The 1,153,433-nt window shown below is 41.8% G+C and overlaps 4 protein-coding genes and 2 long non-coding RNA genes across 33 annotated transcripts; 3 read left to right on the top strand and 3 right to left on the bottom strand.

Annotated features, from left to right (window-relative positions):
- Window positions 1-12,437: 12,437 nt before the first annotated feature.
- On the bottom strand, window positions 12,438-96,158 carry fhdc1 (FH2 domain containing 1). Its single transcript, XM_069923130.1, is given in 13 exon segments — window positions 12,438-16,852; window positions 18,241-18,405; window positions 28,993-29,110; window positions 32,934-33,004; window positions 33,357-33,464; window positions 33,564-33,634; window positions 35,581-35,681; window positions 35,775-35,860; window positions 39,559-39,661; window positions 76,362-76,423; window positions 87,466-87,930; window positions 87,933-88,010; window positions 96,024-96,158. Coding segments are annotated over 13 exon segments (3,900 nt in total). The 3' UTR covers window positions 12,438-14,515.
- A 98,450-nt stretch (window positions 96,159-194,608) lies between these two features.
- On the bottom strand, window positions 194,609-648,248 carry arfip1 (ADP-ribosylation factor interacting protein 1 (arfaptin 1)). Of its 18 annotated transcripts, XM_069926464.1 has the most exons (13): window positions 647,768-648,248; window positions 619,097-619,166; window positions 552,384-552,489; window positions 477,660-477,896; window positions 466,561-466,707; window positions 333,382-333,483; window positions 260,617-260,725; window positions 246,561-246,656; window positions 234,429-234,541; window positions 227,053-227,274; window positions 217,011-217,168; window positions 210,343-210,517; window positions 194,609-196,093 (listed from the first exon to the last, which is right to left on the bottom strand). In XM_069926464.1, exons 1-13 carry the CDS (start codon window positions 647,805-647,807, stop codon window positions 195,938-195,940), a joined length of 1,731 nt encoding a protein of 576 aa, XP_069782565.1. In that variant the 5' UTR covers window positions 647,808-648,248; the 3' UTR covers window positions 194,609-195,937. The 18 variants fall into 18 exon arrangements, with proteins under 18 accessions (XP_069782565.1, XP_069782574.1, XP_069782573.1 ...); XM_069926473.1 differs by lacking the exons at window positions 466,561-466,707; window positions 552,384-552,489; window positions 619,097-619,166; window positions 647,768-648,248 and adding exons at window positions 261,525-261,554; window positions 300,948-300,993; window positions 303,262-303,330 and having other exon boundaries at window positions 477,660-477,749; XM_069926472.1 differs by lacking the exons at window positions 466,561-466,707; window positions 477,660-477,896; window positions 552,384-552,489; window positions 619,097-619,166; window positions 647,768-648,248 and adding exons at window positions 261,525-261,554; window positions 300,948-300,993; window positions 303,262-303,330; window positions 381,705-381,785.
- tmem154 (transmembrane protein 154) lies at window positions 437,198-528,856 on the top strand. Of its 6 annotated transcripts, none has more exons than XM_069926484.1 (6): window positions 437,198-437,323; window positions 457,352-457,786; window positions 464,764-464,800; window positions 475,043-475,128; window positions 475,510-475,557; window positions 528,655-528,856. In XM_069926484.1, the coding sequence occupies exons 1-5, from the start codon at window positions 437,242-437,244 to the stop codon at window positions 475,548-475,550; spliced, it is 681 nt and encodes a 226-aa protein (XP_069782585.1). In that variant the 5' UTR covers window positions 437,198-437,241; the 3' UTR covers window positions 475,551-475,557; window positions 528,655-528,856. The 6 variants fall into 6 exon arrangements, with proteins under 6 accessions (XP_069782585.1, XP_069782590.1, XP_069782588.1 ...); XM_069926489.1 differs by lacking the exon at window positions 528,655-528,856 and adding an exon at window positions 509,320-509,462; XM_069926487.1 differs by lacking the exon at window positions 528,655-528,856 and adding an exon at window positions 494,327-494,565.
- A 114-nt stretch (window positions 648,249-648,362) lies between the features above and the next one.
- fbxw7 (F-box and WD repeat domain containing 7) lies at window positions 648,363-991,846 on the top strand. Of its 6 annotated transcripts, none has more exons than XM_069926459.1 (13): window positions 648,363-648,943; window positions 698,798-698,903; window positions 821,539-822,033; window positions 956,460-956,542; window positions 960,927-961,068; window positions 973,816-973,950; window positions 974,305-974,428; window positions 974,611-974,747; window positions 975,497-975,610; window positions 976,843-977,024; window positions 977,206-977,431; window positions 987,376-987,586; window positions 990,039-991,846. In XM_069926459.1, exons 2-13 carry the CDS (start codon window positions 698,841-698,843, stop codon window positions 990,305-990,307), a joined length of 2,181 nt encoding a protein of 726 aa, XP_069782560.1. In that variant the 5' UTR covers window positions 648,363-648,943; window positions 698,798-698,840; the 3' UTR covers window positions 990,308-991,846. The 6 variants fall into 6 exon arrangements, with proteins under 6 accessions (XP_069782560.1, XP_069782558.1, XP_069782559.1 ...); XM_069926457.1 differs by having other exon boundaries at window positions 975,494-975,610; XM_069926458.1 differs by having other exon boundaries at window positions 960,924-961,068.
- Window positions 873,966-914,205, bottom strand: LOC138758080 (uncharacterized). Its single transcript, XR_011354131.1, has 4 exons — window positions 914,088-914,205; window positions 880,008-880,094; window positions 874,570-874,638; window positions 873,966-874,467 (listed from the first exon to the last, which is right to left on the bottom strand). It is a non-coding gene; the product is annotated as an uncharacterized lncRNA (long non-coding RNA).
- Window positions 991,847-1,140,080: 148,234 nt separating the features above from the next.
- On the top strand, window positions 1,140,081-1,140,959 carry LOC138758077 (uncharacterized). The gene is made up of 2 exons (XR_011354129.1): window positions 1,140,081-1,140,170; window positions 1,140,722-1,140,959. It is a non-coding gene; the product is annotated as an uncharacterized lncRNA (long non-coding RNA).
- Window positions 1,140,960-1,153,433: the final 12,474 nt, after the last annotated feature.

Genomic DNA, 1,153,433 nt, shown 5'->3' with positions numbered 1-1,153,433 from the left:
GGACTGGTTCATGATGGATTTCTTTTATTTAAAGTTACGTAAGCAAGTTTATGGTTTGCAAGAATCACCACAGAGAGACACAATACATGTGTGATTTTGGGCCAAAGACAATTTGGGAGTTTTCAACAAAAGGTGAAGAAGACGGACCAAGTGCAGTGCCCAAGCCAACAATGTATGAACAGTCATACCACCTGTCAGAAGTAGAACACAAAAGTCTGCAGACACTGTAATTGAAGTAAAAATACAATGCTGGAGAAACTCAGCAGGTCAAACAGTGTCCTTTATATAGCAAGGATAAAGTATACATGACCAACGTTTCGAGCTTGAGCCCTTCATCAAGGTATGGCATCCAACAGATGTTGAAATCTGAAGCTAAAACAAAATGTGCTGGATAAACTCAACAAGTCAAGCAGCATCAGTCCAAAGAGAAAAAAGACAGTATGGGTTTTCAAACCTTTGTGAAAAATAGGAATGAGAGAGATGGAAATTAACTTGGAAAATTAATTTGTAACTCTCCCTTTCCCAGTTCTGATAAAGGATCATAGACACAAAACATTGATATTTCCCCTTCCCATGGATTCCTTGCTTACATTTTTAAATGTTAAATTTAGACATACAGCACTGTAACAGGAGTCAGTGCTGTCCAATTTACACCCCATTAACCTACACTCTGGTACGTTTTTGAAGGGTGGGAGGAAACTGGAGCCCCCGAAGAAAACCCACACAGATTCGGGGAGAACTTACAAACTCTTTACGGAGAGCGCAGGATTTGAACTCCAATCATGATTGCTGGCGCTCTAAAGGCATTGTGCTAACCACTACGCCAACCGTGTTGCCCTGGCTAATTGGTTAATTATCCATGTAAATATATTAGAATCCAATTAACTTTTTCAACAAAGGTCTTCCAGAGTTGTAATCTCAGGAGGATTTCTGCCCATGCCACATGCTAATGAGGGAAGAATAGGAAGATGGTGCATGGTTAAGGAGCTGGTCCAGGAGGGAGGGGTTCAGATATATGGATCATTGTGGCCTCTTCCAGGGCAGATGGGAGCTGTAGAAGGGCAGGATATAGCTATATGGAAGGGAAACTTTCCTTTGCAGGGAGGTTCACTGGTGCTAGTTGGGAGGGCTTAAACTAGAATGGTGGGGAGTGTGAGAAGGGTATGATGGGAACCAGAGCAGCAAGTGGAGGAGTTGAAGGGATGGCAGATGTTAGTGGCAAGTAAGTTTGAAAGGAAGTACGGAAATTACACAGAGTATTGTTACGGAGTCCAGAGGACCCCAAAAACCAGCAGCAATAGATAAACACCACAACACAGGGTTACTCAAACAAAAGTAGTTTTTAATTATATTTGAACAAGAAAACAGAATTAGACTTTAAATTATTACTTAACCTACTTAATTCCCCCTCTAATACTAAGCGTAAATGTGTGTACTGTATATTTAAGATTGGAAAAGTTCTTTGGATCAGTTCAATCTCACTGGTTGCAGGCAATTCTTGTACTGTGCACAAAAGTTAGCATTAACAAAGGTCACCAGTTTTTGGTGCTTAACAGACAAATGATTACCACTCAGGAGGGTTCTTGCTGATTTTCAGAGAGAGATTCCTTTTCCAGGACATCTGCAGCTGACTCCTTCTCAATCAGTCTTGCTGACAAAACTTTCCCCCTTCAGGGTTCTCCAGATGATCCTCTTTCTTTCAAGTCATCTTTCAGACCACCAGTCTTCTCCTTTGACCAGGCAGCCTTCCAAAGTTTGCCAGCTTGTCCCTCTGGAACTGATTTCTGTCTCTCTTCTCTCTGTTTCACATCCTCCCTTTTTGAGAGCAAAACTGTTCTCCTCTCCCTGCAAAGATTACATGCTCTCCCAGGCAAGCTGCTGTCAATACTTTGTTGCCTCCTACAAAAAGCATTCTGCAAAAGTCCTGCAAATATTCTGTGTTTTAAAATTTGTGTGTGCAAGCTGCTCTAACAATTCCTCCCAAACCACCTCTAAATACTCTGTCACAGTATCTACCCCAAAAGAAAGACGTGTAGCAGTGGTTTTAGATGCAGAAAAGGCATTTGATAAAGTAGAATGGGACTTTCTTTTTGAGATAGTTGTTATAAATTGATCCAAGAGCAAGAGTAGTGACAAATGGAATTGTGTCTGATTATATTAAATGAACAAGATCAACAAGACAAGGTTGTCCATTATCGCCTGCTCTTTTTGTATTAGCAATTGAACCATTAGCTGAATTAATTAGAACATATTTATATTAAGGGTATTAAAATAGGGGCTAACAAACATAAAATTAGTTTATTTGCAGATGATGTAATTGTTTACTTGATAGACCTGGAAAATTTGCTTGGTAAATTACATATGCAATTAGAACAATATGCAGCAATTTCTGTATATAAAGTTAATTGGAAAAAAATGTGAAATCAGGCCATTGACTTTTGGTGATTATACCCAAGGTAGTCAAAATACGAAATTTAAATAGCTTGACTCAGACAGGACTCCGGGTTGCAAAAAAGAGCTCGTAGAGCATTACAAAGAGCATAAGAGGCCATGGTGTCCTTGGTGAATTTAAATTTCGAGGCATTTTTATACATATTAAAACAAGAGAATGACCATGATAAGGAGAGGACCACTCCAGGACAAAGGAGGTTATTTATGCTTGGAGTCAGAGGAAGTGAATGAGATTCAAGATTCCTTTATGCCATGTACATGCCTCCTGCCTGTCATAAGACACACAAAGAGTCTCCATTAGTGTCACCCAGTGCCCTTCCATTAAGAGAAAGAGAAGCAAAAGATAATGCCTTCAGAGTCATTGAGTGACTGTGGATTCATCTCCAGCACTCCAGCAGCCTCTGTTAGATGTGGATTGTGGAGGACATGCAACCTCCCTATGTGAAACCTACTTGGAGGTCTCATCACCTGCAAATCAAGGTTGGACTCAGCTCACCTACTAATGCACTCCTGACCTATTGGCTCATTTGAATGATTCAGCATCATCATTGTCCAGACGCCCAGCTCAGTACAATATAAACTCAAACACCTGCGACAGTTTGCCCTCTCTGCTCCCTGGTCCTGACAATAAATACTACTCTATGCCAGATTGCTTAATTGTGGACATTTCTGGTGGAGTCGTTAGTAAGATGTGCACTACACTTAGAATGGGACTGTAGTATTGTTTAGCAGTACTTACCATTGAGCCTACGATCACCTCCCCCCCACCCGTTGGTACAGGGAACCTGGAGGATGCGTTTAAGTCCCTATCTTATTCGAGTATGTTAGTAATCGTATATTACTTAATACTGATCCGCACCCCGAGGTACAGGGATCGGGAGCGTCTGCTGAAGTCCCCATCTGTGAAGAGTGTACACATGTGGGAGAGTGTGGTTGGGTAATCAGCCACTGGTATCGAGGACCCTTGTGCTCAACGTGCCTCCTTACACCATTATAGTTTTTGTGTCATCCCATATAAAAGATAGGTGGCCACAGGTATCAAAGTCCAGCCTGGATCCGATGTGAATGCCTATTATAGTTATTAAGTAGTTTGAGTGATTAAGAAGTTTGTCGTCTTCTGATTCCTGTGTGTAAAATAATGTTAACTTTCATTGCGGCACTTGTGTCTAGACTCATCTCTCTGTGAACCCACTGAACCTGATTTAATCCCAACACAATTGGTGCTGTGAGCAAGGTTCAATGAGTTTTGGCTGGACACATGGAGTTACTAAACAATGTAGGAGATCGTATTAACGGGTGTGTATGTGTGGGTGTCCTGTCAGGTGCATATATTATCATGCACCTGCTCATGAACGGAGGTGGCAGGACACAACCCACAAATTGTCGGGGAACCTCAGGGTCAGAATAAAAAAATTCCTGGTTGAACTGATGATTTCCAAGGGTTCAGCTGTTTAGCACCTTGGTTGCAGATTACGCCATGCTGGTCGATTGGGTCACCACGTGGCATCCTTCCTTGAGAAATCAGGATTTCCCGAGACCAAGGGAGTCAGGGAGGTGGCCTTTGACTTAAGATGTCTCTCTCCTGAAACACCAACACAAATTTGCAGGGGCATTAGGGCCAACAGGATGCACAGAAAGATGGGGAGATAGAATTCCTCCAGCATCACTTTGTGCAGTACAGGTGGCAGTGCAGATGCCCGTGTGACTGGGCAACCAAGAAAGTCACGGAGGAAGCTTCCAAGCTGATTAAAATAAAGCAGCTGCAAGCAGCTCGCTGATGTGGCTGGCATCTTGACCCACTCAAAGTCCAAGCTATTATGCAGTGGAGGGAAGGGGTCATCAGATGGTTGGAGGAAGGGTATGAGTGGATGGATGGTGATGACCATGTCCTACAACATATGTCCTCCCCTCTGTACGCTCGAGCCTTTGCAAGCCTGACCAGTAACCATGCACTCCCAGGTCTGCCAACCCGCCAAAATAGTGAGGTAGCAGAAGATGGGGGGGGGGGGGGGGAAATCTCAGGTCAGTACGCATGCAATCACTGTAAATTACAGAGCCCCGGTACTACTCTGCCAAGGAGCTAACCAGGCAAACATGTAGCCATGCCGCTGAGGGGCAATGTCTGCCCCTCTCATCAGGGAGTGACCTGGGCAGTCTGTCTGATGTCGGTGGTTGGGAAGATATTAGAGTCGATCCTCAAGGATGAGGTGATGAAATACCTAGAGATGCATGACAGGATAGGTCTAAGTCAGCATGGTTTTTTTTGATAAGGTGCTGCATATTAGGCTGCTAAATAAGATGAGGGTCCATGGAATTACAGGGAAGTTATTAAACTGGATAGAAAAATGGCTGATAGGCAGGAAGGAAAAGGGTTGAAATTAAGGGTTCCCGTTCTGGATGGCTGCCTGTAACTAATGGTGTTCCGCAGGAGTCTGTATTGGGGTCCGCTGTTGTTTACAATTTATATTAATGATTTGGATTGTGGTATGAATGCTTTTGTGGCCAAATTTGCGGATGACACCAAGATAGGTGGCGGAGTAGGAAGTGTAGTAGAAACTGTAAAGTTGCAGAAGGATATAGACAGATTAGAAGACTGGGCAAAATTATGGCAGATGAGATTTAACATAGAGAAATGTACAGTTGTACATTTTGGCAGTGGAAATAAACAGGCAGAATATTATTTGGATGGGGTGAAAATTTAGACCTCGGATGTGCAAATGGGCCTGGGTGTCCTCGTGCCGGGAAACCTAGAAGTGAATGACCAGGTGAAATTGGTAGGGAAGAAAGCGAATGCTATGTTGGCATTCATTTCAAGAGGAATAGTGTACAAGAGTAAAGAGGTGTTGATGAGGCTCTATGGGGCACTGGTGAGACCCCATTTGGAGTACTGTGTGCAGTTTTGGGCCCCCTATCTTAGAAAGGATGTGATGTTGTTGGAGAGGGTGCAGAGGAGATTTACTAGGATGATTCCAGAATGTAAGGGCTAACATATGAGGAGCGTTTGGCAGCTCTTGGGTTGTACTCATTGGAGCAAAGGAGAATGAGAGGCGATCTCATAGAGGCTTTTGATATTTTGAAAGGTTTATATAAGGTGAATGTGGGTAAGATGTTTCCCTTGGTGGTTGAATTGAGGACAATGGGTCATAGTCTGAAAATTAGAGGTTATCCATATAAAACAGAGATTAGGAAGGATTTCTTTAGCCAGAGGGTGGTGGATCTCTGGAACTCACTGCTGCACACAGCAGTGGAAGGCAGATAACTGGGAGTATTTAAACAAGAAATAGACAAGTATCTCATTAGTGAGGGAATCAAGGGATATGGGGAAAACTCCAGAAATTGGTACTAGTGTAGAGTAGCTTAGTATAGATTTACGGAACAGACTCGATAGGCCTAGTGGCCTGCTTCTGTTCCTTTGTCTTGTGGTCTTGTGAGTGATAGAGGATTGGCAATGGTTTGCAGGTGTTGCCAGTAGGGTTATGCAGCAGTGAGTTCCAGAGATCCACCACCCTCTGGCTCAAGAAATTCTTCCTAATCTTAGTACAAATGTACATATTATAACCATCTTACTACAATTCTATAAAAAAATAGAAGTAATAATGCATGAAAAGTACTGATTATTTAGGAATCTGATTGCAGCAGGTAAAAAGCTGTCCTTGTGCCAATGAGTCGTCATCTTTAGGCTTCTGTACCTTGTTTGCCAATGTTAGCAGGGTAAAGAGGGCATGGCCTGTGTGTTGGGGGTCTTTGAGGATAGAGGCTGATGTAGCTGTCCTCGATGGAGGGAAGTCTAGTGCCTGTGATGTCGCATGTGAGTTAACAATCCCCTGGAATTTATTCTTGTCCTGAGAGTTGGCGCCTCCATGCCAGGCAGTGATGCAACCAGCCAGAATGCTCTACACAATATACCTGTAATAGTTTACCAGAGTCTTCGGTGACATTCCGTATCTCCTCAGACACCTCACAAAGTATAGCTGCTGGTGGACTTTCTTTGTGATTGCCCCAATGTGGAGGCTCCAGGACAGATCTCGGAGATGTTGACACCCAGGAATTTGAAGCTCTTGACCCTCTCCACCACTGAGGTCTGGGTCGTATTCCCTTGACTTCCTCCTGAAGTCCACAATCATTTCTTGGGTTTTGCTGATGTTGAGCACAAGGTTGTTTTTGTTACACCATTCAACGAGCTGATCTGTCTCCCTCCTGTACACTTCCTCACTGTGGTGTCATCGGCAAACTTGTAGATAGCATTAGAATTGTGCCTAGGCACACAGTCAGTGGTGTATAATGAGTAGAGCAGTGGGCTAAGCATGCATCCTTGAGGTGTGCCTGTGTTGATAATCAGAGGAGGCGACATTGTTTCCATTTTGTACTGACTGTGGTCTTCTGATGAGAAAGTCAAGGATCCAGTGGCAGGGGTGGGGGGTGGGGGTGGTACAGAGATCTAGAGTTTGTAGCTTCTTGACCAGCACTGAGGGAATCGTTGTATTGAAGGCTGAACTATCGTTGATGAAGAGCAGCCACATGTTTGAATTGTTATTTTTGAGGTGATCCAAAGCTGAGTGGAGAGCCAGCGATATTGACAATAGGCGAATTGCAGCAAATCCAGATCTTTGCTTAGGTATATGTTAATTCTGGCCATGACCAGTCTCTTAAAGTATTTCATCACAGTAGAAGTTAGTGGTACTGGGTGATAGTCATTGAGGCAGCTCACAATACTCTTCTTGGGTACCAGGATGATTGATGCCCTCTTGAAGCAGGTAGGAACCTCTGACTGCAGCAATGAGAAGTTCAAAATGTCCGTGAACACTCCAGCTAGTTGGTTGGTGCAGATTTTCAGTATCTTTCCAAGTACACCATCAGGGCCTGTCATCTTGCAGCATTACTTGTGTTTTCAGCAAACTCTTTAGATTCCTCCACAGTATTTGACCATCCTCCAATTCTGACGGTGTAGGATCTTGGATTGACTTTCTCCAGAACAGTGGCCTTCTTGTCTCTGAGTCTCACTGTGTCTTGTTGTGCCTGTGGCCCTAAGTTTCTTGCTGAATTGTCATAACCTTTCTGAAGACTACTGTTGAACCTTACCCTTACTTATAAGCTGATAAATGTTTTTGTTCTCCCTCTCGTCGTGAGAGCTTTTATTCATGCTGCAAGTGCCTGAAAAGAACTGACAGTAACTGACAAATTGTTCAGGTCTTTTACTTACTGTGGATGTTGCAGATTCTCCAGTACATTTGTGTATTGCACTCACCCCAGCATCTGCAGATTTTCTGCAGACATACAAATGTGCAGGGAACAGAGGGATATACATCATATAAAACAGTGTTTTAGTTTAATTTGGACTTCATATTTGGTGCAGACACTTGGGTTGAATGAACTACTGCTGCGCTAAACTGCTTGAGAAAAATATTAATAAATTCTAATGTTAAAATGCCAACTAAAAGTGCACAGCACCACGTGCATTGTATTATCCACATTCTTGCTGCATTGTAAATGCCCAGTTTCTCAATCTATTCATCCAGCACATTCATGACTTGGTGATGCAGAATTACCAGATTTTCTATACAAGTGGATTTATTTTTATTAATTCTCCAACATTCTCTTTAGATGTTACACAGTAGAATAATAATAACAGTGAACCTGGTCAGTTTAAAGTCAGCTCAGGGAACAATTAAGTTTCAAGGGAATGTGGGAAATAAAACTGGGTGAGTTGAAAGGAAGTCCTGGGACAGAGGCCCAGGTGAATTTAAATGGAGTATCAAACTGAAGCTTCAATACGTGATGAGCACACAGACTGAGGCCCCTGTGTAAAAGGAAGCTGAGATGTTTCCATGTTGGGGAATTGAGAACGACTGGAAACTGTTTTAGACTAAGGAGTTCGCCTTGTAGGATAGAGATGAGGAATTGAACTTGGCCTCAACTCTGGAGCCATAGAACAATTACAGCATAGAAATAGGCCACCGGCCCCTCAAGTCTGTTCCAAACCACTTTTTCTTGTCTAGTCCCACTGACTTGCACTCAGTCCATAGCCCTCCATACCTCTCCCAGCCATATACCTGTCCAAATTTCCCTTAAATGTTAAAATCGAGCCCTTAACTGCCACTTCAGCTGGAAGCTCGTTCCACACTTCCGCCTCTCTGTGTGAAGTTCCCCTTAAACTTTTCTCATTTCACCCTTAACCCATGCCCCTTGTTTGAATCTTACCCACCCTCAATGAAAAAAGCCTATTTACATTTACTCTGCCTATCCCCCCCCCCCACCACATAATTTTAAATACCTCTATCAAATCACCCCTCATTCTTCTAGTCCAGGGAATAAAGTCCTAACCTGTTTAACCTTTCCCTGTAAATCAGTCCCTGAAGTCCAGGCAACATCCTAGTAAATGTGTGATTAAAACTGCACACAATACTCTAAAATTGGCCTCACCAATGTCTTATACAACTTTAACATAACTTCCCAACTCCTGTACTCAATACTTTGATTTATGAAGGCCAATATGCCAAAACCCTATCCACTTGTGCCACCACTTTCAGGGAATTATGTATCTGTATTCCCAGAGTTCTACCTCACTCCTCAGTGCCCTACAGTTTACTTTGTATGTCCTTTCTTGGTTTGTCACATCTCATACTTGGCTACATTAAATTCCATTTGCCATTTTCCCACCCACTTTACCAAACTGATTTAGATCCCTCTGCAAGCCTTGAAAACCTTCTTTACTGTCCAATCTTAGTATCATCTGCAAAGTTACTAATCCAATTTACCACATTATCATCCAGATCATTGATAAATATGACAAACAACAATCCAGTACCAATCCCTGAGGCACACCTCTAATCACAGACCTCCAATGTGAGAAGCAATCATCCACCACTACTCTCTGGCTTCTCACATCCAGGCGTTGTGAATCCAGTTCACTACTTCACCATAAATACCTAGTGTCTGAACCTTCCTGACTAACTCCCATGTAGGACCTTGTCAAAGGACTTACTAAAGACCATGTAGACAAATTCACAGCCTTTCCTTCACCAACTTTCCTGGTAACCTCCTTGAAAAACTCTATAAGATTGGTTAAACATAATCTACCATGCATAAAGTCCCTGGCTATTGTAAGGTAAAACATCATGAGATGGGAATGTGTAGGGAGTTACCCTGTACAGGGCAGTAACAAGAAGGGGAGGTGTCCTTGTACTCCTGTTAGGTAAAACATCATGAGATGGGAATGCACAGGGCTGTAACAAGATGTAAATGCATCCTTGTACTTACAAGATAAGAGAGACATTGATGGATTGAGAGGCAGGAAGCTAGCAGGGAAAGGATAGCAACAGTTTTAGTCATTGGACAAGTAATGATATGATGATGTTCTAAGCATGTATCCAAGGGTATAAAAAATCACCATTTTGCTGATAACGGCAGAATGCATTCTCCGACTAACTTTGTTAGTCGCAAGTGTTACAATCCGGTAATAAAGAACAAAGAACCCTGATTTCGACTCAGCCTGGTGTTTGTCTCACTCATTCATGAACAAAGCAGACCTAACACTATCCAAATAATTGTATAATGACATCAGGCTCACTAGCCTACAATTTCCAGGGTTAATTTTGAAGCCTTTTTTTAAACAATGGAACAACGCAAACTACCCTCCAATCCTCCAGCACCTCACCCATGAATAAGGATATTTTAAATATTTCCGTCAGAGTCCCTACGATTTCTACACCAGCCTCCCTCAAGGTCAGAGGGAATATCTTGTCAGGCCCTGAGGATTTATCCACCATTATTCACTTTAAGACAGCAAGCACTTCCTCTTTTTTAATCTGTATAGCATACCACTTTAAGTATTCCCTATGCCATAAGTGCTCTGTGATTAGTAAGGGATTGCTTTATGGTAGTATATGGGTGGAAAGAAAAAGTTTGAAAACCAGTGTTTTAATCGTACCTAATTGACTCATTATGTGCAGGGTTTCATAATTCCAAAGGAAATGGCCCAATGATAATTTTTCTCAAGCAAAGTATTTCAGAAACAATTGGGTCTGGAGCAGTGATTCTCAACCTTCCCACTCACATACCGCCTTAAGCAATCCCTTACTAATCATAGAGCACTGATGAAATAGAGATTACTTAAAGTGGTATGTGAATGGAAAGAAAAAGGTTGAGAACCACTGTTGTATAGGTTCCATGACCTCACTGCTTGTTTTCCTTACTTCCCACAACTGTTCCCATTTCCTGAGTGAATAGTGAAGAAATAAAACCATTTAAGATCTCCCCCATCTCTTTTGGCTCCATACAAAGCCGACCACTCTGATCTTCAAGGGGACCAATTTTGTCCCTTACAATCCTTTTGTTTTTAATATACCTATAGAAATCCTTAGGATTTTCCTTCTACTTGCCCATCTGTTCCCTGTAATTACAGACTTCCAAATAGACAAAAAAATTAAACATGTAGAATATTTGAAAGATTAAAAGATGTTTTGAAGAGCAGAGCACATTAAGGGAGTTAGGTCCTATCATGCTAATTATATGCCCATCTTCCCATCACTCCTCATCTTGCATCCATTTGCTCAGTCCTCTGTTTAACCCCGATGTAATCTATTAATTCTATTCAGAAATTGTATTAAAAAAATAAGCACAATTCCAATTTGGAATAGTGCCATCACAGATCTCCCTTTGGTGTCCTATGATGCCAAACTTCAATATTTTCCAGGGGAAATCATTTCCCAATTTTGCATACCACTAGGCCCAATTTTGATCTTGGTCTCCAATCATGATGAAGCTTTATCAGGAAAGGATAAAACAAAAAATGGTACTTACCTAAGTGCTTTGAATGACTGGTAATAAAACACATCAAATTCCACCCTCCAATGACATTGGACCTGGTTCAGTTTGCCTACTGTCCAAACCAGTCCATAGATGATACTATAGCCTTGAACCTCCACTCCATTGTGAACCTCAGAGGCTGGTGGATAAAATTTTCTCTCTGGGACTCAACTCCCCTCTTTGCAACTGGATCCTGGACTTCTTGACTGAAAGTCTGGGTTGGTAGCAAAGCCTCAAGTCCCAACATGCTGAGCTCTGACACACCTCAAGGCTGTGTGCTCAGCCCACTACCATTAATGCTGCTCACAACCTCACTGCCAGATTAAGTTCGAACCAAATCATCAAGTTTGCAGATAATACAATTGTAGTTGGCCTCATCGGCAACAATGAGTTGACTTACAGAGAGGAGGTTGGAAGGCTTGTAAAATGGTGCTAAAACAACCTGAATCTGAAAGTGGATAAGATGACGACAGTGGACTTCAGGAGGATGAAGATCATTCTCCACTACACATCAATAGTTCCATCGTGAAGAGAGTGGAGAGCACAAAGTACTTTGGTGTGTATTTAAAAGGCATCTTATCTTGGACCCACAAGACTTCCACATTAGTGCCTACACTTCCTAAGGAGACATAGGAGGGAAAGGATATCAGCCCCCATCTTGATAACCTTTTAGAGGGGCACAATTTAGAGTGTCCTGCCTGCTACATCATTGTGCAGAATAGAAGCTGCAAGCATCAAACCAGGTCAGAATGGAGAATCCATCAAAATGGCCAAGAAGATCAATGGAGCCTCTCTTTTCTCTTCTGAAGACATTTAGCTGGAACATTGCTTAAATAGGGCTCACAGAATTATATAAGACTCTTTCCATCAACTCCCCTCTTTGCAACTGGATCCTGGACTTCTTGACTGTAAGTCTGGGTTGGTAACATATGACTATCAAGAAGGTACAGGAGCATCAAAATCAGGACTGCCAAGCTGGGATATAGCTGTGAGATTCATGAACGGTATCCTGTAAACAAGTTAATAATCCCAAGATATGTTTGCATATATTTATATGAATTATTATTATATACTGTTTATATGTGTGCACTGAGGTCTGGAGAAAGGTTGTTTTAATCGGGTTGCACATGTATAGTCAGATGACAAAATAACTTGAATTTGAGAAGACAACACAATCACTATTTAATAAGACAGAACTGACTTTTAATACTTGACTGAACAGAAGTTATGTAGAACGTGCAAATACTACAACACCTCATTTCAATTTACAGAGATACATCATTTTTGTTTACAAATTCAAAGTAATCTTAAAATTTGAAATGACCATTGAGCCATTACAGTTTAATACATGTTGGGTTCAGATGTGGATACAAAGGTAAATAAAAGCAGCCACCGTTAATATGCAACACAATGCCATAGAGAGGGAGTAATAGGCAAGGGATGAATGAACAAAGAAACTAAATTCACATCCTCCAATCCAAATGAGCAAAAGCATGAAATTTATGAAGACCAAAAAAAAGACAGTTAAATTGACCTGTGCATATTCTTCAGGATGAAAATCATTTTTTGTCATATTATACCAAACTTGACCACAATTCAGGATGCATGGTCACATCCCATGCTATTTCAAACAAAAAGAGACTAGAATTCCTTAAACTGCCAACAGTGGGGGGAAAAAAAAACATTAATCTTACATAAATGGGGACGGCTTCAAAAGGCTGGAGCCACTCAGTCTTGCCCACATTCAGAGTAGCCCATTTCACAAGCAGTATGTGTATCTCTTGAGATATAATCTCAGATCTAATTTAAGTATCTCCTGGAGAGAAATCAGGGTATAATACAAGCTCCATTAAAAAAAATTACAGATGAGAGCAGGAAATGTCCTATACATTGTTGCTGGGATAGGCCCAACAAAAGCAGTTCAGGACAAATGAGCAGCTTTTAGTAAAAAGACAACTGCTGAAGAAAACAGTGCATCATCCCAATATACAAACCAGTACACTGTTAAATATATGAACTCATTAAGTATAAAGTGTGCTGTGGTTTCATGCTCAAAATTGACCAGCCAACATTTGACAACAAATTAATTATTATTATTATTTCAGAGTAAATAACTCAACAACAGTGTTTTGTACTCAGAGAACTTCTCCAACATATGGGCTAATTTCAACTGTTGGAAGTTTTGTGTCATTTTATTGCTACGTCGGCTGTCAGAAAATGGAACAGGGCTGCACACAGTGGTCCCTCCAAATCTCAAGTTCCAATCTCTTGCTGGCCATATATCCATAGTGAGCCCTGCTGAAAGGACTGAACACTAGAGTAGTTATTCCATCCATGAAGTTTAACTCATGTATGCCAATACTGTACAGATTATGATATGCACTTTGCATTATACACATTATTCATATCACAATACAAAAAATAAATTATTGTGCTGCAACTATGTAATCAAGTGGAAACTTCAACCCACTCATTCGTTCGTTAGTTTCTCTATACATTTCTATTCCTTAGCACCAGTCCTTTCCTCCCTTAAAAAGTAGCAGCCCACCATGACTATAAATATTCATCTGCTAAAAATTTGAATGCTTAATATTGACATTTTAAAAAGGTACATTCAGCCACTGCAAAGAGATATAAAGCTGGCTTAGCTTTTTGACATGTTCATGTAATAGATCAAAATCTATTATAGAGAAGCAGCACACTTAACTCAATCCTGAAAAAAAAACATGGACTGGTACATCTTCCTGAGGAATTAGCAATCGCATTGCCCCTAAACAAATGCTTGCTGAGTTGTTCTGGTTCAGCACCAACTGAATATGTCATTTTCAATTTTGATTATCATTTCCCCATGGATTTCAACCTCTGCCTCCTGGTGTCATGCTAAACAGGATAAGGCTGACTCATTTCTATGCACTTCAAATAATTTGTGACTAAATGGCAGGAGGCACGCTTCTAAAAGGCAGAGCTAGTACTGGCAATTTTCTTCTCCACTTCCTGGATGGTTCACAAAAGGTGGCTAAATCGCTGCTCGCTCACACGTGCACCTTGAGCATTCGTCAATGCTGGAAGTCAAACTCTAAGCTCTCTGATGAAAGGAGTATTAACATTCCAGCAGGTGAGACCCATCAGGTTTGACTCAATGCAGAACAGCCTTACACACCAATGAAAAGTTGACCTGCAGGCACACAAGGGGAGAGCTTCCTTTCAGGAAAGTCTACTAAGCTTTTAACTTGCTAACCTACACAAAAAAAACAGCATTTCACTTCCATTTAAATGCCCTTTCTGAAGATTTCTTGCTTTTAATGGAATCTGTGACTGTAAGGTGTTTCTTTTCTGTTGATTTTAGGGAAGTATTGTTGCCTGTATAAGTGGACTGAAATTTGTATGTTGGAACCTTACTCTCCTCTTCTGTCTTGCTCCCTAGTTTTGGGGTAGTCGCCCTTTTAACGTCAGAATTTTCACTATTCTTTGGATGATTTATTCCAATGTACTTGGCCACAGTTTGCCTTTGTGAAGAGGATCTGTTGAGATTTGGTGCCTTGGTGGTCTGCTGAGGTGTGCTGGGAACCGGTCTGGAGTCTGTCCTCTGGCGTCGAGAGGAAGAGGCCACAGTATTTCTGGCAAAGCTGGGAGTATTAATTGGCATGGCTATACTATTTCTTTCCATGGTATCTGTTACTCCAACTGTATTTGTGCTGGGCTTGGGGAGGCCTCTTGTAACTGAGCGACAGATCTTACTGCTTTCATCAGGCTTTGGCTTAGAGATATTTTGAACTGGCTTAGCGCTAGGTTTTCTGAGGGAGTCTTTACGCTTTGTAATACCATGAGATGAATTACCCAAAGCAACTGTCTCTTTTGTAGCCTTTTGTTCTGCCACTAGTATACTGGATCTACAAGGAGTCTTTGACCAGCTGTCTCGCCAATTTGACCCAAAGGCTTTTTGTGCATGTTTTGGTTCATCACTGCTCAATGCTTTTGCTTCTGGTCTTTTGACACTATTTGATCTTCTGCCTGACTTTGATATTGGCAAAACCCTTCTTATTTCTTCATAATTAGAGCAGTTTGTTTTACTTGAAGATTTAGGAGAAACTGTATTGCTCAAACAATGCAAAGTTGTTTTTGGAGTGGGCAATACTTTTCCTCTAACTGTACTTGGCTGCTTTAAACTAGAAGTTTGCCTTGCTTCCTTTGGTAAGTTAATTTTTTCAGCGACTGCCTCAAGATCATTTTCAATGGTTGTATTTTTGGTGATGGGAATGGGAGGATTATCCAATTTCATGTCTGCCAAATTGCTACATCCTTCTATCAGACCCCTTTTAGGGCCTGCAAATTTCTCTTGAGATTCTTCATGGATTTTGTGGCAGGTAGTTTTTACTGAACACTTCTCTGAGGCTTCAGAACAATTTTCATCACCTGTGTATCCCAAAACAAAAAACATGGTTCTGCTCTCATTTGAAACAAAATGATCAGGTTTTGTTATCGCATCCGAACTCTGGATAGATACTTCAGTGCTATTTACATTTATTTTCTGTGATGATGACAGAGTACCTATGATGCAGTCAGATTCATCATCTCTAAGTTTCTTTGAGGCTAGTTGAGAAGAAAATGCACTAGAATCAGACGAAGTCTGAATGCCTACACTAGTACCGGATATCAGGGGGCTCAAATGTGAATCAGAAGTCTGCAGACTCTCATATGTTCCGGCTGTCTGCACACTCACATCTGAACTTGGAGTCTTCAAACTCACATCAGTACTGGGTGTCTGCACATCCACATCTGTACTTGGACTCTGCGCATTCACATCTGTACTGAGTGTCTGCAAACCCACATCAGAAGAAGTCTCCAAACTCAAGTCTTCAGTATATTCCAGGTCTGTTAATGTAACATCATCACAAGTCATCATTTGGCTAGAGTCAGCTACTTTAAAATTGGAACAACTGAAAATCTGTAAACCTTCTGTAAGCTCAAGTTGCTGTTTGGAGGCAATCATCTGGTTTAAGTTTGTGAAGCCCCTATCCTTTACTATATTCTCATTGTTATTGTAGGCATCTTGTCCATTCTGACCAATTTCACTTTCAGTCTTCGTGATACTGAAGCTCTCTGCATTCCTAGTAGTGCAAGGCTCATCTGAGACTGTGCAGAGATTGCTGTTTTTTATAGTCGAGTCATGAACAGATCCCTGATTGGAGTCAAAACAGACACTATCCAAGATCCCATCTCGAGTTTCTGACACCTCTTGCCAAGCTGCTCTCTGCCTTGAGCAACGTGCAATGGAACGAGGGATACTATTTGATTTAGCTTGTTCAGCTGTACTAGCAGCTTGCAAAAATGACAATAAACGGCTGTCAATAGCAGTGCCTTCGGATGATCGTAAGCATCTGCTTCTAGTTCTCTTTGGCCCACTGGGATTCTGAAGTCTCAGATGAGTGGAAGCTAGGTCATGTAGTCCATCGTTAATGAGTAGTTTCACATCATTTTCGCTACTACTCCTTCCAAAAACACTTCGTTCACCAGCTGCCCATGAATGCCTTTTCTCTTCCAATTCCTTTAGCCTCTGTTGTTGGCGAAGTTCTTGAATTTCTCTGTCTCTGTTTTCCTATGGGTTACAGAGATTTAGGTTTTTCAGTAATTCATTAGAATAGTTTAATGACAATTTCTCTTCAACAAACACCCAACTTACAGACACCCCATAGAAATGAATAAGGGTTTTGGTGACCTGTGCTTTTGATTTGCTGGCTGCTACAGGGCTGCAGGCATCTTTTGCCAGGTAGAAACAGGGCATTTTCTCATGCCTTCTCTCCCTATCGCCTCCATCTGAGCCACAATAATCAAGGACTGGGTTGAGCTGAGCAGAGCTGTGAACACTGAGAAGTCTCCCTGGCTCACTCACGAAGATGGTGGGGCCATGTGGTAGTCCCTATTCCAGTGCCTGCTCGCTCTCCTATCACAGCAGTTTCTTGATCTGCTCCCACACACTTCTGACTCCAGAGTAGTTAGGTTAGAAACTGCTGTGATGTCACATCCTGAGACTTCCTGCAGTCCGAGTTCCATTAAATTAAAATGCAAAATCCAGCATCAACTAAAATCAACTTATGATACTTAATGTATTATTTTGGTATGAATATATAACACAAAATTTCTATCCCATTTGATACTCTTCGTAAATATATTGCACCATTATATTTCAGAAGAATATCAGAGAACTCTTTCTAACCATAGAATTATATTTCAGAGAAATACTGTGCGCAGAAAATTCAATTATTTTTCTTATGATAATTTGCTTTTGACAAACATTTTCCATCTTCTGGAGAAGATGTTGATATTTGCTATATTATCTGTCTCTAGAACCCAATACTTTTAAGAATTTTGGACATGATAACCATTTATGGGTATGGGTTTGATGGGCTGAATGGTATTTGTCTGTGTTATCGATACAAATTTGAGTTATTGATTAGCACCAGGACTGGAAAAGCTGCATGGAGTTAAACAAAAAAATCTGCAAATGCAGAAGTCGAGTGCAATTACACAGTCATTCTGGAGAAACTCAGCAGCATCCATATCCAGGCCCAAAACATTCATTACCCTTTACCTCTTATGGATGTTGCATAACCTGCTGAGTTTCTACAGCATATTTGTATATTGAAAAAGTTGCTCAATTTCTCTCCTCTGCAGCAATGCCAATTAAACACCTGGTGTGCCCTGCTTGAGAAAACGCAGTTAATGCAGAGCAAGGGTATGAGACAGTGCATTCCATTGAATCATCATCCTAACAATTTAGTAAACTGAGGTTGCTTTTCAGGAGGTCTAATACTGCATTTATAGTGCCTTATTTTGAGAATTGCTTCAAATTTTACATTGATGAGTGATCAGTAAATATAATCATCTACATTCAGTGACAGTGAGGCTATCAAAAATTCCCCATTTCAAAATGGTCCACAAAACAGCTGTTATTTGGTATGTCAGAGCAATTGTGTGCCTACTTACCTTGACAGCTTTTTTGAATCTGTCACAAAAGTCTTGAAAAATTTTGAAGCATTCTTCAAGTTTCATTGTTTCTTTATCCTCACAGAAGAAGTCTATGAGGGTATTGGCTTCCCTCAGCAATTGCATCTGCTCTTCCTCTAATTTCTCCACTTCTCTCAAAGCTTGCTACAGTGTAAGATATATAGTACATCAGCAAACATCAGCATGCAATCGACATCAAAGAACATTGTGCCTTTATTTTCAATAATTATACGCCACAAAAAAAATGCAATAAGATATTACAATACACTAATCCAGTTTCTAATTTTCTGAGCTATTGTAGTGGCCCGCTCCTCAGGCCAACACAGGAAATGGCCGTTGAACACAGCAACTGGCAAAATATTGTGTGGTCTGAAACTCCCATTTCCATAGGCCGCTGGTAGAACAGTAAAACTGCCCAATTGGAGCCCGGGCATCTGAGGTAACCAGTCGGCAGCTGGCCAGTTCAAGCCACGCTCCGGTGGTGACATGGCCAACCTGACTATAAAAGGCAGAGCTACCACTGAATAAACTAGGTGTTGGATATACTCTTCTGGTGTGTGTGTGTGTGTGTCTTTCTTCTCCTGCGGATTCAAGCTACAGTTTTAGGGCTATAACCAAGAGCTATAGCCCAGCAGTAGTCGTAGCGACCTCACTAGTGGTGACCCTGATTGGTCCAAACAATGCTTTAGACCCGAAGATGGAAAAGCAACCTGAAATCAACACCATAGCATTGAAGCTGCCCGGCTTCTGGACATCACAACCATGGGTATGGTTCCAGCAAGCCGAGGCGCAGTTCGCCATTTGACGGATCTCACCGATGACATGCACTACTACCAAGTGGTCAGCACCCTCGATCAGGACTCCGGAGCCCATATCATTGAATTCCTCTAGCAGCCCCTGGAACAAGGAAGGTATGTGGCCATCAAAGAGCTGTTAACCTGCACTTTCGGGCTCTCAAAGCACGAGCGCACTGCCTGACTGTTACATATGAATGGTTTGAGGACCAAGGCCTCTTCTGCCATCATTAGCGACATGCCAACGATGGCCACACCTCCTGCCTGCTGTTCCAGCAGATCTTCATGGAAAGGCTGCCCAAGGACATCTGGCTGCTCATCGTGGAGGAAGACTTTGATGACTCCAGGAAGGTGGCTGCCCGAGCAGACCTGCTATGGGCAGCGAAGAAGGATACTTGCACTTTGCTCGAGCAGGTTACAGCAATGTGTCATCAGCGCACAGCCAGGAAGACCACCGACCGACCACCCGAAAGCCACACCCCACCTGTGAGCAGTACTGTTTCTATCATTGACATTGGGATTCAGAGGCCCCTTGATGCCGCTCCCCCTGCTTGTTGCAGGGAAACGCCCAGGCCGGCCATCAATAATGGCTGCGACGTCCAGCCAACTGCATAGCCTGCTACACATTCAAGACTACCTGTCGGGCTGATATTTCTTGGTGGACACTGGGGCACAATACAGCATCATTCCCTTAACCAGCCTGGAGGCCCGCCTCGGCAAAATGGGCTAGGAGCTCTGAGCAGCAAATAACTCCAACATCTGAACATTTGACACCTGCACCATTCCCCTACATTTCGGGGAAGTGTACAGTGGCGGCCGTGCAACAACCATTACTGGGTGCAGATTTCCTGTGGGCCAACTCACTCCAGATGGATATCAAGGGGCGCCGGCTAGTGCACGCCAGACATTTCACTCACTCTTGGTCAAGGGCACTGAACTCACCTGCACTCAGTGCATACTGCTGACAACGAATTCGCTCAGGTCCTAGCAGAACTCCCCTCCATCACCACACCTCACTTCCATTCGGCAGAACCCAAACATGAGTGAGGCATTAAATCGTTATAGATGGCCCTCCCCTCCATGCTAAGGTGCAACATCCCCCCCGAGAAAATCAACCTAGCCAGGGACAAGTTCCAAAAGATGGAGGAACTTGGCATTGTGCAGTTCTCCAATAGTTCTTGGGCTTCCTCTCTCCACATGGTCCCCAAGGCAGTGGGTAGTTGGAGGCCATGTGGAGACTACCGCCGCTTCAATGAGGTCACCATACCGACAGATATCCCATGCCCCATATCCAAGACTTCACTGCTAACTTGCAAGGGGCACAGATATTCTCAAAGGTGAACCTCATCAGGGGCTATCACCAGATCCCGGTGCACCTCAAAGACATCCCAAAAACCACCATCATAACCCCCTTTGTATTGTTTGAATTTCTCCACACTCCCTTCAGGTTAAAAAACGTGGCTCAGACTTTCCAGAGGCTGATGGATGCAGTGGGCCGGGATCTGCCTTCGTCTACCTCAACGACATTTTAATCGCCAGCCACACCCACACTGCTCACTTAAAACAATTGTTCTCCAGGCTGAGCGATTTTGGCCGAACCATCAACCCAGCCAAGTGCCAGTTTGGCCGACAGACTATTGACTTATTGGGCCATTGTATCAATAAACATCGAGCCAGACCATTACCCACTAAGGTGGATGCTATTTGCAGGTCTGTTCTACTTTTATCACCTGCAACATCGCACATCATGAGCCCACTCTTTCCCCTCATGGCAGGACCCAGTAAAAACACACAATAGACCCAGGAGGTGACCGAAGCCTTCCAGGTCACCAAAAACACTGTAGCCAATACCACCCTCCTCGTGCACCCGCGGACAGATGCCTCCAGCACAGAGATCAGGATGTATTTGAGCAACTTGTTAATGGACAATGGCAACTGCTGGCCTTTTGCAGTAAATACCTCAGGCCACCAGAGCTCAAGTACAGTGCCTTTGATAGAGAACTGTTAGCCTTATACCTGGCAATTTGGCATTTTGGTTACCTCATGGAGGGCAGGAAGTTCAAAATTTACATGGACCACAAACCCCTTACCATTGCCTTCAGAAAGGTGTCAGATCCATGGTCAGCCAGGCAACAGCGGCACCTGTCCTACATTTCCAAATTTACAATGGACATTGAACACAGCCGGCAAATCCAGTGTGGTGGTCGATGCCCTATCCCTTCGGGCTATCTTTGCAGTTCACGATTCTATCCGTGGCATCAACTATGTGGCCCTGGCTGATGCGCAGCAAGCAGACCCTGATATTCCGATGTACTGGCTCACCGGCTTACAACTGGAGGACATCCAGGTCGCTTCCAGCAATCGCACACTGCTCTGCAACACCTTGACGGGTAAACCTTGCCCTGTCATTCTGGCTGCATGGAAGAGATGGGTTTTTGACTCTGTCCACAACTTGGCTCACCCCGCCATCAGGACAACAGTCAAAATGGTGGCGAACAAGTATGTCTGGCGCGGCCTCTGCAAGGGGTTGCCCTGTGGGCCAGCACTTGTACTCAGTGCCAGTCATCCAAATTCCAGACTCATATCAAGCTCCACCACAGGAATTTGAGCCAGCACATCACCGCTTCAGCCACATGCACAATGGCATTGTGGGGCCCCTACCTGTATCTAAAGGTGCATGCTACCTTCTCACAATGGTCAACCGGATGGCCAGAGCTGGTGCCACTATCAGAGGCTTCCACAAAAGCATTCGCATGGGCTTTACTCAACATTTGGGCCGCGTGTTTCAGGGTCCCCAAACACCTTACATCAGAAAGGGGGGCCCAATTCACTTCCAGTCTGTAGACTGCACGTCCTGGGACCACAGCGTATCACCTGCAAGCCAACGGGTTGGTGGAGAGGTTCCACAGACACCTTAAGGCAGCCTTAATGGCACAGACCTACCTTATCTGACCTATCTGGGCCAAAGCACTCCTTTGGGTCCTGTTAGGCATCGTACCGCACCTAAGGAGGACCTCGAGGTGTCCTCTACTGAGTTAGTCTATGGGGCACCCCTAGTTATAACAGGCAAATTCATGATGGCCTCTGAGGACTTGGGAGAGACCCTGGCAACCACATTGTCCCGACTACGTAAGCATTTAGGCACCTTATGCCTATAGCCAAGAGCTAAAATCTAGCTGTAGCCGTCGTGACCTTGCTGTACTATAATATTTTTGAAAGCTTCTATAAAAGTAGTGATTTTGTTTTACTACTCTATAGTAATTTAGGTTTAAGGAGCATGTTACATTAAAAGATAGCTAAGAACTGCTGTCGAGATAAAAGAACATTACAGTAGAGTACAGCCCTTCATCCCTCCATATTGTGCAGACCTATATAAATATTCTCAACAATCTAAAATACCTACCCTTACCTCACACTCTATAACTCTATTTTTCCTGCATCCATGTGCCTGCCTAAGAGTCTTCTAAATATCCCTGTTGTACTCAGCCTCCCCTGCCACGCACTATTTTACACCAAGTATAAAAAACTTACTCCTGACATCTTCCTCTGGTGTTTATTACTCTCGTCCCAGGAAAAGGTGCTGGCTGTCCACCCTATCTATGCCTCCCATAATCTTGTAGATCTCCATTCAGTTACCTCTCACCCTTCTTCGATCCAAAGAGAAAAGCCCTACCTCTGCTAATCTTGCCTCATAAGACATATTCTCCAATCTAGGCAACAGCCCCCGATTAAGTTCAAGAATCACGAGGTAATGTTGCAGCACTGTAAAACTCTGGTTAGACTTCACTTGGAATATTGTGTTCAGTTCTAGTTGCCTCATTACAGGAAAGATGCAGAAGCTATGGAAAGAGCGCAGAGGATTGGAGAACATGTCTTGCCTGGCATAATCCTCCATTTTTCTTTCATCTTTGTGCCTATCTAAGGATCGTTTATATATCCCATTTGTACCAGCTTCTACCACGACCTCCAACAATTCATTTCAGACACATAAATAACCTATCTCTGAAATTCCCCTAAACTTTCCTCCACAAACAGATCACCTCTGATATTCATCTGTTGCCTTGGGAAAAAGTTGCTGGCAGTCCACCCTACCTCTGTCTCTCAAAATCTTATACACCTTGATTAAGTCGCCTATCATCCTCCAAAGAGAAAAGATCTAGCTTGCTTAACCTTTCAATATCAGACATGTTTTGCACCCCCTCTAAAACTTCCACATCCTTATTATAATGGGGTGACCAGAATTGAACACAATACTCCAAGTATGGTATAACCATTTTTATAGATATGCAACATTATCTTGTAGCTTAAACTCAATCTCCTGACTATTGAAGGCCAGCACACAACACTCCTTCTTAACTATTTTAACAACTTATGCTGCAACCTTGAGGGATCTATGGACTTGAACTCCAAGATTCCTCTGTTCTCAACTGTAATGGATCTGTGTTATTAATATTTAGGTTAATGTTAGGCTATATTTCATGTAAAAATGTCTTAGTAAAGTTAGTTCTGTGTGGTTACAGAATCACACACCAGTCACAGCACATTTACAGAGAACCACTGCTCTCAGAGAGAAAGTTCATTCTCGAAGTCGACGTGTCTGGAAAGCAGAGCCTTTATGGAACTGAAATGTTGTTAATTGAAAATCAAGGGCTACACGTGGTTTCTTAAAAGCATTTTTTTTTGGTATATGCAACATTATGATCACATGTGCCTAGACTTTGTGGAATCAAAAAAACTACTTAACCAGGGTGAGGTCAAATGTTGTTATGGATATGAGATTTTGCTGTTGTGTATTTGGGCTTACACACCAGCTAGCTGTTCAGTATTCTTTATTACTCCAAAAACTAAAATGGTTCCCCCAGTACATTGTATTATATTTCCCTGCCGAAGTTAACGTGATAACATCCATCACACCCCCACAGTGTTAAACCTTAACACTCTTTCCCTCCCCCCACCCCTCATGTAACTGTGAAGTTAAATTACTAAGGGACTGCCAACAAATACACATGGCATCCCACTAACATGGAGTAAATATAAGTGAATAGATTATAGTGTGTGCTGAGGTGGATACACATATTAATAATGTTCCCTTATGTTACATAGTCTTTCAATCATTCTTGGGGTTGTCTCTTCCTTTTAGACTGCCGAAGGACAGGTGGATCATGTCGTTGGGGTCTTCTCTGGGACTTGGGCTTTCCCTGGGCTTTTGGCCTTCGGTGTTTTTCCTGGGTTCTTGACTGTGACCGGTGGGGAAGACTGTAAGGCTAAACTTTGCTCTTGTCCCTCTGGAAATGGGCTTTGCTGTCATCCTTCTGGAGCAGGGCTTGCTAATGTTGGGGTCCATCCCCAATGGGTAGTGTTTTTTGGATGGATGTAAACCAGGGAATGTCATTTAGGTCCACGTTTATGGGTACAGGGTCTTCATCTATATCATAACCTGTGGATGTATCATAACCCGTGGATGTAGCTTTGGGGTCATCCACTGCTCTTATCTGATCGGTGACTTTTCCTAGTTTTGGTACCAACCAGCACCAGGACCCCTTTTACCCAAGATTCTTTGATTTCTCGAAAACCTCGTACCAAAACTTGCTCATCCACCTACAGTGATCTGGTGGGTCTGATAGGTTAGTTTGGCGATGCAGATTGTTGTACGATAAGGCTGATGTTTTGGGGTACTATTGAAAGTACTGTACAGTGCACAAATTCCATCTAAACACCAGTTCTGCTGGCGTCTGCTGGGTTGTATTCCAACAGAAAATCTGTGATTTTGTGATCCCATGTTGCGTTTTGCTCTTTCTTGGCTTTCATGCCTCTTTTTAGGGTTCGCACAAAGCATTCAGCTTCCACATTGGTGCTTGGGTGAAATGGTGCTGAATAGATGTGCCGAATGTTACTACCGCGTACAAGTGTTTTGAAACTGCCTGATGTGAACCGGGGCCCATTATCCGAGTCCATTTCTACTGGCAACCCATATGTCACGAAGATGTCTCGCAGTTTTACGCTGGTCATTTCTGTCATACTTTTTCCTCAATTTTTGTACCACTGGCCATTTTGTGTGTGCATCTACCACAATCAAGAAGATCCCCCCCACCCCACCCCTCCATAAAGGATCCGGCAAAACTGAAATGAAATTCTGTGCCACGGTCCTGATGGCCATTTCCATGGGTTTGCTTTGGCCATGGGAGCTTTTGGTTGCAGCTCCTGGCAGGTACTACATCTCCTCACGGTTTGTTCTATGTCCATGTCAAGGGCGGGCCACCATACATGCATCCGTGCTAAGGCTTTCATTCTTAGCATTCTTGGATGATTCTGATGAAGGTCTGCTAGGATGGTTGCTTGCCATTTGGCGGGGATAATTGATCGTAATCCCCCTAGTAGACATCCTTCTTTGATCAACAGTTCACATTGTTGTTGATAGTATGATTTTAGTTCAGCTGCGATGGTTTCAGTCTCAGGCCATCCATTCAAGGTGAGGTTAAGGACTTTTGATAAGGTGGTCTCCTCTCGTATTTCCCTGCTGATTACTTTGGCTGTTATTGGTAAGTGATTGATTTGTTCTTGATTTATGACGGTGGCTTCCGCCATCGATTTGATTATCTTATCTTTTAATCCTGCCTCAGACAGTGGTAAGCGAGTTAGCACATCGGCATGATTGCTTTGGGCCGCTGGCTTATGTTTTATGTCAAAATCATATGCAGCAAGTAATGTGGCCCACCTCTGGATCCTGGTTGCAGCCTAGTACTGGTGTACCTTTCTTTGGGCCTAGGATTAGACTGAGTAGGGCATTTAGATCTGATGTGTCCCTCTTGGTCACACAGATGGAATCTGGATTTCTTGAAGAAACAATTGTCAATGCTGTGGTTGCTTTTCCTGTAGTGAAAACATTCTTGGCAGGAAACTTTACCCACCATCATTGAAGTGCCATGGCTGAGGTCCACGTTTCTTCTAGCTGCCTTGGCTCCCAAGGCTGATTCTAAGACTACGGTGAGGGTTATCTCCCCTTTTCCGAGTGCCCTCGTAGCTCAGTATGCTAAGCCCAGAACTAAATGATCTCTTAATGCTTGGTTTAGGAAATCTCCAACATTACAGTGTCGTGATAAGGATCGTAGCTCAGCCAGGAATTAATTCACCGATCCCCATGGTTTTTCATTTCTGCCATAAAACTTTTGTCTTTCTGCCACAACTGGTGGTCTTGGGCTCAGATGTGTCCCCAGGACTTCACATAGTTGAGTATACGCTCTGGTAGTTGGTAGATCTGGGGCTATCAGCGTCTTTAATAATTTGAAAATCTTGCTCCCTACTATGCCTAGAAACAGGGCGCATTTACGATTGTGGGGAATGTCTATGATATCATTAACATGATAGAGGTGATCAAGTCTCTCCACTTAATCAAACCAATCTTCATTTTCTGCAATGAATGCTTCATATTGTGTGTTAGCCATCCTGAGGCAGTCTGTCTTTGTTCTCTGTGGCTGAGCTGTTTGCTTGGATATTCGTCTTTCCTCACCAGCAATGCATTTAGTGGTGTGTCTTTTCTGTCGGTGAGGTTCAAATTTATCCTCATCGCCAGTGTGTTGTGTTATTGGGGTTACAAAGGGTCCCACGCACCAGCTAGCTGTTCAGTATTCTTTATTACTCCAAAAAAAAACTAAAATGGTTCCCCCAGTACATTGTATTATATATTCCCCTGCCCAAGTTAACGTGATCACATCAGTCATACGTGACGAATGATGTCACACCCCCAGTGTTAACCCTTAATGCTTGCAGAAATGAAACATCACTGTGGCGATGTCACGTCACATGATGTCAGAGGACTATATACTGAAGGCAGAGAGACATTTTGAATCAGATGAAACACTTGTCATTCTAGAAAGACAAGACTAGGGCAGTAATCTCTAGAAAAAGAGGGAGACGCTGATCTGAAATGTATCATCCTTATTATAGGAGACACACAACTTAAGTGGCTATAAAAGGAGTAAAACCACTTCCGACTGCAATTTTAAGAAGAGAGGCAACCTCATTTGTGCCCAGAAGGTGACCACTCCTGTTTGCAGAATATCTTTCTGAAAGAAAGCTCATCAAGAGATCTGAAAATATGATGTTTAAAAGTGCTTCATAATTACTTCTGAACTGCTATTTAAAAGGGATCCTTAAAGTTCAACAAGGTGTTTGAAAATTGACTTTAAAATTGACTTTTTTCAGAATCAATCCTTTCAAATGGTTTTGGACTTTAAGACTCATACACACACATTTGCATATAATAGGGTTAAGTTTAGGGTTAAGGATAGACACAAGTAAGGAATGTTATTTTAATAATAGTTTAATAAAAACTATTTTGAATTTTCCATTGTCTGGTGAATTTTCCTTTGCTGTTTCTTTGTTAGTACTAATAAGACTTTTATTAGTTTGTAACATCACACTGCTAAAAATCATATCGTTAACCATGTATTCTGCCTTCAAGTTTGAGCTTCTAAAGTGCATTGCTTTACACAATTGAGCTCTATCTGCATTTCTCCATTAAGCTCTGCAACCTGTCTATATATCGTTGCAGCTTGCAACAACCTTCTAAATTATCCACACCTCCAAACTTCATCACATCTACAAACATATTGACCCACCCTCCACTTCTTTGTCTAAATCATTTATATAAATCACAAAGGGAAGGGGTCCCAGAACAGATCCCTGCAAAACACACTCGCCCCCAACCTCCAGTCCATCTACTACCATCTTCTGTGTGCAAGCCAATCGGAATCCACGTAGCCAGGTTTGCATGAATCCTATGTCTCTTAACTTTCAGGATGTACCTAACATGGGGAACTTCAAACATCTTACTGAAAAGCTTACACACTGCATCTACAACCCTACCTTTATCAATTCCTTTGGTCACCTCATCGAAAAATTCAATTAGGCTTATGACACACAACCTGCCCCTCACACAGCCACTGTGTCTATCCCTAATAATTATGAGCTATAGAAGATTCAAGGATTATGGAATATAGGGGTGGGTTGGGGATAATGAAAGACCCTTGTGACTGCTCCTGTCCTAATTTATATAATTTCATAAGAGTTGCTTTTTCAGATCATAAACTTTTCATCCTCATTTCAGGTATGGAAGCTATAGAAATCCTACAAGATGGTCAAAAACCTTCCAGTTCCATATCATTGTAAGTTTATTACCACGTTTGAATTTTACGGGTATTTCTTCCTTGGACAAGATCTATCTTCCTGCTGCTAGCAGAAACAGAATTCAAATGCAAATGAATCAAACTCTACAAGAGATACTTTCAATAGCAGTTTCGTACTCAAAATCTGTTCCTGTATTTGGCACTGATGCTAAATATCACTGATCTATCTTTATGCAAGAATTTTCTTGCTCTGTTATTGACATAACAAAATTGGATTTTAATCATGTTACTTAATTTTGAATAAAGTCCAATCTTTATAGCATAATAATTATTTTCTTTTTGCTCTCTTTCAAAAATTCTGAACAGATATTTAATACTATAATTAAGTCAGAACCAGGAATGCTCTTTGTTTAGGCATTGAATATAGATTTATTACACAAGGGAAGACTGCCACAAGTCTTCAATGTACACAGAAATTGTATGTTATTTAATCTCCCCAGTTGTGGGTTAAATTCTGCACTCAAGAACAAAACTTTGATTATTCTTTATAGATTCAAACAAAGCCCATGAAAAACATTGGACATTTGAGAGAGGCACAATGTGAAGAGATTAAGATTACCACTAGACCAACAGTCAGACTTGCATTTGTTAATCTTTCTAGCCTGAGCTATCCACGGCAGAGGCTTTGAGTTCCATGTTCTTTTTAAATTAAAAGCAGTCATAGGATATGTTCCAAGACCAGAATAATTAAACCCTGCTCTACCTTATTGTCATTTGACCATGGACAAGTGATCTTTTAGATCCTGACTCACCTGAATGAAATCCTCCATTTGATGTAGTAATTCGATGTCTTGCTTTAAATGTTCTTGCATCCACTTTGTTCTACTGACAAGTGAATGTAGGTCAGCATTAATGCTATCAACTGACAATCTGTAAGGAAAAAATATATTTAAAACATGCCTGAATTTCCCATTGAAAGTGGAAGATACTGTTACTTACACTGGCTTGTGTCATGAAAATTCTCAATGCACAATGGATCAATAAACGAATGCAACATTGCAAAGGAAAAGAACAATTATTTCATAAACATGTCCATGTGAATGAATAACTTGCTTGACCACAGCTAGCAGTAATTATGAAAATGAACACATCCAGGTTTATTTTTATTAAAAAGCAAGAATGGAAAAATTTTAAAAAATTATTAATTTAATGGTAGCAGCAGCTATGAAGGATCCACTCTACTCAGGGCATGCTCTGATCTCGCTACTGCCATCAGGAAAGAGGTATAGATGATACAAGACTCCTATAACAAGGGTCAAGAAGAGTTGCTACCCCTCTACCATCAGACTCATAAGCAACAGACACGATCAGAACTCATTTAAGGATTGTATTTTGCATGTTATTTATTACTGAATATTTTTATTTTTTGTTTATTTGCAGTCAATGTGTTTACATGTCTTTCTTTGTTTACATTTCTCTCTTTTGCATATCTATCTTATTCTTGAGTACAGTTTACACTACTGATAAGTAGATATTCTGCCTGGCCCACAGGGGAAAAAAAAGAATAGTAGGGTATATATCATGTATGCCCTCTGACAAGAACTTAACCTTGAGACTGCAGATGCTGGAATCTGAAGTTAAATACAGTCAATTGGAGAAACTTAGCTGGTCAAGAAGCATCAGTGGTATAAAAATTGATCAATCTTTTGAGCCAAAACCTCACTCAGTTCCTCCAGCTAATTGTGTGAAGGCAAATAATATTTTAAATTTTTGGTCTACTCTGTTTTGGTCCTCCATTTTTAAAAAAATATGTTTTGAACGTGACTTGCCTTCTTGAACTGGTGCAGACATGCTCTGAAGGAAGCCCACAATGCTGTGATGTAGGGAGGAATAAGCATTGATAGAACAGTGATATATATTCCCAGGTAAGGAGAGCATGCACTTTCGTGAGGAACCTGCAGGTGGTGGTATCCTCATGCATCTCCTAGTGATGAAGGTTGCAGATTTAGGAACAGCTCAGAAAAAGAACCAGTGCATTTTGTACATGGCACATGCAGTGAGATGGAGGTGAAGACAACGTCTTTAGGTTAATGGATGGGAACAAATGAAATCAAGTGAAGTGCTTTATTCTAAATGGTGTTCAGTTTCTTCAGTATTGCTGGAAGTGAACTAATCCAGAAAAGAAGAGTATTCCATTGAGATCCTGACTTGCATCTTGCAGATGGGGTTTTGGGGGAAATCGCTCACTCACCACAGGATACACAGCCTCTGACATACTCCTGTTGTCTTAGTATTTATGTAGCTAGCCCCAGCACTTCAATGATGATGGATGGAAACACCACTGAACATTAAGGGTAGGTTGTCATACCCAGTGGGGAATCATAATGACATGCGACAGAAAGATCACTTGCCACCTATCAGCTCATGTCTTGTTGCATGCAAGCTCATGCAGATTTAATTTCTGAGGATTTATGAATGAAATTAAATATTCACTCAATCAGTACTTCAGGTTGAAAATGGTCCAGTCTTGTCTTTTGCAATCGTGTGCTGAGTCCTTTCATCACTGAAATTGGCTATTCTAGGAGCCTTCTCTCCTTGTTTGCTGTGTAATTGTCCATCACCATTCATAACTTAGAATACCCATTGTGCTGTGATCAGATCCATTACTAATGAGATCACCTGACTGCTCATCTCTCTTGCTGCTTCACACAAATGTAATCTCCTTTTAGCTTTGTCAGGTTGGAACCTATTTGTAGATATATCTGAGGTTGCTCTGGCCATGCCCTTCTACACTTTCAGTGAATCTCGCTAGTGTTGACAGAGCATGGGTGAAGATACAGATCATGAAAAAAAAACTGCAGATGTTGGAAATATGAAATAAAACAAAACTTGCTGGAAAACCTCAGCAGGTCAGGCAGCATCATTTCTAACAAAATCCGTTCATTCAAACTAAGAAGCTGCAGGAATTGTAACACCTCTTATACCTCTTCTACTCTCATGATCCAAGGACCCCGCCAGTCCTTCCAGGAGAAGCAATGATTCCCTTGCTCTTGTATTCTAGCACACTGCATTTGGTATTCACAATGTGGCCTCCTCCACATTGAAGAAACCAAATCTAGGTTGGGAGATATCTATGTGCAAATTAACTCAGAGAGCAGGCATGGCAATTGTACATTAATAAATAATCACATGTGCGGGTCTAATGTTACAATAAATCAAGGAGGACATAGTGTTTCAAAATCAAAGTGCAGGGCATAGAGAAAAGTACCATTAAACGGCAACATCTTTAACTAGTAGAAGATCCATTTAAGAGTCTGATAACAGCAGGAAAAAAAACTGTCCTTGAATCAAGCTCATGCACCTTCTGCCCAGTGGAGCCAGGCAGAAGTGAGGGTGAGAGTTTTTTAATATATTAGTAGCTTCCCCAAGACAGTAGGATGTACAGGTAGCATTTATGCAGAAGAGGCTGTTTTGTGTGATGGCCTGAGTTATGTTCATAATTTTCACCAGTTTTTGGTATATTGAGCAGAACAGTTCCCATACCAAGTTGGGTAAAATACTTTATATTGTGCATCTATAAAGTTGATAAGAGACTTCAGGGACATGTTGGATTTCTTCAGTTGTAGTGTCATCTTGGTAATTTCAGATTATATAACATCTCATAGATGCCCAATTTGTCTAACCCATTTAGCTTTAATACATTGCACACAATTCAATGGAGGATGTCTTCAGTTTGAAGATGGGACTTCTTAGCAAAAATTATGCAATGAACATTCCTTCTAATACTGTCATATATAAATACATCAGATTAATGAGAACAAAAAGGTGTTCCTTTGATGACTACCTACCACAGATATAATTAGTGATGCCTTTAAGGATTTGATCGGTGCAATTCATTCTTGTTTAACTGAACAATTATGAGACAATAGAAAGGTGATGAAAACTCATCCACATTTGGAGTCAACTTGGGCCAGAATGAGTAAGGATTTCTTGCACTGAAGGACAGTGAACTAGGTAAGTTTTAAGATTAAAGATCATCATCCTTCAACATTACATCAGATACAGGACATTATAAAATAGAATGGAAGATTCTAGAATTATAATGTGTATCTTTCAGCATCTGAAAACTGAAATATCTACCTTATAAACCTATGTTGTTCCCAACTCAATCAGCAGATCAGGGATCACAAAATATGTACTTACTTATATTTTTATTATAAGATTTATTATGATCTATAAATAAAATGTTCAAAAAAACAGATCAGGGATTGAATGTGCAAGCCATTTTTTGGCAACACTTCACATAGTGCATTGCCCACAATGCTGAGAGCTTATCTTGCACTGAGTTGCTCAGATCCATGCTTGCAGTTTCCAGCACAAATATTCAGGTAATAACAAAGCTAAGCAACACTAATGTTTAGATAGTAGACTACAGGTACGTGATGGAAACAAAAAGATAATGACAAACACAAACATCCCATTAAACTCAGCTGCAGGTGGGGTTTGGTTATGGATTATGTGGAAAATGTGTTTGAACCAAGTTTTAGGTGTGCCTTCCAAAATTTGTTTTCGGAAAATAACTTTTCTACATTCCACTAAATATTCTAGAGACATGTGTATAATTTGATGATTGTTTCCAGTTGTGGCTGCCAAATTTGATTTCCTACATACGATTTCTATTGTGGAAAGAGTAGAAAGTTGTGGACTAAGAGGCGAGAAAGGAGAAGACACAAGTAGAATATAATTGTATTACCTGGCTGCCTCCTGAACATGATTTAACTTCTCAGGAAAAGCTGAAAGAGTTGCATCCTTCTTCTGTGCTTCCTGTTTTCAAAAAGCAATAATTGTTATTGGTGTGTTCCCTTTTATATGAATAATTGTTAAAAAAACACAACAAATAACATTTCATCATCATTTGTGTAGTTAAAAGATTTTGTTATTTGAAAATACTCAATGTGCTGAAAGAAAAATGAATTAAATTCTTCTGGAAATGGTAGTGCATCTTATATCAGCCAAAAATTTTCCAAATTTCATATTTTTTAAAATGGAAAATTATCTATTTTTGAACCAATTTCAGAAACTGATTCCAGATAAATAAAAATATATTCAAATGTCAGATAAATCACGAAATGACAATTAAAAGCATTTAGAGGAAGAAATACATCTAAATACAAACCAAAACCACAAAGTGTAGCAAGTTCATTCCTGGCTTGTTTGCCTTTGTGTCTGCAAGTTTCAACAATGAAGATAGTTTGAACCCCACAGCATTTCCTGCATAACCTCCCTGTTGAGAAATGGGAAGAGACTATCAATGAAGAAGAAAGACAACAAAAGCTTTGTGGTTTCAACAACAACAAAAGCGAAAGCAGTAGAAATCACTTACAGCATTCATGATGTTGCCTGCCTGTAGAACCAAATGTAAAATTGCATGCAGTTCCTCACAGGTCATCAGTTCTGCAAAATGGTCATATGTTCAAAGTTTAGTTGGGCTCAAATAAAGTCTATGAAAAGCATCAAGAGAAGGCATTGAGAACTGTGCAAGTGAATAAACTGTTATTCAACTACATGGACCCAAACCCTTGAATAGATGCCCACTTTCATGCCTTCTACCCTCCACTTCTTAAAACAATGATACCTCTGTTGGGTTTGGTTCTTGGGTACCTTCCTTGAATGAACATTCAATATGTGTGACTAAAAAGTGTTTGATGGCAGTCTAAGTAGTGAATATAATCAACACAGGTGAACCCAAGACCTCAGTGATGGACAAACATGTTCTGATTTCCTCAAACTCACACATGCACTTACAAACTCTCACAAACACACATGCAGACACTCAGTTTCAGTGAGGTCCAATAAATCAAAGCAAGGCCCAGAAATGTATGGAAGACCTGAGTTTGATTGTGATGACTAACTTGGAGCCAGGCCTATACCATGCAATGGAACAAATATAATCTGTCATGTAAGAACATTAGAAACAGAAACAAAGACACCTGCTCTGCCACCAATAAAATCACTATGTACCTTATAGTGTCACTCTCCCGCACAACCCCATATTCTTTGATTCCCTTAATATCTAAAAATCTATTTATATCTCTTAAGTACACTTAGTGATTGAGCTTCCATTGCCCTTGATGATAAAGAAGTTAAAAAATTTACTATTCTCAGTGTGAAGAAATTTCTCCTCATCTCAGTTCTGAATAGAAAACCTTTTCCTTAAGACTGTAAACCATTATTTTGGATATCCAAGCCCCATCTACTCTGTCATGTCCAATAAGAATATTGTGCATTTCATTTCTCAGAGAGTACAGATCCAACCTGCTTAACATATTCAACAAACCTGACCTGTCATCCTAGGAATAAACCTGGTGAACCTTTGCTGCACCCCTCTTATAAAAAGACTAGACTTGCACAAGATACCATATTTGACAGCACCCCTTACACCCCCCCCAACAAAAAAAATTGCCTCAAAAACGACCCCAGGTCCTATATGCAAAGGTAACATTTTAGTGCCGCCATTTTGCAAGATGGCATCAGGAGGAAAGCGTTCAAACTACTCACCCGTGCTTTCCAGAGTTGCTGCCGCTCACTTCATCAGTAAGAAGGCTTGTTCTCTCCCTCCTTCCTGCTCTCTCACTCTCTCCCACAGTGCTTTGAGGGAGGCCACCTGCCCCCGCACCTCGTACAATTTGCTCAGAGGTCCCGTCACTTGCTCTCTCCCACAGTGCTTTGAGGGAAGGCTCAGGCTGCTCGCTCACTGCCACCTGCCCCCGCACCTCGTACAATTTGCTCAGGAATCCCGTCACTTGCTCTCTCCCACAGTATATTGAGAGGAGCGCTGGGCCTCAATGATCGTTGATTGTCGAGGCCCAGCGTTCCCCTTTAAGCATTGTGGGAGAGAGTCAGCGATGTGAGGGAGGGAGCGAGTGAGTGACGGGACCCCCAAGTAAAATGAATGAAGTAAATACACCAACAAATTTTTCCTGAAATGTCACACTAAAAGTGGGGTGGGGGAAACACCTATATACCGGTAGGTCTTATATGCTGTCAAATACGGTATTTCAGATGCATTATCAGCAGAGTTGTATATATTTGGAGCAGGGCATCACTATCCTCGCACTCAAATCTTCTTACAATAATAATAGCCAAGCAAGATATTAGTTGACCTCCCAAGTTCTCTGAACACCAGCACTAATCAATGAAAAGATACTCCACTTTCCATTTTTTATCCAAAACACGTCTTCACATTTTTCAAGACTGCTTTTCCTGGGTCGTGTCTTTGCCAATTAACTGTTACTGCCTGAAACCCCTCTATATCATCTTTATAGCTCAAAAGGCTGCTCAGCAGAAGTATCTAGCCAGTTGTCAACCAAGTAGTCAGCGCACCGCACTTTTATAATCACCTTTTGTAGCTGTTTGCATTGTTTTCATTTCCTTGTATAATGTGAAGCAGGCAGGAGTAAACTCTTCTTTAAGAATCATTGCTTCCATCCGAAGAGCATAGCTGCAAACCAACAAAATTGTTTCAAACAATAGATCAAGACTGCCACCATTTTATTTTTACTATGAAGAAATATGCATTACACTGCTACTTTACCAGGGTACTTGTATCAGCAGGACCATGAATGAATCTGCCAACGACAATTTGCTTACATCTCCTTTGAAGGCTTGTAATTTCTTTACCTGCAGGGAGATATTATTTAATTAGCAACAATTTTCAACCTATTTTTGTTTAAAATTACAAAGGAGAAAAAGTAAATAATTTTCCTTCCTGCTAACTTGGAGTAATCACAAGACAAGACCAATATGGGTCATTTGAAAACTAATAACTGTAGATTTAAATTATTTTAATTTATAGTAATGGAAACAAGTCGGAACTGTGTAGTACTGAATTTGGTGCAAGGCATAGAGTGATAATTTCCTAGAAACAGTTGGTTTTCATTTCAGGAGTATTAAAGGATGTGGGCAAGAACAACACTTATGCATGAACTAGAATCTTCCAGTTCTCTTGATTCTGGAATTGTTTCTTATATTATAAAATTCTGTCCATCATGGTTTTAATAAAAAAAAAGAGAGAGAAACTGGAAAAAGAATAGTTACTCTATCAACCGCTGTCAGGCAATTACTAAAACCTATAAAGACAGGGTGATTGTGCACATTGTAAATCTTCAGTGGATCAGAAAGGGATTTATATAGTGAGCATGGATTTGTAAAGTTGGTAGTTGGTCATTACTACATTTTTTGAAATGTCTCAAGTGTCGGGCAGGAAATTATTTATTTATATGGATTTCAAAAAGCATCTACTAAACTTTCTAATGAGAGACTATAGAGTAGTCATGGGATTTTTAATCTCCTTGAACAGAAGAAAGGGTGCAGGGACAATTGTGAGGTGTTCTAATTGGTGAAATGGAAGGATCTTCTTTGCAGGATCAAGTATTCACCAGATTTATTATCAGGATATTTTGCAGACTCGGTTATATAAATTTCAATCAAATGATTCAAAGACTAAGGCACTGTAAGCAATATAGATCAATGCAACAAAAATATCTATTAAACTGAGCAAAATTGTGAAAGGTGGCTGCAAAGCTGTCACTTGAGGTGCACCATTTTCAAGATACTGAACAGGTTCTGAGGCAAGAAAAATTCTACAGGTGGTGCAAATGTCATGTGAATGAGGGTAGTACCAATATCTTGACAAGAACTTTCAATAAAGGGCAAGAAAGAATGGAAACAATGAGTAATGAGGTTGTAAGTGTATCTGGATATAATGGTGAATGATTCAAAACAAACACAAATTCAACTGAGGGTGGACTGTGTAAGAACTTGGGAACTAGACATGTAAATTAAATATTGCTTGTGTAAAATAGGGTTATGGAACACCTGGCTGCAGAGAATTGATTCACAAAGATTTCATTCAACATCAGAAGGGTAGACTACCCTCTTACATTGAGCTAGGAGAGACAAACTGGGAAAGAATTAAAGAAAATTGTGGGTAAAAATTCCTGAGTATGTCAGAATTCACCACAAATAGGGTGGTCTTGTGTGGGCTGAATATTGATGAAGATGAAGTCCTGAAGCTAGGCTAAAAGATAGATGTGAAAGGAGATTAACTGTATAAATGATCCATGTCTATATTTACGGAAGTTACCTGTATCAGCAATAGTTGTGCAAGTATGGTTGCAATGTGGTTAATTTCCTGGTCTATTAATATGATGTGCAGTCTATCGAATGCTAGAGATAAGAATTCAAATCTCATCAAGGAAGCTGGTAAATCCAAATAATTAAATACATTTGCAATTTTAAGAATTATTTATGCTGATTGAAACTACAGGATTGTGAACAAAGCCTATTTGGTTCTCTAATTTATTTCAGGGTCATTTGGGAAGCAGTGAGGGTTTAAGCTAGCTTGGCAAGTGGACAGGAACCTGATAGGAGAGACAAAAGATGGAAGAAACAAAGATGGAAGTGGAAGATTGGAATGTACAAGCAAAATAGATAGGCAAGTAGAAATACAAAGACAAGTAGAAATAGGCAAGAGGCCCACTCCCTGAAGATCTACAATTTATTCCCTTGCAAGCTCATCTACTTCCTTTCAATTGCTTCTACCAGTTACCTGCACAATGACATATTTTACAGTACAGTTGATGTACCTTCATCTTTCTGGGAGGTGGGAGAAAAATGGCCATACCTGGCAGAAATCTGTAAGGTCACAGGGAGAATGTACAAACTCCACATGGAGTGCAGCCAGGGTCAGGGCTGAATCTAGGTCTCCGGAGCTGCAAGGCAGTAGCACTCTCTACTGCAGGGGTGTCAAACTCAAATTCACGGAGGGCCAAAATTAAAAACTTGGACTAAGTCGAGGGCCGAACTAAATATTTATTGAAAATTTTCAACAACATCTGCATGTTTTCTCTTCTTTCAACATATGTAATGTTAAACTTTAGGATATAACTTTAGGAGGATAATGTTACAGGTCAGGAGTAGGTAGCTCAAGTTCACCCTTTGCTTGACCTGAGGGAAACCTATTTGGTCCCTGTGGAGATGTAGTCAGCATTCACAGGCTGTGTCCATTTTGGCCTGCATCAGGACTCAGCATTTCCTGCTCACTCCTCAGGCTCTAGGCCTCTATTCACCCTCGACCCACCATCCCTCTACCTGACCAGTCCTTTACCCAACCTCTACTCACCCCTCACTCCACTCGCTCTGCCTCTACCCACCCCATCCTACACACGCCCCTCTACTGCCTCTCCCCTCAACCTGTTCCTCCCTCTACCCGTCTCTCACCCTCTAATCACCCCTCCCCTACTCGCCCTGCCCCTCCCCTTTTACCTCTTCCCTATCCACCCCTCCTTCTACTCATCCCTCCCTCTAACTGCCCCTCGCACCACCATAACTTCCCCTGCCCATTACTCCTCACCCACACCCTCTGCCCACCTCTGCTTACCCACCCACTCAGGCCCAGCGCGCTGCCGATCAGCCTTTGCGGACAGCCACCATCTCTCTCTTCACGTGCATGGCCGAATCAGCCGTCCCTGGGGTCCGCGCGGGTGCAAGCGCTGAAGGCCGTGGCGACTGGGAGAAGTGCACTCGCGCTGTGGAAGGGCCGTCCGGTGCCAGTCACGCGGGGCTCGCGCTGCCCGGGGGCCGTGCGCAGCCTGCCATGCCCGTCGCGCCGAAAGGAAATCACAGGCGCTCGCCAATCCACCGCACCACTTGACAGGTGGGAGAAGTGACTGGTTGTGCGGGGAGCCTTCCAACCGGCTGATGACATCGACAGACTTCTCGTGTTACAATTTCTCGTGTTACAATGGGGAAGGATATGCAATGAAGGGGGAGGATGGTGGGGGTGACATTACCAAGAAACAGCATCGGCTCTCACTGCAGGGCGGGCCACCTCTAATACATTTTTGAAATGATCTTGCGGGCCAAATATAATTATATCGCGGGCCAAAGTTTGACATGTGTGCTCTACTGTGTCACCATTTTGAATCCATAAATCTGGGAGCATTTACTCCAGAGGGAGCAGGAAAGCAATGTTCAGGACTCCAAATGTGGAAGTGATTTTACAAACAATTCTCATCTATTTGTCACTATTCAAATTTGTTGAACATTTAACTTACGATTGAAATACAGAAAATATGCAGTCAGTGTTTCTATTAAATGTGCATATTGGGCATTAGGAATGCTCTGTTCAGAAAGGCAGACGAGGTACAAGAACTAGGTAAATATCAGAGCGTCTGGGGATGGAAACACAAGTTGCAGCACCAGGTAAAATGAATGCTTAATTATTTTCCTGGACTATCGCATATTCTGGAACCAACTAATCATCAGATCCATTCTCTAAATGAGATAGTAGAAGAGCTATTTCTGACAAGTCTCACCTCTTCTGCCTCTGGCAATATTTTGAGAAGCTCACGCAGTTTTTCAGATCCATAAGCCTCACTCCTTGCATTCTGAAGATCTTCAATGATGCATTGATTTGACCTTTAAAAATGCACAGCGAAACAAAAAAATTAACACTTTGTTGATGTATATTTATTAAAACAGTTCAACAGAATGATATCATCCCATATTTCTAGATAATTTGACATTATCAAATTTTGTCCTCTAACAGTGAAAATTATCCCTCGGGATGATAAACTTGCATCTGTTAAGTTCATTTGGGCTCTGTATCACCTCAGGAAAGATCTGCAAATACAGTTCACTCATTTTAGCAGTGATCCTGGTGGAAGTGATGAATTGTCAAAAAAACAAGCTTATTTTGGCTTTTCATCATTGTATAAAGTATGCGTTGAAGCAGGAACATATTGCAACATACAAATATATTTCGGACACTTACAATGTGCATCATGAGAATGGAGGTCATAGATATTTTTCCACAACTTGTGTTCAATTTCTAAAACTTTCCAATAACACTACTGCTATTGATGATTGTACCTTTGACTTTCATTACAGGTAATGTTTCAACAAAGGTAACACATCTTAGAAAATATATGTAATCCAGCTTCAAAATACAAGCAAAAAATAATTATTTAAGATGCAAAAGATAAGTAAAGATATTCAACAAAGTATTTAAATTGGACACGATTCTAAAACTTTCTGGAATTATTCTTCATCGATGCACTGGGTGCGACTTAATCCATGCTAACTCACTGATGGTTATAAACATTAGAGTCAAAGCAAGTTAAAACAGGTTTTCCCCGAAGTTTAAAACAAAAGTAGCTCCAGATTGGGAGGGGGAGGGGAAAAGAAAGACAATTACTTTGAAGAATGCAGAGAGACTGGCGCCATCTGCTAGTCACAGTGGCTGAAGTGAAAGGAAATTCATCTGACAATATCTATCAGCTTAAAAAATTATTAGTTGTAGTGTCTGAGGAATTGCTTCACATTCCAATCTCCCATCAGCAAACACTTGGCTTGATTTTAATTTAAAAAACATCACAAGAATTTATCATTCTAAGACATTTTTTTTCAAATTCTCCAATTTTCTTTGTTTTGAACATGGTACATTTCTAACTCCATCTGTCTAATCAGGCTACAACTGGTTAACTAGTCAACACCTCATCCCTATACCACTGAATTCTCAGAGGAAAAACAGTCTCTCTTTGGGGTTCAGATTAGATTTTGAACTGGTGTGTGTGCTCATACTCCGAAATAAGGGTGGGCAGAAAGATTATACAAACATAAATACAAACTCTTACTCAAAAACCATTTTGGAGATGTTTGCTTCACTCGTTCCCCCCACCCCCCCCCCACCCCAGGGGTTATTCTATTTACCATTGCTGTGGCAACTTGACCAGCAGACACAAAAACTTAACTTATAATAGGGAAAAAGCAGGCCATCCAGGTTCAATGCAATTACAGAAACTCCCCAGCCTCATAGGGCTATTCTGACAAGCACAAATGTTTAAAGTTGCTTGGCTCAGGTTTTCTGTCTGAGATCAGACATGGAACGTTAACTATTAAAGAAGGGTTCAATAACAAATTTTTCTCAAAATAGCATTTTCTTCCCCTTTATAAATCAAATTTAACACGAGTCAGCAATGCTGTTTATTTTTTAACCTGCCAGTAAGAGAAAATTCATGTCGTAGAGAGGTTTAAAAATGATTTTTCATTTACATTTTCAAAATTAAACAGATAAAAACTCATCAATTATATGGAGCCTCAGCAAACAACCAGAAGAATGGCCGAAGTAATATGCATCTCTCTATTTCTCAGGAATGCTTGCCTCACATTCAATAGAATAATTTACAAAATATCAAAATAAAACTAGGTTTATGAATCACAATATTCCAATTAGATCTTTTTGTCCCTTTTGCCTTAATCAAAATACAGTTTCATGGATGTCAACAATATTCCGCAGTTCTCAGTCCCTGGTGATTCCCCCCAGTGAAAATTAAGGAACGAGCTGCCAACCTGGTGGAACTGTGGGAGTGGAGGAAGACGGAACTCAACTCAGGACTAAAAGTCCCACTTCGAGAAACAACACGTTTCCCAACTTTCAAAGAATGCATGTGTTCAGAATTGGTTAACAAAGCTCGACCTTTTATTTTTGGAGCAAAGAAGGATGAGAGAGACTTAGATGTCTCCAAGATCATGTGAGCATGGACAATCAGTGCATTTTTCTTGAGGTGAGAGTAGCAAATACCAGAAGAAATTTTTACAGGGTTATGGGAGAAAAGTTTAGAAGAGACATCATGATTATTTATTTATTTACAGAGAGTTGTGGCCACCTGGAATGCAGGGCCAGGGGTGGTGGTGGAATCTAGTACAATAGGGACATTTAAAAGACTCTTAGACAGGCATGTAGATGCAAAAAAAAGGGTTGTGGGCGTGGGAAAGGTTTAGATTGGTTTATATAGGTCGGCACACTATCATGGGCCATTGGGCCTGTAGCATGCTATGATGTTTTATGTTCCATAGTAAGATGCCAGCACTCAGCAAGAATGAGCAGAGATTTACAATGAACATATAGCTATCATTATTGTAGGACATCCCAGTTACAGATGTTCCAGAAGAATGGGAAAATTTAATTTGAAACAAAAATTCCTGGGATTCTGGAACTTGTGATTTGCTACGATCCAATGAAAATCACAACATTATTTGTCCATGATTCCCTCGGAATAAAACTGCTTCCAGCATATCAGGAGTCTTTATGCTTCTTTCACTGACAGTTGAAAGTTATTGTTTTTTTAAAAAATTCCACTCTCATAAATTTAATGTTTAGTCAAAAAGCTAACATTGCCCATATTAGGAGTACTTGCAGAAAACATGTTGCAAATAGTAAAATTTCCCTGCTAAATTATTGCATGAAAAATATTCCACAAGCAAAAACATTTTCAATATAATGTTCATATTACAGAATATCTGCAATATTTACATTATTGTGAGCTGGAATAGGTTTAGCACCAAGTCCCAGAACTGACAATCTTTGCTAATTTCTCCCAGGGAAGTTTAACTTACCTGTCTCCATAGACCAGAAATTGTCTCAGCTGTGCCTAGTTTTAGATACAAAGATCAGCAGAGGATGAATTAAATGCAGCAGTGTCTCATTCCTGAGTGAAAATGTTTTATAATGATCTGGTTGAGTTTCAACCAGCCCAACAGGCCATGGAAACTGAGGCAACTGACCATGTACAAATAAAGGGGGCTTCACCTTCTGCAAAACGGATTGTGGAAGAACCTGATTGGTGGGTTCATTTCTGCATGTGGACTCTTGGCAATGTGTCTAGTTGTTTTTAGGAGCACATTTCCTTTCCTATCAGTGATATTTTAGTTCTTCCGCGACACTGTGCCTCTTGAGCCAATATGGACGAGGAGCAGGACTATCAGCAAGAAAGACTGCAAGGAGCACAAAGAGACAAAAAGGATGAGAGAAACCCAGACGTGCGGGAATAATTTTGTACACAGGTCTTCTTGCAATCAGTTTCCAGGACCAGAATGTAGCTTCATCAAGGAGTCCAAGAGTGAAATATGTCACCTGTTGCAACAAGAAATGGAACCAGCAGCATAATGGGGACTTTTAGCACTATGTGAGGGTAGGGATGGAATTGTGACCCTTAGTTTCAAAGTCTTTAAGTCACCAGCCTCCAACATATGACACCATCAACATTAATCAAGTAGCATCAAGATAAACAAGATCTTTTACTGAGGTAATGCAACAATAAGGGCTCTAGCATTGATGCAAATTGTTGTTTTCACATAAGTCTATATGACAAACAGGCTTCCATGCACATTAATTGAGACTCTTGTACAAAAATCATTGGGGAAGTATTTGCAATGCATTGTTTACTCTGGTTTCCAACAATTTCTCTGCCATTATTTCCATGTACAAATAACATCACCGAGTAAATTTTGAATAATGCAAGAAGAGTGGTTAGGATTGTATGACCTTGTGTTTTCAGCATGACTCATGGCTTTTTTGACATTTGCAGATGAATTCACTGATTTTATTATCTTGCTACTGATATCTGTGCAATGGGCTTCAAGTTTCCTGGTTATTGTTCTTCTTCCTTTCTTGAACACCAGTGTTTGGTTTACTATCTTCTAATTTGTGGAAAAAAAATTTAAAATCAGGGTAAATTTTTGTGGGGGAAAAACTTAAAATCAGGATATTTTTAATTTAATTTCAATTTAGAGATACTGTAAAAGGCCCTTCCAGCCCACAAGTCTGTGCTGCCCAAATACACCCATGTGATCCCATTTAGCTTTGGAATGTGGGAAGAAACCAGAGCCAGGAGGAAACTCACATGGATATGGGCAGAATGTTCAAACTTCCTGCAGACAGTTACCAATTCAAGCCCAGGACACTGGCGCTGCAATAATGTTGCATTAACTGCTACACTAACCATGTTTCCCACATGCTGGAAGATCCAAACCAATACTTTCACCATTTTCTCTTAAGATTCAAGAGAGTAGAGTTCAACTGCATTTAGTTCCATTAATTTCTCCAGTATTATTCTTCATTCCTTGTTATTTCTCCCTTTGATCACATGGGTTTCCCTGGGGCATTCCAGTTTCCTCTCTCATCCTAAAAGTATAAATTGAATGGTAACTGTAAATTACCCACAAGTGTAGGTGTCTCAGAATCAGAGTTCCATTCATGTGAGAGAGAGAGAGAGAGAACGAGAAAATATACTGAAGGGGAGTAAGTGGGAAACGAGATTGCTCTAAAGGCCAGCATCTTTGAAGTGTTGAATGGGTCCCTTCAAAGTCTTTTGAGAATATGAACGGCACACTTTAGCTTCAGATAATGCAGCTGTCTCACAGCTCTACTGACCTGTTCCATCATTCTATCCAAGTGGTCCAGGGAGTAATAGACTTGAACACTGATCCGGCAACATGCTTTGGAATCACAGTGCAGAAGTCACATCATTGAATAAATTTGAAATAAAAAAACAAAGGAGTGTCAGTAACCATAAGACTCTTGCCAAGACCTCCTACTGTCTTACCTGACCTGATTAAATTCTTCCCTAAAGTATTGTTTAATGTTTCATTCATTTCTACATTCTGCGCTATATTCATTGTTTCTGGCTCTGTCGGCATGTATGCGAAACCTCACCTCTTTCACATATATATTAAAGATTTTACTTGTTATTTTAAAAATGCCTTTTAGTAACGTAGACTCATATTTTCACTCTGTGAAGTTCTGGGTGATCATTTGCTATTTCTAAAACATTCAGAATTACTTTTCATTTTATAAACTCAACTTCAATTTAATATTAACTTAGCACAATTGGATCACTTTCACCAGTTTTTTCTTCAAAACATTAACAAAATGCACCTGTGCTTTGAATTCAAAATTAATTCTCTAAATGCTTAATTCTCTACTTTTTACCCCCTCCATAAATCTTCGTCCGCGAAGCCAAGCCAAAGATTTATGTTCAAAATCTTTTCAGCTACTATACCTACATAAGTTGCTTTGTTCAGATTTAACTTCAGATTTGACTAACACAAAACCAAAATGTTGTTGTTTCTGGAAAATGAAATTAGCCAGAAAATGTTGGAAATACTTGGGTCAGCCAGCACCTGTACAGTAAGCTAACGTTTCTTATCAACAATCCAAGCTCAAATGGAAGGATTCTACATTTTTGCTTTGGACATAATTGTATTGAACCAAACCACCTCCCTTCCAAGTGATGACTTGGACCTTCATTTCCGATGGCAAATCATTCACTCTTAATAATAACATTCTAAGTTATGATAGGTTTCTGTAGAAGTGTCTGTAATACAAGATAATAAATTTTAAAATAGACTAATCCTCATCAGTTAAAAATAGGTAGAAGCACATAATTTTCTTTGCATTTTAAGATTAATCTGTTATAGTGACAATTTAGCCAGGGAAAGCTCAAGCCACTTTAATGAAACCCCTGTTCCTGAAATTTCTTCACGAGTTTCCACATTTTTAAATACTTTAATACAATTAATAAACAATTAGTACACAATATATATTAATGTATACATGGTGTATAATAAAAAACTCTCTATCCCACCCCTTAATCAATAAACCCTCCCTCTTTTCATACCCCTTACCTAAAACCACCCCTAAACTACCACCCATCTACCTCCTCAAAAAGAAGAAAAAATGTAAACTACATTAATATAGATAACTGTCGTGGACTGAGGTACTTCCACCACACCGAGAAGAAGTATTCAAAATTTTAAACCCATATAATCAAATAAGGTCTCCAAACTTTCTGTTAGAAAAGATAATTATCTTGTAAATTATATGTTTTTATTTTCCCCAGTGGTATACAAGATCTCAATTCTGTATGCCATCGATATAAATTCAACTCTATATCATTTTTCCAAGTAATCGCAATACATTTTCTCTACTGATAATGCTAATCTCAAAAATGCTATTTGAAATTTATTTAATCTTACTTCCAAACAAATCTTTTTAATATTATTTAGCAAAAATATTGATGGATCCATTGGAAGTTTAACTTTAAGAATATTTTGTAAAAGTTCCTTAAAACATATCCAAAAGGGTTTAATCTTTACACAAAGCCATATAGAATATGGCTAAAATTCAAGGGGGAGACGGCGGCCCCGGCCTCGGTCGAGTGAGGCAGGCGGAGGCCCCGGTCCGGGCAGGGAGTGGGAGGCGGCGGCCCCAGTCCGGGCACAGGGAGAGCAGCAGCGGCCCCGGCCCCGGTCCGGGCAAAGGGTAGGTGGCGGCGGCCCCGATCCGGGCAGGAGCAAGGGGGAGACGGCGGCCCCGGCCTCGGTCGAGTGAGGCAGGCGGAGGCCCCGATCCGGGCAGAGAGTGGGAGGCGGCGGCCCCAGTCCAGGCACAGGGTGAGCTGCGGCGGCCTCGGCCCCGGTCCGGGCAGTATGGACCAACCTAGGAGGGGAGGCAGGCCCCTCCAGCCCGGGTAAGAAACCTGCATAGGAGAAGGCCACTCCGATATAAAACCTACGACCCAAGGACCTCGCTGCCACGTCCCAGCTTGCTTGGCCACGGCACACGAACCATGGGTGTAAAGGGTGGGGCCAGTACTGCGCACACTGCACTCCACCAAAAGCTCCTTTGCGCAGGCCCGAGGACAGGTCCACGTCCTCCCCCTCCACGTCCTCCCCCTCCACGTCCTCCCCCTCCACGTCCTCCCCCTCCACGTCCTCCCCCTCCACGTCCTCCCCCTCCACGTCCTCCCCCTCCACGTCCTCCCCCTCCACGTCCTCCCCCTCCACGTCCTCCCCCTCCACGTCCTCCCCCTCCACGTCCTCCCCCTCCACGTCCTCCCCCTCCACGTCCTCCCCCTCCACGTCCTCCCCCTCCACGTCCTCCCCCTCCACGTCCTCCCCCTCCACGTCCTCCCCCTCCACGTCCTCCCCCTCCACGTCCTCCCCCTCCACGTCCTCCCCCTCCACGTCCTCCCCCTCCACGTCCTCCCCCTCCACGTCCTCCCCCTCCACGTCCTCCCCCTCCACGTCCTCCCCCTCAAAAGATGGTCACAAATTCAAGCTAGCATGCTGGAACATCAGAACCATGCTAGACAAGGCTGACAGCCACCGACCTGAACGTCGGTCTGCCCGCATCGCACATGAACTCCTCAGACTTGACATCGACATAGCCGCTCTCAGTGAAGTCCGCCTGGCAGATGTAGGCAGCCTCCAAGAACGCGGCGCGGGCTACACACTCTACTGGTCTGGCAAGCCTTCGGATGAACGACGCCTATCTGGTGTAGGCTTCATGGTCAAGAGCTTCATTGCCTCCAAACTCGAAAACCTTCCGACAGGTCTCTCGGACCGAATCATGTCCATGCGACTCCCCCTTCAAAACAAGCATCGCATCACCCTCATCAGTGTCTATGCTCCAACCCTCCAGGCGGAACCAGCAGAAAAGGACAAGTTCTACACCGACCTGCACAACCTCATCCAACGCACCCCTACAGCCGACAAGGTTGTCATCCTGGGCGACTTCAACGCTCGTGTCGGCAAAGACTCAGAAACCTGGCCAGGAATCCTGGGCAAGCATGGCGTCGGCAAGTGCAACGACAATGGGCACCTCCTGTTGGAGCTCTGCGCAGAACAGCGGCTTGTCATTACAAACACCCTTTTTCAGCAGAGGGACAGCCTTAAGACCACCTGGATGCATCCCCGATCCAAACACTGGCACCTCCTGGACTACATCCTGGTGCGAGAAAGTGACAAACGAGATGTGCTCCACACCAGGGTCATGCCTAGCGCGGAATGCCACACTGACCACCGGCTGGTTCGCTGCAAGCTCAACCTTCACTTCAAGCCAAAGCCCAGGAACAGTAAAGCCCCCAGAAAGAGGTTCAATGTTGGAAACCTGCAGTCAGACGAAGCGAGAGGAAACTTCCAGGCAAACCTCAAAGCAAAGCTCGACGATGCAACTCGCCTCACGGACCCGTCCCCTGAAACCCTCTGGGATCAGTTGAAGACTACCATACTGCAATCCACTGAAGAGGTACTGGGCTTCTCCTCCAGGAAAAACAAGGACTGGTTTGACGAAAACAGCCAGGAAATCCAGGAGCTGCTGGCAAAGAAGCGAGCTGCCCACCAGGCTCACCTTACAAAGCCGTCCTGTCCAGAGAAGAAACAAGCCTTCCGTCGCGCATGCAGCCATCTTCAGCGCAAACTCCGGGAGATCCAAAATGAGTGGTGGACTAGCCTCACCAAACGAACCCAGCTCAGCGCGGACATTGGCGACTTCAGGGGTTTCTACGAGGCTCTAAAGGCTGTGTACGGCCCCTCACCCCAAGTCCAAAGCCCGCTGCGCAGCTCAGACGGCAAAGTCCTCCTCAGCGACAAGATCTCCATCCTCAACCGATGGTCAGAACACTTCCAATCTCTTTTCAGTGCCAACCGCTCAGTCCAAGATTCTGCCCTGCTCCAGCTCCCTCAACAGCCCCTAAGGCTAGAGCTGGATGAGGTCCTCACCCTGGATGAGACATATAAGGCAATCGAACAACTGAAAAGTGGCAAAGCAGCAGGTATGGATGGAATCCCCCCAGAGGTCTGGAAGGCTGGCGGCAAAACTCTGCATGCCAAACTGCATGAGTTTTTCAAGCTTTGTTGGGACCAAGGAAAACTGCCTCAGGATCTTCGTGATGCCACCATCATCACCCTGTACAAAAACAAAGGCGAGAAATCAGACTGCTCAAACTACAGGGGAATCACGTTGCTCTCCATTGCAGGCAAAATCTTCGCTAAGATTTTACTAAATAGAATAATACCTAGTGTCGCCGAGAATATTCTCCCAGAATCACAGTGCGGCTTTCGCGCAAACAGAGGAACTACTGACATGGTCTTTGCCCTCAGACAGCTCCGAGAAAAGTGCAGAGAACAAAACAAAAGACTCTACATCACCTTTGTTGACCTCACCAAAGCCTTCGACACCGTGAGCAGGAAAGGGCTTTGGCAAATACTAGAGCGCATCGGATGTCCCCCAAAGTTCCTCAACATGATTATCCAACTGCACGAAAACCAACAAGGTCGGGTCAGATACAGCAATGAGCTCTCTGAACCCTTCTCCATTAACAATGGCGTGAAGCAAGGCTGTGTTCTCGCACCAACCCTCTTTTCAATCTTCTTCAGCATGATGCTGAACCAAGTCATGAAAGACCCCAACAATGAAGACGCTGTTTACATCCGGTACTGCACGGATGGCAGTCTCTTCAATCTGAGGCGCCGGCAAGCTCACACCAAGACACAAGAGAAACTTGTCCGTGAACTACTCTTTGCAGACGATGCCGCTTTAGTTGCCCATTCAGAGCCAGCTCTTCAGCGCTTGACGTCCTGCTTTGCGGAAACTGCCAAAATGTTTGGCCTGGAAGTCAGTCTGAAGAAAACTGAGGTCCTCCATCAGCCAGCTCCCCACCATGACTACCAGCCCCCCCACATCTCCATCGGGCACACAAAACTCATAACGGTCAACCAGTTTACCTATCTCGGCTGCACCATTTCATCAGATGCAAGGATCGACAATGAGATAGACAACAGACTCGCCAAGGCAAATAGCGCCTTTGGAAGACTACACAAAAGAGTCTGGAAAAACAACCAACTGAAAAACCTCACAAAGATAAGCGTATACAGAGCCGTTGTCATACCCACACTCCTGTTCGGCTCCGAATCATGGGTCCTCTACCGGCATCACCTACGGCTCCTAGAACGCTTCCACCAGCGTTGTCTCCGCTCCATCCTCAACATCCATTGGAGCGCTTTCATCCTTAACGTCGAAGTACTCGAGATGGCAGAGGTCGACAGCATCGAGTCCACGCTGCTAAAGATCCAGCTGCGCTGGATGGGTCACGTCTCCAGAATGGAGGACCATCGCCTTCCCAAGATTGTGTTATATGGCGAGCTCTCCACTGGCCACGGTGACAGAGGTGCACCAAAGAAAAGGTACAAGGACTGCCTAAAGAAATCTCTTGGTGCCTGCCACATTGACCACCGCCAGTGGGCTGATAACACCTCAAACCGTGCATCTTGGCGCCTCACAGTTTGGCAGGCAGCAACCTCCTTTGAAGAAGACCGCAGAGCCCACCTCACTGACAAAGGAGGAAAAACCCAACACCCAACCCCAACCAACCAATTTTCCCCTGCAGCCGCTGCAACCGTGTCTGCCTGTCCCGCATCGGACTTGTCAGCCACAAACGAGCCTGCAGCTGACGTGGACTTTTACCCCCTCCATAAATCTTCGTCCGCGAAGCCAAGCCAAAGAATAGAATGTAAAAACGTTCCTACTTCTTTCTGACATCTAAAACATAAATCTGTGGAAAGTAAATTATCTCTCTTTAATTTCTCAGGAGTTAAATATCATTTGTATATAAATTTATAATAATCTAATCTGTATCTTACATTCACAATTTTTGTCATACTATCTTTATTCAAATTTCTCCAATCCCAAATCTTTTCCCCATTTTAACTTAGATTTTTGTAAATCTGACATTTTATTCTGCAATAATGCATACATTTCAGATACAATTTTTTTTTCTATTTTCCATAATTAAAATTTCAAAATTAGTCTGTCTGGGCAACTTCAGTATTCCAAAATTGATCCAATAACAAAGCTCTAACTTGATAATAACAAAAGAGTATTTGATAGTATTTCATATTTTTCCCTTCATTCTTTGAAAAGAAATAAAATAACCTGCTTCATAGCAATCTTGTACTTTTAATTCCTTTTTGATCCCATATTTTCAAAAGTTGATTATTAACTATAAAGGGAAAAAGTTTATTCTGATACGGAGGTGTCTTCATAGAAACTTTACCACATGTACCTATTTATTCATTTATCCTATTCCATATTTCCATCAAATGTATCAAAATTTGTAAATTATTTTTACATAACAACTTCAAATTTCATTTCTATATAAATTGATCCCTCTTGTTCTCATTAATTCAATATCTGCCCATACCAATCAACTTTCTATATCAAACATTCTATCAATAAACTTTAATTATGCCGCATTATAATAATTTTGAAAATTCAGAAGTTGTAAGCCTCCTAATTCATATTTCCAAGTTAATTTTTGTAAAGACACTCTTGCCATTTTGTCTTTCCATAAAAAAACTTCCTAACTATAAAATTAAAACTTTAAAAAAATTCTGAGGAACTTTACAGGGAATAGACTGAAAAATATATTGTAATCTAGGGTAAAATATTCATTTTGATAGCATTAACTCTACTTGATAAATGTTATCGGTAGATCTTTCCATCAATTAAATCATTCTTAATTTTATAAATTAAAGGTAAATAATTTAATTGATATAAATGATTTAAAAAAAATCAACTTTAATACCTAAATATTTGATTTGATCTGTCCATTTAAATTTATCAATATTCTTACAAGAATTATAATCATCCTCAATCAATGGTGGCATAATTTAACCTTTTTCCCCAATTAATTTTATAACCAAATATTTCTCTATATTGTTTCAATCTGTCATATAAAAATCTCAAAGATTCTTTTGATTCTGTCAAATAAATCAAAATATCATTGGCAAACAGATTAATTTTGAATTCATCAGATTTCACTTTAATACCTTTAATATTACTATCTTGCCTTATTAATTGAGCCAATGGTTCAGTAGACAATGCAAACAATGCCGATGACAAAGGACAACTCTCTCTAGTTGATCTCTCCAATATAAATGGCTATGATATCTGCCTATTCGTCAGTACTCTAGCCATCGGATTTTTATATATTGCCTTAATCCTACTAATAAATATTGTCCAAATTTAAATTTTTCCAATACTTTAAATAAAAAATCCCCATTCCACTCTATCAAATGCTTTTTCAGCATCTAGTGATAAGACCATTGGTCAGTTGGATTTCTCCTGCGAAATATTTATCAGACTAATTAACTGTGCAATATTATCAGCCGAATAATGATTTTTAACAAATCCATCTTGATTTATATGAATCAAGGAAGGTAAATAACTTGCCAATCTATTACCTAGAGCCTTCGTTACAATTTTATAATCAACATTTAACAAAGCTATAGATCTATAAGAACTTGCTTTCAAGGGGTCTCTATCTTTAAGAATAACTGTAATATAGGTCTATAAGAACTTGCTTTCAAGGGGTCTCCATCTTTAAGAATAACTGTAATAATAAAGCTTGAGAAAAAGAATCCAATAAAGAATAAATTTCCATAGCTTAAGAACCTCAATCAATAAAGGTATTAATATATCTTGAAATTTCTCATAAAATTCAGCCATAAACACATCTTCATCTGGAGATTTTCCATTAGGCATTGATTTAAGTGCTTCTATAATTTCCTCATGAGTAAAAGGGGTTTCCAATTCTTTACTTTCTTTATTAGTTAAAGAAAGCAATTGAAGATTTTAAAAAGTATCTATCTTAACTTGATCTTTCACAGCCTCAGAATATACACATTTTTATAAAATTCCTTAAATACATAATTTATCTCTTGAGGTTTATATATAATATCCAAATCTTTTCTAATAGCATTTATCATTTTTGAGACTTGTTCTGATTTTAATTTCCAAGCAAAAACTTTGAGCCCTTCCCTCAATTTGTAATACTTTTGTTTAGTTCTTTGCAATAATTTTTCAAATTTATGTCTGTAATGAATTATACTGTATTCTTTTATTAATCAATTATATCTTTTTAACCTCTGTTGAATTCTGTTGTAATCTTTTTCTAAGAATTCTATTTCCCTTTCTAATTTATTTACTTCAGCTAAATATTGTTTCTTAATTTTAGAGGTACAACTAATAATTTGTCCTCTTAAATATGCTTTCAAAGCATCCCATAATATAAACTTACTTTTGACAGAATTTATATTTATTTTCAAAAATTGCTGTATTTGATCCCTCAAAATTACAAAACTCAACATTTTTTAATAAAGAATTAAATAAAAGAGAATGATCTGATAAAATTCTAGTTTTAAACTCAGCAGATACTGCCTGATGTTGTAATTGTGCCGATAACAAAAATAAATATTCTAGAATAAGAATCAGATCGAAATGAATAAAAAATCTTAGTTTCCTCCATATATCAATCAAATTCATTTCTTTCATTAAAGTTGATACTTTTTTTTGCAATTTTAGTTATAGTTACTGTTTTCAGAGATTATCTAACAATGGATCCAAACGACAAATAAAATCACCTCCAATCATATCTTTTTCATATGCCTGTGACAAATTAAGAAAGGAATCTTGTATAAATTGTTCATCATCCACATTAGGTGCATAAATGATTATAAGAACCCAAGATTCCGAATGAATTTTACAATTTACAATAAAGGTCCTACCAACTGATTCAATGATGGATTCCAATTTAAATGACAGTTTCTTATTTATCAAAATGGCAACTCCTCTTGCTTTGGAATTAAAAGACGAAGCAACAACTTGACCAACCCAATCGCTTTTCAATTTATGATGTTCTTTTTCAGTGAAATGAGTTTCTTGTAAAAAAGCATATCTACTTTCAATTTTTTAATACAAGCCAACACTCGTTTCCTTTTAAATCAGGTTGTTGAGCCCATTAACATTAAATGTTGCAAATTTTAAATTAGACATCTTATTTATTTGTATCTTAAGACCTCTCTACCCAGTATAAGAAAAGAAAAAGAACACCATTTCCCCTCCCCCCAAAAAATACTGTACCACAGTATTACCTCCCTCTACAGCACGGGAAGTGACCAACGACTTTGGAAGGAGAAGTAAAAAAATACCACCCCTCCCAAACAGAACAATATTAAAAGACAGTAATTAAAACAATTCAAGTATGGTAAGCTTCTTCCAAATCTCTACTGACTTGATCAATATCAATTACAGCTGATTTACACCATTCCACTTCTTGCATTCCATTCTTCTTGCCTTCTTGTGCTGGTTGCAGCTTTTAAGAAGAATATTCTTGACTTCTTTGCTTTTTATTAGCTAGCAAATAATTAGCAAATACCAGTGCCTTGGCTTCATCGCTAAAAAACTGGGTTTGACACTCTCCATAAAAAACTATTAACACAGCTGGATATCTAAAGGCAAACTTATAACTTTTCTTCCACAAAACTGCTTTAGCTGGATTAAACGTTTCCTGGCGTTTGATAATAACTTGGCTTAAGTCTGCATAAAACTCTATTATTCTTAACCACCAGGGACCCTGATGCTTTCTCGCATTTTGAACTGCTAAACGCAGAATCATTTCTTTATCTTGGTAATGCAAACATCTAATTAAAATAAAGCATGGCAGTTGACCAGGAAGGGTTTTTTTCCCTAATTGCTCTATAAGCTCTAACTAACTCCAAACCATTCAGAAAATACTTCATTTTCCACATTCTTGGTTCTGGTGTGGATACTGCACACCAGAGATCTGCTTCCACTACAATGCGGTTGTCTTTAACTGCAGCAACATCGAAAAACCTGATTCAAAACAAGAAGTGGCTGTGAAGGCCAGGATCTTCTGAAGACACTCCTTTGCAATGTTGCGGTAACTATCTGTCAATTTTGGCCAAAACTCACAGACGAAGTCTCAACCACATTTCTGTACCCAGAATCATTTTGAATGTCAATGAATTCATCTTGCAGATCATCACACACTTCTAAATCTGTCTTTGTGTAGAGGTCTGATAGGAACTGTGACTGAGTGATAAGCCACTTGTATTGAGAGATGGCCAGATGATCTCACTGACCTCAGTGGCAGAATCCTCACCACCCCACCTAAGGTCACCCAGGAGGAACAAGACATGATCTCAGACCCACCCTGACCTCTGAGTTGTGAAGTCTCTATGCCCCATGTGGAACAAGCTGTGGCCCACAAATGGACCATGGGCCACTGGTTGGGAACGACTGGTTTGGATGAATTAAAAGATCATCTTGTATTGATTGAAGAGTTGAAAGGTGCAGTCTTTCCCCATTATTATGAATCAGTCAACAACACTTGATAACTTTCTTTTAATCCTTGCTCCTACTGGGATATTAATAATCAGAATTTGTTTGTCATCTCCAATATTCCAACAAAAAAAATCTGCAGTTTTAAAATAGCTTGGCTGTGAAGAATTCTAGGTAATTAAGGATATGATTGACATTGAATTGACTTAAGCTCATTTATGACCTGGATATACCATTGGGCTACGGGATAGTGAGGAGGTGTCAGAGATAGCTCTGGTAAGCATCTTCCAGGATTCTAGCTTTCTTACAATATACTTAAACTATCTATGAGGTTCTCAGTTTAGGATGCATTCGAACTTCTAGTAATTGCATTGCAGAATCAGAATTTCTTGTCACGAGCAAGTCATGAAATTCAAGATAGCATTGGAATTGTGCCTGGCCACACAGTCACGGGTGTATAATGAGTAGAGCAGTGGGCTAAGCACATATCCTTGGGGTGAGCCTGTGTTGATAATCAGTGGTTTCATATTGACTGCGGTCTACTGATGAGAAAGTCAAGGATCCAGTTGCAGGGTGTACAGAGGCCTACAGTTTGTTGCTTCTTGACCAGCACTGAGGGAGTAATGGTATTAAAGGCTGACCTGTAGTTGATGAAGAGAAGCCATATGTACAAATTGCTGCTTTCAAGGTGATCCTTGAAATGTTATTTTTGAGGTGTTGCCTTGTAGATTAGCCATCAATCTGGAAATTACTCTGCTCACCCAATGGGAAGCCAGATCCTGTGCCATCTCTACCAAAAGAATTAGCTCCAGTGTTTTGGATAATATCGTTAGTAAATCATACAGTCCAGTCATTATCATACTGTTGAGCATATACTGGCGAATAAGTTTCTTCCATTTCTTCAATAATTACACTTCAAAACTAATTTATAGGCTCCAGAGTATACTAAGGCATCCCGATTCTAAAGTTAAAGGCTTTAGTCATTCCTATTTGGCGAGGTGATAAAAAGAGTAAACGCCTATGGAGTTTCAATGCATCACAGATATTTCATCTATATTCAGTGGCAGAAGGAAAAGCAGTTGTGACTGGAGGTTGCTTTCACTAAGATTCTGCAGGACTTTATCTACAATCTATATAGAACATAAAAATCTACCGGGCTACAATGTCTGCATCAAATACGATGCCCAAATTAAACTAAAATGTGCATGTAACTTATCCCTTTATCCTCTACACTTACACAAATCTATTTAGTATGTGATGTTTACCCTGGGGAAAAGATTCTGCTGTCTATTTATGCCTTCATAATTTTAAAAAACCCTATCAGGTCTCCCTCAGTACAGAAAAAAGAACCAATGTTTGTCCAACCTCTCCCCATACCCTAGAGTCCAGGCAACGACCTGGTAAGTCTCTTCCATAGCTTCCACATCCTTCCTGTAAATGGGCAACCAGAATTGCACACAATACTCCAAGTGTGGCCTGCCTAAAGTTTTGTATAGAGTAGAATGTCTTTCTTATACTTAATGCCCCATCCAATGAAGGTAAATATATTATACAATGTAGTGGCCTGCGCCTTGAAATGGCCATCGAATGTGGCTGAAAAGCCCGTTTCTATGGGCCGCCAGCAGAGCGGAGAAACTGGCCAATCACGGTGCTTTGGACCTGAAGATGGAAGAGCAACCTGCAATCAACGCCGTAGCGTTGAAGCTGCCTGGCTTCTGGACGCCACAACCATGGTTGTGGTTCCAGCAAGCTGAGGCACAGTTCGCCATTCAACAAATCTCCGCTGATGACATGCACTACTACCACAGGGTCAGCACCCTCGATCAGGACACCACAGCCTGCGTCATCAACTTCCTCCAGCAGTCCCTGGAACAAGGAGGGTTGTGGCCATCAAAGAGGTTAACTTGCACGTTTTGACTCTCAAAGTGAGAGAGCGCTACCCGACTGTTGTATATCGATGGTTTTGGGTGGGGGGGGGAAGGGCCCTTACCACTCTCATGAGTGACATGCTCGCTCTCAATGATGGCCACACCTCCTGCCCACTGTTCCAGCAGATCTTCCTGGAGAGGCTGTCTGAGGACATCCGGCTGCTCATACTTCGATGACCCCAGGAAGGTGGCTGCCCGAGCAGACCGGCAGTGGGTGGCAAATAGGGACGCTTGTGCTTCGCTCAAGCAGGTGACAGCACCACGTCATCAGTGCCTGGCTAGGAAGACCACTGATTGACTGTCTGTCCATCCAACCGACCATCTGAACTCCACGCCCCACTGATGAGCAGGACTGTTTCTATCATCGATGGTGGGTTCCAAGCCCCCTCGATGCCGCTCCCCCTGTATATTCTAGGGAAACACCCAGGCTGGCCATCGTTAATGGCTGTGATGATCAGCCAACTGCATAGCCTGCTACACATTCAAGACTCCCTGTTGGGCTGACATTTCTTGGTGAGTTCTGGGGCACAATACAGTGTAATTCCCTTGACCAGCCTGGAAGCCCGCTGCAGCAAAGTGGGCCAGAAGCTCCGAACGGCAAACAACTCCAACATCTGAATATTTGACACCTGCACCATTCCCCTGTGCTTTGGGGTCAGACAATTCACTTGGAAATTTACGGTGGCAGCCGTGCAACAACCATTACTGGGTGCAGATTTCCTGTGGGCCAACTCACACCTGGTGGATATTAAGGGGCGCCGGCTGGTGCACGCCCAGTCATTCTTAGTGAAGGGCACTGAACTCACCAGCCCCCATCTGCACTCAGTGAGTACTGCCAACAACGAATTTATTCGGGTCCTAGCAGAATTCCCCTCCATCACTAAGCCTCACTTCCATTCGGCAGAACCCAAACATGGATGAGGCACCAAAGTGTTAGAGGGCCCTCCCCTCCATGCCAGGGCGCGACATCTTCCCCCTGAGAAACTCAATCTAGCCAGGGATGAGTTCAAGAAGATGGAGGAAATTGACATTGTGTGGCGCTCCGTTAGTACTTGGGCATCCCCTCTCCACACGGTCCCCAAGACAGCGGGTAGTTGGAGGCCATCTGGAGACTATCGCCGCCTCAACAAGGCCACCATACTGGACAGATATCCCATGCCCCATATCCAAGACTTCACCACCAATCCTTAAGGGGCACAGATATTCTCAAAGGTGAACCTCTTTAGGGGCCATCACCAGATCCTTGTACACCTCAAAGATATCCCAAAAACCAGCATCATAATCCTGTTTGGATTGTTTGAATTTCACCACACACCCTTCAGGTTAAAAAACATGGCTCAGGCTGATGGATGCAGTGGGCTGGGATTTGCATTTTGCCTTCGTCTACCTCGACGACATTTTAATCACCAGCTACACCCACACTGAGCACACTGCCCACTTAAAACAATTATTCTCCAGGCTGAGCGATTTCAGCCTAACCATCAACCCAGCCAAGTGCCAATTTGGCCAACAGACTATTGACTTCCTGGACCATCGTATCGACCAACATGGAGCCAGACCTTTACTCACTAAGGTGGATGCTATTTGCTCTTTTCCCATCCCATCAACGGTGAAGGAACTACAAGAGTTTGCAGGTCTTGTCAACTTTTATCACCGTTTCATACCTGCAGCATCTAGCATCATGAGCCCACTCTTTCCCCTCATGGCAGGACCCAGTAAAAACATACAATGGACTCAGGAAATGACTGAGGCCTTCCAGGCCACTAAAAACACCCTAGCCAATGCCACCCTCCTCGTGCACCTGCGGACAGACACCCTGACCACCCTCATGACAGACGTCTTCAGCACAGCGGTCAGGAGTGTACTTGAGCAACTGGTGAATGGACAATGGGAACCGCTGGCCTTTTTCAGTTAACGCCTCAGGCCACCACAGCTCAAGTGCAGTGCCTTTGATAGAGGACGGTTCGCCTTATACCTGGCAATTTGGCACTTATGTCACTTCCTCAAGAACAGGAAATTCAAAATTTACACAGACCACAAACCCCTTACCTTCACCTTCAGTAAGGTGTCAGATCCATGGTCAGCCAGGTAACCGTGGCATCTGTCCTACATTTCCGAATTTACAATGGTAATTAAACACATAGCTAACAAATGCAACGTGGTGGCCAACGCCCTATCCTATCAGGCTATCTTGGTAGTGCACAACTTTATCCCTGGCATCAACTACAAGGCCGTCTAATGTCCAAATGGTGGTGAACAAGTATGTCTGGCATGGCCTCCTCAAAGAGGTCACCCTGTGGGCTAGAACTTGTACTTAGTGCCAGTCATCCAAAATCCAGACTCATATCAAAGCTCCACCACAGACATTTAAGCCAGCACAATGCCACTTCAGGCACGTGCACATTGACATTGTGGGGCCCCTACCTATATCCAGAGGCGCACGTTACCTTCTCACAATGGTCGACCGGATGACCAGTTGGCCAGAGGCGGTGCCACTGTCAGAGGCTTCCAAAGAAGCATGCGCACAGGCTTTACTCAACACTTGGGTAGCGCATTTCAGGGTCCCTGATCACCTTACATCGGACGGGGGGGCCCAATTCACTTCCAGTCTGTGAACTGCCTTAGCTCATGGCCTGGGACACAGCTCCACCACACGATGGCATATCACTGACAGGCCAGTAGGTTGGTGGAGAGGTTCTTAAGGCAGCCTTAATGGCACGGCTTACCAGATCTAACTGGGCCGACGAACTCCCTTGGGACCTGTTAGGCATCCGCACCGCACTCAAGGTGGACTTCACAGCATTCTCTGCCGAGTGAGTCTATGGCACGTCCCTAGTGACACTGGGCAAATTTGTAACAGCCCGAGAACTTAGGGGAGCCCCTGCCGACCACATTGTCCCAACTACGCGAGCACCTAGGCACCCTCGTCCTAGCTAAACCCAGACCCCACAGCCAACCTTACATGTAGGTCCCAAAGAACTTTACTGACTGTAAATACGTGTTTGTTCGGTGCAGGGCTCAGCAGCCACCTCTACAGTGGCCTTACGAGGGGCCATACTGTGTCCTCAGACACAACAGCTCCACCTGTGTTTTGGACATTGGCAGCAGGGAAGAGACTTTCACACTCAACCAGTTGAAACCGGCCAACTTGGACTTTGACCACCCCATCACTCATCCAAACCAACAGCGCAGGGTTCGGCCTCCTAAAAACAGTGTCCCAATCACCTGTTGGGGGGGGGGGGAGAAGGGGAGTCATGTAGTGGCCCACTCTTCAGGCCGACACAGGAAATGGCCATTAAACGTGGAGACCAGCAAAACATCGTGCGGCTGTCCATAGGTCGCCAGCGGAGTGGTGAAACTGGTCAATCACTGCCAGTGGATCACAGGGGGCCCAATTGGGGCCTGAGCATCTGAGGTAACCAATAGGCAGCCGGCCTGCTCAAGCCAAGTCCTGGTGGTGATGCGGCTGAGCTGACTATAAAAGGCAGAGCTGCCACTGAATAAACTCAATGTCAAATACACTCTACTGGTGTGTGTGTCTTTCTTCTCCTGTGGATTCGAGCTATAACCGAGAGCTATAACCAAGGTGTAGCCGTAGCAACCTCACTATAACCCCTTCTTTATCACCCCATTTATTTGCTTGGCCACTTTCAGAGGGCTATGGACCTGGACCCAGATCCCACTGCACATCAATGCTGTTAACCATTAACTGTATTAACATTCCCCTTACATTTGACTTCCCAACACCTCACAGTTGGCCAGATTAAACTTCATCTGCTATTTACTTCCCATATGATAACTGATTTGTATCCTGTTGTATTCTTAAATAATTGTCAACAATTCCATCAATTTTTGTCATCTGTAAATTTACAATTCCATCCAACTACTTTTTATCCAAGTTATTTATACTCTATACACATATCAAACAGCAGTTCCAACTTTGATCTCAGCAGAACACAACAGTTATGGTCGTCAAACCCAAGGAACAGAGATTTAAAGTCAATGGTAGAAAGATTAGAGGGAAAATATTTTTGTCCAGAGGCAGATACATTCACATTTCAACAATACATAAATGTGCCCTTTTTCACCCAATGGGCTGAATGGCCCATTTCCAAGTAAAATTTATTTGACATGAAGATATAATACCTTTATCAGCTCTTGTTCCCTGTTCAAGGTGATCAGATGAAGCTTAGATACGTACCCTGAGATAGGAGTATTTTCACTGAGTCAAGATGGTGATTTCCCCTCAGTGCCCGTGTTGTGTATCTAAATAGATTGCCGGGAAAGTTTGAAGTTGAAGTTACAGAGTCAGCTCAGGGCCGTATGTTCCAAAAAAAAATTAAGTTTCCATGGTTTTATTTTGACAAAATAAAATTTGAAGTGAAACACTTGCAGATGTTCCAGAACTGCAAAAGGTCAGAGACTTGCAGTAAAAATTGGGACATACTGAAACAAATATCTTTGTCCTTTTCTGTGCATTTTGTTTGCTGACGGAAATTAATATATTTTGGGCATATCTACTGATGCTTCTTAATCCTTTGCTAACAACTTTTTAAGAGAAAGACATGGCAGTCTTCCACGAGAGGAAATTAAGCAGTTGGTTCGGAATTAATTTGCTCATTCAACTGGAATTAAGGGGCATGGCAAGATGGCGTAGAGTCCAGACGTGTAATCTCGACCTCTCTGGCCAGACTTTTAAGTACCTGTTTTTTAACTCTTTGTTTTCAAGTTTAAACTTTTTTATATTTTAGTTTAAAGTATCAAGGAATTATTATGGCCACTAATGGTAAAAAGATTAAACCTCAAGTGCAGAAGAAGTTACATTTTCGAAGTGCTGAAGATTTGGGGCCTAGACGACTTGATACAGCCTCAGGCTTAATCTCTTCAGTGTCTAAACCTCAAAGATTGCCTGTGGGAGTTGAAAAAAAAGTCTATTACTCACCAAGTGAAGGATGGCACTGGAATTACCCATTCTCTGGAAGAAAAAATGCACCAGGAAACACTTCAATCTGAAGAAATCGCTTTTCTTCGTGATTTCATGAAATAACAACGAGATGCGGGGGGAGACCAGCCGCGACCCCCTGAGGAAGCCGGGGTGCCATTGCTGGGAGTCCAGACCCGCAGTAAAACTTTTAAAATGCCTTCTGTTGAGCTGCAGCAGGAGCTGCAGTTACCTTGTTCTGCCACTACGTCAGATAGAGCAGGGCTGAGCTTTTCTGAACTACAGTGCATGCAACTAAATGATATTGTTCAAGCTGTTATAAAACCTTTGGCATCTCAAATGAATGAAATGGCTCAAATGAATGCTGGTATAAGTTCAGAATTAAATATGGTTAAGACACATGTGGGTGCATCTTATGAAGAATTTAAAAAATTTCAGACTGCTTTTTAGACTGTAAACAACAAGTGGCTTCTAACACAGAAAAAGTGCTGAAGGTTGAAAAATCAGTCATAGAATTGGGAGAACGCGAGAAGGAGCGAGAGAGGAAAATAGACTACTTGGAGAATCAAAGCAGAAGGAATAATGTGAAAATTGTTGGTTTGCCAGAAGGTGTAGAAGTACAAGACCCTCTTCGTTTCTTTAAAGACTGGATCCCGCAAGTATTAGGGCAAGATTTTTTTTCTGGGGGATTGGTACTGGAAAGAGCCCATAGAGCTCTAAGAAGAAGACCCTCAGCTGGTCAACCATCGAGACCGGTAATAATTCGATGTTTGAATTATTTGGACAGAGAAGCAATACTTCGACTAGCAGTGCAGAATGCGAGACAACGACAAACTCCGTTATTGATTCAGAATAGCAGAGTTTTCTTTTACCCTGATTTGAGTCAAGAGGTCATTCAATGTCGACGTCCATTTAATCCAGTTAAAGAAGTTTTGTGGCGTAAAGGTTATAAGTCTACTTTTCGCTACTCTGCAGTGTTGAAGGTGTTTTATGGAGACTATCATTTTCAGTTTTTTGAAAATAATCATGAAGCAATGATTTTTGCTGATTCATTGCCAGATATAAGAGGACAAAGACGTAGTCCATCATTACCCCCTAAAGAAAAATCTGGTTGTTCTGGAAACGGAAGAAATGGCAGAAATGGGAAAAACGGGAATGGAAAGAGTCCAACTTCTTCTGAAGTGGGATCTTCGAGATTGGAATCTCTTGGATGAAAAGAAGAACTTTCTTTTTCTTACTCTTTTTTTTTGTTATTATGATATTTTGATGTTATTGATTGTTTGGCTGGGGAGGGAGAGATTTGCTCTAAGTTCTTTACTAGTCATCAGCCACTGGTAGGTGACCCACACCCAATTTTTGCTTAGGGGATTACTACCTTTTGGTAGTTTTTTTTTTGGAGGGGGGTTTCTTTTTTTTCTTTATTTTTTTTAATTTTCATTTTAGTTCATTTTTAATTTGTGATTTTTTTTCCTATTGGAGGGCCTATATTCGTTGATTTGAATTTTCATAGAAAGATATTATTGGTATTTAGTAATAATAGGAGATATGTCAAAGTTGAGGTTTGCTACTTTTAATGTTCGAGGATTAAACAGTCCGATTAAGCGTAAGCAAGTCTTGGCATATATTAAGAAAATGAAAATTGATATTGCTTTTTTACAAGAAACACATTTGAATGTGAAGGAAAGTATGAAATTAAAGAGGGACTGGGTTGTGCATGTATATTCTTCCTCATTTAATTCTAGGGCTAAATGTGTAGCAATTTTGATACATAAAAATGTATCTTTTGAATTACAATCAATGGAGGAAAAGGCAGGATGTATTCTTAAATTGAATTGTAAGATTTTTAGTGAATTTTGGACTTTACTTAATATTTATGCCCAAAATGCAGATGAAATATTTTTTTCAGATGCATTTTTACGTTTGGGTCAGGCTTATGATAATATTTTAGTTGGTGGTGATTTTAATTGTGTTTTGGAACCTTTATTAGATAAATCTCCGAAGAAAGTTAAGAAATCCAAGATGGCAGTTCAGGTTCAAGCGTTGATGAAAGATCTTAATTTAGTAGATATTTGGAGACGTCTTAATCCGACAGAGAAAGATTTCTCCTTTTATTCATCTAGACATGAATCGTTTTCATGGATTGACTTCTTTTTAATATCGCCACATTTACAAGGGAAAATACAACAAGCGAAATATAAAAGTAGGGTGATTTCAGATCATTCTTTGTTATATTTTACATATGAAACTTCTGAGAAAATCCAAGTGGCCTATCGTTGGAGGTGTAATACAACGTTGTTAAAAAATATGGAATTTATTGATTTTTTGAAAAAACAAATTATTTTTTTTAAAGAAAATTCTAATTCTGTTCAAAGTAAGTTTGTATTATGGGATTCTATGAAAGCCTATTTGAGAGGACAAATAATTAGTTATACTTCTAAAATAAAAAAGAATCGATTAAATCAGTTTTCAATTAGAGAAACAGACTGATGAGTTAGAAAAGGAATTTCAGAAAGATGCTACAGAAGATCAGAAAATAGAATTATCTAGGTTGAAATTGGATTTTAATACTTTGCAATCTTATCAATTTGAATGTGTGATTAATAGGACTAAACAACGGTATTATGAATGGGGAGAGAAAGCACATAAGGTACTAGCGTGGCAATTAAAGAAAGAACAGATTTTGAGGACTATTAATCCTGTTAGACGGAATTCCCTTATTACTTATAAACCTCGTGAGATTAATGATGAATTTTACTCATTTTATAAAAAATTATATACATCTGAAGGAAAACAAGAAACTGGATCGATTGATCTTTTTTTAAAAATCACAGTTGAATTTACCGATATTAGAGGATGCAGATATACAGGAGTTAGAAGAACCATTTACTGATTCGGAAATTAAAATGGCTATGCTGGAAATGCCGAACGGTAAATCGCCTGGTGATGATGAATTTTCGGTTGAATTTTATAAATTTTTTTATGATGATTTATCTACAGTGTTTGGGGATGTATTACATCAAGTTGGAGAACATTATGAATTACCTGAGTCTTGTTCTAGTGCTTTAATTACAGTAATAACAAAAAAAGATAGAGATCCTTTGAAAGTATCTTCATATAGTCCAATTTCGTTGTTAAATGTAGATTATAAAATAATAGCTAAAATATTAGCAAATAGATTGGCTAAATTTTTACCTAAGTTGATTCATATGGATCAAACAGGTTTTATAAAGAATAGATATGCTTCAGATAAAATTTTGCGCATGATTAGTTTGATTAATAGATTTCGACAATCTTCAGATCATCCGATGGTGATATCTCTAGATGTAGAAAAGGCATTTGATAGAGTTGAATGGAACTTTTTGTTTAAAGTTTTGGAGAAATTCAAGTTTGGTCCTTTTTTATTAGTTGGATTAGGGCTCTATATAGTAAACCGGTAGCAAGAGTATTGACGAATGGTTTGATTTCGGAACCCTTTAAGCTAACTCGATCAACTCGTCAAGGTTGTCCTTTATCACTGGTTTTGTTTGCGTTAGTGATTAAACCTTTAGCATAATTGATAAGACAAAATACACAGATACAAGGTATGAAAGTTTTAGATGAGGAGTATAAAATTAATTTATTTGCTGATGATGTATTGGTGTATTTAATAAACCCAGCTCAGTCACTTTTGCACTTGAAGGAGTGTTTAATACAATATGGATGTCTTTCTGGATATGAAGTTAATTGGGAAAAAAGTGAAATATTACCAGTAAGTGAAGGAGATTATTCAGTTTATAAGAATATTATTCATTTGAAATGGACTGATCGAATTAAATATTTGGGTATAATTTTGAATGTTAATTATCAATCTTTATACAAATTAAATTATGTTCCGTTAATGAAAAAAATTAAAACTGATTTGTTCAAATGGAAAGATTTACCTATTAATTTAATGGGTAGGATAAATACAATTAAGATGAATATCTTTCCGCGTATACAATATTTGTTTCAATCTATTCCGTATTTACTTGATAATATTTTTTTTTCGAGATTTGAATAAAATAGTTAGGGAGTTTTTATGGAGAGGTAAATTTTTGAGAGTAGCTTTGAATAAATTAACTTGGAAATATGAGTTAGGGGGATTACATTTACCACATTTTCAAAATTATTATGAAGCAGCCTAACTTAAATTTATTAGTTCATTGATGGATTTATTACAGCCTCCTAGTTAGGCCAAAATTGAGATGGCAAGTATTTCTGAATTTGAAATATATCAATTTTTGTTTAGATGGAATATAAATTTGTTACAACAATATAATGCGCCTATACTAAAACATTTAATGAAGTTATGGATAAAGAAAAATAAAATGACAGGCTCTCGGGGTAAATTATCGGCTTTGACTTCGTTGTATAATAATCAACTTATTCCTTTTTCAATACATAATCGAAGTTTATTCCATTGGAGATTTGAAGGTGTAAAAAATTTGGGAGATTGTTTTAAAGAGGGTAAATTTTTATCTTTTAATCAGATGAGGGAAGGTTTTGGTATTGATAAGAATTCTTTGTTTCTATATTATCAAATTCGATCTTTGGTAAGATGTATGTTTGGTAGAGATATGATTTTACCTGAAATGACTAAATTTGAGATTTTTCTTATGAAGGTACCAGAGAAGGGTTATATTTCATCTATGTATCAAATATTACAGGATGGTATGGATAAAAAGGGTTGGGATAGACCTAAAAGTAAATGGGAAGTGGATACTGGTTTTATTTTTTCCGAAGATGATTGGTTAGATATCTGTTATGATAGTGTAACTAGATTCATAAATGCTCGTTATGCAATGATTAACTATAATTTTTTACATCAATTATATTTAACACCTGAAAAATAAAAAAAGTATGGTTTTCATGAATCAGATTTGTGTTTTAAATGTGGTGATACGGTTGTAACTTTTTTTCATGCCGTTTGGTCATGTATACGTATACAATTTTTTTGGAAGAAAATTCATTTGTTTTCAGAATATCTGCATAAGATTAAAATCATTGTAGATCCTACAGTATTTTTATTGGGTAGTTTGCAACCTTTGAAAGGCTTGGGATTAGATAAGTTTCAGCTTGCTTTTGTATATTTAGCTTTATCCGTAGTGAAAAAATGTATTGCAAAGATACAAATATGATTGATATTAATAGATGGCATGAGATGAAACATTGTTTAATAATGGAAAAATTACATATGTTTCGTGTGATAATTATAATTTTTTTATTAACAAGTGGTCGTTATATTCAGAATATTTACATTTCAATTTACATTGATTAGATCTTAATATGTATATTTAAATTTTCTTTAATATTTTTTCTTTTTTCTTTCTTTATGGCTCTCCTTAGGAGAGTTGGCTGAAGGGGGGGGTTTCTTTTCTTTTCTCTTTTTTTATATATAAAAAATAACGTTCATGTTTAAAGTTAATTGTTGTATATGTCATATATTATTGTTTTTTGAACGAATAAATAAAGTTTAAAAAAAACTGGAATTAATTCAACACTGAATTCAGCTGAAATCACTGGGAAAGGGTGCGTCTGACAGAAACTTAAACTGTAAGAGGCAGGCCAAGTGCCTCACAAATTATCGTAGGTGTTTAAAACAACGATATTAAACTGCTCTTGACCAGTCTTCTGCTCAGTCATATTTTTAATCTTACCTTCTGGCAAAAGCAAAGAACAGATGGCTTCAAAGCTTAAATTAATCTAAGAAATTCAAAGGTCAATAGAAACAATAATGTCTATAGAAATTACACAAGCAGTAAATACAAATAATTTAAAAATATGTCAGTTTATTCTGATTTAGGATCCAGAAATATCTGTGCAAACACATTGCTCAACTCTATACCATGGTTACTGCTATTGGGTGAAAAGCATGAAATGAGCACCAGTGCTCGTACCAAGGGCAGAATCTTGCTGATACTGCTCCCAGAGTTCTGCTGACAAAGTAAACTGAGTTAATTAGTGTCCAAGTTAAACAAAAATAGAGAAACAAAAATAGCAGCAGTTATATCAAACTGCACTCACCCCAAAAGCATAATATTTATACAGTACAATTTCAATTATCCAAAATGGTCGGGATCAAGACTATGTCAGAATAACCTTTTTTTTTCTCCCCAGAGAAATGGCCTTTTTTTAAAAAAACAGCCTAGTTGCAACAACAAGTCATTTGTATCAATGTTTAAACAACAACAAAGAAAGGCTTTTTAAACATTAAAATAATATTTAATTTTCTCACCAAACAAATGTTGGCTGCAATGCTGCCACAAATCACCGAGACCAACCAACCGCCGTCATCAATCCCCAGGAAGGCTTCCACGGCAGGTGGAACACTCCCTGGTCACTGGAGTTTCTGACTCCCGACTCCGAATCCCTCCCCAAGCCTACCACATGGTAGTAGGCAGAGGGGAGGGTTCAGTGCTGGGAGCTCCATTATGCCGAGGAGAGGGAAAGAAGGAAAGAAGAAGAGAGGGAGGGAAGGGATGAGGAAGGGAGAGGATGCCACTGAGCCCAAGGTCCTGCCCCTGCTTGGGAGGTGCTCTCCTTGAGGATGCTGAGACAGGAATTCTTCTGATCACTTGTGTCTGGGAGAGAAGTGGTACACAGTTTGAGAAGGAGAGTTGGAGAGAAAAGTCAATAGGGGAAGGTAAAGAAGAACTGGAAAGAGAGAGGGGAGGGAGTTACCTGAAACAAGAATAATTGTCATTCTAAATTCATGTAAAGTGATTTTTTTTCCCCCAATTTGTAAGGTCAGTTCAGCTCTGAAAACAATTCAGATAAATGACAATTTCTAATCATTTCAGATATCTTCATTTATCTGAATTTTTTTTTTAAATTAGGATTTTTGAGAATCCAATTTTGGATAATCAGCATTGTACTGTATTTACAGATATATTTTCTTTACTTTTAAAAAAATTATACAATTATTTTTGCTGTCATATGTAAGGATGGTCGCAAGTCACATAGGTTATAAAGAGGGAACTACCTTTAATACAACTTTTTACAAATAGACATTGTTAGATTTCACAAAGTACTCAAGCTCGACTGTCAGCTCTCACCAAAGTATCCACTATTTGTGGAAAATGTACATTTATCATCAATTCTCTATTCTGGAGCATGGTCATGATAGAAACCCGGCGAACAATGCAACCTTCTGGTCTCTGCTGATCCACAAGAGGCTGAGTGAATGTTAATGATTTTTTTCCCTTCAATAATCTCTTCCACCTCCTTTCCCAAATCTCAGAGGAGTTCTGGATCTCTGTATTTGGGTACTGCAGTTGCTAGTAAACCAGCATTAAAATGAATATGGTTCCCGATATTTCAGCTTCCTCCCCAATCTCCTGTGAATTATTACATGGCTCTGGAGATATTGACAGCTTAAAAACACATGTTGTTCATGTGGACATTTTGTGTGTATTAACCCAAAATACCACAGCCAAGCCATTCACCTGATGTCCACATCGAATAAGGGTAGAGGAGAGAAATGGATAGACATTACGATGGCGATGCTTCAATCCTCCGCACCTCTCCAACCTTGTCCTACTTTACAGCCTAGTTTAGCCTATTAACTATGCCCTTCTTGTAAACAGCTAATAAGATAATAATTCATAACATTTAAAATAATGCACAATTTGCATGATACAATTATTACATACTAAAGATAAGTTCAGCCAGAGAAGTGCACAGTTCATAGAGTGCAAGACGTCTTAAAAATGAGCTCACAGTTGAGAAACCTGCCAGAATTTGTTATCTTGGCATGCAAAGAGCCTAAAGGATAAATTTTCAAGGTACCCACTATTTGTGGAGAAGGTATCTTGTTTCCTGTAACAGACATTTTTAAACCTTTGAACGAAGCTTTACAATTTGTATTTCATCATCAACAATTCTCTATTCTTGAGCCCAGAGCATGATCATGTTAGAAATCGGGTGAGCAATACCTCCAATGGAATTACTGCAAACAGCTTCAACAGACAAGGAATTGGCAAAATGAAATAAATTGCAAGCAAATGAAGTGCCTTTATATTTAGGCAAACAACATGGTAACAGGCCTTTCGCCTCACGAGCTCATATTGCCCAATTACACATTTTGAATGGAGGGAGGAAACAGGAACACTTGGAGGAAACCTATGAGGATACATGGAGAACGTACAAACTCTTTGCAGACAGCGCCAAATTCGAACCTCATTCCATTCCCTTTCTTTCCCCATTTTATGACCGTCTACTGAATTGCAAGTGGACCTTCTGAATCAAAGGCATGACCACGACCATTGCTACAGAATTCACATGATTAGCAGCCCAAGTGATCATTCCATTTTTGTTTAACTTCAGCCTCGGTTAAGCAGATTTACATTTTAATTGACAAGTGGGAAAAAAAAACAGGAATTAGTTACCATTGTAGAGATGAGACTCGCAGTCATTGGTTATGCAATGAAAAAATCTATTGCACAGCTGCTATGCAAATTAATCAAAATCCCATGGCAACTAACCTAATGAGACTCATATACATGATCTCAAATAAATTGTATTTATTGCATTCTGGTAAACTGGATTAATACTAAAAGATTAACAAAATTAAACATCGAGCTGCACATTTTAGTGTACTTTTGCTGGTTGACAAGACACTAATTTTCTTTAAATGCTTATTTAGGATAAATACTAGCTGAGCTATTGCAGGATATTTGTGCCCATACTCAAAATGGGAATATATCACAAATTATTTTTAATTAATTGGGAAAAAATGTCTGACTCTGTATTTTTCATAATCAAGTCTCTGCTGCATCATTTTCTTCTCACCATTTTAGTTCAGATAAATGATCCTGGAAACAGTAACCAGTAATAGTACATAGGAGATCCTTCATGTCTTAATACCTTCAGTCAAAAGAATTACAATAGCAAATTTACACCTTTTAGCAAGCATCTATTAAATGGCAAATATACTGTAATGGCATAGATATTCAAAGGATTGGGAGATTCTGAATATGTTTAGAAGGCAAAAGACCACCAATCACTCAACAACATGATATATTTACTACCAACAAATCCAAACATTACATATTTTTGTGTGGTTATTTGTTGCAGTTAATTAAGCTATAGAGTCAAAAGCAACCTGGGATATGCTCACTAAAAATATGCAGCTCATGAATTGGGCCCTTGAGTCCCAGGTTTCTTTTAATAACATTAACACACAAGCCTGAATATTGGCCAGAGACATTATTAGTTCTTTAGAGCAGCTTTGCTGATATTAGCATTCTCTTGAAATCTGCACTGAAGTAAGGAACATGGTAAGTTCATGAAAACCCCTGACAAGAGCAATGATCTATAGTCTGGAGAGCCATGAGGTAAGAATATATAATTCGAGAAACGTTGCTTATAAAGCACCAAGCTATTGTTTTAAAGCCTACTTCTTACGGGGTAAGGGGTGGGGGGAATAAATTGGAATTATGGATGACAAGTACAATATTGTGGATGATTATTTGAAATCAAATTCCTATTTACTTTTGGAATTTAGGCCTGATTTTTGTTATTTACTTGTTTGTTAGGCAAGACCAGCATTAATTTTCCATCCTAAATGACCTTGCAAAGTTGATGGTGAATTGAAAGATTGGAAATAGACTACACTATTCCTAAGAAAGTATAAACAAGACAATGAATGCATTCATTCAATGCCAGGAAAAGTCACCGATTATAATGAAAAATTATTCATCATCCCACTGACTCAGTGGAATTTCTTGTTTATTTTTATTGAGTGACAACATTGTTTGACGGGTTTAATGTATCTTATATTCTGAACTTTAAATAAATGGGAGGGAAGGAGGGAAGGGGGGGAGAAAATGACACTGTATATATTTAAGAAAGAAAATGTATGTATCTTGATCAATATGGTTTATAGTGTGAAAAATAAAAAATTTAAAAAAAAATATCCTTGAAAGTTAAGGCAGTGGAGTTAACGCATCCATCCTTGCAGTTTAAACATTACTGCACAATCTGCATTGTGTTATCAATATTGAACCATTTGCAGTGGCCATGACTGAAGGAACTGGTCACCTCTTAAGTTCTTTCATCATAAACGAGTCATAAATGAAGCACTGGGGATTGTGAAAAATTACAAACCCAGGAATAATTGTCGGGCAGGACCGAAAGATTACAGGATTCTTTCTTGGTCACTAAACAGACCAGAAGCACCAAAAAAGTGAAGCTGAAAGACAATGATTTCAGTTTAAATCTCTTCTAAGATTCTCTGTGCAGACTCTCCTTGTGCTTTGACAGTTTGATTAATAACTAATGTCTAAAGTAACATTGGATATTGAATCCCAAACAGGAAAGACATGTTGTAACAACTAAATTCAAATGCACTGCAGATGACTATATGGAGAATTTTATTTTCACCCTATGGCTGCAAGTTTTTCAGTCATGGCAAGTACGGTAACATGATGTAACTAAGATTTCACGGCAGAACTTAATCTAGTGGTCTAGATCACTGGATTTGACAAACCTCCATTTTTGTTCTGAGAGTTTCTTTTAACTTTGAATAAAAGGAAATTTGGAACCACAATATAACTTACACTTCTTGTTTGGCTCATATGCTTTAATTTCTTTCCATCATTCCCAGCAATCACTGTGCCTTGTATATAATGTTCAGTAGAAGTTTCTAATACACAGTCCATTAATTGCACCAAAGTTTTAATTATTTCTTTTAGATTATAGCCTTTATTCTTCCTATTTCTTTGTTTCTCCTCCATAGTATTGGCTCAAAGAGCATGGGATGAAGTATGACATTTTGAGTGCACTGAATCAAGTTATTTTTAATGCCAAGCCTAATTTCCAGTGGATCAGGATTCATGCCTTTAAAGTAGCATGAACTTGTTGTGCAGGAATTTCATCAGACAGAATTTTCAGTGCATGCATTCATTTATATGGCAACTTTCATATCTTGGGAACAGAATAAAATGGATTTTTAGAATGTCATCTCTATGGTGAGGCATGAAACTCTTGCTCATTTATGCAGTTTGTAGCAACTTACTGTGCAAGTTGCAAATACTAGAGCGCATCGGATGCCCCCCAAAGTTCCTCAACATGGTTATCCAACTGCACAAAAACCAACAAGGTCGGGTCAGATACAGCAATGAGCTCTCTGAACCCTTCTCCATTAACAATGGCGTGAAGCAAGGCTGCGTTCTCGCACCAACCCTCTTTTCAATCTTCTTCAGCATGATGCTGAACCAAGCCATGAAAGACCTCAACAATGAAGATGCTGTTTACATCCGGTACAGCACAGATGGCAGTCTCTTCAATCTGAGGCGCCTGCAAGCTCACACCAAGACACAAGAGCAACTTGTCCGTGAACTACTCTTTGCAGACGATGCCGCTTTAGTTGCCCATTCAGAGCCAGCTCTTTAGCGCTTGACGTCTTGTTTTGCGGAAACTGCCAAAATGTTTGGCTTGGAAGTCAGCCTGAAGAAAACTGAGGTCCTCCATCAGCCAGCTCCCCACCATGACTACCAGACCCCCACATCTCCATCGGGCACACAAAACTCAAAACGGTCAACCAGTTTACCTATCTCGGCTGCACCATTTCATCAGATGCAAGGATCGACAACGAGATAGACAACAGACTCGCCAAGGCAAATAGCGCCTTTGGAAGACTACACAAAAGAAATCTCTTGGTGCCTGCCACATTGATCACCGCCAGTGGGCTGATATCGCCTCAAACCGTGCATCTTGGCGCCTCACAGTTCGGCGGGCAGCAACCTCTTTTGAAGAAGACCGCAGAGCCCACCTCACTGACAAAAGACAAAGGAGGAAAAACTCAACACCCAACCCCAACCAACCAATTTTCCCCTGCAGCCGCTGCAACCGTGTCTGCCTGTCCCGCATCGGACTTGTCAGCCACAAACGAGCCTGCAGCTGACGTGGACATTTACCCCCTCCATAAATCTTCGTCCGCGAAGCCAAGCCAAAGAAGATTATTTTATTAAATGTTCCTTATCATAATTTGATTATTTTGGCAGGGGTGCTCTGGGGGTTTTCTATCCGATACTCAATTCTTTATAATTTATTTGCTGGTGACTATTTGTTTAGTGGAAGGTGTTAGGAAAAAAAAATTAATCTTTTTTTCTTTTTCCTTTTGTTTTTATTTATTTTTTCTCTACAACTAGAAGAGATTGGTCTCTTTAGGTAATCCGAGTGTATATCTCAATATTAGAATACAAGGTGAAATTCTCATAAGGATTTTTCACTTTTTTCGAGAATTATATAAGACAATGTATAACTTTTAAAAAGTTGCTTTAGGGGCGGTTACACAAACTAAGGCACTGGGGGGCACAGTTAGCATAGCAGTTGGCGCAATGCTGTTACAGCGCCAGAAGCCAGGGTTCAAATGCCATGCTGTCTGTAAGGAATTTGTACATTCTCCCCATGTCTGCATGGGGTTTCCCCAGGGGCTCCAGATTCCTTCCACCCTTCAAAACGTACCGGAAGCTGTAGGTTTATTGGGTGTAATTAGGCAGCATGGACCAGAAGGGCCTGTTACCGTGCTGTATGTCGCTTCTGCTCAACTTTGAAATATTTCCACAGAATCTTTTGTGTATATCTGGGAGACAACTTTGTGGGCTGAAGGGCCTGCATTGTGCAGCAAGTTTTCTGCATTCTACAATAGGATCTGGGTGTAACATCCCACTTGAAAAACAGTTCCACCAATAATGCTCAAGAGTTCTATCCTGAAGTTCTGCAATGCACTTAGTCTAGATGCAATGGCACAGCCCATTTTCAATCTAGACCTTGGATGCTGATTGAGTGCAATTTGTATGTTTTACTTTTGAATTGTTTCAGAAATATTCCAATGTTCATGTTTCTTTTTGGATTTAAAATATTGATCTGTGCAAAAGGAATAAAACAAGTTGGAACAAACAATATGAACATTTAACTATTATTGTATGGGTCTACCTTGGGTGTTCAGATTTCCTCTCACATCCAACCGGCATGCTTATATATTGCTCCAAATTGCCCATTAGATAGGTGAAGGACTGAAGAATTGAGGTGGAATTAATAAGCAGAAGAGAGAAAACAGGTCACAGAGAAATAAGTGAAGGAATGGAACTCTGAGAGCTCACATGTGGCTCAATGCCCACCTTCTATGCCATATGAAATCTGAAGAAATATCATTACCTCTTTGGCCAACCATATTGTTGGTTGATTTTAAGGAACATCTTACAGGAGCCTGTTGGAGCATCAGAGATTTAAAGAAGGAATTTGAGAACTTGATTTTGTGTCAGGTGAAAGCAAAGCAAATAAAAAGCAGGCATAAGTAGAATGTTGGATTTGGGGGAGTACAGGTCTTAGGCTAGAGCATCTTATAGACACAAAAAGGAATGATGCCTTGAAGGACTTTGGACACAAGGATAAGAATTTTAACCTGGAGCCTTTACCAAACCAGCAATTAATGAGGCCAGTGATCAAATGAGAGCAAAGATCCAAGGCTCTTTCAGTTGCTTGTTTGTATGGAATAAATGGATGACACAGGTTCACTGTAGAAAACAGACCTCCTGGGTAAATACTATGGAGGAGAAACAAAGAAATAGGAAGAATAAAGGCTATAATCTAAAAGAAATAATTAAAACTTTGGTGCAATTAATGGACTGTGTATTGGAAACTTCTACTGAACATTATATTCAAGGCACAGTGATTGCTGGGAATGATGGAAAGAAATTAAAGCATATGAGCCAAACAAGAAGTGTAAGTTATATTGTGGTTCCAAATGTCCTTTTATTCAAAGTTAAAAGAAGCTCTCAGAACAAAAATGGAGATTTGTCAAATCTATTCCAGTGATCCAGACCACTAGATTAAGTTCTGCCATGAAATCTTAGTTACATCATGTTACCGTACTTGCCACGACTGAAAAACTTGCAGCCATAGGGTGAAAATAAGATTCTCCATATAGTCATCTGCAGAGCATTTGAATTTAGCACAATACTGAAGGTGACCAGTGTTTAGAAACTGGCAATTGTACCTGCTCCAGGTAAGGCAAGGTATTTGCAGGTGACTATTTGTCCATTGAGAATGAATTGACTGATATGATGGAAAAGGATGATAAATCCAGATGCAACTGGTGAAGATATTTAATGTCTACAGGGAACATTTCTGAAGTCTTTTTACATAAATCTAGGTGCTAAAATTTAAATATTGCCATGGGGAATGTTATTGAGGCTCTATTTTTGTCAGATTATCTCCACAATCTGATTTATTTTAGCGAATGTCCCAGCTGTCTTCAAAATTATTGGTAAATGCAAAACAGAAATAGGATTCTTTCTTCTAGTACATACCTCCAAAAAATTAAGCAAACTATTTAGTCTGTCCTGCATCAGGACTTGGTGTCAAAATAAGCAGCCACAGATTACCAAGGTTCCTAACTTTGCCAAAGCTTATGATATAGTAGAATAAGTAACAAATTTTAGTGGTTTAGAAGTGTCATACCTTTTGAATTGTTTCAGAAATATTCCAATATTCATGCTTCTTTTTGCATCTAAAATACTGATCTGTTCAAAAAGGAATAAAACCAGTCAGAACAAACAAAATGGACATTCAAATACTGTATTGTTGTACAAGGACACTATTTACCAACAGCAGAGACAATGTAGAGGATTCACTGGCTCAATTACACAATTACGATGCAACAGGTTAAAGGATTTGAAATTGTGCAATGTGACTATAACATAATTACGCCTAAGTTAGCACAAAACTTAAAGTAGGTCAGTGCATGCAGTTGGATACAAAATCAGATTTAATTATTTCTTGTCTTTGAGATTTTTTTTAACCTTAAAAAATGTTCAGTCCATTTTCCTTCCTGCATTTACTTTTCTTACAAAACTATGCATATATATTTGGTAAAAATATAATGCATTAAAAACAAAATACGGAAAAACCTCTGGCATCCGACACCTATGAGGATTGGTTCATGCCAGATAAGTGTATTTTCTAGTTGCTTGAGACTTTCTCTTACAATGCTTAACTAATACAACTGCATTAAGAATAAACCATTTAGACAAAAATACGACACTGCACATACACTGAACAAGCTTCACTTACATGCATATATAAACCTTAAAGCATTTTATTTTATTTTCAGTCACATTCTTTGCTGCATTTCTAGGTTCCTCCCCCTCTAAGGAGTCGCCTGGAAGATGAACAATAACATCATAGATAATTAATCCCCCTCCCCAACTAAGTTTACGGATAAAGCCTCTGACTGGGGCGACTCTTGCTACCAGCTCTTCATCCTGGGCAATGCCTTTGATGTTTCACACAATTTTATTCAAACAGGTGCTATGAGCAAAGCACGTCAAGGCACTCCGCTGGCTGAATATTTGCTCCTATCTTTACCAAAGGTTTGTGTTACTTCAGAGAACATTTACTTCTACAGTTTTAAACTTACTTATTTTTTAACCTATTATTTTATTCTAATTTATTTTCCTCAATTTTTTTTTTAAACCGGTTGCTTGAGGCCTCCGGTTGCTTGCATTCCAGATACCAGGGTTTTACTGTATATGCAAAAAAAATTCCACAACCTATAAACAGAAACACAGAAAGATGCATTTTTTTTTTCCATTGGGGCAAGATGTAAATTAGTTATTTTAAAATATTTGACACATTCTTTTCCTGTTCCCGAGGAGGCTGGGATTTGCGATCTCGAAAATTATAGATCTAGGAGACCATTTAAAAATAATGTTTTTCCACAGGACAGAGGCATATATTTATTTGTTTAATGTTTCCTCGTACTCATTCAATGCAAGCTTGACATTCAAGAAGAAAGCAGCTGAGCATGCTTTCTTTACAAATCTAAACAGTTTGCTGAATAATCGTTATGAAACAGCATTTATAGAGCCACTGAGAACAATCTTAGCACCTACAGAAAATAAGCAAGCCATTGATTAAACACTTCTACAAATTAAATGGATTCACTAGCAATATTAATAGTAATATTTTCCAAAGTCTATGCTCATCATAATCCTCCATCCTCCTTCAACAGTAAATAAATCTACTTGAAAAAGCAATCAATCAATGCCTCCACTAAAACAGCAAGAACCTGCATGAGCATGTAAATGTTTGCCATTAATATGAGTAGGTGATATCCAATTCAATATTGTTTTCTGGAAAAATAACATCGCAATGGGTTGTTGTAAAAATCAAAGAAGTCACTGAAATAGAATACATGGTAAAAAAAAAATTCTTGAGAAGAACTAATTTCCAGTTACAACTTGTGGGAATGACCCTGTGTAATGCAAATTAACTACATCACAATCTTAGGCGGCGAAATAAAAAAAAATTGGAATGGTGAGTTAAACCCTTTTTCCACTGGCACCGTGTCCCAGGAATTAACTGGAAAAGGAACACTGTCCGAATGCCGGCATGAAATGACGCAATTTCATGCCAGGGATTAACCACCTCTACCCCTACTCACATCCCCGTCGTTTGCTGATGCTGGCCTGCTGATAAAACCAGTGGAAAAGGGATAGCAGAAAGTCACCAGTTTCCATTTGAAAGCAGAACACTCCAATTCCTGGGGATGAGCTGTGTCAGGTGAAAAAGCAATTAGTGTCCAAGTTAAGGGTGGCCCAGTGGGCTTCCTATCCCAGGACACTGCACAGCCAATTAACTGGGATGCCAGTGGAAAAGGGGCTTTAGATATTTTATTTAAAAATCTGTGGAAGTGGCTCAAGATGTTCTCTATCCAATTCTAGCTCCAAAATCATAAATACACTTTGTTGCCCTGCATGAAATTACTGGTTTGAAATTGGATGTACTTTTGCTCACTTTCCCACATAATTCTACAGGGAATGGGAAAGAATCTTCAAAGAAACCAAATATTTATACTAGATCTCTAGGCATTCTGTTACCAGTCAAGACAGGACATCTTGAAATTCCCTCAATTTCCATGATCCCATTCTATTTAATTTCAGGACAACCAGCAATATTTTGTAATGAGTAGCATAACAAAACTATAGCAGAGATAATTCAAATTTTTCTAACACAAGTTATTTCATTATTTTTAGGTCTCTTATTCTGCACCATTTAGTCAGCCAATATATTGCTTTTTTACGTTCCCCAATGTTACCCCAGTCTGTAGCAGTCCAACAGTAAGCCAGTCAACCCTCCTTTCTTCACAAATCAGACAAGTAATCCTAAATGATAATTTCATCCAAAAGGTCAAAGCAATGTGGAACTCTCAGAGCAATATTCTATCAAATAAATAGATACATTAATAAAATTCAATAATGCTCTCAACTTTTCCATTTTCAATAGGGGTTGGCTCAGTAAACTTCTGCATTTCCTGACAATGATTGCTGTTTCCTATATTTACCTGCTTGGGCACACATAATGGGGCAACCTTGAGAATCATAATATACCAACCAGGTCAAGAGTACAATGTGATAATCATTTTAACACAAGGCTCATTTTGTTTACAGATGTAAAATGTGTGCACACTCAGTGCAGCTTGGTGAACAAATGGCTGCATTGGATACTGTAAATATTCATTCTTTTCATCTTGCTCTATTTTTGTTCAGGTTGACATTTATTCTCCCAGCTTGACATCTGGGCACTGAATTTTTTCCCCTTGTGCAAACTGCAGCCCGGTAGCATTTTCTTCATTCACATTCTATCCCTTTGCCACTTATATTCTCATTCACATTTGTCTACTCCTGCTCTCTCCAATTTCACAAATCCAGAGAACTTGAAGAAAGCTCGCCAGTGGCTATACTTTGAGTTGTTTGAGGAGATTCGGTCTGTCACCGAAAATTCACAAAAACTTCTACAGGTGGACCGTGGAGAGCATTCTGGCTGGTTGCATCACTGTCTGGTGTGGAGGCACCAAATCTCGGCCCGCAACATCACAGGCACCAGACTTCACTCCATCGAAGACATCTACATGAGGCGGTGTCTTAAAAAAGCAGCCTCTATCCTCAAAGATCCCCACCACCCAGGCCACGCCCTCTTCACTCTGCTACCATTGGGGAAAAAGGTACAGGAGTCTAAAGATGAGCACTTAGCAGCACAAGGACAGTTTCTTCCCCATTGCCATCAAATTCCTGAATAATCAATGAACTAAAGACAGCACCTTACTTTTCTGCACTACTATTTTCACTTTTTTTTTTAAATAATAATTTTGTAAGATGGTTATAATACGAATTTTGAACTACGAAGCTGCCGCAAAACACTGAATTTCATGACTTGTTCGTGACAATAAATTCTGATTCTGACAGGTAACCAGACACTTGGGGTGTATTACAGACCACCAAATGGGCCAAGAAAATTAGAGGAACAAATTTGTAGGGAGATAATGTATATGCGTGAAAATCATAAGGTAGTGATCATGGGAGATTTTAACTTCCCACACATTGATTGGGATACCCATATGGTTAGAGGGCTGGATGGGCTGGAGTTCGTTAAATGTGTTCAAGATTGTTTTCTAAATCAGTTAGTAGAAGAACCGACTCGGGACGGTGTAATACTGGATCTCCTATTAGGGAACGAGCTAGGTCAGGTAGCGGACATTAATGTTTGAGAACCAATTGGGTCTAGTGATCATAATTCTGTTAGTTTTAGGGTAGTTTTAGGGAAGAGCAAGGAGAGGCCTAAAGTTGAGGTTCTGGATTGGAAAAGAGCAAATTTCGAAGGAATAAGGAGGGATTTGGGGAGTATTGAGTGGGACAGGATATTTTCAGGTAAGGATGTAAATGAAAAATGGAGGATATTCAAAAGAGAAATTTTGAGGGTACAGAGTAGTTATGTCCCAGTGTGGATCAAAGGAAAGGCTGGAAGTCATAGGGAGGCTTGGTTTTCGAGGAATATTGGAAATTTGGTTAGGAGAAAAAGGGAGGTGTACAAGAGGTATAAAGAGCAGGGAGCTGAGAAGTTGAAGGAGGACTACAAGGAGTGTAGAAGGAATCTTAAGAAAGAAATTAGAAAGGCCAAAAAAAGGCATGAAGAGGCTTTGGCTGACAGAGTAAAAATAAATCCAAAGGGCTTCTATAAGTACATTAAAAGTAAAAGATTAGTGAGAGATAAAATTGGACCCCTTGTAGATAGCAAGGGTAGGCTGAGTGAGAAGTCTGAGGAAATGGGGGAAATTTTGAATGATTTCTTTGCTAGGGAAAAAAAAATGTTGAACCAGTTGAAGTAAAGAAAAATAGTGGGGAGGTCATGAAGCATATAAGGATAACCGAGGAGGTAGTGATGGCTGTGTTAAAAAAGATAAAGGTGGATAAATCTCCCGGACCGGAAAAAATATTCCCTAGGACACTCAGGGAGGCTAGTGGACAGTTAGTGATTAACAGAGATATTTAGGATGTCTCTGGCCACGGGGGTGGTGCCAAAGGATTGGAGGGTGGCGCATGTGGTTCCTCTGTTTGAGAAAGGGTCCAAATGCAAACCTAGGAATTATAGGCCTGTAAGTCTGTGGTGGGAAAGTTGATGAAAAGTGTTCTGAGGGATGCTATTTACAAATTTTTGGAGGTACAGGGATTGATAGGGAGTAATCAGCATGGTTTTGTCAGGGGTAGATCATGCTTGACAAACCTGATTGAGTTCTTCAAGGGGGTTACAAAAAAGGTTGATCAAGGGAAAGCTGTGGATGTTGTCTATTTGGACTTTAGTAAAGCTTTTGACAAAGTTCCCCACAGGAGATTAGGAAAAAAGGTGGAGGCATTAGGTATAAATAAAGAGGTAGTGAAATGGATTCAGCAGTGGTTGGATGGGAGGTGTCAGAGAATAGTGGTAGAAAATTGTTTGTCCAATTGGAGGCCGATGATTAGTGGAGTTCCTCAGGGTTCGGTCCTGGGTCCACTATTATTTGTTATATATATTAACGATCTGGATGAAGGGGTGGAGAATTGGATAAGCAAGTTTGCGGATGACACAAAGATTGGTGGTGTTGTGGACAGTGAGGTAGATTACCGTAGATTAAAAGGTGATTTAGGAAGGCTGGAGGTGTAGGCTGAGAAATGGCTGATGGAATTTAATACAGATAAATGTGAGGTGCTACATTTTGGAAAGGCAAATTTAAATAGGCCATATACATTGAATGGTAGACAATTGAGGAGTGCAGAGCAACAAAGGGATTTAGGAGTGATGGTAAATAGTACCCTCAAGGCTGATACTCAGGTAGATGGTATGGTGAAGAAGGCATTTGGAATGTTGGCCTTCATAAATCGGAGTATTGAATTCAAGAGTAGGGAGGTTATGATGAAATTGTACAAGGCATTGGTGAGGCCAAATTTGGAGTACTGTGTACAGTTTTGGTCACCAAATTATAGGAAAGATATAAACAAAATAGAGAGAGTGCAGAGAAGGTTCACGAGAATGTTGATAGGATTTCAGGGTCTGAGTTACAGGGAAAGGTTGTGCAAACTGGGGCTTTTTTCTCTGGAGCGTAGAAGATTGAGAGGGGACTTGATAGAGGTGTTTAAGATTTTAAAAGGGACAGACAGAGTAAATGTGGATAGGCTTTTTCAATTAAGAAAGGGGGAGATTCAAACTAGAGGACATGGTTTAAGATTGAAGGGGGAAAATTATAAGGGGAACATAAGGGGAAATTTCTTTACGCAGAGGGTGGTGGGGATGTGGAATGAGCTTCCGGCAGACGTGGTCGAGGCGGGATCATTGGTTACATTTAAGGAAAGACTGGATCGTTACATGGATAGGAGGGGACTAGAGGGGTATGGACCAGGTGCTGGTCAGTGGGACTAGGAGGTTGGGGATTTGCTATGGCATGGACTAGTAGGGCCGAACTGGCCTGTTCTGTGCTGTAAGTGGTTATATGGTTATAACATTACAAATATTGGAATTGTGTCAAGCCTGTTAAAAACCAGGCCAATGTAGGTCATTGTTGAGAAGTGTAGCTGGTGCAAGGGTTAGAAAAATAGGTTTATTATGTTACTGATGGTATACTCTACAGCCAATTCAGTAATTTCAAACCAATTCCATCAATGCTTGTAACATGAGCTTCAAGCTGAAGGTTACATTTCAAGTGGTTAAAACAAATGATATAGTAGAAACTGTTCTTTTTAGAAAAGCATTAAAACTCACTAATGTTGAAAAATTAGCTGAATAGACTTGGTTAATAACTTTTGCATCAGTTTTAGCATTTTCCTACTCTTTAAGCTTGCCAAAGTAGTCACTAATGCTTTTTGCACTGCCCTTTTGATCTGGGACATTTGCTCCTTTTTAAACAGAACACCTGCTGTCGAAAGAGCACCATGACAGAATTTGGTGGGTGGGGGTCATTTCAGTTCCGGTTTTTTTCCCAGCAGCAGACCTAGTAACGCCAACTGTGGAAAAGGTGCTTCTGATATTCTGGGTCCAATTCGGGTAAGGGTGTGTAATTTTTTTTAGTGTTATTACAGATAAGCATTTACATGTGAGTAGGACAACAGGAAAAATCTTTTTAACAATAATACTGCTGTACCGCTCTCTCCCAGCAGCCTGCTGCCCCACTTTCTGTTGCTGTGGGCTGCTCATGGAGAGGGACAAGGACAATCAGAAAGTGTGGCTGGGTCCAGCACCAACCCAGCAAGGTATCATTCCCAGTACATCATTGATTTGACACTAGGTCTGCCAGAGTGAGCTGCAATTATACAGCAAAGGTAAAAGGCAGAGTCAATCTAGCTGACAGTGAGTAGCTCACTAGGAAGGCACTTGGGGTTGAGGCCATCTTGGATGTCTAAGCATGCTCCCATAAATGTTGAAGTCCGAAATGAGCTGGTGCTCAAATTGTGATGCATCCTCTACTAGACTCACCGTTTTGTTAGGTGGGTGAAGCACTGATGTGTTGCTGGGGCGAATGAAACATGATTTGATTCACAAGTATGCAATTCATTGTTTTGACAGGACAGATGTGGCGTGGCTGTTGCTCTTTGAACACTGGCTTGATCATTTGTGAATAAGATTAAAAAGTGTGTATCAAAGGGTACTGAATCTAGAACTCTACAGAAGGAGGGTGTGAATGCATTCAAGACAGATCTTCAAATATTAAAGGAGAGGAGATTAGTGTTAGGGATAAAAAGACCAGCCCCACACTGATCCCACTGCCCCACTCTCAGCTGTCCCCAGGTGTCTCTAGTCACCTTGTGGTGTGAGCAAGCTGGTCTTGGGTTAGTCCACCACCAGCCCCCAATGACAGACAGCGGTGATTCGTAAGGGATTACTCAAGGTGGTATGTGTGTGGAAAGAAAAAGTTTGAAATCCATTGCTATCGAACAATACTTGCAGTAGATTTTCCCACCTCTTTTATACATTGTGCGCATATGTTTTATTAAATTTTGCACACATTTTTCCATGCACTTTTATATATTGTGTGCATATGTCTTATTAGATTGTGTGTGTGTTTTATTCTGCTCTAATTTTCCCACACTCTTCTATTAATTGTGTTAATAAAAGTAACGTTTCATTACAAACCTTTGTGTTCAGACTCTTCTCTCATTATTCTGACATTTTCTCAACACAACAATGGCCAGTGCGGGGACCAACAGCATTACTCACCATTATCACCCTAATTTCAACCTTGCGTACAAAACTAGGGGAATATTTTTGAGCCATCTTTTGGGGGGGGGGGGGGGGGGAAAGTGGGTCTAACATGCCGTCAAATACAGTATGTTAAACATGACACTAGATGCCGATGAGTTACACGTCCCGCCTCTTTTGCTTGTGGAATGCTGGCTTGCTGTTTAAAAAGATGCACTGACCCAGGAAAGTGCCAGCTTTGTACGTTTCAGTATAAATGACCAAAATCATTTATCCTTACGTAAATATCACAGAATTTCTGTGTAAAAAAAACATAACTGATTGATAGGACAGTTAAGGGACTTCCTCTTCACTTTATACTTGCACTGCAAGTTTTACATTGTCTTTCTTGCTCAGTTCCTCTATGAAAATTAGGAATTCAAAGCTGGCAACCTGGGAGTTCACAACTGAATCAGACCACAGTATGTTAGAATGTAATGAAAGGAATCCATTATAATTATCTGACCACCCAATGGTATTTTCATATTTTTTTAATGATACATTTTCACACTGTTCCTACACAGCTTCTTCACACATGGGCAGCAGGGTTACAGACTAAGCAGCTGGATGGCCATACTTTATTTCCACCCCTAGATTTTAACCTGATTAACTTTAATCACCACAAAACATGGAGTACCACAAGTTTTCAATAGTCACATGGAGCTATCCATGCTGCACACCTACACATGCTCATCAAATCTTTCTGTTACACTGATGACATCAGTGCTGCCTTCTGCACCTTGCTGCCAACATCCACTCTGACCTCAAATTCACTTGGTCCATCTCTGGCAATACTCTCCCCTTTCTCTATCTGTTTGCATTTCAGGAGACAAATTATCCACAAGTATCTTTGATAAATCAATGAACGCTGAGTTATCTTGACTACATTCTCTTCCCACCCCATCACCTCTAATGGTTCTATACCTTTCTCTCAATTCCTCCATTTCTACCATATCTACCCCAAAGATAAGGCCTTCCATTCCAGGACATTTGAGATGTCCTCCTTCAGAAATCGTGGCTTCTCCTCTACTACCATTAACTCAGCCCTCATCCACATTGCCTCTACTTACTTCACATCTGACCTGCACCTTTCCCATCAGATGCAACAAGGACAGGATTTTCCTCCTGCCCCCCCATCAAGCTCTGCATCCAACGTATCAATCTCTCCAATTTCCAGCACATTCAACATGATTCCACCACTAGACACATCTTCTCCTCCCCTCTCCACTTTCTGAAGGGACTGCTCTCTCTGCAACTCCCTCATCCACTCAATCATCCCCTTGGTATCTAGTCCTGTGACCACAAGAAGTGCTGCACTTAAGCCTCCTCCCTCATCACAATTCAGGGTCCCAAAAAGTCCTTCCATGTGAAGTAACACTTCACCTGTGAATCTATAGGGATCATTTGCTACAATCACTACCTCTTCTACATCGGGAAGACTGGATGCTGACTTGCTTTGTTGAACACCTTTGCTTTATCCGCTACATCAACAAGGAGCCACCACTTCAATTCCACTCCCCATTGTCAAGTTAAGACCACCCATGAATTGGAGGACAACATCTTTTCTTCATTCTCGGCATTCTCCAACCAGTCAGCATCAATATTGACCGCCAATTTCCGTTAACTCCCTTCCTCGGTCTCTCTCTTTCCCTACCCCTTTCTTCTAACTCCCTACCCCTTCCCTTCCTTCTCCTCCTCTCAGAGAGATACCCTTCTTACCCCTCTCCCATTTTCACCTCAGCCTCTCTCTCTTCTACCCTCCCACCAGTATCCACCAATTATCTCTTACCTGTTAGCCCATGTTCCTCTCCCTTCTCCTTTCCCCCACCCCCTGACCTTTTTATTCAGTCTGCCTGATTTTCAGCACTCCAAAAGAAGGGCTCAGGCCCAAAACATCAATGGTCTTTTACTTTCTCTGGATACTACGTGACCTGCTGAGTTTGTCCAGCACTTTCATGTACTGCATAAGACCCCAACATCTACTGATTTTCTTGTTTACCTCTGTTAGGTTAGTTCTCCCACTAACCAAATCTGCCAAGTATATTGGTTGTTTTTTTTTTAAATAACAGAATTTGGTCTCAATTACTGGCAACCCTCAGATTCTTGGGCAATGTTTTGGGGGGGGAAAAAAACACCCGCTCACAAATCACAATCTCTGAATGTTACCTTCACACTAATGCTATTAAAATGCCATTAAAGCTTATTGATATTATATTAATTTTATAAATTTTTCCTTGCATGATCACAAAGCATCAAGTAAATGGCTTTACATCAAGAGGGGATTGTTTAGAAGAAATCACACCAAAAACCGAAGCACATAATGGAACATTCAAGTCTGACAGTTCATCTATGAAGGGAAGAAGAAATCACACCAAAAACCGAAGCACATAATGGAACATTCAAGTCTGACAGTTCATCTATGAAGGGAGATGGGAACTCTCAACAAAGAGGCAAATGACATCAAGACACAAGGATCAGAAGTTACTTCAGACAAAAAGACTGATTAAGACCTTCAAGAAATGGCCTTGTTTATTTGTTGATAGCAATATTTAAAAGAATAAGTAGTTATATTAATCAGTAGGTTTTCCAATAATGTTTTATCAATTGTATTGTATCTCATAACATGCAGTTTAATAGTTTCCTTTCTGTAATGCTCCAGTTTTGGGGTGCTGGTTGATCTCTACAATCCAATAGAGATATTGTTTCATTGATGATGCTTGTCCTTGGTTGAGAACTGATTCTACAATTGTACTGTAATTAGTAAAGATAAATGGTTCCTGATTAAATTTGAAGAAAAAATTTTTTTAAAAAAAGGGATTGTTTTATCAAAAGCACAATTTTAAATAATAAAATTAAATGGTAATAACCTTTACTTTTGCCTTGGATTATGTTTATAAACCACTGGAGATGGAACAAAAGAGAAAACCTTCAGAATCAGAAGTTAAAATGCTGTCACCAAGCAACTAACGAGAATAATGTAAACTTTGTGATAAAATCTAGAAGATTGATATTTTGATTTTACCTCTTTGCTGATGCTTTTAAGTGAAGATCTTGAATTTGCTGTACCAGACTTAACTTTAACCTCATCTTGCTGCCCAAATAGCTCTTCAATAGTCCTAGTATCGATCCTGTATGAGTGTTTCTTTGCGCTAATTGTCCAAATATTTGTTTTTCCACGAATATGCTCCTCAGGGATGGTTTTCCAGAAGAAGCTGCGAATTCGTTTCTGATCACCAGCTCGGGAACCTGGTGGTGGAAAGGGTGGAGGGAGTCCTGGTGGTGGTGGTGGTGGAGGAGGAGGAGGAGGAGGAGGAGGAGGAGGCGGAGGCGGAGGCGGAGGAGGAGGCCCTGGGAGTGAAGTTGATGGTGTTTGTGCTTCGGGGATTAAACCAGAGACTGATGGAGAACTTGCATTCTCTTTGTCATTGACAAATGACAGGCAACTCATCACTTGCATTGTAATCCAAGAGAAGAAAAAATAACTCTCTGCTTTTTCTTCCCCGTTGTAAGGACTTTAAAGGCTGGGGCTAATTCACAGTCATTGTTCCAAGATTTGCCAATAAACTCCTCTCATTCACGGGTTTTTCCTGCATACAATCCATTGAAGAACATAATGTCCCAGAATAATCGCGTTTTAATCATGGTTCATCCAAAGGACCAGAATCTGTTAATCAAAAAAAAAATCTTTGTGTTAGATAATTAGATAATTAATAACAATACAAGTGTTTCTATCTCCTAAAAAATCTGATTATCTCTTCACCATGTCAACTGTAAGAGTCATTTTTTGGGGGTGAGTAGGGATTAAATTTTGAAAAAAATAAAAACAGAATGCTGAAGAACTCAGAAGGTCAAACAGTTTACTTATTGAACAAAGATAAAGATACATAACAAACATAGCAGGCTTGAGAATTGGTCCTGTATCTTTACGATATAAAGGACACTGTTTGACCTGCTGAGTTTTTCCAGCACTGTGTTTTTACTTCAATCACAGTGTCTGCAGTCTTCTGTGTTTTACTCAGGGATTAAATATTGACCAGAACTTCCATGCAATACCAAAAAAAAGAGTATTTGAAATTAAAAAATGTGGGAGACACTCAGCAGGTTTGGAAGCATCTGTTGAATTTTAATTTCAAAATCCTCCCACAGATGCTGCTTACCTGTTAGGTGGGTGTTAGCACTTTCTGCCTTGAATTCAGATATGCAACAGGGTCAAAGCTATACAGCAAAGAAGTAAGGCCTTCAGCCCAACATCATGTTTCTACTTGAGCTGATCTCATTTGCCTGGTTTACCCCTCTAAACCTTTCCTATCCATGTACCCATCTTATAAATGCAGTGATTTTACCAACCACAACAGCTCATTACAAACATCCACCACCATGTTTATGGAACAAGTGCCTCTCAGATCCCCTTTCCCCTCTCATCTGAAGTCTATGCCTTCTAACTTTTGACTGGCCCATCCAGGGAAAAAGATGCTGATCATTCACCTTATCAATGCCCCTCACAATTTTATATGCCTTGATAACATCACCCTTCGACCAAGGACGGAAAAATTCCAGCCTCTCTTCAGAACTCAAACTCTCCAGTAACATCTTTGTGAATATTTTCTGCAGCCTTTCCAGTTCAATGACATTCTTTCTACAGCTGGCTGACCAGACTGCTCAGACTCCAGTGTGATCTCAACAACAGCTTGTACAACTGTAACATAGCTTCCAAATTCCTGTACTAAATGTCCTTACTGATGAAGTCAAAGATATCAAACATCTTCTTCATTACCCTGATTGCCTGTGATGCCACTTTCAGGGAAGTGTGTATCCCAGTTCTACAATACTCTCCTTGGCCTTACTACTGATTGTTTCAACCCTGTGCTGAGTTAATTTACTAGAATGCAACACCTCACATTTGTCAAATTTGAACTCCATCTGCCACACCCTGACTCACGTTCCCAGTCGATCGAGGTCCTGTTGTGATTTTGGATAACCTTCTTTGCTGTCCATTGCACCACAATGTTTACTGTCATTCCAAAACTTACTAACAATATTAACTCTTAATACAAACAAAAGGAATGCAGCACTGATCCCTTCAGCACACTACCAATCACAGGCCTCCAATCTGAAAACAACTCACTGCTACCACTTCCACCAATTTTGAATCCAATCAACTAATACTGGATCTCTCGTGATCTGATATTTTTTGGAAATTTGACAAAAGCCTTACTGAAGTCCATGTAGACAACAACCATTGTCTTGCTCTCATAAATCTTCTTTACCACCTTTTCAATAAACTCATATTTGTGAGACATGATTTTCCATGGTGTCCATCCCGGATTAGTCCTTAATTTTTAAAAACTGCTTGAAGCTATGCTCAAGTTTCAATCTGCAACATTTTTCCTATATCAACAATAAAATGCAAAATACGATCAACATCAAAATTGTATTTTCAAGATTGCCCCTTGTTTCTTTCAGGGATGGTGCCTCCTTTACTTTCAAATACAATATTTGAAATAGCTTGATATCTCACCTGTGGCTTTTTTCTATTAGGCAGTCTGAAAGGAGACTGCAATTGGGCAGTTCACTCTGGGCTTTCTGGAATGTAATCCAGTTTGCACATCTATGTCAATTCGGCACCAAGCAGAATTAGTTGGAAAGCATTTAATATTAGGCAATGAGTAATTTGCCTTAAATTGTAACATTTTCCCCCAACTTTCATCAAATTTACATCTGCTAACTTGGTACAGAACAAGGATCATTTTAAGTACATTTTACTTAACCCAGGTTTAGCATCGAACTGCTTGACAAGTTAGAGCTCCAAATCATTGGTTTTTGTAATCTCGTGAACACTTTTTGTTCATCAAGCACTTTTACTAAAATGTGAGATTGATAATTTCAAAATTAGCAAACAACAAATATTTCTGGCAAGATGAACCTGTTCTTGAAGAGAATGAAAAAAGGTATAAATGTTATATGGTATATGTTATATTGTGCATGCCTATTCTCATTCATCTCACAAACAACTCTTAATTGCTTACATGAAAAATGATCAGTCTCTTTTAATTACAAGAACAATGGTCTTTGTGGCAGGCGAAGCCACATGTTCCCACATGATTTATTTAATTGACAAAAGGTTATAAACAGAGAAATAGGTTTAGGTACAGGAACTGTAGAAAAGACATTATTCAAGAGATAATGATATTAGATTACTAAAGCATTTTTTCAAATAAAGGCTGGCATCTGGAGTATGGATGTGAAAAGACAAGACTTATTTACTCAAGGATGAATTCAAAGTTTTAATAAAGTATAAATAAATCAAGCAAGTTTTATCATTTGTTTGAGTTCAGAATATAGTGATGGAGATGTAGAAATTCTTCGTCCCTTGCTTAAGATTGTTCGTCATCTTTAGAAGTGGCATACATCCAAGCGCTGGGATAATTCCTCCCAACTAGCACTCACTGTTTCCTAATCCTGCAATCATTTCCTGTTCATTCCTTGGGATTTATCCTGAAATCCCAAAGCTCAGAGTTTACTGCATTGACCATACATATAAAGTTTCATAAATACCCTTTTAAGTGCAGGTTTCTCAGCATCATCGAGTTACCACGGACTTTTTCTCACATAAAATCACTGAAGTTGCTTAGAGAGAAACTTTCCATTTCCAAAAACAAAAATTGGTGCTAAATCTTGTACTGCATATGATCTTCGTTTACTCCTAATAATCAATTTCATTATTTTATTCACATTAGAAATTAATAATACAAGCAACATGTCCTCTTGTTTTCAATCCTCTGATCTGAATGGTGTCTGGGGACTTTCTAAAATGATTGACAGATTTCAACAGATACTACTTAGTCAACCAATGACAATTTCAGGATGGGAACACTTGCCTTGGGAAAGGTCAAGAGAGGAGCTACAAAAGGGATTCTGAGCTTTATAAACCTCCACAATTGACAGAATCTTGGTCTATTCACTTTAAAATAGTGTGTGTACAGAAGCAACCTGAAGGAAGCCCATAAATACTTTTAAAGATCAGAGAGCATCCTTAGAGTATCTGAAATATGTTGCAACTAGATGCTTTTAAAGACAAATTATTTGTTTCCTGTCAGTCAGTCAGAGAATGCATCATAGAAGGTGAGAGTTGTGCAGTTAACAATTAAATTTACAGCCACAAAAAGGAAGTTATCCAATTCACCAGATCTTCACCAACCAGAATTACTGAAACCAGGTATGGAAGATAAGATTAACCAATGGCCCCGCAGGTTTCAGAAATTCCAATTTCAGAAAATATACTCAGATTCTAAGTCAATATTAGTAGGTGGTGACGAAAGCTCATAATCCCCTTTGTAACTCCAATCTTGACTTTTCCAAGGTAACATTATTTCCTACTTTGAGGATGAGGGCAAAGATGCAAGTCTTCATCCAAGAGCTTTTTTTTAATCATGTTGATATGGTCTTCAGACATCACCCTTTCAGATTTAACAAATTCTAGAACAAATAGTTTTTGGTGAAGTGTTTCTTCGGTTGGTCTACTAATCATCTTGAATCAATTCCCAAGTTATTAACCTCTCTGCCAGGAGACACAGTCTGTTTCTGCTCCACTTGTCCAGGTCTTGCAAAATTGTACACATTTCAATGTAATATCTGATGGTAAAGTAAACTATAACTTGCTCATCTATTCATTACTAAAATTCTCCAGCCCTTGCAACATCTTCACAAATCTCTTCCACATCCTCTGGTGCCTTCTTGCCCCATGTGGTCATCACAAGTTATCCAGCTGTGGTCACACTAGAGCTTAAAACAGTTTTACCATGATCTACCTCCCTGCATTTGTATTTTATGCCTTAGTCAATAAATATCCTCCTATACTTTATCTAGTCATCCTATTTTCTTTTTAAAAATAATTATTTCCAGCACAACAGAAGTTGATTCTGGCCACCTAAACCCATGCTGCCCAATTACACCCAAATTAACTACAACCACACACATTTTGGAGGGTGGAAGGAAACCGGAGCACCCGGGGAAATCCACAGACATAAGGAGAATGTACAAATTCCTTAGACGACATTGAATTCATACCTGGGTCACTGCTGCTGTATAAACATTACACTAACCACTACACTAACCGTGCTAACCTGTTACCTTTTGGTATTGCGGCAATGAACTCCAAGATCTAGACGCTTCATAATATCTATGTATTTGTTTTTCTTGTTTGCTTTTTCCCAAAAGCCTCACCTCACACTTCCAGCTTATAATTTTCTTTTTGATAATTTGCAGTTTTGCTGTTATCCACAAGCTTCCTTAAACATAAAGTCTATGAAACGTCTACAAGATATTCCACTAAAAGCTAAAGGCCTAATACTGAACTATTAATTCCACTGCATAAAGGACATTAAAACTCCCACTGATAATTTCCCTTTGATCTTGGTCCTTTACAGCTGATTGTGGGGCTGAAAATTCATCACTAAGATCTATGCAGATGATATTAAATGCATCATCCTCATAGGCCCTCCTTACCTACTCAAGTTAAAAAAAAGGCAGGCGTTAGTTAAGTATGAATTTCCCTTAACGTTCCCTTATTGTCCATATGAAATACTTCCAATCATTTGGCCATGAATGATGCCAGATTAACTGTTTAACTCTACTTTGATATATTTTCTTATAACAGTATAGGCCAGTTAGCCCACAAGTTTAGAGTGGCTCTTGGAGAATTCCCATCAGTCTTATTTCTACACTCAATTTCTGCACAGACTTTCCCTCTACCCCGCCCTCTATTATCCTGCTTTCCCAACTTGGGAAACGTAAGCCCCTTTCACACTGTTCAGTGCCCCGGGATAGGAATGGGGGGTCTGGCTTTTCACACTTGACCACTCCTAACTGGGACACTGAACACTTTCACACTTACAAGGAGCCATCCCCAGAGTTAGAACTGTTCTACCTTCTACTGGTGATGTCATGATGCATCGAGTAATGGTGAACCTGCCCTAAATCCTGATCAATATATTATGATCTTATATTTGACAAAAATTAATCATGCATAATTATAACATAATTAAGCTTTATGTACAGCATAGTATGAGCCCTTCAGCCCCTGTTGTTGTTGCGCTGACCTTCATAAGAGACTGTGGGAAAGTGCAAGTAATAAATAGTAATAGCGGACAATTTTTAAACAGGGTAGAAAAGTTGGTATGCTATAGCACTCAATTTATACTGTGACAAATTATGTTGTATTTTATATTGTATATAGATATGTTTTAAAGGAGATCAATTGTGGCATGTTTTTAGTGTAGGTCACATACAAACACTTCAAAACAAATCTCACTTTAAAGGCCAATTGGCATTTGATTCCTGGGATCACTTGCAAGTGCGAAAGGGGCTATTGTCACCAATTCACCAACCGCCAATTCTTTGAGATATAGGAATTGGGAACACCAATCGGAAACCCATGTGGTCACATGGAGAATGTGCAAAGCCCACGAAAACACCACCCTGGTAGAGAAGTACCAGACCAACAGTCATTAAGTCTTTTCACCATATGTTGTAGAAGTAAGGGTCTTTCTAGATTAGATTGCCAATGATTAATACATCAAATATATAAACATATTAATTAATCAAAATATTAATACAGCTTGGTTAATGCTTATGCTGGGTTAGTGGGAGATAAATAAAGACAGTGATATGTGTTGCCTGGCAATGACATAGGACAGAGAGAGGCTCTGGAATGTGTGTTTCCCATATCCTGGCTGATAATTCCAACAGTTTAATTTCTCTCTGGAATCATGTGATTTACAGGAATTAGGGGAATCGAAGCTAAAAATACCTTAGAAGATGGGAACACATCTGAGTGATTGGTCCACATTATGGTGTATCATGTAGATGGACATCGCATAAATTAATGCTGAATGGATAATGCTTGCTTCCTAGGAGGTGGCAGTTTCAAGTCCACGCTGCTGAAGATCCAGCTGCGCTGGGTGGGTCACGTCTCCAGAATGGAGGACCATCGCCTTCCCAAGATCGTGTTATATGGCGAGCTCTCCACTGGCCACCGTGACAGAGGTGCACCAAAGAAGAGGTACAAGGACTGCCTAAAGAAATCTCTTGGTTCCTGCCACATTGACCACCGCCAGTGGGCTGATATCGCCTCCAACCGTGCATCTTGGCGCCTCACAGTTCGGCGGGCAGCAACCTCCTTTAAAGAAGACCGCAGAGCCCACCTCACTGACAAAAGGCAAAGGAGGAAAAACCCAACACCCAACCCCAACCAACCAATTTTCCCCTGCAACCGCTGCAACCGTGTCTGCCTGTCCCGCATCGGACTTGTCAGCCACAAACGAGCCTGCAGCTGACGTGGACATTTACCCCCTCCATAAATCTTCGTCCGCGAAGCCAAGCCAAAGAATGTCAGACAGTGTTGAAAAATTTAAACCCATGCATTTTTATGTTTGGGGAGCTCCTTAATCCCCAATGGAGGTGAACTAATAAAGGGAATTGGCTGAAGTAAAGTCTGAGTCCTTCATTCCTCAGGAGAGTAAAATGCTGATTGGGACCCCACCCCATAACCTGGATGAGGATCAACACCAATGCTCCACAATGTCTGCACTCAAAGTGGTTTGGAAAATAATGGTCAAGGCATCAGCTCCATCTTTCCATGCCTCTTTCCATGCAAGGGAGGTTTAAATGGTATTACCACAAAGGAAAAGATTACAATGTTGTCAAAAAAGAGATAAGTATGAGAACTGGGAAAATTTCAGAATTCAGCAAAGGAGCACCAGGAAATTGATAAGGAAAAACAGAAAAATGGGAGTCACCCAGCAAGAAACCAACACTGTAAGGGCTTGTGAAAATATGTGAAAAGGAAAAGATTAGCGAAGATTAATGCAGATCCATTATTGAGTAAAGGGGGGAAATTATCTTTGGAAGGAGCAAATGACAAAGAAATTAAATTATTTTGGGTCTATCATTACAGAAAATCTAGAAACAATGCAAGTAGAAGCCCAGAGTAAATGAGGAACTGATAAACATTAACATTAATTAAAAGTATGAGAACAATTAATGGGATTAAATTTGTATCATACTTTTAAATAATGCTAATAGCTATCCACTGGGATAAAAGAGGAATTGTGATGGTACGCCATTAGGCAGGTGAACCGGCCCCGCTTGTCACGCACTGGCGGGGCAGCCGGTCAAATGGCGCCGTCGGGGGTTTCCACCCGACCTCAGCACCAGGCTCAGAAGCCCGTGCTTGGGGACCCACGTGACGCCCCGGTGACGTCGGGGCCCCCCAGCGCGATTCTCAGCCAGGTCCGGGCTGGGAGTATAAGACCAGCCAGGCAGCCTGCAACAAATCAGTTTTTGCTCACTGAACTCAACCCGTCTGGTTGTGCGATCCTTCAGTTAGCAGTGTAGCCGCCGCTACAATTGGTGACCCCGACAGGTTCAAACGTCTTTGAACACAACGTGAATGACCCTTCGATCAACACTATAGCCATCAAGCTTCCTGACTTCTGGGTTCAGGAGCCAGAGACCTCATTCAGCCACGCAGAGGTTCAGTTTCATCTCCGCCAGATTTCATGGGATTCGACCAAGTTTTACCATGTGGTCTCCGCTCTGGATCAGGTCACTGCGAAATGAGTGCTGCACCTTGTTCAGCACCCACCCGTGGAAGATATTTACGGGACCATCAAGCGGGTACTCACCGGCTCTCTCGGCCTCTCCAGGCACCAGCATGCTGGTCGGATGCTATGCCTCGACGCCTTAGGGGACAGAACTCCAATTGAGTTGATGGACGAGATGCTCACGATCATGGGCGATCATACCAACTGCCCACTCTTCGAGCACATCTTCCTCAACCATATGCCTTAAGTCATCCAGCCGTTACTGTCCCAAGAGAGCTTTGCTCAAAAGGCTCAGGAGCTATGGCTCGAACGATTCCCGGAGGATTCAGCAGTCCAGCAGTCCAGCAGGTTATGAATCACGGGCATGATCACACCAAGCCTTCCTCTAGCACTGCGGTGGAACACCCAGCCCCTGCAAAGGCCTCAAAGAGCATAGCCAGAAGCAAGTCATCCACTTCAGGCCTCTGCTTCTTCCACCAGCGCTGGGGAGCCAAGGCTCAGAAGTGTCGTCAGCCTTGCTCATTCCAGGGAAATGAGCAGGCCGGCCATTGTTAATGACTGCGGCGGCTGGCCAAGAACACAGCCTTCTCTACCTGCAGGATTCAGTCAGCGGCCGGCAGTTCCTCGTCGACATCAGAGCCCAGATCATTGTCATCCCGGCCACAGCCATCGAGTCCCGGAACCGGCCTCGAGGACCTCCACGCCGTGCCGCCAATTCGATGGAGATCTGAATGTATGGAGACAAGACCGTTCACTTCCAGATCGTCCAGCAGAAGTTCTCATGGAGATTCACCGTTTCGTCCATTCCAAACGCCATCCTGGGTGTCGACTTCTTCCTCGCACACGAACTCCTGGTCGACATTCGAAATAGGCGACTGGTAGATGCCCGTACCTTCTAATCCGTTCATATCAATGTCTCCCACACAGAGCAGCTGCAGATGGCCATGGACAGCATGCCCAAGGATGAGTTTCAGCGTATCCTTGACGAAATCCCATCCTTCCTCAAGCCACAGTTCTCCGCCGCCTAACCACCCCATGGGGCGTTTCATTACATCCCCACCCAAGGCCCGCCAGTCCACGCCAAGGCACTCCGGCTCCCGCTGGATAAGCTCCAGATACCGAAGGAAGAGTTCTCGCATCTGCAGAAGCTGGGGATCATTCAACGCTCCGACAGTCCTTGGCGCTCCTGAGGAGATTATCGATGGCTTAACAATGCAACGGTACCTGATCGTTACCCGATCCCTCACATCCAGGACTTTACGGCCAACCTGCATGGCACGAGGGTATTTTCCAAGGTCGACCTGGTCTACGGATATCACCAAATCCTGGTGCACCCAGAGGACATACCCAAAACGGCATTCATCACCCCCTTCAGCTTGTTTGAGTTCCTACGCATGCCGTTCAGGTTCAAGAACGCCACCCAGACCTTCCAGTGTCTTATGGACACAATGGGCAAGGATTTGAATTTCATATTCCTTTACCTGGATGACATCCTTGTCACCAGCAGAGACCGGGCACATCACAAGTCTAATCTGCACACCCTCTTCTCCAGACTGGCCGACTTCGGCCTAACGATCAATCCGGCCAAGTGCCAGTTCGGGAAAGAGTCCATGCAGTTCCTGCGCCATACCATCACGGCCGAAGGAGTCACATCTGCTACTATGAAGGTCGCTGTAATCACAAACCGACCACAAACTCCTCACTCCGGCACTCGCTATGGCAAGAGATCCCCGGTCGGCCCGCCAACAGCGTCACCTCTCCTTCGTGTCGGAGTTCACCACCGACATTCGGCACAAGGCGGGTAAAGACAACATGGTCGCTGACACACTCTCATGACTGGCCATTTGCGCGCTGACACCCAGCCTTGACTTCGACTAGCTTGCCCGGGACAAGAAGTCCGACAAGGAGACGTGGGCCTTCAGGACTGCCTTCACCGGCCTGCGGTTCCAGGACCTCTCAACTCCTCACGGTGAGGGCACCATCCTGTGAGATATCACCATGGGCACCAGTGGTTCCCCAGCAGTTGCGCAGGCAAGTCTTCCACCATATCCATGACCTTTCCCACCCTTCCATCAGAACATTTCATCTGGCACAGGCTTCGGAAGCAGATTTGCGGACTGGGCCAGAACCTGCACCCATTGCCAGCTTTCCAAGGTACACAGGCACACCCGAGCGCCCGTACAAGATTTTGAACACGTCCAGGAATGGTTCAGCCACATCGTTGGACCCTTGCCCGTTTCCCGAGGTAACAGTTACCTTTTCACAATGGTAGACCACACCACTCATTGGCCCGAGGTGATCCCGATGCCAGATGCCTCCACAGACGCCTGCTCCCGAGCGCTTTTGAACGATTGGATTGCCTGGTTCGGTATTCCAAACCACCTCACCAGTGATCGGGGCACCCAGTTCACCTCTGCGCTCTGGGCACAGCTTGCCAACAGGCTGAAAATCGAGTTACATCACACCACGGCCTATCACCCGCAGGCCAATGGGCTAGTCGAGCGATTGCACCGCTACCTTAAGTCGGCACTTATAGCCCGCCTCACCGGCCCCGACTGGGTGGAGGAGCTTTGGGTGTTCCTGGGCATCAGCTCGACACCCAAAGAAGACCTACAGGCATCATCAGCCAAGCTGGTCTACAATGCACCGCTAGCCCTACCCAGTGAGTTCGTCAACGCACCTCACAACCCCCAGCAGTCACCGCATGGTCTACTTCCCTGCCTCTGGGCCCAGTTGGACTCCTTCACACCCCCACCACCGCCCAGACATGGCACACAGGCCTCTCGCATCCCCAACGAGCTGTACTCCGCAGAGTACGTTTTTAATCAGGTGGGGCCCGTACTGCACCTCGACAAAGACCATATGAAGGGCCATACAAAGTCGTCCAGCGTTCAGGATCCACTTTCACACTGGACATCGGTGGTAAGAGGGAACTGTTTACAGTGGACAGGTCAAAGCCAGCCCACCTCAATCCGAACCAAGAAGCGAGGCTGCCCGGCAAAAAAGGACATTGGCTCCAGTTCTGGGGGGGGGGGTAGTGACTGTGTGGCGGTACGCCATTTAGGCAGGCGAACCGGCCCCGCTTGTCATGCACGCGGCAGGGCAGCCGGCCAAAATGGTGCCGTCAGGGGTTTCCTCCCGACCTCGGCACCGGGCTCAGAAGCCTGTGCTTGGGGACCCACGTGACGCCCCAGTGACGTCGGGGCCCCCCAGCGCAGTTCTCAGCCAGGTCCGGGCTGGGAGTATAAGACCAGCCAAGCAGCCTGCAATAAATCAGTTTTTGCTCACTGAACTCAACCCGTTTGATTGAGCGATCTTTCAGTTAGCAAGTGTAGTTGCCGCTACAGAATCTTCATAAGCACCATCAAATCCAGCTAGCCTTGAACTAAAAGCCTATTTTCTACCCTAAAAAGAAAGGGAGGGGGAAGGCAGGATTGTAGAGATAAAAATCAGATTAGCTATGATCTTACTAAATGGCAGGAGAAAAGGCAATTCTCATGCTAACAATCAGATGAATGATAAGATATTCTGTGCTCACAAGTTAATTTTTTTTCTGAATACCAAACGGATCATACAAAAGAATGTGATAGTCAAAATCAATACCTAACACCTGTTACCTTGCTGTATGTCTGTGGCAGCTGCTTTGCTGGAGAATAAAAATAATGGAACTTGGAAGGTGGAAATGGGTAAATCAAAAAGGCTATCATCCTGAGGGAACAGCAGATTTCTGTCCTTTCAATCTTCTGCCTGAGTAATGTGCTGTCAAGGGTGAAATGATTACTGCTGACTAAATATTGAAGTCACACTCATGAGGTTGCAACACAACTTATGTGTGGCTTTGCTAAAATTTCATAGGAGTGTTGTAATCCTAAATCCTGATCTCAGCACCAGTTGTCCAAATTAGAGTAAAATTTCAATAATCCAGAAATCCTGATAGTTTATAATCTGGCTCACTCATTAATAAAGGGATCCAAGCAAGTCTATTCTGGTCTCGTCCACCATTTGCAGTGGTGCTGAACACAAATGATTGCTGCATAAAGACTATTTGCAAAATAAACAATATCTTTTTCCACTCAAAAATTCACTAGGTTCTGTTTCCTGCACTTGCTTCATTTTCACTAATCACTTGAAATTGTGCAATACTGCTGTGTTTTTGCATTGGGGTATTAACAGGAGTAACGCCCAATTGTCTGGAAAATCTGTTAATCTGGAAAAGTCTCAGGCATGGCAGATTATTGGAGTCTTTCTGTGGTAAATAGATATTTTAAAAAGTTCCTTATTTTCAATAGTTTTGAACTTCACAGAACTTGTACAAAAATTTCCACCTCTTCAATTGCTCCTGGTGCTGCAGTACTGAAAAATAAATTAATTTATGCTGTTTCCATCACCACATATTATTTGAATGTGCCTTTCTGTATTTAACCCCATTAACCCTATTTATACCAGGGCATTTACATGACACAGTTCCTCCTGATCTCACATTTGATGGCACTCCATTTAGACTCAATTTGTTTTTACTTGTTCAGGAAACATTTCAAATAAGGGAACAAATATTTAAAGTGGTTCAATTTTATGTGCTGAAGTTATTTTGAAATATATCCCTCGTCCTACTTTCTTTTACCATTTCCTTACCCTGTTAAATTTCACCCATGTAAAGTTAGAGTACCATCTCTTGAATCTACGCTTTCCCAACTCGGATCTTTTTAACCTAATCTCTGTGATTGAGGAACAAATAAATTACATTTCTCCAAGCATTGGTTTTTATAGCTTTCTTAATCGAATAAATCAAGAAACCATGCACCACATCTTAACTCAACACTGGCTTCGGAAAACACAAACAATATTATATCTCATGGGTTGAAGTTTCTCCATTAATATAGTGTGGGATGAATGGAAAAGGACTTTCTGATATCTGTAACACAAACATCTGTTCATTGGCAAAACATTTCAACAACATTAAACCACAAGATGAAATCATCTTCTCCAAATAGAGATGATAGGAGGCAGATTGACTGTTTGGTGATACTCACCAACATGGGAATGCGAAGAGCAGACCTTGCAGTGATTACCAGCTTGCAATAGCCTCCATCAAGCCAAAATGATCAGCACAGGTATATGCACAAGGGACATGAATGTTAGGAATGTTGACGTTAAATTTCACTGAAAGATGGAAGCCTGTCATTTTGCACTAAAAATCCATTTGATGAAGAGGACAGGAATGCAGAGCAGAAGATTAACAAAGTAGAAATTACCTGTAGACAGAACAGTGAAGCCTGCTGGGGACTGGACTACACCGTATCCATGGAGCATCACATAAACCAGCCAAGCCCTTTACAAGAAGGATGTAGAAACAAAATATCAGGAACTGTGCAGCCATTTGACCATATCAGGTCAAATACCTTTTAAGAGTGTATAATAAACACTGTGAAAATATCCTGGCAACACAAGCTGGTGATCAAGAAATCATCCATAAAATTTCACAGCCCATCAAGGGCAAATACCAAAACAATAAATATACACTCAAGTCATCACTTACTGACAAAAGTAAAAGGACATGAGACGCATTTGGCAGATGCCATCGGAGAATCACTGATCAAGCATCCAAAGAGAAAGCACACCATGCAGGCAGATGAACACAACACCAATAGACACCCAAAGGAAGAGATCAACAAATACGTTAAATCTTGAAAAGGATTAGCTGCTGGCAGGAGTGTCTTGAATGTAGAATTTTGCAAAGGTAAATCCTTTACTGGAACCCGAATTCTGCCTGGAGTGGATTCCTCCCTAGTCCATTTCCTTGCATTTGGCATGCTTCAGGTCCTAACCAGTCACACTCAAAAATCGGAGCACATTTGCAAGAGAACAGACAATGGTGACCTGGCTATTTCTGAAGAACAGTGCTTCTGAATTTTGGCAGGAATAAATAGATGGTGTTTGCTGCGCATATACACCTGCATGCATATGATGTCATCACACCTGGCACGATGATGTCATGATGCTGCAGGGAACCATATTAGATTTGTGTCAAACAATGAACAAAGCATCACATTTCTGTGTGCAGTGTATTTCCAAACCTAGAATGCATAACAGATTGGCGACAAGGATTGAAACAAACCTCTTCTATGCTCCAGTGTTGGAAAACACAAGATTATCCTCAGGGAGGACCCCACAAACTCAGACGTAGAGAACAAAGAAAAGATTTAAAATGGCAGAGGCATAGTTTGGAAAATTCGTGACAGATAACTGGTATGACTATGTACCCAGATTTGATCATCACTGTCTTGCCCATATTATTACTGAGACTGAGCCTTTGAATCGAAAATGATCGCTGTTTCTAAGGCAAACGGGAAAGAAGACATTTCAACTGATAAAATCTCTGATAGCACCCGAAAGACCAGGAAAATAATTTTATGCTATAAAAGTTGTGTGCTATTATAGGGGCACATCTAAATTCAAAACTGCCTATTATGGCAAAAAAGACAAAGATTTTATTACAGAAAACAGAACAGGTGAGTCAGTAAGGAAATTTTAGCTGAATTATGTAAACTGTCATGACACTGTGAGTTTGGTGAATTCTTAAACAAAGCATTAAGAGACTGATTAGTAATGGATTTAACAGACCACAATGCCAGACAGCAATTACAAAGCAAAAAAGAGGTAACATTCATAAGATACATTCTTGAGTTTCAATATGGCCGATAATAACTTGGACATCTGCCAAAGCGAACCACTAATGGCGGGAAAATTTTCAGAAAAAGCAACCACAATCCTGATAATAGTTATTTCAGAAGATCTTGATGTCACCTATGTGATAGAGAGGGGTGCATCAGAGCCAAGTGACCAAGAAACAAAAGGTAAAAAGGATAAAAAGGACCAAAATACAAAAAGTATCCCAACTGAGTAAGAATGGTGAAGGAGAAAGATGAAAGCCCCAGATAAGGCCAAGCCAAAACTGGAACCAGTACTTAAGAAGTACCAGACAGTTTTCAAAAAAGGGCTGGGAAAAATCCAAGGAGTCCAGGCAAAATTACACCTGAAATCAGGAGTTGAACCCAAGTTTTATAAGCCCAGAATGGTATTGTTTGCAATAAAAGGAAAGATTAAATTGGAATTTAACAGATTAGGAAAAGAAGGAATACTGGAAAGAATCCAATGCAGTGATTGGGCAGCTCCCATCATGCCAGGGTGAAAAGCCAACGAAGAAATCCAGATTTGTGGTGATTACTAGGTCACCATTAACTCGGCCTTGAACAGGGGAAAGAAATTCACAAAGCTGGATTTATTATAAGCATGCCAACAAATAGAATTGGATGAAGACTCAAAGAAATATTTGGCAATCAATGCTCACATGGGGTTATTCACTTAAAGTGAATGTCATACAGAATATTTCAAGTGTCCATCGACAAATTATTACATGGCATTAATGTAGGATGTTTCTGTATGGGAATGGGTGCCAAGAAGGGAAGGGGAAGGCAAGACGGAGGGGGAGAGGAGTGGAGGGGTATTGGGAGATTTTTTTTTCTTTTTTAGGCTTGTTGGTTTTAGCTTTTTTAGTTCTATGTTGAAGGCCTATGGAAGAGAAATTGGACACAAGTATCAAGGGAAGAGAAGGAAACAATGGAAAGGTCTTGGGGTAATGGATAAAAGAGTCAAATTCATGAGTTTTAATGTAAATGGGATGATCAAGAATCTTGAAACATCTTAAAAAAAATGCAGGCTGACATAGGCTTTTTGCAGAAGACCCATCATACAAAACAAGAACATAAAGTTAAAGAGGGGATGGGCGGGCCAGGTGGTGATGTTCTCCTTCAACTCCAGAACCAGGGGAGTGACCATCTTGATAGGGAGGTGGCTACTGGCCTGGCGGGGAGGTTTGTGCTGATGCATTGTCAAATATACTCAGAACCCTGGAGACTCATGAATATATATGCCGCAAATTTATACAAGATATATTCTTGAAAGTAACCAAAGGATGTGAGAATGTCTTGATTGGAGGGGATTTTAATTTTTGTCTGGATCCAGTCATGGATAAATCGGCAAAGAAGGTAACAAGGGCCAGGGCGGCTAAGCCACCATGGCCTTTATGAAGGAGCTATATCTCATAGATGTCTGGAGGAGGCTGAATCCGAGTAAGGGATTACTCCTTTTACTCGAGACAATATAATTCCTATACCAGAATTAATTTATTTTTGGTGTCAGCCCAATTGGAGGGTAGGATATTGGAAACCGAGTACACAGCGCGGCTTTGTCAGATCATTCACCTCTGACAGTATCTATTATAATGCCAGATAAGCAGGCCTCAGTGTATAGATGGCACCTGAATACGTCATTGTTAGGAATACTGGAATTTTGTAGCTTTGTTAAAGCTCAGATTGATTTGTTCTGTGAGACAAACTGCCCCTCTACTAAGGATAACTTCCTAATATGGGACACATTGAAGGCTTATTTAAGGAGCCAAATAATTAGATATACCAAGAGCATTAGAAAGAAGCACATGAAGAAGAATAATGATTTGGAACAGGAAATAGCCCAATTGGAAAAGGAATCCCAAAGATCTGGCACAGAAGAGAAATACAGGAACTTGGTGAATAAAAAGCTCAAGTATAATATGCTTCAAACATACAAGACCAAAAGGTTAATTTTAAGATCTAGACAGCAGAATTATGAGCTGGGGGAAGAGGGACCACAAAGTCTTGTCCTTGAGGAGGAGGCCTCAAGAACAATCAATGTGATCCAAATGGGGGAAGGCAAGATCTCATACAAAGGAAATAAATAATAAAGTTTTATAAAGAATTATATAAATCTGAATCAGGGGGAGATCCTACCAAAATAGATTATTTCTTGCTCCCATTGGAACTACTAAATTTAGGACAGGAGGAACAAGAGTGGCTGAATGCCCCTTTCACCAAAGATGAGAAAGCATGGACTCTGAGCTTTTTGCAGCCTGGCAAGTTGCCGGGGTAGGATAGTTTCCCTGTCGAATTTTATAAAGAGTTCAAAGATCTCTTAATGCCTCTTCTTATTAAGGTGAAGGATTAGGCGGCGGAACTTCCCCCTCGCAACTCACAATTTCACGGGCTAAACTTCAGGCTCTCCGACAGCCAGGATCCGCTAGCGGGGCGTTGAGTCGAGAGCCGGTGAGCTCAAGTGGAGCCAGTGTGAGCTCGGGATTGACAAGCTCAGACGAGGATGCCGAGGGGGCTGGCCGGGACAGCGATGACCATAATGTAGAAGACCATCGAATCAGAGACATGGGTCTGCGGGATGGTAGCAATGGCAGCAGCCGATAGAGTGAGGGACAAAGCCACGAGGCCAGGAGAGGTCAGAAGGCCAGACTGCTACAGAAAAGGGAGGAGGGGGGCACGGAGCCCTCCATAAGAGACATTCTACAGATTCTGGCCCAAATGGAAGGCAGGTTGGAGAAGGTAGTGGACAGAAAGGCCAGAGACACATCAGAAAATTTAGACAGGATGGAGGGGGCTGGAAAAGATGCATACAGTCAATAATGAGAATGGAATATATGTAAATTTGAATACGAATCATGGCACTAACAATGTATATGGCTGTGCAAGCTTGTGTGAAAATATAAATAAAATATTAAAAAACCTATCAACACAAAACAACCATGTTGATGCTTTATCTCGCTTACCTCTACTGGAATCTGAACAGAAAGACAAAATAATTAAATGGATAGCGGAGAATACAGCTATTAATCAAGAATAACTTCACTGCTTAACCGTTACAGTGAAGATGATCAGCAAAGTACGGAAAGAAGCTACACTATCAAAAGTCCTATATTTCACATTAAATGGAAGGCCCAAGGCCAAAGCTACCTCTGAATAACTAAAACCTTATAATACGCGATGCCATAAGGTATCAATTGAAGAAGATTGATTATTGTGGGGGACCAGGACAATCATTAAAATGGCAAAATGGCAGATAGCCAGGGATGGTTCGGATGAAAGCATTAGCACCTAGACATGTCTGGTGGCCCTCAATAGGCATTAATATTGAACAGATGGTAATTTGTCAAGATATGCCACCCAAAGCTCCTCAAGCTGAAGGTAAATGGCCATCACGACCTTGGCACAGGATTGACATTTATTCTGCTGGTCCTTTGATGGGAGAAAACTTCCTCAATGTTGTCGATGGAAACTCTAAATAGCCAGTGGTATCACACATGAGAAAAACAACAACAGACCAGACAATTGAAAGATTACGAAGTATATTTGCATTATATGGATTACCTATTGAACTGGCTTCCAATAACAGTCCAGAGTTTGTGTCGGAGGCTTTTAAGGTATCCCTACGCAATAACATTATATGACACATCTTGTCAGCACCCTACCATCCAAGCACTAACGGGGAAGCAGAATGTTTTATACAGACTTTCAAAAAGGCCAAGAAAACAAAGAAACTCCTCAACATATCATGGAGTCACAATATCAGAGATTTCCTGTTAGGATATACGCCAAACTCTACCACCAAATGAACACCAGCTGAATTGATTTTGGACATAACTTAAGAACAAAGCTTTCCACAGTACATCTGAACATTGGCCTTTGCATAGAACAACCCACATCTCCAAGTAAATCTACCAGGTCTCTAGAAATGGGAGAGCAAGTACTGAGACAATAGGGAGCCGTGAGTGAGAGGGGTTATTCTTAAAAAAAAACTAAGTCCCTTTTCTTGTTCTTTTTTGGTGGGAACTAAAATACAGAAAGGCACATCAATCAGTTGAGAGTGGTGGATGATCCTTTAGTCATGCCCACTGAACACAATCCAAATGAAATTCCACATGAGATTCCCTGGGCTCATTACACTGTTGACGTTCCAAAATATCTTCGAGAAGGGAGGCCCCTTCTCAACTGTGCAGTCCTATGGCTCAACAGAGCAGTCCTACACAATGCCCTGTTCAATGTCTGAATGGGGTTCGCCAAAGACAAATTTCACAATCCTTGCCATCAACCAAGGTACTACCCCAAAAGGCAAAGAATCCAGAGAAGTTGCAAAGTTTCCAGATGGATTCTACCCCTCTGAAAGATCTAAAGGGGAAAAACGTCCCCCAGAACGTCTGAAGGACTATTTAGTGACTTGGCAGTTTATCATTTCATACCTACATTATAGTGTAACTGTAATCCTCACCATTAGTGTAGGGGCACTACAAAGTTATCGTAGTTTGGTACAAGTGCTGTCTATATGTTACTTTCACAAAGCATTTATTTTGTTGGGGTGGGGGGGGAAGTATTATGTACCATATATACGCTTGCATGTGTATGACATCATCCAACCGGGCGTCACTCATATATAATGTGTGCTGAGGGAACCATATTAGATTTGTATTAAACAATGAATAAAGCATCACATCTCCCTGTGCAGTGTATTTCTAAACCTAGAATACATAAGTGTGGTTTAAATATCCAATCCACTTGTTGCATCTTCTTCCACCTGTTCCAGGACCCTGGATTGTTATGGTCAATGAACATCAATGTTCATCAGGAGTCTCTCTGTTAAAGTCCTTAACAGTTCTAACTGGAATAATGTGGAAAATTGAGAACCCTCCCCTCACCTTATTGAAATACCAATTTCTAACAGACATAACAGGCAGGCATCCAAGCCAAGTTATGTTCAGTCTGTAGAGTTTCAGGAAATGCAGGGGCAGTGCAACAAGCACAGGCCTGACTGCTCTTCATCTCCTTTTTTCTTTTCTACACATCAGGACAATGGTGGGGCTCAAGAGGGGTGACAGCAAGGCTGAATCTATGCTTCAATTACATTTATTTCCACCAAATTACTTGATCAGGAATTACTCAAAGTGTGTTTGTACATGGAAGGTCAAATTTGACCAATCTTGTTGAATTTTTTTTGAAGAGGTGACTGGGAATGTTGATGAAGGGAAAGCAGTGGACGTTGTCCATATGGACTTCAGTAAGGCCTTCGATAAGGTCCGAATGGAATGTTAGTTAGGAAGGTTCAAGCGCTAGGTATTAACTTTGAGATAGTCAAATGGATTCAATAGTGGCTGGAAGGGAGATGCCAGACAGTCGTCATGGATAACTGTTTGTCAGGCTGGAGGCCAGAACAAGTGGTGTGCCTCAGGGTTCTTCTGTATTGGGTCCTTTGCTGTTTGTCATTTACATTAATGATCTGGATGATGGGGTGGTAAATTGGATTTGTAAATATGCGGATGATACTAAAATAGGTGGAATTGTGGATAATGAAGAAGGTTTACAAAGACTGCAAAAGAATTTGGACTGCTTAGAAGAGTGGGCTTAAAGATGGCAGATGCTGAGAAATGTGAAGTGCTTCATTTTGGAAGGAATAATCAAAACAGGACATATGTAGTAAATGGGAGGGCATTGAAGAATTCAGTGGAGCAGAAAGATCTAGGAATAACGGTTCATCGTTCCCTGAAGGTAGAATCTCGTGTGGATAGGGTGAAGAAGTCTTTTAGTATGCTAGTATTTATAAATCAAAGCAGAGAAAACAGGAGTTGAGACTGTTCAAGGCATTGGTGAGGCCAAATTTGGAATACTGTTCTGGTCACCGAATTATAGGGAGGATATTAACAAGACAGAGAGAGTGCAGAGATTTACGAAAATTTCAGAATCTAGATTACAAAGAAATATCGAGCAGTTTAGGTCTTTATTCTTTGGAGCGTAGAAGGTTGAGGGGGGATTTGATAGAGGTATTTAAGATTATGAGGGGGATAGATAGAGTTGATGCGGATAGGCATTTTTCCTTAAGAATAGGAGAGACTGAGACAAGAGGTCACGAGTTAAAGGGCAAAATTTTTAGAAGTAACATGAGTGATGGCTGTGTGGAATGAGCTTCCGGGAGAAGTAGTGGCGGCAAGCTCCATTTTGTAATTTAAGGAAAAATTGGATAGATATATGGATGGGAGGGGAATGAGGGATTATGGGCAAGAAGCAGGTAGGTGGGACTAGAAGAGAGTACTTGGTTCGGTGCAGATGAAAAGGGATGAGATAGCCTGTTTCTGTGCTATAATTCTTATATGGTTATAAAATAATTTTTTTTTTTTTTTTTTTTTAATTTTTTATTTTTCACACCATAAATCACAATAGCCATGATATACACTTTTTCTTTTCCACACATTTACAGTGACTTTTTCTCCCTCCCCCCTCCCTCCTCCCAAGCCACCCCCCCATCCCCCCCCCCCTCATCCATTTTAGTTATACAATCTAGGTTGCATTAATTCAGTTAGACAATGTTGTCATTCAACAAAAATACACCAGAAATTCTACTGAGTCCATTCTTTTCTTTTCTTCTCCTTCCATCAACTTAGGTAATGTTTGTTCCCGGTAGGTTTTCGCTATTGTATTTAATGTAAGGCTCCCATACTTGTTCGAATATTTCAATATTATTTCTTAAACTATATGTTATTTTTTCTAATGGAATACATTTATTCATTTCTATATACCATTGTTGTATTTTCAAATTATCTTCCAATTTCCAGGTTGACATAATACATTTTTTTGCTACAGCTAGGGCTATCTTAACAAATCTTTTTTGTGCATCCTCCAAGTCAATTCCAAATTCTTTATTTTTTATGTTACTTAGGAGAAAGATCTCTGGATTCTTTGGTATATTGTTTTCTGTTATTTTATTTAATATCTGATTGAGATCATCCCAAAATTTTTCTACTCTCTCACATGTCCAGATTGCATGAATTGTTGTTCCCCTTTCTTTTTTACATCGAAAACATCTATCAGATACTGTTGGGTCCCATTTATTTAACTTTTGCGGTGTAATGTATAGTCTGTGTAACCAATTATATTGTATCATACGCAGCCTCGTATTTATTGTATTTCTCATCGTTCCAGAGCATAACTTCTCCCATGTTTCCTTTTTTATCTTTATATTTAAATCTTGTTCCCATTTTTGTTTAGTTTTACCATTTGTTTCCTCATTTTCCTTTTCTTGCAGTTTAATATACATATTTTTTATAAATCTTTTGATTAACATTGTATCTGTAATCACATATTCAAGGTTACTTCCCTCTGGTAAACTCAAGTTGCTTCCTAATTTATCTTTCAAGTAGGATCTCAGTTGGTAATATGCCAGCGCTGTATCTCCCGTTATATTGTACTTATCTCTCATTTGTTCAAAGGATAAGAATCTACTTCCTGAAAAACAATTTTCTATTCTTTTAATCCCTTTTTTTTCCCATTTTCTAAAGGCAAGGTTGTCTATTGTAAAAGGGAGTAGCTTATTTTGCGTCAATATTAGTTTTGGTATTTGGTAATTTATTTTATTTCTTTCTACATGAATCTTCTTCCATATATTGAGGAGATGGTGTAATACTGGAGAAGTTCTATGTTGTACCAATTTTTCGTCCCATTTATATAATATGTGTTCAGGTATCTTTTCCCCTATTTTATCTAATTCTAGTCTCGTCCAGTCTGGTTTTTCCCTTGTTTGATAAAAATCTGATAGGTACCTTAATTGTGCGGCTCTATAATAATTTTTGAAGTTTGGCAATTGTAAGCCTCCTTGTTTATACCATTCTGTTAATTTGTCTAGTGCTATCCTCGGTTTCCCCCCTCTCCATAAAAATCTCCTTATTATTTTCTTTAACTCTTTGAAGAATTTTTCTGTCAGTTGTATTGGCAATGCCTGAAATAAGTATAGTATCCTTGGAAAAATGTTCATTTTAATACAGTTTATCCTTCCTATCAGTGTTAGTGGTAGCTCTTTCCAATGCTCTAAATCGTCCTGTAATTTTTTCATTAGTGGATTGTAATTGAGTTTATATAATTGGCCTAGATTTTTGTTTATTTGCACACCTAGGTATCTTATTGCCTGCGTTTGCCATCTGAATGGGGATTCCTCCTTAAATTTTGAGAAATCCGCGTTATTCATAGGCATTGCTTCACTTTTATTTACGTTTATCTTGTATCCCGACACTTCTCCATATTCCTTCAATTTCTTATATAGTTCTTTTATTGATAGTTCTGGTTCTGTTAAGTACACTATCACATCATCCGCAAACAGACTGATTTTATATTCCCTGTCTTTTATTTTTATTCCTTTTATATTATTATCTCTTCTTATCGATTCTGCTAGTGGTTCTATAGCTAGCACAAACAATAATGGTGATAGTGGGCATCCCTGCCGCGTTGACCTGCTTAAGTTAAATTGCTTTGATACATGTCCATTTACTGTCACTTTCGCTAACGGTCCCTTATATAATGCTTTAATCCAATTAATATACTTCTCCGGTAAACTGAATTTTTGCAATACTTTGAACAAGTAATTCCATTCTACTCTGTCGAAGGCCTTCTCTGCGTCTAAAGCAACTGCTACTGCCGGTGCTTTATTTCCTTCTACTGCATGAATTAAGTTAATAAATTTACAAATATTGTCTGTTGTGCGTCTTTTTTTGATAAATCCAGTTTGGTCTAAATTTACCATTTTCGGTACCTGTTCTGCTAATCTGTTCGCTAATAGTTTAGCTATTATCTTATAATCTGTGTTTAGCAGAGATATTGGTCTATATGACGCTGGTGAGAGTGGATCTTTCCCTTGTTTTAGTATCACTGTAATTATTGCTGTTTTACATGAATCTGGTAAGTTTTGTGTCTCATCAATCTGGTTGATTACATCCAGGAGGGGCGGTATTATTAGGTCTTTAAATGTTTTGTAGAATTCTATTGGGAGTCCATCCTCTCCTGGTGTCTTATTATTTGGTAAATTTTTTATTATCTCTTGTATTTCTACTGTTCCAAATGGTTCTGTTAATTTATTTTGTTCCTCTATTTGTAGTTTTGGTAGTTCAATTTTAGTCAAAAATTCATCTATTTTCCCTTCTTTCCCTTCGTTTTCGGTTCGGTATAATTGTTCATAGAATTCTCTGAAGTTTTCCTTAATTTCTTTTGGATTATATGTAATTTGTTTGTCTTTTTTCCTTGTTGCCAATACCATTTTCTTAGTTTGCTCTGTCTTAAGCTGCCATGCTAGGATTTTGTGTGTTTTTTCCCCTAGTTCATAATATTTCTGTTTTGTCTTCATTATATTCTTCTCCACCTTATATGTTTGTAATGTTTCATATTTTATTTTTTTATCCGCCAATTCTCTTCTTTTGGTTGTATCTTCCTTTATTGCTAATTTTTTTTCTATGTTTATTATTTCCCTTTCCAACTGCTCTGTTTCCTGATTATAGTCCTTCTTCATCTTGGTTGCATAACTTATTATTTGCCCTCTAATGAATGCTTTCATTGCGTCCCATAGTATAAACTTATCTTCCACTGATTCCGTATTTACTTCAAAGTACATTTTTAATTGTTTTTCAATAAATTCTCTAAAATCCTGTCTTTTAAGTAGCATGGGGTTTAATCTCCATCTATACATTCTTGGAGGGATGTCTTCTAGCTCTATTGCCAATAACAGGGGTGAGTGGTCCGATAATAGTCTAGCTTTATATTCCGTTTTCCTAACTCTCCCTTGTATGTGGGCTGATAACAGGAATAGGTCTATCCTTGAGTATGTTTTATGTCTAGTCGAGTAGTATGAGTATTCCTTTTCTTTTGGGTTTTGTTTCCTCCATATGTCCACAAGTTTCATTTCTTGCATTGATTTAATTATAAATTTGGTTACTTTGTTCTTCCTGTTAATTTTTTTCCCCGTTTTATCCATATTTGGATCCAAATTCAGATTGAAATCCCCTCCTATTAGTATGTTCCCTTGCGTATTAGCTACCTTCAAAAAGATATCTTGCATAAACTTTTGATCTTCTTCGTTAGGTGAATATATATTAAGTAGATTCCAAAGCTCTGAATATATCTGACATTTTATCATAACATATCTCCCTGCTGGATCTATTATTTCCTCTTCTATTTTAAATGGCACATTTTTGCTAATTAATATAGCCACTCCTCTTGCTTTTGAATTATACGATGCTGCTGTTACATGTCCTACCCAATCTCTCTTTAATTTCTTGTGCTCCAATTCAGTTAAATGTGTTTCTTGGACAAATGCTATATCTATTTTTTCCTTTTTCAGTAAATTTAGTAGTTTCTTCCTTTTAATTTGGTTATGTATTCCATTAATATTTAGAGTCATATAGTTCAGCGTAGCCATTTTATATTTTGTTTATCTTCTCTTTCCGTTTTTCCATCATTACCTTTCCTCCTTTTCCATTTCTGTTTTCTTATTTTCAACTCTTTACCAGACAACATTCCTACAACATCCAACATTTTCCTTATTCTCCTATTTCTATCTTCTTTATCCCCAATCTCCCCTTCCCCTCCTGAGTTGCCCTTTATCCCTTGTCGGACAACCACATCTCCCCTCTCCATTTGGATTTGCGAATCCACTCGCAAGCGTCAACTGATTTTGCAGTGACCGCTCTTTTCCCCCCACCCAGCCCCCCCCAGAAAAGATTTCGTTTTTTATATGTCACAAAGGTCACTCTTTTAGTTCCCTCCTTATTCTCTCTATTCCATTACCTTCCCTTATTAATTCTTGTCTATACTCTCTATGTTTTCCTCTAATTACAGATACTTTCACATATGCCCATTGTCTCTATTCACTCTTATACCTCTTTACCCGCATACATATCAATCGTGGTCATTTTTACCCTCCTTACCCGTCTTCATCCCTCAGTCTATTTTTGTCTTTACCCACATACATATCAATCGTGATAATCTTTGCTCTCATTACCCGTCTTCATCCCTCAGTCTATTTTTGTAATTGTTCTGCAAATTTTCGTGCTTCTTCTGGATCCGAGAATAGTCTGTTTTGTTGTCCTGGAATAAATATTTTCAATACCGCAGGATGCTTCAGTGTAAATTTATATCCTTTCTTCCATAAAATCGCTTTTGCTGCATTGAACTCTTTTCTCTTCTTTAGGAGTTCAAAGCTTATATCTGGATAAATGAAGATTTTTTGCCCTTTATACTCCAGTGGTTTGTTGCCCTCTCTTACTTTTTCCATTGTCTTCTCCAGTACCTTTTCTCTTGTAGTATATCTTAGGAATTTTACTACAATAGATCTTGGTTTTTGTTGTGGTTGTGGTTTAGGGGCCAATGCTCTATGTGCCCTTTCTATTTCCATTTCTTGCTGTAGTTCTGGACATCCTAGGGCCTTAGGGATCCATTCTTTTATAAACTCCCTCATATTCTTGCCTTCTACATCTTCCTTAAGGCCCACTATCTTTATGTTATTTCTTCTGTTATAATTTTCCATTATATCTATTTTTTGGGCTAGTAATTCTTGTGTCTCTTTAGTTTTTTTATTAGATTCCTCCAATTTCTTTTTTAAGTCTTCTACCTCCATTTCTGCTGCTATTGCCCGTTCTTCCATCTTGTCCATTTTTTTCCCCATTTCTGTTAAGGTCATATCCATTTTATTTATTTTCTTTTCTGTGTTGTTTATTCTTCTTCTTAAATCATTGAATTCCTGTGTTTGCCATTCTTTAAATGACTCCATGTATCCTTTAACAAGAGCAAGTACCTCCTTTACCTTGCCTATCTTTTCTTCTTCTATTTCCCTGTACTCTTCCTCTTCCTCTTCTTCTTCCTCTAGGTTGACCATCTGTTGTTTCTTTGCTGCCCTTTCCTCCTCTTCTTTCTTGTTTCTATTGTCTTCTGTGGTCTCTTCTTGCTGCAGGTGTTCTGCAGCTGTCGTTGCCGGCTGTGGAGATCGACTCCCCAGCTGGTCCCCCCTCCCGTCGGTGTGTTTTTTTTCATGCGCGGTTGCGCACTTTTACTCGGCTCTGTGAGCCATTGTTGTAGTTCTCTTTCTTCCGACCTGAGGTAGTGGGGTCTTCTCTCCACAGCGGGCCTCTTCGGACAGGTAAGGCCTTCACCTTTTTCCTCCGTTGTCTTCTCTTCCTCTCTTCTTTCCGTTGATTTTGATTTTTCTCCTTTTGTCTCCATCTTCTTTCCACCTTTATATTCACTTTTCTTTAACTTGTATTTCTGTGCCTTTGTATTTTCTCTTGTTTTTCCCGACTTTTCTGGAGAGGGCTGGAGTTCACCGTCCGGCCACTACTCCATCACGTGACTCCCCTTATAAAATAATTTTCATGTGTTATAGACAATAGCATAAGCACTCTGTGCAATCATGAGAATAAAACTTTTGGTTACTCCAATTCTATAATCCTTACAGGGATACGATTCCACAAGATCAAGCTATTCTGCATTTTCAAAGTTGTTTTCATTAGCACGATGGTACAGTGTGGTCCATGCTGGCCCACTGTTTTCATCTCTATCCTAGGTACTGGTGACTTTCATTGTAAACCCAAGAGCAATCAGCTTACATCAAGAAATAACATCTGGGTCCATTCTCAATTGCTCAGATGCTTTCCAGATAAATTTGCATGATGATACTTACCTGATCAGCAATTATTGAAAAATAAAAGATTTGATAATAGTTTCAACCATTCAAATATACAAATGGGATTAATTTAATTGTACATGACCTTTCGTAGCAAATTATTGCACTTGCACTAGCTGTAGTTTCTCACTTCTTCATGATCAGCGTTGAATCCAGAGTAGAGACTAGCCCCTTTCGCACTAGCAAGTGATCCCAGGAATTAACTGCCAATCAGCCTTTAAAGTATCTAGCAAAATCAGATCAACGCAGGCATCAGATGATGTCATCTAACACCGGGGATTGACGGCCTCGACCCCTAGTACAATCCCCAGCATCTGCAGATGCCAGCGTTGCAATCAGGCAAGTATGAAAAGACTCATTGCATTGTGGGATTGAAATGACCCAAGTTTTTGCATGAATGCAGGCAGGAATGTAAAGGAAGAAAAGATTAAAATGAAGTATGCCACGGGAAAGTTGCTGTGGGAGAGAGGAAATAAATAGCAATAGTGGACAATTTTTAAACAGCATTGTAAAATTAGTAGCGCTATAGCGCACCATGTATAAAGATCACAAGAAAAAGCAATGACAGACCTCACTTCCCAGAAAGCCATGCAGCAGAAGAACCCCTCCACGAATGCTCTGTGCATGCAGCTGGGCATACAGCCCTTTCTCTGCTGCATGGCATTCTGGGAGGGCTGGTCCACCATTGCTTTTTCCTCAAAGGTTCTTATAAATTGTACACAATAGTACTACCAACTTTCCCACATTCTATAAATTGTGCACTATAGGGCTACCAACTTTCCCATCCTGTTTAAAGATTGTCCGATATTGCTATTTATTCCTAGCACTTTCCCTTATAAAAGTTTATATAGGTTGGCACAACAACAAGAGGCTGAAGGGCTCACACTGTGCTGTAAATAAAGCTTAATTATGTTATAATTAGGCATGATTAATTATGTCAAAAAATATAAGATCATAATCAGGATTTAGGGCAGGTCCACCATCACTCGATGTGACATGACATCACCGGTAGAAGGTAGAACAGTCCTAACCCCGGGGATGGCTCCTTGCAAGTGTGAAAGCGTTCAGTGTCCAAGTTAGGAGTGATCAATGTGAAAAGCCAAATTCCCATTCCTATCCCAGGACAGTGAACAGTCAATTTAGTGGAATACAAATGTGAAAATGGATTTTATCTTTACTGAGGCAGAGGGCTGATGAATGAAAGACAGATACACAGCACCACTTCACAATAATCTCAACTGCATCTAAATATCAAGGTCAGAATGAAGTTAACAATGGAATCATGGTGGGGTGGGGGGGACAGAGGGGTAAAGAAGGCTAGAATTATTTACGGATTGAGAGTCTGGATGAAGGAAGAACTAATGCAGATTTCCTGCATACCAGTCTGTTAAACTACAGCAGTGGGGGGGTTTGTTATTAAGCCATAGCAATCACAAGAACACCGCTGTTAGAGAATGCAGTACTCTATCACCAAAGGTCAGGATAAGCACTTAAATATAAATAATATGGAAGTAAGAATTAAGTAGGTATCTGCTTAAGATGGCATGAGCATACGTCTGATGAGGGACACACTTATCATTTTTCAGGATTTCACAAATGTCATGTGGTAATTTTGTGCAATGCATGTAAAGAACTGTTCTGTTGACCTGAAACTCTACTTTACCAGGATCAACTTGACAGGGTCAATAAGTACAAAACAATTCTCAGATGATGCATTTAGATCAGTACCCTGGAGACAATGGAAGATGGTTTGACAGTTGTGATTATATTCTGGTGATTCAACAAAATTGAACTCCTCACAGATTCTTGTCTAATTAAGGTGAAGGAATAATATTTTGCCTGAAAACTGACACTGGAGACCTGTTCTGAAAAACAGACCTTCACTAATAGCTGAGAAGCTGTCATGAGAGTGCTGTCAGGTAGGTGTAACATATTACATGCGGATAAATGGCTTTGTTGGAGATAAACCACACTAATTTCATCTGTTGATCTAACTTCATCCAGAAATGCAAATACACATTGCATCCTCCACCTCCAAAAACCAACACCCTCATCCTTTCCCTTGCCTCAACATTTCCCCTCCAAATCTTGATCAAAAGGCAGCAAGCCCAACAAAGGACCTCACTCTTTATTATTAATGTTGGTAGCATCAATATGGGTCATGATGTCAAGGAGTTCACTTACAGAATGCTCTCACTCCCTCAAGCAAATTCTTTAACCCTGGCCTCAGTAAGGCAATATACTATCTTAAAAGTACGGCTGCAGAAGCAGAACACCTGTCTGTTCACTAAAATGAAAAAAAAATGACAGCGCTGCCAGAACTACTGTACCAACAGCTGGTACAGACCCACGGGGAATGAGGGAGCAGGGATGCAGCACTCCCACAGGGTCCAGCCCACCAGTCGACTGCCATCAGCTCTGCATGGGCTTTGAACGGCCCGTTGAGGGAGCCGATGGTGGTTTTAGTTGAAATCCCGTGACTGCTGGGTCTACGCCCAAGATGGCGATGCCTATTACTCAGTAGGGGGAAGATCACGCCCTGTTTGAGAAGAAGAAGCAGAGGAGATGATCTGCGGGGAGGGTGACCATGGTGGTGGACTGGTGAGGGTCTCTGCGGCTGAGGGACCAGTGCAAGCAGTGGGATGCTGGCAACTTGAGGCGAGCAACCCACAGAAGCTGTGGGCCGCTGGAGACTGACTCGAACTAGCTGAAGGGGTACAGAGTAGGATGCAAGGAGGTGCCAAGGGCACTGAAGGGTTCCCAACTCTATCGGCAGTTCGGATCTGGAGCTTGGGTTACTAATGGTTTAGACTAGGCTCTGTGTAGCTGCGGAAGCGCTGGAGGTGAATCTATGGATATGCGGTGACTTTGGGCGGGGGGGGGGGGGGTGATGACTCTCTTTTGCTTCTCTCTCTGCAAGTCTGACTATAAGCTTATACAATTCCTGCCGGTGGCGAATCTGCCGCCTTGCAGCAGGCAAAACAAAATTTCATGTCATATGAAGCTGTTTTATTTCAATGATAATAAATTGAATCTTGATTTTGAAATTATAGCATCCCTTATTTTGAGTTTCCGCCCCCCACCCCACCAACTCTCTCAACCACTGAGCCATCCATGGTGATATGTTCTTGGCTATGCTGTCTGCTCTACAAGAAGCCTCCTCTTGCATCAACATTCATAACTAAAATTAGATTAAGGACAATGTGATTTCAGATTCTCCTGAACTACCTGCCTGTTATTATTGTCCTTCTGACAGATACCCAGATCCTATCTATAAACACTCGCTACCAAAACTTGATATCAATATATCATTCACAAATGTGCAATCAACTGCTGCCCACATACAGAGCACCTACATCTAATAACACTTTCTGAGCTATCAACATCACATTGACCACATCTAACAATGACATCACACTAGTTCTACAATCGGAGTGAAAGGGGAAAAAACGACACAACGAGTGAATTTGGCCATAATCAAGCAACAAACTATGCAAGGAGGTTATAATTTTGTCATGGATGGGATATATTATCTGCCAAATTTTAGCACCTCCTCTCAGAATAGCACGTATTTTTATAATCTAGTGATAAATGCACAGCTTTCCTGCTACCAAACAGATCATTCCAAGTGTTAATCACTCTGAATAAGTTCCACTAAATTTAGATACTGAATAATAAGCTACTTTATTTTCCTGTATCTATTTTCAACTTCATTTGCCACTAATTTACCTACCTAACACAGTGAATAAGATCATGGAACTGAGTCACAGGGTTAAAAAAAAACCACAGTTCACCTGTGCTGGACTACAAAATGGTAACCCAGAGCAGCCTCACACATTGCCTGAACATTAAAAACTTGTGGACTATGCTGACCATGACAGACTCTTAGGCTTCACTGTCTTCAATACCCTCAATATGGGCCAAATCTCTTCAACAAGAGAACTAAAATACTTCAGTAAAATTTAACTGTATTACTTGAGGTTTAAGTACAAGGCTCAAACTTTAAAGGGTCAATCGAACAGTTATGCAAATAAAGCCAACAAGATGCTTGCAAATTAATTGAATAGCTTGGCCCCTCCTTTAAATACCAGGGAAACAGTGTCTATACTCTGTGGCTATTGTAAATGTGAGTGAGGGTGGAGTTTAAAGGATGAACAATGAATGGTCTATTCCATGAACAATGGTAATTGTAACAGGATTACTTGTACCACAATTTCTCCCAAGAGTCAACTATACCCACAGTTATTCTTCAGCATTTTATTTTCCACCCATAGCATTTTGATCATTTCATTTTTAGTTTTAACTGGGATCTGGGACTGAGACACATACTGCCTCATTGTATTGGGCCAGTATGGGAAAGCAATGTTTTCCACATGAAAGACTATTTTCTGTTTTTTGGTATTCCTCATTAAGAATCTTATCGGTCCAGCGCACACCACTCGAGTCCAGAATTGCCAGCACCCAAACATGTCAATGTTCACTCTGATACTTAAAAATCTTGCCGACACAAGTTTTACCATTTCCTTACAACTCTCAAAATACTGGACTAAAATTAATTTAAAAAGTTTCATTTCTGAAATCCATCATGCTGTTAACATTATTAGTGATCGACCCACTTATTTAAAACTCAGAGATATTGCTTGAGGGGCCTATATTCTTTGGTTGGCATTTCAGCATAAAAAATTGTGATATTGCATAAAAATAATTTATACCAAAGAATAACCAATGACCATACTACTTTAGTTTTGAACAATAAATGTTAAAGTAAAAAAACCAATCAATCTTTGGGAAGAAAAACCTAAAAAGTGAGCAAAAGCAGTAAAATTGCCATGTTAAACGAGACACGATTCCACATTTATTGTTATAAACCCACCCTTATTCATTGTGCGCATAAAAGCGGCACAACTAACAATTTTCTCTTGTTTAAAGAAAACCTAATACATATAATAAACTTCTAAGAAAAACAGCTGCTCTTTTAAAAAAGCACCCAGGAATGCACAAGGTATTGATGCTTTGTAATCTATCTGGCCAGATCTAGCTAACTTCCTCAAAATTACTGGCATCATAGTGTCCACTTCCTCACTCGCCTCTTTGTGCATGAAATAATTTGACCCATAGGAGCTAAGCCTCCTCCTATGTCACTCATTGCACTGTGAACAGGGATTCACTGGCCTATATACTCAAAGGAGCTAGAATATCTCAATAGAATCTTCAGTCTTTTGCAATGTAAACAAATTGTGGCTGTAACCTTTCCCAGCATTTAAAAGCTACATGGGCTATGTGGGTGGTCTACTGAACACCTTTTGTGATGGTGAGATATCCTTCTTGTAAAGGTGGTGCTGCACACAGGTCTTCCAACAATCTCTGCCCACACAGATTTAATACCATATTCTGTAATTTGCCATAAACTACTTGAGATCCATTGGCCTTTTTTACAACAATGCAGTCGATTTTAAAACAACACTACAAACTAATTATTTGCCTTTGTGGCTTTTAATTTAATAGCTCCAGGTTTCTTCTTCTCTGCTCTCATCACTTTGCATCCACAACAAATGCTGTTTTGCCATTTCCCAACCCAATTCTGCAGTCTATTTGGGACCGTGTTACTTACAGCAACAATTAAAAGTAAACAAGTTTCCTGCACTGCTATTTAGCATCTGCCACCACGTACAGCCATTGCCCTAAAAAATTCTACCCTTTTCCATCATAAGATCCAAACCTCCCACCTCCAGCCGTACTTGGCTGAAATCTTCATAAACATCCTCTTTACTTGACTTTCTCAAGATTATGATTTGTCAAGTGTAATTTTTCTCCCCCCCATCACAAAAAGGCTCAATTTACATTTCTCGAGGAGTTCATTCATAATTCTTCAGGATCATCCATGATATCTTATTCAGTTATTAGACTCGTCAACAACATTCTGATTTTAAAAAAACACAGGAAATCTACAACTTTGTGAGCTCAATCCAGCTCGATTGTGGAAATTTCAGCAGGAAAAAAGGCACCTTATTTGCAGATTAAACAAGGACTAATGCACCTTCATCAAAATCAACGTATTTCCCTGCATTTCGAAAGTATGCCATTGGCTGATAAGTTGCCTTCGCTATCTTTCATGTCCTGACGTTGTTTATGGTTGCTTATGGTGCGATATAAATTCCTGTTCTTTGACTCCTTTGTTCTCTTTGCAGGTTTCTAGTTATTCCTGTTATTGTACAAACGGATCCCTCGTGTTATGATTTGCATACATTGCATTTGAAAGGCACTTCTCCACAATTTGTCTCTCTAGTGTTATTTTTCCATCCAGTTCCATTAAAAATATTAGCCAGGCACTTAAAATAGAAAAGCATTTCAAAAGAGGAAGGTAGCAAAAGAAGATTCAAACCACTGTTGATGATGTTGAGATCACCAAATGCCCTATTTCCTCAAAGACTGACTTTCTAATCTTAAGAACCTTGGTCTCCAATAAAGGTGGTGAAATTCGTGGCATCGATTATTTTAGAAAAGGAACATAACTGACGTGAGGCTCAGATTCCTGATCAGACTGAAGTATCATTATTTACCCGAAAAGGCCCAGAAAAGGGGGGGGGGGGGGGGGGGTAACACAAAATAGAAACTCATGACGTTTTCCCACAAAAGGTAAACCTATTAAAGCGTCACTGTAATTTTAATGCAATACTTACGAACCAACACAAACAAAATGTTTAAATAATATAATCAACTTTTTTAAAAAAGTGCTTAAGCCTTCGAACAGCATATGGGAGAGAGAAGTGTCCCTTGTGGATATCTATCTAGGACAAGTTTGGGTTCTGCCAAATTTAGAGTGTTTCAGGGCTGCAGAACCAATAAATTTAAACAAAAGCCTGTGTCTCAACCGCAGTGCGGAGCATAAACTTGTAATTCATTACCTTCCTGCATCCCCCTCCCATCACTTTTCAATCCGCTTCGGAAACGTTACAAAAATTAAACAAGCGCCGTTGTTTCTATTTGAAACGCCGAGACCCTTGACTAATTCCCTCGATTGCACTTTAAACGGGATCCAAAGATCAAAGAGCGCGCATCGTGCAGTCTGGAGGGCGGGCAGCTCTCATTCGTTCACTGCAACTTGGGCTGGTGGAAGCTTCGGCTATTGCCTGCTTCTTTTTAGCGACCGTGAATGAGAAATCCGATCTCCAGAGAGAGAGAGAGAGAAATAGCAAGCGACGCCGGACTCCTTAGCAGCCGTATCTATGCTGAGTCTGGCTGCACCCCATTCCCTCTGCTGCCTCTGTTTGACAGAGGGTGATCTCAGTCCCAAACAGCAGCCTTTTGTCCCCACTGAGAGATGAAAAAGAAAGTGACACACAGACAGGAATCGTGTCTCTCTCCCCCACCCCGTCGCCCTACTACCTGCGAGCTCGCCTCATTCCGAGCGAGAAGTCTCCCCGGGTAGACAGGCAGCCTTTCTTTCCAAGGAAGGACGAGCGAGGCAGCAAGTCCCCGACAGCCGCCCAGGATCAATACATCACTGCGGGAGCTGGGTGGTGGTGAATGCATGCAGTGTGCCGCATTCAACGGAAAGCACCGGCGTGGCGAAGCCCCCCCCCCCCCCCACCTACCTTCACCCCCCAAGCTAGCACACACTCCTCGCGTTATTGGTACCTTGATGCTCCTTCCCAAGAATTCACAACTCAAAAGCATGCCCCAGAAGTGGGGGGGGGGGGGGAGGTCACTTCATCGCCGGGTTTTCCTCTCTCTCTCTCTCGCTGCTGATCCTGCGGCCATAGTGCCTCGTTTGCTTTGAGGTGAATGAAGGGAGGTGGGGGTTGCGATCGGCGGCAAACCTGCTGCTCCTGGAGACCAAGACCCGCATCTCCCGGGGGCACAGGGTCCGGAGAAATCCACACACACGCAACCCCCCTCCCCCTCAGTACCTAGATCATCTTTGCTAAAAAAAACCCCCACCCACACCAAGCATGGACGTGCACGCGTGATTGAACCGGAGAGACCATTGCACAAGTGCGGTGAAAAGAGCCCCTGAACTAATTTAATTATCTCTGAAACAACCGGTTGCACGGCAGATCTGCACAAAGTCTTTCGGTGATGTCGGGCTGCATCAGATTTCTCCTCTCGCGCACTTGCCTACCTTTTGCATTCGCCCGGCTCCGACCGGGGTGCCAGGCGAGGACGGACGGAGGGGCTGCGTCTCCCCGCCTCCCCTCCACTCCACTCCACCCAACGCCGCCCGGTGCAACTGCCGAACTCCGGCTCCGGCCTCCGGGGACTGCGCGTGCGCGCCAGCCCTCCGCCAGGTGACCGCCGCCCGCGGCCAGCGTTTCTGCTCTCATCCGGCGGCGAGGGTTTGTCATCAAAGAAAATCTCAGTCTCTCTCTCACATCCTCTGTAAAAGTATCACCTGACTGCTCTAAAGAAATGGAGAGGTATGCAAATTGCTGACAAAATATTATATCTCACAAATGACATGATATTTTGACGATCAATTAAAACTTGTACCATCTAACTGCTAATCCGTGGCGCAGATACTCTGTTTGCCCAGTGTTTACAATATTTGCCCTTGGTGCATGTTCATTGAACTTGGTTCGCAAACCGACCTCAAAGAATTGACTTCCTTATTGGAATTAATCTGTGGAATAATGTATCTGGGTAATTCACTTGACGCAAATGCAAATGCATTGGACTAATGTAGTCCCAAAGCTCTTGTGTCAAGAGCCACATCCACCAGATTACCAGGAAGCAAATAATGCTGCTTTAAATGTTTTCCATCTAATTTGTGTATAAATAATATCAAGGTCACTATTTTAAATATGAATTCGGCAGAATGCATTCAAGGGAACGACAATCTTCGGGAAGTGCAGCATATGTTTGGTGGGCGGGGGAGGGGGGGGGTCTCTGAATAATACGCAAGTGTCTCTTGTGTAACATCACATTGATATCAATCTCATCTTAATTACTGGACACAATTGTTACAGAAACTTGCAGTGTCCGCCATAGTTATTTCTGGCTTCAGTTAGATTCGTTAATAAATGCTAGATCTTTTGTTAAACCCATCAGAGAATTTCTGGTCTAAAATGTGTTCAAGTATTTGGATGAACACAATGTATAAAGCGGCGCGCTTAAAGATAAAACAAAGTTATCAACAACCTGCAAATCATAAATCTAAATATTGCAATCTTTTGCAAATTAGTATGAAAGATTCAGAATGGCATTATGTGAAGAAATCATTTTCCCCTGTGAAATATGGAGCCCATATTTAGAAATTGTTGGTATTAAAATTTAAAAGAATCTTGAGCATACCCTTTCTCTTATAGGTCTATATATATATATATACACACACACACATATATATATATATACTATATATAAATATTTAAAAGTATTGAAAAGTGAAGTACTCCAGTGGTTGTCCCTCTTTCTTTTATTTCGTTTGGGGGGGGGGGGTGGGGTAATTTATAGGTTTTTTCTTTCTTTTGTATTTTTTAACTTTTTTCTTTTTTGTAAAACACCACTTGTATTTGGATTAAGTTTGAAATATTGTGATATGTTTGTTAGTGATTATATATTAAATAAAATATAAAAAAGAAATTGTTTCCTTGTGCCTTTATTTTTTTATAAATCAGGAAAAGTAGAACAAAATGTGACACCCTATTCAGGACAAAAACTAATTAAAAACAGAACATACTGGAAAAATTTAGTCGGTCAAGCAGCATCTGTGGAAGGAGGAACAGTTAATGTTTTGGTTCAAAGACCAATCATCACAACTGAGTTTAAGTTGCAGAGGAGAGTAAAGAAAGGGAATATTGGTGATAGGGTAAGAAGCGAGCATTGCCATGCAGATAGGTTGTCAAGGTCATTTGACAGCAGTTGGAGAGTGACAATATGGAAAAAAAAGTGTAAAAAGATCCACAGCACTTCACTCCCAGCCTGAAGTTCATGTAAACTATGTTGACTTACATAAGATCTTTGACAAGGTCCCACCTGGAAGACTTCCGTAAAGTTAAGAGCTCAAGGGATCCAAGCCAAGTTGGTAAATTTGATTCAAAGTTGGCTTGTGAAGAGATTATACAGGAAGGATGGCAGAAATTATGCTTATGGTTGGAAGTTCGCAACCAGTGGTGTTCACGGGGATTTGTGCTGGACCCCTGCTTTCACTATACATAATAATGCTTTAGGCATGAATGTGAGGTATACTGAGCAGATTTGCAGATGACATTAAATTTATGGTGTCACAGTTAGAACATTATTGATCTGCTGCTAAATTTAGCAAAGCAATAGCAAATGGAATTTAATCCCACTAAGTGCATTATGATGGATTTTTGGAGATCCAATAAGGAGAAGACATAGGCCATAAATGATAGTGCCCTAGGAGCACTGAAAAATAAAGGGACCTTGGTGTGCAAGTCTACATACGCCGAAAGGTGCCAGCACATGTCATTACATTGGTAAAGAATGGATGCTAGCCTGCATTAGAATAAAAGAGCATGGAGCTCTGGTACAACCTTATAAAACTTTAGTTCAGCCACATTTAGAGTAATGTGTACAGTTCTGAATGCCACACTTTCAGAGGTATGTGAATGTACTGGAGAGGGTGCACCAGGATATAACCTGGGATAGAAATGTTCAGATATGTGGTTTACTCTCCTTGCAGAGAAGGGATCTGAGGAAATCTTTTTCTCCTTGATGGCGGTTAGAATTTAAAAAGCACTGCCTTTACGAGAAGGTACAATCACAACATTTAAAAAGTATTTGAATAAGCGCTTGAATCACCATGACATAGAAAGCCAAGGACCAAATGCAGGTAATCAGCATGATTGGATACTTGATGGGTAGGATGGGGAGACGAGCCTGTTTTTATGTTGTCTGATTCTAAATCCCATCAACATTTGACTGGTATAAAGTAGTCCTGGTAAAACCAAACTTAACAGGCATGAAAGAAAAACATGGTTATGATAGATGAAGGTCAATTATCTCAGCCCCAGGATCCCAGGATAGGTGTATCCATGGCAAATAAAATTTGCACTACAGAAGTGCCAGGCAATGTCCATCCTGAACCAGAAAGAGTCTAAGCATATACCCTTGACATTTAATACCATGACCTCCACTATCATGTGATAGCTACATGCACAAGTTAAGTTCTGGATATGCCATGGCAAATTACTCACCTCCTTACTCTCTAAAGCAGTTTCACCATCTACATTACTCTCCAATTGCCTGGAATCCTGCCACACTGAAGAAGCTTGACATTATTCAGGATGAAGCAGCTGGGTTGATTGGCACCCCACTCACCACTTTAAATATTCATTCTTTGCACCAGCATCACATTGTGACTGCAGTGTGTACTAACAACCACATTCACTGCAATTAATCCAACAGCACCTTCCAAACTTGTAAAGTATGACCTCCAATACCAAAAAGGACAAGGAAGTGGTTGTGCAGGAACACTGCTACCTGTAGGCTCCTGATGGCACACAATATCTTGGCTTTGCAAATACATTGCTATTTTTTTTCATCATTGCTGGATTGAAGTCCTGAAACTCCCTTCCCAGCAGCATTGTGTGAGGGCAGTGAGGGATGGGCAGTATTAATAAATTAAAACAAAAATATTTCCTGGCTCATACAGGATGACATTTAGATGGATCATCAGTTCTCACATTTCTAAAACAGTCTGTGTGGGAAGTAAGGCCCAGAAGCTGATGAGTCAAGCCTCACAATGTTTGCTTTGAGTTCAAGAGTGTGCTTTAACTCTTTCCAAAAAAGAGTTGGAATAAATCATGGTGTCATTTGAATTTTATAATAAAAATGACGCATTAATCTGAATTTGTTTGCCCACCGATAACCAGAGTAGATGGCAGGCAAACTTGTAAACTAAAACTGCAATGATTTCCACCACTGCAAAACACAATGTGAAAATGTCATTACAGATGATCTGAGAAAGAGAACAGGATGGTTGCAGGTGATTGTCAGAAGTCCCACAACTCCATCCTTCCAGAGGCTCACTTTATAAATGTATTATTTTTGTGAATAGCTATAAAAGTTAGGAATTTTCATGGATTGTAAACAAGAAAATCTGCAAATGCTGAGGTTCAGTGCAGTACACAAATGTACTGGAGATACTCAAAAGGGCACACAGCATCCATAGTAAGGAAAAGGCAGTTGACGTTGGGGGCTGAACCCTTCTTCAGGTGTGCCAAAAAATCAGGCAGACACCTGAATAAAAAGTTAGGGAAGGGGAAAGGGCAGGAGCACAGGCTAATAAGAGATCATAGGTGACAGTAGCTGGGCGGGTAGGGTTACGGTAGAGAAGTGAAAGAGGCTTTAATATTGATTTTTCCAATTTCTGTTGAATCCTCCCACAGTCTGTCTTTCTCTACCCCTCTCTACCTTTCTCCAGCTCCCCATCCATCCTTCCTTCTATCAGAGAGCTCTCAGCCCTCTCCCCATCACGTGTCAGCTTTCTCTTTTACCCTACCACTTGAAAAAAATCAACCTGCATTCTGTTTCTTCCTTTAAGCCAATTTCCTGTCTAAGCTTATAGAGACCCTTTAGTTTCATGATCCTCAATTTTGCTAACCCATCATAGTGTGGTATTTTATCAAATACATTGTGGAAAAATCCATGTAGATGACATTTTCTATATCTCTTCTTGTCTTCTTGTTCACTCGTTAACAATTTAATGTTCCATATTCAACATAATTTGCCTTTAAGATATTACTGCTGGCTTTCCTTTATTGACTCTTAACTTGTACAACTTCTCATAATTATTGTTCTAAACGCTTCTTTACTGACCGCCTGAAAATTATTCCCATTTTTGAACAAAGGCATACAACAAAGAAATTTTCATTTTCCAGTCCTCTTACACTTTCCCTGTATCTCGGGAGGGTTATGGATTTATGTCAAGCTTTTTGAAACTTTGTCTGCACCTCTCTCACCAACCACAAATTAAAACACAAACTGAACCTGACCTAATTGCAGCCAATCTGAATCTGACCTGAGCCTGAGTTTTCTTTTCCATATCTGGTTCAACAATTATGGTAAATACAGTATAACAATTTCAAATATCTTATTCCCTTTTTCAAGAACAAAATGCCAAGTGGATATGAATGCAGATATTCTATAAGAGAAAGTACCCAACATAGACACAATGCATATGGTCAAGTCCCATCAGACATCGATCAAGCAGCTAAGGTCTAATCCCATTTTTGCTTTCATGTAGCCAACCTTTCCAGTGCTATTTTCCAATATTGCTTTTAATTTCATCTATCATTTCTATGTCAAATGATTTACTGAGACTTTTTTTTTTACAGTATCCTGTTCTTTCTATAGATCAATATAAAGTACATAGAACACTACAGCACAGAAAACAGGTCATCCAAACCTTCTAGTCTGTGCCGAAACATCAATCTACTAGTTCCACTGACCTGCACCCATTCCATAACCCTCCAGACCTCTCCCATCCATGTATCTATCCAATTTATTCTTAAAACTTAAGAGTGATCTGCATTTACCATGTCAGATGACAGCTCGTTCCACACTCCCACCACTCTCTGATCATCTCTCCTAAACTAAGTGGAAAGAACCTACTCGCATTTATTCTGTCTATACCCCTCATAATTTTGTAAACCTCATCAAATCTTCCTTCATTCTAAAATGCTCCAAGGAATAAAGCCCTAACCTGTTTATCTTTCCCTGTAACTCAACTCCTGAAGACCAGGCAACGTCCTAGTAAATCTTCTCTGCACTCTTTCAATCTTCCTGTAGTTAGGTGACCAGAACTGCACACAATACTCCAAATTTGGCCTCACCAATATCTTATACAACATCACCATAATATCTATACTCAATAGTACCTATACTCAATACCTATACTCAATAGTTTGATTTATAAAGACAAAGATGCCAAAAGCTTTCTTTACAACCATGTCTATCTGTGACGCCATTTTCAGGGAATTATTTATCTGTATTCCCAGATTGCTTTGTTCCTCTGCACTATGCAGTGCCCTACCATTTACTGTGCATGTCCTACCTTGGTTTGTCCTTCCAAAATGCAACACCACATACTTATCTGCATTAAATTCCACCTGCCATTCTCTGGCCCTTTTTTCCAATTGGTCCAGATCCCTCTGCAAGCTTTGAAAGCCTTCTTCATTGTCCACAACGCCTCCTATCTTAGTGTCATCAGCAAACTTTATGATCTAATATACCACATTATCATCCAGATCATTGATATAGACAACGAACAACATTGATCCCAGCACCAATCCCTGAGGCACACCACTAATGACAGGCCTCCAGTCTAAGAAGTAATTATCCACCATCACTCTCTGACTTCTCCCATTCAGCCAATTTTGAATCCAGTTTTCAACTTCTCCATGGATACCTAGTGTCTGAACCTTCTGAACTAATCTCCCATGTGGGACCTTGTCAAAGGCCTTACTAAAGTCCATGTAGACAACATCCACAGCCTTCCCTTCATCTCTTCTTCTTTGGCTTGGCTTCGCAGACGAAGATTTATGGAGGGGGTAAATGTCCACGTCAGCTGCAGGCTCGTTTGTGGCTGACAAGTTCGATGCGGGACAGGCAGACACGGTTGCAGCGGTTGCAGGGGAAAATTGGTTGGTTGGGGTTGGGTGTTGGGTTTTTCCTCCTTTGTCTTTTGTCAGTGAGGTGGGCTCTGCGGTCTTCTTCAAAGGAGGTTGCTGCCCACCGAACTGTGAGGCGCCAAGATGTATGGTTTGAGGTGATATCAGCCCACTGGTGGTGGTCAATATGGCAGGCACCAAGAGATTTCTTTAGGCAGTCCTTGTACCTCTTCTTTGGTGCACCTCTGTCACGGTGGCCAGTGGTGAGCTCGCCATATAACACGATCTTGGGAAGGCGATGGTCCTCCATTCTGGAGACGTGACCCACCCAGTGCAGTTGGATCTTCAGCAGCGTGGATTCGATGCTGTTGGCCTCTGCCATCTCGAGTACTTGTACAGAGCCGTTGTCATACCCACACTCCTGTTCGGCTCCGAATCATGGGTCCTCTACCGGCATCACCTACGGCTCATAGAACGCTTCCACCAGCGTTGTCTCCGCTCCATCCTCAACATTCATTGGAGCGCCTTCATCCCTTCATCTATTTTCTTGGTAACCTCCTTGAAAAACTCTATAAGAGATTTGTTAAACATGACCTACCATGCCAGGCTATGTTTTTACACTGTATCAAGAAAGAAAATTTGAAATCCTGAAGGAGCTGTTACCTGACAGTTGATGAATTGGAGAATGCTGAATTTGAGATTATTCACTTTTATCAATGAAAAATTAAAGCTATTTACAGCTGCAAATATGAAGTTTGATTTATTTGGATGAATAAGATACAATTCAGAATATTAAGGCTTCTCTTGGGAGGTGATATGCTTTGAGATTGGGAAATATTAGAAGCTGGGAAATGTCACCAACAATTATTATTCAAATAAAAGTTTCTCGGGAGCTCACGTCTCTTCTCTCTTTAATAATCTTTTTTTGTTTTTCTTGCTGAACCTTCATTTCGGCTTCTTGAATTAGTTGCTGATTCTTCATTTCAGTTTCTTGATTTCTCTCATTACTTCTGTATTTCACAACACATTCTGATAACCCAAAGAATGTAGAACAATCTCACTGGGGTTAGTGTAAACACCATGAATGTGTAAAACACTTATCTTTTGTTTCTCCAGCACCCATTCTAGTATCTTCTTTTCATCTGTGAGGTCTAAAGACTCGAGTTTGGTTCCTTGGTGAGACCCGTAAATTTCCACAAGATTGTCAAAGTTGGTGGTTAAAACCAGAGACCCATATTCCATCAGCCTCAAAACCAATTGCAAGAGGTGCTTTCCGACATTATTCATCTTGGATTCAAGGGCATCAAATACCTCAAGCAAACAGTCCTTGAAGAAACTCAAATGAACATTACTGATGCGTGGTGTAATTTAGTAATGTAGTAATGTAGATTTTAGTAATAGGTTGATTTAAATAACCAGTCTTTATTTTAATCTGCACTTAGCGAATGAAACCTTTTTTGTCCAGGACTGTTTCCACGATTCTTCTCAATAACCAAGAATTTCATGCTGCAGAATCATCCGTGATAATTACGATGTCTCCACATACAAAATAGTATTTAGCTTTAGACCATTTCTGTCTTTCTTGTAATAGTGAAAGATATTCTTAATCAGCCTTTGGCTGTCTAAATACTTGTAAATCTGATCTCTCAGAATACCCTCCAATAATTTACCTACTACTGACATCAGGCTTAGTGGCCTGTAATTTCCTGGTTTTCTCTTGGAGCCTTTTTTAAACAACAGAACAACATGAGCTACCCTCCAATCCTCCAGCCCCTCACCTGTGGCTAAGGACATTTTGACTATTTCTGCCAGGGCCCCTGCAATTTCTACACTAGTCTCCCTCAAGATCTGAGGGAATATCATGTCAGGCCCAGGGATTTATCTACCTTTATTCGCTGTAAGGCAGCAAGCACCTCCTCCACTTTAATCTCTGTATGTTCCATGACATTACTACTTGTTTCCTTTCCTTCCTTATACACTATGCCAGTTTCCTGAGTAAATACTGATGCAAAAAATTGTTTTAAGATCTCCTCCATCTGGTGAGGGTCCACGACCTATCAGCTCCCCACCATGATTACCAGCCCCCCCCACATCTCCATCGGGCACACAAAACTCAAAACGGTCAACCAGTTTACCTATCTCGGCTGCACCATTTCATCAGATGCAAGGATCGACAATGAGATAGACAACAGACTCGCCAAGGCAAATAGCGCCTTTGGAAGACTACACAAAAGAGTCTGGAAAAACAACCAACTGAAAAACCTCACAAAGATAAGCGTATACAGAGCCGTTGTCATACCCACACTCCTGTTCGGCTCCGAATCATGGGTCCTCTACCGGCACCACCTACGGCTCCTAGAACGCTTCCACCAGCGTTGTCTCCGCTCCATCCTCAACATCCATTGGAGCGCTTTCATCCCTAACGTCGAAGTACTCGAGATGGCAGAGGTCGACAGCATCGAGTCCACGCTGCTGAAGATCCAGCTGCGCTGGATGGGTCACGTCTCCAGAATGGAGGACCATCGCCTTCCCAAGATCGTGTTATATGGCGAGCTCTCCACTGGCCACGGTGACAGAGGTGCACCAAAGAAAAGGTACAAGGACTGCCTAAAGAAATCTCTTGGTGCCTGCCACATTGACCACCGCCAGTGGGCTGATAACGCCTCAAACCGTGCATCTTGGCGCCTCACAGTTTGGCGGGCAGCAACCTCCTTTGAAGAAGACCGCAGAGCCCACCTCACTGACAAAAGGCAAAGGAGGAAAAACCCAACACCCAACCCCAACCAACCAATTTTCCCCTGCAACCGCTGCAATCGTGTCTGCCTGTCCCGCATCGGACTTGTCAGCCACAAATGAGCCTGCAGCTGACGTGGACATTACCCCTCCATAAATCTTTGTCCGCGAAGCCAAGCCAAAGAGAGAAAGAGATCCTTTTAACATACTTGTAGAAACCCTTCGGGTTTACCTTCACATTATTTGCCAAAGCAACCGCATGTCTTCTTTTTGCCTTTCTGATTTCCTTCTTAAGTATTTTCTTATATTTTCTATGCTCTTCTAGTATCTCATATCCTCCTTGTTGCTTTTACCTGCTATACACCTCTCTCTTCTTCTTAACCAAATTATCAATATCCCTTGAAAACCAAGGTTCCTTATGCCTGTTAACTTTGCCTTTAATCCTGACAGGAACATGCAAACTCTGCACTCTCCAAATTTTGCTCTTGAAGGCTTTCCACTTACTGAACACATCCTTGCCAGAAAGCAACTTATCCCAATCTACTCTTCCTAAATCCTTTCTCATTTCCACAAAATTGGCCTTTCTCCAATTTAGAATTTTAACTTGATGATCAGATCTATCCTTATCCTTAATTAACTTGAAACTAATGACTTTATTTAACCCAAAATGTTTGCCTGACCTGAATGGTTCCTAATAGGAGATCCTCTCTCATTGGTACCTCTATATATTGATTTAGAAAACTTTCTTGAACACATTTGACAAACCATCCAGCCGTTTTACAGTATGGGAGTCCCAGTCAAATATGTGGAAAGTTAAAATCTACTATCACAACTTTCTGTTTATTACATCGGTCTGCTATATCTACAGATTTGTACTTCCAATTCTCTCTGACTATTGGGCAGTCTATAATAGAATCCTATCAATGTGGGCGTTATTTCCCATTCCTCAGGTCCACCCACATGGCCTCTATAAATAAGCCCTCTGGACTGTCCTGTTTAAGCACAGCTGTGATATTTTCCCTGACTAGCAATGCCACTCCTTACCCTTTCATCCCTCCCCCTCTATTGCAACAGAACTCCAGAACATTGAGCTGCCAGTCCTGCCCCTCCTGCAACCAAGTCTCACTAATAGCAATAATGTCGTAATCACACATGCCAATCCATGCCCTAAGCTCACCTGCCTTTCCAACAACATTCATTGTATTAAAATAAATGCACCCAAGAACATTTCTATCATGTACAAACCTTTGATTTCTGTCTATACACGCAGACCTCTCATGATTTTATTCATATTTGCTTTACTATCTGCTCTAACACTCTGGTTCCCATTCCCCTACAAATCTAGTTTAAACCCCCTGGAGCAGCATTAGCAAATCTACCCACAAGGATGTTAGTCTCCTTCCAGTTCAGATGGAAACTATCCCTTCGGAAAAGGTCCCACCTTCCCTGGAATGGAGCCCAATTGTCCAGAAACATGAAGCCCTCCCTCCTGCACCGTCTCTTTAACCACATATTTACCTGCATTAACTTCCTATTTCTAGCCTCACTAGCACATGGCATGGGTAGCACTCCTGAAATTGTAACCCTGGAGGTCCTGTCCCTCAACTTTGCACCAAACTCCCTAAAGCCTCTTTGCAGGACCTCCTCACCCTTCCTATCCATGTCATTGGTCCCTCTATGGACCACGACATCTGGCTGTTCACCCTCCCTCCTGTTAATATTGAGAACTCGGTCCGAGATATTGTCGATGCACATTTAATATCACTGCTATTCCTTCTGCCTCTGCACATATTTAACCTTCTTTATTCCTAATTAGCCCCACCAGTTTTCTTGTTGCATATAATTTGCATTGATTTTTAAATTCCCCTTTATGTTAACTGCTATTCTTTCATCACACTGTCTCCTTGCTTGAATTGTTACCTCTCCTCATAATTTTCTATATTCTAGTTGATTCTCACTGTAGTTAATCATTTGACATGTGTTCATTTTATGGCTATATTTGCCTTTTTTGTTATATGAGTGAAATCTGGCATTGGTCTTCTTACCATTGCCCTATTTGGAAATGAATTTAGCCTGAACTTATAACAGTTTTCTGACTGATATTTGAGTCCACTTTCTCTGGTTGGAGCCCTCCCACAATTTAGAAGTTCTTCTTTAGTTTTCTCTTTGGTTCTCTCCACTATTTTTCTAATTCCAATGATCGGATGATTACTGCTCTGTGAGTGTTCTCCCACTCACATGGTCATGTTCCATGATATTAAAATCTCCTTCTTTGTTGAGCTTGAAACTCAGAGATCCAGATTAAGTCTGAATGCACTTTAAAAAAAAATTATAAATTTAAAACCACAAAAATTCAGATGCATTATTATAAATCAACTTCTAATACTAATACATTACATAGTATATAAGAAATAGAAAAAGATAGAGAATTAAGAAACCTCCCCCTCCCCCACTAACTCCTACTAAAAAGAAAAAGTATAGGTCAAAAGATTCACAACAGGAGTACTCCATATTATAAAACTTCTAATAATAAAGAGACTTTTAGGAGAAAAGGAATGTCTGAGTTTCATTTAAATATTCATATTTGTAAATATGGGCATCATATTTTCCAAAATATATAGTATTTCTCTCTTAAGATGTAATTTTTTCAAGTGTTAAAAAACTTAATACTTCTGCATGCCATCTTTGCATTCTCAAATCTGTATCTGATTTAGCAGTACATTTCATAGCTATTGCTAAGCAATTTGTACAAATTTCACTTGAGACATATTCAATTTTAATTTAGGTTCAATTTCTTTAATGTCCCCGAATAAAAATAACATTGAATCCAGTGAGAATTTAACCCTTGTTATTCTTTCTAAAAATTACTTATTTCCATCTTAAAAGGTTTAACCTTTGGACATTGCCAAGTAGAATGTAAAAATTACCACATCTAAAACATAAATCCGAAAAGGTATGGTTCAATTTATTTAATTTTTGAGGTGTCAAATATAACTGTTGTATAAAATTATATTGTACCAATCTCACATTTATTTCACTTTTCACACTTTCTCTGCACAACTCAATCCAACTATGCTCATCTTTTTTCCTGTTCAAATCTATCTCCCAACTTTGTCTTGATTTATAAACACCTACTTTCCAGGCTTTCCTTTGTAACAAATTATACTTTACCGAAATAAATTTATTTAAATCTCCACTAACACGCTATTGTTATGCAGGTGGTGACGTCGGTTGATGGGGCGAATGGCGGGAACGCCAACAGTATAAAAGCTGGGCCTCAGCCCCAATAAGAGAGCTATTCCTCGCTATATCCATATGCATCTTTCTTTGAATAGCACGCGGCTACAATTGAACATAACCAAAAAAATTCAAAACCCTTTCCTCTAAAAAAGGCTAAAAATTAACGTTTATAAATTCAAGTGGCATAGTCTTAGAGTGGGACAACACAATACCAGAATTCCATATTAACACTAAACCTTAAGGTTATAGTAGTAGTCCATGAATGATCCCCAATTCATTTGGAATTTAATATTTGAATCATTGATTGTATATCTAATTTTTTCCAAATTTAAACAAGACATAATGTCCTTTAGTCATTGTGCATGTGTAGTATTATCTTTCCATTTAATCAAAATTATTAATCAAAATTTCTCGTCTGGCCATCAACAGAGTATTGAATTGAAGTTAGTAAAAAATAATTTTCTTGAGATGTTCCAAAAAGAGCAATTAAAGAGCTAGGTTCCAATTTTAAATTGAGGATTATACAATCCTTTACTTGATATTGGTGAAACCAAACGCAGGCGGTGTCCCAAAACTGGCTTGGAAACCAAGGAATGATGTGCTCTGTCAAGCTTAGGCTTAGTGGAAAGTCTCTTCTTTGGCTTGGCTTCGCGGACGAAGATTTATGGAGGGGGTAAAAAGTCCACGTCAGCTGCAGGCTCGTTTGTGGCTGACAAGTCCGATGCGGGACAGGCAGACACGATTGCAGCGGTTGCAAAGGAAAATTGGTTGGTTGGGGTTGGGTGTTGGGTTTTTCCTCCTTTGCCTTTTGTCAGTGAGGTGGGCTCTGCGGTTTTCTTCAAAGGAGGTTGCTGCCCGCCAAACTGTGAGGCGCCAAGATGCACGGTTTGAGGCGTTATCAGCCCACTGGCGGTGGTCAATGTGGCAGGCACCAAGAGATTTCTTTAGGCAGTCCTTGTACCTTTTCTTTGGTGCACCTATGTCACGGTGGCCAGTGGAGAGCTCGCCATATAACACGATCTTGGGAAGGCGATGGTCCTCCATTCTGGAGACATGACCCATCCAGCGCAGCTGGATCTTCAGCAGCGTGGACTCGATGCTGTCGACCTCTGCCATCTCGAGTACTTCGACGTTAGGGGTGTAAGCGCTCCAATGGATGTTGAGGATGGAGCGGAGACAACGCTGGTGGAAGCATTCTAGGAGCCGTAGGTGGTGCCGGTAGAGGACCCATGATTCGGAGCCGAACAGGAGTGTGGGTATGACAACGGCTCTGTATACGCTTATCTTTGTGAGGTTTTTCAGTTGGTTGTTTTTCCAGACTCTTTTGTGTAGTCTTCCAAAGGCGCTATTTGCCTTGGCGAGTCTGTTGTCTATCTCATTGTCGATCCTTGCATCTGATGAAATGGTGCAGCCGAGATAGGTAAACTTGTTGACCGTTTTGAGTTTTGTGTGCCCGATGGAGATGTGGGGGGGCTGGTAGTCATGGTGGGGAGCTGGCTGATGGAGGACCTCAGTTTTCTTCAGGCTGACTTCCAGGCCAAACATTTTGGCAGTTTCTGCAAAGCAGGACGTCAAGCGCTGAAGAGCTGGCTCTGAATGGGCAACTAAAGCGGCATCATCTGCAAAGAGTAGTTCACGGACAAGTTTCTCTTGTGTCTTGGTGTGAGCTTGCAGGCGCCTCGGATTGAAGAGACTGCCATCCGTGCGGTACCGGATGTAAACAGCGTCTTCATTGTTGGGGTCTTTCATGGTTTGGTTCAGCATCATGCTGAAGAAGATTGAAAAGAAGGTTGGTGCGAGAACACAGCCTTGCTTCACGCCATTGTTAATGGAGAAGGGTTCAGAGAGCTCATTGCTGTATCTGACCCGACCTTGTTGGTTTTCGTGCAGTTGGATAATCATGTTGAGGAACTTTGGGGGGCATCCGATGCGCTCTAGTATTTGCCAAAGCCCTTTCCTGCTCACGGTGTCGAAGGCTTTGGTGAGGTCAACAAAGGTGATGTAGAGTCCTTTGTTTTGTTCTCTGCACTTTTCTTGGAGCTGTCTGAGGGCAAAGACCATGTCAGTGGTTCCTCTGTTTGCGCGAAAGCCGCACTGTGATTCTGGGAGAATATTCTCGGCGACACTAGGTATTATTCTATTTAGTAGAATCCTAGCGAAGATTTTGCGTGCAATGGAGAGCAGCGTGATTCCCCTGTAGTTTGAGCAGTCTGATTTCTCGCCTTTGTTTTTGTACAGGGTGATGATGGTGGCATCACGAAGATCCTGAGGCAGTTTACCTTGGTCCCAACAAAGCTTGAAAAACTCATGCAGTTTGGCATGCAGAGTTTTGCCGCCAGCCTTCCAGACTTCTGGGGGGATTCCATCCATACCTGCTGCTTTGCCACTTTTCAGTTGTTCAATTGCCTTATATGTCTCATCCAGGGTGGGAACCTCATCCAGCTCTAGCCTTAGGGGCTGTTGAGGGAGCTGGAGCAGGGCGGAATCTTGGACTGAACGGTTGGCACTGAAAAGAGATTGGAAGTGTTCTGACCATCGGTTGAGGATGGAGATCTTGTCGCTGAGGAGGACTTTGCCGTCTGAGCTGCGCAGCGGGCTTTGGACTTGGGGTGAGGGGCCGTACACAGCCTTTAGAGCCTCGTAGAAACCCCTGAAGTCGCCAATGTCCGCGCTGAGCTGGGTTCGTTTGGCGAGGCTAGTCCACCACTCATTTTGGATCTCCCGGAGTTTGCGCTGAAGATGGCTGCATGCGCGACGGAAGGCTTGTTTCTTCTCTGGACAGGACGGCTTTGTAAGGTGAGCCTGGTGGGCAGCTCGCTTCTTTGCCAGCAGCTCCTGGATTTCCTGGCTGTTTTCGTCAAACCAGTCCTTGTTTTTCCTGGAGGAGAAGCCCAGTACCTCTTCAGTGGATTGCAGTATGGTAGTCTTCAACTGATCCCAGAGGGTTTCAGGGGACGGGTCCGTGAGGCGGGTTGCAACGTCGAGCTTTGCTTTGAGGTTTGCCTGGAAGTTTCCTCTCGCTTCGTCTGACTGCAGGTTTCCAACATTGAACCTCTTTCTGGGGGCTTTATTGTTCCTGGGCTTTGGCTTGAAGTGAAGGTTGAGCTTGCAGCGAACCAGCCGGTGGTCAGTGTGGCATTCCGCGCTAGGAACTCCTTTCCAAAAGTAGATCTGAAAAGAAGTTAGTTATCTGGCTTGTTCCTACACCTTCTGCTAAGCCCAAGATTTGTATATTTTGATGTCTGCTTCTGGTCTCCAAAACAACCACTTTTGAAGCTAATTTGAAATTAATTGTTGGCAAAAAGTTCAGAACAAAAAACCTCTAATTTGTTGACAAGATCATTAATTGTATCTAAGCCTTCCTCCACAGATCCCAGGCACTCATCAAATGCTGATCTTGACTGTAAAACCTTTACAAGTGCAGATTTAATTTCCCATTGACTCTCTTTTACCATATTTCCCCCCGTGTGTCTGTTCAGAAGGTCAGAAATGGAGTCTGCATGGTTATCTCTTCCTCCTTTTTGCTGTTCTTTTGCAATAATATGTTAATAAAAGGGCAAAGTATTTTTGGTTGAAAAGTTCAAGGTGAATGAATGGAAAAAGTTTAAAAAAGTATAAGAGTACCTAACTACTGCTGTTTTTCCAGACAGTAGGCAGCCGGAAATCCACCAGTTTACTCATTACAGTTTCTATATATACATACAGTCATTGTAATTGCCCTGTAATTCTTGTAGGCTCCCTTACTCTGCTGCTTCTTTCTCTATTACTACCCAATTTGTCCACTCCTTTGGCTATTTTATTCTCCACTTCATATTGTTCCATTTTGCTGCTCCCCATTCCCTGCAGATTGAGATTAAACCATTCCTGAACGTGTGATCCTCCCTGCTGTAACAGTAGTTCCAGCCCTATTGAATTCTGTTGAAAACATAAGACTAAAATGTGCAGTAGTGTGTTCTAAGGGCATTTAAACAAAGTTCGAGATAGAAGAACATAAAAAAGTTTTGCAAAACACAATAACTTCAATTCTGAGGATTACAGAACAGAATTGCAACACTGCCCAGAAATCAGTTGTGGATTCTTATAATTGTCAGCTTGTGGCCCAGCAAGTGTGATCTTTGCAGCCAGCTCTTAACAGAGCGTGCTTAACAAAGCAAGCAACATTACACAATTGATGAAGGAATGAATGGTGTTGCAATGATGGCGGGGTGCTGTGACGTAGATGGGAGAGTGCTCCCGAGAAGTCAAAGTGACCTTGATAAGCTAGTGAAGATAAATGCCTGCAGGAGCAAATTCTTTGTGCATTTGTGGTGTGGTGGTGGAGGTTGGTGTGGGGAGAGTGGTAGTGATGGTGAACCTCGAGGTTGAGGATTAGAACTTGGAGCTCCTAGAACACTTCTCTAAAAGGAGATGAGTGCAGTTGAGGAATGCATACACGTATTTCATTAGAACATAGTAAGAAAACATTTGGCCCATGAATCTATGCTAGCTGCCAAAGTCATCCCATGGTTTCTATTCCCAAACTCATTTCCCTGTATCTGATTTTCCCTCACATGCCCATATACTCCCATTGATTCTCCAAGAACTCTCCAACACCAGGGATAATTTTCAGCAATCAATTATTCTACCAACCAGCTCATCTTTGAGCTGTGGGAGGAGCAGTAGCACTGGGGGAAATCCACCGGAGAATGTGCAATCTCCAGGCAGACAATGCAGGAGGTCAAGATCAAACCTTAGCTGCTGGAGCTCTGAGTCTGTGCCAGGTATATAGATTCTCCAGCTCCCTCATTAGGATTAGAACTCACATTTTCGGATTGCCTCTGCATTATTAGTTCAGTAACATAAGCCATTATATTCCGGCTTGCTGCCTTTCGAAAGCTGCATTTTTGGTGGACTCCTGCTTCGTGCACAAGTCTGGATTTCAATCATATATTATCACCGAACTCAGTGAGAAGGACAGATTGAATTTCACCCCCTTCAAATCAATGACAGTATATCTGAAATATTCAGAGAGCCACTAAAACCTTTTGCTTCTCAAAGCAGTGAGGTACTTTGCACATTGTGCGGGTGTTGGTGTCATGTGGAGGAGTTCGATGCTGGAAACGCATGCTAATGCAAATGAAAATCCTCTGAAAGTCAGGAAATTTCTTACAGCTTTAAAGCTTCCCACGTCCTTTTTTGGTATTTTGGTTATCCAGTTGAGGTTTATACCCTATTTGTTCTTAAAAATCCTGGGAGCTCTAGGATTCCACCTCCTCCTACTCTCCCCACATCACGTGACCCCAGTGACCCCCTCCTTCCAAAAAAGTGGCTTCCCCTTGTCCTTACCTACCACCCAACCAGTCTTCACATCCAACACATTACCCTCTGTAATTTCTGCCACCTGCAACATGATCCCACCACCAGACACATCTTCCCCTTTCCTCCCATCTCTGCCTTTTTCTGTGACCCCCCCTCGACTACTCATCCCTTCCCATTAATCGCCCCCCTTGGCACTTCCCCTGCGGCCGCAGGAAGTACCACACTTGCGCCCACACCTCCTCTTCACCACCATTTGGTGGCCCAAACAGATCTTTCAAGTGAAGAAATACTTCATTTGACCTGCTGAATTTCTCCAACATTGCATTTTTACTTCAACTACGGAGTCTGCAGACTTTCGTGTTTAACTACCTGAAATGTTAACTTGGTTTCTCGCATCACACATTTCGTGTGCCCTTTACTTCTAGTAATTTCTGTTCACGTTTCATTTCGGAGTAGTTTTCATATATTTGATGAAAAATTTTTTTTAAATTACATGGCAACTCGGTGCTGAATTTTATATACACAGAATATTTTGAAAAATATTAAGACTTAGAATTTATCTTCACTTGTTTTGTAAATATATTTATAAAATATATTTTTAAAATATCTAATTGAATGATACAATGTTGGATTTTTTTTACTTCCTATTATTTCATCTAATAGCAAGTTGTGAGTTTCAATTTGATGCGCCAAGGTGATGTCCTGGTGATGCACGTTGCAAGAATGATCACAACAGCTATATTTTGCTTCTAGTATTTTCATATATATAATGGTGATGTATTTTCTTTCACAAAGAGGGTTTTTAAACTGCCATGGGCAGGGGATTATAGATTGCATTGCAAGTATAGTAGAATGGGGCAGGAGATTAGTTGAATGTTGATTCATGTATCATTTCCTCATGCAATCAACTCCTGTTTCAAACAGGAAATCAGGGAAGACTTAGAAATGTCTTAGCAACTTATTAAATATTATTTTAAAATTAGAGATACAGTATGATAACCAACACTTCTTGCACCACCCAAATATGCCCATGTAACCATCTAATCTGCTAATGTTTCTCTTTGGAACATGGGAAGGAAACTGGAGCAGCCAGAAGAAACCCACGTAGACACAGGGAGAATGTAGAAACCCCTAGAGACAGTGGCAGATTCAAACCCAGGTCGCTGGTGCTGGAATAGAATAGTCCTAACCACTACACTAAGTGTGCTGCCCTAAATATACTGGCTTCAATTTTTTTTGTTAATGGCAAGATACGGTGACCCCCACAAGTCTGAGCTAGAGTGGAAGTCATTGGGGTAATTCTCCTTCCCATTACTCCTGGGAGAACTGTAAATGACCTCACACAGATTTGTGCATTCTCTACATCGCAGAGACCATTCGCAGGCTGGGAGATTGCTTTGTTCTGCACCTCCTCTCCATCCGCACCACAGTGACCTCTCAGTGGCCAACCACTTCAATTCTGGGTCACACCCCCATGCTCACATGTCTGTCAATGGCCTTATGTACTGTCCCATCCTGATTACCCACAGATTGGAGAAACAACACTTTATTTTCCATCTGGGCAGCCTCCAGACTTCACTGCTTTCCATTAAATCTATTGGCCTTCTCTTCCCCCTCCCCATTTCTTGACTTTCCAGTTCTTTCACCTACAGTCCTGCCTTTCCACTCCCTCCCCTTCAGGGCAGTCCACTCCCTCCCCTTCAGGGCAGTCCCCTCCCTCCCTTCTCTACCTATCATCCCCTGCCCTGCCACCCCTTCCCCCTCCTACTGTTTTATTCTGACGCTCACCAGCATTTTCTCAGACTTTGATGAAGGGCTCAAGCCTGAAATGTTGGTTATCTACCTCTGTCTTTGCTAAGTCTCTTCAGCATTGTGTGTTTTTAATTCATCCACGGTGTCCACAGAATTCTGTGTTTTACCTCACAGAGATAATATGTGTTACATAACTATCCACCACTCACACCACATTACTGGAAAAGTAATCACTGTGGCTTCAATGATGAGTAGTGTTCTTCTTCATGCACAGATATTGTTTACTGACTATTTGCTGCACTTCCTGTCTATCCCTTAAACTCATTGGTTGAGACATATTTGCTTATTTCAGTTAAATGAATGCCTTTACAAATGGGTGTAAGGCATTTCTTCATTGAAGTGAGAAAATTCCCTCTCATCCACAATAAAATTGAAAAGGAAACTTCTGGCCCTCCACAGGCACAGAACAAATCTGAATGCAGAAGTAAAGGAGTGGTAAAGATAGAGGAGTGGGGAACGTGTAAAATGAGTTAGTGGCCTTGAAATATTATAATATTGACCAATTGTTTCAAATGTTGATAATAAATTGTTTCAATGCAGATGTTGCCAGATAATTTGGTTTCCCAGCAGCTTCCAGCAGCAGTTTGTCTCTCAATTTAAAGCCATTCTAAATAAATGTTGATTTATGCAATATAAGATCTTACACAAATTCAGCACCTTTACTTTGACAGTTTAAATTCCAGTATTGTAGACAAAGGTACTTGATCACAGGATCAGAATATCATTGATGAGCTATGAAATTTAAATGCTGTGCCTGAATTTGAACATCAAATGCTGGCTATCGTCTCTCCCAGATGAGTTAACACATGGAAATGCACAAATCAGCAGTGAATCAAAGCCAAGATAACGTACCCTGGACAAATAGAGACCCCCGAGCCACTGGACTTCTAGCATGTCACCTGAATGGAGATGGTGGAGAGGAAATAGTAGATTAGATATTGAGCTGATGATGGAAAAGACAAAGAAGATCAAAACAAAGGTACTGTTGTCCCTCCAAGGTCATCAGAGAGGAGACCATACCATAAGGCTTGTGAATGAGACCCCAGGGAAATCAGATTCATTACAAGCAAATCGGAATTGTCACAGAAATAAAACAGTTCTTTAGGAGCAGGGCAGCCCTTTTATACATCCTTAACAGAAGTAGATTCATCTTTAACTGCAGATTTGGAGGGCCTGCTCATCAGAAGCCCCTTTTAACACTTGCGTCCCACTAAATTGGCCGTTCAGTGTCCCAGGCTAGGAATGGGGGTTTGGCTTTTCACACTTGTCCACTCCAAACTGGGACACTGAATGCTTTCACACTTGCAAGGAGTCATCCCCGGGGTTAGGACTGTTCTACCTTCTACTGATGACGTCATGACGCATCGAGTGAAGGTGGACCTGCCCTAAATCCTGATCAATATATTATGATCTTATATTTGAATAAAATTAATCATGCCTAATTGTAACATAATTGTTGGGCACTATAAGTTGCCCTAATAATTACAATGGCAAAGACTGAGGGGAACGATGGGCTTTATTGCACAGAAGACTTGAGCTGGTCCAGATCCAAACTAAGGAAGTGCAGGGAAGGGAAAGGTGGCCCGACCTTTATGGCCTGGGTTCCAGGAGAGGAGTCCAGGTAAGAGTGACATCAGGGGGCAGGCCAGCCCAAGCCAATTAGCATATACAATCCATACCATTTCATTCACCTCCTCTTTTTTTAAACAGAATCCCCCTTTTTTTTTACACAACGAGAGGGGAGAGGGAAGGAAGAGAGAGGAAAAAAATTGCTAGAGGTTTAGCCGCACCAGCCACTTCCTCCTTCTACGGGACCGTTGGGGGGCAGGCGTGTCCGAGCTCTGCTGTTTGGCGGGGGGGAGAGCGGTCCTGGGGGGGCAGGGAAGGGAACAGTCTGGATCAGGGTAATGATTGCAGGCTCCCGGGTGGAAGGGGGGTTCGATGTCTCCCAGAGGACCAACTCCTGGAGAGGAGAGCCGTGTGGCTTAGTCTCCAATTTTGCACTCCCTTGTGGGGTGGTCTGCACCGTGGGATAGACAGTTGCAGCCAGGGCAGTTTCGGGATCCCTGGCCCTCGCCAGGTCTCAGATAGGCACAGGGTACCTCACAAATGTGTATTGCGGGTTGACATGTAGGAGGTGTACCGCTTCCACCAGTGGATCCGTCTTATGGCCCCTCACATGTCTCTGTAGCAGGACCAGCCAACCAAGGAGGAATGGAGGTACCATTCGCCAATCTCCTAGGGAAAGCAAACAAACGTTCATGCGGGGTAATGTTAGTCACGGTGCATGGGAGCAATTAGATGGTGTGAAGCACTTTAGGCAAAACGTCCTGCCAGCAGGACACTGGCATGTTTTCGGATCTAAGGGCCAGGAGCACCGCCTTCCAGACGGTGGCGTTCTCCCTTTCCACCTGTCCATTACCTCTGGTGGTCCTGCTGGTGGCTATGCCTCTGGCCAGGAAGTACTGTTGCAGTTTCTCACTCATGAATGTGGACCCTCGATCACTGTGGATGTACTCGGGGTACCCGAACAGGGTGAAGATACTGCGCAGTGCCTTGATTACCATCGTCAAGGTCATATCCGGGCAGGGAATAGCAAAGGGGAACCTGGAGAACTCGTCCACCACCGTCAAGAAGTATTCATTCCTATTTGTAGTGGGTAGGGGGCCCTTGAAATTGACACTGAACCATTCAAAAGGACGAGTGGCCTTGATGAGATGTGCCTTCTTGGGCCGGTAGAACTGCAGCTTACATTCAGCGCAGATCTGGCAGCGTCTGGTCGTGGATCGGACGTCCTCAACGGAGTACGGAAGGTCCTGAGTCTTGATGAAGTGGTATAAACTTGTAACTCTGGGGTGGCACAGACTGTCATGGAGTGTCTGGAGACGGTCAAGATGCGCGCTGGCGCACGTCCCCCGGAATAGGGCATCTGGGGGATCATTGAGTTTACCTGGTCAATACAAGATGTCATAATTATAGGTGAAGAGTTCGATCCTCCACCTAAGAATCTTGTCATTCTTGATTTTATCCCGCCGCCTCAACAATCACTTGGGCCTCCTTCTCGACCGAGGAGTGATGTACTTCAGAACCATGCAGGGTGCGGGAGAAAAAAGCTGCTGGCCTGCCTGCCTGGTTAAGTATGGTGGCCAGTGCGAAATGGGATGGACTCATCCACGGGATGCATCGTGGCCTTTGCGATGTCTCCTCGGATCTGGTAGAATGCAGCTTGGGCTTCTGCTGATAACGGGAAAATTGTGGACTTAATGAGGGGGTGGGCTTTATCGGCGTAATTGGACACCCATTGTGCATAATAGGAAAACAGCCCCAGGCATCTTTTCAGCGTCTTTAGGGTGTTTGGGACTGGGAGCTCCATAAGGGGTCGGATGCGGTTGGGGTCCAGGGCAATGATACCATGCACTATGACACAACTGAAAAGGGCCAGATGGTCTGTGTTGAACACACACTTGCTTTATTGTATGTCAAGTTGAGAGACTTGGCTGTACATAAGAACTTGGCGAAATTAGCGTCGTGGTCCCGTTGGTCGTGGCCGCAGGTGGTGACATTGTGAGGGTATGGGAACGCCGCCATCAGTTTATGCTCCTCCACCATCCGATCCATGACCCTCTGAAAAGCAGAGACACCATTAGTAACACCAAAGGGCACCCGCAGGAAGTGAAAAAGTCTGCCATCGGTCTCAAAACCCATGTAGAGTGGGTTGCTCAGGCGAAGGGGGAGTTGATGGTAGGCCGACTTGAGGTCAGTGGTCGAGAAAATTCTGTATTGTGCGATCTTATTCACCAAGTCGGCTATCCGGGATATGGGATACGCATCCAACTGGGTGAAGCAGTTGATGGTTCGGCTATAGTCAAGCGCCATCCGGGGCTTGCCTGCCCCTCTGACCATGAGGACCTGCACCATCCAGGGTTTGGAGCTAGGGTCTATAATCCCCTCTGCCAAGAGTTGCTGAACCTCGGCCTGGATGAACACCATATCTTCAATGCTATAGTGTCTACTTTTTGGGGTGATTGGTTTACAGTCCGGGGTGAGGTTTGCAAATAGTGATGGAGGGGCCACTTGCAGGGTGGTGAGGCTACAGGATGGTGCTGCTACAGGATGGTGCTGAAGGCTGGGTGCTCAGTTGGGGGGTGGGTCCGTGAGCTGCGGGTTGTAAATGGTGAACGGAGGTTGGGGGCCTCCCAGAATGCCATCGTCACACTCCTAAACTGACTCTGGAAGTCGAGGTCCAGGAGGATCGGCGCACAGAACTGGGGCATGACCAACAACAAGAAGTCATTATAACAATCCTCCCTACCGTCAGAGATGCCACACAGTGCCCCTGGATACAAGTCCGCTGGTCTTTTGTCGCCATCGACACGGACTTGGTCATCGGCCAAATGGGGATCGAGAGTCTACGGGCAACTGCGGGTGGGGGGGGGGGGGAGGTGATAAAACTTTCGGTACTGCCACTATCGAAGAGGCAGTTTGATTTGTGCCCATTCTCCTCGATCTGCATCATAGAGTTCGTGATCGGATGAGGGCTGGCTTGGACCAAGGTGATCGATGCCAGGATGGGTGCGTTGTCTTCGTCCAATGCCCAAGATCGCGGCTGCCATGTTGACCACACTGCCAAAGCTGGTGGAGAAGGCGGAAGTGACATCGTCAGGGGCGGACGTTATGTCGCCGGTGAGAGTTGCTGCTGCACAGACGATGGCGGCGAGAGGGGGTAAAACGGCGTTGCACGCAGCCGGCACCAGAAGCTCCTCAGCCATACACATTGTGTTGCTCTGAGATGGGGCTCTGGACCTACAAGTACGTTGGTAGTAGCCCTTTTTCCCACAGCCCGAGCAAGTAGCTCCTTTCGCGGGGAAGAGACGTTGCGGATGTCTTACCTGCCCGCAGAAGTTGCACCCTGACAATCCCGGTGTTACTGCAGCTGCAGTCGGGTCGGCCGTCCATGACGCCGACTCCCAGGATAGCAGACCTCATGGTGGCACGTACTGGGTAGGCCCACTTCTGCCCGCAATCAACTCCGCGTGGCACTGGATCAAGTCTAAGGTTCTGGCCAGTTGGATTGCCTGTTTCAGAGGGAGTTGATCCTCTTCGAGGAGACATCGTCGGATATAATCTGACCTCAACGCCGACATGCAAGTGTCCCGGACCAGGTCTTCTATGCACTGGGCCCCCAGCACAGGGACCATGGGGTTCCCCAAACAGTCTTTTTCCAGTGTGATCAGGGCTCGAACGAATGCTTCAACCAACTCACCAGGCTGCTGTTTTCTGGACGCCAGATGGTAACGGGAGCACATCTCATTGATCTTGGACTTGTATAGCGCCCGTAGCTCAGCCATTGCCTCTGTGTAGGTCATGCAGCTTCTGATGGTCTGGAAAGCTCTCTGGCCGACTCTTGCCTAAAGGATTTCCAGCCTCTTGTCGTCTGAATCGACCACTCCAGCAGCAGCCTCCAGGAAGTTGTTGAAGCAGTTGACCCACTGCTCGAATAGTTCCGATGCACCCGGAACTTGGGGATCCACCTCTAGCCAATCGGGGCACAGCAACTTCTCCATTACCGGAGATGTTAAAATTTCTGTGCAATAAATTATTGGGCTCTACCAGTTGCCCCAATAATCACAAGGACAAAGGCTAAGGGGAACGATAGGCTTTATTGCACAGAAGACTTGAGCTGGCCCAGATCCAAACTAGGGAAGTGCAGGGAAGGGAAAGGTGGCCCGAACTTTATGACCTGGGGCCCAGGGGTGGTCCAGGTAAGAGTGACATCAGGGGGCGGGCCAGCCTGAGCCAATTAGCATATACAATCCATACCATTACAATAATTAAGCTTTATGTACAGCACAGTATGAGCCCTTCAGCCCCTGTTGTTGTTGTTGAGCTGACCTATATAAACTTTTATAAGGGACTGTGGGAAAGTGCTTGCAATAAATAGCAATATAGACAATTTTTAAACAGGCTGAGAAAGTTGGTAGTGCATTTATGCTCAATTTATATAGTTTGGGAAAGTTGGTAGCACTATCGTGTACGATTTATAAAGACCACGGGTAAAAGCCAGAATTCTCTGTGGCAGAGAAAGAGCTGTATGGAAGGGTTTCTCAGCCACACGGCATTCTGGGAAGTCAAGTCCGCCACCCCATGATCTTTATAAAGTGCGCTATAGTACTACCAACTTTCCCACACTGTTTAAAAATTGTCCACTATTGCAATTGTAATGGATTATATATTTGGGAGATAATTGGTAAAATTAGTGTAGCTTATGTACATACACACATTTTAAAACAGATCTTATTTGAAATACTGAAGAAAGCATATTCAGTGGACTTTACAGAAACTATGGAGAATGCTATGCACATTTCACAAGTAGGTGCTAATTGAAATGATGTCATAAACTGAATAGACCATTGTTTTAGACTGGAGACACTCTGGCTGTTTGTAAGCATCTTTAGTGCTCACAGAAAGGTCACTCCTGGGTTTTGTTTACCTAAAGCAACAGATGGGAGCAGAAGGATAACTCCTGTTGTTTCCTGAAGAAGATGGGGTTTTTGTGGCAAGTGAGAGAGTCACATAGGTTTTCTAGCAGTCTCAGTTGGGGGGGGGGGGAGAGAGAGAGAGAGAGAGAGAGAGAGAGAGAGATTCTCAGCTAGTGTGTGTGACATTGAAAGCAGCTGAACAGTGCAAGCCAGGAAGCTTGTTGGAACTGAAGAAAACCTCCAGAGTGGCGGATGTCTGGAAGTGCTATCTGTCTGATGTTTCTCTTGGAATAAGGGGAACAGAAAGGAACTCTGTGATAGCCTGAAAGAAAGAGGTTATCATCTGGAGAACCCTGATGGGGCAAGTTTAATCAGCAAGACATTGAGGTGACTAATGGTACCTCAGTTGTGGAAATCCTAGAACAACAAATCACTCTCTGCTGAACCCTACGAGAACCTTCCTGAGCATTAAACATTTACCTTTTGAGCACCAAAGCCTGGTGAACTTTATACATGTTAAATTCTGTGCACAGTATAAGAATTGCCTACAACCAGAGAACTTGGAAGAAGGAGAAGTGAGATTGAACTGTGAACCAAAGAACTTTTCTTAAATTTACACACACATCATACACATGTGCCTAGAATTAGAATAAGAACTAGAATTAGTTAAGTAAATAGAGATAAGTTAAAGTTTGATTCTGTTTTCATGTTTAAAGATAATTAAAAACAACCTTTGTTTAAGTAACTACTTGTCTTGGTGAATGTCAATTGCTGCTGGGTTTTGGGGTCCTTTGGGCTCGTAACACTATTTATTGCTATTTATTTCCTCTCTCTCTCCCCCGCTATGACTTTCCCACAGCAAAGTTTATACTTCATTTTAATCTTTTCTTCCTTTACATTCTTACACTCATGCAAAAACTTAGGTAATTTCAATCCCACAATGCAATTTTATGTTTTACACTTCCCTGATTGCAATGCTGGCATCTACATTTGCTGGGGATTGTACTAGGGGGTCAAGGCTGTCAATTCCCGCCACACTCAGCAACAGTTATGTTGGATTCTGTTGAGGGAGATGACCACAGGCACCAGGTCAATGGCAATGAGCCTGGCAGAGTGGTGCAAAAGAAAAGGAAAAGGAGAAATGCCGTAGTTATTGGGGACTCCATTGTCAGGGGTACGGACAGGAGGTTCTGTGAACCAGATAAGTATACCCGCATGGTGTGCTGCCTCCCTGGTGCAAGGGTACGAGATTTCACAAATCGGATCCAAAATATTCTGAGAGGAGAGGGAGAGCAGCCTGATGTCTTGGTACATGTGGGTACAAACAACATTGACAAGAAAAGGGAGGAGGTAATGAAAAGGGATTACAGTGAGCTGGGACGAAAGCTGAAAGACAGGAATGCCAGGGTGGTGATCTCGGGATTACTACCTGTTCCAAATGCAAATGATGAAAAGAATGTAAGGATAAGGAAAATGAACGTGTGGCTGAGGTGCTGGTTTACAAGGCAAGGATTTGGCTTCTTGGATCATTGGGATCTCTTTTGGGGAAGGCATGATCTTTACAAGAGGGACAGGTTGCACCTAAATCCAAAAGGTGTCAACATTTTGGCAAGTATGTTTGGTACAGCAGTGGGGCAAGGTTTAAACTAATTTGGCAGGGGTATGGGAACCAGAGTGATAGGAAAAAGGGTAGGGAAGATAAAGTAATGGCCAGGAAAAGTAATGTTGGGAGGAGAAAGTAAAAAATCAGATGGTGCAGTGAGTTTTCGGGTCAATGATAGTGCTGAGAATATTACAAAGAAAAATAGTGGACAGAAAAATCAAAAGAAAAGGTTACAGAAGTCACTAGATATTAAAAGGACAAAGAGCATAAGGGCACTTTATCTGAATGCCCACAGTATTAGAAATAAGGTTAGTGAACTTGAGGCGCAAATTGGTGCCTATGATTGGGTAGCCATCACGGAAATATGGCTACAAGGTGACCCTAAATGGGAATTAAACTTTCAAGGGTATCAGGTGGTGCAAAGAGATAGACAGGATGGTAAGGGAGGTGGAGTTGCACTCTTAATCAAAGATGAGCTCCAGGCAGTAGTGAGGAATGATACAAGATCTAAAGAGCATAATGTTGAGTCCATTTGGGTAGAGATAAAGAATAACAAAGGGAAAAAATTATTGGTGGGTGTAATCTATCGCCCACCAAATAACAATAGTTTAGTGGCACAGGAAATAAATAGAGAGATAATGATACAGCAGTAGTCATGGGGGACTTTAACTTCCACATAGATTGGGAAAACCAAGTTGGTCGTGGGAGTCTGGAAGAGGACTTCATAGAATGCATCCGCGATAGCTTTCTTGAGCAGCATGTTAAGGAACCCACAAGAGAAAATGCTCTCCTGGATCTAGTGTTGTGCAATGAGATAGGTAGAGTAAATGATGTAATAGTCAGAGACCATCTGGGAAATAACGATCATGGTATGATTGAATTTCTCATTCAGATGGAAGGGGAAATAGTTAGATCTAAAACTAATATATTATGCTTAAACAGGGGTGACTACCATAGGATGAGGGAGGAATTGGACAGAGTGGACTGGGAGCACAGGCTCATTGATGAAACAGTTGAGGAACAGTGGAAGATTTTCAAAGAAATATTTTGTAATGCTCAACAAAAATATATTCCGGTCAGGAAAAAGGGCAGCAAGGGAGGGAAAAATCAACTGTGGTTAACAAAGGAAATGAAGGAGAGTATAAAATTGAAGGCGCAGGTGTACAAAGCTGCAAAGAGCAGTGGGAAACTGGAAGATTGGGAAAACTTTAAGAGACGACGAGGGGTTACAAAGCGGGTAATAAGAGATGGGAAAAAGGATTATGAAAGTAAATTGGGAAAAAATATAAAAACAGAAAGCAAAAAAATTTATAAATATATAAAACGGAAGAGGGTGGCCAGAGTTAACATAAGACCCTTGGAGGATGAGAAAAGAAAATTGGTAGCAAAAAATGAGGAAATGGCCAAGGCATTAAACAAATATTTTGTGTCAGTCTTCACAGAGGAAGACACGTCCAGCATGCCCAAGTGCGGAGTTAAGGATGCGAATGTTGGGGAGGGCCTTGATAAAATAGTTGTTACAAAGGAAGTAGTGATGGAGAAACTAATGGGACTAAAGCCAGACAAATCACCTGGTCCTCATGATATGCATCCAAGGGTTCTGAAGGAAATGGCAGAAGTTATAGTTGATGCATTGGTGGTCATATACCAAAATTCCTTGGATTCTGGGCAGGTCCCGGCAGACTGGAAGACAGCAAATGTCATGCCACTTTTTAAAAAGGGATGTAGGCAGAAGACTGGAAATTATCGGCCAATTAGCTTGACGTCTGTAGTTGGAAAAATGCTTGAAGCCGTCATTAAAGATGAAATAGTGAAACTTTTGGAACGTAAGGTTTCAATCAGGCAGACGCAGCATGGTTTTAGAAAGGGAAGAGCTTGTTTGACAAACTTGTTAGAATTCTTTGAGGATATAATGGGTGCGGTGGATAGAGGGGAACAGGTTGATGTTGTATATTTGGATTTCCAGAAAGCGTTTGATAAGGTGCCGCACAAGAGACTTCTCAGTAAGTTACAGGAAAGTGGAGTCCGGGGAAGTATATTGGCCTTGATTGAAAATTGGTTGTCTGACAGGAGGCAGAGAGTTGGGATAAATGGGAGTTTTTCAGGTTGGCAGAGAGTGGTAAGTGGGGTGCCACAGGGGTCAGTGTTAGGCCCACAACTGTTCATCATTTACATTGATGACTTGGAGGAGGGGACAAAATGTGGTGTAGCCAAGTTTGCGGATGACACCAAATTGAGTGGAAGAGCAAATTGTGATGAGGATGTGGAGAGTCTGCAGAGGGATATAGTTAAGCTGGATGAGTGGGCAAAGCTCTGGCAGATGGAGTACAATGTTAGTAAGTGTGAGGTTATCCACTTTGGCAAGAAAAATAAATGAGCTGAATATTATTTAAAGGGTGAAAAACTACAGCATGCTGTTGTGCAGAGGGACTTGGGAGTGCTTGTGCATGAATCGCAAAAAGTTAGGTTGCAGGTGCAGCAGGTTATTAAGAAGGCAAATGGAATGTTGGACTTCATCGCTCGAGGAATTGAATTCAGGAGTAGGGCGGTAATGTTGCAACTGTATAAGGTACTGGTGAGACTGCACCTGGACTACTGTGTCCAGTTCTGGTCTCCATATTTGAGGAAGGATATACTGGCTTTGGAGACGGTCCAGAGGAGGTTTACTAGGTTGATCCCTGGGATGAAGGGGTTGACTTATGATGAAAGATTAAATCGTCTAGGATTGTATTTGCTCGAGTTCAGAAGAATGAGAGGAGATCTTATAGAAACATATAGGATTATGAAGGGTATGGATAGGATAGATGTAGGAAGGTTTTTTGAGCTGGCCGGGGAAATTAAAACGAGAGGACACAGTCTCAAGATTCAGGGAAGTAGATTTAGCTCAGAGATGAGGAAAAATAGTTTTTCCCAGAGAGTAGTGAATGTTTGGAATTCTCTAACCAGGGAAGTGGTTGAGGCTGCCTCATTAAACATATTTAAAATTCGGTTAGATCAATTTTTACATGATAGAGGAATTTGGGGATATGGGGAGTTAGGTCATAAATTAGATCAGCCATGATCGTATTGAATGGCAGAGCAGGGTCGATGGGCCATTTTTGACCTACTCCTGCTCCTACTTCCTATGATCCTATGTTCCTATGTGAGATGATATCATCTGACGCCAGCGATGAGCTGATTTTAAGGCACTTTAAAGGCTGATTGGCAGTTAATTCCTGGGATAACTTGCAAGTGTGAAAGGGGCGAGAGATAGGAGTACTTATAGAATCCAGGAATTCACCTGAGGGAACAGTTCCTAAATGAGGAAGGGCAACACTACAAAATGCTCACAGATGGGAAGAGCTGCTGAGCTCTCCAGAGGCAGACTGGAAACAGTGGAGGCCAACAGAAAATCACAATACAAAAGAGGAAAAAAAGTCAAATTTAATTGTCATCTGATTGCACAAATACAACCTGACAAAATAGCATTCTCTGGTTCTTGATGCAAAACATGCAGACACACAACCAAACATAGCACAGATGCAGCCAAACAATGCATATGCAGGATAAGTATTCATCTATACAAATAAATAAATAAATGTTGCTTTGTAAATATGAGAGTCTCAGATGGTTAATGTGAGCCGTTCCTTTGGTTGTTCAGCATTAACACTGCCCATGGGAAGAAGCTGTTCTCAACATGGTGGTGCTGGTTCTGATACTCCTGGATCCCTTCCCCAATGGGAGCAATTAAAAGATGCTGTGTACGGGTGAAAGGTGTCCTCATTGATTTTGTGCACCCTCTTCAGATCCTGGAAAATCACATAGATGGGGGGAGGGAGACTCCAGTGATCCTCCCTGCCACTCTTGTGCATCTGTGGATTGACCTCCAATCCATTTCTCTGCAACAGCCATAGCACACTGTGATGCAGCTGGCCAGGATGTTCTCACAGAAACATAGAAGATAGGAGCAGGAGTAGGTCATTCGACCCTTTGAGCCTGCTCCGCCATTCAACGAGATCATGGCATATATGTTGGCTGGCTGCCTTGCCCACTTCAGTCTTCTCAGGAAATGCAGTCGTTGTTGTACCTTCCAGACAAGTGAGGAGATGTTGTATGTCCATGATAGGTCAGTAGTTAAGTGAACACCAAGGAACTTCTGCACTCTTTCATCTGGAGTTGTTGATGTGTAGTGGAGGGTGGATTTCCTGCTGAAGTCCACGATCATCTCCTTCATTTAGTCCATGTTGAGACTCAGGTTGTTACTCTTGCACAATATCACAAGATTTTTCACCTCTTCTCTGTCATGTGACTTGTTGTTGCTGATAAGGCCGACTACTGTTGAGTCACCTGCAAACTTAATGACTCTGTTGGAGCTGGATTTGGTGATGCAGTCATGGGTCAGAAATGTGAATAAGAGCAGGCTGAGCACATGGACCTGAGCTACACCAGTCCTCAGTGTGGCAGTTCTTGATGTTCTGCTCAGATAGTCTGTGGTCTTTCTGTTAGGAAGTCCAGAATCCAACTGCAGAGAGGGTTGTTGTGTCCTAGTGAGGATGGCTTCTCCACCACCCTATTAAATATCAAGCTGAAGGTGATGAACACATGGCGGTTGTCATTGAGGCCTGTTATTGTCACCCTCTTGGGTACCAGGATAATGGTGGCTGTCTTGAACCCTGTGGGAACAATGGACTGCTGCAGTGAGGTGTTGAAGATGTCCGTGAAGACTTCCGTCAATTGATTTGTGTAGTCATTCAGTACCCAACCAGATATGTTGTCTGGTCCCACCGCTTTGTGTGGGTTCACTTTGGATAGGATTCTCCTCACCTCGGTTGCAGAATTACAGGGGGCCTGTTCATCAGGGAAACACAGAGCTTTCTTCAGTGTCACCCTGTCCTTTTCATCCAACCGTGCATAGATGATGTTCAGTCTGTCCAGAAGGGAGGCACCATTGCCTTTAACTCGCAAGATTGATGTGATCTATTATAATCTTGATCTCTTGCCATATGCGCCTCATGTCGCTGATGTCCCACAGTTGTGGATCTTCTGTGCATACCCCCGCTTTGCCTTCTGGATAGCATGGGAGAGTTTAACCCTGGATGATCTTAGTGCAGTCCTTTACCCTGCATTGAAGACAGCATCACGAGCTCTGAGAAGGACCCAGACTCTGCATCCAACCATGGTTTCTGGTTAGTTCTGATTGTGAAGCATTTGATCTCAGTGGCATCCTCAATGCACTTGTTAATATAGCCAATCACTAAGCTCGTAAATTCCTCGATGTTTACATGACCGTTGTAAGTGGCCGCCTCCCTGAAACAGCTCCAATCCATGGTCTCAAAGCAGATTTGCAGCGCTGTTATGCCCTCCCACACCCCCCCCCCCCCACCCCAATCTCCCTGCAAACTGACCTAGTTTACTTTGCCAGTGGTCTGTATGCTGGGATTAGCAGGAGAGATAACCCAGGTGAGGGCGAAATGCAGCATTGAAAGCACACCAGGGACGTTGGTGTACATCCGATCTTGGGTTTTCTCTCCTCTGGGGTGAAGTTGACGTGCTGTTGAAACCATGATAAGACCATTTTCAGGATGGTGTGATTGAAGTCGCCAGCATCAATCAAAGCCCTGTCAGGGTGGGCCATCTGTGCTTTGCAGATGGCACTGTAAAGCTCCTTCATGACTTCACCTTCCTTAGCCGAAGATGGAGCATAGACTGCATCAATCAGCATGGCTGAGAATTCCCTGGGCAGTTAGAAGGCTCTACATTTCACCAGAAGGTACTATATCTCCTGGAAAATGTAATTAAGGTGGCATCATATTAAGTTAAGGTGGACTATGTGAGTTATACATGATCAGATTCAGTGTACCATCTGAGTACAATTCCCTAGAAATTGTGCCGTTCTTCTGCATAAATCATGAGAAAGAAAATGCTTTGCACTCCTCTTAAAGCATTTGCATTCATTAATTTCTCATTGAAGCCCCACCCTTTGTAAAATTGGCATTTCATAATGCTGATTCATCCTGGGTGCCATTTAGTATTGTATTTTGCCCATCTAATGATATTACCATGGACACAGCAGCCATTAATTATTTACTGACTGAAAGTGGATTGCAAACTATGACCTTTAGTTTTAGCTCTCAATAAAACATGATGATGAAGTAATGAATCATGAGTGATTTCAAGCACCTTAGGAATTTCAGCAAAGATTATGCACTTGAGGATTTCACTGAGCTGAAGACATATTGGTCTTTGGAGAAACAGCAGAGGAGCTGAGTTAGACCATAAGCAGAAGGTGGGAGCCTAGGTGAACATGAGCCAGGAGAAACAAATGTATTGAAGGAGCAAAAGTTGAAGTTCAGGATGGAGAAAGTAATCTTCATGGGTCATTGATTGCAGAGAGAGTCTGAAGCTTGATTCAGCCAAAGTTAAACAGAGGAGGAGATGTCCAAAACTTTCTGCAGTTCGTCAGCTATATTTTTTTTTTTAAATTTTTATTTTTCACACTATAAACCACATTGATCAAGATACATACATTTTCCTTTTCAAATATATACAGTGTCGTTTTCTCCCCCCCCCCTCTCCTCCCATCCCACCCTCCCTACCTCCCCTCCCATTCATTTAAAGTTCAGAATCTAAGATACATTAAACCCGTCAAACAATGTTGTCACTCAATAAAAATAAACAAGAAATTCCACTGAGTCAATTCTTTTCATTCCCTTCTCCTTCTGACATTTTAGGTGGTGATGTCCCCGGTAGGTTTTCTCTATTGTGTTTCATGTTTGGCTCCCATATTTGTTCAAATATTGTAATATTATTTCTTAAGTTATATGTTATTTTTTTCTAATGGAATACATTTATTCATTTCTATATACCATTGTTGTATTCTCAAGTTATCTTCTAATTTCCAGGCTGACATAATACATTTTTTTGCTACAGCTAGGGCTATCCTAACAAATCTTTTTTGTGCACCATTCAAATCAAGTCCAAATTCTTTGTTTTTTATGTTACTTAGGAGGAAGATCTCTGGGTTTTTTGGTATATTGCTTTTTGTGATTTTATTTAATATCTGGTTTAGATCTTCCCAAAATTTTTTCACTTTCTCGCATGTCCAGATTGCATGAATTGTTATTCCCATTTCCTTTTTACAGCGAAAACATCTGTCAGATACTGTTGGGTCCCATTTATTTAACTTTTGAGGTGTAATATATAGCCTGCGTATCCAGTTATATTGTATAATACGTAACCTCGTATTTATTGTATTTCTCATAGTTCCAGTTCGTCAGCTATCTGAGCAAGTTCCTGTCCCATCTGAATAAGATAGCTGACCCATGCACACTGTTTGCAAATAAGCAAGGCATCAAAGTAGCTACTCATGAGCACAAATTAAGAAGGTTCTCACAGATGAACTTGTGTTGAGATACTTCAATAGAAGCAACAGCAAATGTTAGAGTTCCCCCTGTGTCTGCCCCTCAGATACATCCAACTGTCTTACTCATTGTTACTTGTTTATGAAAGGTCAATGTAACCAGGTCTGAAGGACATATAGAGATTGCACAAATTTAAAAGCAGGTACATGCTGTGGTTTAGAGGGAGAATGTTCACAAATACATGTGTGGGAGATGATCATAGAACTTTGCAGCACGATACAGGCACTTTGGCGCACAACGTGCTGACCTATATAAACCTACTCAACAAATTAACCTTCCCAACATCACACCCATAATCCTCTATTTGTCTTCCATCCATGCGTCTAAGAGTTTTTTCAAATGTTCTTATTGTACTAGCCTCCACTACCAGCCCTGGCAATGCATTCCAGGCACTCACTACTCTATGTGTAAAATTCTTACTCCTGTCTTGACATCTCCCCTAAACTTTCCTCCCCTCTCCTTGCACAGATGTCCTCTACTATTTGCTATTCTTGTCTGTTCACTCTATCAATGCTCCTTATAATCTATTAAGTCAACTCTCCTCCTTCTCCACTCCAATGAGAAAACTCCTAGTTTTGTCAACCTTGCCTCATAAGACATGTTCTCCAATCCAACCATCATTGTGGTAAATCTCCTCTGCACCCTTTTGATAGCTTCTCCATCGTTCCTGTAATGAGGTGACCAGAACTGAACACAATATTCCAAGTATGGTCTCATCAGAGTTTTATAGAGCTGCAACATTACCTCAAGACTGTTGAACTAAATCCCCCACATCAGTCTTCTTAACTACCTTATCAACCTGCACAGCAACCTTGAGGGATCTACGGATTTGGATTCCATGGACCTTCTGTTCTTCCAGACTGTTAAGTATCCTACCATTAGCCATGTACTCAGCCTTCAAGTTTGACCCTCCAAAATGTATCACTTCACATTTCTCCAGATTGAACTCTATTTGCCATTTTTTCTGCCCAACTCTGCAACCTGTTTATATCCAGTTGTAACTTATGACAACCTTCAACAAAGTCCACAACAAGTCTAACCTTTGTGCCATCTGCAAATTTACTGACCCATCCCTCTACTTCTTTTTCCAGATCATTTATAGAAATCAAAAAGAGTAGGGGGTCCTAGGACAGATCCCTGGACAACTCCTCTAGTCACTGACCTCTAGCCAGAATATGTTCCATCTACTACTATACTCTGCTTTCTGCATTTCTTCAATTCTGAATCCACACAGCCAAGGTTCCATGGATCCCATGCCTCATGACTTTCTGACTGAATCAGCCATGGGAGACCTTGTCATATGCTTTACTAAAATCCATATACCTATCTACTGCCCGACCTTCATCAATTTCTTTTGCTACTTACTCAAAATAACTCAGTTAGGCTCATGAAGTATGACCCTATCCCTCATAAAGCTATGGTGACTATCTCCGAGAAGATTATTACTTCTCTAAATGCTCAGGATTTCTGTCCCGAAGAATCATCTCCAATAGTTTTCCCACCACTGATGTAAGACTCACTGGTCTATAATTCACAGGATTCTCCCTATTAATTCTTTTTAAACAAGGGGACTGCATTTGCCATTCTCCAATCCTCCAGGACCTCCTGTGGTCAGTAAGGATGCAGATATCATTGCCAATGCCCTAGCAAACTCTTTCCTCGCTTCCTGCAGTAACCTGGGGTACATCTCATCCAGTCCTGGGGACGTAACATTCCTAATGTTTTTAAGAAGGTCCAGCACTTTTTCTTTCTTAACCTCAACATGCTCCAGCACATAGGCTTGTTCTATTCTGTCCTCACATTGACGAAAATCCCTCTCACTGGTGAACATTGAAGCCAAGGATTCATTTAGGACCTCCCCAAACTCGTCTGCCTCCAGGTATGTGTAGCCTCCTTTATCCTTAAGTGGCCTTACCTATCCTCCTGTTCTTCATGTATGCATAGAACACCTTGGGGATTTCCTTAATCCAACTTGCCAAGGTCTTCTCATGTCCCTTCCGGCTCTCCAGATTCCTTTTTCAAATTTGTTTCTGGCTTCCTTATGATCCTCGTGAGTCCTTCCTGACTTTTGCTTTCTAAACCTTCTGTGGGCTTCCTTATTCCTCTAAACTAGTTGCTTCACCTCTTTTGTCAACTATGGTTCCCTTATCCTACCATCTTTTTTCTGTCTCAGTGGGATAAGCCTATCCTGAACCCCTTGCATGTGGTCCCTAAACATCTTTCACATTACTTCTGTGCTCTTCCCCAATCTATCCTCAGTTTACTCTTCCTAGTTCCTGCCTCATCCCATTATTATTAGCCCTCCCCAATTAAATACTTTCCTATTCTGTCTGCTTTTATCCTTGTTCATAGCAATGCTAAAGGTCAGGGAGTGTGGTGACTTTCACCGAAATGTTCCCCCACTGAGTGATCTGTCACCTGACCAAGCTCATTACCCAGTGCTAGATCCAGTATGGTCTCTCTTCTAGCTGGATTTTCCACATACTGTATCAGGAATCCTTCTTAGACACAAATGACAAATTTTTCCTCCATCTTTCCCTCTTGCAGTAAGGAGGTGTTAGTCAATATTAAGGAAGTTGAAATCTTACATAACAACAACCTTGTAATTTCTGCACCATTCTAAAATCTGCATACTTATCTACCTCTCAGTGTTGAGTGCTCTTTAGGGGCCTATCGACTACTCTCAATACAGTGATGTTCCCTTCCGGTTTCTGACTTCCACCCACACTGACTCAGTAGACAATCCCTTCACAACCTTTCCTTTTGCAGCTGTGATACTATCCTTGACCAGTAATACTACTCCCCCTCCCTTCTTTTACTTCCTGTCCTATTCCATTTAAAACCATCTAAACCCCACTACCTGCATCAGCCATTGCTGTCCTTACGTCAGCCAAGTTTCTGTAGCAGCCAAAAAATTGTAATTCCACGTATTGATCCATGCTCCAAGTTCATCTCCCTTATTCCTAATATTTCTTGCATTGAAATAGACACATTTCAAACCCTCCAACTGACTACATTTATGTCCCCTCCCCGCCTCTCCTTCTTCTCAAACTCACAACACATTGTATCAACATTTACACCATCAGCTCTATTCTCAAGCCTCTCATTTTGGTTCTCATCCCCCTCCCTAATAGCTCTAGCAAACCGGCCCACCAGAAGATCCACAAATCTGAACCTCTGACCCCTGCACCAACTCCTCAGTTTTTCAGCTTCCTTCCCAACTTCCATATTTGCTCCTCAAGACCTCATCTATTTTCCTGTCCTGCCATCATGGACGACACCTGAGCTGCTCACCCTCCTTCAGCATGGCGTCGACTTGATCTGAGATATCCCTGATCCTGGCACATGGGAGGCAACATACAATCCAGGAGTCTTGATCTTGTGAACAGAAGCTCCTATCTGTTACCCTAACTATCAAATCCCCAATCACTACATCTCTCCTCTTCTACCCCCTTCCCTTCTGAAATCGAAGGGACACCGTCTGTGCTGGAGACCTGATCACTATGACTTGTAAAATCACAGAAATGCTGGAGGAACTCAGCAGGTCTCACAGTGCATGTTAGAGGTAAAGACATATAACCCACATTTCAGGCCTGATCCTTTCTTCAAGGTATTGACGCTGTTGAGATCTCCTGTTCCTCCAGTGTTTCTGTTTCTACTATAATCACAACATCTGCAGACTTTCATGTTTCACTACGACTTGTCCCTGGTAGACTGTCCCTCTCAACAGTATCTTGTTGAGGGGAATGATCACATAGGTGCTCTGCACTGCCTGCCCATTCTCCTTCCCACTCCTAAGTGACCCAGCTACCTACCTCTTGCCTCTTGGGCATGACTCTCTGCTTATAGCTTCTGTCTGTCACCCCCTCTGCCTCATGAATGATCTGGAGTTCATCCAGCTCTTTCCTTAACACGATCCATAAGGATCTGCAGCTGGATGCACCTCTTGCAGGTGCAGTCGTCAGGGACAGTTGTGCTGTCCCAGATTTCCCACATCTTTCAATTGAAGCATACCACTGCCCTGCCTGCCATCTCCACTACCCACTCTAGGTTACTATGAAAAAGTTTTGCCTGACCTTACCTGTAATACATCCTCAGCCTTTGCTCACCGAAACCTTTTGAGCCAAAGCCTTTTACTTTCCACACCTATGCTGGAATCGGACATTACGGCACTTGCATTTTGGCACCAGATGTTTTGGCAAAAAAAAGCAAGACTCTTGTAGCCCTTTGGACATTTTGACATCCACAGTTCTGTTCCGGATATTTTGGTGCTTGCATTTAGTGACGGACATGACATTTAATTTATTATAGTTTTAATTAAATATAGTGAATATAAAATGAATAATTTATTATAATTTTAATTAGGGTTAGGGTTAACTCTAACTACCATCTCTCCACTATAACATCTCCATACTCCTCTCTCTGTGGTAACATCTCCACATTCCTCTCACCATCGTAACATCACTGCACTCCTCTCACTCCACAGTTACATCTACGGACTCCTCTCACCCCACAGTTACATCTACGCACTCCTCTCACCCCACAGTTACATCTACGCACTCCTCTCACCGTGGCAACATCACCACACTCCCCTCTCCCCACGGTAATATCTCTGCACTCTCTCCGCGGTAACATCTCCACACTCCACGCTCCCCGCGGTAACATCTCCACACTCTATTCACCCTGCAGTAACATCCACCTCCGTTAGTGCCAAAATGTCATGTGCCAAACTGTCCTATCCTGTCTGCTCCACTCCTTTTACTTGCTGCTGGCTCTATCTATTTGCATCACAGACTCCAACCAATCACTGAGGTTCTTGCTCCACTTCTATTTAAACACCCCTGAAGCAAAGCACAGCTTCCAACACTCACCATTCGCTGTGTTCTTGCTTCTATTTAAACGCATGGTGATCACTCACCATTCAAGAGCATTGATGTTATGTCACTCCTATAAACTCCAAATAATTTGAAAATAATTCTTGTCAGGATAAAAGAGAAATCTGAAGGGGACCATCTCTTTAGTCTGTTTTGAACAAGAACATAATGGTTTATCATCATACTCATTAGTACAGTGCACATATAAATGAACCAAAATTCTTACTATCTGCAGCCATACACAAATGTAACAGTAAAAATGACTGTAAATTACCACAATGTGCCGACTGAAAATAAATAATAAATCAGAATCAGTAGCAGAATTTGTTGTCATGAACATCACAAAATGTGTCATTTTGCGGCAGCATTACTGGGCAAATAAATGACATTTCAAAATCTCATCTTAAACTGGTACCGGTACTAGACATCCTTGCTCTGTAAACAATCTCTCGATCCAATTGATGTTCCACATGATTTTAAAAAAACTCACCGAGGCCACTTTCAGTCTCTTACATTCCAATGAGAATGAACCCATCTTAACCAATCTCCCTTCATAGCCACAGCCCTCTAATCCAGGCAATTCCCCAAAGAATCTCCTCCTCACCCTCTGTATTGATACTGCATCCTTCCTGCAGAGCTGCCACCAGAACTTTACACAGTACAAGTGTAGCCCATGTTATGGGTTGGGGGGGGGGGTGTAGTTTTATTTTAGGAAGGCCATCCATATTGTGAGCTTCCATAACATTATCTGCATGTGTATCAAGAAATGCAAGTTGTATGATTTGGCACAGACTAGAAGGGCTGAAGGGCCTGTTCTAAGCTAGTGTTCTATAATTCTATTTCGGCAGTGGCTTATAAGCTGAATTTTCATTTCCTGAATTGGGGTTTGCCTGTACTCCAGGTTGGATCTAACTAATGCTGTGTACAACTGTAATGTGGATCTTGAAACCATGCCACTTAGCCCACTCATGAAGCCAAAGATGTAGCAATGTGATTATTTCAACACCCCATCTCAGATTCTTCAGGTGCTAACCTTGGTACTTTCTAAATGTAAGGAGTGCTTCTTTTTGCCTCTATCATTTTTTTTTTTAAAGAGAATGAGTTCCTGTTCTCCACTTCTCTTGGGCAAATAACATTTTCTTAAATCTCATCTGGTCCTGTTAACCCAAACTGATATGTTGCTTCTGGATCCTGGGAGAAAGGTGAGCCACCAGCTTCCTGAACATCTCTAGATCCACCCTCAGGAAATTCTTGAAGGACCTCACATCCCCTTCTTCCAGGTGTTTCATCAGCTTCTCGTACCAGCCATGATGTTGCTGTTGTAGGAGCCACTCACGTACCCACATTGTCTTTGACTTCCTGACACCCTTTCTGGCCCTATCCGTAGTCCTGGCCTTTGCCTTGTTCACAGCCAGAGCTATCAGCACGAGGTCCAAGGCCTCCTTCTGCTCATCCTCCAGGTAGGGATCCTGCTCCAACATCATAACAGCCTCATTGCAGATGTCCATGGTGAGAGTTCTTGACTGTCTGATGTCTGAAAAGCAAATGATAGATCTAGTTGTAGATCTAAGTATATATAGACAGGGAGAAGTCACGGCGACATCTCCACAACCTTGCGGAGACCCATGGTGACCTATTGGCGACTGCCGGAGACGTTGCGGAGACATTACAGCAACTGCCGGAGACATCATGGAGACGTCGCCACAACTGAGAAGACGTCTCGGAGATGTCGCCGCGACTGCTGGAGACATCATGGTGACGTCCCCACGACTTCTGGGCAAATTGGTTGTCACCTTATCTGGAGACGTCTCAGACGTTGCCCTGGCGTCACCTTGGTGAGAGCGCAAGGCATTTTTTTGTCTCCTGAGTTGCTGCGACTGATCATTCGCGGCAGTTGTGGTGACGTCTCTGCCAATGAGATAGGCCCTTTAGTAAGAAAGAAAGTAGAACTCACCTGTATTTCTACAGGACCTTACAAATGCTTAATTATATCCTCAAATCACATCACCTATTTTTCCTTATTCCTTGATGAAGGACCCAGTCCTGAAACATTAGTTACCCTTTACTTCCTATGGGTACTGAATGACTGCTGTGTTTCTCCAGAACATTTGTGCATTGCACAATGCCTGTGATAGAAGTGAGACCTCTGTCTAATTTGGATCATATCCCAGCATAATCCACAGATTTATTCCTTATTTTCTTCATGTGATTTTATTTGACACTTGCTATTCCAATTGATTGCTATTTATAAATCAGAGTTGTTTTCACTTGCTTCCATTAAGAGTACAGATGGCATATGAATAATCTTTCTTGATCAGCCTCTGTTTACACTTGCAATGCTGTTTAACAGGCAGCAAGTAAAGAATTATGACCCATGTGTTGAACCTCTGTGCGAGCATGGAGAGTTGAAGCAAATGGTGTCAGGCCTACTCCTGTGCTCACTAAACTTCTCAAATGAAGTCATTAAGTGATAACAAGGAGTGATTAATCCTGGTCAATATTGTCTGTTCTACCTCAGTGGTCTGAGATCAAACTACCTATTAAAATGCTGTTCTGGCTGAACCTTGACCTAGCCAAATTTTTAATTTTTTTTAAATTAAATCCCTTCCACCCTTAGACAACCTGATCCATTCCTTCAGCAGCTGCATGAACTGTTCAAAAAGTAACTTTAGTATTTTGTGCACTGAATCCACAGCCGGTGATCTTATTGGAAATAATGTTTGTTTTAATTTCAACCAACATTTTTAACCCGTTAAGTGGAATAATGATGACAGACCACATGGAAACATGCCTGCTTGACTCTGTTCTTTTGGTGGTGAATTTTGCTCCTGCCTATTGACAAGCCAGACCCAAGGCAAGGTTTAAACTGTTGGTAATATTAATGAGGATTATGTTGTAATCCACAGGACTACATGAGTGGCAGATAGGATCACTGGAGTCCTTTCACCCTCCCCCAAATCAATATGATATATCAGATCTATTGTCTGAAGAGGGTGTGCAAAATCATTGAGGACCCCTTCCACCCAACTTCTTCCTACAGGCAGTGAGAATGCTGAATGACCAAAGGAACGGCTCACACTAACCAACCAAGTCTCTTATTTGTAGAAAAAAAAATTATTTATTTTTATAGATGTATTACTTGTCCTGCATATGTATTGTTTGTCTGCATGTGTGTTGTGTCTGGTTGTGTGTCTGCATTTTTTGCACTAAGGACCAGAGAACACTGTTTCATTGGGTTGTACTTGTACAATCAGATGACAATAAACTTGGCATCCACTTCAACCGATGATGCATTGCTCCTTTTTTTATGAATGTCACTTAGATCTCAGGGGACTTCAGTTCCTAACAGATTGATGGATCAAGATCATGATACATCAAGCCACACATTTGACCTAATCACATAATGAATGCAAACCTTTGCCAATAAGCTCGTCCCTTTAGCTCAGTGTTACTTCAGCCAGGACCATTCACTGTTAATTCTGACCTCAGCCATGAATGGAAGGGAGGAGGTGAACAGTTAGAAGATGAGGAGATTTACAGACTGCAGTTGATATGGATGTGACATTTTGGGAAGTAGGGGATGGCTGGAAGAGGTGTGGGGCCAGAGGAATCTGCTAAATGGGAGATGTTCTGTGAGCCAGAAACTGATCTGATATTAAAGAACATGGCAGTAGTTGTTGGAATCCGAGTTCCAGGATTTTCCTCAGTAAACTGTCTTCAACTAAGTGTCATTTATGTCTTTATAAAGGCAGGGGCTTTGTTTTACTGATGATTCAGCTCCATCTCAAATAATGACACAGGTCAGGGAACCCAAAACAGTCACTGGAGAGCAGGAGGCAAGAACATAGTAGACATTGGATCTGTGAACTTTTACAGGAAATGCTGAAAAGACTAGTCAGAACATCTGTTGGGAGAGAAACATAATTAGCTTCCAGTTTGTCCATCAGAAACATTATACAACTCATCTTTTTTAGGCAGCTCTATGAGATCAAGGATGTCTTGGTTCCACTCAGCTCTAGGTGTTCTGTGATGGTGGATGTCACCAAAGTAGTACTTACAGTATCTGGTACAGATGGAGCACATTGTGTGTGCAGCAAACAGCATCTGTACATTGTAGCACAATGGTTGCAATTGTAACTGTCCTTGCTTCTGAAGTGGAAGTGACATTGACTGAATGGTTTCCATTGAACCTGTAGAGGGGCTCCACACCAGCAAGAAGCTGGTAAAACATGGCAAGAAACACTGTGGCAAACATTGGGGTGACACTGCAGCCTTGCTTGACACCAGTGTACTGACGTTGGATCTGCTCTGGATCCATTGGTTAAGATCATTAGCTTGTGTGTCCTCAATAATCTCTGCAAGTAGCTGAATGTTTGATAAATACTCTGCAGAACCTCTGATTGATGGAGTCAAAGGCTTTAGAGAGGACAATGAAGACTTAACTTACAAATGCTGACGGTCTCTCTGTCTCTTTTGGAGCTAACATGCATTTCACTCAGCCTCAACGGATGGAATCCACCCTGTGATTCAGAGAGCTGCTCCTCAGTCACTGAGAGGAATGGCTGAAGGTGATTCTGCATGGTGGACACCATAGTTTGCAAAAAGATGGTCAAGACAACATTATCTGGGGTTCATTATCTGACCCTTCTTCCTAGATGTGTGAGATAAGGTTGTGCATATGTAACTGAGGTTTCTCTCCACTGAGCTTTAGGTCTTCAGCAGGTGCACAAACTGTTCCAAAGGCCTTTTTGTTTATAGTTGGTAAATGGTCTTTTTCATTTCTCATCAATTAAAGCTAGTTACGCGGCTGGATGGACAGTTTGATTGAAGTGGACGAGGTCAGAATCACAGCCGAGGAGAAATTTTCCACTTTTTTCATTTGTGGGCGCTGACTGCCTCTCTGTACTCGGTAAGTTCACCTCCACTCTTGGCCATCAGTTGGGTGGATCATTGGGTGTTTGATTAGTGACTCATGACATGTATGGCCTCCTCAGCTCTGTCAAGACCAACAACTCAACACAGTGAATGCATTAGCACCTTTCTCCTGGCAAAGTCAGCAGGCAGGGATTGTGTGGTAAGTCATCACATCCAATTTCCCCTCTATTCACATACTCTCCTGACTTACCCCACTGTTGGCATTTCTCTACTCCGACTGGATTATCAGATGGGTATTCCTTACCAACCATCAACATAAGAACAAAGCAGGACCATTGTAAACAGACAAGCAAAGTAATTTTGCTAGAACTGCCAGCATTGCGGAAGAAAAATAAAATAAATTGCTGTTCCCAGTACAGGTATTTCAAACACAAGTAGGAGATGTGTGGAAATAGCACTGGATGGATTTAATAAGCAGATAGGTCGTAGTGGTGGGTGGGATGCTGTCCAGAGTTTGGAAACCCCTCTCTCTGTGTGAACAGAATAATGAAGATTATACTTACGCTGAATAAACATTTATGCAGTCTGAAATGTCCTCCATCAGCCAGCCCCCCCACACATCTCCATCGGGCACACAAAACTCAAAACGGTCAACCAGTTTACCTATCTCGGCTGCACCATTTCATCGGATGCAAGGATCGACAACGAGATAGACAACAGACTCGCCAAGGCAAATAGCGCCTTTGGAAGACTACACAAAAGAGTCTGGAAAAACAACCAACTGAAAAACCTCACAAAGAATAGCGTATACAGAGCCGTTGTCATACCCACACTCCTGTTTGGCTCCGAATCATGGGTCCTCTACCGGCATCACCTACGGCTCCTAGAACGCTTCCACCAGCGTTGTCTCCGTTTCATCCTCAACATTCATTGGAATGACTTCATCACCAACATTGAAGTACTCGAGATGGCAGAGGCCGACAGCATCGAATCCATGCTGCTGAAGTGCTGAAGATCCAACTGCGCTGGGTAGGTCACGTCTCCAGAATGGAGGACCATCGCCTTCCCAAGATCGTGTTATATGGTGAGCTCTCCACTGGCCACCGAGACAGAGGTGCACCAAAGAAGAGGTACAAGGACTGCCTAAAGAAATTTCTTGGTGCCTGCCACATTGACCACCACCAGTGGGTTGATATCGCCTCAAACCGTGCATCTTGGCGCCTCACAGTTCGGCGGGCAGCAACCTCCTTTGAAGAAGACCGCAGAGCCCACCTCACTGACAAAAGACAAAGGAGGAAAAACCCAACACCCAACCTCAACCCACCAATTTTCCCCTGCAACCGCTGCAACCGTGTCTGCCTGTCCCGCATCGGATTTGTCAGCCACAAACGAGCCTGCAGCTGACGTGGACATTACCCCTCCATAAATCTTCATCCGCGAAGCCAAGCCAAAGGAATAAACATTCATGCAGTCTGAAATGTTTTAGTTCAAAACATTAGTCTGTATAATTAAAAAGCAATTTGTTTCTGCTTTTACAAGAATTGCTGGCATCTAACTGATAATCTCCTCAAAGTACATTGACAAATACCCAGAAGCTCGAGGAACAAGCAGTCAGGAGAGGAGGTCTGATATCTCTCTTTTCTTCTATTCAGATGTTCATCAGGAAGAAAGTACATATGACCTAAGAATGAGGTAAAACAACAAATCTTATATCTTGCTGGGTTCCTAAATGTGCCTCATGTTTCCTAGTAAGCTGGCTATGATCTTTTGGTCTTGGAAAGAAGGTATTTAACATTGGCTCAGCTGATGGTTTATCTTATCCATTTAAACAATTGAGAGATATCCTAGTGTTCTTTACAAAACTGATTGTACCACTCATGGGTTGGTCAATCAATTGTTTTGGATGAATGAAGTGAACTTAGTATTTGCTTAAGTATGTTCATATTTTGTCTTTTATTAATTAGCTTCCAGTTATTTATTATTGAAGTTCTGCAAAATATAGGATATATAGAGAGACCGAATATACTATCACATATTCTAAAACCACAAAAAAGTCTTCTCTTCTATTGTTTGTCAAGTGCAAGGGAAATTAAACGCTTTTAATTCAAGCACACAGAGTAGATACTAAATGGATCCAGGTCAGCTACAGCATAGAAAAATGAAGAGTGCATCATAGGAGAGGCAATCTTACCTGGTTACCTGTTAAGGAGTCCTAACATCTTCGCTAACTCCTCCTAGAGTCATACCACATGGAAACAGACCCTTTTGACCAACTTGCCCGTGATGCAAAACTTCTTCAGCCAGAGGGAGATGTATCTGTGGAATGTGTTGCCACGGACAGTTGCCAGTGGATACATTTAAAGCAGAGGTTGATAGGTTCTTGATTAGTAAGGGTGTCAAAGGTTATGGGGAGCAGGCAGGAGAATAGGGCTAAAAAAATTTAGCTGTGATCCGAATAGCAGAGCAGACTCGATAGGCCAAATGGCCTATTTCTGCTCCTCTACCTTATGGTCTTATGGGCTGGCCCTTCCTGCTTCTTGCATTTAGTCCAGGGTTAATACTAGGTAAGAGGCCCAATTGGCAGCCCTGGTGATAAATCAGTAGTCTGCCGGAAGAGATTTGTCCATCCTCCTACTGCTGGTAAGGGATAATGTGCAAGAGTGGACTTCTGCATATATTGGTAAACATGCTGCTCCAAGTTAGAACATGCACACGCAAGATGCCATGTTGAAACAGAACACCACCCGGGGTAGATAAAGAACCAACACCTGCACTTATATGTTTCTGTCCCACTGTTTTTGGCTCCACATAATCCTCATTAATATTACCAACAGTTGAAACCAACACACAACTGATGAGGAGATTCAGGTCTCCCATCGCCACTGAACGTCAATCTCAAAATCTCAGCTGAAGTTGATAGGGGAGATTATGAAATACAGTACATTGCTTTACCTAAGTGAATTTGGCTTAGATATATTTAGTAATTAAGAACATTTAGGCCCCCGCAATTCTGCAAGGATAAATGTCTCGAGATTATAGGAACAAGATTTTGATGTGGCATTTTTGCTAAACCATTAAGAAAGTGTTTTATAAAATGTTCAAATTTGTCAAAATGTGGAAGCCTCAAGATTCAGGGATAGTAGTGATCTCATTTATGATGAGATTTATGATAAACAGAATAGGCAAGTAATGCTAGTGTGTATAGTCACTCGGTTCAGTACAAAGATCATCTGCTGCATCTCAACAGCTGCATAACCAGACACTATTTCCAAAACGTTTGGTATGTTTATTTTTAATCAAATCAATGAAATGTCCCATATGGCCCTGACAGTAACAGTGTGGAAAACATTGCATTACTTGATGCAATTACATTCATTTTCTTTTTTTTACCCACTTTGGCAAAAATATTACAATATGAAAATTAATTATAGTAAGGCTTAATTTTTTAGCTAAGGACATCCTTGGGGTCTTGAGAGTCCTTTACCTTGAGTTGACTGTATCCTAAAAGTTAACCTATAGCAAGAAGTTTTGAAATAGTGAGGGAAAAAAGATGTTAAAAAAACTATTCATTGGAAGAAAGTGACTTCCTCACTTATTATTTCAAGCACAACAGGGGTAGATCACACCAGTCCAATTTCTGAAAGCTACTTAAAAGAAAAATAGCAATAATCTTGGAGTTGTTGGAGCAACAATTTAGTAAATGCATTGCCTTTAATCCAGATGCTGCAATTGATCTATGAGAGATGGTACAGATTAGCAGAGATGTCCAGGAAAGAGAGTAACAAAGATACATTTTAGTTTTGAAGTTAGGAGGGCAGCAAGAAGAAGCAAGTTTATCAGCTTGGGAATAGAGAAGGATTGATGTAGCTGAGGGCGAGGTTCAGTGGGAGAACCATGATGCGCAGCATCTGCTGATAGAGAGGCATGATGGAAATAGATTTCAGATTTATTGCCAGAGAACATACATGACATCACATGCAACCCTATGATTCCTTTTTCCTGCGAACATGGCAGAATTAGCTCTAATAGATTTGGGTAGACCTTGAAGAATGGAAGGGAAAGCCAAGTAGGATGTAGTGGGGAGCTGCTCTAATGTTTGTGTGAATAGAGATTTATGTAGGCAGGAAGCAGGGATTGTAAAACTTAGATCCAGAGGTAACATGATAGCGTTGATAAGCCAGGATATGGACTTTAAAATGTAACAATGGTAGTGCGCAATTCTACTTCTCCATTACCACCAGGAGCATTAATAATATTTTTTTCTTTGACCTCCGTCAGTTGTGGTCGACCATGAGTCGACCTCTGGTCGTCACTGTGGACTGGCCTCTCCAGTCGATAGTTTGATGCCAGCAGCATCACAGTAGTTGCCATGCTGGTGCTGGGTACAGCAGTCAGCTGCCTTCGGGACTCCGACTGGATTTTTCCTCAGGGTTTACTCTCAAAGCCTTTCCCGTGAGTGGGTATAGTCACAAGGCAGCGGAGGTTTGAAATCAGAGTTTTCCCTCTTCTAGATGAGTTACCATCTGTGGTTAATTAGCCCCATCTACTCGGAGCAACTGGTTTCAAGGCGCCAGTGGCCCTTCTCCTGTGAGTGAGAACAGCTCCACCAGATATAAGAACTATGCTACACATGAAGGCCAGGAGTTGGACTTGGTTGTCAGAGACTGTTTGAATTGCATGCCATGAACAGCATTTGTGCAGCTCTCCCCCACTACCACTCTTCTGGTATGTCAACCTTTAGAGCTAACAATATAAAATTGACAACATTTGATGGTTCTTCCACATCAAAAGATTTCTTTCATTACTTTTTAAATTTGTAAATTTAGACATACAGCATGGTGACAAGCCATTTTGGCCTATGAGTCTGTGCCACCCAATTACAGATAATTAATCTACAACCCCTGGTACATGTCAAATGGTGGGAGAAAACCAGAGCTCCCAGAGGAAACCCACGCAGTCACGGGGAGAATGTACAAACTCTTTATAGACAGCGTGGGATTCAAACCCCAGTCCCAATCACTGGTGCTGTAACAGCGTTGCACTAACTGCTTCGGTAACCATTTCACACTATAATCTTCCCGAAAGTGGAAAAGGGTCCCACCTCATACCTTCCAAAACATCTACTGCTATTTATGACTATTTTATAAAGAAAAATAAACCAAGCCATAACCACTTCTCTTCTCCCTCCCCCTCTCTCATCAGCCAGGCACATCTGTGGAGCAAAATACAACCTGTCATGAAATTGATACATCCAACTAGTAATGGCATGTAATATTTTCCTGGGGGGGGGGGGTTTCAAAGGTAGACATGGCTAATTTTAATTTGAACATTGTAATGATAACATTAAGTGCACTGACCCATCTACCTGAATATAAGCCAATCTGTTTTTCATGCCATTTTGATTTGGCATAGCCTAACTGCACTACATTTTCTGCAGAGACATTGCTAGGTGGGCAGTCCGCTCCGACTGATATGTAAGGGCTTATCCACATATGCTAAACATTCACCCAGCCAAAGATAGATCTTGGTTCATGTAGAGATTTCATCACATCCAAATGTGGAGTTTTAAAGGGTGGTTTGCAATGGTTAATGCAGCCAATTCATAATCATGGCCACATGAAATTTCCACACATCTACTGATTGTGTTAATTTCAGCACCCGTGGGTCCAGAAATACCCAGAGAAAATAGCCATTTTCTGTGGTGTGGTGGGGGTTGGAGAGGGGCAGGTAGGACACTTTCATGGCTTCTTCATTGAAGTTCCTTTAAACATTTCAGAGGTACCATGCAAATGTTGATTTGCTATATCATCTATCTCATTTGTTTGCTTCAGAATTTGATCTGGTTACATTCAATCTGGAGTTAAACTACTTTCCACCTCTACATTTTATATAATTTAACTGGATTATAAATAATAGCTTCTTCCAATGTGCTCTTAGAAGAGCAGACAAAAAAATAGAGGTCATTTACAATACCCATGTGTGTGAACCTTTTAGATGGACCCTTTCAGTGGCAACTCTTTGCGTGCATCTCCAAAAGGAACTATTAAATAGTCCCATTTAGAATACAATAGGTGGAATCCATAGTCATACCAGATTATACCAGAAAGCAACATTTTGATAAGATGGTTTAAAAAAAAAATCTATTGATCTTTAGAAAAGGCAAAATCCGGACCACAGACGATCCAAGCAACCGATGCAAGGATCCTTTCAGATGGATTATGCAAAAGTGGGGGATGTGGGGAAGGGGTGGGATTTCAAGTAAAACAAACTCTGGGCCCAGAGGCCTCCACTCCCTACCATCTTCCTTTTTAATGTACAGTCTTTGGACCAACCCCGAGCTAGATTACAGCAGCAGAGGGACATCAGGGATTGCTGTGTAATATGTTTCAAGGGACACAGGGCTGCAGCTTCCACTACAAGGACCGAACACTGGCATCAGGTAAAGGCAGAGGTGATGGCATTTGCTTCATCATCAACTCATCATAGGGCCCAAACATAATGGTTATGTCTCAGTCCTACTTCCCCGATCTGGAATATCTGGTGATCAAGTGTCGTCCATTCTACCTGTCGTGGGAGTTTTTCATCATCATCCTGGTGGCAGTGTACATTCCACCCCAGGCTAACATCAGGGTGGCACTGGAGGGGCTGACCATTGTAATCAGTAGCTACAACAGCACACCCTGATGCCTTCCCAATCATTGTAGGGAATTTAAACTGGACCAGCTTAAAAAAGTCTCTGACAAACTACCATCTACAGATGACCTGTGCATTAGATGAGCCAACGTACTTGACCACTGTTACATCACCATCAAGAATGCCTACTGAACCATCCAACATCCAGACTTTGGCAAGTCTGGTCACCTGGCTGTACTTCTACTCCTGGCGTACAAGCAGAGACTGAGATTCACAGCATCAGTGGTGAAGACAGTGAAGGTACAGTCGAAGAGGAGGGAGGAGTGCCTGCAAGACTGCTTTGAATCGGTGGATTGAAACATATTCAAGCAGTCATCTTCAGATTTAAATTAATATGTCACAGTTGATACTGACTTCATCAGGACATGCTGACACATATTGAGAGTACCCTAATAAAAAGCCATAGATGAACCAAATGATTTGCAGCCTATTGAGGGCTAGATCTGTGATCCAGATCTCTATACGACTGATAAAAGGCTGTCTTAACAACAAAAAAAGCAATTCTGAGTGAAGTTAGAAACAGAATCAGATGCTCGCAAACTATGGCAGGGCTTGCAGGGCATTACATCCTACAAGATGAAACCTAACATCATAAATGGCTGTAATGCTTCACTTCCCAATGAAGTGAACACCCTTTATACTCTCTTTGAAATGAATTCAACACACATTGTGCGTATTGGTGACAATGTCTCCTCCTCACTGACAATCAACACAGGCACACCTTAAGGATGTGTGCTTAGCCCACTGCTCTACTCTCTCTACGCCCATATCTGTGTGGCCAGGCACTATTCAAATGCTATCTGCAAATTTGCCAATGACATCTCTGGCACAATCACTGATAGCAATGAGGAAGTGTGTAGGAGTGAGATAGGTCAACTAGTTGAGTAGTGTCACTAAAACAAAGGAATTGATTGTGAACTTCAGGAAGGGGAAGTCAGGAGAACACAAACCAGTCCTCAACAAAAGGTCAACAGTGGAGAGGGTGAGAAACTTTTGATTCCTGAGTGTCAACATCTCTGAAGATCTATCCTGGGACTATCACGTTGATGCAATTGTGAAGAAGTCTCGCCAGCACCTCTATTTCATTAGGAGTTTGAGAAGATTCAGTATGTCACCAAAGACTCTTGCATTATTTCTATAGGCGTACTGTGGAGAGCATTCTTACTAGTTGCACCACTGTTTGGTATGGATGTGCCATTGCACAGGACAGGAAAAGGCTCCAGATGGTTGTGAACCTGGCCAGTGATATCATGAGCATGAGTCTTACCTCCATTAATGACATATTTCAGAGATGGTGTGTCAAGAAAGCAACATCTATCATCAAGGTCCCTCACCACCCAGGCGATGCCCTTTTCTCACTGCTACCATCAGGAAGGAGATACAGGAACCTGAAGACGCACACCAAACATTACAAAAACAACTTCCCCTCTGCCATGAGATTTCTGAATGGACTTTTTCTCTTTTTTGCACTTTGTTCTGCATCATACTGCTGCCACCAGACAACAATTTTCATGACATGTTCATGACAATAAACCTGATTCTGATTACTGCATGTATAGCCAGCCCACTACATCAGGCAAGTAAAGACAAGTAAAAAAAGAAATAACAGGAGCAAATATGCAAGAGCTTCTCCACAGTTCCCAGAAATGTGGAGAACTCAGAGGAATTGTTAAAAGACACACAAGAGTTTGTTGAAGTCAGAAACTTCTGATTGCACTCTTTTACAATAAATCCTGTGCTGCATTTGACACCCCATTTTATCAGGTTCATCCAAATAAGAATTGACCTTCCATCATGTGAGTACTGAAATTTTGTTCAAAATATTTCTTGATTTTCTGATGGCAGCACCTGAAGTCCATCAAACTCACAGTAGGGAGGGTACTTTGACAAAAAGTGTGTAGTGTTTAGAATTTATGCCTCAAGAATAAATTAAGGACAAAACACCTGATATTTTTCAGAAGACAAATTATAAACTACCATGTATTGGAACTTAATGTACAATCACTAATATATTCACACTTCCAAAATCATGGCCCATTTTTACCAGCAGAATATTTCTTCTCCAAAGTCATATAAACAAAGTTCCAGGTTGATGCGCAGGACTCCATTCAAGGATTATGGCCAAAATTGCTATAGTTCAATTTCTCACTACCTTTGAAGAGGGCAACCACCCCACTGGCCAGACTCCCTGCATCGTCTGCTGCCTCTGCTATGCCTCATTACCGTTTGCCCACCTGTCTCACATTGGAGATGTGGATCTGGAGCTCGTGCGGCTGATGAATCGAACAGGAGTCTGTGCAGCTTGGACACTGAAGGCTTCCTGATGATGTTGGAGATATGGATGTGGAGCTCGGGCGGCTGTTGAATCGAACAGGTATCTGTGGATCTGGAGCTCGGGCGGAGAATACACCAAACAGGATTCTGTGCAGCTTGGGCACTGAAGGCTTCCTGATCACATTGGAGATGTGGATCTGGAGCTCGTGCGGCTGATGAATCGAACAGGAGTCTGTGGAGCTTGGGCACTAAAGGCTACTTTCCTTCCTTTACCTCCTCCAAGGTCTATTGCTGCCTCCTTACCCTCTATACTAACTCATTTCCTGCCTCCATCTCCATCACCCCCAATCTAACCTTTCTGTTCATCGCCTGTAATCTCTTGAAAATAACTGGTCAGGGCTTGTGTCTGAATAATCCAATAAAAACAACCTGAGGGATTGCCTAGCTTACAGTTAAGTCCACCAAGAGGGTTAGGCTCCTGAATAAAAAAGTAGGAAAGGGGAGGGGGGCAAAGAGGTGGGAAGAGAAGAGTCTAACAGGTAGGTCACAGGTGGGAGGGTAGAATATAAAAAAATCTCAGAAGTGATAGAGGAGAGGATAGGCCATTGGCCACAGTAGGAGACTAGCAAGGAGCTCAGCAGTTGGTGTGTGGTCAGGGGACTCGCACAGGCTGCTGGTTGCAGGATACCGGCTCATAGGATCTAGGTATCGGACCCGGGATTCGGTGGGTGCAGAGAGCAAGAAGCTGAAGGCTTCCTGATCATGTTGGAGATTTGGATCTGGAGCTCGGGTGGCGAATACACCGAACAGAATTTGTGCAGCTTGGGCAGTGAAAGCTTCCTGATCATGTTGGAGATGTGGATCTGGACCTCGGGCGGCTGATGAATCAAACAGGAGTCTGTGCAGCTTGGACACTGAAGGCTTCCTGATGATGTTGGAGATATGGATGTGGAGCTCGGGCGGCTGTTGAATCGAACAGGTATCTGTGGATCTGGAGCTCGGGCGGAGAATACACCAAACAGGATTCTGTGCAGCTTGGGCACTGAAGGCTTCCTGATCACATTGGAGATGTGGATCTGGAGCTCGTGCGGCTGATGAATCGAACAGGAGTCTGTGGAGCTTGGGCACTAAAGGCTTCCTGATCATCTTGGAGATGTGGATCTGGAGCTCGGGCGGAGAATACACCGAACAGGATTCTGTGCAGCTTGGGCACTGAAGGCTTCCTGATCACGTTGGAGATGTGGATCTGGAGCTCGGGCAGCTGATGAATCGAACAGGGGTCTGTGCAGCTTGGGCACTGAAGGCTTCCTGATCACGTTGGAGATGTGGATCTGGAGCTCAGGCAGCTGATGAATCAAACAGGAGTCTGTGCAGCTTGGGCACTGAAGGCTTCCTGATCATGTTGGAGATGTGGATCTTGAGCTCGGGCAGCTGATGAATCGAACAGGAGTCTGTGCAGCTGCAGAGGTTGTGGGAGCTGGAGCTGAACCCATGAACACTCATTCATTCTGAAGAGACTCTCTTTTGCTTAACTGGGTGACACAAATGGCTGCCTTACTGCAGGCAGAGGCAATTTTGTGTAATATTACATGTTCTGTGTGATTAAATGACAATACTGAAATCTCAAATCTGTCTCCTTTCCTCCAGTTCCCCACCCCTACCCTCTTCCCCATCAGCTCACTTTTTTTCTCTTCTATCCTCCCAAATGTATCCATCTGTGACCTCTTACCTGTTAACCTGTGGTCCCCCTACTCTGCTCTTTCCTGTTCCCCACCATTTTATTCAGGAGCGGGCCTGTTTTTACTCCTATCTCAATGAAGCTTGATTACTCTCTTCTTGCTAAGGATGCTACATCGCCTGCTGAGTTTCTACCTTTCCCTGTTCTATTGAAACATTATTTACCTAAAACATAACATTGTTCCTTTTTCCACAGATGCTGCCTGACCTGGCATTGAAAGTTAATTCTACAGTAAACCTTGGTCTTCTATCCCATAGAACAGAAATCTTGACAGTCCAGCACCTGCCTCATGGGTGCTAATTTCCATGCTTCCTCAGATTCAGCAGGACCCTGGTCACATACTTAATTCAACTCTCTGGGGCACTCATATTCTTTAAATTCACCAAAATGCTGGAGGAACTCAGCTGGTCTTTTAATTTTCTATAAGAGACAAAGATACATTGCTGACGTTTCAGGCCTGAGCCGTTCTTCAAAGGCTAAGCCAGAAGCAGGAAATCTCAGAAGTCTCAGAATTCAAACAAATGGGCGGTGGGGGGCGGGGGGGGGGGGGGGGGGTGGGGGTGGGGGAGAGGAATCCAGACCAACAAAAGGTGTTAATTGGATATCATATGAGGAAGTAAAAATTTTTCATGTTTGTGTGAAAGGAGGCAGAATGGAGAGAGAGAGAGAGATGGGGAAAGGCGATGCAGGATTAAAGTTGGGGGGGGGGGGTAGTTCAACCTAAGCCAGAGAAGTCAATATTAATGCCATCCAGTTGGAGGGGACCCAGTCGAAGATGAGGCTTTCCTCCAATTTAAACTCACCAGGCCCCAGTTTTCATATTCTCCTGGATCAGTTTTCCACACTCTCTTTTTGCACAGGTTTCGGCACTACCTTTAAATTTACTGGATTGAAAATGTTATTATACCATTGTGAAACAAAACAACCAATTAAAGCCGCATTAACAGAAATAACTTCCTGTAGCCTGGCACCATTAATACCTGGATCAGTAGGGTTTAACCATATTTTTAAAAAAATATCCAGTTTCCCCATTCATGCCTGGTCTGGTGGTAAAAGAGTTAAAGGAAAGAAAAATGAATGCCAGAATCTTGAGAAATGTGGAAGTATAGAGAAATCTTGGAATTTATGCCATCTACTTAACAGTAGTTGGTTAGGTCAGCATGTGATTATTGCAGTTTGTTTACATTTCTTTACATGTGTAGTTTCTTCGCACTACCAATAAGTGGTAATTCTGCCTGTCCTGTAAGGAAAAAGAATCTCAGGGTTGTATGTGATATCATGTATGAATTCTGACAATAAATTTGAAATCTGAATCTGTCCTGAGTTAAAACTCAAAAGCTAGATGCTTCTTTTATTAGTCAAGGCTGAGAACTGCAGGGAGGTTACATTCTACTGGACCATAGAATGAACTAGAAGACAAAATTAAGACTCAATGGACCGAATAGTCCGTGTCAGAGACTTTCTGAAATTCCATAATTTTATCCAAGAAAGCATTTAAAATTCAAATTGTTGTGCCTCAGTTTTCAGTTGCAATGCACAAAACCAGAACAAAGCAAAAATATCAGCTGTTGATGGAACATTCCAGTGTAATTCCAAACCCCACACTTCTGCTACTCTTGTGAAATTTGTGATACATTGGACAGTGCTGAAGGTCATCTACAATTACAAGATCCAGATGAACTGGGGAAGTGGAACAAGGTATGGCAGATGGAATTCCACTTGGATTTGCATTTTGCTAGGTTACATTTTTTCAGGATTTACATAGTGAATTTCAAGTCTTTGGCGAGTGTTGTAGAACAGAAATGAGGGAGTACAGGTACATAGTTTGAGGAGAGTAGTAATACAGGTAGAGAAGGTGGTGAAGAAGGCATTTTGGCACACTTGGCTTCATCGGTACAGGAGCATGGGCTTCATGTTATAACTGTACAAGGCAATGATGGGACTAAATGTAGAGTATTGTGCCCGTTTTGGTCACTCAGCTGTAGGAAAGTTATCATTAAGCTGAAAAAGCTGCAGTGAACATCAACAAGAGCATTACAGGGACGAGTGGGCTTGAATAACAAGGAGAGGCTGGGACTTTTTACCCTGGAGCGTTGCAGGCTAAAGGAGGACCTTATATAAAATTATGAAGGGGATAGGTAAGGTAAATAGTCAGTCTTTTTCCCACGGTTGAAGAATCAAAAACTAGAGGTGAAAGGCAAAAGATTTTAAGGGTCCTGTGGGGTGCCTTGTTCACACAAGATGGTGGTGGGTATATGGAATGAGTTGTCTGAAGAAATGGGGACAATTGTAAAATTCATGACATTTGGTCAGGAACATTAATAGGAAATGTTTTGAGGTATATGTGCTGAATGCAGGGACGTGGACAAGTTGGGCCAAAGGGCTTGTTTGTATGCTGTAGAACTGCATAACTCTGCAGTACACAACACATTCTGCCTCAGTGCTCTGCAGCAAAACCTTCCATCTTCTAACACTCCATATCCCTCAAAAGATCTTCAGATTGGTGACCAGAAGTTTAATTTCCCTAACTGCTGCATCTAAACTCAGCCTAATTTTAAAATACATCTTCATTTGCCTTCGCTGCTTTTCTGCTAGCTTCTCAGATTTCCCTTGTTAATCCTGGTTTCTCATCCCTGTGATTTTGGCACTTGCTGCAATTCTTTGGCTTGTTTGAATTAAATTTCACCTACCATATTAAAACATAGAACATTACAGCACAGGACAGGCCCTTCGGCCCTTGATGTTGTGCCAACCCATATCTTTGGCTTGGCTTCGCGGACGAAGATTTATGGAGGGGGTAAAAGTCTACGTCAGCTGCAGGCTCGTTTGTGGCTGACAAGTCCGATGCGGGACAGGCAGACACGATTGCAGCGGCTGCAGGGGAAAATTGGTGGGTTGGGGTTGGGTTTTTCCTCCTTTGCCTTTTGTCAGTGAGGTGGGCAATAGCCACACAAAATTACACATATTTGTGAATTAATGAACAAAAAAATGGAAATGTTTCCTAATCCTGGTTGGACTTCATGTTCAGCACAAGTTTGTGGGCTGAAGGACCTGTTTCTGCATTGCACTGTTCTATGTTCTTATTTATACAACTAAGAACGTAATTGGTATTTTTATGGTTTTATGAACCTACCCACATAATTATGTATTTGTGATTGTTCCACCCCCCACCAACCACCTCTCCACCACCCCCCCCCCACCCCACCCGGACACTCGCATTCTCCAGTTGCATTTGCCAGCAAACCTGCCTTTATCACTACTTTATTTTGCAGCCCTTCATCCCATTTACCCAAACTTTTAGCTTGTTTTTTAAATATACGTTTCAGTGCTGCACTAGTTAATTAGAAATCAACATGACCCTACAATGGTACCTGGGGAATAATTTTCTCTCATCCAAGCAATGCACATTAGGAATGATCAACGAGCTTTGCAGAGAAAATCAAAAGTTGCAGCCGTTGAACTATTTATCAGAACACCCACGCTGTGGATGGATGTAAACTTGAGCTTTCTGTCGCCAACTATTTTAACTGCCTCAACCATTCCTGCAGCAACGTGCATGTCCTTGGCCTCAGCCACTGACAAGGCAAGGCCAAAATTAAACTTCAGGAACAACACACCATATTCCTCCACAGACTGGGAGATCATTTCGTGGAGCACCTTCGCTTTGACTCGTGCGATAACAGGGACATCCCCATAGCCAGACGTTTCAATTCTGTACACCGGTTCCACATCAACGTTTGTCCATGGCCCATGCACTGCCAAAACGAGGCTATCTGCAAATTGGAGGAACAACAACCTATATTCAATCTCGGCACTCTCCAACCAGATGGCATTAACATCGACCTTTCTGGTTTCTGTTAGACCTCTCCCCGCCTCTTTCCCTATCCATGTCTCCTTTCCTCCATCTCCCCACCCACTTCCCTCTCAGGTGAACCCCCCCCCTCTATCACTTCTCCGATTTTTCTCTTCTGCCCTCCCACCCATAAACATAATGATGGAGCTGCTGCAATGGCAGCACTGCCACTGTGTGTACCCAGGAGAGTGAAGACAGCACTGCTCCGAAGAGTTCAACCTCCTGGTCTCAGTACTGGTTTTCAAAAGTACTTTAAATGCCGATGGCATTTTTAAGAAAAATCCTGAAATTGCGGAGGTCTTTGTCTAAGACGGTGGCGCCTGTGCTGCCAGCAGCCACAAAAGGTTGTAGTCTCTGGACGAGCAGTGGACTGGCATAAGGCACCAGAAGCGGGGAGAATACCCCCCTCCCCACATTGAGAAGAAGCAAAGGAGACAACCTACAGGATGGTATCCATAGCAGTGGACCAGCAAGAGGCTCAGCAGCAGAAAGACCCACACAGGCTTCAGGCGTCTTGGAGTCAGGTGTCCTACTTGGGGTGCAGGAGACTGGCTGATGGGAATGAGGTATTGGTGCCTGAAATTTAATAGGGTGCTGAGGGCCAAAAGGGCTCCTTTTTTATTAAACTTTATTTATTTGAAGAATCATTAATAGTAATACAGACTACATTTCATAAAGAGAATTTTTTATGAATATAAGAAAAAAAAGAGAAAAAAAAATATTGAATCAAATCCCCACCCCCCCTCCCACCCCATCAGCCAGCTCTCCTAAGAAGAGCTAAAAATATATAAACAGAAACTAGAAGTATATAATAAATCAAAATATATCTAAATGCATATATTCCAAATATGGTAATCACTTATTAACAAAAAAATAGTTATCATGCAGATTATATGTAATTTTTCCCATAACAATACAAGCTTTCAATTCATTATGCTATCGCATTATATTAATCACTATTATCTTTCCATGTACTTGCTACACATTTTCGAGCTACAGATATTGCTAAATATATAAATGCAATTTGAAATTTATCCAAACCTAATCCCTTTAAAGGAATCATATAACCCATTAAAAAAATAGATGGATCTAATGGTAACTCAAAATTATATAATTTTTCCAAACTTAACTTAATTTCATCCCAACATGGTTGTACATGCACACGAGACCAAACAGCATGTAAAAAAGTTCCAGTACATTTCTTTCTTTGGCTTGGCTTCGCGGACAAAGATTTATGGAGGGGTAAATGTCCACATCAGCTGCAGGCTCGTTTGTGGCTGACAAGTCCGATGCGGGACAGGCAGACACGGTTGCAGTGGTTGCAAGGGAAAATTGGTTGGTTGGGGTTGGGTGTTGGGTTTTTCCTCCTTTGTCTTTTGTCAGTGAGGTGGGCTCTGCGGTCTTCTTCAAAGGAGGTTGCTGCCCGCCGAACTGTGAGGCGCCAAGATGCACTGTTTGAGGCGATATCAGCCCACTGGCGGTGGTCAATGTGGCAGGCACCAAGAGATTTCTTTAGGCAGTCCTTGTACCTCTTCTTTGGTGCACCTCTGTCACGGTAGGCAGTGGAGAGCTCGCCATATAACACGATCTTGGGATGGTGATGGTCCTCCATTCTGGAGACATGACCTACCCAGCGCAGTTGGATCTTCAGCAGCGTGGATTCGATGCTGTCGGCCTCTGCCATCTCGAGTACTTCGATGTTGGAGATGAAGTTGCTCCAATGAATGTTGAGGATGGAGCGGAGACAACGCTGGTGGAAGCGTTCTAGGAGCCGTAGGTGATGCCGGTAGAGGACCCATGATTCGGAGCCGAACAGGAGTGTGGGTATGACAACGGCTCTGTATACACTAATCTTTGTGAGGTTTGTCAGTTGGTTGTTTTTCCAGACTCTTTTGTGTAGTCTTCCAAAGGCGCTATTTGCCTTGGTGAGTCTGTTGTCTATCTCGTTGTCGATCCTTGCATCCGATGAAATGGTGCAGCTGAGATAGGTAAACTGGTTGACCGTTTTGTGTTTTGTGTGCCCGATGGAGATGTGGGGGGGCTGGTAGTCATGGTGGGGAGCTGGCTGATGGAGGACCTCAGTTTTCTTCAGGCTGACTTCCAGGCCAAACATTTTGGCAGTTTCCGCAAAATAGGACATCAAGCGCTGAAGAGTTGGCTCTGAATGGGCAACTAAAGCGGCATCATTTGCAAAGAGTAGTTCACGGACAAGTTGCTCTTGTGTCTTGGTGTGAGCTTGCAGGCGCCTCAGATTGAAGAGACTGCCATCTGTGCGATACCGGATGTAAACAACGTCTTCATTGTTGAGGTCTTTCATGGCTTGTTTCAGCATCATGCTGAAGATTGAAAAGAGGGTTGGTGCGAGAACCCAGCCTTGCTTCACGCCATTGTTAATGGAGAAGGGTTCAGAGAGCTCATTGCTGTTTCTGACCCGACCTTGTTGGTTTTCATGCAGTTGGATAACCATGTTGATGAACTTAGGGAAAAGCTTTGGTGAGGTCAACAAAGGTGATGTAGAGTCCTTTGTTTTGTTCTCTGCACTTTTCTTGGAGCTGTCTGAGGGCAAAGACCATGTCAGTAGTTCCTCTGTTTGCGCAAAAGCCGCACTGTGATTCTGGGAGAAAATTTTCTGTGACACTAGGTATTATTCTATTTAGGAGAATCCTAGCGAAGATTTTGCGTGATTCCCCTGTAGTTTGAGCAGTCTGATTTCTCGCCTTTGTTTTTATACAGGGTGATGATGATGGCATCACGAAGGTCCTGAGGCAGCTTTCCTTGGTCCCAGCAGAGCTTGAAAAACTCATGCAGTTTGGCATGCAGAGTTTTGCCACCAGCCTTCCAGACCTCTGTGGGGGGGGGGGGGGTGGGGGGGGGAGATTCCATCCATACTTGCTGCTTTGCCACTTTTCAGTTGTTCAATTGCCTTATATGTCTCTTCCCTGGTGAGCACATACACCACATCTAAAACAAGAATCCGAATGACTAAAACCATATTTTTTCAATTTCTCTGGGGTTAAATACAACTGATGTAGAAAATTATAATTAACCATTCCAAGCCACACATTCGTCAATTTAGTAACACTATCATGACACGTATCTGCCCAATAATCTTCAGGAAAAACAAAAGCTAAATCATATTCCCATTTCAGTGAAGGAAATATGTGACACCAGCCCAACCTTCGTAGTTGATCCTGAACTGGGGAACAAGCCACTCAATTAGTTGTACATACCATTATTGTTGTGTTCAATCAAGCACAAGATTATACTGTGGAGATTTGAGGCAGCAGCTTGCTCCAACCTTTTGGACCATTGGCAACCAACTTTAATTTAAATTGTGGGTCACAGAACCTGAGAGTTCACCAACAATCAGAGCTTACCTGCATAAATCTTCTTTATTAAACAGAAGTACATTGTTGATCACATTTCTGTTCCCCGCACAATTTGCACCCAAGGATTATGCAACGGTGGTCATATTTCTTGCCTCCTCTTTCCTGATGTTTTCAGATAATCATAGGCACACACTTAATCTGCTTTAAGTTGGCCACCATTTCTGAACAAATCTTTTTCTGCAGTTATATCTACATTGTGCTGGATATTAAAATATCATTTCATTTTACAACTGAAATTTCTCTTCTTTGCCCTCAATTAGCAGGCTCCCATGTGGTATCCCCAGCTGCCTCTCCATGCATATGTTGTTACGTCTCTTTAATATACATTGTCCTTGGTGATTCCACTTTGATGCAATACTGCATTCACCAATTACACGGACATAATAGTGTTTTAAACATCACACAAGAATGTAAAGACTGCGAACCAACTTTTGGACTGTGATATTCACATGAAGGAACATTTCAGCACTCATTACACAGGGTTTTCAATGCAAGACAAACTAATAAATGGGGGAGTAGGTAGCAAGTTTGCGGATGATACAAAGATTGGTGGTGTTGTGGACAGTGAGGAAGATTACCGTAGATTAAAAGGTGATTTAGGAAGGTTGGAGGCGTGGGCTGAGAAATGGCTGATGGAATTTAATACAGGTAAGTGTGAGGTGTTCCATTTTGGAAGGGCAATAGGTCATATGCATTAAATGGTAGGCTATTGCGATGTGGAGAGCAACAAAGGGATTTAGGAGTGATGGTAAATAGTACCCTCAAATCCTAATTCAGGATTTTTTTTCCCAAATGTAGTTTTGGGACATTAAAGGGATTTTCACCCACTGTCAGGGAGTGTCTTGGATATACTGCATTAACAGGTAAGTAGATAACTACAGAGGAATGCTGCGTACAGAAACTTTAAAAAAACCTGTCTGAAACAATCCACAAAGTCAGACAGCATCCACAAAATGAGAGTAAAAACACAATGCTGGAGAAACTCAGCAGGTCAAATAATATACTTTATACAGCAAAGATAAAAGATACAGAACCAACATTTTGGGTTTGAACCCTTCAAAAAGGTATGGAAAAATGTCAGCAGGCATCCAAACAAAATGTGGAGGGAGGAGCACTGTCCCAAAGGCAGGAGATAAAAGGTAGATAGGGGAGGGAGGGATGGCTCAATGAATAGAGATGGATGGGGGTGGAGAGTTGAGGGAAAGAAAACAGAGGGAAGGGAAGGAGAATGGAGAGAAGGTTAGTAGAAACCAGAGAAGTTGACATTAATGCCATCCACCTGGAGAGTGGACAGACAGAAATCAGGTGTTGTTCTTCCAATTTACGGTGGTCTTGGTGGGATAGTACAAGGCCATGGACAAACATGTGAGTGTGAGAATGGAAATGGTGGGTCACTGGGAGATCCCGGTCAGTGATGTGGACAGAGTGAAGGTGCTCTGCGAACTGATCTCCCAGTCTGCACCCAGTCTCTCATGTAGAGAAAGCCGCAAAGGGAGCACTGGATGCAGAGGACCACTTCCATGGATACACAAGTAAGGTGTTGCTTCACTTGAAAGGCTCCACCAAGGGAAAGACAGATTTAACATTTCAGATCAATGATCTTTCATCAAAACCAATGCAAAGGACAGGAGTGATTGAAAAGGAAAAGCCTGCAACAGGATGGAAGGTAAGCAAGAAAAAAAAATTACAAAATTATGTTGAACAATGAAAGCAGGCAGTAATGGATCAAATTAAGGCACAATGTGGTCAGTTCAGAGAAGTGTAAACTGAAGCAGCAACACCAAAAAACCAGAAAAGGAAAAAAAATGTTTTATATTTTGGAATGTAATGTCCAACCACAGAAAGCTGTCAAGGGCAGTTCTTTAGATATATTCGGACCTGTACAAAAGGGACGGACTCCACTTGAACTGGAAAGGGACCAATGTGCTGGCAAGCAGATTTGCTAGAGCAGTGGGGGAAGGTTTAAACTAGTTTGGCAGGGGAGTGGGGAACAGAGTGTGAGAGCAGCGTCAAGGGAGCATGGCCACCTGATAATAACGATAACAAAGGTAGGATGGAGATTAGGGTAAAAGGTAGAAAAGAGAATATAGGTGAGGGTCATTCTCTGAAATGCATATATTTTAATGCAAGAAGCATAGTGAACAAGGTAGATGAGCTTAGAGCATGGACAGATACTTGGGGTCATGATATTGTGGCAATTAGTGAGACCTGGCTACAGGAGGGGCAGGACTGGCAACTTAATATTCCAGGATACATTTGTTTAAGATGTGATAGATGAGGGGGTAAAAAAGGGGGAGGAGTTGCTCTGCTTGTTAAGGAGGACATTACTGCCGAGAGGTGGCAGGATGGTCTGGAGGGATCGTCCAGTGAGGCTGTTTGGGTGGAATTGAGGGGTGAAGGAGGCATGAGGGTGCTAATAGGGGCGTATTACAGACCACCAAATGGGCCAAGAAAATTAGAGGAACAAATTTGTAGGGAGATAATGTATATGTGTGAGAATCATAAGGTAGTGATCATGGGAGATTTTAACTTCCCTCACATGGATTGGGATACCCATATAGTTAGAGGGCTGGATGGGCTAGAGTTCATTAAATGTGTTCAAGATTGTTTTCTAAATCAATTAGTAGAAGAACCGACTCGGGACGGTGTAATACTGGATCTCCTGTTAGGGAACGAGCTAGGTCAGGTATTGGATATTAATGTTGGAGAACAAATTGGGTCTAGTGATCATAACTCTGTTAGTTTTAGGGTAGTTTTAGGGAAGAGCAAGGAGGGGCCTAAAGTTGAGGCTCTGGATTGGAGAAGAGAAAATTTCGAAGGAATAAGAAGGGATTTGGGGAGTATTGAGTGGGACAGGTTATTTTCAGGTAAGGATGTAAATGAAAAATGGAGGATATTCAAAAAAGAAATTTTGAGGGTACAGAGTAGATATGTCCCAGTGAGGATCAAAGGAAAGGCTGGAAGTCATAGGGAGGCTTGGTTTTCGAGGAATATTGGAAATTTGGTTAGGAGAAAAAGGAAGGTGTACAAAAGGTATAAAGAGCAGGGAGCTGAGAAGTTGAAGGAGGACTACAAGGAGTGTAGAAGGAATCTTAAGAAAGAAATTAGAAAGGCCAAAAAAAGGCAAGAAGAGGCTTTGGCAGACAGAGTAAAAATAAATCCAAAGGGTTTCGAAAAGTACATTAAAAGTAAAAGATTAGTGAGAGATAAAATTGGACCCCTTGTAGATAGCGAGGGTAGGCTGAGTGAGAAGTCAGAGGAAATGGGGGAAATTTTGAATGATTTCTTTTGCCTCGGTATTCACTAGGGAAAAAATATTGAACCAGTTGAAGTAAAGAAAAATAGTGGGGAGGTCATGAAGCATATAAGGATAACAGAGGAGGTAGTGATGGCTGTGTTGAAAAAGATAAAGGTGGATAAATCTTCGGGACCGGACAAAATATTCCCAAGGACACTCAGGGAGGCTTGTGGACAGGTAGTGGGGCGATTAACAGAGATATTTAGGATGTCACTGGCCAAATTTGATGGAAAGTGTTCTGAGGGATGGTATTTACAAATATTTGGAGGTACAGGGATTGATAGGGAGTAATCAGCTTGGTTTTGTCAGGGGTAGATCATGCTTGACAAACCTGATTGAGTTTTTCGAGGGGGTTACAAAAAGGTTGATGAAGGGAAAGCTGTGGATGTTGTCTATTTTGACTTTAGTAAAGCTTTTGACAAAGTTCCCCACAGGAGGTTAGGAAAAAAGGTGGAGGCATTACGTATAAATAAGGAGGTAGTGAAATGGATTCAGCAATGGTTGGATGGGAGGTGTCAGAGAGTAATCGTGGAAAATTGTTTGTCCAATTGGAGGCCGGTGACTAGTGGAGTTCCTCAAGGATCGGTCCTGCGTCCACTATTGTTTGTTATATATATTAATGATCTGGAAGTAGGGGTGGAGAATTGGATAAGCAAGTTTGCAGATGATACAAAGATTGGTGGTGTTGTGGACAGTGAGGAAGATTACCGTAGATTAAAAGGTGATTTAGGAAGGGTGGAGGTGTGGGCTGAGAAATGGTTGATGGAATTTAATACAGTTAGGTGTGAGGTGTTACATTTTGGAAAGGCAAATCTAAATGGGTCATATGCATTAAATGGTAGGCTATTGAGATGTGCAGAGCAACAAAGGGATTTAGGAGTGATGGTAAATAGTACCCTCAAGGCTGACACTCAGGTAGATGGTGTGGTGAAGAAGGCATTTGGAATGTTGGCCTTCATAAATCGGAGTATTGAATTCAAGAGTAGGGAGGTTGTATAAGGCATTGGTGAGGCCAAATTTGGAGTACTGTGTACAGTTTTGGTCACCAAATTATAGGAAAGATATAAACAAAATAGAGAGTGCAGAAAAGGTTCGCGAGAATGTTGACAGGATTTCAAGGTTTGAGTTACAGGGAAAGGTTGTGCAGACTAGGGCTTTTTTTCTCTGGAGCGTCGAAGATTGAGGGGGGTTTTGATAGAGGTGTTTAAGATTTTAAAAGGGACAGACAGAGTAAATGTGGATAGGCTTTTTCAATTAAGAGTGAGGGAGATTCAAACTAGAGGGCATGGTTTAAGATTGAAGGGGGAAAATTATAAGGGGAACATGAGGGGAAATTTCTTTACGCAAAGGGTGGTAGGGATGTGGAATGAGCTTCCGGCAGACGTGGTTGAGGCAGGATCATTGGTTACATTTAAGGATAGACTGGATAGTTACATGGAGAGGAGAGGACTGGAGGGGTATGGACCGGGTGCTGGTCAGTGGAACTAGGAGGGTGGGGATTTGTTATGGCATGGACTAACATAACATAACATAACAATTTACAGCACGGAAACAGGCCATTAGGCTCTTCTAGTCCGCACCGAACCAAACACCCCTCTCTAGTCCCACCTCCCTGCACAATGCCCATAACCCTCCATCTTCTTCTCATCCATATACCTGTCCAACCTTTTCTTAAATAATACAATTGACTCCGCCGCCACTATTTCTCCCGGAAGCTCATTCCACACGTCTACCACTCTCTGAGTAAAGAAGTTCCCCCTCATGTTACCTCTAATCCTCTGCCCCTTAATTCTTAACTCATGTCCTCTTGTTTTAATCTTTCCTCCTCTTAACGGAAATAGTCTATCCACATCCACTCTGTCTATCCCTTTCATAATCTTAAATACTTCTATCAAATCCCCTCTCAACCTTCCACGCTCCAAAGAATAAAGACCTAATCTGTCCAATCTCTCCCTATACTCTAGATGCTTAAACCCAGGTAACATTCTGGTAAACCTTCTCTGCACTCTCTCCACTCTGTTTATATCCTTCCTAGAATTAGGCGACCAGCACTGCACACAGAACTCCAAATTAGGCCGCACCAACGTCTTATACAATCTCAACATCACCTCCCAACTCCTATATTCCATGCAATGATTGATAAAGGCCAGCATACTAAAAGCCTTCTTCACCACCCTATTCACGTGAGTTTCTACCTTCAGGGAACGATGTACCGTTACTCCTAAATCTTTCTGCTCTTCTGTATTCATCAATGCTCTCCCATTTACCACGTATGTCCTGTTCTGATTCTTCTTACCAAAATGAAGCACCTCACACTTATCAGCATTAAATTCCATCTGCCATTTTTCAGCCCACTTTTCTAAGCAGCCCAAATCCCTCTGCAATCCTTGAAAACCTTCTTCATTATCCACTATTCCACCTATCTTAGTATCGTCTGCATATTTACTAATCCAATTTACCACCCCATCATCTAGATCATTAATGTATATAACGAACAACAATGGGCCCAATACAGATCCTTGAGGCACACCACTGGTCACCGGCCTCCAACCTGACAGACAATTATCCACTACCACTCTCTGGCCTCTCCCTTTCAGCCAATGTTCAATCCATTTGACTATCTCAAAATTTATACCTAAAGACTGCACCTTCTTAACTAACCTTCCATGTGGTACCTTATCGAAGGCCTTACTGAAGTCCATATAGACAACATCCACTGCGCTACCCTCATCCACATTCCTAGTCACCTCTTCAAAAAATTCAATCAGATTGGTCAAACATGACCTTCCTCCCACAAATCCATGTTGAGTGCTCCTGATCAGACCCTGTCTATCCAGATGTTTATAAGTACTATCTCTAAGAATTTTCTCCATTAATTTACCTACCACAGACGTCAAACTTACAGGCCGATAGTTGCCAGGCTTCCTCGTTGAACCCTTTTTAAATAACGGAACCACATGCGCAATACGCCAATCCTCCGGCACTATCCCCATATCTAATGACATTTGGAAAATTACCGCCAGAGCCTCTGCTATTTCCTCCTTCACTTCTCTCAATGTCCTGGGGAAGATCCCGTCTGGTCCCGGAGACTTATCCACCTTTATATTCTTCAAAAGCCCTAAAACTACATCTTTTGTAATCTCTATATTCCCCATATTTACCCAATTTGCTTTTTTTATCTCACATCTCCCAATATCCTTCTCCTTAGTGAATACCGAAGAAAAGAAACTGTTCAATATCTCCCCCATTTCTCTAGGCTCCACACACAGTTTTCCGCTCTGATTCTCTAAGGGACCAATTTTGTCTCTAGCTTTCCTTTTACCATTAACATATTTGTAGAACTCTTTTGATTAGTTTTCACCCTGCTTGCCATAGTTTCCTCATACCTTCTTTTAGCTTTCCTAATTCCTCTCTTAAGATTCCTCTTACATTCAATGTATCTTTCAAACATCTCCTTAACTCCATGCTTCTTATATCTAATGTATGCCTCCCTTTTTCTTCGAACCAAGTTTCCAATATTCCTTGAAAACCACGGCTCTCTCAAACCTTTTGCCCCTCCTTTTAACCTAACAGGAACATAAAGCTTTTGCACTCTCAAAATCTGATCTTTAAAAGACTTCCATCTCTCTACTACATCCTGCCCATAAAACAAACTGTCCCAATCCACACCCTGCAAGTCCTTTCGCATCTCCTCAAATCTAGCTTTTCCCCAATCAAAAACCTCAACCCTTGGCCCTGACTTCTCTCTTTCCATAATGACATTGAAGCTGATGGCATTATGATCACTGGACCCGAAGTGCTTGCCAACACTAACCTCTGTCACTTGACCCATCCCATTTGCCAACAGTAGATCTAACACTGCTCCTTCTCTGGTCGAACTGGCCTGTTCTGTGCTGTAAGTGGTTATATGGTTATATATGGAGTGAATGTGACCATTGTGGCTAAAGGAAGTCAAGGGGGATGGAGAGAAATCAGGAATAAAGTACTCCAGTCACATGATCAGACCTGGTTGTGTGGAATGGTGGAGCAGGTCGAACCCTGCATCTATTTTCTAATATTCAAGATAAACAAAAAAATGCTGCAAGAGCTTAGCTTCTGAAATTATTGGTCACAATAGTGAGTCAGGGACATTGTGCTGTGCCATTCAGATGATGAGGGTCCTTGAGTTTCACTGATCTCATGTAGGATGGCGGAGGGAAAAAAAATAGAGTGGGATGGAGATTATGTGACTGGCAACTTCTGACCATGCATAATACCACATTTTAATAACTCAGTCTGTATTTGGTTGGCACAATGTAGAGGGGAACGTTATGAGCATATATACGGTTTACTAAATTACAAGCAGACTAATAAAGAACTAGTTTAATTCAATAATTATTCTAAGTATTGGGGCGCAATAACTCTCCTGGAAAGGGAGGGAGCACAAATGATCCAAGTCAGAGTTTCACACTTTAATGTGAACTGTTGCGAAGTAGAAAAGACAGAGACTGGGATAGTTTAAGGAGGTTAGAGAGATGGGACAGGGCATAAAATTCAAACACATAATTAGTTTTTTTTAAAGAAAGCAATCCTCTGCAGAGAGCCTGAAATGTTGCTTATACCTTTATCTTTGCTATATAAAAGGAAAAGTTTGACAAGTTTCTCCAGCATTGTGCTTTTACTTCAACCACGGTGTCTGCAGACTTTTGCGTTTTACTTGTTGTTTTTGATGTTACTGTCAAGAAAACAGATTGCGATAAATGTCAAAAGTAAAGGATGCAGAATACAATATTTTTCCAAGACGTTTTTCCTTCTACAAACTGTTAACAGCAGACTCGCTACAGAAATTCTGCTGGTGACTATATGCTCTTTCACCAATTTATCATCTTCCACAGAATATCCACAATAATAGCATGAATACTGTTCAAGGCCCTGAATAACTAGGTTACAATGATCAGTACTGTAACTATCCTTTAGTGGAAAATTAGATACCTATTAGACGATAAGCTGAGATAATTTTACAAATGATCCCCATGAACTCAGCCCTTTATTGCAGTAGCATTTTGGAAAAAGTCATGAACATGCTGCAATATTTCTGAAAAATGCTGATTTTAATCCCATTTAGGTACATGATCCAGATTTTGTAATTTTGAAGTATAGCATTCAGACACCTGCACTGCAGCAAGAACCTTTTAATTTGTACATAGAGTTGTATAATAATCTACAATCTGGAATTAACTTCAACAGTAAAATTGTGACCAACAAAAATATTAAATAATGTGATTATGTTTTACATCAAAATATGAGGTTAATTTAATGTTAAATATTCAGTATACAGAATGTAGACAGCATTGCCACAAAGCTTAAACAGAATGGCAATTGAGATAGTATACGTTGGAGCATTCATTTCAAAGACTGTTTATATAGCATAGGAAAAAAATGAATTAACATATTTATTCGCAAAAAAATGAGCACAAGCAAAACCAAAATCAAACGCGGCCGGTAGAATCATAAGGGAATAATAATGATGTAAGTTTCTTTTTCTCTCTTCTCCCAAGCCCCTTGCTCAGTTCCCTTGGAAGTAGTAAAATAATAGGAATAGAAAAGATCCACAAACTTTAGGAATACAACTGATGTGGGAAAATGTGTTGTTCAAGGCACACAATAGTAGACATAAGGCTGGTCTGTGGCTTAATTAGAGTTATGCCCTTTGCAAAATAACAATGGCATCAACTTAAAAACAAACAAGTTAATGGGATCAAGATTACAATTTTGCAAATGTTCCCAAAAATTTGCAAATACTAATATGTCACTATTTGATGAGTTTGTAATAAAGTTAAATTATCCCCTCCCTGACCCTATTTCAAGGATTCTCATTCAACACAATTAACAACTGAATGGAGACTATCGGAAGTACAGTACTGGTTAAAATTTGGAGTGCTAAACCAGATATTTCATTCAGCATGTGCTTCATTTTAGTGACATTTATCTCACTGATCTGAAAAGTCAATACATTTTGCATAACAGTTTCCCTGCTTTGTGAATCCAGGTGCTTTTTTTGCAAAAGACTGTATACAAAATGACAATCTTATTCTCAATTACAATGTAGTGAGCAGAAAGTACCAAACAGATCAACCATTACTGTGCAGAGCAAACATGCACGTAGATATAGACTTGCTATTCCCCGCTAACCCCTGTAACAAAAAGGAATGTTTTTCTTAGGTCTTGGCTTTATAAAGTTTATTTAGTTACATAAAATTACCTTATACAATCTAAATATTTCAGATTAATGCATAGCAAAAAGTGAGAAACAGCTATATCATTGACCACAATCTCAGATACTGCCTCACCTCGCACAAAATGAAAAAAAGAATCCCAACATATTTTATGCAACTGCATCAATTATTACTGAGTCGAAACTTTACTGCTCCTCTAGCCAGGAAGGTCCATCTGAACCAGGAGCCTTCAACTTGATGTGGAATTGTTTGAGCACCTGTTCAAGTTGATGCTGGTTGCCAGCAAAGTATCCAGACACAGCATTGTGAAATAGTAGAAGCTGGTTGTGCATAACTTTAATCTGTGAAGAGAAAGAAGAATACTTTATAAATATCCTTCAATCAAAAAGCATCTCTTCTGTCTTTCTGTCAGTAAAAAATGCAACATAAATACGGTGAATGTATATTTTGCCTCATCTACTTCCTGCACATAAAAATTACAAGGCACTTTCAGACTTTGCCAAATGAGAATGATAAAACAAGTTAAAATCTTATTTATGTTGGGAAGAGAATATTTATATTTTTCAAATCCTTAAATTCAAATCCTTATTGCGTTTGTGAGGGAAACACCGACACTCATTTCATCTAATTGCATAAGAGATTCTTTAATGAGGATGTATTTATAGTTAAAAGAAAATTAATTGTATATTGAGAAAATTAAGTTGGAAAGAAGAACGATGCACCATAACAAGTGTATTTCACAACCTGAGAGCATCTGAAGTGCTTGCATTTTGAAACTTCACACTTGTAATGCAAAACCTCATCAGCCAATATCTTCACAGTGAGATCCCACAAATATTTGGCTGTGGCGGCTCTTCACAGCTCCTCCACAGGGCCTCACAAAATGAAGGACGAACGCGACGATCCAGAAGGCTGCACGAGGCCTGCAGCGCTGCCCTCCAATTGGCCACAATCAAGAGCTTAACTGGCCTATCAGGTAAAGCGGATCACAAACACACCAATCAGTGCTGAGAGGGTTTTGACCACACCCCTCAGCTTGAGAATAAAAGCAGGGCTGTAAGTTTGTGTCATTCTTTCTGGGAACAGCGTGTTCTTTCTGAGTTAACCTGCACGCAGCTATAACTTCTCCTGTGCTATCGGCTCCGTAGAGCTATAGCTTCTAGCAGTTAGCTACATGGTAACATTTAAAAAAAATCAGTAATAACGATGTATCTGATTGATGCCTAATTGTAACTGAAACTGCAGCACATGCTCAGTTCTGTACTCAGGCAACAGCCTAGATTTTTTACGCCTGTCTTCACTTTAAGGTCAAAATCAACAGCATCTTTTGGTCATTTTTCTACAACACAGACAACGTTGGCAGAGCCAGAGCTGGTTGCAGGGCTCCTCCAAGCTGTCTACCAGGCAGATCTGAGCATGGCACGCTTTTTACACATTCACCATTTCAAGGCATTTAGCAGTGGCTCAAATGAAGCATTCATGTTTTGGAATTAGAAATACTTCAGATTTAGACAGAGTGAGTGCTGCACAGTTGGAAATGCTGTTTTTTGTGAGATCAATCTTTATCTTTCATGCCATTAGAAAAGAGCTCACAAAACCATTTCAAAGCTGGATCTTTTACATGACTGTATTTGATAATGAAATCAGCCATTGTAGATAATCACAAAGTAACATTTTCCCATGAAGTTTTAATTAAGAGAAAACAAGGAGAAAATACCTTACTGAGAAGCTAACGTAATATAATATTGAAAGATATTAATCACACAGTTTCACTGAATGACAATCCAATCACTAATCTGTCAGAAAATCACTGAACAAAACAAGTCTCAACAAAAATGGAAACAATGAAAGGTTATTGTTTGAAAAATAAGATACAATTTTTTTTTAAAACAGAGTAGGAATTAGAGCAGCTTTAAGGAAAACTTTTCTGATCAAGTCTGATGAGATAGTGTTACGAGCCCAAAGTACCCCAAAACCCAGCAGCAATAGACATTTACCAAGACAAGTCGTTACTTAAACAAAGTTTTTAATTATCTTTAAACATGAAAACAGAATCAAACTTATCTCTATTTACTTAACTAACCCAACTTAACCCACTTCTAATTCTAAGCGCAAGTGTATGATGTCTGTGTAAATTTAAGAAAAGTTCTTTGGTGTGGAGTGCTGACTTGCGAAGACTGAAATAAGAAATGAAGTAGGTAACATTATCTACAAATTCTTCACTCATACAACGGGTGACTTTGTGCCACAGTAAATGCAACTTCATGAGATCAGAAAGTTTGGGAGAATAGGATTCAGACTTATCCAACATGCTAGACATGGTGAACTGATCTGTCACCTCACCAATTTTGGTCATATTGTAACAGATAAATATTGTATTTAGATAACATTCATTGATAAACTGGTACAGTTTAACATTCTGTAATTAAGTTCTGATACAAATTATTTAATGAAAGTCAACACGATTCAGCACTGTCTGCAACTAACAGTATTAGTTCAGTTAAATCCAAATTCCCCCATTTCACAGAGAATTATTTTTTTCAAAAGTGTGGCTTCCTGAAAAAAAAATTGGGGATATTGATTGACATCTACAAGCTGAATACAAAGATAATTTCAGATTTTCTTTATCATGTAGGAAGTTGGGGAAACATAAAATTAACTTTTATTGAATTTAACATGTTTAGTCGCATAATGATGCAGACACATTATTCTCAGGTTGACTGCACATGTTACAACAAATGTGGGGAGCCCAGGGCTTGTCTTGGAAATAATTCTGTGGGGTGGCATGGTTAGCGCAGCAGTTAGCTCAATGCCTTTACACCACCATAGGAACATAGGAAGTAGGAACAGGAGTAGGCCAAAAATGGCCCATCGAGCCTGCTCCGCCATTCAATACGATCATGGCTGATCTAATTTATGTCCTAACTCCACCTATCTGCCTTCTCCCCATATTCCCTAATTCCTCTATCACAGGGGTGTCAAACTCAAATTCACAGAGGGCCAAAATTAAAAACTTGGACTAAGTTGAGGGCCGAACTAAATAGTTATTGAAAATTTTCAACAACATCTGCATGTTTTCTCTTCTTTCAACATATGTAATGTTAAACTTTAGGATATAACTTTAGGAGGATAATGTTACAGGTCAGGAGTAGGTAGCTCAAGTTCACCCTTTGCTTGACCTGAGGGAAACCTATTTGGTCCCTGTGGAGATGTAGTCAGCATTCACAGGCTGTGTCCATTTTGGCCTGCATCAGGACTCAGCATTTCCCGCTCACTCCTCAGGCTCTAGGCCTCTATTCACCCTCGACCCACCATCCCTCTACCTGACCAGTCCTTTACCCAACCTCTACTCACCCCTCACTCCACTCGCTCTGCCTCTACCCACCCCATCCTACACACGCCCCTCTACTGCCTCTCCCCTCAACCTGTTCCTCCCTCTACCCGTCTCTCACCCTCTAATCACCCCTCCCCTACTCGCCCTGCCCCTCCCCTTTTACCTCTTCCCTATCCACCCCTCCTTCTACTCATCCCTCCCTCTAACTGCCCCTCGCACCACCATAACTTCCCCTGCCCATTACTCCTCACCTACACCCTCTGCCCACCCCTGCTTACCCACCCACTCAGGCCCAGTGCGCTGTAGATCAGCCTTTGCGGACAGCCACCATCTCTCTCTTCACATGCAAGGCCGAACCAGCCGTCCCTGGGGTCCGCGCGGGTGCAAGCGCTGAAGGCCGTGGAGACCGGGAGAAGTGCGCTCGCGCTGTGGAAGGACCGTCCGGTGCCAGTCGCGCGGGGCTCGCGTTGCCCGGGGGCCGTGCGCAGCCTGCCATGTCCGTCGCGCCGACAGGAAATCACAGGTGCTCGCCAATCCACGGCACCGCTCGACAGGTGGGAGAAGTGACTGGTTGTGCGGGGAGCCTTCCAACTGGCTTGCCGGCTGATGACATCAATAGACTTCTCGTGTTACAATTTCTCATGTTACAATGGGGAAGGATGTGCAATGAAGGGGGAGGATGGTGGGGGTGACATTACCAAAAAACTGCATCGGCTCTCGCTGCAGTGCGGGCCACCTCTAATACATTTTTGAAATTATCTTGCGGGCCAAATATAATTATATCCCGCGGGCCAGAGTTTGACATGTGTGCTCTATCATGTAAAAATTTATCTAACCGAATTTTAAATATGTTTAATGAAGCAGCCTCAACAACTTCCCTGGTTAGAGAATTCCAAACATTCACTACTCTCTGGGAAAAACTATTTTTCCTCATCTCTGTCCTAAATCTACTCCCCCGAATCTTGAGACTGTGTCTTCTTGTTTTAGTTTCCCCGGCCAGCTCAAAAAACCTTCCTACATCTATCCTATCCATACCCTTCATAATCCTATATGTTTCTATAAGATCTCCTCTCATTCTTCTGAACTCGAGTGAATACAATCCTAGATGATTTAATCTTTCATCATAAGTCAACCCCTTCATCCCAGGGATCAACCTAGTAAACCTCCTCTGGATCGTCTCCAAAGTCAGTATATCCTTCCTCAAATATGGAGACCACAACTGGACACAGTAGTCCAGGTGCGGTCTCACCAGTACCTTATACAGTTGCAACATTACCTCCCTACTCTTGAATTCAATTCCTCTAGCGATGAAGGCCAACATTCCATTTGCCTTCTTAATAACCAGCTGCACCTGCAAACTAACTTTTTGCGATTCATGCACAAGCACTCCCAAGTCCCTCTGCACAACAGCATGCTGTAGTTTTTCACTCTTTAAATATTCAGCTCTTTTATTTTTCTTGCCAAAGTGGATAACCTCACACTTACTAACATTGTACTCCATCTGCCAGACCTTTGCCCAATCATCCAGCTTAACTATATCCCTCTGCAGACTCTTCACATGCTCATTACAATTTGCTCTTCCACTCAATTTGGTGTCATCTGTAAAATTGGCTACATCACATTTTGTCTCCTCCTCCAAGTCATCAATGTAAATGATGAACAGTTGTGGGCCTAACACTGACCCCTGCGACACCCCACTTACCACTCTCTGCAACCTGAAAAACTCCCATTTATCCTGACTCTCTGCCTCCTGTCAGACAACCAATTTTCAATCCAGGCCAATATACTTCCCCGGACTCCACTTTCCTGTAACTTACTGAGAAGTCTCTTGTGCGGCACCTTATCAAACGCTTTCTGGAAATCCAAATATACAACATCAACCTGTTCCCCTCTATCCACCACACCCATTATATCCTCAAAGAATCATAACAAGTTTGTCAAACAAGATATTCCCTTTCTAAAACCATGCTGCATCTGCCTGATTGAACTCTTACGTTCCAAAAGTTTCACTATTTCATCTTTAACGATGGCTTCAAGCATTTTTCCAACTACAGACGTCAAGCTAATTGGCCGATAATTTCCAGTCTTCTGCCTACATCCTTTCTTAAAAAGTGGCGTGACATTTGCTGTCTTCGAGTCTGCTAGGACCTGCCCAGAATCCAAGGAATTTTGGTATATGACCACCAATGCATCAACTATAACTTCTGCCATTTCCTTCAGAACCCTTGGATGCATATCATCAGGACCAGGTGATTTTTCTGGCTTTAGTCCCATTAGTTTCTCCATCACTACTTCCCTCCCCAACATTTACATGCTTAACTCCGCACTTGGGCATGCTGGACGTGTCTTCCACTGTGAAGACTGACACAAAATATTTGTTTAATGCCTTGGCCATTTCCTCATTTTTTGCTACCAGTTTTCTTTTCTCATCCTCCAAGGTCTTATGTTAACTCTGGCCACCCTCTTCCATTTTATATATTTATAAAATTTTTTGCTTTCTGTTTTTATATTTTTTCCCAATTTACTTTCATAATCCTTTTTCCCATTTCTTATTACCCGCTTTGTAACCCCTTGTTGTCTCTTAAAGTTTTCCCAATCTTCCAGTTTCCCACTGCTCTTTGCAGCTTTGTACACCTGCGCCTTCAATTTTATACTCTCCTTTATTTCCTTTGTTAATCATGGTTGATTTTTCCCTCCCTTGCTGCCCTTTTTCCTGACCGGAATATGTTTTTGCTGAGCATTACAAAATATTTCTTTGAAAATCTTCCACTGTTCCTCAACTGTTTCATCAATGAGCCTGTGCTCCCAGTCCACTCTGCCCAATTCCTCCCTCATCCTATGGTAGTCACCCCTGTTAAAGCATAATATATTAGTTTTAGATCTAACTATTTCCCCTTCCATCTGAATGAGAAATTCAATCATACCATGATCGCTATTTCCCAGATGCTCTCTGACTATTACATCATTTACTCTATCTGTCTCATTGCACAACACTAGATCCAGGAGAGCATTTTCTCTTGTGGGTTCCTTAACATGCTGCTCAAGAAAGCTATCGCGGATGCATTCTATGAAGTCCTCTTCCAGACTCCCACGACCAACTTGGTTTTCCCAATCTATGTGGAAGTTAAAGTCCCCCATGACTACTGCTGTATCATTATTACATGCCTCACTTATCTCTCTATTTATTTCCTGTGCCACTAAACTATTGTTATTTGGTGGGCGATAGATTACACCCACCAATAATTTTTTCCCTTTGTTATTCTTTATCTCTACCCAAATGGACTCAACATTATGCTCTTTAGATCTTATATCATCCCTCACTACTGCCTGGAGCTCATCTTTGATTAAGAGTGCAACTCCACCTCCCTTACCATCCTGTCTATCTCTTTGCACCACCTGATACCCTTGAAAGTTTAATTCCCATTTAGAGTCACCTTGTAGCCATGTTTCCGTGATGGCTACCAAATCATAGGCATGGGTACCGATTTGTGCCTCAAGTTCACTAACCTTATTTCTAATACTGCATGCATTCAGATAAAGTGCCTTTATGCTCTTTGTCCTTTTAATATCTAGTGACTTCTGTAACCTTTTCTTTTGATTTTTCTGTCCACTATTTTTCTTTGTAATATTCTCAGCACTATCATTGACCCGAAAACTCACTGCACCATCTGATTTTTTACTTTCTCCTCCCAACATTACTTTTCCTGGCCATTACTTTATCTTCCCTACCCTTTTTCCTATCACTCTGGTTCCCATACCCCTGCCAAATTAGTTTAAACCTTGCCCCACTGCTGTACCAAACATACTTGCCAAAATGTTGACACCTTTTGGATTTAGGTGCAACCTGTCCCTCTTGTAAAGATCATGCCTTCCCCAAAAGAGATCCCAATGATCCAAGAAGCCAAATCCTTGCCTTGTAAACCAGCACCTCAGCCACACGTTCATTTTCCTTATCCTTACATTCTTTTCATCATTTGCATTTGGAACAGGTAGTAATCCCAAGATCACCACCCTCACGTTCCTGTCTTTCAGCTTTCATCCCCGCTCACTGTAATCCCTTTTCATTACCTCCTCACTTTTCTTGTCAATGTCATTTGTACCCACATGTACCAAGACATCAGGCTGCTCTCCCTCTCCTCTCAGAATATTTTGGACCCGATTTGTGATATCTCGTACCCTTGCACCAGGGAGGCAGCACACCATGCGGGTATACTTATCTGGCCCACAGAACCTCCTGTCTCTACCCCTGACAATGGAGTCCCCAATAACTACTGCATTTCTCCTTTTCCTTTTCTTTTGCACCACTCTGCCAGGCTCATTGCCATTGACCTGGTGCCCGTGGCCATCTTCTGTCCGGTCCCTCAACAGAATCCATCACAACATAACTGTTGCTGAGTGGGATAGTCACTGGTGTGCTCTCCGTTTTTCTCGCTTTTTTCTTCCCCCCCTGACAGTTTCCCACTTACCTGACACAGGTTCTGGAGTATTTATCGCCCTGAAAGTTGAGTCGATTAACTCCTCACTCTCCTTTACAAGCCGCAGGTCATCAATCTGCAACTCCATATCCCTAATTAGCTCCCTTAGTAACTGCATCTCGGTACACCTGGTGCAGATGTGGCCATTTGGGAGGGTGGAGGTCACCCATTGTTCCCACATCTGACACCCAGTACACAGCACTAACCTTATTGGAATGACCAGCAATCAGGATGTTAGTATAAACTCCTTACAGACAGTGTGGGACTCGAACCTCGGTCCCAATTGCTGGCGCTATAAAGGTTGAATCTGCCACCTTTAGTACAAACTCCTTACCAACAGTGTTGGGCTTGAACCCCGGACGCAATTGCTGGTAATGTTAAGGTTGAATCTGCCGCTGTTAGTACAAACTCCTTCCAGACAGCACGGGACTCGAACCCCAGTTCCGAATCCTGCTGATTCAATATTTACAGCATTAGCGATCGGGACCAGGGTTCAAGTCCCACACTGTTTGTAAGGAGTTTGTACTAACAGCAGCAAATCCAAAACATACCGGACCATGGGAATTGCTGGACCACAGAGCACCGGATAATAGAGGTTCAATCTGTAGCAGACTGGAAATCACAAAAATAGGTTATATCTGAAAAAACAGTATGGAAAAGGAAAATTTTAAGGCTATTTTCATGATCAACAGCCCAAAATCCATAAAATACACACAGCAAAATCTTCATTGTCCAGTATAATGATACAAAATAGTTTATCAAGTATAGTGAACAATCCGATTCAATTATAATAACACCTTACTTGCAACTCTTTGCTTAAAATGTAAGAATTAATAGACCTAGGATCATCATCAATTTTCCACAACATTTTGATGAATTCTGCGGAAGAAATGTGATTTGATCAATGTGAGTCCTTACTCTTTGAGTTAACTATAATAGATCTCAGTTCAGGTAATCCAATTTTATAATTCATATCAAGGTTTGAAAATACAAGTATTATCAGGAGATAACCTTGCAAACTTGATTCAAGTACAAGGTCACCTCTTCCCTTTTAAATGTCCTTGTTTAATTTAAGACTTTCAGTGCAGTGTTAACATTTACAATGATAACTGAGCGTTCTCAATCTCTCTTTTATAGCTATTTATACATGCAATGTTATATGGAGTCCACAGTTCAGAAAACACGCTAGTTGTCCAACTGGCATATGCCAGTCCTCTTCATGTGATGTGCAGCATGTCTTGCTATTCAGTTTTCCTTCTTTACCTTGCTTCCTGTTAAATAACTTATTCACCTTAATTATTCCCTGTTATTTAAGTCCATATTCTTCAGCAAAGAGATTTCGCCCAAATTCCCTAACAGTTTTGGTCTTCTTACTTGAGGAAGGATTTACTTGTGCAGAGGATATTCACCAGGTTGATTCCAGAGATGAGGGATTGAGCTTGAGAAGATTGAGTTGTCTGGCACTGTACTCATTGAAATTTAGAAGAATGAAAGGGGATCTTATAGAAACAGAGGTAGGCAAGTTGCTTCCATTGGTGGGGGAGAGTAGAACTAGGGGACATAGCCTCAAAATTCAGGGTAGTAGATTTAAGCAGAGATGAGAAGGAACTACTTTCCCCAAGGTTGATGAATGCGTGGAATTCGCTGCCCATTGAAGCCGTGGAGGCTGTCAAAGTAAAGATATTTAAGACAAGATTTTTACATAGTTGGGCACCATTGCCTCAGAGGCACTCGATATGTTAATCTCCTCCCTCATGAGATGGGTCTGGGCAATTGACATTGATAGGAGTAGTGCCCTTGCCAGAATATCTTGTTTCTCAGAATACCATGGCACTCAGGCCAAGGCCAAAGAGATATTCCCAAGATTGACAAGATCAAAATTTTGAATTTTTCCATTTTGTACACCCCAATTCCCACGTTCATCTGTAAAATGTGTGTGTTGTTTCATTGCCACTACTACTTTCCCATGTTCACTATAAATTGTGCGCATTGTTTTATTGCCACTATTTTCCCATGTTTGCAATAAATTGTGCACGTTATTTATTGCCACTACTACTTTCCACGCTTGTTAAAAATTGTGCGCATTGTTTATTGCCACTACTACTTACCCACACTCGCTATAAATTGTGCGAATTGTTTATTGCCACTACTACTTTTCCACGCTCGCTATAAATTGTGCGCATTGTTTATTGCTGCTATTACTTTCCTACACTCGCTATAAATTGTGCGTGTTGTTTATTGCTGCTATTACTTTCCTACACTCGCTATAAATTGTGCGCGTTGTTTATTGCTGCTATTACTTTCCCATGCCCGCTATAAATTGCGGCATTGTTTATTGCTGCTATTACTTTCCTACACTCGCTATAAATTATGCATGTTGTTTATTGCTGCTATTCCTTTCCCATGCCCACTATAAATTCTGTGCATTGTTTATTGCCGCTATTCTTTTCCCATGCCTACTATAAATTGTGCGTGTTGTTTATTGCTGCTATTACTTTCCCACATCCGCTATAAATTGTATACATTGTTTATTGCCGCTATTACTTTCCCACACACGCTATAAATTATGTGTGTTGTTTATTCCTGCTGTTACTTTCCCACACCTGCTATGAATTATGCTCGTTCTTTCAACATGTAAAAAAAAATATTGTATAACGTGCACACGCATATAATGTGCGGTGGGTTACCTGGTTTATAAAAAACTTGTATAACATGCGCATTATTTGCATAAGAATTCAGTACATATTCATTCCACAATAATGTATTTTGTTCTTTCCTTCACCAGCATAACTTATCCCAAGTGCACTGTCATAAAATTTTGAAGCCTTTCTCTTGATTCTGAAGTCAGTGTATATTACAAACAAAAATGATTACAGCACCCATTTCTACAGAGCTGCACTTTCACCAATTTAAGAAGCAGTTCTTTTACAAAGAAAGGGAAACTGAATAGCAAGACATACTGTACATCACATGAAGAGGACTGGCATAAGCCAGTTGGACAACTAGCGTGTTTTCTGAACTGTGGACTCCATATAACATTGGTTCTATGTTACAGTCAAATTCCTATCTTGTACCCAGTTACATGACACATCTACATCATGGTCACATGCCTCTTGAAAGTGTAAACACATCACATCTTCCATATCACCCTGCAATCTCTTTTATTACATAAAACTTAAACGGCTGATATATAGCACAAGACTTCCATTTTAAACCCATGTTCTATTATGGAAATATTCTTGATGTTTTTCTATTAAACCTCTGGCAAATCTTTGTGGCGGCACAGTTAGTGTTGTAATGCTCTGCAATGCCCATGAGCTAGGTTCGAATCTAGTGCTGTCTGTGAGAAGTTTGTATGTTCTGCCCCTGAACACATGGGTTCTTCCAGGTGGTCCAACTTCCTCCAAAGACACGGGTGACGGATGAGCCTGTTACTGTGCTGTATCTCTAAATTCCATTTTTTTTTTCTATTAATTAATCCTGAGCTAAGTACTGTACTCTACAAATTGCTGAACTCATTTCACTTCACTTTCAGGCCCTTTCTTTCCAGATCAATATATAGAGACACAAACGGAACTAAGGACTTCAAGACAGCAAATGTTAAAATTATAACAAACAAGCCTGGTCATGCACAAATTGGCAGCTGTGTTTCCTCCACTGCAATGGTAACTTTTTTTCTATTGTGGGATTTCATGAAGTTGTGAAAGATGACATTTAAATAAAAGATTTAAATAAAGATTCTATAAAGATTGAATTAGTTCCTAATGACAATTGAAAACTGCATATGCTGGAAATATGAAATATGCTAGAAACACTCAGCAGGTTGGGCAATGTCTGTGGAAAGAGAAGCAATGAATGTGTCAGGTCCTCATTCTTCTCCTTAACCTAAAGAGTGCTTCCAGGATTTTCTGTTTTCATTCATTCTTATTGTTTTTAGCTGGTGATATCTGCATTATGTGGGATTTTCAATAGAATCAAAATGAGTAGCTCCTAAACTAGGAGTGGTTGAGTTGCCAATGCTCTCGAGATATATTTTTACAATTTAAATTTGTCATATTAATTCTATCTTTTCATGAACATGTCCTTATTTTAAGAAATTGACTTTTGCATTCATCTCCCCTTATAATCAAAATATCATTCAGGGGAATGAGGTGAGTTATATATGAACTTGTGTGGTCATGGCACTGCCCAGCCATTTTAAATTAACACACAGCTGTGAAAGTCTAAAGAAAAAAAATGCTAAAATGCCTCACATACAATAATTGCAATACCATTCTTGTTATCTCCTTGCATTTTAGGGCAAGAAAAATAAACTGGAGGGTATACTTCTTTAATGGGTACAGCAGCATAGAGACCTGTGGTTATTTGTGCATAACATTGCAAGTGGCTTTCCAGGTTGAGAAAGAAATTAAAAAACCATACAGAATCCTGGCTTAAAAGTAGAACAACAAGGTACAAGAGCAAGACACAATAGCATTTTAAGAAGTTTTGGGTAGCATTGTGCCTAATTCTGGATGTCATACTTCAGGAAAGCTGTGAAAGCAGGAAGATATTTATCATAATTAATTTAAAGATGAGGGAACGTGATTGGCATAGCTGGGGCTGATTTCCCAGAAAAAGAGGAGGTTGATATGAAAAATGACAAAGATGAATGCATCAATAAAGTGAAATTGCCACAGTTGGAAGTGGAGTTAAAAACTAAAAAGGATAAAATGCAGATGATGAAGAATCAAAAGCTTTATGAGTGAAATTTTTTTGCACAGCAGATGGTGGTCTGTGGATGATTTGTGGAGGGAGTGGTGGGTTAGGAATGTTATTTAAAAATTGGATGACATTTCTCACAGTGAAGAGGTTTTAGCAGCCACATTTTTCCTGATGCCATGCAACAAAAAAACTCAGTGGGTCATCTGACAGAGATCCAGAATTAACATGTTAGGTCAATGAACTTTTAAAGAAACAAATGAAATGTCATTGACCTGTAACATCAATTGCTTCTCTGTGCCAGTGGTGACTAACCTGTTAAGGTCCTGTTTAAAAGACCAACACTTGACTTCCATTCTTGATCCTTACTGAGATTTAACAAAACAACCTCATCTATTACTGTGTTTTACCCATGGAGGTCAAAAGATAGGTTGCCCTCAGCTTCTAAGCCTCAGTGTCATTTTTTGGTATCTGCCAATCTTTGCTGCATCTCAGTTTTCTGTATTAGCAAAGTCACCGAAATGTTACCCTCAAGGAGGTAAGACATTCTCCAATGCAGGAGCAGAGAATTTGCCTGCATAGTGGGTTCCCCAAAATGTATGCATTCAGACTTGGCACTCATGTAGTGTTACACTTACAAAGACTTGCCTGACAACTTCTGTGAAGAGTGCCTGTCTATTGTCTTGAAGGGTTTTCATAGACCCTTTCATTCGAACACACGACTTGCAGGCTTGTTCATCGGCCTGCCTAGGTCCTTTAACCTCTGGGAATATTCTTCCATCTCTTTGCCATCATTCCAGCATCCATTCATCATGGAAACTGAAGAAGTGGGCACAATTATGTAATTCAAGACATTTGGACTGACTTACAGATAGGAATGGCTGAGAAGGATACGGACCAAATGAAAGCAAATGGGACTAGCCCAGAATGCCAATTTGGTTGACAAGGGCCAAAGTGGGCCGAAGAGCCTCTTCCATGCTGTATGACTCAGGGACTCCAGAATCACTCCCCTGTGGCTGGAAGACCATCATTTTTATAGCTTAATAGCTGGATACCAAAATTGTATTAGTGAGACAATAGCCAATAAATCAACAGATTATTGTACACTGAAAATGATAGAGTCTTGCATTACATAGGGAAACCAGGCAAAGCTGCTATGTGAACCTCATCATTGAAGATCTCAGTGGGACTTTTGCAAACAGTTTAAGTATGATCAATAATGCTTTTTAAAGCCATTGAGGGGTAATAAAGAAATATATAGGCTGACGTACTTCTAGAACTGAATACATTAATTCTGCACTGACTGTACACAATGCACTGTGTAGGAGCTCCCTGTAAGTGGAATTGTTTGTAATGGCTTATACTTGTGAATGCTAATGCAATGTCAACAACACGGAGAAAAAGTATTTCTGTAATCCTACTTAATCGAGGGGAATCCTTTGAACAAAGACATTATACTCAAATATATTGAAGAAACTCATCTTCAGCAGTCTATCACAGTATCACAGTCCAATACACATACTTAGGCTCAAAGATGGAAAATTGATAAAGTTTTACCCAATATCACCATCACTAAAAACTTAAATAACATAATTACTTTAATTTCTTAGACTCCTCCTTTTGCCCTACACCCTATCCAATAGCTGGAGCAGAAAGAATCAGTACAATTAAGTTGGTCACATTTTTGGAACATTGATCTACATGGAATCAGTCCTTAGATACATACAATTTGGATTCTACTTTAGTTCTTTCAGTGTTTGTTGTTCATATTTTAAGAAAATACAGACATATACATTTGCATAATAATTATAAAAATAAATTTGTCAAGCTACAACCATGTCTCCTCACCACAGTGATAGTAATATATTAATTTTGCACCTCATTGTTCCAATAAAACTCTTCAGATCAGACAATGCAGCTTCTCTACTTCCTACATTTCTATTGGCTCTGATGTGAAATGAGACATTCTAATACTGAGATTGAAATTACACCTGCTATCTTGATCTAACTTGGCCATGTCCTTCAGGTTTATCTGAAAATTTGATAAGTCACATTCAAGATCATCATTTTCCTAAAATACCTTGTTTTCGTCCAGGAATTTCAGTTTGATTGACACACTTGTTCTGAGTTTGTCAAACTTCTCTTTGTGAATCTGGAATTGTTGCTGAGAGTACTCAATTTTTGGAATCGTAACTGCATCACGAGGTCCAAGGTTCAATTCCTCCAAGTCAATTCGATAAGCATCATACTCTATCCTGCAATGCAAAGCATGGAACAACATGGGACAAATACAATGACCATTTCAAAGCAGTAAAAAACAATGAAAATGACAAATAAGACAAGTCCTTTCCCTTAAGACAGCCAAAACAAAACATATAAATGGACTAAATGCAATACACTCAGTACCCCGACAATAGTTCAAGATAAAATAAGTCCTACATCTAAAATAAGTTTCCCTAGAGGAAGCAGCAATGGTACTTGTTCCTTATTTGTGTTTTCAATCACTGTATTTTCTACATTTTCGCATTAAATCATCTCAGGTATCTATCTGATACTTTACTGATAATTACATGAATGATGAAAGATAATGCAACAGCATCCAATCATGCTGTTAAGAATGGAGATACATACAGATAAAGGCGGCAGGTCATGAAATGTTTCATTCATGAAGAACATATACTATTTTAACTGACAAACACAGGGTCCAACTCACGCCAACCACAGCGGACCGTCACAACACTGCACTGTGTTAGGACCTATCTCACATCAAACATAGGTGACTGCCCCAACACCGGGACTAACCTCACATCATCCACAGTGGACCACCACAACACTGCCATGTGACAGGACCCACTTCACACCAACCACAGGGGACTGCCCTGACATTGCCCCATGGCCGGGACCCACCAAGCACAGCAGACCATCCTGTTGTTGCCCCATGGTCGGGACCCACAAAAATACTCTGAACTTGCCACCTCCTCCTGCGGACAGGTTCCATTACACTGCATGAGCCTCGACAGTCTGTCCTCAGCAAAGGACTCACCTTTGTACTGGTTATGTCCAGACCTCTACGAATTCCGTATTCGAAACAAATGACTTCTTCCATTCCCTTGTCCTCCATGTCTCTTTTTTTTTTAAACAAGGAATCCCAACCTCCCTCTCACTCATCTCCAGCAATCTTCCTCCTTGCTGTTCCCCTCCAGCAAGTTTCCTGCTCTTGAATTTTTCATCTCCAATGGGACGTTAACTGTCTGGACTTTTCCACCACACTCACCCACTTTAACCTTAGACCTCCATACCAACTTCACCATCAAACCCAGACATGGGAGGCATGTTTGTAGTCTAGAGTACGACCTCTACTTCAGCTCTCAAGCACCTCAATTCTACCCTTTGACCAGAACCCCATTAAATATCATCAGGATATCACCTTGCAGACCACCATGGACCTTATTACTTCAGGTGATCTCCCCATCACTGCCTCCAACTTCTATCCTCTTCTCAAAATTCACAAACAGAACTGCCTTAGGAAAACCATTGCTTCTGTGCGCTCCTGCCCCTTACAATCTCATCCCTTCGTATCAATGCCATCTTGTCCCCATCATCCTGTCTCTTCACCTTCATCTAGTACAATACTCAAGCTCTTTGAAGGATTCTGATTCTCTCGCACACAATGCTTCATATTCAGCATGAGCATGCAATCCCTTTACATGCCTATTCTTTGTCAAGGTGGTCTCTGGCCTCTGATTCTTTCTTGATTGCAATTCCATCTAACACTCTCTCTACTTGGTGGAATTTATCCTTGCTCTCAATAATGTCCCCTTTGGCTCCCCTCATTTCCTCCAGATTCAGGGTGTAGCTATTGTCACGTGCATGGGTCTGGCTCTGCCTGCCTCTTTGTCAACTGTATGGAACATTCCCCATTCCAATCCTGCTTGGGTACCTCTCCCTAACTCTTCCTTCACCTGTACTGGTGCTATCTCTTATACCTGTGCAGAACTCGATCATTTCAATAACTTCACTGCCAACTTTCACGCCCATAAATTTACCCCAACTATTTCTGACACCTCTCTTGCCTTCCTGGACCCCTCTGTATCCATCTCAGGAGACAAGTTATCCACAGGTATCTATTACAAACCCACTGACTCTCACATCTACCTGGATTACCTCTTCTCATTCTGCTTCTTGTAAGAAAACTATCTGTTTTTCCCAATTGTCTGCTTCTGTTCCCAGAATGGATGTCATCCAATATATCCTTTTTAATAAATGTCATTTTAAGGCCCTTTACTGAAACAGCATAACCAACTCAGAGCACCACAAATCACTGAATATTTTTCTTAAAGAAACCCACAATCAAATAATAACTCAAGTCAACTCAAATATTACTTTTCACAAAACACTGACACATCATCCTTTCCACAGCTTAAAGTGCACACCTTGTATTACATAGACAGTGCAATTATGTTGAAATTGCATAGAGCTGTTTCAGAATTTGAAATAATTTCATCAGTCTCAACGTGGGTGAGCAAATTTAAATTCCTGGGAGTAATTATCTCAGAGGACCTTTTATGTTCAAGTTTATTTATCCTCCAATTGTAACAGTACAACCCGATTCTGCATTCTCTGGTCTGTGGTGCAAACACACAAAGACATAACACATATACAGATAAATGATACATACACACAGAACCTACATACATATACAGTAAAAACCCCGGTATCCGGCAACTGTGGGGATTGGTTGATTTCAGACAAGAGTATTTTCGGTTCCTTGTGATTCCGTGTTGTGTGATTAGCGAACTAATGGCAAGGCCTGCCAATTTTAAACTTCTGTATTTTTTTAACCTATTTATTTTCCACAATTTTTTTGCTGGTTGCTTGAATTCCGGATAACAGGGGTTTTATTTTATTAAAAATAAATACTATTAGTAAATAATAGAGTCACAGGGAGTTTTTTTCACAGTTCAGCAATCATTCAGTAGTCTCACTGCCCATGGCAAGAAGCTGTTCCTCAGCCTGGTGATTCTAGCTCTATTACTTCTGTATCTCTTTCCTGAGATGAGTGTGCAGGGTGGTAGGGGTCCTTACAGATTTTGTGAGCTCTCTTTAAAGAACTATTGATAATGTTGCATGGCCCAGAGAAAAATGAATCTCAGGGTTGTATGTGATGTCATGCATGATGTTCGTACTTTGAAAGGAGATGATTGTAGACTTCAGGATGATGAAGGTCGACCACTCTCCACTGTATGTCAATGGTTCCATCATGGAGAGCAGAAAGTTTCTTTATGTGCATATAAAGGACAACTTATGCTGAACCCACAGTACCTCATTAGTCAGGAAGGCCCAGCAGCACTGACACTTCCTTGGGGGCTGAGGAGGGCAAGGCTACTAGCCCCCATTTTGTCAACTGTTTACATGAATATAATTGAAAGTGTCCTGTCTGGCTGCATCATTCATTGTGTGATATGGTAGCTGCATAGATTGGAAGTCAATACAGAGGATCATTAAAACAGCTGAGAAGATAACTAGGTCTTCTTTTGACAAATTTTCCTCTATTCACTTGGAGCATTGCTTAAATAGGGATAAAAGAATTATAGAAGACCGTTTCCATTCAGCACACAGTATCTTTAATCCACGATTACCTAGGAGGAGGCACAGAAGCATTAAAATGCCATGTAATGGTAACAGTGCCAGTGATCAGGATCAGGGTTCAAATCCTGCGTCGTCTGTAAGGAGTTTGTACCTTCTCCCTGTGTCTGCGTGGGTTTCCTCCCACATTTTGAAACATACTGGGAGTTGTAGGTCAATTGGGTGTAATTGGGCGGCATGGGCTCGTGGGCCAAAAGGGCCTGTTACTGTGCTGCTTGTCTACATTTAAAAATTAATTTTAAAAAAGATTAGGACTGCCAGGCTGCGAAATGCATTCTTCCCCCCCCCCCACCCCCCCAGGCTGCGAGATTGATGAACAGTATCCTGTAACCGAGTGAATCATTCTGAAGTATTTCTTTTAACTGATATCTTTATGTACATATTTCTGTGTATTATGTGTGTGCACCATGGTCCAGAGAAATGCTGTTTCATCTCGTTGCATATGTAGTCAGATGATAATAAATTTGAATTTGAAATCCTGAAATCTTCTGATATTATCTATATTTCAATTTTTAAAAAAATCCAATAATTAACTCTGGATTATAATTTGGAGCAACTACTTCACTGCTAACAACCACATAAATGAACAACTTCAAACATCAACAATTTATATTCTTGTATGCTGCATTCTCAGGACTTGCGAAAGCAAGATCATAACTGGCTAAAGTTCAAACTTCACTTGATCAGGTTGTAGGCATGTAATCATAGATCAGTATTCTGAGTACCAAATAGAAATAAAAGCATTGACCAGCAAATGCATTCACACAGTGCAACATTTTGGTGCATTACCAGATGGAATGCTACAAATTAAATATGATTGGGTGTTTATTACATTGTGCTATATTTGTAGCTTTTTGTTCCAAGTCCTTCATCTGTATAACGTGTTTATGGAATTGAGACCAAATGTACTCAGTCCACTGCCAGGGTGTCCAATACATGCATTATATTCACCTTTGTTGACCTCACCAAAGCCTTCGACACCGTGAGCAGGAAAGGGCTTTGGCAAATACTAGAGCGCATCGGATGTCCCCCAAAGTTCCTCAACATGATTATCCAACTGCACGAAAACCAACAAGGTCGGGTCAGATACAGCAATGAGCTCTCTGAACCCTTCTCCATTAACAATGGCGTGAAGCAAGGCTGTGTTCTCGCACCAACCCTCTTTTCAATCTTCTTCAGCATGATGCTGAACCAAGCCATGAAAGACCCCAACAATGAAGACGCTGTTTACATCCGGTACCGCACGGATGGCAGTCTCTTCAATCTGAGGCGCCTGCAAGCTCACACCAAGACACAAGAGAAACTTGTCCGTGAACTACTCTTTGCAGATGATGCCGCTTTAGTTGCCCATTCAGAGCCAGCTCTTCAGCGCTTGACGTCCTGCTTTGCGGAAACTGCCAAAATGTTTGGCCTGGAAGTCAGCCTGAAGAAAACTGAGGTCCTCCATCAGCCAGCTCCCCACCATGACTACCAGCCCCCCCACATCTCCATCGGGCACACAAAACTCAAAACGGTCAACCAGTTTACCTATCTCGGCTGCACCATTTCATCAGATGCAAGGATCGACAATGAGATAGACAACAGACTCGCCAAGGCAAATAGCGCCTTTGGAAGACTACACAAAAGAGTCTGGAAAAACAACCAACTGAAAAACCTCACAAAGATAAGCGTATACAGAGCCGTTGTCATACCCACACTCCTGTTCGGCTCCGAATCATGGGTCCTCTACCGGCACCACCTACGGCTCCTAGAACGCTTCCACCAGCGTTGTCTCCGCTCCATCCTCAACATCCATTGGAGCGCTCACACCCCTAACGTCGAGGTACTCGAGATGGCAGAGGTCGACAGCATCGAGTCCACGCTGCTGAAGATCCAGCTGCGCTGGATGGGTCACGTCTCCAGAATGGAGGACCATCGCCTTCCCAAGATCGTATTATATGGCGAGCTCTCCACTGGCCACCGTGACAGAGGTGCACCAAAGAAAAGGTACAAGGACTGCCTAAAGAAATCTCTTGGTGCCTGCCACATTGACCACCGCCAGTGGGCTGATAACGCCTCAAACCGTGCATCTTGGCGCCTCACAGTTTGGCGGGCAGCAGCCTCCTTTGAAGAAGACCGCAGAGCCCACCTCACTGACAAAAGGCAAAGGAGGAAAAACCCAACACCCAACCCCAACCAACCAATTTTCCCTTGCAACCGCTGCAATCGTGTCTGCCTGTCCCGCATCGGACTGGTCAGCCACAAACGAGCCTGCAGCTGACGTGGACTTTTTACCCCCTCCATAAATCTTCGTCCGCGAAGCCAAGCCAAAGATTCAACACAACTTGTCCTTTAGTTTTCTTAATGTCTGCTCCCATCCCAAATGCCAATGCCCTCAAGCTCCCTGATCATGCCCTATTAACCCTGATGTTTCCTTGCCAACAGACATTTGGACCCTAAACATTATTCACCTGAGCACACATCCTCAACATCTCACCAATCATTATCCGACCAATTCCTCTGAATCCAATGCCAGGTTGCGATGCAGCCAGTCACCACACTTTCCACTAACGTACTTCCCTGCACAAGCCCCCACTTTGATCTTCATCCCACCCCATTTTCAATGATTACCTCCTGCAGCAGGATCGATTTCTTCTGCAAGAAAGTTCCTCTGGAATCTCTTTTTAACTCACTTAAGCATGCAATGGCTAACTTGTTCAGTCAGGACACACTTTGGTCTTCCTGGATAACCAAGTATTGTTGTCAGAAGTGGGTGGGGTGCTTACATACAACTGTCACAATTTCTAATCCTGTCTTTCACTTCCCTTTTATTGTTAGTATCCTCTGGATTAAATTAATGTGAGCTTTGCTAATGATAATGAATGTGCATAATCAGAAATTTTTACTGATTAAGATGGATTTTTAAACCCAATTTCAGTGAAGTGATCTGTTATGGTTGTAAGTGGCAACATTTTTCAAACTTTAACACCCATAAAAATTAAGTGAATAGAAATCATAATCCTATTGTGAAAGCATAACTTTACTGTCAACAAATTAACTGCAAAACAGTAATCAATGTTCTAACCAAACTAAATCATTTAGGGTGTTAGACACATGTTGTACCTTGAATTTTCGTACTGTTTTACTGCAATTAATGTATCTTCAATTGTTTTATTTACCAACGTATTCACGCTGGAAATGAAAAAATTAATTGCTCCAAGAAGTGTTTCCCCATTTTTACACAGCAATTTTTGAGTTTCCGCATTATATCCAAACTCTTCCTGAAACAGAAAGAAAATGAAATTCAATTTAAACAAAATGAATAGCAGAAGGTTCAATGCAATCTCTACACATGCAATCTCTACACTTAAGCATGCAATGGCTAATTTATTCAGTCAGGACACACTTTGGTCTTCCTGGATAACCAAGTATTGTTGTCAGAAATGGGTGGGGTGCTTACATACAACTGTCAATATTCTCCAGCTCATTTTTCTACTTCATGCACTCCCAATACTAGTTAAACTCAAAAGACCACAAATATGTATCACAATCATTACTATTTGAAGAAGATTTCTGTGGTTAACATCATTGAACAATGATATTTAAGATCAGAGTGCAGAAAACAAGACAGCTTTTGTTTTTCCAGTTATCTGGAAAAAATTTCTGGTTGATATCTGACAAGAACATAGGAGCGACCAAGGTGCAAGGGCAGAATGGGGAGCCAGTACTAAATGTTGAAAAAATGTGGTAGCTACCTCCCATGCCTATCAATTACAGTTCTCTTGTAAAAATGGCAGCAGAGGACTTCCCAAACTCATGAAAGAAGATATAAATTTAGTTTTGTTGCTCAGAAACAGACAGCATGTAAGAAATGAAAGAACTAAGAATAAGTCTAAGAGAAGTGGTTTTCAAACAGCCCCCTACACTCACCTTAAGTAATCCCTATGCCATAGGTGCTCTGTGATTAGTAAGGGATTGTGAGTGGGAAGAAAACATTTGAAAACCACTGTTTTAATTGAACCTAATTGACTTGTTATGCGCATGGTTTCATAACTCCAAAGGAAATGGGCCAAAGACAATTTTTCTCAAGCAAAATATTTCTGTAACTATTGGTTCTCAACCTTCCCTTTCCACTTACATTCTACCTTAAGCAATCCCTTACTAATCACAGAGCACCTATGGCATAGGGATTGCTTAAGGTGGAATGTGAGTCTGGGGGGCAGTTTGATAACCACTGGTATAATACAAGAGAAATCATTAGTAGTGGTGGCTGAGTTGGTTTATCACAGTGAAGAATAAAAGCCCAAAAAGGCAGAGGAGATAGAGAAATGGGATGATGGGATCAAGCACATCTGAAGGAAAAAAATCCCTCCTGAAGGAAGTCAGCAGATATGCTCAGGGCTGGGAGGGGGGGGGGGGGGGGGGGCGGGGTTGGGAAACATTCCTTTCCTCCTCATTTTATACTGCTCAACCTGCCATCTTCCTCCAGCAATTTGTTTTTAACTTCACACTCAAGCATCTGTTATCTCTTGTGCCAATCCTATCCAAAGAAGTGAGGAAAGAGAACGCACAGGAAAAGAAAACAGTCTTAAAAATATTCACTAAGGGCAGATTCCTGCTGCTCTGAGCAGGATGAAAACTAAATTTCAGGTCTTTTAAACAGAGTGTGACGGGAAATACTACCATCATATTTCTGAGCATGTCATGAGCTTGGAGCTTTTGTAGTAATGAAAAGTGATGGCCAAGTTGAAGACGGGCTTTCTGTGTAAGGAATTACAGACGATAGCTTTTAAAACATGGCCAGGAAGAAAAAAAGTGCCTGTGGGAAGGCAGCAGCATCTGATGTCAGATAACGATAGATTGAGCAAGATACCTAAGGAACATGGAATTAATTTGGGGTGGGAGGGGTGAGTGAGTTGGGAGGTGGGTGATGTGGAAAGAAATTAAGGGAGCGGAGATGAATTTCACTTGCGGTGAGGACTGATAAAGGCTGGGTGGATGCAGAAGAATGACAATGTTGTTGGATCAAAGGCAGTAATGTAAGAGGAACAGGAAAGTCTATCTTACGTTCTGTTCTTGAAGTGAGGGCATGTACAAGCCTATCAACTCTCATGATGAATGCAAGAGTATTCAACAAAAGGCATTAGTTATCACATTTGAGCAAAACTTGGTCAAAATCCAACTTGAATATTAAGTTTAAAGTTTGGCTGAATGACAGATGTATTTAAGAAATTCTGGATAGGAATTCTGAGAGGGGAGGAGGAAGACAGCCAGTAACAAAGAGAAAGGGAGGGATGAGGCAGGGGCCAGTGGGTGATAGGTGGATTGAGGACTAGCAAAGGATGATGAGCAGATTGAGCCATTGGGAGGGGGAGCAGTGGAGTTGGTAGACACTGAAGGCAATGGTGAGAGGGTGAAAAGTGGAAATACGAAGGCCACCAGTGCTGGAATCAGATAAGTAAAGGTGATTTGGGAACCTCTAGGGGAAAGGGCAGATGAAATCAGATGGGGGAAGAGGATCCAGTGGGTGAAATGTGTGGGTTAGATGGAACCAGGAGGGAGAGGAGAACAGAAATGGGAGATGGAAAAAAAAAAGGAGGTAGATCTGTAGGAGAGAGAGGGGAATACACGAGTAAGGGTTAATTGGAAAATTCAATGTTCATACCACTGGGTTGTAGACCACCCATGTAGAATATGCTATTTTTTTTTAGTTTGTTTTTGGCTTCCCACTGACAGTGGAGAAGGCCAAGGATGGACAAGTTAGCAAGAAGATAGGAAGGGGAGTTTGAATAGGATGCAACTGGAAACTTGGGATGGCCATAACAAACAAGGTGCAGGTGCTCTGCAAACCAGTTATCTAGTCTGTGCACAGTCTCACCAATATATGGGAAGCCACACTGGGAGCAACAAATGCAGTCAATGAAATTGAGGAGATGTACATTAATCTTTGCCCCACCTTAAAGACTGTTTAGGTCCCTTCGTGATGGTGAGGGAGGAAGTGCAAGAATAAGTGTTGCATCATTTACAGGGGAAAGTGCTAGGAGTCATGGAGGAGAGGATGGTAAGGGATAAGCAGCTTAGGGAGTTTCAGTCCCTACAGAAGGCAGAAAGGGGTAGGTGAATATATGGTTTGTGACAGGATCCTTTTACAGTTGGTGGAAAGGATGAGTGATATAATAGGTGCACAGTCTTCAGGGAATAAAAATATTGTATGATAGCTGCAAGCTAACATTGACAAGAAGAGAGAAAATTAAGAATTCTCACAGATTATTTAGTACAAGGTAGTTTCAGCCTATGAAACAAGGTCTTTGAATTGTATTGTCCCTCAGATCATTCCAAGCAAAACATGGGGCAGCATACACCTCAGCTATGCTTTCCTCAAGAATAGTTTGACACTGGAGAAGACCAATGAAGGACAATGAATTTGAGGAAAGTTCAGGAGGAAGGACCCATATGAGACGAATAAGCTTTTCGTATCCTGATTACATACCATCTCGAACAGGTTCAAACATTCTCGAAGGGAATTCAGAAACAAATTCAGGCATCTGAACAAGTTGGGAAATCAATCTTTATTTTCAATTCAATAAAAATGAGCCCCTGCCAGAAACAGAGCTTTAAGTATAGCTGAATCTCCAGGAGAAAAGAGGTGAATAGGAAACCTCTTTATTGTCCAAGGAACCAAACTAGTCTTCTCATGTGAAATCACATCCCTCTGCACTAAATAAATTGGAATAATTGAAGTTATTTGGCAAAGGTTTGTCCAAAAGTGTAAGGTCAACAGTTAAAGTGCAAAATTGGTTGAATATTCTCCAGATATTTATCAAATTCATTAAACATCCCTTTTAGGAGTCTGACTCTAGTTAAACTATTCCTCTGAACCCTGAGATCATACAAGCACCCGATTGCTTACCCAGAGAATTAGTTACTTTTCTGACTTGTTTGTTCTTTAAGTATTTCCTCACAATTTAATAAAAAGTGGGATTTTCAATTTGGAGGTTTAAGATTACCGAATTTTCAGCATTATTATGAAGCAGCTCAATTCAAATTTCTTAGTGCATTAATGAATATGGACGACCCACCTAGTTGGGTAAAGATAGAAATGGCGGTTATTTTAGAAAAATTTCCTCATGAGTTTTTGTTTCGATAGAATAAAAATTTATTACGAACTTATGATGTACCAATATTGAAACATTTATTGAATTTATGGACAAGTAAACTTAAAAAATTGGGACTTAAAAATATATATTCTGGAAGATTGCCATTATATAATAATCAACTTGTTCCTTTTACGGTCTCCAATGCCACTTTGAAACAATGGGAAAAGAAGGGAATAAAAAATTTATCTGATTGTTTTTCTGAGGGTTGTTTTTGTTCCTTTGACGAATTACAAAGGAAATATGGTATTAGTGCAAATCCTATATTTGTATATTATCAATTAAGATCTTTTGTAAAACAGTTATGTGGTCGACATATGATTTTATTGCCTGAATCTAGTTTTGAAGAATATGTACTTTCAATACCAAAAAACGGATATATATCTGATTTGTATTGTATTTTACAAGAAATTGATAGTAAAAAAGACTGGGATAAAGATAAGTTGAAATGGGAAAAAGATTTAGGACATAAAATAGCTGAAGAAGCTTGGATGGAAATTTGTCAGAATAGTATTCGGAAATTAATTAATGCTAGACTAGCGATGATTAATTATAATTTTATTCATCAGCTATATTTAACGCCGGAGAAATTTTAAAAATTTGGTTTTAGTAAGTTGGATTCTTGTTTTCGATGTGATCAGACGGCCAATACTTTTTTGCATACTGTTTGGCTTTGTGATCGATTGCAACAGTTTTGGAAAGGTATTCAATCTGTTTTTAACAGTTTATATAATATCCATCTTGTATTAGATCCCGATATATTTTTATTAGGGAACATGCAATCATTAATCGATTTAGGTTTAGAGGATTATCAGATTTCATTTATTTATTTAGCTTTAGTTGTGGCTAAGAAATGTATAGCACTTACTTGGAAAGATAGAAATATACTAACTTTAGATAAGTGGTATTTGGAAATGAAATTTTGTTTGACTATGGAAAGGATATCTTTTTCAATTCAGGATAAGATGTATTTTTATAAGTTAAAGTGGACTCCGTTTGCTAATTATATGCATTTAAGTTTGATTTAAATATATGTTTAAGTGTGATATTTTAGTATTGACAATTTTTTTTGTTGTTGTTGTTAGAATTTTTTTAGGTTAAGTTTTATCTCTTTTTTTTGTAAGTGGGTATTTTTTTTCATATATAATATTGTCAATTTTATTAACTCTTCACTCTTTATTTGGGGGGGAGGGTTGGACTAATTTTAAATTAGACTATTAATATTGTGTTACAATTAATGGGGGGGTTATTTTGTGTAGTTTTCTGATGTAATATTGTAATCATACCTTTGTAAATTTTTTTTTTCTATTTTTCTTTAAATGTAATTCTTTATTGTATTCATGTTATAAAAATTTTAAATAAAGTCCTTAAAAAAACAATTTAATAAAAAGCAAGAAAATAATTATGTGAAATTTGCATTAAACTAACTGGAATGGGCTGGGCAGCTTCAGAATTACCAGTGATTTCTTGCTGTTCCATTGGAGAAATCAGTGAATTGTTGAATATTTCAACTTTATATTACTATTTTAATTGCAAAAACTTGACAGTGTTGTGCTCTATAACTGGCTTTGTAATGGTGCCATTATTACTTTTGATCAACTCCTCTGGCCATGAAATAGTAAATTTTCTTAAAAGGATAGTTCTCTTTAAATGTATGGCATTTTAATATTTACCCAAATAAATGCCATAAAATATTCCTTAAAAATTAAAGCTTTTTTCTTTCCTACATTGCAGCCTGCAAGAAATCTTTGATATGATAAGCTATTAAGGACTGAAGGATGTCTGCTTGGAACAGAGAAATTTCTTCAGCCAGTGTGTGTGGTGAATTTGTTGCCACAGGCAGTGTGGAGGTCAGGTCATTGGGTGTTTTTAAGGCAGAGATTGATGAGTTCTTGATCAGCCAGGGCATCAAAAGTTATGGAGAAAAGGCCGGGCAGTGGGGCTGAATGGGGAAAATGGATCAGCTCCTGATTAAATGGTGAGACAGTCAATGGGCTGAATACCCTATTTCTGCTCCTATGTCTTATGGTCTCTGTTGATGTACGTGCTACTGGACACCAAATATTCTTTATAGACTGACAACAATCGACTTTGGAAATTGGTGTTATCCATGTGGCTGGATTTCTTTATTTATGTGAGCCATACAAACATATGCAGTACCATAACTTCTAAGGATTGATTTGAACATAAATTTAGCTTCAGAGAAAATCATCCTTTTTTCCCTTCATTTTCGGGCAATGGAGAGGCGGTGCTCAGCTGAGATTGATGCCAGCCAATGCATGCCCATGAATTGAACTGACTCAGGAAAAGGGAGTTATGGTGAAGCAGCATGACCATCTAGATTCCAAATTAAAGCAACAGAACCACAAAATGAATAACTTCTCAATTAAGATCAGAGCAATGTGCAAATTAAAATAGGGCCATATTGAATACTGAAGATATGGTTCAAAGATTGGTGTAGAAGAAATGGATTTCAATTCCTGTGTCACTGACATCAGCACTGAAAAAAGGAGTTTGGACAGACTTCATTTTATATGTAATCACCTGTCCCCAGAGGATCATAAATTACCAGTATCTTGAGAAATTGAATAACCAGAGTGTTTACAGGACTAAAATAAATAGCTGGGGGAGGGTTCAGATGAGAAGCCATCTAGAAAATTAAAGAAAACAAGATAAGGCAATGGTGCAGGGTGATGGTATGAGTCACGAACCAGTGTGGACAAGAAGGTACACTTAACATTCTATGCTTCAGAGTAGAGAGAAAAAAATAAAAAGGCTAAATTGAAGGTTTGGTATCAGGAGGAATGCTGTATTCATAACAAACAGGTGAATTGGTGCCACAGATAGAAAGAAGTGAGTGTGATATGATGTATTGCCAAAACATTGCTGCAGGGGAATTGAATATTCCAGCATAAGGTACTTTTCAGGAAGATAGGCAGAAAGGAAAAGTCGTTGGGGTAGCCCCATTAATGAAAGATGAGATTAATGTAGTAAAGAGAAATGATCTTGGCTTGGAAGACCAAATCTATAATTAATTTGGGTGGAGATAAGAAATAAGAAGATAAAGAAGTCCTTGGAGGAGTGGTGGATCCATCATATCTACTCCTAACAGGAATGACATTGGAGAGACTAAATTATGAAATGGGGGCTTCTACAAAAGCTACTTCAGTGGTTAACAACATCTTTAATCTTCATCTAGATTGGACAAATCAAATGGGTAAGATGAGGAAAAGGTCATAAGGTGGTTTCAGGATGGTACAAAGCACATTGTGGAACCATTCAAGAGAAAGACTAGTCTAAATTTTGTCACATGTAATGAGACAATTAATTTATGATCCTCTGGGGACAGGTGATTATAACAGTATAATTTCATAAATTGAGAAACGAGTCTGAAGCATGCATCTTAAATATAAAAAAACACAAAGCAAATATAAACAATGATGTGAATACAGAATTGGACTGGAGAATATAGACTAAAAGCAGAAAAGCAGTGGTAAATATTTAATATCACAATTCTTAATAAGGGTACACAGTATCTCATTGAGAAATAAAGAATAACCATCCATGAATACTGAAGTTAAGGATGGTATCAAACCAAAAGAAAGGGAGTAAGTACAATGTTGTGAAGATTTGTGAAAGTCCAGTATATTGGGTACATTTTTTAAAGCAGCAAAGGATGTCTGAAAGAATATTAAAAACATAAAAATAGTATTATGCAACCAGATAGAAACAGGAAGAATATATAAAAGGGAGAAAGGAGCGAAAATAAACAGTGGTTCCATTAAAGGACTGTGGAATTAATAACTGGGGAAAAAAGGAAATAGCAGAGATGGTGAATTATTTTTTCTCCAATTTTATAGAAGACACTAAAAGATCTGAATGACAATGGAAAAAAGGGAATATATATATATATATATATATATATATAAATACACACACACATGAGAAAGATTACTGGGCAAACTAATGGAATTAAATGCTGAGAAGTACATATGGTCTATATTCTAGTCTTAGAATAACGAGCTACAGAGATGGACCACATATTGTATTGGCTGTCATCCTCCAAATGTCATTCAAATCTAGAAAGATTGAAACTGATGAGGAAACCACAAATGTAATGCCCTTGTTGAAGAAAGGAAGAAAACACCAAGGCACCAAACATCTATCATTAAACTATACAAGATTTAAAAAAAAGTGTCAACAAGTTTAACAAAAGGACAATTGTTCTGAAAATGTATTGAAGCCGAGGATCCATCAAACATGTTGGATAAGGGGATGTAATATACTGAAATTTACAAAAGATAATTTGTGGAAATAAAATGGGGATTTTTTTCTCCTGTGTGTTATTCTCACAGGAGCAAGTCAACAATTAGGTTGAACTCAGTTTGCAAATTGTTAACTTTTTCACTGAAATATTCAAAAGAAGGAGCTTTATAAAGCAAAGTACAACCACTGATCCACCCATGTTGTACAACAGTAGTCTCAGGTCATAGAAGTCCACAATTAAGGTTCACAATCTCTTTCTGCATCATGAGAACCATCTCTTAGTGAAGAAAGTCTTTGTTGATGAAATTCACCTCTGCTTTTAGTATACTAGCATAGCCTTTAGCTTTAAAATATTTTAAAGATCAAGATCTCAAACCTAACAATGATCGTGGTTGATTGGGAAGTTGTGATCCTGCCCTCTCATATGCTTAATACATGAGCTAGTAATAGTAAATACCCAAAGCTCTGGAAAACTACCCACAATTATCAGGGCAGATGTGCGGGAAATAGAGAAGATGCGAGTAAAGGCTAAGTTTATGGCAGTAGAAGGAAAGCAATGTTTTTTGGAGAAGGAAGTCATCCTGGCTGTTCTGGAATGGAAGACCACATCTTGCGAGCAGATGTGACAGAGAAATAGGTATGCAGAGAAAGGAATAGAATCCTTACAGGGGACAAGGTGTGAAGAGGTGTAGTTGAGGTAACTGTGGAAGTTGATGGGTTTGTAGAAAATGTCTGTAGAGAGCTCGTCTCCCGAGATGGAGACATAGAAAGATCAAGAAAAGTGAGAGTGTTGCCCCAGTTAGACCATGTGAATTTGAGGTCGGGTTAAAAGTTAGCAGTAAAGTGGATAAAATTGAAATCCTTCCTGTCTGCCTGGCCCCCTCTGCCCCAAAACCCAACCCACTCATCCCTTTCTACTAAACGCCCCTTTCGTACCTACCCCTTTGACCACAGGTAACAGCCCCTTCCACACTTGCCAGTGATTCCAGGAATCAAATGCCAATCGGCTTTTAAAGTGGAAAGTGTGAAAGCAAAATCTGCTCAACGCTGGCGTCAGATGACATCATTTCACGCCGGGGATTGCCAGCCTCCACCCCTAGTACAATCCCCGGCATCTGCAGACGCCGGCGTTGAGATGGGCAAGTGTGAAATGGGCAGCAACATTGCAGGCACATCCAATTAAAGGATGAATAGACCAAACTCTGAAGATAAACCCTTGCAAGTGTGAAAGCGTTCAGTATCCTGGTTAGGAGTGGTCTAGTGTGAAAGGCCAAACCCCCATTCCTATCCTTGGCACTGAATGGCTGATTTACTGGGATGCAAGCGTGAATAGTTTGATTGGCATCAACAGGGTAAAAGCTGAGAAAATGTCTTAACTTTTATTTTAACCAATCGAAAACATGGAGGCATAGTTTCAGAATAAAGGGCTGTCAGTTGAGGCAGATGTAATGAGGAAAATCTTATGGTGTAGTAACTCTTTAGAACAACCTTGCAGAATAGCTGAGTTGGCAAATACTGTATATCCAAGGCTGATTATTGTCGCACATGGATGTAAAGTGTCGTGGAGTTCAGATCAATGAATGGCAGAGCCTACACTTGCTCCAATTTCATATGTTTCTTAAATCTAAAAGCAACTATTCTTACGATATTGTCGATCAGTGCTTGAGAGGAAATAACAATCACAGTGTCAGTTTATGGATTATTTTTAAATGGGCAAGTTTGTCAAACTATTTAAGAAGACTTACATGGAGTTCTGGTGATTTCACACTAAGTTCTCCAAAAACATCTCCGAGCTGTCGCTGAGTCTGGACCACTAGGTAAAATTGTGCTGCCATCTGCCGAGCTAGTCGCAGGAGATTTTCATACTTCTTTTTCGTGTCTCTCAGTACTTCTATCTGTGATTCGAGTTCAAGGTCCACAGTCTTTGAGCCACGTCCCAACTTTTCAGATAGAACTTGTCTTGTGCACTGCACCAGAAATTTTTTTTTTAAACCCGAAAATACAAACTTTTGAAAGTAGTAGCATTGTAAAAACAAGTAAATGAGAGAAAAATGACAAATAGGAATTATTCAAAGTAATTGCTCATAATGAGCATATACATTTAATTTATTTTTATTACTTATACAAAACTTCTATCAATAAAGACACTTGTGTGGAATCAAACCTTCCAGAACCAAAGTTCATAGCCCAGGTGTGTAGCATTCATGACTGCAGTTACCCAAATCTCAAGCATCCACTTTTACATTAACCCTGTCCTAACCCATTTTACTTTCCCCACATTCCCACAAACTGCTTCCTTGCTCTCCTCCTACCCACAACCACAGATTGGACCATTCATCTCCATTTATAGTGACCAACCCACAGGAATTTTGGATATAGGAGTAAACTGGACTATACAGAGGATTCCTGCACAGTCACAAGGGAGGACGTGCAAACTCCACACAGATGGTCCTAGAGGACAGGATTAAATCCATGACTCTGGGACTATGAAGCAGTGGTTCTACTGGTGCAGTGGTCTCTGTGCAGCTCATTTAAAAACTGCCTGAAAGTTAAAAGATACTGTATACTTGGATGAGGCAGAAGAAACAGAAAAGGGGGAAAAAAATGATCAGGAATCAAATATTTTAAAAAGAATGGGAATAAAAAAGATTTTTAAGAACAAATGAACATAAGAAATAGAATCAGAGGTTGGCCATTCATCCCTTTGTGCCTACTCTGCCATTCAACAAGGTAATACATGATCTTTTGCCTCAACTCCACTGTCCCACCACAACTTCATAGCCCTTCTTCCCTTAACAGGCAAAATTGTAAACATTCCTAGTGAGGGGAAACATTAGCATTTCTGTCTTTCACTTTTTCTATACCAGATTTCCAAAAAATTTGTTTTCATCTGCCATAAGGCAAATAGATTCGCCTTTGGCAGAAATTGCCTGAGGCACTTATTACATTCAGAGAAAGAGAAGCAAGGGAGTCCCCTCAGAGTCAACATATGTCCATGGATTCGCTTCTGGTGCTCCTGCAACCACAGAGTCCAGACCAAACTATCAGCAGCCCGAGCTCCAAATCCACACCCCCAACACGATCAGGACCCTTCAGCACCCTCTCACATCCAGGTTCCAATACCTGGTACCCTTTCAGCCAGTTCTGATCCAGTATCCAGCAATCCACAGCCTGGAGTGAATCCCTTGACAGCAGTTGCCAGCAGTCCACAGCCTGCATGGGTTCCTCACCTCAAGTCACCAACAGCCCGCTGCCTTTGTGTTCTTCAGCCTCAGACCCCCTGACTGGTCCATTGTCGTGGTCACCATCCCAGGGGTCATCTCAGCTTCTCCTTCTCAAACATGGGGTAGTCTCCTCATTTCGTTGCGCCAGTCCTCTGCTTCCCCAGAGTCTGTAATCCCTCAAGATCATAGGTGCTGCCATTTTGGGTGCAGACCCTGTGGTTGTAGTATTTTTAAATAAAACCACATTGGCTTCATTTAAAGGCTGCTTAAAGCCTGTATGGAGTTGATGGCAGTTGGACTGGCAGATGGACCCGACGGGATGCTGTGACTCTGCTTCCCGCTCCCAAAGGGTCAGCACCAGCGGCAGTGCTGGCGATACAGCAGCGCCACCATGTTTGTCTCATTATACTGCATACGACTCCTGGCAATTTATTACAATCTTGCTGACACAGCAGCAATGGCAAGGAATCCTATCCTGTTTGTTTTCACAGTCTGCCTCTGACATGACAGGTGTATGTGACAGGAACACAGACTGTAACTGTCTCATGTTTTCAATCCATTCTCCCACCTCAGCTTTGCTGACATTTTGAATCCTTCAGAACAATAGACCCTAACCCTAATGTGTGACTCAGAAATTTGCTGCTTAGTTTTTATTTTGCAATTTAATTTTTTTTCTGTAGAAATAATTATAAAAACTTCACAATCTACAACTTGTTGGTTAATATGATTTGTGCATCTGTTGATTTTTAATTCCTTAGAACATTCTGCCACTTGAATACAGGCTTTATTGAAGTCAGAAGAAAGGTGTGACACAAATTTCAGTGATTTAATTAAAGTCAACATTAGGATAAGTGGTATCTGAATTGCCAAAATCTTTATCTCTGCAGGCTGTCAAATCATACTCACATTGCATCACTCCATAATGATGGGTACATATGAGATTTCTGATTAGATAGACCTTGCTCCCTGACATTTACCTTAATGAAGAGTTGAGGGTCATTTTGAAGGAAAACAGCAAAGCATTAATGAATACCAAAATGCTGTTGTCAGGACTTTTATCAGAACATAATTGCTACTGAGTCTCCTTGATTTTACGATCTGATCTCCAAGCCACATGAAGGCTTCAAGGAGACTTCAAACAGACTGGGCGGAGCCATTGTGTTCATACTTGTTACAACAACAGACATATTTTCTTCTAAAATTTGCAGAATGACAATGAAGCATAATTCTTGAAAGTGCAAAAGTTCACAATTGAAGACATCAGCAATGGAAAGAAAACCAAATCAGAAATACTAATTCTAAGCTGGAATAGAACTAGAGTTTACAGTCCAACTTGTCCTTGCTGATCAAGTTGTTTACCTTAGCTTGTCTCATCTGCCTGCATTCAGTCCATATCCCACTCAACTTTTTCTAAGTACCTATTTAAATGTCTTTTACATGCTTCTCCATTAACAATGGCGTGAAGCAAGGCTGTGTTCTCGCACCAACCCTCTTTTCAATCTTCTTCAGCATGATGCTGAACCAAGCCATGAAAGACCCCAACAATGAAGACGCTGTTTACATCCGGTACCGCACGGATGGCAGTCTCTTCAATCTAAGGCGCCTGCAAGCTCACACCAAGACACAAGAGAAACTTGTCCGTGAACTACTCTTTGCAGATGATGCCGCTTTAGTTGCCCATTCAGAGCCAGCTCTTCAGCGCTTGACGTCCTGCTTTGCGGAAACTGCCAAAATGTTTGGCCTGGAAGTCAGCCTGAAGAAAACTGAGGTCCTCCATCAGCCAGCTCCCCACCATGACTACCAGCCCCCCCACATCTCCATCGGGCACACAAAGCTCAAAACGGTCAACCAGTTTACCTATCTCGGCTGCACCATTTCATCAGATGCAAGGATCGACAATGAGATAGACAACAGACTCGCCAAGGCAAATAGCGCCTTTGGAAGACTACACAAAAGAGTCTGGAAAAACAACCAACTGAAAAACCTCACAAAGATAAGCGTATACAGAGCCGTTGTCATACCCACACTCCTGTTCGGCTCCGAATCATGGGTCCTCTACCGGCACCACCTACGGCTCCTAGAACGCTTCCACCAGCGTTGTCTCCGCTCCATCCTCAACATCCATTGGAGCGCTCACACCCCTAACGTCGAGGTACTCGAGATGGCAGAGGTCGACAGCATCGAGTCCACGCTGCTGAAGATCCAGCTGCGCTGGATGGGTCACGTCTCCAGAATGGAGGACCATCGCCTTCCCAAGATCGTATTATATGGCGAGCTCTCCACTGGCCACCGTGACAGAGGTGCACCAAAGAAAAGGTACAAGGACTGCCTAAAGAAATCTCTTGGTGCCTGCCACATTGACCACCGCCAGTGGGCTGATAACGCCTCAAACCGTGCATCTTGGCGCCTCACAGTTTGGCGGGCAGCAGCCTCCTTTGAAGAAGACCGCAGAGCCCACCTCACTGAAAAAAGGCAAAGGAGGAAAAACCCAACACCCAACCCCAACCAACCAATTTTCCCTTGCAACCGCTGCAATCGTGTCTGCCTGTCCCGCATCGGACTGGTCAGCCACAAACGAGCCTGCAGCTGACGTGGACTTTTTTACCCCCTCCATAAATCTTCGTCCGCGAAGCCAAGCCAAAGAAGACATGCTACAATGATACCTGCCTCTGCCACTTCCTATGACAGCTTGTTCCATATATACCCTGTGTGGAAAAAGGTGGGTCTCGCTCCTCTTTGAAATCTTTCACCTCTACTTAAATCTATGCCCTCTGAAAAAAACCATGTCCATTTACTTTATCTATGCTCCTCTTGATTTAATAAATCTCTACAAGTTTATCATCTGACAGTATATGTACAATCAGACAAAACAGTGTTTCTCCAGACCACAGTGCACACAGAAAACACAGCACTTAATAACGTATCCTCTCAGTCTGCTAATAATCCAGGAAGTCTCAGCCTTTCAAGCCTCTTCTTATAATTCAACCCACCAATTTAAAACTTTGCAGAATTTTGAAGAACGAGAAAGAATCATATTGATGTGTCAAAATCTTTTAGCGCTAGACCAGGCTAGAGGCAGGGATGAAGTTTCCCTCAACTGCAGTGTGTACAACAGGATTTTTAGAAGCAAAATAATCAAAATCTAGCCAATCAGATGGGAGGAACTGCTTTCACCCATAATGCTGGTGATTCTTTGATGTTATCTATCCAAGAGGGCAGTGGAGGTTAAATGTACAGGCAGTCCCTGGTTTAAAAATGAGTTCCGTTACCTAGATCTGAATTTGTATCAGAACAGTTACTTTCAGTCCTTATTTAGTGTCAGTTAGTCAAATGTTTATTTCATGTTACGATCCCAAAGGACCCCAAAACCCAGCAGCAATAGATATTCACCACGACAAATGGTTACTTAAACAAAAGTTGTTTTTAATTCTTTAAACATGAAAAGAGAATCAAACTTTAACTTATTTCTATTAACTTAACTAACCCCCAACTTAACCCTCTTCTAATTCTAAGCGCACGAGTATGTAATATGTGTGTAAATTTAAGAAAAGTTCTTTGGTTCACAGTTCAATCTCACTTCTCATTCTTCCAAGTTCTGTGCACAGAATTTAACATCTATGAAGTTCACCAGGCTTTGGTGTTTGAAAGGTAAATGTTTACCGCTCAGGAAGGTTCTTATAGGTTTGCAGAGAGATGTGTTGTTCCAGGATTTCCACAACTGAGGTACCACCTTTAGTTACCTCATTTTCTTGCTGATGAAACTTGCCCCATCAGGGTTCTCCAGATGCTAACCTCTTTCTTTCAGGCTACCATAGAGTTCCTTTCTGTTCCCCTTATTCCAAGAGAAATATCAAACAGATAGCACTTCCAGCCATCCGCCATTCTGGAGCTTCTGTTTCAGTTCCAACAAGCTTCTCCTGGCTTGTTTCAGCAGTGTCTCTCTCTATCTCAGACTCCAAACTGCCCACAGCATGCCCTTCTCTCTCTCACTTGCAAAACTCCCTCCTTCTCCAGCAAACAATTGGAGCCAGTCTTCTAGTCCATCTGTTGTTTTAGGTAAACAAACCTCTCAATGACCTCTGAGTGAGCACTTTGCAGAGAGTTCAAAAACCTTGCAAAAAGGTCCAACACAGACAACCTGGCTCTTCCAAGACAAAAGTCTCTTCATTCCATGACATCATTTCAATTAGCACCTATTTGCAAAATGTGCATAGCATTCTCCATAGTTTCTGTAAAGTCACTGAATATGAATTCTTCAATATTTCAAAGAAGATCTGTTTTTAAAGTGTGTGTATGTAACCTACACTAATTTTACCAATTTATCACCCAAAAACATTCCCAATTATTTATTCCATCACATTTAGTATATATTTTACCTTTCTATGCATGTAAATCACTTAAGAAACACTTCTAAATACAGTACAACTTCTTAAAACAAGTTGGGCTCCTGGCAGGAGTGGGGACATTGGACTCCCAGCAGGCAATGCTGTCTCAACCACACTAGAACTGGAAGTTGAAGCATTCTACTTCTGGCTGGTTTGTTTGTTCGTAAATACGAGTTGTTCGTAAATCTGACATTTTTAACCTGGGGACTGCCTGTATTCACCATAGAGATTGGTAGGTTTTTGGATAGCAAGGGAACCAAGGGGTATGGGGATTATTGTAGAAAAATTGTAAAACAAAATACAGTCATCATCTTAATCAATGGTGGTGTTGACATGAGTGACTGAAGGGCCCACTCTTGCTTGTGTTCTAACAAGAAGGGAAATTGATTGGAGCTTAACCAAGAATTCAGTTGATCAAATTTTCCACAGCAAGTGCTAGCAATGGTTTTCCAATTGCCAATGACCAAACACTTTTGGCAATGAACATTTTATCATTTGATGATTTATACTCTTGCTCTATTGCATTGTCCATTTTCTTCTTTTCTGGAAATGTCCACAAATGAGAAATGATAAATTCAAGGAAACAGGTGGATCAACAATCAGATAGCTATTTGTGAATACAAGAGAGGTGATAGAACTCGCTTTCTAGATGCAGCAGTATCTGACAGGTGTGGCTTAATTTTACAGAGAAAATGATTTTTTTGGTCAAAATATAATAACAGCAATTAGGAATAGATCACTGACATGCTTTCATTGGCAGGTAAACCAAGAATGCATAAAACAAAAAATGAATGAAATGCGGAGGGGGTGTAGGTGATGAGAGTTTGTAGGCAGCTGTAGTTTCAATTAAAGGAACCAAAAAAGTCAAGATTTTCAGATTTATTGTCAGAGTACATAAATGACATCACATACAACCCTAAAATTCTTTTTCCTGTGGGCCAGGCAGAATTACCACTTATTGATATTGCAAAAGAAAAAATGTAAACAAATCAAGTATAAACAAACTACAATGCAGAGAGAAAAAAAAAATCAATAAAGTGCAAAAAAAAGAGTCCTTAAACGAGTCTCTGATTGAGTTTGTTGTTGAGTAATCTGCTGGTGGAAGGATAGCAGCTGTTCCTGAACCTGGTGGTGTGAGTCTTGTGGCGCAAGCAGGAGCAGAGCATGTGCTTAGATGGTATAGATCCTTGATGATTGCTGTGTTCCCTGTAGATGTTCTTGATGGTGGAATGGGTTTTGCCTGTGATGATCTGTGCTGTGTCCACTACCTTTTGCAGGGCTTTATGCTCAGGGGTATTAGTGTCCCCGCACCAGACCGTGATGCAGTTGGTCAGCACACTTTCCACAAGGTTCTGGGTGTCTAAACAGTAAAATGTTTCTAATTGGCCATGTCAACCACATAGCCAACACCTTGTATTGTTAAAACCCTGGAGTCATTTTCTAACTTTAATTAAACAATTGCACAATGTATTCCAGCTGATAAAATATGGAAAACAATTCAATGGCACATACCTTGTATGTACTTATGCTCCATTTTTTCATCTGTTCAAGCTTTTCCAAAGCAATGTTTTTGGATATTTCGTCTGTGATGACAACTGGACCACTTTGAGTGTTTTTCAAACCACCTGTTTTTTTTTCAAATAAGCACATGCAGTTAAAATGTTAATAAATTAAACAAAAGCTTGAGGCAGAATTAACATTAAAGGACATGTCCAAATAAAACATGATTAAATAAGAGAACCTAAGACTGTCAAATGACAAAGCAAAAACAGGCAGAAAATATTGATACATGGCAACAATGCACCTGCATCATATTTTGCAACCAACTGGAGTTTAATTTAGAAACTTAAATATGATTTAATTCATCATCCCAATTGCCTATTTTAGATTTACAATATACTGCAATCAAAGCTGTTGCTGGACTCCTGTCCATAATACACAACATTCGTCTCAAGCCTTAAAGGTGGAAAATTTGCCTGAAACTACGAACAAGTCAGTACATTTTTAAACCACACATCCTTTTACTCCATTGGGACAAAGGCCTGAATAAATTAATACTTAGTAAGATCAATGTCAAATTTAATCTTGAGACCTTTTAAGCATTACTCAAGAAATCAAGATTCAGTGATCGTTGAAATATACACATGGAGAATGAAGGGCTGATGACATGGTTATTTGTAAACTGTGGTGACTGAGTACAAACTATAGCAGAACACAATCTTAAGACATTATAATGACCCAATTTTCAGGAAACTCAAGTTCAAGAACATTAAGAAAAGCATCATACTTGGCATAATTCTACCTACATGATTGAACAATGAGTTAAGCAGACTGAAGTGAAACAGTTGAAAATTCCACTCAAAAATGGAGCAGCTGTTGACAGCCAAGCAAGATGGAAGATTGCACATGAGCACCTGGCCCCCCAAGAGACATTAAAAGTAATGAGGTTTTATCCCAAAGGCATCATGCTCTTAAAGAATTGTTCATGTTGATAGTATTTGAGGAGCGACTCAGCAATAGTTCATGATCAATCATTGCATTTGTAACTGGATGACTACATCACCTTAAATAGAAGTGAAAGTTTCAGCACCAAGATATCGGAAGCCTCCTGTCACCATAGAACAGTGGTTCCCAACCTTTTACTTTCCACTCACATACCACTTTAAGTATTCCCTATGCCATAAGTGTTCTGTGATTAATAAGGGATTGCTTAAGGTGGTATGTGGGTAGAAAGAAAGTTTGAAAACCTCTGTTTTAATCATTCCAAATTGATTCGTTATGTACACGGTTTCATAACTCCAAAGGAAATGGGCCAATGACAATTTTTCTCAAGCAAAATATTTCAGCAGTGATTCTCAACCTTCCCTTCCCACTCACATACCACCTTAAGAAATCCCTTACTAATCACAGAACCCTTATGGCATAGGGAATACTTAAAGTGGTATGTGAGTGGAAAGTAAAAGATTGGGAACCACTGCCATAGAAGATGGCCCAGCATGAACTTGGAGAGAGACTGGTGTGGTGGTGAGAAGTGAGGGCAGTCAGTGAATATCATAGGAACGTACAAGAGTTGTAACATGTAAGGAAATATAAATAGATGGAAGGTGGGGAAAAATAAAAATAAGAATTTAATGCAGCACACAAAATTGCTGGAGAAACTCAGCAGGTCACACAGCATCGATAGGAATAAAGGGTAACCAAAGTTTTAGGCCTGGGTCCTTCATCAGATATTTAATCTCTACACGTATGGAGTAGTGGACTTGGGGAAAGCAAACAAAGCAAGGGAAATACAAAGTAGAGTGTATATTGATAAGCAGTACAGGAGGAACAGGAGGGATGCATGTCCAAAGTCTCACAGGGGAGGTAGACATGGTGATTAATAAGGCATACAGAATGCTTGGTTTATTACAAGCAGAATATAATTTTAAGGGCTGGGAGATTATGCTGAAATTGTATAAGAGACTAACTAGGACATAGGTAGAATTTGTTGACAACATTAAAGGAAGAATATACAAGCAGTTGTGGGTACACATGATATTCATAAGGATGGTGCATATTACTCATCTCATGGAACAATTTAGCTGCTTTCTTTGTGGAGGGGGGAGGGAAAGAGGTGGAGAAGTGATTTAATTGAATTGCATCAACTTTTTTCAGCTTAAACAGAATAAACAGGGAAAGACCTACCTCTTTCCAAGGAGGTCACTAATGGCAGCATGCATTTGAAAAAAGAGGGAAATTGAACATTTTTTTCCTCCTCCATGCAGAGTGGAAGGGCTCTGGGACTCAGCATTCAAAAAGGGCAAGAGAGGTCAAAGCTTTCTCTTTCCAGAATCCAGATGAACAAAGTATTATTTCTGACAGGCCTACAAGTTTGGAGGTGGAACATGGAGTTAACCTAAATAGTTCTTTTGTTTTTAGAGAATATGGACACTCAGGGAATAGATAGACACCTTTTTTTGATTAATGTGGCTACTGAGAGCAGAAATTTAGAAAGGCAATAAAGTATATAAAAGTACATTCAGTTACATCTACATCACAGAATTACAATACATCTCCTGGAAACCACCCCATGATTTTAGCATAAAGAGATTTCACTGAGAAGAGTTGGTTTAAACAAGAAGATCAGCACATACTGGGGCCGACTGCAATACACAATGTGCTGGAGAAACTTTGGAGGTCACACAGCATCCATAAGAAGTAAAAGGTAACTAGCATTTCAAGACTGAGCCCTGAAACAGGTAAATATCTGAATAAAAAGCTGGGGGGAGGGAGAAAAGAGGACAGGAGGGAAGGAGGAATGGGGAGGGTAAAAGGTAATTGGTGGACACAGAGTAGGAGGATAGCAGAAAGGGGAAGAGGGCAGAGGACAAAGATGGATAGTTATCTGATAGGAGGAAAGGAAGGGGTCAGGAAGCTGGAGGAAAGGAGACAAAGAGAGATGTATGCAAAGAGAGAGGTGGGGGGGGTTAATGGAAATTGGAGTCATATTAATGATGTATTAATGATGTCTGGTTGGATGGTGCTGAGACTGAATCCAATTTGTAGACAGCCTTGGTATGGCAGTGTAGGAGGCCATGGACATAAATGTAATGTGGCAATGATGAGTGCAATTAAAATGGTAGCCAATGGTTGGTCCTTGTTATTGCACCAGACAGAGTGAAGGTGCACAACAAAACAATTTCCTGGCGTTGCTTTACTTTGAAAGACTAATTGGCTTAAGCAAGTTTGTATGGCAGCACAGGAAAAGACTTGGGGAGGGGGGGGGGAAACAAAATCCAATCTTTCCTCTACCCTGTAGTTAAAAATATTGGTGCTCCTCAATTTACAATTGGGTTACATTCCAGTAAACCCATCGTAAGTCAAAAAAAATTGAAAATTGAAAAATAATTCATAATTACATTTTTAATACCTTTATTCTATACTGAAAAAAACCCATTAATGTTTCCAGCTGAGAGAACAAAAGAATGTTTGAAGCAGAGTCACGTAATGCAGAGTAGGGGGCAGGTGCGAATCTTGGAGCTCCAAAAATAGCAAGTAAAAATAGTCAGAAAACAACCAGAAGATAGAAAAATGGCAGAAAAAGTGATTGGAAGAAGATTAAATCTTATTGAAATGGGGAAGAAAGAAAATAAGGGAGCACAGAAAGAAATAACGACTACAGTGCACCACAAAGACCAGGCAAGGCGGCCTTGTGGAAAAGAAAATAGCGGGGCCTATCCGAGGCACCCGCGAGAACTTACCTGAAAGAGCTGCTGAGATGGAAGACAATGGGACCCACTCGTCGTCAGGCCCAGGGCAGAGTGCAGGCTTTGCTGAGAGAGACCAAATGCCTGCACGTTGAGGTGAGACTCACAAGTGGCAGCAAGAACGGGTTGAGGGAGGCAGCAGCAGTGAGAGTGCCACAAAGGAGGCCTTACCTGCGGCCCTGGTGCAGCCCCATAGGCTGTGAAGATCTTGAGGTGATGAGGGCAGTGGAGGAAGTAGCTGTGGCAGCAGCAACAGCTGTGATGATGAAGGCTGGGGTAGTGACGGCGGTTGTGGTGCCCGTGGCGGCAGCAGTAAGGAGTCCCGCGGGCATCGGCAAGAGCATGTTGAAAGTGGCAGCATGGGAGAGGTTGGTGAGGAGGCGAGCAATTCCAACCTCATACCAAGAGGCAAGGCTGGAGGAAGAGGTACCATAGGAGCAGCGGCCTTACCTGTGAACCGGGTACAGTAGAGGTGACGAGAAGGCAGCGATAGTGGAGAGAGCAGCGACAACAGCGGTAGCACCAGAGTGTCAGGAGATAGTGTCAGGAGCGACAAGGATGGAGAGGGGGAGAGAGATTGGCCTGGAGGCCCATCGTCATAGGCAGGAGAAAGGAAGAGTACAGGGAAGAGAAAGGTGGGGGGGTCTTAGAGGCCTCCATGAAGAGGCTGGAGGGCATTAAAAGAACTGACATCAGAGATAGGGGAACTCATGAGGGCCATGGGGGAAGTATCTGGAAGGGTGAATATAGTGGAGGAGAGGGTTGATAGGATGAAGGACAGTGTAGAAAAGTTAGAGAAGGTTGGGGAGGGCTGAAGGAGGGGAAAGACCCCATTGCATTTTTTAAAGGGTGGACCCCGGAGGTATTGAAAATTGAAAGGGTGGGGGAAGAGGAACGTCAGGTGGAAGGGGCCCATCGGTCCCCCTTCCCTAAGCCAGGGCCGGGAGAGGCCCCGTTCGGTTCTCATAAGGCACAAAAGATATCAGGGCAAAGAGTAGACCCTGTGCATGGTAAACAAAGAGGGGCCCATTAGAAGATTAGGGGGAGAAAGTTCTTTTTTTCCCTCAGATATAAGCGTGGAACTGGTAAAAAGATGAATTTTAAAGAGGAAAGGTATATGGGGAGCCTTGAGGTGGTGGAGGAGGGTTCGATGGGTACCACAGGCACACTCCAGATTAGAGGGGGAGTTGGCGCCAATGTTTGGGACAGGAGTGCCGGGAAGGGTAGGAGTGGATCAGGAGAAAGAAGGGAAGGAGAGGGGATCATTTTTTTTAATGCATTCTTTTGAATGATTGATTCTAGTTTTGTCAGTTTGTTTAGGCTTTACATGCAGGTGTCCGCGCCAGGAATCAATGTAAGACAAAAGGGATGGAAAAAAAATTGGAATACAAAAGGGGAGGAGGAGAGGAAGATGGAGAGCCACTGGGGTACTGGATAAAACAATTAGGTTTATAGGTTTCAACGTAATTGGGAAGATTAAGAGAAAAAGAGTCTTGGCACTCTTTAAGAAGCTGCAAGCAGATGTAGTGTTTTGGCAGGAAACCCACCTTACAAATCAGGAACATTCAAAATTAAAGAGGAGGTAGGTGGGTCAGGTGGCAGCATCCTCCTTTAATTCAAGAGCCAGGGGAGTGGTGATCTTGATAGGAAAATATGTCCCCGTGGCGCTGACCCAGCAGGGAGGTTCATGATGTTGCATTGTCAAATATATTCAGCTTCCTGGGCACTTATGAATTTGTATGCCCCAAATTTCAACGATGAAAAATTCATACAAGATACATTTTTGAAGGTGTCTGAGGGGTGTGAGAATATATTGATAGGATAAGAGGGGATTTCAATTTTTGTCTGGATCCAGTAATGGATAAATCAGCTAAGGTGATGAGGGCCAGCGAAATGAAATTCACCCTGCCCTGCATGCAAGAGCTGAATCTCATAGATGCATGAAGGCTGAATCCAAGAGAAAGGGATTATTCCTTTTACTCAACATGATTCCTACACCAGAATTGGTTTTTTTTTTGGTGTCAGCTCAGTTGGAAAGTAGGATAGTGGAGACCGAGTATATGGCTTGGCTGTTGTTGGACCATTCATCCTTGACTTTGTCCATTGTAATGCCAGGTAAACATGCTATGGTGTATAGATGGTGCCTAAAATCAATGCTTTTGAGAAAACTAGAATTTTGTAGCTTTATCATAACTCAGATAGAACTATTCTGTGAGACGAAATGCTCTTCAACTGACAATAATTTTATAATTTGGGATATGATGAAGGTTTATTTAAGAGGCCAAATTATTGATATACTAAAGGGATAAAAAAGGGGCACATGAAGGAAATTAATAATTTGGAACAGGACATAGCTCAATTGGAAAAAGGCAACCAAGGATCAGGATCTGAGGAAAAATATAGGGATTTAGTGAATAAAAAGCTCAAATACAATATGTTGCAAACATCCAAAACAGAGAAGTTGATCTTAAGATCAAGGCAATAGTATTATGAACTGGGGGACAGGCCCATAAAGCCTTGTCCTGGCAGGTGAGGACAGAAGAGGTCTCGAGGACAATCAATGTGATTCAAATGGGGGAAGGCAAGATTTTACACAAACCAGAAGAAATAAACAAAACATTTGGAAAATTCAGTAAGGAGCTGTATAAATCAGAATTCGGTGGTTGTGGGGAGGGGGGGGGGGGGGTGGGGAAACCCTGCTAAAATATATGATTTCTCACTTTCATTAGATCAGGAGGATTGAGAGAAGCTATAAATCCCCTTCTCTAGAGAAGAGATCAAACATGCTCTGAACACTTTGCAAGCTGGTAAATCGCCATGAGTGATGGTTTCTCTGTTGAATTCTATTAAAATTTAAAGACCTTTTAATGCCCTTTCTTATTAAGGTGGTGGATCAGCCAGGGGAGACACATACCCAACCGGAGTCTTTTTCAACAGCAATCATTATAGTGATCCTGAAAAAGGACAGGGACCCATTGAAGCCCTCATCCTATAGGCCTATATCTCTATTGAATGCAGATTATAAAATTATAGCAAAATAATTGGCCAGTATGTTGGTGAAACATTTGCCAAAATTAACAAATCTGGATCAAGCAGACAACGTAGTTAGATTGCTTAACATAATACATCTGGCACAGTTGGGGTGGCCATATCCCTGGATGTGGAGAAGGCCTTAGATAGATTGGAGTGGGATTTTCTGTTCAAGGTACTGGAGAAATTTGGACTGGGTCAAATATTTATTAATTTGGAAAGGACACTGTAATAAACCCCAGGCTAAAATCATTACAAACGGGCAGATGCCTCCAGTATTCCTGCTCAGTAAATCTAGTAGGCAGGGCTGCCCGCTGTCCCCAGCTCTGTTTATATGAGCTACTGAGCTGCTGGCGGAAACCATTCTGCAGGATCCAGACATCAATGGGGTTCAAGTTGGGCCAGGTGGAAGATAAAATCAACTTATTTGTTGGCGATAAGTTATTGTATTTGATGGAACCTGGGGAAGGGAGGGGGGTCGTTGGCCAGACTGAGGACCAAAATGGAGAATTATGGGAAGGTCATGGGATACAATGTTAATCTGGACAAAAGTGAGATATTGCCTTTGACAAAAAGGAATTATAGACCCTATCAATTTAAGTGGCCATAGGAGGGCATTAAGTACCTGGGGATAAAAGTGGATAAAGACTTACTAAATTATCTCCCTTTGCATTGAGGAGGACCTGGCCTGATGGAAAAATGGGCAGAGTTAATGGTGTAAAAATAAAGGTGATGTCGAGACTATAATATCTTTTTCAAACGCTGCTCATTTCATTGTCCCAGTGCTTTTTTAAGATGCTCAATGGATGTATCAGAAACTTTTTGTGGAATGGTAAGGTGTCTAGAATCTCCATGGAAAAGTTGACATGGGAATATAAATTGGAGGGAGGATTAAAAAATAACAGATTTTAAAAATTACTGGGCATTCCAGGCGAGGTTTTTCACCTCATTTTTTGAGGGAGGCGCCCCCCCCCCCCCATTTTGGGCACAAATTGGGCTATGTGCGATAGGGAAGAAGATGGCAGGAAAATTTATATACAAATGGGATATCAAATTGATCTAAAAAACCCAGGAATAAAACATATGTGCCAGATGTGGCAAAGAATATATTGATGTATTAGATTGAAGGTGGGGATATCTCCTAAAATGTCCTTGACCCAAAACAATACCCATGACTTGGGACAATAAGATCCTGGTCACCTGGTGCCAGAAAGGGTCCAGGTATATTGAGGATTGTTATCATCAAGAGCAGCTCATGTCATTCAAGCAGTTGAGGACCAAATATGAGTTATCGAACAGAATATTCTTCTATTTTCCGCAATTAAGATCTTTTCTAAGGAATAAATTGGGACTGGCAATGACCCTGCCTGACTGTAGTGACCAGGAGAATGTGTGTAAATTTACCTCTAGGATGTGTTCCATATTCCAAAATGAGGGCCCGAAACCAGGCTTACTTTGGTCAAGGGAAAGATGGGAGTCGGACTTGGGCATAGCAATTAATGAACAATGGTGGAAAGATTTGTGTTGGAATCCCCCAATCAATTTTTGTCCCAATTATCCACATCCTCATTCCTCATTCTGCTAATGTAGACTATTTATGGCAGAAAAATTCTAATCTAGAAACTAGAAGGAAAAATTTCCATTCTTGACAATTGTAGTCAGAAGACTGCAGACTGTTATTCTGAATTAAGTAGTTAGAAAAGCAGGATAAGACCATAAAACACCTCTGGTTATCGCTTCATCCCCAGAGAATTAATCTCATCGCCCATTCATCAATTCCAATAACTATGGGGTCAAAGATCTGATCTAAATGTGAAAACCAAATCAAATTAGTGTTCTGTATTTGGTGTTCACAAAGCAATCTGCTTTACATGGAGAACCCAACACAGATTGAGTGATTGCTTTGCAGAACACCAGTGTGTATTCTGCAGGGGTGACCCCTAACTTCTTGTTGTTTAACACTAATTCCTCATCCCACTCCCACCTATTGTTCTGTGGCCTCCTGTGAGGCTTAAACATAAACTCTGTCTGGGCATATTGCAGCCTTTTGGATTCAATACTGCATTTTACAACTTGGTTTCCTGGTCTATATGAGTAATCCCCCCCCCCAAGCCCTTCCTTTTCTTTCCTCCCTGGGTGCAGAGGCCATGCCCTGCCACAACTCCCACCTTCTTTTGTCCCATGTTCTTTTGTCCATCTTTTCACTCCCTAACTGCTCCCATTCATTGACCAGATAACCATGTTTACACCACATGGCTATGATCATCCTGGTATTACTCCATTAGAGACATTCACCTCCCCATCTTCCCTACAGCTTAATAAGCGTCTTGTGTTTCCTTTTCAGTTCCAAAAGATCTGCAACCTGAAATGTTGACCCAATCTCTTCCCATAGATGCAGCCTGACCCACTGAGTATTTCCAGCAGTTTCTGTTTTTATTTCATCCTCTGAAAAGTACCAAAGAGCATTGAAGAAAGTCCAACAAACTTTTCAAGAATGTTAACAGAACTGGTGTTATCTACCATTTGGAAATCTCATGGATTCCAGCCATTAGAAAGATGTGAATAGAATAGTATTTTTGTTTTGTTTTTAGGAAGTATAAATTATTAGGTCTCAATTATGTGTTAACAAGATTGAGCTGATGTGGAAAGAATCTTTTCACTTGTTGAGAATCCAAATTTGGATCACATAATACAGTGCTTTACTCAGGTCATTTAAAGTGTGGAACCTGTAAGCACAGCTATTGGTAGTCGGCTTTAAAGTCGCGGCGCACAGGAAGCACCCACAGATTACGTCTATCTTACCACCTGATATTTTGGCTCACGCCAGTTTAAGGATGGATTATGAATTGATCAGGAGCTTTGGAGATGCAGAGATAAAGGCCTGAAAAGAGAAAACGAACCTGAGAGATGTCAAGGCCTAAAGGATTTTTTTAAAATGCAGGAGAGGGTAATATAGAAAGCAAAAACTTGATAATGTACTGAAATTTCAAAAAAGTTTGCAAAGAAAATTAAAATAATGCTTTAGTTCACATGAACAGCCAACCCTCAAGTGTTTCAGAAGGGCAAAAAGTGAAAATCAGAGAGTACAGTGGGAATGGATTAGTATCCTGAAAAGTTGAAACGAAGAACATAGAAAGCAAGGAGAGGTGCATACACACTGGTATGTCATACCTGTATTTTCTGTTAATTATATCTCGTGAATCTATGTAACCACTCGGTGCACGTGATTATACACAATGTAATAAACTGGATAGATGTCACCCAAAACTAAATGATTTCAATATTTCTTTTTGGAAGGAAATGAAGTCCATTTGAGCAACAGATCCTATTGTGGAAGATAAGGTGACACACACGATATTACAACAAAAATAAGCTTGTACACTTCTTTAAAAATCAAGAATGAACTACTGATAAGGCCATAAATGAGTACACGCAGAGTGAAGTTCACAGCCTCTCCAGCAAGCAGGTAGATGGAAACAGTGTTTCGATTCTACAAGATAAAGGTAAGAGATGAGAAGAGTGCTGGAGAAACTCAGCAGGCCACACAACATCCATAGACAATAAAAGACAGTAGACATTTCAGGCCTGGTGGGATCCTGTTCACCGTCATCATTTTATAGCATTCCACCACCAGACATGACTTTCTCACTCCTCTTCGTAGGGATTGCTCCCTCCACTCATCCCTGCCCACCAATCCCCCCTTAGTACCTACTCCTGTGATCACAAGTGCTGTATATGTACTTACATCAACTCCCTCATCAGTATTCAAGGCCCCAAATAGTCCTTCAATGTGAAGCAACACCTCACCTATGAATCTGTAGGGATCACTTATTGCATCTGGTGCTCCACTCATTGAGAAGACTGGATGCAGAATGGTAGATGACTTCATTGAGCAGTTTTGCTCTATCTACTGTAAAAGTAAGAACCTCCCTGTGGCCAACCACTTCCAGCTCCACACACCATTCCAACACTGATATGTCTGTCCATGGTCTCTAATATTGCCAGATTGGAGGAAGAGCATCTTGCACTCTGCCTCAGCAGTCTCCAACCTGATAGCATCAACATTAACTTTCCTATTTTCTGTTAACACCTCCCCCCATGCTTAAACCATGTAAAAATGCATAGTCTCTACCCAAACCAAAAAACAAAGAGAAATAAAACCTTTTTTTTCCAAAAAAGAATACATTTGTAAACAAGGTAAACATTCAAAATGCATTAACTGACTGACAACATTTCAACAGTTGCTTTGCATAAATACAAAGAATCATTAGAACCTAGTGAGGAAAGTATTTAAAATGCAAAGCTGATTAAAAGAAAAGATATTTATCAAAAATTATTGCTGCAAGTTAGCAAAAGGAAATCCCCAAAATCTGAAAAGGAAAGTCAGACAAAACGGCAAATAATTTTTTGTAAGCAGAAGGGAATCAATATGCATTTAACATCATGAATAATCCTCAGAGGAATACAGTTATTGAATTCACTCAGAAAGAATTAGGTTCAAAGATCTATTCAAAATAATCCCAAATGGGTGGGGCAAATTTAAGTTCCAATGGTAAACTTTCCAACTTGGGGCCTAAAAAACCAAGATCATTCTTAAATTTACAGAATGTGATGTTACAAAATATGTGCCTAAAGAAGGCAACTACTTATTGCTTCAATATTGTTTCAATATATTGCCTGTTGATTCAAGACAGCAATTGTTGGCAGACAGTATAATCACCACGAGGATGGCAATCAAGCTACTTTCTGCCTTCAGTGTAATGCACAGCCAAATAAGGGGTTTCTACCAGACAAGGTGACTGGTGACTTTGAAATTGGACTCCTGACATTTGTCCTCCCACATCTTAATTTGCTGAAAATAAATGAAGTCCAAAAAAAAGCTTAATTTGGTGTCTGAATCTGGATGTTTTCCAATTTGTTGCCCAACTGATGTAAATTATTGATAATGCATTTACACTCACATTAAAAATATTGAGCAGTTGTATACAAATTATACAATGTGGTCAAACTGCACTGCTCCACTGTTCTTACTGAGGCCAAATCTTAACAATCACCTTCAATTCATGTTTTCATGAGACTTAGACGAGACATTAAATGCTCCCCACAGGAAAAAAGTGATTAGCATTAATTTAAGCAAAGCATCTCAAATGTTAACTGTTAAACTTTTAAAGAGTCCATGCGTGGCAAGAAAAAAGCCTGAATGAAGAATCGGATGAAACTTAACTTCATTTGACTTTCAACAGCAAAAGAGATATCTGTAAGTATCATGAAAATATTAGTTCAATTACTTGTTAAGATGTTATTAGAATACTTTAGTGCATTGCCAGGCGAGCAAAGGAATAATTTCTCCAGGGAGTGCTGTGAATACCTGTGGGACCAGAAACATCCTGTGCATGTTCAGCCAATCTGCTGGCAGCTGCATTACTGGGAAACAACACTGGACTCTTTGGAAAGAAAGAAGAACCTGAAAACAGTAAAAATTTACAGTAAGAAATACCAAAAGTATCTGAAGAATGGAGCATTTTCAAACTAATAAAAGGTGCCCATTTCCACAAGAGCTGCATAGAATTAAAACATCACTGACAAAATTTTGTTAAAGAAGGCCTTTTAGCATCCTTTCACAGACTGAACAATTGTCTTCGGGTTTAAGGAGGGTGCAGCAGGTATGGAGAAAGAAACATATATAAATTACATAGAAAAAAAACTAAATCTGAAAGGCAAAATTAAACTAATCTCTGAATATTAAACGTAATCCAGAAAAAGAGTTGCAGTAAATCTGCACATCACAATTTATGGGAACATACTTTGCTAGTCAAAACATGTATTGATTATCAATGACATTTCATGATGTCCCAAAGAGTTTCTAAGATTTGTAATATGCTTTTCTTATACTAACAAAGGATGTTGGCTAAATGTAGTTCACAAAAAAAAAATGACAAGAAATGCTGTCAGTTCATGTTCCATTCTATCCGACAAGTCATTATTTTAGGTTTAGGTGGATCCATAAGACGCATAAAAGGGTAAGCCAGAAACCACAACATTTCATACAATGTAGTTTCAGTAAATTTTTAATATGTAATTAGTGACTACACCTAAGAGTGATTCTGAGAAATATGATAGTTACAATTCTGGTGCCAAGTTACTATTTCTGAAAAAATTATGAAATTTGAGTCAATCATATCCAATTTCTCATCAGTATAAGAAACAAACCCTTGAAATATGTAGAACCGTAACAGTCAACACCATCAAAACATAATCATTGCACAAAGAAATAAAACTTAAAAGTATCAAAACTAATGAAAGATTTACATTGAAGCCTGGATATAGTGAAGAGTATCATGAAATGAAGAACAAATGCAAAATAAACCGAATCTCAACTGTTTGATGATACAAAATTTGGGTTTTAAATTTGTTTTATATCCAAATTTATTACTACAAAATGTGCATGTTAAAATGTAAAGTCAGGAAAATGGGGAAGGAGTAAAAATTTAAATGAATTCCATGAGAAAGAAAGCACTGATAAGTCATACATTAGGAATGTAAAATGTATAAAATTTTCTTCTGACTAGTACAGCATTTTTCATTTATGATGTTATTTCTTGGGTTCTTGCTAATTACAGGATAAATTATTCTTGAAACATACCTCAGCAGGAAAATTAAGTGGAGGGGTATATTATCTACCAACTTATTATCATGGCTCTATTTGGTATTCACATCAAATTTAAAAAACTAAATGTTTTAACTTAGACATACAGCACGGTAAAAAGGCAATCTCGGCCCACAAGACCGTGACGCCCAATTGACATAACTCCGGCACGTTTCAAACAATGGAAGGAAACCGGAGCCCCCAGGGAAAACCCACACAGACACGGGGAGAACGTACAAACTCCTTACAGACAGCATGGTGTGAGGTAATATTTGTACATGTATTTGGGAGATAAATTGGTAAAATTTGAGTAGGTTACATACATACAGTTAAAAACAGATCTTATTTGAAATACTGAAGAATTCATATTCAGTGACTTTACAGAAACTATGCTCATTTCACAAGTAGCTGTTAATTGAAATGATGTAATTAAATGAATCGACTGGAGAAAGGTCGTCTTTGTCGAACATTTTTACAAGACTTTTGATCTTTCTGCAAAGTGATCACTCAAAGGTCACTCCTGGGTTCTTGTTTACCTAAAAACAACAGATGGGAGCAGAAGACTAACTCTTATTGTTTGCTGGAGAAGGAGGGGGTTTTGGCAAGTGAGAGAGAGAAGGACATGTGGCTGGCAGTTGGAATCTGAGATAGAGAGAGGAGGTCACAGCTGAAACAAGCAGGAGAAGCTTGTTGGAACTGAAACATAAACTCTAGAGTAGCGGATAGCTGGAAGTGCTATCTGTCTGATGTTTCTTTTAGAATAAGTGCAACAGAAAGGAACTCTGTACTAGCCTGAAAGAAAGAGGTTATCATCTGGAGAACCCTGATGGGGCAAGTTTCATGAGCAAGACATTGAGGTGACTAAAGGTGGTACCTCAGTTGTGGAAATCCTGGAACAACAAATCTCTCTCTGCAAACCTACAAAGAAGCTTCCTTAGTGGTAAACATTTACCTTTCGAGCACCAAAGCCTGGTGAACTTTATACATGTTAAATTCTGTGCACAGTATAAGAATTGGCTGCAATCGGAGAACTTGGAAGAATGAGAAGTGAGATTGAACTGTGTACCAAAGAACTTTTCTTAAATTTACACACATATTACATACACGTGCACTTAGAATTAGAAGAGGGTTAAGTTGGGTTAGTTAAGTTAATAGAGATAAGTTAAAGTTTGATTCTGTTTTCATGTTTAAAGATAATTAAAAACAACTTTTATTTAAGTAACCACTTGTCTTGGTGAATGTCTATTGCTGCTGGGTTTTGGGGTCCTTTGGGCTTGAAACAGTGGGATTTGACCACCAGTCCTGATCGCTGGCACTGTAACAGCATTGCTACACTAACTGTGCCACCCAATTAGAAAATATGTGCTAATTATTTAAGGTCCTTGGCAGAGTGAATAGGGAAAGAAATGTTGTGGATTAAAATGAGATTGATGTCGTGATTCCCGTTTGTGCAGTGTTCTACATTTGGGACTAAGAAACTGTTTCAAAACATCCCTAAAGAATTGGAGTCTGATTCCTTGACAAAGAACAAATGGTGTCATTAGCAATTTCCAGTCACCTATAAAAATGCACTGCATTGCAATATTGTGTTTAAAATTATTTTTGAAGATAAATAAAAATTCTTTGGTCAATAATTTCCTATCAGTGTCATTTTGAGATCTGCAACTTTGCCGCTGCTATCCCCAACTGATCCTCAATAGCTGAAATAGAATTCCCATTTTTCAGTAACTAGCCTGAATGATTGACCTCAACTTGGACCAAACAGGTATCAGTATCTGTCAATGTTTCCTTTGGTTTAGCAAAGGCAATGCTTTTCATAATCTGCACCATATCAATCTTCTTCTAAAGGAGAAGAGTAATGTTATGCCACATTGTTTCTTTTTTCAAATCAGCATTTCTTTACATCATAGAATGATGGATTTCTCATCTTATGTTACAGTGTTTTGCTTGTATACCTTATCTTTATTTTGAGCTTTTAGTCTTAATTTGACCGTGTCCAGAAATTTCAACAAAGGGGATTCAACTTTCTTTAGACACATCACACATTGTTTCTGTGCATTTCCAGCATATTCTGTTCTTGTTTCCCTGGGAATGGAATTACTTTTTTTTTCTTTTTGGAAAGGGGGTAGGGGTGATATGGAAGAATCTAATAACTGTTTTGAATAAAAAGGAACTTTGTGGTAAATTTACTTCTGGACTGCTTACACAGGATGGCATCATTAAAAGTGCAAGACCAGCTTTTCTCTGAGAATTACTTTGTTCCTTAAATCTGATTCATATTAGATTTGTTTAGGTGTTTTTTTGGCAAGTCAATTTAGAAACAAAAGCCATTTGCTTCTGCAGCAATTGTGATAAGAGCTGGGAATAGCGGTAAGGCATAAATTAAAAGTGACACGATTAGCATAGCAATTAGTGCAACACTGTTACAGCACCATCGACCCGGGTTCAAATTCAGTGCTGGCTGTAAGGAGTTTGTACATTCTCCCCATGTCTGCGTGGGTTTCCTCTGGGTTCTCCGGTTTCCTCCCACCTTTCAAAATGTATGGGGGTTGTATTGGGTGGCATGGGCTCATGGGCCAGAAGGACCTGCTACTGTGCTACATGTCTAAAATTTAAATTAAGTGGGGAAATGATCTGGGGGTCCAATGCTTTCACAATATTTTGTTGAAAATAGCTGCTGGATAGAATGTTCACACAAATAAAAGTGGAAGTGATGAATTAAGACATGAATAACCAAAATTTCAAGAGTTATTTGACCTGATATGTTTATTCTTTTTTTCCCACTCCACACAGACTATTTGATCTGCTGAGTGTTTGCAGAATTTATTTAAATTTCAGATTTTCTATACAGTATCTTGTTTTTTGAATTGAAAATTTCTCTTCTGCCACAGCTACTGGAATTATTTCCTTCCATCTGGTGAAGGAGGAAAAATTGGAAAAAATTCAATAAAGAGAAGGATCAAATGATTTTTTTGGAAAAAATATCCATTGAACGGAGAACATAACAGATGTCAGCTTGGCAGAATACTAACATTCATAATTTGGAACTGGAAGATTTTAGATTCAACTCTTAATTGAGAGCATGATCTAAGTTACAATGTGCATAAAATAGTAAACATGCTATTGATGAAAATAATGTGAATTAGTTGGTAACCTGAGGTTTTATCTAGTTCTGCAGGTGAAGAGGTTCCACATTGCAACTGAACAACAAAGGGTGGTTTTTCACATATCCTGGAAGCCATTTATCACTAAATTAATGTCACTGAACCAAATAACTCATCATTTGCCACTTGTCTTTGATGTACATAAATTTATCGCCACTTCTAAGATACATATTCCCCTCCCTTTGTGATTACAGGTACTTGGATATGAAAATCTCAGACACTGCAAGGTACCAACATCCCTAGATTTGTTTGCTCTCTTCATACAGATTTATAAAGGACCGGAAATGGTTACTACACAATGCTTGCCTGCTTTTGCTAATTAATTCCTCCAGAGTTAACATATAACAACTCTGAAGGTCATTAAAAACATTAAGTATATTCAAGAAATAAAATAATCCAAAACACCCAAACAGTAATTTCAAGAACATGAGCTAACATATTTGCTATTTCAATTAAGCAAACCAGACCTCCAAAATCCAGCTGCTGGATTTCTGCAAAGAAAATTGAAATACTGCATTGAATATTCTGTTAAATTAAATTTAGATTTCTTGTCCAAAGAAAGGCACAATTTGGCCAGATGCCAGCTTCCAAAGGACTGTTTGGCTTTGTTTTATTTTCAGCAGCATGACCTCCTGTCTCATACATCTCAATACCCTTCAATTCCACCTGCAAGACTTCTGCCAACTTTCCACCTCTGTGATTTCCATTTTATGTCATCTCATCATGCAGTTGTCAATTTGGTAAACGTAAAAAAAAATTTGCTGTTTTCAAATAACAGGTAATATGGTCTTAAATCCAAGAAAATTGAAAATCTGACAAAGTTCTGGTGCTGAGAGTGGGACCTGGGAAATGAACTTGGTTCATTTAGAAAGCAGAGTATATTTCCAGAACTCTGTTATGTCCACAGTTTGAAATGATAACATTGCCCCAGAACCATTGGAAATATCGTTAAGTACAATGCAACAGTTTCATGAGAAGTGATCTAAATAGGAAAACAATTTTCTGAAAATCTTTCAGGGAACATACAAAATTTCTGTCCCATGTGCTTTCATTAGCCTAACCAAGAATAGCTATGAAATGTACATGGAGTACAGCGGGGTACAGGATAGGGATTCATGCAGAAAGAGGGTGCTATTTTCAGTATCCAATACATTTCTGATCTATGAAGGTGGAGGCAGTAAGTACTTAACATTTTGTTTTGTACTTAAGAATAACATAAACAAGTTAAACAATGGCAAAGTAGTTATGTGCCCTTATTGTGGTTTGGGAATAACAAGATTATCACATTGCTGGTATCTCAGGCTTCATTTTTTCTCTCTCTCTGGTTCAGTGCTGGTTGGAGAGTCTCTAGGCTCTTTCATGTCAAGTCTCCACCTGGAGGCCAGTTATAAGTGTAGAGGTAAAAAATAAAAAAACACCTTTCATGGAGCTGTCCAAAAAGACTACTCTTGAGTCACATTCATGTTGAGCAACACTTCAACCTCCTTCTAGAGCTGATGGAAGCGGGATAACTGGTGCCATAGCATCACCTGCCAAGAAGACCTCATTCATATGCACTGAGCCGTCGGCGTTTTAAAAATCCCGCTCCTGCGTCGCAGGCTGATGACGCCACTGCAACGTCATCAGCCTGCCCCTAGCCAGCCATTTGCAGCGGCATTATATTCATGCTAGGAGGTGGAGCACAGCACTTCACCACTGACCCTTCCACCCAGAGGGATTTCAGTCAGCACCTTGGAGCCGACGCAAGGGCAGAGAATCTCCAACTTTGCACTTGGGGTTTTTGCCTGTATGAAAGGGCCTTCTGACACACCAGGAAGGGAGTGGACCAATTTTAGGTGTTTTTCACCTCGTAGAAATATGCAGAATCAGCATGGGGTTATTGCAACTGATTAAGCAGGGGAAGGGAAAAATGGGAGGTAAATTGTTAATTTTAAATCTAAAACTATCCAATCTTTGTTCAGTATGTTAAAGAGAAAAACATGACAAAAGGAATTCTATGTTTATCACAGCCTTGCTGCTTACATGGATTTCAAGTGAAAATTCATCAAATTTTTATTGCACATGTCAATCACTTTGCATGATTCTGTAACTAAATCTAAGCACCCAAATGCGACTACCGGAAAGACAGGTTTCAAAATAAACCACCATCCATGACATAATTTAAGTCTTTAAATCTCCAACCCACACTGCAGCTTAGCATCATTGAATTGAAGAAATTCAAGCCTGAGATACTTACTGCTGGCATGTTCACTTTGAATAGTCAAACTGCCCCCAAACTCCAATAAACCTTTGCTCTACGTTTGCAGTGTTGGTATGAATTAATTTTCCTCAGTAAATATCTGAACATTTCCAAACCTACTTTCTCTCAGGCTGATTCATTAAAATCTAAGCAACCTGTCCAGAAGTGACTTTAAGTTCCTTGATTAAAAATCAGTATTTTCCCTGGATTAATAAAAAAACTGCACCTCCCATGTTAATTCACATCCAACTGAAACGTGGAACTCTGCAAAAATACAATTTTGTTGAGCAAATTGTATTTTTGTTTTACTGGACCAATGTTCAGCTTAACATTATACCCATACCTTGTATTGTTTTATTATTAGCACTATGTTTTTATTCTTGCACTTGGATGTCGACTTGCCGAGAAAGCATTCCAAATAAAAGATTTTCACTGTACCTTTGTGGACGTGACAATAAACCACATAATTCATGGACTGGACCAAGAAAGCCAATTTTAATTTTATTTTTAGACATCCAGGCAATTGTCTAAATATTTAATGCAAGTCTTAATTTGCTTACAAATGGTGCAAATATTATCTGCATGTTACACATGCTGGCTAACTTTATGATCAGTAAACTTGACTGGTCTGTTGAAAATGGTTTGCAAGGAGGCCTTGAAATATTTTTGGAAAGAAGGTTTCAGTATAAATATGAATTCAAAAACTGAAAACTCAGGGGTAAAAACAGTGACAAGAAAAATCTTCATCGAGGCACAAAAGATATTCAGGCTTGCTTACTGTATTCATCCTTCAGTCTATAAATCTCATTATGAAGCCAAGCACAAATTGTGCTTAAAATGTACAGCTACTTATGAAAGAATAGAAATTAAAAATGCTCCATGACTGCTAATTATAAAAATTCATGCTTTTCAAATTTAAATTTACATACAGTGACTTGAAAAGGTTAAGCCTTTTCAATAAGGAGGCTTAATGACCATTTGATAATGCATACTATGAATTTCATACAAAACGGATGATCTTTGCTTCCCTATTTGTCTAGTTTAATTTCCATTCAGCCAAAGTATATTACATATATTTTGATGATACACCATCATCATTGTTTGGATAGGATTTAGAATATATATCACTAAAATTAGTACTTGTTCATTTCAGTCAACAGAATGAGGAACAAATGCACAATTTAGAAAGGCATTGATGATAGCAAAACAGCCATCAAACTTAGTTACTGAATAAGAACTAAATAATACTCAGTTAATCAATTCTACTTGCAAAGAATAGTAAATTTTTTACATTATCTGTTATAATAATTCAGTCACTTCTTTGAGAGGAAATTACAGCAACCAAAATTACAATAAAGTCTAAACAGAATACAAGACTGCTATTTCCCAATATCCTTTGTACCATCAAGGTAAAGAAAGTTGCTGGCAAAGGAAAATATAATGTGCCACCCATATCAATCCATCTTTACAAGAGTACCCAGCAAAGTTTTCTGCTCGCTCATCCTTAAGGAGAATTTCGGGGAACTAGTGAAATAAATGAAGTAAAATAAAAAAGCTTTTTAATTGCTTTAACAATGTGTGTTTTTAACTTTAAAAGGTAACCATGCAAAGTTAAAAATTTCACCAGCTAAATCTCAAATTCTGATAGATCTTCCTTAAGATGTTAATTTATTATTTAGATTTTGAAATTTTAGGTTCTTAAAATTGATTTTATTAAGAAACCTGTGGTGCTACACTTTACTGTAAACCCCAAGCACAAATGGGCAGATGTCTCCAGTGTTTCCTTTGAGCTGTCTACTGGCTACAACGCTGTTCATACTGGCAATTGAACCGCTGGCGGAAGCCATTCAGTGGGATCCAGACATAAAGGAGTTCAGGATGAGCCAAGTGGAACACAAAAGTCAACCTTTTCACTGATGTTGTGTTAGTATATTTAACAGGCCCCTTGGGGGTGGGGGGGAAAAAGAGAGGGGAGGTCATTAGCCAGGCTGAGGACTGCACTGGAGGATTATGGGAAGGTCTCGGGGTATAAAGTAAATCTGGACAAAAGTGAATTTAAGCCTTTGATGAATGGGGATTATAGACAATATCAACAGAGAAAACAGAGAAGTCATTTCAAATGGCCACAAGAAGGCATTAAATATTTGGGGACAAAAGTGGACAAATATTTGTGCAATTTATACAAACTTAATTATCTCCCTTTGCTCCGGAAGATTGAGGAGGACCTTGCTAGATGGAGAACTCTGCCCATAACATTGGTGGACAGAGTTAACTGTGTCCGAATGAAGATGATGCCAAGGCTCCTGAATCTTTTTCAATCGTTACCCATTTCGTTCCCACAGGGTGCTCAATAAATGTGTCAGAAGGTTCCTGTGGAATGCTAAAGTGGCTAGAATCTCCATGGAAAAGTTGACGTGCGACTACAATTTGGGAGGGGAAGGGGTTGAAAAATGACCTGATTTCAAAAAAATATTACTGGACAGCCCAGGCAAGGTTTATCACCTCACTTTTTGAGGGAGACTCCCTCCTCCCAAATCCTGGGCATAAACTGGATTACATGGATTAGGTGAAAAGATAGCAGGAGAGTATATATACAAATGGGACACTAAATTAATTTCAAAGAAAGCAGATAACTCCATACTAAAGCAAATAGCTCAGACATGGCAAAGAAAGGATCAACATATTGGATTGAAGGTGGGGGTTATCTCCCAAAATGCCTTTCTCCCAGAACAAATTAATACCCTTGACACTGGATAATAAAATACTGAAGAAGGGGATCAGGTGTATCGAGGACTGTTACAAACAAAGGCAGCTCATATCATTAAAGCAGTTGAGAAACAAATACACTTAGTCTAATAGATATCTTTTGATATCTGCAAATAAGATCTTTCTTAAAAGAAAGATTGGTTCCATCTATGACCCTACCTAGATGTAGTAATGTGGAGATTCTAATTTGACAAGGGGAATGTGTGTTAATTTATTTTTAATATGTATTACATATTCCAAAGTGAAGGCCCAAAGCCAGGCTTACACAGATCGAGAGAGAGATGAGAGTTAGACTTGGGCACAACAATCAGTGAAGAGTGGTGACAAGACTAGTGTCTGGACAGTTTGACTGGAGTCATTCAATGCCAGATACAGGATGATACAATACAACTTCTTGCACCATTTGTACCTCACATCACAAAAATTACATAAATCAAAGCCAGAAATTTCAGAAATGTGCTTTAGGTTTGATGTGGTGGTTTTGTTTTTACTCTTTCTCAGGGCATGTTTTTTTTTACTTAAGTCATCTGATACCCTATATTAGGCAGAAGCTTCTTTCAGTGTACAGAATCTGGCCTGGGTGAATCTCCCTCCATATTCATTCTGAAAGGATCACCAAGGTCAAGTTTGCATGGTTTTGTTTAATTTCAGAAGTCAGAAAAGGGTTGACATTGCTCAAAGCTGATTGCAAAATGGGCCTCATTAACTTTTCTCTCTCACTGAATGTTCCCTGTCCCTCCTGAATCCTTTTAGCTTGATATTTAAATGCAGATTTTAAATTCTACTTAAGGCTTGCACAGTTAAAAAGAAATAAAAGGGTTAGACATACTTCTACTATGTTTAGGAACCAAGTGGGAGAGGTGCTAATAATAGGTTATGCATCTTTTGTATTGTTCTTTTTGCTCTAGACTTGTGGAACATTTCTGCAGTTAACAAGGCATGTGTAGACATAATAAACAATGAGCAGAATAGTTATATTTCTGGAGAACAAAAGCAAGGTACAGACATGCTGCAGATGAAATCTGATGCAGGCAAATGTGAAGTGAAGTATTTGAATTGGTTGCATGAAAGACAGTAGAAAGTATGGAGTTATGTCTACTGCCCGAGAGCAAATCTCGATTAAATGTAGACCTTTCAATCCACCCTAAGAGTTCTCATCTGTGATTCTCACCGGAGGTCACATCAAGAAAACCCTGCCTAACTACCACCAGTATTTACTCTGCGGTACCAGAGGTCCCAGCACACTTGATCACTGCTATATCAAGATAAGGAAGGCCTACTGTTCTTTCCCGAGACCTCACTTTGGCAAGTCAGATCACCTGACTGTGCTCCTTCTGCCTTCATACAGAGCCTAAAAAGAGAGGCACTGGATGTTAGAACAGCTAGAAAGTGGTCGCAGGAGACTGAAGAATGGTTATAGGACTTCCTCGAGTCAGTGGATTGGGTGATGTCAAGAACTCTGCTGAGAACATGAATGGGTATACCGAGGCTGTCACATACTTTATTGAAACAGCTGTGGATGAGTGTGACCCACCAAATCATTCAGGGTTTACCCCAACCAGAAGCCCCGGATGAACAATGAAATCCGGAACCTGCTAAGAGCCAGATTGCAGGCATTTAAGTCCGGAGATCCAGATCAGTAAGCAGGAGCAAGTATGATCTGTGGAAAGCTACCTCCTAGGTGAAGTGGAGATTCCGGATGAAAATGGAAACAACAATGGACATCAATGGCTGTGCAGGACTTAAATGTCATAACCTGTTACAAATCCAAATCTGGTAGAGTAGCAGACAACAAAGCTTCTCTCCCAGAGGAACTCAAAGACTTCTACGCCTGATTTGACAACAGTAACAGCGAAGAACTACCCCTCCATACCCCCATGTCCTCTGACAATCTCATCCTGTCTGTATTGGAGGATGACGTGCATGCTGCCTTCAGGAGAGTGAATCCAAGAAAAGCATCCGGTCCGGATGGAGTGCCTGGCCAAGTATTAAAAGATCGATGCTAACCAATTTACCAAGGTATTCACGGATATCTTCAGGAACTCCATCCAGCAAGGCATGGTATCTACCTATTTCAAACAGACATCAATCATACTGGTGCCCAAGAAGAGGACAATAACCTGCCTCAACGACTATCGACCAGTAGCACTGACATCAAGATTGATGAAATGTTTTAAAAGGCTGGTGATGAATCATATCAGCTCCATTCTAGTTTGTCTATTGTAGAAACAGCGGATGCCACCTCAGGGGCTTTGCACAAAACCCTGGAACATCTAGAGAGCAAAGACACTCTTTATCAACTATAGTTTGGCATTTAACACCATCATCCCCTCAAAACTGATCAGCAAACTCCTGGGAGTTAACACTCCACTGTATAATTGAATCATGGATTTCCTCATCTCCAGTCCGTAATCAGTAAAGATTGGTAAGAACTTCTCATCCACAATCTCCATCAGTACTGGAGCACCACAGGGCTGTTTTCCTAAACCCCTGCTCTTCTCACTTTATACCTATGACTGTGTAACTCGGTATGATAATAGCAGCATCTACAGATTTGTTACTGATATCACAGTAGTGGGTTGTATAAAGGAAGGGAATGAGTCAGCGTACAGGATGGAGATTGAAAACTTGGCTGAATGGTGCACCAACAATAACTTTGCACTCAATGTCACCAATACCAAGGAGCTGATTGTTGACTTCAGGAAAGGAAAGCTAGAGGTATACAATCCAGTGATCATTGGGGGGATCAGAGGAGGAGAGGGTGAGCAAATTTAGGGTTTTGGGAGTTACTATCTCAGAAGATCTTTCCTGAACCAAACACACCAAATGCATTGTGCAGAAACCATGTCAGTGGCTCTACTTCCTCAGGAGTTTGCTGAGGTTTGGTATGAAATCAGAAACCCTGGCAAATTTCTACAGAAGTGTGGTGGAAAGTGTGCTGACCGGCTGCATCATGGTCTGGTATGGTGACACCAATACCCCTGAGTATGAAGCCCTCTTAAAGGTAAAGGACACAGCCCAGGACATCACTGGGAAAACTCTCCCCACTACTGAATATATCTGCAGGGAACCCTGCTCTCTGAGGACAGCAGCAATTATCAAAGACCCACACCACCCAGCACATGCTCTGTTCTTGCAGCTGCCATTCAGAAAAGAGGTATAGGTGCCACGATTCGCACCACCAGGTTCAGGAACAACTGCTACGCCACCACCATCAGAATTTTCAATGACAAACTCAATCAGAGACTCATTTAAGGACTTGTGCACTTCATTGATTTTCATTTGTTCTCTCTGGATTGCACAGTTTATTTATATTTGTTATATGTTTACAGTTCTTCTATTTGCTTACATGTTAACGCTGTGTACAGTTTATTTTTTGCACTACAAATTAGTGGTAATTCTGCCGCACTTGCAGGAAAAAGGAATCTCAGGGTTTTATGTGATCTCATATATATATACTTTTGCAATAAATTTGAAATCTGGAGTAAATGAAGCAATTTTAATGGAGTTCAGGAATATAGTGAGTGAATGTATACAAACATCTTTGAAAAGTTTGAAAATATAGGCAAGTTGAGAAGGTTGATAAAAAAGATAACTGCCGTTAAAAATAGATACCTAGCAATAAAGCTGTGTTTGATATTTTAAATCAAAAATTAAATCCAGACCATAGCATTATGGTCAATTTGAGATTGATCTAAGAAATCTGTAAAGCATCAGAAAGATTTTTTAAGATATGTTGTAAAGATTCTCCACATAACCCATTGTCACCTGGATTGTGGGGTGTGAGATTTGAGTAATGTGGACAGAAGAGAGAAATAATAACTGCAATACTTTGAACAGAAAAGACCAGGAAGAAAATTAATTTAAGGGCGTTCAAAATCAAATTGTTTTGAGATGCGAGGAGAAATTGCTTTTACAGATAGTAGGGACAGTCACAGAGAACTCAGAGATGAAATAACTGGCTAAAGGACAAGAGGGTTTTTTTTTAAAAAAAACCATATTGAGCAGGAATGCACTGCTTGACAGGCTTGTGCAACTTTCAAATAAGATTCAAATATATATTTTATAAGAAAAAATGTTCCCGGTTCACAGACACAAATGAGGTCCACTTTCATTACTCTTTCAGAAAAGTCTATTTTATTGGCCTTTTGCAAGAAATTAATCTATGATCCTAGCTGAAAGAACAGCCTGATCATAACTATTACTGACAACAGATTTATTTGCATTTTTTTGCCTCCAAATTCCTCCAGCATTTATACAAATGGAAAGTCACAGAAGGATATAACCTTGGAAAAAAATCAAATATCTGAACTCTTTCACATACTAAAAGGTTTGTCAATCATTGCAAATCATTTTTGCCATGAGGAAAATAAATATAGTCCTATAATCCACATTCAACCTTATAAAATGTTCTTCATGTGAGATACCTCACTGGAGTCAGTAGCACTGCGGGAAATTCTCAATGGAATTAGGATAATACATTAAAGTCTGTGAATAATATTTAAATATAAATGTGAATTGAGCATTTAATACAAACTTATTTTTATGACAAGAAAATTAAATAAAAAATATAAAATAAGCTTTTTTAAATGTGTAAAACTACCATTACCTCTATATGCTTCAGCTTCAATGATTCCTTCAGAAGTATTACCATAGCTGCTCGAAACAATTCTGGTTTCTTTCAGAGTAGGACCACCAGTCATTATGTGCTTCACATCCTGAGACACATGGGAAAACAAAGGATAATCCAGGTATAGTTCCCAAATGAGAGTACATTTAGTCATTTTATTGTTAATGCAAGTTTTTTAAAAAAAAGGATATTCCTTTTGACAGCGCCAGTTCATGAACACATTAAGTTCTGTTTAACTGCAATGTCATGAAAATAATTATGTCATAGAAGACAGATTTCTCTGAAAGATTAACTCCAAAAAATCTGAACAAATCTTCTTCCAAACACTGTTCATTTGAATTTGCTCAATGTATCGTTACAGAGGAAGATTTTGCATGTCACAGGTGTTACTTACACAGAAAATTATTTACATATCAGATACAAGATGTTGCTTTGGAATATTGCAGCAAAATTAAATTCTAGCTTAGTAGCAGCCCTCTCAACTCAGTTAAAAGCACATAGGCTGAATTGCTACTGCAGGTGCCTGAGCTCATGACCACCCTTAATACAGACCTGACGGGAGTGCTGCATGTTCAGAGATGGCACCATGAGATGCTGAACAGTACTATGCAGCTGGATGTCAAAATTTATGAGGCATTATTTGAAAGAACAGAAATTATGTCCTACAATGTGTCGACATCTGCCCATCAACCAATAATCCTTAAACAGGGATGGTAATTAGTCATTACTATTTATGACAACTTGCTGTACATGTAGCTACATAACAGTAAAGGCATAACAATAGCAGCACCACTGCATAAACACAAGTTTACTGATGTCTGATATTTCAGCTTGAAAATCTTGTGCATTTCCTTACCATGCAATATTTTTCAAGGATTTAAATTTACCTGGTGGACAATAGGCTTTAAAGAATAATCCTGTAATTAGCAAGAACCCAAGAAATAGCATCATAAATTCAAAATGCTGTACTAGTCAGAAGAAAATTTTATATAGTTCACATTCCTAATGTATGACTTATCAGTGCTTTCTTTCTCATGCAACTCATTTTAATTTACTCCTTCCCCATTTCCCTGACTTTACATTTTAACATGCATGTTTTGTAGTAATCATTAATTGTTGATATACCTGTTCAATTAATTAATCAATAGGTAAAGGACCAATAAAAGAAATAAATCAAAATGGAACAGAATCAGCTTTCAAATATTGATTTCATTCTAAGAACACTACAGCACAGAAACAGGCCCCTTCGGCCCTTCTAGTCTGTGCTGAACCTTTTTTTTGCCTAGTCCCACTGATTTACATCCAGCCCACAGCCCTCCATACCTCCCCCATCCATGTAACTGCCCAAATGCTTCGTAAATGTTAAAATTGAACCCTTAATCACCACTTCAGCTGGCAGCTAGTTCCACACTCCAACCTCTCTCTATGTAAAAAAGTTTCCTCATGTTCCCCCTAAACCTTTTGGGGAATACATTCAAAATAACATTTACAAAGAAAAACACATGAAAAATGACCAACTGGAACAAAAGCTACTCATTTTCTGATAGTGCCTAAATGAGGTCTGTCCTAATATATATTACTTATTTCAATAAAATTTCCCAAAAGGTATCCATTAAGACCACCCCTGTTATCCTTGTTAGTATTTCAGTAATATCCAGCCACAAAGATCTCACCTTCACACACAACCACATAACACAAAAGAACATTCCTATTTCTATCCCACACCTAAAACACATTTCTGATATTCCAGATTTTGATTTATGTAACTTCTGTGGTGTGAGATATAATTGGTGTAGGAAATTATATTGCACTAATCCGTAGTCTGCATTTATAATTGAAATTATACTATCTAAACACCAATTAGACCAACAACTTTCCATTATTGCAACTCCTTGATCCGACTCCCATCTCTATCTTGATCTCTGTAAACCTGGCTTTGCACTTTCATTTTGGAGAGCGAAGTACGTCCTTGATATAAATTTAAGTGAATTTTCCATCCAAATTGTTCGTTCCATCTCACTAACTTCAGGTGGGGCCACGTTTGGTCCCCATCTTTCTCTTAACTGGAGAAAGCAGAAGAATGTCCAGCGTGTACCCTGGGCAGTGATTATGATGTCACAATGCACCAGGTGACTGAGCTCATGCTGCCCTTAAAGGGCCGGGCTGAATTTGAATAAAAACAGTCGTTAACGACCCTCAAAGTGGTGGCTGTGATTTCCTTCAGCTCCTGCAAGTGTCACAGATTGTCCATTTTTTTTGGTTATTGACTTGACATTCCACTTATAAATAAAGTCCTTCATTGCCTCCTCTTTTATTGAATTCAGTCCCATTTGAATCCATGAAAGGGGACTATTTTCTTCAAAGAAAGGTGATAAAAATCTTGCTTGTGCTGATAGATAATATTTCTTAAAATCCTTAAGTCTAAGTCCTCCCATTTTATGGTGCCATGTTAACTTTTCCAGTGCAATTCTTGGTACTTTTTGCTATTCCATAGGAATTGTCTTATACAATTATGTAATAATTTAGCAACATTTCACACTTGCTCAGATTAAACTCTCTCTTATTTCTCCAGGTATGTCTATAACAGATCTTTAATCTTGTATCCTTTCATAGCCCTTCACGCTGTCAACAACACCACCAATTTTTTGTGTTAACTGCAATATATTTTATATGTTTTTGAAATTATCCTATTTCAATGAGGTTTAAACTATTCACTTGTGCTATTGGCTCTCTGCCCATAATCTAGTGGGATCTGGGCAGTTTCAAATAAGATCCTTTCAGCTATGACAGAGATATAGCAAATCCTATTGGGTTTTAACTTGTATCCCAAAAGTAACTCCATAACATTTCAAGTCAATGTAGCACATTTCTTTTGCACTCCCGACGAACTACACCTTCAATTTTTTTTAAAATGGCAATTTGAAACACGAAAATGATGTGAAGAAAGTTAGCCAAACCAATTTCTTCTGGCAAGATGAGAATTTCTTTCTGGGTTGCTGATTCAACATTAGAAAATAATGAGGGACAGAGGTGACAAAGTTTCCCTTTACTCAAAGAAGATTGTGAGATCACTATGAGGAACTGCAATGGAAGCAGGACTCATTTAAACCTTGAAAAGGTGAATCAATATTTGACCATATTTAAAAGGCTTCGAGAAACAAACCAAAAGCTATTTTTTATAAGCATGAGAGTTAACATTAGAATAATGGACTAAACTGCATGGTTCAAATCTGGTGATGCAAAAGCTGGTTTTACAATTAATTTGTGAATGATTTCACCAGTTTATGTCTAGTAAAAATTGTATATACAGATTATTCAATTTAGATCAGTCATGCTCAAACGTGCAGGCTAAGCGAACAGGAACCTTAACAATTCTACTTCAGATATCGGACATTGGTGTGGTTACCAGATAATATGCTGAATAGGATCCAGTAATGTGGAAAGAATGAAAAATTCTTGATATCACTAGCATATTTTACAAATAGCTAATGCATTAATATCATGTCATACTTTTCAAATTAGGCATTATTTTTGATCCTTGAATTGGTCTCTCTTCCTACAAATAGTTTCATATTCCTCGAATTCAGCATGACAAATTACACATCAGAACACTTGACATATTTTACGAATGAAAATTACCAAAATAGTTTAAACTACAACAGCAACAAAATGGAGAAACTTGTTATTTACCATTTCAAACTGACTGACCAAATGTTTGAAGAATCTAACTTCATAAAATTATACTCTGTCCAGGAGGAATTGCTCTTAGTACAGAATGCTCAATGTAATTTTCAAAGTGATTTGCTGCTCCTGTATATTTATTGTTCTTATTTGGTGGGACCAAATAATTGATAGTTACACATTTAAAACTGGTGAAAAAACATCCACTTTTTGCTGTATTGAAGATGAAGAAACTCAAGGCTGGTAAACATCTGCTGGCCATGTTCTGCCTTGGCAACCATTATATCTTTTTTCCACATTTAAACATGACTGAAAGCAGTCAGCATCAATAATTTAAAGTTGGAATGGTTTCACCACGGATCTGCTAGAAAGGTATTTCTGCATATCCCCTAATTATTCTTGCAATTTTACAGAAATCTTTTAATGTCTTGTCCTAGATGAATTCATTTCAGCTTATTACTTCAGTAAAAAATGTATCAGAGTGATTTAAACCTTTTTTTAGTGTGTCCAAAATACTTCATAGTCCTTTGGAGAGGGTGGGAATGGCCAAATTTGATCATTTATAGAAATTAGGCATCTCTCTGAGAATTGAAAAACCTGTACTTAGATAATTTTTTTCATAAATGCAGAACATCTCATGTACTTTGCAGTCAATTCAGAACTTATAAAGTGAAGTATGGTCTATCAAATTATGACTAGTGACCAGATCATCTGTTTTAGCTATGTTTAAGATGGCCGTAATACCTGAATAACGGACAGGCTGGGCCAGGGGTGAGCCCCAAGTCTGCGCCCCACCAGAGCGGCCTTGCCTGGGGAACCTCCGGGGTGCTTTGCAAGGCATAGGAAAGGTTGTGGTCCTGTGTGTTCCTGCCCATTTGACCCTGCGTGGTACTGCCAGGCGTGGAAGTAATCGAACCACCTGTCCGGGGGCTCCAGGGCCCAGCAGGAGGGGCAGAAGAATGCTCGCCCGCACCGCCAGCACTCGGCTGCGGCAGGAGTAAATGAATTCAGGCTGATTCTAGGGCGCACCACTCCATAACTGTGGATAGCGGTCGTAGATCTCCAGATATGGTTCGACCTAAAAGGAGAGGCAGGCCTCTTCAGCCCGGTTAAGCAACCTGTATAGGAGGACACTCCGATATAAAACCTACGACCCAAGGACTTCGCTGCCACATCCCAGCTTGCTTGGCCACGGCACACGAACCATGGGTGTAAAGGGTGGGGCCAGTACTGCGCACACTGCACTCCACCTAAAAGCTCCTTTGTGCAGGCCCGAGGACAAGTCCACGTCCTGCCTCTCAAAAGATGCACACAAACTCAAGCTAGCATGCTGGAACATCAGAACCATGCTAGACAAGGCTGACAGCCACCGACCTGAACGTCGGTCTGCTCTCATCGCACATGAACTCCTCAGACTCGACATCGACATAGCCGCTCTCAGCGAAGTCCGCCTTGCAGATGTAGGCAGCCTCCAAGAACACGGCGCAGGCTACACACTCTACTGGTCTGGCAAGCCTCAGGCTGAATGACGCCTATCTGGTGTTGGCTTCATGGTCAAGAACTCCATTGCCTCCAAACTCGAAAACCTGCCGACAGGCCACCCTGACCGGATCATGTCCATGCGACTCCCCCTTCAAAACAAGCATCGCATCACCCTCATCAGTGTCTATGCTCCAACCCTTCAGGCGGAACCAGCAGAAAAGGACAAGATCTACACTGATCTGCGCAACCTCATCCAACTCACCCCTACAGCCGACAAGGTTGTCATCCTTGGTGACTTCAACACTCGCGTCGGCAAAGACTCAGAAACCTGGTCAGGAATCCTTGGCAAGCATGGTGTCGGCAAGTGCAATGACAACAGGCACCTCCTGTTGGAGCTCTGCGCAGAACAGCGGCTTGTCATTACTAACACCCTTTTCCAGCAGAGAGACAGCCTGAAGACTACCTGGATGCATCCCCGATCCAAACACTGGCATCTCCTGGACTACGTTCTGATGCGGGGAAGAGACAAACGAGATGTGCTCCACACCAGGGTCATGGCTAGCGCGGAATACCCCACTGACCACCGGCTTGTTCGCTGCAAGCTCAACCTTCACTTCAAGAACAGTGGAGCCCCCAGAAAGAGGTTCAATGTTGGAAACTTGCAGTCAGACGAAGTGAGAGGAAACTTCCAGGCAAACCTCCAAGCAAAGCTTGAGGATGTAAAACTGCCTCAATGACACGTCTCCTGAAACCCTCTGCGATCAGCTGAAAACGGCCATACTGCAATCCACTGAAGAGGTACTGGGCTTCTCCTCCAGGAAAAACAAGGACTGGTTTGACGAAAACAACCAGGAAATCCAAGAGTTGCTGGCAAAGAAGCAATCTGCCCACCAGGCTCACCTTTCAAAGCCTTCCTGGCCAGAGAAAAAACGAGCCTTCCGTCTCGTATGCAGCCATCTTCAGTGCAAGCTCCGGGAGATCAAAAATGAGTGGTGGACTAACCTCGCCAAACGAACCCAGTTTAGCGCCGACATTGGCGACTTCAGGGGTTTTTATGAGACACTAAAGGCGGTGTACGGCCCCTCACCCCAAGTCCAAAGCCCTCTGCACAGCTCAGATGGTGAAGTCCTCCTCAGCGACAAGATCTCCATCCTCAATCAATGGTCAGAACACTTCCAATCTCTTTTCAGTGCCAACCGCTCAGTCCAAGAATCCACCCTGCTCCAGCTCCCTCAACAACCCTTGAGTCTAGAGCTGGATGAGGTCCTTACCTGGGAAGAGTCATATAAGGCAATTGAAAAGTGGCAAAGCAGCAGGTATGGATGGAATCCCCCCAGAGGTCTGGAAGGCTGGCGGCAAAACTCTCCATACCAAACTGCATGAGTTTTTCATGCTCTGCTGGGACCAAGAAAAGCTGCCTCAGGACCTTCGTGATGCCATCATCATCACCCTGTACAAAAACAAAGGCGAGAAATCAGACTGCTCAAACTACAGGGGAATCATGCTGCTCTCCATTGCAGGCAAAATCTTCGCAAGGATTCTCCTTAATAGACTAATGCCTAGTGTCGCCGAAAATGTCCTCCCAGAATCACAGTGTGGCTTTCGCGCAAACAGAGGAACTACTGACATCTGTCTTTGCCCTCAGACAGCTTCAAGAAAAGTGCAGAGAACAAAACATAGGACTCTACATCACCTTTGTTGACCTCACCAAAGCCTTCGACACCGTGAGCAGGAAAGGGCTTTGGCAAATACTAGAGCGCCTCGGATGCCCCCCCAAGTTCCTCAACATGGTTATCCAACTGCACGAAAATCAACAAGGTCGGATCAGATACAGCAATGAGCTCTCTGAACCCTTCTCCATTGACAACGGCGTGAAGCAGGGCTGCGTCCTCGCACCAACCCTCTTTACTATCTTCTTCAGCATGATGCTGAAACAAGCCATGAAAGACCTCAACAATGAAGACGCTGTTTACATCCGGTACCGCACGGATGGCAGTCTCTTCAATCTGAGGCGCCTGCAAGCTCACACCAAGACACAAGAGAAACTTGTGCGTGAACTACTCTTTGCAGACGATGCCGCTTTAGTTGCCCATTCAGAGCCAGCTCTCCAGCGCATGACGTCTTGTTTTGCGGAAACTGCCAAAACGTTTGGCCTGGAAGTCAGCCTGAAGAAAACTGAGGTCCTCCATCAGCCAGCTCCCCACCATGACTACCAGCCCCTCCACATCTCCATCGGGCACACAGAACTCAAAACGGTCAACCAGTTTACCTATCTCGGCTGCACCATTTCATCTGATGCAAGGATCGACAAAGAGATAGACAACAGACTCGCCAAGGCAAATAGCACCTTTGGAAGACTACACAAAAGAGTCTGGAAAAACAACCACCTGACGAAACACACAAAGATCAGCGTGTACAGAGCCATTGTCATACCCACGCTCCTGTTCAGCTCCGAATCATGGGTCCTCTTCTGGCATCACCTACGGCTCCTAGAACGCTTCCATCAGCCCTGTCTCCGCTCCATCCTCAACATTCATTGGAATGACTTCATCACCAACATCGAAGTACTCGAGCTGGCAGAGTCCACAAGCATCGAATCCACGCTGCTGAAGACCCAATTGCGCTAGGTGGGTCACGTCTACAGAATGGAGGACCATCGCCTTCCCAAGATCGTGTTATATGGCGAGCTCTCCACTGGCCACCATCTTGTGTAGTCTTTCAAAGAAGAGGTACAAGGACCGCTTAAAGAAATCTCTTGATGCCTGCCACATTGACCACCGCCAGTGGGCTGATATCACCTCCAACCGTGCATCTTGGCGCCTCACAGTTCGGCGGGCAGCAACCTCCTTTGATGAAGACCGCAGAGCCCACCTCACTGACAAAAGACAAAGGAGGAAAAACCTAACACCCAACCAACCAATTTTCCCTTGCAACCGCTGCAACCGTGGCTGCCTGTCCCGCATCGGACTTGTCAGTCACCAACGAGCCTGCAGCAGATGTGGACATACCCCTCCATAAATCTTCATCTGCGAAGCAAGCCAAAGAATATTAAATGAATTATGTGCCCAAGTGGAAGTGGTGGTGTTCAAAGTTAAATAATGGCCAAAAGGTTTCAAAAACCTCTGTTCCGCTATGATAAATAATTCTGTTTCTGCCTGCTACCTCTTAAACAAAATTCTACCTCTGATGGTGCAGTATTCTCTTGATTATTCATTAAAGGGTTATCCTATGTTATGTGCTAAAACTCAAATTTTTTTGGATTTCCAGACCTTCCAGCAAATGGACCTATTGAATGTTTTCCCACTCAATGACCGACTGCACAAACTTGGTTAGCCCTCAGCAAGTACCTAACATCTTGAGATTAGAACAAGGGGAGTTTAAATCTTAATTGTTAGGGAGACATTTGATCAAATTCTGACTGCTTATCAGTCTGTAGCCATCTTCAAATTAAAAAGATTTTAAGCAATTAACCCCACAGCATGAAAAATATATACTTACACAAATGGCAGTGCTTCTTAAGCGCCTTGACTTTACAACACCATATGACAAGGATTTCATAATAACTGCCTTCCAAATGACTTGTATTTTAACTTTCTGCCTTTCCAGCATCTCCATGATGTCTGGTAAATATTTACTAAAGCATCGAGTCCACGCTGCTGAAGATCCAGCTGTGCTGGGTGGGTCATGTCTCCAGAATGGAGGACCATCGCCTTCCCAAGATCGTGTTATATGGTGAGCTCTCCACTGGCCACCGTGACAGAGGTGCACCAAAGAAAAGGTACAAGGACTGCCTAAAGAAATCTCTTGGTGCCTGCCACATTGACCACCGCCAGTGGGCTGATATCGCCTCAAACCGTGCATCCTGGCGCCTCACAGTTTGGCGGGCAGCAACCTCCTTTGAAGAAGACCGCAGAGCCCACCTCACTGACAAAAGGCAAAGGAGGAAAAACCCAACACCCAACCCCAACCAACCAATTTTCCCCTGCAGCCGCTGCAACCGTGTCTGCCTGTCCCGCATCGGACTTGTCAGCCACAAACGAGCCTGCAGCTACGTGGACTTTTACCCCCTCCATAAATCTTCGTCCGCGAAGCCAAGCCAAAGAAGAAAGAAGAAAGAAATACAACTAAAGTAGTATTGAGGAAACGGTGGGCAAGGATTGGAGGGGTGACAGCATGATTAAATTTATTGGAGATGGGAAGCTAATTATCAATGCATTTTATGCTTGCTCCAAGCAGGAGGCCAGTGAGCCAGGATAACACATCTCTCCTAGTTCGAACACATCCGCACGCACAATCATTATCATAGATGTCAGATTGGACTTCCGGAGAGTGAATATGTGGGAAGTGATGGAGTCTCTGGATGCATCTTCTGTGTCTGCAGACCATCTGGTTGCTGTATTCACAGACATCTTCAAACTCTCTCTCCAACAGGGCTGGTACCTGTCCGATTCACGAAGGCCACTTCAATCCCAGTGCTGAAGAAAAATGTAGTGATGGGGATAAATGACTATCTGTGGATGGCTCTGACTCCACCATCATGAAGAGCTTCAAGAAGTTAGTACCAGCTAATCTGGACATATTCCATTTCACACGTCTCCAAAACAGGTCAACAGCAGGTGTCATTTCTTTGGGCCTACAATCGATACTGGAACATCTGGTCAATAAGGACATTTATGACTACATATCTGCTTTCAACTCAATAGTAAGAAACAAACTAATCACCAAGTTATTTGACTTTTGTATCAGCACCCTTCCTGTAAGTGGATTCACGACTTTTTAATCTCAAAGGTCGCAATCAATAAGGATTGGTGACAGCACCTCCTCCACAATCATCCTCAGTACAGAAGCACCACAAGGTATACTCATCTCCATTATACTCCTGTACACCCACAATTGCATGGCCTCAACTCTATCGAGAAACTTGCAGATGACTCTTCCATTGTAGGCAGAATATCAAACAACAATTTTGTGGAGTGTACAAGAGAGATAGAGGGACTCATGGCTTGGTTCAGGGAGAACAACAAGAGCAAAGAGCTGATCATAGACTTCCTGGGGTGGGGGTCGAGATCACACCACAGTCCAAATTAACCTGCTGAGGTGGAGGTAGCAGACAACTTTCAGCTCCTACGGGTAAACATCTTGTCCTTAGCCTTTGATCACTACCAACTGATCTGTCTCTATGTCTCTGTAGTTTGTACTATTTATTTGTATTATATATGAGAGCTCTCTACTGGTTTGCTTGCAAAACATCTTTAGTTGCTGCGTCGTAGTACTAAGTGACAATAAATTGGAACTGAAACAATATTTGATTTTTTTCCTTGATCTGCATTAATTTTGATTCACGATGGAGGACTTGTGAAATTTGCATAAAATATTTTTATGCATGATTCCTGCATACAAATTATTTGTAACTTGTGTTTAGTTTAATTGTTGAAGTTCAATCCAAAATGGCAACCAAATGTAGAGATGAGTAACCAGATTCAACTCTAATTTAAACTGCACTTTGGCTGAATGAATGTATATACAATTGGATTAGAAATATCCTCCCTCATTTATCATAAAGTATATACGATTGGATTAGAAATATCCTCCCTCATTTATCATGAAGTATATACGATTGGATTAGAAATATCTTCCCTCATTTATCATAAAGTATATACGATTGGATTAGAAATATCTTCCCTCATTTATCATAAAGTATATACGATTGGATTAGAAATATCCTCCCTCATTTATCATAAAGTATATACGATTGGATTAGAAATATCCTCCCTCATTTATCATAAAGTATATACGATTGGATTAGAAATATCCTCCCTCATTTATCAATAAAGTATATACGATTGGATTAGAAATATCCTCCCTCATTTATCATAAAGTATATATGATTGGATTAGAAATATCCTCCCTCATTTATCGTAAATTTAATACGATTGGATTAGAAATATCCTCCCTCATTTATCATAAAGTATATACGATTGGATTACAAATATCCTCCCTCATTTATCATAAAGTATATACCATTGGATTAGAAATATCCTCCCTCATTTATCATGAAGTATATACGATTGAATTAGAAATATCCTCCCTCATTTATCATAATGTATATACTATTGGATTACAAATATCCTCCCTCATTTGTCATAAAGAATATACGATTGGATTAGAAATATCCTCCCTCATTTATCATAATGTATATACGATTGGATTACAAATATCCTCCCTCATTTATCATAATGTATATACTATTGGATTACAAATATCCTCCCTAATTTGTCATAAAGAATATACGATTGGATTACAAATATCCTCCCTCATTTATCATAATGTATATACGATTGGATTACAAATATCCTCCCTCATTTATCATAAAGTATATACTATTGGATTACAAATATCCTCCCTCATTTGTCATAAAGAATATACAATTGGATTACAAATATCCTCCCTCATTTATCATGAAGTATATACGATTGAATTAGAAATATCCTCCCTCATTTATCATAATGTATATACTATTCGATTACAAATATCCTCCCTCATTTGTCATAAAGAATATACTATTGGATTACAAATATCCTCCCTCATTTGTCATAAAGAATATACGATTGGATTACAAATATCCTCCCTCATTTATCATAAAGTATATACTATTGGATTACAAATATCCTCCCTCATTTGTCATAAAGAATATATGATTGGATTACAAATATCCTCCCTCATTTATCATAAAGTATATACGATTGGATTAGAAATATCCTCCCTCATTTATCATAATGTATATACAATTGGATTACAAATATCCTCCCTCATTTATCATAATGTATATACGATTGGATTACAAATATCCTCCCTCATTTATCATACCTACAGTAATTGAATCAATATATTTTATTAAAACCAATTGTGCCTGATATCTAAGCTTAACATAAAATGTAAGGAAATGCAGGACAAAATGGTACAAATGCACATTTTGAACTTTATAATTCAGTGGAAATGAAAATATAACACACTAAGGTCATTCACTGCTCACATTAGATTCTCCATGCTGGATGTCTGGAGAACAATGCATACCAACTTCAATCAAAAATTAATTTAATTTTGTTTAGCCTGTTCAATTTACAAGTAATCACAATACTAATTGTAGCAATGATGTGAGGTTTTTCAAAAACCATTGTTGGGCTATCAACTAAAGGGGTGTTGAGGGCAAGGATTTGAGGGGTGACAACATGATTAGGATGATTGGAGATGGGAAGTTAATGATCAAAATCAGTTTGTAAGGGGAGTTTGTGTTGGGAAGGAATGCTGGTGAGATTTTCAAATAAGATAAAACAATATTCCAATAAAGGGAACGGTTTGCCATTCATTCTTCTCACCATCATTTTCATGATACGAGCAGGCATGTATTTTTTTTACATAATAGTAACCTGCAGTTGAGATCAAAATTGTGAACTGAGGAATCCAGGAATTGTATTCTAAAAGTGTTGTACAATTATAGCAAGATTTTTCTCAGTAACACTACCACATATCATTGATGGAAACTGAGCAGAGTTGTGAAGCGATCGATATTAGTCACTGCACTGGAGAAAATAGATTCAAACAGCTGATGATAACTAATAATTGAAGGATGGAGAATTCTTCACATTCCCAATTTCCAGTGAAATGATAAAGATGGTTGATTAGCAAATTTCAACTAATCAGAATTTCAACAGGAAATATTTTGGGCTAAATTTTGCTCAAACAGTAGAAATGGCCACATGCGTGGTAAATGTGTTTAACAAAATGCCCATACCATTGCTAAAGCATTTCTTTCTAATTTAAATGCACAGTACTGTGTACCAATTTAATCTTCTTTCCTTACCATCCACTTACCACCACCCACTCCATATCATTTGCAAAAGAGCACTCTTTTCACGAAGAAGGGATAAAACTACAGTCATGCACATCAGTGATTGGATTATTCAGGGACAATTTTAACTTTCATCTGTCTTGCATACAAGCTTGATATCAAGCTACGATTTCACAGTTGTTACAATACACAAATTTTCAATCAGTTACAAGTGGAACAAACACCAATGACTCAAGATAACAAGTGGACATAAATGATCATTGAAGTGACACAATGATCTTTGGTTATTAATATGACTAAGCCTCAAGATAATGCATCAAATTTTTTTTTGTTTGCATGCATTTATTCTGTCCTGTTGTAAAAGAGCTGTTGTATACCACTTGGACAACACACCAGAAATACAACCCTTAAACAAAAAGCAGTCTATATATTTTCTATTTTCATCCCAGTTAATTGGCTGTGCAGTGTCCCGGGTTAGGAAGCCCTTTGTGCTGTTTCACTGGGCCACAAATTACTTTTCCACTGAACACACTCATCCCCAGGGAACAGTGTTCTACCTTCAAATGGAAATGGCTGACTTTCTGCTGTCCCTTTTCCACTAGTTTTATCAGCATGTCGTGTCAGCAAACGGCAGGGATACGAATAGGGGTAGAGGTAGTTAACCCCTGGCATGAAATAACGTCATTTGACACTGGCACTCGGACAATGTTCCTTTTCCACTGGACACTGTCCCAGTAAATTCTCAGTTAATTTCTGGGACAGGGTCCCAGTGGAAAATGGGCTTTTGATTGCATGTGTATAACACTAATAACAAACCTTCTACCGAATATTCTGGTAAGAATTTTAAAAATTGCTGAGATATTACAAAGCAAATATAGCTAATTTTGTTGCAAATTAAAATAACTTAATTGGTATTGAAATTAACTTGCACAATTGAAGCCACTTAACTGACAATCTAAAATCAGATTCTGTGCAGTACGATATTTAAACTCGTGTTCAACAGTGCTCAATTCACAATAATAATAATAAGCTGAACCTTCTGATCTGCATGCATTTACTGTTGGTACTTAACTTCATTTCCAGTGGGAAGCTTGCATAATTGGTGCAAGGGTTCCCTGAATGCCGAGCCAGCCACCATGCAATTTTGGATTTACCAGTGAGACAGCTCCTGGCTGTGCTGCTGGGAGTTTGAGTGTAGAAGGCATTGAGTTCGCCTGGGAGTAAAGCTTTGCAGCAAAGCTTTGGATTTGGTTTTAAAGCAGGTTACATCATTTTAGGCCCTGCCACAGGGCAGACCGTCAACACACTTTCCACCACACATCTGTAAAAATGTGCAGGGTTTCTGGTGTCATACAAAACCTCCACAAACTCCTGAGGAAGTAGAGGCGTTGACATACTTCCTTCACGATGCCCATAGTCTGTTGGGTCATGAAAATGCCCTCTGTGATAGTGACTCCTAAGACTTGGTGTAGCAGTGATCAGTGTGCTGTGACCTCTGGTACAGAAGGTCATGCGCTGGTGATAATTAGGCAAAGTTTTCTTGAGACAGGTCTAGTTAAAGTCATCGACTTTATAGTGTGTCAGGGTGGGCTATCTCATTTACTGACCACATCATGCAGCTCCACAAGTGCCTGTCTGTGATCAGGGATATAAACTCTGGTGATTATCACTGATGAGAACTCTTGGGGTAGATGGAAGGGTCTCCATTTAATCCAGTCTTGTAGCGTGATTGATAGCACTCAGAGACTTGTATGGAGCACAAACATGCTTTTATTACAAATAATAGCCGATATCTACAATGGTCTTTAGGTAAATTGGAGGTAAGGCAGGAAAACAGACTGATGGGGGTGGAGCCAAGAGGAGGGGCCGGTCGTCTAATCTACCCATAGACAGTGAATTCACTGCATTCACCCCTTCCTTCAGAGAGAACCTGCGGGTGAAAACAGAGACCGTTCAGCAACACTAGCTTTTTACAATTATTTATGTTGAGTCTGTCTGAGGGCCTGGTTATTCTGGTCAAGGGCCTTGGAACTGGTGGACTTTGCTCTTCCAGAACTTCTTGTGCCTCCTGTGGGTCTTGGAATCTGGGACACAAAGGGAGACTTGGGGGTTCAGGATCCGATGGTTGTGTGGTTGGAACCACGTCGCCCGGAACCCTGCAAAGGGTATTTGGAGGTTCCAGGCCTATTGTGGCTGTTGGGACCTCAGTTCCTGAAGGTGCCAGGTTTCTGATCGAGACAGTGTCCTCTCTGCCATCCGGGTATGCCACATCAGTTTGCATGCAGTAGGTGTTCTCTCTCAACCAGAAGATCCATTTTGCTTCTCCTCACGTGCTTTTTCAGTAGGACTGGTCTTGCTGAAGGAGTGATCCCCAACATGGATTTCCTCGGGAATGAAAACCTTAGTTCATGAGGAGTCACAGTGCAGAGAAGCGATCTTATGGAGTGAAGCACGGTGGGCAGAACCTCTTGCCAGTGTGAGTCTGGAAGGCCTTTTGTCCAGAGAGCTAAACTTCACAGCTTTCCAAGCCATTGTATTCTCTTTTTTCAACTTCTCTTTTTTCAACTCATTCTGCTTGAGGCGAAGCCTCTTACAAGCAGGTATCAGTTTAGCTCTTCGCACATAAATGATGAGCTCCGGTCACGATGAATATAGGTGGGATACCCAAACATGGTGAAAATGGAGTGCAGAGCTCTGATGACTGGTGGTGGAGGTGTCTGGGCAATGGATAGCAAACAGAAAACATGAGTACTCATCAATAACATTAAGAAAGTAAATGTTTCTGTTGGTGGAAAGAAGGGGCCCTTTGAAATCGACGCTGAGCCGTTCAAAGGGGCGGGAAGCTTTGTCAAGATGGTAGAAGTGTGGTTTGCACAGAGTGCAGCCCTGGCATGACCTGGTCATTTCCCTGATGTCTTCAATAGAGAAGGGCAGGTTGCATGCCTTGACGAAGTGGGCCATGCAGGTGATGTCCAGGTGGCAGAGCTTGTCATGAATTGACCACAACTGGTTGGTGTGTGCAGCAGCATAGCTTCCTCAGGATAAGGCATCTGGAGGTTCATTGAGTGCACTTGGCCTATACACTATCTCATAGTTATAGGTGGAGAGTTCGATCATCCACCTCGCTATCTTGTCATTCTTTATTTTACCTCTTTTTGTGTTATTGAATATGAATGCTATAGATCACTGATCAGTGAGCAGTGTAAATTTCCTGTGGCCAGGTAGTGCATCCAGTGCCTGATGGCCTCCACAATGGCTTGACCCTCCTTCTCTACAGGCAGGTTTCAGAGCTCATGGCCTTGTAGGGTACAGGAAAAAAAAGTTACCAGCCTGCCCGCCTGGTTAAGGGCCATGGCCAGAGCTAAGTTGGATACACCACTCTCCACCTGGAATGGTGAGGTTTTTGTCCACTGCACGCACGGTGGCCTAAGTGATATAGTTTCTGACGTAGCTAAAAGCCGCCTGGGCTTCATCCGATAATGGAAAGGAGGTGGATTTTAAAAGGGGGCAGACCTTGACAGCATAATGGGGTACCCACTGGGCGTACTATGAGAAGAAGCCCAGACACCCCCTTAAAGCTTTCATCGTCCTTGGGATCGGGAGGTATAAGAGGGGGCGCATACGCTTGGGGTCTGGGCCAATGACGCCATTCTCCACCAGTTAACCCAGGATAGCTAGACATTTAATCCGGAACGCACACTTACTGACATTGTACGTTAAGTTCAGGCATTTGGCTGTGTGGAGAAACTTCTGAAGATTGGTGTCATGGTTCTCCAGATTGTGTCCGCAAATGGTGACGTTGTTGAGATAGGGGAAGGAAGCTCTTAATTCGTACTCATCTACCATTTTGTCCATCTGCCTCTGGAAGACCGAGACCCCGTTTGTAATACCAAAAGGGACCATCTGCCTCGAATGTTGTGTAGGGATGGTCCTCAGAACAGATTGGTAGCTGGTGATATTCAGCTTTCAGGTCAATGGTCAAATAGACCTGTATTGCGCAATTTCATTCACCATGTCAGAGATTCGAGGGAGGGGGTATATGTCCAGGAGTGTGAAACGATTAATAGTTTGGCTATAGTCAATCACTAGCCCGGGCTTTTCTCCCCCTCTCACAACTACCACCTGGGCTCTCCACGGGGTGTTGCTAGGTTCAATTATTATTTTTCTTTTAAACAGCCGCTGTGTTTCGGCTCTAATAAATTCTCGGTCCCCTGCACTGCATTGCCTGCTCTTTGTGGCTATCAGCTTACAGTCATGGGTTAGGTTCTGAAACAAGGGTGGGGTGGGGTTCGATATTCAGCGTGGAGAGACTGCAAGTAGCTTTTGAGACCTTCCGTTCCGCTCAGTGATTGGGAGGAGTGGGCCTGAGTAACTCCATAGTCCCGCTTTTAAGGTGACACAGGAAGTCTAGGTCCAGCAACATAGACACACACAAATCCTCCAATACATACAAAAATCCCCCCCCTTTACAGTTAAGTGTACTGTACAATACCCCTAAATGGCGCTGAGCACGATTGCGACGCTAGATAAATATGGTAGTCCATTGGGTAAACTTTTAAGTTGTACTGCCGAGCAGTCAGAGTTTATAAAGCTTTCAGTTGAGCCAGTGTCTTAAGCAATACGTCAGATGACTGTTTACCCTACCTGCATTGTCGAGTTGTTCAGCTGGTGGGGTTTTGCCTGGTTGAAGACGACTGATGCCAGCGCTCCAGAGGCTGCATTGTTCTCCCTGTCAACGTTGTCTTCAACCAAGGGCCGGGAAGATGGCATCGACCACGAAGAGCAGCAAGATGGTCACCATTCCCTCACTTCCAGATTTCCTCAATACTTCACTTCTGGTAGGAGTTCCCACCATGAGGCGCAGCAAGATATCAGCCATGAGCACATGGAGAGGTAGGGACCCAAACTTGTGGGCTTGAGCATGGGGCATACGACGGTTTGGGGTTCGCACATGTGGTTGCCTTTTTGGGGTTTCGCCCAGTGTCCCCTCTTACCGTATCCTGAACACACGGAATCTTTCACGGGGATGTTTGGCTTGTCCACAGAAGTAGCATCCCTGGTTGCATGTGGCTGCAGTAGTCGTTACTAGGGATGGCTGAGCTCTGCAGGCCTGGTCTTCCAAGAAGGTGCCACTTTCATTAGAGAGCTCGTTCGCTCCCAGTGGGCCTGTTCAAGAAATTTTGCTAGATCGAGGGTACTGGCAAGATCCTTCTTTCCCAATTCTAGCAGTTGCTGCTTCAAGTACCTCGATATCACTCCTTCCAGTACCTTGATATCACTCTTTCCATGAGTGTATCCCAGACTTGCTCTTATTCTCATCCAGGCTGAGCCCGCTTCGTAGTGGCACTTTCTCATCAGTATCCATAGTTCCAAAACATAGCTGTCCAGTGATACACCCGGTCGTTGCCGACATTGTGAGAGTTGCACGTCGTTCTGAGGCCTCATGCAGTGATGGCCATCTCGTACATTGAGCAGTCCCTGATGACTGCATATCCCTTGGGACTGACTCGGGAGAGGAGGGCTGATCTCCAGAGGCTGTCAGAGTGGAAGACTGGATGCATTCCAACCAGTAGGCAAATTCTTCCAGGACCTCTGGGGACAGAGGGTCGTCCTGGAGCTTCCATCCCATTTCCAAAAGTAAGTTAATAAAATTGTAACGTGATTGACAGTACTCGGAGACTTGTGTGGAGCACAAACATGGTGTTATTAGCTTCAATTAACAGCCAGTATCTACAATGGTCTTCAGGTAAATTGGAGTTAAAGGGGTAAAACAGGGTTTATATCGGGACCAATGGGAGAAGGAGTCAAGAGGAGGGACTGATCATCTAATCTATCCATAGACAGTGAATTTCAGTTCATTGTAAGTATATCCCATGATCTTAGTCTCAAACTGGTGTACCTGGCAGGTGGAGGGGATGGTGTTACAGAATAAGTTAATACAATTATGGAATAAATATACCTTAAGGGGTAAGGTTAGATTTTGGGGGGGGGGGGGGTTTAGGTTTAGGTATTAGTTTACATTCTACAACAGACTAACATTTCACAAAAGATATCTCATTTAAAATGTAAGAGCTATGCCCAAGTATGGACTCCAAGTCTACAGTGACTTTACAGAAACCATGAAGGGTGCCTGTGAAGACTTCACAAGTAGGTGTTAATTGGACTGATGTTGTAGAATTTAAATGGACTATTGTCTTTAAAGAAATAGCATGTTTTTTGCAAAGAGAAGAGAAAAAAAGCATCCCATTCTTTGGGGGGGGGAAGAGAGCGAGAGAGGGAGAGTTTTACTGTAGCAGTTGGTGTTAAAGACTGCAAGTTTTGCAGACCTCCTGCAAGACCCCAATTGAAGATGGGTTTTGAGTTCAGAGTTTAGCCTATTCTAAATCCTTGTAGTCAATTACAAGAAGCTCCTGAAATAGGGGAAAAAGAGGAACCCTTAGTGGTGACCTTGAAGAAGAGGTTATCTTTTGGAAAAACCCACTTTGGGGCAAGTTTCTTCGGCAAGACACTGAAGTGGCTGATTGAAGGAAATCAGTTTGTGTGTCCAACAAACAATGGATATTTCTCTGAAACCAACAAAGACCTTCTTGAGTGGTAACAATTTAATTTAAAGCACCAAAGCCTGGTGAATATCATAAATGTTAAATTCTGTGCACAGTATGAAAATTGCCTGATACCAGTGAACTTGGAGGAGTGAAACGTGAATGACTGGACAATGAAACAAAGAACTTTCCTGAACACATAAACATTACATGCATGTACTTTTAGAATCAGAAGAGGGTTAAGTTAAATTAATAGTAATAAGTTAAATATTGATATTATTATGTATGGTTTTTGGAGTCCTCTAGGCTTGTAACAATGGAGATTAGAGGGGGAGAATAGAACATTGTGTGCACCAGGTTCCTGCCACAAAATAGTAACAGTCCCTTCTGGCCCATGCCGTCCAAATATGCCAATTAACCTACAAACATGTATGTTTTTGTTGGATAGGAGGAAACCAGAGCACCCGGAGGAAACACGTACAAACTCCTTACAGGCACTGCCTGATTCGAAGCTGGTTCACTTGTGCTGTAATAGCCTTGTGCTAATCACTATGCTATCTGAGCTACAAACAAGTATTTGAAGGAAACAATTAAATACCTAATTTATTCAAATAATGGTCTCAAATATTTTCTTACAATATCTGTTTTACACTTCAAATTTGAGCTTCCTCACAGATGACTGATATTGTTTCAGTCTATACCACTGAACTTATTTCTTCTTGCCTTAACTCCAACCTTTCTTTATCCCCTAGTCCAGCCAAACTCCCACTTACATCCTTGAAATCATTGAAGACCTGTAAAAATTTGAAAGTTTCCAATTTACTGGTTTCATCTGGGTCACCTTTACCACTACACCTCCATCCCACATCGGAATGGTCTGAGAGCACTCCTGCTTGAGCAGAGGGCCAACCAGATCTCCTCCACCAACATATGCAGTTGCCTGCTCGACCTATTCTCAATGAACCAAATTCACCTTCGTACAGGTGGCAACTCACACAGACACCTGTCTTGTGAAATATGTGAGGAACCTGTAGAAGCTGTAGGCTACTGGAGACTGCAGTTGGAAAACTTGCGATGGACTGCTGGAGACTGGCTGGAGGATACCAGGTATCAGAATCGCGATACGAGGAGGTGCCGAGGGCACTGAAGGGTTCCTGATCGTGTCTGAGGTTCAGATTTGGACCTCGGGTTACCAATGATTTGGTCTGGAATCTGTGTGGCTGTGGAAGCGCTGGATGCGAATCTACAGACACTCGGTGACTCTGGGAGACTCTCTTTTCCTTCTCTCTCTCTGACTGAAAGTCTGACTAAGTCTAACTGTTAGAGGCGCTTATGCAATTCCTGCCGGTAGCAAATCTGTCTGCCTTGCAACAGGCAAAAAGAAATTTCATGTTATATAATACTGTTTTATTACTATGACAATAAATCGAATCTTGAATCTTTCCCAATCCAAACCTGCACCATTTATCTCTCCCCAAACCCCGTGGGAAGTAACTTTGCCCATTACCTGAACTTGAGCTTCTCTCAGAAGTCTATGAGTTCACTTTCTGTTCTGAGATCCATACAAGAACTCAAGACTGATACTTTAGTGTAATATTTAGCTGTCCTGTTGCAAGTTCAAAGTGAGGGAGGGTTACTTGGACATGATATTCCAGGAAGGTGTGACACCACTTCAATCGACGACTTCTAAACTGCTGTATGGTCAGTGTGATTACAAACACTGTGAGTGCAGAAAAGACAGGTAGAGGTTTCCAAAGGATAGGCCAAGAACAGCCTCAGTGCTTACTCTTATTCAATGGGTACTTGGTTCCTATTCCCCACATGAACAAGAGTGGGAACTGCAGAGAGGATCTGGAGATCATTCACAGCACCATTTAACCATTCAAATTTGTCGGTGGGGGCAGGAAGGGGGGGGGTGAAATGCAGTAGTCAAAGGGGACAGCATAGTTAGGAGAACAGACACCATTCTCTGCCACAAAGACAGAGTCCTGAAGGCTTCGTCTTCTGTCTCATGGATGGGTTAAGGACTTTTGGGCTGGAGAAGAATTTGGAATGGGAAGGGGAGGATCCAGTTGTCCTAGTTCATGTTAACTTGAACATAAACAAAGGTGTATAAAGGAAGTTTTGAAGATTTAAAGAGCAGTACTGAGAATAGAAGCAGTAGATAATAATGTAGAATTGATTTGGGTTGAAATCATGAATAGATGGGGGAACAACTAGAATGTACAGAGAATGGCAATTTCATGGAAGATTTTCCTCAACATATTCATTAGATGAACCAAAGTGGAAATTGGATTCAGAAGGATTTGTGGAATGCATCACGTTTTGCTTCTTGATATGGTATTTCATGGAACCTACCTGAGAAGAGGCTATTTTGGATTTGGTCATCAGTAATGAGTAAGGATCAACATATTTTGTGGTTAAAGATTCAATATTGGTAGTGACCACAATATGATACAAGTCAGGAAGAGTGATAGTAGTAGGGAAATTCCATAGTTTGTGGACACATTTATGTATTTCAGTGGCTGAAACGCAGACATCAGGATGATGTTACCTCCCTGGTGGCAGGCTCAAGGATGTCTTACTATTATGGCAGGTTCAGAGCATTCTGAGAGGGGAGGGTGAGTAGTCAGAGGTCATGCTCCATATTGGCAGTCAATAACATAGGTAAGAAGGGAGATGTAGTCCTGTATAAATGTTTGAGAACTAGGTAGCAAGCTAAAAAAAGCAGGACTTCTAGGGTTATAATCTCAAGATTATTAGCAATACCATGTGCTAGTGAGACATGAAATAGAAGATAGTGTTGCTCAGTACTTGGCTAACAAGCTGGTGTGCAGGAGGGAAGGTTTGAGAAATATGGATGATTGTATATCTGGATCTTTGGATTCTCTTCCAGGGTAGGTTCAACCTGTACAAGCTAAGTGAGTGTGTTGGTAAGCTTGCAGATGATACTAAGATTGGTGACATTGTTGACAGTGTAGAGGGTTATCAGAGAATACAAAAGGATATCACTCAGTTACAGATGTGGACAGAGAAATGGCTGATAGAGTTTAATCCAGAAGTGTGCATTTTGTATTTTGGGAAGTCAAATATAAGAGGAGCATTGATGTACAGAGGGATCAGGTCCATAAAAATGATCATGCAAGTAGACAGAATAATGAAGAAGGCATGTGCCATGCTTGCATTCATTGGTTGGACACTGAATATAAAAGTAAGGAAGTCACCTTGCAGCTATATAAAACTTTGGTCAGACTGCATTTGGAGTATGGTGTGCAATTCCAGTTGCCCTATTACAGGAAGGATGTGGACAATGAATGAGAGGGTATGAACTGCAAAGAGACTGAACAAACTTGGGTTGTTTCCTCTGGAGTGTTGGAGGCTGAGGGATAGTTTGAACAAGGTCATAAAATTATGAGACATAGATAAGGTCGACAGTGAGCATCTTTTTCCCAGGGTGACAATGTCACACCACAGGACATGATTTAATGTAAGGGACTAACGTTTAAAGAAGATGTGTAATGCAAGTTTTTTTTAATACACTGAGTACTTGGAATGGGCTGCCAGGAGTAGTGGTGGAAGCAGATACAACAGTAGCATTTAAGAGTCTTTGAAATAGACACATGAATAAGGAGTACAGTATGATGTGCAAGTTACAGAGTTTTAGTTTAACTTGGGCATCGTTCTGCATTGAGATGGTTCCAGTGCTATGCTGTCTTATGTTCTAGTTTCACATATAGTTTGAAAGTGAACACCACAAGACCAAAACCGCTGTCATCAACTTAATTAAGAGCAATTATATGGTACAAGGGTGAACAGGGAAAAATAAGCCAAGAGACAAGTCAGTAGATGAATAGGGACAGATATTAAGAGCTGCTTCACAATACTCAGCCACAATTTATCCCTATTAGAAAGAGGAATTCAGGTAAAAGAGGCATAATCTGTGCTTAATAAAGGTAGTCAAGAACAATGTTATATTAAAAATTAGGGTTTACAACTATCAAGGGCTGGTGGTAAGTAAGAGGATTAGGACATTTTTAGTATCCAGCAGTGTAAGGGGAAAAAGTTCCAAGAAAGAAAAATATTCATTTTGAGAGAAAACCTGTATGCGCAATCAGTTTACATCCATGCATACATTTTTACCAGTAGAAAAGTCATGAAAAAGGAGGCAAAGCAAGGAAAAAAGACATCAGACATTTAAAACTGTGGAGCGTAGAAATTTCTTCTCTCAAAGAGTACTGAATATATGGAATTTCTACCCTGAGCATGGTGGACACCAGGCCATCACATAGATTAGAAGTGGAGACAGATCGAAGAATTGAAGAGTATGGGGAACTGGCATAGAAGTTAAGGTCAGCACCAATCAGCCACGATCATATGGATTGGGTAGGATTGAAAGCCCTGGTGGCTTACTTCTGAACTTTTAAAAATGTTCTTGCGGAAGTGATATCTTTTGCACACAATGTTAAACACCCACTGCCCCCACCTTCCTTGGATGGACAAAAATGACTCTATAACAGCATTTAAACAGCCACAGGAAAAACAAATGGGAACTTGCAAGTCTAAAGAGAGCATGTAAAAACACAAAGCTGGACAAACTCAGCAGGTCAATAGTGACCTTTATATAGCAAAGGTAAAAATACATAACTAACTTTTCGGGTTTTAATTTCTGATACCAATTTTATTAAAACTCCACACATGTGATTAGTTATTAAACAAGTTTCAAATAAACTCATTGATTTATAGTCTGTTAATCTATAAGCAGGATGCTGGATTTATTTTGTATGAAGCCAATTAGCCTGAATGAATCACACACGCTAAGATAGAGATTTTATATAGTACCTTAATCCTGGAACAACATGAAACAGTTTAACTTTACTTACAACTAGGTCTACTCAAAACTTTTTTCTTTTTCTTCTTTACACAATCAATACAACTTCACTTGCGTGGTATCTCATGAATAATGTTCATGGAACATCTGCTCTGGTTTTAAGGGGTGTTCGGATGACATAACCAAATTGAAGGGACTTGGTTAATCTGCAAGGATAAAGTTCAAGTAGTTCATTGACCTTTTCTGAACTCTAAGATTATAGTGTTCAACTCTAATTTATCTCTCCTACTGAAGACATTTTTAAAAAGTTACCAACACAAAGAGATAATAAAAAATTAACATTAAACAAGATAATCTAATAGAACTTGCCCTTTTCAATTTAATGTGCAAAATAACAAGTTTAAATTAAACCATTAGATTTTGAAGATTGCTTTCATCAGCCATCACCATTATGAAAAATTATCTGAGCACAAAGGTTTTTTTTGTAGAGCATTATGTTAAGCACAAAAGCACGTGGGATGTCAATTAAATGGCTTGCTCTTGTGCTGAAGACAGCAGGGGAAGGACAACCTAGTTAAAGTACAAAATAGAAAACACTTTTATCCATTAACATCAGTTCACCAAATCTCCGCCCCTTTCTCCATCCCACTTTCTCTTAAGACTTTGACCTCACTCCTACAAATGCTCCACTCATTAGTCCAGTCTCCTTTAAATTACTAACCTACATTGCGAACAATCCACATAGTGCAATTATGACCCTGATTCTTTGACAAGCTTTAAAAAAAAACTTGCTTTTATATGCTGCAAAACAATCTGTGGCTTTTTAGAGCCAACAAATTAATTTCAAAGTGCAGCAACTAATGCAACGGAAGAAATGTAGCTGCAAGTTTGCACAGGGTAAGACATTAATAGCAATGTGGTAACAGCTAATTTATTTCAGCAATGCTTAATGAGGGTAAAATATTGGTAGGACATCAACAATACCTCTTTTGCCTTTCCTCAGAACATAGTAATTGCAATTTTTAAAGTGACTTGCCAGCAGAGTGACTTGGATTCAATAGATTATCCAAAGCACAGTTTTTGTTTCAAATTTTTACTTGATGCTATATTGGGTCAAATCTGCCTTGATTTCATTCTTAGCTCCATCTTCAAGATCAATTGAATACTGCAAGGCATAAAGTCAAGACAGAACAAGCTTCCAAAATTATTTAAAACTAAATAAAATTTCATCAGGTTTCAAGCAGAGGAGAAATTGTGAATGGGTTACTTAAGTTCAAATCAACTCCTTGAATGGAAGGGTAATTTTACCTCATTTTAAACACTTGCAATCACTGGCACAATACCTCAAATGCCTTTCCATTTACCTATTACCATGACAGCCAGCTTTGAGGAAACAAAGTGCAATGCTGCCCACCCTGGACTTCTGCTTTAATGTTTAACAGATGAAATCAAGTCGGGCTGGTTTCCCTCAATAAGTACTTTACAACCCAACGTCAATTGCTTTTACTTCTACCCTGAGACCTGTGTCCACGTAAAAAAAATCAAAGGCAGTTTGTGGGAACCAAGATGCTTCAAGGATTCCAGCAGAAACAAAGAAATGGGAAGGCTAAACAAACAGATCATGCAACCCATAATCATTCAGCAAAGTGAAGATTAATTAGCAAAAATTAGTCACAGTACCTAAAGTTATTTACCACTTTGTAATTTCAGCTGCAGAACTAGTTGTTTATAAACAACCCAATTTTAATCACCTTTTCAATTTAATTATTTGCTTGCCCCTAAATGTTAGCTCAGTACACAGATTCTTATTATCAAATGGCTGTGAATTTAAATTCTACACTATCTTTTAAATATCAATGAAGAGCATTTAGTGGTTGAGGAGCCATATTTCATGATTGCAAGAAATTAAAGCAAGTGTCAGTATTTTAAAATTTTAAAAATTTATTTTCATTTTATTAAGTGCTGTATTTTTAAAACATTTATTCAAATATGTTAGATTAATTTGTTAATTGATTCAGAATATTTTGATGCTTCCAAGCATCAGAAACATTTACTACATTTTATGCAGACATTTTGGATGGCTGCCTAACTACTGGGCGAGGATTAGCCAGTTGTCAATGTTTTTTTCAGTAGTTCTGTTGATGGGGTTCTTCTCAGTAGTTCTGTTGATGGGGTTCTTCTCATAAAGGTTAGGTTGATGGAAAAGATGCCAGCCCTGCATTGCACTGGCCATTACCATCAAGGTTTCAGCAAGCTTTGCCTAGGAAGGATTTGAGATGATGTTATTCAGAGATGATGGTGACATGTAATATTTTCTCATGCTTCTGAGGAAGTAGAGGCACTGGTGGATTTTCTTGGCCACTGCATCGCCGTGAGTGGACCAGGACAAGTCACTGGAGATATTTACGCTTAGGATTTAAAACTATCTACTATCAGAACTGATGATGTGGACTGGGAGTGAGCTCTGCCTTCTTCCCCTCCAAATGTCCATAAATAGGTCTTTGGTCCTGACACCAAGCAACAAGTTCCTCTATCTCTCTTCTATACTGTCACAGCAAAGCACCAATATAGGTTTTGTTCAATTGACCTGGATTAAAACTTGTTTACCAGTGAACTATAGTTCCCGCCTTCCTGAAAACTTCTGAGACCCAAGTCACAAGCATACAAAGCCATTGGAACAATACAAACAATGATGTCTACATTAAATCCCAACAAATTCACTGGTATGTTAGCCAAACCAACATCCCAATCCTCTCCTAGGCCAATTTCCTATGATTGAGTCACTAGTCACCCTCAGTTGAGCTGGTCACAAGCCCGACAAGCTTCCAAAATCCACATCAGATCAATCTTCAAAGGAGATTATCAAATAGAGATAAGATTCAAAGATTTACACAGCACTTCCTTTAAAACTGCAACATTCCCTCTGACTCTTGGGAACCTCTAGTTCAAGTGTTTGAAGCGAAAGCATTCCAATGGTTTTGAGATGCAGTGGAAGTTCATTGAAGTCCTGCATAAACAGGTTGGGGGCACATGGCCTCACAAATTACTCTTTTGTAACCAATCCCAACCCCACCCCGTTCCCAGAAAATCTAAGGAAGAGCCTGTGGTTCACAAGGTAGCCTCCTTCATCATCTTGAAACTAATAAAACCTCAGTTCCAGGGAACTGTCTAGGAAGACACAGCAAGAGAAATATATTTAAAAGCAGATAGTTATTTGTCTATTTTTATTTTACAGACTCAATGCTTCAGCCTGGGGATAAAAGCAGTTTTTGAGAAGTGAAGTCAAGTATATAAAATTTTAAATTCCAATCCAACTTAAAATATTGCTTTATATTAAACTATGGGGGTGGGGGCGGGGCAGAAAAAGATACAAGTTCAAATTAGTAGGTAATTTCTAATTCTTCCTTTGTCTTCAACAAAGTAATATGATTGCAGCGGGTAGACTGGAAGCAAAGCACTGGGTAAATTTTGGATAAAATAACAGAAAATACTGTAAACACTGGAAATATTCAGCAGGTCAAGCCACAATAGTGGAAAGGGAAACAAAGTTATTGTTTTAGGTTGAAGGCCCTTTTTTTTAAAGAATCAAAAGAGATAAAAGAAGCTCGGTGAGCTGCAGGTGGGGGAAGGATGTGTCAGACAGGGTACAATCAGGGTGACCATAAGGAAAAGTTGTAAATACTGATCAAATTTAGGAAGCAGTTTCATTACCACAATGGAGAATCAGCAACTCTGATATGTATGAACTAGTTATCCGTGATAACCAAAAGTTATTTAGGCCTGAACAAAAGAATTTGTTAAACAAAGATAAAACAAAAAAAAATATACTTTCAATGGTTTGATTGCATTACAAGTCAATAGTTTCTGGCTATGTTTGCGACATTTTACTACAGGCTATTTAATTATGCAGACCATATATTTTTACATTGCAAGAACTTTCTTTTAAATGAAACATCTCCAATGGTGCAATCTAACAATAACCAAATGCAATTGAACAAAACCACCCCAACCTGCAATTCACTTAGCAGAGGTACGTAACACTGAAAGTTGTACCTTATAACAGCTGAAAAGGTGGGATTTTGCTCAAGTTGCAGCTTGTATGTAGAAACAGCTTGCAATATGGTACTAAAATTAAAATCTGACAAGTCATTATAATGCATGAGAAAGAAAAAACAAATGCTCAACAATATATAACAACTTTTCCTTTAAACAAATACAAATGTAGTTCACTGCACAGTAAGAATGCCACCTACACAGGATTGTTCTTTGGCTTGGCTTCGCGGACGAAGATTTATGGAGGGGTAATGTCCACGTCAGCTGCAGGCTCGTTTGTGGCTGACAAGTCCGATGTGGGACAGGCAGACACGGTTGCAGCGGTTGCAGGGGAAAATTGGTTGGTTGGGGTTGGGTGTTGGGTTTTTCCTCCTTTGTCTTTTGTCAGTGAGGTGGGCTCTGCGGTCTTCTTCAAAGGAGGTTGCTGCCTGCCGAACTGTGAGGCGCCAAGATGCATGGTTTGAGGCGATATCAGCCCACTGGCGGTGGTCAATGTGGCAGGAACCAAGAGATTTCTTTAGGCAGTCCTTGTACCTCTTCTTTGATGCACCTCTGTCACGGTGGCCAGTGGAGAGCTCGCCATATAACACGATCTTGGGAAGACGATGGACCTCCATTCTGGAGACGTGTCCTGCCCAGCGCAGTTGGATTTTCAGCAGCGTGGATTCGATGCTGTCGGCCTCTGCCATCTCGAGTACTTCGATGTTGGTGATGAAGTCACTCCAATGAATGTTGAGGATGGAGCGGAGACAATGCTGGTGGAAGCGTTCTAGGAGCCGTTACATGTCAATTAACACACACTGCTGAGATCTTTATACTATTACTTAATCTCCTATTCCATCTTCATTATCTTCATCTTTAGGAAATCTTTCTATTCTTTTTCTCTTTAGGTTCTTGCATGGATTCCGATTGAACACTTTTCAAAAGACCACCAACATGGTATCTCCAAGTCTTCTTATAATTAAAACAGCTCCAACCTGTTCAACCTTATTATTACCAACAATTCAGTTCCATTCTTTGATATCTAGCCTTTTCTGCTCTCTGCAATGCTTCAATGTCCATTTTACAGCATCGATACCAGAACAGTTCTTGAAGTCAATCCATCTTGATACAAATATCAACACTTAGTTATCGTCTTTTTAAAATTCTTGCTTCAAAAATCACTTTTAATTATTTGTTTACCTACATCCTTTGCATCATTATCCACAACATGTGGTCCATATTTCCCACATCTTCTTGTACAATATAAATCTAAAATCTATGACATAATGCTTCCTCAGCATTGCTTCAAAGTCCCAATTTGGTATCATCTGTAAGTTCGAATACAAAATTACATGACCAAGTCAAGAATATTAATTTAGGAGAATAAATGTGGTCTGCTTTCAATACTCAATCTGAATAATAATCTTTTAACTCCTCCACTCTGCCTTTTATTTATTTGCCATCCTTACAGTTTATTCTCCCGTCAATTCTGAATGGACCTTTGTCATAGTTGCTATGTGGCACTCTCTGGCATCATGAAGATTTAAATATTGATATTTCCTACATACTCTTGTTACCTTTACATAATTCTGTTCACTGATTTAAGCGTGGCTTAGATCAGACAGTCTCAACCTTTTTATGGTTATTGTTACGAGCCCAAAGGACCCCAAAACCCAGCAGCAATAGATATTCACCACGACAAATGGTTACTTAAACAAAAGTTGTTTTTAATTATCTTTAAACATGACAACAGAATCAAACTCATCTCTATTAACTTAACTAATCCCCAACTTAACCCCCTTCTAATTCTAAGCGCATGAGTACGTAATATGTGTGTAAATTTAAGAAAAGTTCTTTGGTTCACAGTTCAATCTCACTTCTCATTCTTCCAAGTTAACTGGTTGCAGGCAATTATACCGTGTACAGAATTTAACATCTATAAAGTTCACCAGGCTTTGGTGCTCAAAAGGTAAATGTTTCCTGCTCAGGAAGTTTCTCGTAGGTTTGCAGAGAGAGATGTGTAGTTCCAGGTTTTCCACAACTGAGGTACCACCATTAGTCACCTCAATGTCTTGCTGATGAAAATTGCCCCACCAGGGTTCTCCAGATGATAACCTCTTTCTTTCAGGCTAGCACAGAGTTCCTTTCTGTTGCACTTATTCCAAGAGAAACATCAGACAGAGAGCACTTCCAGCCATCCGCCACTCTGGAGTTTCTGTTTCAGTTGCAAACAGCTTCTCCTGGCTGATACTGTTGTCTCTATCTCTCCATCTCTGAGATTCAAACTGCCAGCCACATGTCCTTCTCTCTCTCATTTGCAAAACCCCCTCCTTCTTCTCCAGCAAACAATAGGAGTTAGACACAGAATATGAATTCTTCAGTATTTCGAATAAGATTTGTTTTAAAATGTGTGTATGTATGTAACCTACTCTAATTTTACCAATTTATCTCCCAAATATTCCATCACACTACAGCCTCTTTAGGACTGCTCAAAATTTAGAACCCCATTCCCGGTGAGGCAGTCAAGTTTAGTTGGTTTCTACCACACTTCTCTCCCCTACTGACCACATAAAAAATATTTATGTAATGCAAGGTGAAAAGAAAACAGGGCTTTTACTCGGTGCACAACAACTGTGGCTTGTGACTCCAGAACAAACAAATATGAAATCATTCTTATTGAATGTGCAGGAAAGAAGAAAATATGAATATGTAGCGTTTACACTATGCGAACATGGAGAATCATGACACGCACACCAAAGCCTTGGAAAATGAAACTGGTTTATTGCTCTGCCTGTCATGCTGATATGGGCCCCAAGCACTAATGTCAGGGCCCCGCATCATCAAAGCACTGGCCTGGGATTGGCCGCCATTCCTGCCAGAGTTCCCCATCTTTCCGCCGTGCAGAGGTCACTTGGGACGACACCCGATGTCATTCCCAGGTCCACGTGGTTGCCGCATTCATTGGCCATTTTGTGGGCCGGTCCATGTCTCCACACGCTACATGACACCCCCCCCCCCGCCCCGAACCTGCGATTGGGCCATTGTCTGTAGCCTTGGGAGGACTGCCCCTGCATCACGGAGTGGGGTCCAGCTCATTACAATCCAGATATGCCAGCTTCAGGTGGTCGATGGTAAACATCTCCTTCTTACTGTCAAGGACGAGGGTGGAACTGTTGTCCCTGATGATCCTGTAGGGCCCCTTGTAGGGCCATTGTAAGGGTGGCCAGGGTGTGCCCCTTCTCACGAATAGGTACTGACAAGTCTAAGTCCCTGGGGATGTTGTGTTTTGGCTGGCCATGTGGCAGGGGTTGCTGCAGGACCAGGGACCCTAGTTTCTGCCTCAAGTTCTTGAAGGTTGCCAAGGGGTCTTCTGGGCTTTTATCGGGGGGCAAGAAGCTCCCCGAGGATGATCAAAGGCACGCCGTAGACCATTTCCGCTGCCAAAGCATTGAAGTCCTCCTTCAGCGCGGTACGAATTCCATCAGGAACCAAGGAAGTTTGTCCACCTAGTTGGAACCTTTGGGCTGGGCCATTAAGGCTGCCTTGAGGTGCCTGTGGAAGCATTCCACCACCCCATTGGTCTGAGGGTGATATTCCATGGTGTGGTGGAGCTTTATCCCCAGAAAGTTAGCCAGTGCAGCCCAGAGGTAAACTTTACCCTCCGTCCAAGGTTAGGTGCTCTAGGACCCCAAATCTGGACACCCATGTGTTGAGAGTGCCCTGGCACAGGTTTCTGTGGTGGTATCAGCCAGCGGGCCCACCTCCAGCCACTTTGTGGAGTGATCAACCATGGTCAAGAGGCATCTTGCACCACTGGAAACCTGTAACAGCCCAACTATGTCAATGTGTACATGGCTGAACGTGCGCAGTGTAGCTCAAAAGTCTGCGTGGGCACTCTCGTGTGAACCTGCATTTTGGAGGTCTGACAGTTCGTGCAGGTTTTGGCCCACTGGCTGACCTGTTTATGGAAGCCATGCCAGATGAACCTGTTAGCCACCATTTTGACCGTGGCGCGGATTGCGACAAGTTGTGGATGGCATCGAAAACCTGGCACCTCCATGCGGCCGGAACGATGGGACAAGGGTTGCCGGTAAAGATGTCACACAGCAGTGTCAGGATACCTGTGCAAACAGGAACATCCTGCACCCTGAGGCCGGAGACTGCTGTCTTATACGTGGGCATCACAGAGTCCTGCTGCTGTGCTTTGATGAGGGCCACGCAGTCAATCTCTTGGGTCAGGGCATGTACTGACTTGATCGCGGGGCATGACAGAGTTGGCAGCTACCACGTTGCTTTTCCCCACGATGTGCTGAATGTCCATGGTAAATTCTCTGTTGTCGGGCCAAGCATGGGTCCGATACCTTATGGAAGGTGAAGGTCAGCAGCTTGTGATCAGCAAAGAATTTGAATTGTCTTACCACCAGATACAGCACTAACAGCTCTTGGTCAAAAGTGGTGTTTTTGAGCACTGGGGGACAGAGGTGCCTGCTAAAAAGGGGCAGGGTTTTCCAGTACTCCTCCTACTGGTGTGTTGGAGGCGTCAACTGTCAGGGCGGTAGCACTGGTTTAGCATTCTGGAATGTCCTTGAAGACTCATCATCCCAAATAAATGTTTTTTTGACTTGCCACCATTAGCGCGAAGAGGGGGCACATGATGCGTGCAGCTGCTGGTATGAACCTGTGGTAAACGTTTATCATACTGGCGAATTTCTGTAGCCCTTTCACTGTGTGTGGCTTACTGAAGTGCCAGACTGCCTCATCCTTCTCAGGGAGGGATGTGGCCTTATACCTGTTAATCCTGTGCCCCAGAAAGTCGATGGTGTCCAGACTGAACAGACAGGGTTAATGGTCAGCCCGAACTCATTCAGACGAGTGCACAATTGTCTAAGGTGGGCGGCATGGTCTTTGCAGCTGTGACTGCTGATGCGGATATTGTCCAAATTGATGAACGTAAGTGGGAGGTCGCGGTCCACTGTGCCCATCAGCCGCTGAAAAGTTTGTGCCACGTTCTTTAGACTGAAGGGAATGCTGAGAAATTCAAACAAGCCAAAAGGGGTTATGATTACAGTCTTGAGAATGTCCTGGGGGTGAACTTGGATTTGGTGGTACCCCTGGATGAGGTCTACCTTGGAGAATACCCATGCAAGTTGGCAGCCAAGTGAGGCCTCACCAGTGCCTAATAAACCCTCAACATTACATTCACACTCTTGTATCCTATTCCTTAACTAGGAATGCCAACATTGCATTCTCCTTCTTCACCAATTCAACCTTGAGATTAACCTTTAGGATATCCTGCACGAGAACTCCCAAGTCCCTTTGCACCTCCGAATTTTGAATTTTCTCCCCATCCAAATAATAGAATTTTATTTTATTCCTTCCACCAAAGTGCATGATTGCATACTTTCTAACATTGCATTTAATTTTCCACTTCTTTGCCCATTTCCTAATCTATCCAAGTTTCTCTGCAGCCTCTCTATTTCCACGTCACTACCTGCTCCTCCACCTATCTTTGTATCATCTGCAAACTTAGCCACAAAGCCATATATTCTGTAATCCAAATCAGTAACATACAACATAAAAAGTGACCCCAACATTGATCTGTGCGGAACACCACTGGTAATTGGTAGCCAACCAAAATAGGATCCCTTTATTCCCACTCTTATGTTTTCTGCAGATCAGCCAATATTCTAAACATGCTAGTATCCTTCCTGTAATTCTATGGGCTCTCATTTTGTTAAGCAACCTCACGTGTGGCACCTTGTCCAATGCCTTTCTAAAGTCCAAGAATATATCATCTACTGCATGTCCTTTATCTAGCCTGCTTGCTGTTTCATCATAAAATTACAGTAGGCTTGTTGGACAAGATTTTCCCTAAAGGAAACCATGCTGACTTTGGCTTGTCTTGCCATGCATGTTCAGTTACTCAGTAACTTCATCCTTGACAATCGACTCCAACAACTTCCCAACCACCAATGTAAGGACAACAGGTCTCTAAGTTTCCTTTCTGCTGCCTCTCTGCTGCCTGAGCGACCTGTGCAATTTCCAGTCCCTTTTCCCCCCCAATGTTTTTTATTGGTTTTTGTATTACAATGAAAAAAAGGGAACAAAACTGAAAATACAATATCACATACGTATACATATCAAGATAAAACTTAAAACAGTATAAACTTGGGGATTGTAGGGCACTCTGACAGTTCCTGGGCCTCCCCCCTCCACATGGTGCCCAAAACAGTGGGGGGGGGGGTTTGGAGCCCATGTGGTGACAACCACTACCTCATCGAGGCCACTGTGCCCAACAGATATCCTGCGCCCCACATCCAAGTCTTCGCCACCAACTTGCACGGAGCATGGGTGTTTTCCAAGGTGGACATCATCCGAGGGTACTACCAAATCTCAGTTCACCTCAGGTCGTTCTCAAGACCACAATTATAATGCCCTTTCATTTGTTGGTGGAGCGCTTCCACAGGCACCTCAAGGCAGATTTGATGACCCGGCTCAAGGGTCCCAACTAGGTGGACGAACTGCTTTGGCTCCTGCTGGGGATTTGTACTGCGCCGAAGGAGGAGGACTTCAGTTCTTTGGCAGCAGAGATGGTCTATGGTGCGCCCTTAATCAATTATCAGGAAATTCAGATTTGTATAGATCTGAATAGAATTCTTGAAACACTTTATTAATTTCAGCATGATCAAAAGTAAAATTTTCATCCTTCTTGCGTATCTTTGCAATTTGTCTTTTAGATGCCTCTGCCTTCAGTTGACCAGCTAACAGTTTACCTGATTTCTCTCCATGTACATAAAATTGAGATTTAAGTTTAACTAGTTGATTCTCAATAGGGTAAGTTAATAATAAATCATGCTGAGTTTGAAGTTCTACTCTTTCCTTATAAAGGTCCATACTAGGCAATTTGTTGATCTGTTTAATTCTGTTAGCGAGTACTGTCAGTTCACTTTTAGTAAATTTATTAAGTCCTCCTGAACCACGCCAGAAACTATTAATTCTTGGAAGATCATTACTAATGCCTCCACACCTTAAGCATAAACTCAAAGATGTGAAAACTTAAAAGAATTTTTAAAAATAATTCCCATTAAATGAAAATTTTAGTGAAATCCTTGAGCTTGATGTTGTTTTGAAAGCTTTTTGATGTCAGGCTCCACAATGAATAGTGATAATATGAAGGTCTCCTCTTGTTGAGATATCAAGTCTCTTCCTAGATTTTGTCAAGGAAGCAACCTTGCTGAATCCACATTCAACTAAGCATATTGAGAAAAAGGTAATTAAAAATATTTTGTCCTTTTCCCAATGTTTTGGAAATCTATCCGGCAGATCACTCAGAAGATCAATCAAATTCTCTTGAATTTCTGCGTCAACATCGGTAGGATGTTCTTCAAATGGATCTAGTATCAAATACAGGATATTGAGGTTTAACAAGTTATTAAATCTTTCCTGCAGATCTGTGTGTATTTGCTTTAGTTGCTTCACATAAACAGTAATGTCATCATCCTTCAGCACCTCTGTGATCATGTCAGATTTGGAAATTGTAAAAATTCCTGAAGTCTGATGTTGCTCCAGCAGACTTCAAGCTTTTTAAGTAAAGAAACAATGGCTTCCTTTCTGTCAATGAGGCTATCGTGTTTACCCCACAAGGTCTTGTTCAATAAATTGAGTTTGTCAAAAATATCTGCCAGGTCAAATATATCCAGCTTTGCAACAACGAGATCTTCTCCATGTTTGTTATAAGAAAGAAAACAATCATGTCCCAGAGTGCAACAAAACGACGAAGACTATTTCTTTTGGATAGCTACCTCACCTCGAAATGCAGCAGCAGCATCTGGAAATGTTCACCATGTTCTTCTCTCAGCTGCCGGAATAGATGGTCTTGAAGGGATTGTGATTTTATGAAGTTTAATCTTTATGACAATCAAAAGCAAACAGCTTCCTAAGTTTGTAGCCACTAAATGTTTCCTATGAATGAAGCAATGAATACTAAAGACCGAAGGTAAAATATTTTTCAAACGTTTGAAATATTATTGTCTGTGTCATCCAACCATTGAAGCAACATCATCCAGCTGCACGGGCAACCTTGTCCTCGAAATGAATACTGCTCTCACCTACATAATTCTTAACTTCTTTGAAAATAGTCAGTTCCTTAGTATCTGTTTTAATCCTTCTGGCAAACATCTCTTCCACCAGCTCCTTTCCATTTCGGAATCTGGCATAAGGCACAAGAAGAGTGGATTCATCTGATTGTAAAGAGAATTTCTTGGATTTTAATAAAGTAACTATTTTTTTCCCCCCCCAATGTCCTTTATCATCTCACCAATTCTAGAAGCAGTGAAATTACTCAAAGTAATTGCCCGAATAGTTTCTTGGGTATTTAAGTTCATTATGTCAGATATTATAATGGATACTAAAGGCAAAAGAAGTGACTCAGTGACATTATGAGCATTTCCAATTTACTTATCTTGTATGATGCAAGAATCAGAATTTATTGTTACCACAAAATTTGTTGTTTTATGGCAGCATTAGATGCAAAATTGCTATAAATTACATTAAAAAAATAAATTAGTACAAGAGAAAAGTGAGGTAATGCCTATGTTCATTATCCATTCAGAAATCTGATAGCAGAGGGAAGAAGCTGTTTTTGTACCAATGGGTGTTCTTCAGGCTCCTGTACCTCCTTCTTGATGGTAACAGTGAGAAGAGGCCATGGCCTGGGTGGTAAGGTTCCTTTAGGTTAGAGGCTGCTTTCTTCAAACACTGCCTCTTGTAGATGGTCCTTGATGGAGTGAACACTCATGCTTGTGATGGTGCTGGCTGAGTTCACAACTCTATAATTTTTTCATGCCCTGTGTATTGGCACCTCCATACCAGACAGTGACGCAACCAGTCAGAATAATCTCCACAGTGCATATGTAGAAATTTGCAAGAACCTTTGGTGACATAGCAAATCTCCACAAACTCCTTAAGAAGTATAGCTACATGAACATGGAGGCCCTAGGATAGATCTTCAGAAATGTTGTCACCCAGGAATTTGAAGTTCTTGACTCTCTCCACTGCTGACCCCTCAATAAGAACAGGCTTGTGTTCTCCTGATTTCCACAATCAGTTTCTTAGTTTTGCTAACTTGAGTGGAAGGTTGTTGTTGTGACACCACTCAATAAACAAGACCCTTTTCTAACTCTAACATTTCAGTAATCATTTGTTTTGAGCATCGGCATTCTCAAGAAATTATCCAATGGCTTTTAAGTAATCCAAGGATTTTTTTTCTTCTTCTCTTAAGCACAGTCCCTAAACATTGTTTCAGCTTGCTTGGCCTCATGCTTTCTTTTAAAAATGTATTCAAACAAATGGGCAAACAAGCATTTTGCAGGGTATACAATTAAAAAGGCTGCTGTTCATCAACTTCAGCTCAGCTTTTAATATGATAATTTCCCAGAGGCTGGCGGAGAAGCTGTCCTCGCTGTGATTCAACACCCCTCTGTGTAACTGGAATTTCCTAACAGAAAGACCAGTCTGCCCGGGTTGGTAGCAGAAGGTTGAGCACTGTCACGCTGAGCACTAGGGCACCTCAGGGCTGTGTACTCAGCCCGCACCTGTTCATGCTACTGACCCATGGCTGCATTGCCAGATCCAGCGCCATCAAGTTGGCGATGACACAAGTGTAGTTGACCTCATCAACAACAACAATAATGAGCCATACTACAGAGAAGAGGTGGAAAATCTCATGAAATGGTGTGAAAGTAACAATCTGAGACTCAATATGGACAAGATGAAGATGATCGTGGAATTCAGGTGGACCAGGTATTAACATCCTCCATCAACAACTCTGTAGTAGAGAGTGGAGAACACCAAGTCCCTTGGAGTTCACTTAACTAGTGACCTATCGTGGATACTCAACACGTCACTTGTTAGGAAAGCACAACAGCGACTGCACTTCTTGAGAAGACTGAAGCGGGCAAGCCTACTGACCTCCATTATGCTAAACTTCTGAAGGAGCTCTATCAAGAGCGTCTTTGCCGGCTGCATCACAGTGTTGTAGGATTGCTGCAGAGAAATGTATGGGAAGTCGATCCACAGGACCATAAGAGTGGCAGAGAAGATCATTAGAGTCTCCCTCCCTTCCCCCATCAACATGATTTACTAGGATCGTTGTCTGAAGAGAGTGTGCAAAATCTTTGAGGCCCCTTCTACTCTGCACACAGCATCTATCAACTGCTCGGGAAGAGATACAGGAGTATCAGAGCCAGCATCACCAGGCTGAGAAACCGGTTCTTCCCACGGGCAGCGAGAATGCTGAACGACCAAAGGAACTGCTCACACTATCCATCCGGGACTCTCGTATGTACAAAACAACATTTATTTATTTAAAAGTAAAACACGAAAGTCTGCAGACACCCAAAGGTAAAATAAAAACACAATGCTGGAGAAACTCAGCAGGTCAAACAGTGTCCTTTATATAGAAAAGATCAAAGTACATAACCAACGTTTCAGGCTTGAGCCCTTTGTTAAGGTGTGGAAAATTGTCAACAGGCATCTGAATAAAAAGGTAAGGGGGTGGCATAGGGAGAGGAACCTGATAGCAAAGGCAGGAGCTAATAGGTGGAGAAGGGAGGGAGGACACAGTGGTAAGCAAGTGGAGGAGGCATGTCTCGGTGAATAGAGAGGGAAAGGGATGGAGAGTTGAGGGAAATAAGACAAGGGGGGGGGGGGGGAAGAAGCGAGAGCAGTTTAGCAGAAACCAGAAAAGTCACTGTTAATGCCATCCAGCTGGAGTGAGCACAGACAGAAAATCAGGTGTTATTCCCCCATTTTGCGATGGTCTTGGTGGAATAGTACATGAGGCCATGGATAGACATGCAAGTATGGAAACTTTATTGTGTTGATGAATAACTTGTCCTGCATATGTATTTTTTGTCTGTGTGTTTTGTCTGGTTGTGCATCTGCATGCTTTACACCAAGAACTGGAGGACATTGTTTCATTGGGTTGCATTTATCCAATCAGATGACAATAAACTTGACTTGATTTGAAAACTCGAAGCAAAATGAGGTGCTTGGGGATGCGAGAAATATGGAGCAAAACTTTTCAGCCTGCATGATTTATTTCCTGGAGTTGTTGGCAATAGAACAAGAGGAAAACTGCATGGAAGGCAATTTTTAGCCAAAGCTGGTTCCGTGCAAGTCAAACACAATCATATTGAAACAAGGAATGCTCTGAAAACATTGTTAATTTTGCACATTTATCAAAGTCATTCTAGACTGTGTCTAAATGCCTTCAACCTTGAAAAAAATCTAATGTTGCAACAACAAATGTCCTCAACAACAAACTCAATCAGGGGTCATTTAAGACACACACACTCATTGATTTTTTTAAAAATTCTTTGTGTATTGCAGTTTATATTCGTTACCTGTTTATCTGTTTTTATTTGTTTACATGTATACGCTGTGTATAGTTTTTTTTGCACTAACTCTAAATGGTAATTCTGCCTTACCTGCAGAAAAAGAAAATCTCAGCATTGTATGTGATGTCATTTATGTACTCTAACAATAAATCTGAAATCTGAATTTAATTTTCTTTATATTTAATCTGGCAAACCAATTTACATCTAGAGTGAATTAGAGGCAATTTAAAACAATAGTAAAACTTCTTTGGTGACTTCCAAACAAAGAAATCCCTTCTCCTTCACATATTACCTATGTGTAATCATCATTTAACTGAACACCAATAGATATTCAAAGATGGTGTCTTTAATTTGCTGAATTATCACTAACTCGTTTAACTTTGCAGGTCATGCTTCCTATTAATTGTTTAGATCAGTGTTTCAGAATTATCAAGCGCTTCATTTTCTTGAAAAACTTAAATGAAAATAAATTACAAAAAATGTATTGTACTTACTAGTTCCCAAAATATTAATTGAAATTGAGACCATGTAAACTGCAACCTGTGCACAATTAATACAGAAGGGAGTGATAGTGAGAAGAGGGATTGGGAAGGGCACTGAACAGTACAGTGTAAATCAATCATTTTTATCTTTTCTTTTGCAGATAACCATTGGTTTTAGAGCAATTAGGCACCATATCCATGGCAACTTTATATCCTCCTTGTCTGCAATAATACATTTTCTACAGGATCAAAACATTCCCTTCAGGCTGATGGCATTTTCATTTAAACTAATATGTGGCTATACAGTTTTCTGCCTCTGATGTGTAATTATCAGATTTGATTAAAAATGAAACCCAGTTCTGTTCCTTGTCTCTGACCATTTTAATGTATTGAAGAAAACATCTATTTTCAAGCTAATTTGAGTAGCCATTTAATGTATTACTGTTTTATGTATATAGAGCATACAAACAATTAAACAAGTTGAAATGAAAACCACTTATTAAGATGCATCCCATTGACTAATCCCTAATTATACACAAGAAAGCAGTTAGTTACAGGCTGGCATGCAGTTGGGTAAATTGAGACACTAACATTTCTTTATATATGTGCTTATTGAGTTACCCATCAAAGTGAGGACCACACCAACCTCCACTTATTGGAGCAGTCCATTGAGGGAACGAGCCTGTTACAGGTAAAATTAATAAAGCAAATAATGAAAGCTATTTCACCAATCCTATGTATTAATAGGTGTTGTAATGTGAGCTGTTTTGAAAATAAGGCTGGTTCCAGAGTAAGGGAGGAGTTTTACTTCCTGTCTTCTGGTGTGCCTTGCATATAGCTTTAAGACTATGCTGTGTGTGTGTGTTGGAGTGTGCGGGCGTGCTGGAGTGTGAGCGGGCGCGCTGGAGCGTGAGCGGGTGCGTTGGCACTGCATGCGCGCGTTGGCGTGTGCTGGTGTGTGTGTGGGAGTGTGTGAGTGTGTGTGTGTGTGTGTGTGTGTGTGTGTGTGTGTGTGTGTGTGTGTGTGTGTGTGTGTGTGTGTGTGTGTGTGTGTGTGTGTGTGTGTGTGTGTGTGTGTGCGTGTGGCTTCACTTGGCCCAGTCGTCCTTTTTATCCCAAATATACAAGTTTTAACAGTAGCTCAGACGTTCTTGAATTTTACTGTAACCCATGCTTCTCAACTTTCACCTCCCAGTCAAAGATTGGGGGGGGGGGGGGTGGAATTCTATATGGACTGATCTAAGGGTAAACAAACTTAGCCTGCAATAGCTTTTAAAGAGATGAAACTTGCAAAGGAATTGCAAACTACAATCCAATCTAATAGAGGAGCAAAGAGGGGAACACTACAAGAGTTGAGATTTGGAAGATGGGTTCAGAGAGAGGGTTATGGGAATAAAATTTGAAGATTATACAACTAGAATGTTTTGAAGGAACAAAGATTTAAATTCAAGGGTGGGATGGGATGGGAGTGAATCATTTGTCAATATAGTTAACAAGGCAAGGTGATCAGGACATATTGTAAAATGAGAGAGTTCTGGGTTGATTGAAATATATTGAAGGATGACGTGGTTGACAACTGAGAAAGCTAGGAATATTGAAAAGGAAAAATCAAAGCTATGAACAACATTTATTAAATTAACTGGAAAAGATTTGGCACTTCATTGTATGTGTCTTATATTGCATTATTGTTCAAATCATTATTCTGAACACACTCATCACATGAATATTATTCACATAAATAATTTCGACACCATTTCTTTGATTTCCAGATGGTCTACTATCTCGTATATAGTGAAAGAGAATACACAAAGACCCTATGTAGTCTCCAAGGACAGATAAGTACACACAGCCTTCATTCATCCTTCTTGAAACAATGAAAGGGATATCTGACTAGTTTCTGTATATCCTCATTTTTAGTCTTATAAATTGAATCCATCCGTGCTTTATCTGCAAAAAATTAACAACCATGCCACATACATCCTTATCCAAAACAATGATGTATATGACAAACAACAAGTGCACAGCAGAGCATAATGAAAGAAAGTCCCATATAAACAAGTTACCAGTCACAGCATAACCAATCATCATTCAGGAAGAGATCCAGAGAATACATTACTTAATCCTCCTAACCCACACAAGTGGTTGCAGTGTTATTTAAGTGGAACTAAAAATAAAACAGGTTTATCTTGCAGACAGAACTTTATATGCAAGAGATTAGACCTGGTGCAGGATGAAACACTATCACTAAGTAACATACTAAAATAATAAATACAAAATAATGTTGAATTCATACCCATTGAAAATGTTCCTCTTGTGAATCACTTACTTCGCCATTACTGGTGACTGGAATTTCAGCTGCAGAATCTCTAGCAGGTGCTTCTGCCATTGCAGGCTTCTTTAAAAAAATAAATGGATGAAAATTTCTGTTACATTTAGACCATGTTGACATGAATTTTTATGTTCTTAAAGGTTCACTTGGCAAACACAGCTTTCAACAAAAATAGTTATTTACCACGGAGAATACAAAATCTGCAGGTCAGAAATGTGCCACGAATTGGTTTCCACAACTGTTCTAATCAACAGTATCCAACAATTAGTGTGCTCAAAGGTGTGATCATAATGAAACATACAATATCCTGAGGGGCTTGGAGTAGATGTTGAAACGTTTCCACTAGAGGAAGAATCTCAAACAAGAGCACATGATTGCAAAATTAGAGGTGGCAATTTAAACCTGGGTTCACAGAGCATGGTGAATCCAGAAGGTTGCTCAGTGGGAGTATTTAAAAAGAAAGATGATGCCTTTTTGAAAGATCGAGGAACTGAAGGCCATGGAAAAGTGGCACAGAAGAAGAAACGAGGCCTGCGATGGATGAGCCACAATCATATGTATGGTGGGAAGACTTGGCTCCTTCTGCTCCTATTTGCTTATGTTCAGATTTCAGGAACAGGTAACAGCAGAACTTGTACGAGGGGCCTCACAGGTGATAGCCAGGTACCAAAATGAATCAATTCTCACAACACACAAAATAGTTATGACACTTGTCAAACTGCAATTATTCTTCCTCCCCTTTTTAAACCACCAACCTTTTTTCTACCTTGCCCCACCATCATCTCCCTTCCTTTGCACATTTTCAATCAATGACTGTTTACTTTCAAAATTCAACTTCAAACTTGAATCCAAAGTTGATGGGGAAAAAGAAACTGCTTTTCATATTGTCCTGCCACACCCCTTAAACATTTTCTTTCTTCCCCATCTAAGTTCTCTTCATCACTTTTACTCTGCTTTAAGATTATTTGTAAAACTCTTGGGTTTTTTAATAATTTCTCCTAAAATAGTCTTTTTTTAAGCTCAACTTCCATTTTTGCCATATGTCTTTTGAACTCTGTAAAATCTGCCTTGACTATTTTGTAAATACACATTGTTATGGTTTTACAAGAGTTAGAAGTAGAATCAGTGCCATTACACATTTATTAGCATGAATAGTGCACCATTTCTTCCTTTCATTTTACTACAGATTCCAAAGTTGTTAAAACAAAATGTGTAGTCACAAATGTGAGCAGAGGAATGGAAAGGAATGCGAAAGCCATTATATGTCTATTCAAATCAGCTCAGTGTTCACTTTTTTGGAATTATACACAAATGTACCTTGAACTCTCAAATAATTAATTAGACTGACTGGCTTAATAATTAACACAACATAAACTTCTTTTCATTGTCTTGCTGAATGCGGCTGAATAGATCTTTAAAAGCAAAGAATGATGAAAAAAACCTTGTGCTTGAATTATTTCTTGGAATACTTAATTTATTTGAATAAATACTGTAACTGGATAATTGTAAATGCCGCTATAACACCATATAATGTATTTAGTCAAGTCCATTTAGTGGATATATTTCCACGCAACTTATACATAAAAATTAAAATTAATTTGAATAAACCCAAATAAGGCCAGTTTCATCAATAATTTATTTTGAATAAAAGATCTTGGGTTTACAACTACTCCTTTCCTCCACTGCATTTAATATCAATTACCTCACAAATCAATCAGATGCAGATGCTTTCAACTATGAATAGAGGTAAAGCAGAGAACAATTTTTTTTTAATCAAGACCATTGAGGATTAAAATAAGATCTTCTCATTTTAGTTTCAAATATTACAAGTATTATCGTAAGACCAATAAATGTTTGTTTCATTCAAAAAAACTGTTTGCAACTAAAATAAAATGAAAACAGTAATGCCAGAAAATTCCATGTCATGACACAAAAATAATTTAACACAAGAAAAAAAAAATCACATTGTGAGTGACTTTTATCAATTTTTTTTACCCGGGTAATCAGCTCCCCAATCAATCAAATCCATTATTTAATTGGGCTGGATCCCTCTAAGGGAAGGGGTGACATAGACATTCTAAGAATCAAACACTAAAGTGAAGAGGGAAGTCATAAGAGAATTTCAGAATCTTGATAACACTCAGAATATTAAGGGCATCAAACTCAGCATTTTACCCTTTGTGTATTCTCCTGGGCATCTAAATTTTAAATCATACGATTTGAGTATCTGAATTTCCTCCTTGAAATCCTCTGTCCCTCTTTTGCCTTCATTTATCAAATTTTAATTAATCTAATTTGTGTGTAGTAGTTTTAGCTGCTTTATGGCATGATGGAAACAAGTCGATGTGTTTGTCGATGTGCATTTTTGTGTTCGTGCTATTGAGAGACAAAAAGCCAGTGACAAAAAGCTAATGACAAAATCAGTCAAAAGGCTCAAATACTTGGACCACATCAGGTGAAAAGTTATTGGGTTGAAATAATAACTTTATTTAGCTCTCCACAGCTGCTACAAAATCTTGTGAGATGTTTCAATTAGTTACTATTTTTATTTGAAACTACAGTTCTTTCATGAAGCAGGTTTATACACCTCTGAGAAAGAATTGAAATATCATTTTGGATACATTACTGTACAAAATGAATTTTCTAACTGGTACTTACCTTCGTACTTTAGAAACCATCTGTTTATAGAAGAGGTTAGGAAATGGATGATTTTCCACCTATTTTTAGCAATATAAAGTTCAATTTCAACTTCACATCATACTGGAGATCATTTCCAGGTGAAGCTGAACCAGATGCCAAATTAAACTTGGCACGTGTGCTGATCAACCTCAGACACTCACCAAATTGCATTATTTGCTTAACATCATTTTTACCCATACCAACATACTTTGTAGAAGAAAACTCCAAATACTGTGAAACAAAGTAAATAGAATTAGTAGCACTTTGCAAACAATGCTGCAAATTGGTGCAATTTAAAAGGAGATTATGCTAGTTTGACTAAACACCTTCAGAAGAAATTGCAGTCCACTGAAATACCTTTCAAAATCTAAAGTTTGCTAAAAACTAACATGGAATGCTTTTTTGCAGCACTTAATTACTGTGACACTCATAATGGAAGCTTCAGTGGTGACACCACCAACAAAACTCCATCACTGAAGACAAACAACATTATGCCTATGACTGGTGACTTAACGTGTATCAGGGACTTTAGCATAAGAGGACAAGACATTCATATCAGAGATGAGGCTACTTTAAGGGATTTATCAGATACTACATTTCCCCTAAATCTTTCTGAAGTGCAAGGTGTCACAAGTTTTGGTTTTCCAAGGATGTTACATGGCAACCTGTGGAAAATTTTTCAGCCACTCTTGTGTCTGGACTACCCTCTACGTGGAGATTAAAGTAATTTTGACTCTCAGCTTCCACTCCACAGAATTTTTACAAGTAGCCACAGAAAATCTCTATTGTGATTTGCAGCTCACCACTCCAAGAAAGACAATTCACAGGTAAGGTTTTCATCAAGAAATTATTTATTTTGACTTCATGAAGAATGCAACATTGGTCAGTGGGATGTCTGCATTTCTCTCTTCACACAAATACCTATCTGTTCCCAAAATGGCTCCTCAAGATAACAGGAAAAGGTTTCTATACCCTCAATAAGGAGCTGCTTATGGATTGTCAGAAGAATTTCCACTTGTTGAATGTCAGGCTTTGAGGAATCATACAACCATTTCACCCTCAGGGAGCATGCACCACAAGTCAGGCCATGGTCATTCAGAAGGACAGGTTCTGAGAGTCAAAGTTTATCCTCTCATTCACTAGCTCTTCACAGCAGCACGCTCTCTAATATCAGCATCTGAGTGAGGATATGAGAGTCACGCAAAAACCAAAGTAGTGGAACCATCACTCACATCACAGCATGCAAGATGTCAAAATGCCCAACTCCATTTGGCTGTTATATGGCTGTTGGTTTGGACTCCTTCTCCTCCCATTGTTTCTCTCTCATCTTTAATCAAGATAGCTGCCTGATTTTTGCTTATGCCTTGAAGAAGGGTTTAGGCCTAAAACTTTGGTAACTGCTATGGATGCTGTGAGACTGGCCGAGTTCCTCCAGCATTTCTGTCTATTTTTACTACAGTCTCAGTGTCTGCAAACTTTTGTGCCTCACTCTAATTATTTTTATGGCTTTCTACAATAGCTCTAAATTTTACATGAACATTTAATTTGATGACTTCCTTTATTTCCTTTCTTATCCAAGGCAGGTTCTCACTATACTTGCTGTCTTTGTTTGTCATTGGAATATTCCTTTGTTTAGCACTGAAAAAATCGATTTGAAAGTCTTCCACTGTTCCTCAGCTATCCCATCATATAGCCTGTATTTTCAGTCTCCATTAGCCAACTCCTCCCTCATCTCATTGTACTCTCCCTGTTTAGGCATAATACACTGGTTTTAGATCATACTATAACATCCTCAAACATACTGAGATCACTCTTCCTGAAACAAGAAGATCACTAATTTTACCGTTTTCATTGGTCAGGACCAGATCTAAGATAGCATGTTTCCTTGTAGGTGTGTTAACATAGTGTTCAAGAAAGCTATCAGGGAGGGATGCATTCTATGAACTTCTCCTCAAGGATCAATTTGATTCACCCTATATCTGCAAGTTGAAGTCCCCATTACAACTGCTATTCTTTTTCTACCTGCATCAGATATTTCCTGGTTTATTGTTTGTGGCACAGCACTTATTATTTAGTGGCCTATAAACATTCCACACCCACAAATAATTTTTCCCTTTTTCCATCTAACCTTTACCCAGATGGTTTCAACTTCCTATTCCTTCAGATTTTTACATCACATCTCACTATTGCCCTGATCTCATCCTTCCTTCCTTTCCTGCCCAATCTTAAATTAACGGATTCCCTTGAATACATAATTCACAATCATTTCCACCAATTTTGAAATGGTCACAAAATCTTACCCTTTGTACTGATGAAAGAGGCAAATTAGATAGAAAATATACATTTTGTCAGAAGGGTCAAGAAACAGATAACATAATTATGAAAGTGATTAATAAACCACCAAATAAAAATTAACAATATCTAAAGCCTTTTTTAAAAAAAAAACAGCAAATAGTTAGGGTTTGAAATGCAGTGATATGATTATGAGAGAAAACAGTGAAGGTAAATTCAGTTGTTTCATTTAAAGGAAGTGGATGTCTTAAAATAAAGAATTTGCAAGATTATAGATAGTTGGCAGGGGTACTGGGTCAACAGATTCCTCTTACAAAGAGCTGGTGCAGACTTAGAATCAGAAATTTACAACATGGAAACACGCTTCAGCCTAACTTGTCTATGCTGACAAAGCTATCTTCCAAAGCTAATTCTATTTGCTGCACTGGCCCATATCCTTTTCCATTTTTTCTGTCCAACTGACTAAATGTCTTTTAAAGGTCTTTCAAACTGTATCCATCTCTACCATTTCTTCTGGTGGCTCCTTCTGCTTACGCACCATCCTTTTGTGAAAGAAGCTACCCCTCAGTTAAATCTTTCCCTTCTCAACTTAAAACTATGTCTCCCAGTTTAAGACTCCCCTACCCTCCAACTATTTATCTTATCTATGTCCCTCATAACTTTATGACCTTTGTAAGGGCACCCCTCAGTCTCCTATGTTCCAGGGAAAAATGTCCCCACCTATCCAGGCTCTCCTTGTAACTCATGCCCTCTAGTCCAGGTAACATGCTTATGAATCTTAACTGCACTCTTTCCTGCTTGATATCATCCTTCTTATAGCCAGATGACCAGAATGCACACAATACTCTAAGCGTGGTCTCACCCAATGTCTTATACAATTAGAGCACAATTTTCCATCTCCTGCAGTTAATGCCCTGATCAATTAAGGCAAATATGCCAATCTGAACAACCAGCTGAGTATGCAGGATCTTGTCAAAGGCTTTGCTAAACTCCACAAAGACGGTGTCCACTGCCCTGCCCTTATCAATTCCCTTGGTCACCTCTTCAAAAATAAAAATGACATTTGTGATACAGTACATGAAATTCCATGTACAAAGTCACGACAAGTGATCCGAATCAGTTGTTCTTTCTTTCCTGTCCTCGGAATCCCTCCCAGTAACTTCTCCACCACTGATCACTGGCCTGCAGTTCCATGGCTTATCCTTCATGCCTCTATTAAATAAAGGCACAGCATTAGCAATCCTTCAGCACCTCATCTATGGTTAAAAATTATACAAATAATTCATCTAGGGCCTCTAATTTTTTTTCTGTAACTTCCCATGATGTCTAGGTTACACATGATCAGACCCCAGGAGATAATCTACATTATCATCTCTTTTCCATAATTCTACAAGAACACCAGACATCTTATCACATATTTAAGAGAAGCATGCTTACTGCAGCCCTATAAATGTTTATTTGCCATTATACCACTGAAGGAGTTCCAATTTGGATAGTTTATCAGAATTAAATTGAGATGAATCAACCCAATTTAGTTTGGAGATTTTAGCAATGAAAATTTGTTCCCACATCAGTCAGGAATAAAATTCAGGACAGATGCTCCTCTACTTACGATAGCTCGACTTGTGCTTTTTCAAAGTTACGATGGTACGATAGCAATAAATGAAAATACCTGTACATAGTCACTCGGTACTGTCGTCTCACAATTTGCCGCATGGTGGTGCTGGTGTGATTGTCATGGATGATGATGGATACTTTTGACCGGCACCGTATTTTATGATTAAATTTTTTTTTTCCTCCCCAGTATGGAATAAAAGGTATTCAACATTTAATTATTACATTAGCTTTGTTTTAGATAAATTTGCCCAGCTGGAGGATAAGGTAAATGGTCTGATCATATTTATGTTACGCTAGCCTAAACTAAACAAAAATTCTTTCAGTATTCAATAAATTACATGAGATATTCAACACTATTATTAAATAGGCTTCATGCTAGATGATTTTTCCCACTGTAGGCTATGTTAAGTATTCTGAGCACATTTAAGGTAGGCTATGCAATGATGTTCAATACATGCTGTATTCTTTTTTGACATGATTTTTCCCACTTACAATGGCTTTATCAGAATGTAACCTCATTGTCGGTCCAAAACCATCTGTACTTATAAAACACTCAAAGGCGAGAAAAGGGTTGATACTCTTGAGCAACTTTTGTTTTTCAGAAAGAGGTCCATAAAAATAAATCCTGCAAACACTGGCATTGTGTGCAGACTGATTACTGCACGATACCACTGAAAATTACAGTAGTGCAAATTAATGCTTTTGTTAGCCGCATAACATCAGATGGAAACCATCTGATGCTCGTGTAAGTTTCACAAAACAAGGATTGTTACTCAACAACAAAAGTGTAGAACAGAATAAAATCTATGATTGCAGAGATCCACAATGTTGTCATTAAAACATTTATTTAATTTGAAAAATACTTTATTGGACTAGTGTGATTGTCTTTTAGAAAATAGGGTTAAGTGGGTCCCTCTGAAATACTCAATATATTGCTTCATCTAACTCAAAGGACATTAAAAGGCACTGAGTACAGTTGGTTTCAGTATTTCCCACAGGGCAAAACCCATGTAAAACAAAATGGTATTATACTCTAATACAAACAACAGAACACACATATCTCAGTAAACAAAGAAGCATTTGAAATACTGGCTTTTCATCTTGTCTCCATCATTCTTCAGAGTGGAATCTCCCTACTGAATGAAGGCAACTGAAAACTCAAGCTCGATAGTCAACAAAGTAGAATGCATGACAGAATCCATCATTGTGGAGGGCCATAAATCTGTAAAACTTGGATTATCTACACCCTTGGGATTGTGGTAATGCCAGACTGACACACTGTACAGACTTTTGGATGTTATACATGCAAATACCCCAAATCAGTTTTAATTATTTTTTTCAGATGCTATACAGCAGCTGAGTTCAAAGAGAGCATGGGAAGTAAAACCCAGAGAGTTCAAAGGGATTATGGGAAGTGAGAACTCAGTGGGAGTTTAAAAACAAAGTGGGAATCAGGGTTCATGTGTTTAAAAGGAGTGTGGTATCACCTCAATAATTTTTAGGTATTTTAATTGTTTATGGTCATGTACATCGATAAAGTTAAAAAAGTTCAGGCAAATCAATTCACACAGCAGATAGTGCAGTATTAATAAAAAAACAAAATTGCAGCCAATAATGCAGGAAATCAAATAGTGCAGAGCATACAGAAAACTACAATAAAAAGAGCAAGTGCATCATTTTTGCCAGTGAGATTTATTTGAGTATGTAATAGCAGCTGGAAAGAAACTATCCTAGAACCTGGAGAAACACATTTTACAGCATGTGTACCTTCTGGTAGTTGGAAAGGGAGTGGTGGCGAGGGGATAAGTGAGCAGATCTGGGTCTTTAATATGCAGTTGCTTTCCCGAGACAACTGAAGGCACACATCGAGTCAATGGAGGGGAGGGTGATTGACAGGGTGGGAAACTTCCCCCTGGTCTACTCCCTTTACATCTACGACTGTGTGGTTTGATATGACAATAACATCATCTACAAATCTGCCAAAAATACCACAGTAGTGGGTTGTAGAAAGGAAGGGGATGAGTCAGCATAGAGGATGGAGATTGAAAACTTGACTGCATGATGCACCAACAACAACCTTGCACTGAAACTAATGAGCTAGTCGTTGACTTCAGGAATGGAATGCCAGAGGTACACAATCCAGTGATCATTGGGAGAATCAGAGGTGGAGAGGGTGAGCAAATTTAAGTTCTTGGGAGTTACTATCTCGGAGGATATTTCCTGTACACCAATGGCATCGTTTAAAAAGAAAAAGCACATCTGTGCCTCTACTTGTCAGGAGTTTGTGGAGATTTGGTATGACACCAGAAACCCTGGCAAATATTTTTATTGAGTTCAATAATCCCATATATATGTTGCATTAATATAACAGAAAGAAAATATCATAATATATCCATATTATATAACTGGTAAAAAGGGGCTCATTAACAATTTTCAATTTTTGTTAATTATTGATTAATATTGTTAAAATTAAAATTGAAAATCATTTAAATTACAAGCATTCTGTTCATAACTTGGTAAAATATCAAATAATGTTATAGTCTACGACAATCCTATATAAACCTTAATTAATAATTTTATTTTTTTTTATAAGAAAAAAAACTAAACTAATACTAATCTAACCCCTCCATCTAACCAAGGTTACTTATAAAAGCAAACAAGATGGAAAGAAATAAAAATGGATTAGATCACTACCTCCAGAAGCCAGTGAATTGCCGGAGCAGTCAATTCACCTAGAACTGCCAACCATGATAATAATCTATGAATGAACCCCATATCTTTTCAAACTGGAACATTTTATCTTTGATATTACCTAATTTATTCCAAACTTAAATATGCCATATTACAACATGTAGCCACTGGCTACAAGTGGAAGTTCATCTTTCCACTTCATTAAAACACCTTGTCGGCTATCAGCATACTAAAAGCTAAAACCTTCTCGAGATACAGACAAAGATATAGTCAGATCGTGAATGAAGCCAAACAAGGAAATTAAAGGTCATGGATTTATTTTAGTCTTAAAAATCATTGATAAAAGATAGAAAAATGTTCTCCCAGAATCTTCCTAATTTGGGAAATTTCCAAAACAAGGCTTCTAAAATTTTACACCTTTCACACAATGCATTAAAACATTTCACACATCTGCATTAAAACAAGCTAATTTAATTTTGGACATGTGAATTCTGTGTACTACTTTAAATTGTAATAAACAAGGACTAGCTCAAAACGACAAATCATTAATAAAACTAAGAGACAGTTCTCATCTAAGAAGATTATATTAAGATTCTGTTCCCAGTCATTTTTAATTTTAACCATTGAGATTAGTCTTAAATCCAGTAAATTATTGTAACTACATGATACTAACCCACTGTGAACAAACTACAAATCAAAAAATATATCAAGAATATTCAGGTCTGCAATTTGTGGAAAATCTTGTAGCTTAGATTGGGCAAAGTGTCGAACTTACAAGTATCTAAAAAATGTCTAACGGAAAACTTAAAATTTAACTGGCAATTGTTCAAAAGAAGCAAAATTTTTACGAATAAATCAATCTTTGTAACTTTTAATACCCGATCTATACCATTCCTCAAAGCCTGCATCTATAACAGAAGGTGGAAAGAAGTGGTTATCTATAATGGGACTCACCAGGAAAAAACTATTACAATCAAAAAAATGTCCTAAATTGAACCCATATTCTTAGCCTATTCCTCATTATCTGATTATGAGTCAGTTTAGAAAATGATAGAGGTAGAACGGAACGTAAAAGTCTTAACAAAGATGTTTTCGTAGAAAAATTCAGTTCTATTTCTATCCATTTAGGGCAGCTAACGGGGGGGGGGGGGGGGGGCGGTTGGTGCATGGCCACACGAAAGACCTAGGCAGACATGTTTTGATTTGAGCTCTCCAGGAAGAGTGCTAAATAGAGAGTTAAAATTTGAAAATCAAGATTTTCTTCATCAAAAATGGATAAAGCTAGCACAAAGAAGCTAAGGCAACAGAGAACAAAGACTGAAGAAGCTCCTCTTCAACCAGGAACTTCAGGTGAAAGTCCAAAAGGCAGCCATGCAAAAATGGTGACGGGACCAGCAGAACCAGGTAAAACAGGGAGTCGGGTCAAGAGTTGTGCATTATTCCAGAAAGAATGAAGAATCTGAGTAACCGATTCAGAAATATTGAAATGGTGATAAGAGATATGTCAGAAAAAAATGACCGAAATAAGAGATTGTTGAAGACCTGATGGAGAAAATGAGTCGAGCAGAAGTTGAATTGACGTAAATACATGAAAAACTTGAGGCTTTGGGGGAAGAAAAAACCCAAAGTGTGCGATTAGATAACCAAGTACTGCTGGAGAAAATTGATCATATGGATCATTTTAGTCAACAAAATAGTATTCAAATTATGGAGGGGAGATCTAGTGAAATTTTCAAAAATGGATCCCACAGATGTTGGGAGACGATAAATTTGAAGAAAAAAATGAACATCGAGAGAGCTCACGGAACACTTGGACCCAGAAGAACCAGTGACCGGAGACCAAGACCATTTCTGGTGAGGCTTTTAAGCGACTGAGAACGGGAGATAATTCTTGAAGTAACATATGGTTACTCTAAACAGAATAATGGCCTGAGGTTGTTCATGGAAAGTTTATTTTTGAGACTTTAGCCTGATCTTAATTTTAAAAAAAGAATTTGAACATGTGGAAAGACAATTAAGTGCTTGAAATATTCAATGATATACCCCACAACTTTGAGGGTCGAAGAAGAAGGGAACTGGTGATTTTTTAAGACCAAGAAAGAGGTGGAAGATTTTCTGCGAAGTTTGTAAAAAATAAGTTAAGGTTGCTGAAGGAGAAGATTGTGAAAAATATTTATAATGGAACTAAGAAAAAGTTATATATTTTTTTTCTGAATGATCTTATATTTATTGTTTAAAAGTAAAAGTATAGAAGTTTTCATGGAGAACTCAGTAAAAGGGAAAAATAAATCTGGGAAAAGTAGTATCAAGGTGGAGACTCTGGTTTAAGGGGGAGAATGGTGCCTGGGAAGGAATAACAAAAACAAGATGGCACTAAAGGGAGGAGTTCTTCTTCCTCAAGATTCCACGGACTTTTCTTGCAGGCTTTCGGGGCTCTATGTATATATCACCATTGGGGCAGGGTCATTGTATGTTTTTCTTAAAGGTAAAGGATCACTTTACTATTTAAAGAGTCAAAGAGATTTTATGGTAAAAAAAAATTTGTTTAAAGAAGAATATGGATAGAACATTGAAATTTATTAGTTTTAATGTTAATGGAATTAATGGAACAGTGAAGAGAAAGTGGGTCTTGGCATCTCTAAAAAAGGCAGATATAGTCTTTTTACAAGAAACACATTCTCACCAAATTGGAACATACAAAATTAAAGGGGGTGGGTGAGGCAAGTAATATTATCTTAATTTGAATCAAATGCAAGAGGTGGAGCGATTTTAATTATTAAAAATAAAAATAATAATAGAAGAGACATTAATGGATCAAGCTGGAAGATTTGTCATAGCACATTGCAGAATCATGGATGCTTATCAATATTTATGCCCCAAACTATGACAATGAAGTCTTTATGAAGGATATCTTTTTAAAAACCGCAGGAAGAAGACAAAATATATTGATTGGAAATTTCATTTAGATCCAATATTGGATTGATATTTGGAGGTGGCTCAACCCCTTGGAAAGAGAGTATTCATCTTATTCAAGGATACATGACTCACATTTAAGGATTGACCTATTTTTGAATGTCTGCTCAGTTACACAGTAGAGTGGTAAAAACAGAGTATTTGGCAAGACTCGCCATTAACGTTAACTATTACGATAATGGAAAAGCAAGTATATATAGATGGTGTCTTAATGCTACATTACTAAAGAAGGATTTTTGTGTATTTATTAAGAGACAGATAGAAATGTTTTAGTGAAAACAATCTTCCTTCTACTGACAAAAGTTCTTTTAAATATGGGATATACTCAAAGCTTACTAGAGACAAATTATTGTTTAAACTAAAATCATGAGAGAATATGTGAGAGAATTATCAGGTTTAGAGACGGATATAACAACATTAGAAAAATATCAGGAACATGAAAAATATAGAATATTAGAGAATAAAAAGTTACAATACAACACATTACAAACATATAGAATGAAAAAAATGTTATTAAAAACTAAAAAATATTATGAGTTAGGAGAACGGGCACACAAAGTATTTTCTTCGCAGGTAAAAACAGAGGAGTCATCCAGAATGATAAATTCAAAAGAAACAGAAACTGATACTATAACATACAAGCAATAATAAATAAATAATGTTTAGACAATACTATATGAAACTATACAAAGCAGAATTAGTAAGAGATGAAAATGAAATTTTTAACAAATGTGAACATCTTAAATTAGAAGAGAGAGAAAAAGATGATTTACAAGGAAAGAAATAAAGAAAGCTTTAGGTACTTTACAAGCTCATAAGTCCCTGGGGGAAGAGGGGTTTCCTCCTGAGTTCTATAGACAATTTAAAGATTTGTTGATGCCTCTTTTGATGAATGGAGACCCAGAAACTTTTTCAACTGCCATAATTACAGAGCTACCTACCGAAGAATGATAGAGACTCATTAAAAATCTCATCATAAAGACCAATATCAGTTCTGAATGTCGACTATAAAATTATAGCAAAGGCAATAGCTAATAGAGTGGGTGAGTATTTACTAAAATTAATACATACAGATCAGGTGGGATTTAAAGGAAGACACTCTTCAAATAGTCCAGGTAGATTACAAATGGCAAACTCAAGGTTGAATCCAAACATATTTATTTAGATGCAGAAAAGACATTCAATCGACTAGAATAGTCTTTCTTATACAAAACGTTAGGAAAATTTGGTGTAGGGAGAAAATTCATAAATTGAATAAAAACTCTATCATAAACTACAAGCTAAAATTGTATCTAAGAACCAAATATCATCTATTTTTCCCTCGAGTAGATCAAGTAGACATGGGTGTCTACTCGTACCTCTGGCAGAGACTACAAGAAGAAGTCCAGATATTAAGGGCTTCAAAGTTGGACAGGAAGAACATAAAAATTAGTTATTTGCTGATGATGTGCTATTATATATGTCTGATCCAGATGAATCACTGATAGGAATACAAACAATATTAGAAAAATAAATAAAAATATCAGAATATAAAATAAATATGGATAAAAGTGAAATAATGCCATTGCAGAATTTTATGAAAGATATCAAAAAAGCATTTAAATGGAAGAAAGATGGAATTAAATATTTAGGAACAATGACAGATAATTTACATTACTTATACAAGCTTAATTATATCCCTCAACTATAAAAAAAATAGAAAAAGATTTACAGAAATGGAAAGATCTGCCAAGTTCATTAATAGGAAGGGTAAATTGTACAAAAATGAAGATAATGCCGAAGACTACAGCATTTCTTTCAATCATTGCCAATTGTACTGACATTCTTTCCAATTCATTCATTTATCTTGTGCCAGATTTTAAATCAGATATTTCAGTATGGGGCTATCCACTTTTTTGCTATTAATTTGCTACTATCTTTTTTTAAGGTGTTGAATGGTAATATAAGGAAATTCATTTGAAATGGGAAAGTACCCAGAATAGCCTTGAAAAAATTGACATAGGACTACAGCTTGGGGAGGCTAAGATTGCCTGATTTTAAGAAATATTATCTAGCAGTTCAATCGAGGTTCCTTGCATCCTGGATGCAAATGGGATGGCACACAATAGGGAAGAGGACAGCAAAGGATTTCATATACAAATGGGATGCCAAATTAATAGCAAAAAGGATAGCCCCATACTGAAACAGCTGATTAAAATCTGGTACGAGATCAATGAATATTTTGGAAAGAAAGTGGAAATATTGCCTAAAGCACCACTAATTCAAAATGAATTGATGGCCATGAACAAGGGCAATAAAATTTGGAGATTTGGCATTGGAAGGGGATCCAACATATTGAGGACTGCTATGAAGGGAGACAGCTTATGGCTTTCGAGCAGCTAATGGGCAAATACGATTTGTCTTATGGGACCTTTCACTGTTTCCTCCAATTAAGATCATTCCTAAGGGACAAGTGACCTCACCTACACCTAGTGAGGTTGAAGAATTGCTTCAACTGGGGAAACTCACCCAAATTTCTAAGAATGTACTCGGTACTCTAAGGTGAAAGCCCCAAATAGGGGCTACACAGGTTAAGAGAGCGACGGGAGTCACAATTGACGAGATTTATGGTCAGATTGGTGTAAAGATAGTGCGACAACAGTCATCAATTCTAGATACAGACTGGTCCAATAGAACTTTCTGAACCAGCTCTACCTTACAGCACAAAAAAATCCACAAAGCAAAACCAGAGGCGCCAGAAATGTGTTTCAGGTGTGGAGTGGAGCAGGGAACATTTGTTCGTGCAACCTGGTCCTGCGCAAAGGTAGACCCATTTTGGCAGGATTTGGCCAACATACTAATGAAGATAACCTTCCCGCCAGACCCAATGTTGTATCTGCTAGGGAACCTTATGGACACAAGCTACAAATTAACTAAATTCAATTCATATTTATCTCTTTGGTCATAGCAAAAAATATGCACAGCGGTGACCTGGAATTCTGACTCCCCTTTTCATATCAGCGAGTAGATAACTGAGATGCATAGCTATATTCCCATGGAAAAAATTACGTATAATCTTAGAAACTGACAGCACCTTTGTTAAAATAATGGCAGCCACATCTGAAGTACAAGGGAGCATAACTGTAGCCACACACTGATTAAAAAGACTTAGAGATTCACAAAGAGATGGATTAAGAAAAGTAGCTATACAAGGAGGTAGCTCCACAGCTTCTATGGATACACGCTGGAAGCACTGACACCAGACCCAGCCTCTCTTTCCTTTCTTTTTTCCTTTTCTTCTCTTCTTTTTCTTTTTTTTTCCTTGTTACCTCTACATTCTCTCTCGGGGGGTGGGAATGGGAGGGGGAGAAACATCATATGCATGCAGACTGCTGGAAGATATTAATATACTCTGTAACAGTCAATATGTTCTCCTTGTTTAATGATGGAAAATTAAAAATAAAATATTCAAAAAAAGAATTGCACTGGAAAGTTAACATGGGTCTGTAAATTGGGAGGACTCAGGCTTCTATATCAGCACAAGCAAGATTTTTATTATATTTCTTTGAAGAAAACAGTCCCCCTTTGTGGATTCAAATGGGACTGAATTCAATCAAAGAGGAGGCAATTAAATATTTTATTTATAAGTGGAATTTCAAGTCAATAACAAAAAAACCAGACAATCCTATATTAATACACTTGATTAGAATATGGCAAGAAATAAATGGATGTATTGGGGGTAAAAAGCAGGCATATCACTGAGGACACCATTATGTAAAATGTACTACTGCCTATGAATCAGGATAACAAAATATTGAATCATGGTGTGAAAAAGGTTCAAGATATGTTGATTGTTATATGGAAGGATCTCGTGTCTTTTGAACAACAAACAAATAAGTATGGAGTTGCTAATGGGACATTATTCTGCTTTCTCCAGTTAAGATCGTTAAGATAAAGATGGATCAAAACTTGGCCCCACCTGAAGTTAATGAGCTGGAATGAATGATTTGGTTGGAGAATACACCTAAATGTTATATCTAGGATGTACTTTGCTCTCCAAAGTGAAAGTGCAAAGCCAGGTTTAGAGATCAAATTAAAGATGGGAGTCGGATCAAGGAGTCGCAATAAAGTTGTTGGTCTGATTGGTGTTTAGATAGTATGATGTCAATTATAAATGCAGGATACGGATTAATGCAATATAATTTCCTCCACCAATTATATCTCACACCACAGAAGTTGCATAAATCAAAATCTGAAATATCAGAAATGTTTTTTAGGTGTGGGATAGAAATAGGAATGTTCTTTCATGTTACGTGGTCGTGTGTGAAGGTGAGAACTTTCTGGCAGGATATTACTGAAATACTAACAAGGATAACAGGGTGGCCTTAGCGGATTGCCTGGAGCTTTACCTTTTGGGTAATTTTATTGAAATAAGTAATTAACTAAATTCCAAATTTCATTTGTTAAAATAGGTTTATCTGTAGCAAAAAAAATGTCTTGCGATTACTTGGAAATCCAATTACCCTCTACAGATAGCAAAATGGAAGACAGATAAATAGTTGAATTTCTATAAGGGAAGGGGAGGGGGAGGGGAGAGGAAACACCTACAATCTAAAAAATAAGTATGGCATACTTATAAAAATACAGCAACCATATATTGACTATACAGGGACCCAAATATAAAAAGGTGCTGTTATTATAAAAATGAGACCTCCCCAATGAAGATTTTCTTTTTTAACCTAACTGTAAGCCCTGATGGTCTATGCATTTACACTGGTAAGAGGTTGTTTTGAAAGAAAAAAGAAAGTTATATTTATATTTACAGATTTTGAATATGGAAAATTTTGATATGTATACTTAAGGGAAAAAATATTTTAAAAAATTAGAGCGGCTGTCAAATTTCAATAGTAAAAGTAACCTGAGTATATTAAATTGAAAGTTTGAAGCAAAAATGTTCCCTTCCATTCCTTACAGTTTTCTGAAGATGGGTTTTTTGTTGGGTATAACCCTGCCCTCTGCTGGACATCATGATGTCACCCTTACCCTGTGTTTCAGTTGCCATGTTAGTCTAATAGAAGTGTTAAGAGCCCAGAGGACCCCAAAACCCAGCAGCAATAGAAATTCACCAAGACAAATGGTTACTTAAGCAAAAGTTACTTTTAATTTTCTTTAACCATAAAAACAGGATCAAACACTAACTTATTACTATTAACTTAACCCCCTTCTAATTCTTAGCGCACTTGTATGTAATGTGTATATAAGTTCAGAAAAGTTCTTTGATTCACAGTCCAATCTCAGTTCTCACTCCTCCAAGTTCACCAGTATTAGGCAATTCTTATACTGTGCACAGAAATTAACATTTATGAATTTCACCTGGCTTTGATGCTTGAACGATAAATGGTTACCACTCAGGAAGGTTCTTGTCGGTTTTCAGTGAGATGTGTTGCTTGCTGGACACCCACAACTGATTCCTTCTGATCAGCCACTTCAGTGTCTTACTGAAGAAACGTGCCCCCTCAGAGTTCTCCAGATGACAACCTCTTTCTTTCCGGTCACCACAGAGTTCCTTTTTGTTTTCTTTATTTCAAGTGAAACATTATGCAGCCAGTCCTCTCTTCTTGTATGAACCACAAAGACTTTGAACAGGCTCAACTAAGAACTCACAACCCGGCTTCAAAATGGGGGTTTTCCACAAGCTTGACAGCTTGTCATGTTCCAGTCCCAGCTGCTGCTGAACTATAGAACTGAATTCCCTCTCATTCAGAGAAAACCACATGACCCTCTTAAAACAGCCAACTGCTCTCAGACAGACTGCGGCTTTGGACCTAATCTTCCGAGCTCGTTCATCTGTTGCTTTCCATATCAATAATCAATTACTCCACAGCGTGTCCAATTAACACCTACTTTTGAAGTCCTTATAGGCACTCTTCAAAGTTTTTGCAAAGGCACTCGGAGCCTGAACTGTCTGGCTTGAGCAGAGCTCTGGCATTTGAAATGAGATCTGTTTTAAAGTGTATGTGACCTACCTGCCACAATTTATCTCCTTTTAAAACATATCTACATACAATATAAAATATAACAATTTGTCACAGAAGGATGAGAAAATATCTCATATCAGTCTTAATTGTGTGAGTGCTTACACAACAGTGGTGACGAGGAATGAAATGAACCCTACTCATGCTCCATGCGTCAACCATGAGAAGGAAGTCAACAGCAGAAAGGTAGAAAATTACTACCTAAAAAACCCAACAAATTCCCGCAAAAGATGAAGGCAAAAGCGCACCAGGATGGCAGAGGGAAAGTTCAGGTAATTCAATGAAGTAGAGGAGAGTTGGGAACAGTTTAACCACTACTACGTAGCCCACAATATTGCCCTCTTCCTCAGAATAATGGGCGGCAAAACATTCAAACTCCTTAAGACCTTGCTGGCCCCGTAGGATCCAGGAATGAAGACATTCAATGAATTATGCACAGCTCTAAGGAACCATCTAAGCTGCAAACTGCCAGTTATGGCAGAAACGCAATGATTCTATGAAAGGAGACAAGGACCAGGAGAAACAGTAGTAAGTGAATACCTGGCATCGTTGTGCAAACTGGAGGAGCACTGTCATTTCGAGCAGTTTCTAAATCAGGCACTGCGAGACAGATTAGTGATGGGGCTGGCAAATCGCCAAGCAAGACAAAAATTGTTAGCAATGGATGAAGACGTTGAGTTACAAATTGCATACAAAACTGCCTGGAGCTCTGAAATGGCAGATAAAAACTTGGAAATGGTTCAACCAGACCTACTGGTCGGAGGTCTTCCCGTTAACAATGCTTCCATTGTGGAAAATACAACCACCGACCAGAAAACTTCCTTCAAAAATTCTAAATGCAACCAGAACGAAACAGAAGGATATATCAAAGTTATATGTCTGCTTCTAAAGCACAGGTGGCCTGCAAATAAGCAGGCAACTAAAGTCAAAACAATTGCAGAGAGGGATTACAGTCCAAAGGCTGACCTTCAAGCTCCTGAAATATTACACATCTGAGGAATAAACGGAGGAAACACTGCAATCTTTATACAGCTAAAAATAAACGGACACCCCCGGAAAATGGAGCAAGACACGGGGCAGAGGTGCCCCAATGCCGTTACATGTAAAGGAACGCTTGCCACCACACCTCCTGGTAAAAACAACTAAAATAACTCTAAGATCTGTTACAGGAGACAAAGTGTTTGGAAAATGTACAGTCTAAGTACAACACAAACAACAACAACCAAAAACACTCCATCTATATCGTAGATACTCAGGGGCCAGCACTCTTCGGAAAAACTGGTTATAGCACATGCCCCTAGACTGGCTGAAAAATCGGTTCAATACTAAATGTAAACCACAAGGACACTTCCCAGCCAGAACTCAACCAAATCCTCAACAACCACGCAGTGGTTTTCCAACAAGAATTGGGGGGGGGGGGGGGGGTGGAAATCAAAGGTGATCAAACCAAACTACAATTAAAAGATAATCCAGAACCAAAATTATTTAAAGCCAAAACAGTGCCATTTGCTATGAAAGGGAAAATTGAGGCTGAATTAAACAGACTAAAACATGAAGGCATATTAGAACCAATACAATACAGCGATTCGGTAGTGCCCATCGCACCCATACAAAAAGCAAATGGTGAGATTCTCATTCGCGGCAATTACAAAATCACCATCAATCCATCACTCAAAATACCTGAACACCCCCTGCCCAAGGCAGAAGAATTGTTCCAAGCACTAAACGGAGGGCAAAAATTCACAAAACTAGATTTGTCACAAGCATATCAACAGATAGAATTGGACAAAAAAAAATCAAGCGAATATGTGACAATCAATAACTATCTGGGACTATTCAACTTGAAACGCATGCCTTACGGAATTTCAGTAGCACCTGTGATTTTTCAAGCAACAATGGACAAATTGCAACGTGGACTTTCAGTTGGGTGTTACCTAGATGATATCATCATCATGGGCCGAAGGTTTTAACCAGACTAAAACAGACTATGATTACGAAAGGACAAATGGGTCTTCATGCGCCCCTCAGTAGCATATCTTTGGTTTATAATCGACAATGAGGGGGTGAAAATGTATCCAGCAGGAACAGAAGTCAACCAACAAACAAATCGGAATTACAGTCCTTCCTACCGAAAACACATCCTTAATATGTCTACACTATGCAGCCTGCTGAACCAATTACTCAAGAAAGATCAAACATGGTATTGGAACATAGAAACTAAAAACAGTCAATCAAATAAGGTGCTGATCCACTACAACCCTAGTAAAGAAGTTCCACTAGCCATGGATGCTTCACCAGTGGGACTAGGAGCAGTACTATCCCAAATCACAGAAAAAGGTGAGCAACCAGTAGCGTATGCTTCGCGAACATTAACCACAAGCGAGCGCTATTATTCCCAATTACAAAAGGGATTGGCAATAATTTTTGTGTAGAAAAATTCCACCAATATCTCTACGGAAGAAAATTAATCCTGATCACAGACAACAAACCTCTCAGTTTAATCCTGGGGCCACACAAAGGTATACCAGTATTAGCTGCGGCCAAAATTCAAAGATGGGCCATGCTACTGGTGGCATATAACGATGATATAAAACATAAACCAGGAACACTCAACAGCCATGCAGATGCCTTATCACACATGCCGCTACCAGAGACAGAACAACAAGAAGAAATTATTAAATGGAGAGCAGAGGCAGCAGCCGTCAACCAAGAACAACTCAGATGATCACAAAGGAAACCCGGAAAGAGGGAACATTAAGCAAGATCTTATACTTCACCCTTAATGGGTGGCCCGAATCTGAAATTATTCTAGAAGATTTAAAAACTTTACCACACATGCCGCCATGAACTATCAGTCGAAGAAGGATGTTTACTATGGGGTACATGGACAATTATTCCATTCAAGTGGCAAACTACCGTGTTATCAGAACTACATCGTAACCATCTGGGAATGGTATGAATGAAGGCATTAGCCCGGATGCATGTCTGGTGGCCCTCCAGAGACAGAGACATTGAAACAACAGTAAGAGAATGCAAAGTATGTCAGACAATGCAGCCAAAAATGCCGCAAGCCAAAGCTAACCCATGGAAATGGCATCCAAACCCTCACATCGGATTCATGTAGACTTCGCTGGACCATTCATGGGTGAGACTTTCCTAATAGATGAAAATGGCCAGCTGAAAAACACCAATGCATATCCTATGATTGACTGTCTACAAGCTAGCTTTGCCACTTACGGATTGCCTCATGAATTAATTACGGGCAACAGGCCTCAATTTACATCAGAAGATTTTAGAAAATTTATGCGCAACAACAATGTCAGACATTTTGTCTGCACCCTATCACCCAAGGACTAATGGGGAGACAGAACGTTTTGTACAAACATTCAAAAAAGAGCAGTGAAAACTATGAAATATCTAAATGCCTCCTGGACACACAAAATCACAGATTTCCTATTGGGGTACAGAAACATGCCACATTCTACCACAAAATTCACCCCAGCAGAGCTATTGTTTGGCCACAATCTGGGTCTCAGATTGCAAAAAAACAGTATCGCCACAAACCTCACCTGGAACATTGGAAGTGGGCGAGAGAGTTCTGGTACAAGATTATAGACAATATGAAGACCCAAGGGTTGTAGATCTTACAAAAATTGAGGCCCTGGTCATGCTCTGTTCTAGTGGGGGACAGAATGTGGAAATGATAAATTGATCAATTATGAGCATTGACTGACACGAAGGTCCATGAACTGCCTCATGAACTGGAGGAGGTGGAACCAGACCTGCCGTGGTCTGCCCCAACCACCTCAGTGGGGGGGGGGGGTGCAGAGACAGTCACGGAGCCAAGTCCATTGAGGACTCCAGTAAATGAGACATACAGCCAGGAGGGCAGAGAAGACGGCAATCTCTGCTGAAGTTCAGTGAAGACGGGCAGTGCCGCTGACTCAACTGCCGACCCAACTATCTACGGGTCGTGAGCAAAGACTGGCACAACAAACCATGCCGAGGCAGTCCAAATGAGAAAGAAGACCACATGAATGCTTTAAGGACTATGTGGCATGATTATTAAATACTTTCCCTTTTATAATTATAATTACTCATAACATGTATTTTAATTCTCACTTGTAGTCCCCGATGTAATCTTATTAGTTTGAAGGGGCCCAGTCATTTATCGCACCGGGGTGGGGGGTTGGGGAAGTGTTGGGTATAAGCCTGCACTCTGCTGGACATCACGATGTCATCCTGTGTGTCAGTAGCCATGTTAGTCTAATAGAAGTAAAGAATGAGAAGGCATCACGTCTCCGAGTCTTAATTATGTGAGGGCAAACACAATAGTTTAACTTCTTCATGGTTTTTTTTCCTTGCCATATATAACTAATCATATCTAATGAATCAAAAAACGATTCAGAAATAAAAATTGGTAAAGCTTGAAAAAGATATAGAAATTTGGGTAAAATACTTATTTTAATTAAATTAATACATCCAATCATTGTAACTGAGAATGGAGACCATCCAGATAGTGACATTTTAATCTGATTAAGCAGTGCTACAAAATTTTCTTTCATAAGCTTTTTATGATTTTTTTGTAATTATAATTCCTAAATATTGGAATTGGTGCCTAACCATCTTGAGTGGAAAGTTAGAATACATAGAAATAGGTCACTTTAAAGATAAAATTTCATTTTTATATACATTTACTTTTACAACCTGAAAATTGTCCAAATTGAACAAACATACTCAATATATTAGATATGGAAACCTCTGGATTTGAAATAATCAGCAATAAATCATCTGCACAAAGAGATACTTTATGTTCATTTCCATATCTGGTTATTCCCTTAAATTCTCTACACTGTCGAGGTGCAGTGGTTCTAACACTATGTCAAAGAGTAAAGGATTAATGAACATCTTAGTCATGTTCCCCTATAAAGCCTAAACATTTTTGATTATTCTAAATTCATATGAATTGAAGCCATCGGACATAAATATAATGATTTGATCCAATTGATAAAATTGGGATCAAAATTCAATTTCTATAAAGTAGAAAATAAATAGTTCCATTTTACACAATCAAATGCTTTTTTGGCATCTATTGAAAGTACACATTCCGTCGTATGGGTAGAAGGTAAGTATAATGTATTCAGTACACTATGTTTGGTCTGAATTAATAATTGCTGGTAAAATATTTTCTAACCTATGTGCTAACACTTTAGATAAAATCTTCATATTAATATTAAGTAATGAAATAGGTCTATATTTCATTCTGCTGCTTCTTTCTTTTTTTCCCCCAAAATAAAAGAGATGCTCACCTCATTAAAAGATGATGGGAGCATTCCTTCTTTAATTGAATTTTCAAACACCGAATTTATATATGATACAATCATTTTAGGAAAGTTTAAAAAATTCTACTGGGAAACCGTCTGGTTTGTAAGGAAGAAATAGCAATGGAAATTTCTTCCTGAGAGATAGGTGCCTCCAACATTAAATGTGTATCCTGTGATAAGGTGGGTAAATTTATTTGGTCTAAGAATTCTGACATCGAAGTGAAATTATTCTTATTCTCAGAACTGTAAAGATTAGAATAAAATTGTTTAAATGTCTTATTAATTTGGTACTACACTACAGACGTGTAGTGGAAAGTGTACTGACCGGGTGCATCATGGTCTGGTATGGGAACATCAATAACCCTGAGCATAAAGCACTCCAAAAGGTAGTGGCCACAGCCCAGGACATCATAGGCAAAACCCTCCCCACAATTGAGTACATCTATAGGGAATATCAAAGACCCACACCACCCAGCACAAGCTCTGTTCTCGTTGCTGCTATCAGGAAAGAGGAATAGGTGCCACAAGATTTACACGACCAGGTTCAGGAACTGCTGCTACCCCTCCACCATCAGACTCAACGACAAACTCTATCAGTGACTCATTTAAGCACTCTGATTTGTGCTCTTGATTTTTTTTTGTTCTCTCTGAATTGCAGTTTGTTTACATCTTTATCTGTTTATAGTTCTTTGTTTGTTTATATGTTTTAGGCTGTGTACAGTTTATTTTTTGCACTACCAATTAGTGGTAATTCTGCCGTGTCCATAGAAAAAAGGAATCTCAGGGTTGTATCTGATGTTGTGTGTATTCTGACAATAAATCTGAAATCTGAAACTGGATCTGAGTTTTAAATGAGCCTGGACACTCATGCACCACTAGGTTTAAAAGTTGGCCAGGAAACAACCATTGAGCCAGATGGTGAACCATCAGGTTTTTCAAACACTTGAATAGCATACTATTAGAGTTTTACTGTATACACCAGAATAACACAGCAAGATAGATGCCTGTTTGTTGTTTCCTCTGGCTGTAGTTTTTAAGCACCTAGGATCAAAGTCTGAACATGAGAGACTGACCATTCAGGCCAAAGAGGAATATCTTCATCCCTGAGATTCTCTACCAAAAAGTGGTTCAGTCATTTGGTATATCCAAATCAGAGATTGGTTTATATTTTGGACATTAAAGTAATCATGGGATAGGAGGTTAGAAGGAGAAAGAAGTCAAGGAAAAGCAAAAATTAACAATTCAGCAAGAAAAATCAATAGGCTATTCCTGCTCCTTTGTTCTTACCAGTGTTGCAATGTCAAGGAACAAACTTCCAAAGCACCGAGAAACTTGCTGTTAAAGATGCCATAAAAATACAAGTTGCTACCTTTATTGATTTTGCACTGCAGAAATTTTAAATTTACTGTGGAGTCTTCCTGCCTTCTGCTGGGAATATTTGGAATTGCAACTATTGCAAAGTGAAAGCCTTTGAAAGCCGATGATCATTTTTGTTCCATAGAACCATCGAACACTACAGCACAGAAACAGGCCCTTCTAGTCTGTGCCAACTATTTTTCTGCATAGTCCAACTGACCTGCACTGACCCTATTCCATAACCCTTTCATCCATGCAATGTCAAAATTTTTCATAAACTTCAAAATGAGCCCGCATTTACCACTTCAACTAGTAACTCCGTCTACACTCCCACCACTCTGCATGAAGAAATTCCCCCAATATTCCACTTAAACAGTTCACCTTTTACTCTTAACCTATGTCTGCTATTTTTATCCATCCTTTTATGCCTTTATTGTCCATCCTCAATTCTTTGATGTCATAAGAACTTGAACTCACCCCCTGAACTTAATGTGCTATTCAACAAGATCATTTACCTCAAACATAATATTCCTCCCTAATTAACATATCCTTTAGTTCTTTAATATTACCCCCTCCATAAATCTTCGTCCGCGAAGCCAAGCCAAAGATTCAGAAATGTATCCAACTCGGTTTAGATACATTTCTAAATGAGCCTCCACAAACCTTGAGGTAGAGATTAAAGAAGAAATTTCTTCTCATTTCAGTCCTAAATGGTCTTCTTAGTTTGAGACTCCTTAATCACAGAAAACTTTCTACCTGTCGACTCCTCACAAGAGTTTAGTACATTTCAAAAATTTCACTTCGAATTCTAACAGTGGTCAGATATGATAGCCCCATCATCAGGAACCTGGTAAATCTTTGCCGCTCTCTTATGAAGTAATCAACCTCACAGATGGTTCCAGATCCACCACCTTGCCTTCAAATAATAGAAATTTCTGATTTGGTACAAGCTCCCCAACCACGCCACAGGGAAATTGACAAAAACTCATCATTGAGGTAATTAGTTGGAAAATATAACATCAGCAGAAGGCCATGCATGTGTTGAGTTGCTTCTACTGATAGCATCATCTCACCAAAGTCCTTTTAACAAAGAGTATGCCATTAGAACCATGCTATGCTCCAGCAGCCCTCCACTTTCTGGAACCAATTATAACTGGCTGAGTCAGTTGACTTTAATTAACTTGAAACTGAGGGGAACTGCCTTCCCAATAAACAGCTTCATTTCCACTCACTTTCAAGTTTATTCTTCAATGGCACAGTTGGTGTAGCAGTTAACACAATGCCTTTAGAGCACTAGCAATCAGGACCAGATTTTGAATCCCGTGCTATAAGGAGTTTGTACATTCTCCCCACGTCTGAATGGATTTTCCCCAGGGGCTCCAGTTATCTCCCATCATTTGAAACATACCAGGGGTTGCAGGTTAATTGGGTGGAACCTGGGTATTCTACAGAGCTATATGTTGGTCAACTGTGAGGTACTGTATATTTTGGTGTATAAGATGACCCTTGAAGCACCCAAAAAACATGCCAAAAAAACAGGGCTCATCTTATAGGGCAGATACAAAAATGTGACCTTAAAATTCTACTCCAAATACCACTCAATTGGTTCCATAATCCACTCAGACCCATCCTACAACAAAATTAAGAGATGGGGAAGTGCAGAGAGACCTAGGGGTACTTGTACATCAGTCTCTGAAGGCGAGCATGCAGGTACAGCAGGCGGTTAAAAAGGAAAATGGTATGTTGGCCTTCATATCAAGAGGGTTTGAGTATAGGAACAACCTTACTGCAGCTGTACAGGGCCTTGGTGAGACCCCACCTGGAGTATTGTGTGCAGTTTTGGTCACCTTATCTAAGGAAGGATGTTCTTGCAATGGAGGGAGTGCAGAGGCGATTCACCAGGCTGATACCTGGAATGGCAGGAATGACTTATGAGGAAAGATTGCGCAAATTGGGATTGTACTCCCTGAAGTTTAGAAGATTGAGAGGGGATCTCAGAGACCTATAAAATTCTGGCAGGACTGGACAGAGTGGATGCAGATGGGATGTTTCCAATGATGGGAAAATCCAGAACCCGGGGCCATGGTTTGAGGATAATAGGCAAGCCATTTAGGACCGAGATGAGGAGGAATTTCTATACCCAGAGGGTGGTGAATCTGTGGAATTCATTGCCACAGAGGGCAGTGGAGGTAGGTTCATTAAATATATTTAAGAGGGAATTAGATCTATTTCTTCAGTATAAGGGTATTAAAGGTTACGGAGAGAAGGCGGGAACGTGGTACTGAACTTTAAGATCAGCCATAATCTCGTTGAATGGCGGAGCAGACTCAAAGGGTCGAATGACCTACTCCTGCTCCTATCTTCTATGTTTCTATGTTTCTATGTTCAATTTTAAGCTATTAGAAATAATTTTTTATTGTTTAAAAAAAATACATCTAAAAACCTTCAAAATCATTATCATCATCTGAGGCAAAGAACTTGGCCAGCACATCCGGAATGTCACTGTTAACGCTGTCATCATACGGGTCCAAGTCCAAATCTGGTGAGTCTGCTTCCGCTTTGTCGTCGATTACGTCAAATGTCCTTGCAGCAACAGAGATGGTCGATTCCTTGGCCACATGAATGACTTTTAACTTAAAACTTGCTTCATATTTTCGTCGTTTTACTGGAGGCTTCATGGCCACACCCAACAGCTCAGTCAACAAACATTTTTTTTGGGGGGGGTCATCTTATACACTTTATACATCTTGTATATGATTAAAACCATGAAATTCAGGCTGAAATTGGATCCGTCTTAACTGAAGGTTCATTATATGCCGAAATATACAGTACCTACAGTTCATAAAGGATAGCTCCATACTTCTCAATTTATACAAAAAAATGTAAAAGGCAAACTTCTTCACAGCAAGTGGCTTCTTAGATTATATGTCACAGAACTTCCATTAATAGCTTAAGACCATATTCTTTAGTAATTTATAGACCCAAGGTTATCTGATTTAAGTACACTTTTGAACAAAATCTATATTATCCACAAAGTAATTCACATTTAAAAAGCATCCCCAACATAAAACATGCCAAGATAGTCACAATCCAACAAAAATTGAACAGTGAGCTGCAGAATTATCAGACATCTTCAGGAAGCATCTTAAACTAGACAGAAAGAGAATTCCAGAGCCAAGTTCTAGGTCTACTGCAAGCTTGCACACCAATGGTGAAATGAAGAACACACCACAGTCCAGAATTAGCAGAAAGGGTTGGCCGAGAGGGCTGCAGAGATTTCAAAGATGATAGAGATGAAGAGAGATGATGGTAGAAGAGCGAGCGAGTTGCAAATCCATGCTGGGACTTGCTAAAGCGTAGCAGCACAGGCAGGGTCAGTCAGCAAGCATGGGCATGATCGTTTGTAATGTGCTGCAGTGGAAGTGGCAGAGTTCAAATAAGCACAGATTTCTTCTCTTTGGCTTGGCTTCGCGGACGAAGATTTATGGAGGGGGTAAAAAGTCCACGTCAGCTGCAGGCTCGTTTGTGGCTGACAAGTCCGATGCGGGACAGGCAGACACGATTGCAGCGGTTGCAGGGGAAAATTGGTTGGTTGGGGTTGGGTGTTGGGTTTTTCCTCCTTTGCCTTTTGTCAGTGAGGTGGGCTCTGCGGTCTTCTACAAAGGAGGTTGCTGCCCGCCAAACTGTGAGGCGCCAAGATGCACGATTTGAGGTGTTATCAGCCCACTGGCGGTGGTCAATGTGGCAGGCACCAAGAGATTTATGCAGGCTAAAAAATGGAAGACTGGCAAGGAGAGTACTATAACAGATAAATCTAGATAATGACGGCTTGGATGAAATTTCAGCAAAAGTTGAATTGAGGTAGGGTCAGTCTTAGTGATGGCCACATATGTGGTTGAACACTGAGATAGCAAGTGGGTTTACACTTCAAAGCACTGAGCTGAGGAATATAGTCACAAAGCTGATTTTGTAGTAGGACCATAAAAAAGTAGTTTCACTGTTTGCGATATTTAATTGAGGGGAATTTCTGCTTATCTAGTATTAAAATGCTGGAGTGCTACAGAGATATATTTTGAGATGAAGTTGATGTCAGTTTTAAAACAGGAAATAAAGAACTAAGTAATATGACTGAGGAGTAGCATGCAGATTCGAAGTAAGAAAGACCAAGAGACCAGTGCTAATATTACTCCGAAATCTAATAGTATAGGAGTAGGTACTGATTCTCTGGCTAATTAGTAAAATAAGAATAGAGTCAGAGCAGTTCTACTTGCTGAAAAAACCATTAAGTTTGATCAGAGTGGAAAAGTCAGTTATATCAAATACAACATGAGAATTAGGATGAATAGTTAATTGTAATAAAAGTGCATCGTTTATGACTTTGACAAGAGCCATTGCAGCTTAGTAAGAGAGTTGTAAACCAGAATGGAGGAATTTAAGTCCACAATTAAGTTTGGGGGTGGGGGAGCTGAGGTGGACAAAGGCGAGGCACTGTACCAGGCAAATGTGCTGATGACATATTTGCAAACTTCAGAAGAACCCAAGCTGAGATAGCATGTATGGAAAACTGAAATCTGTGTGAGGCATTACACAGACAGCAAAAAATTTACAAAGCCAACCATGAACAGAGTTGAGAACTGTGGCTGCAGAACAAATTTTGAAATGGGGACAAAAGAAAATGGTTTCAACCCTTGCGATATTAAAGAAATTTTGCTCAGCTTATATTAAAATATTTTTTTAATGAACATTTAAAAGCATGAGAAACTATTTAGATTATCAGCTAACAGGTGTAGGGAGGGATATTATGGGTCAGGTAGGCCAGAAGGGACAAAATGAATGAGGGTAATTTTGGATATGACAAGGCAGAGAGGATGGAACGGAATCTAACTTGATTTCAGAACCATGTACCAGGACAAGAAGGAAGCAGCCACAGCAACTGGATAGTCTTGACTTAACTGACAAAAAAAAAATCCATGAACTCCTTCCAACACATTACAAATCGCAGAGACCTTGCATTTTTAGGAAATAATGCTGTTTTCCATTAACTGAAAGCAATTAATTATCTGATATAAAATGCAATTAGTTGGATAAAAATGTTAAGTGGAAACAAGCACTTCAAGATTTAACATGAGATTATAGTTAGATAATTTTATTAAATAGAATCTTGTAAAAACCTCTGAGTCGAATTCAGAATCCTGTGCATGCATTTCAGCTGCAGCTGGATGGTTATGTGCGGTCAGACCTGGAGCCTCACCAGCAGCAGACATGGCAATTCCCTGAAAACAAAAAGAAACATTGGCCAAGTGCACTGAGTGCTTTCAAATACCATTACATTGCAAGAAAAAAAATCTAAACTAATATTTGTAGTGCTAGTTTGTCTCAGTTTCTGGTGGCAAGGCCCCCACCCTCCAATCACCTATTACATATACATCATGTATTTGTTAGATACAGATTAATTTGAGATTCATATTTGAGCTGAGAGCTATTTCCCCCACTCTGGTGGCCAGAAACCCCACACTCACTAATAGTAACACACTATTAAATTGGGTTATGGTTAAACTAGCATGGTTCATGCTAAATGTAGTTATTGAAAAATCAAATGTTAAACTGTGCAAAGAATCCTAAATGAAATAAAAGTCAAGATTATAACTTGAACATGAATCAAGCAACAGCAAAATGATTAAACAAATACCAAACCATTTCAAATCATATCATAGTCTAGTAAAATCCCAGCTATCCAGAATTCCAGCAACTGGCAAAAAAAAACATAAATATGAAAGCAGTTAGTTCACCAATCACACAACACACAATCTCAAGCAACCAGCAATTTCATTTATTCAGCATCTACCAATCCCCATTGGTGCTGGATACCAGAGAATTTACTATATTCCTGAATAAAATGATGATACCTTTTCTTAATGACACAGGATGCATCTTTTACAAATGAGAAACACAATAATGATCCCATCAAATAATAATATATACAATTACAATAGCAAATACCAGAGGATATATAAGGTAGGTGGAGGAAAGTTTAGGGAAGAAGCTACAGGAAGGTTTTTCAGTCAGAGAATGGTGTGTGCCTGGAATGCAATGCTGGGGTTGGTGGTGGAGGCTCAATAAGGGTAGTCAAAGGACTCTTAGATAGGCACTTGGAATGGCCTCTCCAGGGCAAAGTTGATATGGAGATCCATCCCCCTCTTCATGCTCACGACAGGCCCAAAGGGATGACGAAAGTCAATACAGTTTGGAGCCAGCAGCATTGCACGAGTTGCCTTGCTGGTGCTGGGTACAGCAGTCAGCTGCCTTCAGGACTCTCGACTGCACAGATTTTTCCCCTTCTGGTTTTACTCCCAAAGCCTTTCCTCTAACACGTATAGCCACAAGACAGCGGAGGTTTGAAATAAGAATTTTCCCTCTCCGAGACGAGTTATCATCTGTGGTTAACGAGCCCCATCAGCCCAGAGCAACTGGTTTCAAGGCGCCAGTGGCCTTAGTCCCTTCTCTTGTCAGTGAGAACAGCTACACGTGAAGGCCAGGAGTTGGACTTGGTTGTCAAAGGTAGTTTGAGATGCACGCCATGTGATAAGGATATGATGCAAGAAAAATGGAGGATTATGGGCATGAGGTAGGGAAGAAAAATTGTGGTGGAGGAGGTTTATTTGGGGCAGCATAACATCATGGGTTTAAGGGACTACATTATGCAGTAGAATCAGGTTTATCGTCACGACATGTGTCATAAAATTTGTTGTTTTGCAGCAGGAGTAACAGTGCACTGTAGATGTAAAAATTGTTATAAATTATTTCTGTAAATACACAATTTAAAAATAAATAATCAGTGCAAGAGAGGAGAAAAAAAGAAGTGAGGTAGTATTGACAATTCAGAAATCTGATAGTGGAGGGGAAGAAGCTGTTTTTGTAACGTTGGGTGCGTGTCGTCAGGCTCCTGTACCTACTTCCTGATGGTAGCAGTGAGAAGAGGGCATGGCCCGGGTAGTGAAGGTCCTTTTTTGAGACACTGACACTTTCTTGGTCTGCTTTCTTGAGACACTGCCTCTTAAAGATGCCCTTAAAGGAGTGAAGATGAATGCCATGATGGACCTGGCTGAGTTTACAACCTTCCTGCCCTGTGCATCAGCACCTCAATACCAGACAGTGGTGCAACCAGTCATCATGCTCTTCATGGTTCATGTACAGAAATTTGCAAGTCTTTGGTGACGTACCAAATCTCCTCAAACTCCTCACGAAATATAGCTGCTGGTGAGCCTTCTTCATGATTGCATTGACATGACAGCACCAGGATAGATCTTCAGAGATCTTAACACCCAGGAATTTGAACTTCTTCACCCTCTCCATTGTTGACCCCTTGATGAGGACTGGTTTGTGTTCTCCCAATTTCCCCTTCCTAAAGTCCACAATCAATTCCTTAGTTTTGCAAGGTTGTTGTTGTGACATAATTCAATGAACTGATCTATCTCTTCATTGCCGAGGTGCCATCGAATTGTGCCTGACCACACAGTTATGGGTGTAGAGAAAGTAGAACAGTGGGCTTAGCACACACCCTTAAGGTGTGCCCATGTTGATTGTCAGTGAGGAAGAGATGTTACCGATCTGCACTGACTGTGGACTTTGATGAGGAAGTCAGGGATCCAGTTGCAGAGAGGGGTGCAGAGGCCCAGGCTTTGAAGCACTGAGAGGATGATGATGTTGAAAACTGAGATGTAATTAATAAAAAGCAGCCTGATGTAAATGTTGCTACATCCAGATGATCCAAGGCTGAGTAGATAGACAGTGAGATGGCATCAGGTGTTTAACGATTGTGGTGATAAACAAATTACAGTGGGTCCAGGAATTTTAAGTACGAATTCATTCTGGTCATGACCAACCTCAAAGCATTTCAACACAGTAGATGTGAGAGTTTACTGGATGATGGTTGTTGAGGCAGCTCACTCTGCTCTTATCGGGCACCAGGATGATTGATGCTCTTTTCAAGCAGGTGGGGCCTCCGACTGCAGCAATGAGAGATTGAAAATCTCTGTGAACACTCCAGCTAGTTGGTTGGCACAGGTTTTCAATACCCTTCCAGATACACTTTCAGGGCCTGATGTCTTGAGAGGGTTCACCCTCTTGAATGATGTTCTGACATTGGCCTCTGAGAAATAGATCACAGGGTCACCAGCTTCTGCAGGGATTCTCATGGGCACCATTGAGTTCACCTTTTCAAAGATAACACAAAAGATGTTCAACTATCAGGGAGTGAAGTATCACAGACATTTAGGATGTCAGGTTTCACCTTGTAGGATGTAATAGCCTGCAACCCCTTCCATAGTTGGCGAGCATCTGATTCTGTTTGTAGTGTGAGAGAGTATATATATATATATATATATATATATATATGTTTTTGGGAGATAAATTGGGAAAGATTTATTAGAGTAGGTTACATACAAATAGATCTTATTTGAAATACAGGAGCTCTGCCCCATGCTAGACATGTTGGGGCCAACAGTCTTTGCAAGTGCTTTGGAGAGTGCCCAAGAGACTTCACTAATGGATTGTTGTTTACAAAAAGCAGCAGAAGAAAGATCTTGTCGGAGCCACAGTCAGTCTGAAGGAGAAGTTGCTTGAAGGAGAAGTTGCTGAAGGAGAACTAAGAGAGTAATGTGGTTTTGCAAGCAGTGAGAGTCAAACAGTTTTTCTCTCAGAGAGAGAGAGAGAGAGAGAGAGAGAGAGAGAGAGAGAGAGAGAGAGAGAGAGAGAGAGAGAGAGAGATCATTCTACAGTGTAACAGCAACAGCCATTAGAAGCAGCTGGGACTGGAACAGGACAAGCTGGCAAGCTTGTGGAAAGGTCCAATTTGGAAGACAGCATAGTAAAAGCCCTTGCGGTTCATACAAGAGGAGAGAACTGGCTGTCTAATGTTTCACTTAGAATAAGTGAAACAAAAAGGAACTCTATGGTGACCTGAAAGAAAGAGATTATCATCTGGAGAATCCTGAAGGGAGCAAGTTTCATCAGCAAGACACTGGAGTGGCTGATTAAAAAAAATCAGTTGTGGATGTCCTGGAGCAACAAATCTCTCTCTGAAAACCGACAAGAACCTTTCTGAGCGGTATCCATTTACCTTTCAAACACCAAAGCCTGGTGAACTTTATAAATGTTAAATTCTGTGCACAGTTTAAGAATTGCCTGGTACTGGTGAACTTGGAGGAATGAGAAATGAGATTGGACTGTGAACCAAAGAACTTTTCTAAACTTACGCTTAGAATTAGAAGGGGGTTGTTAGGTTAGTTAAGTTAAAGTGTGATTCTGTTTTCATGTTTAAAGATAATTAAAAGCAACTTTTGTTTAAGTAACCATTTATCTTGGTGAATATCTATTGTTGCTGGATTTTGGGGTCCCCTGGGCTCAAAATTGCCTTTTTTTCCTGTTAAGTCATACATGGACTTCCTATTGAGATCTGGATTTTAAATGCCATCAACCTTGCCCTCAGCTGGCTGCAAATCCTTTAATTCATCCTCAGCTTTTAATTGGGGTACTCATGATATGTGCACATGGGCACACACACATCCCCACAGGTCCTGATGAAGTTGGTGACAGCCAAGGCATATTCATTCAAGTGTGAAGATGAATCCTTGAATGTGGTCCAGTCCACTAATTCAAAGCAGTCCTGCAGGCACTCCTCCATCTTCCTCGACCATATCTTCACCATCTTCACCACTGGTGCTGTAATCCTCGGTGTCTGCTTGCACATCAGGAGTAGCAGAAGAGCCAATGATCAGACTTGCTGAAATGAGGCTGTGGCATGTCTTGATAGGCATTCTTGATGGTGATGTAACAGTGATCAAGTATGTTGGCTCCTCAGGTTATGTTGTCTCGTGTCTGCTGATTATGGTGCTCGGCCGCTCCAGTGCCAGCCTGATGTTAACGTGGGGCATATAAAGGACCACGATGATGGCAGAGAACTGCCTCAGATGATAGAATATTTGACACTGATTGTCAGATGTAACGTTCTGTAGTGGCAGCTACGCGGCTTACTGAAGGATTGCACAACCAGACGGGTTGAGTTCAGTGAGAAAAAACTGATTTATTGCAGGTTGCCAGACTAGTCTTATACTCCCAGCCCAGAGCTGGCTGAGAACCATGCTGGGGGGGCCCCGACGTCACCGGGGTGTTACGTGGGTCCCCAAGCGTGGACTTCTGAGCCCAGTGCCGAGGTCGGGAGGAAACCCCTTACAGTGCCATTTTGGTCGGCTGCCCCGCCGCGTGCGTGACAAGCGGAGCCAGTTCGCCTGCCTAATAGCGTACTGCCACATAGCCACCTCCCCCAGAACCAGCACCAATGTCCTTTTTTGCTGGGCAGCCACGCTTCTTGGGTTGGGCCACAACTACAGGTTCGTTGGGGTCGAGGTGGACTGGCTTTAACCTGTCCACCGTTAACAGTTCCCTCTTACCACCGATGTCCAGTGTGAAAGTGGATCCTGAATGCTGGACGACTTTGTACGGCCCTTCGTATGGTCTTTGTAGAGGTGCTGTGGACAGGCCCCGCCTGCCTGATAAAAACATACTCTGCAGAGTACAGCTCGCTGGAGACATAAGAGACCCATGTGTCATGTCTGGGCAGCGGTGGGGATGTGAAGGAGTCCAACTGGGCCTGGAGGTGGGGAAGTAGACTGTGTGGTGACTGCTGGGGGTTGTGAGGTGCATTGACGAATTCACCGGGTAGGGCTAGAGGTGCACCATAGACCAGTTCGGCTGATGACGCCTGTAGGTCTTCTTTGGGTGTCGAGCGAATGCCCAGGAGCACCTAAGGCAGCTCCTCCACCCAGTTGAGGCCAGTGAGGCAGGCCATAAGTGCCTACTTAAGGTGGCGGTGCAATCGCTCAACTAGCCCATTGGCCTGCACCCATTGTGGGTGATAGGCCGTGGTGTGATGTAGCTCGATCCACAGCCTGTTGGTGAGCTGTGCCCAGAGCGCAGAGGTGAACTGGGCGCTCCGATCACTGGTGAGGTGGTTCAGGACGCCGAATTGGGCAACCCAACCATTCAAAAGCGCTCAGGAGTAGGAGTCCGTGGAGGCATCTGGCATCGGGATCGCCTCAGGCCAATGAGTGGTGTGGTCTACCACTGTGAAAAGGTAACGGTTACCTCGGGAAACGGGTAAGGGTCCAATAAAGTCCATATGTATGTGGCTGAACCATTCCCGGACGTGTTCAAAATCTTGTATGGGCGCTCTGGTGTGCCTGTGTACCTTGGAAAGCTGGCAATGGGTGCAGGCTCTGGCCGAGTCCGCAAATCTGCTTCCGAAACCCATGCCAGACGAAACATTCTGCCACCATACGGACCGTGAACCTGATGGAGGGGTGGGAAAGGACATGGATATAGTGGAAGACTTGCCTGCGCCACTGCTGGGGAACCACTGGTCGCGGGGTGTCCATGGTGATATCTCACAGAATGGTGCCCTCACCATGAGGAGTCGGGAGGTCCTGGAACTGCAAGCCCATGATGGCAATCCTGAAGGCCCGCGTCTCCTCATCAGACTTCTGGTCCCAGGCAAGTTGGTCGAAGTAGAGGCCAGGTGTCAGCACGCAAATGGCTGGTCATGAGAGTGCGTCAGCCACCACGTTGTCTTTCCCCGCCTTGTGCCAAATGTCGGTGGTGAACTCCAACACGAAGGAGAGGTGACGCTGTTGGCGGGCCGACCGGGGATCTCGTGCCATAATGAGTGCTTGAGTGAGGAGTTTGTGGTCAGTAAAAATGGTGAAAGGCCTCCCCTCCAAGAAATAGTGGAAATGACGCACCGCCAGGTACATGCCCAGCAACTCACGATCGAAAGCGCTATACTGGCACTCTGGTGGGCGAAGAAGTCAGCTAAAGAATGCCAGAGGTTTCTACTGTCCATTCACCTGCTGCTCCAGGACGGCTCCGATGGCTGTGGCAGAGGCATCGACGGAGAGCGCCATATTCAGGTTGGTGCGTGTGTGGACGAGCAGGGCAGCCTTCGCGAGGGCATCTTTCGTGGCTTCGAATGCCCTGCTGGCCTCTGGTGTCCAGGCAAATGTCTTGTCTTTGGCCGCAATGAGAGCGAAGAGCGGATGAATGATGCACACAGCGCCTGAAATGAAGTGGTTATAGAAATTGACCATACCCGTGAACTCCTGTAGGCCCTTGAGGTTGTCCGGGCGTGGGAATTCCCTGATTGCAGCGACCTTTGTAGCGGCAGGTGTGGCTCCTTCGGCCGTGATGGTCCAGGAACTGAATGGACACTTTCCTGAACTGGCACTTGGCCGAATCGATCATTAGGCTGAAGTCAGCCAGTCGGGAGAAGAGGATGTGCAGGTGAGACTTATGTTGTGCCCGGTCTCTGCTGGCGACAAGGATGTCGTCCAGGTAAATGAATACGAAATTCAAATCCCTGCCCACTGTGTCCATAAGGCACTGGAAGGTCTGGGCAGCATTCTTGAGCCTGAACGGCATGCGTAGGAACTTGAACAAGCTGAAGGGGGTGATGATGGCCATTTTAGGTGTGTCCTCAGGGTGCACCGGGATTTGGTGATACCCGCACACCAGGTCGACCTTGGAGAATACCCTCGCGCCATGCAGGTTGGCCGTAAAGTCCTGGATGTGACGGATCTCATAATGGTCAGGTATCGTGGCGTCGTTAAGCTGTCGGTAAACTCCACAGGGGCGCCAGCTGCTGGAGGCTTTAGGGACCAGGTAGAGTGGTGAGGCCCAAGGACTGTCAGATAGTCGAATGATCCCTAGCTCGTGCAGATGCGAGAACTCTTCCTTCGCTATCTGAAGCTTATGCACCAGGAGCTGGTATGCCTTGGCGTGGACCGGCGGGCCTTGGGTGGGGATGTAATGAAACATTCCATGGCGTGGTGAGGCGGCAGAGAACTGCAGCTTGAGGAACTCATCCAGAATACACTGAAACTCGTTCTTGGGCGTGCTGACCGTGGCCATCTGCGGCTGCTTTGTGCGGGAGGCGTTGAGGTGAACGGATCGGAAGGTACGGGTATTTACCATTCGCCGACCTTGAATGTCGACCAGGAGTCCGTGGGCGAGGAGGAAGTCGACACCCAGGATGGCGGTTGGAAGGGATGAAATGGTGAACCTCCATTAGAACTTCCACTGGCCGATCTGGAAGTGCGGTTGTGGGCAGTCTTGTCTCCATACGTTCGGATCTCCGTCGAATTGGCTGCACAGAGGGGAGCTCCTCGAGGCCGGTTCCGGGACTCGATGGCTGTGGCCGGGATGACCCTGACCTGGGCCCTGGTGTCGATGAGGGAACGTCAGCCACTGACTGAATCCCGCAGGTAGAGAAGGCTGTGTTCTTGGCCAGCCTCCGCAACCATTAACAGCGGCTGGCCTGCTTGTTTCCCTGGAACGAGCAGGGCTGACGACACTTCTAAGCCTTGGGTCCCCAGCACTGGTGGAAGAAGCAGAGGCTTGAAGTGGATGACTTGCTTCTGGCTATGCTCTTTGAGACCCCTGCAGGGGCCGGGTGTTCCACCGCAGCGCTAGAGGAAGGCTTGGCGTGGTCATGCCCGTGACTCGTACCCTGCTGAGCCCTCCGGGAATAATTCGAGCCATAGCTCCTGAGCCTTCTGAGTGACCTTCCTAGAGTCGACAATTCTCTCCTGGGACAGTAACGGCTGGATGTCTTCAGCCAGATGGTCGAGGAAGATGGACTCAAAGAGTGGGCAGTTGGAGTGATCGCGCATGAGCAGAAGCATCTCGTCCATCAACTTGATTGGAGTCCTGTACCCCATGGCGTCGAGGCGCACTATCCGAGCGGCATGCTGGCGCCTGGAGAGACCGAGGGAGCCGGTTAGCACCCGCTTGATGGTCCTGCACTTATCTTCCGCGGTTGGGTGCTGAACGAGGTGCAGCACACGTTTGGCAGTGGCCTGGTCCAGGGCAGCGACCACATGATAAAACTTGGTCGAATCTGAAGAAACTTGGCGGAGGTGAAACTGAGCCTCAGCGTGGCTGAACCAGGTCTCCGGCTCCTGAACCCAGAAGTCAGGAGAGGATGGATTCCCAATAGAATTTTATAAAACATTTAAAGAGTTATTAATTCCTTCTCTCCTGGAAGTAGTGATCCAGATAGAAGAAACACAAAACTTGCCAGATTCATGTAAGACAGCAATAATTACAGTAATACCAAAGACGGGGAAGGATCCATCAACACCAGCATCATATAGACCAATATCTCTACTTAACTCAGATTATAAGATAATAGGGAAATTATTAGCAAACAAATTGTCCAATTGTGTACCAAATATAGTAAAACAAGATCAAACTGGATTAATTAAGACGAATAGCAGATAATGTCTGTAAACTTATTAATCTAATTCATTCAGTTCAAGGAAATAAAAAGCCAACAGTGGCGGTTGCTTTAGACGCAGAAAAAGCCTTTGACAGAATAGAATGGAACTATTTATTTAAAATATTACAGAGGTTCAATCCACCAGAAAAATATATTAATTGGATTAAAGCATTGTATAATGGACTGTTGACGAAGGTAACAGTAAATGGTTATGTATCGAACCAATTTAAATTAATTAAGTTAACTAGACAGGGATGTACATTATCCCCCTCATTGTTCGCCTTAGCAATAGAACCATAAAAAAGATACTGATAAAAAAGGGATAAAAATAAAGGAGAAAGAGTATAAAGTCAGCTTATTTGCAGATGACATCATAGTATACTTAACAGAACCAGAAATATCGGGGTATAAGATCAATGCAAATAAAAGTGAAGTGATGCCAATGAGTAACATGGATTATACAGAATTTTAAAAAGAATCACCATTTAAATGGCAAGCACAAGCAATCCGATATCTAGGTATCAGATGAGATAATAACTTAAGCCACTTGTATGGACTAAATTATCAGCCACTAATAAAGAAATTGCAGGAAGACTTAGAACATTGGAAATAATTACCGCTAGCGTTGATAGGGAGGGTAAATTGCATTAAAATGAATGTGTTCCCAAGGATACAATACTTATTTCAATCATTACCAATTCCCTTAACAGAAATTTTTTTTAATGAACTAAAGAGAATAATAAGGAAATTCTTGTGGAAAGGGGGGGAAACCAAGGGTAGCATTAGATAAATTAACAGAGGGTATAACCAAGGTGGTTTGCAGTTACCAAACTTTAAATAATTATTACAGAGCTGCACAATTAAGGTACTTATCAGATTTTTACGAGACAAGGAAAAAAACGAGACTGGATTAAGATAGAACTAGATAAAATAGGGGAGAAGGTGCCGGAACATATACTTTATAAGTGGGATGAAAAGCTGGTGCAATATAAAAGCTCACCAGTATTGCATCATTTAATTAATATATGGAAGAAGATCCACTTAGAAAGGAAAAAAATGAATTACTAAATCCCAAAATTGTTATTGACACAAAACCCATTAATCCCTTTTACAGTAGATAACCTTTCCTTGAGAGAATGGGAGAGAAAAAGAATCAAAAGAATAGAAAATTGTTTTTTGGGAAATAATTTATTAACATTTGAACAGTTGAAGTACAAATATGGAATAACTCATGGTACAATGTTTGCATATCAACAACTGAAAGCTTATTTAAAGGAAAATTGGGAAACAGATTGAGATTACCTGAAGGAAGCAGCTTTGAATATGTGATTACAGACACAATGATAATTAAAAGATTTATAACAAATATGTACATTAAGCTGCAAGGCAATGAAAATGATGAAATAAGGTATAAATCCAAACAAAAGTGGGAAAAAGATTTAAACAAAGATAAAAAATGAAGCATGGGAAAAGTTATGTTCTGGAACTATGAAGAACACAATAAACACAAGGTTACGCATGATACAGTACAATTGGCTCTTTTCTTTGGCTTGGCTTCGCGGACGAAGATTTATGGAGGGGTAATGTCCACGTCAGCTGCAGGCTCGCTTGTGGCTGACAAGTCCGATGCGGGACAGGCGGACACGGTTGCAGCGGTTGCAAGGGAAAATTGGTTGGTTGGGGTTGGGTGTTGGGTTTTTCCTCCTTTGTCTTTTGTCAGTGAGGTAGGCTCTGCAGTCTTCTTCAAAGGAGGTTGCTGCCCGCTGAACTGTGAGGCGCCAAGATGCACGGTTTGAGGCGATATCCAGCCCACTGGCGGTGGTCAATGTGGCAGGCACCAAGAGATTTATTTAGGCAGTCCTTGTACCTCTTCTTTGGTGCACCTCTGTCTCGGTGGCCAGTGAAGAGCTTGGCATATAACATGATCTTGGGAAGGCGCGTGACCTACCCAGCGCAGTTTGATCTTCAGCAGTGTGGATTCGATGCTGTCGGCCTCTGCCATCTCGAGTGACGGTTACTGCATTAAAATGAATGTGTTTCCAAGGATACAATACTTATTTCAAACATTACCAATTCCCTTAACAGAGAAATTCTTTGCTGAACTAAGGAAAATAATAAGGAAATTCTTGTGGAAAGGGGGGAAACCAAGGGTAGCGCTAGATAAATTAACAGAGAAGTATAATCAAAGTGGTTTGCAGTTACCAAACTTCAGAAATTATTACAGAGCTGCACAATTAAGGTACTTATTGATTTTTACCAGACGAGAGAAAAACCAGTTTGGACTAAGATAGAACTAGATAAAATAGGAGAGAAGGTACCGGAACATATACTTTATAAATGGGATGAAAAGCTGGTGCAATATGACAGCTCACCAGTATTGCATCATTTACTTAATATATGGAAGAAGATACACATAGAAAGGAAAAAAATAAATTATCAAATACCAAAAATGCTATTGATGCAAAATCCACTAATCCCTTTTACAGTAGATAACCTTTCCTTTAGAAAATGGGATAGAAAAGGAATAAAGAGAATAGAAAATTGTTGTTTGGGAAATAATTTATTAACATTTGAACAGTTAAAGGATAAATATGGAACAACTCATGGTACAATGTTTGCATACCATCAACTGAAAGCTTATTTAAAGGACAAATTGGGAAACAGATTGAGATTACCTGAAGGAAGCAGCTTTGAATATGTGATTACAGACACAATGATAATTAAAAGATTTATAACAAATATGTACATTAAGCTGCAAGGCAATGAAAATGATGAAATAAGGTATAAATCCAAACAAAAGTAGAAAAAAAGACTTAAATATAAAGATAAAGAATGAAACATGGGAAAAGTTATGTTCTGGAACTATGAAGAATACAATAAATGCAAGGTTACGTATGATACAGTATAATTAGTTACACAGGTTATATAATCACTCCTCAAAATTCAAAGAATGGGATCCAACAATATCAGATAGGTGTTTTCACTGTAAAAATGAAATGGGAACAACAATACATGCAATTTGGGCATGTAAGAAAGTGAATACATTTTGGGAAGAACTAAATCAGATATTAAATAAAAATCACAAAAAACATACCAAAAAATCCAGAGATCTTTCTTTTAAGTAACATAAGTAGTAAAGAATTAGGCCTCAAATTGGATAAAGCTCAAAAAAGATTCATTATGATAACCTTAGCAGTAGCAAAAAAATGTAGAAGATCAACTTGGAAAATGGAAGAGAGCATGAGTATACAGCAATGGTACATGGAAATAAATAAGTGTATTCCATTAGAAAAAAAAAAAATCACATAATTAAAAAAAGCTACATTGTTCGAACAAATCTGGGAACCATACATGAAACATAACAGAAAGAGCTTGCCTCGGACCTCCATCTCCTAAAATGATAAGAAGATAAAAACAATTAAATTTAGTGTGTAAAAGTAGATGACACATTTTTCTTGTTTGTTTTTCCTTTGTGAGTGAAGATGTTGTTTTATGGTTTTGTTGTATTTTATATGTTTAATATTGGTTTTGGAGGGGGGTGGGAAGGGGGTGAAAAGGGGGAAAATGTCACTGTGTATATTTAAAGAAAAATATCTGTACATATTTTGGTTGATATGGTTCATAGTGTGATTAATAAAAAATTACAAAAAGCGTTACCCCACCACCCTTACCTTCCTGCCTGTCATTCCTTATTACCTGATTTCCTTGGATATTTAATTCCTAGTCCTCTTCACCCTGCAACCACATTTCTGATTTGTGCCACAAGTTCACTGACCTTGTTTTGAGTAATATGGGCATTCAGATAAAGTCCCCTGATACTCAATGCTTCTCAAATCTGATCATCTTTTTCTCTTTTGCACTTGGACCTTAAAACACTCTATTCTTAACTTTTCTCTTTTTAACTTTTACTTTATCCTCACTTCTCTTTTACTTTATCTATCCTTCTCTAATGTATTGAGCCTACATGGTTTAAAGCCCTGTAGGGGCCAAGAAGGGGGCTTGGGCATGAGCCTGGTGGAGGGTGAAGAGTGGAAAACTCTGGCAAAGGCCAAAACGAGAAACAAAAAATTACCAACACTTAAATTAAAAGATTAACACCAAATGGTAGTCAATGGTGAGTGAATAGGTAGGAGCCTGAACTGTAACACGACTTGAAGAAACTTCCTAACTTATAAATTGTTCATAACATTTCCACACCATTTGAAATAGAAAAGAATATATTATGCAAAACTTATGAAAACCAAAATAAAGCTTGACTAAAGGAAGTGTCAGCTATATGCTCCACCTACTAATGTACATAGAGTGTAAAACTTCACCAAATTTTGGGGTGTAATTATCATATTCTTATATTAATCCAGTAGTTTATTAAGATACTGTTCTCTTCTGCTCTCCAGATTTCAACTATATCACTGCTAATATGTTGAGGTTCACTTGTATCCCTCCCATTCTACATCTGTACTGGCAGGTTACTGAAGTAGGTGATAAAGAAAGATGAATTAAAACAAATTTAATGAGAAACAAAGGAACACAAAAAAAACATCAATATAATGTTTTCTCTACCCTTGCCCTTTCATTTAAAACATTTAAAAAAATTAAATTAAAATAAAACTTCCCAGGAAAAAAAATCAAAAAGGAAATTACAGTAAAGATGAAATCTTCAAAGGAGAAAACATCACAAATATCCACAAGATGGCACTGTTTATATTGTTATGTGGCAGCTCACCACAAGGCAGGCGAACCGGCCCCGCTTGTAAGCCACGTGGTGGGGCAGCCGGCCAAAATGGCACCATCGGGGGTTTCCCTTCCTTCCAGCTCGGGGCTCAGAAACCCGCTCTTGGGGACTACGTGACGCTCGGGTGACGACAGCTCCCTCCAGCGCAGTTCTCAGTCAGGTCCAGGCTGGGAGTATAAGTGCAGCCCAGCAGCCTGCAATAAACTAGTCTGCTCACTGAGCTCAACTTGCCTGATTGTGTGTGTTATTGCAGGAGCAGTGTAGCCGCTGCTACAGTTACCTCATTTTAGTTCTCAGAGAAATTATATACAGTACAACATATCCCTGACAATTCACAAAATGCAAAATTGAACCATAGCAAGAAGGTTACTTTGAAGTACATTAATCGTACCAGGTCCTTTATTAACATTAAAAAAGTCTTGGACACATCTGCTCATATTTGTTTTTATTTGATATTAATTTTCAATGCTATTATATCCTAAATTAAGAAATATCAAAAGCCTATATTTTAGGCAATGGCTTTGAATCATGTAATTCTGTATAAAAAGAAACTGGATCTTAAATTATAAGAGACTATATAGATGCTCTACTTTGCTGCCTGGTAAAAATTATTAATGCTCCAATAGCTTTTCAGACAAGTTAAAAATAGTAATATCAGCCTAAAATAATATGAACAAGTCTAGAAATAAATTTAAAGTCACCTACTTTGCTTCAAGTTAGAGTTTACAGTAAAATTTAAAATAAATTTAGTGTAGAGCAATCAAATCATGTTCAGAAACTGAATTCCCAATAAAAAATCCCAAATTGTTGCAAAGAACCAATTTTTTGTTTAGTTTAGGGCCAAATAATGGAATACCAGAGAAAAGATGGGGTCACTATGGGTATTTGGAGGTGTTCTATTTAAGAATATTTAGAAGGAATGTGTAGATGAAGGCTTGAGACCAGGAAGGTGGGGATTAACAAAAATATTAGGTTATCATCCACATGTATGTGTTCATGCACACTTGCATAATACATGAGTAAAGCCTGGTCTCCAATTTTTTTGGACCCTCCCCCACTTTGTCACCATAACCAAAAATTCCATCAGCCATTTCTCAGCCCACAGCTCCAGCCTTCCTTCTTAAAAAAATTATTAACATTTTAAAGATTTATTACAACTTAAGGTTTCTTAAAAATAAATAATTACTGCTGCTTTATCTGCAATTAAGAATTAATTATTCTATTTTCACATTTGCAGTTCTATATTCTTTTGAGCGGAATCGCACTGGTGTTAGGATGTTGCTTTTCTACCTCGTAGCAACTGTTTGGTTCTGCAGTTCTCTCCCTCACAGGTCGTTGGAATTACAGAAGCTGGTGATGCTTCTGGTGCTTTTTGTCAGATCTGGTGTTGGGGGAATGTGGGTCCTGTTTCATCTCAATTGTCTGCCAGATTCCGTCTCAACGGTGTATGTAGTCCTTGGGATCTCAGCTTTTCTAACAATCTTTGCTGGGCTCCAGGTTTTTAAATCACTGGCTCTTGAACATGCACATGCTGCTCTGTGAAGAGTTCTGGCAATGTTTGTAATAATATTGATGATTTCCCTCTTGCATTTCAGTCAACTTTCTTCTCATTTCTTCTTAGTGGATAGATTTTGCTTGGCAGGGTTATCTTGTACTTTCTGCCATTCAGAAACTTTGCCGGGGACTTCATATTGGCCCTCAAGGGTGTTGCTTGCTGTGACAGAAGAGCAAGTTAAGGGTCTTCCTTTGTCTCTTGACACTTAGTGAGAATGCGTCTAATTGACTGTTCATGCCTCTCAATGAATCCATGGCCCTTGGGATAATATGGTGATGATATAGTGATGGTGATCCCATATTCTGCAGCTATTTCTCTGAATTCACGCAATGTGAATTGGGTCCCATTGTCGAATATCACTTGTTTGTGTATCCCCTGTTCCGTGAAGAGTGCACTTACTGCAGCAGCGATGGTTGGTGCTTTCAGGTCCTCCACTTCCCTGATGAAGGGGAATTTGGAGTAGTAGCAGGACACAATGAGATACCACTCCTGGTTTGCTGGGAATAGGTCTGCTCCCACAGTTGCCATGGATTGGTGAGTATTTTAGCAGGAATCATCTCTTCCTTTTGTTGTGTATTTCTGGCATGCTGGTCATGTAGCCACCATTTTGCGATGTTCTTAACATGCCTGTCCAGCAAACTGATGATTTTGCTCTGAGTTTGCATTTCTCTATTCCCATGTGGCCTTGGTGTATTTTTTGGAGAATTTCTTTTTGTATTATCAATCAAGACCCTGCCAGCTGTACACCGTTCTCCATGGATAGGTCGTCCCTGTCAGTCTAATACTGATGTATTGTAGGCTGCACCTGTTTTATCCTTTCTGGCCATCCCTGTATCATCTGTTGTGAGAGCAGCTGCAGCAACTCGCCCTTGGTAGTTTCTTCTTTAATCAGGTTTAGTTTGTTACTGGTCACACTGACATGGTGATGTACCTTGATATCGAATTTTCGTTTGAGTAAAGACATGACGAGGCATTGGTGAGCACCATTTCCTTTCCTGGCATGTACGTCAAGGTAAAGTCATAACATTGGAGCCGGAGGAGTAGCCTCTGTAGTCTGGCTGGTGCCTTGCTTAGGTTTTTCCTCTGGATCACTCTCTACCACAAACTGTCTCCCATAGAGGAATTTGCGGAATTTTTTGCATCCGAATACAACTGCCAACAGCTCCCTTTTGATATTGGCTTATTGGGCCTTTGCTGTTGTCAGGGCTTTTGAGGCAAAGGCTATTAGTTTTCCTTCCTGCAACAATGCTGCCCCAAGGCCTCTGATGGAAGTGACTACTTGTAATGTGACAACTTTTTTTTCCTGTCATAGTAGTTCAGATCTATTTCTCTGCAGACTTCCTTATGCTTGTGATGGTGACCACTGAAACTCCACATCCTCTTTCAGCAACTCTCTGAGGTTGACTGTGTAGTCTGACATGTGTGGGGTGAAGGAACTTGTGTACTAGACCAGGCCAGGGAAGCTTCTTAGTTCCTTTATGTCCTTTGGGTGCTCCATTTCAGCAATGGCTGCTACCTCCTCTGGGCTTGGCCTGACCCCATCAAGTGTGTACATCATTCCAAAGAATTGGCACTCCTTCTCCTTAATGATACATTTGTCTGCATTGAGTTTGATGCCGGCCCCTCCTGTTCTCTCCATGGCTTCGTGAAGGTTGTGGGTTTTCCCCATTTCTATCAAAGATCTGGATGTCATTCGCGATGCCAACAGTGCCCTTGGATCGCCTGAAGGTCTCATCTATCTTTTACTGAAAGATGTCTTGGCTCACCTTTAGGCCAAAATATAGTCACAGGAACTTGTACCGGCCGAATGGAGTATTGAACAGTGTGGATTCTTCATTCAGCTTCATGTTCCAATATCCATTCTTTGCATCTAGTTTGCTAAAGATTTTGGATCCCTTTAGTTCAGAAGTTATGTCTTCCAGCATTGGTGTTGGATAGTGACCTCTTAAGTCTTTGGGGTCCAGACAAATCTTCAGGTGGTCATTCTGTTTTTCCTTTATTACAATGTAGTTCACCCAGTCGCTTGGCTCTACCACTTTTGCTATCACTCGTTTTTCTTCAAACTCCTCCTCTAGCCTTTGTTTCAGCTCTATTGGCACCTTCTGTGGAGCATGGATTATTGGTTTGCATTCTGGGTCTATGGATATGCTGTATTCAAAATTTCCGAAGCACCCGACTGTGTCATCAAAACATTTAGGGTTCATGATCCTCTTGAACGTTTCCTTCTCCCTAATCTCATTGTTTACAGAGATTAGCTTTAATTCCTGACAACTATTCAGGCCTAGGATTGCTGGTCCATCGGCATCAACCATGAAGAATGTGCGTATGATATTTTTTCCTTTATGTCTGCCTTTTATTTGGACTTTTCTTAATTGTTTAATTACAGGGCCACCGTAGGCTGTGAGCATGACATTTACAGCTTCTAGTGTGCCTTCCTTTGGGTACCTGTTCACCGTGTTCTTGGGGAACATCTGACGGTACAATCTGAGTGGGAAGATGTTGCTTTGTAATCCAGCGTCCCACTTTATTTTCAAGTTGAATGTTGTCGGTTTGTTTCTGATGTTTATTTTCACTTGGATCTTGGTGTGCAATTCATTTTTTTCTCCTTTCCCTTTCTTGGATGTCTCATGGAGGAATATTGTTTCGATGCAGAGCGTCAGTGAGTCGAAGTCACTGCTGTTGATTCCCTCGACGTGGTGTGCTTTCCTTTTGTATTCTTGTTTCCTCTTTCCTTTCGTGCCAGACCTACCCACTTTTTTCCTGCACTGAACCATACGTGGGGCATTTCTTGCGGTCATCAAATGAGTGTAGTCTGCCCCACCTCCTCCAGTTCTCAGATGTCTGCGGCTTTCTCTGTGTGCGCCTTATGGCATCGACCCTTCTATCACTGTACGGCCTGTTGATCTGCACAAAGAGGGATTAGATTTGCCTTCTAGTGGCCTCAAAGGCCCTAGCTGTGTCTGAGACCTCTGCTAGTTTCAAGCCATCTTTTTCTAGGAGAGCTTTCTGCACTTCAGGATGAGCACTTCCCCAAATTAGTTGGTCTGCGAATCTCTCCTCTGCTTCTTTGAAGTTGTGTTTTGCTGTCATGTTCTTTAGCCTTGTAGGAAATTATCTACTGACCCCTCAGGCTCTTGTTTTAATCCCTGGAACTCATATCGCTTTATTCTATGGTTGGATTTCGGTTCCAGATGAGAGGAAAATTTTTCAAACATCTTTTCTGGGTTATTTTCTTCCCCTTCAGCCAGCTCCCAGCTATTAAACAGATCTAGTCCTCGCTCCCTCGTCCAAAGAAGGAAGTAACTAACCTTTTCCTCTGGTGTAGCTCCCTTGTGGAAACTTTTGAATGCCAGGTTGCACTTGTGCTTGAAGTTTTTGATAGCCTCTACGATGTCATTGGCTTCCCCGTCCATTGCTGGGTGTAATGCTCCTGCTGCTGTGGCCATTTTCTTCTCCAGCACTGGTCATCAGATAATGGTGCTTTTTCTTTGTTTCCTTCTCTCTGTGTTTATTTCAATATTATTTTCTTATATGGTGTGGGTTTCGATTGATCTCACCGCTGCCATCATGTTGTGTCTCAGTTGTACCATCTTAAGTCTTAATAAACACGAGAAGGGCTTGTAAGTTTACAGCACATTTCTTTACTCACATCAGGCTACTAGGTCACGTATTGATACAATGTCACTTACCGCTCATGCACCACTTTCAAGTGTGATGTGGCTCTTACAGTTTTTGTGTTCATGTTCTAGCATAAAATAGTCCCAGGTTTCCTTTCCTCAGTAGATAACACCAGTGTATATTCTGCCAAACTGGAGGCGTGTTGAACATGAACACAACTCCAAAATGCAGGGAACGTTATTGCCTCTCTGACAATAACGTTCCCTGCAAGAGCTTTAAATTTGGCAAGAATGGGTCTGTGGAGAATCGCTCTCAAAATCTGGCTGCACTCAGAAATTAATCTCTGCTCTATACCTGCTTCAATCATGATCCTAACAAATGAGATCAAGGTTCCTTTTATTGTCACATATATTAAACAGGTAATAAATATGATGTTCTTCAACTTTTGTCTGTTGTAAGGCAAACAAAGAGTTGCCATGAACATTGCCTGACACCCCTAACAATAAGAGAAAGAGAAGAAAAATAGAGTCCCTTCAGAGTGTCTGTGGATTTTTCTCCTGCACTCCCGCAGCCTCTGCAGTCACGCAGACTCCAATTCAAACCACTGACAACCCAAGCTCCAGATCCAAACCTCCGACACAATCAGAAATCCTTTAGCACCAAGGCTCCCTTTGGGAGCCCTTCTCCTCAGCACACTCTTGAATCCCGGTTCCAATACCTGGTTCCCATGAGCCAGTTCCAGGAGCCTGCAACCTGTATGGTTCATTCAGCCACTGAGCCCCTCGCTGGTCTGCTGCATTGGTCACTCTCCTGTTGGATAGGTTTCCCAAACTTTTTCTTTCCACTCACATACCACTTTAAGTAATCCCTTACTAATCACAGAACACCTATTGCATAGGAATTACTTAAGGTGGTATGTGAGTGGAAAGAAAAAGTTTGGGAAACCCTGCTGTAAGTTTATCTCCTCTGCTTCTCAACAAGGGGTGTTCTCCCCGTCTCTGGTGCCCTGTGCCATCCGCTGCTTCCCCGGAGTCTGTAACCCTTTGTGTTATAATGTCAAACACAGATGCTGCCATCCTGGGCATAGATAGATCCCATGGTTGCAGGATTGTTATTAAATATTATCAATTCCTTTAACAGGCTTCTTAAAGCCTGTATGGATCCATTGGCATTAGGACTGGGCAGTAGAACTCTGCATAGACCAAATCCCAGAACAAAATGGGATCAAGCAGGGGTGTGTCATTTCAGTCATTCTTACAATAATATTGGGCTGGACCTCAACAAGCTTTCTGTTGGAGTGGAACTAATCTACAGGAAAATTGGAAACAGCTCACATCATCTCAACTCCAAACCAAGGTCATTCCAACCTCAATCATCAAACTGCAGTAAACAGACAAGAGCTACATATGCACATGAGCTCCATTATTAATGACCTATCCACTAAACTGTACGAGGATGGAGCTTTAAAATGAGCACTTGCCGACAAAGGTCACCCATCAAAATGTTTCTGATGCCCAGTATCCCTCCTCAACAATAAGACCACAGAATCATAGGCCATTTTCCATATAATCAGGAACTACCTCACTGCAAAGATAGATGACGATTATGATATTGATAACGAATGACATTGATAATGAAATTCATCAACAGTATCAGAGCTTTTGTCATCCATGGAAAACAATGCCCAAAGGTTAAAACCTCCATCCGAGCTCTTTGTTAGTTCAGCACCTCCTAGGGATTACAAATCCAACCATCCAGGATTTTTTGAGACAATAAAAGGAATGCAGGGAATAAAATTGTTATGAACAAAACAAAGGATGAAATGGTAGGATTGTAAGAATAAAATAAAAACAGCACAAGAAAACTGGCTCCAGTAACTGCTGAAGTCTAGAAAGAATTAAAAGGCAGTCTGAAAGCACACATCCATGGTACAATGCTCGGAACTCTAAGCCAGCTGTTGCTCCATATCAATACACCAAGCAGAGCCAACCCAACTATATTATTTCAGTCAGAAAAATGTGAGGGCCATGGTTAAAGTCAATCAAGGTATAAACAAAATCAATATTAAAACCAACAACAAGCCAACCCTAATCTCTTCGTGTTCTTGCTACCCAACAGATTACAAGATCTTGAAAGGAAATGTTACTTGCAATTAGTGGGCACTGACATAGAGACTAGTGTGATAAGTGGCCTTAATACCTAGAATCTTGTTGGGGGGCAGGGGGTGGGGGGAGATGGTAGATAGAAAGAGGGGAGAGGGAAGGAAGAAAAGTAAAGAGACTGCTGGCAAGGTGATGACACCTGGGGACTTGTATCCAAGAATTGAATAGGGCTCACAGATCGCAAGTCTGTTGGCTCACCTTATTTGCTCTGGTTTATAGAAACCCCAAAGCATAGCACTGATTAGACAAAATACAAGTTGCTGTAAATGAAAGCAGAGAAAACACCAAAATAATCAATCATTCAAATGTAAGAGCCCTATGATGGCAGGACAAAATCCATTATGGCTAGCCTGCTAGTCTCAAAAACCCTTTTAGGCATTTCTTCCTTTCTCTGGAAGTATATCTGTCACATAGGACAGTACTATTGAGGATGTTAATTAAGACAAATACTATTTTGAATAACTTGAGAGAGGTCTAGGAAATGAAAGCCAGTATTAGAGCCAATATGTAATTAAAGACAAACAATGAGAACAGGAAGGATTGACATATAAAGGTGAATCAGGGAAGAAATAGCAGAAATTCAGCATCAAGGTTGATGAAATAGGAGAGGAGTCATGTGATGGAGTAGTGGCTGGTCAGGAAAACCACCCCTCTCCAGAAAAATAGGAAAAAAGTTAGGAAAAGACAAAGCTCAACAAATATAAAATATAAGAAATAGAAGATAGTTACAGAGAAGAGAAAGAAGATGGCACCCAAAAAGGAGAAAGTAAAAACAACCGAAAAAAATAAGTAGAAAAGTCGCTGGAGAAGAAGGTGGCCTTACCAGCACGAAGGAACAGGGAGATGTGGTGGCGAGGAGCACCCGATCACAGAGGTTAGTGGCTGCCCTGCGGAGTCGCAACCTCCGACCAGTGAACTTCTAAAATGGCTCTCTGAGCCAAACAAAAGTGCTCAAAGGAAAATGAGGACACTGACGGGAGAGGGGCTCAGCAGAGGAGCGGGCAGCCACAGCGCGAACAGCTGAGGGACACCCAACACCAGGACACTCAGCTGGAGGACGAGGAAAGCGGCAGAGGAGGAAACAGATGAGGAAGAAACAGACGAGGAAGAAAGACGGAGGGTTTATTGACAAGAGGATCAACAACAGGAGGCCCAACAGTCAAGCAGCCCAGGAGGGGAGGACCAACAGCAAGAGGAGGCCAGACAAAGAGATATTAGCAGCTCATCAGGAAAAACAGAAGAGACACAGACACAAATAAAGAAGAAAAAGACACAAACACAGGTACAGACACAGAAGAAGAGGAAGATGACCAAGATCTTCACAGAGAAATAGAAGGTAAAACTGATGGACAGAATATAGATAGCCTTTTTTGAAGAACAAATGAGATCATTAAAAGAATGGTTATCATTAGAATTTAGTGCAATTAAAAGGAAAATGAAAAGAACAGAAGATAAAATACAAAGTTTAGAGCTGGTCATGACAGAAATAGGGAAAAGAGTAAAGAATGTGGAAGAGTGGGAGACGGCTGTAGAAATGGAAGTGAATGACTTAAGAAGAAAATTGGAAGAAAATGATAAAAAAGTTAGAGTCACAAGAGTTGTTATCTCAGAAAATTGATATGTTGGAAAATTATAGTAGGCGAAACAACATAAAAATAGTGGGCCTGAAGGAGGGTGAAGAAGGCACAGACATGAAGGAATTTATAAAAGGATGATTCCTGAAGGTCCTGGGAATGACAGAAATGCAGGAAGAAATGGAAATAGAAAGGCCACACAGAGCACTAGCTCCAAAACCACTGACACAACAAAAACCAAGATCCATCTTAGTAAAATTTTTGAGATATATGACAAGAGAAAATATACTGGAGTGGGCAAGGAATAAAGTTAGAGAAGATAATAAGTCATTGGAATACAAGGGTCAAAAAATATTTTTTTTACCCAGACATAAATTTTGAACTCTTAAAGAGGAAGAGTTTAATACAACAAAAACGATTTTATGGAAAAAAAGGTTACAAATTCATGTTAAGACATCCAGCCGTGCTTAAAATATTTATACCCGGGGAGCATAACAGACTGTTCTCGGATCCAGAGGAAGCACAAGAATTTGCAGAACGTTTGTAGGACAGAAGAAGAGATGAAGAGATGTAACAAGAATGAAGAACAGCGATAAAGTATATATAAAGATGTAAAAACAATGTATATGTGAAGAACTAAAGAGGGAAAAGAAAGAGAGAGCTTTGTTATATGTGTAGAAAAAGTGTTTTCTGCAGGGAGATGGGAGGAGAGGGAAGATCACAATCCAAATGGAAAGGGCAGTTGTGGTTGCCCAGCAAGGGATAAGGGGCAACTCAGAGAGGGGGGGGGGAGCATTTGGGGTTAAGATATTATTGGATGTGGGAACTGTTGGGGTATTTTATGTTTTAAATGTGTTTTCGTACATTGAGTTTAAAAAGGGAAAACTAAGAGATGAAAATGGGAAAAAGGGGGATGGAGGTGGTGAGGAGGTAGAAAAGAGGTGCAGGCAAGATACAAGATGGCCATGTTGAATGATATGACTATAAACATTAATGGAATACATAACCAAATTAAAAGGAAGAGGCTATTAAATTTACTGAAAAAAAGAAAAAAATAGATATAGCATTTGTGCAGGAAATGCATCTAACTGAAGTGAAACACAACAAATTAAAGAGAGACTGGGTAGGACTCTTTGTGGCAGCATCCTATAATTCAAAAGCTAGAGGTGTAGCTATATTAACCAATAGAAATAGAGGAGGAAATAATAGATCCAGCAGGGAGCTATGTAATGATAAAGTGTCAGATATACTCAGAATTTTGGAATTTTCTCAATATATATGCGCCTAACGAGGAGGATCAAAAGTTTATGCAGGATATTTTTTTGAAGATTGCAGACACAAAAGGAAATATATTGATAGGAGGGGATTTTAACCTTAATTTGGATCCAATGTTGGATAAAACTGGACAAAAGACAAGCAAAAAGAATAAAGTATTCAAATTTATGGTTAAATCAATGCAGGAAATGAAACTTATGCATATATGGAGGAGGCAACAACCAAGAGAGAAGGAATATTCAAATTATTCGAGTAGGCACAAAACATACTCAAGGATTGATATGTTTTTGTTGTCAGCCCATCTTCAAGGGAGAGTTAGGAAAACTGAGCATAAAGCTAGACTACTATCAGATCATTCACCCCTGTTTTTAGCAATAGAACAGGACATCCCACCAAGAACATATAGATGGAGGTTAAACTCCATGCTACTTAAAAGGCAGGAATTTAGAGAGTTTATTGAATGCCAAATTAAGACATATTTTGAAATATACACAGAATCAGTGAAAGACAAATTTATATTATGGGACGCAATGAAAGCCTTCATTAGAGGGCAGATAATAAGTTATCTAAGTTATCTTAACTAAGATGAAAAAGGACAACAATTGGGAAATAGAGCAGTTGGAAAGGGAGGCAAGTACAGAAAAGGAACTAGTAAAGAGGGATGAAAAGGAGAGCATTGGCAGACAAAAAAAAACGAAACATTACAAACGTATAAGGTAGAGAAGAACATAATGAAAACAAAGCAAAAGTATTACGAACTGGGGGAAAAAAAACAAAATATTAGTCTGGCAACTTAAAACCAAACAAGCTAAAAGAACTGTATTGGCATCAAGGAAAAAGGACAAACAAATTTACATATAACCCAACAGAGATTGATGAAAACTTTAAGGAATTTTATGAACAATTATACCAAACTGAGAACAAGGGGAAAGATGATAAAATAGAGGAATTTTTAGCTAAAATTGAACTGCCAAAATTGCAAGAAGAACTAAACAAACTAATAAAACCATTTGAAATAGAGGAAGTACAGGATATATTAAAAAAAAAGCCTGGATAGGATGGATTTCCAGTAGAATTTTATAAAACATTTAAAGATTTATTAATTCCTCCTCTCCTGGAAGTAATAAACCAGATAGAAGAAACACAAAACTTGCCAGATTCATGCAAGATAGCAATAATTACAGTAATACCAAAGATAGAGAAAGATCCATTAACCTCAGCATCATATAGACCAATATCTCTACTTAACTCAGATTATAAGATAATAGCGAAATTATTAGCAAACAGATTGGCCAATTGTATACCAAATATAGTAAAACAAGATCAAACTGGATTTATTAAGAAAAGATGAACAGTGGATAATGTCTATAAACTTATTAATCTAATTCATGCAGTTCAAGGAAATAAGAAACCAACAGTGGCTGTTGCTCTCGACACAGAAAAAGCTTTTGACAGAGTAGAATGGAACTATTTATTTAAAGTATTACAGAGGTTCAATCTACCAGAAAAATGTATTAATTGGATTAAAGCATTGTATAATGGACCGTTGGCGAAGGTAATAATAAATGGTTATGTATCGAGCCAATTTAAATTAAGCAAGTCAACTAGACAGGGATGTCCATTATCTTCCTCATTGTTCGCCTTACCAATAGAACCATTGGCAGAACTGATAAGAACAGAAAATAAAATACAAGGGATAAAAATAAAGGAGGAGTAGAAAATCAGCTTATTTGCAGATGACATCATAGTATACTTAACACAACCAGAGATATCAATAAAAGAATTATATAAGAAATTGAAGGAATATGGAGAAATATCAGGGTACAAGATCAACACAAATAAAAGTGAAGTGATACCAATGAGTAACCATATAACCACATAACCATTTACGGAGCGGAAACAGGCCTTTCGAGTCCGCACCGGTTCACTGATTTTGTGCACCCTCTTCAGGCATTGGTCCCGGTAGATCTTCATTCAATAACGATGGGCAAATTCAATGCAGGTGGAATCTTATTGAAATTGAAAGCAAGATTGTTGTCCTGGCACCATACAACCAGATTCTTCGTAGAACATAAACTCTGGTATGGATCAGCTATGATGCCATTGCGCGGATTATACAGAATTTTTAAAAAAATCACCATTTAAATGGCAAGCACAAGCAATCCGATACCTAGGTATCAGGTTAGATAATAACTTAAGCCACTTGTACGGACTAAATTATCAGCCACTAATAAAGAAATTGCAGGAAGACTTAGAACATTGGAAAGAATTACCGCTAACGTAGATGGGGAGGGTAAATTGCATTCAAATGAACGTGTTCCCAAGGATACAATACTTATTTCAAATGTTAACAATTCCCTTAACAGAATTTTTTTTTAAATGAACGAAAGAGAATAATAAGAAAATTCTTGTGGAAAGGCAGGAAACTGAGGGTAGCGTTAGATAAATTAACAGAAAGGGATAACCAAGGTGGTTTGCAGTTACCAGACTTTAGAAATTATTATAGAGCCGCACAATTAAGGTATTTATCAGACTTTTACCAGACAAGGGAAAAATCAGACTGGACTAAGATAGAACTAGATAAAATAGGGGAGAAGGTACCGGAGCATATACTTTATAAGTGGGATGAAATGTTGGTGCAATATAAAAGGTCACCAGTATTGCACATTTACTTAATACATGGAAGAAGATCCATTTAGAAAGGAAAAAAAATGAATTACCAAATACCAAAATTGTTATTGACACAAAACCCACTAATCCCTTTTACAAAAGATAACCTTTCCTTTAGAGAATGGGAGAGAAAAGGAATCAAAAGAATAGAAAATTGTTTTTTGAGAAATAATTTATTAACATTTGAAGAGCTGAAGTACAAATATGGAATAACTCATGGTACAATGTTTGCATATCACCAACTGAAAGCTTATTTAAAGGATAAATTGGGAAACAGATTGAGATTACCTGAAGGAAGCAGCTTTGAATATGTGATTACAGACACAATGATAATTAAAAGATTTATAACAAACATGTACATTAAGCTGCAAGATAAGGAAAATTATGAAATAAACTATAAACCTAAACAGAAGTGGGAAAAGGATTATGGAACTATGAAGAATACAATACACACAAGGTTATGCATGATACAGTATAATTGGTTACACAGGGTATATATCACTCCTCAAAAATTAAAAGAATGTGATTCAACATTATCGGATAGATATTTTCGCTGTAAGAAGGAAATGGGAACAACAGTACATGCAATTTGGGCATGTACGAAAGTGAATACATTTTGGGAAGAACTAAATCAGATATTAAATAAAATCATACAAAATAACATACCCAAAAAATCCAGAGATTTTTCTTTTAAGTTACATAAGTAGTAAAGAATTAGGTCTCAAATTGGATAAAGCACAAAAAAAGATTCATTATGATAGCCTTAGCAGTAGCAAAAAAATGTATAATGTCAACTTGGAAAATGGAAGAGAGCCTGAGAATACAGCAATGGTACATGGAAATGAATAAATGTATTCCATTGGAAAAAATAACATACAATTTAAAAAATAAAGTCACATTGTTTGAACAAATTTGGGAACCATACATGGAACATAACAGAGAGAGCTTGCCTAGGACCTCCCCTAAAATGATAAGAAGACAAAACGACTAGATTCAGTGTGTAACAAATAGATGACACATTTTTCTTGTTTATTTTTCTTTGTGTGAAGATATTGTTTTATGGTTTTATTGTACTGTATATGTTGAATATTTATGGGTTTTGGAGGGGGGTGGGAAAAGGGGGAGAGAAAGGGGAAAAAAGGGAGAAAATGTCACTATATAAATTTAATGAGAAACATTTGTACATATTTTGGTTAATATGGTACACAGTGTGAAAAATAAAAAAAATTATTTAAAAAAGGTTGATGAAATAGAAAGGCACAATTGGAGGCCTGTCATAGAAAGGGAGGTGATGACATACAGATAAGGGCAAAAATACCAGAAGTGTAAATAACCCAAATGAGGAACCTATCTATGTAATGGACCAGAGTCAATGATTAAAATAAATAATCTTCTTAAAAGCAGAGGTGTGGAAGAATATACAGTATTCCAACAAAGCAGAATGGCCTCTGAAGGATTGGTTTTAATAATAATTTCCACCAAAGAAAAGTTTTTGATTAAATAGCAATTAGAAGACATTACCTTGGATCTGCAGCCAAACTGGACCATGATCAAACAAAACAAAAATTCAACCTTGTATACTTCAACTCCCCCCCACTTATCACTCAATCGTCCACAGAGATGTGGAACTGTGTCATAATGAACAATGAAAATTTAACAATTTTTCCAAAACATGGCAACCTTATCTAGAGTACTTTGGTGCCCAGTTACAATAGCAGCTCACAGCTTTAAAAATTGAACGAAATATACAAAAACAGCAATGAAATATCTCAAAGAGTGGAAGTAGATTAAAAAGACTTGCAGTACGCTGAAGTTTTTACTTTTTTTAAAAACCTTTATCTTCTTTGTTTTCTTTTTCTTTTGATGTTTGGGGGAGGTGAATTACAAGTGAATTGATATTGTACTTGAATCTCAAAAGAGACTTGTACTAAAAGAATGTGTAAATATGTTAAAATGACTTTTCAAAAGTGACACCATGTTTGGAAAATAAACAAAAATTTAAAAATTTTAAAAAATTATTATTGTATATAGGTGCACCATTGCTTAGGCAAAAAAAATTATCAGTTGGGAAAAAACTGAAATAATTTATGTTCGAATTCAAAAACCAGGTGGTTTCAGTAGGATAAAATCCATTATGACAAACTTTCAGGGATTGTTTGAAACAATCAAACACATTTTCTTTGTACTTTGTACGTTCAGATATATTTTTTAAACTTACAATGTAGATGCAGCAAGTAAAGGACTTCCAATTTGTGACCTGGGATAAGGTTTATGGTATCACAATTATTGCTGAAGTTCTGCTAATTTAGTTAATGCAAGAACATTGTGTGCTATAATTAATGTGTTATACTGTAGATTGATCAATTACAGAACTACAGCTTCAGAGTAAACAAAATGCTAATCAATTTTCAATAATATTTTAGGCAATAAATTGCAAGACGAGGGGCAGAGCAGCAGTTAAACAGAAATCAGAATTTTAAGAATGCTCAACTGTGCACAGATCTGAGAAACTATTGTTTGGAAAGGCATTGAAGGAAGTAAAACATGAAAGTCTGCAGACACAGTGGTTGAAGTAGAAAAACAATGCTGGTAAATCTCACCAGGTCAAATAGTGTACTTTATATAGCAAAGATAAAGATACTTAACCAATGTTTTGGGCTTGAGCCTCAATGAAGGGCTCAAGCCCAAAATGTTGGTTATGTATCTTTGCTATGTAAAGTACAATTTTTTTTGGAAAATTTTCCATACATCATAGACAAATGCAAAATACTATAGTCAAATAGAAGTATCAAAGCCACTATACATGACAGTATAAAACCCAACTCCCTCCCCTAAACAAAACCCCAAGAAAAAGAAGTGGAAATAAGAAAAAGCATAGAAAAAATATAAAGAAAAGTAAGAAAAACAAGAATAGAAACCTGGTTGCCAGAGGACACCCCCCTCACCACACGGCTCTGATCATTTGTATCTTTTAATACTTCCAAGGAGGTTACCGAGGCTTGAAGCTGAGGGAAAACATCTATAAATTAATTCTTGCAATTTGTAAATATGGATGCCAAATTTTCAAAAATACATCATATTTATTTCTCAGATTATAAAGTAATCTTCTTAAGAGGAACGCAGCTATGCCTTTCTAGGTGGGTATCAGATTTTCATGTTACTGCTATACATTTTCTTGTTACTATCAAGGCAATCTTTACAAATTTTTTTTACTATATGGAGAATTTTAATTTTGGTTTTATCCCTTCAATATAACCTAATAAAAATAACTTTGTGTCTTGTGGGAATTTAATTCCTGTAACTTGTTCTAAAAAGTTGCCAAATTTAACTAAAAAGATCTCACTTTAGGATAGGACCAATTAGGATATAAAAAGGTACTTATCTCCTGGCCACATCTAAAACACTGATCTGATAAGTCTGATTTCAATCTGTTTAACATCTGTGGTGTGAGATCTAATTGATGTAAAAAAAATTATATGTCTAGCATTTATAGTATTTTCATACTAGATGGACTAATTTTGTTTGTCAACACTAATATTTAAATCCATCGCTGTCTGGGCCGATGAATCTTCTGTTTGGAAGTTTCCTTCTGTAATAAAGTGTACATAGCTGAAATAAATTTCTTCATATAGCTATTATGTATCAGCTTTTTCACATCATCACATTTTGGTTATAACATTGTTGGACCTAATTTATCCCTTAGCTAAATCCTTAATTAATAATAACAAAAAAAGTATATTATTTTGTATACCATATTTATTTTTTTTAATTGTTCAAATGACATTAAATTCCTTCCTTTGTAACAATCTTCTATATATCTAATTCCTTTCCGAGACTAAATGTTTAAAAATTGATTATCCATTGAAAATGGAGTAAATCGATTCTGTATGAAAAGCATTTTAGGCAAGACAACCCTCCTCATTCCAATTTTGTTATTTACCTTATTCAAATGTTTCTACAAATGTGCTTCCCTCTTTTAATTTAGATTCCCATTTATATATAGTCTTCTGATATTTTCTCTCCAAAATTGTCAATTTCTATTTTAATCCATGCTGCCTTTTCTCCCTCATCAAAAAATGAGCTGCCTTATAGTCATTTTTTTTTTTAAATTTGGTCACTGTAAACCTCCTAACTCAAACTTCCATGCTAGTTTGTCTAAAGAAACTTTCCACATCTTACCATCCCAAAGAAAATCTCATATTTATTTAATTCTTGAAAAAAACTTTTGTGGTATCATTATTGGTAATGTTTGAACTAAGTATTGTACTCTAGGAAATATATTCATTTTAACACAATTAAGCCTACCCAGTAATGCTATTGGCAATATCTTCCACTTGTTCAAATCTTCTCCAATTTTCTTAAAGGTAAATAATTCAATCTATTTACATTATCTAATTTATTATCTACCTGTATCCCTAAATATTTTATTCCATTCGTCAGCCATTTAAATTGGGTATTGTAGCACTGCTAAAGACAGAGCTGCTGAAATATAAATGCTGTCCACACCAAGAAAGTAAACCAATAACTGCTGTTCATTCAAACCACGGACATTCCTTTTTAAGGGGAGGCAACAGGCTCATGGGATTGATGCCATAATGCTGCTGTGAGGCCTGGCCATTCCCCTGGCAATGCACTCTTGCAGCCTGGAACTTCTGCACGGTGGGGGGAGAAGCCCCTGTAGCCTGCCATGCTGGCTGTTCACTGCAGTGATTTGGCCCATCATGTGTGGGGTTGACCTGGCCTGCTACACCATCTTGTTGACACTGAGTATAGTCCCCTATAGTAAGGGGCATAATTTCACTTTTGTCCCAATTTATTTTATAACTATACTTTGCCATATTCCTCTGGTCTTAAATATAATTTTCATAACAAATCTATTAGTTCTGTCAAGTAGATCAAAACATCATCAGTAAATAAATTAATTTGATATTTCTCTTGATTAACTTTAAATCCTTTAATATCATGATCAGATTGAATCAATTCTGCAAGTGGTTCTATCATATAACCATATATATATATAACAATTACAGGACAGAAACAGGCCAATTTGGCTCTTCTAGTCTGCACTGATCCAAGTATCCTCCTCTAATCCCACTTACCAGCACTCTGCCCATATCCCTCTATCCCCCTCCCATCCACATATTTATTCAACTCTTTATTAAATGACAAAATTGACCCTGCTTCCACCACCTTTCCTGGAAGCTCATTCCACACAGTAACCACTCTCTTAGTAAAGAAGTTCCCCCTCATGTTACTCCTAAACCTTTGCCCATCAACTCTCAAACCATGACCTCTTATATCCATCTCTCCTACTCTCAATGGGAAATGCTTTTCCACATCAACTCAATCTATCCCTCTCATTATCTTAAACACCTCTATCAAATCCCCTCTCAGCCTTCTTGTATTCCAGATGCTGAAACCCAAGCAACATTTTTGTACATTTTCTCTGCACTCTCTCTAACTTGTTAATATCCTTCCTATAAATCGGTGACCAGAACTGCACACAGTACTCTAAATTTGGCCTCACCAATGCCTTGTACAGCTTCATCATTACTTCCCAACTCCTATATTCTATCCTATATGCACTGATTTATATAGGCAAGCATACTAAAGGCCATTTTCACCACCCTATGCACTTGCGCTACCTTCAGGGAACAATGCACCGTTATTCAGAGATCTTTCTGCTCCACTACATTCTTCAATGCCCTCCCATTTACCACACATGTCTTGCTTTGATTATTCTTTCCAAAATGAAGCACCTCACACTTATCAGCATTAAACTCCATCTGCCATCTTTCTGCCCACTCCTCTAAGCAGTTTAATTCCCTCTGCAATCTTTGAAAACCCTCTTCATCATCCATAATTCCCCCTATTTTATTATCATCTGCATATTTACTAATCCAATTTACCGCCCAATCCTCCAGATCATTAATATATATATATATATATGACAAACAGCAAAGGTCCCAATACCGAACCCAGAGGTACACCCCTTGACACTGGCCTCCATCCTGACAAACTAAAATAAATAGAGCAGGTGATAATGGACAACCTTGTCTACTAGATCTAGTTAACAGAAATGGTGGTGAAACCTGTCCATTTGTAACAACTTTAGCCTTAAGTTCAGATATATACAAGGCTCTTACAAATATCTGTCCCATCCTGAATCTTTCAAAAACCTTAAACAAAAAGTCCCATTCTAATCTATCAAATCCTTTTACTGCATCTAAAGCCACTGCCATGCTTAGATCTCCCCTCTTTTGTGGGATGTATTAGAGTAAGTAATCTAGTTCCATTATCCACAGATTTATTTATTTATTACAAACCTTGCCTGATCCATTTTGATCAACTTTGGTTAAAAAAAATTTTAATCAATCTATTTGTTAAAATTTTTGCAATTATCTTGTAATCTACATTTAACAGTGAAATAGGACTATAAGACGATAGTTTTAAAGGGCCTCCCTTTTTGGTATTACTGTTATTATTGCAGTAGAAAAAGATTCCGAGAGCGTGTTACCACTGTCTGATCTAATATTTCCATAAAAGGAGAAATCAGCAAATCTTTAAATCTTTATAAAATTCAGACAGGAAAACATCATGTCCAGATTTATTATTTCGTAATGAGCTCAATGCTTTTTTCACCTCCATTAGAGTGAAAGAGGTATCCAGCTTCACTTGCTCTGGTAAAGATAACCTTGGTAGCCTTATTTGTGACAAAAAATCTTGTATTTTATTATTGTCACTCTGCAACTCCCATTTATATAACTTAGAATAACATTGCTTAAAAGCTTAATTGATTTCTTGAGGTTTATCGGTATCGCATTCAATTTAATTGAATTAAACGCATTTACTTGCATTAATCATTTTTGAAACTTGTTCTGTTTTCAACTGCCAAGCAAGGACCTTATGAGCCCTTTCATTTAACTCATAATATCTCTGCTTAGTTCTCATTATTGCTTTCTCTGTTCTATATGTTTGTAATGTATTATCCTGAAATTTCTTATTTATAAGTCTTCTATGTTTTTTTTCCAGAGGTCCATCTTTGCAGATCTTTTTCTAAACACGTTATTGCTTTTTCCAGTTGATCCAATTCTTTCATATAGTCCTTAATTTTAGAAGTATAATTTATAATTTGTCCTTCTAAATAAGCTTTACAAATTAGAGTTAGTCTCAAGAAAAATTTGAAATTGCCTTCTGACAAAAAAACCCCAAAAATCGGGTCTTTTAAATAAGACTCAGTTAAATCTCCACCTACAAATTGATTCTTATTTATCTAACACTGTGTCATTAGTAAAGGTGAATGATCCAATAAAACTTGATTTGTAATCAACTTGATTAATTCTACCTTGGAGATGTGCCAATATTAAATCTATCCTTGAATAAGAATCGTGTCTCTCTTAGGTGAATTCTCCTCCACATGTCTATTAAAGTCAGATCCTTCATTAATGTCAAGGTGACTTTCACTGCCTTTGCCCTTGTTACTGCTCTGGTTGATCTATCTAAAACTGGATCTAAACAAAAATTGAAATCCACACCTATTCTGATGTGCTCCTGCCAGATTGAGAAATGTTTCTTGTTTTAATGTTTCATCATCCACATTCAGCAAATATATCAAAAAGGTCCAGAATTCTGAAATAAATTTGACAACGTATCTTCCTGCAGGATCAATCACTACATTTTGTGTTGTAACTGGAAGAGTCAATGAAAATTGCCACCCACTTGCTTTTGAATTAAATGAGGAAGCTGTGACATATCCCACCAGTCTCTTTTTAATTTCTGATGTTCTGTTTCAATTAAATGAGTCTCTTATAAAAAGTTACATCTAGTTTCATTTAAAAAAAATGTCTTTTCCCTCTTCACATGTCTGTTTAGCCTGTTAATATTAAAATTTAAAAAGCTCAATATATTACTCATTGATATTTAATTTAGTCCAAATCCAGCAACATTTCCCCTTTACTTCTCTCCTCGTACCTCCTTGGCAATTCAGATAATTATTGTCTATTGTGTTAAAGGCCAATCTCTTCGGTAATCCAGGTAGGAAAAAAAATTATACATAATCAATTTAACTTTATAACAATTATAATATTTTAAAAAATAACAAAAATCCCCCACATTACACCCCCTCCATTTGACTGGTTGCAGTCTGCCACAAAGACACACGAGTCGATGACTCCTCTAACACCCCCCCCCCCCACATGATGTTTACCATGTCTCAATCTCACATATATAGAAATTTTTTAAAAATTAAAAACTTATTACTCAAAGCATTTTCAAATTCCCTATTGCTGATTAATTGGCAGTGTTTCAACAAATTCTTCTGCTCGGATATAGTCTGTAAAGAACTTGTTCTGTCCTCCTCCAAGAAAATCTTCAGTGGCAGGATGGTGCAAAATATATCTGTAGCCTTTTTGCCATAAACCATGTTTCAACATATTAAATTCTTACTTTCTCTTCAACAAATCCAGACGTATCAGGATAGAAAAATATCTTGTTTCCATGAAATTCCAATGGACCTTGTCTCTATTTGACACCTTGCACTACTAGAGCCAATATTTTCTCTCTGTCTCAATAACAAAGACATTTCATCAGTGTAGCCTTGGCTTTTGATCTGATGGAGGATGAAGTTTCTCAATCTCAATAATATGGTATTTTCAAATTCACCCCGAAGAAGCGGCTATAATGGCGCTGTGGAGCATCAGACAGCCCCCATAGGGGCCCGACTTGTCCAGGGATGAGCTTTCACCCCCAACCCTCGGATCCATCGAGACGGTAGACCTTGTTTCTTTGTCTTGTCATTGTTCTGTCTGTGTTCCCAATGGGCCAGTGATGGTCTTCCCTCTTTTGTGATGGTCTTTCCCTCATTGTAAAGTAATTCTTAAGAAGTTTTAACAACTTTGATTAAACATACTTTGCTTCTTTAGCACTACTTTTAACTAATTCCTAGGAGAGTCAGATTTCCACTTCCTGACTCTACTGCATCACTTGACATCCCTCCCCACCCCACCCCCATAAAGTACACTGTTTGACCTGCTGAGATTCACCAGCATTGTGTTTTTACATCTATCTTTTAAATCTATTTTCAAAGTATATGGGGGTTATAGGTGACTTAGGGAATTTGGTTGGCACAGGCTCGTGGGCTGGAATGTCTGGTTATCTTGCTACATTTTTAAATTTTAAAAAATATTAATGAGAGGGATGACAATTTAAAAGATTACTTTTATATTGGGGTATGTCCGCTCTCAGCAGAACCAGAGATCACAGACACAAACAAAAACACATTTGCCACTGTGCTTCCATTCACAAAGCGAACAATTCAGAAATCTGTCATACCAGATTTTCTTTCTTCATCATACAACAACAAATGGATTTAAAAAATCTATCTATAGTAATTCTAGTCATCTGGCTCCTGGAATCTCAACCACAAGATCCTGGATACAGCTTGAACTAACATGGAGTACCTCTCATTTTTAAACAATATTGGGATAATATCAACCTTTTGAAACATTTAAGTCAGTTTTGTGCAAGGTCCAGCAGCTCAAACAAATGCAATGAACCTTTAGCAAACTGACCTAATCGTACTCTGGCTATTACCTCAAAGGGTAACACAGCTCATGGGCCAGAAGGAACTGTTGGTGTGCTTTATCTCAAAGTAAATTTATTTTTTAATTTTTTTTAAAAAAGCTTCATCCAAATGCTGATCTCCCTCCAAATCACAAAGGGGAGTTTTGTACATATTAATATTCTGTTAACAAGTGAATAATTGTCAAAAGTTACAAATTCAGAAGATGGAAGGGAATCATCAAAATATTATTAGTAGAAGCAAATCCAATACATAAAAATCTAAAACTTGCTCACAAATACTGCCCAAATGTAGCTATAGATGACTGACTCTAGAACATGGAAACAATAGCAGCAGCAGGCCAGAATGCATCTTGGCTCTGATCCTCCATTCCATAACTGAAATTGATCCTCCACTCAATTCTTTATCCTATAAAATCCTCATTATCTGCAACTGCATTTTTGTCCAAAAATTTCACCCATGAAATGCCTGCAGTTTTTTATGGTACCAAGTTCCAAAATTTATAATCCTCAATGGAGAATTGATTTGCTTTCACCCCAATGGTTTGTTTCTTAATCTGGGATTATTATGACTGATTCAACAGCTGGAGGAAATATCCTCTCATTTTTGGTCAAGCTTTGACCGAATTTCTTATATTTTAATAAGGTCACCTGTCACTCATCCAATCTTCAGAGCACAGATCCATTCTAGGCAACTCATCAACTGAAGGCAATCCCCTCATCCTTGGTCCTTCCTGGGCAGTCCATTGGGTGCAGCAAATTTCTGCAGGTTCTGATGAATCTGATGAGGTCACTGGTCAACTACAAGCTTAACCACATATAGAATCTTAGATACCTGACAAGTGAGGCAAGTGCGCAGATTGGTAGGTGGAACACTCCTTCCTTTGTTTGAATAGGACAGTGGTTTTCAAACTGCTCCCTTAAACTCACATTCCACCTTAAGTAATCCCTATGCCACAAGTGCTTGTGTAAGGGATTGCTTAAGGTGGTATGTGAGTGGGAAGGGAAGGTTGAGAACCATTGCTCTAGATTCAATTGTTATTGAAATATTTTGCTTGAGAAAAATTGTTAGTGGCCCATTAACTTGGGTGTTATGAAACCTTGCACATAGTAAGTCAATTAGGTACGATTAAAACAGTGGATTTCAAACTTTTTTCTTTCCATTCACATACCACCTTAAATAATCCCTTACTAATTAGAGCACTTGTGGCATAGGGATTACTTAAGGTGGAATGTCAGCGTGGGGGGCAGTTTGAAAACCACTGGAATAGGTCTTCTGTGTGCTCCTTGAGGATCTCCTTTCCCACTTTGTGCAATCCTGGGTTGGGGATTCCCAGGAATCAGTAGAAATGTTGCATTTGCTCCACCCCCACCCCAAGATGGCTCTGAGAACAGCGTTGAATTTTCCTCAGTCCACCAGATAACCTCTTCCCATTAAAACTCAGAATAACAAGGTTTGTTTCAGGAGCACTTGAACAACATAACCTGCCCAACAGAGCCAAATAAGCCTCAATGTTGGGGATACTGGCCTGGCAGAGATTTACGTATCCTTATCCTTCCTCAGATGTAGAGAACAAAAGTGAAGACAGTGCTGCCTATCTTTACATAACTTTTCGAATCACACATATCAAAGATCCAAATAAACAACAAAGACACAAGGATTCCAGATGCTGGAATTTTGCACAAAGAGGAGTTGGATGGGCTTCACTCAAATGTGCTGTGGCCCCTAGGGGTCCTTAAAGACCCCATTGAGAATGACTACACTGATCAACACTCCAATTACAAAAAAAAACCTTTCCTGCTATTAACTTCAGTGAAATGTGCCTTGCGTTTTTTTGGGGGAAATTTGGAAATCATGCATTTTAGACCCTGGTATAAATCAGTTAATTATTAAGAAAAACAGTGAATTTAGTACCATCCCCTGAAGAATTCAACTTTACAATCCACTACAGTCAGAAAAAAAGTAACATTAACTTCTGGTTTCTGTTACTTGTATCTCAGCAATATTACTGCAGACTATTCTATTCTATGGTCTTCAATCTGGTAAATTTATTAAATTCCTTTTCAAAATCTCTAAATACTACATCCACAGTTCTCTCATCAAACCTCTATATTAACTCTTTGGGAAAAAACTCTAATTGGTTTAATAAATGGGCTTTCGCAAATCAATGGTGAATTTGTCTGTCTCCATATTTATTCAAGTGACGGTTAATGCTTGTAGAACATTTCTCACCAGTGAGATTAAAGCAACTGATAAATGGAAATCCCAGTGTCCCAGCCTTGCACAGCCAATTTCTATCACTTTTCCAAAAGCCAGAATCAAGAATCTTATTGGTTCAGCCTACTCTTCCTCACCAAATGTATTTTGCCCTGGCCACTATTCTTTCTACTCTGGTCCAATCCCTTCCCAATTACATTTCTAACAATTCTGATTCTCTGCACCAGTTTGATTATTTCAAATTCATTGGTTCCAATAACCTCACTTTTACCATGAACATCCAATCCCTTCTTAAATCAATCCCACAAAAGGTTGGTCTGTGGACCCACCACTTCTTCCTTGACGAGAGGCCCAACCAGTTCCCTTGGCTGAACTTGATAAGAGCAGACAATATAGGAATAGATTCTATTGAGGAAGGGATAATTACAATGGTAACCATATAACCACTTACAGCACAGAACAGGCCAGTTCGGTCCTACTAGTCCATGCCGTAACAAATTCCCACCCTCCTAGTCCCACTGACCAGCACCTGGTCCATACCCCTCCAGTCCTCTCCTCTCCATGTAACTATCCAGTCTATCTTTAAATGTAACCAATGATCCCGCCTCGACCACGTCTGTCGGAAGCTCATTCCACATTCCTACCACCCTTTGTGTAAAGAAATTTCCCCTCATGTTCCCCTTATAATTTTCCCCCTTCAATCTTAAACCATGCCCTCTAGTTTGAATCTCCCCCACTCTTAATTGAAAAAGCCTATCCACATTTACTCTGTCTATCCCTTTTAAAATCTTAAACACCTCTATCAAGCCCTCCCTCAATCTTCTATGCTCGAGAGAAAAAAGCCCTAGTCTGCACAAACTTTCCCTGTAACTCAAACCTTGAAATCCTGTCAACATTCTATTGAACCTTCTCTGTACTCTCTCCATTTTGTTTATATTTTTCCTATAATTTGGTGACCAAAACTGTACACAGTACTCCAAATTTGGCCTCACCAATGCCTTGTACAATTTCATCATAACCTCCCAACTCTTGAATTCAATACTCCGATTTATGAAGGCCAACATTCCAAATGCCTTCTTCACCACACCATCTACCTGAGTATCAGCCTTGAGGGTACTATTTACCACAACTCCTAAATCCCTTTGTTGCTCTGCACATCTCAATAGCCTACCATTTAATGTATATGGCCTATTTAGATTTGCCTTTCCAAAATGTAACACCTCACGCTCATCTGTATTAAATTCCATCAGCCATTTCTCAGCACACACCTCCAGCCTTCCTAAATCACCTTTTAATCTACGGTAATCTTCCTCACTGTCCACAACACCACCAATCTTTGTATCATCCACAAACTTGCTTATCCAATTCTCCACCCCTACTTCCAAATCGTTAATATATATAACAAACAATAGTGGTATTAGGCAAAAAACTTCAGAATGTTAATTGGGAAATGATATCTCAGGTAAATGTATGGAGGTAATTTAGGGACCACTTGCACGGGATTCTGGATAGGTTTGTACCACTGAAACAAGAAAATGAATTATGGTTGACAAATGAGGTGGAACAGTTAGTTAAGAGGAAGAAGGAAGCATAATTAAAGCTTTGGAAGCAAAAACCAGGCAGGGCTCTTGATAAAGGTAGCCAGGAATTAATTTTCAAAAGCTAGAAGGCCTTGGCAAGTAGGATTAAGGAAAGTTCCACATGCTCTACACGTACTTGTAGAGCAGAAGGACGTTTGTCACCTATACTTATGATTTAGCTGAAAAGGTAGGAGGCATAATTAGTGAGTAGATTGGGTGAACACAGATTCTTTGACCAAGAACAGGTGAGTTGGTGACCAGAAAACACAAGTTGAAAGTGGAAGGGAAGAGGAAATTTACCATAAATCTGAAGAGTAATTTTTTTTCCCCGACACAGAGACTAGTGAGTGTGTGGAACAAGCTGCTGGAAGAGGTAGTTGAGATGGGTACTACTGCAACTTAAAAAAAATAAGATGGGAAGGGGAGCGGGTTTACATGGGTGGCCACAATGTCACGAGCCAAAGGGCCCTTATTATGCTGTCTGTTCTGTTATACGTTCTTACACTGAATTTTTTCTTCAATTTCACACACTATTGTGAACATTTCCACTTTAAAAAGCCTCAAACCATCCAATATGGTTTTTGCCTGTCAAGGTTTGGTTCCAATGTACATAGACCAGATCTGTTCTCAGTGACATCCTTTCATATTTTTTAAAATATATCAAACGAGATGATAATTTGGTTTCTCAATGTTCTCCTACTGACACTTGACTCATTGAGTATTATGTCCAGCAGTCTCCTTCCTTATTGAAGGAGAAATATTTGACAGCTGGCATGGGCTAAATGGCTTGTTTGTGTCCTGCACAACTCTATACTTATCAAGAACATTCTCGTCACAGTTCAGAAACTTCTCTCTTCTGATGTCACTATCACAATCTACATTTGTATAAGAAGTTCCTCATTCTCTCTACACTAAGGCTTTTGAACACCTGGAAAATATCCATGCAGATTTTCTCTAAATCATCCTTCACACTATTTGACAGCCTATCAATTAAATCCAACAGATTTTACACAGGTTAACGTCTGGAATGAACTATTAAAGAGTAGTGGAATTGATTCAACTGCACCAATCAAAAGAGATAGGAGTAAACATCTAAAAATAAAGAATCTGCAGGGCTGTGAAGAAAGGCAAACGTGACAAGACTGCCCATGTTCTAACTATAGTATCATTTATCTCATCTTTTCTAAATAGCAATGTTATTTTCTACCTTTTACTAGGAGCTTCACACCAAAATATCACAGCTATTAACAATCACAACTAATATACCTAACTTCCCCACAACCCCCTTTTTAAAAATGCACCAATGAAGGCCATCAGCAAGGGCCAAAGAAAACAGGTGGATTACCACGTTCCACTTCTGAAATCAAGACCATCGGATTGCATATTATTTTTCTGCATCCTGCCTTTTCAGAGCTGTTTAAAGGTGTCTTTCGAATATTGCAATTCATTTTGTGAGAGATGGGAAAATTGACCTAAAATTATGAACATGGAAGAAACTAAAGTTCATCAGTAAAATGGCTGAAACCAGTTCAAACAGGATAAGTTTGGGGCTTAGGATGCAGGAAAGCAGAGTCAGCACGATTAACATAAGAATCTTCTATCCTTTGTGACAAGACCATAGGACTAAGATAAGGAATGGTAAGGTACAATAGAATGTAGGAAGTTGAGGTAGTCTGGATCAGATAAGGGTCTCCTAGCCCTGGACAGAAGTACCAAGTCATACATTTCTAATTAGCTAACCATACACAGATTTATACATATGAAATTAGCCAACCCTAGATAGAATGAGTCAACTCTGCATATCAAGAGACTGTAGCCCAGAGAATCAGGAAGGTGTGAATAAGGACAATGACATGAAGGGACACCGACAGGATACCCCCCCTGGTCCTCCAAGTGTACTGAAACTGCACGTAGGCAGGAAGAATTACCTATGCCAAACCCATCCAGGGGGCAGAAGAATGTAAGGGGGAGGGCATTCTGATACTGAAATTGACTGTATAAAAGTTGGGTGAGCCCCAGTATGTGTGTGTATTCCCAGGGTAAGGGGAAGCACCCAACTTTGCATTGTTGTAGTAATAAATGTTCTTTGTTCTCAATTTTTGTCTCGAGCAATTTCTTTAAAGGTACTTTAATTCCTAACAAATGGGGGCTCGTCCGGGATCACACTCCCTCCACTGACAGAGTACCCCGACGACGAGAGTAGGTGCACCCCGGCTGATTCAGCTGGACTCACGGGCGACGGGTGGCTGGTCAGTGGAAGAAGCGAGTGATATCCGAGAAGAGGCATTGAGAACAAACGGCGGAAGGACGCGCGCTAGAGCAGTACTGCCAGAACTCGGTAAGAGTATTTTACTTGTTCCTAAGTATGGGAATAGCGGGCAGTAGAGATGAGAGTCCTGACACAGGACGTGACCACCAGATAGCTACGTACAGCCCGCTTGGGATGATGTTATCTGAGTGGGGCACAGGAAAGACCCGCGGTAAAGACAAACTAGCGGGCAGTAGAGATGAGAGTCCTGACACAGGACGTGACCACCAGATAGCTACGTACAGCCCGCTTGGGATGATGTTATCTGAGTGGGGCACAGGAAAGACCCGCGGTAAAGACAAACTGACGACGGTCAGGTATTGTTGTAATGAATGGGTGGGATACCCGGTTAAAGGGAGCTCCGTGTACTGGCCAAAATTCGGATCCGAGGATGAATGGATGTGTGAAGTTTGAACTTATGGCTCTATCAAAACCAGCCAGACAATGTTGAGAGCAGGGAATATGCAGCCTGCTGGCTCAAGGGATCCATTGAACAGCTGGTTTTGAATGAGAAAGAATTCAGGAATAAGAGAGAGGAGGAACCTCTTGTCCCTGAATCACAGGGTTGGGATGTGTTACATTCCCTCCCTCCACCCTATGTTCCTCCTATGCCAGCTCCTATCTTTCCTTCCCCTCCTATTGCCTACCCTTCTGCACCTTCCCCACCTCCCCCACCACTAGAGAAGAGAGAAGAGAGCAGGAGTGGTATGATAACTTGCTCACAAAGCACTCGATTACCACCTCTGTTGGCAGGAGAGAGAGGTAACTTTAATTCAGAACAGCGTGAGACTCTTCAGGAAGAAAGGGCAGAACCCTTTGATTCATTTCCCAGGGAGCAGGAACCCAGACCTAATAAGCCAGAAACCAATTGGATGAGACCACTGCGGGAAGTTCCCATGAGAGAGGGTCTCGGTTTCGTAAATGTGCCCCTGACCAGTACAGAAGTGTGTAACTTTAAGAAAGAACTGACCTCCCTGATAGAAGATCCCCAGGGATGTGCCGAACAGTTAGACCAATTTTTGGGACCAAATATATATACAATATGGGGGTCTCGACATAGAATCCCCAGCAGGGGAACAATTGGTACTAACAGGTTTTGTTACCAACTCAGCCCCAGACATTAAGAGAAAATTACAAAAGACAGAAAATTGGCATGAGCAGGGAATAACCCAGCTTCTACAGATCACACAAAAAGCATTTGTCCAGACATCTGAGGATAAGCAGAAAGCAAAGGCTAACATTTTGATGCAAGCAGTTAAAGGAATAGTAGATGAGTAACATGAAAAAAAAAGGCAGGGACTGTGTGCCAGCTCCTGAATGTTGGGAGAAGTGCAGGGAGTGGGAGAGTAGAGACCAGAGATAATTTCATAAATCACGACTTCCCACTTCAGTCACTGACCAATATTGATTAAAATTCATGCTAAAAATTAAATGTCATAAATGATCGTTTTTCAATACTGTAGAATTAGCGAATTTAACTACCAATTAATTCCAATTTATGAAATAAATTGTATTTAAATGTGATTTTGCACAGGGAGTACCTGAGAGTTGAGTGATGTTATAACATTTGCAGGGAGAAATGTTTGCGCAAATAGGGTGAGTTCTATACATCTTAACTTTAAGTGTATGTGAGATAAAGAAAGGATCTGATGTGTAAAGTGGCTGGATCAGCCAGTTGAAGGGGGAGTGTGCATGTCCCTTTAAGTGCACTGTGGCACTTGAAATTGAGGCTTCAGGCTCTTGTCTTGCAGTTAGAGGTATGGAGCCCTATCAACACATTTAATACATTTCTTCTACACATTCAGCAGTCAAGGTCCGTGAGTTTAAAGATCACCCACCTCTGGAGAATAAAGATACCTCTGGGGATTCCTATGGGGATTCCTATAAGTTTAATCATTCATTTCTCTGGTGCATTTTCCTCCGGAGTGAAATTAATGCCTCAGCACAATTTCTCTGTATTGCCGCTGTTATTTAATTCATGATAACTTTCCCCATTCATCAGGTTTATATTTAAATCCGGTAGTGCGGAAGTTACATTGTAAATAATCACGGAGGTAAACCCTGCGCAACTGGATTCAGCTTAATGGAGAAATAAACCTGCGAACTGGTCTATGGTGCTGTGTGAGTACTGCAATAGGTGGAATATGATTTAAATTGGTGGCATAGTTCAGAACAATTGGGTGCATAAGAATAATAATATCATTAAGAACTCACAGATCTTGTACCAGATGCTATTCAGTACATCTTGACTTAAGGACTGGAGAAATTGGCATGTTAGAATGAGATTGGCATGGTACCAATATTTCTTGATTCAATAATGACTCCACAAGCTCCAGGATTCATGCAGCAGAACTTTTAAGTGGAATATAATAGAAACTAGCCTGTACTTAAATTATTGTGTGTGCAATCCTCATAAGAACATCTTTTAACTTTTTTTTGGTGCCTGTTTTACAGACTGTTTTAAATAAGGCCAGCTCCTGTGAGCTGTGGCACAAGGCATTTTACTTAAGGCAGAACTAAAGGTTGAATATGTTTCAAGTTCTCTTGCAGGGGCTCTTGTGCTGCAATGTCTGTTATGTACTCACTCTAACAAATTGGAGGGTTGTGCCCCATACAGACAAGCAGCTCCAACTGCATTTTAATAAGGTCTAACATATTCAAAACCCATGCAAATATGGTTTGTGTTTCATTTTACAATTTTTACACTAACACAAAGGAAAGTCAGATTGTTATTCATTTTATTAAAATCTAGTGATTGGTTATATGTAAAAGCATGGCAAGAGGATCAACTAAAACCTGCCTGGGATGGTCCCTTCTGTGTACTTTTAATTACAGACACCGCAGTAAGAACAAGAGAGAAAGGCTGGACCCACATTCAAAGAATTAATGACAAAGTGCCATAATGTTACAATTTTATTCGTTTTTTTAATGGTTTATTCAGTTTTGTCTATTTTATTGCTGTTTTCAATGAGCTTTACATTTATCGTGGTTTATTCAGTTTTGTGTATTTTATTGCTGTTTTCAATGAGCTTTACATTTATCGTGGTTTATTCAGTTTTGTGTATTTTATTGCTGTTTTCAATGAGCTTTACATTTATTGTGGTTTTATTCAGTTCTTCTTGCATTTTATTGCAGTTTTCAATGAGCTTTACATTTATTGTGTTTTATTCAGTTCTTATTGTATTTTAATGAGCTTACAGGTATTCTTCATTGTTGTTTACTAATTTCTTTGGAATATTGTTCGTTAATGTTTTAAGCCCCCCTGGAATAGGGGCAGCAGAGGTTGCAATTCAGCTCCTTTAGAATGTAGACAGGGCATAGATTTAATGTATAGTCATAATGGGATATAAGGGATCCCAATACGGACCAGGGGAATTAAACAGCTTTAGTGGAGTACTCTCGATGTTTTAAGTACTTCTGGAGAAGGGGTAGCAGAGGTTACAGATTGTACTGTTTTACAGGCTAGAGAGGGCATAGAGGCAAGGTATTTAGAATACGGATCAGGGAAACACAGTGGGGATAGGCAGTCACACAGTGAGGCACCTGTGTACACAGACTAACCGCAAAACAAACAATGTACATTTCACACAAAGGGGGAAACTAACAAGCTAACCGCAAAACAAACAGACACTTCACACAACCACGAGACACATAATCCCCCACCTGGCTCTCTCTCTCTGATCATCCCTGAAGGGGAACACCTGTTTTCAGGGAGCTGCTGCTCATCTGGTGGTTATATAACGTGGAAAGGAGCGAAGTAGAGTGCAGGGTGTCAAAATCCTCACAAAGGACATTGGATTGTACATGTAGCAGAGAGAGAGAGAGTTGACACATATGCTAATGTACACAGACAGGCTGCAACTCACAAGTTCAATGAATGTTAGCAGACAAGCTGCAACACACAGTTAAATCACAAGAAACAATCCCCCCCCAGCTTGGTCTCTTTTCATCACCCCATGAAAGGGAGCACCAGTTTCCAACAACGTGAGCTGCTTGACACTTTAATATCAGGCTCCAAACAGCCTTCGGAGATCGGTGGCCCTAGGGTTCGGGGCTGAAGAGGACATCAGATACTAACCACAATCAAACGGAACCGCCTGACTACTGCGACTCGTTCGCTGCTGAAGGCAGCGCTTCTCATAGACTGCGACTCGTTCGCTGCTGAAGGCAGCGCTTCTCATAGACTGCGACTCGTTCGCTGCTGAAGGCAGCGCTTCTCACAGACTTCGTCGGGACAACACTTACAAAGGTCGTGTGCTTCAAAGACACTGCTTCAATATTTCAACGTATGGGATGGACTAGACTTTTTACTGAGAACTGGAGCCTGATACTCCAAACCCTAATAAGCAGCTGGACTCACTCCCCTGACCTTCATGGTGCTCCCCTACCTAAAGACTTTACACAGACATTACAATTCGGTTATTGACCAGCTGGGTAAAACTACACCTTACACTTGAAAGATCAGTGTTACTGATCTAAAAGAAAAGTGAGGAGAGGGAGGGGGGGGGGATCAGTCACACTGACACTAGTAGCCAAAGATCAGTAACACTGATCATGGTGAAAGATCAGTATTACTGATCTAAAAGAAAAGTGAGGATTGTGAGAGATGGGAAAATTGACCTAAAATTATGAACATGGAAGAAACTAAAGTTCATCAGTAAAATGGCTGAAACCAGTTCAAACAGGATAAGTTTGGGGCTTAGGATGCAGGAAAGCAGAGTCAGCACGATTAACATAAGAATCTTCTATCCTTTGTGACAAGACCATAGGACTAAGATAAGGAATGGTAAGGTACAATAGAATGTAGGAAGTTGAGGTAGTCTGGATCAGATAAGGGTCTCCTAGCCCTGGACAGAAGTACCAAGTCATACATTTCTAATTAGCTAACCATACACAGATTTATACATATGAAATTAGCCAACCCTAGATAGAATGAGTCAACTCTGCATATCAAGAGACTGTAGCCCAGAGAATCAGGAAGGTGTGAATAAGGACAATGACATGAAGGGACACCGACAGGATACCCCCCCTGGTCCTCCAAGTGTACTGAAACTGCACGTAGGCAGGAAGAATTACCTATGCCAAACCCATCCAGGGGGCAGAAGAATGTAAGGGGGAGGGCATTCTGATACTGAAATTGACTGTATAAAAGTTGGGTGAGCCCCAGTATGTGTGTGTATTCCCAGGGTAAGGGGAAGCACCCAACTTTGCATTGTTGTAGTAATAAATGTTCTTTGTTCTCAATTTTTGTCTCGAGCAATTTCTTTAAAGGTACTTTAATTCCTAACAATTTCAATTAAAATGCAAACATTTTAAAGCAAGAATTGTTGCTCTCACGTGACTTGTTGCATTTTTGTTCCTACTATAAAGCAGTATTGTAGTTTCCAATGGGTGGACAAAGCATTCCAAAAATCTGACAGCACTCAACAAACACATTCACTGAAGATTCGGCAAAAGAAAGTGTTCGAGATTCTCAGTACAAAGCAGGAAGTAACTTGCCTTCAATATAGAGTTATTAACTCTGGACTGACTCCAACTGCGTCAACATGCCACTGGTACAAGAACACGAACCAAAGTAACACCAGAAGTAGATTTGAAACAATGTACAAACAAAACCTGCTGCCAAACTACGGGACATGACGCTGGGTGAACAGAGCCCGAGCGCCACATCAACACGGAGGCGGAGGAGCAGACCGCAGCAATGCTCCTCCTCCCCAACCATTCCAATGACCTGGAGCCATTTGAAGAGAAGCATCCCAGTGCCAGCAGCACCAGGCCCAGTCCCAGGGCAAGGGGGTCACCCCCCGCTGTCAACCGCCCTCCTCTGGTCAGCTACTTTGACTGACGACCACCGCTCGGCTTCGCTTCACCTCCATCCCTTCCTCGATCCTCACCTCTTCAGCGACTCTTCACAGCCGCTCAAGTCGCCAAATTCGGCCCCCGCACTCATTGAAGTCGTTCCCGGAAGCAAGGGTGACAACAACATCCGGGTCTCCGCAAAGACCGGGTCAAGTCACATCCGGATCCCACGCGGTCTTACCGCCGCCATCCCAGGGCCTGGCGGCCGATCGCAGCCACTTTGGAGTCGCCGTTTCATCTGCAGGGTATTTGCCATCATTTCTGGGTCCCTTGTTGGCTCCTACCCTCGACATTAACCATAATGCATTTATTGTCAAACACATTCTACAGTGTACATGTGCTGCAGCTGAACAGGTTGTTGCGAATCAACAGTAAACACAATTGGATTAAATGAGTTAGTAAGTACACCTAAATACAGTAACCCTGGTGCAGAAAAAATGACTTGCAATAGTGCAGACAGTTTATGTTGTCAGCAATCCATGGTTAGTGTAACAAGGGGATGTTCACGAATCTGATAGTTGTTGTGAAAAAAACAATGAATCAAGAGGTACTGGTTTTCAGGCATTTGAACCCTATGGCCAAATGTGAGAAAAGGTGACCTTGGGGGTGGGGGATCCTTTATGATGTTGGCTGCTGTCGGACTCTGGCTTTACCCTCCCCTCAATTTGGTCTATGTGTCGTCTGAGTCCAGCGTGCTCGTTGAATGAAGTGATAGGAGAAGGTATTCGGTTTCACAATCAGTTTATTACATAGTACAAGAATAAAGCTTAACAGAGCTCTGGTTCAGTCATTAGTTCATAGGTCACCTGCTCAGTGAGCTATTCCCCAAGACTGACTCCTACTGTCCAGTCTCTTCTGTTTATATAGATCAACCTTGTTACATTGACCACGAGTTGGCTTTCTTTGATAGACTCCTTGCGTAAAATTTATCTCAAGCAATTTCCTGCTCTGCACTTATTGATGGTGTTGACCTCCTATCTTAATCCCCAAGGCCAGAACATCCTGTTGTTTTGATCAGAAGTCAATTCATACCCCAGATATTTCTAATTATTTCTTTGTTCTCGTCTGGCCATAGTCTTCTGTTCTAATCAACACCTCCCGTGTACCCTTATGACTTAATTATTCCTACTAAATTGGTTTATCCATTTTGTTTGTCTCTGACATTCTCAGTCATGGTACTCTTATCACTTATCCTTGCAATCCACTTGTCTTCCTGTCACTGGCCTGTTTCAGAATAAATCACTGTCCCTATGGTTCCTCCAACCTCATCCTGTCTGGTTTATCCATTTTGTTTTACATCCAGAGTGATCGGGGTTCCTCGTTTATGAGTGAGGAGCTGCAGCAGTAGTTTTTTGTCAGAGGCATAGCCACCGGTAGGACCACCAGTTATAACCCCAGGGGTAATGGACTTGTGGAACAGGAGAACACCACTGTTTGGAAGGCTGTGCTCCTGGCCTTGAAGTCCAGAGATCTGCCAGTGTCACGCTGGCAGGATGTTCTGCCAGAGACATTGCATGCCATCCGCTCGCTCCTATGTACCTTCACAAACACCACCCACAAGAACGCATGTTTGCCTTCCCTAGGAAGTCGGTGAATGGTTCCTCGATTCTAAAAGTAGGGGTGAATGCGGTGATATGTTTCTTCCATTGTATATAGTTATCATTGTTGGTTGTATATATGGAGCTGGCCCGCCCACGGATGACTCATATCCTATGACACCTCCCCCATGGACCTGGGCCATAAAGGTTGACCTTTCCCTTGCCACCATTCCTAAACTGGGATTCGGGCCAGCAAGGTTTTTCTGTGTATTAAAGCCTATTGTTTCCTCAGCTTATCTCTGTGGTTACTGGTAGTGCCCCACACACTGGCAGATTAGAATGAGAGGATAAAGCCTCGAGATTCAGGGGAGAATATTTTGGTTGGAGAGGAGGAACAACTTTTCTCAGAGATTAGTGAATCTGGAATTTTCTGCCCAAAGAAGCAGTAGAAGCTGGCTCATTTAGTATATTTAAGACATAGATATATTTTTTCATAGGGGATTTTAGGGTAATGAGGAAAAGAGAGGTGGTTGGAGTTAAGGTGGAGACTGCTGAGCACGTTTCAGCTCTCCTCCATCTGTGCTTCTGCTCGTGCTGCATAATCCACTCCTGTGGCCGGGGCTTGTACCAAATGGACAGATGTTCTTGCCAGCGTGTCCGCCAGCACGTTGTTCTTCCCCGAGACATGTTTGATCGAGGTGGTGGACACATGGGACAGGTGTGTTGTTGGCGGGCTGACCAAGGGTCGGACAATTTGGCAAACACGAAGGTGAGAGGTTTGTGATCTGTGAAGATAGTGAACTCAATCCCTTCTAGGAAGTACCTGACATGCCAGGTACAGGGCTAGTAGCTCCCTGTTAAATGTGCTGTTTGTTCTTGACTCACAGGGGCCGCAGGTGTCAGCTGAAGAAGACGAGTTGCTTCCATTGTCCTATAAATTGTTCAAGTATGCCACCAACTGCCTTTTTGGAGACATCCACAGTGCACAGTGAAGGCCGTGGGGTCATCCATCTAAGGGTGGACCAGGATTGCGGCATTGACTAACCCGTCCTTGATCTGGTTGAATGCCGCCATCGCCTCTTCTGTCCAGGCAACTTATTTGGTTTTACTGGACATCAAACCGAAAGGTGGACTCATAATTTGGGCCGCTAAAGGAATGAACCGGTGGTAGAAGTTAACCATCCCAACAAATTCTTGCAGACCTTTGACCATTTTGGGTATGGAAAATTGATGAATGGCCTCCACTTTCCCCTGCAGGAACGGTCGATCCGATGTCCCAAGAAGTCGATGGTGGACAGGCCGAACTGGCACTTGGCAAGGTTGACCATCAGTATGTAGTTGCTCAGGTGGCAGCAGAGAACGCGCAGATGGATCAGATGCTCTTGGCTGGAGTGGCTGGCTACCAGGATATTGTCCAGACGGATGAAAAGATGGAAGGTCTGGCATTTTTAAGGAATTCAAACAGGCCAAATGGGGTTATCTTGGCTGTCTTTGGGACATCCTTGGGATGGACTGGGACCTGGTGATACCCATGCACCAGGTCTAACCTGGAAAAGATGGATGCCCTGTGCAGGTTGGCCATTAAGTCCTGGATGTGTGGGACTAGGTATCTATCAGAGATGATTGCATCATTCAGCTTCCTGTAGTCACCTCACAGTTTACCCCCTCCCGTGGACTTGGGTACCATATGGAATGGGGAGACCCATGAACTGTCCGAGTGCCACACAATCCCCATGTCCTCCATCTTGTTAAACTCCTCTTTCGTGAGCCGGAGCTTGTCTGGTGGCAGCCTGTGGGCCTGGGCATGCAGGGGGTGCCCCTATGTGGAGGTGTTGTGTGTCACGCTGTGTTTGGGCTCTGTCGTGGAAAACTGTGGTGTGACAATGGATGGGAACTCTTTTTGGCATATCTTTTATAGCCATTTCAATTTCACTATCCATAAAAGGTTTATCTAACTCTTGTCTGTCTTCTTGAGATAACTGTGGTAAATTAATATTTTTCAATAAAGAGTCTATTGCATCTTCTTTTATCTCTTTACATTCAGTCAAATAAAGTTTTTTGTAAAAATTACAAAATTCATCGTTAATTTCTTTTTGACTAAAAGTAATACCCGATTTATTTCTAATAGCTGGTATAATCCTAGATAACTGTTCTTTTTTTAATTGCCAAGCTAATAATTTATGAGCTTTCTCACCCCATTCATAAAATTTATTTTTTGAACGATTCAACAGACATTCAAATCGATATGACTGTAACTTATTATACTTCAACTTTAAATTAGTTAATTGGATCTTTTGGAATTCAGTAGCTTTCTTTTGAAATTCTTTTTCACAGATTGTTATTTTCTTCTCCAAATCCTCAGTTTCTCTAACTCTCTCTTTCTTCAGTTTGGATGCATAACTGATAATTTGACCTCGTAAAAAAGCTTTAATTGCATCCCACAAAACAAACTGATCAGAAACAGAGTGAACATTATTAGCAATGAAATCCTCAATTTGTTTTCTCAAATAAACAATAAATTCCGGCTTTTGTAGTTATATAATATTAAATCTCCATCTTAAAGTATGTTGTGTAACTTGAGAACTTTGATATTCCAGTAATAACAATGAATGGTCCGAGACTAACCTTGCCTTATAATCCACAGATATAACCTTATCCTGTAAATGTGCCGAAATTAAAAAATAATCAAGTCTTGAAAAAGAATTATGTCGAGAAGAATAAAAAGAAAAGTCTTTCTGTGTAGGATTAAATCTACTCCAAATATCAACTAAATTCAAATCTTTCATCATATTAGCCATATGTATCGCCATCTTAGATTTCTTAATTACCTTTGGATACTTATCCAATAACGGTTCTAATACCATATTTAAATCCCCCCCAATCATCACATTGGAATTAGCTTGTCCCAATAATAAAGATATTTCTGTAATAAAAGCAGTGTCTTCAACATTTGGAGCATAAACATCAATCAAAGTCCAGGCTTCAATAGAGATCATACAATTCAACTTAAGTAGTCTTCCTCCATTTTTCTCCTCGTCTTGCAATTGAAACGGTAAATTCTTATGTATCAAAACCGCAACTCCTTTTGCCTTTGAACTAAATGAAGAATAGAAGACTTGTCTAACCCAGTCCCACTTAAGTTTCAATGGATGGGAACTCTGATAACACCTTGGCGAACACGTTGTCTAAGCACATGACAGAGTTGATGTGTGGAGCTGGCAATTCAGCCTCCCCAAGGGGAAAGGTTTGGAAAATCTTGGAAAACTAGTCTCTGCCTCTTCAGATCCACCAGCAAACTGTGCACATGGAGGAAGTCTGCCCCCAGCAATGGCTGTGACACGGTGGCCAGTGTGAACATCGACGTGAATCAGCTGGAACCGAATTGCAAGGGGGTGGTCCATGTGCTCTAAGTGCAAATGGTGCTACTGTTAGCTGCCGTGCTCTGGCCCAGCCTCTCTCGTTCTGGTATCATGGCTCGAGGGGGGCAGGACACTGATTTCGGCTCCTGTGTCTATTAGGAATCTGCACCCAGAAGGCCTGTCCCAGACGTACAGGAGGCTATTGCGATAGTCAGCCATTAACGATGGCTGGCCTTTTAATTTCCCTGAAACGAGCATGGCGGTCAGCATCAGTGGGCCCCGGATTCTTATCTTTGATGGTAAAATCACCAAGAATCGGAACTGGTGTCATTGCTCAGTGAGGCTGTTGCAGGTTCAGCTGATGGGTGCAGAGCCTTCAGCCTGTTGCAATACTAATTCGGTGCTGGCCCCACTGTCTTGGTCGGAGAAATCCTCGTTTGCTAGTAGGAGGCAGATGTCCTCCGGCATCTGCTCTCAAAAAGAGCTGTTCAAAGAGTAGGCACAGCTTATAGCCGTCTGCTAGTGCCAGTATGTCACTCATTAGGTTTGACTGCGCCCGGTCGCCTAGGTCATCCATCTGTAGCAACCAGGCAGCCCATTCGCAGTGTGAGAGACTGAATGTGCCAACTAACAGGGCCTTGAGTGCCTCATACCTGCCAGCCTCCAAAGGCTGCTGTAGAAAATCCATTATGTGGCCTGCCGTTTCCTGGTTGAGTGCAGCCACCACGTAGTAATATCGGGTCTCATCTGAGACAATGTTCTTGGAACTGAGCTTCTGCCTGCTGGAACCAGAATGAGGGGTTGAGTGGTCCAGAAAGTTTGCAGTATCAGCGAAAATGCATTTTGAAAAGTTGAGTAATTCACGTTGTCCATGGTGCTGGAGATGTTTGCGTCGGGTCCAAATGCCGTTGGACTTTCGGGATCACCAATGTGGCTGCTCAACCACTAAACCAAAAGGAACACACTGAGATTTGCATAGTTCTGGAGTAACTGCTTTACTGGTTTGAAATTGTGCACTTTAAGAGGACCACCTGGCCCTAGAGTCCTTAGCGCCCCAGAGAGGCGGAAATGACATCAACTTCTGGGCTGTGGCTTTGCCCCACTCTGAATGTCTCCGTGGATGCCGCTGGCTGTGGACTTACCTGCAGCTGTTGGCACCGGTTCACTTGTCGTGCAGGCGAGCTGCTATAGTATCATCATTTCACTGTTGCTGGGTCTAAATCCAGGAATTAATGATAACAAAAACCATATATGCCAGCGTATAAGGTGAGACAAAACTTAAAAATGTCACCCCAAAACCAGGAGTCATCTTTTAGGCCAAATATAAAATCCAAACATCGACAGCAAAGTCTCAGCTCTCTCCCACACCAAGTATAAAATCTGAACCTTGAGAACGAAGTCTCAGCACTCCCTGCAATTATACAATGTGAACCTTAACAGCGAAGTCTCAGTGCTCCCCTGTAGAGTCCATCCGCCCAATCCAATTTCCGTCCAATCCACCAGCCTGTCAAAGGAGCCAACAGTGGTTTATTTTAAAATATACGAATAAAATTTAAACCTTTACTGGGCAATTTGATTTTAAAATATTCTGACAGCATCACTCCACTGGTCAGTGGTAAGTGGGGAGCAGTATTTACACAATGAGTAGAACTCAATACTTACATTTTAAGTGGAAATACTGAGGGTCGTCTTGTACAGAGTCATCTTATACAACGGCATCTACAGTAATAACACGGGGCTTGCCTTCACCAAGACTGCAGCAGCTCAAGAAGATTGCTCAGCACCACTTCCTCAAGGAGAGTTAAGGGATGGACAATTGACAGGAAAAATGACACAAGTGGAGGAAATAAAATAATCTCATTATTATGCCGAAGTTTCCTTTCTCAACCTGTCATCGATGTATCATTGATTCCACACAGGAAACTCCATCATCAAGAAAATACATAACCTTTCAAATAAATATATTACATTTTCTCTCAAGATGGCCATGTTATTGTAGTGACTGTACCATGAATTCATGGTCAACAGCAATGGAGAAAAGGTACATAAAAACAAAATGATCAAACATGTGGAAAGGTTGATTTGACAGTACTTTTTTTGCATTAACCTCTTTGCCAAACAATGTTCTTTAATGCACTTGAGAAGGTTGTTGCAGTCAATTCACTACAACTAACAGCAGTGCAAAGGCAATTACCATAAATGACATCACAAATTATGTGTATCAAGATCAATACACAAATTAAACTGAACATAGAGCAAATAAAGCAAAATTAAACTGGCACCACTAGATTAGGAGCAAAATGATCAGAGTTTTATTAACCATCTGCCAATGAGGGAACAGTTCCAATCTAAAATTAATCATTCACAGAATTATATAATAAAACTTTATGAAACTTGAGCCTTGACTTCAAATAATGGTAGTGTCAGAAGGGGAAGCAGAAAATTGCACAACTGACCGGAAGGGCCAGCTGCCATGCTTGGCAGCCTTGGCTGGATGTCAAAATTTCAATTCAAAATTTTTTAATTTAAGGTGGATACAGGTGGGAGGGTAGAAGAGAAATAAGCTAGATGTGATGGGGAGAGGGCTAAGAAAGGTTGCTCTCTGATAGGAGAAGGAAGGGAAGAGGATGGGTGCAGTGAACTGCGATTCACTGGTAGTGTGTTGTCCCGGCTCCGCCTCCATCTGCTCACATATAACCCTGGTTTCCTGCCTAAACCCAGAACCCTTCCAAAGACTACTGTGAGACCTTACCAATAGTTATAAGCTAATAAAAGTGTTTGTTCTCCCTCCAGTCATGAGAGCTTTTATTCACACTACAATTTTATTAGCTTATTCCCTATATGATGGAAATACTACTCAAGCCTGGTATGCTGTTGATAGACCCTCTGTCCCCCAACACATACTGGCTAGACTTCTTCCAGGCCTACCTGAACATGACCAGAGACGTCTTCTACGTCGATAAACTCAGGAGGTCCGCATTCATTTTGAGGGTAGGAACAAAAGGGTATGCAGTCATCAGGGGTTGCTCTACATATGATGCTACCATCGTGGTGTTGAAGGCTCGGTACCTGAAATTGCAAAACGAGGTCCTAGCGAGGCACCGACTCACTTTATATCGCCAACAGCCAGGAGAGCCTATCGATGACTACCTGCTGGATTTGTGGATGCTTGCCAAGAAGCGCGGGTACGAAGGAGCTACAGGTCGCATTTGTGAAGAAGAACAGATCCTGGACACTTTAGTTGCAGGGGTCTGCTCGAGATACATGAGGCAGCGATTACTCAAGTCGGGTAAGAAGGACCTGGCTAGCCATGCTGAACTGGCCAAATTGTTGGAACAGGCTAAGCTCGAGAATGATGACCTTGAAGCCAGTGAGCTCGCTCACCCAGGTGACCCCTTCCAAGGACTGGCTGCTCCCGCTACCCCAGCCCTAATGGCTGCCACTTCCCATGCTAGGGAGCAGTCCTGTACTAGGGAGTGCTTTTCCTGCAGCAAGAGCCAGCATCTCCAATTTCATTGCCTGGATAAAGACTCAATGTATTGTAACTGTGACAAGAAAGGGCATTGGACAAGGGTTTGCCTTGCGAGGGGAAGCCTGGGAAAGTCCACAGCCTGCATCGCTCCCGGATCCAATTCCTGCCCCAAGCCATCTGCCCTGAATTCACCCAAACCCACTTTCTGTGCAGTGGCAGTGAGGAAACGGTGCAAAAAAAGCTTGGAAGCCATCTTGCTGCAACCCAAATTCAATCTTGGCACCATCATTGTTGGAGGAGGAAGGAGGGTGTCCATCTTGCCGTGCCACGAGGTTGACGCCGTCTTACCCATGTAGGGCAAATGAGGAGCATGGAGTTTCTGGGGTGCTAGACTCGATCGTTCTAGATCAGGACAGGCCTCACCAGCTCAGCAGCTCTATAGTGACTGTGAAGGTAAATGGACATTCCACTAAATGCCTAATCAACATGGCTCTACTGAAAGCTTCATAGACTCACGGACTGTGCAAAAATACAACTTAAATATGTATCCTTCCAATTACCCGCATTTTCCTTTCATCTCATTCGCATTCTATGTGTATTTAACAACATTGTAACAAGGTCGGGTCAGATACAGCAATGAGCTCTCTGAACCCTTCTCCATTAACAGTGGTGTGAAGCAAGGCTGCGTTCTCGCACCAACCCTCTTTTCAATCTTCTTCAGCATGATGCTGAACCAAGCCATGAAAGACCTCAACAATGAAGACACTGTTTACATCCGGTACCGCACGGATGGCAGTCTCTTCAATCTGAGGCGCCTGCAAGCTCACACCAAGACACAAGAGCAACTTGTCCGTGAACTACTCTTTGCAGACGATGCCGCTTTAGTTGCCCATTCAGAGCCAGCTCTTTAGCACTTGACATCCTGTTTTGCGAAAACTGCCAAAATGTTTGGCCTGGAAGTCAGCCTGAAGAAAACTGAGGACCTCCATCAGCCAGCTTCCCACCATGACTACCAGCCCCCCCACATCTCCATCGGGCACACAAAACTCAAAACGGTCAACCAGCTTACCTATCTCGGCTGCACCATTTCATCGGATGCAAGGATCGACAACGAGATAGACAACAGACTCGCCAAGGTAAATAGCGCCTTTGGAAGACTACACAAAAGAGTCTGGAAAAACAACCAACTGAAAAACCTCACAAAGATTAGCGTATACAGAGCCGTTGTTATACCCACACTCCTATTCAGCTCCGAATCATGGGTCCTCTACCGGGATCACGTACGGCTCCTAGAACGCTTCCACCAGCGTTGTCTCCGCTCCATCCTCAACATTCATTGGAGCGACTTCATCCCTAACATCGAAGTACTCGAGATGGCAGAGGCCGACAGCATCGAATCTACGCTGCTGAAGATCCAACTGCACTGGGTAGGTCACGTCTCCAGAATGGAGGACCATCGCCTTCCCAAGATCGTGTTATATGGCGAGCTCTCCACTGGCCACCGTGACAGAGGTGCACCAAAGAAGAGATACAAGGACTGCCTAAAGAAACCTCTTGGTGCCTGCCACATTGACCACTGCCAGTGGGCTGATATCGCCTCAAACCGTGCATCTTGGCGCCTCACAGTTCGGCGGGCAGCAACCTCCTTTGAAGAAGACCGCAGAGCCCACCTCACTGACAAAAGACAAAGGAGGAAAAACCCAACACCCAACCCCAACCAACCAATTTTCCCCTGCAACCGCTGCAACCATGTCTGCCTGTCCCGCATTGGACTTGTCAGCCACAGACGAGCCTGCAGCTGACGTGGACATTTACCCCTCCATAAATCTTCGTCCGCGAAGCCAAGCCAAAGAAGAAGATAGTACATCTGCTGTTTGAAGGGGGATTTCTGTAAGATTTGCCTGTATGCACTTGATGAATTGTGTGCCCCAGTGCTGTTGGGTCTGGGCTTCCTGTGTCACCTTAAAAGCATCACCTTGGAGTATTCTGGTCCCCTCCCCCGGTAATGGTTAGGAACAGAGGGCTCCTAAAATCAGAACCCACATGCAGCCTCTCCAAACTGAATATCGACCCCTCCACCTCTGTTCCCGAATCTGTCCTTGGACTGCAAACCCTTTGCTACCAAGAGCAGGAGGTACAGCACAGCAGACCGAGATTTCATAAAGTCTGAGACACAACGTCTGCTCGATGAAGGTATCATCGAACCTAGCACCAGCCCATGGAGAGCGCTAGTGGTTGTGGTAAAAGGGGAAAACAAGCCCAGGCTAGTAATTGACTATAGCCAAACTACTAACCGGTACATACTCCTGAACACATACCCCGTCCCTGAATTTCAGACCTGGTGAATTATATTGCACAATATTGGGTCTATTCGACCATCGACCTGAAAGCTGCCTATCACCAGCTGCCAATCCATTCCGAGGACTGTCCATATATGGGATTTGAGGCTAACGGTCATCTCTATTAATTCCAGAGGGCCCTTTTCTATCTTCCAGAAGTAGAATGGTGGATGAGTATGGGTTGAAGGCCACCTTCCCCTACCTCGATAATGTCACCATCTGTGGCCACACCTTGGAAGACCATGACACCAACCTTCAGAGTTTTCTCCATGTGGCAAAAGCCCTGAACCACCTCATTTATAACTCAGACAAGTGTGTGTTCAGGACTAAATGACTGGCTATCCTTGGCTATGTAGTGGCCCCGATCCTGATAGGACTACAAAGGCTTTGAGGAGATGTCTGGGATTTTTCTCATATTACGCCCAGTGGATTCCTCAATAAGGTTCCCCCCCCCACCTTAAAAGTCACTAATTTCCCCCTCTCAGCTGAAGCCAAAATGGTTTTTAACGATCTCTGGAATCACATTGCGAAAGCCACCATGCAGGCGGTGGATGAGAAAGTGATGTTTTGGACTTGGCCACTACCCTCAACCAGGCAGGCAGGCCGGTTGCATTTTTTTCTCGGACATTACAAGGCCACGAACTCTGGAACCCATCTGTGGAAAAGGAGGCTCAAGCCATTGTAGAAACTGTGAGGCATTGGAGACACTACCTGGCCAGTAGAAAATTTATGCTCCTCACTGACCAGTCCTCAATTGCATTCATGTTTAATAATAACAAGAGGGGCAAAATCAAAAATGACAAGATTGCCAGGTGAAGGATCGAACTCTCCACCTACAATTATGGCATTGCCTATCGGCCAAGAGTCCTTGATGACCTCCAGATGCCTTATCCAGAGGAAGCTTTGCCTTTGCACTCACCGGCCATCTGTGGTCTCTGTATAATGAGCTCTGCCATCCAGGGGGTCATCTGCATGGCTCATTTTGTCAAGGCACACAATCTGCCCTACTCCATGGAAGACGTCAAGCAAATGACCAAGTCTTGCCAGATTTGCGCAGAGTGTAAGCCGTACTTCTACTACCCGGCAAAGGTGCACTTGATCAAGTCATCCAGGCCTTTCAAACGGCTCAGTGTCAATTTTAAAGGACCTCTCCCCTCCACGAATGGGAACACCTTCTTCTTTTCTATCATTGATAAGTACTCCCACTTCCCGTTCACCATTCCATGTCCAGACATGTCCACTTTGTCAGTCATAAAGGCCCTAGACTCCATTTTTGCTATGTTCAGGTATCCCAGCTATATTCATAAGTGATCAAGGCTCAGCCTTTTTGAGTGCTGAGCCTCGTCAGTACCTACTGGCAAGGGGCATTGCATCCAGCAGGATTACTAGCTGCAATTCCCGGGGGAACAGGCAGGTTGAAAAGGAGAATACCATGGTCTGGAAGGCTGTCAAACTAGCCCTGAAGTCAAAAGGCCTTCCAGATTCACGCTGGCAGGAAGTCCTCCCTATAGCGCTCCATTCCATCCGGTTGCTACTATGTACTGTGACCAACACTACTCCTCACAAGCTACTTTTCACTTTCAAAAGAAGGTCGGAATCGGGAACTACACTTCCAACCTGGCTTACCACTCCTGGTCCAGTCCTTCTCAGGAAGCTCGCGAGGAGAATCAAGACTGACCCCTGGTGGAAAGGGTGAAACTGTTCCACGCCAATCCCACGTATGCCTATGTGGAGTACCCGGATAGCAGGGAGGACACCATCTCCATCAGGGATCTGGCACCCGCTGAAACAGATGGTTCGTTGCCTCATGTTCCCTGTGAGCCATGGAGCTCATTCTTGCCACCCCCCAGACAGGGCCTCAGGGGATCCGGTTCAGGAGGAAAGTGCATCCCCCTCCACCATCGAGCCAGAGACCCAGCCCGCCTCTCCTCCCTCACAGGGGGACTAGGAGACCAAGACCCCTTGATGCTAAGGCGCTCCACCAGGATCTCCAGACCCCTAGACCGCTTAAATCTGTAAATAACTGTATATTTTCTGACTTCTTTTCCAAATCCATATTCTGTCTTCATTCACAGACCCTAAATTCTGCAGGAAAGGGTGAATGCAGTGAACTGGGATTCATTGGTAGCATGTTGTGCTGATGGCTGGCTCCGCCCCATCTGCCTAAACCCAGAACCCTTCTGAAGACTACTGTAAGACCCTACCAATAGTTATAAGCTAATAAAAGCATTTGTACTCCCTCCAGTCATGAGAGCTTTTATTTGCGCTACAATGGGGAGCTAATGGAAAGGAGATCCTACAGATTTATCATGGTGCAGCTGAACTAGGACCCCACAAAAAAGGGGCCCCCCACAATAAATATAAAAACACACACACACACACACACACACACATACACACACACACACACATATATATACACACATAAATATATATATGAATGGGGAGTCACGTGATGGAGTAGTGGCCAGACGGTGAACTCCAGCCCTCTCCAGAAAAGTCGGGAAAAACAAGAGAAAATACAAAGGCACAGAAATACAAGTTAAAGAAAAGTGAGTATAAAGGTGGAAAGAAGATGGAGACAAAAGGAGAAAAATCAAAATCAACGGAAAGAAGAGAGGAAGAGAAGACAACGGAGGAAAAAGGTGAAGGCCTTACCTGTCCGAAGAGGCCCGCTGTGGAGAGAAGACCCCACTACCTCAGGTCGGTAGAAAAAGAACTACAACAATGGCTCACAGAGCCGAGTAAAAGTGCGCAACCGCGCATGCGCGACTCCTCGCGCATGCGCGATGCGCATGAAAAAAAACACACCGACGGGAGGGGGGACCAGCTGGGGAGTCGATCTCCACAGCCAGCAACGACAGCTGCAGAACACCTGCAGCAAGAAGAGACCACAGAAGACAATGGAAACAAGAAAGAAGAGGAGGAAAGGGCAGCAAAGAAACAACAGATGGCCAACCCAGAGGAAGAAGAAGAGGAAGAATACAGTGAAATAGATAAAGGGAAAGGCAAGGTAAAGGATATACTTGCTCTTGTTAGAGGATACATGGAGTCATTTAAAGAATGGCAAACACAGGAATTCAATGATTTAAGAAGAAGAATAAACAACACAGAAAAGAAAATAAATAAAATGGATATGACCTTAACAGAAATGGGGAAAAAAATGGACAAGATGGAAGAACGGGCAGTAGCAGCAGAAATGGAGGTAGAAGACTTAAAAAAGAAATTGGAGGAATCTAATAAAAAAACTAAAGAGACACAAGAATTACTAGCCCAAAAAATAGATATAATGGAAAATTATAACAGAAGAAATAACATAAAGATAGTGGGCCTTAAGGAAGATGAAGAAGGCAAGAACATGAGGGAGTTTATAAAAGAATGGATCCCTAAGGCCCTAGGATGTCCAGAACTACAGCAAGAAATGGAAATAGAAAGGGCACATAGAGCATTGGCCCCTAAACCACAACCACAACAAAAACCAAGATCTATTGTAGTAAAATTCCTAAGATATACTACAAGAGAAAAGGTACTGGAGAAGACAATGGAAAAAGTAAGAGAGGGCAACAAACCACTGGAGTATAAAGGGCAAAAAATCTTCATTTATCCAGATATAAGCTTTGAACTCCTAAAGAAGAGAAAAGAGTTCAATACAGCAAAAGCGATTTTATGGAAGAAAGGATATAAATTTACACTGAAGCATCCTGCGGTATTGAAAATGTTTATTCCAGGACAACAAAACAGACTATTCTCGGATCCAGAAGAAGCACGAAAATTTGCAGAACAATTACAAAAATAGACTGAGGGATGAAGACGGGTAATGAGAGCAAAAATGATCACGATTGATATGTATGTGGGTAAAGACAAAAATAGACTGAGGGATGAAGACGGGTAATGAGGGTAAAAATGACCACGATTGATATGCATGCGGGTAAAGAGGTATAAGAGTGAATAGAGACAATGGGCATATGTGAAAGTATCTGTAATTAGAGGAAAACATAGAGAGTATAGACAAGAATTAATAAGGGAAGGTAATGGAATAGAGAGAATAAGGAGGGAATTAAAAGAGTGACCTTTGTGACATATAAAAAGTGAAATCTTTTCTGGGGGGGGCTGGGTGGGGGAAAAGAGCGGTCACTGCAAAATCAGTTGACGCTTGCGAGTGGATTCGCAAATCCAAATGGAGAGGGGAGATGTGGTTGTCCGACAAGGGATAAAGGACAACTCAGGAGGGGAAGGGGAGATTGGGGATAAAGAAGATAGAAATAGGAGAATAAGGAAAATGTTGGATGTTGTAGGAATGTTGTCTGGTAAAGAGTTGAAAATAAGAAAACAGAAATGGAAAAGGAGGAAAGGTAATGATGGAAAAACGGAAAGAGAAGATAAACAAAATATAAAATGGCTACGCTGAACTATATGACTCTAAATATTAATGGAATACATAACCAAATTAAAAGGAAGAAACTACTAAATTTACTGAAAAAGGAAAAAATAGATATAGCATTTGTCCAAGAAACACACTTAACTGAATTGGAGCACAAGAAATTAAAGAGAGATTGGGTAGGACATGTAACAGCAGCATCGTATAATTCAAAAGCAAGAGGAGTGGCTATATTAATTAGCAAAAATGTGCCATTTAAAATAGAAGAGGAAATAATAGATCCAGCAGGGAGATATGTTATGATAAAATGTCAGATATATTCAGAGCTTTGGAATCTACTTAATATATATTCACCTAACGAAGAAGATCAAAAGTTTATGCAAGATATCTTTTTGAAGGTAGCTAATACGCAAGGGAACATACTAATAGAAGGGGATTTCAATCTGAATTTGGATCCAAATATGGATAAAACGGGGAAAAAAATTAACAGGAAGAACAAAGTAACCAAATTTATAATTAAATCAATGCAAGAAATGAAACTTGTGGACATATGGAGGAAACAAAACCCAAAAGAAAAGGAATACTCATACTACTCGACTAGACATAAAACATACTCAAGGATAGACCTATTCCTGTTATCAGCCCACACTCAAGGGAGAGTTAGGAAAACGGAATATAAAGCTAGACTATTATCGGACCACTCACCCCTGTTATTGGCAATAGAGCTAGAGGACATCCCTCCAAGAGTGTATAGATGGAGATTAAACCCCATGCTACTTAAAAGACAGGATTTTAGAGAATTTATTGAAAAACAATTAAAAATGTACTTTGAAGTAAATACGGAATCAGTGGAAGATAAGTTTATACTATGGGACGCAATGAAAGCATTCATTAGAGGGCAAATAATAAGTTATGCAACCAAGATGAAGAAGGACTATAATCAGGAAACAGAGCAGTTGGAAAGGGAAATAATAAACATAGAAAAAAAATTAGCAATAAAGGAAGATACAACCAAAAGAAGAGAATTGGCGGATAAAAAAATAAAATATGAAACATTACAAACATATAAGGTGGAGAAGAATATAATGAAGACAAAACAGAAATATTATGAACTAGGTGAAAAAACACACAAAATCTTAGCATGGCAGCTTAAGACAGAGCAAACTAAGAAAATGGTATTGGCAACAAGGAAAAAAGACAAACAAATTACATATAATCCAAAAGAAATTAAGGAAAACTTCAGAGAATTCTATGAACAATTATACCGAACCGAAAACGAAGGGAAAGAAGGGAAAATAGATGAATTTTTGACTAAAATTGAACTACCAAAACTACAAATAGAGGAACAAAATAAATTAACAGAACCATTTGGAACAGTAGAAATACAAGAGATAATAAAAAATTTACCAAATAATAAGACACCAGGAGAGGATGGACTCCCAATAGAATTCTACAAAACATTTAAAGACCTAATAATACCGCCCCTCCTGGATGTAATCAACCAGATTGATGAGACACAAAACTTACCAGATTCATGTAAAACAGCAATAATTACAGTGATACTAAAACAAGGGAAAGATCCACTCTCACCAGCGTCATATAGACCAATATCTCTGCTAAACACAGATTATAAGATAATAGCTAAACTATTAGCAAACAGATTAGCAGAACAGGTACCGAAAATGGTAAATTTAGACCAAACTGGATTTATCAAAAAAAGACGCACAACAGACAATATTTGTAAATTTATTAACTTAATTCATGCAGTAGAAGGAAATAAAGCGCCGGCAGTAGCAGTTGCTTTAGACGCAGAGAAGGCCTTCGACAGAGTAGAATGGAATTACTTGTTCAAAGTATTGCAAAAATTCAGTTTACCGGAGAAGTTTATTAATTGGATTAAAGCATTATATGAGGGACCGTTAGCGAAAGTGACAGTAAATGGACATGTATCAAAGCAATTTAACTTAAGCAGGTCAACGCGGCAGGGATGCCCACTATCACCATTATTGTTTGCGCTAGCTATAGAACCACTAGCAGAATCGATAAGAATAGATAACAATATAAAAGGAATAAAAATAAAAGACAGGGAATATAAAATCAGTCTATTTGCGGATGATGTGATAGTGTACTTAACAGAACCAGAACTATCAATAAAAGAACTATATAAGAAATTGAAGGAATATGGAGAAGTGTCGGGATACAAGATAAACGTAAATAAAAGTGAAGCAATGCCTATGAATAACGCGGATTTCTCAAAATTTAAGGAGGAATCCCCATTCAGATGGCAAACGCAGGCAATAAGATACCTAGGTGTGCAAATAAACAAAAATCTAGGCCAATTATATAAACTCAATTACAATCCACTAATGAAAAAATTACAGGACGATTTAGAGCATTGGAAAGAGCTACCACTAACACTGATAGGAAGGATAAACTGTATTAAAATGAACATTTTTCCAAGGATACTATACTTATTTCAGGCATTGCCAATACAACTGACAGAAAAATTCTTCAAAGAGTTAAAGAAAATAATAAGGAGATTTTTATGGAGAGGGGGGAAACCGAGGATAGCACTAGATAAATTAACAGAATGGTATAAACAAGGAGGCTTACAATTGCCAAACTTCAAAAATTATTATAGAGCCGCACAATTAAGGTACCTATCAGATTTTTATCAAACAAGGGAAAAACCAGACTGGACGAGACTAGAATTAGATAAAATAGGGGAAAAGATACCTGAACACATATTATATAAATGGGACGAAAAATTGGTACAACATAGAACTTCTCCAGTATTACACCATCTCCTCAATATATGGAAGAAGATTCATGTAGAAAGAAATAAAATAAATTACCAAATACCAAAACTAATATTGACGCAAAATAAGCTACTCCCTTTTACAATAGACAACCTTGCCTTTAGAAAATGGGAAAAAAAAGGGATTAAAAGAATAGAAAATTGTTTTTCAGGAAGTAGATTCTTATCCTTTGAACAAATGAGAGATAAGTACAATATAACTGGAGATACAGCGCTGGCATATTACCAACTGAAGTCCTACTTGAAAGATAAATTAGGAAGCAATTTGAGTTTACCAGAGGGAAGTAACCTTGAATATGTGATTACAGATACAATGTTAATCAAAAGATTTATAACAAATATGTATATTAAACTGCAAGAAAAGGAGAATGAGGAAACAAATGGTAAAACTAAACAAAAATGGGAACAAGATTTAAATATAAAGATAAAAAAGGAAACATGGGAGAAGTTATGCTCTGGAACGATGAGAAATACAATAAATACGAGGCTGCGTATGATACAATATAATTGGTTACACAGACTATACATTACACCGCAAAAGTTAAATAAATGGGACCCAACAGTATCTGATAGATGTTTTCGATGTAAAAAAGAAAGGGGAACAACAATTCATGCAATCTGGACATGTGAGAGAGTAGAAAAATTTTGGGATGATCTCAATCAGATATTAAATAAAATAACAGAAAACAATATACCAAAGAATCCAGAGATCTTTCTCCTAAGTAACATAAAAAATAAAGAATTTGGAATTGACTTGGAAGATGCACAAAAAAGATTTGTCAAGATAGCCCTAGCCGTAGCAAAAAAATGTATTATGTCAACCTGGAAATTGGAAGATAATTTGAAAATACAACAATGGTATATAGAAATGAATAAATGTATTCCATTAGAAAAAATAACATATAGTTTAAGAAATAATATTGAAATATTCGAACAAGTATGGGAGCCTTACATTAAATACAATAGCGAAAACCTACCGGGAACAAACATTACCTAAGTTGATGGAAGGAGAAGAAAAGAAAAGAATGGACTCAGTAGAATTTCTGGTGTATTTTTGTTGAATGACAACATTGTCTAACTGAATTAATGCAACCTAGATTGTATACCTAAAATGGATGAGGGGGGGGGGGTGGGGGGGTGGCTTGGGAGGAGGGAGGGGGGAGGGAGAAAAAGTCACTGTAAATGTGTGGAAAAGAAAAAGTGTATATCATGGCTATTGTGATTTATGGTGTGAAAAATAAAAAATTTAAAAAAAAAAAAATATATATATATATATATATATATGAATGAATATAGGTTATATTTAATATAGTTGTGGGGTCTGGCTGGGAAGAAAAATTGGATTTTTAAATTTATTATTTCACATTCAGCACTTATTGAGTCTTAATGTCTTGTCAGTTAGACAATGGAAGGGTTGAGGGGGAACCATTGTTGGGCTGTGCTTAGGGCATCAGTTCTATTTCAATATGATTAGGAGGAAATAAGACAAATTCATTTTACTGAACTTTGCAAGCAAAATGCAGGCAATACCCACTTTTCAACAATGTCAATCTATTTTCGGAAGTTAGCTATCTTCATAACATTGCTATATTCACAATCAACCATTTGGTAATGAATTCCCAACCACAAAACACTCCACTGGAGGTTCAGCATTTATTTGAAAAAAAAGGCCCCTTTTATTGGAGGATTTCTATTTTATCAATTTTATACATTTTAACCAAGGATTAAAAATTGGACAAATGCCCATTTGTGTACATCTTGTACAAATCATTTTCAAGTTATTACCTAATTTAATGGCACTGTAAATAGCTGCTTGTTGTAGAATTAAATATATAATGTTACAATGTTAGTGAAAGCAAGATGTTCAGTTTATATGCAATTTACACATAGAGAACGGTTACTCATCCCAGCTGGTTTATCTTTGATCAAGTCTCTTCTCACTTGATCAATTCATAACAACAGCTTAATATTTAGTTAACAAAATGAAAAGTTTCTCCTTAGAATTATAGAACATGACAGCTCAGAAACAGGCTTTTTGGCCTAGTCCCATTGACCTACACCCAGAGCTTAGCCATCCAAACCCTTTCCATCCATGTCAAAATTGAGCCTGCATTCACCATTTCAGCTGGCAGTTCATTCTACACTTCCACCACTGTCTGTGTAAAGAAGTTCCACCTAAAGTTCCCTTTAAACTTTTTATCTTTCACCCTTGGTGCTCAACAATCGGACACAGGCCTGTGGTGAGTTAGTCAGACACTGATTTTTCATCTTTCATTTCAAATGTACTTTGATGAGAAGTTTTTCCAATCTAGCAATATTGCCACCATGGCAACTTTACAATGTGATGGAATGCATTGAGTGTTTAGTCCCAAGCAGATCAGATCTGGTCTACAATATTAAGTGCTCAAAGACCTAATGTAGACAGGAAACATGAAAAAAAATTGTATCACAGTTGTGCAGTAGCCTCATTATATTTCACACTTAGAAATAAAATAAGAAAACATCCATACAAAGGATGTTACATCAACACTTTCTATTGTATGAATACCTGTCTAAATTATTTATTTCTTCAGTTTACTTTCCTGAAAGTGCTAATCTGGAATTTATTTCCACAGCTGACAGGAGACCAAGACTTCACATCTCAGTACTGGACTCAAGACTACAAATTCCGACTCATTTTTGGCTTTCCTTAATTGATGACCGCTGTTGCCCTGGCTGCAGGCAACAGCTCAGTCAATACATGTCCAGGATTGAAGCTGGGATCTGCTGGTCTGAATTATTTAGTACACATCAGGCAGTTCATTTTTCATTGCTTTGTCTGTAGATGCTTTAGTCCTGCTGCTAACAGAGTTGGACCTATTCACACATCATTTATTGAACACAACTATTCCCAACTAGGCTCTGGTATAATAATGTATCCAAATCCTAACATATGATACAGCCAGTTCCTAAAATTAAACATTTATTTAACACTGCTTCATCTTTAAAATAACATTCAAACTATTAAATATTTACCTTCATAAAATTATGTAGTCAATTCACTGTATATATTGATATGTGGATGTAAATTCAAACAAGGATTAATTCATTCAATAATATCAATTCATAATCACTGAATTCTTCACTGTATGATGCACCTTGAATTTGAGACATCTCTAGAGGTTCATAATTCCAGTGGTTCACGAATCAGGTTAGGTTTGTACGGGAATGGTTTCCCGGCCAGTTCCAGAATTGCTTATTCAACATAATTATCTTCATAAATGGAAATATATTGATTGATAAATTCTTGGTATGACCTCCATGGACCAATGATCTCATATGAAACTTAAATGGAGATGAATACTTCAAGGTAAAGATTTATTTTCAGAGTGCATTCATAACATCATACACAACCCTGAGATTTTTTTTCCTGTGGGCCAAGCAAAATTTTTACTGATCAATAATGCAAAAAAGCTGTTCTCAAGAAAAGATACATATGCAAAGGAGAGAAATGTAAATAAAGAAAAGAGCAAACCAACTGACTGTGCAATATAGAAAATAAATCTTCAATAATAAATAAGGTGCAAATTAAGAGTCCTTAAATGAATCTCCGATTGGGTTTGTTGTTTACAAGTCTGATGGTGGAGGGGTAGCAACTGTTCTTGAACCTGGTGATCTGAGTTTTGTGGCACCTATATCTCTTTCGTAATGGCAGCTGTGTAAACAGAGCACGTCCTGGGTGGCGTAGATCCTTGATGATTGCTGCTGCTCTCCTTCTGCAGTGTTCCATGTAGATTTTCTTGATTGTGAAGAGAGTTTTGCCTGTGATGTACTGGGCTATGTCCACTACCTTTTACAGGCTTTCTGATCAAAAGCATTGGTTTTCCCATATCAGGCTGTGATGCAGCCAGTCAGCACACTTTTCACTATTCATCTGTATAAGTTGCCAAGATTTTTAATATCATACCAAACCTCAGCAAACTCCTGAGAAAGTAGAGGCACTGTTGTACTTCACCATGACATCTGTGTGTTGGATTCAGGAAAAGTTCCCTGAGATAATGACTTCAAGGAATTTAAATTTGTTCACCCTCTCCACCTCTGAATCCCCAATGATCACTGGATTGTACACCTCCGGTTTTTCCTTCCTGAAGTCAAAAATCAACTCCTTGTTTTGGTGACACTGAGGTTGTTGTTGGCACACCATGCATCCAAGTTTTCAATCTCCCTCCTGTACGCTGACTCATTGTCTCCTTTTGTCCAACCTACTATTGTGGTATCATCAGCAAGTCTGTAGATGGCGTTATTGTCGTACTGAGCCACACAGTTGTTGGTGTAAGGTGAGTAGAGCAGGGAGCTAAAAACGGAGCCCTGTGGTGTTCCGATACTGATGGAGATTGTGGAGATGATGTTCTTACCAATCTTCACTGATTGTGATCTGGAGGTGTGGAAATCCAGGATCCAATTACACAGTGGGGTGTTAATTCCCAGGTCTTGGAGTTTGTTGATGAGTTTTGAGGGGATGATGATGTTGAATGCCGAACTATCGTCGATGCCAGTGAGACGGCATCTGCTGCAGATCTGTTTCTGCAGTGGGCATATTGGAATGGATCCATGCTACCATTCAGACAGGAGCTGATATGCTTCAACACCAGCTTCTCAAAACAATTCATCACTGTACATGTGACTGCCACTGGATGGAAGTATTTTGGGAAGGTTACAACATTCTTCATTGGCACAGGTACGATTGAAGCCTATTTGAAATAGATGGGGACCATGCCCTGCTGGAGTGGGATGTTAAAGATATCTGTGAATATATTGGCAAGTTGGACAGCACAGGTTTCTTCATTTCTTGCACCCCCAACACTTAATAATACATTTAATGAACTTTTTAACTTTTAACATTTTACATAACTCGGGTATTAATCAATCCTTCCAGGGAGAGACAGAACCCACGCTTGGTTCTATGTCATCTTGCCACACACCCCCCCCCCCCCACCCACCATTGCCCATTCACGTATCAGAATTCTTTTTTCAAGATTTGAATAAAATAATATGGAAAGGTCAGATGTCAAGAATTAATTTAGAAAAATTAATGTGGAAATTTGATCAGGGTGGACTAAGACAACCAAGTTTTAAGAATTATCAACAGGGTGAAAAACCAGTTTGGGCTCAAACAGAAATAAATAAAATTGGTGAAACTATTCCAGAGCAAATTTTGTATAAATGGAATAGTGAGTTGTTTAAAGGAACTAAAGATTTCTCAGTATTAAAGCATATATTAAAAATATGGAATAGAATTCATATTGAGAGAGGAATTAAAAATGATCAACTACCAAAAATGTGGTTAAAACAAAACCAACTTTTTCCTTTCACTTTGAATAATTCTTTATTTGATAATTGGTTCAGTAAAGGTGTACAGAGGCTTAAAGATGTTTTTTTGGATTTTTTTCTTAAATTTTGATCAATTAAAAAATAAATATAGTATACGTAATAATACATTTTTTGCATATTATCAATTAAAATGTATTTGAAAAAGACTGGGAGCAGATTTGAGACTCCCTAAACAAAGTCAAATTTGAAGATATAATAACAGATACATTTGTTGTTAAGAAATTGTGATAGTACAGACCTATCACCAATGTATATAGTTACAGTATCTAGAGTGTAATGACTGTGCTTACAGCGATTGGCTGAGAGCTAAGCCACGCCTACTGACTGGGCCTTAAAGGGTTGTGTCCCTAGCCAGGTCGGATCATTCCAGACTGGTCGGCCACCTGTGAAGAGCTCCTGTCTTTTGCTAATAAAAGCCTTGGTTTGGATCAACAAGTCTTTGGTTCTTTCGATGAGCTCTACAGAAATTTATTACTAATATGTATATAAACTTGTAAGAAACTACAAAGAAAAAAGATTTATATAAATCAAAAATGTGATGGGAGAAATATTTAAATATACAAATCTAGGAGGAGATTTGGTCAAAATTATGTCATGAAAGTGTTACGAATACAGTAAATTTAGATATCAAATGGTTCAATTGAATTTTCTTCATCAATTATATTATACTCCACATAAGTTAAATGGAATTAATTCTAATTATTCAAATAAGTGTTTTCAATATGTGAAAAAAATAGGGACTTTTTTGCATTCAGTGTGGTCTTGTGAAAAAGTGGAAATCTTTTGGAATGAACTCAGTTTATTATTAGGACAAATTATGAAGATAAACATATCAAAGGATCTAAGAATATTTTTACTTGGGGATATCTATGAAAAGGATACAAAACTGAAATTGGTCAAATATCAAGAAAATGTTTTAAGTATTGCAAAGAAGTGTGTAGTGATATCATGGAAAGATGACAGAGAAGTGTTATTAACTAGATGGTATAATGAGATGCAAAATTGTATACCTTTGAAAAAAATTACGTATAGTTTAAGGAATCGAGTTGAAAATTTTTATACTATTTGGAAACCATATATGGATTTTATTAATAATTTTCCATCCATTTCTTCTACCTTATCTACTCCTGTTAATCAGTAATTTTAATAAGAATTAATGATTGTCTATGCTAGTATTATTGTATATCAAATGGTAGGTGTTTCTTTCTTGGTAGGTGGATAATTCTACAGAGTCCAGGCATGGTATGGCCATCATGTACAGGGCTCCTACTAACCTGTAAATAATAGTAAATAGTTATTGTTGTAACTTCTCCTCTCGGTCATGTCATTACTTACACCGCATAATCAAACATGATGTCAGAAGTGGGATCATGAGCGTCCTGAACTTCAGGCTACCTGGTCGACTTACAAGTGAGGAACCAGCACCACTTTGCAGCAGTCACATGGTGGAGGGATTCAGACGACACAACTCACTCATCTTCAAGGGTAACATTGCCAAGAACTGGTGTATTTTCGAACAAGAATACAATATATTTATTGTGGTGGCGCATAGTGACAAGCCTACCCACACCAGAGCTTACATTTTATTAAATTTGATGGGTCCGGAAGCCATAGAGAAGGAGATATAATTCGTTTTAGCAAGTTAAGTGCATGAAGGGGAGCTGATTCTCTGTCTGGCAGAATCAAGATGGGACACTGAGTGCTTGAAAAAGAAATTTAGAGAAATGAGCAATCCACAGATGAATATCACAATGGAAAGGCACAAGTTTAATACAAGAGATCAAAAGCCTGGCAAATCAATCAATTCATACATCAGTGATTTAAAGATAAAAGCAAAGACCTGCAACTTTGTTACATTCTACAAGGATCTAATCAGAGACAGGCTGATCTGTGGCATTTGAAATGACAGCATGAGGAAGGTGCTTCTGCACAACAGTGACTTAACACTAGCAAAGGCCATCTCTACCTGACTGATGTATGAAATGACTGAGAATAGCAAGAAATTACTGGTCTGTATCTTTACGGACAGCCTTCTTCTGCTTCCTAGAAACACAGAAGGTTCTAGAAGGTGGTAAACATTGCCAGGTTCATCACAGACTCTGACCTCTCATCCATTGATTTCATTTATGTGAGGTGTTGCCTCAAGAAGGCAGCCAACATCATAAAGGACCCCCATCAACCTGTTCTTATCCTCTTCTACTGTTACCTTCAGGTAAAAGGTACAGAAGCTTTAAGACACCTCTAGATTTATGAATGGTTTCTTTCGAACAGCAATCAGGTTTTTGAACCTACCCTTGTTACATTAATCAGGGACTGCTCCAACATCACAAATGGACTGTCTGCGCATTGACTGTCACTTTTTTTACTCGGATAACTGTGAATATATATTATCAATTCAAGTAAATACTGTATGCTATTGTAGTTGTTTTTCAGTTTTTGGATTAGTTTCCTTTTTAGAAAGTATCGTTCAGATTCAGTAAGTAAGAATTTTAGTGCACATGTACAATGGAAATTACACTAAACTTATTATCATCATTCATCCTTGTGCTCTGGTTCTTCTGTTTCACTCTTGTAGCATTCCTGCTCTTAACCTCTACAGTTTTCCTTTCACCCTCATGCTGATTATTTGAGCAGCGTACTAATTACTGGAGAAACTCAGTGCACGAGGTTGCATCCATGGAAGGTAATAGATAGTTGTAGCACTTGCGCTACACAAGCATGGAGAAGAACGACACGCACACCAAAGCCGTCACGTTTATATGGGCCCCAGGTGCCTGCATCATCGGAGTGCTGGCCTGGGATTGGCCGGCATTCCGACCATGTGGGAAGTCACCTAGGTCAACGAACATAGGAACATAGGAACATAGGAAGTAGGAACAGGAGTAGGCCAAAAATGGCCCATCGAGCCTGCTCCGCCATTCAATACGATCATGGCTGATCTAATTTATGACCTAACTCCACCTACCTGCCTTCTCCCCATATCCCCTAATTCCTCTATCATGTAAAAATTTATCTAACCGTATTTTAAATATGTTTAATGAGGCAGCCTCAACCACTTCCCTGGTTAGAGAATTCCAAACATTCAATACTCTCTGGGAAAAACTATTTTTCCTCATCTCTGTCCTAAATCTACTCTCCCGAATCTTGAGACTGTGTCCTCTAGTTTTAGTTTCCCCGGCCAGCTCAAAAAACTTCCTACATCTACCCTATCCATACCCTTCATAATCCTATATGTTTCTATAAGATCTCCTTTCATTCTTCTGAACTCGAGCGAATACAATCCTAGATGATTTAATCTTTCAACATAAGTCAACCCCTTCATCCCAGGGATCAACCTAGTAAACCTCCTCTGGACCATCTCCAAAGCCAGTATATCCTTCCTCAAATATGGAGACCAGAACTGGACACAGTAGTCCAGGTGCGGTCTCACCAGTACCTTATACAGTTGCAACATTACCTCCCTACTCCTGAATTCAATTCCTCTAGCGATGAAGGCCAACATTCCATTTGCCTTCTTAATAACCAGCTGCACCTGCAACCTCACTTTTTGTGATTCATGCACAAGCACTCCCAAGTCCCTCTGCACAACAGCATGCTGTAGTTTTTCACCCTTTAAATAATATTCAGTTCTTTTATTTTTCTTGCCAAAGTGGATAACCTCACACTTACTAACATTGTACTCCATCTGCCAGAGCTTTGCCCACTCATCCAGCTTAACTATATCCCTCTGCAGATTCTCCACATCCTCATTACAATTTGTTCTTCCACTCAATTTGGTGTCATCCACAAACTTGGCTACACCACATTTTGTCCCCTCCTCCAAGTCATCAATGTAAATGATGAACAGTTGTGGGCCTAACACTGACCCCTGCGGCACCCAACTTACCACTCTCTGCCAACCTGAAAAACTCCCATTTATCCCGACTCTCTGCCTCCTGTCAGACAACCAATTTTCAATCCAGGCCAATATACTTCCCCGGACTCCACTTTCCTGTAACTTACTGAGAAGTATCTTGTGCGGCACCTTATCAAACGCTTTCTGGAAATCCAAATATACAATATCAACCTGTTCCCCTCTATCCACCACACCCATTATATCCTCAAAGGATCTTAACAAGTTTGTCAAACAAGCTCTTCCCTTTCTAAAACCATGCTGAGTCTGCCTGATTGAACCCTTACGTTCCAAAAGTTTCACTATTTCAGTTTTAATGACAGCTTCAAGCATTTATCCAACTACAGACGTCAAGCTAATTGGCTTGTGACACCCCAAGGTCCGCATGGTTGCTATGTTCATTGGCCATTTTGTGGGCGTCTCCGTGCATGACACGACCCCTCCCTCCAAAGAACCAGTGGCCAGGCTATTGTCTGCTGACTTAGGCGGTCTGCCCTTGCGTCACGGGAGAGAAGTGGAGACCGGCTGGTCACAGTCCAGAAATACCAGCTTCAGGTGGTCAACATTAAAAGTCTCCTCCTTATTGCTGATGTTGAGGACAAATGTGGAGCCGTTATCCCTGATGCCCTGTAGGGCTCCTTTTAGAGTCATTGTAGGGACATTCGGTAGAGACATCGTACAGCAGTGTTAGGTTACCTGGTCTTCCACCCTAAGACCGGAGACTGCTGTCCTATATGCAGGGATCTCAGGGTCCTTCTGTTGCACTTTGGCGAGGGCTACATAGTTGACTCCCTAGGACTGGGCGTATACTGACTCGATCGCAGGGCTTGACAGAGTGTTGGCTGCCATGTTGCTTTTCCTCCGCAATGTGCTGTATGCCCATGGTAAATTCGGATATGTAGGACGTGTCTCTGTTGTCGGGCTGACCATGGGTCCGATACCTTATGGAAGGCGAAGATCAGCAGCTTGTGATCAGTGAAGTCATTGAATTGCCGACCTTCCAAAAAGTAACTGAAATGTCTTACTGCCAGGTACAGTGCCAATAGCTCTTGGTCAAAGGTGCTATATTTGAGTTGTGGGGGAGTGGAGCTGTCTGCTGAAAAGGGCCAGGGGTTGCCACTGGTCTTCAATGAGCTGTTCCAGTACTCCTCCTACCACTGTGCTGGAGCAGTAGGTGCCTCTGGTCTGGGGTGTATCAGGAGGGTGGCGTTGTCCAGCACATCTTTGGCATTCTGAAACGCCCTCAAAGATTTATCATCCCAGGTAATGTCCTTTTCCTTGCCTGCAATTAGCATGAAGAGGGAGTACATGATGTGGCCCGCTGCCGGAATAAATCTGTGGTAAAGGTTTGTCATACTGGCAAATTCCTGTAGCCCTTTTACCATATGTGGCTTGGCTAAGTGCTGGACTGGCTCGACCTTTTTGGGGAGGGATTTTTATTCTGTGCCACAAGAAGTCAATAATGTCCAGGGCAAACTGGCACTTTGCAGGGTTAATGGTCAGCCTGAACTCACTCAACCGGGTACACAGTTGTCTCAGGTGAGCGGCATGGTCTTTGCGGCTGTGGCTAGGATATTGTCCAACTAGATGAATGCAAAGAGGAGGTCCCAGCCCACTGCATCCAGCAACCTCTGGAAAGTTTGTGCCATGTTTTTTTAGACCTGATCTGCACTATCAATGACCCAAAGACTGAGTGAGGATTGATAGGCTTTAATACACATTAAATTGCAGCCAGCCCAACTCCATGTGCTCGAATGAATGGAAGGGGGTAGGGAGGTCAACCTTTATGGCCAGGTCACAAGGGGAGGGGTTACAGGGGGTCGAGTCATCAGTGGGCAGGCCTCACACACAGAGCTGTATATACACATATCTCTACAAGACCGAAGGGCATGTGGAGGAATTCAAACAAGCCAAAGGGGGTTATAATCACAGTCTTTTGGATGTCCTGGGGGTAAACTGGGATTTGGTGGTACCCCCGTATGAGGTCCACCTTAGAAAATCCCTGTGCCCCGTGCAGGTTGGCAGCTAAGTCTTGAATGTGGGGCACAGGGTATCTGTCGGGCCTGGTGGCCTCATTGAGGTGGCGGTAGTCACCACAGGGTCACCAACCCTCCGCTGATTTGGGCACCATGTGGAGTGGGGGAGGCCCAGAGCCTGTCGGAGTGCTGCACAATCCCCAGCTCCTCCATTTTCTTAAACTCCTCCTTCACCAGGCTGAGCTTTTTGGGAGGGAATTGGCATTTCCTGCTGTGGAGCGGGGGAGCCCTTGGTCAAAATGTAATGCCTTACCTCATGCTTTGGTTCAGCCATGGAGATCTATGGCACCAATATTGAGGGGAACTCTGTCAGGAAGTAGGCAAATTCGTTGTCTGAAAGTGTTATAGAGTCAAGGTAGGGGTAGTTTGGCTTCCCCAAGAGGCAGAGTTCTGGTGTGCACCAAATGCCATCCCTTGTGGTCTTCAAGCAGACAGTGGGCATGAAGGAAGTCTGCCCCCAGGAGTGGTTGTGTCATTGCTGCGAGGGTGAAGGTCTATATAAAGCAGCTGTTATTGAACCAAAGGGGGATAGTGGGAGTACCAAAAGTTCTGATGGAGGAGTTGTTGGCTGCCCTCAGTGCTGGGCCCTGCTTGCCGTTGTGGGTGTCGAGGCCTGTGGAAGAGTAGGATGCTTATCTCGGTGCCAGTGTCGACCAGGAAACACCTGTCTGACGGTGAGTCCCAAACGTAGAGGAGGCTATCACGTGGGCCAACTGCGGAGCCATCAACAATGGCTGGCCAGGGCGTTTCCCAGAAACCCACTGGGTGGGTTACAACAACAGGCCTCCACACCCTATTGCTGATGATAGGAGCAGAATTGTCCTGGGGTATTAACTTAACTCTCTGCTGGTCTTTGTCTCACAGGTGGCTGTTTGTGGGACTTGCAGATGTGGTCTACAACGGCACTGGTGTCCTTCGTTGCTCTCCAGAGCATGTCCACCCAGGCCACAACTCTCTGAGGGTCTCTGAAGTCCTCGTCTGTGAGCAAGTGTTGGATATTCTTGGGCAGCTGCTCCAGGAAGATCTGCTCAAAGAGCAGGCAAGGATTGTGGCCCTCAATCAAAGCGTGCATCTGTCCCCCAATCTGTCCATATGCAGCAATCAGGCAGCAATTTCAGGAAAGCCTGAAAGTGTTTTTTTGAGGGCCATGTATTTGCCTTGCTCCAGAGGCTGCCGTAAGAAGTCTACGACTCTTGCCACTGTGTCTTGATCAAGAGTGCTCATGACCTAGAAGTAGCAGGTATTGTCAGCGGCAATATGTCAAAGCTGGAACTGAGCCTCGGCTTGCTGGAACCACACGTGGCTACGACACCCAAAACGTTGGGAACCTGAATGAGACCACGTGGATAGTCATTGGCTCTGCTTGATTCATCATACTCAGGTCCAACTGCCGGTTGCACCCATCGATGTAGCGTTTGCACTACGCAACCGCGGAGAAGAATGACATGCACACCAAAGCCTTGAAAACTGGTTTATTGCACTGGCCATCATTTTTATATGGGCCCCAGGTGCTGATGTCAGGGCCCTGTGTCATCGGAGAGCCGGACTGGGATTGGCTGGCGTTCCCGCCATGCAGGAGGTCACCTGGGACAACAGCCGGTGTCACCCCCAGATCTGCACAGTTCCCACGTTCATCAGCTATTTTGTGGGCCGGTCTGCATCTCCGTGTGCGGGCCATTACGTTGTCAACTTTTTGGGCTAAAACCTTTGATCAAGAATCAGCTCATTAGCAATCCAAGTCTGACATGTTTGGCCTTCTTGTTTTTTTTGCATGCATTTTTTCATTGTCTCAAAGAAGTTGTGTATAAAAATCACTCTAATTGGGGGGCGTGGCAAGATGGCGTAGGGTACAGACGTGCCTTCCAGACCTCTCCTGACTCTGATTTATTGTTTTGTTTTTAAGTGCCCGTTAAAGTTCTTTTAAAAGTTTATAAATAATAAGAGGTGTTGGATTAGTGCCTAATGGTTTATATGCAAAAAAAGAGGTAAAAGAAAATATCAACAGACTGTTAAAAAAACTACATTTTCCGAAATTGTTTGAGCCTACTTGTTTACAAGAAGCCAGGTCTCAACGTAGAATGGATCCAGAGGAGGACGTGCAGAGTTCGGCATTGAAGCTTAGTTTTAAGCCGGTGAGGGTCTCTGAAAGTCGCACTCAACAGCTTTCAGAACAAGGGGCTGGACGGGTGCCAGTATTTCACACAGTGGCCACTGCAGATGTTGTTGCTGAGGCTTTGACAGTTGAATCAGCTGGGGCGCCACCAGCTGGAGAGTTAAAGAATTGTCATTCGACTGCTATAGTGGTGGCGCTGCAAAATGCATCTTCAATTACAACGGTTTTTCCAGACATCGATTCAGTGAAGATGATTAAAGAGATTTGGCTTAAAGATAACTCTGATCTTCAGTCTCATGGCATTGCTGGGGGGACTTTGAGAGGGAAAAACTGCTAGAAAAGATACTAAATTAAGGGAAGGGACAGAAGATCCCGTGGTCTCTAAGGAACAGCAAGACCCCATTATGCCTGAATCTACTTCTGTTGAAATGTCTGTTAAGGATCTTGAAGATAAGATATATTCTGTATCGAGTCACTTAGCTAATTTTGTGAACCTGTTTATTTCCAAGATTAATGCGATGGCGGAAGTCATTAATGGAGCTTTTAAGCTTGAAACCATTGAAAGATTTGAAATGTGTGATCAAGGTTTAGTCGATGCACAGGATCAACTGCAAGATGAAAATAGAATAATTGAAGCATTGCAGATCCAAAATAAAAATTTAGCAAAAAAGGTTGATTATTTGGAGAATCAATCTAGACGGAACAACGTGAAAATTGTTGGTTTGCCAGAAGGCATAAAAGGACCAGATCCAAGAAAATTTTTTACTGAATGGATTCCACGAGTGTTAGGACAGGATAAATTCCCTGAAGGTTTAATACTGGAACGTGCTTATAGAGTTTTAAGAAGAAATTCTTTTTCAGGACAGAATCCAAGATCTGTTTTGATCCGTTGTTTAAACTATTGTGACAGAGAGACAATTTTACGTACGGCTATTAGAAATGCCCAGCAAAATAGATCTCCTTTGATGGTTCAGAATAATCCTGTTTTCTTCTATCAAGATTTGAGTCAATAAATTATGTTTCAACGACGCGAATTTAATTCTGTGAAAGAACGGTTGTGGAAAAAAAGACATAAGGGAACATTCAGGTATTCTGCGGTACTGAAGATTTTTTAGGATGGAAATTAGCCAAAGTTCTTTGACAATCCTAAAGAGGTTATGGACTTTTCTCAGTCTCCACCAATCATGCAGTTTCAGGAACGATGTAGTCCTTCAAGGTCTCCAAAGAGAGTAGAGATGTAAGGTGGGATCCAGTTTTTTAAAAGAAATGGAAGCAATGGTGACCGAAGTGGTAATGTTGATTTTTAAAAAATAAATCTTTTATCTTTTTTTTGAGAAGAGTTTAAATAGTTTAAATAATGATGATAGTTTAATGAAATGGGAGTTGGGAGAGGGAACTGGGTGGGCACTAGTTTCCAGAAGTCATCAGCTACCTGTGAGTTATCTCACACCCAATATTTTGGGGGAGTTACCGCTTTGGGCGGTTTAAACAGGAGGAGGTAGTTGTGACCTCCGACCTGTTTTTTTTTTCCTTTTAATTTTTGGGTTAAGAAGTGAAGGTTTTTTTAATTTTTTAAAAAATAAATAATTTTTTTTTAACTCTTTTTGTTTTCTGATTGTAATTGAGAGGGAATTAGGAGGTTTTTTTTCTCTCCTTTTTTTCTCTTTTTTTTGGGTTTTTTTTTCTCTTTTCTTCTTTCTTTTTTAAGAGGATGATGTCACAGAAGATAATAAGTCAAATTTTGAGGATGTTGAATTAGATGAAGAGGAAGATGAGGGGAAAGGTGATAAGAAGAAAAAGAAGAAAATTAAGTACAAATACATTGAGGGAGAAGAGTTTAATAAAATTAAGTTAATTTCGATAGAGAATTTTGAAGATGTTATAAATGAAGAATATGGAGAATTTTATAAGAGTTTGAACTTTTTTCTTTTTTTTTCTTTTTTTATATAAGGGGAGGGGAAGGGAATAAAAAGTTTATCTGATTGTTTTTCTAAGGGATGCTTTTGTTCTCTCGATGAATTATAAAGGAAACTTGGTATTAATGGAAATTCTGTATTTATGTATTATTAATTATGATTTTTTTGTATAACAGATATGTGGTTGATATATGATTTTAATATTTGAACTTAGTTTTAAAGTGGATTTTATTGTTAAATACATGTATTATGTTTGATTTAAATATATGTTTAAGGGTATTATTTTAGTATTGATATTTTTTTTGTTGTTAGTAATTTTTTTTGTTGTTAAGTTTTATCCTTTTTTTGTAAGTGGGGGTTCTTTCTATTTTATTTACAATATTGTTAATTAATTCTTCACTCTTTATTTTGGGGGGAGGGTTGGACTAATTTTAAATTAGATGATTAATGTTGTGTTATAATTATTGGGGGGGGGGTTAATTTGTGTATTTTAATGATGTAGTATTCTAATTTTTATTATCTCATATTTTATTATTTCTTTAAATGTAATTTTTATTTTATTCATGTCATAAAATTTTAAATAAAGTTTTAAAAAAATTACAATATTTGAACAAATATGGGAGCCATACATGAAACACAATAGAGAAAAGCTACCGGGGACATCTACCACCTAAATTAATGAAAGGAGAAGGAAATGAAAAGAATTGACTCAGTGGAATTTCTTGTTTAATTTTATTGAATGACAACATTGTTTGATTGGTTTAATGTGTCTTAGATTTTGTACTTTAAATGAATGGGGGGGAGGTAGGGAGGGTGGGATGGGAAGAGGGCAGGGGGGGGGGTAGAAACTGACACTGTATATTGTCACATTTGTGGCCCGAAATGTGAAGTTAATAAAACATTAAACACAAGTTTATCAGGTAAACTTCTGAGTGTCTTTATTCTCCCATTTCCTTTGTTCTCTTGCTTGTGTTGTTATCTCTCTCTCATACCACGTGACTTCCGATACATCTCATACATATTCATTATCATGACATCCCTCCTTTAATCAGAAATAAACTTTACCTTCACTTACCAATATCCCTCGGAAACATACAAACATCGTAACTAATGGTAATACTATAGCTCAACTACATAAAGTTTACTTCCTACAGCATTCATACATGCACTTTATGATATAAGATTAAATACTGTCCCAAAGTTCTTATTAAAACTATGGCACAAAGTCTTCGTATCGTTTGGGCGGTTTCCGGTTTCGTTTCGGCCTGCCTGCGATATTGTCGTCGCTTCTCGGTTGTTCACTCTCGGCATCGGAAATACTGCTCGCCACGGCTTCGGCTGTTTCTGGCGCTCTAGTCACTTCATCAGGAGTGCTGGTAACTGCCTCTGGAACATCATCAGGTCTCTCAGTTTCAGCATCTCGTATTGGCCTTTCAACCTCTTCGCTCGATGTATCTCTGGACTGGTACCTTTTTACACTTGATACATGTCTCTTATGCAGGACTCCAGTCGGAGACTTGACTGTCACCATACTGCCACTTCTGGATACGACAGTATAGGGTTGATGGTAATAAGGTGTGTCTAGCTTACCCACACTCCTGTTCAGCTCCGAATCATGGGTCCTCTACCGGCACCACCTACGGCTCCTAGAACGCTTCCACCAGCGTTGTCTCCGCTCCATCCTCAACATCCATTGGAGCGCTTTCATCCCTAACGTCGAAGTACTCGAGATGGCAGAGGTCGACAGCATCGAGTCCACACTGCTGAAGATCCAGCTGGGCTGGATGGGTCACGTCTCCAGAATGGAGGACCATTGCCTTCCCAAGATCGTGTTATATGGCGAGCTCTCCACTGGCCACCGTGACAGAGGTGCACCAAAAAAAAGGTACAAGGACTGCCTAAAGAAATCTCTTGGTGCCTGCCACATTGACCACCGCCAGTGGGCTGATAACGCCTCAAACCGTGCATCTTGGTGCCTCACAGTTTGGCGGGCAGCAACCTCCTTTGAAGAAGACCGCAGAGCCCACCTCACTGACAAAAGGCAAAGGAGGAAAAACCCAACACCCAACCCCAACCAACCAATTTTCCCCTGCAACCGCTGCAACCCTGTCTGCCTGTCCCGCATCGGACTTGTCAGCCACAAACGAGCCTGCAGCTGACGTGGACTTTTTACCCCCTCCATAAATCTTCGTCCGCGAAGCCAAGCCAAAGAAAGAAGAGCTTACCACCAGTTTCATGCCTCACTAGAACATTATCTCCTGGCATGATGTCTGAGTACTTGGCTCCACGTTTCGAATCTGTGTACAGCTTTGCTGCACCATTCTTTTCAGCATCGTGGTCCCTCATCTCCTGGTCGTCTCGGATTTCCTTTATTTCTGGCATTTTTGTGTGGATTTTTCTCCCAAAAAATGCTTCTGCAGGACTTTTTCCAGTGGTTGCATGAGGCGTTGCTCGATAGACAGCCACATAAGATAGCAATGCTTCTCGCCAATTTTGTCCTTCTGCGTGTGCAATCCTCAATAGTTTTTCAATGGATTGATTTTGTCTCTCTACTTCTCCATTGGCTTGCGGCCATTTCGGAGTTACTTTATGATGATGGATACCTGTGGTCCTCATGTATTCCGCAAATGTCTCTGAAATGAATTGTGGACCATTGTCAGAGTATAATGTAACAGGTAATCCATATCTTGCGAATATCTCTGCTAACGCTTGTATTGTTTTTTCAGTGGTTGTGGACTTCAACACCACGTACTCATAGTATCTGCTGTAGTAATCTATCACTACCATAATTGATTCACCCATCGGTAAAGGTCCAAGAAAATCAACAGCACGTCGATCCATGGTCCTGTCGGAAGTTGCGTACTCCAGATCGGTTCTGGCGGATTACTCCTACTTGTGATTTGACATCCGTGACAAGTTTTAACAAATTTCTCTGCGTCCTTATCACAACCTGGCCACCATACCTTGGTCCTGAGGTTTTGCTTGGTACCAACAATACCTAGGTGTCCTTCATGCGCTAAGGATACAATCTTCGGTCTCAATCTTTGCGGAATCACCAATCTGCAACCTCTTAATACACACTGTCCGATGCAACAAAGTTCATCTCTAATGGGAATGTAAGCCTTGTGAGTACACTTGTCCCATTGTCCACTCTGTATGCATTCTCTTACTTCCATGAGTTCTGGATCACGTTCGGATTCTCTCTCGACTTCCTTCGTAGTCACAGCTTTCGGTGTCGCCTGAAGCGTACAAAGCTCTCTGTTTCTGTTCCCAATTCTGACTTGGATTGTGGAACTCCATCCTTCACCAATCTGGACAGCGGATCTGCAATGTTTGCTTTCCCTGCAATGTGGATTACTTTATATTTGTAGGGTTGTAGTCTGAGTACCCATCTCTCTATTCTGGCACATGGTTTGGATCTAGGTGCATAGATCACCTCTAATGGCTTATGATCTGTGATGAGTTCAAATTCAATGCCGTATAAATATGCATGGAACCTCTCACAGGCCCATACAAGTCCAAGTGCTTCTTTCTCTGTCTGAGAGTATCTTCTTTCCACATCTGATAATGATCTGCTGGCATAGGCAATGATTCTTGGTCCTCCATCATGCATCTGGACCAACACGGCTCCTAAACCAACCAGGCTGGCATCCACTATGACTTTGGTTGATGCCGCCGGATCGTAATATCCAAGAGTTTTTGCATCTGTCAGGCTTTGCTTCAGCGCTGTGAACGCTTTCTTCTGCTCAGATCCAAAATGAAATGGTACACCTTTCCTGGTTAGTTTCCTTAGTGGTTCTGCCACTGTAGCGAAATTAGGAATGAACTTTGCACAAAAATTAACCAATCCTAGGAAACTTCTCACCTTTATTGCGTTCTGAGGTGCACGTGCATCTGCAATAGCTTTCACCTTGGCCTCTGCAGGGTTTAGTCCTTCCCTTGTAAGTCTGTGTCCCATGAAGTCCATTTCTGACACACCGAACTGGCACTTGTTTCCATTTACGGTAAGGCCTGCTTCCTGTAGTCTAGATAGTACACGCCTCAACCATTTGTCATGCTCTTCCTTCGTTGGTGCATGGACTATGATGTCATCAGAAATGTTGGCAACTCCAGGAATGCCTTGAATCACTCGATGGATTTCATACTGGTAGATCTCCGAAGCTGCATTAATTCCAAATGATAGTCTCTTGTAACGATACAATCCACAGTGAGTCACAAATGTAGTTACATCTCGGGAACCTGGATCCAGCTCTAATTGATAATAGCCCCATTTCAGATCAATTTTTGAGAATACCTTGCTGGTAGTTAGTTCTTGAAGTATTTCCTCCACTGTTGGTATAGGGTGTTGTTCTCTAATTATAGCTTCATTGGCCATTCTCATGTCAACACATAGTCTTATGTCACCCTTTGGTTTGGGCACAATCACTACGGGACTGACCCATTGTGTCGAATGTTCCACCGGTTCTATAATGTCTTGTTCGATCAATTCTTTAATTTTGGCTTCGACTTTCCCACGAAGTTCAAACGGAGTTCAGCGCATTGGTTGTGCCTTGGGTTTGACTGTTTCATCTACCGCTAGCTTCAATTGTTGACCTTTCAGCTTTCCTACTCCTTGGAAGACTGCGGGGAATTCTTGCTTCATATCCTCGTATGACTGAATTGAATTGACACAAGCTCCAATATGAAGTATTGCCAGGTCTTGCGCTGTGCTTCTACTCAGCAATGGTTCTCCCCTCTCTTCTATGACCATAAACTCTGCTTCGGTGTACTTATCTCCAGCTTCAACAGTTGCAGTAAAACATCCAATGGTCTGCAATGACTTGGTTGCTGTGTATGGATACAGTTTCTTGGAACACTTCTTTGAGGTACAGATGATCTTTTTCCTTTTCAACTTCTCCCATAAATGTCGATCAATCACATTACTGTCACTGCCTGAGTCTACAATGACCTGCACTGTCACTCCACCAATGATCACTGGGACCTTCTCATGATGTACTTCATTCAACGTAAATTGGTAACAACTCTGTTCCTCCTGGGTATCATCATCGTCACCGTCTATCTGGCTATTGGTATCTTTCTTTCCAGGATACTTTCCTTTCCCCCAGGCTTTGCCTTTGGAAGTTGTACTCTTCCTCTTCTGGTCTGCATTGGACTTGCTTTTGCACTTCTTTGCAAAGTGGTCCTTACCTCCACACTTTCTGCAAACTTTGCCTTTGGCCGGGCAACATGGGTCTTTTCCAAAGTGACCTCGGTTTCCACATCGATAACACTCCACGTCCTGTGTTGGCTGATTATGGCGATGTGAGAGCCTCTTAATTTGCTGGCTTGAGTTGTCTTTCAGGGTCATGGTATGAAATTGCCCTTCAACAGCCTCTAATGCAGCAGCAATGGTTAAAGCATCGGTGAGTTCCAACTCACTCCCTCTTTCCAGTAGACGTCTTCTGAGTTTATCTGATCTACAGTGCTGTATGACTTGATCCAATAATTGGTTGTCCAAATCAGCTGCCATATAATTGCATCCAACAGCTAGCTGGCGTAGTCTCGTCATGTACTGAGCAATTGTCTGGCCATCTTCTTGTCTCGTTCTCTGAAACAAATGGCGTTGAAATGTAGCATTCGGTGTCACTACATAGTGTGCATTTAATGCATCTACCGCTTTCTGGTACTCATCCTTTCTTCCAGTATTCAAAAGTGTCTTAAAGGTTTCCCGAACTGCAGGTCCAGCAGTGAAAAGAAGTAACGCCCTTCTCTGCACTTTTTGTTCAACTGTACCGGTATCTAGAAATAGGCCACGACTGTCGGCATAGGATTCAAATTCTTCCAGCCATGCCTTCCACTTCACACTTACAGTGCTTGCATCATCCGTTGGGTCAAAATGAGCAATTCCACTATGTGTTAGAAAGTCACTGTTTGCACCAGCCATGAGGAAATATTCCAGCTCCAAAAGTACTGAGACAAGAGAAAATTCTTATCACCTTGAAGTTGTCTGTAAACCTCTGTAATCTTGTTTAGTCTTTAATTTTCTTCAAGCTTCTTTCATCCTCGTCGCCAATGTCACATTTGTGGCCCGAAATGTGAAGTTAATAAAACATTAAACACAAGTTTATCAGGTAAACTTCTGAGTGTCTTTATTCTCCCGTTTCCTTTGTTCTCTTGCTTGTGTTCTTATCTCTCTCTCATACCACGTGACTTCCGGTACATCTCATACATATTCATTATCATGACATATATGTTTGAAACGGAAAATGTATGTACCTTGGTTAGTGTGGTTTATGATGTGAAAAAAAAAATTAAAAAAAAAATTCACTCTAATTCAATAGCCAAATCCAAAATGTCCCCTTTAGGCCACATCATCTTCTGCTTGTAACAGTTTCTCAAAAACAAATTATGTTGTAAGCAAAGCCACACTTAAGGTCAATGTAATATGCTCAGACCTCTTTCTGAAACTCTGTTGTGTAAAACTGGAAACTTGACCTTATTCTTCCTTTGAATCAGTGGTTTTCAAACTGCACCCCCACCCCCCCCCCCACCCCAAGCTCATATGCCACCTTAAGTAATCCTTCTGCCATGATGCTCTGTGATTGGTAAGGGATTCCTTAAGGTAGTATGTGAGCGTGAAGGGAAGGTTGTGAATCACTGCTTGAGACCCAATTGTTACAGAAATATTTTTCTTGACAAAAATGGTAATTGGTCCTTTTCTTTGGAGTTATGAAACCGTGCACATAACAAGTCAATTAGGTACAATTAAAACAGTGGTTTTCAAACTTTTTCTTTCCACTCACATACCACCGTAAGCAGTCCCTTACTAATCATAGAGCACCTTTGGCATAGAGATTGCTTACAGTGGAATGTGAATGGAAAGTTTAAAAACCATTGCTTTGAATTAAGTATTCCTTCCCACTCATTCTCAGTTGACTGTAATATTAAAAGGGTTTGAACATTAAAACAAAATGACAGTGACCACACAGACATTCTCCATCTTGGCTACACATTTTGACTTCTGACCTCCATATGCTTGATCCTTGCAATTAATCACTCTTACTATGTCTGCAGATGCTGCCATGCCTGCTATGTATCTCGATCGTTTTCTGTTTGTATCTCAGATTTCAGGCATCTGCAGTTCTTTGTTTATCTGTCCTTACAGATGGCCCCCTTGACCATGAGGTGGTGCTGCACCTCCACCATCTTCCATGAGGAGTGATTGAACTGAAAACTTGCTGAGTTGGTGGAAAGGTTGAGCAAATGGAAGGGAATTCTGCATCATTTTAGTGCAGGAATTACAATATCTTGTTCTTGAAAGTTGTGAATAGGACGAGAGATCCAATTTAATTAGGACTTTTTTTTGTATTATTGGACTGCCTTTTCTAATTAAAGTAACTGATGGTGATCTTGGAGAAATTAGGTAACATCTTCAAACTGTTTAGAAGTTGTTGCTTCTTCCATCTCCCAAAGTAAGACATCTTTTTATTTCAGCGCTCTTTCAGCACCAGCGAGCTGGGTGTGAAACAAGTGCCATCTGTAAGGAGTTTGTGCATGTTCTGTGCTTGTGTGGGTTTCCTCTGGGTGCTCTGGTTTCCTCCCATTCTCCATAAAAGTTCGGGGTTTGTAGGTTAATTAGTGTTATTTGGGTGGCACAGGCTCATGAGCCAGAAGAGCCTGTTACTGTGCTGTATTTCTAAATTATAAAAAAATAAATATTATCCATAAACAATTATATGCAAGAAATAGTAAACAGTACATAGCTTTTATTTTATAATTGTTGTATTGTCCAGTCTATATATGCAGAGTGTTGTTAACTTTATATATTCATGGTGCCATCATGTTAATCCATTCTTTGCACAAAGCACCAGTGTCAGTCATGTGGCCTCTCAGAACAATACTGGTAGTTATGGGGTTACTCAGGACTCAGCTCCTCAGTGTCCAGTGGTAGAAGGACCTTGGATTATGATCCTTCCCCACAGAACCTTTGCTTTGGCTGCACTGAGCTTCAAGTGCATCACTCAGCAGGTCCACTGGCAGCCTGGGATGTGCAGATGTCAGCAGTCACATACACTGTAGGAGCAACAGGTTTAGGTAGTTTTTTTAAAATCATGTCGATGATCTTCCAGCAGCACAATGTTTGTCTTTATGTGTGTCCCTGGAAACACCCTCTGGATCAAAGAGTTTTCAGTTACACAGTTGCCTGGGGTGAACTTTGACAAAGATGCTTGCCTTATTTTCCCAAACCATCTTGGGCAAAGCACTTTCCATAAATAGGAGGGAAATTGCCTCATCCTCATCACCGTCCCAAGGGCCGGAAAGCATCAGGATTGAGCTTCCAACTATGCAGAAAGGATCTGAAGGGGAGGCTCCCTCTCACTGCCAGACAATAGAGGTCTTGATGTGGATGATGAATTATGATATCAGACATTCTACTAAGTGGTTTTGATAGTCGGCTTGGGAAACCATTGTACAGATTCTATCATATCCTTTCTCATACTGCCTGTGGACATTCTGTGCTGACCACTGCCTGATGGACTTGTGGTCAAAGGTGCTTTTCTCAGTAGTGTTTCTGTGAAGGGCAGGTACTGTGGTTAGGACCAACTGAATGGGATATTGCATATCATCAAGGTCAGGCCCATCCTTTACAACACTGGGGTTGGGATACTTCATTTCTACATGTAGCTCGACACCAAGGTGGCCATTAGGATAAGCATGATGTCGGGTACATTGTCTCCATGTTCTCTGGAGACTTGTGCATCACATTGTCTCGGATGTGCTCCTTCTTGGATCCCCAAGGGGAAGAGACAATGGTGGGGAAACCACCACATTGAAGAAGAGGGAGATGAGCCAATTCTGCACCATGGGTAGCAATGCTGAGAGCATTTCGCATCTGGTGACCAGGTTCCTACCTGCCATATGGAAGGAGCACGTCTCCAATTTTCCCAATGTTGAATTGGACTTTGCCTATTTGGTCCAGCTGTGGTGGTACACCACCGGCCTACTGCAGGGGGCAACACCTGTACCTGCAGGAGTATACCGCCAGCTTACTGCAGGAGGAAACTTCTGTACCTGCAGGAGTGTAAGGGGACAGGACAACACCTGGCTGGCTGTCAATCAGTCGTCCTGAAGGGATCAAGCCCCACCCGGTCGGGTGTCAATCACCCTGCGCCTGCGCTGGCCTCCCAAAGCTCACTCAGAGTTACTGCAGCTACAGTCAGCCTGGCTCTGTGGAAGTCTTTATGGATTAAAGCCTGTTGTACAGTCTTTACCTTGTGTGTGTCTGATTCTGGCTAACAGCACACCACACCAGCCAATTCTTTCCCAACATCATCAGGTAGTCAAACTTGGAGGTGAAGGGAACCAAGCATTAGAAGGGCCAGTTGCTAAAGAGCATGACCTCACAATCCCTGCTGTTGACTCTGGCCCCCTTGACCACCTCAAACTCATCCTTCTGCAGACCAACCATGGATTTGAGCAGAATGCCTTTGTGACAGAGTATTTAGAGGTGGTTTGGGAGGAATTGTTAGAGCAGCTTGCACACACACATTTTAAAACAGAATATTTGCAGAACTTTTGCAGAATGCTTTTTAGAAGGCAACAAAGTATGGACAGCAGCTTGTCTGGGAAAGCATGTGATCTTTGCAGGCAGAGGAGAACAGTTTTGCTCTCAGAGAGTGAGGGTGGAAAACAGAGAGGAGAGACACAGAAATCAGTTCCTGAAGAACAAGCTGGCAAACTTCGGAAGGCTGCCTGGTCAACGGAGAAGACTGGTGGTCTGAAAGGTGACCTAAAAGAAAGAGGATCATCTGGAGAACCCTGAAGGGGACAGGTTTTGTCAGTTGAGGATGTCCTGGAAAAGGAATCTCTCTGAAAACAAGCAAGAACCCTCCTGAGTGGTAACCATTTGCCTGTTAAGCATCAAAGACTGGTGAACTTTGTTAATGCTAAGTTCTGTGCACAGTACAAGAATTGCCTGCAACCAGTGAGATTGGACTGTGAACCAAAGAACCTTTCTAATGTAAATATACATTATACACACCCACACTTAGTATTAGAGAGGGGATTAAATGGGTTAGGTAGGTTAAGTAGTATGTTAGAGTTTAATTCTGTTTTCTTGTTCACATATAATTAAAAACTACTTTTGTTTAAGTACCCCTTTGTGTTGTGGTGCATATCTATTGCTGCTGGTTTTGGAGGTCCTCTGGACTTTGTAACACCTTGATCTGAGCATTTCCATTGCCTGGCATCAAGATTCAAGATTCAATTTTTAGACTGCAATGCTGGGAAAATTGTGGAAAAAAATTTACATAATTAGTGCCTGTGTGGTCATTCACACTGGCCGTCTTTTAGACTACAAGTACCTGAGTGCAACAGTCCAGATGGTTGGACGTGCAGTAGGGTGGATGACTGTCAATGAATTTTTCCGGTACGATTTATACTGCAGGCTTCCTTCAAGAAGTTGTATGGGTCCTGCAGGATAAATCACGGTGCAGGGATTGACTCAAAATTCCTGCACATTCCTTTTTAAATTGTCCATATAGTGGCAAAATTCCTTGATTGTGTTGTTACATGCCTGCAGTCTAAAAACTATAATAGTTTGCCTCTAAACTGTGCTCATCCTTGCAGCAGGAAACACAATGACCCTTATCTGTGATGCTGCTTTGCCAATTGTTTGCAGGAGTGCAGTTTGTTCAGACACAGCCGGTTTAACCATATGAGGAGCCTTGGAAAGCATTCTGAAACAGTGCTTATTGAAAGTGAGGTGGAGGTGGAAAGGATTTGATGCCAGGGTTATCCATGAGGCCATGTTTCAAATCGCTATAAACCCAAGAAAATTGTTATTTATGTGAATTAATAAACTATATTTAGACAAAATGATACCTTAGAAGTGATTTTTCTTCAGTGTCATTGCTCCACTGCAGTTTTTAGTTCCACATACTGGTTAACCTTCCTTCTGAAAATGACACTCAAACTAGAAATTCACTTCCATTAACTCCTTGATCTGTTCTACCCTGTGGATCTTTCAAAAAAAACTCCAGAATTACAAGTGAATAACATAATTCAGTAGCTCTTATAACAGCCTAGTCTTCAACAGAATATATTGACAGCCGTCTCTTCTGATCTTTGGCTGATAGTCAATGAGAGATAGGAGACAGATACTGGGCCAATTAAATAGCTACAAATGCCACCAGTCAGCCCAGCTCATCTCCAACAAACCTCCCTTATACCATATGATTCTATCATACTCAAACCCAAGCTGGTTCCCAGCTCACCTCAGAATCTAAGCCACTGGTGTAACTATGTAACAATGGTCTAACTTGAATATTTTTCTCTCTCTCATTTTCAACATAGTAAGGGGAACTGTTAAATAGCTGGAGAGAAGTTAGTTCCATTGATCAGAGAATTAAGAATTAACGTTGGAAAATTAGAGTCCAATCATTTAGCAGTAAAGTTGGGCAACATTTCTGTGTGCAATACATCAGAGAAGTTTGAAGCTTCCTTGCTATTTATGAAAATGGAATTGTTAGTTTTTGTGACCAAATGTATTCAAAAGAGAATGAGGTCAAAGGTGGCCATATGATGTTCATGGATCAGCCTTGCTGTCACTGAAGAGCTGAAGAAGGGATTAATTGCACTTCACCTGATCTGATGTTCCCACTGTTGTCTTTACAGTGCAGGTATGTGAAAGGGGGAAGTGGGATTGGATCAAACTGATCTTCAGCCAGCAATCTGCAGAGAAACATGAACTACAGATGATAGGATGCTGGATAAAAGAAGGTGGGAGTGTTGGAGAGACAGGTAGGGGAAGAGACTATTAGTGAGGGTGCAGGAGGAAATGGGGAGCAGGTGAAGGTCAGATGGAAACAGTGGAACAATATAGGGTGGGGGTTGCCTGAAATTGGACAATTCAATGTTCACCTCATTGAGTTTCAGGCTGTCTAGGAGGAATATGATGAGTTATTCCTCAAGTTTATGTTTGGTCTTACCCTGGCAATGGATGAAGCTAAGAAGAGGCAGGTCTCTGTGGGAATGGGGGAAGAAATAAAATGGCTGGCAACCGGGAATTCCAGCTGACACCTGAGGACTGAGGGCAGGTTCTTGGTGAAGCACTCATCCAATCTGCCTTTGGTTTCTCTGTTGTTCAGGGTACATGGACTGCAGTAGATTAGCTTGGTTGAGGAGCATGTAAAACTCTGCCTCAACTGGGGGGTCTGTTTGTGGTCCTGGATGAATGTGAGGGGGGAGATGTAGGGACATGGTTTGCACCTTGTGTGATACAGAACCAAGTGGGTGGGGAGGGAGTAGCAGATGAGAGAGTTACAGTGAGTGTGTACAAAGCAGAAAGGGATAGGGAGGGGAAGGTGTGTTTAGGATCAGATTGAAGTTGGAGTAATTGTCAATGAATAATACACTGGATGTCGAGGGTGCTGAGATGAAAAAGCGGATTCTCCCCTCATTCTGTCTGAGGGGAATCAGGATGAAATGGGAGAGATTCAGGTAAGTGCTTTATCATTGATAGCAGAGGGGTGGGGTGGAACCTTGTTTCTTGAATGAAAGGCCTCATTGCTGATGTTGTGGAGATGGAAGAAATGGGAGAAAGATACAACGTCCTTACAAGGGCGTGGGTGGGGAAATGTATAATCCGTGTGGCTGCGGGAATCTGTGTTCATTATAAACGTCAGTGGATAATTTGTCTTCTGAGATGGAGGTCCAGAAAATGTTGTAAACAGTTCAAGTAAATTTGAAGGTGGAAGTTGTCAGTGAAGTTGATGAAATTGTCAGGTGTTGCACAACACCACTACAATGGTCAATGTAACAGAGGAAGAGTTTTGGGAATGGTACCTGAGTAGGTTTGGAAGAGGGACTGTTCCGTGCTGCCGACAAAAAGGCAGGCTTAAATAGGGCCCATGGCTGTGGCCATGCTACACCCTGGATCTACAGAAAATGGGAGAAATTGAAGGAGAAGTTGTTAAGGGTGAGAACAAGTTCTGCCAAGCAGAGGAGTGTTGGCACTGTATTCCAGAAAGAAGTGGAAGGCCCTGAACCTTTCCTGGCGGGGAATGGATGTGTAAAGGGACTGCACATCCATGGTGAGGATAGAGCAGGGACATTTTTTAAAAGGTGAGCAGCATTCAAGGTGTCATGGATGTAGGCGGGAAGGAACAGGACAAAAGGGGACAAGGAGAAAGTCCAGGCATGAGGAGATGAGTTTAGTGAGGCAGGAGTAGAAGAAACAATGTCTTCCAGGACAGTCTTGCTTATGAAGCTTTGGTAGACAGTTCAGGGTTGGAGAACTATCAGTTTGGAAGCAGTGACAGAGAATTCACTGGATATTATGAGGTCCATGATAATCTGGGGAGATAATATCCTGATGATGGTTGTTGGTCTTGGAATAGGGGCAGACATGAGGAAGTATCTGAGAGATATGTCTGGCCTCTGCAATGTAGTCTGAACATCAGACCACAACCATGCCTACAGTATTGGTTTAATGATGAAGTTGGCATTGGTATGGAATGAGTGGTGTGCAGCGCGTTTGGGGGTGGGGGTTTTGAGTTTGGTGGAGAAGTCCAAGCAGTTGACAGGTTATGTGCCTTCACTGGTGCTGCATTGCATGAGACTACAGGGATATGCATTGGCATGCAGATGATAGGCATTGCTTCCCTTTCCCCCCATCTTTTTATACCTGTTTTTGCAGATTCCCAAAGAAGGGGTCAGTCCTGAAATTATGTCTACCTTATACTTCCTATGGATGCAGTGTGACCTTCCTATGGAAGCAGTGTGACCTGCTGAGCTTCTTTTTGTGTAACATAAGGGGTGTTACTGTGTAATCCCATACTTAGATTTGTAAACTAGATCTGAAATGTTTGCTTAGTGTTGGCTTTTACTTTTATGATATGCCTCAACAGAAACTTTTGTGGTCAACAAAAGAGGGAGGAGAGCGAAAATACATTTGTTCACATGCGTGGGTTGTGTATCAGAGTTATGTTGATTATAGCCTGTTGGTCAATACCAAACCTTTGACTTGTGGTGATTGGTTAAATGCAGTCATGGAACCAACTTCGACAGAATTAAGGCATGTTTCCTACTGTGCAGATATCTAACATTCACCTGCAGCTTCAACTGTCTGTAGTTACAAGCCCAGCAGCAAATTGGGGAATGGATTCTGTTTTGATTGAGGTCAATCCCAAGCTGATATGCAGCATGTAGGCAGTCTGTAACTGCCTACAAAAATGCTCTCCTTGTGCAATTGAATGAATTAGAGTTGGTAGACACTGAATAAAAATTTCATTCGCCTTCCTGACACCAAAATGGTTTGAAACTGAAATGCTGGAAATGTCTCCAGCATCTCTGTGCATAAAAAAAAACCCCATAACTATGGTGATTTTGGTAATAATCAGTGATGCAGTTTTTGCTCTTCTCTGTTGCAGTTGTGGCAGGTTCTGGGAGGGCATTTTAACAAAAATGCAGGTACTCCTTATTGAGGTTCAGTTAGGTTTATTGCTCCCTTGGAAATTGAAGTGGATATCAAAGATCAAAGTTATTGTCAGAGTACATACATGACATCACATACCATGAGATTCCTTTTTCTGGAGGCCAGGCTTGGTACTTTATGTAAAGTGTACTCAAAGAAAGGAGGAGCTGTAAATACACTGTGCAAATGCAGATGTCAGTATAAATATACAGTAATAAATAATGAGCAAAATACAAATCCTTAAATGAGTCTTTGAATGAGTCTATTGTTCAGACTCTGATAGTTTAGGGGTAGCAACTATTCTTAAATCTAGTGGTACGAGTCCTGTAGCACCTGTATCTCCTTCCTAATGGCAGTAGTGAGGACAGAGTGCATGCTAGATTGTGTGGATCCTTTCATTGATGCTTCTCTCTGAAGGCAAGTTCAATGTAGATGATCTTGATGGTGGGGTGTTTTGCCTGTGATGTATTGGGCTGTGTCCACTATCTTTTGCAGGATTTTTTACTCAGAAGTATTTGTGCCCCCATACCAATCTGTGATGCAGTTGGTCAGCACACTTTCCATCACACATCTATAGAAGTTTGCCAAGGTTTTCAATTACATACTGAACCTCCACAAACTCTGGAGAAAGTAGAGGCGTTGTTGTTCTTTCTTCACAATGACATTTAGCTGTCCAGAGCAGCTCCTCCGAGATAGTGACTCCTAGGAATTTATAGATGCTGACCCTCTTCACCTTTGATTTCCCAATGATTACTGGATCATAGACCTCTGGTTTTCTTTTCCTAATGTTTCTTGGTTTTGGTGATATTGAGTGAGAAGTTGTTGTCAATACACCATTCAGGCAAGTTTTCAATCTCCCTCCTGTATGATGACTCATCACCCATTTTTATATAGCCCATTATGGTGGTATCGTCAGTGAACTTGTACGTGGTGTTGCTGTTGTACTTCGTAACACAGTCATAGGTGCAAAGTGAATAGAGCAGGGGCCTGTGGTGTTCCGGTACTGATGGAGATTATGGAGATGATTTTGCCAATCCACACTGACTGGAGTCAGAGGTGAGGAATTCTAGGATCCAATTACTCAGTGGGGTACGAGTCCATGATCTTGGAGTTCAATGATTAGTTTTGAGGGGATGCTGGTATTGAATGCCAAGCTGTAATCAATAAAGAGCATCCTGATGTGTGAAAAGGCTTTTCCCATTGAGAGTAGGAGAGATGGGTACAAGAGGTCATGGGTTGAGAGTTAATGGGCAAAGGAGTAACATGAGGGGGAACTTTTTTACTCAGAGAGTGGTTACTGTGTGGAATGGGCTTCTGGGAAAGATGGTGGAGGCAGGGTCAATTTTATCATTTAAGAAAGAGTTGGATAAGTATATGGATGGGAGGGGGGTGGAGGGATATGGGCAGAGAGCTGGTTAGTGGGATTAGAGGAGGGTACTTGGATCAGTGCAGACTGGAAGGGCCAAATTGGCCTGTTTCTGTGCTGTAATTGTTATATGGTTATATATGCCTGTATCTTTGTTGACCAGGTGTTCCAGGGTTTTGTGTAGAGCCAATAAGATGGCATCTGCCATAGACCTGTTGTAGACAAATTGGAATGGATTCATGTTGCTTCTCAGATAGGACCCAATATGCTTTAACACCAATCTTTCAAAACACTTCATCACTGTGGATGTGAGTGCCACTGGTCGATATTCATTCAGACAGGTTGCCATACTTTTCTTGGATATGGCTCGTTACTGAAAAATTGGGGTGGATATGGTTCACTGCTGAGAATCTGCGGTGGATATAGCTCACTGTTGAGAAACTGGGGTGGACATGGCTCACTGCTGAGAAACTGCAGTGGATATAGCTCACTGCTGAGAAACTGGGGTGGACATGGCTCACTGCTGAGAAACTGGGGTGGATATAGGTCACTACTAAGAAACTGGGGTGGATATAGCTCACTGCTGAGAATCTGCGGTGGATATAGCTCACTGCTGAGAAACTGGGGTGGACATGGCTCACTGCTGAGAAACTGGGGTGGATATAGCTCACTACTGAGAAACTGGGGTGGATATAGCTCACTGCTGAGAATCTGCGGTGGATATAGCTCACTGCTGAGAATCTGCGGTGGATATAGCTCACTGTTGAGAAAATGGGGTGGACATGGCTCACTGCTGAGAAATTGCGGTGGATATAGCTCACTGCTGAGAAACTCGGGTGGACATGGCTCACTGCTGAGAAACTGGGGTGGATATAGCTCACTACTGAGAAACTGGGGTGGATATAGCTCACTGCTGAGAATCTGCGGTGGATATAGCTCACTGCTGAAAAACGGGTGGATATGGTTCACTGCTGAGAAACTGAGGTGGATATAGCTCACTGCTGAAAAACTGGGGTGGATATAGCTCACTGCTGAGAATCTGCGGGGGATATAGCTCACTGCTGAGAAACTGGGGTGGATATAGCTCTGCTGAGAAACTGGGGTGGATATAGCTCACTGCTGAGAAATGGGTGGATATAGCTCACTGCTGAGAATCTGCAGTGGATATAGCTCACTGCTGAAAAACTGGGGTGGATATGGCTCACTGCTGAGAAACTGGGGTGGATATAGCTCACTGCTGAGAAACTGGGGTGGATATAGCTCACTGCTGAGAAACTGGGGTGGACATGGCTCACTGCTGAGAAACTGGGGTGGATATGGTTCACCGCTGAGAACCTGCAGGGTATATAGCTCACTGCTGAGAAACTGGGGTGGACATGGCTCACTGCTGAGAAACTGGGGTGGATATAGCTCTGCTGAGAAACTGGGGTGGATATAGCTCACTGCTGAGAAACTGGGGTGGATATAGCTCACTGCTGAGAATCTGCAGTGGATATAGCTCACTGCTGAAAAACGGGTGGATATGGTTCACTGCTGAGAAACTGGGGTGGATATAGCTCACTGCTGAGAAACTGGGGTGGATATAGCTCACTGCTGAGAAACTGGGGTGGACATGGCTCACTGCTGAGAAACTGGGGTGGATATGGTTCACTGCTGAGAATCTGCAGGGTATATAGCTCACTGCTGAGGAAACTGGGATGGATATGGTTCACTGCTGAGAAACTCTCTTACCATCCTTTTTCCATCACTGTCTAAATTTAAAAAAATTAAAATGAGCTCATTCAGATGTTACATCCAAAAGGGTGGATATTCACCACCCCACCCTAACTACCTCCATCGGGGATAGGGTCACTAGCTCAAGCCACTTGTCCAGTTGTTGGCTTCTTTTCCAAGTTCTAATTAAAGTTACAAGATAGCTCTTGCTGGTTTTCTTGTGTGACAACTGTGGAGAAGATTATGTTGGCATTGGAATGTCACAGAGCTGGCCCTTCTCCAGGAAGCATAACAAGTTCAAGTTTATTATCATCTGACTACATGTGCATCCTGACAAAATAGCGTTTCTCTGGGCCATGATGTACACACATACACACGTAATACACAGCAAATAATACTCGCATATATACATTAAAAAATATAAAATAAATATTTTAGAATATTAATTAATCTTGTAGCCTGCAGGAAGAAGCTATTTCCCAGGCCAGCAGTTCTGATATTGATGTTCCTTTACTTTACATAGAACATAAAAATCTACAGCACAGTGCAGATCCTTTGGCCCACAGTGTTGTGTCGACCTAATAACCTACTCTTATAACTGCCTAGAATTTCTCTGCTGCATAACACTCCAATTTTATATGTTCCATAACCTATCCAAAAGTATCTCAAAGATCCTATTGTACCTGTACTTTAAATGAATGGGGGGGGGGAGGTAGGGAGGGTGGGATGGGAGGAGGGAAGTGGGGGGGGAGAAAATGACACTGTATATATTTGAAAAGGAAAATGTATGTATCTTGGTCAATGTGGTTTATGGTGTGAAAAATTAAAAAAAAAAGATCCTATTGTACCTTCCCCCACTACCAAGGCCAGCAACACATTCCCTGCACCCTCCATGCTCTGTGTGAAAAATTAACTTCTTACATTACAAGGACTTTAAAACAATTTACCATCGTGTTAGCCATTTTAGCCTTGGGTAAAAGCCTCTGGCCATCCTCATGATCAATGCCTCTCATTATCTTATACACATCTATCAGGTCGCTCCTCATCCTCCGTCGTTCCAAGGAGAAAAGATCGAGTTCACTCAACATGTTCAGCCAATCTGGACATCATCCTTGTAAATCTCCTCTGCACCCTTTCTATACCATCCATAATATTCCAAGTGGGGTCTAATTAAGGTCGCTGCATCATTACCTCACGGTTCTTGAATATCCCGTGATTAATGAAGGGCATTACGCCAACAACCTTCTTAACACTATCAACCTGTGCAGCAGCTTTGAGACCCCCAATCTCCGGGAGCATCTGAACAGTACAAGCAGTGGATCAGCTGCTTCGGCAATTTCCTTGAGGCCGCTGCCGAAATGCTCAACTCTGATGAAAAGAAGCTCAAAAGTTCTGCAAGCAAGAGTCAGCCAGAGAACTTTACAGGCCATCAGGAGCAGCGCTATTTACGCCAAGGCGATGGCTGAGCTTCAGGCCCTCTACAAACCAAGGGTCAACAACATGTACTCCTGGCGTCCAGAAAACAGCAGCCTGTTGAGTTGGCAGAAGAATGCATTTGTGCCATGCTTGTACTGGGGAGAGTCTGTAGGGGTAGTTCCATGGCTCCTGTACCATTGGCCTATTGCATCAAAGACCTGGTCCAGGAAGCCTGTGTGTCAGGGTTGAGATCTGACTACATAAGGCAGCGCCTACTTGAGGAAGACCAGTTGCCACTGAAGTGAGCTATACTGCCGGTAAGGACTTTAGACTCGGCCCAGTGTCACATGGAATCAATCAATTGTGGGCAAAAGTGGGCCCTGCATGTGTGCTCCAAAAATGCCGCCATCTTGGGAGATAGGCTCAGGGACAGCCGACCTGACTACAGCAGCGGTGGCGATTGAATTCTAGAAGTGTTACTTCTGCGGGCAGATGAAACACCTGCAACATCTCTGCCCCATGAGTGGCGTTAGCTGCTCCGGCTATGGAAAGAGGAGACATTATCTGCAGGTATGTAAGGCCAGAGCCCCAAGTTTACAGTTCCGGTGCCGACCATGTGTGCGGTGAGAGGAGCGCCACCTTACCTGCTGCCGCCCTCGTCCTCGGCATGGACTGCGTAGCCGGAGCCCTCTTCGCTGACGTCACTTCGCCTTCTTCCTCGACCTCGGCAGCCATAGCCGTGTGGTCAACATGGAGGCCACCATCTTGTGCATTGGGCCACCCCATCGATGATGAAGACGACGAGCCGATCCTGGCATCAATTACATCGAACCAGGCCAGCCCTCATCTGACCGTCCACTCCATGATACAGGTTGAGGTACTTGGACATAGGATGAACTGTCTCTTTGATAGTGGCAGTATGGAGAGCTTCATCCATCTGGAAGTGGTCCACAGATTCTCGCTCCCAGTCTGGCCAAAGAGCGGCTCCATCTCATTAGCGGTAAAAGACCATAGAATGGACATTAGTGGGTACTGTGTGGTATCTTTGATGGTGAGGGGGAAAACATAATGTTCTCCTTACTGGTCACGCCCCAGCTCTGCATGCCAATTCTCCTGGGCCTCGACTTCCAGAGTCAGTTTATGAGTGTGACTATGATGTTCAGAGGCCCTCAACCACCCCTCATGATAAACAACCCACAACTTATGGACCTTGGCACCCCCCCCCCCCAACTGTGGCGGTGGAAAAGGACTGCGGGCCCCCCAGCGATGGCAGTGGACCTCAACCCCCCGCCTCCAGTGGCAGCCATGGACCTCAATCACCCCTGGCAGTGGCAGCAATGGACATTTGGCACCCGGCATCGGCGGCAGATCTTGGACCCCCCCAGCGACAGCAGCAGTGGACATCAGGACCCCCAGCAGTAGTGGCAGACCTCAGCCCTCCCAGCAGGGGAAGCAGTGTACTTTAGGCCCCTCAGTGGTGGCAGTGGATTTCCGGCCCCCCGGCAGGAGCGGTGCCTTGCTGATGAGAGGTCGGTGATGGGGATGAGCAGATCGACATGGCCAAGCAGCTGTTGAGCGCAGATGTGACAACTGTAACTGAGAGAAGTATGACTGGTGCTGCTGAGAATGTTTGTGCGACATCTGATGCAAATGCTTCCAAATCAGAGCAGGTACAGCTGGGAAGAGCTGCACTGCAGAATGGGGAAGGTCTCCCCGCAGACAAGGCTGCACCGATTGTGGTTCACACAGATGGCAGATGGAAACAACAGGATTGAGGATGCCCAGTGCACATATAATTCAAGGTCCACAGGCACCAGCAACTCCTCTGACAAGGATGGAACCAAATATAACTGGGATCCATCTGTGTACGGGGACGAGCTTCCAGTCCATTTCCAAAATGCAAGTGGTATTTTGTTCAAAAACAAGTTGGATTCTAGAAGCAGATGGCATTGCATAAAACAGGGAGAGGGCTGGTACACTCCCACCAAGTTAAAGGGATGGCAGGTCATGCAAGTAGCAAAGGCTGGAAAAGAAGCATCTGCTATGCTGGCTGCCCCTTGCAAGATGGCATTCTAGAATCCGCATGCAGCATCCTGCACCTGTGAAGGTATGTCCTTGACTGGACCAGTCAGGCTCTTTGCTCCATACAAAAGATGCAATACAGAAATTGAACCATGTACTGTTCCAGAAAATAAGGAGTCTCTGAAGAATATCACTCTACGGCCTGCTGCAAGTGGACCTCATTCATGCCAAAGAGTCCAGAACTATCCCATACACCCATGATCACCCTGTGTTTCACATCACCCCAACACAGACAGCACCCTCTCCTAGTAATCAGTTGGTGGCCCCTCATCTAGACACCCAGCCGACAGAACTGCAGACTACCTCTATCCCTGCTCCCTGCAGGTCCCGTGGACAGAGGAGGTCACCGGTGCACCAGAATCGGTAGCCTTGGCAGTTTTTTGTTTGTTTATTGTGTTCAAAGACTAAGGGGGTAGGTTCTGTTTTAAAAGGAGGGGTGAATGTGGTGATATGTTTCCTCCATTGTATATAGTTATTGTTGGCTACTGTATATATGGAGCTGGCCTGCCCACTGATGACTCATACCCTATGACTCCTCCCCCGTGGTCTTGGGCCATAAAGGTCAAGCCATCTCTCCCTTCCTGCCATTCCTATACCTGCCAGCAAGGTTCTTCTGTTTATTAAAGCCTATCATTCCTTCAGCCTAGTCTTGGTGGTTACTGATAGTGCACTACACATTGCAAATATTTTACGCAAATAAAACTTTAATTCTAAAAGAGTATATGACTTAAAATGAGCATTGAATGATCCCTTCTCACTATGGTTCATTTCACTTAATTTCCCTTCATCTTTTACCTCTAAAATGCACTTTGACCCTCAATGCGTGTGAAAAATTGACTAATTACTTAAAATATTTTTTCAATAATCTCTTTTTCCTGGTGGAAATTAAACATTATCAGAAAACTAAGATCAACATACTTGGCCTTCTCACATGCATGGAAGGAGTGAATTTAATAAGTCAACAGGGGTTTCAATATTCTTTATTTTTGTATGTGCATAAGCTGATCAAAAATATGGCAAATTTTATTTTAATGATTGCATCCTGTATTTACAAAGTGGTACAGGTAACCTTTGGTCGCTGGAGGACCTGATAGAAAATGCCTGCATAATATACAGCAACGCTGATGAATAAGAAAGAAAATCACTTTCAAAAATAATCAACCTGGTACAGAAGCTAGCTCAGGTTATATTGCATCACTTCCTACAACATATCATTCAAGCTCAGGTTCTGAAGAAATTTTAGGCCAGAAACACTTACAGGAAACAGGAAGTATGAGCATGAGAGGAAATCAGAACACAATGGGACTGAATGCATATTCACTATAACATGAACCAGCAGAACTCAAGGCTGTATTTGATCGTGATGGTGGTCCACTTATTTTCTGTCAAAAGTAAGTGTCACTATAAAATGCTGTTTGTCATGTTAAACTTGGTTAAAAATAATGCCATTGCTTGCCTTGCCTCTGGGTAACTTCAGTGAACAGACACACCCAGATGCCTGACTGCTTTGATGGGAACATGCTTTAATACTTAAGTGCATTTTAAAACAAGTTTACTTTTTAGGTTTTTAAATGGGGCATAGTGTTTTATTATTATTTTATTCTCAGCGAATGAATTGTTTGAAGTTCTTTTTGCACTTGCTTGGAGCATTCCTTAATTCTTAGAATATGTTTGCACAGACTGTGTATTAATCTGGTTTTTAACAATCAAAACTCATCCCAAGCAGCTATTTGTAGAATTGCCAAAAGACAAGATGAAATTGCAAGAACCACATTCACCCTTTTGCCATGAGCAGTCATTCATAACCATTCACATTTCCTTCTTTGGCTTGGCTTCGCGGACGAAGATTTATGGAGGGGTAATGTCCACGTCAGCTGCAGGCTCGTTTGTGGCTGACAAGACCGATGCGGGACAGGCAGACACGGTTGCAGCGGTTGCAAGGGAATATTGGTGGGTTGGGATTGGGTGTTGGGTTTTTCCTCCTTTGTCTTTTGTCAGTGAGGTGGGCTCTGTGGTCTTCTTCAAAGGAGGTTGCTGCCCGCCGAACAGTGAGGCGCCAAAATGCACGATTTGAGGCAATATCAGCCCACTGGCGGTGGTCAATGTGGCAGGCACCAAGAGATTTCTTTAGGCAGTCCTTGTACCTCTTCTTTGGTGCACCTCTGTCACGGTGGCCAGTGGAGAACTCGCCATATAACACGATCTTGGGAAGGTGATGGTCCTCCATTCTGAAGACGTGATCTACCCAGCGCAGTTGGATCTTCAGCAGCATGGATTCGATGCTGTCGGCCTCTGCCATCTCGAGTACTTCGATGTTTTGGATGAAGTCGCTCCAATGAATATTGAGGATGGAGCGGAGACAACGCTGGTGGAAGTGTTCTAGGAGCCGTAGGTGATGCCGGTAGAGGACCCATGATTCGGAGTCGAACAGGAGTGTGGGTATGACAACGGCTCTGTATACGCTAATCTTTGTGAGGTTTTTCAGTGGTTGTTTTTCCAGACTCTTTTGTGTAGTCTTCCAAAGGCGCTATTTGCCTTGGCGAGTCTGTTGTCTATCTCGTTGTCGATCCTTGGATCCGATGAAATGGTGCAGCCGAGATAGGTAAATTGGTTGACCGTTTTGAGTTTTGTGTGCCCGATGGAGATGTGGGGGGGCTGGTAGTCATGGTGGGGAGCTGGCTGATGGAGGACCTCAGTTTTCTTCAGGCTGACTTCCAGGCCAAACATTTTGGCAGTTTCCACAAAACAGGACGTCAAGCACTGAAGAGCTGGCTCTGAATGGGCAACTAAAGTGGCATCATCTGCAAAGAGTAGTTCACGGACAAGTTGCTCTTGTGTCTTGGTGTGAACTTGCAGGCGCCTCAGATTGAAGAGACTGCCATCCGTGCGGTACCGGATGTAAACAGCGTCTTCATTGTTGAGGTCTTTCATGGCTTGTTTCAGCATCATGCTGAAGAAGATTGAAAAGCGGGTTGGTGCGAGAACGCAGCCTTGCTTCATGCCATTGTTAATGGAGAAGATTTCAGAGAGCTCATTGCTGTATCTGACCCGACCTTGTTGGTTTTCGTGCAGTTGGATAACCATGTTGAGGAACTTGGGGGCATCCGAGGCGCTCTAGTATTTGCCAAAGCCCTTTCCTGCTCATGGTGTCGAAGGCTTTGGTGAGGTCAACAAAGGTGATGTAGAGTCCTTTGTTTTGTTCTCTGCACTTTTCTTGGAGCTATCTGAGGACAAAGACCATGTCAGTAGTTCCTCTGTTTGCGCGAAAGCTGCACTGTGATTCTGGGAGAACATTCTCGGCGACACTAGGTATTGTTCTATTTAGGAGAATCCTAGCAAAGATTTTGCCTGCAATGGAGAACAGTGTGATTCCCCTGTAGTTTGAGCAGTCTGATTTCTCGCCTTTGTTTTTGTACAGGGTGATGATGATGGCATCACGAAGGTCCTGAGGCAGCTTTCTTTGGTCCCAGCAGAGCTTGAAAAACTCATGCAGTTTGGCATGCAGAGTTTTGCTGCCAACCTTCCAGACCTCTGGGGGGGATTCCATCCATACCTGCTGCTTTGCCATTTTTCAGTTGTTCAATTGCCTTATATGTCTCTTCCTGGGTGAGGACCTCATCCAACTCTAGCCTTAGGGGCTGTTGAGGGAGCTGGAGCAGGGCGGATTCTTGGACTGAGCGGTTGGAACTGAAAAGAGATTGGAAGTGTTCTGACCATCGGTTGAGGTTGGAGATCTTGTCGCTAAGGAGGACTTTGCCGTCTGAGCTGCGCAGCGGGCTTTGGACTTGGGGTGAGGGGCCGTACACAGCCTTTAGAGCCTCGTAAAAACCCCTGAAGTCGCCAATGTCCGCGCTGAGCTGGGTTCGTTTGGGGAGGCTAGTCCACCACTCATTTTGGATCTCCTGGAGTTTGCGCTGAAGATGGCTGCATGCGCGACGGAAGGCTTGTCTCTTCTCTGGCCAGGACGGCTTTGCAAGGTGAGCCTGGTGGGCAGCTCGCTTCTTTGACAGCAGCTCCTGGATTTCCTGGTTGTTTTCGTCGAACCAGTCCTTATTTTTCCTGGAGGAGAAGCCCAGTACCTCTTCAGTGGATTGCAGTATGGTAGTCTTTAGCTGATCCCAGAGTGTTTCAGGGGACGAGTCCATGAGGCAGATTGCATCCTCGAGCTTTGCTTTGAGGTTTGCCTGGAAGTTTCCTCTTACTTCGTCTGACTGCAGGTTTCCAACATTGAACCTCTTTCTGGGGGCTTTACTGTTCCTGGAATTTGGCTTGAAGTGAACCATTCACATTAAGAGGCACTGATCATGCTTATTTATAATTCCAGATAATTATAAATATATTGCAATACTTTTATGAAGGTGGCCTTCTATCCCTCAATCAAGTTGATCCAATGCATAAATTATCATTTTATAAATAATTTGAAATGTTTCATTTATTGATGGTCTTAAAAGGGCTTAAAAATGGCCATATAGAATTTCAGGTCAGGGCTTGTTCATTCAATCAATCTTACACTCAATTTATGCTCATAAATTTGTTACCTTAGGTCTATTTAGTGCCCCTCCATTGCAGAGAAACACCAGAAAGAAGAGAATAAAATAAGATGAAAAAGCTGTTGTTGGAATTTGGTTGATAATGCCAATTTCTTACATTTGAAGGGATGGGATGAATGGTAAATCTGCTGGGATCCTGTCACCTCTCCCATGGTGATCAAGCAATGGCAAGCATCCTTGTAATATTGTCACTCAGGCAGACCTTCCTGCCAGGAGAGGAAGCTATATTGTGGAAGAAGCAGAAAAGTTCTCAGGTCTAAACACAACGTGGTTTGAATTGATACTGAGTTCTATTTTAGCAAGTGATATTGAAAGCCTTCACAAAATAAGAACTCAAAAAAGTGAGTTGTAAATTTTTAGACATGTTAAACATAAAAACTGTGGCTGCTGGAATCTTGAGGGCACAAAAGGGAAGCTGGAATGAACATCCCTGGAGAGAAATGGTCAGTCATTATTTTGGATTGGGTGGGTCGGGACCTTTTATCCCCTTTAAAGTAGGAAGGAGAGATTGTGGTGCGCTGTTAGACAGAATCAGACACACACAAGGTAAAGACTGCACAACAGGTTTTAATCTACAAAGACTTCCACAGAGCCAGGCTGGCTGTGGCTGCAGCAACTCTGTGTGAGGCCTCGGGAGACTGGCACAGGCTTATATCCCGGAGGGTGATTGACACCCGACCAGGTGGGGCTTGACCCATTCAGGTCGATTGATTGACAGCCGGCCAGGTGTTGTCCTGTCCCCTTACACTCCTGCAGATACAGAGGTTGCCCCCTGCAGTAGGCCGGTGGTGTACCACCAAATTCATTCCCTTCTTTAAAATTGTCCCGGGGTGGGGGGGGGGGGGCAGTAACAAGGAATCGCACCCACTATGTACATACAATATTTACAGGTTGAGACAATCCGGCGGCCGCCAGGGACTCTGACCGTCATAGGACTGGCTCCTGGTCACTGATCAGAGGGGAAGTGGGGGGGGCTGGCGGCAGGGGTGTGTGTGGCTGGTGTAGTGCCATGCGGAGGGGTGGCCAGGGTTGTCGGGGTTGACGTATGCAGGTCGTATTGGATGGGTGGGTGGGCGGGTTCGTCTCCTAAGGCTGAAGGGGGCCCCTGGTGGTCAAGGAGCCCCTGCTTGCCCCATAGCTGCCTGGGGATGGGGATGTATGCCCGGTCAGTATCGTCCTGGGTTGGAGGGTGGCGTGGTGTGGTGGGTGCTCCTGCTGGTGCCAGGTCCCTGGTTGACACAGTGTCCTCCCTGCCACTGCCGAACCTAACGTAAGCATAGTTATGGTTTGCATGAAGGAGAAAAACCTGCTTGACCAGGGTTTCGGCCTTGTGTGTCCATACTTGCTTATGCAGAAGCACCAGTCCTGGGGATGTGAGCCATGCTGGGAGTGACATTCCAGTCACCGACCTCCTGGGGAATGAGAACAGACATTCGTGAGGGGTCTCGTTGGTAGCCATGTACAGCAGTGACCAAATGGTATGGACTGCCTCGGGCAGGGCGTCCTGCCAGTATTCAATGGCCCACCCTTTTGACCTGAGAGCCAGGAGGACTGTCTTCCAGATCCCCCCATTCTCGCGTTCCACTTGCCCGTTGCCTCTCGGGTTATAGCTTGTCATGCGACTGGTCGCGATGCCCCTTGCCATCAGGTACTGGCGCAGCTCGTCGCTCATGAAACTAGACCCGGTCGCTGTGGATGAAGGCGGGATAACCAAACATGGTGAAAATCTGCCCCAAGGCCCTGATGACGGTCGCCGTGGAGGTGTCCGGAGAAGGGTTGGCAAAAGCGGAGCATGAGTACTCGTCCACTGCCATGAGGAAGTATACGTTTCGGTTCATGGAAGGCAGGGGCGCTTTGAAGTCCACGCCGAGACGCTCGAAAGGCCGAGTAGCCTTTACAACGTGGGCCTGGGGGGAGGGGGAAGAAGTGGGGTTTACACTCCGCAAAGATCCGACAGACCTCGGTCATGTCCCTGACATCCCTGATGGTGTACGGCAGATTTCGGGACTTAACGAAATGGTACAACCAGGTGACACCCGGATGGCAGAGGGACTCATGCAATGCCCGCAACCTGTTGTCATGCATAGATGCGCAGGTGCGAGAGAGGGCATCAGGGGAATCGTTAAACTTCCCAGGGCGGTACTGGATGTTGTAACTGTAGGTTGCCAGCTCGACACTCCAGCGCAGGATCTTGTCGTTCTTGATCTTGTGGGTAGTGTTAAACATGAATGCCACGGGCCGCTGGTCCATGAGGAGTGTGAATCTCCTGCCGGCCAAGTAGTGGCGCCAGTGGCGGACCGCTTCCACAATCGCCTGGGCCTCCTTTTCAATGGCGGAGTGCCCTAGCTCGGAGCCATGGAGGGTCCTGGAGAAGAAGGCGATGGGGCGCCCTCCCATCTTGGTTGAGGGTAGCAGCGAAGGCCACCTCAGAGGCATCGCTCTCCACCTGGAAGGGGGTGTCCTCATCTACAGCCTGCATCATGGTGTCCGCGATATCTTGCCTGATGTGGGTGAAGGCTGCCTGCGCCTCAGGTGGGAGGGGAAAAGTTGTGGCTTGGCCCAGTATGCGGACCTTGTCCGAGAGGCGAGGGACCCACTGTGAGTAATAAGAGAACAGGCCCAGACACCGGCGGAGGGCCTTTAGTGTGGAGGGAGGGGTATCTCCATTAATGGCGCGTCCTTTCCGGACCTGGGCCAATGACTCCATGGGCCACAATGTACCCCAGGATGGCGAGGCGGGTGGTGCTGAACACACACTTCTCCTTGTTGTGAGGTTCAGCTCTGCGGCCGTCTGGAGGATTTTTTCCAGGTTAGCATCGTGGTCCTGCTGGTCACAGCCGCAAATAGTGACGTTATCCAGATATGGGAATGTTGCCTTCAGCTTGTGCTGGTCTACAATGCGATCCATCTCCCGCTGGAAGACTGAGACCCCGTTCGTGACCCCAAAAGGAACCCGGCGAAACTGGTACAGGTGCCCGTCGGCAATGATGTTGTTATATCAGCCGGAAGTGACAACACACAGTGGACCGGAAGTGACATCGCTGTAGTTCTCAGTGAGCGGTGGGGGTTGGTGCAGATGCTTGTGGCACACGATGTGACTATCGCTGGCGGGGCTGGATGTTGCGTGATCAAAGTCGGGGAAGAAGGAAGTTGTCGTGGGGACAATGGCGCCGCCCGGCACGCGCACGTGGGGGGGGAGTCCGCAGGGGAGGTAGGGAGGTCATAGAGGGCCGCTGAGCTGCCGGTAGGTTTAGAGAGGCACACTTTTGCAAAGTGGCCTTTCTTGCTGCATCAGGAACAATACTGGTTTCTAGCTGGGCAGTTTTGGCGCGATCATCGATCTGACTTACACCAGGACCCGCAGTACTTATAGTGGCGTCGGACGCCTGCTGCAGTGACGTTCACCTCCCCAGATCGGCCTGGGGCTGCAGCTGTAGTGTGAGAGGGCCATGAGGGAGCCTGGGGGAACCTGGAATCAAAGGCTTCGACGTGCAGGGGTGCTGCTTCCAGGGTTTGGACCACTTCCACAGTCCTGGTTAGGGCATAGATGTTGTCTTCCAGCACCTTCTGCTGGATGGCACCTCGAGCGTCGCCCTCAGACAAAGACGTCCCGGATCAGCCTTTCGACCTCCTCTACACCTACCCTGGGTTCAGCCAGACACGGTCGGGCCAACTCTTGCAAGTGTCCCAGGTAAGACTCAGCCGTCTCCCTGGGTTGCTGGGCTCGGGTGTTGAGGAGGTACCTTGCACAGACCACATTCATGGGGGGTTGTACAAGTTCTCGAGAGTGTCCATTGCGCTCTTGTACGTGGAGCAGCCTTTGGTTACCTGGAAGGAGCGGGGACCCAGCTTTGACCGGAGTAGGACCAACCTCTTCTGATCGGAGTCCAGGATGTCACCCTCGTGTGCCTTGATGATTGCCTCGACTGCATGCTGCCAGATCTCAAAGCATGTCTGGTCTTCCGGGTGGCGTGGGTTGACCTTGAGGCTCCCTGCACTCAGGAATTTTTCCATGGCAACCATGGGAATATTTTGTGGATTAAATTGTGGTGCACTGTTAGGCAGAATCAAACACACACAAGGTAAAGACTGTACAACAGGCTTTTTTTCTTCTTTGGCTTGGCTTCGCGGATGAAGATTTATGGAGGGGGTAAAAGTCCACAAAGATTTCCACAGAACCAAGCTGGCTGTGGCTGCAGCAACTCAGAGTAAGGCCTCGGGAGGCCGGCGCAGGCTTAATCCTGGAGGGTGATTGACACCCGACCGGGTGGGGCATGATCCATTCAGGCCGACTGATTGACAGCCGACCAAGTGTTGTCCTGTCCCCTTACACTCCTGCAGGTACAGAGGTTGCCCCCTGCAGTAGGCCAGTGGTGTACCACCACAGAGATATAAATTTTTTATCGACAGGTGGACTGGGGAGGAGCCAATATCATCTCTTTCCGCCTTCCTAGCCCTTCCTCTCTGTTTTTTGCCACACAGCCTTGACATTTAAAGTCATTATTATCACCATCCATGGTGCAAGATTCAAACCATGTCAATGGTGTCAATTGTCAACCCAATTGCCAATTAGATTGACTACAGCAAAACAGCCCCAAAATAAGTTGGTTTATGGCTAGAGATTGACCTTATGACTCCCCAGACATCAAAGGACAACAGGATGGACTTCATGGATGAATGCACCTTCAATGTCATTCAAGACACCCCCTCAACCACTGCTGCACAGTGCTTGCAGTGTACGCTATCACAAAATGCCCTACAGCTTCAAGGCAAGATTACTTGGACACCAACGACAACACGAACTGTGGTCCCCTTCAGATCACACACCCACCTAACTTGAAAATATGTTGCCATTGCTTCATCAATGTAAGAGAGATTCCAAAGCAGCATTCATCAATCTTTTTTGTGCAAGTTATTATGGCTTCACTTTAAATGAGGAAGAAGGGGTTATCTCAAAGGAGAGGATGAAATTTATCCTGTGATCTTTAGATTGGAGATAATGTACATCAAAAGAGGAAATGTTGAATTAAAGTGAGATGTTGAGTTCTTGTTTCCTTAGATAATGGCTCATTGTGAAATGACAGCCCATAGCACCCTCTGCTCTCTGTCCCTTTGTCATCTTGTCAGTAAAATAGGTTGCACTTCTTCCCCTCTCTCTCATACACTCACACAAACACATTCTTATCTAAATGGTATCTGTTTAGGAAAAGGGGAGATGCAGAGAGATTTGGGTGTTGCTGTGCATCAGTCGTTGAAAGTGGGCGTGCAGGTGCAGCAGGCAGTGAGGTGGGCGAATGGTATGTTGGCATTCATAGCGAGAGGATTGGAGTCCAGGAGTGTACAGGGCCTTGGTGAGACCACACCTGGAGTTTTGTGAGCAGTTTTGGTCACCTTATCTGAGGAAGGACATCCTCACTATGGTGGGGGTGTAGAGAAGATTTATTAGACTCATACTAGGGATGGAAGGAATTGCATATGAAGAAAGGTTGGATAGACTAGGCTTGTATTCTCTGGAATTTAGAAGATTGAAAGGGGATTTTATAGAAACATAAAATTCTTAAGGGTTTAGACAGACTAGACGTAGTTAGGTTGTTTCCAGTGCTGGGAAAAACCAGAACCAGGGGTCACAGTTTAAGGATAAAGGGGAAGTTTTTTAGGACTGAGATGAGGAAAAAGTTCTTCTCTCAGAGGGTGGTGGATCTGTGGATTTTTTTGCCACAGGAAATAGTTGAGGCCAGTTCTTTGTCAATATTTAAGAGTAGGTTAGACTTGGCCATTGTGGCTAAGGGGATCAAGGGTTATGGGGAGAAAGCAGGAACCGGGTACTGATCAGCCATGATCATATTGAATTGGGTGACTGTGAGGAAAGGAGGGAGAGTGCCAGTGCAGAGTGGAAGTGCCACTCAGCAATATGTATTCTGCATTGGATACTGCTGGGGGGGAACAGCCTATCAGGGATGAGTCGTAGAGGTCAGGTCTCTGGCACGGAGGCTGCCCCTGAGGTTCAGAAGGGAAGGAGGGATAAGAACAAGATACTTGTAGTTGGTGACTACCTTATGATTCTCACACATATACGTTATCTCTCTTGTAGTTAGTCAGAGGGACAGGTAGAAAGTTTGTGGGACGAGATCGGGGATCCAGGTTGGTTTGTTGCCTCCCTGGTGCCAGGGTCAGGGATATCTCTGATCGAGTACATAGCATTCTACAAGGGGAAGGAGAACAGCCAGAAGTCGTGGTCCATGTGGGAACCAATGACTTAGCTAGAAGTGGGGATGAGGTCCTGAAACAGGATTATGTGGAATTAGGTAGGAAGTTAAAAAACTGGACCTCCAAGGTAGTAATCTTTGGATTGCTGCTGGTGCCATGCACTAGTGAGGGTAGAAATAGGAGGATGTGGAGAATGAATGCGTGGCTAAAGAGATGGTGCAGGGGGCAAGGGATAAGATTTCTGGATCATTGGGATCTCTTCTGGGGAAGGTCGAACTTGTACAAAAGGGACAGACTCCACTTGAACTGGAGGGGGACCAATGTGTTGGCAAGCAGATTTACTAGAGCTGTGGGGGAAGGTTTAAACTAGTTTGGCAGGGGGGTGAGGAACAGAGTGTGAGAACAGTGTCAAGGGAGCATGGCCACCTAGATAAGAATAAAAACGATAACAAAGGTAGGATGGAGATTAGGGTAGAAGGTAGGAAAGAGAATGTATGTGAGGGTCATTCTCTGAAATGCATATATTTTAATGCAAGAAGCATAGTGAACAAGGTAGATGAGCTTAGAGCATGGACAGATACTTGGGGTCACGATATTGTGGCAATTAGTGAGACCTGTCTACAAGAGGGGCAGGACTGGCAACTTAATGTTCTAGGATACATTTGTTTTAGATGTGATAGATCAGGTGGTAAAAAAGAGGGAGGAGTTGCTCTGCTTGTTAAGGAGGACATTACTGCCATGAGGTGGCAAGATGGTCTGGAGGGATCGTCCAGTGAGGCTGTTTGGGTGGAATTGAGGGGTGAAGGAGACATGAGGGTGCTAATAGGGGTGTATTACAGACCACCAGATGGGTCAAGAAAACTAGAGGAACAAATGTGTAGAGAGATAACGTATATGTGTGAGAATCATAAGGTAGTGATCATGGGAGATTTTAACTTCCCTCACATTGATTGAGATACCCATACAGTTAGAGGACTGGATGGACTAGAGTTCGTTAAATGTGTTCAAGATTGTTTTCTGAATCAATTAGTAGAAGAACCGACTCGGACAGTGTAATACTGGATCTCCTGTAAGGGAACGAGCTAGGTCAGGTATCAGGCATTAATGTTGGAGATCCAATTGGGTCTAGTGATCATAATTCTGTTAGTTTTAAGGTAGTTTTAGGGAAGAGCAAGGAGGGGGCTAAAGTTGAGGTTCTGGATTGGAGAAGAGCAAATTTCGAAGGAATAAGGAGGGATTTGGGGAGTATTGAGTGGGACAGGATATTTTCAGGTGAGGGTGTAAATGAAAAATGGAGGATATTCAAAAAAGAAATTTTGAGGGTACAGAGTAGATATGTCCCAGTGAGGATCAAAGGAAAGGCTGGAAGTCATAGGGAGGCTCGGTTTTTGAGGAATATTGGAAATTTGGTTAGGAGATAAAGGGAGGTGTACAAGAGGTATAAAGAACAGGGAGCTGACAATTTGAAGGAGGACTACAAGGAGTGTAGAAGGGTTAAGAAAGAAATTAGAAAGGCCAAAAAATGGCACCAAGAGGCTTTGGCAGACAAAGTAAAAATAAATCCAAAGGGTTTCTATAAGTACATTAAAAGTAAAAGATTAGTGAGGGATAAAATTGGACCCCTTGTAGATAGTGAGGGTAGGCTGAGTGAGAAGACAGAGGAAATGGGGGAAATTTTGAATGATTTCTTTGCCTCGGTATTCACTAGGGAAAAAAATATTGAACCAATTGAGGTAAAGGAAAATAGTGGGGAGGTAATGAAGCATATAAGGATAATCGAGGAGGTAGTGATGGCTGTGTTGAAAAAGATAAAGGTGGATGAATCTCTGGGACCGGACAAAATATTCCCAAGGACACTCAGGGAGGCTAGTGGACAGATAGTGGGGCCATTAACAGAGATATTTAGGATGTAACTGGCCACGGGGGTAGTGCCAAAGGATTGGAGGTTGGCGCATGTGGTTCCGCTGTTTAAGAAAGGGTCTAAATGTAAACCTGGGAATTATAGGCCCGTGAGTCTGACGTCTGTGGTGGGCAAGTTGATAGAAAGTGTTTTGAGGGATGGTATTTACAAATATTTGGAGGTACAGGGATTGCTAGGGAGTAATCAGCATGGTTTTTTTAGGGGTAGATCATGCTTGACAAACCTGATTGAATTTTTCGAGGGGGTTACAAAAAAGGTTGATGAAGGGAAAGCTGTGGATGTTGTCTATTTAGACTTTAGTAAAGCTTTTGACAAAGTTCCCCACAGGAGGTTAGGAAAAAAGGTGGAGGCATTAGGTATAAATAAGGAGGTAGTGCAATGGATTCAGCAATGGTTGGATGGGAGGTGTCAGAGAGTAGTGGTGGAAAATTGTTTGTCCAATTGGAGGCCGGTGACTAATGGAGTTCCTCAGGGATCGGTTCTGGGTCCACTATTGTTTGTTATATATATTAACGATCTGGAAGTAGGGTGGAGAATTGGATAAGCAAGTTTGCGGATGATACAAAGATTGGTGGTGTTGTGGACAGTGAGGAAGATTACCATAGATTAAAAGGTGATTTAGGAAGGCTGGAGATGTGGGCTGAGAAATGGCTGATGGAATTTAATACAGAAAAGTGTGAGGTGTTACATTTTGGAAAGGCAAATCTAAATAGGTCATATGCATTAAATGGTAGGCTATTGAGATGTGCAGAGCAACAAAGGGATTTAGGAGTTGTGGTAAATAGTACCCTCAAGGCTGATACTCAGGTAGATGGTGTGGTGAAGAAGGCATTTGGAATGCTGGCCTTCATAAATCAGAGTATTGAATTCAAGAGTTGGGAGGTTATGATGAAATTGTACAAGGCATTGGTGAGGCCAAATTTGGAGTACTGTGTACAGTTTTGGTCACCAAATTATAGGAAAGATATAAACAAAATAGAGAGAGTGCAGAGAACACGAGAATGTTGACAGGATTTCAAGGTTTGAGTTACAGGGAAAGGTTGTGCAGACTGGGGCTTTTTTCTCTGGAGCATAGAAGATTGAGAAGGGACTTGATAGAGGTGTTTAAGATTTTAAAAGGGACAGACAGAGTAAACGTGGATAGGCTTTTTCAATTAAGAGTGGGGGAGATTCAAACTAGAGGGCATGGTTTAAGATTGAAGGGGGAAAATTATAAGGGGAACATGAGGGGAAATTTCTTTACGCAAAGGGTGGTAGGGATGTGGAATGAGCTTCCGACAGATGTGGTCGAGGTGGGATCATTGGTTACATTTAAGAAAAGACTGGATAGTTACATGGATAGGAGAGGACTGGAGGGGTATGGTCAGTGGAACTAGGAGGGTGGGGATTTGTTACGGCATGGACTGGTACCGCCTAACTGGCCTGTTCTGTGCTTTAAGTGGTTATATGGTTATATGGAATGGTGGTGTAGGCTTGAAGGGCCAAATGGCCTACTCCTGCACCTATTTTTCTATGTTTTTGTTTCTATGTTATTCTCACATACATTCTCTCTCTCTCTCTCTCTCTCTCACACACACACACGCACACACGCGCACACACACACACAAACCCTTACTCTCTCACACAAACACACAAACACACTAACCCCTCCTCACTCTTTCTCTCTCTCACTCACACAAACACACACATATTAACCCCTCTCTCACATTCACATTCTCTCTCTCACACACTCCCTCTCTCTTCTCACATACACACATACACACAAACACACTAACCCCTCCTCACTTTCTCTCTCTCTCACATACACACACACATTCTTGCTCACACACACACTAACCCCTCTCTCTCTTTCTCTCTCTAACACACACACACACATACTAAATCCTTTCTCACACTCACATTCTCTTCTCAGACACAATCCCTCTCTCTTCTCTCTGTCTTTCTCTCTCACAAACACACATACTAACCCCTCTCTCACACACACTATCTCTCACACACTCCCTCTCTTCTCTCTCTCATACACATACACACACTAACCCTTACTCTCTCACACAAACACACACACACACAAACACACTAACCCCTCCTCACTTTCTCTCTCTCTCTCTCTCTCTCTCTCACACACACACACTAACCCCTTTCTCACACTCACATTCTCTCTTCTCACATACACTACCTCTCTCTTCTCTCTCTCACATACACACACACTAACCCCTCTCTCACACTCACATTCTCTCCCTCACACACACACACACACACTAACCCCTCTCTCTCACATACACACACACATTAACCCCTTTCACACTCGCATTCTCTCTCTCTCACACACACTCTCCCCCTCTCTCTTTCACAAACATGAACACCTACACTCCCCCACACACACACATATACAGTCATCCCCTCCCCATATTCACACACACACACACACACACACACACACACACACACATAAACAAACCCCCCCCCCCACCCCACCACCCCCCCCACACACACACATAATCTCTTGGGATTCCATTCAATGTCTATGGACTCTGAAATGACTTGGTCAATGTGGTTGGTACCCCTCCAGTTCACTGACAGTAATCTCAGAAGTGTTGCTGCCAGATATCCCAAAGTGTTAGATATCCCAAAGTTTAGTGCTGGACTTGAGATCTTGAACTTCAAACACTTTTTACTTAGATGCTCAAAAATGAAGAAAAATTTTAACATGGATATCTGTCTTCAATCCAGGCATATTTTAAGTCCTCCAATCCAGGCAACATCCTGATGACCCTCCTCTGCTCTCTCTCTCTCCTGCATAACCATTTGCTGTCTATTACCTGTATCTGGTGACAATAATCATATATAATACTCCAATTATAGTCTAACCAGTGTTATAATATGATGTCCCAACTCTTACATTCTATACCCTGACCTTTGAAGGCAAGCATATCATATGCCTTCTTTACAGTGGCATCATTAGGGTTGGTGCCACCCTGTGCGGTAACTCATGCAGTCACACCAGCACCCCCACCCGCCGCCATGCACCTCCTCCCGTACTAGACCATACAGAATCCTCAGTAATAATTTTTGGACTAATGATACTTGTAAACCGTAATTCCCGTATGTAGCGTGAATAAAAGCTCTCACGACTGGAGGGAGAACAAATGCTTCTTTTAGCTTATAACTATGGGTAGGGTTTCACAGTAGTCTTCAAAAGGGTTCTGGGTTTAGGTGGGAAACCAGAGTTATATATGAACAGATGGGAGCAGAGCCAGCCATCAGCACAACATACTACCAGTGAATCCCAGTACACTGCAGCTTATATCACTGAATGTAATGGTAATACTAGTGAGATAAACAACTAGCAAAATTAAAATTACACCTTTAAATTACAATATCATACAACTTCATTCTCAAAAAGTTATATTTTTTAATTTTTTTATTTTTTACACTATGAACCATATTAACCAAAATACACACAAACATTTCCCTCTTGAATATACACAGTGTCATTTTCTCCCCTTTTTCCCCCCTCCCTTCCCTCCCTACTTCCCACCCCCCTCCCCACCCACTAAACATTCAACATATACATTAGAATAAACCCATTAAACAATGTCATCACATAATGAAAATAAACAAGAAAATTGTGTCATCTACTTTTACACACTGGGTCAGTTCATTGCGTCTTCTTCTCATTCTATCATTTTACAGGGTGGAGGTCCGCAGTAGGCCCTCTCTGTTGTGTTCCATGTACGGTTCCCAAATTTGTTTGAATACTGTGACTTTATTTTTTAAATTATCTGTTATTTTTTCCAATGGAATACATTTATTCATTTCTATGTACCATTGCTGTACTCTCAGGCTCTTCTGATTTCCAGTTTGACTTTATACATTTTTTTTTGCTCCAGCTCAGGCTATCATAATAAATCTTTTTTGTGGTTCATCCAATTTGAGGCCTAATTCTTTACTTCTTATATTACTTAGAAGAAATATCTCTGGATTTTTTGGTATGTTGCTTTTTGTGATTTTATTTAATACCTGGTTTAGATCTTCCCAAAACTTTTCCACTTTCTCACATGCCCAAATTGCATGTACTGTTGTTCCCGTTTCCTTCTTACAGTGAAAACATCTATCTGCTACTGTTGGCTCCCATTTATTTAACTTTTGGGGCGTGATATACAGCCTGTGTAACCAGTTATATTGTATCATGCGTAACCTCATGTTTATTGTATTTCTCATAGTTTCGGAATGTAGCTTTTCCCATTTTTCATTCTTTATCTTTATGTTTAGATCTTGTTCCCACTTTTATTTGGGGTTACAGCTTATTTCATCATTCTCTTTTTCTTGCAGTTTGATGTACATGTTTGTTATAGATCTTTTAATTATCATTGTGTCTGTAATCACATATTCAAAGCTGCTTCCTTCTGGTAACCTCAGCCTACTTCCCAATTTGTCCTTTAAGTAGGTTTTCAGTTGGTGGTTTGCAAACATTGTACCATGAGTTATTCCATATTTGTACTTCATTTGTTCAAAAGATAATAAATTATTTCCCAAAAAACAATTTTCTATTCTTTTGATCCCTTTTCTCTCCCATTCTCTAAAGGAAAGGGATTAGTTGATTTTGCGTCAATAATAATTTTGGTAGTTGGTAATTTGTTTTTTTCCTTTCTACGTGAATCTTTTTCCAAATGTTGAGCAGATGGTGCAGTACTGGTGAACTTCTATGTTGCACCAGCTTTTCTTCCCACTTAACATAACATAACATAACAATTTACAGCACGGAAACAGGCCATTAGGCCCTTCTAGTCCGCACCGAACCAAACACCCCTCTCTAGTCCCACCTCCCTGCACAATGCCCATAACCCTCCATCTTCTTCTCATCCATATACCTGTCCAACCTTTTCTTAAATAATACAATTGACTCCGCCGCCACTATTTCTCCCGGAAGCTCATTCCACACGGCTACCACTCTTTGAGTAAAGAAGTTTCCCCTCATGTTTCCTCCAAACCTCTGCCCCTTAATTCTTAACTCATGTCCTCTTGTTTTAATCTTTCCTCCTCTTAACGGAAATAGTCTATCCACATCCACTCTGTTTATCCCTTTCATAATCTTAAATACTTCTATCAAATCCCCTCTCAACCTTCTACGCTCCAAAGAATAAAGACCTAATCTGTCCAATCTCTCCCTATACTCTAGATGCTTAAACCCAGGTAACATTCTGGTAAACCTTCTCTGCACTCTCTCCACTCTGTTTATATCCTTCCTAGAATTAGGCGACCAGAACTGCACACAGAACTCCAAATTAGGCCGCACCAACGTCTTGTACAATCTCAACATCACCTCCCAATTCCTATATTCCATGCAATGATTGATAAAGGCCAGCATACTAAAAGCCTTCTTCACCACCCTATTCACGTGAGTTTCTACCTTCAGGGAACGCTGTACCGTTACTCCTAAATCTTTCTGCTCTTCTGTATTCATCAATGCTCTCCCATTTACCACATATGTCCTGTTCTGATTCTTCTTACCAAAATGAAGCACCTCACACTTATCAGCATTAAATTCCATCTGCCATTTTTCAGCCCACTTTTCTAAGCAGCCCAAATCCCTCTGCAATCCTTGAAAACCTTCTTCATTATCCACTATTCCACCTATCTTAGTATCGTCTGCATATTTACTAATCCAATTTACCACCCCATCATCTAGATCATTAATGTATATAACGAACAACAATGGGCCCAATACAGATCCTTGAGGCACACCACTGGTCACCGGCCTCCAACCTGACAGACAATTATCCACTACCACTCTCTGGCCTCTCCCTTTCAGCCAATGTTCAATCCATTTGACTATCTCAAAATTTATACCTAAAGACTGCACCTTCTTAACTAACCTTCCATGTGGTACCTTATCGAAGGCCTTACTGAAGTCCATATAGACAACATCCACTGCGCTACCCTCATCCACATTCCTAGTCACCTCTTCAAAAAATTCAATTAGATTGGTCAAACATGACCTTCCTCCCACAAATCCATGTTGAGTGCTCCTGATCAGACCCTGTCTATCCAGATGTTTATAAGTACTATCTCTACGAATTTTCTCCATTAATTTACCTACCACAGACGTAAAACTTACAGGCCGATAGTTGCCAGGCTTCCTCCTTGAACCCTTTTTAAATAACGGAACCACATGTGCAATACGCCAATCCTCCGGCACTATCCCCATATATAATGACATTTGGAAAATTATCGCCAGAGCCTCTGCTATTTCCTCCTTCACTTCTCTCAATGTCCTGGGGAAGATCCCGTCTGGTCCCGGAGACTTATCCACCTTTATATTCTTCAAAAGCCCTAAAACTACATCTTTTGTAATCTCTATATTCCCCATATTTTCCCAATTTGGTTTTTTTATCTCACATCTCCCAATATTCTTCTCCTTAGTGAATACCGAAGAAAAGAAACTGTTCAATATCTCCCCCATTTCTCTAGGCTCCACACACAGTTTTCCGCTCTGATTCTCTAAGGGACCAATTTTGTCTCTAGCTTTCCTTTTACCATTAACATATTTGTAGAACTCTTTTGGATTAGTTTTCACCCTGCTTGCCATAGTTTCCTCGTACATTCTTTTAGCTTTCCTAATTCCTCTCTTAAGATTCCTCTTACATTCAATGTATCTTTCAAACATCCCCTTAACTCCATGCTTCTTATATCTAATGTATGCCTCCCTTTTTCTTCGAACCAAGTTTCCAATATTCCTTGAAAACCACGGCTCTCTCAAACCTTTTGCCCCTCCTTTTAACTTAACAGGAACATAAAGCTTTTGCACTCTCAAAATCTGATCTTTAAAAGACTTCCATCTCTCTACTACATCCTGCCCATAAAACAAATTGTCCCAATCCACACCCTGCAAGTCCTTTCGCATCTCCTCAAATCTAGCTTTTCCCCAATCAAAAACCTCAACCCTTGGCCCTGACTACTCTCTTTCCATAATGACATTGAAGCTGATGGCATTATGATCACTGGACCCGAAGTGCTCGCCAACACTAACCTCCGTCACTTGACCCATCCCATTTAAAGTATATGTTCTGGTACCTTCTCCCCTATTTTATCTAGCTCTAACCTGGTCCTATCTGGTTTTTCCCTTGTTTGATAAAAATTTGATAGATATCTTAATTGTGCTGTTCTATAATAATTCTTAAAGTTTGGTAGCTGTAAGCCTGCTTGTTTGTACCATTCTGTTAATTTATCTAGTGCTATCCTCAGTTTTCCCCCTTTTCATAAATTCTCAAAAAGTTATTGATACAGGTTCACAAATACTAATTACCACAATATTGTTGCTAAAACACCAGAAAATTTGACAAAAGCAGCAACTATAAAAACACCAGCAGCAATGAAAACAACAGCGTGTGCTTGTAGCGCGAACAGATGCAACCACGTGATTCAAAGCTTCATTGTAATTGGATAATAATGACAGCTCTGACCAGAGTGCATTAGAAGGTTCAAAAAGTACATTAGCATGGAACTTTAACCTGTAGGATATTGATACATGTAAGCTGGACTTACGAAAAATGTTTTTATTGTTATAACTAACTACAAGGATATTTTTATTATAAAAAATAATACATTTCTGCTGAAACACTGCACAAAAATTTTATAGATAGACATTTTGGTTTCAATCCCTCTGATGGTATAACCTGGTGCAGTCAGCACCCCCTGCACCCCCTAGTGATGCCAGTGCTTCTTTACCACCTGATCCATCTGTGTTGCCATTTTCAGGAAACTATGGACTTGAACCTCAAGGTCCCTCTGCTTTTCAACAATCTCTGGTGTCCTACCATTTACTGTTTATGGCCTGTCTCTATTTGAAGTCCCAAACAGGGGGACTTGCAGGGATTAATTTTCACCTGCCAACTCTCTAGCCAACTTCCTCCTGATTTATATCCAGCTGAATCTTTAGCGACCCACCTCTCTTTCCACAAACATTCTTAATGCAAAGGGTCCTTTGTACCTCAATTATTTCATTCTTGTGGTAATCTTTATCACCAGAAAATTACTACTACATTTCATCCACTTTTTCCCAGTCATTAAAAGGGTCTCTTTACAATCTTGATGATCTTCTCAAGGTCAATATCAAATGCAAATAATGAACACATTTTTTGAAAGTTTCTTATTTTGATTCATTTTTCATCAAGTCATTTTAATGAGTGTGAATGAGCAAGCTGCTTTAAGTTCTTATCATCCGCTGTTCCTCAGAGAGCCTGTCGTACAGTGCAAAGACTAACATTCATCACATCAATCCTCCTGGGGACAGAGTCAAGGGGAAGGACTAACAACTGTCTGCAGTATTCTCTCCAGATAAGAGAGTATACTTCATTCATATTTCATGGATCTATATGAAAGGAAGCACCTATTGATCTACAGAACGAGGTATTAATACCTAGGGTGTACTGACAGTAAAGATGGGAAGAAATTCAACATCAAGAGCCTGAATTTAATTGGATGTATACTTCAAAGAGAAACTGTTCACAGGACTATGAATAATGAGCAGAGATTTGGCATCTCCTTCAAGGAAATGACACTGACACCGTGCAAGGCTCTGCCTCATTATTCTTGGGTGGGAGGAGACTGGGAAAGTGAGAGGAAGGGGTGGGTTTGGTAATTAAGAGTATGGTTAGGATGTAATGTTTCTTATAAGTACAATTTTCCACCTAATTCTTATGCAAATTAAATAGTTTTAATCCTCTGATTCATTTCAACAGGCATTTCATTACCAAAAACGGAACCAACCACATCAATGATTCATACATCCCCATCCACTGAAAATGAAATGGATATGTTTACGGAATTATCTGCAGCTGTTAGACACCATTCACTCCAGACCACCAACCGCCTGACATCACAACCAAGCATGAAGAAGTCACTGACAACTTCACAAAATTCCTCAGTAATAAAGATTGTGGGAAATATCTACATAGGAAATATTCCAAACACCAGCACAAAGGCAAATGAAAATCCATGGAAAAGAATGGAAAATTCCACATCTGCTTTGATTTCTTCATCATCTATTGAACATAAGATGCAGTCCATTTCAGAGAGCACCAAACTGATTGCAATGATTTTCCTCCCAATTCTAGTCCTTTTACTGCTTGGTTTAGTGATTGCCATTCTGCTGAGTGTTTCTTGTGGAAAAAGAAGTAAGCAACAATATTTGATTTTTACTGATCTGTTCAAACAAATTAAGGGCAACACAGTGGCTGGCCTACAAAGAAGAAAATATTGGGCAGGGTTTTGAGATTGGGACTTAGACGTCCTTAAATTTTTAACATTAAAAAAAAAATTTAAAGTTTTAATTTAAAACAAAAATTAGTCAACAGCACTGTAACAGGCCATTTTGGTCCATTTAGGCCATTCTGCCTAATTACACCCATTTAACCTACATCCCCTGGTACATTTCAAACAGTGAGAGGAAACCGGAGCCCCTGGAGGAAACCCATGCAGACATGTGGAGCACATACAAACTTCTTAGTCACCACAGGATTTGAACCTCAGTCCCAATCGCTGACACTGTAACAGGCTTGCGGTAATAGCTACGCTAACTGTCTGTCCTTGATTTCAAGTTCAATTGAAACCAATTTGCAGAAATGGTGGCTGATCTGATTCTATGTGCTTCCTGTTCAGTGAGTTGGGTTAAAACCAACTCCTGTGTCAAGGCAGTGAGGAGATTACTTTACTTTCATATCTGCTTTGACCCCCTCCCTCAAACAATTTCATATTTTGAAGTTGTTGTCAGCTCAAAATTAGTACCATACCAGCTATTGAAAAAGACCCACACAGAAACAGTGATACTGCTTGCTTTTTAACTGCAATGGACTCTCTATTTTTATTGAAAGTTAACAGCAGGAGTGGCGGAACCATGTCATTGGAGCACATTAATGTCAGCCCAGGCCATTCAGCCTAACAATTCCATGCAAGCTCCCAGGGGAAAAATCCCATTAGCACATTCTCCTTTTCCCAGTACTCCATCAACATTTTCTCTCACCTATTTTCATGGACTCCCTTTCTTTATTATTTTGGCCATTAATCAACATTAAAGTGATTAATTTCCCAATGCCCTTTTGTGATTTGGGATGAAACTGAAAGAGACCCAACAAATGATAGAGAGGATGCAAACTGCATGAAAAGTGTCTCCACGAAATGGCATTTTAATCCCTAGCCTAATTTAACCATTCTAAACCTGCTTCAATGGGGTGAGCCAGGGGATCCAGTGCAGTAGACAAGAATTTATGACAGGAGTCTCTTGCAGTCAAATGTGATGGTACAGAAATAAAGGCACTTTGGCTGACTTGTGATGTCTGGGGCAAAGCCAGTATGTGTTGCCCCTCCAGAGCTGCCTTTGAGAATGTAGTGGCCAGCTATTCCTTGAACCTTTGGTGCATGTATTCTTATGATGTTGTTGATTAGAAAGTTGCATGAGTTAGATCTAACAGTGATGAAGGACTAGTGATATGCAGTATTTCAAAGTCAGGATGATATGCATCTTGGAGGGAATCTTACAAGTATTGGTGATGCCATGTACCTGCCTCCCTCGTCCTCTTTGCTGATAGATACTGTGGTTTAGGAGGTGCTCTCAATGTAACCTATGGTGACTGCATGGTTGTTTGTGTTAGCACAGAGGCATAGCAGTTAGGGCTGCTGCCTCACAGTTCCAGGGACCCTGACCTCAGTACCTTCTGTGTGGATAGCTAAACAAAATTATGGCAGAGGAACACAGTGGGTCGAGGGTTTGAGCCAGAGCCCCTCATCAAGCCCTTGAAGGAGAGTCCTGGCCCAGAATGTTGACCATTCTCGTTTTCTGCCACTGATGTTACTCGACCCACTGAGTTCCTCTGGCAAAGTGTGTTGAGCTTCCAATTCCAAGGTCTACAGTCTCCTGAGTGACTTCACTTTCTGTTTCATGGAGATGCTTTCTGTGCAGAGTTTGCATCCTCTCTGTCATTTGTTGGGTCTCCTTCAGTTTCATCCCAAATCACAAAAGGGTGTTGGGAAATTAATTTACCTGCCATGAATCACTATAAATATTGGTTAATGGCCAAAATAATAAAGAAGGGAGTCCATGAACATATGTGAGAGAAAATGTTGATGGAGTTCTGGGAAAAGGAAAATGTGCTAATGGGAGTTTCTCCCTGGGAGCTTGCATGGAACTATTAGGCTGAATGGCCTCCTTTTGTATTATTGTAAGTGTAAGATGGTACACAACAGTCACCCTTGCTGGTGGTGTATGCTGTGCTAATCAAGTGGGCTGCTTTGCTCAGTATGATATTGATGATCAGGCAAGACATTGATAGCAGCTATCCCTTGTTAAGATGTAGCCAAAGTGAGAACAGGAGAATCAAATCCAACCAGATGAATTTCCCTGAGGCTCTAGATCTCTTGATAGCTTGAGATGAAGTACCTTAAGGGATAGCCAGGATGCATCTGTTAAAATAACACTCAGCAAGAAAGCGGTGATGAGTAAGCCTGATTCTTTTATATGTAATAATAATAATTGGAAGACTGAATCACAATGGGAATTGCTGCTAAGAGATTTTGTCAATCTCTCAGGATGCAGTTATTTATATCCATTTGTAGAATAGACAACATTCATAAATTATTACACAGCTCACAATCATTTACTGTAGACAGCAAAAAGCAACACATTATGATATGATCTCCAAGGGATTGAGAGTGGAAGGATAATGTACTTGATAAAGAGATGCCTAGCACTTCAAAAATCAATCTGTCTCAATTTATTATTATTTATTGATGAAGGTTTTAAGCAATGCAGTTTATGAAATGCATTTTTGTTCTTGATTGTTTAAAAGTCATCCTCTATATCCACATTTATTTTCAGCCATGCCTTTTGATGGCAGGAGAGCTCACATAGCCTTTAAGAGCTTGGTCTGAGCAACGGAGGCCAGGAACAGAATATAACAGTGTTCTACAGAATCCTCCAAGACTTAAAGGAATATAAATCTTGGAAAGCTTTGATTAAAACATTAGTGGCTGCCACAAGCCGTGCCAAAATTCTCTAGGTTTCCTGCAACATGTGATAGACTGAGGTCTGACTATAGCGACACTGGCTCAAACTCTCTGCTTTATTATCATCCTATTACATATACAAAATCATGTTTTTTTAGAAATCTTTTAAAGAATTGTGACAGATTGACCCATTTATTCCAAAAGAGGTATTTTAATAACTCATATCACCCACATTTATGAATGTCCTTGGGCAGATTGTGTTCGAAGGCATAGAGATCAGTGGTATCATGTGACTGCTCATTGGACTGAGATACCAGCTTTCCTTACCTGTCTAATTTGCTGATCTTCTGTGACTTGATTGGTTTATCACTGACCTTTAAACAGATTAGTAAGGACAACCCAAAAAGATCTCTGTGATTAGCGATCACTCGATTCCACAATGCTTTCAACTAAGATGGCTCAGCTGTCTGATCCCAGAGCCATGAACCCAGCTGCAGGCATTTAGTTGCAGGCCAGCAGAAGGTTCAATCCTCTCCCTTTCTCTCTTCCTTTTCAGCCTGAAAGAGAGAGTGCGTCTGCTCAAAGTGACCCACTGACTGTTGGTGAAATGGCATCATTTTATCCAACTGTTACCTTGCCCTTCCCATTTGTGATACTCAAATCTGTTTCAGATTTCAGGTTTATTGTCAGAGTACATACATGACATCACATACAACCCTGAGATTCTATTTCCTGCAGGAAAGGCAGAATTACAACTTATTGGTAGTGCAAAAAAAAACTGTACAGATGTAAACAAATAAAGAAATGCAAACAATTAACTGTGCAATACAGAGAGGAAAAAAAAAGAAAAAGTGCACAAGTAAGAGTTTTAAATGAGTCCCTGATTGAATTTATCATTGAGGAGTGTGGTGCAGGGGTAGCAGCTGTTCCTGAACCTGATGGTGTGAGTCTTGTGGCACCTGTACCTCTTTCCTCTTGACAGCAATGAGAACAGAGTGTGTGCTGGGTGGTGTGGATCCTTGATGTTTGCTGCTGCTCTCTGACAGCAGCATTCCCATAAGTTCCCTCAATGGTGGGGAGGGTTTTGCCTGTGATGTCCTGGCTGTGCCCATTACCTTTTGCAGGGCTTTATAGTCAGAGGTATTGGTGACCCCATGCAGCCAGTCAGCACACTTTCAACCACATATCTGTAGAAATCTTCCAAGGTTTCTGGTATCATACCAACCCTCCACAAACACCTGAGGAAGTAGAGGCATTGACGTGCTTTCTTCACGATGTCATTTGTGTGTTGTGTCCAGGAAAGGTCCTCTGAGATAGTGACTCCCAGGAACTTAAATTTGCTCATCCTATCCACCTCTGATCCCCCAATGTTTATTGGATCGTACACATCTGGTTTTCCCTTCCTGAACAATCAGCTCCTTGGTTTTGGTAACATTGAGTGTGAGGTTGTTGTTGGTACGCCATTCGGCCAAGTTTTCAATCTCCCTCCTATATGCTGACTTATCGTACCTTTTTATACAGCACTCTGCCGTGGTATTGTCAGTGAATTTGTAGATGGTGTTGTCATTGTAGCAAGCCACACAGTCACACAGTCATAGGTGTAAATTGAGTAGAACAGGGGGCTTAGAATACAGTCTTGTAGTGCTCTGGTCTTGGAGTTTGTTGATCAGTTTTGAGAGGATGAAAGTGTTAAATGCCGAACTGTATTCAATAAAGAGCATCCTGATGAATACATCTTTGCTGTCCAGGTGCTCCAGGGCTTTGTGTAAAACCAGTAAGATGGCATCCACTATAGACCTATTGCTACAATAGGTGGATTGGAATGGATCCATGTCACCATTCAGACAGGAGTTGATATGCTTCAACACTTCATCACTGTTGATGGGGGTGTCACTGGTCGATAATCATTTAGGCAAGTTACCACACTATTATAGACAATAGACAATAGGTGCTGGAGTAGGCCAATTGGCTCTTCGAGCCAGCACTGCCATATATCGGATCATGGCTGATCTTTCCCTTTCAATAACCAATTCCAGCCTTATCCCCATAAACCTTAACTCCCCTGCCCACAAGAGCCTTATCCAACTCTCTCTTAAATCTATCCAATGAATCTGCCCCCACTACCCTCTGTGGCAATGTATTCCACAGACCCACAACTTTCTGGGTAAAAAGAAATTCTCCTCGTTTCTGTGTTAAATGGCCTTTCTTGTATTCTTAAACTATGCCCTCTAGTCTTAGTCTCACCCATCATTGGGAACATGTGCTCTGATTTCACCCTGTCAAACCCTTTGATAATCCTAAATACCTCAATTATGTCTCCCCTCATCCTTCTAAACTCCATTGCATATAATCCAAGTCTTTCTAACCTATCCGCATATGACAATCCTGCCATCCTGGAAGCTAACCTTGTAAACCTGCGCTGCACTCCCTCTTTCTTAAATATGGGGAACAGAACTGGACACAATACTCCAGGTGAGGTCTCACCAGGGCCCTGGGCACCAGTTCAATTGATGCCTGTTTGAAACAGATGGGTACCTTGCCCTGCTGGAGTGAGATGTTGAAGATATCTGTGAATTCATCATTAAGTTGGCCAGCACAGATTGTTAATACTCGGCTGGGTACTCCATCTGGACTGGATGCTTTTCTTGGATTCACTCTCCTGAAGGCAGCCCACACATCATCCTCGGATACAGAAAGGAGTGGATCATCAGAGGACATGGGGATGAGCAGTGGTGGTTCTTCCTCATTCTTGTGGTCAAATCAGACGTAGAAGGCATTGAGTTAATCAGGGAGTAAAGTTTTGCCCCTTTCTACTGCACCCGATTTTGTTCTGTAGCAGGTTAATGTCATTTAGGTCCTGCCACAGCTGACAGGTATTTTCATCCGGAAACTCCACTTCATCTAGGAAATGACTTTTCGCAGGTCATACCTTGGGATATAGTTTCAGCTTATCTTTGAGTGGGTTCTTGTGACCACCATGGCATTTCTGAGGATGGTTGAGCTTGGTGCTGAGGGATTCCTTGAAGAGGAACCAATATCCTCATACAATGCTAAGTCCAGCAGAGATGATGCAATAAGATCTTTGTCAGCCCTTGTTAGGTGCAGTAATCCTCTTGCCAATGTAAAAGATCTTCTCCTTCCTATCTTAGTCTTGAAAATGGGTCCTGCTCTGAAATGTTTTCTATTCATTTTCTCCACTGGTGCTGCTTGACTTAGCATTTGCAGTTTCTTGTGTTTCTATCTGGATGCATTGCTGGTACTTCCGCAATATCGGCAGGTGATGATGGTAACTCTCTCACAACCCGTTCTGTAGACCTAGATCCTTGTGCATCTTGAAAACACATCAGAGGATCTTCAAAGGAAACTGTTACGCATTGATTGTGCTGAATCTCACAATCAATGTAAGTGCTTGGAGAAAGGTGGCTGGCAAGGAAACAGAAATGCTCAGCTGCTTTCATTGACTTTCTCTCAAAAGGTACTTTGACAGGCTGATAAACCACTTTAGAATGTTCCATGTGGCGTCAGAATACTAGGGTATAATAAGTTTGTATGAGAAGATCCAGCATAGATTGAAAATCATTCTCACTGAATATGATGGCAGGGTCACTGGCATATTGAAGATCTGTAATGGATGACTTGGAGGCTCCAGCCATCATTTAGAGATGACAGACAATATCTATTCTATATTGGGTATATTGTAGGTGACTAATGAGGCCAAGAATAATTGCCACAGGGATAGACAGCAAAGTTTTGCTTAGCTTTGCTAATGCCAGTTGTGATAAAAGCAAATTGCCCTCGTCATACAATCATCAGAAGCCTTGGAATCAGAGTGATATACAGGTTCTTTAAGTTTCTCTTTTAATAACAAACACCAAATCATCTAGTAGGGAAGGTGCTGTCTCAACTTTTCAGAAAATCAATTCCAAATATTAGTTTTCAGATGGAAATATTCACTTTGGTGAAAAATATTTCCCAAATTTAATTCAGTAGAATTTGGAGCAAATTTGATTTAATTGTATGAAAAAATGAACTCAATGTTATTTCCTGAGAATACAAGCATTGACGTGTATTGTTTTCTTTATAAGTCTATCTCCAGCTTTCAGAAAACTTTGCTTGAAAATGTGTTTCAACATGTATTACTTCTGTTTTACAGGAATAAATAATGATGTTAATTGTGAAAGTCCAACCAGGTATGAAGTTTTACATGTTTTTTTTTAAATAAAACACCTAAATTAAAATAGATTTTGAAGGTAGCAGGGTCAGAATTTTCAGACGAGTTGGGGGAGGGGGAGGGGAATGGGATGCAAGTCACCACAAATTTTCAAAAGCATTCCCTCTAGAAATGAATGTCTTTTTGCTTCTAGAATTTTTTGTCACTGTGAATCACTTCTAAGTGTAAATCATCAAAAACTTTTGTGCTGCTATTTGGCTGAGATATTCCTCTCACATTACAACACCCTGGCACAAAGTTCAAGTCATGTCAAGTTTATTATCATCTGGTTGCACAAGTATAACCCAGTGAAACAGCTTTCTCCAGTCCTCAGTGCAAAACTTGCAGATGCACAACCAGACATAACACACATACAGACAAACAATACATAGGCAGGATAAGTATTCATATATACAAATAAGGAAATATAGTTTTGTGAATATGAGAATCTCAGGTGGTTAATGTGAGCATTAACTAATGCTCCAATTTAAACTAACAAAAAGTAAATTTAGGAATGGTGTAAGGTTTTTCTTCACACAATATTGGCTTGGACCAGTTTTCTGGATAAAATAATGGTGGGGAAAATCCAGAAATCATTCAGGAATAAAATTGTTGTTCTGGATGAATGAAAGCAATGAGATGAACTGCCTTCTTGTGGTCTTGTGATCTTTGTAAGCAGGAGATCCAGGACCTAAACTAATCTCCAGTATAATGAGACTGAATTCCACCTTACTCCAGATAAATCTGGTAAATCAGCAGCCTCTCAATTCCAATCCACCATGTTTGTCTAGCAATTGCCCTAATCAATTTAACTGACCCCTGCTCCCATCCTTGATATCTCTTTCTCACTATCCCGATCTTCCCTCTGTAATAGCTCTACAACCTTCGCTCTCTGTTCCACAGTAAATTTTTTAAATATCTCCCCTTGCAAAGCAGGTATCCAGTAAGATAAAGCTAGTGTTCAGTGGAGAGTATGCAATAGATATTGTCATCCTTATTGAATCCCCTGAGTTGACACACTTATTATCCCAGCCAATTTTAACCACTCAAACAGATCAAAATTTAGGTAAACTTCCTTACAGGCAAATGATCCTCCTTAGCTGATCTTCATTTATTTACAGCAAAGAGAAGCTTTGAACCAGGCTGTGAGGCAGAGTAGAGCTAAAACTATTTCCTGTCTTTTCATCTTCTCATTTTGGAGAAGTGCTTTTCATGTCTGAAATACCTAAGAGGCTAGGGCTATTAGTTCAGGGAAATTTAGTCTTCATTTTAGGGTGATTCTGAAAATAATCCTCTCTTTGCCTTGGGAAGAGATTAGGTTATGAAAATTTAAAAATAAACAGCAAGGAACATCTGGTTTCTTTTCATTTTTTTTTTATTTTACAAGATGGAACATTTATTGTTAAGTACAGTTCCCTCTCACCTATTCCTCTACCACTACATCCATCCCTCCACCACTGACCAGTATCAACCTCCTCCTACCCCACTGCAATAAAAGATTGCAGGCATTTAAACAAAATAAGGCCATAGAAGCATAATGTAACATGAAGGATGATCCAACAGGTTGGATAGGAAGCTGGTCAGGACAAAGGTAAGTTTCTATGTGCTTTCAACCTGGAGGGTCATCTGACCTCCTAGATAGGAAGCAGCTTGGAAGTCACTTCTCCCTGTCAGACCCACCCTCAGATAAAGACACCTTCCAATTGGATGTCCTTCTTGACTCAAGTCACATGGGCTTACCTGGGCCTGTCCTCTAGCTGGCTGCAGTATAAAACCCAGCACATTGTTTAGCTCACTCTCTTCTTTGGAACAATCTCTAAGCTCCATTCCAGGTTGTGAGCCACAGGTGTGTGCTGATGAAGAGTAGGGTCTATTTGTGGCATTCACCTGGAAGAGACTATAGTGTGTCATGTGTCAACCACTGTAACTTGTAGGAAGATATACAGGTACACCTCATCTTGCAACCTATGTGACTTACGTCCATCCACACATATGGCTGAAAACTTGTTTAAAAAATAAAAAGAAAATATATAAAATTTATGCAGTTTATGTTGTATTTGACAATCTATAACAGGGATACAAAGGATGTAAGAGCCAAAATGTGCATATTTACCTGTCAGTCGGCATCCCAGGGTCCATAAACTGGGTGCAGCCATCTTGATTCCTGTGCGCATGTGCGAATCTTCAGTAGGCACATGCGTGATTCGTGTATTGGAGTTCAGTTGGCACATGTACAAGAGTTAAGGGTGCAAATTCAATATGGTTAGAGCGTTTAATTAATTCTCGCGCTTGCGCCAACTGAACTCCAATATGCAAACCCATCAAGCATGCGCCAACTGAAGACCTGCACATGTACACAGGAATCAAGATGGCTGCACCCAGCCTGCAGACCACAGATGCTGACTAACAAGGTAAGTATACAATTCTGATATGTCCATTCTGAGATATGATCAATTCTTTGGTCTAAATTATGGTCATAAGTTGGGGAGTACCTGTATAACCTTGTTAATTGGTGTGCCATTGCAGCTTGTAAGGGAAGGGGTGGCACGAACCCTCAAAATAACATATGTTATAGTTTAGTTAACTTGTATCAGAACTTTAGTGGTTTGCATGTGGGTGTATGTGCTTCCTGTTGCTTATTTGTTTTGCATCTCAATAAAGTTCATGGTTAAGTATTAACATTGTATCCGGGAATGTCACTCTTTGAACCCTTTGAATGTGATCTACCATCATACATAATTCCACTATGACTGATTTACTATAATTTTTAAGCCCATTCTACTGCCTCCTCCCTGTAACCCTTGATTCCTTTTCTAATCAAGACCTTTGTCTTAAATATACACATTGATGATCTCCAAATCTGTCCACAGCAATAAAGTCCATAGATTCACTACCTTCTAGGCAAAGAAAGTCCTCCTCATTTCTGTCCTAAAGGGACATATTTATATTCTGAGGCTGTTCCTTCTGGTCCAAGGCTTCTCTCCCTGTCCACTCTAACTAGGTCTTTGGCAGGAAAATGTCAGGGATTAACATTAGTCAGTAAAATAGGAAACAAACTATGCCGTGCAAAGATTCCACCAAATGATGTTCATATCCCCGTATGCAGCTACTTTATACAAGTGTTTTTGAGTGGTCAAGAACAAAGACATTAGCCCAACTTCAAAGTGGAGGGTGTGGGGGAATGAGGCCTGGACCTTGTTTTCCTTTCTTCAGAATGTGGCTCCTGGTTTGTCAGTCACCATTCCAGAATAGGAGGATTGGTGCAGAAGGTAATGCTTGTCGAATCCTGAGTTCAAATAAAGTCAACACTCTGAGGTGGAGTTCAAATATGTTCAGTCTTTATTCTACCATTTCTGTCTCTTACTCCCATTCGTGATTCTGTACAACACAACTCCCTTGTGATTCTGTGCAACATGCCAGCCATTACAATTGATAACCAATCTATGTTATCCTGCAAGGCATTATAGTCAATAACCGAACTATTATTTATCACTACTACACTACATCCCTCCCTTATCAAATAAAAGGATCATCAAATAAATGAATAATACTAAAACTACTTTTAAAACAGTCAACTTTCAATACTGATTATTTTCAATACCAATATCAACTTCAATTTCCAAATCACATATTTTCCTGAATGATTTACAAAACACAGATTTCCAAACCATAAAATACAAAGTTCTCCACACCAATACATCACGAAGCCTTGAAATCTCCTAGGTTGTTGTCGCTGATGTTGTGGTCTCTCTCCTGGTGTTGTCTGGCCTGCTTCATGACTACTGACCGCAATATCCTGCTCAGTTTGTCTATCGCTTTGATGCTGGTTTCCAGTAGTTTCTCATTCCAGCTGCTGCATTCCAGGTCCATCAAACTGGTCATCTCCATTCTGCTCTTTCGCAGTTTTGTCTGGCGTCAACATCACTGAAGCTTTGCGACAATAATACTTTTTCACATATGATGTGTTTCTGTCATAAGTAACACCTTCAGGGGACTGGACTGTCACCTGATTTCTTTCTCTGGACACCACAATATATGGTTGGGGAATAAACGGTGTGTCCATTTTATTCTGACTTTCTTTCCTCACCAGTACCTCATCCTCTGGCATTACATCTGAATGTCCGCATACAGTTTGTTGCCCCTTTTCTTTCAGCATCGTGGTCTTCCACTTCCTGGTCATTCATTACATCAATATCTAGTGGTATTTTGGTTCTGATCTTTCTTCCAAATAAAAGTTCTGCTGGACTCTTTCCTGTGGTACTATGTGGTATCACTCTGTATACTGCAACATAGGTTAAAAGAGCTTCTTTCCAATCCTTGCCTTCTGCTTGAGCGATTCTCATTCGATTTTCCAGTGACTGATTCTGACATTCAACTTCTCCATTGGCCTGTGGCCACCTTGGTGTAACTTTGTGGTGGTGTACACCAATAGTTCTCATGAATTCTTGGAATATCTCTGATATGAATTCAGGTCCATTGACTGAATGCAAAGTCACTGGTGAGCCATGTCTGGCAAAGATCTCCCTCAGTGCTGCTATAATCTTTTCTGCTGTTGTTGATTTCATTATGACATACTCATAATATCTGCTGTAATAATCGACAATCAGCATAATCGACTCTTCAGTTGGGAATGGGCCCTAGAGGTCTACAGTGATATCCTCCCATGGTCCTGCTGGTGGCAGTGTGCTTCGTATCAGTTCAGGTGGGTTAGGTCTGCTTGCTGCTTGTCACCTGACACCCATGACATGATCTCACATATTTTTCCACATCTTTTTCCATTCCTGGCCACCAAACATTTGTATGGAGGTTTTGTTTTGTCCCAACAACTCCTAAATGTCCCTTGTGAGCCAGTGCTACCATCTTCCCTCTCAACTTCTGTGGAATGACAAATCTGTTTCCCCTGAGTACACATCTTCCATTTGTACACAGTTCATCTCTGATGGTCACATAGGTTTTGTTTTGACAGCTGTTCCAATCACCAATGTTGATCCGATCCCTAATGTCCATCAGTTCTGAGTCCATACATGATTCCTTCTCGATCTCCCTGGTTTGTACTGCTCGTGGTATAGCATTTACCGCAACGAATCTCACGAACGATTCAGCTTCCATCTCAAGCGTTGAGTGTTTTACCCCATCATCTTTCAGCAACCTTGATAATGAATCGGCAATATTGTTTTTCCCTGCTATGTAAAGCGATATTGTTGTAATCTCAGGATCCATCTTTAAATTCTAGCACACGGCTTCGATATCGAAGAATAAATTGCTTCCAGTGGTCTGTGATCAGTTAAGAGCTGGAACTCTATGCCATATAGATAAGCATGGAAATGTTTGCAGGCCCATATGAGACCTAGGACCTCCTTCTCTGTCTGTGAATAACGTCTTTCAACATCAGTAAGTGACTTGCTCGCATATCCAAACACCCTCCATTGTTCCCCTTGCTTCTGAACTAGGACTGCTCCTAGTCCCACTGGGCTAGCATCAGCTATAATTCGTGTCTGAGCCTTTGGATCAAAATATCCCAATGTATGTGCCCTCATCAGGCTTCTTTTCAATTTCTGAAATGCCTTCCTTTGGTCAAGTTTGAACACAAAGTATTTTTCATTGTTAGCCTCTTCAATGGTTCTGCAATAGTTGCTAGATTTAATATGAACCTGGCACAAAAATTCACTAGGCCCAGAAAGCTCCTCACTTCTGTTGCCTTCCTTGGTTCTCGAACCTCTGCAACTGCCTTGATTTTATCTTCAGTTGGATTGATACCTTCACTAGTCAACTTGTGACCCATGAACACCATTTCGGATACATCCAGCATACATTTGTCTGCATTCACTGTCAATCCAGCATATCTCAACTGGACTAATGCCTGTCTAAGTCTTTCATCATGTTTCTCATGTGTGGCACCATGGACAATGATATCATCTGAGATGTTAGCTGTGCCTGGAACTCCTTGGATGACTTTGTGGATTTCATGATGATAGATCTCTGGAGCAGTTTTTACACCAAATAGTAACAACTTGTATCTAAACAATCCACAAAGTGTGACAAATGAAGTGATTTTTCTTGACTCAGCCTCAAGTTCTAGCTGGTGGAAACCCCATTTCAAATCCAACTTCGAGAAGACTTTGCTTGTTGATAGTTCCTGTAGATCTTCATCCACTGTAGGAATGAGATGTCTTTCCCTCACTACTGCTTCGTTTGCTCTCCTCATATCAATACATAGTCTGGGACTACAGCGACTGGGCTGACCCAAGGTATTAGTTCCTCTACTGGTTCAATTATGTCTTGTTGAATAAGTTCATGTATTTTTGCTTCTACTTTTTCCCTTAGCCCAAACAGTGTCCTTCTCATGGGTTGTGCTACTGGCCTGACCTCTGGATCTATTTTCAATTTGATCTGCCTGTTCCTTAGTTTTCCAAATCCTTCAAAAGCTGACTGGAATTCCTCCTTCAGATCAATATAGGATTGCACTGAGTTCATGTTCAGACCTATACGTAATACACCCATTGCCTGCGCCGTCTCCCTACTCAGTAGAGGTTCCCCACATTCCTCTATGACAACAAACTCTGCCATCGTGGTAGGTGGTGTAAGATTACTCTGGGCATCTATCTTCACCTCTGCTGTAAAACATCCAATTGTTTGAAGTGACTTTGATGAGGTGTATGGAAACAACTTTTTCTCACATCTTCTGGTTGTATATTTTATCTTTTTCTTTTTCAGTTTCTCCCACAATACTCTGTCAATGATGTTGGTATCACTCCCACTATCCACCATGATGTCACCCTTCACACCTCCAATCACTATTGGCACCTTTGTATTTGCATGTAGCACAATAACAAGAATCTCAGTTCATCCTCGTCACTAATATCAAATCCTGAGTTCAAATAAAGTCAACACTCTGAGGTGGAGTTCAAATATGTTCAATCTTTATTCCACCATTACTGTTTCTTACTCTCACTCATGATTCTGCACAACATGACTCCCTTATGATTCTGTGCAACATGCCAGCCATTACAATTGATAACCAATCTATGTTATCCTGCAAGGCATTATAGTCGATAACCAAACTATTATTTATCACTACTACACTACAATGTTTTCTTTCTCTTGCCCCCTTGCTCACTACTAATGTGAATGGCTCCTGAGACAAGTGTTGGATTTTTCTACAATATTGTAAGGAAGAAGAAAGTCAAATATTAACTGCAGTCCCCCCACAACTCTACATCCTGCCTGACTGAGTTCCTGCCCAGCCTCTGTACCATTTTGAGGACATTTCCCTTCAACTGTATTGAGAAGTTTCTGAGGATCCTGAATCACTGCTGCTAGAGCTTTCTTGCTGATGTCAAAGCCAAAGTAGTCCTCATGGCACAGTGAGGGACTGGTGAGCAATTGACAGATCAGCGGGAACAGTTGGAAGGTTTCTAGTTCCAAGAGCAGCAGGAGACTCTCACAGTCATGCCACACTCCAGCAAGAAGGAAAACGCTGCAAGTTGGATTTATTCCATGAATGCAGCTGGTTTCTTCAGGTGCTCTTTGAGAGAGAAGAAAAACTAGACATCCTACCTCAAACATCTCACAATCAAAAGGGGGCTGTTAACCATATCTATTGAAATGTAATCATTCTTCCATGGGACATGTCAATGCATACATTAGACAGGCCACAGTTTATCAATGTTCATGCCAGAGACTTGAAGATAAGCTACAATATGCAATAAATAGTTGAGTTTAGCTCTCCTTCAAACTGTTATCAGCTGGTAGAAATGTTCAGCCTTTAGGCTTACACAAACTGCAAACCTTTCTCTTTTTTTAATCTTAACTAGTTGTCTTGGTGAAAGGCAAAGAGGGAGAGACAAATCTTTAAATTTGTATGCCATTGAGGTATGTTAAACCACAGAGGTGCTGCCAACCTATTGTCATTAATCCAGACTTAAGATCTCAGCAGTTTAGTGTGTTTTAAAGTTTTGAATCATCCTTTGCATCTCCTAAATGTTTGAATGAAAATCAAGCAAAAGATAAGAGATAAAATATTGAAACCTGTACTAAATCTAAACACAATAGAAAATACTTTACAATTAATTGAGCTCACCAGGCAGTAATTTAATTTACACCAATGATATCCAAGATTCCAGTATTGTCATGTACATAATGAACAAAATGTGTTTGTTTGTTTGCCTGTAGTGAACTAGCAGTGCCACTAGTCCAGTGCCCTGACAAGAAAGTAAAACAGAGTCCCTTTAGAGACACCAAGTGTCCACAGATCCCACTACCTCCTCCAATGCCACTGCACAATTTTGATCAATTTCTATATTAAATTTATTGAATGGAAACAAAACAATGTTGAATTAGCAAATAGAATTCACTATGTATTAATCATTAGAAAATGCTACTTTAGGAACTTTACAAATGCACTCTTAATATTGGAAACATAAAATCACATTTCAACAACTATGATATGTCATTAAAAAATTCTTCAACATGCCAAGAAGCAGAGGACAGTTTTCAATGAACTTTTTAAACATTCTAGAATGCAGTCAAGATAAGAACAACTATCAATGCTTAAAATGGTAATGAATACCACAAATAAATTCTTCACTTTTTAAAACTCCCTTAGATTTTGAAATAATTGAGTTTTTTCAATAGTTTGCTAAGTAATAATTGCAAATAATTAAAATCCCACAGATATCACGTCCCTAAACATGTTCAAGAATATTTCACAGAAATAATAGTGCATGTGGCCTCTATTGGTCGTGGTCGAACATGGGTACTGCTCTAGTAGTTGCTGGAGTGGCCTCTTCAGGGCACAAGCCAGGGCATGGAGATTTGTCTGCTGCCCATGCAGTGGGACCCATTCCCTCCTCCATGTTAATGACAGGTCCAATGGAACAACAAAAGTAAATACAGTTTGGTGCCAGCAGCATCACAGGAGTTTCTGTGCCGGTGCTGGGTACAGCAGTCATCCACCTTCGGGACTCTGACTCCAGACTCGGGGTTTACTCCCAAAGTCTTTCCCATGAGCTGGTAAAGCCACAAGGCAGCAGAGGATTGAAATCAGAGTTTTCCCTCTCCTAGATGAGTTACCATCCATGTTTAATGAGCCCTACCTGCCTGGAACAACTGGTTTCAAGGCACCAGTGGCCCACCTTTGCCCCTTCTCCTGTTGGTGAGAACAGCTCTGCCGAGCATAAGAACTATGCCGCATGTGAAGGCCAGGAGTTGGACTTGGTTGTCAGAGGCTGTTTGAAATGCATGCCATGAAGAGCATTTGTGCAGCAGTGAGAGCTCATCCCCACTACTACCCTTCAGCTGTAACAACCTTTAGAGCATAGAAAGAATATCCACAAAGTCATCCAAGGTAATTATATTCAGACCAATTTGAGTGACAAAAAAAGTCCTTTGAGGAAGGGTGTAGATCACTCAGTGGAGCAGTGTTCATTAACTGACTGCAGTTTTAGGATCACTGTGTTAAATTATACATGAATGAAGAATGAAGTTGCTGTTGGAATGATAGCAATGCCGTGTATGGTGCCATTAACATCCTGATGGCCACCAAAAACATAAGGGACATGCATTTCCTAACCTTGGCAAGAGTGAATGTTTACTGTTGTGACTGAGTTTGTGTTGTCCAAGGATTTCCTTCTACAACTAGTAGGAGTTCATTGAAGTAATAATACATCTGATTTGTGTACCTGAGCATCTTGACACCTGCTCTTCCAGAAAGCTTGGAGATTAAAGTGAGAATTAATTAAAATCCACAGGAGAGAAATTGCCATTCAAAGTGTCTCAGCATGCAAAGTGACTTGTTAGTTCCAGATGAACTTGTCTTGTGATGTACCCCTCCATAGCTCTGGCAGAAAGGCTGTAAGCAGCCCTTGAATGGGACTGAAGACATTCACAACCCCAAACCAGACAGCACAGGGATGTGGTGGGAGTGTTGGCTTTTTGGGCTGGATGTCCTCCTGACCCTGTCACTACAGATTCCCATCGGCATTCCTGAAGCTGGAAAGCCTTAGGATGATAGATGCATTTTGTCAGTTTCACTGAAAATTATGGTTACAAATAGGCTACTGCCCAAACATTCAAAGAGTTGGCACTTGAAAAAACGATTCTGGAGACTGGGTTTGGAATTATGCATTGAGCATTTTCTATATGAACTATTTCTTTAGTTATAAATATTCAGTTTTAATGTTTTAAAGCCAAATGAAAGATACTTTTTATTTTCATTCATAAGCCCTAAATTTGAAGAGGACGTCGCTTCTGTGATGGAAGTTGAAATGGAGGAAGTCAACAGATGGATGGGGAGCATGAAAGAAACAAGTAAGTGAACAAACAGCACATCAGCACTGTTAGACTGCCCCAGCTTAAGAAGCTGTCCACCAGGAAGACTTCAAGAGTACTGGCTTCACAGGTACAGCTGCTTCCAACTGTCACAAAGAAGCAATCATTCTCAACTCTCTCAACATCCTTGCCTTTCCCCACCCCCCTCCCACTTCCACACCCTCCCACCACCCCTATCCACTCCCTTGCCATAATTATGCCTTAGAAAATTTCCTTAAATTATATATTTACAGAAATGTCAGTGTGAAAACTTTCTTCTAATTGTCAAGGAAGTACTGCTCTCATCCAGGTTTGAGCTATTTGTGGTGTTAAAAAGTGTTGATAAGTGTGACTAATAAATGTGTTTCTAAATTATTTTAGCTCATAGGAGTTTACTAGATGTCAGTGAAGAGAAGAATTAAAAAGCAGGTATTTGTTATTTTTAATTCTGAAAGATAATAGTTTGTATTTGTCAAGATAAATATTAATTTTACAAATTTGCATTTAAACAAACACTATATAGATTTTTATCAAAAGCCATACTTGTGGAATATTTAATCATTGTCTTGATTATCTACATATGTCTCACATACAGTAGCATTTCATATGATGCAACAGGATAGAGTAAACGAAAGGGCCCAAGGCATCAGCCAACCAATGAAGACAGGGATCTAGATATCAGAATGCCATTCATGAAGCTTGACAATGAAAATAAAGAACCATTGGGATTTCATTTGATAATAATTATAGCAGTCATGCTGTGACATGTTGATGCTTTAAGACAGCATATATCATTGATATTTGAAGATTTCCAAAATAATGAAAGACTACTGCACAATATTTTTACAAATGCTCCTTTTGTACACACATGTGGTATGCACATGTCTCAGTGACAAGCATGTTTTATTCATATAATGTTTCTTTCAAAACTGCAAAGTTTAATGAAGTAAAAGTATACTTGTCAAATTATGAAACATTCTGGTCAGAGTCACTGTGAATTCCCTGAACTGAATTTAGCATTGAGAATTTCCTGTATGGTCAAAGGTCCCTGGGGTCAGTGAGATATTGTAACCATTCTTCAGTTAAAAAAACAGCAATGTGCACTAGGAAGGGCATTTTTCCTCACTGGAACAATGGATAATATGAAGTTTGACCAATGATTTCTCTTCTCTTCTATACATTCAACCACTATGTATAGATTCACACAAGAAGAAGTAAAAAGAAATGAGAGTAGAGAAGAGGAACTGGAGAATTATATTACAATCACAGCATTACTCAGTTAATTTTGAGGAGCTCATCTTTCTGGGTATATTTAGGCATTTAACTCTAATCCCACAGATCTAATGAGTTTATTTTTGATGCAGAAGAATTTGATAGGAAGTCAGCTGTATACAAAACTCTTGATATTTCCTCTCTAATTAGTCCCTCAATCTAACTAGGGACTGATCCTCTTCTACTGTGACTTGGACAAGTCAAGGCAGGTCTTTTGGAATTAAAAACATTTAAAAATGGGTTCCTTTCTTTTTAAATCAAAAACATTTTGAGTCAAGATCTACAGATAATCCATAGCCATGATAATCAGCCAAAAATATTTTAAAAATATTCAAATAGGATCCTACGAGCAGGTCCAGACACCAAAAAGATTGCTATCTAGAAATGGAAAGCTAGTCTTTTTTAGTGGAAATTAAGAATGGTAATAGGAACACAGTGATCTGCGAGAATGAGTAGGTGATCATATGATTACTCTGGAGAAATATAGGGTTAGACATTGAATCTCACACTTTTTCTTCAGTGCACACAACTGCCATTGCATCCCTCACATGAACAATATTGAAACTAGCTAAAAAAACATTCAAAGCAGAATTTGGGTGGTTTACAAACAGAAGTGCCAAAATGTGATTGACAATGTTCAGCTGTGTGCAGCTGCTAACTCTTCGACACAGATAAATGAATCCTGTACTTTTCCAGAGGACCCATGTCAACAACTGTCATGGAGACGGCGAGAGAATTCTGCAATTCATTCAGCATGATGCTGAACTCCTGGCACAGGAGGTTCCCATTCTCACTTGGAAAAGCATCACAGAACCTGTATTTTCCCAGAGGACCCAAAACAGATCTATGATCATTTCATATTTCATGTCTTTACAGCAGAGCAAGGTTGTGTTGGCCCATCAAATCTCTGCCTCTCTCAGAGGAGTACATTTACCCACTAATTCTTCCTGCAACCTATTCTCCCCATAGTCCCATGGATTTTGCCCAGATTCTACAACTCACTGGGGCAACACAGTTAGCATAACGCTACTGCAGCGCCGGTGACTCAGGTCCGAATCTTGTGCTGTCTGTAAGGAGCTTGTATGTTTTCCTGTGTCTGCATGGGTTTCCTTCAAAATGTACCAGGGTCATAGGTTAATTGTGGTATTTTGGCAGCACGGCTCATGGGCTGGAAGGGTGTGTTACTGTGCTGTATTTCTAAATTAAAATTAAAATGAACCTACAACTTACAGTGGCTGGTTAGGGTACCAATAACTAACCTGTATGTCTTTGAGATGTGCAGGAAACCAAAGGGCATGGAAAGCCATATGATCATGGAAATGATGAGCAAACTCAAGACACCAGCATTTTGGTTCTCCCAGATTGTTGTGGATGCCAAAATGAATGATCATTGCTGTTGAAGCCACTTCACGTGCCTCTTTCCTGGAGACCAATGGGCTTATTGGTTGAGTGACAGTTTTTCTTCTGTTTTTCCTGATCCAGCTGAGGTTTGGTCCCTGTAAATGAAAGCAGATTGATGGTCAAAGGGAAGAGTGGTAAGCTGCTGGGAAATAGGTCACTATCCTCATAGACAGACAGGTCCTCTCAGTGGATGCAGGAATGCTGTTCCACATGAAGAGAGGTTTGTTACATGTGAGCAGATTGCTCTCCCGTATGAGCAGAAAATGCCAGAGGTGAGCAGATCAGGAGCAGTGGCGAGCGCTGTGGGAAATGATCTCCTGTATGGGAATAGCAATGTGTTCATCCACTGCACCACCATTCATATGTACTTTTCAATGAATGGGCCCCCGTTCAGTTTGAATGGAGAGCAGACTCCATGAAACTGAATATGACAGAGCCCAATTAGCTGTGATTTGAGGTCTGTCAGCCTGGTTGACTTTGTGTCTAAGGGTTGAAACAATGGTGGAGTGATTTGTGCACCACCAGAAAATTGCTGCCTTAACTCTCTGGTTTCCTGACCCAGTCAAATGTGCACATTCAGCCCACTCATGTCCCTCGTCATGAGGTACTAGGTCACACTTCCACCAGTCAGGCAGCATTGGCAAGTGTTTTAGCACAGTCTTTGGACAAGGAAGGTGTCAAAAAGGTCTGCAAGGAGTTCTGAAGCTGGTCTCCTGATGACAGAGAGTATCCCTCCCAATAATGATGAAAGCCACAGAGTCACATGAGGTGCTTCTGATTGTACTAAGACTGTTAGTAGGTTGAATCCTCCATGTTATATTGGTAAAAACAGAAATGGAAAATATGTGCAAACCAACTGGCTGGAGCTTGTATGGACATTTTCAACTTCTCACTACATTGTTCAGCAGAGGTCCCACCTGCTTCATAAGGACATCCTTCATTCCAATGCCAAAGAAGAGTGAAGTGACCTGATTGTCAGTCAGTGGCTTTGACATCAACTGTGATAAGGTTGGTTATGGAACAAATCAACTCCTGTTTCAGGATGGACCTGGAACCACTTCAGTTCACTAATCATCACAACAGATCAACAGCAGACACTATCTTGCTGGCCTTCCACTCTCTGTTAGATCAGTTAGAGCACAGAAAAACCTATGTCATTGACTACAGCTCTGGACTTAACACCATTATATCAGTAAGACTCATGATCAAGCGAAAGGATCTGGAACTCTGTCCATCGCTCTGCAACTGAATCTTTAATCTCTTCATCAGTAGACTCCAAAGAATGTGATTCAGCCTTATCACCACTTCCTTATTGACCATTAACACAGGGATACCCCGCTGTGTGCTTAATCCCCTCCTCTTTACTTCTACACCCATGACTGCATTGTCAATTTGTTCCAATTCAATCTCAAATTCACTAACAACACCACCATCGTCTGAATAACTAGAGATAATGAGTCAGAATACAGAATGGAGATCAAGAAGCTGGTTGGGTGGTGCCAGAACAATAACTTTGCTCTCAAAGTCACCAAGACCAAAGAGCTGTTAGATGATTTTAGGAAGGAAAAGTTGAGGGGAAACACATTTGTTTGTATTGATGGGATGGAGGTGGAGAGTCAGAAATGTCAAGTTCCTGCGAGCCCCTATTTCAGACGACATTTCCTGGATTCAGCACAGTGAGACAACCATAAAGAAGACACACCAATGCAGTTACTCTCCTAGAAATCTGAGGAGATTTGGCATATCATTGAATATCATATCAAACTTCTGCAGGTGCACTGTGGAAAATACACTGGCTGGTTGTATCACAGCCTGGTTTGGTAATTCAAGTACTCAGGAATGAAGAAAGCTGAAGAAGAAAGCAGACATAGCCAGGTCCAACACAGGCTCCAATCTCCCATCCATTGAATGCATTTACGTGAGGTGTTTCCTCAAGAAGGCGGCCAGCATCATAAAGGACCCCCACAGCCCTGATGACAACTTCTTCTCACCGCTATTTTCTGGCAGAAGGTACAGAAGCCTGAAAATTGGCACTTCTAAGTTCAAGAACAGTTTCTTTCCAACAGCTACCAAACTCTTGAACATCCCCTTGGTACACTAATCATGGATTGCCTGCATTATTGCAAGTCACTTTTTTTGCATGAGGATTACTGTAAACATTTATCATCTATCTTATATGTTATATATTATCTCTTTTAATTTAATTCAATTAGTTTACTATCATAGTTTTTCTTTACAAGTGAATGTTCAGTTGCTGCAAGTAAGAATTTCAGCTCATATGTATATTGTACAATGTATACATATTGTATACATAAACTCATTGCCATTGTCATCAAATGTCATCATTGATAGTGGGACCATAAGACATAGGAGCAGAAAATAGACTATTAAAGCCCATCAAGTCTGCTCCACCATTTAATCATGAGCTGATCTGTTTTCCCACTCAGCCCCACTGCCCGGCCTTCTCCCCATAATCTTTGATGTTCTGTCTTAAGTACATCTAATGACTTGACCTCCACAACTGCCTGTGGCAACAAATTCCATCTTTTCACTACCTTCTGGCTAAAGAAATTCCTCCTCATCTTTGTTCTAAGCAGATACCCTTCAATCTTGAATTTGTGCCCTCTTGTCGAGACTTTTCCACCATGGGAAACAACCTTTCTACATCTACTTTGTCCACACCTTTCAATGAGGACCCTCCCCCCCAACCATTCTCTTAAATTCCAATGAGTACAGGCCAAGAGTCTTCAACCTTTTAATTCCCAGAATCACCTTGTGAACCTCCTCTGAACCCTCTCTAATGTCAGAATATCATTTTTTTTTTAATGAGAAGCCCAAAACTGCTCACAATACTCTAAGGCAGTGGTTCTCAACCTTTTCCTTTCCACTCACATACTACTTTAAGTAATCCCTATGCTATTGGAGCTCTGTGATTAATAAGGGATTGCTTAAGGTGGTATGTGAGTGGGAAGGGAAGGTTGAGAATCACTGCTCGAGACCCAATTGTTTCTGAAATATTTCACTTGAGAAAAACTGTCATTGGTCCTTTTCCTTTGGAGTTATGTAACTACGTGGTAACTTTAAAAGCAAAACACGTTTCTTCCGTGAAATGTCATCTCCCTTGACATTGATCAAAATATGCAGAAAGCAATTTTATCTTTTTCTTATTACTTATTACATAGGAGCAGAAAATAGACTATTAAAGCCCATCAAGTCTGCTCCACCATTTAATCATGAGCTGATCTGTTTTCCCACTCAGCCCCACTGCCCGGCCTTCTCCCCATAATCTTTGATGTTCTGTCTTAAGTACATCTAATGACTTGACCTCCACAACTAATAAGTCAATTAGGTATGATTACAACAGTGGTTTTCAAAATTCACATACTGTGGCGGTGTGAGCAGTAGAAGAAACACAGCCAACACACTGAAGGTCGTTAACGACAGTTTTTATTCAAATTCAGCCCAGCCCTTTAAGGGCAGCATGAGCTCAGTCACCTGGTGCATTGTGACATCATAATCACTGCCCAGGGTGCGCGCTGGAAGGGATGCTGGAGTCAGAGAGAAACCTCTGATGATGCCATTTCCCCATGGCTGTCCCACCATGTGGCGATACAAGTGGGGCTGGTTCACCATGAGGATGTGCACCGCCACACAACCCGCCCCCCCCCCCCCCAGAACCGGCTATGCATCCTGTCACTTTGGCGGATGTCCCTGGTGCTTGGGTATGGCCATCTGCACTGGCTGTGATAAGTCCAGATGGGTGGAGTGGAACGTTCAGGCGTTGACCAGCCTTTTGCCCTTCATGTCAACCAGTAGGCCGTGAGTTCTGAGGAAGTCGGCCCCTAACAGTGCGGTGCCCACAGAGGCTAGGACGAACTCCAGTGGAACTTCTCCTTCCCGATCTGGATCTGTGCTTTGCGGGTGCCATAGGTCCTGATGGTGGAGCCGTTGGCCGCCCACAGGGTTGGACCTCGAGATCGGGTGTGAGTCTCTTATGCTGTGGGGGGGAAGGATGCTGGGCTCAGCCCCTTTGTCCACCAGGAATCGGCGGCCAGTGGATCTGTCTGTCACATAAGGAGGCTGTTTGTTTGGCCAGCTGTTGCAGCCATCAATGGCGGCTGGCCTGGTTGTTTCCCTGAAACCCGCAGGGCACTTACTGGTTTGCACTCCCCAGCACTGGTGGTAGAAACATCAGGTCGACTGGCCCTCTTCTGGCTTAGTCTCGGGAGTGGCTTGTGGTCGGCTGGCTCCTGGTCATGCCACCTGGTTGAGGGCTGCTGCTCTCCTCGAGTTCAAGAAGTCTTCATCTGTGAAGAGCAGCTGGATGTCCTCTGGCATCTGTTCCAGGAATATCTGGCAGAAGAGAAAACAAGGCTTGTGGTCTTCTGCCAGGGCCAGCATTTCATCCTTCAGCGCCGACGGACTACGGTTCCCCAAGCCCATCTAGGTGAAGGAGACTGGAAGCCCGTTGCTGGGGAGTTAGCCCAAAAGTTCCATGCAGCAGGTCTTTGAGAGCGGTGTACTTGCCTGTAGCTAGGGGGTGGTGGATGATGTCGTCCACCCTCGCTGCCGTATCTTGGACCAGAGCACTCACGATGTGATAGAACATCGTGGTGTCTGAGGAGATGTTGCGCAGTTGAAATTGTGCTTCCGCCTGCCCGAACCACGTTCTCGGTCGGTGGGTCCAAAAGGGGGGAAGCTTGATGGAGACAGCATTTACCTCTGCTGAATCCATGGTGTTTTGATTCCAGAAAAACATCTGGGCTTGTCGGGGTCACCACTGTGGCAGTGTGAGCAGTGGAAGAAACACAGCCACCACGCTGAGGGTTGTTAACGACTGCTTTTATTCAAATTCAGCCCGGCCCTTTAAGGTCAGGATGAGCTCAGTAACCTGGTGCATTGTGACATCATAATTACTGCCCAGGGTGTGCGCTGGAAGGGATGCTGGACGCCATTTCCCCATGGCTACAGCGCCACGTGGCGATACAAGTGGGGCCAGTTTGCCATGAGGATGTGCGCCGCCACAATACCACCTTAAGCAACCCCTTACTAATCACAGAGCATCTGTGGCATTGGGATTACTTAAAGTAGTATGTGAGTGGAAAGAAAAAGGTTGAGGACCACTGGTCTAAGGTCTCACCAGCACCTTATAAAGCCTCAACATCATATAACCATATAACATTTTACAGTACAGAAACAGGCCATATCGGCCCTTCTAGTCCGTGCCAATTTACTTGAAACTCCACTAGTTCCACCTAACCACTCCCATGCCCATAACCATCCAACCTCCTCTTAAATGACAAAATTGACCCTGCCGCAACTACCTCTTCCAGAAGAGCCACCACTCTCTGAGTGAAGAAGCATCCTCTTACATTACTGCTAAAGTTTTTCCCCCTAACCCTTAACTTATGACCCCTTGTTCCAATCTCCGCTACCCATGTGCCTGCTCTTTTATTCTCTACCCTTTGAAATGAATGCCATCAGGTGTACTTCTACCTTTTGAAACATATCAGGCACACTGACATCAACCATCCATAGGAGTATCTGATTTTAGCAGTAAGATCATAAGCACGATAAACTCGACATTATATTTTTAAATTAAAAAAAACTACAGTTGATGGAAATCTAAAGTGAAAACAAAAATTTGCTGGAAACACTCAGCAGGTGAGGTAGCATCTGTGGTAAGGGAAACAGAGTTTACATTTCAGCTCAAAGCTGAAGACAGGTGTGAAATGACCAGCCATGAATGTTGCAGAAAACACTGAGTAAACAAAGACAACCAATGAAGATAAATGCTGAAGTGAAGGAAGCAAACACACACAGAGGACCAGTTGCTGTTCACTTCTACAATCTGTTGTTTTCCTTTCTGTCTTGTCTTAGTTACTTCCTTTGTTTCCTTCAATGGAAATTTGTCTTTTAGTATTTTTCTCTTCAAAACCACATGCCATGTTTAGGCTTGGACGCCCACCCAAGTCATTGAACTTGAAGCTCTGAAACTTAATTTGCCACGTAAGAGGCCAGCCAAGTGGAAGCTGAGTCATTGTGGATATTTAAGGCAGAAGTAAATACACTCTTGATCAGGAAGGGAATCAAGGTTGAAAGGGAGAAGGCAGAAGAATGGGATTGAAAAGGATAGTAAATCAGCCATGATGGAATGGCAGAACTTGATGGGCCAAATTACCTAATTTTGCTCCTATGTCTTATGATCTAAATGGCCTCACTTCCTCTTTCTTCATTAAACAAACCCCACCCCCTTCTGTGGAGATTTTTCTAACGTCTGCATGATGCTGCAAAGGGGATCTCTGAGATGAGAGAGTGCAATAGGTAAATGATGTGAGGTCATAACAGTGGAACAGTGCTTTGAAGCTTCAGTGCAATGCTTCCATTTCCCTTTCCTTTGGCATTTTCTTTTCATTTATTGGATTTATTTTCAGACAATAATTTTTAATTTTAATTTTAAAAATTCAGCCCATGAGCCTATGCTGCCCAATTTACACCCAATTAACTCACACCCCCAGTACGCTTTGAATAGTGGGAGGAAACTGGAGCCCCCAGGGAAAACCCAAGCAGACATAGGGAGAACATACAAACTCCTTACAGACAGCGTGGGATTTTAACCCAAGTCCCGATCACTAGCACTGTAAAGGGCGTTGCAGAAATCGTTATGCTAACCAAGCTGCCCTAATAACTTGAATATATCTTTTGTAAATTAATCTTGGTGATTGGAAAGAGAGCAACAAAAATCTGGAGAGATTGTGATACAGGAGATTGAAGATGCTGGAATCTGGAGCAAAGAAAATTCCTCCAGAGGATTCAGTGATTCATTGGGTTGAGCATTATCGGGGAGGGGAGGGGGTGTTGGGGAGGGGAAGGAATTGTGGTCATTTTGGGTTGATGTTTGGGAAGGATACTGAATCTTAACAAATGTCATCAATTCCTTTGCCCCTGCAGATGCTGCTCAATCCATCGAGTTCCTCCACTAGTTTTTTTTCTCCTGGAGAAATTGTTCTGGGTACCGCTTAGTTAACTTAGAGATTCTTCAGAACAAATTGATGCTTCACTAACAAAGGATTACTAAATGATTTGTTAGACAAGGCACAAAAAAAACTCAAGATTAGCACTGCACAGACAGCAGGAGCTGTGTACAAAATTTCACAATTAATGTTCTACTTTATCTTTCAAAAATGGGAAGCATTTTTGTATACCTGATATAATTGTCAGTAACCCATGTCATGTTTTTCCTGAAGAGGTTCTAACAGCTCTTTTTATAGCTTTCTTTCCGCCATAATTACTTAAAGGGCTGATGGTCCTGACAGCACACTTTGGTAGACTCCATAGAAAAATAAACTACACTCATCAAGACTGTTAGCTGAATGACTGAGCTGTTTTCTGTCCATGTTTGCATGGGGCTGTTACACTGCATTACTATAGTCTTGGGTGTTATATACTTTATGCTCAATTCGCTTCTGAGATTTGGGCATTAACTGATTGCGAGCAGGTGAGGATGAAGGAAGTCAGTTGATGAAAGATTTTCTGAGTGGCTGTTCATCTGAAAGCTGTTATGTTTCTCAGAAGAAATGCTGGCAGCCATGTAAACCTGTTTGGTTTGAAGGAGTATTGTAGGTTGTGTCTGATAGACCAAATTCAAGTTCTAATCCTCTTACTTACAGTGGATTGGAATCTGAAAATTAAATCAAACCCTGCCATTTATTCTCAGCACTCAATTACAAATAAAGATGTTTATAATGTCTGATTATACCAGCATGATCAACTATGTAAGCTTGGCCTCCATGTGTACAGGTGACCAACCTTGTCCATGATTTCTGTGCCAGCCATGAGATTGACCTTTTCCATGATTATATGTTCTGCCCACTTCAGGAATTTCAAGTTCTGACAACTTAACTTCAACATGCGCAACTTTCAATATTAATTTGCAGTTGATGTTCATCCTCATTTGTCTGAAAAATTACAGTCCTTATTCATTATTTTTCTTACCCTTATTCACAGAACAGCCACTCGCCTGAAACCTTACTATTTAAAGAGCAAACACTTAAATTACATTGTGTTCTCATTGAGACTTGTGACTCTGGTGTAACCTCACTTGTGCCTGTCTGCTTTGTTCATGGCCAATTTCAGCCTTTTAGCCTTAGCTTCACTGCTGAGACATCTCCCTGTTTGCTCTTCACTCCGTAATCAGAGAAGACAATCCTTTAGTTTAGGGGAGCAGACGGATGATGCACGGGGATTAGCCTGCATATCGTGCTTCCCCACAGTGCAGACAGTCACAGATGGTTCTCATCTCCTCAGCAAGGTCTTTCTGCAATCTTCTGCCAGAGATACCCTGGCTATGGTCTTTGAGACTTTCTGGGCTTCCTTGCACAATGAGCATGCCTTCTGCAGGCATGGCTCTTCATCAACCTGTCCAGACCTCCAAAGGACTTCCCAGTCCTTGGAGTGTCCAATCATGAACAACTGAATTTCCTGTGTCTGTAAGAGTGTTGATTATATTACAGTCTGTCTCTTCATGAGTTGTCTGCTAAGATTGCATCTGTGTGCTTAAGAGCTGGTAGCTGTAAGACCTTGCAGTAAATCAATCAAAGATGCCTGCTGAAAATTATATAGAGAAGAGGGAAAATCTCAAGTTGTATGGAACTCCCTGTTGCACATTAATTTAAAGTTCTAAGCCTGTGATCACAATCACCATGATTAAAAAAAACTTTATGAGCATAGGCATTGACACTTGGAGGAAGAAGGAATTAACAGCTTCCTCATTCGGTTTGCCAAGGCTGCCCTATCCCATGGGGTCCAGAATTTCTGCTGGTCCTTTGAAGTGTTGAGCACAATGTTACCAGGAGGATGAGAGTAGGCTATTGCTAACAGAAGTACTCAGTTGACATGTTCAGCACATTGGGTCCAAAAGGATGGCTTTAATTACTTGCCTTCCTTGTTATATCTGGGTTCCTGCAAGGGTATCCTGCTCTGTCATCCCTGACCCATTGTGATAGTACAGATTCTATCACCAATGTGTATATGTACAGATGGTAGTGCAGGATGACTGTGATTGGCTGAGAGTGTAGCCACACCTACTGGCAGGTCTTAAAGGATTGCTCCTAGCCAGTCCAGGTAATTCTGGACTGGTCAATCTACTTGGGATATGCTCCAGTCTTTTAGTTAATAAAAGCCTTGGTTTGGATCAACAAGTCTTTAGTTCTTTTGACGCGCACTACACCCATTAACTGGAGCACATCCTCCTCCAACCTCAACTGCATTTAGCATTGATTGAGTCCCACCCATCTGTTCAGACAGCTATTTCTGGCCACAAACATCACACAACTGAAGAATTGTGGTCTTGTGTAACCACATGAGTGAATTCATTGAATTTTTTTTTAACCATTCTCATGTCCTTCCTGGGAGGGAAACTTCCTGACTTTTGTCAGGGTCTATTCCCTCTAGTATATTTGCAAAGTTCAAAATTATTTGTAGTAATAGTATGTTTGATGGTCAAGTGCCTTTAAAGTGCAAGAGGCCTAATGAAAATTAGCACAAGGTCAGAGGTGCAAGCACTTACTGACCAGCCTTCAGGTAAACATTTGGTCAGATCATGCTGGTCTGAATCTGCACCTGGAATCATAGCCTGAGGTTTGCAGAGATCTGGTGGGATTCAGATAACATCTCTCAGTGACCTATGGTGTGCTCTCTGCAATAAATGAGTCTCAGATGGTGCAATCAGCAGACCTCTCCTCAGGGCATGCCAATAGCTTGTAATAGACAATAAAAGTTGTCGTTGATTTTCATAGATTTCAAAGATATTCAGTGAAATTTAAGCATTGCTGAACTTATAGAGACCAATTATTAAAATATTTAACTTATTTTTCATGATAACAACATTCAAGTACATATAATAACGATAAATTAATTAAAACATTACATTGTAGCCAAAGTAACTGGCTCAAATTCCAAGGTTCACTACTCTTTGACTGATATGATTTCTGCATCAGTAGCACCTGTGAGAGCATCCAACTATTTCCCCTCCTGCTGGCAATGCAGCAGCATCTGCCGTGTTCTCCCCACTCCTAATCTCCCTCTCTCACTCTAACCCCCACCACTATTCTTAGTCCTGACTTCTACCCGCATCTACCATTTCCTCTGGCAGCTTGCCCTACATTCCCACCACTCTCTAGATGAAAATGTTGGCTCTCCTTTCTCACCTTAAGACATCACTACCCTGGGAAAATAACTGTGGCCATTCACCTTATCTGTGCCATTCATGATTTTATGTACCCCTAAAAAGCCACCCATCAGCCTTTGACACTTGGGGAAAATTGCTCCAGCCTATTCTTATATATCATTTTCCTCCAACCCTGATAACATCTTTGTGAATCTTTTCTGCACCCTTTCAAGCCTCTTGACATCATTCTTATAGCCAGGTGACTAGATCTGCGATATCCATCTAATATATTGTGGTGATACACCACTAGCCTACTGCAGGGGGCAACCCGTGCAGAAGAGCACTGGAGGACAAAGCAACACCTGGCCGGCTGTCAATCAGCTGACCTGAATGGACCAAGCCCCACCCGGTTGGCTGTCAATCACCCTCTGGGATATAAGCCAGATCCAGCCCTTCGAAGACAGTCTCACAGCTTGCAACAGCATTCTCACAGCCAGCTCTGTGGAAGTTTATGTTGAATAAAGCCTGTAGAACAGACTTTATGTTTTGTGTGTTTCCTTCTGTTTGATAGCACACCACATATATATTTGTGCATGTATGTTTGTTTGTTTGTCTGTTTGTCTGTTCTCAATGTAAATCAATATGGAGCACTCTATAAATGTCCAAGGAGCTTCAGTAGGGGTTACATTTGACACTTTAGATTTAATTGAATTTAACCTTAAAGGTGATGTGAAGTTCAAAGGTTTTTTTTCCAACTTGCACTGACTTGCATTACTGTTTATTATAATTGTGATAACATTTGATGCTGAATTTCATGACCACATTGAATTTAACCTTCAAGGTCATATGAAGTTCAAAAAAATTTGAACTTTCTCCAGGGACACCTCAATTAGTTACAGTGATGTATGTCAATGTACATTCAGAAACAAACCCAGTTAAATATAGGCCCAAAAAATGAGAAGCAACATTGGCAGAAGCTCTTCACAAGCCCATAGAGTTAGACAAAGGAGAAAGTCAGAGACAGCAGAGGAACATCAGGCTCTCCTCACTGTTGATGCTTCCAGACATGCAAGGAGCAGGCAGCAGGAAACAGAACAGCAACACCAGACTTTCCTCAGTGCTCAGGGCTCCAGATAAACAAGGAGCAGGCAGCAGGAAACAGAAAAATATATTTATGCAGAATTACCATGAAGATTTTTGGGTGTTTTGTTTCAACCATGTAGTCAATAACTGAGTGTTTTATTTCCCAGGCAATGACGGGAATCCTGCTAGTTTTAAATATACATGAATTAGATCTGAATGTAATTTTTATGTGTAGCAATTTAGAAAAATAAAGTAGTAAACAGTTCAATGATAGAATTTCTATTGTAAATTATACTACAGCAGTGGCTTGTATTTCATTTCATAACCTGAAAATAGCTAACTCATCCCCTATGCTACTGGCTGAAATGTGGTGAAAGGAGGAAGTCAGGGAGTTGTTTTTAATAAATCACAAAATTGTTTTAAATCTGTAATGATATGGTTGTATGTACTACAGGCACAGGCTGGCCTGCCCTCCTAATGACATCCTCTCCAAGACTCCTTCCTGGACTCCTCCCCTGTGACCCAGGCCATAAAGGTTGAGTCTCCTTTTCCTTCCCTCATTTCCCTAGCTTGGACCCGGGCCAGCAGTCCTGGCCGGTATTAAGGTCAGTTTATATCCGACAATGTCTCCTCGAGGATGATCAACTCCTGCTAAAAAGAGCGATCCAAGTGATCAGAACTTTAGATTCGGCCCAGCACCATGTGGAGTCGATCGCAGGCAGAAGCACTACATATACATTGAAAATACTTTTTTCCTTTAACCAATTTACTGTGTTTTTTGTGTGATGTATTAAGCAGCAAATCAAAACACTGACATGAGGGCCACCATTCTGGGACTCAGTGTCGGGGGTTATAGACCCGACCGCAGCTGCGGTGACGTCAGCATCATTGAGATCCAACTTCTGCAGGCAGTCTCAGCACTCGAGATGCTTTTGCCCCGTGAAAGGAGCCACATGCTCGGGCTGCGGGAAGAAGAGCCATTATCAGAAGGTCTGTAGTCCAGAACCATGTCCAGGAACAGCACGGTATGTGTACCCGAGGAACTTCCGATATCGACTGCGTGCGTGGTAAGGGGCGCCATCTTACCCGCTACCGATCCCATCCTCTACGCTGCAGCCTACCACTTCGATAATGTCACTTCCGCCCACCATGACACCACTTCTGCCTTCTTCCCTGACGAGGGCAGCATGGCCAACATGGAGGTCGCCATCTTGGGCGTCGGGCCTCCCCACTGACGACAACGAGGAGATACATGTCCTGGCATCTGTCATCCTGAACCAAGCTAGCCCTCACCCAATCACGAACTCCATGATGCAGATTGAGGTGAATGGGTGCAAGTCCAACTGTCTCTTTGATAGCGGCAGCACTGAAAGCTTTATCCACCCCAACATGGTCCGCAGACTCTCCCTTCCCATCAGGCTGATGACTGGATCGGTATCGATGGTGGCAAAGGACCAACAAATTTGTATCTGGGGGTACTGTGTCTCTAACAGTGGGGTGGGGGGGAATGTCACAATGATTTCATATGATCATGCCCCAGCTCTGTGCACCAATCCTCCTGGGCTTCGACTTCCAGAGTCAGTTCAAGAGTGCGATGATGGTATTCGGGGGCCCCCAAGCGCCGCTTACTGTTCACAATCCCCAGCTCTCAGACCCCACTCCCCAACCAAGCACCTAGTCATCGGCACCGTCCTGTAGTCTCACCACCCTGAGGGTGGTCTCTCTGTCATTATTTGCGAACCTCACCCTGGACTGCAAAAACTGATCGCCACCAAGAGTAGGCTCTATAGCACTGAGGATATGGACTTCATCCGGGCTGAGGTTCAGAGACTTCTGGTGGAGGGGATCATAGTCCCTAGCTCCAGCCCCTGGAGGGCACAGGTCCTCGTGGTTAGAGGGGTGGGCAAGCCCCGGATAGTGATCGACAAGAGTCAAACCATCAACTGCTTCACCCAGTTAGGCGCATTCCCACTACCCCGGATTGCCAACTTTGTCAATAAGGTCACACAATACAGAGTCTTCTTTACCATTGACCTCAAGTCAGCCTATCATCAACTCTCCTCCTACATGGGATTCGAAGCCGATGGAAAACCATTCCACTTCCTGCAGGTGCCTTTTGGTGTGACTAACAGTGTCTCTGCTTTTCAGAGAGTTATGGATCAGATGGTGGAGGGGCACAAACTGACGGCAATGCTCCCATATCTCAACAATGTCACCATCTGCGGCCACGACCAGCAGGACCACGACGCTAACCTCGCCAAGTTCTTATGTACGGCCAAGTCCCTCAACTTGACGTACAATAAGGACAAGTGTGTGTTTAATACAGATCACCTGGCCCTTCTTGGATGCATCATGGCACATAGTGTCATTGCCCTGGACCCTAACCGCATGCGACCCCTTATGGAGCTCCCAGTCCCAAACACCCTAAAGACGCTGAAAAGGTACCTGAGGCTGTTTTCCTACAACGCAAAATGGGTGCCCAATTACGCCAATAAAGCCCACCCCCTGATTAAGTCCACAACCTTCCCATTATCGGCGGAAGCCCAGGCTGTGTTTCACCAGATCCGAGGAGACATTGCAAAGGCCATGATGCATACTGTGGATGAATCTATCCCCTTCCAGGTGGAAAGTGATTCCTCCGACTTTGCACTGGCTTCCACACTTAACCAGGCAGGCAGGCCGGTAGTGTTTTTCTCTCACACCCTGCACGGGCCTGAAGTACGGCACTCCTCCGTTTAGAAGGAGACACAAGCAATCGTTCAGGCAGTGCGCCACTGGTGACATTATCTGGCTGGTAAAAGGTTTACCCTCCTGACAGACCAGAGGGCAGTGGCCTTCATGTTTAATATGAAACAGTGGGGTAAAATAAAAAAAATGACAAGATTCTGAGGTGGAGAATTGAGCTATCTACCTATAATTACGATATCTTGTATCGGTTGGGTAAACTCAACGATCCCCCAGATGCCTTATCCCAGGGGACGTGCACCAGCGTGCATCTTGACCATCTCCAGGCCCTTCATGACAATCTGTGCCACCCCAGAGTCACAAGGCTGTACCACTTCATCAAAACTTGGAACCTCCTGTACTCCGTAGAGAATGTCTGGTCCATGACCAGACACTGCCAGATCTGCTCGGAATGTAAGCTGCAGTTCTACCGGCCAGAAAAGGCACACCTCATTAAGGCCACACGCGCCTTTGAACGACTTAGTGTCGACTTCAAGGGTCTCCTCCCAACCTCAAGTAGGAATGCCTACTTCCTGACGGTGGTGGACGAATTTTCCAGGTTCCCCTTTGCTATTCCCTGCCTGGGTATGACCTCGACAATGGTTATCAAGGCACTGTGCAGCACCTTCACCCTGTTCAGGTACCCTGACTATATTTCATAGTGACCGGGGGTCCTCATTCATGAGTGAGGAGCTGCGACAGTACTTTCTAGCCAGAGGCATAGCCACCAGCAGGACCACCAGCTATAACCCCAGGGGTAATGGCCATGTAGAAAGGGAGAACACCACCAACTGGAAGGCGCCTGGCCCTCAGGTCTAGGAAAATGCCAGTGTCCCACTGGCAGGACTTTTTGCCCAAGGTACTCCACTCCATCCGATCATTGCTATGCACTGCTACTAACATCACCCCACATGAACGCCTCTTTGCTTTCCCTAGGAGATCGGCGAACGGTTCATCCATCCCTCCTTGGTTGGCAACCCCAGGGCCAGTCCTGCTACAGAAGCATTTCAGGGACCATAAGAAGGACCCAATGGTGGAAGCAGTGCACCTCATTTATGCCAACCCCCAATACGCGTTTGTGAGGTACCCTGATGGCCATGAGGACACTGTACTGATTTGAGACCTGGCGAGGGCCAGAGACCTCGAAACGGACCTGCCTGCCACCAATCAGACTACGGATCTGATCACACTGCACATGAGCACAATCATGGAGTCCGAGCAACCTGTCTTCCTGCCGGACTTCCAGGAGTCTACCCCCCGTGAGATAGCAGACCACCCATTCCCCCTGGAGTCCCCCACCACCACCCTGACCCCAACGGTTCTCTCTCCGGCCTCTCCCACGACAGCCTCCTCTCCTGAGGAACAATGCACGGACACGGCAGTCTGGCAGAAGGAGGGAGTCGCGTGTGCGACTGAACCTCTAGTCTGAGGGAATGTCCGCCTTTTTTTCTTCCATTTTTCTTCTTCCCCCCCTCCTTGTGATTGTTCGCGGTGGTCTCTATTTTTAAAAGGGGGGTAAATGTAATGATATGATTGTATGTACAACAGGCACAGGCTGGTCTGCCCTCCTGATGACATCTTCTCCTAGACTCCTCCACTGTGACCCAGGCCATAAAGGTCGAGTCTCCTCTTCCTCCCCTCATTTCCCTAGCTTGGACCCGGGCCAGCAGTCTCATGTGTAATAAAGCCTATCGCTCCCCTCAGTCTTTGTCTCTGTGATTATTGGGGCAACCGGTAGCGCCCAACAAAATCATTAAATAAAACAAAGATGATTTGGGATATCTTGGTGTTGAAAAGAACTTTAAACCATTGTACAGATCTCTTAATGTGGAAATAGATAAAAAAATAAGAAGATTAGTTAGAGCAGAGCAGAAAGGGGAGTAGATGGAATTAGACAGGAAACAAGGAAACATGCATGTATGTCAAGGTGCACATTTAATGGCTGAAAGGAAGATTGCTACAGTAACAAAAATAACTGTGCACACATCAATCCTTTTTCAGAAGGTTTTCATAACCTGTGGCAAATCTGATGGTCAATGGAATTACACCTTGCAATGTTGAGGCATGGTTTTGTGGTGTGTTGGCTTGTGCTTCACATATGGAAATGTATTTTGAATCTGACAAGTAATTTTTTTTGTATGTGAGGGTATCAATTGCATCTGCTTAAAATATTAATATTATGAAAAATGTGTCTTGGTGTGGGTATGGTCAAAAGTTGTGCAGATTCAAGTTCTATTTCTTAGATTTTAATATAATTGTTGAATTTGATGATCTTTGAGCAATGAGGGTTCTAGCTAAATAATGCTTTGTTATCACACGGGCATTGGTAAGCAGATTTCACAGGGATTTTCCTTTTTTTATTCTTTATCCTTCAGTTGTGGCTGATCCAGGGATATGGTTTTATTAACATCAATTATCAGGAGCCCCTTTACTATCATCCAAAGGGCATGTGAGCAATTATGTATTGATGAATATGTAAGGTAGAAAACTCTTTTGTAATATGAAAAGTTAACTTTGTGACCAGTCATTGTTTGCCATATTCTTTTGCAGCAATTCTCAATTATGGCCAAGAATGATTCTTGATGACCACCGCACCACATGTGTACAACAGAATAAATGTGATTCCTATTTATTCCTTTTGTTTTAATAATGCTTGCTCATGCAAGCTTTTAAACTAATGTAACAAACACTGCTTTCATTAACTTTGTGATGAAAGGTTTTGACCTAGATGAGGCCTAACCTGTTTTTCCGTTTTTATTATAAGCAAATAAGTGAGATTCTTTGTTCTGATTTAATAATTGCCTTTACTGTATATTTGTCTTCAGATATTTTAACGTTAGATGTCAGTTTTTTAGATAAAGATTGGCCCTGCCATTTGACCTGCTGACTATTTATTCCAGAAATTATTTTGCTCAAGTGGAAAATAGATGCAAAAGAGATCAATTTAGGGAACATCTTTGTGCATTTACATTATGTCTGTTGCCATAATGTTAAAATTAGGAACTCCACGAAAACAATTCAAAGAAGCATTATGCCCATGCATTTTTGATATTGTGGTATTGGCAAGGTTGATAAAGCCACCATTTATTCCCTATTCCTAATTCCCCTTGAGAACAGAGATGAGATGTCTGCTCCTAACATTAAGATGGTATTTATTCAACGAGGCAATAAGGAGTTCCAGTAAAATTGAAATTAATTGTTCAAGAGAAAAATCTACTACTGCAGAAAGATGTCTATGATTGTTGGAGCCATTTGGGTTGGCTATCTTATGAGGTAATATTTGACAGGCTGAGGCTATATCCACTGGAGTTTGGAGTAGTCATAGGTGATTTGTTCGAAACAAGTTCCTGAGGGAGGATGTAAAGATGATGTTTCTATCAAGAAATAGAGTCACAGTTTAAGACAAAAAAAATCTTCCAGCGGTTCTTCAAAAGTCAGTGGAAATTTTTTTTTGAAATATTTTTAAAACCGTATTAGAATCTTGCTAAATAAAAAGGTGAAAGGTTTCTGGTGTAGGTGTGAATGTATAGATGAGATTACAATCAGATCTTCTTCTTTGGCTTGGCTTCGCGGATGAAGATTTATGGAGGGGTAATGTCCACGTCAGCTGCAGGCTCGTTTGTGGCTGACAAGTCCGATGCGGGACAGGCAGACACGGTTGCAGCAGTTGCAAGGGAAAATTGGTGGGTTGGGGTTGGGTGTTGGGTTTTTCCTCCTTTGTCTTTTGTCAGTGAGGTGGGCTCTGCGGTTTTCTTTAAAGGAGATTGCTGCCCGCCGAACTGTGAGGCGCCAAGATGCATGGTTTGAGGCGATATCAGCCCACTGGCGGTGGTCAATGTGGCAGGCACCAAGAGATTTCTTTAGGCAGTCCTTGTACCTCTTCTTTGGTGCACCTCTGTCTCAGTGGCCAGTAGAGAGCTCGCCATAGAACACGATCTTGGGAAGGCGATGGTCCTCCATTCTGGAGACGTGACCTACCCAGCGCAGTTTGATCTTTAGCAGCGTGGATTCGATGCTGTCGGCCTCTGCCATCTTGAGTACTTCGATGTTGGTCTTAATAAATTGCAGAGTAGGCTTCAGGGACCAGGGATACTGAATTCATATGTCCATTTTAAAAGATGACAACGAGCTGCCTTCCTGAATTCAGAACTTCCAAGATATTGGACAAACAAAAATATATTCCCAAGTTTATATGGATGTAGCTTGGAAGGGAACCTACAAGTGATGGTGACCCTTGCTGGTCTTGACCTCGAAGTAGTAGAGGTTATGAATATAGGAGATAGTTTTCAATAAACAATAGGGAGTTTCTGCAGTGCATTTTGAAGATTGCAGCCATGGTGCATTGATGACACAGGAAGTGAATGTGTCAGTTGGTAAATGGTATGACAATTGGCAATGGTTCTGGGGTGCTGTGAGAGCTGTACTTGCACAAGTAGGTGGAGGCTATTCCATCACATGCTTGGCCTGTGGCTTATAATTGGTGGGAGGAATTTAGTGGCCCGGAGGTGATCTGCTTACCACAGTATATCAGCCTCTATCCTACCCTTAATAGGACTGCAGCAAATTTCTCCATTTCTCACAAAATGGTCAAAATATTATTACTGAGGCATTCAGTGGAATCTATTTCTTTTCCTTTCATTGTCACATTGAACAAATATAACACTGAGGACTCCTCTCTTTTCTAATTCAGCTCCATCTCTATAACAGCTTGATAATCATTGCAGGATCCAAACTGGACATCAGTTAATAGATTAGCATAAACGCATTGCTGCAAGTGTCTTCAGAATAGACACTATCGTTTCTCATTAGAAGCACCTTCAGCTAATTGCCAGGAGCCTGAAGCAACACAGCACACACCTCACTTCTCCATATCAAATTGTGGCAGGAAAATGAACACAGCTTATTTTTTAGTTGCCACATCCAAGATTGGAAATCCCACAATGCAACTCAAAATGGGAATGGTGCATAAACTTTACATTAGCAGCCAGCTATCCCCAAACTGAGGAAATTTCTTTTCTACAAAATGAAGACAAATTCAATCCAGCCAGTTACTATCTCTTTAGACAAGCCATTCTCAACAGGGCCCTACAGCCCCCCAAGGGGCCACAGCACATTTAAGTTAAAGCCTTATTTTCTTTTCACCTCAAGTAATACAAATATTTTTAATGGTTTTTTTTTAATGTGGTTGGTAGGAGAGAAGTTTGCAAGAAACCAAAACTCGACTGCTTCACAGGGAAGGGGCCCATAAATCTTGGAAAAATCAAAGTGGTTATTCTATATTTATGTATTATCAGTTAAGATCTTTTGTAAAACAGGTATGCGGTCGTCAAATGAATTTACTATCTGAAACTGATTTTGAGAAATATGTGCTCTCATTTCCAAAAAAGAGTTATATATCAGGTTTGTATCGTATTTTGTTGGAAAGTGAAAGTAAAAAAGATTGGGATAAAGATAAAATGAAATGGGAAAAAGATTTAAGTTTAACAATAACTGAAGAAGATTGGTCTGAAATCTGCCGTAATAGTGTTCGAAAATTGATTAATGCTAGATTGGCGATGATTAATTATAGTTTTATACATCAACTACACAAAAGAGTCTGGAAAAACAACCAACTGAAAAACCTCACAAAGATAAGCGTAAACAGAGCCGTTGTCATACCCACACTCCTGTTCGGCTCCGAATCATGGGTCCTCTACCGGCACCACCTACGGCTCCTAGAACGCTTCCACCAGCGTTGTCTCCGCTCCATCCTCAACATCCATTGGAGCGCTTACATCCCTAACGTCGAAGGACTCGAGATGGCAGAGGTTGACAGCATCGAGTCCACGCTGCTGAAGATCCAGCTGCGCTGGATGGGTCACGTCTCCAGAATGGAGGACCATCGCCTTCCCAAGATCGTGTTATATGGCGAGCTCTCCACTGGCCACCGTGACAGAGGTGCACCAAAGAAAAGGTACAAGGACTGCCTAAAGAAATCTCTTGGTGCCTGCCACATTGACCACCGCCAGTGGGCTGATAACGCCTCAAACCGTGCATCTTGGCGCCTCACAGTTTGGCGGGCAGCAACCTCCTTTGAAGAAGACCGCAGAGCCCACCTCACTGACAAAAGGCAAAGGAGGAAAAACCCAACACCCAACCCCAACCAACCAATTTTCCCCTGCAACCGCTGCAATCGTGTCTGCCTGTCCCGCATCGGACTTGTCAGCCACAAACGAGCCTGCAGCTGACGTGGACTTTTTACCCCCTCCATAAATCTTCGTCCGCGAAGCCAAGCCAAAGAAAGAAAGATACATCAATTATATTTAACACACGAAAAATTTAAAAAATTTGGTTTTAGTAAGTCAGATCTTTGTTTTCGTTGTGATCAGGTTTCTGGTACTTTTTTACATGCTGTTTGGTTGTGTGATCGGTTACAACAGTTTTGGAAAGGTATTCAATCTGTATTTAACCCTGATAAAATTGAAGTTAATTGTTCTAATGAAAATTCTGCATTACCGGAATTGTGCCTGACACAAAAGAAGATGTTTGAATTGCTGGATGTCGATCACTTCAGCACCAGAATAGTGCTACAACACTGGTCTTGTTGAGGTGGATGAGATGTTCCACAAGATTTGCCCTGGGCAAGGGTGGCGGGGGGTCACGTAATGTGAGTGGAGTAAGAGGAGGCAGAACCCCAGTGTTCCCAGATCAAACACAAAAAAGACCCAGAGAAAACAACAAAAAAGCAGTAAAAATGTTTCCTAGTGGTGTGGGAAGACACTAAGAAGAAAAAAATGACTAAGAAAAACAAGGCAGCAACAAGAAATGGCAAGGATTTGATTCCAAAGTTAGGGGACAGAATTGAGGTATCTCATGAAGGAAAAAAATGATGGGGTCACCTCAAGGCATGTGGAAGAAGAGGCTACCTGAGAGGAGTCACGAGAGGAGTAGTGGCCGGTAGGAGAATACCAACCCTCTCCAGAAAAGAAGGAAAAAAGTGAAGAAAAACAAAGCTCCAGACACACAAATCACAACAAATAAAAAATAAAGGTGTGGAGAAAATGGCACCTAGGAAAGAAAAGCCAAAAACAACGGGAAGAAAAGAAGAAAGAAAGACACCGGAAGAGAAAGGTGAAGGCCTTGCCTGCACGAAAAAGCAGGGACCCACCGTAGAAAGAGGAACCCACTCTCCGAAGTTAGTGGAGACCCCGCAGGGTCGCGACCCACCGACCGTAGGACTGCAAAGATGGCTCATGGAGCCAAACAGAGGTGCACAACCACGCATGACAAAGACAACACTGACGGGAGGGGGGACCAGCTGTGGAATGAAACTGCACAGCACAAACAGCTGAGAGAGACCCGACAGCAGGGCTCCCAGCTGGAAGATAAAGAAAACAACAGGAATGGGATGGGTGAGAATGAAAAAAGGAAACAAGAGACACAACAGATAATCAACCCAGAAGAAGAGGATCAACATCAATTTAGTGAAATGAAAAGAAAAATGAAAAGTACAGAAGAAAAAGTGAGTACAATAGAGCTGGTCATAACAGATGCAGGGAAAAGATTAGAAAATATGGAAGAACGTGTAGTGGCGGTAGATATGGAAGTGAATGACTTAAAAAGAAAATTGGAAGAAACTGATAAAGAAGTTAAAGAAACACAGGAGTTGTTATCTCAGAAGATGGATATAATGGAAAACTATAATAGGAGAAACAATATAAAGATAGTGGGCCTTAAGGAAGATGAAGAAGGCAAAGATATGAAAGAATTTTAAAAAGAATGGATCCCCGAGGTCCTAGGAATGCCAGAAATGCAGGAAGGAATGGAAATAGAAAGGGCACACAGAACATTAGCCCCGAAACCACAGCCACAACAAAAACCAAGAGCCATTTTAGTAAAATTCCTGAGATATACGACAAGAGAAAATATATTGGAGAAGGCAATGAAAAAAATGAGAGAAGACAAAAAGTCACTGGAATACAAAGGTCAAAAAAAATTTTTCTACCCAGACATAAGTTTTGAACTCCTAACGCAGCAAAATCGATCCTATGGAAGAAAGACTATAAATTTATGTTAAGATATCCAGTGGTGCTTAAAATAGTTATCCCGGGGCAGCAAAGCAGACTGTTCTCGGATCTGGAGGAAGCACGAAAATTTGCAGAACGCCTGTAAAACAGAAAGAGAGATGAAGAGATGTAACAAGAACAAGAATGACGACAAACTTCATATAAAGAAGAAAAATAATGTATAAGTAAGAACTAAGGAGGGGAAGAAAAGGGAAGAAAGGAAGTAAGGGGGGAATTAAGAGGGTGAGCTTTGTTATATGTGAAGATAAAAGTCTTTTCTGGAGGGGGTTGGGTGGGAGAGAATAACAGTCACTGCGAAATCAGTTGATGCTTGCGAGCGGATTCACAATCCAAATGGAGAGGGAGTTGTGGTTGCCTGGCAAGGGACAAGGGGCAACTCAGAGAGGGGGGGGAACAGTTGGGGTTAAGGGAATTTTAGATGTGGGAATAGTGGAAATATTTTATGTTATAGAAGTGTTGTCTTACAGTGCGTTCAAAAAAAGAAATCAGAAATGGATATGGGGGAAAGGTGGTGATCAGGAAGCGGAAATGAGAGGTAAACAAAGTATGAAATGGCCTTGTTGAACGATATGACTATAAATATTAACGGAATACAACACCAAATCAAAAGGAAGAGGCTGTTATATTTACTGAAGAAAGGAAAATTTGATATAGCATTCGTGCAGGAAACACATCTAACTGAAGTGGAACACAAGAAATGAAGGAGAGACTGGGTAGGGCACATAACGGCAGCATCATATAATTCAAAAGCCAGAGGAGTAGCTATATTAATCAATAAAAATGTACCAATCAAAATAGAGGAGGAAATAATAGATCCAGCAGGGAGGTATGTAATGATAAAGTGTCAGATATATTCAGAATTTTGGAATTTGCTCCATGTATATGCACCTAATAAAGAGGATCAAAAATTTATGCAAGATATCTTTTGGAAGATTGCAGATACATAGGGGAATATACTGATAGGAGGGGACTTTAACCTTAATTTGGACTCAAAGATGGATAAAACTGGAAAAAAAACTAGCAGAAAGAACAAAGTAACCAAATTTATGGTTAAATTGATGTAGAAAATGCAACTTTTGGATATATGGAAGAAACAACACCCAAAGGAGAAGGAATACTCATATTATTCATGTAGACATAAAACGTACTCAAGGATAGACCTGTTCCTGTTGTCAGCCCACATCCAAGAAAAACGGAATATAAAGCTAGATTGTTATCGGATCACTCACCCCTGTTATTAGCAATAGAGCTGGAGGACATCCCACCGAGAACGTATAGATGGAGATTAAACTCCATGCTACTTAAAAGACAGGATTTTAGAGAATTAATTGAGCGACAAATTAAAATGTACTTTGAAATAAATATGGAATCAGTGAAAGATAAATTTATACCATGGGATGCAATGAAAGCATTTATCAGAGGGCAGATAATAAGTTATGTAACTAAGATGAAGGACTACAATTGGGAAATAGAACAGCTGTAAAGGGAAATAGCAAGTACAGAAAAAGAATTAGCAATAAGGGAAGATACAACAAAAAGAAGAGAATTGGTGGACAAAAAAATAAAATACGAAACACTACAAATGTACAAGGTGGAGAAGAACATAATGAAGACAAAACAGAAGTATTATGAGCTAGGAGAAAAAAATGCACAAAATACTACCTTGGCAGCTTAAAACAGAACAAACTTAAAGAACAGTATTGGCATCAAGGAAAAAGGACAAACAAATTACATATAACCCAACGGAGATCAATGAAAACTTCAAGGAATTCTACGAGCAATTATATCAAACTGAGAATGAAGGGAAAGAAGACAAAATAGATGAGTTTCTAGCTAAAATTGAACTACCGAAATTGCAAGAATAGGAGCAAAATAAATTAATAAAATCATTTGAAATAGAAGAAATACAGGATATATTAAAAAAACTATCGAACAGTAAAACAGAAAGAGGATGGACTCCCAATAGAATTCTATAAAACATTTAAAGACTTTTTAATTCCTCTTCTCCTGGAAGTAATGAACCAGATTGAAGAAACACAAAACATGCCAGAATCATGCAAAACAGCAATAATTACAGTAATACCACTAACACCAGCATTGTATAGAACAATATCTCTACTCAACACAGATTATAAGATAATAGCTAAACTATTAGCAAACAAATTGGCCGACTGTGCACCAAAAATAGTAAAACTAGATCAAACGGGATTTATTAAGAAAAGATGAACAACAAACAATATCTGTAAGTTCATTAACTTAATCCATGCATTACAAGGAAAAAAGACGCCAACAGTGGCGGTTGCCTTAGATGCAGAAAAAGCCTTTGACAGAGTAGAATGGAATTATTTATTCAAAGTACTACAGAGGTTCAACCTACCAGAGAAATATATTAATTGGATTAAAGCATTATATAAGGGACCATTGGCGAAGCTGACAGTAAATGGATATATATCAAACCAATTTAAATTAAGCAGGTCAACTAGGCAGGGATGTCCACTATATCCCTCACTTTTCACGTTAGCAATAGAACCATTGGCAGAACTGATAAGAGCAGAAAATAAAATAAGAGGGATAAAAATAAAAGAGAAAGAATATAAAATAAGTCTATTTGCAGATGACGTCATAGTATACTTAACAGAACCAGAATTATCAATAAAAGAATTTCATAAGAAATTGAAGGAATATGGAGAAGTATCGGGGTAAAAGATCAATGCAAATAAAAGTGAAGCGATGCCAGTGAATAATGCGGATTTCACAAAGTTTAAGAAAGAATCACCATTTAAATGGCAAACACAAGAATCCGATACCTAGGTATTCAACTAGATAATAATCTAGGCCATCTATACAAATTAAATTATCAGCCATTAATGAAGAAATTACAAGATGACTTAGAACATTGGAAAGATTTACTACTAACACTGATAGGAAGGGTAAATTGCGTTAAAATTAATATCTTCCCAAGGATACAATACCTATTTCAATTGTTACCAATTCACCTAACAGAGAAATTCTTCCATGAGCTAAAGAAAATAATAAGGACATTTTTATGGAAAGTGGGGAAACTGAGGATAGCGCTAGATAAATTAACAGAATGGTACAAACAAGGGGGCTTACAGCTTCCAAACTTTAAGAATTATTATAGAGCAGCACAATTAAGATATCTATCAGATTTTTATCAAACAAGGGAAAAACCAGATAGGACCAGGTTAGAGGTAGATAAAACAGGGGAGAAGGTACCAGAACATATACTATATAAGTGGGATGAAAAGCTGGTGCAACAGGGGAATTCACCAGTACTGCACCATCTGTTCAACATTTGGAAGAAGATTCACGTAGAAAGGAAAAAAACAAATGATCAACTACCAAAATTAATATTGACGCAAAATCAGCTAATCCCTTTCACAATAGATAACCTTTCCTTTAGAGAATGGGAGAGAAAAGGGATCAAAAGAATAGAAAATTGTTTTTCAGGAAATAAGTATTATCTTTTGAACAAATGAAGTACAAATATGGTATAACTCAAGGTACAAAGATTGCATTCCACCAACTGAAAAAACTACTTGAAGGACAAATTGGGAAGCAGGCTGAGGTTACCAGAAGGAAGCAGTTTTGAATATGTGATTACAGACATAATGATAATTAAAAGATTTAGAACAAACATGTACATCAAACTGCAAGAGAATGATGAAATAAGCTGTAAATCCAAACCAAAGTGGGAACAAGATCTAAACATAAAGAATGAAAAATGGGAAAAGCTATGCTCCGGAACTATGAGAAATACAGTAAACACGAAGTGTCGCATGATACAATATAATTGGTTACACAGGCTATACACCGCGCCCTATAAGTTAAATAAATGGGACCCAAAATTAGATGTTTTCACTGTAAAAAGGAAATGAGAACAACAGTACATAGAATTTGGGCATGAAAGAAAGTGGAAAAGTTTTGGGAAGATCTAAATCAGGTATAAAATCACAAAAAGCAACATACCAAAAAATCCAGAGATCTTTCTTGTAAGTAATATAAGAAGTAAAGAATTAGGTCTCAAATTGGCTGAAGCACAAAAAAGATTTATTATGATAGCCTTAAGCTGTAGCAAAAAAATGTATAATGTCAACCTGGAAATCGGAAGAGAGCCTGAGAGTACAGCAATGGTACATAGAAATGAATAAATGTATTCCATTGGAAAAAATAACATATAATTTAAAAAAATAACATCACAGTATTTGAACAAATTTGGGAACCATAGATGGAACAGAGAGGGCCTACCATGGACCTCCATCCCCTAAAATGACAGAATGAGAAGAAGATGAACCGACCCCATGTGTAAAAGTAGATGACACAATTTTCTTGTTTATTTTCATTGTGTGATGAGATTGTTTAATGGGTTTAATGTATTATATATGTTGAACGTTTAGTGGGTTGGGAGGGGGATGGGAAGGAGGGAGGGAAGGGAGGGGAGAAAATGACACTGTGTATATTCAAGAGGGAAATGTTTGTGTGTATTTTGGTTAATATGGTTCATAGTTTAAAAAATAAAAAATTTAAAAAAAGAAGAGGCTATCTACTCCACAAGACAAATGGAGCCTGCCCAGAAAGAGAGCTGAGATCTGGGTGATGTAATCACCCTTGACCAACAAGCTGGCAGTAGGAACCCTGGGTAATGGCACAAGGCGAGGGGGAGACTTGGGACCCCCCCTGCAGTGAGAGTTCCACGTCGGGCACTTCCACACTGAGTGCAACGCTCATACCAACGCTCATAAAAATAGTGAGAGGCCAGGAAGTATGGGGGACAATGTATACTGCAGGGTGGCAAGCCCAGAACGATCCAGCATTGGGTTGGAGACGCAACAAGCAGCTGTGAGGACTGCGACGACAGTGAGCAGGAGGAAGACTACAAGGGAGACAGAGGCTGCAGCAGCAATAGAGACCCAAACCCTCCAAGAATCTTTTTCAACAGCAATCATTATGACAATACTTAAAAAGACAGGGATCTGCTAATGCTGTCTTCTTTTAGATTACAAATTATTGGTAAATAGATGGGTGAAACATTTGCCAAATTTAATAAATAAGGACCAAGCGGGCTTTGTGCAGAAGAGACAGGTAGTGGATAACATTGGAAGACTGTTGAGTGCAAAATAGAGAAGAGAGGGGCTTAGTTGTAGTCCTGGATGCAAATAAGGCATTTGGCAGGTTAGCATGAGACTTTTTGTTTAAAGTGCTGGGAAAATTGGGGCTAGGACCAACTTTTATAAATTGGACAAGGGTGCTTTTCCACGCACCCAAGGCTAAAGTTGTGAGCAATGGACCCAAGGCTAAAGTTGTGAGCAATGGACAAATTTCCCCAGCCTTCCCACTGACAAGATCAAGTAGACAGGGGTACCCGCTATCCCCAACTCTGTTTGTACTAGCCATGGGGCCATTAGCTAAGGCCATTTGCCATGATCCAGACATTAAAGGGTTCAGGACAGGCCAGGAAGAGCATAAAATCAATTTGTTTGCTGATGATGTTCTGATATATCTGACAGACCCAGCAAACCTGTTGCCCAAGCTGCGAATGAGATAAATGTGAAATCATGCCACTTACAAAGGGGTATTACAGTCAATGCCAGGAAAGTAGTCAAAGTGGTTGCAAAATGTGATCAAATAACTAGGAGTTAGAATAGATATCAACTTGAGTAATTTATACAAGCTAAATTACACCCCCCATCCAAATAGATGGATGTCCCTGCCCATTACATTAGTGGGCAGCACTACCTGTATTAAGATTAATGTGTTTCCAAGGCTCCAGTATCTCTTTCAGACACTGCCCATGCTGTTTCCCCAGGGATTCTTCAAAAATTTACTTGCGGGAGTGAGGAGATTCCTATGGAAAGGAAAAGTAGCCAGGGACTCTATGGAAAAATTGACCTGGGATTATAGTCTGGGTGGATTGCGAATGCTATTGGGTAGCCCAGTCAAGATACATTGCCTCCCTCTTTGATGGGGAAGGTGTACCATCCTGGGCAAAATCGACCTACACATGGTAGGCAATCAGGTGGCAGAGGACTTTATTTATAAATGGGACACTATATTGCTCTCAGAAACATACCTGACTCCAAATAGATTAATACCATTGACGGTGGGTGACAAGATCCTGGACATCTGATGCTCTAATTGCATCAGGTGTGTAGAAAATGTTACGAGCAGGGGAGGCTAATGTCGTTTGTGCAACTTAGAAATAAGTATAATTTATCAAATAAGATGTTTCACTGTTACCTTCAGATAAGATCTTTTCTACAGGACAAATTAGGCCCTACCAATGCACAGTGACATAGAGACCATGATTCAAAGGGGGAGGATGCAGAAGTTCATTTTGCCAATTAGCCTTGGGTCCATTGCTCCAAACAGAAGGCCCCAAGCCAGTCCTCGATAAGTGGAGTCAAAGATGAGAGTCGGACTTAGGAATAATGAGTGATGCACGGTCCGATTTGTGTCAGATCAGCATGACTGAAGTTATCAATGCACGTATTTTGCACCAGCTGTACCTGATGCCACCAAAGTTGAACAGATCTAAACTTGAACTATCAGACTAATGTTTTAGATGTGGCATTGTGACAGGGACTTTTGTGCATGCAACCTGGCCATGTGCCAAGGTGAGACCCTTTTGGGTGGAAATGGGCCAAGCCCTGGAACAAAATCATAGGCAAAGAATTCCCACAGGACCCAGAGTTCTTCCTGTTGGGAAACATAATTTGGAAGCTATCCAAATTTCATGATTACATTGGCAGTAGCCAGGAAGTGAATAGCAGTTGCTTGGAAGTCCAACTCCTACTTGAGCACTGAACATTGGAACACAGAAATGCAGAGCTAAGTTCCCTTGGAGAAAATTACCTGCAACCTAAGGAAATAATATGGTACCTTTTTGAAGGTCTGGCAGCCCTATCTGAACTACATCGGGGCGCAGTATTATTGTGAACCATTGTTTCACGTTGTCCTGCCCTACCCTCCCAATTCGCCCCTCCATTGATGAGGGAGTGGAGGGTCCATCCTATTCTAGCCAGGGAAAGCTTCAGAAAAAGGAAGGCAACCTATGTGCTGGCTGCTGTGACACGACAGACCTATAAATCTCCAAATATAAATGTCACACCTTTGATGTGAGTGTCTTGGTCATTGTGTGCAAGTATAATTAGTTTGGTGTTAAATGTTGAATATCAGGGGGTGGGGGGCAGGGGAGAAGGGGAGAAAAAAGAAACACTCAAACTCCATGTAAGGAATTAACAAACACGAAATATAATTAATGTATGTAGATATTGTTGATAATGATATTGATGATACTGACAATTGCTGGAGTTTGTGTGGAAAAACCATAAATAAAATATAAAAAAAGATTTGCCTTGGTCTATGCCCTCATGCATATGCTCCAGTGCATCCACGCAGCATCTAATGCGCAAGAAGTGGAAGAGGACACAGGTCCTGACTGACCTAAGGGGGTCTCAGAATCACCTTCATAATCTTTGACAGCAGAAGAGTCATTTAAAAAGAACTAAAATGAACTAAAGTAATTTTTAAAAACAGATACATCTATAATAAATATGTGTAATTTATTGTTGCCATATGTATTAGGTATTGCCAAAAGCCAATGTATTTTTTAACTTTCAAAGAAACTGATACTCGAATGAATAAATCTTCACTATGTTTCTTTCTACAGTCTTTCTGTTCTGAATAATAATTATCAACCATTCTTGTTCAAGCCCTCTTCCCTCGCCCTTATCAATTCTCAGCTTCTTTCTCTTCTACTTCCCACCTGTATCAACCTATTGCTCCTTACCTATTAACCTGTGCTCCTCCCTTTCCCTCCTCTTCTCTCTTCATCCCCCCACCTTTTTATTCAGGCAGTTACCTGTTTTCTTCTTATTCCTGATGAAAGTTCAGACCTGAAGCATTAGTTCTTTTTTTATTTCCCTTGGATTTGTGTAACCTGTTGAGTTTCTCCGACAATTTTGTGCATTGCACCGCTTCTTTCTCTTCTACCCTCCACTTCTACCTGTATCCACTTCTTGTTAGCCTGTAATTTTTCCCCTACCCCCCCCCCCCAACTTTATATTCAGGCATCTGCTTGATTTTTGGCAATCGTTTGGGAGATTAGGCTGAAAACATTGACTGTCTTTTACTTTCAATGAATGCTTTTGACCTGCTGAGATTTTTCCAGCATTTTTTTGAATTGCACTAGAGCACAGCATCTGCAGACTTTCTTCTTTAATTCATTCAAAATCCTTAATTTTTAAAAATCTTTACTAAGTTCAATTTTATTATCATTTGACTCTACATATCCACACAGACAAAGCAAAATTTTTCCGGACCACAATGCTCACTCATACATGTTTCCCTTGGTATTTCCCTTGGTGGGTGAATCCAGGACAAGAGGGCACAGTCTTAGAATTAGAAGGTACCAATTTAAAACAGATGAGGAGAAATTTCTTTCGCCAGAGGATCAAGGATTTGTGGAATTCATTGCCACATACAGCTGTGGAGGCCCAATCATTGGGGGAGTTTAAGGAGGAGATTGATAAGTATCTAATTAGTCAGGGAATCAAAGGAGATGGGCAAAAGGCCAGAAATTGGAACTACATGTGAGAACAGTTTAGCCCAGTTTACTCACATATCACAAAATAGCCATGTAAATAGAGGCTGTCCCCGGGTTACGAACAAGTTCCGTTCCTAAGTCTGTCTTTAAGTCAAATTTGTCAGTAAGTCAGAACAGGAACATATGATTCTTATTTAGCACGAGTTAGTCAAATGTTTGTATTAGTATATAGTATATATTTTACCTTTCTATGCATATAAAACTACTGGAGTCAATTTCTTGAAGTAGGCATCAAGAGAGGCAACGTGATCCGACTTAAAATGGTGGATGACGTTCTCCTTCCTTGAGTCAACAAACGCTGAAGCCACACATAGACATTATGATCCATATGGATCATAAGACAAGACACTGATGAACTATAAGTCATAAGACATAAGATCTACATTGATCAAAAGACACTGATGAAATATTGGTCATAAGACATAAGATCTACATTGACCAAAAGACATTCTGATCTACATTGATCATGAGACACTGATGAAATATAGTTCATAAGACATTATGACAAGTTGTCTGTAAGTCTGACGTTCATAACCTGTAACCATAATATGTATAAATGCTCTGAAATAATTTACTTAATTTAATTAAGACACCCAAGGTATGTCAATCTCACAAAATATGGGAGGAAGCTTATGGGAAGAAGTGTATGAGGTACATTGTTTACAGTGACAGTGACCAAATGAGGAGGAAAAATGTGGGGACCTGCAGTAGTTTGGCTCAGACCCATTCACATATGCACCTTGGCTCTGATGCTTTGTGCACCAACACACTGGTTTGTGCTTTTACATTAGTGAGCAACAAAAGAAAGCTTTATTTTAAGTTTTTTTTAATGTTTTTCAATTTGGACATAGCGGGCAAGGTCCAGGCCTATTATCCTTTGAGGAAGTGGTGGTGAGCTGCCTTCTGGAACAACTGTACTTCTTCTCATGAAGATACTCTCACAGTGCTGGTAGATTGGGAGTTCCAGGAGTTAGACCCAGTGACAATAAAGGACTGATGACATATTTTAAAGACAGAATGGTACGTGACTTGGAGATTGATGTATATGTTTGATTTGTCCTTTCTCAGGGGAAGATGTTGGGGATTTGAAAGATGCTGCCGGAGTGTGTAAATAACCTGGTGAATTAAAATCTCACTTGGGCCTAAGGGGATATCATTACTGCTGATTACAGCTTCTGGAAGTAACAGAATTGGGAAGAATTCAGAGTAATTGTGCTAAGCTAAACTTCTCAAAGGCTGCCATCAAAATCTTTGGGGGGGGGGAGGAAGAGGAGGAGGGGAAGGGGGAAATCATTATTGTTTTTATGTGATTTCAATCTCTCCAATGTGACTGAATGTAATAATTTCAGGAATTGCATCCTATAACTGAACAAACAATAGGTTCTATGCTAAAGTATGAACACTTTAGATACCCAAAAATTCCACCTTGCTCCAATCAGCAGACATGGAAGTTAAAAAGAAATGGTGTCATTCCATCTGATGTGTATGTGCACCAGCCAAGCTTCCAGCACTTCCTGGAGAATGGAAGCAGTTTAGAAGGGGCTTTGTATATGCATGGTTACCGAAATACAAGCCAACCAAAGCCTGACAAGGAGAAGGTCTAACTAGCATATGGAGATTTGTTAGAATGATGAAACATATTGATGAAACAAGGATGAAACATATTGCCATCAAAAGAAATCTGTCAAATTGAAGATGTGTCTTTTTGAGATTTTATCCAAAAATTTTCATTCAATCATTGGGAATGGGAAAGATAATAAACTAATCTCAAGATGATCTTTTAAACAAAACTGCCCAGAGTGACCACTGTATCATCATTAACCCTATTGGTTTGCCTTATTTAATTTTCTCCTGTTTTTAATTGGTGTTCTTCACCAAATAACAAGGTATATTTTTATTCTTGGTTCTTATTGTTTCTCCAGCTTAGCTGTTATTTACATGGATAAATGTGGTGAAAGACTAGATTTCATATTTCCAATAGTAGAATGTGGGAGGATAAAACACATCCAATTTTGTTTGCTGTGTATCATTTAATTCAGGCTGCTGCACATTAAATTCAATTATTCTAAAATGTAATTTGATCCATTCGTTGTCAGACAGGTGACAAAAGTCAGAATAGAACTAACATTTCTGACTGGAGATTGTACAATGCAAAAAGCATTGTATTCATGCAATACACAGAATAAACACCACTTACTCCAAAGATTATACCATACAAAGCAAATCTCTATCATTACCCATTTAAGTAGATGCAGAGCATGAACATGTTGACATTTCAGACCAGAAAAGTTACAGTGCTAACGTAAGTATAACAGAGGATGCACAAACCTTGAGTTATTGTTCAGAAAGCACAATGCCCACATACTGAGTTCACACAAAATGTATAACTCTCACATACTGAGTTCACAAAATACACGACTCTCATATTCTGATTCAGAGAATGTACAACTCTCACACAAAGGACTTCATAAAATGCACAACTCTGGAAGCACGGTTTCAGAGAATCTATAACACATTCTACTGAGTTCACAAAATACACAACTCTCACACTACTAATTCAGAGAATACTTAGCATTAACACTAATGATACAAATGAGAATGTCCTACTGCATGTATACACAAGTTGAATAGAATCACGTCTGGAATACTGTGTGCAGTTTTGGTCTCTACCTCAGAACAAATATACTTGCTTTGGAGAATGAGTGGAAATGGATTCAAATAATTGATTTCTAGGGTTAAGGAGCTGATGAGGAGCTATAACTATAACCATATAACTGTTTACGGTGTGGAAACAGGCCACTTGAACAATGCAACAGATTCACTTCCTCCTGTAAAGTGGAAAATCTTAAGTTAATTCTCAGAAATTGTTAGTTCCAGCAGGATTCGGAAGTGACTGAGAATTACATTTTATATATTTTAAAAAAATTTTAGACATGCAGCATAGTAAAATGCCTTTCCAGGTCACGAGTCTGAGCTGCACAAATAATCCAATTCATCTACACCCCGTACATTTTCAATGATTCCCATTTCAGTATAGGCCACGTAGGATCAGCTGAAACCGGAGAGAGTTCGGCGAACATCCACTGGGATCTGAGAGCTAATATAATGAGAAGCTGAAGGGGCTCAGCGGTGCATAGAGGGGAACAGTCAGCCAATGTTTTGGGCCGAGATTCTTTATCACAACTGGGGACTTCAGCTACGGGGAGAGATCGGTATACATTGGATAGGGGTCTCAAAAACAAGAGTGCTTCAGATCAAGATGAGAGATAGGAGTTTTAAAGTGGATCTTATGGTGTAACTAAAATAAAAGCCAGAATGGTTGCTATCTGTTGGTAAAATCAGATGCAATTATCCCTTTTAAGAAGCATTTGGACAGGTATTTAAATAGGGAAGGCATAGAAGGCCATGGTCTTAATAGTGGCAAATGGGATTAGGGTAGAGAGGAAAGTACAGTAATGGTGGGCCGAAGCCTATATTTATTTTGCTATCCAACTCTGACTATTAAACAAGAAAGTGTTGTACAATGGCCTTCCAGATTATGGATGATCAGATTTACGAAAATCCAACTTTATGCAAATTCTCTCATACACTTTTAAAACAATTTTCAAAAAACTAATAAATATAAAGGTTTCACAGTATTCATTAATAGTCTGATACAGTATATGTTCAATTAGTTTATTCATGGGTAGTGTTGGGGTGATTATTCTATGAAATTAAAGAATTACAGTGTTTACAATATCAATTGTGATAAGAAATATAGATTTCTAACTTTGGAGAAATTGGCTTCTGGGCAATTTTCATGCACAGAACCCAAATGTATTTCAGGGACTGCCTGACCCAAAAGATTTGAAGATGGAGTGACAGGATATTGTGAGAGGTTGTTTCCTTACACTGGATAGTCCAGAAGTAGGAGCAAATGTTTGGCAGAGGGGACTTCTGATCTTGGATTGAGATAAGAAAAAAATTTCTTTCCTCAGAGGACTGAAGATCCTTGGAATTCTCTGCTCCAGAGGGACTTGGAATCTCAGTCATTGACTTATTGAAGGCTGTGATTGAAAGAATTTTGGCCATGAGGAGGATCAACTGAATGGTGATGGGATGCACAAATGGATTTGCAGTGCAAGATTGGTAAATGCATTGTGACAGGCCAGAGGGCTACAAATACATTTTGCTTCCATTTCATGCATTCTTAACACTATTGGTTTCAGGCACTTCAGTGTTAACTCTTTAGATTACAAGGGAACACAGAGTGCTAACTAATTTATCAACTTCCTAATGGTTTCTGATAAGTTTATATTTGTTTAAGTGCCCAATCAGCCCTCCAGCAGATTAAGTTAACTCCTACACAACTGATATTATAATCATAAAGTCATACATTGTGTAAACAGGTCCTTTGGCCCAATTTGCCCACACCAATCAAAAGTGTCCTACCCATGTCAAATGCAGATCATTAATATTGATAAATAAAAGCTATTATTTCTTTTTCAGCCTATTTATTTTTTTCTCAGCTTTTGGAGAGTAGTGACATTCAGAAAACAGCTCAGAAAGATGACAATTTACAAAAGAAAACAAAATTTAAACATTCTAACATGGTGAAAAGCATTTTGTTGATAATGGTAATAATACAGACATTTATCATGATTGCTCACACTAAAAGTGGATTAATTTAACAGCATTGTGTTTTATTCCGTTTACAGAATTCAGTTTTACTCACTTTAATAGAGCTAAATTTCACAAATGAAGTGAAATGTGATACCTTTTAGCATTTGTGACCAGAATGAAATCTGAGATAAACAAGGTTTTTGTAGCAGGATCAAAATAGGATATTGTTTTCACTCAAATGGATAATAGTAAAATAAAATACTGCATCTAAAGATGGTATAGATTTGGCATCTTTGCAAAGATTGTGTGTTGCAAAATGCATTGTTATTCTGGTTTCTTAAAACTTTGCATTTCTTGAGGAGATTAGACTTTGTACTCCTGTCAAAAATTGAATTATTGTCACCAGAATATTCCAACGCAGATAACAAGCCTGCTAAAAGCTAAAATTATTTTTTCTGTCAGAATATGATGCTTTGGCTCCAAATCCCTGCCTATGAATACTTATGACAGAATGGTGTTCAGCGAGCTGAATCACATTTCTGTGGCTTCGTGTTTTATCTCCTTCTGCTAACTTCATATCTGGTGTTCTGTATAAACATGAAGAAAAAAAAGTGTGGGACATTGGATCTAAAACTGGAATGTGCTGAGAAACTAATATATTCAGTGAATATTACAGGTATCTGTTAGAGGATTAATACCAAAAGGGACAAAAATAAGATAACTGATTTATTTTATTCATTCAGAGGGCATCATCAATGGCAATGCTGTTATATATCCTTCATCCCCATTTGCTGCTGAGCTGAGAAGGTAGTTCAGTGCCCACTACGTTAGTGGATCTGGAGGCATATGAAGGTCAATCTGTATGAAGGATATTAGTGAACCAGATGGATCTTTTACAATAATTCACTGTTACTCAGATTGGCATTAGTTAGCCACAGAAACATGATGGCCAGACTACAGTTTGCCAAGAAATATTTAAAAGAGCCTGAAGAATTATGGAAAAAGGACTTATGGACAGATTGGACTAAGTTTACCCTGTATTAGATGGCAAAAGCAAAGAACTGCCCAAGATCCAAAGCATACCACCCTTGCCATGGCTTGCATCTTGCAATGTAGCCTCTGTGTTTCTGTTCATGATGTTTTCTGGAGAGAGTAGTCATTGACATAGCCACACTTGCCTCCTGAAGGTTGTTTCTGATCTGTTGGACATTTTGGAGATTTTTCTTCATTATGAAGAGAATAATTCTCTCCTCAGCAGTGAAGGTCTTCCTTGGAAGATCAGTCGCTTTGCGATTACTGAGCTCATTAGTACACTCTTTCTCTTAATGATGTTCCAAACTGTTGATTTTAGTAATCCTAAGGTTTGGGCGATGTCTCTTACTGTTTTATTCTTGTTTTTCATCCTCATAATGGCTTCTTTGACTTTCATTGGCACCACTCTGGTCCTCATGTTGGAAAATGGCAACTAAAGACTCCAAAATGATCAAAAGCTTAGAAGTCAAGCCTAGCTCTCTTATACCTCCATCAATTAAGCAATTAAACATACCTGAGTACTCACAAACACTTATGAAGCCAAATATCCAAACGTTATAATGCTCTGAAATGGGGGGACTATGTATAAAAGTGCTGTGATTTCTACCTGGTCAACCAAAATGTATACAAATAACCTTGCACTTTAATTACATGTGAATTGTTTGATTACAAATTTAAAAATGTGGAGCATTGGGGGAAATAAAAGGAAAAAATGTCTTGTCCCAAACATCATGGAGGGCACTGTATGTTTGCAACCTTCTGCAGCCAGTCAGTACTTTTCATGCACACCCGAGAAGTGTAATGGACTATTTGATGACATGCCAAATCTCCTTAGAAAGTAGAAGCATTGGTGTGCCTTCTTCACGGTTGCCTTATGTGCTGGCTCCAGCTGGTAACAGTCAGAGACTGAAACTTGAAATTACTGTAATTTTAATCTTTAAATTAATTTCATAGTTTTCCTCAGCACAAATCCAAGTGTTTCCTTCTCTGTAGGGAACACCAACTGAGTTGTTGGTTCCTAAATTATAGCAGCCTCCTCATACCTTCGGTGAGAGGCTTACCCATTGGAATGCAATAATCCATATAACTATATAACAATTACAGCAGAGAAACAGGTTGTCACATTTGTGGCCCGAAATGTGAAATTAATAACACCATCACCACATGCTTTACCAGTTGAACATCTCAGTGTCTTTATTTTCCTGTTTTCCTTATTTCATCATCCTGCACCTTCCACCTCCAGTGCATACATACCATCTGACTTCCGGTCAGGTTAATACATATCATGCATATTCATTATCATGATATCACTCCTTTCACCAGAAATAAACTTTATATCTTTATGTTTAAATGTCAACACTTTAACACTATCAATAGCATTTTTCTGCCTTCTGAACCAACAAAACAACTTCAAATTCAAAACAAAAACAACTTCAAATTCCCTCTTCACAAAATGTAACATAAACATGTTATAACCAAATGTAATATAATAGCTCAACTGTTCTTCTGTAATTATACTAATACAATGCTCACCTCATATGCAAAATGTAAACATTTAAATTTATACACCTCACATGTTTAAATACCAATACTTTTGGTTTTTTTTTTCATTTAATACCAAATAGTCGACTAAACAAAAATGCAATTCATGCAGCACTCATACATGTACTTTATGATGTATTGATCAAATCACTGTCCAAATGTTCCCATTATCATTTCTCTTCCTTGGTGAGTAACATTACTGCGCTTCATTGAAACTCATTCCAACTATCACAAACTTTCACTTTCGTGATAATGCGGGCACGATTAGAAATATGGCACAAAATCTTCATATCGCTTAGGTGGTTTCCTGTCCCGTCTCGGCCTTCCTGCAATGCTACTGTCGCAACTTGGTTGTTCACCCTCAGCACCGGAAACACTGCTCGCTGCGGCCTCTGGTGTTTCTGGTACTCTGGCCACTTCATCGGGAATGCTGGTAACTACCTCTGGAACATCATCTGATCCCTCAGGTTGAGCATCTTGTATTGGACTTCCAACCACATCACTCGGTGTCGCTCTGGATTGGTACTTTTTTACACCAGACACGTTTCTTTTGTACAGGACTCCAGCTGGAGACTTGACTGTCACCATACTGCCGCTTCTGGATACAACCGTGTAGGGTTGATGGTAATAAGGTGTGTCTAGCTTACCACCACTCTCTTGCCTCACAAGAACATTATCTCCAGGCATGATGTCTGAGTACCTGGCCCCACGACTCGAGTCTGTATACAGCTTTGCTGCTCCCTTCTTTTCAGCATCGTGGTCCCTCATCTCCTGGTTGTCCCTGATTTCCTTTATTTCAGGCATTTTTGTGCAGATTTTCCTCCCAAAAAGTACTTCTGCTGGACTTTTTCCTGTGGTTGCATGAGGCGTTGCCCGATAGACAGCTACATAGGATAGCAATGCTTCTCTCCAGTTCTGTCCTTCTGCATGAGCAATCCGTAATCATTTTTCGATGGACTGATTTTGTCTCTCTACTTCCCCATTGGCTTTAGGAGTTACGGTGCTGAGGGTGAACAACCAAGTTGCGACAGTAGCATTGCAGGAAGGCATTGGCAGAGATCTTTGCGAGATATGGATTGCCTGTTACGCTATACTCTGACAATGGTCCACAGTTCATTTCAGAGACATTTGCTGAATACATGAGGACCACAGGTATCCAGAGTACTTCATCACAGAGTACTCATAGTATCTGCTGTAGTAATCTACCACTACCATGATTGACTCACCAGTTGGTAGTCCGAGAAAATCAACAGCTACATCGATCCACGGTCCTGTTGGGAGTTGCGTACTCCGAATCGGCTCTGGAGGATTACTCCTACTTCTGAGTTGACACCCATGGCAGGTTTTGACGAATTTCTCTGCGTCTTTCTCACAACCTGGCCACCATACTTTACTCCTGAGGTTTTGCTTGGTACCAACAATACCTAGGTGTCCTTCATGAGCTAATGATACGATCTTCGGTCTCAACCTCTGTGGTATCACCATTCTACACCCCCTCAATACACACTGCCCGATGCAACAAAGTTCGTCTCTAATGGGAATATATGCCTTGTGAATGCACTTGTCCCATTGTCCACTTTGGATACATTCTCTAACTTCCATGAGTTCTGGGTCATGTTCGGACTCTCTCTCGACTTCCCTCATTGTCACAGCTTCTGGTGTCGACTGAATAGCTATGAAGTGTGCAAAACTCTCTGCTTCTGTCCCAATTCTGACTTGGATTGTGGGCATCCATTTTTCAACAATCTGGACAGCGGATCAGCAATGTTTGCTTTCCCGGCAATGTGAACTACTCTGTACTTGTATGGTTGGAGTCTGAGCACCCATCGTTCTATCCTGGTACACAGTTTGGACCTGGCGGCATAGATCACCTACAATGGTTTATGGTCCGTGATGAGTTCAAATTCAATGCCATACAAATATGCATGGAATCTCTCGCAGGCCCATACAAGTCCGAGTGCTTCTTTCTCTGTCTGAGAATATCTCCTTTCCACATCTGTCAAAGATCTGCTGGCATAGGCAATGATTCTTGGTCCCACATCACGCATCTGGACCAACACAGCTCCTAAACCAACAGGACTAGCATCCGCTATGACTTTGTATGGTGCAGCCGGATCATAATACCCAAGAGTATCAGCATTCGTCAGACTTTGTTTCAGAGCTGTGAATGCTTCCTTCTGCTCAGAGCCAAAATGGAATGGTACACCTTTCCTGGTTAGTTTCCTCAATGGTTCTGCCAGTGTAGCAAAGTTAGGGATGAACTTTGCGCAATAATTAACCAATCCCAAGAAGCTCCTCATCTCCGTTGCATTCTGGGGTTCACGTGCACCTGCAAAAGCTTTCACCTTGGCATCAGCTGGGTTCAGTCCTTCCCGTGTAAGCCTGTGTTCCATGAAGTCCATCTCTGACACACCGAACTGGCACTTGTCTCCATTCACGGTAAGGCCTGCCCCCTGTAGTCTGGATAGCACACACCTCAACCGTCTGTCATGCTCTTCCTTTGTAGCCGCATGGACTATGATGTCATCAGAAATGTTGGCAATTCCAGGAATGCCTTGAATCACTCGGTGGATTTCGTACTGGTAGATCTCAGGAGCTGCATTGATGCCGAACGATAGTCTCTTGTACCGGTACAATCCACAGTGAGTCACAAATGTTGTCACGTCCCTGGATTCTGGGTCCAGCTCTAATTGATGATAGCCCCATTTTAAATCAATTTTTGAGAACACCTGACTGGTAGTTAACTCCTGAAGTACTTCCTCCACTGTTGGTATGGGGTGTCGTTCTCGAATTATAGCTTCATTGGCCATCCTCATATCAACATACAGTCTTATGTCACCATTTGGTTTGGGCACGATCACTACTGGGCTGACCCATTGTGTTGAATGTTCTACAGGTTCAATAATGTCTTGCTCGACTTTGGCCTCGACTTTCCCACGAAGTCCAAATTGAGTTCTGCGCACTGGTTGCGCCTTGGGTTTGACCGTTTTGTCCACTGCTAGCTTTAGTTGTCGACCTTTCATCTTTCCTACTCCCTGGAAAACTGCGGGGAATTCTTGCTTCATATCCTTGTATGACTGAACTGAATTGACACAAGCTCCAATATGAAGTATTGCCAGGTCTTGCGCCGTGCGTCTACTCAGCAATGATTCTCCCCTCTCATCTATGACAACAAACTCTGCTTCGGTGTACTTCTCACCAGTTCAACAGTCGCAGTGAAAATCCAATGGTCTGCAATGGCTTGGTTGCTGTGTATGGATACAGTTTCTTTGAACACTTCTTTGATGTACAAATGGTCTTTTTTCTTTTCAATTTCTCCCATAAATGTCGGTCAATTACATTACTGTCACTGCCTGAGTCAACAATGACCGGAACTGTCACACCACTAATTATCACTGGGACCTTCTCATGATGTATATCATTCAATGTGAACTGATAGTATTTCTGCCCATCCTGGTTGTCATCATCATCGTCACTTTCTGGGTCACCTTCTATATGGCGCATAGTGCCTTTCTTTCCAGGATACTTCCCTTTCCCCCAAGCTTTGCCCTTAGAAGCTGTACTCTTCCCATTCTGGTTTGCATTTGACTTGCTTTTGCACTTCTTTGCAAAGTGGTCCTTACCTCCACACTTTCTACAAACTTTGCCTTTCGCTGGGCAGCATGGGTCTTTTCCAAAATGACCTCTGTTTCCACATCTGTAACACTCTAAGTCATGTGTGGGCATATTTCTTGGCTGGCTATGGCTATGCGAGAGCCTATTTACTTGTTGACCAACTTTGTCTTTACTGGGCTGGCTTGAGTTGTCTTTCAGTTTCATGGTATGAAATTGCCCCTCAACAGCCTCTAATGCAGCAGCCATTGTTAAAGCATTGGTAAGTTTCAACTCACCCCCTTTTTCCAGCAGTTGCCTTCTGAGTTTGTCTGATCTGCAGTGCTGCACAACTTGATCCAATAACTGGTTGTCCAAATCAGCTACCACGTAATTGCATCCCACAGCCAGTTGTCGCAATCTCGTCACGTACTGGGCAACCGTTTCTCCATCTTCTTGTTTTGTCTTGCGAAACAAATGGCGTTGAAATGTAGCATTCGGTGTCACCACATAGTGTGCATTCAATGCATCTACGGTTTTCTGGTATTCCTCCTTCCTTCCAGTATTCGAAAGCGTCTTAAAAGTTTCCCGAACTGCAGGTCCTGTGGTAAAGAGAAGAAACGCCCTCCGCTGCGCTTTCTGTTCCGCCGTACTGCTATCGAGAAATAGGCCATGACTGTCGGCGTAGGCTTTAAATTCTTCCAGCCATGCCTTCCACTTCACACTCACAGTACTTGCATCACCCGTCGGGTCAAAATGAGGAACACCTCGAAGTGCTAGAAATTCAGCTCCTGTGACCTTCCAGCTCAAAGCCACCGATTCAAAATCCAAAATGTTTATCACATTTAAAATCCAAAATGTTTATCCTCGTCGCCAATGTCACATTTGTGGCCCGAAATGTGAAATTAATAACACCAGCACCACATGCTTTACCAGTTGAACATCTCAGTGTCTTTATTTTCCTGCTTTCCTTATTTCATCATCCTGCACCTTCCACCTCCAATGCATACCACCTGACTTCCGGTCAGGTTAATACATATCATGCATATTCATTATCATGACACAGATCAACTTGGCTCTTCTAGTCCACTTACTGCAACCTAACCCCACTGACCTACACTCAACCTGTAACTCTCCATTCCTTTTCCATCCATATACGTACCCAACTTCTCCTTAAATGCTAATATCGAGCCTGCCTCTGCCACTTCATCTGGAAGATCGTTCCACACACCCTCCGCTCTCTGAGTAAATAAGTTCTCCCTCATGTTTCCTCTAAACTTTTTTCCCCTAACCCTTAACTCATGTTCTCTTTTTTGTATCTCCCCCTTTCTTAAAGGAAAAAGCCTCTCCATGTCAACTCTATCTATACCCCTAATAATATTAAATACCTCAATCAAATCCTCTCTCAACCTTCTATGCTCCAAAGAATAAAGATCTAACCTATGGCTTAGACCCTGTCTCTTCTTCTCTTCTTTCTTTGGCTTGGCTTCGCGGACGAAGATTTATGGAGGGGGTAAAAAGTCCACGTCAGCTGCAGGCTCGTTTGTGGCTGACCAGTCCGATGCGGGACAGGCAGACACGATTGCAGCGGTTGCAAGGGAAAATTGGTTGGTTGGGGTTGGGTGTTGGGTTTTTCCTCCTTTGCCTTTTGTCAGTGAGGTGGGCTCTGTGGTCTTCTTCAAAGGAGGCTGCTGCCCGCCAAACTGTGAGGCGCCAAGATGCACGGTTTGAGGCGTTATCAGCCCACTGGCGGTGGTCAATGTGGCAGGCACCAAGAGATTTCTTTAGGCAGTCCTTGTACCTTTTCTTTGGTGCACCTCTGTCACGGTGGCCAGTGGAGAGCTCGCCATATAATACGATCTTGGGAAGGCGATGATCCTCCATTCAGGAGACGTGACCCATCCAGCGCAGCTGGATCTTCAGCAGCGTGGACTCGATGCTGTCGACCTCTGCCATCTCGAGTACCTCGACGTTAGGGGTGTGAGCGCTCCAATGGATGTTGAGGATGGAGCGGAGACAACGCTGGTGGAAGCGTTCTAGGAGCCGTAGGTGGTGCCGGTAGAGGACCCATGATTCGGAGCCGAACAGGAGTGTGGGTATGACAACGGCTCTGTATACGCTTATCTTTGTGAGGTTTTTCAGTTGGTTGTTTTTCCAGACTCTTTTGTGTAGTCTTCCAAAGGCGCTATTTGCCTTGGCGAGTCTGTTGTCTATCTCATTGTCGATCCTTGCATCTGATGAAATGGTGCAGCCGAGATAGGTAAACTGGTTGACCGTTTTGAGTTTTGTGTGCCCGATGGAGATGTGGGGGGGCTGGTAGTCATGGTGGGGAGCTGGCTGATGGAGGACCTCAGTTTTCTTCAGGCTGACTTCCAGGCCAAACATTTTGGCAGTTTCCGCAAAGCAGGACGTCAAGCGCTGAAGAGCTGGCTCTGAATGGGCAACTAAAGCGGCATCATCTGCAAAGAGTAGTTCACGGACAAGTTTCTCTTGTGTCTTGGTGTGAGCTTGCAGGCGCCTCAGATTGAAGAGACTGCCATCCGTGCGGTACCGGATGTAAACAGCGTCTTCATTGTTGGGGTCTTTCATGGCTTGGTTCAGCATCATGCTGAAGAAGATTGAAAAGAGGGTTGGTGCGAGAACACAGCCTTGCTTCACGCCATTGTTAATGGAGAAGGGTTCAGAGAGCTCATTGCTGTATCTGACCCGACCTTGTTGGTTTTTGTGCAGTTGGATAATCATGTTGAGGAACTTTGGGGGACATCCGATGCGCTCTAGTATTTGCCAAAGCCCTTTCCTGCTCACGGTGTCGAAGGCTTTGGTGAGGTCAACAAAGGTGATGTAGAGTCCTTTGTTTTGTTCTCTGCACTTTTCTTGGAGCTGTCTGAGGGCAAAGACCATGTCAGTGGTTCCTCTGTTTGCGCGAAAGCCGCACTGTGATTCTGGGAGAATATTCTCAGCGACACTAGGTATTATTCTATTTAGTAGAATCCTAGCGAAGATTTTGCCTGCAATGGAGAGCAACGTGATTCCCCTGTAGTTTGAGCAGTCTGATTTCTCGCCTTTGTTTTTGTACAGGGTGATGATGGTGGCATCACGAAGATCCTGAGGCAGTTTACCTTGGTCCCAACAAAGCTTGAAAAACTCATGCAGTTTGGCATGCAGAGTTTTGCCGCCAGCCTTCCAGACTTCTGGGGGGATTCCATCCATACCTGCTGCTTTGCCACTTTTCAGTTGTTCGATTGCCTTATATGTCTCATCCAGGGTGGGAACCTCATCCAGCTCTAGCCTTAGGGGCTGTTGAGGGAGCTGGAGCAGGGCGGAATCTTGGACTGAGCGGTTGGTACTGAAAAGAGATTGGAAGTGTTCTGACCATCGGTTGAGGATGGAGATCTTGTCGCTGAGGAGGACTTTGCCGTCTGAGCTGCGCAGCGGGCTTTTGACTTGGGGTGAGGGGCCGTACACAGCCTTTAGAGCCTCGTAGAAACCCCTGAAGTCGCCAATGTCCGCGCTGAGCTGTGTTCGTTTGGCGAGGCTAGTCCACCACTCATTTTGGATCTCCCGGAGTTTGCGCTGAAGATGGCTGCATGCGCGACGGAAGGCTTGTTTCTTCTCTGGACAGGACGGCTTTGTAAGGTGAGCCTGGTGGGCAGCTCGCTTCTTTGCCAGCAGCTCCTGGATTTCCTGGCTGTTTTCGTCAAACCAGTCCTTGTTTTTCCTGGAGGAGAAGCCCAGTACCTCTTCAGTGGATTGCAGTATGGTAGTCTTCAACTGATCCCAGAGGGTTTCAGGGGACGGGTCCGTGAGGCGGGTTGCAACGTCGAGCTTTGCTTTGAGGTTTGCCTGGAAGTTTCCTCTCGCTTCGTCTGACTGCAGTTTTCCAACATTGAACCTCTTTCTGGGGGCTTTATTGTTCCTGGGCTTTGGCTTGAAGTGAAGGTTGAGCTTGCAGCGAACCAGCCGGTGGTCAGTGTGGCATTCCGCGCTAGGCATGACCCTGGTGTGGAGCACATCTTGTTTGTCACTTTCTCGCACCAGGATGTAGTCCAGGAGGTGCCAGTGTTTGGATCGGGGATGCATCCAGGTGGTCTTAAGGCTGTCCCTCTGCTGAAAAAGGGTGTTTGTAATGACAAGCCGCTGTTCTGCGCAGAGCTCCAACAGGAGGCGCCCATTGTCGTTGCACTTGCCGACGCCATGCTTGCCCAGGATTCCTGGCCAGGTTTCTGAGTCTTTGCCGACACGAGCGTTGAAGTCGCCCAGGATGACAACCTTGTCGGCTGTAGGGGTACGTTGGATGAGGTTGCGCAGGTCGGTGTAGAACTTGTTCTTTTCTGCTGGTTCCGCCTGGAGGGTTGGAGCATAGACACTGATGAGGGTGATGTGACGCTTGTTTTGAAGTGGGAGTCGCATGGACATGATTCGGTCCGAGAGGCCTGTCGGAAGGTTTTCGAGTTTGGAGGCAATGAAGCTCTTGACCATGAAGCCTACACCAGATAGGCGTCGTTCATCCGAAGGCTTGCCAGACCAGTAGAGTGTGTAGCCCGCGCCGCGTTCTTGGAGGCTGCCTACATCTGCCAGGCGGACTTCACTGAGAGCGGCTATGTCGATGTCAAGTCTGAGGAGTTCATGTGCAATGAGGGCAGACCGACGTTCAGGTCGGTGGCTGTCAGTCTTGTCTAGCATGGTTCTGATGTTCCAGCATGCTAGCTTGAGTTTGTGAGCATCTTTTGAGGGGGAGGACGTGGAGGGGGAGGACGTGGAGGGGGAGGACGTGGAGGGGGAGGACGTTGAGGGGGAGGACGTGGACCTGTCCTCGGGCCTGCGCAAAGGAGCTTTTAGGTGGAGTGCAGTGCGCGCAGTACTGGCCCCACCCTTTACACCCATGGTTCGTGTGCCGTGGCCAAGCAAGCTGGGACGTGGCAGCGAGGTCCTTGGGTCGTAGGTTTTATATCAGAGTGGCCTTCTCCTATGCAGGTTTCTTACCCGGGCTGGAGGGGTCTGCCTCCCCTCCTAGGTCGGTCCATACTGCCCGGACCGGGGCCGAGGCCGTCGCAGTTCACCCTGTTCCTGGACTGGGGCCACCGCCTCCCACTCCCTGCCCGGACCGGGGCCTCCGCCTGCCTCACTCGACCGAGGCCGGGGCCGCCGTCTCCCCCTTGCTCCTGCCCGTATCGGGGCCGCCGCCGTCTACCCTTCGCCCGGACCGGGGCCGGGGCCGCTGCTAACATTCCAGTAAATCTTCTCTGCATTTTCTCCAATTTGTTGATATTTTTCCTATACTTTGGTGACCAAAACTGTACACAATACTCCAAGTTTGGCCTCACCAATGCCTTGAAAAATTTTAACATAACATCCGAGCTCCTATACACAAATGCTCTGATTTATAAAGGCCATCATACCATAAGAATTGCTCTGTATTGAGGTTATGGAACAGCCATGCAGTTGCCACAGCCAATGTGTGTGACCACTGGTACATCTCTGCAGTGAACTGGAATTCACTGTCTGTATTGTTCTGAAGGCTGGCTCCTCCCTTGGCTCCACCCTCACCTAACCCAATATAAACCTTGGTTTTTCCGCCTTACCTCAGATTCACCTGAGGACTATTGTATCTACTGGCCATTGATTGTAAGCTATTAAATGCGTATTTGTACTCCTCGCATGCCTCTGAGTGCAATCAGTTGCATTACAATTTTAATAGCTTAACTTTAAAGCAGGTATGCTCTCTGTCAACCCTTTATCCCCAGAGGCCCCGGAGGAATTCATGTACTGGCTGGAATGCTTCCAGTCCTATCTGATGGCCACACAAGACATCTTCAACTCTGATAGTCTCTGGAGATCTCCACTTCTCTCTCAAGTTGGCCCCAAGGGGTTTGCTGTCATCAGGGACTCTGCAACTTATGAGTCTGGAATAGAAGGCTTGAAGGCCCACTACATGAGGCCCCAGAATGACGTGCTGGTGAGTCATTGGCTCTCTGAACAACAGCAGCGTTCGGGTGTGTCACTGGATGATTATGTCCTTGAACTGTGGGCCCTGACCAGAAAATGCCATTACGAAGCAGTCACAGTCTGGGTGAGAGAGGAGCAACAAATCCAGGACACCCTCATGGCAGGAGTGAGGTCCAGGTACATAAGGCAGCAACTGCAAGAATTGGGGAAGAAAGACTTGGCCTGTACCCTGGAGCTGGCAAAAGCACTCGAACAGCCCCAACTAGGAACTGACGACCTCACGGGCCAAAATGGTGCCTTTTCAGAGGACCAGGTCATTGGGGTGCTGGCAACCCCCCATAGCCCTAGCGCCAACTGAAGTGACCACGCGCGACCGGGGATGCTACTTCTGTGGACAGGCACAGAACCCCCGCCTGATGCCCCACGAAGGACACCATGTGCTCAGGATGCAGTAAGCGAGGGCACTGGGTGAAGGTCTGCAGGGCCAAGGGGAACCCAAAGAGGGTGACCGCTTGTGCAACCCCAGAATCGGCGTTTGACCCATACCTGAGTCCCGAAGTGCTGGCCTCAACCTTTCCATGCTGCTAGCTGCAGCATCTTGCTACGCCCCGTGGTGAGTCCCACCCCTGGAAGTAAAGCATTGCAGGAAGCAATGGTGGCCATCTTGCCATGCCTCATGGTTGATATCACTTAGTCCTCCTTTGGATCAAGATGGAGGGCAGCCATCTTGCCATGCCTCATGGTCGACACCATCTTGTCTGCCCACGGGCTAAGAGGAGAGAGTCAACATCAGGTTGGGGAGCAATGGGGTTTCCAGAGCACTGGCATTGGTCATCCTGGATCAGGCAATACCCCACCAATTGAATAATTCAACCATAGAGGTGAGGGTAAATGGACACTTGACTGATTGTTTGGTCAACACTGGCTCCACTGAAAGCTTTATAAACTCTGCGACTGCTCTGTGGTACAACTTAAGAGTGTACCCGACGGACTATTGTTTCCTAGCTTCGCACTCTGTGCCGATCCAGAGATATTGAATAGTACATCTAACTGTAAAAGGGTGGAATTTTATAAGTTCCAAATGTATGGGCTAAAGAATTTGTGTGCTTCTGTGTTGCTGGGCCTGGACTTCCTGTGTCACACTTAAAAGTGTGACAATTGAGTACTGTGGCCCACTTCCTCCAATCACAGTATGGAACGAAGGGTCCCAAAAGCAGGACGCCACATGTGGACTCTCCACCCTAAATATTGATTTCCCCCCCACTGTTTCCTAACCTGATTCTCAATTGCAAACCAATAGCCACAAAGAGCAGGCAATATAGTATGGGGGAATCAGGAGTTTATTAGAACTGAGATGCAGCGGCTCCTCAAAGAAAATATCACTGAGTCTAGCAACAGCCCGTGGAGAGCCCAGGTGGTAGTCGTAAAAGAGGAAGAAAAGTCCAGGCTAGTTATTGACTATAGCCAAACAATGAATCATTTCACACTCCTGGATGCATAAACCCTTCCTCGAATTTCGGACATCGTAAAGGAAATTGTGCAGCATCGAGTCTATTCAACCATTGACCTGAAAGCTACAAAGCATCAGTAACCAATCTGTTCCAAAGACTGCCCCTACACAACATTTGAGGCAGATGGATGGCTTTATCAGTTCCAGAAGGTCCTTTTTGGTATCACTAATAGGGTCTCGATCTTCCAGAGAAAGATGGACAAAATGATCAACAAAGGCCACCTTCCCTTATCTCGACAACGTCACCATTTGTGGACACTCTCTGGAAGACCATGATGCCAACCTCCAGAAGTTTCTCCACACGGCCAAGGCCCTGAATCTCACGTGCAACTCTAATAAGTGCGTGTTCTGGACTAAACATCTGGTGATTCTGGGCTATGTGGTGTAGAATGGCATCATTGGTCCTGATCCCGATCAAATGTGTCCCTTATTAGAGCTCCTGATCTTGAGGACCATGAAAGCCTTAAGGAGGTGCCTAGGCTTCTTTTCTTACTATGCCCAGTGGGTCCCTCACTACGTGGATAAAGTCGCCCCCTCTTAAAATACACTTCCTTCTCATTATCGGCTGGTGGATTTTTACTATGTTTGGAGCCATATTGCAAAGGCTACCATGCATGCAGTGGATGAGAATGCACCTTTCCAGGTTGAAAGTGATGCCCCTGGCTGCTACCCTTAACCAGGCAGGCAGGCTGGTTGCCTTTTTTTCCTGCACCCTACAAGGCCATGACCTTCGGAACCCATCAGTGGAGAAAAGGCCCAAGCCAGTGTAGAGGCCATCAGGCACTGGAGGCATAACCTGGCCGGCAGAAAACTTACACTGCTCACCAACCAGCAATCAGTACCATTCATGTTTAATAATGCAAAAAGTGGTAAAATAAAGAATGACAAGGTTGTGAGGTGGAGGATCAAACTCTCCATCTATAATTATGATATAGTAAACAGGCCAGGTACACTAAATGAGCCTCAGATGCCCTGTCACGAGAAAGCTGTGCCATTTGCGGTCACTGCACGATGAGCTTTGCCACCCAGGCATCACCCATATGGCTCATTTCGTCAAGACACGCAACCTGCCCTACACTATTGAGGATATCAGGGAAATAACCAGGTCCTGCTAGGTCAGCACTGAGTGCAAACCATGCTTCTATTGCCCTGACAAAGCGCACCTTTGAATGACTCATTGTCGATTTCAAGGGTCCCCTCCCTTTCACCAACGGAAATATGTACTTTCTCAATGTCATCGACGAGTATTCACGTTTTCTGTTCACCATACCCTGCCCAGACATGACCACCACCATGGTCATTAGGGCCTTGCACCCTATTTTCACCTTGTTCGGGTATCCCAGCTACATCCATAGTAACTGGGGCTCATCACTTATGAGTGAAGAGCTATTGCCAGTATCTGCTCGTATTGCCTCAAGCAGGACAACTAGCTACAATCCCCAGGGGAATGGACAGCTTGAAAGAAAGAACACAATGGTATCGAAGGACGTGAAATTGACTTTCCAGTTTAAAGGCCTTCCAGACTCACGCTGGCAAGAAATCCTACCCACAGCGCTCCACTCTGTAAGGTCGCTCCTCTGCACTGCGACCAAAGCAATTCTTCACAAGCTCGTGTTCATTTTCCAGAGGAAATCCACATCCGGGACCACTCTCCCGGCTTGGCTAATGGCACCAGGGCCAGACCTGCTGAGAAAGCACATGAGGAGGAGCAAGACAGATCCTCTGATCAAAAAGGTGCTCCTGCTGCACACCAACCCGATATATGCCTACGTGAGCAGAGCTGGAGCCCTCGAGACCCAGTAACCCTGTACCACAGGGGGTATAGGAAGTTCAGGAAGCCCAAAGTCCTCCAGTACTGAGGCGTTCAACCAGAATAATTAGACCCCCTGACAGACTTAATTTGTAAATATATATTTAAACTATTAGTTTTTTTTAATGTATGGTCTCTGTTTTTCACCTACAGGTTCTCTTCTGAAGGAAGCATGAATGCAGTGAACTGGAATTCACTATCTGTGTATTGTTCTGATGGATAGCTCTTCCCTTGCCTCCACCCTCACCTACCCCAATATAAACCCTGGTTTTCCTGCCTCACCTCAGATTCATCTGAGGACTATTGTATCTACTGGCCATTGATTGTAATCTATTAAAAGTGTGTTTGTACTCCTCACTTGTCTCTGAGTGCAATCAGTCGAGTTACAATCTCCACATCAACCTTCTGCACATACTGCAAACACTTCCCAGGACCCATTCTTAGCAGGCCTATGGAGAACTGTCAAGAAGCTACTGTGATTCTCTTTGATTTCCCTGCTCAGTTAAAATACTATCATGATTCATCTTTTTACCTGTTGTTGCTTACCTTATTTTCTGCAAATCTTTAAATTCAAAAAGGTGCAGGAATTTGGTGACTTTTTGCAGTCTGGCTGGATAATATGAAAAACCAAGTTTCTCACTGTTTCTCATTGGGCAGCATGGTTAGCATAGCAGTCAGCATAATGCTATTATAGTGCCAGCAATTCAAGTTTGATCCAGTGCTGTCTGTATGTTTTCCCCTTGACTGTGTGGATTTCACCTGGGTGCTCAGATTTACTTTGGGTTTGTAGACTAATTTGTGTATTTAGGCAGCACTGGCTCATAGGCCAGAAAAGTCTGTTACTGTGCTGTTAAAATATAAATTTAAATCTCATGACAATAACCATAAACCTTTCCCTCTTTTCTCAATGGATAATTTCTTTCCACTTATATTCAGCTTTGGCCACATACAAGGAGTCACAGCATTGCTGGGTTCTTGTGAGCCCAACCAATCAAATGCTCCCTCCAGCTGCCATATCACGTAAGAGCCACGGCACATTTAAAGAAAGAATATGACAAAGAGAAATAAAAAGATTAAGAAGAAATGCTCTGAAAGACATACAAACATTTTAACAAGAAATAAAGATTGAGGAAACTAATGTTACTATCTTTATGCCAGTAACAGTATTAGGAATAAAATTTCAGCCTAGAAGAACCAACCACCCATAATCAAGAGGTGAGAGAAGGTTGACGCAAGGGCAGCGAAAACAGGTTTAACATACTGCTGCTAAAACAAATCAGCTCAGGAAATTCTTATCTTCTGAAATCAGGAGCAACTAACAAAGCAATTCATTCTTTCTATGCTTTATGTCACGAAAAGTTATTTTTATTATTAAAGGTTATTATTTTTCTGTCCAATTATCATGTTAAATCTTCTAGCCTTTGTCCAGAATATGGCCTGCCATCCCTTTAGGAAAAGTTAACTTCTTCTCTCAAGAAAATTTGAGGTGAGTGTCAGTAAAATGACAGAGCATATTTTCTTTTAATTAAAATCTTTGGTATCTTTATAGACTTCATATTTGCCTGTTCATTGGTCTACCAGCAGAGGGCTTACTCAGAGTAATCAATAACAAGCTAACAATTACAGTTCCAGGATACCTGTGAAATGGCCAAAGCAGAGACAGCATTTGATATTGATATAAAGCAGGATTTGCTCTCAAATTTGTTATTCCAGTGGCATTATTCTCCAAATACAGTGTTTAACTTGAGTCAATAAAAAGTGAATGCAGTCTGTGGCTGGAAATGAGTCCAAATTTTCAATCATGTCTATCATTTCACTAATAGTCACAGGACAAGCCAACTAAAGAAACAGCACTACAAACATCCCCTTTCACACCAGCAGTGAGAACAGCCCTACCAGTATTTCAAAACGGGTCATTCACACGCCAACTTAACGGGTGGCCAATGTAGAAAGGCGCTAAAAACGTGACTCTTTTACCAGGAGACAATGATTGGAGAAACTAACATTGCTGTTTCATGCCAGTGGTATTTGAAGCAGGGATTTGGTACAATAACATAGGGGGACTGTATTAAAAATGAATATATTTTGTGAATCAAATATAAGGTTAAACCATGACAACACATTTTAGAAATCCTACCATGACTGAAAAATTGTTTTGTCTGTGCCCTGTTATTTCAGGTCCACTGTAATACTCCAGGGTGCAGATAAAAGAATACCAATAATATTCATTCACTATTGTCATAAGCTTCAATTATACTTAGGTTTTACACCCTATCTTACAGATTTAACTAACAACTGATAAATTCATAACAAGAAGCAGAAGTGGGAAAGGATATTAATTACATTTTTAAATTTTTAATTATTCCGTATATAAGACAAGGGCATGGGATCCTTTTTATAAATCAGGAGCCAATCAGTGTTTCACAGTTCAGGGAAAGGCAAAACCTATGATGTCCTTGGTTCCCAAACTCTTGCAGAAAGAAATCTTCCTCTGAACAAATGATGGGGGGCAAATGATCTTCACATTACAATAGTGCCTTGGCAGTTCATTTAAATATGGGGCACAATGTGAATGATAGAATCAAATTCTCTCAGACAAGAGGTGGAACTGTTCAGAATACAAATCAGTTAAGTTGTTTCTCCTACAGAAAACTGGTGCAGATAAGCTATATGACTAATGGTTACCAGAGCAAATTAAGAACCTGGTAAGTGCGCAGCGTTTATGATTATTCATCACCACTCTTCCCCTTAGTGAAATGATCACACGGTCTGAAATATACATTGCTCACTTTTCATAAGACACCACACAAACACAACTGCCATGCTATCATCTCTGTTCTCATCGCTATAGCCTCAAAAGCATTTAGTAGACCCCTACAATATGCAGAGAGGAAGACAGGACGAGGAGTGAAAAGGTCAAGAGGCTGCTGTGGAAGTGGATACAGAAGAGCATTCTGCATCATTTCATGTATTCCAACAAGTCATGGGCTCATGTATTGGAAGTCTGAGAGAAGAACGCAGATTAGATGAAAGATTCAAGCCCAAAACATTGGTTATGCATCTTTATCTTTGTTATATGAAGTATGCTGTTTGACCTGCTGAGTTTCTTCTGCATAGTGCCTTTACTCCAATTACAGTCTGTTGACTTTTGTTTTACTCTGGTAGACTGGACGGGTATGTTTCAGATGGAGAAGCCACAAATAAAGTCTACTTGCCAATACAAAGAGGAATCAGGTAAGAAGTGGGTGCTCAAGAGAAGGCTAGTGAGAATCTACAACTTGACACATTATTTGGCCTGTCAGATGACAATTAGTTTGGAATAGTCGATTCATAAGACAGTCCACTGGAGGTCAGCATCATCTTACCTTTCCTCTCCTACCCTATTATCCATGTTCAATTATTGCCTTATGCCTGTTGGCCTGTGCTCACAACTATCCTACCTCCCCCACCCCCCCCCCCACCCCGCCTCCCTACCCAACCCAGATTTTTTATTCAGTCCCTGTCTGTTTTCTGCTCATACCTTGAAGAAGGGCTCAGGCCTAAAACATTAGTAATATAACTTCACCTCCTATGGACGCTGGAGACCTGCTGACTTCCTCCAGTACTTCCGTGATTTTAACTACAATCACAGCATCTGCAGACTTTTGTGTTTCACTCAACATCATTCTACTCTGGAATTATATATACTTCTATCCTAGTCTGCAATGTTGCAATAGTAGCACAATGGCGAACAAAACTGGTTTCAACTTCCTTGAGGCACAGTCTGAAGCCTTCAAGATCTGGGTGTCATTTTGGAAACTCTTATCAGAGTTCTGCTGTCTGAAGCAACAGCATTGATCAGTGAGAGCAGGTTGAGCACTACCAATAAGTAGCAATTCTGCACTGCCCACAGGAAATAGAATCTTAGGGTTGTATGTGATGTTTTGTATGATCTCTGACAATAAATCTGAAATCTGATGTTTTCTGGCCTCACTGGACCTCACTGTATCCAGCAGAGGGCAGATGATCGTGATCAGGAAGGTGTCAGCTGGGATTGGTGGACATCTGGTGCTATTGTGACAATGGTGGTCCCTGTATCATAGCAGACCTGCACTCTATTGTCTACCAAGTCCCTTGAAAATGCCTGTGATATTGAGTTGTCAGGAAGCCAGGATTTGATCTCAATGAATTTGGTGAGGAAACCCTCAATACTATTTTGGAAGTGACTTGTTACAGCACTGATTTACTACAGCTTACAAATAAAGAATACACTCACTCATTTCTTTTAGCACACCATGAAGTCAACTTCCTTTTTTTTATTCACTAAACACAACACTGCATTCTTCAACTTCTCAAACACCACCCAGCTAAACTCCTCTGACCTTCTCATTGGCTCACTGCCACATGGTGATCCTGACAATTATTCTCCTCCTCCTGCATCTGAGATTCATCACCAGTATGCTGACGCTTAACACAGCTGCACATGCACACTATTACCCACATGCACTGCATCACTTATGTCATCACTGACAGCCGGCACTGCTCCTGACAAAGGAAAGCACAAGACTGCAACAGCACCCCCCACCACCCCCCCCCCACCTCTAGCCTCTAGAGGTGACTGAAACTATCCCACTACATAATGGTATGGAGGGCTGATAGTTCGGCCCAACCTTGTACAATATTGCAAGTCAAGCAATGCACAGTGTGTAGCATGACAGAAAGCACTCAAGACCAGAGAGAGTGCAACATGCTTTTATTCAATAAGAATGGCACACATGGTCAGTGGACTGAACCGGTGGTTTGGTGGGGGTCCATGGTTTATATCAGGATTATGCAGGGGGCAGAGTAAGGGGAGGATCCAGTCCTAGAGCATCGCACCAGTAGTGAATTCCCAGTTCACTATCTTCACTCTTTCCTTTTGAATGAAGCCCATGGGTGAAACAGAGAACATCGGATAGTCAAACATTTTTTACAATATTTGCAAGTTCAACCTGTCAGGAAGTCTGGAAATGTAGGCAGAGCGCCACAGTGTTGGCTGGCCCTGGGCTTCCTGACCCTCCCGTGGTTCCGGGGCCTCGGGGCGTGGGTGATCTGGCTTCGGTTGAGGGGTGCTGGAGCCACTTCCTGCGACAGCTTACCTGAGCACCTTGGCGTTTCTCCAGAAACCTGAGTAGGTCAGAGTCCTGGCCCCTTCAGGTGATGGACTCTCAGTAACGGTGGGTGCTAGGTCCCTGATTGAGACAGTGTCCTCCTTGCCATCTGGATATGCCACATAGGCGTAAGTGGGGTTGGCATGGAGTAGGTGCACCTTCTCAAACAGGGGGTTGGATTTGCTCCTCCTCATGTGCTTTCAGAGCAGCACTGAACCTGGTGCTGTAAGCCAAGCCGGAAGGGTTGTTCCTGACATTGATTTTCTCTTGAAAGAAAACATCAGCTCGTGAGAAGTCTCAATGGTCACAGTGCAAAGTAGAGACCTAATAGAGTGGAGTGCCATGGGTAGGATATCCTGCCAGTGTGAGTCTGGAAGTCCTTTGGAATGGAGGGCCAATATCACAATCTCGCAAACTGTAGCATTCACTTTCTCAATCTGTCCGTTCCCCCGGGGGTTATAGCTAGTCGTCCTGTTGGATGCAATGCCTCTTACCAGCAGAAACTGGCTTACCTCTTCGCTCATAAATGATGAACCCCAATTGCTATGGATATAGCTGGGACACCCAAACAGGGCAAAATTAGAGTCTAAGGCCGTAGTGGCAGACAGCATGGGTGTGTCTGGGCAGGGAATGGCAAATGGGAAATGAGAGTATTCGTCAATGAAGGTGAGAAAGTACACGTTCTCGTTCGTGGAGGGGAAAGGTCCCTTGAAATCAACACTGAGCCGTTCAAAGGGCCTGGATGCCTTTATCAGGTGCACGTTTCTGAGATGGTAGAAGTGTGGCTTGCACTCCACGCAGATCTGGCATGACTTGGTTATTTCCCTGACATCTTCAATTGAGTAGGGTAAATTGCGTGCCTTGACAAAATGTGCCATGTGAGTGATGGCTGGATGGCAGAGCTCATTGTTCAGTGACCGCAACTAGCAAGTATGCGCAGAGGCACAGATTCCACTGGACAGGGCATCTAGATGCTCATTGAACCAGGTCAGTAGACTATATTGTAGTTGTAGGTGAAGAGTTCGATCCTCCTCCTAGCAATTTTGTCATTTTAATTTTACCTCATTTTTGTGTTGTTGAACATGAAAGCCACCGAACGCTGGTCCGTGAGGAGGGTGAATTTCCTACTCACCAGGTAGTGCCTCCAGTGCCTGATGGCCTCTACTATGCCTTGTGCCTCTTTCTCCACTGATGGATTCTGAAGCTTGTGGCTTTTAGGATCCTGGAAAAAAATGCAACTGGCCTACCTGCCTGATTAAGGGTTGCAGCCAGGGCTACATCTGAAGCATCGTCACCTGGAAAGGTATATTTTCATCCACTGCATGCTGGGTGGTCTTTACATTGTGGCTTCTGATGTAGTTGAAAGCTGTCAGTGGAAAAGAAGTGGTTTTTAGGAGGGGACGGACCTTGTCGGCATATTGACGGACCCATTGGGTGTAATATGAGAAGAAGCCCAGGCACCTCCTCAAAGCCTGAATGGTCCTCAGGATTGGGAGTTCCAACAGGGGATGCATCGTGTCAGGGTTGGGGCCAATGATGCCATTCTCCAGCACGTAGCCCAAGATGGCTAGGCATCTAACCCTGAACACGCATTTACTGTTGTTATAAATGAGGTTCCGGGCTTTAGCTGCATGGAGAAAGTTATGGAGGCTGGCGTCCTCCAGAGTGTGGCCACAAGTGGTAACTTCTTTGAAAAATTTATTTGTTAGTATCTTCATATGTTTCAAATTAACTTGCTATAACATTACATAATAGATACTAAATAATTTTCAATTTTCACCCCCCCACCTCCCACCATCCCTAACCCCTGCAGATAAAAAAAGATCAAGAAAAAAAAAGAAAGAATGTGTTCATCGTAATAATTATAACCACATTAATAATACCATAATATATTTCTTGATGTAAGTACCATATTTTCAGAGGGGGATTAGATTAGAAGATCTGGAATAGTCTTTTTTCATAAATCTCATATAAGGCTCCCATATTTGATAACATTTATCATAATAATCTCTAATATTATGTAATTGTTCTCTAATGGGAGGCAATGTTTTATTTAATTAAACCATTCTTCTAATTTAACATTATTTTCCAATTTTCACATTTTAGCTACACACTTTCTCACTAATGCTGATACTAGACTCAAAAATCTCTTTTTATATTTATCTAATTCCAACTTATATATATCTAATTCCAACAATATATATCTTCATCATATATATTGCCCAACAAAAGGTTTCTTGGATCTAATGTAACATTCACTTTTAATATCTTCTCTAAGATAACACAAAATTCTTTCCAAAAATCTTTTACTTTTTCACACAACCATACTGAATGCAAAAAAAATTACCAGCCTCTTTTTTACATCTGAAACATTTAGCAGAGAGATTTAAATTAAATTTATTCAACTTATGGGGTGTATAAATACATTTGATGTAAAAAATTATATTGAACCATTTCATAACTAACATTGATTGTATTAGTTACACAATCTCTACATAATTTCATCCATATTTCTTCTTGAGTTTGTATATTTAAATCCTGTTCACACTTCAGTTTAGTTTCATACAAAGCTTTCTTTTCTTTTATTTCTTGTAATTTATTATGCATAGTAGTTATAAATCTTCGAATAATAAAGTATCTGATATAACATATTCAAATTGACTATATTCCAGAAGTCTCAAATTCATTCCTATTTTTTCCTTCAAATATTAGCATATTTGATAAATATTTTATTTTGTAATATCCCATATTTCTCCTTTAATTTATCAAATGACATAAACAATGAACCTCTAAAACAACCTCATATTTTCTATATATGTTTTTCATACCAATTGTCGAATAAAGAATTATTCATTGTAAACGGAAGAAGTTGATTCTGTTTTAAAGTCATTTGAGCTAACTGATAATTCCTTAAACCTCTTTCCACATGTATCCAGTTCCATATTTGAAAAAAAATGTTTTAAAATTTGTACTTCTATTCTACCTTTGAAAATTTCATAATTCCATTTATACACTATTTGGTCTTGACTTTCTTCACCTATATTATTCATCTCAATATCTACCCAAGATACTTTTTCTTCCCTTTGATACAAAAAAGACAAAAATCTGAATTGAGCTGCCTTATAATAACTTTTAAAATTTGGTAATCTCAAACCTCCTTGATCTTTTTTCCATGTCAACTTCTCCATACTTATCCCTGCTGATTTTCCTTTCCATAAAAACTCGCTAATATTCTTATTTAATCATCTGAAAAATAGTTCAGGGACCTGAATTGGTAATGATTGAAATAAATATTGAATTCTGGGAAAAATATTAATTTTAACACAATTTACCTGTCCTATTAGCATTATTGGTAATTTCTTCCATCTTTTTAAATCTTCCTCCAATCTTTTTAAAAGTGGTAAATAATTCAAATTATACAAATTATTCAATTGATTAATTACTATTACCCCCAAATATTTAACCCCCTAATTTTGCCATTTAAATTTTACTAACTTTTTCTTTTCTTTGGCTTGGCTTCGCGGACGAAGATTTATAGAGGGGGTAAAAAGTCCACGTCAGTTGCAGGCTCGTTTGTGGCTGACAAGTCCGATACGGGACAGGCAGACACGATTGCAGCGGTTGCAAGGGAAAATTGGTTGGTTGGGGTTGGGTGTTGGGTTTTTCCTCCTTTGCCTTTTGTCAGTGAGGTGGGCTCTGCGGTCTTCTTCAAAGGAGGTTGCTGCCCGCCAAACTGTGAGGCGCCAAGATGCACGGTTTGAGGCGTTATCAGCCCACTGGCGGTGGTCAATGTGGCAGGCACCAAGAGATTTCTTTAGGCAGTCCTTGTACCTTTTCTTTGGTGCACCTCTGTCACGGTGGCCAGTGGAGAGCTCGCCATATAACAGGATCTTGGGAAGGCGATGGTCCTCCATTCTGGAGACGTGACCCATCCAGCGCAGCTGGATCTTCAGCAGCGTGGACTCGATGCTGTCGACCTCTGCCATCTCGAGTACTTCGACGTTAGGGGTGTAAGCGCTCCAATGGATGTTGAGGATGGAGCGGAGACAACGCTGGTGGAAGCGTTCTAGGAGCCGTAGGTGGTGCCGGTAGAGGACCCATGATTCGGAGCCGAACAGGAGTGTGGGTATGACAACGGCTCTGTATACGCTTATCTTTGTGAGGTTTTTCAGTTGGTTGTTTTTCCAGACTCTTTTGTGTAGTCTTCCAAAGGCGCTATTTGCCTTGGCGAGTCTGTTGTCTATCTCATTGTCGATCCTTGCATCTGATGAAATGGTGCAGCCGAGATAGGTAAACTGGTTGACCGTTTTGAGTTTTGTGTGCCCGATGGAGATGTGGGGGGGCTGGTAGTCATGGTGGGGAGCTGGCTGATGGAGGACCTCAGTTTTCTTCAGGCTGACTTCCAGGCCAAACATTTTGGCAGTTTCCGCAAAGCAGGACGTCAAGCGCTGAAGAGCTGGCTCTGAATGGGCAACTAAAGCGGCATCGTCTGCAAAGAGTAGTTCACGGACAAGTTTCTCTTGTGTCTTGGTGTGAGCTTGCAGGCGCCTCAGATTGAAGAGACTGCCATCCGTGCGGTACCGGATGTAAACAGCGTCTTCATTGTTGGGGTCTTTCATGGCTTGGTTCAGCATCATGCTGAAGAAGATTGAAAAGAGGGTTGGTGCGAGAACACAGCCTTGCTTCACGCCATTGTTAATGGAGAAGGGTTCAGAGAGCTCATTGCTGTATCTGACCCGACCTTGTTGGTTTTCGTGCAGTTGGATAATCATGTTGAGGAACTTTGGGGGACATCCGATGCGCTCTAGTATTTGCCAAAGCCCTTTCCTGCTCACGGTGTCGAAGGCTTTGGTGAGGTCAACAAAGGTGATGTAGAGTCCTTTGTTTTGTTCTCTGCACTTTTCTTGGAGCTGTCTGAGGGCAAAGACCATGTCAGTGGTTCCTTTGTTTGCGCGAAAGCCGCACTGTGATTCTGGGTGAATATTCTCGGCGACACTAGGTATTATTCTATTTAGTAGAATCCTAGCGAAGATTTTGCCTGCAATGGAGAGCAACGTGATTCCCCTGTAGTTTGAGCAGTCTGATTTCTCGCCTTTTTTTTGTACAGGGTGATGATGGTGGCATCACAAAGATCCTGAGGCAGTTTACCTTGGTCCCAACAAAGCTTGAAAAACTCATGCAGTTTGGCATGCAGAGTTTTGCCGCCAGCCTTCCAGACTTCTGGGGGGATTCCATCCATACCTGCTGCTTTGCCACTTTTCAGTTGTTCGATTGCCTTATATGTCTCATCCAGGGTGGGAACCTCATCCAGCTCTAGCCTTAGGGGCTGTTGAGGGAGCTGGAGCAGGGCGGAATCTTGGACTGAGCGGTTGGCACTGAAAAGAGATTGGAAGTGTTCTGACCATCGGTTGAGGATGGAGATCTTGTCGCTGAGGAGGACTTTGCCGTCTGAGCTGCGCAGCGGGCTTTGGACTTGGGGTGAGGGGCCGTACACAGCCTTTAGAGCCTCGTAGAAACCCCTGAAGTCGCCAATGTCCGCGCTGAGCTGTGTTCGTTTGGCGAGGCTAGTCCACCACTCATTTTGGATCTCCCGGAGTTTGCGCTGAAGATGGCTGCATGCGCGACGGAAGGCTTGTTTCTTCTCTGGACAGGACGGCTTTGTAAGGTGAGCCTGGTGGGCAGCTCGCTTCTTTGCCAGCAGCTCCTGGATTTCCTGGCTGTTTTCGTCAAACCAGTCCTTGTTTTTCCTGGAGGAGAAGCCCAGTACCTCTTCAGTGGATTGCAGTATGGTAGTCTTCAACTGATCCCAGAGGGTTTCAGGGGACGGGTCCGTGAGGCGGGTTGCAACGTCGAGCTTTGCTTTGAGGTTTGCCTGGAAGTTTCCTCTCGCTTCGTCTGACTGCAGTTTTCCAACATTGAACCTCTTTCTGGGGGCTTTATTGTTCCTGGGCTTTGGCTTGAAGTGAAGGTTGAGCTTGCAGCGAACCAGCCGGTGGTCAGTGTGGCATTCCGCGCTAGGCATGACCCTGGTGTGGAGCACATCTTGTTTGTCACTTTCTCGCACCAGGATGTAGTCCAGGAGGTGCCAGTGTTTGGATCGGGGATGCATCCAGGTGGTCTTAAGGCTGTCCCTCTGCTGAAAAAGGGTGTTTGTAATGACAAGCCGCTGTTCTGCGCAGAGCTCCAACAGGAGGCGCCCATTGTCGTTGCACTTGCCGACGCCATGCTTGCCCAGGATTCCTGGCCAGGTTTCTGAGTCTTTGCCGACACGAGCGTTGAAGTCGCCCAGGATGACAACCTTGTCGGCTGTAGGGGTACGTTGGATGAGGTTGCGCAGGTCGGTGTAGAACTTGTTCTTTTCTGCTGGTTCCGCCTGGAGGGTTGGAGCATAGACACTGATGAGGGTGATGTGACGCTTGTTTTGAAGTGGGAGTCGCATGGACATGATTCGGTCCGAGAGGCCTGTCGGAAGGTTTTCGAGTTTGGAGGCAATGAAGCTCTTGACCATGAAGCCTACACCAGATAGGCGTCGTTCATCCGAAGGCTTGCCAGACCAGTAGAGTGTGTAGCCCGCGCCGCGTTCTTGGAGGCTGCCTACATCTGCCAGGCGGACTTCACTGAGAGCGGCTATGTCGATGTCAAGTCTGAGGAGTTCATGTGCAATGAGGGCAGACCGACGTTCAGGACGGTCTAACTTTTTACATTGTGTATAATCTGCATTAACCAATGGCATCATTTCACTTTTATCCACATTAACCTTATATCCTGAAACTAATCCATATTCAATTAATCTTCATTTAATCTAATCAATGAAATTTTGGGTTTAGTCAAACATACTATAACATCATCTGCAAAAAGACTAATTTTATGAACTCTGTCTCCTATCTCAAAACCTGTAATTTCCTCTTCTCTTCAAATCACTTCGGCTAATGGTTCTACTGCCAATACAAATAAGAATGGTGAAAGTGGGTAACCCTGCCTAGAAGACCTTCCTAATCTAATCAAACCCGACATTTGACTATTTACTACTACTACTTTCGCCTTTGGTTCATTATACAATGTTTTTATTCCTTTTATAAATGTCTCAGGAAATTCAAACATATAATATCTCAAATAGAAAATCCCATTCTAATCTATCTAACACTTTTTCTGCATCTAAAGTAACTGCCATTGCTGGAACATTCCTGTTTTGAGCCACAATTATCAAACTTAAAAATCTCATATATTATCTGCTGCCTTTCTTTTTGTAATAAACCCTGTCTGGTCCATATTAATCAATTTTGGAAGTATCTTAACCAAATGATTAGCCCACAATTTAGATACAATTTTATAATCTACATTTAACAACGATATTGGTCTATATGAAACTATTTGCAATGGATCTTTTCCCTTTTTTGGTATTAGCATTAATGCCCTCTTAAAGGATTCTGGTACATCATTTACTTCTCTTATTTGATCTAATATCTCTTTAAAAATTGGTACCAACAGTTCCTTATAAAATTCTACTGGAAAACCATCTTCTGGCGCTCTATTATTTCGCAATATTTTCAGAACCTCATATATCTCAGCTTCTGTAAATGAATTAGATAATTCATTCCTCCGCTTCACACAAATTTGGTAATTGAATTTGTTGTAAATATTGCTCTATTTTAATTTCATCTTGTTTTAACTCAGACTTATATAACTTCTCATAAATCTCTCTAAAATTTTCATTTATTTCCTTTGTCTGATAAACCATCTGACTATTCTTGTCTTTCATTGCTACTATAGTTCTAGATACCTGTTCTTTCTTTAACTGCCATGCCAACACCTTATGAGCTCTTTCTCCCAGTTCATAATGCCTCTGTTTAGTTCACAAAATATCTCTTTCATCTCAAAATGTTTGTACCTGTATCATATTAAGCTTGACCTTTTTTGTTTAAATTAATTTCTTCCTTTACTCATTTGGACTAATTCGTATTGTTTTCTCTAAATCAGTTATTTCCTTTTCTAATTGATCTACTTCCTTTAAATAGTCCTTTTTAAATCTTACTCTATTACTAATTATTTGTCCTCCGAAATATGCCTTTAAAGTATCCCATATAACAAATTTATTCTTTACCGAGTCTTTATTATTTTCCATAAAAAACAATTTGTTTTCTTACAAAATTACAAAAATATTTCCTTTTCAACAATACTTTATTTAATCTCCATCTATATCCACTAATTTTGTCTTCCTCAGATAATATTGACAATAACAAAGGGGAATGGTCCGAGATAGTATGTGCCAAATATTCCACCTGTTGTATTCTAGATTGAACTTGAACTGTCAATAAAAACATGTCAGTTTGTGAATATATCTTATGTTGAAAAGAATAAAATGAATAATCTCTTTCATTCATATGCATTTTTCTTCCAAATATCTATCAATAATTCTTGTACTTCTTTTGACACTTTACTATCTCCTACATATTTTCCAAATCTATCCATTTTTTAGTTTCATGTCAAATTAAAATCTCCTCCCATCAACATTTTACCATTGGCATTTGATAATTTCATAAATACATCTTGCATAAATTTACTATCTTCTATATAGGAGCATATAAATTCAACAAGGTCCAATTTTCTGAGTATATTGGACCTTCTACCATAACATAAATTCCTGCCATATCCTTTTCTACATTTAACATTTTTACTGGTAGATTTTTATTTATCAATATTGCAATTCCTCGAGCCTTTGAGTTAAATGAAGCTGCCACTACTTTACCCACCCAATTCCTTTGTAATTTATCTAATTCCTTCTCCACTAAATGTGTTTCGTGTAAAAAAGCTATATCTATATATTTTTTCATAAATACCAATTTTTTAAATGTTTTATTTGATTTTATATCCCATTAACCTTAAAACTCATAAAATTAATCTTCCCAATCATTTTCAATCAAATTAACCCCCTACTCATCCAGCCTTCATCCTCCAAATTCCCCTTTAACATAAGAGAGGGATTATTCTTTATTAGATTTATTATACCAATAAATGTGTGGAAAAAAGAAAAGTTGAGAAACAAGAAATGATAGAATTCCCCAAAAAAGATGCACGCAAAAAAATACCCTTTTAAACGTCTTTATTTATAGGAGTGGTAGTCTAGCCTACACCCGCACATATGATTCGGTGGCTGTCCCCCCCCACCAAATTTTATATTGACCAGCCTTTTCATATATCTTTAGTTATTTAACTACCTATTAATGTTACCTTAACTCCCTACTCTTATAATTAAAGAAGTCAAATAAACACATAATCTTCCAGTTTTACCATCAAATCAAACAGTATACCTCTTCACGCCTTACTGCCCATCTTAGCAGGTTACACCTTGCTTCCCATCTTAACAGGCAAAGCTTCAGCAAAAGCTTTGGCTTCATCAGTATCCGGAAAAAGATCTTGTTTCCATTGTAAATCACTGGGGCTTGTCTTGCCTTCTCTTGCTTTGCTGCTAGTTCCAGCACTTTCTCTCTCACCTCATAGTGAAGGAAGTTAACCAATAATGGACGAGGGTTTTGACCTTTTTGTGGTTTTGGTCTTAAAGCTCTATCCGCTCTTTCAATTTCAATGTCTCCTTTAAATTCCTCCATTCCCAGTATTTGTGATATCCAACTTTGTAAAAATTTCTTCATGTCCTGAACCTCATCGCCTTCTTTCAGCCCCACAATCTTGATGTTATTTCTTCTTCTGTAATTTTCCAAAGTGTCCATCTTCTGGGTAAAATTATCCTTCATTATTTTTGATTCTGCTTGCAAATTTTTCACCTGGTCTTTTAGTTGCTGTATTTCCAATTCATTTCCTTTTATTCTTTCTTCCATAGCTTCTAATTTCTTATCCATTTGCTCTACAGAATTCTGCACCTGACCAGTCACAGCTCTAGTTTCTGTCACTTTATCAGATATGACTTTAAGAGTCTGTTGCAATGATTCTTCCAAAGACCACTGCAGATTACCCATATATATTTTGACCTCCAATGCCAATAATAGTTTCTTTACCAACCTATCTGAATCCTTGTTCTGTGTCCAATTCAACTTCTACCTCTAATACTTCTTCACTTGGTTCTCCCCCAGAGCTGTCAGGTTCAGAATATTTTTTTTAAAGTGCCTCCGTTTTTTTTCTTCTCTTCAGATGCCAGTGGCCATTTTCAGGGGAGATACTGAGTGAAAGAGCTCAAGGTCTCTCCAACTCCCTGGCATTCACTGCAGAAGACCAACCTATGAACAGCTCCTTCTTTGAGGTAGGCCTTATTTCTTTCTCTTTATCCTTTTCTTTTACTGGTTCCAGCATTGTAACAACGGTTTTCCTTCTTTAGTGGCATCCTGTTCTTTTCTCCAATTCTTCCAATGGTTTCTTTCACTGTCCTTTTAAATTTCCTATTTTGTTTTACTCTTAAACTATTTTGGGAGAGTAGAGATTATGTCACTAACTCCACGTCATCACGTGACACGCCCCCACAAATGGTAACATTGTCGAGGTATGGGAAGGTGGCCTTCAACTTAAATTTGTCTATCATTTGATCCATCCGTCTCTGGAAGATTGAGACCCCATTCAAGATACCAAATGGGACCCTACGGAACTGACAGAATCTCCCATTAGCCTCAAAAGCAGTGTAGGGATGGTTCTCAGAACAGATTGGCAACTGGTGGTAAGCAGCTTTAAGGTCGATGTTCGAATAGACCTTGTACTGCGCAATTTTGTTCACCATATCCGAAAAGCGAGGAAGGAGGTATGTGTCCAGGAGTGTGAAGCGATTAATAGTTTGGCTATAGTCAATTGCTAGCCTGGACTTTTCTTCTCCTTTTATGACAACCACATGGTACTGTGCTCAATAATGTTGTGTCTCAGCCTTGATGAATGCCTGGTCCTCTGTGCTGTAGTGCCTGCTTTTTGTTGCAATTCGTCTACAGTCAGCACTCAGATTGGGGAACAGAGGAGGTGGATCTAAATTTATTGTGGAGAGACAGCAAATGGCATCAGAATTTTGAGACCTTCCGTTCCGAACTGTAATGGAAGGGAGAGGACTAGAATGCTCCAGGGTTACATTTTTAAAGTGATACAAAAAGTCAAGACCCAGCAAAACTGGAGCACATAAATTCTTAAATACTGTACATACAGTTTGAATTTACAGAATTCCCCCTCCTGTAAAGATAAATGAATCATATAATGTTCTTGAATATTTACAGACTGCATATGGGTCACTAAATAAATATGATAATTAGCAAGATACACTTTAAGATTGAGATTTTGGATTGTTTTTGTGTCTATGAAGCTCTCAGTCGAGCCAGAGTCAATTAAGCATTTCAGTTTATGCCGTTAACCCATACCTTTGTCATGGAATTGTTCAGTTGGTGTGGTATCTCCTGGTCCAACACCATCGCTGCCAAGATTCCGGAGACACCATCATTCCCCTCACTGGAGTCGCTCCCCCTATTCAGATCCTCATGCAGGGGCATGAGATGGCGGGGGCCACAAGACAAGCCAAGATGGCCACCCTCCTCCTTCTTATTCCACCGTTGTAAATGCCGCAGAATTTGAAAGCCAGCAAGATAGCGGAGACCACACGGTGCAGCAAGATTTCCGCGCTCTCTCCTCATCGGATAAAGGTGGTGCCGGTTTCAAAACATGGTAGGATGGCCGCCAGGTTTTCCCGCATCACTGCTCTCACCACACAGCACCACAGGAAGGCTATAGCATACAACACTGCCTCCAGGAGGCCAGGGGTTTGGGTTTCGTGCTTGCCTCAGTCAACCCGTTAGGGCCGCACATGCATTGGACCTCTCAGCACTCCCCTCACCCTACAGACTTTCACCCAATGCCCCTTCTTACCACACTGGAGCAGATGAATATTTAGCTGGACATTGAGTTCTTGGGTACTGTTGTCGACCACAGAAGAAGCATCCCTTAGTGCCTGAGGCTACCACGTCAGAGCCGATGCAGTGTGTGGTGTCGCTCTGGGACCCAGGTCCTCATGAAAGGTGCTGCCGCCTTCCAAATTGTCAGTCCCTAGTTGGACCATCTCCAGCGACTTGGTCAGTAGTACGTTGTCAGGCAGCGCCGTGCTGCCTTTCTTCAGCAACTGTTGCTAAATGTATTTGGACTGCACCCCAGTGACCAGAGCATTCCGGATCTGCTCATCCTCCCATTCTTAGGCTGTGCTGCCATCATATCCTCAGTTCCTCATGAGTACTCGTAGGATGAGGACATAGTTGATGCCTCACTAGGACAATGTTTTGGGGCCTCATGTAGCGGGTCTTCAGCTTCTCAACAACCGCTGCATAAGTTGTGCATTCCCTGATGAATGGAAATCCTTTAGGTCCGATGTGAGAGAAGAGCACCGACCTCGAGCTCGTTCATTGAAAAGACCTCTTGCTTGGCTGACAGGTACATTTGGAAGCACTCCAGCCAGTATGCAAACTCTTCCTGGGCCTCTGGGGACAAAGGGTCGATGAGGAGCATCACGAGCTTCCATCCCGTTCTTTATTGAATAAAATTGTTGTGTGACAGAGAGCACTCAAGACCAGAAAGAGTATAACATGCTTTTATTCAATAAGAATGGCACAGATGGTCTGTGGACTGAACTGGGGTTTTGGCAGGGGTCTAGGGTTTCTATTGGGATATGCAGGGGGCAGGGTCAGAGAAGGAGCTAGTCCTTAGATCATTGTACCAGTAATGAATTCCCAGTTCACTACATAGTGTGAGGGTGCGACTGGCCTCTGACTCTAGCTCTGTCACAGAACATGGACCGTTGATATATGCTGGCTTCAACTTGTCAATAGAAATCATGTCAGCTTTTCTATTCCTGTCGATCACAAAAGTCTTCAGGTGGTGTCATAAGACCTGAAAAGGACCATCGTAAACAGGCTGAAGTGGTTTGTGAACAGCATCATGCCAGAGGAACACGAGTACAGCATTGTAAATACACTGCAAGTGATGTCTGCCGTGTAGGAGTAGTTCGGAGTGATCTCATGTTTTCCTGAAGGCGATCAACATAACTAACCAGATTATAGAGCATTGTGTTTGGACTCGGACTCACAAACTCACCTGGCAAGGTTAATGGAGTGCCATATACTAGTTCTGCTGCTGAACATCCAAGATTTGCCTGAACAGCAGTATGCACTCCAAGGAAAACCATGGACAAGTGTATGCTCCAAGTAGATGCATCACCACCTGCTGTCAATGCTGCCTTCAATTGTCGATGGAAATGCTCAATGAGGCTATTGGCCTGTGGGTGGTTAACTGTAATAAGAATATGGATAGTCCCCAGAAGTTTCATGAGAGCTTGGAACAACGCCAACTTGAACTGAGATGCTCAATCCATTGTAATAGTGACCAGAACACTGAAGGTTGGAATCCAATGATCCATGAAAGTCTTAATGACCACTTCGCAGAGATATCAGTGATAGGAATGGCCTCCTGCCACCTGGTAGTATGATCTTCACATATGAGCAGATGTGTATCCCCGAGATGGCAGAAGTGGGCTTACCAAGTCTAGGTGCACATGCTGGGAATCTGGAACAACAAAATCCTCCATCTTGGATTTAAAGTGTCCAAGAGGCTTTAGAGCATTGATGTGACAAGCAGGTCCTTGCCCATAATCTAACATCCCGTTTAACATAAAGCCAGATAAAACGTTCTGTAACTAGTTTGACTGATATTCTTCTATCAGAATGTGATAGATTGTGAAGAAACCCAAAAATCTCCCACTTCAGAGCCACCGGAACAAAAGACCTCGGCCTTCCTGTGGAAATATTGCAGACTAAATTTTCAACCGATTCATCCAGGATCACATTTTGAAGATGGAGACAAAGTTGATCTGGCGATTCCGGATGAGATTGGGATTGGTGCACTATGCATGAGCCATGGTGGTGAAATCAATGGCAGTAGTTGTATGTAAGGCATCAATGTTGTACCTAGACAGGGTGTCGGCCACAGCATTCACTTTTTCTCAGATGTGTCGTATGTCCAATGAAAATTGTAGAATGAAGCTCAAGTACCAAATTTCTCTGGGCAAGTGTGTTTGTACTCGTTGTATGCGTCAGAGGCTGGTGGTCTGTATAAATGGTGAAAGGACGACCTTCATAAAAAGTGGAAACGTTTCACTGCGAGATAGATGGCAAAGAGTTCTTGACCAAACATACTATACCTTGCCTGAGCCGGTGACAGCTTGGCTGTAAAAAACCCCAGAGGTTCCAATTGCCCATGGACTTTGCTCCCCACTGCACTGACAGATGCCACTGTGGTAAGAGAGAGCAATGTCTTGTGCTTTTGATGTACAAGCATCGTGGAATTAGCAAGCGCAGTCTTCACATCATTGAAAGCACACATAGCATCATCTCCCAAAGTTAATGGTCTTTTGGACACGGACTTATTGGATCCTTTTAGTTGTTCAATAAGGGGTTAAAGAGATGCTGCAACATTTGGCAGGAATCGGTGATAAAAATTCATCATGCCTAAGAAACATCGCAACTGGTCAAATGCAAGGGGTGTAGGAAATTCTCAAATATCACGTTGTGTAACTCTATGTCCCTAAAATATAAGATCAGCAGCACCAAAAACACATTTACTGGGTTGATCACAATGCCAAACTCATCAAGCCTCTGAAACAATGAGATAAGGTGATGCTTGTGTTCCTTATCATTCACACTTACGTCCAGAATATCATCGACGTAAACAAACCTCTGAAACAATGAGATAAGGTGACGCTTGTGTTCCTTATCATCCACATTTACGTCCAGAATATCATTGACGTAAACAAACAAAAAATCGAGGCCAGCCAGTACATGGTCCATAAACCAATGGATTGTCTGAGCTGCATTCCATAGACCAAATAGCATTTGCAGAAACTCAAACGTGCCAAAAAGGCTAATTACTGCTGTCTTCATGACATCAGAAGGCTCAACTGGAATCTAATAGTAAGCAAAAACATGTTTACCATGGAAGTTTGCTGAAAAGTCTTGTAAATTGGGAATATTGTATCAGTCAGGCACAGTAGAATTGTTCAGGGCATGATAATCACCACAAAGCTGCCAATCCCCTGGAGATCTCTTTGGAACCATATGCAATGGTGAAGCCCAGCAGTTATAAGATCTGCAGACTATGCCCAATTCTTGCATGTGGTTGAATTCTGATTTCACAATTTTAAGATGGTCTGGGGGTAATCTACTAGCCTGTGCTACCACCGGAGGACCTCAAGTTTCTATATGGTGGGTTACTGTATGTTTAACATCTCTGTGACAATATGATGGGGTCACTAGGTGAGGGAAACACTTGAGCAAGGCTCGGAAAGGGCAGGAGTCAGGTTGAAGGCTCATCAGGTGGCTGATGACATTGGAGGGATGACAGATGAAGCTCACTCGCATACAAGAGCTGCTATCCACAATGCAGTGATTTTTCATATCCACTAAGAAAGAAAAATGTGACAAGAAATCTGTTCCAGAAATGGAATTTGCCACGTTTGCAACCGTGAAAACCTACTGAAAGAGGTTTCTTGAGACCGAAATCCAAAGTGGATGACATCTGGCCAGATGCTTGAATATGAGAATCATTCGCAGCTGAAAGAACACATGACCTACTGGGGTGTCTGTGTTCCTCAGGGGTTGGAGGTACCACTGAAATCTCTGCTCCAGAATTGACAAGAAATTGAACACTTGACAGATTATTGCCAGGTCTGGTCATTTCCCAGCTGCCATTATAGAAGTGGCAAGGTGGCTGACAGGACCAGATGGCAGCACCAAATTTCCGATGCTTCCAACAAAAATGTCATCCATTGTCTCTACCACATCCTTGATCACCCCAACCAGGTCAATAGAAGGAATTCTGTTGCGTGCCTAAAGCCTGGACCTACGTTGTCAGTGCTGCCATTTACTCCTCAAACTCAGTTATCTTCGATTGATATGATACTGGTGCTACCATCGATTTAAAAGGTGCTGATGCTACCTTCGTTTGATAATGTGCTGGCGCTTCACGGTAAGTAGCTGTTCTAATTCCATTTGCTCCTGTTGACTAGGGGAAAAGGCCAATCCTTCTATCTTCAATGCAGATATCGTGGACATAGTGAGGTCCGTATGATCCCCCAACTGATTGACTGTGGACATTCAAAACACCCACCAAATGCTCTTGAACATGACGAGGTAAACATCAAAGAACCTCTGTTTCCTAAAATCACCTTTGACAGGGTCTGTTCCAGCTTGCCTGAGCCACCTCCTCCACATCTGTGATGGTTGCTTATCACTTTGCTTATTACTTCAGCTAGTAATTGGGCAATACGAGTCTCCCTAGATGGCTGAGTATGCTGCAAAATAGCATGTCATATGGGAGATTACCATCCAGATCCACTAAGATATCCTCCACTTCAGAGGTAATCTGCTCTGGAAGACGCTCCACATGTAAACTGTACTTGGCCTTTTGTCTCATCACACTGAGGACAAAGAAATGGATTTCAAGGATCACAAACCATGCTGGTGCATTATTAATAAAAGGAGGGGGGGGGGATTCTTTAATTTGACCTCCCCAACTGCTCCTGTAAGGGGTTTATTGTCATCACTATCCATTTTAAATTAGAAGGTACTATGATCTCACTGGACACAATTTTTAACAGCACATTTTTACCACAGCTTACAAACAAATAAAGAATATACTCATTCATTTCTTTTAGCACACCATGAAGTCAACTTTCTTTTTTTTATTCACTAGACACAACATTACACTCTTCAACTCCTCAAATGCCACCCAGCTAAACTCCTCTGACTTTCTCATTGGCTCACTGCCACATGAATGATCCTGACACTCTCATTTTCCTCCCGACGAAGGTAAGTACATGACCGCGACAGACTCATCCTTCTGCACAAAGCAATGTCATTCTTTGGTTGCTTACCTTTGGGAAACTTCATACCCTGGGGAAAGTGCTTTGCAGTTTTAGTTGGATATTAGCAGGGTTGGGGCATCTCTGTTGCACTTGATTGTTGGGAGAGATGATAAAGATACGCAAAATGATAAAAAGTAAACAAGGTAAATATTTTCTTTGGGAGGTGAATCAATGCAATGATCTTCGGCTGGTGTAGCATATTTATTCACAATGAGAGAGGGAACGTGTTGGCAGACAGAGGAACCCTGGCTGAAGCAATAAACTGGCTGGAAAGCAGCCAAAAGGGGGTGCCTCCATTGAAGTTCCTTGAACATCATAAAGCATATTAAAAAAAGAAAGACTCAGCAAATATCAGTTTTGAATGGAGACATTGATAAGATTGGATCACCTGGGGACAAAATATTTAAGAATTTTGAATTTTTAAATATGTTCCCTCAAGTGAATTTTCAAATCCATTTGAGTTTTTCTTTTATTCATATTAATTACTGCCAGAGTTGACAGTTAAATAGCAGCCACTTACTTTCCCAATAATTCATTATATACACATTAACTTGTCCTCTGAGAAGCATGACAAGCTGTTATCTAAGATAAGTAGTCACTACTTCTTTCATTTTAAAGGGTGTTATTCGTCTTGAAGCCTTCTGTGTTTCAATTGAGAGAATGAAAGAGGGCACAAGAAATAAGAAGAGATTAGTCCCTATGGTCCTTTGAGATCACAATTCACCAATTCAATAAGATCATGGCAACATCAATATCAATTTTACATTCCTCCACTCTCCCCATCCCTGGAAAGAACATAGAACAGTACAATACCATACATACCTATTGGCCTACAATGTGATCTCAACTCGTATAAACCTACTTCACAATCATTATAACCCTTCCCTTCCTCACAGTTCATAATCGTCTATTTTTTTACATCCATGTGCTTACTGGTATATAAGAGCCTTTTAAATGTCTCAATTGTATCTGACTGGACCTACTGCCCCTGGCCATGCATTCCAGGTACCCAACACACGGTGTGTACAAAACCTAGCTGAGACATCTCCCCTAAACTTTTCTCCATTGACCTTAAACAGATATACTCTAGTTTTGTCCATTGCCACCTTGGGGAAATGATGCTGGCTGTCTACCCTATCAATGCCTTTCATAATCTTATACACCTCTACTAAATTATTTTTAATCTTCTTGTGTGGACTTTAGGATGGGTAAACAAAAGGTGTACAATCCAGATCATTGGGGAATCAAAGGTAGATAGGGTGAGCAAATTTAAAATCCTTGAGAGGAATTTCAGAGGACACAACACATGAATGTCATCGTGAAGAAAGCCCATCAGCACCTTGACTTTCTTATGAGTTGGCAAAGGTGTGGTATGACAGAGAAAAACCTTGTCAAATTTTACAGATGTGTAATAGAAAGGGTGCTGACCAGATGCACCATGCTCTGGTATATTGACACCAATATCTCTGATTTGAAAGCTCTGCAAAGGGTAGTGGACACAACCCATCTATAAAGTCTACATGGAACACTGTCGTCAGAGAGCAGCAGCAATTATCATGGATTCACACCACCCAGGATATGCTCTTTCATCAGGTGTCACAAGACTCTTACCACCAGGTTCAGGAACAGATGCTACCCTTCCCTGTATCCAGTCTTGATCCCAGACAGGGCAATTTCCTTTCCATTTAACATAGTGAAACAACTACAGGTACCCCTGACTTGTGACCTTTGTGACTTATGTCCATCCACACACATATGACTAAACATTTGTGAAAAAATATTTTTAAAAATATAAAATTTATGTGGTTTATGCTGTATTTGAAAAATTATAACAGGGATACAGGCCATGTAAGAGCCAAAATGTGCATACTTACCTTGTTAGTCGGCGTCCTGGGATCTGTAGGCTGGGCATGGCCATCTTGATTCCAGGGTACATGCACAAGTCTTCGATTGGCATAAACACAATTTGCGTATTGGAGTCTGGTTGGCACATGCGTGAGAGTTAAGGGCATGAATTCAATATCATTCGGGCACTTAACTGTAAAAGTTAGAGACGTACTGCACAATGACACACAGCATGCTTATAAAGATTCACGACATTTTCTCGTTTGACTGTTGTTGATTGAGGACACTGAGTCTTCAAACTAACACCATGATCTTTTATATCCACCAGACAGTAGTGGAGAGTTTTGGTATAATTAGCTTTTCTGAAAGACATTTCCTCCTAAACTGTACCTCTGTGATGTATAGGAGAGCCCAGTTAGAATTTCATGACGGCTAAAAGGAAAAAAAATTTCCTGAAAAATTAAAAAAAAAATCCTCTCCAGGTTAATAATAAAATCATGTTGATCATGAATACTACCAAACTATTTTCCCTCCTTTCATGAAGTTGCCAAATTAAATTGATCAAAATTCCGTATTCCCTGAATGTTCAATGAGAGCTTAATCAAATGTAGTTTCTTTTTCTGCTGATTCCTGCCCTGAAGATTATTAACCTTGTAGGAATGGAGGGTGGGTAGGGTGGTGGGGGTCATTGTTTTCAAATGGTTATAAACAATCTTTGAAGCCTCTAGGGGTTCAGTTGTTGACTTGCCAGCATTGCAAACTTGCTAAGTGCCAGCAAGTTTGTGACTCCCCTATGGCTACATGGGGAACTTGCTAGCCAAGCCACAGAATGAAATTTTCATGGAATGTAACACTAGAATGGAAATTTGCTTCAATACCCCAGACATTATGCAGGAAAATTTGGTCCTCCACCTGCATCAGCATATGCTAACTAGAACTCTGGTTTCCAGGCATTTTAATTCCTCTCCCAATGTTGGAATGGAGAGAGGAATTAAATGGCTAGAAAACATTGTATGTGGTAGACAGAATGAACCTTTAGGGAAGTTGATGATGTACCAATTAAACTGTTGCATGAGATTAAATCAGGTGAGTGGGTACACAGTGAAGTGAGTCCAGACAAGGCTAAACAAACATAGGATGATATTTATTGTACTCACGGGGAAATATTAACAATGAAGACACAAAACATCATCAGTACTTTAAACAATGTAAACAGTCACATCAGATACAGGGTACCAGTGGCTGTTTACGCTCTCTCACATACGTGCTGTAATATTTAGTAACTAGCACGTGGTGGGCTTTTAAAGTGCAATAAGGTGGGGTGGCTGGCCAAGGTAATCAGCAAGTGATTAAATGGACCAATGGTCAGATATGCATTAATGGGTGGGCAGAATCTATCTTGATTGGCAGGTGATGCAACTTCTGACTGGGTTCCAGATGGAGAGGTCACAAGGCCCTCCTCAATCCATGCTACACAAGCATATTGCTTTGTCCTTGATGGTTTCAAGCTCCTTGAGAAATGTTGGCACTGCATTCATCCAGGCAAATGGAGAGCATTCCATTATGCTCCGAGTTTTTGCCTTGGAGTGAATTCCCAGCCCTAACCTGCTCTGACAGGCACAGTATTTGTGTGACTGGTTCAGTTCAGACTTTGATCAGTGGTACCTCACCCAGGATATTGATGAAGGACTTGACTTGGCAATGGTAATAACAAGGATAGTTAAACAGGAAAGACTGCAGATCCTGTGATTGTCATGGAATATGCTGGAGAAACTCAACAGGTCACACAGCATCTATAGGAAGTAAAGGGTAACCAATGTTTTGGACCTGACCCCTTCGTCAAGATTCAAGGTACGAGCAAAAAGCAGACAGAAGTCTGAACAAAAAGGGAGGGTGGAGGGGGAAGAAGGGGCAGGAGGAGTACAGGGTAACAAGTATGTGGTGGATAAAGGTAGGAGAGTATTTCATTCAAATGCCTGTCTGTTTTTGCTTTTATCTGATGAAGGGCCCAGGCCCAAAATATTGGTTGCCATTTCCTTCTTAAGAATGGTGTGTGACCTGCTGAGTTTTTCCAGCACATTTGAGTATTGCATCTCTCCATTCTTACATAGTTTGAATGCTCATTACATATTAGATTTGTTTAACAAAACATTTTTTCTAGAATCTTTAAATACAGGCAGATGTTCCAATCCTTTACTGGGGGAGTGCTGCACTGTTGTCTGACTGACCATGGGAGAATGGAAAATTTCTCACAACATCTAATTGAAGAACAGGTGTTAGTCAATGCTTATTTCTTAATCAACATTATTTAAAAGCAGATTGCACTGTCATTGTCACATTACTGTCTGTGAGTCCTTGATAAAAATTAGCTGCTGTGTCTAAATGGAAAGGGAAGGGAAGAGTGCGGGGAGTTGGAGGAAAGGAGACAGAGGGATAATAAAAGAGAAAGCTGCAATAGTAAATTGGATTTTAAAAAGTCTTCATTGGCTGATCTAGTCTGAGGTCATAAAGACATCACATACTGTAAGTGAAATTACTTTCAAAGCTAATTAAACTATTTGACTATGATGCTGTTGAATTGTTCTAGAAAACCTAACTGACAAAGGGTGGCTATCCTACTGAATGGCTCACATCCTGACTTTACAAAATCTTTCTACTTTCTACGAGCCACAAGTCAAGCTATGATAGAAAACCTGTAACTACCTCAGATGAGTGCTGCTCTGTAGAGCTCGTCGAAAGAACCAAAGACTTGTTGATCCAAACCAAAGCTTTTATTAGCAAAAGACAGGAGCTCTTCACAGGTGGCCGACCAGTCCGGAATGATCTGACCTGGCTAGGAACACAACCCTTTAAGGCCCAGACAGTAGGCGTGGCTAAGCTCTCAGCCAATCGCTGTAAGCACAGTCATTACACTCTAGATACTGTAACTATATACGTTGGTGATAGGTCTGTACTATCACATGCTCCAATTACACAAAGATGCTCAACACTATCTACACAATACACACTGTTTGATTGGCACAGTTAAACCTTCCAAAATGGGCACACTATGATTGGAGAATGTATCACTATTCATCATTGTTGCTGGTTCTAAATTGTGAAAGGTCCTACCAATAACTCGCCAAAAGACTTACAGCAGTTCTAAACAAGACACTTTTCAAATGTAATTAGATCTGAACAACAAGTGCCACCTTCTCAATAACAATTAAGTATGGCATCCACCCCATAAACAGAAAAAATACTAAATAGATGGGGTTTGAAATCTGGAATATGCCTGCCTGATAGAGGTGGAAGCAGGTATTCAAATAACAGTTATAAAGTACTAAGATTAATATTGAAATGCCATGACATTGACGGCAACAGACTGAGTGCTGGAAAGTAGGACTAGTATAGATAGGTACTAGATAACTGCTTTGACACAATGGGCCAAAGGACCTGTTTCCATTCTAAATGTCTCTGTGACCACATGACTATAAAGATCTTTTCTGGCTCTTGAAGCTTTTACAACGAGATGGAAGAATTGGCTTTCTGGAATCATAGAATGATTCATCCTACAAATATCAAAATATACTCCAGATATACTTTATTTACTTATATCTTTGATGAAATGAAATGCTTTCTGCAAATTAATTATCTTAATAGGATGAAATTCACAGTGCATTCTTGTTCTTCATTCAATCAGAAGGATATTATTGTGTGCCAAATTAAATTGCTTTGCTGATATGTCTTCTCCCCCTTATTGTTTACCATACCTTTGAGTTTGGTGGCATACATAAAGCACTGTCTCCAGGAGATGACCTATGCCAACTGTCTGACAATCCGAAAATGTTCATTAACATGATCCTCAGATTTCTATGCACAAGATATTGTCCATGCTGTTGATGACTAATTTATTCAATGGATCTCAAATCTGATAACCAGCTTTTTAGAACCATAGAACACTACAGCACAGAAACAAGCTCTTAGGCCCTTTTAGTCCATGCTGAATTATTATTCCCGCCCGAACCATAGCCCTCAATATTCCTCCCATCCACGGACATATTCCAAATTTTTCATAAATGTCAAAATCAAACCTTAACCGGCAGCTCATTCCACACTCTCACAACTCTCTGCCTCAAGAAATTCTCCCTACTGTTCCTCCTATACATCTCATCTTTCACCTTTAATTTATTTCTTCCAGATCTTGTCTCACCTAAGTGGAAAAAGCCTGATTGCATTTACTCTATCTATGCCCCTCATAAATGTAAATACCTCTGTCAAATCTCCCCTCATTCTCTGATGCTCCAGAGCCCTATATCTGTAACTCAGCTCCTCAAATCATGGCAATATCCTTGTAAATCTTCTCTGCACTCTTTCAATCTTATTGATAACTTTCTTGTAGTTAGGAGATGAAAACTGCACACAATACTCAAAATTTGGCCTCACTGATGTTAGACAACTTCACCATAACAATACAACTCCTGATTTCAATAGTTTGATTTATGAAGGCCAACAAGCCAAAATGCAGTATGTTGTTCAATATTTCCGAAACTCAATGATTGCATTCCCTTTATCTAACTATTATCTCATGGTGAATTAAATTCACTGCAAGTAGAGAGAGAATTTCAAGAACAATGAGTATGATCTTGGTCATCTTAATAAAGGAGGGTATTCAGTAAAGATTCATTGTGATGATACCTGATATGGTGGGATTATTTTATGATGAAAGACTGGAAAGGTTGATTCTGTACTCATTGGAGTTTAGAAGAATGAGAAGCATTCTTAATGGAAGCATATAAAATTCTAAGGCATGGACAATATCTTGTGCATAGAGTAAATTCTGGAGGATATTTTTGCCTTATAAAAGAGTTTAAGACCAGATGATAGAATTTCAGAATGAAGGAGCATCCATTTAAGACTGAGTTGAGGAAGAATTTTAGCTTTCAAAATGTTGTAAGTCTTTGCAAACCCTTGCCTGAGAAAATTGTGGCAGCCGATTCTTAAATATATTGGAAAACAAGAAGTCTGCAGATGCTGTGTGTGGTTCACAAATGTTCTGGAGAAACTCAATAGTTCATGCAGCATTTATGGAAAGCAACAGGCAGTTGATGTTTTGGTAATAAGCCTTTCACATATATCAAAATATCAGGTAGACACAAGGCAATAAGGAGGCAGGGGAGTAGGTGAAGAGGTAAGGAGAGGAGCACAAGGAAGGTGATAGATGAGTGGGAGAATGGATCCGTTCACGATGGAATGGCAGAGTAGAGTCAATGGGTCAAATGGCCTACTTCTGTTCTTATATCTTATGGATACAGGTAGGAGGGGAAGAAGAGAAAGGTGAAGGGGGAGAGGGCAAAAGGCCAAGAAAAATACTTTCTGATAAGAGAAAGATAAGGAAGGGGTGAGTAGCGAGAGGAAGGAAGTCAGAGGGATTTCAGAAAGTGATAAAACGGAGGAAGGAGTTACCAAAAATTGGTTGATATTGATGCCATCTGGTTGGATACTGCAAGACAGAAGCTAAGGCTTTGTTTCTTTAGTGTACATGTGGCCTCAACCTGGCAGTACATGAGGCCATGAACAAACATGTTATAGTGGCAATGGGGTGTGGAAGTGAACTGGTTGGCCACTGGGAGGACCTTGCTATTGCAACAAATGGAGTGAAGGTGCTCATTTTTGAAGTTGAGAAGGATAACAGAAAGAGAACCAGAGATTATGGGAATGGTGCAAGAAAGTGGAACTTGAATAAAGATGATTCAGCCATGATTTTTTTGAATGGTGGATCAGGTTCATGGAACAATCTTTTGTTTTCTATTTCTTTGGGCCAGAACACAATGATCTCCCTTACTTCAGAAAGTGCTCTCATTCATTACCTCAACCGTAATGTTATTCCAACTAATTTTTTTTAACATCTTCTTGACCGAGATGTGAAACACTATATTCCTAATTATCATTGGAAAAAACAGCAGTAAGCCAACTTTTTGAACCACTGATGCTTCTGATAAAGGTACTGTAGCCTCGCAGTGCTACTGGATAGGGAGCTCCAGGATTTAGACGCAATGATGATGAAGGATCAGTGATATATTTTCAAGTCAGGATGATAACTAACTTACTATTATACTCCAAACTTTACACAATAAAGAAAAGTACCCCTTTTGCCTTCTTGAAAACTACTATTTGGAATGTTGGAAAATGCCAATATTTTCAATCATTGCATCATCAAATTTGCCAATAAAGCTGAGAAATGATTCAGTTATTTTTACATTTGGCATTCTGATCAAATAATTTTCATTATGCTCATGGATTTCCTGCAATCATGGTTTCAAAATGTTATTTATTCCAATTTTATTTTGTTATACTATTCCCCAATTTCCTACCTCATACATCTGCTCATAAATATTGTTACATTAATGTCTGTACCATTACATGTTAAAGATTTCAAATAATTCCAGCAATTAAACATTTTTAATCACAAAAGTTAAAATACTTTAATGCCTCACGTAGTGCTCAGGATGGATTCCCAAAAACAAAAGTACTGATGAAATCAGCACTTAAATGATTCATTGCAACACTATAGCTATGTCCTGATGTGTTACCAAAAGAGTTGTTGGAGCATGTATCTGCACATTTCCTGTCCTTCCCTTTGTTGTGCTCAGCTATCAGAGGATTCCAGTGCAAACCTGCCCTCCTGACATCTGCATTCTGCTGCACTAAGCAGAATCCGGCAGGAGGTCCTGGTCTCCACATTCTGACAATAATGAATCACCCATTGCTGGGTAAATCTGGTTGGTGTTTGGCAGGCTGGTGTAATGGTGTAGACACTTAGTGCTGAAAAATGAAGCTCGGAGATGCACCCTTACCAGTGATGTGAGTACAGGCCATTGCTGGTGATCTGCAACATTTGCTCAATGTATTGAAATGCCATCTGGACGATGTGGTGTCATCACCTCCTGTTGAATGTGATGTTATCTCTGGTAACAAATTCAAACAACAGAGAAATCTCTGGGCAGGAGAGAGCCAATTAGAGTGGGAAATCAACATCTCCATTACATCCATCAGGAGATGATGCGATCAAGGCATCTGTCAACATATGGAAGAGATGTGAAGGTGAGCCTGTAGAAGACAGCAGTGTACAAAACTGGGGAAAACAGGTGGTCAGTGTAGAGGAATGAAGCATTATTGCAGCTGATTACATGCAGCATGCAATATGAGAGGATGTGTTTTTAAAGTATGTATCTCCAAGTGTTTGGACTGTAAGATTAACAAATCATCACTTTGTGGGATAGTGTTAAATATGGTACCATTTCCTATCATAATTGCACCATTTGGCATATGGCAACAGTGAATAAAACAAGACACAGTTCAGCAATTTTTTTGATATTTGCCTCTTTCTGTTCAGTCATTACATATTATCTGACCACGAGAGGGAGTTGATAACAACAGAGTAAGAGCATCTCTTAAAGTATTCTCTTCCATTAAAGATGACTGCATCTCTTTCATCTTAAAGTGGACGACCATAAGACCATAGAATTGCAGAATTAGGCTAATTGCCCCATTGAGTCCACCTCGCCATTCTATCATATCTTATTTATTATCCTTTTGAACACCATTCTCCTGCCTTCTCCTCATAACCCTCGAATCCCTTCCTGATCAAGAATGTACCTAACTTGATAATTTAAATGACGAAGAAGTTTGGCCATTCCTCACCACCCTAGCAACTGGATTTTTATATAACCCAACCAATAAAAAGTGGTCCATAATTAAATTTTTCTTGTACTTTTCATAAAAAATTCCATTCCACCCATTCAAATGCTTTCTCTGCATCAAGTGCGACAATCATTGGTTGGTTGGGCTGATATCTTGGTGTATTGATCAAGGTAATCAATCTAAGAATATTATCTGAAGCATACCTATTCTTAATGAAACTTGCTTGATCGACATGTACTAATTATGGTAAATATTTAGCAAGTCTATTTGCTAATACTTTAGATATTATTTTATAATCTACATTTAATAAAGAAATTGGTCGATACGAAGCTACTTCCAAAGGGTCTCTATCTTTCTTTGAAATTACTGTAATTATCACTCTCGAAAAAGAATCTGGCAATAATTGCTCATCTGTTGCCTGTTTAAGCATGTCCATAAATACAAAACTTCATAAAATTCTTTATAAAACTCTACAGTAATCCCATTTGGCATAGCTTGTATGGCCTCCTTAATTTCAAAATCTGTGAATGGATACTCCAATTCTTTCACATCTTCCTCTCTTAAAGCCGGCAAATGTGCTATTTTAGAATGAAAATAAAATAAAATGTAATTTGGGAGTCATTTCAAAAAGGTTCTCAATCTTCTGAGACTGTTGATGCATGGTGTGATCTTATTCAGGCAATGCCTTCAACGGTGTCGGTCGGTATTCTGTGCAGAAAGTTTAACACACGAGGTGACTGGGTGTGAGATTTTTTTTCACACACCTTTGTTAATTTCACTGGTGTGAAATAACTGTACCAGCTTGGAAAACTTAACGATACAAGAATACTGTGTCGCAATCATTACCAAGCCTGGTTGGATTATACTTACTGTGGAAAAGTGAAATCGAGTCAGAGAATCTGTCGGTATCCCACTGTTTGGTTGCAGTTAATTGGTGATTTTTAAAAAAATATGGAGCAAATGCACTTGGGACAGGGTGGGACAATGTCCTGGATTGTGTCTTACAAAGGAGAGGGCAAGAAAGAAATGGGGTGGTGAAATTTTCCTGCCCGATTCACTGGGAAGAAAAGACCTCCAGTTTATGAATAAAATGGAAGTCAATGAGTTCAGTTGGTGTAAGGAATGCTGTAGCTCTGATCAGTACTAAACAGGTAAAGAAAGCCTCTACTTCCTCAGGAGTTTGCGGAGGAGCTAGTGGAGTTATTCAAGTGAACCGGTACGGACTTGAAGGGCCGACATGGCCTGTTTCCGTGCTGTAAACGGTTATATGGTTATATGGTTAAATCTAAGGCAAATAAAAATTACTCAATAGAACCATTTTCCTGAACCCCTTCAGAAGTATACAACTTTTGGTAAAATAAACAAATTGATCATTAATTTCCTGAGGTTTATAAGGAACCGTTAAATTCTTTCTAATAGTCCTAGATGCCTGTTCAGTCTTCAACTGCCAAGCCAACACCTTATGGACTCTATCCCCTAATTCATAATAACGTTGTTTAGATCTCTATATTAATAGTTCATATTGGTATATTTGCAATGTATTATAATGAAGTTTCAGTTTAGTCAATGCTGCTTTTTTTTTAATCTTCAGTAGTATTCTTTTGAAAATCTTTTTCCAAAACTGCTATCTCCTTCTCCAACTTCAAACTCTTCACCAAAAATTGTTTCTTAACTCTTGCTGAATAACTAATAATTTGACCTCGTAAATACGCTTTCAAAGCATCTCATAAAACATAATTACTCTGTACTGAATTAGTGTTTATCTGTAAAAAGGAAATAATATGCTCTTTAATGTAACGAATGAAAGCAGGCTGTTTCAACAACATTGCATTAAATCTCCACGGGGAAGTCGTCTACATAACTTCAGAACCAACACAAGATATGAATAACATAGAATGATCGAACACAATCTTACTCTTATATTCAGCTTGGATAATCCGGGCCTGAAGATGCGCCGATACTAAAAACAAATCTATTCTAGAAAAAGAACCATGCCATGAAGAGTAAAAAGAAAAATCTTTTTCTGTTGGATTTAATCTTCTCCAAATTTCAACCAAATTCAAGTCTTTCATTAAGGATGCCATCTGTACAGTCATCTTAGATTTCTTTATAGTTTTTGTAATGGATCCAAAACACAGTTAAAATCTCCTCCAATTAAAATATTTTCATTAGCCTGATTGAAAGTCAAAAAATTTTCAAATATAAATTGTTCGTCATCCACATTAGGTGCATACACATTCAATAGTGTCCATGACTCTGCAAATATTTTACAATTCACCATCAAAACTCTACCAGCTGTTTCAGAAAATGACTCCAGTTCAAACGGTATCTTCTTATGAACCAGAATTGCCACTCCTCGTGCCTCAGAATTAAAAGAAGAAGCAACAATGCGTCAAGGTTGTCCATTGGTCCAAGCAATTAGACAAAATGAGAATATTAAAGGAATAAAAATTGCAAAAGATTAATATAAAATTAATTTATTTGCTGATGATGTGTTAATATATTTAACACATCTAGAACAATCTTTGAAACACTTGCAGAAGTGTTTGGAGCTATATGGAGTATTGTCTGGGTATAAAGTAAATTGGAATAAAAGTGAAGTATTACCGGTTTTAGATGATGCTTACACTGAGTGTAAACAGATTACAAAATTACGATGGCCTAATAAAATTAAGTATTTAGGAGTACTTGTTGATATAAATGATCAATCTTTATATAAATTAAATTATGTACCATTATTAAAAAAGATTAAACTGGATTTGAATAAGTGGAAAGATCTTCCTTTAACGTTAATAGGTCTGGTGAATTGTATCAAGATGAATATCTTTCCATGTATTCAATATCTTTATCAATCAAAGGTATTTTTTTCAGAAATTTAATACTATGGGTGAGGAGGTTTCTGTGGAAAAATAAATTAGCTAGGGTAGCACTGCAGAAATTGACTTGGAAATATGCTTTAGGTGGACTTCAACTGCCTCATTTTGGAATTATTATGAGGCGGTACTATTAAAATTTGTTAATAAGGTGACGGATGTTTCCCAACCTCCTAGTTGGGCAAAAGTTGAATTGGCTTGTATTTCTGAGTCTCAAGTTCATCAATTTATATTTAAGTGGAATAGTTATTTGTTACAGGGATATAATATGCCAGTTTTAAAACAGTTGTTAGCGATTTTGACTAAAAGCAATTCTGTCATAGGTTCTGGGGGTAAGATTGTGGCCTAAACTCTGTTATATCAAAATAGAGTTATTCTCTTGACAAAGAATTTAAAGATTTGGGATTCTAAAGGTATAAAGGTGATTGATGATTGTTTTGAAGATGGAGAATTTCTTTCTTTTACTAGACTCAGGGAAAAATTTGGGAAACGATTTAATTCTTTATTTGTATATTATCAAGTGTGAGCTTTGGTGATAGATAATTTTGGAAGAGAAATGATGCTACCTCAATTAATTAAGTTTGAGCTTTTAATTTTAGATACATTAAAAAAAGGATTTATTTCAGATATGTATACTTTGCTACAAGATAGGATTAATAAACCAGATTTAAACAAATCTAGAATTAAATGGGAGGAAGATTAATCTTTTGATATATCTCAGGAGGAATGAGAATAATGTGTCAAGATGGTGTGACTAAATTACTTAATGTAAGATATAGTTTAGTTAATTATAAGTTTTTACATCAGTTGTATTTGACTCCTGAGAAGTTAAAAAGATATGGCTTTAGTAGTTCAGATTTATGTTTTAGGTGTGGACTTCATACTGGAACATTTGTACATGCAGTTTGGTTTTGTGATAAAGTTCATCCATTTTGGGAAAAGTTTTTTTGGAAAAGTTTTTTTGGAAAAATTATTTAAGATTAAATTACCAGTGGATCCATTAATTTTTCTGTTGGGTTTTGCTGTATCTTTAACTGGTTTAGGGTTGGACAAGTTTCAGATGGCATTTGCTCGTTTAGGATTGGCAGTAGCACGGAAATGTATTGCGATTACTTGGAAAGATAATATGGAATTAAATATAGCCCACTGGCACAATGAGTTGAGATCTTGTATTTATTCTTTTTTTGTTCAGATGTGATCACCTTATTTGGAATTTATGGGTTTAGAAGTATCTTAATTTTTTTATTGTAAGCTTGTAATATCACACAGCGTATGTAAATAATTAACTGATATATGTTTTTTGCTCTCCTTGTGAAGTTTTTTTGTGGGAGAGGGGTGGGGGGGGAATGTGGGTTTTGTTTATTTTATTTTAGTTTGTTTGTTTTTTTATATATATGTATTTTAAAATCAAAAATAAAGTTTAAAAAAAAGAATGCACCTACTTTCACCATAAAGAAGTAAATCACAAAATTCTGTAGACACTGTGTTTGAAGTAAAAACACAAAATGCTGGACAAGCTCAGTGCCCTTTAAAGGCAAAGGCAAAGATGCATAACTGAAATTTCAGACTTAATCCCTTCACCAAAGTATGAGAGAATGCTGGCAACCATCTGAACAACAGAGTAGGGGGGGGGGGGAAGGGGAGGGGGTGGCAAGTTGATAGATGGAGAAAGGAGGGAAGGGACAGCAGCAATGAGGGGGAGGAGATGTGAGGGTGAAAGAACTGGAAGGACAGGAAAAGGGGGGAGGGGAAAGAAAGGCAAACAGGTTTAATGGAAAGCAATTAGGTTAATGTTCATGCCATGTGGCTGGAGGGTGCCCAGAAGGAAAATAAGGTGTCGTTTCTCTAATATGGGGGTGGTCAGAGTGGGACAGTACATAAGGCCATGGACAGACATGTGAGCCCAGAAGTTTGACCTGGAATTGAAATGGTTGGCCACTAGGAAATCGCTGTGGATGTGAACAGAGTGGAGGTGCTGAATGAAGTGATCTCCAAGTCCGTGATCAGTCTCTCCAATGTAATAAATGCCACAAAGGGTGCACCGGATGCAGTAAATCAATCCTCTGAATGTACAGGTGAAGTGTTGCTTCATGTGAAAGGCCTGTTTGGGGTCCTGAACCATGGTGAAGGAGGAGTCATGGATATGGTGCAGCAAGCAAACACAAAACATGAGAAAACTGTACTGCAGGCTTTAATCAGCTTAAAACAGAATACCAGGTCTGTATAGCCTCTGGTTCCACATGCCAGACTGGTTTAGGAAGGGGCCAGCTCGAGTCTTTATTTTGGGCCAGTGATTGACAGTCGGCATGGTGGGGCTAGCCTCTCAGGCTGCCTACCTGCAGGTACAGTGGTTGCCCCCTGCAGTAGGCTGGTAGGAGTGCAGCTATAGTAGTGGTTGTATCACCACATTCACCCCCTTCTTAAAAGAGTCCCGGGGGAGGTGGTTCTTCTTGGGTATTTACAAGTTCAAGTGGTCCGGTGGTGGCCTTTATCAATGGGATGGTCGCGGGGCAGGCTCCTGGTCAATGGTTGGTGGGGACGGGGCCACTTGAAGGTCAGACGGGACCAGGGTGGTCAGGGTGGCCAGTGGTGCAAGCAGGGTGGTGCCTGATGATGTTTGGGTGTAGGTGCAGGGCAGGTCCGCAGGGGGTGGGGGCCTGTTGAGAGGCAGTAGGTAGACGTCACTCCTGGGGGGCTCCTGGATGGGCCTGGGGTAGGGGAGGCTGGATCCCTGCTGGTGCCAGACCCCTTGTCAAGACAGTGTTCTCTCATCCATTGGGGTACCTGATGTAGGTGTAGTTTGGGTTTGCATGGAGGAAGTGCACCTGCTCGACCAGGGGGTCGGACTTGTGGGTCCTCACATGCTTATGGAGGAGCACTGGTCCCAGAGACAACAGCCACACTGGCAGGGAGATGCCAGTTGCTGATTTCCTAGGAAAGGAGTAAAGGCATTCGTGAAGGGTCTGATTGGTAGTCATGCACAAAAGCGACTGTATGGCATAAAGTGCCTCGAGAAGGGCCTCTTGCCAGTAGTTGGTGGACCATCCTTTCGACCTCAGGGCTAGGAGGACTGCCTTCCAGATTACCCTGTTTTCGCATTTAACCTGTCCATTACCCCTGGAGTTACAGCTAGTCGTGCAACTACACACAATGCCTTGCACCGCCAGGTACTGGTGCATCTTCTGACTTATGAAATTGAACCCCCAGTCACTGTGGACGAATGCTGAGTATCCAAACATGGTGAAGATCAGTGCCAGCGCCTTGATAACGGAGGCAGTGGAGGTGTCAGGGCAAGGGATGGCAAAGGGAAAATGGGAGTATTCATCTATATCCTAGAGGAAATAGATGTTCTTATTCATGGAAGGCAGTGGTACCTTGAAGTTGATACTGAGTCACTTGAAGGGCCAAGTGGCGTTCACCACGTGGGCCTGTGGTGGGCAGAAGAAGCACGGTTTGCACTCTTCACAGACCCTGCAAGACTCGGTCATGGTCTGGACTTCTTGGACAGTGAAGGGGAGGTTCTGGGATTTAATAAAGTGGTATAGGCACATGACGGCTGTGTGGCAAAGGGTGTCGTGTAGCGCCTGTAACTGTTCAGACTGCACACTTGCGCATGTCCAGGACAGGGCATCAGGGGAGTCTTTGAGTTTCCCTGCCTATACTGGATGTCGTAACAGAATGTGGCCAGCTCGACTCTCCAGTGCAAGATCTTGTTGTTCTTGATCATACTTCTGTGGGTGGAGCTGAACATGAATGCCACTGCATGTTGATCAGTGAGAAGGGTGAACCTCCTGCCTACCAGGTAGTGGCGCCAGTGGTGGACTGCTTCCATAATAGCCTGGGCCTCATTTTTGATGGCGGAGTGCCCGAGCTCTGAACGTGAAAGGTCCTGGAAAAAAAGGCCACAGGTCTGCCTCCTTGGTTAAGGGTGGCAGCAAGGGCAACATGAGAGGCATTGCACTCCACCTGAAATGGGGTGTTCTCATCCATGACATGCATCGTGGCGATGTCTTGTCTGATGCGGGCAAAGGCTGCTTGTACCTCTGCGAGGAGGGGAAAGGTGGTGGCCTGGGCCAGTGGGCGGATCTTGTTGGAGAAGCAGGAGACCCACTGGCATTAATAAGAAAAAAGGCCTAGGCACCTGTGGAGGGCCTTGAGCGTGTGGGAGAGGGGCAGTTCTTTTAGAGGACGCATGTGTTGTGGGTTGGGACTGATGACACCATGTTCCATGGTGCAACCCAGGATGGTGAGGCAGGTGGTGCTGAACACACACTTCTTCCTGTTATATATGAGGTTCAATGCTGGTCGTGGCCACAGATGGTGACGTTGTTTAGGTACGGGAAGGTCGCTTTCAGTTTGTGCCAGTCTACCATGTAGTCCATCTCCCGCTAGAAAACTGGTAAAGGCGTCTGTCTACCTCAATGGCAGTGTAAGGTTTATCCCAGGTGTGAATGGGGAGCTGGTGGTAGGCCGACTTCAGGTCAGTGGTGGAGAAGACCCGGTTCTAGGCTATCTCATTGACCATGTGGGCGATGTGGGGCAGTGAGTAGGCATCCAGATGGGTTGATGGTCTGGCTATAATCCATGATCATCCTCAATTTGCTGCCCCCTTTTACTACTAGGAGTTGGGCTCTCCAGGGGCTGTTACTGGGTTCTAAAACTCCCTCTGCCAGGAGTCATTTCACCTTGGCCAGTAGTGCCTGCTCATGGCTGTTATAGGTTTGCAGTCCGGAGTTAAATAATAGAAAAGGGATGGCGGGATACCCAAAGGATGAAGAGTCCTCAGGTGGATTTGGAATGGCAATTGGAGTTTGTGTTGTGAACGGTGAGTGTGGGCGTGGGCCACTGAAGGTAAGAGTGAAGCTGTGGAGGTGACTGGAAGTCTAGTCCCAGGATAACCGGGGACCAGTAGCCTGAATCCTTGGTATGTTTCCCACCCCCACTACCAAATTCACTGAGCAGCACCCATGTGGTGTGATTGAGTTGTCCTGGGAATCAAAAGCGATGGGGAAGTGTGCTGGGTACACCCTGAGTTTCATTGTCCGAACCACATTCAGGTGCACAAAGCTCTCAGTACTACCGCTATCAAACAGGCATTTTGTTACTTTCCCATTGTCAGCGATGTCCATCATTGAGTGCCCGAGTCCATGGGGAATGTCCTCCATCAGTGTGGTGGACACTAGGACCACCTTGGGATCTGAGTCGCTGCTCCCTGAAGGTTGTAGTGAGCAGCAGCCAGTGGGTGGCCTTCGGAGCATGCGGTGCGATGAGTGCACGGTTCTGTGCACGCATGCATTGACTATGACGTCTCGTCGGCATGCCGGTGCATTTTGGGTTGGTGTGGCTGGGGGTCAGCTGGCCCATGATGGCGGCACCCAGGGTACACATGCGGTGTCAGCTCGGTGACCTGGGGAAGTGATGTCATCGGTGCAGACAGAAGTCCGGTTGGAAGTGATGTCTTCAATGTGGGCGGAAGTTGGATTGTGAAGTATGGTGGTGTCCGTGGTGAGCACAAGGCAGTAGCATGGTTCAGCAGCCAGGCCTGAAGTGATGTCAGTGCGGGCAGATGCGATGGGCAGGGTAATGGCATTGCCCAGCACTCATACATGGGGGGTTGGGAGGTGCTCCCAGCTGGTCGCAGAGGGCTGCAGTGCTCCTGGTGGGTTTGGAGAGGTACACCTTAGCAAAACATCCTTTCTTCTCGCTTCGGAAGCAGTGAGTTCTTCATGGGGAAGCTGTAGCCTGTAGCTGTTCAGACTGCACACTTGCGCATGTCCAGGACAGGGCAGGGCAAGGGAGTGTCTGTCTGACCCACACTGGGACCCACAGTACTTACAGCGGCATCTGGCGGCAGCGGCATCTATCGTCTCTTCCTTGTGGGGCCCTTCACCAACTGCTGCTGTTGTTGGCGAGCATTGAAGAGCTCCACATGATGAGCTGCTGTTTCTAGGGAGTGGACAACTTCCATGATCCTCTAACAGTCTCTGTCGAGTTCCTCTCAACCATAGCCCTCACACGCATGCATCTCGGTTGAGTTGCTCCACTTCCCCAGCAGTCATGCCAGCTTCAATGGTGCATAGGTGTGCTAGCTCTCGCAGAGGACCCAAGTAAGCACTGGCCGTCTCACCTGGCTGCTGTACTCTGATGCTGAGTAGGTACCGGGCGTAGAGTATGTTTGTCATACCTTCCACGGTGGCCATAGCAGGTTCAAAATCTGTGCAGTCTCTGTTGACCTGGAAAGCACAGGGTGGGCGGGGGCTTTTTTTGGTTCATATTGATGACCTCCGCTTGAGTGTGGATGATTGCCTTGATCGCATGCTTCCAGATCTTGAAGTATGTTGGAGCGTCGGGGTGCTGAAGGTAAATGTCCAGCTTCTCAAGGATGAGAAATCTCTCCATGGTCCTCAAAATTTTAATCTGATTAAATTGTGATGTGCTGTGGAGCAGGAAACAAACACAAATCTCTAGAAGACGGCAGACAGGCTTTAATCAGCTTAAAACAGAACACCAGGTTTGTATAGCCTCTGGTTCCACGTGGTTAGAGAAGGGATGGCTTGAGTCTTTATATGGGCTGGTGATTGACAGTTGGCATGGTGGGGCCAGCCTCCCAGGTTGCCTACCTGTAGGTACAGTGGTTGCCCCCTGCAGTAGGCTGGTAGGAGTACAGCTATAGTATTGGTTATATCACCACAATGGCGCAAGTGTTGCACCTCCTGTGGACACAGGGGAAGAGCCAGGGGTGCGATGGGTGGGAAGGAATGAGTGCACGAGGGAATCGGGGAGGGAGCGGTCTGTGCGGAAGGCTGAGAAGGGAGGAGAGGGAAAAATGTGTCTGGTGGAGGGATCTTGAAGTATGAGCCAAAAATTCCAGTGGATAATGTTTTGGATGCGGAGGCTGGTGGGGTGATAGATGAGGATGAGAGGGATTCTATGCTTGTTGCATCTGGGGGCAGAGGGGGCCAGGGCAGATGAATGGGAAATGGAGGAGATGCAGGTGAGGGCTGAGTTGATAGTGGTGGAGGGAAAGCCACATATGTGGGAGAAGGCAGATATTTCAGAAGCTCTGGACTGGAAGACCTCATCTTGGGAAGAGATGTGGAGATGTTGAGAGAAGGGGATGATATCCTTGCAGGGAGCAGGGTTTGAGGAAGTGTAGGCCAGGTAATTGTGGGAGTTGGAGGATTTGTTATATATGTCAGTGGAAAGCTTGTCTTCCAAGATGGAGACAGAGAGATCCAGGAAGGGAGAGTGTAATCGGAGATGGACCAAGTGAGTTTGAGATCAGGGTGGAAGTTGGATGCAAAGTGGATGAAACTGACAAACTCATCGTGGGTGCATGAGGCAGCCCTGATGTAGTCATCTATATATTGAAAGAAGAGTTGAGGGGTCTTGCCTGTGTTGGATTGCAGCATGCAAACGGGCAGGATAACTGGGACGCATGTGGGTACCCATGGCTCCTCCTTTGATTTGGAGGAAGAGGGATGATTTGAAGGAGAGGTTATTTAGAGTGAGGATAAGTTCTGCCAGGCAGAGGAGGGTGGTGGATCTTTGGTCCAGGAAGAAGCAAAGTGCTTTCAGGTCTTCTCTGTGGGAGATAGAGATATAAAGTGATTGGACATCCATCATGAAGATGAGGTGGTCTAGATTGGGAAATCTGAAGTAATTGAGGAGATGGAGGGCATGTGAGGTATTGGGGATGTAGTCAGGGAGGGATTAGTCCAGGGGAGAAAGAATAGAGACAAGGTAGGATTAAACTAGCTCGGTGGGGCAGGAGCAGGCAGAAACAATGAGTCTACCTGGATGGTTGGTATTATGTCTATGGAGTTACTTGGGAGGCTTCTTAAATAACTTAGAGGTGCAAGATTCAAATAACAAAAGAGACTTTACTTACTGATGTCTTCCATCATCTCAGGAAACTGCTCACATACATATACATACGGCCCATAGTGGTGTACTACAGTTAGTACAGTGAGAAGGGTGTATTCTTATGCAGTCACAAAATAGCTCCCATCATCCTGACTATATAACATCCCTCCTTCTCTTTCTTTCCAGTGCAACTTAAGTAACTGAACTTGTACACTAGTTTATTTACACAACTATTTTAAATAGTTCTTATCGATATTGCACTGGTGGCAATATATTGCTTAGCTATCTTGTGGATTTGGCTGTGACGGTTGGACTCTGTGTTGCTGGTACACGTGTAGGTGATGTAGCTTCACCTGAAAACTGCTGTGTTGATGTTTTGGTATTAGTGGTTGAGGTCTCTTCATTTGATACCTCACTTGATATTGGTACTGCAGGCTTTGCTGGTATTAAAGCTTTCTGCTTCATCACATCTTGTGTTGGCCAGATGTGAATTCTGTTCCTTCTCAGCTGATTGCTAGAGTCTGTCTCGACAATGTATGATCTTGGTGTCTCAGCTTCTCTGATGACCTTTGCTGGGGTCCATGTTTTCAACATCAGCTCTTGAATATGCACATGGTGCCTTCTGAAGAGTTTTTGCAATGTTTGTGCATGTTTGTTATAATGCTGGCGTCCTTCTTCTTGTGTGTCATCCGGTCTTCTTCTGGTTTCCTCCTGGTCTTCTGGAGGGTGTATTTTGCTTGTTAAAATTGTTTTATATCTCCTGACATTTAGAAGTTCTGCTGGGGACTTCATGTCAGCCCTTAAAGGTGTTGCTTGTAATGATAGAAGAGCTAGGTATGGGTCTTCTTTTGTTTCACGACACTTAACTAGTGTGCATTTTACAGTTTGCATGTCTTTCAATGAACCCATGACTTTTGGGGTAGTATGGGGATGATGTAGTGATAATAAACCCATACTCTGCAGCCAGCTTTCTGAACTCTTATGACATGAACTGTGTTCCATTGTCACAAATTACTTGCTTGGGTATTCCTTGTTCAGCAAGGGGTGCTCTCATTTCTGAGGTGATAGTTGATGCTCTCAGGTCTTTCACCCTTTTGATGAATGGAAACTTAGAGTAGTAACAGGCTACTATTAAATACCACTCTTGATTCTTGGTGAACAAGTCACTGTGTGCCATCGCCTGGCAGGTACTTCTGTGGAAATAGTTTCCTCTTTTTCTTGTGTGTTTCTGTACTTTTGGCATATTTGACGTGTTGCCACCATATTTTCAATGTTTTTGTATATACCAGTCCAGTACATGACTGACTTCACTCTGAGTTTGCATTTCTCCATTCCCATGTAACCTTCATGTATTTTCTAGAGAATCTCTTTCTGTATTGTTTCAGGTATAATCAGTCTTGATCCAGCCAGCAGAACACCATTCTCCAACAATATGTCATCTCTGATAGACCAATATTGATATATTGAAGGCTGTATCTGCTTTATCCTCTCTGGCCATCCTTGTATTTCTTGTTGAGAAAGCGTTTGCAAAACATCATCCTTACTGGTTTCTTCTCTGATCTGGTTTAATTTATTACTGGTCATATTGACGAGATGATGTATCTTGATCTCCATGTCTTCCATTTCCTATTTTGTGAATTCGGCAGTGTGGGGGTGGGAGAGAATGAAGTTGGTAGCTGTGGAGGGAAGGTGACCATCATGCATGTTTGTTATAATGCTGGTGTCCTTTTTCTTGTGTGTCAGCCAGTCTTCTTCTGGTTTCCTCCTGGTCTTCTGGAAGGGTGTATTTTGGAGATGAGGTTGGAGATGGTTTTGGAGACAGTGGCTTGATGTGTGGTGGTTGGATCTTGTGGGATCCTGTTGACTGGCCTCGGCAAAATAGAGGTCAGTGTGCCAGACTACAACTGCACCACCCTTGTTTGGGGGTTTGATGGTGAGGTTGGGATTGTTGCAGAGAGAGTGGAGGGCAGAGCATTCTGAGGTGATGAGGCTAGAATACGAGAGAGGGGAAGTAAAGTTGAGACGGTTGAAGTCTCAGCAGCAGTTAGAAATAAAAAGGTCCAAAGTGGGCAGCTGACCAGGACAAGGTGTCCAGGAGGAGGAAGAAGGCTTGAAGCGAGAGAAATGGTCGGATGGGGGTGGGGGGGGGAGGTGGTGGAGTGTAGCGGTTATAGAAATGGGCCTGGAGGTGGAGGTAGCAGAAGAAGAGTTTGGCATCGCAGTGTGTGTAAAACTCATTGAGGTGTGAGTGGAGGGGAATGAAGGTGAAGCCTCTACTGTGGACTGAGTGCTCCATTTCAAAGAGGGGAAGATCAGAGGGGATAGTAAAAACCAAGCAGGGGTTAGGGTGGGGATTGGTGTGTAGAGGGTGTTGGGGGAGGGTGAGGAGGAAGTTTGGGGAGGTCCAAGGGTGGGGGTAGAAGGTGGGGGAAGTTGAAGGGTGGAGGAGGGGGTTTGGCAAGGGGAGGGGGATTGGGGAGGTCAGAGGGAACAGGAGGTGGGGGAGGTCAGAGGGCAGGAAGTGAGGGGGTCGGGGAGGTCAGGGGGAGAGGAGAGTAGGGGGTAGCCAGAGAAAGAGGGGGAAGAGATGAGGTCTGATGATTGGAGGGGGGGTGGGGAGAAGGGGGCAGAGAGGGGAGATGGGGTTGGAGTAGAGAGTGTTGTAGGAGGATGGGGAAGGAGTAGTGAGGGGGATAGTAAGTGGGATCCAGCAGCATTATTAGGACTCCAGCAGCAGTCTGGAGTCCTAATTGCCTTATTTTCTGACTGGGCACCCTCCATGGCATGAACATTGACTTTACTGCTTTCCATTAAACTTGCTTGCCCCTCCCCCTTTATCTTGCCCTTCCAGTTCTTTCATCCACTCAGCCCTACCATCTCCCACACCCCTCATTGCTACTGTTCCCTCCCTCCTTTCTCCACCTATCATCTCCTGACTTGCCACCCCCCCCATCCCCTCCTATTCTTTTGTTCAGATGCTTACCGACATTCTCTCATACTTTGATAAAGGGCTCAAACTTGAAATGACAGTTATACATCTTTGCCTTTGCTACATTAAGGTCATTGACCTGCTGAGCTTCTCCAGCATTTTGTGTTTTTACTGTCAGTGGTGAAATCATGACCTTTCCTAGTTGACCCTGCTCTCACGAGCCGGCTCATGACTCCTCCCCCTTTCTTTCCCATAAAGGCTAGCATGCCACGAGCCTTCCCCCAGTTCAAGTCCAGGTCAGTGTGAGCAACCAACACAGGGATGCAGTCCTTCAGTCTTGGCAACTTCAGTCTTTTGTGTAATTGATCGTGCATCAATTTTATTTACAATAATTTTTTGAGAACATGGACAAGTACCTGAAGTTGGATCACCTGGAAATCGACTCGAGAGAACCCAAGGCAACTGACAAGTTTGCGCTGTGGCACCGCTGCTTCGTAAAGTTCCTCATGGCCTCCGCAGCTATCCAGGACAATGAGGACAAACTCCATCTGCTGTACATCGGGCACTGGGACAACTGGATGGTCCAGGACTGCCAGATGTATGGAGCTGTAATGGACATTCTGATGAACCAGTATAAAGTTCAGGTGAACGAGGACTAAGTGCGCCATGTACTCCACTCACGTTGACAACAACCAGGAGCTCTGCAGGAGCTCGCAAGGGACTTCAACTGCCAGGCTGTGAGTGCAGAACAGCACACAGCTGCCGATCAGAGATGCCTGAGTAGCAGGCATCCATTCTGACTACGTGAGGTAGAGGCTACTAGAACAGAGACAATTGAGCCTACCTTCAGACAATCGAACTGGCAAACACTCTCGAGGTAGCCATTAAAAATGCTGAATCGTTCTCCAGTGAACATGCAGCCGCCTCGTGGGGAACACGGGGGCTGCCATCTTTGGAGGCAAGGTCGCAAGCCTCCTCCCACTCTGAACTGATCACCGCTATCGTTAGTGACCACCCAAAGAGTTACTTCTGCGGGTAAGCACCTGAGGAAACACTGTCCTGACAGAGATGCCATCTGCTCCATCTGTGGAAAGAAAGGACACTTCGCAAAGGTCTGTAAGTCCAAACCAATCCCAAGTTCCAGCAGCACCGTGCGCAAGCGAGGGCAGCCATCTCTTTTTTAAAAATATTTTTATTTTTCACACTATGAACCATATTGACCAAAATACACATAAGCATTTCCCTCTTGAATATACACAGTGTCATTTTCTCCCCTTTTTCCCCATCCCTTCCCTCCCTCCTTCCCACCCCCTTCCCAACCCACTAAACGTTCAACATATACGATACATTAAACCCATTAAACAATGTCATCACACAATCAAAATAAACAAGAAAATTGTTGCATCTACTTTTACACACTGGGTCAGTTCATTTCATCTTCTTCTCATTCTGTCATTTTAGGGGATGGAAGTCTGCAGTAGGAGTTCTCTGTTGTGTTCCATGTACGGTTCCCAAATTTGTTTGAATACTGTGATGTTATTTCTTAAATTATATGTTATTTTTTCCAATGGAATACATTTATTAATTTCTATGTACCTTTGCTGTATTCTCAGGCTATCTTCTGATTGGTTGACCTTATACATTTTTTTTGCTACAGCTAAGGCTTTCATAATAAATCTTTTTTGTGCTTCATCCAAATCGAGGACTAGTTCTTTACTTCTTATATTATTTAGAAGAAAGATCTCTGGATTTTTTGATATGTTATTTTTTGTGATTTTGTTTAATACCTGATTTAGATCTTTCCAAAATGTTTCCACTTTCTCACATGCCCAAATTGCATGTACTGTTGTTCCCGTTTCCTTCTTACAGTGAAAACATCTATCAGATACTGTTGGGTCCCATTTATTTAACTTTTGGGGCGTGGTGTATAGCCTGTGTAACCAATTATATTGTATTCTATCAGGCGTAACCTCGTGTTTATTCTATTTCTCATAGATCCAGAGCATAGCTTTTCCCATATTTAATTCTTTATCTTTATGTTTAGATCTTGTTCCCACTTTGGTTTGGGTTTACAGCTTATTTCATCATTCTCTTTCTCTTGCAGTTTGATGTACATGTTTGTTATAAGTTTTTTAATTATCATTGTGTCTGTAATCACATATTTAAAACTGCTTCCTTCTGGTAACCTCAGCCTGCTTCCCAATTTGTCCTTCAAGTAGGTTTTCATTTGGTGGTATGCAAACATTGTACCGTGAGTTCTACCATATTTGTACTTCATTTGTTCAAAAGATAATAATTTATTTCCCGAAAAACAATTTTCTATTCTTTTGATCCCTTTTCTCTCCCATTCTCTAAAGGAAAGGTTATCTATTGTGAAAGGGATTAGTTGAATTTGCGTTAATATTAATTTTGGTAGTTGATAATTTATTTTTTTCCTTTCTACGTGAACAGATGGTGCAGCACTGGTGAATTCCTATGTTGCACCAGCTTTTCATCCCACTTATATAGTATATGTTCAGGTACCTTCTCCCCTATTTTATCTAGCTCTAATCTGGTCCAATCTGGTTTTTCCCTTGTTTGATAAAAATCTGATAGGTATCTTAATTGTGCTGCTCTATAATAATTCTTAAAGTTTGGAAGCTGTAAGCTCCCTTGTTTGTACCATTCTGTTAATTTATCTAGTGCTATCCTCAGTTTCCCCCCTTTCCATAAGAATTTCCTTATTATTTTCTTTTTAGCTCCTTGAAGAATTTCTCTGTTAGGTGAATTGGTAACGATTGAAATAGGTATTGTATCCTTGGGAAGATATTCGTTTTAATGCAATTTACCCTTCCTATCACTGTTAGTGGTAAATCTTTCCAATGTTCTAAGTCATCTTGTAATTTCTTTGATTAATGGCTGATAATTTAATTTGTATAGATGGCCTATATTATTATCCAGTTGAATACCTAGGTTTCGGATTGCTTGTGTTTGCCATTTAAATGGTGATTCTTTCTTAAACTTCGTGAAATCTACATTATTCATTGGCATCGCTTCACTTTTATTTGCATTGATCTTGTACCCCGATACGTCTCCATTTTCCTTCAATTTCTTATGTAATTCTTTTATTGATAATTCTGGTTCTGTTAAGTATACTATGATGTCATCTGCAAATAGACTGATTTTATATTCCTTCTCTTTTATTTTTATCCCTCTTATTTTCTTTTCTTTTCTTATCAGTTCTGCCAAGGGTTCTATAGCTAACGCGAACAGTGAGGGAGATAGTGGACATCCCTGCCTAGTTGACCTACTTAATTTAAATTGGTTTGATATATATCCATTTACTGTCAGCCAGTGGTCCCTTATATAATGCTTTAATCCAATTACTATATTTCTCTGGTAGGTTGAACCTCTGCAGTACTTTGAATAAATAATTCCATTCTACTCTGTCAAAGGCTTTCTTTGCGTCTAAGGCAACTGCCACTGTTGGCGTCTTGTTTCCTTGTACTGCATGGATTAAGTTAATGAACTTACAGATATTGTCTGTGGTTCGTCTTTTCTTAATAAATCCAGTTTGATCTAGTTTTACTATTTTTGGTACACAGTCGGCCAATGTGTTTGCTAATAGTTTAGCTATTATCTTATAATCTGAGTTGAGTAGAGATATTGGTCTATATGATGCTGGTGTTAGTGGATCTTTCCCAGTCTTTGGTATTACTGTAATTATTGCTGTTTTGCATGAATCTGGCATGTTTTGTGTTTCTTCAATCTGGTTCATTACTTCCAGGAGAGGAGGAATTAATAAGTCTTTAAATGCTTTATAGAATTCTATTGGAAGTCCGTCCTCTCCCGGCATTTTATTCTTCGGTAGTTTTTTTAATATATCCTGTATTTCCTCTATTTCAAATGATTTTATTAATTTGTTTTGCTCCTCTTCTTGCAATTTTGGTAGTTCAACTTTAGCTAGAAACTCATCTATTTTGTCTTCTTTCCCTTCGTTCTCAGTTCGATATAATTGTCCGTAGAATTCCTTGAAGTTTTCATTGATCTCCGTTGGGTTATATGTAATTTGTTTGTCCTTTTTCCTTGATGCCAATACCGTTCTTTTAGTTTATTCTGTTTTAAGCTGCCAAGCTAGTATTTTGTGCATTTTTTCTCCTAGCTCATAATACTTCTGTTTTGTCTTCATTATGTTCTTCTCCACCTTGTACGCTTGTAGTGTTTCGTATTTTATTTTTTTGTCCGCCAATTCTCTTCTTTTTGTTGTATCTTCCCTTGTTGCTAATTCTTTTTCTGTACTTGCTATTTTTCTTTCCAGCTGTTCTATTTCCCGATTGTAGTCCTTCTTCATCTTAGTTACATAACTTATTATCTGCCCTCTGATGAAGGCTTTCATTGCATCCCATAGTATAAATTTATCTTTCACTGATTCCATATTTATTTCAAAATACATTTTAATTTGGTGCTCAATTAATTCTCTAAAATCCTTTCTTTTCAGTAGCATGGAGTTTAATCTCCATCTATACATTCTCGGTGGGATGTCCTCCAGCTCTATTGCTAATAACAGGGGTGAGTGATCTGATAACAATCTAGCTTTATATTCTATTTTTCTAACTCTCCCTTGGATGTAGGCTGACAACAGGAACAGGTCTATCCTTGAGTATGTTTTATGTCTACCCGAATAATATGAGTAATATGAGTATTCCTTCTCCACGAGCACTTTTGACTGGTTGGGTTGACCGGTTCGGCGTCCTAACCCACCTCACCAGCAACCGAGGCATGCAGTTCACCTCTGCGGTCTGGACACAGCTCGCCAACAGGCTGGGAATCAAGCTGCATCACCCAATAGCCTATCACCCACAGGCCAATGGACTGGTCGTGCGCTTGCACTGCCACCTTAAGTTTCCCCAGGTACTCCATGGACTCTTTCCCGAACTGGCATTTGGCAGGGTTGATCATTAGGCTGAAATCGGGAAGTCGGGAGAAGAGGGTGCGCAGGTGAGACTTGCGTTGTGCCCGGTCTCTGCTGGCGACAAGAACATCGTCTAGATAAATGTACACAAAGTTCAAATCTCTGCCCACCATATCCATGAGGCACTGGAAGGTCTGGGCTGCGTTCTTGAGCCCAAAAGGCATTCGTAGAAATTCGAACAAGCCAAAGGGGGTGATAATAGCCGTTTTAGGGATGTCCTTGGGGTACACTGGGATTTGATGATATCCGTGCACCAGGTCGACCTTGGAGAACACCCTCACACCATGCAGGTTGGCTGTAAAGTCCTGAATGTGAGTGATCGGGTAATGGTCAGGTACTGTCGCATCGTTAAGTCATTGATAATCTCCACAGAGGTGCCAGCCACTGGAAACTTTCGGAACCAAGTGGAGCGGCGAGGTCCAAGGACTGTCAGAACATCAAATTATCCCTAGCTCCTGCAGATGCTAGAACTCCTCTTTCGCTATCTGGAACTTATCCGGCGGGAGCCAGCATGCCTTAGCATGGACAGGTGGGCCTTGGGTGGGAATATGACGAAACACCCCGTGGCATGGTGAGGCAGCGGAGAACTGTGGCTTGAGGTGGGATGGGAACTTGTTCAGGATGCACTGACCGTGGCCATCTGTGGCTGCTCTGTGTGGGAAGCATTGAGGGAGATGGATTGGAAGGTATGGGCATTGACAAGTCGCCTACCTCGGGGTCAACCAGGGGCCCATGGGTGAGGAGGAAGTGGACACCCAGGATGAATGTTCGGAGGGACGAAATGGTGAATTTCCATGAGAACTTCCGCTGGCCGAGCTGGAAGTGGATGGTCTTGTCATCATATGTCCGGATCACCGTCGAGTTGGCTGCACGGAGTGGAGGTCCTCAAGGCCGTAACCGGGACTCGATGGCTATGGCCAGAATGATGCTGATCTGCACCCCGGTGTCGACAAGGAAGCATCAGCCGCTGATTACATCTTGCAGGTAGAGAAGCCTGTGTTCTTGGCCAACCACCGCAGCCATTAACAGCGGCCGGCCTGCTCGTTTCAATGGAACGAGCAGGGCTGACGGCACTTCCGAGCCTTGGCTCCCCAGCGCTGGTGGAAGAAGCAGAGGCCTGAAATGGATGGCTTGTTTCTGGCTATGCTCTTTGAGACCCTTGCAGGGGCTGAGTTTTCATCTGCGGCACTAGAGGAAAGCTTGGCATGGTCATGCCCAGGGCTTGTAACCAGTTGGACTGCTGAGCCCTCTGGGAATCGTTCAAGCCATATCTCCTGAGCTTTATGAGCAACCTTCCTGGGATTATCAAAGCTCTCCTGGGACAGTAACGGCCAGATGTCTTCAGGCAGATGGTTGAGGAAGATGCGCTCGAAGTGTGGGCAGTCGATGTGATCGCCCAAGAGCGTGAGCATCTTATCCATCAATGTGATTGTAGTTCTGTCTCCCAAGGCACCAAGGTGAAGCATCCGAGCGGCATGCTGGTGCTTGGAGAGGCCGAGGGAGCTGGTGAGCACCCGCTTGATGGTCCCGTACTTATCTTCTGCGGGAGGGTGCTGAACGAGGTGCAGCACTCGTTTGGCAGTGGCCTGGTCCAGGACGGCGACCACATGATAAAACTTGGTCGTATCTGATGAAATCTGGGGGAGGTGAAACTGAGCCTCTGCATGGCTGAACCAGGTCTCAGGCTCCTGAACCCAGAAGACAGGAAGCTTGATGGTTATAGCGTTGATCGAAGAGTCGTTCATATCGGGTTCAAAGGCGTTTGAACCTGTCGGGGTCACCAATGTAGCGATGGCTACTCTGCTTACTAAATAACTCCACAACCAAGCGGGTTGAGTTCAGTGAACAAAAACTGATTCATTGAGGTCTGCCTGGCTCTTCTTATACTCCCAGCCCGGACCTCGCTGAGAACTGCACTGTGGGCCTGGACATTGTCAGGGCGTCACGTGGGCTACAGAGCATGGGCTTCTAAGCCTGGTGCCGAGGTCGGGAAGAAACCCCCAATGGCGCCATTTTGGCTGACTGCCCCGTTGCGTGCGTGACATGCCACATTACATTATTTAATTGGCAATAACACCTTCAAATTAAGAGTTGAAACAGCATCAAATGAAGTTGAAGATCAGCAAATACAGCAGCAATCACATCTATATCAAGAGGCTATATCTAGTGGATCTTTAATTTAGAGGTTTTCATCATCGCCTTCAATCATTGCAAAGCTTCAGCATAAAAAGAGCTTTCAGGAGAATTGATCCAGGAAAGTCACATCCATTAGTAAAGTAGCAATCTAAAGTTGGTCAATAAACAAGGACAGTGCTTGTATTTTGAAGTCAGCACATAAGAAGGATCTGGTATCAGAGGATATTGAGTCATTGCTCCTAATATGCAGAAAATAAAAATTAGTATTAACATTTCACTTACATGAAACAAATAAAAATCAATGATCCTGATGCAGAGCCTCCATCATTAGCTGATCTTTGTATTTTTTTGAAAGGCTCAATTGAACTAATTACTTAAACTACAACTCAACTTGAATTCTGTGAGTATTTCCCTCATTTTGATTGAGAAGGAGCTTTGTTGGTTTAGATGCTAATCCTTGTTGTAAAACCCTCTCTGGTCAGTGTAATGGAATATATTTAAATATCCATTATTTTTGGCTGTTTTTGGGCAGCTATTAGGTACCCATCAGAGATTTGCTAGTTAGACAAACGAAAAAAGGTATTTGACTGCTGGTCCATTTGTATATGTACAGTAAGTAGTGATAGAATGATTTTCTCTGCAGCAATGCTGATGTGAAATATTCAGTATGTGCACATGAAGTAGAAGTCAATATAGTTAGAGAGTATCTCTTGCTTCCTAGGACTCATCTCAGAGCAATGCTATCTTAATACGGCTGCTCTGCTATCGCGGCCATGACACGCGGAGCCGGTTCACCTGCATCTCGATATGCGCCACCACACAACCTCCCCCAGAACCGGCTTTAGTGTCCCGCCACTTTTTGCTGCCATCCTCATCTTTTGGGCTGAGCCATAGCCACTGGTTGGCTAGGGTCTAAGAGTGCCAATTTCAGCCAGTCCGCCGTAAACAATTCTTCCTTGCCCCCACTGTCCAGGGTGAATGCCTTGCCTGATTGTTTCAGGACTTTGTAGGGACCTTCATAGGGACCTTTGTTGGAGAGGGGGTGGGTGTGAGCCTTGTCGAACAAAGTCCATGGTGGCTAAGTCCTTAGGGATACAAGCTAGCCAACTTGTCCCACAAGTCTTTTAGTAGTGTCCGTTTACCAGTGCCAGAGGCTGCGCCCGAGCAGAGGAACTCACCAGCTAGGGAAAGGGGTGTGCCGTTGACCAGTTCCGCAAAGGATGCTTGCAGATCTTCTTTGGGGGCTGTCCTGATACCCAGCAGAGCCAAGGGGAGCTCATCCATCCAGTTTGGACCATCCATGAGGGCCGATTTGAGGTGGCGGTGGAAGCACTCCACGAGCCCGTTAGCCTGGAGGTGGTAGGCGGTGGTATGATGCAGCTTAATTCCCAGGAGGGTTGCGAGTTGTGTCCAGAGGGCAGATATAAACTGGGCACCTCTGTCGCTGATCATGTGTGCTGGAACTCCAAACCTCGCGATCCAATGGGAAAGTAGCATTGTGGCACAGGACTCAGCAGGTGTCTTTGGGGGGGATGGCTTCCGGCCACCTCGTTATGTGGTCAACCACCGTAAGCAGGTAACGAGCATCCCTGGACACTGGCAGGGGGCTCACAAATGCCTATGTGGATGTGCTCAAAACTCTTTGCTGGGGGGTCGAAATGGTGCACCGGGGGCTTTTGAGGCCATGCCACACAAATTGCTCTGCCACCATGTGCACTGAGATCTTCATAGATGGGTATGCCAGGTTGTGGACCATTTTGAAGGTTTGCTGCCTCCATTGTTATGGCACTAGCGGACGCGGTGTGCCGGTGGAGATGTTGCATAGCAGCGTGTCGGAGCTGTCTGGCAGCTTGAGGTCCTCAAGGCAGAGGCCGGTGATGGTGGTGCAGAATGCTTGCATCTCACTATCCCCCTTTTGTGCTTGTGATAGATGAGCGTAGTCAAGGCCGGGTGCTAATGTGTGGATCGTGGGATGCGAGAGTGTGTCCGCCACGACATTGTCGTTGCCCGCTAAGTGCCGGATGTCCGTAGTGAACTCAGAGATGTAGGACAGATGTCTTTGCTGGCATGTTGACCAAGGGTCCTTAGTCATAGCAAGGCTTTGGTTAGGGGCTTGTGGTCTGTAAAGACTGTTGATGGCCTGCCCGCTAGGAAGTACCAGAAGTGTCTGATCGCCAGGTAAAGGGCTAGGAGCTCCCTGTCAAAGGCGCTATATTTGAGTTCAGGGCGCAGGTGCCGGCTGAAGAACGCCAGGGGTCTCCACTGACCTTCCACTGATTGCTTCAGGATGCCTCCAATGGCCATGGCTGATGCGCCTATGGAGAGAGCGGTGTGGGCGTTGGACCGTGGGTGGGCCAGTAGGGTGGCGCTCGCCAGGGCATCCTTTGTTGTGACGAAAGCTGCCTCCTCAGTCCACGCCAGGGTCTTGTTTTTGGTGGCGATCATCACGAACAATGGTCGCATGATGCGGGCTATCCCTGGGATGAATCAATTATAAAAGTTAACCATCCCCGTGAATTCCTGCAGGCCTTTGAGGCTGTCGGTTCGAGCAAACTGGCAGATTTCTTCGACCTTCTCTGCCGATGGGGTGGCTCCGTCTGCCGTGATGGTGTGACCCAAGAATTGCATGAACTCTTTGTCGAATTGGCATTTGGCCATGTTGACTGTAAGGCCAAATTCTGTCAGGCGTGCAAACTATGCGGAGGTGGGCCTTGTGCTCGTCGTGATCTCGGCTGGCGATGAGAATGTCTTTGAGATATATATGAACACAAAGTCCAGATCCTTGCCCACTGTGTCCATCAGGCGCTGGAATGTTTGCGCCGCATTCTTGAGGCAAAGGGCATTTTCTGGAATTCAAACAGGCCGAATGGGGTGATAATGGCTGTCTTACCGATGTCATCAGGGTGTAATAGGATCTGATAGAAGCTCTGTACAATTTCGACCTTTGAAAAGACCCTCGTGGTGTGCAGGTTGGCGGTGAAGTCCTGGATGTGGGGGATGTGATAGCAGTCTGGTGTAGTCGCATCGTTTAGACGGCAGTAGTCTCTGCATGGGTGCCAGTCGCCTGAGGCTTTGGTGACCATGTGCAGCGGGGATGCCCATGGGCTATCTGATCTGCAGACAATCCCCAACTCCTGCATGTGGGAGAACTTCTCTTTGGCCAGCTGCAGTTTATTGGGAAGCAGCCTTCTGGTTTTGGCGTGGAGCGGGGGACGCTGGGTTGGGATCTGGTGCAACATACCATGCTGGGGCATGGAGAAAGTGAACTGTGGCTGTAAGATTGCTGCAAATTTGTCAAGGATGCGGTTGTATTCATCCTTGGGGGCGCTGATTGCGGCTATGCCCAGGTCGCAAGCGCTGGTGGCCTCGAGATGGACTGTCTGGAAGGTGCGGGCATGTACCAGGCGCTTGCCTTTGAGGACAACCAGTAGGCTGTGCACTCGGAGGATGTCAGCTCCGAGGATCGCTGTGCCCACTGAGGCCAAGGTGAACCTCCAATGGAACTTTTCTCCACTGATTTGGATCTGTACATTGCGCGTGCCAAAAGTTCTGATGTCGGTGCTGTTGGCCGCCCGTAGTGTGAGGCCTTGTGTTCAGGTGTGGGTTTCCATGGTGGTCGGTGGGATGTCATTCAACTGGGTGCTGGTATCGACCAGAAATTGCCAGCTGCTTGCCTTGTCGGTCAAGTGGAGGAGGCTGTTGATGTGGCCAGCTGCTGCATCCATTAATGGCAACTAGCCTGGTAATTTCCCTGGAAAAAGCAGGGTTGTCTGCACTTCCAGGTATCATTCGGACTCTCCATCTTACTCTTGGGGTGTGTTTGCAATCGGCTGGGTCCGGGGCGTGTCACCTGGCTCATGGCGGCCTCGTTTTCCCGCTTTGTGTGCCATAGGACCTATTCAGGCCACGACCTTATGTGGGTCGGAGAAGTCTTCGTCAGCCAACAGAAGTTGGATATCTGCTCCAGGAACGCCTGCTCAAACATAGGCATGGTTTGTGTCCTTCTGCTAGGGCAAGTATTTTGTCCATGAGAGCGGATGGGGACCTGTCTCCTTAGCCATCCAGGTGGATGAGCCTGGTGATGCGCTGGCGTCTGGATAAGCCGAACGTGCTGAGGTGGAGTTGTTTGAGCGCGGGGTATTTACCCTTCTCAGGTGGGTCGTGGATCAGGCCATCCACTCTGGCGACAGTTTCCTGGTTGAGGGCGCTGACGACGTGGTAAAACATCGCCGAGTCTGAAGTTATCTGCCTGAGGTGAAATTGTGCTTCCGCTTGCCCAAACCATGTGGGCGAAGTATCCAGAAGGGGGGCAGTTTTACAGCAACTGCGTTCACTGTTGCTGTGTCCATGGTTGAGAGGCCAGAAACGTCTGGACTTGTCGGGGTCACCAATGTAGCAGAAGCTACAGCGATTGAAAGAAACCACAGGTTGGTGTGATTTTCAGTCTCAACTGATATTATTCGAATGTCCATATGCGCCTTTAAGGGCAGGAGCAAGCCCCGCCCCACATCAGCATTGATGTCATCACACTGCCAAAAAGAGCGTGCTGTGGCCGAGGCCACGAAACATTCCCAAAACCCAACAGTGCCATCTTAATGCGGCTGCTCTGCTATCGCAGCCTTGACACGTGGAACTGGTTTGCCTGCATCTTGATGTGTGCCGCCATAGTAGTCTATTCTTCTTTGACTTGGCTTTGCGGATGAAGATTTATGGAGGGGTAATGTCCACGTCAGCTGCAGGCTCGTTTGTGGCTGACAAGTCTGATGCGGGACAGGCAGACACTGTTGCAGCGGTTGCAAGGGAAGATTGGTTCGTTGGGGTTGGGTGTTGGGTTTTTCCTCCTTTGTCTTTTGTCAGTGAGGTGGGCTCTGCAGTCTTCTTCAAAGGAGGTTGCTGCCCGCCGAACTGTGAGGTGCCAAGATGCACGGTTTGAGGCGATATCAGCCCACTGGCGGTGGTCAATGTGGCAGGCACCAAGAGATTTCTTTAGGCAGTCCTTGTACCTCTTCTTTGGTGCAACTCTGTCTCAGTGGCCAGTGGAGAGCTCACCATATAACACGATTTTGGGAAGGCGATGGTCCTCCATTCTGGAAACATGACCTACCCAGCGCAGTTTGATCTTCAGCAGCGTGGATTCGATGCTGTCGGCCTCTGCCATCTTGAGTACTTCGATGTTGGTGATGAAGTTGCTCCAATGAATGTTGAGGATGGAACAGAGACAACGCTGGTGGAAGCGTTCTAGGAGCCGTAGGTGATGCCGGTAGAGGACCCATGATTCGGAGTCGAACAGGAGTGTGGGTATGACAACGGCTCTGTATACGCTAATCTTTGTGAGGTTTTCAGTTGGTTGTTTTTCCAGACTCTTTTGTGTAGTCTTCCAAAGGCGCTATTTGCCTTGGCGAGTGTTGTTTATCTCGTTGTCGATCCTTGCATCCAATGAAATAGTGCAGCTGAGACAGGTAAACTGGATGACCATTTTGAGTTTTGTGTGCCCGATGGAGATGTGGGGGGGCTGGTAGTCATGGTGGGGAGCTGGCTGATGGAGGACCTCAGTTTTCTTCAGGCTGACTTCCAGGCCAAACATTTTGGCAGTTTCCGCAAAACAGGACGTCAAGCGCTGAAGAGCTGGCTCTGAATGGGCAACTAAAGCGGCATCATCTGCAAAGAGTAGTTCACGGACGAGTTGCTCTTGTGTCTCGGTGTGAGCTTGCAGGCGCCTCAGATTGAAGAGACTGCCATCAGTGCGGTACCGGATGTAAACAGCATCTTCATTGTTGAGGTCTTTCATGGCTTGGTTCAGCATCATGCTGAAGAAGATTGAAAAGAGGGTTGGTGCGAGAACGCAGCCTTGCTTCACGCTATTGTTAATGGAGAAGGGTTCAGAGAGCTCATTGCTGTATCTGACCCGACCTTGTTGGTTTTCGTGCAGTTGGATAACCATGTTGAGGAACTTTGGGGGGCATCTGAGGCACTCTAGTATTTGCCAAAGCCCTTTCCTACTCACGGTGTCGAAGGCTTTGGTGAGGTCAACAAAGGTGATGTAGAGTCCTTTGTTTTGTTCTCTGCACTTTTCTTGGAGCTGTCTGAGGGCAAAGACCCTGTCAGTAGTTCCTCTGTTTGCGCAAAAGCCGCACTGTGATTCTGGGAGAACATTTTCGGCGACACTAGGTATTATTCTATTTAGGAGAATCCTAGCGAAGATTTTGCCTGCAATAGAAAGCAGCGTGATTCCCCTGTAGTTTGAGCAGTCTGATTTCTTGTCTTTGTTTTTGTACAGGGTGATGATGATGGCATCACGAAGGTCCTGAGGCAGCTTTCCTTGGTCCCAGCAGAGCTTGAAAAACTTATGCAGTTTGGCATGCAGAGTTTTGCCACCAGCCTTCCAAACCTCTGGGGGGGATTCCATCCATACCTGCTGCTTTGCCACTTTTCAGTTGTTCAATTGCCTTATATGTCTCTTCCCAAGTGAGGACCTCATCCAGTTCTAGCCTTAAGGGCTGTTGAGGGAGCTGGAGCAGGGCGGATTCTTGGACTATATAGACATAGTAGTCTATAATACAAATGTATATCCACAATATATTAAGTTAGAACAATTAGTCAATGAAGTAGTTAAATAGATATTGGGGGGGGGGGTGTGTGTGGCAAGATGGCATAGAAGAAAGACATGTATTCCACCTTTCCCCAGCTGGATCACTAAATACCCGTTTTTTAAAAAGCATAAAAGTGGTTAAAAATAATATTTACAGTTGTTTAAATAACAGTGATTTATGATGGCATCTAATGTGAAAAAATTTAAACCTCAACTTCAGAATTTATTACCATACAAAAGTTCAGAAGAATTGAGGCCTACTTGCATAGCTGAATCCATGGAGTCGTTGTTGGGAGTCTCCAAGCCTCAGAGGACTCCAGCCCATTCGAGTTTGACTCAGGCGCCGATCCTCCCTCCGCAAGATGGCGCTGACATCTTGGTGAGCTCGGTTGTTACCGACCCGCGTTCACGTGAAGCCATGCACATGGGTGGCATGGCTGACAAGGGGACCTGTGAACCCGTGACCACACTGGGCAGCCCAGTGGCGCATAGTGTAGCATCGGAGAACAGTCCTGCACGTCCGACGGCTTTGCCTGGCCTGCGTGGAGCATCCGGGTCTGAGAATTGCTGGATAAAATATGGGCTGTGGGGAAGCCCGAACGCTGGTGTCCCGAAGAGGTCGGGGTGCCGGCGTTGGGTGTCCAAACCCACAGCTTCAGCTAAAGGACTACGATGACTGAGGAAAAAGAGGAACTTACCTTATCGGAATTTGTCCAGGAGAAGCAGCCTGTAGTTAAAGGAGGTAGATCTCAAAAAGTGGAGGTGGAATCTGGAATGGATTCAGTGTTTACTGTTTTGGAAGGGATTGCTTGTCAATGCATAATATGTCAAAACAAATATCAACTCAAGTGAATCAAGGATTTATGGAGATGAAAATAAAAATGAATACCCTGTGTGATGAAATGTCAACTATGAAAGAGGAAATGACTGTAGTTACGTAGTTAAGAGTGATATTAATAGATATATAAAATCAGTTGATATTGTGCAAGATAATTTTAAGAAAATTGAAACAGCATTTTCTGAGTGTTAAAATCAGGTAGAATGTAATAGAGAAAAAATGGAAAAAGTGGAAGCTTCTTTTGTAGATTGGGGGATTCAAAAAAGAGATTTATTGAAGAAGATTGATTTGTTCGAAAATCAAAGCCGAAGGAATAATGTGAAAATAGTTGGTCTTCCAGAGGACATTGAAGGTGCTGATCCTATAAAATTTTTTATGCACTGGATCCCAGAGGTGCTGGGTAAAGAGCTTTTTCCTGAAGGCTTGGAACTGGATAGGGCTCACAGAGATCTTAGAAGAAAACCACTTTCAGGACAAACACCGAGAGCAGTCTTGGTTCATTGTTTAAAATACCAAGATAGAGAAATGATTTTACGTATGGCAGTACAGAAAGCACGGCAGAATCAATCTCCATTAATGGTTCAAAATAACAGAGTGATCTTTTATACCGATTTGAGCCAAGAGGTTATTAGAAGATGACGAGAATTTAATACGGCCAAAGATGTTTTGTAGCGAAAAGTCTACAAGTTTGCTTTTCATTATTCTGCAATTTTGAAGGTATTTTATGGAAATTTTCAATCTCAATTTTTTGAGAATGATCATGATGCTTTGGTTTTTGCTAATTCTTTGCCAGAATTGCGAAGAAATGGGTGTTCTCCTCCATTGTCTCCTAAGTGTAGGGTAAATGGAAATGGAAATGGACATGGGAATGGAAAGAATGGAAAGTATGGAAAGTATGGAAAGAATGGAAAGAATGGAAAGAAAGAAGAGTCGATACAAAGTCTTCTTGATGTTGAAGATCTGGAGCAGTTTTTGGGCTTGGAATCATTGGGCTAAATATATGGACTATATTGTATTGTGTTTGATTAAATAATAAATATGTACCTGGTTGTGGGGGGGAGGGGGGTGGATGACACTGAAAGCTTTGATAGTCATCTGCCGCTAGTGGGTTTACCACACCCAGATTTTTAGGGTATTACTACCTTTGGGTGGTTTTTTTTTCTGTATTTTTCTTTATTTAAAAAAAATTTTTTTGAGGGGGTTTTTTTGGAAGAATTATAGAGGGGAGCATTATTTTATAGTGTGTAAATATAATAGTAGTTAAAAAGATGTCTAAATTGTATTTTGCAACTTTTAATGTTCAGGGATTAAATAATCCAATTAAGAGAAAGAAAAGAGTATTGGGTTGCTCATGTTTTTTAAATTTGTATTCGTTAAGGGGAATGGGATTGGATAAAATTCAAATTGCTTTTGTACGTTTAGTGTTATAAGTAGCACGTAAATGTGTTGCAAGTACTTGGAAAGATGATACTGAGATTAATATATCACATTGACATAATGAATTGAGAGCATGTATTGTTATGGAAAAAAGTTACTTATAATTTACATGATAATTATTATTCTTTTGTTAGTAAGTGGTCTCTGTATTTGAAATATATGCATTTAGATATACTTTGAAATGTCATTAACATTTAGAATATTTTCTTTTTATATATACAACCTATATAAATTTTTTTGCTCCCCTTAAGGGAGTTAGCTGCAGGGGTGGGTGGGTGGGATGGGTGTTAATGCAAAATCTTTTTTTTAAAATTATTTCTATACTGTATGCTATGTTTTTATCATCTTTTAAATAAAGTTGGGAAAAAAATAGATATGGGATACTTTCTTTTAATTAGGATAAAATATAAGACCTGATCTTATTCTGAAATTATATAAAACACTAATGGTATTGTATACAATTTTAGTTTATAACCAGTTTCTTTCACATTATTAGTCACTCATGAACATGATCCTTGCTCATGGCAGATGCACATTTAATTTGATGGTGAATTAGAACTAGTTACTAGCTGCTAACTTGTGTTTTTTGAAATTTAAGTGACTTTACATGAGTAGTAATAGAATCCACATTTACAAAGCACTGCACTACAAAGATCAACATTTTTTTAGATATTGGTCAGTGGGAGTGCAGTGAAAGGAAAAGGTACTGTTTTGGTATCAGCTTGATGATCTATTGTAATAAAGGGCACCTCTGATCTGTGGAATGCATCTGGGAACTTGACAACATTTCCCATGTCCTGTTGTCCTAAAGGTACCGGAAATGCCATTAGCTAACAATGCCTGAGTTTTGGATTTTTAGAGTATGAGTATGAGTAGCAACTGATGCCTTATAGCCAATGGTTGCTTTCTTTGTAAAAGAGGAGGTTGGGGGGCTTTTAAGTATGTGAGTTTGTTAAGTTGGAATTTGCATGTTTTCCCTGTTTGCTCTGGTTTCCTCCCACAAGCCAAAAACCCACTTATTGATGTTAATTGGCTACAGTAAATTACCTTGCGTGTAGGTGGGTATGAGGAAAATTAGCTGGCAGCAATTGATCGGTATGTGAGAAAGAATAGGATACTGTTAAAGTAAGTAGGAAATGGTTTTAATGTAAAACACAATGCTGGAGAAATTCAGCAGGTCAAACAGTGTCTTTTAAAGAGCAAAGATAAAAACACATAACCAATGTTTCTGGCTTGATGATTGGCTCAAGCGTGAAGCATTGGTTATGTATTTTTACCTTTGCTCTATAAAGGACACTGTTTGACCTGCTGACTTTCTCCAGCATTGTGTTTTTACTTCAGCCATGGTATCTGCAGACTTTTGTGTTTTATTAATGGTTTTAATGTGTTTGTTCTGGGAGCCACTCATTTGTGGGGCTCCTTCTGTTTTCAGGAAATCAGGTTTCAGATTTATTGCCAGCGTACATACATGATACCACATACAACCCTGAGATACTTTTTTCCTGTGGGTGAGGTAGAATTACCACTTATAGGTAGTGCAAAAAAAAGTGTACTCATGTCATGTGAAGGACATATTTTCCTTAAAGTGGTCAAAAACAAAGTCACAACATTTTAAAAGCAGCTGTAAAAGGATTAAACAGGGGACGAGAATTATATTTTTCACCCTGAGGGTAGTAGGGTTATAAAATTCCTGCTTGAAATGGTTTTCAAGGAAAACCCTCTTCATACTTACAATATGTTTGGACTTGAAGACTTGTAACCTTCAGTGCTACTGGCCCAGTGTTAGAAGATGGAACAAAGCTAGAGAGCTATTTGACTGCTCCAGATAAAGTAGACTGAATACCCTTCTTTGAGTTATAAAATTTATATGAACATAGGAACATAGGAAGTAGGAACAGGAGTAGGCCAAAAATGGCCCATCGAGCCTGCTCCGCCATTCAATACGATCATGGCTGATCTAATTTATGACCTAACTCCACCTACCTGACTTCTCCCCATATCCCCTAATTCCTCTATCATGTAAAAATTTATCTAACCGTATTTTAAATATGTTTAATGAGGCAGCCTCAACCACTTCCCTGGTTAGAGAATTCCAAACATTCACTACTCTCTGGGAAAAACTATTTTTCCTCATCTCTGTCCTAAATCTACTCTCCCGAATCTTGAGACTGTGTCCTCTAGTTTTAGTTTCCCCAGCCAGCTTAAAAAACTTCCTACATCTATCCTATCCATACCCTTCATAATCCTATATGTTTCTATAAGATCTCCTTTCATTCTTCTGAACTCGAGCGAATACAATCCTAGATGATTTAATCTTTCATCATAAGTCAACCCCTTCATCCCAGGGATCAACCTAGTAAACCTCCTCTGGACCATCTCCAAAGCCAGTATATCCTTCCTCAAATATGGAGACCAGAACTGAACACAGTACTCCAGGTACGGTCTCACCAGTGCCTTATACAGTTGCAACATTACCTCCCTACTCTTGAATTCAATTCCTCTAGCAATGAAGGCCAACATTCCATTTGCCTTCTTTTTTTTTAAACTTTATTTAAGATTTTATAACATGAATAACATATAGGATTACATTAAAAAAAAAATTAAGAATAAAATAATAAAATTACAATACAGTATCAGTAATCTAAATAAACTATACCCTCCCCAATAATTATTACACATTAATAACCCAACTCAAATTAGTCCAACCCCCCCTTCCCCCCAAAATAAAGAGTGAAGAATTAATAAAGTTAATAATATATGTGAGAAAAAAACCCACTTACAAAGAAAAAAAAAACAAAAACATAACCGATTAAAATACTAACAAAAAGAAAAGTAATTAATACTAAGATATCAGACTTAAAAAACATATTTAAATCAAACTTAAATGCATATATTTAACAAATGGAGTTAAGATGAAACATATATTTAACTCAAACTTAATATAAAAAATTAGTAAAGTTAGTAACATTATCTATCAAAAATTCTTAAACAATAATCAATTCTTAAAAAAAATTGTAGCATGGAAAAAAAAATGAAAAAAAAACTTTCTCTATAGAGATAAACCTTCACCAAATATCAACTAACTTCACATCTATCATCATATTAGTCACATAAACCACCATCTTAAAACAAAATTCAAACCTCATTAAGCATTGTACAATTCAATTTTAGTACTCTTCCACCATTTTTCCCTTTTACTCTTGAATAGTTATCCAATAAAAGCTCCAATACCACATTTAAATATCCCCAATCATTACGTTAAAATTCAGATATCCAAATAATAAAAACACATCTACAACGAAATCTATATCTTCAACAAATGGAGCATATACCACAAACAAAATTCAAGCCTCATTAAGAATTGTACAATTCAATTTATAACTTTCACCATTAATCCCTTCGTTCTATAACTAAAATAGCAAAATAATATACACCAGAATTACCACTCTTTTCACCTTAAAGTTAAAGAAAAAGTATTTAAAAAAACTTATCCATCCCATTCACATTTAAATTTCAGATATTCCTTATCTACTGAATAAACTTTACAAAAAAAACCACATCAATTTTTAGTTTTTTAAACCATCAAATACTTTCTTATGCTTTTTTTATATTTAAACAAAAAAAAACCCTTCACTCTTTAATCTAATAATACAAAAAAAAGGAAAAAAAACGGGTAGGAGGTTAAAAATACCCCCTCCCGTCTAAACCGCGCAATGCGGTAACTCCCAAAAAAAAATGGGTGTGAGATAACTCACACGTAGCAGATGACTTTCAGGAAATAGTGCCTATCCAGTTCTCTCCCCCAACTCTCACTTCATCTTAAACTAACATCATCATTATTTAATATCCCTTTTTTTAAAAAAAAATTAGAAAAAAAAGGACAACTCTTCTTTTAATCAGCTCCAACTGCTGAGTCACCATTACAACCATTCCTTCTTGGAGCACGGCTCTTTTCTTCCATCTCTTGTCTCCTTAGAGATCGCGGCGGACTATGTCTCTGTTGAAACTGAGTAATTGGCAGCTCTTGAGCAAATGCTATAGCTTCCTTTGGAGAATCAAAGAACTTTGGTTGGTAACCATCTTGAAAAACCTTCAAAACAGCTGGATATCTAAAGGTTGCCTTGTCACCTTTCTTCCACAACAACTCTTTAGCAGGATTGAATTCCCGTCATTGGAACATAACTTCTTGACTCAAATCCGCATAGAAGAAAACTCGATTATTTTGAATCATCAAGGGTGATTTTCTCTGTTGTGCATTTCTAATAGCCACTCGTAAAATTATTTCTCTGTCGTAATAATTCAAGCAACGAACCAAAACAGGTCTTGGACTTTGACCTGAAATAGGTCTTCTACACAAGGCTCTGTGAGCACGCTCCAGTATTATACCTTCCGGGAAATGTTCTTGACCTAGCACCTGCGGAATCCATTCAGTAAAAAATTTTCTTGGGTCTGGTCCCTCCATACCTTCCGGCAAACCGATAATCTTTATATTGTTCCGTCTGGATTGGTTTTCCAAATAATCAATCTTTTTCACCAAATTTTTATTTTGAGTTTGTAAGTCTTCGACCATTTTGGTCACATCAAAAACTTGATCCCGTATTTCGTCTATATCTTCTTTACACGAATTAAATTTATCTCTCCACTTCAAGCTTAAAAGCTCCAAACTCAGCCATCTGTTGAGAATGTATTTTCACCAGAGTATTAAACCTAGTACCAAGTTCAGTCATAATCTTGGATAATCCCTGCATTGTATAAGATAATTTAGATTCAAGATTCACAAAAATCTTTTCAATTGGAAGAGATTTTGGCTCAACAGATTCCTGCTTCTTCTGCATAACCAAAGGATCTTCTGTTCCTTCCTTCATTCTGGTTGCCTTCCTTGTAGTATAACTGCGTGTGGAAACCCCAGCCACAGCCTCTCCAGCAATGACTGGAGGACGCTGGCCGGGGTTTTCCCCAGTCCATAATGTATTAAGTTCTCCCAGTACATCAAGTTGTATAGGTTCTTCTATCTCAAGAGATGCAGTTTGCAGTGCCACCTCTACAGTTGACAAATGCCTTTGAGTAACTCTTTGTTCTAAAACTGTTTGGCGCCCTTTTTAGGGGGCTCTACTGATGTAACATAGAGCTCTACATCCGAACACTGTACCTCTCTCCTGGGATCCATTTCACGCTGAGTCCTGGTGTCTTTCCTGGAGGTAGGCTCCAAAACTTGAACTTTTGGAAAATGTAGTTTTTTGATGATCTGTTGTCGTTTTTTTTGCTCTTTTCCACCAATTGTACCATCATAAGTTAAATTAACAGCACTGAAATTATCTAAACTTTTAAAGAATTTTAACGGGCATTTCTAGACAAAACAATAAGATAGAGTCAGGAGAGGACTGGAAGGCATGTCTGATCCTTACGCCATCTTGCCACGCTCCCCTCCATTTGCCTTCTTAATAACCTGCTGCACCTGCAACCTAACTTTTTGCGATTCATGCACAAGCACTTCCAAGTCCCTCTGCACAACAGCATGCTGTAGTTTTTCACCCTTTAAATAATATTCAGCTCTTTTATTTTTCTTGCCAAAGTGGATAACCTCACATTTACTAACATTGTACTCCATCTGCCAGACCTTTGCCCACTCATCCAGCTGAACTATATCCCTCTGCAGACTCTCAACATCCTCATTACAATTTGCTCTTCCACTCAATTTGGTGTCATCCGCAAAATTGGCTACACCACATTTTGTCCCCTCCTCCAAGTCATCAATGTAAATGATGAACAGTTGTGGGCCTAACACTGACCCCTGCTGCACCCCACTTACCACTCTCTGCCAACTTGAAAAACTCCCATTTATTCCGACTCTGCCTCCTGTCAGACAACCAATTTTCAATCCAGGCCAATAGACTTCTCCGGTCTCCACTTTCCTGTAACTTACTGAGAAGTCTCCTGTGCAGCACCTTATCAAATGCTTTCTGGAAATCCAAATATACAACATCAACCTGTTCCCCTCTATCCACTGCACCCATTATATCCTCAAAGAATCCTAACAAGTTTGTCAAACAAGATCTTCCCTTTCTAAAACCATGCTGTGTCTGCCTGATTGAACCCTTACGTTCCAAAAGTTTCACTTTTTCATCTTTAATGACGGCTTCAATCATTTTTCCAACCACAGACGTCAAGCTAATTGGCCGATAATTTCCAGTCTTCTGCCTACATTCCTTCTTAAAAAGTGACGTGACATTTGCTGACTTCCAGTCTGCCGGGACCTGCCCAGAATCCAAGGAATTTTGGTATATGACCACCAATGCATCAACTATAACTTCTGCCATTTCCTTCAGAACCCTTGGATGCTTATCATCAGGACCAGGTGATTTGTCTGGCTTTAGTCCCATTAGTTTCTCCATCACTACTTCCTTTGTAACAACTATTTTATCAAGGCCTCCCCAACATTCGCATCCTTAACTCCACACTTGGGCATGCTGGACGTGTCTTCCACCGTGAAGACTGACACAAAATATTTGTTTAATGCCTCGGCCATTTCCTCATTTTTTGCTACCAGTTTTCCTTTCTCATTCTCCAAAGGTCCTATGTTAACTCTGGCCACCCTCTTCCATTTTATATATTTATAAAATTTTTTGCTTTCTGTTTTTATATTTTGTGCCAATTTACTTTCATAATCCTTTTTCCCATTTCTTATTACCTGCTTTGTAACCCCTTGTTGTCTCATAAAGTTTTCCCAATCTTCCAGTTTCCCACTGCTCTTTGCAGCTTTGTACACCTGTGCCTTCAATTTTATACTCTCCTTTATTTCCTTTGTTAACCACAGTTGATTTTTCCCTCCCTTGCTGCCCTTTTTCCTGACCGGAATATATTTTTGTTGAGCATTACAAAATATTTATTTCAAAATCTTCCACTGTTCCTCAACTGTTTCATCAATGAGCCTGTGCTCCCAGTCCACTCTGTCCAATTCCTCCCTCATCCTATGGTAGTCACCCCTGTTTAAGCATAATATATTAGTTTTAGATCTAACTATTTCCCCTTCCATCTGAATGAGAAATTCAATCATACCATGATCGCTATTTCCCAGATGCTCTCTGACTATTACATAATTTACTCTATCTGTCTCATTGCACAACACTAGATCCAGGAGAGCATTTTCTCTTGTGGGTTCCTTAACATGGTGCTCAAGAAAGCTATCGCGGATGCATTCTATGAAGTCCTCTTCCAGACTCCCATGACCAACTTGATTTTCCCAATCTATGTGGAAGTTACAGTCCCCCATGACGACTGCCGTATCATTATTACATGCCTCACTTATCTCTCTATTTATTTCCTGTGCCACTAAACTATTGTTATATGGTGGGAGATAGATAACACCCACCAATAATTTTTTCCCTTTGTTATTCTTTATCTCTACCCAAATGGACTCAACATTATGCTCTTTAGATCTTATATCATTCTTCACTACTGCCTGGAGCTCATCTTTGATTAAGAGTGCAACTCCACCTCCCTTACCATCCTGTCTATCTCTTTGCACCACCTGATACCCTTGAAAGTTTAATTCCCATTTAGGGTCACCTTGTAGCCATGTCTCCGTGATGGCTACCAAATCATAGGCATGGGTACCGATTTCTAATACTGCGGGCATTCAGATAAAGTGCCCTTATGCTCTTTGTCCTTTTAATATCTAGTGACTTCTGTAACCTTTTCTTTTGATTTTTCTCCCCACTATTTTTCTTTGTAATTTTCTTAAGACTATAATTGACCCGAAAACTCACTGCACCATCTGATTTTTTACTTTCTCCTCCCAACATTACTTTTCCTATTTTACTTTTCATGGCCATTACTTTAACTTCCCTACCCTTTTTCCTATCACTCTGGTTCCCATGCCCCTGCCAAATTAGTTTAAACCTTGCCCCACTGCTGTACCAAACATACTTGCCAAAATGTTGACACCTTTTGGATTTAGGTGCAACCCGTCCCTCTTGTAAAGATCATGCCTTCCCCAAAAGAGATCCCAATGATCCAAGAAGCCAAATCCTTGCCTTGTACACCAGCACCTCAGCCACACGTTCATTTTCCTTATCCTTACATTCTTTTCATCACTTGCATTTGGAACAGGTAGTAATCCCGAGATCACCACCCTGGCATTCCTGTCTTTCAGCTTTCGTCCCAGCTCACTGTAATCCCTTTTCATTACCTCCTCCCTTTTCTTGTCAATGTTGTTTGTACCCACATGTACCAAGACATCAGGCTGCTCTCCCTCTCCTCTCAGAATATTTTGGATCCGATTTGTGAAATCTCGTACCCTTGCACCAGGGAGGCAGCACACCATGCGGGTATACTTATCTGGTTCACAGAACCTCCTGTCCGTACCCCTGACAATGGAGTCCCCAATAACTACGGCATTTCTCCTTTTCCTTTTCTTTTGCACCACTCTGCCAGGCTCATTGCCATTGACCTGGTGCCCGTGGCCATCTTCTGTCTGGTCATCTCCCTCAACAGAATCCAACACAACATAACTGTTGCTGAGTGGGATAGTCACTGGTGTGCTCTCCGTTTTTCTCACTTTTTTCTTTCCCCCCCTGATGGTTTCCCACTTACCTGACACGGGTTCTGGAGTATTTATCGCCCTGATAGTTGAGTCGATTAACTCCTCACTCTCCCTTACAAGCCGCAGGTCATCAATCTGCAACTCCACATTCCTAATTCGCTCCTTTAGTAACTGCATCTCAGTACACCTGGTGCAGATGTGGCCATTTGGGAGGGTGGAGGTCACCCATTGTTCCCACATCTGACACCCAGTACAGAGCACTAACCCTATTGGCATGACTCTGAATACGAAGGCAAATAACTCAGCTTATCTTTTCTCCTTGCCTGTTTTCGCTGAAGCCTGATAAGCCAAAGCTAGGAAGTCTCATTCCTTCACTGCTCCTGATAAGCCAAAGCCAGGAAGTCTCACTCCTTCACTCACTCACTGAGCCATTCCTCGCTGGCCACTCCCTCCCCTTTCACTCCTTTTATTGGCCCCTTGACCAATTAACCCTGTCACTTTCAGCAAGCTTCTCCTCCTCTGATTCACAGCTCAACTCTCTCCAAGCTCCTCCTCTGACTCCCAGCCGAACCAAGTAGGCCCAAGCCCTGGTAAGACCCCGACTTTAATAGCTTACCTTCTCCTCAATTTCAGCAAGCTCCTCCTCCTCTGACTCACTTTCAGCAAGCTCCTCCTCCTCTGATTCACAGCCCGACTCTCTCCAAGCTCCTCCTCCGACTCCCAGCCGAACCAAGTAGGCCCTTCTAATTGTAAATAAGTCTTGTTGCAATTGGTAAGACTACACTGGGCATGATGTGTGAATATATTTTCCTTTATCTCAAGAAAGATTTGCCTGCCTTGTAGGTAGTTGCATTAGTGTCATTCAACATGAAAACAGGTCCTTTGGCTATGTTGATGGCATGGCCTTTGGCACAGTGAAGCCAGTGATCAAGTACCCATCTACACAATCCACGTCTGCTGCAGGCTTGTTGGTGACTGACAAGTCCGATGCGGGACCAGCAGGCACAGTTTCAGCGGTTGCAAGGGAAAATTGGTTGGTTGGGGTTGGGTGTTGGGTTTTTCCTCCTTTGTCTTTTGTCAGTGAGGTGGGTTCTGCGGTCTTCTTCAAAGGAGGTTGCTGCCCACCGAACTGTGAGGCGCCAAGATACACGGTTGGAGGCAATATCAGCCCACTGGCGGTGGTCAATGTGGCAGGCACTAAGAGAATGCTATGCTATGGCCTCTAATCCCATAGCATTTCATGTGCTCATCTGTACTGAAATATTGTGAGTCCCTGCCCTGTCAACCACCCATGGATGAAAGAAAGTTTATCCTTGTATCTCCTCTCCATCTGCTAACTCTTGCCTTTACTCACCAGTTATAGACTGATCTGATATGAGAGAAATTTTCTCATTACCTACCTATCAAAGGAATTCATAATTTTACATACTTCAATCAGGTCCCCCACCAGCCTTCTCTGCTTCAAGGAAAACAAACCCAGTGTTTCATTAGTGAAAAACTCTATCTTCGGCAATATCCTGGTGAATATCCTCTAAACTCCCTTCAATCCCATCATTTCCTTCCTATTGAGTGATGACGAGAATTACACATGATACTACAGTGGTGGCCTAATGTTTTAATATAATTGTATCATAAGCTTCCAGTTCTTATATTCTATACCCATGCTAATCAAGGCAAGAATCCTTATGAGTTCATAACCACCATATCTACATATTCTAAGGTTTTCAGGAATCCTTGGATACATGTTCCTCAGTAGTTCATGTTCTATCATTCACTATGTCTATCTTAGCATTATTATTCCTCCCAAAAACTATAACTTCATTTTATGGAACAAATTCCATCTGCCATTGCTCTGACAATCTTAACACCTCATAAATATAATTTTATTGCTTACAAATGCCTCTTTTCTTTGGCTTGGCTTCGCGGACGAAGATTTATGGAGGGGGTAAAAAGTCCACGTCAGCTGCAGGCTCGTTTGTGGCTGACAAGTCCGATGCGGGACAGGCAGACACGGTTGCAGCGGCTGCAGGGGAAAATTGGTTGGTTGGGGTTGGGTGTTGGGTTTTTCCTCCTTTGCCTTTTGTCAGTGAGGTGGACTCTGCGGTCTTCTTCAAAGGAGGTTGCTGCCCGCCAAACTGTGAGGCGCCAAGATGCACGGTTTGAGGCGATATCAGCCCACTGGCGGTGGTCAATGTGGCAGGCACCAAGAGATTTCTTTAGGCAGTCCTTGTACCTTTTCTTTGGTGCACCTCTGTCACGGTGGCCAGTGGAGAGCTCGCCATATAACACGATCTTGGGAAGGCGATGGTCCTCCATTCTGGAGACGTGACCCACACAGCGCAGCTGGATCTTCAGCAGCGTGGACTCAATGCTGTCGACCTCTGCCATCTCGAGTACTTCGACGTTAGGGATGAAAGCGCTCCAATGGATGTTGAGGATGGAGCGGAGACAACGCTGGTGGAAGTGTTCTAGGAGCCGTAGGTGATGCCGGTAGAGGACCCATTATTCGGAGCCGAACAGGAGTGTGGGTATGACAACGGCTCTGTATACGCTTATCTTTGTGAGGTTTTTCAGTTGGTTGTTTTTCCAGACTCTTTTGTGTAGTCTTCCAAAGGCGCTATTTGCCTTGGCGAGTCTGTTTTCTATCTCATTGTCGATCCTTGCATCTGATGAAATGGTGCAGCCGAGATATCTCGGCCATGTCCTTACTCATCCACTTATTCTATCTCCATTACTGCAAGCAATTCTGCACCTTTTCACATTGGTGCCCAGCTTAGCACCATGGGCAAATTTAGACATTTACCTAGTGAATTATTATTGAAAAATATTCTGAATAGGGGACCAACAACTTAACCTGTGCCTCTCCACTAATCACAGCAGCACAACCAGAAAATGGTTTTAACAGTTAATTCATCCTCAAATGATTGCAGTACACTACCCAAATCTTGTGTACCCTTATTTTAATAAAATGTCATTCAATGTCTTGTAAAAGTCCAAAAACAGATTGTGATAGTACAGATCTATCACCAATGTATATAGTATATATAGTTACAGTATCTAGACTGTGCTTACAGCGATTGGCTGAGAGCTAAGCCACGCCTACTGTCTGGGCCTTAAAGGGTTGTGTCCCTAGCCAGGTCGGATCATTCCGGACTGGTTGGCCACCTGTGAAGAGCTCCTGTCTTTTGTTAATAAAAGCCTTGGTTTGGATCAACAAGTCTTTGGTTCTTTCGACGAGCTCTACAATTTTATTAACAAAAATAATTTTTTTTGAAAGGGATGGAGCGTTTAACTCGGCCAGAAAAACTTGATATCGACCCACAGTCAGCTACAGCCTTCAAAGCCTTTAAGTTCTAGCTGGTGAACTTTGAAAACTTCCTGAGATTCATTGAGGTGGAGGAGGATAACCAGCGTCTAACAGCATTGCTGTCTATGGTGTCCTTGAGAGTCTACGAGAACATCCAGGATGAGACCACTGAAAGAACTGTATGATCAACCGGTGAACAGAGTTCATGCCCGGCTCGTGCTTGCATCGAGGAAGCAACAGCCCGGCGAGTCCAGCAGGGCATATTTACAAGTATTAAAGGCGTTGGGCAAGGACTGTAACTGTGTGGACAAAACTGCTGCCGAGATCACAAATGATCTCGTCCGGGATGCCTATGTGGCCGGGCTCCGATCGAACAAAGTGAGGCTGCGCTTGCTCGAGCAAGGGGTAGAAAAACTAGAGGACGTGGCCCGGATTGCAATCACAATGGAAGATGCAGCCTTAAAGTCCACCAAGTTCTCGAGGGACTGGACCCCACGTTCTGATGTGAGTAGAGTGCCCTTCTACCCTACCACCCCCCAAGATACTGACAGCCTGTCGGCTGCTGCTACACTGCCCCGTGCGAACCCAAAATGTTATTTCTGCGGGAGGGTCAAGCACAGCAGGTCCCAGTGACCAGCAAGAAAAGCCAGGTGCCAGAAGTGCCTTAAAAAGGGCCACTTTGCTGCAGTCTGTAGGTCTAAAATGGCCGCCGGCAAACACAGTGCCTCGTGTGAAGCCCAATTGCCACTATCTCATTCAAACTCTTCTTACCCAGAGCTCTCGTCCAATGAGAGCGAGGGCTCCCCTGCACGTCTGACGTCACGGAGACGCCGAACCCGGAAGGGGCAGCCCACCCTCGCAACCATGATGTTGGCCCGCCTCTCGCCCCCGTGCGGAACACTCAACCCGGCCTCGGTCCCAACTGTGGCAACTGCTGCTGCTGCCGCCGCCACAGACACCCCCGCGGCCAACGCTACCGCTGCTGCTGCCCGCTCCCCGTCTGCCGCTGCCTACGCCACCTCCGATGCGGCCACCACGACCGACTGGGGACCCGTCGCAGCCAACCAGGTACTCACCCTAGCGTCCATCGCTGACGACCGCCGGGGCCCGACCGCTGCGACCGACGACCTACCCACTGCCAACCGCGAGCAACTACAAACCCCACTACTTACCTTTCATCTGCCGATGCCGCCACAACAGCACTTCTGGAAGGTCCTCCAACCTGCTGCTCCAGAGTTGACTACATCTATTACGTCATCCCGTTGCGTGACATCATCCCGTTGCGTGACATCATCATGCGAAACTCCCCTGTCAACTGCTTCAATAACACTAAACCAGCAATGCTCTCATCCCCTCACCAGAGCAATGGAACTGATTAAAGTGCATGGACATTACACCAATTGCTTATTTGACTCTGGGTCAACCGACAGTTTTATCCAGCCAGATCTGGCCCTCCGTTGGGGACTTGACATTATCCCCACTACCCAGAGGATCTCATTAGCAACGAGGTCGCACTCGACCGGGATAAAGGGGTATTGCATCGCCACGCTGGAAGTACAGGGCGTAACAGTCACCCACTTCAAATTATTCGTCCTTCCCCAACTGTGCGCCCCAGTGTTGCTGGGATTAGACTTTCAGTGTCAGTTCCGAACGGTGTCCCTACACTTTGGGGGACCCCATGCCCCCCTCTCGGTCTGCCATCGCCCCACCCCCGAAGCACCCGAGCATCCCGCCCCCATGTCCCGGGGCCAATCCAGCGGCCTTTCCACACTCCGGATTGCTCCGCCAGCACTCTTCGCAAACCTCACCCCTGGCTGGAACCCTGTGGCCACCAAAAGTCGGCAATATAGTTACGAAAACAGGCAATTCATTAGGAGTGAGGTGCGTAGATTGCTGAATGAGGGCATCATCGAACCCAGTTCAAGTCCCTGGAGAGCCCAGGTGGTGGTTTTCAAGAATGGGGAAAAACTACGGATGGTGGTCGACTATAGCCAGACCATTAACCGCTTCACGCTCCTGGATGCGTACCCCCTGCCACGCATCACGGATGTGGTGAACCAGATCGCCCAATACCGCATATTCTCCACCATTGACCTACGTTTGGCCTACCACCAGCTCCCGATCCGCTGTGAGGACCGACCATTCACGGCCTTTGAAGCGAATGGGTGGCTATATCAATTTCTCAGGGTACCATTTGGGGTCACGAATGGTGTCACGGTCTTCCAGTGGGAAATGGATCGGATGGTGGACCAGAACAGGCTAACCACTACCTTCCCGTATCTGGATAATATCACCATCTGCGGCCACGACACGCAGGACCACGTCGCCAACCTAGACAAATTTCTTCAAACTGCCCGTCAGCTGAACCTGACTTACAATTTGGACAAGTGTGTCTTCCGGACCACACGACTCGCTATTCTAGGTTGCGTGGTGGAGAACGGGATAGTCATGCCAGATCCTGACCGCATGCGTCCCCTAATGGACTTACCCCCCCCATACCCAGAAAGCGCTCAAACGCTGCCTGGGCCTTTTCTCGTATTACGCCCAATGGGTTCCACACTACACTGACAAGGCGCATCCTTTTATCAAGACCACCTCCTTTCCGCTCTCGACCAAAGCCAGAGCGGCTTTCGATCGAATCAAATCCGACATCATCACTGCGACGCTGCACGTGATCGACGAGTCTGTCCTGTTTCAAGTCGAGAGCGATGCATTCGACTTCGCCTTGGCAGCCACCTTGAACCAGGCCAGTCGGCTTATAGCCTTCTTCTCCAGAACCCTCCAGGGTCCAGAGAGTAGACACTTCTTGATCGAGAAGGAGGCCCAGGCCATAGTTGAAACGGTGCGTCATTGGAGACGTTACCTCGCTGGGAGGCACTTTACACTGTTGACTGATCAACGCGCGGTCTCCTTCATGTACAGCAACACCCAGCGTGGTAAGATTAAAAAATGACAAAATCGCCAGATGGAGAATCGAACTCTCCACCTTTAACTATGACATCCTGTACCAGCCTGGTAAGCTCAACAACCCGCTTGACGTGCTCTCCAGGGGGACGTGCGGCAGCATACAGATGGACAGACTACAGAAACTCCATGAGGCGCTCTGTCATCCAGGGGTCACTAGGTTTGCCCACTTTGCGAAGGCGCGCAACCTACCCTACACAGTCGAGGAGATCCGCTCTATGACCCGAGCCTGTTCGGTGTGCGCTGAATGCAAGCCCCACTTCTTCCGTCCAGATAACTCCCACATTATCAAAGCCACCCGCCCCTTCGAGCGTCTTAGCGTAGACTTTAAGGGGCCCCTACCGTCGACCAATTGTAATAACTACATCCTTACGGCCATCGATAAGTACTCCCGCTTCCCGTTCGCTGTGCCCTGCCCAGACACCACTGCCACCTCAGTGATACAGGCCTTTCACAGTATTTTCGCCATTCTCGGGTACCCCAATTCCATCCACAGTGATAGGGAGTCCTCATTCATGAGCGCAGAGCTGCAACAGTACCTTCTGGAGTGTGGTTTCGCTTCAAGCAGGACCACGAGCTATAACCCACGCGGTAACGGCCAGGTCGAGAGGGAGAATGCCACCATATGGAGAGCGGTTACACTGGCTCTCTGGTCTAAAGGTCTCCCCACTTCTCACTGGCAGGAGGTTCTCACTAGTGCCTTACACTCCATCCGCTCCCTCCTATGTACCGCAACAAATGCCATCCCCCACGAAAGGATGTTCCTTTTCCCGAGGAAATCCGAATCAGGAACCACTGTACCAGCATGGCTCACCATCCCTGGCCCCGTACTTTTGCGACGCCACGTCCGGCACTCAAAGAGCGACCCCTCGGTCGACCGAGTGACTCTACTCCACGTGAACCCACATTACGCCTACGTTGAGTTCCCAGACGGGCGGACACTGTTTCGGTGTGGGACCTAGCTCATGACGCGGTAGACCCAGCAAACCCCCCAACCCAACCTTCCCCAACTCTTTATTCCCTAGGCCCCATGCCGCAACAGAAGGACCAACAGCACCCCAACGACCCGGGCCACCCTGCCGACAACACGACTGGGGAATTGAGCGAAGGAATGGTCGCACCCGATGAGCCCGCTGGCAACACCACTCCAGCGACCCCAATCCCGGCACCATGGCGGTCACGCCGGATGGTCAGGCCCCCTGACCGCTACAGTCCTTAACCTACCCCTTCCTTTCATTCTCTCCCTCGTTTTTTTGTTTTTTTTTCCAGGGTCAGTTCTCCAAGAAGGGGTGAATGTGATAATATAGATCTATCACCAATGTATATAGTGTATATAGTTACAGTATCTAGACTGTGCTTACAGTGATTGGCTGAGAGCTTAGCCATGCCTATTGTCTGGGCCTTAAAGGGTTGTGTCCCTAGCCAGGTCGGATCATTCTGGACTGGTCAGCCACCTGTGAAGAGCTCCTGTCTTTTGCTAATAAAAGCCTTGGTTTGGATCAACAAATCTTTGGTTCTTTCGACGAGCTCTACACAGATCTTCTGCCAGTTCAACCTCAAAAGCTAACAGATTTCTCAAACATGATTTCCTTTTTTTTTTCGCCTGTACCTAGCTTTGTTATTATTTTCAAATTGGCCTTTAATTAATGCAACATTCTTTCTCTTTGATATTGGGCTACATTTCTCTTGTTCCCCATTATCTTTCCCTCCTTTCTAAAATAGATGTGTTATGTTTGCTCCCTTCTAGAATCAGAAGGTGAGATTCTCAATTCAGAATGGATTCCAACTTTTAGTAATTGCATAGCAGAATCATAATTTATTGTCATGAACAAGTCATGAAATTCACTGTTTTGCAGCAGCGTCATAGAGTAAATATTCATATTAGAACCATCTGATGACATTACTATATATATATTTTTTTAAATTATGCACAAAAAGAAAGGCAGTGTCTTTGGTTCACTGATTATTCAGGGATCTGATGGCAGCAGAGAAGTAGCAGTCCTTGTGCCACTGAGTGCTTGTCTTTAGGGTCCTGTACCTTTACCCCAATGATAGCAGAGTGAAGTCATGGCCTGGGTGGTGGGGTCTTTGAGGATAGAGGCTGCCTTTTGAAGACACCACCTCATGTAGATGTCCTTAATGGAGTGAAGTCTGGTGCCTGTGATATTGCAGGTTGAGTTAACAACCCTCTGGAGTTTATTCTTATCCTGAGCGTTGGCACCTCCATACCAGGCAGTGATGCAACCAGCCAGAGTGCTCTCCACGGTACATCTGTAGAGGTTTACAAGGGTCTTCAGTGACGTACCATCTGTTGGATTGTGAAACCATCCAACAATGAATATAATTTTGGAAATTGACAGCCAAGGGCACAAACTATCTCCATGAGATGCAACTTCTCAGGTCCTTGGAATGTATCTACTTTTAGTCCCATTTATTTCTCTAATGCTATCTTTGTTTTTATTGATGCTCATTTCTTTCAGCCTTCCATCCATTTTGGAAGCCTATTCTCCACTATATATTTTCCAGAGTTCTTTTATCTTTTTCTATATAAACAGATAAAAAAATATATTTAATTTATCTGTTGTTTCTTTATTCTCCAATATAATTTTTCTTGTTCCCATCTGCTGGGGACCTGCTTTAAATCAAGTCAAATTTATTGTCATCAAATTGCTTAAGTACAATCCAAAGCAATAGGATTTTCTGGTCCTCGGTGAAAAATATGCAGGCTCACAACCAGACAGACAATGCATCAGACAGACTAATATTCATATATACATATAAATAAATAAATATAGTTTTGCAAAGATGAGCGTCACAGATGATTAATGTGAGCAGTACCTTTGGTCGTTCAGCATTCTCATTGCTCATAGGAAGAAGCTGATTCGCAGACTGGTGGTGCTGGCTCTAATACTCCCATATCTCTTTCCTATTGGGAGCTGCTGAAAGATGCTGTCTGCAGGGTGGAAGGGATCTTCAATGATTTTGTGTGCCCTTTTCAGACAATGATCCCGGTAGGTCTCTTCAATGGGGGGAGGGAGACTCCAGTGATCCTCTTTGACACTCTTATGGTCCTGAGGATTGACCTATGATCCATTTCTCTGCAGCAAGTGTACCACACTGTGTTGCAGCCAGCCAGGACACTCTTGATAGAGCTCCTGTAGAAGTTTGATATGATGGTGGCCAGAAACCTTGTCCACTTTAGTTTTCTCAGAAAGTGCAATTGCTGTTGCACCATTTTGACAAGTGAAGTATTATGTGTCCATGATAGGTCATTAGTTAACTGAACTCTAAGGAACTTAATACTCTCAACTCTCTGCACCACAGAGTTATTGATGTATAGTGAAAGGTATTCATTCTTGGTCCTCCTGAAGTCCATCACCTTCATCTGAGACTCAGGTTGTTACCCTTGCACCATTTCACAAGATTTTCTACCTCTTCTCTGTAGTGCGATTCATCGTTGTTGCTGATGAGGCCAACTATTTTTGTGTCATCTGCAAACTTGATGACTTTGTTGGAGCTGGATCTGGTGACGCAACTGTGAGTCAATAGCCAGTGTCGGATTAACCATTAGGCTGAGTAGGCTTAAGCCTAGGGGGCCAGAAGGGAGGGGTGCCCAACAAGAGCAGGGACATCAGGCTCCCAGTAGGAGCATGAACACTGGGCTCCCAGCAGGAACAGGGACTTCAGGCTTCCGGCAGGAGTAGGGATCTTTGTTCTACAATTCTTTCAACCCCAGAAGTTCAATCAACCCCCCTTTTGACCTCCTGGCATTTTTCAACTCCTTGGATAGTCCCATCAACCCCCAATATAAGTTATTATTTTAACATAACTTATCATCACTTTATTCTATTCAACAAAGGGTGAGGTTGGGGGAAGGGTCAGGGGAAGCCTTACGACTGCTTAGCCTCGGGGACCAGGTGGTAGTTAATCCACCACTGTCAATAGCGTGAACAGGAAGATATTGATCGCACAGCCCTGAGGTACACCAATATTCAGGATGATGGTGCTCAGAGTCCTGCTAACAACCGGGAAAGACTTTGGTCTTTCTGTTAGGAAGTCCATAATCCAGTTTCAGAGAGGTGTGTTGAGTCCCAGTGAGGACAGCTTCTCCACCAGCCTCTGGGGAATGATCACATTAAACACCGAGCTGCAGTCAATAAACAGCAGTGTGGCCTATAAAGCATCATTCTCCAGGTGGGTGTGGACAGAGTGAAGTGGCAAGGTTTCATTGCCTGTGGAATGTTTTTTTTTATATATAGGCAAATTGAGATAGGTCCAGCATCTCTGGGAGGCGTTCCATCACCAGATGCTCAAGAATTTCTTAATGGTGGAGGTCAGGGCCACAGGGCGGTAATCTTTTCATTTATTTCGGTAAAGATTTCTGTAAATCTTTTTCATCCTCTTTTCTCAATTTCTAAAATGTTACCAAATTCAAGACATTCCATTTTTTGGCAAAACTATAAACCTTTTCTTTATAGGTAACATTATCATTTACTTCTCATGTGATAATGGCTGAACAATTTTAATGTTGGGTCTTACTATCTTAAAGGGACATAGAGTACATTTACTATGTATTGTATATACTATGTTTTAAATCTTTTAATGTTGTCCACAATCATACTTAATATGTTAATTTCCAATCTACAGTAGCCAATTCACAGCATATGTCTTCAAGATTATTTAAAGATTTAAAACTTGGTTTTTACATGAAACCGCCAACTCTCAAACTTTGCAAAAATTCAATTGTGATCCTTCTTTTTTCAAAGGTCCCTGAACTGTAAGATTATTCATGATCCATTTCTCATTATACAATATTAGTTCATGAACTCTTTTAGGCTACTGTTGAAACAACTTTTTTCGTTGAGGACTGCTGACATTATAGATGGGGAGGCAGTGTACAGAGGTCAGATGCCAAAATCTAGAGCAAAATAAAACTGCTGGAGGAACTCAGGAGGTTGAGTCACATCTGTTGGTAGAGAGAAGATATGGTTGAAATTTCAGGCTGAAACCCTGAAATTTGTGAGCGGAGAGCGACGATAGAAGAAAGAGAAGAGGAAAAGGAGTGAGACAAGGGCCAATAAGAGATAGATGCATCGATGGGGCCAGGTGGGGAGGGTACAAATTGAAGTTAGGAATCAGTGGCAAGTTGGTGGTTGGTGGAAGCAGACAAAAGGAAAAAATCAGATGGCTCCAAAGTGCAGAAATTTGATATGGTGATAATGAGAACCATTGAGTGAATCAGATGGAATCAGATAGGGAGGGGGAAATCAGGCAGGTGAAATGTGTGGCAAGTAGGCAAATGGAACCAGAAGGTGAGAGAAAAAAAATGGTGATAGAGTTATAGGGGGTATGGGAAAGGGGACAAAAATGGGAGGTCTGGATTTGGATTGGAAGGAAAGAGAAAGCACAACACAGGAAGTAAGGATGGCCTGAAACAAGAAAATATAATGTTCATACATTTAGGCTATAGACTAAAATGAAAGGCAAACCATTGGAAAATTGAAAAAAGAATGGTCGGTACACTAAGATTTTCCAAGTGGCCTCAACAGGTGTAAGGTGGATGAGCTTGAGATGTTTTGTCGAAGGTATTGACAAATATAATGAAGTGTAAATCAGTCTTAACTGAGGTGTTAGATGGGAAAGGTGGTAAGATTTTTTGGGATCCTCCCCTTTCCATTCACTCCTTTTTACAACTAAATGGTCTATAATACAATAGATGCAGTCTGAGAGTTTGCTGAATATGATATATTTATTGTAGTATTATAGATTTGATGTATGTGTTCCTTCTTGGTTAGCATCAATTACACTAAAATCAGTTTAAAATTATTTTAATAAATTTAAAATTAAAAAAAATCCAAAGCGAAGCAAGACAAAAGGAATTATACTCTGAATATGAAAAGAATGATTCTTAAACTCAGTCAAAAGTAAAGAACTGCAATAGCGGCAATTGCGAACAAGAAGAATTTTTATTTTAATCAGCCAACATATAAATAAACTTACCTTTGTGTTTAAGCTTCACTCATAGTCTTTCAATGCACACAGATAATTTTTGTTCATCCATTATAGATTACACAATTCATTCCCACTGGATATGTCAGTTCAATCCCAGGATGAACTCCCCATTCCTCTGGATTGTCAGGCATGTAATGGCACAATCAAGGAATTTTGCTGCTACATGGACAGTCTAAAAAGGAATGTGCAGGAATTTTGAGTCAATTCCTGCACCGTGATTTATCCTGCAGGACCCCAACAACTTCTTGGAGGAAGCCTGCAGTGTAAATCATACCAGAAAAATTTGTTGTCAGTCATTCACTCTACTCCACATCCAAATATCGAGACTGTTGCACTCAGGTACTTGCAGTATAAAAAGGCGCCCTGTGTGAATGACCATATGGGCAGGAATTATGTTAATTTTTTTCAGCGATTTTCATGCCATTGTAGTCTAAAAAACACCTACAAACCCAACATTCACATCTTCCAGGGGCTGTGAACTAGAGCACAACTCTCAAACATGCTAAATAAACTTAAGAAAATGGGTGTCTCAGTCAGCATGGTGGTTAGTGCCATGTCTGCCTGTCCCGCATCGGACTTGTCAGCCACAAACGAGCCTGCAGCTGACGTGGACATTTTACCCCCTCCATAAATCTTCGTCCGCGAAGCCAAGCCAAAGATAACAGCACCAACCACCCTGGTTGGAATCTGGCACTATCTGTAAGGAGTTTGTATGTTCTCTCCGTGACTTGCAAGTGTTTTGTCTGGGTGATCTGTTTTCCTCCCACCTTCCAAAAATGTATGGGATTTAGAGGTTAATTGGTGTATTGGGCAGCAAAAGCTAATGGGCTGGAAGGGCCTGCTACCATACTGTAACTCTAAAATTAAAATAAAGGCATTAGTTGCCCAGCCAATGCAGTGCTTGTCAGCATACAATTGCCTATTGTTTTACAGGCAGAGTTTTAGATCCTGGAAAGTTTTTACTATCTAATGGGCATAAATTCATTTTGTAGGAGCAGTGGAGTCTTTCTCAATCAATGTTAATATTGTTTTAGGCAACCATACAATCAGATCACTGCTCTATGACATTATTGATTTGGTTATATAATTTACCATTCAACTTGCTGAATGTGGCCCTGTTGTGACTTTTATACATGTTTAAAAAAATTCACTCGCATGTGTCTTTAAACTCCTGCACGTTCAATTATTTAAATACATAATAGATCCACACACAAAGGAAAGACTTTGGATTCAGTATTTTGAGGAGAATAAATTGAATTAAGGTGGCAAAGAATATTTGCAAAGGAGATAACTCTGTATCAGTCTGATAATGAATGCATCAAACTACCTGACCATGTCAATCTCAGGATCACATTCAACTTGGAGCTGAGAACTCAACCTGGTAGGTTCTTGGTTTAATCTGCAAAGAGGCATTGTATTGTGGATTGTGGAGGGTCATGTGGCATCTCTGACTGAAACCTGGTGGGAACGTGGATTGCGGAGGGTTAAGTGACCCCTGCATCTGGAACTGGTGGAACTGTGGATTATGGAGGTTATGTAACCTCTCTGCTTGGAACCTAATTGGAAGTCACCTCAACTGCTAATCAAAGTCAAACTTTGTCCACAGGTCAGTGCACACTTGGTCATTGGCCTCCTTAACATAACAATTACAGCACGGAAACAGGCCATTAGGCCCTTCTAGTCCGCACCGAACCAAACACCCCTTTCTAGTCCCACCTCCCTGCACAATGCCCATTACCCTCCATCTTCTTCTCATCCATATACCTGTCCAACCTTTTCTTAAATAATACAATTGACTCCGCCGCCACTATTTCTCCCGGAAGATCATTCCACACGGCTACCACTCTCTGAGTAAAGAAGTTCCCCCTCATGTTACCTCTAAACCTCTGCCCCTTAATTCTTAACTCATGTCCTCTTGTTTTAATCTTTCCTCCTCTTAACAGAAATAGTCTATCCACATCCACTCTGTCTATCCCTTTCATAATCTTAAATACTTCTATCAAATCCCCTCTCAACCTTCTACGCTCCAAAGAATAAAGACCTAATTTGTCCAATCTCTCCCTATACTCTAGATGCTTAAACCCAGGTAACATTCTGGTAAACCTTCTCTGCACTCTCTCCACTCTGTTTATATCCTTCCTATAATTAGGCGACCAGAACTGCACACAGAACTCCAAATTAGGCCGCACCAACGTCTTATACAATCTCAACATCACCTCCCAACTCCTATATTCCATGCAATGATTGATAAAGGCCAGCATACTAAAAGCCTTCTTCACCACCCTATTCACGTGAGTTTCTACCTTCAGGGAACGATGTACCGTTACTCCTAAATCTTTCTGCTCTTCTGTATTCCTCAATGCTCCCCCATTTACCACGTATGTCCTATTCTGATTCAAAATGAAGCACCTCACACTTATCAGCATTTATCGATACTTGGGCTGTACTCACCAGATGATAGTATTATAAAGCCCACCACATCTACCATCTCCCATCATGCATTCATGAACCATCTGCCTCTTTTCTTCTGGGATGAACCCTAGCTTCACTCCAAGATGGGAACCATGAGCAAAGCTGGAGAATCATTGATAAAGTGTGTGCAGACAAAGGGTTGGGAGCTGTAGTATTGAGTGTCTAGAAATTAATGTTCCTAGTTTAGTTTAGATAAGAGCTGTGCCTGCTAGAGATATCAAGGGGTGGCAGGTATTGTATGTTGTAACTTGACTGTGTAGCTTTATATCCACAAGTGGTTGTGAGTTTGGCATTTAATCCAGCATGTGTGTGTATTGTGTATATAAAAACTACTATTCAACCAGCCCGTGTTCAGATTTGTTGCCCTTAGGACCTGTCAAACTGGGTTCACACACAACAGGCATGACTGCAGTCTCAGTTTTCATTATGACAACAGCTTTAATAATAACTATATTTTAGTCATAAAATTAGAGTACTGAATGGAGTTAACTTGGAGAAGAAAAATTCCTGTTTGAACAAAATGCCTGCGTGGAAATTTAAAAATTAGTCAGATTTTGTGTACTACATACAGACAGGTTCAATCCTGGTGCTGTCTTTGTGAAGTTTGCACATTCTCCCAGTGAATGTCGGTTCCCTCCTACATCCCAATTGGCAACTGTAAGTTGCCCCAGTGTGTAGGTGAGTGGCAGAATCTGTTGGGGTGTTGGTGGTGGTAAATGGAATTAAGGTAGGGTTAATGTAAATGGATGCTTGATGGTTAGCGTGGGCTCAGTGTTTCCATGCTGTAACTCTCCTTTAGAAAGCAACATGAAATTGAATATTCCTAACTCAAAAAAGGGCAAGTAATCAGTGTTCAAAAAGTAAAACTAAAAACAGTTAAATACAGAATTATGAGCAAAACAAAAGTTTCAAAGATTTTTAAAAATGTGGTCTCGAAAAATAATCAACAACTTTAAGTGCAGAAAACAGGATGGTACTAAAATCTGCAATTTATTTATTTTTAATACGTGCATTGTACAAGTTTAATCCTCAACAATATATGCAAGTTAAAAAAAAACTGCATCCCGACCTTTGGTTGTACATGAAGCTGAAACAAAAGTAGGATGATATTGGAAAACCAACTGGCTCCCAGAAGTCTGTTCAGCAAATTAAGCATCATAATTGAGCTGTGTGCCTCATATTTAAACACCATTTCAAATTTACCTTGGTAACTAAATTACAGAACATTGGGAAAACTATCAGGTAAAAGGAGTTGTACATGGTTGGATCCAGCACATACTTTTCCACTTACAACGGAATCTACTATATCTGTTTCAACAATTTTGACAATCCTTCCTATTTTCTCTAATAAGATTCTAATTCCTGACCCAACCCAACCAACTTTCATTGCCCTTGGTTTATCTCCCAACTCTCATCTAATATTGAATCTCCTTACAACCTTTTAGGTCTCTCTCTTCTCCCTCTCTCTTACTTTGACCCAAAAGCCTAAAAGTCTGTTGAATCTTCTATATTTGAAAGCACAAACAACTGCGACATTTCTTTCTTCAACTCCATACCTATTCCCTTGTTCCTTCCCTGCCTCCAAGTTAATATTCTGTGACATGTTTGATTAACACCAGGGGTGCAGGTTAATTAATTGACTTAATTTGTACATAAGAGCTTTGTGTGATGCTAAAATTATACTGAAGCCCATGGAGGGTGGAAGTTTATGATATGAATAATACAGAATTTACAAAATGATTCTTGAGGGATTTCTATCCCAAAGCATACTGCCTGCATGGAAGTAATTAAGAGGTGAATGATAAAATTTCATCAAGCTTCAGAATAGAGCATTACACTTTGAGAAAAAAAAATTAACAACATCTGTATAGGGCCCTCATGGGTATGAAAAAAATCTATTACCTGGACTTTACAATTTTGAAGGACTTGTGTGTTAATTAGGGAAGTTTCCCTTTCTGCTGATTCTCACTGTTTTTAACTAACAAACTTTTGTCACGAAGAAATTCAATGTTCATTGTTACATTGTTCAAAATGTTCTGCTGCATCAGAATATTACAATCACAACTAATTCAGGAAAAAAGGAAGCTTAGCAAGTTAAATACACAGATTGATTAAATTACTTCTGTACATCAAAACATTTTTACTGATTTGTAACGCTGACCTGAATTCAATCAATTATGGCTTGGATAATGCATTTAACACGTGGCTGAAGAGATGGTGCAGGAGGGAAGGCTTCAGATTTCTGGATTTTTGGGCTGTCTTCAAGGAAGGTGGGACAGTTTGCATCAGAACTAATATCCTTGTGGGAAGTTTTGCAAGTGCTGCTCTGGGGAGGAAAATGAGATGTGAAGACAACATTTAAAGACATAAATCAAAGGGTTGTGCGTGGCAGAAATAATGTTCTCAGGTGCATCTATTTCAATTTCAATTGTAGGAAAGGCAGAGAAGTTTAGAGCATGGATTAGCATGTGGAATTATGACATTGTGGTCATTAGTGAAACTTGGTTGCAGGAGGGGCAGGACTGGCAGCTCAATGTTCCAGGATTCCGTTGTTTCAAACATGATAGAGTGGAGGGGATGAAAGGGGGAGGAATAGCATTCCTAGTCAAGAAAAATATCACAGCTGTGCTCAGACAGGACACACTAGAGGGCTCATCTATTGAGGCTGCACGAATTGAGCTGAGGAATGGGAAAGGTATGATCACATTAATGCGGTTGCATTATAGACCACAAAATAGGCAGTGAGAATTGGAAGAGCAAATCTGCAGTAAGATAACAAACAGCTGCAGGAAACTGTTGTGACAGGAGGAGATTTTAACTTTCCACATATTGACTGTGACTCCCATACTGGATGGCTTGGAGTTTGTCAAATGTGTTTAGGAAAGGTTTATAAATCAATATATCAAGGTATCACTAGAGAGAATGCAATACTGGATCTCCTATGAAGGAACAAGACAACAGATGACAGAAGTATGGGTAGGAGAACACTTTGGATGCAGTGATCATAATGCCATTAGTTTCAAGATAATTATGGACAAGGGTTGGTCTGGTTCTTGGGTTAAGATTCTAAATTGGAGAAAGACCAATTCTGAGGAAATGTGAAAGGATCTATAAAGCATAGACGGGGCTAGGTTGTTTTCTGCTAAGATTTGGTCAGTAAGTGGAAGGCCTTCAAGGGTGAAATTTTGAGAGTACAGAGTTTTGTATGTACCTGTCAGGATTAAAGGCAAAAGGAGCTTTGGTTTTTGAGGGATATTGGGGATCTGGTTAAGAAGTGTGTATAGCAGGTATAGGCAACAAGGCAAAAATAAGGTACTTGAGGAGTAAGGTCATGAAGCCTAGACAGAGTAAAGAGGAGGAGGTGCTTGCTGTCTTAAAGAAAATTGATGTGTACAAATCCCTAGGGCCAGAGAAGATATTCCCTTAGTCCTTGAGGGAGACTATTACAGAAATTGTTGGAGACACAGCAGATATATTTAAAATGTCCTTAGGCACTGGTGGGGTTCCGGAGGATTGGAGAGTAGCTCATATTGTTCCGTTATTTAAAAAAGGCTTCAAAAATAATCTATAAATTATATGCTGGTGAGACTGGCATCAATAGTAGGTAAGTTATTGGAAAGTCTTCTAAGAGATCAGATGGCCATGGACTGATTAGGGAGAGTAAACATGGCTTTGAACATGGTAGGTTGTGTTTAACAAATCTTCCAGAGATTTTCAAAGAGGTTACTAGGAAGGTTAATGATGGAAAGTCTGTGGATGTTGCCTACATTGACTTTAGTAAGGCCATGGCCAAGGAATGATATGTCAGGAAGGTACAGTCGCTCGGTATTCATAGTGAGGTAATAAACTGGATTTATGGGAGAAGTCAGAGAGTGATAATGGGTGATTGCTCATGACTAGCCTCAAAGATCAGTGTTGTGTCCTTTGTTGTTTGTCATCTACATCAATGATCTAGATGATAATGTGGTAATCGGATCAGCACATATGCAGATGATACAAAGATTGGAGGTGTAGTGGACAGTGAGGAAAGCTTTCAAAGTGTGCAGTGGGTCTGGACCAAATGGAAAAATGGGATGCAAAATAGCAGATGAAATTTAATGCAGACAAGTGTGAAGTGTTGCATTTTGGAAGGACAAACCAAGGTAGAACATACACGATCAATGGCAGGGCACAGACTCTGGAAATACAGGTACACCGTTCCCTGAAAGTGGTGTCACAGGTAGATAGAGTAGTAAAGAAAGCTTTTGGCACATCGACCTTCATATTTCAAAGTTTTGAGAAAAGGAATTGGGATATTATGAAAAAATTGTACAAGGCATTGGTGAGGGCAAATTATTATGTATAGTTTTGGTCACCTAACTGTAGGAAACATATCAATAAAATTGAAAGTGTGCAGAAAAGATTTACCAGGATGCTGCTGGGATTTGAGGAACTGAATTACAGGGAAAGGTGAAATTAGGAATTTATTCCCTGGAACATAGAAGAATGAGGGGAGATTTGATAGAAGTATACAAAATTATGATGGGTATAGGTAGAATAAAAGCAAGTAGGCTTTTACCACTGAGGTTAGGTGAAATACAAACCAGAGGACATGGGTTAAAAGTGAAAGGGGAGAAGTTTAGGTGAAACATGAGGGGGGATTTCTTCTCAGAGAGTGGTGGAATTATGGAGTGAGCTGGTGAAATGGTGAATGTGGGCTCAGTTTTAACATTTAACCATATAACCATATAACCACTTACAGCACAGAACAGGCCAGTTTGGCCCTACTAGTCCATGCCATAACAAATCCCCATCCTTCTAGTCCCACTGACCAGAACCCGGTCCATACCCCTCCAGTCCTCTCCTTTCCATGTAACTATCCAGTCTTTCCTTAAATGTAACTAATGATCCTGCCTCGACCACGTCTGTCGGAAGCTCATTCCACATCCCTACCACCCTTTGAATAAAGAAATTTCCCCTCATGTTCCCCTTATAATTTTCCCCCTTCAATCTTAAACCATGCCCTCTAGTTTGAATCTCCCCCACTCTTAATTGAAAAAGCCTATCCACGTTTACTCTGTCTGTCCCTTTTAAAATCTTAAACACCTCTATCAAGTCCCCTCTCAATCTTCTACGCTCCAGAGAAAAAAGCCTCAGTCTGCACAACCTTTCCCTGTAACTCAAACCTTGAAATCCTGTCAACATTCTCATGAACCTTCTCTGCACTCTCTCTATTTTGTTTATATCTTTCCTATAATTTGGTGACCAAAACTGTACACAGTACTCCAAATTTGGCCTCACCAATGCCTTATACAATTTCATCATAACCTCCCTACTCTTGAATTCAATACTCCGATTTATGAAGGCCAACATTCCAAATGCCTTCTTCACCACACCATCTACCTGAGTATCAGCCTTGAGGGTACTATTTACCACAACTCCTAAATCCCTTTGTTGCTCTGCACATCTCAATAGCTTACCATTTAATGCATATGCATTTAAGGAAAATTTGGATGTACGTGGAATAGAAAGTGTATGGAGGGATATGGAATGGGTGCAGGTCAGTAAAACTAGGCAGAATAATAGTTTGGGTCAGATTAGATGGGCCAAAGGGCCTTTTTTCTGTGCTGTACTATTATATAGTTCTTTGGTTCTAAGGAGTGTTCCATGTTTTTACTTGGAATTAATCCATTCTTCCACAAAGTGAAATAATCTAAAATATATTTTTGTAAGTCTAAATAAAATAAATTATCTTAATTCTTAGATTCTAACAGTAAAACCTCTTTCCTATGTCAGAAATTCTTACCATCCTTTCAAAAACTTGAGTAATATTCAGTTTACACAAAGAAGATGTGAAAGATCCAAAATTTCTTTTGGTGCAAAATAGTAGAAACCATTGTATTGCAACTGCAATGAATTTTTTCAGACAGTTGGTGATCTTTTTGGCCATATTTCTCAATCTATTGTTCTTTTCAGCCAATATGACTACATGAATCTCACAATAATCAGTTAGCTAAAGAAGCAAAGTTCCGATTCCTGATTATTATACAGTAAGTACTGTTGAAAAGGCATGTGCGGATGTTGGGTCAGGTTAACAAAGGCAGGACTCAGCTGTGATATCCTGATATTTGAACAGCCAGTTAACATACAATGTTCAGACTTACCTTTGAATATATCCTCTTGGTGATGTAGTACTCAGTAATAAGTTTGTGAATGAGAATTCCTTTTGGTAGTCTATTTAGGTAAAGGGAGAAAACTATCAAGAAAAGGAAAAAACATCTTTGAAATCCAGATATGTTTACTTTCAAACTTCCTCTTCATTTCCCCCCTCTGAATATTTAGCATGTATTTGGATTACTAAAGTGCTTTGACAGTTTTAGAATGCTGATAGATAGTATTTTACAAAAACATTTTCTAATTTAATGGAACCAAAGAAAAAGGCACTCAGTCTACTGTGACCTTACTGGGCAAAAATGAACTAATATAAATCAAATTTTCCAGCTCTTGGTTCACAGCCCCAAAGATTATAATTCCTCAAGTGATCATTCACTTTATATGTGGTGAGTGCTTCTAGCTGCAACACTCTTTTAGGTTGTGAGTTCCAGACCCTCACTACTTGTTAAGTGGAGAATAATTTCCCTCATTTACCTCCAAATGTTTTCCTAATTAACCATCATAAATTGTGTCCTTTCCGCTAAAGGAGTCGACCCTTTCTTCACCTTGTGTAGACTTCTAATAACTATTGTGGGGGGGAGGGGGTCACATGAGGCAGCAACAAGAAAGGATGTGTAAGTAAACGTGAGCTCTCAAGAGTGCCTCAATAATTAATCTTTTATTTTGCTATGTTATTGTTAAAACCACATTCCTAAAATTTTCAAAACAAATGTCATCTGCTACTAGTGCGCGTCACAATATAATCTTAGAAGCTAAAAAGACAATTTATCGCTAACTGACGAAACAAACAGACTTTCGTGTTTTGCAAAGATGGCAACCAGCTCTTGAAAAGGGGGAAAGTTTTCCCTTGAGACAGTCATTACGGCCACTTACAAAAGCAAGGACATTGAAACAACTGACACCCAGCCCTCAACACTAGTTGACTAAGTTAAGGAAATGGAGATAATGAAGACAACATAATAGAAGTCACCATGCACATTGAGGAATTAGAGAAGGAGGTGCAGTTGTTGAAAGACAAGGTAGATGACTTGGAAAACAGGAGCAGGTGAAACAATATTCAGATACTTGATCTCCTTGAGAAAACTAAAGGTCGCGATGTTTAGCTGAAATTTTGGAATGAATTAGAAATGTTTGGCATTGAAAACTTTCCTGCTCATATCACCTGTGAAAGAGCCCAATGCTTGGGAAAACCCTCCACCGGTGGTTGATGACTCATGGAGATCAAGACCTATAATTGCAAAGTTCCTTGACTTTAAGACAAAGGAAAGGGAAAAAGGAGAGATTCACTCTGAAAATTACAGGATTTACAAATTGCCCGTCTGTTGCACAAGATTTCAATGCCTTAAGGACACCTTCAAGGAGGTCAAGAAGAGCCTACGGGATAGAGCCATAGACTACCTGCACTATCCAGCTAAACTTCGGGTTATATATAAGGGAGTCACCAAGTGGTTTGTTAGTCCTACTGAAGAGATGGTTTTAAAAATTCTATCAACAATAATGACTGTAATGATAGTGATCATGTTTGCATGGCCACTAGCAAGGCCTTGATTGTAGTTACTGTTTGATTAGACTTGGCTGCCAGCAGGGTCTGACAGAGAGCAGGAGACACAGTATGTGATCTGCAATGGAGGCTTGCAGCCTGATGGCATGGCTCATGGTGCTCTTTACATCAACTTTAAAGCAAATAACCTTTTCCTTCATCCATGTGTTGTCCAAGAACTCACACAGCAGATACAAGATGAAACATGGTATCAGAAGTGGGATGAAGGAAATTAGAAGGAAATACTTTAAAAGGAAAATCTAAAGGCAGCAACTGATCTGTGAAGAGAAGCTAACAAAGTGAAACATAGAAGTATTACATCCAACAGTGAAACTTCACTTGACAGGTAATGTGACTGATTTAAACAGCATTTTGGATTGTATTTAGTGGCAGTCGGAGCTAACGAGAAAAGTGATAAAGTGAAAGTGTAAGTTTTCTTACATGTCAAGGGTGATGAAGTCCTGGAGGTGTAAAATAACTTCACATTTGCTGCTGAAGGAGACGAAATTAAATTGGAAAAAATAATTAAACAATTGAGCCATACTGTATACCTAAATGTAACATGATGTTTGAGAGGCACAGATTTTTCACATGTATACAGAAAATGGAAGAAAGGATTGAGCAGTATGTGACTTGAGAAACAGAAGCAAAACATGTGAATTTGGTGAACTCGCTGATAAAAGACAGACATGTGTGGTATTCCAAATAATAGTCTAAGGAAAGACTGCAAAGAGAGCAAAATTTAGACCTGGAAAAAGCCTTAACACTCTGTAGGTCTACAGAAACTGTAAAACTGCAGACAAAAGAGCTGTTCAGTGAAACTAGCTACAACCTGGATGCAGTGAGAAAGAACAGACATAAACCGTTTAACAAAAAGCATACCAAAGTGGAAAGAGAGCTGTGGCCAGCGAAGAAAAATGAAAGGGACAATCGAAAGCCATGTCATCAATGCAGTGCACATCACATTCCAAAAAAGTGTCCAGCATATAGTAAAACATGCTATATGTGCAACAAAAGCAACCATTATGCCAGTTGCTGTAGGAACCAAGAGTAACAAAGCAAGGTTCATGCAGTAGATGAAAGGGAGATAGAGGAATTCTATATAGATGTTGTGACTGAAAACAAGAAAGAAAACAGAAACTGGATATTGAGATTAAAAGTGAATGACATATACATTTCAGTTAAATTGGAGCACAAATTAATGTAATATCAGAGACTGATTTTAAGAAGATTAGACCCAGACCAAAGATGTATGGAAAAAAATGAAGGTGACAAGTTATTCAGTTATTAATATCCCAATGCAAAGAGAATGCATGATCAAAGTGAAACACAAGGATAAAGACCATATGCTAGTATTCATTGTGTACAGACCATACTAGGTTTAACAGCCTGTGAAAAACTGAACCTGGTAAAAAGAGTCATAGTTGTGGAAAGCAAAGGAGAGACAGTCTATGATGAACTCATGAAAGAGTACAATGACCTATTTCAGTATCTAGGCTGCCTTCCAGGAGAACACACGATCAGACTGGATAATATATGCCACCGATAATACATCCATGCAGAAAAGTTCCATTTGCACTTCAAAAGCAATTAAAAGAAGAGTTGTACAGGATGGAAAGCCTGGACATGATTCAGAAGATAGATGAGCCATTGGAGTGGGTGAGTTCGCTCATTGTTGTGGACAAAAAGAATGGAAAGCTTAAAATTTGCCTGGATCCTAGAGATCTAAACAGAGCAATATAAAGAGAACACTTTAAGCTTCTGATGCGTGAAGAAATCATGTCACAGTTTGCAAATGCAAAGTTTTTCAGCAATTTGATGCATCATCAGGATTTTGGCAGTTAAAATTGGATGAAGCAAGTTCAAGACTGTGTATGTTCAATAGTCCATTTGGCAGATACAGATTCCTCAGGTTACAATGCCTCAGCTCCTGAAATATATCACAAAATTATCCATGTGGTCTATGAGTATCTAGATGGAGTTGACACCTCAATGGATGACATCATAGTATGGGGAACCACGAGAATGGAGCATGATGAGAGACTAAGGAAAGTGATGGAAGCAATAAGGAAAGCCAGCCTGAAGCTGGACATAGAGAAATGCTAGCATGGGATGACAGAACTAAAATTTGTAGGAGATATTATTGGCAGTGAGGGCATCAGACCAAATACCAGAAAGGTGTGCACCATTGGGAACATGCCAAAGCCACAATGCAAAAAGGACAGAGAGGTTTAATGAATGGTCAACTACATGGGTAAATACCTCTCAGAAAAGATGGCTCCATTGAGAAGACTAACAGAAAAGAACATTGAATGGGAGTGGAATCATAAGCGTGAAAAATCATGGAGGGAACTGAAGAAACTGCTCACAGAGGAACCAGTTCTGAGATTTTACGACTCAGTGAGATCCATCAAGTTATCATCAGATGCATCATATAGTGGGCTTGGTGCAGTTCTTCTGCAAAAATATGATGACTGGCAACCCATTGCGTTTGCATCACGCTCAATAACAGATGCAGAGATACGATACACTCAAATTGAAAAGGACCTGCTCAGCATTACATATGCCTGTGAAAGATTTCATCAATTTGTGTCAAGACAAGCAATCAGTGCAGAGACTGACCATGAGCCCTTGATTGCATTGTTCTAAAAGCCATTCATGTCCACTTAGAATACAAAGAATGATGATTAGGCTGCAAAGCTATACACTGAGTGTGGTTTACACTCCGGGTAAGCTAATGTACACAGCAGACTCGTTGTCTAGAGCTGTTGACACGAGAGAGCCCGCAAATATCAAAATGGATGAAGACTTGAATGCCTTCATGGACATGATAACAAGTGCACTGCCCATATCAGATGCAAAAATGGAGCTCCTAAAGTTAGAGACAAACTGAGAAAAAACATCTTGGATGGATGGCCCAACATAAATTAGGACTGCTTACCTGACGTACATGACATACGACCACATTTACCCCCCCTTTAAAAATTGTGACTGACCCTCCCCCCCACCCCCTGTCTCTTTGCACTCATTCATAAGTCCAGTATTTGACGTTTCCTCTTCCTTCTGGACCTTCGGGGGGGCCGGGGCGGGGGAGGTGGGGGATGCCAGGGCCTGGGGGTCTTGGCCCTGGGCGAGTGTATGGTGCATAGGTGCAGGGCTTTCCACCCATGGGGGTGTGTTCGTCTGCCGCTCTTCATGCTGCTCCATGGGGGTCTGCGACCCTCCCGCGTCGACCATGGTTCCTTCCTGTTGATCCTCCGGAGCCTGTGGTGCTCCTGCGTCGTATGCTGTCCCGTCCTGCCGATCTGTAGGGAACTGTAGTTCTTCTGCGCTGCCCACATCTCCTGCCGGTGCGAGGTCCCTGGTGGCCACTGAGTCTTCCCATCCATCCTCAGTTATGACACAGGCGTAGTGAGGGTTCGCGTGCCTCACTTCCACGGGCTCCACCAGAGGGTCCGTCCTGTGGCATCTGCAATGCTTGTGGAGGAGGGCCGGTCCCTGCGACATCAGCCATCTCGGCACCACGGTACCTGTTGCGACTTTCCTCGGGAAAGAAAAGATACGGTCATGTGGTGTCACGTTAGTGGTGGTACACAATAAAGTGCATATGGAGTGCAGAGCCTCCGGTAACACGTCTTGCCACCTTGCTACTGGTAGGTCCTTTGCTTTGAGAGTTAGCAGAATCATCTTCCAGATGGCAGTGTTCTCCCTTTCTACCTGCCCGTTCCCCTTAGGGTTATAAATTGTAGTGCGACTGGTCGCAATGCTTCTATCCCTGAGGCACTGTTGGACCTCATTGCTCATGAAGGTAGCACCCCTATCCATGTGTATATAGCAAGGGTACCAACACAAACTGAATATAGATTGCAGGCACTTTATTACTGTGGCTGCGGAGACATCGGGACATGGGATAACAAAGGGGAACCGTGAGTACTCTCGTCGATAGCATTTAGGAAATAGATGTTCCTGTCATAGGACGGGAGCGGGCCTTTGAAGTCAAGGCTAAGCTGCTCAAAAGGCCTGGTAGCTTTTATTAAGGGGACGCTGTTTGGCTGGTGGAACTGCGGTTTACACTCCGCACAGATGGGGCAACCCCTGCTTACCATCTGTACCTCCTCCACTGAGAACGGGAGGTTTTGGTCCCTGACAAAGTGGAAGAGCCTCGTGACTCCTGGGTGGCCCAGCTTATTGTGCAAGCTCTGCAGCCGGGACATGTGATTAAGGGCCACACAAGTGCCCCTGGACAATGCGTCTGAGAGCTCATTGAGCCTCGCTGGATGGTATAGGATGTCGTAGCTGTACATCGACAATTCTATCCTCCAGCACAAGATTTTATCGTTCTTTATCTTCCCCCGTTCTGATTATCAAACATGAACACCACAGATCGTTGGTCTGTGACAAGAGTGAAGTGTTTACAGGCCAGAAAATGTCTCCAGTGCTGCACTGCTTCCACAATGGCCTGTGCCTCCTTCTCCACTGCTGAGTGTCTTACCTGAGGGTCCGCGAGAAAAAGGCCACTGGCCGCCCCTCTTGATTCAGGGTGGCAGCCAATGCCACATCTGAGGCATCGGTCTCCATCTGAAAAGGGACCGTCTCATCAATGGATCGCAGGGTTGCCTTCGTGATCAGATCCCTGATCTCTTTGAAGGCTTTGATAACAGCAGGGCTGAGGGGAAAAGTTGAGCCCTTTATGAATGGGCGGGCCCTGTCAGCATAATTGGGGACCCACTGCGCATAGTATGCAAACAGCCCCAGACACCTCTTTAATGTCTTTTGAGAATGAGGGATGGGTTAGCTCAGGCTATCAGGCAGAATGAGAATATTACAGGTATAAGGATTGGACAGGATGAATATGATTAATTTATTTGCTGATGATGTTTTGATATATTTATATTCTGGATCAATGTTTAATTTATTTGTAAAATTGTTTAGAATTATATGGTAAATTATCTGGATATAAAGTGAATTGGGATAAAAGTGAAATACTGCCAATTTCTGAAGGAAATTATGATCAATGTAAACAAATTAGTAAATTTAAATGGACTGATAAAATTAAGAACTTAGGGATAATGATTGATGTAAATTTTCAATCATTGTATAATTTAAATTATGTACTGTTAATTAGAGAGATTAAAGCGGATTTGACTAAATGGAAAGATTTACCTTTCAATTTTATAGGTTGAATAAATTGTATGAAGATGAATATTTTTCCACGAATTAAATATTTGTTTCAATCGATTATGAAAATTAGCAAGAGTAGTGATATGCTTTGGGAGGTTTGCAATTACCTAATTTTTTAAATTATTATGAAGCAGCTCAATTAAGATTTATTAATCGTATGTTAGATGTTTCAAATCCTCCTCGTTGGGCTAGGGTGGAATTGGCTGTGATATTGGAATCTTGTCCTCATCAGTTTGTATTTAAATGGAAAACTGTTTTATTACAGAAATATAATGTACCAATTTTGAAACATTTATTAGAAATTTGAACTAAAAGGAATTTATTAATAGGATCAAAGGGTAGTTTATCAGTTCAAACCCCAATATATCAAAATAAACTGATTCCTTTTTCATTGAATAATAGAGTTTTAGATGATTGGTGGATTAAAGGAATAAAAAGATTGCAGGATTGTTTTGAAGAAGGTATATTTTTATCATTTAATCATCTTAAAGAGAAATTTGGGATTTTAGAGAATTCTCTGTTTGTTTATTACCAAATTAGGGCATTAGTGAAAGATAATTTTGGAAGAGAAATGAAAATTTCTAAGTCAACTAAATTTGAATTTATGGTTTCATATTTTTCAGATAAGGGTTTTATATCAGAGATGTATGCATTATTACAAGATATAATGGTTAAAAAAAATTAGATACTATCTAGGATTAAATGGGAGCATTATTTAAGTTGTGAGATTAGTTGTGAGATCATGGGTCCTCTACCGGCATCACCTATGGCTCCTAGAACGCTTCCATCAGCGCTGTCTCCGCTCCATCCTCAACATTCATTGGAATGACTTCATCACCAACATCGAAGTACTCAAGCTGGCAGAGTCCACAAGCATCGAATCCATGCTGCTGAAGACCCAACTGCGCTGGGTGGGTCACGTCTCCAGAATGGAGGACCATCGCCTTCCCAAGATCGTGTTCTATGGCGAGCTCTCCACTGGCCACCGAGACAGAGATGCACCAAAGAAGAGGTACAAGGACTGCTTAAAGAAATCTCTTGGTGCCTGCCACATTGACCACCGCCAGTGGGCTGATATCGCCTCCAACCATGCATCTTGGTGCCTCACAGTTCGGCGGGCAGCAACCTCCTTTGAAGAAGACCGCAGAGCCCACCTCACTGACAAAGACAAAGGAGGAAAAACCCAACACCCAACCCAACCAACCAATTTTCCCTTGCAACCGCTGCAACTGTGCCTGCCTGTCCCGCATCAAACTTGCAGGACACCAACAAGCCTGCAGCAGACGTGGACGTACCCCTCCATAAATCTTCGTCCGTGAAGCCAAGCCAAAGAAGAAGAAGAAGAAGAAGAAGAGATTAGTCAGGTGGATTGGGATTAATCATGTGTTATGATGGGTTGACTAAATTAATTAATGTAAGATATAGAATGGTTAATTATAATTTTTTTGCATCAGTTATATTTAATCACTGAAAAATTGAAAAACTATTGATTTAGTAATTCAGATCTGTGCTTTAGGTGTGGATTATGTGTTGGAACATTTCTACATTCTGTTAGGTTTTGTGATAAAGTTCATCCTTTTCTGGTTTAAAATTAGGATTTTTCTTCAAAATTTGTTTAAAATTTAATTTCCTTTAGATCCAAAAAATGTTTTTGTTAGGTTATTTTTGCTGTCCCTTCCCACATAACTTCAGACTGGGGAGCCGAGCTTACCTCTTCCCTCAGGGTGACCATGGCAAAATTCTACGGCAGACAGCTACACCACACAACCATCGACCACCCCCAATCCAATCGGCTGGTAGTGCCCTTTCACCGCCATCTAAAAGCAGCCATCAAATCGCAGCTGCATGGAGGAAGTCACGTGATGGAGTAGTGGCCGGTCGGTGAACTCCAGCCCTCGCCAGAAAAGTCGAAAAAAATAAAGGAAAGCACAAAGGCACAAAAATAAAAATTAAAGTAAAGTGAATATAAAGGTGGAAAGAAGATGGCGACGAAAAAAGAAAAGTCGAAACCAACGGTAAGAAGAGAGGAAGAGAAGACAACGGAAGAAGAAGGAGAAGGCCTTACCTGTTCGAAGAGGCCCGTGGTGGAGAGAGAAGCCCGCTCCCTCAGGTCGGTAGAAAGTGGACTACAAAAATGGCTCGCTGAGCCGAGTAAAAGTGCACAACCGCGCATGCAAAAAAACACACCGACGGGAGGGGCGACCAGCTGGGGAGTCGATCTCCACAGCCGGCAATGACAGCTACAGAACAGCAGCACCAAGAGGAGAACATAGAAGACAACAAAAACAAGAAAGAAGAGAAGAAAAAGAAAACAAAGAAACAACAGATGGCCAACCCAGAGGAAGAAGAAGAGGAAGAGTACAGTGAAATAGAAGAAGAAGGGAAAGGCAAGATAAAGGATATACTTTCTCTTATTAAAGAATACATGGAGTAATTTAAAGAATGGCAAGCACAAGAATTTAGTGATTTAAGAAGAAGAATAAACAGTACAGAAGAGAAAGTGAATAAAATAGATATGACCATATCTGAAATAGGAAAAAGAATGGACAAGGTGGAAGAACGAGAAGCAGCAGTAGAAATGGAGGTAGAGGACTTAAAAAAGAAATTAGAGGAATCTAATAAAAAAGTTAAAGAGACACAAGAGCTGTAAGCTCAGAAAATAGATATAATGGAAAATTATAACAGAAGAAATAACATAAAGATAGTGGGCCTTAAGGAAGATGAAGAAGGCAAGAATATGAGAGAGTTTATAAAAGATTGGATCCCCAGGATCTTAGGATATCCAGAACTACAGCAAGAAATGGAAATAGAAAGGGCTCATAGAGCATTAGCCTCTAAACCACAACCACAACAAAAGCCAAGATTTATTTTAGTAAAATTCCTAAGATATACTACAAGAGAAAAGGTACTGGAGAAAACAATGGAGAAAGTAAGAGAGGACAACAAGCCACTGGAGTACAAAGGGCAAAAAATCTTTATTTATCCAGATATAAGTTTTGAACTCCTGAAGAAGAGAAAGGAGTTCAATACAGCAATGGCGATTTTATGGAAGAAAGGGTATAAATTTATACTAAAGCATCCAGCGGTATTGAAAATATTTATTCCAGAACAGCAAAACAGACTATTCTCGGATCCAGAGGAAGATGAAAATTCGCAGAACAATTACAAAATAGACTGAGAGATGAAGACGTGTAACGAGAGTACAAAAGACTGTGAACTAAAAAGACACATAAATTTTGAACTCCTGAAGAAGAAGAAGGAGTTCAATACAGCGAAAACGATCTTATGGAAAAAGACTATTCTCGGATCCAGAGGAAGCAAGGAAATTTGCAGAACAACTACAAAACAAGCAGAGAGATGAAGACATGTAATAAGAGTAAAAATGACCACGATCTATATGTATGTGTGTAAAGGGGTATATGTGTGTATATATATAGTGTGCATACATGAATGTATCCGTATTTAGAGGAAAATATATAGAGTATAGACAAGAATTAATAAGGGAGGGAAATGGAAAAGAGGGAATAAGGAGGGAATTAAAAGAGTGACCTTTGTTACATATGAAAATTGAAATCTTTTCTGGGGGGGGCTGGGTGGGGAGGAGTTACGGTCACTGCAAAATCAGCTGACGTTTGCGAGTGAATTCGCAAATCCAAATGGAGAGGGGAGATGTGGTTGTCCGACAAGGGATAAAGAACAACTCAGGAGGGGGAGGGGAGATTGGGGTTAAAGAAGTTTTAAATAGGAGAATAGGGAAAATGTTTGATGTTTTAGAAATGTTGTCTTATAAAGTGTTCAAAACAAGAAAGCAGAAATGGATAAGAAGGAAAGGTGATGATGGAGAAACGGAAAGATAAACAAAGTATAAAATGGCTACGCTGAACTATATGACATTAAATATTAACAGAATACATAACCAAATTAAAAGGAAGAAACTGCTAAATTTACTGAAAAAAGAAAAAGTTGATATAGCATTTGTGCAAGAAACACATTTAACTGAATTGGAGCACAAGAAATCAAAGAGAGATTGGGTAGGACACGTAACAGCAACGTCGTATAATTCAAAAGCAAGAGGAGTAGCTATATTAATTAGCAAAAATGTGCCAATTAAAATAGAAGAGGAAATAATAGATCCAGCAGGGAGATATGTAATGATAAAATGTCAGATATATTCGGAGTTTTGGAATCTCTTTCTTTGGCTTGGCTTCGCGGACGAAGATTTATAGAGGGGGTAAAAAGTCCACGTCAGCTGCAGGCTCGTTTGTGGCTGACAAGTCCGATGCGGGACAGGCAGACACGATTGCAGCGGTTGCAAGGGAAAATTGGTTGGTTGGGTGTTGGGTTTTTCCTCCTTTGCCTTTTGTCAGTGAGGTGGGCTCTGCGGTCTTCTTCAAAGGAGGTTGCTGCCCGCCAAACTGTGAGGCGCCAAGATGCACGGTTTGAGGCGTTATCAGCCCACTGGCGGTGGTCAATGTGGCAGGCACCAAGAGATTTCTTTAGGCAGTCCTTGTACCTTTTCTTTGGTGCACCTCTGTCACGGTGGCCAGTGGAGAGCTCGCCATATAACAGGATCTTGTGAAGGCGATGGTCCTCCATTCTGGAGACGTGACCCATCCAGCGCAGCTGGATCTTCAGCAGCGTGGACTCGATGCTGTCGACCTCTGCCATCTCGAGTACTTCGACGTTAGGGGTGTAAGCGCTCCAATGGATGTTGAGGATGGAGCGGAGACAACGCTGGTGGAAGCGTTCTAGGAGCCGTAGGTGGTGCCGGTAGATGACCCATGATTTGGAGCCGAACAGGAGTGTGGGTATGACAACGGCTCTGTATACGCTTATCTTTGTGAGGTTTTTCAGTTGGTTGTTTTTCCAGACTCTTTTGTGTAGTCTTCCAAAGGCGCTATTTGCCTTGGCGAGTCTGTTGTCTATCTCATTGTCGATCCTTGCATCTGATGAAATGTATATTCACCTAACGAAGAAGATCAAAAGTTTATGCAAGATATTTTTTTGAAGATAGCAGATACGCAAGGGAACATATTAATAGGAGGGGATTTCAACCTGAATTTGGACTCAAATATGGACAAAACTGGGAAAAAAATTAACAGAAAGAACAAAGTAACCAAATTTATAATTAAATCGATGGAAGAAATGCAACTTTTGGATATATGGAGGAAACAACACCCAAAGGAAAAGGAATATTCATATTATTCGGGTAGACATAAAACATACTCAAGAATAGACCTATTTTTGTTATCAGCTCGTATGCAAGATAGAGTAAGAAAAACAGAATATAAAGCTAGAATATTATCGGACCATTCACCCTTAATATTGACAATAAAGTTAGAGGACATCCCTCCAAGAATGTATAGGTGGAGATTAAACCCCATGTTACTTAAAAGGCAGGATTTTAGAGAATTTATTGAAAGACAAATTAAAATGTATTTTGAAATAAATACGAAATCAGTGAAAGATAATTTATACTATGGGATGCAATGAAAGCATTCATTAGAGGGCAAATAATAAGTTATGTAACCAAGATGAAAAAGGACTATAATCAGGAAACAGAGCAGTTGGAAAGGGAAATAGTAAATATAGAAAAAGAATTAGCAATGAAGGAAGATACAACTAAAAGAAGAGAATTAGCAGATAAAAAAATAAAATATGAAACACTACAAACATATAAGGTGGAGAAGAATATAATGAAGACAAAACAGAAATATTATGAACTAGGTGAAAAAATGCACAAAATTCTAGCATGGCAGCTTAAGACAGAACAAGCTAAGAAAATGGTATTGGCAACAAGGAAAAAAGACAAACAAATTACATATAATCCAAAAGAGATCAAGGAAAACTTTAGAGAATTATATGAACAATTATACCAAACTGAAAACGAAGGGAAAGAAGGGAAAATAGATGAATTTCTAACTAAAATTGAACTACCAAAACTACAAATAGAGGAACAAAATAAATTAACAGAGCCATTTGGAATAGTAGAAATACAAGAGATAATAAAAAAATTACCAAATAATAAGACACCAGGAGAGGATGGATTCCCAATAGAATTCTATAAAACATTTAAAGATTTATTAATTCCACCCCTCCTGGAAGTAATCAACCAGATTGATAAAACACAAAGCTTACCAGATTCATGTAAAACAGCAATAATTACAGTAATACTAAAGCAAGGGAAAGATCCACTCACACCAGCCTCATATAGACCAATATCTTTACTTAACACAGATTATAAGATAATAGCTAAACTATTAGCAAACAGATTAGCAGAGTATGTACCGAAAATGGTAAATCTAGACCAAACTGGAATTATTAAAAAAAGACGCACAACAGACAATATTTGTAAATTTATTAACTTAATTCATGCAGTAGAAGGGAGTAAAGCGCCAACAGTAGCAGTTGCTTTAGATGCAGAGAAGGCCTTTGACAGAGTAGAAAGGAATTATTTGTTCAAAGTATTGCAAAAATTCAGTTTACCAGAGAAGTATATTAATTGGATTAAAGCATTATATAAGGGACCATTGGCGAAAGTGACAGTAAATGGATATGTATCAAAGCAATTTAACTTAAGCAGGTCAACACGGCAGGGATGCCCACTATCACCTTTATTGTTCGCGTTAGCTATAGAACCACTAGCAGAATTGATAAGAACAGAAAATAATATAAAAGGGATAAAAATAAAAGACAAGGAATATAAAATCAGTTTATTTGCGGATGATGTTATAGTATACTTAACAGAACCAGAACTATGAATGAAAGAATTATATAAGAAATTGAAGGAATATGGAGAAGTGTCGGGTTACAAGATCAACGTAAATAAAAGTGAAGCAATGCCTATGAATAATGCGGATTTCTCAAAATTTAAGAAGGAATCACCATTTAGATGGCAAATGCAAGAAATAAGATACCTAGGTGTACAAGTAAATAAAAATCTCGGCCAACTATATAAACTCAATTATTATCCACTAATGAAAAAATTACAGGACGATTTAGAGCATTGGAAAGATTTACCACTAACACTAATAGGAAGGATAAACTGTATTAAAATGAACATTTTTCCAAGGATATTATACCTATTTCAGGCATTGCCATTACACCTGACAGAGAAATTCTTCAAGGAGTTAAAGAAAATAATAAGGAAATTTTTATGGAAAGGGGGGAAACCGAGGATAGCATTAGATAAATTAACAGAATGATATAAACAAGGAGGCTTACAACTGCCAAACTTTAAAAATTATTATAGAGCCGCACAATTAAGATACCTATCAGATTTTTATCAAACAAGGGAAAAGCCAGATTGGACCAGATTAGAATTAGATAAAATAGGGGAAAAGATACCTGAACACATATTATATAAATGGGATGAAAAATTGGTACAACATAGAAGTTCTCCAGTATTACATCATCTACTCAATATTTGGAAGAAGATTCATGTAGAAAGAAATAAAACAAATTATCAATTACCAAAACTAATATTGACGCAAAACAAGTTACTCCCTTTTACAATAGATAACCTTTCCTTTAGAGAATGGGAGAAAAAAGGGATTAAAAGAATAGAAAATTGTTTTTCAGGAAATAGATTCTTATCCTTTGAACAAATGAAAGATAAATACAATATAACTCAAGATACAGCGCTGGCATATTACCAATTGAAATCCTACTTGAAGGACAAATTAGGAAGCAACTTTGAATATGTGATTACAGATACAATGATAATCAAAAGATTTATAACAAATATGTATATTAAACTGCAAGAAAAGGAGAACGAGGAAACAAATGGTAAAACTAAACAAAAATGGGAACAAGATTTAAATATAAAGATAAAAAAGGAAACATGGGAGAAGTTATGTTCTGGATCGATGAGAAATACAATAAATACGAGGTTACGTATGATACAATATAACTGGATACATAGGCTATACATTACACCTCAAAAGTTAAATAAATGGGACCCAACAGTATCTGATAGATGTTTTCGATGTAAAAAAGAAATGGGAACAACAATTCATGCAATCTGGACATGTGAGAAAGTAGAAAAATTTTGGGAAGATCTAAATCAGATATTAAATAAAATTACAGAAAACAATATACCAAAGAATCCAGAGATCTTCCTCCTAAGTAACATAAAAAACAAAGAATTTGGAATTGATTTGGAGGATGCACAAAAAAGATTTGTTAAGATAGCTCTAGCTGTAGCAAAAAAATGTATTATGTCAACCTGGAAATTGGAAGACAATTTGAAAATACAACAATGGTATATAGAAATGAATAAATGTATTCCATTAGAAAAAATAACATATAGTTTAAGAAATAATATTGAAATATTTGAACAAATATGGGAGCCTTACATGAAACACAATAGCAAAAACCTACCGGGGACATTCACAACCTAAATTAACGAAAGGAGAAGGAAATGAAAAGAATTGACTCAATGGAATTTCTTGTTTATTTTTATTGAACGACAACATTGTTTGGTTTAATGTATCCTAGATTTTGTACTTTAAATGGACGGGAGGGAGGAGGTAGGGAGGGTGGGATGGGAGGGTGGTGGGGAGAAAATGGCACTGTATATGTTTGAAAAGGAAAAAGTGTGTATCATGGTTAATGTGGTTTATGGTGTGGAAAAATAAAAAAAATTAAAAAAAATCACAGCTGCATGGGCCCATCTGGATGGATAAATTCCCATGGGTCCTTCTGGGCATCCTCACAGTACTTAAAGAGGGCCTCCCCACCTCATCGGCAGAGATGGTCTATGGGGCACCGCTCTCCATCCCAGCTGACATGCATTTCAGCTCCACGGAACCACCACTGAATGCCCTGGACATCCAACAGCAGCTGAGGAACCACACCACCTACCCACATCCACATCTTACCACCACCCACAGGATGCCAACCAGCCACGACCTTCAAGAACTCAAAGCTGCGGACTTTGTCTTTGTAAGACGGGGAAAACCAGGTACCACCTTGCAGTGCCCTTCAAAGGGTCTTTCAAGGTCCTGAGAAGGGAGGGGGTTGTACATATCCTAGACATTGGAGGCAGGTATGAAATGTTTATAGTTGACTGCCTCAAGAAAGCCCACTTGGACTGTTCAGAGCCTTTCCCTGCCCCTACACTATGGCACCAAGGGTGCACACTCAAAGACAATGTCCCAAACCTCACCCAATGAGATTGATTCTGGTGGGGGTGGGGGGGAATGGTGTAGCAGGCCAGGTCAACCCCGCACACGATGGGCTGGATTGCCGTAGCGAACAGCCAGCACGGCAGGACATGGGCTTTTCTCCCCACCGCGCAGAAGTTCCAGGCTGCAGGAGCACATTGCCAGGGAAACAGCCAGGCCTCACAGCAATATTATGACATCATTCCTGTGAGCCTGTCACCTCCCCTAAAAAGGAATGCACGTTGTTTGAATAAACAGCATTTACTGGTTTACTTGCTTGGTGTGGACAGCATTCATTTCAGCACCTCTACCTTTAGCAGTGCTACAAAATCACAATAAAAAATACTTTACTGTATATTGCTTGTGGCCATAGCTGGGAAAAAGGTATCCTACAAAACTGTAAATCTGAATTTCCCCCTTCACAGAGGGAATGGTTAAATGAGTTAACATCCAATAGTACCCCTGAAAAGATCTTGTATAGTGTGAGGAGGAAACCAGCAACATATGAAAATATATCAGACTCTTTTTGGCCTTATTACCATCATTACACCTCCTTGGCTACTGAATTAGTACAAATCCCTATCCTCCCATACTCCTACTATCTGCTTAATGTAGTAATATATACCGTATTAATATACATTAGGACCTCATACCTTACTTGATCAAATTTTATTTTTGCTATTTTTCAAATTGTGAACGTGGGAGAAATTTCCATCATACCAGGGTTGTGGGTGGGGGGTGGAAGGGAGCACTTTGTTTGTTTACTTTTTTTTGCTTGTGTTTTGTTATGTGTATATATTTATAAAAATATGGCTATTTTGCTTCAATAAAAATAACAAAAAAAGTAACTTGATTTAATATTACCTCAGTCCCCTTTGTTCCAAAGGAATACATTTCAGCCTAGCTTGATCTCTCTTCAACAGAAACTAATGTCATTCTTGTAAATATTTCTGCATCCTCTGTTGTATTGCCACATCTTCATTTATTATGGCGACAAATGATCTGCAATGAGTTCATTGTCATACATATTATTTAATGTACAAACGCAACAAAATTCTTACTTGCAGCAAAGCAGGTACTTTAGGTTAATTCAGTGTAAAACCCTCATTAAAATATCTTTGAAAATGCCGACGAACCATCCTTTCTGCTTTTTCATTCAATGCCTCAATGAAAAAAGCCAAGTAACCTTTTCAACCTGTAGTCTCTCTTCATTAGGATCTGTGGACAATCTCTCTGTTGCTAAACACTTCTTTGTATTCACTTTATTTATTATGTATTCCTACCATTTGTTGTGTATTTTCTTATTTTATTTGCCTTTCCTCAATGTTTTAGCTTGTGGTTCTGAGAAGAATTCTATTCCAGTTTGTGCCCACTTAAATCAGTCTATTGGTAGCCTCCATACCCTTGAAACCTTCTCTTTACCATCAGGTGTGTTATCAACATTAGCAAACCCCTTATTTATGACCCCAAATTAACATCCAAATCATTTATATTTAAAATGAAAATCAAGGTGTCTAATACTGAGACCTGTTGAAATTCACTGTTGGAATTTTTATCTCTGGACTACATATTCTTTTCCAGTCACTAAAACTTTTGTCGAAAATTACCCTACACTTTTTCCCACTGACACAATATTAAATCCAAATTTGCTGCTTTTCCTTGGTTCAACCTCCTCTTTCTTCCTTTTTGACTAACCACATTATCCCTACAATCTTCCAGTCCTTGGGTTGCCATTCCCAATCTATTTTTGCTAAATCAGATCTCATTCTAATGAAATTGACCTTTTCCTAATTTAGATAAATTTAATTATGATCTGCATACACCTCTCCAGTTATCAAAATTTCTGTCTGTATATATTATTTTCTTTCTCCTGCTGTCAACGTTTAATCCAACTTGTTCCTTTGTTTGATTGACAGGTTTTACTTCCTTGAGTCCTCTACAATTTGGGATTTAGCAAAACCCTGTTAAAGATCAATGTACATCAAATGAATTAAGCTCATTGACAGTCCTTGATAGAAATTAAATGAAGCGAGTCAGCAAGATGTTCCTCAACTAATCCATGTCAGTTGTCCTTGATTAAACCGTTTCCAACAATTTGCCCCATATAAGGTTGACTGATCCAAACTACCCCTCCCTTCTTTTTTTGAAAAAAAGCACTATCGTTTTTCCCACACCGCTTCAGGTGAGTTAGATCTCAGCCTAGTGAAAATGGTTATTTTTTTAGAACTTTTACTCCGGCCTATCTTCTCCTCATCAGTCAGTTAAATTTTACTGAATTATGATTGCTGCTTTCACCATGTAATCTACTGTATTTTGTAGATTACAGTAAATGTTATTATCCCACTGTAATCTATTTTATTCAAATCTAGGCTCCATATTTTCTCAGGATAAGGAATAAGCCATTCAGGACTATTAGAAGGAAATTAAAGGATCTGGGGACAAGGTGGAAAAGCGAACAACGTAGAAATGTTGCCATAACTTTTATTAATAAGATTGGTTTCCAGAGTCATTGTTCTTGCTTCTCACTTTATGTCAGTGTAGAGGGCAGTTAAATTAATTATTACATGATAGGCAGTTCAAAGCAGAAGTACAATAAAAATATTTAGTCAAAACACAGAGATACCGGAGGAACTCAGTCGGTTTCACAGCATTCAAAGCAGGTAAAGATATATTACCATCATTTAGGGCCTAAGCCCTTCTTCAAGGCTTGAGCAAAAAAAGGAACAGGTGTCTGTGTTAAATCAGTCCATTGGTATCCTCCATACCCTAGAACACACATGTCAAACTCTGGCCCGCGGGCCAAATTTGGCCCGCGATATAATTATATTTGGCCCGCAAGATCATTTCAAAATGTATTAGAGGTGGCCCGCCCTGCAGCGAGAGCCGATGCTGTTTTTTGGTAATGTCACTCCCACCATCCTCCCCCTTCATTGCACATCCTTCCCCACCCCCTAACTATCCCCTCCCCCCTAAAACCACCCCCCTTAAAAGATGGCCAGAATATTCTCAAAAAGGAATCCAGAATGGTAAAGCTCCACAAACCTTCTGCTGGGAATCCTAACAACACCTGGGCATCAGATCCACGGGACGCGGAGGGAGCAAGAGTGTTGCAGGTTGACCGTGCAAACTTTGAGAACGGGGAAAACAAAATTGTAACACGAGAAGTCTGTCGATGTCATCAGCCGGAAAGTCAGTTGGAAGGCTCCCCGCACAACCAGTCACCTCTCCCACCTGTCGAGCGGTGCGGCGGATTGGCGAGCGCCTGTGATTTCCTGTCGGCGTGACGGACATGGCAGGCTGCGCACGGCCCCCACTGTTCCGCAAAGGCTGATCGCAGTGCGCTGGGCCTGAGTGGGTGGGTAAGCAGGGATGGGCAGAGGGTGTAGGTGAGGAGTAATGGGCAGGGGAAGTTATGGTGGTGCGAGGGGCAGTTAGAGGGAGGGATGAGTAGAAGGAGGGGTGGATAGGGAAGAGGTAAAAGGGGAGGGGCAGGGCGAGTAGGGGAGGGGTGATTAGAGGGTGAGAGACGGGTAGAGGGAGGAACAGGTTGAGGGGAGAGGCAGTAGAGGGGCGTGTATAGGATGGGGTGGGTAGAGGCAGAGCGAGTGGAGGGGTGAGTAGAGGTTTGGTAAAGGACTGGTCAGGTAGAGGGATGGTGGGTCAAGGGTGAATAGAGGCCTAGAGCCTGAGGAGTGAGCAGGAAATGCTGAGTCCTGATGCAGGCCAAAATGGACACAGCCTGTGAATGCTGACTACATCTCCACAGGGACCAAATATGTTTCCCTCAGGTCAAGCAAAGGGTGAACTTGAGCTACCTACTCCTGACCTGTAACATTATCCTCCTAAAGTTATATCCTAAAGTTTAACATTACATATGTTGAAAGAAGAGAAAATATGCAGATGTTGTTGAAAATTTTCAATAAATATTTAGTTCGGCCCTCGACTTAGTCCAAGTTTTTAATTTTGGCCCTCCGTGAATTTGAGTTTGACACCCCTGCCCTAGAACTCTTCTCCAGACCAAGGAGAAATGGGGAAGAATGGGAAGGGGTGCAGTGCAGAACAGACAGAATGTGTTAATTGGATATAATAAAAGACCAGAGAGAGGAAAGGTGAAAATTGATTTTGGCTTTCTGAAAGGAGATAGTAGGAAAAGGAAAGAGAGAGACAGAGTTAGAGGAAAGAAGACATAGGGAAAGATGAGTGGGGTGGGTTTCTAATGGAAACTGGAGAAATCATATTTGTGCCATCTGGTTCGAGGGTCCCCAGACTGAATATGAGGTGTTGCTCCTCTAATTTGTGGGTGTTCTCAATCTGGCAGTGCATGAGACTATGGACAGATATGTCAATAAGGGAAAGGGGCAGGAAATTGAAATCCATGCTATTATGGCTGAGAGTGCCAAGGTGCTCAACAAAGCAATCTCCCAGTCTGCATCCAGTCTCTCTGATGTAGAGGTACCCACAACGGGTTCACAGGATGCAGATGACCCCTGCAGGTTTTGTGATTGAGTTTCTTGTTGAAGAATTTCATGGTGGAGATGTAGCAGCTGTTCCTGAACCTGGTGGTGTGAGTCGTGTGGCACTTATGCCTCTGCCTTGATGGCAGCCATGAGTACAGAGTGTGTGCTGGGTGGTGTGGATCCTTGAAGATTGCTGCTGCTCTCTGACAGTACTTGTTAGTGGGGAGGGTTTTGTCTGTGATGTCCAGGGCTGTGTCCACTAACTTTTGGAGGGCTTTACGCTCAGGGGTATTGGTGTCCTCATACCAACTGAAATGCAGCCAGTCAGCACACTTTCCACCACACATCTGTAAATATTTACCAGGGTCTCCGATGTCATACCAAACCTCCACAAACTCCTGAAGAAGTAGAGGCACTAGTGTTTTTTCTTCATACCTTTAGTGTGTTCGGCATAGGAAAGATCCTCAAAGATAGTGACTCCCAAGAACTTAACTCCTTCTTTGATAACACAATGATCAATGGATCAAATACCTCTAGTTTTCCATTCCTAAACTCAACAATCAGCTCCTTGTTTTTGGTGACATTGAGTGTGAGGCAGTTGTTGCTGCATCATTCAGCAAGTTTCCACTCTCCCTCCTGTATGCTGACCCATCGGCCCTTTTCATACAACCCACTACTGAAATATCATCGGCGAATTTGTACATGGTGTTGTTGTTGAACTGGGCCATGCAGTCATAGGTGTATAGAGAGTAGAGTAGGGGGCTGAGAACCATAACTGTGGTGCTCTTTTACTGATGGAGAATGTGGAGATGTTCTTACCAATCCTCATTGATTGTGGTCTGGAAGTGAGGAAATCCAGGATCCAATTACAGAGTGGGGTATTGAGTCCCAAGTCTTGGAGTTGCTGATTAGTTTTGAGGGGATGATTGTCATGAATGCTGAACTTTAGTCAATAAAGAGCATCCTGATATATGCGTCTTTGCTGTCCAGATGTTCCAGAGCTTTGTAAAGATCCAGTGAGATGGCATCAACAGTAGACCAGTTGCTATGGATGGGGAATTGGAATAGATCTATGTTGCCACTCAGACAGGAGCTGACATGCTTCAACACCAGCCTTTCAAAACACTTCATCACTGTTGATGTGAGTGCCACTGGTTAATAGTTATTTAGGCAGGTTTCCACTCTTTTGGGCACCAGCACGATTGACACCTGTTTGAAACAGGTAGGTACTGCACCGTCAGAGTGAGATGTTGAAGATATTCATGAACTGCTACAGAGTCCTGTAAGGAGGTACTAGAGCAGGTGATCTAAAGCTAGGTCATAGTTTTAAGAGCAATTTAAAGAAGGAAATAAACAAAAGTTATGGGAAAGAATTTCATACTTTGGAATTTTCAACTTCACGAATGCCCACAATGGTTGAATAATTCGTTTCAGAGAAGCTTATGAGGCTAGAAATGGAGGAGTGCAGATATTTCAGGTGGGAGGCCGGAAAAGATATTTGAAAACAAGTAATGGAACTTTAAGTAATATTTCAATTTCAAGGTAAGGTTAGAATACACAGGTTGATAGCTAAATTGACTTTGATTCGGACATGGGCACTGACATTTCAATGACTTCAAGGTTACCAAATGTATAACAATTCAGTTTCTGGAATTGTCAAATTCAGAGTTTAAAAAAATAGCTTGGATGAGAATTTTAGCAATAGCTGAGCTGAGGCAAAGGTGGAATATTAGTGAGAAAAAAATAGGCAATCTTCATTGGAGCATAGTTTTATTTAATTTCAGCATTCTACCAGAGGGGCTGGGGTCAGTGGTTAGGGGATGCTCTGAACTTGTTTGAAACATCATTGACAGGTGTCATCTATCTTCTTTGTGATCCCCAACATTCTATAAATCAAGAAAATGACCATTCCCTATACTTTCTTAGCATTCAACATGTTCTCCCTTGTGCCTTGACAATTTCTACATGCACCATCGAAAGCATTCTTGTTGGATTCATCCAGCATGGTATGGGAACTGCTCCACTCAAGATCAGAAGAAGCTATATAAAATAGCAAATGCTGTTCAGAACATTACGCAAACATCCCTCCACTCCACGAACTCCATCTACATCTCCTGGTGCTGAGAAAAACCAGTCCATCAGGGAAAAGTCACAAGAGTGTGAAATTGTGCACCAGCAAGCTAAAAGAAAATTTCTTCACTGCAGGGATCAAGCTCCTGAATGAGCCCACATGCGCTATCATGCTAACTTGCTTTGGTGCTAATTGATCTTCTGTTTCGTTATAACTCTATAATTTGTAAATTGTATTCATTAGACAACTGTATGAATGTTAGAGAAAACTTTAGACTCCTGTGACAGATTATGTTATATTTTATATTATGCATAGATATGTTTTTGGGAGATAAATTGTGGCAGGTTTTTTTTCGTGTAGGTCACAAACAAAAACTTCACAATACAGATCTCATTTAAAATTCCAGAGCTTGGCTTAAGACAAACAGTCCAGACTCCGAGTGCCTTTGCAAAAACTTTGAAGAATGCCTATAGAGACTTCACAAGTTGGTGTTAATTGGACATGCTGTGGAGTAATGGATTATTGTTTTGGAAAGCAACAGATGAACAGACTCAGAAGATTGGGTCCAGTGCCGCGGTCTGTCTGAGTGCAGTTTGCTGTTTTAGGAGGGTCATGTGGTTTTCTCTGAGAGAGAGAGAGAGAGAGAGAATTCAGTTCTACAGTTCAGCAGCAGCAGCTGGGACTGGAACATGACAAGCTGGCAAGCTTGTGGAAAAACCAAATTTTGAAGACGGGTTGTGAGTTCTGACTTCAGCCTGGTCAAAGCCCTTGTGGTCCATACAAGAGGAGATGGCTGGCTGTATAATGTTTCACTTGGAATAAAGGAAACAAAAAAGGAACTCTGTAGTGACCTGAAAGAAAGAGTTTATCATCTGGAAAACCCTAATGAGGCAAGTTTCTTCAGCAAGACACTGAAATGGCTGATCAGAAGGAATCAGTTTGTGTCCAATGGGCAAAAAGTCTCTCTTTCTGAAAACCAACAAGAACCTTCCAGAGCAGTAACCCCCATTTACCTTTCAAGCACCAAAGTCTGGTGAAATTCATAAATGTTCAATTCTGTGCACAGTTATAAGAATTTCCTGATACCAGAGCACTTGGAGGAGTGAGAAGTGAGATTGGACTGTGAATCAAATAACTTTTCTGATCTTGAATACACACTCATTACATACACATGCATTTAGAAATTGAAGAGGGTTATGTTAATACAAATATGATTGATATTAATAGATGGCATAATGAGATGAAATATTGTTTAATAATGGAAAAAAATTACATGTTTCGCGTGATAACTATAGTTTTTTATTAATAAGTGGTTGTTATACTCAGAATATTTACATTTCAAGTTATGTTGATTAGATCTCAATATGTGTGTTTAATTTTTCCTTAATATTTTTTCTTTTTTCTTTCTTTATGGCTCTCCTTCGGAGAGTTGGCTGAAGTGGGGGGGGGGGGTTTCTTTTTTTTTTATAAATATAAAAAAAAATAAATATATGTTTATGGTTAATTGTTGTATACGTTATGTACTATTTGTTTTTTGAACAGATAAATAAAGTTTAAAAAATAGTTAATAGAAATAAGTTAAAGTTTGATCCTGTTTTCATGTTTAAAGATAATTAAAAACAACTTTTGTTGAAGTAACCATTTGTCTTGGTTAATTTCTATTGCTGCTGGGTTTTGGGGTCCTTTGGATCTGTAACACTGCTTACAGAAGAACTATTCACTATACTATGTATAATGTGATAAATGAATTTACTAGCTTGTGAACTTTTACATTACCAATATGTTTCTCCTGGTTCAACTTGTGCTCTTAATTTCATTTTCACCATTTTTGACCCAGTCACCACATCCGCCAGTGTTTTAGCAAAGCCATTGTTGAAAAGAAACAGTTATCCATTATCTCCTCAAAAAATTATTTTCTCACCCAAATTATTTTACAAAATATTTTAGTTTCACCAAATTCAGACCCAAAGTGATTATCCCCTCCAAGAAACAGCACAAGACAGCATCATTTTCCACATTACTTCTGTGCAATATTCTATCAAGAATACAATTATTCACACTTGCATTGGCCTGCTTTAAGTATTCCCTTTTCTTGGCACACTCACCTTTGGATAAATAAGCAAAAGCAGATGTTTGAAAAACATCAAATTAAGGTAGCAAATGCTGCCAGAGAGAGGTAACATTTCTGATGAATATTCCTTCCCAGCCTCCACACAATCTCTTATTAAATCCACCAAGGATCCATTTTCACCCTCCTCTTCATCTATGCTTTGGGGCATATTCATCATTATTCATGAAGATAAGATCAGGGAATTAGTCACTCTTTTTTAAAAAATAATAGACCTGCAGCACGGTAACAGGCTATTCCGTTCAAGAGCCCGTTACCTACAATTTGTTTTAAAGGGTGGGTGGGATCCAGAACACCGAGAAATCCATGGAGACGACAGGGAGAACGAATAGAGCGCACTGGATTTGAACCCATGTCATTGGCGCTGTAATATCGTTGTAACTCCTTGTGTTCACATTTATTGAGGTATTCCAACCACCTGTATTTTTATTCCTCTTCTCCTGATTCTGTATTATCAAGTTGCTTGATAATGTTTTTCTCAATTAAATAGCGGGAATACCAAGCCATTCTGCTGAAGCTTCTGCCACAAAAAAACTCAATCTGTTGTTAATTTCATCGTCCCCTTTGGCTCACTCTGAAACATTGTTTTGAACTTTTGCCACTGTAACCTGAGCATCCAACTGCATTAATTGCAAAGTTGTAGTGCTGGACACAGCCAAGAAAGACTCAGCCACCACACTGAAAGCCATTAATGACTTTTTATTCAAATTCAGCATGCACTCTTTTAAGGGCAGCATGAGCTCAGTCACCTTGTGCATTGTGACATCACAACTGCTGCCCCAGGCACACATTGGGCAGGAGACTTAAGGGATAAAACTCTGACAGTGGCATCTTCCCATGGCTGCCCCGCCACGTGGCTTTAAACGTGGGGCTGGTTCGCCATGAGAGAGTGCGCCGCCACACAACTCCCCCCCCCACAGAACCAGCTATGCGTCCCGCTGCTTGGGTGGGCGGCCCCGGTGTTTGGGCATGGCTGTCTGCACCAGCCGTGATATGTCTAAGTACACCGCCTTCAAACGGTCCACGCTGAAAAGTTCATCTTTACCCCTCTATGTTCAAAGTGAAAGTCCTGCCGGACTGCTGTATGGACTTTCATATAGGCGTTGTAAAGGTGCCGTATGTGGGCCACGTCGAACAAATACAAATTCCGCTGAGTCCAGTTCTTTTGGACGACGTGTCGAACGGACGCCATGATGCGAGGGAGGCGGGGGGGAGGGGGGGGGCTAGCGAGGATAGTTTCTTACGGAGATCTGCCAAAAGGATCGCATGCTCGGATGTGATGTTGGGCTCCGGGCCAAAGAATTCACTGGGCAGCGAGAGCGGCACACCATAGACCAGTTCCGCAGAAGACTTTTATAGGTCCTCCTTGGGTGCTGTTCTGATGCCGAGGAGGACCCAGGGCAGTTTGTCTGCCCAGCCTGGGTCAGTGAGGCGAGCCATGAAGGTGTATTTCATATGACGATGAAATGTCTCCACCAAACCATTTGCTTGCAGGTGGTAGGCTGTGGTGTGGTGGAGTTTAACCCCTAGGAGGTTCGCCAACTGAGCCCAGAGCGCCAAGGTGAATTGGGTGCCCCATCAATGGTGATGTGTGCTGGGGTTCCTGGCGCATGTCTCTGCGGAAGCCTCTTGATGGGAACGGCGTTCATCTCGTGGTCCGATTGACTATTGTGAGAAGGTAGCGTGCTTCTCTGGACATCGGCAGGGGGCCTACGACGTCAAAGTGGATGTGCTGAAATCTCCGCACCGCCAGTTTGAATTGCTGGATTGGGGCCTGCGTATGCTGGTGGGCCTTGGAGGCCTGGCACCTGGTGCAGTTCCTCGCCATCTTGGCCACCTCTTTTTTGAGCCCGTGCCACACAAATCGCTCTTCCACCATTTGCACCGAAGTCTTAACCGAGGGGTGGGCTAGGTCGTGGACTAAGCTGAAAACCCTCGACCTCCACTGTGGTGGGTCTACCAGGCATGGCAAGCCAGTGGAGATGTCGCAGAGCAGCGTGTCCAGGCTGTTGGGCAACTGAATGTCCTGGAGCTTGAGGCCAGAGATGGCGGTCCAGAGAGCCTGCGTCTCTGTGTCAGGCTTCTGGGCCTGTGCCAACTGTGTGTAGTCAAGGCCGGGGGCGAGAGCGTTGATCACCGGATGAGAGAGCGCATCCGCCACAACATTGTCTTCGTCTCCCCTGTGCCAGATGTCAGTGGTGAACTCCGACACGGATCTTTGGCATCCCCTCTCCAGATTGGGGACCATGTGGAGAGGGGATGCCCAGGCACTGTCCGAGCGACGGACAATCTCCAACTCCTGTAGCCGGGAAAACTCCTCCCTTATCAGCTGCAACTTCTTGGGTAGAAGTCGTCTGGGCTTGGTGTGCAGCAGGGGGCCCTGCGTGGAGATATGGTGGTATACCCCGTGCTGGGGTAAGGTGGCGCTGAATTGTGGTTGAAGGATGGTGAGGAACTCATGGAGTATGTTCGAATACTCATTCCTGGAAGTGGCCATCTCGGGCCTGCAGGTGTTCGTGGCGTCCAGGCGAACTAATGGAAGGTGTGAGCATTGACCAGCCTCTTGCCCTTCAAGTTGATCAACAGTCCGTGTGCCCTCAGGAAGTCGGCCCCTAACAACACAGTACCCACTGAGGCTAACACGAACTTCCAGTGGAATTTCTCTTTCCCGATCTGGGTCTGCGCCCTGTAGGTACCAAAGGTCTTGATGCTGCCCGCAGGGTTGGACCATGAGATCGGGTGCATGTCTCGAGGGCGGTGGAGGACAGGACGCTCAGCTCTGCTCCTGAGTCCACCAGGAAACGTCGGCTGGTGGACTTGTGGGTAACGTGAAGGAGGCTGTCCACGTAGCCAGCCGTCGCAGCCATCAACGGTAGCTGGCCGGGTCGTTTCCCCTGGTAGTCACGCAGTTGTTGGCACTTACAAGCTTGCCCTCCCCAGTGCTGATGCTAAAAGCACCAGGTGGAATGGTGCTCCTCCGGCTTGTGCTTGGGGGAGTGTTGCGGCCGGCTGGCTCTTGGTTGCGCAATCTGACTGAGGACAGCTTCATTCTCCCTCGGTGCACCAGAGGGTGTCCACTCGGGCTGCGGCTCGGCGTGGATCTGTAAAGTCCTCATCCCCCAGGAGTAGTCGGATCTGCTCGAGGAAGATCTGACGGAATAGGAAACAAGGTTTGTGATCCTCCGCCAGCATCTCGTCCATTAGGGCCGATGGTATGCGATCCCCAAGCCCGCTGAGGTGCAGGAGCCTGGAGGCATGCTGCTGAGGGGAGAGCCCAAAAGGGCCAAGAAGCAGGTTCTTGAAGGCAGGATATTTACCCTCGGCCGGTGGGTTGAGTATTAGATCATCCACCCTGGCTGCCGTTTCTTCGTCCAGCACGCTCACATGGTAGAACATCGTGGCGTCTGCTGAAATGTTCCTCAGTTGAAACTGCACCTCCACCTGCCCAAACCACATACGTGGGCGATGGGTCCAGAAGGGGGACAGTTTGATGGCAACGGCGTTGATCTCTGCCGGATCCATGTTCTTGAGACCAGAGAGGCGTCTGGGCACAGCCAAGAAAGACTCAGCCACCACACTGAAAGTCGTTAAAGACTATTTTTATTCAAATTCAACACGTGCCCTTTTAAGGGCAGCATGAGCTCAATCACCTCATGCATTGTGATGTCATAATCGTGGCCCCAGGCGTGCGCTGGGCAGGAGACTTGAGGCAGGGAGAAAGCCCTGACAGCACCATCTTCCCATGGCTGCCCCACCACATGGCGTTACACGTAGGGCTGGTTCGCCATGAGAGTGTGTGCCGCCACAAAGTGTCCCTAATCATATCTCCATAAATATTCCAAGCCACTGATCCAAATACATTCATGCCTTTGTGACGTTCAGTCCAACATATTTCGTAGCTTCCTTCTCATCGACAGACTTTGTTCATCTAACGCTCAACTCTACATATGCAATTTTAAACTAAATTCCACTCATTTATCGCTGCTACATTGATTTAAGTTCTCACTTAAACCTCGTATATCTGCATTAAAACTTTTAACTATGATTGGAAAAATGTCTTCCAATATATTTTCCAGTTTTGCAGCATTTGTTCATTATAATTTTTTCATTTATTTACCTTGATCATTGACATTAATCCACGCGTATTTCAGACCCATCTCGTTTCATGTTATTTTTTTGTTTTACAACTTCACTTTTTCGTGTCGTCAGCATCAACAATCCCTCATCTCTCCTGTTAGTTGAATTTATTTTCCCCATTCTCCAGCCTCTCACAAAGTCTTTCAGTAAGCAACTTAGATTGAAATCCATCAACCGTTTCCAGGTTTCTCATCTGCCCGAGTTTCTTTTTAACATATTTTTTTTTGCCGGATTCAAATAATCGCTTTGTTGGAGACGGTTGGCCGCTCGTGAATTTTAATGTCAGTTTTCGCTTTGATCAAATTAGTTCAAATTGATACATACTCTAATCCTGCACCAAATGTTCCAGTGGATTTCTCAGGAGCAGCAGGATGAGCCACCCTTTCGATCAATGTTGAGTTCAGAAGCAACGCACTCATGGCTTCCCCTGCCCAGAGTTTGGGCATTGCCATGGTTTCTCCTCCCCCTGACGCAGCTGGTCAGGGGGCTGACGTCATTTCTCCGCGCCGTGCGCGCGCGCACGCCGGGGCTCCCACTGCCTCCGTCCGTCCGCCCCTCCCCCATCCACCCACCCACCCTCCCTCCGTGTCCGCTTCACTCGACTCATCATCACCAACTTCAGTGGAAGCGCCTGGAAGACCTGGCTCGTGCGCAGGAGGCGCGGCACGAGGCTGAGGGCGTCTCCGCGCAGGGAGCCGCCCCCTCCACACGGCGAGAGGGGCGTCAAGGGGGCGATGCGTGAGGGAGAGAAGGGGGAGGAAGAAGGAGAGGTGTGGGGAAAGTTTGCCGGCAAGCCCGGGCTCCGCTGCTGGCTGCGAGCAGCTGCTGCAGGATTTGCGCTACAAAGAAGAGGCTGAAGTGGGATCGGCCCCCTCACGGTGGGGCAAGGGGCGGGGTGGGCACTGGGGTCGCCCCTGATGTTGGAGGAGCGGGCGGAGTCCGTGGCACTTGGCACAACTGACGGGCAGCAGTCGGGGCCGCCTGCTTGCTGTCCTCTGACCGAAGTACTGAAACTGAGCGGGGCCCGTGGTCCACCCCACCCCACCCCCGGCTGGTGGGGGGGCGGGGGGTGGCGAGGAGCTGGAGGCGGCGACGAACCGTTGTGAACTGGATTTCATCTGGAGTCAGAAAGCGTCTTCATTCTCGCAACTACTGGGTAAGTTTCCTCATTCAGGCACATTGTGCTGTTGTTTGGGCCATCGAGGTAAAGAAGGCACCCCTGGGTGTATTGGAGTGGAAATGAGTGAGATCAGGGGATGATGAAGACCGTCATTCGGTCCTTCATCTCATTCATTCATGAGATAGGCGGTTTAGCGATGCCATGAGAAGTTAATCTACAGTCACGAATGCTTGTCAAGTTTAGATTATGAGATCAAGTGATGGCATTTGAAGACAAAAATTCATAGACACTTATTACCGTTGGAAGAGCTTGGAGTTCCGATAACAACCGTTTTAAATCGTTTCTGCCGTGTGTATAATATTCTTTTGTGTTTTTCGTGTGAGTAAATGTACTGAGATAAAGTGAGAGAGGAAGTTTCCAGTATTGTGCCTAATCGTTCTCCGTTCCCTGCAGTTTTAAATTCTCTAGTCAAAATTAATTTCAAAAAATTAGTTTTGAATTCGGTTAACTAAACGTGGCAAACATTCTTCTAATGCAGTCACATGGTGCTCATTTTGTTGTTTTGTGTAATGTCATTTTGTACGTACATTGATGGTGGTTGTGTACCTTTTGAATTCAGTACTTGGTCCTGAAGCCTGTCAAGATGATCTTATTAAAATATTGTTTTTAATAAGTATTTGTATCATACAAAACTAAATACTTCATTGAATAAAAAGATAAAATACTGTTGACATACAAGAGTTTAACCTATTGTCAATATAGTCATACATTGCAGTTACTATAATCACACATTGACAAACCTCTTTATTAAGACGTCAACACTTATTTCCATTCTCTCTCTCAGTAGCTTTGGGAGGGGCATTGTACAGCAACCTTTGACCAAAGTTGCATCTTGTTTGAATGTGTCCTGTGGCACATATCATTGAATAAGTGAGTGTTGGTTGGCAGCTCTTAACTGCAAACAATTCCTAATGCTGGTACACCTGACGACAGGATCTGGAACAGTGTGTGAAGCACAGAGTCCTTTGTTATTGAGCTTTTGGAAATGAACTGGGATTGTAATAGATGCATAGATGGAAAAAACAAAATCCATGTTTAATTGCAGAATGCACTATTGGAAAATGATTAAGGTTAGTATTAAGAGATCTTTCAAATTTAAGATGAGAGAGAAATAAATGAATGGAGATGTCACAACTCCAAAAAGCTGTTAAAGTCCTGATTCAACTACAATCAGTGTTAGTTGTTCTTGAGATATGCTCAGTTGAAGAACCAAGATGTCGTGCCCTTCATTCCACATCATCTGAGACCAGAGATCAAAGAAGTGCTTGCATTTCTTCTTACAAGTGCAGAAAGAAAGTTCAAGAAATCTGTGGTTGAAGGAGGAGGTTTTGGTGAATCTGAACTAAATTGAGGATCATCAAATCCTTTTACGCTGAGGTGCATGACACATAGCCCTCAAACTGTATGATGCTTTGGCACTTATTATCCTTTGTCAAGGAAGCACAAGAAGACAGTGGGTAAGGCCATTGCTAAAAGACTCCAAGTTGCTCTGTCAGAATCAGATCTGTGCTGTTCCTCGCAGGATGTTCACTGACAGGCTTGCACTGATCAACAACCTGGTCATCTACATTCAAGATGGTGTGGGAGAATGCCTTCCTTATCATCTTGGAGAATGAAAAACCATAGCCACAATATTCCACACCTGCATGCTGGATATGCTCATTAATAGATTTCGGACTTGAAATCTGCAATTGAAACTAATTATTCTATGGAGATGTTCACAGTACAGTCCGAATCGACAGACAGAAGTACAAAACTTTCTGATTAAATGCAAAGTTAGGTAAGGTTGCCCCTTTTCACACAACTACTACCATTCGTCTTATTTGCTGCATTGAGTGCTGGTCCCATCTGTCAGGAATGGTATAGATGTTGTGATGTCAAACATCATTGAAATTACTGTCTTGTGTTCTGACCAGCAAATGATTCATCCACCTTTCAACATTAAGTTTGATGACCTGCAGATGCTTGGGATCTGGTTCTTTGGGGCTCAGGCTTGTATAATGCAAAGAATCAGTAGCCAATACCAAATAGAAGCTAAATTGGTGGCAGGTTCCTGGTAATGTGTGGGATATCCATGTTTGATGTACTCTGGTTTGATTGATGCAACCTCTGATATCTTTCATTGTGTCAGAACCATGATCAAATAAGTCCAAAAGAATGCCACACATGAAGCATAGTGAAATCCAGAATACAGTGTAAAATTTTGGTTAAATATTTAAGGAATGATCTATCATAACTGTGGGTAATTGGGCTGAAACCCTTGATCCAGCCTGCCTCAACCAAAACTAACACTAGTGTTTTGGCACCTGAAGCTTGCTCTGCCATTCAAGAACTTCATAGTTGATCCAATTATCAATTTGTCTGGTTTCTAGCTATATTTCTCTTATCCATTCCAAATGAGAATGGGCTTTGTGTATATTCAGGGGTTCAATCCTTTGGTGCTTTGAGAGCTATAGGAAGCTGAAGATGGAGTTTAGAATAGATTAAAGAGACAGTGGAAGCTGGAAGCAGTTGGTGCCTGAATGGTGGTGCTCTGCAAATTGGTAGACTAATCAGCAATTAGGTTCCTGATGTAGAAGAGGTCAGTGGGACAAGTGCAAATAAAGAATAAACATTGTTGAAAGTTCAAATTTATTGTTAGAGTACGTGCATGAGATATTTTCTGCAGGCCAAGGTGAATTTTGACTTGTAAGTAACTGTAAACTGTACTCAAGAAAAAGATGTGTATACAAAATTAAATGATTGCTTTTCCAAACACCTTTGACATTTTACAAAAGTGACTGAATTTCCAGTCTTCTGTCACTTTAATTTTCTTTCTCACTCAGATCTTTGTTCTCTACATTGTTTCTACAATACCTATCGTGAGTAAAGGAGCAGCATCTCATTTACAACTATTACAACTTAGTACACTTACACCTGTGTAGCTCGGTATGACAATAACACTATTTACAAATTTTCCGACGATGCCATGATAGTGGGTTGTATAAAGGAAGGGGATGAGTCAGCATACAGGATGGAGATTGAAAACTTGGCTGAATGGTGCACGAACATCATCAACCTTGCACTCAATGTCACCAAAACTAAAGATCTTATTGTTGACTTCAGGAAAGGAAAACCAGAGGTATACAATCCAGTGATCATTGGGGGATCAGAGGTAGAGAGCGAGAGCAAAGTTAGGTTCTTGGGAGTTACTATCTCGGAGAATCTTTCCTTGGACCCAACATACCAATGGCATTGTGAAGAAAGCTTGTCAATGCCTCTACTTATTCAAAAGATTGTGGAGGTTTGGTATGACACCAGAAACCCTGGCAAATTTCTACAAAACCCTCCCCACTTTTGCGTACATCTGCAGGGGACACTGCCATTGGAGAGCAGCAGCAATCATCAAAGACCCACACCACCCAGCACATGCTCTGTTCTTGCTGCTGCCATCAGGAAAGAGGTGTCGATGCCACAAGACTTGCACCACCATCTCAAAAACAGCTGCTACCTCAGACTTCTCAATGATAAAATCAATCAGAGACTAATTTAAGGACTCTTGTGCACTTTACTGATTTTCTTTTTGTTCTCTCTGTACCCCTTTCACACTGCCATTGAACATGGGTTGAACCAGGTAATTTATTGGGTATTTAGTGGGTTACCTGCCAGTGTGAATGTTCCTAACTGGGCAGGGGATAAAAATCAACCCAGCTCTGATACAGCACAGGGGGTTGTATCAGAGCCCAGCTGAGTTAACTCTGCTCCAATATGAACAGACAACCCATTCAACCAGTGACACCAGTGCCTGCATGTGTGCGCCAGTCTGGAAATTTTAATATCATTGCAGTTATATTTTGAGGGTTTTTATATTAGGTATTAGTGTAGTATTTTTTAACTGATGCAACATGCAAAGTGTTAGTGTAGGACCATGAAGGACGGCCTCCAGGTTCAAGGACCTAGATTCGGCACTAGGTCTGCCAGAGTTGGTCTGTGGGTTTGTCCTCAGTTTCAACAGTCTGAAGCCCACTGCAGTAGATTTTCCCACGGTCTTTTATATATTGTACACATATGTGCTTTATTCCCGCTATGATTTCACTGTGCTGTGAGTACATAATGTTCACTTGGGACATCACCACTGGCAATTGGGGCCTCCCTTAGATCTGAGATATCCACTTGAATTGGGGAATTCATGGTCCAGTGTGAACGACTCATCAGGTATTGCAACCAGGTTGTTTACTTTCCTATTTAGTGGGTTGCCAGTGTGAAAGGGACAACAGTCCTTCTGTTTACATTTGTTATCTGTTTACATATCTTTTTACGTGTTTACTCGGTACAGTTTATTTTTGCATTACCAATTAGTGGTAATTCTGCTGCGTCTACAGGAAAAAGGAATCCCGTTTGTAAGTAATGTCATGTATGTACTCTGACAATAAATCTCTGAAATCTTAGTATTAAATTTATCACATTCAAGTACAAGTATCTGTAATGTCTTTTTTATAAATTAGTTTGTGCTTTAAATTTATTCTTTATTATTTTGCTCAAACTAGCTTTTTAATTGTAATTGTTACCATGGCAACTGTGATTTGTGCCCTATCATGGGTATTCCCCTTGCTTTTTCCAGCTCCTTGCTCCAGTTTAAAATATATTTGCCTTTTGACTTTTACAGTTCTGAATAAGTTTCCTTCACCCAAAGCGTTAACACTTTTTCTCTTGCTTTTGATACATTTTAGTATTTAAATTTGGACATGCATGGTAACAGGCCCTTTTGGCCCACAAGCCCGGCCCACCCAATTACACACGGTTGACCTACAACCCCTGATACTTTTTGAATGGTGGGAGAAAACCAGAATAAATCCGTGCAGACATGGAGAGACAGCATGGGATTTGAACCCCAGTCCAATTCTCTGGTGCTGTAACAGCATTGTGCTAACTGCTACGCCAACCGTACCACTTGCTGAGAATTTCTAGAATATGATCTTTCTGCAGGTCTGGTAAATCTTCATTGAACTCCCACTATCATAGATATATAGATATATATTTTTTTTTAATGAAGAAGGGAGAGAAAAAAATGGAGAAACTACAGCTAGGAGCAAAAATGCAAGATTTTTATTTCAAGGAAACATTGATAGAGCACTTACAAAATAATATAGGGTTGAGCAAAGTCGATATGAATTTATGAGTGGGGTAAACATGTTTCACAAATAATTTTTTAGGTAGCAAGTAGAATAGTTGTGTTGGTGCCATAAGAGATTATTGAGAAAAATTAGAGCGTATATTATTAGGGTTAATCTATTGTGCGGGTTGAGAATTGGTTAATGAACAGAAAACTGAGCAGAATAAACAGGTCATTTTTAGGTTAGGAAATTATATCAAGTTCAAGTTTTTTTGCTGGTTTCTACCTGTTCACAAAGTATGTCAGATTTTGATGAGGGGAACAGGTGTCGGAATTAGAGGTTGACTGATGCAAAACTGGTTGATGGCATCAATTGTGAGGAGGATGTAGAGTGACTTCGGGGATTTAGATAGTCTAGGTGGTTGGATAACCACATGCAAGATGGAATACAATGGGAGGGAAAAATTAAGAAGGTGAGGTTGTTCTCTGTAGTAGAGTATAACAAAGAAAAGCAAAGAGTATTTTTTATGGAAGAAATTAAAAATTGTTGTATACAGAGAAAAAGATAAATGGTATGTTGTCCTTTATTATAAAAAGATTTGAATGCAAGGGTACATCAATCTTCATACAATTATGTAAAAGCAGGGGCATAATTTCAAACCAATTTATCAGGCATTCAAAGAGATGGGAAGAAATTTCTTCACCCAAGTTTGATGAATCTTTGGAATTAATTATTGAAGGTGTAATCATTGAGCATATTCAAGACAGCAATCAATGGGATATTAAGGAAATCAAGAGAGAGTGCAGGAAAGTGGATCTAAGACAAAAAAAATCAGGCTCGATCTTTTGAAATAGTGGAGCATACATGAATTGACTCTTCCAAGTTCTTTTTCTTATGTTGGTAAAACATTATCTGTTTTGAATGGCTTTAAACAGTGCAGCTACTGGAGTGCTCTTAAAATATTGAAGTTTGTCATATCAGGATAGAAAAGTGCAGCAAAAGAACAGGTCCTTTGGTGTCTGGGAAGAACATGATGCCTACATGAACAAAGTCTACTGCTTGGACATACAGTGCCCTCCATAATCTTTGGGACAAAGACACTTTTTTTTTCCTGCTCCACAGTTTTAGATTTCTAATCAAATAATTCACATATGATTAAAGTGCACATTCCAGATTTTATTAAAGGTTATTTGAGTATATTTTGGTTTGACCATGTAGAAATTACTGCACTTTTTATATAGTCCTCTCATTTTGGGGCACCATAATATTTGGGACAGCTCAATACGTATATTAAAGTAGTCATGTTTAGTCATTGTTGAATGTTCCTTGCATGCAGTGACTGCTTGAAGTCTGTAATTCATAGACATCACCTGGTGCTGAGTCTCTTCTTTGGTGATTCTCTGTCAGGCCTCTACTGCAGCCATCTTTAGCTCCTGCTTGTTTCAGGGCTTGTCCCCTTAAATTTTCTCTTCATCATATGGAAGGCATGCTCAATTGGATTTAGATCAGATGACTAACTTGGCCATTCAAGAATTTTCTGATGTTGAACTTTGAAAAACTCCTTTGTGGCTTTAGCATAATGTTTGGGATCTTGCTGTAGGATGAAATGCCATCCAATGAGTTTGGAGGCATTTGCTTGCACTTAAGCAGATAAGATGTTTCTGTACATCTCAGAATTAATTTTGCTACTGATATCAGTAGTTACATCATCAATGAAGATAAGTGTGCCAGTACCTGTGACAGCCGTACCATCACTCTGGTACAGGTTAATTTTGGTCTCATCTGTCCACAAAACTTTTTTCCATAACTGCAGGCTCTTTTAAATACTTATCAAACTATAATGTGGCTCTCCTGTTTCTGTAGCTAACTAGTTTAACTAGGTTTTCATCTGTCAGTGTAGCCTCTGTGTTTCTGTTCATGAAGTCTTCTGCGGACAGTTGTCATCAACATATCTATACCTGCCTCCTGAAGCAAATAAAGGAAAAAAATTGTCTTTGTCCCAAACATTATAGTACATGTGCTTCTATTTGCCAATTCAAGTGCCTCTCCTAATATCACAGAAGACAATTTGACCCATCAATTCTGTTCTGGCACACCATATTCTCAACAGGTACATTTCCCTCACTTCCCTGTAACCTATTATTTTGAACATGCCAATCAACTCCTTCCCACCCCACCCTCTTTGCTGAGATACCTGCCAGACACCTATATTAGGGAAAATTTAGAGTAGCGTATCTTTTGGGATGTGGGAGGGAAAGGATCATCAAAGGGATATCCACGTAGTCGTTGGAAGAGCCAACTGTGACGCCACTGTGTCACTATTGAAGTTATGTCATGAACTCTATAAGGATGGTGAAGTGATGGTACATTTTCAACAGACCACTTATAATCATTTTTCAAATGGTTGAGTACAAGCTTTAAATAAAGTACATGTGAGAACTTGAGTACAAGAGCAGATCTTTCATACAGTCAACCAAGTTCCACTATTCACATCTGCTTTCAATTGACTGAGCCTTTTAAGATAAGAATTCAAGATTTTTATTTGCCTTTGTTAGAGGAAATGCTTTCTGGAATTGAGCTTGAGTAGCCAATTGTAATTTTAAAGTTATGTCTTTTTGTTCTGAATTCCCATTAGAGCAAATAATGTCTGTCTCTTCTTTGGCTTGGCTTCGCGGACGAAGATTTATGGAGGGGGTAAAAAGTCCACGTCAGCTGCAGGCTCGTTTGTGGCTGACCAGTCCGATGCGGGACAGGCAGACACGATTGCAGCGGTTGCAAGGGAAAATTGGTTGGTTGGGGTTGGGTGTTGGGTTTTTCCTCCTTTGCCTTTTGTCAGTGAGGTGGGCTCTGCGGTCTTCTTCAAAGGAGGCTGCTGCCCGCCAAACTGTGAGGCGCCAAGATGCACGGTTTGAGGCGTTATCAGCCCACTGGCGGTGGTCAATGTGGCAGGCACCAAGAGATTTCTTTAGGCAGTCCTTGTACCTTTTCTTTGGTGCACCTCTGTCACGGTGGCCAGTGGAGAGCTCGCCATATAATACGATCTTGGGAAGGCGATGGTCCTCCATTCTGGAGACGTGACCCATCCAGCGCAGCTGGATCTTCAGCAGCGTGGACTCGATGCTGTCGACCTCTGCCATCTCGAGTACCTCGACGTTAGGGGTGTGAGCGCTCCAATGGATGTTGAGGATGGAGCGGAGACAACGCTGGTGGAAGCGTTCTAGGAGCCGTAGGTGGTGCCGGTAGAGGACCCATGATTCGGAGCCGAACAGGAGTGTGGGTATGACAACGGCTCTGTATACGCTTATCTTTGTGAGGTTTTTCAGTTGGTTGTTTTTCCAGACTCTTTTGTGTAGTCTTCCAAAGGCGCTATTTGCCTTGGCGAGTCTGTTGTCTATCTCATTGTCGATCCTTGCATCTGATGAAATGGTGCAGCCGAGATAGGTAAACTGGTTGACCGTTTTGAGTTTTGTGTGCCCGATGGAGATGTGGGGGGGCTGGTAGTCATGGTGGGGAGCTGGCTGATGGAGGACCTCTACCTATCCTATAAATGACCATCTTAAATATCATATTGGATCACTGTTTAATTATCTATACTTGGGAGAATAATCTAATTTGAGTAACATTCCATCAAAGTTTAATCATTTTTTGTCCTGACATTTTGAGGACTCTGCACTACACTTTTGGTTGAATGCAACTAAATTAATAATCGTACTTTTACAGTAGAATAAAAGAGATGGAAACATTTTTTTAAACCATTTAAAGTTATTGGTCTTGTAGTATGAATGACAATTCAGTTAATTACTCCATGATCCTTTAAGCAAACAGATTTTACACAAAATTAATAAGATTTGCTATGGAATTGGTTTTGTTGCCCAACATTATCTAGTTACTTTGTATCAAATGCCATTCATACACTTGAATCTATCAATGTGATCAGAGGATGTGGTGAACGTTGGTCACATTGGTTGTCTGACAAAATGTTGCAAAATTGAAGCACATGGAATTGTGGGTGATTTACATTTATGGGCTGAGGATTGATCAATTAACAGGAATAGGCAGGTCAACTGTTGGTTAGGTGCTGTAATTTGTGAGGTGGCACAGGATATTGGTACTGAGCTTCAACTGTTTATCTCTGTTAGTGATCGCAGAAGGCTAAATGTAATGCATCCATATTTGTTGATGGAAAAAATAACTAATGGTCAAGGAGAAATGTGAGGAGATTGCAGATACATTTCCAAAGGATGTGGACAGATTAAATGAGTGACAGAAATTAAATATGGGGGGGGGTTTGGTGAGATGGCATAGGAAGAAGATGTGCAATTCCACCTCTCCCCAGTTGAACTATTTAATGCCTGAATTGAAAAGTTTTTAAAAAGTTTTTGAAGGTGTCTGAAGACTGAAGATAGACAATGGCTACAAATGTGAAGAAACCAAAAGCTCAATTGCAAAAGAAATGACCTTATTTAGGTACATGATCCTTTATCCGGAACCCTTGGGTGATATTGTGTTCCGAATTTCGGATTTTTATGGATTTCGGAAAGCCAGATTTAAGCCCACCCGAATTGTGCTGCTGTGTCCACCCCCACCCCCTTCCAGTCGTCCTGCTGTTTGCCCCCACCCCCCCTCGCCTGCCTGACTCATACTGCCGGTCTCCCCTCCATTGGCTGCCCGACTCCCACTGACGCCTCTCTCCCCACTTGCCGGATTTTGGAGCTTTCTGGATTTTAGATGTCCGGACAAGTGATCGTGTACCTGTAAAAGTGCTGAAGGATTGAGGCCTACTTACCAGAGTGAAGCCACAGAATCAATTGATCCAGCTCCTAAAGCTCAACGAACTCCTTGTCGCATAAGTATGACGCCGGAGCCCATCCTGCATCCGTAAGATGGCGCCGGCATTGTTACCCACGCGGTCGACTCCAAAACGTGCACCCGTGATGCCAGGTGCTCAAGCAAGGAGACCTGGCGGCGTCTCCCAACATCAATGCACAGTCCCGCTATTGTGCCCGGCGGCCCCGAGATGCGCAGTGGTGTGTCGGAAGACATGCCTTCATGGTTGAAGGCACTGCCGGGCATGCGTCGAGTGACACGTGTGCGCGAACTGTTGGAAAAGGTTTGGGCGGTGAGGGGGGGGGGGGCCCGACCGATGCCAGACTGAAGAAGTCAGCCCGGCATTGGTGGGAATCCAAACCCGCAGTCAAGCAACCCAACCAGCAGGAAGTGCAGGTGAAGAGGAGGAAGGAAGTCCTACCTTGTAAGAGACACAGAAATATGAAGAACTTATTACAACCACTGCAATTAAAGAAGGTAGGCCTCAAGGAGGTGGAATGGGGGAACCAGGATTTGAAGCTGTCTTTACTGTTTTGGAAGGCATTGCCCAACAAATGGAAAATATGTCATTACAGATGTCTTCTCAGATGAATCAGGGATTTATGGACATGAAAGTTAAAATGAATAATATCTGTGAAGAAGTATCGCCTGTAAAGAAGGATATGCCTGTTGTTAAGATTGATGTTAATAAATGTCTGAAAGCAGTGGATACAGTACAAGATAATTTTTTAAAAATTGAAGAGGCATTTCATGAATGTAGAGATCAAGTGGAGCAGAATAGAGAAAAATAGAAAAAGTGGAAGATTCATTTGTTGGATGGGAGATTCAGAAGAGAGAGTTGTTGGAAAAGATTGATTCTTTGGAAAATCAAGGTCGACGGAATAATGTGAAAATAGTAGGACATCCGAAAGACATCAAAGGCTCAGATCCGGTGAAATTTTTGGTGTAGATTTTTTTTAAATGGTGAAAAGTTTCAAAATGTTTGCTCCAATTGACCTTGGTGTCTTAGTAAGCATGCTGATAAGCAAGAAGTTAGAAATGTTAACAGATTTGCTTGGGTCTTGACTCCACAACTGGAATATTTGGTGAAAACCCTTCACCATATTAATGCTTGTGTGGAGAGATTTAAGCAAGTTAAACCTATCCTTTATTGAGCTTTAAAGAAGGAAGGGTGATATCTTTGACCTGTAAAGAAAATTTGCAGAGATGATGGTTTCTCTAGTTGTGTCAGAAACCAAAGGCTGCAGTGTCAGGACTCAGAGGAAAAGACTTCTTTCATTGAATCCTTGTAATTCTCAATAACCAGAGATCTGGGGAAGATTCACTTGATGAGTACATTTAAGATTACAATTGATTTTTGTAAGTAAATATTGTCATTGTGTAAGAAAATGCAACAAAATTAAAAAGTGCAACTGAGGTACCATACTGTGACACAGTATGTCAAAATGTTTTTGAGAGATAAATTGGGAAAGGTTTGTTAGAGTAGGTCACATGCAAACACTAAAACAGATCTTATTTGAAATACTGGAGCTATGCTTTTCACATCTTTTTGCAAGACCTTTGAAGAGTGTTCCGGAGGCTTCACTAATGGATTGTTGTTTACCAAAGCAACAGTAGGAAGAGCATGCAGGATAGAGTTTTGCTGTTCTAAGAGGGTCATGTTGTTTTGCAAGCAGTGTCAAAAAGGCTTTCTCTCAGTCTTGGAGTGTGTGTGTGAGAGAGAGAGAGAAAAACAGAGATCACTCTGACTGTGTTTCAACCAGCAAGAGCAACTGGAACTGAAACAGGAAAAGCTGGCAGTGTGGAAGATGGCCTAGTCACAGCCCTTGTGGTTCATGCAAGAGGAGAGGACTGGCTGTCTAATGTTTCACTTGGAATAAGAGAAACAGAAAGGAACTTTGTAGTGACCTGAAAGAAAGAGGTTATCATCTGGAGAACCCTGACGGGGTAAGTTTAGTCAGCAAGACACTGAGGTGACTGATGGAAGTTTCTCAGTTGTGGATGTCCTGGAATAACACATCTCTCTCTGAAAACCAACAAGAACCTTCCTGAATGGTAACCATTTACTTTTCGAGCACCAAAGCCCTGGTGAACTTTATAAATGTTAAATTCTATGCACAGTATAAGAATTGCCTGCAACCAGTGAACTTGAAGGAATGAGAAGTGAGATTGGACTGTGAATCAAAGAACTTTTCTGAACTTAAACACACATTACATGTACGTGCGCTTAGAATTAGAAGGGGGTTAAGTTCGGTTAAGTTAATAGTGATAAGATAAAGTTTGATTCTGTTTTCATATTTAAAGATGATTAAAAGCAACTTTTGTTTAAGTAACCATTTATCTTGAGGACTATCTACTGCTGCTGTGTTTTGGATTCCTCTGGGCTCATAACAATACAATATATAAGAGCATATAAAAACAAAGAAAATGAAACATTAAAACAATACAGAGTACAAATGCAGTAATTGGAGTTTAATTCTCAGATGGCTCTGGGATAGAAACTGTTCATGAGTCTGTTCATCTGTGATTTAATGGATCTATTTTTGGACATTAAGGGAATTGAGACATGAGGTTAGTTTAGGAAAGTAGGATAAACAACAACCACAATCTTATAGAATGGACAGCAGGTATAAGGGGCCAAGTGGCTTAATACTGTTATTTCTTGTGTTTCAAAATATTCACTGATGCTCAGCTTATATTTCACCAGAACCAGTGAGCTCCAGACCTTCTAAAAGCTTTTATCCTAAAGTGGACTAAAGGTTTGAATTTGATGTGACAAGGATGCCTGTTATTGATTTTAAATAAGCCTTTGAGTATGGCATAAAGAAGCACTGGTAAAGTTGAAGATGGTGGACAACAAAAATAAAACATTAATGGTTGGAGACCAAATCAAAAATGCTTGAAGACCCAGAAATTCTGACAGTGTCTGCAGAAAGAACAATAGTTAATGCTTCAGTTCTGAAATCCTTCATCAGAACTCAAGTTTGAAGGGAGTTTTCTTGGAATTAGAAATTCTAACTCTTCAAAGTTACTCCTTTAACAGTGGAAGTGCGAATGACCCTTTGTAGCCGACCGCTACAAAGAAACACACACAGTGTGTGGCAGGTTAAGCTCACACCTTTATTAGGACTGGAAAGGTTGCTTTTATACTGTTCAAGTTCCCGCCGTTTTTGCTGATTGACTGAGTCATCCATATGAATAACAATAGTGGGCGGGAACATCCATGCATATGAACGCCCTTCTTCCCCAGCCTGTTTCTGCTGATTCAGCTGGGTAGCTTGACCAATGGCATTTTAGGGCTGATGGTCTGATGCTGCCCCAGCTTCTACCCCTGCCAATTCGTTGTCCTGGGAGTCGCTTTAGCAATCTCTGTCCATGTCTGCTGCCGCGCGATGTGCCGGCCCGATCTCCGCAATTGCAGACTGCCACACCTTAAGCTTAAATTTCTCCACACAGGCATTTTGAAACTACTTTAGTTGTTAGTTTTTCTCATAAAAAACTTCTGAAGTATTCATAACCATGTTTAGTGAGAATACACGATCCATCTCTGTTTCGTACTGAGATCCCCATAATCATAGAAGCCAATTTGCTTAACTCCACGTGATGTGAAACAAGATTGGAGACCTGAAAATATCCCACGTCTAGTACTGAAAAAGTCCTGTGCTCCAGAATATTCTGAGCTACTAGCTAAGTTATTCCCAGTGAATTACAATAACATGGAAACATTTGGAAGTGTTTGGATAAAGTATATTTTATTCATGAAATGTAGGAAAAATCCAATCCATGTAATTATAACCAAGTATCTACTCTCATTTATCATCCAAATAATGGAAACCATTACCGTGCTTTCAGACAGTATAACTTGCCATTTATCTGCCTCCTAATCCTCGGTTAGGGTATCCTTTGAGGGCATCATTTGACTAGTTTTGGTATCGATGCTAAAAAATGGTCAATGAGCATGAATGAAACCACAGAGTTATACAAAATGATGGTCATATTTGCAAAAAGGCAGACATCCCAGCCCCGTGACATCAGTGCAAGATTTCCTTGGGGGCAGAATCCAAGGCCCATAAATCTTCTTTGACCTCATCAGTTGCCTTCTTTTCATCATTGTGAATGATTTCATCAGGTCAGAATTGTGGATGGCAATCACACAATGTTCACAGCCATTCACAACTCTAGCAAAACAAAGCAGCTGCCATGCCTGTACAAGCACAACCACCCAAAAGATTCATTTCCTCACAGTTTATCATCAAGAAAATGCATTCCTTTTACTTACCCAGCCCAGTCCAATGCTACTTTGTAATCTCATGACTTCTACCAACAAGAAGGACAAGGGTGTTAGGCGCATCTGTCTGTCTTGAAATTGATTCTTTTTCCTTTATCAATAGTAGGCTAAATCTTTGAACTTTTTTTGTGGGATTTCCTTCAGTTTGAGAAGATAGGGCACTGTCACTTATTCAAGTACACATGGGTAAGGCCAATAAATACTGGCCTTGCTGGTGGTACCTAGATTCTAAAAATGAATTAAAAAAGCCCAAATCGTGTTAAAGTGCAATTTCAATTTAATTGGTTTACGAGTCTAGAAATACTATATAGAACTATCTTTAAATCTTTAATTATGCATCTATAATGAGCAGATAAGTTGCATAAAATGGTAATCAGATGATTTATGAGATTTCTTATATTTGCTTTGAAATAGTTTCCACTATAAATGCATTTGGAGAATAGTGTATAATCACGGTGCTGCATAGAGAAGTGACCTAGTGATACAGAAACATTTTTTAGTTTACTTTCTATAACGAGTTAGAATTTCCAAATTACTGTACTCGTGAAGGTTGATGAATAAGTAATGGCCAAAAAGGGGAAAAGTTTTATGTTGGCAGGTTGCTGAGTAAGAAAGCCAGAACTGTCCCAACAGCTGTGCCTCTTCAAGCTGTCAATATTTGGAGCCAACTCTCTTCTAAATAGTCTTTTTCATCTGCATCCAAAGCTATCACTGAAACATCACTTCATCTCTTATCTTTTGATGGTTTGCAATTTGGTTTGCAGTGTCATTGTAACAACATTATTATTGCTCCCTTAGCATTGAAGGATTGGTGAGTAGCATTGTAGATAAAAAGCTCGGCTTGCAAATTAATAATATTGAAGTCATAGCATTTGGCAGTTTCATTGCGCAGAATATTTGAGATCGTATGAATTTCATAGCCATCTGCAGGAATGAAAGTTTGTAGATGTTGATAAAATGCATTTCTGGGACAGGTGTCAAGAAACAGTCACAATTGACAACTGCGGAATTACCCAATTGGATTCACTGTCTTGGAATATATAAGATATGCAGCCTCCAAATGGCTACAGAAGTACACCAATTATAATAGAGTGCATTATATTACCACAATGTGCCAAGACAGAAGAGGAGATAATAAATATTAAGGGATAAATAAATACTTTAATATTTAGTTAGTGCAAAAGATCTTTTGTTGGTCCTGCGTTAGTTTATAGTTGGGAAAATTGGAGAGGATCACAAGCCTGATAGCTGTTGGATTACAAATCTATTCATAAGCTGAGAAGTGATGGTCTTCAGGCTTCTGAATTTTCTGCCTGAAGGAAGTAGCAAGAAGAGCTTGTGTATGACCAGAGTAATAGAGGTCCTTGATCATGTTGGTTGCCTCTTTAAAGCAGCATCTCATATACATGTCTTTAATGAATGGGAGGTCAGTGCCTGTTATGTGCTTGGTAGGTTGAATTTTCTGCAGCCTTCTGCATTCCTGGGCACTGGAATTATCAAACCAGGCTGTGATACAACAGTCAAGTATACTTTTCACAGTGCAACTGTAGAAGTTTGATAGAGTATTTAACAACATGCCAAATCTCCTTGCATCTCTTAGAAAGTGTGCTTTCCTTGGAGTTGCTAGCTCTAGAAGAGGTCCAGGATCTTGAAAAAATTAACCCTCTCCACTGTTGTCACATCAGTGAAGATTGCTGCATGGCCATCGACTGCCCCTTCCTAAATTCCACAATAAGTTCCTTGGTCTTGCTGCTTGGGTGGATTGTTGTATTGATCTTTGGTAATTTTCTTGATATATTCAAGTGAAAATAAAAAGAAAAGATAATTTTGTAAAAGCTTTTTGTAAATATTCAGAGTAGCTATGAAGTATTGAACTGCACGTTTCACAAACATTTCTACAACTGATTCCACCTGCATTGAATTCGTCCGTTATTGAATGAAGATCTACCGGGACCAATACCTGAAGAGGGCACACAAAATCAGTGACCGATGCGGACTCGAAAGGCCAACATGGCCTGTTTCCGCTCCGTAAATGGTTATATGGCTATATGGTTAAAGGGAATACATTACATTTTAAGTACAACTGGTGGAGCTGCCCACATAAAAATAATTTTAATAGATAAATTAGCAACTGAGCAGTTTTTCTATGTTTATGACCAGGAAGCTGAAACCACTAAGGAAAAATGAACTCAAGTATCAAAGATTTTGAAATTTTATCCAGAACTTTTAAATTTTGTTATCCTCAATTTCCACCCCGAAAGGAATTGTCTGGTGGCATCCAGATGCTGTTAATTTGAAGTACTGGCTGGCAGGAAATTAAATGATTTTGAAATGATGGGAGGGTATTGAGTTGATGTGAGCTTCTATTGCGAATCTTTGTCTTTTTTTTCTCAAATTCTGATGGTGCTTCCTATAGACCAAAATTGTTACTGAATGTTGATTCTAAAATCCTTTCTAAGATTTTAGCTAATAGATTGGAAAATATTTTTCCTCAGATTATCTCTGTAGACCAAACAGGAATTATAAAGAATTGGTATTCACACTTTAATATATGTAGATTAATGAATATAATCTATTCACCATCACTTAACGCTCCAGAATGTATGGTGTCATTAGATGCAGAAAGGATTTTTGATAGACTGGAATAGAAATATCTGTTTGAAGTTTTGAAAATATTAATTATGACCCTGGTTTTATCTCTTGGATTAATTTGATTTATCAAGCTCCAGCTGCTGCAGTAATTATGAATTATCAAAAATCTTCACTTTTTAGGTTATTTTGAGGAACTAGACAGGGTTATTCTCTTGGTTCTTTACTATTAATATCAACTCTAAAATATCTCATTATATTTGAAATAAAAAGAATGCCAGATTGAGTAAATTCCATCTGCAGAAATTAAAGAAAGATGGTGGTATGGCTTTACCTAATCTTAGATTCAATTATTGGGTAGTTAACATCTGCAATACCATTTTCCGGACCTACTATTTTGATAAATTTGAACATCCTTATTGGGTAGATATGGAATTGAATTCTGTGCAGAGGTATTAGGTAGCCTCTTTATTGGGAGCAACTCTTACACTTTCTAAAATTAGTAGGCATATCTTCAACCTAATACTTAAACATACATTGTGGATTTGATTTCAATGTTGAAAGTTCTTTGACTTGAAACATTTTATTTTATCCAGCACAATTCTCTAAATTATTTTTTTCATCCATCTATAATTGATCAAGCCTTCTCATTTTGGAAAGTTAAAGGAATCTTTTTTTCAGATTTGTTTATAGATGGTATCTTAATGTCTTTCGAACAATTATCTAATAAATATAATATTACCCAAGTCACATTTTTTAGATACTTCCAAATTAGACATTTTCTGAATACTGCTGAACTTTCCTACTTCGTACCAATCTGATTTAATTGATAATTTTCTTTCATTTGAATCCTTCTCATAAGGTTCTAATAAGCTAAGATTGCAATCAAATTCTAATGACAAAATTAAAAGGGCCTGGGAAGAGGAACTTCAGTTGCATCTTCCAGAGAAATTATGGGAGAAGATTTTTAGATTGGTTAATATCTCTTCAATATGTGCTCGTCATTCTTTGATTCAGTTTGAAGGTCATATGTCGAAAGACAAATTGGCCCATATTTTCTCTAACATTAGTTCTATTTGTGATAGATGTAAATGAGAAATGGCTTCGCTAACTCGTATGTTTGGTCATGCCCTATGTTGGAGAGGTATTAGATAGATATTTTTAAGACTTTGTCAGCTCTACTGGATATCAGCTTGCAACCTAAGCCATTGACTGCTCTTTTTGGAATTATCGTTCCAGAAGTGGGATGAGTTCCCATTTCCACACGTTGGGTTGTAGCCTTTTCTACATTGTTGACTAGAAGAGCTATTTTATTTAAATGGAAATATTCTAATTCATCTACTTTGACTCAATGGTTCTCTCAAATTATAACATGTTTAAGTTTATAGAAAATTGGGAGTCGTACATTTGATACTTCTGTTAAACTTGAGGAGACTTGGTGACCTTTTATAATTTATTTTGACGTGACTTGGTAGAATTATTTTCCCTTCCGGACTATATTTAGTTTTACTTCCTTTCTCTTTTTTGGTGAAGACCAGACGACTAATTTTTATTGATAAATTCTCAGGATAGACTGCATAGTCTTTTTTTTTCTTAGATTGGGTGAAGTTTATTGAATAAAATTTTTCCTTTTTTTAAAGATTTAAGTTTGAAGCTATGAGAACATATTCATTAATTGTAGTGTAATGTAATATGTTATACAGGTACACAATCCTTTATCCGGAACCCTTGGGGGAAAGTGTGTTCCTAATTTTGGATTTTTCCAGATTTTGGAAAGCCCACCAAAATAGTGCTGCCGTATCCACCCCCACCCCCTTCCAGTCACCCAGCCGCCTCCCCCAAGTGCTGGCTGCCCAGCCGCCTCTCTCCCCACTTACCGGATTTTGGAGCTTTCCAGATTTTAGATGTCTGGATAAAGGATCGTGTACCTGTATAATGTCATATCGTGATTTTTTTCCCCCTTTTTGATTATGTATTCCTATTCTTCTCATGTATTGTTTACCAGTGCTTCAACATAATTAACTTGCTGCAACCCATTTCTTTAGAAATGTGAAGAAATGTGGTTTTACACACATTCAGTATTGTACATGTTCCTTTGTATGGAGAAATGATTGGCAATCACTTTCGTAAGTGCACCAGGTAATTGCGGTGCAACTCACATGAACTCTTTTGCCATGAGTTTTGTAAGTGCATATATATCATGGCTAACAATTATTTTACTTTAACAAGCGAATTGACAGTGATGACCTTTCTGTTTTGTAGTTTCTCAAGACCACTTCTGATTCAATCAATAAAATTGTGATTATCCAGATATATTTCTCAATCTGTTACCAAACTTGCAAGTGTATTTCAAGGGTATTTTTTTGATAAGTGGAGTGAACTCTTGTCTTTTATTTTCAACCTAGTCAGGACTTTATTCCAATTTGAATGGAATTTACATTATTATCAGAAGTTTTGATACAGTGCCAAAGTACTTTCTGATTTTAGAGTTCTATCAGAATTTAGCATTTAACAGCAACTGGGGACCAAAAGTAAATTGTGATTAAACAGATGTAACATAATGAAGTCAAATAGGAAAGCCTGCAGACGCTGTGATTATAGTGTAATACATAAAAATGCTGTTGAAACTCAGCAGGTCATGCAGCATCTATAGGAAGCAAAGGGATATAACTAACATTGGAATGTACAGATCCCACTGCTCCTTCTTCCCTCCTCTCCTCTCACCCCTCTCGCTCCTTGCTGCCTGCCATCTTTTTATTCAGGTGCATGAATGCTTTTTGTTCATGCCTTTCTTTCAGATGGGTTCAGACCTGAAATGTTGGTTATATCCCTTTGCTTCCTATAGACGTCGTGTGACCTGCTAAGTTTCTACAGCACTTTTGTGTAACAGTGAAGTAATGATTCATTTGCAGGTTGTAGTTTTTAAAAAAAGGAGCATATATTTGATGGAAAATAGGTGACAATTTGATCTGTTAACATGTAAATTTATAATATAAAGAAAAATGATATATGTTAACCTGAGAATGTGACTAAAGTCAAAATTATTGTTCTGAAGTTTTTTGTTTGATTAGTTAAGGCAGTGTGTAATATATGTAAGAGACCTGAAGATTTGTTTCACGCATTAATACTTTTAACCACTTCTGGATCATTATTCAAAAAATTGCTGATACAAATAATTTTCTAAACATTATTGAAGAGAAGGTTAGGCTGACTGGCATTATAGTGCATGCATTGCCCATGGAACTTGGCCTTAAAAAGACTTGGGGACTTTGGAGAAAGATGGTAGGGTTGGGGGTGAGCTTATACAGATTGCAGAGGAGAGAGGAATCAAATGAGTTGTTCTTGAAAGTGGCATGGAGATAGAAGCAGCATATTTCTTCAAAGGGAATAAAGAATTCAGTGTTTTTATATAAAGGGTGAACTATATTAGTTGTAGTTAAATTACTTGTATTGTTAACATAGAAGCCAACATTGTACTAAATATACATTGTTTCTATTATTTTAAACTTTTTGCACATAGAGTACAATTCTGATTATCCAGAATGGTTGAGACAGGATTTATTTTGAATGACTGAATTTTTTGGGTAACTGATCATTTATTTTTAAAACAGCTCAGTAGTAACAGCAAATCACTTGTATCAATGTTTAAACAGCAACAATCAAGGGAAGGCTTTTAAAGCATTAAAATGTTTAATTCTCACCAAAAAAAATGCTGGCCACTGCTGATTCCCGACATGTTCCCACTGCTGTCGCCAATCCCTAGGGAGGCTTTCTGGGCTTGTTGGACACTCACTGGTGAGTCAGCGGGCTCCTGTCTCCCTGTGGGCTCATTCTGGCAGGGGCTGTTCTGGCTTTGCACCATTTCTTGATGTTGGAGCCTGACAAAGACCCAGTCTTCACCTACACACACTCCTCCTCCCAGCCTCCACCAACATTCACCGACAGCCCCATCCCGAGGTCCTCACTCCTGACCAGGAGTCTGCTCTCCTTGATGATGCCGGGACAAGGGGTTCTTCTGAGTGCTTGTGGCTGGGAGATAGTGGCACTCAGCTTTAGAGGGAGAATTGGAGAGAAAAGTCAATGGGGTTGTGACAGAGTATATAGAAATGTTTTTAGGAGATATAATGGGAACGGTTTCTTAGAGTAGGTCACATGCAAACACTTTAAAACAGATCTTATTTGAAATACTGGAGACATAGTGGCTTCTCACACCTTTTTGCAAGAGCTTTGAAGAGTGCTCCAAAGACGTCACTAATGGATTATTGTTTATCAAGGCAACAGATGAAAGAGCAGGCTGGAGTTGCTATTGTCTGCAGGAGAATTTCGCTGATGTAAGAAAGTCATGTGGTTTTTGCAAGCAGAGAGAGTCAAACAGGCTTTCTCTCAGTCTCTGTGTGTGTGAGAGAGAGCAGAGACTCTGACAGTGTCAGCCAGCAGAAATTGCTGGAACTGAAACAGGACAAGCTGGCAAGCTTTTGGAAGACAGCCTGGTTGAAGACCTTGTGGTTCATGCAAGAGGAGAGGACTGGCTGTTAATGTTTTACTTGGAATAAGGGAAACAAAAATGAACTCTGTGGTGACCTGAAAGAAAGAGCTTATCATCTGGAGAACCCTGATGGGGCAGGTTTATTCAGCAAGACACTGTGAATGTCTCTGAAAACCAACAAGAGCCTTACTAAGTGGTAACCATTTGCCTTTCGAGCACCAAAGCCTGGTAAACTTTATAAATGTTAAATTCTGTGCACAGTTTAAGAATTTCCTGCAACCAGTGAACTTGGAGAAATGAGAAGTGAGATTGGACTGTGAACCAAATAACTTTTCTGAACTTACACACACATTACACACACGTGTGCTTAGAATTAGAAGGGGGTTAAGTTAGGTAAAGTAAGTTAATAGTGATAAGTTAAAGTGTTATTCTGTTTTAATGTTTAAAGATAATTAAAATCAACATTTATTTAAGTAACCATTTGTCTTGGTGAATATCTATTGCTGCTGGGTTTTAGAGTCTGCTGGGCTCATAACAGGGTAGCTAAAGAAGAAATGGAAAGCAAAAGGGGAGGAAGTTACCTGAAATTAGGACAATTGTCAATCTAATTTCATGTCGGATATTTTTCCCAACCTGTGAGATCAGTTCAGCTCCAAAAAATTTGGATAACTGAGGATTTCTGATTGTTCAGATATCCTCATTTATCTGAAAATTTTTAGACGTGAACAGACATCACTTCCATGTCCAAAAAATTTTGGATAAATGAGGACTTTGGATGATCCAATTTTGGGTAATCAGTTGTACTGTACGTACTCAGATTGTATGCAATGTATACAATGTGTGTATGCAAGTCATTTATGTGGAAGACTACATATTGCATCTAGCAGAGAAATTTGAACATGGGTTGTAAATTTCATGCTTAGAAAAATAACAATAAATTAAATTTTTTCAAAAGGTTTGCTTTAAAAAACATATTATGATCAATAACCAAGCTGAACATAAAGATAATTTCAGATTTGCTGTTTTATGCAGGACGTTACACTTAAATCCCAGGGGGACCAGAATCCTGGCAGAGGTATTTGCTAGGGCTACTCAGGATCCTTTAAACTAGAATGGTTGGGGGGAGGGAACAAAATAGTACAGAGCAGTAAGGAGAAGGTTAGAATGCAAACAAAGAAAGTTTGTAGTAAGTATTTGAATATGGATGGGCAGGTAATAGAGAAGGGAAATGCTCTGGAAGAAGATGAAGGGCAATTGGCAGGAAAAGTAAATAATGTTGTTATTAAAGATGAGGGAAAACAGGGATTAAAAATTGGGATATCTCTGAAATTCATATATTTTAATGCCAGGAGTATTGTAAAAAAGGTGGATGAGCTGAAGGTGTGGATTGATACTTGGAAGTATGATGTGGTAGCGATTAGTGAGACATGGTTGCAGGAGGGATGTGATTGGCAGCTGAATACCCCTGGGTTTCGTTGTTTTAGGTGTGATAGAGTCGGAGGGGCAAGTGGAGGTGGGGTTGCATTGCTTGTCAGGGAAAATATTACAGCGGTACCTAGGAAGGATAGATTAGAGGGCACATCCACGGAGGCTATTTGGGTGGAACTGAAGAGTAGGAAAGGAGAGGTTACACTTGTAGGGGTGTATTATAGACCACCCGGATGGGACCGAGACCTAGAGGAGCAAATCTGTAGGGAGATAGTAGATATTTGTGATAAGCACAGGGTTGTAATTATGGGAGATTTTAATTTTCCACATATAGATTGGGAAACACATTCTGTGAAAGAACTGGTTGGGTTAGAGTTTGTGAAATGTGTGCAAGATAGTTTTTTACAACAATATGTAGAGGTGCCAACCAGAGAAGGAGCAGTGTTAGATCTACTGTTGGCAAATGGGATGGGTCAAGTGACGGAGGTTAGTGTTGGCGAGCACTTCGGGTCCAGTGATCATAATGCCATCAGCTTCAATGTCATTATGGAAAGAGAGTAGTCAGGGCCAAGGGTTGAGGTTTTTGATTGGGGAAAAGCTAGATTTGAGGAGATGCGAAAGGACTTGCAGGGTGTGGATTGGGACAATTTGTTTTATGGGCAGGATGTAGTAGAGAGATGGAAGTCTTTTAAAGATCAGATTTTGAGAGTGCAAAAGCTTTATGTTCCTGTTAAGTTAAAAGGAGGGGCAAAAGGTTTGAGAGAGCCGTGGTTTTCAAGGAATATTGGAAACTTGGTTCGAAGAAAAAGGGAGGCATACATTAGATATAAGAAGCATGGAGTTAAGGGGATGTTTGAAAGATACATTGAATGTAAGGGGAATCTTAAGAGAGGAATTAGGAAAGCTAAAAGAAGGTACGAGGAAACTATGGCAAGCAGGGTGAAAACTAATCCAAAGGAGTTCTACAAATATGTTAATGGTAAAAGGAAAGCTAGAGACAAAATTGGTCCCTTAAAGAATCAGAGCGGAAAACTGTGTGTGGAGCCTAGAGAAATGGGGGAGATATTGAACAGTTTCTTTTCTTCGGTATTCACTAAGGAGAAGGATATTGGGAGATGTGAGATTAAAAAAAGCAAATTGGGTAAATATGGGGAATATAGAGATTACAAAAGATGTAGTTTTAGGGCTTTTGAAGAATATAAAGGTGGATAAGTCTCCGGGACCAGACGGGATCTTCCCCATGACATTGAGAGAAGTGAAGGAGGAAATAGCAGAGGCTCTGGCGGTAATTTTCCAAATGTCATTAGATATGGGGATAGTGCCGGAGGATTGGCGCATTGCTCATGTGGTTCCGTTATTTAAAAAGGGTTCAAGAAGGAAGCCTGGCAACTATCGGCCTGTAAGTTTGACGTCTGTGGTAGGTAAATTAATGGAGAAAATTCTTAGAGATAGTACTTATAAACATCTGGATAGACAGGGTCTGATCAGGAGCACTCAACATGGATTTGTGGGAGGAAGGTCATGTTTGACCAATCTGATTGAATTTTTTGAAGAGGTGACTAGGAATGTGGATGAGGGTAGCGCAGTGGATGTTGTCTATATGGACTTCAGTAAGGCCTTCGAAAGGTACCACATGGAAGGTTAGTTAGGAAGGTGCAGTCTTTAGGTATAAATTTTGAGATAGTCAAATGGATTGAACATTGGCTGAAAGGGAGAGGCCAGAGAGTGGTAGTGGATAATTGTCTGTCAGGTTGGAGGGCGGTGACCAGTGGTGTGCCTCAAGGATCCGTATTGGGCCCATTGTTGTTCGTTATATACATTAATGGTCTAGATGATGGGGTGGTAAATTGGATTAGTAAATATGCAGACGATACTAAGATAGGTGGAATAGTGGATAATGAAGAAGGTTTTCAAGGATTGCAGAGGGATTTGGGCTGCTTAGAAAAGTGGGCTGAAAAATGGCAGATGGAATTTAATGCTGATAAGTGTGAGGTGCTTCATTTTGGTAAGAAGAATCAGAACAGGACATATGTGGTAAATGGGAGAGCATTGAGGAATACAGAAGAGCAGAAAGATTTAGGAGTAACGGTACATCGTTCCCTGAAGGTAGAAACTCACGTGAATAGGGTGGTGAAGAAGGCTTTTAGTATGCTGGCCTTTATCAATCATTGCATGGAATATAGGAGTTGGGAGGTGATGTTGAGATTGTATAAGACGTTGGTGCGGCCTAATTTGGAGTTCTGTGTGCAGTTCTGGTCGCCTAATTCTAGGAAGGATATAAACAGAGTGGAGAGAGTGCAGAGAAGGTTTACCAGAATGTTACCTGGGTTTAAGCATCTAGAGTATAGGGAGAGATTGGACAGATTAGGTCTTTATTCTTTGGAGCGTAGAAGGTTGAGAGGGGATTTGATAGAAGTATTTAAGATTATGAAAGGGATAGACAGAGTGGATGTGGATAGACTATTTCCGTTAAGAGGAGGAAAGATTAAAACAAGAGGACATGAGTTAAGAATTAAGGGGCAGAGGTTTAGAGGTAACATGAGGGGGAACTTCTTTACTCAGAGAGTGGTAGACGTGTGGAATGAGCTTCCGGGTGAAATAGTGGCGGCGGAGTCAATTGTATTATTTAAGAAAAGGTTGGACAGGTCTATGGATGAGAAGAAGATGGAGGGTTATGGGCATTGTGCAGGGAGGTGGGACTAGAGAGGGGTGTTTGGTTCGGTGCGGACTAGAAGGGCCTAATGGCCTGTTTCCGTGCTGTAAATTGTTATGTTATGTTTATGTTATGTTGGAGAAAGTTTTATTGAATTTAGCATATTTAATCGCACAATGATGCTGACAGTGCATTAGTTCAACTGACCGAAATATGTTTTGCCACAGAATTTCACTTGTACTCAGCATGCCTCTCATGTTTGTGTCCAACAATGGTTGGGCAGCATTGATGGATTCCAGTTGCCCTGATATCACTTTTCCATGATCACATATCTTGATGAAACCTTTCACCAAGTTTGTTACTGACTGCACTAAGAGCAGGTAAGAAGTGCAAATGCAGAAAATAAGTTTTCAATGACATGTTGTACTTCATGGTTTTGTTTGCTCGAAGTAGAATTAAAAGATGACAGGAAATCTCAAAAATAGGTTTATCCTTTTAAAAAAAAAAGGTATGAATAAGAAATTTTTAAGTTGATTTTTCATGATCAGTAGCCCAGAATCCATCAAATATATGCAAAAGCGTTCAGGAAGCAAAGCTTTGTTGTTCAGTCTAATTAGGCAGTGTGCTGATTACTTATTTATTACTTATTTATTCTGTTTGTTTTTCTCCAGCTTTACCATTCTTTCTTACCTGATTTTAAAAAGTCAGTAAGGAATATAGAGGAAGAGAAATAAAAGTATAAAGTGCAGAAGAATTCTATTTAGTGACAATTAACATGAAGGGAAAAGACTGAATAATATGTTGTATGGTTGCTGAAATGCTAAAAATATTTTTTTATATAATTTTTTATTTTTCACACTGTGAACCATATCAACCAAAATACATACAAACATTTCCCTCTTAAATATACACAGTAGCATCTTCTACCCTTTTTCCCCCCCCCACCTTCCCTCCCTCCTTCCCACCCACCCCCTCCAAAACCAATAAACGTTCAACATATACAATTAAACCATTAAACAATGTCATCACACAATGAAAAATAAACAAGAAAAATGTGTCATCTACTTTTACACACTGGATCAAGTCATTTTGTCTTATCATTTTAGGGGGTGGAGGTCCAAGGCAAGCCCTCTCTGTTATGTTCCATGTACGCTTCCCAAATTTGTTCAAATAATGTGACTTTATTTTTGAAATTATATGTTATTTTTTCCAATGGAATACATTTATTCATTTCCATGTACAATTGCTGTATTCTCAGGCTCTCTTCCGATTTCCAAGTTGACATTATACATTTTTTTGCCACAGCTAAGGCTATCATAATAAATCTTTTTTGCGCTTCATCCAGTTTGAGGCCGAATTCCTTACTTATATTACTTAGAAGAAAGATCTCTGGATTTTTTGGTATGTTGTTTTTTGTGATTTTATTTAATATCTGATTTATATCTTCCCAAAGCCTTTTCACTTTCTCAGATCCCCAAATTGCATGTACTGTTGTTCCCATTTCCTTCTTACAACGAAAACATCTATCGGATAATGTTGGATCCCATTTTTTTAACTTTTGGGGCGTGATATATAACCTGTGTAACCAATTATACTGTATCATGTGTAACCTTGTGTTTATTATATTCTTCATAGTTCCAGAACATATCTTTTCCCATGTTTCATTTTTTTTATCTTTCTGTTTAAATCCTTTTCCCACTTTTGTTTGGGTTTATAGCTTATTTCATAATTTTCCTTTTCTTGCAGCTTGATGTACATGTTCGTTATAAATCTTTTAATTATCATTGTATCTGTAATCACATATTCAAAGCTGCTTCCTTCTGGTAATCTGTCTGTTTCCCAATTTATCCTTTAAGTAGGCATTCAGTTGATGGTATGCAAACATTGTACCATGAGTTATTCAATATTTGTACTTCATCTGTTCAAATGTTAATAAATTGTTTCCCAAGTAACAATTTTCTATTTTAATTCCTTTTCACTCCCATTCTCTAAAGGAAAGGTTATCTATTGTAAAAGGGCTTTAATAATGTATTTGGTAATTTGTTTTTTTTTCCTTTCTAAGTGAATCTTCTTCCATATATTGAGTAAATTATGCAATACTGGTGAGCTTTTATATCGTACCAGCTTTTCATCCCACTTATAAACTATATGTTCTGGTACTTTCTCTCCTATTTTATCTAGCTCTATCTTAGTCCAATCTGATTTTTCCCTTGTCTGATAAAAATCTGTTAAATACCTTAATTGTGCTGCTCTTTAATTTTTAAAGTTTGGTAACTGCAAACCACCTTGGTTGTACCTCTCTGTTAATTTATCTAACACTATCCTCAGTTTCCCCCCCCTTTCCATAATAATTTCCTTATTATTCTCTTTAGTTCATTAAAGAATTTCTCTGTTAAAGGAATTGGTAACGATTGAAATTAATATTGTATCCTTGGGAAGACATTCATTTTAATGCAATTTACCCTCCCTATCAATGTTAGTGGTAATTCTTTCTAATGTTCTAAGTCTTCCTGCAATCTCTTTATTAGTGGCTGATAATTTAATTTGTACAAATGGCTTAAATTATTATCTAGTTGAATACCTAGGTATCGGATTGCTTGTGTTTGCTATTTAAATGGTGATTTAAAAAAAATTCTGTATAATCCGCATTACTCACTGGCATCACTTCACTTTTATTTGCGTTGATCTTGTACCCCGATATTTCTGCCACTGTTGGCATCTTATTTCCTTGAACTGCATGAATTAAATTAATAAATTTACAGACATTATCCACTGTTTGTCTTTTCTTAATAAATCCAGTTTGATCTTGTTTTACTATTTTTGGTACACAGTCGGCCAATCTGTTTGCTAATAATTTTGCTATTATCTTGTAATCTGAATTAAGTAGAGATATTGGTCTATATGATGCTGGTGTTAGTGGATTCTTCCCCGTCTTTGGTGTTGCTGTAATTATTGCTGTGTTACATGAATCTGGCAAGTTTTGTGTTTCTTCTATCTGGTTCATTACTTCCAGGAGAGGAGGAATTAATAACTCTTTAAATGTTTTATAGAATTCTATTGGGAATCCATCCTCTTCAGGCATTTTATTATTCAGGAGCTTTTTTAATATATCCTGTACTTCCTCTATTTCAAATGGTTTTATCAGTTTGTTTTGTTCCTTTTCTTGCAATTTCGGCATTTCAGTTTTAGCTAAAAACTCTTCTATTTTATCACCTTCCCCCTCGTTCTCAGTTTGGTATAATTGTTCATAAAATTCCTTAAAGTTCTCATTAATCTCCATTGGATTATATGTAATTTGTTTGTCCTTTTTCCTTGATGCCAATGCAGTTCTTTTAGCTTGTTCTGTTTTAAGTTGCCAGGCTAATATTTTATGTTTTTTTCTCCCAGTTCGTAATACTTTTGCTTTATTTTCAATATGTTCTTACCGGACCACCTACGGCTCCTAGAACGCTTCCACCAGCGTTGTCTCCGCTCCATCCTCAACATCCATTGGAGCGCTTACATCCCTAACGTCGAAGTACTCGAGATGGCAGAGGTCGACAGCATCGAGTCCACGCTGCTGAAGATCCAGCTGCGCTGGATGGGTCACGTCTCCAGAATGGAGGACCATCGCCTTCCCAAGATCGTGTTATATGGCGAGCTCTCCACTGGCCACCGTGACAGAGGTGCACCAAAGAAAAGGTACAAGGACTGCCTAAAGAAATCTCTTGGTGCCTGCCACATTGACCACCGCCAGTGGGCTGATAACACCTCAAACCGTGCATCTTGGCGCCTCACAGTTTGGCGGGCAGCAACCTCCTTTGAAGAAGACCGCAGAGCCCACCTCAGTGACAAAAGGCAAAGGAGGAAAAACCCAACACCCAACCCCAACCAACCAATTTTCCCCTGCAACCGCTGCAATCGTGTCTGCCTGTCCCGCATCGGACTTGTCAGCCACAAACGAGCCTGCAGCTGACGTGGACTTTTTACCCCCTCCATAAATCTTCGTCCGCGAAGCCAAGCCAAAGAAAAAAAAAAAATGCTTGTAATGTTTTGTATTTTATTTTTTTGTCTGCCAATTCTCTCCTTTTCGTTATATCATCCCTTTTTACTAGTTCTTTTTCTGTACTTATTATCTCCCTTTCCAACTGTTCTATTTCCAGATTGTAGTCCTTTTTCATCTTAGTTACATAACTTATTATCTGCCCTCTAATGAAGGCTTTCATTGCATCCCATAATATAAATTTGTCTTTCGTATTTATTTCAAAGTACATTTTAATTTGGTGTTCAATAAACTCTCTAAATTCCTGCCTTTTAAGTAGCATGGAGTTTAACCTCCATTTATATGTTCTTGATGTGACATCCTCCATTTCTATTGCTAATAATAGGGGTGAATGATCAGATAGCAATCTAGCTTTATATTCAGTTTTCCTAACTCTCCCTTGAATATGGACCGAGAACAAAAACATATAAATCCTTGAGTATGTTTTACGCTAACTCGAATAATGTGAGCATTCCTTCTCCCTTGGGTGCTGCCTCCTTCATATATCCTTAAATTTCTTTTCCTGCATTGATTTAACCATAAATTTGGCCACTTTATTCTTTTTGTCCAGTTTTATCCAACATTGGATCCAAATTAAGGTTAAAATCCCCTCCTATCAATGTATTTCCTTGCGTGTCTGCAATCTTCAAAAAAATATCTTGCATAAACTTTTGATCCTCTTCATTCAGTGCATATATATTGAGCAAATTCCAAAATTCTGAATATATCCGACACTTTATCATTACAGACCTCCCTGCTGGATCTATTATTTCCTCCTCTATTTTGATTGGTACATTGTTATTAATTAATATAGCTACACCTCTAGCTTTTGAATTGTATGATTCTTCCGCTAAGTGCCCTACCCAGTCTCTCTTTAATTTATTATGTTCCACTTCAATTAGATGCGTTTCCTGCACAAATGCTATGTCTATTTTTTTTATTTTTTCAGTAAATTTAATAACCTCTTCCATTTAATTTGGTTATGTATTCCATTAATATTTATAATCATATAATTCAACATGGCCATCTCATATCCTGTTTACACCTCCTTTCCGCTTCCTCACCACCACCATCCTCCTTTTCCCTATTTTCATCTTATTTTTCCCTTTTTAAACTCAATGTATGACAACACATTTAAAACATAAAATACTTCAACAACTCCCACATCCAATATTCCCTGAGCCCCAAATGTCCCCACCCCCTCTTTGTTGCCCCTTATCCCTTGCCGGGCAACCACAACTCCCCTCTCCATTTGGATTGTGAACCCGCTCGCAAGTGTCAACTGATTTCGCAGTGACGGTTATTCTCTCCCTCCCAACCCCCCCAGAAAAGACTTTTTTTTACATATATAACAAAGTTTACCCTCTTTTTTCCCCTTACTTCCTTTTTTCCCTTCTCTTTCCCTTCTTTAGTTTTTACATATACATTATTTTTACACCTTTTTATAGATATATATATGTTATCGCCGTTCTTCATTCTTGTTACATCTCTTCATCTCCTTCTGTCCTACAGGCATTCTGCAAATTCTCGTGCTTCCTCCGGATCTGAGAACAGTCTGTTTTGCTCCCCAGGGATAAATATTTTAAGCACAGCTGGATGTCTTAACATAAATTTATAACCTTTTTTCCATAGGATCGATTTTACTGTATTAAACTCCTTCCTCTCCTTTAAGAGTTCAAAACTTAAGTCTGGGTAAAAAAATATTTTTTCACCCTTGTATTCCAATGGTTTATTGTCTTCTCTAATTTTATTTCTTGCCTGCTCCAGTATATTTTCTCTTGTCATATATCTCAAAAATTTTACTAAAATGGATCTTGTTTTTTGATGTGTCTGTCGTTTTGGAGCTAGTGTTCTGTGTGCTCTTTCTATTTCCATTCCTTCTTGCATTTCTGTCTGTCATTCCCAGGACCTTTGGGATCCATTCTTTTATAAATTCCTTCATATATGTGCCTTCTTTGTCTTCCTTTAGGCCCACTATTTTAATGTTGTTTCGCCTACTATAATTTTCCAACGTATCAATTTTCTGAGATAACAACTCTTGTGACTCTTTACCTTTTTTATCATTTTCTTCCAATTTTCTTCTTAAATCATTCACTTGCATTTCTACAGCCATTTCTCGTTCCTCCACATTTTATAATCTTTTTCCTATATCTGTTATGACCAGCTCTAATCTATTCACTTTTTCTTCTGTACTTTTCATTTTTCTTTTAATTTCACTAAATTCTAATGTCAACCATTCTTTTAATGCTCTCATTTGTTCTTGAAAAAAAGCTTAATTTATATTCTGTCTATCTGTTTTACCTTCTATTTATCTGTGCAGATCTTGGTCTTCTTCTTCCTCTTCTTCTGTGTTTGCATCTTCTTCTTCTCTTCCTTGTATCTGTGTCTCTTCTGACTTTCCTGATGAGTTGCTTGTCTCACTTTGCTGGGCTTCTTCTTGCTTGGCTTTGCTGTTTGTCCTCTTCTTCTGGGCTACTCATCTGTTGGGCCTCCTGCTGCTGCTCTTCTTTCCTTTCACTCCCTTTCCTGCCACTTTCCTCTTCTTCCAGCTGAGAGCCCTGGTGTTGGGCATCCCTCAGCTGGTTGTGTTGTGTTTGCCCATTCCTCGGCTGAGCCCCCCTCCCGTCGGTGTTCTTCTCCTTAGTAAGCGCAGTTGCACACTTTTGTTTGGCTCAGAGATCCATTTTTGCAGTCCAGCGGTCGGGGAGTCGCGACTCTGCGGGGTAGTCATCAACCTCGGAGTATGGGCTCTCTTCTACACGATGGCTCCCTGTTTCTTCATGCAGGTAAGGCCTTTTCCTTTCTCTTCCAGTGTCTTTTCTTCCTTTTTCCCATTTTTAAAAAAACTTTTTCATTCTTGGGTGCCATTTTCTTTCTTTTCTGTACAACTTTATCTTTTATTTATGTTTTGTATTTCTTGAACTTTGTATTTTCTTCACTTTATTTCTTCTTTTCTGGAGAGGGCTGGTATTTCCCGACTGGCCACTACACCATCACATGACTCCTCTGCTAAAAATATTTTTAAAGATTTTTTTAAAAAGTTGTTTTGAACTCCAAGGACCGTAACTCAAGCCCCAGGCAACGGGATGATGTCACCGTTGTGCAGGGTGGAACTCCCATTGACCTTAAAGGGGCACACGTGGAATTCAAATAAATCAGTTCAACTGAAACCTCCACTATGTCCTGTGGTATGTTTCTGCGTTTGTAGCAGCCACTACATTGGTGTCCCCACAGAGCGCAGATGTTATCTGGTCTCCAGCTATGGATTCGATGGCTATCAGCGCTGTGGCAATGAAACTCCCTCCCTTTTGGACCCATCGACCTTGCACATGGTTTGGGCAGGCGGAGGTGCAGTTTCATCTCAGACAGATCACCTCTGATCCACAGTGTTTTATCATGTGGTGAGCACCCTCGACAAAGAAACTGAGGCCAGAGTGAATGGCCTGATCCACGACCCACCAGAGGAGGGCAAATATGTTGCCCTCAAAGCCCTCCTCCTCAGCACCTTCAGTCTCTCCCATCAGCAACGCGCAGCCAGGCTGATGCATCTCGAAATCCTAGGGGACAGAGCCCTGTCCGCTCTAATGGATGAGATGCCCGTACTGGCAGAAGGCCACAAACCCTGCATGATGTTTGAGCAAGACTTTCTGGAACAAATGCCGGAAGATATCCACCTCTTACTGGCGGACGAGGACTTCTTGGACCCCCAGAAAGTTGCAGCTCGAGCTGATGTGCTTTGGAGAACCAAATGGGAGAATGAGGCCGCCATGAATCAGGTCACCCGCCCTGGACCCAGCCAACCACAGACCACCCGCAAGCAGAAGCTGGAGGAGCACCAAACCACCTTGTGTTTCTACCACCAATGCCGGGGAGCCCAAGCCCACAAGTGCCGACAGCCCTACTCATATAGCCGTCGTTGATGGCTGCGACAGCTGGCCACACGAACAGCCTCCTGCATGTGATCAACAAGACCAGTGGATGGCATTTCCTGGTGGACACTGGAGCAGAGTTGAGTCTCCTTCCCCTGACCACCTTCAAATCCAACACGAGAACACTAGGCCCAATCCTGCTTGGCATTCGAATGGCCCCGAAGGAGGATCTCCAGGTTTCATCTGCAGAACTCGTCTATAGTTCACCGTTGTCCCTGCAGGACAGACACAGAATCCAGAGGTGAGAACCCAACCCTCCTCGCAGACCTCCGCAACTGGCTCGCCTTGCTGGCACCCCGACCACCAACCCATCACGGCAAACACCTGGCGAACATCCCCAAGGAGCTGATCTCATTGGATTTCATTTTCATCTGGCATGGCCCACACCCCACCCCCTGCTGCGCCTGTATGAGGGCCCATACAAGGGCCTATAGCATTCAGGAAAGATTTTTACCTTGAACATCTGGGACAGGGAGGAATTGTTCACTGTCAATAAACTGAAACTGGCACATTTGGATTTGTACCAACCCGTGAGGAAGACCTAACCCAAACAAAGGGGTCGGCCGCCCAACCAGTGAGGAGTGTAAGCCAGTCCTGGGGGTGGGGTTTGTGTGGTGCCGCACATATCTTGTAATGATCCGGCCTGGCTTGTATTGCCACGCTGGCAGGGCAGCTGCAAGATGATGGCGCCATCGGGGCTTGCTGACTATCTTGTGGCTGAGGCCACAGCTTGCGCCCCAGGCAACGAGATGACATCAACGCCATGCGGGGCAGAACTCTCGTTGACCTTAAAGGGGCACATGCGGAATTCAAATAAATCAGTTCAACTGAAATCTCCACTGTGTCCTCTTGGTGTTTCTGCGTGTGTAGCACAAACTGTTCTCCTCCAATCATCAAATGAAGTCTCTTACTGAAGAAACTTGCCTCTTGGGTTTTTCCATAAAATAACCTCTTCCAGGTTACCACAAAGAATTCTTCTTTCCCCCAATTTCATGAGAAACACAATAACCAGTCACAACCTCTGAAATTGACTACAGAGATTTGGAAAAGGCTGAACTCAGAACCTGTTTTCAATGCCTCCATTGTAGTTGCCTATGTGGTCACCGACTTTCCCTACCCCTCCCAGAGTCCCATGTGACCCAGTGCCTGCCACAAGTTGGCGAAATGCACAGTTACCCTCCAGTATGCAGAACCATTCAAGAAAAGTGTGCGCACTGTTGGTCTGTTGTTGCATTGCTCCACAAGTTAAAATTCCCTGCTTGTTTATTTTGCCTTTTTGTTTTTCAATTTGTGTATCTGTTCATTACATGAATGGGGCAAGGAAGTTGCTCAGTACATGAAATGAGCAGCAGGTACACAAATTTCCAAAATGGCACAGCCCCACAGAGTAAATTTCATTGATCAAGTTGGCAGAAAACAAATGGGCATTGCATAGCACTCAGAGGATCCATTAACTCCCCAATAGCCTAGATGTTTGGCTTTGATATTCTATTAATCCCAAATACTGATCTATATCAGACCTGTACTGGCATGAAGATTTGCATTTCAAGTTTGATTTTTTTTTTTCCCAATGGAGAAAGGTCTGTAAATCATGGAACAGAAACAAATTGTTGGAGGAACTCGGTGGGCCATGCAGTATATTCTGAAATTATGTATTTAAATTATGCCAGAGAGCATTGATTTCAATTCCTTTCTTAACTTTAGTGGGAGTGTTAACCCGTTAGAACAAATGGTCTTGGCTGTCAAAATAGCAACAGAAATTTCAAACAGCCTCAGCATTCACACTCATAAGCCATAAAATTACAAAAAATATTCAGATTCAAATACAAATAAATTCAAGTTTAATAGAGGTAAACAACATTACACTGGTTATTTTTCAGGCGTTAAGAGTAGTTGTGGGGGGATGGACGGAGCTAGGTAAGAGTAGAGAAGCCGAGGTGGTTGGGCGTCGGGAGTTGGGGGAGGGCAATGGATGGGCAAAGCTCGGATCAGCGAGGGTGTTGGGTTCGGGAGTTGGGAATCAGGCTTATTCGGGCAGTGTTGCAGCAGGGGCAGGATCAGCAGTTGGATCAGTGTACGTCAAGCACAAGGTGAAAGGTGAGGATCAGAGTTGGCTTTAGCTCGGGAGTTCAATTTTGGGCGGGCGAGGACAGTGGCGCCCCCTGACTGCCATGCCCTATATACACCCATGTTCTTCTCACAGAAGAATCTACACATAATAAAGTTATCAGAGATAATTCATCAATAGAAGGCAGAGAGTTGAGCTAAATGGATGTTTCTCTGGTTGGCAGTCAATGGAGAGTAGTGTGTGGCGTGGTGCACAACTGTTTTAAGATATACATTGATGATTAGGAAGAGCATACTTAGGTTTGCTGGTGCCACTGAATGCAAATTGTGCGGAGGATGCAGAGAATCTGCAGAGATGGATGGGTTAAGTGAAAGTGTGAGGGTCTGATAGATGGAGTATAATGCAAGGTCATTCACTTCATTAAGAAAAATAGATCAGATTATTATTTAAATAGTGAAAGATTGCAGCATGTTGTCATTCAGAAGGACAACATGAATTGCAGGACAACATGAATTGCAGGTGATCAAGAAGGAAAATTGAATGTTGGCCTTCATTGGTGGAGGCATTGAATTTAAGAGCAGGGAGGTTCTGCTGCAACTGTATAGGGTACTAGAGAGGCAGCACCTGGATTACTGTGTACAGCTTTGGTCTCCTTAATTGAGGAAATGTGGACAGTACTGGCTTTGGAGGCAGTGCAGAGGAGGTTTACCAGATTAATTCCAGAGATGAGGGAGTTGATCAGTGAGGAGAGATTGATTTGCTTGGGACTGTACTATAGACAATAGACAATAGGAGCTGGAGTAGGCCCTTCGGCCTGTCGAGCCAGCACCACCATTTTACAGATCATGGCTGATCACTACCATCAGTACCCCTTTCCAGCCTTATCCCCATAACCCTTAACTCCTTTGCCCACTAGAGTCTTATCTAACTCTCTTTTGAACATAATCAGCGAATCTGCCTCTACCACCCTCTGTGGCAGAGCATTCCACAGATTCACACTTCTCTGGGTAAAAAAATGTTTTCTCATCTCCGTCCTAAAGGGCCTACCCTGTATTCTTAAACTATGCCCTCTAGTCCTCGTCTCCCCCATCATTGGGAACAAGTAATCCGACTTCACCCTATCTATCCCCCTGATAATTTTGTATACCTCAATCATGTCCCCCCTCATCCTTCTAAACTCCATCGGATACAAGTCCAGTTTTTCTAGCCTTTCAGCATATGTCAACCCCGCCATCCCTGGAACTAACCTTGTAAATCTGCGCTACACACCCTCTATAGCTAGTATGTCCTTCCTCAAAATTGGAGACCAGAACTGGACGCAATACTCCAGGTGGGGTCTCACCAGGGCCCTGTACAACTGCAGAAGTTCCTATACTCCAATCCCCTCTTTATGAAAGCCAACATGCCATTTGCCTTCTTCACAGCTTTCTGAACCTGCATGCTAGTCTTCAGTGACCAGTGAACAAGTACTCCCAGATCCATTTGCTCCTCCCCACTCCCTAGCTTGTCTCCATTTAAATAATACTCAGCTTTCCTATTATTGCCCCCAAAATGGATAACCTCACATTTGCTTACATTGAACGTCATCTTCCATTCAGCAGCCCACTCCCCCAACCTGTCCAAGTCCCTCTGCATTTTCCTGACATCCTCCTCACACCCCACACTGCCACCCAGTTTCGTGTCATCTGCAAATTTGTTCAAGTTATTAATAATCCCCTCATCCAAATCATTTACATAAATTACAAACAACTGAAGACCCAATACCGATCCCTGCGGCACTCCACTCGTCACATCCTGCCATCCCGAAAAAGACCCGCTTACTCCAACCCTTTGTTTCCTATTTCTTAACCAATTTCCTATCCATGTCAGCACCTTACCTCCAATACCATGCTCCCTGATCTTGCCCACTAGTCTCCCGTGCGGTACCTTATCAAAGGCCTTCTGGAAGTCCAAATACACCACATCCACTGGCTCTCCCAAGTCCACCCTCTTTGTCACATCCTCGAAAAATTCCAGAAGGTTAGTCAAGCATGACTTACCCTTAAGGAATCCATGCTGACTAGCCCTTATACTGTTATTTCTGCCTAAGTGTTCTGCTATTACTCCTTTTATGATAGACTCTAATATCACTAGAATTCCGATGAATGAGGGGGATGATTATAGAAACATATAAAACTATGAAAGGGATAGATAAGATGGAGGCAGGAATGTTGTTTCTACTGGTCAATGATACAAGAACTAGGGGAAATAGTCTGAAGATTCAAGAAATGGGTTTAGGACAGAGGTGAGGATGAGCTGTTTTTCCCAGAGAATGGTGAATTTGTGGAATTGTCTGTCTAGGGAAGTAGTGGAGGCTAACTCAATGAATATATTTGAAATGTAGATAGCTAGATTTTTTTCCCAAATGTAGGGGAATTAAGGATTAATGGAGAAAAGGCAAGAAGGTGGAACTGAGTCCATGACCAGATCAGTCATAATCTCATTAAATGGTAGAACAGTCTCAATAGGCCATATTGGCATACTCACGCTCCAAATTCTTGCATTCTCATGTTCTTCTAAATTGAAATACTATCTGTTTAATCATTTATTTAAAATAGACAGCAAACTTTCAACGATTTGCAATATTTAAATAGTTACTTTGAGAATTGCATGCTCATGAAATAACAGGCACAAAATTAAAATAGAAAATTAAACTAATATTTTGCTGATTGAAGTCTTGAACACTTGGAGGTGGGGAAAGGATTGGGAAATGTGGATTGATGACACTTTTATGGATTTGTTGTGTTCTTAGTAAAATTAATTGTATTTTTTAAATTAAAAATTGTCCCATAAGTTGCTTTCTTGACAAAAATTTGTAATTGCTATTTTTAGGGAAAGCTGAAACAATGGCACGACATTTTAGAAGAAAATGCCTGAAAACTATTTCTCAAGATGGATAACTGCTATAATTTAGAGCAAATACAACCTCAGCCTCTAGTTTTTAACTGTAGAAAGCACATTCAGTGCGACCAGAAGAACAGTGGAAATGTAGTCATATTTTAATGATTATGCATTGATTCCTCTGCTTCCATGTCCCATGGTGGAGTACTACTTAGGAGATTAACTATTAACTCTACTAAGCCCTCACTATCTTTTAATGCTATTCAAGTATACCAAACGTATGGTCTAATAATTGGCATGTGCAAATCTAATAACAGCTTGATTTTGTATTCCATACCCTTATATAGAAAGGCTGAAACATTGGTATCTTTTTGTGGCTTTTGCTTGTCTACCATATCCCATCGAACACTACTTGTCTCCATGATCTCATGTTGTGGAAAGCATTATCACAGGATTCATCTTCATTTTCCTGTTGATATAATCATAGAATTGAAATGGTACTGAACAAGCCCATTTGCTGTTCAGTTTTGTTGAAGATACAGTTTTGTAGAAGATGAATACTTAGTTCAACTGCAGACATGAGATGATTGCACAATGGGTATATTTGGGCAGTTAATATTTAAGAAGTTGAGATCCCATGTGACCAATTTTTAGTGCCATTTGTCTACCTGTAATTCCATCTCCCGATGGGTCAAGGAACATCAGAGGGCGAAAAAGAATGGTCAACATTTTGAGATGAGGCCTGTTATTAAGACTGGAGAAAAGTAAGAGAAGCGAGAGAGAACAGGGTGGGAGAAGGTTCTATGTGGGATTGGTACCATGAGGAGGTGAGATGGGGCAGTAGATTGGCAAATGTCAGACAAAAGGAAAGAGTGGTGAATAAAAATAAAGGGTTAGATGGAGTGAGTGATTAGAAGACAAAGGTTGTCATTGCTGGAATTTGATAGGAAGATAAGGTGAGAGTGGTGATATAAAGAGAGACTAGGTAGAACTGAGGCAGGACAAGGGAGAAGGAGCAAGGGAGGAGAGCAGAAGAATTCAGAGGGGAGATAAGGTTGAAAGAGGGATTAAAATGGGTAGGAGGCTGGTTGTGGGTCAATGGGAAAAGGGACAAATAAAGAAGCAGGGAGACTTTCTTGTTTAATTGCACATTGCTATGTTGTATATGGAGAAAAATTAATTTGTTGTTTTCTTGTAAGAGAGAAGGAGAGCAAATGAGATGTTAATTGAGTCAGATTATCTAAATAGTTGGAGAATGCTAAGTGGCTGCATCTTGAATGGAAATATGAGAATGCATATACTGGAACTTAAAGCAAAAAGTGTTGAGTTTCTCCAGCATTGTGTTTTTACAGCAAACTCCTGAAGTGGCTTAAACAGCAAAAGTCGTGGGAAAAGGAATTATAAATGTTTCAGGTAGGGACCCTGCATGAGGACTGAGAATTGAGAATCATTTAGTCATAGTTTGACTGCATGAAAATAAGGTCTTTGGCCTAACTTATTGGTGCCGACCAAGTTGTCAACCCAAGCTGGTCCCATTTGCCTGATTTAGCCTATATTCCTCTGGACCTTTCCTGTCTGTGTACCTGTCTAAAGAGTGAAGATGACCATTATAAGGGGAAGAGGGGGAGGAATGAAATAAGGTCTGGTAGTTGATAGGTGGACTGAGAAGGGGTGAAGAATGATAGGCATGATTGGGGAAAAGAAGGGGCAGAGTTGGGAGATGAGCAGATAGGTGACTGGAAGAAGCAGGCATAAAAAAGCAGATGGAGCCAGCTGGGAGGAGGGGAGGGTGAAGGTGGAGATGGTTGCAGGAATGTGATGTGACACCACAAAGTACTGCAATCTTTTCATCTTCATAATGGAAACCATTAGGGAAGAAAGGGCATACAATCAGATAGAGGAGGATATCTGGGGGAGGGGAGGTGAAAAAGCACTCCCCAAGGTCAACACAAATTACTGTTTCTCTAGTTTGTGTTGAGCCTTATTGCTGGCAGTGGAGAAAGCTGACGTCAGGTCTGTGTGGGATTGGAAGGGGGAGTTAAAGGCATGCAAATTTTTATTTCATATTTTCAGATAACCCTTATCTCCTGTGTTCCCCAAACCACCTTTTTGTTGTTGATCAGGTTAAAGATCGAGGAAGGATTATGCAAGATGGTCGCATGGGATGTTTTGTGAATTTTTTTTTTAAATTGTGATTTTATCCAGGTTTAGGTACGAGATCTGATTTTTTTTTGTGTGTGGGGGTGGGGGGGTTGGTGGTCTATGAGTGATGTTGCAGGAAATCCAGGGACGTAAAAGTTTCCAGCTTGTACTTTTGCAAAGAAACATTTAAGTTGGGGTAGAGACATTTTGTCTATATTCCCTAACATGGATGAAAATACAAGAATGGCAGTGGATCTACATATGGTCCAAATTTCCCAGAGTTTGGATTAATATAATAAATATACAAGGTACCTGTTGCAAGGACATCTCCTGGAGAGTTATGGCAAAATACTGATTGTATTTCTGGATTTTTAACATGGTATTAGAGGGAGACGCTGTTTGAAGAGGGGAAAATATCATTTTATTTTTGTGCCCCAAGTAGAGTGAGAAGAGCTAGTTCTTGGTTTTCCTGGTTTTATTTTAAAACCTATCCTATCAATAATGAGATAATTCACTAGATTCATAGAAATATGGGACATGTGCTTAACATGAATATTTCAAGTGGTTATTGTTTGCATTGTAAGGCATCTTTGAAAGCTTTCATCTTTGAGATTTGTAAAACTTGTGGCAAACTTTTCCCAATTTAAGCCACAATGTTTGGGCTTATGACTGAGTCTAGGAAATTTTATTCCTCAAGCTCAAGTTTGTGGGCTGGCCATGGTAGATGCTGCAGATAGTAGAAGTTAGATAAAATCCAAACTGCTGTATTAATTGTGGGCTCAGCTGCTCCATAAGAGATGACAGTTTATCTCTTAAAAGACTTGTAAACTGGTCTGATGAATGGTAAATTTGCATAGATATGAGATGCCTGCATATTGTGACAGATTATAGATATGCCTTTGGGAGATACATTCAGGCAGATTTTTTTAATGTAGGTCACATGCAACACTTAAAAACAGATCGTATTTAAAATACTGGTGCTCTGCTTATGCTAGACAGTCCGGCTCCAAGAACCTTTGCAAAAGCTTTGGAGAGTGCCCAAGAGATTTCACTAATGGATTGTTGTTTACAAAAAGGTAACCGATGAAAGAACTCAATGGAGCCGCAGGCTGTCTGGAGTGGAACTTGCTGTTCTAAGAGGGTCATGTTGTTTTGGAGAGTGTGTGTGTGTGTGTGTGTGTGTGTGTGTGTGTGTGTGTGTGTGTGTGTGTGTGTGTGTGTGTGTGTGTGTGTGTGTGTGTGTGTGTGTGTGTGTGTGTGTGTGTGTGTGTGAGAGAGAATTCAGTTCTGCAGTGCTACAGTCAGCAGCAGCAGCTGGGACTAGAACAGGACAAGCTGGAAAACTTGTGGAAAAACCCCATTTGGGAAACTGGTTGTGAGTGCTTAGTTCAGCCTGGTTAAAACCCTTGTGGTTCATGCAAGAGGAGAGGACTGGCTGCCTAATGTCTCACTTGAAATAAAAGAAACAAAAAGGAACTTTGTGGTGACCTGAAAGAAAGAGGTTATCATCTGGAAAACCCTGATGGTGCAAGTTTCTTCGGCAAGACACTGAAGTGGCTGGTTACAAGGAATCAGTTGTGGGTGTCCAGCGAACAACAAATCTCTCTGAAAACCGACAAGAACCTTCCTGAAAGGTAACCATTTACCATTCAAGCATCAAAGCCTGGTGAACTTCATAAATGCTAAATTCTGGGTTTTGGGGTCCTCTGGGCTTGTAACAATATTGAATTTGCCACTATCAGAGCAGTAGATTTGTATATCAAATTCCATATGCACCCTGTCAAGAATATTCAGGGTCTTGTGTATTTTAGTCAAGTCTCTTTTCCTTTTATAAACTTCAACAAATGTACTTCTAGCCTGTCTAACCTTTTTTCATCAGACATCTGCCCATTACATGATATTTGTTGTACCTGCAAACGAGTTTCTTGTTCATCATTCACGAGGGGAATCCAGATCCCTACACTTAGCAGAATTCAACAATCTTGTACCATTTATCTGTTGTACATTCTTATTTTTCTGCCTAAATGGACAAATTCATTTTTTAAGTTCCACCTCATTGTCAGGTCCTTTGTCACTCTCTTGACTTATCGATGTCCCTCTAAAGCTAATTCCTAACTAGCTTGTGTATTCAGTAAATTTACCAATCCTTTATTCAATACCTCCATCCACGTTATTTATATAAATTGTTAAGAGTTGAAGCTTGCATCTTGCCAACCTGAAAACTCATTATATCTACTGTTTCCTATTAGTCAATCCTGCTAAATGTGCTTCCTCCTATACTGCAATTTATTACTTCAGAATAATCTTTGATGCTGTACCTTATCAAATGCCTTCTGGAAATCAAATTATTGAACATCTGGCTGTTCTTTTTATTTATAGAATATTATCTTTGCTAAGAACTTCATTAACTTAGTCAAATATAATTTGCCTTTCACTAAAGTACATTGATTTTGTTTTATTACATGAATTTTTCTAACTGCTCTGCTATGTTTTTCCTACTTAATCTTTTTTTTAAAATAAATGAATTACATGGTTTTTTTTCAATTTAATGGAATCTTCCATAAATTTTGAACAATTTTGAGAATTATAGACTTGTCAGCCTGCAGCTCCAGCTTTTTATTCAGTGCAACTGGCTTGGTGATGATAATTGTCCAGAATTCCTTCCCTTCTCAAATTAGAACTGTTTCTAGGATGTTACTTGTGTACCTAACTGTAAGGAATGATACAAATACTTGATTAATTCAGCTGCTGTTCCTTGTGTTGCCAAGGCTCACTTTCTCAGCGTGAGAACATTTCTTTTTAAAATATCTATGGAAAAAGTCGGAATATTCAAAGTGGGGCATGGTCAACTCTTGAAGTGGGATATCAGTTGATGGTGTTGGGAGGGATGGGGAAGTAGCATAAAACATTTGGCCTGGAGTTCTTTTGCTTTAAACATTGGTACAATCAACATATAATCAAGAAACATAAATACTGCTTTCTCAAAATTGGCAGGTAGACTTTTGCACATTTACCCACTTGAATGTTTCCCTCAACTTATCATCCCATTGTATTTATGCAGCACAACAGATTGCAAATTAGGAAGATATTTATATTTTTAAACCTGTGGTTGCATCATTTCAGTGGAGTCAGTTGGTCACTATTCACTTCCTCCTATGCTGTGAAGGCAGTGAGAATAGAGAGGGATGTCTCTGGTCCCAAGTGTAGTCTAGGCTTGACATTGTATCCTAAGATTAGACAACTTATTATGGTCTGCAATTGAATTTTAACTGGGTAATAATGGCATTCCTTTCACCTCATGGCCCTTTTCTTTGACAATATGTCTTAATTTTCTATGATCAACTCCCTGCATCCTTCAGTCATCCTGATTTTTGTTTAAATCATTACCTTTGTCTGTAATCTGCTTTTGTATTATAGTGACTAGAAACAAACACAGTTTTTGTTGTGTAGCTTTAATGAAGTTGCAGTATTGCCTCATTGCATTAGCTCAGAATGAAAACAATCCAATGTTTGATTGCCTTTCCTTATTGCGTCCAAGCATTGCTGTTATAAGCATTGTTAATCAGATGCCTCAAGTCAATTTCATTTTCCATGTACCTATTTTTCCAAATTAGTCGTAGTCCCTTGCTATAGATTAATACAAATGTTTTGTAAAGCATTTATTACCAGTTCCTTGTTTTATAATCAAAACCCATTTTCTTCAAATCGTGGCATATAACATACAAACTTTTTATTTATTGCCACCACTGTGGCCCATTGTCATCGCTGCTCCATCTGTTTGAAGGACTTCTCCTTGGTCTCATCCCCTCAATGGCTGGTTACAGAAGGAATCTAGACTAGCCATTCTCAACGGGGGCTCCTGCACACGTGCGCACACACTCTGCCTTGTTTTCTTTTCACCTTGTGTACTATAGATATTTTTTGTTTTTATGTAGTCAATAGAGGTACAGAAGAAACCAACACTTAACTGCTTCACAGGAAGTGAGCTCAAATTTTGAGCACAGTCCTATGGGGTCCATAGCTAAATGTTGCAAATAGCTGCACAAGACTATGGTCCTTCCCCACAGCGCCCTTATGTTGATTGCTACAAGCCTCAATGCATCTCTCAGTACATACTCCTGTGCCTGGAATGTGCCAGTCGGCAGCATTCCCATACCAGTATCTCTGAGTAATGAAAGACCAACAAGTTTTGGGCAGACCAAAGGGTGTCTTTTACCAAGTTGATAGTTTTTCAGCAGTTCTGCATGTCTGACTCTGTAGGCCCTTTCAAACTGCCGTGTAAAATGGGGTTAACTGGGCAATTGCCTGGTTAGCACCCCAATTACACAGCAATTAGAAAGGGTCCAACCCTGTCAGAATCCACTGGGTCCCTGACCTATGTCAGAGGTAGTCAGGGAACCCAGTTAAACTTATCTAGGTCGTGTCCATGGGTGATTTAAATGGGAAGATGGCAGACCCACTTATTCTGGTGACATCAGCGCTTGTGTGTGTGAGTCACCAGGCAGCCAGCATCTGAACATCCTGTAGTACTTCCGGTGAGTGCGTGACCCGTCATCATCAGGGCGAGAACCCCCTTAAATCATCGGGTTGTTGATTTAATGTGTCGATTTTCCCCCTGCAATTTAAAGGATGCTTCCAGCACCTTTGCCCCAGTAATCACACCCGGGTTCCAGAAGGACTACCCAGGTGCTGCAATCTAAAAGAGGCTTCAGTGTGCGTCACTGGGAACAGCTTGTATATCCTCTTGTTATGGTGCTGCTGAGGATGAACTGTGACAGGGACCCTTGCATCCTTCTCCACCCATCCTTGGCAAATATTTGTTCTGCAAAGAGGTGGGTGACTGTCTCCACTACATCACAGCCCTTTCTAGGACAACGTGCATTGTGGGTGATGTTCCAGTCGTACAGGAAGTATCTGACTAGGAGGGCTCCTCTCACTGCCAGCCAGGCCAAGTCCTGGTGCTTGTTCGTGGAATGTGGCATTCTGCCAGATGACCTGGACTGTATCCACAGGAAACCACCCATTGTCCATTGAGTCCTTGTCTCTCAGTGACTGCAGGAAGTTCCATGCTCACCATTATCTTGTAGTCAAAAGTACTTGTTTGGAAAAACTTTTCCTGAAGATTAGATGGTGGGGCAATGTCCAGCAAACTCACCCATCCTTTGGAACACCTGGGACAGGACCATCCTTTGCAACACCCGGGACAGGGCCATCCTTTGCAACACCCGGGACAGGGCCATCCTTTGCAACACCCGGGACAGGGCCATCCTTTGCAACACCCGGGACAGGGCCATCCTTTGCAACACCCGGGACAGGGCCATCCTTTGCAACACCCGGGACAGGGCCATCCTTTGCAACACCCGGGACAGGGCCATCCTTTGCAACACCCGGGACAGGGCCATCCTTTGCAACACCCGGGACAGGGCCATCCTTTGCAACACCCGGGACAGGGCCATCCTTTGCAACACCCGGGACAGGGCCATCCTTTGCAACACCCGGGACAGGGCCATCCTTTGCAACACCCGGGACAGGGCCATCCTTTGCAACACCCGGGACAGGGCCATCCTTTGCAACACCCGGGACAGGGCCATCCTTTGCAACACCCGGGACAGGGCCATCCTTTGCAACACCCGGGACAGGGCCATCCTTTGCAACACCCGGGACAGGGCCATCCTTTGCAACACCCGGGACAGGGCCATCCTTTGCAACACCCGGGACAGGGCCATCCTTTGCAACACCCGGGACAGGGCCATCCTTTGCAACACCCGGGACAGGGCCATCCTTTGCAACACCCGGGACAGGGCCATCCTTTGCAACACCCGGGACAGGGCCATCCTTTGCAACACCCGGGACAGGGCCATCCTTTGCAACACCCGGGACAGGGCCATCCTTTGCAACACCCGGGACAGGGCCATCCTTTGCAACACCCGGGACAGGGCCATCCTTTGCAACACCCGGGACAGGGCCATCCTTTGCAACACCCGGGACAGGGCCATCCTTTGCAACACCCGGGACAGGGCCATCCTTTGCAACACCCGGGACAGGGCCATCCTTTGCAACACCCGGGACAGGGCCATCCTTTGCAACACCCGGGACAGGGCCATCCTTTGCAACACCCGGGACAGGGCCATCCTTTGCAACACCCGGGACAGGGCCATCCTTTGCAACACCCGGGACAGGGCCATCCTTTGCAACACCCGGGACAGGACCATCCTTTGCAACACCCGGGACAGGACCATCCTTTGCAACACCCGGGACAGGACCATCCTTTGCAACACCCGGGACAGGGCCATCCTTTGCAACACCCGGGACAGGGTTATTTTCTACCATAACCCTACATAAGGCCCCAATAGCTCAGTGGTTGGAGCACTGGTCTTGGTAAACCAGGGGTCGCGAGTGTGTTCCTTGCTGGGGCCTCATTTCTGTGAGGGGGGCTGAACAAAGTGGCGACTTTCCGTTTTTATGGTAAAGAAAGTTAAAGAATTTCATGTATGTTACATTCTAAATCTAGTATTACGTTACAATAATGGAACCTTTTAACTTTTTTTTTAACCTAGTGGCTTCTCTGCCTGAATCAATAAGGATATTAACCTTTGGAAAGCTAAGTTTGTTGGTGCTTTCTCTGATGAGATGAGAATTTATTATTGTTTACAAAAGTACAATGATCAGATGCACCAGAATTCTTACTGCAGCCACACAATACTTGGTAGCATAGAATTGCCTTAAGAAAAGCATTAGGTTTAATTAGGCTCCCCAAGTTATGGATAACTTGTATTATGGAAATTTGGCTTTATTTAAATTCTGCCATATATTACATAATATATTTCATGGTATTCATGGATGCAAAATATATTCCATTAATGTAATTGTCGGTAGTGTTAGGGTGGATATTCAATGAAATCAATTGAAATGGGTGAATGCCAAGCAATATGATGTGGGCAGCTGTAGAAATTGGGGAATTTTTAGCACTGAGAAATAAGCTTATGAAGAGTTCTTATGAATGGAATTCTTATGTAACCAGGGACTGCATGTGTAAAATGTCACGGCAACACTCTCAAACATTGGCACCTACTCGGTTATGTTATTGTGTGAATTAGGAACCCCTAAATTGTTCTGTATTACTTGCATCATAAGAGGTACCAATGACTATCAAAATCACCAGTGCCAATCATCTGTATCAATTGACTTAAAGGATAACAGCAACAAGGGCACTGAGGACCCAACAATAAACTCCAATCAGGTGTCTTTGTGACAACTTGATGACGTGACAAACTAGAATATCATGTTTATAGTTCCTGGTCCACCATGATTAGTACCCACATGGAGATTTTTAACTCTCTGCCAGGAAATATTGAGACTGGTTTAATAAGAAAGAATAGCTATAGGTTCATTCACAGGATAAATTAACAGGATCCATGGAATCAATGCAAACAGCAATGTTTGTAGAATTATATGTAGAGGAATGCATTTCTAGCATCTATGCCTTGTGAGGAATTTGGCCTGAGACTTTATTCCTCCCCCACCCCCCCCCCCCCACCCCCCTTCTTGTGATGCTAGTGCATTTGATCAGGCTATATGGATTTTAATGAAATGTTGATAAGGTCTAAGATGCAGAGAGCTGACAGGTAGATAAGAAAGGAAGGCACAGTGTGAATGCATTATTTATTGGCAAGCCATGGACTGCAGGAGCAGGATAGTCATGTGGAACTGAATAAAATGTTAATTGGGCCAAAGCTGGAGCATCACATACAGTTTTGATCAACACATCACAAGGATAATGTAGGACAAGAAAACATTCAGAGATGATTTTTCTCCAATGTTTTCCTGCCTTCCTGTATATTTCTGAGATGTGGACATCTCAAAGAACTGAAAAAATTCCATCAACGTTGTCTCTGTGGAATGCTACAATTCATGAGAAGGTCAAATTGTCCCAGGCCACCATTTCCAGAATTGAGGCCCACTTGGTTTCTTTGGCAGGCTATTGCAAACTTGGACATGGAAAGAAACTTCCAGGCAAATGGTGAGAAAGGTTCAAGAATGTGTACACAGCCTCCCTGAAGAAATGTAATATGATCACCTCTCATTCTTTGAAACCTATGAGGATCTATAAACTTGAAAAAAAAATCTGCATTGATAATGCCCAGGAGTTAATCTGATCAATTTGGTAGTTATCTCTCTAGCATATGCATCCTTGGGCAGGGAGACCAAAACTATCCACAGTATTCTGTAGGCAGCCATACTAGGAGACTAGATTTTGCAAAATTCTTATACTCAAATCCTCGAGATACATGGACTGATGTTCCATTTGCCTCCTAAAGGCTTGTTGTTTCTTCATGTTAATCTTTTGAAATTCGTGTGCATGGATAATAGTCCTTCTGAGCAACAACACTTTTTAATACGTGGTTAAAGAGCTAGTGAAGGAGGGTGAACTTCAATTCTATGGATCATTGATTTTTCTTCCAGGGCAGGTGGGACTTGAACAAGAGGAACGGGTTACACCTAAACTCAAGCGTAATATCCTTGGAAGGAGACTTGGAGGGTGTAAACTAGAGGGCAGGATGGGAACCAGGACAGTAAGTGGAATTGAGGAGATGTTAGATGTTATGGCAAGCAAGTCTGATAGGAAGTACAGGAAGGGGGAGGTGAATGAGACTGATGGGCTGATGTGTTTATTCTATGGGTAAGGACTGCTAGCTTATTCACACTGTATCCCTGCAGCAACCCTGCCCTCACCCTTTCACAGATATTCACTTTGACGTAACAGTCCTATCCCTACTCTCCCTTCATCTAAAATCTATCCTGCTTTCTTTTCTCAATTCAGACAAAGGGTCTTTGATTTGAAATATTAACTTGGTTTCTTTTTCCACAGATGTTGCTGACTTGATTGTTTCCCACATTTTCTATATTTTTTTAAATTCCAGTGTATTATATCCCAATCCAAGTGTTGTAATTTTGTACACATATCCACTTCTGTGGTATCTAATCAAAGGCCTTGTGAAAGTGCAAATGCACCATGTTCTCTAAATTTTCCCTCTTAACTATTTTTCTGGTTACATGTGTGTTTTTTTTTAAAAAGTCAGATTTCTCTTTTTAAATCCCAGTTGAATCTTACTAATCCCATTAGTATTTTGAAAGTGTCCTGTTGCCACTTTCTTAAGATTACTTGTGTCAAGCTATCCTAGATAATATCAGTTTCTATCTTTAATCTCATTAACAGATCACAGATTACCTCAATTCCTTTGGTATATCAGTCATGTTAACTTTTATGCTGCTACACATACCAATTTCATTTTAAAAGCAGCTGTGCCAATAAAATGTTTATATTTAAGTAGCCTCTAGACAGTCCCACGGAATCAATGCTTCATTTGGCAGTTCTTCATCATATCCTTCTGCATAAACAATAAAGTATTCTGCTTTTGCTTGTAGTGCCTGGTAAAAAGGAAACTGACCTGATTCTTGTCCAAAAGGAATGACCTTCAAGGCCTATTTCAATACTCAGCAATTTTCTGCAAACATGACTTGGAAAGCAGTAGTAAGTATTAGTCAAATAAAATTATTCTGAAATAACTCTGTGCTAAATATTTTATTTGGCATCTTAAACTTTTTACCATTATACTTGCAACTAGAAAAAGTTAAGTTGAAAAGTTGCTTGATCATTCAATTCTACTTCTGCAGATTACACCTCCAGCTGTCCTCAAATGTTGGATAGAAGAGTGCTGCATTTCTCTTATCAAACCTCTGTTACCTCTAAAAGAGTTATCAATGGAGTAAAACACAATTTGCCTTTCTCTTATCAATTCACACTTGTCCAAGTGACAGCTTATTCTGTCCTTGAGCATTGTTTCTGAAACTTTCACCATCACAGAGATGAACCTGGCCTGTAGCTTGTGTTTATCCTTGCATGCTTTTGTGAACAGGCTGCTTGACCAATTATGCTCTGAACTGAATGGTTGTTTGATAATAATATGCCTTCGAGATGCCTTCTGAATGACTTGCTTGCTCTATTCCCCCCCCCCCTTCCTGCATTCTTGAGATGTACATAATTACCACCTGAGACATGCTGGCCACAAAACATGGCTTCACAATAGACTGCAATGACTAAGTTTTGGCAGGTTCCAAAATCGTGAGTCCAAGCTTTTACAAATGATGACAGAAAATCTCCTTAGTCATCTTATGCAGGATTCGGGTTCCATAGGTCTGGAGTGTCCTGAGTGCTAAATGGGAAAGACTGCAAATACATACCAAATTTCTAAAATGGTGGAGCCTAGCTTGATACATTTGTAGCTATCTTCAGCCTAAAATATTAATTGGATGTTTTATTCGTCTTTTCCTGAAATCCCAGCCATCTTCTAGTAATTAATTTAATTTTCAGTGATGAAATGCTGGAGTACTCATTGTAGCAAAGGCTTCAAAACCAAACATTCTCTAGAACAACCTGGTATTTTGTTAAGCTGTTCTGCCTTAAACTTGTTTTTGCCAAACAATGTCAAAAATTGCCCAGGTGTATCCTTTTCACAAATATGTAGAATATACCCAATTATTATCAATCATCAGGAAAGTGTTGTTGATAGTTGCTGCAAAGATACATTTTTCAATAAACACACTGATCCTCATTTGAGGGTTACCATGGGCAATTGGATTGCAACTTTTGTCTCAACGCAGACAATAAGATGATCTGTTAAGGGAATAATAGAACTATTATAGTAGCAGCTACAACGCAGAAAACACCACTGAGCTCGGTGGGGTTTCCAGTAGAACTGTTTATTTGAATTTCGCGCGCGCCCCTTTCAGGCTAACGGGAGATCCGCCCCATGCAGCGGTGACATCATCACTTGGCCTAATCCATGAGGCAATGAGCAAGCCCCGACGGCGCCATCTTCTCATCTGCCCCGCCAGCATGGCGGTACAAACGGGGCTGATTCGCTCACGGAGATGTGCACCGTCATACAACCTCCCCAGAACCGGCTTACACATCCCGCTGCTTGGGCGGCTGACCCCTCCGTTTAGGTTGGATCGTCTGCATGGGCTGGTTTAAGTTCGTGCTGGCTTTAATCGGTCGATTGAAAAGCTCCTCCCTACCCCCAATGTCTAGAGCAGGGGTCACCAACACGGTGCCCGCAGGGATCACAAGAGTCGCCCATGGGCCTGTTCTAAAAATAGCACGAGTCACCCATGAGCTCTGTCTAAAATTTTATTCAATTGTGCAGTTATTCTTTTTGAGAGACCGGCAGTGTGAGTCGGGTGGGTGGGAGATAGCAGTGCGAGTCGGGATGCCAGGGGGTGAGATCGACAGTGCCGGTTGGGCGGACAAGAGACCGGCAGTGTGAGTCTGGCTGACGAGGGGGGGAGAGATTAGCAGTGCGAGTTGGGCCGCCAAGGGAAGAGGGGGGGGAGACTGGCAGCATGAGTCGGGTGGGTGGGGCACTGGGAGTTGGGAGACTGGCAGCGCGAGATGGGCCGTGAGGTGGGGAGACCGGCAGCGCGAGTCGGGCCGGTGATGGGGGTGTTGGTGGATATGGCAGCACAATTCATGTGGGTTTAAATCTGGCTTTCCAAAATCCGGAAAAATCCGAAATTCAGAACTCACTGTCCCCCAAGGGTTCCGGATAAAGGATTGTGTACCTGTATATAAAAAAAAAATTGTAAAAAATAAAAATGTTTAATATACATGAACTCTGATCTAGTCTGGTTCAAAGGTCAGTATTGTGCACATGACGACCCTCAGCGTTTGCTGAATAAGCTAGCGGGCGCTGCAAAGATGATGAGCTAAATGCGGTTTCTACTTCCAAAATCATGGCAGAAAAATGAAAGAAAACTTATCATTTTCACAGTGAATGGGAGGAAATGTTCTTTTTTGCTACTGTGAAAGAAATTCTGTGTGTCTCATTTGCGAGGCGACTGTGGTGACGGCAAAGCAGCACAATGTGGAGAGACACGTCAGTACATGTCACAAAAGCTACCATCCTAACTACCCTCCGGGCAGCACACTACGGGCAGAAAAAGCCCGTGACTTAAAGGCAGCTTTGGGCAAGCGGCAGTCTTTTTTCACGAGGCCAGTGAAAAACTCCCGAAGAACAACCAAAGCCTCATTCAGAGCTACACATTTTTTGATAAAGAAGGCGGCGGCATTTTCAGATGGGGATGCTTTCAAAGAAGCAATGATGATAATTGCAAACACTGTGTTTAAAGATGAGAAGAATGGAGCTGATGTCATATCCACTCTCTCCGATGTCCAACTGGGGACAAGTACGACGATTAGAAGAGTTTCGGCTATGTCCGAAAACTTGGTATATGCACAGCAGCTATGAAGGTTTCTAGCCTGTTTGGTTCAACCTATCTCTGTGAATCAGCCTTTTCTGACATGAACTTCAAGAACAAACATAGAACATGCCTCACTGATGCACATCTGCAAGACTCACTCAGAGTTGCAGTGTAAAGTTTTAAGTATGCTGGTGAGCAGCATGCAATGCCAGGCTTCCCACTAACAGACAAAAAAAAACATACCAGATGTTTTCAGTGGCAACATGGCAGTGCCATAGCAAAGTTAAATTCTGTTGGAGTTGATGTTTTTATATTAAATTACCCATCTTTTAATGTTTATTTTTACTGACTCCAACAAATTCAAATATTGAAAAATTGTTACAAATGTGTTTGTAAAGTGTGACAGATATGATGATTTTGTTAAAAATGCTGCAAATTTGGTGATTACTACAAAGTGTGATAAGATTTATTTAAAAATCTGAAAGAGTTGATTTTTGTTAAATCTTACATAATTGATAACTTGTACAAACATGGTACATAGTTCATGATTTGTTAAAAATTGTTAGAGTTAGTGGCTAGTAAAAATGGGACATGATGATTTTGTATGAAATGTTACAAAAATTATCATTTGAAAATGAAACAGTTGCAGAGATTAAGAGAAATAAAGTGTTGTGTGTTGAAACGTATCTGTTTCCTACCTTGTGAAATGATTGTTAATAATATTGTGAAGAATCATTAACATGATCATTGTCTTCCATTGATGAATATAAGTAATCATTAATAATAATATATAATAAAGGTAAACAGTGTAAATTTGTTATTTCAGAAGTGTGTACTAAACTGGTAGCCCTTCGTATTACTCAGAATCCTTGAAGTAGCTCACAGTTTCAAAAAGGTTGGTGACCCCTGGTTGAGAGTAAAGGCCTTTCCCGATTCCCGATCATTGGAGGACTTTGTACGGGCCCTCATCTGGGCACTGCAGGGGGGTCGGGTGTGGGCCACGCCGGACGAACATAAACTCTGCGGAGTCCAGTTCTTTGGGGACGTTTGCTGGGTGCTTGCAGTGGTGGGTAGGCGATGGGGGTGCTAATGAGGCGAGCTTGTTGCAGAGGTCCGCGAGCAAGATCAGGTTCTCACCTCTGGGTTCGGCACCTGTTCCAAAGAATTCCCCTGGTAGCAACAGCGGTGCACCATAAATGAGCTCCTCGGATGAAGCCTGGAGTTCTTTTGGAGCCGTTCGAATGCCAAACAGGACCCACGGCAGCTCATCTGTCCAGTTGGGTCCTCTTAGCCGTGCCATGAGAGCCACCTTGAGGTGTCGGTGGAAACATTCCACGAGTCCATTCGCTTGGGGATGATAGGCTGTGGTGTGGTGGAGTTTGACCAAGCGGTTTGCCAGATGCACCCAGAGGGCGGAGATGAACTGGGCACCCTTGTCGCTGATCATGTGGGCTGGAATGCCGAAATGGGCGACCCAGTTAGCAATCAGGGCTCTGGCGCAGGACTCGGCGGAAGTGTCCTTGCTGGGGATGGCTTCCGGCCAGCTCGTCGTCTGGTCAACCACAGTCAGGAGGTAGCGGGCATCCCTGGACACCAGAAGGAGGTCCAATATGTTGATGTGGATATGGCCAAACCTCCTGGCCATATCGAAGTGCTGTATTGGGGCTCTGACATGGCGCTGAACTTTGGATGCTTGTTAATGTGTGCAATTCCTCGCCATCTGGGCCACTTGCTTCTTTAACCCGTGCCAGACAAAACGTTCCACCATCATGCGCACTGTTGCCATGACTGAGGGGTGAGCCAGGTCATGGATCGCCCGGAATGCTTCCTGCCTCCATTGCGGGGGGACTACCAGTCTTGGCGAGCTGGTCGAGACATTGCACAGGACCGTGCTGTGGCTACCTGGCAGATTCAGGTCCTCGAGGCGCCGTCCCTCTGGGCCTGAGCTAATTGGGCATAGTTCAAGCCATGGGACAAGTTGTGGATGGTTGGTCTGGAAAGCGAGTCGGCAACGACATTGTCCCTACCTGCCCAGTGTCGGATGTCGGTGGTGAACTCTGAGATGTAGGAATGATGTCACTGCTGGCGCACCGACCGGGGATCCTTAGCCATGGTGAAGGCCTGAGCAAGCGGCTTGTGGTCTTGTGAAGGCGGTGAATGGTCTGCCCTCCAGGAAGTGGCTGATCGAGAGGTACAAGGCCAGGAGTTCCCTGTCGAACGCACTCTACTTCAACTTGGATGGTCGGAGGTGCTGGCTGATGAATGCCAGGGGGTGCCATTGTTCATTGACCTCTTGCTCAAGGATGCCTCTGATGGCTGTGGCGGACGTGTCCACTGAGAGTGCTGTGTGGACATTGGGTCATGGGTGGGCCAGCAGGGTGGTGGCCTTGGCCAGGGTAAAGGCTGTCTCAGCCTCTTTTGACCACTCGAGCATCTTTTTAGTGGAGATCAGGGAGAACAGTGGGCACATTATGCATGTAGCCCCCAGGATGAAACGGTGGTGAAAGTTGACCATTCCAGTGAACTCCTGCAGGCCTTTGAGGGTGACTGGCCTGGGGAACTATTGTATGGCCTTGACCTTGTCTTGCGACGGTGCTGCCCCATTCACAGTGATGGTATGGCCCAAGAACTGTAGCGACTCCTTCCCGAACTGACATTTGGCCACGTTGACAGTGAGGCCGAATTTATCCAGGTGGGCTAACAGTGTGCAGAGGTGAGTCTTGTGCTCTTTGTGATCTCGACTGGTGATGAGGATGTCGTCGAGATAGATGAACACAAAGTCCAAGTCTCTGCCCACTGCGTCCATGAGCCACTGGAAGGTTTGGGCTGCATTCTTCAGGCCAAAAGGCATCCAAAAGAATTAGAAAAGGCCAAACGGGGTGATGATGGTGGTCTTGCCAATGTCCTTGGGGTGTATGGGGATCTGGTGGTAGCCCTGACTAAGTCAACCTTGGAGAAAACCTTGACGCCGTGAAAGTTGGCTGTGAACTCCTGGATGTGGGGGATGGGGTATCAGTCAGGCGTGGTTGCATCGTTGAGCTGGCGGTAGTCCCCGCATGGGCGCCAACCCCTGGAGGTCTTGGGGACCATGTGCAGAGCAGAGGCCCAGGGGCTGTCTGATCTGCAGACTATGCCAAGCTCCCGGAGGCGGAAGAATTCCTCTTTCGCTAACTGCAGCTTCTTCTGCGGCAGTCATCTGGTCTTAGCTTGGAGTGCAGACAGTTGCTATCCCCTGGCTGTGTGCGCTGGACAGCTCATGACGGAGGATCTGGAAGGTACGGGCGTACATGAGCCTCTTGCCCTTCAGGTCAACCAGCAGGCTGCGATTGTTGGAAGTTGGCTCCTAACAGTGCGGTTCTCACAGTGACCATTAGGAACTTCCACCAGTATTTATCCTGCCTGAGGTGTACCTGAACAGTCCGTGTGCCGAAGGTCTTTATGTCGGTGCCATTCGCTGCCCACAGGTTGGGGCCTTGTGCTCTCCTGCCAATCTCAAGGGCAGTCGGGGGCAGCATGCTCAACTCTGCTCCGGTGTCCACCAGGAAATGCTGTCCGTTGGTCTTATCCACAACGTGTAAGAGGCTGTTCGTATGGCTGGCCATTAATGGCGGCTGGCCCAGTAGTTTCCCTGGTACGAGCAGGATTGGCGGCATTTGCGGGGTTGTGCTTCCCCAGCGTTGGTGATACAAGCACCAGGCCGATTGGTGCTCCTCCACCTTCTGTCTGGGGGGGTGGGGGGCTGTGGTTGGCATGGTCCAGGGCAGGCGATCTGGTTCATGGTGGCCTTGTTCTCTCTCTTAGTCCGCCACAACATGTCGGCGTGGGCTGCGACCCTCCTGGGGTCCGACAAGTCCTCATCCGCTAGCAGGAGCTGGATGTCCTTCGAGGAAGGCTTGCTCGAACATCAGGCAGGGTTTGTGACCTTCTGCCAGTGCGAGCATTTTGTCCATTAAGGTGGATGGGACTCTGTCCCCAGGCCATTGAGGTGCATCGACTTGGCCGCACGCTGATGATGGGAGAGACAGAAGGTGCTGAGGAGGAGGGTTTTGAGGGTGACATACTTGCCCTCCTCAGGAGGATTGTGGATCAGGTTGTCCACTCTGTCCACCATTTCTTCATCGAGGATGCTCACCACATGGTAGAACATGGTGGAGTCCAAGGTGATCTGCCAAAGTAGAAACTGTGCCTCCACCTGCCCAAACCATATGTGGGGCCGATGGATCCAAAAGAGAGGGGAGCTTCACAGAGACAGCGCTGATCGCCGATGAATCCATGTTGTGAGACCAGATAACGTTTGGGCTCTGCGGGGTCACCAATGTACCAGCAGCTACAACGCAGAAAACACACCACTGAACTCGGTGGGGTTTCCAGTAAAACTGTTTATTTGAATTTCGCGTGCCCCCCTTTAAGGCCAACGGGACTTCCGCCCTGCACAGCAGTGACATCATCACATGGCCCGGGGCACAAACTGTGGCCTAAGCCATGAAGCAATGAGCAAGCCCTGACGGCGGTACAAACTGGGCCAGTTCGCTCACAGAGATGTGCGCCATCACACTATTTTAATTTAACATGAGGCTATTTACGCCCTTGAGTTGGTTCCAGCTTTTTGTCTGAATAATTTACTGTCATATTACTCCTTTCATTTCCTGTTGCTCTACAAATATCTCAAATGCCTTCATTTTTTTCTTACATATTCCCTATACAGGTATTTTTTGCCTATTACTTTGAGCAATCGACTGATGGAAAGTTCCTCCTTCATTTATTCTTTCCAAAACTGTTATGATTTTGCACAAATCTATCCAATATTGTTTGAATCATTTTTTTTTCGGTAAACCATCCCAGATTCTCCAGTCACGCTGTAATTCTTCATTCCTTGAAATCTACTGTAAATACACTGTACTTTTGCTGGAATCTTCACATTGTCCAACCATGGCCTGACAATTGTTTTGACAATAGATTCAACAAATCCTCCCCTTTTTTTACATCTTACCTTTTTATTTATGAAATGCAGGATCCCACATGGCAGTTTCAAGAATTAAGACACTTTTACAACAGGTTGTGTCTATTTCAATATACTTTTAGAACTCTCCCATTATTTCTCATTCTTTCTGATGAAGCATGTCACTTCTCAGATGTTTGTATTTAATTTTCTCTTGCACTTATTTGTCCATTCTGCCAGCCTTTAAGTCTTTTTGCAGTCTGTACTATTCTCCTTATTAGTCATCTACATGTATTTAGGTGATTGAGGAAGATGTTTGTGGTAATAATACCTGAAAAACAATAGTTTATCATGGTTTTGTGCTTTCTGTCCATTAACTAATACCATTTCTCTGAAGGTAATGCCAGTGTAATTAAATGGGACCCATTTTTGTACTTACGAGCCTTTTATTTAGGATTCTGTTAAACATCTGATAATCCTTATTCACACACATTTTATCATCAACCACTTCTGTTGCTTCAAAAAATCCATCAGGTTAGCGAAGCATTGTTTTTCTCATACAATTCGATGCTGGCGCTATTTTCAATATGAACATCCATAAGTGTCTCAATTTTTTTTACCATGAGGTTAAACTGACCAGATCCTGTTGTACTGAAATTAGGCAAAGACTGCTTTAGAAACTCAGCAAGTCCAATGGGATTCATGGGTGGAAATGGTCAGTAAATCTTTCTGACATGGACCCTATATCAAGGCTAGAGAGAAAGGGGTGATATTACGTACATTAAGGGGGAAATAAGCTGAGAGAGATACCCAGTGGTAATCGGTGAATAAACCTGTAGAGAGATAGACAAGTAGAGGAAAAAACCCACTGGAAGTGGTGAGAGAAGGAAAGTTAGAGAAAATATTTTTTTACTGGAACGAGTACCGGAGGTTAAAGAAAAGATGGAAACAGTGGAATTGGATGAGATCACCTAAAATTAGTGAAATCAATGAGGAAATTAATAAATTAGAAAAAATACTAAAATTAGAAAAATGAAAAAAAGTCTATTTGGCTTAAGGCTGCCCAGGAGGAATATGATGTGTTGCTTCTCAAGTTTACACTCAGCCTCATCCTGATAATGGATGATGCCAAGAATTCTCCTTTATCTGTCCTTGTATCTTCAGTCTAATCATCTGCACCCTTTCCTTAGCTTCTTTCCCACTTTAAATGCAGAATATGGTTTTCTTCCCTCCAGTCTATGAAGGATCCAGACCTGAAATGTTGATGATTTCTACTCATGGATGCCATTTGATCTGCAGAATTCCTGCAGAAATTACTTCTTTACTGAAGATTCCCATGATATTTAGTTGATCTCCATCTAAGAAGTTCTATTTGAAAATGCACACTGCACTTTATTGCTAATTTCAATCTTCTAATGCCATGATCTGATTTCCAAATCAACTTGCATGAGAATATGGTCCACTTAATCCTCCTCATTTCTTTGAACCAGATCAAGCAATGTCTGCTTTGTCATGAGCATTTTTATTGCAACTCACCAATTTTACTGATCTTATCTAATGCATTTCTGTAAACACATAACAAACTTGCCTTTTTCATGCTCTCTCTCTCTCTCCTGTTCTGCACCCACCTAATCCTGTATTGTTATCACTCTCAACTTCTTTTCAAGTTTTGTTTTTGAATGGGCATCCCCATTCCAAAAAAAGATTACTGGTCACCATGAACCTCCTCACAACAGTTACCTTCCTGCACTTGACCCATTGGTGGTGAGGGTGGAGGAGGTACAGTTGAGAGATTTAAGATGGTTTGCAATAGGAAAATAAATCAGATTCATGGTAAAATTAGCAGTTTTAGGGAATGAAAACTGGCCTTCTCTGTGTTTTCTTGCCAAATCTAACTGTAAGTAACTGCTTCAATTATTTGAGTTTTATTCAAGTTTTTGATTTGTTGGACAGGGATCACTTCTGAATAGTGGTTGCAGTGAAGGTGAGAGAACTCAGTGAGTGTGATGGAAAACAGTGTGGCACTTGCGAGGTGCAGATTAGATTGAGTAGATTGTGAATTGAAATTTTGTAAGTATTGCTGAAAGACCTGGAGAGATGATTTTCTAAGGAGAGATTATTTAAAAAGTAGAATTAGAAATAATTGTAGCTGTTCAGTAATATAGAGAAGCAATCGGAGATGTCTTTGACAGTGATAGAAGCAGAGTTGCATGAATGAGGATCGAAGGAAGGCCTAAGAATAATGTTTCAGGAGACTACACGAAGGAATAATAGGAAGGCCATTGATCTTCAGACAAAACAAGGAGACAAGACATTGGCAAAGATACGAAGTTGCTCGGTAATGAATGAGTGAAATTTGGTGAAAAAGGATTCATGTTTAGATAGGTGGTCGGGTATGAAAAAGTCTTTAGTGCTATTTGCATATTGTTAATCATATGATATTTTAATTCTTGCTTGTAAAACCATTGTTGTGAAACAATACTATGAGTTCATTTTGCATATGTTCCATAAAATAACTGGATTGAATAGGAAACATGCAGTTCTAGCTCTTATGTAGTTAACTCATTGCTGAAACTGGGTTGAATGTCTGTTAACCTCCAAAAACGTGTACAATTCCTGTTCATGAACATTTGCTGGGAGCTGCTGGCATCTTGTGATAGTTTTTTATTATGCACTGTATAGTGGCTCTTAGTGTTCTGGCTCCAGGAGGTGGCTTTGCAGTAATGAAGCTTGCTTGTAGAATTACGGTACGTAAAACTAGACATTTTCTGTCTCTCTTGTTAAATCCAGGACAGGTATGTATGTTTTGACCAAATTGATAGGATCAGATGCCAAGGCAGCTGAATCATGATTGCAGATTAAGGCAGAGAATTCCAATTGACATGGAGAAGTAAATTAGCAAAAGGTTAAATTATTTTTTCACTACCTTAGTGAGGTGCTTTAAAGATGTTATTGCAGTATAACGAAAAGGATGTTCAATGTTAGGATTTTGAGATGAGCAATAAATAAAGGGAATCGTAGAAACTAGCTAAATGATAGTGTACATTTTGTGTTTTTTTTAAATGTTTGAGCTGGAATTCAGTAGGATGCAGTACTTCTAAATATTTGCTTTTAAACTGAGTTGACAATGACATCATTTTAATTATTTAATTAAAATAATTGCATGAGTTATTTTTTGTTGCTGAGCTTGAAGGGCCAGAGAGCTAGTTATTCAAAATCTGTTTATCTAATGAGTAATCAGGTTAAGTGTCTGAGGCAGGATAATGGCTCTAACCATTGTGAATTTCCAAGGTGGGGGTTGAAAGATCCACTATGAACCAAAGCATTCACAAAACCATATTATGGTTGGCTATTATTCATTTAATATATTCATTCACATGCATTTCATCAAATTAATCTTGAGTATTATCAAAAAAATTATTATTGCATACAGAATAAATTTTATTAGTTCCAAATTGTGATAATTTTTAGTTGTATGTAAGTAGGTATTACCAAAGGTTTCCATTCTTTTATATTAAACTATCAATTTTTTCAATATAAATCCCAAGTGAGCGAAGCAGTATACCATAATTATCTTGTGGTTTTGACTGACAGTTGTTTAAAAGGTAGTGTCTGGAAGGGTGTATTGGTTTTAATTGGGGTGGAGAAGGAGGAAAAGACATTGTTTTCCTGTTGATTTAAAACTGCAGCAGCATCATCTTTAAGGTATTGAACAGACTCTGGGCTGGGTACAGAGGGGTGTGGCCTACTTCATTTGAATGTTGGGAACAGCAAGAGTCCAGTGACTAAGGGAGCAGATTGGTTTGACTGTACCAAAATGGCTTGTTGCACCGCCGGAAGTATTTGTTGTGGACTGTTTATTGATGGCAGTGGCTGGAGAGAGTACTGCCACTTTCAAAGTATTTCTCAAATTTATTCCAGCAATAGATTCTCAGCTTTTGTTTCCTGTAGAGGAGAGAGGAAAGTGAACCAACATCACTTCGCCTCCCAGCTGTGATTAGCCAACGTGTCTTTACTGACAGTTAAATTGACAATGAGATTACGATTACTACCTTTCCAGGAACTCTGGGGTTTTCTCTTTGTCAGTCATGATTTAAACTGGAGAGCTGTGGAACAAGGTACTTGGCCATTCTTTGCGTGTGGGATGATACTAATTCAGAATATCTGGACATAGTTGCCTAATTCAGAAAGTCAATGTGTGGCTGTGGTTGCAGTATAATTTCTTATTTAATGAAGAAGCTGGGATGCCCAAACTGCTGCAGAGATAATCTTTCTTGCAATTTTACATCAGGGCAACTGGAAAGACTTTCCAATGGTTTGCTCAACCATCAAAAGGTAACTGCATTCAAGTTTATTAAATTATCCCAGTGATTTCCATAATATTTGTTACAGTATGGAATGAAAAAGGATTAAGAATATGTTCCTGTTCTCCCTGACCTTGCATGTAGCTATCCAATATCATATTTGGCCATGATCAGTGTGTGAGCAACAGAAATGTACTGCAGTAATTGATTTTGTAATAGGACCAGGTGAATTACTGACCTTCAGAAATTGTTTCTGCTGTAATAATGTATCACTATTAATGGAGTCTATGATTTGATGCTTTAATTGATGTTAGTCATACAATTTTCTGAAAGTTAAGATGTTTAATTTTGTAAAACTTCCGGTGTTTCCACACAAGATGCGTGCGTGCGTGCGTGCGTGCGATTTTAAAGAAAGGTTAACATCATCCTAGGTACACTGTACTTGGACAAAAGTAATTATCTGTAATTGTTTTGTGTGCTGACGGGTGGCCTCCTCGGGTAGGATGAGCAATTGCTGATTTCTATTGTTAAAAATAAATTGAAAAACAACTTGTGACATTTGCACAATGCAGAGTTGAAGTCTAGAATCAGGAAGCAACTATCCATAATGACGTTTATTTTAAGCCTTGCTGTCATTTTTATCTTCTATGAAGGATGTGAATTTGTAGAAATTGCCCACTGGAGCCTTATGAAGTACATCTGAAAGGGTTGCACCTAATCCAATCAAGTGTAGATAAGTTTTTCAATATGCCTTACTTTCTATTGAGCGGTCTTATTAGATCTGAAATTTAACTTTTATATCTTTTTATTAGGGCGGCACAGTTTGCTTCACGTTTAGTGTGATCCTGTTATAGCGCCAGTGACCCAAGTTCGAATCTGGTGCTGTCTATCCATATGTTTTTCTCATGTCTGCATCCTCAGATTTCCTATCACAATCTAAAGATGTTTGGGGTTCATTGGTGTATTTGGGTGACACGAGCATGTGGGTTGAAAAGGCTTGTTACTTTTGCTCATCTCTAAAATTAAAAAAAATCAGATCCTTCAAATTTAAAAAATATTAAATATTATCTTTTTCTCCTGCTATTTGATTTGATTTGTCTTAGCTAAACATGTTTAACTTTTACATTATGCCCTTGATGTGATTTTTGCTATGAAGTTTAAAATGTCTCACCCACAGACTTAAATTGAGGATCTTGTCCCCTACAGATTCTTCAATCTGAATGGTGAAGAAGAGCAAGCATGGTGCCATACTGTAATATCACTATCAATTTGTAAATCAGATTTCCTTCAAATTATTATTCTATGTATGTTAGTTCTGCTTCATCAAACGAATAACCATATTAATAACAAAAAAATAATTTTTATTTCTTCATTCTCAGTGTTGTGTGTCTGCATGTTTAGTAGTTCAATCTTATTTTATTGTCCCTTGGTTTCAGGAGTATAAAAATTGGTCACTGATAACGATAACCAATTTATTCTTGCAGTAACCAAACAGGTACCATGAAAAAAAAACTATAAAAATTGAAAGTGGTTCACATCAATTGATACAAAAGATAGATAATAAATATTCTAGTGAACAAAAATGTGACTGCAGTAGTGCAGGGAGTCCCTTTGTAGAGTTGGAGCAATCCATGATTAGCGTAACAATGGGAAGTAGGTTCAAGAACCTGATAGGTGTTGGAACAAAACTGTCATGGAACCCAGAGGTGCTCATCTGAAAGTAGTGAGAAGGGGTTGTGACCAGGGTGGTGAGGATCCATTATGATGTTAGCTCCCTTCTTGATGCAGCATCTCGCATGGATTGACCCTGTGATGGACATGGGACATGGCTAAATTTGGTACCTTCTTCATTCCTGGACATTTGAATTTCCAAACCAAGCTGTGGTGCAACAAGTCAGTATACTTTCCACATTGTACCTGTTAAAGTTTGACAGAGTATTTGACAACATGCCAAATCTACTCAGACTCCTTAGAAAGTAGAGGTATTGGCGTGCTTTTTTTTTTAAACCGTTGTCTCAATGTGCTGGCTCCAGGGTTGGTCTCCTGAAATATTGACTGCCAGGAACTTGCAGTTAACCATTTCTGTCACATTAATGTGGACAAGTACGTGGCTCCTCAGCTTCTCTTTCCTGAAATCAACAATGCACTCCTTGGTCTTGGTGGCATTGAGAACAAGATTGTAATTTTGGCACCAGTCAACCAAATTCATGATTTCCATTCTGACTCATTTCCAGTTATTTGGCCAACAATATTTGTGGTTTTCAGTGAATTTGTAGGTTGAGTTGGAGCCAAATGTGGCTACGCAGTCATGAGTGCATAGGGAATAGAGGAGAGGACTAAGTACACAGCCTTGGAGTGTCCCTGTGTTGATGGTCAGCATGGAGGAGGTGTTGTTGCTGATCTGCACTGAATGGGGTTTGCTTCTGAGGATGTCAAGGATCTAGTTGCTGAGATGGACAGTCCCAGACATGTTTTGTTCAGACATGTTTTGGAGTATAATGGTGCTGAATACCAAGCTGTAGTTAATGAATAACAGTCTGACATGGGTGTTCTTGTGCTCTAGGTGATCTAGAGCAGAGTGGTGGATCAGCAAAGTGAGGTCTGCTGTTGGCCTCTTGTGATGTTAGGTGAATTGGAATGGGTCAAAGTCCTTCCAGAGAGAAGTCCCATAACCAACCTCTCAAAGCATTTAATCATGGAAGATGTCAGTGCCACCAACCAATAGTCAGTGAGGCATGTTATAATGCTCTTTTAGGGTGCCAAAGTAATGGATATACTTGAGTGGGACCTCTGACTGCTATAGCTGGAGTTTGAAAATACTTGAGAATTCCAGCCAGTTTGTTCTCGCAGGGTTTAAGGAGATGGCGAGGGATGCTGTCTGGGATGGATGCTTTTTGAGGATTCAACATCCTGAGGATTCTGTTCAGGTCAGCCACAGAAACTGGGAGAATCGATTCATTGGGGGCTGTGGGGGTGGTTCTATGTTTTCATTTTTGAAGTGAGCAGAGAAGACATTGAGTTCATTTGGAAGAGGATTTTTTATGTAGAAAATGTTTTTTATGTATAAAATCAATAAAAATATTTTAAAAAGGAAAAGGAAGAGATGTACATATATTCCAGATAGTGACATCGCCTTGTTTCACATTGGAGGATGTAATGATATGCAATCCCTGCCACAGCTGCTTTGTTGCACATTAAACAAACTTTTGGTGAATTTTACTTATGTTATAGAAGAAAAGCTATTTTTTGTTCTGTGGGATGGGAATGTGAAGGGTTGTTTATTTCTCCATGTCAAGTGCAAAAGATACAAAGGATTTTGAATCAGGTAGCTGGAATCTGATTTGCAGCTTCAATTTAAATTCCATTCATGTGCCTTCAATCCTCTAATTGCTGATATTTGAGGGATTTATGACTGCAGCCTAGGTATTTTGGAGGAGAAGCAAGGGACACAATTATTTGCATTCCATGATGTTCTACTTGTACTTCCTAAATTTAGAACATTTTCATTGAGTGGCTTGTGCATAAATAACATCAGATTTATGTTTGGTTTAAAGAATAGTATAATTGATTTTGTGTACCAGCTGTTACAGTTGAATGTAATGATGCTTTTGCAGCTTCTCAGCTTTTTCTTGTATCTGGGTAATTTTTAACAGTATTAAACAATGAATAGCTGCACAATGTAATAATCAAAATCTGTTATCAGAGTCTGAATGGCCATTCAGCCCATTGAGTCAATGCTGACTTTTAAACTTTACTGATAATCCTTAAATAATCTTATTTCGTAATCTCCCCTGAACACCAGGAAAAAATAATTTAATAATCCTCATGCCTTTGAGATGTGATGAAAACCAGATCCCTATTGGAAGACAGTTTATAGGGCACACCAATCAATCTATTATACTGGAGGTTGCCAAACCGTGAATTGCAAGATGTCTGCTGTTATTTCAAGGTCAAAATGTGGCCCTCAAACAAAGATTCATGCATTCTTCCAACTTCATCAGATGATATCTGTATTCTCTTACCTGATGTGATTCAGGGTTGGGAGTGTGGTTGTGGAGCTGGTCAATGTATTTCAACCAAAATTGCCTTCTTACTTTATTAGATTGGCCACAAAACAATCAGAGTGTGTTGCATTGTAAGCCTCTGATATTAGATTATTGGTGTCAGGCTGTATTCAGGCTTTAGATCATTTCATGTCAGGCCTCCATGTGGAGGCCGGCTACAAGAGCAGATCGAAAACTTAAAATTTATCTTTCAGACAGCAGCCCTGAAAGACTGCTCCAGCATCTCATTCATATTGAGAGGCATCTCATAGCGCCCTCCGGAGCCGATGGAGGTGGGGGGACAGGTGGTGTGGCACCACCCATCATAAATACGCGGCAAAGCAATGGTAATGTTCCCTACCCATAATCCCCCATGCAGCTGGAACTGCTTTGTGTTTTGAGCCACAGAGAGTGACCCTGAAGGCTGAAGCAATCCAGTGAGGCTGTCACAACTCACACCAGCCGCCCCCTGATGACACCCGCTGGCCCCGCCCACTGACTCTGCCTTGAGTGGGTCATGGAGGGTGAGTGGGGAGATGGGTCGTGGGCTGACAGCATCATCAGCCTGCTTCTAACTAACCGCTTTCAGCGGCTGTACATTCAGGTTAGGTGGTGGAGCATAATGCTCCACCAATTATCCTTCCCCGAGTAGGGTTGGAATAGTAGGGTTGGAGACAGTCACAGGGCATTCAGAGTGGTAAGTCTTTAGGCTTAAGGGTGAAGAACAACCGCCTTTACAGACGGGTGTTCTCCCTGCTTGAAAGTGCCTTTTGTGAGAATACATGGTGTTTTGTGATCTTCCTGGAGAATGTTTCTGTAGACTTCACAGTATGAATATTAGAGGGATGTGCTTTTTATTCCTAAGATTTAAGTGTTAATAGTCCTGCGTTAATTATTTCAAGACAACAATGACATCAGATTGTAAGATACTTCCCTATGGAGAAAGAAATGCATGTTTTAGCTGAATTTGTTTTGTTCTCTCCTAAAGATGTCAAACTTTACCTTATTGTTTTTTACCACAAAGAGACCAACTTAAAATGTCATGGTAAAATTAATCACAATAGGCCGTCAACTGAATAGCTTCCTATAAATGTACAACAAACATTCATTTCCATGTTCAGCAAGGAAATTGAGAGAGCAACTGAAGTTGGTTTTATTTCATAGACTTTCACGTGCTCAGAATCAGAGTTCAGGTCTATTGTCAAGAGTACATACATGACATTTTTTTCCCTGCAGGCGATATCGCTTATCAATTATGCAAAACAACAGTTACTCAAAGTATACATGTAAACAAATAAAGAAATCTAAACAATGTGCAATACAGAGGAAAAAAATCAATGAAGTGCAAAAGTACGAGTCCCTGATTGAGTTTGTTGTTGAGGAGTCTGATGGTGGAGGGATGGAATCTGTACCTAAAACTGGTGGTGCAAGTCTTGTGGCACCTCTTTCCTGATGGCGACAGCAACAAGATCAGAGTATGTACTGGGTGATGTGGATCTTTGATGATTCTTGCTGTTATCTAACAGCAGTGCTCTCTATAGGTGTTCTCAATGGTAGGGAGGGTTTTGGCTCTGATATCCTGGGCTGTGTCCAGTACTTTTTTAAAGGTATTTACTTTCAGGGGTATTGGTATCCCCATACCAGACTGTGATCCAGCCAGTCAACACACTTTCCACCACACATCTGAAAAAACTTGTACCAGCACCAGGAGAATGGCCCCTTTCTCGGTTTCCCCCGTGCTTAAGCGGTTTTAGCTGTGTGGGGGAATATGGGTAGCAGCAACAGCCATTGAACCACCACCGAGCTGACTGAAAGCACCGTGACGCTGAATGGGTATCAATATAGGTGATTCGAGGCACTTATAAAGTAGTGGAATGCGATGGGATTCACAGGAGTTGAGCTAGGGTAGTGTTGCGTCATGTTTGGTGCCAAACTCCATCTTTGAGCAGATGTCATCTACAAAATAAATTGCTGATTTTTGGAGGTTGCTGGTTTTCAGAATTACAGATAAAAGGTTAAGCACCTGTATGTACTTTAAAGGTCAACAAATTTTGTGTACCTGCCTGGCACTCCCTTGAAAATAGAATGTGAGGGGGCATGGCCATGTGACGAGACTGATCGGACGTGCTTTGGCTGAGCTCTCCGAGAAAAGTTTTTAAAAGACAGGTGAAAAGTACTTTTTTGAGTTTTTCTTTTACAAAAGTTGTATCGATAACTAACAAAGATGACTGGAAAAAATTCTAAACCAAAGTCGGAAGAACCTCTGAGTTCACCTGTGACACCGACTGATAGTCCAAAGGCAGCTGACTCAAGTTCCTCAACTTCAGGAACTTCTGCTTGAGGATTACAGGCAATCCTATCAGGGATGGATGTCTTTGGAACGCAGTTTTCAAAAGTTGAAGGAGTGATGAAAGATTTAGTGGACTTGATCAAAAACATGGGTGAGTCAATCACTGATTTAATGGAATGGATGAACAGTGCTGAAAGAAACTTAAGAAAGCACAATAAGAAATTCAAAGAACTGCATGTATAAGCAAAACAGTGGTGATTGAAAAACAAATGCTCCTTGATAAGATTGGTCACATGGAGAACTTTAGCAGACATAATAATGCACGATTAATTGGTTTAAAAGAAGGTTCAGAAGGAAGAGATGCGGTTAAATTCTTTGAATCCTGGATTGCTGATGTACTTCGTATTGAATCACTTGGTGGACAAGTACAGATTGAGAGAGCCCATTGAACCTTTGGACCTATAAAAAAATGAGGATATGCATCCTTGACTGGTCCTTGTGAGACTGTTGAGCTTCAGGGATTGAGAAACGATCTTAAGAGCAGGATTTGAGTACTCTAAAATGAATAATTTTCTGTTGAAATAGGATGGACAAGAGGTCATGTTTTTCCAATATTTCAGCCCAGCGGTTGTACAGAAGAGAAAAGAATTCAATGCGGTCAAGTGGCACCTCTGGGCAAAGAATCTCAGGTACTTCGTGGTTTACCTGGTGATTTTACAGATGGCAGTGTCAGAAGGCAACCCGAGGTCTTTCAAGACAAAGAAAGAGGCAGAAGAATTTGTTCATGGATCTAAAGAAGAAAAATGTCTTTGGAAGAGAACTTTATGAAGATTATATTTTTGTGGACTAAGTAAAGATTTTTTTTGACTCATCTGATAATTATTAGGTAATGGTAATCTTTCTTTTTGGTACTATGTGGTAGCTCAGGGAAATGTTAAATAAAGTAACAGCAGGGTGTAGGGGGGGGTATTGGTATCAGGAGGAAAGTTTGTTTTAAAGATGGCGCTTTCGGGTGGGATTCTTTTTCATACCTGAAGGATTCTGTGGGCTTTTATTGTGAGCTTCCGGGGTTTTTGATTAACGCCACTGTCAGCAAGGGCTTTGCACTTTTTTCAAAAGGGATCACGAGACTGTTTAATTATTTATTGTGACTATATTACTGTGCAGTATTTGTCGGTAAATCAATATGAATAAGACATTAAAGTTTATAAATTTTAACATTAATGATTAAACGGGTTGATCAAGAGAAAGAATGTTTTGGCTCACTTGAAAAAGTTAAAGGCAGATGTGGTCTTTTTACACGAAACATATCTTGTTAAGGTGGTACATGACAATTTTTTTTAAAAAGATGGGTGGGGCAGGTTTTCTTTGTCATAAGGCAAGAGGGGTTGCAATTTTAATAAATAAAAATGTTCTAGTTATTGGAGAGAATATATCAAAAGACCAAGTGGGTAGATATGTGATGGTAAATTGTAAGATTTATTCAGAATCATGGATGTTTATGAATATTTTTGTGCCAAACAATGATGAAAAAGCCTTTATGAAGGATATATTTTTGAAAGCTTCTGAGGGAGAGATTTTAATTTCTGTCTAGATTGGATATTGGATATATCTGTAAGAACAATAACTAGGGCTAAGACTGCTAAAATTACATTATCTTGTATGAAGGATCTAAATTTGATTGATATTTGGAGGCAGCTTTCCCAACGGAGAGAAAGAGTTTTCTTTCTACTCAAGAGTACACGATTCACATGCAAGAATCTATTTATTTTTTACTGTCGGCTGGTCCAAAGGGTAGGGTGGTGAAGTCAGAATATTTATCAATGTTATTTTCTGATCACTCGCTGCTTGCACTGACTTTCAATAGCGGAGAAACAGGAAGATGTTTACAGATGGTGTTTGAACCCCATAATGTTAAAGCAGGAGGATCTTAAACAATTTATTAGGTGACAAATAGAGATCTTTTGTGAAAAAAAATTTGGGATCAACAGATAACAGATTTTTAATATGGGGTACAATGAAGGCTTTTTTTTTTGAGGGGTCAAATTATTTCATTTTTGAAAAATGTGAAGAGGGAATATAATGCACAATGAAATAATTTGGCAAGAGATATTGGAACTAGAAAGAGAATATCAGAGAACAGATGAACAGGATAAATATGGAACAATGGAAAACAAAAAAAAAACATTGTAATACCTTACAAACGTACAGAGTGGAAAAAAACAATACTTAAGACTAGGTAGAAATGTGAACTGTGGGAATGGGATCATAAGGAGCTGGCATTGCAATTAAAAGTGGAAGAGTCATCAAGGGCAATAAATGCAATACAAAAGGATGTCAATGTAGTTACATCTAATTAGAAAGAAATAAATCATGCCTTTTGGCAACACTGCACTGAGCTTTATAATTGATATACCGGGGGATAAAAACGAAATATGTGAGTTCAGAGAAGGGGTTGAACTTTCTAGATTGGATGAAAATGATAGAAATGACCTGGATGCTGCTTTTACAAGGGAAAAGATAGAGAAAACATTGAGTACATTGCAGGCTAACAAGTCTCTGGGAGAGGATGGGTTTCCACCTGAGTTCTATAAAAAATTTAAAGATATGTTAATGCCATTACTGATGTATTGGATTGAGCGGTGGTGACACAGACACTTCCGGAATTTTTTTTGATGGCAATAATTACAGTATTACCCAAAAAGAAGAGTGTAACCACTGAAAACATAGTGGTGGCTGATGAACGACACACACAGTTGCAGGTAAATCTGAACTTGTTTTCTCTAGTCAAGCGTGTATTCTTTTAAAACACTGAACCATGTGCACCACGTTATGACATCCCATGCTGAATCGCTACACTTCTAGAAGATGTAGACTATCTATACCCTTCCCCCCCCCCGCCCCCCACAGAACCGGCATTATCACCTGGTAGTTTCTTGGGAGGTTGACCCCTGCGTCGGACTGCTGGCTGTTGAATAGGAGCATTTTTTTCAACATGGGCAGGTTTGATCCTGTCAATTGTGAATGACAGAGGCTGCCCGCCAATGTCCAAGATGCAGGTTGACTTTGTTTGTCTTATCACCCTGTATGGTCACTTGTATGGCACCTTCAAGAGCTGTCTATGTATTCCTCTATGAACGAACATTTATTCACAGTCCTTCAGTTTGTGTGGTACAAAAGAAACCCGTTTGTCATGTGGTGATGGTGGTACAGGGGATAATTTGCCTATGGTATCCCTTAGTCTGCTGAGCAGCTCTTTGGAATCTTCATCTTTACTGGATCTGTGTGAAATGAATTCCCCTGGGACCACCAAAGGCATGCTATTTACAAGCTCCACAGACAAAGTGTGAAGATCCTCTTTGGAGTTGTCCAAATGCTGAGCAACACCCATGTTAATTTGCCTACCCAGTTGGGACCGTCCAAATGGGCTCTTAAGACTGATTTTAAGGTGACGATGGAATCATTCAACTACCCCATTGGACTGTGAGTGATAGGCGCTTGTATGATGAAGTTAGAGCCGAGCAGCCAAGATTAGGCCATCCATAATGAAGATGTAAATTGAGGTCCTCTGTCAGAAGTGATGTGCGCTGGTAGGCTGAAGCAAGCCACCCAGGAATTAAGAAATGCTCATGCACAAGAGTTCATAGAAACATCCGCCATGGGGACTGCCTCAGGACATCTCATAAACCTATCAATCACCATGAAGAGAAAAAACATGAAACTGAAACCACTGACTATAGATGTCCTGTTGACACATCGCAAAAGAGCAGCTTGCCATCAGGATTGATTTTGCACATCCTTCCATTGTAGGTTGGTTATCAAGGTGCCATACGGTTCCACCTCACTGTCTTGTGCTTGGGCAGTGGTTAGAGCTGTGTGGTCCATAGCTAAAATCTCGAGCACAACTGAGCAGGAAAGTGCATCAGCCACTACACTGTCTTTTCCAGAAATGTGCATTATTCTGGTAGAGAATTCCGAAATGAAGGACAACTGCCGCTGTTGTCGAGCTGTCCAGGGTTCCAACACCTTAGAAAACATGAAGGTCAAGTATTTATGGCCTGTGAACATGGTGAAGTATCTGCCTTCCAAAAAGCAGCGGAAGTGATGGATGGACAAATATACTGCTAGGAGCTCTTTATCAAAGGTGCTGTATTTTTTCTCTGCCTCATGGAGGTGGCAGCTAAAGAATTCCAATGGCTTCCATTGCCCATTGACATACTGCTGCAGAGTGCCCCCTGTGGCCACATCAGATGCATCTGCTGCATTTAGGACTGGATAACTGAGCATTGTTGCTTGAGCTAATAGTTCCTTTGTCTTTATGAAAGCATTTTGACTTTCACCTGTCCACTGAATAGATTTGGCATTACCAGGACAGCAGATTGAGCAGAGGCTTCATAAAGTGAGCTGCTGCTGGAAGGAATTGATGATAAAAGTTAACCATGCCCAGGAACTCTTGCAGACCTTTGACAGTGGTTGTTCTGGAATATTCAGTAATGGCATTGATCTTGGAAGGCAGTGGAAACACGCCATTGTGGGTGATTGTATGTCCCAGGAATTCTATGGTCTGTTGTCTGAAAACACATTTATCTGGATTGATGGTCAGTCCAAATTTAGGCAGACATCTTCAAAAGTGTACACAGATGTTCTATGTGCTCTTCTTTAGTTTTGCTGGTGACTAATGTGTTGTCTAGATAAATGAAGATGTTGGCCATGCCATGCCCTATTGCGTTCATAACTTGCTGAAAGGTCTGAGGTGCATTTTTTTAAAAAAACCCATAAGGCATACATAAACATTCGAACAATCCGAAAGGGGTAATTATTGCTTTTTTCAGGATGTTGTCTGGTTCCATGGGCATCTAGTGATATCTGCGCACCAAGTCCACTTTTGAAAAGATTTTCGCCCCATGCAGATTCACGGAAAAATCTTGAATATGGGGAACAGGGTAGCAACCGGTATAGTGGTGTCGTTGAGGTGTCTATAATCTCCACAAGGTCTCCAACTTCTGGTGCATTTTTGGACTAAATGTAATGGAGAGATCCATGGGCTGTCGGACCTGCGAATTATCACCAGCTCTTCCATTTTGTGGAATTCTTGTTTAGCTAATTGCAGTTTCTTCGGAGGCAAGCGACTTGCCTTAGCATGAATGAGAGGACCCTTGGTAGAAATATGGTGAGTAACTCCATGTTTTGCGGTGGGGGTTGAAAACTGCAGAGTTGTAATTTGGGGAAACTTTTACAAGTCTGGAGAACTTGTCAACAGTCTTACACAGGGGTTGAAGGCATACTGCAGGAACATGAGATTCTGCCAGGTGAATAGTTTGAAAAGTGGTACTATTCACCAGCTTACGCCCCAAGTAGCGGTTGTGACACTCCCTCTATAATAAAAGGCCATGTGTAAATGTTCCCCTTGAACTGAACATTCATTTTTTTGATGCCATACGTGGGTATATTGGAACTTTTGACTGCTGCGAGTTGGAGATTAGGAGTAGGATAACGTGAATCGAAACCAGTTGGTGAAAAAGCACTAACCTCTGATCCTGAGTCCACCAAAAATTCCTGCTGATCCCAAGCATGTAAAAGGCTCGTAGATTTTCGGCCAACTATCGCAACCATTAACTATGGTTGGCCAGGGTGTTTCCCGAGAGTGCACAAGGTGGCAAAGACCTACGTGCATTGACTCCCAACGTCAAATATTGACAACTGTCTGCTTGACTTGAGACGATGCCTCGTTATAGGAGCTGGTGCATTGAGAGCGTTGGCTTGGGAAGTAGTGGCAACAACAGAGGTGCTGGGTGCGGACAGATGTGATGTAGTGACCTTTTGGTTATAATTGATGTCATGCTATCCAAACACCATCAGATCAACATCTTTCCATTATTGCAACACTCCCATATCTCTCTCAATCTCTGTAAACCTGGTTTCACACTTTCATTCTGGAGAGCATAGTACATCCTAGTTATAAATTTAGGTTTATTCCCCAGCAAAATTGTTCATTCCATTTCACTAATTTCAGGTGGAGTCAAGTTTTAGCCCTCATCTTTCTCTTAGGAATGATCTTACCTGGAGAAAACAAAGGAAAGTCCCATGAGCTACTCTGTATTTATTTCTTAATTGTTCAAAAGACTTAAGAGACCCTTCTATGTAACAATCATCATTATATCTTATTCCTTTGTCATACCATGAATTCAGTATTTTGTTACCCTAATTCATAGGCAGCAAGACATTTGCTTTTTTTCCAATACACTCATTTATTTCTTGCCATATTCTAATCATATGTATTAGTATAGGGTTATCTGTCTTTTTTGTTTTCAATGTAGAATTCCATTTATAAATAAAATCCTTCACTGTTTCTTCTATTGAATTCAATCCCATTCTGATCCAAGGGGGACTGTCTTCTTCAAAAAAGAATGATAAAAATCTTGTTTGTGCTGATAAATAGTATTTCTTCAGGTCCGGAAATCTAAATCATCCCAATTTATAATCCCATGTTAGCTTTTCCAATGAAATTCTTGGCACTTTGTAATTCCGTAGTATGTGATTATTCAATAATTTAAATAATTTTTTATGTAGTGCTTTAGGCAACAATTGAAAAGGATACTGTAATCTTGGCATCACCTTCATTTTAATACAATTTACTCTCCCCACTAGAAAAATTGGCAGGTCTTTCCATTTCTGTAAATCATTCTCATTTTTTTTCTAAAAGAGTGTAATTACATTTATACAAGTTTTGTAAATTATTATGTCATTACTCCTAAATATTTGATTCCCATCTATCTTCCATTTAAATCTCCTTCCTTTTTGATATCTTTCATAATCAAAAATTTTCAATGGCATTATCTCACTCTTGCCCATATTTATTTTATAATTTTATATTCTTCCATATTTTTCTAATGCTGTTTATAATTTTATCAAGGGTTCAACATATATAATAGCACATCATCAGCAATAAACTATTTTGTTTTTCCTGTCCAACTTTGAAGCCCTTAATATCCAGTTATCTCCTTATAATCTCTGCCAGTGATTCAACAGTGAGGTTAAAATTTAAAAAAAATGCTGGAGATAGAGGACACCCCTACTCAAGGGAAAAACTGCTGATATCTCATTGTTAGTTATAATTTTGGGTTGTAGTTATTGATAAGAGTTTTTATCCAGTTTATAAATTTTCTACTTGTATCAAATTTTTCTAGTCTTTGAAATAAGAAAAACCATTCCAATCGATCGAATGCTTTTTCTGCATCTAGGGAGATGGCTATACTTGGATTCAATTTTGATATTGCTATATGTATTAAATAGTGTACTTAAACTATTTGAGGAATGACTTCCTTTGACATATCCCATTAATACATAAATCTGTATGTATTAATTTTGGTAGCTCTTTCTTTGGCTTGGCTTCGCGGACGAAGATTTATGGAGGGGGTAAAAAAGTCCACGTCAGCTGCAGGCTCGTTTGTGGCTGACCAGTCCGATGCGGGACAGGCAGACACGATTGCAGCGGTTGCAAGGGAAAATTGGTTGGTTGGGGTTGGGTGTTGGGTTTTTCCTCCTTTGCCTTTTGTCAGTGAGGTGGGCTCTGCGGTCTTCTTCAAAGGAGGCTGCTGCCCGCCAAACTGTGAGGCGCCAAGATGCACGGTTTGAGGCGTTATCAGCCCACTGGCGGTGGTCAATGTGGCAGGCACCAAGAGATTTCTTTAGGCAGTCCTTGTACCTTTTCTTTGGTGCACCTCTGTCACGGTGGCCAGTGGAGAGCTCGCCATATAATACGATCTTGGGAAGGCGATGGTTCTCCATTCTGGAGACGTGACCCATCCAGCGCAGCTGGATCTTCAGCAGCGTGGACTCGATGCTGTCGACCTCTGCCATCTCGAGTACCTCGACGTTAGGGGTGTGAGCGCTCCAATGGATGTTGAGGATGGAGCGGAGACAACGCTGGTGGAAGCGTTCTAGGAGCCGTAGGTGGTGCCGGTAGAGGACCCATGATTCGGAGCCGAACAGGAGTGTGGGTATGACAACGGCTCTGTATACGCTTATCTTTGTGAGGTTTTTCAGTTGGTTGTTTTTCCAGACTCTTTTGTGTAGTCTTCCAAAGGCGCTATTTGCCTTGGCGAGTCTGTTGTCTATCTCATTGTCGATCCTTGCATCTGATGAAATGGTGCAGCCGAGATAGGTAAACTGGTTGACCGTTTTGAGTTTTGTGTGCCCGATGGAGATGTGGGGGGGCTGGTAGTCATGGTGGGGAGCTGGCTGATGGAGGACCTCAGTTTTCTTCAGGCTGACTTCCAGGCCAAACATTTTGGCAGTTTCCGCAAAGCAGGACGTCAAGCGCTGAAGAGCTGGCTCTGAATGGGCAACTAAAGCGGCATCATCTGCAAAGAGTAGTTCACGGACAAGTTTCTCTTGTGTCTTGGTGTGAGCTTGCAGGCGCCTCAGATTGAAGAGACTGCCATCCGTGCGGTACCGGATGTAAACAGCGTCTTCATTGTTGGGGTCTTTCATGGCTTGGTTCAGCATCATGCTGAAGAAGATTGAAAAGAGGGTTGGTGCGAGAACACAGCCTTGCTTCACGCCATTGTTAATGGAGAAGGGTTCAGAGAGCTCATTGCTGTATCTGACCCGACCTTGTTGGTTTTCGTGCAGTTGGATAATCATGTTGAGGAACTTTGGGGGACATCCGATGCGCTCTAGTATTTGCCAAAGCCCTTTCCTGCTCACGGTGTCGAAGGCTTTGGTGAGGTCAACAAAGGTGATGTAGAGTCCTTTGTTTTGTTCTCTGCACTTTTCTTGGAGCTCCCAGAATCACAGAATCACAGTGCGGCTTTCGCGCAAACAGAGGAACCACTGACATGGTCTTTGCCCTCAGAATTTTGGTAGCTAATGCCTTTGCTAATATCTTGTAATCAGCATTCATGAGTGATAGAGATCTATATCAGTGGTTTTTAAACTGCTCTCCTAACTTACATTTCACCTGAAGTAATCTCTATGCCATCAGTGCTCTGTGATTAGTAAGGGATTGCTTCAGGTGGTATGTGAGTGGGAAGGGAAGGTTTAGAATCACTGCTCTAGACCCAATTATTACTGAAATATTTATCTTGAGGAAAAAGTGTCATTGGCCTATTTCCATTGGAGTTATGAAACCATGCACATAACGAGTCAATTAGATATATTTAAAACTGTGGTTTTCAAACTTATTTCCACTCACATACCACCTTAAGTAATCCCTTACTAACCACAGAGCACTTATGGCATAGGGATTGCTTAAGGTAGAATCTGAGTTTGGGGGGGTGGGGGGCAATTTGAAAACCACTGGTCTATATGATGAAATTTTAACCTTTCTTTGGTAGCACTATAATTATAGCAGTTGAGAAAGATTCCAGGAGGGTCTGGGTCTCTACTGCCTGGTCCAATACATCCATCATAAGAGGTATCAAGACATTTTTAAATTATCTGTAGAACTTGGGAGGAAACTCATCCTCCGACAGAGATTTGTTAGCTTGTAAAGTACCTAAGGCTTTCTCAATTTCTTCTCTTGTGGAAGAGGCATCTAAATAATTCTGCTCTTTATCTTCTAATTTTGGAAGTTCAACACTTGTTAAAAATTCATCCATCTCATTTTCATCTAATAATTCTGATTTGTTTCTATCTAGATATTGTCAAAAATATTATTTATTTCATTTTTGATTGTTATAATATCAGCCTCTGTTTTTATTGCATTTATCATTCTAGATGACTCCTGTCTTTAACTACCAAGATAAAACTTCATGCACGTTTTCCTAATTAATAATATTGTTGATTTTTAAATATTTTTTCCATTTGTAATGTGTTATATTTCAATTTTTTTATTCTCTAACAGTCTGTATTTATTTTGTGACCCTGTTCTCTGATATTCTTTTTCCAATTTTATTATATCTCTCTAGACCTTCCAGCTCTGTAGCATGTAAGAAATAATTTGTCCTCTTAGATGAGCTTTAAGCACATACCATATTAAAAAGCTATTATAAGTTGAAATGTTAGTTTCACAGAATTGTTCTATCTTTTTCTTAATAAAATCACCAAAATCCTTCCTTTTCAACAGTGTGGCATTGTGACACCATCTATATACACTTTCTTGTTTTTCTATTATTGCAGTAATTAAAGTTAATGGTGAATGATCTGATAGATGTCTTGCCAAATACTCTGTTTTCACCACTACTTTTTAACTGAGCAGACATTAAAAACAAATTATTTCTTGTATGTGAATCATGTACCCTTTAGTAGATTGAATAATTTCTTTCTACAGGGCTAAGCTGCCTCCATATATCAATCATATTTAAATCTTTCATAAAAGATAGTGTCGTATTTGCAACTTTTCCCTGAATCATTGTTCTGGCTGATTTATCCAGTATTGGATCTAGACAGAAAATGAAGTCTCCTTTGACCAGTATATTTTGTCTTCCCTCTGCTGTTTTTAAAAAAAGATATCTTTTATAATGACTTCATAATCATAATTTGCTTCATAAATGTTCATAAACATCCATGATTCTGCATAAACTTTACAATGTGCCATTACAAATCTTCTGGCTTGGTCAGTCAGTGTTCCTTCTATTATTGTATATTTATGTTCACTAGAATTGCTATTTCTCTTGCTTTGGAGCCAAATGAAGACTATATTACTTGTCCCACGCATTTTCTTTTTAATTTAGCATGTTCTGATTTGGAAAGATGCATTTCTTGTAGAAAGACTATATTTGCCTTTAATTCTTTTATATTTGTAAGATTCATCTCCTCTTCACTGTTCTGTTTATCCCATCAACATTAAGACTAATAAATTTTACTGTTCTTTCCACATTGTTTTTTTAAATAAATATTGTTTAACATTAAAACCTTTTCCCTTTGTAAAAAAAAATATACAATGTTCCTGCCCTGACGGTGATGTAAATAGGAAACTTCAAAAGCCCGTGAAAAAATCCCACGGAATCTCTCGACGAAGAAGAACCCCTCCCTTTTGTGCCATCTTTTATAGATACTCCTCTTCAGGTGACATTCTCCCCATTAGAATGGAGTGTCCACTTTGCTTCTACTTTTCCCAATTTTTCTCTCTTTTCTGAGCTCTCCATGAACATTTCAATAAAATTTACTTTTCAACAATAAATACAAGGTGGTTTTTAAAAAAAACTTTTACTTAGTCCCATTGTAAACATTCTTCACAGTCTTGCTCTTTGGCAACTTTAGCCTTTTCATAAAACTCAGGAAGTCCACCTCGTTCTTAGTCTTAAAATCATCGATGACCTTCTGCTACATTAACCCTCAGAGTGGCAGGGTATATCATTGAATATTTCAAGTTTATGGGACTCAGTTGTCTTTTTACATCATCAAGCTCCTTCCTTTACTTAATCAAAGTAGGACTAAAATCTTGAAAAAATAGCATTTTTTCATGGTCACTCTTGGCCGGACCATTAATTTGCTTAGAATATTCATATTCTGCACCCAGAATTGTCTCCTGTTCCTGATAAGTTAAAATTCTTACCAGGACAGATCGTGGTTGCTGATCACCAGCTCTCTTGGGTCCGAGGGTCCAGTGAGCCCTTTCAATATGCAGTTGTTCTCTGAATTTATTTTCTCCCAACACTCGCAGGATCCATACTTCAAAGAAGTTCACCAGATCTCTTCCCTAGATTCCTTTTTTCAGACCAATAATTCAGACATTATTTTGTCTGCTAAAGTTCTCCATGTGGTTGATCTTGTCCAGCAGACCTTGTCTGTCTGATTCTCATTTTTCTCCAAAATTTTTAGCTTGTGTTTTTATGAAGTCTACTTCTGCTTGGTTCATTCTTTCCATTAAGTCTTCAATTACATCTTTAATTTCAGTCATCCTTTCAGTCATGTCTCTCATTATATTTTATTGATCAAGTTTTCCATTTTTTCCAGGATAATATTTAGTTCTTGTCCCAACTCCCCCGGTCTGCTGGGGTCCACTGCTCCCGAGGCCACTCTTGCGCCGCTTCCTTTCAGTCTTTCACTCGATGTTCCTGGCTGAGTAGAAACTTCTTCATTTTTTTGTTCTCGGCTACCTTGGTTTCTTAGTACTTGTTTTGTTCATGTTTTTGTGTAAAATTCTTAATTTTAAAATTGTAACAGTGGTGGCACACATCCTCATGGCAAACCAGCCCCACTTGTATCGCCATGTGGTGGGACAGCCATGGGGAAATGGCGTCGTCAGAGGTTTCTCTCTGACTCCAGCATCCCTTCCAGCGCCCACCCTGGGCAGCGATTATGATGTCACAATGCATCAGGTGACTGAGCACATACTTCCCTTAAAGGGGTGTGCTGAATTTGAATAAAAACAATCGTTAATGACCTTTAACGTGGTGGCTGTGTTTCTTCCACTACTCACACTGCCACAGTGGTGACCCCGATGAGCCCAGATGTTTTTTTGGACTCAAAACACCATGGATTCAGCAGAGGTTAAAACTGTCTCCATCAAGCTTCGCCCCTTTTGGACCCACCGACTGAGAATGTGGTTCGTGCAGGCGGAAGCACAATTTCAACTCTGCAACATCTTCTCAGACGGCACGTTGTTCTACCATGTTGTGAGTGCTCTGGACCAAGATATGGCAGCAAGGATGACATCATCCACCACCCCCTGGCTACGGGCAAGTACACTGCCCTCAAAAACCTGCTGCTTGGAACTTTCAGGCTAACTCTCCAGCAATTGGCTTCCAGGGTCCTTCACCTACATGGGCTTGGGGACCGTGGTCCGTCAGCACTGATGGACGAAATTCTGGCCCTGGCAGAAGACCACAAGCCTTGTTTTCTCTTCTGCCAGATATTTCTTGAACACATGCCGGAGGATATCCAGCTGCTCCTCACAGATGAAGACTTCTCGAACCCGAGGAGAGCAGCAGCCCATGTGGATGCCCTCTGGCGCTCGAAGAGGGAGAACGAGGCAGCCCTCAACCAGGTGGCATGACCAGGATCTAGCCGACCACAAGCCACTCCCAATACCAAGCCAGAGGAGGGCTAGTCGACCTGGTGTTTCTACCACCAGCGCTGGGGAGTTCAAGCCCATAAGTGCCACCAGCCCTGCGGGTTTCAGAGAAATGACCAGGCCAGCTGCTGTTTATGGCTGCGACGACTGGCCACAGAAACAGCCTCCTTCATGTGTCGGACAGATCCACCAGCCGCCAATTCCTAGTGGACACAGGGGCTGAGCTCAGCGTCCTTCCCCTCAGCATTAGATTCGCACCCGATCTCGAGGTACAACCCTGCGGACGGCCAACGACTCTACCATCAGAACCTATGGCACCCACAGGGCACAGATCCAAATTGGGAAGGAAAAGTTCCACTGGAGGTTTGTCCTAGTCTCCATTGGCACTGTGCTGTTAGGGGCCGACTTCTTCAGAGCTCACAGCCTACTGGTTGACATGAAGGGCAAAATGCTGGTCAATGCCTGAACATTCCACTCCATCTGACTGGACACAGCAGAAACCCGCAGGCCTGAAATCGCCACTGTAGCCACCACCAGGGACAAGTTCGACGAGGTCTTCGACGAATTCCCCGCCATGTTAGAACCATGGTTCAACGCCGCCCTGCCCCAGCATAGGGTCTTCCACTACATCACACAGGGCTCCCCGCTGCATGCTGGACCCAGATGGCTGCCGCCTGAGAAGCTTCAGCGGGCAAAGGAGGAGTTCTCCAGACTCCAGGAACTGGGGATCGTCTGGCGCTTGGACAGCGCATGGGCATCGCTGCTCCATATGGTCCCGAAATCATCCGGGGGCTGGAGACCATATGGGGACTACCTTTAGTTGAACGATGCAACCACCCCCAACAGGTACCCGGTGCCCCACAAACAGGACTTCTCCGCCAACCTCCATGGTGCACGGGTCTTCTCCAAAGTGGACCTCATGCGGGGATACCATTAGATCCTGGTGCATCCAGACGACGTGGGTAAGACAGCCATTATCACCCCTTTCGGCCTCTTCGAGGTTTTGCGTATGCCCTTTGGTCTAAAAAACGTGGCCCAAATGTTCCATCACCTCATGAACATGGTTGGAAAAGACCTGGACTTTGTGTTCATTTACCTGGACGATATTCTCATTGCCAGTCGCAACTGCGATGTACACAAAGCCCACCTCCGCACACTCTTTGCCCGGCTGGTGGACTTCTGCCTCACGGTCAACGCAGCTAAATGCCAGTTCGGCAAGGAATCTTTCTAGTTACTGTGGCACACCATTTCGGCGGCTGGGGCCATGCCAGCGCTGGAGAAGGTTGCGGCTGTTCAATGATTTCCCAGACCCTCCACCCTGAAAGGCCTCCAAGCGTTCACGGGAATGGTGAACCTTTACCATCGTTTCATTCCCGGAGCCACACGCACCATGCGCCCATTGTTTGCGCTCATGGCCACCAAAGAAAAGACTTTATCATGGTCAGAGGAGGTGGACAGGGCTTTCATCATGACAAATGAGGCTCTAGCCAGTGCCACGCTGCTGGTGCACCCACGACTGGAGGTGCACAGGGTGCTCTCCGTGGATGCCTCAGCTACAGCAGGGGTGGGTTTTCTGTAACAGTGGCTCAATGGACAATGGTGCTCGCTGGCCTTTTTCAGCAAGCAGCTGCGCCTGCCGGAGCTCAAGTACAGACCCTTCGACTGGGAGCTCCTGGCGCTGTATTTGGCCATTCACCATTTCCGCTACTTCCTTGAGGACAGGCCATTCACAGCCTTCACGGACCACAAGCCCCTCACTCAAGCACTGGCGATGGCCAAGGATCCGTGGTCCGCCAGACAGCACCGCCATCTCTCGTACGTGGCCTGCAAGGACAATGTAGTGGCGGATGCGCTCTCCCGTCCAGCCATCAACACTCTTGCACCTGGCCTGGATTACGAGCATCTGGCTCAGGTACAGAGAAATGATGCAGAGACGCACGCTTTGCAGACTGCTATCTCGAGCCTCAAACTCAAGGATATCTAGGTGCCCAGCAGCCTGGACACATTGCTCTGTGACGTCTCAACAGGCACGCTATGCCCGGTGGTCCCGCCAAACTGGAGGGAAGGTCTTCAGTTTGATCCACGACCTCACTCACCCAGCGGTAAACACAACCGTGCGGATGGTCGCAGAGTGGTTTGTGTGGCACAGGCTGAAGAAGGAGGTGGTGGAACTGGCCAGGAACTGTACCAGATGTCAGACTTCCAAGGTCCAGTGACACAAGTGAGCCCCCATGCAGAACTTTGACCCGGTGGTTCGCAGATTCCAACACATTCAAGTTGATGTCTTCGGGCCCTTGCCCGTGTTCAAGGAGGCTCGTTATCTCCTCATCCTGATTAAGGAGGCCTCCGCAAAGACATGTGTCAGGACTCTGGTCAGCCAATGGATCGCCCGTTTTGGAGTCCCGGCACACATCACTAGCGACAGAGGGGTGCAGTTCACATCTGCCGTGTGGACTCAAATGGCAAAGCTCCTGGGGGGTCAAGCTCCACCACACCACAGCATACCACCTGCAGTCCAACGGGTTTGTGGAGAGATTCCACAGGCACCTGAAGGCATTGCTTATGTCCAGGCTCTCTGGACCAGACTGGGTGGACGAACTACCCTGGGTCCTCCTCTGGATTAGGATGGCACCCAAGGAGGACCTGCAGGCCTCAGCAGCAGAGATGGTCTATGGCGTACCGCTTTCCCTGCCGTGTGAGATTTTTGGCCCAGACCCTGACACCACGCCCACTGACAAAAACCTGCTGGTGGACCTATGCAGGCGGCTGGCCTCCCTAGCTCCCCCACCCCCAGCATGCCACGGCACCCGGTCATTTCATCTCCCCAAAAAGCTCGACTAGGCCCAGTTCGTTTTCATGTGGAGGTGGACCACAAGCTGCACTGCTACAGCGACCGTACAAGGGGCCATACAAAGTCTTGCACCAGTCAGGTGGAACCTTCACCCTGGATGTTGGGGGGGGGGAGAGATGAACTTTCTACGGTGGACCACCTAAAGAAGGTCCATCTGAACTTATCACAGGTGGTGCAGACAGCCACGCCCAAGCGCCCGGGCCTGCCACCAAAGCGACAGGACATGTAGCTGGTTCTGGGTGGGTGGGGGGGGGTGTTGTGTGGTGGTGCACATCCTCATGGCGAACTGGCCCGACTTGTATCGCCACATGGCGGCATCCATGGGGAAATGGCATCGTCAGAGGTTTCTCTCTGACTCCAGCATCCCTTCCAGCGCACACCCTGGGCAGTGATTATGATGTCACAATGCATCAGGTGACTGAGCTCATGCTGCCCTTAAAGGGCTAGGCTGAATTTGAATAAAAACTGTCGTTAACGACCCTCAACGTGGTGGCTGTGTTTCTTCCACTGCTCACATAACCATCTTTTGATAATTTTCATGGAGAGCTCGATCAAAACACGTCTGTCTAAATCAGTTGTTCTCAACCTTTTTCTTTCCACTCACATATTGTTATATAGAGAATTTAGGTTAAAATGACTTAAGTTAAAATGTGATGATTAATCATAAAAAGGGAAGCCAGAACGGACAGGGAGCTTACTAGCAGCCAAGGACAAAAGGTTCAGCTGAATATGTTTTTTTAAACCTATCTTTTCATGGTCATAGTGAGAGACATGCAGGAGACAAAAGATTGATAAGAAGGGTGAGAAACAGAATTTAGTGTATGTAGAGTTCGCAGCGTACGTAACGAACGTGATAATTAAAAATGCAGTTGTACTTAGGATGCTTTTGCAATACTAACCAATTAAAACAGTATTAATAAGAAGGGGAAGGGCAAACAACAAGGGTATAAAAATCAATGCACTGTATGTATCGGGGCTTAACTGGTGAGAAGCCAGTTGAGTCCAACTCTGCAGACTTGTAAATAAAGCTTGTCGTGTCATCAGTTTTAAAGAGACTCATGTGTGAGAAGTTTTATTTCTGACACATATCACTTTAAGTAATCCCTATGCCACACATGTCAAACTCTGGCCCGCGGACCAAATTTGGCCTGTGATATAATTATATTTGGCCCGCAAGATTATTTCAAAAATGTATTAGAGGTGGCCCGCTGGCCGCCGCGCCAGTATAGCCCATGCACAGTAATACAACAAATCCCAGAATGCATTGGCGTCAGCCCGCTAATCGCCCCCCACCTCCTCTGTTTACGTTGCAGGGTCTCACCGTGGACTCTGGTTTTGGGGCCTGGCCGGTGTCGGGGGAAGCCAAGGCCGCTTCCCAGCGCCCGGAACCAGAGGCCTCGGGCCTGACCTCGCCAGGACCGTTGCCCACTCCCCCTCCCTGCCGCAGGCCGACCCGCGACTCACGGTGACGGGGCCGCTGATCCGCCGAGATGCTGCCCTGCAGCGAGAGCCGATGCCCCCGCACTGTCGTTGTCCAACCCGATCGCCCGCAAACCCCGCCCTCCCGCCCTGAGTAAGTATTATGAACTTTAATCTCAGGATAAAATGATCTTCCAATAGTTTCATGTCACAGTGATAAATATATTCCTGGTTAAAAATGGTCCTGCACCTGGATACAAGCTCATTAGGCATAAAACTTGAAAAGTGTGTAAATCAAAGGAAATCTGTACCAATGGAAAAAGGGCATGGCAAATAACCCTGCTAGAGTTCATGCCCACAATCAGTCACCCATTTGATTGTTTCAGGAATCATGTTATTCTCCCACATTCTCAATAGCCCTCAGATTTTACTATTCGACAGCACACTAGCAACATTTGACAAATCCTCTATAGAGAAATATTATTTATTGAATATTTTATTTCTAATTTGTTAATGCTTCTGGAAAGAGTTTATCCAAAACTATTATTAAACATTTATTTTAATAAGAAAAAGTTTAACATTACATATGTTGAAAGAAGAGAAAACATATTTATTTTCAATAAATATTTAGTTCGGCCCTCGACTTAGTCCAAGATTTTAATTTTGGCCCTCCGTGAATTTGAGTTTGACACCCTTGCCCTATGCCATCGGTGCTCTATGATTAGTATGGGATTGATTAAGGTGGTATATGAGTGGGAAGGGAAGGTTGAGAACTACAGCTCTGGATCCAACTGTTACTGAAATATTTTGATTGAGAAAAATTGTCACTGGCCCATTTCCTTTGGAGTTATGAAACTGTGCACATTATGTAGACAAAACAGTGGTTTTTAAACTTTTTCTTTCCACCCACATTCCACCTGAAGCAATCCTTACTAATCACAAAGCACCGATGGCATTGGGAATATTTAAAGTGGTATCTGAGTGGAAAGAAAAAGCTCAGATCTGAATATGAACTTCCCTCCCCTCCACAGATGCCATCTAAATTTCCTGCTGCCTTGGAAAACCATCCAACACACTGAAAGACTCATCACACCCTGGACACATTCTCTTCTTCCTCATTCCCTTCAAGAAGTCTTAAGAGTGTGAAAGCACACCAATAGGCTTATCATTTCTTCCCTACAGCCACCAACCTCCCGAATGAACTCACTAAACAAGGCTATAATGCTGCTCAGTGATTGATCTTCCTTTTATTCTTGTACTCTGTAAATTGTGTTCTTTACATGGCTGTATGAATGTTGGAGATTAACCTGTTAGTCTCTTCACAGAAGAAGCCTTCTCACTGTACTATATATTTTATGACAAAACTTAAATGGCTGTGACAGGAGAGTGGACAGACACAGGAAGTGTAGGTGCCAGCTGGCCTCACTAAATCAGTGAGTGAGAGAGCAAGCGAGACTGCTCAATGCTCCGAGCTTGGCCAATGAAGGAGTGGCAATGTATTTGCAAGTCAGAATGGTGTGTTGCTTAATGGTTGTGTTCCCATACTTTTAATGCACTTTCCAGCTGGAAGAAATCATGGGTTGTTGCTATCTACAGTCTTAGCGAGTTGCTGCAGTGCACCTTGTAGAGGGTACAAACTGCTGCTACTGAGCATCAGTGGTGTGGTGAGTGAGTGTTGATGGGTGCCTATCAAGCAGGCCTCAATGTGATTGAGTTTCTTGAATACTGTTGAAGCTGCACTCGCATTGTTGACTTGAGGCTTTGGGGAATTAAAAAGCAAATTACTCACCACAGGATTGCTTTCATCTGACCTACTCTTACAGCCACATTGTCTATATGGTCACTACAGTTCAATGTCTATTAAATAGTAACCCTCAGGTTGTTGATAATGAAAGGATTCAGCAATGGTAATAGCATGAATGGTATGGGATGATAACTGGATTCTCTGCATTCCAGGCTTATTGACAATACTTCTACCTTCCACACCTTAGTGAAATTCAATTTTGCTCCTTTTAAAAATGCTGTTTAATGTTTTTGGTACTGATGTAGACCACAACCTCTAATTCCTGACCCAAACCAGAGAGTTCTGCAACTGTTCAAGAACATTCTTGACCCAAGCTTCTCTGAGATAATATCATGGAATCATGCATGATTTACTGATTTTGCCCTTATTATAGATTTCCCCAAACACAATAATTCTATATCCCATCTTATACAGCTGAGTCAGCCAAGGTGCCATGAAGTTGACCATGGCCCTACTCCCTTGAGATGAATTTCTATCCATCTGGTTTTCCAGCGTGTGAGAAATATCCTGGAATTCTATCATGCAACAGGATGTGCATTCAATTTATGTCATGTTTCTATTTATTAGGATTAGAATTAAATTCTAATTGTTCTCTTAGCTCAATATTTTTGATACCAAACAGAAGGCTCCTTTAGCATTTCCATCCTCACCAATGGCAGAGCTCATTAGTGATTGTCAAGAACAAAATTGAAACATTTGTAAGAAATGTTCAATCTAAAGTGTTATGTAGACAAAACAGCTGGGCTTCCATCTGAGATTCCCCACCGCCACAGAAGGAAGCAACCTGATTCATGCCATTGATATTAACAAACAATTTTAAGAGGGCCAGATGTAGGTAACATGTTGACAGCAGTGCTGACTTGTCTCCAAAACTTTCTGTGCATAGCAAAGTTCTTCCAGTGTACTTACAATGCTAGCATCCAACAGCAATGTAGAAAATTACTTAAATAGATCCTGACCATTTTATGAAAAAAAATGGTAAATCAAATCCAGCTAATAAAGCATGACTTCAGCAAAATTATAATAGCCTTTGAATAACAATCACATGACACTTGTGAAGCCTGGAGACACAAGAGCCTGCAGATGCTAGAATCTAAAGCAAAAAAAAAACTGCAGGAAGAATTTGGAGTTGGGCTGCATCCATGGATGGAAATGGACAACCTTTTTAATTGCATTGAAAATTGAGTAGCCTTGAGTCCCAGTTATGCCTGCCTGTTTGTGGGCTTTGTGGAGCAATCCATGCTGCAAGCCTACACAGGCAAGACCCCTCAAGTATTCCTCCACTGTATTTATGACTACATTGGGTTGCCTGATGCACCCATGATGAGCTTGTCAGTTTCTTCCACTTCATGGCCAAATTCCACCCCAATCTCAAACTCACCTGGTCCATCTCTGGCAGCACTCTCCCCTTCCTGGATATTTCAGTCTCCATCTTGCAAGACCAGCTTTCCATCGACATATATTACAAACCCGCAACTACTTTGACTTCACTTCCTCACACCCTGTCTCCTGAAAGGATTCTATTCCCTTCTCTCAATTTCTCTTGTCTCTGCTCCATCTATTCCCAAGATCTAGATCCCAGTTTAGAACTGATGAAATGCCTGCCTTCCACAAACGTGGCTTCCCTTTCACCTTCAACTCACCCCTCACCCACATTTCCTCCATTTTCTGCTCCTCTGCCCTGGCTCCCTCTGCCTCCAGATGCAATAAACACCCACCACCTATCCTCACCTACCACCCCACCATCCTCCGTATCCAACACCCTATCCTCTGGAATTTCTGGCGCTTACAACTGTCGTGAATCTCTGCTAAGCTGTCTGTCTTCCCTTCGGCGAGCCTTGCTGTACTAACATTGGCTGTGGATTATCTCTTCTATTAAAGATACTCCCCATGGTTGTAACTGTGTATGTTCCCATTGTCTTTCATTATTGTACCAATAGACAATAGGAACTGGAGTAGGCCCTTTGGCCCGTTGAGCCAGCACCGCCATTTTACAGATCATGGCTGATCACTACCATCAGTACCCCTTTCCAGCGTTATCCCCATAACCCTTAACTCCTTTGCCCACTAGAGTCTTATCTAACTCTCTTTTGAACATAATCAGCGAATCTGCCTCTACCACCCTCTGTGGCAGAGCATTCCACAGATTCACACTTCTCTGGGTAAAAAAATGTTTTCTCATCTCCGTCCTAAAGGGCCTACCCTGTATTCTTAAACTATGCCCTCTAGTCCTCGTCTCCCCCATCATTGGGAACAAGTAATCCGACTTCACCCTGTCTATCCCCCTGATAATTTTGTATACCTCAATCATGTCCCCCCTCATCCTTCTAAACTCCATCGGATACAAGTCCAGTTTTTCTAGCCTTTCAGCATATGTCAACCCCACCATCCCTGGAACTAACCTTGTAAATCTGCGCTGCACACCCTCTATAGCTAGAATGTCCTTCCTCAAAATTGGAGACCAGAACTGGACGCAATACTCCAGGTGGGGTCTCACCAGGGCCCTGTACAACTGCAGAAGGGCGTCTCTGTTCCTATATTCCAATCCCCTCTTTATGAAAGCCATTACCATTAGTTTCTGCTAATAAAAGCCATGATTATTGTTTGACCACATCATATTTGTCTACTTCATCAACTGGCACTTCAACAACAGGATCTCACTACCAGACACATCTTCCCCTCTCCTCCCCTCTCTGCCGTCTGTTGGGATCGCTTCCTCCGTGACTCCCTTATGCACTCATCCCTCCTCACCAATCACCCCACCCCAGCACCTTCCCCTGTGGCTGCAGGAGGTCCCATACCTCCTCCCTCACCACAGTCTGGGGCCCCAAAAAACCCTTTCAAGTGAAGCAACACGTGTATCCACAGGATTAATTTACTGCATCCAGTGCTCACTTTGTGGCCTTCCCTAAGTCAGAGAGACTGGGCGCAGATTGGAATATTGCTTCGCTGAGCATCTTCACTCCATTCACACCAGTTACAGAGACCTCCCAGGAACCAACCATTTTACTTCTGTGTCATACTCCCATGGTCATGTGTCTGTTCATGGCCTTGTGTAGTATCCCACCAAGAGCACCCATAAATTGGAGGAACAACACCTGATTTTCCATCTGGGCATTCTTCAGCCAGATGGCATTAACACAGACTTCTCTGGTTTCAGGTAACCTGTTCTCTTACCCCACCCCACCCCCACCTTTCCCTTCTCCTTCCAGCTCTCCTCCCCCTTCCCTCTTGATTTACCTTGTCATCCCACCTCCCCTTTCTGCTGTCCCCTCCCTCCTCCACCTATTACTTCCTGCTTTTGTGACTACACCTTCCCTACCCCTACTCCCACCCCAATGAAGGGTTCAAGCCCAAAATGTCAATTATGTATTTTTACTTTTGCTATATAAAAGACACTGCTTGACCTGCTCATTTTCTCCAGCTTTGTGTTTTTAATTTAACTATGGTGTCTACAGATTTTTGTGTTTTACTTCTACCTACTAACAACTTTCTGGGAGCACTTTTGACCAGAAACTCTGGTCAACATTTACATTGTGGCTTCAAGAGGAAGTCAGAGGTTGGATATTTTGCAGTAACTGACTAATATTGTGGCATCCCAAACCTTTTTGCCCCATCTGGAATGCACAACTCAGAAGTTTGATGGAATCCACCTACCTGGATGAGCAGCTAGGAATAAGCATTTAATATATTTGAAAAGCAAAACAGAGTTTAAGGGCTCTTTTCGACAGATGTTGCTTGCCTTGCTATGTACCTCTAACATTTTCTGTATTCTCATTTCAAACAGCATTTTTTTTATTTACTGTTTGATGGATATTCCATTCACCACCATAAATATTCATTCCTTCTATTGTCGGTGTGACATGGTTGCAGTGCATTTAAGTGACCTCTGTGATCAAGAACAAGGGCAGCTGATATATGAGAATACTGCCATCTACAGATTTCCCCTCCAAGTTGCATACCATCCTGATTACATAATGTCTTGCTTTTATTGAGTCTAAATGCTTGAATTCCCTAGCCAACATGCTTGAGAGAACTCCTTCACAAGAAGGACAACAGTAGTCTTCGGAGATATCTAAAGATTACCTTCCAAAGGGGATTAGAGATGCAGAGGATGAGCAAATTTAAGTTTTTAGGATGATCTCTCCTGGACCCAACACATTAATAACACAGAGAAGTATGTTAGTGCCTCTACTTCCCTTGGAGTTTGTGGAGGTTTGGTACGACATCAGAAACACTGGCAAAGCTCAACAAATGTGAGGTGTAAAGTGCACCGACTGCATCACAGTCTGGTATGGCCATACCAATACCCCCGAGTGTAAAGCCCTGCAAAAGGTAGCGGATGCAGCCCAAGACATCACAAGCAAAACCCTCTTCACCATTGAGAATATCTACAGGAACACTGTCATCGGAGAGCAGCAGCAATCAGCAAAGATCCACACCACCCAGCAGACATTCTGTTCTCGCTGCTACCACAAGACTCACAGCCACCAGGTTCAGGAACAGCTGCTATCCCTCCACCATATGACTCCTGAACTGTTACAGTCAGTTTGTTTATATTTCTTTATTTGTTTACATGTATAAGTTGTGTATAGTTTTTGCACTCCCAATAAGTGGTGATTCTGCCTCACCTGCAGGAAAAAGAATCCCAGGGTTGTATGTGATGTCATGTATGTACTCTGACAATAAATCTGAAAAATGCTGGCCGTATCACACCCCAAAAAATGAATAAATAAAAATAGAACTCGTTTGCACCACTTAATTAAATTCCTGTGCTTACCAAATTCCCAACTTTTGCACTCTGATTTGAACAAAATCTTTTGCTGATGTGCACTTAAACCACACCATAGTTTACTAAATGCTGGCTTTTCTGCTTATCATGAATTTCTCCTATTCACATGATCATTTACATTTGATCATCTAATTTGCTGTAAAATGTAACACACAGCCAATATTTTGTTATTGAATCTTCCTATAAAAGAAATAGTTAACTGCAATTTCAGTTCAAAATGGAAAAACCCAGACTGAATTTTGGAATGAGATTGGTCCCTCAAATTTCTATTGAAGTTGAATTCAGTTGAAATGTAATCAAAGTTGTGAACATAGCTTTGTGAAATAGAAATGGTGTTTGAAAAATCTAACATTATTTTGAGGATGTAACTAGCTGGGTAGATAGTGAGAAACTAGTGAATATAATGTATTGTAGTGGCCCTTGGGCCCAACACAGGAAATAGCCATTGAACGTGGCGACCGGCAAAGCATCGAGTGGGCTGAAACACCTGTTTCCATATGCCACCAGCAGAGTGGTGAAAATGGCCAGTCACTGACGGTGGGGTTCCAAGGCCCGTCGATGCAGCTCCCCCTGCCCAGGCTGGCCGTCATTAATGTCTGCGATGACCGGCAAACTGCATACCCTGCTACATATTCAAGATTCCCTATCGGACTGAAATTTCTTGGTGGACACTGGGGCACAATTCAGTATCATTCCCCCGACTAGCCTGGAGGCCCGCTGCAGCAAAGTGGGCCGGGGGCTCCAAGCGGTAAACGGCTCTAAATCCTAACATTCGACACCTGCACCATACCCCTAAGCTTTGGGGACAGACAATTCATTTGTAAGTTTACAGTGGGAGCTGTACAACAACCATTACTGGGTGCAGATTTCCTGTGGCCCAACTCACTCCTGGTGGATATCAAGGGGCGCCGGCTGGTGCACCCCTGGCCATTTTAGTCGCTCTCGCTGAAGGGCACTGAACTCACCAGCCCCCACCTACACTCAGTGAGTACAGCCGACAACGAATTTGCTTGGGTCCTAGCAGAATTCCCCTCCTTCACCACGTCTCACTTCCATTTGGCAGAACCCAAACTTGAGGTTTGGGTTATAGAGGGCCCTCCCCTTCACACCAGGTCATGGCGCTTCCCCCCGAGAAACTTAACCTAGCCACGTTGAGTTCAAAAAGATGGAGGAACTCTGCATTGTGCAATGCTCCGATAGTCCTTGGGCCTCCTTTTTCCACCTCAACGGGGCCACCATACTGGACAGATATTCTCAAAGGTGGACCTCATCAAAGGTTATCACCAGATCTCAGTATACCCCAAAGACATCCCAAAAGCCACCATCATAACCCCCCCTTGAATTGTTTGAATTTCTCTGCATTTCCTTCGGGTAAAAAAAAATGCGGCTCAGACATTCCAAAGGCTGATGGATGCAGTGGTACAGGATCTGCATTTTGCCTTTGTCTACCACAATGACATTTTAATCGCCAGCCACACCTGCACCAAGCACGCCGCTCACTTAAAGCAGTTATTCTGCAGGCTGAGCGATTTTGGCTTAACCATCAACCTGGCCAAGTGCCAGTTTGGCCAACAGACTATTAACTTCCTGGGCCATTGTTTCGACCAACATCGAGCCAGATCGTTACCCACTAAGGTGGATGCTATTTGCTCTTTCCCCATGCCACTGATGGTGAAGGGACAACAAGACAACAGGTATAGAAAAATATCAAGAAAAAATTTTGAGTATAGCAATAGTGATAGCAAAGAAATGTGTAGCAATAATGTGGAAATGGAGAATTTTGTAACAATAGATAGATAGAATACTGAAATGCAAAATTGTATACCAATAGAAAAAAATACTCTATAGTTTAAGGAAGGTGATCAGGAGTTTTAATAGGATTTGGGAATCGTATATGGATTTTGTGAATGAAAGTCCATCCACATCTTCCACCTTGCCTGCCCCTAAGTTAATAATTAATAAAAAATAGTTAGAAAATATTAATTATGATAATAGTGATTAATGTATAGATTTAGGTGTTTTTCTTTCTATCTTATTTTCATTTCTTGGGGGGTAGGGGGATTGGGGAGAATTTTATTGTATCATTTTGTATTGTGTTGTTACAAGTTATTATTTTCATTGAGTTAATGTTTGATTTGATGCAAATGATGAATAAAATTAAAAAAAAAGTTTGCAGGTATGGTCAACTTTTATCGCTGCCTCATACCTGCAGCATCCTGCATCATGGGTCCACTCTTTCCCCTCACGGCAGGACCCAATAAAAACATACAATGGACCCAGGAGGCGACCAAGGCCTTCCAGGCCACCAAAAACACCGTAGCCAATGCCACCCTCCTTGTGCACCCGTGGACAGATGCCCTGACTGCCCTCGTGACAAACTTCTCCAGCGCAGTGGTCAGGGGTGTACTTGAGCAACTGGTGAATGGGCAATAGCAAAAGTTGGCCTTTTTCAGTAAACACGTCAGGCCACCAGAGCTCGAGGACTTTGATAGAGAATGGTTAGCCTTATACCTGGCAATTCAGCTCTTTTTTTACTTTCTGGAGGGCAGAAAGTTCAAAATTTACATGAACCACAAACACCTTACCTTCGCCTTCAGTAAGGTGTCAGATCCGTGGTCAGCCAGGCAACAGTGGCAGCTGTCCTACATTTCTGAATTTATAACGGACCTTGAACACATAGCTGGCAAATCCAACGTGGTGGTTGATGCCCTATCCTGTGTAGCTATCTTGGCAGTATACAACCCTACCCCTAGCATCAACTACGCGGCTCGTGCTGATGCGCAGCAAGGAGACCCTGATGTTCCAATGTATCGGACAGCACTCACCAGCTTACACTGGAGAAAATCCAGATTGCCTCCAACAATTGCACGCTACTCTGCGACATGTCGACAGGTAAACCTCACCCTGTCATTCCGGCTGCATGGAAGAGGCGGGTTTTCAACTCAGTTCACAACTTGGCTCACTCCGCCATCAGGACTACAATCAAAATGGTGGCGAACAGGTATGTCTGGCATGGCCTCCGCAAAGAGGTTGCCCTGTGGGCCAGGACTTGTACTTGGTGCCAGTCATCCAAAATCTAGACTCGTATTAAAGCTTCACCACAGACATTTGAGCCAGCAGGTTGCCACTTCAGCCACGTGCACATTTACATTGTGGGGCCCCTACCCATATCCAGAGGTGCACGTTACCTTCTTACAATGGTCGACCGGATGACCAGATGGCCAGAGGTGATGCCTCTATTAGAGGTTTCCACAGAAGCATTCACACGGGCTTTACTCAACACTTGGGTAGCATGTTTCGGGGTCTCCGAACACCTTGCATCAGACAGGGGGGCCCCAATTCACTTCCAGTCTGTGGACTGCCTTGCCCTGGGGATCCAACTCCACCACACCATGGCGTATCACCCACAGGCCAACGGATTGGTGGAGAGGTTCCACAGAAACCTTAAGGCAATCTTAATGGCATGGTTTACTGGACCTAACTGTTCTGACAAACTCCCTTGGGTCCTGTTAGGCATCCGCACCACACCCAAGGAGGACCCCGAGGCATCCTCTGCCGAGTTCATCTATGGCACACCTCTAGTTATATTGGGTGAATTTGTAATGGCCCCTAAGCACTTAGGGGAGCCCCTACCTGAGTGCCTAGGCACACTGGCCCCAGCTAAATCTAGACCCCACGACCAACCCTGCACTTAGATCCCAAAGAACATTACTGATTGTAAATATGTGTTTGTTTAGTACAGGGCTCACCAACCACCTCTATAGCAGCCTTACGAGGGGCCATACTGTGTCCTCCGACACAACGGCTCCACCGTTTTGGACATTGGCGGCAGAGAAGAGACTTTTACACTTGACCGGTTGACCTACTCAGCATTTAGCCAGCCCATCACTTAACCGATCCCATGGCTCAGGGACCGGCCTCCTAAAAACAGTGCTCTGATTACCTGGGGGGTGGGTGGATCGTGTAGTGGCCCGGGCCTCGGGCTGACACAGGAAATAGCCATCAAATGTGGCGATCAGCAAAGCGTCGTATGGACTGAAACACCTGTTTCCATAGGCTGCCGGCAGAGCGGTGAAACTGGCCAATCACCATCACTAGATCGCAGGGGCCCCAGGCATCAGAGGTAACTAATCGGCAGTCAGCCCGCTCAAGTCACGCCCAGGTGGTGAGGCGGCCAAGCTGACTATAAAAGGCAGAGCTGCCACTGAACAAACTCAGTGTTGAATACACTCTACTGGTGTATGTGTCTTTCTGTAGATTACAGCTCCAGCCTTAGGGCTTTAACCTAGCTGTAGCCATAGCGACCTCGCTACAATAGTTTAATTTTCAAAAGATATTTTGGTGTAGAAGTTGAGTCATGAAATCCAAAAAAAAATCTCAAAAATTGTGGGTCGACTTGTACGACAGATATACTTTTGAGACCTTAAATTCAGCTCAAAAACAAATCCGCGTTGATCCAGCGTATAAGTTGACCCTTGTAAAACCGATTTGGTGTATAAGTCAACCCTGAAAACCAAAAAAAAACCTGACTGCGACAGATTTTTATTGAAAACAATACAATTAGCACCCTTCAAAATCGTTAGTATCATCTGAAGTAAAGATGGCAGCAACCACATCCATATTCTCACTGTTTAAACAGTCATCATATGGGTCCTAGTCTGCCAGTCTCCAGCTGATGAGGTGGTTTCAGCTTTGATGTCAGTGTCCCACATTAAATAATCTTCCATGCCTTCAATTGCACAAGAGATACCGCACTTTTTAAATGATTTTATCACAGTCTCTACTTTAACTATGTCCCATGCCTTGAGCACAAATTTACACAGCACATCAAGTGACCCCACCTTTTGTAATTGACTTTTCTGCATTCGACATCCATCTATTCCATTCCTCGCGCACATGGTCTTTGAATGGCTTGTTCAGGCAGACATCGAGAGGTTGCGATATAGACATCAAACCACCCGGGATAACCGCCATGTAAATATTATATGCTAATCTACTTTTAGGTTTCTCAGTTAAGTGGGTACAAATCATATCCCAGACCAGCAAACTCCATTCTTTGCATAAACTGTCTGGCCATCTGTTCTACACATTGTCTATCCATAGTGTTACACCATTTTCATCCATTCATCCTTTTTTCATGAAAATGTACAAAACTACTTTCAGGGAATTTCATTTGGATTAATTTTGTGTTTGAAGATCACCATGGGTCTTAACTTTGTGTCATCGGCCATACACAATAACACCATGGTAAACCTGCTCCTTTCATGGCCTGTACTTCTGGTTTACACAGTTTTAACACCTTTCCATTCCACTGTTCTATTGCATAGCATGTTGAAATTCACAAGGTATTTGTCGATGTTTCTGTTATTTGTCAATGAAAACTGGTGTTTCTGCCAGTTCCATATAATAAATTGGTGAAAACATAACTTTATGATCAAGATATTTTGGTAGTTTCTGTTTGATTTTTGTTTTTTTGGCACAATACCAGATTTTTCCTGTTTATGAAATGATTATTACCAGTCGACTGTAGCCTCAAAATCATCACTGAGATCTGGGTGCCACTGTTCTTATTTTATTTCTGGTGACTATGTAGCAATCTTGTCTGTTCGTGTACCCATTCTGCAATGGGATTTTCTCACTCTGGCCAATGAGTGGTGATTCCTTTTCTTCAAGAACATTGTTTTTTTGGTCTGTTTCTTCTTTTTTTCCTCCCATCTCTTATCAACTTTTCATGCCCCTCACATTTCCTTGCAGGAGCACAGTTAGGTTTTCTTGGCCATTTCTATCTCTTGCAACTTAAAGTTTGCTTCATATCTTCTTCACGTGCTGCATTGTGTCATTTGTCTCTTCATAATAGCAATCACTTCCAGCCAATACCAAGCAGATCAATCCGGGCGATCTATGGGGGTTGACGTATATGCCAGTCAATGGCCCTTCTCAGGCATTGCGAGCTTTGGGGGTTGACTTGTACGCTGATCAATGGGGCACCTCAGGCAGCCAGAAAATTGGGGTTGACATATGCCAGATATACCATAAAAGCATTAAAATGAGGCTGAAAAGGGTGGGGGGGGGGGGGGGTGTTGCCTTGTATGCCAAATTATATGGTCCATGAAATACCAGAGAAATGTGATAAGCATGCATGAAGAAAGCAGAGAGTGGAAATAGTTGTGTTGCTTTCTTTGAACATTGTTGATTATGAAGTCCCAGAAAGAGTGGACTCCAGCTTTGCAATGTATTATAATGTCTTAAATGTAAAGGAAGACTAATGTCATTTAAAGCATGGAGAGCAGTTAAGTTGTGAGAAGAATAAACAAGGTGAAAGTGGATTATAAAGTGGAAAATTAAGGTTATGCACTTTGGGAAGAATAGAAAATTCAAGACTTCAAATGATAAATGTTGGAAATAGTGTTTTTGTCTTTTTGTGTAAACCTACATTTAAAAAATGGATTTGTTGTTCCTGAGAGTACTACAGTTGCTGCCTTCATCACTTGTCTAGCCACTAAGCCCACCCTGAGCTTGAGTGGATCCTCCAGGAAGGACTTTAAGGCCAGCTCCAGCCTTTCAGCATCCTGTTACCTTTATATGCAGTCAAGCCACTCTTTCATGTTATGCAGTATTATAATAAATTTTAAAGCGAGAGAAAAGGGATTACAGAAACTATCTGGTAAGTGGGAAAGGAGCGCAGCAACTGGAATTTTGCTGGTGCAAGGAATGTAGCCTCTGTGTGTGGAAAAGGAACCAGGGCCTTGATGAGTGAGAAGGGAACATTGGGGCCTGGGTAAGTGGAAATAGAATGCAAGAATGATAGCCCAATTATTGGCAAAGGAGCAAAGCTGGATGCTAAGGTAACAGGATTTGCAGTTTTAAAATGAACTAGTTATTCTGTTCTTCTTTTAAAGGATGAACAGCTGTGCAAGGAGTGAGCCAAATCTATCTATAATATTGGCCTCCAGACTTGGGGTTGTTTTATTTATGCATATTAGGTGCACAATTCTCCAGCAGCCCCACAGAAGTCTACCTCCTACTGTTAACTGATTTGGATAGCACTCTAACAAATGCATTTCTGTGGCCTAAATGTTGTTACTTTATGGATTTGTCAAATGATTTTGCTAGATGTGGGTGGTTCATTCCTTCCTAAGTGAAGGTGGTATTTTAAATTAAATTTAGACATACAGCATGGTAACATGAGCCGCGCTACCCAATTATACCCAAATGATCTACAATCCCTGAATGCTATCTATTAGCTTGATTATAAAAAAGAGAGAAAGCAAAATGTGGAGTTGTTGATGTTTACATTACAAGAAAGCTATTGGTCCATGGTATCTGTAGCACATTTTTATTGGCCTAATTTAAACTTTAATTCCATTAACTAAAGCATCTCCATAACCTAGCATCTTCCTTTTTCTAGCTTCTTTATACTGTTATGCCTCAAACCAGCAACAACAGAAGACACAATTCAAAAGGGTTCAATTTTAGCTATAAATGTATTAATGACTATTAACAATATAATGTCTTATCACAATTAAGTACTGTAGCACTATAAGTATCTATAGCAAATATATTGGTCGTCCTTCGGTTTGAAGAAGACATGTTGTTGTTCAGTTCATCTGTGAACACGAAGGTGACTTTGCAGTCCTAGTCTGGAAGCGTAAAGTCTAGCACAATGGGGGCACTGGAAATCCATTGTTGCTCTGCGATGCCGTTCACAGCCTTCCACCAGTTTTTGGCAGTGCCTGGCTTTGAAACTGGTGTAGGCTTAATCGTACTGGGCTCACCAATGGGACCTGTCAGCAGCCGCAACTTCTCGTTCTCTTGGCAGGATGCCACGGTAGCGTAGGGTTTCCTTCACAGCATCTTTATAGCACTTGCGTGGATGACCTTTAAGTCTCTTTCTGGTCTTCAGTTCACTATAGAGCAGCTGGAGAGGCATATGGTGGTCATCCATTCTGATGACATGTCCCACTCACCGCATCTGGGCTCTGATGATCATGGACTTGATGCTGGTGAACTTTGTGCGACCCAAGACTTCCAGGTTGGAGACACTATCTGCCAACGAATGCCAATGAATGGATGACACGCATGTGGAATTTCTCCAGTTGTTTGATGTGACGTCGGTACAGAGTTCAGGTCTCACATCTATATAGGAAAAAAGGGATGACCACAGCTATGTAGACTTTCAACTTTGTGGAGATGCAGACGTTGTGTGGATTGAGCACTCTGGATACAGACTCCCCAGAGCCTGGGTGGCCTTGCTGATCCTGGAGTCGATTTCTTTGTCCAAAGACCCATCTCTTGAGATGATGTTCCCCAAGTGTTTGAGGTTGTTTACATTTGTCAACTGGGTGTCGTCAATGGTTCTATAATGTTGGTGTTTAGGATGGACTGATGGAGTACTTCAGTCTTATTCAGGTTGATGGACAGGCCAAAGAGCATAGCAGCGTTTTAAAATCTCTTCAACGCTAACTGTAAAGCACTATCTTTATGTGCCAAGAGCACACAGTCATTAGCAAAAGGGTTTCTTGAATGATTGTGTTGAGGCACTTTGTCTGTGCATTCAAGCAGCAAAGATCAAAGAAAGGGCCGTCCAACTGGTACCTGATGTACACTCCTTTCTCCAGAAAATATACAAATATTACATATATTTATAAACAGTGTGTATTTGAAAAATCCAGATTATTACAGTCTGTGCCCAATATTCAAAAAAAGGAAAAAAACCCACGTCAGTCTAGTCAGGCAAGTCAGTCCAATACATACAGTCCACAGAATTCAATCTAAGTTCAATTCTTTCACTGATTACAAAGGATGTTGTAGTGAATGTTGGAGAGAGAAATGACTATTGCATTGCAGTAAACTTATGAACTCTCAGTTATGAGGCATGTGCATTTCACACAGCTCTCCAGCTACCTTCTGCCACTCTCTGCTTCACAGCTGGATTCTCCCTTTGTTCTCAAAAGTTTGATGCAATTATTGAGCCCATTCAGAGCCAGCTCTTCAGCGCTTGACGTCCTGTTTTGCGGAAACTGCCAAAATGTTTGGCCTGGAAGTCAGCCTGAAGAAAACTGAGGTCCTCCATCAGCCAGCTCCCCACCATCACTACCAGCACCCCCACATCTCCATTGGGCACACAAAACTCAAAGCGGTCAACCAGTTTATCTATCTCGGCTGCACCATTTCATCGGATGCAAAGATCAACAACGAGATAGACAACAGACTCAGCAAGGCAAATAGTGCCTTTGGAAGACTACACAAAAGAGTCTGGAAAAACAACCAACTGAAAAACCTCACAAAGATTAGCATATACAGAGCCGTTGTCATACCCACGCTCCTGTTCGGCTCCGAATCATGGGTCCTCTACCGGCATCACCTACGGCTCCTAGAACACTTCCACCAGCGTTGTCTCCGCTCCATCCTCAACATTCATTGGAGCAAATTCATCTCCAACATCGAAGTACTCGAGATGGCAGAGGCCGACAGCATCGAATCCACGCTGCTGAAGATCAAACTGCGCTGGGTAGGTCACATCTCCAGAATGGAGGACCATTCTCCACTGGCAACCGAGACAGAGGTGCACCAAAGAAGAGGTACAAGAACTGCCTAAAGAAATCTCTTGGAGCCTGCCACATTGACCACCGCCAGTGGGCTGATATCGCCTCAAACCGTGCATCTTGGCGCCTCACAGTTCGGCGGGCAGCAACCTCCTTTGAAGAAAACCGCAGAGCCCACCTCACTGACAAAAGACAAAGGAGGAAAAACCCAACACCCAACCCCAACCAACCAATCTTCCCTTGCAACCGCTGCAACCGTGTCTGCCTGTCCCGCATTGGACTTGTCAGCCACAAACGAGCCTGCAGCTGACGTGGACATTACCCCTCCATAAATCTTCATCCGCGAAGCCAAGCCAAAGAACTTAGCTGTACCACAAGTTGCACAGAGTTCTCAGCAGAAATCCATCCTTTATAATGACAGTCCAGAGTCCAAAAGGTCAGTCCATGGTCCATAACAATACAATCAGTTAAGCAATGATATTTTCTGAAAATATTGAAGTATATAAAATAACAAGGAGCACAGGTAAGGTAAGTAGTTGTGGTCTTTTACTTAGTGATGTGGGGTCTAAAACTAGAATGCATAGATTTAAGGTGAGAGGGGAAATGTGTAAAGAGGACTGAAGACACCCTTTTCACACAGTGTGATGGATATGTGGAATACAATGCCAGACTATGTGGGAGAGGTGGGTTGAATTATAACATTCAATAGAATTTAGATACGTTGATTGGAAAGGAATAGAGATGTGGGTCAAACATAGGTAAATGGGACTATCTTAAGTAAACAACTTGGACCAGTTGGGCAGAAGAGTCGATTTCCATTTTGTAAAGATCTATGACTTTATGATTTAGTTTAAAATTTTCTTTCTCACTTCATCAGAATTTGAATACATTCCCAGAGTTGCTGAAGAAGTTAGATCTTCCTCAATGGGCAATAATTTGGGTTTTTCTGTATTTGAAGCTTAAAGGACCAATTATTCTTATTAATTTCTTCCTAATAATTTAGGAAGATTGTCAGACAAATATTTAGTTTTGTTCGAAAGGTACAAATTAGTAAAAAGTACTAGTTAATTTCAGAAATCCTTCTCTTGTAGAAATAAAATGTTGCTCTCAATGAATAACTCTGCAAGTGAACTGTATAACCCATGATGTACTTATCCGCAAAATTTAAAATTCAGCTATGTTGGGCTGGTTGGATTCAGCAATCATCCTGTAGTTTATAGAGGCCCATGCTGGCAATTAGTTCCATACCTGAAGAACATTGTATTGAGAAATGTCAAGTGAATTCTCTTGGGAGAATGTGAATTGAGCAATTGTTGTTTGGTTGGATTGGCTCATTTGATCTTGTTGTCCTTCTGAGAGCCAGTTATTGAAGATATGCAATAATAAATAATGCCCCTTGGGAAAGTGTAAATAAAAATCTGCTTCTGAAAAAGATATACATACAGAAAATTTAATTTTAAACAAGACTCACAGATGTAATTTATTGAAGGAATTAGATAAGGAAGTTTGGCGGAAAATTTAATGTCCTAAGTGATAAAATATTCCATTCTGTTAAACAAATGCTGCATTAGAACAATTTAAAAACCTATGTCAATATTTTTAAATAACTTTTTTGTTTCAGTTTTCTTGCTATTCAACTGCTTCTTGAAAATTCTCAACAATATATTTAAATTTACTTTTTGATTTAGAGATACAAGGTAGCAGCCCCTTCCTGCTCATGCTGCCCAAATACATCCATGTAACCGATGAACCAACCAGTCATACTTTGTTTTGATTTCAGTATTCTTTTCCCATAACTTAACAGAAAAAAAAGTTAGCTTAATCAAAATCTCCATTCAAACCAATATTTTGTATTTAGGTCTTACTTATTTTTCCAAGGTACTTGGAAAGTTACTGAGCCAGTGAATGTCTTACCATTTAAAGTAATGGTGCAGATGAGCTTCAGTGAGGGACCTCCAGAATCTGGGACTTAGCAACTGGAAGTAATGAAAATCAATAATGTACTGGAGACCAAAATTGGAAGAGTGTAGGATTGTCACTGTTATGAGGCTCAAAGATTTGGGATAGAAAGAGTCAAAGCCACATCAATATTTGAAAGAAAAGGTGTTGCCTAACCAGAAGGAGTGTTGAGACTTTAATGCCTGTCTACTGCATTGTCACAGAGTTTTGGAAGAATTGCATTTTGAACAGCCTTGGTTTTCTTCAACTTCATATTGTTATTCGCTTGGTAATCTTGTATATTCTTCACGATTAGAAATATTGTTTCTGTTGCTTGGGTTTCTTTTCCTTCAACTTTGAGTTCCTATGTTTGTGTAAGTTTCCATTTTTCAAAATAAATTCAATCCAATTATTTGATTTACAGCAATACTGCACATTTTATACTTCTTGCTCTGCGTCATCTCTCTCACCAACTAGCCGTTCAAAATTCCATGACAAACTTAGTCAGTCCTTCCCTTCTCTTATCTGAAGATACAATTTTGAACGTTAAAATGCAAACTTTACTTTTGGACAGGAAAGATTAAAAATCAAAGTAATAATGTTAAGAAATTAGAATGATAATATATATTTTTTTCCCAGCAGTGATGCCAAGCATGATTTTTCTTTTAAGCCAGATGTGGTTTGTGGTAGTCTCAGTTATATTGATCAATAGGATAGGAAAGACATGCAGGTAGCTAGGGGCACTGTTGCTAGTGATCACCTGGAAAAAGATTCCCTAATGTGAATAGCGGTGGCGGCATCAATAATTTACAACCCCAGCAACCTGCAAAATAAAGGAGATTTTCACTGCAATGTAATGTGATAAGATTATTCAGTATGCTCAGAAATTAAATATCTTAGCCTCAGGGAAAGTAATCAAAATTCTGAAGTAAATAAATTAATATTTATGCTGTTAAATTTTGGAATAATTGATGTATTTTGAAAATATTGCAAACCATAAATTACTCAACAATGTGCCCTTTCGTTATTTAGTTTGTCAAATTTAAATAACAAGGCACACCATTTGATATGGAAGATTTTATCATTCTAATTAGCGAGTCATTTTCATGTGGTTCACTGGAACAAAATTAATTATAGTTCTAAACCACTATAAAGAATATAAAATTGTTACTTTTCATTTATTGAAGCAAAATTGTAAACTTGAATGCAAATGTTAATGATCTTGTTTACATACAGGTATATATAATAATGCACCACATAATGTCTGTTCAGGCAACGTCCAACTGCATATACGTCTGTGGTCCCATAAAGCAATAATAGAGTTCAGAAATCCCAAGCAGAGAACAGGACATAGCGGATGTAACTGGACGTAATGTGTATCTCATGTCTTTTGTATACACTATATTTAGTCAATGCAGGTACATTACAGTATCGCATAGTGCTCTGCTAAGTATGTAGTGGCCCGCTAACTGGGAGGCGGCCCGACACACAAAATGGCAGTTGAACATGATGATCGCACAAGGCCCACACAGGCTAATGGCCTTTCTCCTCAGCTGACTGCCTGTGTGGTGGGAACATCAACCAATCAGTGACTGGAATGCTGCTGATGTCATTTCTGCCGACATCGGTAGGAAAACCGGGCCCAGCGGCGGGAAATTGGGCCTGTGTAAGCAGGAGCTGAGAGTGCAATAAACAAGTCTTGACTATAACCACATAGAGTGCGTGCCATTCTTCCATTCTCCACTGTAGCAACTCACTACATTGGTGACCCTGACCCCATTACATTTGGACTCACAGATGACTGACCAGAAAACTTTACACAGTTTCCTTGAAGCTGCTGACATTCTGGATAGCGTAGCCACTGATGTGGTTCAAGCAGGCCGAAGCCCAGTTCCAGCTCTGACAGATCTCCACCTATGCCATGAAGTACTACTACGAGGTGAGCTCGCTCGATCAGGACAGAATGACTCATTGATTTCCTGCGGCAGCCTCTGGAACAAGGCAAATATGAGTCCTAAAAGAGCTTTTAACCCAAACTTTCAGGCTTTCATGGCATGAGAGCACTGCCCGACTGTGCACATGGATGGCCTTGGGGACAGGCCCCATCTGTCCTCATGAGTAACATGCTGGCCTCAGGACAGCGGTTCCTGGTTGACACAGGTGCTGAGGTTAGCACCTTCCTCCACTCCCCACCCCCCCCACCAAACCTACGACACCTGGAATGGGAAACCAGGCCTGGCCTTTTGGCACCTACACCATCCCACTCCGTTTTGGCCACAACTGGTTCACGTGGACTTATACACTGGCGGCGGTGGCACAACCGTTTCTGTGGGCAGACTTCCTCTGAGCCCATTGTCTGCTAGTGGTCCTCAAAGAGCAGTGTTTGGTGCACAGCAGGACTTTCCAGACTTTCTCCCTGGTTGAAGTCAGACTATCGGCCCCCCCATCTTGACTCTGTCATGGTGTCCGAAAATGAGTTCACATGCATCCAGGCTAAATTCACTTCCATCATGACACCTCAGTTTAACTCAGCTGAACCAAGCTTGGGGTACAGTACCACATCCTGACACTGGGATCTCCACTCCATGCCAGGGCACACTGCCTTTCTCCTGAGAAACTCAACCTTGTAAAAGAGAAATTTAAAAAGATGGAGAAACTGGGAATAGTGCAACGGTCCAACAGTCCCTGGGTCTCCCATCTACAAGTGGTAACAAAGACAGCGAGAGGATGGAGGCCATGCAGAGACTACTGGCACCTCAACGAAGCCACCATTGGACAGATATCCTGTACCACATATAGAGGATTTCACTGCAAATCTGCAAAGGGCACAAATATTTTCCAAGGTTGATCTCATCCAGGGGTTTCATCAAATACTGGTCCTCACCGATAACATTCCTAAAACTGCAATCGTCACCCACTTTGGGCTGTCTGATGGCACAGCCAGCCATCAGAACCACCATCAAGATGATATCCAGCAGGTTCGTTTGGCATGGTCTCCATAAGCAGTTCAGTTAATGGGCCAAGACCTGAATACTCCATCAGGCGTCAAAGGTACAAACACATACCAAAGCACCTCCCCAAACCCTTGAACCAACATAGCGAAGGTTCAGTCATGTCCACATTGATGTTGTAGGATTGCTGTTAGTATCCTGGGGGGCAAAGTACTTTTTGTCGATGGTCAACCGCTCTACAAGGTGGCCAGAAGCGGTTCCAGTAGCAGAAACAACTACCGAGTCCTGTGCCAGAGCATTGATCAATACCTGGGTGGCAGGGTTTTGAGTATTGGAGCATATGACTTCTGATAGGGGTGCTCTAGGCAGTACTGGCCAACCTTCTGGAAACCCAGCTTCACCATACATCGGCATATTACCCATAGGCCCCATGGGTTGGTGGAGCAGTTCTACAGACAACTGAAGGCAGCTCTGATGACTCGGCTGCATTGGACAGATGAGTGACCATGGTCCTCCTGGGTATCTGCACAGCACCGAAGGAGGATTTCAATGCCTTTCAAATGGTATGTGGTGCACACTTCATTATACCAGGGGAGTTCTTGGCCACTGCCGAGGACCCAGAAGAACCAACAGCAACAACGTTGGATAAGCTAAGGGAACAACTAGGCACCTTAGTCCCAGCACAGCCCTTGCCGCATGACCAACAAAAGACAATTATCTACAAGGATCTAAAGACGTGTAAATACATCGTTGTACGAAGGGGAGCACACTGCTTGCCTCTGCAATGATCATATGAGGGGCCTTACCGAATGACCAGGCACAATGGGTCCACATGTGTGCAGGATATTAGCAGTAAGGAAGAGACTTTTGTTATCGACTGCCTCAAGCCAGCACACACAGATACCAGCCAGGCAGTCAATACACAGGCCCCGTGACACAGGGCCAGGCTGCTAAAGGCAAAGGACAATTTTCGGATTGCTGGGTCTGGGTAGGGGGGGGGTGGGAGCATGTAGTGGCCTGCTACCTTGGAGGCAGCCTGACACACAAAATGGCGGTCGAATGTGGTGATTGCACAAGTCCCACACAGGCTAATGGCTTGTCTCCTCGACCGACTGCTGGTGTGGCGGGAACTTCGACCAATCAGCGACCGGAATGCTGCTGACATCACTTTTGCCAACAATGACGGGAAAACCAGGCCTAGTGGCGGGAAACTGGGCCTCTATAAGCAGTAGCCAAGAATGCAATTAACCAGTGTCGACTATAACTGCATCAAATGTGTTGTTTTTCCACTCTCCACTGTAGCAACTCGTTACAAGTATATATATTTCTATATTCAAATTTAATTGTCAAGTCATACAATTGTACACAAAGTAGCTTGAGATTAAATAAAAAGTAGAAATTAGGATAATGTGAAAAGGGTGCAAAGTCTTCCTCGGTCTTCATGGTTGATCTTCTCCCTCACATCCAATCTGAGATCTCTTAGAATCTTGCATTTCAATGAGAACACTTCTCATTCTTAAGTCCAGAGAGTGAAGATCCATTCTTTGGTGGTACATTAACTCCTTCATCTAGCTATCAATCCACTGTTCCTTTCTTTATAAAGGAAGGAACAAAAATAGTCTGCAGTTTTCTAAATGTGGGTTTACCAAAACCGTTTCAAGTTGAGACTTATTTAGTCTTGTATTCCAAACCAGCCCCCTGAAAAAACAAGGAACATTTAATTTGCTGCTTTAATTAATATTGACAATACCCTCACCATATTTAAATAAAGTGGCACACTGGGAGAACTAGTGGAGCTGCAGACTTGCAGTGCCAGAGATCCAGGTACAATCCTCATCTTTCATCCTGTCTGCATAGAATTTGCATGTTCTTCCTTGTGGCTACATGGGTTTCTTCCCACATCTCAAAAGACATGCAGGTTGGTAGGTTAATTGGCCATTGTAAATTTCCCCCAGTGTATGGATGAGTTGTAGAATCTGGGGTGAAAGGAATGTGGAGAGAAATGAAAATATAATTTTTTTGAAAATTTTATTTATCATTTGCATCAATACAAACATTAACTCAAAGAAAATAATAACTTGTAACAACATAATACAAAATGATACAATAGACCTTATTTCCTTTTGAATTTGTATATTTAAATCTTTTCCCATCATTATTTTGATTTATATATGTCCTTTTCCCCCATAGTACAGGTATCTTGCAATTTTATATGCGTAAGTAATAAATTTCTTAATAAATGTATCTGTAATTAAATATTCAATTGACTTTATTCCAGAAGTCTCAAATTTGCTTTTTTATACATAATTTAAGTTGATAATATTATTTTTTATGTGGAAAAATAGAATTAATGTAAAATTAGTGTAAATGGATAATAGATGATCAATGCAGACTTGGTGAACAAAACGTTCTGTTTCTGTGCCATATCTCCTTGTGACTTGATGACTTTAAAAAGCTGTTTTTGCATTATTTCTCCCAAAGAGATTAATGCCATGTTACATTTCCATCTTTCTTCTCATTAACCTAGCCTGTCTGTACACCTTTGCAAACTCTGTGCCCTCCTCACAATCAACATTCCCATTAAAATGAAAATGCTGGAGATATCAAGCAGTTTCTGTGGAACGTGAAACAAAATGTTTAGGATCAATTTTTTTTTAACATTTCGATTACTTACTGGAACACCTGGCTGGAAGATGCTGGCACTGTCCTATGCTCCTCCACAGGCTCCTACTGCCCTGTTGTTACAGCCAACATCCTTGTACATGTTTAAATCACCGATAGAATGGGGACTGTGGTGTTTTTCCTTGCATCGGACCTCTGTGTCCAAGATTGCAGCCTCCATGCTTGGCAGGACACACCATAAGTATTGCAAGCTCTGGAAAACAGCAGACTGGTGTAAGGCACCAGAGCAGGAGAAGACCCCTCGACTGAGAAAGAAAAGACTGGGCGAGGACCCAACAAGGCAGTAGACCACAGCAGTGGACCAGTAAAGGGTTCAGCAAGCAAAGATTTCACCAGCCTGCTGCAGACTGGCTTGTGGAAACTAGATATCAGGACCAGGAATTGTGAGGATCCCAATGGCATGCAGGACTCCTGAAGAATCTTGGGAACTGATAGATTCCTAATTTATGTCAATGGTTCAGAACCAGGTGCTGAAGAGAGTGATGGATATCTGGAGTTGTGGTTCACTGCTGGAACAGACAAGAGACTGTGCAGCTGCAGAGGTTACAGAGCACTGTTCCCTCTAAGCTGTTTGCAAGTAACCAGTGCACAAAGGAAATTAATGTGTGTGCAAAAGGTCAGTTAGCTAAAATAATGCAGAGTGTAGCAACTACTTTGGTAGAGCTACTAAAGCAATACACATACACTGGGTTAGTCAATACAGGACTGTTTATTTCAGCTTTACATGCTTCTTTTATATCCCTCCCGTCCCAGGCTCCATGCGACGAGATGGTAACATCACTATGTGTTTGCCACTGATCCGCGGGGCTGGCAGGTTTAAATTAAACACAGTGGGGGCCCTGCACCTTCTAGCAGGAGGCACTGCAAACCAATGTGCTGTTACTTGGCATGCAGCACTACGCACGTGTGGTCCATTAACCAATTGAGTACCCAGCGGTCCAGCCTATGGCTCCACATGTCCGCCAAAGAGCCGTGCCGGCGACAGTTCATGATACCGCACTGTGTGCCCACTCGGCCCGCTACTCGCCCGCTACACCACCCTCTCCCGAATTGTCGCCCAAAACCAGTATACCGGCTGTATGCACCTTAGGTGGATGCCCTTGCTGCCTGTGCTGGGGGCAATGAATGGGTGAAGTAGGATCCACAAGGGCAGGCTTGAGTCTGTCCACACTGAACAATTGTGAATGCCACCCCCAAGGTCCAAAGTATATACAACCTCGACCTTTTTAATCATCCAGAAAGGGCCCTCATATGGCCATTATAACGGTGCTCCTGAGACCTGTCGGCACACAAAAACAAAATCAGCATCAAGGAGAGGTAGGGGCACATGCATTTAGGGATTCCATGCCATTTGTTTGGAATAGGTTTGCTGACTGCGACACCACATCAAAGCTGCTGAAGGATATCCAGGTCAGAGTTGGAGCGAAGTGAATGTCCCCTGGAACAGAGAGAACCGAACTATAAACCATCTCTGAGGATGGTGCAGGCAAGTCTTCCTTAGGAGCAGTGCGCACTCCCAGTAGAACCCATGGTAACTCATTGACCCAATTGGGACTGGTGAGTCGGGTCTTGAGTACAGAATTGAGTTGTTGGTGGAAACATTCCACAAGGCCTTTGGACTGTGGGTGGTATGCTGTAGTCTTATGCAGAAGTGTGCCAGAAAACTGGGAATGGAAGTCCCATCTTGGTGCTTGAAGAGCCAGGTGTTGTTGCTTATATGTCTTGTCGAAATAGGTTGGTTGGAACAAACTGACCTCAGCACCCGTGTCTATGAGAAACTTGCGTTTACCAGTGTCATCTTAAGATACAGGAGGCCAGTACCTGTGCCAGCTGCCAAGGCCACTACTAGCAGCCGGCTTTGTCGTTTCCTGTCTTGTTGCTGTGGTAGCTACATGGTGGGATGCATCTATGGGCATCTTTTCCCCAACAGCGATGGTAAAAACACCATTCTCGTCACCCGTCAGTACGTTCCTCCTTTTTGTTTGAACCGCGGACACAGGAGGATCATAGGGCACGGGAGATGTATCTGTTGTGAATACAGTACAGGCTGTATGTGAGCAGACTTTTGATTTGGTGTATGGTATAGTCTGTCAGCCTCTCGGGGCACATCATGGGGACAGCGAAAATCCATGTTAGCTATTGGTTATGGAGAGTTTCAACAGGAATAGGGTCTCAAAAAGCAAGCAATGAGAATGATCATCCGTTAATGCAAGCATCTCATTCATTAGATCGGATGGATTCCTGTCACCCAGTCCCTCCATATTCAAAAGCCACATGTCGTGTTTGTGCCTGGTCAGTTCCAGCGTGTCCAGTAGAAATTGGCGGAACCTGGTGTACTGGTTGTTTGCCGGGGGATTGGCAATAAATTCACTCACCTTAGCTGCCGTAGCAGCATTTAACACACTTACGATGTGCCAGAATTTCGTGACCTCTGCCATCATGTCACAAAGATGAAACTGGGTTTCAGGCTGATTAAGCCATACCCAAGGTTGATGGGTCCATAAGGGAGGCAAGTGAAGTCCCACCTCAGTAACTGCAGCCTTGCTGGCGGCAGCTGCTGCTACTGCTGTAGTTGTGTCCATGATAACTGTAGATTCAAGCTTCGGCTGAATCTTTCAGTCGGGGTCACCAATTGTAGTGACTACTTCAGTAGAGCTACTAAAGCAATACACATATATCAGGCTAGTCAACACAAGACTGTTTATTTGAGCTTTACACGCTTTTATATCCCTCCCAGGCTCGACGGGATGAGGTGGTGACATGTGTTTGCCACTGATCCGCGGGGCTGGCAGGTTTAAATTAAACACAGTGGGGGCCCTGGGCCCTCTAGCAGGAGGCACTGCAAACCAACGTGCTGTTATTCGGCACACAGCACCGCGCCCGTGCGGTCCATTAATCCAGTGGTCCGGCCTACGCCTCCACTCGCTGTGCACCCACTCAGCCCGCTACACAGCCAATACAAGAGATAGGCAGTTGAGGTGTGGTCAAGGTGTGGAAGTTAGTGAGTTTATAAATGTCTGTGGGTAGTTTGTCTCCTGTGATGAAGACAGAGATTGTTGCCAGAGATGGACCAAGAAAATTTAAGGTCAGGGTGAAAGTTGCCAGCAAAGTGGATAAAGTCAATGGGTTCATCATCAAATGTATCTGCTGTTCCTTAAAATAAATTGTTCTCTCTTCATTTGAATAAAGAATTCTCTGCTCAAATTCTGCTGTTTTGATACACTTAACAAGAAAGAACGTTCTGTGGGGTAGCAAACTTGGCAATATAAGATCACAAATGCCCACAAATGGGGACATTTCAGCTACAAAATGGCTTGATTAGGAAAATGGAATATCTCACCAGAACTCATGGTGAAAGCTCAATCAGTAGTTGCTTGTAAGGGGCAAGTGGATAAACATTTGAAAGGGAAACAGTTTAGGATATAGGGAAGAGGTATGCAAATTGCATAAAATAGATGGTTCTTTCAGAATACCAGTGCAGGTTCTTCAGTTGCAATGGATTCCTGCATGGTAGAAATTTTGTTCTATATCTCTTTATAATGTTTTTTAAATGAAATAAAGTTATTGATGCCTATACTTGGACAGTGAAGTTTTTATATTGGCAAAAACACGATAGTCTGCAGATGCTGTGATTGTAGTAAACACACCGATATGCTGGAGAAACTCAGCCAGTCTTTTCAGCATCTAAAGGAGATAAAGGTAAATTGCCAATATTTTGGCCCTAAGCCCTTCAAGAAAAAATCAGAAAAGGGAAAAACAAGATATATCAGAATTCAAACAATGGAGGAATCCAGACCAACTAAAGGTGTTAATTGAATATGATAAGGGACTATGTGAGAATTTGTCATGTCTGTGAGAAAGGAGACAGGAAAGGTGAGATGACAGGGGAAGAATAAGGTGGGAGGGTTTTAACAAAAGCCAGAGAAGTCAATATTAATGCCGTCTGGTTGGAGGGTGCCTAGTCAGAAGATGAGGAGCTGTTCCTCCAGTTTACAGGTGATCTCAGTCTGGCAGTGCATGAGACCATGGATAGACATATCGACAAGGGAATGGGATAGAGAATTGAAATGGGTGGCCACTGGGATATCCACACTATTGTGGCAGACTGAGCCAAGGTGCTCAACAAAGTGATCTCCCAGACTGCATCCAATCTCTCTAATGTAGAGGAGACCACAGTGGGAACACCAGATGCAGTAGATGACCCCTGCAGATTCACAAATGAAATGTTGCTTCACTTGGTTGGACTGTTTGGGGGCCTGAATAGTGGTGAGGGAAGAGGTGTGGGTGCAAGTGAAGCATCTCCTGTGGTCACAGCGTAGGTCCCAAGGGAACGATTGGTGGGGAGGGAGGAGTGGGCAAGGTAGTCATGGAGGGAGCAGTCCTGACAGAAGGCAGAGAAAGGAATATATGTCTAGCGGTGGGATCATGTAGTAGGTGGCGGAAATGGCAGAGGAGATATTGGATGCGAAGGCCAGTGGTATGGTAGGTGAGAACAAGGGGAATCCTGTCCTTCTTGAGCGAGGAGGCCAGAACAGATGTGCAGATAATGGAGGATATGTGGGTGAGTGCCGAGTGGTAGAGGGAAAGCCACATTGTTTGAAGAAGGAGGACATCTCAGATGATCTGGCATGGAAGTCAGAGCAGGTAGAAGACCAGAACAAAGTGTCTAGGAGGAAGAAGATTTTTTAAAGCGGGAGAAAAGATCTGTTGTGGGGGGCGGAGAATTGTGGTTGTAGAAGTATTCATGGAGCAACAGAAGAAGAGTTCAAATTTGTGGCGTGCGTGGAACTTCAGGTGTGGACGAGGGGAATGAAGATGAGGCATCTACTGAGGAAAGAGCGTTCAGTCTCTGACAGGGGAAGGTTGGAGGGGGTGGTGAAAACCAGGCAGGGGTTGGGGGAGGTTCATTGGGTGGTGTTGGGGAGGGGAGGAGGATGGGATGGATCAGGAGGTGGAGGGTTGGAAGGATCCAAGGGAGGATGGGAAGGGTTGGGAAAGTCAGCGGGTGGAAAGAGAGTTCTGTGTGCTCCTGGAGCCAGGGTGGGAGTTCGCAATGGAGGCTCGGTCCACTAGATCACAGGGACCAAGGTGGAAACCTGCGTCTGAAGCTTGGTTCTATAGGCCACCGAATTCAGGGTGCAAATTCATGTTAGAGGTGCGATCCTGTAGGTTGCCAGGGCCCAAATGGAGACCCGCGTATGAAGCCTGATCCTGTGGGCTTGCAGGTTCAGGGTGAAAGTTCATGTCAGAGGCTTGATCCTGTAGGTCACCGGGGCTGGAGTAGAGACCCGCACCAGGAGCTCAGTCCTGTAAACTGCCAGGGCCCAAGAGGAGACCCACGAGTGGAGTCCCCGAGGCGGCAGTTTCCAGGAATGTGAGCTTCCGATCCTTGATGGATGCCAGGTATACATAGAATCGGCAGTTGAATGCATAGATCTGGTGGGAGGTGAAGTATACGGAGCTGTGGTAGCGAGAGAACGATGTGCCACTGTGACCTGTACATTGAACTGAGGGTAATCCATAGAACATGGTGGGAGAAGCAAAGAGAGCAGGAGCCAGTGGAAGGCTTGGAACCGGAGCTGAAATCCACTTGGCACCAGATTGCAGCGGAGGCAAGTAGCCGGGAAGAACGTGGCTGTAGAAGTGAGTCTGGGAGAGAACATGGTCGTAGAGGTTGAGGGCAGCAGGTAGTGCATATGGAACTTCTTCAGGGCAGGCATCCCTTGAAGAGACTTCACAGAGGAACAACTAAACTGAGTGAAACATGTTAAGTTGCAGATGCTGTGATTGCAGTAAACACACTGAATTGCTGGAGAAACTCAGCCAATCTTTTCAGCATCTAAAGGAGGCAAAGATATATTGCTGACATTTTGGGCCTGAGACCTTGTTCAAAGAAAAAAAAGACAGAAAAGCCATTATATTGGCTGTTATTTATTCATCACAAGAAGTATTTCTTTTAAGTCCACATGTGTGAAAGCTTAACTTGCAAAATTTACTGATAACCATTTAATGTTGATGTATCATGCCCAGTGCGGAATGCCACACTGACTACCGGCTGGTTCGCTGCAAGCTCAACCTTCACTTCAAGCCAAAGCCCAGGAACCGTAAAGCCCCCAGAAAGAGGTTCAATGTTGGAAACCTGCAGTCAGACGAAGTGAGAGGAAACTTCCAGGCAAACCTCAGAGCAAAGCTCGAGGATGCAATCTGCCTCATGGACTCGTCCCCTGAAACCCTCTGGGATCAGCTGAAGACTACCATTCTGCAATCCACTGAAGAGGTACTGGGCTTCTCCTCCAGGAAAAACAAGGACTGGTTCGACGATAACAGTCAGGAAATCCAGGAGCTGCTGGCAAAGAAGCGAGCTGCCCACCAGGCTCACCTTACAAAGCCGTCCTGTCCAGAGAAGAAACAAGCCTTCCGTCGCGCATGCAGCCATCTTCAGCGCAAACTCCGGGAGATCCAAAATGAGTGGTGGACTAGCCTCGCCAAGCGAACCCAGCTCAGCGCGGACATTGGCGACTTCAGGGGTTTCTACGAGGCTCTAAAGGCTGTGTACGGCCCCTCACCCTAAGTCCAAAGCCCGCTGCGCAGCTCAGACGGCAAAGTCCTCCTCAGCGACAAGATCTCCATCCTCAACCGATGGTCAGAACACTTCCAATCTCTTTTCAGTGCCAACCGCTCAGTCCAAGATTCCGCCCTGCTCCAGCTCCCTCAACAGCCCCTAAGGCTAGAGCTGGATGAGGTCCTCACCCGGGATGAGACATATAAGGCAATTGAACAACTGAAAAGTGGCAAAGCAGCAGGTATGGATGGAATCCCCCCAGAGGTCTGGAAGGCTGGCGGGAAAACTCTGCATGACAAACTGCATGAGTTTTTCAAGCATTGTTGGGACCAAGGAAAACTGCCTCAGGACCTTCGTGATGCCATCATCATCACCCTGTACAAAAACAAAGATGAGAAATCAGACTGCTCAAACTACAGGGGAATCACGCTGCTCTCCATTGCAGGCAAAATCTTCGCTAGGATTCTCCTAAATAGAATAATACCTAGTGTCGCCGAGAATATTCTCCCAGAATCACAGTGTGGCTTTCGCGCAAACAGAGGAACTACTGACATGGTCTTTGCCCTCAGACAGCTCCAAGAAAAGTTCAGAGAACAAAACAAAGGACTCTACATCACCTTGTTGACCTCACCAAAGCCTTCGACACTGTGTGCAGGGAAGGGCTTTGCAAATACTAGAGCGCATCGGATGCCCCCCCAAAGTTCCTCAACATGGTTATCCAACTGCACGAAAACCAACAAGGTCGGGTCAGATACAGCAATGAACTCTCTGAACCCTTCTCCATTAACAATGGCGTGAAGCAAGGCTGTGTTCTCGCACCAACCCTCTTTTCAATCTTCTTCAGCATGATGCTGAACCAAGCCATGAAAGACCTCAACAATGAAGACGCTGTTTACATCCGGTACCGCACGGATGGCAGTCTCTTCAATCTGAGGCGCCTGCAAGCTCACACCAAGACACAAGAGAAACTTGTCCGTGAACTACTCTTTGCAGATGATGCCGCTTTAGATGCCCATTCAGAGCCAACTCTTCAGCGCTTGATGTCGTGTTTTGCGGAAACTGCCAAAATGTTTGGCCTGGAAGTCAGCCTGAAGAAAACTGAGGTCCTCCACCAGCCAGCTCCCCACCATGACTACCAGCCCCCCCACATCTCCATCGGGCACACAAAACTCAAAACGGTCAACCAGTTTACCTATCTCGGCTGCACCATTTCATCAGATGCAAGGATCGACAACAAGATAGACAACAGACTCGCCAAGGCAAATAGTGCCTTTGGAAGACTACACAAAAGAGTCTGGAAAAACAACCAACTGAAAAACCTCACAAAGATAAGCGTATACAGAGCCGTTGTCATACCCACACTCCTGTTCGGCTCCGAATCATGGGTCCTCTACCGGCATCACCTACGGCTCCTAGAACACTTCCACCAGTGTTGTCTCCGCTCCATCCTTAACATTCATTGGAGCGACTTCATCCCTAACATCGAAGTACTCGAGATGGCAGAGGCCGACAGCATCGAGTCCACGCTGCTGAAGATCCAGCTGCGCTGGGTGGGTCACGTCTCCAGAATGGAGGACCATCGCCTTCCCAAGATCGTGTTATATGGCGAGCTCTCCACTGGCCACCGTGACAGAGGTGCACCAAAGAAGAGGTACAAGGACTGCCTAAAGAAATCTCTTGGTGCCTGCCACATTGACCACCGCCAGTGGGCTGATATCGCCTCAAACCGTACTTCTTGGCGCCTCACAGTTCGGCGGGCAGCAACCTCCTTTGAAGTAGACCGCAGAGCCCACCTCACTGACAATTGTTGTTCGTTATATACATTAATGATCTAGATGATGGGGTGGTAAATTGGATTAGTAAATATGCAGACGATACTAAGATAGGTGGAATAGTGGATAATGAAGAAGGTTTTCAAGGATTGCAGAGGGATTTGGGCTGCTTAGAAAAGTGGGCTGAAAAATGGCAGATGGAATTTAATGCTGATAAGTGTGAGGTGCTTCATTTTGGTAAGAAGAATCAGAATAGGACATACGTGGTAAATGGGAGAGCATTGAGGAATACAGAAGAGCAGAAAGATTTAGGAGTAACGGTACATCGTTCCCTGAAGGTAGAAACTCACGTGAATAGGGTGGTGAAGAAGGCTTTTAGTATGCTGGCCTTTATCAATCATTGCATGGAATATAGGAGTTGGGAGGTGATGTTGAGATTGTATAAGACGTTGGTGCGGCCTAATTTGGAGTTCTGTGTGCAGTTCTGGTCGCCTAATTCTAGGAAGGATATAAACAGAGTGGAGAGAGTGCAGAGAAGGTTTACCAGAATGTTACCTGGGTTTAAGCATCTAGAGTATAGGGAGAGATTGGACAGATTAGGTCTTTATTCTTTGGAGCGTAGAAGGTTGAGAGGGGATTTGATAGAAGTATTTAAGATTATGAAAGGGATAGACAGAGTGGATGTGGATAGATTATTTCCGTTAAGAGGAGGAAAGATTAAAACAAGAGGACATGAGTTAAGAATTAAGGGGCAGAGGTTTAGAGGTAACATGAGGGGGAACTTCTTTACTCAGAGAGTGGTAGACGTGTGGAATGAGCTTCCGGGAGAAATAGTGGCGGCGGAGTCAATTGTATTATTTAAGAAAAGGTTGGACAGGTCTATGGATGAGAAGAAGATGGAGGGTTATGGGCATTGTGCAGGGAGGTGGGACTAGAGAGGGGTGTTTGGTTCGGTGCGGACTAGAAGGGCCTAATGGCCTGTTTCCATGCTGTAAATTGTTATGTTATTATGTTATGTTAAAAGACAAAGGAGGAAAAACCCAACACCCAACCCCAACCAACCAATTTTCCCCTGCAACCGTGTCTGCCTATCCCGCATTGGACTTGTCAGCCACAAACGAGCCTGCAGCTGACGTGGACATTTACCCCCTCCATAAATCTTCGTCTGCGAAGCCAAGCCAAAGAAAGAGAAAGATGATGGTTGTAGTGTGGCTGTTAATTGTCAATTAATGTGATTGAAAATTGACATTAAAATTAGAGTTGATTTTTTATTGAATATAGGTACAACAGAAAATTATAGGTATTTATTAATTTTGATTCTGAATTATTATGTTAGTATCATATTTATCATAACATGGAGTTGTGAGACAAGAAGCAGAATGAATAATTCATTACAGCGCACAATAAAGTACACCAAATGATGACTTCACCCAACAACTATATTTTATTAATCATGATTTTCTGGGTTAGTTATAAACAACTGAAAAGCCCCTTACACACTTGTAAGTGATTCCAGGAATTAACCGCCAATTGGCCTTTAAAGTGCCTAGTGTGAAAGCAAAATCAACTGAATGCTGGCATCAGATGACGTAATCTCATGTTGGGGATTGACGGCCTCAACCCCTAATACAATTCCTGGTCTCTGCATTTCAATCAGGCAAGTGTAAAATGGGTAGTTGCATTGTAGGATTGAAATGACCCAAGTTTTTGCGTGAGTGAAGGAAGAGAAGATTAAAATTAAGGAATAAACTTTGCCATGGGAAAGTCGCAGTGAGAGAGAGAGAGGAAATAAATAGCAATAAATATCAATAGTGGACAATTTTTAAACAGCATTGGAAAATTGCTATAGCGCACAATTTATAAAGACTTCAGGGAAAAAAGCAATGGTGGGCCTGACTCGCAGAATGCCATGCAGCAAAGAAACCCCTCTATGAATGCTCCTTGCATGCAGTTGGGGATACAGCCCTTTCTCTGCCGCATGGAATTTTGGGAGGGCAGGTCCGCCATCGCTTTTTTCCATAGTACTTATAAATTGTACGCAATAGTGGTACCAACTTTTTCACGCTATATAAATTGTGCGCTATAGCGCTACAAACTTTCCAACACTGTTTAAAAGTTGTCCGCCATTGCTATTTATTTGAAGTAATTCTCCACAGTCCCTTATAAAGGTTTATATAGGTCGATACAACAACAGGGGCTGAAGGGCTCATACTGTGCTGTACACAAAGCTTAATTATGTTATAATTAGACATGATTAATTTTGTTCAAATATACATTGATCAGGATTTAGGACAGGTCCACCATCACTTGATCCGTCATGACGTCACTGTTAGAAGGTAGAACAGTCCTAACCCCAGGGATGGTTCTTTTCAAGTGTGAAAGCATTCATTGTCCCGGTTAGGAGTGGTCAAATGTGAAAATCTAAACCCCCATTCCTATCCCAAGACACTGAATGGCCAATTTAGTTGGATGCAAGTGTGAAAGGGGCTAAAGGCTCACTTCACTCAGTCCAGGTTACATGAGGATTCGTACCTGAGAATTGTCTATAAGCTGATACTTTTACATAATGGTTAGTGTAGTGGTAAGCACAAGATATTGCAGCACCAGGAACCTGGATTCGAATCCAATGCTGTCTGCACGTTCTCCACATGTCTGCATGGGTTTCCTCCCACATTCTAAAGATGCATGGAGTTCCAAGGTTAATTGGTCACGTGCGTGTATTTGGGCTGCCTGAGCTCATGGGCTGGAAAAGTCCATGATGTATCGCTCTGCATCCACTTATAATTCTTTTGCTTCACTGACTATTCATCCTCAAACTACCTGTTATTAAACTAAAGAAATATATACTATATTTAGTAAGTGAACATCTTGAAAAGTATTATTACTACTATATTCAAACTTTTTAAAAATGGGAGGATTTGTGTAAAGTTGAATTTCCATAAGTTAAGTTTTCCGTAACATTACATTTTTTCATTCATGTGCCTAGCTGAGTTTTTTTTTAAAGTTCCTGTTGTACCAGCCTCCCCACCACCCCTGGCAATGCATTCCACACACCCACCACTCAATGTATAAAAATACTTGCCTCTGACATTTGCCCTAAACTTTCCTCCATTCACCTTAAAGTCTTTCTCTAGTATTTACTGGTTGCTCCAGGAGAAAGGTGCTGGGTAGCTACATGATTATGCCTCTCTTAATCTTGTATACCATTATTCATTCACCTCTCATCCTTCAACACTCCAAAGAGTGCACTGACAACCTTGCTTCATAAGACATGCTCCCCAATCCAGGTAACAACCTGGATATATTTCCTCTGCACCCTCTGTCAAGCTTCTACATCTTTTCTGTAATGATGTGACTGGAACTGAACAAGTCCTCCAAGAGTGGTCCAAGTAAAGTTTTATAGAGTGCAACATTACCACACAAGTCTTGAACTCCATCCCTTGACTAAGGAAGGGCAGCACATCATATGCCCTAATCATTCTGTTAACTTGTCTGGCAGACTTGAGAGGTATATGGACTTGGACCCCAAGATCCCTTTGTTTCTTCACTCTGTTAAGAACCCTGCCATTAACCAGATACACTGTTTTTTAGTTTCACCTTCTAAAGTGTATACTTCACACTCTTTGATTAGGCAGGGGTTTGGAAGTAATAATATGGAGAAGATAATTCCATTAGTGTAGCAGGTAGTGAGCAAAGCAACACAAGGTTTAAATCTATTTGACACATCTTCATCATCCTGCCCATGACAGCATTGTTAGAAGCAGCATCTACACAGTTGTAGAGACAAGATTTTGTCTTCACCTTGTAGATGTGCTCGATTATATGCAGTACTTTACAATCATACAGAATGCAAGGTATTCAGATTTGGCAACTCAAAACTGCGCTGTTCTGTGACCAGTAGCAGAACTGTACACCACAATCTGTAACCTCATGGCCTAATGTTGCCAAGAACACAAGAAACTCAGAGCAGGAATTTGCCATCAGACCCTTCAGCCTGCATCACATAGTAATATAATCATGGCTGATCTATTCTGGCCTCACCTCTTCATTCATGCCATTTTTCTATATCTCTCCATTCCTTGATGTATCAAATATTTATCCAGCTCCACTTTAAATACTTCCAATGATGCAGCTTCCCCATCTGCCAAGACAGAGAATTGCAAAGATTCACCACCACCTAAGTGAAGAAATTTCTATGTACCTCTGTTTTAAATGACTGACTCCTTGCCTTGTTCAAGATTCTCCATGAGTTAATATATATCCCAGTATCTATCTTGTCAAACTCATTTAAAATCTTGTGTTTGAATAAGAACATAACAACACAGTAGAGACTCTTCAGCTCATGATGTTGTGATGTTTACGTATGTAAACCTAATCTATAACAATCTGATCCTTCCCAAGCTTACCCACGCTGAAATACCGGCTGAGTTCCTCCAGCATTTTGGTGTGTTTTTACTACAATCACACGATCTACAGACATATATTTCCCTCTATTTTTCATAAATCAATGTGCCTATCTTCTTCTGAATTTTCCTATTGTACCAGCCTGTACCACTACCCCCATAAATATATTCCAAGCACCCAGGTTCTCTGTGTAAGCAGGGGAAAAAAACATTATCTCTGACATCTCCCCTAAACTTTCCTCCACTCACCTTAAATAGATGTCCTCTAGTATTTTCTATTGTTGCCTTGGGAGAAAAGTGCTGGCTGTCCACCATCTCTAAAGCTCTTATAATCCAAGAAAGTCGTCCCTTATTCTTCTAAATTCCAAGGAATGCAGAGTCAAATTATTTAATCTCCCTTGGCAGGCCAGTCCTTTCATTCCAGGAATTTGACTGGTGAATCTCCTTTGTACAGCCTCCAGTATTAAAAGTAAGAGGCCAAAACTATACAATAATCCAGGTGAGGATATCTTCATAAATACATGACTGTTCAGTCCATTTTTGCTTTTGTATGGCATTTTTTTGTTGTAGTCTTTAATATAAATTCCAGAATTTTCCCTACCATTGATGTTAGGTCAACAAGTTCATAGTTCCCATTTTCTCTCCCTCCTTTCTTAAATAGTGGGCTCACATTTGTTATATGCCAATCAACAGCAATAACTTAATTATTTATAGAAACCTGTGTGAAGATGAACAGAACACCACTATTTTTAAAGCTATCAGAACTCTAGGAGATAGAAATTTGCTTTGAAGGTTGTACACTGATTAAACTTCCCTTCCATAAACAAGTCCAGATTGATGAGGTAGTTATTATAATTGTGGTCAATGGACATGGATACTTATGTTGCATTTGATTTTTGAACACCACAAAACCTTTCTGTGTATTCCAGTATTGCCTAAGGAATAAAACATTAGCAGCCACTTAATAAATGTGAATTGATTAAAGAAAGTCAAACCAATCTAACTTCATAAAGAGTTTTTTTGAAGAAATTACAAAACAATGTGTGAGGGAAATGTGAGTCATGTGTTTACGGCCTTCAAGAAGGCAATTGATTTCATGGACATCATCAGGATAGATGGACTTAAAATAAAAGGGGCTGCAGAGGTAGACTTTGGTCCGTTTACAAAGAAATATAAATGTGGTGGATGTATGCTGTAGTTGAAGTTTAATGCTGAGAAATGCAAAGTATTGCATTTTGGGAGGAAGAATGAAAAGAGGCAATAATAACCAAAGAGAACAATTAAGGGGCAGCAGACCAGAGATCTGTAGCTGTATTGTCAAAAGTTTGTTGAAACTGGCAAGACAAATTTGGGAGATGTGCAAGAAAATCATGATGAACCTTTATTTTAAAAAAAAGTGCTTCAACCACAATTGGAGTTGGGTCTGGACACAACTGTAGAGGAGGATGCACATGAGGTTACCAAAATGCTTCCAGGGATTAGGGTTTATAGTTGTGGCTAAATTGGTGAAGATGGGGTTATTTTCCTTGGATCAGAGAAGGCTGCAAAGACTATTTATTTTGCAAGGACATTTATTCATTATTCCTCACTCTTCCGTTATCTATGGCTCCGACTTATTCAGCTTCCATACATAAAAGTGAACTTTTATCAGTGTAGTAGAGCTGCTATTCCCTTATTCATAACTAGTCAACCTGCCAGAACCAGCATTACAAATCTAATCCCAATGTGCATAGGAAGTACCCTAAAAAGAAACTTCAGATAAGTGACAGATTTACAGCAGTGGCTACTATTTAAACTCTGTGATTCTGTGATTTTTATTTATATATATATATATATATATATATATATATATATATAAAATAAAGCTGGTGTTGAGGAACATGGTTATCCAACTGCACGAAAACCAACAAGGTCGGGTCAGATACAGCAATGAGCTCTCTGAACCCTTCTCCATTAACAATGGCGTGAAGCAAGGCTGTGTTCTCGCACCAACCCTCTTTTCAATCTTCTTCAGCATGATGCTGAACCAAGCCATGAAAGACCTCAACAACGAAGACGCTGTTTACATCCGGTACCGCACGGATGGCAGTCTCTTCAATCTGAGGCGCCTGCAAGCTCACACCAAGACACAAGAGCAACTTGTCCGTGAACTACTCTTTGCAGACGATGCCGCTTTAGATGCCCATTCAGAGCCAGCTCTTCAGCGCTTGACGTCCTGTTTTGCGGAAACTGCCAAAATGTTTGGCCTGGAAGTCAGCCTGAAGAAAACTGAGGTCCTCCACCAGCCAGCTCCCCACCATGACTACCAGCCCTCCCACATCTCCATCGGGCACACAAAACTCAAAACGGTCAACCAGTTTACCTATCTCGGCTGCACCATTTCATCAGATGCAAGGATAAACAACGAGATAGACAACAGACTCGCCAAGGCAAATAGCGCCTTTGGAAGACTACACAAAAGAGTCTGGAAAAACAACCAACTGAAAAACCTCACAAAGATAAGCGTATACAGAGCCGTTGTCATACCCACACTCCTGTTCGGCTCCGAATCATGGGTCCTCTACCGGCATCACCTACGGCTCCTAGAACGCTTCCACCAGTGTTGTCTCGGCTCCATCCTCAAAATTCATTGGAGCGACTTCATCCCTAACATCGAAGTACTCGAGATGGTAGAGGCCGGCAGCATCGAGTCCACGCTGCTGAAGATCCAGCTGCGCTGGGTGGGTCACGTCTCCAGAATGGAGGACCATCGCCTTCCCAAGATCGTGTTATATGGCGAGCTCTCCACTGGCCACCGTGACAGAGGTGCACCAAAGAAGAGGTACAAGGACTGCCTAAAGAAATCTCTTGGTGCTTGCCACATTGGCCACCGCCAGTGGGCTGATATCGCCTCAAACCGTGCATCTTGGCACCTCACAGTTCGGCGGGCATCAACCACCTTTGAAGAAGACTGCAGAGCCCACCTCACTGACAAAAGACAAAGGAGGAAAAACCCAACACCCAACCCCAACCAATCAATTTTCCCCTGCAACCGCTGCAACCGTGTCTGCCTGTCCCGCATCGGACTTGTCAGCCACAATCGAGCCTGCAGCTGATGTGGACTTTTACCCCCTCCATAAATCTTCGTCCGCGAAGCCAAGCCAAAGAAGCCAAAGAAGTGAAAGCTGGTGTCAAAACGTCCTGTGGCATTGTGTCCTCCATTTTAATATTTAAAAATTCACTTTGATTAATTTTGTTTTTGATAGAATGAGGATTAATGGTAATAGTAAAGAAAATCTTCTCAACTTTACATACGTAGCAGTGGCTCCAATGTCAATTCGAGCAAATTGGGTTCAAAACAGGAACTGATATGTTTCAATACCAGCCTCTTAAAACTATTCATTATTCTGGATGTGAGTGCTACTGGTTGATAATCATTTCAGCAGGTAACTACACTCTTCTTGGGCACCAGTAAAATTGAGGCCTGCTGGAGAGAGATTTTGAAGATGCTCATGAATACGTTGACAAGTTGGTCGGCATGGGCTTTCATACTCGGCTGAGTACTTCATCCAGACCCAATGCTTTCCTTGGATTCGCTCTCCTGGAGGCAGCCTGCAAGTCATCTTCAGATGCTAACAGTAAGGGTCTTAAGGGGACATGATTCTTCATTTTCTGGTGGTCAAATTGGGCATAGCAGACATTAAACTCATCTGTAAGTGAATCTTTGCTGACTGCTATTGCACTGGATTTAGTTTTGTAGCAGGTTATGTCATTTAGGGCCAACCATAGCTGGTGGGTAACCTTTGTTGTTTCCATTCTTGTCTGAAATCTCCTCTTTACCCGTGAGATGGTTTTCTGTAGGTTGTATCTGCTCCTTGTATAGTGTTCTGGGTCTCTGGACTTAAATGCCTGTGATCTGGCTCTCACTATTTTTCCAAATTTCATTGTTCATCCAGGGCGATTGGTTGGGGAAAACTCAATTTGGTGGAGACACACTGATCAGCAGCTGTTTTGAGAAAGTCTGTAAAGACCCTGGTATATCATTCAGATCCGCAGCTGAGTTCTTGAACTGATTTGAGGCAGTCCAGTGTCAATCCAGTTGTTAACCTGCTATTTCAGTTGCTTGAAAATATCATCCTGCAGAATTACTAGCAGATGTTACTTGGAAATCCTAGCATTATTTAGTGTCTGTTTATTGAAAATACTTTTGGCCACAAAATACAAAGCAAAGTGCAGTGCACAACATGCATGTGCATTGCAGGTCAGTCTAAAAACTATTTATTTTGTGTCTTTGATGTTGAAGAACTATCCTTTCATGCCTTAGTGGTTTAATTGAGCAAAAATTAAAAACGTGTAAGAGTAAATAATCTGAAAAAGTTTAAGTTGCCACTAACGTGTTGAAGTTCAAGAGCAGGAAACTATCATTTCATCACCATGCATGCTTTTCCTCATCTCAATAGATTTTTCTCTAAAAATTTATAAATCAGCACCCTGTAAGTACTGGCATTTTTGGAATAATCTGTTTACTCAAGTTGTCTGTTTATTAACCAGAGTGAGATTATCTTATCTTCATATTTCATCTTTTCTTTTATTGTTTCTTTTAGTTGTTGTTATGTGAGATTTAAATCAGGATTGGTGGTTCGTAGAGAAGCGAGTCTGACACAGGCTAACAAACAAAGGGTGATCTTTATTGTACACATAGGGAAATTGTAAAAACTATATAGGCATTCACATCAGATACAGCAATCACTGATACCAGTGATTGCCTTCTCTCTCTCTCTCTCTCTCTCTCTCTCTCTCTCTCTCTCTTTATTACACATGCACAGTAATATTTGGTAACTAGCATGTTCTTACAAGGTAGGGACTTCAACACACATTCCCAATTCCTTATACCAACAGGGTATGGGTCAATGCTAAGTATTTCCACACAATACAATGTTCCCACTCTAAGTGTAGTGCACACCTTACTAACGACGTCCACGTTATGCGACCTGGCGTAGAGCAGCATTTGTAGTCAGGACAAAGGAGCAAAGAGGATCAGCTACTGCATGTGGTGGTTTTTTAAGGTGCAGAAAATTGGGAGTCCAGCCCAGGCAATCAGTAAGTGATTTAAAGGGGCCAATGGTCAGGTATGCACTAATGGGTGGGCAGAGTCCAACCTTGATTGACAAGTGATGCCACTTCTGAGTAGGTTCCAGACGGAGAGGCCACATGACCCTCCACAATCCACACTGCAGTTGCCTTCTGTTCATTTTTAAAAGCATCCCAATCCTCAAACTTCCTTTTTTTTTGCAATATTTTATTTCCCCCCCCTCCCCACTTTTGCTTTTATGTTTTTGACATCCCTTGTCAGCTACAGTTGCCTCATCCTCCTTTTAGAATAGTTCTTCCTTGGGATGAAATGATCCTGCATCTTCTGAATCACTCCCAGAGTTAAGGTTCCTTTTATTGTCACATTGATTATCATGTATGCCATATTAAAAATGTGACATGCAAGAAATATTTTAACTTTTGCCTGCTTTTAGATGGACAGAGTTGTGATTAGTATTGCTCAGCTACCCTTACAGTACGAGAGAGAAGCAAAAGAGAGTCCCTTCAGAGGAAGGGCTTCTTGAAGAATCCCTTCTTGAAGAAGGGCTCAGGTCCAAAACATTGATTATATATCTTTCTCTCCAATGAATGCTGCAAGACCTGCTGAGTTCCTCTTTCATTTCTGTGTTTTTATTAGAAACGCAGCATCTGCAGACTTATTTCATTCCCTTCAGAGGCACTGAATGTCTATGGATTTGCTCCTACAGCCTCTGCTGATGGAATTGATAGTCTTGTGGCCAAGTTTGTGGATGACACAAATGGGTGGAGGGCCGGGTAATGTTGATGAAGTAGGGAGTCTGCAGAGGGACTTGGATAGGCTCGGAGAATGAGCGAAGAAGTGCAGATGAAACGCAGCGTGGTCATGAACTTGGGTAGAAGGGATTGAGTAGACCATTTTCTAAATGGGGAGAGTCGAAAGCAGAAAGGGCTTGGGAGTCCTGTGCAAAATTCCAGAAAGGTTAGCGTGTAGATCGAGTCAGTAGTAAGGACGGCAAATGTAATTTGAACATTCATTTCAAAAGGGACTAGAAGGTCCGTTATGAGGCATTTGTCAGACAACATTTTGGGCCCGACATCCAAGGACATTTTTTTTTGAGGTTTACAAGAATGATTCCTGGGATGAGAAGGTTAACATATGATGAGTATTTGATGGTTCTGGGTCTCTATTTGCTGGACTTTAGAAGGATGGGGGGGTGAATCTCATTGAGACGTATTGAATATCAAAAGAGCTAGATAAATGGACCTAGAAAAGATGTTTCCAGTAGGGGGTGAGCCCAGGAGCAGAGGGCAAAGCCTTAGAATTAAAGCATATCCCTTTAGAACAGAGATTAAGTTTCTTCAGCCAGATGGTGGTAAATTAGTGGAATTCATTGCTACATGGATGTGGACGCCAAATCATGGGGTAAATTTAAAGCAGAGGTTCTTGATTAGTTAAGGCTCAAAGGTTATGGAGAGAAGGCAAGAGAATGGGGTTGAAAGGAAAAAAAATACCTCAGCCATGATTTGAATGCCTTTACCTTTATTCATACTTTTCTAATTTGTTATTTCCACCCCTCTACTGTTTAGATTAAAGCCCTATCCACAGCCCTAACTCTGTGATTGAACCCTGATCCCAGTACAGGAACTCATTATTGAACTGTACTTTTACAATTGTTGGTGAATCACACTTCATTATAAATCATGTTACCATCAATATTCAAACAGAAAGATATAGTACATGCAGTGATCAAAAAAAAGATACAGCACAGGAACAGGCACTTCAGCTCACTGCATTATTGCCAATTGTGATGCCAAACTAAAGTAACCCCATCTAATTCCTCCATCCTTGCTTGATCATGTGTCTGTCTAAATTTGCCTTAAACATTGCTATTATATTTACTTCCAGCACCTCTCCTGACAGTGCATTCCAGGCACTCTAGGTAGAAAGAAACTTGCCTTGCTCCCTCCTTTAAACTTGATCCATCTCACCTTAAAGCTACGTTTTCTAGTATTTGACATTTCCACTGAGAAAATGATTTTGTCACCCTGCCCATGTCACTCATAATTTTATATAATTCTAGCAGTAGCTCACTAAAAAATTTTATGCACATCAATACAGCTAAGGGCTCCTCCACTTTATTCTTTCCTCTTGCATTTATTTCTCAAAATATATCATCTAATACTTGTGTAGATTGAACTCCATCTGCCATTTCTCTGCCCAAATTTCCAACTGACCTATATCCTGCTGCATCCTTTGTCAACTTTCCTTGCTGTCCAAAACTTCACTGATTTTTGTGTTATTTACAAACTTACTAATCATGCAACCCACATTTTCATCCAAAGCTGTTTCTTATGACCAAATCAATTTTGCATCCAATTTATAAGCTCTCAATAGATCCCATGTGACCTAATCTTCTGGACCAGCCAACCATGAGAAACCTTGCTGAATGCTTTAATAAAGCCACATAAAGTTCAGATTTATTGTCAGAGTTCATACATGATATCACATACAACCCTGATATTCTTTATCCTGCGGGCCAAGCAGAAACTCTATTTATCAGCAGTGCAAAAAAACCATACTCAAGAAAACATATGTATATAAAAGAAACTGTACAATACAGAAAAAAAATTCAGTAATAAATAATGTGCAAACTAAGATTCCTTGGAAGAGTCTGAGTTTGTGGAAGAGTCATGTGATGGAGTAGTGGCCGGTAGGAGAATACCAGCCCTCTCCAGAAAAGAAGAAAAAAAGTGAAGAAAATGCAAAGCTCAAGAAACACAAAACACAATAAAAGATAAAGGTGTGGAGAAAAGAAAGAAAATGGCACCTAAGAAGGAAAAAACAAAAACAATGGGAAAAAAAGGAAAGAATCCAGAAGAGAAAGGAAAAGGCCTTACCTGCATGAAGAAACAGGGACCCGCCGTGGACAGAGGAGCCCGCTCCCCGAGGTTAGTAGAGATCCCGCAGGGTCGCGACCTCCCAACCGCGGGACTGCAAAAATGGCAAACAGAGGTGGGCAACTGCGCAGAACAAGGAAAATAAAACACCAATGGGAGGGGGGCCCAGCTGTGGAGTGACCCTATACAGCACGACCAGCTGAGAGATGCCTGACAGCAGGGCTCTCAGTTGGAAGAAGAGGAAAGGAACAGGAAAGGGAGTGATAAGAAAGAAAAACAGCAACAGGAAGCCCAACAGATAACTAGCCCAGAAGAAGAGAACCAACATCAAGAAGCCATGAAGAGACACAGATACAAGGAAGTAGAAGACACAAACCCAAGAGCAGACACAGAAGAAGAAGACCAAGCTCTGCACAGAGGAATAGAAGGTAAAATGAATGGACAGTACATAGATTTTAAAAATTTTAAGAACAAATGAAAGCATTAAAAGAATGGTTGACACTAGAATTTTGTGAAATGAAAAGAAAAATGAAAAGTACAGAAGAAAAAGTGAGTAGAATAGAGCTGGTCATAACAGATGTACGGAAAGGATTAGAAAATGTGGAAGAATGAGAAATGGCTGTAGAAATGGAAGTGAACGACTTAAAAAGAAAATTGGAAGAAAGTGACAAAAAAGTTAAAGAAACACAAGAGTTGTTAGCTCAGAAGATGGATATAATGGAAAACTATAGTAGGTGAAACAATATAAAGATAGTGGGACTAAAGGAAGATGAAGAAGGCAAAAATATGAAAGAATTTATAAAAGAATAGATCCCAAAAGTCCTGGGAATGCCAGAAATACAGGAAGGAATGCAAATAGAAAGGACACACAGAACACTAGCCCCAAAACCTTTTCTTTGGCTTGGCATCGCGGACGAAGATTTATGGAGGGGGTAAATGTCCACGTCAGCTGCAGGCTCGTTTGTGGCTGACAAGTCCGATGCGGGACAGGCAGACACGGTTGCAGCGGTTGCAGGGGAAAATTGGTTGGTTGGGGTTGGGTGTTGGGTTTTTCCTCCTTTGCCTTTTGTCAGTGAGGTGGGCTCTGCGGTTTTCTTCAAAGGAGGTTGCTGCCCGCCAAACTGTGAGGCGCCAAGATGCACGGTTTGAGGCGATATCAGCCCACTGGCGGTGGTCAATGTGGCAGGCACCAAGAGATTTCTTTAGGCAGTCCTTGTACCTCTTCTTTGGTGCACCTCTGTCACGGTGGCCAGTGGAGAGCTCGCCATATAACACGATCTTGGGAAGGCGATGGTCCTCCATTCTGGAGACGTGACCCACCCAGCGCAGCTAGATCTTCAACAGCGTGGACTCGATGCTGTCGGCCTCTGCCATCTCGAGTACTTCGACGTTAGGGATGAAAACACTCCAATGAATGTTGAGGATGGAGCGGAGACAACGCTGGTGGAAGCGTTCTAGGAGCCGTAGGTGATGGCGGTAGAGGCAAAACCAAGATCCGTTTTAGTAAAATTTCTGAGACACATGACAAGAGAAAATATATTGGAGAAGGCAATGAATAAAATGAGAGAAGACAAAAAAACCATTGGAGTACAAGGGTCAAAATTTTTTTTTTACCCAGACATAAGTTTTGAACTCATAAAGAAGAGTTTAACACAGCAAAATCGATCCTATGGAAAAAAAGGCTATAAATTTATGTTAAGATATCCAGCGGTTCTTAAAATAGTTATCCCGGGGCACCAAAACAGACTGTTCTCGGATCCGGAGAAAGCACGAGATTTGCAGAATGCCTGCAAGACAGAAAGAGAGATGAAGAGATGTAACAAGAACAAATAATGACGGCAAACTACATATAAAGATGTAAAAATAATGTATAAGTAAGAACTAAAGAAGGGAAGAAGGGGGAAAAAAGTGGAGGGGGAAAAAGAGAAGAAAGAGAGGGAGCTTTGTTTTAATGTGAAGATAAAAGTCTTTTCTGGAGGGGTTTGGGAGGGAGAGAATAACAGTCACTGCGAAATCAGTTGACACTTGCGAACAGGTTCGCAATCCGAATGGAGAGGGAAGTTGTGGTTGCCCGGCAAGGGACAAGGGGCGACTCAGAGGGGGGGGGGGGACACTTGGGGTTAAGGGAATTTTAGATGTGGGAGTGGTTGAAGTATTTTATGTTTTAGAAGTGTTGTCATATATTGAGTTCAAAAAAGGAAAACTGAGAGATGAAAATGGGGAAAAGGGGAAAGGTGGTGGTGAGGAAGCAGAAATGAGGTGTAAACAGGATATGAGATGGCAATGTTAAACTATATGACTATAAATATTAATGGAATACATAAGGAAATCAAAAGCAATTGGCTATTAAATTTACTGAATAAAGAAAAACTAGATATAGCATTCGTGCAGGAAATGCATCTAACTGAAGTGGAACATAATAAATTAAGGAGAGACTGGGTAGGGCACGTAACGGCAGCATCATATAATTCAAAAGCCAGAGGTGTAGCTATATTAATCAATAAAAATGTACCAATCAAAATAGAGGAGAAAATAATAGATCCAGCAGGGAGATATGTAATGATAAAGTGTCAGATATATTCAGAATTCTGGAATTTGGTCAATATATATAAGAGGATCAAAAGTTTATGCAAGATATTTTTTTGAAGATTGTAGATACATCCCACCAAGAACATATTGATAGGAGGGGTTTTTAACCTTAATTTGGACCCAAAGATGGATAAAACTGGACAAAAGACTAGCAAAAAGAACAAAGAAGCCAAATTTATGGTTAAATCAATGCAGGGAATGCAACTTTTGGATATATGGAGAAGGCAAAACTCAAAGGAGAAGGAATATTCATATTATTCGAGTAGGCATAAAACATACTCAAGGATTGACCTGTTTCTGTTGGCAGCCCATATCCAAGGGAGAGTTAGGAAAACGGAATATAAAGCTAGATTGTTATCGGATCATTCACCCCTGTTATTAGCAATGGAGCTGGAGGACATCCCACCAAGAACATATAGATGGAGATTAAACTCCATGCTACTTAAAAGACAGGAATTTAGAGAATTTATTGAGCGGCAAATTAAAATGTACTTTGAAATAAATACAGAATCAGTGAAAGACAAATTTATATTATGGGATGCAATTAGAGGGCAGATAATAAGTTATGTAACTAAGTTGAAAAAGGACTACAATCGGGAAATAGAACAGCTGGAAAGGGAAATAGTAAGTACAGTAAAAGATCTAGCAACAAGGAAGAGAATTGGCGGACAAAAAAATAAAATACAAAACATTACAAACATATAAGGTGGAGAAAAACATAATGAAAATAAAGCAGAAGTATTATGAGCTTGGAGAAAAAAACGCACAAAATACTAGCCTGGCAGCTTAAAACAGAACAAGCTAAAAGAACTGTACTGGCATCAAGGAAAAAGGACAAAAAAATTACAAAGAGTCTGAGTTTGTTGTGAGGAAATTTGATGGTGGAGGGGTAGCAAATATTACTCAACCTGTTGATATGAGTCTTGTACCATCTATACGTCTTTCCTGATGGTAGCAACGAGAACAGAGCATGTCCTGGGTGGTGTGGATCCTTGATAATTGCTGCCTCTCTCTGAGCGTTCCATGTAGATTTTCTCAATGGTGGGGGTGTGGGGGTTGGGGAAGTTTAGCCTATGAATTATTAGGCTGTGTCCATGATCTTCTGCAGGCCTTTCTGGTCAGAGGAACTGTTGTCCTCATATCACGCTGTGATGCAGCCAGTCAGCACACTTTCCCAACACATCTGTAGAAATTTGCCAAGGATTTTTATGTCATACCAAACTTCTGCAAACCCAAGAAAGTAGAGGTGTTGACATTTTATTTTGTAATATTTTATATATAATTTTAAATATATTTAACAACAATCATACCAAATACAAAACATTAAGAAAACCTCTCCCTCCACCCCCTCCCCTCTATGTCCTATTAAACAGAGAAAGAATGAAGAAAAAGAAACAAAAAAAGCATCCCATTGTCAGTGCATACAGTAAAACATATGGAGACATGATAATATTTTAACTGTGTTAAAATATTTACAGAGGCCTACTGGCTTAACCAGTAGCAATCATGACCCTACATTGGTGTCAGTGAGGTACCTATATGCTCTAAGTAAGGCCGCCAGATTTTTAGGAATGTGTTTTATCCCTTCCTGTGATTGTATGTGACCTTTTCAAGTGGGATGCAGCTATTCATCTCTGAGGAATACCTATCCATGAGTAGATGGGAGTCAGACTTCCACATTACTGCTATGCATTTCCTGACCACACTTAAGGCATTTTCTGTGAATTTAATTTGAGAATTAGTTAGTGATCTACCAACCATAGTAAAGAACCCCAGAGACAAAGCTCTGGATCTACTGGGAAGGTAACTCCCGCGATCTTGGTTAGGGTGTCACAGAGGTCATATGAGAAGGGCCTCACCTTTGAACAAAGCTAGGTAGAAGGTAAAAAGGAACCAACCTAAAACTGTACCTAAAACACATCTCTGATGATTCAAGTTTATATTGGTGTTATTTCTGTGGGGTGAGGTACAGTCGATGGAGAAAATGATAATGGATCAATCTATACCTGGTCTGATGTGTTTTTTTTACGACGACAGTCGTGTGTTAGATCCAGGGAAGGTCCTCCAAGATGGTGACTCTCATAAATTTAAATTTGCTCAACATCTCCACCTTTTAATTTAGTTTAAATTTGCTTACCCATATCAATCCTATTTGTCACTTCTGCAAAAAAAAATCAAGTTTGCGAAGTAGGATCTCCCATGCACAAATCCGGACAATCACTGATTAGTCTATATTTTTTTCAAACGTGGGTAAATAATGACCCAAAGAATCTTCTCCAGTAATTACATGACCACTGACTGATACAAGCTTCTCTGATATATAATTTCTTTTGATGCAGATGTCCTTCTAAAACAAGGAATAACAATGGCTGTAAGGCACTAGCAATCTTCTCCTTTACTTCCAGAAGTATCCTGAGGTAGATCCCATCAAACCCTGGGACATCAATGCTAATGTTTTTCAAAATAAATGACACCATGTTTTAGATTATCAACATTAACCATATCCTTTTCCTTGATGAATACTTGTCATGGCCTCCTTTACTTCCTGTGGTTCCATGTTTAAATTCTTTCCTTTGTCATTGATAGAACTACTCTTTCCCACACTACCATCTTGCTCCTAGTATATGTATAAAATATTTTGGGTTTCTCCTTAATCCTACTTGTCAATGTCATTTCTTTGACCCTATTAGCCCTCTTAATTTCTTCTTTTCCTTTCTATTACTGCATGCTATAAAGTTTAATAACACATTTAGACGTTCTTTTTCTTTCTTGCAGCTTGCAAGCAATAAATCAGTTTGGTTTGGAGAGTTCATTCATTGAGGTTTTGGAAAGGGACCAAAGACTAATTGAACGTGAGGCTGCAGCTAACAAATGGCATTCAATGAGCAGCTGGGGCCACTTAAAGCACTGAAGAAAATAGATTGCCAACAGGAATCTGCAGGGTGGCAACAGTTGTGAAGTTCAGCTGATTCCTATAACTAGCTTGAGTATTTTATATTTATTAACTGAACTCCCAGGATTGTCTTGTTGGGTTTGTAGTGAAATTAACAAAATAAATAATGTATTTTCTCTTAATTGATTTAGAGATGAAATGTTTGTCCACCCATAAAGTTAATTGCTGAATTTCCTTTGGCAAAATATGAAAATTATAGTGAGTAGAAATTTATTTGGAAGGATATTGAAGTTAATTTTACACTTTTTATTTGCTAAATATCCTTTAAATACCACACAGTGTTTTTAAAAAAATTTTTGGAAAATGTTATTTAACTTTTTAAATTACACACAAAAAAACCCATAAAATTACTATAACCCCCTCCCCCCATAACATAAAAAACACTAAAAATCCCCAAAAAACCCTTCCCCCAATCCCCCCTCCCCAATAAACTTACAGCAAAAATACAATATTCCCTGATTGGTGTGCCAAACTTATTACAGTTAGTTAATTTCTATAGCCATATATTTCAAATATAATCCCCACATATCAATAAAAATGAATAATAATTTTTCACATTATATGTTAATTTTTCTAAATTCAAACAAGACTGCAATTCATTATGCCATCTTCACAAATTTAATTGTACATCTTTCTTCCATGTAACAGCTATGCATTTCTTGTTACTGCTAAGGCTAACTTTAAAAAAGCTAAATATGGTTTAGGCGTTCTTGAATTAACAAATGGAACCTTATCATAACCTAATAAACATAACTTTGGATCCAATTGAATATCCATTTTAAACAAATCTCTCAAAAATGTTATAATTTCCTCCCAAAAATATTTAATTTTCTTACACGACCAACCTGAATGTACAAAAGTACCTTTCTGCTCTCTACATCTAAAACATAAACCTGTTAAACTAAATCCATATCTTTTCAATTTCTCAGGAGTTAAATATAATTGATGCAAAAAATTAACCATATTGTACCTCACATTAATTGATTTTGCAATACTATCAACACACATTTGTGACCATTCTTCCCCTGCCAAAAACAATATTTAAATCTTTTTCCCATTTCTCTTTAACCTTATACATATCCACTTTTTCCATTTTTTCTTGCAACAATCTATACATATCAGAAATAAAACCTTTTTCATTTTTATCTTCTATCAATAATTCAAATTTCGTTTGACCTGGCAAATTTATTTTCTTCTCATAACTCTTCTTTAAAAAATCTTGAAGTTGATAATAAGCAAGAAAAGAATTTGACACAATACCATATTTCTCTTGTAATCTATTAAATAAGATTAAAATTGATTTAGATAAATGGAAAGATTTACCATTGATGTTAATTGGAAGAGTGAATTGTATAAAGATGAATATTTATCCTCGAGTACCATATTTTTTTCAATCTATTCCATGTATGGTACCAAAAAAAGTTCTTTAAGGAAATAACTAAGGCAATTAGATTATTTTTATGGAAGGGTAAATTATCAAGAGTTTGTTTACAAAAATTGACTTGGAGTTATGAATTAGACAGCTTGCAATTTCCTTGTTTTTACAATTATCTCAATTATTATGAAGCAGCACAGTTGACATTTATTAATAGATTATTTGAAACTGAACAATCTCCAAGGTGGGCAAAGATAGAGATGGATCAGATTTTGGAAGGTAATGTTAAGCTTTTTATTTATAAATGGAATCCATTATTGTTACAAGAATTCGAATTGCCAGTTTTACCACATATAATGAATATTTGGTATAATCGTAATTTAATTATAGGGTTTAAAGGGATGATTTCAATAAGATCACCAATATATCAGAAAAAATTAATTCCTTTTTCATTGAATAGTCCTTATTTAAAGGATTGGAAAAATAAAGGAATAGTTAATGTCTTTTTAATCTTTCCCATCTAGTTTTTTGACATCTTGAAATCCCAGAAGTGTATTGAAGTGTAGGGAACTATTTCAAACCTAAGAACAATAGAAATAGGATCCGGAATAGGCCTATTGGCCCGTTGAGCCTACTCTACTATTTAATGGCTGATCTGGTTATGGACTTGGCTGTGCTTACCTGCCTTTTCCCATAATATCACTTGACAATAGAAAAATCTAGCAGTGTCCTATATGTATTTAATGGAACAGCCTCTACTGCTTCCTTGGGCAGAGAATCTACAGATTCATTACTCCCTGTAAAATGCAGTTCCTCTTTATCTGCATTCTAAATATGCTCCTCTACATCTTGAAGCTATGTCCTCTAGTTTTTGTCTCACTTATAAGTGGAAACAACTTACCTGCCTTGATCTTATCTATCCCTTTCATCTGACCACCTTAGTGTTGGCTGCTTCAGACTGTGCATGGAACCAAAGTATGAGGGCACCAAATGCCTAGGTATTGCAAAGGATTGTCCTGGCCTTGTTGCTGTGCCATGTCCCAGTCAACTGGATAATACTACACTACCTATCCTTTGTGGAAAATATTTTCCAAACAAACACTTTTAACCACAAGTCCATCAGGCAGTGGTCAGCGTGGAATGTCCTGAGGGACAAGAATTTGATGGATACTGTGGGATGGTTGTCTGAGCAGACTGTACAGGTTATCTGGTAGAATGTCTTATCGCCAGTGCTAACTTGTAAGCACCATGACTTGGCCTGGCTGATGGTGAGAGGAGTCCTCCTGGTCAGATCCTGTACGACAGAAATATAAACCTTTTTTTTTAATTTATTTATAGTATCTCCATACATTCATTTCAAATTGACTTAGTATAATATTAAATAATAGATACTAAATAATTTTCAAATTTTCACCCCCCCCCCCACCTCCCCTAACCCCTTAGGAAACCACCTTGTGGTGGTTAATTCCCAAAAACCCAAATGGGTGTGGTATAAACCACAAGTGGCCTATGACTTTCGGGAGCAGAAGTACCACCCCCTCCCCTCCCCCCCCAGGCAGACAAAATACACGTATAAACCGAAAAATCATCATTTCTTATATCCATAAAACCCCGGTCCATCAATTTAACCAATCTTATTCATAAACTCTTTTTTTTGAAAATCCAAACTTGATATTAAATTTTGCACCCTTTCCACCCTCCCAACACTGAGTTAAACATTGTTTACAATCAATAAAAGTTTTTTTTTAAATTTTTTTTTTTCAAGTCTTCCTGAATTTCATCCACTGAATTAAAACACCTCTGAACATCCCAGTTCAACACCGAATCTTCCATTCTTCTCAGTCTCAAGTTGAATTTGTAGCTTACTTTCAAAAAAAGTTTTTTCAAATCTTTTAAAATTTTCTTGAACATAATTCCTTCGGTCTTGATCTTCTAAAGCATCAATGTTATTCATAAGTTCTTTCTTCTATGTTTCCCAATTTAATATCAAATTTTCCACTTTGTCAATCTTCTCAATGTTAAGTTGAAATTATTGTTTATTTTCAAGAAAAACTTATTCAAAATTTTTAACTCTTCTTAGACATTGCTCCTTCGACTTTAATTTTATAAATCATCAATCTTGTTCATAGTTTCTTTCTACTGAGTTTCCAAATTTAATAAAGTTTCCGTTTTTTCCAATTTTCTCAATATTAAACTGATCTTGCTGTTTAGTTTAAAAAAAAAACCTTTTCAAAACTATTAAAATCTGTTTGCAATGTATGCATACTCACAGATAATAAATTCACTCTTCCAATATTCCATCCAAAAAAAAATCACTTATAAACCTTATTGCAGGTCAAGGAGTTCCATATATATGTTTATCTTCAGAAAATATTTCAAATCAACATTCGTCGCCATCTTTCAAAAAGGAGTCCGAAATCAACTTTAATAAGTTCTGTTCTTGAGAAAATTCCAGCACCAACTCCGACTCTGTCTGGGCAAATAAGTCAAATTTCTTCCAAAGTCAAAGAATGTAATTTTGTTCTGTATTTATAGATAATAAGTTCATCCTTCCAATATTCCATCCAAAAAAAATCTCTAATAAACTTTAATGTTATCTGGATTTTTAAAACTCATGGGCAACCAATGCCAATTACTGCAATTTATCTTCATAAAACATTTCAAATCAATATTCATCACCATCTTTCAGAGGGGTGTCCAAGGCCAGCTTATCCGACAGTCCAATTAATGAGCTCCGTTCTTAAGAAGATTCCAGCCTTGACTCTGTGGTTCTGTCTGGGCAAGTAGGCCGAGTTTCTTCCAAAGTCAGAGAGTGTAGTTTTGTTCTGTATTTGAACTCTATTTTCCTTAATCTTTGTTGCCATTTTAAACTAAAAACAATTGATAAACAAAACAAAGACTTTTAACAGAAAAGAAATATTCTTAAAACGGGTATTTATATAACTGCCTGGGGGAGACCGGGAAGGCACGTCTGCTCCCTACGCCATCTTGCCACGCCCCCAGAAATATAAACCTTAACACATGTTGTTCCAGATACAACTGGTGGAGTGCAGAATGTGGATTTGCCAAGAGTATGTGGATAAATATGCAAGAGTCTTTGTAACAGTTCATCCCCAGCAACAGCATGACAGATGATTCTCTGCTTTACAGGCTGGAGATGCACGCAGAGACAAACATCCAGAACTGCTGGAAGATCATAATTTCACCCTTTGGGCTGCCCATAACTAATTGGTCTTCTAGTACACTGAGATGTTGGGGAGGGAATGTTGCTGTGTGGCACATTCCAGGCAGCAGGAATATGTGTGTAGGGGTGCACTGAGGAGAGGGCATTGTGGGGAAGGACCACAGTAAAGAGCAGGCATTCTCAAACATTTTTCATCTGTGACATCCTAGAACTGTACTCAAAGTTTGTGGGATCCCTTCCCTGTGAAGCAGTCAAGTTTTGGTTTATTCTTTATCTCTCTCCGACTGACAACTAAAATATTTGACACGTGAGGGGAAAAGAAAATAAGACATTTACTTAAAGGTGCTGTGGCTTTCAGGGCTCCTGTTGAGAATGGCTAGAGTCCTTCCGGTATTAGGCATTGAGGGACAGAGATTGAGGGGAAGCTCTTCAATAATCAGAGGTGGGAGTAACTACAAGGTGCCAGCCATAGTCGTGGCAATGGTACTAAACAGAGAACATATGTAATAATGTACATTTATGGAATATATAGAGATGATATTTAGGATGTGAAAAATAAGTCATTGCCCACTTACTTAAATCTATCTATACCTCTCTGCAGACTCTCCTCATCCTTAGATATGCTGCTCTTGGTGCCCTCTTCCAAGTCATTAGTGAAGGTAGAAAACATTTTCAGGCCTACCACTGACCCCTGCAGCATCCTGCTCATCACTAATTGCCAACCACAAAAACACCCATTTATCCAATCCTATCCATATTAATACATTATCCTCAACTCCATACATGCTTATCTTATGGATGCATTTTAGGCAACAGCTTGTATATCTTGTAGAATTCTAGCATACAACATCCAATTGTTCTCTTCTACCACTGCACATTATATTTTCAAAGATCTCCAGTAAACTTGTCATTCCTGAATCAGTGATATCTGCCTGGTGGAACAACTTCTATCCAAATATCTCACTATTTCCTCTTTAATGATAGGTTCAAGCATTTTTCTCGATGATAAGATGTTAAGCTAACTGGCCTGTACTGACCTCTATCCTTTTTAAGCTGTGGTATGACATTTCCTGTCTTCCAATCAGCTGGGACCTGCTGATTGGAGAATTTTGATAAATGATCACAAATGCATCTACAATGACTTCCATCATTTCTTTCCATACCCTGAGATGGGGACTTATCAGGGTATCAGACCACTGATTTGCTCAATACTACCTCTTTAGTGACAGCAATTGTGCAAAGCTTGTCGCCTCCTATTGCATCCTTAATATCATTCGTTGGCATGTTTAGAGGTGCCTAGCACTGTGCCTTGACACAAAATATTCGTTCAAGACCTTGACCATTTCTGTATTACCCAATGTTAATTCCTCCTCATCATCTTCCAAGGCACCTACATTCATTTTCACTATCCTTTTCTGATTTATATACAGCAGAACTCTGATTATCGGAAATCGGATAATCCAAACTCCTCAGTTAACCAAAATTTGTTGGACCTGGAAGTGACGTCTGTTTGGCTCCAAATATTTTTTTCGGATAATTGAGGATATCAGAAAAATCAGAAGCCGAAATGATGTAATTTTACCTCTGAAAATGTTCAGATAACTGAGGATAGCCAAAACAATCAGAAATCCTCAGTTATCTGAATTTTTTTCAGAGTTGAACTGATGTCACAGGTTGAAAAAAATTTAGAAAAACCTCTGAGTAGAATTTTGAGTTTTTGGTGTTAGATTTATCTTATTTTGTTCAGATTGGTTTTTTTTGGTGAGCATTAAACATTATTTCATTCTTTAAAAAGCCTTCTCTTGCTTGTTGTTTAAACATTGTTACAAGTGATTTGCTGTTCCCTTCCCTTTTTAAAAATTACCAGTTATCTGAAATTATCATTTATCCGAAATAGGCCCAGTCCTGACCATTTTGGATAATCAGAGTTGAAAAGTAATAACAACAACTTTTACTATAATTTTTTTTCCTAGTTTGCTTTCCATCTTTCTCTTTTCTTTCTCTATTGCTTAGTGTTTTTTTTTCTTTTTCAAGCTTTCCCATTTTCCAGTTTCCCACTGCTCTTGGGGACTTTGTATACACGAGCTTTTAATTTGACGAATCGCTTTATTTCATAAATGAACCAAAGCTACCTCTCCCGACCCTTACTGTTCTTGTTTTTAACTGGAAAGTACAGTATAACTCTGAATATTCGAAATGGTCACGACAGGACCTATATCGGATAAACGTTTTTTTTTGGAGAACTGGTCATTTTTTTAAAAAAGCCCAGTACCAACAGAAAATCACTTGTATCAACGTAGCGTTACCAAAAATTTACATAGTTGCAACATGACTTCTTTACCTTTATATTCAATGCCCTGCCCAATGAAGGCAAGTTTACCATAAGCCTTCTTTACAACCCTATCTACTTGCATTGCCACTTTCAAGGATTTATGCACCTGAGCCTGTGGATCTCTCTGCATGTCACTGTTTTTGCAATTCCTGCCATTAACTGAATAAGTTCACCTTACATTGACCTCCCAAAGTGCAAGACCTCACACTTGTCTGAATTAAACTCCCATCAGCCATTTCTCTACCATATCTGTAACTGATCTATATCCTTTTGTATTCTTTGATAGCCCTCTACACTATCCTCAGCTCTATAACTCTTAGGGGTCATCCGAAAACTCATTAACCCATCCACTTTTTCATCCAGGTCATTTGTCTAAATCACAAATAGAGGTCCCAACATTGATCCTTGTGGAATATCACTTGTTATGGATGTCCAGCCAGAGTAACACCCTTCCACCACTACCTTTTGTTTCAATGGGCCAGCCAACTATTCACCATGGATCCCATTCATCTATATCTTCTGGATCAGCCTACCATGAGGTACCTCATCAAATGATTGACTAAATACCATGTAGATGGCATACATTGCCCCACCTTTGACCTCTTTTTGTCATCTTTTAAAACAAAATCATATTTGTAATACATGTCTGCTCAAAGCCGTACATAAATTCTATTCCTAATTATCCTTCTCTCCTATAGTTTCCCTACCACTGATGTTAAGTTCACCAGCCTACAATTTCCTGGCTATTGCTATTTCCCTTCTTGAACAAACCTTGACTTTTATTGTAGTTGTTGAGTTTATATGTCCAGAATCACAACATAATTAGCTAATTTCTTAATATGCTCTAAATATTATTAGATAAAATGATCTAGCAATGGCTTGACAATAGGAAGACCTTCTCAAATTATGCTTTTTGAAGTTTAATATGGTAGCTGTTTTTGTGTATGGCAAAATCATTTGTCTCATTGTGCTTGGGATTGTTTCTGAAAGAGTGAACTAGAGTATTCAATGATATTTATGTTACATTTAAATTTTGTATTAAAATGTTGTAATGGATTTTGAATTTACAAGAATGTGTAGTAAATTATTCTGTCCCAAAACAAATATTATATTCATATTATAATTTTTCCCTTTTGTTTTATACGATATTTATCAATATTTAATATCTGATTTAATTTACCCTTGTTTGAACGTCAAGACCTCAAGTTTAATTTCTTTGTAAGTAAAGTCTAGCATTCTAGTCATGAATTCCTGCTGAACCTTTATTATGAGTACATGATAGCCAAAGCATGAAACATCAATCATCTGCACTTAAAACAATGAATAGTATTGCTTTTTGATCATGGGGATCAGAGGTGGAGAGGGTCAGCAAATTTAAGTTCTTGAATGTCACTATCTCAGACAGTTATTCCTGGACCCAGTATACTAATGGCATTCTAAGAATGCACCAGCACCTTTACTTCCTCCGGAGTTTGCAGAGGTTTGGTATGACATCGGAAACCCTGGCAAAATTCTACAGAGATGTGGTGGAAAGTGTGGTGACCGACTGCATCACAGTCTGGTATGGGGACACCAATCCCCTGAGCAAAAAGTCCTGCAAAAGATAGTAGACATAGCCCAGGACATCAAAGGCAATGCTCATCCCGCCATTGAGAACATGTATAGGGAACGCTGCTGTTGGAGAGCAACAGCAATCATCAAAGATCCACACTAATGAAAAATTGGTACAACATAGAAGTTCTCCAGTATTACATCATCTCCTCAATATTTGGAAGAAGATTCATGTAGAAAGAAATAAAACAAATTATCAATTACCAAAACTAATATTGACGCAAAACAAGTTACTCCCTTTTACAATAGATAACCTTTCCTTTAGAGAATGGGAAAAAAAAGGGATTAAAAGAATAGAAAATTGTTTTTCAGGAAATAGATTCTTATCCTTTGAACAAATGAAAGATAAGTACAATATAACTGGAGATACAGCGCTGGCATATTACCAATTGAGATCCTACTTGAAGGATAAATTAGGAAGCAGTTTGAGTTTGCCAGAGGCAAGTAACCTTGAATATGTGATTACAGATACAATGATAATCAAAAGATTTATAACAAATATGTATATTAAACTGCAAGAAAAGGAGAATGAGGAAACAAATGGTAAAACTAAGCAAAAATGGGAACAAGATTTAAATATAAAGATAAAAAAGGAAACATGGGAGAAATTATGTTCTGGAACGATGAGAAATACAATAAATACGAGGCTACATATGATACAATATAACTGGCTACACAGACTATACATTACACCTCAAAAGTTAAATAAATGGGACCCAACAGTATCTGATAGATGTTTTCGATGTAAAAAAGAAATGGGAACAACAATTCATGCAATCTGGACATGTGAGAAAGTAGAAAAATTTTGGGAAGATCTCAACCAGATATTAAATAAAATAACAGAAAACAATATACCAAAGAATCCAGAGATCTTTCTCCTAAGTAACATAAAAAAAAAGAACTTGGAATTGATTTGGAGGATGCACAAAAAAGATTTGTTAAGATAGCTCTAGCAGTAGCAAAAAAATGTATTATGTCAACCTGGAAATTGGAAGATAATTTGAAAATACAACAATGGTATATAGAAATGAATAAATGTATTCCATTAGAAAAAATAACATATAGTTTAAGAAATAATATTGAAATATTTGAACAAATATGGGAGCCTTACATTAAATACAATAGCGAAAACCTACCGGGAACAATCATTACCTAAGTTGATGGAAGGAGAAGGAAAGAAAAGAATGGACTCAGTAGAATTTCTGGTGTTTTTTTTTGTTGAATGACAACATTGTCTGACTGGTTTAATGTATCCTAGATTGTATACCTTAAATGGATGGGAGAGGGGGTGGGTTGGGAGGAGGGGGGGGGGAGAAAATGTCACTGTATATGTGTGAAAAGGAAAAAGTGTGTATCATGGCTAATGTGATTTATGGTGTGAAAAATAAAAAAATAAAAAAAATAAAAGATCCACACTAACCAGCAGATGCTCTGTTCTCACTGCTACTACCAGGTAAGAGGTATAGGTATCACAAGATTCACACCACCAGGTTCAGGATCAGCTGCTACCCCTCCACCATCAGACTCCTCAACATTAACTCAATCTGGAACTTATCTAAGGACTCTTACTTTTGCACTTTATGTATAGATGTTTTTTCCTCTCTGTATTGAACATTTTGTTTACATTTCTTTATTTGTTTATATGTTGTGCACAGTTTTTGTTTCTTGCATCTATGAAAATTAGTGTCAGCATATAATGTGGAACACTTGATCTTTTCTAAATTATGGTAACCACTGAGTAACCATAGGAGTTGTAAATAGTATGACTTGATGATCAAATGAAGAAAATAGCTTGTTAATATCATCTAACACTCAAAAAAAAGCCGTTAAAGGATTAGCACATAATGTTATTGACAAAACATGAAAAATCTCCATCCATTAAGGTTTAAGAGCTCGACAAGACCAGAACATATGTATCAAGGTTGCTTCCCTGTTGTTACACCTGTCATATCGGGGATTTAAATCAGGAAATATATAAGATCATTTGTCTTTAGACATGTATGTCCAATGTACAACCTTGAACTGAATAAAAAATGTCGAGCATATAGTGAAGAAGTGGTAACTAATATAAGAATCAAATCCAAATTTTTGTCTGAGATAGAAAACTGTAGATCATATACCCATGCTCTTTTAATCTTATCAAGAGAAACCTGACGTGATTTTGAAAGCATATCATTACAACCTTCAGGGAGGGTTGTAATTTGAAAATTACATCCAGCATGTTAGATTCACAAGCCACTAATTTTCAGAAAATTTGGAGTCCCTTTATGGGCTATTTTCGTGCTCATTAAATCTGTTTGTCTTGATCATTGAATGTATTTATTTTTGTACATGGTTTTATCCTTCAGTTAGTAATGATTTATAGATTCATCAGAACAATGCTACCTTTAATTTTATGTCAAAACATCCCAGTTTTTGTTTTGTTAGGGGGTTAGAATTCCTTTTTACATTTTATTTTGACATTCTGACAACATTGTGTGGGGAGGGGTATATCGCTATTGTTTTATTTTTGCAAATATACTTATATTCTTCATATCTGGTAACCTTGTGTTCTCTCTAAAATGTGTGCTTGTTCTATAACACTCAATAAAAAGATTGAAAGAGAATAAGAGGTAATTCTGCATTACCCACAGGAAAAAGAATCTCAAGGCTCTATGTGATGTCATGTATGTACTCTGACAATAAATCTGAAATCTAAACTAAAAAAAATACTTGTCTAATTTTTGGCCAAGGATGACTTGCTTCCATTCTGCTTTTGTGAGTTCTGATCTGGCTGCTAAGGTTAATATGGGAACCTCAAATTTTGCCACGTCAAATGGAAAGTGCTTGGTGGGTTAGGCAGGTGGACAGTTTATGAGATGGTGCATTCCTTCTACCATTTACATAGAACTGCTTTATTCCTGAAACATGGAGTCAAGGTTCACAATACCATCACAAATGTAACTTTTCCACTTTGAACAATCATGGCCAAATGTTTCCAGAAGTCAATGGAGATGTTACATATTCTTCAAGCAAGTTTTAACTTCATCCTTGAGTCTTTTTCTGTGCAATCCAATTAATTGATTCTGACAAGACAGGACCAGGAAGGCTCTTACCAGTGCAGTGCTGAAAGATTTGGTGCTGGTGGCCTCAGTCATTCACAACTTCCCAATTATTTGGGTGAGGTGACTAACATGGTCTGCTGAAGATGCTAAGCAATCAGTTTCTGAAGATACAGAAAGGGTCTAAAGGCATTTAGACATTAATTGGTGAGTACATGGCGAATGGAATATGATGTGGAAAAAAATGTGAAGTCATGCACTTTGGTAGCTTAAAAATAAGATAGAGTATTTTTTGATTGGTGAGAGATTGAAAGGTATTGGTGATAGCACCACCACACATCCTTTGCTCCTGGTATGACCTTTTTTACATCAGGGAAACAGGACATAGATTGGGGATTGCTTTGTTGAGCACCTTCACTCTGTCTGCTTCAACAGCCAGTATCTCCCAGTGGCTAATCATTTTAATTCCACTTCCCATTCCTAGACTGTCCATGGCCTACTTTACTCTCAAGTTGAAATCACATGCAAAGTAGAGGAACACTTTGTATTCTGCCTGGTTTCCAACCAGGCAGCGTCAACATTGACCTCCAGTTTCCTGTAATCTACCCCCTTGTTTTCTATACCCCATGCCTTCCCTGATCCTTCTAGCTCATTCCTCATTTCCTTCTTCTTCACCTCCTCAGCCCTCTCAACTTCCCCATAACTCACATTTTCCTTCGTCTACCTCCCCACTTCCTTTCCATAATGTACTCTCCTCTCCTATCAGTGGCGAGTGCATCTTCTTTAGCTCTGCCTTTTCCTTCTATCATCTCTAAGCTTCTGACATGTTTTGATTTCTTCTCCTCCATCTCCAACTCCTCCCCCACCTTCTTCCCCCTCCTACCTGTATTTCTCCAATCACCTTCCCACAAATGCTCCTCTTGCACCCTTTTATTCTGGCTTTTGCCCTCTTCTCAGTCCTGAATAAAGGTTTTGATCAGCAATGTTGACTCTGTTGCCTTCCCGTGGATAATGCCTGATTCACTAAATTACTCCAGCATTTTCTGGGTATCACCACGTTCATAGGTGGGTGGAAAAAAAAATCACCTGACTATTAATGCTGATTACATAAGTATTCAATATGACTCGATCTCAGCCATTTCTGACATCTTTCAGTGGATTAGCAAATTAAGCAATCAGTTTTAAAATTTTGTTACTTTCTTTTTTAAATGCCATCATGTAAAATGAGTTGATTTATCTCTTTTTTTATTTACTCTGCTTTTCTCTTTTCATTTTCCCTGCAGCACAATAGTGTAAAGGCCTATGATAGAGGACTGATTTAGTTTGTTGTCATTTCCTGATACCTAAAAGGATTGTCCACTTCTTTCTCCTTTTTTTTAACTGTTTGGCTGGTATAAAAAGTGGCAATGAGTCATCATGAAGAAAGCATGTCAGCACGTCTACTTCCTCAGGAGTTTGTGGAGGTTCAGAATGACATCGGAAATCTTACCAAACTTGCATAGATGTGTAGTGGCAAGTGTGCTGACTGGCTGCATCGTGACCTGGTATGGGGTACCAATACCTCTGAGGAGAAAGCCCTGCAAAAGGTAGTGGACACAGAGTTGCTGACGTGCTTTCTTCAAAATGGCATTGGTATGTTGGGTCTAGGAAAGGTCTTCTGAAATTGTGACTCCCAAGAAGTTAAATTTGCTCACCCTCCTCTCTTTTAATCTTCCAATGATCACTAGATCATTCACCTCTAGTTTTTGCTTGCTAAAGTCCACAATCAGTTCCTTGGTTTTTGGTGATACAGTATTGAGTGAAAGGTTGTCGTTAATATACTATTCAGCCAAGTTTTCAATCTCTCTCTTGCAGGCTGACTCATCACCCCTTTTTATAAAGCCCCCTACTGCAGAATCGTTATCAAATTTGTAAATGGCATTGTGGTCGTACCGAGCCTTACAGTAGTAGGTGTAAAGCAAGTAGAGTAAGGGCCTTAGAACACAACTCCTGTGGTGCCCAATGTCCTTGAATCTGGTGGTGCTCGATCTCATCAAACTCATGAACCTTCGATGGAAGATGGTTGAAGAGTGTGTAGCCTGGATCGCATGATACGACGGCTGCTTTTCCAAGGCACAGGGAGTAATGATAAAGTCATGGAGGGGAGAAGGGTATATGCTATGAGTACAATGGCCCGAGCCACATTCATAACCTTCTGCTCTTTAGTGTGTCTTTGGGCAGAGTAGATCCCATACCATACACTGATGCACCCTAATGGGATGTACAGGGAGTATACAGCTTTGTTGTGTCCCCATGTTGAGGAAGATTGCAGAAAAGGTGCTGTTAGCAATTCTCACTAATTGTGGCCTGTGGGATAAAGCATCATTAATCCATTTGCAGAGAAGGTACAGAGATGAAGGTCATATAGCTTGGGGGGTTAGTTTATTTGATACAATTATGCTGAAAGCAAACCTATAGTCAATAAATAGTAATCTGACATTGGCTTCCTTGTTGTCCATATGTTCCAGGGCTGAGTTTTGAGCCATAGGGATGATATTTACTGTGGAACTCTTTTGGCAGGATTCAAATTGGAGTGGGTCAATGGTAATTGGTAGGCTTGACTTGATGTGAGCCATAACTGATCTCTAAAAGCACTTTGTGATGATGGATGTCACAGACACCAGTCAATAGTAATTTAAGCCTTTCACTATATTCTGCTTCAGCACCAGATTGTTTGTTAGTGGCTTTCTTGAAATAGGTGGGTACTTCAGCCCGTTGGAGAGTGATGTTGAAGATGTCTGTGAATGCAGTTGCCAAATGTCTGTGCAGACATGGAGGACATATCCATGGACCCCATCTGATCCAATTGCTTTCCACAAGCTCACTCTCTGGAAGGCCAATCTAACATCAGGTGCATTCACTGTGGGTGCACTAGTATAGGTATGTCCAACTAGCCTGCTGGCTTTTGGCTCTCACTGGAGTAAGCTTTGGGTGTTTGGATCATTGGTGGTTTTTTAGCATTGAAAAATTCATCTTAATGATGGCTGTCACTAATTTGCTGAGCCTCTTGCATTCTCTCCATCCACTATCTGTTCTTTAGATCATGGGCTTTCTGCTGGATTTCAGGTGCTGAAGAACCATTTTATTTTTTCTTGTATAAAGATGGAGTTTCCAATCTAGCTTAAGCAAAGCCTGTTTTCTGACTTGTACCTTGAATAAGGGCTCAGGCCCGAAATGTCAGTTATATATCTTTACCTCCTATGGATGCTGCGAAACTGGCTGAGTTCCTCCAGCATTTCTATGTTTAGTTTGCATATGATTAGTTTATTGATCTCCTTATCATTCTCATCAAACCTGGCCTGGTTCTAGGGAGAGAAGCTAAGTGTCTTCCTGCCTGCCTCAGGCACTGGCTACACACCAGGCCTCTGTTCCCAATTCCTGCTATTCACCTGGCCTCAGCTCAAAACTGAGCTTATATATATCCACTTCTTCCATGATGATCTGTCAATATTTTGCTGTCTGAGACTTCAGTGTGGGACTAACATTGGGCCATTCATCACTAAAAGCTTGTTTGGCTATGCCACTGCATCGTTTTGGTACATATTGTTCATATTCATCAAATCTGTTATTTAGATGTACATTTCAATTACTTATCTTTTACTTCATTAATCATTTTAAGGAAATGAAAAATGAAATAGCAGGATTTATCTTGTTAACAAATACTGTTCCTGATTCTGCCAATGGATTTTTTGAGAATATTTTAAAGTCATCAGCTCATTAAAATTAACCCTGCAAAAATTGAAAATGTTTGTAGAATTCGGTTGAAAGCATGCTCAATAATATTAACTTTCAGGATACTATGATAAAATAATCACAATAAGACATTTCACATCAATATTTAACATAATTGCTAGTTTATTTTACCTGTGTGATGCAGTAATTTTAGATTTTAATTGAGAAATTAATAATTCGTGATTAAGTATACAGTACAGTTTATAATACCTGCAAGTTTGATAAACTGTGTTGGAGTGACTTTTTTAAATAAAGCCTTCATATTCTAGCTACAAGGTAGAAAATTAGTTTGTTAAATAAACTAATTAAAGTGAAATGCAGAAAGAAATATATTTGAATCCCAAAATGCATCCAAATTCTATTTGCTATCACTCCATCCAGCTTTTCAGCTGATGTACATCCTGCTGTATCACACTTTTACACAGCCTCCTTTGTTCTCTATGACTACCAATTTTCATGTCATCTGCAGTCTTACTGATCATATAACTGACATTCTCATACAAGCCATCCATATATATTACAAAGAACAAATGACCTGGCATCCATCTCTGCTGTATTGATCCCTGTAAGTCATGTCTCCTGCTCTGCTTACTTCAGTTTTCATGATTACCTCCTTTAAAAACTCATTTAGATTTGAGAGGCATTTCCCATGCACAAAACCATGTGACTCCTTATCAGCTCCTACCTTTCAAAGTGTACATAGATCCTGTTCAGAATCAACAATTTCCCACCACTGCAATAAGGCTCACTAGCCTATTATTTCCAGGTACATGTACTATGTATCCTTTTTGAACAAAGGGACATTAGGAATCCTCCATTCGAGTGAATGAAGATGCAAAATCTAGCATTTTCTTCTTCCTGATGCAGACATGTTTCAGAATACCAAAGTAATTCCCCCCCCCCACCCCCTTAACTTTGCTCCTGCTACATCCTTCTCTCTAGTAAATGTTGATAAGTATTTGTTTAGAATCTTGGTCATATTCCCCTGGCTCTATGCACATATTGCTCTTTTGCTCCTTGAGGGGACCTACTCCTTCCTTAGCTATCCTCTTGCTTTTAATACAGGATTTAATAAATCCTGCTTCTAATAAAAGATTTCAGGATTCCCCATAGTCCTGTTTGCCAAGTTAATTTAATAGATACTTTTTTTTATTTTCCTAATTCCGTTCTTAATTTTCTCTTGTATTCCCTACAAACCTAGTGACCTTTATGATACCGATTTCTTATACCTAACCTATGCTTCCTTTTCTGTGAACAGGCTTCAATTTTTTTTTAACCAAGGTTCTTGAATTTACCGTCTTGCTCTTGGTTAACAAACAACAGTTTTTAATATAAGCACTTCTCCCATATGCATTTGTTTCATGATGCTAAACTAAATTGTCTTTAATCTTATATTGAAACCTATATAACCAGTAGACCACAATTAATCTGCCCACTGATTGAGATGCACTTCATCTCACATTTCCCCCTCAAATTTCAGTTTTCTGATTGTTGGATTTTTTTTCTTTAACAGTTAATATTATGGGTGAAGATTTTCCTTTTAATTGCCATAATTATGCTTTACTAAGTAGAAATGCAAAAATATTAACCTGCAACCCATTTAAAAATAGACAAGCATCCTTGCAAACAAATGCACTGTAAAACCTCCGCTATCCAGCACCCATGGAGATTGGTAGATGCCGGATAAGACTATTCACTGGTTGCTTGAGATTGCATGTTGCATGCTTGGCGAACTAATTGTATTTTTGTATTTTAATTATCTTTTTTTAGCAACTACTTCAGTAGAGCTACTAAAGCAATACACATACACTGGGTTAGTCAACACGAGACTAATTATTTGAGCTTTACATGCCTCTTTTATATCACTCCCGTTCCGGGCTCTGAGGACGGGGTGGTTCCATCACTATGTGTTTGCCACCGATCTGCGGGGCTGGCAGGTTAAAATTAAACACAGTGGGGGGCTTGTACCCTCTAGCAGGAGGTACAGCAAACCAACGTGCTGTTACTCAGCATGCAGCACCGTGCGCATGCGATCCATTAACCAGGTGAGTACCCAGTGGTCCATCCTATGGCTCCACATGCCCGCCAAAGAGCTGCACCGATGACTGTTCATGATACTGTACTGTGCGCCTACTCGGCTCACTACACAGCCGCTTCACCACCCTTCCCCGAATTGTCACCCGAAATCAATATACCAGCCACATGCACCTTAGGTGGACACCCTCGTCACCTGGGCTGGGGGCAATGAATGGGTGAAGTAGGATCGACAAGGGCAGGCTTGAGTTTGTCCACCCTGAACATTTGCAAATGCCTCCCATTGTCCAAAGATGTATATAACCTCGTCCTTCTTAATCACGTGAAAAGGGCCCTCATACGGCCGTTGCAACGGTGCTCCTGGGACCTGTCTGCACACAAAAACAAAGTCAGCGTCAAGGAGAGGTGATGGCACATGCCGTTTAGGGGTTTCATGTCAGTTGTTTGGAATAGGTTTGCTGACTGTGACACCACGTCGAAGCTGCTGAAGGATATCCAGGTCAGAGTTGGAAGCGAAGTGAATGTCCCCTGGAACCGAGAGGACCATACCATAAACCATCTCCATGGATGATGCAGGAAAGTCTTCCTTGGGATCAGTGTGCACTCCCAGTAGAACCCATGGAATCTAATTGACTCAATTGGGACCGATTACTTGGGTTGTCGGTGGAAATATTCCACAAGGCTGTTGGACTGGGGGTGGTAAGCTGTAGTGTGATGCAGAATTGTGCCACAAAAGTGCGCAAGATCAGTCCATAATGCAGAAGTGAAATGCGCTCCGCGATCTGAAGTTATGTGTGTCGGGACACCAAATCTACAGATTCAATTGACAATGAATGTTCTGGCACATGTTTCAGTGTCACTGGATGGCAACACGATGGCCTCTGGCCAGCACGTGAAATGGTATACGACTGTTAGGATGTATCTCATATCTTGAGATACTGGCAATGGTCCGACCAAGTCCAAATGCACATGTTCAAAACGCCGGTGTACTGCAGGGAAATGTTGGAGAGGTGCCTTGGTGTGCCGCTGAATTTTTGAAGTCTAGCAGGAGGTATATGTCCAGGCCCACTGCATAATGTCTTTTTTCAGTCCATGCCATACATATTTATTCGACATAAGCTTGATGGTTGTTCTGAAGGATGGATGAGATAAGTTGTGTACCTGGTCAAAAAGGCATCGCCTCCAAGATGCCGAAATCACCGGTCTACGTGTCACAAAGTAGAGTTGGGCTGCCTAGTTATGGTGCCACCCACTGTATGTCCAGGTTAGTAATGGCAGTACTGTATATCTGAACATCAGAGTCCATGGCCTGTGCACTGGCTAATTCAGGAATATCAATGCCACCTTGAATATACAGTCGGTCTGGACAGAATGTCAGCGACGAGATTTTTTTTACCTGAGACGTGCCGCACATCCATCGCGAATTCAAAAATGTATGACCAGAGACACTGCTGCCTGGCTGATCATGGCTCTGTTATTTTGCTGAAGGCAAAAACAAGCAGGTTATGGTCCATAAAAGCAGTGAAATGCTGACCCTCCAAAACAAATCAGAAGTGTTGTGTGGCTAGATACAATGGCAACAGTTCTCGATCAAATGCACTGTAATTTTTATCTCCGATGGCTGTAGGTGTCGGCTAAAGAAAGATAGGGGTTGGCAATGGCCATTGACTGACTGATCAGGAAATGCACCCATGGTTGTATCCAAGGCATCGGGGTAAGTGCCAAGGAAGCGTAGGGATTAGGATGTGCGAGCATCGCTGTGTTGGCCAAAGCATCTTTGGCAGTTGTAAACACAAGCTCTGCCTCTGTTGTCCAGTTAACCTCCCTGTACTTTGTCGTGAGGATCTGAAACACTGGTTGAAAAATGTCAGAAGCTGATGGAATGGACCGGTGATAGAAGTTTATCCTGCCCAAGAATGTCTGCAGTCCCTTAAGCATGGTAGGCTTTGGAAAAGCATCGACTGTGTCTATCTTGCTGGATAAGGGAAAGACACCTTTGGCCATGATCTTGTTCACCAAGAAATCAATGGTTGACTTGCCAAATGGACATTTGCTTGGGTTGATTGTAAGACCAAATTCCTCCTGCCGTTGGAACAGGTGGCATAAGTGCAGGTGGTGATCCTGCTCATTCTGACTGGTGATGAGGATATCATCCAAGTAGATATAAGCGAACTCTAAATCCCTGCTCAAAGCGTTCCTAAGCTGCTGGAATGTTTGAGTGGCATTCTTGAACCCAAATTCAAAATGCCTGAATGGAGTAATAATTGCTGTTCTAGGATTGTCATCCTTTTGGACTGGGATTTGATGGTATCCCTTGACAAGATCAACTTTGGAGAAAACATCTCAATTGTGCAGATGGGCAGCGAAATCTTCTATATGAGGAATCGGGTATCTGTTGCGTGTAGTTATATAATTGAGCCTACGGTAATCGCCAGAGGGTCTCCATCCACCAGTGTTCTTGGGTAGCATGTGTTACAGCAATGCCCAAGGACTGTTGGAACGCCAAATGATACCCAATTCCTCCATTGCAGCAAATTCTGCCTTTGCCTGCCACAGCTTATCAGGTGGAAGACAATGAACCCTGGCGTAAATTGGCAGGCCTGAGGTGTTGATGTAATAGGACACATCATGGGCAGTTTGGAGGTATTGAAATTAAAAGAGATAATACTGGGAAATTTACTGAGCAGGGCAGCATAGGTATCTTTGTGCAGGATGTGCACCCAGAGGTGGGAAACTCTCCCTTTGCTGCATACCAATGGGTACATTTGAAAAGTGGTGGCATTAACTAATTTCCTCTGCTTCACGTCGACTAGCAAGTCATGGGATCTTAAAAAAGCTCCACCCAAAATGGGCTGTGTGACGGAAGCCAAAATGCAATTCCAATGGAATATCGCTCCTCTTATCCCAATCGTGACTCGTCATGTGCCAAAGCTGGGAATGGAAGTCCCATTTGCTGCTTGAAGAGCCAGGTGTTGTAGTTTATGTGTCTTTTCATAATAGGTTGGTGGGAACAAACTGACCTCAGCACCCATGTCTACGAGAAATTTACGTTGATGTGTCCAAAAGGAAGGCAAGTGAAGTCCCACCGCATTAACTGAAGCCGTGGCGGCAGCTGCTGTTACTGCAGTAGTTGTCTCCATGATAACTGTAGATTCAAGATTTGGCTGAAACTTGCAGTCAGGGTCACTAATTGTAGCGACTTCTTCAGTAGAGCTACTAAAGCAACACACATACCGGGCTAGTCAGCACAAAAATGTTTATTTGAGCTTTACATGATTCTTTTATATCCCTCCTGTACCGGGCTCCAGGGGAAAGGGTGGTGACATCACTATGTGTTTGCCACTGATCCACAGGGCTGGCAGATTTAAATTAAACACAGTGGGGGCCCCGTGCCCTCTAGCAGGAGGCAGTGGAAACCAATGTGCTGTTACTCGGCACACAGCACCGCGCACTTGCAATCCATTAACCAGCGGTCCAGCCTGCAGCACCGTGTGCCCGCCGAAGATCTGTGCCGGCGATGGTTCATGATATCGCGATGTGCGCCCACTACATGGCTGCTACACTTTTTTTTTTAACCTATTATTTTTCCGCAATTTTTTTTTGCTGGTTGCTTGAGGCTGCCGTTTGCTTGAATTCAGGATAATGGGGATTTTACTGTATTTTCAATCACAAAATAATATAGTACACAAGGAAACTATTTGGCCCATTGAGTTCCTGCAGCTATTTCAAAGTGCTGTCCAGTTAGTCTGGCCCACTATCTTCACATTTCCGCAGTAAAATCTCCATTATCCAGCATCCAATGAACCTGAACCTCAAAAAACTGGCAAAAAAATTGAGGAAATAAATAAATCTTATCTAAAAATGGAGAATAAATAAAGTTTTAAATAAAAGTTTAAATCAAAGTTTAAAATTGTAAAAGTAAATGATCTCTGAAGCAACATACAACCCCTAGGGAGCAAATATTCAGCCAGCGGAGTATCCTGGTTGTGTCCTGCCTGCAGTGGTTGTTTGAGTAAAGTTTCAATAAAGTTGATTTTGAATAACTAAGAGCCGGCCAGTGCCACTTGCCGCTGGGGTGACTCTCCCAGAGTATCTCCCTATTCCTGTCCAGTAAGAGTCTTTATCTTTATCCCCCTCAACGTCCTCCCCCTCCACGTCCTCCCCCTCCCCCTCCACGTCCTCCCCCTCCACGTCCTCCCCCTCAAAAGATGCTCACAAACTCAAGCTAGCATGCTGGAACATCAGAACCATGCTAGATAAGACTGACAGCCATCGACCTGAACGTCGGTCTGCCCTCATTGCACATGAACTCCTCAGACTTGACATCGACATAGCCGCTCTCAGTGAAGTCCGCCTGGCAGATGTAGGCAGCTTCCAAGAACGCGGCGCGGGCTACACACTCTACTGGTCTGGCAAGCCTTCGGATGAACGACGCCTATCTGGTGTAGGCTTCATGGTCAAGAGCTTCATTGCCTCCAAACTCGAAAACCTTCCGACAGGCCTCTCGGACCGAATCATGTCCATGCGACTCCCACTTCAAAACAAGCGTCACATCACCCTCATCAGTGTCTATGCTCCAACCCTCCAGGCGGAACCAGCAGAAAAGAACAAGTTCTACACCGACCTGCGCAACCTCATCCAACGTACCCCTACAGCCGACAAGGTTGTCATCCTGGGCGACTTCAACGCTCGTGTCGGCAAAGACTCAGAAACCTGGCCAGGAATCCTGGGCAAGCATGGCGTCGGCAAGTGCAACGACAATGGGCGCCTCCTGTTGGAGCTCTGCGCAGAACAGCGGCTTGTCATTACAAACACCCTTTTTCAGCAGAGGGACAGCCTTAAGACCACCTGGATGCATCCCCGATCCAAACACTGGCACCTCCTGGACTACATCCTGGTGCGAGAAAGTGACAAACAAGATGTGCTCCACACCAGGGTCATGCCTAGCGCGGAATGCCACACTGACCACCGGCTGGTTCGCTGCAAGCTCAACCTTCACTTCAAGCCAAAGCCCAGGAACAGTAAAGCCCCCAGAAAGAGGTTCAATGTTGGAAAACTGCAGTCAGACGAAGCGAGAGGAAACTTCCAGGCAAACCTCAAAGCAAAGCTCGACGTTGCAACCCGCCTCACGGACCCGTCCCCTGAAACCCTCTGGGATCAGTTGAAGACTACCATACTGCAATCCACTGAAGAGGTACTGGGCTTCTCCTCCAGGAAAAACAAGGACTGGTTTGACGAAAACAGCCAGGAAATCCAGGAGCTGCTGGCAAAGAAGCGAGCTGCCCACCAGGCTCACCTTACAAAGCCGTCCTGTCCAGAGAAGAAACAAGCCTTCCGTCGCGCATGCAGCCATCTTCAGCGCAAACTCCGGGAGATCCAAAATGAGTGGTGGACTAGCCTCGCCAAACGAACACAGCTCAGCGCGGACATTGGCGACTTCAGGGGTTTCTACGAGGCTCTAAAGGCTGTGTACGGCCCCTCACCCCAAGTCCAAAGCCCGCTGCGCAGCTCAGACGGCAAAGTCCTCCTCAGCGACAAGATCTCCATCCTCAACCGATGGTCAGAACACTTCCAATCTCTTTTCAGTACCAACCGCTCAGTCCAAGATTCCGCCCTGCTCCAGCTCCCTCAACAGCCCCTAAGGCTAGAGCTGGATGAGGTTCCCACCCTGGATGAGACATATAAGGCAATCGAACAACTGAAAAGTGGCAAAGCAGCAGGTATGGATGGAATCCCCCCAGAAGTCTGGAAGGCTGGCGGCAAAACTCTGCATGCCAAACTGCATGAGTTTTTCAAGCTTTGTTGGGACCAAGGTAAACTGCCTCAGCATCTTCGTGATGCCACCATCATCACCCTGTACAAAAACAAAGGCGAGAAATCAGACTGCTCAAACTACAGGGGAATCACGTTGCTCTCCATTGCAGGCAAAATCTTCGCTAGGATTCTACTAAATAGAATAATACCTAGTGTCGCTGAGAATATTCTCCCAGAATCACAGTGCGGATTTCGCGCTAACAGAGGAACCACTGACATGGTCTTTGCCCTCAGACAGCTCCAAGAAAAGTGTAGAGAACAAAACAAAGGACTCTACATCACCTTTGTTGACCTCACCAAAGCCTTCGACACCGTGAGCAGGAAAGGGCTTTGGCAAATACTAGAGCGCATCGGATGTCCCCCAAAGTTCCTCAACATGATTATCCAACTGCACGAAAACCAACAAGGTCGGGTCAGATACAGCAATGAGCTCTCTGAACCCTTCTCCATTAACAATGGCGTGAAGCAAGGCTGTGTTCTCGCACCAACCCTCTTTTCAATCTTCTTCAGCATGATGCTGAACCAAGCCATGAAAGACCCCAACAATGAAGACGCTGTTTACATCCGGTACCGCACGGATGGCAGTCTCTTCAATCTGAGGCGCCTGCAAGCTCACACCAAGACACAAGAGAAACTTGTCCGTGAACTACTCTTTGCAGATGATGCCGCTTTAGTTGCCCATTCAGAGCCAGCTCTTCAGCGCTTGACGTCCTGCTTTGCGGAAACTGCCAAAACGTTTGGCCTGGAAGTCAGCCTGAAGAAAACTGAGGTCCTCCATCAGCCAGCTCCCCACCATGACTACCAGCCCCCCCACATCTCCATCGGGCACACAAAACTCAAAACGGTCAACCAGTTTACCTATCTCGGCTGCACCATTTCATCAGATGCAAGGATCGACAATGAGATAGACAACAGACTCGCCAAGGCAAATAGCGCCTTTGGAAGACTACACAAAAGAGTCTGGAAAAACAACCAACTGATAAACCTCACAAAGATAAGCGTATACAGAGCCGTTGTCATACCCACACTCCTGTTCGGCTCCGAATCATGGGTCCTCTACCGGCACCACCTACGGCTCCTAGAACGCTTCCACCAGCGCTGTCTCCGCTCCATCCTCAACATCCATTGGAGCGCTCACACCCCTAACGTCGAGGTACTCGAGATGGCAGAGGTCGACAGCATCGAGTCCACGCTGCTGAAGATCCAGCTGCGCTGGATGGGTCACGTCTCCAGAATGGAGGACCATCGCCTTCCCAAGATCGTATTATATGGCGAGCTCTCCACTGGCCACCGTGACAGAGGTGCACCAAAGAAAAGGTACAAGGACTGCCTAAAGAAATCTCTTGGTGCCTGCCACATTGACCACCGCCAGTGGGCTGATAACGCCTCAAACCGTGCATCTTGGCGCCTCACAGTTTGGCGGGCAGCAGCCTCCTTTGAAGAAGACCGCAGAGCCCACCTCACTGACAAAAGGCAAAGGAGGAAAAACCCAACACCCAACCCCAACCAACCAATTTTCCCTTGCAACCGCTGCAATCGTGTCTGCCTGTCCCGCATCGGACTGGTCAGCCACAAACGAGCCTGCAGCTGACGTGGACTTTTTACCCCCTCCATAAATCTTCGTCCGCGAAGCCAAGCCAAGCCATTAGGTATATTAGTAAGGCTTTATCTATAAACTTGGGGGAGGAGGGTGTTAATTATGACAGCAGCACAGTTTGCACAGTGGTTAGAGCAACACTGTTACTGTGCCAGCGGCGGATTCAAATTTCAATTTTGGAAGTTACTGGAATTAATTGATTAAAATGAACTTTACATAATTAAAGAGTACAATACTGATTTTTTTAAATTACTTTACACTTTGTACTGTCTTTCGCCTTTTAAATGGTGTATTCTTAATACAGGTACTGGTGTATTAGTTAGGCATTGTAAGAGTGAGTCTCAGTCAACTGGAAACATTTGCATTTCTGGTATCTGCAATCCACGTAGGAGCCGGATAATGGGGATTTTACTGGATTTTTTTCTCTTGCAGATATCTATTGGTCAGGCAGTGCAATGTAAATACTAACCATTTATCTTAAAAAAGGCACATCACAACTGTTAATGTCATTGATCTTCATATCTGTTCCTCGATTATTGATTGTTCTGCCATTGGAAACTACCCATGTTTACTCTAAATTTTTTGATCTTTTTGTTACCTCTGTATCTCCACTGGCTCTGTAGAAAATAACAGTGACTTCTCTTAACTCTTAATTTAACTGTCATCTCATATCTCAGGAATAATTCTAATAAATCTCTTCTGTTCTTTCTCAAGTCTTGAAGTCCTTTCTGAAATATGGTTCTAAAAATTAAATGAGACTGAATTGGGACTGAACTAATATTTTAATATATTTTTGCATAGCTTACTGTGTTTCATTTTTAAAGGGTTTATGTTACAGTATGTTACAGTATGATGCCTTCAAATGTTTGTGCACATATGGTCTCTCTGCCCTTGAATGTATTTGTTTAAAATATCAAGATTTTAGTCATATCCTCTCTCTGCATTCTTATTTCTAAGTGCATTATTTCACTCATGCATTAAATTTCATCACCCCAGTGCCCATTCTTGCTGTAATCCTGACTATGTACTTTTTTATTCCTTGCTACTCTCCAAAATGTTATCATCTTCAATTTTCAAAATTGTGGCCTGAATCCATGACTTTTTAAGAATATAAAAAATTGTTCTTGTGCTGAATCTCTTTCTCTTTCGTCCAAAAGACAGTTTGATATCACACCCATTGTCTTACTCTTACATACAATAGAACCCCATTATAATGCGATGTATGCAAAAAAATCAGATCACGAAAAAAGTGGGGTTATGCTAAATCGGGGTCATGATGAACAGCGTATTAAAAAAAATAAAGAACATATACAATAACTATTTGCAATCATCTTTTATTTCTTACAATCATCATTTAATTTTTTAAAAAAATCAATCGAGTGTTTGTTGCCTGAACGCAGCAGGTCTCTGGTGGTGAGTGAAATCCGAAATGCTTCTGGGCTGGAGGATCTTTATGGGTTCCCCATCCTGGGTCACCAGCCAGTGTAGGCTCACCTCGATGGCTTCAGACTCTTTCGGGGGTGGGGGTGGAGGCTCCTCATTGTCATCCTCCTGTGGTTCAGGAACTGGTGCTATAGTAACATTATGGATGATCTTGGAGTTTGTCAAGTGCTCATATGTCTGGCATTCATCTTTGATAATATGAAGCAGCCTCTGTACCTCACCCACCTCTTCATCTGTGAAGCAGTATAATTTTTGCTCTTCATCTTCATCTTCCTTAGTGGATTTTCGTGATGACCCAGACCCTTCTCCCAGTATTTTTCCACACATGAGGAGCTGACTGCTGCCCAGCCCTTACTAAGTGGGAAACATCTTTTCAGATAGTCATCCAGCGTTGTTGATTTGTCTACAATTCTATGAATTAATTCACGCCTGTAATTCTACTTGAACACGGAGATGATCCCCTGATCTAGGGGTTGGATGTAGTATTCTTTGTGAGGTAAACTTGGATCTTTGCGGCTTGATAGGTTGGCAGTTGGCGGATCAGTTGTCAAGCAAAAGAAAAGCTTTGACTTCTAGCTTTTGCTTACACAAATGAGCGTGGACAGCAGGGACAAAAGTTATGTAAAACCAACCTCAAAGATGACACTGGTCATACAAGCATTGCTGCTATGCGTGTACTCGAATGATAACGACTTCATGTTGATGTGGTGGAAACAGCTGGGTGAGTGAAATTTGCTAATTACTTGGAAGTTCTTTTCTATCTCATGTATATAACTGGCACAATTGACCTTGTGCCTTCTGCCTTCACTTTATTTATCTGATCCACTGTACCCCATTTTTCCAGGATATGTATGCAAATCATGGCAGCCAATGTAATTTCCAAAAGGGTGATCTTAGTACATCAAAGAACTGATGAGTTCCAGTCCTTGTCTTTACAGGCTTTGTTTATCACATTTCTTTTTCTTAAGAGACTGCAAGTGCAAGATCATGATATGTCAACAGTCAGTTCATTGCCACCAAAATGCACATTCTGAGCTGCAGTCTGTTGGTTTTATTTTGGCATTTTGAGTTTTAAATTTCTTGAGTGCTTATAAAAGGGAGTTCCTGCATTGCTAGACATACTCTTCTTCTTTGGCTTGGCTTCGCGGACGAAGATTTATGGAGGGGTAATGTCCACGTCAGCTGCAGGCTCGTTTGTGGCTGACAAGTCCGATGCGGGACAGGCAGACACGGTTGCAGCGGTTGCAAGGGAAAATTGGTGGGTTGGGGTTGGGTGTTGGGTTTTTCCTCCTTTGTCTTTTGTCAGTGAGGTGGGCTCTGCGGTCTTCTTCAAAGGAGGTTGCTGCCCGCAAAAATGGGAGGTGCCAAGATGCACGGTTTGAGGCGATATCAGCCCACTGGCGGTGGTCAATGTGGCAGGCACCAAGAGATTTCTTAGGCAGTCCTTGTACGTCTTCTTTGGTGCACCTCTGTCTCGGTGGCCAGTGGAGATCTCGCCATATAATACGATCTTGGGAAGGCGATGGTCCTCCATTCTGGAGACATGACCTACCATAGTATAGTATAGACATATTGTCTTTGGCTTGGCTTCGCGGACGAAGATTTATGGAGGGGGTAAAAAGTCCACGTCAGCTGCAGGCTCGTTTGTGGCTGACAAGTCCGATGCGGGACAGGCAGACACGATTGCAGCGGTTGCAGGGGAAATTTGGTGGGTTGGGGTTGGGTGTTGGGTTTTTCCTCCTTTGCCTTTTGTCAGTGAGGTAGGCTCTGCGGTCTTCTTCAAAGGAGGTTGCTGCCCGCCAAACTGTGAGGCGCCAAGATGCACGGTTTGAGGCGATATCAGCCCACTGGCGGTGGTCAATGTGGCAGGCACCAAGAGATTTCTTTAGGCAGTCCTTGTACCTTTTCTTTGGTGCACCTCTGTCACGGTGGCCAGTGGAGAGCTCGCCATATAACACGATCTTGGGAAGGTGATGGTCCTCCATTCTGGAGACGTGACCCATCCAGCGCAGCTGGATCTTCAGCAGCGTGGACTCGATGCTGTCGACCTCTGCCATCTCGAGTACTTCGACGTTAGGGATGTAAGCGCTCCAATGGATGTTGAGGATGGAGCGGAGACAACGCTGGTGGAAGCGTTCTAGGAGCCGTAGGTGGTGCCGGTAGAGGACCCATGATTCGGAGCCGAACAGGAGTGTGGGTATGACAACGGCTCTGTATACGCTTATCTTTGTGAGGTTTTTCAGTTGGTTGTTTTTCCAGACTCTTTTGTGTAGTCTTCCAAAGGCGCTATTTGCCTTGGCGAGTCTGTTGTCTATCTCATTGTCGATCCTTGCATCTGATGAAATGGTGCAGCCGAGATAGGTAAACTGGTTGACCGTTTTGAGTTTTGTGTGCCCGATGGAGATGTGGGGGGGCTGGTAATCATGGTGGGGAGCTGGCTGATGGAGGACCTCAGTTTTCTTCAGGCTGACTTCCAGGCCAAACATTTTGGCAGTTTCCGCAAAGCAGGACGTCAAGCGCTGAAGAGCTGGCTCTGAATGGGCAACTAAAGCGGCATCGTCTGCAAAGAGTAGTTCACGCACAAGTTTCTCTTGTGTCTTGGTGTGAGCTTGCAGGCGCCTCAGATTGAAGAGACTGCCATCCGTGCGGTACCGGATGTAAACAGCGTCTTCATTGTTGGGGTATTTCATGGCTTGGTTCAGCATCATGCTGAAGAAGATTGAAAAGAGGGTTGGTGCCAGAACACAGCCTTGCTTCACGCCATTGTTAATGGAGAAGGGTTCAGAGAGCTCATTGCTGTATCTGACCCGACCTTGTTGGTTTTCGTGCAGTTGGATAATCATGTTGAGAAACTTTGGGGGACATCCGATGCGCTCTAGTATTTGCCAAAGCCCTTTCCTGCTCACGGTGTCGAAGGCTTTGGTGAGGTCAACAAAGGTGATGTAGAGTCCTTTGTTTTGTTCTCTGCATTTTTCTTGGAGCTGTCTGAGGGCAAAGACCATGTCAGTAGTTCCTCTGTTTGCGCGAAAGCCGCACTGTGATTCTGGGAGAATATTCTCGGCGACACTAGGTATTATTCTATTTAGTAGAATCCTAGCGAAGATTTTGCCTGCAATGGAGAGCAACGTGATTCCCCTGTAGTTTGAGCAGTCTGATTTCTCGCCTTTGTTTTTGTACAGGGTGATGATGGTGGCATCACGAAGATGCTGAGGCAGTTTACCTTGGTCCCAACAAAGCTTGAAAAACTCATGCAGTTTGGCATGCAGAGTTTTGCCGCCAGCCTTCCAGACTTCTGGGGGGATTCCATCCATACCTGCTGCTTTGCCACTTTTCAGTTGTTCAATTGCCTTATATGTCTCATCCAGGGTGGGAACCTCATCCAGCTCTAGCCTTAGGGGCTGTTGAGGGAGCTGGAGCAGGGCGGAATCGTGGACTGAGCGGTTGGCACTGAAAAGAGATTGGAGATTGGACATATTGGACATACAGTATAAGATAGACATATTATACTGTAAAGAACTGCCACTCTGTAATCCACACAGTTCCGTTCATCCTTTCCATTGAAGTGCAGAAGTCACGAGTGGGATGTCACTACCTGTGTTTTTAACTTTTTTTTGTGTTGTGAACGCTGCCATTATGAATTGATGGACTTAATACACAATCTAATTTTTGAAAATGTCATCGCTTTTTGCGATTTATTCTGTTCCATCTATTTCTCAAATTAATTTATGAAGTGTGAATTAACTATCTGCCCTTGCCCCATGCAGCACATCCCTTTAATTAAAGTGCATGGGCCCAGTTACCTTGTCCCATTTCTAATGTGGATCAACAGGTAAATTAGTAGAAGTAAATCTGGGAAGTTGTTGCAAGTTTGCGACCTCTGTGAGGAAGTCATCTGTGGTGTGTCAATGGGACTTGCATGTTTGCATGGGTATCCCAAATATGATAGTGCTTGAACCAAGAATTAACACCATTTTTGTTTGGAATTGCTGGCATTTCCCAGCAGTGTTCTGGTCAATAAATGGAGCTCTCTTCCCAGGATATCAACCACTTTCCTCTTCTACCCCACCCCTTTTCCCTGCATGGAACCCTGTGTGTGTGTATACAGCACTTTGGTCAATGTGAGTTGTTTTAAATGTGCTATATAAATAAAATAAACTAAACATTCAGGGCTCCAAACAGTCCTTCTAATTGAAGCAACACTTCATGTGAATCTCTAAGGGTCATCTACTGCATCCAGTGCTCCCGTTACTGTCTCCTCTACATCGGAGAGACTGGACGCAGACTGGGAGATCAGTCAGTCTGTCCCAATTGTAGGGATTTCATACTGGCCACCCATTTCAATTCCCCACCCCATTCCCTTGCTGACATGTTGATCCATGATCTCATGCACTTCCAGACTGAGACTACCTGCAAATTGGTGGAGCAGCTCTTCGTATTCTGTCTAGGCACCCTCCAACTGGATGGCATTAATATCGATTTCTCTGGTTTGCATGAGTTCCCCCTCCTCCATCCATCTTTCCCGATATCTCCTTTTATCCCCTTGCCCTCCCCCTCCCCCTCCCTCTCTCCTTTTCCCCAGCTCTGCTTCCATAGAGATAAAAACAATCCCACCTGCCCCCAGTTAATTCTCATCTTTCCTTTCTCCTGTGTTCCATCCATATTAATAAGCTCCTTTTGCCTGTTGGTCAGTATTCCTCCCCCATCCTTTCTCACTAGTCTTTTAATTCAGACGTCTGTCTGGTTTTCCCTCATACTTTGAAGAAGGATCAAGCCCAAACCATCAGTTATATATCTGTACCTCCTACAAACGGTGTGATACCTGCTGAGTTCCTCCAGCATTTCTGTATTTTTACTGTGATCACAACTGCAAATTTTGAGTTTCTCGCCATTAGTATTGCCCAGTACAACACCCCTTGCAGTAAGAGTGAAAGAGAAGCAAAAGAGAGTCACTGAGTGTCCATGGATCCACCTCCAGCACTCCCACAGCCTCTGTAGCCATGCAGACTTGTGTTTGATCCATTGGCAACCCGGGGTCTTTGGCAAGAGCCTCTTCTTCTCGTCGAACCATGTGTAGAGAATGTTTAGTCTGTCTGAAAGGGACATGTCATTGTTGTTAAAATTCACGTTTCTCTTGTGGTCTATCATTGTTTTGATACCTTCTCACATGCGCCTTGTGTTACCTTTATCACACAGCTGTGTATGGATCCTCTGCATACTGGATTCCCTAGCTGATCTTAGTATCAGCTTGTATCCTGTTCTGAGAGATTCTTGAGTTCTGAGAAGTGCTTGAACCTTTCAAGTCAAGTCACCTTTATTTATCGTTCCTACCATGCTAAAGATGAAATAGAGTTTCTTCAGGATCAAAGAGCATATTTACATAAATATAAGTTAGAATATTAAAATATTAAGATGTATACAGTAAAAATCCATGGTACCCTATCCACATATGTTCTGGGAATTCAGGAGTCTAATGGCTTGGGGGAATATACTGTTGCCCAATCTGGATGTAATGACCTGAGTGCGACAGTACCTCCTACCAAATGGCAGAAGGGAGAACAGTTTGCATGAGCGGTGTGTGGAGTCCTTCACAATGTTTATTGCCTTTTGCCTGTATCAAGTGTTGTAAATCTCTTTCATGGTAGGAAGACAGCCCCCCAATGATCTTTTCTGCTGACTTCACTATCCTCTGCAGGGTTTTGCAGTCCGAGGAGGTATAGCTTCCAAATTAGGTGGTGATGCAGTTGCACAGGGCGCTCTCAATACATCCTCTGTAGAATGTAGTGAGGATGGAGGTTGGGAGATGAAATTTCCTCAGCCTTCGCAGGAAGAAGAGGTGCTAATGGGCTTTCTTGGCTATGGAGCTGGTGTTGAGGGACCAGGTGAGATTCTCCACCAAGTGCACTCCAAGGAACTTGATACTCTTATCGACTTCAATGGTTGAGCCGTCAATGGTCAGCAGAGTATAGTGCCCTGGGCCCTCCTGAAGTCACCAACCATCTCTTTTGTTTTATTTATGCTCAGATACAGGTGTTGCTCTGCACCAGTCTGTTAACCACTGCACCTCATCTTTTAGACTGAAGCCTCTTTCTTACTAATAAAGCCCACCACGGTCGTGCTGTCAGCGAACGAAGATGAGGTTCAAGCTGTGTTTCGCTGCACAGTTGTGGGTCAGCAGAGTGACCTGTGCTTAGTGTGATAGCCTTGGAGGTGCTGTTCCCGACCTAGACTGCCTGAGGTCTCCCCGACAGGAAGTCAAGAATCCAATTGCAGGGATAAGTGTAATTGACCCAGCAGGTTCGATTTTCTTATCAGGTATTGAGGTACAATTGTATTGAATGCCAATCTGAAGTTGATAAATAACAGTTGAACGCACGAGTCCTTATTTTCCAGATGGGTGAGGGCTAGATGGAGGCCAGTGCTGACGGCATCATCCATACAGCAGTTGGATCTGTGTAAGAACTGCAGGCAGTCCAGTGATGGGGGCAGCAGGAGCTTGATGTACCCCATGATGAGCCTCTTGAAGCACTTCATGGTTGGTCCTCTGTGTCCAACCATGGTTCCTAATTAGCCCTGGTTGTCTAACATTGGATTTCCGTGACAACCTCAATTTTACTTGCTAATGTAGCCAGTCACTAAGCTCATGTACTTGTTGATGTTTATGTGGCAGTTGTTGGTTACTGACTTCCTGAAACAGTTCCAAATGGTATTTCTGGGCAAAGATTACTGTATTTAATGGCATACAAGACCCACTTTTCTCCCAAAAAATGGCTCAAAAATATCCCTCGGGTCTTTTATGCGGTTGAAATTAGGGTGATAATGGTGAGTAACACAGTGATCATCATTGCTGCATGGCTCATTAACATCACTGCCATCTATCATTGGGGCTGGTGGCGGGCTGTTGTGGGGGAGTGGGGGGGTGGAATCAGTGTAAGTGCTGGTGGTGGGCTGTCGGGAGGCTTTCCTGGTGATCCACTGTTGGTCCCTGCACTGGTCCCACCGCCCCACTCCCTCCCAGGAGAGAGCGGGGCAGTGGGACCAGCACAGGGACCGGCAGCGGGCCGCTGAGAGAAAGCAGGCAGTGGAACCAGCATGGGGACTTGACAGCGGCAGATTGATTTTATCAAATGTTTTCTGTTGTAAATTACAGCAGTATTATTATTAAAAAAGATTTTTCCTGTTGTTCTAGTTGCATGTTTTGTCCAAGTTTTTTTTCTGCTATACAATAGTTACATATTTCAATAACATTAAATGCTTACCCAAAAATGATTTTCTTAATATTGCCTGCTGAAATGAGGCGTTATTGTATGCCCGTGGTTCTTGTATGCCACCAAATATGGTAAATTAGAAAAATAATGAAGCTCGAATAAAGCAACGCGTGAGTAATACATTTAGAAGTTTTGCTATCTTGCACATAGCTGTCCATCAAGTTCTTATTTTGTGTTTTTAATTTTTAAGAGAAAATTTTTGAATTTCTTAGATCTGTATGTTTTCTGAACAGTAATATTAATAGTAAAATGTAGAGAAACAACTAAATCAATAAGTATTATTGTGAATGATTTACTAATATGTGACATTCATGGCTGGAAATATTGGTGCACTGTATTTTGTGACATTATGTATGATTCTAAATAGGAAACTAACTTTCAATCAGAAATATTGGAAATATTTAAATTATATAGCAAGCAGCGTTGTTTTCTTTCTGAATAACAAGGTTTCCATTAAGTTACAGCTTCATTTTTCTTATCCTGAACTAGTAATTATATGAACTCGTTCTGCAGGTAGATCATAATTGAGCTTTCGGCTGCTTTACCTGGCTACCTAGTAATGATTTTAAGTTAGTTTGTTTGTAAAATATAAATTTACCACAACTTAGTATGTTGTTAACGATTGACAGAAGTAGATAATGTTGACTTTTTCTTTGTAGAGCAGGACAAATTCTAAAACCATCGTGTATGCTGGAATTTTAATGTGAATCTTTATAAAAGACATTTGATTAATAAGTCTTTGATTTTGTTCTGACATGGTAACAATGAAACAGTTTCTATGATATTTTCCGGTTGACTGAGACACCCTCTTACAATGCCTAACTAATACAACCAGAATTGAGAATAAACAGTTTAAAAGACAAAAGACGATACAAAATGTAAAGTAATTTGGAAAAAAAATCAGTATTGTGGTCCTTAATTATGTAAAGTTCATTTTAATCAGGTAACTCCTGTAACTTACAAAACTTAAATTTCAACTCGAGACACGAGTGCTGGAACAGCATTGCTCTAACTGCTAAGTTAACCATGCCACCATCATCATTACCCCCCCCCCCCCCCCAAGGTTACAGATAAAGTCTTACTAATAGACTTAATACTGATAATTATAAATATTCTTGCCAGGCAGGGGTAGGGAAACACTTTGGGAGAGTTACCCCAGTGGCGAGTAGCATCTGCAGGCTCTTCATCCTGAGTGCCGCCATTTTATTCAAACACAACTTTATTCAAATAGTTGCTATAGGTGGGGCACAACTGGAGCGCTCCACTGGCTGAATGTTTGCTCCCATCTTCACCAAGGGGTTGTGTGTTGCTTTGGAGAACATTTACTTTTGTAATTTTAAACTTTTATTTAAATTGTTATTTATTTTAAATTTATTTCCTCAATTTTTTTTAACTGATTGATTGGTTTGTCAGTTGCTTGAATTCTGTATACTGGGGATTTTACTGTATTACAGTACAGTAAAAGAAATATTACATGGTGATGCAATTTCCAAAAATTAGCTCCTGATGCATTGAGTAAGACCCATGTCAACTAGAATGTGAATGGATGAACTACAGCAATTCTATTATTGGCCAGTGTTTTCAGGTTTGGAAATGAAAAATTAACCTGGTTATTGTTCAAGCTGAGAATCCTACTAGAAATGCTTGCATGGATACCTAGGGAGGACAGGAGCAGGTGTGACTTTTCTTCACCCAGTATTCACTATTGCATTTTCACCTTAAACTTTGGCCACTTGGTGAGATACTGGAGAGCAATGTCCTTGCAAGAAATTATGCTTTTTAAAGATGATTAGTTGTAAGATTGTAGAGATAAAAATTTGCAATGAGAAACATGAGTAAAGCACGAAAGTCAGAAGATACCATGATTGAAGTAAAAACACAATGCTGGGGAAATTCAGCAGGTCAAAAAAGTGTACTTGATATAGCAAAGATAAATAACCAACTTTTCAGGCTTGAGCCCTTAATTAGCCACAACGTTTATTCTGTTTTCTTTAAGCACTTGCATTTTGAAGGTGTTGGAAAGGTATTATGGAATGTTTTTGAATACATAAAATTATTACAGAATATTTTCATTTTTGTGGAGAAATAAAATATAGCATACAGGAGGGAGATTGAAAACTTGGCTGAATGATATATTAAAAACAATCTCTCACAATGTCAATAAGTCCACGGAGCTGATTGTAGACTTTAAGAGAGGAAAACCAATGGTATATGATCCAGTAATCATTGGAGAGGGTCAGCAACTTCAAATTCCTGGATGTAACAATCTCAGAAAACCTGTCCTGGATCCATCCTGAAAATGTTATGGTGAAGAAAGCATGACAGTGCCTTTACTTCCTTTGGAACTCTGCTAAGGTTCAGTATATCATCAAAAACCTTGGCAAACTTCAACAGATATGTGATGGAAAGTGTGCTGACTGGCTGCATCACAGCCTGGTATGGGAGCATCAATACCTTTGAGGGAAAAAGCCTATAAAAGCTAATAGACTCAGCCCAGTACATAACAGGCAAAACTCCCAACTATTGAGCATATCTAGACGAAACGCTGCCGTTAGAGAGCAACATCAGTTACCTAGGATCCTCACCACCTAAGCCATGCTCTGATCTTGCTGCTGCCATCAGGAAGGAGGTGCAGGTGCCTCAGGATTCATATGACCAGGTTCCAGAATCATTACTATCCCTCAACTCTCAGACTATTAAACAATTGGGGATAACTCTGCTCATTTAGAGACCCATTTAAGGACTTATATGTTTGTTATTTATTGCTGCATATCTTGAACCTGCATTTGCACAATTTGTTTACAGTTGACAATTTGTGATGTTTACAATTTACATTTACTGGTCTTTAATTTTGCTAACCCTGGCCCACAGAATAAAGAATCTCAGGGTTGTATGTGATGTCATGACAATAACCTTAAACTTTGATACATAATTTAAGGCAAGTACTTTGAGCATTGGCAATTAAGTTACTTTTGATAAACAATTATTTTGTCAAAACTGATTTTACTTTGCAGGTTACTGCTCAGTTCTCAGACTCAATTTCCACCTTCTTTGTTTTCCGGATGAATTTTCTTAGAACAGAATCTTTCCGTACATCTAAAATACTTTGAATAAGAACAGAAAATGGTGGAAATATTCAGAATCAGACATTATCAATGAAGATGCATTAATTTTTTCATCTGCAGAAGATTTCCAGTATTTTCTGTTTTGATTTATAATTTCCAGCATCCACAGTTTACTTTACCCTCTTCAATTTAATTTTTTTTTTCTTTATTACTGTGTAATTAATCATTGAACAATAAATATTCACTAGACAGATATTGTAAAATTATCACAACAAAATTTACATAGACATTAAAACCCCTCATCCATAATTCAGGCTATTGGCAACTTCAAGCAACTGGCAAAAATATTTGCAGAAAATAAATAGGTAAAAAAATGCAGGTTCAGAATTGGGGTACCTTGCCGTTAGTTTGCAAATCACGCAACACACAACCTCAAACAACCAGAAAATGCTCTATCCGGCATCTATCAATCCCCATAGGTGATGGATACCAGGTGTTTTACTGTACTGACTTCTTTAAGGTTTTCAAAATTGTCATATATTTATCAACCTAAAAATATTCATTGTCTTTGAAAATGTTCACAAATGTGATATTTGAATATAATTTAGTCTCATCTGTTTGGTCCTTAGCCTACAACAACGTATACACGATCCACCAATCTAGCAAAGATTCAGGAAATAGCAAGCTGGCTGTTGGACATGAACCAGGAATTGCTGTCTGGGGGCAGCAAGAGGCATCGAACTGGAGGGTCCCTCCGAGGTAATTCCTCATTAAGTCATGGAGAGGAGGACCAAATGAACAGAGTAGTGGAAATACAAGAGGGGAACTGTGCAAGGAATGTTGAAGTCAATGGAGCTGAGGCATGTAGCAGCACCAATGATGAGACTCCTACTGCTGCTACTGATGAAGAAGAAAACAACAACCAAATCACAGCAGAGATCAAAGAAAGGAACAACATGGAAGAACAAGATGATGAGGAAGAAGAAATGGACCAAGACAGCGATGATTTTGAACAATCTGACGACAGCGGTAAAGAAGAATCTTGCATAAATGGGAATGATGTAGCTGATCAAGATTATAATGTTGCCTCACAGCAAACACCAGCTCTCTTATCAAAGAATCAGGTAAGCAAAAATTAATGACAGTAAAGTAATGAATTCAAAATCTAAGAATGCCTTATAATATTGCTTTATACTAGAATGCAATTCTATAAAAAATTAATAACTGCCTGTTTTATAAATGTGCAAGTTAGAAATGCATTGCAAATAATCATCCAGGGTGTAACAGTGACTTGCTAGAATGTTAATGCTAATATATTGCAGAACTATGGACAAATACAAAAATGTAGTTGCATTGTGCATAGATTTATACATGTTAATAATTATAAGGCACTTGAAGTAGAAAATTAAATCCTAATGTACATTTCAATGAAGTTAATAATGTGCAGCCATGTAAATGGTTTTTATACTTTTCCCTATCTCATCTCGACATGAGGGTTTCCATTCCAGGACATCTGAAATGTCCTGTTTTCAAAAGTGTCTTCTCACTTTGGTTTATAGAGCTCTTGCTTGTATCTCATCCATTTCCTGCATTCCTCACCCAGTCTCTCCATTTCTCCCCCCCCCCCCCACCTCCCCACCACCTTCTCCCCTTACAAAGGTGAGGTAGAGTTTGCTTCATCCTTAATTGTCTCTTCCTTAAACAGCACAGCACTCTTCAATATTTCCACCAATTGCAACACAATCCCACTGCCGGTCACACCTATCCCTCCCAATCCCTTTCTGTTTCCTCCCCCTTTTTTTGTTTGTAGACAACCAAGGGCTGCATATTATGGAATTTGATTAGAAACAAAGGTGATGGGTAGAATCAGATAAGGGATGGGATCGTGGGTTGATGGAGCTGGGTTGGGGGCGAGAAAGAAACTGGGTAACAAGGATTGTGGGGGGAGGAGGTTTTTGAAAGAAGGATGTGTGAGACAACGGGATGGATCAGAAAGTGAAATAAAGGAATTGAAGGGGAGTGAGAATTCAATTTTCATGCTGTTGAGTTGTGTACTGACCAGGTGGAGTATGAGGTGCTAATTGTCTAGTTTGCATGTGGATGCTCCTTGACACTGGAGGAGGTTGAGGGCAGGTGGGTTCAATAGGAATGGGGAGAACAGTTAAAATGACTGGCAACCAGGAGTTCCAGATGTGACTCCCTCAATCATTTATGCTTCCCCACCCATCTCTCCTTCCCCAGACATTTTGCCTATTCTTAACCTCATCTCCATCCATGAATCTAATCAACCTGTCCAGATGAAACAGAGATTTACATGCACCTTCTCTATTGCATTTGGTGCTTTTGATGTGGCCTCCCCTGCATCAGCAAGACCAAGCACAGACCAGCTGACTGTTTTGCCAAACACCTGCACTCTGTCCTTATTAGCCATTTGCACCTTCTGGTTGGTAGTGTATCACTTGGGGGTATAAGTATAGAAATCAAAATTAGTACAGTTTGATTCAAATCTATCTATAGTTTTTCCATTTTTCATTTTGTCTACCTTGCATCTCATGTACAGTGTTTTACAGATCTGTACAAAATACTTCAAGGAAATATTTTTTTGAATATTTTGAGAATTTTCAATCAACATGCATTCAAAGTGAAGAATAATCAAAAAGAGAAAACATTAATATCAGTAATATTAACAAAATAATACAATTATTGAGCCACTTGTCATTACTAAAGAAAATGAGAAAAAAGAGTCAATGTGATTCAATTATTATAAATAAAGAAAAATTACAATAATACTTCAAAAATGCAAATTCAATGACAAAGTTGAATCAAAGGGAGAAAAAGATAAATGAAAGATAATAGAGAGAAAGAAGAACAAAATAAGAGGAACCCTCCCACCCCCCCCACCCCAAGAAAGAAGAAGAAAGAAGAAAAGAAGAAAAAGTAAGAAAAGAGAAAGAATAAGAAAAAGAAATGATTGGCTTCACCGAGAATAAACCCCATTCCCATCAAGAGACAAATAACTTGACCTATCTAGGGTTCTCAGGTGATCTTCTCCAGGCGAACACATTTATGCATTTCTATCTTCCAGTGGGCTGAACCTAGTTGGGAATCAGATTTCCAAGTAACTGCTATGGATTTCCTGGCCACTGCTAAAACAAACAATTAATTTTAATTGGTATTTTAACAGCCTCATTTTAGGTCTTATGTCTTCTAAATTCCCCAATAAAAATAATTTAGGTGCCTGCGGGTATCAAATTCCAGTAATTTTTTTCCAGATTACCCAAATCTTCCCAGAAAGGCTTCACTTAAGGGCATAACCAAGTTGAATGCAAGAAATTACCTATTTCTTGACTACCTTGATATTTTTGATATTTCTAATTTCAATTTATGTAACTTTTGTGGAGTAAAGTATAGCTGATGATGTCATGATAATGAATATGTATGAGATGTACCGGAAGTCACGTGGTATGAGAGAGAGATAAGAACACAAGCAAGAGAACAAAGGAAACTGGAGAATAAAAGACACTCAGAAGTTTACCTGATAAAACTTGTGTTTAATGTTTTATTAACTTCACATTTCGGGCCACAAATGTGACATTGGCCACGAGGATGAAAGAAGCTTGAAGAAAATTAAAGACTAAACAAGATTACAGAGGATTACAGACAACTTCAAGGTGATAAGAATTTTCTCTGTGACTCAGTACTTTTGGGGCTGGAATATTTCCTCATGGCTGGTGCAGACAGTGACTTTCTAACACATAGTGGAATTGCTCATTTTGACCCAAAGGGTGATGCAAGCACTGTAAGTGTGAAGTGGAAGGCATGGCTGGAAGAATTTGAATCCTACGCCGACGGTCGTGGCCTATTTCTAGATACCGGTATAGTTGAACAAAAAGCGCAGAGAAAGGCATTACTTCTTTTCACTGCTGGACCCTCAGTTCGGGAAACATTTAAGACACTTTTGAATACTGGAAGAAAGGATGAGTACTGGAAAGCGGTAGATACATTAAATGCACACTATGTAGTGACACCAAATGCTACATTTCAACGCCATTTGTTTCGGAGAATGAGACAAGAAGATGGCCAGACAATTGCTCAGTACATGACGAGACTACGCCAGCTAGCTGTTGGATGCAATTACATGCCAGCTGATTTGGACAACCAATTATTGGATCAAGTCGTACAGCACTGCAGATCAGATAAACTCAGAAGACGTCGACTGGAAAGAGGGAGTGAGTTGGAACTCACCGATGCTTTAACCATTGCTGCTGCATTAGAGGCTGTTGAAGGGCAATTTCATACCATGACCCTGAAAGACAACTCAAGCCAGCAAATTAAGAGGCTCTCACATCGCCATAACCAGCCAAGATATACGTCGACACAGGACGTGGAGTGTTATCGATGTGGAAACCGAGGTCACTTTGGAAAAGACCCATATTGCCCGACCAAAGGCAAAGTTTGCAGAAAGTGTGGAGGTAAGGACCATTTTGCAAAGAAGTGCAAAAGCAAGTCCAATGCAGACAGAAGAGGAAGAGTACAACTTCCAAAGGCAAAGCCTGGGGGAAAGGAAAGTATCCTGGAAAGAAAGATACCATTTGCCAGATAGACGGTGACGATGATGATACCCAGGAGGAACAGAGTTGTTACCAATTTACGTTGAATGAAGTACGTCATGAGAAGGTCCCAGTGATCATTGGTGGAGTGACAGTGCAGGTCATTGTAGACTCAGGCAGTGACAGTAATGTGATTGATCGACATTTATGGGAGAAGTTGAAAAGGAAAAAGATCATCTGTACCTCAAAGAAGTGTTCCAAGAAACTGTATCCATACACAGCAACCAAGCCATTGCAGACCATTGGATGTTTTACTGCAACTGTTGAAGCTGGAGATAAGTACACCGAAGCAGAGTTTATGGTCATAGAAGAGAGGGGAGAACCATTGCTGAGTAGAAGCACAGCGCAAGACCTGGCAATACTTCATATTGGAGCTTGTGTCAATTCAATTCAGTCATACGAGGATATGAAGCAAGAATTCCCCGCAGACTTCCAAGGAGTAGGAAAGCTGAAAGGTCGACAATTGAAGCTAGCGGTAGATGAAACGGTCAAACCCAAGGCACAACCAATGCGCCGAACTCCGTTTGGACTTCGTGGGAAAGTCGAAGCCAAAATTAAAGAATTGATCGAACAAGACATTATAGAACCGTTGGAACATTCGACACAATGGGTCAGTCCCGTAGTGATTGTGCCTAAACCAAAGGGTGACATAAGACTATGTGTTGACATGAGAATGGCCAATGAAGCTATAATTAGAGAACGACATCCTGTGCCAACAGTGGAGGAAATACTTCAAGAACTAACTACCAGCAAGGTATTCTCAAAAATTGATCTGAAATGGGGCTATTATCAATTAGAGCTGGATCCAGGTTCCCGAGATGTGACAACATTTGTGATTTGTGACTCACTGTGGATTGTATCGTTACAAGAGACTATCATTTGGAATTAATGCATCTTCGGAGATCTACCAGTATGAAATCCATCGAGTGATTCAAGGCATTCCTGGAGTTGCCAACATTTCTGACGACATCATAGTCCATGCACCAACGAAGGAAGAGCATGACAAACGGTTGAGGCGTGTACTATCTAGACTACAGGAAGCAGGCCTTACCATGAATGGAAACAAGTGCCAGTTCGGTGTGTCAGAAATGGACTTCATGGGACACAGACTTACACGGGAAGGACTAAACCCTGCAGAGGCCAAGGTGAAAGCTATTGCAGAGGCACATGCACCTCAGAACGCAACAGAGGTGAGGAGTTTCCTAGGATTGGTCAATTTTTGTGCAAAGTTCATTCCTAATCTCGCTACAGTGGCAGAACCACTAAGGAAACTAACCAGGAAATGTGTACCATTTCATTTTGGATCTGAGCAGAAGAAAGCGTTCACAGCGCTGAAGCAAAGCCTGACAGATGCAAAAACTCTTGGATATTACGATCCGGCGGCATCAACCAAAGTCATAGCGGATGCCAGCCCAGTTGGTTTAGGAGCCGTGTTGGTCCAGATGCATGATGGAGGACCAAGAATCATTGCCTATGCCAGCAGATCGTTATCAGATGTGGAAAGAAGATACTCTCAGACAGAGAAAGAAGCACTCGGACTTGTATGGGCCTGTGAGAGGTTCCATGCATATTTATACGGCATTGAATTTGAACTCATCACAGATCATAAGCCATTAGAGGTGATCTATGCACCTAGATCCAAACCATGTGCCAGAATAGAGAGATGGGCACTCAGACTACAACCCTACAAATATAAAGTAATCCACATAGCAGGGAAAGCAAACATTGCTGATCCGCTGTCCAGATTGGTGAAGGATGGTGGTCCACAATCCAAGTCAGAATTGGGAACAGAAACGGAGAGCTTTGTACGCTTCGTAGCTATTCAGGCGACACCGAAAGCTGTGACTACGAAGGAGGTCGAGAGAGAATCCGAACGTGATCCAGAATTCATGGAAGTAAGAGAATGCATACAGAGTGGACAATGGGACAAGTGTACTCATAAGGCTTACATTCCCATTAGAGACGAACTTTGTTGCTTCGGACATTGTGTATTGAGAGGTTGCAGATTGGTGATTCCGCAAAGATTGAGACCGAAGATCATATCCTTAGCGCATGAAGGACACCTAGGTATTGTTGGTACCAAGCAAAACCTCAGGACAAAGGTATGGTGGCCAGGTTGTGATAAAGACGCAGAGAAATTTGTTAAAACTTGTCACGGATGTCAAATCACAAGTAGGAGTAATCCGCCAGAACCGATCCGGAGTTCGCAATTTCCGACAGGACCATGGATCGACGTAGCTGTTGATTTTCTTGGACCTTTACCGACGGGTGAATCAATTATGGTAGTGATAGATTACTACAGCAGATACTATGAGTACGTGGTATTGAAGTCCACAACCACTGAAAAAACAATACAAGCATTAGCAGAGATATTCGCAAGATATGGATTACCTGTTACATTATACTCTGACAATGGTCCACAATTCATTTCAGAGACATTTACGGAATACATGAGGACCACAGGTATCCACCATCATAAAGTAACTCCAAAATGGCCGCAAGCCAATGACAAAATTGGCGAGAAGCATTGCTATCTTATGTGGCTGTCTATCGAGCAACGCCTCATGCAACCACTGGAAAAAGTCCTGCAGAAGCATTTTTTGGGAGAAAAATCCACACAAAAATGCCAGAAATAAAGGAAATCCGAGACGACCAGGAGATGAGGGACCACGATGCTGAAAAGAAAGGTGCAGCAAAGCTGTACACAGATTCGAAACATGGAGCCAAGTACTCAGACATCATGCCAGGAGATAATGTTCTAGTGAGGCATGAAACTGGTGGTAAGCTAGATACACCTTATTACCATCAACCCTATACTGTCGTATCCAGAAGTGGCAGTATGGTGACAGTCAAGTCTCTGACTGGAGTCCTGTATAAGAGAAATGTTTCAGGTGTAAAAAGGTACCAGTCCAGAGATACATCGTGCGAAGAGATTTAAAGGCCAATACGAGATGCTGAAACTGAGAGACCTGATGATGTTCCAGAGGCAGTTACCAGCACTCCTGATGAAGTGACTAGAGCGCCAGAAACACCCGAAGCCGTGGCGAGCAGTATTTCCGACGCCGAGTGTGAACAACCGAGAAGCAACGACAATATCGCAGGCAGGCCGAAACGAAACCGGAAAGTGCCCAAACGATACGAAGACTTTGTGCCATAATTTTAATAAGAACTTTGGGACAGTATTTAATTTTATATCATAAAGTGCATGTATGAATGCTGTCGGAAGTAAATTTTATGTAGTTGAGTTATAGTATTACCATTAGTTACGATGTTTGTATGTTTCCGAGGGATATTGGTAAGTGAAGGTAAAGTTTATTTCTGATTAAAGGAGGGATGTCATGATAATGAATATGTATGAGATGTACCGGAAGTCACGTGGTATGAGAGAGATAAGAACACAAGCAGGAGAACAAAGGAAACTGGAGAATAAAAGACACTCAGAAGTTTACCTGATAAAACTTGTGTTTAATGTTTTATTAACTTCACATTTCGGGCCACAAATGTGACAGATGCAATAAGTTATATTGTACCAGCCAACACCTTACATTAATCGTGTTAATCATGCCGTCCCGATATAAATTGTACTAGTAAAACAGATAAATTTCCATACCCAAATCTGATTTCCACCTTTGTCTTGATTTATCATGCTCTTTCTTTGGGTTCCTGCCTGAAGTAAATTTTTGAAATAAAATTTTTTGTGCTTTCCTTTCAAACCAGAGTCTCTATTTTGCTACACTGCTGTAAGATTAGTCCTGGACATAATTTGCCCCTTAAATGAGATCTTAACTAAAGATAAAAGAAAAAAGATGTATTTAAAACTCCATATTTATTCTTAATTTGCTCATGTGAGAAACCCTGGTCATGTTATTGTGAATTGTTTAGTGTTGAAAAGGAGGTTTTACTAAAAGCTTGATTTCAGACAGTTCAATTTAAGGAGAACAGATGTTCCATGCCTGGTAAGGGTGTTACATCCGGTACCGCACGGATGGCAGTCTCTTCAATCTGAGGCGCCTGCAAGCTCACACCAAGACACAAGAGAAACTTGTCCGTGAACTACTCTTTGCAGATGATGCCGCTTTAGTTGCCCATTCAGAGCCAGCTCTTCAGCGCTTGACGTCCTGCTTTGCAGAAACTGCCAAAATGTTTGGCCTGGAAGTCAGCCTGAAGAAAACTGAGGTCCTCCATCAGCCAGCTCCCCACCATGACTACCAGCCCCCCCACATCTCCATCGGGCACACAAAACTCAAAACGGTCAACCAGTTTACCTATCTCGGCTGCACCATTTCATCAGATGCAAGGATCGACAATGAGATAGACAACAGACTCGCCAAGGCAAATAGCGCCTTTGGAAGACTACACAAAAGAGTCTGGAAAAACAACCAACTGAAAAACCTCACAAAGATAAGCGTATACAGAGCCGTTGTCATACCCACACTCCTGTTCGGCTCCGAATCATGGGTCCTCTACCGGCACCACCTACGGCTCCTAGAACGCTTCCACCAGCGCTGTCTCCGCTCCATCCTCAACATCCATTGGAGCGCTCACACCCCTAACGTCGAGGTACTCGAGATGGCAGAGGTCGACAGCATCGAGTCCACGCTGCTGAAGATCCAGCTGCGCTGGATGGGTCACGTCTCCAGAATGGAGGACCATCGCCTTCCCAAGATCGTATTATATGGCGAGCTCTCCACTGGCCACCGTGACAGAGGTGCACCAAAGAAAAGGTACAAGGACTGCCTAAAGAAATCTCTTGGTGCCTGCCACATTGACCACCGCCAGTGGGCTGATAACGCCTCAAACCGTGCATCTTGGCGCCTCACAGTTTGGCGGGCAGCAGCCTCCTTTGAAGAAGACCGCAGAGCCCACCTCACTGACAAAAGGCAAAGGAGGAAAAACCCAACACCCAACCCCAACCAACCAATTTTCCCTTGCAACCGCTGCAATCGTGTCTGCCTGTCCCGCATCGGACTGGTCAGCCACAAACGAGCCTGCAGCTGACGTGGACTTTTTACCCCCTCCATAAATCTTCGTCCGCGAAGCCAAGCCAAAGAACAAAGAAGGGTGTTATAGATGTTTTCAAACCTTTTGTGTCAGAGTGCTTGGTTTCAGTAAAGGAGGGAGAAACACAGGTTCCAGTTAAAATTCTTAGAGATACTAAATCTACTCAGTCATTGTTGTTGTAAAATGTTTTAACTCTTCATCAAAAGACTAACACAGGGGAGACAACTTTGATTAGAGGTGTTGGAGGTGAGGTAGAATCAATATATCTTCACAACATAGTGCTGAATTCAGAATTAGTTAAAGGACTTGTTGTAGTAGGAGTTATTTCAAAGTTACCCATGCAAGGAGTCTCATTTTTTTTTAGGGAATGATTTGGCAGAGGATAAAGCTGGGTCAGTTTGGAGATTAACAAATCAGCCTAGTAAGGATGAAGTTGAAGAAGATTGTGAGATATATCTTGCATGTGCTGTAACAAGGTCTTTGTCTAAGAAAATGATGAGAGCAAAGGAAGGTCAAATTGTTAGGGATTTACCGAATGCTTCTGAAATAATCTTGATAAAGCAGGTTAATTGTGAGAGTAAAGATTTCTCTTGGAGAAGGAAAGAGTTAATTCAGCAACAGAAAACTTATTGACTTAAGGGACAAAGCAGGAGGTGAACAGGAGATTAAAGAAATGGCCTGTGGATATTACTTGAAGGGTGAACTGTTGGTGAGGAAATGGAGACCTCTTGATATTCCTGCTAATGAAGAGTAGGGCGGGGAGGGTGATTCATTAGGTGGTCATTCCTAGAATTTACTGGAATGAAATTTTAAATCTAGCCCACAGTACACCTTCTTGGTGTAAAGAAAACCATGAATAAGATTTTGAGACAATTTTTCTAGCCTGGTTTAAATTGTAAATTGGCGCCGGACATGTCACTTTTGTCAGGTTGTGGGGAAACCTAATCAGGGTCCTCCAGTCGCTCCATTGCAACCTATTCCTGTTGTTGGGGAACTTTCACTAGGGTTATTGTGGATTGTATGGGTCGCCTGCCTAAAACCAAGTCTGAGTATCAGTATTTGTTAACAATTACGTGCATGGTGTCAAGATATCCAGAAGCTATACCATTAAGAAATATTAAAGCAAAAATTGTGGTAAAGGCTTTGGAAAGATTTTTCACAGTTTTTGGATTACCTAAAGAGACCCAGAGTGATTAAAGATCTAACTTTATGTCTGGTTGTTTCAGCAGTTGATTTATGAGTTGAGAATAAAGCATCCTGAAACTCACGGAACTTGGAAAGATTTCATTCTGCTCTTAAAAATATAATGAGGATTTATTGTCTGGAGAATGGAAAAGATTGGGACAAAGGTATTCACTTATTGTTATATGCAGCAAGAGAGACTGTGCAGGATTCATTAGGTTTCAGCCCTTTTGAAATTGTATTTGGACATCAGGTTAGAGGACCTTTAATGTTGTTAAAAGAACAGTGGGTTAATGAGGATGTACAGTTGGACTTGCTGGATTATGTTTCTAAATTTAAAGATAGGTTGCAAAAAGTGTGGACTTTGGCTCAAGATAATTTAGAAATGGCTCAGGGTAAAATGAAGTGTTTATTTTACTGGAAAGCTCAAATGAGGAATTTTAAGACAGGAAGTAAAGTGTTAATTTTGTTCCCAACACATGACAATCCTTTGAGAGCTAATTTTTCTGGACCATAGTTAAGTCAAAACTGAATGATGTTAATTATTTTGTAAATACTCCAGATCATAGGAATAAAACTCAGGTTTGTCACATAAATATGTTGGAACCTTATTATGAGAATAAGGCTAGTGGAGAACAATCTGTATCAGAGGTGTTGTTGACAGGGTTGATTATGGAAGCAGAATCTTGTGAGAGTAACCTTAAAGAAAACATGGTTCTTATGCCACTGTCTAACTCAGCAATTTTGGAAAATCTGGAGGAAAATTTAGGCCATCCTAGAACAGAAGAAGTTGAAATAATTAATTTTGAAATATGCAAATTTGTTTCCTGATGTGCCAAAAAGGGCATCAGTGATTTATCATGATGTGGATGTGGGAGAGGCAAGTCCCTTAAAACATAGAATAAACACTCAGAAGAGTAAAATTATGGATCAGGAAGTGAAATATACGTTGAAAAATTATATTGTTAGACCTTTGAAATTAGATTGGAGTTCTCCTTGTGTTCTGGTACCTAAACTAGATGGAACTGATACGTTCTGTACAGATTACAGGAAGGTTAATTCAGTAACTAAAACAGATGCTTATCCTATTCCAAGAATAGATGAGTGTATTGATAAAATTGGGAAAGCTAAATTTCTTACTAAGGTGGATTTGTTGAAGGGTTACTGGTATGTGCCCCTAACTGAGAGAGGAAAGAATATTTTGGCTTTTATAACTCCATCTGGTTTATATGAATATAATGTGTTAACTTTTGGCATGAAAAATGCCCCTGCAACATTCCAAAGGATGATTAATTCGGTAATCCAAGGGTTTGCACATACAGATGCTTATATTGATGACTTGATCACAAAAAATGTCACATGGGAAGAACACCTGAGGAATTGGACAAATTGTTTGCAAGATTATCCAAGTGTCCAGGATTTCATTGTCAATCGTTAATGGAATTAATGTATTTTGATCCAGGGGTGTTTTAGGTGAAAGACGGCTGCCCCCCCATCCCCAATTTGACCATTAATTTTATTCCATATTGTAATTATAAGCTTTAATGGGTGTGGAAGGTTCTTTAGCGTCAGATAATAATTTAGAATTCCATTTATATATATCAGGTTTTCTGCTATCCTTTCATCAACCTTATGCAACTCTAATTTTACCCATGAAAACTTGTCTCCTCCATCAAAGAGGGAGGTGACAAACTTCAATTGAGTTATCCAAAAATATTTTTTAAATTCAGGAGCATTAATCCTCCCAATTCATAATTCCAAGTTAATTTTTCAATAGAGACTCTGGAAGGCTTACCCTTCCAAACAAACTTTCTGATGCATTTATTAAGGTTTTGAAAGAATCTGTGAGGTATAAGAACAGGCAAACCTTGAAAACAAATATTGTATTCTTGGCAAAACATTCATTTTAATACAGTTGACCCTTCCAAACAAAGTTATTGGGATGGTCACCCATTTATTTAAGATCATCATCAATTTTCTAAAGCAAGAGAAGATAATTCAACATAAAAATTCTGGAGGTTATCTACCTTAATACATTAATATTTAATCCCATTGAGTGGCCACTTAAATTGAGAATTTCTCTTAATTTGTTCATAATTCCCACCCGTAAGTGTCATAACTTCACTCTTGTCCCTATTGACTTTATAGCCCAATATGACCCAAAATCTTCCAATTTAGAATACAATTTTTGTAATGAGTTAACTGATTCTGTCAAATATATCAGAACATCATTAGCAAATAAATTGATTTTATGTTCTTCCTGATTGATCCTGAAACCCTTTATGTCTGGATCTAGATGGATGGATTCTGCTAACGGTTCCATAGCCAGGAGGAAAATAGCTGGAGATAATGGGCAACCTTGTGCTAGACCTAGAGAGAGGGAATGCTGATGAAATTTGACCATTAGTTATTACTTTAGCTTTAAGCTCAGAATATAGAGCTGTAACACAATTAATGAATGTTTGTCCTAGTACAAATCTTTCTTGCACTTCGAATAAAAAGTCCCACTCCATTCTGTCAAAGGCTTTCTCCGCCTCTAGAGCTGCGGTGACACTCAAGTCATCTTTCGTTTGTGCCAGATGTATAATACTGAGCAATCTACATACATTGTCTGCCAATTACCTCCCCTGCACAAAGCTAATTTGATCAACATTTATTAATTTAGGCAAATAAGTTGCCAATCTATTTGCCAAGGCTTTGCCAATAATCTTATAGTCTGTATTCAAAAGTGATAGGGGCCTAAAAGATGATGGTTTCAATGGATCCCTGTCTTTGGACATATACCTTTTCAATCAACTTTAGATAAATGGTTGTCATTGGCAGCTGACAACAATCCTATTAGAACCAAGAGCAGTTTAAAAGAAAAGGTTCCATTATTGTCACGTAATACGACATTTAGAATGTTACATATTTGAAATTATTTAATTTTGTCTCCCGTAAGGAAGACAGAGAGTAGCTATTTTGTCAAGTGCCCCTCACAGAAATGAGGCCCTAGCGAGAAATGAACACGCAATCCATGGTTTACAAGACTAGTCCTCTAACCACTGCTCTATCGGAGCCAATCACCCCTCAACCAATTTTTGGCTATCTTACTTTACGTTAAATTTAACTGTCAGATATATGCCCTATATTCCCATAATCATGGCCTCAAATGAAGCATCAGTGTGCATTTGAAATGGGGATGTGAGCAAGACAAATGAATTTTATAAAATCATTTTTGTCCTTTTTATTGTCTTCAGAAAACACCAGGGGAACAATTACATTGTACTAAGTGTTGTCATTTTGCTCTTCACAGTGTGTTATTCATGTTATTTCATTTTGAGACCATTGCTTACTTATGTTTCCACAGGGCTCACTTTTAATGAACAAAGCAGACATAGCATTCCTTTGCCATATCTTGTGAAAGCAAGCCAAGATAAATTGTAGCAGCCTAATAACATCTAACATACTCAGTAAATAAACCTGGTTGGTCTGAAATACTAAAGTCTTCAGACATTGTGATTGTAGTATAAACAAACAGAAATGCTGGAGGAGCTCAGCTGATCTCACCATGTCCACAGGAGGTAAAGATATATTACCAACGTTTTGTGACTGAACCCTTCTTCAAGTTAAAAGCAAAGAACAGGAAAAAATAAAGACTGAAGAATGGCAAGGGGAGAAGTCCAGATCAACAAAAGGTGAATTTTATATGATAAGAGGAAAGGTGTGAATTGATTTTGTCTCTGTGAAAGGAGACAAATGGAAAAGGGAAGTGAGAGACAGTGCTGGGGAAAGGTGACAGGGGGAAAAAGAAGTGGGGGGGATTTAATGGAAACCGAAGTTAATGCTATTCAGTTAGAGAGTGCCCAGATGGAAGCTGATGTATGTTTTCCTCCAATTTTCAGGTGATCTCAGTTTGACAGTGCATGAGACAGACATGTCAGCAAGGGAATGAAATGGGGAATTGAAATGGGTGGAAACTGAGAGATCCATGTTATTGCAGAGGAGGACATGTGGGCACGTGGAGCATCTCCTGTGGTCACAAAAGTAGGTGGTAAGGGGAAGATTGGTGGGGAGGGAGCAGAGGACAAGGGAGTCACGGAGAGAGTGGTCCTGCAGAACGTGGAGAGGGGAATATATAACTGGTGGTAGGATCATGTAGTAGGTGGAGGAAATAGCGGTGGAGGATATGTAGGTCAGGGAGGCTTGTGGGTGGTAGGTGAGGACAAGGGAAATCCTGTCCTTGTTGCGCATGGGGGAGGAGGGGGCCAGGGCAGATGTGTGAGTAATGGAGGATATGCTGGTGATGGCTGAGTTGATGATGGTAGAGAGAAAGCCACATTGTTTGAAGAATGAGGACATCTCTGATGATCTGGCATGGAAGACCTCATCCTGGGAGCAGATGTGATGGAGACAGAGGAATTTAGAGAAAGGAATAGAATCCTTACAAGGGACTGGGTTTTGAGGTAACTTTGGGAATTGGTAGGTTTGTAGAAGACATCTTTCGAGAGTTTTTCTCCCGAGACCGAGACAAAGATATTGAAGAAAGGGAGAATGTTGTTTGAGATGGACCAAGAGAATTTGAGGTCAGGGTGGAAGTTGACAGCAAAGTGGATTAACTCAATGAGTTCATCATAGGTGCCTGAAGCAGCACCAAAGTAATTGTTGATGTACCAGAGGAAGAGTGGAGGGGCCTTGCTTATCGCATGGATTTCTCCATGTAGCCAACAAAAAGGCATGCATAACCGGGGGCACATGCAGATACCCATGACTATCTCCTTGACAGAGAGAAAGCGAGATGAGTCAAAAGAGAAGTGATTAAAGGTGAGGACAAGTTGTGCCAGCTGAAGGAAGGTAGAGGGGGACTGATTTGGGTCTATTGTCAAGAATAAAATGAAGGGCTTTGAGGACTTTGGTATGGGGGATGGAAGTGTATATTGATTGGATACCCATGGTAAACATGAAGTGATCAAGTTCAGGAAACTGGAAGTGAAGTTGCTGAAGTGATGGAGGGTGTGTAAAGTATCCCAGATGTAGGTGGGGAGGGACTGGACCAGAGTGGACAAAACAGATTTGAGGTAAGTGGATACCCAATTTGGTGGAGCAGAATCATGCGGACACAATGGGTCTGTGTTTATGGGTCTAATTGTCCAAGCAGGGGTCATCCACTGCATCTGATGCTCTTGTTGTGGCCTCCTCTACATTGGAGAGACTAGCTGGTGACTGGGAGATCACTTTGTTGATCACATCAGCTCTGTCTGTTACAATAGCATGGATCTTTCAGTGGCCACCCATTTAATCTCGCCGCCCCATTCCTATGCTGACATGTCTGCCCATGGTCTCATTCGCTGCCAGACTGAGGCCGTGGCCAGACATGGAGGAACAACACTTCAACTTGTGTCTGTGCACCTCCAACTGGATGACATTAACATCGGCTTCTCGGGCTTCTGTTAATCCCCCCCCCCCCACCATCTTCTTCCCCTTTTTACCTTTCCCCCAGCTCTGTCTCTCTCTCTCTCACACACACACACACACACACACACACACACACACACACACACACACACACACACACACACACACACACACACACACACACACACACACACACACACACACACACAGCTTTTCCCTCTGTCTCCTTTCACGGAACCAAAATCAAGTCTTACCTCTCCTCTTATCATATCCAATTAACACCTTTTGTTGTTCTGCACTCCTCCCCCTGTCATTTTTCAGTCTTTATTCTGATGCTTTCCTGTTCTTTGCTTATGCTGTACCTTGAAGAAGGATTCAGTCACGAAATATCAGTAATATGTCTTGACCTCTTGTGGACTGTGCAAGACTAGCTGAGTGTCTCTAGAATTTCTTTGTGTTCATGTTGGTTTGTTTGTCTCAAATGACATTGATTGGTAAATTTAACCACTGAGCTTTGGGGAACTGAGAATGTCCCACCCAAGTGAATGAGTCTTTTTTTTTTATTTTCTGCTTCTTAAACTGGAGTATTGTAAATGTGGGAAAAAAAATATTGTGATAATGGTAGCTTGGCCAAAAAAAAGTTTGTGGCAGTTTTAGATTTGACTCCTGAAGGACAAGATACAGTTTAGAATTCTTTTTAGTGCTCTCTTTATTCATATACCTCAGTATGCCTCTGTCTTTTCTGTCTTCTTTTTCATTGTTTTTTTATGACTTTAAAACATTCCTGAATTATTTCCTATATTTAACAGATGGCTTACAATAAAGTTATAAATGTAAATATCAGCAATGATTACACTGGTTCTATATTCATGCATCTTTCTTTGTAATAGCACTGAACAAATCTCATCAGTATCTCTACCATCAAGTGATGTCTTCAACTAAACTTTAATTTTATAAAAATTTGATACATTTATGACACTTCTGCTGTAGTGATTGTATCTCTTGCCTATTCCACTTACAATCTTTTGAAAACTGACTTTATAAATGATTTGCATAAGTACATGCCTTGCGCATTCAAGTTGTTAAGGAGTAAAGTTTCTATGAGCATTGCTCACATTCTTCTTTTTGGTTGTGGTCTTCAATAGAATTTGATTTTAAGGGTGGGGAGAGGTGGTGCGGATTTTTCAAAACATATCTGAAATATTTCCTAATTCCAGCTGTTGTAGGCAGAAAAAAATAGATGTCAGTGTTCAGATTTTCTTTTTACTTTAAGGTACCAGGACAATTAAAGAGTAAGATATTTTTCTATATATTTCAGTTCAAAATCTTGTATCAATCCAAGTTCATCTAAAATGTAAATATCATGGTAAATTTATTATTTAAATAGTAAATGATCAGTTTAAAAGATTTTTGTGGCAAAGTCTGAACTAAATTGTTTGTAACTAAAAGTTGAATCCTTCTTCAGCAATAATTTTCTGCTGTAAATGCTGCTCATAATTTCCAAGCCTTGAAGCTGACATATCTCTGTGTTCTTGCTGGATTGAATCTGCAGAATAAGGAATGAGAGATTGCCACACTAACATTTCTATTATTTTTGGTTAAAAAAATCACCTTCCTAATATTTATGACCCCCCTTCTCTTTTCTCCTTTGATGTTCAATATATTAGGAATGCTACTGGGTACTTCATTAATGAAAATATTTAGGTTAATGAATGTTTCATAGAAGATCTTGAACCAATTACATCTTAAGTCATTTAACCATGTATTTTGAATGATACATAAATACAAGTTAAAATCCAATATTTGATCTCTATATTGTGGTGAGTTTTAACTGGTGGTATGATAAGGTGTTGTGGTGGCTTTTGGTTGGGTAAATTATGCACTGCTTCCTGTTGTTTTCATAAATTAGATCTTTTTAAAATTATCTCATTCCCCTTCCTGAAGAGAGAGTGAGAAGAGATAAGGTGATATGTTGGTACTGAGGACAAAATTCAATGTATCTACAGTTCCCAGTGTCTTCAATGAAGTTGTTTCTGTAGAAAAACTTCATTTGGGTAAGTTATTTGCATCAAACTAAGAGTTAAAAACTGCTACTGCAATGAAGTTGGATGCAATTGACAGCCTGCCATTGATTTTTATTGAGCAGGCATCGGAAACATCCTGGAGTCTTAGAGAAAGTGCCAAAAGTGAAATCTTAAATTCCAAGCTGTATCATAGCTGCAATATTGAATGTCAATTCAAGAGCAGTCTTGGTCAGAGAAAAACAATGGAATTTTGATTAAATGTTATAGATGTGGAGAATGTGAAACATGGAAGTCTACAGCCACTGATTGTAGTAAAGACAGAAAAGCTAGAGGAACAGCAGATCTCGCAGCTTCCATTGGAAGTAAAGATATTACCGATGTTTCAGGCCTGAGCCCTTCTTCAAGGTAAGAGAAGAAGCAGACAACATCTGAATAAAAGAAATACAGGGAAAAGTACAGCTCAACAGACAAAAAGTAATAATAGGATGCTCCCATTGTGATCTCCTCTACATAGGAGAGACTGGATACAGACTGGGAGATCATTTCATTGAGTATTTTAGCTCTATCTGCCGGAATAATGGGGATCTCTCAGTGGCAACCTGTTTAATTTCTCTTGCTGACATGGTTTCATGTCAAACTGAGTCCAAATGCAAATTAGAGAAACAACACCTTATTTTCTGTCTGCACACCCTCCAACCAACTGGATGACAATAATATTCATTTCTCCAGTTTACGTTAGTCACCCCCCCCCCCCCCCCCCACCACCACCACCAAAACAACAAGTTTAGGTGTTTTTAAAAGAATAGAATGGAAGGTAGGAAAGGTTGGGGGGGGGAGTAGCATTACTGGTCAGGGATAGTATGATGGCTATAGAAAGGGAGGATGCTGAATGGGGAGTGTCCACTGAGTTGGTATGGGTTGAAGTCAGAAAATACAGGGTTGTAGATATGGGTGATTTCAACTTGCCTGATATTGACTAGTACGTACTGACTGCAAGAGGGATAGATGGACCTGAATTTTTCAGGTGTGTTCAAGAAGGATTCCTGACACAGTATGTGGAGTGCCTGACAAGAGGAGAGGACATATTGAATCTGGTTCTGGGGAATGAACCTGGTCAGGTGGCGGAACACTCGGAGGGGGGAGCATTTTGGTGAAAGTGACCATAACTCTCTTAGCTTCAACATAGCTATGGAAAAGGATAAAAAACTTTGAGAAATTAAAAAGTGCTTAACTTGAGAAGTGCTAATAATAAAGGGATGAGGCAGGAACTAGTGAGAGAAAATTGAAAACAGATGTGTAAGGGTAAAAGCACAGAAGTAATATGGAAGAAGTTCAGGGACCACTTATGCAGGGTTCAAGATAGGTTTGTCCCACTGGGACAAGGAAAAGATGGGGAAGAGAGAACCATGGCTGATGAAACAGGTCAGGTAAATAGTCAAGAGGAAGAAGGTAGCATACATTAGATATAGGAAGCAGGAAGGACTCATGAGGAGTATATGGTAGCCAGGAAGGAGCTCAAGAAAAGACTTAGGAGAGCTCAAAACGGGCATGAGAAAGCCTTGGCATATAGAATTGAGGAGAACCCAAGGCGTTCTATACGTTTGTGAAGAACAGAAGGATGACGAGAATGAAGGTGGGGCCACTAAAGGATAAAGAAGGCAACATGCGGCTGGAGGAAGTGGAGGTTGGGAGAGAGGGTCCTAAATGAATACTTTGCATCAGTATTTTGAAGAGAAAAAGACCTTGATCACAGTGAGTTCGAAATTGAACAAGCCTGTGTGCTAGATTATGAGGAGATTAAGGAAGAGGAAGTGTTGGATCTTCTTAAAAACATCAAGATTGATAAGTCCCTGGGCTGCTGTTGGAAGTGAGAGAAGAGATAGCTGGGGCAGTAGCTATGATCTTTGACTCCTCTTTGGGCGCAGAGGAGGGTTGGAGAATGGCAAATGCTTAAAAAAAGGTAATAGAGCGAATCCTGGGAATCATAGACCGGTGAGTCTTGCGACAGTGGTGTGCAAGCTAATGGAGAGGATTCTTAAGGATAGGATAGATGAGCATTTGGAGGTTCAGCCTACTTAAGGATAGTCAGCATGGCTTTGTGAAGGGAAGGTCGTGCCTCACGAGTCTAACTGAGTTTTTTTAGGAGGTAACAAAGGAAATTGATGAGGGTAGGGTGGTAGATGTGGTCTACATGGATTTTAGCAAGGCATTTGACAAGGTCCCCCATGGAAGACGCATCCAGAAAATCATGAAGCACGGGAAGTGGAACTTGGCTGGGTGGATAAAAAATTGGCTTGTAGGAAGAAAGTAGAGTAACAGTGGAAGGAAAATATTCTGCCTGGAAGTCGGAGATGAGTGAGTGCTGCAATGATCTGTTCTGGGACCCCTGTTCTTTGTGATTTTTGTAAATGACCTGGATGAAGAGACAGAAGGACAGGACAGTAAGTTTGTGGATGATACGAAGGTTGGAGGAGTTGTGGATGGAGCTGAAGGTTACAATAGGGTATAGACAGATTGCAGAGTTGAGCAGAAAAGTGGCAGATGGATTTCAACCCAGATAAGTATGAGATGATGCATTTTGGAAGGACAAACCGAAATGCTGTGTAAAGGGTTAATGGTCAGTTACTTAAGAGAGTGGATGAACGGAGGAACCTTGGGGTTCAAATCCATACATCCCTCAAGGTTGCTGCACAATTTGATAGAAGAGTTAAGAAGGCCTATGGTATGCTGAGCTTCATTAATAGGGGGATTGAGTTCAGGAGTAGAGGGATCATGTTGCAACTCTACAAATCTCTGGTAAGGCCACAGAGTATTATGTTCAGTTCTGGTCACCTCATTATAGGAAGGATGTGGAACCTATGGAGAGGGTGCAGAGGAGATTTACCAGGATGTTGCCTGGATTGTAAAACAAGTCTTATGAGGCAAGGTTAGCAGATTTGGGACGTTTTGTAGCATAGAAGGATGAGAGGAAACTTGATAGAGGTCTACAAGATTATGAGAGACATAGATAGGATGGACAGCCAACACCTGTTTTGCAGGGTATGAACCACAAACACCAGAGGACATATGTACAAAGATAAGGAAGGGAAGTCTAGGGGAGACATCAGAGCCAAGTATTTTTTACATGGAGAGCTGTGGGTGCCTGAATGCCTTGTCAGGGATGGTGGTAGAGGCTGAAATACTGGGGGTATGAAAGAAAAACAGAGGGTTATGGGATAGGGAGGATTTAGTACTATTTTTAGGAAGGAATGTATGGGTCGACACAACATTGAAGGCTGAAGGACCTGTTCTGCTGTATTGTATGTTTTATGATAGGCAGAGTGCTGAAAATAGGGTAAGTTCTTTGGGGGTATAGAGATTGTATTGGGGTGCTTGAGAAAGAAATTAAAGGACAAGGGCCAAGAAATCTCATTGGCTGATGAGATTAAAGAAAATTCCAAAACATTTAGTAAGTATATTAAGAACAAGAAAGCTGTGAGGCCTTGTAGAAAACAAAGGGCTGTCTCTGCATGCAGCCACAGGAAGAGGGCAATGATAGGAAGGGAAAGGCAGGACCAGGCCTAAGTGGATGATTGCTGGAAAAAGATGATAGAAGTTGTTCAAAAGAAGGGAGAGGTGACACCTGCACTACTTCCATTCTTCCCCTGTTTCCCTCCCCCCCCCCCCCCCCCATTTTTTACTTTTTCCCACCCATCCTCCATTGAGGCACCTACCCATTCTTTTCACCTTTTCTTATCTTCTTATTCTGGCTATCTATCCCATAGATAGGTTTTACTGGGTTACATGTATCAGTGGTACTCAGACGAATGACCTGACATCATATGCCAGCACTGGTAGCCTTTATCCTTATCTACTTCATCTTCCTCCACCTCCTCCCTTTGCTTCTCTTGCTTTCAGTCAGTTTGGGGGTTTGATATGAGGATACCCCACTCCTCAGAAAGGAACAGTGTGTGAATGGATTTAAGTGAGTTGGGGTTGCACAGGTCCAGACCCACCCTCTCGACATCCCCTCCTGGATCCAACAGCATGGTGAGGTCCAAGACGGCTGAAGAAGATCTGTTTCAGTGAATGACCAGACCAAGCTTCGATGCAAGCAATGCCTTTTATGCACTTCATGGCACATGTTTGCTAGACTGTGAGAGAGTTTGTTTTCCCCTTGACAGGTCTTGTTTTTCGTCCTGCAGTGTGTCTAGCCACCCTCTACACGAGGCAAGCCTGGTTGGGGGAGCCAGTTTAGTCCCCAACCATGCGACAGGTTGTACTGGGTTACATGGTATCAGTGGCACTCAGAATAATGACCTGACATCATATGCCAGCACTGGTAGCCTTTATCCTGATCTACTTCATCCTATATAACTCATCTTCCTCCACCTCCTCCCTTTGCTTCTCTTGGTTTTTCCATCTTTCTGTCATCTGCCAGTCAACTGCCTCTGTTTGTTATCCTTCACCTCATCTTGATCCCCAATTCCCCACTAGGCCTGATCCTACCTTTCCCTTCCTGTCCTCATTATACCAATTCTCTCTTCTTGACCCTCTCAGTCCTGATGAAGGGTGTTGACCCAAAATGATGACCATTCTTTTTTCCCACTGTGGCTTTCTTGACCTGCTGATTGGATGATGATATTTTACTGCAATATTTCTCAACCTTTGGTCCACGGATGTGTTATAGATGTCTGCAGTGATGCATCCATCACAAATATTACTGATATTATGGGTGTGATAAACAAGTAATGCAGAAAAGAAGGCTGTAATTTTGATGGCAAATAAAAAGGAAGATTCTCAACAAAAAAAATTAGATAGTCTGGGAAGGGTCTCAAACTTGCCAGCCCTTCACCCTGTCCCATTGGTCCTTGGGTTTGATATTGGTGCAAAGGAATACTTGAAATTGAGAAACAGTGAAAAAGATCAGCTGTTTTATAGTAATAGAGTCTTAAAGCTTAAGGACAGGACCAGCTTGTCTATGTTGTATGTCAATCTCTCCTCCTTTCATTCCATTTGCCTGCATTAGACCCATACCCCTCCGATTCCCTTGCATCCATGTTGTTATCCATATGTTTCTTAAAGAAGTCAGCATACCTACTTCTACCACTTTTTCAGCTCGTTTCATGTACCCTCTGAGAGAAGAATTGTCCCCTCATGTTCTTCTAAGTCCCACCTCTCTCACCTTTTAGTTATGTTCTCTGGTATTAAACTCTCTACTATAATAAGAGATTGTCACTATTCACTTTATCTATATAGACCTCAATAGATCCTATCTCAATTGCCTGCACTCTAAGGAAATCAGGCCTAGTTATCTCAACTTTCTTAATCCTGACAACAACTTTGTATGCTTCTTCTGTATCCTCTCCAACTTTGGCAGGTTGGTTAGGAAGGTTAGGACACATGACAAATTTTTAAATGTTCATTGGCCACTGATAAAGTGCTAGAAGAATGAGGGAAACTGCAATTTCCTTAATTTACAAATGTAGTACAGTAAAACTCCCTGTATCCTGCACCTATGGGGATTGGTAGATGCTGGATAAGTGAACTTGCTGGTTGCTTGAGATTGTGTGTTGCGTGATTGGTGAACTGACTACCGGTGGCGCCAATTTTAAACTTTTGTATTTTTTACCTATTTCCATGATTTATTTTGCCAAATGCTTGAGGCTGCTGGTTGCTTGAATTCTGGTTACTGGGGATTTTACTGTATTTTGCTGTATTAAAAGGACACACAAAACTCAAATCGGTCAACCAGTTTACCTATCTCGGCTACACCATTTCATCGGATGCAAGGATCAACAACGAGATAGACAACAGACTTGCCAAGCCAAATAGCGCCTTTGGAAGACTACACAAAAGATCTGGAAAAACAACCAACTGAAAAACCTCACAAAGATTAGCGTATACAGAGCCGTTGTCATACCCACACTCCTGTTCGGCTCCAAATCATGGGTCCTTTACCGGCATCACCTACGGCTCCTAGAACGCTTCCACCAGCGTTGTCTCCGCTCCATCCTTAACATTCATTGGAGCGACTTCATCTCCAACATCGAAGTACTCGAGATGGCAGAGGCCGACAGCATCGAATCCATGCTGCTGAAGATCAAACTGCGCTGGGTAGATCACGTCTCCAGAATGGAGGACCATCGCCTTCCCAAGATCGTGTTATATGGCGAGCTCTCCACTGGCCACCGAGACAGAGGTGCACCAAAGAACAGGTACAAGGACTGCCTAAAGAAAGCTCTTGGTGCCTGCCACATTGACCATCGCCAGTGGGCTGATATCGCCTCAAACCGTGCATCTTGGCGCCTCACAGTTCGGCGGGCAGCAACCTCCTTTGAAGAAGACCGGAGAGCCCACTTCACTGTCAAAAGACAAAGGAGGAAAAACCCAACACCCAACCCCAACCAACCAATTTTCCCTTGCAACCGCTGCAACCATGTCTGCCTGTCCCGCATCGGACTTGTCAGCCACAAATGAGCCTGCAGCTGGCGTGGACATTACGCCTCCATAAATCTTCGTCCACGAAGCCAAGCCAAAGAAAGAAAAAGAAACTGTATTAATACAGAGAATCTTGCATTAGTGGGAAAGAAGTTATTGGAAACATTTCTGAGGTACAGGATTAATCTACACCCAGAAAGGTAGGGATTTATTGTGGTAGTCAGATAGTTTTGTTTGTGAGAAATCTTGTCTGACTAATTTGATTGAGTTTTTTTAAAATATCAATCAGCTTATAGATGAGAACAACACAATTGAAATTGTCCACATGGACTTTTGTAAGGCATTTGTCAAGGTCCTCTATGGAAGGCAGGTCTGAAAAGATTAGACCTCATGGGATCAAGGTAAATTGGAAATTGGAAATTGATGTCGAGAGGGTGGGTCTGGACCTGTGCAACCCCGACAGAGGGTAGTGGTGATGGTAATTGATGCCTATGACCAGTGGTGCTGGGACCCTTACTATGTATTTTTATTAATGGCCTAAATATCAATGCACACACTTAATTACTAAACTAGGCAGAGCAATGGCAGGTGGAATTTCATCCTGATAAGTGTGAAGTAATAACTTTTGGAAGGACAAGTTAGGCTAGTAATGCACAATGAATGTGAAGGCCAAACAATCACAAATGGGTGTGCAATTGAATTGATTGGAATTGAATTGTTTGCTGTCACATGAACTAAAATATTGACAAAAGCTTCGTTTTGCATGTTATCCAAGTTAATAAACCCATAAAGAAGGTAGTACATTGATGATGATGAGCTTATTGTCATATACAATGTACATGTGCACAGAGTTCTTGCTGAAGCCAAAAATGTACTCTTTGTTAAAAAAAATACAATAGTGTGCATTAAATTACTTCAGTACAAAAATAAATAATAAGTATAAAAGACAGACTATTAATAATCTCAATTACAATTAGTTCAAGAAAATAATTCAGGAACTACTCACACAAACCATCTGAGACTCTCATTTTCATGAAACTATATTTATTTATTTATTTGTAAAGATGATATACTTGTCCTGCATGTGTATTGTTTATCTGTTTGTGTGTAATGTCTGGTTGTATGTCTGCTTTTTTATTGCACTGAGTACTGGAGAATGTTGTTTCATCAGGTTGTACTTGTACAACCAGATGACAATAAACTTGACTAAATGAAACAGCGCAAAAGTACAAGTCTTTTTATGGCCCCAGAATAGTTTATGGTTTGGGTTATAAGTGGAGGTTCCAGAACCAGAAAGCTGTTGTGGAAAAAAATGAACTTGGACATCTGGACTTCAGGCTTCCATGCCTTCTTTCAGAAAGTAGTGCAGTGTGATGGGGGTCCTTTATGAAATTGGCTGCCTTCTTGAGGTTGAGCGTCAGAGCCCGTGATGAACTTGGCTATGCTTACTTCTTTCTGCAGCCTCCTGGGTTCCTGGGTACTTGAATTCCCAAACCAAGCCATGATGCAGCCAATCAGAATACTTTCCACGATGCACCTGTAGATGTTTGATAGAGCATTCAATGACAAGCCCAATTTCCACATATTTGGAAAATAGAGGTGTTGGAATGTCTTTTTCACTTGCCTCAAGTGTAGCACAATGGAGTCACAGGGATAAAAGTCAAGAGGTTAATGAGTAGGAAGAAATGGGTGGACAAAGGAGTTGCTGTCAGAGCAATTCCCAACAGAAAGTGGAGAGGGGAGTAGAGGGGAAGATGCATCTGGGGTGGGATCCTGTTGGAGGTGATGGAAATTGTGGAGAATAATATGTTGGATGCTGATGGGATGGTAGATGATGATGAGGGGAACTTTATCCTTATTATGTCAAGGGGAGGGTTGGGCATGGGTCCATGTTGATGATCAATGTGGAGGAGGTGATGTTGCTGATTTGCACAGTCGGTAAGAAAGTCAAGGGATGGACAGAGTCACAGATCCTTAAAGCGAGGTCATGCGTTTTGCTGGTATGATGGTGGTGAATGCTGAGCTGTAGTCAATGAACAAGTTGACATAGATGTTCTTGTCACCCAGGTGATCTGACGCAAAGTGAAATGGCACCTGCCTTTGACCTGTTGATGTGATAAGTGAATTGAAATGGGTCTAGGTTCTTCCTGAGACTGGAGTTAATTTGCTCCATAACCAACCTCACAAAGCACTTCATCATGGTAGATGTGATGCCACCAGCCGATAGTCATTTATTTTGGTCACCTTGGGCACCAGTAGTGGTGAAATGGGTGAGGACCTCAGACTGATTCAGTGAGAGGTTTAAAAAATAATAAATAAACCACAGTATGGGGAGTAGTGTTACAATAAGTCAAATCGTGCTGAGAATAGAGAAAAGTTTAGGTTAATGAAACAGTGCAAAGGTATCATCTTTTGCCAATGTGAGTCTGATAAACAGACCTTGAATCTGGGGGTTTGTGTTTTCAAACTTATCTTCTGCCCGATGGAAATGGGAAGAAGAGAATATGACTGGGGTAGGATGACTCTTTTAATATATTAGTTGCTTTCCTGAGACAATGATAGATATAGGTGGAGACAATGGAAGAGAGATGGTTTGCTTGAAGTCCGTTCACAATTCTCTGGGGTTTCTTGCAATTTTGAGCAGAGCAGTTACCGTACTAAGTTGCGATGGTTCCAAAGAATATGCTTTGTGTGTGTATCTGTAAAAGTTAATAAGAGAGCTTGGGAACATGCCAAATTTCCTCAGGCTTCTAAGAAAGTCAACACTTTGGTACATTTCTTTAGTTGTGATTTCAACGTGGTTGGATCAGGACAGGTTACATTGGATAATGAAGATTTTACTTCCTGAACACTTTGGGTGTGCAGTACAACTCCAATGATCCAAAATCAGATTCTCCGAAATCCTGAGTTATCCAAAAATTTTTTAAAATTTCAGATAAATGAGGAAATCCGAAACAAATCAGAAATCCTCATCTATCTGAATTTTTTTTCAGAGCTGAATTGACGGGGATGTCGGGCTCCTGGTGCCGGCAGCAGTGGGGGGCTTCCAGCGGTGGCAGCAGCGGATCTTGGGCTCCCGGCACCAGCAGCTGTGGAGCTCAGGCTCCTGGCACCGGCAGCAGCAGCGGACCTCAGTCTCCCAGCGGCTGCTGGAACTTGGGGCTCTGGCAACAGCGGCAGTAGCGGACCTTGAGCTCCCAGTGGTGGCGGGAACTTTGGGCTCCCTGTGGCAGCAGCAGCAGCAGGCCTCGGGCTCCTAGCAGTGGGAACCTTGGGCTCCCGGTGATGGCAGTGGGGACTTCAGGCTCCCAGCATGAATGGAACACAGTGGGGAAGTGTCAGTGATCACTGGTCTGGCAAGCCTTTGGATGAACGACGCCTATCTGGTGTAGGCTTCATGGTCAAGAACTCCATTGCCTCCAAACTCGAAAACCTCCCGACAGGCCACTCGGACCGGATCATGTCCATGCGACTCCCCCTTCAAAACAAGCGTCGCATCACCCTCATCAGTGTCTATGCTCCAACCCTCCAGGCGGAACCAGCAGAAAAGGACAAGTTCTACACTGACCTGCGCAACCTCATTCAACACACCCCTACAACCGACAAGGTTGTCATCCTTGGCGACTTCAACGCTCGCGTCGGCAAAGACTCAGAAACCTGGCCAGGAATCCTGGGCAAGCATGGTGTCGGCAAGTGCAATGACAATGGGCGCCTCCTGTTGGAGCTCTGCGCAGAACAGCGGCTTGTCATTACAAACACCCTTTTTCAGCAGAGGGACAGCGTGAAGACTACCTGGATGCATCCCCGATCCAAACACTGGCACCTCCTGGACTACATCCTGGTGCGAGAAAGAGACAAACGAGATGTGCTCCACACCAGGGTCATGCCCAGCGCGGAATGCCACACTGACCACCGGCTGGTTCGCTGCAAGCTCAACCTTCACTTCAAGCCAAAGCCCAGGAACAGTAAAGCCCCCAGAAAGAGGTTCAAAGTTGGAAACCTGCAGTCAGACGAAGTGCGAGGAAACTTCCAGGCAAACCTCAAAGCAAAGCTCGACGATGCAATCCGCCTCACGGACTCGTCCCCTGAAACCCTCTGGGATCAGCTGAAGACTACCATACTGCAATCCACTGAAGAGGTACTGGGCTTCTCCTCCAGGAAAAACAAGGACTGGTTCGACGATAACAGCCAGGAAATCCAGGAGCTGCTGGCAAAGAAGCGAGCTGCCCACCAGGCTCACCTTACAAAGCCATCCTGTCCAGAGAAGAAACAAGCCTTCCGTCTCGCATGCAGCCATCTTCAGCACAAACTCCGGGAGATCCAAAATGAGTGGTGGACTAGCCTCGCCAAGCGAATCCAGCTCAGCGCGGACATTGGCGACTTCAGGGGTTTCTACGAGGCTCTAAAGGCTGTGTACGGCCCTTCACCCCAAGTCCAAAGCCCGCTGCGCAGCTTAGACGGCAAAGTCCTTCTCAGCGACAAGATCTCCATCCTCAACCAATGGTCAGAACACTTCCAATCTCTTTTCAGTGCCAACTGCTCAGTCCAAGATTCCGCCCTGCTCCAGCTCCCTCAACAGCCCCTAAGGCTAGAGCTGGATGAGGACCTTAACCGGGATGAGACATATAAGGCAATTGAACAACTGAAAAGTGGCAAAGCAGCAGGTATGGATGGAATCCCCCCAGAGATCTGGAAGGCTGGCGGCAAAACTCTGCATGTCAAACTGCATGAGTTTTTCAAGCTTTGTTGGGACCAAGGAAAACTGCCTCAGGACCTTCGTGATGCCATCATCATCACCCTGTACAAAAACAAGGGCGAGAAATCAGACTGCTCAAACTACAGGGGAATCATGCTGCTCTCCATTGCAGGCAAAATCTTCGCTAGGATTCTCCTAAATAGAATAATACCTAGTGTCGCCGAGAATATTCTCCCAGAATCACAGTGTGGCTTTCGCGCAAACAGAGGAACTACTGACATGGTCTTTGCCCTCAGACAGCTCCAAGAAAAGTGCAGAGAACAAAACAAAGGACTTAACATCACATTTGTTGACCTCACCAAAGCCTTCGACACCGTGAGCAGGAAAGGGCTTTGGCAAATACTAGAGCGCATCAGATGCCCCCCAAAGTTCCTCAACATGGTTATCCAACTGCACGAAAACCAACAAGGTCGGGTCAGATACAGCAATGAGCTCTCTGAACCCTTCTCCATTAACAATGGCGTGAAGCAAGGCTGTGTTCTCGCACCAACCCTCTTTTCAATCTTCTTCAGCATGATGCTGAACCAAGCCATTGAAGACCTCAACAATGAAGACCCTGTTTACATCCGGTACCGCACAGATGGCAGTCTCTTCAATCTGAGGCGCCTGCAAGCTCACACCAAGACACAAGAGAAACTTGTCCGTGAACTACTCTTTGCAGACGATGCCGCTTTAGTTGCCCATTCAGAGCCAGCTCTTCAGCGCTTGATGTCGTGTTTTGCGGAAACTGCCAAAATGTTTGGCCTGGAAGTCAGCCTGAAGAAAACGGAGGTCCTCCATCAGCCAGCTCCCCACCTTGACTACCAGCCCCCCCACATCTCCATCGGGCACACAAAACTCAAAACGGTCAACCAGTTTACCTATCTCGGCTACACCATTTCATCAGATGCAAGGATCGATAACGAGATAGACAACAGACTCACCAAGGCAAATAGCGCCTTTGGAAGACTACACAAAAGAGTCTGGAAAAACAACCAACTGAAAAACCTCACAAAGATAAGCGTATACAGAGCCGTTGTCATACCCACACTCCTGTTTGGCTCCGAATCATGGGTCCTCTACCGGCATCACCTACGGCTCCTAGAACGCTTCCACCAGCGTTGTCTCCGCTCCATCCTCAACATTCATTGGAGCGCCTTCATCCCTAACATCGAAGTACTCGAGATGGCAGAGGCCGACAGCATCGAATCCACGCTGCTGAAGATCCAGCTGCGCTGGGTGGGTCACGTCTCCAGAATGGAGGACCATCGCCTTCCCAAGATCGTGTTATATGGCGAGCTCTCCACTGGCCACCGTGACAGAGGTGAACCAAAGAAGAGGTACAAGGACTGCCTAAAGAAATCTCTTGGTGCCTGCCACATTGACCACCGCCAGTGGGCTGATATCGCCTCAAACCGTACATCTTGGCGCCTCACAGTTCGGCGGGCAGCAACCTCCTTTGAAGAAGACCGCAGAGCCCACCTCACTGACAAAAGACAAAGGAGGAAAAACCCAACACCCAACCCAACCAACCAATCTTCCCTTGCAACCGCTGCAACCGTGTCTCCCTGTCCCGCATTGGACTTGTCAGCCACAAACGAGCCTGCAGCTGACGTGGACATTACCCCTCCATAAATCTTCATCCGCGAAGCCAAGCCAAAGAACTTAGCTGTACCACAAGTTGCACAGAGTTCTCAGCAGAAATCCATCCTTTATAATGACAGTCCAGAGTCCAAAAGGTCAGTCCGTGGTCCATAACAATACAATCAGTTAAGCAATGATATTTTATGAAAATATTGAAGTATATAAAATAACAAGGAGCACAGGTAAGGTAAGTAGTTGTGGTCTTTTACTTAGTGATGTGGGGTCTAAAACTAGAATGCATAGATTTAAGGTGAGAGGGGAAATGTGTAAAGAGGACTGAAGACACCCTTTTCAGGAAGCAAATATTTTGAAAAATGTTGTTCTCCAAAGTTATGAGTGATATTTACTGCTTAGAACTTGAGGCTCCCCACTATCTCCACTTCAGTACCATTGATATATACTGGGGCATGTGCTTCTAAAGTTTCTTGAAGTCAATAAACAGTTCCTTTGTTTCATGGACATTGGGGGAGAGAATAGAAAAAATTAGTTAATACTTAATAATAGGGAGACAATTCTTTTATATATATTTGTGCATTTAGTAGAATCTTTGAATACCAAAGAAAATCATTTCCATCTTCACAATTCTGTGTCATAGAGAGGGCTGCACTGTTGAATGTGCTGCTTTCAGATGGGACATTAGAAAAGACCCTGCCTTATCCCTGGTGGAATATCCAATTGCAAAGTTTTGAAGAACAGGAAAATCATCACCCATGTCTTGAAAAATAATTATTCCCCAATCAGTGCCACTAATAACAGGTTGTCATAATCATTTTGCTGTTTGTGGAGGCTTGAAATATGCAAACTAGGTGTGTCACTTCCTACACTTCAACAGTTGCTGAAGTGGGTATGATGTGCCTTGTAAAGTAAGGAAATTATGAAAAGCATTGTGTAAGTTCAGGTCTTTCTTTCTCTTTTATTGAGATATAGCCCAATGAATAAATTACAGATTTGCATTCACTGAGATGAGAATTGCAGAGTGATAACTTCTGAAATATGCATATTGTATTTAACTCAAACCAAAAACAATGTGGAATCACTTTGATATGTTTGACAGCTGGAAGTGTAGCTTGCTGAGGCTTGTAAGATTAACTTACAGTCAATTACATTTGATCCCACCACTCCCCCAATTTCTGTGTAGGAAAGAGAACTCTATGGAATTTCTTATGCACATTAATAAGTTGTTCAGCAATTGCTGACTGCTTACTTTATGGCCTGGACAAATGGCAGAGTGAGCAACATCATGCATGCTACTTGACCTTTGTTCTGCATAAATGGCAACTGACATTGACCAATGTGGATGTTCATTGATATGCCTGTGTGCCTAGACATTTCCAGGAAATACTTGTCCATGTCAGTCCATTGATCTTAAACTGTTTGCTGCCATAGTTAGACAACATTATCTCTTTAAAATTGCACGTAACAAATTTCTGCAATTCAACCAAACTTAAGATCATATTCTTGTTTTCATTTTTATTTCTGCAAATGATAAATAAATGGATGAAACAAATTACTGGCTTACTGGTAAGTTTCAAGTTGTTTATGCATGTTTGTCTGTTATTAATGTTTAAAAATTTACAGCTTATTGCAATAAACATAGAAATGTACCATGAGAACCATTATGTCCCTACTTAACTGTTTGTGTTTCTTGAATTGAGTGCATAGGACAATGATATTAAAATGTGTGTCAAAATATGTTTTAATTTTTTTTGGTATTTGGATGTTATGTCCATTTTCTGTTTTGTCCAAAAATTAACTTTTCCAGCGACATAATTAATCTGTTCATGTCTTACTTGAACATTTGAAATCCTGCAATTTTATATGAAGTAAGTAGACCATTTCTGATCCTGGTGAAAAATAGGGAGGGAAAATGCATATGAAGAATGGACACAGCTATAGAGGAAGCCATAGATTATACAGAGGAAATTGAGAGAATGGAGGCAGTTAAAAGAAGTTGATTTTAGGGTAATTTTCAATGGGAATGGGAATAGATTGTTAAGTATTGCATGCAACATGTGAAGGTAGATAGAAGTGGGCCCAAGGGTAACTGAAGTTTGGTTTTGGGGTTGAAAATGGATCCAAGGTTTTGCAGTTGATTTTTTTCTTGGCACTCAGAACAGAATCAATGAAAATTATGGCACAGAATGAGGCTATTGAGGTAACACTGGCTAAAAATGGTCTTGAGGTCAATCTTACAGTTCATCAGATTATGTCTCCAAGTGCTCATACAGGAATATTCTAATTTCCCATGGCTGTGCTAAATTCTTTTCCCAATTTCTTACAGATCTTTCACAAAAATGTGAACATTGTTACACATGCAGTCCTAATTGTTATCAGTTGGATACTTGTCAAATAGGCAGGCTCTGATATAAAGTTATTGCTGTAAACTTGTATTGTTAGCATTCTTGAACTTCATTCATGATGAAACAGTGTAACATTCAAAATACTTTTGGAAAGATACATGAACAGGAAAGGTTTAGAGTGAGGTGGGTTGAACACAGACAAATGGGTCGAGCTTGATCAGCATGGGTAAGTTTGGCCAAAGAGCTTGTTTTCATGCTGTAGAATTCTATGACCTCTTGGCATAGTTTACTCAAATCGTTTATTGTCTATTTGATTGTGCAAGTAAGTAAAATTATTTAATAAATACAAGAGTCAGATAGTTAGTATGAGCAGTTCCTTTGGTCGTTCAGCATTCTCACTGTCCATGGGAAGATAAGTGACTGTGTCCTGATCATCCAGCCCCCAAACTTGGCTGAGTGTGACTGCTCTTGCTGTCTTCCACATATATCTATCCAGTGGGAATAAGTAAATCTTCAGACATTGATTTACTTCCTTTACATCATCCCTCTAAACAATAAAACTTGGTCCCATTCTAATCCTAGCTAAATGCTGCTTTTTGGTGATATGCTGCACAGGTAGGGCTGGTTTCGTGTAAAGTCAGTTGTCATCAGCATACCTTGTGAGTTCTTTTTAAAAAAAATCATTCATGGCAAATGAGGCCAAATGTCTTTGCAACTCTTTAATAGAGTTCGTTAGTACTACATCACAGCTATTTCCACATAACTGCAAATTATTTTTCCTTTTAAAATATATTATTTTGATTCTGCACCCACTATACTTTATGCAATATGTTTCAGATTAAAACTCAATGTGCAAAAATCTTTCCAAACTTGCATTTAATTCTTGTCAGTTTAAGTCTGCATCCTTAGATTATTAATCCTTCAACTATTGGGAAAACCACAACCTGTATGTTTTGTTTCAAATCACAAATCATTCTGTCTTGGAAGTATAATCCTTTTCTTTCATTATCACTAAGCGGAAATCCTACAGCATTAGAGCATCTTTATCAAAAAAAGACTGCAGTGCCTTTCAAGTAATTAGAGGTGAGTTATAAGCAGTAACCTTGCCAGAGACATTCATGTACCAAAAAATAAATAAATAGAATCTTAGCCTTGCTTTCTTAATCAAAACAATTGATGATTTTTAAATATAGCCACTAAATCTCTTAAACTTCGCTGCTCAATCATAGCTTCTCCAGAATTTCAACATACTGTAACTGAAGTTGCTAAAATTTGAAATATGATGATTAATATTCCTGTCATTCCATTGAAGGCCTTAACATTGTATTTTTATATCTGGTCACTAGTTATGAATATATTTCTCTTGCTGACTTGACACCAATGTTTTATAAATGTTAAGTAGATCTACCTTATTCTATATGTTATGCTGATATTAATAAAGCCAAAGATTTCACATACATTTTCAAGAATTTCTCTACATGTAACTCCAGGTCTATCAGTCTCTGTTTCCTCTTTAAAATTGCATTGTTTAATACATGATGCTTTTCCTTAAATTGAATCACTTCACTCTGCAGTGTCCAATTTTTCTATTATATTTCTGCCCACCCATGTTTTGTCACTTTTATATGTTTGTCTGTTATTATCTTGCCCAGTGTTTTCTGGCATTATCTGTGAATGTGCTTGGTCCAGTTTTAATTAAGATTATTCCTCCTTGTTCTGTGTTCTCTCACCAGAGGAAGTTCTTTTTCCTTCTACTCTATTGAACAATGCAATTGGTCACGCACCCATACAATATTTTACATTTGAGGAATAAATGGATTTGCTACAATCCTCAATAATTTATCCATTTAAACCTAGTATCATTCTTCTATATATTAGCATATTATTCCCTCCAGGATCTTTTCACTGTTTCAGAGGATTGCATATAATTGGAGTCATCAAAGAATTTTCTACAGCTGTGATTTAATTTCCACTCCTTGATATTGGAAATATCTTGAATTAACAGATAACAAGTCATTAGCCATTCAAATTATTTATCAGCATCCATTCACAGTCAATTCTTTCTTTAGTTGAATCATTAAATGACTCCTCATAATTTAGAAAATACTCTGATGTATCTCTTTTAGATCCATAGCAGATGACTTTGCACTTGCTTTAAAAAAAATTATAAATGATTGACTAGAAATATTCTAACAGAATTTGCATGATATTCTGGCCAATTAGCAAATCAAATTAAAACGTGGAAGAAGATTCATTTATCTTAAATAGTATTGTCAAGATATGCTAGAAATTAAATTTTAACTTCTCTATCACTATTAACTAATAGGCATTGGTATTCTGACTACTTTACAATACATTAGGTGAACCTTGAAGCCAGTCTTTATGGTGAATGTATTTTTCAGATGTTACAAAATAAATCACAGTGTCATATTTCATGTTGTATTTTCCACAACCTTTTAAAAAATAAACATAGCTTTTTTTCTTCAGAGCACTTATATTGTCAAGGCTATTCTGTACTCCTCTCTACTTCTCCCTCTCCTGAATAGAACTTCCATGCTCTCCCCTATTAGTTAATTCTACTAAAGAAGACACAGTTAATATTTTTATTGGAATGGAAGGAGTGTATTGTGTGTACACCTAAAATTGTAGTAACTTTTATTAATAAGATATCTTAGTGTTACTTATCACAGAAATTGTAAATGTCCCAAATTACTGATTTGAAACATCAATAAGAGCAGAATTTAACTTCCTTATTTCATGTGAGAAATACAGTGGTGTCCATAATGTTTGGGATAAAGGCACTTTTTTCCTTTATTTTCCCCTGTGCTCTACAGTTTTAAATTTGTAGTCAAACAATTCATATGTGATTAAGGTGCACATTCCAAATTTTATTTAAGGTTATTTGTATACATTTTGGTTTCACCATATCAACATTACAGCACTTTTTATACATACCATAATGTTTGGGACATTTGGCTTCGCAGGTGTCTGTGATTTTTCAGGAATGTTTAATTGCTTCATTTATGAAGGTATAAGAGAGCTAGGCTTGCTTCTGAGCTTTTGATCACCTTTGGAGTCTGTAGTTGCCATTTTTCAACATGAAGACCAGAGTTGGGCCAATGAATGTCAAAAAAGCCATTATGAGGATGATAAACAAGAATAAAACAATAAGAGACATCACCCAAACCTCAGGATTACAAAACACAACAGTTTGAATCATCATTAAAAATAAAATGCGCACTGGTGAGCTCAGTGATCGCAATGGAACTGGTAGGCCAAGGAAGACCTCCAGCTGGTAACAAAAGAATTCTCATCAGAATTAAGAAAAATCCCCAAATGCCTTTCCAAAAGATCAGAAACACTCTTCAGGAGTCAGGTGTGGATGTGTCAATGACTACTGTCCACAAAAGACTTCATGAACAGAAATACAGAGGCTACACTGCAAGATGCAAAGGTCGACAAGATGTAAAGGTCGAGTCAGCCACAGAAACAGGATGGCCAGATTACAATTTGCGAAGAAGTACTTAAAAGAGCCTGCAGAATTCTGGAAAAACATAATGACCAAGACCAAGATTAACCTGTTTCAGATTGATGGCAAGAGCAAAGTGTGGGGCATACCACCTCATATGTGAAATGTGGTAGGGGTGTTATGGCCTGGGCTGCCACTGGTGTAGTGGCCCGCTAACTTGGACGCAACCAGGTACACGAAATGGCTGACGAACATGGCGACCACCCAGACTTTGCAGGGTCAACAACCTTCGTCCCAGGTGACCTCTTGCACAGTGAGAAACGAGCAACAGTGGAAATGCTTCCCAATTGGAGATTTGCACTGCTGTGATGTCTCTCCTGTCATCATCAGTGGGGAGAGAATATTAGCAGAGCTGTCAGTGCAATAAATCAACTTCGACTCCTCGTGTGTGTGTCTTCTTTCCACACTTCACGGTAGCACGCATGCTACATTGGTGACCCTGGCAGGTCCAACCAACTGCGTGGAGACTGGTTGGCTAATGTCCAGGTGTTCTGGTTTGAGGTGGTCAATAGTTAAAGTCTTTACCTTACTTCTGATAACTGGACCTGAAGATGATGGATCAAACAGTTCTTCACAAGGTTTCATTGAAGCTGTCAACTTTCTGTGCATTGTAGCCGCACGTATGGTTCGAACAAGCCAAAGCCAATTTACACCTTTGACAGATCAACGCTGACAACACACGTTATTACTATGTGGTAAGCTTGCTCAACCAGGAGATGACAGCAAGAGTCAATGACTTCCTTCAGAAGCCTCTGAAGCAAGGCAAATATGATGCCATCAAGGAGATATTAACCTGTACTTTCAGGCTCTCTCGGTGCGAGCACGCCACCCGATTGTTGCATATGGACAGTTTGGGGGACAGGGCCCCATTCTCCCTTATGAGCGAAATGCTCACCCTTGCTTAGCGACACGTGCCTTGCCTACTCTTCGAGCAGATTTTCCTAGAGCAGCTGCCCGAGGATATTTGACTCTTGCTTGCCGATGAGGACTTTAGCAACCCCAAGAAAGTTACAGCCCTGGTGGAGGTTTCTGGAGAGCAAAGAAAGAAAATGGCGCCTCAGTGGAGCAGATCACTAGGCCCAACACACAGCTGGTAACAAGGCTACAGTAGAGAGGCAAGTGGACCCCCCGACCCAACAGTATTGCTAGTATCACCAACAATGGGGTGCTGGGGCCTGTCAATGTCGCCTACCCTGCACATTTCAAGGAAAGGTCATGGCCAATCATCGTTAATAGCTGCGGCTGTTGGCCAACGTGACAGCCTCCTCCACATGTGGGACTTTCTGTCAGGAAGGGGCTTCCTCGTTGACACTTGCACCAAAATAAGTGTCCTCCACTCCCCACCTCGGCCTACAAATGGAAAACTGTGCCTGGCAGCGAACAGCACCACCATACAAAAGTTCGACATCTGCACCATCCCCCTTTTCTTCAGCAGCAACTGGTTCATGTAGATATTCATGATTGTGGCTGAGGCACAAATGCTCCTGGGAGCAGACTTCCTATGAGCCCACTGCCTGCTGGTGGACCTTAAAGGGCAGCCTTTTCAAACTACGCCCCTGGGGGAAGCCAAGTTACCTGCCCCCCACCTTGACTCCATTACTCTATCCGACAATGCATTTATGCAGATCCTAGAAGAATTCCCTTTGATTGTGGAGCCAGAGTTTTCCACTGCCGAGCCGAAGCAAGGGCTAAGGCATCACATCCTCACTGAGGGTCCCTGGTTCCATGCCAGGGCATGCCTTCTCCCCCCGCCCCCCCCCCCCCCCCCAAGAAGCTCGCCCTTGCCAAGGGAGAGTTTTAAAAAATGGAACAGCAGGGTTTAGTGCGGCGTTCCAATAGCTCCTGGGCCTCCCCCCTACACCTGTTACTGAAGGCAGCAGGAGGATGGAGGTCATGTGGTGACTATCGCTGCCTCAGTGAGGTCACCATACCTGACAGGTATCCCATACCCCACATCCAAGATTTTACTGCTAATTTACAAGGGACACAGATGTTTTCAAAAGTCGACCTAATCAGGGGCTATCATTAGATCCCGGTCCATCCCGATGACATTCCTAAAATCACCATCATTATCCCTTTTGGACTTTGAAATCCTAAGAATGTCCTTTGCACTTAAGAACGCAGCCCAGACCTTCCAGAGAATGATGAATGCGATGGGCCGGGATCTCCCATTTGCATTCATCTATTTGGATGATATTCTCATTGCCAGTTGCAACAACACGGAGCAGGCACCCAGCTAAGGCAACTGTGCGCCTGGCTCCAGGAATTTGGACTAACTGTAAACCCTGCTAAGTGCCAGTTCGGGTTGGAAAGAATCAACTTCCTGGGATATTGAATTAATAGGCACAGAGCAAAACCCTTGCTCAAAAAGGTAGAGGCTGTTTGGTGTTTCACCAAGTCCCTCACAGTAAAGGGGTTGCAAGAATTCGTCGGTATGATGAATTTTTATCACCAATTCATACCAGCCATGGCCTGCATCATGCGCCCCCTTTTCACACTCATGGCAGAGAAAGGTAAAGATATTATCTGGGTCAATGAGGCCTCGGAGGCGTTCCAGAAGGCCAAGGATGCACTGGCCAACGCCGCCCTTCTTGAACACCCCAGACCAGAGGCGCCAACCACTCTTACAGTAGACATCTCTAGCACAGCAGTAGGGGGCATACTGGAGCAATTCATCGATGGGCAATGGCAGCCCCTGGCCTTCTTTAGCAGGCACTTCTGTCCACCCAAACTCAAATACAGCGCCTTTGACCAGGAGTTATTGGTGTTGTACCTGGCAGTCTGGCAAGTCAGGTATTTTTTGGAAGGCAGGCAATTCAGGGTCTTTATAGACCATAAACTGTTAACCTTTGCCTTCCATAAAGTGACTGACCTGTGGTCAGAGAGGCAGCAGCGACACCTCTGATACATGTCTGAGTTCACCATGGACATCCAGCACATCACAGGTAAGACAAAAGTGGTGGCCGACCCATTGTCCCATCCTCTGATTGTGTCCGTCCAGGCCCTGTCCTAGGGAGTAGACTATTCTGCCCTGGCCAGAGCACAGCAGGAGGACCCTGAGATCCCGGCATACAGAACAGCAGTTTCTGGCCTCAGGCTGGAGGATGTCGTCATCTGTCCTGGCAACCAGTCACTCCTCTACGACATCTCCACTGGCAAACCTTGCCCCATTATGCTGGCAGCATGCAGGCAGCAGGTCTTCAACACGGTGCACAACCTGGCGCACCCGATCATCAGGACTTCTGTTAAAACGATAGCCAGTAGATTCGTCTGGCATGGCCTTTGGAAACAGGTCATTTAGTGGGCCAAGACCTGCACACTCTGCCAAATATCCAAAGTGCAGATGCACGTCAAGATACCCTCCCCCTCCCCAGACTTTAGAGCCAGTGTGACATCGGTTCAGCCACATCCATATTGACATATTGACCGGCTACTGCCTGTCTCCCTTGGAGGGAGATAACTCCTCACCATGATTGATTGCACCATGAGGTAGCTGGAGGGGTGGTCCCACTGCCTGAGACCTGTGCCAGGGCATTGATTAACACCTGGGTGTCGAAGTTTGGAGTCATGGAGCATACGATCTCTGATAGAGGTACCCAGTTCACTTCTGGACTCTAGGTGACTCTTGCCAAGTTTCTGGGAACCCAGCTCCACCATACCACAGCTCACCATCCACAGGCACCTAAAGGTGGCCTTGATGGCTCAGCTCAAGGTACTGAACTGGGCAGACAAGCTACCATGGGTCCTCCTGAGGATCTTCACCACACTGCCTCAGCAGCCGAGATGGTATGCAGCACACTGTTGGTGATACTGGAGGAGTTCTTGGCCACTGCCAAGGACCTAGAGGATCCTACGGCCTCATTGACTAAACTGAGGGAAAAATTGGGCAGTCTAGCACCTCCGCACCCTCTGCCATACAGCCATGCCAAAGCCTACATCCCCAAAGACTTAAAAAGACCTGTGAGTATGTTTTCGTTCAGGGGGGCACACTGAACAGGAATGGCCATATGAGGGGCCATATAAAGTAATCAAATATTGCATGCAAGGGATATGCAATGAAGTACTAAACATGATTATAATATACATACTATTGCTATGTCCCAAACATTATGGTGCCCTGAAATGAGAGTATTATGTAAACAAAGTGACGTAATTTCTACATGATAAAACCAAAATGTGTACAAATAACTTTGAATAAAATCTGGAATGTGTACTTTAATTGCAAGTGAATTGTTTGATACAAATTTAAAACTGTGGAGAACAGGGGCAAATGAAGGAAAGAAAATATCTTTATCCCAAACATCATGGAGGGCACCGTATATTTGATTAGTGCCATACCCAATACTTTTTTTGTCATTAGAATCACCATTTAACAAAACAAATTGAATGCTTAGCGATAACAGCAAATCAGTAGAGCAAAAACCTAATAGTGTCATCCTGGAACTTCCAGGGCAGTGCCTTGAGCATGCCAAGAGTCAGAAAAAACATGGCCAGTTACTTATGTTAACTAATTTTGATTAGATTTTTAACCTGGTAATCTTTTAAATCAAGAAAGGTCCTCTAAAGGATTATTTTAAAGATATTTGAAAAGTAAGGTTGTAAGACGACTTATTTCCATGAACAGTGGAGGGGAATTTACTGATTTCAAGTGCAAGGTGTAGTGTTACAATAAGTTAAAGAATGCAGGGTACATTGTAACAAGGACAAAATTCAAAGTTCAGATATATTGAGAGAGTATATACGAAGTACAGAATATGGAGAAAAGTATAGTTAAAACAATACAGCGGCATCATTTTTTCACCAATGAGAGTGTGATAAAGGCAGGAAAGAAACTGTCCTTGAATCTGGATGTTCATGGTTTCAACCTCATGTTATCTTTTGCCTAACAGAAGGGATAAGAAGATGATATATCTGGGATCAAATGTGTCCTTAAATAATTTGACAGCTTTCATCAGACAGCATGAGGTGCAGATGGAGACAATGGAAGGGGTGGTTGGTAAGCTTGATAGCCTGAGCTAAGTTCAGAACTATGGAGAAAAACTGATAGACTAAGGTTCTACTCATTGGAATTTAGAAAAAAAGGCGCTAATGCTCCATTTGCTGTAATGGTAGAGCAGCATTTGGTGTCAGATCCAGGAGAGCAGGAGCAGTGACACAGCATATCTCTACAGGGTCCTACTGCCCAGTAGTTATACTGATGACACCATAGAAGGGATTGGTGGTGTTTCTTGTTTAAAATCAGTGAAATCATGGTCAATGGGGTGGCTCCCATGCAGGGCAGCAGACCATGAAGGTTCCAGGTTTTAGAGGATCAGCAGACTGGCACAGGACACCAGAACAATCCTCCCCACCCCTCCTCCACCATCACTGACATGAAGTAGTCTGGGACACCAACCATGGAAGCCAACCATGGCAGCGGACCAGCATTGGGAAGGCGGCTGTAGGATTCCCACCAGGTTGCTGGACACAGGCTTAAAAGAACAGAGCATCGTGATTTGTGAGAGTGCCGATTGTGAGTAGGGCTCCCAAAGTACTTAGGGTTACCAGGTTCCTGATCGTATTGGAGGTTTGGAACCAGGAGCTTGAGTTCACTTCTGAAACGCGCAGGAGGCCGGATGGCTGCAGAGATGGTGGCATCATATGAGGCAAATGCAAGGGCATGTGGAGACTCTGAAGGGCTTGTGAAGCCTCTTTGTGTGTATTTATGGCAATAAAAAGTTGGCAAATTTTGTGTAGTTATGTACATGGCATTAAAAGATGCTTGAATTTTAAATGAGAAGGGATCTCCTTGAGATAGATAAAATTCTGACAAGACTAGACAGGTTAAATGTAGGAAGAATATTCATGACAATGGGAAGGTCCATCCAGAACAAGGAATCACAGTCTAAGGATAAGAGGTAAGCCATTTTGGACTGATATAAGTAGAAACTTTCTCACTCAGAGATTTGTGAATTTGTGTAACTTCCTACAACAGAAAGTTGGTGAGGCCTGTTGATTGGATAAAAATTGAAGCATTGGAAGAAATTACTGCATAACTCCTGTCATGTAAATTTTTAAAGTACTTAATTTGTAATTAATTTAGCTAACTTTGGTTGATCCATAGCATATACACCAAAGTTAAAAACAAGGAGTTGAATCAATGCTTTTCAGTTTTGTTTTTGTTGAGGATGATCACATCTGTTATTGTTGTTCACCAGAACTTTGTCCAAAAGATGGCACTGTTGCAATTTGAGCTTCTGTCCACTTTTCCTCCATGCTTTTTTTTCTCAATTAGCTCTTTTAAGATCGTAAACTCTTTTGAATTGAAAACTACATTTCTGCATATGCTGTATGAATCTGCATAACCATATTGATCATTTGAAATCAAATTATTGCTTATTATACACTGGAGAACTTGTGGGAGGGTCATCTCAACATATCTGCTTACACTTTCATAAGATAGAATATATCACCCTCAGATTAAAGAATGCAGCCTAAAATTGATAGATTTTTTTATACACTAAATCTGTAGAATCAAACATATTAATGCCATTGCAAAGAAAGCATGTCAGTGCTTCTACTTCCTCAGGAGTTTGCAGAGGTTTGGTATGGCATAGAAAACCTTGGCTAACATCTACAGATGTGTGGTGGAAGGTGTGCTGACTGGCTGCATCACAGCCTGGTATGGGAGCACCAGTACCTTTGAGCGAAAAATCCTACAAAAGGTAATGGACACAGCCCAGTACATCATAGGCAAAACTCTCCCCATCATTGAGAACATATGCATGGAACATTGCCATTGGAGAGCAGAAGAAATGATCAAGGCTCCACACCACCCAGGACTGCTCTGTTCCTGATGCTGCCACCAGGAAAGAAGTAGAGATGACACAGGACTTGTACATCCAGATTTAGGTATAATTGCTGCCCCTCAACCATCAATCTCCTAAATAACAGACTAATTCAGACTCATTTAAGGGCTCATACTTGAGAATTCTCATTATTTATTACTTAATATTTATACTTCTCTATTTGCACAGTCAATTTGTTTATATTACTTTCTTTCAATGCAATTTACAGTTACTGGTAATTAAAAATTATGCCTTGAACGCAGGAAAAAAAGTCTGAGTTATATGTGTTGTGTATGTACTCTGACAATAAATTTGAACTTTGAGTTAAATATTATTCAGTCTGTCCACAGGAGTATATGCTCCACAACAATATAAAACCATATGTTAAGGTACTTCAGAGGCCTAACAAACAAAAGAAAAGCTACACATTTGGTTGAAGAGGTGGGATTTAAGAAAAGCATGAGTGTTTCAAGTTGGGAATTCCCAATTATTTTACTTCAGTGGCTAAAGGAGTGGTTTGAAGCAAATGGGCAAGGGAACAGAGCTGGGGGAACAGAATTTCTGATAAGAAATTAGACCATAAGAGACTTGCTGATGATGAAAAATTTATTGGGAAGAGAAGTTACTGGAATGTGCACTGATTTTAACCTGAGGGCTAATGATTACAACTTTTCCATAGCTAAATATAAGTCATGGAAATTCAAGGAAGTGTAAGATTTGAGAGGGAAATTGGACAGAAAAACATTTGAATCTGCTCTTTGCCCATGGATGTCCCATCTCTTCAAATTGCTGCAGAATTATACCACTGGATGAATCTAATTTTAAATCCAGTCCGCTGATTATGGCATTAAAATAAAATAATTATTTCTTTTGCATAAGTTTCCTCAATCTATGTGTCAAAATCCAAATTATGAAATTACTGTTCGGAAATGATTTAGACTAAAAATACCATCTAGTTCAAAAACAAGAGTTCTAATATTTACATGAACGTGATCAAGAATTCCTGACAGGAGGAGGATTTAGCATTTTTAAAATCATTTGTGTGGCTTTAAATATTCATTAAATATTTATTTATTGTCATTTGTTTCATGATTGTGGCTATACAAGGAGCTGAGGAGTCTCAGAACAACTGCAGAAGTTACTAACAGCTGGTCCACTCCAGCACAGATCTGAAAGTAAAATTCCATTGTAAGTCTGGAATTTGTAAATCCTCTTAAGACAAAGGTGAATTGAAGTAATTTAGGAATGCCAAATAAAAGCTGGCAAATTATTTGATTCCTTACATGGTATTCTGATAGTGAACTGTTGTAGATGTAAAAGATAAAATTAGCCTGAATATTTGCCAAGATGTTTGCCTGCATCGATTTCTTATTATTGCTTCCAAATTGTTGAAACAGGCATAATACCTTGGAAACCCTTTATATTTTGGAGGAATAAATCCATTTTTGTTGAGTTATCTCAAAATAAAAATTAAAAATAATTTATTTTCTCTTTGCTCTATGCCAGTGATTTTATTATTTGTTCTGTTGTAGCCAAGCGCTACTCAAAAGAAGATACGCACACGTAGTGTAGTCAGGTTAAGCTCCGAGTTTTATTAGGGCTCAGGCTCAACTTTTATACTTGGACTGTTCCTGCCGTGGCGCCCCTTGGCTGATGTCACAACATGCATAACAAAAGCGGGTTTCCCATGTACGGGTACTTTCCTGCATAATAATGCCCTTCTTCCTCACACACGGTCCCTGTCTGTTGGCTGCGTAGCAAGGTTAGCACCATTTTGGAGTTGCTGGCCTTTAAGCTGCCCTTGCCATTCACCTGCCGGTTTACTTGTTGAGGCCAGTGCCGCTGCGTGGGCTGCTGGCCTTTGGTTGCGCTCACTGCCTGGAGTGCTCACTTGATCGCCATGGCGGCAGGCCACCACATTGTCTACATTTTCTTGCTTTTAAAAATACCTTAGTAGAGTGTACTTTGGGTATTACCAGTTGATAAACAGCTCGAATGTGATTCATCAAATTTATCCACTGTAGCGGCTGCTACACACGGAAAACACCACGAGACTCGGTGGGGTTTCCAATTAGAACTGCAGCAGTGATGTCACCATGTGACCTGGGGCGCGAGCTGTGGCCTAAGCCATGAGACAGTGAGTAAGCCCTGACGGCGCCTTCTTCTGCAGCTGCCCCGCCAGCGCGGTGGTACAAATGGGGCCGGTTCGCTCACATAGATGTGCGCTGCCACACCACCATCTATCCTTGATCTCCTGTTGTAGGATGAGGACTTCCATGCCAGATCATCAGAGATGTCCTCCTCCTTCAAACAATGTGGCTTTCCTCTACCTCCATCAACTCAATGCTCACCTGCATATTCTCCTTTACCTGCACATCTTCCCTGACCCCCCCCAACTAGGACAGGATTCCTCTTGTCCTCATCTACCACCCCACTAGCCTCCACATCTAGCACATTCTCCTCTGCCATTTTCGCTATCTACTAAGTAACCCACCACTGGACAAATATTCCCCTCTCCTTCCACAGGGACCGCTCCCTCCATGACCCCCTTGCTCACCCCTCCTTCCTCACCAATCATCCCCTTGGGACCTGCCCCTGTGACCACAGGAGATGGTCCACTTGTGCCCACACAACCTCCCTCACCAACATTTGGGGCCCCAAACAGTCCTTCCAAGCGAAACAACCTTTCACTCGTGAATCTTCAGGGGTCATCTACTGCATCCAGTGCTCCTATTGTGGTCTCCTCTATTGGGAGATCACTTTGGTAAGCACCTCAACTCTGTCCACCGCAATAGTGTGGATCTCCCAGTGGCACCCATTTCAATTCCCCATCCCATTCCCTTGCTGACATGTCTGCTCATGGTCTCAAGCACTGCGAGACTGAGACAACCCGTAAATTGGAGGAACAACAATTCATCCTCCAACTGTGCACCCTCCAACCCGATGGTATTAATATTGACTCCTACCCCTCCGCCCTCCTTCCCCACCACCTTTCCCTATCTGTCTCTCCATTCTGTGTCCTTTAGCTCATCCCTTATTATATCTAATTAACTTTTGTTGGTCTAGATTCCTCCCCCATTGTTTGAATTCTGAGACTTTCTAAAGTTTCCTGCTTCTAGATTATTCTGATTTTTCCTTGAAGAAGGGCTCAGGCCCGAAATGTCAGTAATATATCTTTGACTCCTATAGTTGCTGAAAAGACTGGCTGAGTTCCTCCAGCATTTCAGTGTGTTTTTACTACAATCACAACATCTGCAGCCTAACATGTTTGATGCATAATTACAGAGATCCGTTAGAACAGACCAAAAGCAGCATTTTCTTACGAGGATGAAGTTTGTTCAGTTCTAATAATAGTGAGAAAGAAACTGATAATCCTACAGTCATGAATCTCCTTCCCAATGGGAGGAGGGAGAAAATTGTATGACCAGGGTGGGAATAATCTTATTTGGTAGCCTGATGTTCAAGGCAGAACTGCAGTAAATGAATAAATATCCTTGTTGTACAAATGTTCAAGGGTTGAGTGTAGGGCCAGGGAGATGGCATCAAATGTGGAAATGTTGTGGTGATAGGTGCATCTTGGAGCCTCACAGTTTGGCGGGCAGCAATCTCCTTTGAAGAAGACCGCAGAGCCCACCTCACTGACAAAAGGCAAAGGAGGAAAAACCCAACACCCAACCCCAACCAACCAATTTTCCCCTGCAGCCGCGGCAACCGTGTCTGCCTGTCCCACATCGGACTTGTCAGCCACAAACCAGCCTACAGCTGACGTGGACTTTTACCCCCTCCATAAATCTTCGTCCGCGAAGCCAAGCCAAAGAAGAAAAAGGTGAACTAAAATAGGTTGAAGCTAGAGTTGATATGAGCCATAACCAACCTTTCAAAGATTTTATGATGGGTGGTAGTCATAATAAATCCATTTATTATGTTTGTTCTTTGGTGTTGGGATGATAGTGGCCTTCTTGAAGTAGAAGGTACTTCAGACTATAGGAGGCAGAGGTTGAAGATGGCTGTGAATATTTTCACCAGCTGGTCTGCATAGACTTGCAGGTCTCAATCAGGGACCTCAGGTTCATTCTCGGGAAGACCATCTGAAATCTACAGCAGTGTCCCTGGGTTCAGAACTTATGATTTTTGACAATGCCAGTACAGGGTATAAATGTTTTGGTGTGCGTAATCATTGAAAAGCTTTATTGTATTACTTATGCTGGCCTTGATTGAAGGACCACTTCATCTTAACTACGTACGTGCATAACTACAAATCAACTTTTCTGGAGACATTTTGAGATTTGTTTTAGTCCAGGGCAGCTTGAACTTTCAGTTCAAAAGAAATATCCTGGAGGAAGAATGTGGTTAAATATGCCTAGTTCTACATGATCGTACAGCATGGTACCATCCTTGTTATCACTAACATTGTTACATTTATTGTCACAAAATATCAATGAAGTGAGAAAGGTTCTTCTGTGAACAGACCGACAAGTTACCTCACATTACATACTGCTGTGGATAGAGTACAATTTACAGAGTAGAACTAAAATAGAAAGGAAGATCAAATAGCACCAGGCAAAGGTAGCATGATAACACTGTTATGGGGTTCATTCAGGATCCTGATGGCCACGGGAAAGACACCGTCTTAAAGCCTGCTGGTGCATGCCTCTACATTCTTGTGCCTTCTTCCTGATGAGAAGAGAGCGTGCCTGGGTATGATGGATCCTTCAGTATGTTGGTTGCCTTTCCAAGGCAATGAGAGATGGGCCCCAATGCAGAGGAGGGAAGTTTTCATTCTGTTTGAAGCTCCTTTCACTACATCTGTGGCTTCTTCCAATCTGGAGCTGAGCAGCTTCCATACCACACTGATAAATTCTCCAAGAATGCTTTTGATGGTGCACCTGTAGAAGTTGTTGAGGGACAGGGGTACATGCCAAACTCCCTCGGTCTTTGAGGAAAGTAGAGGTATTGGTGTACTTCCTTGACTATTTCCCCAATTTGCTTGTCCCAGGTCAGGTAATGGAGATGATTATTCCCAAGAAGTTATCTATTCATGGTTGAATTTTCTGGAAGAGAAACAGCATTTAACTGTGAGTGAACTTTGGTCAGGTTAATGGGAGAGTGAGGTGGTCATATTCAGGATTACTCCCTATACTTTTCAGGAATTGTATGTTCCTTAGCTGAAATTTTCCTATTAATGAACATTCTAGATTAAAAAGATTTAAAAAGATTCTATAGTGCAAAAACATGGTTCTTCCTTGTTGTGAAAGCTCATGTATCGCTTTCCATCCCTTATACAGTTACTTCCTTTTAAAGATAAACCTTAATGTACAAATGTTTAACATTTATGCTTTCATCTCTCTTACGATTGCTTGGAACAGACAATAAATGTTAGTAAGAATGTACAATATTCATTACTTTGTTTAAATTTACATTGCTGTTGGTGGTCCAGCTATTCCCAACTTCTCAGGATTCTGGAATTTGTCTGATTATTTTGTCTGATCCAATTCCTGAATATTGAGGATAACCAAGGATTCACTCAGGGTTTGTGGGTTCTGAGGTGGTTAATGAAACCATTGTGGGACCCTCACACTTTCATAGATGAGGCAGTGTGTGGGAAGTGTGTGAGGTGATACACTCCTCGTGCAGGGCTTCTGTGTGCACCCAGTGAATTGATAGTCCACAATCAAGTATCAGTTATTTGTAAGGATGTAAACTTGTTATTACCAGACCCCAACCTCATGGTATCTCAGCACCTTTCAAACTATAGCATTTTTGATGGGCAATTACAGCTGTAATTGTAAAGGTGATCAGCAAATATCCATAAACACTGTGAATTAATTGTGCTGTTTGAAGGAGGGATACTTGTTCCTGAATGTTGACAAATCTATCTTCTCTGTAGGCAATGCCCATAGACTATTTGAGTATACCCCAAAAATAAAGAGCAAACATGGAGCTTTTAAATAAGAGAAAATAATATTCGAACTAAGACAGGGTAATATTTGTGTCATTATTGGCCAGAACTGGAATAGGAAAATACTTTTTTCTCTCTCCAAATTTCAACTGGATAACTGCAATTTCTGCCTTTATACAAAAAATGCCTAAGATTGTGAACTGAAAAGATCCATTAGTGTGATTTATTGTCACTACTCCATTTGGGAAAAAAGTAGTATAAGATAACCAACCTGGTAAATGAAAATTCAGTTAAAATGGGTTCTCTATCCAGGCTTCACAAATACACTCAATTAAAGCAAGACTTGCTTTTAAAATAAAGCAAAAATGGTATGACTTTAAACTACTTTAGTAATTCTGGAATAAATCAAATTGAAATGAAAGCATTCTGGAATAACTGAGAAAAAATGCAGGTGAAATGGAAAATTAATTCTAGATACTGAGTTTCAGCAGTAAGAGAGATATTTATTTTAAAACTTTTAATCTTAATCTTAAAAATGTTTATTGAAGTCTTTAATTTAAAATTTACTGCAAGACATTATATGGGAAAAGAGCAAAGAACTGGTCCAAAACTAAGTGGGTGTTTTTTTTGTTGAATTTGCTCATGGAGCTAACTGCTGTGTTGTAAAATTCTACTATTAGAGTTGCCGGAGATGTAATTAGATTTTCAGATTTCCACTATATTGTCAGAGTACATTCATGATACCACTTGCACCTTTGAGGTTATTTTTCCTGCAGGCAAGGCAGAATTACTGCTAATTGGTAGTGCAAAAAAACTGTACTCAACGTATACATCTAAACAAATAAAGAAATATAAACAATCTGCAATACAGAGAGAAGGGGAAAAAAAGTGCAAAAAGCTTTAAATGAGACCCTGATTGAGTTTGTTGTTGTTTAGTCTGATGGTGGAGTGGTAACAGCTGAGGGAATAATGCTGTTGTATGCTGAACTGTAATTGATAAAGAGCAATCTGATGTATGCATCTTTGCAGTCCAGATGTTCCAGGGCTTTGTTTAATGGTGATCTTAAAAATATCTCAAGATTGTTTAAAGTTTAATCAAATATTGTGCAAGGAAACGTGAAGTAATTATAACTTCCCCACTCAGTAAATCTGTTTATTGCCATCACTTACCATGCGCATTAGGTTACTCAACTGCCAAGTGTATAAATTTGTATTCAATCAGCTTTAACTTTGTCTGCGTTTGACCTATAAACTTGTCTGGCATTGAAGAACCTGGACATCTAGAATTCCTTCCTACAACATTTAATTCCTGAATAAACTATGTGCAGCCCTTGGATTGGGTTGTCAAGTCAGAATCTAAAACACAACAAGAGATAAATACATTCCTTGGGTAATCAGCCTGGCTTCTCAAAAATACTCTAGAAGGGTGGCCCTTGTGGATGGCATGCATCAAACTGGATCAGCTGCGGGATTGGCAGTCATTTCCAATGATGTCAGCTACAGAAGCAGTTTATAGTCATGCTGAAGTGTATTTGCTGTGCTGAGAGAATTTGAACTTCAAAGCTTATGGACAGGGGAGTGGGTTGGACTTTGTAGTTGTGGGTGAAGGTCTTGAGAAAGGCAGCAGGCCTTGGGATTACATTAATATTTTTATATTTTGCGTACTTCTTAAAACATATGCAATGTTTCCATTGTACAAGTAAATATCGTAATGATCAGTACTGAGAAATGAGCTGTTCTAAGTCATGATTTGGTCTTTCAGACTTGATGAGTGAAAAAAAGCCTTTATCGCACCATTCGGTGCTCAATATGTTTAACATGAATATTGCCATCAATATCATCACCCAAGGCCTTCCCTGCTGTCGGAGACGGGTGAGTTGCATGTTGAGTTGCTGTAAAACTGCTGTTGCCATCGCTCAACAGTAACCACACAACTTTATTGCTGTGCACTTTGTGATGAGAACATTGTAATTTTGTTAAATTACAATTCTAAGATTTCAATTAACTTCTTTGAACTTTGTGCTTATTTATGGGCAGTGAAGATGAGTAAAAAGTAAAATTCATTAAATTCTGAGATCTAAATTAAGTAGATTTTTTTAATGGGTGAACTCTACAATTTATGTTTGTTGGAGACTTTGCGTCTAAAATCTGCACTATTAACTATTGTGTGATAAACATAAAGTTAGCAACCTGAAGGCCACTTTATATATTTGTGGTAATTTAACAAATTAATGGATCATGCAGAAACTATAAATATCTGACTCAAGATTGAATGCGTTAGCCAGTTGTTTGTCTATTTCCTTCAAACTGTTTAAAATTCTTGGATGAGGAAACAGTAATTTTTCAAAACTTTGTCATCTTGGGTAAATCCTGTAATTACTTGAGTATGGGGTTCTGAGAACTATTCTAAATTTTCCTTTGTACGTTCACGTTCAATATCGTTAGTCACTAAATCTTAAGTATTTTTTATGGTGTAAGAAACATTAATACATTTGGAAGTGTTTCCTAAGTTGTCTTGACATGGTCAAGAACTGTGTTTATATACTGAATATGGACATTCAACATAAGTATTTTCACTGAGTATCTTGGAGTTATTGTTAATTCAATACATTTTAAAAGTAGATTCATGTTTAGCTATCACTTTGGAACAAAAGTGGAAAGATTAACAACCTCATGTTGCATGGAATTTGAAACAATGTTTTTATGGGATATAATAATGCTGGAAAAAACATGTTAAATAAAATTTAACGTGTTTCATGGCAATGATGAATTGTTTGTTCCTGTGCCTTTTAAATATGTGTATTTCATTGAAATTTTCAGCAATTGTGATATTTTTATGAATTTAACTTGATCACAATTCTCCTATGCTATCTTTACATTTCTGTAAGGATTATTATTTTCACTGTGGTAACTATTTGTACTGGAAGTGTGTTGCCAATGTTTATCAGTCAAACCTAGTTTAGAATTCTCCTGTTTGCTGTAAGAAGTATGCTCTTATATTAAATAAAATTAGTATGGAAATGATAGCAAATAATTTAATATCCTTCTGTTCGTAAGTTTTTTGAACACACATAGCTCAAGGTAAACTTGGACTGGACTTTAATGTGAACCACAGAATGATAGCCACCATACAACCAACTGCACTTTGCTGATATTCTCTTCTATTAATAACCTGCATTAGAAGATCATGAGTATCCCACGATACATTATAGCAGCTGACAAAAATAGTTGCAGTTTTTGCATATCTTTGCAAAACAGTGGGAAGATGTAAGATTGCACTAAGTTTCATTGTTTATTAAAATGTGCAATATCCAATTAGCTTTTATGTTTAAAGTTTATAAATGATGCATACAAATAAATTGGCTTGTCAAACTAGATACAATAAATTCATATTGAGAATTCAGAGGTTCAAAATCTGAAACATTACAAATGTATTATTAAATTAACTTGGAAATATTTATTCATCAAATTGACATAGTTTATTCACCCAAACCAAACATTTTGATGATCATTGACTAATTGTACCCAAACAATTCTGGAAATATGCCTTACAGTATAACAGTCAGTCACTCACACATCAATAAGCACTATTCTTTAAACATCAATGTGCATTCTTGTCAAAAATTTGCTTAAAATATAAAATGTTAGTTGAAATGATTTGGTGTTTTTGAAACTTGATATTCTTTTTATGTTCCATTCCACCTAAATGATTGTTCTGAACTATCTGGGAACAAAAACTTTACTCAGCATGCCATACCATACATAGTTATGACATCCATGTGCAAAAATATAAATAGTTTCAGGACTTTTAAAAGGATTTCAGATCAAAGCTGAATAAAACAGTGTCTACCTGGAGCCTCTACAATCTTTATTCTGCTCCATGTTTAATGAAGAAAATTAAACAAGCGTAACATATATTTTTACAGTGGTTAACCTTCTATTCAAAAATAATATCAACAGAAATAAATCATAAAATTCTGGCAACGTCAGCATCTGTAGAGAGAGAGAAATGGTCAGTCTTTCTTTCTGGAAATGCTACCTGAGTGATTAAGTACTTCCAGCATCTGCTGTATTTTGCAAAAGAAATTAGCTCACCTCTACTTCATTTGTTTGTGTAATCTCGCTGCCTCGCAACAGTAAATTGTTGAAGAGATTGTGAAGCCACTAGAAACAGTGATTCAGCACATTAGATTCAATGTTATTTCCTTTTTTTTGCCGGTTAAAACTGATAGAACATCGAACACCCGATGAGCATTTCCAATGAAAACCAAGCTTCTTTTCTTGAAACTTATACAATGGGTGGCTGATCTTTACATACTGGGATTGTATAAGAATCTTTTAAATTGACCACTAAAATTGGCAAGAGCCTGTCTCATTTAATTGAAAAGGATGGATTTAGGATAGATTAGTGATCTTTCTAAAATATTTGTGAAATACCAGTGGAACCATTTCTAAGATTTGTAATTTTTATCATACAAATAGACAAAAAAATTAAATCTAACAGCCATTAACTACAGTCTCTCAGTGGTTTTCTGGATGCAGTTCATGCTCAGTGCAATAATGAACTATAATGGCCATAAATTGACAAAAAATTGTCAATTTTCAAATAAGAAACAGTGCAGATATCTCAATCAAATTCATATATAGGATGATATCAAAAGATTAACAATTTTAATTGTTTTTGACTGATGCCAGCAAGAAGTGCGTATTTAGATTGTTGATAGGGATTGGATCTATCTACAGAAGGCAAACGTGCTGGAATCTACATGACAAAAAATTTGATCAACAATATTTCTCTTTGATGTGAACTGCCTAACCTCAGACCGCTCATTTCATTTCAGCAAGAAAATCAATCCATTTATATAGGTACTAAAAAAAAATCTGCTGCAGATAAATTCCTGTTTAGCCAGGAAATTGCTAGGGTTTAAGGATCCCAATATAATTTTAGCATTGCTGCTCTGTGCAACTGAGGCATCAGAATAATGGTCAGTATTTTGTATGAAGTAACAATTATGTCAGGATTATAACACTGAAGAGAAAATAATAAATTAAAATGTTCATTTGAGTGTAAATTGTTAAAAAAGCTAAATAATGCTGATACGAAAGGTAGATAAATATACTAAAGTTAAAAAGAACAACAAACAAGTCTTACATAAAGTAAATTGATATTCATCTTTTATGTCTAAACAGTTCATACTCAATTATGAAAGGTTTGGCTAATTTTTGAAGCATTTTTATGAAAAAAAGTGAAAGATTTATATCCAAAATAAATATCAATAGATTCATGTGTCTGATGGCAGCTATTTCACACTTTCAGAAGAGACCTGGGAGGAGTCTCGGAAATGTATCAACTTTAATGAGTGACTTCACCCTAGTGGCCTTGGTGTCAAGGGTTGATCAGGGAAATGAAAATATTCTGAAAATTTTGACCAAATGTATCAAACAGACAACAAACTTTTCCCTTGTTTTTTGCTCAAGATTACAGCATCTGTCATTTTTTATATTTCCAACAATCTTCTCCCTTTTTCTTTCCTCTAGTGAACAGAGAAAAAGGACAAAGAAGGAGGTGTAGTTAGTGAGGTGGGGTGGAGGGAACAATAGTTGAAGATGAAGGAGTTCTTTTGAGGGGTATGTAGAGGAAAGGAGACATGGTGGAGATTTCCCAAAGAAGATTTGAAAGAAGGAAGGAGTCAAGTGGCAGGCTGCATGAGAGTGGTTAGGCAGAGGAAACTGAGGGTGGAGGAAACTGAGGGTGGAGGGTCTGATGGAGAGGATATTCAGGGGTTGGGGAGATCAAGGATGAGAATAATTTAGAGGAGAGTGGGTGTGGAAGTGGTGAGTTGGTTGTAGTCAAGGGCGAATAAGCTTGACCCCACCTATGTATGAATGTGTTAGCAGACGTTTGCGTCTGTTTATGTGCATGAATGTCAATGCAGTCTCCAGTTGTTTTGACACCCCTGTCCCCCACAAGGTTTCATTCTGTTCTGTGCATGTGGTAGCAGGGATCTTCCATTCTCGATTTAAATTCAGGAACCTCATGGACACCACTCTGCATCATTCTGAATCATAGCCCAGGAACTTGGATGTTCTCACAATGACATCGCCATGTGAGACAACAGATAGGAGATAGTCAGGTCAAAAGAAGAACCTCTGGCGCATTCTCCCTTCTGAAAGGGAAAGCCGGAAGAGGAACAGATTTCATTGGATGGGAGTTTCACCTCCAATCATTAATGAATCTGCTTTCTCAGTATTTTCTATCTCACCTGCCAGTAAATGAACATTTCTTGTCCCCCAGCTCACTCTAACCTAAAACTATCAAATCATGGTTATCAGTACATATGTACCAATTCTGGAAACTGCAGAAGACATCACAGAGAATTTCTACTCTGACCTTGCAAAAGCCCTGGCCCATGTTCCAGCATGAGACCAACTATTTGTCCAGGAAACTTCAGTGCCAGGTTTCCCAAAAGATGCAAACTTTGTAAAGTGAAAAGCTAAGTCTAATGGAATCTTCTGATGAAATTCTTGGAATATGACCTTGTCAAAACCAACACCTTGTTTCATCATTGGGATAACTACAAGACTTCAATCTTAGCAGCTGTTTGATGATGTGATCATGCATACAATAAACTACATTGTGACAGATATTAATAACTGCTAGATTAACCACCACCTGATCCACTCTATTATTTTCATTTGTCTGGACCCAAAATAGCAGTGGCAACACAAAAGGTGGCAGCAAGATAAACAATTTTCTTAAGTCAGTCTTAAAACCAAAGCACTGCCTAATAAAAGAAAATGCTGATATTTGACCTGTGCTGGTTACAGGCCCATATTATGTCCACGTGGAAGGACCAAAATGTCGCTCAGTATGAAACAATACAATTTACAAATTTGCAGATGATGCCACCGTGGTATAAAAAGGGGAAATGAGTCAGCGTACAGGAGGGATATTGAAAACTTGGTTGAATAGAATACTACCAACAACAACCTCGCACTCAATGTCACCAAAATCAAGGAACTGATTGTAGACTTTAGAAAGGGAAAACTAGAGGTGAACAATCCAGTGTGGAGGATCAGAGGTGGAGAGGGTGAGCAAATTTAAATTCCTGGGAGTCACTATCTCAGAGGACCTTTCCTGGACCCCACATTCTAATATCATTGAGAAAAAAGCACGACAACGCCTCTACTTCCTCAGGAATTGGCGGAGGTTTGGTATAGCATCGGAAACTGTAGCAAACTTCCACAGATATTTAGTGGAAAGTGCTGACTGGCTGCATCACGGCCTAGTATTGGGGCAGCAATACCCCTGAGCAGAAAGCCTTGCAAAAAGTAGTGGACACAGCCCAGTACATCACAGGCAAAACTCTCCCAACCATCAAAAATGTCTACATGGAATTCTGCCGTCAGAGAGCAACAGCAGCAATCATCAAGGATCCACACCATCCATGGCATTCTCTTTTCTTGCTGCTGCCATCAGGAAAGAGATATAGGTGCCACAAGACATGTACCTCCAGATTCAGGAACAGCTGCTATCTCTCAACCATCAGACTCCCCAACAACAGACTCAATCAGAGACACTTTTAAAGACTCTTACTTTGCACAATGTATATCACTGACAAATAAATTTGAACTTTAAAACAAGAAAGGTGGCTATTTATGAGGATTATCAAGAGTTGACCATTAGCTTCAACAGTGAGGTTCAATGTTCAGATTTATTGTCAGGGAACATACATACAGAGGTTTTGGAGCAAATGGGAGATGCACATTTAGTTTTATCACCAAATAGAAAACCCACAGGTGTAATCTTTTTTGCAGTACTCTTTAGGGGCTATTTTGTATCAGAATATCATGAAGTATGTTGCCGATTAAAGTATTAATCCAGATATTGGAATTTATTCTGTTGAATGAGCCCAGAATCACTATGTCCAGATGTTAACACTTGTAGTTCTGTGAATGTTTTATTGTTGTACAATTGAAGCCTCCTATTCAAAATTTGTAAAGACAAATTTTGAAAAAGTAACTTGACATCAAACATAAATGTTTTGATTACAACTTTAACACTGACACATTCAATAATGACAATAGAATTTGTATAAATTCTAACAATGCTGTGACAGTTTATCACATTTTTTTTAATTTTAAATGTAGACATACAACACAGTAACAGGCCATTTCAGCCCATGAGCCTGTGCTACCAAATTATATCCAATTGACCTACAACCCTGGTACATTTTGAATGGTGGGAGGAAACTGATGCACTTGGTAGAAACCCACACAGACAGGGGGAGAACATACAAGTTCTTTACAGACAGCATGGGATTCAAACCCCTGTCTTGGTTGCTGGCGCTGTAAGAGCTTTGCGCTAACCGCTTATGCTAATCGTGCTGCCAAAAAAGATTTAAAGAAATGTATAAGTTACAGTGTTCACTTTCCAGACTGTTATAAATATTTTTCTGCATAGACCAACAACAAAACTGGTTTAAATATTTATATAATGCTATAAGTTTTACTGGTTTAACTTTGATAATGACATCTTAAGGTGTCAATGCAGAGTTATGGCAATTTATGGATCATAAAAACTATTTCCATAATTCACTTTGCTCATTGTTTTTGATCAGTTGAGTGCAGATGAAAATCATTTAATATTAGATAAAATATAGAATTTAGAGGGCTTCCAGGCTCATTTTGTTTGATAGCTACTGACATTGAAATCTGTATTGCCTGGTAGTCACTTTCATGTGGCTTAGTTATTGGAGTCACAAAAATATTGAAGTAACTGTTTCTAGTGATCTTATAAGAAATATAAATAGAAGGCAGAGCAGGCCATGTAGCCACTTGTACCTGCTCCATAATTCAATGAGAAATAATGATTAGTATTTTACCTCAGCATATATTCCCATATTCCTTAATTTGCTATTATTTAGAAGTTTATTAGTCTCTGTCTTGAATATAATCAAAAGTTGCACCTCTATAATCTTTGTGGGTCAAGATTTTCAAAAATTCAGGACTTTCTAGATGTGGTTCTGAATGATGGACTCTATTCTTTGATACTCATTCTTGACAACCTAGTCAAAGGAAACATCCAACTGAGCACTTTTCAGTTTTCAATGGATTCACCTCTCGTTCTTGCAAATTTAAGAGTAAAACCTAATCTGTTGATCTCACCACAAATCCACCACCTCACAAGAATATGCTTCATTTTGTAAGATCAGGCGATATTCCAGATGTGGTCTCCTCAGGGCCCTATATTCCACTGTTGTAATTATATTCACTTCCAAATAAGGTCAATGCACAGATTGTTTTTCTTCCTAATTACTTGCTATTAACTTCCAATGATTCATTTACAAGGATAGCCAGATCCCTATAAACATCAACACTTACTATCAACACCCTACCACCATTTTAAAAAATACTCTGCTTGTCTATTTAGGAAAAATGTGATCTCACATTTCTCCACTATATATTACACCTGCCTATACTTGTCCACTTCATTACATTCTATTAAATACATGATGTCAGAATGCACTTACTTGTGTGCTCCCTTTTTGTATATGCTTGGTGAAGGAAGCAATCTTGAGCATCAGACTTGGCTGATCATATTTATGTTGTTTATATTTCTGGAATAGCAAGAGTTTTAGATGAGCAGAAGAACTTTTCTGTATCTTAATCCATCTGAAATTCTGAGATCTACCTTCAAAATTCACTTGTTGTTTAATACTTTGAGATTATTTTAATTCTATGCATTTTGAATAGATAATTATGATTTTCTTTTCATTTAAATTTAGATGTACAGCGCCGTAACAGGCCCTGCTGGCCCACAAGTCCATACCCCAATTAACCTTCAGCACCCATATGTTTTTGAAGGAAATCCACACAGACACAGGAAGAACATACAAGCACCCTACAGACAATTTGGTGGTGTTGTAGGAGTGTCGTGCTAACCACTGACTGATCTTATCATTCAGTATTAAAGCCCAATTGTCACTCATGCTATCATGTGCCTGAAATAAAAGGCATCAATTATTTTTCTTGCAAAAGCATTTCATCTCTTTTGAAGTCAAATATTTTGCATGATGAGAGACTTGTTTAACTCCCCTATGATTTGTAATGTGCATCAATGCAGAGAGCTGGAGTATTGCCAAGTTTATCTTTGGCTATGGTCTGACATTATGTTTCATTGTGAAGACAGTGTTACCTCTAAAAATGTTTCAGAAATCTTAATCAATCAGATGAAGTATCTTACTTTTTATCTATCTTTCATTTAGATAAAATGAAAGTCATGCAGGGAATAAAAAAACTTGTTTTTCAGGTCAATGACCTGACATTAGCAGTATTTTGTTTTTGTTCCTCTTAGATGAGGTGGTTATTTTAAGAACATAAAAATAGAAGCAGGAGTAGGCCACATAACCCCTTGGGCCAGCTCCATCATTCAACATTGTGACTTATCTTCAACTTCAACTCCATTTTCCTGTATACCCTTTGATTTTCTCAGCACCCAATAATTTATCATCCTCAATCTTGAATATATACGACAACTGAATATTTGCAGTATTTTAGATACTGAATTCCAAAAGTTCTCTGAGTATAGGGATTTTTCATCTGTCCAAATTAGGGAACCACTTAAAACAAGGCAATGCAATAACTGAAGACTGTCCTTTTAGTGGAAACAAAGTCTCATGTACTGTCCCATCAATCTCTCTCAAAATCTTTTTTTAAAGAGATCATATTGCAATTTTCTAAATTTCAGTCAGTTTAGACAAATTTAAATCAAACTTTTCTTCTAGGACAATTCCCTTACCAGAGAAATCAATGCAGTAAATAGCCTCTGTATTCAAGTTTGCTAATAAAGCAAAGCAGGTTAGAAAATTATCTGAGAAAAATGGGGAGAATCTGCAAAAAAATTAATGAATCTGCCAAATGGTGGCAGATAGAGGATAATATATTTTAAACATTCATAGCAAGGTAAATATCAGAATTTTTTTGAAGTATATCCTTCCATTAGTACAGAGACCAAAACTGCACTGTATTTCAGGAATTATGTAATCAAAATTCTTTCTAATTACCATATGATTCCCTTACTTGAGTATAACAGTCACATTGCAATACAGCCTAGCTTAACTCCCTTGTCTTCTAAATTTAAATTTAGACATACAGCATGGTAAAAGGCTATTTTGGCCACGAGCCCATGCTGCCCAATTACATCCAATTAACCTACACCCTTTGTAAGTTTTAAACAGTGGGGAAGAAACCAGAGTCACCAGAGGAAAACCCACACAGACACTGGGAGAACGTACAGACTCCTTACAGACAGCATGTTATTCTAACCCCAGTCCCGATCGCGGGCACTGTATCCGCTACACTAACCATGTTACCCTGTGTTCTGTTTTGCTTCTTGTGTCTATATTAATTCTATGCACTTGTTATGCAAGTGGTTCCAGATTCTTCTTTACATCACTGTTTCTTATCTTTAAAAATCATCTTTGAATCTCATTCTACTTTTAAAATTCTTGGTTGCTAATGGATAAATCAGTCTTCCATGGAGCTTTTATGTCTCAGTTTGTTGAGATTTTTTTTGAAAATTTTATTTATAGTTTTTCATGTTTAGGCATGGTAATTCACAGTATGTCAGCAGTAGTCATTATAAATCAACATCAATTACCACTTATCCTTGTTATATCTATACAAATTTGCAATCGTCCAAGCCTAATACCCTTATCCTCTCTCTTCCCCCCACCCCATTCCCTAAACCTCAACACATGGACAATTGGGTAACCAAAAGAGTCATTTAAACATCAAAACATCCAAAATATAGGGATAAATCATATAGGGGAATTATGGGTCAGGTCCGGTGCAACAGGGAGGAACCAGGTTGATTTCCCTTTGTTTCCTGACTTTTCCTGGCTGGGCCCCTTGTTTAAGGCGAGTCGCGCCCCAAGGCAAGACTGTACTTTTCACAGCCACGCTCCTATTTGGTTCAGGTATGGCTGCCAGATTTTTTGAAAGGTGCCATAACTTTCCCTCAGGTTATAGGTAATCTTCTCCAAGGGAACACAGGCTTGTATCTCCTTGCTCCATTGCGCAATGCTCAGGTAAGAGTCGGATTTCCAGGTAATTGCTATGCACTTCCTGGCCACTGCCAATGTAATCATTACAAATTGAATTTAGAATTTGGAATTTGGATGGCTTCATTGTAAATCTTGTGTCCATCATGTTACCCAACAGGAACGTTCCTGAAGGAATTCTTTACCTGTGATTTTCCCGGACTTCACCTTGCTCTACCCAGAAGGGCCTCACCTTGGTACATGTCCAGGTTGCGTATACAAAGGTTCCTGGCTCAATGCTGCATCTGAAACACTGGTCCAACAGTTTCGGCTGTATCTTGCATTGATTACCGTGGTCATGCTGATCAATCGTTGTTCCCAAGTCCGACTCCCACCTCTGTTTCGTTTTATGAAGACCTCGTTTAGATTTTTCCACTTGGAGCAGGAAATAAATTGTTGAAATAAATTTTTGTGTGTCCCTCTTCAAATCCTGGTCTCTATGTCACTGCACTTTGGCAGGGCCATGGTTGGACCTGGTTTGTACTGGAGAAAAGATATTATCTAAAAGTGGCACTGAAATGTTTTATTTGACAAATTATATTTCTCCCTAAGCTGTTCAAATGACATTAATTGTCCCTGCTTGTAACAGTCCTCTATGCACTTGACGCCATTCCTGCGCTAGGTGTCTAGGATCTTGTTACCTACTGTCAAAGGAATTAAATGGTTTGGAGTCAGGGGTGTTTTTGGTGACAGCCCCAATTTTATTCCTAAATATCAATTAATATCACTCCAAATGCAAATAATTTGTCTTAAAAAGGGCCTGTCTGTTTTTCCAGATAGTAATTTGGGCATCCCATTTATAAATAATGTCCTCTGCTATCCTCTCGCCCACCATGCAGTCCAATTTGCATTGGCTATAATCCCCTCTCCTAAGTGGCATAATCTCACTCTTATCCCAATTTATTTTGTACCCAGAGACCTCTCCAGAGGAGAGCGCAGCTTGGGCAATGAACTTACTGGATCTGTCAAGTATACCAGTACATCATCAGCAAATAAACTGATTTTGTGTTCCTCCTGGCTGATTTGAAATTCTTTAATTTGGATCCTGTTGAATGGCCTCAGCCAACAGCTCCATTGCCAGTATGAACAGAGCTGGAAATAGCAGGCATCCCTATCTGCTTGATCTTGCGAGTGGGAAGGCTAAAGAAATCTGCCCGTTGGTCACAACTTTCACCTTGGGAGCATGATATAGCACCCTTATCCAATTAATAAAAGTTGGGCCTAGCCCAATTTTCTGCAGGGCCTTGAATAAAAAGCCCCACTCTAATCTATCAAATGCCTTTTCTGCAAAGAGAGCCACGGTGAGATCCCTCTCATTTCTAGTTTGCACGAATTGCATTATGCTTAGTAGTCTGCCCACATTATTTGCTGCCTGTCTTTTTGGCACAAAGCCCACTTAATCTTTATTAATTAGTTCTGGCAGATACTTTGCCAATCTATTTGCCAAGGCTTTGGCAATTATTTTATAGTCTGTGTTTAATAGCAAAATACGTCTATAAGAGGATGTCTTTGACGAGTCCTTATTTTTTTTCAAAATTATTGTAATGATTGCTGCCGAGAACAATTATGGGAGTCTAGGAGTCTCCATTGCCTGATCCATCACCTCCATACAAAGAGGTATTAACAAATCTTTAAATTCCCTGTAGAACTTGGGCGGAAACCTATCCTCTCCCGGAAACGTTGACTTGCAATGAGTTCAATGGACTCACTATTTCTTCTTCCATGAAGGGACAGTCTAAGCTTTCCTGTCCTTTCGGATCCAAGTTTGGCAACTTTATCTTTGACAGGAACTCAGGCATTTTATTCAGCCTCCCTTCCAATTCTAATACATATATATATATATATATATATATATATGTATATATATAAACTTTCATAAACTGGAAGGTGTAATTGATTTCCTTTGGTTCGTAAGAGACCCTGCCATCCCCCTTTGTATGCATTGATCATTCTTGAGGCTTGTTCTGTTCTCAACTGCCTTGCCAGGACCTTATGGGCTCTCTTCTCCAATTCGTAACATTTTTGCCTGGGCCATAGTATGGCCTTTACGATATTATAAATTTGGAGTGTATTATACAGGTACACAATCCTTTATCCGGACATCTAAAATCCGGAAAGCTCCAAAATCTGGCAAGTGGGGAGAGAGATTGCAGCGCGAGTCGGGCAGGCGAGGGGGGAGACTGGCAGTGCGAGTTGGGCAGGCGAGAGATTGGCAGCATGAGTCAGGCAGGCGAGGGGGTGGGGGGAGACCGGCAGCGTGAGTCAGGCAGGCAAGGAAACTGGCAGCGTGGGGTGGACGGGCGAGGAGACCATCAGCATGACTTGGATGGATGGGAAACTGGCAGCGTGAGTCGGGTGGGCGGGAGACCAGCAGAGCAAGTCAGGCGGGCGAGGGGGGAAGACCGACAGCGTGAGTCAGGCAAGCAGGAGACCTGGAGTGTGAGTTGGGCGGGGATGGGGCCGGAGAGACGGCAGCGCAACTGGAAGGGGCAGCACAATTCAGGTGGACTTAAATCTGTCTTTCCGAAATCTGGAAAAATCCAAAATTCGGAACACACTGTCCCCCAATGGTTCTGGATAAAGAATTGTGTACCTGTACTTCATCTTCTTATTTGTTAGGACCTTATATTGATCTTCTGAGCCCGATTTTTGAAAGTCCTTTTCTAAACAAGCAACTCCCTCTCATATTCGTTCTTTATTATTTTAGAATATCCAATTACTTGACCCCTCAAATACGCTTTGAGGGTGTCCCATAAAAGGAATCTATCTGAAGTGGAGGAGCGGCTGGCCTCACAGAACAGATCTATCTGTGCTCTTATAAAGTTACAAAATTCTGACTTCTTTAACGGCAATGCATTAAGACACCATCTATATACCATTGCCTGCTTATCCGGCATTTCAATCTTGACTGCTAAAGGCGAATGATCTGAGAGTAGCTTCGCCATGTACTCAGCTTCCATGATTCTACCCTCCAAATGAGCTGAAGCCAGAAAAAAGTCTATTCTAGAGTAGGAGTCAATTTGCCTTGTGTAGGAGTAGTCCCTCTGTCTCGGATGCTTCCGTCTCCATACATCTATCAAATTCAGCACTTTCATAGCAACAATAGCAGCATGTGCCGCCTTTGTTCTCACTATCATTTTTGTTGACTTGTTCAAAACAGGATCCAGACAAAAATTAAAATTTTCTCCAATTAGAACATTTACTTTCGCTTCTGCAAATCTCAGGGAAGTATTTTTTATGAATTTTTCATTTTCTGTATTGGGAGCATACAAATTAATTCTGAATATATTTGACAGTGCATCATTATGAATCTACCGGATCTATCCATTGTCACACTCTGTACTCTCATCGGAACACTCATCCCAATTAAAATTCCAAACCCCCCCTTGCTTTTGAAATAAACAAGGAGGCCAATACCTGGCCCACTCACCCGCCCCTCAGCTTTTTGTTTTCAAACTCCGTTAAATGAGTTTCTTGAAGGAAGGCCAGGTCCACTCCCATCTTCTTAATGAGGGCCAAGACTCTTTCTCTTAATCGTTCCATTCAGACCATTAACATTAAAGCTTGTGAATCTTACACTCTTATTCATTACTACAGGGGTTGTGATGACCAAATTGCCTTTGTACCTCAGTGTCTTGAAGGCCCCTCCTCAGCCAGCCTCTCACCATCAGCCATTGGCTCCCGCCCACATGCACCATGCCAGACTCTAGGGAACAAAAACTAAAACTAAGGTAACTAGGTAAGGAACAAGAACATGGACAGGGACAAAAACCCAAATGACTAACTAAAAAAGAATAAAAGAAGACGCAAGGAACATTCACAGCCATACATTCCCTTAACCCTCTATTATTCTCCTGACATAATCTTTACATTCACCCTCCCCCCTACTCTGTTGCCAACCTCCTTTGGTTGTCAACTCCCCACACCCCCCTCCCCCATAACAGGTTGTGACACCGGCACCCATCTATTCCTCTCTCCGTCTCCCGCGGTCCCCAAGAAAAACTGTAATTATAGCTTCTTGTCTACTTGGCACCACCTTTTTTTCGGACCTTTTTTCAATTCAAATGTCAAAATATCATTACATTCCATAATACATCTGTACATCCCTGTGGGTTAAATTCGCAATGTAATAAAAACCATTGTAGGTTAATCCCCAGTCTGGTTTACTTCTTCTTGATCAACCTCTTGACTGGCTCAAGTGCCTTCCTGGCCTTCAAAAGTGCTGTGCTAATAATTGGGTAGAAGAAAACTTTATTTCCCTCTACCTCTGAGGGACCCTCTTTGCACTCATCATCGCCACTCCTAATATTCCCTCCCTGTCCTGACAACGCAACAACCTTATCAGGACAGAACACGGTCTCTGCCCGGGACCTGGTCTTGGGGATCTATGAACTCTTTCTATCTCAATCTTTTCTCCCAATATACCCTTGCCCAGTACCTCGGGGATCCAGGTCTGAAATCTTATTGGGTTTTGCCCTTGATCCCACTATTTTAACATTATTTTGCCTGCTGTAGTTCTCAACGACATCCAAATTTCCTCCAAATATTCTCTCTCTCATTCAGCTGCATTTTTGCCTACCCTTCCCTCCACTTCAGCCACTCTACCCATCAGCTCAGATAGGGTACCCTGGACCTTGTCCAGCTTCCCGCCCATATCTTGGGCTCTCCTTTCGACAGCCTGGAAGAGCCTTCCATCTGGCCCAGCGTGTCCATTACATTACACAGGGAGGGTAAGCCCTGCTTGTTTTGTTTTGACAGGGCCCCTTTTTTTAAGTCCACCGCTGCCTTCATCACCGTTTTTTCCCGTCCATCGCTGGACCCGCTGGTTGCCACACTCAACCTGACATCGCTTGCTGTTATGTTGCCATGCGGCTTGGCCCCAGACCTGCCGCTGGAGCTGAGATGAGTTTCAGCCTCCGCCTCAATACCAGATTTGACACTGGTTCTTCGCAGCTTCTTTTCTGTTTGGGCTGGCCCACTCCCCGCGCTCTTCAGGGTTGCTGCTCCACGACCGCTACGGGTGCCCCGACTTCATCAAGGGCCCCCCCACATACTGCGAGAGCACCCAACCTGGCATTCCTTTTGTGGGAGGAGGGCCCCAAGCTTCTTCCCATCTCTAGGAGCTTTGGAAGAGCTTTCTTTGTGTAGTTGACGGATGGTAGCACTGTCTTCACCCGAGTCTCATCCTCCCTGCTGGGTTGGTCATTCAGTAGAAGCTGCAGCTTCCTCCTCTGGCCTCGGGGCGGTCCCGCCATTTTCTTCGCCACAAGGCATTTCTGGCCAGGTCTCTCACTTCGATAGAGATTCTTTCATGCTCTTATTTGCGAATTTACTCTTCTTAGTCATTGTAGGCTTCTTCCCACGTCCTTTTTTGGTATTTTGGCAATTCAGTTAAGGTTTTTATCCTATTTAATCTTAACAATCCTGGGAGCTCTAGGATTCCACCTCCTCCTACTCTCCCTACATTACGTGACCGTTTGTTGAGAATTTTGATAGATTTAGGTATAGCTAGCCATTTTTACTTATGTAATTGGCTTAAGTTCTGTTATTCATGTTTTGGACTTAAGAAATTGGAAGGGAGAGGAAGGAATCTAAGCAGGGAGGAAGGAATAAGAGAATTGCACAGAAAGCAGGATTGGACAACTATGCAGAGGGAAGGACAGAAATAAAATTTGGGAAGGCTTAAAAGTCAACAGTGGATGGAAAGGTTGTTCAGAGAATGACATAGGCAGAGGGTTGTGAGACTTGCTATTTTATTGATTTTTAAACTGTATGTTGGACATTGTTTGTAATCCTTTTATAGTAGCTTCTTTCTTCTTTTTTCTTTGGCTTGGCTTCGCGGACGAAGATTTATGGAGGGGGTAAATGTCCACGTCAGCTGCAGGCTCGTTTGTGGCTGACAAGTCCGATGCGGGACAGGCAGACACGGTTGCAGCGGTTGCAGGGGAAAATTGGTTGGTTGGGGTTGGGTGTTGGGTTTTTCCTCCTTTGCCTTTTGTCAGTGAGGTGTCAGTGAGTAGCTCTTTCTTTGGCTTGGCTTCGCGGACGAAGATTTATGGAGGGGGTAAAAAGTCCACGTCAGCTGCAGGCTCGTTTGTGGCTGACCAGTCCGATGCGGGACAGGCAGACACGATTGCAGCGGTTGCAAGGGAAAATTGGTTGGTTGGGGTTGGGTGTTGGGTTTTTCCTCCTTTGCCTTTTGTCAGTGAGGTGGGCTCTGCGGTCTTCTTCAAAGGAGGCTGCTGCCCGCCAAACTGTGAGGCGCCAAGATGCACGGTTTGAGGCGTTATCAGCCCACTGGCGGTGGTCAATGTGGCAGGCACCAAGAGATTTCTTTAGGCAGTCCTTGTACCTTTTCTTTGGTGCACCTCTGTCACGGTGGCCAGTGGAGAGCTCGCCATATAATACGATCTTGGGAAGGCGATGGTCCTCCATTCTGGAGACGTGACCCATCCAGCGCAGCTGGATCTTCAGCAGCGTGGACTCGATGCTGTCGACCTCTGCCATCTCGAGTACCTCGACGTTAGGGGTGTGAGCGCTCCAATGGATGTTGAGGATGGAGCGGAGACAACGCTGGTGGAAGCGTTCTAGGAGCCGTAGGTGGTGCCGGTAGAGGACCCATGATTCGGAGCCGAACAGGAGTGTGGGTATGACAACGGCTCTGTATACGCTTATCTTTGTGAGGTTTTTCAGTTGGTTGTTTTTCCAGACTCTTTTGTGTAGTCTTCCAAAGGCGCTATTTGCCTTGGCGAGTCTGTTGTCTATCTCATTGTCGATCCTTGCATCTGATGAAATGGTGCAGCCGAGATAGGTAAACTGGTTGACCGTTTTGAGTTTTGTGTGCCCGATGGAGATGTGGGGGGGCTGGTAGTCATGGTGGGGAGCTGGCTGATGGAGGACCTCAGTTTTCTTCAGGCTGACTTCCAGGCCAAACATTTTGGCAGTTTCCGCAAAGCAGGACGTCAAGCGCTGAAGAGCTGGCTCTGAATGGGCAACTAAAGCGGCATCATCTGCAAAGAGTAGTTCACGGACAAGTTTCTCTTGTGTCTTGGTGTGAGCTTGCAGGCGCCTCAGATTGAAGAGACTGCCATCCGTGCGGTACCGGATGTAAACAGCGTCTTCATTGTTGGGGTCTTTCATGGCTTGGTTCAGCATCATGCTGAAGAAGATTGAAAAGAGGTGTCAGTGAGTAGCTATTACACCAATAAAGTACGCTTTTGCACCATGAAATGTTTTTCTTCTCCCTCATGCAAATCCTCAAAAATCTGCTAACTTTGTCCATTACAATTACTTCCTCTTGTCACACTGCATGCCAACTACATTTTGTATAAAAATTTATCCTCAGATTCCCCTTAAACCTTCTCCCATTCAACTGAAACTTGTGCCCTCTAGTTTTAGATGCCTCACCTTGGGAAATAGACACTGGATCTCTACCTAATAAAAGTATCCCTAATTCTCATAAATTTACATACCTCTGGGAAAATGTAATCACAACTCTGGTTTACAATGGCTAGCCTGGAGAATCTGAGGTCCTTGGCACCAATCTCCCTCTTTACCTCTCCCTCTCCTTAATCCTTACCTTCAATCCCTTTCTCTCCCATCCCATTGTCTCTACCTCCTTTCATCCACCTATGTCATTCTCTGAACAACTTTTCCATCCACTGTTGACTTTTAAGCCTTTTAAGCCTTCCCAAATTTTATTTCTGTCCTTCCCTCTGCATAGTTGTCCAATCCTGCTTTCTGTGCAATTCTCTTATTCCATCCTCCCTGCTTAGATTCCTTCCTCTCCCTTCCAATTTCTTAAGCTGTTCATTTTCCATGACACCCTGTTCCCTCCTTAGTCTTCTATGCCTCTCACCTTACATGTTTCAATTCCTCTTCCACCCCACTCCAACTTTGCTTTACACCTCTTCCCCTTAGTTTGTGCTCTCATATTTTGGCCCCCACACCATCACATTTTGCTCTTGGCCCTCCATGTCCTTCCTCTGTTCTCAACCTGTGCTGCCATCTCATGCCCTGCCCTCTCATTCCCTTCCCTCTTCAAGTTTGCATCTCTCTCTTTGCCTTGTGCACTTGGCTGACCCTCCCAATAACAGCAGCAGTCAGAGCTGAGGGCTAATATAGAGGCCTTCTTTCCCAAACCTTGAGATGAAAACATATTGAGCATCTGGAATGAGGGATCAATTCCAGCAACAAAATTCAGTGGCAGAAGCAACCTTAGTAGGAGCAAGTTCAACATGCAAAACAAGCAGCAGGACTGCGGAATGTATTTAGTGAAGTTTTACATTGAAATTTCCAGTGCAATATTTCCCAATCAGTGTGTTATATTAATCATGTTTTTTCATGGTAAATTTTTGCCTATTTAGAGGATGTAAGGAAAGAAACAGGTATTGTGTGAAACAAGTAAGTCTGCAGACGCTGGAAAAGCTCGGTAGGTCCTGCAGTGACAATAGGAGGCAAAGATATACACCCAATGTTTAGACCCTGAGCCCTTTGTCAAGGTTTCAGCAAAAAGCAGACACCTGAATAAAAAGGCAGTAGGAGAAGTGAAGAAGGGGCAAGGAGCATAGGCCACAGTCAAGAGGTTGTTGGTGCACAGGGATAGGCGGGCAGGAGGGAAAATCTGAGAATTGATTGGGGAAGGTGGATAGCTTTGTGAATGTGCAGCTGGAAGAAAGGAGACAGAGTTAAGGAGAGAAAAAGAGATGAAGTCAGGGAAGCTGGAGGAAAGGAGACAAGAGGGAACTAGAGAGATAGGGACATGGCTTAACAGAAGCCGGAGAAGTTGATGTTAATGCCATCTGGTTGGAGGGTGCCCAGCCAGAATATGAGGTGTTTCTCCAGTTTACGGGTGGTCTCAGTTGGGCAGTGCATGCGACCATGGATAGACATGTCACGTTGGGAATGGGCCGAGGAACTGAAATGGGTGGCCACTGGGAGATCCCCACCCTAACTCTGCTTGAATATTATGTTTAGTGATTTTGTTGCTGATAGAAACTTTAATTTTTAATAAACTGACCCATTGATAAACCTTCTGCTTCACTATGGTCTGCAGATTATTCATTCACACTGATCATTGAAATGAAACAAGCCTTTTATACTGCTTAAGATAATGCTTCATATTCAATAAATAGTAGCTTTTTAACTATAATTAGAAAACATAGGAGCCCAAGCATCAGTTTAACAATTACAAGAGCACAGATGAGTAAATGTGTCAGTTTGGAATGACCATGGAAATTTTGATAAATTGCGGAGGAGTGTTGTCAGAAAACATCTGAAGTATAAATGTGATTTGATCATTGTGTGTCTCATTGAGATGTATGATGTTGATTGCACCTTCCACACATTAGGATGTTGCAGGCAAGAGTCGAAGATGTTACCTTACTTCTGGAAATATGTTCCACTAATTTTTGTACTATTTGAGATAGATGTGCAATTACTCACTAAAGTGATTAAAGTTCTCCTTGTAAATTATATAAAAAGAAAACACATATGTGTTGAAATAAATTTGCATACATCACTGGTGTGCCCAAGACTCACAGCAGATATTATGTACCAAGCTGAAAGAAGAGCTTATCAGTTGGATAGAAAAAAAATTCAAGAATGTGTTCTGTACTCCCTTGACAAAATTCAGTTCCCTACGGACATAAGAACTTAAGAAATAGGAGCAGGAATAGGGCCTATGGTTAAACTAATGTCAATGAGATAATGGCTAATCTGATGATAGGCTCATCTCCATCTACTTGCCTTTTTCACATATCCTTCAATTCTCCTGCTGTGTAAAAATCTATCCAACTTTGCCTTAAATATTACTACTGAAGTAACCTCCACTGCTTCAATGGGCAGCAAATTCCACTGATTCACTGCTCTCTGACTCTGGAAATCCTTGGCTTATGCCCACTCAAAATGCAGAAGAAGCATATGGGATGATATCCTGAACCTTGAGTTCATGAATTTCAAGAATATAGAAGCCTTATATGAACAGCAGAAGGAGTACACCATCAACCTGCCTTAATGCTGCAGTGAACTATTATCAGGCCCATTGGGTGAAGAAATGCACTAGTCGAATACCTTCTCACACCATCACACAACGTCATGGGTGGCCAAAATTAAAATCCAAACGTTTAATTGGATATAAAGTGGATATCACAGCAATGCCCCTTTAAATCACCCACATTTCACTACTTTTGGCCTGATGTATCCCTTATTCAACTGTGGGCTTATGGCAGAGTTTGGAAATCTCTGCCTTTCATCCACTTTCAACTCAAATAAAGCCTGTTGCATTTGATGATAATGCCACTATGCTCAGAAAAGTAGCATTAGACTTTGGATGAATTGTGATTGGGTGTGCCTGGTCACATTTTTTTGATAGATTCGATTTCACCAGAAAATGTCTGCATGCACTGCAAAACATGCTGAAGATTATGCCATTAATTTCTTATAAAATGGGCATACATTGGTTTTCAATAACCAATTTCTAAATGATATATTTCCATTCAGTATCAATGATCATACTTATTTGATCTGCTTTTTTTCCCTTTGCAGAATTTAATGTTTATCTTTTCATGGGCAGGCAAGAGAATTATGATTGTGAAATTTTTCTATGACATATTTAAAGGCAGCAATATCCTTACCTTTCCAAATTTTAAATATTCCTAACATAGTATTTTCATTTGTATAAAACTTTTTTTTTACTGCATTTTTTCCATTAGCTTCCCATTAAAAAATAATGATATGGCCTACTTTTGGCTTATGTTTTACCTCGATGTACCATGATGTATTAGGGATTATGCTTTTGATTCAGAGCCTTTCTCTTTTTTCACACTTATCCTCAACACTTCAGTGAATATTGCCAGCAGGATTAGGAGTATAAATGATGGTTTTCTAGTCAAGTACAGTATCTGTATTTGGAATATCTGCACTGATGTGCCCCACTCAAATTCATTATTTATTCCTTAAATCCTGGTTTTCTCCATCAGTCATTCCTGTGAGTGTATTAAATATGTATGCCTGTACAACATCTAACCCTATTGTCTATTATTGCCCTCTAATTGCCATCATTAGCTCATTGACTATAACTTACCCGTCCTTTCCCATGTTCTCTGCAACTTAAAGTTTTCTTGTTAATCTTTTTTTCAGTTTGGATGAAGGGTGTTGAATCTGAAAATTAACACTGTTTCTCTTTCCATAGATTAAATGGCACTGAGTTTTTCCAGCTTCTGTTTTTAATTCAGATTTACAGCATCTGATGATTGCTCTTTATACAAGATGCTTGCTAATGCTCAGTTCCTATGGTTAGACTAATGGACCTTGCTGAAGTACTCCACTTTTAATGAGTCTTCAGCAAAGTGGAAGAGACTACAAGCGATGACTGGGCCACAGATGGCAGAAGCTGAGACAATGGCCTGATGGGACTTTGACATCTTGCAAAAGTGCACTTCTCTACCTGTGATCCAATAAATATTTTATACAGTTCTAGCATAAATTTCTATTCTATGTTGCTCACCTTCCAAGATGTCTATCTTTGTGGGTCTTGGAATTGCTGAGAAATCCAGCATTTTTATTACCTTTTAACTCATTGAAAGGCTGGCTGTAGTCTTTATGATAAAGGAACTCTCACAGTATAGCCGAGTTGCTGGTTGATTCAGCAGAGTGAAAGACTAGTGATATTTTCCACATTAGAATGATGTACAACTTTGTAGTGGATGGTGTTATGGTTCTTGAGAATTTTGACCCTGCATTCATCCAGCTGCATGGAAAAAAATCCATCCTATCTCAAACAGTCTTCGAGACAGTAAAAAAAGCTTGGAGGCCTCAAGTGAGTTATGTGCTACTTCCCATTTATATTAGCATCTGCAAACATCAGATGCAATAAGATACATTTGGAGAAAGCAATGGGATTAAAAATATCTGTTTTAGGTTTAGGATACCACATTTACATGGAATTTCACAAAGAAAAAATGTCTCTGATCTGTTCGTGTAGTTATTGTATTTATATGGCTGCTTCAATTGAAATCCTAATCAATGTCCCAAATGTCATGAGTGGGGAATTAAACTCCTTTTGGAGATCAACATTTTCTAGCATTTTTATGATGTAAAAGTTTTATGATGCAACCTATCAACCCACAGTTGAAAATTACCCAAGCCTTGCTAAATTATGCAATCATTAGTAAACATCCCCCCCCCCCAATTCAGACCTTGTGATGGAAGGAAAGTCATTGATAAAGCAGCTGAAGATGGTCACTGCCCTGAGGAACTCTGATAGTCATGCCCTGGGACAGTGATGATTGACATTTCAACTGTTTTTTTTAATTGAGGTTCAAATTTCAGATTTATTATCAGAGTACATAATGTCATCACATACAACCCCTGAGATTCCTTTTTTCCTGTGGGTGCAGCAGAATTACCACTAATTGGTAGTGTAAAAGAAAACTACATAGTGTAAACATGTAAACAAGCATAAACAGATAACGAATGTAAATAAACTCCAATACAGAGAGAACAAAAAGAAAATCAATAAAGTCCATAAGTAAGAGTCCTTAAGTGAGTCTCTGGTTGAGTTTGTCATTGAGGAATCTGATGGTGGAGGGGTAGCAGCTGTTCCTGAACTGGGTGGTACCTCTTTCCTGATGGCAGCAGTGAGAAAAGAATGTGTGCTGGGTGGTGTGGGTCTTTGATGATTGCTGCTGCTCTCCGATGGCAGTGTTCCCTGAAGATGTACTCTATAGTGGAGAGAGTTTTGCCTGTGATATCCTGGGCTGTGTCCACTACCTTTTGGAGGGCTTTACATTCAGGGATATTGGTGTTCCCATACCAGACCATGATGCAGCCGGTCAGCACACTTTCCACCACACATCTGTAGAAACTTGCCAGGGTTTCTAGTGTCATACCAAGCCTCCGCAAACAGTAATGTGCTTTCTTCATGATTCTATTGGCGTGTTGGGTCCAGGAAATATTCTCTGAGATAGTAACTCCAAGGAACTTAAATGTGTCACCCTCTCCACCTCTGATTCCCCCGATGATCACTGGATTGTAAACCGCTGGCTTTCCTGAAGTCAACAATCAGCTCCTTGGTTTTGGTGCTAGATTGTTGTTAGTGCACAATTCAGCCAATTTTTCAATCTCCATCCTGTAATGGTGACTCATCCTCTTCCTTTACATAACCCAATACCATGGTATCATCGACAAATTTGTAGATGCTGTTATTGTCATACTGAGCTACACAGTTGTAGGTGTAAAATGAGTAGAGCAGGGGATTAAGAACACAGGCCTGTGATGCTCCAGTACTGATGGAGATTGTGGAGAAGTTCTTATCAATCCTCACCGATTGTGGTTGGAGATGAGTAAATCCACTACAACTTGGAAGTATTTTCACTTTGATGCTCATTGACTTCTGTTTTCACATTGACTTGGATTCCACAATCTTCAACCCTTTATTGAATTTTATTATTTATCATGTATTTCATTGCCTGGTTAGGCCCCCTCAAATGCATTCTCATTTTTCTCTTGATTGAATTCCACGTGGCGATTTTAAGTCCACCAATTTTTGTCTTCCTGCAACTCTAACATACTTAATCATTATAATTTCTTAAAAACATTATTCCATTAGTGCCACTCTTTGCTTTATCCTGTTGTACAGCAAAAAGCCACTGTTAATTGCCACTTGTGTGTTAGTGAACATGTAATCAGAAAGGAGTTGATGGGAGTTGACAGATCCGAAGATCTGTCATGGAGCCACGTTGATGCAATCACAAAGAAAGCTCACCAGTGGCTATACTTTGTGAGATGTCTGAGGAAATTTAGTATGTCACTGAAGACTCCTGTAAACTTCTACAGGTGTACTGTGGAGAGCATTCTAGCTGGTTGCATCACTGCCTGGTATGGAGGTGCCAACTCTCAGGACAAGAATAAACTTCAGAGGGTTGTTAATTCAGCCTGCAACATCATAGGCACCAGACTTCACTCCATTGAGGACATCTACATGAAGCAGTGTCTTAAAAACGCAGCCTCTATCCTCAAAGGCCTCCACCACCCAAACCATGCCCTCTTCACTCTACTATCAACTGGAAAAAGGTACAGGAGTCTAAAGACAGCACTCAATGGTGGCTTCTTCCCTGCTGCCATCAGATTCCTGAATAATCAATGATCCAAAGACACTGCCTTACTTTTTGTGCATTTTTTTTATAGTAATGTTGTAAGATGCTTATAATATGAACGTTTGCACTATGATGCTGTGGCAAAACACCAAATTTCATGACAATAAATTCTGATTCTGAATGTGGGGAGAATAGGGAACAGGAAAAATTTTTGGGGAACTGGAGTTGTTCTTTATTCTGGTATGAACTCAGTGAGCCAAAATGTCCTCTTTCCATGTTGTCAGGATATATGGAGCACATTCCATTCCCATCCAACATTTGCTTAATTTCTTTGTGAAATTTAGTTTTAAAACTGCTTTTGACCACACAATCATTTATAGCAGCATAAAAAATATTTTCCTCGTTTTGTTTCATGTTGTCTGGTTATAGAACTTAATGCCACAGGGAATATTTAACATTGTTTAATCCATCATGATTTTATACACCTTAATCACATTTAGTGACCAAATCTGACACAAGGAGATCAATCCAAGTTTTTCTAATCCTTCCCATATAACCATTTCATCCTTTGAGGTGGCCACTTGTATCCGAACGGGTCACGTTATACAGATGGAGACTAATAATTATTCAGCATAACTTCTTTACTTTTGTACACCATGCTCCCATTTACAGTATTTAACAGAGTATCCTGTATACATCATATGCAATAAGATATATTTTGGGAAAATAGTGGGATTGAAAAAATCTGTTTAAGATGATGAGACCACATTTAAATGGAATTTCACAAAGAAACAAATAGTTTCTTGATATTTGTCTCTGAGGCTGAGGTCAGAACATCATTCAATAGTGTGAACCCTTGCAAGGCATCAGGCCCTGACAGTGTACTTGGCAAGGTACTGAAAATCTGTGCCAACCGACTAGCCAGAATGTTCACGGACATTTTTAACCTCTCACTGCTGCAGTCGGAGGTTCCCTCCTGCTTCAAAGGGTCATCAATCATCCTGGTGCTGAAGAAGAGCAGAGTGAGCTGCCTCAATGACTATCACCCAGTACCACTAATATTTACTGCGATGAAATGCTTTGAGAGGTTGGTCATGGGCAGAATGAACACGTACCTAAGCAAAAGACTGGACCCACTGCAATTTGCTTTTTGTCACAGTCACTCCACAGCAGACACAATATCACTGGCCTTCCACTCAGCTCTGGATCACCTAGAAAACAACTCCTTCATATGGCTGCTTTTCATTGACAACAGCTCAGCCTTCAACACCATTATTTCTTCAGTGTTGGTCAACAAGCTCCAAACCCTGACCTCTGCAACCCCCTCTGCAAGTGGATCCTTGACTTCCCCATCAGAAGACCACAGTCTGTACAAATCGGAAGTAAAATCTCAGATTTCAGATTTATTGTCAGAGTACATACATGATATCACTCAACCCTGAGATTCTTTTTCCTTTGGGCAATGCAGAATTACCACTTATTGAAAGTGCAAAAAAATCTGTACACTTTGTACACATGTAAACAAATAAAGAAAAGTAAACAACTCACAATGCAATACAGAGGGGGAAAAAACACAAAAGTGCAAAAGTAAGAGTCCTTAAATAAGTCCCTGATTGAATTTGTTGTTTAGGAGTCTGATGGTGGAGGGATAGCAGCTGTTCCTGAACGTGGTGATGCCAGTCTTGTGGCACCTATTCCTCTTTTCTGATGGCAGCAGCGAGAATAGAGTGTGTGCTGTTCAGTGTGGGCCCTTGATGATTGCTTCTGCTTTCTGTCAGCAGTGTTCCCTGTAGATCAGTGGTTCTCAACCTTTTTCTTTCCACTCACATACCACTTTAAGTAATCCCTAAGTGCTCTGTGATTAGTAAGGGATTGCTTAAGGTGGTATGTGTGTGGGAAGGGAAGGTTAAGAATCACTGCTCCAGACCCAATTGTTACTGAAATATTTTGCTTGAGAAAATTGTCATTGTCCTATTTCTTTTGGAGTTATGAAATTGTGCACATAACAAGTCAGGTACAATTAAAACAGTGGTTTTCAAACATTTTCTTTCCATTCACGTACCACCTTAAGCAATCCCTTACTAATCACAGAGCACCTATGATATAGGGAATACTTAAAGTGGTATGTGAGTGGAAAGAAAAAGATTGAGAGAATCACTGTTGTATATTCAACAAGGCCCCAGTTTCTATGCTCCCTTGAAGTTTAATGACCTCTCTGGAAAATTTATTCTTCTATTGTACTGTGTAACATCTTGACAAAAATCATTTGGAATAATGTCCATTAGTCCAGAAAATAGTTATGCAATAAGGAAGCAAAACTCTAGCCCAATAAGTCTGCACTGACCAGCAAATGCCCATTTTTACATTATTCTTACACTAACCCATTTTATCTGCTCCGCATTCCCTTCAACTACCTCCAACTCCTACAATGCATTCACATATTGCAACCAATTTACAGTGGCCATTTAACCTGCCAACCTACATATTTTGATGATATTTAGAATAAGGACCTTTGATGGAAATTTGTTTTTGTGAAAATGTTATTAATCTGGATAAAATCTTTTTCAAAAGCCCTCAAAGAAAAAGCATATGTGTTTGTTTAGTAGTAGTCAAATTACAGTATAATAGCATAGACAGTTTTTAACTTGTGCCACTGCTCTTCTGTGCCTCCCTGTGGTCATTTCATACAAATTATTTCTGTAAAGATAGTGGCAACATTGCATCTTCAAATTAGCACAACTATCTCATTTCTTGGGTGGAAAGAATTCATCAGGAGAACAAATTTCTATGGAATATTAATTAATCATCTAGATTTTGTATGTGTATCAAAAACATTGTTTATTAGTGAATCAGTCATGTCAATTAAAAGTGACTAGGTAAATAAATCATAGGATATAAGCAGAGTAAATTAAATATTGATGTAAAGGCACTATCAACCTTAACATGAATTGTCACTTCAAAATACTGAAACTGAATGGCTATATTTTCTTTTCTTTTAGAGTCAGCAAACTTCCATGTTAGTTTTATCCAAGATGTTTTTTTCTGCAGTATTCCATCAAGGTGATCCTATTTTGGTACATTTTTGAAATCAGAATTACTGCATTATTTTTTCCAACCAACTGATATAGAAAAACTAAACCTTAAGGGCTTTTGAGAAGGTAGACCATATCAAGATTAACAATGCATGAACTCAACCAAATTTTCTTCTTCATTTTTAATACTTAATTATTCGCCAAGTCTATCCTTTCCACCGTAGAAATGAGATAGCTGTGCTAATTTGAAGATGCAATGCTGCCCACTATCATTATAGAAATAATTTCTACAAATTTTAGTCGATAAATTACATCATAATAAGGGCAATGCAATAGTGCTTGATGTTACATAGGCTAAACAATTATGATTAATCTGCTGTCTCTTTGACATTGACCTGTATTTGTCTCAATTTTTGCCAACGATTTACATTGCCTGTAAGTGCCTTCGATGTCAAGACTTCCACACAAACAGGTTGTCCTGAATTTAATGGCTGAGCCTTATCGGTAATTCTTCATGGAGTTTCTTGAATTTCCCCGGTCTTCACAATGAGAATCTGCCCTCAGATCCTGTGCCCAGCCTGGCTAGTGCAGAATGACCATCTTTTAAATTTAAATTTAGACATACAACACAGTAACAGGCCCGCCTGGCCCATGAACCCGTGCCATCCAATTACACCCAATCTGATTTGTTTAAAAAAAATTCAGGTGCAAGGAAGAATAAGTTACAAACTTTTACCATTTTGGGCAGTTTGTTGGGATGTTTTCAATTATAAATCATGATTGTGTTAGGTGAGATTTATGTTTATTTAAAAAGATTTTTAGCATTGGTCACTCAGAAGCTTTAAAAGAACCTTAACAGTTTTATTGTCATCACCATGCCAGTTATCAGAGCAACTAGTTCCACACCCCTTCCCCTTCCCCTACTCCATAGCCTGCAATTCCTCACCATATATTTATCCAATCTTTTAAATTTATCCATTGGCCAATAAAAAGAGGTGAAGCTCAAGCAGAGTGGCCAGTGTGTGAGTGGCGCAATTTAAGTGTGGGTCTTTAAAGATTTGGCTCAAGAGGCTTTGGCAAAGAGGCATACATGAGGAGGAGGTAAGGCTTTTTATAGTAGTTATATAAAAGTCACCAATTAGAGGTTATTAAAGTAGACATGCAGGATCAGCTGATGTGTTGTAGCTGCATGTTGTGGGAGCTGGTAGATCCTGTGTGGTTCCTGGTCACTACATTTGTAGCAAGTGTTGGTTGCTCAAAGAATTCAGGCTCAAAATTGATGACATGGAATTTGAGCTTCAAACACTGTGACACATCAGGGAGGGGAAGAGGTGCCTTGACACTTTATTTCAGGAGGCAGTTATACCCATTAGAATAGCTGCTTCAAATTCAGCCTGTGGTCAGGGACAAAAAGGCATAACTGGGAATGAGGTAGGTAGTGGGATCCAAGAGAAAGGGTTGGAGGAGCCTCAGCTCTTGATATTGTTTCACAATTCCAAGATTCTTACTCCCTATGTGGAAAAGAGTGGGGTCTGTAGGAAGGGTGAGCAACCTGACCATGGCATCATGGTTCAGGAAGCCATTCAAGAGGGGGAAGAGGAGAGAAATGTAGTGATAATTGGGGATAGTGTAGTTAGGAGAAAAGACAAAGTTCTCTGTCATAGGGATAGACCATCCTTAAGGCAGTGTTTCCTGCCTGATGCCTGGGTTCTGGACATCTTATCTGACCTGCAGAGGAATTTGCAGTGGGAGAGGAAGGATCCAGTTGTCGTGGTTGATGTGGGAACCAACGACGCAGTTAGAACCAGGAAAGAAGTTCTGCTAAGTGAGCTTGAGAAGCTCAGCACTAAATTAAAAAGAGGAACCAAAAAGGTGGTGATCTCATGATTACTACCTGAGACACGTGCTAATTGGCACAGGGTCCATAAGATCGGAGTTAAATGCATGGCTCAAGGATAGTTGTGGGAGAAATGGGTTCCAATTCATGGTAAATTGGTGTCAATATTGGGGAAGGAAGGAACTGTTCAAAGGGGATGGGCTCCATTTGAATCATGATGGGACTTGGATCCTGGCGAATCCCATAACTAGGTCTGTGGAAAGGACTTTAAACTAAATTGCAAGGAGGTGGGCTCGACAGATTGGAGAGGGATGGATAAAGTAAAAGAGAAGAATGAGGATAAAGTAAAAACAAAAGTTTAAACAGAGATGTAAAGATCAAGTGAAAATATTACCAGATTTTAAAAGCACAATGAGTATAATGCCACTTTATTTCAATGTCCTTAGTATGTGAAACAAGATCAGTGAACTTGAAGCACAAATCAGTACAAAGGTGTATGATTTAATGGCCATTACAGAAACATGGTTGCAGGGTGAAGAGGATTGGGAATTAAATATCCAGTGATATCAGGTAATATGGAAGGATAGGCTAGAAGGTAAGGGTAGTGGGGTGGTGCTCTTAGTAAAGGATGAGATCAGGATAAATGTGAGGGATGATGTAAGATTTGAGGAGCAAAATGTTGAATCCATCTGGGTAGAGATTAGGAATAGTAAAGGGGGAAAAAATAATTGTCTATAGACAGCACAATAATATTGCAGTGGCACAGGCAATAAACCAAGAAATATTAGAGGCCTGTAAGGGTGGAACAGAAGTTTTCGTGGGGAACTTTAACATGCACAGAGACTGGGTGAATCAGGTTGGTCAGGGCAACCTTGAGGAGAATTTCAAAGAATGAATACGTGATGTCTTTCTTGAACAGCATTCTATGATGTTGCAAGGGAACATGGTATCATGGATCTGGTTCTGTACCGTGAGACGGATAAAATTAGCGATCTTGTAGTTCAGCATTCTCTTGGAAAGAATTATCACAGTATGATTGAGTTTCCCATACAAATAGTCTAAAACCAGTGTATTATGCCTAAACAAGGGAAACTACAAGGGGATGAGGGAAGAGTTGGCCAGGGTAGAATGAGAGCACAGACTATATGGAGGAACCACTGAGGGCAATGGAAGACTTTCAAAGAGATTTTTCATGGTGCTCAAACCAAGTATATTCCATTTAAAAGCAAGACCATGAGAGGTGGGACATCTAGCCTTGTATAACTCAGGAAATAAGGAAAAGTATCTAACCAATCGCTCGTGCATACAAAATCACCGAGAGCAGTGGGAAAATAGAAGATTGGGAAAACTTTAAAGAGCAACAAAGAGCCATGAAGTGACCACTAAAGAGAGAGAGGGTAGATTAGCACAAAATTTAAAAATAGACAAGCAAAAGTTTTTATAATTATATAAAGCACAAAAGGGTGGCGAAAGTGAAGGTGTGTCCCTTGGAGGATGAGAAGGGGGAATTGATATTGGGTAATAAGAAAATGACAGAGGCTTTGAATTACTATTTTGTGACAGTCTTCTAGGTGAAGGACACGTGAAACATGCCAAAGATGGATGTTATTGATATGATGGGATGTGTGGACCTGGATTGAGGGTTTAAAGATAGACACTGGGTACTGAAAGCAATAACGTAAGTTGTAATAGAGACTTTGTTGATAATTTACCAAAATTCTCTGGACAAGTCCTGAAGGATTGGAAGACGGTGAATGTCACACCACTATTCAAAAAAAGAACGTAGGCAAAAGGCAGGAAACTACAGATGAGTTAGTTTAACCTCTGTAGTGGGAAAATGCTTGAAGCTATCATGAAAGAAAAAATAATGAGGCATCTGGAATGAAATGGATCTATCAGGCAGATGCAGTCTGGATTCAGCAAAGGCAGGACCCGTTTCTCAAACTTACTAGAGTTCTTTGAGGATATAACAAGTGTGGTAGTCAAACGTTGTTTTTTCTTGGATTTCCAGAAGCCGTTTGATATGATGCCACATAAAAGACAGACAGAAGATAAGGATGCATGGATTGAGGTCTTGGACAGACAGAGCTAATGCATGAGTCAGAAAGCAGGATGGAGATCAAGAATCTGGTTGTGTGGTGCCAGGACAACAATCTTGCTTTCAATTTCAATAAGATTCCACCTGCATTGAATTCGCCCATCGTTATTGAATGAAGATCTACTGGGACCAATGCCTGAAGAGGGCGCACAAAATCAGTGAACCGGTGCGGACTTGAAAGGCCAACATGGCCTGTTTCCGCTCCGTAAATGGTTATATGGTTTTATGGAGGTGTATTCGCATGGTTAAAGGATTGGTTAACCAATAGAAAGCAGAGTTGGGATGCAGAGGTGTTTTTCTGGTTGGCAATCGGTGGTGAGTGGGGTTGGTGTGGGCCGGTGCTGGGGCTGTAACTTTTCACAATATGCGCTAATGATCTACAAGATGGGGGCAGAGTGTAATGTGTCTAAGTTTGCTGATGGCTCTGAATTAAGTAGAAAAGCAAATTGTACAAAGGATACAGAGAGTCTGCAAATGTTGCTAGTGTGCTGTCGAATAGTAAAATCTGAGGGCTATTGAGAATGTGGGAGAATAACATGATTCCTGAAACAATCAAATGGGTGACTGATTGTGGGCATGAACTCTAGCAGGGTTATTTGCCATGCCCTTTTTCCATTGGTACAGATATCCTTTGATTTACACACTTTTCAAGTTTTATGCCTAATGAGCTTGTATCCAGGTGCAGGACCATTTTTAACCAGGAATATATTTATCACTGTGACATGAAACTATTGGAAGATCGTTTTATCCTGAGATTAAAGTTCATAATCCTTACTCAGGCCTGTGTGTGGGAGGGCGGGGTTTGCGGGCGATCGGGTTGGACAACGACAGTGCGGGGGATCGGCTCTCGCTGCAGGGTGGCATCTCGGCGGATCAGCGGCCCCATCACCGTGAGTCGCGGGTCGGCCTGCAGCAGGGAGGGGGAGTGGGCAACGGTCCTGGCGAGATCAGGCCCCCCCTGAATTTCTGCCGGACCCCCCTTGACCTGCTGGGTTTCTGCCGGACCCCCCTTGACCTGCTGAGTTTCTCCCGGACCCCCCTTGACCTGCTGAGTTTCTCCCGGACCCCCCTTGACCTGCTGAGTTTCTCCCAGATCCCCCTTTGACCTGCTGAGTTTCTCCCGGACCCCCCTTGACCTGCTGAGTTTCTCCTGGACCCCCCTTGACCTGCTGAGTTTCTCCCGGACCCCCTCCCCTTGACCTTCTGAATTTCTCCCGGACCCCTCCCCCTTGAACTGCTGAGTTTCTCTCGGACCCCCCTTTGACCTGCTGAGTTTCTCACGGATCCCCCTTTGACCTGCTGAGTTTCTCCCGGATCCCCCTTTGACCTGCTGAGTTTCTCCCTGACCCCCCTTGACCTGCTGAGTTTCTCTCGGACCTCCCTTGAGCTGCTGAGTTTCTCCTGGACCCCCTTTTCTTTCCATGCCGGTGTCCTAGGACCTTTCCAGGGCAGTCTCTGCGCTCAGGACCACGCTGGGATCCCGGTCAGCGGTGGAGGAGCAGGTGAGCGCAGCTAATCCCGATCCAGCCCACGCCACTCCCGAGATTGGCGGGGGGTTCCACCCTACCTGCCTGACCAGCCTCGCTCTCCACGTGTACTCTGGGCACCCGCCACTGGTCCGGTGAGAAGGCGCAGGGCGGCCGGCGCCCCCATTGCCCGGCGGGGAGCCCCAATCTTCCCTCCGGCGTCCCGACTCCATCTGCAGCTCCAAGAAACGCTGTGCCACTGTGGTTCTGGGTGCTGGGAAGCGGCCTTGGCGTCCCCTGACACCAGCCAGGCCACACTGCGGTGGGGGGGTGGGCGGGGGGACATGACAGCGTGTTTATAAAACCACCCACCACTACTTTTCAAGAACCAGGATTTTTCTCTCTCTCTCTCACCCTGGGACACAGCGGTTACTGTGCATGCGCTATACTGGCGCGGCGGCCAGTGGGCCACCTCTAATACATTTTTGATATGATCTTGCGGGCCAAATATAATTATATCGCGGGCCAGAGTTTGACATGTGTGCCCTAGAGCATTAGAGGATGAGGTGATCTTATGGAGGTTTATAAAATCATGTGAATGCTAACAGTCATTTTCCTAAGATAGAAGGTTTAAGAATTAGAGCATATGTTTGAGGTGAGAGATGGGAGATTTAAGAAGGAACTGAGAAGTAGCTTTTTCACTCAGAGACCAGACTGTATCTCAAACAAGGCAACAGGAACCTTTAGAAGCAGACACTATTTTGACATTCATAAGATATTTGGACAGATTTATGGATAGCAGGGCTTAGAAGAATATGGCCCAAATGCAGGCAAATGGGTCTAGCCCAGAATGCCACGTTGGTTGACATTGTCAAGATGGGCCAAAGTGCCTGTTTTGTGCTATATGACTATAATGGGTCATGAGATCTTGAGAAAGATAGAGTGAAGTTGAGAAATGGCATGATATACTCAGTAAAATATTCTTTTGAAAGTTCGTACTGCTGCTTTGGCTCAATAATTTATCCTCTTAACAAAACTTCTTGTAATAAAATAAAAGATTCCAAAGTTAGGCTGATAGGTTCAGAAGCAGCTTTTTTACCTCTGCCATCAGGTTTCTAAATGGATAATGAACCACAGACACTCACTTACTTTCTCTTCCTTTTCACTAATTTTTTTGTTTAATGTTATTTATAGCAATTTTTACACCAATACTGCTGCTGCAAAACAAAGAATTTTGTGACATGTTCATGGCAATAAATTCTGATGGGAATTGCATACATTTGTTTTGGAATGGTTATTCTGGCCAATATTTATAATATTGCTACAGGGATGATGTTTCTCCCGCTGGGGTGTCGTGAACAATGGTCCCCCAGGACTGAGAAGTTTCTTTACCCAGAAGATAGTGAATATTTTGAATTGTTGGCTAAAGGGATGGCTAATTTGTCATCTTTGTCGATTTTTTTAAATATTTGTGATCACAAACAAAAGTTTGAAGTCATAGTTTGTGAGTTTCCTCACCTCGGACCATTAAGGGAAAATGAGTATGAAAAGCAAGGATAGGTCTCAATTGATTTCCAAGTATTCAATCCTCACAGCCAGCTCGAGAAATATGGTCAAAGACATAGGAATGCCCTACTTTTTGAATCTAACGTTGAAATGTACATAAACATAGAGTTCAGCATAGAAACAGGCAGTTCAGCCCTATGGATCCATGTCAACTATCATGCCTATACTACTGTACTTCCCCTTACCTGTTCTAGTTCCATATCTCTCAATACCTTGTTATTTCAAGTACCTGTCCAGATACCTCTTAAATATTGTTACTGTTCCTGCTCATATCACATCCTCCGACAGCTCATTTCTGATACCAACTATTCTCTATGTGAAAGATTTACCCCTCAGAGAACCTTTAAACCTCCAACTCACCTTTAACCTCTTCATTCTAGTTTTAGACACCCTACCATGGGAAACAGACTACTTATACCTTTCACAATTTTGTATACTTCCTTCATTGTCATCTCTTGGCTTTCTTCAGGTAAAACAGGTCCTGCCTCTTCTTATAACTTAAAACCCTCAATCCGGGCAACATCCTTGTGAATCTTTTCTGTACCCTCTGGCTAAGTCACGTTTCCTGTGGTGTAACGTAATGTCCCAATTTCTGCACTCAGAGCCTCAAACAATGAAGAGAAAACCTGTTTAATTGTGTTGCCATTTGTCTGCCATGACATACTGATTTATCGTGTTTCTTTATCATCAAATTATTGCTACCGTATTCTGTAATCTGAGAGGCATGTTTTCAAAAATTCAAAATGTCTACCAGTACATTAGTCACAACATTTTTATTGGAGAAAAACTAACAAGTAAACTAAGAAATTTGAATAATTAAATGCATACATCATTGTTAATTCAAATTTCATGGTACCGACAGTTCCTGAGTTATGTATGAGTTCTGTTCTCAGGAATTTATGCTAACTGATTTATCAGTAAGCTAGAAATGTCCATTTTCTATAGTAATCCATATATTATCACTTTACATTCTTGCTACATTTTTTTCACTATCCATCTTTAAACTAATGGAATACATACAGTATCCAGTTTTTAATGAAACATTATTATTACTATTAGCTTGAAAGATGCTTTGAAAATGTACAGGAGATTTTGCATAAAGTTGGATTTATGTAAGTCAGTTCATTCATTACACAGGAGTCCCAAACGTTATCTTTCCAGCCTCGAAAGAGTCAGTTACACCAATGGTACAGATCTTTTTTTGGAGTGGGGGGGGTGGGCCTGATTGACAACATGAATCATGGAGGAATGGTTTTTCCTAACCAAATATATCAGTAGGTGGTTATATATTCAAAGTTTGCTAACAGACTAGTTACTATTCAGCTTTTTCAACCTAAACCAATGATTAAGCATTGTCTGATCACCCTTGATAATCTTTCCACTATCCTCTTGGACACGTAAGAATCTTAACACACTTATTCAACCCAAGAACTGAGCTTCAGATGTTTCATAACAAAGATTTCATTTTTTAAATTTTTGAAACAAATTTAGGTCCAAAAATTTCTTCCATAATTACTGCTTAACATAGTCTGAGCCTAAACAAAGTAGTTCAAACAAAGTTCAGATTTATTGTCATAGTACATACATGACATTACACAACCCTGAGATTATTCCTACAGGCCAGGTAGAATTTCTACTTAACGGTAGTGCAAAAAAAACAGTCCACAAGAAATGATGCATATCAAAGGGGGATGTAAACAAGATGGCAGTGTGGGTCTTGTAGCATCTATACTTTTTTCCTGAAGGCAGCAGCGAGAACAGAGCATGTCCTGGGTGGTGTGGATCATTGATTATTGCTGCTACTCTCCATTAGCAATGTTCCATCTAGATTTTCTCGATGGTGAGAAGAGTTTTGCCTGTGATGTGCTCGGCTGTGTCCATTATCTTTTGCAGGGCTTTCCACTGTGAGATATTAGTGCCCCCTTAACAGACTATGATGCAGCAGGTCAAAACACTTTCCACTGCACATCTGTAGAAGTTTGCCGAAGTTTTCATTGTCATGCCAAACCTACACAAACTACTAAAAAAGTAGAAGCACCGACGGGCTTTCTTCATGACGACCTTCATGTGTTGGGTCCAGGAAAGGTCCCCGAAATGGTGACTCCCAGGAATTTAAATTTGCTCACCCTCTCCACCTCTGATTCTCCAATGATCACTGGTTTTCCCTTCCTTAAGTCCACTGTCAACTCCTTGTTTTTGGTGACAATGAGTGCGAGGTTGTTGTGAGTACACCATTCAGGTAAGTATTCAATCTCCCTCCTTATCATCCTTTCTTTGTACAACTCACTACCATGATATCATCAGCAAATTTGTAGTTGGTGTTATTGTCTTTACTCAGCCTGACAGTCACAGGTGTAATTTGAGTAGAGCAGAGCACTAAAAAGATAGCTCCAGTAGTGATGAAGATTGTGGGGGTGTACTTACCAATCCTCACTGATTGTAGTTTGGAGGTGAGGAAAACATGGATCCAATGACACAGTGGGGTACTGAGTCTGTGGTGCACTGTTAGACAGAATCAGACACACACAAGGTAAAGTCTGAACCACAGAGTCCCAGGTCTTGGAGTTTGCACATCAGTTTTGAAGGGATGATGGTGTTGAATGCTGAACTGTAGTTGATAAAGAGCATCTTGATGTATGCACCTTTGCAGTCCAAGTTCCAGGGCTTCGTGTAGAGGCAGTGAGATGGCATCTGCTGTAGACTTGTTGCTACAATTGGCAACTTGGAATAGATCCATGTCACTGCTCAAACAGGAGCTGATATGCTTCAACACTATCCTCTCAAAACAGTTCATCACTGTGGATGTGTGTGCCACTGGTTGGTATATTTAAGCAGGTTACTAGAATCTTTTTGGGCACATGATTGATTGAGGCAAACCATTAGGTACCATGCTCTTCTGCAGTGAGATGTTGAAGATATCCGGGAATACATTGACAAATTGGTTAGCACAGGTTTTCTGTACTCGGATGTTTTCCTTGGATTCACTCTCCTGAAGGTAGTAGAGAATTATCAGGGGACATGGGGGTGCACAGTGCCTCTTGTTTTTTTCTGGTGGTTAAATTGGGCATAGAAAGGATTGAGTTCATCTGGGAGTGAAGCTTTGCCATATCCTACTGCACTGGATTTGGTTTTGTAGCAGGTTACATCATTTAGGCCCTTCCACAGCTGTTGGGTATCCTTCATTATTTCCATTTTCATCTGGAATCTCCACTTCTCCCAGGATGGCTTTATGTAGGTCACGCCTGCTCCTTATGCAGTGTTCTGGATATCCTGACTTAAATGCCTGTGATCTAGCTTTCAGCAGATTCCAGATTTTATTGTTCATCCAGGACTTCAGGTTCGGGAAAACCCTGAACAATTTGGTGAGGATACACTTGTCAGCAGCTGTTTTGATAAAGTCTGTAACTGTAAAGTTCTGTATTTTTATACACAAATTGTAATTCCTTCAAATATTTGAAAGTAGAATCAATGTTAAAATAAAATTATTTTCAGATGTTTTTGATATTTTCATTTTCTGACTAATCATGTGCATATATCAATATTTATTTTGAACTCTTTATAATACTAAAATACCAGCTCAAATTGTACCTTTTTCTTCCTTCTTGTTTCTGAAACTTCTTTGAAGTGATTGAACCAGTTTGATAATATTGCAGTTGTTTGGAATATTTAATGCCTGTTTACAACCAACACTGGAAAATGAGAAATCTGTGCCACAGACATTGCAAGATCTTGTGACTCCAAAATCCAGGTTATTACTTTAGTTTTGTTAAATTGCTACTTTAGCTTTGAGGACTGTATGATCTCTGTCCATTGATCAGAAATAATGGATTTTATGCACTGAATCCCCTTTGAGTGTGGGATGATATGAAAAATATTTTACAGAGCATCCTACATGTTTCATTATAGTTTTTAAAGTTGTTATAGTAGGCATCAAAATTCAGCTTACTCATGTTTTACTGCAGATTAATGGCTGTAGTACCTAATCGTGACACTAAATGGCAGCATAATAAGCCTATTCCACATAATCTCTGCTAATTCTGTACGTATATGAAGCTACTTGATATCAAAAGAAATTTTCATTTAAATTTTGCTCTGTTGCAGCAGTTATTTATCATTATTCAATACCAATCTCCAAACAGTTGCAGCATTGTTGATCTGAATCGTCCCTCACATCTCTGAAGGAGGTCATGTTTTGACTTGGCAAGAAATGCTTCCACCTGCTCATTCTTTTCCATATAAAATTCTTGCTTCATTGTCACTGAGTCAAAATGCTGGAATGCTCTGCCAAACACATTGTGGTTATTACTTTCTCTACAAGGTTGCGGCAGTTTAAGCAAGCATCAACTTCTTGAGATCAATTAGTTACAATATTAATTGTGGGCTTCTCCAGCAATCCTCATATCCTAGGTGCAAATTTAAAAAGCAAATTTGGAGAGGGGAATGGGATTTACAGACTGAAGTGTACATTGATGTAATTGGGTCTGTCATTATGCATCAAATCATGGAGCAGAGAATAAAACCTGTTCTGGAACTACATTTTTGAAAGGGCCCATCACATTAGTTCCAATCAATACCCCATTCACACTGGCACTTCAACCCAGTAATTAACTGCCAATCTATCAGTTAATGTGAATGCTCACAAACCAGCACACAGCCTTGGGGATGAACCACATATCACCGCCGATCCATTGTGAAAGGGACTGGGAGTATGCAGGACATCACCACTAGAGGATCGGCACCCCTTTGCTTTGGGATTCCAGGTGGTGAGTGTGAAAGGGCACAGAGAACCGGTTAACATTGGTCCAGTGTGAATGGCAAAAACGCTATTTTGAACTGACAATTTACCAATTAACCAATGTGAAAAGGGCTGTAGTTTTTTTTAAATCTTGTAACAAATGCATTATTTTGCCTTCTAAAGTACATAAAAGCTGCTGCTGATGGTCAAGAGTCCAAAAAACTGTGATCAACAATAAGCTGAGCAATTGAGACATTCCAAAGGAATGTTGTCACCACTCCCTGGCCACCAGCCCCATCTTTTGAAATGGAATATATGCAGTGAAGATATTTGCAAACTTATTTTGCATGTAATTGTGGCAGTCACCCTCGCAACAGACGAACCGGCTCATGGAGTCATGGGCAAGTCCACAGCAGATCTGACTGTGAGAGCTCCAAGTGTGGGACAAGCCCACAGCCTGGCAGCTGATGTCATATAGGTCCCAGGAGTTGCAGGCGTCATCGGGTTCCGATGGATATAAATGTGTGTGAGAGTTCTATTAAAGTCAGTTGGTTCAACTCATTTCCGACTCTGCTTGGTTCTTTTGCTCGCTGCCTGCCTAGTGCGACTACATTGGTGACCCCGTTGGTCCAAATGGCATTTGGACCCAACGATGACCGACCCAAGCACACAGAATGCAGTTTTACTGGAACTGCCAATTTTCTGGACCTCACAGCCACAGGTTTGAACAAGTTGAAATCCAATTCTAGGTCAAGCAAATTGTCTCAGACGCTGCAAAGTACTACCATGTGGTTGGTTCACTCAACCAGGAAACAGCAGGTTGCATCATCGACTTCCTACACCAGCCACTGGTTGTGGACAGGTATGATACAATCAAAGCGCTCCTGATTTATATTTTTAGCCTATCCCACCATGAGTACGCAGCATGGTGAGTCCACATGGACGGCCTAGGTGACTGCACGTCATCGACCTTAATGAACAGGATGCTGGCACTAGCAGACGGCCACAAGCCATGTTTACTGTTTGAACAAGTCTTTCTCGAGCAGATGCCAGAAGATATCTGCCTCATCTTCGCTGATGACGATTTCGGTGACCCACTCAAAGTAGCAGCCCGCGTAGATATCCTGTGGCACACCAACCAGCATGGTGGGGCCTCCATCTACTAAGTTGCTGTGCCACACCCTAAGGCCCAGGCCTTCCCCATGCCACCAATGAACCCGATGACACCCACAGCAGGGAGTGTCTCCGTTCGGAGACCAACCCAAACGGTTGATGCTTCCAACTTAGTAGTCGGCCGTGTACTGGAACAACTAATTGATGGTCAGTGGAAACCACTTGTATTCTTCAGCCAGCACCTGCAATCCCTGGAGCTGAAATACAGTGCCTTCGATAGGGAGCTGCTAGCCCTCTACATCACTATCCAGCACTTTCAGTATTTCTTGGAGGGGTGGGAGTTCTTGGTCTTCTCAGACCACAAACCCATCACCTTAATGAGACGGGCACCTTTTCATTCACCAAATCAACGGATCCATAGTCATCATGGCAACAACACCCCCTGTCATACATCTCAGAATATACCACCACCATCAAGCACATCTCCAGGAAAACAATGTCATGGCTGACACACTGTCTCGCACCTCCATCCACTCGGTGCATTCCCTGTCCCTAGGGTTGGACTACATGGCACTCACCGAGGCACAGCAGCTGGACAAAGAAATGCTGGCCTACCACACTGCAGTCACAGACCTGCAACTTGAGGACATCCCCATCAACCCAACAGGCAGCTAGCTCCTCTGTGACGTGTTCACTAGGCAACCCCGGCCCATGGTTCCAGCCACTTGGAGGCATTGCGTTTTTGATGCACTACATGGTTTGATCCACCCGTCCATTCGGGCAACCATCCAACTGGTAGTGGATAGATTTGCTTGGTACAGCCTACGCAAGCAGGTCGGACACTGGGCCAGGTCATGCATACATTGCCAGACCTCCAAAGTCCAAAGGCACGTGAAAGTCCCCCTTCAACCCTTCCAGCCGACACACAGGAGGTTCAATCATGCCTTTGTGGACATCATCGGTCCACTGCCGGTCTCTGGGGGCGGGGGGCAAGGTTCCTGTTTACCATGGTGAGCAGGTTCACCAGTGGTCAGAAGCTTGCTCACTGACACATCCATGGAGTCCTGCACAAGACCCCTCGTTGCACATTTTGGCCTGCCTGCCAACAGCCTGGTAGAGCATTTCCACTGGTACCTGAAGTCAGCCCTGATGGCGCGCCTCCGAGGCCTGGATTGGATGGACGAGCTCCCATGGGTGCTTCTTGGCATCTGCATAGCTCCCAAAGAAGACTGTTTATCCCAGCTTCCCCGGCACAGATGGGGCACCCGCAACAGTGCTAACAAGACTCCGAGAGAAGGTAGGAGCACTAGCTCCTGTCCCAGCCTCGTGCCATGGCCCGACACCTTCCTTTGTCCACAAGGACCTCCAGGACTGCAACTACGTTTTCATTTGCAGGGGCACGCACCAGACTCCACTCCAGCAGCCATACAAGGGCCCATACAAGGTGGGGAATCAGAACGGAACCACATTCATCCTCAGTGTGAGTGGCCATGAGGAGACCTTCGCCATTGACCATGTCAAGCCAGCGCACCTGGACCTGGACCACCTTATGACTGTGCCACTCACATGCCAATGAGGTCAGCCACCCAAACAAACTAAAAAGGTGTTAGCTGTGGACTCCTAACGCCAGTTCTGGGCAGCAGGCGAACCAGCTCATGAAGTCGAGGGCAAGTCCACAGTAGATCTGACTGTGAGAACTCCAGGTGCAGGTCAAGCCCACAGCCTGGCAGATGATGTCATAAAGGACCCGGTAGTGCATGCATCATCGGGTTCCAAGGGATTGTGTGCGAGAGTACTATTAAAGTCAATTTCAACTTTGCGCGTTTCTTTTACAATTATAATATGGAGTTTTCAACAGGAGAGGCACTTGAGGCCACTGAAGATATGCTCTTTGTAGTTCTATGTAAAGTGAGTGATGATGTCACCAATCCAAAGAATGAATTTTTAAATCACCAGCTTCTTAAAACAGTTTCACATTAGAATTCTGAGGTTAGAAAGTTTGATCTAACCTAGTAAATAAATTAAGCAGACCTCATTTATTCTACCTGACTCATGATTAAATAGTTGTGAATGCTGTTGCTTTTAAATATAATTAAATGTACTTTTTGTATTTAGCATGGTGTGAATGCCTACTCTAAAAAACACCAGACTGATAACTTCAAATTCTTTTTGTTTGAATGGTTAAAAAAATGTCAGAAAAATGTTTAAAGTGAAGCTTCATAACTTTTAGGGAAATAATCTCATTTAAATAATGATGGCTGACAAATATAAATTATTAATCCTGGTAAGTGGTTGCAAAAGGATGACAGCATATTACTTCTAGATTGTTTTGAATAGCAAATTTAACTGTCAATGTACTTCAAGGTTCTAAACAAAAACAAATTTGAGCTCTAGAGTCTTTGGAGTTATGTGCAAGCACATTAAAGAGAAGATGCAATATACTTTGAATTTTTAATTCAATCATCCTCTGCAAAATTAAACATTTTTCGTCAGAGTTAAGCAAGAAAGTCTGCAGATGCTGTGATTGAAGTTCAATATACAAAAGTGATGGAAAATCTCAGCAAGTCAAGCAGCGTTCCTCATGTAGCAAAGATAGCTAACCGATAATTTGGGCCTGAGCCCTTTGACAAGGGATGAACAAAAAGCAGGCAGGTACCTGCATAAAATGGTGGGAAGAGGGCCAGGGGAGGAGCACAGGCCCACAGGCAAATGGTCGTAGGTGGATATGGGTGGGAGGGCAGAGAGAAAAAAGCTGGGAAGTTATAGGGATGGAGAAGGAATGGGGATTGGGAGCTGAAGGAAAGGAGACAGAGGGGTAGGGAAAGAGAGAGACAGACAGGCAGGAGAGGGGCATAATGGAAACTAGAGATGTCGATATAAATGCCATCTGGTTGGAGTTAGCTGTTGTTTCTCCAATTTGTGGGTCACTTCAGTTTGGCATTGCCTGAGGCCATGGACAGATATGCCAGTGTGCGAATGGAGTGTAAAATTGGAATGGTTGGCTATTGCAGTGGACAGAGCACAGGTACTCAACAAAACAATCTTCCAATCTGCGTCCAATGTCTTCAATGTAGAGGTGGCCACAATTGGAGCACCGGATGCAATAGTTGATCCCTGCAGATTTACAAGGGAAGTGTTGCTTCACTTGAAAGGTCCATTTGGGGCCCCAAAAGATGGTGAGAAAGGAGGTATGGGTGCAAGTGTAGCACTTCCTGCAGTCACAGGAGTAGGTATAGGGAGCAATTAGTGGGAAGGGATGAATGGATGAGGGAGTGATGGGAAAAGTGGTCCCCACGGAAGGCAGAGAAAGGATGATGTGTCTGGTGGTGGCATCACATTGAAGGTAGCAGAAGATCTTTATGTTCTACCAAAACTAGAAAGATGTTAGATTAAGGGACTGGCCAAGAAGGAAATAACAGCATTGGATCATGGGTTTCAAGTATATTGGTAACAATTGGATGAGTTTTGAGGTAGTCATACAACCTGGGTGGGAAGTATAGTAAATGTAATGATCCCAGAGAGAGATTTAAGATATTAAGATTGAGATTAAGAATATTAAGATTCATTTATTGCCGTACTAATGCACAAAATGTAATATTACATGAAATGAGACCTTGGTGACTTTCAGGAAGAGAAGAGCAGACAGTTTCCTGCTCTGACTTGATGTGTTCAAATCAAATGATTACATCAATGTGTGTAAAAGTTTCCACCTAATTAGTTAAACAGGAGAAAGCAGTGAATATAGGTAAATTTGTCATTTTATATTTGCAAACTACATCGCATACAGTTAAATTCCAGTTATCAGTTGTCCATCGACTCAAGACCTGTTAACTGTGCTGTATGTCTAAATAAATAAAACCCAGTGGTTCAGGGGCTGGCTCACAGATGATGTTTGCCATATGTCCTTTCATCTCACACTCCCATTCAACTCTATGGGCCTCTATTTCCCATGCTCCCTTTTAATTCAATTGGGCCCCAATTTCCACACTCCCTTTTAACTCACTGGAGCCCCATTTGAAGTTACATGGCCCCTGGTTCCATAATCTCTATAAATTACCATTTAAAATTTGAAATAACTGACAAAATAATCAGACGTGCAGGAAAAATAAGTTTTTAAATTGTGAGGATTTGGGATGCATTGCCTGGAAGCAAATCAGAAATAACTTTAAAAAAAGAACATAATAAATACAAAAAAGAGAGAAGTCCATAAATGTGGATAGAGAACAGTGGAGTGTGGCTAATTGGATTGTTCTGGGAAAGAATAGTTTCAATGAGCCCTATCACCACCTCCCAACATGTAGTGTTCCTTGCTTCCACCACAGAATATTTGAACTGCAGATTAGGAAACAAATTAAAGGTGAAACTCTTATGAGCAGGAGTAACTTTTGTCATTTTATAAGGTAAAAAATATGTCAGGTTTGTTAATTATTTTCTCTTCTATCTTCAACGAGATCCAAGTGTAGCGATTTGGAGACTGATTCAAAAGGGGATTATAAAGAAATTTATTTCAGCAGCGTATTTCTTATTTCCAACAAAAACTCCTAAAATGGGGTTGCATAAGTCAAGACAAAGGTGGGAATTAGACTTGGACATAATAATTGGAGAACAGTGCTGGTCTGATCTATGTTGAGACAGTATGACAAATACATTTAATGTTAGATATAGACTGGTACAGTATGATTTCTTGCATCAGTTATATCTCACGCTGCAAAAATTAAATTTAAAAAATCAGAAAATTTAAGACCAATATTTGAGATGCGGCTCAGAGGTACATTTAACCTGGTCATGTTCCAAGGTGAGGCCTTTCTGGATAGATTTAGCGAATTTCCTAGAACAATTTATAGGAAAACATTTTCAACAAAACCCAGAATTGTTTTTACTGGTAAACCTATAATGAGGCTGTCCAAAGATCAAAAGCAATTTGTAAAGATCGCTTTGGCAGTGGCCAGGAAATGTACAGCGGTTTCCTGGAAGTCTGATTCCCATCTAGAAATGGAATGATGGAATGTGGAATTGCAAAGTTGTGTTCCACTTGAAAAAATTACTTACAATTTGAGGAACAAATAACGACGTGTTTATCAACATTTGGCAGCCGTATTTACGGCAAATGGCTGTAAATCTTTAGTTTTCCCCCCTTGCTTCAGAGCGCCCATCTGTACCCCTCTCCTGAATATAGAAAAACTAGATAATTAAAGGCCCGAAAGGTGGAAGTGCATACCTGACAATCTCTTATTTTTTCTCATTTTAGTCTCGTCTTGAACTATACTGTTTTCTTGCTGTCTATGCTTCTATTTTTCTTACTTTTTCTCAGTGGGAGGGGAGATATAGTTAATTATAGTTAGACATGCAATAGCTATTAATGGATGTTGTGTGGCGGCGTGCAGCCTAATGGCAAACCGGCCCCTCTTGTATCGCCACGTGGTGGGGCAACCATTAGGAGGTGGCGTCGTCAGGGGTTTCTTCTTGACTCCAGCATCCCTTCCAGCGCCCACCCTGGGCAGTGATTATGATGTCACAATGCACCAGGTGACTGAGCTTATGCTGCCCTTAAAGGAGCGCGCTGAATTTAAATAAAAACAGTCATTAACGACCATCGGTGTAGTGGCAGTGATTTACTTCAGCTCCTCAGAGCACAACATTGGTGACTCCAATAGGCCCAGACAACCTTCTGGACCCAACCAATGATGGACACGGCAGAGGTTAACACGGTAGCCCTCAAACTTCCCTCTTTCTGGCCACATCGCCCACGGACGTGGTTCAGCCAAGTGGAGGCACAATTCCACCTCCGCAACATCACGGCTGATACCACCAAGTTTTACCATGTCGTGGGCACCCTCGATCAGGAAACGGCGACGAGGGTGGACGATATCATCCATCGGCCACCAGCGACCAAAAATTACACAGCCCTCAAGAATCTGCTCCTGGGGAAGTTTAGCCTCTCACCCCAGCAGCGTGCGTCCAGACTCTTACATCTTGATGGGTTGGGGGACCGCAGCTCCTCAGCTCTCATGGACAAGATGCTGGCCCTGGCAGAGGATCACGAGCCAAGCTTCTTCTTCAGACAGATCTTTCTAGAACAGTTGCCAGAGGATGTTCGGCTCAATCTGTCTGAAGAGGACTTCTCTGACACCCACAAGGCAGCAACCCGGGCGGATTCCCTCTGGCGAGCTAAGCAGGAGAACGAGGCAGCACTCAGCCAGGTCTCCAAGTCGGTGCCCCGTCGTCAGCAAGATTCTCCCAAGGGCAAGGCTGAAGAAGCCCAGTCATCGTGGTGCATCTACCATCAGCGCTGGGGGGCTAAAGCCTGCAAGTGCCGCCAGCCCTGTGATTACCAGGGAAACGGCCAGGCAAACTGCCGTTGATGGCTGCGACGGTTAACCATGTGAACAGCCTCCTCTACATCCAAGACAGATCCACAGGTCGCTGGTTCCTAGTCGACACAGGGGCTAAGCTGAGCATCCTTTCCCCAACAGCGCTAGAAACATGGACTCAAAGCCCCCGGTCCAACCCTGCGGGTTGCTAATGGCTCTACAATCAAAACCTATGGCCCTTGTAGGGCACAGATACAGATCAGGGAAGAAAAGTTCACTTGGAGGTTCATCTTGGCCTTGGAGAGCACAGTGCTGTTGGGGGCTGACTTCCTAAGGGCTCACGGTCTGCTGGTAGACTTGAGGGGCATGAGGCTGCTCAACACCCGCACTTTCCGCTCATTGCGCCTGGCCACAGCAGACGATGCCAGGTCGGAGATCACCACAGTCACCGCCACTGAAGACAAATACGCCTTGATTCTCAGTGAGTTCCCTGCCATCCTGGAACCTCACTTCGACATCGCCTCTCCCCAAACACAGAGTATTCCATCATGTCTCCACACAAGGCCCCCCGATCCACACCAGGGCTAGATGGCTGCCGCCGGAGAAACTGAAGCAAGCCAAGGAGGAATTCTCCAGATTCCAGGAGTTGGGCATCATTTGGCGATCGCAAGCTTGGTCAGCGCCATTACACATGGTCTCAAAGTCATCGGGAGGTTAGAGGCAGTGTGGAGACTACAGACGGCTGAACGACGCCAGACAGGTATCCAGTCCCCATATCGAAGACTTCGCGGCCAATCTCCATGGCATGCGGTTCTTTTCAAAGGTTGATCTGGTGCGCGGATACCACCAGATCCCCGTCCACCCCAATGACATTGGAAAGACCACCATTACAACCCCCTTCGACCTGTTTGAATTTCTCCACATGCCGTCCAGACATTCCAGCGCCTCATGGACACAGTGGGTAGTGATTTGGACTTTGTCTTTATCTACCTAGATGACATCCTGGTAGCTAGCCGCACTCTCAAAGAGCACAAGGCCCATCTCCGTACCCTGTTTGCCTGGCTGGCAGAATTCGGCCTCACGGTCAACAAGGCCAAATGCCAGTTCGGGAATCAAACTTTGCAGTTCCTGGGGCACACCATCACAGTGTCTGGGGTAGCTCCGGCACCAGAGAAAGTGGCAGCCGTTCAACGTTTCCCCAAGCCCTCCTCCCTCAAAGGGCTACAGGAATTTGTGGGGATGATGAACTTTTACCATCAATTCATCCCCAATGCCGCCTGCATCATGCACCCTCTGTTTGTGCTGATGGCGACGAAGGAGAAGACCTTGGCTTGGTTGGAGGAGGCAGATGAGGCTTTCTCAGCAACGAAGTGGGCCCTCACTGACATGACTTTGTTAGTGCACCCGTGCCCGGTAGCACACACAGCGCTATCGGTCGATGCTTCTGCCACGGCGGTCAGAGGGGTGCTTGAGCAGTGGCTGGACGGACAGTGGCACCTGCTAGCCTTTTTCAGCAGGCAGTTGCAGCCTCCTGAACTCAAATACAGTGCATTCGACCAGGAGCTCCTGGCGCTGTACCTGGCCATCCGCCATTTTCGATATTTCCTAGAGGGCAGGACTTTTACCGACCACAAGCCCCTCACTCAAGCACTATCGATGGCCAAGGACCCATGGTTCCCCAGGCAACAGTGCTACCTGTCCTATGACTCGGAATTCAAAACTGACATCCAGCACAGGGCGGGTAAGGACAACGTAGTCGCTGATGCGCTCTCTGCACCACAGTATTAGTGCTCCAGCTTGAGGATATCCGCCTCCCCGATTCCGCCCAGCTGCTGCTCTGCGATACTTCCACCGGCTCACCGTGCCCGTAAGTTCCACAGGACTGGAGGGTCATTAGTTCCATCTACGATCTCACCCACCCCTCGTTAATGACTACCGTCCGCATGGTGGCTCAGCTATTCGTCTGGCGCGGCCTCAAGAAGGAGGTCGCAGCACTAGCCCACAACTGCGTCTGATGCCAGATCTCCAAAGTCCACAGACACACGCAGACCCCTGTCCAACATTTTGATCTGGCACCAGGAAGGTTCCAACATATCCACGTAGACGTCATGGGTCCAGGGAGTCATGGTACCTATTCACCATAGTGGACAGAGTTACCAGGTAGCTGGAAGCCATCCCGGTCCGTGAAGCATCAGCAGAGACATGCGCTAGAGCCTTGGTCGGCCAATGGATCGCTCGTTTCGACGTGCCGGCGCATATTTCGAGTGACGGGGTGTGCAATTTACCTCCGCCCTATGGTCGCAGCTGGCGAGGCTTTTAGGGGTAACACCACGGCCTACCATCCGCAGTCTAACGGGTTTATAGAGAGGTTCCATTGCCACTGAAAGTCTGCCCTGATGGCCAGGCTTTCTGGCCCCGACTGGGTGGACGAGTTGCCCTTGGTCCTCCTCGGAATCAGAACAGTGCCCAAGGAGAACCTGCAAGCCTCATCAGCTGAAGTGGTCTACAGTGCACCACTCTCCTGCCAGGGGAATTCTTTGGCCTGCAAGCAAAGGCCACGCACTGTGAAGGTGAGCGGCTTGCCGACCTCTGTAAACACCTGGGCAACCTGCCCCCACCGCCCCTGTTACACCACAGCACCTGATCTTATCATCGGCCAAAACAACTCAATGTGGCGCAATTCATCTTTGTCAGAAGGGGACCACAGAGAGCACCGCTGCAGCGGCCTTATGAGGGGCTGTACAAGGTTCTCCGGCGGTCAGGCTGAACTTTTACTTTGGACGTTGGGGGCAGGGAGGAATTGTTTACTGTGAACCACTTGAAAGCCGCCCACCTAGACTTATCTCAACCGGTCCAGGCGGCCATGCCCAAATGGCAGGGCCGGCCACCCAAGCGACAGGAAGTGTAGCCGGTTCTGTGGGGGGGGGGGAGTTGTGTGGCGGTGCACAGCCTAATGGCGAACCAGCCCAACTTGTATCGCCACGTGGCGGGGCAGCCATTAGGAGATGACGTTTTCAGGGGTTTCTTCTTGATTCCAGCATCCCTTCCAGCACGCACCTTGGGGAGCGATTATGATGTCACAATGCACCAGGTAACTGAGCTCATGCTGTCCTTAAAGGGGCGTGCTGGATTTAAATAAAAACAGTCGTTAATGACCATTGGTGTGGTGGCAGTGATTTACTTCAGCTCCTCAGAGCACCACAGTATATTACTTTTTCATGGAAACTTATTTTGTCCTTTGCACAGTTTGACTTGAAAATTTGTAAATAAAAAGAAAAAAAATACAAAACTCCGTTGCTGATTGTGTGTCGATTGTTATAGTATCTTGCACCTTCTACTACCAATTACATTGAGTCTGCACTTTCTCTAAATTAATCTTGTCCATTACCTTGCTGTCTCATGATTAGCCCTGCAAATGACCATTGTTAGGAATTTTTAAGTGTTAAAGTGTTAAAGATCAATCTCTTCATTAATGCCCTTCTCAGACCTATCAAAGATGAATTTGAAGTAAACTTTCTTCTCCATTTTGAAGGGAAAAACTTACATTTAAACATATTTATCTCCCTGATAAATCCCAAAAGTGTAAAGCTGATATAATCTATTGGTTTAGAAGTAATAAACTAATGGATTATTTCTACTTTGCTCTTTTACATAAATAAATGCAACTGTCAGGGTATGGTTTCACAAATGGGAAATTTAAGAAGGTTAAGATGACCTGTGTTCAGTGATGTTGATTGAGAAAATAGTGTTCCTGGTTGCATGAGAATTTATTTTCCATAACTGACACAATCTCTTTTGTCCACTTTAGCCATTTTACAGTTCTCATCCTATAACATCTCACCCATATCGGATCTCTGACTTCGGTTAATATTGACAGCAGAGAATTCAGTCTGGAGGTTTTAATATTAATTATAATTTTAACTAGGAAACTTCAATAAGTATTTTAGCTGATTGATTTGGCAGTGACTGCTATTCTTTTTATTTTAAATTCCACTCCAAAAATCCCATCTAGTTACTTTATAACAGAAATATTTTCAAAATATGACTACAAATCAATGCTTGTTCTTTTTTGTTTTCTATTTTTCCCATTGCTTTTCCTTAAGATGATCAGATTTCCACAAGAGAAAACTATAGACACCATTGATGTACTCTCTATTGCTGATATTTGTTTTTTGTTTATTAAATGAGAAAGACTGTTCATCTGCTGATACTTTATGATGCAAACCTATTATAAATCAATCTAAATTTATTGATTTTTATCTGTGGTTTTAGAATGTACCTAGATATTTTGGCATCTGAATTTGGAAATAAACGTTAAAACTGCTGCTTAACTTTGTCTGAAAATTCTAATAGTCTGTTCCAGATTGCAAAGGAAACCCTAAGCAAAAACAATACCTGCAGTTAATTTTCCATAAATATAGTTACCTGATCCTTATTAAGTGGCAGTGGGGTCAGATACGATGAAAAACAGTCTGCATTGTTTGTGTATCTTGTGTTCGTCAGCCTGCAATATCCACAACTTGCTTTTGTTCACCTTAATTCCTTTCCTTGAACATATTTTGTATTACCACTTTAAGTCAATCTCTTATTTTAGATAAATAATCTCAAAATATGTAGTATCTGCTCCCATAATATGTAAAGTTAGAAACTGATTGTAAATCAAAATATAAAATGAAATATTTTAAAAATAAATGAGAGTATAATTATTTATATTCTCAAGATTTTGAATGCTTTATATATCAAATGTTTTTTGTTTCTTAACTTGCACTTTTTAACATTCAAATGCAGAAAATGTATTATACTTTTCATGAATAGCTCTTAAATTCATAACACTGAAGAACTGTTGAATGTAAGTATTAGTCATACTGGACTCATTGCTGTGTTGTGTTTCTCAGCTGTTCCTGCTCATTTCCATACAGCTGGCTTGTCGAGTTAAGAGGCAGGCAGCAGCAAACATTGTCCATCTGGATAAGAAGCATTTAGCAATGTTGGCTGTGACAGACGCAGCCTTCAGTTGAAAATGATTATACAGATAACAGACTGCATTAAGAATCATTCTTTTGAAGAGAAGATCTGCTGCAGAGATTTTGTGAAGCACTTTTACTAACTTCTATTTATCATGATTTGAAGAAAGTGATTGTTGTCATATAAACAGAAAATGCTATAAATGCTCATGTGAAACAAGAAAGTCTGCACTGTGCATGTAGTTAATATGCAAAAGTGCCAGAGAAAATCAACAGGTCATGCAGCATCCATGGAAAGCAAAGATGTACAAGATACAAGATCAGTTTCTTCAGCACTTTTGTGTATTAAGTGCTATAAATACTCATCTGGTCATGCAACATTCATGCAAAGAGCATTTTTGACAACTTTTGTGACTTTTCCAATGACAGGGTTACTAAATATTGCAATGCATTGCAGCTAATGAGTGAGATAAAATCAATCAAAACACAATTGAAATTAAAGTATTTTTAATTAACAAACATATCTGGAAAAGTCAGAAGGTGAAAATACAGTGTAAAGCCTGAAGAAGAAATAAACAGGGATCTGCTTGATTTCCTTTCAGTTGTAATTTAGGAAAATATGTTCTTGACCAATGTCTCAGGTTTAACTGTGAAAGTTAACATTTTGGAAATAGTCTTGAGTTTCAACACATTTAATCCTTGTGATATTTTGATTTTTAAAAATCAAACCAGTTAGACTACAACTGAACTACAGGATTAGTTTTGTACTAATATCAAAGATTTGCATCATTAATTTTAAAGATACTTTTGTAGTGTCCTAGGTATTTGTAGCAATAGCTTTGAATCAAAGTTCAAAGAACAATCAAATACAGGGTACTAACAGAAAATGAATGTCAAGCAACACAGACGTTCCCTTCATCATTTCCTCTTGCTTCACCATCAACCCTGCCTGTCTTATGGCATGCATATGTTGAAGATGCAACACATATCCTTTTAACATTTCCCTTCCCACCATTTGGAGACCCAAACAATTTTTCCAGGTAAACCAGCAATGTAATAACACCTCTGCAAATTTAGTTTACTGCTCTTGGTGTTCACTATATGATCTCTATATTGGTGAAGCCAAATGCAGATTGAGTGACTGAGTGAGCACCTGACTTTGAATTTCCTATATTCTATCACGATAATTCTCCCTCACTCTCATTCTGACCAAACTTATCTGTGGCATTCTGCACTGATGCAACAAAGCCAACATTAGCTTGAGGAACAACTCATTCTCTTTGAGGGCATTTTAAAATCTTCTGGAATAGATAATAAATCCTACAACTTCAGTACTTTGTCTTCTCAGTTTATATCAAAACCTAAAAATTCTTCTGCAGGTCATCCACCTGCAATATTTACTTTCTTTTAATTTTGCCACTAGCATAATTTATAGGTAATTTTGTACAGTTTTTGCATTTTGCAGATTTTATGCTTCTTTGTGTCTTTTCTCTCTCTTTTTCTCTCTATCGCTCTCTCTCTTGTACTCTTTTTTCAATTTCTCTCTTTTTCACTCTCTCTCATAGAAATTGACCTCTTTGGCCCACCTTGTTCATACTGATCATGATCTTTGTCTACTCTAAATCAATTTGGCCACTTTAGGCCCATATTCCACACACCCCCCCCCCCCCCCACACCTCCACCATGCCTTTCTTAACCAAATGCCTGTATGAATACCCTTTACACATTGTATCTGCCTCTATCACTTGCTCTGGCAGCTATAACCACCATCTTTGAGGGAGAAAAAGCAGATCTCTTTTAAATGTTTCCCTTTATAAACCTTTGCTCAATATTGCTCTGGGAAATAGACCTTGACCAGCTACTGTATTTATGTCCCTCATAATTTTACAAATATCTTTAAGGTCACCCCTTAACCTCCTACATTCCAGTGAGAATAAACTCAGTCTTCCCAATCTATCCTTACAATTACAGCCCACCATTCCAGGCAACATCCTGGTGAATCTCTTCTGCACAATCTCTGTTTATACATCCTTTTTGTAGTGCGGCCATAAGAACTGTACACAATACTCAAAATTTTGAACCAGTGTTTTGTTCAGCAACATTACGTACATGTAAGGCAAGCATACAAAATACCTTTTTCACAGCCCAATCAACTTGATTCACCATATTCAGGGAGCTATGGACTTGCAACCCAACCCAACTCTCTGTACATCGCCATTCTTAAAAGTTCTTGCCATTTATTCCATAGATCTTCCCAGAATTTGACTTCCAAAATGCATTACCTCATACTTGTCAAGATTAAATTTTATCTGCCACTACTTTGCCCAAATTTCCATTGTGAATTTTTAAAATATGTTGGAATTTCAGAATATGTTAGACTGAGCAATGAAGAACAGATCAGAGTGTAGATTAGCTAATGAGTGATTTTCAGCAAAGATTTGTAATACTCCAGACTTTATATTTGAAAAAGCAGAGGTGGTAATGGTGCATTGATAGTATCTTCTTTGAGACATGGTGTCATTTAAGCCTAAGGTAGTTCTGACAAGAAGTCAATTTACCTGAAAGGCAAGAAGCCTGCGGGATGTCACTTTTAGCTGAAAGGCAAGAAACCTGCAGTTTCCTTATTTACAAAAGGATGAAGTTCCAACTATTGATGCCATAGAAATTTATTTGTCCATTCAGTGAAGCCCATTGTACTATTTGGAAGAGGACATCTGGCACATTTGCAAAAGCAGACAGAATATAGCAAAATTGAAAGCAACAGACCACGCATTTCTTGCAAACAAGGAAACAAATATGCAAAGTAAAGTGAATAAATACATGAGGAACTCATGCCAAATTATTTGTATCAGAAATGATAATAAAGGAAATTATTTAAAACTAATCCTGAGATTGATAGCGGATTGATACTACAGTAAATCACTCCGTCATGGAGCAAAACATCTACAGGCACAAGTTTATTAAAATCCAACAATGTCCTACTCTGCACATACTCCAGAGAAATTCTGGGAATACCAGGAAAAATATGGTTACATAAAGCAACAGGGAAATTGAGCTGCTGCTAATTGTGACAGGCTGTGTTCAAAAGCCAACACCATTGATGATAATGATGAGTATATTGTCATACGCATTACTTGCTGCAGCCAAAACGGTACTTGGAAATAAAATATATGACAGTATAGTGGCAGAAGGGGGTGAGGCTTAAGACAGAATCACCTCCTGTCATGGCAGGTCTTTGGGGACATTTTAAACTAACTCAAAGATGGTGCTGAGCTACCTTCTTCTCCAAGAGAAAGCCCATGAACTGTGGGGAGCGTCGGGTGACGCGATAACGTCACTTCTGATTTTGGGCTGTCCGAACCGGAAGTGACTTAAAAAGCCTGTGTAACTCAAGATTAAACAGTTTGGCAGTTACTTGAATGAGTGTCAGTCATCTTTTCTTAGCTTTGCAACTGGCAGCGCTAAATTGGTGAACCCGACAGGGTGCTCAACCGTAATTGAGCCCCATCAATGGAGCACAACTCCACAGTTACAGCATGAGTGAGGCAGCAGATCTACAGGCAGTAGCAGTTAAGCTGCCCAGCTTCCGGGCTCATAACCCACACTCCTGATTCCAGCAACGCTGAGGCTCAGTTCAACCTAAGGAACATTACCAATGCAGCCACTAAATACTAGCATGTGATAGCTTCACTGAATGAATACTCTGCTGCCAATGTAGATGAGTTTATTAATAACCCACCCACAATACAACGCTTTCAAGGCACTACTTTCAGTATGTTGGAGCTGGAGAGGGGCACACGCCTGCTCCACCTTGAGGAACTGGGTGACAGGGCGCCGTCTGAGCTGATGAACGAGATGCTCACTCTGGCAGATGGGCATTTCAATTGTTTAATGTTCAAGACAGCCTTTTTGGAATTCCTTCCCCGCAACATTGCCCTGCACCTTTCTTCAGCTGATTTTTCCAACCCAAGGGCAGTGATGAGGGAGGCAGACAGACTTTACTGGGTGCCATAGCTCCTGTCCAGAAGTTCCAGCGAGTCACCTCAGACAACCAGGTGAACCTTGTGGTTTCCGCTGCAGGTGCACCCTGCAAGTTACTGAGGGAGAAGAGAACTGGGAAGTATGGTGAGTGGTGCTTCTACCACAAGAAGTTCAGAAGTAATGCCTGCCATTGCATGCCACTGTGCAAATACTCCAGACATACAGGGAAACGACAGCGCCAGCCGCCAGTAATGGCCTCGGCAGTTGGTGACCTGACAGACCTCCTATACGCTATAGACCAGCGCACTGGTCACAAGTTCCTAGTCAATATTGGTGCCTAGCTCAGTATTCTCCCACCAATGGCTTATGAACGGGTCTTGCAAGCGGACCAGCCTGACCTACGTGCTGCAAATGGCACTGCCATATGCAGTTTTGGCACAAGATCAGTTCAGCCGCTATTAGGAGACACACCCTACCAGTGGACTTTCACGTTAGTGGCTGTACGTCAACCTATCCTGGGTGCTGATTTCCTGAGGACGCACAACTTTATTCGTTGATGTTAAAAGGCGTCACTTAGTAAACGCCACTACTTTCCACATTTGCCCACTCTCCTCCAGCCATCACCTGGCAGCATCGTTATGTATGCAGACATTGGCCACCAATGACTTTGTGAACGTTCTCACCGGGTTTCCTGAGCTCCTTACCCCAGATTTCCATTTACATGCCCCGCGACATGGGGTGCAACATTACTTACCCACCATGGGACCTCCCCTGCATTCATTGTAGCCCACAGGCTACCTCCCGATCTGCTTCAGCAAGCTAAAGAGGAATTCCAGGCAATGGAGGAATTAGGAATTGTCAGGAGGTCAGATAGCCCCTGGGCATTGCCTTTTCACATGGTCCCAAAGACATCGGGGGGATGGCAGCCTTGTGGCATTTATCGTTGACTCAACAGAGCAACGGTACCAAACAGATATGTGATTCCTCACATACATAACTTCGTGGCAAACCTCCATGAGAAGTGCATTTTCTCCAAGGTGGACCTGGTCAAAGGTTACCACCAAATCCCCGTCCACCCAGAAGACATTCCCAAACTGGTGATCATCATTCCCTTTAGACTATTCGAATTTCTAAGAATGCCTTTCTGACTTAAGAATGGAGCACAACCATTCCAATGTTTGATAGATGCAGTGGCCAGAGAACTGTATTTCCTGTTTGTGTACCTTGATGATATCCTCGTCCTGAGTGAATCTGCAGAAGACCACAGGCAGCATCTTCACCAGTTTTTTGAGAGACTCCAGGAGTTTGGCCTGACAGTAAATCCGCTAAGTGCGAATTTGGCAAGTCCATTATCGAGTTTCTAGGGCATCACATCTCTGCTGCAGGGGCATCCCCGCTGCTGAGAAAGATGGCAGCCATTCAAACCTTCCTAAGACCATCCACAGATAAAGGGCTGCAGCAATTCCTAGGGATGGTGAATTTTTACAACAGATTCATCCTAATGGCAGGAGACATTATGCGGCCCCTGTTTCAATTGCTAACGGACAAGCCGAAGACTCATTTGGACTGAGGAGACAACTGAGGCATTTGAGGAAGCAAAACGGGCTGTTTCAGACGTGACCATGTTAGCCCACCAACATAAGAATGGCCCTTTGCCGCATATGTCAGATGCATCAGATACTATCATAGGTGCGGTTCTTCAACAGAGGGTGAGTGATCACTGGCAGCCTCTTGCATTTTCTAGCTGCCACCTACACCCACCAGAATTAAACTACAACGCTTTCAAACATGAGCTGTTGGTGCTTTACCTGGCCATTAAGCATTTCCGTCACTTTCTGGAAGGCAGGCATTTTATGGCCTACATGGATCGTCAACCTTTGACCTTTGCACTTGCCAAAATTACTGACCCTTGATCGACGCGACAGCAAAGACACTTGTCTTATATTTTCGAATACACCACAGAACGTGCAACATGTTTCCAGTAAAGACAATGTCGTAGCTGTCGCCCTATCCAGACCTGAGGTAAACACGATTACTGGTGGACTTGACCTGAGGTCACTTGCGGAGGCACAATGTGACGATGCTGAGATACAGGCTTTTCGCATGTCTGTGATGAATTTATAGTTGGCAGACGTTCCTTTAGGACCTGATAACATCACTTTGCTCTGCGATGTGTCTATGGACCGACCACGGCCGGTCATTCCACTTTCCTGGCAGAAAAGGTTGTTTGACCACACTCACAGTCTGTCCCACCTCTTGGGCTGCACTGCAGTAAAGCTCATGGCTTCCAAGTACGTTTGGCACAGGCTGCATAAGTAGGTCACTCATTGAGCACGAATGTTCCTCACCTGTCAGATGTTTAAAATTCAACGCCATTCCAGAGGACCTCTGCAGCAGTTTCCACCAACTACTCAAAGATTTCAACATGTCATTTACCTGTGTCCGGGGCCGGAGGTACACACTGACTATGATCAACCGTTTTACCTGCCGGCCGGAAGCCACCCAAATGATGGACATTACTTCGGAGACTTGCGTAAGCATCTTCCTTGATACCTGGGTGGCTCGATTTGGAGTACCAGTTCACCTGACGTCCACTAAGTGGACACAATTCACTTCAGCTTTTTGGTCCAATCTGGCGAGGCTGTGCGATACACAGTTACACTATACAATGGCATATCACCTGCAGGGTAATGGGCTAGTGGAACAATTTCACCAACATCTCAAGCAAGCCTTGCGGGCAAGACTTACTGGACCACAGTAGGCAGATGAATTACATGAGTGCTGTTAGGAATTCAAACAGCGCCAAAGGACGACCTGCAAGCTTCCTCAGCAGAACTCGTTTACAGCGTACCCCACTAATACCGGCTGACATTCCCCTTTCATCCATCTTTGTGACCGGATGGATTCTCTTCATTCCAATACTGGCCACTCGTCATGGTTTGCCACCTACACATGTTCCCGCTGCTCTCGTCTCTCCTCTTTCTGTCTTTGTCCATGGCCCAACCCACGCTACAATGCTACAGCAACCTTGCAAAGGGCTGTATAAGGCGCTGTGCAACAACAGTTCCACGAAGCTACTGGACATTGGTGGCTTAAACCCGCTCATGTGGAAGTTTCTGATCCTGTGCAGGTACTGCCTCCCAAACTCCAGGGATGTCCTCCAAAGAACCGTAACATTGAGACTGTACAACTGTGTTTCGATTCTGGGGGGCTACTGTAGGGGCAGAATGGCCACCTGTCATGGCGGATCTCTGGGGACATTTTAGTCCAACTCAAAGATGGCCCTGGGCCACCTTCTCCAAGAGAAAGGCCACGAACTGTGGGGAGGGTCAGGTGATGCAATGACGTCACTTCCAGTTTCAGGCTGTCCAAACTGGAAGTGGCTTAAAAAGCCTGTGTAACTCGAGATTAAACAATTTGGCAGTTAGTTGAATGAGTGTCAGTCATCTTTCCTTAGCTCCGTAACTGGTGACACAAAAACAGTAAACTGATGAATTAAATGAAAAGTCACAAGAAATACATAAAATAAAAAAATATTCACAGTGATTCTAGTGTGTAGCCACTGAAACACAGTAGTGGCTGATGAGCGTGAAATAACCACACACACAATTGCAGGTAAATTGAACTCCTTAACTCAAGTCACACGTGTATTCTTTTAAAACACTGAACCACATCTGCCACATCATGATGTCCCGTGCTGGTTTGCTAGACTTCTGGGAATTGTAGTGTATCTTTAACGCCACTACACAGCCGCTACCCCCACCCCCCCACCCTCCAAACGGGCACCATCACCTAGTAGTTTTTTTGGAAGGTAGACCTCTGCATCAGACTGTTGGTTGGGCAGGTCTGAGCCTGTCAATTGTGAGTGGCAGAGGCTGGCCGGCAATGTCCAAGATGCAGGTTGACTTGGTTCATCTTACCGCCCTGTATGGTGCCTCATATGGTGTCTGCAATGGCTGTCCATGTGTTCCTCTATGTATGAACATATTTAGTTTGTGTGGTACAAAAGAAGCTTGTTTGCCATGTGATGATGTTGGTACAGGAGATGGTTTTCCTACGATATCTCTTAGTCTGCTCAGCAGCTCTTGGGATCTTTGTGGCGGTGTGAGCAGTGGAAGAAACACAGCCACCACATTGAGGGTCATTAACGACTGTTTTTATTCAAATTCAGCCCGGGCCTTTAAGGGCAGCATGAGCTCAATCACCTGGTGCATTGTGACATCATAATCACTGCCCAGGGTGTGCGCTAGAAGGGATGCTGGAGTCAGAGAAAAACCTCTGATGACGCCATTTCCCCATGGCTGCCGCCATGTGGTGATACAAGCCAGGCCAGTTCGCCATGAGGATGTGCACCACCACACAACACCCCCCCCCCACCGAAACCAGCTACGCATCCTGTCGTTTTGGTGGCTGGCCCCGACACTTGGGCGCGGCGGTCTGCTCCGGCTGTGATGAGTCCAGGTGGGCTGTCTTCAGGCGGTCCATCTTAAAAAGTTACTCTCCCCCCCAACATCCAGGGTGAAGGTTCCGCCAGACTGGTGCAAGACTTTGTATGGTCGCTATAGCCGTGCACCTTGTGGTTCTCTCCACACGAAAATGAACTGGGCCAAGTTGAGCTCTTTGGGGAGATGAAACGGCCGGATAGTTTGTCCGCCCAGTCTGGTCTGGAGAGCCTGGCCATAAACGATGCCTTCAGGTGCCTGTGGAACCTCTCCACCAACCCGTTGGACTGCGGGTGGTATGCTGTGATGTGGTGGACCTTGACCCCCAGGAGCTTCGCCATCTGAGTCCACAGGGCAGATGTGAACTGTGCCCCTCTGTCACTAGTGATGTGCACGGGACTCCGAAACGGGTGATCCATTAGCTGACCAGAAATTGTGCTTCTGCCTGCCTGAACCACGTTCTCGGTTGATGGGTCCAAAAAGAGGAAAACTTGATGGAGACAGCGTTAACCTCTGCTGAATCCATGGTGTTTTGAGTCCAGAAAAATGTCTGGGCTCGACAGGATCACCACTGTGGCGGTGTGAGCAGCGAAAGAAACACAGCCACCACGCTGAGGGTCGTTAACGACTGTTTTTATTCAAATTCAGCCCAGCCCTTTAAGGGCAGCATGAGCTCAGTCACCTGGTGCATTGTGACATCATAATCACTGCCCAGGGTGTGCGCTGGAAGGGATGCTGGAGTCAGAGAGAAACCTCTGATGATGCCATTTCCCCATGGCTGTCCCATCATGTGGCAATACAAGCGGAGCCAGTTCACCATGAGGATGTGTGCCGCCACATCTTCATCTTTACTGGATCCGTGTAGAACGATTGACTGCTGCAAGTTGGAGGTTAGGGGTAGGATAAGGTCTATTGAAACTGGTTGGTGGAAAAACACTAACCTCCGATCCTGTGTTCACCAAAAATTTACGTTGGGATAGCAAATCCTAAACATATAGGGCATTTCCCGAGAAAGCATAGGGTGACAAGGACCTAAGTGCATTGTTTCCCCAACGCCGGTGGTAAAAAAACCAGGTGGAAGTGTCGAAAGGCTCTCTGCCTGACTTTAGATCTTGCCTTGTTATAGGAGCTGGTGTGTTGAGAATGTTGGCTTTGGAAGTAGTGTCAACAACGAAGGTGCTAGATGCAGACAGCTGCAATGCAGTGACATTGTCCAAAGACCTTTTTGCCAGCCACAGGATGTCAGCCTCTTCAGCTACTGCCCTGGGGTCTCTAAAAGAAGTCTGCAGTTATAAGAGTCTCTTGTCTTCTGGCATCTTCTCCAAGAATAGCTGTTCAAAAAACATATGTGGCCATTGCCCGAATGCCAGGTACAGCATGTCATCCATTAGTTCGGATGGGGTGCAGTCACCCAACTCCTCCATGTGAAGCAGTCTGGTGGCCCTCTCTCTGCAGGATGTGCTGTAAATCCACAGCAGGAGCACTTTTAGAGCATCATAATTACATTCTCCAGGTTCTGGTGGATCGTGTAGAATGTCACTGACTCACTTGGCAGTGGCTTGGTCCAAGGCACTGACGAGGTTATAATAGTGAGTCATGTCCACCTCAATCTTCCTGCTCTCCAACTCTTTATTCCCCAGGCCCCGTGCCGCAACAGAAGAACCAACAGCACCCCAACGACCCGGGCCACCCTGCCGACAACACGACGGGGGAATTGAGCGACGGAGCAGTCGCACCCGACGAGCCCGCTGGCGACACCACTCCAGCGACCCTAATCCCGGCACCACGGCAGTCATGCCGGATGGTCAGACCTCCTGACCGCTGCAGTCCTCGACCTACCCCTTCCTTTCATTCTCTCCCTCATTTTTGTTTTTTTTCCAGGGTCAGTTCTCCAAGAAGGGGTGAATGTGATAGTACAGATCTATCACCAATGTACATAGTGTATATAGTTACTGTATCTAGACTGTGCTTACAGCGATTGGCTGAGAGCTAAGCCACACCTACTGTCTGGGCCTTAAAGGGTTGTGTCCCTAGCCAGGTCGGATCATTCCGGACTGGTCGGCCACCTGTGAAGAGCTCCTGTCTTTTGCTAATAAAAGCCTTGGTTTGGATCAACAAGTCTTTGATTCTTTCAACGAGCTCTACACTAATGTACTGATGTGTAGAAATTCTAAAGGTGAATGTGTTCCGCTGGTCTGTTGAAAGTTGGTTGTTATTTTCTTTTAAAGTGAAAGTTATGTGATATATGTGTTATGGATAATGGTGAGTCGATGGCTGTAATGTCTAATTGCAACTTTGATGAATTGCATACCTAACTTAACTACTGATAAAAGTGTTCCCTTCATAGTTCGTCTAATTAAATTTGTAATATTTTGTATTACCCTTACAAAAAGCGTAATATACTAAACTGGTATCTATTTTTTGTAAAATTTCATGCAGCATTGTTGTTTATTGTTGGTACTTGTCATAGCCAATGAGTGTACTTGTCTAAAGGAGCAAACTTCCCACTTATCATTGGACTTTGATTTCCAGGCCTTGTGAATTGCAATCATCATTTTATATTTTTAATAATTTTTAAAAAGGTGAACTGGTTGAAGCATCATTTTGGGACATGAATTCACAGACCAGATTGGCAGTTGAGACAGAAGTGTGAAATCATTGTACAGTCAGAGATTCTATGTTATGCTTGTAAAATAAATGGACCGCTGCTGCACAGTCAGGTATTCCACAGTTAACAGCACTAAAACAGATTGTAGGTCACTTATTCCACTTGCTGTTTGTGTATGCAAATTAGAAGCCAAATTTATTGGAAAAGCAGCAATAACTATAATTTAATATAAATAACTGCTTATGAAATACACTGGGGCACCCAAAATACATAAAATGTTCCAGTCAGATTTTGAGATAAAAATAACCGAGTTGTCAAACATCTCATGTGAAAGTGTAGTAAATAGCACAACAAATTCAATATTCACACGAATAAAATTAAATGCAGATATCAAAAAGCTGTTGTGCTTTTTATCTCTGCAAATTTTGCTCACTTGAGTAGAGAATTGGCATTCACTTATATGGAGACTATGAATTTGCTTCTGCTTTTGAATCCAGTATAAAAATGCATGCAGTAGATTATTTTTATCTCCACCTCTGGATCAACAAACATAGCTGACTTGTTTCATAGAACAAAACAGAACAGAACAGGCCCTTCGGCCCTCAATGTTGTTCCAACCTATTTATTCCTTGCTAAAAAAAATGAAACCCTCCCTACCCTGTAACCCTCTATTTTTCTTTCATCCATGTGTTTGTCTAAGAGTCTCTTCAATGCCCCGAATTTTTCAGCCTCCACCACCATCCCTGGCAAGGCCTTCCAGGCATCCACAACTCCCTGTGTAAAAAAACTTACCCCTGATGTCTCCCCAAAACTTCCCTCCCTTAACTTTGTACGTATGTCCTCTGGTGTTTGCTGATCCTGCCCTGGCTGACCGCCCTATTTATGCTTCTCATTATCTTGTAGATCTCTATCAAGTCTCCTCTCATCCTTCTACACTCCAAGGAGAAAAATCCCAGCTCTGCTAACCTTGCCACATCAGACTTGTTTCCCAATCCAGGCAACATCCTGGTAAATCTCCTCTGCACCCTCCAGAGCTTCCACATCCTTCCTGTAATGATGTGAACAGAACTGAATACAATACTCTCGGTGTGGTCTTACCAGAGATTTGTATAGTTGCAACATGACCTCTCTACTCCTGAATGCAATCCCCCTATTAATGAATCCCAGCATCCCATAGGCTTATCAACCTGTGTGGCAACCTTGAGGGATGTATGGGTTTGAACCCAAAGGTACTTCTGTTCATCCACACTCTTAAGTAACCGACCATTAACCATGAACTCAGCCTTCTGGTTTGTCCTTCCAAACTGCATCTCCTCACACTTAAAATCCATTTGCCACTTTTCTGTCCAACTCTGCATCCTGTCTGTATCCTCTTCTCACCTTCAGCAACATCCACAACTCCTTCGACCTTCGTGTCATCTGCAAACTTACTGACCCATTCTTCCACCTCTTCATTCAGGTCATTTATAAAAATCACAAACACCAGGGGTTCTAGAACAGATCCTTGCAGCACTCACTAGTCTCCAACCTCCAGGTCGAATCAAGAAGAAGGCTATGAAGTGATTTCCCTTGACCCTTGTTAATAAAAGAATATAACAAAAACTAAGTTGAACAGGGAACTAAAGTTTCTTGAATTGAAAAGACTGGATAATTTTTATCATTTTTAACAGCATAGCCAATCATTATTAAACAAATGCTCTTGCAGATAGATTGCCTGCCAAATAGTCACATGCTGGTTTTCTTTTATATATATATATATATATATATATATATATATATGCTCTGATACAGACTTTCCATCCTCTGCTTTAGTAGATTGTAAAATTACTGGTAGTTTTTGACAAAAGTCTCCAGTGCCCACTAAAGTAACGTCTCCTATTAATTTATTATTATACCTATAGTCCTGCAACCTTCAATGTAATTCTTCACTGGCTGCTTTTTGAGGCTTTGCACATTCACCCAGAAAACAAGTTTACGATCTTCTAGAATTTTTGCCTTTGTCGTTCCGCAACCAATATTACATGTTGATGTCCTTTTTTTTTCAAATTTCAAGAGAATTTAAAAGTTAAGGTAGTTTTCCTCCAATAAAAAGCGTTGAAGCAATGCCAAGACAATCATATTTTGCTTTTGAACTTTAGCCAAAAGAAAATTAAAAATTACATTTTTCCCATTTCACCAGAAGCAATAAAAGAATCAATGATAATTCTAAACAGCCAAAACAGCCTAGCTTTTTTAAAAACTTTATTCAAACTACAACATTACACCAAAACAGCCTCTATGATAGTATCTAGAGCATTTCTTTGGTACCTTACTAAACTTAGTTCTTTCTCTCAGCTATCATTGACAAATAGGTTCATATCATAGTTGATCACCCCCAGCAATTGTCATTTCTCTTTGTATTTCAGATAAATCAAAAGAACTTAGTGTTTCAAAATTATAACAGTTTTCAATGGGAAAAATTAGAAATAGTGTCTCTTTGGACTATGGGGGTTTTAGAAAAAATAAAGAATATGGTGCACATCTTTATGCCTAACCTCCATGCAAAATTTCAAATTTCTAGATTATTTCATTACTGAGCTACGTGCAGGATGCACAGACTTTATTTTATTTGAGATCCAAGAGTTCATTGTATTTAAATGAGAACTTTATTTATCTAGTTTAACCCTGTACATAAAGTATAACATGATTTTTTTGATCAATGGCTGAGACCTACTTTAAACTTTGCAATCCATTTGAACATTCCAGAAACTATAACTAATATCTAAATGAAAGTATATTTTAACTATATACAAATTAATACAGATGAGGGCAAAAATTGTGACCACATCCCAACTATAATACAGATTGTGGCAAGTCACTGTAGTGTATTTCCAGCGTACACTGCATCTATGGTGGAATGGGTAAATGTTTCGCAAAATGGAATGAATTGCAAAATTGGAGCTCTGCACTGTGCAGAATATTGCATTAGCCTGGTAGATAATGATTACATTTTGGCATTTTCAGGAGGGGGGGTGTCTCACCTCATTGGATTGGGTGCCTCTAATTAGAATAATTAGAGGCTCTAATCTGCTCTAATTACCTAAGTATTTGTGTTTCTGATCATATTGAAGGTGAGGGATTAGGTGAATGATAATGCCTTCCAATGGGGAGATTATTAATTCCTTCTTGTTTGCATAGTCCATGTCTGGCACTTTTAGGGCATGAATGTTACCTGTCACTTATCAGACCTTGTCTGAACATTGTCTAGGGCTCACTACATGCAGATGTAAATATCTTCATATTCTGACCAATTTGGCATGCATTAGAACAGTGAAATTTGGTTGAGCACATGATGCTGCTTCCAAGGAAGTCCTGTAGTAGTGTTCTTGGGTTCAGCTAATAGATGTACAAAACTATCCATCATCCTTTGTGTAGCTTTCGCTCTAAATATTGGAGTGTTTTTCACTTTATTGCCATCTACCAGTTTTACCAAAGCTCTTTAATGCTATATTCAGGCAAATGCTGCCTGGGATATTTCATTCTGCATTCCTTTAGGAATTAATATCAGTGTCCTGGCTTGATTTTAACGCTAGAGCAGGAGATACGTTGGGCCATGAGCTTACAGTTATGGAATACACTTCCTGATGGCACAAAGCACTTCATGAATTACCAGTTTTGAGCTGCCAGATATCATCTGATTTCACCCGAGCAGCAGATGGACGTGCACACAATGCTGCCAGTGTAAGGGTGGGTCTGACCCCACAAGAACTATGTGATAGTCACTCCAACCACTGGCACCATGGACTGACACTTTTGTAACAGATAGATTAGCAAGGACCCAATCAACTACGTCTAACTCTTATATTAATTCTTTCACCATCTGCAGTAGATCCAAACTGACAGTTATTTTTTGATGACCTGGCTAGTTCAGCCAGTGGTGGGAATACCAAACTTCTCTTGTTTATGGGCGGGCACTGTAGACCCCTCCTGGAATATATTCAGCATCCTTGCCACTATTGTTTCTCCCAAGTGTTGTTTCACATGGAGGGGTATTGATTCATTAGCTTACTGCAGTTCATTAAAAATAAATGGGAATTAGTGTCCCTTTTCCTGCATTTTACCTATTGCCATGAGACATGGCATGCTATGGGGTGGCATGTTTAGTGTAGCAGTTAGCACAATGCTCTTACAGCACAAGCGATTGGGACCATGGGTTCGAATCCCACACTGTCTGTAAGAAGTTTGTATGTTCTCCCTGTCTCTGCTTGGGTTTTCCCCGTGGTCTCCGGTTTCCTCCCACCATTCAAAATGTACTGAAGGTTGCAGGTAAATTGGGTGTAATTCGGTGGCACAGGCTTGTGGGCTGAAAGGGCTCGTTACCATGCTATATATGTATGTCTAAATTTAAAATACATTTAAATTTAACACTTCATGGGACCATTCTGATCTGCCTCTGTGTTGTAACCTGGTTGTGTGATGGAACATTCCTAGCTATTGAGATGAATGAATCTGGAGGTTGACTAATTGGATTCTCTGAACACAACCATTGGATGCGTCGACTGTGAGGGCCAATGGAATGACCATTCCAGGATGGTGTTAGCCTTTTTGGTTTTTTCGAAAGTGTTGTGAGCCTCATCTGTCCATGTGAGTTCCTTCGTGGAGCCCGACATTAAAGTGAAGAGTGTGCGCACGATTTTGGCGGGCACATTATTTTGGCGGCCACGGGGATAAACCGGTTGTAAAAATTCACCATGCCCATGAACTCTTGCAGACACATCAGTATCGTTGGCTTGGTGAAGTGCCATATAGACTCCACCCTGTCGGGCAGAGGAGTGGCACCATCTTTGGTAATTTTGTAGCCCAAAAAGTCAACCTCCTCGAGCCCAAATTGACACTTTGCCAGGTTAATGGTGAGGCTGAACTCAGCAAATCAGTTAAAAAGCTGGCGAAGATGTGAGGTGTGTTCCTCAGGTGTCTTGCTGGCTACCAGGATATCGTCGAGGTAGATGAAAAAGAAAGGCAAGACTCTGCCCACCGCGTCCATGAGGCACTGGAATGTCTGGGCCGTGTTCTTCAAGCCGAAGGACATGCGAAGGAGCTCAAAAAATTCGAAAGGGGTGATGATGGCGGTCTTTTGGACATCATTTGGGTGCACAGGAATTTGATGGTATCCCTGGATCAGGTCGCCTTTAGAGGAAAGATTTACGCCATGGTGGTTTGCACCAAAATCCTGGATGTAGGGAATTGGATAGCTGTCTGGTGTTATCACGTCGTTGAGGTGTCTGTAGTCTCCACAGGGTCTCCAGCTGCCAATGGACTTCGGGAATAAGTGGAAGGGTGACACCCATGGACTGTCAGAGTGGCGGACAATGCCGAGTTCTTCCATGTGTTTAAACTCTTCCTTGGTGAGGTTGAGTTTGTCTGGGGCTAGGCGACAGGCTCGAATGCAATGGCAGGCCTGTGGTCGCAATGTGGTGCTGGACGCCATGCTTCGGCATGATGGCGGTGAATTGAGGGTGCAGGATGGAGGGATAGCTAGCGAGGAGGTGACTATATTAGCCATGTGGGATCTCCACGGAGGCAAGCTGGGTGGATGGTTCATTGGATGTATCAAGGGGCACTGCCTGGAAAGTCTCTGCGTGGACTAATTGTCTGCCCTGGAGGCCCACCAGTAGAGAGTGTACCCATAGAAAATCAGCGCCTAATTGAGGCTTGTCCACCGAAGCCAGCATGAATGGCCAATTGAAAGTGGTCTCACCGAAACGCACAGGAATTTGCCTCTTGCCAAAAGTTTTAATGGCAGTGTTGTTGGCTGCATGCAGGGAGGGGCCTGTGAGGTCTTGAGCATGTCTTGAGTGATCTGGGGGGAATGACTCTTATCTCTGCCCTCGTATCCATGAGGAACCTGCGGCCCAAAATCCTGTCCCAGACGTGGAGAAGGCTGTTTGGTCAGCCAGACACCACGGCCACTAATGGCGGCTGGCCCCGTCATTTCCCAGAAACGAGCATGGCTAGTGACACCTGTGTGCTGCTACACCCCAACACTGATGGTAGAAGCACCATTTTGGGTCAGGCCTTTTGGTTCTCTGGAGGGGAGGGGTCTGTTCGCGTGATGGACTGACCTTGGGTGTTCCCTTGGCAACGGCCGTATAACACGATTGACTGTGTCTATGGTCTCACGCGACCCTGTGCAGGTCGCTGAAATCCGCGTCGGCCAATAGGAGTCTGATGTCTTCGGGCATCTGCTCAAGGAATGCCTGCTCAAACAGGTTTTTTTAGAGCTAGGTATTTACCTTTATCTGGCGGCGCCTGGATAAGGTCATCCTTATGTTTAATCTTAAAGCCAGGCGGCTTCCTGGTCGAGCGAGCTGATGATGTAGAAGTATTTCGTCGAATTGGAGGTTATCTATTTGATCTGGAACTGGGCCTCTGCTTGACCAAACCAAGTGCAGGGCCTGTTCGTCCAGAAAATCGGCAGCTTCAACGCAATGGCGTCTACGGCTGTGGGGTCCATTGTGCCAAGTCTTCAGGATGTGGTCGCCAGTGTAGCAGGTTGTGCGCAAGTACAGCAAAAAGACTGAGACAACAGGCTGTGAGCTTGTTTAACTCAATTCCTTTATTTTGAAATGTGCTCTGCAGCCTTTAAGGCTATACCTGGCCTACCCCTCACGTTCTGGAACTTACTGTTGTAAGTGCGCACACACTCTTCCGGTCTGGACTGGAACAGAAGATCCTGCGATGCTATTTTTCCGCAGCTGACCCACTGACCATGTGTGACAAGTGGGGGCGGTTTGTCTGCTATAATTATGTACGTTGCCACAGCACTTTATAATGCTCTAATTTTTACAATAGAATCTTGGGCCATCAAATATCAATAATATCTACACACACACACACACACACACACACACACACACACACACACACACACACACACACACACACACACACACACACACACACACACACACACACACACACACAATCACAGTGTTAACTTTAGTGCTTACTTAAGCCTAATATGCAATGCCTATTTGGGCTGAAGAGTTCATGATACTTAAATTTCTCCTTCCATCAGTTCTCAAAAATAGGATTATAAAATAATTATTCTTTAAACCTCCACATTAAAGCTAATTTAAATGCCAACTTTCATGTTTGAAATAAACTAACACAGTGAAGAATAGGAGTGAAGCATGTACAGAAAAGGTCATTGGATAATTATTAGTCAATTCTCTCCCACCATCCCCAACGTCACTGAACTAAAATTACTTTCACCCCCCATTACATCAACTGATGCGACACAGATTGAGAAATGTAACTGGTCCATTTAACTCAACTACTCACAATAAAGTTAGTAATAAGATCCTGATGCACTTTTGAGCGTAAACCAGAGGCATCATCGATTAATCTGAATTGTTGGGTGACTAAAATCGCTGCTAAATAGATCACACAAGATATTATTTTATATTGGTGAACTATTACCATGGAACAATGAGGCATCATTCATATTTTTAAGAGTTATCTCTATCTCATGAAGTAGGCTGCATCGTTTGTGGGCTAGCAACATATGAACTTACATACAATTATGAACTTAATCAGGGAAAGATGAAAAGATATTTAATATTGGTACAAAAGTTATAAATTGACAAATAACACAATATTACCATCAAATCTGTAGCACTATAATCATTTAACTATGACTGCAAAATAATGATAACCTCTCATACAGCAGTCACTGGCAAAAGCAGTTCTGTTAATAAGTGATTGTAGGGAAGATCTTTGTCATTATTACAAGCTCCCATTTAATTAAAATGAAATTGTCACAGTAAAGGATAGTATAGGCAAAAGGAACTGAATGGTCACAGTTAACATTTCACACAAGCACATCACAACACAAATCACAGCCCAGCAACAATTTGATACAATGGAAGAACTGAGGGAAGACTTGTCACGGTCTGTTCCAGATTCAACACATTGGCAAAGACATTATGATTTTGCAAGGGAGAACCATTCCGACTGCTGAAGAGAAAACAGCTTATTGAAGCAGCTCTTCTGGCTGGCCATTTTTGCGGAATTCAGAGCAAAGCATGCTCTGTGAATGACTGGGTCTTTTCGTTGGATTGACCTGTGCCAGGAGGGACTTTTTGGGAAGCAAAGTGGTTCATTTTGAATGTGACTAACAATGAAGGTCACTTGGAGAGACCAGTACCAGGGTCTTGGAAACTTTGTGGAGGCCACCCAGTTCAAGTCTTCCCTACAAAAGGACCAGGAGTGTGATGATCACAGCTCATATGGATGGACAATTCTTCAAAGGAAATGCAAGGAGAATTCATGAATCTGTAGCAGCCACAACTCCAGTCTGCCCATCAGTTCAACATTAATTTTGGGCATAAAATTTCAAAGGCCTACACTTCAACACTGAATTTAAAATACTGAACTTTGAAGTAACTTTGTAGATTTCAGCCTGGACTGTAATGGTGTGGGTATCTCTCTCTCTCTCTCTCTTTCTCTCACACACACACACACACACACACAAAGTACACCTGCGCATAGTTGGGGATAGATTTAGCATTAAGGATTAAGGATAGTTAAAAAATTAAGACTATAGTTTAAGAGTTAGAAATAAAATTAGCGTTTTAGAATTAAACACTGTCTGGTTCATTGTTTATTGCTGCTCGTTACGCACAATTCGGAGTCACCACTTTGTCCAGCACCCCTCACAGAAATGAGGCTCCAGCAAGGAACAAACTCTCAACCCCTGGTTTAAAAGTATTCTAAGTACTGAGCCATACCTGTACATTAAGATTCTTATCTCCTTCCTATTATTGTTTTCAACATAGGTCTCAAAGTCCAAAGCCAGTGTTTGAGTAGTGCACCTCTGAAGATTATATCGGTTTGAAATATAATCATTTTCAGTTAGAACATCTGCTCAAACAATATTTATTAAAGGTAATAATAATTTTTAAAGTTTAATGGAAATTTTCATACAGATTTTGTCAGATTTTAAAAAACAAAATTGACACTTTCTCATGACAACCTTGGTGGTAAACTTTATTGACTTAGAGCTACTTTGCAGTCTCATCTTGTGTTCACCTCTTCTTTACCTGCTCCCATTCTCACTTTTCTCAAAAATCTTTTTTCATCCCCTGCTCTCCATGTGTTCTCTTCCTCTACCTGTCTTTCCATCTCTCCTACCTTTTTCTGCCCTGTATCCTATCATGCTTCACCCATTCTCCCAATTCCTGCATCTGTACCCAGGATGAGGCCTTTCACAGCAGGACATCTGAAATGTCCTCCTCCAAGAAGCTTGGCTTCTCCCCTGCTGTCATTACAAAAACACACACACATCTCACCTTCTGCTGTCACCCCGCCTCTCCCCAGACAGAATGGATTGAGTCCTCTTAGACCTTACTTTCTACCCCACTAGCCTTTCCATCTGATACATCCACCAACTTCAGCAAGATATGGCCACCAGCCACATCTTTCCCTCCCCACCCAGTTCTGCTTTTCCCAGGGATCAGACTCCCGGTGACTCTGTGGTCCCCTCTTCCATCATCACCCATGCTTCCAGCTCCTGAGGTACTACCCATTGTAATTGCAGAGAGTACAAAAATTGCTCCTACATCTCCCCCCTCACTTCCATCCAAGTTATAGGTAACAAGGGTCAAAACATTTTGTTTCCTCTTGTCAGATTATTTTTCCTGCTCTTTGATTACTTGACCTTGTTTGTATATTATCTGCTGTCTCTATAATTGTCTCTGCAGTACTTTTTACAGCATTTCTCACACTGCTCACCCTTCACACAATCTCATCCATTTCTAGTGCTAACTCATGGTTAAGCTTCTTACCCACCAAGGTACTTTCCGTCTTAGCCTTCACTATTGGTGCACTTGAGTGCCTGCCTCTTTTCACTCCGCCAAATCAAAGGTGAAGGAAGTGATTTCGAGGAAAGGGTCTTTCTGTCATTATATTTTCTTGGTATGTTAAGCATTGAGCTTGAGCAGAATATTCAAGTTCAAATTTTTTATCATCCAATAGCATTAGTACTAGACGAAACAGTGTTCTTCAGTCCTCGGTGCAAAAGCATGCAAATACACATACAGACAAACGATTCATATGCTGTACATATATACTTATATAAAAATAAATAAATATTGTTGAATAGATAGTAGCATCTCGGAGAATTTGATTGAGCAGCTCATCAGTCATTCAGCAGTCTCAAGCTGGTCCTCAGTCTGTGGTTCTGGTTCTGATATTTCTGTATCCCCTGCTCCATTGACATACCAAATCTTCTCAAACATCTCACAGAAAAGAGTTTCCAACAGGAGTAGCTGGAAGAAGCTGTGTGTGGGATGGTAAGGGAACTTTAACGATTTTGCAATTCCCCCTTCAGACAATGTCAATACATCGCGTCAATGGGTGGGAAGGGAGACCCCAGTTATCCTCTCTGCTGCACATATGGTCCTGTAGATTATCCTCCAATCCAATGTTCTACAACAACCATACCACAGAGATGCAGCCAGCCAGGACACTTCAACAGAACTCCTGTAGAAAGTTGACAGACTAATTAGTGGCCAGTAGCCTACCCTCCTCAGCCTTCTGAGGAAGTGCAGTTGCTGTTGCACTTTCCTGTCAAGTGAGGAGCTGTTGTGTGTCACGTATATGTCACCTCTTAAGTGGACTCCAAAGAACTTGGTGCTCTCCACTACCGAGCTATTAATGTGTAGTGAAGGGTGATCATCCCTGATCCTCCTGAAACCCACAATCATCTCCTTTGTCTTGTCCACATTGAGATTCAAGTTGTTATTCTCACACCATTTCACAGGATTTTCTACCTCTTCTCTGTAGTGCAACTCATCATTGTGGCTGATGAGGCCAATGACTAGCGTGTCATCTGCAAACTGATGACTCTGTTGGAGCTGGATCTGACATTGCCATCATGGATCAGTAGGGTGAACAGCAAGGGCTGAGTACACCACCCTGAGGTGCACTCAGTACACAGCGTGATGGTGCTCAACGTTCTGCTGTGGAGCTGGGCTAACTGTGGTCTTTATGTTAGGAAGTCCAGAATCCATTTACAGAGAGTGGTGTTGAGTCCTAGTGAGGACAGCTTCTCCACCAACCTCTGGGCAATGATCATATTAAACACTGAGCTGAGGTTGATAAACAGCACCCTAGTATAACCATATAACCACTTATAGCACAGAACAGGCCAGTTCGGCCCTACTAGTCCATGCCGTAACAAATCCCCACCCTCCTAGTCCCACTGACCAGCACCCGGTCCATACCCCTCCAGTCCTCTCCTATCCATGTAACTATCCAGTCTTTCCTTAAATGTAACCAATGATCCCGCCTCAACCACGTCTGTCGGAAGCTCATTCCACATCCCTACCACCCTTTGCGTAAAGAAATTTCCCCTCATGTTCCCCTTATAATTTTCCCCCTTCAATATTAAACCATGCCCTCTAGTTTGAATCTCCCCACTCTTAATTGAAAAAGCCTATCCACATTTATTCTGTCTGTCCCTTTTAAAATCTTAAACACCTCTATCAAGTCCCCTCTCAATCTTCTACGCTCCAGAGAAAAAAGCCCCAGTCTGCACAACCTTTCCCTGTAACTCAAACCTTGAAATCCTGTCAACATTCTCGTGAACCTTCTCTGCACTCTCTCTATTTTGTTTATATCTTTCCTATAATTTGGTGACCAAAACTGTACACAGTACTCCAAATTTGGCCTCACCAATGCCTTGTACAATTTCATCATAACCTCCCTACTCTTAAATTCAATACTCCGATTTATGAAGGCCAACATTCCAAATGCCTTCTTCACCACACAATCTACCTGAGTATCAGCCTTGAGGGTACTATTTACCACAACTCCTAAATCCCTTTGTTGCTCTGCACATCTCAATAGCCTACCATTTAATGCATATGACCTATTTAGATTTGCCTTTCCAAAATGCAACACTTCACACTTATCTGTATTAAATTACATCGGCCATTTCTCAGCCCACACCTCCACCCTTCCTAAGTCACCTTTTAATCTACAGTAATCTTCCTCACTGTCCACAACGCCACCAATCTTTGTATCATCCGCAAACTTGCTTATCCAATTCTCCACCCCTACTTCCAGATCGTTAATATATAACAAACAATAGTGGACCCAGGACCAATCTCCTCCAATTGGACAAACAATTTTCTACCACTACTCTCTGACACCTCCCATCCAACCATTGCTGAATCCATTTCACTACCTCCTCATTTATACCTAATGCCTCCACCTTTTTTCCTAACCTCCTAAGCTTTGTCAAAAGCTTTACTAAAGTCTAAATAGACAACATCCATAGCTTTCCCTTCATCATCCTTTTTTGTAACCCGCTCAAAAAACTCAATCAGGTTTGTCAAGCATGATCTAACCCTGACAAAACCATGCTGATTACTCCCTAGCAATCCCTGTACCTCCAAATATTTGTAAATACCATCCCTCAGAACACTTTCCATCAACTTTCCCACCACAGACATCAGACTCACGGGCCTATAATTCCCAGGTTTACATTTAGACCCTTTCTTAAACAGCGGAACCACATGCGCCACCCTCCAATCCTTTGGCACTACCCCCGTGGTCAGTGACATCCTAAATATCTCTGTTAATGGCCCCACTATCTGTCCACTAACCTCCCTGAGTGTCCTTGGGAATATTTTGTCTGGTCCCGGAGATTTATCCACTTTTATCTTTTTCAACACAGCCATCACTACCTCCTCGGTTATCCTTATATGCTTCATTACCTCCTCACTATTTTTCTTTACCTCAACTGGTTCAATATTTTTTTTCCCTAGTGAATACCGAGGCAAAGAAATCATTCAAAATTTCTCCCATTTCCTCTGACTTCTCACTCAGCCTACCCTGGCTATCTACAAGGGGTCCAATTTTATCCCTCACTAATCTTTTACTTTTAATGTACTTATAGAAACCCTTTGGATTTATTTTTACTCCGTCTGCCAAAGCCTCTTCGTGCCTTTTTTTGGCCTTTCTAATTTCTTTCTTAAGATTCCTTCTGCATTCCTTGTAGTCCTCCTTCAAATTGTCAGCTCCCTGCTCTTTATACCTCTTGTATACCTCTCTTTTTCTCCTAACCAAATTTCCAATATTCCTCGAAAACCAAGCCTCCCTATGACTTCCAGCCTTTCCTTTGATCCTCACTGGGACATAACTACTCAGTACCCTCAAAATTTCTTTTTTGAATATCCTCCATTTTTCATTTACACCCTCACCTGAAAATATCCTGTCCCACTCAATACTCCCCAAATCCATTCTTATTCCTTCGAAATTTGCTCTTCTCCAATCCAGAACCTCAACTTTAGGCCCCTCCTTGCTCTTCCCTAAAACTACCTTAAAACTAACAGAATTATGATCACTAGACCCAATTGGATCTCCAACATTAATGTCTGATACCTGACCTAGCTCGTTCCCTAACAGGAGATCCAGTATTATACTGTCCCGAGTCGGTTCTTCTACTAATTGATTCAGAAAACAATCTTGAACGCATTTAACGAACTCTAGCCCATCCATCCCTCTAACTGTATGGGTATCCCAATCAATGTGAGGGAAGTTAAAATTTCCCATGATCACTACCTTATGATTCTCACACATATACGTTATCTCTCTACACATAGTTTTCTTGACCCATTTGGTGGTCTGTAATACACCCCTATTAGCACCCTCATGTCTCCTTCACCCCTCAATTCCACCCAAACAGCCTCACTGGACGATCCCTCCAGACCATCTTGCCACCTCACGGCGGTAATGTCCTCCTTAACAAGCAGAGCAACTCCTCTCCCTTTTTTACCCCCTGATCTATCACATCTAAAGCAAATGTATCCTGGAACGTTAAGTTGCCAGTCCTGCTCCTCTTGTAGCCAGGTCTCACTAATTGCCACAATGTCGTGACCCCAAGTATCTGTCCATGCTCTAAGCTCATCTACCTTGTTCACTATGCTTCTTGCATTAAAATATATGCATTTCAGAGAATGACCCTCACATACATTCTCTTTCCTACCTTCTACCCTAATCTCCATCCTACCTTTGTTATCGTTTTTATTCTTATCTAGTGTATGAGGTGTCATTCTCCAGGTGGGTAAGGACAGAGTGGAGGGACATAATCAGTGGATTCGAACCCTGGTCCCAATTCTTCTTTTTCTTTGGCTTGGCTTCGCGGACGAAGATTTATGGAGTGGGTAAAAAGTCCACGTCAGCTGCAGGCTCGTTTGTGGCTGACAAGTCCGATGTGGGACAGGCAGACACGATTGCAGCGGTTGCAGGGGAAAATTGGTTGGTTGGGGTTGGGTGTTGGGTTTTTCCTCCTTTGCCTTTTGTCAGTGAGGTGGGCTCTGCGGTCTTCCTCAAAGGAGGTTGCTGCCCGCCAAACTGTGAGGCGCCAAGATGCACGGTTTGAGGCGTTATCAGCCCACTGGCGGTGGTCAATGTGGCAGGCACCATACTGGCACAACAAAGGCATTGAGCTAACTGCTATGCCAAATGTTGACAAGCATTTCCTTCAATTCTGTCTCTGCATTCCAGAATTCTCCATTTATATCATGTGATCCAGGGTTAACTAATCATTGGATTCACCATGGTAGATGGAGACAGAGGATGGTAGCAGAGGATTGTTTTTCAGATTCAAAGCCTGTGCCCATTGGTGTACTGCAGGGATTAGAGCAGGGTACACTGTTGATGATTATCTATATTAATGATTTGGATGATAAAGTAGTAAACTTGATTAGTAAGTTTGTGGATGACACCAAAATGAGTGGTATAGTGAATGGTGAAGAAAGTTAAGATTACAGCAGGATCTTTATCAACTGGGAAAGGAGTGAAAGAATGGCAAATGGAATATAACTCAAACAAGTGTGAGGTGTTACATTTTGGTACAGTGTGGAGAGTGCTGTAGAACAGAGAGACCGAGGATACAAATATATGGTTCCCAGAAAGTAGTGACAGATTCAAAGAGTTGTGAAGAAGGTGTTTGGCATGCTTGCCTTCATTAGTCAGGGCACTGAGTACAGGATTTTTTATTTATTTTTAAATTTAGACTTACAACACAGTAACAGGCCATTTAAACCAGAGCCCCTGGGGAAACCCCACAGACACAGGGAAAACATACTCATTACAGACAGGGCGGGATTCGAACCCAAGCCCCAATCACTGAAGCTATAAAGATGTTGCGCCAACCACTATGCCAACCATGGATTTGGTATGTCATGATATAAGATGTAAGTGAGCACTTGGAGCACTGAGCACAATTCTGGTTGCCCAGCTATAGGACAAATGTCATTAAGCTGGAAAAGGTACAGAAAATATTGACTAAGATGTTGCCAGGACTGGAGGGCTTGAGTTATGAGGTGAGGCTGCATAGGCTGGGATTGTTTTCTCTGGAATGTAGGAAGCTGGGGGATGACTTCACAAAGCTAAAGTTAAAATCATGACGTGAATGCTCACAGTCTTTTTCCCAGGGTAGGAGAGTCAAAAACTGGAAGCTGCAGCTTTAAGGTGAGAGACAAAAGATTTAAAAGGGACAAAGGATGGTGGGTATGTGGATCAATTTGCCAGAAGAAGCTCTAGTATAATTATGGAATTTTAAAGATCTTCAGACAGGAACATGGATAGGAATATGTGGGGCAAGCACAGGCAAATGAGATTAAGTCAGGTTGAGAGTAGTTGGCATGGACAAGATGAGGTAAAGTACCTATTTCTGTGCAGTACAATTCTATTACTCCGCAACATTCCTATTAGATTTATAGAAATTTATGGCACCGAGGAAGCTTTTCATCTCATTGTGTGCATTCTAGCCAGAAATGAGCCTTTTTCATTTAAAAAGTATCCACTAAGAATTACTGCTTTTCCCCTCACAAATATATAAAATTTTATATAATATCAGATTATGTACAAAAATTTTAAATATTTGAAGCTTTCTTGTTGATACTAAAATATGTGACAAAGGATGAATTTGAACTGTGTTAACATGTTGGCCAATACAAAAGTAGCAGAGATTGTGGAGACATTGGTAATGATCTTTCAGGAATGAATACTGTAGATATGGCATGGTCCCAGAGGACTGGAAAATCACAGATGTCACCCCACTATTCAAGAAAGGAATGAGGCAGCAGAAAGGAAATCATAATTTGGGAAGATGTGGACAAACCTTTTGGAATTCTTTAAAAAAGTGACAAGCAGGCTAGATAAAGGAGATGCAGTGGCTGTTGTGTGTTTGGATTTTCAAAAGGCCTTTGACACGGTGCCACACATGAGGCTAGTTAACAAACTAAGAGCCCATTGTATAACATTCAAGTGAGGTAAGAGTATTTGCTGATTGGCAGGAATCAGAGAATCGGAATACAGGGATCAAATTCTTGTTGGGTGCCAGTTGCTAGTGGTGTTCCACAGGGGGTCATTGTTGGGGCCACTTCCTTTTATGTTGTAGATCAATGATTTCAATTATGGAATGAATGGCTTTGTGGCCAAGTTTGCAGATAATATGAAGGTAGGAAGAGGAGCAGGGAGCATTGAGGAAACAGGACTTATTAGAAGAATAGGCATGGACTTGACAAATTAAATACAATGTTGGTCATGAATTTTGGTAGAAGAAATAAAAGGGCAGACTATTTTCTAAATGGGGAGAAAACTGAAAATTCCCAGATGCAAAGAGACCTGGGAGTCCTCATCCAGGTTACCCTTGCATGTTGAGTCAGTGGTGAAGAAGGCAAATGAAATGCTAGCATTCATTTCAAGAATAGAATATAATAGCAGGGATGTGATATTGAGGCTTTATAGGGCACTGGTGAGACCTCACTTGGGGTATTGTGAGCAGTTTTGGGCTCATTTAAGAAAGGATGTTTGATTGCGTTCAGAGGAAGTTCACAAGGATGATTCTGGGAATTAAAGGATTATCATATGAGGAACGTTTGACAGGTCTTGATCTGTATTTGTCAGAATTTAGGAGAACGAGGGGGAATCTCAGTGAAACATATTGAATGTTGAAAAGCATGGACAGAGTAGATGTAGAAAGGATGTTTACCATGGTGGGAGAGTCTAGGACAAGAGGGATTTCAGGGCAGCCACTTAGAACAGAAATGCAGAGGAATTTCTTTAGCCAGAGGTTGGTGAATCTGTAGAATTTGTTGCCACAGGCAGTTGCGGAGGTCAAGTCATTGGGTGCATTTAAAGCAGATATTGGTTGGCCAGGGCATCAAAGGTTATGGGATAAGGCTGGACAATGGAGTGAGAAAATTGATCAGCTCATGATTAAACGGCGGGCAGACTTGATGGGCTGAATTACCTATTTTTGCTCCTATGTCTTATGGTCTGTACAATGTTTTAAATTTTTAAATTTAGGCATTCAACACGGTAACAGGCCATTTTGGCCCACAAGCCTGTGCCGACCAATTACACTCAATTGTACATTTCGAACGGTGGGAAGAAACCAGAGCCCCTGGGTAAAACCCATGAAGACACAGGAAGAACAAACCAACTCCTTACAGACAGCACAGGATTCAAATTCAGGTTCCGATCACTGGCGCTGTAACAGCGTTGCACTAACTAACCGTAACCGTTACGCTAACCGTGCTGCCCCTGTTTCTAGATGAAGAGTTTCAAATCTCATCATGACAACTGAGTATATCCAAGTAATTAAATTCATGTGGAATAAAATGTTTCTCTCAGTCATCATAACCTTGAAATTCATAGCTTGCTGTATAAATTCTGCTGGTTTATAAATGTCCTTCAGGAAGAAAAAGCCATCTTTGTCCTACTTGGTGTAAATGTGACTCCAAGCTGGTTTACTCTACAGCTATCTGAAGTTTTGCTCTGATATGTTGATGATGCAAATTGAGTGCTTGTGTGACCACACCAATATACAGTCTTAGACTCCTTTTTTTGTATATTTGCATTGGAGGCATTGAAAAGAGGTTCACCAGGATGAAGTGGTTGACCTAAAAAAAGAGTTGAACAAGCTGGGTATTTTAATAAGAATAAGAGAAATTATTGAATAAGATTCTGAAACAAAATGAGAGTGGATGATGACACGTACCTAGCTCTCAGAAAATAGGGGTTAGTCACAGAATAAGGGGAAGCCTATTGAAGATAACAGTGAAGTATTTCTTCTCTTAGAGGATTGTGAATTTTTGGAATTCTCTGTTAGAGAGGTGGAGTGATTGAATGTATTCAAGTTGGAAATGTTTATAAGGTCAAGAGATATGGAAGAGAATGGGAAAGTGGTGCTGAGGTCAAGATTGGATCAGCCATATTATTGAATGGCAGATCAATCGACTTCTGCTGTTGTTTCTTAAATACTTAAAAGGTAACAAAATAATTGAGCATGATATGTCAATTTTCTGTTCAAGCTTACTTAGTATATGAACCAATCTTTTGCTTAAATTAGTGGCATTTTCTTGCATGAAGAAGTTTACATTTGATTGGCACTTTGAAAGGGCTTTCACTGGTTTGTTCATTGGAGGAGGGCTGAGAGAAATAGGGTATGAAATTGATTTTGAACTGTTAAGGTTCAAGTAAGACACCTGTTTTGTAAAGGTTTTTGTCTAGCTCTTAAAATATCAGCCTATCAACGCAAATCTTGGCGTAATTGATGAGGAATTGTGCACCAGAAGGTTAACGACAAAGGGTACTGGGTGCTTCAAAGAACCGATGTGACCTCTGCATACTTGGCATTCCATTCCGTTCTGGAAAGGCGGGGAGTTACCTCTGAGTGGTTCCAAGTGCGCACCAGAAGCCAAACGAATTCCAAAGGAGGTGGTCGACCTCGGCCACCTCAGCTCGATGACTATGGCAATGGAAGATCATCGGCAGATGGAAACCCCTGACTCTCATACCTTCAGCATTATATTTGTTAGGTGGATAAGCCACTGAAATTAAACGCGGTGAAGGGGAAGAGGACGGGCGGAGAGTCTGGATTTTGTGTGGGTATCGCCATGCAGATTGCAAAGTGAACAATGGTAGGGAGGAAAAATCTCTTAATAAAACAATGAACCCCGGGTCACCAATAATTCCGCACATTCCACATCCCCGCAGAAAGCAAATCAGAGCGGGGGGGGGGGGGGCAGAATTAGTTGGATTTAGTCACGTGAAAGCGGCTGGATTTCTCCTTCCGTTTCGCTTCCCCTTCGCTTCCAGGCTCCCTGGGGCTTTGTTCATCTAATTGACGTGCGGCTCACATTGTCGGGAACAGGGCTGTGCCATTTCTCTCTTGCAAGGCAGGGGGTGGAACACAGTGCAGTTTGATCCATCTGCTAGACACAGAAGAATCTGTTCATTGGACAACAGATTCTCCAAGGCTGGCTTCCCTGTATCAACTCCCCTTTTTTTCTATTTTGCCCCTTGGTGCCCGTACAGCTTGCCGTTTGAGAGTTGGCTTACCGGCGAACTGCATTGGCTGTGGAGACGGCGGCTTTCTCAGTTGTCGTGTAAGCTCGCCCATTCTTGACGTGCCTGAGCATGTCCATGTTGAGGACATCGCACCATCTACCTGAAGGAGTACTGTATCCGCAACCATCAGCCGATCTCGCAAGGATCTGAACCAACAGTAACGATGGGTTTCTACGGCACTATAAAAATGATCTTTTTTAAAGTAAGTCAACGATATTGCATGGTGTGCAAAGTGCAGCAATTAAGCGTCACCAGATGATGGCTATATTAATCTGTTCTTGTGGAAATCACTGGTAAACCCCTATGGGCACAAAATAAATGCAAGTTCATTGGAGTAAAGTAGGCATTTATTATCCGCTTAAATAAATCAAAGTATTCAATAATAATTGTTTCGTAACTTGTGGAAATTGTCCATTAGAAATCGCTGAAATTTTGCTACCTGTTACCCAACGGCTGCTGTTCATTCCCTTCAAAACAGGCTCTTGTCATTGCAATGAGTTGAATTGATTTAAGGGTTTTATACTTCACTGTTGTTTTCCTCCTGCAACATCCCCTCCCCACACACACACCCCACAAACCCAGTGGATTTCCATCAGAGAGGCGTAATCTTAGTTTCTAGGTGAATTTAAAATAAAATAGCTTTATGAAAACGTTTCTTGCGACAATAATGCTATTTTTGCAATTTGATCTGTTATTTATGGTTAAATAGTTGATCGACCTATGACTTTACAGCAGACCACCAAAAAAAACTGTCGCAGCTTCGCAATAACTGCAAATATTCACGTCATTCGAGGAAAGGTGGCGAAGTTGCAGTGATCATTCCCGTTCCAGGGAATGTCGATCATGATTTGTTTGTTTCGCATAAAACAAGAAATAAGCTACCAATTAGATTTCGTTCTGAGTATGAAGAATTTATGGATTGCAATTCACCTAGGTTAGGTCCTGTGTTGCACTGTGTTGAAGGAAGAAATGGCAAGCAGAAATATACTATTTCAAATTGTTTCACAGGAGAGTTATGGATGAGTAGCACTTTATGTTGCAGTCTTTTTCCACATTTCTAGGTTGGACATCACTCCATTGTAATTCAGAATTTTTAACCCAAAACCACGATAGTATTTTCCCTCTTCTTTGTAGTAGTTCGAGCTGGAATATTATTGATCAGTTTAAAGATGGTTAACTGCCCATTCATTTCTTGAAATAAAATAAACTAAGTGACCAGGATATTTATTTTGTCATGGGGAAAAATATGTTTTTTGGGTGGATGGCATCATCTAGTGTCTACCTTCTTTTTGAGCTGACTGAATGACTCATTCCTTTGCTGTCGTCTTTTTACTGCACGGTTTGGACTTGAGGTCAGGCGTCAACATGTAATGATTGAATAATCTGATTTTTAAAATCTACTGTAGTTTATACTTACATTATATTTTCTAGGAAATTTGCTGTACTATTTTGTGATCTCTTTGTAAAAAAAAAACTCATTCAGTAAATTTAATTTTCGAAGCCCAAAGATCTATGAAATAAATTTAACCTATTAGGTACTGTGAAGCATTTAACAAACTGCAGTTCCGGGTGCCTTTTGTCAAGGAATCATTCTACTTTTCTGAATGTTTTGATTAAGAACGAATTGTTGTTCAGTGGTTGTGGAAGCTTGATGTGCACCACAACATTTTTTCCAACTATCCCAGATTAAGACATGTGAAATCTTTCCCAGAGCCATATTCAATTTGCATATTTAAAACTGGCTTGTTTTACATGTCCATTAAAATTTTTTTTTAAAGCCCATGGAACTTTAGCAAAGCTTGATCTTATAGGCCATGCAAAATACCATTGAAAATCACATTCCATTCACTTTGGTTAATTCACTTCTTTCTGACTCAATCTTTAAACATGATTTTTTTTTGTAAAGGGCACATAAATAAAATGCTTTAACACTGATAGGTTTATCAAAAGGAAGTGAAAACAGAACATCAAAATCATCAGATATTTTAGCAGTGATAAACATCCAAAGTCCTTTTCATGAATTCAAATTCAGAATGCTGAGATATCTGACCGGTACTTAATCCATGATGAAGACAATTTAATGATGTGATTGACATGTGAAGCTAGCTAACATAATGCCAGGTTTCGTTATTGTTATGCATAGATAGTTGACTCGAATCATTGAAAAATTAAGTTTTCCATTTTTAAAAAAAATCTTGTTTTTTTTCCCCCTCTTTCAGATGAAGAGAAAATTGGACCCTGGCCCCGAGGTCCGGTCTTTCTCTTCAGGGAAGAAACCTTGCAAAGGCTCAGACTACAAAAGGTACTTTAGATGTCTTTGTTATCATGGGTTACTAGTAGGATTTGCATACTGCAAACTTCAGTGTTTCCTGTTTACAAAAGTAACTGGTCTCAGCCAATACTGACAGATGCGAGTTTTAAAAAAAAATTTGTGTAATAAGTGCACAACCCAATTGCTTCGTGGTGCATTATTCCTTCAGTCTTGCATCTTATCTAGCTTCCTTGTTGCCATATAGAGTGAGGTGGTGATGAGTCAGATTCTTGGCATAAAATTCAAAGCATAAAAATTGAACTAATTTTTGCCCAATTATTAACTGGCATTATGGAGGCACAGGGTAGAAATTGTCATATCCATTAAGAAACAATTGGTGCTGAAATGACAACAAATTCTCTCCCATAGATACAGACTTAGGTTTGTAGGAAACAGTTTCAATCATTTGATTTCTCAGATCAGTAGGATTGTTTTCAAAATTGGCAAATAAAATTTGTTAATATTTTACCCTGTCATGTTCTCAGTTGCCATATTCTTAGGATACAATAATAAAACTCTGATTAAACACTCAAGATATGGTATACAGTGCTCTCCATAATACTTGGGATAGATTCTTTATTTTCCCCTTTATTTGCCCCTGTGCTCCACAGTTTTAAATTTGTAATCAAACAATTCATATGTGATTAAAGTGCACATTCAAAATTTTATTCAAGGTTATTTGTATGCATTTTGGTTTGACCATGTAGAAATTACAGCACTTTTTATCCATCGTCCCCTCATTTTAGAATCAGGATTTCTTGTCATGAACAAGTCATGAAATTCGCTGTTTTGCAGCAGCATCAGAAAGTAAACATTCATATTATAATTTCAGGACACTATAATATTTGGGAGATAGCAATGGTATGTTTATTAAACTAGTCATGCTTAGTATTTTGTTGCATTTCCCTTGCAATGACTGCTTGAAATAACTTTGATTCATAAATATCGCCAGGTGCTGAGTGTCTTCTCTGGTGATGCTCTGCCAGACCTCTAACGCAGCCATCTTCAGCTCTTGTTTGTCTCATAGACTTGTCCCCTTAAGTTTTCTCTTCAGCATATGGAAGGCATGCTCAATTGGATTTAGATTGGGAGACAGATTTTGCCACTCAAGAATTTTCCAGTGTTTACCTTTGAAAAACTCCTTTGTTGCTTCAGCAATTATGTTTGGGATCATAGTCTTGCTGTAGGATGAAGCATCAGCCAAAGACTTTTGGAGGGATTTGCTCGAACTTCAGTAGATAAGATGTTTCTGTACACTTCAGAATTCATTTTGCTACTGTCATCAGCAGTTACATCATCAATGAAGATAAGTGTGTTAGTACCTGTGACAGCCGTACATGCCCAGGACATAACACCCCCCCACCACCATGTTTCTCATGTGAAATGGTATACTTTAACTCAACAGAAGCAATTCCTTTAAGCCTCCACACTTTGCTATTGCCATCACTCTGAATCAGGATAATCTTGGACTCATCTATCCACATGACCTTTTCCCAGAATTCTGCAGGCTATTTTAAATACTGTACCTCTTGGCAAACTCTAATCTGGCCATCCTATTTGTGTCGAACTAGTGGTTTGCATCTTGCAGTAAAAGTAAAGCCTCTGTGTTTCTGTTCATGAAGTCTCCTGCGGACAGTAGTCATTGACACATCCACACTTGCCTCCTGAAGAGTGTTTCTAATCTTTTGGACAGGCATTTTGGGGATTTTTCTTCATTATGATAAGAATTCTTCTTTCATCAATAGTGGAAGTTTTCCATGGCCTTTGCGATTACTGAGCTCACTAGAATGCTCCTTCTTAAGGATATTCCAAACTGTTGATTTTGGTAATCCTAAGGTTTGGGCGATGTCTCTTATTATTTTATTCTTGTTTCTTTCTTTGGCTTGGCTTCGCGGACGAAGATTTATGGAGGGGGTAAAAAAGTCCACGTCAGCTGCAGGCTCGTTTGTGGCTGACCAGTCCGATGCGGGACAGGCAGACACGATTGCAGCGGTTGCAAGGGAAAATTGGTTGGTTGGGGTTGGGTGTTGGGTTTTTCCTCCTTTGCCTTTTGTCAGTGAGGTGGGCTCTGCGGTCTTCTTCAAAGGAGGTTGCTGCCCGCCAAACTGTGAGGCGCCAAGATGCACGGTTTGAGGCGTTATCAGCCCACTGGCGGTGGTCAATGTGGCAGGCACCAAGAGATTTCTTTAGGCAGTCCTTGTACCTTTTCTTTGGTGCACCTCTGTCACGGTGGCCAGTGGAGAGCTCGCCATATAACACGATCTTGGGAAGGCGATGGTCCTCCATTCTGGAGACGTGACCCATCCAGCGCAGCTGGATCTTCAGCTGTACCAATGAAGCAATCGTACATACCCAAGTAATCACAAACACCTGTGAAGCCAAATGTCCCAAACATTGCGGTGCCCTGAAATGGGGGATCCAAGTATAAAAATGCTGTAATTTCTACATGGTCAAACCATAATGTATACAAATAACCTTGAATAAAATCTGGAATGTGCACTTTAATTACAAATTTAAAACTGAAAAGCACATGGGCAAATTAAGGGAAAAAATGTGACTCAAACATGGAGAGCATTGTATGTGCAAAATGGATGAGTAAATTCTTCATGAGTTCTAACCCTTTTTAATATTTGTAAGCTTATCGGTTCTTTATTAGCATAAGATTTTGAAGATTATTTTAGATTTTTTATCATTCTTAACAGCATGTTGTACTGCAACAAAATTCTTTATTTAGTGTCAACATCCTGTGATCATGTGCAGAGATAATGCCACTTTATTTTAATTTAAAAATGTATTAAAGGGATTTAATATGAAAATTATGAAATAGAGTTAGAGACCTCTTTCGGAAGTCCCAGTCTCTTCATTCTGCTTTATTGTTTAAATTAAAATAATGATTCTGATCCAAAAAGGCAATATTAATCATTCCACTGGGAATGCTGGAGATGCTTCAAAAGAATAAGTATTTAATGCACATTGAAGGAGCTCATGTCTTCCACACAGTGCTTTGCAGCACAAACTTCAAATTCTTGTTTCTGGTAATATGAACATTTAGTTGATTCTGTGGCTCCACTCAAAAAATAACATTTTAGTAATGGATAAATTAAACAGATAATTAAATTGAGTGAAACAAAATGCAAATGCTGGAAAACGGGAGGTACACACAAAATGCTGGTGCAATTCAGCTGGTCAAGCAGTATCCACAGAAGGCAATAGACAGTCAATGCTTGGGGCCTAAAATCCATATTAGAGACAGTCCCAGTGAAATGTTGCCTTCCAGTGTTGCTGCCTGACCTGCTGAGTTCTGCCTGCATTTAATACATTGGGTTTAATTAAATTCAGTGTCTCTTGATAGGTTGATTCAGTTTAGGTGTGACAAGAACAAGATATTGTCACATTTATAATAGCTGTGTAATTGAGATTCTAGTCCACGAGAGGTTTGGTTCAAAACTGTAGCATTCCTGGGTGCTCCATTTTGATGATCTATATACTGGAGTGACTTTTACACAAATAATGCTAAATGTTGGTGTTCCAGTTTGCTGAGCGGTACTTCTGTTGAGTAAAAGTCACGTAATCAAGCTGCAATACTTAATCTAGTCTCATGTAAGAAAGGGGGTTGCACATTATTAGTAGGGTCAGTCTTTGATTATACTGTGAGATCTCTCCACAACTCCTTCAGCAGCAATACGTGGGCATAAAAGTTTCTGTTATACTCTAAATAAACAGGATAATTCTTCTGGTGCCAGGCTGAGTATATTAACTGTTATGCTCTCATTTTTGTGGGGAGTCTTGCTGTGTGCAAATTAATGGACATTCTTGTCTGCATGCTAACCTTACCAGCAATTTAAATAAAAATTAGGGTATTGGTGTGCTTTCTGATATCTTGGGAAGTACATAAATGAAAGTTATTCCTTTTTTCTTGATTTACACACATTTATATTTTGTGTTGAAGTGACCACAAGTGAAAAAATAATGTTGTTAGGTTTCAATAGGTTTCTTGAACTTGCAAAAGCTAATTATTCCAACATTCCAACAAATGGTTGAGCCGCCATTTATCTTAACTCCATAAACATGAGCTAACCCGCACTCTATTTCTCATAGAGCATCTCAAACCAAGGATTTGAACCTTAAACCTTTCAAATGTAAAATCTTTATCTTTAGTTTCAGATCCCTTTGTTGCCTTCTTCCTTTCTATGTAATTACAATTCATTGAAGCATCTTGTGATATGTTCTATTTAAAGCACTGTATAAATGCAAATTTCCATGTGTCTGCTTCAAAAATACTAGTTTCATCCAGGATACTCCGATCTGCAAAGTTGCGATACATTTTTCTGTTTTTAATCAAAAGTTCACTTTAATAATCTACTTTTGCAAGCAGCACTGTTGGGCTGGTTCCATGTTCAGCAAAACCTACCACCTTTGGTGATCTGAGAGCAGCAAATGGGCAAGGGCAACAGCGACGTCGGATCACATCTATCCAACCCCCTCCAGAACTCCAGGATTGGTTGAAAACTTTCCAGGTTAGTATGTGTTAAAGTAGCAATGGAGTATTTATCATGAAGAATTATTGAAAAATTATGCTACCTGCAAAAAAGACCTGTGGAATCAAATTAAGTCTTGGCCTGAAAGTATTTCAGGCTGATAATCACTTCTAGTCAGTGCTTGGGACACTTCTTTTTAAGTTTTTAATTAATGACTGATATAGATGTACAGGATGAAATTCAAATTGGTAGGCACTGCCAAATTCTAATGGATGATAAATGGTGAAGGGGATAATAATAGACTTCAAAAGAAGCAGACGAACTCAGCAGGTTGGTCAACATTTTGAGTCGGAACCCTCCATCAGGACTAAGATAAAAAGGTAAAATTGAATATATAAAGAGGAGGGGGGGGGGGAATCTGGAGTAGAAGGTGATAGGATAGAAGGTGTGAGAGGTGAAGAGACAGGTTGAGGGAGAAACCATTTGGAAGGGGGAAGGAAGAAAAGTTGGAGTGAGAGAGAGAAAACAATTGAGTATGAGAGTAATTAATGAAGAGATGGAAATTGTAGAATCAGGTGGGGGGTTACATAAAATGAAAAAAGTCCATATTCATGCCTTTTTTTTAATGTTTAACACCTTGATGAAGGGCTCAGGCCCAAAACATGATTACCTTTTGCTTCCCATCGATGCTGCATGACCTGTTGAGTTTCTCCAGCACTTTTGTATATTGCACTACAATTGCAGCATCGTCAGACTATCCTCTTTAATCAAATGTTCATGCCATTAGGTTTAAGGCTGTCCAGGATCAATATGAAGTGTCATTCCTCAAATTTCCATTTGGCCTGTGTGAAAATATTGTTTTATGGTTTTATTGTATTGTATGTTGAATATTTATGGGTATTGGAGGGGGGTGGGTAGAGGGGAGGGAAGGGGGGATGGGGAAAGGGGAGAAAAGACCACTGTAAATTTAATGAGATACGTTTGCACATATTTTGGTTGATATGGTTCACAGTGTGAAAAATAAAAAAATATTTTAAAAAGTTTGCATTTGGCCTACCCTGATAATGGGTGAGTTCAAGGACAGACACATCATTGTCAAAATGGTTAGGGAAATTAAAATGGTTCTCTGCAGGAAGTTTAAGTCTAGACCCACAAACAGATCTTAGGTGTTGGATGAAGCAGTCATTCAATCTGTGTTTGGTCTCACCAATGTCTCAACAAAAGGATAGTCTGGTAGATTGGACAGACGAATGGTACCGGAAATCCCCAAGTTGCAAAAAGATTCCTTTTTGAATATTGTTCATAAGTCAGAAATAAAATCAGCATGTGGGAGAGGATCACAGAAACATCTGTGATGAGAGAGCGAGCAGGAAAGGGAAGAATGACTTCTGGCCTCACTGATATGCTGAGTGAGTGAGTGAGTGCTCAGTGCTGCTAGTTATGTTCTGCTCTGTTTATCCAAGGCCCCAACTTGTTGATTGGCACATAGAATTGCCTCATTCCCACATGACAGAAGATGCATGCAGCCTGCAGCAGGCAGCAAATCCATTCAGCCTCCCCCAAGACCTGAGGGAATATCTTGTCAGGCCCTGGGGATTTATCCACCCTTATTTTAAGTCATCATGCACCTCCTGCTCTTTAATCTGTATAGGTTCTATGACCTCACTGCTTGTTTTCCTTACTCCCCTAGACTCTGTGCCAGTTTCCTGAATAAATACTAGTGCAAAAATATATATTTAAGATCTCCGCATCTCTTCTGGCTCCATACATAGCAAACCACTCTGATCTTCAAGGAGACCAATTTTGTATCTTTCTATCATTTTGATCTGAATATACCTGTAGAAACCCTTAGGATTTTCCTTCACTTTATTTGTCAAAGCAACCTCATGTTTTCTTTTAACCTTCCTGATTTATTACTTGAGATTTTTCTGGCATTTTATATACTCCTCAAGTACCTCATTTTCTTCAAGTTGCCTATGCCTGCTATACACCTCTCTCTTCTTCCGAACCAAATCCCCAATGTCCCTCAAAAACCAAGGTTCCTTATGCCTGTTAAATTTGCCTTTAATCCTGACAGGAACATACGAATTCTGTACTCTCAAAGTTTCACCTTTGAAGATCTTCCATTTACTTTGTATGTCCTTGCTAGAAAAAAACTTGTCCCAAGCCACACTTTCTAGATCCTTCAAAAATCTCTTCAAATTGGCCTTACTCTAATTTGGAATCTTAACCAGAGGCCCAGACCTATCCTTCTTCATGATTAACTTGAAACTAATGGCATCATGATCACTTGACCCAAAATGTTCCCCTACACCATGTTTACCTGCCCTGTCTCGTTCCCTAGTAAGAGATCCAATATTGCACACACTCCAGTTGGTACTTCTATCTTGATTTAGTGTTATGATTCAATGTATGCTATTGTATACTGCTATCAGATCTCAGAAAAACAAATCATTTCTGATAAATGCATATTAAATTTTGGACTTGTGTATATTGAAGACCAGTGGAAGTTTATTTGCCCTCCATTTGATTCATTTTCTAAAAAATGTAAGATAAGACAGTGTGACTTCATCTGTTTCAGATGTGAAGTCAAACTTGTAAAACAAATAGCTCTGTAATGACAATAAACAGCATTCTATCTATATATAAATCAATGTCTACCTTTAAAATGAAACTATTTTCTCTAATGAATAGCAACTATACACATCTCAGTAACTTTGTAACAATCAAATTGCATACTGTAGTTCACCCCCTTATCTACTGGTAACCCGGCGGATTCCTGAAACAGCAGATACTACCGAATGCTATATACACTATGTCAACCTGATAACCGAGACGGCTACTAAGTGATTAATGGGCAGGTAGTGTATACAGCAAGGATATTTTGGACAAAGGGATGATTCACATCCTGGGCGGGTCAGCTCAAGATTTCACCATGCTATTCAGAATGGCATGCAATTTAAGACTTAAGAATTATTTATTTCTGGAATTTTCAATTCAATATTTTTGGACCATGGTTGACTGAAACTGCAGATAAGGGGGGGACCATTGAATATGGAAATTGTTTGAGTCTGCTTGCAATTTGTGTGAAATCGCTCACAATTTTCCATGAAATTTGCTTCAGATTTTCTGTTGCCCAAAACTTATATTTTCCATATAAAAATAAACTACATGCAGATACTCAACATAATTTGTATGTGGTTGAGGGAATAAAATTTTATTTTGACGTTATGTCAGACCACTAAGTATTTTTTGGCACAATATAAATGTTATTACCGATGAGACTTAATAAGTCTCTGCTGTATAAATGGATTTGGTGTAACAGTGAATATTGCAAATGAACAGACTCACTGCACCCAAAAAGTCCCCAGAAGTTGGTGTTCCCCAAGGCTCCATCCTTCATCCCTCTTCTGTTTCTCATTTGCATACATGGCCACATCATCCCAAAAAAAAATGCAAGTTTTCATATTCATTAACTGTTTCCAAACAAACAAAGAGAAACTAGAGGGTCTCAACAGGTCTGGTAGCATCCATGAAAAGAGAAAGTCAATTTTCTGTGTTTGTGACCCACCATCAGAATTAGAAAAGAAAAAGATACAAATAAGTTTTCAGCAAGAGAAAAGTTGGGGCTGAGATGCGTAGAATAAAGAGAAAGTCTGTAATAGGAAAAGTGGAAAAGCTTGATGGTGGCAGTTAAAAGCCCATTAAGCTCTTGGTCTGTCTAATGTATTAATGATATTAATAGAACCAACCTAGCAGGCGAGACTCATAGGTGAGCTATTATGGTATTGTAGCGGCAGCTACACTAATCCTGCAATAACACATGCAACCAGATGGGTTGAGCTCAGTGAGCAGTAGATTACCAGTAGATAAGGGGGGGGGGGAACTACAGTATGCAATTTGATTGTTACAAAGTTACTGAGATGTGTATAGTTGCTATTCATTAGAGAAAATAGTTTCATTTTAAAGGTAGACATTGATTTATATATAGATAGAATGCTGTTTATTGTCATTACAGAGCTATTTGTTTTTCAAGTTTGACTTCACATCTGAAACAGATGAAGTCACACTGTCTTATCTTACATTTTTTAGAAAATGAATCAAATGGAGGGCAAATAAACTTCCACTAGTCTTCAATATACACAAGTCCAAAATTTAATATGCATTTATCAGAAATGATTTGTTTTTCTGAGATCTGATAGCAGTATACAATAGCATACATTGAATCATAACACTAAATCAAGATAGAAGTACCAACTGGAGTGTGTGCAATATTGGATCTCTTACTAGGGAACGAGACAGGGCAGGTAAACATGGTGTAGGGGAACATTTTGGGTCAAGTGATCATAATTTATTGCAGGCTGCTGGGCTGCACTTATACTCTCAGGCCAGACCTGGTTGAGAACCGCGTTGGAGGGCGCTGATGTCACCCGGGCATCACGTGGTCCCCAAGCCCAGGTTTCTGAGCCCCGAGTTGGAAGGAAGGGAAACACCCCCCGACGGCGCCATTTTGGCTGGCTGCCCCGCCGCGTGGCTTACAAGTGGGGCCGGTTCGCCTGCCTTGTGATGAGCCCCCCCCACCCCAGAACCGGCGCTAATTTCCTTTTTTGCCGGGTGGCCTCGCTTCTTGGGCTGGGCAACGACCACGGGCTCGGTGGGCTTCAGCCTCTCCATGGTAAACAGCTCATGCCTGCCGCCCAAGTCCAGCATGAACGTTGAGCTGGAATGCTGTATAACCCTGTATGGCCCCTCGTACAGTCGCTGCAGAGGTGCCGCGGTCGGGCCCCGCCGAACGAAAACAAACTCTGTGGAAAGCAGGTCGCCAAGAACGTGAGTCGGGTGGGTGCCATGCCTGGGTAGCGGTGGGGGTTCGAAGGAGTCCAAGTGTGTCCTGAGGTGAGGAAGTAGTTCATGCGGCGACCGCTGGGGATTGTGAAGTACGTTGACAAACTCACCACGTAGTGCCAGCGGCGCACCGTAGACCAGCTCACCTGATGACGCCTGCAGATCTTCTTTGGGAGTGGAGCAGATGCCCAGGAGCACCCAAGGCAGTTTGTCTGTCCAGTGAGGTGGGCCATGAGCGCCGACTTAAGGTGGCGGTGCAGACGTTCGACCAGTCCATTGGCCTGCGGGTGGTTGGCCATGGTGCGGTGTAGCTGTATCCCCAACCTGTTTGTGAGCTGTGCCCAGAGCGCAGATGTGAACTGGGCGTCCCGATCGCTGGTGAGGTGAGCCGGGACGCCAAATCAGGCGTCCCAACCATGCAACAGGGCTCGGGACCAAGAGTCGGTGAAGGCGTCCGGCATCAGGATCGCCTCAGGCTAGCAAGTGGTGCGGTCCACCATCGTAAACAGGTAATGATTGCCCTGGGAAACGGATAAGGGCCCGGTGACGTCCACGTGAATGTGGCTGAACCGTTCCCAGAAATGCTCGAATTCCTGTACGGGCGCCCTGGTGTGCCTGTGCACCCTGGACGTCTGCCAATGGGTGCATGTTCTGGCCCACCCGCAATCTGCTCCCGCAGCCCCTGCCATACAAACTGTTCTGTCACCATCTGGACCGTGGACCTGATGTACAGATGTGAAGGTCATGGATGTGACGGAAGTCCTGCCTGCACCACTGCTGCGGAACCACTGGCCACGGGATACCCAAGGAGATATAGCACAAGATGATGCATTCGCCTCTCAAGAGTCGGGAGGTCTCGGAACCATAGGCCGGTAATGCGGTCTTGAAGGCCCTCGTCTCCTCATCAGCTTCCTGGACCTGTGCAAGCTGGTCAAAGTTGAGGCCGGGCGTCAGGGCGCAGATGGCCGGGCGCGAGAGTGCATCGGCAACCACATTGTCCTTCCCTGCCTTGTGCCAAATGTCGGTGGTGAACTCCAAATCGAAGAAGAGGTGACGCTGGTGGCGACCAGGGATCCTTTGCCATCGCAAGCGCCTGGGTGAGGGGTTTGTGGTTGATGAGGATGGTAAAAGTCCTCCCCTCCAAAAAATAGCAGAAATGCCACACCGCCAGGAACATGCCCTGTAACTCGCGGTCGAAGGTACTATACTTACATTCCGGCGGGTGGAGCAGACGGCTGAAGAATGCTAGCGGCTTCCAATGCCTATTCACCTGCTGCTTCAGGACGGCACCGACAGCTGTGGCAGAGGCATCGACAGAGAGTGCCATATGCAGGTGGTCGAGCATGGCGGCCTTTGCGAGGGTGTCCTTGGTGCCCTCGAATGCGGTGCAGGCTTCTGGGTTCCAAGCAAGCGTCTTGTGCTTGGCTACAATGAGGGGGAACAGCAGCTGCATGATGGGCGCAGCTCCCGGGATGAAGCGGTTGTAAAAGTTGACCATACCCGCGAACTCCTGCAGCCCCTTGAGGCTGCTCGGGCGTGGGAACTCCCTGATGGCGGCAACCTTCGCAGTGGCGGGCGTGGTTCCTTAGGCCATGATGTTATGACCCAGGAACTGCATGGACTCTTTCACGAACTGGCACTTGACCGGGTTAATGGTAAGGCCAAAGTCAGCCAGCCGGGAGAAAAGGGCACATAGGTGGGCCTTGTTTTGCGCCCAGTCCTTTCTGGCGACAAGGATACCGTCCAAATAAATAAAGACGAAATCCAAATCCCTGCCCACCAAGTCCATGAGACTCTGGATGGTCTGAGCGGTGTTCTTGAGACCAAACAGCATGCTTAGGAATTCGAACAGGCCAATGTGGGTGATGATGAGCATCTTGGGTATGTCCACAGGGTGCACTGGGATCTGGTGATATCTGCGCACCAGGTCAACCTTGGAGAGGACCCTCACATCATGCAGGTTGGCCATAAAGCCCTGGATGTGAGGGATGGGGTAACGGTCAGGAACAGTTTCCTCGTTGAGCCATCGATAGTCTCTGCAGGGACGCCAACCGCCGGAGGCTTTCAGGACCAGGTGGAGCGGCGAGGCCCACGGGCTGTTGGACCGCCGAATGATCCCCAGCTCCAACAGGTGCCAAAACTCCTCCTTCGCTACCTGGAGCTTGTCAGGAGGGAGTCGGCTTGCCTTGGCGTGAACCAGCGGGCCCTGGGTGGGCAAGTGGTGGAACACCCCGTGGCACGACGAGGCAGCGGAGAACTGTGGCTTGAGGAGTGTCAGGAACTCATCCAGGATCTGCTGGAACTCATCTTTTGGCGTGCTGATGGTGGCCATCTGCGGTTGCTCTGAGCGGGAGGCATTGAGGCGAATGGCCTGAAAGGTACGGGCGTCCACTAGACGCCTACCTCAAATGTCCACCAGAAGCCCGTGTGCGAGGAGGAAGTCTGCACCCAAGATGGCAGTCGGGAGGGATGAGATGGTGAACCTCCATGTGAAATTCTGTTGGCCGATCTGGAAGTGGACTGTTTGTCTCCATACATCCGGATTGCCGTTGCGTGGCCGCATGGAGGGGAGGTCCACAAGGTCGATTCCTGGATTCAATGGCCGTGACCGTTAAGACTCTGATCTGGGCTCCAGTGTTACCGAGGAACCGCCGGCTGCTGACCGAGTCCCACAGGTAGAGAAGGCTGCGTCCTTGGCCAGCCGCCGCAGCCATTCACAGTGGCTGGCCTGCTCATTTCGCTGGAACGAGCAGGGCTGACGACACTTCCGAGCCTTGGCTCCCCAGCGCTGGTGGTAAAAGCAAAGGCCTGAAGGGGATGCTGTGGCCTTGGTTATGCTCTTGGGGGCCCCTGCAGGGGCCAGGTGCTCTACCACAGCACTAGGGGCGTGCTTGGCGTGGTCGTGCCCGTGCCTCATGACCTGCTGAACCACTGAACCTTCCGAGAATTGTGCAAGTCATAGCTCTTGGGCCTTCTGGGTGGATGTCCCCGGGCATATGTTCGAGGAAAATGAGCTCGAAAAGTGGACAGTTGGTGTGCTCACCCATTAGCACGATCTCCATCGGGGTCCTGTCTCCCAGGGTGTCGAGGTGCAGCACCCAAGCAGTACGCTGGTGTCTGGATAGTCCGAGGGACCCAGTAAGCACTCACATGATGGTCTTGTACTTGTCCTCGGCAGGTGGGTGCTGAACAAGGTGCAGCACGCGTCTAGCGGTGGCCTGGTCCAGGGCAGCGACCACATGGTAGAATTTGGTCGTGTCGGACGAAATCTGGCAGGGATGAAACTGGGCCTCCACATGGACGAACCAGGTCTCCGGCTCCTGAACCCAGAATTCAGGCAGTTTCACGGCTATAGCGCTGATCCAGGCTCGCTCATAATGGGTTCAAAGACGTTTGAACCAGTCGGGGTCACCAATTGTAGCGGCAGCTACACTGCTTCTGCAATAACACACGCAACCAGACAGGTTGAGCTCAGTGAGCAGACTAGTTTATTGCAGGCTGGTGGGCTGCACTTATACTCCCAGCCCGGACCTGGCTGAGAACTGCGCTGGAGGGCGCTGACGTCATCCAGGCGTCACGTGGTCCCCAAGTGCGGGTTTCTGAGCCCCGAGCTGGAAGGAAGGGAAACCCCCGTCGGCACCATTTTGGCCTGCTGCCCCGCTGCGTGGCTTACAAGCAGGGGTGGTTCGCCTGCCTTGTGAGTCGCCACAGTATGAAAATTGAAAATGCTACAAAAAGCAAACAGGTCAGGTACCATCTGTGAAAAGAAAAGCAGCTAATGTTTCAGATTAGGGACTCCATCAGAAAGAAGAAAAATAGTCTCCTTTGCTTCAAAGTGTGGATAAAATTTCTCTGATAAAATTGCCATGTGGCAGAGGGATCTGATAAGCTATTATGATTCTATAATATGTTACTGATCTGATCCTGATATTGGTGAAAAGGATGCACATGCCCTGACAGAAGATGAGGAGTTGTTCCTTGAGCTTGCCTTGGTTCTTTTTTAACAATATCACCAGAAGTATCTTTCAACTAAATACTGGGAACATAAAAGCCATGTTCTTTGATCCCTGCCATATACCATGTTCCCTGCAGATTGATTCCATCTTCTTCCCTGGTTATTTTCTGAAGTTGAATCATATATGTTGATATCATATTTGACTAGTGAGATCTGAACTACATACCTTACCTTCATTAAAACTATTTTTTTATACCTCTGCAATGTTCCAACTCCACCTTGTCTTGATGCTACCTGTCCTGCATGTCTTAGCTGTTGATTAAAGGTAAAGGTTCCATTATTGTCACATAATACCACATTTGTTTTTTAAGAATGTGTCCTACATGAAATTCTTTAACTTTGTCTCCCATAAGGAAGACAGAGTGTCGCCATTTTGTCCAGTGCCCCTCACAGAAATGAGGCCCCATCGAGGAACGAACTCACGGCCCCTGGTTTACAAGACCAGTCCCCTAACCACCGAGCTATTGGTTAGAGTACTGGTTTTAAAATGTTCATGTTTGTTTTAATTTTTCTTTTCTATGGCCTCACCCATGTCTATCTCTAATCTCTTCCAGTCCCACAACCCTCCAGAATTTCTGCATATTCCAATTTTGGAACCCTGATTTTGTACTGACCCTGTAACGTGGCAGTGCCAATAGTTGCCAAGACTCTAGATTCCTTCATCACACTTCAACTATCTTTCTGTATCTCTCATTTCTCCTTTAAATGGCTTCCTAAAACAGGCAATTGAGTGAATCAACCGTAATACTGGGAGTAACGGGCTTCAATGTACAAATACAAATGGAAAACAAACAAATAAGTAATATTAAGTAGCCCATGATGAGAGGTGGATAAGTGATTTTGGAGGATGATCAGACTGAGTGCGCTGATGAAAATTCTCACATAACAAAAGATAGCTGTGCTTGTTGGAGGCTAAGTATCCTTGTCTCTGAATATCCCTGCTGCATGTTTTCCTCCAGTCAGTATCTAGGACCCAACTATTTTCACCTGCTTCAGTGACCTTCCATTATAAGATCAGACATGGGCAAGTTGATTGAAAAAGCACAATATTCCATTCCACTCACAACCTCTTAGGCAAATTACACAGTTAATGCCTGCACACAGAAAGATCGAACAAATCAGGCATGGGATAAAAGATGGGTAATTGTCCCCTGACACCATGCAAGAAACTTTTGAACATAAACAAAAAGTCCATTTGATATTATTTCCATTTGATGTTCAATCAATGTTATTACTAATACCAAGACCTGTGGAGTTCACCATTGACCAAAGATTTAAGTGAGTTGATCATGTAAATAGTGTTACTATAAAAGCTGATCGGGGCTAGATATTCTGACTCTCCAAAGCCTTTTCCAGCAGCTATAAAGCTTATAGTGTGTGGGACACTCAAGAGCCCCATGGTCATCTGAGGCAAAGCAAACCACTTGACCAAAACCCTATTCACCACCTTGATCAGCTCTACCACCAAGGTGAACAAATGGAATGGAGCAAACCAATACTAATAGGTTCTCCTCCAATATGCTCACGATCCGGAATTGGAAGTGTGTTTCCAGTTCTTCAGTGTTGTTGTATTCAGAAATTCCCTTCCCAACAGTACTGTGGGAATATCTTCATTGGAATAACTTTAGTGATTCATCTCACCATTATCTTTTCAAGAGTATTTGGGAATTGGCCAAAAATATTGGTCTTCCTAGCAATACCAGAGACTGAAAATTAATTTGAAAAATAACTTGTGATGCCCTTCTCAAATGCTTCAAGGTCAGCTAAATTTTTCTGGAAAATTAGACCTGGACTTCAGTGCTAAGATTATTCATCTGACTGCAGGATTTGTGGAGTGAGATGGTAATTATGTGTTTCTAAAGACCATTGATTACCCCTAAAAAGTGAGGTTTGAGCTGCTTTTGGGAGTTCTTGCTTTGGGAGAGTCCCATTTCTTTCCAGTAAATGTTATTCTATTCATAAAATCAGCTGTTGACAAATATTGGGGTGGACTTGGGATATATAGAGTTCATTGTGAGCTAGTGAAAGAAGCCAGACAAGCTAGGTTGATCTAAGATTTCCCAAAATTGTTTACACCATGTTACTTTAAAGATCATAGTATTTTTAAAAAAACATATTACTTGCAAAGCTCCAATGGAGCGGAATTATCTTCTTACCCACTTCCTGACTAAGCAGTTGGATGGAGATTGAAGATCAGTAGCACAATGGGATAATGCCCCATTTTATCAGGATTTTTTTTTTTAAATTCCACACCAATTCTGCTATCCCTAGGCTGGTAAGCAAGAAGTCTACAGATACTGGAAAACTGGAGCAGTACACAAATAAATTGCAGGAGGAACTCAATGGATCAGGCAGCATCCATTGAAAGCAATAGACAGTTGACATTTCAGGCTGAAAACCATCCATCTGAAATAGCAAGAATTGGGCAGATGCCTGAATAAAATGGTGGAATGGGGTGGAACACAGGTGATGGATGAATACAGATAGAAGGGGAAGAAGAGCTCAGAAGTGATGGGGAAAGGGGGAGCTATGAAAAATGCATTCTGATAGGAGGATGAAAGAGAAGGGGGTCGGGGCGGGTGGAAGTGTTGGTGACAGGTAGGAAGGGTGGGGGAGGAGAAAGTAAAAGAGAAATGGAGCCAAATAGAAGAGGGAAATCAATGTGGTGGCAGAAAGGAACCAACAAATTTGGAGAAATTGATGTTGATGCAGTCTGGTTAAAGGATACCAAGACAAAATACAAGATACTGTTCCTCCACTTTGTGTGAGGCCTCAACTTGGCAGTACATCAAGCCATGAATATATGGTATCACTAATTCTACAGGGCCCTGTTATTCACTGTATATATCCTGCCCTTGTTTAGCAGGCCAAAATCCATCACTTCACACGTCTAAGATAAATTCTATCTTCCCTTCCTTGGCACATTTTCCCAATTTATCTAGATTCTGCTGTAGACTTGAGCAACCTTCTCTGTTCACCACACCACCAATTTTGGCATCATCTGCAAACTTACTAATCATGTAATTTACATTCTCATCCCAATCATTAAATTTCTGGCAAACATAAATGGACCAAGCACCAATCCCTGCAGCACACCACTGGTAACTGACTTCAAAAGTGAGAAAGCTCTTCCCTACTATCTTCTGCCTCGTACCAAAAAGCTAATTTTGTATCCACTGGGCTTGCTCACCCTGGAGCCCATGTGTTGTAACTTTCTGTTCCAGCTTACCATGTGGGACTTTGACAAAGTCATAATATCTACCATTCTGCAATCATCAATTCTCTTCGTCGCCTTTCAAAATAGCTCAAATCATATTTGTGAGACGTTATTTCTCACACACAAAGCTATGCTAACTCATCCTAATCAGTTCTTGTCTTTCCAAATGCATATAAATACTATTCAAAATACAACTCAATCCTGTTCCAAAGGCAGCTAGATCCTGTTCATCAATTCATTTCCTGCTTCCAGCGCATTAATATCCTTTTGAATTAATTGACCCTTATATTTCACTATGAAAACAATGGCAAAGCTAATAGCACCCATCATTACTTATGAGCAAATGGTATAGCCAATTCTAGTGTGGAGATTTGCAAGATTATAATATAAAAACTGATGTTTGGGATGTCTTGCTCTGTCATTTTAGTTGCTGTATTTGCAAATTGTAATTGCAACAAAAATCTAAATTTTATTTATTTTAGAATAATTTGATAATTACTGCCAATGGACAGCCTCTCTACCACTAAAGATTAACCTGTCCATAATAATTTGTACTTTCAATTGAATTTAGGAAGAATTTAAAAACATAAAACCTCAAAGGTATTAAACCCCTCCATTAACTGCACTATTATTTCTGTATTCATGAAAATTGCATTTTTTTTATGCATGCAAGTATTTTTTCACTAAACATGATTATTTATTTCTTTAGAGTTGGAGTGGACCAGAAAGATTGCTTGCATTAGATGAATTAATTGACAGCTGTGAACCTACCCAAGTAAAGCACATGATGCAAGTTATAGAACCTCAGTTCCAACGAGATTTTATATCACTCCTCCCAAAAGAGGTGAGGTTCTCAGATGAGGCTACATTCTAAATTTGGTTGGCTTATTTACTAATTGATGTTGCACAATTGATAGTACTTCAATTTGAACAATTGATGCAAATAAAAACTATTAATGTTTTCGTTTCTGACAAGAATACAGATTTTTTTAATCCTTTTTGACGTAAGTGAAAACCATGTTTCAAAGGTTGACTTAATATATATGCACAGTCATTTTGTGCAAAAGCAGCATTAACCTGCCTTAATATAACCATTTTTGTTGAGTTTATTTTGTGCTTTATTTGCTCAATCACCACCACAATGAAGAATTTTACCAGAAAGATAATAACTAGATTTTTTAACATATTTGCATTATAGCTGGCATTATATGTTCTTTCATTCCTGGATCCCAAGGACCTGCTCCAGGCAGCACAAACCTGCCGATATTGGAGAATACTAGCTGAAGATAACCTGCTTTGGAGAGAGAAATGTAAAGAGGAAGGTTAGTGTTTGGAAATATATTTTAGCATTGGTCAGGTTCATTAATCTTGGAAAGGAAATGGAATGACAGATAATAGTGGACATGTACATAATTGCTGGAAAATTACTTTTTTAAAGTCAGTATTTCTACTTTTGAGTTGTTAGCAAATCAGTTCTTAAAAGAAATAATTTATTTTTATCTAGGAATCAATGAACCTGTGTCCATCAAAAGAAGAAAAGTGATCAAACCTGGCTTTGCTCATAGCCCTTGGAAAAGTGCTTACATCAGACAACACAGAATAGACACCAACTGGCGCTGTGGAGATCTAAAGACCCCAAAGGTACTATCTAGGTAGAATTAAAGAAACTGAAATTTTGGGAACTATTTCATAATGTCGATTATTTTGTATAAATGGGTTCGAGTATTGATGAGGAAAATAGGGTTAGATCATCCAAACTAACCTATTGACTGCCTTAGCACATCGTTGGGAGCAGAATCATTCATCCATACATTGGCAGACAAGCTTTTTCTTCCATTGAGCACTTCAAGCTCAATCACAAATTTTCAGTCCATGAGGGCTTCTGATTGGCAGAATGCCTCTGACTATGTGAGGCAATGGGAAGGAATCTCTCCTTAATATATCCACCAAAGCAATATCTTGCTACCTCAACTTTAAAATTGCTACATGTAATGAGAGTTAGAGGAATAAACCACAAAACTTTTGCATTGTCAGATTGAAAATCAGCTATTTTTTATTTGTGCTGATTTCAGTATTAATTTCAATTTCAAACTGTTATAACTTTGTTTGATGAGTGCTGGGCAATGAAGGAAAGAGAGCAGAGAGTAGCCAAGATTGCCAATTCCAATTGCAATGCAGTGATTTCTGTCAGAGGATCATATAAATAACAAGATTTTGATTTGCTTATTTACAAAAAATGCATCAAGTACATTGCTGTATGAAGAATTTGACTGGATTTTGATATGCAGCTGGTGAACATGAAAAATTAATGATAGATGTATTATTTTTGTAATGAAATACAGTTAGACCCAATTTGTCCTGAATGAATGTGCAATTTTCATCCTCAGCAGGTACTAAAAGGTCATGATGATCACGTAATCACTTGCCTACAGTTCTGCGGGAATCGAATTGTCAGTGGCTCTGATGACAACACATTGAAAGTATGGTCAGCTGTTACAGGAAAGGTAAATTTCTTCAGTCCCACTTATTTCCTGATCACTTCTTAAGAGAAATTTTGTAAATGCTGGAAATTTGTTTTGAGGGATTAGAATCAATTTCAAGCCAAGATCATTTTCCAAAATTGTTGACTCCAGTTGGATGTTTTCTGTTTCTATATTTTAGTTCATTCTGTACCTGTGAGTTTTAATAATAGGAAGCTGTTCAGAAAATTGGAAAGTTAGAATTAGAACAGTTCTAATTCTGTAAGGAGTTGGTACGTTCTTCCCGTGTCTGCGTGGGTTTTCCCCGGGGGTGTAGGTTAATTGGGTGTAAATTGGGCAGCATGGCCTCATGGGCTGAAATGGCCTGTTACCGTACTGTATGTCTAAATTTAAATTTAAAATCAATGTTAAGACTAATCTTGTTTGAGAAAATTAATTTCCTTTTCTGTTAAGGAAGCACAATTTAACTGAAAAAGTGGCTCATATTTTGAAAACTGGTTAATGATTGTTTAGATTTTTTTTATGGTACTAAGGATTCATGTATATTTCCACTGTACTCAGTTTACAAAATTCAGCTCAACTGAAGAGAGTGAAGCCAACATTTGACTGCTGTATACATTGCACAAGCCACTACCATAAATTCATGCAAATGATAAATTTCATCCATGTATTCTTTATTTAGATTTTTGAATTTAGACATTCAGCATGGTAACAGGCCCTTTCGGCTCATGAGCCTGTGACGTCAAAATACCCAAATTTACTTACAACCCCTGTACATTTTGAAAGGTGGGAGGAAACCCACACAGGCACTGAGAAAATGTACAAACTCCTTAAAGACAGCGCTGGATTCAAACCTGTATCTCACATTAATTTAACCACTAAGCTAACTGCCACCCATAGGTTATGGACTCATTATTTGTTTGAAAGTAAGATTCAGAATGTGTATTAAAGGTGGATGCTGGAATTAGTTCATGGCATTAATTTCACCACTTTTAATCCACATTATTTTTTTCATTTAATATACTTGTTAACTTCAAATTGTTTTAATAGTGTCTGTATATTCAGAGGATTGAATAAAGTAACTTCCAACAACGTAGTTTTCCAAGAGAGTAAAAAAAAAGATTTTTCAAAAAAGCAAATGAGAATGTACTGAAAATAATTTTACTGTAGATTTTAACTTTCAAGACTTTGATACTTGAGATAAATTTCTTCTAATTAAAAACAACTAATATTTTGGTTATTTTCCATGTATGTAGTGTCTAAGAACATTAGTAGGGCATACTGGTGGTGTCTGGTCATCACAGATGAGAGGCAATATCATCATCAGTGGATCTACTGACCGTACATTAAAAGTATGGAATGCCGATTCAGGGGAATGTATTCACACACTATATGGTCACACCTCAACTGTGCGTTGCATGCACCTCCATGAGAATAGGTAAGGTTGTGATGCTAATTGCAAAAATGACAATATTTCAAGATATTCCAAGTTGTATTGATTAAACACATAATCAACGAGAAGTTTTCTGAAATATTGGTTGTATTTTGAAAAAAAAACTGACATTTTGTTAATTTCATCTTTAGCTGCCTAATGCAACGGATTTTATTTAACATTTCAGAGTTGTGAGTGGATCTCGAGATGCCACACTTCGTGTCTGGGATATTGAAACAGGACAGTGCTTACATGTGTTGATGGGACATGTAGCAGCAGTGCGTTGTGTACAATATGATGGACGAAGAGTTGTTAGTGGGGCTTATGATTTCATGGTTAAGGTGTGGGACCCTGAAACAGAAACGTGTCTGCATACATTACAGGGACACACCAACAGAGTCTATTCATTACAGGTAAGAAGCTGGAGTAATTATTATTATTATTACTTTAAATATTTTAAAGTACCCTAATGTGCTGCAGCATCAAAGAATTCATTTGTTGTTATTCAGCAGGGCATGTTGATCTACATGTGGCAGATCATTTGCAAAACAAAAAGTAGCTTGAAACATGGTTGCTTTGTGGTTCCATGCAATATCAGACACAGGGGATTAACCAGCTATCCAGTCAGACATGGTTGAGTTAGGTAGAGAACAGTAAGGGGCTGGTGGGTGAGTTGACATGAAATTGACAATGCTTCCAGCTGAGCAATTTCCCCAATACTGCCGAGAGTTAAAGGGGTTGGACAACCAACATTTGCAGATGTGGGGGAAGCAGGTGGTGCTGATAGGAAACCAGCATCAAGATGGTGCTCTCAAGTTTCAGTAAGGAGACAAGAGGGAGAGAGTTTGGGGCAATGGAGATCATTTGAGATTCTTAATGTCTTGCAGACATGTGAGATTAAGATAATTTTGCTCTGGGTGTAGCTTCCAAGAGCCAGCTGCAAGACAACATAGTCCATATTCCTTGCAATGTTTCGAGGATGTGTATTGAGAATTACATCATCACGTGAGCTATTAAAATGAACATGGGTTCAGTGGTGTGCAATTGAATTGATGTGATTTGACCTGGACTTGGTTACAAATGCGATTTGCTCTGGTCTCACTCAGTTGGGAAAAAAAAACAAAATGTCATTGAATTTCTAGCCATGCATGTCTGAACCCACTAAGGAGAAATGAGAGATCATTTTATAGACTGTTACTGTGCTTTTGCTTTTTCTGTTGCTTTTTCCCAGCACAGACTCCATGAATTAGTATTATCATAAACTGAATTTTAAATTGGTGACTGATGTTGCTGATATGTCAACCCTTTAGCACTGGATCATTTGTATTTGTGGCAACAGAAGACACACTCTTCTTCATATTCATAGTTGGTACACTGCTCTAAAAAAATGTTGGTATCTTGGTGAATGCAGCCAATTAATTTTCTCTCATGAACTACCTCCAAAAGATTTGCTGCCTATCTATTTTATCTGTTTTATGATATGACAATGGAGTGTTTAACAATAATTATGATGAATCAAACTTTTGAAAAAATAACTAAGTTAATCATTGTTCCAATTGTACTGTTAAACATTGTTAAACGATACTTTTGAATGATTCAAAGGAAAATTCTTCGGCTCTGTCACTACAATGATCCAATTTAAAATTCTGATCATGTTCAAATCTGTTGGTAGGTTTCAACTATTTGATTTGAGTTGAATTTGTTTATTGTCATATGTACCAAGATACAATGGAAAGCTTGGTTTTGTGTCTTATCCAGTCAAGTTTAACAAGTAGAGTGTTAGAAAGCAAAATGTAGAGAAAAGTACATTTAAATCAGTGCAAGGGCATCATCTTTAACCAATGTGAGATCCATTTGCGAGTCTGATAATAGCAGAAAGAAACTGTTGTTGAAAATTGGATGTTCGTGTTTTCACGTTCGTATATCTTCAGCCCAATGGAAGGCAGGAGGAGAGACTGTGACCAGACTATGTTTGGTCCTTTAGTACGTTAACAGCAGTAGGTACAGACTCGAGGAGGTTGATTTGTGTGATGACCTGAACTCGTCTGATAATCCTTAATATTTACATTCTTCTATTATAGACCTCTTAAGCACTCCATGGCAATCCTATGCTAATAATCAAATATGTTGTTATATTCATGTATATAACTTTATTTTCTGGATGAGAAACTCCAGAATGTGACTGATAGAAATAAATTTTCACGTGCTACAGTCAGGAAAGTTGATCCAAATTCAAAGTTCCACAAGTGATTTGTTAGAACTCAAGCTGTGAATCTCTCAATATCAAAGTGGATGAATCTGGTTGTTCAACTGGCTCAACTTCTCTTGACATACCAAGAGAAATTGGGCCATTCCCCAGGCACATTCCTGCTGATCAATACATATTTCTATCTCTTTCTCTTCCCTACCACTCTCTTTTGACTCCTTGCTCTCCAATGCTACACTTCACAGTCTCTTCACTTGCCCAATCACTGGCTCTTTCATCACTCCCCCATCCCTTTGTTACACACCCTCCTTCCCCTCTCCCCGTCGCTGCTCCGCGCCATCCACTCTCCCAGCCACTGTCCCGCTTCCCCTCCCCTCCCTATTGCTGACCGTGGCACTCTCCTCCTCTTCCCCGTGATTTCCTATCGTTCCGTCCTCCCCCTCCCCGTTGCTGTTCCACAGTCTCTCCCCCTCTCTCCGTCACTGACCCATCTCCTCTCTCTTGTGTCGCTTCCTATGCCTCCCTCCCCTGTCCTGCGCTCGTGCCCCTCTTCCCCCCCCCGCCACAGCCCTGCATTCTGTCCCCTCTCACCGTTGCTGCCTCGTGCTTCATCTTTCCTCTCTATTGCAGCTCTTGGATTCTCTGGATTAAGTCTGCACTCACACTTGAGGGTGCCTCTTACTTTATCATTGCGAACATCCGTTACTCTCATTGATGAACCAGCAGATTGTTTAGCTTCAGGTTGCAACATCTACCTCTCTAGTGTCTCCTCTTATCTTTTCCCATTGTTGTTAACCCCTGCCTCCCACTCTTTCTCCCATTCTGTAATGATTGCCTTTGCTCTTATGTATGTTTGTCTCTGTCTCTGCCATTCTCCCTTCTTTTCCCACCAAATAATTGAACCTAGAATATGGAAATCTAAAACACAGTTTCTACAGAGCTATGGTGGAAAGCGTGCTGACCGGCTACATCATGGTCTGGTATGGAAACCCCTGAGCGTAAAGCCCTCCAAAAGGTAGTGGACACAGCCCAGTACATCACAGGCAAAACCCTCCCCACTATTGAGTACATCTATAGGGAACGCTGCCTTTGGAGAGCAGCAGCAATCATCAAAGACCCAGACCATCCAGCTCTGTCCTCGCTGTTGCCATCAGGAAAGAGGTATAGGTGCCACAACACTCGTGCCACCAGGTTCAGGAACAGCTGCTACCCCTTCACCATCTTGTTCACTTTAATTGATTTTCTTTTTGTTCTCTCTGTATTACACAGTCAATTTGTTTATATTTGTTTTCTGTTCTCTGTTTACATGTGTTACGCTGTATATAGTTTATTTTTTGCACTACTAATTAGTGGTAATTCTGACGCATCCGCGGGAAAAAGGAATCTTAGGGTTGTATATGATGTCATCTATGTACTCTGACAATAAATCTCAAATCAGTACAGGCCCTTCAGCCCACAGTGTTGCGCTGAACTAATAATCTACTAGAACTAACTACCTCGAATTTCCCGACTGCATAAACATATGTTTATATTGTGGCGGCGCACATCCTCATGGCGAACTGGCCCCGCTTGTATTGCCACGTGGTGGGGCAGCCATGGGGAAATGGCGTCGTCAGAGGTTTCTCTCTGACTCCAGCATCCCTTCCAACGCACACCCTGGGCAGCAATTATGCTGTCACAATACACCAGGTGACTGAGCTCATGCTGCCCTTAAAGGGGCACGCTGAATTTGAATAAAATCTGTCATTAATGACCCTCAACGTGGTGGCTGTGTTTCTTCCACTACTCACACCGCCACAGTGGTGACCCTGATGAGCCCAGACATTTTTCTGGACTCAAAACACCATGGATTCAGCAGAGGTTAACGCTGTCTTCATTAAGCTTCCCCCTTTTGGACCCACCGACCGAGAACGTGGTTTGGGCAGGCAGAAGCACAATTTCAACTCGCAACATCTCCTCAGATGCCACGATGTTCTATCATGTTGTGAGTACTCTGGACCAAGATACAACAGCGAGGGTGAACGACATCATCCACCACCCCCCGACTACAGGCAAGAACACCGCCCTCAAAGACCTGCTGCTTGGAACTTTCCGGTTAATTCCCCAGCAACGGGCTTCCAGGCTCCTCCACCTAGATGGGCTTGGGGACCGTAGTCTGTCAGCGCTGATGGATGAAATGCTGGCCCTGGCGGAAGACCACAAGCCTTGTTTTCTCTTCCGCCAGATATTCCTGGAACAGGTAACGGAGGACATCCAACTGCTCCTCACTAATGAAGACTTTTCGAACCCGAGGAGAGCAGCAGCCCATGCGGATGCCCTTTGGTACACGAAGAGGGAGAATGAGGCAGTCCTCAACGAGGTGGCATGACCAGGAGCCAGCCGACCGCAAGCCGCTCCCATTACCAAGCCAGAGGAGGGCCAGTCGACCTGCTGATTCTACCACCAGAGCTGGGGAGCGCATGCCCGTAAGTGCCGCCAGCCCTGCAGGTTTCAGGCAAATGACCAGGGCAGCCGCCGTTGATGGCTGCGACAGCTGGCCACACAAGCAGCCTCCTTCATGTGATGGACAGATCCACCAGCCGCCGATTCCTAGAGGACACAGGGGCTGAGCTCCACGTCCTTCCCCCACAGCATTAGAGACTCGCACCCGATCTCAAGGTCCAAATCTATGGGCGGCCAATGGCTCCACCATCAGGACCTACGGCACCCGCAGGGGACGGATCCAGATGGGGAAGGAGAAGTTCCACTGGAGGTTTGTCCTAGCCTCTGTGGGCACCGCGCTGTTAGGGGCCGACTTCCTCAGAGCTCACAGCCTACTGGTTGACATGAAGGGCAAAAGGCTGGTCAACGCTTGAACATTCCACTCCACCCAACTGGACACAGCATAAGACCTCAGGCCCAAAATCGCCACCATAGCCACCGTCGGGGACAAGTTCGACGAGATCCTCCACGAATGCCCTGCCATCATAGAGCCACGGTTCAATACCGCCCTGCCCCAGCATAGGGTCTTCCACCACATCACCACACAGGGCCCCCCGCTGCACGCTAGACCCAGACGGCTGCCACCCGAGAAGCTCCAGCAGACAAAGGAGAAGTTCTCCAGGTTCAGGATCTGGGAGTCATCTGGTGCTCAGACAGCGCCTGGGCATCACCACACCATATGGTCCCGAAGTCGTCGGGCTGGAGACCGTGCGGGTCTACCATCAGATGAACGATGCAACCACCCCCAACAGGTAGCCAGTGCCCCACACACAGGATTTCTGCCCAACCTCCACAGTGGACAGGTCTTCTCCAAAGTGGACCTCTTGCGGGGATACCATCAGATCCCAGTGCATCCAGACAAATTGGGTAAGATGGCCATTATCACCCCTTTCGGCCTCTTTGAGTTCCTGCGTATGCCCTTTGGTCTAAAGAATGTGGCCCAAATGTTCCAACTCCTCATGGAAACTGTTGGAAAAGACCTGGACTTTGTGTTCATTTACCTGGACGATATTCTCATTGCCAGTCGCAACCGCAATGAACACAAAGCCCACCTCCACACACTCTTTGCCCAGCTGGCAGACTTCAGCCTCGCAGTCAACGTGGCCAAATGCCAGTTCGGCAAGGAGTCCCTCCAGTTCCTGGTGCACACCATTTCAGCTGCTGGGGCCGCACCGGAAAAGGTAGCAGCTGTTCAATGATTCCCCAAACCCTCCACCCTGAAAAGCCTCCAAGAGTTCGCAGGGATGGTGAACTTTTACCATCGTTTCATCCCCGGAGCCATGCGCACCATGCGCCCATTGATCACGCTCATGGCCACCAAAGAAAAGGCTTTATCATGGTCAGAAAAGGTGGACAGGGCTTTCATCGCGATAAAGGAGGCTCTTCCCAACGCCACGCTACTGGTGCACCCACGGCCAGAGGCGCTCAGCGTGGACGCCTCAGCTACACCAGTGGTGGGGGTTCTGGAACAGTTGCTTGATGGACAATGGCGCCCGCTGGCCTTTTTCAGCCAGCAGCTGCGCCCACCAGAGCTCAAATACAGCGCCTTCGACCGGGAGCTCCTGGCGCTTTATTTGGCCATCCACTATTTCCACTACTTCCTCGAGGGCAGGCCCTTAACGGATCACAGGCCTCTCACTCAAGCATTAGCGATGACCAGGATCTGTGGTCCGCCAGACAGCGGTGCTACCTCTTGTACGTGTCTGAGTTCACAACCTACATCCGACACAGGGCCGCCAAGGACAATGAAAGTGGCGCATGCACTCTCCCGTCCAGCCATCAACATTCTCACACCCGGCCTGGATTACGAGCAACTGGCTCAGACACAGAGGAACAATGCGGAAACGCCGGCCTTGCGGACCACCATCTCGGGCCTCAAACTCAAGGATGTCTGGGTGCCCAGCAGGCCAGACACATTGCTTTGTAACGTCTCAACAAGCATGCCGCACCCAGTGGTCCTGCCGCACTGGAGGGCGAAGGTCTTCAGTCCGATCCACGACCTCACTCATCCAGCGGTAAAGACAACTCTGCGGATGGTCGTGGAGCAGTTTGTGTGGTGGAACTGGCCAGGAACTGTTCCAGGTGCCAGACCTCCAAGGTCCAGTGACATACCCGAGCCCCCATCCAGAACTTCGACCCGGCGGTTCGCAAATTCCAACACATCCACGTTGATGTCGTCGGGCCCCTGCCGGTGTCCAAGGAGGCTCATTACCTCCTCACGGTGGTGGATCAAGCCACAAGGTGGCCAGAGGCTATCCCGATTAAGGAGTCCTCCGCGGAGATGTGCGCCAGGACTCTGGTAGCCAATGGATCCCCCGTTTCGGAGTCCCGGCGCACATCACTAGCGACAGAGGGGCGCAGTTCACGTCTGCCCTGTGGACTCAGATGGCGAATCTCCTGGGGATCAAGCTCCACCACACCACAGCATACCACCCACAGTCCAACAGGTTGGTGGAGAGGTTCCACAGGCACCTGAAGGCCTCGCTTATGGCCAGGCTCTCTGGACTAGACTGGGCGGATGAACTACCCTGGATCCTCCTCGGGATTAGGACAGCACCCAAGGAAGACCTGCAGGCTTCAGCAGCGGAGATGATCTATGGCACACCGCTTTCCCTGCCAGGTGAGTTTTTCGGACCAGACCCTGACACCACAGCCCCCGACAAAAACCTGCTGGCAGACCTACGCAGGCGACTAGCCTCCCTAGCTCCCCCACCCCCGGCACGCCATGGCACCCGACCATTTCATCTCCCCAAAGAGCTTGAGTCGGTCCAGTTCATTTTCGTGCAGAGGGGACCATAAGGTGCATCACTACAATGACCGTACAAGGAGCCATACAAAGTCTTGCACCAGTCCGGCGAAACCTTCATCCTGGACATTGAGGGGAGAGAGGAACCTGAAAGCGGCCCATCTGAACTTATCACAGCCGGGGCAGATGGCCACGCCCAAGCGCCGGGGCCGGCCACCAAAGTGACAGGACGCGTAGCTGGTTCTGGGGGGGGGGTTGTGTGGTGGTGCACATCTTCATGGCGAACCAGCCCTGCTTGTATCACCACGTGGCGGGGCAGCCATGGGGAAATGGCGTCGTCAGAGGTTTCTCTTTGAGACCAGCATCCCTTCCAGCGTGCACCCTGGGCAGCGATTATGATGTCACAATGCACCAGGTAACTGAGCACATGCTGCCCTTTGAATAAAAACTGTCATTAATGACCCTCAATGTGGTGGCTGTGATTCTTCTACTGCTCACACCGCCACAATATATTTATTTCTAATAATTATGTCAACAGTTGCAATCAGGCTGGTGCTGCCTTTGCATCAATGCCTTAAGGTTAACATGGGCTCCTGAAATAGCAGGTTTGTGTCATAATTCAGATGGTGGTTGTGAGGAGTCAGTCCAACATTAGGATGATATCAATGGGATATATGATGGAAGGTGTTTGGTGGTGGGGGAGAGAGGGTACTGGCTGTCAATTCATAAGGTAATGTCAAAGTTCTTTCATAGCCTGCAGAAATACCTTTTCTTGAAATGGACTAATTTGCCATTGTGTATGTTCATGGCATTATTAACCATCTTAATTATTAAGATGTAAACAGCGTCTTCATTGTTGAAGACGGATGGCAGCCTCTTCAATCTGACGCGCCTGCAAGCTCACACCAAGACATAAGAGCAACTTGTCCGTGAACTACTCTTTGCAGACGATGCCGCTTTAGTTGCCCATTCAGAGCCAGCTCTCCAGCGCATGACATTCTGTTTTGCGGAAAGTGCCAAAATGTTTGGCCTGAAAGTCAGCCTGAAGAAAACTGAGGTCCTCCATCAGCCAGCTCCCCACCATGACTACCAGCCCCCCCACATCTCCATCGGGCACACAGAACTCAAAACGGTCAACCAGTTTACCTACTTCGGCTGCATCATTTCATCAGATGCAAGGATCGACAACGAGATAGACAACAGACTCGCCAAGGCAAATAGCGCCTTTGGAAGACTACACAAAAGAGTCTGGAAAAACAACTACCTGAAGAAACATACAAAGATCAGCGTGTACAGAGCCATTGTCATACCCACGCTCCTGTTCGGCTCCGAATCATGGGTCCTCTACCGGCATCATCTACAGCTCCTAGAACGCTTCCATCAGTGCTGTCTCCGCTCCATCCTCAACATTCATTGGAGTGACTTCATCACCAACATCGAAGTACTCGAGCTGGCAGAGTCCGCAAGCATCGAATCCACACTGCTGAAGATCCAACTGCACTGGGTGGGTCACGTCTCCAGAATGGAGGACCATTGCCTTCCCAAGATCGTGTTATATGGCGAGCTCTCCTCTGGCCACCGAGACAGAGGTGCACCAAAGAAGAGGTACAAGGACTGCTTAAAGAAATCTCTTGGTGCCTGCCACATTGACCACCGCCAGTGGGCTGATATCGCCTCAAACCGTGCATCTTGGCGCCTCACAGTTCGGTGGGCAGCAACCTCCTTTGAAGAAGACCACAGAGCCCACCTCACTGACAAAAGACAAAGGAGGAAAAACCCAACACCCAACCCCAACCAACCAATTTTCCCTTGCAACCGCTGCAACCGTGCCTGCCTGTCCCGCATCGGACTTGTCAGTCACCAACGAGCCTGCAGCAGACGTGGACCTACCCCTCCATAAATCTTCGTCCGCGAAGCCAAGCCAAAGAAGAATTATTAAGATGTAAAATGTCATGTCTGTGTCCTTTGGAAGTTACTTTGGACGCATGCTCTTAACTTGTAATATTATGCACAGTATTAATTTAGTGCTTCAACCATGTCTTCTGCATTTAAACACACAATGCCTGAGTTCTTGTTATTCTTTTCCTGTCTACTTCTGCCACCAATCTGCTGCATTCTGTGCACCCTTGCTACCCACTTACTGTTCTGTTTTCTGCCCCCATACTGGTCCACTCAAAATATCTCTGTTATTCCTTCAGTTCTGGTCACCTCATTATAGGATGGATGGGGAAGCTATCGACAGGGTGCAGTGGAAATTTACCATGATGTTGCCTGGATTGGGATACAAATGTTATGAGGCAAGGTTAGCAGAGCTGGGACTTTTCTCTTTGGAGTGTAGAAGGATAAGAGGAGACTTGATAGAGGTCTACAAGATTATGAGAGACATAGATAGGGTGGACAGTCAGCACCTGTTTTCCTGGCCAGGATCAGCAAACATTGGAAGACATATATACAAAGTTAAGGGAGGGAAGTTTAGGAGAGACATCAGGGCTAGGTTTTTAACACAGAGAGTTCTGGATGCCTGGAATGCCTTGCCAGGGATGGTAGTGGAAACTGAAACATTGTGGGCATTTAAAAGACTCTTCGACAGGCACATGGTTGAAAAAAATATAGAGGGTTATGGGGTAGGGAAAGTTTAGTACTTTTTTAGGAAGGGCTATGTGGGTCGGCACAACATCAAGGGCTGAAGGACCTGAACTATTCTATTCTTTCTCATTTTGTCTGAAAACACACCAGTCATATAGTTCTCTTGTACACATTTGAAATTCCTGCCTTGGATGTATGCACTTTGGTTCAGTATTCAGTGTAATATTGTACATAATGAAGTTGGAAGAAATTAAAAATACATTGAAAACTAGTAACTTCTTTTTGGTCTCACCTTATGAATCTAATAGCTAATAGTATTCTTTCTTTCAATGTTGTAGTTTGATGGCATCCATGTAGTAAGTGGCTCTCTTGATACCTCTATTCGTGTTTGGGACGTGGAAACTGGGAATTGCATTCACACATTGACAGGACATCAGTCATTAACAAGTGGAATGGAACTGAAGGACAACACTCTAGTGTCTGGAAATGCCGATTCCACAGTAAAAATTTGGGACATCAGAACAGGACAATGTTTACAGACATTACAAGGTAACTACAGTAAAACCCTGGTACCTGGCTCCTATGGGGATTGGTAGATGCTAGATAAGTGAATTTTCTTTTTCGGTTGCTTGAGATTGTATGTTAATAGATTGGTGACCTAACAGCAAGGTACGCCAATTTTAAACTTCTGTGTTTTTACGTATTTATTTTCCGTGAGTTTTAATGCAGGTTGCTTGATTTCCAGAAAACAAGGGTTTTACTGTATAAAAAGCAAGTTTCTTTCTGCACAAAACTTGTTGAATTGAAATCCTTTTTCAAAATGTTTTATTTCAGTCATTGAATCTCAATGTACTTCTGCCTTCATTAGTTCAATTTACCTTCAAGTGGAATTATCTTTGGTGAACAGGAATTAATAAACACCCAGTCAACATCACTAAAAACAGATAATTAAGTCTGAGAACTTGTTCTATGCATTACAGCAGTGCCTTCCATTCAAAATTATTTCCTTGGAACATGCTATAGTCATGTAAAATGCTTAAAATAATTTTGATTTAAATTATGAAAAATTATAGTGAATTTAATAGTAATTATAATTAATAGTATAAGCTTGGATGATAAAAACAGAATTGCAAGAAACTACAGATGCTGTAGTCTTGAAGAAACAATGAGAAGTGGGAAGGATCTCGACAGATCTAGCAGCATCCATAAAGAGAGATGGAGAGTCAACACTTTGGGTGGGGGCCCTCTTTCAAGACAAATGGGAAGGGGAAATGACTAGCAATAAAGGCTGGGGATAGACCAAGAGGTAATAGGCTACTGGACTGATAAAGGTAGGAGTGAAGTGGAGAGACAGACAGGAGAGTGCAATTGAAGACTAGCAAAGATGGGGATGAGTAAAAAACAGTGCAAAAACTATGAGAGGCAGTCAGCACCTGTTTTCCAGGCCAGGATCAGCAAACACATACATACAAAGTTAAGGGAGGGAAGTTTAGGAGAGACATCAGGACTAAATTTTTTACACAGTTCTGGGTGCGTGGAATGCCTTGCCAGGAATGGTGGTGGAGACTGAAACATTGTGGGCATTAAAAGACTCTTAGACAGGCACATGTATTAAAAAAATATAGAGGGTTATGCTGTCCAGAATCCTATTACCTCTTGGCCCCTTTCCTCTATTTATGCTTGTATCTTCCCTTCAAACCTTAGTCTTGAAAAATAAGCCCCATCCCAAAATGTTGACTGTTCATTTCTCTCCATGAATGCTGCCTTACCCACTAAGTCACTTCAGCATCGTGTTTGTTTGATTAAAAATATAAACACACTGGGGTATCCATTTTGGAAATTACACTGTTAATATCGGTTGTTTTCAAGCTATGTATAACAATTTTCATTGGTCCTTTTTTTTAATTTAGCTTGTGAACAAAATAATTTTTGTATTGCATTAATATAGAGTACTGAATACAAATAGAATTAAGTAAAAGATTCTAAAGTGACTTGTAAATTCTGCTATTAGCTATCTTTCAGTGCCTGAGAAAATAAATGGATTGGAAGGTGCTTCACTGAACCAAATGGAAAATGATTTTCTAGACTTGATCTTTGATCCAAACCAAGCCCACAATGGCCTTAAAACAATTGTGTTTTCTTCTGGCTCAACACTGACTGAAAAATAAGTCACTATTCATAATCCTAATCTCTATCATACCTGTAAAGGGTGCTGGGCAAAAGCAAAATCTGGAACTCATATATCTGATTGCAGCTCCTTGTCCCGTGCCTATAAGATAGCTATCTTTTAATACACTGAAGTCTATTAACAATGTTGAATATTAATTTTGTAAACTAAACCCATACCATGGCAGTCTGTTTAAGACTTAGAATAAGTGCTGCCAGTCAACAGAAATAGCCCTTGTTAACATATGCGGACCAAGGTGTAGCTTGGTACTGAGTAGCTGCACTGCTCACCCATATTGTGAGATATACAGGTCACAACGTATCATCATCAAGTAGAATATAACCCATGGACTTGAATTTTGAGGAATAGGTGACCAATGGTTGAAATCACTGCCAATCCAATTAAATAAGCAATAGGAAATGGATTGGGAGGGTCATAACATTCCATCTCAATTGACTGACTCACGTGGAAATCTTTAAAGATTGCCAGGAATTAAACTGAGGTTATTTTTACAAATCATCACTGATGTTTTGGATATATTCGACAAAAAAATCAACTTTTTCTTTCTAAATTGCTAGAAAATAGTGGATTATTTTTTCTCTCAATCTTCCAAAATTTGTGGCTTTTTTTTAGAATTGGCTCATTTAAGTTTATGTATAAATCATTCTTTTGATGCAGATCAAATTAATTTTGAATGATACATTTCATTTGTTAGTGAAATGTTAATCCTTGTTCTTTTCACAAACATACTGAGATTTTAATGTTATTATCTCTGGTGTATAACGTTTTTAGCAATTGACTTGTTTGTTTAATTAGCTTTGTTTTCCTCCTTAGGGCCGAGCAAGCATCAAAGTGCTGTGACGTGCCTCCAATTCAACAAGAACTTTGTGATAACTAGCTCTGATGATGGCACTGTAAAACTTTGGGACCTGAAAACCGGAGAGTTCATTCGAAATTTAGTTACACTGGAAAGTGGGGGTAGTGGAGGTGTTGTCTGGAGGATCCGAGCATCAAATACAAAGCTTGTGTGTGCAGTAGGAAGCAGAAATGGGACTGAGGAAACAAAGCTGCTTGTGTTGGACTTTGACGTGGACCTGAAGTGAAGAAGATGACTAGGAATGCATCTGTCCGTTAAGTCAGAGTACATCACCCTGTTGTTGGTGGGTACAGGATGCCGGCTTGGGTCAACAGGATGCCACAATGAAGACACAAAGACCTATGGATCGCCTAGAAAGGGAGTAAGGGAGAACATGTTATAACTGACAGAATCTGACTTGGTCAGATGCACAAATTGTCTTGTTCAATCTGACTTCCCTTTAACCCTGGGCAGTTTTGTCCGGAAAGACTTGATATAAAGCCTAGTGCAATTATTATTTTTTTATTGATTATCAGCACCCAGGTTACAGCAGCAAGGCATTTGAAGTTTATTTGAGAAGTTGTGTTTTAAACAAGCTGCTTATCAGGCCAAGAGCTGGTTTTCTTAAAGACTTGGGTTATGTCTGCCTCAGTTTGTCCTTTCAGGTTTCAACATTTGAAACCTTACTGTGAATTTTGTACAATTTTTTATATATATATTAAAATAAATAAATATATATATATAAAAAGCCTAATGTTGCCAACAATCGATCACAGTATTAACATGTATTTCTCTATTTATTCACCACTGCTTCCAGATTGTTGTAATGAGGGTTGTATAGTTCTTCAGAGGCAAATTATCCTGAGTGATCTAAGTGCTTAAAGAACTCCGACATGTTGAGTTCTTGAGATTATTGAAATAGGTCTTGCTAAAGTTGTTCCATCCCTGTACTGTAATCCCAGTGGCCAAATAATTTGCTGCTATGTCTTCTATTGTGACATTTCACATCCAGATTCTAGTTCTAAATTTGATCTGGTATGAATAATTTTTGACTTTTAAAAAAGGCAATTGCCACAGAATCTTGAGCCAACTGTGCCTCAAAGAGGCTGAAAGAAAGAAGGAGATGCAGAATGGCATTGTGTGATTTGCTTGCAAGAGGAAATTGAGAAGAGTTAAGTGCCATATTGGAATGTTTTTTTTGTTTCCGGACAATGCTGGACACATTCCTAGGGTGGGAGCTCTTTCAGCCTGTATTGTAGAGAATTTTATTGTGAGGACTATAGTGGAACAGACAAAAAAAATTAAGATTACTGACATAATGCAAAAAGAACACAAAATTTAAGAGATGTGCATATAAATTAAAAGGTGTCATTGCTGGTCAGTCTTAGTGTAAACAGTATTGAAATATCCAACTGCTACAGTTATTGCTGTGAATTACTGACAAAACTGTACCGAATGTTTTGTTCTGAACCACAGCACAGGTAAAATAGCTAAATTGTTTGTCTCATTATTATTCAAAATCTAAAATTCAACATGAACTGTGAAAGTGGTTTAACACTGTATACTAAACATCCTTGAGTTAGATACTTTGTTTTTATTTTCCTGTTAATTTATAGTCTGGTTTTTAAAGCAAAAAAAAATCAGATTTCAGGTATTTCACTTTACAGTATGTAACTGCCTGATGTAATGGTGAAACCTAAAAGGGATTGTGTCTATGGTTTGATTCACTTAGAATTTTTATTTTCTTATAACTTAAGTGCAATAAAATGTGCTTTTTCATTTGGAATTGTTGTGCATGTTTAGTTTCCATATTGGACTATGTGGTTTTCCTCATTTTCCAAACAACCCTTGCCTCACCCAGGCTTGCTGTTTTCCTTGTGTTTTAGTACAGTAATCGGCACTAAAATAATCAACCATGATCATTTAATTTTTCATGCAGTTGGATATAAAACACAGGTGGTTTTGCAGTGCCTTTCTGGGATTAATGTGTGGAGAAAAAAAATATTCAATATATAGTTATCCCTGTTTTGGCGATGATTGCTCGAGCAGGTTCAAAAGATGCTCATTAAGTTTTATATTGTAAGGAACAAATAGATTTATTTTATTTTTGTCAGCACCATATTTATATGGGCTTTCCTCTCATCCCTTTATTGTAAGCTCTGTGTTTGCATGGATCAGGACCTTCACAGATTTTGCCAGTATTACCTCAAGTAGTGGAGATGGCTCGCTGAAGTCCTCCAATAAACGACTGAGATAGGTAGATTTAGGAAAGTATTAAACTTGAAATTCTGCTAATTATAAAAGTAAATATTTTTTGTGTAATTTTTAGGATGCAACATGCCATATGCCTTGAGTTTCTGACTGGGACTACTTCTATAGGTGATGTATAATGCCCCACCTCACCTGCAATATTGTGGATTTTGCAATATCTTAATCTTACTGCAATTGGCGAGATTGTTTGATCCAGTCCCTGGGTTTCTTGTGCTTCTCTTTAGCACATCGTTGTCTCTCCATATCTCAGTTATGTCTGGGGTCTCTTGTCTCCATTTCAGCAAATCCTAGGGTTTATGACCTCCCATTTGGCCACTTCTGGGGCTGGCTGTCTACCCATGTAATTCCAACCCTCAGGCCTGTGACTTCGCAGCAGGCCTGCCCACCAAATCAGTCATACCTCTGAATTGGAGCAATGGACTGCAGTGGATGCATACTGGGAGGGGAAAAGCTTTTGTTACTGGCAAAACATCCAACATACATGATGTAATGGCATGATTTAAGTTTTTATAAAATGTATTAAATGTGCTTACACATTCCCCCCCCCCCCCAAAACAAATATGCCCACTGATTTTTACAAATAACTGTGATCAATAAAGAATATTTTTTTCATCCAGTTCGCAACTGAGCCACAATTGTTTTGAAGTCAGTTTGCAGTTTAGGTAGTCTTTGAGGGAACATCACTGTTTGCTAATATCAAATTAGGACATTTGGCAGGCTGAGAGAATCAGCAAGAGAGCAGAAACAATTTAATGGGGTCGTGCTTTACTTTATTAGTGTCCTACTCAAAACCTCTGTACCATCTTGGGAATGTAAATGAGAACACTATGTATAACAGTTTAAAATTTGTTTCCCTTTTGATTTATTCTGTGGATAATGTGTGCACTTTTTTTTTCCAGGTGAAATCCCATTTTCCAAGGTTTAAATTCTTTTTACAGTCTTTTTTTGCATGATTTGTTTTGCTTGTATTTTCCAGATGTGTTTGAATAAAAATGTATTTGTGGGATGATGGGAATATTCCATTGTTGAATGAGTTGAGTAATTTAGCATTGTTTCATTGGCTCAAAACAGTTTACTAAAGAGATTCTCCTTTGAATCAGTGGATTTATTTTGGGAAACTGTGGAGATTGTGGAGCTTTTAAAATTGAAAGATTTTAAAATATGGAATAGGAGCCCCCACATATTAACTCCCATATTCCTCTGTGGCAGTTCCTTGGGATCTAGGATGACTTGGTTCAGCTCTGGATTTGTTGAGTTCCAAAATGACCACTGAGGCCAAAATGGGAAACAATAAATAGATGGAACAGGGATGCCTGCCATGGGTGGTAATTTGTAAGATGTTTTGCTCATCCTATAATTTATGTAGGGTGGTGTGTATTTCCGATGTGGATTTAAGTTTCTCATTATCATCCTGTATGTTAATTTGCAATTTATGAGGGATCAAAGGATCAGGAATTCTGAAGAATCAGTGGGAATATTGCACTTTTCTTCGAGTGCATCCACGAATCATTCTTTTTGCATCTAATCATCTCATCCTAGCAAAATGCTTCGAATGGAGTGTGTGTTGTGGAGTCCAATGACAGGTATAGGAACAATGGATGAAGGACATACATGTTCTCAGACCTTATCCTCCTTGTCACTCAAAATGCCAATAGCAATGTTTATATTAAAACAATGTCCATAATTGTTTCTACTCTTACATAATGATAAATACACTAAATCACCCAGAGAAAATTAAACAGCTTTATTATTTTAAATCGGATGAAGGATCATTATAATTTACACCAATCCTACTTTATTCTCTCTGCATTCTCATCAACTCCCCCCCCAGATTTCACCATCGACCTCTTTTGGGTAATTTACAGCAGCCATTTAACCTACTAAACTACATGTCTTTGGAACATGGGGAAGAAACCAGAACATCTGGGGAAAATGCATGCAGTTACAGAGAGGAGATGCAAACTCGACACAGCTCCAGAGGTGTTGCTGGAGCTGTGAGGTAACAGCTCTTCTATTTGTTCGTTGAAACATTAACTGTTCATTCTGTTTTTCTCTCCACAGAAATATCAATTGACCTGCTAACTACGGCATTTTTTGTTTCTACTGCCGTAGGGAAGAGTTCATTTGAAACCTGTAAAGGATATTTCCGTGGGTTAATCATGAGTAATGGCCAATTGCTCATGATTATTTTTTCAAAAAAATTCAAAATATTCCAGAATTTGTGTGTTTTCTAGCCAATAGAAAAGGGATTTTATGAACCATTTCACAGAAACCTGGCCACAAGAATTCAAGAGGTTCTATTCATGAACTTCCCTTTTTTCAAATGTGAGTTGGTGCATGTAAAGGATCTTTGATATACAGCAATTGGATATTAGCAAGCTGAATAGCAAATCCAATGAAAGAGGTTTGACTGACTAAACCTGGAGGCATAATGGTTTTATTATTTTACAGAGAATAAAGATTGAGATACACAAGGTAACAAGTAAAATGCTATAAACATTTCAAAGTAATGTTTGCTTAAAACACATAACAATTAAAATAATTGTTCTGTGGGATTTGCACTATAAATAGAATTAGTTTCAGAGTTTGTTCATCAATTGTGGCTTTGTATGTATTGTATATGTTGGCATATAAAGCTGAATTTGAATCTTAAAATTGTCACCTAAAAATGGGGGTTCTCTTAGATGTCAAGTATAAAATCTGAACCTTAACGATGAAGTCTCAGCGCTCTCACACAGGGTCCATCCACCCAGTAAGACTGCTGTTGACCCTGCGCATGCTTTAAACAGCCTGTTGAAGAAGCCAACGATGGTTTATTTTAAAATATGCTAATAAAACTTAAACCTTTACTTAATAACTTGCTTTTAAAATATTATAACTGCATCACTCCACTGGTAGGTAATAAGTGCCAGACTAGGGGTATTCTTGTATAGCAAGTATAACTCAAAACCTACATATTAAGTGGAAATTCTGGGGTTGTCTTGTATGTGAGTCATCTTATACGTATCTCTTATTTGTCCTCACAAATGAGTATAGTCCCTCTTACACTTGCCAGTGATCCCAGGAATCAAATGCCAATCTGCCTTTAAAGTGACAAGCGTGAAATCAAAACCGGCGCCTGCAGACACTGGCTTTGAGATCAGGCAAGTGTGAAACGGTCAATCACTTCTCTCTTTTGCACGGCACTTCCGATTAAAGGTAGAACAGACCAAATGCCGGGGATAGACCCTTGCAAGTGTGAAAGCATTCTGTGTCCTGGTTAGGAGTGGTCTAGTGTGAAAGGCCAAACCCCCATTCCTATCCTGGGACACTGAATGGCCGATTTACTGGGACATAAGTGTGAAAGGGGCTTATGATGCTGATGACATTCAAAGTATTGGATAAATATAATAAAAGAGGAAGTTTTAGAAATTTTTGAAAATTTTATTTTAAAATTTTCTATTCATGTAATCATAGCCAAATACAAAATACAGTAATCAAATATTAGTATCAAATCTATTATACGTGATGGTATAAAACCCCAAACCCCTCCCTCTAAACAAACTCCCCTCCCCCAAGAGAAAAGTAGAAATTTAAAAAGCATAGAAAAAGTAAGATTTTAAAGTAAGAAAAACAAGAATAGAAACACGGCTCTGACCATTTGTATCTTTTAATACTTCCAAGAAGGTTAACGAGGTTCGAAGCTTAGGGAAAGCATCTATAAATTAATTCCCGCAATTTGTAAATACGGTTGCCAAATTTTCAAAAATACACCCTATTTATTTCTCAGATTATTAGTAATATTCTCAAGAGGAACGCAGCTATGCCTTTCTGTGTTCCATCGCTCCATTCCTAGGTTGGTGTCCGATTTCCATGTTACTGCTATACATCTTCTTGTACCTTTCAAGGCAATCTTTACAAATTCTTTTTGATATATAGATAATTTCAAATTTGGTCTTATCCCTTCAATATTACATAATAAAAATAATATTTGGTTTTGTGGGAATTTAATTCCTGGTAACCTGTTCCCAAAAAAAATTGCCAAATTTAACCAAAATGATTTCACTTTAGGTCAGGGCCAAGTAAATGTGAAAAAAGTACGCATCTCCTGCCCTCATCTAAAACACTGCTCTGTTAAGTCTGATTTCAATCTGTATAACTTTTGTGGTGTGAGTTATACATTAGTTTGATATAATTTTTAACATCAGTTATATCTAACATTTATAGTATTTAAATGTATCTTAACATTAGTCTGACCAATTTTGTTCATCAATGTTAACATTTAAATCCATCTCCCATCACTGTCTGGACCTATGTATCCCCTGTTTGGAAGTCCCCTCTGCAATAAAGTTTACAAATATCTTTATATACTGGGTATCTATTGCGTATCAGCATTTCCACATCACCACATTTTGGTAATAACTTTATTGGACCCATATTATCTCTTAAATAAGCCCTTAATTAATAATAACAAAAAAGTGTATTATTTTGTATCCCATATTTATTTTTTAATTGTTCAAATGACATTAAATTTCTTCCTTCATAACAATCTTCTATGTATCTAATTCCTTTCTGAGAACAAATGTTAAAAAAAATGATTATTCCATTGAAAATGGAATAAGTCGATTCTGTATCAAAGGCATTTTAGGCAGGACAACCCGCCCCCCCCCCCATTCAAATTTTGTTGTTTACCTTATTTCAAGTATTAATCAAATGTTTCAACAAAGATGCTTCCCTCTGCCCAGATATTAATTTCTATTCCCATTTATAAATAAAGTCCTCTGATATTCTCCTATTTTATCAATTTCTATTTTAATCCATGCTGGCTTTTCTCTCTCATCAAAAAATGAAGCCAGAAACCTCATTTGAGCTGCCTTATAGTATTTTTTTTATTTGATAACTGTAAACCTCCTAGCTCAAACTCCATGTCAGTTTGTCTTAAGAAACTCTCAGCACTTGCCCTTCAAAAGAAAATTTCTTAAATTTATTTAATTCTTGATAAAACCTTTGTGGTATTATTGGTAATATTTGAAATAAGTATTGTACTGTAAGGAATATATTAATTTTAACACAATTAACCTTACCCAGTAATGTTATTGGCAGTATGTTGTTCAAATCTCCAATTTTCTTAAGTAAAGGTCAATAATTAAATTTTTATACATTTCTACCTGTATCCCTAAATATTTTATTCCATTCTTCAATCATTTAAATTGGGTATCTTGTTGACACTGAGTATAATCCCCTGTAGAAAGGGCATAATTTCACTTTTGTCCCAATTTTTTTAATAACCCAACACTTTCCCATAATCTGCCAGTCTTAAATATAATTTGCATAATGAATCTATTGGTGCTGTCAAGTGGATCAAAACATCATCAGCAAATATATTAATTTTATATTTCTCTTGATTAACTTTAAAACCTTTAATAGCAGGATCAGGTCAGATCAATTCTGCAAGTGGTTCTATCACTAAAATAAATAGAGCAGGTGATAATTGACATCTAGTTAACAGAAACAGTTCTGAAACCTGCCCGTTTTGTAATTATTTTAGCCTTGCTCATTATATAAGGCTCTAATCCAATTTGCAAATAACTCCCATCCTGAATCTTTCAAACACTTTAAACAAAAAGTTCCATTCTAATCTTTCAAATGCTTTTTCTGCATCCAAAGCCACTGCCTCACTTAGATAACCCCTCTTTTGTGCTAAAGGTATATACTAAGTAATCTAGTTACATTATCCGCAGAATTTATTTTTTCCAAACTGATCCATATTTATCAACTTGGTAAAAAATTTCATCAATCTATTGGCTAAAATTTTTGCAATTATCTTGAAATCTACATTTAACAGAGAAATAGGACTATATGACGATGGCTTTAAAGGGTCTCTCATTTTTTTGTTATTACCATTATTATCGCAGTAGAAAAAGATACTGAGAGTGTGTGTTACCACTGTCTGATCTAATATTTCCATAAAAGGTGAAATCAGAAAATCTTTAAATTCCTTATAAAATTCAGGCAGGAAACCATCTTCTCCTGGAGATTTATTACTTTGTAATGAGCTCAAAGTGTCCTTCACCTCCATTGGGGTGAAAGGGGCATCCAGCTCCATTTGCTTTTGTAAAGTTAATTTTGGTAGCCTTATTTGTGACAAAAAAATTCTATTTTATTATTGTCTCTCTGCAACTCTGATTTATATAACTTAGAATAAAATTGCTCAAAAGCTTAATTGATTACTTGAGGTTTATAGGTAGTCACGTTTGACTCTAATTTAATTGCATTAATCGTTCTTGAAACTTGTTCTGTTTTCAACTACCAAACTAAGACCTTATGAGCCCTTTCACTTAACTCACAATATCTCTGCTTAGTTCTCATTATTACTTTCTCTGTTCTATATGTTTGTAATGTATTATTCTAAAATTTCTTATTTATGTCTTCTACATTTTTCTTTTTTTTTTAAATTTTTTATTTTTCACACCATAAATCACAATAGCCATGATATACACTTTTTCTTTTCCACACATTTACAGTGACTTTTTCTCCCTCCCCCCTCCCTCCTCCCAAGCCACCCCCCCACCCACCCCCCCTCTCATCCATTTTAGGTATACAATCTAGGTTGCATTAATTCAGTTAGACGATGTTGTCATTCAACATTTTTCCACGGAGGTCCGACTTTGCAGATCTTTTTCTAAACATGTTATCTCTTTTTACAGTTGATCTAATTCTTTCATAGAGTCCTTTTTGCTTTTACAAGTATAACATAATTTGTCCTCTTAAATATGCTTTCTTCATCATGTCCCATAAAATAAATTTATTATTAACTGAATTAGTCTAAAAAAAATATTGAATTCTGCTTGTTACAAAATCACAAAAATCTGTCTTTTTAATAAGAGAGAGTTAAATCTCCATCTATAATTTATTTTTCTGTATCTGACATTGAAAGTGTCATTAATAAAGGTGAATGATCCGATAAGATTCTTGCTTTGTAATAAACTTGATTGAGGTGTGCCAATATTAAAATAAATATTGGCTAGAGCAAATATTTCCTCTCAATAACAAAGATATTTTATCAGTATAGACCTTGACTTTTGATCTGGTGGAGGCCAGGGTCACAAAGGTCTATGCACCCTCTCAATTTCAATAATAGTTCCAAATTTATCTGGTCCCAGGACTTCTGGAATCCATCATTGGAAAAAATCTTATTGGATCATCAACTTTTTCACTTTCTTTAAGACCATCATTTTTAATATTATTTCTTCTAAAGTTTTCTCTAGTAAATCAATTTTTCCCCAGTTTCTTTGTTTCAATGGCCCATGCATCAGTCTCATTTTCACCATTCTCTCATGTACCTCCTCCATACCAACCTCTACAGTTTTAAATCTTTAATCTACATTGTCCAATTTATTTTACAATTTATGTCCAACAGTAAAGTCTTTCTTCATCCATTTATTTGAATTTTCATGTCTGCTCTCATCTCCCTCAGTTCTTTTAATGACTGAGCATTTGTGCAATCTTTCCCTTTTTATAATATTTTTAAAAATTTTTCACACTGTGAACCATATCAACAAAAATACATACAAACATTTCCCTCTTAAATATACACAGTGGCATTTTCTCCCCTTTTTTCCCCCTACCTTCCCACCCCCCTCCAAAACCAATAAACATTCAACATATACAATACAATTAAACCATTAATCAATGTCATCACACAATGAAAATAAACAAGAAAAATGTATCATCTACTTTTACACACTGGATCGTCATTTCGTCTTCTTATCATTTTAGGGGGTGGAGGTCCGAGGCAATCCCTCTCTATTATGTTCCATGTACGGTTCCCAAATTTGTTCAAATAATGTGACTTTATTTTTTAAATTATATGTTAGTTTTTCCAATGGAATACATTTATTCATTTCCATGTACCATTCCTGAATTCTCAGGCTCTCTTCCGATTTCCAAGTTGACATTATACATTTTTTTGCTTCATCCAATTTGAGGCCTAATTCCTTACTTCTTATATTACTTGGAAGAAAGATCTCTGGATTTTTTGGTATGTTTTTTGTGATTGTATTTAATATCTGATTTATATCTTCCCAAAACTTTTTCACTTTCTCACATGCCCAAATTGCATGTACTGTTGTTCCCATTTCCTTCTTACAGCGAAAACATCTATCTGATAATGTTGGATCCCATTTTTTTTTAACTTTTGGGACAGGATATATAACCTGTGTAACCATGCATAATATATGTCTATCATGCATAATATTGTGTTTATTATATTCTTCATAGTTCCAGAACATAACTTTTCCCATGTTTCATTTTTTTATCTTTACGTTTAAATCTTTTTCCCACTTTTGTTTGGGTTTATAGCTTATTTCATAATTTTCCTTATCTTGCAGCTTGATGTACATGTTTGTTATAAATCTTTTAATTATCATTGTGTCTGTAATCAAATATTCAAAGCTGCTTCCTTCAGGTAATTTCAATCTGTTTCCTTTATTATCCTTTAAGTAGGCTTTCAGTTGATATTATGCAAACATTGTACCATGAGTTATTCCATATTTGTACTTCAATTGTTCAAATGTTAATAAATTATTTCCCAAAAAACAATTTTCTATTCTTTTAATTCCTTTTTTCTCCCATTCTCTAGAGGAAATGTTATCTATTGTAAAAGGGATTAGCTGATTTTGCATCAATAATAATTTTGGAATTTAGTAATTTTTTTCCCTTTCTAAATGAATCTTCTTCCATATATTGAGTAAATGATGCAATACTGGTGAGCTTTTATATTGTACCAGCTTTTCATCCCACTTATAAACTATATGTTCCGGTACCTTCTCCCCTATTTTATCTAGCTCTATCTTAGTCCAATCTGGTTTTTCCCTTGTCTGATAAAAGTCTGATAAATACCTTAATTGTGCTGCTCTATGATAATTTTTAAAGTTTGGTAACTGCAAACCACCTTGGTTGTACCTCTCTGTTAATTTATCTAATGCTATCCTCGGTTTCCCCCCTTTCCATAAAAATTTCCTTATTATTCTCTTTAGTTCATTAAAGAATTTCTCTGTTAAAGGAATTGGTAACAATTGAAATAAGGATTGTATCCTTGGGAACACATTCATTTTAATGCAATTTACCCTCCCTATCAATGTTAGTGGTAAATCTTTCCAATGTTCTAAGACTTCCTGCAATTTCTGTATTAGTGGCTGATAATTTAATTTGTACAAATGGCTTAAATTATTATCTATCCTAATACCTCAGTATTGGATTGCTTGTGTTTGCTATTTAAATGGTGATTCTTTTTTAAATTCTGTATAATCCACATTACTAATTAGCATCACTTCACTTTTATTTGCGTTGATCTTGTACCCCGATATTTCTCCATACTCCTTCAATTTCTTTTGTAGTTCTTTTATTGATATTTCTGGTTCTGTTAAGTATACTATGATGTCATCTGCAAATAAACTGATTTTGTACTCCTCCTTTATTTTTATCCCTTTTATTTTCTGTTCTCATCAGTTCTGCCAATGGTTCTATTGTTAAAGCGAACAGTGAGGGAGATAATGGACATCCCTGCCTAGTTGACCTACTTAATTTAAATTGGTTCGATACATATCCATTTACTGTTACCTTTGCCAATGCTCCATTATATAATGCTTTAATCCAATTAATATATTCTGGTGGATTGAACCTCTGTAATACTTTGAATAAATAATTCCATTCTACCCTGTCAAAGGCTTTTTCTGTGTCTAAAGCAACAGGCACTGTTGGGATCTTATTTCCTTGAACTGCATGAATTAAATTAATAAATTTACAGACATTATCCACTGTTCATCTTTTCTTAATAAATCCAGTTTGATTTTGTTTTACTATTTTTGGTACACAGTCGGTCAATCTGTTTGCTAATAATTTTGCTATTATCTTATAATTTGAATTAAGTAGAGATATTGGTCTATATGATGCTGGTGTTAGTGGATCCTTCCCAGTCTTTGATATTACTGTAATTATTGCTGTCTTACATGAATCTGGCAAGTTTTGTGTTTCTTCTATCTGGTTCATTACTTCCAGGAGAGAAGGAATTAATAACTCTTTAAATGTTTAATAGAATTCTATTGGGAATCCATCTTCTCTGGGCATTTTATTGTTCGGCAGCTTTTTTAATATATCCTGTATTTCCTCTATTTCAAATGGTTTTATCAGTTTGTTTTGTTCCTCTTCTTGCAATTTCGGCAGTTCAATTTTAGCTAAAAACTTCTATTTTATCATCTTTCCCCTCGTTCTCAGTTTGGTATAATTGTTCATAAAATTCCTTAAAGTTCTCATTAATCTCCATTGGATTATATGTAATTTGTTTGTCCTTTTTCCTTGATGCCAATGTAGTTCTTTTAGCTTGTTCTGTTTTAAGTTGCCAGGATAATATTTTGTGTGTTTTTTCTCCTAGTTCATAATACTTTTGCTTTGTTTTCATTATGTTCTTCTCCACCTCATACGTTTGTAATGTTTCGTATTTTTTTTTTGTCCGCCAATTCTCTTTTTGTTATATCATCCCTTGTGGCTAGTTCCTTTTCTGTACTTACTATCTCCCTTTCCAACTGTTCTGTTTCCCAATTGTAGTCCTTTTTCATCTTAGTTACATAACTTATTATCTGCCCTCTAATGAAAGCTTTCATTGCGTCCCATAATATAAATTTGTCTTTCACTGATTCCATATTTATTTCAAAGTACGTTTTAATTTAGCGTTCAATAAACTCTCTAAATTCCTGCCTTTTAAGTAGCATGGAGTTTAACCTCCATTTATATGTTCTTGGTGGGATGTCCTATTGCTAATAACAGGGGTGAATGATCAGATAGCAATCTAGCTTTATATACAGTTTTCCTAACTCTCCCTTGAATATGGGCTGACAACAAAAACATAAATCCTTGAGTATGTTTTATGCCTACTCGAATAATATGAGTTTTCCTTCTCCCTTGGGTGCTGCCTCCTCCATATATATATCCATAAGTTTCATTTCCTGCATTGATTTAACCATAAATTTGGCCACTTTATTCTTTTTGCTAGTCTTTTGTCCAGTTTTATCCAACATTGCATCCAAATTAAGGTTAAAATCCCCTCCTATCAATATATTCCCTTGTGTATCTACAATCTTCAAAAAAATATCTTGCATAAACTTTTGATCCTCTTCATTCGGTGCATATATATTGAACAAATTCCAAAATACTGAATATATCTGACACTTTATCATTACATACCTCCCTGCTGGATCTATTATTTCCTCCTCTATTTTGATTGGTACATTTTTATTAATTAATATAGCTACACCTCTAGCTTTTGAATTATATGATTCTGCCACTACATGCCCTATCCAGTCTCTCTTTAATTTATTATATTCCACTTCAGTTGGATGCATTTCCTGCACAAATGCTATGACTTTTTTTCTTTTTTCAGCCTCTTCCATTTAATTTGGTTATGTAATCCATTTATAGTCATATAATTCAACATGGCCATCTCATATCATGTTTACACCTTATTTCCACTTCCTCACCCTTTTCTCCATTTTCATCTCTCAGTTTTCCCTTTTTAAACTCAATGTATGACAACACATTTAAAACATAAAATACTTCAAAAACTCCCACATCCAATATTCCCTTCTCCCCAAATGTCCTTCCCCCCCCCCCCCACCTTCTCTGTTGCCCCTTATCCCTTGCCGGGCAACCACAACTCCCCTCTCCATTTGGATTGCGAACCCGCTCACAAGTGTCAATTGATTTTGCAGTGACAGTTATTCTCTCCCACCCAACACCCCCAAAAAATACTTTTTTTTTAACACATATAACAAAGTTCACCCTCTTTTTTTCCCCTTACTCATTTCTTCCCTTCTCTTTCCCTTCTTTAGTTCTTACATATACATTATTTTTACATCTTTATATATATTTTATCGCCGTTCTTCATTCTTGTTACATCTCTTCATCTCTCCTTCTGTCCTGCAGGTGTTCTGCAAATTCTCGTGTTTCCTCCGGATCCGAGAACAGTCTGTTTTGCTCCCCAGGGATAAATATTTTAAGCACAGCTTAACATAAATTTGTCTTAACATAAATTTATAACCTTTCTTCCAAAGGATCGATTTTGCTGTATTAAATTCCTTCCTCTTCTTTAAGAGTTCAAAACTTGTGTCTGGGTAAAAAAAAAAATTTTTGACCCTTGTATTCCAATGGTTTATTGTCTTCTCTAATTTTATTCCTTGCCTGCTCCAGTATATTTTCTCTTGTTGTATATCTCAAAAATTTTACTAAAACGGTCTTGGTTTTTGATGTATCTGTGGTTTCGGAGCTAATGTTCTGTGTGCCCTTTCTATTTCCATTCCTTCGTGCTTTCTGTCATTCCCAGGATCTTTGGGATCCATTCTTTTATAAATTCCTTCATGTCTGTGTCTTCTTCATCTTCTTTTAGGCCCACTATTTTTATGTTGTTTCGCCTACTATAATTTTCCAACATATCAATTTTCTGAGCTAACAACTCTTGTGACTAACTTTTTTATCACTTTCTTCCAATTTTTTTAAGTCATTCACTTCCATTTCTAATTCTTCCACATTTTCTAATTTTTTCCCTATTTCTGTCATGACCAGCTCTAATCTATTCACTTTTTCTTCTGTACTTTTTATTTTACTTTTAATTTCACTAAATTCTAATGTCAACCACTCTTTTAATGCTCTCATTTGTTCTTGGGAAAAAAAACTATCTATATTCTGTCCATCTGTTTTACCTTCTATTTCTCTGTGCAAATCTTGGTCTTCTTCCTCTTCTTCTCTGTCTGTACCTATGTTTGTGTCTTCTTCTCTTCCTTGTATCTATGTCTCTTCTGACTTTCCTGATGAGTTGCTTGTCTCACTTTGCTTGGCTTCTTCTTGCATGGCTTCTTGCTGTTTGTCCTCTTCTTCTGGGCTACTCATCTGTTGGGCCTCCTGCTGCTGCTCTTCTTTCCTTTCACTCCCTTTCCTGTCGCTTTCCTCTTCTTCCAGCTGAGAGCCCTGGGTGTCGGCATCCCTCAGCTGGTCGCGATATGTTTGCCGGCTGAGCCCCCCTCCCGTCTGTGTTCTCCTTCTCCTTAGTAAGCGCAGTTGCGCACTTTTGTTTGGCTCTGAGAGCCATTTTTGCAGTCCAGCGGTCCCCCCCGACTCTGCGGAGTCATCACCAACCTCGGAGAACGGCCTCTCTTTTCCACGACGGCTTCCTGTTTCTTCATGCAGATAAGGCCTTCTCCTTTCTCTTCCGGAATCTTTTCTTCTTTTTTTCCCGTTGTTTTTATTTTTTCCTTCTTGGGTGCCATTTTCTTTCTTTTCTCTACAACTTTATCTTTTATTTGTTATATTTTGTATTTCTTGAACTTTGTATTTTCATCACTCTATTTCTTCTTTTCTGGAGAGGGCTGGTATTCCCCTACCAGCCACTATTCCATCTCGTGACTCTGGTCCATGCAATCTTCTTCCTTAGTGTTTTTAGTTTCCTACCTTTTTCTTTGGAAACTTTTATCTGCTTTGTGCCTTCCTCTTCTTGATCTTCGCCTGTGAGATCTTTGCCTGATAAAGAAATCTCTTCATGTTCTTGAAATAACATTTGGTATGCATCTGTGGCAGAAAAAGTGCTGCTGGCTCCAGCAACATCTTGGAGCTCTTCTAGTGTGCAAATGCGCGTCTTACCACACGTGCAGTTCGGCATCTTCCTCTTCGACAGTATCACTGTAAAGAAGCACCTAGGATGACGCTGTGGAGCTCTCACCTCACCTCTCGGATCCATCGAGATGGTAGGCCTTGCTTCTTTGTCTTGTTATTGTTCTATATATATTCCCAACAGCCCAGCAATGGTCTTCCCTCTTTTAGGTGACATGGTCAGATCATTGTAAAGTAGTTTTTAAACAGTTTTTAATAATTTTTGTTAAATGTACTTTGCTTATTTAGCACTTATTTTAAACTAATTCCTGGGAGAGTCAGATTTCCACTTCCTGACTCTTACCACATCACGTGATATTCCCCCATAGTTTTAGAATCTTTGAAGGCAGAAAGTCAAAAAGCCTGGATAAAATGTATACTAGGCTATTAAAAAAACCAAGGGAGAAAATTGCAAAGCCTCAGATGACAATGCTTCAATCTTCCAAGTTTTACTTGTGTTAAGAGGATTGGAGGATCACTAATGTACACTTGTTTAAAACATGATGGAATGAGCAATGTAATTAAATTTCACTTCAATGTTGGATAACTTATTGAAATCTGTCTGATGAACAGTATAAGCCTTCATTTAGAAAGGCACAGACTAATTAAGAATAGGAAGCATGAATTTGTTACAAGATGATAAATGAGTAACTCAATTGAATTTTTTGAGTAGGTAACAAGATGGGTTTATGAGTGTATTTAATACAGTGTAGATGGAATCAGTATTTATTGACATGAACAAGTCATGAAATTTGGTGTTTTGTGGCAGCATCATAGAGCAAACGTTCATATTGTAACCATCTTATGACATTACTATAAAAAAAAGCAAAAATAATAAAGCACAAAAGTAAGGCAGGTGTCTATGGTTCATTGATTACTCAGGAATCTGAAGGCATCAGGGAAGAAGCTGTCCTTATGCCATTTTTATAAGGTCCCCAAATGGTAAGCTGTTTAAGCAATTAGAAATTCATGGGATTGAACTCAATGTTGGGAAACAAAGGTAATGATTTATGGGTGCTTTTGTGACTCAAAGACCAGTGGGCTTGACAGGAGTTGATACTCAGTCATAATTTCTTCAAATGTTATAAGTAAACTGTTTTTTAAGTTCATGCTACCTCAATAGAAACATAGAAAACACAGCACAATACAGGCCCTTTGGCTCACAAAGTTGTGCTGAATATGTCCCAACCTTAGAAGATCCTACCTAGGCTTTCCCATAGCCCTCTATTTTTCTAACCTCCATGGACCTAACCAAAGGTCTCTTAAAGGACTCTAACATATCCACCTCCATTACTGTTGCCAGCAGCCCACCACTCTGCGTTTATTCAAAATAAACATCCCTGCCATCTCCTCTGAACCTACTCCCCACCACCTTAAAACTGTGTTCCTCTTGTGGCAACCAGTTCATCCCTGGGGAAAAAAAAGCCTCTTACTATCTCATCTTGAAAACATCTACCAGGTCACCTCTCATCCTGTGCCACACCAAGTCATTTATCAACATTACAAAGAGTAAGAGTCCCAGAACAGATCCCTGAGGAACACCACTGGTCACCAGCCTCATCCAGAATGTGACCCGTCAACAACCACTCTTTGCCTTCTGTGGGCAAGCCAGTTCTGGATCCACAAAGCAGTGCCTCCTCACTTTCTCAATAAGCGTTGCATGGGGTACCTTATCAAATGCCTTGCTGAAATCCATATAAATTATATCTGCTGCTCTTTCTTCATTAAAGTGTTTAGTCTCACCCTCAAAAAATTCAATCAGGTTCGTAAGGCACAACTTGCCCTTGACAAAGCCATGCTGACTATTCCTAATCATATTACACCTTTCCAAATGTCCATAAATCCTGCCTCTCTGGATCTTCTCCATCAACTTACCAACCACTGAAGTTAGATTCACTGGTCTATAATTTCCTGGGCTATCCCTTTCTCAAATAAAGGAATAATGTCTGCAATCCTTTGGTACCTCTCCTGCCCCCATTGATGATTCAAAGATCATTGCCAGAGGTTCAGCAATCTCCTCCTTCATCTCTCACAGTCCCAGCTGTAATGATAGTGATCATGTCTGCCTGGCCACTAGCAAGGCCTTGATTATAGTTCCTGTTTGATTAGACTTGGCTGCCAGCAGGGGGCTGACACACCGTATGCAAGAGCTGTAATGACTTGCAGCCTCATGGCATGCTTCATATGCTGTTTACAACAACTTTAAAGTAAAGAAACTTTTCCTTCATCCGTGTGTTGTCTAAGAACTCCCACATATGAATACAAGATGAAAGATGGTGTCAGAAGTGGGATGAAGGAAATACTTTAAAAGGAAAATCTAAAGTTAGTGAAGAGAAGCTAACAAAGTGAAAAATGGAAGAATTACGTCCACCAGCGAAACTTCAGTTGACAGGTAATGTGGCTGAAAATTGGAACACATTTAACAGCATTTTGGATTGTATTTAGTGGCAGTCAGAGCTGACGAGAAAAATGATAAAGTGAAAGCGTCAGTTTTCTTGCATGTCGTGGGCGATGAAGCCCTGAACGTGTATAATAGCTTCACATTTGCTGCTGAAGGAGACAAAATGAAACTGGAAAAAAATAATGGAACTGTTTGAGGCATACTGCATACGTAAATGTAACGTGATGTTTGAGAGGCACAGATTTTTCATGTGTACAGAAAACGGAAGAAAGTATTGATCAGTATGTAACTGAATTGAGAAACAGAAGCAAAATGTGTGAATTTGGTGGACTGACCAACTCGCTGTTAAAAGACAGACTTGTGTGTGGTATTCCAGATAATAGTCTAAGGGAAAGACTGCTAAGAGAGCAACATCTAGACCTGGAACTCTGTCGGGCTTCAGAAACTAAAAACGCAGGCAAAAGAGCTGTTCAGTGAAACTAACTGCAACGTGGACGCAGTGAGCAAGAGCAGACATAAGCCATTTAACAAAAAGTGCACCAAAGTGGAAAGAGAGGCGTGGCCAGGGAACAAAAATGAGAGACAATCGAAAGCCATGTCACCGATGCGGTACACAACACCTACCCAAAAAAACTGTCCAGCATATGGTAAAACATGCTATATGAGCAACAAAAGCAGCTATTGTGCCCATTGCTGTAGAACCCAAGTGCAACGAAGCAAGGTTCATGCAGTAGGTGAAAGAGAAATAGAGGAATTCTATGTAGAAGTGACTGAAAACAAGGAAGAAAACAGTGGATGCTGAAATAAAAAAATGAATGACATTTACATTTCAGTTAAATTGGATACTGGAGCACAAATTAATGTAATATCAGAGCCTGATTTTAAGAAGATTAGACCCAGACCAAAGATCTATGGAAAAAAAAATGAAGGTGACAGGATTATCAGATACTGATATACCAGTTAAAGGAGAATGCATGGTCAAAGTGAAACTCAAGGACAAAGAGCACATCCTAGCATTCATCGTGTACAGACCATACTAGGTTTAACAGCCTGTGAGAAACTGAACCTCGTTGTGGAAAACGAAGGAGAGACAGTCTATGATGAACTCATGAAAGAGCACAATAACCTATTTCAGGGTCTAGGCTGCCTTCCAGGAGAACACACGATCAGAGTGAATAACTGCGTGCCACTGATAATACATCCATGTAGAAAAGTTCCATTTGCACTTCAAAAGCAACTAAAAGCAGACTTGGACAGGATGGATGCCTGAATATGATTCAGAAGATAGATGAGCCAATGGAGTGGGTGAGTTCACTCGTTGTTGTGGACAAAAAGAATGGAAAGCTTAGAATTTGCCTGGATCCTAGAGATCTAAACAGAGCAATAAAAAGAGAACACTTTAAGCTTCCATCGTGTGAATCAATCATGTCAGTTTGCAAATGCAAAGTTTTTCAGCAAGTAAGATGCATCATCAGGATTTTGGCAGTTAAAATTGGATGAAGCAAGTTCAAGACTGCATGTTCAATAGACCATTTGGCAGATACAGATTCCTAAGGTGACCATTCGGAATTGCCTCAGCGCTTAAAATGTATCACAAAACTATACATATGGTCTATGACCATCTGGACAGAGTTGACACCTCAATGGATGACATCATAGTATGGGGAACTGAGAATGGAGCATGATGAGCGACTAAGGAAAGTGCTGGAAGCAACAAGGAGAGCAAACCTGAAGTTGATAGAGAGAAACGCCTGCTCGGGGTGACAGAACTAACATTTGTAGGAGATATTATTGGCAGTGAGGGCATCAGACCAGATCCTAGAAAGGTGTCTGACATTGGGAACATGCCAAGGCAACAATGCTAAAAGGACATGCAGAGGTTTAATGGAACAGTCAACTAAATGGGTAAATTCATATCCAACCTCTCAAATGATGGCTCCATTGAGAAGACTAACAGAAAAGAATATTGAATGGGAGTGGAATCATAAGCGTGAAAAGTCATAGAGTGAATTAAAGAAACTGCTCATAAAGGAACCAGTTCTGAGGTTTATGACCCAGCGAGACCCATCAAGATATCATCAGATGCATCACATAGTGGACTCGGTGCAGTTCTTCTGCAAAAATATGATGACTGGCAACCCATTGCATATGCATCACGCTCAATGACAGACACAGAGACACGATACGCTCAAATTGAAAAGTGCTCAGCATTCACATAAGCCTGTGAAAGGTTTCATCAGTTTGTGTCACGACAAGCAATCAGTGTAGAGACTGACCATAAGCCCTTGATTGCATTTTTCCAAAAGTCATTACATGAATGTCCACTTAGAATACAAAGAATGATGATTAGGCTGGAACGCTATGCACTGAATGTCGCGTACACTCCAGGTAAGCTAATGTACACAGCAGACACATTGTCGAGAGCTGTTGACACAAGAGAGCCTGCAAACAACAAAATGGATGAAGACGTGAATGCCTTCATGGACATGATCACAAGTGCTCTGCCCTTATCAGATGCAAAAATGGAGCTCATAAAGTCAGAGGCAAACTGAGAAAAAAAACATCTTGGATGGATGGCCCAACATGAAGCAGGACTCCTGACCTGATGTTTCAGAGTACTGGTCTGCAGGGTGGAATTATCAGTGGTTGAAGACATCATCTACAAATGGAACAAAATCCTTATCTCAAAGAGTCTGAGAAAAGAGACGCTATAAAGGATCCATGGAGGACATCTCAGAATCGAAAAGTGTAAGAAAAGAGCACGAGAATCAACAATGATATAACAAATGAAGTGTCAAACTTTACAATAGGCCAGAAATATCAAGCAATCCATCAGAAACACTAAAACCACACCCAGCACCATACAGATCTTACCAGAAGGTAGGTGCTGACCTATTACTCCCTGTATCCAGAGGTGTGTAAACTGAACACCACTTCAGATTCTGTAATAACAGGTATGAAAGTCATATTCTACAGACATGGCATAGCAAGCGAGGTCTTCAAAGTCAATGGACCCCAGTTTTGCAATTTAAAGTTCCGACAGTTTGCCAAAGAGTAGGACTTTGTACGAACAGGAGTGTGGGTATGACAACGGCTCTGTATACGCTTATCTTTGTGAGGTTTTTCAGTTGGTTGTTTTTCCAGACTCTTTTGTGTAGTCTTCCAAAGGCGCTATTTGCCTTGGCGAGTCTGTTGTCTATCTCATTGTCGATCCTTGCATCTGATGAAATGGTGCAGCCGAGATAGGTAAACTGGTTGACCGTTTTGAGTTTTGTGTGCCCGATGGAGATGTGGGGGGGCTGGTAGTCATGGTGGGGAGCTGGCTGATGGAGGACCTCAGTTTTCTTCAGGCTGACTTCCAGGCCAAACATTTTGGCAGTTTCCGCAAAGCAGGACGTCAAGCGCTGAAGAGCTGGCTCTGAATGGGCAACTAAAGCGGCATCATCTGCAAAGAGTAGTTCACGGACAAGTTTCTCTTGTGTCTTGGTGTGAGCTTGCAGGCGCCTCAGATTGAAGAGACTGCCATCCGTGCGGTACCGGATGTAAACAGCGTCTTCATTGTTGGGGTCTGTTCGGCTCCGAATCATGGGTCCTCTACCGGCACCACCTACGGCTCCTAGAACGCTTCCACCAGCGCTGTCTCCGCTCCATCCTCAACATCCATTGGAGCGCTCACACCCCTAACGTCGAGGTACTCGAGATGGCAGAGGTCGACAGCATCGAGTCCACGCTGCTGAAGATCCAGCTGCGCTGGATGGGTCACGTCTCCAGAATGGAGGACCATCGCCTTCCCAAGATCGTATTATATGGCGAGCTCTCCACTGGCCACCGTGACAGAGGTGCACCAAAGAAAAGGTACAAGGACTGCCTAAAGAAATCTCTTGGTGCCTGCCACATTGACCACCGCCAGTGGGCTGATAACGCCTCAAACCGTGCATCTTGGCGCCTCACAGTTTGGCGGGCAGCAGCCTCCTTTGAAGAAGACCGCAGAGCCCACCTCACTGACAAAAGGCAAAGGAGGAAAAACCCAACACCCAACCCCAACCAACCAATTTTCCCTTGCAACCGCTGCAATCGTGTCTGCCTGTCCCGCATCGGACTGGTCAGCCACAAACGAGCCTGCAGCTGACGTGGACTTTTTTACCCCCTCCATAAATCTTCGTCCGCGAAGCCAAGCCAAAGAAAAGAAGAAGAAGAAGAAGAAAGGACTTTGTACACACCACGTGAATTCCTCATTTTCCACAGTCCAATGGTATAGTGGAAAAATCAGTACAGACAGTGAAAAGACTGATAAACAAGGGAAAAGACAGTGGAATGGACTTCTACCAGAGCATGCTAGTATACCACACAACACCTCTCGAGTGTGATATGCCACCAGCACAACTCCTTACGGGACATAGGCTAAGATCAAACCTACCCATTCAGGATAACCTCCTAAAACCAAAAGAGGGGAAAAAGTGAGGAAGTTCAAAGAACAATAGAAAGAAAAGCAAAAGTATTACTTTGACAGAGGAACAAAAAACCTACTGGAACTCTACACTGGTGACCTACTAAGGCTAAAAGACAAAATGAACTTATGGACTCAGAAGGGAACTGTCCTGAGAGAAGACCAACCAAGATCATGCACCATTCAGACAGATGAAGGAGCTGTTCTGTGAAGAAATCATTGAGATCTTTAAATGGGACCAGCCACAGTAGATGGAAAGACGGATACTGTTGAACAACCTGAATGCACATCTGAGAAGACATCGTCTGAGGCAACAACTCAGATTCAAGGACAATCAATCAGGAGGTCGTTGAGACATGTGAATCCTCCTAAGAGACTCAATGAGCAAATTTAAAGACTCCTGTTATAGAATGAGGTAGTGCTATCTTATTCGCTCTTCAAGTTTTAGTGTATGTAAATGTGAACACACAAGTTTAAAAAATGTTAACAATTTTGATAATAATGAAAATATAAATTCTTGAAGTTAAAATTGCAGAGTTACACAAAGAAAATATGTTAGATAAAAGTAAGCTACTTTTGTTTTAAGAAAGGGAAATGTAATGATAGTGATCATGTTTGCCTGGCCACTAGCAAGGCCTTGATTATAGTTACTGTTTGGTTAGACTTGGCTGCCAGCAGGGGGCTGAGACACAATATGCAAGAGCTGTAATGGAGACTTGCAGCCTCATGGCATGCTTCATGCTGTTTACAGCAACTTTAAAGTAAAGAATCTTTTCCTTCATCCAAAAGCTCCAGAACATCCTTTCTCTTAATATCTATATGCTCAAGCTTTTCAGTCTGCTGCAGCTCATTGCTTTATCACCAAAGTCCTTTTCCATAGTGAATACATAGTGAGTAAAATATTCATTAGGTACCTCTGTGATTTCCTCCAATTCCATACACACTTTCCCACTGCCATGCTTGACACGTCCTATTCTTTCACATCTTATCCTCTTACTCCACATACTTGTAAAATGCCTTGGGGTTTTCTTTAATCCTGCCTGCCAAGGCCTTCTGGGTCTCCTAATTTCATTTTTAAGCTCCTTCCAGTTAACCTTATAATCTTCTAGATCTCTAACATTATCTAGCTCTCTGAACCTTTTGTAAGCGTTTCTTTTCTTCTTGACTAGATTTTTTTTTTTTAAACGGCCTTTATACACCACAGTTCCTGTACCCAACCATAACTTCCCTGTCTCATTGGAAGGTAACTATGAAGAACTTCACACAAATATCCCTTCAACATTTGCTACATTTCTTCCGTACTTTTCCTTGAGAACATTGGTCCATTTAAACTTACAATTTCCTGCCTGATGGCCTCATAATTCCTCTTACTCCAATTAAACATTTTTCCAACTTGTCTGTTCCTATCTCTCTCCAATGCTATTGTAAAGGAGATAGAATTATGATCACAATCTCCAAAATGCTCTCTGACTGAGAAATCTGATGCCTGACCAGTTTCATTTCCCTATACTAAATAAAGTACAGGCTCTCCTCTTGTAGGCTTATCTGAATATTGTGTCAAAAAACCTTCCTGAACACAACTACAAACTCCACTCCATCTAAACCCCTTGCTCTAGGGAGATGCCAATCAATATTTGGGAAATTAAAATCTCCCATCATTACTACACCTTTCCAGAACCTGTTTCCCTATTTGCTCCTCTATCCCTGTTCGCATTGGGCAGTCTATAAAAAAAACACCCAGTAAAGTTATTGACTCCTACCCATTCCTAACCTCCACCCACAGAGATCCCATAGACAATCCCTCCATGATGTCCACCTTTTCTGCAGCCATGACACTATCTCCGATCATCAGTGCTATGCCCCCACCTCTTTTGCCTCCCTCCCTGTTCTTTCTGAGATATCTAAAGTCCAGTACTTGAAGTAACCATTCCTGTCCCTGAGCCATCCAAGTCTCTGTAATGGCCACCACTTTATAGCTCCAAGTACTGATCCACATTCTAAATTGCTTTGTTCACAATACTCATTGCATTAAAACAGACACATTTCAAGCCATCCATCTGAGTGCATCCCTTCTTTATCACCTGCCTATGGTCCCTTACACACTATTTGTAAGCCAACCTCCTCTTTCCCAGTCTCTTCAGTTCAGTTCCCATCCCCCAACAATTCTAGTTGAAACTCTCCTCAGTAGACTTGGCAAACCTCCTGACCAGGATATTGGTTCCCCATCCTTTTTGTACAGGTCCTACCTATCCCAAAAGAGGTCCCAATCGTCCAGAAATCTGATTTTCTGGCCCCTGCTCCATTCCCTCAGCCACACGTTTATTCTCCACCTCATTCTATTCCTATACTCACTGAATCTTGGCACAGGCAGTAATCCAGAGATTACTCCTTTGGCAGTCCTGCTTCTCAGCTCCCTTCCTAACTCCCTATAATCTTTTTTTAAGGACCTCTTCCCTTTTCCTACCTATGACATTGGTATCAATATGTACCACAACCTGTGGCTGTTCTCCCTCCCACTGCAGGATACCTTGGATACAATCTGAAACATCCTGGTCCCTGGCTCCTGGGAGGCAAACCATCATCCGAGATTCCTTCCTGCATCCACAGAATTGCTTGTATGACCTCCTATCTATTGAGTACCCTATGATTATTGCCCTCCTCTTCCTTTCCCTACCCTTCTGAGCCACTATGCCAGAGGCACGGCCACTGTTGCATCCCCCAGGTAGGCTGTTTTCCCCCCCCCCCCCCCCACTACAACAGTACTCAAACAGGAGTACTTATTGTCAATAACACAGCCATAGGGGTGCTCTCTAGCCCCAGTCTCTTCCCCTTCCCCCTCCTGACTGTTACCCATTTGTCTATCTCCTGTAGACCCGGTGTGACCACCTGCCTATTACTTCTCTCTTTCACCTCCTCACTCTCCCTGACCAGATGAAGGCCATTGAACTGCAACTCCAGTTCCTTAATGTGGTCCCTTAGGAGCTGGAGCTCAATTATGGCTGTCCAGAAGGCTGAGTAACTCCAGGACCTCCCACCTTTGATACCCAGCACAGAATACCAGCCTCACACTTATACTTCCAATCCCCACATTAACTCTGTAAACCTACTCTCCTCAATACTGTCTAACATTCTTCTACCCTCTTAATTTGCTGCCCACTCCAAACGCACCACCGACCCCCAGTAGGCCGCAGAGTTGCTTTCACTAACGATTTAGACGTAGAGGTTATGATGAAAATGTATGCAGATGATACAAAAAAATTATCCATGAAGTTGACAGAAAGGAAAAACTGAAGCTTGTCCACAGATCCTTAAAGGTGGAATTGATCTACTGAATACTTTGGCTTGGGCGTGGAGAACTGTGGTGGCACTATTGAGGGGAACTCTGCCAGGATGCAGGCAAACTAGTTATTGAAAAACATTATAATGTCCAGGTGGGTGGGGGGTGGGGGGGGGAAGTTTGGCTTCCCCTGGAGGTAGAGTGTGAAAGTTCTGGCATTCACCAAGTGCCATCCCTTGAGGTCTACGAGCAGGCAGTGGGCATGAAGGAAGTCAACCCCCAGGAGTGGTTGCACCACTGCCACAAGGATGAAAGTCCATGTAAAGTGGTTGTTGCCAAACCGAAGGGGGATGGAGCTGTTGGTTCCCCTCAGTGTTGTACTCTGCTTGTCATTGCGGACATTGAGGCCTGCAGGGGCAAGACGCTTTATCTCAGCATTGGTGTCGACCAACAAGGGAGTTCCAGACATAGAGGAGGCCAACCACCATAGCCATCAACAACGGTTGGCCAGGACGTTTCCCAGAAACCCACTGGGTGGGCGGCATCGACGGGCCTCCACACCCCATCGCTGATTATAGTAGCAGAGCTGCCCTGGGGTATTAATGCCTCTTGGCTGGACTTGGTCTCGCAGATGGCTGTTCGTGGGGCTTGCTGATCTGGTCTTTGATGGTGTTGTTATCCCTCTTCGCTCTCCAGAGCATGTCCACCTGGGCGGCGACCCTCCAGGTGTCACTGAAGTTCTCGACTGTGAGCAAGAATCAGATATCCTCAGGCTGTTGCTCCAGAAATATCTGCTTGAAGAGCAGACAAGGCTTGTGGCCCTCGGTGAAAGTGAGCATTTCGCTCATTAGGGTGGATGGGGCCCTGTCCCCCAATCCATCCATATGCAGCAATTGGGTAACATGCTCACGCCAGGAGAGCCTGAAAGTGCAGGATAACAACTCTGAGACCAATGTATTTGCCTTGCCACTATTTCTTGATTGAGTCCACTCACGACGGAGAAGTAGTGGGTGTCAACGGTGGTGATATGTCAAAGCCTCCCCCTCCTTGAACCACATGTGTGGCTGCGACACCCAAAATGTTGAGGGCCTGAGAGAGACCATGTGGATGGTCGCTGATTCCACCTGGTCTGTCATTTTTGGGTCCAACTGCCGGATGGACCTGTCAAGGTCACCAATGTAGCGTTCGCGTGGAGAAGAATGACATGCACACTAAAGCCTTGAAGTTGAGACACGTTTATTGCACTGGCCATCACGTTTATATTGGGCTCCAGGTGCTGACGTCAGGGCCCAGCATCATCGGAGCGCTGGCCTGGCATTGGCCACCGTTTCCACCACAGTTTCCATCTTCCTGCCAAGCAGGAGGTCACCTAGCCAGTGTCACCCCCAGGTAAATTTGTGGGCCGGTCCGAATCTCCGTGTGCGGGGTGCAACAACACATCATTTTCACAATGTTGACCTTTTAAACTTGTTCTGGAAGATTCACTAGCTGAAGACAATTTTAAATTTTAAAATTGTATTTACAACATGATTCCAGCCATTGAAATCCATGTCAACCAATTGCATCCAATTAGCCTACAGGCTTATTTTTATCTTTTGAGGGTGTGAGTAAACTGCAGCCCTCATGGAAAACTCACACAGATCACGATGAGAATGTAGAAACTCCTTACCGGCAATCCCGGATTCAAACCCGGGTCACTGGTGCTGTAAAAGTGTTGCATTAACTATGACATAGCAAATAAATTGAAACAGCAATGTTACTTACTTTTTTTATTCAGTCATGTGGGCACAGGTTGCATTCATTATACTGAGCTCGTTCTAAAACTTGCAGCATTCATTCAAAATACCTGCAGCTAACATTAATCAGTGAGCAAGTTTTACTTTTTTTAATTTGCCTGCTCTGATGATCTTTAATACTACAGTGTGATCAGTTGTGATTGTGACATTCTGCAGAACTGCTCTTCTTTTCTGGCTGATTTCTAACATCTTTCAAAGTTGTCAGGTATCCATGTTATGAAGTTTCATTCAGCATTTATTCATAGAAAAGTTTTGAATGCTGGAAATCTGGAAAAAAAAACAGAAAATGCTGGAAATGTTCACAATTTGGCCTGTTTATTAGAAAAATCAAACAGACTGGCTGCATGCTTTGTAAAGCACCTGCACTTAATCCACAGGAATGAATCCAACCTGTCACTTTAATTTTCCATCCAACTCCAATGCTGACCATCTGTCTGTGGGCTGCTGCACTGTTAATACAAAATCCTGTATTCAATATAGTTGACTCACTTTCTCTGCTTGCATCAGAACCGTCCTATTATGGTATCAATTATGTTCTATTTCTTTCTCTCTCTTGCACTCTTTCTCTTTTTCTCTCAGCATGCACGGTCTGGCCTCCTGTGCATTACTTAAATCTCTGCATTTCATAGTTTAGCATTCCTTAATTGTCGGTTGTCTTTCCAATTATCCTCATTAACAAATAAACCAAAAGGTTTAATCAATAACCTATCAGCGTGCAACCCTGGCAAAAACTTTCCTTTTCTCCTATCCTTCCCTCACCCACCCTCCCTATCACTTAAAACAAACTTGTTTTCTTACTTTTCTCATTTTCTGTTCCTTTATTCAACATTCGACAGATGGTTGGCATATTGATGCAGAATTCTTCCTGCAGAGAAAATTGGGGTTTGATTTTTTTTTTGTAGTGGGTCTCCATTTGATTTTCTCTGCTTGCAGGTTCAAAAAATGTTATTAAACTACATGAGACTGCCAAAAAAGATTTACACCAAACACATGGTTTCTGTGACTCTGCCATCTTCATGGCTCTTTTAAAATCTAAGCAGCTTTATTTTTCTCAACACAAGATTGATGAATTGATGGTTACATGTGTCTGTTTAAATTGAATTTTTAGTGACTGAGTTATCTGTGTTCAAACTATACGAATCTCCCCTCATCTGCTGGCAAATTGTAGATCCAATAATTTGTGGGTTTTGGTGATCAGACAAGACTCAGTTATTTAATCTCAATCCTGAAGATCCATCCACAAACATTACTTTGGCTCTTACTTTCCATGATGGCAATCAGTAGTGATCAAAGTCAATCCACTACCAGCAACCGCACAAACGTGACATATGGAAGATCACAAGTTCAATAAGGACAATCTGGGACTAATGGAGATCTTCATCTTGTTGTAGCCCTCATTCACCAGCTCATCTAATCTGCCACCATTGCTTAGTCTGAAGCTTCACCTCAGGCCTGTTCACCATATGACACCTGGCAGCAACACCATGAGAATCATTAAAACACATTGACCGTGCATGATGAGGTCTCAGTCCATGGAAACCAGATGGTCTATAATTGTGCAATAAACAGTTGCATTTAGTTGTAAAATAAACCAGCATCTCTCAGAATCTTACCCAAATAATAGTCTATAAATGCAATGGAAAAGTTGCATTTAATGCCTTTTGCAAAATGGATCCTCAAAGCTACCACAATAATACTTCAGGGCTCTATTTTAATATTTAGCAACCAATCATCTCAGAGACCACTGAATTCCAGGTATGGGAAGTAGGGCTTAAAACTGACAAAGATGTATCCACAGGAGAAAACCAAACCTCGTCAAACCATTGAACCATAAAACATCACAGCACAGACACAGGCTCTTCAGCCCATCTAGTCCATGCCAAAGTAGTATTCTGCCTAGTCACACTGACCTACACCCAGTCCACAGCCTTCTCATTCATAATGTTCTTAAATTGCAAAATGGAGCCCACGTTCACCACTTGGACGACCAGCTCGTTCCACACTCTCCCCACTGTCTGCATGAAGGAGTTCCCCATAAACTTTTTCCCCTTTCATGCTTAAACCATGCCCTTTTGTTCTTGTCTCACTCAACCTTATTGGAAAAAAGCCTACTTGCATTTACTCTACCTCTCATAATTTTACATACCACTCTCAAATCACCCCTCCCCACCCCCCCATTCTACCCCATTCTACGCTCCAGGGAATAAAGACCTAACCTGTTTAACCTTTCCCTGTAACTCAGTTCCTCATGTCCCAGCAGCATCCTTGGACATCTTCTCTGCACTCTTTCACCCTGGTTGATACCTTTCCAATAGTTGGGAATGCCCTATGGTGTTGAATGACATGCAGAAATCCATGGTTTATTTCCTTCCTACACAATAATTGGTTGCGTAAAACCCCGTGTCCTGCTCTGCAGAGTTTAGAGAAGACTGTGTCCTTGATTCTGATTACCACTGCTATTCTTCCTGTCACCATCCACACCTGAACTTTTGTAAAATTGGAACACGAGTCCAGTGGCAATTCATTCTTGCTGGGTCTTGCAGTCTGAATTATATTTTGGCAATATTAGAAAATGTTGCAGCTATTGTCACGGATCACGGATCACTTTCAAGACCAGGTGTTGTATAATGTAATCACTAATATTTAACTATATCATCACATTGCTGGAGCGTCCAACTCTTCCACAGCCAGAGACACTGAATCTCTACAGATCTTCAGCATCAACTTTCCCATGCTTAGTTATTGGGAAACACATGGGACAACTTTAGGATCTCTGCTCACCCCCTGCTTTTCTCTTCCAATGAACATCCCTTTGCAGATATCAGGAACTTTCCTTCCAATCTGAGGAATGCAAATCTGTTTTGTTTTCCACGGAGCTCTGAGGATCAATTTCATGGCCTTCCTCTGCATTGTTCTACATGCTTGAATATCTCATAGTTTTGAAGATACAGTCCTAGTGCACAATTTGATTCCAGTCAAGCCAGACCCATATTTCACTGTCCTGAGGTTCACTTCCTTCGGCGTCATTGACTGTTGCTCCACACTGATTTCTGTTGGTCAGTTCGTTCACCAATATTCATTGATTGTCGATGTTATTTATTTTACCTTATAACTTGCACTTCGATGCACTTGTCCATTTGATCATCGCATTTTGTAATTACTCAGCCAACACCATTGCCATCCCTTTTGGCCAATCTGAGCAATTTGCATTTAATTTATAATTCTGCCATTTATGTAAATGAAAAGCAGTTACACTCTGAGCCCTGTGCTAAAGGACTCCTACCCTCTGCAAATGCTTCATTCACAACTACCCATTCTTTCTGCTCTTCTTTTCATTTTTTTGCATTTTTACCCCTGCACCTTCTGTGTGTGTCTGGAACTTGCCACCTGGCGTCGAGGATGTTACTTTCTGAAAGAGATTAAGGGAACAGTCTCGATGAAGCATTCCTAGAGTTACTCCAGCAGAGTGTGTTTAACCTCAGATTCCAGCGTCTGCAACCTTCTGCGTATCTTAAGGAAATTGACAGTTTCATTTGCTTCTAACTTCATGTTAACTACTCTTTGCTAGGTGACTAGTACATAGATGTTTTTCTAAACTTTATCGCTGAAGATTACAATGAATGGATGTGGGATTAATGGATCATAATGACACCCGAGTGCCTTCTACAATTTTTTGAACGTTCATTTGATAATCAGCCTCTAATGTCCATTCTGATTAGCTATGAGTTCCAAATTTCCTCCCAAATCTTTCCAAGCACCTTCAGTTAAATATATGATCTGTGTTCAGTATCTCACAAGTTGACCAATGAAGCTACCAACTTATTAGGAAACCCTTTCTTCTTCACCAATATCCTTCGGGGCATTCTTCCCTGCTCTGATCTACACATCAGACTCATTTTTAATTTTCCATTCAGTTCAGGGCAATTTTAGAAGGAAAATATATGCTGGAATTTCCATGATATCCACACCCTGTGAAGGAGGGAACATTGATTCAAGACAGCAGTCAGGCGGTTGATATTTTGAAAGTAACTTGGAAGAAAGCTTTCTGTTCTGAGGAGCAGGTGGAAAGAAGTTGTCAAAGGGGGGAGTGAAAGGGTTGGTAGAGATCCCGGACAGTGTTTAAAACTGTCCTGGTCAATGAACGAGACTGCAGGAGTGTGGACACCATGGACAAAGGTAAGTAATGGTGGAAAATGTTACTTTCTATGAAATTAATGATTTAGGAAATGCTGGAGGGAAATTTAATCAAATAAATTTAAACAAGGGGTCAACAAAACCAGTTTCTTTATACATAAAAGCAATCAAATATAAAAGTTCTGGATCTACTGTATATGCTCTGAGTGCCTGAGGATTTTTATAGTCTATGTCCTCCTGCTCTGTCAGGACATTAGCCCATCCCACCTCACCTGTCCCAGCTGCTCAGCATCTGCCATTACATAATGACTCCTTTGTATCCAGATAATAGTGAGCCTTGTGTTAATCACATGATTTAGAAACATCTTAGAACCATTTGTGCTGAGCCTATTACTTTACATATCATTTGGAACCAAATGCAGTAACGTATGCCTTGAAATATTTCAATACTGTACTTAACTTTCTAGTGAGGTAGCTCTGCAACTGTACCATTAATTCATCATATCGTCAGTCATGTCAGTTCTTTCTGAAGCCAAAGGAAAACATTAAGAGTTCCCCGATGATTTACTGGGTACATCTATTTCTAATGTTTTGCTGAGCCTTGCACCCAAGAATGTTACTTTGAAGTTTCTATTGAAAGATGAAATAGCAGAAGGCAGCAGTTTCTTCCTGTGGAATCATTCCCCAGTATGAGTCACTGGGAATTAAACATACTAATTAAAAATAGGCCTGGGGTGGCAGTCCAAGATTAACCACCACTTAGCAATAAGATGCAGAGAGGCAGACAGCTTGGTAAACTGCAGCTACCTCCCATGAGATATCACTGATGTGCATACCTAGCACTGTGTGTGTGATGCATTGGTTACTCCCATCTACCGGAACACGATTTTGGCTATGGGAATAGTTCCTCTTCTTCTTTGACAATCCCATAGGGGTTACCACCCCTGCATGGCTGAGGGTTCTGAGGCAGCTGATAAGGGGCTAGCAAAGAGTGCAACAGAGGGTGCAGGATGGGTCTGAGATGATGCATAGGTGGATGGTTTGGGAGCTGGTGTACTCCATCCACTGTTTATACAGGGTTTCGCTACAGCCCCTGACACTGCACGACATTCTCAGTGCTAACCTGAATGTCCATTCTCTATTATAGACCAAAGAACCCTCAGACACAAAAATTGGTCGTTTTGTGGAGAGTGAGGGAAAAAAAAAATCACAGGCCTCAGAAAGAAACCCATCAGTGACCAAACTGGGCAAAGCACTGATAGATGGAAATCAATCCAAATGGTATAAAGAGAAGCATTTTGGGAGTTTAGAGAAGGGTAGGACATGTACACTAAATAGGGCACTAGAGAGAACTGAGGAACTGAAGGAAATTTGTAGACAAGCTCAAATGTCACTGAAGGTGACAGGACAGGAAGCGAGGGTAATAAAGAAAGCATCCAGGATGCTAAACTGCATCAGCTGGGGCATGCAAAACAATGACAGGAAAGCTATGATACTAAAAATAAACTGCTGGAGGAACTCAGTGGCCCAGGCAGCATCTATGGAGGCAGAGAGATGTTTGCCATTTTGGGTTTTGTGCAGCTGAGGTCTCTCGTTATGATACAGTGCTATCGAACGTCAGTGAGGCTACGCTTGGAATATTATGTTCAGGTGTGGTTGTCTCAGTAAGAAAGGATTTGCTCTAGAGAGGGTACAGAGGAGCTTCACAAAGTTGTGGCCCAGAATGGAAAGTCCCATTAATGAGGAGAGACTGATAAGCTGTGCTATTTTCCCTTGGAGCAGAGTGGGTTGAAGGGATGGTGCGGGGGTGGGGGGGGGGGGGGTGCTTAAGAAGATGTACAAGATTATGAGGAATATAGATAGGGTAAACTGTATCAAACTTTTCCCCATAACCAGAGGGCCTAGGTTTAAGGTGAAGATCAAGAGAGTCAGATGGGGATATGAGAAAGAATTTATTTTCACCCAGAGGGTGCTTGAAGTTTGGAAGGCACTACCTGAGAGGGTAGTGGAGACAGAGACACTCACAGAAATATCTGGATGAGCACTTAATTACTAGGGCATAGAGAGCTATGGACCAAGTGTTGATCAATGGGATTAGTAAAGATGAGTACCTGATGGTCAGTATGGACAAGATGGGCTGAATAGCCAGTTTCTGTAATGGTTTGACTATAATTCTATGATTCCCATAAGTCATGAAGAAAGTTATTCAAGAGGCTTTGACAACATCTTTAAACGTGTCCAAGATTTGTAGGTTAATTGATGTATTTGGGCAACACTGGCTTGTGGGCCAGAGGGCTTGTTGCTATGCTCTATCTCAAGATTTAAAACAAAAAAAAATTAAAATCACTTCCTCTATCCATCTGGTAAATGGAGTTTGGAGAAATATGTCTGCTTCGGAAGTTTCGAGTCAAATGCCATCGTCATGGCTATCCCTTGTAGTTGAAGATGTTGGCCTTCATTCTGTTGATCCACAGAGCGAAGACGCCTGTGCGTTTATTTGTTTAACATGTATTTGATGTTGCACTCAAAGAACCACACAATACTTCACAAATCAACCAACTGGTTCCAGTGGCATAAACCCACGATAATAGGAGCTGATGGCTTTACTGTAGCGTTGTCCACCTTCACAACCATTGAGTTTAGAGTAACTTTGTCTGCCTGTTCCACCATTGAGGACTTGGTTGGATTGTTCTTTGCCAGGGACCTCACCCTTGACCTTACCACCATGGGAGGCCCTACCAGGAGCATAGCTCTAGATGACATCACTCTTGGGATCTCAGAACCACACAAGCTTCTCCACCATGACAAGGTGACAATCCACAGAGAAGAGTTATATGTACTAATAATTTGCCTGGCCACTGGTGGCAACGGTAGGAGATTGGAGCCTCAGCACTGGGAATATTGGCCAGATAATGGTTTGCTCTGCAGAATTTTGAGAGGCAATGTTGGTGATACCTCTGTACTGCTGTCAGCTGCCTGTTGCAAGTGGTCAGTCTCAGAATGAGCATGTACAGAAGGTCAAGGGTGCTCCATAGGTTGGAGGTCTTCATCTTCAACTATTCTTTTTCCTCAAATGTGAAAGGGCTGTGCTAGCCTTTGAAGGCAGCGGAGAACTTCATTATTGGACACTCTTCGCTGAGGGGTGTCTCACACTATGCTAAAATGGTCCACTATTTCCAAGCTAAACATAATCCGCTGGAAGAACTCAACAGGTCAAACATCATCAGGGGAGAAAAAGAGTGGTCAATGTTTCGACCTGAAACTCTTTATTGATAAAGAGCTTTGGCTCAATGGAACTCACTATTCATTGTGCACATGTGTTATCTGCAAACTACACTGGAGTGGAGGAATCACAAGTTTCTGCTCCACATTGTAGGCCCTTTGGTTAAGATTCCAATGACATGAAACAAATGAAGGATGCAGATAATTTTCGGTTGCAGCAACATTTGAGAAGGATAGCCCACAGTACTCTCAACTGACAGATTCAAAGGCTTATTCTAGCTCTCCGCCTCATAGGATGATGATGGTTCCTTTCAGTCAGTTTGTGGGGTTTGATATGAGAAAATCCCACTCCTCAGAAAGGAACAGCATGTTCATGAATGGATTTAGGTGAGTAGGGGTTGAATGGATCCATCCTCTTGATATCCCCTCCTGGATTCAGCAGCATGGTGAGGTCCAAGATGGCTGGGGTGTTGCAATGAATGACTAGACTAGGCTTTGATGCAAGGGATGCCCTTTTTAGGCTTCATGAAACATGTTTGCTAGATGGCCGCTGATCCTATGAGAGGGTTCAAGCTGTGTGGGAGCCTTGTATGAGGTCAATATAGGTCACGAGCCATTGTTGGACAGTCACAGTTGAGGAGATCTTTAGCAATCCTTGTGATGCTCTCTGTTCTTGATGATTTTGCATCTTTTCATAACTCCGAAAGGGGACACCTTTGGGTGTTGGGCCATGAAAGGTCTTGCCATTCTGAAGAGTCCATCCTTGTTATCACTGAGCTGCATCTCCTGCCATCCCTTCCATCTGTTCTATAGGGTTTTAGGCGATTTTGTCCCACAGCTACATCAGACTACCATTTATTGACTGCTTCTAATCCAATAGTACCAAAGAACATAATCCTCCAGCAATGTGACCTTGGTCCCAGCACCCATTTATGCAATGGGATACATGACTTTCTATCTCACTGGCTGCAATCAGCAAGCATCGGAAACTGCACCTCCTCCATAAGTATCCTCAACACTGAAGTACTACAGGGATATGTACTCAGTCCTTGACTATATTCCCCATAGATACACGACTGCATGGCCAAACACTGCACCAACTTCAACCATAAATTCACAAATGACATTGTCATAGGAAGAATCTTCAACAACAAAACAGAATATAGAAGGAATATGGAGGGAAAGGTGGCTTGCCAAGTCCAACAATTCCTCCCTTAATGTCAGCAAGACCAAAGAACTGGATATAGACTTCTGGAAGGAGGTAGAGCTCACACCTCTGTCCACAGCAATGGTACTGAGGTAGAAATAGTAGATAGCTTGAGGTTCCCAGGTAGTTCCTAAAGATAAATATCTCCAGTGGTCTGTCCTGATCTACCCACATCTATGGAATGGCCAAGAAAGTGCACCAGCACCTCTACTAACACAGAAGCATGAGGAAAATTTTCACATCACCTTAGTAATACCAATTATTGCACCACTGAAAGCATCCTGTCAGGTGCATCACTGCATGGTACAAAAACTTCTCCACCCAAAAGCACAAGGAACTTCAGAGAGTTGTGAATGTGTCTTAGTCCATCGAACACACCCATCCCCTCCATTGACTCCATCTACAACTTCCTCTACCTTGGAAAAGCAGCCAACATATTAAAAGATTTATTCCACCCCCACTTACTCTCTCTTCACCCTCCTCCCGTCAGGAAGAAGATGCACTTGCATGCAATCATTCCCACCAGATTCAGGGACTGTTTCTTTCCTGCTCTTGTTCTGTGTATCACTTGTACTATGTATGAGATGTCTCCTCGACTGCCTGCAAAACAACCTCTATCACTGCATTTTGATACATATGACAGTAAACTAAACTTGAACTTGAGGCACCCAGAGAGCTATTTCTTTACCAGAAGTTTCATTGAGTTTCCATTCTAAGAGTGCTATGTCAACAATGAACAAGCCCATGGATCTTGTGATTATTCTCATCAAACCAATCCTGGTGTTTTTTGGAAGAAATCCCGGAGAATTTCATATGTGCTGGTTATGGTGGACTTCAGGGAAGTCTAGACACCATGGACTCAACATCTCCTGTTGATTAGGAGGCAACAGGATCATCTATGAGATATGTCTGAATGATCTCCCACATGCCTGTCCATTAGTGTTTAAGGTCCAGTGTCATGGAGATGGAATGGTCAATCCAGCAGTCATTGATACCTGACATAGTATGGCTGATATGGGGATTCTTGTGGGCACTCATTCAATCAAGGATGAACCCAACAGGTGCCTGTCTCTGAATCAATGGTGTTGACATGATTATCATCAGTAGCTGTGTTCCCAGGCTAGGATAGTAAAGTAACATTCAATCTGTCACTGTGGGGTGTGTTCATGAGGTTGCAAATTTCAAATTGAGGAGTGTGATTTCCCCTGTAGAATTTCTTTTAACTTTGAATTCCCATTGCCCACTGCCTCCCACACAGCTTGACAGAGCAACAGCTTGGTCCTGCAGTAAGTGGGTTGAAGGCAACTGGAAATCAAGTTCAGTTCTGTGGATATTAAACACACACATACACACACACACCCCTTCCTCCTTGCCTCCTTCCCTCCCTTAATCCCTTTCACTTGATCTCTCTGCCTATGAATATTTTCTCTTTTAACATCTTTCCAACCCTATCCCTTCCAAACAGGCTTCCCACCATCCCTCCCCCCAGCCCCCTCTTTTCCTCAGCTGTATTGTCCTTTCCTTCCTTCCCTGCATAAATTCTTCCATGATCAGGAAGCCACAAGGCATTGAAAGGATGAAGGAAAAGGAGCCCCTTTGGCAACAATGAGACTGAATTATGTATGATAGGTATTTCCTTCTCATCCAGTCAAATAACAGGCCACAGATTCTGAAAAGGAGGAGAGAATGTATCATTACACCATTTATCCAGAAACTTCAGCTCTTCTCCCACCAAAATACATGGGATTTCAAGCTGGCATTTCCTGGAAATTGGTATGCAATGTAAGTAAACTGAACAATCTAGATTTAATCCAGAATTATTGAAACCCAACCCATCTCCTTTGTTCACAGTGCCTGGGTATAATTTCATTCAATTAGTTCAACCAATTTGCTGCAATATTTTCATGATCTGACTGGCATTTAATAGTTTAATTAATCCTTTTGACATTAATTGTTTGGTTTTTCAAAAAAAAAACTGCTCAGGGAAGAAAATACAACATGAGAAATTTGATACTAGATAGAAATTTGTCCAAAAATAAGAAATAAAGAAGAGCCATAAATAGCAACTTTGTGGCAATAGGAGTAATTAACAAATCCAATGAATCTAAAGTCAAATTTTCAGACTGGAAGAGGTTTGTTAGCAGCACATTCCAGTGATCAGGGTAAACGACTTGTTCAAATAACCCTCCAACACAATGGACATTACAGATGAAACCATTGTGAAATAAATATTAGGATTGTTAACTTGGCCTGCGACATCACAGGCACTAGACTTCACTCCATCGAGGACATCTACATGAAGCGGTGTTTTAAAAAAGCAGCCTCGATCCTCAAAGACCCCCACCATGCCCTCTTCACTCTGCTACCATTGGGAAAAAAATACAGAAGCCTAAAAACGAGCTCTCAGTGGACAAGAACAGCTTCTTCCCTGCTGTCAACAGATTCCTGAATAATCAATGAACACTACCTTACATTTTGGCACTATTATTTTTATGTTTTATATTATTGTTGTAAGTTGGTTCATAATATGAATGTTTACACTGTGATGCTACCGCAAAACACTGAACTTTGTGACTTGCTCGTGACAATAAATTCTGATTCTGAAACAATGCTATCAAATTCTAAAGAGTTCGATTTCTCACCTGAAGGCATCAACTTTTGAATGGGTGCCTTTCCACATTTTCATTGTAGTCTCCCCCAGTTCTCAAACATTCACTTATTGGCCCATGAGTCTGACGTCTGTGGTGGGCAAGTTGATGGAAAGTGTTCTGAGGGATGGTATTTACAAATATTTGGAGGTACAGGGATTGCTAGGGAGTAATCAGCATGGTTTTGTCAGGGGTAGATCACGCTTGACAAACCTGATTGAGTTTTTCGAGGGGGTTACAAAAAAGGTTGATGAAGGGAAAGCTGTGGATGTTGTCTATTTAAGCTTTAGTAAAGCTTTTGACAAAGTTCCCCACAGGAGGTTAGGAAAAAAGGTGGAGGCATTAGGTATAAATGAGGAGGTAGTGAAATGGATTCAGCAATGGTTGGATGGGAGGTGTCAGAGAGTAGTGGTAGAAAATTGTTTGTCCAATTGGAGGCCGGTGACTAGTGGAGTTCCTCAGGGATCGGTCCTGGGTCCACTATTGTTTGTTATATATATTAACGATCTGGAAGTAGGGGTGGAGAATTGGATAAGCAAGTTTGCGGATGATACAAAGATTGGTGGTGTTGTGGACAGTGAGGAAGATTACTGTAGATTAAATGGTGATTTAGGAAGGCTGGAGGTGTGGGCTGAGAAATGGCTGATGGAATTTAATACAGATAAGTGTGAGGTGTTACATTTTGGAAAGGCAAATCTAAATAGGTCATATGCATTAAATGGTAGGCTATTGAGATGTGCAGAGCAACAAAGGGATTTAGGAGTTGTGGTAAATAGTACCCTCAAGGCTGATACTCAGGTAGATGGTGTGCTGAAGAAGGCATTTGGAATGTTGGCCTTCATAAATCGGAGTATTGAATTCAAGTGTAGGGAGGTTATGATGAAATTGTACAAGGCATTGGTGAGGCCAAATTTGGAGTACTGTGTACAGTTTTGGTCACCAAATTATAGGAAAGATATAAACAAAATAGAGAGAGTGCAGAGAAGGTTCACGAGAATGTTGACAGGATTTCAACGTTTGAGTTACAGGGAAAGGTTGTGCAGACTGGGGCTTTTTTCTCTGGAGCGTAGAAGATTGAGAGGGGACTTGATAGAGGTGTTTAAGATTTTAAAAGGGACAGACAGAGTAAACGTGGATAGGCTTTTTCAATTAAGAGTGGGGGAGATTCAAACTAGAGGGCATGGTTTAAGATTAAAGGGGGAAAATTATAAGGGGAACATGAGGGGAAATTTCTTTACGCAAAGGGTTGTGGGGATGTGGAATGAGCTTCCAACAGACGTGGTCGAGGCGGGATCATTGGTTACATTTAAGGAAAGATTAGATAGTTACATGAATAGGAGAGGACTGGAGGGGTATGGACCGGGTGCTGGTCAGTGGGACTAGGAGGGTGGGGATTTGTTACGTCATGGACTAGTAGGGCCAAATTGGCCTGTTCTGTGCTGTAAGTGGTTCTATGGTTATATGGTTATAATCTTTGTTACAAGAGAAGGTCTGAGTTAATTTAATTTGTCAATGAAGGTTTCTCTTGCAAGAGGCAGGAATGCATTTGAGACAGGTCTTTAAACATAGATCCTTAACAATTATTAACATTTATCAGTCTTTTTGATTGGGTGGATCTGTGAAATAATCAAGCTATCTGAAGTGAAAACAAAATCTGTCTTGAGCACCTGCCCCCTTCCATCCGGCAACAATGGCCATTGGATGAATGGGTTCTCAGTTTCTTTGATTAATTGTGTTGTTATTATTGACTAGCTTCTAAATTCTTATCTTATGGTCTCTGGTATCATCCCTGAATTTAGAAACAAAAAAACTGATGCTGACAGAGTGGTGGACATTATTTGTATGTACTTTGGTGAGGTATTTGATAGGACCTGCATGATCAAGTGGCCTAGAAGGTTAAGGCGCATGTGAGCCAAGGTGAAGCTGGCAAATTGGATCCAAAATTGATTTGGGTTTTGGAGGCAGAAGGAGGTCGTGGAAGGGTGACTTCCTGATTGGAAGTATGTGGCCAGAAGTGTGCTGCAGACATTGATGCCAGGAGCCGTACTGTTTGTAGTCTATATTAATGAACTAGATGTGAATGTCAGAGGTAGGATTCATAAATTTGCATATGATATGAGAATCAGTGGTAGTGTGGATAGCAAAGATGGTTGTCTAAGGCAATAGATCAATGCAACATTGGCTGGATCTTTGGCAGATGGAATTTAATCTCAATAAATGTGAAGTGATGCATTTTGGAATGTTATATAGGGTTGGACACATGCACTAAATGGAAAGGCACAAAGTAATGGTGACAAACAAGTTCACAGATCTCTGAAAATAGAAACAGATAGAAAGTAAATGGCATGCTCGCCTTCAGAGGTCAGGGCGTAGAATAAAAGGGTTGGGATGTTATGTTGCAACTTTAGAAATTATTAGTTAGACTGCACGGTGTGCATTTCTGGTCATCATACTATAGGAAGGATTTGGTTGTGTTGTAGAGCATGCAGAGTAGCCTCACCAGGACTAGAGGCCTTCAGTTATATCGTCGTCATGACTATCCCTCATAGTCAAGGATGGTGGCCTTCATTCTGTTGATCCACAGAGAAAAGACACCTGTGCACTCCAAGAAGCATACGATACTTCACAAATCAACCATCTCGTTCCAATGGCATGGAAACCACAACAACTGGAGCTGATGGATTCGTTGCAGCCTTCATCCACCTTCACTGCCATTGAGTTCATAGTAACTTTGTCCACCTGTTCCACCTTTGAGGACTTAGTTGGATTGTTCTTTGTCAGGGACCTCACCCTTGACCTTACCACCATGGGTGACCCAACCAGGAGCATAGCTCCAGGTGGCAACGCTCTCAGGATCTTAGAACCATACAACCTTCTCCACCACAACAAGGTGACAATCCATGGAGAAGCTTTAGTTATAAGGAGAAATTGGGATAGGTTGGATTTATTTTCCCTGGAGCAAAGGAGGCTGCAAGATAACCTGACAGGGGTATATACAATTATGATGGTCATAATCTCAATCTTTTTCCCATGGTAAGGGTATCAAATGCAAAAGGTTTAAGGAGAGGAAAGAATTTTGTAGGTAATTATCAGATATCGTTTCTTTTACACAATGTGGTTGGCAGCTGAAACTCAGAAAGATGTGGAGTGGGATACAATTAGTACATCTGAGAGACATTTAGACATGTACAAGGCTAGAGGGGATGGACCTAGTATGACCAAATGAGATTAACATAGATGGCCCAATAAGGCAGCATAGATATGTGGGCCAAATGGACCGTTTCCATGCTAAAGAATTCTATATCAATGACTGGAAGTGTATACTGTCTACCACTATGAATACTTCTTACGACCATGATCCTTTTTTATCAACCTGCAGTTAACTTGTATTCACCTGTGACCAACAATTTCCACTCAAGAAACATTCCAGCTAATCTCAATCTCGTCTCCATTTACATCACCTACCTGCTTTCAGCTCTTTGAATGCTCCATTGTGCTCAGACTACAGGAGATTCGCTGCCACTCTCCGGATAGTCCCACTTTAACTGAGCCTGCTTCCATCCACTTCCACAGTTGCCGAGCATGATTTCATAATTTCACTTTTTAAAGCCATCAGATTCTCTTCTGTTCAGTTGTAGCTCAGTGTGTTTAACTTGGGTTCCATGAAAGAAATTGAATAGGCAACTCAATTTATGATGCAAGGATCATTTTAAGGTTTAATTTTTTTAAACATTTTGACATACAGCACAATAACAGGCCCTTTCAGCGCATGTGCCCGCACCACCCAAATACACCAATTAACCAATAAATCCCGTATGTTTTTGAAGGGTATGAGGAAACCTGAGCACCACGATGAAACTCAGGTGCAAACTCCTTACGGATAGCGCCAGGTTTAAGCCCAGGTCAGTGGCTCTGTAATACCATTGCAATAAACATTACGCTATATGTGATGCCCACTCTTCAGACCAGTCCCTCAGAGTAGCAATACATGTCACCATAGAAAGCTGTTCTCTTTAAAACATTGAAGAAAGGGTGTGATTTCAATAAGTGGTCTGGATTATTTGTTTTAATTCCTACATTGATTTATTAGAGTTAATTAAATAATTTTCATTTGGAGATTGGCAGACAAAACCCTGTGACAGAAAAGGTAAAGGATTCATGGCAAGTATTTAACATAATAGAATGAATGAATATTGGCTTTAACTGCTTCTAACAATGGGTGATTGCTGCCATGGTCAATATCAGAGCTCGTTCATCTCGAGCTCAGTTTTCATTCAACAGTAAGACATGTACATCAAGACATGGCTGCATGTAAAAGTTTCAATTTACTGTAATATAGACTATAATAAGAAAAAAAATCTCCAAAGGTCTTAGCATTGCAAGCAGACAGTCTGCATCTAAGTAATAATTAGCTCCAAGGCATTCATCTAATCCTGGACTCTCGCCTGGCCTTCGGCCAAAGCACAGGATAAGTACACATCTTTGAGCAGGTTATTATAGTTTTGACTTTTAGCACATTTCTCTTTGCCAGCGAGAACCTTGCACTCTAACAGACTAATTAGATTCATAATTGAACAGGGGTTAGAATGTTGGTTGGAAATATCGGACAAAGCACAAACAGAATATCATTACCATATAATTTTCAGTTTAAATAGAGTTGGTATATGTTGTTTATTTAAACAACAGTGAAATAATTTTACACATATCTTTTAACTCCCAGTGAGGAGAGTTGAAACCTGACTGTATCTTGAGTTAAGAATTCAGCGATCTTCAACTGAACTGCCTGAAGAATTGTCCCACATTGTAAATTTTGTCTGCCTGTCTTGTGTTTTTGTCCCTTGCTAGTTAAATACGAAGTAAGACATTTATTGGAATTTACAGGGCAATTTTCTTGCCCTTCCCCTGTTCCCCTGCTGGAGACATTGCCACAGTGCCAGAAAAGACCATGTCTGAGCAAATGAAAGCCATGCTCATTAATCCACCAGCTGACTCTCAGTTCCCCAGCCAGATGATCAAGAGTTCCAGTGCCAGGGATAGTTGCCTCTCAAACCCTCTTGAAACAATCAAGCCATTGTCTTCAGAGCGTGACCTAAGTGATAAAATCCTGAGCAACAGCCAAATGTGTGCCACAGCAAGGCAGGGAAACTCCTGACAAGCTCAGCATAAGGGCATTTCCTGTTGGCAGCAGACAAAACAGTCAGTGGCTGCAAGGCCTAGGTATTCCTGCCCACTCAGACTGCAAGCTGATAGAGAAAAGGAGCAATATAAAAGTGTCCAAATATAAATGGAGCGCTCCATTACTTGTGTCGGGTGTGAGTAAGGCTTCCCAAACTGCTTCACATAACATTTATCAGCATGGATGTTTTTTGCTGTTGTGTTATTCATGTTATTTGTTTCAGGATGCCTTTGGTGGACATAGATAAAGCAAAATGCTGAGGCAGGGAACCCAGGCCGCCATAACTTGGCTTGAAAATACTATGGAGTCCACTCATTGATGCTCCAGAAACTATACCTATTCCATTTCTTATCAGCCAGATTCTCTTTGAAGAGAATTTTACTTTCCAGAATCATCCTAATGTATACACAAATTAATCTCTGAGGAAACTGCTGTTAGATGCCAGAGAAAAGAAAGAAAATAATGAGAATTGAATGTTCACTTATAATTTGTTCCATCCTTCGGCTCGTTGGTTGACAAGACATTGGTGGTGAAGGTTTGTGTTGACCTGTTAATCAGCTGAATATTAAAAATTATAAATACAATTTTCAGCATCATCTTTGGGAGAGGAGTCTTCTACTGAATTAAATTAAATTATTTTCCATTATTCAGGGGAACAAATTGATGAAGCGGAGAGTTCTTTCTGTGGTTTGCCCGAGGACAAGGGTCATCATCTAAAATCTGGAATTTGGCCTTTCAGGAATGGTTGGGGTGAAAATTTGAAACTTATTTTCTGCAAATTGTAATTGCCTTGCAATCACCTGTTCATTGAAGTCTGAGACTGATCAAATGTTGTAAACCAAAGGAAGGGATAGAAATGGGTAACTTGTATTTTGCTTCAAAACCTAGGCTGAAGTGGCATTCTGCCAAGAAACCATCCCAACTTTAACTGGAGCCATGATTTTACTTGTACAATATCCTGTTATGGTTGGACTTCATAAAATCGCATTTTCAGCTGACGCTGTTACTGGAACACTTATGTGAAAAAGTAGGTTGGACCAAGGATGAGGTGTGGCAGTGTCAGCTCAGGGACAGGCCTCATTTCTTTGATGTACAGTTGGAAATGGCGCAGATGAGCTCATGGTTTTGAGGGCAATGTGTTAGTGTGGATGAGAGATCGGTTTTCACATAGATGGTAGAGAGTCAGAATAAATGGGCCTGTTTCCGACTGGAAGGATGTTCCCAAGATTCTTGGTCCTCACTATTTAGGATTTGAATTAATAACCTGGAGAAAGTGGTAGAGTGTACGGTAAGGCAGGTTTGCCAATGACATGCATAGAGATATTTGCAATCAGGATACTTGGCTCTGCACTAAGATAAGTTGAATGAGAGGGTGAGAACATAGCAAATGGAGTTTAATGAGGTCATGCACAGAGAAATCTAAAGGGAGACTATAAATGATATAGAGAAAGATTGCAAATGAGTGAACACAGGAATCTAAATGGAGACTAAGAACGATATGGAGAAAGATTGGCAATGAGGGAAATATAGAGGCATCTAGGTGTTCTTTGGTACGTATTGCAAAAAGTTAGCTGTCAGCTGTAGGAAGGCAAATACATATTAACTTTTAATATCGGAGGATTGGAGTGTGGAACTAGGGTTCTCTTTGGCTTGGCTTCGCGGACGAAGATTTATGGAGGGGGTAAAAAAAAAACTAGGGTAGTATTGTTGCAATTGTACAGGATACTGGTGAGATCACGCCGAGAGCATTGTGCACAGTTTGGATCCTTTATTTAGCTTCGGATGTATTGACATATTGACATTGAATGCAGTCCAAAGGAGACTAGCTTGGCTAATTGCAGGGATGAGATGTTGCCTTATCATGAGCAACTAAAGAAATGAGGTCACCATTCTGAGTTTAAAAGAATGCAGACCATCTTATGGAAACATGTAAGAACCTGAAGGGGCTCAACAGGGCAGATCTTGAAATATTTCCAAGAGCTGGAGAATAATACATTTGGGGGGAGGGGCAGTCATATGTAGCTGAGGTTCGTAGGAACCTCTCGCAGATGCTGGCGAGCTTTGAGTTCCCTAATCCAGGGGTTGTAAGGACTAGATCCGTCGGGGTATTCAGAGAGGAATTAGATAAAATCTTGGAAAATTTGGGAATGAAAGTGGGGTAAACCACTGTTATAATGTGATTGATTACTGCCAGTTGGACATACCTCCCGAGACTGATCCTACCCATTGCCCCTTTGCAGTTCTCCATTCATCCTGCCATGATCAGTCGGTGAGGTTGGCTTTTGCTCCAGTCTATAGACAATAAAAGCCTATCAGTTTCACAACTTCTGTGTTTTGTGGTAATTGATGGTGAATCAATTTTATTGACTATATTTTTCAAAGAAAATGGAGCAATACCTGAAGCCAGAGCGACTCAATGTAGACCCTCGGATGTCCCGAATATATTCGAACTCTGGCTACGTTGCTTTGAGGACTTTTTGACGGGAACTATGAATGTTGTTAACAGGATGAGGACAGACTGAAGCTTCTCTTCTCATGGGTCAGACTCTTGGTCTTCCCAATGATCAACAATGCCAAATTGTATGTATAGGCCATGGGTACTCTGAAGGTCCAGTGTTGCAGAAGGGTGAACAAGGACTATGTACGGCATATCCTAGCCACCAGGAAACAGCGGCCCAATGAGTCGAACACCAAATACCTACAGGCCCACCGAGCCCTCTACAGGGCAAGAACATGGAGGATTTCATCTGGGATGCATCTGTGGTTGGCATCCGGTCTGGTTACACAAGATAGTGACTCCTGGAGCAGAAGGTACTTGACCTGCAACGGGCGGTTGAATTAACAGAGATCCGGGAGATGGCCCTCCAAAGCTTGGATGACTACTTGGCCACTGATATCGTGAGTTGGGGGACCATCTCATGCTGTGAGCGAATGGTTGCAGGTATCATCGCAATCCTCTTGCAACCTGACCTCAGCCGCTGTGGCGGGTGATGACCCCAAATGCTACTTCTGCAGGCAAGGCAAGCATCCATTGCCCTGCCAAGGAGATGGAATGCTCTAGGTATGGGAAAAGAGGATATTACACAAAGGTCTGCCAGTCTAAACTGCCCGCGAAACCTAGCAGCGCTGCGTGCATCAGCTGCCACCCCCTCAGTGGACCAGCGACCCCATGTGCGAGTCATGGGGGCCGTCATTTTGGACTATGCGGACAGTACCATCTTTTTAGGTCTGCAACACCATGGGGGAACAGCGAAAGTGGCCATACTGGCCTCCCTCCTGAACCAAGAGTGACCACACGAACTCACTAGGTCCATGATGGATGTCCAGATAAATGGGCATGTAACAACTACTTGTTTGATAGTGGGAATACGGAAAGCTTCATTCACCCCTATACCACTAAATGCCTATCCTTTGAAGTGCAGCCAGTCAGCCATATCACTCGTGTCCAAATCCCATATGGCAGATGTCCATGGGTCCTGTACGGTGACCTTGACCATGGGAGGCACAGTTTACAAACACTTTAAGCTCCTTTTCATGCCACAGCTCTGCTCCCGCTTGCTGCTGGGTCTAGACTTCCAGTGCCAAGTTCAAGTATTATATTTGAGTTCGATGGGCTCCATCCCCCCTCACCATTTGCAATGAACAGTTCATAGAAGGCCTTCCATGCATGACCTGTGGGCTCTCAACCCTCAGGATCACCCTTCCATTTCTGTTTGTGAACCTCACCCCTGACTACAAGCTGGTGGTCATCAGGAGAAGACGATACTGCTCCAGAGATAGAGTATTCAAGTCGGAGGTTCAGTGATGGTTGGGCAAAGGCATCATCGAAGCTAATAATAGTCCCTGGAAGGCCCAGGTGGTTGTAGTAAAAAATGGGGTGAAGAACAGGATGGTCAAAGACTATAACCACACCATCAACAGGTAAAAGCAGCTCCCCTGTATATCCGATAGGGTTAACTAGATTGTACAATATTGGGTATTCTTCACGATCGACTTCGTCAGCCTGTCGCCAGCTCTCAATCCACCCAGAGGACTGCCAGTCTACTGTATTTGAGATGGATGGCCGTCTCTACCACTTCCTCCAAGTCCCACTTCGCATCACCAAGCGGGAGATGGACTGCACGGTGTACCACTATAAACTGTAGACCACTTTTCCATATCTTGACAATGTGACCATCTGCGATCACGATCTAGAAGACCCTGATACCAACCTTTGAAAATTCCTCCAGGCCGCAAATCTCCTGAACCTTACTTATAACAAGGAGAAATGTGTATTCATTCCGGACAACCCGACTAGCCATTCTCAACTGCACGGTCAAAAATGGTGTCATTGGCCCTGACCCCTGACCCCAACCATATGATTCCTTAACCAGAGCTGCCCCTCCCCCACACCATCAAAGACCTGAAGAGATGCCTGGGTTTTTCTCAACTTTGCAGCCAAGGCTCGGCCATTAGTAAAAACCACCTCTTTCCCCCTTTCACCAGAGGCCTGCACAGCCTTCAGCTGTAACAAGGATGACATTGCCAAGATGGCAATGCATGCGATAGATGAGTCCATGCCTTTCCAAGTGGAGAACGATGTGTCCGACTTGGCCCTAGCTGCCACACTCAATCAAGCAAGCAGACCCATCGCCTTCTTCTCACGTACCCTCCAAGGCCCTGAAAACTGTCAAAAAGGAGGCACAGCCCATCAAGGAGGCAGTACAACACTGGAGGATTCCACGCTGGCAAACACTTCACCCTCCTCATGGACAAGTGGGTGGTCGCTTTCATGTTCAATAATAAGCAGAGGGGAAAAATCAAGAATGATAAAATCCTTCGGTGGAGAATCGAACTGTTCACCTATAACTATGATACTGGCTTGACAAACTTAATGAGGCCTCAGACGCCCTATCCCATGGGACTTGTGCCATTATCCAAATGGGCAAATTGTAGACCCTCCACAACAACCTCTAAGTGACTGGGTTCTTCCATTTCATCAAAGCATAGAACCTACCATACTCTGTTGAGGAAGTCAGAATAATGACCAGAAACTGCCAGGTCTGCACCAAATGCAAACCGCACTTCTACTGTCCGGACAAGGTGCACCTGATCAAAGTGACTCACCTCTTCGAATGCCTGAGCATCAATTTCAAGGGGCCTCTCCCTTCCTCGAATCGAAATGTGTACTTCCTCACTGTCGTCGATGGGTATTCCCATTTGTCTTTCACCATCCCCTGCCCGGACATGACCACAGCTACTCACATCAAGGCCCTCTGCAATTTCTTCATGCTCCTTGGCTCTCCCTGCTTCATCCACAGTGACTGGGGGAATCTCATTCATGAGCGACGAGCTGCGGCAGTACCTGCTGGCCAGGGGCATCACTACAAGCAGGACCACCAGCTGCAATCCCAGAGGGAATGGGCAGGTGGAAAGGGAGAATGCCACGGTCTGGAAAATCATCCTCCTGGCCCTGAGGTAACAAGGCCTCCCTGTCTCCCACTGGTGAGAGGTCCTCCCAGACACACTCCACTCTGTACAGTTGCTCTTATGTACGACCACTATCAATACACCTCATGATCGTATTTTTACCTTCCTTAGGAAGTCAACGTCAGGGTCTATGCTGCCTGCCTGGTTGCCCTCCCTCCAACCGGTCCTGCCTAGGAAGCAGACTAGGCAATCTAAGACTGACCCACTGGTTGAGAGGGACTATCTCCTCCATGCAAATCCCCAGTACGCCTACATAGCCTTCCCCAATGGGTGCTAGGACAGTCTCCATCTGAGATTTGGCACCATCGGGCACCCCTCCAACCATGGTCCACCACCAACAGACACTCTCCCCCACTGATAGCTTGGGGGTCCCTGAACCTGCTGCTGAACACACTCCACCCCGGCAACTGTTGTCTCCCACAATGCACCAGCATCACACCCCCTCATCCCTTCACCTGTCCCCTCTGGCAAACTGTAACTGGTGATGCCAGACTAGCCACACAAACTGCCCAGAGCACCAATGGTCATGCCCCCAGCCATTACTACATTGTTCGCTGCAGCACAGGAGACCTCCGGACAGACTTGACCTGTAAAATATGTATATGTGTATATATTTGCTTCGTTTCTCCTCTCACCCCACAGGACTCTTCTTAAAAAAGAGGGGTGAATGTGGTAAACCACGTTATACTGTGATTGGCTATTGCCAGCTGGACACGCCTCCCAAAACTGATCCTACCCATTACCCCTTCCATTCTCCCCAGTCTTCATGCCACGATCAGTCGATGAGGTTGGTTGCTGCTCCTGTCTATAGTCAATAAAAGCCTATCAGTTTCACAACCTCAGTCTTTTGTGGTAATTGATGGTGCATCAGAAAGGTAATGGGCAGTGGTTCTCAACCTTTTCTTTCTACTCACATACCACTTAAGTAATCCTATGCCATAAGTGCTCTGTGATTAGTAAGGGATTGCTGAATGTGGTATGTGAGTGGGAAGGTAAGGTTGAAAACCACCGGTCTAGACCCAATTGTTACTGAAATATTTTGCTTGAGAAAAATTGTCATTGGCCCATTTCCTTTGGAGTTATGAAACCGTGCACATAACGAGTCAATTAGGTATGATTAAAACAGTGGTTTCCAAACTTTTTCTTTCCACTCACATACCACCTTAAGCAATCCCTTACGAATCACAGAGCACATATGGCATAGGGATTACTTAAAGTGAGAGGAAAAAAAAAGGTTGAGTACCACTGGTAATGGGGAACCCGTACAGAGCTGGGAATTAGCCACAATCATATCGAATGAAAGAACAAAGGGACAAGTGGTCCACTTCTTATGTTTTAAAACTTTGAGAAATCAGCCCCATTTGGCTCCCACAGAAGAGCCCATTGTTGTCTACTGATAACAAACCCACAAACCCTCCATTAATCCTGCAAAAATCAGCCCTTTAAGGATCCTCAAATAGTTGAGGTCAGTGATGTTCTCACCCATGTACTCTCGAGTGCTACAACAGTGATGACAGACGTGCAGCTCCATGCAAAAGTCACCACGGGTGCAGAAACCAATGATTCAAAGTTGTATCATGCATGTGTTAGAAGGTACCAATCACATTTAACAATTCATTCCAACAGTCCATTAAAAAAACATTGCAATATAACTGAATTTCAGGATCACTGATCAACCTCAGTCTCTGAATGGTGGGACAGACTGGAAAAGGCTAAAATGGCTCATTCCTGTCACTATTCACCACCCCCCCCCCTCTACGGAATGCAGCATAAGCCTTAAGCCTCCAGCAAAGAGGTCACGTTTCTTGGCACTTTTTTCAGAGGAATTTTCTTGCCGGAGGATTCCAAGACCTGGGACTCAATACCCCACTGTGTAATCAGATCCTGGATTTCCTCACCTCCAGACCACAATCAGTGTGGACTGGCAAGAACATCTCCTCCACAATATCCATCAGTACTGGAGCACCACAGAGCTGCGTACTTAGCCCCCTGCTCTGCTGACTATACACCAATGACTGTGTGGCTCGGAATGACAATGTTATTTATAAATTTGGTGATGATACCATGATGGTGGGTTGTATAAAAAAGGATAATGAGTCAGTACATAGGAGGGAAATTGAAAACTTACCTGAATGATGCAGCAACCACAACCTCGCACTCAATGTCACCAAAACCAAGGAGCTGATTGTAGATTTTAGAAATGGAAAACCAGAGGCTTACGATCCAATGATCATTGGAGAATCAGCTGGGTGAGGGTGAGCAAATGTAAATTTCTTGAAGTCACTATCTTGGAGGATCTTTCCTTGACCCAACAAATGAATGTCATTATGAAGACAGCTCGCCAGCACATCTACTTCCACAGGAGTGTGCAAAGGTTTGGTATGATATCAGAAACTCTTGAAAATTTCTACAGATGTGTAGCGGATAGTGTACTGACTGGCTGCAATATGGCCTGGTATGGAGGCACCAATACTTCTGAGCAGGAAGCCCTGAATAAGGTAGCAGATTCAGCCCAGTACATCACAAGCAAACTCTCTCCACCATTGAGAACATCTACGGGGAACACTACTGTCAGAGAGCAGCAGCTATCATCAAGGATCCACACCACCCAGCACACACTCTGTTCTCACTGCTGCCATCAGGAAAGAGGTCTAGGTGCCACAGGACTTGCACCAACAGGTTCAGAAACAGCTGCTACCCCTCTACCACCAGACTCCTCAACAACAAACTCATGCAGAAACTCATTTAAAGACTCTGACTTTGCACATTATTTATTACTGAATATTTTCTTCTTTTCTGTATTGCACAGTCAGTTTGTTTACACTTGTTTCTTTTTTTATATGTTCCGCTTTTGTATATGTATCTTTCTTCTTGAGTACAGTTTATAGTTACCGATAAGTAGAACTACTGCCTGGCCGGCAGGAAAAAGAATCTTGGGGTTGTCCATGATGTCATTGTGGTGGTACACCACCGGCCTACTGCAGGGGGAAACCTCTATACCTGCAGGAGAGTAAAGGGGTCAGGACTACACCTGGCCGGCTGTCAATCAGTCGACCTGAATGGATCAAGCCCCACCTGGTTGGGTGTCAATCACCCTCTGGGATATCAGCCTGCGCCGGCCTCCAAAGTCTCTCTCAGAGTTACTGCAGCTACAGCCAACCTGGCTCTGTGGAAGTCTTTGTGGATTAAAGCCTGTTGTACAGTCTTTACCTTGTGTGTGTCTGATTCTGTCTAACAGCGCACCACAGTCATGTATATACTCTGGCAATAAATTTGAACTTTGAACTTTAACATGCATTAAATAAGCTTGATTCATATATTTGTCTGAGGAGGGGGTTTCACCTTCTTAGGGAGGATGCACCCTCTCTCACCAGGTATGAAAGTTGCACTGGTCTGTGTCTGGGGAAGGATACTTGCAGCAAACCCAGCAAATTAGATCAGGCTGTTTTGTGCTACCATGCCGAGAGAGATTAACATCATATTCTCTGCTTAGCATAATATCGCTGCAGCTTTGGACACTACATGCACAATGTGGCCGCAATACATTGGGGTTTAAATTGAGACTGCGACATTTTCAACACATTGGATGTGGAAGGTTGGAAATTGTGAGGATAGAGAAGTACTGCACAAAGATGACATTTGCAATACTAAATAGGTTCACTATTCCTTTCTTATTGTGTAGCATATTTTCTTTTACAGACTTCTTTTCATCTGCATAGTTCACTTCAGCTTGTTGGCAAATAATTGAATTTTGTAGCTTGCTTATAGTCACAAAATATTCTTTGTGAGATTATGCAGTGACTCCTCAACACAAAAGAGTTTTGTAAATGGAAGAATGTGATGTGTGCATGTACCCTTTAGGACAGTGCTCAACGAAAGTTGTTCTTCATGTGTTGGTTGGGAAGGGTCACCCAGCACCTTTTTATACATACAAAGGCACAGATATTGGAGACTGGGAGGTTTCACCACAGGTTCACATAGTTAAAAACAAAATAACGTTCATACAAGAAAAAACTGTTACTAAGTGAAAACATCAAATTATGTCCCAAGCATCTTATTTGTCATAATTATATGGTTCCACATAGGGATTTGTGCAGGGTGTGACATGCTCTCTGTTCATGACTCAATGCCTGTTGTTGGACCCCTTGATATTCATCCTTTTATTGTTTGCAGAGCCAGATGTGTGCTACAGGATTCAAAAGCAGTTTACTCTTTCTGCATAAACTGCAGTTATGATATTTGTTACCCCAATTCTATATATTGGTATATATAAACTATAGATACATAGGTTAAGCGAGTGGGAGATGGAATATAATGTTGGCAAATGCAAAGGGGGGAGGGAGTGGAGTGTGGGGGGCGGAGCATATTCTAAAGGCAGGATGTTAATAACTGGAGAAAGGAGGGAGGCCACAGCAGCAAGCAAGGGGAGGGGGGATAGCTCTGTGAATAGAGAGGGAAAAGGATGGAGAGTTGAGGGGAAGAAGACAGGGGGAAGGGAAGGGAAGGGAGGGGGTAGGTTAGCAGAAACTACAAAAGTTGATGTTCATGCCATTCAGCTGGAGAGGGCCCAGATGGAAAATCAGGTGTTGTCCCTCCAATTTATGGGTTGTCTTGGTGGGACAGAAAATGAGACTGTGGACAGATATGTGAGTATGGGAGTGGGATGCAGAACTGAAATGGTTTGCCACTGGGAGGTCTCTGTCACTGGTGCAGACAGAGTGAAGGTGCTCAGTGAAGTGATCTCCCACGCTACACCCAGTATCTCCAAAATGTAAAGAAGGCCACAAAGGGAGCACTGGATGCAGTAATTGAGCTGAATCCCTTCAGCATCATTCAGTACTTGGACATGAGTGGTTGATGCAGGGTCTTGAGTCAGGGACACTGCTGGAGAATTAGCAAAGATTACCAAAGGAGATGGGGGAGTGAAGTTACAGACAGTGGAAAGTAGAGGAGAAAGGAATGGAAGGGAATTTGTGGAGGGAAGGCTGGAGGGAACCCAGAAGGAGGGTACAGGAGAGAAGATGGATATTGCAAAAGAAGGAATTTGAGGAATGGGAGGAGGTAAGGAGGTCAGGAAGAAACAGAAGGAGTAGAGATTCAGGACAGAGAGGATCAAGGGAGCATGGAGAGTCAGAGCCTGATGTTTTGCATGTATACCCATGTATGTGATTGTGCATGTGTATGTGAGATTGCCTGTGTACGAGTGCCTGCATATGTATGTATGTACCTGTGTAAAACAAGACTATCTGTTCTATCTTGGCCAAAGATTGAGAGTTGGGCAGAGGAGATGATTTGAAGATGTTCACAGATGCAGCACCTCCGTCAACTCGTGGGAATCGTCAGCCTGCACCCATTTAAAGAGAAGGAGCCCTCTGGATGGCACTGAAAATCTTTATTTGGTGAGAGCACTCAGAAGCCCAGAATAAACAGTATAAACACCAGGTCCCAAACCTCCCTCCTGTCCACTCCATCCAATATCAGCTGCATCACCTGTGGTACATTGGCTACCTCAGAGCTGGAGGCTTAATCTTGAGCGACTGCCTGAAAAGAGTTTGAAAGTAAGGATGTGTGTCAATATTTGGTAATAGATTTTGAGGCTAAAATTGTCCCTCTCATCGGAGGATCTATCAATAGGTATTGGAAAATCTCCAGGGCCTCAACTGCACTTCTAATGTCCTGAATATATAAAAAAAAGATGAAGAATGCTGCAAGAAATTAAAATTGGGAAAGGATCATAGCCTAGTCCATTTCTGTCCTCACGTATAAAAGTTATTTAGTGGTTATCAAGATCAAAAGTCCAGCTTTTCGCTGCTTAAGCCACAGCACTCCATCACATTGGAATGCCCATGTCAGTGCCCTGACGAGTTAAATCTGAAGGGATCAAATCATCTTGAATATTCCCAGTTTGGTTGAATAAGAAGAACATCAAGTGGCGCACTTGTGCTTTGAGTCATGAGCTATGTCTGTAAATTCAAATACTGAAAGTCAAATGTGTTGAGCGTTTCCCTTTAGGATACAGATTCACACAGGAGATTCCTGATTTTATTCTTCCATACAGAGAGAGGTTCAAGGGTCCAAATTAGCTCTGTTTTGTTTTAGTTTGACTGTTATGCCACAAAAGTGTCTTCTCGCGATGAGATGTCGAGCTAGCTCAATATTGGTGACCTTCTTTGAATCAAAGGGTTATAGTTTAAGCCATCCCTATAATTTAAGTACTCAATCCAGCTAAATTTTCAGAGGGAAACATTTATTTAAAATCTGGAACAACATCTCCACTTACTTGCTTTGAAGATTGAAAAGATTTTGTGGCTCTGTTTGAAGGAGCATTGAGGTGGCATTTCTGTGGTTTGAATGATCTTGCTTCTTCCTTCACCAAAAATAAACAAACTTTATTTATCACAGTAGAGGGATCTTGCTAGGTGTACATTAGCATCTATATTTGCCAGTGCCACTCCTCATTGAGCTATTTTTTGTGAGTGCGTGACTATGCATTCAGGAAGAGATGAGACTCTAGAGTCATGGGAATGCTTCTTTTCCACATTTTGCTGACGATTAATATTCCAGCAGCTCCCAGCACTGATCTATTCTAACTCAGGAACACATAAAGGTCACAAAGCAGAAAGGATGATGTGGCTTCATTCCAGGAACATGTCTTGAATCTTAGACTGCATATTAGAAAGGAGCTACTGTCCTTGCACAGCAACATTAAACCTGTGGCAGAATAATTATCAAACAATTTTAAAGAAATAAGTGAATTGCAGAATGACACTCTGCCAACTTTCCCCGTGTTAATTAGTTCCAGTTTACACAATCACAAAAAATTGAACATTGACATTCAAATCATTGATTTTTTTAATATTTATTTAAATATCCCATTATTGTTGAGGGAAGTATTTGGGCTTGCAGTGAACTTCTTAATATTTTATTTCCCAGTCCTTACACTTCCTCCCGAAGATATTTGTTTGTGTTATGATCTTTCATCATTTCGAATATTACCAACAGCCAGCTGGCATATGGCCATGCAGGAGCTGGTGGATGAAGTTAGCCAACCATACCTGAGTGGGCATGCTCCCTGTACCCAGCCTCACTTCATGTGAAGTCATTAATCCTAGAAACTTGAGGTTCTGATTTAGGTATCTCCTCCTGTTCCATGGGCTCTTCATAGGCCTGCCAATACAAAGTGCACTTAAGCAAGGAGTTTACCATAGAAGAAAAATAATGTTAATACATTATAATCTTGTAAACTGCATTGCATGGATAATGTTACTCAATGCTCTGAAATCAATTGAAATCTGTTCACATTTCTTATTTATGTGAATCTGCAACATTGAGGTGAATGATAAATATTTTACCAAGGCAATATAAATGGAAGTTATTACTAGATCTTAAATATTAATAACTATTGATGTTCCATAAATGGGTATATATTGTGCAATTATTTAAAACGTAAATCAGTTATTTTTGTAATCATGGCTCTTTTTACAGTTGTAATACATCCAAATCTAATTAATAATGTTTGCGGGTTAGAGAGATACCTGTTGAAACCCATTTGTTTGCTAAGATGACTTTTGTCAGCAGGTGCCTAAGATATATTTCAAAATTCAATGAGCTGGCTATCACTATATGATATTAATGAGGCTTATATCATCAAGAATGCATTGTATGTTAAATATGGCAAATAGTGTGGTGCTGAACAGAAAAAGCAATATCGTGGGTAAAACTATTTGTTAAACATTTACTGAGAATTTTACTGTCAGCTTAATACCACTGTCAATGTTCAAATCATCCAGATAAATTTGTAGCAATGATGATATAATCCTTGGATTGATAATAATCAAAGATTGTTGGACAATGTAAATTATATTAATATTATGTGTTTCCTGAAAATGGGAAGTTTCATTCAACCTCCACACAAACCTCAAGAATTAGCTGCTTTTGCAAAATAAATGTGAATTATACTCATCATGGAAAGTTAGACTGAAAGTTCACAGCTTAAGGACCTATTGATCATGACATGTATATAATAAACTGCTGGCCTAAAAATGCAAAAATTTAACTTGGAGTCTTATTCCTGGAAGTAAATCATCCATGGAGATTTTTTATATTTTATGTTTTTCATTACTTATTTTAATTTGTTACTTTTCATTCTGTCTTTTAATCTTTCACACTCTTAATCCAATCTTTATTTCCTTTCTCCACCATAATTTCACTCTAGGTTCTCCTATTTAATTCTTCTTTGACTTTCCTCTGCTTCTTGTTTGATTCCTAAATCTTATTGTATAAGAAGGAAGAGCAAGGAGGGGGGAGAAGGGAGGAGAGAGAGAGGGGAGGGGGAATGGAGAGAGGGAGAGCGAGAGAGAGAGAGAGAGAGAGAGAGAGAGAGAGAGAGAGAGAATGAGAATGTGATTCCTTCACCAAGAACCAAGCCATTGTCAATTTACAAGGACAGAGATTTTCACCTCAAGATGATTTTGGGAAGAAGGCTAAGGGTAACAATCTAATTCACATCTTCTCACACTTGGCCTGGGGAGTTCTCATCTTTTAAACAATAAAGTCTGGAGAAACTCAGCAGGTCACACAGCTTCTAAAGGAAGTAAATGGTAACTGGCGTTTGGGGCCTGGACCCTTCATTGGGAATGCCAGAGTTCTGATCTTTATTTTGTTGTCCTATTACATAAAAAAGAAAAACATGAAAATTCTTCATGATGCATGATCAATTAACTTCAAAGACTAGAAGGTGCCAGAACGATAGGCTTTTACTTGCTTAAAACTGTATTTACACTCGTGTTGCTTGGCCCAAGTCCAGAGCTCGTACTGGGGGAGGGATCTGGGCGTAGCAGCCTTTATTAGGGGATTTCAAGGGGAGGAGTCACTGGTTCAGTATCACCACAGTTCAGACCAATGAGTTAGAGTTATTTTTAATTATTGAAAGACCACATGGATGATTCCAATTCACAGTATCCAAAACACTGGACATGCAGCATCTTGGTTTGATCTCCATGGTTTTACTGCAGGATGTTGTGGGGCTGATGTAATTTTACGTCTTCCTAATCAATACCTTTGCTGAGGGACTGATGCCACAATTGCTCCAGGAAGATTCTAGAAGTAGAAGATGATTGCTGCAGTAATTTTCTGGACCCTTTGTCAGATAAAAGTAGTTTGTATGAGTTGGCAGTCAAACCCTCTGATCATGAAGGATTTCCTTAGTATCTTGAATCTTGGAAACAATGTTCATTCCAGAGATCCTAGAATGTGATATATCTGAATCCTGAAGGACTTCCTTCAGATTTTCCTTGCAGGAGAACTAGTTCCTTTACATTATTTGATGAAAATGATAATTTTGCCTTTAACAAAGCACAAGGTCATTGTGTCGATATTATCTCAATCTATTCTAGTGTGAGGAGAGTGTTTCTAAAGCCAGTCACATAAGTCGGATCAAATTGTCTGAATAATTTAATGAGCCCCAAGGTTGGATAATAGAAAGCACATTCAATTTTAGGAAATTGTTCTCTCTGCTCCTCTCCTGGGGTGATTGAGTGGCTCTGAGACACATTTACTTTATACCTGCCCCTGATGACCATGGATCTTCCTGGTGAGGGTTAGAAGCTCACTCTTCTATGGTTTCGACCTCTTATTCTGTCCATCAATTCCCAGCCAGGCGGCAGCAAGATCATGTACACAGATTCTTGGTTAATAATTACATTCCTTCTATTTTCTGCTTCCATACCAGAATCTAAGTAGGGAGCAATTGTTCCGAGTTTGAGTTTGAGTTTGTCATCATATATATAAATACAGTGTACACAAGTCCAAAGTTCTTATTTGCTGCCGCCAACTGGGTACATAAGATGCACCAACTACAATAGTATACATCAACTTACCCCAGATAATAAATATAAAAGGCAGATACATAAATAAACATTCCAGTTAGTTAGTGCATGAAAGATAAAGTGGCATTTCAATAGTGCCAACAGGTTTTTTTTGTGATCCCAAAGTAGGTTATATTTAGGGGAGTCAGGGGAAGTTCAAGAGCCTGACAGCCGTTGAATTGAAAACTGGTGCTGGACTTCAGGCTTCCCAAAGGTAGCAACAAGAAGGGGTTGTGACCAGGGTATATAATGTTGGCTGCCTTATTAAGGCAGGTCCTCACAAAGGTGTCTTCAGAGGATGGGTGTTTCAGGCTTGTGTTGGACCTGACTATGTTTGCTAACTTGGGCATTTGAATTGCCAAACCAGGCTGTGATGCAACAAGTCAGTATACTTTTCACAGGGTAAGAGTAATTGGCGACATGCCAAAATTTCCTCAGACTTCACACTTGAAGTTGAAAATACAAAATGACGACGTCAGAAAAGGGTATATCTTGATATGTCTAGGGGTGAGGATTAGCAGACTTGGCAATGAAGAAATGGCAGGGCTGAGACAGGCAACACACTGTACTTTACAAATGTTTACTTCTTACAGAAGCTTCACAAATAGTGGTTTGTCTAAAGTCTGATGTAACACAGGGAGAAAAAAACTGACAAATTAACCGTCTTTACTCTTGGGCTTCCCTAAGGCGTAAAACTCGAATTAGAAATGCTTGTGAAAGGTTTCCACAAGAAGCAAATGAACTTGGAAGGTTAAAGGTTGCAAACAAGCATTCAGCACAGCATTCCACAGCTGTGGAGGTGACTATTTTACCAAAGTTCAGAGCTAACACAAATAAGAATTGCTAACATTTATGTAGCCTACACCACACTCTGAAATCCCTCCATCATTCATAAACAATGAATTACTTCAGAATACTCTAGCAAGCTGCCACATTTTGAGTGGTGCAGAAAGTTCTTCAGTGGCTCAGCAAGTTTATCCAGTCAGTGAATGCAGCCTCAGATTCGAGGAGGTCCCACACATTCCAATGGCACTGGGTCATCCGGTTTCAGTCAGGACTGTGCTACAGGTGTCACAATAGACTCTGGTATCCTGTGGTCTTTTTTTTTAATTTTAGACAGACAGCACGAAAACAGGTCCTTCTGGCCCACAAGCCCATTCCCCCCAAATACATCAATCACCGTATATTTTTGAAGGGTGCGAGGTCCTAGAGAAAACCCACACAGACACAGGGAGAATGTGCAAACTCCTTACAGACAGTGCTGAATTTGAAACTGGGGCCCTTGTTCTATAATAGCATTGCATGAACCGCTACACTAACCGTATTGACCCACACTGGGGCTTGAGGGAGAGCAGTTCTGAGAGCATCATCGTGCGGGTGGTTGGTGAGGACATCATTGGTTTTGAACAAGAAGGCTCCACACTTTGAATGGCACTCATAATCCGGGCTCACGTGAATAATAGTGAAGTGGGGAAGTGTAGCACAGCAGCAAGTGAACACCTCCATTGGGGAGAAAGGAGAGGAGAGAGGGAAACGAGCTTGTGCAGTCTGTGAGGCAAAAACACTGCAGGTGCTGGAAATCTGAAATAAAAGCAAACTGATTTAAAAACTCGGGAGTCTTGACAGCAGATGTGGAAAGAGAAACACAATGTCAGTGATCAGTTATTGGAGTGTGAGTCATGTTTAATAAACTCGTTGGTGGCACTGAGACAGGAACAACTGAAAGATGCTGTGTGCAGGGTGGAAGGGATCCTCAATGATTTTGCACACCCTCTTCAGACAAAAATCCCAGTGGATCACATCATTGGGGGGGGGGGGGGGTGAGGGGAGAGAGACTTCCAGTAATCCTTCTGCCACTGTTATGGTCCTGTGGATTGACCTCAGATCCATTTCTCTGCAGCAACTGTACCAGCTGGCCAGGATGCTCTTGAGAGCTCCTATGGAAGGTTGACATCATGGTGGATGGTTGCCTTGCCCACTTTAGATTGTACCTTTCTGACAAATGAGGAGATGTTGAGTGTCCATGATAGGTCATAAGTGAACTCGAAGGAACTTGGTGCTCTTCAAACTCTCTACTACAGAGTTGTTGATGTGTACTGGAGGATGGTCATTCTTGGTCCTCCTGAAGTCCACAACCATCTCCTTCATCTTGTCCACATTGAGACTCAGGTTGTTATTCTCAGACCATATCACGAGATTTTTCACCTCTTCTCTGTTGTGCGACTCATCATTGTTGGTGATCAGGCCGACAACTGTTGTGTCATCTGCAAACGTGATAACACTGTTGAAGCTGGATCTGGCGATGCAATTGTGGTCAGAGCAGGCTGAGAACATAGCTCTGAGGTGCGCCAGTGCTAGTGTGATCGTGCTTGATGTTTGCAACTGATCCGGATAGACTAAGGTCTTTCCATTAGGAAGACCAAGATCCAGTTACAGAGAGGGGTGTTGAGTTCTAATGAGGACAGCTTCTCCACTAGCCTCTGGGCACATGGTTTTAATCCTCCATTACAGTAGGCCAGAGTTGTGTGTAGGGTTTCAGGCCTTGTTTTTCACTCTTTTCCTCAGATGGGAAAAAGTCATGCTGGTGCACAGAAGGTGTTGCTGAATTTCAGTATTGAGGTCTGCCTTTGCTAAGAGGTGAGAAGCAGCTAGTTGAAGGGAGATTGGGCAGATTGGTGGAGGACCTTTATATTGTGGATATGAAGTGCGAGGTCTATTTTCTCATGAACTTTGATGAACGTATCCATGATGACTTGGAACTTGGCTGCTGTGTATCTCTGCGCACCACAGCTCATGAAATAAAGTTGAGTTGACTTGGTTCTCAAGTAGATGAGATGGAGGTGGAAGAGCTTTCCATTAAATTTTGTTGGAGGTGCAACACAATGTAGTAGAAAGGAAGTTTGAATGAAGTGATGCAGTGATGAATCTGCTTTGCTTGATATTGGTCTACTTTGAGACTGGGTGTGTAGTGGACAAACTGGTTAGCATCATAGCTTGGACAATTTCATAAAGCAGATGTAAGATGGTGATAACACTACACTTCTAATTTACATCTAAGTCCTTTGTTATGCCTCTTTCAATGCTCTGGTGCATGTTCCCCTAGGTTTCTGTGCGCTGTTCAATATTGTACCAAACACCTTATATTGATGTTGCTCATTCACAGAACATTTCTCTCCACTCTCAAATTTTATCTGCTATGTGTCTGCCTACTTTACGAATCTGAATATATCTTCTTATCAATTGCTCTATCCTCAACAAATATTTCTATTAGTACACCAAAGAAATCAATCCTTTAGGAATTAATTTGTGATGGATTTAATGTATTACTCCATATTTTTACACGTATCAATTATTTGTTTTACTATATTTCATCCCATTTTTTAAACATGGTGGCAACATGCACAATTCTTTGGCCAGGGCACCTGAAGTGATACGTTTTGGCTCAGATTCCGCCATTTCCTGCATGGGGTTGTGTGACATCCACCCATTGTATCCCAGGCTCTGTGATGCATTTCAGTGGAAGAAGGGTCAAAGATATTGTCCATATTGACCAATGTAATAAGCATCTCTGTGTCTATTTGTAAGTGACGTTAACTCGAGAAAAAGAGGCTGGCTTTGGTGTTAAGGGCGCAAGTACTGTCAGATTTCAGACTAATTGTAAGCATCCTTGCAGGGGTAAATTGTTTACCTCTTTCCAGATGACCATGTTAAACTGATGCTTCCAGGTTGCTCCTGTTTACTAATGCCGTATAATGACAACAATTAAATATCTTAAAGAGTTAAAGAAACCTAGATCGTTTCCTTAAAAGTATATACAATTTAAAAAGAATGAATGCAAAGATGTATCCATTCAAGTAAAATTATGGCAAGAATGAGTAAACATTCAAAAATATGCAGAGAATGATCATTTAGTGCTCCTTTATTTTCAATTTCTGAACCCTTCTCCATTAACAATGGCGTGAAGCAAGGCTGTGTTCTCGCACCAACCCTCTTTTCAATCTTCTTCAGCATGATGCTGAACCAAGCCATGAAAGACCCCAACAATGAAAACGCTGTTTACATCCGGTACCGCACGGATGGCAGTCTCTTCAATCTGAGGCGCCTGCAAGCTCACACCAAGACACAAGAGAAACTTGTCCGTGAACTACTCTTTGCAGATGATGCCGCTTTAGTTGCCCATTCAGAGCCAGCTCTTCAGCGCTTGACGTCCTGCTTTGCGGAAACTGCCAAAATGTTTGGCCTGGAAGTCAGCCTGAAGAAAACTGAGGTCCTCCATCAGCCAGCTCCCCACCATGACTACCAGCCCCCCCACATCTCCATCGGGCACACAAAACTCAAAACGGTCAACCAGTTTACCTATCTCGGCTGCACCATTTCATCAGATGCAAGGATCGACAATGAGATAGACAACAGACTCGCCAAGGCAAATAGCGCCTTTGGAAGACTACACAAAAGAGTCTGGAAAAACAACCAACTGAAAAACCTCACAAAGATAAGCGTATACAGAGCCGTTGTCATACCCACACTCCTGTTCGGCTCCGAATCATGGGTCCTCTACCGGCACCACCTACGGCTCCTAGAACGCTTCCACCAGCGTTGTCTCCGCTCCATCCTCAACATCCATTGGAGCGCTCACACCCCTAACGTCGAGGTACTCGAGATGGCAGAGGTCGACAGCATCGAGTCCACGCTGCTGAAGATCCAGCTGCGCTGGATGGGTCACGTCTCCAGAATGGAGGACCATCGCCTTCCCAAGATCGTATTATATGGCGAGCTCTCCACTGGCCACCGTGACAGAGGTGCACCAAAGAAAAGGTACAAGGACTGCCTAAAGAAATCTCTTGGTGCCTGCCACATTGACCACCGCCAGTGGGCTGATAACGCCTCAAACCGTGCATCTTGGCGCCTCACAGTTTGGCGGGCAGCAGCCTCCTTTGAAGAAGACCGCAGAGCCCACCTCACTGACAAAAGGCAAAGGAGGAAAAACCCAACACCCAACCCCAACCAACCAATTTTCCCTTGCAACCGCTGCAATCGTGTCTGCCTGTCCCGCATCGGACTGGTCAGCCACAAACGAGCCTGCAGCTGACGTGGACTTTTTACCCCCTCCATAAATCTTCGTCCGCGAAGCCAAGCCAAAGAAGAAGAAGAAAGAAAAGAAGATTTTCAATTCAAGACAAATAAAGGGAAAATCCTGCTGTATTAGTCTCTGCTAGGATGCCCTAAATATTGTGACCCCACCATTGACATGAATGGGTACTACCAGTTCTTGGGACTTGAGCCATCAATCAACTAATGCAGACACGTGTGTGAGATGATTCTCAAGAGTTCCCTCAGGATCAAGGGCATTGTAAATTCTACAAATAGTTCTTCAATTGTAAATAAAGGGTTGGTTCTTTGGATATGGGATAAAACACTGGTGTCTGTCGTTTCTCTCTGGGTCTATCAAGGTGGAAGCTTGTATTCCACACAACACATGCACGCCACAAACATTCGGCACATTTACCACAGCCTCCAGCACCAGTCATCTGTGCACATAGATTTCCCTCTCTGTAATCTTATCCATTGAAACTGGAATAGCCTGCTAAATTATACTAAATGCATGTTATGCTCTTTAGATCATTTTCTGAAACTATTCTGCAGGCTGTGGGCAAATCTTCAACTCTGTCACCATAGGATCCAATGGTTCCCTTGCCCCTGCATTGATTTTCTGAGAAATGAGCTTGCTTCTCATATCCTACCAGTGATCCTAAGTCCCTCGTAACTTCTTTCAGAGAGGCCTAATTCCACACCTTTAAAAGGAATAAGGAAAGTGATCGAAAAGAACTTTATCCACCAAAGAATATAGACTGATTAGCTAGCCATTTGTAACTGAGATAAGTGATATGCTCTATCAATGACTCCAAAGACTGAGTGAGGAACGATAGACTTTAATACACATTAGATTTCAACTGACCCAACTCCATGTGCTCAAATGAATGGAAGGGGGCAGGGAGGTTGACCTTTATGGCCAGGTTGGTGACTCCAAATTGGACCCTGAGAAAGAGATAAAGTCTGCCATCCACTTCAAAGGTGGTATATTTGTGGTCTCCCGGATGAAGAGAGACTTGGTGGTATGCTGACTTCAGGTCAATTGTGGAGTACACTTTGTAATGGGCTATTTTATTGACCATATCTGTTATTGGGGGAGGGGATAAGCATCGAGCTGGGTGAAGCGGTTGCCTGTCTGGCTGTAATCTATCACCATGCGGGGTTTGCTTCTACCCCTGACCACCATGACCTGGGCCCACCAAGGGTTTGAACTGTGGGCTATGATCTCCTCTGCCAGGAGTCACTGCACCTTGGATTTTATAAATGCCTGATCCTTGGCACTATAGTGCCTGCTTTTCATCGCAATGGGCCTGCAGTCCAGGGTCAGATTCTCGAATAATGACAGCGGGGGTAGGCAGTGGGTGGAGAGGCCGCAGACAGGGGCCAGTGGTCAGGGGGAGGGGGTTACGAGTTGGGGGTTGTGTACCGATATGGGTAGTTGCGGTCCTCTGAACGCCATCGTCACACTCCTAAAACGGCTCTGGAAGTCAAGGCCCAGGAGTATCAGCACACAAGCATCACAAGCAAATGAAAGTTATCATAACATTCACTGTTAATTACACTACAGAGTACCCCCGGATCTCTGTGGATTGGTCCTTCGCAGCCATAGAAATGGTGCCGCTTGTGGGTCTGAGAGAGAGAGAGAGTTTTTCTAGGTAGTGACGGGTGGATAAAGCTCTCTGTGTTCTCACTGTCAAACAGGCAGTTCATTCTTTTCCCGTTTACCTCGATCTCCATCATTGAGTGGGCAATCGGATGAGGGTTGCCTTGGCTCAGAGTCATGGAGGCCAGGATCAGGCTATTGTCATCACTGTCAGAGGGGAGGGCCAACCGGTAAGATGGCAGCCTCCATGTTGACCATGTTGTCGCATCAGAGGAAGAAAGAGGAAGTGATATCATCTGGGCAGTAGTAGGTGGAGGTGATGTCATCCAGGATGCCAGAGGAGATGCTAGGTAAGATGGTGTCTCCCAAGCCACGCAGACAGTCGAGCCATTTGGGGCGGGTATGACGTCAGTGCCGTACCGCTCACTTGGGAGGGTTTGGACTTCCAGACCCGCTGGTAATGTTCCTTTCTTCCCGCATCCCAAGCAGATCAGCTCCTTAGCCGGACAGAGTCGTCAGGGGTGCTTCAGCTGGCTGCAGAAGTGGCACCTCGGGTGTCCGATTGTGACGGCGTTGGCGGTGGGGTCATGGCTCGCTATCACAGAGGCCATCTGTGATGCCAGGTCCCAACATGGCAGGGCCCACGGTCCACACATGGAGGGCCAGTTCTTACCAGCGATCTCGTCAGCGTTGCGTTGGGCTGAGTCAAGGGTCCTGGCAAGCTAGAAGGCTCTCCAGGAGCAGCTTGTCCTCCTTGAGCAATCGCTGATGAATGTTGACAGACCTCATTCCAGCCACGCAGGAATCTTGGACCAGCTCCTCCACACACTGGGCTATCTATGGGCACGGGGTTTGGATCCACTACTCGTACTGTTCAGCAGTTCCAGGCGTCTTGGATTGATTTCGAGTCTGTCAGATCTCAGCAGCTTGTCCATCCCATGTGGAAAATTAATGTGCATTAAATTCATATGCTCTATCAATGACTCCAAAGACTGAGTGAGGAACGATAGGTTTTAATACACATTAGATTTCGGCTGGTCCAACTCCATGGGCTCGAATGCTTGGAAGAGGGGAGGGAGGTCGACCTTTATGGCCAGGTCACGGGGGAGGGGTTACATGGGGTTGAGTCATCAGTGAGCGGAACAGCCGCTTATATACAGAGCAGCAACAGTATATACGTATATACATATCACTACAATAAGTAAAACATTTTTTCATGTTTAGGGTTGTACATTTTTAAATCTCCACCAGAGGACTGCAGATGTTCAGTTGTTGAGCATGTTCTGAGAGATCTTCAGACTAAGGAAGGAAGCAAAGGTTCTGGAATTGTACAACAAACTAGATTTTTGGTACAGGATGGCAATCGTCTTACAGAATGGTATAGCAGATACCTGTTACCCACTCTTTCCTCTACTCATTATTATTCTTAAGAAGGTGCCCAACATGACCAACTCAGGAATCAGGGACAACAAATGTAAATTTGCAAAGGATTTTTTTTTAAAATGCCTTCCATGATGGTGGCTTTGTTTGAGAATGGAATAAACACTCCTTTATTCATTTTGTTAACTATCTGATGACATCAAGCTCTTATAATTGGGTGAGGGACTAAAAATGGGCATACTTTCATTATATTGAAGCACTGGGCCATGGAACAAATTTCAATAAACATAGTTTTGTGTTGAGCTGTTGGTAGTTGGAAGGAGGAGGGAGGGAACTACCCAAGCATTCAGAAAAATTGCTAATAATGTAAGAGTCTGAATGTAACCCGCCCGTGCAAACCACTTTAAGGCGCTTGCACCACAGCAAAAATTAGAAAGCAAACAATGAACCTTCTCTTGAAGCATAACAAAGGGGCTAGTGTAAAAAGGAACAACATGGCTGTGTTTCAGCCAGTGCTATCTTGCATTTTGTTTTGACAATATTTCCTGTTTATAAAGAACAGGCATCTATTGTTCATGGAAGTGTAATGTGGTTATCTGAAGCAATCTGTCTGCATAGGAAAGCTGATAAAAATAACAGCAGGGAAACAGAAGATAGTGCACGTCCTAGTCGACTAGACTCATGACACCATCAGTTGCACTGTTTTTGTTTTTATGAAACATATAAAACTCAGAGTTGGTAATAATGTCTCTATTTTATTTTGCTGAACTTAAACCAAAGATAAAGGAGAAAATGTAAGTCATTGGAGAACAATTCTAAGTCACAAAATTATGTAAAACCTCTTGAATTGATACGGGGAAGTGCTGATGGGTGGGTTGCATCCATGGTAACCAGAAGATCCTGGTGCTCAGCACAGCCTTTGAATGTCTTCATTTTAATACAAGAAGTACAGTATTCTGTTTAGAATTTTATAAACATTGGCCTGTTTTGTGCATAGAAATATCCATTTCCAAACCATGGCTGCCATGATAAGACATTAAAACGTATACAGCTTTCATCTTTCTATTCTCCAAAATGTATATTAAAATGGAGAGTTGGTTGTGTTAATACAGTCAGAAGAGGCTATGATATGTGAGAGTCATTTTGACGTCAGAAAATCTATTTTTGTTCTGTATCTGGGTGGGATCCTTAACAACTTAATTGAGTTGTTTCACAATGTTGGACTGAGTACATATTCCATCTAAAGTATTGCACCAAGGTCACCACATGTCTGTATATACACTTCCAAATTCTCAAAGTTATATTTGTAGAAGTGTTATTTTCTATTTTTCACTGAAGATTAACACAGCTCAGTAATTGACATTGCATCATTCAGTATTGAAATGGAAACATTAAAGGTAAAGGTTCCATTATTCATGTATGCCACATTTAGAATGTGACATACATGAAATTCTTGAACTTTGTCTCCCGTAAGGAAGACAGAGAGTCACCACTTTGTCCAGTGCCCCTACAGAAATGAGGCCCCAGCGAGGAATAAACTCACGGTCCCTGGTTTTACAAGACCAGCACTCTAACTACTCAGCTATCGGAGCCTCCCACTGAGCTATCAAAGCCTCAATTAATAAGATGAAGGAAGGATAATTTGAGATTCAGAACAATCCTGCAACAAATTTGATGAGATATGGACACCTTCTTACGATCCAGGTGCAGATGTTCAGCGCACTGACAAAATTCAGAGTAGCTCAAGCTCCCAATATTGCCTTTCTTCTTGGCCATCCCCTGAACTCGGTAGCCTTCTGCAGACCCTGCTCATCTTCTTGTTCGTGGAAAGGCCAACTGTATACTGTAGGCAGGCAGCCCCAAGCACTCCAGACTGCACATACGTTCAGATGAAAGGGGAATCCTTCCAAGGACCAATGTGAAAATAATGAGCTAATGTTCATTCTCCATTCTCTCCCCAAACAATTGTCTGATCCTGTTTGCATCCTCCCTCCAAATAATCCTGGTACACATCTGTAGTCTGGATTATGAAGGGTCATGTCTTCTGGAACCTAGTCAGAAGTCACATCACCTGCCAATCAAGGTTGGACTCCACTCACCCATTAGTGCACACCTCACCATTGGCCCCTTTAATTTCCTAGTAATTACCTAGGCTAAACCCCTCCAGCTTACTGTTTTATAAAGTCCACCATGTGGGGTAACTCTTCCTCTTTTGCTCTTCGATCCTGAGATGAACCCTGCTCCAGGTTGCAAACTGTGGACAATGCTGGAGGAATCGTTCGTAAGGTGCGCACTACGTAGGGATCAGGGCTGTTGTACATTAGTGTGGTAGATAGCATTGGAGCTGTGCACACATTAGACAAGGAACAGCGGGCAGTGTATTGTAATCCTTGGTTGTTATGTCTGTACACAGTCGCTAGTAAACATAGTGTTAAGTCCGATGTGACTGGGTTATACTGTGCTTGTACGTCTATATGCAATTGCTAGCATCGGTAGTGTTAAGTCCAATGTAACTGAGTTGTACAGTGCTTGTATGAGTGTAAGCAGTTGCTCGCATTGGTTGCATTATATCCGATGTGACTGATTATACTGTGTTGTGATCCCCTTGCATGCATTTTAATGAAGATCCTTCTGGTGTTCAGCCTGTGTCCAGACTCATTGCTCTTTGAACCCACTGAACTTGTTTCCATTCCCACACAACAACAGCTTTGGGAAGATCTCATCTCTGGGCCTGAGCTTGAGGCAGTGCCATGTACGTGCCTAGTACAGGAAATTTGGGTCAACTCTTCCTCTCTTAGGCTCTGCTCCATTGCACTGAGAACATTATTTGATATCACCTTTCTATTGTAATTGACCATCAGATTGGTTGTGAGTTTCTGCCTTCAATGCAGGATGTTCTACTGACAGCTTGCTTCAGCACAGTGAACCTACAGGCACTGTAGGCAGTGATTCATGGAACATAGATGAGTACAGCTCAGGAACAGTCCCTACAGCCTACAGTGCCAGCACTGAACATGATTCCAAATGAAACTAAATCTGCTTGCACATCCCTCCATTCATGTGTCCATCTGGAAACCTCTAAAATGACTCATTTAAGGACTCTGACTTTGCACATCATTTATTACTGAATATTTACTTTTTCTGTATTGCACAATCAGTTTGTTTACATTTCTTTTTTATGTAAATTTACCTTTTGTATACATATCTTTTTTGTGTGTACTGGTTACAGTTACCGATAAATAGAAATTCTGCCTTGCCTGCAGGAAGAAGAATCTCAGGGCTTTATGTACTGTCATTTATGTACTCTGACAATACATTTGAACTTTAAATGTTGAACTTTGAAAGCATCATTCTGCCCCCATCATTACTGGTAGTAGTCTGTTCCAGGAACCTACCACTCTTTGCATGAAAAAAATCGTCCTGCTCAGACAGTGGTGGGCAAACTATTGGAGAGGACTATTAGTGATAGGATTTATGAGCATTTAGGGAAGTACAGTCTTTTCAGGGAAGTCAGCGTGCCTTTGCGAGGGGTAGATCATTCCTCACAAGCCTAAATGAATTTTTTGAAGAAATAAAAGAAATCGGTGAAGATACGGTGGTAGATGTGGTGTATTTAATTTTAGTAAGGGATTTGACAAGGTCTCCATGGTACATTTATTCAGAAAGACATGAAGCCCACTGTTCTACTCACTCTACACCCATGACTGTGTGACTAGGCACAATTCAAAAGCCATCTACAAATTTGATGATAACACCACGTTTGTTAGCAGAATCACAGGCAGTAATGTGGAAGTGTATGGGGAGGAGATAGATCAGGAGTTGAGTGATGTCACAACCACATCTTTGCACTCATTATTAGCAAAACTAAGGAACTGTTTGTGGACTTTAGGAGGCAGAAATCAGGAGAACAGAAACCAGTCCTCATCAATGGGTCAGCAGTGGAAAGGGTTAAGAACTTCAAATTCCTGAGTGTCAGCATCTCTGAAGATCTATCCTGGGGCCTCCATGTTGATGCAATCACTAAGAAGCCTCACCAGGAGGCGACACTTCATGAGGAGTTTGAGGAGATTTGGTATGTAACTGAAGATTCTTGCAAATTTATACAAATGTACCGTTACATCACTGTCTGGTGTGGAGGTATCAATGGACAAAACAGGAAAGGACTATAGAGAGTTATGAACTTAGCCAATGACATCACATGCAGCAATCTTCACTCCATTGAAGACATCTACAAGAGATGGTGCTTTAAGAAAGCAGCCTCTTTTCCCAAGGACCATCACCACCCAGGTCATGCCTGCTTCACACTGCTACCATCAAGAAGGAGTACAGGAGTCTGAAGATGAACACCCAGTGGCACAAAAGCATCTTCTTCCTCTGTGCCATCAGATTTCTGAATGGACAATGAACCACAGACCACCTACTACCTCCACCCTCTGACCTCCCCAACTCTCCACCTCTTCCTTCTGACCGCCAACTCTCCACTTCCCTCCACCCCTTCCCCCCACCCCGATACCCCCAATCTGTGGTGATACAACGACTACATTGGCTGCACTCCTACCAGCCTACTGCAGGGGGCAACCACTGTACCTGCAGGTAGGCAACCCGGGAGGCTGGTCCCACCTGCCGGCTGTCAATCACAAGCCGGCCCCTTCAGGAGACAGTCAGATACGTGGTTCCAGAAAAGATACTGAGACTGGTGTACAAAGTTTAAGCTAATTAAAGCCTATTATACAGCCTGTGAACTTTATGTCAGAATCATTCGCACATCAGTGCTCACAATTTAATTAGCTTAAAATTAAAAGGACCGTGGAGACGTTCCTCACCATCAAGAGCCTGGATATCGACCTTAAACACACGGACGCTCCAGCATACTTTGAGATCTGGAACCATGCGATTAGGGCAATCGTCCACACACTGGCTGAGGTCATTGACACTAACCAGAAGAGACTCATGGTACTTCGACCAAACTGGGCCCTTGCCGTTTCCAGGTTATCCAAGACTGCACGGATTTCGAACCAGCAATGGTCATCCTGGAAGGCATGTACCAGCCCCCGATAAACATACTTTACGCCCAGTACCGGCTCAGCATCAGAGTACAGCAACCAGGTGAGATGGCAGATGCTTACCTGGGGGCACTGCAAGAACTAGCATGCCCATGCATGATTGAAGCTGGGGTGATCGCTGGTGAGGTGGAGCAACTCGTCTGAGATGCCTGCATGCGAGGATTGTGATCAAGAGCGACTCGACAGAGACTGTTGGAAGAGAACAATGCCTCCCTTACCAGGATCATGGAGGTGGTCCACTCCCTAGAAGCTGCAGCTCACAATGTAGAGGCCTTCAATGCTCGCTTCCCCCAACCTCTGGCCTGGCTGATGCTGATGACAGCAGTCGCTGAGGGGCCTCACGTGGAAGAAACGATTACCACCGCTGCTGCAGTCTGCCGCTGTAAGTATTGTGGGTCCCAGTGTGGGTTGGACAGGCGCTCCTGAGGAAATTGCCTGGCGAGGAACTTGCATTGCTCCCAATGCAGCAAGAAAGGCCACTTCGCTAAAGTGTGCCTCTCCAAACCCATCGGGAGCGCTGCGGACCTCCACAACCAACCAGGAGCACCTTCCAACTCTCTGGACACCCCTACATGTGGATGCCAAGCAGTGCCATTACTGTGCCCGCCACTTCTGCCCACACTGATGATGTCACTTCCGACCACACCGATGATGCCACTACCGACATCACTTCTGGTCAAGTTGACCAACCACCAAAAGGCCATGTGCATCTTCAGGGTGTCATCATCATGGACCAACTGACCCCGACCACCCCAACTCATCTGACTTGCCGACTGGGCAACACGGTCAACATGCGCACATGCAAAACCTCACACTTGCTGCACCCCTATTGCTCTGAAAGGCACCTACTGCCACTACTCGCCACAACTGTCGGGGAGCAGTGACATGGACCCCGAGGTGGTCCTGGCATCCACCATGCTAACGGAGGACATTCCCCATGGACTTGGGTGCTCAATGATGGACATCCCTGTCAACAAGAAGGTAATAAAATGCCTGTTTGATAGCAGTAGTACTGAGACCTTTGTCAACCCAAATGTGGTCTGTACGCTGAAACTCAAAGTATACCCAGCGAACTTTGATATCGCTTTTGTGGCCCAGGACCACTCCATCATGGCACTAGGGTGCTGCTCCGTGAACGTGACAGTGGAGGGGTTCAGGCTCCTGGTCATGCCCAAGCTCTGTGCCCCAGTTATCCTGGGTCTAGACCCAGTGTCGCCTCCACAGCCTCACCCTTACCTTTGGAGGCCCACTCCCCCAACTCACCATCCACAGCACAAAGTCTAAAGACTGCCCCCAGTCCATCTGCAGGCTCTTCACCTTACGGGTGCTCCCTCCATCCCTCTTCAACTACCTGACGCAAGACTGTAAGCCCATAGCTGCCAAGAACAAGCGCTACTGTGCTACTGACAGCACCTTTATCAAGGCAGAGGTGAGACAGCTTCTGGCAGAAGGACTTATAGAGCCCAGCACCAGCCCCTGGAGAGCCCAGGTCCTTGTCATAAAAGGGGGTAGCAAACTGAGGATGGTCATTGACTATAGCCAGACCATCAACCAGTACACCCAGCTGAATGCCTGCCTACTGCCCTGCATCACCGACATGGATAACGAGATAGCCCAGTACCGGGTCTTCTCCATGATTGACCAGCTCCTCATGCAAGCCTGGAATAAACCTTATATTGCCTTTGAGGCAGACGGGTGGCTCTACCAGTTCCACTGGGTCCCATTTGAGGTCACAAATGGAGTCTCCATGTTTCAGCGGGAGATGGATCGCATGGTAGACCAGCACAACCTAAGAGCGACCTTCCTGTCTGCAACCACGACCAGCAGGACCATGATGCCAACTTGGAGAGATTTCTTTGGACAACTGAGACACTGAACTTCAATTACAACAGGGAGAAGTGCGTGTTCAATTACAACAGGGAGAAGTGCGTGTTCAGCCTCACCATCCTGGGGTGCATTGTGGAACATAATGTCATTGGTCCCAACCCTGAACCCATGTGCCCACTAATGGAACTGCCCCTCCTCCACACCTCAAAGCACTCTGCAGGTGCCTTGAGCACTTCTCTTATTACTCCCAGTGGGTTCCCTGCTTCTCAGACAAGATCCACCCACTAGCCCAAGCCACCACATTTCCCCTCCCTGCCAAGGCGCAAGCGGCCTTCGCCCACATCAGACAGGACATCGCCAATGCCATGATGCATGCCGTGGATGAGACCCCATTCCAGGGGAGTGCGATGCCTCTGATGTTGCCATCGCTGCCACCCTCAATCAAGGGGGAAGACCCATGGCCTTTTTCTCCAGGACTCTTCATGGCTCAGAGCTTGGACACTCTGCCATCAAAAAGGAGGACCGGGCAATCGTGGAAGCAGCCAACCACTGGTGCAACTACCTGGCAGGCAGGAGGCTCACCCTTCTCACTGACCAGCGCGCAGTGGCATTCATGTTCAGCACCACTCACAGAGGCAAGATCAAAACCAACAAGGCCTTGTGCTGGAGAGTCAAGCTGGCCACCTTCAGCTACAGAATCCAGAATAGGCCAGGGAAGTTCAATGACTCCCCCGATGCTCTGTCCTGGACCAGCGCCAGTGCACTGTCCAAACAGCTTCAGGTGTTGCATGACACCATCTGCCACCCGGGCATCATGCACCTGTACCAATTCATCAAGTCCTGGAACCTCTCCTTCACCATCCAAGAAGTCTGGACCATAACTGAGTTCATGCTTCTTCCAACCACCACAGGCCCATGTAGTGAAGGCCACTTGGACCTTCAAGCAACTCAAGAGACCATTGCCTTCCACGAATAAGAATGTCTATTTACTCTCTGTCATAGATGAGTGCTCCCGTTTTCCCTTTGCCATCCTTTGCCCTGACACCTCCACCACCTCCGTTAACACGGCCCTGACACAGATCTTCACCATGTTTGGATATCCGGCATTCATCCACAGCAACTAGAGGTCCAGCTTCATGAGTGAGGAGCTGTACCAGTACCTGATGATGCGAGGTATCGCGGCTAGTCCCACGACTAGCTACAACCCCAGGAGCAATGGGCAACTGGAGTGTGAAAACGGGGTAATCTGGTAGGCAGTCCTCCTGGCTCTGAGGTCGAAAGGCTGGTGCATCAACTATTGGCAGGAGGTCCTCTCTGAGGTTGCTCTTGTGCATGGCTCCCTATCATACCCCTCATGAATGCTTTTCCTCCTTCCCTAGGAAATCAGCGACTGGCATCTCCCTGCCAGTGTGGCTGATGTCTCTGGGACCAGTACTCCTTTGCAAACACATGAGGACACACAAATCCAACCCCCTGGTCAAGCAGGTGCACCTCCTCCATTCAAATCTGAATTAGGCCAATGTCAGGTATCCCAATGGATACCCTCTCAACCCTGGCCCCTCTGGCCCATCCAGGATCCCCTGGAAGCCACACCCTCCCTCCGCCTCTCCAGAGGGCCCCACACCTGCACCCCCTCTCTTCCAGATACCATCCTGCCCACACCACCGGCTGCCCCAGCCACCCCAGATCCAGTCGACCCTCAGGCAGCCCTGCCCCTACTGACCATTGACCAGGAGCCTGTCCTGCGAACTTGTAGATACTACCTAGCACCGAGGACACCACCTCCCCGAGGACTCATTTCAAGAATGGGGTGAATGTGGTGATACAACCACTACACTGCCCGCACTCCTACCAGCCTGCTGCAGGGGTAAACCATTGTACCTACAGGTAGGCAACCTGGGAGGCTGGCCCCACCAGCCTGCTGTCGATATCTGGCCCATATAAAGACTTGAGCCAGCCCCTTTGGGGGACAGTCAGACGCAGAGCCAGCAAAAATACTAAGACTGCTGTACAAAGTTTAAGCTAATTAAAGCCTGTTGTACATCTGTGGACTTTGCGTCAAAATCATTCACACAACAGCGCTCACACAACAGTGCTCACTCAACCCTCTTCCATTCCCCCAAAACCCTCCACCTCATCAACACATGCTCTGATCCCTGCTTGATTTACCTTCCCTTCTGACTTTCCCCTCTCTGGGACATAATTCTCTGTCCTCAGTGGAGGCCTTTCTCACTTTCTCTTCTTTTCCACTAATTTATTTATTTTTATAATGTAATTTATGGCAGTGTTTGCATCTGTGACGCTGTTGCAAACAACAAATTTTGTGATGTGTTCATGTCAATAAATTTTGATTCTGATCCTGTTGAGTAGATTGACATCAGTAGGTCAGCACAAAGGGCCTGTACTGTGCTATAATGTTCTATATTCAATGTTTATCTCCTTTAAACTCTTCTGCCCCCGCCACAGCATCCCACCCCAAACTTAAATTCATGCCCTCTCATAATTGACAATTTAACCCTGGAAGAAAGATTCTCATGGACAGCCCTATTTTTGCCAAAGGTTCTACAAGGTTTCACCAAGTCTTAAAGAGGTAGTGTTTTCCGATGATCAGTAATTTAAAGTGGTTTTTTTTTGTTGGAGGCGGGGTGAGGCTTCATAGAAGAATCAGGACTCTGCCAAAAGTCTAATTACTACTGAGGTTTCACAACTCCTATCTCTTCACATGTACATTAGTTGTCACTTTATTGTGGGTTACCCTAATGTTTTCTTGTCTTCAGAAATATTTCCTGCCCTCCTCTTGTAACCACTACCCCACCTACACCTACTCTTAGTCATTGAGTTTTTACACTGAAGTACTTGCTCTATTTATTTTGCCTGAATCATAGTGAGTGTACAGGGTAGGTCAGTCTTAAGTTTATTTCAGTCTGGTGATGTTGTGCCTGTTTTCCAAGTGCCATTGTTCTCAGTGGGAAGCCTATTGCAGTCATGGACAATTGTGGGTTGTTCAATTATAAATGTGTTTAGCGATCAAGGCCACATTATGGACTGAATAAAGTGCCTGGCAATCTGAAAATTCATATATGTAACCATCTATTTTTAAAACCACGTGCCCTGTTTTGCTTCTAAGCATTTGTCAGTGTTCTAAAATTATTTCTCTTACAGAAAGAGATTCTATTAGTGGTGGCACTAGAGTCAATTAATTGTATTCACACCTTCCTGCTTCTTCAACTGCACCTCTATAGTCTCATTAGGCCCATCCGCATGACCACCTCATTTTCACTATGGACGTCCCATCTCTTTACACCTCCACCTCCTCATTCTTTCCTGACAACAGACCTAACCAGTCACCCTCCGTCTGACAGAACTTGTTCTCAACCTTAATAACCTTCTTTCAGTCATCCCACTTTTTCCAAATCAAAGTAGTAGCAATGGGTACCCACATGGGCCCCAGTTATACCTGCCTGTTTGTGGGCTTTGAGGCCCATCAACTCTTCCTCCACTATATTGACAACTACATTAGGGTTACCTCATGCACCTGTGATGAGTCTGTCAATTTTATTAATTTTGCTGCTAACTTTCACCCCAACCTCATATTCACCTGGTCCAATACTTCCCATTCTTGATCTCTCTGTCTCCATCTCAGGAAACAAGCTTTCAACAGACATTTTTTACAAATCTACAAATTCCCACAACTACCTTGACTACACCTCCTGTCACCCATATCCTTGCAAGGATTCTATTCCTTTCTCTCAATTCCTCCATCTCCTTCATTTCTGTTCCCAAGATGAGGTCTTCTAGTCCAGATCATTCTTCCAAAAACATGGCTTTCCCTCCAACATCATCAACTCAGCCCTTATCCGCATCTCCTCCATTTCCCACTCATCTGCTCTGGCTCCCTCTGCCCCCGGATGCAACAAATACAGGATTCCCCTTGTCCTCACTGTAGAGCTCGTCGAAAGAACCAAAGACTTGTTGATCCAAACCAAGGCTTTTATAAGCAAAAGACAGGAGCTCTTCACAGGTGGCCGACCAGTCCGGAATGATCCGACCTGGCTAGGGACGCAACCCTTTAAGGCCCAGACAGTAGGTGTGGCTAAGCTCTCAGCCAATCGCTATAAGCACAGTCATTACATACTCTAGATACTGTAACTATATACATTGGTGATACGTCTGTACTATCACACTCACATACTACCCACCCAGTCTCTGCATCTAACACATTTCCCTCCGTAATTTCCATCACCTACAACATGATCCCACGACCAAACACATCTTCCCCTCTCCACCTTCCGTAGGGATTGATCCTTCCGTGACTGCCTTGACTACTCATTCCTTCCCATTAATCATCCCTTTGGCAACTAACCCAGAGGCTGCAGGAAGTGCCACATGGGCCCACACCTCGTCACTCCCCACTATTCAGGGTCCTAAATGGACCTTCCAAGTGAAGCAACTTTTCATTTGTGTAAAGGCTAGAGTCATTTACTGCATCCAGTGCTCCAATTGTGGCCTTCTTTACATTGGAGAGACTGGACTCAGAATGAGAGATCACGTCAGTGAACACCTTTGCCCTGTCCGCATCAGTGACAGGATTCTCCCAGTGGACAACCATTTCACTTCTGCACCCCACTCCCTTGCTGACATGTCTGTTCATGGCCTCATGTATTGTCGAATCTAAATTGGAGGAGCAACACTTAATTTTCCATCTGGGCATTCTCCAGCTGAATGGCATTAACATCAACTTCTCTGGTTTCTGCTAGTCTACTGTCTTTTCTCCCTTTCTTCACCATCCCTCTGTCTTCTTTCCTCCAACTCTCCACCCCTTCCCTCTCCATTTACAGAGACATCCCCCCTCCCCCTGTTTGCTGGTGTGCCCTCCCTCCCTTATCCACCTATTACTTCCTGCCTGTGGGACTGTGCTCCTCCCCCCTGCCCCTATCCCCTCCATTTTGTTCAGGCACTTGACCACATTTTGTTCATACCTTGATGAAGAGCTCAAGCCTGAAATGTTGGCTTTGTATCTTGATCTTTGCTGTACAAAAGTACACTGTTTGACCAGCTGAGTTACTCCAGCATTGTGGTTCTACTCAATACAAATCTCTCCTGAAGTTACCTCTGTTCAAAAAATAGCTGCCCATTTACAAACATTTAACTTAATTGCCAGAACCAGAAGAGATTTCAGTGTCAGAGGAAATGGAAAGGAAGAGGCATTTAGTGAAAGAGGAGCAATGAGATTAACTGAGGTTTGAGCAGCTGTTGACTTTTTCTGCAACTGGAGAAAACTATCCCCTGCATAGAACTGTAAGGAGGGCAGTAATTCTTTAAGGCAGTGGCGCAAGGAAAGTAACCCCCTTTGGATTTCCCTAAAAACTCCCTATCTTCCATGTTATGTAATTGGAACAGTTATAATTCTGTTCAGTTTAAGAATATTCTGTGACATACATGTCAGGAAGTGATGTTACTCCTTATTAATAGCTGAGGAAGGGCTCTCAGATTGTTCCATTACTGTTCATTTGTGATTTTAGCCAAGGAGACCGACAAGGGTGGAGTGTGTCCTTCCCAGACACGTTTCCTAGGAGTTGCTTCACAATATGATAATTGTGATTGGTGTCATTCCATATCCTGCCTTAGGAATTCAAAATCAAACCTTTGACCCATCTTACTGGTATTTTTATTTTTAGTTTTGAAGAGGAAGAGTAGGTTTTAATGATAAGCACCAACTCTACTTTGACCTTGAAGATTTAATTAATTATATTGAGTCCAGGAGCAGGAACATCAAGTTCCATCTGTACAAGATGTTGGTGAGAGCACACTTGGATCTGCAGTTCTGGTCCCCTAGCTCTCAGAAAGATATCATGAACCTGAAACGTTTGCAGTAGAGATTCACTGAGTCTAGCTGGCTTGAATTTTGAGAGGATGTTCAGGCTGGGACTTTTTTTCCTGAAATGTAAGCAGCTGAGGAGAGATCTTCAAGAGGTTTATAACATCATGAGGGTGTAGACAGGGTGAATAGTCAGAGTCTTTTCTCTTTTCTTTTTAAAATATTTTATTGAGTTTAATAGGAAAAAAACCTTTATACATGGTCTTCTAATTAATAACATAAATCAATTCATATCATATATCTTTGGCTTGGCTTCGCGGACGAAGATTTATGGAGGGGGTAAAAAGTCCACGTCAGCTGCAGGCTCGTTTGTGGCTGACCAGTCCGATGCGGGACAGGCAGACACGATTGCAGCGGTTGCAAGGGAAAATTGGTTGGTTGGGGTTGGGTGTTGGGTTTTTCCTCCTTTGCCTTTTGTCAGTGAGGTGGGCTCTGCGGTCTTCTTCAAAGGAGGCTGCTGCCCGCCAAACTGTGAGGCGCCAAGATGCACGGTTTGAGGCGTTATCAGCCCACTGGCGGTGGTCAATGTGGCAGGCACCAAGAGATTTCTTTAGGCAGTCCTTGTACCTTTTCTTTGGTGCACCTCTGTCACGGTGGCCAGTGGAGAGCTCGCCATATAATACGATCTTGGGAAGGCGATGGTCCTCCATTCTGGAGACGTGACCCATCCAGCGCAGCTGGATCTTCAGCAGCGTGGACTCGATGCTGTCGACCTCTGCCATCTCGAGTACCTCGACGTTAGGGGTGTGAGCGCTCCAATGGATGTTGAGGATGGAGCGGAGACAACGCTGGTGGAAGCGTTCTAGGAGCCGTAGGTGGTGCCGGTAGAGGACCCATGATTCGGAGCCGAACAGGAGTGTGGGTATGACAACGGCTCTGTATACGCTTATCTTTGTGAGGTTTTTCAGTTGGTTGTTTTTCCAGACTCTTTTGTGTAGTCTTCCAAAGGCGCTATTTGCCTTGGCGAGTCTGTTGTCTATCTCATTGTCGATCCTTGCATCTGATGAAATGGTGCAGCCGAGATAGGTAAACTGGTTGACCGTTTTGAGTTTTGTGTGCCCGATGGAGATGTGGGGGGGCTGGTAGTCATGGTGGGGAGCTGGCTGATGGAGGACCTCAGTTTTCTTCAGGCTGACTTCCAGGCCAAACATTTTGGCAGTTTCCGCAAAGCAGGACGTCAAGCGCTGAAGAGCTGGCTCTGAATGGGCAACTAAAGCGGCATCATCTGCAAAGAGTAGTTCACGGACAAGTTTCTCTTGTGTCTTGGTGTGAGCTTGCAGGCGCCTCAGATTGAAGAGACTGCCATCCGTGCGGTACCGGATGTAAACAGCGTCTTCATTGTTGGGGTCTTTCATGGCTTGGTTCAGCATCATGCTGAAGAAGATTGAAAAGAGGGTTGGTGCGAGAACACAGCCTTGCTTCACGCCATTGTTAATGGAGAAGGGTTCCGAGAGCTCATTGCTGTATCTGACCCGACCTTGTTGGTTTTCGTGCAGTTGGATAATCATGTTGAGGAACTTTGGGGGACATCCGATGCGCTCTAGTATTTGCCAAAGCCCTTTCCTGCTCACGGTGTCGAAGGCTTTGGTGAGGTCAACAAAGGTGATGTAGAGTCCTTTGTTTTGTTCTCTGCACTTTTCTTGGAGCTGTCTGAGGGCAAAGACCATGTCAGTGGTTCCTCTGTTTGCGCGAAAGCCGCACTGTGATTCTGGGAGAATATTCTCGGCGACACTAGGTATTATTCTATTTAGTAGAATCCTAGCGAAGATTTTGCCTGCAATGGAGAGCAACGTGATTCCCCTGTAGTTTGAGCAGTCTGATTTCTCGCCTTTGTTTTTGTACAGGGTGATGATGGTGGCATCACGAAGATCCTGAGGCAGTTTACCTTGGTCCCAACAAAGCTTGAAAAACTCATGCAGTTTGGCATGCAGAGTTTTGCCGCCAGCCTTCCAGACTTATGGGGGGATTCCATCCATACCTGCTGCTTTGCCACTTTTCAGTTGTTCGATTGCCTTATCATATATATATCACATGAAAATTGTAAATTATTTACTTAGCCTATCCCATTCAAAACATTGAATTCTACAATTATATTGAGTTAACAGTTAATCCATTCTTCGTAATATAGCCAGAATTAATGTTGAATAGAAAGTAGTTAAGATACAATTAAGAATCCCTTATATATATAAAAAAGGGATTTTATACTTCTCTGGTATTTTTGTCTTATTCTATGATATGATCAATATCAATGAAGAGTCTTTTTCCAAGGAAAGGGGAATCTAAGTCTAGAGGGAATAGATTTAACATGAGAGGGGAAAGATTTTAAATGGACCTGAGGGGGCACTTTTTTGACACAGAGGCTGGTGAGTATATGGAAGAGGAATTGGTAGAGCTGGGTGCAATTGCAATTTGATTAAAAACTATTTGGACGGGTACATGGAAAGGAAAGATTTTGAGGGATATAAGCTGAATGCCGGCAAGTGAGACCTGTTTAGTTGGCATGTACAAGGGCTAAAGGGCCTGTCTCTGTGCCGTAAATCTTTTTATCTCTTTGACTCTAGTTAAAGCGACAATATATAAATGATCCAATTCAGTTATTGGAGCAGATGTCAACTACTGGAATGATTCTTCAGTGGTGTACTTTTTTCCTGGGCTTTTCATTTGTTGAGGTAGACAAGAAAATTGGTTAATGCTGGGGTCAAGTGCAGTACTCAAAAGTGCGGGATAAATTCAGCAGGTCACACAGCATCCAATGGAAGTAAAAGGCAGTCACCGCTTCAGGCCTGAGGCCTTCATCATTGTAATGGAGTAGACATGAATTTTCCTATGGGCACAATTAATTCTACAGGAGACTTAATGTTTTCTCTGCTTACTTCTCAGGTGGAGAAAAATTTGAAACTTTTTGCAGAAACAACAACTAATTGACAAGCATTCTTCTGTAGTGAAATTACTCCTTTCAAACGTTAGCAAACTTACAAGATATTCTCAGTTGAAACAGACCATTTAACAGTTCTCCAAAGTATGACTTCAAAGATTTTTAGCTCAGTGACTGTGGAGACTGTTCTTGTGGTGAACTAGCAAGATTTCCCAAAACTACATCAATATGTATGTTGCAATTCTGTTCTGAGGTGGGCAGCTTCCAAAAAATTTGTGACAGATAGACACATTCCATTCACATCATCTCAGCCAAATAATCAAAGATAGTATTAAAGAACTAAGATAGTTTCTGCAGCCTGAAGTATTCACATTTCTTGATTCTTTAACATGCACGATAATCATTAAATGTCACCAAAGCAGAGCATGAACTCTAGCTTGTCCTTCCTTCAATTACCTCATATTGTTATAACCTCATTTCTCTTTAATCTTTCTGCAGAGCCAGGCCAGGAATATTGGGTGTTGCAGGCATTTCGTTCCACAGTGTTACTCCCTCTTCCTTTCAAAGTGCCATCAAAGGAGATGGATTCAATGAGAACCAGAGGGAGTGAATCAGTCTTATGCAGAGTACAGTTATGCAGGAACAAGCGTAAAGAAGGTTAGAGCTTCACCATAAGTGACTATGAAAATAATTGCTGTCAAAAGAATAGAAAATTGTTTTTTTGGGAAATAATTTATTATCTTTGAACAAATTAAGTACAAATATGGAATAACTCATGGTACAATGTTTGCATACCACCAACTGAAAACCTACTTGAAGGACAAACCTCAACAGGCTGAGGTTACCAGAAGGAAGCAGCTTTGAATATGTGATTACAGACACAATGATAATTAAAAAATTTATAACAAACATGTACATCAAGCTGCAAGAGAAAGAGAACGATGAAATAAGCTGTAAACCCAAACAAAAGTGGGAACAAGATCAAAACATAAAGAATGAAACATGGGAAAAGCTATGCTCCGCAACTATGAGAAATACAATAAACACGAGGTTACGCATGATACAATATAATTGGTTACACAGGCTATATACCACGCCCCAAAAGTTAAATAAATGGGACCCAACAGTATCAAATAGATGTTTTCGCCGTAAGAAGGAAACGGGAACAACAGTACATGCAATTTGGGCATGTGAGAAAGTGAAAAAGTTTTGGGAAGATCTAAATCAAGTATTAAATAAAATTACAAAAATCAACATACCAAAAAATCCAGAGATCTTTCTTCTAAGTAATATAAGAAGTAAAGAACTAGACCACGATTTGGATGAAGCACAAAAAAGATTTATTATGATAGCCTCAGCTGTAGCAAAAAAATGTATAAATGTCAACCTGGAAATCAGAAGAGAGCCTGAGAGTACAGCAATGGTATATAGAAATGAATAAATGTATTCCATTGGAAAAAATAACATATAATTTAAGAAATAATGTAACAGTATTCGAACAAATTTGGGAACCGTACATGGAACACAACAGAGAGGGCCTACCATGGACTTCCACTCCCTAAAATAACAGAATGAGAAGAAGACGAAATGAACTGACCCAGTGTGTAAAAGTAGATGACACAATTTTCTTGTTTATATTCATTGTGTGATGACATTGTTTAATGGGTTTATTGTAATGAATATGTTGAACGTTGAGTGGGTAGGGAGGGGGGTGGGAAGGAGGGAGGGAAGGGAGCGGGGTAAAAAGGGGAGAAAATGACACTGTGTATATTCAAGAGGGAAATGTTTGTGTGTATTTTGGTTAATATGGTTCATAATGTGAAAATTTTTAAAAAAATTTAAAAATTGCTGGAAATCTGAAACAATAAAGAAACAGTAAGTGCTGGAAAATTTCAGCAGGTCAGAGAATACCTGTGGAAAGAGAAGCAGTAAGCATTTTGGATGTGTTGATGAGGTTTCAGTTCTGAAAAAGGGTCATGTAACCCAAAAAGCTTTATATAGGTGTTGCCTGACCAGCTGAACTTTTGCAAAATCCTGTTTTTGTTCTAGAACTACAACATCGATGCTGGAACAGTTGTCATGGACACCAAAGGTGCAAAGTTGTAGTGATGTACCCTCTGACCAGAGTAAGATCAGAGATCACCTGAAGGGATCAGAAGCAGTATGTTTTCACTCCAGGTTGTCTGTGTTCTTTCTGGATTCTTTCTCTGCATTTCAACTGTGATACTGGTTGCTGGGCAAAATCGTACAGCAGGGAGTTAATGGCTTCAATCCCAAAAGCTCTTGATGATTAGTTATTGAGTGTCCAAATTGGCTCAGACATATCAGAATGTCAGCATTACATTTGGCCATATCGCTAATAGAGGCATACATGACATTATATCTGTATTCAACAATAAACTGGAAAGTTGCAAAAATGTCTCAAACCCTGGCAGTCAAGGGCAGTGTTTATTTCCCATAGGGGCCATTAGAATCAAATATCGGTAGGAAATTTTCTGGAAAATCAAACATTTACTCACGTTGTCAGAGTAGAGATTATAGATGAGCTACGCATTAAGACAACACTGTCTTGTATGATTCATATGGTCAGTTGCATGCTTCATGGTAAATATAGGGCCACACATATATAACCAATAGATCACTCCACTTCTGGAAATCCTGTTATTCTAAAATTGTACAGTACACTATGCTACTTCTTGTTGGTGTAAAAAGGAGATGAAGGTTTATGCTCCCTTCCCTATCTCCGCATCTGCTGTTGATTTTTGCAATTTCAAAAAATTAAAAGCAGCGCCATGTCCTGTATAAAGAAGTAAATCTCCCCATCTAATGACCCCTGACAGTTCTATGACTCTGCTCCATTGCCTAATAAGTCTTATTTACTTCCTATTTGCATACTTCCCCTTTCCAACATTGTCTGGAAATACAATGCCAGCTTCCATATCTACACTAATAGTCCCCTAGCCTTGTCTCACCACTGCCTTGCTTGACCCTCTGCTTTTCTGTACTAACTCCACATATGTCCCATTCATTCATTATCCTTTTTCAAGCTGACTGATGTTGGCTCTTGGTGTGTCTCAATGTTAAAATTCACACCCTTGTCTTCAAATCTCTCAGTAGTCTGAGCCCTGCCTTTCTCTGCAATCTCGGCCAGCTCCATAAATCCCCAGGATGTCAACACTTCATCAATCTGTCCTCCTGGCCAACTCTTGACTCCTCTTTATGAGCCATGCCTTCAGCTGCCAGGATATGTTCTTAAATTCTCTCCCTTAACCTTCCCTTCTCAGTCCCCTTATTTTCTCCTTCAAGGCAATTCTCAAAACCTATATTTGACATAGCTAATGGACATGAACTTAAAAGGAAAATCTTTTTCTTCAATGTGCCTGAAACTCCTGACTTTTACCTATTAAAAACTTGGCAGAACTTTGTGGCTCCCAAAAGAAGACAAAAGACTCGACTTCTCAGTCAGTGGACCATCTATTCCGGGACACCAATATTGTCTTGCAGAACTCCTTCTTGGAGTTCAATGGGGAGTGAAAACTTCCACAGATTTTCCAGCATTTAGGTTCAAGCTTGGAAATCCACCAGTTCAACACAAACCAGCTAATCTGGTGTAAGTGCAGTGGCCGATTGATTTCAATGGGAAGAGGAGTCCACAGAGAGGAGGGGAGGTACAGGAAAATTTCCAAATAGAGTCATAGCATTCTACACCCAGTTGTGGGCTCTATAGTCCACTAGATCCAATTCATCTATTTGACCATTGACACTAGTCTAATTTTACTACCTTCAGAATGTGCCTTGCCTTTTTAATTGTCTGTCTTAATATCTCTTCACTGTTCTCTGTAAAATGTTACCCCAGGATCTCCTTTACATCTCCCTCTCACCATAAAACCGTGCCCTCTTGTTTTGATGTTCCAATCACGGGAAAAAAACTTTCAGCCTTACCTCATTTCATTGAGTCAATTAAAGTGTTTGTGTTTTTTTTACAATTGTAATTGCTAATCTTTTCAATGGACATTTTAATTTTAAATAGCACTGGTTTATGAATGTTAGAGATTTACACAACTTTTCAAACTGAGGTGTACTGCAGAGATTAGTCCAGAGATCTTTGTTATTTGTAATATACATTAATGATTTGAATGAGAATGTCAGTAATATGATTAGTAAGTTCCAGACAATATAAAAATTGGTTGGGTTGCAGATATTAATATAGGAAATTGGGTGGCAGGTGGAGTTTAATCCAGCCAAGGATGAGGTAATTGGGAAAAAACTGGAGGGACTGAATGGTGTCAGGCATAATCCATGGAGAGAAATGAACAGTCAACATTTTGGGTCAGGACCCTTCTTTCAGTCTAAGGTGGGAAGGGGAAATAACATCGTTAGGTGCTTTTGGTAGCCCAATAATTGCACAGAGAGAAGACTGAGGGGAATGATAGGCTTTATTGAGCAAGAGACTGCTGGCCCAGGTCTAGGCTAGGAAAATGAGCGGGAAGGAGAGGGGACTCAACATTTATGGCCAGGGGTCACATGGGAAAGAACAAGGAAGGAGCTAAGGTAGGGAGACCCCTGAGGGTGGACCAGCCTGTACATACAGTCATATCACCACATTCACCCCACCTTTTTCAAAAAAGAACCCATCGGTAATTACAAAACCCGGAGGCTGAATACCACAGTAACTTTAATAATCAACAATCAACAACCTGGCAGAGCGCCCCCCCCCCCCCACCCCCACCAGCTAGAGGTTGAGCTGCACAGACGGCCTTCTCTGTCTACCGGACCGCCGAAGAACCGGCATTTCAGTATGGCACTCCTCCAAAGGGGTGCCCGACAGGGGAGTGTCCACTGCTGGAACTGTGGGGGTTGGGGTGCTGGCAGTGCACTCCTGAATCACTGGCGAGTCCTCCGCAGCTCTAGTAGCAGGAGGAGCCTGAATGTCCGGCTGCAAGGTTGGCAGCTCAGATTCCAGAACTGTGCTTGGGTATGGCACCATCGGGTCCGCGGCGTGGTCAGCAGCCGACAAGGCAGTCTCGGGGCCTCAGGCCCTTGCCAGGTCTTGTAAGGGCACTGTGTCCTCGTGGCCGTCCGGGTACCTCACAAATGTATACTGGGGGTTGTCATGAATGAGGTGTTCCGCTTCAACCAGTGGATCTGTCTTATGGCCTCTGACATGCTTCCAAAGGAGAACCGGCCCTGGGGATGTCAGCCAGGGAGGGATGGAAGAACCATTTGCTGACCTCCTAGGGAAAGCAAAGAAGCGTTCATGCAGGGTGGTGTTAGTTGCAGTGCAGAGTAACGACCGGATAGCATGGAGGACCTCTGGCAAAACGTCCTGCCAGTGGGACACTGGTAAATCTTTGGACCTGAGGGCCAGGAGCACTGCCTTCCAGACAGTGGCGTTCTCCCTTTCCACCTGGCCATTACCTCTGGGGTTATAGCTGGTGGTCCTGCTGGTGGCTATGCCTCTGGTCAGGAAGTACTGACGCAGCTCCTCACTCATAAACGAGGTCCCCCGGTCACTGTGAATATAGTCAGGGTACCCAAACAGAGTGAAGATACTGCTCAGGGCCTTGATGACCATGGTTGAGGTCATATCCGGGCAGGGGTTTGCAAAGGGGAACCTAGAAAATTCGTTCACCACCGTCAGGAAGTAGGCGTTCCTATTTGTGGTCGGGAGGGGGCCCTTGAAATCAATACTGAGTTGTTCAAAAGGGCGGGTGGCCTTGATGAAGTGTGCCTTCTCTGGCCGGTAGAACTGAGGCTTACACTCAGCACAGATCTGGCAGCTTCTGGTCGTGGACCGGACATCCTCGACAGAGTTGGGGAGGTTCCTTGACCTAATAAAGTGATAGAACCTTGTGACTCCGGGGTGGCACAGACTGCTGTGCAGGACCTGGAGACAATCAAGATGCATACTGGCGCATGCCCCTCGGGATAGGGCATCCGGGGGATCATTGAGCTTACCCGGCCGGTACAAGATGTCATAATTGTAGTTGGATAACTCAATCCTCCACCTCAGAATCTTGTCATTTTTGATTTTACCTCGTTCTTTGGCACTGAACATGAAGGCAACTGCCCTCTGATCAGTCAACAGGGTAAATCTTTTACCGGCTAGGTAGTGCCACCAGTGGCACACTGCCTCAATGATTGCCTTTGCCTCCTTCTCGATGGAGGAGTGCCAGAGTTCAGGGCCATGAAGGGTACGGGAAAAACGCTACCAGCCTGTCTGCTTGGTTTAATGTGGCAGACAGTGCGACGTCGGAGGCATCGCTTTCCACCTGGAAGGGGATGGACTCATCCACGGCATCCATCATGGGCTTAGCGATGTCTCCTTGAATTTGGTTGAAAGCAGCCTGGGCCTCCACCAAAAATGGAAAAGTGGTCGACCGAATTGGGGGATGGGCCTTTTCGGCATAGTTAGGCACTCACTGCACATAGTACGAGAACAGTCCTAGTCTGCCTTCAACCTTCAGGGTGCTCAGGATGGGGAGTTCTAGAAGTGGTTGCATGAGGTCGGGGTCAGGAGCCACAACGCATCCAAGAAGGGCCAGGCGCTCCGAGTTGAACACGCACTTGTCCTTGTGTGTCAAGTTAAATAACTTAGCCATACGCAAGAACTTGGCGAGGTTTGCGTCATCGTCCTGCTGATCATGGCTACAGATGGTGACATTGTCAAGGTAGGGGAATGTCGCCGTCAGCCTGTGCTCCTCCACCATCCGGTCCATTACTCTCTGGAAAGGAGAAACACCGTTAGTAACACCGAAGAGTACCTGCAGGAAGTGGAAAAGTTTCCTGTCAGCTTCAAACCTGGTACAGATTCAATCGCTCGGACGGAGGGGAAGTTGATGGTAAGGTGACTTGAGGTCAATGGTCAAAAAAATTCTATATCTGGCGACCTTGTTGACCAAGTCGGCAATGCGGGGTAGCAGGTACTCATCCAGCTGGGTGAAGTGGTTAATGGTTTGACTGTAGTCAATTACCATCCGGGGCTTGCCCGCCCCTCTGACCATGAGGACCTGTGCTACGGGCTATGATCCCCTCCGCCAGAAGTCGCTGAATCTCAGCCCGGATGAATTGCATATCCTCCAAACTATAGCGCTGACTCTTGGTGGCGATGGGTTTGCAATCCGGGGTGAGATTCGCAAACAGCTATGGAGGGGGCACCCTTAAAGTGGTGAGGCCACAGGTTGTAGCCTGAGACCAAGTGCCGGGGCCACTGGAATGTGCTGTGGACTGGGTGTCAGGGCCACAGGACTCTAACGGGGGTCGGGGATGGTCATCCCCAAAGCTGAGGGCTGTGAATGGTCAACGGTGGTTGGGGGCCTCCGAACGCCATTGTCATGCTCCTAAACTGACTCTGGAAGTCAAGGCCTAGGAGGATCAGCGCGTAGAGGCAGGGCATTACCAGTATCACAAAGTCATTGTAACATTCCCCTGCCCCCCCCGCCCACCGTCAGTGGTGCAACACAAAACCCTCGGATACTCGTCTGTTGGTCCCTGGCCACAATTGAAACCATCCCAGTCATGGGTCCCAGTCTTTGGAGCACATCAAAAAGACAGTTAATTTTATGTCCATTCACCTCGATCTGCATCATTGAGTTCGAGATTGGGTGAGGACTGGCTTGGTTTAGGGTCATGGAAGCGAGAAGAGGCGTTTCTCCATCATCGTCATCAGTGGGGAGACCCGCCCAAGATGGCGACCTCCATGTTGACCACGTAGCATCAGACGAAGAAGAAGTTGCAAGTGGAGTCGAGGCGGCCAGAAGTGACGTCACTAGCATGGTAGGCCAAGGTATTGAGGTTGGGAGCGGTGGTCGGTAAGATGGCGCTCCCCTCACCGCGCATGCAGTCAGCGCTGGAAGTTCTTCGGGGATGCACGCTGCACTGCTCGCCAGCTGGAATCGGGACCTGCAGACCCTCTGGTAGTGGCCCCATTACCACATCCCGAGCACATCGCTCCTTTTGCAGGGCAGAGATGCCCTGTGTGCCTGGCCTGCCCACAAAAGTTGCACCTCGATGATGCAGTTGGTCCGATTGCGGCTGTGGTCGGGTTGCTGACACCTGATGCTGAGTCCCAGGCCAATGGCCCTCATGTTGGAACATACACTGTCGGCCCGCTTCTGCCCGCGATCGACACCACCTGGCGCTGGAACGAGTCCAGACTTCTGACCAGTTCAATAGCCATTTTAAGGGGGAGCAGGTCCTCCTTGAGGAGCCTCTGCCGGATGTAGTTCAACCGCAACCCTGACACACAGGTGTCGCTGATCAGCTCTTCCATGCACTGGTTCAACGATATCGTGCCCGGGCCTGAGAGATCCCCCCAAAAAGTCTTTTCCCAGTGTGACCAAGGATCAGACGTACACTTCATCAGATTCACCAGGCTATTGTTTCCGGGATGCCGGCAGGTAATGGGAGTAAACCGAGTTCACCTTGGGTTTATAGAGTGCTTGTATTATTGTTTTCAAACTTCAAAAGAATGATTCTGGTACATGAATAGCTAATGATTGAAATAAATATTGTAATCTCGGAAAAAATATTCATTTGAATAATATTATCATTATTGGCAAATCTTTCCATCTTCTCAAATTGTCTTCCAACTTTTTTAATAATGGCAAATAATTTAATTTAAACAAATTATTAATATTTCTATTAATTTTTATTCCCAAATATTTAATTGCATCATTTTTCTATTTAAATTTTGACAATCTTTTACACTGAGAATAATCTATATCCAGCATAGGTATCACCTCACTTTTATCAACATTGACTTTATAACCCGATACTAGTCCATATTGTTTTAATCTCTCATTCAACAATATTTCTGGTCTCATTAAATATACTATAACATCATCTGTAAATAAACTAATTTTATGATTTTTATTGCCTAATTCAAAACCTTTAATTTCTTTATCAGTTCTAATTATTTCTGCTAATGGTTTGATTGCTAATGCAAATACAAAAGGTGATAATAGGCAACCTTGTCTAGAAAACCTTTCTAACAAAAAGGGGTTTGACATTTGTTTATTTGTAATCACTTTTGCTTATAATGCCTTTATTCAATTTATAAAAGTATTTGGAATCCCAAAAGCATTAAATGTTTCAAATAAAAAAGTCCCATTTCAATCTATCAAATGTTTTCTCTGGATCTAATGCTACCACCACTGCTGGAATCTTTCTATTTTGTGCTATATTTATCAAACTTAAAAAATTAAAATATTGTCTACCACTCTTCTATTCCTAATAAAATCAGTTTGATCCATATTTATTAATTTTGGCAAAAATTAAGCTAACCTGTGAGCTAGTAATTTTGATACAATTCTGTATTCAATAATGATATAGATCTATATGAAGAAGGTTGTAAACAATCTTTCCCTTTCTTCGGAAGCACTGCTGCTTTAAATTATTCTGCTAAATCATGTACCTTTTTCATTTGGTCTAATACCTCCATTAATACAGTCATTAATAACTCATTAAACTCTTTATAAAATTCTGATGGAAAACCATCTTCAGCGGTGCCTTATTATTCTGTAAAGTCATTAAGGTTTCATAAACTTCTATTTCAGAAAAATTTTCAGATAACCTTAACTTTTCATTTTCCTTTAGCACAGGTAGTTTAACTTGTCTCATATATTCTTTTATTTTATTATTATCTTTCATAGATTCTGAATGATAAAGTCTAGCATAAAATTCCTTTAAATTATCATTTATTTCCTGTGTTTTATAAATCATCTGATCTGTAGGTTTCTTAGTTGCAGTTATTTTTCTAGAAATTTGTTCCATTTTTAATTGCTATGCTAAAACTTTGAGCCCTTTTACCCAACTCATAATATTTTTGTCTCAATCTCATTATATCCCTCTCCACTCTATGTCTGAATTGAATTAAACTTTGATTTTTGACTCTAACAATTTTCTCTTCTCCTCATCTTTTTGCACTTGTATTTCCTTCTCCAATTTCATTATTTCTTTATCTAACTGATCTACTTCTTTCATATAATCTTTCTTTACTTTAGAAGTATAGCTTATTATTTGACCCCTTAAATATGCCTTCATAGAGTCTCATAATATAAACTTACTCATAACTGAATCTTTATTGGTTTCAAGAAAAAAATTATCTGTTGCCTCATTAAATCACAGAATTATTTTTTTCTTCAATGAAGTTGCATTTAACCTCCATCTATAACCTATCTTTTGCTCTTCTTCCAACAAAATTGACAAAATTAAAGGTGAATGATCTGATAAAACTTGTGCCTGTTATTCCAACTTTTGTACTCTATGTTGAAATTGTGTAGAAATTAGAAACATATCTTTCATGAATATGTTTTATATCAAAAAGAGTAAAAAGAATAATCCTTTTCATTTGGATAAATTTTTCTCCAAATATCCTCTAGGTCCATATCTTTCATTAAATCTCATAATTTTTGCTATTTATTTTTCATCACTTAATCTCTTGACCTATCTAATTTAGGATCTAAAGCTAAATTAAAATCTCCCCCAAGTATAACTTTCCCCTTAGTATTATTAAATGCATAAAAATAACGTATAAATTTACCATCATCTACATTTGGTGCATATACATTCATTAGGGTCTATTGTTCAGAATAGATCTGACAATTTACCAAAATTATGCTAGTATCCAATATTTTAACTGGTAATTTTTAATTTATCTATATTGCTGTACATCCAGTCTTAGAGTTAAATGATGAAGCTACTACAGTCCCTACCCAGTGTCTTTTTAATTTTTCATGTTCATTTTCTGTCAAATGTGTTTCTTGTAGAAAAGCTATGTCCATTTTAATTTTTTTTCATATATACTCATAATGTTTCCACTTTATTTGATTTTGTATCCCGTAAATATTAATACTAATAAAATTCAATTTATCAGCCATCTAGTCTTCCACATAATCTACTCACTGCCCATCTTTCCACCTCTACTCCTCTCTCATTTAAAGCATTAACAATATAATTCATAATATAATTATTATATTTAGGTGTATTAGTAAAGAAATACAGAAAAAGATAGAACTCACCCCCCCCCACCCACCAAAGGTGTACATTGTTAGTACCTTTGTTAGTAATATGTCCTTACTTCCCTGATCTGTGATCAAAACCACACACACTCACATGACTCCACAGAGGCCAGGCTCATGCTCCCAACTAACTCCCCCAAAATATTATACTGCTTTTTATTGCCTCCAATCTATTCAATCTCTACCAATTACCAATTTCAGTTTTTCATAGATCTACTGGATAAGAACTTTCCTCTCTAATACTCTCTCAAAATATATCTTCTCTTCTTTATATCCTCAGGTGAAATCTTTCTGCATCCTCTCTCATTTCAAGCATCACCCAGTTCTCATTTCCTTTTCTCAGGCAATGAATCTGCAAATACTTTGGCTTCATTGGGTTCTGAAAAAATCTTCAATACTGCCAGATACCTCAAAACAAAAGTATAACCTTTTATCCATAACACATTTTTAACAGCATTGAATTACTTCCTTTTTTTCAACAAATCAAAACTTATATCCAGGTAAAAGAAGATATTATTTCCATTGTAAATTAAGGGTCTCTTTCACTTGTTTCGCTGCCAGTTCCAGGATCTTTTCCCTCACTTTGTAATAAGGTAACTTGACCAGTATTGAACATGGTTTTTGTTTTGGTCGTAATGCTCTATGGGCTCTTTCAATCTCGATATCTCCTTGACATTCAGTTACCCCCAAAGATTGCGGGATCCAAAGTTGCAAAAACTCTTCATGTTTTGTCCTTCATTCGCCTTCTTTAAGTCCAACAATTTTTATATTATTTCTTCTCCTGAAATTTTCTAACAACAATTTTCTGAGTTAGTGGATCTTTTGTTGCAGCCGCTTCTGCTTGAACATTTTTCATTTGTTCTTTAACATTTTGAATTTCAAATTAATTCCCTTTAATTTTTTCTTCACCATTTCAAATTTTTTATCCATTTGTGACAATATTTTTTCCACCTTTATGGTATAACCCTTGTTTTCAATTATATCTTCATTTCATTTTTAACTTCCATTGTCAATTGCACCAGAGATTGTTGAAAAGTATCCATATAGTTCTTCATTTCTGTTGTAGATATATGTCTCTTTTGTTTTCTCTTGTTTTTTAGTCAAAACTCTTTATTTTACATAGGTTTCCTCTTCTTCCTGTTCTTTTTGATCGCTGGAGCTGGAGGCTTCTTGATCCTTTTTAAAAATTGTCTCCGTTTTTTTCTGTGCTCTGTACATGCGCGAGTACATGCGCGAGTACATGTGCATGCACAGAGTCACTTCTTCTCCCATGGCAGGCAGCCATCATTAAGGAGACCTTGCACAGTGATGTCCAAGATTTCCCCAGCTCCAGGCTTATCCCCATGGGCTCTTACCTTCCAGGCAGATCCAGGATCCTTCTTCAAGGTAGACTTCTCTTCCTTATCTGCTTCCTTTCAAGTTCTTGAAAGATAGTAATTGTTTTATCCTTCTTAGGTGGCATTCTGAGTTGTTCTGTAGGCCTTCCAACAGCTTTTCTTTCTATTTTCTTTGATACACTTCAGCATTTTAAACTCTTGTTTGAAACTTTTACAGAGAGACAAGGGATTCCAAGTCTTGCCCCATGTCATCACGTGGCATGCCCACCCCCCCCCCCCCCCACCGGCCTCCAATTTGATAAACAATTTTCCACCACTACTCTCTGGCATCTCTCATCCAACCATTGTTGAATTCATTTCACTACTTCAACATTAATACCTAATGCTTGAACCTTCCGAACTAATCTTGTCAAAAGCTTGTCCAAACAGACAACATACACAGCCTTTTCCTCATCATCCTCTTAGTAACCTTCTCAAAAACTCTTATGATTTATTAAACATGATCTACCATGTACAAAACAATGTTGATTACTCCTATACAATCCCTGTCTTTCCAAATAATTGTATATATCATCTCTAAGAACACTTTCAATTAATTTAACCACTACCAATGTCAGACTCACAGGCCTGTAATTACCCAATTTACTTTTAGAGCCATTTTTAAACCATGGAACAACATGAGCTACCCTCCAATCCTCTGGCACCTCCCTCGTGGCCAGTAACATTTTAATTATTTCTGTCAATGCCCTCGCTATTTCTACACTAACCTCCCTCCGGGTCATAGGGAATATCTTGTCAGGACCTGGAGATTAATCCACCATGATTCTCTTTAAAATAGCCAATACTATCTCTTCATTAATCTGTATATTATCCATGACCTTGCTACCAGATTTCCTTACTTCACTTGTCTCAATATTCCTTTCCTTAGTGAATACTGAAGAAAAAAAATCATTTAAAATTTCACCCATCTCTTCTGACTTCTCACATAGCCTACCCCTTTGATCCTCAAGGGGCCCAATTTTATCCCTCACTATTCTTTTACTTTTAATGTACTTGTCGAAACCCTTTGGATTTATTTTGACCTTGCCTGTCAAAGCAGCCTCATATCTCCTTTTAACCTTTCTAATTTCTTTCTTAAGATGTTTTTTACACTCCTTATATTCCTCAAGCACCTCATTTGTTCCTTGCTGTCTCTATCTGTTGTACACATCCCTCTTCCTCCGAACCAAATTCCCAATATCCCTTGAAAACCAAGGCTCACTATATTTCTAACCTTTCCTTTAATCCTCACAGGGATACACCGACTCTATACTCTCAAAATTTCCTCTTTGAATATCCTCCATTTATCTGTTGTATCCTTCCCAGAAAATAAATAATCCCAATCCACTCTTTCTAAATTCTTTTGCATCTCCTCGAAATTTGCCTTATTTCAATCAAGAATTTCAACCTTGGGCCCAGCCCTATCCTTCTCCATAATTATCCTAAAACTAATAGTATTATGATTACTAGATCCAAAGTGTTCCCCAAACACTCTTCTGTCACTTGACCAATCTCATTCCCTAATAGGAGATCCAATACTGCCCGTTCTCTCATCGGTTCTTCTCTGTATTGATTTAGAAAACTTTCTTGAACACATTTGACAAACTCCAACTCATCCAGTGCTTTTACAGTATGGGTGTCCCATCAATGTGTGGAAAGTTAAAATCTCCTATAATCATCAACTTATGTTTATTACACATATATGCTATCTCCTTACAAATTTGCTCCTCTAATTCCCTCTGTCCATTAGGTGGCCTATAATACACCCCCATTAGTGTTTTCATGCCTTTCCCATTCCTCTCTTCCACCTAAATAGCCTCACTGGATGACCCCTCCAATCTAACCTGCCATAGCGCCACTGTAATGTTTTCTCTAACAAGCAGTGCGACTCCTCCACCTTTTATCCCCCCTGTTCTATCATGCCTAAAGCAACAGAATCCTGGAACATTTAGCTCCCAGTCATGCCCCTCCTCCAACCAAGTTTCACTGATGGCTACAATGTCTTAATTCCATGTGTCAATCCATGCTCTAAACTTATCCATATAACTTACAAAGCTCTTTGCATTGAAATATATACACTTGAGAGAATGTCCCCCAGATACACTCCTTTGATTATCATCTACTTTCACCTCCCTGCTCCTCTTTCATTAACTTTAACATTCTGGTTCCTCTCTCCCTTCAAATCTAGGTGTTCGCCTATCCTAATTTCAAAACTCTCATTCTGATTCCCATCCCCCTGCCAAACTTAGTTTAAATCTCCCCAACAACTTTAGCAAACCTGCACGCCAGGATATTGGTCCCCCTCCAGATCAAGTACAGCCTGTGCCTTTTGTAAAGGTCATACCTTCACCATATGAGATCCCAATGAACCACAAATGTGAACCCTTGCCTCTGCACCAACTCTTTAGCCACTTAATAATCTGCCACATCTTCCTATTCCTACCCTCTCTAGTCCATGGCACAGGCAACAATCCCGAGATTACCACCCTTGAGGTTCTGCTTTTTAACTTCACTCTTCAGAACCTTATCCCCACTTCTATCTATGTTATTGGTCCCCACATGGATCATGACATCTGGCTGCTTGCCTTCCCACTCCAGAATGATGTGTTCTCAATCAAGGACATCTTTGACCCTGGCACCTGAGAGTCAACATACCAACGGGGATACCCAATCTCATCCAGCAAACCTCCTATCTGCTCCTCTAACCAGCGAGTCTCTAATTACAAGATCTCTCCTCTTTTCTTCCCTTCCCTTCTGGAGCCAAGGGGCCAAGCCCTATGCCAGAGATCTGACTACTGCAATTTTCAGAACACTTTTGATAAGGTCCCTCATAAGTTGATCAAGGTTAGGGTATATAGGATTAGAGGTCAACTGGCATGGTTAGAACCATAGAACGCTACAGCACAGAAAACATTTGTGCTGACCATTGTTCAGCTCATCCCAATAACCTGCTCCCATTCCATAACCCTCCAAACCTCTCCCATCCATGTATCCATCCAATTTATTGTTAATACTCAAGATTTGAGCCCACACCCACCACATCAGATGCAGCTTATTCCGCACTCCCACCACTCTCTGAATGAAGAAGTTTCCCCTAATATTCCCCCTAAACCTTTCCCCTTTCACCCTAAAGCCATGTCTTCTCATATTTAGAAAACAAAGGATAGGAACAAAAGGGTCCTTGTCAAGCTGCCAACTTGTGACAAAGATCAGTGTTTGGGCTCCAGCTATTTACAATTTCTCAACCATTCTGCAAATATTTTCAAAGTTGATAATGACCCAAAACAAAGAGGGCATGTGAATTATAATAAGAGTACATGAGCTAAGCAGGCAATAACAATGCAAATGGAGTCTGCCAACTTGAGCAGAAAGAAACAGAAATGCAGAGTATTTTTTTAAAGGATGAGAAATTACGAAATCATAATGTTCAAAGGCACCTTGTACACATCAGGCAAATCATATAGTGGCTGTTATGGAAAAAATATTCAGAAGTGATATTATCTTACTACAATTATACAGGGCTCTGGCAAGATTATGTCTGGAATATTATATGCCATTTTGCATTCCATACAAGAAAAGTTTAAACCTGCGGTGGTAGTGTGAAAATTTACTGGACTGGTTCCCGGGATGGTTTATCTGCCATGTATGGAGAGATTGAGAGGTCTACACCTATTCACTGGTGTTTGAATGAGAGGTGACCTTATTTAATCACACAAAATTCTTAAGGAGTTATTTTGGAGTATGTTTCCCCTGGCCAAGTGTCACAGTCTCAAATACAGGGTATGCCATGTGTATGGGGATGGCAAGAAATTGAGGGGTCTGGTCAATAGATTGTTGACAGACTGCAATTTAAGGATAAAAAAAAAGGTAAAAGGCATTAGGATGCCAATCAAATGGAGTATTTCGAAGATGAGATCAAGAATCCACTGTGTAGAGGGAAGAGCACAGAAAGGATGTAGATTAGAGGTGAAGGTTTTACGAAAAAGCTCAATGTCACATCAAGTTTCAATTTAATTAAAATGAGGATATAAGAGAGTAAAAGTGAATCTTTTCAGGGTCTGAAGAGGGTGATTGTTGAAGCACAACAAAGAGAATGGCAGAATTGGTTCAGGAGAATGTGCAGATGAAACAGGATCTGCAGGGGTCCTGATATTCCAGCCTGAGGAAGATTGTGACCTGCAGCTTTTGAAAGAAAATACTTTCATATTAAAGATGGGTTGGCACAAGTATGGATGGAATTGCAGACCAGGATAGCTTTGAGATAATCAGTCAAGGCTCCTGCTGCAGAGAGAGTATATTCAGGTGATGGCAGAGCTCAGAATGTGGCAAGACAGAGGCTGAAGGAATGTTGAATATTTTAGGAATACCTATACTCGTGGGATGGTGCTGTGTTTGATCTAATGAAAGGAGTCACGTAGCCTGGTATCTCTGTGAAATAAGAATTTGACGGTATGGGTTTGGACTCACAGGAACATTTCTGCATCTGGTCAGCGTTAGCACACTAGCACAGTGAGGGTTTGCAACTGAAGCCTGGAGTAGGGCCCCAAATTGGCATCAATGGTTTGCAGCTTCCTAATTGATTTTCTAGCAATCAATTTGTGTGGTTTTTTTTTAATCAAAATTTAAATTTAGACATACAGCACAATAACAGGCTCTTTTGGCCTGAACCTCCCAATTACACCCAATGGATTACAACCTTTGTAAGTTTTGAAAGGTGGGAGGAAACTGGAGGGTCCAGAGGAAACCCATGTAGACATGAGGAGAACATATAAATTCCTTACAGACAGTGCCAGATTTGAAACCAAGTCACTGATGATGTAACGGTGCTGTGCCGTCCATGGTAAAAATAGTAGCAGGGTGTGGTGGCCTGCCGTGCCAGCGATTGAGCCAGTGCTCTAGGCGGCAAGCGCAACCAAAGGCCAGAAGCCTGCGCAGCGGCACTGGCCACAACAAGCAAACCGGCGGATGAACGGAAAGGGAAGCTTAAAGGCCAGCGAACTCAAAATGGTGCCAGCCTTGCAGTGCAGCCAACAGACAGGGACTGCGCACAGGGAAGAAGGGCATTGTTATGCAGGAAAGTACCCACATGCAGGAAACTCGCTTCATACAGGAGCCCCCATCGGAAGGCACATACACCGCCTTCAAGGACTTGCTGATCGAGACCTTCGGGCTCTCATGGCATGAGAGAGGGGCATGTCTGCCCCGCCTGTTCAGGCTAGGGGACAGGCCCCTGTCAGCCCTCATGAATGAGATGCTCGCCCTCCTGGACAAATCATGTTTGAGCAGCCATCCCTGGAGCTCCAACTGCTCCTGGCTGTTGCGGATTTCAGCGACCCCCGGAAAGTCGCAGCACGAATAGATGTTCTGTGAAAACAGAAGAAAGAATGCTCGGCATCCTGGGGCTTGTCACTAAACCCCACAGCCAGACCTGTGCAGAGCTGACAAGAGAATAGCAGAACCCCAGAGGAGGTGATCCAGACGACCAGTGGTGTTTCTACTACCAGAGATGGGCCACCATGTATGTTTCAGGAAAATGCCAGGGGCCAGCCGTCGCTAATGGCCATGACAGCTGGCCACCAAGACAGCCTCCTGTACATTTGGGACTGATAGTCTGGACGACGCTTCCTCGTTGACACAGGAGCAGAGATCAGCATCCTGCCCCTATTGGGACAGGACACCAGGAACAGGCAGTCGGGCCCCACACTGAGGGCTGCCAACAACAGCATGATTTGGACCAACGATACCCGCAAGGTCCAACTGCAGTTTGAAGGCAGCCTCTTCCCATGGGTGTTCACACTGGCCACAGTGGAACAGCCACTCCTCAGGGCAGACTTCCTGCATCCCCACAGCTTGCTAGTGGACCTCAAGGAGATTGGTCCATGCCAAAACTTTTCAAACCTTCCCCCTCAAAGACACTAGGCACCCAGCACTCCACCTGGACTCATACAGAGGTCAGATAATGAGTACCCCCCCCCCCCACAATTCACCACGGTGATGCCCCGATATGGAGAACAGCAGCACATCCTGACCCAGGGCCCACTGTTCCACACAAAGGCAAGATGCCTTCCTCCAGAGAAGGTCCAGCTGGCGAAGGAGGAATTCAGGAAGCTTTAGGAGCTTGGCATCGTATGGCGGTCAGACAGCTCATGAGCTTCTCCCCTGCACATGGTACCCAAAGCAACCGGGGGGGGGCTGGAGACCATGCGGTGACTACCACTGGTTCAACGAGGCCACAACACTGGATTAGTACCCGATGCCACACATGCAGGACTTCGTGGCTAACCTGCACAAGCCAAGGATTTTCTCCAAGGTGGACCTCGAGCAGGAATATCATCAGATCCCAGTGCACCCCAGTGATATCCCTAAGACCGTCATCATCACCGCATTCAGCTTCTTCGAATTCCTCTAAATGCCATTTGGGCTAAAGAATGCCACACAGACCTTCCAACAGACATGGTGGGCCAAGACCTGGATGGCACCTTCGTGTACCTGGATGACATCCTGGTGGCGAGCAGGAATCAACAGGAGCATATAGCGCAACTCTACACCTGACTGAGTGAGTTCAGCCTGATGATCAACCCACCCAAATGCCAGTTCAGGTTGGAGGCCATCGACTTCCTGGGCCACAGGATAATCAAGGAAGGAGTCACACCGCTACCCAGCAAAATGGAGGCCATCTGGAAGTTCCCCAGACCCAACATGACCAAGGGACTACAGGAGTTCATGGGAATGATCAATTTCTATCACAGGTTCATCCCCTCAGCTGGCCTGATCACACGGCCCTTGTTTGCCTGGATGGCAGACAAGGTGAAGGACATCACTTGAGACGAGGAGTCAATGGAAAACTTTATGAAGGCCAAGGAAGTTGCTCTCCTGACAATCCCAGGTCATATGCTCCAACAGCCCCGACAATGGATGCCTCAGGAACGGCGATCGGCAGAGTTCTGGAGCAGCAAATTGAAGGAAGTTGGCGGCCACTGGCTTTCAGCAAACATCTGCTGCCTCCAGTACTGAAGTACTGCATTTTCGACAGAGAGCTACTGGTGCTGCACTTAACCATCTGCCTCTTCAGGTACTTCCTAGATGGTAGGTCCTTCACGGCTTTCACAGATCACAAGCCCCTGATGTTCACCTTCGCTAAGATCTCGGAGCCCTGGTCATGCCCAGCTGCATCACACAACAGCTTACCACCCACAGTCCAATGAGTTGGTGGAGTGCTTCCACAGGCATCTCAAGGCTGCCCTCATGACCAGACTCCAAGGACCTAACTGGGTGGACGATCTACCATGGGCACTGTTGGGGATCTGTACAGCACCCAAGGAGGACTTTAACACCTCTTCGGCCGAATTCGTCTATGGAGCTCCACTGGTGGTCTCTGGAGAATTCGTATCATCCCCAGGCAAATAGCAGGGTGACTCTGCAGCGTTCCTCAGTAGGCTGAGGGAAAGAGTTGGCAACTTGGCCCCAATTTGACTTTTCAGGCACGAACACATGAGGACCAACATACCCAAAGACCTGCAGGACTGTGAGTATGTTTTCATGCACAGGGGACCACATTGTCCACTGTTTCAGAGGCCATACGAGAGTCCGTTCTGAGTCACCTGCAACAATGGTGCCATGTTCGAGCTGGAGGTTGGAGACAAGATGAAGGTCTTCACCACAGACAGGCTGAAGCTGGCACACCTGGACTTGGCACACCCAGTAGAGACATCAGCGCCACGCCGAAGAGGCAGGTCACAGAAGGCTGCAGAGACTTTGCCTCTGGGCACCAAGGACAATACTTCTGGTTCTGTGGGGGGGAGGGGGGGATCATATGTTGGCCCACTGCCGCAGCAATCGAACCGGTGCTCCAGGCGGCAAGCGCAACCAAAGGCCAGCAGCCGGCACAGTGGCACTGGCCACAACAAGTGAACCGGCGGGTGAACGGCAAGGGCGGCTTAAAGGTCAGCGACCCCAAAATTGGTGCTGGCCTTGCTGTGCAGCCAACAGACAGGGACAGTGTGCAGGGAAGTCGCATTGTTATGTGGGAAAGTACTCGTGCATGGGAAACCCGCTTATGTTATGCATGTTGTGACATCAGCCAAGAGGGGCCACGGTGGGAACAGTGCAAGTATAAAAGTTGGGCCTGATCCCTAATAAAGCTCAGAGCTTAACATGGCTACGTGTGTGTGTGTGTGTGTGTGTGTGTGTGTGTGTGTGTGTGTGTGTGTGTGTGTGTGTGTGTGTTCTTTCAAAAATTTCAGATCACAATTAGCAAAAGTCTGGCAATTTTCAAAAGAAATTACAGCTAATATGTCTCGCACATGTTAGAAAGTCTAAGCCTGGGGTTTTGTCATGGAATTAATTTCAGTGAAGGAATAAAAAAAATGAACTGGATAAACGTTGCCGTGTTTTAGAATTCAATAATTTTCCAAAGAGCTTGTCTTAAGGTGTAGCACATTTGCCATCTGAAATGATAGGTGGTTTAGATGTTAATGAGCTTGCTTTGATGTTGTTTCCTCATAGGCCATAAATAACAAGCAAATCATAAGCTGTGCTGGCAAGTTGTTGATTCTTGGTACATGGCAGGAGACCTGGCAGACTTCCTTCTCTGACTGTGAACAGAGAGATAAGATCACAGAGATGCTGACAGTCAACCACCAGATATTTGAAACAGAATTTTGAAACAGAATTCTGCATGGTGAGTCAGAGTTTCACAGAAAACTTTATAAAGCACAGAGGCCAGTGGATAAACATGTTTGTTCAGTCAAGAAAGCCCACCCCTGATAAAGGAGTGCAATACATTCATTCTCAATTATAATTGAACAAGTGAATCCAATTACCTTTCAGCAATTTATTGATTCACATCAACCCTTATCACAGTAAATGTTTCTTTAATCCATCTGTTCATAACTCCAGCAGAATAGAGCAGAAGCTTGAATGTATTCATCAAGTTTTCTTCCATTCCATAGAGGCACAGGCAATATTTAATGAAGATAATCAATCCACAAAAATATTCTGTTCAGAAAATAAGAATGAATTATTATTCCAACTGCAAATGGTGCTTTCATGTCCATGAAAACCAAAGGGTAAGTTCACTGTTATGTCGATGCAGTAGTCAAATAAGACAAAAAAAAGTTAAAGTTGTGTGTGCCCATTTCCAGTAAGGAGAGCATTGATTGCCATCTTGGCAAAAGGTATTTTTGCATACAGGAATATCCAGAACAATGATATTACCATGTCACTCATGTAAGGTAAAAACATCATGAGTTGGGACCGAAGAAGGAGTCACCCAGTACTAAGGAGTAACAGGATGCAGGTGTGACCTTGTACGCTCAAGATAAGTGTGGCAATAACAAGATGATGTGCAGCAGACTAACAGAGAAGGGTAGCAACAACTTATTCATTGGACAATGTAATGGTATGATAATTTACTAAGTGCGTGTCCTGAGGTATAAAAAAAAACACCACTTGCTGATATTGGGAGAATCCGCCTTCTCCAACTAACACTGTTAGTTGCAAGTGTTACAATCCGGTAATAAAGAACCTTGATTTCGACTCAGTCTGGTGTCTGACTCACTCATTCTCGAACAAAGCAGACCTAACACTCATTGTGTATACTGATTTATTGCCAGTAATGTGACCTTTGAACACATTCCAAATGAAGTCCTGTCTTGGGGATGTGTAACTAAATAGGGCTTTAATGATCTGAAGGATCCTCTTCATTCATCACCAGAGGTATGTAGGATGATTTTGATTAGTTGCTGGGTTTTTTTTCTCTATGCTGCTGCGATTGAATGGAATTGTAGAGGTTTCTAATACTGAATTGTGCATTATCTGAGTGGAGTTTTTAATGGTCACGGCAAACATGTAGCCAAATGCCTAATATCATGAGATTCTGCAGCAATTCTGTGTCACTTGTATTTACCCATGAGCATTCAAAGACAGGCAAAAGAGCAAAAGGTTATCTTCTCATGACTGCTGGTTTGACTCACTATATTGCAAAGCTGATAAATAATGAGGGTCATTCTGTGACAGGGAACATTGTAAAGTGCAGCTAATGTTCTTAATATAAGACAAAATGGAAATTGCACATTGGGATTTAATTTTATAATGCACTCATTAGGTAATTCAGAGGTATCTTTAGACCTTCCCTTTCTGCCTTTATCTCTCCTGGTGCTCCCCTGAAGTGTTTTCCCCAGTGGCTGTAACAGGGATGATTGATCATTAGAGACCTTCATACAAGAAGGCTCCAGCTGGCTTTGGAAGGTGACCTTAATCAGGGCTGGGTATTGAGCACCTGGCTTCAGCAGCTTGTGCTGGCTGGCAGCAACTGCAACAACTCCAGCAGAACAGAGAAGGAATCTGAAGAGGTAGAACAGGCTTCTGTCCATAGGATCACTGCCAGACTTCCAGAGTGGTACCTCAACTATTCTACTGATTTGTCAGAGGCCAGACTAAAAGAATAATGTCATGAGATTCTGGCTTCCAGAGTGCTGATGAAGATTATACAGTGCAGGACAAATCCTTTAGGCCATCTTGCCTAATTTGGCATTCTGGACTATTCCCATTTTCCTACACTTGGTCCACATCCTAAACCCCTACTATATTTGTCAAGATGTCTCTTGAATGTCATTATTCTGCCCACTTCAATGGCTTTCTCTGGCAGCTCATTGCAGATGTAGACTACTCCTTCAGGTCCATCTTAAGTCTCTCCCTTCTCAACTTAAACCTATGCCTTTTCATTCTAAAATTGTCTACCTGGAGAAAAGACTGAGCATTCACTTTACACATGCCTGTCAAGATTTTAGCGACCCTTCAACCTCTACTCTCCAGGGAATGACTCAGTCTCTTCAACTTCTCCCTATAAATCCAGTCCCAACAACATCCTGGTGATTCTCACCTTTTTTTCAACTGATTTTTTTTAAATTTAGAGATCCAGCACAGTATAGATGGTGCTGGATTCAAGCTCAGCCACTGATGCTATAATAGTATTGCATTAACTGCTATACTGTGATCACCTCCCTGTAGCTGGGCAACCAGAACTGCACATAGTACTTCAGGTTTGGTCTCACCAATGCCTTGTATAGTTCATCATGAGGTCCCAACTTTTGTACTCCATGTCCTAACCAATGATGCAAGTATGCTCAATGCCTTCTTCAACATCTGCTCACCTGAGCTGCCATTTTCAGGGAACTGTTCACTTGTACTTTTACCTATTTCATGGTGGAATAACCAGACATTTCATGCTGGAAAAAGTTGAACTCCAAATTGCACAAAGTCTTGAGCCATGTTGGAGCCATATTCTCCCTTGGTGTTGAACATTTCCATTGCACCAAGTATTCGGCTAATGAACAGCCATATTTGGCAACCTGGGCTTTTAAAGACGTGGCCTCCTACAAGAGCACAACAAAATGGCCTTAACCCTGATCAAGCTAGTTTCAAGGCCACTCTGTTCTGTCCTTGCTACTGGAAGGCATATATTATAACATCCATAGTGTCAGCCTCTGGGGAGGGTTTGTGAGTGGGTGATAGTCTCTTTATTTCCTCTATACATTTCTCTGACTGAATAGGTATCATTTCTTGGATATCTGAAATGAGAAATCAGGAGAATTGGGTTTTGGAGAAGATAGGAGAGGGAGTAAACTTTCCCTTTCATGATCTCCAATTTATGAGCCGGAAGAATTATGGGACAATCAAGAAGTGGATGAAAGAAGGGTAATTAGATATCATTGATCATTAGACATTGAAAGTGCTTCACTGATTACTAATGGGCTTGATTGATGGAATAACTTCGCAAACAATGCATCATGGGTGTGAGATTTGAGTATGGATGTGACTGAGATTAAATGCACAGATTACAGTGACGATTGACAAAAAGTCCTGATTCCATTTTGGCCAAATGACTACTAACCCTTTGCCTTCACAAATGATGTCTGGTCTGTTGAGATTCTCTAGCAGTTTGTAGTTATGCTGTCGATTGATAGATTATTGGTTGATAGGTTATTTTGCAGTGGATGAGGTCAATGGAAAATATGACCAGCCACGCTGTTTGATGAACTCCATTGACTTTATTAAAGCAATTTGCTTAAATGTTGAGCCTCTTCTTGCATAGCATTCATGTTCTTCGTACTGTATTGCGCCATTACTTCTTCCCACGGTCTCCTGAGCACCAGTTACAAGAGACTTTTAACCTTTGTGGGCACAGAATGTTTCTTCTCTTCACACTCTGCACCAAGGCTTCTTAAGCATTATGGGAACTTTTCATGCTGAGCCACTCCTCAACCATTTGCAAGGACTCCCATCAATGCAAACACAGTGAATGAATGAGAGGAGTATTCTATTTTGGATGTTTAAAATCCTACACTATACACTTGAGTACATTCTTTGTACATTATTGAGGATATCAAACATAGTTAGAGTTGTTGTGTTTCTAAAGAAACATCCATTTTATGCCTGTCTATTCCAGTTTAATTTTATAAGTTCTGCGACATTTTACTAAAGAAAATCACAGGAGTTACGTCAGTGTCATGGCAATGTCTATTTTCTCAACAAGCAACACAAAATGAGATTATCTGGTCATTATTACAATATACTATTCGAATATGTGGCGTACAAATATGGGAAATCACAACGTTATGACATTTCCTAAGCAATCAATTGTTTGTGAAATGTTTTGAAATGCTATGAACATGATATGAATCTATTTTATTTCTTTTTATCTTTTATATAATTGCAGGTAGCAATGCAAATAAATGAATGAATTCACTGCATATCAGAATTCACACTTTTAAAAAATTTGATGGTAAGATTTGAATATTATAAATAATAGTCTCTGTGGGGGGGGGGAGAAATCTTTCTAGAAAAGTAATTTTGAGTGATTTTATTTAATTCAACAGGAAGTTTCTCTTTAAGATCATGTCTAATCTTTGTATCCTTGATTGATAAAGATGCTTCTGATAAATACTTACCTGAATATAGAGCAGAGAGTGCGGAAGAGCCAATATTCAAAGAATGTTGCCATCTTCTCCACTTACTGATGACATTTGAGTTAGTAACATAGTTCTTTCATTCACAGATATAAAAGGAACAAATAACCTAACATCAATTGGTGTTCTCAGAAGAGAGTTTTGAGTTCCATCACCCCGTGAGTTCTAGATCTAGATTCCACTGCATTCCTGAATAAACTAAATCTAATTTCTGAACAGTCTTCTGGTACTGGAGTTCCAACCAGCAGAAGAGGTTTCTGTTCATCTACCTTGTATATCAGTTTCTTTTAATGTGTTGAAATTTAAGCCTAGCATTCAATGTATTGTTTTGCAAATCTATTGCATATTCGCTCCAAGATCAATATCGTTCTCGCGCAGCCTCACCTCCTGCCAATGTATCCTTCATATGGAAAAAAATTGTTTCCAAAGCTAAGGGGCAAACACGAAAGATAGACACTAATAAATTCAATAAGAAATTCAAGGGAAACCCCTAATCAAGATAATTGAATGTGAATTTTTCCACAAAGAGTGGTAAGTAGTTCACGTAGATGTTGCAGATGCATTTAAGGATTAATGCAAAAATTGGGAGAGAAAAGGTATAGTAATGGAGTTCAATGTTAAAAGGATGAAAGCATGCATGGGCAGAGCATAAATCCTGATGTACTGTAATAAGTTGTGTTGAATGGCCTGTTTGGTGCTGTAAATTCCATGTAGATGCCATGTGTGGATGTCTGATCCATTTTGGCTCAATAAAGCAGAAACAGAAACATTGCAATTTGGTTCTCGTCAGTATCCTAAATTCAAATTAAATGTTGGAAAGGCTAAGAATCCAACTGAGCTGCAGACAACACCCTCCCTTCGCCTTGCCTATTCCAATGCAAGTCCCAGAAAAATGAAATGATAGACAAAACCCTCAGGCTCTTATTGTAGAAATGTTGCTGTCAAAAAATAGCTTGAGTTAGTTACAAATGCCTCTTGTTTCTCAAATTTTGACAATCATATGAAGTCAGTACTTTAAAATAAGTGGCATTAATATATTCAAGACTGATAGAATAGGCAGGGACACTGGGAGATTGGAGACCTTGAATGGAAGTGCAGGAGTCTGAGAACAAGACTGGACCAGGAATGGCTGACCCACTCTCCCATGGGTCATTATGAAAACACAAAATCTCATGTTTAAGAAAGATAAACAACCATTTCCAACTTTTTCCTCTTCCTATTTTCAATTTACAGACTTAATGTTCATAATTTTTAGCAGAGGTTTAGTGATTATTCCCTCCACCCCCCCCCCCCCCCACAAGAAAAAAGTCCTTTAAAATTAGCACAAGTAGGTTGAACCTATGTTAATCTGTCACCTGAAACTGGGACACAGTCTCAATAGGGAAATCAGTGGTTCTGGTGGCAGTAAACAGAAAATGGAGACATTTTTTAATCTCTAGATGTTGTGTTGGTGAAATAGATATTTTTCATAATGATACATATTGAGCAGAAGAAGAAATGTACAGAAATTGGGAGCATGCTTTGCATAGCGATTAGTGAAATGCCACCAGTGACCGTGACTGGGGTTCAAATCCTGCGTTGTCTGGAAGGAGTTTGTACATTCTCCCCGTGTCTGTGTGGATTTCTGCTGGGTACTCCAGTTTCATCCCAGTGTTCAAAATGAGAGTTGAAGGTCAATTGTCTGTAATTGAACGGCACCGGCTCATGGCTGAGAGGGCCTGTTACTGTGCTGTATGTCCAAATTTAAATGAAAATTAAGATGTCTTGCTCAGGGAAAAACTATGGAGTCATTTGCAAATGCTAACCAGAAAACTGCTTTGCTATTCACTGAAAGTGTGTTAATATTCAAAACCAGGTCCTCCTTAAAGGGATGTCTGGAGACCATCCAAAGCACACATGTTCTATTCCTTTGATGATCACACCACGGGCATTATTTTACAAGAAGAATCCTACCTGCCACTCATTGATTGCTCTGGTTCTCATTACTCCCAAACCAACTCCACATGGACACTTTTAGATATTAAACTGTGACTTGATTCTGCAGAGTGGTCTGCCTGTCACTTCTAGGCACTAACAGCTCACTGGTTCTGTACAAATGAGGGATCATTTTTATTTAAATTTAGACATCCAGCAAGATAATGGGCCCTTTTGGCCCTCAAGCTTGTGCTGTCCAATTATACCCATTTGACCGTTATGTTTTGAATGGTGGGAGGAAGCCAGAGGAAACTCATGCGGACACATGAAGAATGGACATCGCGGGTTTCAAATCCCTGTTGTTGGTGCTGTAACAGCGATGCGCTAACCGCTACACTAACCTTGTCACTTTAATCCTGAAATTAATTTGTGCTTCTCATTTGTCATTGGCCACTGTGTAGTTACTTGGCCCAAACAGTCCTTGGAACGAACCTTGAAGTAAGAAATGTCTCTCCAACACAAGATTTATGATTATAGCTCAGATGAGAGCCAATCTTTTTATTCTGTGTGATCTATCAACCTTAAAATAACAGGCAAACGAAAAACATTTGCATAATATTTTTTTACATTATTCCAACATTATTTAAATTGTTTAATGTATTCAATGCCTAAGTGATTTGAATGTTACCTCATTTGTTGATTATGAATTTCCCTGTTTCGATAAACCTGATACCTGAGTGAGGTTGTGGAAAACTAGTTAGGGAAGAAAAGTCTTTTGCAATTTAATTAGAAAGAATGACCTGTTGAACATATTAGCACCATTTATCCTGCCGAAGCAAGTTCTTCTTTTGTGGCCTGATGTTTTTGTTGAAGAACTTCTAAGTTTGAGGAGGGGAGAGGTTGGGAGAATATATTTTTTTTTGCAAAGAATAGCAGCTATGACAATTTGCTTCTGGAACTGAATATGGCTAACTGGCAAAATAGCAGGAAAACACAAAAACAGAATCCATTCTAAATTAATTCTTCCACATAAATAAAGTTCCAAAGATTCTTCCTGCAGAGTATTTTTCACTTGAAGGCAGCAACATTATTAGAAAGAATAATGTTTAAGGAGAGAAGTAATTTCCACAGAGACCAACATGATCCTGGGTTCAATTTTCAAGTACATAGGAAACAAAGTTCTGCTGGAATCAAGCAGATTACTGCATGTTTATTTACTCTCACTTGCTGTGTTCCAGGATGTGTCACTGCATGTGTTCTTCAAAATTGCAATTTGCTGAATTTACTATGCCAGCAAAAAGCTTTGCCTGCTGGCAGCACCTTTCAGGAAACAAGGAATGGAAATATCACTGGGAAAATATCAATGATTTCCCAGCATGCACTGCTGGTAGGTGAAGAGTGGGTGAGTATTAGAAGCATAAACTCTACAGTGTTTGCCATGTACACTCTGGTGGAATGGGTGCCTTGCTGGTTCTTCTGTTGTGTTCTCCGCAGTCTGCGGTAGATCCCAGTCAAAGTTGGTCACTCCACTTGTCATTAATGTCAGAAAAAGGTCTATCAGCCCTAAGAATTTAGTTAGTTTGAGGAAGGTCTTCCTGTCATACCAAAGTCTTTCCACTGACTAGTGGAATTCCTCAGGGATCGGTCCTTGGTCCACTATTGTTTGTTATATATATTAACGATCTGGAAGTAGGGATAAGCAAGTTTGCGGATGATACAAAGATTGGTGGTGTTGTGGACAGTGAGGAAGATTACCGTAGATAAAAAAGGTAATTTAGGAAGGCTGGAGGTGTGGGCTGAGAAATGACTGATGGAATTTAATACAGATAAATGTGAAGTGTTACATTTTGGAAAGGCAAATCTAAATAGGTCATATGCATTAAATGGTAGGTTATTGAGATGTGCAGAGCAACAAAGGGATTTAGGAGTTGTGGTAAATAGTACCCTCAGGGCTGATACTCAAGTAGATGGTGTGCTGAAGAAGGCATTTGGAATGTTGGCCTTCATAAATCGGAGTATTGAATTCAAGAGTAGGGAGGTTATGATGAAATTGTACAAGGCATTGGTGAGGCCAAATTTGGAGTACTGTGTGCAGTTTTGGTCACCAAATTATAAGAAAGATATAAACAAAATAGAGAGAGTGCAGAGAAGGTTCACGAGAATGTTGACAGGATTTCAAGGTTTGAGTTACAGGGAAAGGTTGTGCAGACTGGGGCTTTTTTCTCTGGAGCGTAGAAGATTGAGAGGGGACTTGATAGAGGTGTTTAAGATTTTAAAAGGGACAGACAGAGTAAACGTGGATAGGCTTTTTCAATTAAGAGTGGGGGAAGATTCAAACTAGAGGGCATGGTTTAAGATTGAAGGGGGAAAATGATAAGGGGAACATAAGGGGAAATTTCTTTACGCAAAGGGTGGTGGGGATGTGGAATGAGCTTCCGACAGACGTGGTCAAGGCGAGATCATTGGTTACATTTAAGGAAAGACTAGATAGTTACATGGATAGGAGAGGACTGGAGGGGTATGGACCGGGCGCTGGTCAGTGGGACTAGGAGGGTGGGGATTTGTTACGGCATGGACTAGTTGTGCCGAACTGGCCTGTTCTGTGTTGTAAGTGGTTATATGGTTATATGATCACAGGAAGTTTTGAGCAGAATCCTAAGGGGGCCATAGCCAACAAAAAGATCACAAGACACAAGTCAGCTGATTGATGGGATTCTGTCCACCTGCCCAGATGCATGAAATTACAGCAAATTTCAAGAAGTCCCATCAATTAATAAAGCCTGATGGACTGTTACCTCATCAACTATTCTAAACATTTTGTCCAGCACTGGTGCACCATTGTTGAAGTTTGTACCATCCATTAAAAAGATCTGCAATTCCCTGCCAAGACCACTCCAAAAGCACCTCCCAAACTTAAGACGTCTACCACCATGAAGAACAAGGGAAGCAAGTACATGAAAACACTACCTCCAATTTTTTTCCAAGTAACGTATCATCCCAGATTTGAAATTGTATTGCTGGTCCTTTTTTATTCAGATTCTTTTCTGAAGAATGTAAAATAACTGCCAAATGAACACGATAATTTAAACTTGTGTAACATTTATATAATTGGTTTATATATTAACTTTTTGTAATTTGACAAATGATTAAACCATTTCAATGGGATTTTATCATTTATAATCTGCCCTTCACACACTGATCTGCATAATTTTGAAAACTGAAGCTGATAATCCTTGAAAAGCATGTCAAAGGATAAATGTTTATTTCACCCATTTCTTTCTTTTTTCTTTGGCTTGGCTTCGCGGACGAAGATTTATGGAGGGGGTAAAAGTCCACGTCAGCTGCAGGCTCGTTTGTGGTTGACAAGTCCGATGCGGGACAGGCAGACACGATTGCAGCGGTTGCAGGGGAAAATTGGTTGGTTGGGGTTGGGTGTTGGGTTTTTCCTCCTTTGCCTTTTGTCAGTGAGGTGGGCTCTGCGGTCTTCTTCAAAGGAGGTTGCTGCCCGCCAAACTGTGAGGCGCCAAGATGCACGGTTTGAGGCAATATCAGCCCACTGGCGGTGGTCAATGTGGCAGGCACCAAGAGATTTCTTTAGGCAGTCCTTGTACCTTTTCTTTGGTGCACCTCTGTCACGGTGGCCAGTGGAGAGCTCGCCATATAACACGATCTTGGGAAGGCGATGGTCCTCCATTCTGGAGACGTGACCCATCCAGCGCAGCTGGATCTTCAGCAGCGTGGACTCGATGCTGTCGACCTCTGCCATCTCGAGTACTTCGACGTTAGGGATGTAAGCGCTCCAATGGATGTTGAGGATGGAGCGGAGACAACGCTGGTGGAAGCGTTCTAGGAGCCATAGGTGGTGCCGGTAGAGGACCCATGATTCGGAGCCGAACAGGAGTGTGGGTATGACAACGGCTCTGTATACGCTTATCTTTGTGAGGTTTTTCAGTTGGTTGTTTTTCCAGACTCTTTTGTGTAGTCTTCCAAAGGCACTATTTGCCTTGGCGAGTCTGTTGTCTATCTCATTGTCGATCCTTGCAACTGATGAAATGGTGCAGCCGAGATAGGTAAACTGGTTGACCGTTTTGAGTTTTGTGTGCCCGATGGAGATGTGGGGGGGCTGGTAATCATGGTGGGGAGCTGGCTGATGGAGGACCTCAGTTTTCTTCAGGCTGACTTCCAGGCCAAACATTTTGGCAGTTTCCGCAAAGCAGGACGTCAAGCGCTGAAGAGCTGGCTCTGAATGGGCAACTAAATAGAATAATACCTAGTGTCGCCGAGAATATTCTCCCAGAATCACAGTGCGGCTTTCGCGCAAACAGAGGAACTACTGACATGGTCTTTGCCCTCAGACAGCTCCAAGAAAAGTGCAGAGAACAAAACAAAGGACTCTACTTCACCTTTGTTGACCTCACCAAAGCCTTCGACACCGTGAGCAGGAAAGGGCTTTGGCAAATACTAGAGCGCATCGGATGTCCCCCAAAGTTCCTCAACATGATTATCTAACTGCACGAAAACCATCAAGGTCGGGTCAGATACAGCAATGAGCTCTCTGAACCCTTCTCCATTAACAATGGCGTGAAGCAAGGCTGTGTTCTCGCACCAACCCTCTTTTCAATCTTCTTCAGCATGATGCTGAACCAAGCCATGAAAGACCCCAACAATGAAGACGCTGTTTACATCCGGTACCGCACGGATGGCAGTCTCTTCAATCTGAGGCGCCTGCAAGCTCACACCAAGACACAAGAGAAACTTGTCCGTGAACTACTCTTTGCAGATGATGCCGCTTTAGTTACCCATTTAATTTGTTTAAAACTGTCAATTGAATTCTACATTGCCTCCAAGAGGATTTATCAGGTAAAGCACATAGATATCTCTCCTTTAGGAATAAATGATAATAATTTTCTTTCACATTATTGTGATAGTTTTGTGGGTAAAATAATGCAGCATAAGAACAGATTAAAAAAAATGCACACCTGCATACAATAATAGTGAGAGCACAATGTTGTTAAAGGTCATTGAACCATTAAATAGTCAACATCAGCACACTACTCTTAGTTAATTCAAAATGCAGATAATAGGGTGAGAATCTCATTGTAATAATTTAATCCCAAAGGAGAGATCTGATGGAAATGATCTATAACCATTCATGACCATTCCAGCAGAGATAGATTCGCTTGTCAAAGTATCAATCTACCTTCGACTGCTCCACAAATAAATGGTTCAGCCCACTTGAATGATACAGTTGTATTGACATCTGAAAACAATAATGAACTAGAGACCTGAAATCCCCTTGCACATCCAAATGTCAAAGCCAGATTTTGAAGACATCTTTAGTATATGTCCTACAGCAGCCATTCTCAATGGGGCTACAGCACATTTAACAGGGGGCCACGTTCTGAAATCATAAAATATTTCTTGTGGTTTTTACGTAGTTGGTAGGAGACGTGGACATTACCCCTCTATAAATCTTCGTCCGCGAAGCCAAGCCAAAGAGAAGAGGAGAGAAGTACTGAAGAAACCAACTGGACTGCTTCACAGGAAGTTTTGAGCAGAATCCTAAGGGGGCCATGGCCAATAAAAAGATTGACAATGGCTGCTCTAAAGTTCTATATGAGTTCCACTGAGGAGTATGCCAACCCCTGTGGTCTGATATGTTTTGTTCTTCGATCTATTCTAATTAACTAAGCAGCAGTAGTCAGCTTGATGCACTTAGTACACTGACATTGCAAAACCTCTTCAGTTGTTCACAAGCATCTGAAGGAGTTGCAGATTGCAGCCAGTAGAGTAATTCATCCACTGTCTCCTTGATGAAAAGAACTCTGAACACAAATACTTCTATTTGTTCTGCACCCCCATGATATAATTTTATTCCAAATCTAGAAGACTGAAAGGACACTCAGTGCAATGAGTAAATGTATTCTTTCTTTGGCTTAGCTTCGCGGACGAAGATTAATGGAGGGGTAATGTCCACGTCAGCTGCAGGCTCGTTTGTGGCTGACAAGTCCGATGCGGGACAGGTAGACACGGTTGCAGCGGTTGCAAGGGAAAATTGGTTGGTTGGGGTTGGGTGTTGGGTTTTTCCTCCTTTGTCTTTTGTCAGTGAGGTGGGCTCTGCGGTCTTCTTCAAAGGAGGTTGCTGCCCGCCGAACTGTGAGGTGCCAAGATGCACGGTTAGAGGCGATATCAGCCCACTGGCGGAGGTCAATGTGGCAGGCACCAAGAGATTTCTTTAGGCAGTCCTTGTACCTCTTCTTTGGTGCACCTCTGTCTCAGTGGCCAGTGGAGAGCTCGCCATATAACACAATCTTGGGAAGGCGATGGTCCTCCATTCTGGAGTCGTGACCTACCCAGCGCAGTTGGATCTTCAGCAGCGTGGACTCGATGCTGTCGGCCTCTGCCATCTCGAGTACTTCGATGTTGGTGATGAAGTCACTCCAATAAATGTTGAGGATGGAGAGGAGAGAACGCTGGTGGAAGCGTTCTAGGAGCCGTAGGTGATGCCGGTAGAGGACCCATGATTCGGAGCCAAACAGGAGTGGGGGTATGACAACGGCTCTGTATACGCTAATTTTTGTGAGGTTTTTCAGTTGGTTGTTTTTCCAGACTCTTTTGTGTAGTCTTCCAAAGGCGCTATTTGCCTTAGCGAGTCTGTTGTCTATCTTGTTATCGATCCTTGCATCCGATGAAATGGTGCAGCCGAGATGGGTAAACTGGTTGACCGTTTTGAGTTTTGAGTGCCCGATGGAGATGTGGGGGGGGCTGGTAGTCATGGTGGGGAGCTGGCTGATGGAGGACCTCAGTTTTCTTCAGGCTGACTTCCAGGCCAAACATTTTGGCAGTTTCCGCAAAACAGGACGTCAAGCGCTGAAGAGCTGGCTCTGAATGGGCGACTAAAGCGGCATCGTCTGCAAAGAGTAGTTCACGGACAAGTTGCTCTTGTGTCTTGGTGTGAGCTTGCAGGCGCCTCAAATTGAAGAGACTGCCATCCGTGCGGTAGCGGATGTAAACAGCGTCTTCATTGTTGAGGTCTTTCATGGCTTGTTTCAGCATCATGCTGAAGAAAATTGAAAAGAGGGTTGGTGCGAGAACGCAGCCTTGCTTCACGCCATTGTTAATGGATACAGCAATGAGCTCTCTGAGTAAATGTATAAAGTTGTCAAAATTCCAGCATTTCATTTTTAATTTTTCCCTAAATATAGATTACCACCTGCTTTCAATATCCATTGTGTAGGGTGGACTCAGCAATGTAAACACCAGGGAATAATGCCAATTTAAACAAAATGTTCTGTGAAGAACTGCACACAATGAACAGCAATAGGCAATGAACCAGACAGTTTAATTTTAAAACATTAATTTAATTTTATTTATTACTCTTAAACTATCCTTAACACTCAATCTATTCCCAGGTGTGCGTGCGTGAAACATTACAGTCCAAGCCAAAATATCGAAAGTTACTTCAAAGTTCAGTCTTTTAATTTTGGTGTTGATGTGCAGGCCTTTGAAATTTGATGCCCAGAATTAATGATGAACTGATGAAGACTGGAATTGTAGCTGCTACAGACTCGCGAATTCTTCTTGCGTTGCCTTTGAAGAAATGTCCATCCACACGAGCTGTGGCCATAATATTACTGATCCTTTTGTAGGCAAGACACAAACTGGGCAGCCTCCACAAAGCTTCCAAGACCTTGGCACCGGTCTCTCCAAGTAACTTCACTGCTCATCACACTTAAAATGAAGGAGTCTCTCCAATTGACTTCCACTGTTAGTCACAATCAAAATGAAGCACTTTGCTTCCCAAAAAGACCCTCCTGGCACCGGTCAATCCCCTGAAAAGGCCCAGTCATTCACAGAGCATGCTTTGCTTGGAGTTCCACAGAGTGGCTGGCCACAAGAGATGCTTCAATAAGCTTTGTTCTCTTCAGCAGTCAGAGTGGTTCTCCCTTTACAAAACACAAAGTCTTTGCAAATGTATTGAATTCTGGAACAGACTGTGACAAACCTTCCCTCAGTTCTTCTAATGTATTGAATTATTGCTGGGCTGTGACTTGTGTTGTGCTTGTGTGAAATGTTAAGTTTTAACTGTGACCATCGAGTCCCTCCTGTCTATACTATCCCTTACAATGTTAATCCCATTTTACTAAAACAGGAGCTTGTAATAGTTAATTTCATTGATTGTAGTGATAACATTGAGGCTGGTCTAATTTATGCTCTATGTCTTCTTTGGCTTGGCTTCGCGGACGAAGATTTATGGAGGGGGTAAAAAGTCCACGTCAGCTGCAGGCTCGTTTGTGGCTGACCAGTCCGATGCGGGACAGGCAGACACGATTGCAGCGGTTGCAAGGGAAAATTGGTTGGTTGGGGTTGGGTGTTGGGTTTTTCCTCCTTTGCCTTTTGTCAGTGAGGTGGGCTCTGCGGTCTTCTTCAAAGGAGGCTGCTGCCCGCCAAACTGTGAGGCGCCAAGATGCACGGTTTGAGGCGTTATCAGCCCACTGGCGGTGGTCAATGTGGCAGGCACCAAGAGATTTCTTTAGGCAGTCCTTGTACCTTTTCTTTGGTGCACCTCTGTCACGGTGGCCAGTGGAGAGCTCGCCATATAATACGATCTTGGGAAGGCGATGGTCCTCCATTCTGGAGACGTGACCCATCCAGCGCAGCTGGATCTTCAGCAGCGTGGACTCGATGCTGTCGACCTCTGCCATCTCGAGTACCTCGACGTTAGGGGTGTGAGCGCTCCAATGGATGTTGAGGATGGAGCGGAGACAACGCTGGTGGAAGCGTTCTAGGAGCCGTAGGTGGTGCCGGTAGAGGACCCATGATTCGGAGCCGAACAGGAGTGTGGGTATGACAACGGCTCTGTATACGCTTATCTTTGTGAGGTTTTTCAGTTGGTTGTTTTTCCAGACTCTTTTGTGTAGTCTTCCAAAGGCGCTATTTGCCTTGGCGAGTCTGTTGTCTATCTCATTGTCGATCCTTGCATCCGATGAAATGGTGCAGCCGAGATAGGTAAACTGGTTGACCGTTTTGAGTTTTGTGTGCCCGATGGAGATGTGGGGGGGCTGGTAGTCATGGTGGGGAGCTGGCTGATGGAGGACCTCAGTTTTCTTCAGGCTGACTTCCAGGCCAAACATTTTGGCAGTTTCCGCAAAGCAGGACGTCAAGCGCTGAAGAGCCTGCAATCTGAGGCGCCTGCAAGCTCACACCAAGACACAAGAGAAACTTGTCCGTGAACTACTCTTTGCAGATGATGCCGCTTTAGTTGCCCATTCAGAGCCAGCTCTTCAGCGCTTGACGTCCTGCTTTGCGGAAACTGCCAAAATGTTTGGCCTGGAAGTCAGCCTGAAGAAAACTGAGGTCCTCCATCAGCCAGCTCCCCACCATGACTACCAGCTATGCTCTATGTATTGAAAAGGAATTTGTATAACTATGCAACTTCCTATCCCTTGAAGTCATATGGTCTGTTATTGGTAAAAACTCCAATTGTTGCTGTACAAGTAACATTCATTATGCCTTAAGAATAATGAGTTTCATAGGGCCCACATGTCCAAAGTCAAACTAACTTGCTTTTATGCGGATATATCTCCTCGTTGTGACAGATGCAATAGAGAGACTTAACTAACTCATATGTTTTGGACATGACCAAATCTTGGGAAATACTGAAAGGAAGTATTTCAAACTTTTTCTGTACCTTTTAAAGTAAATTTTATGCCTAATCCTTCAACTGCCTTGTTCGGTATTGTTGGAGAGAGAGCTTTAACGGCATCTGATTTGCATGTATTAGCTTTTATTTCTCTTATGGCTAGGCAGGCAGTGTTGCTTAGATAGAAGGATGTTGCTCTGCCTACCATGCTCAATGGTTACGTGATGTTATGTCATGTTTAAATTTAGAGAAGATTCGATGCCCAATATCTGATATGAATTTCAATTTTCAAACACTGGGAACCCTTTATGAATTACTTTCAAAATCTCTGATTTGATATTAATGCAGCAGTGTTGGCTAATAAGATAATTTATTACAACGACAGGGTTTTTTTTTCTCTCTTTGCCGAACAGCTTCGGTTTTGGTAGTGGGATTAGATTAATATTTTTAATATAAAATATTACTATAATATATTTTGTTTGATTAAGAATGTGAGGTACTGTGAGTAAAATAGTATGATCTGAGTCCAGTGTACTCTGTAATTTTCTGGTTTTTTTAATATGTATTCTTGTTTACTCTGTATTTTTTGATGTGGAAATTCAAATTCAATAAAAATACTGAAAATGAATGATGAGCAACTGATGATTTTGTTGATGTTACACCCAGGGTTGGTCTTTCAAATGTCAGGTTACTTGACTGACAGATTATAATGGATCTGTACCTAAAGTTATGACAATATTTATAGAAGCCATAACAAGTCTGCTACCTGTGAAAATGTAAAATCTAAATATCAGGATCAGCAAATGAAAAAACAATATAAGACATTGTAGTGTGGGTCAAAGGAATTTTTGATACATTTATCATACCCTCTTTGTAACCTACATTGTTTCTAGTCTTCTAGCCTTCCTTTCACCTAAACTGGTGTCCATTGTCCCCAGAGTTCGTCTTCCTCATTAAAATTTGATCCTTAATTTCCGCCCCCCACCCCCTCAAATTCCTCTGTGCATCTTCATTCTGAATCCCTGCAGGTCTCGGACAGAACAAAACAATTTACCTCGTGTTGAACATTGTCCAGGAAAATGACTAAGAAAGCTACTTCTGAGACAAAAATCGAGGTAAGCAAGACATCTCCATCTGCTGGGGTCAAGTGCAGTACACAAATGTGCTGGAGAAATTCAACAGGTCACACAGCATCCAAAGGGCCTGAGCCCTTCCTTCAACAAGAATTCCTGGACGCACATACTAATGCCATCATGAAGAATGTACATCATATCCTCTACTTCCTCAGGAGATTGTGGAGGTTTGGTCTGACAGCAGAAACCCTGGCAAATTTCTATAGATGTGTGGTAGAAAGTGTGCTGACCAGCTACATTATGGTCTGGTGTTGGATCATCAATATCCCTGAGCATAAAGCCTTCCAAAAGGTGGTGGACACAGCCCAGGACATCATAGGCTAAACCTTCTCTGCTATTGAGAACATCTACAGGGAATGCTGCCATCAGAGAGCAGCAACAATCAAGGATCCACACCATCCCCAGCACATGCTCTGTTCTCGCTGCTACCATCAGGAAAGAGGTCGAGGTGCCACCAGACTCAAACCACCAGGTTTAGGAACAGCTGCTGCCCTTCCACTATCAGACTCCTCAACAATAAACTCAATCAGGGACTCATTTTGCACTTTATTGTTTACTCTCGCTTTCTCACACAGTTAGCTCATTTATACTTCTTTATTTGCTTACGTGTGTATGTTGAGTACAGCTTTTTGGACAGCCAACAAGTGGTAATTCTGCCTTACCTGGAGGCAAAAGAATCTAAAGGTTGTATGTGATGTCATGTATGTAGTCTGGCAATAAATCACAAATCCAAAGTTTTTTTTGATTTCTCATCATTCTTGAAAATATTTTCATTGAGCACTTACAAAATTTAGATTTATGTCTATGGTCTTTTGGATTGGGGGAATAGGGAGCATGTGTGGGGTAAGGGGCATGGTTGGGGTACATAACCATGGCAGCAGGTGTGAGCTGGAACCAGGACGAAAGTCGAGGGGAAAAAATAGAAGCCAAAGTCTGTCGTATTCAACAGTTCAGGCACATAATGAAGTCTCAGAGGGAGCAAGACAGCAAAAAGATAGAAGAGTATACAAGATAACATCACTGTTAGATCTCCAACTTAGAGAGGTGGGGGGGAGGTTTCAGGTAAAAGTGGGGCCTGAAAGGCAATTTTGGAACAGATATAAAGAAGATGCCTATGGGTATTCAGAATTAAGTGGGTAATAATTAAGAATACAAAAATCTGAAGCATAAAATAGTGAGGGTATTATGTATTCAGGGGAAGAGAGGGAGAGAGACTGAGCTCATAAATGAAATAGTCTGCATTATGCAGAATAAGGATGACATAATTTGGGAAGAGCATGTGACTTCACGTGAGCGACCAGACGACCAGTCGTCAGACCGATCACATGACTTCCCGTGAACGACCAGTCGTCAGGTCAGTCACATGGCTTCCTGTGAGCGACCAGAGGATCTGTCTGACGGTCGGTTGTCAGGTCGTTCACGTGGCTTCCTGTGAGCGATCTGATGATCGGTTGTCAGGTTGGTCACGTGACTTCCCATGAGCGATCCGACGATCGGTCTGATGGCTGGTCATCAGGTCAGTCACGTGACTTCCCGTGCACAATCTGACGATGCGGTTTAGTGTTATTCCCTTGAGGTAAGGCCAGTAAACCACAAAGTCTCTTTCGCCTCAAAGTCCCAAATGGCAGATGTCCATGGCTACTGCACAGTGACTCCGATTGTGTGGAGCACAGACTACAAAGACCTTAAACTCCTCATGATGCCGCAGCTTTGTGCTGCTGGGGCTATACTTTCAATGTCACCTTAAAAGTGTGTCAGTGAAGTATGATGGGCCCCATTATTCCCCCCAGCCCACTGTCTATAACCAGCAGAGTTTTAAACTTCCCACTGTGCTTCAACCGCGGAAACCCCCCAGCCTCTCCTTTCATTGCTTCAAGCCAACAATCCGCAGGTTGCCTACCATGTGTGACCTGTAGACTTTCAACCCTCAAGATCACTCCTTCACCACTGTTTGCTAACCTCACCCCTGAATGTAACCCTGTAGCCACCAAAGGTAGGTGATACAATGGTAGGGACAGGGCCTTTATTAGAACAGAGGTACGGTGGCTACTGAATGAGGGGATCATTGAAGCCAGCACCAATCCCTGGAGAGCCCAAGTGGTGGTAGTAAAGAATGGGGAGAAACACAGAATGGTCATTGACCTCAATTAGACCATTAATAGGTGCACGCAGTTGGATGCGTACCCTCTTCCCTACATATCTGACATGGTAAGTCAAATCACACAGTATCGGGTATTCCCTATTAATTTAAAATTGGCATATCACCAGCTCCCTATTTGCCTGGCAGACCACTAATATACTGCCTTTGGGGAAGATAGTCACCTCTACCATTTCCTGAGGGTTTCCTTTGGCATCAACATCAGAGTTTCAGTCTTGCAGTGAGAAATAGACTGAATGGTGGACCAGTATAAGCTGCAAACCACATTCCTGTATCTGGACAATGTCACCATTTGTGACCACACATGATGACAATCCCCAAAGATTTCTCCAGACTGCCAAACTCCTGAACATACAGTAAGGATAAATGCGTGTTTCGCACAACCCGCTTTGCTATCATTGGTTGCATTGTAAAGAACAGAGTCATTGGTCCCGATCCCGCCACGTGCCCTCTTTTTGAACTCCCCCTTCCCCACAGCCTTGAGGCTCTGAAAAGGTGCCTGGGCTCCTTCTCCAACTTTGCCCAATGGGTCCCCAATTATGCTGACAAGGCCTGCCAAATGTATCTCTTTTACCCAGAGGCCTGTGTGGCCTTCAGCTGCATCAAGGCGGACATTGCCAAAGCCGTGATGTTCCAGGAGGACAGCGATGTGTCCGACTTCACCCCAGCTGCCACGCTTAACCAGGAGGGCAGACCCATAGCCTTCTTTTCCTACACCCTTCAGGGACCTGAAATTCGACACTCCTCTATCGAGAAGGAGGCCCAGGTTGTCGTTGAGGCAGTACGGCACTGGAGATATTACCTCACTGGCAAACAAGTTACCTTGCTGACTGACCAATATGCAGTTGCTTTTATGTTCAATAATCATCAGCGAGGTAAAATCAAAAACTATATTGAGGGGGAGAATCGAACTTTCCACCTATAATTAATATATCTTGTCCTGGTCCGGGAAACTCAATGAACCACCAGATCCCCTATCTTGCGAAACATGTGCCAATGCACAAATAGACCGGTTACAAGCCCCCCACAGTGACCTCAGTAACCCCGGGTTCACCAGATTCTTCCACTTTATCAAAGCCTGCAACCTACATTGAGGAGATCAGGACCATGACCAGAAACTGCCAGATCTATGCGGAGGGCAATCCACACTTCTATCGACCAGACAGTGTGCATCTGATAAAGGCCACCCACCCCTTTGAACATCTGAGCATTGATTTCAAAGGGGCCCTCCCCTCCTCTGACTGCAACATGTACTTCCTCAACATCATTGATAAGTATTCACATTTCCCATATGCCATCCCCTGCCCGGACATGACCACTGCCACAGCCATCAAGGCCCTGCGCAATCTCTTCACTGTGTTGAGGTACCCCTGCTATATCCATAGTGACTGGGGGGTCCTCTTTTATGAGTGACAAGCTGCATCAGTGCCAGTTGGTCAAAGACATTACCACGAGCAGGATCACCAGTTACATCCCCCAAGGGAACAAGCAGGTGGAAAGGGAGAATGCTGCCATCTGGAAGGCTATCCTCTTAGTCCTCAGGTCTAGAGGCTTTCCAGTCTCCCGCTGGCAAGATGTCCTCCCCGATGTACTCCACTCAATTAGATCACTCCTATGCATTGCCATCAATGCCACTCCACATGAAAGGATGTTTTCCTTCCCTAGGAAGTCTGCTTTAGGAATCATGCTGCCATCCTGGCTGACGTCTCCAGGGCCAGTTCTTCTCCGGAAGCAAAAGAGGAGCCATCGGTCTGACCCACTGATTGAAAGGGTCAGACTCCTCCATGCCAACTAGCAATATGCCTATGTGGTCTACCCTAAGGGCGTGAGGACATGGACTCCATTCAGGACCTGGATCCCTCAGGAGTCACAGACCACTGCCGACCTCACCACACCCCTTTCACCTCCCGCTACCCATGATGCACTAGGGCCATGGCATATTGCACCAGCCGCAGTGGATGACTTTTCAGATCTGTCACCATGCATCCACCAAGCCGACGGCAACATACAGGTGTTCCTGGATGTCCAGGATTCAAAAATCTATGCCCCAGCCAGTACTACAACTGTTGCAGCGGGAGACCAGACCATCCAAAAGACTTAATTTGTAAGAACATTTAATTCACCTCACCCTGCCGGACTCTTTCTAAAACAAGGGGTGAATGTAGTAAACCACTCTATATATGTTTGGATTTGTTAGGACATATCCTTGCTGACTGTGCCTGAGGCTCCACCCTCAGGCCCTTGAATAAAGGTGACTGTGCCACAACTCCCTCCTCAGTTCAGGACATTCAACCAGCATGAATGTACCTCCAGTCTATAACATCTAGTCTTTGAAGTAATTGATAGTGCATCACCACCCTGCTCCCATTCTTCGGCCTTGTTGAATTCAACACTTTGCTAATTTCATGCACTTCTCAGCAATTTCTAAAAGGTAAGAGGTTCTGAATGCTTTGGTTTCTGCTTCTCCTTCAGCTACTCTATCCAGTTCCTCTTTCCCTGTTGCTTTTCTAAGATTGATGCCTAGATTGCCTCCTGGCCTTCCAAGGTTAACTCTTTCAGCTACAAGGACTCATCCATTGTGCTTTACTCTAAGTGCCACAGGATCTATTTTGCTTAGTATAGTAGTCATTCTTGGAGATTGGATCATCTAAAGTGTTTAGCATATTAAACCCAGCATAAATTATATTTGTAATCATTTTAGGGTGAAATCATACCAATCAAGAAATTGAGCTAGGCATTTCAGGTTGTGATTCACTCTGGCACATTTCCCAGCATCAGACATTCAACTAATTATGTCATATAGTGCATGTTTCAACTCCTCATGTTATGAATTTCAACTTCAAGCTTCAGCAAATGGATGTGGCTTAGGATTTAAAATTAAAGGAAAACAAGGAGCACAAGACATTTTATGTTTCTTTAAGGTACCATTTAAAGAGAATCCAACTGACAGTAGGATGCATCACAAGGTAGTTACGAGCCCAGAGGATTCCAAAACCCAGCAGCAATAGATATTCACCAAGACAAATGGTTACTTAAACAAAAGTTGTTTTTAATTATCTTTAAACATGAAAACAGAATCACACTTTAACTTATCACTATTAACTAACCTAACAACCCCCTGCTAATTCAAAGCGCACGTGTATGTAAAGTGTGTGTAAGGTCAGAAAAGTTCTTCGATTCAGAGTCCAATCTCACTTCTCATTTCTCCAAGTTTACTGATTGCAGACAATTCTTATACTGTGCACAGAATTTAACATTTATGAAGTTCACCAGGCTTTGATGCTTGAAAGGTAAATGGCTGCCACTCAGAAGGTTCTTGTCGGTTTTCAGAGAGAGATTTGCTGTTCCTGGACACAAACTTTTAATCAGCAACATCAGTGTCTTGCTGAAGAAACTTGCCCCATCAGGGTTTTCCAGATGATAACCTCTTTCTTTCAGGTCACCACAGAAATCCTTTTTGTTTCTCTTATATCAAGTGAAACATTAGGCAGCCAGTCCTCTCCTCTTGTATGGACCACACGGAGTTTGACCAGGCTAACTAAGCACTCGCAACCCATCTGCAAAATGGGGTTTCCACAAGCTTGCCAGCTTGTCCTGTTCCAGTCCCAGCTGCTGCTGAACTGTAAAACTGCAGAACTGAATTTTTTCTCTCTCTCTCAAAGAGTATCCTATTTTTTTCCTCTTGCTTTCAAAACCACATGACCCTCTTAGAACAGCAAGCTGCACTCCAGACAGCTTGCGGTTGCAAACTACTGCTCTGATCTCTTTCATCGGTTGCTTTTCAAAACAACAATCCATTAATGAAGTCTCTTGGGCACTCCCCAAAGTTTTTGCAAAGGCCCCCAGGAGCTGCCCTGTCTGGCTTGAGCAGAGCTCCAGGTTTTTAAATAAGATCTGTTTTGAAGTGTTTGTATATGACCTACATTAAAAAACCTTCCCCAATTTATCTCCCAAAAACATTATCTATATGCAACATAATCTGTCACACTGCAAACTGATAAAACAACTCCCTTTTTCTCAAGCTAAATATGATCTTCTGGAGGAACTCAGCGGGAAAAAAAGAATGGTCAATATTTCCAGTCAAAACCTTCTAAAAAGACATTTTTTTTCTCCCACTGATGTTGCTTCACAGGTTGACTTCCTCCAGCTGATTATGTTTTGATTCAGATTCCAGCTTTGGGGAGGGGGGAGGGAAAGAGGAGAGCTCTTGTAATTGGGGACTCACTGGTTAGTGGAGCAGATAGGTGGTTTGCTGGATGAGATTGGGGCTCCCAGTTGTTATGTTTCCTCCCAAATGCCACGGTCAGGGATGTCTCTGATCGACATTCTGGAGGGGGAGGCCGAGCAGCCTGATGTTGTGGTCCACATGGGGACCAATGACATAGACAGAAGTTGGGATGAGGTCCTGAAGGAAGAATATAGGGAGTTAGGGAAGAAGTTATAAAGCAGGAACTAAATCTCTGGATTGCTGCCTGTACCACATGCTAGAGGGGTGGGAACAGGAAGATATGGCAGATGAATGCATGGCTAAACAGTTGGTGTAGGGGGAAGGAGTTCACATTTTTAGATCATTGGGATCTCTTATATGGAATGTATGACCTGTACTACAAAAGGGACAGGCTGCACTTGGACTGGAGGGGGACCAATACCCTGGTGGGCAGGTTTGCTAGAGCTGCTGGAGAGGGTTTAAACAGGTGTGGCAGGGGGATGGGAATCAGAATTAGAATGCAATAGGGTGGATGAACACCTAGATTTGAAGGGAGAGGGGAACCAGAATATTAAAATTAATGAAGGAAGAGAGGTGTGGTGAAAGTAGATGGTAATCAATGGAGTGTATGTAGGGAACATGCTCTCAAGTGTATATATTTCAATGCAAGGAGCATTGTAAGAAAGGTGGATGAAATTAGAGCATGGATTGACAGATGAAATTATGACATTGTAACCATCAGTGAAACTTGGTTGCAGGAGGGGGATGACTGGAAGCTAAATATTCCAGGATTCTGTTGTTTAGGTGTGATAGAATAGGGGGATAAAAGGTAGAGGAGTTCCATTGCTTTGTTAGAGAAAACAGTACAGGATAAATTGGAGGGATCATCCAGTGAGGCTATTAAGGTGGAATTGAGGAATGGGAAAGGCATGAAAACACTGATGGGTGTGTATTATAGACCCCCTCTCAATGGACAGAGGGTACTAGAGGAGCAAATTTGTAAGGAGATAGCATATGTGTAATAAACATAAGGAAATGATTGTAGGAGATTTTAACTTTCCACATATTGATGGGACACCCATACTGTAAAAGCACTGGATGGGTTGGAGTTTGTCAAATGTGTTCAGGAAAGTTTTCTAAATCAATGCATAAAGAACAGACTCGAGAGGGGCCATATTGGACCTCCTATTAGGGAGTGAGATAGGTCAGGGGACAGAGGTGTGTGCTGGGGAACACTTTGGATCTAGTGATCATAATACTATTTGTTTTAGGATAATTATGGAGAAGGATAGGGCTGGGCCCAAGGTTAAATAACTTGATTGAAATAAGGCAAATTTCAAGGAGATGCAAAAGGATTTGGAAGGAGTGGATTGGAATTATTTATTTTCGGGTAAGTATGTAACAGATAAATGGAGGTATTCAAAGGGGAAATTTTGAGAGTACAGAGTCGGGTGTCCCTGTGATGATTAAAGGAAAGGTTAGAAAATATAGAGATTTCAGGTAAGGATGTAAATGAAAAATGGAAGATATTCAAAAAAGAAATTTTGCGGGTACAGAGTAGATATGTCCCAGTGAGGATCAAAGGAAAGGCTGGAAGTCATAGGGAGGCTTGGTTTTCGAGGAATATTGGAAATTTGGTGAGGAGAAAAAGGGAGGTGTACAAGAGGTATAAAGAGCAGGGAGCTGAGAGTTTCAAGGAGGACTACAAGGAGTGTAGAAGGAATCTTAAGAAAGAAATTAGAAAGGCCAAAAAAAGGCACGAAGAGGCTTTGGCAGACAGAGTAAAAATAAATCCAAAGGGTTTCTATAGATACATTAAAAGTAAAAGATTAGTGAGAGATAAAATTGGACCCCTTGTAGATAGCAAGGGTAGGCTGAGTGAGAAGTCAGAGGAAATGGGGGAAATTTTGAATGATTTCTTTGCCTCGGTATTCACTAGGGAAAAAAAAATATTGAACCAGTTGAAGTAAAGAAAAATAGTGGGGAGGTCATGAAGCATATAAGGATAACCGAGGAGGTAGTGATGGCTGTGTTGAAAAAGATAAAGGTGGATAAATCTCTAGGACCGGACAAATTATTCCCAAGGACACTCAGGGAGGCTTGTGGACAGATAGTGGGGCCATTAACAGAGATATTTAGGATGTCACTGGTCACGGGGGTAGTGCCAAAGGATTGGAGGGTGACGCATGTGGTTCCGCTGTTTAAGAAAGGGTCCAAATGTAAACCTGGGAATTATAGGCTCGTGACTCTGACGTCTGTGGTTGGTAAGTTGATGGAAAGTGTTCTGAGGGATGGTATTTACAAATATTTGGAGGTACAGGGATTGATAGGGAGTAATCAGCATTGTTTTGTTAGGGGTACATCATGCTTTACAAACCTGATTGAGTTTTTTGAGGGGGTTACAAAAAAGGTTGATGAAGGGAAAGCTGTGGATGTTGTCTATTTAGACTTTAGTAAAGCTTTTGACAAAGTTCCCCACAGGAGGTTAGGAAAAAAGGTGGAGGCATTAGTTAAAAATAAGGAGGTAGTGCAATGGATTCAGCAATGGTTGAATGGGAGGTGTCAGAGAGTAGTGGTGGAAAATTGTTTATCCAATTGGAGACGGTGACTAGTGGAGTTCCTCAGGGATCGGTCCTGGGTCCACTATTGTTTGTTATATATATTAACGATCTGGAAGTAGGGGTGGAGAATTGGATAAGCAAGTTTGCGGATGATACAAAGATTGGTGATGTTGTGGACAGTGAGGAAGATTACCGTAGATTAAAAGGTGATTTAGGAAGGCTGGAGGTGTGGGCTGAGAAATGGCTGATGGAATTTAATACAGATAAGTGTGAGGTGTTATAATTTTGGAAAGGCAAATCTAAATAGGTCATATGCATTAAATGGTAGGCTATTGAGATGTGCAGAGCAACAAAGGGATTTAGGAGTTGTGGTAAACAGTACCCTCAGGGCTGATACTCAGGTAGATGGTGTGCTGAAGAAGGCATTTGGAATGTTGGCCTTCATAAATCGGAGTATTGAATTCAAGAGTAGGGAGGTTATGATGAAATTGTACAAGGCATTGGTGAGGCCAAATTTGGAGTACTGTGTACAGTTTTGGTCACCAAATTATAGGAAAGATATAAACAAAATAGAGAGAGTGCACGAGAATGTTGACAGGATTTCAAGGTTTGAGTTACAGGGAAAGGTTGTGCAGACTAGGGCTTTTTTCTCTGGAGCATAGAAGATTGAGGGGGGACTTGATAGAGGTGTTTAAGATTTTAAAAGGGACAGACAGAGTAAATGTGGATAGGCTTTTTCAATTAAGAGTGGGGGAGATTCAAACGAGAGGGCATGGTTTAAGATTGAAGGGGGAAAATTATAAAGGGAACATGAGGGGAAATTTCTTTACGCAAATGGTGGTAGGGATGTGGAATGAACTTCCGGCAGACATAGTTGAGATGGGATCATTGGTTACATTTAAGGATAGACTGGATAGTTACATGGAGAGGAGAGGACTGGAGGGGTATGGACCGGGTGCTGGTCAGTGGGACTAGGAGGGTGGGAATTTGTTACAGCATGGACTAGTAGGGCCGAACTGGCCTGTTCTGTGCTGTCAGTGGTTATATGGTTATATGGTTATTCTTGGTTTTCAAAGGATATTGGGAATTTGGTTTGGAGAAAGAGGTATGTGTACAACAGGTATAGACAGCAGGGAATAAATGAGGTGCTTGAGGAATATAATTAGTGTAAGAAAAAAAATTAGACTAAGAGGATATATGAGACTGCTTTGGCAGGCAAGATAAAAAAAAAATCCAAGGGTTTCTACAAATACATTAAAAGTAAAAGAATAGTGAGTGATAAAATTGGGCCCCTTGAGGATCAAAGGGGTAGGATATGTGAAAAGTCAGAAGAGATGGGTGAAATTTTAAATGATTTTTTTTCTTCAGTATTCACTAAGGAAAGGAATATTGAGACAAGTGAAGTAAATAAATCTGGTAGTGAGGTCATGGATAATATACAGATTAATGAGGAGTTAGTATTGGCTATTTTCAAGAGAATTGAGGTGGATAAATCTCTGGGTCCTTTCAAGATATTCCCTAGGACCCAGAGTGAGGTGAGTGTACAAATAATGGTGGCTCAGACAGAAATATTTAAAATGTCACTGGCCGCGGGGGAGATGCCGGAGGATTGAAAGGCTCCAAAAGTAAACCTGTTAATTATAGGCCTGTGAGTCTGATGTCGGTGGTTGGTAAATTAATGGAAAGTGTTCTTAGAGATGGTATATACAATTATTTGGAAAGACGAGATATAGTAGTCATTATGGTTTTGTACATAGTAGATCATGTTTAATAAATCATAGATTTTTTAGGAGGTTACTAAGAAGGTTAGCAAGGGGAAAGCTAGGGATGTTGTCTATATGGACTTTGGTGGATAGGACATTTAGTGAGTTGGTCACACTGCAGCTTAAGAGAGTAGAGAAGGGTAGGGACTGGGTGACCAAGAGCAGTAACAGGAAGGTAGCGCAGGTCATCACCCTCCAAAACAGATATGGTACTTTGGATATTGTTAAGGGGAGATGGCCTGTCAGGAGAAGGCAGCAGTAGCCAGGATCATGGCACTGTAAGTGGCTCTACTATGCAAGAGGGAGGGAAAAGAATGGTAGAGCAATCATTGTAGGGGATTCTCTGGTAAGGGGAACAGACAGGAGCTTCTGTAGCTGCAAAAGGGACTCCCGGATGGTGTGTCGCCTCCAGGGTGCAAGGCTAGCCAGCTGTCATGGTCCATATTGGTACTATCAAATAGGAAAAAAGCAGGATGAGGTCCTACAAACTGAAGTTAGGGAGCTACGTGTGATGCACTGCTGCAGCAGTAAGCAGTAAGCAGACACAAAACTCGAAAAAGACTGTACAACAGGCTTTATTCAGTTAAAAGTCTGCTACAGTGGTAGCTGTTCTGGTGGCTCCTGAGTGACTGGTTTGGGAGGGGCCGGCTCAGGATTATTATCCCGGGCAGTTGATTGACAGACGGCCGGGTGTGGTCTGTCCTCCGGTAATTTTTCTGCAGGTACAGAGATCGCCCCCTGCAGTAGGCTACTGGTGTATCACCACATTTACCACCTTCTTTAAAATTGTCCTGAGGTGGGGGGAGGGGGGTTTAGCAATCTTCTTAGATGGTATATTTGTATTTAGAGGTTTAGACGGTCCAGCAGTTGTCAGAGTCTCTGTGACCATCACAGAGTTGGCTCCTGATCAAAGGTCAGCGAGGGTGTGCTGGGTTTCTGAGGGCTAGACGGGGCAGCTAGGGCAGGTGCTGGGGTGGTTGGCGTGGCACAGCGTGGTGGGGCAGCCTGGAACGGCAAGCTTATGAGGTGTTGGAGGGGCGTGAGAGAAGGATCGTCCCCATGGCGTGAGTGTGCAATGAGTGTTCGAGATGGGGAAGACGCATCGGGCCGACGTGGTCCTAGGGTGGTGGAGGCTGCTGTGCCATGGTGGATGCTCCTGCTGGGGCCAGATCCCTGGTTGAGATGGTGTCCTCCCGGCCATTGGGATATCTGATGTAGGCCTAGTTGTGGTTGGCATATAGGAGGAACACCTGCTCGACCAGGGGTCGGCCTTTTGGACCCATGAGTATTTATATAGGAGCACCGGTCCTGGAGACGTGAGCCATGCTGGGAGGAAGATTCCAGTTGCCAATTTTCTGGGAAATTAAAATAGGCAATTGTAAGAGGTCTCATTGGTAGCCGTGCATAGGAGTGACCTGATGGCATGGAGCTCCTCAGGGAAGGCAACCTGCCAGTAGTCCATGGACCAGCCTTTTGTCTTAAGGGCCAGGAAGACAGCCTTCCAGATCACCCCATTTTCATGCTCCACCTGCCCATTGTCCCTCGAGTTGTAACTAGTTGGGTGACTAGTTGCGATGCCCCTTCCTGTCAGGTACTGGCGCAGCTCCTCACTCATGAAGCTGGAGCCTCGGTCGCTATGGATGAACACAGGGTAGCCAAACAGTGTGAAGATCTGTGTTAGTGCCCTAATGACAGTGGCTGTGGAGGTGTCTGGGCATGGGATGGCAAAGGGAAAACTGGAGTACTTGTCTATCACTGCGAGGATGTAGACGTTCCGGTTCGTGGAAGGCAGGGGGCCCTTGAAGTCAATACTGAGGTGTTTGAAGGGTTGGATGCCCTTCATGACGTGGGTCTGGGGTGGGTGGAAGAAGCAAGGCTTGTATTCCATGCAAACCTGGCATTCCTCAGTCATGGTCCGGACTTCCTGGACGGTGTATGGTAGGTTCCGGGACTTAATGAAATGGAAGAGGCGTGTAACGCCTGGGTGGCAGAGGGATTCATGGAGTCCCTGCAGCTAGTCGGCCTGAGCCAACAAGCAGGTCCAGGATAGGGCGTCAGGGGAGTCGCTGATCTTCCCCGGTCGGTACTCGATGTCGTAGCTGAACATTGCTAGCTCGACTCTCCAGCACAAGATCTTGTCGTTTTTGATCTTGCCTTTGTGGGTGGAGCTGAACATGAATGCCACTGCACGCTGGTCGGTGAGATGGGTGAACCTCCAGCCTGCCAGGTAGTGATGCCAGTGGCGGACCACTTTCCCGATTGCTTGGGCCTCCTTTTCAATGGCGGAGTGCCCTAACTCAGAACCATGGAGGGTTCTTGAGAAGAAGGCGTCATGTCACCCCTCCTGTTTGAGAGTGACGGCAAGGGCCACATCGGAGGAATCACACTACACCTGGAATGGGGAGTCCTCATCTGCGATGTCTTGCTTGATGTGGGTAAAGGCTGTCTGCGCCGCGGGTGGAGGGGACCTGGGCCAGTGGGCAGACCTTGTCCAAGAAGTAGGGAACCCACTGGAAGTAGTAGGAAAAGAGGCCGAGGCACCTGCGGAGAGCCTTGAGCGTGTGGGAGGGGTAGCTCCATTAATGGGCGCATGCACTCTGGATCGGGGCCAATGACACCATGTGCCATGATGTACCCCATAATGGTGAGTCGGGTGGTGCTGAACATACACTTCTCTTTGTAATAACTGAGGTTCAGCTCCTCACCTGTCCGGAGAAATCTCTCCAGGTTGGTATCACGGTCCTGCTGGTCGTGGCCACAGATGGTGACATTGTCCAGATATGGGAAGGTTGCTCTCAGCTTGTGCCGGTCGACAATGCAGTCAATTTCACGCTGGAAGACAGAGACCCCGTTAGTGACCCCGAACGGAACTCGTCGGAACTGGTAGAGACACCTGTCTGCCTCGAAGGTGGTGTAGGGCTTGTCCCACGTGTGGATTGGGAGCTGATGATAGGCCGACTTTAGGTCGATTGTGGAGAAGACCCTGTATCTCGTTGACCATGTCAGCTATCCTGGGTAAGGGGTAGGCATCCAGCTGGGTGCACTGGTTAATGGTCTGACTGTAGTCTATGACCATTCTCGGTTTGATACCCCCTTTGACCACCAGGACTTGGGCTCTCCATGGGCTGATGCTGGGTTCTATGACTCCCTCCACCAGGAGCCGCTTTACACTAATGAATTCTTTATCGGCTGCGCAATAGCGCCTGCTTCTGGCTGCTATCGGTTTGCAGTCTGGCGTGAGGTAGGAGAAGAGGGCGGGAGGGGTGATGCACAGTTTGGAGAGGCCGCAGGTGGGCTGGGGCTGATTGGACGGCGTGCTGTGGAGTGTGAGTGGGGGGTAGGAGCCCACCGAAAGTGAGGGTGATGCTCTATAGGTGGCACTGGAAATCTAAGCCTAGGAGGACCTGGGCATGACCAGGAGCCTGAACCCATTGTATGTCTCCCCCCCCACCCACCCCCCTGCCACAGTCAGATCAACGGAGCAGCGCCTAAGGATTTTTATAGAGTGGTCCTGGGCGGCGAAAGCGATAGCAAAGCTTGTAGGGTAGATTTGTTTAGTGGCTGCTAGGCCCATCTTGGGTTCCGAGTCGCTGCTCCCCAATGGTTGAGGCGAGTGGCGGCCGGTGGTGTCCTTGGCAGGCGTGGGGCACATCCATGGAGGTGAGTGGTGGTCGGTGGCATCCGCAGGCTTGGGGTGCATTGGGAGGGCGGTCTGGTCAGTGCCCATGTTGACCATGTCATCGTCGTCACCCTGTCCTGGTTGGGAGGTAGGGTTGTACGCTGGATCGGCCTGATAGGCCCAAGATGGTGGCAGTGTTCAGCCAAAGCAAGATGGCGACACCCTGTGGGCACACATGGCGGTGGCATGGCTGGCTCTACCCGTCGGTCGTGCTGCCTGCTTGGGGGGAGGTGACGTCATCGCGCTCTGCATTGGAGGAAGTGATGTTATCTGTGGTGGCAGAAGTGACATCTTCGCTGGCCTTGACTGGCGAGGCTTTGGGTAGGGCAGCGCTCGTGGCAATCATGCGGCAATAGTACCTGTCGGAGCCAGAAATGGGGCTGGTGAGGGGGACGGAAGTCACTGGGTGAGTAATGGCGGTGCTGGGGTCACTGAGCTGCTGATAGGCTTCAAGTGGCCTTTCTTGTCACATCGCGAACATAACTGGTTTCTCGCCAGGCAATTTTGGCGCGATCGTTGATCTGACCCACACCGGGATCCACAGTACTTACACAGGTGTGGGGTGCCTGTGGCAGCGATGCCTTCATCTACCAGCGGTCCCCGAAACATGGTTGCTGTCTGGGCTGTCCATGCAGGAGCTTGGGGATGTCAGGAGTCGAAGGCTTAGGCATGGAGGTCTGCAGCCTCCAAGCAGCGGACCGCCTCTTTATTTCAGGCCAGGGATATTGTCTTCTAGTAACTTCTGGTGGGCAGCTCTCGAGTGCAGACCTTAAACATAGGCATCCCAGACCAATCACTCAACTTCCCCTTTGTTCACCCTGGGCTCTGCCAGACACGGACGATCTAGCTAACACAGGGCTCCCAGGTAGGCTTCGGCTGTCTCACCTGGCTGCTGGGCCCAAATACTCAGGAAGTATCTGGAGTAGACCACGTTCGTTGGGGGCTTGTACATTGTCTCCAGGGTAGCCATCGCTTCCGGGCACTCTGTACAGTCTTTGAGGGCCTGGAAGGCATGGGGACCCAACTTCATGTGGAGCACCACGAGTTTCTTCTGATCCGAGTTCACCAAGTCGGAGAGTGCCTGGATGACTGCCTTGACCACGTGCATCCAGATTTCGAAGCGTGATTGGGCTTTCAAGTGGCGAAAGTGGTCCTGACGGTTAGGAGCTTTTCCATAACAGGTCTAAATTTTTAACTGAATAAATTGTGATCCACTGCTGCAGCAGAAAGCAGTAAGCAGACACAAAACTCGAAAAAGACTGTACAACAGGCTTTATTCAGTTAAAAGTCTGCTACAGTGGTAGCTGTACTGGTGGCTCCTGAGTGACTGGCTCGGGAGGGGCCGGCTCAGGATTATTATCCCAGGCGGTTGATTGACAGCCGGCCAGGTGAAGTTAGGTCTATTCAGATCGGCTGATTGACAGCCAGCCAGGTGTGGTCTGACCTCCGGTGATCTTCCTGCAGGTACAGAGATTGCCCCTGCAGTAGGCTAGTGGGGTATCACCACACTAGGAGATAAATTAAGGAGTGGGACCTCAAAAGTAATAATCTCAGGATTATTATGTTGCTATGAGCTAGTCAGAGTTGAAATAGCAGAACAGTTAGAATGAATATGTGACTTGAACAGTGGTGCAGGAAGGAGGTTTCAGTTTCTTGAGCCATTGGAATCGGTTCTGGGGCAGATGGGACCAGTACAAACCAGACAGTCTACATCTGGCAGGGCCAGGATCAATGTCCTAGGGAGATTGTATGCTAGTGCTGTTAGGGAAGGTTTAAACTAATGGGGAAGAGGGATGGGAACCTACAAAGAAAGAATAAGGAAGGTGACAGAGACCAAAGCTCGAATTAGGAAAAAGAAAAATGGAGGGCAGAAAAGTCAAAAGCAAAGGATGCAGAGGTCACTAGATTCTAAAAGGATTATGAGAATAAGAGCACTTTATCTGAATGCCCATAGTATTAGAAACAAGGATAGTGAACTTGAGGTGCAAATCAGTACCCAGACATATGATTTAGTGGCCATCACAGAAACATGCTTGCAAGATGCACATGAATGGGAATTAAACTTTCAAGGGTATTAGGTAATACAAAAAGATATACAGGAAGGTAAAGGTGGTGGGGTGGTGCTCTTAATCAAGGATGAAATCAGGGCAATAGTGAGAGTATATAAGATCTAAAGAAGAGAATGTTGAGTCCATTTGGGTAGAGATTAAGAATAAAGGGGAGAAAATCACTGGTGGGAGTTGTCTATTGCCCACCAAATAACAATAGCACAGTGGTACAGGCAATTAACCGAGAGATACCTGAGGCACGTAAGAACGGAACGGCAGTTGACGTGGGGGACTTTAACATCCACGTAGATTGGGAAAATCAAGTTGGTCGAGGGAGTCTGGAGGATGACTTCATAGAATGGATCCATGATAACTTTCTTGAGCAGCATGTTAAGGAACCAACAGGGGAGAATGCTATTTTAGATCTAGTATTGTGCAATGAGATAAGTAAAATTAACAATCTAGTGGTTAGGGACCCTCTTAGATAAAGCGATAGTATGATTGAATTTCTCATAACAGATGGATGGAGCAATAGTTAAATCTAAAACTAGTGTATTGTGTTTGAACAGGGAAGACTACAACAGGAAGAGGGAGGAATTGGTCAGCATGGACTGGGAGCACAAGCTAGTTGGAGAATAGTTGAGGAACAGTGGAAGACTTTCAAAGAGATTTTTCACAGTGCTCAACAAAAATATATTCCCATTTTTAAAAAATAAGGACAGTAAGAGAGGGAAGAGTCAGTCTAAGGAAATAAAGGAAAGTATAAAATTAAAAGCTCATGCGAACAAAGTAGCCAAGAGTAGTTGGAAACTGAAGGATTGGAAAAACTTTAAAAAGCAACGAAGGGCAACTAAATGGGAAGGGGAGAAGGATTATGAAGGTAAACTAGCACAAAATATAAAAACATAACAAAAAATTTTATAAATATATAAAATGGAAGAGAGTGGCTAGAGTCAACATTGGTCCTTTGGAAGATGAGAAAGGGAGATTTGATATTAAATAATGAGGAAATGGCCAAGGCATTGACATAAAATATTTGTTAAATCTTCAAGGTGGAAGACACGTCCAGCATACTAAAGAGTGGTGATAGGGATACAAAGGGAGGTGAGGGACTCAATTAAAATAATTGTTACAAAAGAGATAGTGGTGAGCAAACTAATGGGACTGAAAATGGACAAATCTCCTGGTCCTGATCGGATGCATCCCAGGAAATGGTGGGAGTTATAATCAATGGGTTGGTAGTCATTTACCAAAATTCTCTGGATTCTGGGCAGGTCCCGGGAGATTGGAAGACAGCAAATGTCACGCCACTTTTTAAAAATGGATGTAGGCAGAAGATGGGTAACTAGATTAACATCTGTAGTTGAGAAAATTCTTGAAGCTGTCATTAAGGATGAAATAGTGAGACATTTATAACAAAGGGGTTCCATTGGGCAGATGCAGCATGGATTCAGAAAGGGCAGGTCTTTGACAAACTTGCTGGTGTTCTTTGAGGATATAATGGGTGTAGTAGAGAGGAACAAGTTGATCTTATATATTGGATTTCCAGAAGGTGTTTGATAAGGTGCCACACAAGAGACTTATAAGATACAGATGAATGGAGTCGTGGAAGTATATTGGCATAGATTGAGGATTGGTTAACTGACAAAAGGCAGAGAGTCAGGATAAATGGGTGTTTTTCTAATTTCATCAGATGCAAGGATCGACAACGAGATAGACAACAGACTCTCCAAGGCAAATAGCGCCTTTGGAAGACTACACAAAAGAGTCTGGAAAAACAACCAACTGAAAAACCTCACAAAGATTAGCGTATACAGAGCCGTTGTCATACCCACAATCCTGTTCGGCTCCGAATCATGGGTCCTCTACTGGCATCACCTACGGCTCCTAGAACGTTTCCACCAGCATTGTCTCCGCTCCATCCTCAAAATTCATTGGAGCGACTTCATCCCTAACATCGAAATACTCGAGATGGCAGAGGCCACAGCATCGAGTCCATGCTGCTGAAGATCCAGCTGCGCTGGGTGGGTCACGTCTCCAGAATGGAGGACCATCGCCTTCCCAAGATCGTGTTATATGGCGAGCTCTCCACTGGCCACCGTGACAGAGGTGCACCAAAGAAGAGGTACAAGGACTGCCTAAAGAAATCTCTTGGTGCCTGCCACATTGACCACCGCCAGTGGGCTGATATCGCCTCAAACCGTGCATCTTGGCGCCTCACAGTTCGGCGGGCAGCAACCTCCTTTGAAGAAGACCGCAGAGCCCACCTCACTGACAAAAGACAAAGGAGGAAAAACCCAACACCCAACCCCAACCAACCAATTTTCCCCTGCAACCGCTGCAACCATGTCTGCCTGTCCCGCATCGAACTTGTCAGCCACAATCGAGCCTGCAGCTGACGTGGACTTTTACCCCCTCCATAAATCTTCGTTCGCGAAGCCAAGCCAAAGAAAAGAAAGAAAGAGACAGTGGCAAGTGGGGGGCTGCAGGGGTCGGTGTTCGGCCTGTAGCTGTTCACCATTTACATTGATGATCTTGAAGAGGGGTCAGAGTGCAGTGTAGCCAAGTTTTCAGATGATACTAAATTTAGTGAAAAAGCAAATTGAATAGAGGATGTGGAGAGGATGCAGAAGGATATAGTTAGGTTAGGTAAGTGGGCAGTCTGGCAGATGGAGTACAGCGTTATTTTCCTACCAACGTCATCCACATTGGTAGGAAAAATCGAAGAACAGATTATTATTTAAATGGTGAAAAACTGCAGCATGCTGTAATGCAGAAGGACCTGGAGGCGCTGGTGCATGAATTACAAAAGGTTGGGTTGCAGGTACAACAAGTTATTAAGAAGGTAAATGGAATGTTGGCCTTAATTGCAAGAGGAATTGAATTCAAAAGCAGGGAGGTCATTCTGCAGCTGTATAAGGTAGTGGTGAGGCTGCACCTGGAGTACTGTGTGCAGTTCTGGTCTCCATACTTGAGGAAGGATATATGGGCCTTGGAAGCAGTCCAGAGGAGGTTCACCAGGTTGATCCTGGAGATGAGGGGATTGACCTACAAGAATAGACTAAATCGTATGGGATTATACTCACTCAAATTCAGAAGAATGAGAGGAGATCTTATAGCAACATATAAAATTATGAAAGGGATAGATAAGATAGAGGCAGGAAAATTATTTTCACTGGTAGATGAGACCAGAACTAGAGGACACAGCCTCAAGATTCAGGGGAGTACATTTAGGACAGAGATGAGGAAAAACTGTTTTTCCCAGGGAATAATGAATCTGTGGAATTCTCTACCCAGAGAAGTGGTTGAGACTACTTCATTGAACATATTTAAGGTTAGATGGACTTTTACATAAAAAAAGGAATTAAGGGAAATGGGGTGAAAAGGTATGTAGGTGGAGTTGAGTCAATGATCTAATCATCCAATTATTGAATGGCTGGATGGCCTACTCCTGCTGCTATTTCTTATGTTCTAATTAGGCTTTTTACAAGGTTCTGCACGAGGTTAGTTAGGAAGGATCAAACATTAGGTATTAATGTTGAAGTAGTGAAATGGATCAACAATGGTTGGATGCCAGAGAGTAGTGGTGGAAAATTATTTGTCAAATTGGAGGCCGGTGACTTGTGGAGTACCTCAGGGATCAGTACTGGGTCCATTGTTGTTTGTTATATATATATTAATGATCTAGATAATAGGGTGGTAAATTGGATTAGTAAGTATGCAGATGATATGAAGATTGGTGGTATTGTGGACAGTGAAGAAGCTTATCAAAGCTTGCAGTGGGATATAGGCCAGTTAGAAGAGTGGGCTGAAAGATGGCAGATGAAATTTCATACTAATAAATGTTAGGTGCTATATTTTGGCAGGACTAATTAGCAAAGGTCATACACATTAAATGGTAGACAACTGAGGAATGCAGTAGAACAAAAGGATTTAGGAATTCCTGAATCTTGAGTCACATGTAGATAGGGGGGGTGAAGAAAGCATTTGGTATGTTGGCCTTCATAAATCAGAATATTGAATACAGGAGTTGTGATGTCGTGTTGAAGCTGTATAAGGCATTTGTGAGGCCAAATTTGGAATATTGTGTGCTGTTTTGGTTGCCGAATTATAGGAAGGATATAATCAGAATAGAGAGAGTGCAGAGGAGATTTACAAGAATGTTGCCTTGGGTTTCAGGGTTTGAGTTACAGGGAAAGATTGAGCAACCTGGGACTTTATTCTCTGGAGCATAAAATATTGAGGAGTGATTTGATACATGTATTTAAAATTGTGAGGGGGACAGGTAGAGTCAATGTGGATGGGATTTTCCATTGAGAGTGGGGGAGATTCAAACAAGAGGACATGGATTGAGATCGAAGGGGGAAAGGTTTGGGGGAAACATGAGGAGGAATTTCTTCACTCAGAGGGTGCTGGAAGTGTGGTAGATGCTGGTTCAATTTTAATATTTAAGGAAAAGCTGGATAGGTATATGGATGAGAGAGGTGTGGAGGGTTATGGGCTGGGTGCGAGTCAATGGGACTAGGTGGGAGAAGATGTTCAGCATGGACTAGAAGGGCCGAACTGGCCTGTTTCTGTGCTGTAATTGTTATGGTTCTATATGTTTGCAGTTTCTCAACAGTCTGGATGAGCATTATTTCTCTTCGAAGCCGCCAGCCACAACAGAGCATGGCTGAGTCAATGGCTGAACTGAACTCCCTAATGGAAGGATGCTTCACAAACACACACACCACAATCCTTGAGTCCGTAACAAAAGAAATTCTCTTCATAATTTATTTGCAACCACAGCCAAAATACCCTGATTGGGGGAGGGGGGGGAGAAAGAGGGGGGGGGAGAAAGAAAGAGGGGGGGAGAAAGAGGGGGGGGAGAAAGAGGGCGGGGGAGAAAGAAAGAGGGGGGGGAGAAAGAGGGGGGGGAGAAAGAGGGGGGGGAGAAAGAGGGGGGGGAGAAAGAGGGGGGGGAGAAAGAGGGGGGGGAGAAAGAGGGGGGGGAGAAAGAGGGGGGGGAGAAAGAGGGGGGGGAGAAAGAGGGGGGGGAGAAAGAGGGGGGGGAGAAAGAGGGGGGGGAGAAAGAGGGGGGGGAGAAAGAGGGGGGGGAGAAAGAGGGGGGGGAGAAAGAGGGGGGGGAGAAAGAGGGGGGGGAGAAAGAGGGGGGGGAGAAAGAGGGGAGGGGGAGAAAGAGGAGAGGGGAGGGGAGGGGAGGGGGAAGAGGGAGGGGAGGGGGAGGGGGAGAGGGAGGGGAGGGGAGGGGAGAGGGAGGGGAGGGGAGAAAGAGGGTAGGGGAGGGGAGGGGGAGAAAGAGGAGAGGGGAGGGGAGGGGAGGGGGGAGAAAGAGGGGAGGGGAGGGGAGGGGGGGAGAAAGAGGGGAGGGGAGGGGAGGGGGGGAGAAAGAGGGGAGGGGAGGGGAGGGGGAGAAAGAGGGGAGGAGAAAGAGGGGAGGGGGGGAGAAAGAGGGGAGGGGGAGAAAGAGGGGAGGGGGGGAGAAAGAGGGGAGGGGGAGAAAGAGGGGAGGGGGAGAAAGAGGGGAGGGGGGAGAAAGGGGGGTGAGAAAGAGGGGAGGGGGGAGAAAGAGGGGAGGGAAGGAGGGAGAAAGAGGGGAGGGGGGAGAAAGAGGGGAGGGGGGAGAAAGAGGGGAGGGGGAGAAAGAGGGGAGGGGGGAGAAAGAGGGGAGGGGGAGAAAGAGGGGAGGGGGGAGAAAGAGGGGAGGGGGAGAAAGAGGGGAGGGGGGGAGAAAGAGGGGAGGGGGAGAAACAGGGGGGGGAGCGGAGAAAGGGGGGGGGAGAAAGAGGGGAGAGGAGAGAGAAAGATGAGTGATCTCAGATTCCTCATTACACTACTTCGCATGCTGTTCACAAGTTCTGATGCACTGCTTAAAACAATTCTCTAATTCCCAAAGAATGCAACCTTACTTAGAGCACTCTGAATTCTACACACATTCCATTTTTGTTGTAAGAGGCCCACCCTGCTGATGTTAAGAATGCTCAAAACATTGTCAATATCAGCAAAGTGGGCCTTTGATTGCTGATCTATAGCACTGATGGATAGTCATCACTGCATTCAAAGGACATCTGAATATACTTAGAAAATTAGCCTGCAAAGGTTTGAGAAATATATTGAATTATATAGCTAGCCTTACTTACTGAATATGCTGAGCCTTTATTTTTATGTGAAGAACAACCACACTGCCAGCAATAGTCAATCAAGTCCTCAAATTACTTGATGTGAAATACATTCTATTAACATTCTAAGAGAAGCCTCACCAGTTAAGTGCAAAACAAGACATCACAGGATGTTTTGGAGAATGCTGTTCAAACCACCTGCTGCCAGGTTTTCACTTTTATTCTGGCTCTGCTGGATCTGGTTTTCCTGTACTTTGGAACCTCCCTTTATGGCCTCTTCAGTATCCTTTGTGTAAATTGTGGCACTCTCTCTCCTTTTCCTTCAGCATCTCTCTTGGCCCATGGTAGTCATGCTGTGTGCTGAGGCTATCCAGCTGCCGAAAGGATGTATTGTAGTGACCCACAACCAGACACAAGTAGCAACGTCCGAACACAACAATCAAGCAGGCAGCACGGGCCTAGACAGTCTTCTTCCATAGGCTACAATGGTAACAGAGAAAACTGACTAATCAGCGAGTCGTAAAGCCACCAATCAGTGATCAGTGGAGCATAGGCCATGCCTGCTGATGAAGTAGTAGCAAGACTCAGCCGGCCTATAAAAGACAGAGTGAATGACCCAGTAAATCAGTACTGTTTGCACTTTTGAGTGTGCATCTTCTCTAGAGCTCTAACCCAGAGCTATAACTGCGAGCTATAACCACAGCCACATGCTACATTGGTGACCCCGATAAGTCCAAATGGCAATCCTTCAATCAACACGATTTCATTGAAGCTTCTAATCTTCTGGACATCGCAACATGAGTGTGGTTCCAACAGGCTGAGGCACAATTCGCCACGCGTTACTACTACGTCGTGAGATCCCTCAAGCAAGAGATGGCAGGCAGGATCATCGATTTCCTCCTGCACCAGAGCATGGGAAGTATGTGGCCTTCAAAGAGGTATTAAACAGCACTTTCAGGCTCTCTAAGTGCGAACGCGTGGCCCAATTTTTGCATCTGGATGGCTTGGCACCCTCATGAGTGATGTGCTCACTTTAATCAATGGGAACATGTTTTGCCTGTTCTTCAAGCAGATTTTTCTGGAGGACATCTTGCTGCTGATCACGAAGGACCTCAGCGACCCCAGAAAGGTAGATGCCTGAGCAGATACACACTGGGTGGCAAAAAGGGACTTGTGGAACATTGGAGCAAGTGACCACGCCCCGGCTACAATGAGCAATAAGACAGACAACCAACCAGCCAGCAGATGCCACCGGTGAGCAATATGGTTTCTATCATCAATGGTGGAGTTCCAAGACCCATCAATGTTGATTTCCCACTGCACGTTCCAGGGAAATGCCAGAGCCAAATGTCGTTGATGGCTGCGGCGGCCGGCCTACAAGACAGCCTCCTGCACATTTGGACCTCCTTGACGAGCTGCCAGTTCCTGGTTGACACAGGGGCTGAGGTGAGTGTTCTTCCCCCTTCCAAGTCCGATACCCACAACGAAAGTGTGGGCTGGGGCCTGAGGGCACCCAACAGTTCAAATATTCAGACTTTCGGCACCTGCACCACACTCCACTCCACTCAACTCCTCTCCTCTGCTTCAGGAGCAACTAGTTCACCTGGAACTTTGCACTGGCAACCGTATGTCAACCACTCCTGGGATGGATTTCTTCAGAGCGCATTCCCTATTGGAATAACTGGTGGAGAATAAATCTTGATTGTTTTGTTTTGCCAAAATAATTATAATTAACAAGAAACTGCAGACCTTCAATTATTCCATAGCAACGCTGGAGATGGAAATAAATACTTACCTTTGACATCTAGATATCAGTAGTTGCCTTTAATAGGAACAATGTCTGATTTGGCTCAGTACAGTATTCCAAAACAGGAAACATTTAAACAGCTAATTCATATTTTTTTGATCTGTTGAAACAGGAAACTATTCAGATATTGTTTGTTTTTGAACTACTCCCCAAATCAAAATTAACTTTCTCTTCAGTAGATTGGTGAGAATAATGGATTGTGGTCATGGAACAGTACAGCACAGAACAGGCTCTTTAGCCCACAATGTTGTGCAAAGTAAAATAAAATGTTTTTTTTGTTATGCGGCATACATAATTTTCATGGAATAGATTTTATCTCTGTGATAACACACCTGCAAGTTTTCCAATATGATGCCAGGCTGGAGAAAGTTGGTTTCAATACCAGTTCACAAGTAGGATTTAGTGAATTGCATGTGTGAATCCACTCACAGAAGGAAGCAGTAATATTAACAATAGGTTATTTTCTGCATTGCACTGTCCTATGTTCTTCTGTATTATTGGCAGGAAGCCCTTTATAGAAATTGCAATGAGCAAAATGAAAGCAAGATGATTCATACATTAATGTTCCAAATGCTCTTAAAAGGGATTAAAAACACACTGAAATCTATTTCAATGTTAAATCCAATTTGCACAGATTTCCAAATGTGCCTAAAACAAAAATATCTGTTGATAATTTACAATGAGAAATAACAGTATTATTCAAATAGAACCATAGAACATTACAGCACAGAAACAGGCCTTTCAGCCCTTCTAGTCTGTGCCAAACCATTTTTTTTGCCTCATCTCACTAACCTTTACCCAGTCCAAAGCCCTCCATACCTCTCTCATCTATGGACCTGTCCAAATTCTTCTTAAATGTTAAAACTGAGCCCATGTTTACCACTTCAGCTGGAAGCTCGTTCCACATTCCCACCATGCTGTGTGAAGTAGTTCCCCCTCATGTTCTCCCTAAACTTTTCCCTTTTCATCCTTAACTCATATCCTCTTGGTTGTATCTCACCTCCCCTCAGTGGAAAAAGCCTATCTATATTTACTCTGTTTATCCCCCTCATAATTTTAAATACCTCAATCAAATCTCCCCTCATTTTTCTTTGCTCCAGGGAATAAAGTCCTCACCTGTTTAACCTTTCCCTGCAACTCAGTTCCTGAAGTCCAGACCATATCCTTGTAAATCTCTGCAATACTTCAACATGACAGGAAATGTTTGCTTTGCTGTTTCTCTGGAGTTTAAAGGGCTGATGGAAAAGCATGGAAAAAGGCTGTCCCATTTGACTTTGGAAACTAATTTGAAAACCAAACTTTGGCTTTAGTTCTGTAATACAATTGCATGGATTTATTACAAGGAGCACTATGGACAACCACAAAGTAATCATGTGCCAGCAATCTCATTTAGTGGCTCAGAAGATAGTTAAAAACTAGGTTTGAACAAAACCTGCTGCTTGACAAGAATGTCAATCTAATGAATTACAGCAGGGAGACAAGTGAAGTGGCTTGATAACAAAAAAAGAGTTCAGAAAAAGTATCAATTAGAGCAGAAAGGGGAGAAAATTCTGGCGGAATATTCAAGTGGTCAAATTTATTGTCATCTGATTGTACAAGTACAACCCGACGAAACAGCGTTCTCCAGTCCTCAGTGCAAAACAAGCAGACACACAAACAATGTATATGCAGGACAAGTATTTCATCTATACAAATAAATAAACAAATATTGTTTCATGAATATGACTGTCCCGGATAGTTAGTGTGAGTAGTTCCTTTGATTGTTCAGCATTCTCACTGCCCGTGGGAAGAAGCTGTTCATCAACCTGGTGGTGCTGGCTCTGATACTCCTGGATCTCTTCTCCGATGGGAGCAGCTGAAAGATGCTGTGTGTGGGATGGAAGGGGCCTTCAATGAGTTTGTGCGTCTTCTTCAGACAATGATTCCAGTAGATCACATTGATTGAGGGGGGGGGGGTGGTGGAGTGCCATTCATGGTTCTGTGGATTGACCTCAGATCTATTTCTCACCAGCAGCTGTATGCTATGATGCAGCCAGCCAGGAAGCTCTTGATAGAGTTGACATAATGGTGACTGGTTGCCTTGCCCAATTCAGTCTTCTCAGGAAGTGCCTTTCTGACAAGTGAGGAGATGTTGAGTGTCCACAATCGGTCACTAGTTAAGTGAACTCCAATGAACTTGGTGCTCTCCATTCTCTCCACTACAGAGTTGTTGACGTTCAGTGAGGGTTAGTCGTTCCTCCTGAAGTCCATGATCATCTCCTTTGATTTGTCCACATAGAGACTCAGGTAGTTCTCTTCTCTTTTCTTTGGCTTGGCTTCGCGGACGAAGATTTATGGAGGGGGTAAAAAGTCCACGTCAGCTGCAGGCTCGTTTGTGGCTGACCAGTCCGATGCGGGACAGGCAGACACGATTGCAGCGGTTGCAAGGGAAAATTGGTTGGTTGGGGTTGGGTGTTGGGTTTTTCCTCCTTTGCCTTTTGTCAGTGAGGTGGGCTCTGCGGTCTTCTTCAAAGGAGGCTGCTGCCCGCCAAACTGTGAGGCGCCAAGATGCACGGTTTGAGGCGTTATCAGCCCACTGGCGGTGGTCAATGTGGCAGGCACCAAGAGATTTCTTTAGGCAGTCCTTGTACCTTTTCTTTGGTGCACCTCTGTCACGGTGGCCAGTGGAGAGCTCGCCATATAATACGATCTTGGGAAGGCGATGATCCTCCATTCTGGAGACGTGACCCATCCAGCGCAGCTGGATCTTCAGCAGCGTGGACTCGTGGACATAGAGACTCAGGTGGTTACTTTCACACCATATCACAAGATTTACCACCTCTTCTCTGCAGTGCAACTCATTGTTGTAGCTGATTAGGCAAACTACTATTGTGTCCTCTGCAAACTTGATGATAGTGTTCGAGCTGGATCTGGCGATGCAGTCATGGGTCAGTAGCATGAGGAGTGGGCTGAGCACATAGCCCTGAGGTGTGCTCGTGTTCAGCGTGACGGTGCTCGACATTCTGTTACCGACCTGGACAGACCATTAGGAAGTCCAAAATCCAGTCACAGGGACTAGTTGTCATTGAATATTAAGAGACAGATTGCTAGCAGAACTTCTGTGTAATAATTATTGTAGAATTTGGAGAATGGAAATAAGGAAAATAGAAAATGAGCTGACAAAAAAATATATAATGTCATTGTAGCGCTATCGATCAACCACATTAGACAGAAAATTGTGATTAATAGGCTTTAATCACCTTAAGACCAACACATCTCACATGTTGCTGGCCCAGTTCCAAGGCAGGTACTGAGGGAGAAGTCTGGGCATAACAGTCTTTATAGGGATTTCCAAGAGGGATGAGTCACAGGTTCAGGGGGTGGGCCAGTTCATACAATACATAGATACAGTGGTTGCAGCACAGGCATTCGATACATCAGGGTGGTAAGAGCAAAGCTATTACAGTGCCAGCAACCTAGGTTCAAATTCAGCACTGTCTGTGAGGAGTTTGTATGCTCTCCACATGTCTGGGTTTCCTCCGGGTGCTCTGATTTCCTCCCACCCTTCAATAAAAGTGTATGGGCTGGTAGGTTAATTGGGGTATTTTGGGCTTGAGGGCTGGAAGGCTGTAGGTCTGTGCTGTATGTTTAAATAAAAATCAGAATATAGATCTCAGACAACTGTGTTGTGTGTAGTCTGTTTGAAGTTGTCAAATGGACACCTGAAATTTAGGTAATCTACTGTATTGTCAGGATTGCAATGCCAATATTATTTACCAGCTACTCTAAGGAAGGTCACCTGTTTCTATTCAAAGTTTATTATCTTCTCTAATTACTCAACAGACTTCTATTTTTCTTCCGACTGGACACCCTCCAACCAGATAGCATTAATATTAACTTCTCTGGCTTTCATTAAAACCAACCCCCCTTGCTCCCCACCACCCCCCCCCCCCCGCCCCGTAGTCTCTCCATTCCCTGTCTCCTTTCACACAAACCTGATAAATTTCACCTAGTCCCTTATCACATCCAATTAACACCTTTTGTTGGCCTGGATTCCTTCCCCATTGTTTGAAATCTGAGACTTTCTGATGTATCCTCTTCTCCCTTCTCTGATTTTTCCTTGAAGAAGGACTCAGGCCCGAAACATCGGTAATATACCTTTAGGCCCTTTCCTGCCAGGCCTCCACATGGAGGCCGACTGCAAGCGCGGAGGGAAAAATATAAACTTACCTTTCATGGAGCAGCCCTAAAAGGCTGCTCTTGCATCACATTCATGTTGTGCTGATGGAGGCGGGGCGACTGTTGCCATAACACCACGTGCTGAATGATAAAGGATTGAATTTATTACATCACAGAAGGCCATTTCCCCATGAGGTCTACACCTGTTCCCAGCAGAGATAAACCATCATTCCTAATATATTGAAGTGAGGTAAAAACATCTTCTTTCTCACATACCCTTTCAGTCCCTTGCCAATTACTTGAACCAGTAGACAGCTTAGAGTAGCCCATTAACCTGCCAGGAGATCTTTGGGATGTGGGTTAGGAAGCTGAAGGCAAAAAAAAAAAGCCACAGAGACATGGGGACAATGTATGCAAGCTTAGGATCCATCACAGTTCCCTGGAGTGTTTTAAAAATTCGGCTCCTGTGTCACAGGCTGACGATGTCGCTGCGTCAGCCCGCACCCTAGCCAGCTGCTTGCAGTGCCATTACATTTATGCTAGGCTGTGGAGCGCTGCGCTCCACCGCTGACCCTTCCCAAAAGAGGGATTGCAGTTGATGCCTTGGAGGTAAGTCTTCCGACGTAAGAGTGGAGAATCTCCGCCATTACACTCGGGCTTTTTAACTGCATGAAAAGGTCTAATGTCTCCAACAGATGTTGAATAGACCAGCTGACTTCCTCCAGCATTTTGGTGTTTTTTGCTACAATCACAGTGTCTGCAGCCTATTGTGTTTCTCTCTGCTTTTCTTTCACACTGTAGCCAAGCCTGTCAATTATTTTGTCATAATTCTTAAAAGAATAATCATCTATTGCTGGAGGAGCAGAAACTGATTGCAGTAATTTCCATGAAACCTTGCACAAGCCTGAAATCGCTACTGATAACATCTAGAACATCACACCTGCCTGGATGGAATTCAACTGTTACAAAATGCTGTACTGGAATTTCAGGAAATTCTGACTAAAGAGTAGAACAATAATTAATAAAAGTTTAAAAACAAGCATAGATTTCTGTAGTTTCGTACATCACAGTCAAAATTACCAACTAAGTTCAAAAATGGGGCCTTTGTGGGATTTTCACTTCCTTTTCGATTTGTATGAATTTTCCTTCGGGCTAGGGAGTGGAAAGTCAATCACAATTTCAAGATGTTAATCATATTTCAATGTGGCAGATGTTTGAGAATGAAGAATACAATGGACTCGTCTATATGAAAGGTAAGAAATGCAGATGCTTCAAGCCTGAAATAAAAACAGAAAATACTGGAACTACTCAATAGGTTAGGCCAGCCATTGTTAACCTTTATTCAGCTATGCCCCCACAGGACTCTGCTCAAAGTTGATGAACCTGGTTCCTGGTGAAGCAGTCAAATTTTATTTTCTTCCCTACCTCTCTCCTACAGACTACCAAAAAATACAAAATATTTATGTTACATGAGGTGAAAACTAGGCTTTTACTTACATGTGCTGTGGCCCCCAGGGAGGTGTTGCAGGCCCCCATTAAGAATGGCTGGGTTAGGCAGCATCTATGGAGCGAAAAATAGATGTACCATTTCAAGTTGATGATTTTTCATAAAATAATGTTGCCTGAGCTCTACAACTCAGTAACTCTCCACTCTGTAGTGTTTTTTTTTCTCGCTGCTCTATGTATGGGTTAACTAACTGGTCTGCATACAAAACAAACATTCTCGCTGTACCTCAGTATATGCGAAAATGAATAAATTTGAAAAACCAAGGAATAGAGCATGTTGTAGCAACAGGGGAAGAGTGGAGAGAACAAAGATCTGTCCACCATCTGGATAGGGAAGAGGAAGAGGGTGGTGGAGATGGAATAAGAAAGTCAGAACTCACAAAGGGAATGGTCTATTTGAAACACTGAAAGGAGAGGCAAGAGGAAGGTATGTCTCATGCTGCAATATCATTGAATTTGAAATCTGATGGGGTAGAGGGTGAAGACAAGGAGAACCCATCCTTGCCCCAGCAGCAAAACATGGGAAATGTAGTTGCAATACCCATTTACTTTAGTAGAGGTAAAGCCAGAGTTAGGGAAAAAGAAAGACATCTCAGAGATACTAATGTGGAAAATTTCATCAGAATTTATTGCCCTGAACGTCTTGAAATTTGTTGTTTTGCGGCAGCATCACAGTGGAACCATTTATATAAACCACCTTGGAAAATAAATAAAAATAGTGCAAGGAAAAGAAAAAGACAACATAAAGGTAGTGTCTATAGTTCATTCATTCAGGAATCCAATGGCAGAGGGGAAGAAGCTGACCATGTGCCGCTGAGTGCTCATCTTCAAACTCCTGTACCTTTTTCCCAAAGGCAGCAGAGTGAAGAGGGCATGGACTAGGTCGTGAGGCTCCTTGAGAATGGAGGCTGATTTCTTAAGTCACCACCTCTTGTAAATGTCCTTGATGGAGTGAAGACTGGTGCCCTTGATGTCACAAGCTGAGTTAACAACCTTCTGAAGTTTTTTTCTTGTCCTGAGTGTTGGCACTTCCGTACCAGTCAGTACCAGAATGCTGTCCACAGCACACCTGTAGAAGTTTCTGAGAGTCTTTGGTGACACACCAAATCTCCTGAAATTCCTTACGAAGTATAGCTGCTGATAAGCTTTCTTTATGATTGCATCAACAGGGAGGCTCCAGGACAGATCCTCAGAGGTGTTAACACCCAGGAATTTGAAGTTCTTGACCCTCTCCACTGCTGATCCTTCATGTTCTCCTGACTTCCTCCTGAAATCCATAATCATCTCTTTGGTTTTCTAACGATAAGTGCAAAGATGTTGTGACACCACTCAACGAGCTCATCTATCTCCCTCCTGAATGCTTTCTCATTGCCGTTTGTGATTCTGCTGACAACCTTCATGTCATTGGAAAATTAGTAGATAGCATTGGAATTGTACCTAGCCACACAGTCAAGGGTATAGAGCGAGTAGAGCAGTGGGCTAAGCACCCATTACTGAGGTGCGCCAGTGCTGATTGTCAGTGAGAAGGAGACAATGTTTTTGATTCGTACTAGCTGTCTTCTGATGAGAAGTCAAGGATCCAGTTGTGGGTTGGGGAGGAGGTGCAGAGGCCCAGGGTTTGGAGAGAATAATGGTGTTGAAGGCTGAGCAATTAAAGGCAGAAATGTAAGCCTGGGAGAACATAGGAAGCAGGGTGGAAGGATGGGGAGTTGATGCATCAAGACACATGAGACTGCATTTGCTGAAATCTGGAGCAAAAAAACAGGAGGAGGATCTCAGCAGATCAGGCAGCATCTGTAGAAGGAAAGAGATAGTTGGTGTTTCAGGCTGAGACCCTGCATCAGATCTGGGAGTGTAAAAGGGAGAAGCCAGTGTAAAGAGATGAAGCAGGAGCTAGGAAGAGATGAGGACTCAGTTGAGGAGCGCTTGAAAGGCAGATGGAATCAGGTGGGCGAGGGAAGGGAGGAAATAATGTAAGTGGAGACAACTAAAGGATAATGGAATCTGATAATAGAAGGTAATGAGTGGAGCCAGATGAGGGAGGAATGATGAGCAGATGGGGACAGTAGGTGGAGTGGATAGAGGAACCAACAGTAAGAGTGTGTGGATGATGAGCTGATGGAGCCAAGTGGGGAAGAACAAAAACTGGGTAATAGAGAACTAAAGCAGAGGTTTGATAGAAGGATGTGTGCCAGAGGTTCTGGGGAAACAGAAAGAGAGAGAAAAGAACAGAAAGGATGCAGATTACCTGAAATTGGAGGATTCAATGATGGAGATGTTGCATTGTAAACTATCTGGCTGAATATGAGGTACTATTCTTCTAATTTGTGATTGGCTTCACCCTGAAGAGGCAGAGGACAGATGGGTTAGTTTTGAATTGGGGAAGGATGTTGGAAAGGGAAGATGTGACTGGTGGTGAGATCACGTTGCCAGTTGCAGATATGTTGAAGAATGATGTGCTGCATGCGGAGGATGGTGTGGTGAAAGGTAAGGATCTTGAGAGGTGGGGGTGGTGAGGTGAGTAGAAAGCCAGTAAATGGAGAGATATAGGTTAAGGTCTCTATCTACCACCATGGAGGGAAGCAACCTTTAATGAAAGAAGAGAGCATTTCAGATGTTCAGGAATGGAAACCCTCATCTCACAACGTCTGGTGTCCTTACAATTGTCAGGATGGGAGGAGGAGGTGGTGATATATCAATGAGAATCAGTCAGCTGTAGTAAAGTATACTGGTTATTCATTTTAGATAAAGATGGAGAAATCAAGGAAACGATGTGAAGGGGCAAAGTCATGAGAAAGAAGAACAGGGTGGAAATTGGCTGGAAAAAAATCATAAACAGTAATGTTTATTTTGTTTTTTAAAATTTTTCACACTGTGAATCATATCAATCAAAATACATACAAACATTTCCCTCTTAAATATACACAGTGACATTTTCTCCCCTTTTTCCCTCCTACCTTCCCTCCCCCCTTCCCACCCCCTCCAAACCCATTAAACATTCAATGTATACAATACAATAAAACCATTAAACAATGTCATCACACAATGAAAATAAACAAGAAAAATGTGTCATCTACTTTTACACACTGGATCAAGTCATTTCGTCTTCTTATCATTTTAGAGGGTGGAGGTCTGAGGCAAGCCCTCTCTGTTATGTTCCATGTATGGTTCCCAAATTTGCTCAAATAATGTGACTTTATTTTTTTAATTATATGTTATTTTTTCCAATGGAATACATTTATTCATTTCTATGAACATTGTTGTACTCTCAGGCTTTCTTCTGATTTCCAAGTTGACATTATACATTTTTTTGCTACAGCTCAGGCTATCATAATAAATCTTTTTTGCGCTTCATCCAGTTTGAGCCCTAATTCTTTACTTCTTATATTACTTAGAAGAAAGATCTCTGGATTTTTTGGTATGTTGTTGTTTGTGATTTTATTTAATACCTGATTTAGATCTTCCCAAAACTTTCTCCCTTTCTCACATGCCCAAATTGCATGTACTGTTGTTCCCATTTCCTTCTTACAGTGATGTTTATTTTGTTGATGCCTAGAAAAGTAAGGGTTACAGCACCATCTAGTGTCTAAGGTCATAATATAAATTTATAGACAGAATGAATCAACTGCACAATTTTGGCAGTTAGATTAGCTCAATGATTTTAATCAGTGTTCTATTATCCTAAAACGGTTTGAGGGTTTTTTGGTACCTAATAAAGTTTGTAAACTCTCTGCCAGCAATGCTGAAACATTTTATTGTAGGAAAATATTTCTGGCAGGAAGAAAATGGTGTGTTTATTGAATAAAGAAGGGGAAATAAAATTTGTTAAAGCAGGTCACCTGTGATGTAGGTTTCTCTAATTCTATCTTTTAAATTTCTCATCTGTATATTTTCTATGACAACAGCAATGTTCAATGCCACCAGGCACCCCAACTTCTCACTGATTTATGTAGAATAATATAGTTTAACATTCTTAATCAATGGAGAGCACATGACAAAAATACTATTATTTTGAGGTAGGAAATTCTTTTGAGAGCCATCCTTGTGACTATATTGGTAAAAATACAGTATGCACAAAATAATACTGAACATTATGGGTCTGGAAAGTCCCTGGTTGAGTGAGGTTCCAGGACTGTGGTGAATTAACCAATCTTAGTGAGGCCAAATGGTACACTCTGTGATTCTGGGCTATGGGAGGGTTTAAAAAAGACCCAGTCAGGATTTCTTTCCTGTAAGCTATCCTGTGTCAAATCTGAGCTTGGCCGATCCTGTAAGTACTCCACAGTCCAAAAAAAACTGTAGATGCAGGAAATCTGAAATAAAAACAAATGCCAGAAACCGTTTGCATGTTTTGGTATTTTCACACTGCAACATGGTGAACAGTAATTATCATAATGGGACCAACGCGACAATGATAGCCTTTATGATGTATACTAATAAACTGGATGTTGCTTTGCAGAGTGAAATTTGGAGGAACATAGAAATAATAAAAATTTAATGCTGAGAAGTGTGAAATTATACATTTTGACAAAAACAAGAGAACAATATAGACAGAATTATATTTTTAAAGCATGTGCTGGAACAGAGATACCTCAGTGCATACTAATATAAGTCATTGCAAGTGGTGAGATATGTTACAAGAGTGATTATCACCAAATGGGATCTTGAGTTTCATACATAAAGGAGTAAACTTCAAAGCAGGAAGGTTATGTTGCAAACTTATAAAACATTGGTTAGGTTACAACTGGAATATTGTGTCCAATTCTGATTAATTCACTTTTGGAAGGATGTGAAGGTCCCAAAAAGTTATTTGAACTGTTTCATCCTGAATGTACACACACCCCATCGGATAGAAACAAATTTATTTTATTTGTTTTTAGCCACTGGAGAAGCTGAGAGCTAAGAGGATTGATAAAGATAATGATGGTTTCAAAAGACCAAAAAGAGAAAACAAAATTATGCAGTGTTCTGATCTGGAACGCATTGTGTGGAATGGTGGTAGAGACAGTTAATCGGGGCTTTGAAAAAGAAATGAGATAAATGTGAGAAAATTATTTGTAAAGTTGTGGGGAAGATAATGGAATGGGACTGAACAGATGACTGCAAAGATCTGGCTTCATAAAAAATGGGCCAACTCTTCAAAAATATTCAAAGTATATTTAGAAGGTTAGTCTGAGGAAGAAGTTGTATAATTTTAAATTTCTGGGTAAGCTTGTTTTGGAATAAAATATTACAGAAATTTGCAGGATTTTATCAACAAGAACAGTCAGATGTGGTTCTTCAGTAAGTGGGTGGAGACCAACGAGACCCCAGCTACTTGGTGAGATGTGAAGCTCTCTTCCTTGTGTGGTACGTGTCTGTATCCAAAAGAGTTCCAATTCGAATTTATTAGCTGGAGTTCAGCTGAAGGCATTGCCTTGCTTCAGAGGAGGCACTGTTATCTGAACTGTTTTACCCTGAAAACAAGTACCCTCACTGGCTAGAAGTTTCAAAGTCAGCCCTGAATGTTGGCGGACATGGGGAATAAAAATACAAATATGTTTCATTCTCGTCAATCAGGTGCAAGACGCTTGCTATCTGTGGGGATGAGAACAAAGAGTGTAAGGAGGATGAAAAGTTTGGCTACAAGAGGCCATTCACATGGGGGTGAGGAGAGATGATGGAAAGCAAAGTAGTAAAACTGAGAATTATATAAACAAGGGAAAGACCTTGTTCTCCATTGTTCCGCCATGGAGACTCTCAAAGGTATTTCCTTGGGCATCGAAGAAAAGGTGAAGCTTGAAGGAATTGATGTTTTTATTATAATTATTTAGGAGTCCCATAGAGGGACTGTGGTTTTATGAATAAATAGTCATAAGGCACCATGGAAAGAAGGGAGCAATTACAGTGGTACAACTTGCTGGTAAATTGGTCAAGGAGAGCAGGCTTTGATCTAAAATAGCTGTGGTGATATGGTTGTGTGTACTGGCTGGCCCGCCCTCCTGGTGACTTCCTGTCCTTGGCTCCTCCCTGGTCTCCCCCATGTGACCCAGGCCATAAAGGTCGAGTCCCCTCTCCCTCTCCTCATTTTCCCTAGCCTGGACCTGGGCTAGCAGTCTCTTGTATAATAAAGCCTGTCGTTCCCCTCAGTCTTTGTCTCCATAATTATTGAGACAACTGGTAGTATCCAAAAATAGTGAAAAGGATGAGGGAAAATTGATCAATTTAAAGATAAAAGTCAAGGCCATGTTAATTTGAATTGTGGTAAGCACACCATTACAAGAAGGGAATGATAGTTTATTGATTAAGTGTTCCAGTGAATATCAAATCCAGGAATATTTTAAAAATGTTAAAATTAAAGGCACCACACATTTTTATCAGACAAATTAGTGTCATAAGTATAGATATGTGGTTTTGATGACAAGATTGATGCAGAACTTAAATTTTCCCAGTCTACAAAGCTTGATCTCCAAGACAGAAATTAAACAACAGCCTGAGTTAAAAGCAAAAATTACTGGAAAGATTTAGTAGATCAGGTACCATCTGAGGAAACAGAAACAGAAAATGTTTCAGGCTGACATATTTTGCAATCACTAAATTTAAAATAAACAGAAATTCACCATGTAGTGATCTCCTACTCTAAAATGGGTGAAGCCTTTCTGTATTTCAAGTGCAGGAATCAATGCTGAGAGACTTATGATTTGTTATATACATTGACAATTTGGATAGGAATATCGGTGAGGTCTTAGATGACAAGAAAATTGTGATGGTGTTGATAGTGAGGAGTGTAGACATCAACAACAGGATGATATTGATCAATTGTTAAGATGGGCAGAGCAATGACAGATGGAATTTAATTTTGTTAAGTGCAAGTCAATGCACTTTGGGTGGACTAATATGGATAGAGCCTACAGGATGAAAAATTAAGGCCTAGGGATTATTGATATACAGAGGGAATTTGGTGTACATCCAAGGATTCCTAAAGGTGGTTAAGAAGATTTTTTGGGATATTTGCCTTCATTAGTCATGGAATTAAATATAAGATCAGGTTGGTTTTGGTACAAGGAGTTTAAATTCTTTTTAGACATACAGCATAGTAACTGGCCCTTTCAGCCTACTAGCCTGTGCCACCCAATTACACCCAATTGATCTACAACCCCCATATGTTTTGAATGGTGGGAGGAAACCAGAGCACCTGGAGAAAACCCACGCAGATATGGGAGTACAAACAAATTCCTTACAGACAGCATGGGATTCGAACACTGGTCCCGATCATTGGCGCTGTAACAGTGTTACGCTAACCATTACACTAACCCCCTGCCACCTCAATAAAATATTTTGGTTAGACCATTGCTGTGTACTATTATGGTTGCCCACGATACCAAGGATGTGATAGCACTTGTATGGATGCAGGGGAGATTCACCACAACATTGGCTGGGATGGAGTATTTTAGTTATGAGGAGAAACTGGATAGTTGCAAATTTTCCTTAAAGTGAAGGAGGCAAAAAATGGCCTGATAAAGGTATGAAGAAAAGATGAGGGGCATAGGGGTAGTTCATTGTTGGAAACTCTTCTGTATAACAGAGGTCATCTCCACCTACCTCCTTTTCCCCCATATCCCTTAATTCACTTACTATGTAGACATCTGTACAACCTTATCTTAAATATATTTACTGAAGTAGCTGCCACTGCTTCAATGGACAGCAAATTCCAAAGATTCACCACCTTCTGGGAAAAGCAGTTCCTCCTTTTCTCTGTTCTAAATTTACTACCCTGAATCTTGAGGCTATGTTCCCTGGTTCTGTCCTCCCCTATCAATGTAATCAACTTACCTACATCAATCTTATAATTTTATATGTTTCTATAAGAAACCCTCTTATTCTTCTAAATTCTACTGAGTACAGGCCGAGATGACTCAATCTCTCCTCATAGTCTAACCCCCTCATCTCTGGAACCATCCTGGAGAACCTCCCCTCAACTGCCTCCAAAGCCCATACATCCTTTACGTAAGGTAACCAGAACTGTGCGCGTACTCCAAACATGGTCTCACCAGTACTTTGTACAGTTGCAGTGTAACCTCTGCTCCTAAATTCAATCCCTCTAGCAAAGGTGTGGTGGAGCATGGTAGTGCAGTGTGACCTCACGTGAATTCACAGGCTGGCCCATCACCGACCCTGTAACTCTGCCCTTAAGGCTGATAGCGCTAGTCTACTCCCTCTAGGCTGTGAACCAAAATGGCTGCGTGTTTCTGACTGGCAAAGAGGAGGCCCGTGTTCGAACTGGCCGAGGGCGAGACCTACCCCAGCTTCCTTGCGGTCGGGGACCTGCCCCACAGGAACAGCAAGCAGCAGGGCAACGGCGAGGCCTGGAAACCCATCAAGCCCCCCGTCTCCCCCAAGCTATGCATCAGCCAGCTGGCCAGGAGGCCCGGACTGCTGCTGCCGGCCACCCGTATGTCGCCCCTGCCTAGCCCCGCCAACCCAGTGACATCTTCGCCATCGCCAGCCTGGCCAACTCGGACTGGATCAACACCGGGGAGTCGGCAGCATCCTGCAGCTGCACTGGGGCATTTTGGAAGACCTGTCTTGGAACCTACCCGTTGCCTTGTGGGCAAAGCTTCTTTAGGCAAAGGGTAAGAGATGGTAAACTCTAAATTCAAACCACCTGCTGCCTTGCAGGTTTTGCCTCTATAGGAAAAGGCTAGGAGAAGGCAACTCTGACTTCAAATTCCCGGGCTCGGCTCACCCAGCCGTCAGTACCTGGAAATGGCCCCAGTTATGGGGAAATAGGAAATGTCAGTCTGGCAGCAAGGGCAGGCAGTTGTGACAGAGCGTGGGAAACAATTTCCATAGCGGTCTGCAGCAGCAAACTCGGTGGGCGAAGGATCTATAAGGACAATGGCCAGCGAGCATGGTCTTGAAACAGATCACTGCAGGACAATCCCACGTCCCTCTGGCTGTCGTGCCTTGCACTCTGCCAGGCTCAGTGGCGTGGGACCCAAAGGGAGGTATTTGTCCTGGGCAAACACTCGCCTCCAAGTCCTTGCCCCAGCACATGGTGCCCAAAGCTGAAAACCTACAAGGCACCATGTTCATCTTCGCTTGCGAAGGATGGGCCATGGACTCCCTCCATACCAGCCCTGGATCCGGGCTAGCAGCATGTAGACATGCCTGATGTTTCAGGATATTAATGCCTTTAATCACTTACTTCAAGTCTGCTTGTGGTTATTGATCGTGCTACAATTTAATATCCTGATTACTTGCCATAGACAAGGCAATCCGAGTGGAGAAGCTGGAGACCATCGCCAGGGATCCAGAGGCCTCAGTCAAGTTTGATATGTGGCTGCACTGCTTAAAGGCCTACCTGAGGCACCACGAGAGCTCTGTAAAGACAAGTACAATCTGCTCTTTTCATCGATGGCTACGAGTTTACCAAATAATACAGGACTGCGAAAAGTATGATGTGATGGCTCTACTGCAGCAGCTATACTCTGCTCCCATGAACTCTAAGTATGCACGTTACCTGCTGGTTACCTGACACCAGGCCCCCATTGAGTCCGTCGATGACTTTGTGAGGGCCATGAGGGAGCAGGGACGAGCCTGTGGGTGCATGGATGTGACCATGGTGGTCTATCAAGAGGAGCTCATCCGCGATGGGTTAGTGATCGGCTTCCGCTCGAACTACATCTGTGAGCGACTCCTGGAGAAGGGCAATCAGACCCTACAGGAAGTCGTGCAGTTGGCTTAATCTCTGGAGACAGCCCAGAACGTGTAGGCCTGACTGATGCTGCCGCCACTGAGTACTGGAGGAGCAACTACTGCGGCCAGACCAAGCACTCGAGGAAGTACTGCCTGGTCTATAGTGTGACATGCTCAAACTGCAAGAGGGGCACTACACCAAGGTATGCCGTTCTAAACCTCCCTCCAACAGTGCCATGTGCAGACTGTGACCCGCGTTGCTATCTTTGCTTGACCCACCTCCAGCAGCTGAGAACCAAACAGAGGGAACAGGAGGAAGATGACACAGGATAACGTCATGTCCAGTGTCTCTTCCAGACTCCACTGCAGGCGATTCATAGGGGCGGCCATCTCTGGGGTCTCCAGGGCGACCATCTTGGCAGCAGCCATCTCAACACTATAGCAGTAGCGATTCCGACAATGAGCCAACTCTGGCCTCCATTGTGCTGGACCAGAACAGGCCACACCAACTGGCACAATCCATGATGGACATTGATGTAAACAGTTGCACCATGGGCTGGTTATTTGACACAGGGAGCACTGAAAGTTTTATAAACCCGGGCACAGTCCAACGCTATTCCCTTGCAGAGTTCCCTGCAAAGTGTAAGGTAGCTACCATCCAAATCCCACTCCATGGAAATATGTGGGTGCTGCACAGTGACCCTAACAGTGAGAGGCACTAAGTATAAAAACATCAAACTGCTTGTAATACCCCATCTCTGAGCGCCAGTCATACTGGGGCTGGATTTCCATTGCCAGCATAAGAGCGTGCTGATGCAGTTTGATGGGCCCCATTCTCCCCTCACGTTCAGAAACAATCAATTCCTGGATAGTCCACCCACCTCTCTGAACACAGCTAATCAAGCACCGGAATGCCGTCCATGGCACTCAACCTGCTGTCTGGTCACCCTCTGGGTCCCTCCACCACCCCCATTCTAGAACTTCACCCCGGCTGCAAACTGGTCAACATGAAAAATAGACGATACATCCCTGGGGATAGTGGAGTTTATAAAAGCTGAAGTAGGGTGACTGCTAGCGGAAGCTATTATAGAGCCGAGTAATAGACCCTGGAGGCACAAGATGAGGTGGTTAAGAGTGGGAAGAAACTCCGGATGATCATGGATTACAGCCAGACCATCAACAGATTCACCTTATTGGACACCCACCCCCATACCCGTTGAATGAGAACACTCAGTACTGGGTCTTCACCACCATCAATCTCAGTCAGGGTATCACCAGATCCTGATCCTCCCAGAGGACCATCTATACGTAGCTTTTGAGGCTAGTGGCCACCTCTACCATTTCCTGCTGGTCCCATTCGGCCTTACGAATGGGATGTCTATGTTCCAAAGGGAGATAAACTGAATGGTGAATGACAATAAATTAAAAGCCATATATCTGTATTTGGATAATATCACCATCTGTGGCCATAACCTGAGGAACACGACATGAACCTGCAGAAGTTCTTTGCCACCGCTAAAGCCCTGAACTTAACATACCACCAGAAAAAGTACGTGTTCCACACCTTGCATCTGGCTATATTGGGGTATGTGGTGGAGCATGGTGTCATTGACCCCCAACCCCGACCGCATGCGCCCCCCTTCTGGAGCTCCCACTGCCCCAAAACCTCAAGGCCTTGAAAAGATGCCCTGGGGTTCTTTTCATACTATGCCCAATGGGCCCCCAATTTTGTCAACAAGGCCCACCCCCTGGTGAAAACTACCACATTTCTCCCATTGGCAAAGGCCTGTAAGACCTTCGAGGGCATTAAGGATGAGATTACCAAGGCGATGATGCATGCCATTGATGAATCCATCCCTATCCAAGTGCAGAGGGATGCCTCTAATGTCACCCTGGTTGCCACGCTGAACCAGCAGACAGGCCCGTGATATTCTTTTCCCAGACCCTCCAGGGCCCCAAGCTCAGGCATTTGGTCATCGAGAAAGAGGCACAGGTGATAGTGGAGGCTGTGCGCCACTGGAGGCACTATTTGGCCAGCAGACCATTCACCCTGCTGATAGACCAGAGAGTTGTTACATTCATGTTTAACAATAAACAGCAGGGTAAGATTAAAAATGGTAAGATCATGAAGAGGAGAATTGAACAGTCCACCTATATTTATGAGATCTTGTACTGGCTAAGGAAGCTCAATGAGCCACTGATCCCCTGTCCCAGAGAACCTGCACCTGGGCACAGGTAGGTCGCCTCCAAGCCCTCCACGTTAGCCTCTGCCACCTAGGGTCACCAGACTCTACCACTTTGAGAGGGCCGACAATCTCCCCTATTCAGT

Source organism: Narcine bancroftii, chromosome 3 (assembly GCF_036971445.1).
Source record: "Narcine bancroftii isolate sNarBan1 chromosome 3, sNarBan1.hap1, whole genome shotgun sequence".
NCBI classification, from domain to species: Eukaryota; Metazoa; Chordata; class Chondrichthyes; order Torpediniformes; family Narcinidae; genus Narcine; species Narcine bancroftii.
Note: the sequence above shows the minus strand (reverse complement) of the source record. Positions and strands in the feature narration are given on the sequence as shown.

Excerpts from the sequence above, each read along its gene's own strand:
- tmem154 (XM_069926484.1), top strand. The coding sequence starts at position 437,242 with ATGCATATTCACTATAACATGAACCAGCAGAACTCAAGGCTGTATTTG. Across the intron at positions 437,324-457,351 it reads CCACTTATTTTCTGTCAAAA|GCATTTCATTACCAAAAACG; the intron begins GTAAGTGTCACT and ends TCATTTCAACAG. Across the intron at positions 457,787-464,763 it reads TGTTTCTTGTGGAAAAAGAA|GAATAAATAATGATGTTAAT; the intron begins GTAAGCAACAAT and ends TCTGTTTTACAG.
- arfip1 (XM_069926464.1), bottom strand. The coding sequence starts at position 647,807 with ATGGGTCTGAAATACGCGTGGATTAATGTCAATGATCAAG. Across the intron at positions 227,275-234,428 it reads GGAGCATAAGTACATACAAG|TGCACAAGACAAGTTCTATC; the intron begins GTATGTGCCATT and ends TTTCTGGTGCAG. Across the intron at positions 210,518-217,010 it reads AAACAGTACGAAAATTCAAG|GATAGAGTATGATGCTTATC; the intron begins GTACAACATGTG and ends TTTGCATTGCAG.
- fbxw7 (XM_069926456.1), top strand. The coding sequence starts at position 698,841 with ATGACCTTCAAGGCCTATTTCAATACTCAGCAATTTTCTGCAAACATG. Across the intron at positions 956,543-960,923 it reads AAAGGCTCAGACTACAAAAG|CAGCACTGTTGGGCTGGTTC; the intron begins GTACTTTAGATG and ends TACTTTTGCAAG. Across the intron at positions 974,748-975,493 it reads GAGATCTAAAGACCCCAAAG|CAGGTACTAAAAGGTCATGA; the intron begins GTACTATCTAGG and ends TTTCATCCTCAG.